Source organism: Homo sapiens, chromosome 14, assembly GCF_000001405.40.
Source record: "Homo sapiens chromosome 14, GRCh38.p14 Primary Assembly".
NCBI classification, from domain to species: domain Eukaryota; kingdom Metazoa; phylum Chordata; class Mammalia; order Primates; family Hominidae; genus Homo; species Homo sapiens.
The window spans coordinates 36,266,717-37,185,999 of record NC_000014.9 but is presented as its reverse complement, the minus strand read 5'-3'; the positions used below and the strand labels follow the sequence as shown (position 1 = coordinate 37,185,999).

The 919,283-nt window shown below is 39.3% G+C and overlaps 5 protein-coding genes, 8 long non-coding RNA genes, 1 other non-coding gene and 5 pseudogenes across 35 annotated transcripts, besides 37 other annotated features; 11 read left to right on the top strand and 8 right to left on the bottom strand.

Annotated features, from left to right (window-relative positions):
* Window positions 1-12,205: 12,205 nt before the first annotated feature.
* SLC25A21-AS1 (SLC25A21 antisense RNA 1) lies at window positions 12,206-13,974 on the bottom strand. The gene has a single exon (NR_033240.1). It is a non-coding gene; the product is annotated as an SLC25A21 antisense RNA 1 (long non-coding RNA).
* Window positions 13,121-13,699: an enhancer, noted in NCBI's record as "OCT4-NANOG-H3K27ac-H3K4me1 hESC enhancer chr14:37641506-37642084 (GRCh37/hg19 assembly coordinates)". NCBI's record gives its function as "activates a minimal SCP1, AML or CMV promoter by ChIP-STARR-seq in naive H9 embryonic stem cells {active_cell/tissue: H9 hESC(naive)}" and the evidence as "EXISTENCE:reporter gene assay evidence [ECO:0000049][PMID:30033119]".
* Window positions 13,394-508,079, top strand: SLC25A21 (solute carrier family 25 member 21). 5 transcript variants are annotated; one of them, NM_001171170.2, is made up of 11 exons: window positions 13,394-13,719; window positions 310,996-311,044; window positions 371,999-372,082; window positions 451,427-451,493; window positions 456,434-456,493; window positions 460,323-460,430; window positions 474,518-474,682; window positions 501,075-501,256; window positions 502,120-502,172; window positions 505,281-505,338; window positions 507,516-508,079. In NM_001171170.2, coding segments are annotated over exons 1-11 (897 nt in total). In that variant the 5' UTR covers window positions 13,394-13,649; the 3' UTR covers window positions 507,517-508,079. The 5 variants fall into 5 exon arrangements, with proteins under 5 accessions (NP_001164641.1, NP_085134.1, XP_047287827.1 ...); NM_030631.4 differs by having other exon boundaries at window positions 505,281-508,079; XM_011537288.4 differs by lacking the exon at window positions 13,394-13,719 and adding an exon at window positions 296,977-297,249 and having other exon boundaries at window positions 505,281-508,079.
* Window positions 13,700-14,279: an enhancer, noted in NCBI's record as "OCT4-NANOG-H3K27ac-H3K4me1 hESC enhancer chr14:37640926-37641505 (GRCh37/hg19 assembly coordinates)". NCBI's record gives its function as "activates a minimal SCP1, AML or CMV promoter by ChIP-STARR-seq in naive H9 embryonic stem cells {active_cell/tissue: H9 hESC(naive)}" and the evidence as "EXISTENCE:reporter gene assay evidence [ECO:0000049][PMID:30033119]".
* Window positions 17,753-18,305: an enhancer, noted in NCBI's record as "OCT4-NANOG hESC enhancer chr14:37636900-37637452 (GRCh37/hg19 assembly coordinates)". NCBI's record gives its function as "activates a minimal SCP1, AML or CMV promoter by ChIP-STARR-seq in primed H9 embryonic stem cells {active_cell/tissue: H9 hESC(primed)}" and the evidence as "EXISTENCE:reporter gene assay evidence [ECO:0000049][PMID:30033119]".
* Window positions 63,382-63,676: a silencer, noted in NCBI's record as "tiled region #11704; HepG2 Repressive DNase matched - State 21:Repr". NCBI's record gives its function as "represses a minimal TATA promoter and a strong SV40 promoter by Sharpr-MPRA in HepG2 cells {active_cell/tissue: HepG2}" and the evidence as "EXISTENCE:reporter gene assay evidence [ECO:0000049][PMID:27701403]".
* Window positions 104,483-105,682: an enhancer, noted in NCBI's record as "BRD4-independent group 4 enhancer chr14:37549523-37550722 (GRCh37/hg19 assembly coordinates)". NCBI's record gives its function as "activates an origin of replication core promoter dependent on BRD2, P300/CBP, MED14 and CDK7 cofactors, and independent of BRD4, by STARR-seq in HCT116 cells {active_cell/tissue: HCT116}" and the evidence as "EXISTENCE:reporter gene assay evidence [ECO:0000049][PMID:35650434]".
* On the top strand, window positions 233,609-233,691 carry MIR4503 (microRNA 4503). Its single transcript, NR_039725.1, has one exon. It is a non-coding gene; the product is annotated as a microRNA 4503 (primary transcript).
* Window positions 333,695-337,058, bottom strand: LOC107984668 (uncharacterized). The gene is made up of 3 exons (XR_001750716.2): window positions 336,896-337,058; window positions 335,979-336,056; window positions 333,695-333,825 (listed from the first exon to the last, which is right to left on the bottom strand). It is a non-coding gene; the product is annotated as an uncharacterized LOC107984668 (long non-coding RNA).
* Window positions 380,310-380,811: an enhancer, noted in NCBI's record as "NANOG hESC enhancer chr14:37274394-37274895 (GRCh37/hg19 assembly coordinates)". NCBI's record gives its function as "activates a minimal SCP1, AML or CMV promoter by ChIP-STARR-seq in primed H9 embryonic stem cells {active_cell/tissue: H9 hESC(primed)}" and the evidence as "EXISTENCE:reporter gene assay evidence [ECO:0000049][PMID:30033119]".
* Window positions 382,884-384,083: an enhancer, noted in NCBI's record as "P300/CBP strongly-dependent group 1 enhancer chr14:37271122-37272321 (GRCh37/hg19 assembly coordinates)". NCBI's record gives its function as "activates an origin of replication core promoter dependent on BRD2, BRD4, P300/CBP, MED14 and CDK7 cofactors, with strong dependence on P300/CBP, by STARR-seq in HCT116 cells {active_cell/tissue: HCT116}" and the evidence as "EXISTENCE:reporter gene assay evidence [ECO:0000049][PMID:35650434]".
* Window positions 500,916-501,417: an enhancer, noted in NCBI's record as "NANOG hESC enhancer chr14:37153788-37154289 (GRCh37/hg19 assembly coordinates)". NCBI's record gives its function as "activates a minimal SCP1, AML or CMV promoter by ChIP-STARR-seq in primed H9 embryonic stem cells {active_cell/tissue: H9 hESC(primed)}" and the evidence as "EXISTENCE:reporter gene assay evidence [ECO:0000049][PMID:30033119]".
* On the bottom strand, window positions 506,638-528,432 carry PAX9 (paired box 9). Of its 2 annotated transcripts, NM_006194.4 has the most exons (5): window positions 528,100-528,432; window positions 523,907-524,303; window positions 522,477-523,103; window positions 519,399-519,538; window positions 506,638-509,802 (listed from the first exon to the last, which is right to left on the bottom strand). In NM_006194.4, exons 2-5 carry the CDS (start codon window positions 523,908-523,910, stop codon window positions 509,548-509,550), a joined length of 1,026 nt encoding a protein of 341 aa, NP_006185.1. In that variant the 5' UTR covers window positions 523,911-524,303; window positions 528,100-528,432; the 3' UTR covers window positions 506,638-509,547. The 2 variants fall into 2 exon arrangements, with proteins under 2 accessions (NP_006185.1, NP_001359005.1); NM_001372076.1 differs by lacking the exon at window positions 528,100-528,432 and having other exon boundaries at window positions 523,907-524,140.
* Window positions 522,140-522,650: an enhancer, noted in NCBI's record as "H3K27ac-H3K4me1 hESC enhancer chr14:37132555-37133065 (GRCh37/hg19 assembly coordinates)". NCBI's record gives its function as "activates a minimal SCP1, AML or CMV promoter by ChIP-STARR-seq in naive H9 embryonic stem cells {active_cell/tissue: H9 hESC(naive)}" and the evidence as "EXISTENCE:reporter gene assay evidence [ECO:0000049][PMID:30033119]".
* Window positions 522,651-523,160: an enhancer, noted in NCBI's record as "H3K27ac-H3K4me1 hESC enhancer chr14:37132045-37132554 (GRCh37/hg19 assembly coordinates)". NCBI's record gives its function as "activates a minimal SCP1, AML or CMV promoter by ChIP-STARR-seq in naive H9 embryonic stem cells {active_cell/tissue: H9 hESC(naive)}" and the evidence as "EXISTENCE:reporter gene assay evidence [ECO:0000049][PMID:30033119]".
* Window positions 523,161-523,672: an enhancer, noted in NCBI's record as "H3K27ac-H3K4me1 hESC enhancer chr14:37131533-37132044 (GRCh37/hg19 assembly coordinates)". NCBI's record gives its function as "activates a minimal SCP1, AML or CMV promoter by ChIP-STARR-seq in naive H9 embryonic stem cells {active_cell/tissue: H9 hESC(naive)}" and the evidence as "EXISTENCE:reporter gene assay evidence [ECO:0000049][PMID:30033119]".
* Window positions 524,209-525,406: a promoter, noted in NCBI's record as "-1106 to +92 fragment". NCBI's record gives the evidence for it as "EXISTENCE:reporter gene assay evidence [ECO:0000049][PMID:20941745]".
* Window positions 524,437-524,949: a transcriptional cis regulatory region, noted in NCBI's record as "ApaI fragment (-645 to -138)". NCBI's record gives its function as "may mediate response to retinoic acid and dexamethasone" and the evidence as "EXISTENCE:reporter gene assay evidence [ECO:0000049][PMID:20941745]".
* Window positions 525,138-525,197: a conserved region, noted in NCBI's record as "conserved region; includes polymorphic -1258 G>A site". NCBI's record gives the evidence for it as "COORDINATES:sequence alignment evidence [ECO:0000200][PMID:21443745]".
* LOC105370455 (uncharacterized) lies at window positions 527,251-532,208 on the top strand. The gene is made up of 2 exons (XR_943758.3): window positions 527,251-527,456; window positions 530,542-532,208. It is a non-coding gene; the product is annotated as an uncharacterized LOC105370455 (long non-coding RNA).
* Window positions 529,103-529,840: an enhancer, noted in NCBI's record as "H3K4me1 hESC enhancer chr14:37125365-37126102 (GRCh37/hg19 assembly coordinates)". NCBI's record gives its function as "activates a minimal SCP1, AML or CMV promoter by ChIP-STARR-seq in primed H9 embryonic stem cells {active_cell/tissue: H9 hESC(primed)}" and the evidence as "EXISTENCE:reporter gene assay evidence [ECO:0000049][PMID:30033119]".
* Window positions 529,841-529,910: an enhancer, noted in NCBI's record as "active region_8284". NCBI's record gives its function as "activates an Ori minimal core promoter by ATAC-STARR-seq in GM12878 lymphoblastoid cells {active_cell/tissue: GM12878}" and the evidence as "EXISTENCE:reporter gene assay evidence [ECO:0000049][PMID:35858748]".
* Window positions 531,317-532,055: an enhancer, noted in NCBI's record as "H3K4me1 hESC enhancer chr14:37123150-37123888 (GRCh37/hg19 assembly coordinates)". NCBI's record gives its function as "activates a minimal SCP1, AML or CMV promoter by ChIP-STARR-seq in naive H9 embryonic stem cells {active_cell/tissue: H9 hESC(naive)}" and the evidence as "EXISTENCE:reporter gene assay evidence [ECO:0000049][PMID:30033119]".
* Window positions 537,819-538,648: an enhancer, noted in NCBI's record as "H3K27ac-H3K4me1 hESC enhancer chr14:37116557-37117386 (GRCh37/hg19 assembly coordinates)". NCBI's record gives its function as "activates a minimal SCP1, AML or CMV promoter by ChIP-STARR-seq in naive H9 embryonic stem cells {active_cell/tissue: H9 hESC(naive)}" and the evidence as "EXISTENCE:reporter gene assay evidence [ECO:0000049][PMID:30033119]".
* RN7SKP257 (RN7SK pseudogene 257) lies at window positions 591,853-592,092 on the top strand (annotated as a pseudogene).
* On the top strand, window positions 603,386-605,996 carry NKX2-8 (NK2 homeobox 8). Its single transcript, NM_014360.4, has 2 exons — window positions 603,386-603,767; window positions 604,536-605,996. Exons 1-2 carry the CDS (start codon window positions 603,611-603,613, stop codon window positions 605,096-605,098), a joined length of 720 nt encoding a protein of 239 aa, NP_055175.2. The 5' UTR covers window positions 603,386-603,610; the 3' UTR covers window positions 605,099-605,996.
* Window positions 603,995-604,805: an enhancer, noted in NCBI's record as "H3K4me1 hESC enhancer chr14:37050400-37051210 (GRCh37/hg19 assembly coordinates)". NCBI's record gives its function as "activates a minimal SCP1, AML or CMV promoter by ChIP-STARR-seq in naive and primed H9 embryonic stem cells {active_cell/tissue: H9 hESC(naive and primed)}" and the evidence as "EXISTENCE:reporter gene assay evidence [ECO:0000049][PMID:30033119]".
* Window positions 604,806-605,616: an enhancer, noted in NCBI's record as "H3K4me1 hESC enhancer chr14:37049589-37050399 (GRCh37/hg19 assembly coordinates)". NCBI's record gives its function as "activates a minimal SCP1, AML or CMV promoter by ChIP-STARR-seq in naive H9 embryonic stem cells {active_cell/tissue: H9 hESC(naive)}" and the evidence as "EXISTENCE:reporter gene assay evidence [ECO:0000049][PMID:30033119]".
* On the top strand, window positions 607,965-608,597 carry RPL29P3 (ribosomal protein L29 pseudogene 3; annotated as a pseudogene).
* Window positions 613,754-661,311, bottom strand: LOC105370453 (uncharacterized). The gene is made up of 3 exons (XR_001750715.2): window positions 660,792-661,311; window positions 625,387-625,568; window positions 613,754-613,823 (listed from the first exon to the last, which is right to left on the bottom strand). It is a non-coding gene; the product is annotated as an uncharacterized LOC105370453 (long non-coding RNA).
* Window positions 629,335-629,491: a silencer, noted in NCBI's record as "fragment chr14:37025714-37025870 (GRCh37/hg19 assembly coordinates)". NCBI's record gives its function as "represses an EF-1alpha promoter that drives an FKBP-Casp9 reporter gene in an ReSE screen in HepG2 liver carcinoma cells {active_cell/tissue: HepG2}" and the evidence as "EXISTENCE:reporter gene assay evidence [ECO:0000049][PMID:32094911]".
* Window positions 651,647-652,173, top strand: PHKBP2 (phosphorylase kinase regulatory subunit beta pseudogene 2; annotated as a pseudogene).
* Window positions 660,196-661,134: an enhancer, noted in NCBI's record as "H3K4me1 hESC enhancer chr14:36994071-36995009 (GRCh37/hg19 assembly coordinates)". NCBI's record gives its function as "activates a minimal SCP1, AML or CMV promoter by ChIP-STARR-seq in primed H9 embryonic stem cells {active_cell/tissue: H9 hESC(primed)}" and the evidence as "EXISTENCE:reporter gene assay evidence [ECO:0000049][PMID:30033119]".
* Window positions 662,984-666,722, bottom strand: NKX2-1-AS1 (NKX2-1 antisense RNA 1). The gene is made up of 2 exons (NR_103710.1): window positions 666,321-666,722; window positions 662,984-664,356 (listed from the first exon to the last, which is right to left on the bottom strand). It is a non-coding gene; the product is annotated as an NKX2-1 antisense RNA 1 (long non-coding RNA).
* Window positions 663,353-664,352: an enhancer, noted in NCBI's record as "H3K4me1 hESC enhancer chr14:36990853-36991852 (GRCh37/hg19 assembly coordinates)". NCBI's record gives its function as "activates a minimal SCP1, AML or CMV promoter by ChIP-STARR-seq in naive H9 embryonic stem cells {active_cell/tissue: H9 hESC(naive)}" and the evidence as "EXISTENCE:reporter gene assay evidence [ECO:0000049][PMID:30033119]".
* Window positions 664,353-665,352: an enhancer, noted in NCBI's record as "H3K4me1 hESC enhancer chr14:36989853-36990852 (GRCh37/hg19 assembly coordinates)". NCBI's record gives its function as "activates a minimal SCP1, AML or CMV promoter by ChIP-STARR-seq in naive H9 embryonic stem cells {active_cell/tissue: H9 hESC(naive)}" and the evidence as "EXISTENCE:reporter gene assay evidence [ECO:0000049][PMID:30033119]".
* Window positions 665,353-666,352: an enhancer, noted in NCBI's record as "H3K4me1 hESC enhancer chr14:36988853-36989852 (GRCh37/hg19 assembly coordinates)". NCBI's record gives its function as "activates a minimal SCP1, AML or CMV promoter by ChIP-STARR-seq in naive H9 embryonic stem cells {active_cell/tissue: H9 hESC(naive)}" and the evidence as "EXISTENCE:reporter gene assay evidence [ECO:0000049][PMID:30033119]".
* On the top strand, window positions 665,768-669,603 carry NKX2-1 (NK2 homeobox 1). Of its 2 annotated transcripts, NM_001079668.3 has the most exons (3): window positions 665,768-665,947; window positions 666,630-667,015; window positions 667,980-669,603. In NM_001079668.3, exons 1-3 carry the CDS (start codon window positions 665,871-665,873, stop codon window positions 668,720-668,722), a joined length of 1,206 nt encoding a protein of 401 aa, NP_001073136.1. In that variant the 5' UTR covers window positions 665,768-665,870; the 3' UTR covers window positions 668,723-669,603. The 2 variants fall into 2 exon arrangements, with proteins under 2 accessions (NP_001073136.1, NP_003308.1); NM_003317.4 differs by lacking the exon at window positions 665,768-665,947 and having other exon boundaries at window positions 666,444-667,015.
* Window positions 666,444-712,712, top strand: SFTA3 (surfactant associated 3). Of its 9 annotated transcripts, none has more exons than NR_138600.1 (6): window positions 672,215-672,888; window positions 694,709-694,799; window positions 708,122-708,284; window positions 708,902-709,055; window positions 711,127-711,330; window positions 712,119-712,712. It is a non-coding gene; the product is annotated as a surfactant associated 3 (long non-coding RNA). The 9 variants fall into 9 exon arrangements; NR_138598.1 differs by having other exon boundaries at window positions 708,897-709,029; NR_161364.1 differs by lacking the exons at window positions 672,215-672,888; window positions 708,122-708,284 and adding an exon at window positions 666,444-666,532 and having other exon boundaries at window positions 708,902-709,029.
* Window positions 667,511-668,509: an enhancer, noted in NCBI's record as "H3K27ac-H3K4me1 hESC enhancer chr14:36986696-36987694 (GRCh37/hg19 assembly coordinates)". NCBI's record gives its function as "activates a minimal SCP1, AML or CMV promoter by ChIP-STARR-seq in naive H9 embryonic stem cells {active_cell/tissue: H9 hESC(naive)}" and the evidence as "EXISTENCE:reporter gene assay evidence [ECO:0000049][PMID:30033119]".
* Window positions 670,732-671,359: an enhancer, noted in NCBI's record as "H3K4me1 hESC enhancer chr14:36983846-36984473 (GRCh37/hg19 assembly coordinates)". NCBI's record gives its function as "activates a minimal SCP1, AML or CMV promoter by ChIP-STARR-seq in naive and primed H9 embryonic stem cells {active_cell/tissue: H9 hESC(naive and primed)}" and the evidence as "EXISTENCE:reporter gene assay evidence [ECO:0000049][PMID:30033119]".
* Window positions 676,552-677,207: an enhancer, noted in NCBI's record as "NANOG-H3K4me1 hESC enhancer chr14:36977998-36978653 (GRCh37/hg19 assembly coordinates)". NCBI's record gives its function as "activates a minimal SCP1, AML or CMV promoter by ChIP-STARR-seq in naive H9 embryonic stem cells {active_cell/tissue: H9 hESC(naive)}" and the evidence as "EXISTENCE:reporter gene assay evidence [ECO:0000049][PMID:30033119]".
* Window positions 679,941-680,516: an enhancer, noted in NCBI's record as "H3K4me1 hESC enhancer chr14:36974689-36975264 (GRCh37/hg19 assembly coordinates)". NCBI's record gives its function as "activates a minimal SCP1, AML or CMV promoter by ChIP-STARR-seq in naive H9 embryonic stem cells {active_cell/tissue: H9 hESC(naive)}" and the evidence as "EXISTENCE:reporter gene assay evidence [ECO:0000049][PMID:30033119]".
* Window positions 680,620-681,430: an enhancer, noted in NCBI's record as "VISTA enhancer hs1166". NCBI's record gives its function as "enhancer in: forebrain[6/6]" and the evidence as "EXISTENCE:transgenic organism evidence [ECO:0001131][PMID:17130149]".
* Window positions 720,673-722,055: an enhancer, noted in NCBI's record as "VISTA enhancer hs704". NCBI's record gives its function as "enhancer in: hindbrain (rhombencephalon)[6/6] | midbrain (mesencephalon)[6/6]" and the evidence as "EXISTENCE:transgenic organism evidence [ECO:0001131][PMID:17130149]".
* Window positions 740,845-744,043: an enhancer, noted in NCBI's record as "VISTA enhancer hs1538". NCBI's record gives its function as "enhancer in: forebrain[4/4]" and the evidence as "EXISTENCE:transgenic organism evidence [ECO:0001131][PMID:17130149]".
* Window positions 780,726-780,786, bottom strand: RNU7-93P (RNA, U7 small nuclear 93 pseudogene; annotated as a pseudogene).
* DPPA3P2 (DPPA3 pseudogene 2) lies at window positions 813,631-814,682 on the bottom strand (annotated as a pseudogene).
* Window positions 839,269-840,904: an enhancer, noted in NCBI's record as "VISTA enhancer hs592". NCBI's record gives its function as "enhancer in: hindbrain (rhombencephalon)[8/9]" and the evidence as "EXISTENCE:transgenic organism evidence [ECO:0001131][PMID:17130149]".
* Window positions 864,965-865,014: an enhancer, noted in NCBI's record as "active region_8283". NCBI's record gives its function as "activates an Ori minimal core promoter by ATAC-STARR-seq in GM12878 lymphoblastoid cells {active_cell/tissue: GM12878}" and the evidence as "EXISTENCE:reporter gene assay evidence [ECO:0000049][PMID:35858748]".
* On the top strand, window positions 865,363-887,436 carry MBIP (MAP3K12 binding inhibitory protein 1). 8 transcript variants are annotated; one of them, NM_001144891.2, is made up of 9 exons: window positions 865,363-865,540; window positions 869,188-869,307; window positions 871,085-871,309; window positions 871,392-871,488; window positions 873,976-874,041; window positions 874,275-874,427; window positions 877,811-877,908; window positions 885,177-885,215; window positions 886,813-887,436. In NM_001144891.2, the coding sequence occupies exons 1-9, from the start codon at window positions 865,412-865,414 to the stop codon at window positions 886,915-886,917; spliced, it is 1,032 nt and encodes a 343-aa protein (NP_001138363.1). In that variant the 5' UTR covers window positions 865,363-865,411; the 3' UTR covers window positions 886,918-887,436. The 8 variants fall into 8 exon arrangements, with proteins under 8 accessions (NP_001138363.1, NP_057670.2, XP_047287425.1 ...); NM_016586.3 differs by having other exon boundaries at window positions 886,810-887,436; XM_047431469.1 differs by lacking the exon at window positions 873,976-874,041.
* Window positions 865,415-865,674: an enhancer, noted in NCBI's record as "active region_8282". NCBI's record gives its function as "activates an Ori minimal core promoter by ATAC-STARR-seq in GM12878 lymphoblastoid cells {active_cell/tissue: GM12878}" and the evidence as "EXISTENCE:reporter gene assay evidence [ECO:0000049][PMID:35858748]".
* An 8,812-nt stretch (window positions 887,437-896,248) lies between the features above and the next one.
* On the bottom strand, window positions 896,249-912,717 carry LOC107984003 (uncharacterized). Its single transcript, XR_429356.5, has 3 exons — window positions 912,607-912,717; window positions 907,930-907,998; window positions 896,249-896,317 (listed from the first exon to the last, which is right to left on the bottom strand). It is a non-coding gene; the product is annotated as an uncharacterized LOC107984003 (long non-coding RNA).
* Window positions 905,864-906,512: an enhancer, noted in NCBI's record as "OCT4-NANOG hESC enhancer chr14:36748694-36749342 (GRCh37/hg19 assembly coordinates)". NCBI's record gives its function as "activates a minimal SCP1, AML or CMV promoter by ChIP-STARR-seq in naive H9 embryonic stem cells {active_cell/tissue: H9 hESC(naive)}" and the evidence as "EXISTENCE:reporter gene assay evidence [ECO:0000049][PMID:30033119]".
* On the top strand, window positions 912,718-916,932 carry LOC124903302 (uncharacterized). Its single transcript, XR_007064116.1, has 2 exons — window positions 912,718-913,581; window positions 916,689-916,932. It is a non-coding gene; the product is annotated as an uncharacterized LOC124903302 (long non-coding RNA).
* Window positions 913,040-913,539: an enhancer, noted in NCBI's record as "H3K4me1 hESC enhancer chr14:36741667-36742166 (GRCh37/hg19 assembly coordinates)". NCBI's record gives its function as "activates a minimal SCP1, AML or CMV promoter by ChIP-STARR-seq in naive H9 embryonic stem cells {active_cell/tissue: H9 hESC(naive)}" and the evidence as "EXISTENCE:reporter gene assay evidence [ECO:0000049][PMID:30033119]".
* Window positions 916,933-919,283: the final 2,351 nt, after the last annotated feature.

Here is a 919,283-nt window from a genome sequence, read left to right as displayed (position 1 = left end):
AGTGATTTGGGTTTTCTGCATTCTCATAGATGTATAATGGTATTTTCTTGTTGTTATAATTTGCAATTCCCTAGTGGAATACTGTGTAGTGTTCAGCACCTTTTCATGTGCTTGTTTGCCTTCTGTATTATCTTCTTTGGTGAGGTGTCCATTCACATCATTTTGCCTGTTTTTGATTTTTTGGGCCATAATTGGATTGCTGGTTTTTTTCTGGCAGTGAAAACCCTAGCCCTAGCCCCTTTCTTTTTTTTTTCTTTTCTTTTTTTGCCATCCAAATTGGCTTATAATTATATGTTACATACACACATTTATATCACATCCTTTTTTTTTTAATTATTCACTGCAAGGAAGTTAAGGTTAGATGGATACTCTCAAACACTGCTGTTAGACATATAACTTGGCTCAACCTTACTAGAAAATGATTTTGCAGTTTTTAAAATTGGCAGATAAAATTTTACATACTTCTCGGCCAGGCACGGTGGCTCACACCTGTAATCCCAGCACTTTGGGAGGCCAAGGCAGGCAGATGATGAGGTCGGGAGTTCGAGACCAGCCTGACCAACATGGTGAAACCCTGTCTCTACTAAAAGTACAAAAATTAGCCAGACCTGGTGGCATGCTCCTGTAATCCCAGCTACTCAGGAGTCTGAGGCAGGAGAATTGCTTGAACCGGGGAGGCAGAGGTTGCAGTGAGCCGAGATTGCACCACTGCACTCAAGGCTGAGTGACAGAGCAAGACTCCATCTCAACAAAACAAAACAAAATGAAACAAAACAAAACAAAACAAAAGAAATTTACATGCTTCTCATGTAAAATATGATGTTTTAAAATATATATGCCTTGTGAAATGGCTAAAGCTAGCTAATTAACACGTGTTACCTCACAAAGTTATCTCTTTTTTGGTGAGAATACTTAAAATCTACTCTCTAAGGCCGGGCACGGTGGCTTACACCTGTAATCCCAGCACTTTGGGAGGCCAAGATGGGCAGATTACTTGAGGTCAGGAGCTCAAGACCAGCCTGCCCATCATGGTGAAACCCCATCTCTACAAAAACTACAAAAATTAGCTAGGCATGGTGACAGGCACCTGTATCCCAGCAACTTGGGCAGCTGAGGCAGGAGAATTGCGGAACCCAAGAGGCGGAGGTTGCAGTGAACCCAAATTGCGCCACTGCACTCTAGCCTGGGCAACACAGTGAGACTCTGTCTCAAAAATAAATAAATAAAAATAAATAAAATAAAATACATTTTAAAATGGTTATATCTAGCTAATTAACACATGTATTACCTCATATTTATTTACTTATTTATTATTTATTTATTTTGGTGAGAATACTTAAAATCTACTCTCTAAGGCCGGGTATGGTGGCTCAAACCTCTAATCTCGGCACTTTAGGAGGCCGAGACAGGCAGATCACCTGAGGTCAGGAGTTCCAGACCAGCCTGACCAACGTGGAGAAACCCCGTCCCTACTAAAAATACAAAATTAGCCAGGTGTGGTGGCGCATGCCTGTAATCCCAGCTACTCAGGAGGCTGAGGCAGGAGAATCACTTGAACCCAGGAGGCAAAGGTTGCAGTGAGCTGAAATTGTGCCACTGTACTCCAACCTGGGTGACAGAGTAAGACTCCATCTCAAAAAACAAACAAACAAACAAACTAATCTACTGTATTTTTCAAAAATACAATATATTGTCATTAACTGTAGTCACCATGTTGTACAATTGGTTGCTTGTTTTTTAATGCTGAGTTTTAAGACTCTGTATATTTGAGATACATATCCTTCATCAGATATGTATTTTGTAAATATTGTCTCCCATTCTGTGGCTTGTTTTTTCATTTTTTTAATAGTGTCTTTCACAGAGCAGAAATTTTTAATTTTAATGAACAGTCCAACTTACCACTTTCTTCATTCATGAATCATGTTTTTGGTGTTGAATCTAAAAACTCATTGCTAAGTGAAGATCACCTAGATGTTTTCAAATGTTATAAAAGTTTTGTCATTGAGTGTCTCATATTTAGGTTTGTGAGTTGTTTTTAATTAATTTTTATGAAGGAAAAAGGCCATTGTCTAGATCCATTTTTTTTGCATGCTGATGTCCAATCGTTCCAGCACCATTTGTTGAAAAGACTATCCTTTCTCCATTGAATTGCTTTTTTTTCTTTGTCAAAGATCAATTGACTGTATTGGTGGGGTCTATTTCTGGACTTTCTTTTTTTTTTTTTTTTTTTTTTTGAGACAGAATCTCACTCCGTTGCCCAGTCTATTGTGCAGTGGTGTGGTCTGGGTTCACTGCAACCTCCACCTCCCGGGTTCAAGTGATGCTTGTGCCTCAGCCTCCTGAGTAGCTGGGATTTACAGGCACATGCCACCACACCTGGCTAACTTTTGTATTTTTAGTAGAGACGGGGTTTCACCATGTTGGCCAGGCTAGTCTCGAACTTCTGACCTCAAGTGATCCGCCTGCCTTGGCCTCTCAAAATGCTGGGATTATAGGTGTGAGCCAACGTCTCCAGCCTATTTCTGGACTTTCTATTCTATTCCATTGACCTGTTTGTTCTTGATTATTGTAGCTTTTCAGTAAGTCTTGAAGTCAGTAGATCAGTCCTCTTTATTCTCTATCTTCAGTATTGTTTTATTTTGGGTCTTTTGCCTTTCCATATAAAATTTAGAATCAGTTTGTTGATTTCCACAAAATAACTTACTGAGATTTTGGCTGAATTGCATTGAATCTATAAATCCAATCGGTAAGAACTGACATCTAGTGACATCATAGTGAGCCTTCCTATTCATGAACATAGAATATCTATTTATTTATATTTTCTTTTCTTTCTTTCATCAGGGTTTTGTTAGGTCTTGTCCATATTTTGTTAGATTTATTCCTAAGTACTTCAATTTTTTGGCACGAATGTACACAGCACTGTATTTTTAATTTCAAATTCCAGTGGTTTATTGCTAGCGTGTAGGAAAACAACTGGTTTCCAAAATATTAAGCTGTATCAAGCAACCTTGCTATGATAACTTATTAGTTTTGGGAGAGTTTAAAAAATTGACTTCTTGGAATTTTCTACATCAATAATCATGTCATCTGTGAACCGTTTATTTGATCCTCCCCAATTGGTATCCTTTCATGATTCATTTTCAGTTATCACATATGTAATTAAAAAAAAAAAAAGGGCCGGGCACGGTAGCTCACGCCTGTAATCCGCACTTTGGGAGGCTGAGGCTGGAGGATCACGAGGTCAGGATATCGATACCATCTTGGCTAACACGGTGAAAACCCGTCTCTACTAAAAATACAAAAAATTAGCCGGGTGTGGTGGCGGGCGCCTGTAGTCCCAGCTACTTGGGAGGCTGAGGCAGGAGAATGGCGTGAACCTGGGAGGCGGAGCTTGCAGTGAGCCAAGATCACGCCACTGCACTCCAGCCTGGGCGACAGAGCGAGACTCCGTCTCAAAACAAACAAACAAACAAAAACAAACAAACAAAAAAAAAACTAACTCAGTCTTCTTCCTGATCTCAGCATCAGATTCTCTGCCCTCCACTATTCCCTTTCTTAAATATCTAATAACAGAGCTTCAAAATACATGATTCCAAGTGTTTTAGAACTACAGGAATAAATCCACAATTAATGATTTCAGCACTCATCTCTCAATAATTCATAGAACACGCAGACAGAAAATCAGTAACGATACAGAAGACTTGAACAACAGTATCAACCAACTTGTCTAATTGACATTTATAGAACAGACCACCTATCAACAGCAGAATACACATTATTTTCAGATTCACATGGAATAATTACAAAGACAGACCATAATCAAGGCCATAAAACAAACACGAATACATTTTAAAAGATTCCAATCATATAGACTATGTTCTTTGACCAGAGTTCAGTAAACTAGATATTTATAGGAGAATGCTATTTGGAAAATCTCCAAGTTTTTGGAAACTAAATAACAAGCTTCCAAATCACCCATGAGACAAAGAAAAAATCAAAAGGAAAATTTCTAAGCATTTTAAACTGATAAAAAGTGAAACCACCATTTGTCAAAACCTAAGGAACTGCGCAACACAAAAAGTGAACGCTAATGTAAACTATGAACTTTAATATTAATGTATCAATATTGATTCATTAATGTACAAAATGCACTATATGCATGATGTTAGCAATAAGAGAAAACCCTATGGGGTGCAGATGGAAAGGTATATAAGAACTCTACTTTCTGCTCAATATTTTGTTTGTTTGTCTGTTTTGTTTGTTTGTTTTTTGTTTTTTGAGATAGGTTCTCCCTCTGTTGCCCATGCTGGAATGCAGTGATGCAATCTTGGCTCAGTGTAGCCTCGACCTCCTGGACTCAAGAAATCCTCCCACCTCAGCCTGCCAAGCAGCTAGGACTACAGGCCTGAGCCACCATACCCGGATGTTTTTTTGTAGTTTTAGTAGAAATGGGATTTCGCCATGTTGCCCAGGCTGGTCTTAAACTCCTGGGCTCAAGCGATCTGTCTGTCCACCTCGGCTTCCCAAAGTGCTAGGATTACATGCTGAGCCACCACGCCCAGCTGTCTGCTCAATTTTTCTGGAAACCTAAAACTTCTCTAAAAAAGTAAAATCCGCTGGGCGCGGTGACTCACTCCTGTAATCCCAGCACTTTGGTGGGCAGAGACGGTTGGATCGCCTGAGGTCAGGAGATCGAGACCAGCCTGGTCAACATGGCAAAGCCCCATCTCTACTAAAAATACAAACATTAGCCAGGAGTGGTGGCAAGTGCCTGTAATCCCAGCTACTCAGAGGCTGAGACATGAGAATTGCTTGAACCAGGAGGCGGAGGTTGCAGTGAACCCAGATTGCACCACTGTATTCCAGCCTGGGAGATAGAGTGAGACTCTAAAACAAAAATAAATAAATAAATAAATAAATAAATAAATAAATAAAATTAGCCGGGCCTGGTGGCATGTGCCTGTAGTACCAGCTACTCCGGAGGCTGAGGCGGGAGAACTGCTTGAGCCCGGGAGGCAGAGGTTGCAGTGAGCCAAGATCGCACCATTGCACTCCAGCCTGGACAACAAGAGGAAAACTCCGCCTCAAAAAAAAGAAAAAAAAAAAAGGAAAGTCCTATAATTTCGATTAATGAAAAAAATCAAAATTTGTGGGATGCCTATAAAGCAGTACTTAGAAGAAATTTATAGTACTAGACACCAATATTAGAAAAGAATAGCCTCAATAACCTTAGCTTCCACCTCAAGAAACTAATAAAGAACAAAATAAAATAGAGTACATGAGAGAATGGAAATAATAATTATAAGAATAGAAATCAGTATAATAGAAAACAGGAAAGCAATACAGAAAAATGAATGAAATTAAAACCTGGTTCTCTGATAATACAAATAAAATTAAGTGATCAAGAAATAGAGGAGACATACCGAAATAAATGAAGGTTAATTAAAAAAAGAAAAAAAGACAGAAGACTACCAATATCAGAAATTGAAGAAGTGACATCACTACAAATTCTACAGATATTAAAAGAGGAGTATTATTAAAATTTTATGCCAATAAACTTGATAACTTACATGAAATGGACAGATTTCTTGCAAAGGTAAGCAAAGATACCATCTCAGCTATAGTTTAACCTTAGCCAGGTCCAAAGGCAGCCTTGGAGCATGAGTTGCAACACAGTACAGTAGTCTCTCATTATTTGCAGTTTTGCTTTACACAGTTTCAGTTACCTGCAGTCAACCGTGGTCCAAAAATATTAAATGGAAAATCCCAGAAATAAACAATTCATGAGTATTAAATTGTGTTGTTCGAGTGCATAATAAAATATTTGGCCATCCCATTCTGTCCTGCCTCGGATGTGAATCATGCCTTTATCCAGCATTATCCATGATGTATACACTACCCAACCTGTTAGTCATTGCTCCTGACATCCATGCACATCATCATTGCTCGATGACCCAGAATCACCAAGAAGCAGATGATCCTCCTTCTTATGTATGGTCAGAAGGTCAGTATTAGCCTAATGTTTTGTCACAATGCCTATGTCATTCACCTCACTTCATTTTATCATGTAGGCATTTTATCATTTCACAGCATCACAAGAAGAAGGTTGAGTACAGTACAGTAAGATACTTCGAGAGAGAAAGAGGCCATATTCACATAATTTTTATTACATTATATTATTGTAATTGCTTTATTTTTATTATTTTTGTTAATCTCTTACTGTGCCCCTGTGCCCAATTTTTTTTTTTTTTTTGAGACGGAGTTTCACTCTTGTTGCCCAGGCTGGAGTGCAATGGTGCAATCCCGGCTCACTGCAACCTCCGCCTCCCAGGTTCCAGCAAGTCTCCTGTCTCAGCCTCCCAAGTAGGTGGGATTACAGGCATGTGCCACCATGCTCAGCTAATTTTATATTTTTACTAGAGATGGGGTTTCACCATGTTGGCCAGGCTGGTCTCGAATTCCTGACCTCAGGCCATCCACCCGCCTCAGCCTCCCAAAGTGCTGAGATTACAAGTGTGAGCCACTGAGCCCAGCCTTACTGTGCCCAATTTAAAAATTACACTTTATCATAGATACATATGTATAGGAAAAAAATGTACTATTTGCTGTTTCAGGCATCTACTGGTGGTCTTGAAATGTATTCCTCCCAGTAGATAAGGACTACTGTATTGGTCCCACCTTAAGGCAAGGTAAGCATTTTGTTCCCCTTTTTATTTCAGTCAGTCATTGGCTATGGGGTTGCCTCCAGCATAGGGAAGTGGGAAATGGTGACATATGTAACCTCCCAGGTAAGGTAGTGATGTGTGTGACTTCACAAGCTTCTCTTTGGCTGAGGGCATGATATGGTTTGGCTGTGTCCCCACCCAAATCTCATCTTGAATTCTAGCTCCATAATTCCCTCATGTTGTGGGAGGGACCCACTGGGAGATAACTGAATCATGGGGGCGGTTCCCCCACTGCGTACCATTCTCATGGTAGTGAATAAGTCTCATGAGATCTGATGGTTTTATAAGGGGAAACCCCTTTCACTTTGCTCTCATGCTCTTCTCTTGCCTGCCTCCATGTGAAACATGCCTTTCACTTTCTGAGATGATTATGAGCCCTCCCCAGCCACGTGGAACTGTGAGTCCATTAAACTTCTTTTTCTTTATAAATTACCCAGTCTTGGGTATGTCTTTATCAGCAGTGTGAAAACAGACTAATACAGGACATTTCTCTAGAAAATAAATTAACTATGAGTCCATAGCCATCAACACTCACAGCAGCTGGTATGGGCAGGCCAGCTTAGTAAAGGGATCTGGGTGGGGCACCAAAATCATCCACTACAATGACATTGACACCTTTCTGATAAGAAGAATCAGCTGGGCATGGTGGCTCATGCCTGTAATCCTAGCACTTTGGGAGGCCGAGGCTGGCAGATCACCCGAAGTTAGGAGTTCGAGACCAGCCTGGCCAACATGGTGAAACCCCGTTTCTAGTAAAAATACAAAAATTAGCTGAGCTTCATGGCAACTGCCTGTAATCCCAGCTTCTTGGGAGGCTGAGGCAGAATTGCTTGAGCCCGGGAGGCGGAGGTTGCAGTGAGCCGAGATCGTGCAACTGCACTCCAGCCTGGGGGACAGAGTGAGACCCCATCTCAAAAAAAAAAAAAAAAAAAAGAAAAAAGAAAAGAAGAAATTAGCCATGGGAAGGGGAAGAATATTCCTGGCAAATAAACATCAAATGCAAAATCCATGAGGCAGATCAAGCTTGAAATATTCAAATTCAGAAAGAAAACCATTGTGTTTGGATCAGAGGCAAAACAGTATGAGACAAAGACATAGAAATGAGCTGTTCATACAGAGCCCTGAAAGGACCGTTATAAGTTTGATTTGGTTTATAGGGCAACTGAAAACCTTTGGAGGATTTTTGTTGTTGTTGTTTGTTTGTAAAGCCAGGGTTTTACCATGTTGCCCAGGCTAGTGTTGAACTCCTTGGCTCAAGCGATCTGCCCCCACTTAGGCTCCCAAAGTGCTGGGATGGGCTACTGTGCCCTTTGGAGGATTTTTAAACAAGGTACTGTCATGATCTACTATATGTTAAAAAATATGCTGATTACTGGCTGGGCACAATGGCTCATGCCTGTAATCCCAGCACTTTGGGAGGCTGAGATGGGTGGATCACTTGAGGTCAGGAGTATGAGACCAGCCTGGCCAACTCGGTGAAACCCCATCTCTCCTAAAAATACAAAAATTAGCCGGGTGTGGGGATGGGCGCCTGTAATCTCAGCTACTGGGGAGAATCACTTGAACCCGAGGCAGAAGTTGCAGTGAGCCGAGTTTGCACCACTGCACTCCAGCCTGGGCAACAGAGCGAGACTCCATCTCAAAAAAAGAAAAAAAAATGCTGAATACTGAGTGGAGACTATAAGGGCCAAGAGAATAATTAGGAAATGATTCCAGTAGTCCAGGTAAAACATACTATGGCTGGAACAAAGGTGGTTGCAATGGACGTAGACGTGAACAAAGTCAGGATGTATTTGAAGGTAAAGTTTACAGGGTATGCTGATGGGCTACATGTGGAGAGATAAGAAAATCAGGCACGAGTACCAGGTTTTTGGCTAGAACTATTCGATGGATAGTGATGCCATTTTCAGAAATAGGAAATATGTGGGGAAAAAAGGGTTTGGGGTTCAGCAATCAAAAGTTCTGTTAAAATTAAGCTATCTCTTTTTCTTTTCTTTTTTTTTTTTAAGAGACAGGGTCTCTCTGTTGCCCAGGCTAGAGTGCAGTGGCGCTATCACAGTCATAGTTCACTGCAGCCTTGAACTCCTTTCCTCAAGGGATCCTTCCGCCGCATGGGGTGGGGAGCCATTGCGTAGGGCAAACTATCTTTTTTTTGATACTCAAGTAAAGATATAACATAAATAACTGGATACATAATTCTGGAGATTCAGGGACGTTGGTTATTTCCATGGCTGGAAATAAGAACTGGGGAGTCATCAGTGTATAAAAATTACTTTTAACTAAGGCCCTGGATGAGTTTACCTGAGAAGAGAATATGGATAAACAAAAGAAGAGAGTATATACCCAACATCTGGAGCACTCCAATAGATATTAGGTATAGTAGGAGGAAAACGGAAAAAACAAGATCAGACCACACAGAAGTAAGAAATACAGGAAAGTGTGGTATCATAGAAGCCAAGAGGAGAAAGGTTTTTTTTGTTTTTGTTTTTTTTGTTTTTTTGTTTTGAGACAGAGTTTCGCTCTTGTTGTCAAGGCTGGATTGCAATGGCACAATTTGGGCTCACTGCAACCTCCGCCTCCCAGGTTCAAGTGATTCTCCTGCCTCAGCCTCCTGAGTAGCTGGGATTACACGCACACGCCACCACACCTGGCTAATTTTGTATTTTTAGTAGGGACGGGGTTTCTCCATGTTGGTCAGGCTGGTCTGGAACTCCTGACCTCAGGTGATCTGCCTGTCTCGGCCTCCCAAAGTGCTGGGATTACAGTCGTGAGCCACTGTGCCCAGCCCTTTAATTTTGACACAATCAGAAAAGAAAGTTTTTAAACAAAGGGTGGTCAGGTGTTTTTTTTTTTTTTTTCCCAAATGTTGGAAAGTTAAATAAAATGATATCAGAGAAGTGACCTCTGGAACACTTGGCGATGTCTGGAGACATTTTTGGTGATCATAATCGGGAGGGAGTTGTTACTGGCATCTATTGGACTGAGGTCAGGGACGCTGCTAAATATCCAACAATGCACAGAACAGCCTCCTTCAACAAAAAATTACCTGTCAACAGTTCTTTGGTCTGACTTAGAAAATTCATGCTAGCCGGGGCTCACACCCATAATCCCAACATTTTAGAAGGCCAAGGTGGGAGGATGGCTTGAGTTCAGGATTCATGATTAGCCTAGGCAACTTGGCGAAATGCCCTCACTATTAGACATTTTTTGTTTTAAATAACAACAGGCTGGGCCTGCGATCCCAGCATTTTGGGAGGCTGAGGCTGGTGGATAACTTGAGGCCAGGAGTTTGAGACCAGCTTGACCAACATGGTGAAACTCCTTCTCTACTAAAAACACAAAAATTAGCCAGGTGTGGTGTGTGCACCTGTAATCCCATATACTCAGGGGGTTGAGGAGAATCGCTTGAACCCGGGAGGCGGAGGTTAAAGTGAGCTGAGATAGTGCCATTGCACTCTAGCCTGGGCAACAGGACAAGACTCCATTTCACAAAACGGCAGCAACAACAACGACAATAAAAAACCCCCATAAATAGTAGCTTAATAATATAGCCTAATCATAGAAGGTCTAATAATAAACATAGCCTGGCCAGGCCTGGTGTGGCTTACACCTGTAATCCCAGCACTTTGGGAGGCATAGATGGGAAAATTGCTTGAGTCCAGCAGTTCCAGACCAGCCTGGGCAACATAGAAAGACCTTGTCTCTAAAAAAGATTGTTTTAAAAATTAAAACAAAACAAAAAACCATAGCCTAACAAATAGAGGGCTCCTAAATTATACTTACGTTCAAATTAATACCTTAGCCGAATACTCAGTGTTATTTTGGGGGAGTTACTTAATCTCAGTGCCAGAGTTTCCTCCTTTGTAAAACAGGAATGAGATAATGGATTACAAAATGCTTAATTAGCCCAGTTTCTGGGAGAAGGTAAAGTCAATGAATGTTGTTACTACAATTGACTAGATAGGTTGAATATGGCCTGAAGGTTGCAGATTGCTCTTTACTTTCCTAGAACCTCCCCTATTCTCCCCAAACAATCCAATTATCTTTTAATATGTTATTTCTAATCTGATATGAAACAAGAAATCAGATATCCACCCTTTTAAAAACTGGTTCTAAAATTAGTTCTAAATGGATTTCTGCATGTTGATGGCTTAGAGGCTTTCTTAACTCCTAGATTCCCAGTTATGTTCCTGAAGGGTTTTTTTAGCCACTTGACAAACGATAGGGAAGTCAATAATCATGTAATTATCAACCAAGATCAGCTAAATAAATCAATAATTTAAAGAATATAATCTTCATACTTTAGCAGTTTTGCCCCATTAGGATATCACATCACTATTCCAAATAATAATAGAACAACAATGTAATAGAGGCTAGGGAATCTGAAATAGGTCAAGTAAATATTACCATTGCTTCCCAGTACTAAATCTTCCAGCATTCCAATATTGGCCATGAGCAAATTTAGCTGCAGATAAGAATTACATTCCATTATCAGAGCGTTTAGCACAGTGAGTACTTATTGGCTCTGTATTGACTCTTGTTAACTCCCAAGCTCTAGAATGTTCTCATGCCTAGGCCCCATATCCTCTAGTATTCTAGAGGTATAGGACTGGATTATATGTGATATCAAGTCTTGCTTTTTTCACTCAAAGATATCTCTTCTAGTCTGGAGAGGTTAAAAAGAGGAAGTAACTTTTTAACAAGGATAACTGGGAGTTTTCCAACTGAATCCACAGAGCTTTTTAGAGGCTGGGTCTTAGACACAAACTTGCTCCCACCTACCATGGATAAGATCTTCAGAGGGGAAGACACTCATGGAAATAATTATGTCAAAAGATTGTCTTTAAATCTTGACCTAAAAGTATTATTGCATTTCCTGGATAACGTAGGGAAGGCAAAAATTTACTTACAAGGTGGTAGGATCTCCTCCATTAGATTGTAAGTGCCACAGGGAAGGGATTTGTAGTGATATTGTCAGTACCTAGGCAAGTGCTAACACTTAGTGAGCTCTCAGTGTAGAATCTGTTTCAGTGTGTGCACTAGGGTTTAATAGTTGTGACCAAATTTTTAAAAACTAAAAAAAAATGGAATTAATTTGTGGGGGTATTTGTGTCACAGAATGTAGTTTTTTTAGCCTGTGGTTAATATTTAAATCTACAATCCAATGCTATCAAAAGAAGGAGTCCTGTGATGGAATCCCAGCTATACTATTACGCCTAGTGTGATCTTGGAAAACTCAGCTTCTGCTTTGAAAAATGAGGAAAACATTTTCTATGAGCTCTGAAATTCTGTTTCTATACCTAGTATATAACAGGTTCTCAATATTTGTTGAATAAGTGATTCTATATTGCACTCAAGATTCCCTATTTAATTAGTAAAAAGTCTGAAAGATATTGCTCAAAAGCCTTTATCAAGTTAGCAAAATTTCTGAAAACTATTTCTTGGTAAACATTTTCAAACTTAGCAGTTTTAATCAAATATTTAATGAAATGAAAAACTTTATTTTTGTATATCTGATCACATAAGCAGCAAGTCTCCCCAATTCCTCAAGCACTTTAAATAATTTTGCCATATATCACTGATCAACTTTTAATGACTCAGCCTAAGAAATAAAAAATCAAGTATGAAACCAAATTATTGTACTTTGTACATTTGATTAGAAACCACATAAATTGAACCATACTAAATTGCTGATATTCAACGGTTTTTGACCTCCAAAAATGGCAATTTTTACATGGCTCACACTAAATATATTTAGCAATAAATAATGTGTTTTAAGAAATATTACAATAGGGCTTCTAAAGCCTCCCAATTCTCTCTTTTACTCTTATCATCTCCTGTCTGTTAGGGGTGTGGCAGGTATTTTTGGAAAATTTCACAATCTTATATCTCTCCTACATAACACAGGCAACTTGTAGTTTTAAAAGAGTATAAATTAGTAGTTTTGTTTTGGTAACTATCCTAAGGGGCTAGTAAGAATAATCAAACATTTTATTGAGAGAATATACTGTTAAGTTCCTTAATGTTCCTCAATTGTTTAAGTCAGTGGTTCACAACCTTTAAAGTTCATGACAATCAACAGAGAACTCGTTTCTGGGCCCTATCCCCAGAGATTCTGATTCCGTTTAGGTCGGGGTGGGACCCACGAATTTGACTTCCTAACACATTCACAAATTATGCTGATGCTGTGGGTACTAAAACCACTTTTAAGAACCACTGACCTGGGTATAGAAGAAACTATTTGTAACCAGGCTTTTTCTTCTTTTGGTCCTTAGGTAAATAAAACTCAAGTTGATGAGGTATGATTTTACCTTAAATCAAAACCATTTTTGGTAAAGTACTACCTTAGCTCTATTGTAAGGTAAGTGTAAATTAGATTTGCTTTGACTTAGTTGCTACAGACCACAATTATAGGACAACTAACTGAGGAATTTATTCACTTGTCCCTTCTTTTGAACCTCACTGTGCTCTGGCTTGCCAGGAGGTGCAAGTGTCGTCCCCGCTTTGTACTTGGCGCTCCAGGCCTGGGTCACTTCACTTGAGTTATCAGAGGCAACCGTCTAGTTTGACAAACTACCGGAGGCTCCTGATAGAGAAGGGCGTGGGCGCCAATCTAGGAGACAAAGCCTGAGCCGCTGCGGTGAGCCAACCCAAACCCATCCGCGGGTCTTCTTTCCAGAGACATTTTCGGAGCCGAGGGCGCCTCTGCGAGAGCGCTGCGAACAGGTTCCGACGCGCCGGAGATCGCGCGACGAATCTGCGCCTCGAACCCTCGCTTTCCAGCAGTCGCCGGATTGCTGCTCCACAGGGAGCCAACGCGCTTGAGGACCAGCCCAGCCGGGGCTCTCTGGATCAGTAGGCTGTGCAGGCTGCGAGCTCGTTGACGCATCTCAGCCCACTCCCTTGTCCTCCCGCCTGGCGAAGATGTCCGCCAAGCCTGAAGTCAGCTTAGTGCGCGAGGCTTCTCGGCAGATCGTGGCCGGTGGTTCTGCAGGTAAGGACAGCCCGCCCTGCCCCGCCGGAGGCTAGTCGCTTTCCCCACCGCGTGTCCTGAAACCGTTGCCCAGACAGGTCTCCTTACTGAAGTTCTGCCCTCTTCCTCAAAATTCAGCGCTCCCGGAGCAGTGCTTGAGCCCCTAGAGGCGCGAGAGCAGAGGAGGCCGGGAGTTGATTGCGAGTAGTGGGTGCCCCAAGTAAAGTTGCCTCGGCGTCCGCGCCGGCCGCTCTCGGGTTCCCGGCATTGTCCGTTCCTAGCCTGTAAAGCAAGTGGCAGAGCCCCAAGGGCAGCGACTTTGAGGCGGTCTTTTTGCCTTGCTACCTATTTTACTTGAAAATGATCCAGTTCGGTCTGACTTAGTTTTATCAATTGTAGAGTCTTTCTTCAAGCTCGCTCAGGTCTTACATAAATCCTGCATTCCTCATCAAAGTACTTACAGGACTCCACAGGACTTCTTATTGCATACTGTGCTTGCTTGGGGATATTCGTGCCTTAAATAAGGATATTAAAATTAAATGCATATGTAACACACATAAACACCTTTGATATAATGGGCTCACGTTAATTTATAGAGTTATGCTGTGGGGAAAAAATAAACCTTTAGAAAAAAATGTTGTAATTAATCTTAGAAATACTTTTAAATGTAGCTGGAGAAAGTTACTAACCACGACATGTGTTATGTGCAAGTATTTTAAAGCTATTTTAAAATATAAATTATGATTTGGTTTAAAATTTTATCTTACAGTCATGCATTTTTATTATAAATATATAATTAAAATAATTGCCATAATTGGCTCATAACCAGAAAACATTTTATAAATCTAGCCATTCTTTCAATAAATTATAGTAACTCTAATAAATCCTGTTAAGGCAATGACTAGAAAATGTTTAATGTTTAACTTCGACTAGTAAAAGTTTCTGTATTTTCAAACAAATTTGGACTTTTTGTAAGGGATTACTGCAAATTATGACTGGTTATCATTATGTCATGATCTACTTGCATCTCAGGAGTAACGTAAGCAGCCACGTGTCACTTACAATCTGTACACTTTCTTAAAGATGGTATTTCATCAATATCACATTAGAGCCATTCATTGCTTACAGGAAATTGTAAAATCTTTCCCCTCCCCTCCCCACCCCTCCCCTCCCCTCCCCTCCCCTCCCCCCTTTTTCTTTTCGATGGAGTCTCTCTCTGTTGCCCAGACTGGAAGGCACCGGAGCTGGATTGCCATGGCGCGATCTCGGCTCGCTGCTCCAACTCCCGGGTTCAAGCAATCCTCCCATCTCAGCCTCCTGAGTAGCTGGAATTACCGATGCGCATCACCATGCCGGCTATTTTTTTTTTTAATTTTTTTTGTAGAGACGGGCTTTCGCCATGTTGCCCAGGCTGGTCTCAACCTCCCGGGCTCAAGTGATCCTCTCACTGCAGCTTCCAGAGTAGCTGGGACTACAGGAGCCCACCACCATGCCCGGCTAGTTTTTTGGGGAGGTGGGGGAAGGGGATTTTTTTTTTTGTAGAGTCAGGGTTTCACCATGTTGTCCAGGCTGGTCTCCAACGCCTGGGTTCAAGCAATCTGACCCCCTTGACCTCCCAAAGTGGTGGGACTACAGGCGTGAGCCACCACCCGTTATTATAATTGCAGTGGCCCCACTGCTTGCTCTTTCAGTTTTCCAATTGTGATGATGAATTTGCACCAATTTATTTACCATTTTTGGTCAAATTCCGCAATGCCTAAGGTTCTGTCTTCTGTACCTGACTCGTTGATTTGTAGTCTATGACCCTGATGAAAGAAAACTCAGCTAGTCCAAAGAGAAAGTGAGGCCAATTGATTAACATCCTAAGCTAAGACTGATGACTCATAAGCACCTGTATGCTAATTTATATGATCATACTATGTATTAGGCACAGCTAAACTCAAAGAATGTTAAAAGTAGATCATACTCGGCCAGGCACGGTGTCTTACGCCTGTAATCCCAGGACTTTGTGAGGCGGAGGCAGGCGGATCACCAGGTCAAGAGATCGAGACCATCCTCCCCAACATGGTGAAACCCCGTTTCTACTAAAAATACAAAAATCAGCTGGGCTTGGTGGTGTCCGGCTACAGTCCCAGCTACTTGGGAGGCTGAGGCAGGAGAATCGCTTGAACCCAGGAGGCGGAGGTTGCAGTGAGCCGAGATCGTGCCACTGCACTCCAACCTGGCGACAGAGCGAGACTCGGTCTCAAAAAAAAAAAGTAGATCAAACTCTGATCCTACTTATGCTGTTTTGTTGAGTGATAAGTATTTGGCATAAATATGTGTGATTCCATCATATATTCTTATAAATGTAACTAATATAAATGCAAATTAGGATATTTATAAGATAAAAAATAGCATAGTTGATTTATATAGTTAATACTATGGAGTTATTAATAAATGATTAGAGTAACTTATACTTTCATAATAGTAAAAAAGAATTATATTTTCTTTTACTTGGCCAAAAACATTTTCATAAAACTTTATCTTTATTGCACTGTAGTACATGTGGGCTAATCATATTATATATACTTGGTCAAGGGCCAGATAGAAATCAATACACAAGAGAGGAAGAATTTTAATAAAAACAAAATAGATTTGAATCTCTGGCACTGGAGTTCTAATCACTGGTATTGTCCATGAATACAACACTTCTGTGTGTGTGTGTGTGTGTGTGTGTGTTATGACCTTTTGTTTGTAAAGGCCAAAGATACATTCTGGCTTTCTTAGGTGAAAAAGAAAAGAAACTGGGAGGTTTATTGGAGAGATACCAGGGTATCTCGTGGAATTCAAGGTCTGGGATGCATTCCTGGAACAAACTGGAATAAGGGGCTGGAGTGCTGAGGATAACTCAGGAAGTGAAGTCTCTCCATCTCTTCTCTTTTAGTAGTCAAGTGTTCCTAAGGCAGCAGGGAGGCAGGTAATAATAGGGCCACAAGTATTACTACTACACCTTTCGGGATGGCTTGCAAGACTTCCACAGACACTCGCCTAGTAAGGAGTAAGCAGGCCCAAATGCAGTCAGATAGTTTATTAGTTATACAGACAGCAAAAGCAAGACATCATGGTGCCAGCTCCCTGTGCCCATAGCACCACAGTCAGCACTGAACAGAAGAGACCAGAGGATAGGTGGGATGAGTGGGTCACTCTGCTGTTAAGGATCTACCTCTAAACCACAGCCACGTAGTTTTATAGACTTAATGTTGAGATCTGCAGCTGTAACCTACATGGGGGTAAGGTGGAAAGTCTTGCGTTCAACTGAAACTAGGGAGAGGGATGAGAAGCGGCCGTGTGGCAGTCTTCCACAAGATAGCAGCTCCTCCCCAGGCTGCTTATCTACCCTTTCACTTGGAGAAATCACAGGGCATTCTGCCAAGACTCAGGCCAGATTATGGTCTAACCTTGCCTGCTTGGTCTATGTGAAGATATAAGGTTGTCAGAGTGCCACACTGTGAAGCTATTTCCTTGTGTTCCCCTGGTGTCCTCCTCAGTCCTCTTTCTCACAGTTGACTGCTGGGTTTTTTGTTGTTGTTGTTCTTTAGTCTGTGTATCAGAATGTGATCCCCAAGACTTCTTTTTCCTGGAGAGAGTGAGAGACTAACTTGCTTTTTTTTTCGGTTCTAGTCCAAAATCCTGGGGAAAGACTAAAAATAACCCAGCATTAGTAGGGGCCCACCTCTGTACCAATCAACTGTAGCTAATCCCTATGCAGATTGGTGGGGCGGGTGAGGTGGGGAACCTCAGGGGAGATTATTTTCCAGAGAAACTAGATACACCATGAAATGGGCAATAGGTATTTTCTATAACGATATAGGTCTGTCTTTTATAAGAAGATGGTTTGTAATATTTTCATTTAAAATACTGAAGAGATTGATGCACTGACAGTAGCCTGGACAATACATTACACATCAGAAGAAACTGATGCGTACATCTGAAGATTGGTCTTTACATATAAATTTAAAGATTCAGGTGAGAGAATCACAGAAGCCAATAATGAGAGAGTCAGAGAAACCAATGATGAGAGCTTCAGGAAGATCAACAAAGACCAGCATTGCAGAGGGGTTAAAGATGAGAATGAGAAGAGGTTACTGGATCAGACCCTTGGTACTCAAAATATGGTCTATGGATGAGCTGCAGGAAGGAGTATGGTAGCATCTGGAAGTTTGTTGAAAATGTGGGATCCCAGGCCTCACCTACTGTAACTGCCCCAGCAGGTTCACCTTGCCTGCTGCCTAGACCGAGCGGATTTATCAAGACAAGAGAATTGCAATAGAGAAAGAGTAATTCACTCAGAGCCAGCTGTGTGGGAGACTGGAGTTTTATTGTTACTCAAATCAGTCTCCCCAAGCATTAGGGGGTGGGGGGAGCGGTGCAGCTAGAGAGTCAGGAGTGCTGATTGGTCAGGTCGGAGATGAAATCATAGGGAGTCGAAGCTGTCTTATGCTGAGTCAGTTCCTGGGTGGGGGCCACAAGATCACAAGAACCAGTTAGATCTAGGTGATGCCAGCTGATCCATCAAACGCAGGGTCTGCAAAATATCTCAAGCCCTGATCTTAGGCTTCACAATAGTGATGTTATCCCCAGGAGCGACTTGGGAAGGGTCAGAATCTTGTAACCTCCAGCTGCATGACTCCTAAACCATAATTTCTAATCTTTTGGCTAATTTGTTAGTCCCACAAAGGCAGTCTAGTCTCCAGGCAAGAAGGGGTTCTGTCTTGGGAAAGGGCTGTTACCATCTTTGTTTTAAACTGTAAACTATAAATGAAGTTCCTCCCAAAGTTAGTTTGGCCTATACCCAGGAATGAACAAGGACAGCTTGGAGGTTAGAAGCAAGATGGAGTTGCTTAGGTCAGATTTATTTCACTGTCTCAGTTACAATTTTGCAATGGCAGTTTCACTACCATATCGGAATCTGCGTTTTTGGAAGGGCCCCAAGTCATTGATTTGCACTTTAAAGTTTAGAAGCACTGTGTAGAAGACCTTTGAGAAAAAAAGACTCTATAGAGGGGGAAGGTCAAAGCCAAATTGCGCAAGTGAAATCTTTCTTGGTTTTCACTGCTGACCAGACAGAAGAATGAATTTCATACTCCCTGTTATATGCCCTCAATTTAGCTTTCAGTCTTATTTTTCAACCCTCTCCTACACATTTTGTTCAGTTTCTGCTGAACAGGTCTGCCGGCAATTCTTGACTGTTACCAGTACTTTACACCTTTATTCCTGATCCCCTAGAATGTCTTACCCCTTACTTTTTTTCTTTTTTGAAGCTAATATTTTTATTTGTATGGAGATAAGGGAACAATCTGATTCATCAGGTTTTCTTAACTGAAAGACTAGAGGCTTTCGATCCCTGTTAGAATATATAGCAGGATTAGAAGGTAACTGGTGAGATATTGTGCCAAATAAAATACAAATATTTCCTCTCACTAATTGTTTGCCTAATGGCTTCAAAACACCTACAAAGAACTTTCCTAGCTTCATCAAGAAGATATATCTCTACCTATTGAAATTCCATCCATTTTCCAAGGCCCAGATTGAAAATGATTTTCTGCATAAGTGTTTCCAAGATGGACTCTACAGTCCACCCAGCTTTAACATTTTCATTAGCATATGAATGATGCAAATAATAAAATAAGCTAATATTTATTGAGTAAATACTAAATGCCGGATCCAGTTCTAAGCTTTACATGTGTTAACACTTTTAATCCTTTCCACAACTTCACAAGGCAAGCACTATAATAATCCCCACTTACAGACGAAGAAACTGATGCGCAGGGGAATAATGAACATGCCATAGTTGCACATACATGCAACCATTTCTATAGGAGTTGGAAAGACGAAGTCAAGTCTACTCTTATAATCGCTGTAGCTGTAATTAGTTTATATTCCTTAAAATAACTGTTTTACCTACAAATACAATCCATACAGACTTTCCATTAAGTAGTACCTTGCTCACTCCAAATCATTTCATCTATCTAGGCAAACATTATCCTTTAGCCAAGAGAAAATTTAGTTATTTTACTTCTCCATCCATTCAGGGCCTCTACATGTAGTTGGACACATTGTGGACTGAAAAAGGGATCTGGACATGAGAGCAAGTAGGAATTGAAATCTAGCACATGCTCTGCTCCGTGATTTGTGCATCCTAGAACAGACGTGTTCACTTGGGGGAAGGGACACCTTTTTCTGTTTCTCACAAAGACACCAAATGGATTGACATAAGGTCTGACAGAATTCCCCTAAACATGTTAGGGATCCCAAGATCTCTGGTCTCAGCAGCCCCTGCATATGACATCATTACTCTGTCTGCATATCAACAGGGCTCTAGGAGGCTCCCCTGTCATGTACTTGATCAACTCTAACTTGGAGCTAGGAGCATGGGTCCATCTCAGACTTTCCCATTCTTCCTAATGATCAGTTTGGACCCTTCCCTGTGTTCCCAAAGACCACGGGGTAGTTCTTATTTCCCATGTCATATAAGATCAGGCCCACTCAGATGGTCATTCTCCCCAGACTCTCACAGGGATTTTGTACCCAACCTCAGAACCTCCCAGGGTCTGTGACAATGTTATCTTAGCCCCCTGAGTGGTCCTGCTCTTACTAGGACCTGTCAGGCTTCCTCCTGAGGTCACTCCTAAGCCTTGTCCACACTGAATTTTCTTCCATAGTGGCAACTCCAGGACCCTCCTCCTGCCTCCCAGAATCTTTTACTCATATTCCCCAAAGTCTGCCAGTCCCACTCTGAATGCCTTCTACAGCATTATCACCTTCTATATATCATGCATGTGAGATCACCATCCTGGCAAGACTGACTTATTTTCCAAAATTTCCAGGTTGCTGTTTCATCCTTTCCAGCCTTACCTTAGTCCCTGGTATCTTTTTTTTTTTTGAGACGGAGTCTCACTTTGTCACTCAGGCTGGAGTACAGTGGCGCAATCTTGGCTCACTGCAACCTCAGCCTTCTAGGTTCAAGCGATTCTTTTGCCTCAGCCTTCTGAGTAGCTGGGATTATAGGCACCCACCACCATGCCTGGCTAATTTTTGTATTTTTAGTAGAGATGAGGTTTCGCCATGTTGGCCAGGTTGGTCTCAAACTCCTGACCTCAAGTGATCCGCCCGCCACAGCCTCCCAAAGTGCTGGGATTACAGGCGTGAGCCACTGCACCCAGCCAGTCCCTGGTGCTTATAAGCACATCTCCATCAATTACTCTGTTTTTACTTTGTGCATCTCCCTGCAGTTCATTGCTTTCATTTAAATTCATTGTTTTAGTTCAAAGTTTTCTGGAAACAAGTTTTCCAATCTTGCACTAAACACAGTTCAAGTACTTTGTGTAGTGTTATCTCATTAATCACCTTCAAAGAGTCAAATAAGAGTGAAATGAAAGACTTTTTTGAGGGAGGGAAATCTGGAATTAATGAATAGGCTTTTGGGAGATTAATTATCTGAGAGTATATGCAAATGCTGTGATATTTTAATAGGGAGAGAGTCCAAGGCTTTTAACCTGAAAAGGCTAATAAAAAGATATAGGATGTTTTCAAATTTCTTACATATCTTCATTTTCACAAGATTACTCCTTTTTCTTACTCTAATAGTTAAAATACAGTTAAAATAGATGCCTTAATAGTATGTATACTAGAAGTCCTTTGGATTTTAATTTGAACTACGTAATAAAAGGGCTGATACACCAGGGGGTAATCAAGGTTAAAATTTTGATCAAGGAAAATTCTTTTGCAAAATGGTGCAAAGGGGATGCACGTGTGATTTGGATAAATGGCACCTTTGGAAATTCAGGATTTGGGAAACTGTAATTGTTTGATAATAAATAGCAGGTTGTACTGAAACAGGTGAGCCTTTATGACACATCAAAGGGTGGCTGGAACCCATTATCTGGGTAATTAGGGAGAAAAAAATAACCCTTATTTCAAGCACATAGGAGGAAGCAACCCTATTGCTCGAATTAATTATAAAATACCTTTAAAGGATGTATTTTAAGTAAAATGTAATCTTGTCTCTCTTTAAGAAAATCTAGTTCTCAAAAATCAGAATTTAAGAACAAACAAAATATGAGTTGCATACCACATTTTAAAGGATTTCTTATTTTACTCTACCTTCCTGAAAGATGTTTTAAAAGTGTAACTACCCTTAATATGTGGCTATATGATTCAACTGACATAAAACTTAAAACAACTTTTATACAATATTTTAAAAACATGTGGTTAAACCAGCCCTTCCTCACCTCCCTTTTGCCCCCAGCCTTGACTACAGCTTCTTAGGGTATTGAGAACCAGGTGTTTCAGAGTATAGCAAGTAGGGGCTCAGAAATGTTTGTTGATCATATTAACAAATAAATATGAAAAGTCTAAGCCATAGAATATTCTTAGGTTCCTACTCTGAAGACAGAAAAATATTCAGGGATTCTAGTCATTAGATAATACTTACAACAATACTGTATAAATGATTTATACATTTTAAAGTGTTATCATTCTACTCTGCTATCAAACATTGAATTTATTCCTTCTCTCTTCCTGTATGTTTATACACTTTAACCCACTTTTATTCATCCTCCCCACTCCTCCCAACTCACCCTTCCCTGGTGGTATCTTTAAAATGGCAATGAATGAAAGGAACCAGGTTAAAGGTGCAGTATTTTTACAGTTGTACTAGATTTTGATCGATTTTTCTTACCAATTTCCTTTTTTTGTTTTCATTCTCATATTGTTATTGTATCTAAATTGGAAGATAGTTATTTTCCAAGTGATTAATATCTTTTATTATGTTTGTGTCAATTATTTTGACACTTTGATGTTATCATGGTTTATACACATTGTAAATATTCTATCAGATATGTATTTTTTCATTATTATCTGTAGTCCTTATATAAATTTGCTGGGGTTACCAGAAAAATGCACCACAAACTGGGCAGCATAAACAACAGAAATTTCTTTTTATTTATTTATTTATTTATTTATTATTATTATACTTTAAGTTTTAGGGTACATGTGCACAATGTGCAGGTTAGTTACATATGTATACATGTGCCATGCTGGTGCGCTGCACCCACTAACTCGTCATCTAGCATTAGGTATATCTCCTAATGCTATCCCTCCCCCATCCCCCCACCCCACAACTGTCCCCAGAGTGTGATGTTCCCCTTCCTGTGTCCATGTGTTCTCATTGTTCAATTCCCACCTATGAGTGAGAATATGCGGTGTTTGGTTTTTTGTTCTTGTGATAGTTTACTGAGAATGATGATTTCCAATTTCATCCATGTCCCTACAAAGGACATGAACTTATCATTTCTTATGGCTGCATAGTATTCCATGGTGTATATGTGCCACATTTTCTTAATCCAGTCTATCATTGTTGGACATTTGGGTTGGTTCCAAGTCTTTGCTATTGTGAATAGTGCTGCAATAAACATACATGTGCATGTGTCTTTATAGCAGCATGATTTATAGTCCTTTGGGTATATACCCAGTAATGGGATGGCTGGGTCAAATGGTATTTCTAGTTCTGGATCCCTGAGGAATCGCCACACTGACTTCCACAGTGGTTGAACTAGTTTACAGTCCCACCAACAGTGTAAAAGTGTTCCTATTTCTCTACATCCTCTCCAGCACCTGTTGTTTCCTGACTTCTTAATGATTGCCCTTCTAACTGGTGTGAGATGGTATCTCATTGTGGTTTTGATTTGTATTTCTCTGATGGCCAGTGATGGTGAGCATTTTTTCGTGTGTTTTTTGGCTGCATAAATGTCTTCTTTTGAGAAGTGTCTGTTCATGTCCTTCGCCCACTTTTTGATGGGGTTGTTTGTTTTTTTCTTGTAAATTTGTTTGAGTTCATTGTAGATTCTGGATATTAGCCCTTTGTTAGATGAGTAAACCCTAGAAGAAAACCTAGGCATTACCATTCAGGACATAGGCATGGGCAAGGACTTCATGTCTAAAACACCAAAAGCAATGGCAACAAAAGCCAAAATTGACAAATCGGATCTAATTAAACTAAAGAGCTTCTGCACAGCAAAAGAAACTACCATCAGAGTGAACAGGCAACCTACAAAATGGGAGAAAATTTTCAGAAATTTCTTCTTTCGTCGGCAGGGTTGGCTCCTTCTGGAGACAGTGAGGGAGAATCTGACCCACACCTCTCTCCTAGCTTCTGGCAGTTGCCAGCAACGCTTGGTATTCCTTGGCCTGTGGACACATTACTCCAATCTCTGCCTCCCTCATTACTTGGTGTTCTCTCCCTATCTTTTTAATTTTTTTTTTAATATTAGATTTCTTTTTTTTTTTTTTTTTTTTTGAGACGGAGTCTCGCTCTGTCGCCCAGGCCGGAGTGCATTGAGGCGATCTCGGCTCACTGCAAGCTCCGCCTCCCGGGTTCACGCCGTTCTCCTGCCTCAGCCTGCCGAGTAGCTGGGACTACAGGTGCCCACCACCATGCCTTGCTAATTTTTTGTATTTTTTTTAGTAGAGACGGGGTTTCACCATGTTAGCCAGCATGGTCTTGGTCTCCTGACCTTGTGATTCGCCCGCCTCGGCCTCCCAAAGCGCTGGGATTACAGGCGTGAGCCACCGTGCCTGGCCGTTCTCTCCCTATCTGTCACTATCTTTGTGTCCCTCTTCTTATAAGGACACCAGTCATTGGATTAGGGTTCACTGTAATCCAATATGACCATATTTTAACTTGATTACATCCTTAAAGATCCTATTTCCAAATAAAGTCACATTCACAGGTACCAGGAGTTAAAACTTCAGCATATCTTTTTCTGGGACCAACCCACAACAGACATTCTATTGTATTTTTCTCATATTGTGTTTCTCAAATTTATGGTCCATATCTCAAGCTATGGTCCTGTGTTCCTCTTTTCATGGTCAACCTTTCTGAAAAGTTCCTCACTCAGTCTTCAACCTGCTATAATTGGCATATCCATGTTTACCTTTATGCCGAAACTGTTAACTGCTATTTTTCATTCCTAATTTTATCTAATCTTTGCAGAATTTCACGTCACTGATCAGTTTTTCCCTTTAAAGTTGTCTCTGTGATTGATTTTTACCCTCTTCTTTTTATCTGGTCACTCTTTTTTCATTTGTGCAAATTTATGGAATATATGAGAAATTTTTTACATGTATGTAATGAATAGTGATCAACTCAGGATATTTAGGGTGTCTATTACTCAAATATAATACATTTTAAGTATAGTCATCCTACTCTGCTATGAGACATTGAATTTATTTCTTCTCCTCCCCCCCGCCCCCTCCACCTGCCCCCCCTTTTCCCCACCCCCTTCCTCTTTCTCCTCCTCCTCCTCCTCTTCCTCCTTCTTTCTTTCTTTGAGATGACATCTCACTCTGTTGCCCAGGCTGGAGTGCAGTGGCATCATCTCTGCTCACTGCAACCTCTGCCTCCTGGGTTCAAGCGATTCTCCTGCCTCAGCCTCCTGAGTAGCTGGGATTGCAGGCACATGCTACCAGGCCCAGCTAACTTCTGTATTTTTAGTAGAGACAGGGTTTCACCATGTTGGCCAGGCTGGTCTCGAACTCCTGACCTCAAGTGATCTGCCTACTTCAGCCTCCCAAAGTGCTGGGGTTACAGGCGTGAGCCACCGCACCTGGCCTGAATTTATTTCTACTATCTCACTGTATGTTTGTACTCTTTAACCTACTTCTCTTTATCCTTGCCCTCCTGCCTCTCTCACCCTTCCCAGCCTCTGTTATCTATTTTTCTACTCTACTTCCATGCGTTCAAATGTTTTAGCTCCCACGTATAAGTGAGAACATGCAATATTTGTCTTTTTGTGCCTGGCTTATTTCTCTTAAGATAACGACCTCCAGTTTCATCCATGTTGCTGCAAATGACATGATTTTAGTATTTTTTAATGGCCAAATAGTATTTCATTGTCTATAAATACCACATTTTCTTTATCCAGTCATCTTTTCATGGGCACTTTGGTTGATTCCATGTGTTTGCTATAGTGAATAGTGCTGCAATAAACATGCAAGTGCAGCTATCACTTTGATATGTGGATTTCATTTCCTTTGGGTAGATACCCAGTAGTGGAATTGCTGGATCGAGTGGTAATTCTATTTTTAGTTTTTTTTGTGTGAAATCTCTGTATGGTTTCCATAGTGGCTATACTAGTTTACATTCTCATCAACAGAGTGTAAGTTCTTTTTGCTCTGCACCCTCAACAACATCTGTTAATTTTGTCATTTTAATAATAACCATTCTAACTGGGTAGAGATGATATCTCATTGTGGTTTTGATTTGCATTTCTCTGATGATTAGTGATGCCGACCATTTTTTCATATATGTATTTGTGTGTCTTCTTTTGAGAAATGTCTATTCGTGTACTTTGCCTACTTTTTAATGATGTTATTTATCTTTGTCCTTTTGAGTTGTTTGAGTTTCTTATATATTCTGGATATTAGTTGCCTGTTGGATGAATAGTTTGCAAATATTTTCTCTCATTCAACACGTTGTCTCTTCACTGTTGATTATTTCTTTTGCTATGCAGAAGCTTTTTAGTTTAAGTCCTATTTGTCTATTTTTGTTTCTGTTGCCTGTACTTTTGAGGTATTAGTCATAAATTCCTTGCTGAAACCAATGTCCAGGAAAGTTTTCCCTAGGTTTTCTTCTAGTATTTTTATAGTTTTGGGTCGTATATTTAAGTGTTTAATCCATTTTGAGTTGATTTTTGTATATTGTGAGAGAAAAGGGTTCATTTCATTCTTCTGCATGTGGTTATCCAATTTTCCTAGTACCATTTTTTGAAGAGCGTATTCTTTCCCCACCCAGAGACTCTTGTCAGCTTTGTCAAAGATGAGTTGTCTGTAAATATGTGGATTTATTCCTAGTTTCTCTATTCTGTTCCATTTGTCTATATGTCTCTTTTCATACCAATACCATACTGTTTTGGTTACTATAGCCTTGCATTGTATTTTGAAATCAGGTAATGTGATGCCTCAGCTTTGTTCTTTTTGCTCAGGATTGCTTTGTCTATTTTGCCTCTTTTTTGATTCCCTATGGATTTTAAGATTTTTTTTTTTCTGTTCCGTGAAGCCAAATTTTTGATAGGGATTGCATTGAATCTGTAGATTGCTTTGGGCAATCTTGTCATTTTATTGTTATTAATTCTTCTCATCCATGAGCATAGGATTTTTTTCCATTTGTTTGTGTCATCTTTAATTTCTTTTACAGTGTTTTGTAGTTTTCCTTGTATAGATCTTTTACCTCTTTAATTATATTTACTTCCAGGTATTTTATATGTTTTATAGCTATAGTAAATGGGATTGCCTTCTTGATTTCTTTCTTGGCTAGATAACTATTAGTGTATAGAAATGCTACTGATTTTTGTATGTTGGTTTTGTATCCTGAAAGTTTACTACATTCATTTATCAAATCTAACAGTTCTTTGGTGGAATCTTTAAGTTTTTTCTAGATACAAGATTATATCATCAGAAAATAGGGACACTGTGACTTCCTCTTTTCCAATCTGAATGCCTTTTATTTCTTTCTCTTGGCTGATTGCTTCGGTTAGGACTTCCAGTACTATGTTGGATAGGAGTTGTAAAAGTGGGCATCCAGAACCAGTGTTCTGGTTCTTAGAGGAAAGGCTTTTAACTTTCTGCTATTCAGTATGATACTAGCTATGAGTTTGTCATACATGACCTTTATTTTTTTGAGGTATGTTCCTTATATGCCTAGTTATTAAGAATTTTTATCAAGAAAGTATGGTGAATTTTATAAAATGCTCTTTCTGCATCTATTGAGATGATCATATGGTTTTTGTCCTTCATTCTGTTGATGTGATAGAGCTTGATCATTGATTTGCATATGTTGAACTATTCTTGCATCCCTGGAATAAATCCTGTTTGATAATGGTGTATTATCTTTTTGATGTGCTGCTGGTTTCAGTTTGCTTGTATTTTGTTGAGGATTTTTATGTCTATGTTCATTAGGGACATTGGCTTGTAGTTTACTCTTTTTGTTCTGTTCTTTTCTGGTTTTGGTATCAGGGTGATACTGGTCTCATAGAATGATAGCGAGAATTACCTCCTCTTCAGTTTTTTGCAATAGTTTCAGGAGAATTGGTATTAGTTTTTCTTTGTATGTTTGGTAGAATATGACTGTGAATTCAGCAGGTCCTTTTTGTCGTTGTTGTTGGGAGACTTTTATTACTGATTCAATCTTGCTACTTGTTATTGTTCTGTTCATGTTTTCTATCTTTTCTTGATCCAATCTTTGTAGGTTGTATGTTTACAGGAATTTATCAATTTCCTCTAGTTTTCCAATTTGTCACCATTTAGTTATTTACAGTCTCTGATGATCTTTGATATTTCTGTTGTATCAGTTGTAATGTTTCATTTTTGATTTTTGATTTTGTATATTTGGATCTTCTCTCTTCTTGGTTAGTCCAGCTAAGTGGTTTATCAATTTTATTTATCCTTTGAATAGCCAACTTTTTGTTTTGTTTATCCTTTATATTGTTTTCTTTGTCTCTATTTCATTTAGTTCTGCTCTGTTTTTTATTATTTCTTTTCTTCTGCCAGTTTTGGGTTTGGTTTGTTCTTGCTTTTCTAGTTCCTTGAGGTGCATTGTTAAATTGTCAACTTGTAGTCTTTCTGCTATTTTTGCTGTAGTTATTCAGTGCTATAAGCTTCCCTCTTAGCATTGCTTTTGCTGTATCCCATGGGTTTTGGTATGTTGTGTTTCCATTTTCATTTGCTTCAAGGAATTCTTCCATTTCCATCTTAATTATTCATTGACTCAAGTGGTCATTCAGGAACATGTTCAGCTTCCATGTATATGAATAGTTTCAAAAGTTCCTCTTACTATTGATTTCTAATTTTATTCCATTGTGGTCTGAGAAGATACTTGATATGATTTTTTTTTTCCTTTTTGAGTCAGAGTCTTGCTCTGTCACCCAGGCTGGAGTGCAGTGGCACTATCTTGGCTCACTGCAACCTTTGTTTTCCTGGGTTCAAGCAATTCTCGTGCCTCAGCCTCCCAAGAAGCTGGGATTACAGGCATGCACCACCATGCCCAGTTAATTTTTTTGTGTGTTTTTAGGAGAGATAGTGTTTCCCCATGTTGGCCAGGCTGGTCTCAAACTCCTGGCCCCAAGCAATCCACCTGCCTTGGCCTCCCAAAGTGCTGGGATTACAAGCATGAGCCACCGTGCTGGGCGTGATATGATTTTATTTTTAAAAATTTGTTGTGACTTGTGTTGTGGCGTAACATATGGTCTATCCTGGAGAATGTGCCATGTGTGGCTGAAAAGAATGTATATTCAGCACTTGTTGGATATAATGTTTTGTAAATATCTGTTAGGTCCATTTGATCTAATGTGCAGTTTAAATTCAGTGTTTCTTTGTTGATATTTTGTGTAGATGATCTGTCTAGTGATGAAAGTAGGGTGTTGAAGTCTTCCACTGTTACTGTGTTGGAGTCTATCTCTCTCTTTAGATCTAGTCTTATTTGCTTGATGAATCTGGGTGCTTCAGTATAGAGTGCACATATATTTAGAATTGTTATATCCTCTTGTTGGATTGTTCCCTTTATCATTACATAATGACCATCTTTGTCTTTCTTTTACTCTTCTTGACTTAAAGCCTGTTTTAGCTGATATAATTGTAGCTACTCCTGCTCACTTTTGGTTTCTGTTTGTCTGGAGTGTCTTTTCCTTTTCCTTTACTTTTAGTCTATATGTGTTTTATTGATAAGTTGAGTTTCTTGTAAGCAGTATATAGTTGGAAGATAGTTTTTAAAAAATCTGTTTAGCCGTTCTGTATCATTTATGTGGATTATTTAATGTTTATGTTCAAGATTATTATTGATATTATTGATATGTGAGGCTTTGTTCCTGTCATATTAATTGTTTTCTGTTTGCTTTGTATACTCTTTGTTCCTTTCTTTTTCTCTTATTATTTTAATTAATTAATTTTATTTTCCCAGTCTTTAGAACCTGTGAATCTTTTATTATTTGTCATTGCGGTTTGGTGAATTTCTGTAGTAATACCATTTAATTCTTTTCTCTTCCTCCTTTGTGTGATTGCTTTACTAGTGAGTTTTATACTTTCGTGTATTTTTTTTTTTTTTTTTTTGAGATGGAGTCTCACTCTGTCACCCAGGCCGGAGTGCAGTGGTGCGATCTCAGCTCACTGCAACCTCCGCCTCCTGGGTTCAAGTGATTCTCCTGCATCAGCCTCCTGAGTAGCTGGGGTTACAGACATGCACCACCATGCTCAGCTAATTTTTGTATTTTTAGTAGAGACAGGGTTTCGTCATATTGGCCAGGCTGGTCTCAAACTCCTGACCTCAGGTGGACCACTCATCTCAGTCTCCCAAAATGCTAGGATTACAGGCATGAACCATCAGGGCTGGGCTACTTTTGTGTGTTTTTGTGATGGTAAATCTAATCTTTTCAATTCCAGGTTTAGGACTCCCTTGACCATTTCTTCTAGGTCCAATCTAATGGTAATAAATTCCTTCAGCATTTGCTTGTCTGGGAATGCCTTTATTTCTCCTTCATTTAGGAAGAATAATTTTGCTATAATTTTGCTGGGTATAGTATTCTAGGGTGAAAGTTTTTTGGGTTTTGTTTTGTTTTTCTCTTGCCACTATCACTATATCATGCCATTCTCTTCTGGCCTATAAGGTTTCTGCTAAGAAATTCACTGTTAGTTTGATGGAGTTTTCTTTATAGGTGACTAGATGATTTTCTCTTGTTATTTTTAGAATTATCTTTTTATCTTTGACTTTAGACAGTCTGATTATAATGTGCTGTGAAAACTTTTTGGCATTGTATCTTCCTAGGTATTGTTGAGCCACCTGTATCTGAATATCCTCTTGCTAGACTTACATCTCCTGCTAGACTTATTTTATTTTGTTAAATAAGTTTTCTAATCTTCTCTTTGTTTCTTTGTCCTCTAGGATACTGATAATTTATAAATTCAGTCACTGTATGTTGCCCCAAATGTCATGAAGCCTTGCTTATTCTTTCAAGTCTCTTCAAAAATACAAAAATTAGCCAGGCATGGTGGCAAACACCTGTAGTCCAGCTACTTGGGAGGCTGAGGTAGGAGGATTGCTGGAATCTCGGAAGCAGAGGTTGCAGTGAGCTGAGATCGTGCCACTGCACTCCAGCCTGGGCAACAGAGTGAAACTCCATCTTAAAAAAAAAAAAAGAGCTGTCTTTTAGTTCTGAGATTTTCTCTTCTGCCTCATCTACTCTATTACCAAAGTTTTCAAATGTATTTTTTATTTCTTTCAATGAATTCTTCAGGTCCAGAATTTCTATTTGGTTTTCGAAAAAGATATCGGCCGGGCGTGGTGCCTCACACTTATAATCCCAGCACTTTGGGAGGCTGAGGCGGGTAGATCACCTGAGGTTGGGAGTTTGAGACCAGCCTGACCAACATGGAGAAACCCTGTCTCTACTAAAAATACAAAATTAGCTGGGTGTGGTGGTGCATGCCTGTAATCCTAGCTACTCGGGAGGCTGAGGCAGGAGAATCGCTTGAACTGGGGAAGTGGAAGTTACAGTGAGCTGAGATCATGCTATCGCACTCCAGCCTGGGGAACAAGAGTGAAACTCCATCTCAAAAAAAAAAAAAAAATCTATCTTTTAGTAAAATTTTCCCTCATATCTTGAATTGTTTTTCTGTTGTCTTTGTACTGAGTTTCTTTAAAATCAATATTTTGCATTATACTGGGATTTTGAAAATGTCTTTTTGATTAAGAACTGTTACTGGAGAATTGTTGTGTTCCTTTGGAGAGTCATATTTCATTGATTTTTTTTTATGTTTCCTGTGTCTTTATGTTTATATCTGCACATCTGGTGTAACAATCACGTCTTCCTATTTTTGAACTTACTTTTGTAGGAGAGGACTTCTTCCAGAAGACCTAGCTTTAGTGTTTGTTAGGTAGGGCACTTTGGCTTTTAATTCTGAGGGCATGCAGCAGTGTAGTCTTTGTATGATTTCTTTGGCTCTAAACAGGATTAGTGATATCTGTGTGGGTTGGGGTGCAATTATTAGTGGAGTCTGTGGTGATGTTCTGCTTGGGGACTAAGATGCCAGGTGGGCCAGTTTCCAGGCACCAGTGATGACAGTGGTGGGTTGAGTATCCCTATCTTTGTGCCCCAGGGTGACGTATGCTGCCACCTGTACTTGTGGTTACTAGAGGTCTGATTTTTGGGCCTCTAGGTGGCTTGCTCAGATGTTGATAATGGCAGCAGTAAACTGGGTCATAGAGTGTGTTTTCAATCACCTGGCAGCCAGTATAGCATGGATGATGGCAGAAGCTGTAGTGGGATGATTCTCTGGGTCCTGAGTGGTGTGTGTTCATGTTGACAGTAGATGTGATGTGCTGGGTGGGGAAGTCTCCAGTCCTGCAGGTGGGGCTTGCAGATAGGTCAGCTGAGGAGATAGCAGTCGAGACCCTGGGCTATGTGCTCTGTTAAGGTGGGAGAAGTGAAGGAGCGAAGCTAGGCTCGTGGGGCTTGTGGTGAGAGCAGGCACCAGCTGTGGTGGCCAGGATGATCCTTAGGCCTCAGGCTAAGTGCTTGTGTTAGAGACAGTAGCAGCCATGCTGAGGCCCCACCACTGGAGAGGGAGCTGCTGTCTTTGTGGCAACAGCCTGGGCCAGTGGGTAGGGAATGCACGTTTCTTTCTAGCCCCAGTCCTGGGGGTTCACCCCCTACCCTGGCAGTGGTAGCTGATGCTTAGCTTGTTCCCCCACCCCAGCTGTAGGAGCACCCACCCAACTCGCAACCAAGTCCCACCAGCAACTCATTCTGCTCACTTACATGCCAGTCTCTGTCCTGACAGCACCCGCTTCCTGGCACTGGCTGCTGCAGCTCATGTCTTGCTTGCTTCTTATCCCTGGCTGTGGGAATGCTCCCATCTTACTCCTCATTCCAGCAGTGATAACTTGAGCTTTTGTAATGTCTCAGTCTTGGTGCTGCTGGCCTGAAGGACAGTGTGCAGTTTATGAGAGGCTAGCTTTGAAAATGGCACCTTCCTGTAGCTTCTTAGGTCTTATAAATGGTGTGGGAGCTCCCTCCCTGGAGCAGCCCTGTCCCTTCGTCTCCCATCAACTTCCTGTGTTAGTTTCAGGGCTTGGGATGGTCAAGGGGCTCTCCTGTGGCTAGGATTGCATGATCTGATGGTGGGGATGTGGGCTGCTGGAAGTCTGTCACTCACCCTTTCCTCATGTTAGGAAGTCACTCCCAGCTCTTAGCCAGTCCTGACCAGGGATGCTGCCTCTTTTCCTCCTTCCCCACTTTTGGTGTTTCCTGTCTCTTCTGTGTTGAGCATCAGCATTCTGTCTTGGATAACGTATTTGAAGTGTGACTGTCTATATACTATTCCAGTTCTTCTAAGTAGAGCCAGAAAATCCTACTCAACCATCTTGAACCTTTCTCCCCTATTTGATTAGTCTTCTATTGTCTCCACTTTCCCTTTCCTCAAAAATTGATATTCTACATGTTTGTAAGTTTTTTGCTTTACACAGTCTTTTAAAAATTTATTTTAAATTCATTTTATTTAGTTTTTTTCTTCTTGTGTTTTACACATTCTAACTCCCCAAACAAACCCATCCACTCTTTGGCTTCAGTGTTGTCTGTTTGCAGGTGACTTCCAGAACTGTGTTTCTGACTTCTCTGCGCTCTGCAGGCTCACATTTTTAAGGTATATAGCAGAAATAAAATGAAATTAACTGGGCATGGTGGCAGGCGCCTGTAGTCCCAGCTAGTCAGGAGGCTGAAGCAGGAGAATTGCTTGAACCCGGAGCAGAGGTTGCAGTGAGCTGAGATTGTGCCACTGCACTTCAGTCTGGGTGAGAGAGCGAGACTCTGTCAAAAAAAAAAAAAAATTGAAATAAAATGAAATTGAGAGTCAGTGGACGCTAATGGTTTTCAAAGATGTTTCAGAGATATATTTTGAAACTAATATCAGACCTTCAAACAAATTATCATTTTCTCATTTCTATTTTGAGTTCAGTCTTTTCATTCATTCTTTTTGTCATCTTTAGAAGTCACAATGAACTTCCTGGGATATTTGTTTGGGTTGGGTAGATCCTTCCTAACTATCATAGTCAATAAGTATGATAAGATTTTAAAAAGTAAGATAAATCTTATCTTTTGAGTGCTAACATTTACTGAATGCTTACTATGTGCAAAGCATCTTACTTTGCTTAAATAATCTCTATTATTATTATTATTTTTGAGATGGGGTTTCTCTCTGTCGCCCACACTGGAGTGCAGTGAAGTGACCTCGGCTCACTGCAAACCCCTTCTCCTGGGTTCAAGCGTCTCTCTTGCCTCAGCCTCCAAAGTAGCTGGGATTACAGGCACATGCCACCCTGCCCAGCTAATATTTGTATTTTTAGTAGAGACAGGGTTTCACTATGTTGGCCAGGCTCGTCTTGAACTCCTGACCTCAAGTGATCTGCCCGCCTTGGCCTCCCAAAGTGCTGGATTCCAGGCATGAGCCAATTTGTAATTTCTTGAAGATGAGGAAAGTGAAGCTCAGAGAAATTAAATATCTTGTTCAAGGCTGATGACAGACACAGACTCAAACTCTGCTCTTTGCTTTCAAAGCTTGAGCTCTCATCCATTACTCCACCCTGCCTCTTAGTGTGCAGAATGAGAAATCAGGTAAGCAGCCCCTTCAAGTATTGCCCCCATAAGTCTTCTTTTTCTCTCTGGTTATGTTAAATACCACAGCTTTTTCTTGAACTTGAGTGTTAATGAACAAACAGGGTCTGCCCTTGTACAAAAGTCCATTTCTTGTTTTTGCAGATTTTTAAATGCCAGCCATAGCTTAAGTATGAAATTCTCCATATTAACCAGCAGTGCCTCTGTTGGCATTAATGCGGCATCTTTTTTTCTGCCAGATGCTACAGGCAATTGGTCAGGAAGTGGGCCAAGCCTCCACCCTCACGTATTGTTAACTGAATTCGCACACAACTAATAAGATACTGGTGTGACTCAGTAGAGTGAGAGCAACCCAAGAGTGGACAGGAGGGGCCTGTCTGAAAAAGGAGGGAATCTTAAGTCGCATGTAATTTAATGTCTGTAAAAACTAGAATAGACTACTGTAGGGAGAACGTATAGCCTCCTCTTTGGAGAAAGAAGAATGAAATTCAATAGAACTCGATAGAATTGGATGACACCTAAAATAGAATCATGGCCCAAAGTAATTTTGCAGAATGAAGAGAAAGAGAGAGAGAGAGAGAGAACCTACCAATGTGCTAATATTTCTTGAAAAGTTACCAATATTTATCGACCATCAAGTATGCCAAATCAGAATAATACAATTGTGAAAAACATTAGTTTTTGTTCTGATTGCTTGAGGCTTCTATTGCTGTTATTATCACTATCATTTTGGGGCATGATTGTAGAGGCAGGTTAAAGCACTTTGGAGTAAATTGCAAGATCCTCTCCAGAGATCTGAGAATGAGCAGCATTATTTTGGAGCGTCCGCCTAGGACAGCACATTTGATTGGCTAGTTTATCACAGTGGACATTTATATCTGAAACTAAGATTACTATTCTGTACTTGTGCAGACCTATAGATGGCGCTGTCTTCCTATAATTTTGGTGATTTGCTTTTTATTTTCTTTTTAAAAGGAAAAGCTTTCTGCAGATATAGTTAGATCTAGAAGTGTGTTAACTTCTGATTACATTCCACTATTGCAAAGCATCTTTGCCTTGCATAGATCATAGAGAATTCTACACTTGAAAAATACAGACTGTACTTTGGGAATTAATTTTTCTTTTAATTGTGATTCATACCTGTGTATGTATGGAAAAATGGGTTTATGTATATGAGTAAGAAAGAGGGATGGAAGAAACTGTTTTTATTTGTATAATATTTATTTTCTTTATGTTGGTTCTTGCCGTAAAATTTGAATTAGAGTCCTGGATAAAATAGAAATCATTGATAAGCTTAGGATAAATGTCATAATTTCTTGTAGATCTTAGAGATTACCTGAAACTCCTAGATTCCATAATTTTGTTTTTCAAAGTTATTAGGGCTAGGGTATGTATTATAGTCATAATAAATTATAAACATCTCTAAACAGGAGCTACAGTGCCAAACACGTAGGTTTTATTTATGTATCTGGGACTCAAATGCCATTTCTTGTTTTAATTCAGTGGCCTTTAACATAAGAAATTGGGTATATGTATGAATAATAATTTTTCTTGAATGTAAGTTCTAAACAGGATTTTTTTCCTTCAACCCTACTCCTTCTGTAAGGAAAAAGTTTTAAGTATGATACATATTATGTTGTGGATTTGGTTTATGAATGGGAAATGCCAGAAGTGCTTGCTTCTGTAATCAAACTTTAACCACAAGATGGCAGTATAACTTTCCCATGTCTTTAAAAAATTTTTAAATAATTACTAAATTAAATTATTTTTTCTCTCTTAATGAGAAATGTATACAGCTAAGGGATTTCAAGATAGTTCTAAGGAGGATGAATATTGAAGGTACTGTACTAAATATAAGAAATATTAAAGACTATTTAGTGATTATTTATTTATTTTTTGAGTCTTGCTCTGTGAGTCAGCCTGAGTCTGTGCCCAGGCTGGAGTTCAGTAGTGCTGTCTCAGCTCACTGCAACCTCTGCCTCCCGGTTTAAGCGATTCTGCTGCCTCAGCTTCCTGAGTAGCTGGGACTACAGGCGCCCACCACCATGCCCAGCTAATTTTTGTATTTTTAGTAGAGATGGGGTTTCAGCTTCCCAAAGTGCTGGGATTGCAGGTGTGAGCCACCGTGGCCGGCCCTAGCGGATTTTTTTTTTGATGGAGCAGTTTTTAGTTGCCCTAAGAAAACATTTAATTTATATTCTGTAAAGTTGAAATAGGAATATGATATGAAAATGGTAAGCAACTTTGTTTTACAGAGCAATATAGTTTCATTAGGTTTGCCTCATAAAGCATCAAGAAAGTGACAGTAGATTTTCTGTTTCTTTCATGTGTTCATGGACATCTGCATTGGTGTATACCTTGTATTTTGAGCTCATAGCTGGAGATTAGAAGTTCAACAAGAAGCAAGGAAGGGAAGAAAAAGAGAAAAGTAGAGGCACTGGCATCTAAGTTAAAAAAAAACAGTGGTGATAATGATGTCTATGTGATTCTTGTTGGCTTCATATCTTCCATAGTCAAAAAATGGATCATCTAGGCAGGCACAGATAGCTCACGCCTGTAATTCCAGCATTTAGGGAGGCCAAAGTGGGGAGAATTGCTTGAGCCCTGGAGGTTGAGGCTATTGTGAGCCATCATTTGTTCATTCAATTTGGATATTTAAATAGCCGTCATCCAGCATTATATATACTGATAATGTTTTCATTGGTATGCTTACATAATATGTAGTATTCCATTTCACTCTGCAAAGAGGCTTTTCACAAGCATCTATTTTACTTTTCCTTGATTTTTTGTTATTAGTTTAAAAGAGTGCATTGGATCTATTTCTTGTTTTTTAAGTCTTATGAAGAGTGAGCCCCTCTAAGGAAGAGACCAAGTCATGTTTATTTTGTATCTCCAGGCCTACCACAGTGCTTTGAATATAGTAGCTGCTCAATAAATGTATATTTATTCAATGCATTTGCCACAAAGCAATTCAATTTCATTGAGACCTGTTTTGCTTATATATCCCCATGTAACCATATAGAAATATGGCAGAAGTAAAGAAAATACCTTCTGATTTAGACGTCAAATACTTTGACCTCTTTCATAGCATCTTATTTTACTGATGGTGGAGGGAATGTTTCTTGTAGGAATCATAGTTTCTCAGAGCAACAATGAAGACAAAACATCTGTGTTTTGACCTATGGTGTATCTAAATGAAGATGATCTCATGCTAAATAGTATGATTTGCTTTCTATAATAGAAATCTGACATACAATCAATATAAAATATACAATGTGTAGCTACACACAAAAATATTTTTTACCTTATAAACTCAAGGACATCTTTTACTTTGCATTATTTATATAAGTTAGAAATATATGACAGTATATATAAAATCACATTTGCGGGCAAGTTGAATGAAAAAAGACTCACAGTTACCATATGTAGGAAAAACATATAAGCAAAATACATAAGGAAAATAAGGGCTGGGGGTGGTGGCTCATGCCTGTAATCCCAGCACTTTGGGAGGCCCAGGTAGACCGATCACTTGAGGTCAGGAGTTCGAGACCAGCCTGACCAACATGGAGAAACCCCGTCTCTACTAAAAATACAAAAATCAGCCAGGTGTGGTGGTGAGTGCCTGCAATCCCTGCTACTCGGGAGGCTGAGGCAGGAGAATTGTACCCGGGAGGCGGAGGTTGCAGTGAACTGAGATCACATCACTGCACTCCAGCCTGGGCTACAGAGTTGAGACTCTGTCTCAAAAAAAAAAAAAAGAAAAGAAAAAAAAGAAAAAGGAAATATAGTTACCATGTGTGAGAAAAAGTGTGGTCTCATGTAATGCCCTAAACATATATGTCATGTTTCAAAAATCTGTAGTTTTAGGTGAGTTTGAGGTCAGAATGCATTTCCCCCTAGAACAATGTTATGCAATTCATGGGCAAGCCACAAAAATTTTCTTCCTTTTTTTTAAAAAAAAAAAAAAACCTGAAATAAGTGTGAAATACCAGTAATGGCAGCTCTAAGCCCTAGGGCATTTAGGATTCCTAAGCCCAAATATAGGGTCCTCTGTCCTTCTGAGGCTAGCTTCCCTGGAGGTTTTAAGAGCTCTAACTGGTGGAGAATGGGATAGAGATACTCAGATGTGGAGATAGTGTGGTGGCTTCTCGTTGACAATGAGATAGGAAGGTGCCAGCAGCCAAGAAGGAAAGGGTGACAGACAAGACCAGGAGGGCCATTTGAATAGGGCCTCATATTTCACAGAGGGCTTTATAAATTTGAATTTTTGACATTTCTTTCAAATATGGGCAGATATAAAGTCATTGCCTTTGTCATTGCAATTGTGTCTGTTAAAAGAATTACTATGTGAAATGTAAGTCCTTAAAGTAAATTTTAATAACGCTGTTAACTGGCATTTCTTTATTTTTTATAATAGTATTTTGAGAGTTCCCAATTAGTAGAAGAGTCTTGGGTCTCTTTCAACTTCCAAGAGGCCCTAGTCCTAAGAGACAAGGGTGAAGGAGTTCTAGAGGGTCTCACTCCAGTGGTTCCTAGTACGTCCTTGTGCAATGAATAAATGGATGGTTGGTGAACAGTCCGACAGCAGAGAAGAACCAAAGGGCAAGTGCAAACCAGAGTTGGGAATTAGGAGGCATTAAGGTTGGAGAAAATGGGAGCTGTAGTGATCATTAGTATGTACAAGTTGTTAGCAAATTAACTATTTCTAGATTGGAAAATACCTGCATTTTTTATGTTTTGTGCGGCGTATATGAATCTATGTATTCTTACATTTGAATAAACATGAGACATGTCACACTTTTCATATATATTTTATCAGCATTGCATAGCTGAGAAAATAGCTACATATTAAATTAAAATAAAATACCCTAGTTTTTAAATTTTATTGATCTGTAAGTAACATTGACATGTTTAGTTAAATGTAAGAATGAATGCATAATACTAATTGTTGAATAAATGATGTAAAATAATGACATCATTTATTATATATTAAAACATGCTCTTCTTATCTTTATCAGTAGACTATTAGCTTCATGAAGGTAAAACTCTTGGTCTGGGCTGAGTGTGGTGGCTCAGGCCTGTAATCCCAGCACTTTGGGAGGCCAAGTCAGGCGGATCTCTTGAGGTCAGGAGTTAGAGACCAGGCTGGGTAACATGGTGAAAGTCTGTTTCTACTAAAAATACAGAAGTTAGCTGGGGGTGATGCCACGTTCCTGTAGCCTTAGCTACTTAGGGGGGTTGATGTGGGAGGATTGCTTGAGCCCAGGAGATCAAGGCTGCATGGAGCCATGTTTGTACCACTGTATATACTGTCACACACACACAAAAGAAACTCTTGGTCTGTTTGGTACTCTGGTGTATCCCTAGTGCCTAAAAGATAACCTGGCACAGGACAGGTACTCAATAAACATTTGTCGAATGAATAGATGAATGAATAAATGTCAAGTGTTTTATTTATCAATTTTTAATGTGAATTAATTTAAAACTTCAAAACTTTTCATCAAGATGGTAGGGAGATATTTCCTAAACAATCTGAAGGAGTGGGTGCTGTTTCCTTCATGCCCAGTGTCATTGGTGGTGAGGAGAATCATTGCTGTTTGCCTGCCATCAAATTGAGACATTACCCTAGGAACCGAATGCTGTAGACGATGTACTGTTCCATTTTATTCCTGATAGCTGCAAAAGGAAATAAAAAAGGGCTCTAGTTTTCCTGCCCTGGTTACTCTAAGAAGGAGTCAATCCAAGTCCCATTGATTCTGTGAACCTAGAAATTTGTCTTCCTGAATTTTGACTGTGTGTGGATGGAGACCTGTTTTTTCCTAATACCTGGCTTTCCAGGAATAGTTAGAAGAAGTATAGAGTATCTGATTGTTGAGTTGCTTACAGTTTGGAGGTAGGTTTGTTTTCTCAAGCTCAAATGTCATTGTGTTAGTTGTAGTTTTTTCCAGCCCATCTTTCTACTTGCCCCACATGCCCTCAGGGATATCTGAGTCAATCCCACACATGTGGCAGTCATATGATAGGGGACTTACTCAGTGGGGTCATAGCAACCTAATCTTAATTTTCTGTTCTAGTCTATTAAATTCCTACTGTGGTGTCCCAAAGAGTTATTTAGCTCATCTCTCTGTGTGTGTGTGTGTGTGTGTGTGTGTGTGTGTGTATTTTAGTATTTTAGATTTCACTTCATGCTACAAAGAGAATAGAGGTAAATCTGGGCACACAGGCATGGAGTTCCAGCTACTCCTGAGACTAAGGCATGAGGATTGCTTGAGCCCAGGAGTTTGACTCCAGCCTGGGCAACAGAGCGAGACCCCATCTCTTAAAAAAAATAGAGAATAGAGGTAAGAGAAGGAGGTAGTATTCTATGGGGATTCTGATGTCTTAATGCCTGATACCAGATCCCAACTCTAATACTTACTAGCTGTGTTACCTTGGGCAGGCAGCTTAACATCTCTGTGCCTTACCCATAAAATAGAGATAGGATGCAATCTACCTCATTGGTTATTGGAAGGATCATATGGATTGAGGCATGTAAAGTGCTTAGAATTGTGACTAGCACTTCCTGAATGCTCTGTGTTAGTTATTATTAATGGAGAGGGAAAACATATGAGTAGTTAAGACTCTTCCAAATATTAAAAACAAACAAACAACAACAACAACAACAACAACAACAACAACCACCCAGGCTGGGCGTGTAATCACAGCACTTTGGGAGGCCAAGGCAGGCTGATCGCTCAAGCTCAGGAATTCAAGACCAGCATGGGCAATATGGTGAAATCCTATCTCTACTAAAAATACTAAAAAAACAAAAAAAAAAACCCAAAACAACTTCACATATGAGTGACACATCTTATGAATACATGCATATATGCTAACTATAATTCTTTCTACTTTTATAATATAAACTATATTTCTGTTTACATTCTAGAAACTTTATCTTATTTCACTTAACTACTGATTTGGGGCAGTAGAATTTTGTTTTGTGCTCAAACCTGGATTTCATTAACATAATCTTCTTTTTCACCTGATGAAGTTGTTTTCCCCTCTGCCACCCCTGAAAATGGAGTCATTACTTTGCTTCTGGAGACTTCCTTTCCAATATTCCACAGTGGGTCCACAGGAGTGGTTCTTAACTAATATTTTAGTAGTCACTCTATCAAATAATTTGGTTCACTCCCCTCCTCTAAACCTAAATTTTTTTAAAAGAAGAGAATGTATATGTGTGTAGGTATTCTATTTATCATTCATAGTAACTTCTGAGGTGTTAAATTGCATAACATTTTTTGAAACAAATTTGATCAATCATTATTAATTGAGATAAGTAATACAAAGGCCTTGTCTTTAATTTAAATAAATCATTTCCATATTTCACCCCAGTGGTAAAGAGACCACCTAATTGACAACTACTGATTTATAGGTTAAATAGAATCTGTCAGTCCTTTTCCCAAGATTTGACAGTGACATTATTACTCAAGTTTGTAATTAGCTGGCTCTCTTTTTCTCATTAGTTTCTGTATTTTTTTCTAAGCCCTCGACCCCAAGGATCAGTGCTCTCAGTCAAGACCTGTCCCGAGCTTCCCACCAAGTCACTGCATGCTTTTCTGACTCTTGTCAATAACTGCTGAATTTGACTTTCTAAAACCCCCATTTTATTCTAGGAAAACAGCAACTGCATTGATAAATTTAATTAATTATACTTTGTAATGTGTTAGATGTTTCCAACAATTTAACTGCTTTTGATAGATTCCAAACTGTGCCTTTTCCTCAGACAAAATGTAAGCTATGATAGGAAAACCAGGAAAAAGAAACTTTGAACCACTTACAGAATAAACTGGCCCTGTCTGCTCCATTGCCCCAGATGCTGGGGAAAGCACAATAGGTGTTCATGGAACCCCAAATATCTGATCCATGCTGACAATGATGATGAAATCAGTCAAATGCCTTCTTCCCCTTTCATACTTGTTCCTCTTAAACAAATTACAGACACACACACACACACACACACACACACACGCTAATGAACAGACACATTAAAATGCCTTTTACCTGGGCTTTAAGCAGCTGTTTTATTGTTTACACGCTGACATTATTATTATGTTACTCTGTTTACAATCTGCTTTTCAAAAGTATTTTTAAAGTTAGTTATCTCCAATGTCCATGAATTCCTTCGGAAAACATTTCTTGGGTGTTTTGTATAGCCAGCCCCTGTGACAGCAGGTATGTGTGGCCATTCTGATTTGAACCACGAGGAATGTGCAGTGCAGAAAGGGTGGGAGCAGTTAGCTAAGCCTGTTTGCCAGCAGGCGGGTGCTTAGTTCACCAAGCTTCACTAAAATTTGATATTTTGCTTTCGTAAGCTGGTTAGAAGCATTGCATGAAAATCCTGCCAAATTTTGTCCCTTTTTGTCCAAACTTTTTTAACTTGAAAAGGAATCTCAGTATGTAAAACTTTCCATTATAAGGCCACCTGTAAACTTAAAACAGGCAAACTGTTTTTTCAGCTGCCTGCAGCTATGTTTCTCAGCTGACTAATACTGACAGATAAAGATGGCTTTCCCCTGAGGAGGACTGTTTTGTTTGTGGTTATTCTGTCACTACCAGGAGGGACAGCTCCCTTTGCCTGTAGGGAATGCAGAGATGCAGTTTGCAGACAGACTTAGATGCTGACTAGCAACTAAAAAAATAATAGTCAAATAATGATTTCATTGTTCCTTCCTGTGTCCTTGACAACTGAGAGGTATCCAGCTAGACTGGGCCACTGCCTAGGAGTGTTCTTTGCCTCAGATACTACTATTTCGAAGAAAATTTACAATTCATTCTGACAGTCAGGCTAAGGAGAAAAACGGACATTTCTAATATCTGCCTAATTTCAGTGGTTGTGTATCCTCGGAGGTAATTCTTCTGTCACTTCTATTCATGAACACTATGACTTGCCCCGTTAAAAAAATCTTTTAGGCCCATCATGGTGGCTCATGGCCCTAATCCCAGCTACTCGGGAGGATTGCTTGAGCCCAGGAGTTCCGGATCAGCCTGGTAACATAGTGAGACCTCGTCTCTACAAATAATAATAAAAAATGAACCAGATATGGTAGCACCTGTCTGCGGTCCCAGCTACTTGAGAGGCTGAGGTACGGGAATCGCTTGAGCCCAGGTAGCTGAGGCCGCAGTGAGCTGTGACCAAGCCACTGTACTCCAGCCTGGGCAACAGAGCAAAACCCTGTCTCCAAAAAGGAATATAATATCTTTTTATGGCATGGTTTCTACCTCGATGATAGTCTGTGATGAAGAGCTACCACTCTGGAGTTGGACAGAGCTGTTTGAGTTCTGTCTCAGTCAATTATCACTGGTGGGACCTTGGACAAGTTTCTTAATCTTTCTAATCCTCAAGTCTTTAAATAGGAATAGTAACAGAATCTTTCTCCATAAGGTTGTTGTGAGTTAAATGAGATGAGGCACATAAAATGCTTAGCCTGCTGTTTGGCACAATTAAGCACACCATAAATGGGTTGGTTACTGTTGTTATTAATCTCCCCTACAAGACTGTGAGTTCCCAGAGCCATGGTTCTCAGCCTTGACTACACTTTAGGATCACTTGGGTAACATGAAAAGATGCAGAGGCCACTGTCGCAACCCACACTGACTACATCAGAACCTCTGGGAATTGGACCCAGGAATCAGCATTTTTTACGTCGCTCTATCTGAGTCCAATGTGCAGCCAAGATTGAGAAATACTATCCTTGAGGATGGAGCCTGTATCATATCAAAGTACTCAGACGAAAATGTAGAAATAGCTGATTACAGTGGTTATTCTGAAAAATAAAGTCAGTGCAATCTAGAAAAATATAAAAAGTGACATATAGTACCTTACATATTTTGTTTCAGGTATTTTGAGTAATAGAATAAAGAAAAACAAAATTAACTGATTTTTAATGGGGCAACTTGCTACTAACATTTACGTAGTAAAGTAAATCTACTAGGAAAAAGATGGAAAATGATAAAATAGCCGGTAACTCAAATTTGAATGTGTGAGATAAAGTTACACAAATGGAAGCTACACTAAAGCAAAATTATTTTTATATTTCAGTTTTTTTTTTAAAAACGCAGTTAATTGAAAGAAATAATCATAGACAATTCTATGCTATTTTAATACAAAGGCCAGTATAAATGCAAAGATTTCTCACTTAGATCATGTCTGTGGTTGTTTGACCACAGATTTTTTGTGTGTTTTATGTGTTGAGGAAAACACTGGCAACACACAAAAACATGCTTTACATTGCTAATGCTGAATTAGCATCTTTAGCTAGTCATTATGGTATTCAGCTTTTGGACTGGGAAGGCTAAAGTTTGAGATAAACTCAGTTGCTCAGTTGTATTAATTATATAAAAAAGCTTGAATTTCTTCCTCGTAATACAAAAGGTGTTAATTATTAAGTTCCTAAGATTTTTTTTTCTTTTTTTGAGACAGTGTCTCTCTCTGTCACCCAGGCTGGAGTGCGGTGGCGTGATCTTAGCTCACTGCAACCTCCGCTTCCCTGGTTCAGTGATTCTCCTGACTCAGTCTCCCAAGTAACTGGGATTACAAGCCTGCACCACCACGCCTGGCTAATTTTTGTGTTATTTGTAGAGACGGAATTTCGCCATGTGGCAAGGTTGGTCTCGAACTCCTGACCTCAAGTGATCTACCCGCCTCAGCCTCCCAAAGTGCTGGGATTACAGGCGTGAGCCTTACCGTGCCCAGCTCTAAGATCTTATAAAGTTAAAAAAAAAAATGGTACCACCAGACTTAACTTTTCCAAAGGGATTTCTTAGCCCCCAGTCCTTTAACTGTATTTTCAAAAGAGAATTTCTCTGTTTCAACATACCACATATTTTGGAAGCATGTTATTTCAATTTTGAGCTTCTTCAAAAGAATGTTTTTATAAATAAATACTTCATATAACATTCAGTATCTGTTTTTCTGCATATACAATTTAACCTAGATACATTGTTGATGATCAAAATGATTACACTAGTTTGCTACTGCTAGTTTTACAATAAATTTTTGTGTTTATGCTCTCGTTCAATTCTCCCAATACCTCAGTGAGGGTGCAGGGCAAGGATAAGCCTCATTTTATAGGTGGGAAAACTAAAGCAGTGTATTAGTAGGCAGTTCAGCAGAGCCAGGCAAAAGTTTTTGGTTTTAGTCAGATGTTCATTTCATCAAGTCATTCATGCATTTACCAAGAATTATCAAGCTGCAGATATGTGTCAGATGTGGTTCTAGGGAATGGATATCCAAAATTAGTAAGTCATAGTTCTTGCCCTTAAGGAATTACACTCAGAGACCTGTGAATACATTTTAAAGTTTTTATCCTGTATCTACCAAGGCAGAATATATGATCTGAAATTGCCATGGCCAAAGTTAGCAACTTCGGGATATAAGCAGAAAGAAGAAATGCAGTGAGGTGGTTCAGAAAACCATAACTACCACCTACAGTTACAGTTTGCAACAGCCAACTAGATGTGAGACAAACCTGGACATTAATATTCCTTGCAGCTGGGTTCTTTGATGATTTCTGCAGCATTAGGGGAAGCTATGGTGTTTTTCTAAGAATGTACTATTCAGTGATGCTTTAATTTTATTTCCTCCGGTTCTTCAACTGCTAATGTTCATTTTAGTTTCGGCAGAAATTGCTTTGATGATTAAGCATTGTGGTTTATTTTTAATGCGTATTCATCTCAAGTATTTAGCTGGTTTCTGAAGATATCCTGTTGGTGAATTAAATGCTCATACTTACCAGACACAAGTCAGGTGTAGAGTTTAATTAATCATTTAAGAAATACACTGACTTTTTGATGATTATAAAGTCTTGAAGGGAATGTACTGCCTTCACTGTCTTTTGTAATTAGCTACATTCTTTTATTTTAAAGCGTAACATAGGAGTCAGTTAAATGGATAGAACTATTTTAGTTCTTCTTGAAGATTCATAGTGTTGCCCTAAAGGAAGGAAAGTTCAGGAAGAAAATTGTGTTATTCATTTTTCAGTTACTGAGTGGAAAATTTTATGTCTTGAAATTTTTCCTTGAATATTTTACTATTGAAAATATATGGAGGGATAAAGGTATCAGTTTTTTTTGTGAGTAAAAATTTAAGAGTATAATGTTGAAAAGTTGAAATATAAGCATTGTTATGCAGCAAATAAACGAAATATATCTCTTACTCTTGTATGAAACTATTTTAACTTAATGTCAATAAAGTTTAAATTAGTTCAGACTTTTCTTATTAGAATAAATGTTCCCTTTTAAAATGCATGATAATCATAATCAAGACAGAATTTGTCCTGTTATTTATTTTCAAAATGATTGTACATGTTTAGCAGACTTTTGATTTAAATCCCCAGTGATATATTGGAGACAGATGTTTAGATGACCTCATGTTTAAAGTAATGTTACATTTGGACACAAGATTAAATTTTCCTTAAAATCTTTCCCTATAAGTTAAATGTGTGGTAGTATACAAAAACTAATCAATGATTTGTGATGGATTAATGCGATTCCTGTATTTTAAATAAAATGTTCTATCTTTTATGGAATTCCACGTAGTACAAAAGAGCTGATTATGAAACAGCTGTTTACAAATGAAAATATTGTTTTTGGCTGGCCAGCTAGATGGGAAACAGATTTCAAAAGTTCCATGAATTTGAATGCAAATTTACCATATCATTTATACTGAACCAAAGAACATTAGTAAAAAACTGCAACACAGTTTACCAAAAAATTCAGTTGAAGACTATTTTTTAGGATAGAATATAAACATTTAAAATAGCTTTTTCTTTTTCAGAACTAATTTTTTCTTTATGAAAATCAATGTAATTATAACATGTTAGTATATATAGAAGATTTTTAAGGAGCTCATAAATAATATTTAACATTTCAATGAAGGAAAATTAGCAGTTGGAGGTATTAGAAATGCATAGGAAATTGAGTGGAGTGAAATAGATAAAAGATAAGAGATATTGTCCAAAGACAATAAATTAATGTATATGAACAAATGAATTTAAGGCAGAGCTATATAAATATTAACAGACTGTCATTTCTATCAGCAGCAAGAATGCTATATACTAAAAATCACTTTGCTATGGAGATTTTAATTGAAGAAAACATGGTCTACAATGAAAATCTTCACATTTTCTCTCAAATTTTAAACAGTTAATAAGAATTATTTGTTTTGGAACTTAGTTTAAATAAAAATAAATGGCATAAAGGCCATATCTTATAAATTTTGAATATGACTCCCTTAAATGCCAAAGTATATACTTTAATCGAGGTAAGTAAAACTTCTAGAACTAGTGTTTGTTGTTTTTCTTTTTCTTCGTATCTTTTATTGTCTTTCTCCTTGCCTCAGTTTTCTGAAAATGGGATCATATTTCTTGAGTTGCTTTTTAAATAGTCACCTGGGAATAAATGCGTGTTTAGGGGTGGGATATTACATCTGGCTCTCTTGTCACCATCTAACATCCAAAGTGATTGATAATCACTCAGGAGAGAAGCAAGTGGAATATGAGCAGATATTTTAAGAAACAAGTTTTGGGGCAAAATGAAGGCAAAAAGGCATCTAGGAATGTAAGCAACATAAGTAAAAGCACTTTAAAGGCAAATACTAATACTGTATTCACATTGATGAATGTGTCCTTAATGGATGATTCACCTTTAGCATACTTTAATTTTTTCAACATATTTTATTGAGTGTCAGTTGTTAATTAATACCTGTAGAACGAATTCATTGACATACAGACATGTTAAATGGTAGTAGACTATACATTTTAAGGAAGACTTGATGCCTTATGGCTCCATTAATGATATATGTTTTACTTTTGAGAATAGTGGAAATAATTACCACTCTGTAGATTAGGCCGACTACATAGTATTGATGGCTTATACACATCACATCATCCACATTCTTTTTCGCTTTACTCATGATCCTACAATGTAGTAATGTATAAAAGTCAGGCAGCTGGCACAAATGATGCATTTGACAGCTACTAACGGAGGTTTTCTTATTTACTTTATATTTTATCTTAATACAATCTTATACATCTTATAAACAATGACAAAATTCTATAAGAAAATCAGCTGGTATCTATGCTTCTTTTTAAGCTGGCATATATGCTTCTAACAAGAAATTATAATTGTGTTTTTGCATAATGGGCAAAATTAAATTTTGAAAAGAAATGTAATTCACATATTGACATAAATAATAATATTTAAACATAAACATAATACCATTATTTATATTTATTTAATACCAGCATTCAAAAGTCAGTGCCAGCTGGGCGCGGTGGCTCACGCCTGTAATCCCAGCACTTTAGGAGGCCGAGGCGGGCGGATCACGAGGTCAGGAGATTGAGACCACCCTGGCTAATGCGGTGAAACCCCGTCTCTACTAAAAATACAAAAAATTAGCTGGGCGAGGTGGCGGGCGCCTGTAGTCCCAGCTACTCAGGAGGCTGAGGCAGAGTGGCGTGAACCCGGAAGGCGGAGCTTGCAGTGAGCCGAGATTGCGCCACTGCACCCCAGCCTGGGCGACAGAGCGAGACTCCATCTCAAAACAAAACAAAAACAAAAAAAGTCAGTGCCATACAGATTTCAGACATACAGAATAGTTCTCACTGCTCTAAAAATTTCTTGTGTTCCACCTATTTTTCTCTCCCCATTCCCCCTGCCCTATATCCCCTACAATCACTCATCTTTTTACTCTCTGCACAATTTTTTCTTTTCCAGAATGTCTTACAGTTGGAATGATACAATATGTAGCCTTTCCAGACTGGTTTCTTTCACCAAGCAATATACATTTATGGTTTCCCATGTCTTTTTGTTGCTTAATAGCTCATTTTTTTTCAATTGCTGAATAATATTCCCATGTATAAGTTATAGTATAATTTTTGTATCCATTCAACTATTTAAGGACATCTTGGTTGCTTCCAGATTTTGACAATTATGAATAATGCTGCTATAAAGCTAACATTTGTGTGCAGGTTTTTAAATGGATATAAGTTTCCAAGTCATTTGGGTGAATACCTGGGAGTATGATTTCCAGATTGTTGAAATATTAATAACAAGTTCTTAAAAGAACTTAATTATAACAACATCTCTGGCATGTAGGAATATCCATGTCTTTAATTAATAGTGACAGGAAAAAAAATGTTTCCTGGATTCATACAGCTGAATTCTGGATAAGTAAATATTTATTTTCTGTTTCTTTCTCTGTGCATAATCATACTTAGGCATGAAAGGCTATTTAAACTCATGCTTTTCTACTGTTTCTTCTTTTTGATTTGATTTCAAGGTGAGATAAACTCATAATTTGACAAGACCATTTTAATTAATAGTTGAGAACAATTCATTTTAAAGACAGAGGGGAAACTAGCACATACTAAGATAACTACTAGAGTACAGTCAGGAGATCAGAATGTCTCCCTAGTTTATTGAATGTCTATTTCTAATTAGTTGTGATGTTTAGTTCTGTGCTAGGTATCATTCCAAACCTTTGATTAGATGTCCATCTTTCCATTCCATAGACAACCAAGGAATTTATAAGCTAAGACAGATAACATTAATATAGATAGTAAGATGGACTAGTCACTGAACTATCACTATATAAGTGATAATAATAGTTACTATCATAATACATACCATTTATTGAGCACTTACTATGTGCAAAGTACTGTTCTAAGATAAGAGCAGAACCAGGTTTTATGGGACCTACCAACAATTTCATTTAATTAGGAAACTGAGGAGGTCACGTAACGCATGCTGATGTTGTCAGTGGCAGCGCTGGGATTCAAACCGAGGTAATTTGGCTTCAGAGCTCTCACGAAAGATTGTAGCACTCTACTATTTTTCCCATTCAACAAAATTGTTAAAATGTTTAGGGAAAAAGTAGTGTCCTTGTTAGATCAATAATGAGGATGCCATAGGATTCAAATTCAGGGAAGACATGCAATGAAATGGAATGGAGGTGGTCCAATAAAAATGATGTCAAGTAAATTTGCCAAGGGCAAGAATTGCAGAGAAGACATAGAATTTTTAGTTTTTCTGCTGGACATGGTGGCTCATGCCTGTAATTTCAGCACTTTGGGAGGCCGAGGGTGGGGGGATCTTTTGAGCCTAGGAGTTGGAGACCAGCCTGGGTAACTATTAAAACGTTTTTTATTATATGTTTTTAGAGATAGGATCTTGCTCTGTTCCCCAGGCTGGATTACAGTGGCAAAATCATAGCTCACTGCAGCCTCAAACTCCTTGGGCTCAAGTGATACTGCCATCTCAGCTTCCTGAGTGGCTGGGCTACAGGTGAACACCACCATTCCCAGCTAATTTTAAAAGATATTTTGTAGAGGCCCAGGCGTGGTGGCTTACGCCTGAAATCCCAGCACTTTGGGAGGCCAAGGTGGGTGGATCACTTGAGGTCAGGAGTTCGAGATCAGCCTGGTCAACAACGTAAAACCCCTTCTCTACTAAAAGTACAAGAATTAGCTGGGCATGGTGGCGTGTGCCTGTAATCTCAACTACTCGGGAGGCTGAGGCAGGAGAATCGCTTGAACCTGTGAGGTGGAGGCTGCAGTGAGCCGAGATCATGCCACTGCACTCCAGCCTGGGTGACGGAGTGAGACTCGGTCTCAAAAAAAAAAAAAAAAGTAGAGATGAGATTTTGCTATGTTGCCCAGGTTGGTCTTGAACTCCTGGACTCAAGTGATCCTTTTGCTGGGGTTTCCCAAAGTGCTGGAATTACAAGCATGAGCCACCACACTTGGCCAAGACATACAATATTAAGGTTGATTATGAAGCTCCGTTTCAAGGGAATTCATCTGGTAACTCCCTATATTTCAACATTTTTTCTGGAATAGTCAGGTTTTTGTTGTTGCTGTTTGTTTTCTTTTCTTTTCTTTTCTTTCTTTCTTTCTTTTTTTTTTTTTTTAGAGATGGAGTCTCACTCTGTGACCCAGGCGGCTAGAGTGCAGTGGAGTGAGCATGGCTCACTGCAGCCTTGACCTCCTGGGCTCAAGCTGTTCTCCCACCTCAGCCTCCCAAGTAGCTGGGATAATAGGCGCAAGCCACTGTGCCCTGCTGAAACAGTCAGCTTTCAAGTCTGGAACTTGAAATCTAAAGAATCAGGATACTACAGTGGAAAAAGTACTGAGTGTCAGGATACTTGATTTCTAGTAATAACTCTGCCATTGAGGACGTAAGGATAATTATTTTACTTAGAGGCTCTCTTAATTTTACAATTATTTGAAATAATTTTCACATAGTTTCTACATAATTTAAGTTGATATAAAAGGACTCATCATAGGGAATAAATGTTCCTAATTTCTCTAGTACTATTCATGAACCATCAACCTTCAAGTCTCACAAGTACAAAAATATTGGTTATTCTGATCTTTATTCTATTTTGTATACTCCTCATCAAGACTGTCGCTAACTTCTGTGGCCCACCTCCCTCTCTCCATTTTGATCACCATTATTTTCATAGTTTATAGCTTTTTGATTAGATGATCTCAATAGCTACTTATCTTCCTGGGATGTTTCTCAGGTCTTCACTGAGCAAAAACATTGACTGTATTGAGTTTTTTCCAGTTGCCAGTTACTGAGTTTGGGAATGAGAGGATATCATGGTATAAGTTGGGTCCTGCACCTGCAGGAGCCTCCCAGTACTGTGAGACCTAGAAAAGGGAGCCAGGAATGATTTTACTGAGGAAGTAAATAATTATGTTGGGTATTGAAGGGTGAGTAGGAGTTTTCTGAGCAAACAAGAACATGTAGGCAGAGGAAGTAGCACTTGTAGTGGAACGGAAGCATGAAAGCTTATTGTCCACTCATAGAGGGACAACAGGTTTAGCATGATTGATGTGTAGGGTCTGGAGGAGGGGAAGGAGACAGGGAACAGTAATGGAGTTATAGAGGTGGGTTAGGGCAGGTGTTGGTGGTTTTTTTTTTATGGTGTATGAGGTATTTGTTTACAAGGGGGGATGTGTAGATTCTATTTAGGGGAGATAAATTGGTGATACAGAGGCTGAATTAGCATAAGGGGACTAGTCGGAAGGTTGTTGCAGTTATTTAGAGGAGGGTAGATGAAAACTTAAGTTAGGGCAGTGGCAGTGGGAAAGAGAAGGAGGACTGTATTTGAAGGAGAATCACATGGATTTGGTGGTAGATTCGATTTGGGAAGTCAGTGGAGAAAGAGCCTCACAGAGACTGTGAGCTAAGGTGTGATACTATTAGGCATGAAAGGGAATGTCAACAGAGGGACTGGGGAATAGTTATCTATGATTTATGTGTCTGAGGTTGGAATTGTTCAGTAGGTGGTTGGGAAATAGATGGGGTGTCCAAAAAAGTTTGATAGTCATCAGCATATTTATCAGCCAGTGATTCTCGTGTTTGTGTGTTTGCATGAGTGTGTGTGTGTGTGTGTGTGTGTGTGTGCACGAGTGCACACAGTAAGGTGGGGTATGTGTATCAGGCCCACCTGAGGGGATTTTAAAACAACATCCTTATCTGTAATACTTAAAGATCCCCCCATTCATAGCCCTGTTAAGAATCATAGCTATCTGGGTCATGCCTGTAAACCCAACTCTTTGGGAGGCTGATGCGGGAGGATTGCTTGAGCCCAGGAGTTTGGGACCAGCCTAGGCATCATGGTGGAACCCCATCTCTAAAAAAATACAAAAATTAGCTTGGTATGGTGGTGTGTGCCTGTAGTCCCAGTTAGTCGGGAGGCTGAAGTGGGAGGATCACCTGTGCCTGGGGAGGTTGAGGCTGCAGTGAGGTGTGTTTGTGCCAATGAACTCCAGCCTGGGTGACAGAGTGAGACCCTGTCTTAAAAAAAAAAAATATAGCTATGAGAGAAGCCAGAAAGGTAGAAAAGGAGCACATTCAGAACCCTGAAAAATGCCAGAGAAAATGGAGAGGGAAAAGAAAGAGACATGAATTTGAAAGATGAATCATCAGGGTGGTAGAGAGAATAGAAGAAAAGAGTGCCGTGGAAGCTAAAGTTACAGAACATGTCAAGGAAGTCAGTGGCGTCAGAAGCTCTTTCAATCCCTCCAGAAACAGTTGCCTGAAAAGTCTTTCTATTTTACCTCATCTGTGTCTATCACCAGCAAGGTAAAATTCTTGGCCTGTTTTTTCAGACACACCTTTAAATTTGCACTTTCAACCTATGCTGTCCTCTCCCAGCTTTCCTGTGAGTATAGTGGTTAAGACAGAACCAGGCTGCTGGGTTTTGAATTCCAGCTCCTCTGCTTGTGAAGTTCTCCTTCACCCTATGCTGTGGTTTGAATGTGTCCCCCCAGAGTTCCTATGTGCGAAACGTAATCCCCAATACAACAATGTTTGAAAGTGGGACCTTTAAGAGGCAAGACCCTCATGAATGGATTAATGGCATTTGCGTGAGAGTGGGCTCCTGATAAAAGGATAAGTTTGGCCCCCTTTTGCTCTTGCATTCTCACACGTATGCTCTCTTGACCTTCTGCCTTCCACCATGGGATGATGCAGCAGGAAGGCCTTCAACAGATGTTGGCATCTTGGTATTGGACTTACCAGCCTTCAGAACTGTGAGAAATAAATTTCTTTTCTTTATAAATTACTCCCCGTGGGCTGGTGCAGTGGCTCATGCCTGTAATCCTAGAACTTTGGGAGGCTGAGGTGGGAGGATCACCCAAGCACAGGAGTTTAAGACCAGCCTGGGCAATATAGCAAGATCCCATCTCTACAAAAATTTTAGAAATTAGCAGAGTGTGGTGGCATGCACCAGTGGTCCCAGCTACTCAGGAGTCTGAGACAGGAGGATTGCTTGAGCCCAAGTATGGAGACTGCGGTAAGCTGTGTTTTCATCACTGCATTCCAGCCTGGGCAACAGAGAGAGACCCTGTCTCAAGATAAAAAACAAAGACCGTTGCCAATTCTTGGAGATCCTCTTTAATTAAAATAATATAGGTGTTTAGTCCTTCTTCCTTTAGCACTTATAATTTAGTATGAATTGTATTATTTTATACTTGTTACTTGTGAAAAAAATCCACAAGTCATTTTAATCTCACTGTGTGCAGAATACTTCTCTTGCCACAATGGCCAGTGCAGACAGTGCTGTGTATCTATGAGGTCCTCTATATCTGCCTGCTGACAGACAACAGCATTGGTTAGTACCAAACAGTCAAACAGAGAGCATCTTGTTTAGTATGCAGCAATGAGTTTGGACTAATGCCACACCAGAATGTTCACAAACGGACCCGATAAGATGAAATGTCACCACAACAACATGTGTCTCACTCAATGATATGCCTTAGTGTTAACATTGAACAAATTCCTTTTTGTTACTTCTTTCACAGAAACCCACAGATTCTGAGGTTAGTCTATATGAATCTCAGTTAGGGAGTCCGGCATTTAACTTCCTTTCCTTTAAAAAAATTTAAATGTAACATATATATGGAAAGGTGCACAAATTATAAGTGTAGAGTTTGCTGAATTATTAAAAGTGTGCAAACGTGTTTAGTCATCACTAGTCAAGAAATAGATTACCAGCAACTCTGAAACACCCCTTGTTTTTCTCTCTGATTATCATCTTCTCCCTCCTTCCCAGTGGTGGGGCATTTAACTTTGGCTTTTTGTTTGTAGTGGCCAGATCCCCTCTAACTTCTTTCTCCACGAAGCATATTCTGCTAGCCCATTAGGAGAACCTTTAACAATTTGGCCAAAGCCAGCAGTTCCTTTTCTATGGTTATTTTCCCCATCTGTTTAGAATTCACATCCACATTGTATTTTTGCCTCATCTAATCAAGCAAGGGAATGTCTCAAGAGTATGTGCTCCATAAACTACTTAATTTTCTGAAATACTCACTGCCAGGGGCCTAATGAGAAACCACCAGATCTTCTCTGGCTGTAAGTCTGTCTCAGGGCCTGTGTGTCTCAAAGAGCCATGCACTGCACACAGGCTGCTGCAAATTTAAGAAATAATTTCCATTTATTTTTGCTTAGGTCAGAGTTCTTGTCATAGTTGTAGCCACAGTAATGCACTTTATTGTTTTTCCTTATATTTATGCTCTAAGCATTATAACATATTGCATATGCTTATTGTAAGTAGAGAAGTTAAAAAACAATCACAGGATGGATCCAGTTTCCATGTTAACACAGAACAAGCATGTCTCGCAGCTATCTTCAAGGATGTATGTCGTGGAATCTAGGTTGCTTTAATAGCAAGACTTAGTTTCATTTTTATTCTTTGTCATTCTTATACTATGAATACTGAGTCCTTGTTTAAAATGAAAGTCTTTCAAAAGTTAAAATTTTTTTAATTTATTAATCTTTTCAGAAACAGAGTTTTTCTCTGTCACAAAAGCACAAGTACAGAGGCCCAATCATAGCTCACTGCAGCCTCTAACTCCTGGGCTCAATCAATCCTCCTGTCTTAGCCTCTCAAGTTAGCTGGGACTACAGGCATGCACCACCATGCCTGGATAATTTAAAGTTGTTTTTTTTTTTTTTTTGTAGAGACAGGGTCTCACTATGTTGCCCAGCTGGTCTTGAACTCCTGGCCTCAAGTGATTCTCCTGCCTCAGCCTCCCAAAGTGCTGGGATTACAGTTGTATGCCACTGCACTAAGCCTAAAAGTTTTAACATAATGCTAAAGGCATTGGTTTTGAGAAAAATTATTCAAATAATTCTCAAATGAATTTGGAGACTTCAATTCAGGCAAGAATTAGGTAGAATGAAATAATTAGAATAGGATAAATATAAATAAATATAAGTTAAATAGAATACATATAATTGAGGAATTAATCATAAGAACTTTGAAGCCCTATAATATAGTTAAAAAAGACTCTAAACCTATTTTAAGGGCTATAGGCACCCAATGGAATATTGATTGTCTGCCTCCTGGGTGGACTTTTTTTTTTTTTTTAATAACTGTTACTTAATGGTTATTTAACACAATGTTTTAACACAATATATCTCAATGAGAGAATATTGGACCTGCGGCAGTTCACAGCTTTCCTCTATCTAGGATCAATCCTTTTATTATCTTGAGTTATGATGGTTGTTTGCAAGTGTAGGATTACGGTTGGTATGAAATGCGCTTCATGGTCACATAGGAACAATCCCAAAAGGAACACTGGGTAAATCGGGATCATTGCTGAAGGGGGAACATCATGTTTTCCATTTTCTCACCACAACTGTGTTCTAATCCAGACAAATGGAACTGCACAAGATAACAGTTGCCAACAGAAAGGACAATATCGTCTCCAAACTAGATGCTGACCTGCCACTGTGCATAAAAAAGTGCCAATTGTTTGGTTTTTCTAGGTTGTAAATCAAAGAAAGTGATATTTATGAGACTGTGGAGTATAGCTGTTATTATGTGAGTGTTATGAGTCAGTGTTGGATGAGAAGCCAGGAGTTTCTTTAAACGGAAGTGATAGTTCTCGTATCTCATCCCTCTAACCCAGCACTTTCCGGCACACCTTTCTGCATTGATGGAAACGTCCTGCATCAGTCCTGTTCGATACAGTAGCTACTGGCCACATGCGACTGTTGAGTGCTTGAAATGTGGCTGAGGAATTGAGGAAATGAATTTTTAATTTTATTTAGTTTTAATTAATTTAAGTAGCCACAGGTGGCTAATGCTTTTACTGTATTGAACAGCATCATTTAGATTATGAATTTGTGCTAACCAAGAAATCATAATGCAGGGCCAGGTGCAGTGGCTCACACATGTAATCCCAGCATTTTGGGAGGCTGAGGTAGCAGATCGCTTGAGCTCAGCAATTTGAGACCAGCCTGGGCAACATGGCGAAACCCCATCTCCACAGAAAATACCAAAAAATTAGCTGAGCGTAATGGTGCGTGCTTGTAGTCCCAGCTACCTGGAGACTGAGGTGGGAGGATCACCTGAGCCTGGTGGTGGAGGTCAAGGCTGCAGTGAGCCATGATCACACCACTACATTCTAGCCTGGGCAACAGAGTCAGACTGTGTCTCAAAAATAAAACAAAGCAAAATGCACACACACACACACACACACACACACACACACACACACAGAGAGAGAGAGAGAGAGACAGAAAGTAATGCTTAACATGCAGAATAATGGGTCATATTGACTTGTATTTACTTTAGAGTTGAAAAATCTCTTTGTATTAACACATCGAAATAACACAATTTAATGTAGCTTATGCTTCACTCTCAGAAATAAAATTCTTGCCAAATAACATGATATCTTTCTGGCTTCAAACAACAGAAAATATATTGTCTTACAGCTCTGGAGGCTAGAAGTCCAAAATCAATGTGTTGGCAGGGCTGGTTCCTTCTGGAGGCACTAAGGGAGAATTTATTCTATGTCTCTTTCCTAACTTGTGGTGGTTGCCAGAAATATTAGGCATCCCTCGGCTTAAACAACATAATATTTTTTAATCCATTGGTTTGGGCATTTCTTAAAGACAAATGCCTATTGACTGGGAAGTAAGGAGATGAACAGGCATTTCTGTTTTTATAGGGATGGTTGTATTTACCACACAATAAACAAAAGTACCTTCCAGTTGTCTAAACACAGATTGTAACATAACTTTTCTTGTATGAGTTTTTGCTTGTTGAATTCTTAGGTTTCTTATCTGAGAATCACATTCTCATTGCTTCTTGACTGAAAGATATTTGGCTTCTCCTAGTCCTTATGCTTCTAATAGTCTCTTCTCTTTATGACAATTTGATATAGCCTCTGAGTGTCAGTATATTCCATCTTACCAAACTAATTCCACCACCATCTAAAACTGGAATGAAAAATTATGTTGGTTGAAGTCCACTTCTGGCTTCCTGACCAGATCTTTAGTTTTGAGGTTTCCATATGTTAGTTTATGTTATTTGAGACAAGACAATTGAATGTAGCAGTCAGTTAGAGACCTGGTCTTTGTGCTCTTGAAACCTGACTTTGCTTTCGATCAATGAAGGGATTGGATTTTATGCTTATACAAGTAAGAAAGAACAATTGGAAACCTATTTCAACTTTGTGCCAACAGTTAGTAAGTGTTACACACTCTTTCGAGCTTTCGCCATTGACTAAAGAAAAAAAAGCACTAGAAGTCAAAGATAAGGATCTAACTATAGAGGAAGTTTAAAAAGAAAAAACTGAAAAGGTGCTCATAACGCTTTGTGCAGCATTAAAGTTAAAGTCAAAGATATTTGTTTTGATCAAATGGTAGGTACCTGCATAGGTATCTATCATCTTTTCGTAGAGGCAGCTGATGAGTGGAAATTTGTGGTGTTTGGAGTGAGACATCCCTTGATTAGAATCCTGGTTCTGCTGCAACATGGCTGTGTGACCTCAGGCAAATTTCCTAAGCCCTTTGAGCCTCATTTGTTAAATGAGGATAAAAATGCCCTCTTTGAAGTGTTAATAAGATATGTTTGTGACATGCTTGGGGCCTGGTTGTTATTCTTTGTCCAGTCTAACCTAGCGCTGTTTACGTATAACAAATTCTATCTCTATCACTTTCTTCTTTTTCCTTTTCCCTAGGTGAACCCAGTGCTCTCAGAACCAGGCTGGGGATGGGCAAGCAATAGCCACGTAATATTTATGTTGTAGAAACATAGATTTCAGTATTTTCAAGTAGATCCTGGCTATTTTCTTTCAAATAAGATCAGTTCCATAGTCCTCTTTCCAAACACAGGCTGGTAGCAAAAATATAGTTCCTTAACTTCCAGCAAAACCTCTTACCAAGAACTCTATAAAAAATGAACCATTGACCTAAGTGTTTTAAGTGCAAGGGAAACTAAAATGTCCTTGTAAGCCCCTTGAGGGCAAGGAAGTGATTAAAGAATGCCCTGAATGTTTTCCTGTGCCCTGTACCTAGCAGCTACTTTGTAAATGTTTGTTAAGCAGAATCAGGTTGACATGTTCGTGTAGGCTTTTTGCTATAATTGAACATAGTAACTTGTGGAAATCAATGTGCCAGTAGCCTCCTATTTTTATGGTACATTGCATGTATTATATAATTATGCAAAAATACGTAATTACATACCTATACATAACTCCTTGTAACAAATGTCTTTCAATGACTCAAAAACTTGTAATGTAAAATATACAGTTGCAATGTTTATCTAGTATCACAAATAGAAATTAAAGGATAAATATTATATGTATAATTAAATAAATTCCACAGAAGCCCTTAATTTAGGTATATTGGCTGGGCATGTTGACTCACACCTCAAAAAAAAAATTAGGTATATTATAGTGAGGGCATTGATATTGGCCAAGTACCATTTTGGTGGCTTTGGTAAATCACCAATATTGTCAAGCCTTGATGATGGTTTTGTAATGTTGTACTGTTGATCTAATCTCAGTGAATTGCCAGGTCTGTGATAGTCAGCACAACTAATGCTCAAATCAGTCCTTGTTTATGACAAAGCTGTTCAACTCCTGAGTGTGGTATACACATAGCACATGTGCAGGAAGGAAAGCTATTGCCAGGCCACAGTGCAGCGGTGTCCTGAGTTATGATCAAAATAAAAATGTAGGCAGTATTTTTAACCTGAATTGTGTGTAGGATAAAAAGAGGTGTGATGAAAGACTTTGGGACCACATCTTTATATATTACCCATATCTTTGAAAATTATTATATCATTCAGTACTCAAACTACAGGTGGAAAGCATAATTGTTTCTAATTTATATGAGCAAGGAATGTGTCTTTTGAATTGCTACGTACCTGGGATTCCTTTTGACACTTACTCAGTACAATGAAATCTTGCCACAGCATTTGGACAGCCTTAAAAGTAACTGAAATGCTGTGTATCCCAGTTGACTTCTTCCCGCTGTGCTAGACAATAAATACATAATGGTGTTTAATAGGTCTATGGACTTGGAGTCTGCCTTATTTTAACCTAATCATAATGCTTTTTTAAAAGAAATAATTGATATCCTACCATCTACTAGAATATAGTTGTTACTCTCACTTAACCCTCTACCAAATAGCACAATTAAATAAAATCTAATCCTGTATAAAAACAAGGGAAGTCAGAGAATTTAATGTTTACTTTAGTCATTTTTTAAACTTGGTTTCTCTTTGTCCTATCTAGACTCTTCTTTGAATCCCAAATAATAAAATCTAGCATTAGAAGGGACTTGGAGATCATCTATTCCACCTGCCTTGTTTTACAGTGGTCCAAAGATATGAGATAATTTTCAGAAACTCATACATTTAGCTAATGGAAGACGAGGGGCTTGTGGATTGTAGACTCTGGACCCTTGGAGAATATTTTCATAGCTGTTTATGTTAACCGAAGTATCACTCCATTCTATATGTGACTCCATAATATTTACTCATTTGCAGATGCCATTTGTTCTTTTATCAGAAGAGTCCTTAGGCAAGTAGATCCTTGAATTCCCTAATTTTACATATGTGGAAACCGACACTCTGAGTTGTAATTTACCGAGGTCACACAGCTATTTTAGTAGCATAACCAGGACTAGAGCCTTGGTGGCCTGACTTCTACCTAGTGCAGGGCTCTTTCTGTTGGGCATCCATTCAGATCCTGTATTGTTAGTCTGTCCTCACATTGCTATGAAGAAATATTTGAGACTGGGTAATTTTTAAACAAAAGAGGTTTAATTGGCTTATGGTTTAATAGGCTGTACAGGAAGCATGGCAGCATCTACTTCTGGGGAGGCCTCAGGGAGCTTTGGCTCATGGCAGAGGGCAAAGCAGGAGCAGGCATCTTCACATTGCTGGAGCAGGAGCAAGAGAGAGAGGTAGGCGGCGCCACACACTTTTAAATAACCAGATCTTGTGAGAACTCTGTCATGAGAACAGCACCAAGTGGGAAATCTGCCTTTAAGATCCAGTCACCTCCCACCAGGCCCCACCAACACTGGGATTACAATTTACATGAAATTTGGGCGGGGACACAGATCCAAACCACATCAGATCCCATTCACAGTTTATTTTTATGTTTGCATTTGGTGATATCTGTAACCAAGAGAGGTTACTGATATTTTCAGCCTTGGGAATCAAACCATCGAGCTTAAGAGAGGAATCATTATAGCACAGCCACATGCTTAGGAATAGATTTTTATCTTTGCTATAGGTAACAATAATATATTGGGAAAATCTAGTTGGTGCTGTATATGCTGTGATGTAACCCTAAGTATGCATCTCAGGTCTGCAGTGTTTAAACTAGATCTTCTGTTTACAGAACTGCTGACAAATATTCTCGGGAAAGGATGATATGAAATAGAATATTCTGTTTACTATTTAAGGCCCTAAAACAGTGCCCTCTGAAGGAAAAATAAAATAAGAAGGAAGTATCTTAAAGAGGATATTATTTTTTCTTTATTTTAAAACCAATGTGGCTCTCAAAGTGCTCAGTGTGGCTCTCAAAGTGCTGTAATCCCAGCACTTTGAGAGGTGGAGACAGGAGGGTCACTTGAACACGGAGTTCAAGACTACCCTGAGCAACACAGGGAGAGCCTGTCTTGGTGTGAACCCAGGAGGCGGAGCTTGTAGTGAGCTGAGATCGCACCACTGCACTCCAGCCTGGGCGACAGAGTGAGACTCCGTCTCAAAAAAAAAAAAAGATAATGATAAGAAAATGAAACCAATCCAACTTAATTTGAAAAATGGAGAAAAGCGTAGCAAAGAAGTTAAAATCACTAATAACTATATCCCCAGTGATAATCACAATTATGTTGATATATTTCCTTATAGTATTTACTTATTTAATTTTTATTTATGGAGACGAGTTCTCACTATGTCACCCAGGCTGGTCTCAGACTCCTAGGGAGCTCAAATGATCTTCTTGCCTTAGCCTCCCAAAGTGCTAGGGCTACAGGTGTGAGCCACCATGCCTGCCCCTCCTTATAGTCTTTAGTTTCTGTGTTTAAAATCCCATTTATAGGATTGTCATGATTTATGTTATACAATTTCATATTTTTATATTATATTCTAAGAATATTTCTGTCATTTTATATTTTGAGCATAAATACCATTTTTTAATGAAGGTATGCCATAATTTATTTAATTAAAACCTTGTTGGCTATATGATTGTTCTTTCTAGTTTTTTACTGTTTACAACAATGTATCATTATATTAAATGGGAAAATGTGAAGGCTTAGTCAGAGGGAGTATCTGGCAGGGCAAACAGCATGGGTGACACATTGGTTGTTGCTTTCTAGTTTTAAAAATTGCTTCCTCAGAAGGAAAATTGCATTCTTCTCTTTCTGTAGATCTGAACGTTCTTTTCTTGTCAGTTATAGGTGCTTGTTTTCATTTAGTTGTTGGTGACTGAAATCGAGGAATCGGAAGAATAATTAGTCCACAGCAGGTACACCAAGCCTGGCTCCATCTAAATGTCACTCCTTTCTACCTCCATCTCCCCAACCCTGTAGGTTAAAGTAGTCCAAGAAATCACTTACAGCATTAAGCAATAACCTTGAAGTATTTTCTTTTTCCAAATGCTGAAGATGCCAAAGTGCTTTAGAAAACAACCAATTTACATTTTTAACATTCTTCTCATTCGTAATATTAATAAGTAATTTCCGCTTATCTGTGAATACAGGTCCTAAGCATTCATAGAGCGTACGTTTCACTTCAGCTTTTGAGAAGCAAGTATCTATTTGATATTGGATTTTAGATGCCTAAGATATAGTAGCAAATTGTTATCAGCTATATAGACCTATATTTATAAACATACAAATTGTGTTGCAAAAGGAGGATTTTTTGGTTGATTTCTAGATGAGTGATACTTTAATTTTTAGTATTTTGGTAAATAATTCTCAGTTATTGGGGGACAAGAACGTCAATAAAACATTTGGACCACTGTTAGTGATCATGGAAGAGGGAAGGAGGATACAGCTCCTCTTTTATGAATATTCCCTGATATATCCAAATGGAGTTAAATTTCTTTTTGTGTGGAGTGTAAATTTTGTGTAGTGTTCAAATGTTGTACTCATACTATATCGTATTGTTTCTTTACATGTGTACATTCAAAGCTTCCACGTGAAGCTACTCTGGTTGTATACAGCACTACCATGTGAGTCATAGCTGTGGCAATGTGTACAGTGTATGATTCTGTCTACATCCTCCAGAAAACAGTGAGCACTTTGACAGAAGTAATTAATTGAGTCCTGGCCATTTTTGTATGCCCAGCACTTAGCATAGAGCCTGACTCATGGTAGGTGTTCCTTATTTTCTTTTGAACGAATAAGGGAAGGAATGTGCTACTGTTAAGCCACATTCCTCTCTGTTTTCCAGACTATGTTTGGGTAGTTGGTTTCCCCAAGTAAAGAATTTAGACATGAAAATCCACTTGCACAAGCACTGTAGGATAGATGTATAACTGATTAAACAGATGCACTGAAAAACGTTAAAGAGTTCTTCTTAACCTAAAGCATATTTTCCAAAGTGTGTTTGGTAGGACATTAGTCCTGCAAGGTACACTTTAGAAAAAAGTTTCTAGTTAAATAAGTTTGGGAAAAAAGGTACACTATATCCTCCTGTTAAAGATTAGCAATGTATGTTAGCATATTAAAGGTTCTGGAGATAAGGTGGTTGAGTACCTCAAGAAATAAAAATGTTATATAAAACTGATAAAAGGATAGAGAGAGACTATCATCAGGGGAGATGGGTTTATTGCTGTCTCTGGGCATTAGGGGACACTTGATGAAGGACTCTCACGAGATGGTTCTTGAAAGAAAGGATTGGAGCATAAGATGAGATGGGATGAGTTTCTCCGGCGTGAATTCCCCACTCATGGCATTTAATAGAAACAACACTTTTTGCTTTGTTTTTTTTTGGTTCTTTTTGAGATGGAGTCTCGTTCCGTCGCTCAGGCTGGAGTGCAGTGGCGCGATCTTGGCTCACTGCAACCTCCACCTCCCAGAATAAAGCAATTTTTCCTGCCTCAGCCTCCCAAGTAGCTGGGATTACAGGCACCCACCACCACACCCAGCTAATTTTTGTATTTTTAGTAGAGATGAGATTTCACCGTGTTGGCCAGGCTGGTTTCAAACTCTTGGCCTCAAGTGATCTGCCCACCTCAGCCTCCCAAAGTGTTGGGACTACTGTTGTGAGCCATCGTTCCTGGCCAGAATCTGCACTTAAAACAAAATAAAAAACAAAAACAAATTATATGCTGGTATCCACATGTTAACTTGTTTTGTACCTCCCTCACTCTTTACATTTCCCTCCCCTATCCGCACTGACATGTCATTTTGTTTCCACTCAATAGGTCAGTGAGATTAGGAGTATTAAATTAATTGAACTCATGTTCACACAATTTATCTCAGGGGAAAAATCGTGCCCTGTCATGTAATCGGCCAAAAGAAAGGACCAAATAACTGGATGTAACCATTCTAATAAGGTAGCATGAAAATTCTGGACTAATCTTTTCAATAATTTTCATGAGCTGTGTCTAGGAGCAAGTGTGGTTGTTAAGCTTTTTGCCTGGCGCAAGTTCTGAAAAAGTTTGAAAGTCACTTTTAAAGGGTACATGATCACTTTCAGTTTGCCCTTTGGGACATTTCTTCAGGTCACTTAAGGTTAAAAGACCTTGGTCATAATACTTTTTGCGAAGAAATGTTTACTCAGCCCATTTATTAGCTTCAGGTTGTCCTCAATTAGCAAGTGGTCTCACGTTTATAGCATCCACAACAGCTCTCTCAATTTTCCCCTTATAAGAGGAAAGAGTGGAAGGATGTGGCTGGCAGTACTTATACCAATTAGGACATTCTCTCTCTTCAAGGAGCAGAATGTGTCTTTTTACTGATTTATATATGGAGAAACTTCTGGATACTTTTCTCTCATTGCTCAGCTTTCCAATGGTAACACCACCAAGAAGAGGGCACAAGAGAAAACACCCCAGCTCTGGATGTTTTTATTTCACCACCTTTTTCCCCACAGTTGAGCTGACATGCCCGGTAACTAAGCTTAGGAATGGCCCACAGCTTGTAGTGCGCAGTGTCTTTTGGTTCAAGGGCCCAAGGCAAAGCAGTCAGATCTGGTGCTCCTTATGCTTCATGGGTAGTCTCTCCCATCCTCTGCATTGTGGAGTTTGGCAGCTGTTTTGGTGTTCTTTCTTTCTAACTCTGGATAAAAGGCAGAAAGGACTTAAAGTCACCACTGATTTATTGGAGGACTGAAGGCAGTATTGATGAACATGAAGTAAGTCCCCTTTGGTCATTTAAAAACATGTCATATTTACTTTTTGCAACACATTAATAGTAACTTTGTAAGACGTATTCTTTCAAATGACATTACACACATGTACAATATATGCTTTTTATGAAAAGGTCTAAAGCCAAAATGTTTAAAACACATGTTGATTAAAAACTTGGAGGTGGTGGGTGAGGAGATAATTTGCTCCAGTGACTTTTGTATAAAGATTGGCAGTTTTTAAAGGAAGGGAAAATCTTCTCCTGAGCCTGATTTCATTCCATAGTTTACTTAAAGAAAAAGCTGTCTTGACGTTTTGAATTATTAAATTTAGAAGGTATAAAAATATTATGATTATTTTATTTCTGTGGTGAAATTTTAATATAATTCTTATGATTTATGTAAAGTATGTTCTTCTTTTGATAGATTCACAGAAATGTTTCCATCTTATTTTCTATTTCTAAAGTCTGAACATTGAATCTCCTTCTGCCACTCGTATCATTGTGGCAGATATCATATCATATCATTTTCACCTTTATCTTTAGGTAGGAACTTGCTGCCACCCTACCTGAGAACAGTGTACAGTAAGATCTTTGTAGTTGATGCTGTATTACATATTTACCTCTCTGTGAGCTATTTTCATTTTAATAGAGCTGAAATGGTTACCAGAAAGGGGTTCCCATCCAGACCCCAAGAGACGGTTCTTGGACCTCACACAAGAAAGAATTTGGGGCAAATCCATAGAATATAGAATAAAGTGAAAGCAAGTTTATTAGGAAGTAAAGGAATAAATAGTGGCTACTCCATAGGCAGAGCAGCGGCGTGGGCTGCTCAACTGATTATGCTTATAGTTCTTTTCTTTTCTTTTTTCTTTTTTCTTTTTTTTTATGGTGTCTCACTCTGTCGCCTAGGCTGGAGTATAGTGGCACTATCTTGGCTTACTGCAACCTCCATCTCCCAGGTTCAAGCAATTCTCCTGCCTCAGCCTCCTGAGTAGCTGGGATTATAGGCCCATGCCACCACACCACCACGCCTGGATAATTTTTGTATTTTTAGTAGGGATGAGGCTTCACCATGTTGGCCAGGCTGGTCTCGAATGCCTGACCTCAAGTGATCCACCTGCCTCAGCTTCCCAAAGTGCTGGGATTACAGGCATGAGCCACTGTGCCTGGCCTAGTTATTTCTTGATTCTATGCTAAGCAAGGGGTGGATTTATGAGTTTTCTGTGAAAGGGGCAGGCAGTTCCTGGAACTGAGGCTTCTTCTCCTTTTTCGACCATCTAGGGTAACTTCTGGATGTTGCCATGGCATTTGTAAACTGTCATGGCGCCAGTGGGAGTGTCCTTTAGCAAGCCAATGCATTATAATTAGTGTATAATGAGCAGTGAGGATTACTGGAGGTCACTTCCATCACCATCTTGGTTTTGGTTGGATTTGGCCAGCTTCTTAACTGCATGCTGTTTTATCGGCAGGATCTTTGTGACTTGTATCTTGTGCTAAGCTTGTATCTCATCCTGTGACTTAGAATGCCTAACCTCCTGGGAATGCAGCCCAGTAGGTGTCAGACTTATTTTACCCAGCCTGTGTTCAAGATGGAGTCACTCTGGTTCAAATGCCTCTGAAAAAACCTTTAAATTAAAAAAAAATTATTGTAATGGTGGATTTTCAGGAATCAATTACTAGGTAAGGAAACCATGGGAGTCAAGGAATAAGTATAAAAACCCTAAAGAAAAGATAGTCCAGGGAATTACTCTGCTTAAATTTAAGGTTGGTTTTATGTACTTCCTTAGTAGTTGTCTCAATCCTTAAATATCTTTTAAAATAAGAAAAATAAGTTGGACTATTATCAATAATAGTGTAACCACTCAATGGGTTCTTCTTACCCACTGCCCAGATAAAGCCAATTTATCAAGGCAGGGGAACTGCAATAGAGAAAGAGCTTTACATATTCAGAACCAGTTAAACAGGAGAGCGGAGTTTTATTATTACTCAAATCAGCCTCCCTAAAAATTTGGAGGCTAGAGTTTTTCAAAAATAGTTGGGAGGAGGCAGGTGGCTGGGGAATGGGAGCTGCTGATTGTTTGGGGGTACAATCACAGAGCTGTGGAAAATGGTCTTCCTGTTTGCTGAGTCTGCTTCTAGGTGGGGCCACAGGACTTGTTGGTGGATCTGGGTGGAGCCATCAGTTGTCAGAAATGCAAAAACCTGAAAAGACATCTCAAAAGTCCATTCTTAGGTTCTAACAATAGTGGTGTTATCTGCAGGAGTGGTTGGAGAAGCTGCAAATATTGTGACCTCTGGAATAATGGCTGGTAATCCATTACATCTGTACGTTAGTATAATTCGGGTTCCTACCATCCTCCTAACTTGGTGGCCTTTCATTAGTTTTGCAAAGGTGGTTTAGTTTCTGGGGAGGGCTATTATCATTTAAACTATAAATTAAGCTTTTTGGGAGGAGGGGAATCCATACAAAAAAGAATCATTTTGTAGTCTTAAAATATTTGTTAATTTAATAAAGTTTTTAAACTATCTTTAGTGATTGGACTTCCTACCAAAATGACAAAAAAAAAAAACAAACAAAAAAAAACTATGTTTGGTGAATTTTATGTATCCAGTAACTACTTTTTGCTTTGTGATCCTGTATTTTTATCCTCAGATTGCTTATGTATTTCTGCATTTAGGAAGGAGATGGCAGTATTGAGCCTTGGCAGTGACTTAACCCCACTATTTGAAGGAGCTTAAAAGTTCTTCATAGAGAGGTATCAGTTTCATCTCTTGGGATTTTATTTTCTACACTTCCCCCCTCTCCCTCTTTGTATTCCCATGTGGAGAGTGAAAAACGTACTCTAGTATATGTTATATTAGATCTGTCATACCAGGATACTATTAAATTACTTATTCTCATTTCTACACATCTAAGAATGCCGACTTAAGGGATGTATAGAAAAAACTCTCTTCTAAAATAAAGAGAGCCAGCTCTAAAATGCAAAAGTATGTTTACGATGTGCCTGTTTTCCTAAGGCTTTGACAGGAAGAATTAACTTTACATTTCCAACATACAAAACACTTTACTGAGCCACATCTTATGGTAAATAAACTGTGCTCTGGGAATAAATTTTTCACCATTTCTTTTTTAGGGCAATAAGCTACTGCTAAGAAAATGACTTTTTCTAGTGCTGATGCCCTGAAAAAAAGTTTAGATGATGAGAGGAATTATTTACTTAGACTCCATTCACAGCCACTGTTTTGCCTGCATTCCAAATTTCAAAAGGATGATTCATGTACCTTTTAGCTCTATGTTGAAAAATAAAATGAGTCACAGTGCCCTTTGTCAATATCAAGAGTAATTAAAGAGTACATTTTTCAGCTATAAACTATAAGAAAAACAGAATGCTACCACGTAAAGTTGTAGTAAGTTGTTTTTAAAAGTATAAGCCAAGATTAGCAAACTGAGCCGCCATGTCAAAGGATCTGAATTGGTAGTTGGAATGGCACCCAATACTACAAGTTATGTTTTGAAAAGCTGTCCTGCCATGCTTAAAATAAGAAAAAGAAATATTTTAACTCATAAGATTATGTGGCTTTCTTTGAAATCTGGGCAATTAAATCACATACAAAAAGATGTGTAGTTGTTTAGTTTGATTATCATTGACAGTGGGATTTTCTTTGGTACCTTAACTTTTATATGTTCAAAATTGTTGTTGAAATGTTATGTGACAAATAATTTGTGGATTTAACTAAGCCAGCAAGCATATTTGGTTTCTATTATAAGTGAAGGACCCAACAACAACATCTTCATTTCATATTGTTCCGATAAATTTAATGACATTATTTTTTTTTGAACCAAAAGGAAATTTTTTCTCAGCTGGATTCTTTCACTGTAGGTTTTAATCACAAACTTTGAAAATGAGAACATAGCTATTATTTTTTATTAAAAGGATATGTTCTGGTTAGTTTGGAAAGGTCTGCCTAGTAAGGGCTTTCAATAACATGTCCAAGGACTTCAAATGTAATGCTGAAGTTAGAGAAAGTCAAATATGCCTTGTAGTACCATTGTATCTTAAGTGTTGTAAGATGCACACAAAGTGAATGTATATGCATTGTAAGGTAGTAAATTGTAAATTCCAACTGAGAAGAGGCCAGTGAAAGATTATCTACCCGGAGTGGGACATAGGTCTGTATATGTGGTACCAAGCTCATCTTGAGAGAGGGTATTGTACATGTGCTGTGTGTTATGAAAATTGAAGTTTACAGTGTCTTACATATAACATGTATTCGCTTAGTGCTTGCTGAGTGATTTAAATTTTATGACTATTCTTGCTTAGTAAGTTTTAGTTGTTTTTTTTTAAAGCCAATACTTCAAAACTCTTTGAGTTTTCTTATCCTTTCTGTTAAAGCAGGATTGTTCCCTGGGACAAGTTCAGTTTTACATAGATAAATATAATGTGAATTTCTTTAAAATGTATTTTTATTTAATGTATTATTTGTATTTTCATTCTTAATGTAGTTTTTAAGTAGAAGAAACGTTTAATCTTTAAATACTTTAGCCAAAGTGCTGAATATTACAGTTATGGGATCTGAAACATTCATTGGTTTTTAGCTCAATTAAAATATTTTACACTTGCTATATATGAAATCTTATACTAGTTTGAAATGAAGCAATTCATTGAAGTTGATGTTTTGGTCATGCTTTAGTTGTCTCACCAGTATTTTAGCCTTGTGAATATGTTTCAGGCTGCTCCTCTCTTTAAGGAACATTTCCTTAATTCTTTTCTCAGCAGCTTGAATAGGCACATATCAAAGTCAAATACATCTCCTAGCCCTAGATGGATTTCTAGGAGGAACCACCACTGTTAGCAATATTGAATTGTTAGTGTTTTTGCATAAAGTAAATAAACCCTGAGGAGAGCCCTTGAGTTCTTTGGAGTTATGCTGGAATGAGATTAAAAAATTAGAGTTTTCTCTTTTTTCCTCTCAGTCTTTCCTGTGTCTTCCATGCAGGGGCCGTCCTCATGTATTTTTGCTGGTATGTGTGATCCTCACAGAAAACAAATTCCTGTTGTTGTTTATTCATTCAGATATTTGTCAGACTCTTCTGCAAACTAGTGATGCAGAGCAGGAGAACTGACAGGGCCCTGTCCTGTTTTCAATACTCCGTAGCATCAATTCTTGGCAAACTTCAGTGGGACCTTGGCGGTGCTGCCCTCCTGGGCCTGGTCTTCATTATGGTGTGTAAAGAGCCACCTTTCTTAGCCAGGCTTGTAGGATATATCCCCGGGCAAAAGATGCCAGAACGTCTAGGACACTTGGTCTCAAAGAAACTCTCTTTGATTGAGTGGTCATGGTACATATATTAGCCAAAGACTTGATGATATTCTGTTATCTGGCCATCCCACATTTGGAGCCAGATATTATTTTGGGTACAAATGTCACTATTTCAGTCTCCTTGGAGCCAGAACAATTGTTATCTTTAGCTGAAATGCTAAATCTGTGTCTAGGTATGTACATAAGAGGATTCAGATGACATAATTTTACCTGAATTTTTTCAGACTACCATAGAAACTTGATTTGAATACAAGGAGAAAACATCGAAATTCATCTTTTTGAAAAACAAGAATGAAAACCACCAATGAAAACCACCAATTCCCCCCCCGCCATAAAAATGACTCTCTGCACCACTGGTTTGCAGAAGAGTCTGACAAACATTTGAATGTGTAAACAACAGGAATTGGTTTTCTGTAAGGATCACACATACCAGCAAAAAAAAGGTTGTCTCACACTTTCTCACAGCGATTTCATACTTCTACATGCTGCTAACTAGAAAGAAATTCTATGATATATTGATAATGTGAAATTAAACAGATTGTTTATTCCCTCTTAAAAATAGCGTGTTTTACTAGAACAACCTCAGAGGACTACTAAAGAAAATGATTTAAGTATTGCGCAGCAACAAATGATTGAGTCTAGTAAAGTGGGATTTTTCTTGCCTTCAAAGTTTCTAATATACTTGGTCTATTTAGAAAACAAACACATTTAATTGCTTCCATCTCTTAAATATGTCTAGTAAGTTCAGTTTTTAGTTGCTGTACAAATAAATTGGTCCTAGTTGCATTGCTTTCTTTCAAACATCATTTCAAATTAGGGCTTAATGTGGTTTGAACATTTTGCCAGAAATAGTCATCCTACTTTTGTCTGAGGGTGGTTGATTACATCTATCTTTTCCAGCTTACAAATGCCAATATATTTAGAGGAATGCAAACCCAACCCGGAGACCATTTGTCATCACACGTTGATTGTAACTCTATGTTTTATTATGGTGCGTAGGAGGAAAAGCAAACAAATAAAAATCTGAAGAAAAATGGAATGTCAGAACATGCTATACATTTTTGTTGCATCACCATGTTTAACCTATTTTTCTCTACTACTTTTAATGCTTAATTACCCAGATTATTCAAATATTTGTAAATACTTTTTAATGGTAGACTCAAAAATAGCTTTCAATATTTTAGTAGCAAATATACAGGAAGAATAAGTTATAACAAATGAGGGAGAAGTTTAACATTATTATTTCTTTTTTTTTTTTTTTTTGAGACAGAGTCTCGCTCTGTTGCCCAGACTGGAGTACAGTGTTGCGATCTTGGCTCACTGCATGCTCCACCTCCCGGGTTCAAGTGATTCTCCAGCCTCAGCCTCTTGGGTAGCTGGGAGTACAGGCACATGCCACCACACCCAGCTAATTTTTGTGTTTTTAGTGGAGACAGGGTTTTACCATCTTGGCCAGGCTGGTCTCGAACTCCTGACCTCAGGTGATCTGCCTGCTTTAGCCTCCTGAAGTGCTGGGATTACTGGTGTGAGCCAACACTCCCGGTCTAACATTATTATTTCAAAGCATGAGTTACAATAATTGTATATGGTATTTTCTAAAAATACTGGAGAAAAGACTCTGGGGAAAGAAAGCATTCTCAATGATATAATTGTTTAGTATCTACTCCCACGATGTGTATCCAAGGTCTGTATTTGTCCAGTTTGTGTACACAATCTTGTAATCTACTGTATCACTCTTTATTTTATTGTCATGAGGAATGCAGCTAAAGAGTGAAGAGGCTAGAAATATTTCCTATTTAATCAATTCCATGCCAAATCCATCCTGCTAAGCAAAATAGCAAGGTAGAGATGTTTGTATGATAGGAAAAAAGGTGTTTTTTTAAGTTCTGTGTAATAAGAAGCTAGCAGATAGCCAGCCATAGGTAGAATGTGACTGTGGTGAATGATTTCAGCATCCTGCTGAAATTTTTTTGGACTGTTGAAATCTGACCTACCTGAGGTGTCTATGGAAACTCTCAGAATCATTTTACGAAGCTCTCTTAGTGTGACTTGACCGAGCTAGAGTTAAGACTCCCTGAAGATTCTAACTCTTGTAATAGAGGCAGAGGCACTTAATGAGTGTCGTTTCTTTGCATCTATTCCGATTTTTTTTTTGTTTCCATTTTTTAGTCATTAACAAAGTAGAAAAAGCTTATGTTAATTAGGGTATAATCTAAGTTGCTGTATCAAAGACACCCTAAAATACAGTGACTCAGAAAAGAAAGAGGGCATAGAGGAGTTTTCATTCCATAAGGTGAAGGAATTCATGTTACTTCTGTTTTTCCCTTCTTTCCCCAAAATATGACTCCCATCTAATAGTAAAGGTGGATTACCACAACTCTGTTCTTGTCCTAGCCTCAATTGATGGTGGATAGTCATAAGAACGGAGGGAAAGCCACTTCCTTAATACAAATGTGGCCTGAAATTGTTTACATCACTTCCTTTCTTTCATATGTCATTGGCTGGAACTTAGTTATATGGTCACACCTAGCTGCAAAGGACTCTGCGAAGTATAGTTTGGGGATAGGCAATTATGTGTCCAGCTAAAAGTAAGAAGTAATGGGAAATATTCTATTATTACAAGGAAGGAACAGGAGAATGAATATTGGAGGACAATTAGTGGTCTGTGCCAAAGCACTCTACTTAAAATTTCTGATTTTTGTTACTTCATCTCCCATTTTCTCTTATTTCTCCCTCTTTATTCTTACTCTTTTGTGCTTATTGCCTCTTCTCCCTTCTTTTACACTAGAGTATTGACAATGAGAATGTTCAATGTAAATAGCTAGTGTTCTCCAGTGGTCCGTGTCCTACAAAGGGGCCTGTTGTATTTTGGCGGCGGCGGCAAGGGGGCCTGTTAACTATAGGTTAAATGTTTTATTCTATGGAATGTATTGCCCTATCACCTTTAATCCTTTCTAGAATAAGGTGAATATAGAAGAGAAAATAATGAAGGAAGGAAAGAAGAAAGGAAGGAAGGAGAGAGGGAGGAATAAAATAAAAAGAAAATGAGAATATAAGCTTCATGAAGGCAAGGATTTTTGTCTGTTTTGTTCACAGCTATACCTCTAGTACCTACAGTATTGCCAGAATCATTATTGGTGCAAAACAATTTATTGAATGAACAGTTAATTTTTCCATTTCACGATTTGTCCTCAAGTTTGTTTTAAACTCCAGCTTGTTGATTATACTAGTTTTCCATTAGAAAAGTCTTTCATAAATTCTGAATAGTAGGCTGTCTACAAATTCAACTTGGTATTGTCTCATACTACCTCATAATAGCAGACTTAATTTTGTTTTAGGTTGGATTCCATCTTTGAATAAGATTATAATTAGTTATTTCTCTAAGGGATGTTTGACATAGAATTATGATGAACCAGAGTAAATATATGGTAGCAATCTCTACCTTAAGCATATTTTGGTGCTCCTTAGAGGAGAGTGAACTGGTATAGATGAGAAATATGAAATTTATTACAACAAACATATTCTTTTTAATTCATTCTATTATTTGACTCTTTGGCTTTTCAAACCAGAAGTGAATGATAATAAAATAAACGGAGTTCTCTAAAACAAGGCCCCAGTAGCCAGAATGTAGAACCACTGAGAGAGGACCATCAATTCCTTCCCCCTTTATTTTTCTGTTAAACTCTTTTCCTGAGCCTCAGACAGCTCAGTATCAGTATTTAAAAACTAACATCTGATTTATTTATTCTCCTTGTCATCCATCCATAATCACCGAAGTGATCTTAGAGATGCCAAAGCTTAGTGGTTTGCAGTCTGCATGGGGGCGAGGGGAGAAGACAGAAGACGGTTGGTGACAGTGTGGGTTTCTTGCTGCCTTTTTGTCCACAGCAGTGTCATTTTATCAGTTTAACAGGTTGAATTCATTGGTAAATTTGGTTAAAAAAAGGATTCTCATTCTAACAAAAGTTTAGAAACCTTCAAACCTTTAATTTAGAAACCTTTCTTACTTTATAAGAAAACATTGAGGCATTGAGAGAAGGCATAATTTTTCAAAGGTTTCAAAAGCAGAATTCATGTCTTCTCATTCCTGGGCTAGGTATTATTCCACTGTATTTTGCATTAACTTGCTCAATAGCATTATGATATCTGTGATTTTTTTTTTGTTGCTGTTCAAAAAATGAGTATTTTTTTCCTCCTCTTTTTTAGAGCGATAGAATAAGGTTTGGCATAAAATAGGAAACCAGACAAGTTCTTCCAATAGTTTATAGTCTCTTCAAAACCAAGTAACAGGTAAGAAAAGTGCTGGTTCAAGCAGGCTATTCCTCTGTCGTGAATATTATGTTATCAGTCATTGATAAACAGTTGTCTGGGAGTGAAAGAGTTTCATTGCCATGAATTTAACTGAAAATAGTGAGCGCAATATGGTGGTCCCTTATGAAACCAAGTTATAGTGCTGGGGAGGTTGTCTAGGTGGAGTTGACCCTGGCTTACTGCAAGGACTGGGTGACCTGGAGAAAAATGAGTTAGAAATGACCTAATTGCTCTCTCTCCTGTGCTCTTCAATCCAAGCAGGCAGTGCCTTCATTGTATCTTTATTATAACTTGTGTCTGTACTTGCTAAATTTTTGCTTCTGAGAAATCAAAGAATACAAAGATTCCTTCATGCTTGGAAGAGGCTGTGTTTTCTATATTTCAAGTGGATGTACTTAGTACTCTAGAATGGAATGATACTCACCTGTTCTCCATAAGCCTATTAGGTGATTTTGGTAAATGTGAAAGTTGCCTTCATCCTGCTATTTAGTGGCTTATTTTACATTTAATAATGAAGCAAGTGCTCAAGGGACTAGTTTTCTGGCTAACTAATGCCTCTGCAAACCAATGCAACCTCTTAACATAAAACATAAGTAGTAGAAGTTCAGAGGAAATGAGCTCTTGTGTTCCCTCGAGCATGATTAGAAAGTCTGAAGTAGTGTTCACAAACTATTGTTTTACAGCAATTATACATTTTTTTCACAAGTATGAAACTGTTCTTTATGGAAAGCACAGGTCAACTTAAAGTCAGAAGCTCTGGTTCTTGGAATACTATGATGTTATAAAGAGTAACCATAAACTATTTTAATAACATTGTAATAGTTTACATTCATTATGTACATTTAAGCTGCAATTTAGTTGTGACATGCAATGTTAATAATTTTCTCATCTTTGTGGGAAACATAACTGGAAAATATTACTCATTAAATATTTCCCCTTTTTAAATCTTACTTTATAAAGACCTCAGGTTATCTATAGAAAAGAATTGGTCAATGTATGGCAGTTTTGCAATGTAAAAAAAAAGTTTTAAAGGACCAAAGATATAATCTTCTCATTATTTCTTATTCCGAGACGCCTTAGGAATCATGACAAAGTCCAGGCCTATAAAAATTAGGCGACTAGATTGTGCATGGGCAGTTAATTAGAAGTAGAGCTAAAGCTAGCACATAGGTCTCCTGACTGCACAACATCATTCATTAATACTTTCGCAACCACTCTCTGTGACAGGTAAAGATAAAAAAGATTTTTTAGAAAGCCAAATTTGTATTTATATAACTTGGCTTTGTATTTCAGATTCTCATGACTAACAAAACAAATTTCACTGAAAAAAGAAATTACATAAATGCTACAAATCTGGCATTTTTATGTTTTTATATACCAAAAAGGTTTTCTTTCCTTTCCTTTCCTTCCTTCCCTCCTTTTTTCTTTTCTTCCTTTCCTTCCTTGATTCTTTCTTTTTCTCTATTTGGCCCGAGATTCATTGCTTAAATGAAGCAGGGTTAGTTGTTATGATGATCCCTTCACGCAACTTTCCAAAGCAAGGTAGAATCACGCACACCATCGTAATCTCCATCCTTGTTTCAGTCTGATGCATTTATTAAGCTCTTCCATTCACATGATGTAGTACTGCATGATCTACAAAGCTGTGCATTTCATGGGGATCAACTAATTGAAACTTCTGACTTTACAGTTAAGAGAATTGTAACAAAATTCTGCTGTTGCAAAGTAGGACAAAATTTTAAAGAAAAAATAAACACAACAAATATATTTAGTTTTCTTGCCTTATTTTCAATAAAGAGATGAGTACACTTAGTGAGCTGATAAATTAAAGAGGAGTAGGAAAGTAACAGGTTGTAATGGAACTGCAATATTTCAAAAATTAGAGTGTGGGGAGTAGGTGGATGGAAATCAGGGAACAGAAAATTGAAAACTGAGGAAAGGTACAAGAAGATAAAAAGAATATAATATATTTATCCATTTTAGATATTATGACTTGTCCTATTTTTGTGAATTTCCAGACTGAAAAGCCAAAACACAAAGGGATTGAGGCACACAACACACACACGCACACACACACACACACACACACACACACACACACTTAACAAAACTCACATCTTTTAATTCCCAGTATGTAGGTGATTTTCCTGAATTTCAACTCATTACTGTAGCAGCAAGGTCTCAATGTACTTCTTCCTTTGTAAAGTGAATCTATAGCTTTTCTGTCTGATAAATTACTTATCAGTACTAGCCTTTTAAACTGTATTTTAAATAACAAAACAGTGTATTCTTTTCATTCTGTTCATTTTTCTTGCTTAAGTGGAAATAATGAGTCAACCGTAAAGTGGATGTTATATAATGAAATTAGCAAAGCTTCCTTTTCAAGTTTCTTGTAATAGTTTCTGGTTCAGTAATAATGGTTAATAGTGACTTAATGATTTGTTTGTACTCTATCCTGGGTTTCTATCATAAATTTTTTTTTGTAAGAATAAAAAAGGCGTTGTGTACTCATGGGCAATGAATTCATTAGCAAATGTAAAGCACGTACCTTTGTGCACTGCACATGATGGCAGCTTAGAAGTTGTAGAAGTTCCCTTTACAGCTATCTGACATGTATAACACTTGAAAATACTGCACCGTACATTTACATTCTTCTACATACTGCCACAATAATATCATCTTGGGAGGCAAAAAGAGAACAAACATTAGCATTTCTATTTCACAGGTGGGAGAATTATGGACGACAAGGCTTAAGAGCCTTGCCCATGGTAGTAGAATAGGGCACTTTGAACAGATGGACTATACAATGTATTGTTCAAGCTTGGACACTATTAGGAATGCCAGTGGATACTATTGATAATTCCACTGGGCCAACAGGCATAAACTGGAACTGTCTCAAGGAAACTGAGGCCTATTGTCATTTTTACTAGGACCCACAACTGATTTTCACATGCTTCCACTTCTCTGTGCTTCTCAGACTTCCCCTGTACTCTTGCCAAGTATATACAAATACATGTAATAGGTATAGGAGAGGGAATGGCTGGACTTGAATCTTGGAGCCTTTATTTGTTAGCTATGAGCTCTTGGGCTTACAGTTTACCTCTGTGCTTCAGTTTCTTTTTCAGTGAAATGGGGATGATAACAATAACAATATTTACATTATAGGGCTATGATATGGATTGAATGAGTAAAATGCTTGGAACAGTGCCTAACACTTAGTAGACACTATATATACCTGGTAAATAAAATATGAATATTCATCCTGATAATGCTTTTTAAAAATAGGAAATGTTAAAAGCCACTTAGCTAAGAAGATATTTTTTGGCCAGATATGGTAGCTTACATCTGTAATCCCAGCACTTTGGGAGGGAGAGAAGGGAGGACCGCTTGACTCCAGGAGTTTGAGACCAGTGCGGGCAACTTATTGAGATCCCATTTCCAAAAAATAAAAAATAAAAAAATTAGTCAGGTGTAGTGCCCCGTACCTGTAGTCCTAGCTACTCAGGAGAATGAGGTGGGAGGATTGCTTGAGCCCAGGAAGTTGAGGCTGCAGTGAGCCATGATCATACCACTGCACTCCATTTTGGGTGACTGTATTTCACCCACTGCTGTATTTCAGAGGCTATGCAAGAGATCACAGATAAAGATCCTGCCTATTAAAAAAAATAGTAATAATTAATTTTTTTTAAAAAGAAATTTCTCTTTTTATTCCAAGAACATTTTTTGGAATAATTTCTTAGAACATTACATTTTGGTGTACTTTGAATTTTGAATATCTATACCTGAAATTACTAATGCCTGTGCCAATACTATTGAGTGACACTGTCACAATAGTGAGTTAATTATTTGTTTGTTTGTAAACTATCGGGGGAACCCGCCCCCAATATTTCAACGTAGGTTCTTTCTATTTTCCATAAGTGTTGGCTGGCTGAGAAATAAAGAGAAAGATTACAAAGAGAGGAATTTTACAGCTGGGCTGCCGGGGGTGATATCACATATCGGTAGGACTGTGATGCCTGCCTGAGTCTCAGACCAGCAAGTTTTTATTAAGGGTTTCAAAAGGGGAGGGGGTGTAAGAACAGGGAGTAGGTACAAAGATCACATGCTTCAAAGGGCAAAAAGCAGAACTACTAATAAGGGTCTAACAAAGATCACATGCTTCTGAGGGAACAGGACAAAAGGCAAAAGCAGAGCTACTGATAAGGGTCTGTGTTCAGTGGTGCTTGTATTGTCTTGATAAACATCTTAAACAACAGAAAACAGGGTTGTTTTTTAAGGTCAGAGAACCGGTCTGACCTTAAATTTACCAGGGTGGAGTTTTTCCCCACCTTAGTAAGCCTGAGGGTACTGCAGGAGACCAGGGTGTATATCTCAGTCCTTATCTCAACCGCATAAGACAGACACTCCCAGAGCAGCCGTTTATAGACCTCCCCCCAGGAATGCATTCCTTTCCCAGGGTATTAATAATAATATTACTTGCTAGGAAAATAATTTAGCAATATCTCTCCTACTTGCACTTCCATTTATAGGCTTTCTGCAAGAAGAAAAATGTGGCTCTTTTTGCCCGACCCCACAGGCAGTCAGACCTTATGGTTATCTTCCCTTGTTCCCTAAAAATTGCTGTTATTCTGTTTTTTTTCAAGGTGCACTGATTTCATATTGTTCAAACACACATTTTACAATCAATTTGTACAGTTAACACAATTATCACAGTGGTCCTGAGGTGACATACATCCTCAGCTTATGAAGATAACAGGATTAAGAGAGTAAAGTAAAGACAGGCATAAGAAATTATAAAAGTATTATTTGGGAACTGTTAAATGTCCATGAAATCTTCACAATTCATGTTTCTCTGCCGCGGCTCCAGCCTGTCCCTCTGTTCGGGGTCCCTGACTTCCTGCAGCAGTAAACAATATGTAGCATTATTGGCATGTACATGACAAAAATGGCATTAGCAAGCTCACCTCATCTTGGAAGCATTTTGGCTATATGATGAAATGACAGACTCCAAACTAATCTACCATTTTCTGAATTCTACTACTAGAATTCTACTAATTCTATTCTATTCTGCTAATAATAGACCTTTATGTCTTTCTTTATGATAAGTGATCTCCATTACAGTTGAGATAACTTGGTTTCTTCATTTTAATATTACTAACTCAGGATATCTGCTTTCACCTTTTGGAATGGATAGCCATGATTCATCCCCACGCTGACTCTCTTTTCTTCTTAAAATTAAAAATAAAATTAAAAAGCATATTCTAAGATGGGAAATATGTAGAAAGGCATATCTCCCGCAATTTGCTTTGTGGTGATTTGGCCCTGGGAAAAAAGGCCCACACCCCCATCCCCCTGGGATACCTTAGGCTTCTGTTTTGTATTCAGGATTAGACACCACATTTTCTTAGCCCTCTTGGCCTGCACCTCCTTAGTCAGGACTCCTCTGACTAAAGTTATTGCTGATTGGATGTCCAGAACACTGTTTATTATCTGTTTTATTTGGTGTATCAGTGACTTCAAATCTAACACTTTCTTATGCTTCAGAGTTTGACTTCACATTTAATTATTTGTCCAGCATCAGTATCATTGGCATTATTACTTACCTGCCTTGACACTCAGATAAAAACACTTGTTTATACTGGAGGACTAAGGTCTGCCTCTGCTGTTCATTCATTTCACCTCTGACTTCTATCTGGAATTCTAATATTATGATCTAGACCAAATGTTTAAAAATGTAGGTGTGCCAGTGATGATAAAAACATAAAGAAAAATAAGTTGAATCAGCACCTCTGGAAATGCTTATGGATCATAATAGTTACCTGACTGAGGCTGACTGTTGTTCATGAATATATATATTGAGAATAAATATACATTGAACAAATACAGATCTGCTGTATTTCAGAGGCTATGCAAGAGATCACAGATAAATGAGATGGGTGGGCTGTTCCCTTCTTGGATTTACTAGAACATTAGGAGTAAGTGGAAGACTAATGGTTAAGAACACAGCTCTTGTTAGCTTTGCTTAGGATAAACCTTGGGCTGGGCCACCTCCTACCTGTGTGATCTTGAGCAAGATAATTAATTTCTTTAAGCCTTAGTTTCATTATCTGTAAAAAGAGGACCAAAAATACTTTCCTATTTTGTTTTGTGTGCACATTCAATGATATATTGCATGTAAAGCCCTTATCACAGTATCATGGTATATGCTGTTAAGTTTGTGCCACGGGCCATAGTAATATAAATATATAGCTATTTTCGTATTATGTTGATTAGAAAATAATGCCAAAGGAATGGCTTTGGTAAAAACAATGTATATTTTTAATAAGTTACTCATTACTTTAAACCTTTGTCTTAGTTTTATTTCCCTATCTTAGTTGGTTCATGCTGCTATAACAAAATACCTTAGACCAGATAATTTGTAAACCACAAATATTTCTTGCTCAATTCTAGAGGCTGAGAAGGCCGAGATCAAGGTGCCAGCAGGTTCTATGTCTGATGAGAGCTAGCTCTCCACCTCATGGCTGGTACCTTCTTGCTGCTTCCTCACATGGAAGGGGTGAACAAGCTCCCTTGAGCCCCTGTTATAAGGGCACTAATACCTCTTATGAGGTTAATTATTTTTACATCCATTTCTAGTAAAGTAAATTATATGTTAGTGTTCTGATTTGGTAGCAGAATTAAACCATTTCAGAACTCCCATTGGTGTCCATTTCTGAAGAGGAGGGAAGTTTGTCATATGGCATTTATCTGTTACCTTATATGATGGCCTCCCCTGACTGCAGTGAGAGTGGTCCACGAGCCGTGGGAAGCACAGAAATGGTCCTTCTTTCTGCATGTGCTCTATACAGATTTGGGTCAGGATCACTTCCAATTTGCCTTGTAAAGGATATGAGTGGGTAACAAGTATCCTGAGAAAATTCTGGCAAACAGCAAGTGCTTGGAAAGTGCTTTATGACTGAATGAGTGACATGATTCAGTACCAAGCTCATCCTGAGAAGCAGGTAGAAGTGACTGGATGTTGTCTGTCTGTTGTGTGCCATGATATTTGAAGCACAGTTGAGGCTTGGGACTTTTGGATAGTCAGATTAGCATGAATATCCTGGTTGGTTGTCTAGACAGCAAGGGAAGAAGGTTTGAGATTTGAAGTGGCAGAGAAAGAAGAATGTAGTGGAAAGAACATGGATCTTGGAAGAATTTGAATACCCACTCAGCCTGCTGTGAGCTCTGGAATGTTAGGCAAGTTACTTAATTTCTATGATCCTTGATTTCTTCATTTTCAAAATATAGAAAAATTATACTTGCTTATTGAAAGAGTTAAATGAAGTAACATTTATACAAAGCTCAAAGCATGGTAGTTGTCCCATGGTGACTATATTTATTCTGAAACCAAAACCAGACCATGCTTTGGAATATTGCTTAAACCCGTGATAGACGCTCCAGTGGTATTTAGAATTCCTCAGTAAGTTAAGAGATCAGGCCCAATTTGGAAGCCAGGCATCAGAAACCTCATCTGTGTGTAATTTAGTGTAATCCCTCTAAATCTTTTATCCTTTGGTAAAGGAAGAGATATGCAAATCTTTTCTCTGCCTATTCCTTTTCTTGTTACTGTCAGTGAAGGTGCGATAAAATATTTATTACTTGCAGTATAATATTTCCCATAGCACGTTAAACATGCATTCCAAGCTAATGGGATATTCTGTTTTACCTAGAAGAGCTTTCAGTTTTCTTTATCCAGTAGTCATAACTATTGCTGGGATTGATACGATATTTATTATTAAACAGTATGGTTTGACTTTGATTAATTTTTTTTTTTTTTGAGACACAGTCTCACTCTGTTGCCTAGGCTGGAGTGCAGTGGCATGGCATGATCTCGGGTCACTGCAACCTCTGCCTCCTGGGTTCAAGCGATTCTCCTGCCTCAGCCTCCCGAGTAGCTGGGATTACAGGTGCCTGCCACCATGCCTGGCTTATTTTGTATTTTTAGTAGAGACAGGATTTCACCATGTTAGCCAGGCTGGTCTTGAACTCCTGACCTCAAGTGATCTGCTTGCGTCAGCCTCCCAAAGTGCTGCGATTACAGGTATGAGCCACCATGCCCAGCCAAATTTGACTAACTACTTTCTGAGAGCACACTGGTTTTTCTGGAAGCTGGCAAATTTGGTTAAAATAGGGGCATTCAGTTCTGAATTTTTTATTTGATCCTTTTTCTATGTTTTGGGTAGACAAACTACCACCCTTCTTAACATTTCCCCAGCCTTTCCAGTAATAATGCAACAGCTAGGAGAGGTAAAGGAACAGGGAAACCTAGGGGACTAGGAAAAGTCTCAGAAGAAAGGGATAAACATTTGTTACTTTTTTTTTTTTTTTGAGACAAGGTCTCTGTTGCCCAGGCTGGAGTGCATTGGCATGATCTCAGCTCACTGAAACCTCCACCTCCCTGGTTCAAGCGATTCTCCTGCCTCAGCCTCCTGAGTAGCTGGGATTACAGGCATGTGCCACCGCATCTGGCTTTTTTTATTGTATTTTTAGTAGAGATGGGGTTTCACCATGTTGGCCAGGCTGGTCTTGAACTCCTGACTTCAAGTGATCCGCCTGCCTCAGCTTTCCAAAGTGTTGGGATTACAGGCGTGAACCACCGTGCCTGGCCATTATTACAATTTTACATCTTTTGAACAAATGCAGTTTCCAGTCCTAACTGCTGTTAACTTATACATATAATAAAGTTATACTGTTTTCCAATAATTTAATATTTAAACATTACATTAAAATCTGTTAGTTATTTTTATGTTCATTAACTCATGTGATGCAGCATGATATTTGTGAAACATATATTCTCATTTTCTTCATCTTACAGATGAGGAAACTGAAACATGAGGGGAATCACAAAATGCATTTAACAAAGTCAATAAAAGTCAGAACTGGTACAGTCTTCTTTATCAAGAACAAAATAAAAATCACCCATAATTCACTTAATTACACAGACGTAACCACAACTAAAATGTTAACATTTTAGTGCATTTTCTTTTTATTGCATTTTCTATACCTATATGGGCTTTTGTATAAATGTGTTAAATGCATATCATATACATGGTTCTATATTCTGCTTTATAAAAAGTTATTATATTGTAATTTCACTTAAAAATATTTGCAAACCATCATTTAAAATTTATTGCATGACTATAAAGTTTGTTATACCATTATTCCATTACTGAACATTTAGTTTTATCAAATTTTTAACAATTAAAATAATATTATGACAGCTGTCTTCATACATGAATATTTTTCATTTATCTGGCTTTTATACTATAAAAAATATCTGAGTTTTTAAAGCATAGGTTGGCATCTTCATCCACTGGCATTTCTTGTCATAAATGGTTTTCATTAGTAACATTGGCCAAGATTCGGGGTATATCTCACAGCTATCAAACAGGGAATAGGCTGACTTGCAAAGGGAGTGAGTTTATGACCTTGGTCTCATAAAACTTCTGTGTGCTCACGGAGTCACATAAACTGACTTAGAAGAAGAAAAAAGAAAAATATGAATAAAAATATAGACTGTTTGTAGTGGAAATTTTAGAGGTGAAAAAGAAAAGATATATCTGTATTGGGAGAAATTACAGAATCTGCTCAACTAATAATTGTGTTTTGTATAAAAATTATTACACCTCTTTGGCCTAGGCATTTTAAAGTTGGATTAACACATTATTTTTCAATACACAATAAAAGGCTTTTAGAAAGATAGTGTATCTGTGAAATCATCATATTAGATTATTTTATTTAATTTCTTAGTTTATAATTGCTAGGTAAGTCGGCTGTCAGCGAAAGAGAAGCAAATGGGCTGGGTGAGACAGAGAATGATAATAATAGCTAATATTTATTGAACCCTAAGTTTCAGGCACTATTCTAAGTTTACATGTAATGTCTGCAATATAAATTGTGTTCTACAACCCCCCAATCACCCAATAATAGGTATTATTTTCCTAATTCCTTTCATACGGAAACTGAGGTTAAGTAAATTGCCCAGGCAGGTGGACTGACTCCAGAATCACCCACTTGACCCACTACATTGTGCTGTCTCCATGTGCAGCTGTTCTCTACTGATCTGTCCTTCCAAGAGGATATCTAGATGTAGTCCATAGGGATGGAGAACTTGGCTCTAAACCTGAATGGTGTTGGGTGTGGGAAGTGATCTGCTTGTTTTAACTTGCCGTGTTCCTAGTGCCTAGAATTAATTTGAATGAACCAATGAATTACATTTCTACCTCAGTCTTAAGTAAGAAATATTCCAGTTGAGATACCTCAATTAAACATCTACTTTGGGTTGGGCGTTAGGATGATCTAGATGAATGAGAATAACCCTGAACACATGATTATATTGAAGTGTGTTAAGTGGGACAAAGAAGGATGTGTAAGACAGCAAAGAGGGAAGCCTTCCTAGAGGTGGTGGCAGCCAGGCATGGTGGCTCACACCTGTAATCCCAGCACTTTGGGAGGCCGAGGCGGGGAAACACCTGAGGTCAGGAGTTCGAGACCAGCCTGGCCAACATGGTGAAACCCCATCTCTACTAAAAATACAAAAATTAGCTGGGTGTGATGGTGCATGCCTGTAGTACCAGCTACTCAGGAGGCTGAGGCTGGAGAACCTCTTGAACCTGGGAGGCGAAGGTTGCAGTGAGCTGAAATTGTGTGACTGCACTCCAGCCTGGGCAACAGAGTGAGACTCCATCTCAAAAAAAACAAAAGAAAACAAACAAACAAACAAACAAACAAACAAACATAGAGGTGGTGGCATTTGAGCTGGAATGAATAGAAATTGCCAGGGAGAGGAGGATGTGAAGAACTGCTAGCAAGGCCTCCAGCTGTGGAAGTTGGAGTACCATTTGTTTAAATTTAATTTTAAATATAAATTTAATATATAAAGAGTAAGTGTGGTGTTTGGAGTTAGTAACACCTAGGTTCTTACCACCCATATGATTTTAGGAAAATCACTTACTCTCTCAGAGCTCCGGGTTCTGAATCTGGAAAAGGAGGAAAATATTATGCTTACCTCACTCAATGCGAAGGTTAAAGATACATTTAAAGTTCCCAATATGGAGCCTGCCATTGTTGGTGCACAGCAAATAGTAACTAACATTCTTATTCTATAAATAAAAGAAAGTAAACGTGTATTAGAACAAACACTTTCTTACCTGGGTGAGGGGGAGTCGGTGGCGGGGGGAACATCCTGGCAGGGTCTACCAAAATGGGTGAGGAATAATAAGGATAAGGAACTATCCTTCTGGAGTTCAAATTCCATTTTTGACTACTACATTGACTACTAAGAACAAAAGCCCTTAAAAAGACCCAGGAGGATGATTGAGACAACAAATGACTGTTAGAACGGAATATTTTGATGTGTTAAGTACAAATTACTCAGAAGCATATGGATTAAATTTCCTTCCAGCAAAGTACGGGTTTAAATGTTAAGGGGAAAGAGATGTGAGAACAGGGCCCTCCTTGGTTAGAAACTCTCTGATGGTCGCCCCAGGAGGATTTTAGATAGACACACAAAGAAAAGGCTGAGAAATGCTCCCTGGGGAAGGTAGGGAGGAGAAGGTGCAAGAAAAGGATTTTATATGCTCTTGGCTCCTGACTTTGGGGAAGCCCAAATTATTACAAATCAATGTGGTCTCAATTCCAGAGGTTAAAAAAATTTTTAAGTCCGGCTGGGCATGGTGGCTTATGTCTGTAATCCCAGCACTTTGGGAGGCCGAGGCAGGCGGATCACTTGAGGTCGGGGGTTCAAGACCAGCCTGGTCAACATGGTGAAACCCCGTCTCTACTAAAAATACAAAAATTAGCCAGGTGCAGTTGTGCATGCCTGTAATCCCAGCTACTCGAGAGGCTGAGTCAGGAGAATTGCCTGAACCCAGGAGGTGGAGGCTGCAGTGAGCCGAGATCATGCCATTGCACTCCAGCCTGAGTGACAGAATGAGACTTTGTCTCAAAAAAAAAAAAAAATCTATCTATCTATCTATCTGTCTGTCTGTCTGTCTGTCTGTCTGTCTGTCTGTCTGTCTATCTATCTATCTATCTATCTATCTATCTATCTATCTATCTATCTATCTAATCGTCCTATAAGGAGAATCAATTAGGTAATAGTCGTCAGCCCAGGAAATAGCAAATCATCTTTTCTTCATGTGAACTATACAATTCAGAAGAACTCTTCCTGTTAAAGCAGATAGTATCCTGGAAAACCAAACTTCTTTTATAGCAAAAATTGGCTTGGAAAGAAATCATGGTTAACTTCTTATTCTGTAGACTGTTAAAAGACTTGAGGCCCAGAGAGGTGAAATATCCTGCCTAACATTTCCCAGTGAGTTAGTGGCAGAGCTGGGACTAGAAACCAGATCTTTTGAGGAATTCCACACACAAGGAAATTACTTGGCTGGGTCAAAGTCACACCCTGAGTAAAGTGGGAACTGACAGGATTTCAGCCAAGATCTGTCTGTCTCCAAAGTCTACGCTTTCTAGGACTCTATACACTGCTGTTTTAAAATTAATTAGGCATTCTAATTACAAACTTACCTCAGGCTAAGTTATGACAGTAGAGAAAGACATTAGATGAAAGCTGAGTCCCTCTGCCTCTCAACAATCTTACTCCGTCCCACCTGCTCAAAAACCCTCTATCCCCATTCCCTAGAGGTAAATACTGTGAATTGTTTTTGGTATACACTTCCTGAAATTGCATGTATATCTTTAAAAAAGATTTTATTTGGAAAAACATTGAAACTTACAAAAAAGTTGTAAGAACCGTAAAAGGAACTTTTTACCTGGATTCACTGCTGTTGACATTTTGCCCCATTTGCTTTATCATTTCTTCTCTATAGCTACCTATCTATATATCCATCCATCTATTGATTGATTATTATTTTTTTTTTTTGAGATGAATTTCAGTCTTGTTGCCCAGGCTGAAGTGCGATGGTGCGATCTCGGCTCACTGCAACCTCCACCTTCTGGGTTCAAGCAATTCTCCCGACTCAGCCTCCTGAGTAGCTGGGATTACAGGTGTCTGCCACCATGCCTGGCTAATTTTTTGTATTTTTAGTAGAGATGGGGTTTCACCATGTTGGCCAGGCTAGTCTCCAACTCCTGACCTCAGGCGATCCACCTGCCTTGACCTCCCAAAGTGCCGGGATTACAGGTGTGAGCCACGACGCCCTGCCTGATATTATTTTTGTCTGAATCATTTGAGACTAAGTTGCAAACATTGTAGGCCTTGCCCCTAAATATTTCAGGGTGTTTTTCCTGAGAATATGGATATTTATGAGGCAGAACAAGATGGCCAAATAGAACCCTTCAACAATTGCCTACCTCCCCCAGGAACATCAAATTTTGAACAACCCTTAACGCAAGAAAACACATTTGGCCGAGTGCGGTGGCTCACATTGTAATCCCAGCACTTTGGGAGGCCAAGGTGAGCAGATAGCTTGAGCTCAGGAGTTCAAGACCAGCTTGGGTAACATGGCGAAATGCTGTCCCTACTAAAAATACAAAAATTAGCTGGGTGGGGTGGTGCACACCTGTAATTTCAGCTACTCAGGTGGCTGAGGCGTTAGAATCTCTTGAACCCAGGAGGTGGAGGCTGCAGTGAGCTGAGATAGCACCACTGCGCTCCAGCCTGGGCAACAGAGTAAGACCTTGTTTCAGAAAAACAAAAAAACTAAATAAAAGTTAGAATAAAAAAAGCACTTTCGTAAGAACCAAAAACAAACAAAAAAAAACAAAAAAAAAAAACAAAAAAAAAACCAGCCCTTTGAATGACAGGTACAAACAAGGGCAGACTGCAAAGACTGGAATAAACACCTAGCCCTTCAATGCCCAGACATCAACAAATGTCCACAAGCATCAAGAACATTCAGGAAAATATGACTTCACTAGACAGACTAAATAAGCTACGACTGACCAATCCTGAGGTGACAGAGATATGAGACCTCTCAGACGGGTAATTCAAAATGGCTGTTTTGAGGAAAGTCAACCAACTACAAGATAACACAGAAAATGAATTCAAAATTCGATCAGAGAAATTTAACAGAGATTGATATAATAAAAAAATCAACAGAAATCCTGGAGCTGAAAAAAATTCAGTTGACAAACTGAAAAATACATTACAGTGTCTCAGAAACAGAACTGATCAAGCAGAAAAAAAGAATTACTGAGCTTGAAGACTGGCTATTTGAAAATACACAGAGGAGAAAAAAGAAATTAATGAAAAGGAACAAAGTGTTTACAAGATCTAGAAAATAGCTTCAAAAGGACAAATCTAAGAATTATTGGCCTTAAAGAGGATGTAGGAAAAAGAGATCAGGGTAGACAGTTTATTCAAAGAAATAATAACAGAGAACTTTCCAAACCTAGAGAAATATATAAATATCCAGGTCCAAGAAAGTAAAAGAATACGAAGCAGATTCAACCCGAATAAGACTACCCCAAGGCATATAATAATCAAAATCTCAAAGATCAAGGACAAAGACAGTATACTAAAAGACTGTTTATAACTACAATTCTGTTATCAACTTCAATAAAACGGCAATGCATTTGTCATTGATGCAATACTTTTATAAGTTTGATCCAATAATGCACTTTATAGTATTTTTTTCCTCTCTGTACCTGTTATATAGTCTAGAGTCATGTATAGCATTTAGTTGGTATATTTCAATTAGTCCCTCTTAATCTGGAACTGTTCTTCACTCTTTTGTTATTATTTATAATGTTGACATTTTTGAACAATTTAATAGAATATTTCTCACTTTGGGTTTGTCTGATGTCTCTTCCTAGTTAGCTACTGACAATGCATTCTTTGGTGGAATATCACATACATAAGTGATGTGTTCTTTTAAAATATCCACAACCTGAGGCCCATGATGTTTATATATGTCTCATTTATGATGCTAATTTTGATCACCTGGTCAAGGTGTTTTTTGTGTGTGTGTGTGTGTGTGTGTGTGCGTGCGCGTGTGTGTGTATATAAATATATATATACATATATACATTTTTTTAAAGACAGGATATCTCACTTGGCTAACTTTTTTATGTTTTAGTAGAGATGAGTTCTTGCTATGTTGCCCAGGCTTGTCTCAAACTCCAGAGTTCAAGCAAGCAATCCTCCTACTTCAGCCTCCCAAAGTGCTGGGATTAATAAGTGTGAGCCACCATACCAGGCATTTATATATTTTTTATTCATGCCTTTTCTGCAGTTTGTTTTTACTGAATAGTGTAGTTATTTATTTATTTGTTTGTTTGTTTGTCGAGATGGAGTCTTGCTCTGTCGCCCACGTTAGAGTTCAGTGGCACAATCCAGGCTCATTGCAACCTCCGCTTCCCAGGTTCAAGTGACTCTCCTGCCTCAGCCTCCCAAGTAGCTGGGCTTACAGGCATGTGCCACCACTCCCGGTTAATTTTTGTATTTTTAGTAGAGACAGGGTTTCACCATGTTGGCCAGGCTGGTCTCGAGCTCCTGACCTCAAGTGATGGACCCTCTTTGGCCTCCCACCGTGCCAGGATTACAGGCATGTGCCACCACGCCTGGCCGAATAGTGTAGTTATTCAAATTCAGCTATTTATTGAGTACATATGTGACAAACCTATTCTAAACCATGGTGATATAGCAGTGATCAAAACAGACAAAATTCCCACTCTCATAGAGCTTATGTTTTTAAAATAATATTTATTTATTTTAATTGATAAAAATCATTTATTTATCATGTACATTATTTATCATGGCCATTGTGGAATGGCCAATTTAAGCCAATTAACATATATATCATTTCACATACTTACTTTTTTTTTGTGTGTGTGGTGAGAATACCCAAAATTTAATCTCTTAGCAATTTTCAAAAACACAATGCACTGCTATTAACTATAGCCACCATGTTGTACAATAGGTGTTGTGAACTTATTCCTCTTATCCAACTGAAATTTTATATCCTGGGTACCAGTATTTGACTTCATTCTGTATACCATATACCATAGTTTATTCAGCCAGCTGCTACTGGCGATATTTAACTTGTTTGCAGTTTTTTTTTTTTTTGGCTATCACCAACCATGCTTCAGTGAGCACCCTGTAAAATGGACTAGTCATCTAGAGTCACGTGTGTGTATCTGTGTATAAGTCTGCATGTTTGCATGTGATTGTGTGTATTTGTATATATATATATGTGAATGTGAATGTAAGTATGTATGTGTATGTGTACAAACTTGCTGCACAATTTGTCCTAGAGGAGAAATTGATGGGCCAAACACATTTGGTTTTACATTTTGACAGATACTTCCAAACTTCCCTCCAATTTTTGTTCTCAGTACAGAGTATGTGAGTGCTGTTATCTCCCCATTCTCGTCAAACTGGGCATTATCAAATATTTTAATTTTTTCCATATTAATAGGCATCATCTTAGCTGGATGGCAATAAAGAATCCAATTATTTTCAAGTCTGGTGTGTAAGGCACCTTTTTGTGTCTGATTGTTGCTATGCTACTAGTCTTATCTTCCAAGAGACCTGACTCTGGTGAGCGGAGATTGATCACAGGATGACTATCTAGATCTTTAGAAAAATTATCTAATTCCTGATTAAAGTCTGTCATGGAAGGAAATCTTTAAAGTCTAAACTCCACACTTGTTCACATTGCTATGATGTAGCAATGTTATCTAGGGCTTAGGGACATTTTAATAGGAAGCTAATGACATTGCATAACCGCAGATAATTAACTTTTAAAAAGTACATTCAGACATGACCCATTTATGCTATTTGCTATATGCTCTGAGGAATGGGCTAAAATAGAGTCTTCAAAATTGCCACCGTGTCACTCAAACCTTTCTGAAATGTATATGATAAGCTAAAGAGAAAACATGGGATCATGCCAGATGACCTTAGAGTTATTTTAAATGGTTAGCAAATGGCCAGATCTCTCTTTAAGTTACTACTTAGGTTTTAAGGGGGCTGGGAGGGTGTTTGGGTAGAATCCCACCACGTTGGAGAGAAATTCAGGTTAAATGGTTTGTTTGTTAAAGAAATCATTAATTTTTCCATCTGCCCCTTATTCCTTCATCCTCCCCCCACTTTTTTCCATGTTAGTTCTCTCCCCTCCATTCATCCCCCAAAAGTAGGTGTGGATATTTTGAAAAGGAAGCCTCTTTCTTACACGCAATGAATTTTGCCCACAATGGGCTAATTGCCAAAGCAGTTCGCCACCTGTGGGAGTAATTAGTCACGTGTCAGTCTTCTGAGGTTAGTCAGTTGCAGTTGCAATTTATTATACACACAGTTTTGCATCCACAAATAATCATGGCTGTGAAAACCACCCATAGAGAAAGAAAAGACTAGGCGGAAACTTTAAAAAGTTGCCATATTGCTTTATATTTATGAATGAAGCGTGGGTAACATTCAGTTCTATTCATTATCCTAATCCAGAGAAACTGGAGTTAAGGATACTAAAGAAAAAGTATTCATAAATTATTCTGCATTGTGGGGTGAGCAGGAGAAAGATTATGTTATATTTGTAATTTTATTTGATAAACTAAAAAATCGTTCTTGATTGGATGTATTAACATTTTATCCTTGAAACACTTTATACTTAAGGTGAATATAATGAGAACTTTGTTTTCATCAGTGGGCAGCAATATGATAGCAGCCATCTTAGCTAATCTTGCTCTGGTTAATGTGGTACACTGTTTATTATTTTACATCCATGGAAGATGTTCCCCCTTGAATTGAATTCAATATATTTATCAATAGTTGCTATATATACATCAGTCATGATAGCAGGAAGTAGAGCATTTAAAAAAGATGGACAAAAGATAATTCAAGGAATTCTCTCTCTCTCTCCCCGTATGTGCGTGTGTGTGTGTGTGTGGTGTGTAAATGTCATGGAGCAGGCAGGAAAACTGCATGTAAATATATCAGAATTCTCTTGGGTACAAGAAAAACAGAACCTCACCCATGTTGCCTTAAACAATGAAGACTATTTATTATCTATTTAATTGAAAAATTAAAAAAAAAGGTGGGATAAATTTGAGTCTTTTTCCAGTAGCTCAGCAATATCACCCAGGACCCATTTTCCTTGTTTTTCCGCCCCACTTTCCATAGTGCCTGCACCATCCTGAAGCTGGCTCCACCATAGTTCTCCCAGAGAGGAACGATTTCTTTCCAGAAATGCTCAGCAAATATCTCCTTATGTGTCATTAGCCCAGACAGAGTCATAGGCTCATCCCTAAAGAAATCCCTGTGGCTTAGGGATGGCATACACTAATTGGCTTAAAAGCCAATAATCCACCTCGAGAAAACCCTACCTAAACAACACTGGGGGGAAATCAGAAGCCTAGGTAGGTAGGAGGACGGAGGAGATGGATGCCAGCAACAACTACTGTCCACTACAGCAAATAACAGTAATCCAAGTGCTTCAATAGGGTGTAGACATGGTACTGTGTAGGATTGGCTGTAATGTGCATTCACACTATTACTGCAGTAGCTATAGGTGCCATTAAGGTTTATATTTCTAGGATGCTAAAGAAAAGGAACATATTTGAAAGGCTTTTTGGCTTACCATGTTACAAGGAATTCTGTGGCTCCCTACTTTATAGTTAGCTTCTGAAGACTTGGCTAGGCTTTCAGACAAAGACCCTTGCTATACTTAAAAAAATGAGAGAGACAGGGTCTTGTTCTGTCACCCAGGCTGGAGTACAATGGCACGATCTTGGCTCATTGCAACCTCCACATCCCAGGCTCAAATGATCCCCCCACCTCAGCCTCCCTAGTAACTGGGACTATAGGCATGCACCACCATCCCTGGCTAATTTTTGTATTTTTGTAAAGATAGGGTTTTGCCATGTTGCCCAGGCTGATCTCAAACTCCTGACCACAAATGATCTGCCCACCTTGGCCTCCCAAAGTACTAGGATTACAGGCGTGAGTCACTGCGCCTGGCTGACCCTTGCTTAGTGAGGGAAATAACTCAGAGGCTTTCAGTGGGAAATCAGAGAGGAGAAAATATGTATGAATGTAGACACAGTTGATGCTCATTATTTGCAGATATCATATTTGTGAATTTGCCTACTTGCTGAAATTTGTTTGTAACCCCCAAGTCAATACTTATGGTTCTTTCTCAGTCATTCACAGACGTGTGCAAAGTGATGGAAAATTTGCATCATCTAATGCACATGTTCCCAGCTGAACAAGGTGATACTCTGCCTTCCTGTTTCCGTTGTCATACTGTAAGAAGGTCCTTTTTGCAGTCTATTTAGTGCTATGTGTTGGGGCTTTTTTGTTCATGATTTTACTGTTTAAAATGGCCCCCAAGCCATTGTGCAGAAGTGTTGTCTATTGCTTTTTTTTTTTTTTGAGACTGAGTCTCATTCTGTCACCTGGGCTGGAGCGCAGTGGTGCAATCTCGGTTCACTTCAAGCTTTGCCTCTCAGGTTCAAGTGATTCTCCTGCCTCAGCCTCCCGAGTAGCTGGGGTTACAGGTGTGTGCTACCACACCCAGCTAATTTTTTGTATTTTTAGTAGAGATGGTGTTTCACCATGTTAGCCAGGCTGGTCTGGATGTCCTGACCTCATGATCCACCTGCCTCGACCTCCCAAAGTGCTGGGATTACAGGTATGAGCCACCGCACCCGGCCCATTGTCTATTGTTTCTAAAGGCAAGATGCGCCTTATGAGAAAATCTGTGTGTCAGGTAAGCTTTGTTCAGGCTTGAGTTATAGTGCCGTTGGTTGTGAGTTCTATGTTAATAAATCAAAAGTATATATTAAGTAAGGTGTCTTTAAACAGAAACACACATAAAATAAGATTATATATTGATCAATTGATGAAAATGTTGTCACCAGAGACACACAGGAACTTAACTCCTATTTTCCCTAGGAGCAGTGGGTTCAGTGGTGGCTAATGCAGTTTCCACCACAACTTTATTGGACATAACTAGTGCAGATAATTAGAATCAACTGTACATGTGACTATGTTTAAACAATAAAGAAAACACTATCTTGGTTTAATATCAGGACGGGGCTTTACCCACAGAGGTCTAGTATGTAAAGGGGTAAACATGTTGTTTTTATTTCTCTTAATTGAAAGGAAAGAACTCAGTTTTTAAGTACTGTTTGAAGGGACATACCTAATCTTTGGAAAGCTATGTTTTTCTCAACTGGGACCCTTCTAACTGTATCTTTTCTAGCTTCTCTGAAATGATAGGCCAAGATTTATTGGCTTCAATGAAATATTGAAAGCTAAGTAGCACTAGCCTCATAGGATGTAGTGAAAAATAACACGTTGACATCCACAGTCTTGTCACCTTCATATCCTTTATTGTCCCCAAACCAAACTAAGCATAGCTTTGAGCTGCAACAGCATATCACCAGCGTTGAGACCCACCAACTACATGGCGATGGGAAGTGCGAGGAGGCATCCTCCACATCCAGGGCGCTGCTTGCATCATTCCGTTTTACTTTTGCTTTGCTCAAGCTTGGCGCTGTGTTGCCAGCAGCAAGTATGCTGACTGAAAACTGTCACAACAGCAATCATTACAATCCAGGAGTTGAGTTTGACTGGAACATATGTCTTCAATTTTAATAGCTCAGCTTCCCAGATGCCCTAAAGGAGAATATTGCCTGAGAAGGAGCTTTTCATGTAAGAATAATTTGTGTTAAGTAGCTCAGTGATCTGTTTGTTAGGTTACAGCTGACAGTTTGTTTATATTTCTAAAGGGGTATGATGAATGGGGGAGAAGTTGATGCTAATTAGCCTAAATTGTTCCTAAGAATGTAGAGGGGTTTGCCAGTTTCATTGTTTCTGTTTCTTTGCACATTTTAAATAATTGAATAGAGCTTAGACCATTCATCATAATTTCAGGCAAGATGAAATAAATGAATTTAGCACGGGTCCACATGTGCGATGGAAGATGTCACTTTAAAGGGCAATTAGATAAGACATCAACTTGGGGCTAAAGCAGAATATTTTAATCCATTTGCATAAAAATATCAAACATGAATGTTTTCATTTACTCCATTAGTTATCTCCGTCATCATAGGAGGACACAGCCCTTCTTTTTGAAAACCCACCTATTCCCATTGAAGAAGTAGAGCTGTGGTATAAAATTTGAGCCTTTGCCTTGTGACAAAAGATCCGTGGCCTTACTCTCTAAGAAAGTCTCCTCCCCTCCCCTGATGTCATCAAATGGCTCCAAGAAATCTGTTTGGGGATGGGCTCAGTGCCTGGCCAGGTGGATAATAAAAAAGGCAGCAGAAACGTTTTTGAAAGTTGGGATTCATATAGTAGTGTGAGTTCTACAGTAAGAGCTAATAACATACCAGTGGAATATATTTTAGATATTTCTCAAGAGTTCTCCTATATGTATTTTTCATATTTGCTGGGTTACACGGTGACATGGTCTTAAACTTAGGATGTAACTTCCTATCTGAGTTGCTCCAGCACTTCCCCTAGGTAGGAAGGTTAATGTGAAAGGATTATTTCATAAGACTGTAGAAAATATATATATATATGTTTTGTTAACACACATATTTTGAGAGTTAAAATAAGAAAAATGAACCTAAATTTAGAAAGTCTATGATTTTTTTCAACCTTTTAATCCTCATTGGAGGCCATTCTTTTTTAATTTATGCACATAAAATACCACAGGAAGAGATGGTATAAATTTGTGGACTGTGGAGAATGAGTGAACATTTTTGAATCAGGATCTTTAAAAGGGGTGAAATTTGAGTATGATTAAGTTAGGAAAAAGCCTCGCTTACGGCGGAAGTCAGAGACTCTGTATACATTATGGGCATGTCATGGCTTTTAAAAAGTTATGTTAGACTTCTATACAAATTGTGAAGGAATTTGTATAACCCCAAACAAAATTCTGTGTGGTTCTGAACTTTTCCTAAGTTGAAAAGAGAGAGAGAGAGAGTAAGAAAGAAATAATGCTGGTTAGTATTCTGATCAGGGACAAGCCTTACTGTCGGGTGGGCCGGTCGTTTGCACTGCCTGGGTGTTTTCTTGGTTACTAATTTTCTCAGAAGGAAATGATCCTATGGCTTATGCTAGCCACGTTTGTGCATATATGCCCTGTAATTGGCATTTATTAAGGAGACCTTCAGTTTGATGGATGACTGTCAGAGCTGAGCCTGCTGGCTTTAAAGACAGTTGACTTTGCTTGAATTTTGTTACATTAATTCATTAGAACTCTGCACTGCTTCAACCCACTCTTTGTTTACTTTCTTATAATTAAGATTTTTGAACAATCGATTTTTAGATACGTGGCAGGAGGCCATTCCACACTTGGAGACTTAGTCTGACAGAAAAATATGCACCAGAACAAATATTCATAATAAAAACCTGTGAGTATTAAAACTGAGGTTTTTGTAGTCTCTTTAATTGCTGCCCAGTTAATTAGCAGCTTTTAAACATAAAATTGCTTATTACTTATCTTTACTTTGTATAATTAGGTGTCTTGTTCCTCTACTTTCTTTAAAAGTGAATCCTATAAAAGCAACAGCTGTAGAAATATTTTCAGTACAGGATATTTTTAGAGCTTGTATGCATTATGATATATTACCAACAATGTAAGCAAATAATTAGGAAAATGAAAGGCCATCTGACTCTAAAGATACAATTTTAAGAGGAAAAATATACTGTATATACATTTAAACATTTGATTGTAAATACATAATGCATCCCAATTTTATTTTTAATTTTATGATATAAAAATCTCCCAAGCTATAGTGACACATTTCAAGTTACAAGTTGTATTTCATTTTCTCCTTTGAAACCACCTTCCCACAAAAGTGCACATGAAAATGTCAAAGATTAGATGTCCTTTTCCAATAAACATCTGCAGGATGAACCTTATTTCTTGTTAGGCTTGATGTACCCACTCACTCAAGAGGCACACAATGGTGATGTGTTTGGTGTGTGTGTTTCTTGCAATATTTTTAAGCTGACCTCTACCAAAAACTAAATGCTTGAGGGGAAAGGATGCACTTTCACAAAAAACAAACATGGTTGGAGAGTGTTTGCACTAAGATTACAGACTCACTCATGGTTGTCTCTTTTCTGGCTTGTTGTAACTAGCTGATAAGTTGATTATCTGTGAGGTCTATTTACCAAAGATGATAGCTTGGTGAGTAGATGCGTTCGTCACATCATCCCAATATCTAGATGAGCGAGAAAGGAAAATAAAGAATAAATGAAGAAGGAAAAATAAATAGCATCTACTTATGAAAATAAATACTGTGTGGGGTTATAATTTTTAGTTAGTGCTCTAAGAAGTTTTTAAAGTAATCTTGGGTGTAGTGCTACTGCAGAATGGTACCAGCTCCCTTGACTAGCCTTCCCAAAGGGAAAAGGAAAATGAAACCCAGTTGGTTTCAGGTCACAGATAACCCAACTTTCTTACTCTCCAAAAGGAACTTGAGTTGGCAGAACAAAATAGACTTCTTTGCCAAGGAAGACAACCTTTTAAGTTTAGTGATGAAGTTGATTTATTCTTATTTTATTCAGATGATGGAAAATACGACTAATTGGCTCCTTATTTGGTCCATGATGCTTAGTTAATGTATTCAAAATTGTTACTGGATTGAAAAAATGAATTCACAGGTCAGAACTTCTTTTATTGTGGAGGAAACTAGCAGTCATCAAAAGGGCCATTAAAAAACTGTTTAATGAAGAAAGATGTGACTGTTCACGAAAAGCGTCTAGTCTAAACTTAGCAGGAGGGCCATGGACTCTTTTTTCTCCTAGGTTACAACAGTATAAGAAAACAATCTTGCATCTATTAGGCTTCTGCACAAATTTTACCCTCACAAAGTCATTTCTTTGTGTGAATAAAATATAATTATACATGGAAAGCTTGAAGCTGAAATAAAGTCTTCCTACTAATTTTACATTAAAATGTATGAGATTGTATCCTTTTATTTTTAATTGATGTATTATGATAACTAAGACTAATTTTAAGTGGCTTTCCCTTTCAACTCAAAAACAATGGCTGGCACTTTTTGGTAGTGTTCCGTGTAACAAGCTCTGTTCTAAGTACTCCACATGGATTAACTCATTCAATTATCACCATCTCTTGATGTGGGTACTATTATTATCCGCATTGTAAAGGCAATAAAATGGAGGTATCGAGAGGATAAGTAACTTGGCCAGTGTCATGCAGCTAGTGAGTGGTACATTGGAGATGTGAATATGGGCATTCTATCTGCAGATTCAAGGCTCTACAATCCAGCCTTTAGTTTGGTTAAGTAGTTGAGGATCCTTATACAAACACCTAAATTTACTGCATTTATTATTCAGAAGACTCTTTGGAACAATGTTCCAAAGAATATTTCATTATGTTGAGAAGCCTAACATGACTATTACACAAACATATCTATACACATAGTAATATCCTTTTACCTTAACTCTCATATCCTAGCACATGACTAACAAAGGAGTTGAAGGCTAGCAGTATGGTCAAGTTTATACCATGTGTGATTGTCATACTGTGGAGGGAATGGGATTTGACCTGTGGCCTAGCCAAACAGTTGTAATATTGAACCATATTATAACAGAGTTCTACTTTGTTTTAAAAATACAATTATTATTTTAAAAAGGAGATGAAGCAACAATAATAAAAAAAACCCCAGGCCCCCAAAGTAGTTTCTATAAAAATTTGTCAAGTTTTCATTTTTTTTTTGAGACGGAGCCTCGCTCTGTTGCCCAGGCTACAGTGCAGTGGCGTGATCTCAGCTCACTGCAAGCTCCGCCTCCTGGGTTCGCGCCATTCTCCTGCCTCAGCCTCCGGAGTAGCTGGGACTACAGGCGCCCGCCACCACGCCCGGCTAATTTTTTGTATTTTTAGTAGAGATGGGGTTTCACCGTGTTAGCCAGGATGGTCTCGATCTCCTGACCTCGTGATCTGCCTGCCTCGGCCTGCCAAAGTGCTGGGATTACAGGCGTAAGCCACCGCGGCCGGCCAAGTTTTCAGAAGTAAGTGTTTTGAAGTCTACTTAACAAAGTCCAGCAATATTTAGGTTCAATAAATGAGGCTGGTTTTTATCACTAGACTGGAATAATTAATTCTGGGATAATCTACACTTCAGTCGAGTGAATTACAGCTCATAATGCTCATTGAAGATAATGCAAAGGTATAAAATGTCATACATAATTTTTTGAATTTCAAACTCCTAGACAAAGAGATTTTGATTATTCTGACATCTTTGAAGTTTCTAGCAGAATACAATGTCCATACAGGAAATACTCTGCTGAGAGGATTGAGAATCAATGTGTTCATCTCACTGATGAGAAAAACAGAAATTATGCACAAAGATAAAATTATATAAACTTTTATGTGAATAAATTGAACCAATATATATAGTTTTTAGGGTTTGTTCACTAAATATTGATAGAATGTTTACCGTACATTGAGGATACAGGGGTGAGCAAGACAGAGAACTCTTTAATGAATTAACAGCAATAAATAAATAATCTAACATCAGATAATCATAGAGTTGGAGAAAATAAGGCTGGGGAATGGGGCAAAAACTGATGTCATCCAACGAGCGTGGCGTGTTGTCTGTTTTAAATAGAGTGGTTAGGGGAGGCGTCTCTGAGATGCCACTATTTGAGCAAAAATCTAAATAATAAGGAGCAACAGTGGCATTTCTTGTATTTTGACACATAGGATAAATAATTGTTAACACCCCTCTCCACTTCAGACACAATTATTTTTAGTAATAATCATGCAAGAAGAAGAATGATAATAAAGCCCAGTTAAAAAAAACCAGACAATGAAAAAAGAATTTATTGAACCTCATGTGTATTATCATGCCAGTTACAAAACTGATGTAAAAGGTAAAAATAAAATAAACATTATGGTACAATAAAGGAAAAAGGAATAGATTAGCACTTTTAAGTTGGGGTTTGTTTCTGGACTCTCAATTCTATCCTGACCTATATGACTGTCCTTATGCCAGTACTACACAATCTTGAATCTATTGTTTGTGTAGGAATTTTAAATCTGTTTTTTATGTAGTCTATAGCAACTAAGGAGTTGGAGACACAAACTGTACCCAAAGTGACTTGTAACTATTCTGAATCGATTAGGAACTTACTCTTGAAATGCATTCAAGTATTTATGACTGTGTCTGTTGGGGACCGACTATATAACTAGAGTTCTCCAAATTAGCTTTCATGTAGAATATAATGTTTATGGAAGGACAAATAACAACATATTTTGGTAGAAAAACATGTTTTGTTAGAAACAACATATTTTGGTAGAAATAACATTTTATCACTAACATTATTTAAAATTGCTGGTGCAGAGTGAAAAATAAAAAGTAGACTGAACTGACTTCAAGTTGGTTTTGTCACTGTTTTACAGTTCTCTACCAACAGTACATCTCAAAATTGCCTATAAGCAGGGCCGACTGCCCCTACCACCAGTTCATCATCAGGTACCATTAAGGAGGAGTATATCATCTGAGATCTAGAGGAAGAGCCTCCTAACAAGAGGGAACAGAAATGCTAAAACCTTATATCACAAGCGAGTTTGAGATTTTTAAGGAACCGAGAGAAGGCCATTATTGTAGCTAGAGCATAGAGGTGAGGGTGCATGGTAGGACATAAGGTGGGGGGAGGGACTGCCCTTATAATAGTGCCTTTTAGCTGGGACCACCACAGGATTAATGGTTCAAGCTGTGGCACTTCTGAGAGTGAAAGAGACCAGTGTTAATAATTACATCGTGACAGCAGGCTTAATGGGACCGTCCAGGAAGATTAGGATGAATAGTCACCATGCTTAAAGGATATGGCACAGAGTTGAATTTTAACTAACCATAGAATTCGACCAAAAAGTCAACGGTGATGATGGCTAAATGCATTTATTAAATGCAAGTGAGCAATAATCTGACTTAACACCATTAGTAAGTTATGAATTAGGGAGACCGAGTAGTATGTATAGTGTAGTGGTTTAGAGTAGTGCTTATCAATCTTCAGCATGCGTAAGAGTCACATGGAGGGCTTGGTTAAACATAGATGGCTGGGTCCCGCTCCCTAAAACTGTGATTCAGCAGGTTCTGCATTTCTAGCAAGCTCCCAGGTGCTGCTGATGCTTCCAGTCTATGGAGACCAGACTTTGAGTAGCACTGGTTTAGAGACAGTACTTTAGACACTTTAGACAGACTTCATTTAAATTTCAGCTTTCGTGGTTATTGACTGGGTGGCCTTGGGCAAGCTAAATATCCTTTCCGCATCTTTTCTCCTCATCTGGTAAAATGGTGATTATAATCCTTGCCGTATATAAATGTTATGAAGAGTAAATGTGATAAAACAGTTGGCACTGTGTTTGGCATTATTGTAGTCACTGAACGTGTGTTATTGTTATTGTTGTTAAAGAGAAGAATCATGGTGAGTAATAATTATTAGATAAAACTATGAACATGTTCAGATACTGCATTGTAAATCAACCCTAGAAGTATATAGCTGCAACTACATACCCTAGAATAGTGTATCAATACCTGGAAAATAATAGGCTCTTAATGCTTGTTGACTGAAAAAGCATTTGGTGAATTCACTTAATGAAAAAGCAATTGGTGAATTCACTTAACTGGGTGGATAGAAATAATTGATTCTCATCCTATTATACCTCTTTTATTCTCAGAGCTTACATTCAGCATAAACCAGAGCACACAAAACTCCTGCCTCTCAGCTGTGAACAATTTGATTTATTAAGTCAGTTAGGATAGATTTAAACTTGAAATTGATGAGACAGTTACAGTTGAGCGTTTCCTGGTGTGTGAATGTGGAATGAACTTTAGACAATAATACTAATGCTGTGTTCAGATAGAGATGTGGTAGTTGTAGAAATATCTACTGCAAAAATTAGGTTTACTTAGTTTGCTTTACTGAGTTATAGCAGTGTTGAAAGCAAAGTTCAAAATATCCTTCTTTAGTATTACTGAAGAAACACTTTAAAAAAATCCTAATTTCCATTGGAAAAATAATAGGCCAAACTACTGTGAAGAGGAGCCTACAGAAAGGGATCTGCTAATATTAGATCTGAATGATTTGTCTTTTGTCCAGTGGCCATCTGATTTCCACATGGGAAAATAGGTACTTCAGGATGGGTGGGGAAAAGGAAGAAGGAAAGGAACTAACATTTTTTGAATATTTGCTATGGGCTAGGCACTCCACTGTGCGCTAGGACATTTATATATTCTAGTTAATTCATTCTTCATAACCATCAGGTATTATCACTCCCCTTTCATTTCTGAGGACTAAAGGTTTAGGAAGACAAAAGGAGAAATAGATGGTGTCCCTGTAAAGCCCACTCTCTCTTTTTAAAAATGATTTGTATAGTGCCTAATGCTTAATGTTCTTTTTTAGGTTTTTAAAAAATTTCAACTTTGATTTTAGATACAGAGTATATATGTTTAGAGATGCAGATTTGTTACATGGGAATATTGCATGATACTGAGGTTTGGAGTATGGATCCTGTCATCCTGTCACCCAGGTACTGAACACAGTACCTTATGGGTAGTTTTTTCTTAAACCCATTCCCCCTACCCTCTAGTAGTCCAGAGTGTCTGTTGTTCCTATATTTATGTCTATGTGTGCTCAATGTTTAGCTCCCACTTATAAATGAGAACATGCTGCATTTGGTTTTCTGTTCCTGTGTTAATTTGCTTAGGATTGTGACCTCTAACCCCATCCATGTTGCTGCAAAGGACATGATTTCATTCCTTTTTTGTGACTGTATAGTACTCCATGGTGTGTGTGTACCACATTTTCTTTTTTTACCACTATCTTTGGAAAGGGTACTTCTATAGGTGATCACTATTATATATGGTTATACAGTTTTCTATCAATGTGGAAGATTTGCTACATTTATTATAGTTTCCTAGCTTGTTACTAAGACAACTTAGGTACTGAAGAGATTCTGGTGTGGTAATTGAATATAACAATTCTCGCTGAGCCTTTTTATGTTTATTCAGAGTTGATTTAATTCTTTCCATAGTTTTGTCTTTATTGCAGCATCTTACTGTATAATTCCTATGCTAGGATTTGAAGCTTCGGTAGTTGAAGTGCACAATAAAAGAGAATATCCAAATATTTTAATTCCTAATTGTTACTATATCTTATCACTCTAAGCAATATAAAGCAACAAAACTGTTAAGCCAATAATGGTTTTGGGCTTAATAATGTAGTATTTCCCTCTTTGTTTGTGGGCCTTAGTTATAAATTAACCAATCAGAAATTCCTGTTTGATACAACAGTCTTGGGAGACAGGGACCATTTGGAGACAACCACATTCTGATAGACAGAAACAAGAAGCAAATCACTGTAAGTGTATTGAGTGCTGGTCATGAGGTGAGGCCACTGTAGGTGGCATGCCTTTTGTTTGCATCATGTCTTGAGACTCACCTTTGCCACAGTTGAGTCATTTTCCGTGACGTGTCACTAACAACACATCTTCTCAATTACAACTCTCTCAAGAGGTTACATCTGATATTACATCTAACATTAGGGGAGATGTACCCAAGTGTTAGAGATGATTAGGCCATTTAAAAAGTGTTCTAACTTAGGTAACATTGTAATGCCTGTATTAACCTACGGCTTTTCTCACGTTCCCAAATAAAGTTGAGAAGAGTTCACAAAAACACTTTACAGGGATCATGATCAGGGTCTTATAATGTCATTGGTAGTAACTACCCTTAAAATTAGATTCAGGGGATGGGTAGAATATTTCTCCAGATTAATAGCATCTTGACTATCCCCCTGCCTCTCTCCAAACTAGGTGACAGGATTAAGGAGAATAGATAGAGGTAGTCGATAACCATTTAACAATTTATTTATTCATTCTACCTACAACTTTTGGATTAGCCAAAGACAATTGTATATTTGGGCCTGGAAGTTGACCCTGCCACCGTCCTGTTATCTGGGAAGAATTTAGGGCAAATGATGGCATAAATTCTATGAGATATCTTGATTATGGAGCATGCTGAATCTTAATTCTATCTGGAATCTCATATTGCCTCTGTGTTGAATGAGCCAGTCACTTATAAGTATACAGCTGATCATGTGCCCTATCATCCTAGTGAAAGAAGACATATACAAATAAATTCATTCATTTGTTCAATTAGTATTCATTAAATACCTACCAAGTACTAAGTAGTAGTTTTTTTCTTGTTTGTTTGTTTTTGAGGCAGGGTCTTGCTCTGTCACCCAGGCGGAAGTGCAGTGGCACGATCATGGCTCACTGCAGTCTCGACCTCCTGGGCTCAGGCGATCCTCCCACCTCAGCCTCCTGAGTAGCAGGGAACACAGGTGCACACCACCATGCTCAGCTAAAATGGTTTTTTTGTACTTTTTGTAGAGACAGGGTCTTACCATATTGCTTAGGCTGGTCTTGAATTCCTGAGGTCAAGCAATCTGCCAGCTTCAGCCTCCCTAAATTCTGGGATTACTGGCATGAGGCACCGCTCTTGGCCGTGAGTGGTTAATAAGACAAAAGTAGTCTGTGCCCTCAGGGACACTGAGCACAATTACAACAGTATATGATGAATGCTACAGTAGAAGTTAGGGTTTCTTTGAGCATTGCCAGGGCCTTGATCTTACTTAGAGTAAAGAAAGATATCTCGAGTTTAGTCTGTTTGGGCTGCTGTAACAAAATACCATAAACTGGGTAGTTTATAAACAATAGAAAGGTACTTCTCAGTTCTGTACGCTGGGAAGTCCAAGATCACTGACAGTTTTGGTGTCTGGTATGGACCTTCTTTCTGGCTAATAGATGGCAGCTTCTAGCTGGGTCTTCATAGGGTAGAAGGGGCAAAACAACTCCCTGGGGCCTCTTCTATAAGGGCACTCTTTCCATTCATGAGGCTCCACCCTTGTGAGCTAATCCCCTACCACAAGCCCCACATCCTAACACATTACCTTAGTGATTAGGTTTCAGCCTGTGAATTTGGCGGGGACACAAACCTTCAGACCATGGCACTAAGAAAGTGACATTTGGATTGGGGATAGGCAGTGATAATGGCATGTTCCAACTGAATGTTTGTCAGGTTCCAGGAACTGAAAGATGCTCAGTGTGACTGGAAGAGCAAGCGAAATCTTTGGTCTGAGCAGGAGGCACAGGCTAGATAGTAAGAGTCTTTCAGGGCATGTTAAGGTATTTAGACTGGATTATAAAGATAATGAGAAATTACTGAAGAGTTTTAACCTGGAGCATCATGTTCAGATTTGTGTTTTATGATGATCACTCCGGTAACTCCAAGGGTTGTGTGGAGGAAACATGGATTGGATAGGAGCAAGGTTAAAGTGATAATGAGGAGGCAGATTGACAGAACTTGGTTATTTATAAAATGAGACAGAGGAGTCAAAGAAATCCCTGGATTAGTGATTTGAGCTACATGGGTAGACACCAAAGACAAGGAGCATTAGGGAAAACCTTGGGGGTGGGGGTGAGAGGTAGGGAAGAAGGAAATGAGTTCAGTTCTGAACATGATGCATTGGAGGGTGTGTGGGATACCAGGTAGGCTGTTCTTCACTAGGCAGTTAGAAAAGTGGGTCCAAAGGTCCACAGATCTGGGCTGACGACAAAAATGTGAGGGTGACCAGTTGTACGTGGATGTGAATTAAAGTTCTGCAAGTATATAGAATGAAAACAACAGAGGGCCTATGATGGGGCCCTCAGTGGAGCACTGACATTTAAAACATTTACATTTTGAAGTGATGATTTAAAGAAACTATTAGATGAAAACATCTTTAAAAAGTTTTTTAAGGAAAAGAGAAATGCTTGTGAGCCTGGGGTTTTCCTTTCTTTCCTAGAACTGATTTCTAGCTTACTTTTACCTCAAGTGAAGTCATACAAATCCCAAACCATAGTCTGTTCTGTTGTGGTTAAATTGATTCTCGAATGCAAACCATTTTAAAACATGCAAAGAGAAAAAAAAAAAAGGAAAATAATGGAAAGCCAAAGCAACAAATTATCCTTAGCTAAAACTTTATGAACATAACGCATAATCAAAGCAACCATAAAGGCAGTGTTGCCAACATTTGATGATGGAGAGAAGGCCCTTGTTTCTTTTCCCGTTTATACCACTGCCTTCCAGTATCTTTCCATTTTTCAAATCCTTTGGAGATAGGGATCTTTATATTCTGTCTTGCATCTGATTTCACAGGTGTGTGGCAGAAACTAAGAATAATGGCTCCCAACTTGCTCTTTTTTTAACTGCTTATTAAGGGCCTTTGACTGAATGGCAAAACCACTCTTCTTTTTTATGTGGACAAATCCATGTCCACAAAACCTTGATTTTCGGTGTGATTGCAGTGGAACTCTCCTTCCTTCTTAAATAGGTCCACCATGTGGTGGACCTATTCCTTATCCTGACGTATCATCCAAGTTTTTTTCTGTTTTCCCCTGTGGGGAAGATAATGTGGTTTGCATTCTTTTGGAAGTCTTGGACACCAAGAACTTTGAGGTCAGCTCAACTAGGGAAGTGAAGGAAAGAATGTCAGCTAACCCAGCAGTGAAACCTCAGGAGTGTGTGCCTTAAAGGCCATTTTCTCTATATTTTTCTTTTTTTCCTCTTGTGTATTAACCACAAATAACCACAGGCTTTAAACCAGCTTCATAAGAAGCCACCAACAAATGTTTAAAGCATCTCAACAAGATTTTCAAGAAAGTCCTGGATAAAATTGTGTTTGAATGACGAGCAATATGTCATCTTTCTTTTTTTAAATCCACTGTCTCTAGTTTATGTAAAATTAACTTAAATCTCAAATTTTAAGAAATTAGGAAATGTAACTCTCACTGAGCATAGAGAAATGTCTTTCGTTTAAAAATTTTAAAAAAATTTTTAAAATGTCTATAGATTTAAGTCCTTTTGATTTGGAAAGAAGGAAAGCAAAAGCCCCACAGAGTGGATTAACATTAAGGATATTGTTACCAGCAGATTTTAGTGCCTTTTGTTTTATTTTGTTTTTGGTTAAAACCTTAACCAAAAACTGTATATTATAGGGATTTACTGACCATTATATTAATATTCTCATGTGAATTTCGACAAAGCACGCAAACATACTCATGTATACACACATATGTAAAAGTCTTTTTCTTTAGGAAATATTTTTACAACTACCCATCTAAGATTGCTAATGACATGTAAATTACCCAGTGTAGGGTAGTATGAAATAGAATGATACAATGTTTTGAGTATTTTTATAGAGGGGTCTGCTCCTTATCTACCTTACCTTTCTTTTGAGGTGTCTTTCCATGTTCTATGTCACGTGTTCTAAAATTCAATTGTTATACATAACATACGGATTTTCATGTAGTCATAGGTTGTGTCCGCGTGTATAATCTAGTGTGAAGGTAGTCAAGTAAAGGGATAGACAAAGAGAAAGCAAAGTAATTCACTTAAAATCCAGAGAACTTTACAATGTTGAAAAGTAAGTAAAAGCAGATGTTGTAAAGTTTAGAAAATCAAGACATTATTTTCCTGTTTCCATTGAATTTTTTCTAAACACATTATAAATAAGCTTTGAAGTAATACAAAGTCTTCTGTTTATTTTGCTGATAGCATCTTCTGTAAAAAACTTTATCAATGCTTGTTTAAGTTATAGACTAAATGATATCTCAGCGTGGTGCAAGTATTGACTATATCTTCTGGCAAATACAGTGCTACAGTGCTGAAATTACTTACAATGTCTGAGTTACTCAGATATCTATTTGATTAGGTCTTTGGGGTTTAATGTTACAAACAGCTCAAATTTTTTATGCCATCAGAAAATAAACATGGAACCCCAATATTTCATTATTCACATACTTTACGTTAATTTTATATTTTATGGAGACTTTATTTTATTCTGCAATAGAGAGACGTTGCTTTATTAGTCTGTGTAATTGTTCTGACAAGAGTGGCCTAGGAATTTGAAAATAATGCTCTCCATGCTGTACCCTTCCCCATGTTCCATGCTCTAACTCAGGCTCATATTAAACATTAAGAAGTCTTACGGGGGCCAGGTGCAGTGGCTCACGCCTGTAGTCCCAGCAATTTGGGAGGCCGAGGTGGGCAGATCACCTGAGGTCAGGAGTTCGAGGCCTGGCCAACATGGTGAAACCCCGTCTCTACTAAAAATACAAAATTAGCCGGGCATGCTGTCAGGCGCCTGTAATCCCAGCTACTTAGGAGACTGAGGCAGGAGAATCGCTTGAACCTGGGAGGCAGAGGTTGCAGTGAGCCGAGATCGCTGCACTGCACTCCAGCCTGGGTGACAGAGCAAGACTCTGCCTCAAAAACAAAAACAAAAATAAAATAAAGTCTTATAGGCTGGGTGCGGTGGCTCACACCTATAAACACCAGCACTTTGGGAGGTCAGGTGGGCAGATCACCTGAGCTCAGGAGTTCAAGACCAGCCTGGGCAACATGACGAAACCCCCATCTCTACTACATCTCTACTAAAAATACAAAAATTCGCTGGGCCTGGTGATGCACGCCTGTAATCCCAGCTACTTGGGAGGCTGAGGCAGGAGAATCACTTGAGCCCGGAACGTGGAGGTTGCAGTGAGCTGAGATTGCTCCACTGCTCTCCAGCCTGGGTAACAGAGCTGGACTCTGTCTTAAAAAAAAGAAGAAGAAAGAAAAAAAGAAGTCTTACAATGTGGCCTCTACATATGAAGACTGTTTCAACTGAATTGTCATTTTTTAGAGTTGCTTCTAAAATTTAATATGTAAAAGAGCTTAGGGGAGAGCCAGAGCAAGGTGTTTGCTAGCTCGGGGAAGCATAGGCTTGGCTCCAGGGCAGGTGCCCATCCTCACAGCTTCCGCTGGCCCTCATCATTTGGAGGCACCAACTGTCTTCCAGCTGTTAATGAATGTCCTAGGCTCAAAACTGCATCCCTGTGGAGGATATTTTCAGGGCGTAAGCCAATTCTGGAAATGACGGGCTGTTAAAATATGGAACGAGGGAAATCAGTTCATATCAACGACATAAACCATCATCTGTCTGTTATTACATTCATTCAGCTGGGTCACATATGACTCAATAATCAAATTACCACCCTATATATCTTAAATCCACATGTATATTCGACCACCATGTGACATGGGAAAACAAAGATAAACTGGGATGTCTTCTCTTTATTTTACTTCTTTTAAATGTGTCTTTTTTTCTGCATACATAAGTAAAATTGCTTGTAAATTTTGAAGATTATATAATATGGAAAGTGAGTGCCCACAGTGGATGTCCCTCCTTCCCCCGTCACTCTATGTACACTGTTTATAGTTTGGTGTGTGTATCATTGACTTCTTAATCATAAATGGAAGTTTCTATTTTTAATACTGTACCAATACAATTGTGACCTTTTAAAATTAATTTAAGTGAAAAATTGTCTGGGTCTATCAATATGAAGTTTCAAAGGTAGATAAAATTTAAGTGGGGAAAAATAAAGCAATCTGTTTTTCTGTTATTTATGCTTCAGCTTCTTTCAAGAAGCATTTGAAATAGCTTCCAGTAAAATCTAGAGCAAGGGAAAATACCACCAAGAACCACCCATGAAGTGTAAATCAGAGAAAGAAAGGGGAAATGTTGAAAGAAGAAGGAAAACGTTAAGTCGAGAGGTATTAGTGGTGGAAAGCTACATTATTTGGTGTAAAACATTGCACGTGGTTTCAAAGTGGTCTTCATAGTTCAGTTTTTACTGGGTTGCAAAGGGAAGCTAGTTCCTTTGAGAAGTATTTGCACAGGAAACCTTCATCTATGGTCAAAATATTAACTTCACAGGGTCCATGTAATTAACAATGATGCTTTCAGGCAGGGACAATGGCTTCTACAACTTTGTATTTCCAGGACCTAGCACTGTGCTCTCCAATACCAGGCCCTAAACACATTTGGTAGAGTAATGAATGAGTGAAACAGCAAATGAAGCAATGAGTGACGAGTGTAATCATTGGCCATTTATTTTTATTTTTATTTTTTTGAGACAGAGTCTCACTCTGTCACTCAGGCTGGAGTGCAGTGGCGCGATCTCGGCTCTGCCTCTCGGGTTCCAGCAGTTCTCCTGCCTCAGCCTCTCGAGTAGCTGGGATTACAGGTGCACACCACTACGCCTGGCTAACTTTTTGTATTTTTAGTAGAGACGGGGTTTCACTATGTTGGCCAGGCTGGTCTCGAACTACTGACCTCAGGTGATCCATCCACCTTGGCCTCCCAAAGTCCTGGGATTACAGGTGTGAGCCACCATGCCTGGCTGCCTTTTGAATTCTTGTAGGTGCTTCCCATTGGCTAAACCCAATAGGAAGCCAGAAAGCAAAAGGAAGTACAGTTGATTAAGTTCTTAGAATTCAGCCTTCTGGGAACAGAGCCAGGTTGAAAGAATAGAAAAGAGCGGATTTGGAGAGGCAAATGAAGAATGTCTAACATAAGTGAGGATCATGATTTCTAATTCCATCAAGGAAGAGTGGCCCCATTTTCAGTCAATAGTGGTATAAGTTGTATGTTGTGAAATATAGAAAACATCAGTTTCAACCGTAGAATAGTACCACATCATTAGAAGCAAACTATTGTATAAAAACAGAGGTTTTTTTTTTTTTTAACTGCAGTTGATTTGCTTTATTGTTGACTGCTAAAGAAAGGATTGAAGATACTTGTTCATTTATATTAAGTTGTATGTATGGAATAATAGCTCTTTCTTTTTTCCTTTTGTTCTTAAGTAAAATATTACCTTACCCATTTGAACAGAGACGAACATCATTCCTGGGAGGTAGGAAGACTAGTTCTAGATATAATTGACAAGGTGAATTTCTGGACCTCTTTCTAGAGCTTTGTAGGGATGTTTTTTCTCAGATGCACAAAATGATTTTTTTTTTTTGGATCTAGAAGAAAGGCAGAAAGCATTTTGGACACTATAGATATGTTCAAAGAGTACAGAAATATGCGAAAATGGTTAAGTTCCTTGATCAATCAAGGAGCAGTGGGATCGCAGGAGGCTAACCTGGGTTATGCCCAAATAGGTAAGTCAGCATTTGATCTTAAATTGATACCAGAGTGCCTGGCAGAGCATTTAACCTGGACACAAGACAAGAGGGCCTGTTGGCTTCAGGAACGATGCTAGGAGAAAGTCCAGGGTAGCAGGGGCAGGCTGGAGGTGGTCGAGGCAGAAAAACACCTCCATTCCCTTAGGGTCCCAGTTGGGACTGAGAGTTAAATTACATAAAATAGATTAATAGCAGAAAAGCATAATACAGATTTTACTTGGCACAGGAGTCCTCATAAAGAATGAAGACCCAGGCAGGCTGTAGTGGCTCATGCCTGTAATCCCAGCTCTTTGGGAGGCTGAGGTGGAAGGATCGCTTGAAGCCAGGACAGGAGCAGCCTGGACAACAAGGCAAGACACTGTTTCTACAAAAAATTGCATATATAGATATATAATGAATAAAAGAGAAAGAAATGATGACCCAAAGAAGCAGTTAGAGTCAGTTACTTATATAGTGGATTGGAAAAAGAATAGGGAACTGTGAAAAAGTGACTAAGGAAGGATTAAAAGCTAAGAGTTATTCTAACAAGGTCTATACAATATTCTCTTGGTCTCAGCTACTCACCATTGAAGATAAGGATGTTGCTTTTCATTCTTAGGATAGGAGGAGTGTCTGTCACATGGAAATGTCATCTTCTGTTTTTGAGAAACAGCGTGAAGGTCAAAGTGATCTATTTGCACTAGCTGTTTTTTCAAGTGTTCTTAACTTAAATAGTCAATATGCCAGAATAGAATATTTTAGCCCTTTCAACTGGATGAATCTAGGAACCAAGATAAAGAGTGACACGTTGTCCCAGGACCTATGTGTCACATAAATGTGTATAGCTTTTATTATTGTTGATTTTTAGAATTTAAAGATGATATATCTGATGGTGACTATGTTATCTACACATGTATATGTGGCTGAAAGGACTACTTCATAACCAGCGGTTCTTTTAAGCCTGCTAGATTGTTTCCTGATTCCTTGTTTTAAGTGATATTTCTAGAAAATATTTTTCTTTTTTTTCTTTTTTGTTTTTATTTTTGAGACAGAGTCTTGCTCCGCCCAGGCTGGAGTATAGTGGCGCCATCTCAGCTCACTGCAGCCTCTGCCATCTGGGTTTAAGCAATTCTGTCTCAGCCTCTGGAATAGCTGGGCCTAGAGGTGTGCACCACCACGCCCAACTAAGTTTTGTGTTTTTAGTAGAGACAGCATGTTAGCTAGGCTGGTCTCGAACTCCTGACCTTGGCCTTGGCCTCCCAAAGTGCTGGGATTACAGGCGTGAGACATTGCACCCAGCTGAAAATATTCTTCTTAGGACTCTCTTTGGTTTGTGCTCAACCAGAAGCCTTCCCACACATAAGACCCTGCACATCCCCTACTTTAGAGTATGAGGCTACCTGGTAGAGATACAGTTTCCCAACATTCACTGATTTGAAGCTGCCTTTGGCACAGCCTGAGGCTCTGTGGAAATCAGAGTATGGCCCCTGGATGCAGAGTCCTCTCAGAATTTGAGATTGATTCAAGAACAATACAGTGAGAATGGAAATGCTGTTTTACAAATTTCAAGATGTATTTCCTCCACTTTTTTTTTTTTTTTTTTTTTGAGACAGTCTCACTCTGTCACGCAGGCTGGAGTGCAGTGGCGCAATCTTGGCTCACTGCAACGTCTGCCTCCTGGGTTCAAGTGATTCTCTTGCTTCGGCCTCCTGAGTAGCTGGGATTACAGGTGCCTGCCACCATGCCCAGCTAATTTTTGTGTTTTAAATAGAGATGAGGTTTCACCACGTTGGCCAGGCTGGTCTTGAACTCCTGACCTCAGGTGATCCACCCACCTCAGCCTCCCAAAGTGCTGGGATTATAGACGTGAGCCACTGTGCCCAGCCTACATTTTAACATCTCTGAATAAGGGTATATTTAACATTTACTGTGGCCTTCCAACTAATTAGTAGCATTTTTCTTCTTCAGCAGCACATGCAAATGATGATGCATTTGAGGAATGACTGCATCTTAGATTTGACAAAATGCAGAGTAGTTTAAAAAATTGAATCTTGAAAGCATGCTTATACATACAATTCAGGTGTTTTTCTAGTCTGTCTTGAGTAACCAGAATGTATCTCTGGATCTAGACTATAACTGAAGAAAGTTGAAGTCTAGTTAATTGCTTTCTAACTGAATATATAGCAAATAGATTTTGTCTTATTTTTCAACTAGATTTGATTTGTAATGATTATCAAAAACATAGTGTTAAGAAATATTCTGAAGCTACCTTCTAGCTCAGGGCTGCTTCTGTTTATAGGGGTTTTAATGGGTAGAGGAATTGAAAAATGGCAGCATGTGAGCCAGGCATTTGTCTTCTTTTCTATAAACTCATTGAAAAGGAATGTCTTCATTGAGTTTGCATAAAAAAGAGAACTGGAATTTAATAACTAATAAGTGCTTATCCAGTATTGCTCCAGTCTCTAAAAAATAGTATCTGATGAACACAAGTTGTCTGGCAGTAACACTGATGTATTATATTCTGCAGTGGGATTAATTTAACATTTTTAAAAATTTTCATCAATACCATGTATACATCTTTGCTTTGATTCTATACTTGCCAAGAAACCTTCTGAATTAGCTTTCCAGAGGATTAATGCCCTTGACGATCTATTGGATATTTTACAAATGGCTAATCATTTTGGAATGTGGCTTCATGTCAGCATAAATGGACAAATAGCCCAGTGTCTTCTCCTTTCCCTTTTGCTGCTGTACTTTAGTTTGTCTTGCAAAGTTATTTGAAAATTCTGCTTTCAAAGAAAGTCTCGGTATTTCAGGACCTTGTGTGATGAGTCCTTCCCCCGGGGAAACTGATGTGACAGCTTGTCCAGTGAGCAAAGCAGCCCAGGATTAAGATGAGGTGAACCTGACAGGGGCAGAGCGCTTCTCACCTCTGCACCCTATCTTCACTGACAAGCACCATTTCACCCAAAGCCCTTCTTCATTCCGGTGTATATGGTGATTCCACAAGTATCTTAATCACTTCCAGGCTTGCTTAGAAATTGTTTTAGAATAAACAATCTCTCTTTTTACCTTGTAATGCCCTGCACCAGGAACATGATGTGCAATTCTGGTCAGCAGCCCTCAATGAAGACATGATTAAAGTGAGAGGGTACAGAGAAAGTTAACTAACATGAACAAAAGAATAATAATTAGCTTAAGTTGGAGAATTAATCATTAAATATATTTTTTCTGAGTGTAGCATCAAAAGGGGGGGCTATTGACAAAGGAAGAAGACTGAGAAAGGGGATGTGAATAAAATTTATAATATCATACAAACTATGCTTTCTGATTTATTGAATCCTGGCATACTAGGACTTAGGGCATTTGCAGAAGTTTAAAAGAGGTCTACAATGAATAGAAACTTGTGGAGTGCATTATCCTAAGATGTGATGCAGATTGAAAATATAAATAGGTTTACTAAAAGTTTAGATAAGCTCATGGATAACAGATTGAGGAAACAATGACAATTTGGAGTATGTCCACAGCACTTGAAGGAAATCAGACCTCTTCCTCTGTCATATGTCTCTTGGTGTGCCCATCAAAGAAGGTAAATGGGCATAGGTAGGATATATATTAGAGTCCGATTAGGATGGTAATACAGTTGCCAAAATGTAAAGAACAAAACAAAACCCTGGATCCTGGATTCGTTAAATTACCCAGGTTCCAAAAGGAGACACATGAATGAAATAACTGCCTGTGAATTCTAGGGCACAGGTATGGAGAGCTTCTGTGAAAGAGTGTAACTTGTGCACTAGGAACATCTGATCTTTGTTATCAGTGGGGTGAACAGTAATGTGCGTGTGTTGAACACAGGCAGAATTAGGGATCATATAGCCTTCTTTTTCATAGACCACCATGTTGCTTGTGTCAAGCCTTTTCTTGAGCAGAGAACCAGGGTTTTGTCTGCAAATTAATGCATAATAAATGAGACCCAGCCATTTGTATAAAAAGCAGAAATAAAAGTTTCCTTTAAGCTATTTCCTTTTAAAATGTTCCTGGAAAAGGGCCTCTATTCTTTTATTTAGAATAAAACTGGAAATGTGGTAGAAATATTTTTGTAGTAATTTTTTTTACAAATAAATTTTATTGGCATTCTTTGCTGTCTCTCCCAGTATGAATTAGTTCCTTGCATGATTTACTTCTGTTTTCAACGAAGAAGGCTGAAACTGATTAAAATTAAAACAGCCTGCAGTTCTATTAGGATGCATGTGGTACTGTTTCTCACCTTTTATCTTCTCTGATGATAATCATATATTTTTTCTTTCACAATATGCTGGCATGTTTTTAAAGGATGTCTACGCATATGTTCCTAAACACATATTTGTACACACATCAAGGATAGAGACATAAATATCATGAGGGCATAATCTACTGTTGCCACAGATACTCTATAATTTATCACAACCATGTTATACTCTCAGTAATTTATCTTATGAGATGGTGGGTGCAGATGGGTGCTCTTGAAAACCACACCCCTGAATCTGAAAAAGAATCAACTAATATGGTCGTATGTTTCAGTGTCATAAACAGTAATAAGAGAAGTACCTTAAGTTTTTTTTTTTTCTTTGAGATGGAGTCTCACTCTGTTGCTCAGGCTGGAGTGCAGTGGCATGATCTCGGCTCACTGCAAGCTCCACCTCCCAGGTTCACGCTATTCTCCTGCGTCAGCCTCCAGAGTAGCTGGAACTACAGGCTCCTGCCACCATGCCCGGCTAATTTTTTTTTGTATTTTTAGTAGAGACGGGGTTTCACCGTGTTAGCCAGGATGGTCTCGATCTCCTGACCTCGTTATCTGCCCGCCTCGACCTCCCAAAGTGCTGGGATTACAGGCGTGAGCCACCGCGCCTGGCCAAGTTGTCTTTTTAAAGAGAAAAATTGCTTTTTTTAGCTTATAATGTTTGGGGAGTCTCAAGAATTGAAAGAAAATATGATTGTGCTCATAGATCTTTTTCTGCCATATTATTTCTTTATGATCTTTATGCCTGTTACATGGGATGTACATATCAGGTGTTAATAAGTCAATTTGTATAAATACATTCTTCAATTGAGTACTACCCTTTGTAAGCAAGTAAGCAAAGAATTTGCACTGAATTATTAGCATCTAGCAATGTTTTTCCAGACAAGTGACTAAAATAGATTTAAATCAATTTACAAAATTACATTGCATTAAATTTTGATACTAAATGGGTTCAGTATAGCTATGTGATGCAATTATACAAAATGTGTTAATGTCAAAGAATACAACCAAAATTACAGCAAAACACATATAACTCTTTCCAAAACATTCATTTAATGAAAATCTACTGCAAAAAAAATCATCATACCTTGAATTGTTATAGTGCTTTCACAGTTAAGACACTCTTTCCTCTGACCCACAGAGAACTTTGTGTGAATTATCACACCCATTTTATAGACAGAGAACCTGGTGTCAGAGAGGAAAAGCACTTTAATCACTGTCACAAAATATCTCCTAGTTGGCTTCCCTTTCATCAGGCATCTTTCTTCTGTTCCATTTACCATGTGGCTGCCAGAATGACCTTTCTCCTGCTTAAAATCCTTCGGAGCTCCTTATTCCCGGTATGATGGACAAGTCCACAATGTGGTGACTATGAACCCTGACTCTGCTGTCGCGGCCTGTGTTCAAGTCCGGGGGTTGGCAAACGTTTCCTGTAAAGAACCAGATAGTAAATATTTTAGACTTCATGGGCTATACATCTGTGCCACCACTATCCAGCTTTGCTGTTGTAGGACAAAACAGATGGTGGGCTAGATTTGGCCTGCAGGCCATAGTTTGCTGACTCCTAATTTTGTAATAGAATCACTTAGAATACGGGAAGAAGATATCAGAAGTTCTATTTATATTTTGTTCTTAATCCTATCCTTTTAAATTATTTTTGTGCACATTTTATAATATACATAATATTTTCATAAATAAGTAAATCTACATGTATTCTGAGCACATGCTTAATTTTAGTTTTTACTGATAGGATTTGTATTTGATAGAGTTGAAAGACTAACTCTCTGCTTCACCAATCTACAGCCAAGCTGCTGGCAATTCCCTGAACACACTAGACTATTTTCTGCCTCCATACTTTTGTTCATGGAGTCCTCTCATATATTTACTGCTTTTTTTGCTTGTCATTACTTCTTGCATCTCAGATTTTCCATCTGGGATCACTTTCCTTCCGCTTGTAGTATATCCTTTTGGAATCCATTTTGTCAGGGTCCGATGATAGAAAAAAAATCTCTTTATTTGTCTGAAAACATGCTTATAATAAGGATGCATTTTCTGGGTACAGAATTCAAGGTTGGCAGTTATTGTCTCTCAGTACATTTAATACCTATGTATATAATTTCACAGCATCTTTTGGCTTTTGCTGTTGTTTTTGTGAAGTCAGCTGTCAAACTGATGCTCTTTAGGAATAATCTGTCCTTTACTTCTGGCTGCTTTTACTTCATTTTTTGGAGTAATGCAGTTTTACTCTGATGTTACTACAGGTTCATTTCATTTTATTTGCCTATTCAAAATTCACTGGGATTCATAAATTTGCGATTGTTATATTTTAGTAGTTCTAAAAAATGGTTAGTTCTTCAAATTTTGCCCCTCCTGCTTCCCCATTATTTTTCTTCTCTTCTTCTGGAACTCTAGTTAAATATATGTTACTCCTTAGCCCATTAAGCCTAATCTCTCTTTCGTATTTACATTTTTTTCCCCACTGTACTGTATTCTGGATAATTTCTTCTGCCCCATTTTTTAGAGTGCTAGTATTTTCCCTCATCTATGTCTAGATTGTTGTTGAATCCATTCATTCAGGTCTTTTGTTTTCTTTTTATCTGAAAATAATTTTAAACATTTAAAACTTCTAGATAAGTTGAAAAAGTAAAACAGTACAAAGAATACTTCTAAACTTATTATTCAGGTACATCTATTATCAATATTTTATGCCTTTATCTTTATTGTTTGTTCTCTGTCCTTCTCTCTCTCTCCATGTGTATATAATTTTAAATGTAAATATACATACTTATATATACATGTATATACACACATATACTTTTTAAATGAAATATTTATATGTGTACTTTTTTATGAACCATTTGTTGTAAATTACATACATCATGGTCCTTAACCCCTGAGTACTGCAGTGTTTATTTCTGAAGAGTAAGGATATTTTCATATAGCTACAGTACAAGTATGAATGTAAATACTTTTTGCATGGTAAATTTTAATTTACCACTTAAAAAGTATTAGTACAATGCTTTTTATTTCATCTGTTCACATAATCCATTTTTTCAGTTGACTCAGTGATGTCCTCGATATCATTTTATTCCTCTCCAGTGCCATGTGCAGTGTAGAGTCAGGTATTGCATTTAGTTGTCATGTCTTTGAAGCCTTTTTAAATCTGGAGCATTTTCTTAGCCTTATTTAGTCTTTCATGGCATTTACCTTTTGAAAGACCAAAATCCCCACTCTTACCTTTTAGAAATAGAATATTCCTAATAGGGGGTTTGTGTGATGTTCCCTTATGATTAGATTCAAGTTACACATTTTTGGCAAGAAGACAGCCTTTTTGATACTGTATTTTTCTCCGAGTGTCATATCTGGAAGTGTGGATACCAATTCTGATGAATCGGTTAAGTTACCTGATTTCTCCACCATCTAATTTCTTTTCCTCTCCTCTCTTGAAACTAATAAGCAGCTTGTGGGTTCGCACTTTAAGATTATACGAATATCCCGCTCCTTATACAAATTTTCCCTCAGATTTGGCATTCACTGATGATCCTTGCCTGATTAAATTTAATCTTTACTACAATCATTGTAAAAACCATTCGTTTCAAATTAGTTTTATTTCTCAATTCAAAAGAGTGTTCAATTCCTTTCAAATCTGCTAAGGCACATTTTGTTAATTTTTTTCCTCTTAAATTTTATCCCACTTTTTATTTCTATCTTTAAATATAGTATGCATAATTGTTTTACCATATATGTCTAATGATTCAATATCTGAAGTGTTTGAATGTACCCTTCTTTAAGTGATGTAAATTCAGTCTGCACATTGGCTCAAGGACCACCTTTTAGTTACAACTTCTCAGGGACATTCCTCCTTAATCTGCTCAGCAATAGACAAATTTCCTTAAGTCCCCTGGTGTTGGGAATGGAATGGAGTAGGACTTCTAATTTGCCCTTTCCCTGAGGGTGTAACCCTTTGGGGAAACAGTTTAATATAGAGAAGCACTTCAATTTGTCTCCTCACCTGCATGAACTGAGCTTTGATGTTGGTTTCTTCTCAGCCTGAGAGGTCTACAATTGACAGATGTCTTGAGCCAAAATAATCTCCAGAGCTCGGTTCACCTCCCTGAGCTCCTGCTTCACTTAGATTTTAGCCTGGTTAAAATACTTTCTTGTCAGCTTTTTATTATTTTAAGAAGATGCTTTTGTACCTTATCCAATATTGTTGTTTTCAGTGGGAAGTCTGATCTGAATAACCTAGGCTACCATGTTTTGTCACAGTATAATCTCTGCATTCAGGGTTCTTCTGTACCCCTCACACACTCCTCAGCTTTCAAATCTCAAGTGTCACCTCATCCATAAAGGCTTCTCTGAACAAATCCTTTCCCCAAAGTACCATAGATTATTCCTACTCCAGTTGGTCCCAGCATATACATATATACTGTATTTCACTTCATTGTATGGTTTGTTTGTTTTGTTTTCCTGTCAGTCTTTTCCAAATAGACCATAAGTTCCTTAAGAGCAGGTAATGTGTCTTATTTACTTTTGTATCCTGGGGGTTTGGTAGAGTAGCTGGCATATATTAGGCCCTTAACAGATGTGTGTCAAAGGAAGGGATGAAAGCAGATCTGCCTTCCCAATGTTCTATACTCTTTTGAGAATATGCATGCCTTGTCTTTATGTCCCTAGTGCTTACTACAGTGTCTGTCTCATAGGTGTCTAATAATTATTTTTGGACAAGAGTTTTTGTCAACCTGGAAGTGAAATAGGATAAGGGACAGAATGAGCAGTACAGTAAACCAATTGAGAGACACAAATGAGTTAATTCATAGAATGGGGTGTTGGTGATGGTGGTAGCAAAAATGATAGAATAACTGTGAGTCCTGAAGGGGTACAGTCTGGTTTGTGTATCCAAACAGAAGCAGATTTGGACTGTTGTGAATTCACAATTCACAGTTGTTTGGGGATCCAGGCTAGGAAGGAGGATCCAGATAGAATACAGAGTTGAACCAACTCCACAACTGGAGTAGGTAGATGGTGACTGTATTAGGGTTCTCCCAAGACAGACCAACAGAAGGTAGAAAAAGAGAGAGAGAGAGAGAGACAAGAGAATTTATCAACTGGCTCATGCAATTATGAAGGCTGAGAAGTCCCACGATAGGCTAACTGCAAGCTGGAGACCCTGGGATATGGGTAGTTGGCTCAGCCCAAGTCTGAATGCCTCAGGGAAGCCAATGGTCTGACTCTCAGTCCCAGACCAAAGGCCTGAGAACCCAAGGGGCCACTGGTATAAGTCTTGGAGAGCCTGGAGTTCTGATGTCCAAGGGAGGAGAAGAAGGGTGTCCTAATTCCAGTAGGGAGGGAGAGATAATTTGTCTTCTCTGTCTTTTTGTTCTATCTGGGCTCCCAGTTAATTAGATGGCACCTGCTCACATTGAGGGTTAATCTTCCTCACTCAGTTCACTGACTCATCCATCAATCTTTCCTGGAAACACCCTTACAGACACACCTGAAAGTAATGCTTTACCAGTTATCTAGATATTCCTTAAGCCAGTCAAATTTACACCTAAAATTAACCATCATCGTGATAGTCAATGGCACAAGGGGTGGTGGTTTCAGGAAAAGTCTTGTTTGGGTTGCATTTCGGTTTACTGCCTAATTGTTATGTGGGATCATTTTGTGTTTTGAGTCTAGCAACACATGGGCTGCTCCTTAGGGCAAGGCCAACATCTTTTGGGTTAGCTGTTGAATCAAGGGATCAAGGGTCAAATTCTCTGGGGAGAGATTTTTCTTCCAGGAGGCCTGCTTTCCAGACTTCAGAATTTGGCTTCTTGTAACCTGATTCATTTGACTTCCCCTTTCCAGTAAGTGCCAGTCAAGCTGAAGTGCTCACAAATCCACGGTAACTATTACTCCTTACCCTCCCTCCACAACATGCACCTCAGTTGTGCTTTTGCAGTAATGTTTTCCTGTTCTAGTATGCCTTTCTCTGTGCTCAAGGATACCCAGGTGACATGATTTACGTAGTCTCCCTTCTGTCACCCAGACTGGAGTGCAGTGGCAAAATCCTGGCTCACTGCAACCTCCACCTCCTGGGTTCAAGCGATTTTCCTGCCTCAGCCTCCCGAATAGCTGAGATTACAGTCTCAAGCCACCAGGCCTGGCTAATTTTTATATTTTTAGTAGAGACGGGGTTTCACCATGTTCATCAGGCTGGTCTTGAACTCCTGACCTCAAGTGATCCACCCATCTCGGCCTCCCAAAGTGCTGGGATTACAGGTGTGAGCCACCTCACCTGGACCCAAATCTCATCTTGAATTGTAGTTCCCATAATCCCCACGTGTTGTGAGAGGGACCCGGTGGAGGTAATTGAATCATGGGGGCGGTTTCTCCATCCTGTTTTCTTGATAGTGAGTTAGTTCTCATGAGATACGATGGTTTTATAAGGGGCTTCCCCCTTTGCTGGGCACTCATTCTCTCTCCTGCTGCCCTGTGAAGAAGTACTTTCTACCATGATTTTAAGTTTCCTTAGGCCTCCCCAGCCATGTGGAATGGTGAGTCAATTAAAACTCTTTCCTTTATAAATTACCCGGTCTTGGGTATTTCTTCATAGCAGCGTGAGAATGCACTAATACACCAGGGTTCAAGGTACCGTGTGTTCAAGGGTACCCAGAGTCAAGGCCTAAATAATGTTTCACTTCTGCTAAGATAGCCTCTCTATTACACCAGCCCACTTATCAAACCCCTATAACTTATCTAAACCTTCAGTATTTTAAACTGATTGTTATGCTTCTTATTTCCCAAGGGTCACTCCCCTGTCCCGATCTTGATGGTTGGCTCCTTGACTTTAGTGTTCACCCTGACAAGCTGTTGATCTATTTATGTTCCTGGTTATACACTGAAGTGTATAGCCACCTGCAAATACTTGTTGACCTGGAGTGCAAACAGCGAGCATCTGAATACCTCTCAAGTCTTCTACTCATACTGCTCTTCATGTGATAAAATTTCAGAGGTTTCTAGGAGTTGGATTAAATAGAGAGTTCTTTTTTTAAAAAAAAAATTATTTTGCGAATATATGAGTGGAGGTTACGTGGTTTGCATTTAGAGATTTGAGTCTGAGTGGCACAGCTAGAATTACAATCTCAGCATGATGCCTGCAGTTTAGGACTTATTCTTCTCACAACTCTTCTGTGAGAACACAGGCATAGCATCATTTACCCTATAATAGGTAAAGTACCATGGGGATGTGGTATGATTTTCCTTTCCTGACTTCCAATGCCTGTAGAATTTGGTTTAAATCAACACATTGGTGAAAGTTATACCAATTGGATTTGCTTAATCCATATGTAGTTAAAATGAAAGAATCCCCAAAACAAAGTATTTTATTACTTCTCTTCTGTTTACAGGTTCTTTTCAGTGTTTTATTTAGACTGCCACAGCTACTCTGCATGTAGCAGAACCTATCAGTGGATTATTGTATGTGGGGTTTCTACAGGGGGGCCATACTGTTTGGACCATTTTCCCATGGAAAGCTCTGCCAGCCCTTACAGTGCCCTGATGCTTTAAGTCTACTTTTGGAGGTGGCCTCCCCTTAGGCGGTCATTCTGAAGAGCCTTTCAAGAACCTGAAATGTTGCCATTGGAGCATTTCCCAGAAGGAAATTGAACCACAATTTTTTGAAGTGCAGGGAACTCTCTACCAGGAGTATGTCATGTGTCTAGACATATTCTGATGTGTTTTTCATTATAATAATGCAATAACATGGGCTGCACCAAAATGATAGGGTAAATTCATTAAGACTGTTTTCTTGTCTCAGGGAAAAGGACACTATGAACTATGAACTACCTGTGTGTGGCATCTGCCTTTTTTGTTTCTTTTCCCTTCTAATCTCTTTGTACTTGATTTTTTTTCTCTTTCCCTATTATTTTGTTCCTCATTGTTCTCTAAATAGAGTAGAACAGTAACAGTTTATCAATTCTACTATATTTCTCAGCTGACTAGAGGGGAAAAAATCATGTTGGCTAACTAATAGAGAGCCAGGGAATTACAAATAAATCAGCAGTTGCATAAGGGAGAAAATGAAATTTAACTAAGGAAATTGGGGCCTCTGTTGCCATGAAGAAAATAAATGAGACAAGGTAGAGTCATTACAAGAAGACTGGGTGGTCTACAAGAAAGAGGGCAGATTGTGCAAACTGACATTTGAGGAATCAGCCTGAATGCTGTTGCTTGGGACCAGTTGCTGTTCGTTGGTGTCATAGCAAAATGTGCTTTATTTGTGGAACACTTGAGGAGGCTTGGCAGACAAGGGGGGCTCTGAAATATAGGAGGGCTTAACCTCCTAGTCTCTGAGGTGTTCTTCCTATTTACAATGGAAAGTTCAGGGACTGTTACCATAAGAATCTCCCTGGAATCCCAGCTGGACTGTCCTTGCTCCAGCAGGGATCAGAGCACACCTGCAGGGAGAGGGCTTTTTCTTCCAACCACCTGCATTCACTTCCTGTGAGAACTGTAATTCCTGGGACAGCCACCCACTACCAGCTTCAGTTTATAGCAAGAAGTAGTAAGGGCAGCTCTATTGGGCAGAACGTCCCCTGGATGTTCAAATCCAAACATTTGTGGTTTGGATTTCTGGTACCATCATCTTAACCCACTGGCTTCCGGGCTCTCCCCTGCTTTTCCCTTTGCTTCTCCTCACCTTGTCTAGTTTTTAAATAATACTCTTTTTAAAAATTTCTGACTACAAGTAACCATGTTTGCCCATGTAGTTGTTTTTGTTTTCTAAGTGTTGGAGAACTTGGAGCCTGTCTTCCGAGGTTGCAAAGATGGGCAGTGGGCCAAATCTGACTTGCAGTTATGTTTTATTTGGTACATCCAGGGTTTATTTGCATTGTGTGTGTGTGTGTGTGTGTGGTGTTTAATGGAATCAATAACTAATGTTGTAAAAATTGGAATATTTCACATTAAAATCTGGATTTTTTACTTCCCATGAAAAATTGAAACATTTGGCAACCAATTCCTGGATGAGTGTTTCAACTTCTCCTTTTAATTCTTTACAGTTTCCACCATGCCCTACTTCTCTTGGGTTACATCATTATTATTATTATTATTATTATTATTATTATTATTATTATTATTAGAGAGTAGAGTGCCTTAGTCATTTCATTCTGCTATAATAAAATACCATAGACTGGATGGCTTATAAATAATAGAAATTTATTTCTTACAGTTCTGGAGGCTGTAAATCTGAGATCACAGTGTCAGCATGATCGGATTCTGGTGTGGGCACTCCTCTGGAGGGAGGACTAGAGCCTTCTTTGTGTTCTCTTTTCTGAGGACACTAATGCCATTCATCAGGACCCTGCATTACCTAAATTACCTGCCCAAGGCCCTACCTCCTAATACCGTCACACTGGGGGCTAGGATTTTTTTTTTAAAGGGGCTAGGATTTTAACATGAATTTGTTACATTTATTCCATAGCACAGAGTTAAGGGGGAAATGAAATATTTCTCTTATCTCAGTCTTTATAATTCTTCTTAAAAATAAGAAAAGACCTTTATTCTTGTTAGCTTGCTGCCTTAGCTCCTTAGTGAAACACACTTTTGTTTGTGCCACTACTCAGCCCTCTGCTGGAGTGGAGCTTGTTAGTTGTTTCCAGGTTTGGATCTGGAATTGTTGGTTGATACCCCTCTAGTGCGGACTGTACTGACTCCACCCATGCCCTCATCTGGCCATTCCAGACTAGCTAAGGCACCTCAGATGCTGACATTGTCACCAGACCCTGTTTATCCTTGTCAACTCTGTGAAAACTTCCATTATAGAAGAAGTTGCCTGCAGGTGTGCCTTTGTGGGCATTTTTCTCTTGGCAGTAAACACTCAAAAGTCTGTTTCTCATGGTTTTGTTGTTGTTTGTTTGTTTGTTTCGGTTAACCTTTCCCAAATGGAATTAACACTGTATTTAAAAAAACCCAATTCTCCTTTATATAACTTAAGATATCATCTGGAGGCCCAGGTTAGGAAGAAATTCCTTGTCTCAGACGAAGGGGAGAATAATTTGTGTGACAGTATATGACAGTAACATAATGAAAGGTGGTATCATGCAATAATTAACTACCATGTAATAGTTAATAGTACAGACTCGGTTACCAGACTCTTTGGGTTCATACTCTCGCTCTGCCACTGTCTACTGAGTGTAACCTTGGACAGGTTACTTAACTTTATGATTGTTGCTTCATCTGTAAAATGGTGATGATAATAATAGTAAGTGCTTCATAGGATGGGTGTAAGGGATAAAAGTTGATGTGTATACAGTAGCTGCCACTTAATAAACACTCTGTAAATGTGGACTATTACTGTTATTTGAATTTCTTCTTGTGGAAGGCACTTGTGTTAGATACAAAGATAAACAAGACGTGATCCTTGCCCTGAAGATGTTCATGGTTTAAAATAAGAAAAGATACTTGAATAATTATGGTGTAACAATAGGTGCATTTAAGTTAGAATAGTAGCCAGAGAAAAAGGGATTCCTACCTGGAAAGGACATGGAAGTCTTCATGGAGATTCTTAACCTTTCTTAAGGGAGGAGTTTGAGGCAGAGGGAAGGGGTGACCATCAGTTCAGATGCCACTTATGTTCATCTGATCCAAGAGGGCAAGACCAAGCAAGGTTCTAAGTAGCAGACCAACCATGGTGCCACTTTGTACATTCCTGAGTGGAAAAGGACTGATTTCCTAGACCAAGTATCAGCCTCAGCAGAACTTGATCACAAATGTTATAGGCCATCCCAAAGAGCTTGCTATGGCCTTCAAACCCTAGAGTCCCCAAATTCATTTGGTATTTCAGATATTGTAACAATATATGTCAGAGAACCTTCTGTTTAGACTAAATAATGCTCTTTCTCACCAGTGGCAGAATAGAATCTATGTGCCCTAAAATTGGAAAAGGCCTTAGACATCATCTTGTCCAATCCCTTCATCTTATGGCTGAGAACATGAAAACTCATGGAGGAAAATGAACTTTTATAAAACAATTAATTTCCATATCTCACAGATCTGGATTTAAAAGAAATATTGAGATGCTTTCATTATTTTATATTGTTGGAAGTGATATAAAACAAAGATTGCCACCAGATGTCCTGTTTCAATAGTTGCATACACAGATGTGTCAAATGAGTTGTATGTTTAACAACCTGAAATCTTCCAAAAGAGTGAGGATCATCCTAATGGTAGAAGAGATACTATAAAGGCTTTGGTAGGTAGTATGAACTGTGTTTTCATCACTAAATTCCTGGCATTTAATAAATATTTTCTGAACTTATTTCAACAGATTACATTGAATTGTATGAATATCTGAATAAGTGCAGAAAACAATTTTCCATTGATAAGCTTCATTCATTTTTTAAATTGTTTAATAAAATTTTGAACGTTTTGGATCAATAGACTGTAGTTTTACTGTGATGTGAGCCTGGGAAAGTGCTGGCAATAACATCTCATGAACATATTCCAAATTCAAAATTGCACGGATATGATTATTGCTGTGTGGGCAGAAAGCTGTTCATATGCCAAATGTAAAAATGCAAACCATTCTGGGTACTGTGAGGTAGGGGCTGAAGGTCATTTCTGTGATCCATGTCAGTATTTGTGTTCTAGATATTAATTTATTAAGATGTTAGTGTTCTAGATCTTAATATGCATATGTTGTTAAAAGGGAAAACGCTCTCAAAATGACAAAAGGAGGCACATATTGATAAGATAGAACTAAAAATCTGGAAATAAAATATTTTACCAAAGGAAAACTTCTACTTCTTTGAAAATTCAAGTTAACATAGCAAAATAAAAAGTGACAACATTGTAATTCATCAATAAAGGAGAGTAAAATTGTTTTACTGTCAGTTGTACATATTCAGTAGAATCAGTCAATGCTATAAGCCATTTATTTTTTAAAAGTTGTTATTTTTTTATTACTGTTGCTGAATGTCTAATGATTTAACTGGGAGAATTTCACACGATTTTCAGATCCAGTCACTTTTTGGTTGAGGGTATGAAAAGGGAGCTAGAAAACTCAAAAGAAATTGTGAAAATCCTCCAATTATAACAATTTGTCCTTTTTGTAGCTCAACTTGCTAAAATTTTCCAATTTAAATTCATCATAAAATTTATTGGCCAGAGGAAAAATATACTATATAAATGACAAGGCACTCAGGACCCACCTGGAATATTGCTTTTTAGGATTCCAACTGTTACTGTATCATAGATAAAAGCAAAACAAAATTGTTTCAAAAAATGAGCTGGGTGAGGAACGTCAAAACTGCAAAAGCTAAAAATAGTTAGGGAGCTGGTGACTAAACAGAGATTATTGTAGCCATGTAACGCATTTGAAAGTCCTAAATTCAAAGGGAAGAAAATGATAATGCATTCCTTTAGATATAAAGGTTAAAATTTAAATGAGAATTCACATTAAACCCCAAATAAAAAGAATAACACATTTGTGAAATCTTATTTAAAGTGGTCTTTGGCTTTTTCGTGTGATGAGGTTTAAAGAAACCAAACAAATCGAATTCTCAGTGTGTAGAGATTTATTTAAAGGCTTCTAGGGAGAAAAATGAGAAGATTTTGAAGTGTTTCTAGTCTTTATGGATCCAGGGTTAAAATCAATACCATGTCCAGATAAAGATTTTTGGAAGTCTGTATGGGAGAAAGAAAAGCCTGATGTTTTGGAAAGGTGTGATGGATATGGATGAACGTTTGCCCCTTGTATGTAAAAATAAATTATCTTTCAGTGCTGACTTGGCTGCAGACGCCAAGTCTGTGTGTAGTTGGAGGTCAGTGCACAGCAGGGTGGCCAGAATGTAAGGAGGAAAACTGTGGCAGGCTCACTGTGTGTGGATCTGCTGGGAAAGAGTGTGAGTCATTTCACAGACTTGGAGGATGTGTACAATATGGAGATGTGTGTGTCTGCATCTGTATTAGTCCATTCTTATGCTGGCTCTAAAGACATACCTGAGACTAGGTAATTTTTTTTTTTTTTTTTGAGATGGAGTCTCGCTGTCGCCCAGGCTGGAGTGCAGTGGCGCGATCTCGGCTCACTGCACACTCCGCCCCCCGGGGTTCACGCCATTCTCCTGCCTCAGCCTCCCGAGTAGCTGGGACTACAGGCGCCCGCCACCTCGCCTGGCTAATTTTTTGTATTTTTAGTAGAGACGGGGTTTCACTGTGTTAGCCAGGATGGTCTTGATCTCCTGACCTTATGATCCGCCCGCCTCGGCCTCCCAAAGTGCTGGGATTACAGGCGTGAGCCACAGCGCCCGGCCGAGACTAGGTAATTTATAAAGAAAAGAAGTTTAATTGAAGGCTATATAGGCTTCTGTTTCTGGGTAGGCCTGAGGAAACTTACAATCATGGCAGAAGGCACAGGGGAAGAGGGCACATCTTCACATGGCTGGCAGGAGGAAGAGAGAGTGAAGGAGGATGTGCTGCACACTTTCAAACAAGATCTCGTGAGAACTCTATCATGAGACTGCACTAGGTAGATGGTGCTAAACCTTTAAAAACCACCCTGATGATCCAGTCACCTCCCACCAGGCCTCACCTCCAACACTGGGGATCACAATTCAACATGAGATTTGCATGAGGACAGAAAGCCAAACCATATCAGCATCATTTTATGGATGTACATATTAGATATGTTATTTTCTAGAATTTATAATACTTGTGAAGTTTCATAATGTCTTCACTGGAGCTATTACGTACTCTTTTACAAAACAGAGTAAAATAGGAATCTGTGTCTCCAATTTACAATTCTGGATGGTCACTCACATGTCTGGGGCCTTGGTGGGGATGGTTGAAAGACTAGGCTCAGCTAGACTGTCACCTGGAGAGGCTACACCTTCCCTCTCCAACATAGACACCTTGGGGTAGGTGGACTTCCATGTTCGGCAGCTCAGGCCCACCAGAAAGAATGTTTCAAGAGGCCCAGGTTGAAGCTGTAAGGCTCCCAAGTCATAAGAAGTTCTATGGTGTCTCTTCTGCTGCTTTCTTGGGTCAAGGAAGCTGCTAAATCCAGCCTAGATTCAAGGGAAAGGAAATGGGATTCCACCTTTCCATGAGTGGAGCAGTGAAGATATCTGGCCACATATGATCTACTTCAGGCTGCCCTCTGCCACAAAGCATTTACATTTCTGCCAAGTGTGAAATATAGTTATTTCCTTCCCCAGTCCTCCGAAGTTTCATCTCATCGTGACATCTGCTCAGAGTCTAATAGTCATTAATTAAATCAATTCTAGATGCAGATGAAATTCCTTGGGTTTAATTTCTCAGGTGTAGCATTCTCCAGCACAGTTTCTTTCAACCTGAAGGCCTATGAATTAGATAATTCTCTGTCCTTTCCTCTCACACCCCCTATACACCTAACATACAATGATGACAAGGGTATAAGATTTCCGCAGTTGACGCTTGCAGTCACAAGGGGGTGAAACAGGAGCATAGCCATGAAGGTCTATAGCAATTCTGAATTCCAGCTGGGCAGAAGTCACTGGTTTCTTGATTAGGGCCTCATCCTTCTCCCTGGAAATGTTTCTCTGGCCTTGCCCTCTGTGCATTTTTTTCTCACTCTGTGTCATTCTTTCTTTTCCTTTTCATGTTTGCAGAGTTTGGATTTGATATTTGCTCCAAAGCCATTCATAATTTTGAGATTATTTTGCTGCGAGAGATTGGGGATCAGAAATTGTTTTATTTAAACCTAGAAAGTTCTAGATCTTTTTATTTCCTCTAAATTCTGTTAAAAAATGGAACAATTCTTTTTTTTAGTTCTATTTTCCAAATTACTGAAGGCCACAGTCTTGTCAAACTTCTCAACACCTTTTTTCCAACCTCTATTAGCATTTTCCTCACTTTCCATCACCTCCTCACCAAGTCTCCTGAGAGCCCTTCATATGCCACTACCACTCTCCTTGAGGCTCTTCCAGCCTCTGCCACTACCTAGTGTCAAAGCTAATGCCACATGTTTTAGGTTTCTGTTATTGCAGAACTCTATTTCCAGATACAAAAATTTGTTCTGGCTTTCTATTGATGTACAATAATTTATTCTCAAACTTCATGGCTTACAACAACAAAAAAATTGTATTTTATATCACATGATTGTATAGGTCAGGAGTTTGGGCAGGGCTCAGCTGGATGGTTCTTTTGCTTCATATGGCATTGACTGTGGTCACTTGGTGATATTCAGTTGTAGATAGGCTGGTTTGAGAGATCCTAGTTGGCTTTACTCACATGTATGATGGCTTGGTGAGTATGGCTGGGAGGCTAGGCTCAGCTGAGACTATCAACTAGAACTATCTTATAAGGACAGCTCAGGTCTTCCACAGAGAATGTTCCCCAAGAGAACCAGATGGAAGTTGCAAGGCTTATTGTAACCTAGGCTTTGATGTTACTTTGAAGAATGTTGTTTCCACTTCATTGTATTGCTCAGGCAAGTCCCCAAAGCCAGACCATATCAGGCAGAAGGGAAATACATTTTACCTCTCAATGGGAGGAATAGCAAGGAATTTGTGGCCATTTTTAGTCTACCACGTTTATAGTTCTAAGGCAACCAGTTTTTAAAAAAGTATTATCATTTCATGGATTTAAATATATTGATGTGCTTTAATCCATTGCAGCTATTATTTTTTATTGATGCTCAAATTGTCTTATCTTTGGCTAATGTGAGACTCTTTAGTTGACTTCTGAATCTTCTGACATGACCCTAATAGCATTTTTTTTCTAATCTATTCAGAGGAAGATACCTAATAGCATTCAGTAGCTTCTTTATGACATGGTATAACAAACTATTTCAGGTTTTATCTTGCACATTTCCTCCCTGAAGCTAGAAGGGAAGTTTCTGGTATCTTTTAATGGGAAATAGTATTTTAAGGCTACAAATTGGATGCTTCCACCAAAATGACTATGAGATGAGTTAAGAAAATTATTTTTGTATATGTTTTCTCCATTTTCTCCATTAAAAAATTGTTCTACTGTATCTACATTGTCAGAGGATATACATTATATAGCATTTAACCTTTCTTTCCTTTTAACCTGCCCTTTTAACTCTTATTTGGTCTTAGTTCTAAAAATAGCCTCATATTTAATGTTCATCACAAGTTGATGTCTCTCTAGTAATTTTGATTGCATGAAACTTGTTCTCTAATAGATTCCTCTGCAAAAGCTCATGGAAGCAATAGTTCCTGAATTCTTATATGTCAGTAATGGCTTATTGGTGGCTTTCATACTTGAGTCTGTTAGGCTCTATACAAAATCCTTGGTTCTCATCTCTTTTCCTTTAGTATCTTAAATGTTACTCTATTTTCATAGGATATAAAACATTGCTATTGAAAAGCCTAACAACAATTCAATTTTATGTTCATTATAAGTCACTTGGTCTTTTTGCTCATACACTCAAAGGACTTTTTTCTATCTCAAAATAAAACAGATATATTGATTTGCAGTTTATTCTATGTGATTATGCTTCAATAAAGCTGTCAAAAATCGTATATTGAAATCTTCTTAGATTATATAAAGGACAAATAATCTTAAAATTAGGCTTGTGTTGGCCAGATGCAAAGGCTCATACCTGTAATCTTAACACTTTTGGAGGCCGAAGCAGGTGGATCACTTGAGGCCAGGAGTTCGAAATCAGTCTGGCCAACATGGTGAAACCCCATCTCTACTAAAATACAAAAATTAGCCTGGCATGGTGTAGTGTGCCAGTAATTCCAGCTACTCTGGAGGCTGAGGCACAAGAATCGCTTGAACCTGGGAGGCTGAGGTTGCAGTGAGCTCAGATTGCGCTACTGCACTCCAGTCTGGGAGACAGAGTAAGACTCTGTCTCGGGGGGAAAAAAAAAGTTTATGTTGATAAGTCTTTTATTAAATGTACATGGTTATTAATTATTTTGCTGATTGGTTTTCAAAATTTGAATTAAAAAATGATTGAGATGAATACTTAATTTAAAACAGCACAGAAAGAAGCATGCAAAAATAAAAACACTGTTAAAAGAACAAAGATATTTAACATTTAAAAGGGAAATTCTAAAACATTAGTTCCAAAATCTGTGTCATCAATTTCTATGCCCCTTCCCTTAAGAGTCAGTGGGGTCCAGCTGGGTGCATCCAGGAGCCTGCAGTTTTAAATACTCTTCAGCTGGTTGTGTTGCATAGCCCGGTTTGGACCTACAGGCCTAAAGTTTATACTATCGATTTTTCAATCTTCTATAACTGTCTCTTTTCAAGTTAGATGATAAAAAATACTTGCATCCCTGGATCACATTTCTTTAGTTCTTCATTTAAATGCTTTAAGAGAACTGTACTTTAATGCTGTGAATTCCGCTTTTATCCTATTAAGGGAAATTTATTATGCATATAACTTGCCTTTTTGAATGCAGCAGCAACAACTGTGTGTTTAAATAATTCAAATCATGGTTTTAACCTAAGATTGGAACATAAAGCCACAGTGTAAAGCAAACCACCTTTTCACACTGCATTTCAATTCCACAGGATGTGCTCGGGCCCTTCGGGTCCACTCTTCACTCCTCTCCAGGCTGCTTTGTGTGCCCGCCGGCTGCCGTCTGGACTGCTCAGTGAGTTCCCTTGCTCTCTGGCTTCCAGTTAAGTTCAACCAATAGGAAGGCCCTGGTGGGAGATCAGGCAGGTGGAAGGACAATGAGGTCAGAGTATTTTCCACTGGCTCTCTCCCTACCTGGTCACACAGGTTTCTTTGTGTCCCTTGGACAAAGACCACAGCAACTACCAGGTGGCCTTTTCCATATGACTGTCCTTGCAGAGCTCTGGCCCTTTCTTGCCCTTTTAGATTCAGGGGTGGGAAATGCTTTGCTCATCCCTCGGTATTGAAGTAGCCACTGTTGGTTTCCTTCAACCCTGCACCATATTTGTAAATAGTCCCTTTGTTAAACTCTTTTCCAATTGCCCAAGTTGCCTGTGCCATCTGTTTCTTACATATTCTGATTGAATAGGTAAGAATAGGTCACCATAGCCTAGGAGTTCAGTCTGGGTGAATTAATCTACCCTTAAATGAAAAACTTTTTGTAAATGATAGGCTATTTCTAGTATTGTCTTGTAGCTGTGAAATGAGTTCTTCCCTCTCCTTGCACTGAAGCCAGTACATTCATGAGTCACGTTTCCCATTTGTAGTTTCCAGAACCAGTCATGCTGTTCCAAGCCCCTAGTCTGTCACAAACAATATTCCTTCTGCCCCTTCTCCCTCAGGTATTCTTTAATGATAGATATTTTGAGATTTAGAATTCTGGAATACTTCTTCAGAAACTTACTTTTAAAAATATTTATGCGGTGCTTAGACTTATGGAGTGAGAATAAAACAGTGAACAATAGGCAAAGTCCTTTCCTCATGGAGCTTATATACAATTGGAGATCTTTGATATTAATGATGTAAACTAATACATGAACAAAGTCATTTAAGATAGCACTAAGGCCAATGGAAAAAGATAGAGTAGGGTAAATTGATTGAGAGTAACTGTGGTGTAAGATGTAGTTATTTTAGATGTATTAACCTGAAAAGTAAATATTCTGTGCTATTGTCTGAAATGAAATCAATGTACTTTGAAAACCAGGCACATAAGTAGAAAACCTGCTTTTTTTTGTTGTTGTTAGGAAAACTGAAATTATTATTCGCTTTATGCCCAGGGAGTGGGCCATTCAAACTTTTCACTAGTAGAGGCTTCAAGTTAATAATTTTGTAGAACTACCTTGGATCTGAGAAGTACTTGGTTATTATTTCAAAGTTTTGCATTGTTGAGTATTAGCAAGGAAGAGATGACTTTGGCTTGGAAGATATGGAGAATGGGCCAGATCTGTCATCTATTTTTACTCAAATGAACGCATTCTAATAAAACTCCTTGCACTTCCAAGGCTCATGACATTCACTAGAATACGTGGTACTGTTTTGCTCTATTAGAAAAAAAGTGTCCCTCTAGGCTGATGAGTTGGAAGAATCCAAGGTACCCCACCCACTTGGTAAGCAGAGAGAGAAATGGCTTTCAGCCCCCACTCAGCCTCTTGTGCATGCAAAACTGCTCAACTCTGTGTGCTGCATCCCCAGATAATTATGTTATTTATCAGGTTGAGTTACTTACTGTATACATGAGTATACATGAAAGATACCCGATTTCCTATGAGAATCAATGTTTATTTTACTATTACTTACTGTATTAGATAGAAAATGCCATGTATGGAGTACACAAACACAACACAAATATGTGTGTGTGTTTAATGTTCTTATTTATGGATATTAATTTTGAAACACTTCACTTAAGGTATAGCATTTTTGCACTCATAAATAATTTTGAACACACTTCACACTAAAGGCAAAGTACTGCAGTCCTGCCCAGTAGCAGCTTTTGGAAATAGTGATTGCCTTTATTACTTCATATGACAGCCAGTCCATGTTGCTGTTGTAGAAGTATGCAAAATTATATTAGTGTAGTCTTTTCAGGTGTTATAAAAATATCCGGCACTATATTCACAGGTACACATGTATATATTACAGTCTATAGCTGTACTGTCCAATATAGTAGCCATTAGCTATATGTGGCTATTGACCACTGGACTTGTTGCTTGTCCAAATTGAGCTGTGCTTTAAGTGTAAATACATGCCAGATTTTGAATACTTTGTGTAAAACAAGAATGTAAAATGTCTCACTAATAATTTTAATAGTTGTTGAAGTGATAATATTTTGGATACATTACATTAAATAAAATATATTTTTAAAATTAATTTCACCTATTTCTTTTTTTAGTGTGGCTACTAGAAAATTCAGAATTACAAATATGGACTTACATATGTGGGTCTCATTATATATCTATTGTACAACATCAGTCTGAAGTGTGTACCTTTTAATAATTATTTTCATAATTCTATGATATGTTATTCCTTTCCTTTTTGAAACAGGGTCTTCCTCTGTTGCCCAGGCTGGAGTGCAGTGGTGTGATCACAGCTCACTGCAGCCTCGACCCCCTGGGCTCAAGTAATCCTCCCACTTCTGCCTCCCTAATTGCTAGGACTGTAGGCACACACCACCATGCCCAGCGAATTTTTAATTTTTGTAGAGATGGGGTCTCACCATGTTGCCCAGGCTGGTCTTGAACTCCTCTGGGCTCAAGCCATCCTCCCACCTTGGCCTGCCAAAGTGCTGTGTGAGCCACCGTGCCCAGTCAGTATGTCATTCTTGATCTGTGATGGCTCTCAGTCTTTTTTGTTCATTTTATTTTATGTTTTTGGTGAAACTTACTGACGTGATTCATTCATTTACTATGTATTGAAATATTGGAATTTCAAGAAATATTGGAATTTCAAGAACATTTCAAGGACATTTCAAGGCTATGTGAGTAGTTCTTAACTCTGGCTGCTTCATAATCTTCTGTGAAGATTAAAAACAAATAAATCAAGATTACCTTACCTCCTGTAGCTTCTGATTCACAAGGTTTTGGGTGGGAGCAGGAGAAGTAGTTCAGCATTGTATTAAGAAACAGAAACAAAAGCAAACCCCCCACAGGTGAGTCAGAGTTGAGTATAACTAGTCTATGAGATTAGAACATGACACATTATTTGAAGTTAAGCCTGCTTTGGCAAAACTAAAAGTCTTTGGCAAAACTAGTCTGCTCTAGTTATTGGTCTCAGTGGCTAAATCCAAGGCTCCCTTTGAATTTCAAGTCTGCAAAAGGTTCAGTGCTCACTATACATTAGCTCCCTTGATTCTCTCAAGAACAATCAGACAGACTTGCTCACCCATGTTTTACAGGTGAGGAAGCTGACTCAGAGAGTTTAGGTATGTACTTTCTCTTTAACACCAGAGTAAAGTTTTGGACCTTTATGCAAAGATTTATAATATAGGCTCCTCCCAGCTGTCAGATGTCATAGGCTTATGACATCTCTAAGGTTATAGGCAAGTTACATTTTTGAATCTGTTGAATAATGTAGGTCAATTTAGGTGGTGCCACTTTCTCCTTAAAATGTAGAGGTACATTTTTTTTTTTTTAACTGCAAAACCAGGAAGACGTAGTAATTTGGTACTGCCTCTTCCCCTCCACCAGTCTCATAGCTTTCCTTAGGAAACAGTTGATTGAGATACATAACCCGGTTTATGATGACAGTAATTTCCTACCTATCTGTTATTAGAAAGTGGTGGTCTTGCATATGAAAAATGACATGGCCACTAGGAGGAATATGTATTTGTAGGGTCTGTCTTAATCTTGCAGAATCTAAATGTGTTACTGTTCTCCTGAATTCTCAGGAGGCGGCATTTTTTCTCAACGTTTTTCTTGGCTTCCTTTCAGATATGTTGAGGGAGGAATGGACATAGTGGTCATTTTTCAAATGAGCCTAAATGGGTACACAAACATTGTAAACAATGGAAGAGCTTCATGAATGGACCTGGAAAGGAGCGTTTGAACAATATTTTTCTGTCTAAAACATGAAAGAATCTTCATTCTTTGGATAGCTGTGATGGGTTCTGCATTAATTTTAAAATTTGCTTTTCTTCCTAAAAATATAATAAAAACATTTACATGTATAGATTCCTTTTATGAGTGGTATAAAATCCAACACCTACAGTTCTGTGCTGTTAATATGTTCTTGTTGTTTTCCCTGATAAGCCTGTTAAAGATAACTTGGAGGATGGCATGGAGTGGGTGATACATTGGAAATCACATCTACCTTGCATGAAATTCAAGAAAGGTTTTGTTTTCTGTCACAACATGTGGGTATAGATAAAACACTTTTGTTTTCTAGGGACAAAACAAGTCAAATGCACCAAGACTCATTTTGGTTTTTAATCAATGTGAACTTCTTTACTGATTCGTTTCAAAACTCTGCTGGGACTGATTTAATAGTTCTTGTTATGTTACATACTTTATGTGTTTCTGGAATGATCGTGCTGTTTGATAAAGAATTACTCAGCATTTACTTAATTACTTTTGCATTACCATCTGGGTTTGGGGAGCAGGGGCAGAACCTCCTGCTTTTGCCTCTTAGCAAAGTTCCGGAAATGGACCATGGTCTGCTGTTTGCTACATTGCCCCTTTAGGTCATGTTTTTCTTATTGCTCTCATACTTCCAACTTTGGTCTGGTTTCACAGCAGTTGATTCATATCTGTTATCCTGTGTTAGTGTACAAAATGTACATTTCAAAACATGTCTTAGACATGCTGGGCAGTGTTTTATTTGCATGTTCCGAGGATCTGGACTTGACACCCAGTCCATGTTCCCTTCAGCGTGCAGTATACCCTTTTAAATTTCACGTGAATTGCTGTCCAGATTGGTTTTGAATCAATACAACCCCACCAATGTGTGTTTCCTTAGCCCCATGTCTCTCCAAACCCTTTTACTCATTGTGACTTTCAAAAGTTGTAGGAGTCTCAGAAGGAAGACTCCGGTTAAATTGTTTCATAGTTCTGTCTGTGTGAGAGATTTCTTTGTGATCAGTGCAACTAAGTAGTTGCTTAGAGGCTTTTGAACTGTGATGTTCTAAAACAAACTATGAAAAGGACAAATGTTCCGGATGCCATTGTCCTGTTTGGTTTGTATTTAAGACAGACTCAGAGGATCTTTGGGGAGAAGGAACCAGGGGTGTTATGTGGGGTAGAAACAGTTCAACATTTGCAGCTGTCTTCCACAACCCACCACACTTTTAATTGTTTTCTTGTTTCTGCTGGGACCTAAAAATCCCCTATCCTGCACAATCTGGTGATAGAACTTCTAATTGGTGGAGGAAATAAAAAAGGGCAGAGCACAATCATGAATGTGTATACAGGGTTTAAGAAATCAATCCAACATCTGCTTCATGGAAACTTGATCAGAGAATGTCTGCAACAGGTTTCACTTTTCAAGCTGTTATCTTGTTGACACTTTGATATTAATTGCAAAGTATCAGTAACAGAAAGTTCAGGATTTAACAGTATTATCAACATGACCGTAGGGAGTGGTATTTAACAAAATTTCCAAATCAAATCAATTTTTATTCTAAATACATATATATTGAGAGATAGGCCAATTCAGTTAAAAATGCCGTTTTGAAGCTACTTAATCCTTTCCCTGCCCAGCTACCTGCTTCACATGAAGCAGTCACAGCCTTCTTTGGGGGATGGAGGAAATATAAGGCTAATATATGTCATACTCCATGATTGTGTGAGAGCAGACCTACTTAATCTGATTAGGTAGGCAATTAAGAGATCATATATGCTCTAGCCTTCCCATTCCTTCCCCTCATAGCACTAGATCTGGGAAAGCTTGAGAGCGTCGGCAAAGAGGGAGCATTGCAGCATGGTGAAGAGCAAGAACCCTTGAGGCAGATTGCCTGCCTTGGAGTTCTGGCTGTTCCCCTGCCCAGCTTTGTGACTTTGGGCAAGTTGCTCAACTTCTTTGTGATTTTGTGGCCTTATTTGTAAAATGAGGATCATCATATTCCTCACTAATAGGGTTGTCGTGAGGCTTCTGCAAGTTAACTTATGTAAAACACTGAAAACAGGTCCTGGCACAGAATAATCCCTCAGTAAGGTGGTAACTTGTTTTTATGTATTGAAACAAAAAACATTGTTAATAGAGTATTAGCACAACCATGCTTAGCATATTCCCAAGTACTATGAGACAACATAGTCTCCATAATTGCTCCATCATCCAGAAGGAAAAGATCATTTCATGGATGCTCTAGAGTGGAGAAATTGTGACTTCAAAACCCTGGAGTGAGTCAATCACAAAATCAGATAGAGGACCCAGACTTCTAATTCCTTGTCAGGTGCTAGACCCCGATCAGGATGAATGATGCTGAACAATGGCCTGGCTGTTCAGAGCCTGACCTTCCAGGTCCAAACGGAGACTGCAACACAAACAAACATGAGTTCTTGTTTTTGTTACCCTGGGGTGGAAACTGCTTGAGACTTTGGAGAATTAAGCTCATTACTTTGAGTCGCTGAATGTCTTGGGCTTTCTTGAAACTGAGTTCCTGTCATTACTTTGTGGTTCTCGAAGAAACCTACTCTTTTCACTTCCAATTTTGAAATATTAGTGAAGTTTTTTTTCCCCAGCAGTTTGTCTTTTCATTCAACTGTATGTGATCTCACAGGGTCCCTTAAATAATGGAAAGTAATAGATTTTTAAAATATCATTACAGAAATGTTATAGGATCTACTAATTCTATAACAGTGTCCAGAAATCTCTCCTTCGTAATTGTAGTCATTTAAAACATACCTGTACTGTATTACACCACAAACTTTTCATATTCTCTAGAAATTTACAACATAGAGAGTTCACTGTTTAGCCTTGCTTTTCTAGGTAACTGCATACTCAGAAATACTGATATATTTTAGAATCATGTAACTTTCGATTTGAAAGAGGTCATTGCAGATCTCACTGACAAGTGGTTTTAAAGTCATGGTGTGTGGAATTCTTGGCACTTTAGAAGGAGCATGGGTGGGAAGAGGAGAGTGGGAAACCAGACTGTCTCCCTTTTTCATCTCCAAAAGAAAATGTTTTTACATTTATATGTATATTGATCACCACTAAAATATTTTGAAAAGAGAAAAGATTTCTTCAGTTGGAATAATGTTGGGGAGACATTGATCTAGAGCAATTTTGTCCAGGAGGAAATAATGGCAATTTAATACCTTAATCTTCAGGTTTTGGAATTTTGCCACAAATTTAGAAACCAAAAAAGTTGGAGATCACTTCTTAATTTAAGTCAAGACAGGGTTAGGAGAATATTCTTCATTATGTAGCTTCCAAATTTAGCCTTCTTTTCTTCACAAGCCTGAACTCTTTCTTAGTTTTTAGTGTTCCATGACTGTATCTACCTTAAGAAAGCCCAATAATGTACATCAAAATTCAGGTTTGTAAAACTAAAGAGAATGATCAATCACTTTATACAAAGCCAGTGTTCCTATAGGAGGGGCAGAAGTTCCTGTGGTACATTCAATATTGATATTATTCCTAAAATATGCTTACCTATAATCTTTCAGGATTTCCTTTTTGTTACATATCAAAGTGTATTTGCACTGAAATGTCTATGAATAGATAAGAGTACCTTTAGTTTGAAAGAATAGTCCACTATTAGTTTTCAGGAGAAGAAACATGCTTATGTTTGCATTTAAATAAGACAAGTAAGCTAAATATTTGTATTTTTCTTTTCTTTTATGTAATTTTATATATATTGGTAACCTAAGATTATAAGGCTATTAAAAAAGGAAAGCCAAACACATTGAGCATTAAAAAATATTATTAATAACAAAATGGGGAAAATTTCCTTGGCTTGTGTTACTTTACATACTTTTACTTGTTCCTTTATCTGCTTGAGTGTCTACTATGTGCCAGACTTTGTTTTTGGTGCTGGGGATGTAATGGAAAGCAAGACACACTTCCTTTTCTCAAGAAGCTTGAGAGGGCTGGGTGTGATGGCTCAAGCCTGTAATCCCAGCACTTTGAGAGGCCGAGGCGGGAGGATCATTTGAGGCTAGGAGTTCGAGATCAGCCTGGTCAATATATTAATAAAAAGACCATGTCTCCACCAAAAAAAAAAAAAAAAACAAAAAAACATAAAACAAACAAAACAAAAAACAAAAAATGTAGCCAGACATGATGGTGCACACCTGTAGTTCCAGCTACTTGGGAGGCTGAGGCAGGAGGATCACTTGAGTCCAGGAATTCGATGTTGCAGTGAGCCATGATTGTCACTGCACTCCAGCCTGGGAGACAGCGCAAGACCCTGTCTCTTAAAAACAAAACAAAAAAAGAATGGGAGAAGTGACCAAGCAATTTGAATAAAGAAAGGATGATGAGTGCTGCAGTCTTTGTAGGTACAGAGAACTTCCAGAACACATGAGAGGGGCACTGTCTTCTATCTGTAAGGGATGGAGACTAGGGCAAGCTTCCTGCAAGATGGTAGCCCAAAAAGAGCCATAAAATGCAAGTAAGCAAAGGCAACTGGGAAAGTTTAAGAGGGTGGCAGAATCATATTAGGCAGAACAAATGGTGCTTGCCAAAACCCAGAGGTGATAGTAAGGAGGGCTCACAGAGGACTGCAGGTAGCACTTTATGATTGGAGCTCAGACTGGAGTGTGTGGAGGAATGAAAACAGGTATATCCTGAACGGTCTTTTGGACCATGCTAAGGAGTTTGGCCTTATTCTGGGGAGTTCTTCAAGAATTGAAGCAGGAATGGTTTGCTCAGAATTGCAGTTTTCATTTAAATCATTGGCTGTGATATGGGGGATGGATTACAGAAGAGTACAACTGGATAGTTAGCTGTACATTTGTATAGAGGAAATGGGTCCTGTCTGAACTAGGTGAAAGGTGGAGAGGGAGAGATGTGGATGTATTTAAGCAACATTAAGAAGGTGGAAACAACAGAACTTACGTTGTGTCTGTGGCAGAAGGTGGGGAGGATTTCAGAATGACCCCAGTGGGGTCCTGACTTGGGCCACTGGTGGCTGGTTCAGCAGTTTCCTGAAATAATCAATTGGAAAGGAAGTGGTTGGGAGATGGAGTGATGCTGTCTGTCCTGAATGCATCAAATTTGGATTTCCATGGCCTCAACAAGTGGAGATGTCTCATAAAGAGTTTAGTATATGGGCCAGGAGTGCAGGAAAAAGATTTAACCTGGTGTTACAGAGTTGGCAGGCTCCAGTATGTTAGGAGAAAATTGAATATGTAATGGAAAAGGTAAGAGAATGATAGCTTGGTTAGCGTGGACCCATTGTTGTTTTAAAAATTCACACATGCCCTGGTTTACACAATAGGTATGTTTTCCCAAAGACTGTGTGAACCAAACTTTAATATATTGATTTTTAGAAGTTCACTGAAGAGATTAGTATGTTGATGAATCTTGTAATGTCAAGAATGCTTTTCTAATACAATTAATACCTTTGTAATTTATCTTCTACAGACATATTTTACATATTAAATTTTTAAATCAAGTTATATCTAAAGAGTATTTTTGTAAAGAGTCAGGAAATGTGCCTGGATCTTAAACTACACTGTTATTTTCTATTTTAAAAAAGAAAATGGGAGAGTCTAAGAAATTCCTTTGAAAATTGTTAGACATCTTTTGGAGTCGGTAAAATTAAGTTTATTGTTTTTATTTCATTTGCAAGGTTCTCCACTTAGAAGAAATTGGAGGGTGTTTTGGAAACAATTTTGATGATATCAAATAAAAGATTTCCCCCTCCCCAACATAACTCAATATTTTTGCTGTTCTTGGAAGTCCAAATAGAAAGTTTGCTATGTCCTGAACTCGGCTTCCAGCTAGCCATGTGGCAGCAGAAGCAAAAATTTTCACATTCTGCCCTCTGTTTGCTCGCCAGCTTTAAAAACATATAAACAAGCTGAGAGTATCAAATTCACATGTCTGTTTTTCTATGGCAAGTAAAGGTTACCCCGTAATGTATTATGGGAGAGAGATCATTGAGGAAAAAACTTACACGGGAAGCACTTTTCCTAGCAGAAATTGCTTAAATCACAGCTTCTCCACTTGATGTGGTGAGAAAAATGAGGATTGATTCATTGGAGCTTTCTTGACCTCCTTACAGCCATTTACCTCAAGTTAATCTAGTTTAAAGATGGAATAATATTTACAATCTTTAGATTTAATTTGGATTAGGAAGGCTTTCCTAGTCTTTGTGGAAGTGCTATTGAGAGAACTGGAGTTCCTAATCATTTAAGCAAAAATGTATCCACCTTGTCATCTGCTAAATTCTACATCATGTTCAGAAACAGCAAGATGTTCTGTCTGAATTTTTGTTTAGCTACATATTTAAGCACATGGCTGGACTTGACTGTCATGGATTCTGCTCTAGACACATTACTATATTTGCAACTAGAGGCACTCTTCTCTTTTATATATTTAGTTAAATATTAGAAAGTTCTGTAACTAGGAATTGTTGCTCTTACTCAACAGAAATAGATCACATCTATGTGCTGCTGATAAGTCATGCCCAGGTACTTCTAAACCAATTGCTGTAACATTTTTTTTTTCTTTTTAGAGACAGGGCCTTGATATGTTGCTCAGACTGGATTTGAACTCTTGGGTTCAAAGTGATCCTCACTCCTCAGGCTCCAGAGTGCTGGCACTACGGGAATACACCACTGCACCCAGCTTTGTAGCATTTTGATAATGCACATGGGTCATTTTAACAGATGGCTAATTATAGATACAGATTGATTATATTTTTAAGTTCAAATATGCAAATAATGAATTAGTTCTGAGCCCCTTCTCTGTTAGAGGCACTTGGTTACTGAAAGTTTAAGGCACATCCCCTCCACTGCCTTCCTTCAGGAATTTGCAAACAAATTAAGGAGTAAAATTAAATATATGATAAGATATATGAGCTATCTTTTTCCCCACAAAGGCAGCATTTCCAAAAACTGAATTTTAAGCTTTTTATTCTTTTTCACTCTCTATCTTCTTCCTCCTGCAAGCCTATAAATATGAGGAAAAGTATATCATTATCTCTAAACTCCTGCACAGTTACATCCATCTAAATTCTGGACTTTTTTCTCTGAATGTCTCATACAACATCAAACTCACAATATTAGAATGAATTTATCATCTTCCTCAAAGCTACTTTCACTTCTTAAGCTATTTTCTATTTATCTAGTTGCTCAAGCCTCAAACATGGAAATCTTTGCAACTTTTTCCTGTTTCTCATCCACACATTTATCAATCACTTTTAGATTTCTATTTCCTGTCTCTGTCACTTTCTTTCTCATCTGTCCACGTCTCCAAGTCTCCACAGCCACCATCTGAGTCTAAGGCTCTATCCCCTCTCATCTGGGCTACTTTGTTAGCCTCTTAGTTGGTGTCTCTGGTCTTGTATTCTTCTAATTCACTCTACACAGAAAAAGTAAATTTAATTATGTCATTTTTTATTATTATTTAGATGCCTTCAATAAGTCTCACGATATAATTTACACTTCTTACCCAGCATGAAAGGTCCTTCTCACTAGCTTCGTCAGCTCCCTCTACCCATGCCAGTCAACATAGAACTGCTGGTAGCTCTTTGACCTCACCCTGTAACTAATTTTTCTTTTCTTTCTTTCTTTCTTTCTTTCTTTCTTTCTTTCTTTCTTTCTTTCTTTCTTTCTTTCTTTCTTTCTCTCTCTCTCTCTCTTTCTTTCCTTCCTTCCTTCCTTCCTTCCTTCCCCTCTTCCTTTCTTCCTTTCCTTCCTCTTTCTCTCTCTTTCCTTCCTTCCTTCCTTCCTCCCTCCCTCCCTCCCTCCCTTCCTCCCTTCCTCCCTTTCTTTTTCTTTTTCTTTTTCTTTTTTTCTTTCTTCTTGGATTCTCACTCTGTTGCCCAGGCTGGAGTACAGTGGCTCAATCTTGGTTCACTGCAACTTCCACCTCCTGGGGTCCAGCAATTCTCCTGCTCCTGCCTCCCGAGTAGCTGGGATTACAGGTGCCTGCCACCACACGCAGCTAATTTTTTTTTTATATTTTTAGTAGAGATGGGGTTTCATCATGTTGGCCAGGTTGATCTTGAACTCCTGACCTCAGGTGATCCACCAGCCTAGGCCTCCCAAAGTATTGGGATTACAGGCGTGAGCCACAGCGCCCAGCCCCCTGTAACTACTTTCAACTCATCCACCAAAACCTGCCTCAAGCTTAGCCTCAAGTCTGATTTACATGGTCTTTAATAAGGCTCCCAAACCTCCGTGATTATCTCCCTCATGGCATAGATTAAGCTCTACAGTAATTGTCAAGTTACTTATCTGTCTCTGTGTTAAACACCAAATAAGATCCTTGAGGGCTGGCACATAGCCTTTAGTGACTGTATATTCCAGTGTCTAGCACAGTACCTGCCACTTAGAAGAGGCTCAATAAATGCCTCTTGATAGACACATCCATACAATGAAAGACTACTCAGTGATAAAACAAATGCAGTAGTGATACCTTCAACAACATAGATGAATCTCAATTATGCTCAGAGAAAGAAGTCAGACAAAAAAGTATATACTGTATTATTCCACTTATGTAAAGTTTAGGGAAATGAAAATTAATTTATAGTGACAAAAAGCTGATCAGTGGTTGCCTAGGGAGAAGCAGGAATGGGAGTGGGATGTACTAAAGGGAATGAATACATTTTGGGGGTGATGAATATGTTTATTAGTATCTTGAATTGTGATGATGTTTTCACAGGAGTATACAAATGTCAAAAAATTTTTCAATTTGTATGTTTCAAATATATGCAGTCTGTTGCATGTCAATTATACCTCAGTTAAAAACAATGCTTATAAGACAGGCTGCATCAATGAATGCCTTTCAGTATTTTGCAACATACTGTCAATGATTAGGCGAAAAGGCAGGATCCTATCTGCTAACAACAGGGTTGTCTGACAGTGGCACCCACCCCTCACCGTACCATCCTTGTTCCTTACTTGATAGCTGCTTAGCAACTGTTCTCTGCTCCTAAGATGGTGTCAGATGCAATTGTTTGGGGTATTGGAAGTAACTAAAACTTTGGATACTGTGATTATGCATGACATTCTAGAAGGAGCAAAGAGGGGGCTGGGGAAGGGCATCCCTTTGTCTATGTGGCCTGTATGGTGTCGGGGATGATGGAGGTGGATGAATGACAGTGAGGCTAGAAGACCCAGGCTAGGAGACCCTGGTCGGCTGGGGCCACAGGACGTCAGGCTTCAGCAAATCTTAGGCACAAGAATCTTGGTATCAAGGAAAATGGGAAGGAAGATACTCGCTAGTCCCTTACTAAGAAAAGCACCCCTAACAACTAAAGCAGATTTAGTCTATATTCTGCAAAATTGGAATTAAATGCAGCATAATTTTAGGGCCAAGGAAAAGACTATCCCCCTCTCTTTACCTCCCAACAATGTTCTTCTGACTTCCTGAATTTGTGTCAAATTCCTCTATCAGGAGATAGAAACTTTTATTTCATAATAGGAAACTCCTATTCCTTAAATAGGAATTTAAGAGTTAAAACAGAAAACTCTTAAAAGACTGAATGTATTCATGAAAATTAATTTTCAAGTAGAAATAATATGTCACATTTTGCTGTTTTTATTTGGAGGAGTTAGAAATTAAGAAGGCAAATAATAACCTGAGTTTGGGAAAGGGGAGAGGACTTTCAGAAATGCTGAAGGAGAGGCTAGAGGCAGAAAGACAAATTTTTCAAAAGTTATAATTTTGCCAACCCTATTATTCTTCATTTTTCTACCAACAAATATAAGGTAGGTATACCTTATGTCACCTCAGAAACTCTGAGCCCCATGGAGGTAACCAGTATGCTTAGATAAGAACAAAGGACAATGAGTGTCATTTAAGATCTGTTTAGCTACCCTACATCAAAGGGCATGGCAGCCAGGAAAGCAATTTCAGACTTCAGTTCAGTAAGGTGGTCATTTGTCTTGATCCTTCTCCTCATAGCACAATAAGCGCTGAACTGAGAACTTTAGAAACACACAAAAAGTATGTGGGTATAAAGTTATTCCATACCCACAGGGAGCTTTAAGTTTAAGTAAGGGCAAAATGCAAAGGAAAGAACAAAAGAACAGAAGCAGAGGAATCTTCAGAAAAATATAAACATCTGCAGCATACAGAACCATTTTCCCAAGCGATTTCTCCTGTCAATGTGCAAACAGGATTGTTGAAGTGATTCTGGTTGAGTAGAGCCATATGGGTTTAGTTTGGGAGATGATTCCTGGCAGCATTCTGAAGAAGGAGGGACATGATTTGACATCAATGATCTGCGAAGACTTCTGGGCTGGGGAATGTAGAGGTACAAGCAAGAGACTAAAATGCTCCTCAAATGTGAAATATGTAAAGAATAAGATACTGCTGAAATGTGTCAGGGAGGGCAGGGTCAGAACATAAGCAAGAAAAAAGGGGAGAAATCAAATTCACCACTGAAGTTTGGTGAAAAAAATTTTTTAAATAGGATAAAAGAAAACAATGAATATAAATAGCATGAAAAAGAGAGAGAGAAAACAGGAGGAATTCCAAACTCAATTGATAAATTTCAAGTAATGGCTTCTTCCATATGAAAGCAACCCTGGTGATGTTAAGCTTTTCTCGTGTAGAGGATTCAGGTGAAACTCAGAATCAAGTTGAAAGAATGCTTTTTTAAAAAGACTGATCATTAATAGCAAAAGTAAGAATCATGGTGATGCTTCCAGGAAACTCAATAGTGGATACTGAAGAGGATCCCCTGAAAAGGTGAAAGTCAGCTGCAATGCAAGAATAACCAAAACTTAGAAATTCTGCCGAGGAAGGGGATTTGGAGTGGAATGTTTGCCAGGCTAAAGAGTACAATGACTCATCTCTTAGTAAATTGTGTGAAAATTTAGAAATAACTTGGAAACAGTTTTTTCTCTTCCTGACTCACAATCAGGGTCCCCCCACACCCGCCCCAGCCTCTGCTTTATTTGAGATTGTCTTTGGCCTCCAACCTGTCAATGATGCATGTACCAGGGCACATTGTAAAATAATTTGATGTTCATTTATGAAGAGAAAATATTTCCTAAATCTTCTTTCCAGGCCACCTGTAACCCAGTGACAGGGCTAGCTAAGTAAACAGGAAAGCCAGCATCCTCCGCTTCAGAAACTAAACACTCACACAAGAACTCATTCTCCGGGTAGATGATGGGTCAGTCAAGATCCACATTTGAACATCTGCTTTTCTCAGGCTTTCTTCTCCCCTGATGTATGTAGTCTTTCACTTTATTCATGTTGAGAAACCACTTCCCCTTATTCATATCATAATGGAATGGAAGAAGATTTAGCAGATTTGGGTGAATTGAACTTCAAAATTTTGGAAGTGTGGGGAATGGGTAGAAAAATAAACCATATCTATTGATTGTGGAGTGTGCAAAATAACACATTATGATAAAGGGTTAGGCATTTTGGAATTTTTATTTATTTATCTTTAAATTTTAATAGAGACGGGTCCTCCCTATGTTGACCAGGCTGGTCTCAAACTCCCTGACTCAAGCTACCCTGTCTCGGCCTCCCAAAGTGCTAGGATTTTAGGTGTGAAACACCGCACCCAGCCAGGAATTTTTTTTTTAACTCAGAAAATGTAACATGTTGCGCTAAGTTTTACTGTGTGTGTTAAAAGGCTTAATAGAGCAGGTGAAATTTAAAACTGCTTGCAGCAAGCAGAAATAAAGGTAGAAATTCACATATCATTGTATGGGAAGAATTGGCTTGAACCTCCAGGTTTCACTTCATATTCTTGATCTGCAGCTACTTTTTGATTATAGCACAGCCTTGGCAGAAGAATCCAACTTGCTAAAAGTGTTCCAAAAAAGGAAAAAAAAATCTCTGGCATTTCCTGTTGGTTGGAAGATGTTTGGCTTTCTGCATTTGTATTTAGTGTTATCATTGGCCAGGCACCTTTGCTGGGTAGAAAAATACTGGTGCAAATTTTACTGGCAAGGTGGGAGTAAAAGCCATAAAAATTCTCAATTTTCCTTTTAAAAACTTAACTCATTTGTCCAAGAGAAATGAATACAGAAGGACAAGAGATTTTTAAACTTCCCGTACATCTGGGTATAGCAGTGTATTTTGACTCCAAGCACAATAAAACAACCTTACTTGCTGGTGGTATATGACATAATGACCCAAATATGTTTTTAAAAAATCATTTATTGCTGTACATAAACAGCAAAGTTAGCGCAAGGGATGATAAAATAACATGGGTAATTCTTCCTTTAGCTGGGAACCATTGGCGGCCCATTAGGATTCCAGATGTAGCTGTGTGTGCTTTTCCATTTGTTTTCCAGTGTCTAGTGCTTATGCCCTTGGTACCTTGATGGTGGTTGTCAGGCATGTTGGCTTTTCAGCTTGAGGTCTTCCTTGGAGAAACACAGTGATCGGGCTCTGGGCTATAAAGCACACTATTGTCTTGGGCCCAGTTTGTTGAGAATATAAGACCCAGGGCAGCCTCCTGCCAAAGGTCAAATACCAGCTTGACCCAAGTTCCTCAAATCAACACTGGACCTCCCCAGACAAGAGACACTTCACCTCTTCCTGATGAAAAAGTGGTTTTATGTTTTTATCACTCTGTAATAACAGAGATTGTTAGCTCAAATGCATTTTGATAATCCATTTATTATAGCTACTCTCGTGAAGAAAACAACTCACAGGGCCAGAACCTTATAGATTAAAACTGATAATAATAAAATGTGTTCCAGTGTTTTCGGCACTTAAAAAGGAAGCAAACTCCGGTATTTCCCAGTCCAAAAGATGGACTAGTAAGCAGCGCTAGAGGACTGAGTTGTGAAACTGTACTGTCCAGATAGAATCATCGTATTTTCAGCAGAGAAAGAAAGCAGCTAAAAACAGAACCATAGCTAATTTAGCAAGTGCCCTGACTGCCAAAAATGCGTGTCTGAAATCAGGTGGGTGTTTCTTTATGAGTCACTTTGCCAAATGTAAAATTTATAGCCCAGTCTTGTGCAGACTCTAGCAAAGATTCAGAGCATCAGTTTATTACAGGGCTACTATTAAGGATGCTTAAAACTCACCAGCTTTACACTCCTCACCCCAGGAGTCTAGCCTTAGCTAGTTATGATTGGGCCTGGCCCAAATGCTCCTATTAGGCAGGGATTTAAGTATTCAGCAATACGGTTAGGCCCTTTCTGTGGAGCCGAATGCTCTTCCTCATGGGGAGCTCAACTCACCCCTCCTGTGTCCATCAACAACAGCTCCCCTTTGCTTCTTACCACTTTTCACCTGTGCCCTGGCTTAGCAAATTGAAGGAAATAATGCTTAAAGAAAACAAAATAAATAGCAGATGGTTGAGTGTACTCTGGGATGAATAAATTGTGGCTGTGGAGGCGAAGAGTGAGTTGGTGGATGCACGCGGGTGTTTTTGTCGCTGACATGCAGGATGCTCAGCACGCTGACCTCCACATGTACCAGGCCCACTGCCATTAATCACTCCACATAATCCAAGCCAGAAATTTAATGAGCCCAGGGGATTGGTGATCCTTTGGAGTGGGAGTGGGAACGGAGAAAGTGAACTAGAGGTAAAATACAAAGTACAAAAGTGGATCCAGATAAGATAGCAGAGGTTTCTCAGTGCCCAAGTGATTTTGGATGGACTTTATCCCATATACGATCAGACAGAGAACGATCATCCAAAGAGTTTCATCCTTTATAGTGGGTTTATTCTCTCTAATAAATTATAAAATAGGCCAAGCACGGTGGCTCATGCCTATAATCCCAGGACTTTGGGAGGCTGAGGTGGGTGGATCACTTGAACGTCAGGAATTCGAGACAAGCCTGGCCAACATGATGAAACCCTGTCTCTACTAAAAATACAAAAAATTAGCTGGGCGTAGTGGCAGGCATCTGTAGTACCAGCTACTCAGGAAGCTGAGGCAGGAGAATTGCTTGAACCCGGGAGGCAGAGGTTGCAGTGGGCCGAGATTGCGCCACTGCACTCCAGCCTGGGCGACAGAGTGAGACTCCATCTCAAAAAAAAAAGCAAAATTGTGACCTCCCCAGAATCCCAGAATATCATAGTGCCATTTGGGAACCTTATTCCAAATTGCTAAATGGAACACAAGTGTTCAGCTTCTTGGAAATCAAATGGTTTATCAAATCCATTACCAAAATAAACCATGGAATACCTGTAACAGCAAGTTCCTTTTATAACTTTGAGATGTAAATGTTATTTTTATTAATCAAAAAAATTAAAAATCTGAATAATTTGGCACCTTTCTAATCCTCAACCATCCACGTACCCTCTTCCCAGTCAAGCTACATCTCTTACAGCCATATCCACAGACTGAGGGAATAAAAATATATTCATATCCATCAATATCCTTTGAATAAATATCCCATCAAAAGGAGTACTAAAATAAGGAGGATTAGAAAACAAAAGTAGATAAATAACAAATGTAATCTCTTACAGACCCATAGACTGATTTTCACTAGGTGTGCTAAGTTTCTTCTAGGCCCTGGAGGATGGATATCAAGTTGATAATAGCTGATGGATGGACTTTGTTCCAGTTACTGCATATCCATTCTTTATTATTGCTGCTTAGCTGAATTTTTCTTATAGTACCTTATACTTCAGTTTCCTCCAAAAATATTATGTTATGATGAAGATTTTCAGGTGAAAGTAACCCAAATGTCTATCAACTAATGAACAAATTTTAAAAATATAGTATATACGTAGGATGGAATGTGATTCAGCCTTTAAAAAGATTAAAATCCTGTCATGTGCTACAACATGGATTAACCTTGAGGACATTATGCTAGGTGAAATATGCTAGTCACAAAAAGACAGTATGATTCCACTTTTATGAGGTATCTAAAGTAGTAAAATTCATAGAAACAAAGTAGAATGGTGGTTGCCAGGGGCTGGAGTAGGAAACGGAGAGCTGTTGTTTAGTGGGTATAGAGTGTTAGTTTTGTAAGATGAAAAGGTTCTGTAGATATATTGCACAACAATGTGAATCTACTTAACACTACTGAGCTGTACACTTAAAGATGGTTAAGTTGGTAAATTTCATATGTGTTCTTTTTTAATAACAATTTTTTTAAAAAGATGGAAAACTTTATTTGAAATCTCCCTTACCTGTTTACTCTTCATTGTAACAGTCTGCTTGTGTACATTGAAACTTAGGAACTGTTTTTCTTCCAAAGGGCGGTACGCAGATTGGTAATTTAAATAAACATTTTATTAGGAAAAATGCTAAATTTTCCTGAATAGTATAGTAAACTCCACATATCCATTGCCAGTTCTAATTTTATGACAATTATAATTAAATTATAATGACAGTTACAAATTTCCCCATCTTGTTTCATCTGTTCTCCCTTTTTTTTTTTTTTTGAGACAGAGTCTCACTCTGTTGCCCAGGCTGGAGTGCACTGGCATGATCTTGGCTCACTGCAACCTCCACCTCCCGGGTTCAAGCAATTCTTATGCCTCAGCCTCCTGTGGATTCATTTTTTTGTTGTTGTTGTTGAGACAGTGTCTTGCTCTGTAGCCCAGGCTGGAGTGCAGTGGCACAATCTCCGCTCATTGCAAGCTCCACCTCCTGGGTTCACGCCATTCTCCTGCCTCAGCCTCCCGAGTAGCTGGGACTACAGGCACACGCCACCACGCCCGGCTAGTTTTATTTTTTTTGTGGTAGAGACAGGGTTTCACCGTGTTAGCCAGGATGGTCTCGATCTCGTGACCTCGTGATCCACCAGCCTCAGCCTCCCAAAGTGCTAGGATTACAAGCGTGAGCCACCGCGCCCAGCTTGGATTCATTTTTAATTATGGCCTAAGCACTTATTTTAGGAATTCAGAAAGCATGTTTAAATATCTTATCGCATAAAAATAATCCTTGTGATTTATATGTAATATTTTCTGTAGTACTTTAATTTCTTCAAATATAACATGTAGATAGCTATATGGGAAAAATGATGGGGAAGGCCTACAATGAAAGAAATAGGAATGTTGAATGGGAATGAGCAAACGCTGTGACTGAGTTTGGTATTGCTTAAAAGTGCTAAAGAGGAGAGGACTGAAATGCTTAATTTTAGGAACTGGGAATTCTTTAAGGAGCCCATCTTTGTCTTTTCTACGTACAATGTGAGATTAAATCTCTTTTAAAATGTGGTTGTTTTACCATTACTTCCCAAAGAAAAAGAAAGAGCCAGTCTGGGCTCATCTCCCAACCAGTTGTGTGACCTTGGGTGAGTCCTTTCATCTTTGAAGGCTTCAGTAGCCTCATATGTAAAATGATGGCTGTGGAATGATAGTTTCTAAGGTCCTTTCCAATTCAAGAATCCTATAATTTGAAAGTAGGAGTGAATATTTTACTACAAAAGATTCTGATAGGTTAAATTTATGGCTGAACTTAATCTAGTAAAGGCCCTAGCTTTCGATATGGTTACCAGTATTCATAGGATAAGAAAGCTGAGAAGTTGTCTCACATCTCTGCCAACATCAAGTAATGAGATACCTGTGATATAAAGTAACCTGTAAGTTAGTGTGGAACAAATAGTTCCCTAAAGAGCTTTGCAAGGCCTTCTACTGAAGTTTTATTATAGATGTTTGTATGATAAGCCACATTTTATATTCTAAATTTTAAAAACCTAACATGAAAATAATATTTAAGAAAATAACTTGAAGTAAAGATTTACTTTGCTGCTTTGAGCCAAAGATTCTTTTTTAAAAATTTTTTCATGAAAGGCTTTAAGAGGAAAAGGAGAAATGAATGGAACATATGCTTTGAAATGGTTGACTGCAAGGGTGTAAACTGTGTGATTGTTTGAACACTGTTGAACACTGTTCAACTTTTAAGTGCAAATATTCCTTAGGATAGCCTGTTATCTCATCTTGTCTCTATACAAAGTTTCATGCCATTCTTTAGTAAACATGCGCAGAAGGGCTTGCTGCCTTGAAAGGCTGTAGGTTGTTGGAAATTGCTCTGTTTTAGAGTCCTGAGGAAAATGAGGTAGAAGGCAAAGGAGTGGCTTAAAGATTGCCAATCTTTGGAATTCCATATCCCTTGAAATGCCAATCTTTGGAAATTCCCATTTCCTGCACAATCTCAGGGTAAAAGTGAATGATAAAGGAAACAAAGGAGGTAGAAAAGCATCCTTGGGAGGGTTGATTCCTTGGGCCACCTGGTGCCAATTGACTGCTACAATTTAGAGACCCTTGACTAAACTCAGAAAATCCAGGACTGTAACCTATATTCAACCTGATCAGCTAGGGGTTTCTTTGATTTTAGGAACACTTACCAACGAGTACAAACTGATGATATGAGGCCCTCAGTTTTTATAGTGTGTTCTTTCTGAAGCTGAATGCTAGGTCACAAACATAACCTTTTACACCAAAAAATTAATCACTGATGCTCATTTCTTAGATTCTACTAGATTCGTCCCGGGAATTCTGTCAAAAAGAAGGAACTAGCAAGGTATATAATATCTTAGGAGGCTAATCCAGAAAAAATGGAAAGTATGTACATGGTGCAAGACTTTTTCAGTGTAGATTCAGAAAACATTTGTTCCCAAGCTGGAACTCATGAAGATGTGGCAACTAAAAGATTATTCAAGGGGTGATACCCCAGGTGGAGGAATATCATGAGTAACTGAGAGCTAGAGAGAGATCAGGGACTCAAAAGAAGTACAGTTGACCCTCAAACGACCCGGGTTTCAATTGATCAGGTCTATTTCTGTGTGGATTTTCTTCTGCCTCCTGCCACCCCAGAGACAGCAAGACCAACCCCTCTTCCTCTTCCTCCTCAGTCTATTCAACATAAAGATGATGAAGATAAAGACCTTTATGATGATCTACTTCCACTTAATGAAAAGTAAATGTATTTTCTCTTTCTTATGATTTTCCTAAAAACATTTTCTTTTCTTTATATAATACATATACAAAGTGTTAGTCAACTGTTCATGTTATTGGTAAGGCTTCCAGTCAAGAGTAGGCTATTCGGCCAGGTGCAGTGGCTCACGCCTGTAATCCCAGCACTTTGGGAAGCCAAGGCAGGCAGATCACTTGAGGTCAGGAGTTTGAGACCAGCCTGGACAACATAGTGAAATCTCATCTCTACTAAAAATAAAAAAATTAGCCAGATATGGTGGCACACGCTTGTAATCCCCGCTACTTGGGAGGCTGAGGCAGGAGAATCACTGGAACCTGGAAGGCAGAGGTTGGAGTGAGCCGAGGTCATGCCATTGCACTCCAGCCTGGGTGACAGAGTGAGGATCTGTCTCAAAAAAAAAAAAAAAAAAAAAAAAGTCGGCTATTAGTAGTTAAGTTTTGGGGGCGTCAAAAGCTATATACCAGTTTTCTTCTGTGTGGGGGTGTTGGTGCCCCTACTCCCTATCTTGCTGAAAGGCCAACTGTATTTCAGAGTAAGACAAGTGACTTCCAGGGAGGGATCCCCTCTTTTCAGCAGAGGGATTCTGTCTGTAAGTACTGTGCTAACACTACTGGTGGAAACATGGCTGCTGAAAACTGAGTAGAGTTTGACCTTATATTTTGACTCAGAAATTAAAGATGCACTGTTTAAGTGGCACTGAGTATGCCCAGCTTTCGTTGTAAAATTGAGTTAATTACATTTGCCTATTCACAAAGACTTATGCAGTAACAACAGCAAGCTTTATATTTCTTGAAAAAAAGAAATATGGAGTCTGCAAAGGGGTAGGACCATTCCTCTTTAACCCTCCTTGGATTGCAGACTGCTAAGAATGTAGACTGGCTTCATGTGCTCTATCATTTTTGAAGATCTCAGTTAGTAGCATTTACATTAACTGTCTGAAAGGAAAAAATTAAACCTTCCTTTTAAATATTGCTTGTCATTGAGTTCCTCTCTAATCCTTAGGCAAATTGTGCATTGTTGATCTAGTTCCACAAGACAATTTCTGAATCAAAACTCTGAATATGATATAGCCACTTATTTAAGGAACATTGACCCCAAAGAAAGATCATAATGTGGAAACATATTGGAGAATAAAACATTTAACTCTCTTGTTTCTGTTATTCTGATGTGCTGGCAAGTACTAGTTAGAATAATTGGCAAGGACTAGTGAGAAATGCTATTTAGACTTAGGAAACCTACAAAACTATATCCCACTGGAAAGGTAAATATGTCATGTTATGTGTCCAACAATAATAGCTATAACAAGAACATCTGAGACTTTTCCCTGGGCTTTAAACCACTTAAGTAATTTTCTTCAAAATATTAATTTTCTGATGTAATGTTCTCTGTCACTCTCTTTCATTGGGAACTGAGTTGAATGTACCCAAGTGCATTAAAAAATGCTCTAAAGATGTCACCATTGAAGAAACGTTATCCTATAATTTCAATATTTGTTGTTCAAAAATACTTTAATGTTATTTTTTATTCATACATCTAAGCATCCATCCAGGGTTGTAATGGTGGTTAACAGCCAGAAAAGGTGACCAAAACTTACAGTCTTGTTTTCTTCAGGAATTCACTGTCTTGCATCAGATAATATTTTTAGGTTTTTATTATTTAAAAATAAATACTGGAACATCAATAAAAAGATACCATCACCAACCTACCATTGATTTGTCCTTTGTTATAATTGGCAAGCTGAAGCAGAAATAAAGTGCTTCAATTCAAGAGAAGTGACACTAATGATGGTGATAGAAGAATGAAAAGCAAATAAGAAGTAGAATTTGAAGTGACATGAATAATTTTACTGACTAGTGTTAGATACAGAAACCTCTTCCCCAATGCTATTGCTTTGCTGTGCTTTTTCATTATAATTTTTTTTCTTCTCAACCACTATTGGTATACCAATGTTGAATTAAAAAAAAGATTTACACTGTAAGTATAGGCTTCTTTGGGGCTCAGAAAGTAGCTTTTCATTGTTTGCTGTTTATACACACGTCTCCTTACAAAAAAATATTTACAGTTATTTAAGAATTTGGATATAATATATCACTTCAGTAAAATTTGAAAAAATTTAGCATTTTAAAGTTAAAATATTAAAATGTTTTCTTAGTTTAGATACTAAAGATTATTACTATAATGTAATTGTGTATCATGTAATTATGTCTTGGAAGATTGAATCAATTGGTATTTGAAAAGGTTTATAGGTAAAGTTTTTAGAAGATTACGTTTCTAGAGTTTTTTATGCAGTGGAATTTCTGATGCTACAGTAAATTAAAAAGTTGGATGATTTTCATGTGATATCTTATTTCACTAATACAGAACAACCTTGAACCGCACTAGAGCAATAATTACTTAACCTAAATCAGAGACCAAGCCAGGCCAAACAGCTGTTTTCATTTTGTTAGGAGATCCATTTGATTTACTCTTTTAGTCAGCTTTCATTACTGTAGAAGACAAAACTTCACTTGAGTTTTTAACCCTGAATTCTCTGCCTTGTTTGCTGCCTGCTATAAAATTGCATGGTTGAGCTGCCACAGCCGCTGAGCACACTCCGGAGCTACTGTAGTATTGTGGGAGCCTCTGCTTCAGCTCAGGGAAAAGAGGAACTTCCACAAAGAGATAAAATCTAGGTCCTTCCCACTGCCCTTAAAAAATACAAAAACAAAAACCTCAAAGCTCATCATCAGTATTCTGATTATAAGAATAGTCTTCTGAGGTCAATGCCTGATTTGAGTTTCTATAGTAGCAGAAACGGTCATCTAACAGTTGTCATCAGCTGTATCATCACTAAACCATCTTGGAAACTAGGGAAATGAATATCAGAGACACAGATAGGAAATTTGAATTCAAATATGATTTACAAAGTAGCTAGATAATAGATGTATTAGCTGTCAAGTCATTATCCCTAGAAGTCTCTGACATGCTATAGTATGTTCTCATTTAAATTGTGAATCCAGTTCCCCTAGAATTAGTAGAAATGAGATTGCATCAGTATTTTGTTGTTTGTAACCTGGTTCTTGTAATTCAATAAACACGCTGTCCCTGCTCCCCTCAATGAAAATAAGGTGAGACAATATTAGGACCTTGTGACTTCATGGAGATGGTAGCTTAAACAATTTCCTAAGATTGCTGTTACTTGGGAAAAAAATTCTTAGAATTGTTAGCACCGTTTTTTCTCCTCTCAAAGAAGTCTGTATGTAGTCTTTAAATAAATGGAGCCTGGCAAGACAGTAGGTTCTCTGTGGCCACATGGATTGTCATAAGTAGAATTAGCCACACACGGGACAACTATTATTTAAATAACAATCTCTTTGACATGTTTTTGCCATATCATAGACCAGCACTTCTTAACTGCATCTCTTCCAGGTTTTTAGAGGCCCTTGAATAAAAGTTTCATGGTCAAATAAATTTTGTAAATACTTTTTTAGACTGTCACAATACATAATAGCATTTTGCAGCTCTGATAAATTCAACAGAAAAGAAATGTTTAATTCGTAAGTGTTTTCCAAACTTACTTGAGTATGGGACACTTTGTTTTCCTTCACATAATACCACAATATTTCACAAAATAGTTTTACTTTGGATGCTGGTTTGGGTTGGGGTATAAGCTACATAGATGATCTAATCTCATTGTTTATTTAGATGCAAAAATATGTGGAATTTACAGTTGGTGGCGACAAGGAGCTCCTTTTGGCACCTATTTTTTAATAACAAGCTAAGTTGGAGATTTTGTTGCCAGTAAGAAAGACATTTGGGAAATTACCAGCTTGGCCAAGAATCTCCATAAATACGTTTATTGGAGAATAATCATTTTTAGAAAACCCAGAGAACTATGGTGATGTCTCTACCTTGTCTAGCCAACTTATAATAGTGTGGGAAAAGAGTTATTGAAAATAATTGAAAACTAATGATATGTAGAAAAACAAAAATTATATCTGGTGGTGTGACAGAATCTTTACAAAGAGCTATGACTTGAAGCTAAAACTGCATCTTATATGTTAGTAGTTCACAAAAGGGAAAGCTAGTTGAAGATTGCTTCTTTTTTTAGGACGTCTAGTCTTTAGGGAGATGACTAGTATCTTCTGCGTGCTTTCCTGTTACATAAAACATAGTGGATTATACCTGGGTTAGCTCCCGACTCCCATCGTAAAGTGTAAATAAGTGCATGCCTGGTCTAGGGCTTTTTCCGTTTGCTATATAGGTTCTGAAATTTACCACCTGGTTTTATCCACACCAATTTAAATTTATGCACTGATCACTTTATCTTTTCTTTTAAGAAAAAAGAAAACAAAACTCCTGAACAGGCGTTGCTAAATTGCATCTCCAGCAAGGAACTCAAGGAATCCTATGGCTGAAAAACATCTATGTCTGAAGTTCAGCCTTTTCACAGTCAATTTAATAAAATGATTGACATTTGATAACAAGTTTGCCCTACACGAGTGAGTAGGAAGTCAGATGAGAAAAGAACTCTTTTAATTTGAAGGAATGTGCACTAAAGTCTTTTGCTGGCACAGCTTTGTAGTATATATGTTTGTTTATATTTTCTATTTAAATTGATATAAGTTGTTCACTTGGTGTCAAAACAAACATTTCAGCCTTGCAAGTAACTGAATCCGAACACAAATTAATTTGCAATTATGATAATCACGTTTATTAACTGCGGAGCATTAGCGACACATCTCATGGCAAACATCAGACCCTTGCTTCTGTCATGACCATCAACAGGCACATGCCAAGATAACAATAATAATGTCTTTGCATTGTGTGTTACTCTGTAGTTCCCAGAGTTCTTTCATTTATGTTATCTCATGTTCTTCTCAAAACAATCCCAGGATTAGATACGGGTGGAGCTATTATTTCTATTTTAGAAATGAGCAAAGTAAGATTAAGAATGTTTCAGTGACTTGCTTGATGTCACAAAATGCATAACTGGCGAAGCTCAGACTCAAACTTAGATTTTTCTAATTTCCACATTCTTTCCTACTTGTTTATTCTGGCTACGGTAGTGTAGCTCTAACTCTGATTGTAAGTTGTCATTAAATATTTTGCTTGCCTGTCACTATTTTTTTTTAAAAAGATACTTGTCCCCCACTTTGAAGCCTGTACAGAATAACAAATTCTAGACAGTGTTAATTTTGAATATTATGTATCCAGTGTATCTTTTTTAGTTATTTGCAACTAAATCGTTGTTTATAAATTGAAAGATTTAAATTGACAAATGGAAAGTATTTTCTAAATATTGCACTTTGTTATGAAACAATAAAAACCTTTTTTTCTCCATTTCTGAAGCTAGATATATATAAATAAGGAGATTAATTATGGGATCACAGTGTGACAAAGGATTAAAAGCCAATTATTTAAAATTCTAATCTGTTGCTTTGTTGAGTAATTTGTTTTTCCTGCTTAGACCAAGTACAAGTGAGCCAGAAAAGGAAAGATGCCAACAAATATGTTCACTATAAATAATAAAGCTGTTGATCTGTTTTTTTTTAAAGCAATATTATCTTCTGCCTCTAATAATCATTAAAATCCAGTAAGGATTTATCTTCCTCCCAAAGGGTAAACGTACTGAGAGATGCACCTTACTTTTTGTGTATAGGACTACGCAGACTTCATGTGGAGAAACCATGTGCTAAAAGTTGAATTTAGTTTTGCAAGCTGCTGACGTTGGTATATAAAGAAGATTCCAGTGACTCTATTAGTGGGGTGTGCTCTTCAAAATGTGGGTCCAATCAGGGCTTTCATAGAACCATCAACACACTGCCCTCTGTTGACCCTACTTGGAACCAATGACACTACCATTAGACAGTTGACAAGGATTAGGATGCAATTTTTGTCCTGTGTGTAAGAGGTGTAGGATATGTTCAGCATCAGTATTAAACAGGTGGCTCAGTTATAACACAATGCAAGGAGAGAAAAGGACTGCCCCAGAGAGGTCAGATTTCCATTAGGAAAGCTACGCATTGCAATGAAATGATGGATTAGTTCAGTTAGGCAAAATTTTGCTTACTCATTTTGTCCAAATTCGCATTTTTTTCCCTCAGTGATCTGGTTAATTACTTCACTTCACTGCTGTCCTCTGTTGAGGCCTGGCCTTAGCCAGTAATTAACATGTCCTGAATTACAATTTGTCAGTACAGTTCAATTCAGGAAATCAATTTATGGAACACCTAGTATATGTTAAATACTATGCTGCGGTTTGAAATTCAAAGGTGAGTAAAACATGGTCCTTTGTCTATCTGGAGCTCAGAGGCTAAGCTGGAAACAAACTCATGCAACCACTGTAATAGAAAGTGGTGAGTGCTCCATTCTCGGTGCAGGAGAGAGGCAGATGGCGGTGGGGAGACAGTGTTCTGTGAGAGCACACATGAGAGAATTGTTAATCAGAAGCCAAAGAAGTATTATTTGAAGCAAGCCTAAGTAGGAGCAAAGAATATTTGGAAGGGTGTTCTGGGAGTTCAGTATTTATTATTTGCACTTGAGATTGTAAAGGCCAAATAAGTAGGGAATGAGGCTCTTGGATACAAAGGCACAGATGGTTTCAGAAGAAAGTTATTGATGAATCAATAGATGGAGAAAAGGAATCCACTGGTCTTAAATTTTTTTGCTTTTGCTAAGGTAAGTTAATGCTCTTTCTAACAGAAGTAGCTATGAACCCTTGACCAAAAGTACAAGGAAATTGGATCTTTCAAACACTGATTTTTTTTTTAAGTTCCTCTTGAACTTTAGCAATGGAGCACCAATTTCAAACAAACACTCCATTCTTAGAGCAGCAAATGGGTGTCCAATTGTGCCCTAAGGCTTTTTCTTGCATTTTAAAAAATTTAATCTGAAGTTTCCTGGCAGCACAGAGGAATCCCTGCCTAATAATCTATACTAGGGGAAAAGACTGACTTTGGGAACACTTTTGGAGTAAAGATTGACAGCTAGATCCATTCCAGAAAACCAGTTACAGCAAAGATGGTTATAGAATGTCACTCAGCTTATGACCAGAGGAGCCAAACTGAGCCAAACTGGAGCCAAACTGTCCTGGAGATGTGTTCAGCTTGTTGGTAATCACAGAAATCAGAGGCAAAATTTGAGAGTTGTGTTGTGTTGACGGCCTGCAGAAGGCAATGGACCCTATACGAAATTACCTGAAATGGACGGTCATGTCTGCATCAAGAGTTTTCTTAGGTTATCTCCTAAAACCTCCTTCAGTTAAATAATTATATGCTATTGTTTTTATACTAAAAGGGAAATGTTGACTCACAATTCAGTGTGCTTGCTTGAAGACGATTGTGTGGTAGAAATGATTTGTCCTAATTCATTCATTCTCTCACTCCTTTACTAACAACAATATTAGTTTTCAGGACATTTGGGCATAGTCAAAGGTTGTTCCCTGAGACCACAGGACTGAGTAAATGCAAATATTTTACATTCCAGACTTCATTAATTAATGGTTAGGGTAATATTTTAGGAGGATTAATCTGCACATAGGCCGAAGAGCTGGGAAAAACTCAAAGCAAAACTCGTAGACAAAATAAAATATGGTGATCTAGGATTGAACTGATGAGACTTCATACTAGGATGATGATTGGGAAGAACTTTGCTAAGAGGTTGTTGAGAGAGAGATCTCATACATTGATAATAACCATAAAAGGTAGTTTGTTAACCCCAAGTGACTGGATTTTTTTATGGAATTGACTTTCAGAAACAATTGGGTTGGGGTACAGAGTTGCTGTCTCTGTTCCTATTCTCACTATTGTTCTATTTCAGTAACAGCTTAATTTGAACATAGTGTTTTCTTTTTTATTGTGAAACATTGAAAACTATACTATGTTAGATTTTTAATAATGGAAATATGAAAGTCTGTTTCCTAATGTGATCAGTGTTAGTATAATATGTGTAAAATTATTATTACAAAGTAAGTTTTTTTATGTAATTAGTTATGCTCTACATATTAGCTGTACAAGATGTATTATACAAAAAATAATGGCAGTCTCTCAAATTTCATGTATGTCATCAATGGATTTCTAGAGGACTTTTCATTTTTTGAGTAATAAAGGCATATGAATCCTCGTAGGAAAAAAAAAATCCCTATGAAGCAGCTAATTCTCAGAGGCTTATTTTATAAATAATGCCCCTGGCACACCTTTGTTATACAACTTTATTTCTTCAAGATGCTCTAGACCATTTAAATATCTTATCTCCAAGGAGGCATTAGTACAGTTTATGTTTCTGATACACTTTGTTGGGCTTGTTAGAATCACCTGCAAATGTTCTCCTATGGTGAGAATCTCCTTTGTATATACTTTTTTCAATCCCTGCTATTTCTAGAACTCCCCTGTTCTACATCAATGCACAATAGTTACTGGGGAAGACAACAAAAACAAAAATTGTGTTATAAGCTCTTTTCCTGAAACTTATTCTGATACCAAACTCTCCTTCCTCCCCTGCCCCCAACTTTCAGACCAGTTTACAAGTTGAACCAACCTAACTCAAGCAGGGATTTAAAATCTGTTAGAGAGCTCAGCCTGTTGATTTACAGAGCTGAAGTCTGCACAGAAGAATCATCTGTAATGGGATTCTTTGCTCCCAAGAGAGACATTACATAGCAGAGTTGTAAATTACTGAAGAAATAGAGGAGGGGAAGAGGAGGGTTAGTGGCTATGTTTCGTAAAAATAGAATATATTATTGATCAGAGCAATTGTCTTTTAACTTTTTATTTTTCACCATAAAATGAAGAGGTTGCCCTGAGAAAAAGAAAAGTGGATGTTTAAGATGTTAAGTGTGCTGTATTTGTTGTCCTATTTACTTGGTGTAAGAGGTTGTCATTTGTTTGGTTTGGCAGTGGTCTCTTGATAAGTTCTGCCCACTCCCCACTCCCTCTGGCCCTAGGATTTCCTTCTTTAAAGTCATTAGTTCTCTTTACATCTATATAACAATGTAGTGGAACCCTATTTGCATCCAGCAGTCATCATCACAATCGGTCCTTTGCCCACTATGCGTTTTCCCTGAATCAAACTATAACACTGGCTTTGAACAGGGTAATATATAAGGTGTAGGAATACAGAGTTCTAAATGAAAATGTCCTAAATACATTGCCAGTGCAGTGAGACTAGCCAACAGAGAAATAGATGACCTCAGGAAACGTCTGGCTTAACAAATGTATACCTTTAAATTGGAAATCTAATTATTTGCCTTAGATTTGCACTGCTGGGAACCTAATGCAAGACCATGTTAAATAAACTTATTATTTCCGTTTTTCATTTAACCTGTGGGTTGTAGTATGACCAATTTGTTTTATATCCTCAATCAACAGATGATTGTATTTGGTAATAATTTATCAAGAATAAAAATCTGTTTTTGAAACTAATCACCTCATGTTAGGTCTGCCCTTTTTCAAAACCACCATCTGATATTCATTTTGTCTGCAAGACAAACATACTGATGAAAATGCATATACCACAGGATACAGCCAGTGGAATGGAGCATTTCCAGTCTTTGTATATATTTAGAACATTTTCTGTTTTCCCGACAGATGGACCAAATTTTAGTATTAAAGAAAAAAATCAATTTTACATAGTACAAACAAATTGAACAAGTACATTGTATATTTCTGATTATTTTGTAACAGAATGTCCAGTGGAATTTGGAGTCAAATCAGGTCACATCTAAACTCTGTGATTTGAAAAAAAAAAAGTGACTTTTTCATATTTACTGTGTTTTTTTTTGAGATGATTAGGTGAATCTCTAAATGGGAAATACTAAGTTTCATGTATTTTGCAAGTCATTAAGCTTCTCAATCTAATGACTTATTTATGTACTAGTATCTTGAAATGTTATAGTTTGTTTGTTTTTTTATAAATCAGCAACCTTACTATGTACAGCTTACCAGAGTGATATATGGATTATAATCCTCAAACTTTTTTTATTATTTAGGGCAAATAGCTCTGCACTTACTCTTATTAACTACATCGAGTTTTATTTAACACAGTGTTGGCACTGGTTTCTTTGGAAAATTAGCTGGCATTCTTAAAACTACATTATTTATAAGAGTTTAACTTTAGAATGTATTTGAATTTATACTAAATGTTTACATGTATTATTTTCTTATATATTCAACTTTAAATAAAAATTATACTTATTTTATCTCACATGTTTAGATTGCCTATATTTATTTTATTAGTGAGGAGAGATAGAACTACAGATTTGTCTTTTAGGAGGTTATCTCTGTCTTTCCTCCTTTTATTCCATCTATATCTTACATCTTTAATTTCACTCTTTTTTTAAAAAAACTTGCTGTGGCTCCCCAGTGTTCAAGGATGATCAAAGCCTCCTTAGTTCTTCACCATCTGGTCTTACCTGTCTTTCCAGCCCCAATGTCCCTTTCTAGCCTCAGTGGGTTGTTACTCACTTCCCTTTTTAGGCCCCAAATACCTCTCGCAGTCTCCTGGGATTTGACATCCTCTTACACACTTTTTTAATTTTTTTTTACCAGTTGTCTCCTTGACCTGGAATGACCTTCCTCATTTCCCCTCCTAACACATTTCCTTAAATTCAAGACTTAATGCTATATGCTGAAATGTCTTTCTAACTCTTCAGGCATGCCCCAGAGCTCCCACTACCAATGCCTTTATTATTGCTATGTTGCATAGAACTTCCAGAATATTGAGAAGACAGAGGACAAACAAGTAAACTATTTCACTTGTGATATGTGATATTAAGGAAATGAATAGGATGTGAAGAAAGAAAAACTGGTCAATGAAGGCCTCTCTGAAAAAGTGGCTTTTAAAATGAGACCAAAAATATAAGAAAGAGCCAGCCGTATAAGGCCTAGAGGGCAAAGTATTTCAAGCAGAGAAGCACATACAAAGTTCCAAGATAAGGAAGAGTTTGGTGTGTCTGAGCAACTGAGAAGAGGCCACATGGCTGAAGTATAGTAATCAAGGAACCAATGGCATGAGATGAGGTTGGAGAGCTGGTGGGCAGGGGCTAGGTCAGGCTGTCATTGACCATTGAAGGCTCTTAAGCAAAGGAATGTCATGAATATATTACTGATGCAAGATGACCTTTGTTGATGCTGTGTGGAGAATAGATTGGAGGGGCAAGAATATCAGGGAAACCACAAGGATGCAATTGCAGAGGATGGAGCAAGACATAACGTTCAAACTGTAGATCCTGGGATAAACCCACAGCTATATTCAGAGTATTTTCTAATAGTTCCATCTTTTAAACCATTTTTTTGAAACCTAAGCAAGAAAATAATAATATTTGGCAATATTATTATTGCTGTTATAAAAATAATGTCATTAGTCAGAGAAGTCATTTGTGTTGAAATTATGCGGGTGGTGTAAGCCAAGAAGTGTAGATTTCCTCTAAGTGCAAAGGGAAGCCACGCACTTAGAGTGCATGAAGGGATGTGCTCCAAATTGTGTTTTAAAAACAGATGTGAAAACTAGATGAGAAATCTGCAAGAGTAGACAAGAAATCAGATAGGAAATTATTGTAATAGGTAAAATGTGGTGGAGACTTAGACAAGGGTAATGACAATGGAGACAGTGAAGAGTAGACACATTTGCAACATGTTTAGGATTGGATTGGAGATAGGGAATACGAAAGAGGAGATGTTCCTGATTTCTTTCCCCAACACTAGCTTTATTGAGGTATAACTGACAAATAAAAATTGTGTATGTATATGGAATACAATGTAGTGCTTTGATGTATGTGTGCATTGTGAAATGATTCTCATAATCAAGATAATTAACAGATCTGTCACCTCATGTCACTGGTTTATTGAATGAGCAGGTGAGAGGAGAGAGGTGCCAATTTGTAAGATAGGTAACAGTGTTGAGGGAAAGATCAGTAGCTCAATTTTGGAGGTATTAAATTTGAGACATTTGTCTGTAAATAGAAATTTTTATGTAGGCAGCTAAATTAATTTGACAATGTATATGTACATGTAAAGAAAAGATTATACTATAAGCATTATTTTACTATTTGTTCTTTCTTATTAAAAAATACCATGGGGATTCCTTCATATTTGTGATACAGATTTACTTTTTTTTTAAGTTGAGTGATCATATAGCTCTACCATAATTTAATCAATTTCCATATATGTCATTATTATGTATATCATTGCATAGTTTACAAGTATTTCTGTAAGACAGATTCCAAAAAGTAGAATTGCTGGATGAAAATTTAGGTACATGAAAGGGATTGCACCATTAACCATGTATTAGAGTGTCAATTACCCCAGTGCTGGATTCCTTCAATTTTATATTGTCCCATCCAAAAGGGGAAAATATTATCTTAGTGTTATTTTACCTTCCCTTTCCTTGATGCATGTCGTTGAAAATCTTTTCATTTGTTCATTGGCCATTCTGGGTTTTTTTGTTTATTCATATTATGCGAAAAATAATAATAATAATAAGTGATTTTAGAAATGAAGAAGCAAAAAACATTCAGATACAGGCATACTTCATTTTATTATTGCACTTCGCAGATACTGCGTTTTTTTACTAATGAAGGATTGCGGCAACCCTGTGTCTGGAAAGTCTATTGGCACCATTTTCCCAGCAGCGTGTGCTCACTTGGAGTCTCTGTGTCACATTTTGACAATTCCCACACTATTTCAAATGTTTTCATTATTATTATTACATCTGTTATGATGTTCTATGATCAGTAATCTTTGATGTTACTATTGTATTTGGTTTTGAGCACCATGAACCATGTACATGTAAAACAGTGAACTTAATTGATAAATGTTGAATGTGTTCTGACTGCTCCACAGACTGTTTCTCTGTCTACCTCTCCTTGGGCCTGCCTATTCCAAGAGACACAACAATATTAAAATTAGGCCATTTAGTAAGCCTACAGTGACATCTAAGTGTTCAAGTGAAAGGAAGAGTCAGAGGTCTGTCACTTTAAATCAAAAGCCAGAAATGATTAAGCTTAGTGAGGAAGACATGCCAAAAGCTAAGATAGGCCAAAAGCTAGGCCTCTTGCACTAAACAGTTAGCCAAATTGTGAGTGCAAAGGAAAAGTTATTGAAGTGAGTAAATGAAAAGTACTATTCCAGTGGACAAACAAATGATAAGAAAGTGAAACAACTTTATTGATGATACAGAGAAAGTTTTAGTAGTCTGGATAGAAGATCAAACGAGCCATGGCCTTCCCTTAAGCCAAAAGCTAATCCAGAGCAAGGCCCTAACTATTTTCAATTCTGTGAAGGCTGAGAGAGGTGAGGAAGCTGCAGAAGAAAAGTTTGAAGCCAGCAGAGATTGGTTCAGGAGGTTTGAGGAAATAATCTGTCTTCATAACAGAAAAGTGCAAGGTGAAACAGTCAGTGTTAATGTAGCTAAGATGTAGCTAAGATCGTTGATGAAGGTGGCTACAGTAAGCAATAGATTTTCGATGTAGATGAAACAGCCTTTTATTGGAAGAAGATGCCATCTGGGACTTTCATAGCTAGAGAGAAGTCATTGCCTGGCTTCAAAGCTTAAAGGACAAGCTGACTGTCTTTTTAGGAGCTAATGCAATTGGTGAGTTGAGGCCAGTGCTCACTGATTATTTTGAAAATCCTAAGGCCCTTAAGAATTATGCCAAAAATCAAAAAAGAGCCCGCATCGCCAAGTCAATCCTAAGCCAAAAGAACAAAGCTGGAGGCATCACGCTACCTGACTTCAAACTATGCTACAAGGCTACAGTAACCAAAACAGCATGGTACTGGTACCAAAACAGAGATATAGATCAACAGAACAGAACAGAGCCCTCAGAAATAACGCCGCATATCTACAACTATGTGATCTTTGACAAATCTGAGAAAAACAAGCAATGGGGAAAGGATTCCCTATTTAATAAATGGTGCTGGGAAAACTGGCTAGCCATATGTAGAAAGCTGAAACTGGATCCCTTCCTTACACTTTATACAAAAATTAATTCAAGATGGATTAAAGACTTAAACGTTAGACCTAAAACCATAAAAACCCTGGAAGAAAACCTAGGCATTACCATTCAGGACATAGGCATGGGCAAGGACTTCATGTCTAAAACACCAAAAGCAATGGCAACAAAAGCCAAAATTGACAAATCGGATCTAATTAAACTAAAGAGCTTCTGCACAGCAAAAGAAACTACCATCAGAGTGAACAGGCAACCTACAAAATGGGAGAAAATTTTCGCAACCTACTCATCTGACAAAGGGCTAATATCCAGAATCTACAATGAACTCAAACAAATTTACAAGAAAAAAGCAAACAACCCCATCAACAAGTGGGCGAAGGAGATGAACAGAGACTTCTCAAAAGAAAACATTTATGCAGCCAAAAAACACATGAAAAAATGCTCACCGTCACTGGCCATCAGAGAAATGCAAATCAAAACCACAATGAGATACCATCTCACACCAGTTAGAATGGCAATCATTAAAAAGTCAGGAAACAACAGGTGCTGGAGAGGATGTGGAGAAATAGGAACACTTTTACACTGTTGGTGGAACTGTAAACTAGTTCAACCATTGTGGAAGTCAGTGTGGCGATTCCTCAGGGATCCAGAACTAGAAATACCATTTGACCCAGCCATCCCATTACTGGGTATATACCCAAATGACTATAAATCATGCTGCTATAAAGACACATGCACACGTATGTCTATTGTGGCACTATTCACAATAGCAAAGACTTGGAACCAACCCAAATGTCCAACAATGCTAGACTGGATTAAGAAAATGTGGCATATATACACCATGGAATACTATGCAGCCATAAAAAATGATGAGTTCATGTCCTTTGTAGGGACATGGATGAAATTGGAAATCATCATTCTCAGCAAACTATCACAAGGACAAAAAACCAAACACCGCATGTTCTCACTCATAGGTGGGAATTGAACAATGAGAACACATGGACACAGGAAGGGGAACATCACACTCTGGGGACTGTTGTGGGGTGGGGGGAGGGGGGAGGGATAGCGTTAGGAGATATACCTAATGCTAAGTGACGAGTTAATGGATGCAGCACACCAGCATGGCACATGTATACATATGTAACTAACCTGCACGTTGTGCACATGTACCCTAATACTTAAAGTATAATAATAATAATAATAAAGAATTATGCCAAATCTGCTGTGCCCTATAAATGGAACAACAAAGCCTGGATGACAGTACATCTGTATACAGCATGGTTTACTGAATATCTTAAGCCCACAATGAAGACCTACTGCCAAGAAAAACAGATTTCTTTCCAAATATTATTGCTCATTGACAATGCACCTGGTCACTCAAGAGCCTTAATTGAGGTGTATAAAGAGATTCATGTTGTTTTCATGCCTGCCAACACAACATTTATTCTGCAGCCCATGGATTGAGGAGTAATTTCAATGTTCAAGTCTTGTTATTAAAGAATTATATTTTGGAAGGCTATAGCTCCCATAGATAGTGATTCTTCTGATGGATCTGGGCAAAATAAGTTGAAAACCTAGAAAGAATTTATCATTCTGAATGCCATTAAGAGCATTTATGATTCATGGGAGGAGGTCAAAATATCAACATTGACAGGAGTTTGGAAAAAATTAATTCCAATTCTCATAGAAGACTTTGAGGGGTTCAAGAGCAGATTTGGTAGAAATAGCAAGAGAACGAGAATTAGAAGTGGAGGGTGAATTGCTCAATCTCAGGATAAAACCTGAATGGATAGTAAGTTGCTTCTTATGGATGAGCAAAGAAAGTGGTTTCTTGAGATGGAATCTGCTCCTGGAAAAGATACTGTGAACATTGTCGAAATGACAACAAAGGATTGAGAACATTTCATAAACTTAGTTGTCATATCAGTTGCAGGGTTTAAGTGGATTAACTCTAATTTTGAAAGAAGTTCTACTCTGGGGAAAATGGTCTCAAAAGGCATTAGAAAATAGAAAAATCTATAGAAAAATCTTTTGTGAAAGGAAGAGTTCATTGATGAGGCAAAAGTAATTGTTGTCTTATTTTAAAGAAACTGCCACAGCTGCCCCAATCTTCAGCAAGGTCATCTCTGATCAGTTGGGACCTTGCCTTCACCAATGTGAAGGCAAGACCCTCCACCAGCAAAAAGATCACAGTTCGCTGAAGGCTCATATGATCATTAGGATTTTTTTGCAATAAAGTATTTTTGAAATTAAGATCTGTATATTATTTTTATACATAATGCTATTTAACACTTAATAGAATATATAGCCTGCTACTAATAGACTTAATGGTGTGAACATAACTTTTATATGCACTGGGAAACCAAAAAATTCATGTGACTTGCTTTATTGCAATGGTCTGGAACCTAACCTGCAGTGCCTCTGAGGTTTGCCTGTACTTCAGAAAAAGAAAATAAATAAAAAGTAAAGAAAAGAAGGAAAGAAGGCAGTAGGAAAGAATAAGGAAATAAACGCTGGCCTACTCACCATTTGTTACTGGATGACTTATGACAATTTCAGAGTGGTGAGGGGGGTGAGGGGTAAATATTTTACAAAAAAATCACCAGTTGTACTTTTATATGAAAGTGTGCACTAACAAAATATTAGGTGTAGTTTTTGGAGGGCAATTTAGAAATCAGTGTTTTGTTGTCTATTTGTGTTACTTATATATTAAGAGATTTTTGAAAACAAGCCTGCAAATGCTCAAGAAACTTTGATGGTTAAGATACAGAAAGCTAAGGAGAAAACTGATGAAGCGTTTTCCCCCTTGGAGCATCCTGGTGTACTTCACAGAGCAGCTGTACTTTGCAGGCTGCTACAATAGTCATAGCAAACCCAGTAAGAGGTCACCCATAGCCATGTGTATCCTGTTCTATTAATAAAGGAAATGTCGACTAGGACACTGGGGATTAGACACAACTAATTTTCTAAAATGCCATTGAGTTGATCTTTATCTGTAAAGCCAACATAGACATACGAATAGTTAAAACAAGCTCCGTGTCTCTCAGATTTCAGTGGGAGAAAGCCTGGTGTTCTATTTCACACCCATAGAACAGCATTTCTCAATGCCAGGAAGTCTTTAAAAATTATATTTGTTGAAGCTATTATTTTCAAATGCTACTCCAATTATTAGGGTTCTTGGAGCATATATTTTTAAATAAACAATTTAAGTTTTGTTTAGCTAGACTCTGAGCTGCGCAATCCACCACTCTCCCCCAAAGAAGTCTGATACCATGCTCTCCGAATTCTAAGTTCACAGTGGTTGGACCAGGTTGGTGTGTCCCCAAAACACACTGGCCTTCTTTGGAGACTATTTATGATCAAATCAGTTTTGTCATTCTGACAGTGGGAATGACAAGTTAAACACAGCCCCGCACTGTGGATTCTTTGTGGTGATTCTTCTAACTTCAAGAGCAGTTGTTCTACACTGAGTGTCCTAAGTGTTTGATCTATTATGAAAATTGAGTCCTTTAAGCCAAATCGCTATTACTAAAGTTGGGGAAATTCGGCTTACCACGCACATTCAGACATGGTTTGGAAAACACTGTAATATGTATATTAAATGATGGAATCATGAAATAATGAGTCAGAATTTGCCTAAAATTTATTAAAACTCCAGAAAATACTAAACTTTCTGTTAATGCCTTGAAACTGAGGTTAAATTTTCTGTGATAATTGAGATTTATTTCCTACTTTCTGCATTTACAGGTTATACTATTTATGGGCATGTTTTTACTCAGACATACAATTCAGCTTCTAATTTTATAATAATCTCATTTTAAGGGAGCTTGAGACAGAATTTGCAGCGTTAATTTTTCTTATAGTGGGTTAATTTCAAGTTTGATGGAATATGTGAATAACATATAAAAAGAACACATTTGATGCATCAAGATAAAATAAAAAGGAAATTTGATAGCAGTGGTTTTAAACCTTTATTCCTAAATTTTAGAACAATTTTTATTATATAGACTACATATCATGCTACCTTCTAATTTCAGCGGTGATATACAGTAGCCTTTGGATTTATTACCTTTGATGTCACTCATATGTGGTTCCAAAGTCCTGACAGGTATTAATTTGTCATTTTGCTGAAGCATGGATTTGAATTATTTGTACTGGATAGGCATAGTCAGAGCATAGCCCAGCTGACTATCCTACAGAACTTTTCAGGGTAACTTGGTTCTTCCGGTCTGGTCATCAATATATTGTAACTCTTGAGAAGAAGAAAAACTTAGTTTGTCTGTGAAAAGTAGAGCAGAAAAGAAAGCTAAGAGCTAAGTGGTGGGTATGATATGAAGTAAAAGTTCAAAAGTCTATAAAAAGGGATGTCTCCACAGAGAGATAACAAATGATTTGTAAACCTGTGCTCGGAATGCTCTAGCCAATGTAAAAATTGCTTATCAAGTTAGAAAATTTCAGCAAAAATTGAAAAAAGATCATTGACTTTTGGTATGAGGATGTGTTTATCATTTTGGGAATGAATGGATTCCTATATATCAAATGCTTGCAACAGTGCCTGGCGCATACACTCTATAAACGTATTAGCTGAGATAATGATGGTGGTAGTGATGGTGATGATGATGTGATTCTGGATGGAATTTTTATTTGAGAGAACACCATGAACCTCCGCAGGCAATTCCTTACACCAGACATCAAGGTGCTGCTGTATTGCCTCCCAGTTAATAACAGATATGTAAAAGTAGAATGTTTGATATGGTTTTATCAATTTATTCCTATCAATGCTTATTCCTATAGAAGTTTTTCTCATGAATCACAAAAAACATAAATCTTTATTACTTTTATTATCTCAATTAGAGTCCTTGGAAAAAATGGAAAAAGTATACAATGATGAGTGTTTTAATATGGATGTATAACTTATAAGGATTTAGAATTTAGGTCAGGTGTGGTGGCTTATGCCTGTAATCACAGCCCTTTGGGAGGATCTCTTGAGGGCAGGAGTTTGAGACCAGCCTCAGCAACATAACAAGAATTCATCTTTACAAAAATTTAAAATGTCAGGCTGGGCACGGTGGCTGATACCTGTAAGCCCCGCAGTTTGGGAGGCTGAGGTGGGCGGATCACTTGAGGTGAGGAGTTTGAGACAAGCCTGGCCAACAAGGTGAAACCCCATCTCTACTAAAAATACAAAAATTAGCTGGGCAGGGTGGCACGCACCTGTAGTTCCAGCTACTCAGGAGGCTGAGGCAGGAGAATTGCTTGAACCTGGGAGACGGAGGTTGCAGTGAGCCAAGATCGCACCACTGCACTCCAGACTGGGCGACAGAAAAAGAAGTCAGCTGGACTTGGCGGTGCGTACCGCTAGTCCCAGCTACTTGGGAGGCTGAGGCAGGAGGATTGCTTCAGCCCAGGAGTTCAAGGCTGCACTGATCTCTCATTACACCACTGCACTCCAGCCTGGTAGAAAGATCAAGACCCTGTCTCTAAAAAGTAAAAAATAAGGAAGGAAAGAAAGAATTTAGGATTTATATGCATTCAAAACTGTTAAATATACATTTAAACATTTAAAAGTACTTTAAAGGTCATTCTTTAGGTTCTGTCTGGAAGGCCTCTTGCTCACTCTCATAATTGGTAGACTCCTCTGACCCCTAAGCCTGAATCCAAGTCACACTTCTCTCCAAAGCCTCCTGAGCTCCTTCAGGCTCATGTCCTTCTCCTTTTCTGCCTGCTGCCAGTTTAGCACCAGCCTGCTGTTTAGTGGCAGTTACACCCAGGAGTGTAATTGTTTGCATTTCTTTCTTACTGTTAGACTGTAAGCCTCTTGAGGAAGAAAGTAAGTCCTCAATAAATGTATGAGTGAACTTCAAATCATTTCACCTATGGCAATAGGAGGTAGGAGAATCCTAATATTTCAAGCAAGGCAGATGTCAGGCAGTGGTCATTTCAGAAAGAATATTAGTTTCTTCACACACATACAAGGATTTTAAGTCATGGACTGAAGCACACAAGTTTAGTGTAGGAAAGTTGGTTGTGTGAAATGTTTATTGAGTGTCTACTATGTTCTGTACTGTGCCATTTGGTTACACGTTTCATCTTATTAAATCTTAAACCATCCCATTATATATGTGGTTATGTTTTCCCAATTTTCAGATAAGGAAATCAAGGCTAAAAGAGGCAGTAGGTCCAAGGTCACGGGTAATAAATAGCACAGTATAATTTGAAGCAGATATTCTGACTCTAAACGTTCTTCCCACCATTCTGTTCACACACTTGCATATGCCACCTAGATTAGACAATTATTTGAGCTCTAGAGGCACTTTTCACACTTACGTCAAAATTTCTTAAGTTTTTTAAAGCTTGCAAAGCAATGTGTCCTGAGCCCTGTCTCTCCCCACTCTCTATAATGAGAATTTATAGTTGATTGTGCCTGTCCTGTGCTGTATGGTGAACATTAATACCTGAACTAGTTGGACCACTAGATGATGTCAAGATGTTACTCCTTCTGTAGCATCCACTGGGCATTCTATGGCTAGGCTTTTGCTTTTATTGGAAAAAGTAATTTGCTCAGAGGGCAACAAATAAGTCAGAGGATTTTCTTTTCATTTAAACACTACGCACTACTTCAGAAATGTCACCAATGAGATAAGAGAACATTTAGGGACATATGGAAACTAGCTTCTTTTCTTTCTTCTCTTCCCCTGGTCTTTCTGAACTCAGATTTTTCTTACAAAACCAAGCTATCTAAGTTCTTTTTTTTTCTTGAGATGAAGTTTTGCTCTGCTGCCCAGGCTGGAGTGCAGTGGCATGATCTCGGCTCACTGCAACCTCCGCCTCCCAGGTTCAAGCAATTCTCCTGCCTCAGCCTCTTGAGTAGCTGGGATTACAGGCATGCACCACCACACCCAGCTAATTTTTGTATTTTTAGTAGAGACGGTTTTGCCATGTTGGCCAGGCTGGTCTCAAACTCCTGACCTCATATGATTCACCCACCTCAGCCTCCCAAAGTGCTGGGATTACAGGTGTGAGCCACTGTGGCCAGCCCTAAGCTATCTAAGTTATTTCTTAGTTTCAAAGAAAAACATTAAGCCTATTAATAAGATAAATGAATAGAATCTAGGCAGCTGATGATGTGAGATTAAGAATAAAGAGAGAGATGGTGGGGTAGGGGTAGGGGAAAAGAACTAAGAGAGGGCTTTATGTTTGCTCTAATGTGCTCTCGTCTTTACCTGGGACCCCGGATTCCTCTCAAATAATTTATTCCCATGCACTTTCTTCTATAAGTCATGTTACTCTTCTGAACTAAGATTGGTTTTCCATTTCAAATTATTGTTTGCTGGGATTTATTTGATCATGCAAAACAGAAGTTGGATTGGAAGCAGTAAAATACATTCGTAGTCTTTTGATACAAAATTATTTTTTGTTGCACATCATCCTTTATTTAACTTCACTATAAGATCATTGAGACATAAAACTTCAGAGAAAAAAAATCTATTAAAAAGGAACAAAAAATCAGCATTTAATCAAAGCGTCTCTCCCTTCCTCACTAACATTATCTCCTAATTGGTGGTGAGTGCTGTACCTCTTTGTAAGGCCATCGCTGCATTATACCAGGTGGTTAAAATTATGGGGTGCTTCTCTAACAGGTGGATTGAGTAGTTGTGACTCTTCATAATAGGTAGTTTAAAAATCAGTGCCTATATTGTTAATTGAATATTTATTATAGAGGAGGTACCTTTGTATTGATGTGGTTCCAGTTGCTGCAGGACTATGTGAGCTTTGGATTTCACATCCTCTATTGCAATGGCTGGAACTCCTCCTTTGTCACTTTCTGTAGGGACAGAGCCATGTCATGACTGTATTTATTTAACCTGTACATTTTTCATACAAATCTGGATAAAGATAGTTGAGGCAAATGTCCACAATTTTGTTCTGTAATTCATCAGAATGAACGCTTGTTGTGGAGTAAAGAATACATGCGGTGACATTTAGATTAAGAAGAAGCCTGGAAAATTAGTTGGATAGTCTCTTTCAACCATGAGTTTTAGGCAGTCTGAAAATCTGTACAATCTTTTTTCACTGGCACAGTGGTTCATGCCTGTAATCCCAGCACTTTCAGAGGCTGAGGCAGATGGATCGCTTAAGGTCAGGAGTTTGAGACCAGCCTAGCCAACATGGTTAAACCCTGTCTCTACTGAAAATACAAAATTAGCCAGCCGTAGTAGTGGTTGCCTGCAATTTCAGCTACTCGGGAGGCTCAGGCAGGAGAATCGCTTGAACCTGAAAAAAAAAAAATTGTGCGATCATTTTGGATTGGTAGTTTACTTGAGGATGGTAAGTGCAAAATGATGTTGAAAGTTTAAGTGGAAATTGTATGACAAATTTTTTATAATTAGCAGAAGTAAATGCAGAATCCTTGAAATGGGAGAGTTTTTAAAATGGAATTTAGTCTATTTTGAAATATGCCTATCATGCTTTCACTGAAAAAATGAATAAACTATTGATAATTTCTTCCCGTAAAGCGTGCCAATAATATCAAGATCGATGAACAAGCTTTTTTTTCTTACCAAGAGAAATAGATTTCTTGAGAAAGTGGCCTAAAAGTACTGAATGGCCTCAAAGTTCTTTATTATTATTATTATTATTATTTTTGAGAGGGAGTCTTGTCTGTCAGGCTGGAGTGCAGTGGCGTGATCTCGGCTCACTGCAACCTCCAACTCCCTGGTTCAAGCTATTCTCCTGCCTCAGCCTCCCGAGTAGCTAGGATTACAGGCAATCGCTACCATGGCTGGCTAATTTTTGTATTTTTAGTAGATACAGGGTTTAACCATATTGGCCAGGCTGGTCTCAAACTCCTGACCTTAAGTGATCTGACTGCCTCAGCCTCCCAAAGTGCTGGGATTACAGGCGTGAGCCACCGCACCTGGCCAAAGTTCTTAATTTTTAATGCCAATATAAGTTCCAGGCTATCAGACCTAATTTTTACCTAAGGCTTTTGCATGACTAGTTTCTGAAAGTATAGCAGGTAATCTGGCCGACTATTGTTAAGAGCAATTCTTGGAATAACAATGTGTTAGACTGTCAGAGAGTTCCTCTGTAACAGATCATTTGTACTGCCACTTTGGCAACTATCACTTTTCAGTAAGTTTTGCTGTGTCTCTATCATCTATCCTTCTAATATCTTAATCACCCTATGGTGTCTTCACATTGGTGAACTGATAAAATGTCTTAACATTAATTGATATTGTAGAAAAAAGTGTTAAAAATTGATTGGTTCCAGGATTATGCTGGGTTTGTTTGTTTGTTTGTTTTAGGAGATTGTAAAGATTCCACTTTGAGTAGGGTGAGTAGTAACTTAGCAAATATTACTGGAAGAAATTTCAAATTAAAAAGAACAGAGTTTCCCTTGATGAATAATACTATATTTAATATATTTCTGTGCTTCTAAATCTCCATCACTTATCAGATATGACATCAATTTAATATAGCTTTTTTTAAAAGGGTAACTACCATAAAATATATGCATTATTTGTAAGATAATCCCAATTTTAGAAACATTAAAATGTTGGGGAAAATAGGAATTAAGGAAATTAAGGTGTTCTGGGATTCTGGAGTAGCATTTCAGAAAAATGTTGATAGATCGGGCAGTATGAAATTTTTAAGGCCCCTCCTTTTTTTTCCCCCAGCTAGTAGAGCAAAGGATTGAATGGATATACTAGAGGTTCTATTCTTACAAATCTTGGTTTTGCACAATTTTGGCAAATCTTTTCAGAGGGACTTTATTTTAGCAAGTTGTTTGATAAATACGTCAACATGTATGTTGATGTATATACATATATAATATTTTAAGATTAGGGTATATTTGAGGCAAAGAGAGGAAAATAGGACTCATACTTAAAATACTGAAACTAGTTTTTATTTAACATTTACAAATATTATAAAAAGTTAAGAAAAGGGTGCCAATGACCATTCTATTATTAATGAGACAACAATGGAAAAAGCCCATGTATTCATATTTAGACATATATCTGTTCGAATGTTACATTTTAGTTTACATAATGATGTTTATTTTTTATTAAATATCTTTGGAATTGTTGGTGGGCTGGAGCCAAGAATGTGATACATTTATCATTACTTAGAAAATTATTTTTATACCTTGTATACATTTAGTTTGCCTTGTCACATCTAAACTTGTCCTTGGCTTTTAAAATTTGTAATACCATCTTTATTAGGCATAAATGCAAGTATGCATGATTCTGAAGTCCAAAAAGAGGTTATGTGCAATAAAGTTTGATAACATGAAAAAAAAGTTATTTTTTAGACAACTGTATTGTTATTTACCCAAATGGATAATGGGCTCTATTTTTTATGAAGAGAAAAGAAAAAGTTCCAGAGATACAATGGCCATATACTTTGTTTCACATTCATAGGCAAGTACATGCGTGTTTTATGTTATAGTTCTTTCCATTTTGTGTGTGGTGCATTTTAATTCCCCATGCACTTATTTTGCATGTATAGCTTTGAAAAATCTTAACTTTGAATCACATCGTGTGTGTGTGTGTGTATCTACACATGAAAGATATACAATATGTTGATCCATAAGGGAATGTAAATTGCAAGATGTACATAAAACAAATCTAATCCATAAGTGCAGTATTTCACAACTATAAAGTATGATAACTATATAAGTGAACTCAATTTTTAACAGATGCTGTGTTGTGTTTTATAGTTTGTACAAACCCTTTTTATTTTCTAAAAAAGAAAAAAATTGTATATCTTTGTACTGTCCAATTATAGCAATTTAATAAAGTGTAATGGACAAATACTGACGTAGCTCTGAGGGAATCAATAAGGGAAACGGAACAAGATGGCACATTGGCTACAGATGGGAACCAAGAACCAAAAACAGGAGGAGGTTAAACTTGAAGAGCTGCCTGAGCTTCCTGCGGATGCATGTCCAAATGCAATGGAATCCTAAGGGCTTGTTTCTCTGACTTTCGTTGTCTCCAGCATTCTTTTTATCGTGGTGTGTGTGTGTGTGTGCATTTGCATGTGTGTGTGCGCTCTTGTGCACTTGTGGTACAGATGTATGAAGGTTGGCTGTCCACTTAGCTGGAATAATTTGGAAGGTAACTTTCTGGAAATCAGTATCCTTAGGGGATTCGATTATTCCGGTGAGTACAGATCACCGGAAGCCCTGCCTCCCATTGGACGGCTGGTTGAGACCCACAGCTGGGCTCTGAAGGGATAGATATGGATCATAAAGCCACTGCACTCCAGCCTGGTGACAGAGTGACACTCTGTCTCAAAAAAAAAAAAAAAATTCCTTCCCTGCCATTCTTCTTATTCCTCCTTCTGGTAAGAGGGCAAAAATAGGTGTTGAAAATTAGGAAGCTGTATGCAGCAATAGCTATGAGATTGGGATTTGAAATCAGTAAACCTGGTTTGAGTCTCGGCTCTGCCCCCTACCAGTTTCTCCACAGCAGGTGCTTCTGACCAAGCTGGACTCTACAGGGTGGGAGGGAGGGTGTGCCCTCCCAGAGACGCTGAACCTGCTCCCTGTTCCAGAGGAGCCCTCAGCAGGCTGATGTCTGCTCACACCTGATGCAGGAGGTGGTCAGAGAACGGCTGAAACAATTCTGGATTTTGTTTTGCTCAGAGGTGTTTACCTAATCATTAGCCACTTGGTGGCACAGAAAATGTTCAATCCATCTGTCTTCCTGTCTAGTGGATTTTTCAGTTACTCCATGAATTACATCTTTTCACTGACTTAACACATAACCTTGGCCCAGGTGTCCTCAAACACAGCATTAACATGAAATGCATGTGTTGACTCTGCAGCCATTTTTATTTCTGTCTGAGACAGGTTTTAGGTTAGTAGATAAAACATTCTTGACATCTTTAATAGCCTTCATAGGGTCTTTTATAAATAATAGATGTCAACTGATAGTTTTTTTCCCCAAGCACTGATGACATTTCAAAATAGAATTTGGTGGGTGGCTGCAGGTTGCTTTTGGAAAATAAAAACTATTTATTTGTTTTTACCATCAAATGGCTCTTTCATTATTAATACTTTGCCATTTTAAAAATGTTGTCTTAACGCCACAGAGAACATGTGGCACCAATGAGCTAATCATAGTCAAAGAAAACATTGATTCTAAGAGTGGTTTGCAGCAGTAGTCTCTGCTGGAATGATGCCTGGTGGGGGGAAAGATTATTAAAGTTCAAATCGGGTGAGTTCTCATTCCCACCAAATTGGCTTTGGTGGGAGTGATATACCAAGCAAAGAAATCCATGCCTTGGGTGTTAGGCAGTGAAGGGGATCTGCAGCATTTTGGAAGGGAAAACTTTATTGAAGAATAACATACATTAAGAAAGTACCTATCTTCAGTGTACAGTTTGATGAATATTTACCAATTGTACATGCCCATGTGACTAATACCCAGAGAAAGAAACAGACATAACTGGCACTCCAGAGTCTCCCACATGTAACTTCATTTAAGAAGCCTGAGAAACCACTGTTCTAACGTCAGAGATTAGTTTTGCTGTTTTTTAAACTTTGTTTAGGTGCATCTTTGAGTATATAATGTTTTATGTCTGGCTGCTTTGCTCAACATGATGTCTATGAAATTAATCCATGCTTTTGCATGCAGTTGTGATTCATTCATTATAACTTCTGTGTAGTGTTGAATGAATATATTCCAACTTGTGTTGATGAGCATTTGGGTAGTTTCAGTTTTTAACTATTACAAATAGTGCTGTTATGAATACAATAGTCCCCCCCTCTTATCCGCAGTTTTGCTTTCCATAGTTTTAGTTTTCCATGGTCAACTGTGGTCTAAAAATATTAAGTGGAAAATTCCAGAAATAAACAATTCATAAGTTTTAAATGCTATATTACAATGCCTGTAGCGTTCACCTCACTTCATCTCATCATGTAGGCATTTTATCATCTCACTTTGTCACAAGAAGAAAGCTTAGTGCTGTACAAAAGGATGCTTTGAGAGTGGAATTGGATTCACATAGCTTTTATTACAGTATATTCTTATGTATGTTCTATTTTATTGTTCTCAATTTCTTACTGTGCCTAATTTATAAATTAAACTTAGTCATAGGTATGTATGTATAGGAAAAAGATGTAGTGTGTATAGGGTTTGGTATTTTCCGTGGTTTCAGGCATCCGCTGGGGGGTCTCGGAACATATTCTCAATAGATAAGGGGAGACTACTGTATTCTTAGAAATGTCTTTTGGTGAACACATGACTGTTTCTGTTGGGTATACCCTAAGAAGAGGAATTACTGATAACCTTAGAAATATTCAGCTGTAGCAGATAATGCCAGACAGTCTTAAATTATACCTGTTACCTTTTACAAATGTAAATAATCACTGAAGTGCTGTTGCTACACCATCATTTCTGAACTGTGGAGTTACTGGAAAGAAAGCACCAGAATATCATGGACTAGCCCTTCCCGCTAATAAGTATACATGGCTGTAGATCACAGGAAGATAATTCACTAGCACTGTTTTGTACAGTTTGTAATCATTTTACCTGAATGTTATCGCATTTAGTATTCTGAAAACAGTTCTCAATTTTCTTCTTGTTTTTTAATCATCTTTTTATCCTCAGCACCTATTACTATGCTGTATGTACTCCTATTAACCCCAGTTTACAGACAAGCTACAGAGGAATTGACTCACTTGCTCAAAGTTGTATACGTAGGAAGGAGGGAAGAACGTGTGCTCCTTCTTTATATATAAGTCATATAAGAGCTTTAAAAGTCTGACCAGGGTATAATCCTGAAAATCCTACATGCAGATAAAGCTGGTAGGGTTAGTAGAGTCCTCAACAATTCCACAGAAGTATTTGGATAGTCTACATTAAAATGGCTGAGATGAAAACTTTCTACCTTATATTATTTACCAGTACTAAATTCACACCAACTTCTGTGAACATAGTAGAGAGATATGGTGGAGAACAAAGACCCTGGAGCTGGGCTCTCTGTGTTTAAATCCCCACCACTCCAGCTGGAATTATCTGCAGAAAACACATCATGGCCTGTACTTTCCTTATGGTGCTTTTTGCTTGGTTTCATACATTATAATTATTTCTGTGTTCCTCTGCCTAACTGTGAACTCATTGAGGAGAAGGTACCATGTCATATTCATTTTAATCCCTCCCAGTGCCTCATGCTGTGCCTTGAGCATGATGAATAAGTTTTGACTTAATAAATAATGAAATATTTAATATTTTATATCACTTACTATTCATGCCACATTTTCTTTCCAAGTAACCAGAAACAACTTGCAGATAAATAGAAAGTGCAAAATAGAGTATTTACCTGTTTTGGGGTAATTGAGATAAGATTACAATATTTTAGGCAATAACATTGACAAAAACTTTTTGGAGGTTAGTGCAAAGTGGAAAAGATGTTGAGTAAAATGATTTTCCATTTTTCTAAAATAGAAAACAAATAGATATCTTGAAATTATTTGTTTGTATGTTTGCCTTCCCTCTGGCCAAGTCAGCTCTTTGTGAGTAGGCAATGTGTCTTACTTAAATTTGTATCCCCAGTGCCAGAAGTAGCGCTTAGCAAATATGCCCATGAAGGAAGGAATGAACAAACAAATGAAAGAATGAAAAAAAGGAAAGAAGGAAGAAAAAAATGAAAGGTTGCGTGAAAGAAAATACATTTCTGGGAATTATCATAAAAAATAAGGCTATTAGAATGACTGACATATGTTAGCCATAGCAATAACAGCAGAATGAAGAGCTCAGTGGTTCAGAACCAGAGTTGGCCTGCTTGGATCTAAATTCTGACTCATTTACTTGCTCAGTGTGTGCCCTTGAGCAAACTATTTAACTTCTCTGGGCATCAATTTCTTCACTGATAAAGTGAATTGATAATACTATTTCTTACAGATCCCATGAAACAATGCATTTAAAGGGCCTGGCATTTAATAAGCACTTGACAAGTGCTAGTAATTCACTCATTTAGCATATTCTTATCCAGAGCTATAATGTACCAGGCACAATTCTATGTGCTGAAGCTACAATAGTTAAGCTACTTAGTAAAATAAGTCCCTAGTTTTATGGAGTTTGCATTCTAGTAGGGGATAGGGACAGATATTAAATAGGCATATAAAATCAGAAAGTGGCAAGTGCTATGAAAAAATATAGCAAGATAAAAGGATGGAGTGATTCACAGTGGTGGTGAGGCTGCTATTCTAAATAGGGTGGTCGGAGAAGGTGTATTAGTTTGTTTTCACACTGCTATAAAGAACTACCTGAGACTGGCTAATTTATGAAGAAAAGAGGTTTAATTTACTCACAGTTTCACAGACTGAACAGGAAGCATGACTGGGAGGCCTCAGGAAACTTACAATCATGGCTGATGGCAAAGGGGAAGCAAGCACCTTCTTCACATGGGAGCAGGGAGAGCGAGGCAGTGAAAAAGGAAGTGCCACACACTTTTAAACCATCAGAGCTCATGAAAACTCACCATCACAAAAATAGCAAGGGGGAAACCCACTCACATGATCCAATCACCTCGCACCAGGTCCCTCCCCTGACATGTGGGGATTACAATTTGATATGAGATTTGGGTGGGACACAGAGCCAAACCACATCAGAAGATCTCTCAGATTGGATGGCATCTGATCAGAGACCACAAAGCAGGAGAGAATGAAGGGTCTGGGTGGAGAAGCAGTGAATGTAAGGCCTTGGAGTGCAGGTGGCAATGGATGTATCAGAGGACAGCAAGGAGGCCACTGAGCCTGGAACACAATGAGTAGGAGGAAAGCTAAGGCTGAATTCTGAGTTTGGTGGAAAGCCATTGGAGGGTTTTGAGCATGGTGGGTGATGGTACCTGCAAAGGATAATTCAGACTATTTTGTAAAGAGACAGTAGCCAGGTGTGAGAGAAAACGGGGGAATATTTAGAAGGCTATTGAAATAGGCCAGACAAGAGATGATGGTGGCTTGGAATATGGTGGTAGCAGTGGAGATGGGAAGAAGAGATCAGAATTGTAATACATATAGAGGTAGACTTGATTTGGTTTGCTGATTGATTGAATGAAGATATGAGAGAAAGAGGAGGCAAACTTGAAAGGTTTTTGGCCCAAGAAACTAAGTCAATTGGAGTATTCATTGACAAAGGTGGAAAAAATGGGGAGAATTTATTACAGGTGGTAGGAGAGATCAAAGATTCTGATTTTAATATGTTAGTTTTCTTTTATTCATTTATTCGTTCACTATTGGTGTATCTGCTATGTGTGTCAGGCATTGTTCTAGACTTTTGGAGTAGATCAGTCAGGGTTTGTTGGGGATGACACAAATCTCTTTCCTTGCGAAGTTTTCATTCAAGGGTAAGAAGACAGACAATGGATAATAAATAATACGTAAGCATTGTAAATAATGGCTCACTCCCCTTGTGAGCCTTCAAGCAATCTGCTTCTATTTGGTCCCCAACTTTTCAGTTGTCTTTGATGTATTTTTTACTTTACAACTTGCTTGCTTTCTCTTCAGCTCTGAGGCAATAATTAGGCTTTTAAAAAAAAAGACTTTACTTTTTAAGAGCAGTTTTAGGTTCACAGCAAAATTCAAGAGAAGGTACAGAAATTTCTCATATACCCTCTACTTCCACTCATGCATAGCCTTCCCTGGTATCAACATCACCCCTGCCCACTTGTACATTTGTTACAATTGATGAACCTACATTGCCACATCATTATCACCTAAAGTCCCTAGTTAACATTCACTCTTCGTGTTGTACATTCTATGGGTCTGGAAAAATGTATAATGTTATGTATCCAAACATACAGAGATTTTCACTGCCCTAAAATCACTGTTTTCTGCCAATTAATCCCTCCCCAACCTCCAGTTTCTGGCAACCACTGATCTTTTTACTGTCTCCATAATTTTGCCTTTTACAAAATGCTATATGATTAGAACCATGTATTTATGTAACCTTTTCAGATTGGCTTCTTTCAGTGAGTAATACGGACTTAAGTTTCTTCATATATTTTCATGGCTTGATAGCTCATTTCTTTTTACACTGAATAATATTCCATTGTCTGTATGTACCACAGTTTATGTATCCATTCACCTACTGCTTCCCAGTTTTGGCGATTATGAATGAAGCTGCTGTAAACATCCCATATAGGTTTTTGTATTTCCAACTCATTTGGACAAATATCAAGGAGAGAGATTGCTGCATTCTATGGAACAAGTATGTGTACTTTTGTAAGAAACCACCAAACTGTCTTCTAAAGTGGCTATGCCATTTTGCATTCACACAGTGAATGAGTGAGTGAGAATTCCTGTTGCTCTATATCCTCTCCAGCGTTTGGCATTGTTGGGGTTCTGGATTTTGGCCATCCTAATAGATGTGTAATGCTGTCTCATTGTTGTTTTAATTTGCCTTTCCCCAATGACATATGGTGTGGGACATTTTTTCCTAGACTTATTTGACATCCATATATCTTCTTTAGTGAGGTGTCTGTTAAGGTCTTTGGCCCATTTTTCAATTAGGTTTTTTTTTTTTAATTGTTGAGTTTTAAGTGTTCTTTGTATGTTTTGGATAATAGTCCTTTATCAGAAGTGAATAGGCTCTTCTTTGTCACACATTTCACATCAAATGTTATCTGTAGACATTATTTGTATCTGATTTCTCCATAATGAAATACACTTATCCAGGCTTAGAGTTTCCTAGATATTTATGGAGTGTGGTTGTCCAGTTTAGTGGCACCAGCCCCTTTCTGCTTAATGGCAAGCTGTTCCAAGTGGATTATTTATTCCAGATTCATCTTGTCATGATTCCTCATGATTCATGAGGTAGAAGAAGAATCACATTTATATATCTCTGTCCGTATTCCAAATCTGTCAAACTTGCTAAACTCAACACACATTGGTGCAGTATTTTCCAGCATATTTTCTGTTACTCTAAATTTGAGAGACAATCCATGAAATAAGTGTTCTCTGATCAAATAAGTGTAAGAAACACCACATTCTATATCCCTCACTGTGAAATGATCGTTTTTAAGGCTCTGAGAAATCTCACAGTAAGGAACCTGTTTAACTCTCTTTACCAGCATGTCCAAGACTTATTTTACCATAAAATAGAAACTTAAAATAATAACACTGTGCAGAACTAGTGTTCCAGGGATTGCACTTCGGGAAAATGTTGGTTGGGCTGACATCATCTTGGCAAGAAATCTAGACAAATGAATTCTATTATTGAAGCTGGCTTTGTTTGTGTAACCTTGGGCAAAGAAGTTAACCTGTCTGTTCCTTAGATGTCTCATTTGTAAAACGATGATATCACGTTCTCCTAAGGTTATTATAGGCTTCATTCAGTATCTCTAAGTGTATAAAACTTGGATGAAAGCACTCTCTGAAAGTTTAAATAATAGAGTTGTTTTTTTTTTTTTTGAGACAGAGTCTCACCTTGTCACTGAGGCTGCAGTGCAATGGTGCAATCTGCAACCTCTGCCTCCCAGGTTCAAGTGATTCTCCTGCCTCAGCCTCCTGAGTATTTGGGATTACAGGCACCTGCCACTATGCCCGGCTAATTTTTGTATTTTTTGTAGAGATGGGATTTCACCATGTTGAACAGGCTGGTCTTGAACTCCTGACTTCAGGTGATCTACCCACCTCAGCTTCCCAAAGTGCTGGGATTACAGGCATGAGCCATTGTGCCCAACCTAAATAATATACTTTTAAATATTACTTTTAATGTCTCTTCAGTCAAACATTTACTTCTCATCTCATGCATATTTCTGAAGTAATATTTATTCTTAACTAACAGTTATTTTATTGCCACATTCAGCTGCCCTCACCAACAGCCTGATCTGTACTTGTTATCCTCAGCTGAACATAAAGCATCTCCTCAGTCTCACCTGCTCTCTTCTCTTTTGATCACCTGTTGAGAAAGTGTTTCTCCTTTAGAGTATAGCTCCGCGGGAGCATAGACTGTATCATCAGTGCCTGGCATATAGCAGGAGTTTAATTAATATTGAACTGAATCTCAAATTGTTCCATTTCTAAGAATTATGTCACCCTGTTTTCAATTTTTGTACCCACAATATTGACGGGGGGAATCCCTCATTCTTTTATCCTGAGTGTGTTTATCATCAGGGTTCCCACATCGTAATCCTTGACTGACTTTTCTTTGGTTCTTGTCCTAAGAACAAATTGTCCTGTGGTTCAGGGCACAGCCGACTCTCCCACCAAGATTTGGGCTGTCTCTTGCCTCTCATTTCTTCCCTGTCAGCCTTCTCTTACCCTTAGTGAAGTCAAACACTAATGAGTAGAAGTAGGTAAAATTCCAAGGCTCCCCTCTTTCTTCTTTCTTTTGAATTAATTTCTCCTCACTTTGAACTTCTTCATTTTTTCCTCATCTCATTTACTCTGTACATATTTGTCACCACATTCCTGTTGGAACACACTCTGAGGAGACAGGGCCGTGGCCAAGTCACTTCTCCTGTGAGAATGTGCTGACTCCTCGGCTGACTCATCTCTAAGGCCACTCTCCCTCTCCATCCACTTTTTTTTTCTCCATTTATTCCTCCACCTAATTGTTCCAGTTTCATTGCTTCTGGGTGTTCTATAAGGCCATTTTCTCATACCAGCAGAAAACTTTAGGAGAGGAGATAAACATTCAAACAGTATCAAGAACAAACAGAATGTAGCAAGTCAATGTGCTTAATCAACAGCTTACTTTTCTGCTCACAAGAACACATTATTATCCCTATTTTGTAGATGAGGATTTGAGGCACACAAAGGTTAAGTAACTTGCCCAAGCTAGAAAGTAAAGAATCTAGGCTTTGAAACCTGGTCGTCTGGCTCCAGAGACCTTTCTTTTAACCACTGTATTATTCTGTTACCATATGCAATAGAAAGTAATTCTTATCTAATGCCGACCAGGTGAGGACCTAGTTAAGGCTGGCAGACATGACTTAGATACTATGATCAAGTGAAGCACAGAGAACTAAGATAATGAAGGTTTGCTGGACCAGGAGTTGAAAGTTAGCTGAATATTAGATACAATCATTTATACTATTAATGAGGGCATTAACCAAAAGAAGGCACAAGGGTTGTGATATTCCCTGAGGGCAGGGAGAGTGGGAGCCAGCTATGGTCATGGTGAAAACAGAATAGTTGGAGAGGTAGTATAGGAGGAGGGTCACAAACTTTGGAGACCCAGGTTGGAAAGCAGGTTCTGCCAGTTTTAGCTGGCTTTGGTCGAGTTACTTCTCTGAACCTCAGTTTTCATCTTAAAATGAGTGTAGTGATAGTATTTACATCATAGAGTTATTGTGAAGATTAAATGAATGCCTGGTCCAAGGTAAGTGATACCAATTGTTAGCTACAGTATTATGTTGTTGTTCTTCAGTAGGAGCGAAGGAGTAAGGGAGTGGATTGCCCGGGTGTCAAAACTTTTAAAAACTCCCCAGCTGATTTTAACGTAAGTCTTGATACCTGGGCAATCCACATACCATTTAATTCAGAATCTCTGGGTTGAGGCCCAACAGTGTTTTTAGAAAACTTCCAGGTAATTCCAATATGTAGCCAGGGTTATAAGTTTTACAAGCTTTAAAGTGTGTGACTTACATTTTTAACTTGGGCAATGACAAGTGGAAAGTTTTTAACATTAGACTTTCCCATCGTAGGTGGGCTTTGTGTTGAATAACTTTGATTTGTAAAATCTTAATAGATTGATGAAAAGCAGGTAGTTTCATTTATCATCAGCAACACATGACCTACAGTCAAAGACTCAAAGGCATCACAGAATAATTTGCATTTTTAGAATAAAAGAAGTTACTTTTTTTGTCATGTTCTCTCTGCCAAAGCCTTTACTATTATAAAAAACAGAAAAGCATTAACATTATAGGTCTTATAAGCAAAACGACCAACAGACTGACCAGATATTAAAATTGCACAAAATGGAAAAATGATTCACAAATGAATAATTTAGGATAACCATGTATGTAGAATCCGCATTTGTAATTAAGAAATTGTGGAATATTTATTTTTTGTAGCGTGACATTTTGATGATCCTAAGATTTGCCAGCCAGTTATTGCTTTAAATTGGATAAGTCAGCACCACTTCAACAACACACTTTGAGAGGTATAACGAGACATCATACAAATCATCTCAAAAGAAGACTCAGGCCAGACGTGAAAGGGGATCAATTCAGACAAACTTGAGGAGCCAGTTGACCCAGGATCAGGGAAAACGGAAAGAGAATTTCAGTCATTTGCTTATTTAACTATTTTTAAAGACATAATTAGTTCTATTGAATTATTGCAGTGGAGGAAGGATAGAAATATGAGAACTAGTGCAAGGTAAGAAGGGGAAATAAAGGCAATGGTAACTCAACTTGAAATTTTCAAGAGCTAAATAATGTTGGAAACGAGGACTGCATTGGTTTAATGCCACGTTTCCTTTTGTTTATTGCTGTGTGCTAGGCAGGAGGTTCGTGAGTCTGTGATGGAAGAGGTGTTGTTAGATTCAAGGTACCTGCCTTTCACTAGATCTGGGTGCTGCTTAGGGTCAGTTAAGGGCAGATTGAGACAGATACGCAATATCGCTGGCCTCTGTGTTTGTTCTTAGTCAATGATGGGTTCACCTAATAACCCTAGGCTCCCACTCTGCCTATGGTAAACTGAATTTAGTCCCTTTTTTAGAGTGCGTAAAGCTGCTTTGAGAGAGAACAGCAGGGAAGGGTCCAACTGCAGACAGAAGGTTGAGACTTGTTATTTTCTTCTTTTAAGTAAACATGTGGAAACAAAAATGCATTTTCCAGCCATTTATTGAATATATGCAAAAACTTCCAAATTCCTAAGGACCAGTGAAAAGGAAATGTCTGATTACCTTATTCTCTTCCTTCCCACAAGGAAATCGATTCCTCCCTTTTTCTATACCTTTTGTCCTGTCCTCCTTCCCGAAGGGAATAAACAAACAGAAGAGAATCCTGAATCTTAGGACCATCTTCAAGATAAAATGCATTTTCTTTTTCTAGACTTCTCTCCATATTGTGAAGCAGGTAACAAGTAGTTTGGGGAAAGACATCTCCCCGATCCCTAATGGCTGGCCAGTTAGGCTTAATTTACTAATCATCACTCAGAGTATACTTGAGATAAATCTGTTACTAGAAAGTGAAGTGTTATCTTTGTAGATAACTCATTATCTAGGTTACTAATCTCTAGGGTTACTAATATTGCATATAGCTCATTCATCATTTTGTGTATATGAAAAAAAATGCTCCTCTCTTTACCAACACAATGCAAAAACTCTCATCTCTTCCCAGTAAAGGGAATGTTTTCCTTTTAGACTTATTTTGTTGTTGTTGTTGCAATTCTCATCGAATGTAGTCATTTTCTGGGTTTATGGAAAACTTAGGTGAAGGATTGTCAAGTGGCCACATTTAAGGGATTGATGAGGTGTTCCTTTCCCTCCTTATAAATTTACTCTGAAGTATACAAGTTTTCTGGGGTTCTTTTTCTATGCAGACAGCTGTGTTAGTCCCACACTAGTTAACATTTATGATGAGAATGATGATAAGATGTATTGTCTGGAAATGAAAATATCAATCCCTCATACTCAGTTTGTCCCTTGTGTTTTGGTACAACCTCAATCAAAATGGGAGTTAATCAGGAGTGACCTCACAGGGTCACTAACTCTAAAATTAATTCTAGTTTTAATGATATATGTCTCCAATTTATACCTAAAAAGTGTGGACCACCTGTGTTGTTGACTGGTTGTGATCATCTTGAGACCTGAGGGATTTGTATCAAGAGAAAACCCAGACATGCAGGATACATGTTTCTTTAAAGTGATGCTATAAAAATTATTTTCTCAATTAAATCTAAGTGATTCACTTTTTATTTTTAAAGCCATAAAACTCGTGGCTTTGAAACGACTGAATATTTGTTTGATATTTGTTTTCACTAGCCTCTTTCCTTATTACCATTCTCCAATGACACCACTCATGTAGCATAACCACAAGTCTGAAAGCACATTTCATAGACAGGGACACACTCGACACTGGGTTGTAGCTTGCAGTAATATGATTCTATAGAAAATAGCAGTATTAATTAGATATATTCTGGTGAACTGGAAGTAAATGTTTATGATTATTGTCCCAAACAGAAAAACGTAAAAGCAATAATAAATATGTTCACTCTCATTCCAGTATACCAGCATAGGCAAATTTTTGGCTGGAAAAGCATAAGTGAGTAATTAGATAATTGCTGCCTTGATTGAGCTTAATAGGAAACATTTCAATTAGGCTAAAACTACACAGAAAGGAAGTGGGTTTTTTACAAAGGGAAACATTCCTTGTCATGCAACTGTCAGCTTGTGCCCACACTAAGAGATGGGATTAAGTGGATCTGGGCAAAGGAAACAAAAAGAAATGATTGCAGTAATTAGACCTATACTTAAACATTGTGTCTTCTGATAGAATTTCTTGATGATTCTAGCATTGATAACACAGCCCCTATAAATGTCTTGCCTGTAACAAATTACTGCCTTAAATCTATGGCAAAACAAGTTCCTGGAAAAAAAAAGTTATGATTTTCTCATACTACAAAAACTAACATTCTAGAATTGCAGTCCTCTTCTCCAAGCCACCTGCATGCTAACAAATAATCAGAAAAGCCATTTGGGGCTAGTTTGCATGGTTAATAGTTTCTCCTTAGCATACCTAGAGTATATGTTTCCAGTTGCTGACTCAGGGCTTGAGCCAGATGTAAAAAGGCGCCTTTCTTAGAATTAGTGTCCAAGAAACAGTGCTATTCTTTAAAAAAAATTTTTTTATTATTTATTTATTTTTTTATAGAGATAGGGTCTTGCTCTGTCTCCCAGGCGGGGGAGTGCAGTGGCACAATCATAGCTCACTGCAGCTGTGACCTGGACTCAAACAGTCCTCCCACCTCAGCCTCCAGAGTAGCTGAGACTACACAGGTGCATACCACTACCAGGGCAACTCTTAATATCTTGGGGATTGGGTAGTGGTATGACATCTCTAATCTGTCCACATGGGAGTTTTATCCATTTGGAGGGTGCACGGGTCCACCCACAGATAGATTCTCAGGGATGACCCAATTACTGATGCCGTTTAATGGCCTGCAGCAAGTTGCAAAGTGCTCGGCCTGAAGCCTCACACATATAGTCACTAAATAAATCATTTATGTTACTGTGAAATTATGTGCTAAACAAGAAATAAAGAAACCACTGATAGAACCCCAAACTACTGTAACACGTCTGTAGAACTGTGATTATGTCACCCAATCTCATAAGGATCTTGTCAAGACAAACAGAGGTGCCATTTAAGATACCCTGAGTAAAAGGCACTGATCTTACTGAAACAGTCCAAGAAGCACTTGATTCTTTCTGTCTATCCTGAGTGGGTATCCTTCTACCTCAGCGTATCAGCCCTGCAGGGGAAGCAGCATGAACAGCCCAGGTTAGTAGATGGCACTGTTGAAGAGACTGTTAATTTCCCTGTATTGTGTATTGGTTATGAGCATGGACTTTGGAAACAGGTAGGCCCAGTTTTTAATGTGAGCTCTGCTACTTGCTATGTGGTCTTGGACAAGTTATTTAACTTTTCAAGCCTCAGTTTCTTCATCTATAACATGGAAATAATAATATTACCTCCCTTCTCAGGTTCTTGTGAATGCTTTAAGGCCTTAATACAATTACACATTCAAAAATTCTTGGCTCCTTTTATTACTAGAGGATACTGGTTCTCATAGTTGAGCACAGGGCTCCAGTAATGCTCTCTGAAGTCCATGTTACCCAAGGTTTGCATCCATATGCCCTTCTCCAGGCAACAGCAGGTCCATAAGTGTTGAATGCCGTGTGCCAGGGCTGCTGCTTCTCTGCTTCACCGTGGCAGAATGTAAAGATGGTGTGAAGCTTGAGGAATCAAAACCAAGGTGGGCTGACACCTTGAATCGGGTGGTCACCATTAACAGTCCTCCCATTCTGTTGAATGTTATTCAGCAACCTGAATGGGCAATCCACTGTGGTCAACAGCTTTGTACAGAAACCAGCACTCTTTGCTCATACCCAGGTAAAGCAGTCAGGTGTGTGATGTTCTTTTGGTGCTTATGACTAAAAATGCTCCACTGGACTATTTACATTATCAGGACTTTAACATAAAACAGGATTCAGAAGTATTTAACTTTTGCATGAGTCCATTGGAAGGGAAAACTGTAAGCTGTTTAATAGAATGATTTGCATTGATTTGTTTTCCAGCACATGAAAGTAAGAACTCCAAGTTGACTGATGATAAAATTAAAGAGCTTGGGAACATGACTGATTTTTTTTTTTTTGAAGCAGGGTCTCACTCTGTTGCCCAGGCTGGAGTTCAGGCTGGAGTTCAGGCTGGAGCGCAGTGGTGCAAACATGGCTCACTGCAACCTCGACCTCCCGGGCTCAAGCAATCTTCCCACCTCAGCCTACCAAGTATCTGTGACTACAGGTGCACACCACCACCACACCCAGCTAATTTTGTTTATTTTTCGTAGACATGAGGTCTTACTACGTTGCCCCAGCTGGTCTTGAACTCCTGGACTCAAGCTATTCTCCCACCTTGACCCCCCAAAATGCTGGGATTACAGGTGTATGCCACCGCACCTGGCCTGATTTCAGATTTTTAAAATTAGAGTAATATTTTGTACTTTGGAAAGTAGCCATGGCAGTGAAGGTTTTTTTTAGGGGATAAACTTATAAACATTTCATTTCCATGTACAGAATTATTTCTTTTTTTTCTCTCCTCAAAAGCAGTCATGGTGGGTTAAACTATAAATAATTTCAGAGTCTCATGTAATGTGTAAAACCTTAATTAGTTTTTCTTTCTTTGGGGAAGTAGTGTAATCAATGAATATCTGCAAAAAGACCCACAGATCAGTTGCATGGAGAGAGCTGGGGAACAGCACTGCTGGGGCTGGGAAGGCTTGCATAGCTTGACAGGGCTTTGCTTGTGGGAATTGCTGATAGAGATTTTCACATCCGCTGTCTTAGACAGCTTAGACTGTTTATGACCACTTTTCCTTTCCAGCCTGGAATCTCAGGTGGCAGATTCCACTTTTGTGGCAAGACTTAGGTGTCGTGTGTACCCTAAAAAATAGAAAATGCTTGTCTTTTTTCATTCAGCTCTTTCTTATGTGGTTGTGCATTCAGCGCAGCATCCTTTCTCTAGAAACCCCTCGTACTTAGAGTTCTACTTTATGACAGCAGCTTGACTTGCTGCCAGAGAAGCTGGAAATGAAGGAGGTTTAAGATAAATATCAATGATGATTTTTTTCTTGGTCTCTCTTTCTTGCTCTCTTTCTCTCTCCCTTTTTTTTTGAAAAGGAAAGTCATATGCTCATATCCTAACTTGTCCCAGTAGAGAGTCAATTACAACCAGTTGGCCATAAATCCAATCCAAGAAAAATACTGAGGGAAGGAACTGTAGCAGTAGATACGGAGGGTCTCTAGAATCACTATAAATGTTAAGAACTTGTCAGCTGCGAACCCAGGGCCGTTAAGCGATATTTTAGGACTCAGTGTTTCCCAACATGGCCCCAAATGAGTAAAAACCAGCCAGGCATTTTTGTATGGGTAGGCATTTTTTTCCTGGAAACCTTTAAAAGTTAAAATAGTGTTATAGTTAAGACTTCATAAATAATGTGATTAAAAGTTCATTAACAGGCTGTCTGTAGTTAAAATTAAACAGCAAAAAAAAAAAATGATTTAGTTAAGTCCTTTTGTCACCCAAGGACATCATCATACCTCCACTATTGTATACCTAAGCAATTTTTAACATCTGCCACCCCCCTCCCAATATTTAAAGAAGAAACAGTATTAAGGAGAGTGAGGGCATCTTCCCAAAGTTCATGGCAATATAAGAATTACACTTTAGAAATTAAAAAGTTTTAGAGGGGCTGCCAGTGGAGGACCTTTTTCACATCATCTACACCTGGATCATTGCACACTCAAGCAGTTCTGAAAACCAGAAAAGAGGACTGAATGTACTGTAGGAGAGGAAACAAAGACTGCATTGCAGCCAGGAGTGCTCACTTCCTGGGGGAGAGCAAGTGGCAAAGCCAGTATTTTTTGGCCCTTTATCCAAGTGAGAACTGAGATCTGATTTTTTCATCCTGCATATACATACAACATGAAATATGATAATTCTAAAAAGAAAGCGGTAAAGTCTGTTTGCCAAGTGGCAGTAATTGCTTTCAAAAAATTAATTTTTGCTTTCTAAGAGATTTGTCTTTTTGCTACTAAACCTCTTAAAGATATTCTATCAATGTACTATAATTCTAGATTTTCATCCCATCATTATCAAACTATGTGATGTTTGGCAGGTAACTGACAGACTTCAAGCTTGAGTTGCTAATCCATAAATCAAGAGTGTTTAATTAAAGGTTTGGATGACCATTCCAAGCTCTCACATTCCAGAACCTATGAACCACACTATCCATTAAATGTAAACTGTGGCCATGAATCAGAATCAGCTAGGGAGTTTCTAAAATTACAGATACCCGGGCTCCATCTCACAGAGATTCCAGCTCAGTTGGTCTGAGTGGAGCTTTAAAAAGCTTTACAGTAGATATACAATAGGGGGTGAGATCCATTTTAATGAACAGTTAACTCCATGCCAGTCACCTCTGTGTTCCTAGAGACAGCAACCATATCTTATCAGTTGAAATATCGTGAAATAAATCTTATGAAAATTTCCCATTTTGGCTTCTATATTCCCAGATGTTCCCTCCCCAAAGCTGGTGTTTTGAAGGCCCCATACTTTCACTCTGCAAGATTACAACCATGCAAGCGTTTAATATCTCAACTCGCCAGTCAGATAAATGATGGGAGAGTGTATATGCTGTGACCTGTTGAAGACACGTACCCTGTTTTATCTAGCTCTTGAAATAGTCCTTAACCTTGATAGGAAGGACTAACCAGGGGCAAGGAAAAATATCAGGCACTTTCACATTTAATCCCTGCAGCAAGATAGGCATTAATATTTCATTTTACAGATAAGGAAAATAAGTCTCGTGAGGCTTACCTCTCTCCCCCGATATTACACAGGTGATGGGTAGATGGGAATGGGACAGGTATGTCAAATGGCAGAGACTGTGCTCTCCACAAGGCCGTGTTGCCACAGGGAAGGGAAGAAAGGCCACAGGGCTTTTCAGGTGCTCCTCTGGTCATCTTTACACAGGTCTATCTACTTGGAAGGCTGTCCATAATACCTCCAACCCCCACTCCATAATTCAAAAGCCCTTTAACTTCAAACTTTAGAAACATAATGAAAAGCAATACTTGAGAATGGCCAAGCCCATATGAAAGAACCATGGTAAGGACATGATGAAATGAGCTCTCTGAAACCCAGCTACAGGTAGCATAAATTGATGTCATTTTTCTGGAAAGCAGTTTGTCAGTGGATCCTTTGACCTAGTAAATCCTAAGGAAATAATCATTGGTGTGGACTAAAATTGATGAACAAAAATATCCTTTAGAACATTATGTATAATAGGAAAAATGGAAACAACCTAACTATTTAATGAAGGTGAAGAGGTCATGGTATTTAAGTACAACCATATGATGAAATATTATGTAGCATCAAAAATAATGCTTATGAAGAGCTTTTAATGAGGTGAGGAAATATTAACGATATATTATGTGAAAAAATGATACAGAACTGTACGGTATGATCTCAGCTATGAAAATAAACCATGTAAGTGTTAGACACCCCAAAATGTTAATAGTAGTTATCTCTACGTAGTAGGATTATAAAGTTTATTTTCTTTATACTTTTTGTACATTTAAATTTTTTCTAAAATGATCATGTATTATTTTAATAAGTGGAAAACATATTAAAATGTACTTATGAAAAAAATTGTAGTGTTTGGTTAGAAAAAGAAGATTGGTTACAAATAAACTAGGGATTGTAGACCAGGGAACTTAACTCTAAATAAATCTAAGCAATCCCACCAAAATGCCATTTACTTTGGTAGAAAACCTTCCTCTCTGGTTGGGCTGCCTTTTTCCCATGTGTCAAATTAAGGAACTGGATGAAAGGAATGTTAATGTCCCTTTTATCTTTAAGATTAAAAAAATACTTACTATAACCTTGCTATAAATAATTCCTACCTTCTGATAGGAACAAAGTCAGAGTGCTGGCCAATAATTTCTCTAGTCTCACTTGTTTTTCTGCCTTGAACCAATAACCAGGCTGTAGCAGAGAGTCTCATGGTGTTTCAAGGACATTAATAGTTTTGTAATTTAGGGAAAAATCAGTACAGATAAGCATGTAGACACATAAAGACAAAATATGGTTGATTAGATACTCTGAAGGACTCTACTGCTTAGTACAACTTAACTTGGATAAATCATAAACCCAATATTCAAAGCCTTCTTGGGATTCCAAGACCCAGGGGGAAGTCGTTAAGGGCAAAAAACAAAGAAATAAAGAAACAAAGAACACCTAAACATAAAAAAAATGAACACCCCACCTTCAAAAACAATTCCTCCCCTAAACTCCAGAGAACTGAGATCAGAAAAGTCAGCAGTAAATAGTGAGATCAGGAGATTCCACTAAGGCTTGCTGTAACAGGAGATTGCTAACCTGAGACTCCTGGATTAACTAAGATCCTCTGTAGGAGGAGCTAACATGGTCTCACATTGGAAGTGTTCTAGGCTCTGGGTAGAAGGAAATACAAATTCTTTCTAAAGGAAAGCAACCGCATTGTGGGAAGTCTTCAGGATTCCCACAGATTAATTCCTATTAAATATGAATTTATGAGGGTCACTTAAGCAGTCAAGTGGAGTGGAGGTCCAATAGGGTCAGGAAACTGGTTACATATAGGGGAATTGAGCAAATAAGTGAATAGACTTAGGATAATGGAAATCCCATTCTCACTTTGGAACATGGAGGTTACTAATATGAAAAGGAAGAAGACAGAATGTGGTGTTGGATTGGAATTGAAAATATTGCTGTGAATTTATGGTTTTTAATATGTAGATTATAGAAATAATTAAACGTAAAAATATGTCTATAGATATGTGTGTATATATGATGCATATGTTTTATTGCTTTGTCCATTGAGAGTGCCTGAGAGATTTCAGTTGTAAAGAGCCTCCCTAATACCTAAATCTTGATTTCTAAATACCATTTTCACTAAAAGGAGCTAGACCTCCTTGGAGAAATGGATGATTTCAGAGTTGGGGCAGAGATAATATAAGCTTTGTAGTGTCTTATATTAAATAGTAAGGCCATAGTCAAAGAATGGTGGAGACATGTGAAAAAGATATAAAATAATTTGAAGGAACTCTCACTGACCAAATCTGGGACAATTTGAGCATTAAAATAAATAATGATATTAATTATATCACATTGAATATAATGGGAGTTGTTGAGTTCTCTCTGATACAAATAAGTGAATAAATACATGGAGATAAGAAAAGGATCTTTTTACATAAGAATGCTGACTTTTAAATGTAGAAGGAGTGATACAATTGGAAAATTACGACAACCATTATAGCAGGAATTAATTAAATGAAGAAACAGCAATGTATGCGAACATTTGACATCATGGTCCTCCTGATATGTTGCCCTGAGGTCATAACATAGTAGTTTTAGTGTCTGAATCTAATCGTAAAGAAAGACTATAGAAACCCAAATTGAGATGCATTCTGCAAAATCACTGGCCTGTAATCTTAAAAAAATAAGATAAAGAAAGGATTGATGAATTATTTGAGATTAAAGGAGACTGAAGAGACAGAAGAACTAAGTGCATTGTGTGAGCTCAGATTGGATTCTTTGCTATAGAGTATATTATTATTATTATTATTATTTTTAACCATGGTTCACATTTTTTTTAAATTATACTTTAAGTTTTAGGGTACATGTGCACATTGTGCAGGTTAGTTACATATATATACATGTGCACATTGTGCAGGTTAGTTACATATATATACATGTGCCATGCTGGTGCGCTGCACCCACTAACTCGTCATCTAGCATTAGGTATATCTCCCAATGCTATCCCTCCCCCCTCCCCCCATCCCACAACAGTCCCCAGAGTGTGATATTCCCCTTCCTGTGTCCATGTGATCTCATTGTTCAATTTCCACCTATGAGTGAGAATATGCGGTGTTTGGTTTTTTGTTCTTGTGATAGTTTACTGAGAATGATGATTTCCAGTTTCATCCATGTCCCTACAAAGGACATGAACTCATCATTTTTTATGGCTGCATAGTATTCCATGGTGTATATGTGCCACATTTTCTTAATCCAGTCTATCATTGTTGGACATTTGGGTTGGTTCCAAGTCTTTGCTATTGTGAATAATGCTGCAATAAACATACGTGAGCATGTGTCTTTATAGCAGCATGATTTATAGTCCTTTGGGCATATACCCAGTAATGGGATGGCTGGGTCAAATGGATAAACTGGGACACTTGGTGAAACTCTTGGGGTCTGTGGGTGAAGGGCATATATAGTTCTTTGTATTCTTTCAGTTCTTCTCTAAATTTGGATTTATTTCAAAATAAAACATTTTTAAAAGTCATCACAATTTTTAAAAATCACCAGGTAAAAAATGAGTCAGAAGAAACAAAAAAGCAAAACGCTTAAACCTACAAAGGTTTTAGATATTTGAATTATAAGATTTACAAATATAAAATATTATAAAATATTTAAACAAGCAAATGATGGCATTTTAAAAGGGCACAAAGAACAAGAGACTTTCAAAACAGGTTTGAAAAATAAGTTTATCTTGTAAAAATAAAAAAGTTGAAGTTAAAAACTGTGTACACATTGAGTTTACATCTTCTCAATGTAAACAGAAGATCAAATGAAATGTAACAGTTTCCCCCTTTTGGGGGCAAACTATTTCATACTTCCCCTTAGTCTTTGTTTTTCAAACAATATCATGAGCAGCTTCACATAATGTCAGTGTCGTTGCAACTCTTTGTTTACAACATTGTCACATAAATAGCCTTATTGGGGCAAATAACAGGAGAGGTAATAGATAATCCAGAATCCAATTGCCACTATTCTAGGATTTTGTTGTCGTTGCTGTTACTGTTATTGTTGTTATTTTATTTTACTTTAGATTCAGGGGGATACACGTGCAGGTTTATTACATGGATATATTGCATAATGGTGAGCTTTGGGCTTTTAGTGAACCTATTATCCAAATAGTGAATATTATACCCAATAGGTAATTTTTCAACCTCACTCCCTTCACCCTTTTGGAGTCCCCAGTGTCTATTATTTCCGTCTTTATATGCATGTGTACCCCTTGTTTAGTTCTCACTTATAAGTGAGAACGTGTAGTAATTGACTTTCCATTTCAGAGTTATTTCACATAGGATAATGCCCTCCAGCTCCATCCATGTTACTGCAAAGGATATGATTCCATTCTTATTTAGGGCTGCCTAGTATTCCGTTGTGTATATATATATACCACACGTTTTCTTTATCCACTTAACCATTCATGGACACAGGTTGATTCCATGACTTTGGTATTGTGAATAGTGGTGCAATAAACATTCGAGTGCAGGTGATTTTTGGTGAAATTATTTCTTTTCCTTTGGGTAGATACCCAGTCATGGGATTGCTGGATCAAAAGGTAGTTCTGTTTTAGTACTTTGAGAAATCTCCATACTGTTTTCTACAGGGGTTGAACTAACTTACATTTTCACCAGCATTGTGTAAGCATTCTCTTTTTTCCACATATTTTTTGTTTCTTTACTTTTTCATAATAGAGTACTGTAAATATTGGGGTAAGAAAAGTAGAAGCTTCTGAGGGGAGGTTTTTGACTGTTTTGTTTACTGCTGTATATTAGCACCTACACTAATGTCTGGCATATAGTAGGTACCCAAATGTATTTGTGAAATAAATGAATCAGAAGCATAACAGAAAGACTATGATTCCTTCCTCCCATATCTAATTTTAGAATAAAAGTAAGTGAAAGAAAGAAGCAGTGCTCTGAGAGTGAACCCAGGAATATGGACTACTCATTGAAAATGCACTTCGTAAGTGTATGCTATCTAGAACATCTTTATATCATGTTTCAGGGTTTTGTATTCAAGACTCTTAAATGTCAAGTGAAGAGAAAAGTAACTTTTCTTTTTAAAAACTTTATAGGATTAATGTCTAGAGATAGTTAATATCAAATGAAAGGCCAACTGTTAATTTTGGAGCATTATTCAATCATACTTTATGGTTATTAGCCATTCCTTTAGCCTATTTTGAAAAAACTCAAAGGAAATTATTTTTAATCTTTAATTTAGGCTTGGGAAAGTAAAGTAGGACAAACAAGTGTGTTCCTCTTGAAACACACTTGAAGAGGGATATTATTTAGTAAGATATATCTGCATTAGCCTTTTGTTTTGTTTGTTGTTGTTGTTGTTGTTTTTTGTTGAGATGGAGTCTCACTCTATGGCCCAGGCTGGAGTGCAGTGTCGCCGTTTTGGCTTACTGCAACCTCTGGCTCCCAGGCTCAAGCGATCCTCCCATCTCACCCCCAGAGTAGCTGGGACTACAGGTGTGTGCCACCATGCCCAGCTAATTTTTGTATTTTTGATAGAGACAGGGTTTTGCCATGTTGGTCAGGCTGGTCTTGAACTCCTGAGCTCAAGCAATCCATCTGCCTTGGCCTCCCAAAGTGGTGTGATTACTGCACCCGGTACAGCCAATTAAAAAAAAATCAGTCCACCTAATAAATACTAAAACCTTTCATGGTTAAAAATTCTACTGCTTAGATGGCCCTGTGCTTATTTTTAAAATTTTGTTCTTTGTTCCATGTGTGCGAGCCCCAACAGGATGAAAAGGAGGTTACTATGTGGTGATATTTGAATAATATTTTACTATTTTTGTACACTGCAGGTTTACTCATTAAGGAATGTTCACATTAAGAATGTTAGTCATAATACACAATGAATAATTTGGATTCTCAATGAGTCACACTTTCTGTGATGGAATATTTTGAAATAACTTCCTCATAGCATAAAACTTATTTGAAAATGAGTTTAAAATCTGTTCTATAGTTTGATTCTATTCTGAAATCTGTTCTATAATTTGGTGCTGAACTTTTACTTGTAAATAATGAGATCACATCATGTTGACAGTAATAGATACTCTCCATGTTTTGCAAGAACTTCCCAGATATTTGACTATATGGGATCACTATAGTCATACCTTAAAGGACACAAAATCATAGGCATGGCCAATGGAAAACTTAAGCGTGTTGTGTGCATGACACCAAAACAATCATTCAGTTCAGTATAATTGTGAGGATTAAAATCAGTAGATACATCAACTCGCCTGTTAGGTATTGAGTGGATCAAATAATTCAACAGTTTTTTATTTATTTTTTTAATTTAATTTTATTTTTATTATTATACTTTAAGTTCTAGGGTACATGTGCACAAGGTGCAGGTTTGTTACATATGTATACATGTGCCATGTTGGTATGCTGCACCCATTAACTCGTCATTTACATTAGCTATATCTCCTAATGCTATCCCTCCCTTTTCCCCCCACCCCACGACAGGCCCCAGTGTGTGATGTTCCCCACCCTGTGTCCAAGTGTTCTCATTGTTCAATTCCCACCTATGAGTGAGAACACGCGGTGTTTGGTTTTCTGTCCTTGCGATAGTTTGCTGAGAATGATGGTTTCCAGCTTCATCCATGTTCCTACAAAGGACATGAACTTATCCTTTTTTATGGCTGCATAGCATTCCATGGTGTATATGTGCCACATTTTCTTAATCCAGTCTATCATTGTTGGACATTTGGGTTGGTTCCAAGTCTTTGCTATTGTGAATAGTGCTGCAATAAACATACGTGTGCATGTGTCTTTATAGTAGCATAATTTATAATCCTCTGGGTATAGACCAAGTAATGGTATGGCTGGGTCAAATGATATTTCTAGTTACAGATCCTTGAGGAATCGCCACGCTGTCTTCCACAGTGATTGAACTAGTTTACAGTCCCAAGAGCAGTGTAAAAGCGTTCCTATTTCTCCACATCTTCTCCAGCACCTGTAGTTTCCTGACTTTTTAATGATCACCATTCTAACTGGTGTGAGATGGTATCTCATTGTGGTTTTTGATTTGCATTTCTCTGATGGCCAGTGATCATGAGCATTTTTTCATGTGTCTATTGGCTGCCTAAATGTCTTCTTTTGAGAAGTGTCTGTTCATATACTTTGCCCACTTTTTGATGGGTTTGTTTGATTTTTTCTTGTAAACTTAAGTTCTTTGTAGATTCTGGATATTAGCCCTTTGTCCGATGGGTAGATTGTAAAAATTTTCTCCCATTCTGTAGGTTGCCTGTTCACTCTGATGGTAGTTTCTTTTGCTGTGCAGAAGCTCTTTAGTTTAATTGGATTCCATTTGTCAATTTGGCTTTTGTTGCCATTGCTTTTGGTGTTTTAGTCATGAAATCCTTGCCCATGCCTATGTCCGGAATGGTATTGCCTAGGTTTTCTTAAATCAGAGCGCCTCTTCTCCTCCAAAGGAATGCAGCTCCTCTCCAGCAATGGAACAAAGCTGGACAGAGAATGAGTTTGATGAGTTGAGAGAAGAGATGAATGGCTAACTAGAGTAAACAGCATAGAGAAGACCTTAAATGACCTGACAGTGCTGATAACCATGGCATGAGAACTATGTGACACTTGCACAAGCTTCAGTAGCCAATTCGATCAACTGGAAGAAAGGGTATCAGTGATTGAAGATCAAATGAATGAAATGAAGCGAGAAGAGAAGTTTAGAGAAAAAAGTAAAAAGAAATGAACAAAGCCTCCAAGAAATATGGGACTATGTGTAAAGACCAAATCTACATCTGATTGGTGTACCTGAAAGTGACAGGGAGAATGGAACCAAGTTGGAAAACACTCTTCAGGATATTATCTGGGATAACTTCCCCAACCTAGCAAGGCAGGCCAACATTCAAATTCAGGAAACACAGAGAACACCACAAAGATACTCCTCGAGAAGGGCAACTCCAAGACACATACTTGTCAGATTCACCAAAGTTGAAATGAAGGAAAAGATGTTAAGGGCAGCCAGAGAGAAAGGTCGGGTTACCCACAAAGGGAAACCCATCAACAGTTTTTTAACTGTCATTGTGTACACCCAGCCTGTACTTTCGTAAGTAAGCAGAGGATAAATAACAATATGTCAGTGACCTTAAGTCTTCCCTATAGGTAACTACTACTATCATTGAAGCACTGGACTAGGTCTGGGGACTAGGCACTGGACTAGGATCCTGTCCCTGCCCTTCAGGATTTTATATGGGCAGTGGCTTAAAAAATATGTTTTATTTAACTTGAGTCTCTGTGGTCTTACAAATTGCTGGATTATAGTTCTGCAGATCCTTTGCCCTGCAGAGGATACTTCTCTTTCTTTAGAAAGTCAGAAACAAAGATGAAAACACCATGATTAATTTACACACAAAGTTTTTAAAGGTGGGTTTTCAGGGTCCGGGTTTTTCTTCATGATCTGCTATTTATGTAACCAGTTAAAAAGTTGTTTATATTTAGACAGTGTAAGCAAAGTTTAAAAAATACTACCTTTGGCTGGGCATGGTGGCTTGCGCCTGTAATACCTGCACTTTGAGAGGTCAAGATAGGTGGATCACTGAAGGTCGGTAGTTCGAGACCAGCCTGGCCAATATGGCAAAACCCTGTCTCTACTAAAAATACAAAAATTAGCCAGGTGTGGCAGCGCACACCGGTAGTCACAGCTACTTGGGAGGCTGACGCAGGAGAATTGCTTGAACCCAGGAGGCGGAGGCTGCAGTGAGCCACTATCACGCCACTGCACTCCAGCCTGGGCGACAGAGCAAGACTTCATCTCAAAACAAACAAACAAACAAACAAAAACAGTAAAAAAAAAAACCAAAAAAACACTACCTTAATTGGTTATTTTGATTATCTCACAGTCTTCCATATTAATTTTTTACTGATTTTTGACTGACTTGTTTTTCAATATAGGAATATAAGCTATCAAGGCAAAGACCCCATTTTCTAGTTCGTTTGAGTAGCTCAAAGGACCAGGAAATTTCTTGAGTTTGACAAGGAACAGCATCATGCTGTCTAACCTGTTAAAGCATACTGTTGTCTTACAGTAAACTGTTTTTTTTGATACAGGGTCTTGCTCTGTCTTCCAGGCTGGAGTGCAGTGGTGCCATATCGGCTCACTGCAGCCTCAACCTTCTGGGCCCAGGTGATCCTCCCACCTCAGCCTCCTGAGTAGCTGGGATTGCAGGTGCGTGGCAGCACGTCTGGCTAATTTTTGTATTTTTAGTAGAGACAAGGTATTGCTATGTTGCCCAGCTCAGTAAACTTTTTTTGAAGACTTAGAACAGCGGGTTGATATTAGCACTCCTAGCAATGTGCCTGATTTAGAGTCGGTGAATGGCTTAGGTACTGAGATCATCTGACTCTTCAAAGGGCATTAACTTCTAATCTACTTGAGAGTAACCAAGTCTAAATGGTATACAATATGCAAAACAAAATCCTCCAAGTTAAGTAATTATAGTATTTTAGAACATACTAAAACTATGTGAGTATTTAATTATTGTAAAGTTTTATATTATATTAGATTTTATACTCTATTTTGAGGCAGGAGTATCATCATAAAATAGAATTAAGTACAGGCATACCTCGTTTTATTGTACTTTGCTTTGCCATGCTTTGCAGATACTGAGTTTTTAGCAAATTGAAGGTTTGTGGCAGCCCTGTGTCCAGCATGTCTATCAGTGCCATTTTCCTAGCAACATGTACCTACTTCGTTAGCATTTGTTAGCAATAAAATATTTTTAATTAAGATATGCACATCATTTTTTTAGGCATAACACTATCACACACTTAATAGACTATAGTATAGTGTAAACATAACTTTTATGTGCACTGGGAAACCAACAAATTTGTGTGACTCACCTTATTGTAGTAATCGCTTTATTGTAGTAGTCTAGAACCAAACCCATAGTATCTCCAAGGTATGCCTGTATATAGATAAGAATTATCCATCAAAATTGCTGCCTTAGAATTATTGTAGCAGTTCTGCCACTTCTCAGAATATTGTTGTTGTACCTTAGAGCCAGTTTGAGTCACAGAAGAAAATCACTAATCACTTATATATTAATAGCACTTTATAATCACATCTTGATTTTATCCAAGTGGTATCCAGCCTGATCTTGTTATTGCCAATGGTTGCCTCCAAATGACAGTTCAGTATTTACAAAGTTCAAACTAATTGTCTTTTTTTTTTTTTAAAAAAAAAAAAAAGCTTTGTAATCACTGAGGAGTGTGTGAAATAAAAGAGAGAAAGAAAAATCTCTGAGCGCATATCCCAAAGAGGAATTCCTAAAGTTCCACGTGCAAAGAAAATGCTGATGGTATGTGTTTGTCCTAGTAAGAACACAACTTTGAAGGATATAAAATCTTTTTCAGCTTTGAAAATTAAGTAATACATTACTTCTTTCTATCCCTTTTTGACAGTAATGTGTGATATAAATAATAGTGTCGTATACTGTTATATAATTACTAGGATAGAAGAAAACACACTTTTTTACAAGGCCCCCCTTGCATTAGAACATGTAGAAAATTATGGTGTGGTGACATCTTCCTCCTGAGGCTGTCTTGCTGTAACAGAGAATTATAACCAACCATTCTGTTTCCCCAGGAGTTTGGTAGGAGGCCATGGCAGTGATTCCAGAGCTAGGCCTCCACCAGCATTAGTGTTTCATTTTTAGAGAGATTCTGTATTATTTCTGGTGGTTTTATGTTATAGGAAACATTTTCAATCAGACCTCTCCTGAAATTCCTTTTTAATTTATTCAAGCACAAGCATTTACTATGTACAGGGGGGCCTTCTAAGCAAAGAATATGAGACAGAGTCCTCCTCTCTGGTCAATGCAATAAGTCTCCTTCATAGCAGGAAGGGGAAGGAAGTGTTCATAGAAAAAGGAGCCAAATCTTTCTCCTTCCCCCGATAATTACAAAACGAAAACTATTGAGGATAGATTAGGCCATAGATCCCCAGATCAGAAAAATAAATTAAAGAGGATGGAATAAATAATTGGATCAAGTTAGAAAAAAAATTAATGCCTTGAAAGCAAACTCCTCAATAGAAAAATGCAACATGTTTAAGAGGAAATACAGGGCATGCAAATGTTTTGTTCTGCATGTCCACAGAGAGAAAACTTATGGTTTTGAAAAATTCTGCATTTCCTGAATAGCATTTGCTCCTGAGTACACCTGTGTTCGGGCTGAGAAAATTAGTTGAGTGGATGAACTGATGATTAGCTGGTGGGAAATGGGGTCCAAGGACTTGTGTCCAGCCAAGTGGCAGGACAAGATGACTAGCACTTTTCAAGCAAGGCTCTCAAAGCAAGAAGATGAACTCAGATAGGGTGGCAGTTGTGGCCGCAAAGCAAGAGGAGCATGCTTGAGGTGCAAATCCTAAAACACACTTGGTTCCTTCCGAGGTCAAGCTTCTGCTGTCCCAGCCAGTGGTTGGCAAGTGACTCAGCAGTTTCCAAGAATTCTGGCTTGCATCAGCCTTGCCGCTTGGGTGAGGTCCTCTTGGAGCTCCTGGTACTAAGAGAGGTGAGAGGCAAATCCTCTCACCATGTCCTGACCTCACGTTGCACAGGCACTTTGCATTTGTTTTGTTTTGTTTTTTTTTATCTACAGGCCATGGCTTGCTCTTAAGGAACTGCTAATCATCTAATTTCAGTGATGCCTAAAATGTAGGCTCAACAAAATCAAATTATATCATAGGCAACAATAGAGAGAAGTCTGAGAAGTAAATGTGAAGCTCTGAGCCTTTGACGATATTTGAAAGAAGTTAGGGTTTGTCCACTGAAATTACTCAGGTCCACAGACAACATTTTGACTGCCCCTTGCCCAGTACTGATCTTGCCTTATTTGTTCTCCTATAACGTGTATGCATGAGGAGCCCCCACCACTTGTTGGGGACCTGCCTACCGTTATTTCATGGGTACACTGCAGGTTCCTTCTCTCCTATGCTGCATGATTGGTGGTCTGCTGTACACTGTGCAGATGTTTCTCCTGTGCTATTTCATGATTATTTTTCAAGTGGCCTCTTAGTCAAGGGATGGCAGGTCAACACATGGGAACATCTGCTCTTACCATTTTTCTAAGCAAACAGCAGATGGCATTGCTGCTGTCCTTTTGATCTGAAGCAAAAATTCCCATGTCTGAGGTGTTGGTTTACATTGACACTGCCTGGCAAGCGACTGCCTGAGAGTCGGCCTCCCGCAACAGTAGCACTGCTTACAGATGTTTTCTCTGCAATGCTCATTTTTAGTTTGTTTCTTCCTGTGACTCTACTTCTGCAGGGTGTCTTAAACTTTGATTCTTCCTCCTGTGACTGTTGCTCCATCACCTCACTGATGTCAACTATGGTCCTCAGGTTTCCTACCATTTGTCACTTGGGATCACCATTAGAGTTGCCAAAGAGGAGACAGTAACCTGCCTCACATCAGGAAGTAGACACTGGCTATGTGTGTGTGATGGACTACACAAGATTATCTTGGAAATAGCTGAACCACCAACCTTTTTCTAGGTGATTCCTCTGCCAGACAAGACCATCTTAAAATTACATTTTAACCATTGGATTTATAAAACTTTAATGTATGTATTCTGTAAGATTTGTACTCATCGAACAACTTATCTTTACAAACAGTGCAAATATGCAAATGAAATGTCCACTTCAGTGTTATTTTCTAGACGGAGTAGTAGCCTGTTAGAAGAAAAAAAAATCTTTCTTACATTTTTCCTTGGTTTATATTAGATTCCAATGACTTTTTACAATTATTATTTTATCTTTCCATAAGTTATTGGGGTACAGGAGGTATTTGATTATATGAGTAAGTTCTTTAGTGGTGATTTATGAGATCCTGGTGAAACCAGCTCAAACGCCCATCAATGACTGTTTCATTATAGGTAACCTTTGGTCATCCACAGTGCTTCCACACCCTCTGGCATCTTCCTTCTGTAGGTGTTTCTTCTTTGACATCATCAGTTAAATTCTTTATATATGTCTTTCCTTCTTCTGCGTAGTCTTGTATATCCTGTCAATCAAGGGTTCCAGGAAGCTTCAATTTCCTTTATCTGTGAAATGAGAATAATACTTTCCTCATGTGATTGTTGTGGGGATTAAATGAGATAATGTGTGCCTACTGAGTGCTTTAAAAATGGAAGTCATCATCCTCTTGTTCATCACCATCATCATTGCCATCACATCATTCATAGGTCAAGGAGTCAGAGGACCCAGCTTGAGCATTTCCTAGCTGAAATGTCAGGCACTGTTACCATCTCTTCTTTCTCATCTGAGGTCCAAGTATATTGCCTTTTATTGTACTACTTGGTTTCTTGTTTTATATATTCAGGCTCTGGATGAATTTTTTGTATTCCTAGAAAACTATACTCAGTGTTCTTGAACTTTTTGTTTTCTTGTGTTTTACTTGACATATATATTATAGCTTTTTGGCTCAAAAATTTCCAGGTTTATACTTGTAACTTCAACATAATATAGTAATTATCAAAGATGCCCAAGGTGCAGAATCTCTATTTCCTTTGAATTTCATGCAACTACTGATGTCTGTTTATATTCTTGCCAAATTGGATTTCAAAATGGCCCAATTTTCTAGGGCAAGTAAGTTTTCATAGCAAAGTATTTGGTGCCTCAGAAAATATGAGTTTTCAGAATATTTGGTAGCCACCTAAAGTGATTAGGGAAAAAAGATATAATATGTGTACCTACTGTTTCTTATGGCAAGTTCTTGAATGTAGAAGACTTGCCAAAAGGAAGGTATGTGTACACACCACCCTTTCAGAATTATATCAGCAAATAGAAATGAAGGAGTAGAGAGGATATTTAAGAGAAAGCATGAGTCATATTTCTAACAAGAAAAGGCAGTCACTGATTTTGTGTGGAAACAATGCTGGAGCATGTCTGTTAACATCTAAGTCATTCTAGAAGTTGGGATTACTGAGAGTCAGTAAACTTTAAATACTGGTGATTAGTTTATGTAACACTGGAAAAACAAATCTCCTTCCATCTTTCAAACAAATATTTCTGGTGAGCCCATCCCAGTGTCCTTTTATTTCACTTCTACTCAATTCTTTTGGAGTTTGTCAAATCCTTTTATTAAAATGTTGCTCTTTTTTTTCCCTCTCATATGTAGCCTTAGTCACTAAAATAAATAGAGCTGTCCCAGAGTCATAGCCGTTCTTAGCTGACTTCCTTCTTAATATAGCAACCCATTTGACTTTGTCCTTGCAATTTTTTTTATTTGAAAATTGAATTTGCCCCACTTACTTCTCATTCTGCCTCAGTTAGGCTCCCAATTTTCATCCTTTAAATGAATTATCTTGCTGTTTTCTTTCCCCCTTTTCCTGTGAGCTTTCAGCTCATTTCTGCATTCCCTTTTATTCCTTAGATCTTTAAAACTCATTTTACAACCTAACTGGATTGACTTAACCACGTATGAGAATTTGTTGTACTTTAATTGTCCTAGTGAAAAACCTATTGTCTTATATAATGTTTTCTAAATCTGTAAGGTGTTTGCTTTTCAACTCTAGGAGATTGGCTCCAAAATAGGCCCCAGCCTCTCTCTTGAGCTCAAATCTGTCTTCCTCATTCCCTGCTGAACACCTTTCCATCGGTGTCCCTCTAATGCAATAAATTCATCATGTCTCTCTTTCTGGTAATGGAAGCAGACAGTCATCCTAGCTGCAACTTTTCTGTTTTCTTTACCTTAGGGCTTCTCCTTGCTCCATATGTAACTGGCCACCACACCCCACGGAGGCAGCCTCCGCTATGTTTCTCACGTGCCTTTGCTCAGTTCCGTGTTCATGTCACTACAGTTGTTCACCCCTTTTCTCCTCTGTTCCTGACATCACTTGTCTCCCCACCATTGCCATCCCCCTACTACAGTTGCCACCTCCAGCTTCTCTGCTTCCTGCCATTCCTATCTGTCTTACATACACTGCCAGATTTTTCTAAAATGTGGCTCTAACACTTATTTCTGCCCTAAATCCTTTAGTGCCTCTCTACTGCCTACTGAATAAATTTGACTCTTTCCTTCATGATTAAGATCTTGCAAGCCTGGAAAACATAGCAAGACCCTATTTCTACTAAAATAAAATAAAATAAAATAAAATAAAATAAAATAAATAAATAAATAAAAATAAAAATTAGCCAGGCATAGTGATGTGTTCCTGTAGTCCCAGCTACTTGGGAGGTTAAGATGGGAGGATCACTTGAGCCCAGGAGTTTAAGGCTGCAGTGAGCCATGATTGTGCCAGTATACTCCAGCCTGCATGAGAGAGACCTTGTCTTTGTCTCAAAACAAACAAACAACAAAAAACCCAAACAAACAAAAAAGTTCCACATTCTAACTCTAATTTATTCTTCTATTCTTCCCTCCATGCCACTCTCTATACCCTATATACTCCAGGCTTTTGGATTTCTCTGATCTTGCTTTGCCTTTATGGTCTCTATTGCTTTTTCTCATGTTCCTTTGCTTTGAATTCTCTAAACCTCCCTCGTCAATTACTACCTGCCAGGGTACTGGTCATGGCCTTCTCAGATACCATTTCTCTGTAAGGCCATCCTTGAATCTGCTGCCTTGTCCCCTAAGCCTGCTGGCCAGTGTTCAGTTTACTTGATTTTCTTTCCTGGCCTGTTAACCTTTGCCTCCCACTAAAGTTCGTTATGTTTACTTCCCTCTTTGTGGCTAGAATTTAAGATCTATGAAAGGGATGACCATGGCCTTAATTATTCTTATATTTTCCTTGGTATCCAGCATATTTATACATCCTTGATGATTGGTAAATATGTATGTATTGAAATATAGTCATGAATCGCTTAATGATGGGAATACATTCTGAGAAGTGCTTCATTAGGTGCTTTTGTCCTTATACACACATCATAGAGGGTACTTACACAAACCTAAATGGGATAGTTTACTACACACCTAGACTATATGCTATAACCTATTGCTCCTAGGCTACAAACCTGTACAGCATGGTACTGCACTGAATACTGTAGGCAACTGTAACACAATGGTATGTATGTGTGTATCCAAAAATATCTAAACCTAGAAAAGGTACAATAAAAATATGTTATAATCTTACGGGACCATTATCATACATATAATCTGCCATTGACCAAAACATCCTTATTTAGCACATAACTGTATATATGTGTGTGTATATATACACACAATTAAAAAGTAATCCCCAATAGTATTTGTGTCCTCTTCTTAACACAATATTTACAGCCAGTATTTCTTTACTTTTGCTATAATAGTCCAAGACTCAGGACTTGCCTTTCCCAACTAGTACTTGTACTTTGAGGAAGAAAGTAGGAAATAATCTCTCAGAAGCCTATTACCACTTCTACATTAATGGGCATATGAAGCGGCATCATTGTCTGGGGTAAATACCCGAGGTTCGTGTGTGGCGCCAAGAAGATTAGGACATGGACACATGTGGGTGGGTTAAGGAGTGGAAAGTTTAATAGGCAGAAGAAAGGAGAGAGGAGAGCAGCTCTCTCTCTCTTTCTCCTTTTTGAGAGAGAGGTGCCCGAAAGGGAGCAGCGGACCATAGCAGATTTTATAGGGAGGCTTGAGGAGGTGGTGTCTGGTTTATCTAGGGCCCGCAGATTGGCTTGACCAGGTCTGATATTTACATAGGACGCAGGAAAGGCTGGTCACCCCACCCTAATCTTATTATGCAAATGGGCTTTCTACTTGGCCAGCGCCATCTTGTCTGCTCCCTACTGTACACATGGCTGGCAAAGAAAAGAGAAGATGGAGCCACCAGTTAGAACATGCCTGTTTCCAGGTAGCTTTTTCCTATTGGCACAACTGCTGGCATTCACCTGTGCAAGCTTCTAGCTTGTTTGTCTATGTCTGCAGCTCAATTCTACAGGCTGCTCTTTGTTAGAAAAGAAAATGATGTTGGGGCTGCTTTTCATTAAAAAGAGAACCTTACCAAGGACTTCCTTACCCCTCAGTATCTGCCTAAATAATTTCATTTTAACTCCTGTATCACAAATACTGAAGGGACTCGGAAAGTTCATTTCAGTTTGCCTCACCTAATGACCTCACATGTTTACCTGAACTGTAAACATTTTGAAGAGCTTTATTTGCTTATTTATCTCCTCTGCTAAGAAATCTTTGAGTCCCTATGAGCAGGGATTGATTCAGTATATTCAAGGTGTGAATATTTTGTACAAATGAATATATAAACATAGACTCTATAAATGTAAAGAGGCTAGAAATTTTAACAAAATTTCTAAAAGGTTTTCAAAGAATGAAATATTAGTAATATTCCTAACCTATAGTAATTTCTTACATTTACTTGTAGTTCAGGAGAAGGACACCTACATGAAAATATTAGATCAAGCCATATAAAACTAAAGATGTTTGAGTATTTTAACACAAACAGCAATTTCACATGGCTCGACCTATGCAGGCATGGAATGGGAACAGTCTTGAATCTTAGAACTTAATGCTAGTGCTCAGGATCGGTGTGCAGCTGGATTTTTGTTCACCCTAACCTGGCTTGTTATTTTACTTTTGACCCAGCCCATGGGGATAGAGAGGTAATTAGTAATGCCATTCTTTCATCATTGCTGGTAATTGTTGACTTAATTCCCTCTAGTTATTGTTTCATATTAGTTCATAATTAGTTAGATTTATTATACTAGTAATTAAAATATAAAATTAATTGGATATTTCCTTTACTTTGAAGTTGGCCTAAAGGTGTATACATGCATGACATGACCCTGACTCAGTAACTTCCATGTATGTTAGTGAATTTTGCTCTTAGGCTCATCTATTCATTCACGATTCCATCAGCAAATGTTTCTTGAGCACCTATTCTGGTTATACCATCCTGGACAACCACAGGATTCCAGACCTCAAGGAGAGAAGGGATGAAAAGTGCCCAGCCTATGATCTTTGTTCAACTGATGGTCACAGATAATCATTATTATGGCGGTGATCACAATCCTGACTGAGAGCTAGCTATATTTTTAAATTTTCTCTTCATAATTAAAAAATCACTGATATATTGTTTGTTTTTTTCTTCTGAGACTTTCATGTCTAAGGAAAGTGAGTAGAATCCAAAGGAGATGGTTTCATTAGGAAAATGCTCAATTGTAACAACTTTATAGGAATTTATCTGGGTCTTTGTTTAAGATAGTCAGAGACAATGGAATCTGGAGCCTTGCTTCCCTTTCTGCTCTTCCCCTATCCTGAGGCTCTAAGGCACCTGAGAGGCATTTTACCTGGGAGAGCAGGACTCAAAACCTGAGCCACCAGAACCCTCCTGCTTGCATCTGCCTCGATCCCCTGCTTGGGCTGGAAGAATTGAAGTATAAAAGTAAGTGTCTGGCTGGGTGCAGCGGCTCATGCCTTTAATCTCAACATTTTGGGAGGCCAAGGAGGTAGGATGGCCTGAGCCCAAGAGTTTGGGACCAGTATAGATAACGTACCGAGACCCCATCTCCATAAATTTTTTTTTTTTAATTAGCCAGGTGTGGTGGTGCATGCCTGTTGTCCCAGCTCCCAAACAGGCTGAGGCGGGAGGATCATTTAAGCCTAGGAGTTGGAAGCTATAGTGCTCTATGATTGCACCACTGCACTCCAGCCTGGGCCACCGGGTAAGACCCTGTCTCTAAAAAAATTTTTGTTTTTTGAAAACCGAGTTTCTAGGAGTTCCTTGGGCCCTAATACTCAGCTCAGTTGACAGCAAAAGTCAGAGTATGATTTCAGGCCTTCATGTGTCAGGTAGATTTACTGTGGCCTGTAATCACAGCCCCTCTTTCACGAAGGTCTTCCACAGTCCATGGGAGGACCAGGCTCGAAGACAGGATCTAAGAGCTAAGCACATCTGTTCCCGCTCTTGGAAAAGCAGCTCAGCACACAAGCTCTATTAACAGGGGGTCTGGAACATCAACTTTGGTGGGCATCAAAGACAACATATTTATTTATTTCATTAATTTTTGTCTGTTTTGTACATAAGAATTATATTTCCTAAAATTGGGATTGTTATGAAAATTATGCAGAAGAGGAAAAAGCTGAATTTTCCGATATATTAATTTCCAAAGTGCTTATTTCTGACATCATCTTTGGATTTTTATGTCTCCGCAACTTCATAATTAAAAAATTAAAGCCTGAATGAACTCAAAAGGCCTTTGGCCTTAGTAGACTTATTAAATCTGCTTTATTGAGAAGACTTGACCCCTTGGCTGCATTATCTTGGGATTGTACTGTATTTCACTTTATTTTCTTTGATATGTGTACAGTAAAATACCAGACCTTAAAATAAAAGTCCCTTGCTGAGCCTCTTCTCCCTGGGAAAGAATACACTTTATGGCCAGATGGAATGGCATCATGTCTCACTGTTGGGGTAGCACAGAAAAGACAACATCGCTGAACGCTTTCCATTCTCATACCGGGGAGGCTCCTTAGTTTAGTCAGGTGCTGTAACTTGGACCCAACGCTGAGCTGCAGCTCAGGAGACAAAACAGTTGGAAAACTTGGAGAAAGGCTCTAAGGGTCAGTGAAATTTACTGTGGGCAGCTGCTGCTTCAAAGCCACTCTCTGTGCAGAAGCCTATTAAGAAGTAGTAGGTTACGTTCCTGCCGTTTCCCCAGCATGATGGATGATGCTCTGAAAAGAGAAAAGACTTCCTGTTCCATGGAGGTGGCTTTCCTCTAGGCTGCCTCACTGCCTTTCTCAGGCTCTCTCCATTCCATTTCTAACCATTGAATTCACTGCTCCACTACATTTAATAATAAGCCGGGCTTGTCAGGAATGACTGACTGTGACTCACCAGTGACTTCTTGTCAATCAGCAGGACCTCCCACTCTCAGTAGAGGGGCTTAGCTGTGCTGTCGTTCCAGGGGAAGAGGCTATGAGGGAAAAGAATCAGGTTGCATGTGGACCAATAACAGGAGTGACTTTAGAGTTTGCTTGATCTTTTTCGCTTTCAGAAACATTTTCACTTTACCTCACGTTAAGAAACTATTCCTCACTGGCCCTCTCTTAGCTTCTGGTATTTGCCAAGCTCTCTTCTACTAGCACTTTTGTACATGCTGTTACCTCCACTACGTGTGCTCTTCCCTGTTTGCTTTGCTTTCTTAACTGCTGCTCTCTTTCTAGTCTCAGCCTGTAACCCAACCTTCTTGCTTAGGTTAGAGCTCTTAAGTTGAGGTGCTTATAGGACGGTGTCCTTCCTTTGTGGCACTCGTTTGGGTGACCATTTGATGGATGTCTTTTTCACATTCTGCATTATTGAGGATTGTATTACACCCACACGCACACACACAGACACACACACACACACAAGTGCATGTGGCACCATGTGCAATGTCCATCTTCCCTGCCTCAGCTGCAGTCTCCACACAGGCAGGGAGTGTGCTGTCAATCTTCATCATTGTACCTCCAGTACCCACTACCCAATGCACATTTGTTACTGCTGGATTCGGTTGACATTTGATTTGTATATCCTTAGGAAAGTAGAAGCTTGTTACTGTATGCTTTTCACAGGCATAAAGATACAAGGCTAATAGTGTGAGGTGCTTTTAGGAGCAAGGCTGAGTTGCTTGCTTAGTAACAAGCATCATCTGCTTAGCAAGCCCGCGTTTTGGGTGTGGGGAAAAGTTTTTCATAATTAACAGGTGCACAAAAACTCAGCATTTTCAGGTCAAATGACTATACATACTTCTAATAAAGTTCTTCTCTATTGACTCCATCAAGCACTGGTTACTAAGTGCTCATGTATGGTTAGTAGAGTCTTTTGGTGTTTGGTAGAGATGACTAACATAGGCAAGATCCCTGGCCTCCTGAGGCTTATCATATAAATAGGGGACATCAGGTAAAGACCAGAGAAGAAAGTACTCACTTGTGGGAATGTGGTAGAACCACAAATATGAAGGCGAGGAAGGTCTGTTTCTCCCCACTTCTAGAGGATCAGGTCTGTGGCATCATGAAAGACAGAAATACCATTGATCTTCAGTTAGTAGTGATGTATGTAGACCTACAACCCATAAATCTTGTGATTTCATTCTAAAATTAATTCACCATTCAAAAGGAGGAAAAATCAAGTTCTCATACAAGAGTTGGTTGTGGCGGCAGGTACATTTTGTTGACTGTCATATTTAGATGGAGCTAAGGGGATATACATATATATATTTCTATATAGAGAAATAAAGTATACCTATATTTCTTTATAGAGAAATAAAAGTTCACATGGAAGTTTCCTTTTGCTGCCTAATTCAGAGATTTTTCATTCCCTGTAGAATCCCTTCGGGGGCTGCTAAATGAGGTGTCAAGAAAGAAGGAACTCAAGGGATAAAGTTCTGGTTCCCCAAGTTCCCCAACCAGAAGGGCTCCATGTAGAAACATTTGTTTTAGAATGCTTTAATTTCAATAGAAGAAAGAATTCTACTGCCACAATTTGCTAACTTTTCTTTAGACTGCGGAGTTCAAGAAACCCTTGCACAGGGCAGATAACAGTTGTTATTCGATGGGAATGTCGCAGAGGAGCAGACTTAGTGACCTGGGAGGTGAGAGTACAGTGTGTAGATAGGGAAAGAAGCAGTGACATTTCCTATTAGAAAATCAGGGATGGTCTTTGGGAAATGATAAGATCGTGATGCTGATTTCCTGATCAAATGGGACTTTAGATCAGGATGTGCTGAGTCCACTCCAGGACACACAAGGGCTCTTCTCTGAGGTGTCTGAGTTGAGTAGATAAAAAAGACTCTAAACAATTCCACTGATCACCTCAAGAATTTCCTCTAATTTGCCTTCACATTGCATGGAGGTCCTTTCTCTATGGACCATCTGGTAGGGAGTTGTTAGGATGGCTATGGAGTAACAGACCACTGTGTTGATGGCAACTCCCCACAACACACCTTTTTAGGGGACACTTTCTTGGACTACTTCTTTGGGGATAGCACATGTATTAGAAGAGCAGAGGGAAGAGAGAAGCTACCTTGGAAATGGAAATTTTGCTGTTGGTCATGGCTGTGACTGGGATACCTCAGGTGGACAGTGCTAGCGAATTTCCACTGTGTGTTTCTTACGTTCCATGTAGCATTTTTTTGTTTGTTTAAGAGTTTAATTCCTTAATTTTTAAAAACTTTTAATTTTGTAGGTACATAGTAGCTGTATATATTTATGGGGTACATGAGATATTTTGGTACATGCATGTAATATGTAATAATCACATCATGGGCAATTGGATATTCATCCCCTCAAGCATTTATTCTTTGTGTTACAAGCAATCAAATTATACTCTTTTAGTTATTTTTAAATGTACAATTAACCATGAAGCTCTTATCTCAAACCAAAGTATATTCACAAACTGTTCTCAGATGATTAGGGCTCTCTTATGGACTGTGATTTATTTTTTAATCTCTTTGTCATAACTTAATGAGAATCTATTAGGATGAGAGAGTGGAGAATAAACCTGGAAAGAAAATATTTCTGGCCTAGTATTCTCCAAGAAATATTGAACTCACTCCAGAATATTCTACTTTTATTTCTAATAGGAATTAATAAGAATGCTATAGTTCTTATTTGGAAAGTATGTCTACATGGTTTGTGTGTATTTATATGCCAAAAACAAAATGAGACTATTCAAGCATTGGAATGTTAGAAACTATAACATTGTCTGCAAATATCACAATCTCATGAGATCTATTTTGTTAAACATGAAGAAATTTAAGTTTCTTTTGAAAATTCTTTAAAGTAATAAAAATCTGAATCATAATTTTATCAAAAATTATAACCAAGATTCACTGATATGATTGAGAGACTTATTAAAAAACATAAACCAAGACTTTAAATTTAGTGGAGTGTGAAAGATTGATGTACTTGTGGAATTGCATATTTATTATTTTTATGTGGAAAGTCATGGTGATTATGATATGAAATGTGATGTTGTTTGCTTAAAGCATAAGTCTACTCTGTAGGTCAGGATCAAAAGGGACCATTTTTAGTTTGCCTTCAATTTGATCAATTCTGGGGATTCTAAAAGGGAAGGTAAGTTAACAGATATTTACAAAAAGAATGAAATTAATATGTCAGTTAGACAATGGGTCCAGATTCTTTAAAAGTAACCACAAACCTTTAAAATTGAACATGGAATAGAAAATTTAAAGGCAAAGTCAGAGTCCAACCAAACCATTCCTTCAGTTAATTTAGAAAAGTTTATCATCTATTTATATAAAAATCCATATAGAGGGAAAAAAAACTAAATTAATAAAACAAGTCAGAACTGAATTGGTGAGACAAATATAGGAAGATTGTTACCCTCCCCATCACAAGCGAGTTTGTAATTCTGATATAATAAAGTTGAATAGATGCGTTCATGTTGAATCATTTGTCTTCTTGGAATGTGTAACTAAATTATAGTTCTGGGTGAGTACACGGACTGGGATTATGTGATTATACTGCAGGCCCTGATTCTACTTATATTTATAGTCACTGCTTAATACCTAAATGTATTGTTTGAGTGTTGACAAGGTACCAATAATATTACTTTGTCCTTTTATTGCACTCTCACAAGAGGATCTTTAAGAACTTTACGCACATTAGTGTGTTATTCCCAGGATTATTCTTCCTGTTTTATAACTGAAGAAACTGCTTCTCATGGATATAAGTAACTTGTTCAAACCAAGTTTGTAATGTTGTTACAAAGCCTCTCCTGATTCCATAGTTTGACTGTTCCACCCTGGAGATTAACACTTGAAGTAGGCATTCTGCAATGGCTGTGGCCCAGAGAATGGTCATGTAGACCCATATTAAATTAAGAATTTGTTAACATACATGAGGGATCCACTTTGTTGAGTCTATACAAAAAGGGTTTGCTGAGCAAATGAAATAACACAAATATAGAGAAAAATTATTATCTCACTGTGTAGAAAGTTTGCCAAACTTTTCATCTGTGTTGGCTTACAATCAGTGTGCCAATTACAAATATGCTATTGATTCATAAATCAGGATGCATATACTTAGAAACATTTTGTTAGTATTTGGTTTGAATCCATGATAATTAGTATTTATGAGAAAGTAATAAAACTATATTCATTTAAAAATATATTTACCCATTTTGGTTTTTCATGGATTCAGACTGGGAAATTATATATGTGCATAAGAAATCTTGGAAAATGAAGGCGCTAAGTAGCCTTTGCAAATAAGCAAACATACAATTTCAAAAAAAAAGGTTTCAAGGGAGAGATGGAGAAGAATATCGTGGAACTGTGAAAGCAGCAATTTTAGTAGACAGGAAGAACCATTCTTTACCGAGCACTTTGAGCATCCTTCCACTTCAGTTAGCAACTTCCTTCACAAACAAAAACAGTGATGTTCTAGCCATGATCCCTCTGGGTTGCGCAGGGTAACGAGGGGTCACTGGGTACTCCTGGCACTCGTTGAGCAGGCTTGCGAAGTCGGAGCAAGCCTGGCCTGGCGCTAAGTAAGGATAGATGCACTTCTCTGCATGAATCTTCGGCAGCTCATGTTGCAGATAGGGTTAAAGGTTGTAGCGGCCCCGTGTTCCACTAGCAAAACATCAAAATGTTCCTTCTACTGAGAAGGTTCAGAATACCAGGTGGAATAACCTCTGTGGCCATGTAGGTTGGTTGAACTGTCTGTTTTGATCATAACCCCATGCATGGTCTTGCATTTCTTTGTGCTAATGGCAGATAGCACTATTATGGTGCCTGCATGAATAATCTATTATTTTAAAATATAAATTCTCCCATTACTCTGTCAGCCATAAATACCTTCTTTGCTAACATGCTGTTCAGAATCACTATAATCTGGGGAGGGCCATTTTATATTCTCTGTTCACATGATCTAAGCAGCATTTTTGCATGACTTTGGGGAATAAAACAGGAAAAGGGGGGAAATTTAAAAAATACAATAAGCTTAATGGCTTTTTCACTTATCGTTTCTTTAACCTCTTTAATATACTATGGGGGGATATGTACTAAGCTTTTGTGGAAAGGGGGTCCTATTTTGTAACCAAAGGAAAGTGAAAAATATTTCTGGAACATTTTGACTTTCAACCTCTTTAATGACTCAAAAAAATATGGAATAATAAAATAAAAACTCAAAGACTGCCAACTTAGGCCTCACAATAACTTTTCTGCCAAAAACTAAAAATACTGCTATGCATACAAAGGGTTCTAACCCACTACCAAAAAGAAAATTTCTGGCTTAGTCAAAACAACATACCTACTATCTCTACCTCAAATTCTAGAGTAAAGGAAAGAAGTAAAATTATAAATTATTAAAAATGAATTTCATGTGTTTGGTATGTCTAACCCCTAAAAGAGACTGTTATCCTTAAAGGCAAGAAAGAATGGCTGGTTACACGGTATTTTATTATCTTGAATCAAACTGGTGAATAATTTCTAGATTACTTTCTGAATAAAACATAAATTATTATCCTTTCTGGCTATTTTTCCAGATACTCTAGCAACATATTTAAATTTGATGCAGTTTGATTGTGTTTTTAAAAACACAATTTTTATGGATGGATCTATAGGACATTATGCTAAGCGAAATAAGCCAGACACAGAAAGAAGAGTATTGCATAAGTGAAATATTGGAAAAATAAAAAAGAGAGATAGAGAATGGAACAGTGGCTACCAGGGGTGGGGCTATGGGGTGGCAGGGAGAGGAAATGAGGAGACTGGGGAGATGTAGATCAAAGGATATAAAACAGCAGATATGTAGGATGAACAAATCTAGAGATCAAATGTACAACATGAGGAATAAAGTTCATAAAATTATATAGTGTCAGAGATTTTTGTTAAAGAAGTAGGTGCTCTTGTCTCACACAAAAAAGCAACTGTGTGATGATAGATGTTAATCTGCTTCACCGTAGTAACTATTTTACCATCAGTATGTGTCCCATAACATCATGTTGTAAACCTCAAATACTCTAATTTTTTAAAGATATTTAAAAACATTATACCAAGGAATAGCATGGGACCTGGTAGACAGAAACAAAGATATTAATGAAAATAATTTATATGTGAGGAAAATGATTTAATAGCAGGCTAGAGAAAGGATGAGTGGTTCGGAAAGAACCACCTTGGAAGTCGCTGCAGTTGTCCAGACAGAAGGTGAGCAGAACTCAGACTGGAGCTGTGGCAATGCAGCTGAAATACTTCCAGGAAGTGGCACCCCTAATTGCTGTCCTGGGGCTCTATTTCTTCTTCTATCATGGTTTTTATGGGAAATTATGTTTTCAGACATACAGACAGGAGGGACTCATCTGTCCTGGAGATAGCTCTCACAACTGCTCTAGCTCCTGGAGGATTTTAGGAATCAGAGAATACTTACCTCCCCAGGATTAGGGAGGGGTATGCCTCTCTACTTTCATGTGCAAAGGGCATTTGCAAGACACTTGAAGAGTTTCATAACTCTGAAAGGACCTATATTTCCCTTGCTCTTCCCCAGCATAGACCATAGCCTTGGGTGTTATCTGGAGAGCCCAGTTGCCATCTACCCCTCACCAGCAATGGAGCATGGGTGGTGGGAGAGGAATGGACAAGACTGAGGCTAAGGACAGTAAGGGAGCCAGCACCAGGCCTGGAGCCAAAGTGACAAGTCACTCTTAGGACCATGACTTTTTAAAGCGTCTTCCAGGTCTTGTATAATAGTGGTCACTTTCTCGCGAAGCCTCAGAGCACTGTTTTTGAAAACGTGGGCCTTGGATGTCCTTCATTAAAAACACGTACGGCGGTGAAATCCCATCTCTACTAAAAATACAAAAAATTAGCTGGGCGCGGTGGCAGGCACCTGTAGTCCCAGCTACTCGGGAGGGTGAGGCAGGAGAATGGCGTGAACCCGGAAGGCAGAGCTTGCAGTGAGCCGAGGTTGTGCCACTGCACTCCAGCCTGGGCGACAGAGCGAGGCTCCGTCTCAAAAAAAAAAACCAAAAAACGAAAACACGTGCGGAAGGCTTGCTAAAGCTATAGATACCTAAGTTTTACCCCAGACTTTCAGAATCAGATGCTCTGGGGGTGGGCTTTTTTAATTGATTGTGGTATCCAGGTGTGGGTTTTTGCCAGCTCACTCACATCATTCTGTAGATGAAAGTTTGAGAACCAACACCTCAAACCTCCTCACTCATCGTAACAGATTGTGATTAATTGGAGAACTAGATCTTTTACAGTGGGGACAGCATGACTGCTGTTGAATTCCATATGAGCAATTAGGTCATTGTGCATACTGTGTGCACTTTCCTATTTCTGATTATTGGCAAAAAGCAGAAGTTCCATATAATGAGAGTGGCACCATGTTTGGGGTGGCTTGGAGAGTGGACTCACCACTACTGTTTAGATAGGTGTTCCCTTGGACTTTCTTTTTTGTTTTGGCTATAACTGTGTTTGGTGCTGCTGAGTAGGGCTGTGCATGGAACTACAGGCCACAGCTTTACATTTCTTGCTTTAGAGGGATTTGCCATAAAGGTACTGGCCAGAGAATAACAATGAGACCACCTTTAGGCAGAAGGCGGGGCAGGGGAAGGACTGAGGTGGCAGGTTGGGGAAAGGAGGGTAAATTACAAAAGAAAAGGGATGGCAAGAGAATGGTGTCAGCACAGAGTTTGTATTATAAGATAGGACATTTATATGAAAAAGGCGTCCTTGAGAAATATAAAGAATTATTACATGCAAATCTTACTATGATTTGAAAAACATAGGCATCTATCTAGTATTATCTCTTACTTACCTCCCTCAGTTCTTGCCACCCCTCACCACTAACCCCAAATTTAGAAATCCTAGTTCTCAGTTTTATGAAAGCAAATTTTCTCAGTCCTGAGATATTCGCCATTGTTATCTTAGGAATTCCAGATAATTTTCTCAGTCACAAACACATGTCTATGTGTGTTTTAGTGGTCAAGCTAATGAAAAAAAGTATAATTGGATAGGAAGAGGATTCCTGTGACTAAAAATAGGAACAACATAAATTGGCCAGTGAAAATAGGTGAATAGACAACCATGTTTTGTACTAAATGATTAGATTACAGTTTTTCCTTCTAAACTAAAAAACAAAAAGATACATCCATGGACCTTTGCACTGTAGGCTTTTGTGGGTTTCATGCCCACCTCATCTCATTTTATGGGGAACAGTCCTACAGAGAAGCAGAAAGTGTATTCTTGTCCTAATTGGACAGATGGGGGATCTAACAGGCAGACATTATATGATCATTACATGCTGGACATTATATGATCAGCAAGAAGCAGAAGGAGGACTCCAGCTTGTTTCTTCTGGCTCCAAGTCCAGTGATCCTTATTTCAATATTCTGTCTTAACTCTTTTCTTAATATTCCAGGAGAAGATAGATGTTTGAGCCACTTTTTGATTGCTGATAATATTATTACAAAAAAGCATGGGAACAGCCAACATGTGTTGGTCTGTTTACCGGGAACTGGCAGAGGAATTGTGGTCTACATTGTGGAATCTAGATTCAGGAAATTCAGAGATATGAAAACAAAATGAGCAAAAAACCGGGTTGCCTTTTCTTCCTTTCATTTTTTCCCTTTGGTGTCTCAGACCCCTTAGTGACATGAGACCAGTGCCCTTTCTTCCCCATTTCTTTGGCTTTGTGAAGAGCCTACCCTCTCTAGGAACCCTCAGGCCCTGGAAAATGTGGGCAAGGACTGGGCATGCTCAGGTTTGCGGATTTTATTTCTCAGGTTGTAAAAGCAGGTGAAGCAGCACCTCCTCCACCTGCAGTCAGTGGGAGAGTACTGGGGATTAGAATGTTTAAAGACATTTCCTGGGGTTTGTTTTTAGAAACAGTAGATAGGAGCCTGTCCTGATTTGAGTGAGTAAGATCAGATAAAAATTAATGGGGATCTAACAGTCAAAGCAGGCAACCCCATTTTCCTTCACTGCATCATAGGGATCCTAGTAGAGTGGATGAAGGAAGGAGAGCTGTGGGCAGGCAGAGAAGGGAGCAGTGTGTCAGTGTGTCATGGAAACATGGGACAAATCCATTATGGCAGCGACACCCACTGAAAGCAAAATGAGCCTTGAATTCATGCCACATACTGTGTACTCCTCCATAAGACATTTGCACTGATAGTGAAGGCAACCACGAGAAGCACACGCCAGTGTTTTCCTCCTTCCATGCTTGAATAGGGTGGAACCATTTATTTACTGGACAACTAGAAGGCTAGGAGCTCGTGAGATCAATATGCACAGTCTCACCAGACAGCTTAAACAAACAGGCCTGCAGAAATGTGTTAATCTTCCAGGAAGCTGGTTGTAGAATACAGTTTTAGAGTGTGGTCTTGTTTCTGGAGGCTCTCTTCAGGCAGGCCTGGTTCTGTCCACTCTGTTTTGATTCATCTTTTGGCTGCCTCATGTAAGTTTTTAACAGCCAAGTGGCCTTGCTCTGTGTCCCCCTCCCTTCTGGCTCTGTTGCATGTGTGTGTGTGTGTGTGTGTGTGTGTGTGTGTGTGTGTGCACGTGTGCTTATGTGTACATCTCTACACACATGTATGTGAGCCAGTGTTCTGTGGGAGGAGATTGCCAGTCTCCCATATCTGGGTAAGGCCTCAACACCTGGGGACAAGGCTAGTTTCCACAAGGAAGAGTTAATAACTTTTAATATCTCTGTGAAGTTGGGAAGCTTGTCTCTGACTAGTGCTTGGTATTCATTGTGTAAAGAACCATGATGAAACACATACCTGCAGGATAACTTCAAAGGAGTTTAATCTTTGAGATTCTTAACAGGACAATTTTCTAAATGGCTTGTTCAGACTCACTTTACTTTTTATAATGTGAAATAAATGCCAATTACATGGGACAAAACTTGGAAATGAATGTTGCTGGAGCTGTAGTTGTCCATGTTTCTGTGTGAATCTTGTCTGTCTTAGGAGGGCCCAGGGTGTTGAGTATGATTACCTATTTGTGCTCTTTGGTTCATAGGCAGTTAGGCATTATGGGATGATGGAGGCAGTGGCAGGCTTGTTGGCAGTTTGGTTGTCTAGGCAAACACCTAGAAATGGCTTAAAGTATCCTCAGTAGCTGTTCTTGTGTATGATAAAGGCCTAATGGTTGAGCTAAAAAAAAAATGAGCCTCAAAAAGTAATTTCTGAAATATTCTTCCTTTATTTTCTGCTAACGTGAACCCAGCCATGTCCTATGTTATATATGTTCAAGTTAATCGCTATATTTTATCATTTCCATTGGAAAGATTAGGCTTTTGCCTAGAGTTACCCAGGAGAAAAAGATATATAGAATAATGATACTAAACAAAACCATACATAAATGAATATCATTATAAGAACAAGTTGCGTATAAATAAAACTATTTTCACGACCTGGCCAGAAGCCTATTCTAATGCTAATTATTAAGTGGACATAGTGAGTTACATTGAAAGGGAAATCATGTAGCATCCACTTTTTTCTCATCAAAAATATTGCTGTTTCAATGCACTATTTACACCAGCGGCTGCATTTGAAATCCTCATCAGTCAAATTTTGTTTAGGCAATGTGATTGATTTCTCAAATGTGGGGATTTTATGTCATTTTCATTGCAGTTGATGAAAGATGCTTTCTAACTTGGTGCTTGTCTGAGGAGAGGACTGTAAAGTCATAGAACTGTGAAGCAGAAAGGATCTATGGGGATCAACTGAGGTACCCCGTCCTACTCCCAACCCACTTATGTTATAGATGAGGACACTGAGATCCAGAGAGCTGAATTTCCTTATCCAAAGTCACACAGCACATTAATGGGCAAGCCAGGACTGGAACTCAGGGTTCCAGCTGCATTCAGCCTGTTTCACCCTAGCATCAGCTCTGAACGCTTTTCCCAGGCATCCCAGTGAATGCTGATTAAGGCCGCTCTTCCTCCCTAGGGTCTTCCTGGGTTTGCATTGCCCCTTCCTTGAGTCTCTGGATCTTTGCTAGCAGCTGCACCAGGCCCAGGAATGAGAGAGAAATGGGAAGTGGAGGAAAGAAGGGCAGGGGGAAAATGACTTTGGAAGAGTAACCTGTGTCTCTAAAGTAATGAGGTGGACTTTCTTTTGTGACCCACAACATTTCTATGATGCTCATAGACAAGAACCAAATACACTTTGGCAACAAATAGCATCGTTAGAATCTGCAATCAGCTTTTCAGTGTTGTGCCATTGAAAAACAATATGCATTTGGACGAAAAGCTCTGGTTTTATTCATTTCTGTGCATATAGATAGATGAATTTGAAGTACCTAGGAATTTTGGGCTTTTTTGAATTATTTGTACATACTTCTTTATCATCATGGCCAATCCACATGACATGATGTATAAATGAATGTATCTCTTTTTGTCATACTGAAACATAATTGCTAGATGATAAAACATTTAGCACAAACATTTCATAAAATCAAATTTCAGTTCTGTTTTTTTTCCTTCAGCTTTGATGGATATCCCCATTATTCGTAAGTTAATTCTGCAGAGATTCTTAGAGGAACTGATAAATATTGATAAAAGTGGTTTGAAGTTCCATGTATCTAAAAATGAACCTAATCTCTCTCCAGCTATTTAAAGTAGATATGTGATAAATACTCTCTTTGTCAAAAAAAATAAACGAATGAATGAATGAGCAAATGCTAGGGAGCTAAGAATGGCTGATTAAATTAACAGAGATTGGGCTGCTTTTTAGAAAAAACATTCCACCACATTGGCCTGATGTTATTTGGTATACACAGTAAGGTACAGTATGCATTACTAACCTCATTAAGTTCCAAATAAAACTCTATACTTTACACCATTTCTACGAGAGGTTTTATTAGATTTCCTTAACTGGTGTCATGTTTTTTGGTCAGGGCATTTTTAACCAGCTTCACATAAATAAAGTTCTATTTTGTCACCATGTCATAGTAAAATAAACTGCGTGTACTATGCATCTCTGCCAAAGCCAGAGCAGACGGGGAAAGGATATAAATGTGTCAGTATTCGGGGAGAGAAAACACATAAATGCACATGGCGACTCTCTTAACTCCGAGGCTCAGCGTGATGCTAATTCATTTGGGTGACATTTAGAAAGCTACTCCCAACATAAATAATACGTATATAGTGGGGGGTATCTCTGACAGACACAAAGTTGAAAAAAATGGCCTGAAAGAATGCACATCAGATTTTACAGGTGCTCAGAACATTAATGTACAGTGATGGATGACCTACTTGCTGAAGGTTGACATAATGTTGAATGGAATGTTTTGTTTATATCTGGTACCAAGTTTATTGACCAGCACCAAAGGGTAGGACCAAGCTGGGATTTGAACAGTCCCTACTTTTTGTATGTGTATGTGTGGAAACTGTTTTCTATGTCCCACCTCCTCACAGGCAACAGTTCTTAAGTTGTTTCACAGATATCATTCCACAAGATGAATTACTCTCTTCAATGAAAAAACAAAAAACAAAAAAAAACAACCTTAGGCCTATGTATTCCTTACCAGAGGTGCAAATCTTGATGTGTAGATGTGAAAAATCAAGAGAGGGGCTTTTACCACATTTATCATACATCTTTAATCTTGGTTTGTCATCTCTAATGTGCCTGCAGTTAAAATCTTCATGACTAATGGTGAGTTGCTACTAGCAGTGCCTGTGGCTAAAAAAAAATCAGAAAATCCAGAAATATAAGAGACCAACAAGTCAAGTAGGCCATCTAAATGACAGGATAGACTTGTCCCCAAGTGTCCTTTCCAGTATGAATAAAAAGAGTTATAACAAAAAATAGGAAAACTTTTGGTATCAGTCCAAGTGATAATTTTCTTTCATTACTAAGTGGGAAATTATCACAGTACAAAAGTAATCCTTTGGGAAAATCTTCCAAGTACTTAGCATAAATTCTTTCTTTCATAATGTCAGCCATTATACCTAGTTATTATAACCTCTTGAGCAATGGAGTGCATTCTTCTTTTTTGATGATTATACCATTCAAGTGAATTTTACCATGTCCATCTTTAGTTATTTTTAGTTTGTTTGCCCATTCATTCTTTCATTTACTCACCCACTTAACAAGCATTTATTGAATGTCTACACTAGGCCAGGTTTTGAGGAAGGTACAAAGACACATCAGACAGATAACTTTCAGATGGCTTCAAAAGTAGAGTGGAGAAAAAACATGCAAAAACTCCCCAAATATGAAGTAGAAAGTGGCTCATGTCCTTAGAAAGTTATATATAGGGTTGGGAGGTACATATGCAGAAGTAATCATTGGTTCTAGCTGGATGGCTCTGGCTAAACATCCTAGGAGTGGCAATATTTGAGCTGGGCCTTAAAGGATGCCTAGAATTTGTGCCTCCCTTAAATAGGTGGAAGTAGAGGGAAGTCATTGCAGGTACAAAGAAAATGAAGAAAGGTAGAGGAAGGAAAGGAAAGGACAAGTGGAGGAATCAGAAAATAATGGAATGGCTCAATCGAGCTAGTTAACATTTGCATTAGCCCACATATTTATCATTTTTTTGTGTGGTGACAATACTTAAAATCTACTCTCGTAGCGATTTTGAAAATACAATACATTGTTATTTACTATAGTTACCATGCTGAACAATAGATCTGGACTATTTCAGAACATCATATTATACATGATACATATATATGAATTTTATGTGTCAATTAAAAATATAATTCCAATTAAATATATATTATTTCTTATATATATATATGTATGTATGTGTTTTCCTTATAAAGAAAATAATGGAAACCTAAGTTGGGGTCAGATCAGCAAGGACGTTGGGAAGTCAAGCTAGAGATTTCAGGCCTTCCTCTGTAGTTAGTAAGGAGAAATGGAAAGTCTTTAGCAGACGAGGATTATGCTAAGGAGGACTTCTCTAGGATGGGGGGAGGATAAAGACAACAAAGGTGGAGAGGCCAGTTGGGAGGTCCTGATGAGAGGGAGAGAATTCCGTAAAAGGGTGTGGAGAAGAAACATGAGGCAGAAATTACAAAGGACAATCAGAGACATTTTTTACTGGGGATGATGCATCAAGATTGACTTTCAGGTTTCAGCTGAGTGACTATGATAATTAATAAAAATGAGAGCAGGTTTAGAAGAGATGGGACGATCAGTTTGGTTGTGGCCACCAGTATGATAGTCTGGTTCTACAGAATCATGTTGTATTCACCTTTGACTCTCCAGTTTCTAATACATTGTAGATGTCAAATAAAGTCAGAATGTTATTGAAAAAACTAATTATTCCATGTGAAGATGTCCAGTAGGCAGTTGGAAAACCAAGCTATTTACAATTTTTTTCCCTTCAGAGTGTCTGGCACATAATATACACTTAAGCATGTATTAAATATCTAATAAATTTAATATTTCTTAACCACAAGAGTGTCTAAAATGCCTATGTGGTAAGTATTTTTGAAGAAATTCCTCTATTGTGATGATAATTTCCGAAGTGACAGATTTATACTCTGTCTTTCCAATTAATAGCAAATGTAGTATTTGAAATACTGTTTATGGTCTTATGCTGAAAAAATTTTTATGTTGAAAAACTTTGTGCCAAAATGAGTTTCTGCCAGTAAGGAACACTAACTTTTAGCCATTTGTTTGCGATATGAAATAAAGAAAATTATCTAAGAATTTTTACCTCTGTTCATTTTGTCATCTACTGAATGTTAACCTACATTGTGCAGGGATTCATATTTTTTTCAGTTTTGAGCTAACCACTTATAAACTTCACAATCGTGTTTTGTTCTGTTTTGACTTTTTCTTTGTATTTTGTATTTCTGACTATATATGCTATCTATATGACTATATAGTGAGATGTATGACTAAATTTTATTAATATCATCTGTTTATGCCATCTTTATGTTATAAACAATGTGAATCTTTTGGGCTACATAGAAAAATATTAGTATGAGCTTTGTTATTTAGCTCAGCCTGCCATTTACACAAAGCAGCCCAAAAATATCTTGCTATATTTATATGAAATTCAAAAGTTGATGATTAAGAAACATTTTAAAGTTCAAGCACATTGCTGATTAGTAATAGCTTATAGTACATCTTGTTATCGTTAACTAAATATTTTCTGATATTCAACCCTTGATAACCAAAAGCAGTGTTTAGACATGGACCATAATACAGGCAATTGATACCTCAAAACTAAATAGATAGAGGCAGAGGTAGAATAGCAAAATGATAAAAATCAAATTCCACAACACCACTGAAGGATCCAGAGAACACTGGATAGCCACAGCTTGATGATAGATGAGTAACCAGATCTAAATGCTCTGTAAATAGCCCGTCATTTGAGAGAAGTCTTCTTGAATATCCCGTTCTTCATTCCTGAAACATGACAACTTGGGAACCAAACCCAAGCTACAGAAGGTGTAGTCTTTTTGCCCAAGGCCACACCCTTGCTGACTGGATAAAAATGGGACCCTTGTATTTGGGGATTTATTGTCACAACGCTAAGGAATCACTGTTTTTGTTTTGTCTTGTTTTTACCCTTAGTTATTTTATCATGGCATTCCCAAGAATTGTCAGTTTAAACCCCAAGGATCTGGAAAATGGTGGGACTTTTTTTAAGTCTAGACTTATTCGGTCTACAGTTTGTTTCTAATACAATGTCATTTGTCCTTGCTCAGGATGAGACTCCTACATTTAGTGACCATTTACATGTGATAGTATAGTAATAAAATTAAGAAAAGAATTCTACCTTTTAAGAAACTTATCAACAGAAACAATAGACATGTAAATATAAGAATCTTTAAGAACAAGAAATAATAAATGACTTCCTCCCCACAAATTGAAATTGACAATGTAGATATTTAAGCAGGAAATAGAATTTACATATAAATTTCTATTTGTTTCTATTTCCTGCTTAAATATCTACATTGCCAAAAACCAAAGGAAAGAAGACAATCATTTATTTATTCTACTCTGATTCTTTCTTTTTTCTTTCTTTCTTTTCTTTTTGAGATGGAATCTTGCTCTATTGCCCAGGCTGGAGTGCAGTGGCGCAATCTCGGCTCACTGCACCTCCACCTCCTAGGCTCAGGTGATTCTCCTGCCTCAGCCTGTGAGTAGCTGGGATTACAGGCACGCACCACCATGCCCAGTTAATTTTGTATTTTTAGTAGAGATGGGGTTTCATCATGTTGGCCAGGCTGGTCTTGAACTTCTGACCTAAGTGATCTGCCCTCCTTGGCCTCCCAAAGTGCTGGGATTACAGGCATGAGCCACTGCACCCTGCCTGATTCTCTTTTATTGGCCCAAGTTTACTCTGCTTTCATTGTACCTGAAGCAAGACTACCTGAAGCATGGGCAAAAATGAAGTCATTGCAGGAGTCCTCTACTTGTAGTATATGTAACCAGCGAATCATTTTGTGGGCTTTCAGAATGCAGGGTCTTAGCAGTTGTGATCTCTGGATAACCTAGAAGCCTGTATTAGAAGCTCTGAATTGATTCTGTGTTGTTTGTGTGTAGAATTGTGCAATATTTCCACCAGCCAGGCCTAGACTGGATCATCTTAATAGTTATTGAATTGCTTTAGTACTATTATTTTAAATTATTTGTTGATGCTTTTGCAAAACAATTCTTTGCAAAAAAAAAATGCATACCTTGCACAAATATTTAGACATAAGGACTTTGTTGAATGGACGTGTCTGTGGATAAGAGAGGCCCTATTTGTTTTATTTGCTCCAGCAACATGGCTAGAATAATCAAGGTCTGTTCATTGGTTTGTAAGGGGTTTGGCTTTGAGATGCAGAGAGTTCAATAATTTAGAGACAGTGCTGTGGAAAAAATAGTGGAAATAATATAACTAGTCAGCAATCCCTGCATTTCCTGTTTATTATTATTTTTTAACATTCTCTTTCTATTTTAAGGTATTATGTTGCTTGAATCCTCTTTCTAAACAGAATTGATTGCTTTAAAGTAGGCTATTTGGTTATAGTTTTTTTTTTTTTTTTGTAATGGCAGTAGAGAAGGCAAACTATTGTTAAACTATTGCTCTTTTTGTGTATTTTTAAAGAAGTAGTGAGTAGTTTTTGGTTAGTGGTTTAGTTACCAAAACATTGTCTCTGAAACAGATAGAGAAGACTGCCTCTAGGGTATATGACAGATGGGGTTGACTTCAGGTTGCTTTGTTTTTCTTCTGGAGAGTTAGGGGGCAGAGAGGGCTCACTGTGGTTCCTGCAGCCATTGCTGAGGAAATGGAGGGTGTAGAGCCTTGAGCTCCTGGAGAGCAGTTGTGGAGGGGAGCCTAGAATATGCATTCCTTGCTGCAATTCCAGGTTTTTCCAGAAAATGAGAGAGAGGTAAGAGGTCCAGCTGGCTCATTTCTTCAGCTAGGTATTTGCAAAACAAATAATTTGAGTATTCCCGTGCAATAAGAATGTCAGTTGGATGTTAGGTTGTGGGGAAACAAGCTGCTGACTCTGTATCAAGTAATTGATTAGCTTCATACAAGAAACTTACTCAGTATTTCCCACACTGCCCTTGAACTAGAATGCAAATTCCCAGTAGCCAGGGGCTATGTCTGTTCACCGTTTGCATCTCCTAAACATAATAGGAATTGTGAATTCATTTGCTAGGGCTGCCATAACAATATACCACAGACTGGGTGGCTTAAATAACAGAAATTTATTTTCTCTTAGTTCTAGAGGCCAAAAATCCAGGATCAAGGTGCCGGCAGGTTGGTTGCTGGTGGGACCTTTCTTCCTGGCTTGCAGATGGCAACTTTCTTGCTATGTTCTCATGTGACCTTCAGGAAGAAATATATCTTCGGTATTTCTTCCTCTTCTTATAAAGATATTAGTCCTATTGGATGAAGGTCCTTCTTACGACCCCATTTAATCTTAATTACCACCTTAACAGCCCTATCTCCAAATGTAGTCACATTAGGATTAGGATTTTAACCTATGAATTGGGGGGCACAGTTCAATCCATAACAAGCTAATCAAAGTTTATTGGATAAATAATGAACAAAATCATGGGTGTTATTCAGAAATAATATAAATGTGAAAGGTGACATGTGGTTTTATAAAGGTACCTTGCGACAAATTACATGGTTCAAGGTTTCCCAAAATATGTTCTATGGAATACTAGTCTCCTAAGATGCTCTGTCAGAACAGCATTTACAGTATTTAAATAGATTTGGAGAACTCTGCATACTACATCCCCTTCTTGGAGAGTCAGACTGTACATTACCGTTATAAAGTCTCTGATATGTACTTTGGAAAAGAATACTGTTTAATTGTATTTAACCCAGAGTTTTCTTGTACATGTTGGATGCAGAATGTGTCCAGAGCCCCTTCCCCCACCTTTTTGAAGAAACCCATTGTTGTCTATTTGCCTGCTTTGAAAAATGCTTCAACCCATACTGAAGGCTAAAAGTCTCAGAGTTGAGAAAAGCATCTCCTGTTTCCTCTGTTTTCCATTTACTGTCCCAATTCAACTCTAGACTTTTAGAAAATAGGAATCTAGAAATGGACATTAATATATAAACTTAAACTTGATATCATGGCAATAACAGTAAAAATAAAATGTGAAAGTTGTTCAACGAAGGAAAAAAAAATCCCATAAACAGGGAACTGACTGTAGAAAGGAGAAGCCCTTTGAGTAGGCATGGGGCCAGGCAGCGGGGAGGAAGTGCAGAGGAGGCAGGGGACAAGGTGGAGAATTCCTGAGAAAGAAAACTAGAGCTCATGGGAAAAATGACTTAACCTTTATTGTGCTTTAAAGACAAGTTTAAAGTTTATTTTAAATTGGTTTGGTTTACAAATGTATTCACTTTCTAAATAACTTGCCTTAATAATGTGAATTAAAAATCTTCATTGGGATACATACAAACAATTTTCACAGTATATAAGAGGCATGCCTTGGGGTGTGTCCATCACCAAGGTCAAGAGGAGAATGAAGATGATTACATAGATGACTATAAGTCAAGATCAAAGCTTCTTATAGGTATTACATTTCCAAAGATGAGAAGAGGGTTTTGAAAGGAATGTACTTTTGATTGTGGTGACTGAGACAAGTCATTATCTCTCTTTTTCTCCCTCAAAGAAAGCTGGACTGATATTCAGACACTGGCCTCTGAGAGAATCCAATTCTAATTCTGGCTTAACCAGAGCCCATCACTCGATCTCTGTAAGCCTCACTTTCCTTGTTTGTCAAATGCAACAGACTGGGCAAGATGATTTGTAAGTTCTCAACTGGTTTTCACATTCTGTGACTTTATCTTTTAGACCAAGTGTTGTCCTATAGGGATATAATGCAAACCATATATGACAAATCCAAACTTTTGAATAGCCACATTAGAGAAAAGTAGAAACAGGTGGAATTTATTTTAGTAATACATTTTATTTAACATAATTTAAAATATTAACATAATATTTAATTTAAAATATTAATGAGGTCTTTTACATTCTGTTTTTAGTATCGCGTCTTTGGAATTGGTGTGCATTTTATATCTACAACACATTTCAGTTCAGCCTAGCCATATTTCAAGTGCACAATTGCCACTTGTGGCTAGTGGCTGACATATTTGGCAGCATAACTTTAGACATAGAGAATTAGAAAGCGAAACTTTTCATCACAATTTGATACTGTGGAGTAACTGTACTCTGCTTTTTAATGTTGATCATTTTATGATGTTCTTCTACTAGATGTCTTTTTACTTTCATTATCTTCAAGCAGGGTCTTATTCAATGATTCTTTATTATTATTTTTATCTGTTCTCTGCTTATTACTACAGAACAGTTTTCTCTGAGTGCAAACTTGTTAGCTATGCCAAACTATCTGTGACAGATTTATAACTTATGCCTGCAGAGAATGACAAGCATAACTGAATCCACTTGTATGCGCTACCATTATATCTAAGGAAAGTAAATAAAGCTATATACCAACTAAGAATTTATTGTTTTCTGACTTGTATTATCCCAGTTAATTAGAGTGGCAAATAAAAAAATCGAAGCCACTGACTTTATACATATAGTCTGCACACCTAGGTATGTCATAAATAAGGCAGTAATTCTAGTTATATTTGTCAGGGAATGTGTACATGGTGTAGATTTAAAGTCAGAATTGCATTCTTAAGAACTAGGATTTCTAAACTGATGTGTGCACGCTTCTATCAGAGCTAAAGCCCCTTATAATGCCATATATTTTTCTGTGCTGTTATAAAATATTCATACTTTGGAATAATGATGGTCCCTTCTTCAAGGAAAAAGAAATATCTGGTTACTAACTCAACATTCCTTGAGAAGCTTTCACTATTTATTTCCACATACATATCATTTAGAATCGAGTAATGCCTGAAATGTGTTTTGGGTGCAATACCTCTAGGTCTTAAAGACAGTTCCTTCTAAGAGGAAAAATGAATATCGGATTACTAACCTAATAAAACCTGAGATGCTTTCACTGTATATGTTCAGATACATATGGTTTAATATAAAATACCCCCTAAAATGTGTTTTGAGTATCACATTGGAGAGAGAAAATGTATGCAGGTGACCAGAACACTCTGGTTTCAATGGCACAAAAGTAAATCAGACCTAAAATATCATCAGATGTGTGTGTCTATATATGGGGAGAAGCCATTCTGAAGCAGTGTGTGTCATGCATTACGGAGCAGACATGGTAAATCATCATAAGCTGAGGACCAGCTCTGTGTTTGTGGAGCAAAAACCCAGCCTTTCTTTGCTGGATAATAAATGATCCCAGGGCTGGAAAGGAGTCAGACATTTCAGACCAGCTGAAGACAAACTATCTTTGAGGCCAGTCTTCTTAATTCACCTGTACACATCCCACATTATTACTCAGGTGCTGAGCAGAAGTGCTTTTTGTCTTCAAGACTGAAAGACTCTTTGGTTTAAATTATGAACCTTCTCTGGTTTTCTTTCAGAAAGTAAAATAAATGCTGTAGTGGTTACTTGTTGTTGAAAGTTGTTAAAATACACAAGTTCTGCCCCATTTCCAGTGAAATGCTGTGACTTAAGAATGCCTGTTTATTGTTACTTGGTGTGCAGCTGAACTATGCAGGTAGATGTAATTGGATTCTGTTTCTCATTGCTTTATGCATTTCATTATCACTTATGGGCTGTTTCAAAAGGCTAGAATTGAAACCGCCAAAGAGTAAAGTAGTTGATGACTTAGAAACTTTTGCTGAACACATGAGGTGGGTCTAGGAGAGCTGGAGGATATAGAATAAAGTAATTTCTTGGCATTAAAAGCAATTATTACTAAAGATAAATAGTGTCCAGAATGAACTGCTACAAGACAGACTGAAAAAATACTATAATATTATGCCAGATAAACACATATAAAATATTAAAACATGGTCTGAGCACAGGTTGGTTTGTATAGTAACTCACTTCCTTTATTTGTCAAGTTATGTTTCATGGTCAGGCCATGACAAGCTGACATCCTGGAGGAATTATTGAGATTATGGGGTGGCCATCATTCACTGAACTGCTAGGCTGGACATTCGTTGAGCAAAACCAACTGTTACCTAGATTTTAATTAATTGGTCAGCTGAGAAATGTGACAACACACCTGAAGAAATTATTTAGGGAAGAAAAGTTTCACCTACCTGGTATTTAACATTAAGATATTTTTCTTAATTCTATTTATACCAGGCAGGCAAAATAGAAGTTTAAGGGCACATGTTAATGCCATTGAAAGATTTAAGGACACAAACACTAAACTTTCATTGGAATTACTATTGCTATTATTTACGTATGGAATCATTTATTTATTGGTATTAATAGTCAATCAAATATAAGTTTACTCATGGTAAACTTAATTAATTACATTTAAACTAACTACCCTCACTTTCTTTCTCCTGTACAAATGATGGCTACTGGATACTAAATACAGACATTATTTAGAAACAAGAGGACTTAATTCTTGAACATACCTATGGATTGTGAGATCCTTGACGCTTTAAAGCTTTTAACATTGTATTTTAATGATATAATTTGTACTACACTGGTACAGTATGACAAGAAGTAAGTTTGCATTTGCAAACTTGTCTCCTATGTGTTTAATATTTATAAGCAGTTGATAACACCATTCTACTTGCTTCTTGCTATAAATCTAAAATGTTTCTACTTACATCCTTGAGGTATTCACTAATTTATCTGATCCTTTTTTCTTGTGCTAACGGAAGCATTCACATAATAGGTACATCATAGGGCTAGAGGTTATGTTGCTAGCTTGCTTATGTTTATATATTCAAATTCTTATTTTGGACTTTGAATGGTGAAATTTTTTCACCTTTTTTCTTCATTAAATAAAGTTAGTTTTTTATTGTGGCAAAATACACATAACATAAAATTTACCATCTTAACCATTTTTAAGTGTATAGTTCAGTGGCATTAAGTACATTCACATTATTGCACAGCCATCTCCACCATTCATCTCCAGAACTCTTTTCCTGTTGCAAAATTGAAGTTCTGTACCCATTAAGCACTAGCTCCCCATTATCTTCTCCCCCAGCCCCTGATGCCAACATTCTATTTTCTGTTTCTATGAATTTGATTATTCTAGGTATATACCATATATAAGTGGAATTGCACAGTATCTGTCCTTTTAGGACTGGCTTATTTCATGTAGCATAATGTCCTCAACGTTTATTCATGTTAGCATGTGTCAGAATGTCCTTCCTTTTTAAGGCTAAATAATATTCCATTTGTATGGATATACTTTATTTTGTTTTTCCATTCATCTGTCGATGAACACGGGTTGCTTCTACCTCTTGCCTCTCATGAATAGCGCTGCTGTGAATGTGGGGGTACAAATATCTCTTCAAGTCTCTGCTTTCAGTTCTTTGGGGTATATGCCCAGAAGTGGATTTTCTGGATTATATGGTTAAAATTTGTCTTACACAGGCTAAAAATGAGATGTCTCACTTGGGCACATGGTATCAACTTGTATTTCTGCCTCCATTTGTAGCAATATTCTTTACTTTTATGTCTCAGTTTCTTCATTAAGTGAAGATAACATACCTTATTTCTCAGTAGTTTGAAAGGATTATGGGGACATTTTGCTGATGGACTGGGTAACCACTTCTTCTTATCCTCACAGGTAGTCCTGAAGAACTAAAAATAATAATAATCTGAGTCAGGGGAAAGAGGTTTTTGGTTTGTTTCGGTTTTGGCTTTTGGTTGTCCTGAGAAGACTGACTAGGATGAACACTCCTAGAAAAAGGAAGAAATCAACATGATTTGGCATGTTCTCAGCAACTGTACCAGCAGTGTTATGAAAAGGTCAAAATGATGATAAACCATCATATATTTCAGTTTGAAAATTAGAATTGATTCACACAACAAAAATAAACTGTGATGGGATGAGTCAGCTTCAGGCAGTGGACCTAGCTTTAGGGCATCTCATCTTGGGTCAGTGTTTGTTTGGCTTTTGAGGTAAGGCTCATTCTACTCAATAAAATGAGAGAAGATGGGACAAACTGTGAGAAAGGGAAAAATGTGAAATTTATCTTTGTTAAGGAGGCACATATGAATTCTGTGGCTTAGAAATGCTTTACAAATGTTCATGAGTTTTCTTGTGTATTGAATAGGACATTCGTAGTCACTTGTTTATGCTTACACTGGAGCCGGCCCTTGGAGCCCCACCCTTCAGGGAGAAGACTGTGGAACAGATGTCGCTCTCCACAGCCTGTGTGGATGAGGGAGAGAGGAGATCCTCTCACTATCTGTGATGTTTCCTCCCCCAGCATGGTTTACTAAGTGTTAGTCATCTCTCAAGGCCCAGCTGCCTCCTTCAGAAAGCCTTCCTTGATACCCTATGCCCTCCACCCGCAACCTGCCAACTCCTACCGCAAGCTGAAGGCAGTTTTCTTCCTCTGGACTCCCATAACAATTTCTCAAAGCCCACTGGGACAATCACTTTTGTCTGCTACTTGTCCACATGTCTTTCCTCCCCTATTAATGGCAGGCTATGGGTTTGTCCTTGCCCGACAGTATGCTGGGCTAGGGTCCCAGGTGTCGACAGGATTCAGGATATGACCTTGACAACTGGCCAGAGGCACCTGCATTTACCTCTGGTCACTCTTCAGTACAGAGGCCAACACGGGAGCATGGCTCTGTGATGTAAATGGAGAAGGATTAGAGCAGAATTTTTATATGTATGAATTTGGGATTTCAGAGGGAATTGGGTATCCTTTTCTTGGAGTGAATTAGGCCCAATCTGTTGCCTTTTATCTCCTCTAATAAATTTAGTGGTGATAATTTTATATTTAATATAAACATCTTTTACTATGTATTTTTTCAATTAATTAATTAAACTTGTTACAGGGAAATATGTTACTAGGAGGTTTCTTAGCCAGCTTTTTAAACAAAGGCTTCTTGCTAACTGGAAGGCCCAGTTAGGTGGTATAAGACTCATACCCTGTTCTTATTTCCAAGCCTTGGCGAAACCTTCCTGACCTGACTTTGCAGTGCTCTCTCAGGTTTGGTACTGTGTAAGCTACAAAGAGCCAAGTGGAACTGTCACTGGGTTACCTGGCATTTCCCCAGACTTTCACAAGGACCGATTTACCAGGGGCAGTTCATCTTGGTCTTACATATAGCAGCAGGGCAGGGACTCAGAGGGACAGAAGCAGCCCTCCAATAGTGTGAATACTTAGAATAGTTCATTTGTGTGCTCTGAAATAAACCCCTACATGTCTAAGACATGATACAAAACAAGCCTAGGGCCAGGTGCGGTGACTTATGCCTGTAATCCCAGCACTTTTGGGAGGCCAAGGCGGGCAGATCACATGAGGCCAGGAGCTCAAGACCAGCCTGGCCAACATGGTGAAAGGGTGTCTTTACTAAAAATACAAAAATTAGCCGGGTGTGGTGGAGCGTGCCTGTAATTCTAGCTAGTCGGGAGGCTGAGGCAGGAGAATCACTTGAACCCGGGAGGCAGAGAGCTGCAGTGAGTTGAGATTGCACCACTGCACTTCAGCCTGGGTGACAGAGTGAGACTCAGTCTTAAACACAGGGACAGTGACTAAAATCTATCTCCCTATGTAGGAAAATATAATAGAATTCTTTCTTCAGCAAATCATAGAGTCTCACAATTGGGAAGACTATAGAGTTCACTTGGTGGACTTGACTGATGTGTGACTCTCTCTGGCATGTAGTAGTAATTCCGCCTTTGCTCAGATTTGCGTTTCTGACTCATTGCCTTCTAAGGCAGAAGCAGCTCTCTACTGGAACCATACCTTCCCCAGTCCCAAAAGATGGGGGTGGACTAGGGGAGGGGCTCAAATCTAAATTTACCCTCCTACTAAAAAGTGCCATGAAGGAAAAATAACTATACCTCTGCACATAATATTTTAGTTTGAAAACTCCAAATTTAGTGTATAAGTAGTATAAGTACTATTTGGTTACTTATGTCCCAAATACAGACTGAACTTCACAAACAGCCGGTCACTTGATTTCATCAAAATTCTTTGCTTGATGGAGAACAGACTAGTGTGACCAGCTTTGGCAGAACATATCAAGGGAAAAGAAAATTGCACAAGTCTTTTCACCACGTTATATTTTTCACCACAGCTGGTCTTTTTCCTCTCCACCACTTCTACCCCTCCAAATTTTCTTTCTGTCCTTGCATAAAATTAAAATCATAACATTTGGTTGCATAGTTAGGATTAATTACTCCAGATACTTTTCATTTATCTTCCTTTCAAATATGTGTGATAGAAAGCATAGATTAAAATAATTAAAATGTGTTCTCCCAACGTGCCTGAGAGCCAAGGTAGACAACTGTCCTACCGCCGTCCGCCACTAGGTGCCAGCACGGTTCTGCTCCCTGCTTAGTTCTTGTCCCAAGATAGTTCAGCGAAGCTTCCAGCTTCTTTAAGAACGTGTACCTTGCATGTATGGCATATTTTTGTGTATTTATATTGTTTCAGAAATTGGACTAGATTTAAGCAAAAATATTCTCAGGACACTTGGCTTTCTAATCGCGAAGAATTTCAGTTTCAAAAAGAATTGAAGGTATAATGAATTTAAGTCATTAGAAACAGCTAGGTGATTTTTTTTTTTAGTTCAAACTCTTAAGCTCGGTGTTAATTGTAAGAGAATGAATAATAGTCTAACTAATTGAAAATTAAACACGTGTAATAAAAATAAATATAAAGTGGTGATGGCATATTTCCGGAGTCATAAGAACAAAATTTTACCAGTTTTGTTATTTTAGGTTTAGCTTTTTACATTGATACAATTATTTCTCCTCTGATGATGTGCATGTAATTTGATGTATCATTGATTTTGCTTCATCTAATTACATGTTCTAAGTTTATTTAAAAAAAATTTATTTAAACATTTGAAAAAATGTTTATTTCAGAATATTTCAAATAAAGACACTATTTTCACACAACCTCTAAAATTATGTATTTAAGTATTTTATTGTATACTTTTCAGTTTCTGTATTTTTAATTTACTTCTTGAGATAAAAATTTGAATTTTTCAATAATTAGCAGTTAATATTTTGACCATTAATGAAGAATAGCATTTAAAATTATTCTGTGAACAAAAGTATAATTATATTTAATTTTATATATTCTAAACTACATAAGAAAGTATAATAAAAAATTCCATGCCATAATTAAATATGCATCACAGATTTTCTGTGCGGAAAATACTGTTAAAATGCAAATTAATGTGGTAAAAACATTTATTAAATGTTGAGACTTATCTGATTCAAGATTTATATCAAAATTATATAAATATAATTTGAATTTATTTGGTGTAGTTTTCTTGATAATGTAAATTAAAGCTACAATCAATGCTATTGCTACAATCACTCCTATATTTAAAAAAGTCAATGTGTAAGTCAAAATACTCTCTATACAATTTTGTGCAGCATAATCTTTGAAAATGATGGAAGCCACAAAATGTTGACTGCCTAAACTATATATTTGAGCTAATAAGAGCATGATTTCTAAAAATATGAGATGATTTTTTTCCACTGTTTTGTGATATATTATGGGATAAGATCATTGCTGTCCCTGATCACATGCATTGTAGGAAGGCCCTCTGTGTACTCCCGGAGTTTGGTTTGATACTAAATAGTGTCAATATTTTGAGTAAAGCTTGAGTAAATTTCAGGAACTTTCCGGACCTATGTAGATATAATATATACTGCATAATTCTTTTACTTCCATTCTGATGGTTTCTTTTAATCTGTAGGAGTATTTTTGTGTGAAAAAAAGAAAAAAGAAAGCAATGAAATGCTGTTTAATCTGAAACAGGTTTTTAAGTTCAGTCTCAGAAGCAAGATCAAATGACCTATCCAGTCATTCTATATCTGCAATTCCTTCACAGTACTTTTCTCCAGTTTCTCAGATCAGCCCAAATCTTGGTTGGAATACTGGATTCTGTACTTTGTCCTTTTTCAGTATCAGACAATCGTAATATGGTCAGAGTTCTATCCAACTTCAAAGATGGTCATCTGAAAGTCTGAAATTCTTTGTTGCTGTGAAGTTCAATGAAAAGATTTCAGTGTTGAATTCAACCCAGACCACAGAACGATTAAATTCTTTGTTTTTGATACGTTGCATGGTAAGATATTGTGTAATCGAGTTGCTTGCAACTTTCTGACTTATTTTATTTAGAAAAAAATGACCAGGCTATTAACTATATATGGCAATTAAAGGAAAGTGCATTGAACATCCTGGCAACACATCACTTTTTTCTGTATTTGATTTAGGCCTCTGTAAAAGGACACCCTCATGCCTTTAAAGTTAAAATACTGTCAATCCCACCATAAACTCCTATTTTTAGGAGTTTTGATTTATAATGCAACCTTTAAAAAAAATACCAACCTACATTCAGAGTAGTATATTTTTTTAAATCTTAGAGAAAATTTTATTAAAATATTGGAATAAACATAGTGTCATTTCCTTTAATTTGGAAGAAAATGAATGAAAAAGAATCAGTGGTTTCAAACACATTTTTCTTCCTTTTCAACTCCAAACTAGCTTAGTTATATGGAAAAGTAATGTATGAACAGATTAATTGAAAGGGGCTGCTGGTAGTCGTTGTTAAAGTTGACTGAGTTCAAGTCTAATGATGAAACTTTGCAATACGCAGTTTAGAATATACACGTAACATTCTTTATTAGATTCTCATTCTATAATACTTACATGAGAAAGGAGGCTTGTACATACCTAAGGTGATTTTTAAACTCTGCTCTGGTACACTGCAGACTGCTATTGACGACGAAGATCTCTTTAGCAAATATGACGTGGAGGAGAACGCTGAATGTAAAACAGATATGTGAAACAATTAGAAACCAGATCTTCTTATTTCTGTGAGTTCACATTCGCAGTGACTAAAATTGTGCATGTTTTCCATTCATTCAGTTTTGATTTTGCTCAAGTGGTTCTAATGGCGCTGATTTTTAAGTTCCTGTGTCTTCTGAATCCATTTTATCCCCTTTTAATGAGCTTAATAAAACGTAAGTAGAATGGTTTGTATGCCATTTATTTTTATATGTATTTAAATATTAAATACATTTCCCTCAAATAAACCATTGGTCTTTCTGATATAAAAAGCATTAAAAAATAAAAGGTTTCTCTCACATAGGACAGCAAGAGGAAGATTTTCAAGAAGTTGGGAGAAAGGAGAGAGGTTGGGTTCTGGGAGATTTGACAAAGCTCCAGGTAACCTGGAGATAGTATGTCACAAAGATTTAGATGGACAACAAGATTATGGGTAACAAAAAGGGGACATAAATCATGTTTATTTGACATGGCCATTTAACAAAAAAAATGCTGTCTTAACAAGCAGTGCACATGAGTATATTCTATTTAATCGTATTGCAGTCAAACCCCTCACAAAAGAAAATATGCATGATAGAGAATTCGTATTTACATTCCCCCCCCACCCCTGGCTCCAGCTTATATGATTTGGAAACACAAACTGCTCCCCCAACCCGACTTTTTTTAGAATACAGAAATAAGACTTTCTTTTGTTTTTTCATGGATGAGTCCGACCACAAATTTAGGTTTACTAATGAGTGTTACAAATTAGCTGGGAAACACAAAATTTTGCAACAAAACCTGCCTTTTAAGTAAAGCTGTTATATGAAATTCCAACTCTGCACCAGAGACATGTTTGAGAAGACTTCATTAATTACAAACAGATTTATAATTTAAGCAATAAATTAATGTATCTGAAATACAATTCAGTTTACAGAACTTGGGTTTACATAAAACTTTTCAGAAACACAAGCTGAGAGTAGTGAACAAGAGTAAGCATAAGAGAGTTAAATCTGAATATATTAGAGACTGATTTATTTCAGTGATGCAATAAGAAATATAGATTTCTGAAGTTTTTTGTTTTTGTTTTTGTTTTTTTACTAATTTATGTTTTACTCATTACATATGCCATGTTTGTATACATGTGCCTTAAATTGATTGGTTTTCATCAGGTTTCTGTTGGGAAGTTTATGAGTCTAAGTTATTGTTCAGGAACCAAAATTCTTTGTGGTTGGTCCTGTTTGTTCATTAATTGAATAAAACAACGAGATGTGAACATGATGATCAGATTGGATTTTCTGTGCAATGATCCAGCTGATTGATTGGCAATCATTTATCATGTATTGAAATATCAAAATCAACCAAGCAGAAGAAAGTGTATTTGATTCTGCACATAGACTAAGGCTCAGCGGGATGCAGACTTAGAAGGCCGTAACACAGAGATGACAAGGACACCAAACCTGCTGCTCTGCTAAGGCTGTCCAGAGACTGAGTCTCAAACAGAACTTTGCCCTAATTAATGCACAAGGTGGTCTTTGCCTTATGAAGAGCTGTGTCATCCTGCAATGAGTGAACTCCACCTAATTAGAGTCCTAGATCAGTAGACCCCTGTGGAATCTTAGTTAAAGGCCTGGCACAGTCCACTCTGTGCCTAGGGGAGTTGATTTGTTACCATACGTGAGTCTGTTTAAATTGAAATCTAGGTGTTGCCAGGAGAAGGCTTCTCGAAGAAAGATGAAGTAAGAAAGGATTCAACACTAGGGCTCTATATGTAGCTTAACAGCATGCGTTCAGGGAGTATGTTTGAGAAAACAATCTAAATCAAGGGTTAACATGCAGACCATTTTTGCAGCATTTTGCTGAGCACCCAAAAGAAAAAACAAGCCAAACATTATATCGAGTTGCCATTAAAAAAAATTTTTTTTTAAAAAAAGTTGTTCTTCTCTCCAGAAAATGTCTGAAATAATAGATGGATTTAAAAAGGAAACACATTTAATTAACCTATACTTGTTTATTGTATACTTTTGTTCCTTTATTTCTCAGCTTTCCAATACAGACTGAATCATCAAACAATAATGGAAACACAAAAAAACTCTTTCCTTTCTGCCATGAGTTTCTGAGCATTTTCTATTCTTTCTTGCCTCATGGCCTTTGCATTTGCTGTGTCCTCTGTGGGGATGGCTTCTCTGGCTCCCTGTGTGGCTGATTCTTCCTCCATTCCCACGTGGACTAACCATCCGTCTCCTCGCAGCCCTATTAATGCTATCCGATCTTTGTTTGTTTCCTTCACAATCCAAAATTATGTTGGCATAGTTTACGTCATTGTCTCCTACCTCTCAACCACCGTAGTTCCATCATCTTGAGCAATGCCAGGCACACAGTAGGTTTTGAAAAAGAAAGGCTCAGATGAAGTGAGTGCTACCCTTTTAAATGTACACATCACATATTTATCACCAATAGGCCGCAATGGAAACCAATGTCACTCTCTACTATGTTGCCTCAAAAAAGGCTGTTCCAGTCACTGACGTTTGAATATGGTTAAGCGTAAGCATGTTTATTTTCCTCCTTGCTTTGTTTGTGAAGGCATTCCTAATTCAGTCTGAGGTCTTCTGGGAGGAAAAGCTCAGCTAGGGAGTACTTGTTCACTCCTTATCAACCCAAGTGAGAACAACGTTGCTAAGAGCGCCTCATTGGCTATATTATTTCTAGGAGCCCAAGACAATGTGGAGAAATGTGGGGCAACGTGCCTTCAGCATCGCCCGGCTTAGTTAGACACAGCAGTTGCTGCAGTGCAGCCTCAGGGTTTTTTCAGCAACAGGCTTTCAATCAACAGCCAAAGGAAACTTAGCATGGCCCTGAAATGAAGCAAATATTTAGCAAGCCATCTGCCTTATTTTCTCTTTTAGTCTCTCAAGCTGAATTATAATATCCATCTGTCCTTGTTGTACCATAGAAAGAGACCCTAGCCATGACCTTATGGCTCCAGGTACACTGTTATAAATGAGCCTCCAGCAGCAGGAATACACGCAGCAAAGTGAAGGGACAGCATTGTGCATTGATCTCCTCCTGTGTGGGGATTTACCATGTTTCTCAATGAATATCAAATTTTGTAGTTCTTCTAGGATATCAGATTTAGAGACTGCATGATTTTCTTCTGGATCTACAAGGACAAAGTGGAAAAAATAAAATTCATTTTAAAACTATCATATTGAAACAGAAAACCCCAATACGTTTACTTATATTACCGTTCTTGGCATTCCTGCTGATTAAAACCCAATGAAATTCAATCTTACCTTAAAAGTCACACGTGTTTTGAACAGAACTGTGGAAGGGGCTCCCAGAGAACCTTTAGGTGATTTCCATTTATTCTGAGAGGTTCTGGTCTGTGGTTTAGTTCTCGCTTTACATTGTCAACATTTCTATCACACATTAGTTACCAAACATGGAAAAGTTGTTAGTGGCTTTGAAAGCTAATGCAGGGTGGTAGTAATCATTTCAGGAGCTTATCTATCTCTCTTGGACAACACAGAAACTGAGAAAAGGCAAACAGTACAAACGGTGGCCCGGGCCGGGAGATGGAGAGGGGTGGTGGGAGGGGGGCTGGTGGAAAGCATTCCAGTCTGTTTGGTTCCTTCACAAATCCTAATGAGATAATAGCTCATCCAGTCAAGCCCATTCCTTACTGTCAGGAAGTGCCACACAAGTAAATGAAGAAATTATTTGAAGAGGGATCAGGATGGGTGTGGACTGTTTGTGATTCAGCTTGGGAGAAATGCAGATGCAAGTTTCTTTAGCTTGACTAGGTTGATTTCCCTTCACGGTGCTGTCTCAACTTCTGTGATTGTTGGCCTGAGGTTTGCAAAGCTGATAGTACTGATAGATAAAAACCCAGTACCAGTAATTAAAGGAAATGTGGAATAACTTAGCCTGGAGTAACTATTCTATCATTTAGAAACAAACTTGTTTCTGCCTTGACATTCAAACCAAATAGAATTTTACTCTAAACCTGCAGGACTCCATAAGGTTCCCCTCTTTAATGGAGAATCCATACATATGCAAAGGAAAGTTTTAAAAATATGTTATTGTATTGACACCCTGTAATTAAAAATGGAGAGGATGATTGAAAGGAATGTGGGACCATATATACACTTTTGGGGAGCAGAATCTCAGAATTAGATATAAACAACAATTGTCACGATAGTACTTGAAAGATGCCCATCCCACCCCCTAGGTTCCTTTGCTTAGATTTGCAAGAATGTTTTATTCTGCTTCAGTACGCTGTAGCCTGGTATATTCAAGGAGATGACAGTGAGGACAACTTAAACTATTGAATTGGTCAGATGTTGAACAGTGCCAATCAGGAGATCATGTGGATCCGCTCCACTAAAAATAGTCATGATAAGTATAGACATTAGGTGGCTTCCACAGAAACCTGTTTGCTCCTAAAAATTAATTGAGTCCCCATTGCTAAACTAAAAAGAGAACCACAGTGTGCAGACTCAACTTGCATAGTCCTTGGGGGAGAATTCCTTCAAAGAGTTGCCATATTAAACTTGGGCCTAGGGACAGAGAGATCTCTCAAATCAAGCTCTGGGTCAGTCCCATGCCTGGTCACAGCTTGTTCCATTCCAGGATAAGTTGAGATGGAAAGATATGGGTGATAAAAAAATTCAGTGATGATTCAAGATTATCCTGTTAGGAGATTCCTGGGGAACATTAAGGAGTTTAGACAGAGCCGCATTCTGGATAGTGTGTGGGCAGTTAGAAACTCTATACCAGCCAGGGTTTTAGGATCCTAAATAGTTGTTTGGAGGTAGCAGTGGCGAGATATGAAATTTAGAGTGGATTGAAACACTTCTAGGATATTTTGAGTTATCTTCTCCATTTGAAAGAGTGGAGTTTCAGTTGCCTGGTAACAGCCCTCAAAAAAAAAAAGATAAAGAACCACAGGTTTTAGCTGTTGGATTTTTTTCTTCTTTCTTTCTGCGGGAAAGGTAGTACTTAGGGAGATTATCTGAGGTATCTAGTGGAATGAAACTCATGAAAATGAAAAAGCAAGGCAATTAAGATGGAAATAGTACCTGGAAAACATACTAAGTGCTTAATAAGTATTAATGTTTCTTGAATAAAGTTTTGAGAATAAAAGACACCAACATATAAAAAGTTTTAAAAATCTCAGCCCTTCTTCTTTTCTCTCTCTCTCTCTCTCTCTTTTCTCTGTGTGTGTGTGTATAACTCTAAGGAGCAAAAGTGAGAATTTTAACAACTATATTTTATAAACTAGAAGCAGAATCCTACCACTTTCTTTTTACCCCATAAGTACTGGTGAATTGGAAGTTAAGTGGAAATGGCATAGGAACTAGGATATTAATTTCAGTCAGTGCTTGGTGGCTGGTGATTTATAGCTTTAATATAAATGAAGAGTTAATTCCCGAGGGATGGCATGCTTTTTTTTTTTTTTTTACTCCCAAGATAAAACAGACACAGGTTAAGTGTAAGGAAGAATTTGATTCCAGGAATTTTAAGGCCTTGGAGTGTGTTGCTTAGAAAGTTGTGTTACTTACTAGAATTTGTGGGTTTCCTTTTGCTTCAGCACTTCAATTATAGAGATTCTCCTTCCTAAGATTTTTTCACCTTTCAAGAAAAGCCTATGAGGTCGCCTGGATTATAGTCAATAGTAAAAGGCATGTACTTTGCCTGAGATTCAGACAGCTGTTCTTTACTCAAGTCCTAAAAGGTTAATAATAATGTAATTTCTACTTATTATCCAAATAAACTTCTTTCTAAAACAATTTGGGCTTAACCAAATACAGATTATAAAAACGCTGTTTTGGAACTTAAAAAAATCTACTTAAATTTTGATATTTTTTTCTAATTAATCATTTCCTTTTATCCACTCTGACTGAAAGCTAGTCTGTAGTCAAAACCATTCCTAGAGATTTGCATTCAACTTTCAGCCATGCTTAGCATCAGAGAACCTTATGGTGCTGAAGTCTTGGGAGTCAAAAATCTTCTCATCTGTCTCTACTGTGTATTCCCTTACAGTAACTGAAAGAAGAATAGTTGTGAGTAAGGTGAAAAGAGAAAGGAAACTCTACTCTGCTCTCTTGTATATGGCTATCTATAGTGCAGAACCAGAAAGAGAAAGAAATACTGTGATCTAGCAGAGAGTTTGTTATTTCCCTGATCAGGAAGCTTCTATCCTGGGGCTGGAGGAGGGGGCTGGGCAGTTTCCTGATTCCTCTTGCTCAGTTTAGAGAGAGTTCTGATGTGGAGGCTGGTGAAGGTTTTATTAGTTTAGCTCCTCTGTTTGGTGTTGGTGTCTGCTTTAGCTTTGAGTATTTTAGCCAAACAATTTTCTTGAGAAAGTATCTTCTTTGAGGGCTTGCATCTTTTATAACAACATTTTGAACACCATCTAAGTAAAGCTTTTGATAACAAACGAATAAATTTCATCACAGTTGACCTCTCAAGGTTAACAAATGGCTCTGCTGTTGAAGCCGGCATGCATCAAATATCCCGGTGGTGGAAATGTCTCTGTCTGGTACTGGAGACCTGGTAGCATAGCCTTCAGGGGATGCATGATCCCCACCAAGTAGGAGTTCCCCTCTGAAAACTGCAATCGAAAGAAGATTCATTTTTAAAAATCCAAGAAGGGTCAGCTCAGGTGGGGCTCATGTTCACCTTCCCTTTGCACTTAATCCAGCTTTATAGACACAGACTGTATATCTTGTAAGTTCTTTCCTGTGTGAGGAACTGTCAGTCATGCAGCTAATTCCAGTTTTAATTTTAGTTGTTACCTAGATCTAACTAGGGGTGTGCCCTTATTTTAGTTATTCATCTCACCCTGCTTTCATCTTGGGATTTAACCTTCCATTAAAATAACTACAGTAGGCTTTTGACTTTAATGTGATTTTATGTAATTCTACCAAACAACAATGCCTAACATTTATTTAGTTCTTTTTTTAAGGCTCAGAGTAATTAATGTGCTTTTACTTATTTAATCGTTATAATATCCTATGAGGAATACCAGAAGTAGGCCTTATTATTCCCATTTTATAAAGAAATGGAGTCACGAAATAGTCAAGGAGCTTGCCAATGGTCTGTGAGTTCCAAGTACACACATGATGATTTTTCAGTTTTCCTGCCTTCCCTTCTCGGGGGACTTTGTTGCCTTGCTATATACTATAAATACATTATACAGTGTATAGTTTTACTATTCTCAGGTCCATCAAGTTTAATGGGGTAGCCTGGCATGGTTCCTAGAGCAGGATCATGTATATGATAAATATTACTTTATGAGATGATGTATTTTGGCTTGAATATGGCTTACAGTTAAGAAATGCAACAAAATGGAGCATGTCTCATTTAATTTTGTTTCACCAGCACCTAATATGATGCCCAGCACATAGTAGGCACTCAATAAATATTTGTTAAACAAATGAAAACACCTCATTAAAAGATAACATGATAAAGAACAGAAAAACATTAAAACAAGTAAAAGGAAGTACTACTTCACTCAGCAGGAAGTGCTTAAATAGGACAACCTACCTCCACCGTAAATCCCTTGGTTCTTGTTGAGTATCAACCACTGACCTGAGCAGAACGTGGACTCCAACTGAGTGCTCTGACTTATGGAGCCATTGATTTTTGGAGCTGAAGGGGCCATTTGAAATTATTTAAGCCTTCTCCCCTTTTAATTCTTTTTTAATAGAGGAGGAAATTGAGATTGTATTTCATATTGCCTTTAGGAAACAGAAATTACCACATAGTCAAATTTACTTTTGAGTTGCTTTATTGACTTACCTGAGAAGCATATATTTTCTTCTTATGTATATGGAAGAATTTATAAGACTGAAGCACAGAAAGATTAAATGACTCTTTGGGATCACACAGAGAATCCATGGTATAATCCAAAAGGATCATATTTCATGACTATTTCATAGCAAATGGACACTAGTGTCGTAATCATCTCTTGTAAGCACTATATCCCTTGATTTGCAAAATGTCTCTAGCTCAAAGTTCATTATGAAATTCTCAGAAATCGTTGGAAATTAATTTAATTTTATTTTAATTTGCCATCTCCATTCACATAAGTACTCAGAGCAAAATTCTGAGACACCTCCTAGTTGGCTGTCCCTTATATCCTGTCAGTTACCAAGTCCCATCTATTCTAACTCCATGTTCTAACTCCATGTCTTTTGAATTTACCTGCTTTACTGCATTAGATTCTTGAGTGCTCTTCTCTGCTTTCTGTCTCTCCTTTCATCAGTTCTCCATTTAAGTCCTCTAACACGTAACCCCAATAATGTTCCCCTTCCATTTAAAATCTTTGAATGGCTCCCCATTGTCTACACAAGAAAATATAATGTCCTTCTCAGAGCATGCAGAGCCCTCTCTTTTCAGGCTTCTGCCTTCCATACCACCCCCACATTTTGCTCTTCTCTTTACACTCTAAAGCAATAGCCACATTTATCCAGGTTTGCCAAATGCTCTCCATTTCTCTCTCACCTCGACACCTTGGCAAAGACTTCTCCTTCTGCTAGGACACTCCAACCCTTCATACCACCTGGTGAGCTATCTGCATCCTTGCCAAGGCTCAGGTTAGAGTGAATGCCTCTGAGAAGCCTCCCATTCACTTTTAACTTGAATTGTATGATCTTCCCCAGAGAAACAATTTCCTACTCGCTGTTGGGAGTGATATTTATGATTTTTCATCACATCAATGCAAATATTACAGCTTTCAATTAGTATTTCTTTAAGGAATATTTATTGAAGGCCTAAGAAGTGTCAGGCATCCCAGCCTCCCTTACTTTAAATAGGGGGGAGGAGGAAAATTAACTTGAGTGCACTGAACTCACGAGTGAAAAAGAACCCGAGTCTGTGGGAGCCCAGAGGAGAGGTGTCAGATGGGCCAGTTCAGGGAAGCATCTCAGAAGAGGTCATTTCTAAGCTGAATTTTGAAGCATGTATAGGAGCTAGATAGATGAAGAAGCAGGGGGATGGGTGTTGTAAGCAAAATAAAGAGCATTTGGGGAAGCAAATACTGGAAATACTTAACTCTCTCAGCCAGTTACAAGAAGGTTGCTGTAGTTAGGTGGATATGTGGGGAGGAGTGAGGCAGGGGATGACACTTGAGAGGTATGTGGATGCCAGACCATGAAGACCCTCATGTGCCAGACCAAGGAATTTGAACTTCATTGTAACAGTTAGTGAGGGCCATTGAAGGATTTTATGTAGAAAGGTGAGAAGCTTGAATGTGCTGTGAAAAGATTATTATGGTTGTGGTGTACACTATAGATGTGAGTTTGGGTTATAGATGATACAGCAGGGGCTGGGGGTGGGGTTAGATGATCTAAAGAAAGGAACACTAGTGTAATCAAAACAAGAAGTTACAGATCGATATAAGGCAAGGGCAATGTGGATGAAGAGGAATGGCTAGAATTAAGAGAGGTTAAGGGGTAGACTGTGGAGAACTTGGTTACTGAGTGGATGAGGGGACTGAGTGAAAAAGGGGAGTTTACCATGACTCCCAGATTACTGATTTTAGCAACTTGTGGAATACCGAACATTAATTAGGTTCTTACCTTACATTGTTTTAAAATCCTACTGGCTTTAGCAATAGAATGATATTAAACATCATTCTGAAAACCTGACTAATGTTTTATTTTTGTGTGATATTCTTTAGCTAGCCAAAACTTGGTGGCTTATGACAACAATTTATTAATATGTCTAGTTCTGGGGTTAATAGGCTCAGCAAGGCAGTTCTCACTTGGAATTCCTCAGCCAGCACACCTAAATGGAACTGTGGCTACAGCATCTGAAGTCTTCCTAACTCCCATGTCTGGTGCCAGGCTGCAATGACTGGCTGGACAGCTCTTTCTTGGCTTGGCCTCTTCACATGACTATCTTGGGTTTCTCAGGGGAGTCAGCATTCTCAGAGAAGTCGGACTTCTTATATGCTGATTGGCTTCCCACAGAAGTGAGTATTCCAGGAGACCAGGTGGAAGCTACACGGCTTCTAATAACCCAATATTGGAGGTAATATGGTGTCATTTTCTATTCATCAAAACAGTCACCACCCAGCCCATATTCATCAGGGTGAAAGGATAGACTGACTGTCAAACGGGAATGGTTGCTTATCCAGGGAAGGAAAGAATTGACGGTGGCCTTCTTGGAGACGAGCTATAGTACCACCTTTTGCCACTGTTCTTTTTAAGTAAATCGATGTGACTCAATAATTATAGGACCACTTTTTATTTAAAACACAGGATGTTTTTCAACTCTTGGGAATATTTATTTCCATGATGCTTACTCTATTTAACATTATCGCCAAGCCTGCTACTTCGAACCATGCGATTCCTATCACTTTTCCATAATCACACACAAAAAATCTTCTTTTCCTTAATATTCTCTAATTGGAAACAGACTTACCTTTTAAGTAAAAACAAAAAAACAATTGCAATGTTTACTTTTCCTATTTTTCTCCAAGTCAGGGATAGCCAGTGAACTAAAGCAATAAAAACACATTAAAAACATTATTAAACCTAATAGAGGATCTCTATAAAAAGGCTCTGTTAAAAACTAGTTAAGGTGGGAATCAAGTTTTCTATCTTTTTGTTAGAAACAAAATCCCATGGACTGTGAGTGGGACCCTCCAGTATTCATTCAACAAATATTTGTTACAGACCACTGTGTTCTAGGCATCATGCTAAGTGGAATAGTTTTACCCTTTTCTGGGGACCTCAGTATGTGCTTTGTTGTTCAGAGCAGATGATTTTTTTTCAATTTATTTTTATGGAGGTCTTACATGGTATTAGTTATGAAATTACTAGTTCTTTGAACTTCCTATGAAACATAATTATATTAATGTAGCTAGTCCTTATATCACAATGGAGTCATATGAGACCGTTTTCTGGTGACTTGAAGTTTTTGAAAAGTGTTCCAAAATAATAAATACAACATTTCTATTTTCTATGTGTAGTTTTTTATAGCAAGCCTGGATTATGCACAATGAGGGAATTCTTTCTTCAATTCCCTTTAAGTACTATTGATGCTTATAGTGTTAGTTTTTCTTGCAAATAAACTCTTTAAACAAGTAGGCAAACTGTTCACATTTCTTCAGAATGATTTTTTAGCCAGGAAAATGGGGTACATTTTAGGAAGAGGATTTTCTTTGCAGGGATTTTGTTCTGACTGAATAACCAAATAGAGAGTCACGGATTTGAAAACGTTTAGCTGAGCAATTCGGCAATCTCTACTGGGTTCCACAGTAGGATGCCAAATAAAAATCACAATTTAAGCTGTTATGAATTAATGAGAGTCTACAATACACATATGCACTCATTGTAACCCAGACCTAAGTGTGCATGCATTGTGGATAAATACATTTGAGGATAAGCATAGATCCATAATGTACAACTTTAACCTCCCATTAGTTAGCCGTGGTTAAGTTTAGAAAAGTGCTTCCATTATTTAAAACAAAACAAAAAAAAAATCACTCTACTTAGAAGCTTAGTCCTGCCATAAAAGTTGATTGAAATTTGGCAAGAAACAAAATAAATAGTAATCAAATTAACCACATTTTATTTAAAAGCAAAACGATCATGTTTAATGCTTCTGGCATTATTCCTTAAGTAAATCAGTCCTCTTTGGAGTACCTGTTTATTTTTCTTGTGTGCTGATTATAAATTCTTATGCTGTGACTCTTGCAAGACAAATTAATAATTTTGAGTTGTTTTAAAGATAATGATATCAACTTGATGTTATAATGAGCCAGACTATATGAAGGAGGGGGGACCTCTTCGCGGGAGAGGCCAGATGCTTTAGGAAGTCAGCATGACTTCTACTGTGCCTCCAAGGTAATATTAAGAAATCACTGCTTGTTCTATTTAGCATTGTAGCCGTATTTAACATTATAACTTCGGGGGCTCTAGCTACCACTGCCTCGGTTGTATGCTAGACACCAGGAATTCCTAATGAGGGCCAGTTGATATACAGCAAATGGAATGGAAGGTTTTTTCCTCTCCTAAGTAGTTGCTCATGCTCTGTTATTGAGGCTATTAGCTGTTGGAGTTGTTATTTCAGAATCCAGAATCCACAGAGCAGATATTTCATTATTCTTATTTTTAGGGACATGTACAAAATTGGATTTAAGTCAGCTGGTTGCGATTTCCATGCTTGAATTAGGTGAGGGCCCTGTGGATATAAGTCTACTTTAAAATATTAAATTTTTTTCACACAAACCACATACTGGATTGACTCTCCACATTAGTAGAGTTGCCTACTTCCTGATCATCCAGATAGAGATAGCATTATACTGAATAAAATGGAGACATGGTCACCATTTTCAAATGCTTCCTATGGCCACAGATTCCCATGGGAAATGCCTAGCCCTGCTACAGACATATCAATATCCTTAGTGTTTCTGAGGAAAACAAAATAAGAGAGAAACCATTTCGTCCCTTCACCTTCAAATCTTAAGAACACCAACTATAGAGGTGACTCTTAGAAGTGAGAATAAGTGATAAAGAATAGGTTCAGGTTATCACTCTGTTGAAACAGTTAAAGGTTTATTGAAAGCATGCAGATTTGTTCGTATGTCTAAAATACGGTTTTATGAATTCAGTAATTTGAATTGGTTTTCATTGTCAGTAGCATTACCTCCTGGGAATATACATTTAGGGTTCTTGTACCTTTGCCAAAATGAACAAATGAGACATATTTTACAAGAGCTTGGTTACTATAATTTTTCTTTTGTTTTAAGACGAAGTCTTGTCCTGTTGCCCAGGCTGGAGTCCAGTGGCTTGATCTCTGCTCACTGCAACCTCTGCCTCCCAGGTTCAAGCGACTCTTGTGTCTCAGCCTCCTGAGTAGCTGGGACAACAGGCACACACGACCACGCCTGGCTGATTTTTGCATTTCTAGTAGAGTTGGGGTTTCACCATGTTGCCCAGGCTAGTCTCAAATTCCTGACCTCAAGTGATCTGCCCGTCTCAGCCTCCCAAAGTGCCTTATGCCTCCCAGGCATAAGCCACCAACACCTGGCCTGGTTACTATTAATTTTAAGTGATACAGAATTACTATAGAAATGCCCTCTTTAGATTTAGTTGGAAACACAGCAGATAGCTTTCACAATGAATTGTTTTGGTGGCAAGAGTAGGGGGAGCATACGAAGTTTAAGAATGTGTTTCACAGTATTTAATCTGCAAGTGTCAATATAGTTAAATACCCAAACTACTGTGGAATTCAGAGTTATAAGTAATTTCTTCCAAATGTACTGAGTGTCCTCGTCCAAACACTCTTTCACATACTAATTTTAGTGAGTTTCATCACCAGTGTTGTCCTCTCTGCTTTCTTTTACCTGCACTCTTGGCTTTGCTATTTGGCATCTTAAGATGTCACTCCATCTTAAGAAGTTCCTTTTTAGTGTCCCACCCACCTCTCTGATTTATCTTTCTTCTTCTTCTTCCTAAGGTCTTTTTCCTCTGTTGTCTCTCAAATGTCTTTGTTTAAATGTATCATTTTTTTTCTTTTATTCTTAATGTTTCTTGTGACCTGTCTAAAGAATTGTTGCCTAGTCCAAGGTCAAATTTTGATAATGTTGTGTTTTCATTGTCATCCAGCTAAAAATATTTTCTGATTTCCACTATGATTTATTCTTTGGACATGACTAATTTTAAACTGTGTTCCGTGATTTCCAAATATTAGGGATTTTCCAGATCATTTTTGTCTACTATTGATTTTTGATTTAATTCTGTTACGGTCAGAAATCATATTCTGTCTAATTTCAATGCCATCAATTTTTTTAAGATTAATTTTATGATCCAGCCTATGTTCTATTTTGGTAAATGTTTCATGTACAGACTTGAAAAGAATGTGTATTCTGCAACTATTGAGTGGAAGGTTTTATACATGCCAATATGGTCAAGTTAGTTGATGATGGTTAGGTCTTCTGTAGACCTACTGATTTTCTGTCTTCAGCTGACAACTGTATTTGTGGGTTTGTCTATTTCTACTTCTTTCAATTCTCTTCTTTATTGCTTCATGTATTTTGAAGCTCTGGTTTTGTTTTTGTTTTTGTTTTGAGATGGAGTCTTGCTCTGTCACCCAGGCTGGAATGCAGTGGCACGATCTCAGCCCACTACAACCTCTGCCCCCTGGGTTCAAGCAATTCTCCTGCCTCAGCCTCCCTTGTAGCTGGAATTATAGGCATGTGCTACCATGCCTGGCTAATTTTTGTATTTTTAGTAGGTACGAGGTTTCTCCATGTTGGCTAGGTTGGTCTTGAACTCCTGGCCTCAAGTGATCCACCTGCCACAGCCTCCCAAACTGCTGGGATTACAGGTGTGAGCCACCGTGGCTTGCCAGAAGCTCTGTTATTAGGTGAATACACATTTGGGGTTCTTGTACTTTTTGATGAACTGTCTCTTTTATCATAAAATGTCTCTTCTAATTTCTGATAATGTTCTTTATTCTGAAGTTGACATTGTCTGATTAACATGGCCATTTATGGTTTTGTATAATTAGTGTTTACACAATATATCTTTTTTGTTCTTTTAGCCTATCTGCGTTTTTATACTGAAAGTGGGTTTCTCCTAGACAGCATATAATTGGGGTTTACATCTTAATTTAATTGGACAACCACTGCCATGTAATTGCAATCTTTAAACCTTTTACATTTAATGTAATTATTTGATATGTTTGGGTTAAGGATTACTATTTTGTAGGTTGTTTTCTGGTTCTTCCAACTTTACTTATTACCTATTCCCCCTATCCTTGCATTCTTTTGAATTATTTTTTACTATTGCGTTTTAATATCTTTTATTACCCCATTTCCTTGCTTTATTTTTAAAGCACTTGCTTGGGGTTTATGATATATATTTTTTTAACCTTAAGTTAGTCTACCGTCAGCTAACATTGTACCACATTCCATATTATGTAAGAATCTCACGGCAGAATACAATTGTCCCTCAGTAACTGTGGGGAGTTGGTTCCAGGATCACCACATGGATACTAAAGTCTGCAGATGCTCAAGTCCCTTATATAAAATAGCATAGTATTTGCATATAACCTATACACTTCCTCTGCTATACTCAAACCATCCCTAGATTACTTATACTACCTAAAACAGTATAAATGCTATATAAATAGTGTAAATACTCTGAAAATAGTTAGTGTAAATACTATGTAAGTAGTTGTTATACTGTATTAGTTTTAACTTGTATCTTTTTATTGTTGTATTGCTTTTTTTAATTATTATACTTTAAGTTCTAGGGTACATGTGCACAAGGTGCAGGTTTGTTACATATGTATACATGTGCCATGTTGGTGTGCTGCACCCATTAACTCATCATTTCCATTAGGTATATCTCCTAATGCTATCCCTCCCCCCTCTCCCCACCCCACAACAGGCCCCAGTGTGTGATGTTCCCCACCCTGTGTCCAAATGTTCTTATTGTTCAATTCCCACCTATGAGTGAGAACATGCAGTGTTTGGTTTTTTGTCCTTGAGATAGTTTGCTGAGAATGATGGTTTCCAGCTTCATCCATGTCCCTACAAAGGACATGAACTCATCATTTTTTATGGCTGCATAGTATTCCATGGTGTATATGTGCCACATTTTCTTAATCCAGTCTATCATTGATGGGCATTTGGGTTGGTTCCAAGTCTTTGCTATTGTGAATAGTGCTGCAATAAACATACATGTGCATGTGTCTTTATAGCAGCATGATTTATATTCCTTTGGGTATATACCCAGTAATGGGATGGCTGGGTCAAATGGTATTTCTAGTTCTAGATCCCTGAGGAATCGCCACACTGACTTCCATAATGGTTGAACTAGTTTACAATCCCACCAACAGTGTAAAAGTGTTCCTATTTCTCCACATCCTCTCCAGCACCTGTAGTTTCCTGACTTTTTAATGATCACCATTCTAACTGGTGTGAGATGGTATCTCATTGTGGTTTTGATTTGCATTTCTCTGATGGCCAGTGATGATGAGCATTTTTTCATGTGTCTGTTGGCTGCATAAATGTCTTCTTTTAAGAAGTGTCTGTTCATATCCTTGGCCCACTTTTTGACGGGGTTGTTTTTTTCTTGTAAATTTGTTTGAGTTCTTTGTAGATTCTGGATATTAGCCCTTTGTCACAGAATGGAAGAAAATTTTTGTATTGCTATTTTTAAAAAATATTTTTGCTCTGCAGTTGGTTGAATCTGAGGATGCGAACCCATGGATATGGAAGGCTGACTGTATTTCCATTTTTCACATCCCATCCTTTGTGCTACTGCTGTCAGGCACCTTGCTTCTACATATATTATAAACCCCACAACATGTTGTTATTATCTTTGCTTTAAAAAGTCTATTGTTGTTTAAATGAATTTAAAAGTAATAAAAATGATTTTACATTTACTCTCACATGTATCATTTCTATTGTTCTTCAATTCCTTGTGTAGAAATTTCTATCTGATATCATTTTTCTTCTGGTTGTAGGACTTCTTTTAGTATTTCTTATAGTGTACAGGTGCCGGCAATGAATGCTCTCAGATTTTGTCTGAAAAAGTCTTTATTTTACTCTTGTTTTTAAAATATATTTTTCTGTGGCATATTTTTTTATCAGTATTTGAACATGTTTGTCTATTGCTTTTGGCTTAAAATTTCTGATAAGAATTGTGCTGTCACTGTTATCTTTGTTCTGTTCATAATGCGTGGATAGCTACATTAAGATTTTCTCTTTATCATTGCTTTACAGCAATTTGAGTATAATTTTTCTTGTATTGGTCTTTTTCTTTTTTCTCCTTGGAATTTTTTTTCAGCTTTTTAAATACATGATTTATAGTTTCCCCTTAAATCTTTGACTATGTTTATTATAGCTGCTCTAAAAGCCTTGTCTACTAATTTCCCCACCTCTGTCATTTCTGGGTCTGTTTTTGTGGGACTGATTTTTCTCCTGGGTCTGCGTCGTGCTTTCCAGTGTCTGTATAATTTTCAGTTGAATTCTGGGCATTGTAAATTTTACTTGTTGAGGGTCTGGATTTCACTGTCCTCTTTTAAAGAGTTTTTAGTTTGTTTTGCAGGCAGTTAAGGTAGTTGTGGGTCATCTTGGATTCTTTCAAAGCTGGTTCTTAAGTTTTTAAGGATGTGTCTAAAGCAGCCCTTATTCTGGTATTAGTTTGAACCTGTGACAAATGTGACCCCTCTGGAGTCTATACTGAATGTTCCATGTTTTCCATGAGGTCTCCCTACCCTGGCTATTTACAGCACATGAACATCTCCCAGCATTGAGTGAGCTCTGAGGATATTTTAGCTCCAACTCCCTCATAGTTCTTTTCCTGACCTTGTAGAATTTTATTCCACAAGTGTGCAGCCAACAATTTAACAAAAAAAAAAAAGAGGGCCTTTATGAGGATTTCTGAAGCCCCTCTGCATAGCTGATTTCTCCTCTCTATTATTCTGTCCTGCAAATTGGAGCTGCCTTGGCCTTCCTGAGCTCTAATCTTTGTCTCAATTCAGTGAGACCACAGTACTTTGGTTGGGTTGTCCCTTCCTGTTTTTCAGTTTAGAAATTGCTTCCAATTTCTAATTGGAATGCAGGAACGATCATAGAGATAACTTAGGGAAAACAGCTCTGAACTGCCGCTTATCCATTTTCTGAAAATAGTTGCTCCATATTTTGTCCAGTTTTCTAGTTGTTTATGGTGGAAGGAGGGCAAATTCAGTTGTTTGTTTATAGTGGGATTCCAAATCATGGCCAGAATTCTTAGTTTCTATACTACAATTTTTTTTTTTTTTTTAGGCAGAATCTCGCTCTGTTGCCCAGGCTGGAGTGCAGTGATGCAATCTTGGCTCAGTGCAACCTCTACTTCCTGAGTTCAAGCGATTCTCCTGCCTCCCAAGTAGCTGCGATTACAGGCATGTGCCACCATGCCTGGCTAATTTTTGTATTTTTAGTAGAGATGGGGTTTCACCATGTTGGCCAGGCTGGTCTCGAACTCCTGACCTCAGGTGTTTCACTCATCTTGGCCTCCCAAAGTGCTGGGTTTACAGGTGTAAGCCACCATGCCTGGCCTATGCTGTAATTTTTAAAGCAACTTTTGATCAAAGTATGGCACACATTCAGAATGGTGAACAAGTCATAAATATTCAGCCTGAGAAAGTTTTCACAAAATGAGCATACTTGTGTAAACTAACATCCCAGAACATAATCAGCACCTTGGAAGCCTGCTCTTGTCCCTTTCAAGTTATAACTTTCTCCTCAGCAAGGATAACCACTATTCCAAAATCTGCCACCCTTGATTAGTTTTGCTGTCTTTTGAATTTTATTGAAATGGAATCATACTGTATGGACTCTTTTCGGTCTGTCATTTTAAATTCAGTATTATATTTATGAGATTCATCCATTTTGTTTCATATAGCTGTAGTTTATTTTCACTGTATTACAATGTAAATTAATTTATTCATTCCATTTCTAATGTCCTCGTTTGAGGATATTACAGATGGTACAGTTATGAACGTTCTTATTCATTGAGGATAAAGGACTCTATTATTTTGCATCTCCAGGGCCCAGGATGTGCCTTTTATGTACAAAGTGCTCAATATATGCACTCTGTATGAACAAATGAACTATGGTACTACTCTTCAGTGTAAAATCATAGGTACTAATATTATCTCCTTTGAGTATGGTACAGAATATGACTTGCTGAAGTTCATATAGAAACAAGGTCAATTCACTGTCAGTGTAGGGCAAAGTTCATTGGGCCACAATTTCTAGCTTTTATGTTAGGAGAAGAAACCACTAAACAACATTAAAGGAGGATTCAGTTTTTAAGAACCAGGCCTAAAAATCCATAAGTTGTTTTATGGGATGGTTAAAAGCAAAGAGATCCACCCTCCCATATGATTGATTGTAAATCATGAATCAATAGTTATCAGTGTAATTTGTTTTCCTAGCATATGGTTAATATATAAACAATCTTTGTTGAAGAAATAAATGATGAGTGAATTAACTGTAGTTAACTTTAGAATTTCTTTTGGATTTAGTGCCTTTTTATACAACTAGTTATAGCATTAGTGCTATAACTTTGCCCGTAAGATATGTGAAATTGCTAGTGCTCCTCTTTTTCTGGGCATTGTGAATGTTATTTGTTGAGTGTCTGGATTTCACTGTCTTCCTTTAAAGAGTTTTTTAGTTTGTTTTGCAGGCAGTTAAGGTACAAAAGTTTTCTGGCTTTTGTCTACTGTAGTTATCTTTGAAACCCAAATTGCAAGAATGGAGGTAAAAATAATAAAAATGTTCATTCAGAGTAGCATCACTATACAAAATACTTTTGTCTTGCCTCTCTTGGGACACTTCTAGGGATGTTTAAAGGAGATGTGGTGGGAAGTCTCTGCTTAGCAATGGCCCAATATTTTTAAGATACACAGCACCTTCTCAATATGTGGAATCCCCCAAATAATATTTACATGAGTTTGTTTAGAGGTTCTATAAGAGTGACTCTCCTGATTACTAAGAATATTTAACTTGCCATGATTTAAAAATGATGTAAAAGTAAACATAGTTAAACCAACTTGAATCTATATGCTTAAAAATATAACCACATTCTTGTCTCCTGTGTGAATATCAGTTTTCAAAAGGAGCCTGACAGAAATAAAACTATAATTGTAATATAAAGTGTAAACTAAGCCAAGAATTATTTTACCTGAATCCTTAGTTTTTCCATATATATGTGTCTTTAATAGGATAGAGATTAAGAGAACATTTTGTACTGCCGTAAGTGAAAAATAGAAAAAAGAATCTTAATTAACACAGCATCTGGAAGAAATGTTACTGGACTACTTCCTTGATACAGAAAAACTTCAAAACTTGCTTCTTCAGCTACATTTTGTATTTGTGTTTATTTGACTGATTTCCAGAGTTAAAATTAGCAATCAAAGGAAAAGTTTGGAGAATTGACAAAATATCTTCAGGACACATCTATATACAAAACGAGAGCTTTCATGATAGTGTAATTTCACTTACAGAGAATGAAATTTATTGGCAAGATCTTTACTTTCATTCATCACCATTATTTGTCTTTTTGTCTTTAAGTAAGTGATATAATAATGTGGTCTGTGGTCTTTAGTAAGGAAACATTTTGATTGCAAATCAAGTGAGTGTATAACTTTGATTCAATCAAAATTCCTACTGTCTGTTCTTCAGCCTCTTGAGTAATTACCCAAAACTTCAGCCTGTGGCTATTTCAGGTCTTTGGGTAGATAAATAGAGATAGATAGATAGATAGATAGATAGATAGATAGATAGATAGATAGGTAGATAGATAATCTTGAATTTTTCAAGTCTTTAGATTGATGTATGTATATCTATATCTATGTTTATGTACTATAGAATATCAAGAAGAAAATTAAACATTTCAGGAGATAGAGAAATTGCTTTAAATGTAGGAAGTGCCATTATGGAATTCTGACCCTGGAGCAATATTTTATCCAAATGTCAATTTGCTGTACTTCTTATTTAGCAGGTGTTCACACAAAGGTTAAAATGGCTTAGAATTCACTCATTGCTCCTAAAGATAGCTCAGGAATTTTTACCCAAAAAGATGACTCCATCAACATATCATGTTCAAATATGGCAAAGAAATCTAATAAAGACATAACCTAATATACGATTTCATAATTTCTAATATGGAAATAGCTGTTTAAATTTTATTGTGCAGCAATTTAGAATAAGGTATCTAATGCTGTAATAGATATGGTAAAGAAGTTTGGGTTTCAAAGGATTTAGAGAGGAGTGTAGTATTTGAGGTTATAAGTATACACCATTCATTCATTCATTCATTCATTCATCCATTCATTTATTTTATATGAATGTTCCTAGGACCAGTGGGAAGAACATGAAATCTCAGTTTTGATCTCTGTGGCTGGACTCTATCTCTATTTACTGTCTAATTCCCTCTGTTTTAGTGACTATCTAGAAGTTCTGACTGATCACATAAAACCTTTTTTCACAGAGGAGGGTTGTTAAATAAGAGAGAGAGAAAGAAAAATTTATGTGTCTTACACTTAAAAGGATCTTTCGGGCTTTTCCTTTTACAGCTTCTCTCTTTTTCTCCCCATTTGGTCTTTTTTGTGAATGTTTTTCATTAGTTATTTTTAAAGGTAATAAAGATGTGTGACAAAGTTATAGCTCCTGCATTTTTTTCTATTTTTATAGTTGGGTTGGTTTCTGATCATTTACAATGAGAAAGTATGAAATTTGTTTGTATTAAATTGAAGGTGATTTCTTAAAATGGCTCTAGATTCACACAATTATTGTGGATAGTATTTCCTTGCCTTTGGTGAAATCCCTTTAAATTCCTCTGTGTTGGGCTTTCTCATCCTGCAATTCTGAAAACAATTCTGATTCAAGTCCAGCCAATTCCCTAGATTCAGGTAGGGAGTCTGTAGTAAATTTTGGTTTTCAGGAAGGATTTAAATTAGCTTAAGAATAATAGCTTTTCAATAAGTTATTTAGGAAACTGGGATGTTTGAGAAATACGTGCTTATCATTTTAAGTTTAGCATTACAAGGGAAAATCATGGCATTCCATACACCAGCCCTTGATCACTGTAAGAACATGTGATTCTGGGATGGGTGACCCATGAGTCTGATGCTATAGCAGGGCTGTTTGTGGACATCTGGAACTCAAAGTATGTCTACCATCTGCTATACTGATGTTTCAGGTTTTTTGAAACTTTTTCAGCTCAATCTCTACAGTAAATCTTGTGGTATAAGAAAGCCTGCCTGAGGGTAGGAACTTAAGGAGGTTTCCATTTTATATTCCTTTTTAGAGAGCATTCATCTGCATCGCAGAGTCACATAAAGTGTCTTTATCTCTTTCCTGAGGCCTAGTGCCTTGAAGGCTGTAGATATGCGTATACAAAGAGTGATGCTAAATCACATACCTAGACCCTGAAAACTCTTACAATCATGACATGACAAAAAGTAATAGGACTATGATGCCAGTTTCATTTTTTCAGATGAGAACATTTAACATCCTCTTCAGTTGTAATTGATTGAAAATAAAAATCTGCATTTTCTGAATCTTCAGCTTTCTCTGTAAGTATTTTTAATCTTTTCTACTGATGATAAAATGTAAATGTTAGGTGCCTCCTGGTTTTTTGTATGATTTGCATTATCATTTCATTTTCTTTTTTATAAATAATATTTTATTAATGTTTGCTTAGGAACTATTCAAACCATAGATGCCAGCAATTGACTTTATATTTTTTGTCCTATTGTTGTAGCTTTGAATCCAAGAACTGAAGCATCTTTCGTGGCTCAATTGTTCTGTTTACTTATCTTTCAGCATTATCAAATTGCCTCCTATGCACCATGCATGTGGTAGTTGCTGAAGAAAAAAATATGAACAGCACATGTATTCTGTTTTTGAGGAGCTCCAAATTTGGTGGGAAAGGGCACAGATATATACAAAATTATTATAAGAAAAAGATATAAACAACTATGTGGGAAAGGTGCTTAATTATGATTGGAAGCACCCAGATGGCATTCAGGAGGCAGATAAGAAACATGGCCATTTCAACCCTGTTGTCCAGAGGGCCAGGGTCAGATAGAGCCTACAATTACTTTTCTAGGCTGGAAGTCATGAGGCTCACTTAGGAGAAAGAGGCCAGGGTAGGGGTGAAGGCCTGGATGAGGGGAATGGGGTTTGATAACTCTTTCTTCTATGGGTAAGTGTTTGGCAACCACTGAAGGACGATATGTAATGGAACAGTAATATCAGGTATGTATGAAAAATAAAAAGAAACTGGAAGCAGAAAGAGCCATAGTAGAGAATATTTCTAAAATCCAGGCAAGAAACAATGAAAGCATGACATTTGACAATAACAGTAGAAATGGAGAGAAGGAAAGAGTTTGAGAGAAACCCAAGAGTTAGAAATCCTAGGCTCTAAAGGCTGCTTGAATGAAAGAGCAAGGACATCTAGGATGAAGTGCAGGCTTCTGATTTGAATGATTGCATATGGAATGTACAGGCTGAGCACACAGAGGAGCAGATTTAGGGTGGGGTAGGAAGAGAGAGGAGAGACTCTATTCTGGTCAGATGGAGATCCAGGTGCCCATATAACGTCCAGGTGGAGCTGTCCAGGGGGAAATGTAAAAGCTGGGTCTAGGCCGTAGAGAGATCAGGCCTAGATATATAGATTTGGAAGTCAACAGTGTGGACACAGTAGTTATACAGTAATTACCTTAATGGTTGCTATATTTCTGTCAGGGTCTGTACCCATTCTTTCAAAATCAATTGAACTTTTAAATTTATGTCATTTAAACAAAAGCAACAATTTATGCTGTTATGACACATAATTAGATAGCATCTTTTCATGTGTTTCAGTAGACTCCATCGGCATATTTGCATTATCTACAGTTGTTAAATAGTGGATTTAAATGAAGCCTCAGTCAAAACTATGTTGGAAATACATTGCATTTGTTTGTTTTGTGCTAAAACAGTATGGATAGCTTTGAACTATATATGCATGAGAAAAAATGAGGAATAGAATATATTTATTCTCCCTGATAGTCAGGTCTAAAATAAATTAGTTTTGAGAAGACAAAGGATAAACAGCCCAAATGAGAAGTGACCTCCTCAAGAGACAACATCTGAGCTCCTTTCTATGTCATTTTATTATCCCTGGGATGCTATTAGCACTGTCAGAGGTCACTCATATTGACGACAGTCCAAATCTTTAGATCTCTGTTCTTTTCTCCATGAAATTTTCTTAAGTTGCTGAGAATCTAGGAAATGCTTTAATCAGTTGTTGCTGTTGTTATTTTTAATCTGAAAACCACATTTTACTTCTTTGTTTTCTCAAGTCTTGCAAAAGTTTTGAACATCTCTTTTGTACTTCCATGGTTGTTTCACAGAAATCCTTGTGGATCCACTCTGATATGAGAAAGATTCCAGGTATGCAGCAGCCATGTCCTTCCAGTGTGTGACTTGTGGTCATTTTGACTCTGACAACTTATTTAGAGATGCTGATTAGGTTACATGAGGGCCATGTCCTTCAGGGTCTTTTCTGATTTGTCATATCGTTACTGGTCATTTTTCAACGTTACCAGGCAGAGAGCAGTGCTAAGAAAAGCCATCATATAGCGTGTAATTTGGCTTGAGACAGAATGTTGACCTCTCGTTACTAAAGGGGAGATGGGGTGGATCACAGCAAATCTATTGCCTGAAAGTGTGATGATACCTCTAGGATGTCACAGCAGGAACCTCAATAACTGTTCAATTAAAGTCAGATGTTCCACTGGGGGAAGGCACATGTATCACAGCAAGCTAAAGGGCATGATCCTTTCACTTCGGAGGGATAGAGAGCCTTATGCAGATGACCATATGGTTCTTACTTAGAGGAGTTTGTGCTCTAACAAGATGGACAGTATTATTTTCTGGTTCCATGGCGAAATGTTCATGATAGATTTTGTGTGATTATCTTATCTTTTGGCTATAGAATTGTTTCTAGCATCCCTGCATCCAATTGTCTCCACCCCTTTTGCTGTGCTTCTGCTATAATTAAGTTTTGAAAGAGAAGAGAGAGTGTGGGAGTTTGCCCTTGTTAAAGACAGGTTAATTCTAGACATGGCTTTACATGTTGACATTTCCCAGTTAGCTCACAGCTCATAGTAGAATTCTGTTGAAACTGTGCCATGATATACTGCCAGCAAGTGGGAGTGGTGAAAAATACTAGGAAGGCTAGTGATGGCTAAAATAACACAAAATAGTACCGCTGTCATCACCTGTTTTGACAACACAGACCTTACCAAATGTGCAATAAGAAGACCCCTACATATTTGATAGTATTTTAAGGAGGAATAGTTAGCTTGCATCATTGTGATCATTTTTAGGGTAAAAAAAAATAGTAAGTTTTTTTTTTAAGGAAACTAAATCTTCTTATATTAAACAAGCTGGCCATCAATGGTTTACCTACCTCCTTTATTTATTTTTATTTAAAATGCCTTGTCTCTACTATTCTTTGCAGTTTGAAATCAACTTTCAGTTTCTTTCCTTCAGGGAAAAGACAATCATTTAGTCCTTTAAAGTACTTGCTTTGTGTAATAGCCAAATTTTAGGGAAATATAAATTAAAACCACTAGCTATGATTAAATCTGAAACTAACAAATACTTCCATGCCTGCAACATAACTACTTTTTTTTACTGACATGACTATTTGGTGCAAGATACCCTATTTGCAAATGTTTGCACTTGGCTTATCATAAAAGGTGTTTCCTTTTTTTCTCTGAAAAATACCAATTAGCCCTGATTATGTGTTGTCACTCGCTTTATGTTCTTTTTCCAGTGCAAAGAAAAAATAAACAAAACACAGAAGTTGGTCTTAAATATCAAAGATCAAACAAGATGAAGGAAAAAAATTTATTACCCTATGGACTCTTGGAAATTAAAATACAAAAGTCTCCTGAAACAGCACTGCTTTATGTAATGTTGCTGTGCAGCAGGGGCAAAAGCCTGTTTATATTAATCATCCTTTTCTGTAGCTTCCATTGGCAATCAACTGCTGCATTTCAGCTGTCAGAGTTTACCTTACCAATGTTTTCTGTCACTGGGTAGTACTGGAAAATGTTTCACAAACTCCAAATATACCAGATGGAGACTTCCCTGTCTCCTAAAGCACTGACGAATCATTTATTAATTTTCGTTATGGTGATTAAAACCAGTTAGGTAGAAGGGAATCTGGAAGTAAATTAAACACATATTTATTCTAAGCTGGAAGATTTTCTTGAAGTCTTTCTGATTTTTAGAAAGTTTATATTCATTTGTTCTTGTTCAACCTCTGCTGATTTCAGTGTATTTAGCATTTAGCTGTCAGGTAGATTTGAGTTGGAAAAGTTACTTGTTAAGGGAAATTCTTATATAATTATAATAGTTCGATGTTATATGACTTATGATCACACAACTTAGCAATTATGCTATGTAATCAATCACATATTGTAACAGTCCAATATTTCTTAGTCTATTCATACTTACTAGAATATTCCTCAAGCTTTATTTTGATAATTCAAAATTTCCTGACTTATTCTGAATTTCTACATCTATGAAAGACATACCCATGTGGTGCTTACCATTCATGTTTAAATATTTAACTTGATGATAAGATAATTAATACTTAATATTTGCTATGATTAACTTACTCTGACAATTAAATGATTTATAAAAGGTTCTTTTAACAACATATCATTTGTCATAGGCTTGGAAATCCTTTCACTCAAACTTAACCCTTGTTTTACTCCAATTAACAGTGGAAAAGATTGTAAACATCTATTCAAACAACTCGTTCTTATCCTTCCAAACATGCCTGGTGTGGTGGCTCACACCTGTAATCCTAGCACTCTGGGAGGCTGAGGCAGGAAGATCACTTGAGCTCAGGAATTCGAGGCCAGCCTGGACAACATAATGAGACCCTGTCTTTACAAAAAAGTCAAAAATCAGCTGGGTGTGTTGGCCTGAGCCTGTGGTCCCAACTACTCGGGAGGATGGCTTGAGCCCAAGAGGCGGAGGTTGCAGTGACCCATGATCATTCACTGCACTCCAGCCTGGGCAACACAAAAATCCTGTCTCAAACAAACAAAAAATCTCAGTTCACACATGACTACTTCTACCTCTACTTTAAGGAATTTTTTTCCTCCCCAGGTAGATTTTGGATTTTAATTATCTAAGTAATATATAGGCTTATACTTTAGCCTTTGTATTAGGAATTTTCTTTTTACATCATTTTCTGAATCTTAAACCCATACTGTATAAGTTAAACACCTTTGAAATGAAAAGAAAAAAGTGATTTCAAAATAATGAAAACTTAGTTTTCTGCTGTTGTCTTTCAAAAGAAAAAATTCTCTCAGCCAATGGCAGGTTGAAGGACAGCTCTAGTGAGTGGTTGCTGGGAAAAAAAAAGGAGAAAGGTTGGAGGAAGGAACTCATTTTTTCACTAAAGGTGGTATGACAGCATAGATAAAATATTTCTTATTCTCAAGGTACTCACAGTTCAGAATGGGTGGGAGAGCCTGGAAAGTTAGACAGGTTGGTAGAAAATAAGAATTGAATGTGATCCATTGTGTGCAAGATAAGATGGGCACCTAACTTGACTGGGTTAGTCCAAGTTAGGTGGAATTGAGCTAAGAATTTATAGACAGACTTACCCAGACAGAGGCTTACATTCTTGGCAAGTCTAACACTTGGGCAAACTTTTACCCACGTGAAAGAACTTTATACATTGAACATTAATTTATGTTTGTGTATAAACTCTTAACTGATTTATAGATTTATCTAAAATTGTACTCTATCAGTTGACATTGAGACTAGGAATAGGCACTTTTGGATACCTTTCCAATGAGACTAGCTCTTCAATAATGCCTTCAGTCAGGTTATAGGACCGTAATTGTTGTAATCCACTCAGATTTGTTTAGTGCCTGCTGCTTGTATAGCAGCACCAATTGTAGCAGAATGAGGGCAGGGGCAGACAGGGACCCTGAAGTTAGACTGAGTTGGGCATGGATTCAGGCTCTGCCACTTACCTGCTCTGCCGCATGACCTCAGTCACAGTTCCTGGTACATCCCATTCTCATATCTGGTGGCCGTGGAGAACAAAAGTATGTAGACTGCTTAGCATGGTTACTGCAACATAGTATTTGTGCAGTAACTGCTAACTATTTGTTGAATGATTGAATAAATGAGTGAACATCATTGCCATAAATTCTTAGCAAAGTTAATGAAATAGATCCTTTCTACTTTTCTTGGCAATGGATAGGCAGTCTGTTAGTTTTTAATCCCCAAAATACATTTTGGATTTAAGATAGAAATGTATAATAATAAGTATATACAGTATACTACACAGAGAAAACATTTTATAAATATAGATTTAAAAAATAAGTAGTTATAATTAGCACACAGCAAGTAAATGCTCAAAAATGATGTATATTTTTATGATTAGGAAAGTAACTTCAGTTTAGGCTAGAAAGTGGTTAAGAGCATGCACTTTATAGCCAAGCTGATTGGGTTTTGTTTTGTTTTCTACTGCTGTGTAACAAATCATTCCAAAACCTAGGAGCTTAAAGTGACAACCATTCTATCATCTCTCACAATTCTGTGGGTTGCCTGGGCTCATGTGGGTTATCCTCCTACTGGTCTTGATGGGGTGTTTCATGCAGTTACAATCAGATAGTGGCTGGGGCTTCAGTGGCCAAGACTCCCTTGCAGAGCTGGCAGTTGGTGCCAGCTATTGGCTGGGACTAGAGAGCCTCAGTTCTCCCCAATGAGGCCTCTGCATGTGACTTGTGCTGGGTCCCTAAAAGAAATGGACTAGGCAAACACCAGTGTGAAAGTGGCTTTTCAAGTCTCTGCTTATATAACACATACTAACGTCCTGTTGTCCATAGCAAGTCACGTGGCCAAGCCTGGAGTCAGTGCAGGAGGGCACCCCATCAGGGCAGGAATACAATTGTTGGCTGGGGACCTCCAAAATAACAGTCTGCCCCAGGATGGGATCCGAACGCTGCCCTTTAATGGCTCTGTGACCTTGGGCAGTTACTCTTCTTCCTTGTGGTCTAATAAAATATGATACTCATTGGTACTCTCTTCAGAGTGCTTTTGTGATTACTGTTGCCAGCAGTGAGTTAATGAATTAATACATGTAAAATACATGTAACAGTTTCTGATTCATGAAAGCACGTAATAAAGTAAGCCAGTTTCAGTAGTGGTAGTGGTGGCAGTAGTAGTTATAGTAGTAGTAATAGAATTAGTAGTTGTATCAGCAGTAGTAGGAGTGATACAAGAAATGCCATCATAAGAGTAGAAGGTCCCTGCTTCATGGCCACTGCTGAACTGTAAGAAATCTGTGGTATGATGATGCTTGTGAGAAAACTAACAGGCTGGGTTTAATTTCCTTTTGATCATATTAAAACCTAATTAACTTTTTTATCACAATACATAGGAATAGAAAGCACACTGAAGGATAAGTAACAATTCGTTTAGAGAAGCAAATCAGAATTAACAGAATACAACTAAAAACATCTTTGATTTAGAGAATTAATGTAAAGAACTCTTCCTGGTTCAGTTAAGAATTTTACAGTTCATTAACTAATTGACAGGGCTGTTCAGTGATGAAATGACTGTAATTCCGAAATAAGCCACTAATGAATGCTTAGCATTTTCATGATACTTCTAGGAGAAGACCACAAATAGAGGCCACGAAATGATTAAAATCTTTAGAGATACCTCATATGATCAAAACCATCTATTGAATTCCCCCAGGTAATAACCTCAAAGTTATTTCTTCATTTCACATCAACTTCTAAATATATTTCTGATTAATTCCTTTCTCTCTGTCCCCAGCACCACTTCCAATTCCAGGCACTATTTTTTTCTCATCCAAGCTAATGTTACAAAACCTTCCCAAATAATCACAACTTTTTGCACTCTAATTCTGGTGCAAGAGTTCTCCCTTTAGAAATATGGTGAGGTCCTGTTGCTACCGTACTCTATCTCATCTCCCATCGCTTTAACACCTTTCTTTTTCATACTTGTAAAGTCCAAACTGCTCACCTTGACACTCAAAACCCCCTAGGCTTTGATACTTTATAGACGCTAAGTAATAGAGGTCATTCAATGAAAGAACGACCCAATGCAGGATCAGTTGTAATCTATTTATGGAGAAGTGTCTGTTGAATTCCTGAAATAAGAGTGATCCATGATGATCTCTGTACTTAGACTTGCATCGGCTCCTAGTTTTTATAAATATGTAAGGTATAGCAAGTAACATCTCAGTGAATTTATTAGGTCTGCTTTCCCAAATAAGAGCATTTGACAGTCTGATACACCTGAATAATTGAGAGTAGCGCTTATATCCCTTTACACTTCATGATTACAAGTGTCATGTAGAAGCACTGGCACCCTCTTTAATGCTCTGATTTGTGTAGTAAAAACTGCTAATAAACTACAGTTCTTTGGAATGGTACTGCCAATGTTCGTATTTAGGTAGGAGAGTTTGTATTATGCTTCCACTTAAAAAAAAATCTATATATTCCCTTGTTTCATGTTGTGATTACTTGTAGGTGGTTTACTGATGTAGGAGGGGCACTGGACATTTGTTTGATAAAAATTTACAGGACAGAGATGCACTGGCAGATTTTTTCTTGACAACTGTTTACTTATTAATTTATTTTAAAGCATATTTAGTTAATATAGGTTATGTTACCAGTAAATTTTTCTCTTTTGCATTCAAGTCTATTCTGCTTTATCTGACATTATGTCCTGAATGAGAAGAAAAACCCATGAATTTGGAATAATACTTTCTATATGTCAGTGTGTCCTAAAAATGTGGTTGACAGTGAGGAGAGAATCCCAAGGACTTGCCTATTTAGAAAGAACTGTGAGGTTCTGAGACTGTGAGTTTGGGGATTTTATTTAAAAGGCTCATATCCAGTGCAGTTGAATACGCTTTACTATTTGTCCTGAACAGAGGTGAAAATGAAACTGACTTAAAAGCAAACAAATCATATCAGGGAATTGGTGCTCCTTGGGGTTTTGTCCTTTGCATCTTATCTTCTCACTTTCAGACTTACCCTGGAGGGTCTCATCCCCTTGCAAGGCTGCAGTGGCCATTGTATGTGCAAGGCTTCTAACTGCGTATCATCCCATTTGGTTGCCTACCAGACCCCTCGTACTCAAAGTGTCCCTACTGGTTTCATGGATGTCACCTCAAACCTGTTTTTCAGTGCATGGCACCACCATCTACCATTCTCAAGTCTCATGTTATCTATTCCTTCTCCCTCCCTCATTCTTCCAATGCATCCTTCTCTTTATCTCTAAAATGTCCCTTAAGTCCCTCTATTTTCCCTGCCACCTCCTATCCTGGTTATGGACACTCTTGCCTGGATTATTCAACAGCCTCTTCCTTGGCACCTCTGCCTCCAAGTAAACTATCACCCCAAACCTATACCATTCTTTTCACTGAAGCCCTGAGACTCAAAGCATAGTAAATCAATTATGCTAGTTACCTTCTTCATTTTTTTCTTAGTTTCTCATCTTCCTTGGGGGTAAATTTAATGCTTTTTAACATAACTGGAAGCTCTTCCAGTATCTAGCTACCACCTACTTAACCCTCCATCTGTATTTCTCATGACAACCACCATATCACTCTGTGCTCTGCCCTGAGCTATCCAATATAAGTATCCACAACCACAGCAATGTGGCTATTTAGATTTAAATTTATTAAAAGTAAATAGAAACAAAATATTATTTCTTCAGTCATACTAGCCACATTTTATATGCTAAATAGCCACATGAGGCTAGTAGCTACCATATTGGATAGGATGGAAATCATAAAAGATTTCCATTATGGAAGAAACTTCTACTGGATAGTGCGGTGCATAATAAAATACTCTCATTTCTTGGGACTTGGCCATCTCATTTAGTGTTTTATCCTTTGCTGGGAATGCTTTCTAATTCTTCTTTCATCTCATTCCTCATCAATGCTGTATGCTTTCCCACCATCATTTTTTAAATAGATGACTTTTTAGGGAAGTTTTATCTTCACAGCAAAATTGAGCAGAAAGTACAGAGGCCCATGCAGAGATGCCCCCACTGTCAATATTCCATACCGGAGTAGTACATTTGTCACAGTGAACCTGCATTGACATATCATTATATCAAAGGCCATAGTTTACATTAGGGTTCACTTTTGGTGTGGTATAGTCTATGGATTTGGACAAATGTATAATGACATGTATTCATCATTATAGTATCATACAGAGTTTTCACTGCCCTAAAAATCCTCTGTGCCCCATCATCATTTTTTACATATCATTCCACCTCCCTGAAATTCACTCTTTGTCTGTTCTCCCAACCATATCTTCTATGTCCTTTAATAGCAAATCCGAATTAAACTGTAAAGCTTTTCCATATTTCCCTTCTCTGAAGTCCTGTGCAATTACAAAGTGTGAATATAAAGTAAGCAGTACTTTTTAAATAAAGAAGAAATCGGAACTTATTCACTGAATTCAATATTATTCCTTGAACTGTACCTTATTTCAATGTGCTGCCCTAATACAAATATTTTTGGACACCCACCCTTGGAACATTTTTTAGAAATAACTTACCCTTCACACAGTGATCAGTTTCATTATTCTGTGGCCATATCTCTTTTGGCATCTAAGGTAATATCATCCAGTCTGATAAGCTTCTGTATTTACCACTCTTAGTTCCATCTGATGCTTGGTTCGTTCCAAAAACCTAATCCATCTTCAAAAACGCCTATTGGTTATTTAAGATTATATACCACAAGCTCAAGGGAATCTTATAAAGACCAAAAATGTTTTAGTTGGTGGCAATGTATTTTTAGTACGTTTGTAGATGATAGCCAAGGTGAAAACTTTGAAAGGGTAGCACTCGTTTGTGTCGGTTAGTTCTGATAGGTTTTTTTAAAAAAATAAGCATCCACAATGTATACATACTTCAAAAAATATGTTGTACATGGTAAATACACACAATTTTATCTGTCAATTAAACAAAACCAACCAACCAACCAACAAAACAAACAAGCCAAAAATATATGCTCTTTACTTCATAGCCTCTTCTCAGATTTTTGCAGTTGATTTGATGGTTACCTTGCACACATCTTACACTGTAAAGTTGAACTTATGTTCAATTTTTTATTGACATTTTATTTTTGTTTATATTGTTCCTCCAAGTACATGATAAAAAACTCTCAAAGGTAGGTCCTTATTGATTTTGGTGTCCTCCATAGCATCTCAATTATTGCTAATAATAGATAATAAGTATTACTTTGCAGTTTTCAAAGCCTTCCTAGAGATACGATCCCCCTATTTTCTTACACAATGCTATGAAGCTGGCATTTTTCCAATGATCCCCAATCTCCATAGAGGGCATGGTATGTGTTTTTCTGGGCCTCTAGAAAGTAAGTTAACAGGCAGAGACAGGAGCTGTCCAGTTGCTTTGGAGATCATACAAACTGCAATGGCTTTTCTTTTGTCTATGCTGGAGATGCATTTTTAAGGACCAGTGCAGACCCTCACAGCCATTTTCCTGATGCTGATAGAAATTAAATGACTTCCCAGCCGGGCATGGTGGCTCACACCTGTAATCCCAGCACTTTGGGAGGCTGAGGGGGTGGATCATGAGGTCAGGAGATCGAGACCATCCTGGCCAACATGGTGATACCCCGTCTCTACTAAAAATACAAAAATTAGCTGGGTGTGGTGGCGCATGTCTGTAATCCCAGCTACTTGGGAGCCTGAGGCAGGAGAATAGCTTGAACCAGGCAGTCAGAGGTTGTAGTGAGCCGAGATCATGCCACTGCACTCTAGCCTGGCGACAGAGTGAGACTCCATCTAAAAAAAAAAAAAGGAAGGAAAGAAATTAAACAACTTCCCAGAATCTAGACCTGTTGCTTCATCATCCATGCATTAGAGTCATCTTGGCCATCTACAACCATAGGCACTGTGCTACTTTGCTGCTTTTTTCCCTACCATTTGTATCCCAAATATTTTTCTATTGATTTAAATATAAATCTTGACAGAATTCTCTCTGATTTGGGGGAAATTTTATTTTCTTACATGTTTCTGGAATTTTTTATTTTTTGAATGAACATATATTCCTTTTCAACTTAGAAAAAGTCATTGTTTTACTTAAGTGCTTTAGATTTGAATCACTTTTTAAAAATAGGAACAATTATAATGCTTGAAAAATTCAAATAGTGCATACTGTAAAAATATTTTTAATTCATTTTCTTTCAAATCATAGGAGAATAAGTATTAGTTTCACCTCCCAAATAGTACCTTTTATAATCTGATTACCTACATTTACCTCTTTAGGACAAATTATTTTGAATATGGGAAAGACTCACTGCTTTATAACGGAAACCCTGGGTGACTTCTGCATATCGCCGGTCACTTCACTGTCATTGTGTTCTTCTGCCACGTTACCTCCTCTTTCTTAAGCCACACCCTGAATATCCCTTCCCTTTTTCCATTTGTATATAACTTGAGCCATATCCATTTCTCAGGTTTGGCGACAGTTCAGGATCAAGGGACAAGGTCACAGAGATTATAGACTGTTGAATGTGTGACAAGGCGGCTCATAAAGAATCTGGTCAGATGTCCTTCATTTGCCTTTAATTAACTACAGCTGCTTTTTATGTTGCTAGCCTATCTTTGATCTGCTTTCTCCTTCAGACCTCTGTGCACAAAGTAGTTAAAAACAAACTAGGAGGCCAATTTTAAAGACAAAAAAAAAAATCCCTTCGGGGTAATCAAGTGACAGTCGTAGCAGCCATAAGCTGTTAGCTTTATTCATTAGAGAACTTTAAACATGTCAAGAAATAGAATAATGTTCCTGCTGTTAGATCAGCCTCAACAATGAAGATTACAACAGCTTTGGGACGCATGAGTGGGCAAGCTTCTTGTGAAAACAAGTTTATTGAGGAGCATTTTACTACAGTGGCACAGAATCTAGCTTACACAGTTTCATAGCAGGAATATTGATTCAATATGCATTGAGAAAGTTGGCCCTCTAAGAATGGCAGATTTACAGTGCAACCTCACTCTAACCCAAATGGCCCCTGCAATTAGGTTTAGAAAAACTTCCTACAGCCTATTCTGCTGAAATGGGTGGCCTCTGTTACACCACATAGCTTTTGCTGAAGCATTTACCATAGTTCATGATCCAGCATAAATTGTAGTTTGGTAATGACTGTATAAATCTTGAAATCTTTCATAGGTCAAGGTAATTGTTATAGTCTTCTTTGGAATCAAAATTCTAATGCCAGTAGCACCAATTTTAGAAAAATAGAGTGTACCTTAGAACCAATAATTTTGGCCTAGAATTTAACAATTATTTTGGAAGGGAGTAGGATTCATTCTAATCATATCTAAATAGGTTTACCTGGGCCAGTTTTGCTACTTCATTGTAATCCACAGTGGCCTCCTCATAATTTGGGGGCCCTTCATAACACGAGTGATATGATTTGGCTGTGTCCCCACCCAAATCTCATCTTGAACTGTAATCCCCATAATCTTCACATGTCCAGGGAGGGACCTGGTGGGAGGTGATTGGATCATGGGGGCGATTTCCCCCATGCTGTTCTCGTGATAGTAAGTGAGTTCCCAAGAGATCTGATGGGTTTATAAGTGTTTGACAGTTCCTCCTCCACACACTCACACTCTCTCTTGCCACATTGTGAAGAAGGTGCCTGCTTTTCCTTTTGCCATGATTGTAAGTTTTCTAAGGCCTCCCCAGCCATGTGGAACTGTGAGTCAATTAAACCTCTTTTGTTTATAAATTACCCAGTCTTGTGTATTATCTTTACAGAAGTGTGAGAACAGACTAATACAACGAGAGAACATTTGATTGAAGAGGGAGAAAAATCAAGAACTTCCTTAGTTATATTTTCCATACATTTTCAATTTTCCTAGAGGCTCTTTCTCCTATTAAGTTCCAGAGAAATTAGGCTTGCAAAAATCTCTTGCAACCTTTGAAATTTAAGGGAAAAACCATTCTGTATTTTATAATTTTCTTACCCTTAAAAGTGGCATTTTTGCTCAAGACAAAACTAGATGGCCCTTTGAGTTGCTGATTTATTTCAGATTCTCCCGAATGATATGTGAGCAACCCATTTATTTCTCCATATCTATTGACTTACGCGTGGTCAATTTTTGAATCTGGGTCGGGATTTCCCATTGGCTAAGCCTATAGCGTCCCCCTCAATCGCATCACCTGCCTCTTTCTTGGATCTTATAATTATGTAATGGGTCTTGCCATTCACTGTTCTTGTCAGAGGATGCTCTTTCAAAGGACAAGAATTCAGTCATAGGAAAAGCAGTATTCGTGGAAAATATTGACAGTTTGTCCTCAATTGCCTGAGCGTTTATTCTAACTATTCTGTATTTGAAGTTTGAAAGAACTTTCTAAGAACAAAAAAAGGCAAGAGTGACACTTTCTTGCATATATTTTCAAAGCAAAGTGATTGCGCTTAGTTCGATTTAGAATCAGCTTTCAGCTTGGACACTTACATGGCTAATCCGAAAGTCAGAGGAGGGAAGCAAGGGAGCTGGCTTCAACTGAGGAGCACATGTTCCTAAACTCAGCTCCAGCAGGTTGTTGAATGGTGGGAGAGTGACTCAAGGAAGCCAGATGTTTATTTTAGTTTATCAAGCAATCTAGAACTCTGATTTTTTTTTATGTGAAAACTCCTGATTTTTAAATTTTGGCGACCAATTTTTTTTTTTTTTTTTTTTTTTTTTTTTCTGAGACGGAGTCTCACTCTGTCACCCAGGCTGGAATGCAGTGGCACAATCTTGGCTCACTGCAACCTCCACCTCCTGGGTTCAAGCGATTCTCCTGCCTCAGCCTCCCGAGTAGCTGGGATTACAGGTATGCACCACCAGGCCTGGCTAATTTTTTGTATTTTTAGTAGAGACGGGGTTTCACCATGTTGGCCAGGCTGGTCTCGAACTCCTGACCTCAAGTGATCCACCCACCTTGGCCTCCCAAAGCAATTTATTTTTAAAAGAACACTATGTGAACTGAACAAAACACATCTGTGGGCCATTTTCTGGATACAGGGCCTCAGTCTCCATTGCTGAATGCTTGGGCGAGCTATGAAATGGCTCTTGAAAGAAAGAGAAGATTTTGAGTTCCTTGTTCATGACATTGTGTAAGCAGAAATGTTCACATAAACTGATAAAAACATAATGGCAGCAAGGCTAGTTATAGCAAATGTTTGTGCAGTGATGATTTATAGTGTACTTCTACACTCTGTTTAAATTGGTTCTCAAGGCAACTGTGTGAGGCCAGTAGAACCACTATTATTTTTATTCCCATTTACAAAGAAGAAAACTGAAGCTCAGTGAGTCAGGTTTGTTGTTGTTGTTGTTTTGGTTTTGTTTGTTTGTTTTGCCCAAGCTGGAGTACAGTGGTGCAATCATGGCTCACTGTAGCCTCAACCACCTGGCCTCAAGCAATCCTCCTGCCTCAGTCTCTTGAGTATCTGGGACTACAGGCATAAGCCTCTATGCCCAGCTGATTTCTTTTCTTATTTTTTGTAGAGATGCCCAAGCTAGTCTGGAACTCCTGGCCTCAAGCAATTGTCCCACCTTGGCCGCTAAATAAGCTGGAATTACAGGCATGAGCCACTGTGCCCCGCCACAATAAGTAGTTTTTGAACATTTTGGGAATATAGAAATTTTGAAGAAATTGTCAAAAGTCATGGCCTCCTCTGCCGTAAAAATTAACACTAGCACAAACCAAAATAAACTTAAAAACAAATTTATCATATAATTTCTAGTAGTTTATGAACACCTTCCTTTTTCCAAAATCCGACCACAGGTTAAGAACCCCTGGAATATGTGATTTGTGAAACTTGATACAAAACTCAAACCCAGATTTTCAGAGTTCGTGTGTGTGTGTGTGTGTGTGTGTTTTACTATACGATACTTCGCTCCTTAGAGAATGGCACAGTTGAGACACTAGCCACCAGAGTAGAGCTAGCACAGGCTGAATAGTCATCTTTGACCCTACCTGTGTAATCACTGGGATGGCTGGACTCTGGTATAAGACTGTGACTGGCAAGGACAACCTAAACAGCATAGCTACAACCCTCATCAGAATAGTCTCTGGAAAGCTTCTCAAGGTTGTCTGAGGAATCCAGTATTTCCACACATTTGGGGAAATAATACAATATGGATTTACTTTCTTCATTCTTCCTGCATAGTGTTATATGTGTCATGTAAAATGAGATATCTGCCAAATTTAAATGGGTAGATGCCAAACATAAGTAACTTACACAAGGTACAGAGTTAATCATATTTTTATGTGGAAAACTCCAATACTCAAAAGTATATCCCCTTAAAAGAATGCATAACTTTTAATGAGTCATGTAAACCTCTTGTTAAATGGATGACCTTGGAGTTCATGGGACTTGAATGTTTGTCATACACAGTGCATAGAAGATTAATTGGCTATGAAGATGACATTTGATGCAGAAACTTAAGCTTTAAGTGAACATTCAGAATGAAGAACAGGAAGTTTTAAAAAATAGTTTACTGTTATTTAAATTATAGAAAATCTAAATAGCCTTTATTTTGCCTTTCTATATCCTTGGGAGTAATTTTTACTTAAACTGATTAGGTTTTAAAGCAGAATTCTATATTATGGATTCAGTTTAAGTACTGCAAATGCCCTGTTATTTGTTAGATACAATTTTCCACTAACTGGTACTTTTACAACTAAAACCAAAATAAAAAATAATATTTTTATGTTTTCTTGAAACCAAGCACGATTCTAAAAGTGTATATTCTAATTGATTTGTGTTAGTATTAAATATGTTTTATAAAATTCTATTTATTTTTAAATGCAGTTCATTTATAGAGTTTATGCTTATGTAGTTAGCTTTAAAAGTACATCTTATCCTCTAATCTATATAGGTAATAGTTTACCATAGTTCAGATTAACTCAAAATACAGAATATTATTGCCTTTATTCCATATGACTATGAGATTACTAATCCATCTACTTGTGCTACTATTTGGAAGGCTTATCAGTCTTTACCTCATACTTTTTGTTTATTTAACCTTTTCTACTCCTTTGGATTATATAAAAAGATTGTCTCACAACATTTTCTGGGGAAAAAAGTGTCTGATATATCTTCAACTCATCAAAGATCCATTCCTAAATCTTGCAAATTAATGTGTTTCCTTTCTTATCGGTCTCTGCTCTTCTCCCTCTTTCCAGCTCTACTGGTCCTTACTCCTAAATTCTCCTTTGGGTTTTCATCTCATGACCTAATGTCTTAGATTTTTTTTTCCATGAGGCAATGTTTGCACACAGCTGTTCTGTAATATATAGCATATATTGGCTTGAGAACGGAAATTTCACTTCTGTAAAGTGGTTTGGGATACACTTTTATGCAAGATGCTATGCCAAATTGAATTGTGGATTGTAACATGCAGCCAAAGTTACCTCTATTTGCCCTTCCAGGAAGCAGTTCACAGTTTTAATAATCAAAATGCCCTATTGCAATGGCTCCCAGAGTTGTTATGTAAATCTTTCAAGTAGAGATTATGTCTTCCCTATTTCTGCACACCTTCCCTGACATGATAAATACTTTATAAATGACAAGTTTAGGTGAGCCAGGGCCTTATCCACAAGTTAACATAACATCTTATGAACTAAATGTGTATTTAAAACTCAAGCCATTTCATTTCCTTTCCAAGTTTGCTAATCTCACAGGAACATAGAATAACCAAACTATAAATTAGAATTCCTAATAGGAAAGGTGTTTTTTGAGATGAAGTGCAATTAGTTAATCCCAGTACCATTGTCATTGGGTTGTTAGTAGTGTGGAAAGGAGTCAGTTAATTAAGATTAAAAGTTAGATAGGGTAGGAAGCAGCAAAAGTGTCATTTGAATATTCCAAACCCAGTCTTATCATTTTTCAAATTACAAAGAAAGAGATGTTGCGCAGAGATTTAAAGCTCTGACCTTCTCGATAGTCCTCCATACAGGAGTACACATGTGCCTAAAACTCTACCAATGAGATGTCCCTATCCTCCTGGCCACAGCAATTGGCCAGGGATTCACATGTGACTAAAGTGAGGCCAATCGAAGCCCTTCTAGGGATTTATCTTCTGGAGCAAGCAGAGTTCTGCTTGCCTCTTGCATCATAAAGATGACAGGACAGGAGGTGGAGGCTTTCAGAGGCAGTGTGCTTCTCTGAAGCAGGAGTGAATAAAGCAAGCAGGGACAAACAGATGAGGGCATGTGAGAAAGAGTCTTGGAGCCAAGCATCCCTGCCATTTCCGTCAGTTCATTTATGAGCCAACAAATTCCTCCTTTGTGTTTAGGCCAGTTGGTGTTGAATTTTCTCTCATACAACCAAAAGAGTCCTGACAAATTATTTTTGTTGGAATTGACTACCTGGATGAATAAGACAGCATTGTTTCTCTCATACAAATTCCTCCAGCTTTTCACTAGTAAGGTAAAACAGAAAACATGAAATATGTGTTCACCCCAGAAAACACCATTTTAAAACACAATTATCCCCTTTTAAGAGTATCTTTCAAGTTGCCTGAAATAAATGCTGAATAAATTAAACCCTGCAGTGGAAGAAACAGTATTGTTTCAGTTTTTGTAGACAATGGCATTTTAGATTCTGCTCATTTTAATAACTATATGATGGTCTAACTTGAACTGTATCTTCCACAGTGAGTTTAAATCTCACATACTTGGACTCAGTTTTCAGTTACTGATGTTCCCAAACCCATTGCAAGGCAAGAGAAACCTCAGATGCAGCTTGAATGAACCCAGTGAAGCCTCCTGGCCCTGGTCTCTGCACACTTCATGATGCTACCATTCTCCCTGTAGGCAAGAAGGGCCAATCCCATTTCTTCCTTGGTGTAAGTTGAATTTAGTTCGGAGACGGTGCCATTTTGTCAATTTGCATTCAAGAGTAGGTTGAAACCCTATTTTGTATGCAGATTTGGTTATTTATAATTTGTCTTCCTTTATTAGACATCATGATATGCTTTGGGATCCTCTTTCCAGAATGTTGTGTTTTGATGTTGAACTCTACTTAAACATTTTTTTTTCTTTTCATTTTCATTTTATTTTACCTCAATTTTAGTTTTTTTCTCAAATAGAGACAGGGTCTTGCTATGTTTGCGTGGATCGTCTTGAGCACCTGGCCTGAAGCAATTCTACTGCCTTGGCCTCCCATAGTGCTGGGATTATAGGCATGAGCCACCATACCCAACCTTAAATTTATTTTTTAATTGACAGATAAAATTGTCTGTGTTTATTGTGTACAACATGATGTTTTGTAAATTAGTACAATTGTACTAATTTGTATTAGATACATAGTGGACTGACTAAATCTAGCCAATTGACACATACATTACTCCACATAGTTACCGTTTTTGTGTTAAGAACACTTTACATCCACTCTCTTAGCATTTTCAAGAATACAATATTTTGTTAATTAAAGTCATCATGTTGTACAACAGGCCTTTCAAAATGTATTCATCCTATCCAAGGACAGGCTGGGGAAATGGTGTATCCTTTGATCAACATCTCCCTGGCCACTGCACCACCCCACACCCACTGGCAGCTCTGGTGGCCACCATTGTACTCTCCACTTCCATGAGATCAGCTGTTTTAGGTTTCTCATATAAGTGAGATTGGGGGATGGAGCCAAGATGGCTGAATAGGAACAGCTCCAGTCTACAGCTCCCAGCATGAGCGACGCAGAAGACAGGTGATTTCTGCATTTCCAACTGAGGTACCAGGTTCATCTCACTGGGGAGTGTCGGAAAGTGGGTGCAGGACAGTGGGTGCAGCACACTGAGAGTGAGCCAAAGCAGGGCGAGGCATCACCTCACCCAGGAAGCACAAGGGGTCAGGGAATTCCCTTTCCTAGTCAAAGAAAGGGGTGACAGACGGCACCTGGAAAATTGGGTCACTCCCACCCTAATACTGCGCTTTTCCAACGGTCTTAGCAAATGGCACACCAGGAGATTATATCCTGTGCCTGGATCGGAGGGTCCTACGCCCACAGAGCCTCGCTCATTGCTAGCACAGCAGTCTGAGATCAAACTGCAAGGTGGCAGCGAGGCTGGGGGAGGGGCGCCTGCCATTGCTGAGGCTTGAGTGGGTAAACAAAGAGGCCGGGAAGCTCGAACTGGGTGTAGCCCACTGCAGCTCAAGGAGGCCTGCCTGCCTCTGTAGACTCCACCTCTAGGGGCAGGGCATAGTGAAACAAAATGCAGCAGAATCCTCTGCAGACTTAAATGTCCCTGTCTGACAGCTTTGAAGAGAGTAGTGGTTCTCCCAGCATGCAGCTGGAGATCTGAGAATGGACAGACTGCCTCCTCAAGTGGGTCCCTGACCCCAAAGTAGCCTAACTGGCAGGCATCCCCCAGTAGGGTCAGACCGACACCTCACACGGCCAGGTACTCCTCTGAGACAAAACTTCCAGAGGAACGATCAGGCAGCAACATTTGCTGTTCACCCATATCTGCTGTTCTGCAGCCTCTGCTGCTGATACCCAGGCAAACAGTGTCTGGAGTGGACCTCCAGCAAACTCCAACAGACCTGCAGCTGAGGGTCCTGACTGTTAGAAGGAAAATTAACAAACAGAAAGGACATCCACACCAAAACCCCATCTGTACGTCACCATCATCAAAGACCAAAGGTAGATAAAACCACAAAATGGGGAAAAACAGAGCAGTAAAACTGGAAACTCTAAAAATCAGAGCACCTCTCCTCCTCCAAAGGAATGCAGCTCCTCACCAGCAACGGAACAAAGCTGGACGTAGAATGACTTTGATGAGTTGGGAGAAGAAGGCTTCAGACGATCAAACTACTCTGAGCTAAAGGAGGAAGTTCGAACCCATGGCAAAGAAGTTAAAAACCTTGAAAAAAAATTAGACGAATGGCTAACTAGAATAACCAATGCAGAGAAGTCCTTAAAGGACCTGATGGAGCTGAAAACCAAGGCACAAGAACATGACGAATGCACAAGCCTCAGTAGCCGATTCGATCAACTGGAAGAAAGGGTATCAGTGATGGAAGATGAAATGAATGAAAAGAAGCGAGAAGAGAAGTTTAGAGAAAAAAGAATAAAAAGAAATGAACAAAGCCTCCAAGAAATATGGGACTATGTGAAAAGACCAAATCTACGTGTGATTGGTGTACCTGAAAGTGATGGGGAGAATGGAACCAAGTTGGAAAACACTCTGCAGGATATAATCCAGGAGAACTTCCCCAATCTAGCAAGGCAGGCCAACATTCTAATTCAGGAAATACAGAGAACAACACAAAAATAATCCTCGAGAAGAGCAGCTCCAAGACACATAATTGTCAGATTCACCAAAGTCGAAATGAAGTAAAAAATGTTAAGGGCAGCCAGAGAGAAAGGTCGGGTTACCCACAAAGGGAAGCCCATCAGACTAACAGCTGATCTCTTGGCAGAAACTCTACAAGCCAGCAGAGAGTGCGGGCCAATATTCAACATTCTTAAAGAAAAGAATTTTCAACCCAGAGTTTCATATCCAGCCAAACTAAGCTTCAGAAGTGAAGGAGAAATAAAATACTTTACAGACAAGCAAATGCTGAGAGATTTTGTCACCACCAGGCCTGCCCTAAAAGAGCTCTTGAAGGAAGTACTAAACATGGAAAGGAACAACCGGTACCAGCCACTGGAAAAACATGCCAAATTGTAAAGACCATCAAGGCTAGGAAGAAACTGCATCAATTAATCAGCAAAATAACCAGCTACCATCATAATGACATGGATGAAACTCACACATAATATTAACCTTAAATGTAAATGGGCTAAATGCTCCAATTAAAAGACACAGACTGGCAAATTGGATAAAGAGTCAAGACCCATCAGTATGCTGTATTCAGGAAACCCATCTCACGTGCAGAGACACATATAAGCTCAAAATAAAGGGATGGAGGAAGATCTACCAAGCAAATGGAAAACAAAAAAAGGCAGGAGTTGCAATCCTAGTCTCTGACAAAACAGACTTTAAACCAACAAAGATCAAAAGAGACAAAGAAGGCCATTACATAATGGTAAAGGGATCAATTCAACAAGAAGACCTAACTATCCTAAATATATATGCACCCAATACAGGAGCACCCAGATTCATAAAGCAAGTCCTTAGAGACCTACAAAGAGACTTAGACTCCTACACAATAATAATGGAAGACTTTAACACCCCACTGTCAACATTAGACAGATCAACGAGACAGAAAGTTAACGAGGATATCCAGGAATTGAACTCAGCTCTGCATCAAGCAGACCTAATAGACATCTACAGAACACTCCACCCCAAATCAACAGAATATACATTCTTTTCAGCACCACACCACACCTATTCCAAAATTGACCACACAGATGGAAGTAAAGCTCTCCTCAGCAAATGTAAAAGAACAGAAATTATAACAAACTGTCTCTCAGACCACAGTGCAATGAAACTAGAACTCAGGATTAAGAAACTCACTCAAAACCGCACAACTATATGGAAACTGAACAACTTGCTCCTGAATGACTACTGGGTACATAACGAAATGAAGGCAGAAATAAAGATGTTCTTTGAAACCAATGAGAACAAAGACACAACATACCAGAATCTCTGGAACACATTCAAAGCAGTGTGTAGAGGGAAATTTATAGCACTAAATGCCCACAAGAGAAAGCAGGAAAGATCTAAAATTGACACCCTAACATCACAATTAAGAGAACTAGAGAAGCAAGAGCAAACACATTCAAAAGCTAGCAGAAGGCAAGAAATAACTAAGGTCAGAGCAGAATTGAAGGAAATAGAGACACAAAAAACCCTTCAAAAAATCAGTGAATCCAGAGCTGGTTTTTTGAAAAGATCAACAAAATTGATAGACTGCTAGCAAGACTAATAAAGAAGAAAAGAGAGAAGAATCAAATAGATGCAATAATAAATGATAAAGGGGATATCACCACTGATCCCACAGAAATACAAACTACCATCACAGAATACTATAAACACCTCTACACAAATAAACTAGAAAATGTAGAAGAAATGGATAAATTCCTTGACACATACACCCTCCCAAGACTAAACTAGGAAGAAGTTGAATCTCCGAATAGACCAATAATGGGCTCTGAAATTGAGGCAATAATTAATAGCTTACCAACCGAAAAAAGTCCAGGACCAGATGGCTTCACAGCCGAATTCTACCAGAGGTATAAGGAGGAGCTGATACCATTCCTTCTGAAACTATTCCAATCAATAGAAAAAGAGGGAATCCTCCCTAACTCATTTTATGAGGCCAGCATCATCCTGATACCAAAGCCTGGCAGAGACACAACCAAAAAAGAGAATTTTAGACCAATGTCCCTGATGAACATCGATGCAAAAATCCTCAATAAAATACTGGCAAACCAAATCCAGCAGCACATCAAAAAGCTTATCCACCGTGATCAAGTGGGTTTCATCCCTGGGATGCAAGGCTGGTTCAACATACACAAATCAATAAACGTAATCCAGCATATAAACAGAACCAATGACAAAAACCACATGATTATCTCAATAGATGCAGAAAAGGCCTTTAACAAAATTCAACAATGCTTCTTGCTAAAAACTCTCAATAAATTAGGTATTGATGGGAAGTATCTCAAAATAATAGGAGCTATCTATGACAAACCCACAGCCAATATCGTACTGAATGGGCAAAAACTGGAAGCATTCCCTTTGAAAACTGGCACAAGACAGGGATGCCCTCTCTCACCACTCCTATTCAACATAGTGTTGGAAGTTCTGGCCAGGGCAATCAGGCAGGAGAAGGAAATAAAGGGTATTCAATTAGGAAAAGAGGAAGTCAAATTGTCCCTGTTTGCAGATGACATGATTGTATATCTAGAAAACCCCATTGTCTCAGCCCAAAATCTCCTTAAGCTGATAGGCAAATTCAGCAAAATCTCAGGATACAAAATCCATGTGCAAAAATCACAAGCATTCTTATATACCAATAACCAACAAACAGAGAGCCAAATCATGAGTGAACTCCCATTCACAATTGCTTCAAAGAGAATAAAATACCTAGAAATCCAACTTACAAGGGATGTGAAGGACCTCCTCAAGGAGAACTACAAACCACTGCTCAAGGAAATAAAAGAGGATACAAACAAATGGAAGAACATTCCATGCTTATGGGTAGGAAGAATCAATATCGTGAAAATGGCCATACTGCCAAGGTAATTTATAGATTCAATGCCATCCCCATCAAGCTACCAATGACTTTCTTCACAGAATTGGAAAAAACTACTTTAAAGTTCATATGGAGCCAAAAAAGAGTCCACATTGCCAAATCAATCCTAAGCCAAAAGAACAAAGCTGGAGGCATCACACTACCTGACTTCAAACTATACTACAAGGCTACAGTAACCAAAACAGCATGGTACTGGTACCAAAACAGAGATATATACCAATGGAACAGAACAGAGCCCTCAGAAATAATGCTGCATATCTACAACCATCTGATCTTTGACAAACCTGACAAAGGCAATAGGGAAAGGATTCCCTATTTAATAAATGGTGCTGGGAAAACTGGCTAGCCATATGTAGAAAGCTGAAACTGGATCCCTTCCTTACACCTTATACAAAAATTAATTCAAGATGGATTAAAGACTTAAATGTTAGACCTAAAACCATAAAAACCCTAGAAGAAAATCTAGGCATTACCATTCAGGACATAGGCATGGACAAGGACTTCATGTCTAAAACAGCAAAAGCAACAGCAACAAAAGCCAAAATTGACAAATGGGATCTAATTAAACTAAAGAGCTTCTGCACAGCAAAAGAAACTACCATCAGAGTGAACAGGCAACCTACAGAATGGGAGAAAATTTTTGCAATCTACTCATCTGTCAAAGGGCTAATATCCAGAATCTTCAATGAACTCAAACAAATTTACAAGAAAAACAACCCCATCAAAAAGTGGGTGAAGGACATGAACAGACACTTCTCGAAAGAAGACTTTTATGCAGCCAACAGACACATGAAAAAATGCTCACCATCACTGGCCATCAGAGAAATACAAATCAAAACCACAGTGAGATATCATCTCACACCAGTTAGAATGGCAATCATTAAAAAGTCAGGAAACAACAGGTGCTGGAGAGGATGTGGAGAAATAGGAACACTTTTACACTGTTGGTGGGATTGTAAACTAGTTCAACCATTGTGGAAGTCAGTGTGGCGATTCCTCAGGGATCTGGAACTAGAAATACCATTTGACCCAGCCATCCCATTACTGGTTATATACCCAAAGGATTATAAATCATGCTGCGCTAAAGACACATGCACACGTATGTTTATTGCAGCACTATTCACGATAGCAAAGACTTGGAACCAACCCAAATGCCCATCAATGATAGACTGGATTAAGAAAATGTGGCACATATACACCATGGAATACTATGCAGCCATAAAAAAGGATGAGTTCATGTCCTTTGTAGGGACATGGATGAAGCTAGAGACCATCATTCTCAGCAAACTATCGCAAGGACAAAAAACCAAACACCGCATGTTCTCACTCATAGGTGGGAATTGAACATTGAGAACACATGGACACAGGAAGGGGAACATCACACACCGGGGCCAGTTGTGGGGTTGGGGGAGTGGGGAGGGATAGCATTAGGAGATATACCTAATGTTAAATGACGAGTTAATGGGTGCAGCACACCAACATGGCACATGTATACATATGTAACTAACCTGCACATTGTGCACACGTACCCTAAAACTTAAAGTATAATAAAAAAAAAAGTGAGATTATGTGGTATTGGTCTTTCTGTTCCTGGCCTTATTTAACTAACATTATGTCTTCTAAGACCATCCATGTTGCAAATCACAGGATTTCCTTCTTTTTATGGCTTAATAGCATTTCATTGTTTATATATACCACATTTCCTGTATCCGTTCATCTACTGATGGGCACTTAGGTTGATTCCACATTTTGGCATTATCGGAGCATTAAATATATCTCTCTCAGAATGAACTGCAAGAAACATTGGAGTTCAGATATGTTTTCAACATACTGATTTAATTTCTTTTGTATATATATACTCAGTAGTAGGATTGCTGAATCAGATGATAGTTCTTTATTTGATTTTATGAGGAACCTCCATACTATTTTTCATAATGGCTGTACTAATTTACATTCCCAGCGAGTGTGTGAGGGTTCCCTTTTCTCCACATCCTTGCCAACACTTGTTGTCTTTTGTCTGACAAACTATGTTTGGACACATAATGTGGTTAGCAAGTCTGTGATGGCACCGTTTGATCAGGGTAATGCTTAACCACTACATCAGGGATCTAACAATATAGTGGCTTAAGGAACAACAAGCTTATTTCTCTTTCATGTAGCAGCCCTGATTGTAATTTCCAGGTCAGCACAGAATCTCTGTTCTTCATGGTCGCTATGTGACACAGGTTCCTGCCACTGGTTGCTCCACAATCCCCTAGACTATTCTTTGTCATTTGTAAGGTATAACTTAAATCACTGCCTCTTTGAAGTTCCAGTTAGTGGGAAGGGGAAATCGGGTATTGAAGAGACATATTCATAGTCTTACGCGCTCTGCCTCTCCTATCCATAGGTGAAAAGTTAGTCACATGGCTACACTCAAGAGATTCTGGGAAACGCCATCTTGCTGTGACATCATGAAACATGAAAAAAAAGAGGGAATAGATTTTGCTGGTGCTACAGTATTGTTCCCAGGAGTATAAATACTCCTTTTAGTTTCTGCCATTGTGTTGCATGTTGCCTATATATACTTTAGTGTATAAGAGAATAAATGAAGAAATTGATCCTTGTAGCATCAAAGCAGCACATGAAGAAATCAGAGTTATAATAGAAATGTTGCTCTTCACATTTTGCTCTATTTATTCAAAAATTACCTGGTAGCTAAATCCAGTCACTGAGTGAATACAGAATTCATACCTCTCCTATGAAGTCACCAACAGATTATGAAATCTGGAAAATAGATAAATGTTAATTTACTTTTTTAAGGATTTACAATGCCCTTGGTGACATTATGTTTATTCATATATGTTTTCAGACTTTGTAGTCACCCTGTAGAATTCCAAGGGAGATTTTCAGAGTTATAATTTTCATCCATCAAGAGATTCTTTTAGTGCTAATACATTTTATATTGATTGACAGAAAGTTAGGGCCACCGCCTTTCCTAGAAAAGATGATTAGGTCCTTTAAAATAGGTTTTTCATTCGTTGGTATCTAACCTTGTCTTGGAATATGAGTATGAAATGTATCCATTTACTTTTGAGGACTTAATACTGTCGATTACAAGTCTTTCAAGGCAGTTGTATTTTGGTTCTTAGAAAAGTAACCCGTCTTTGGAGGCCTGTATTTGTACACTTGTTTTATTCAGTGTTTCAAATTTTTTGCATTTCTTTACGACATGCATTGACTATTAGGTATATTGACTACTTAAAGTGTACATATTGTGGTCATTATAGGATATTACTTAAACAGTTGTTAAATCATAAACTCAAGTGAACTTTGGAGATCCAATCAAAACAAAGAGAACATCTGAATCTAGTTCAGGGAATGGTGAATGTGTTACTCCTCCACGTGGTTGCTCTTCAGGTACTTGATATTACTCAATTATAAATTCAAACTTTTATTTATTTGACATTTTCATTTACTTCATGGATGTTGTGGTGTACCTTATCCTGGACATTGAGGATACAGTGAAAAAATCCAAATGTTAGTAGTTACTGTAGATGAATACAAGTGGGACTTAGTAGTTATCTTAGTGTTAACTTCATCTCTTATTTTCTGCCTCTCTCCCTCCAGTATCCTGATTCCAGCAGGACCAACAAGCCTCTACTCTCAATACCATGTTCTCATCCCCATCATGTCCTCAATTCCCTCCTTGCAAGCCTAAGTCCTTGGCCAATCATTATAATTACTCGCTGCCATGCACTCATGCCTTTGCCCTCTGTCATTTCCTCATATTCATTTGGCAAAAGCTTAACCTGGTTAAATGTGAGTCTTCCTAAACCCACACAGCTGAATGTCAGTAGACAAAAATGACACTTTACATGCATGACGATTGGCCTCAAATGGATTCTCAGTGCTACTCAGTAATTTTATGATGTTTTCCTGGCCCAATCCCTTCCTCCCTCCTGCAGAAGACTATTTCATACCTCCCCCTGCTCTCTCCAAATCCCCTTCCTTATCCTCACTCTAGGTTGACAACCTTGCTTCCTATTACCCTGTGAAATTATAAGCCAGAAGAAAACTAGCATCTAGAACTATGCTGGAAGCACTATGTACACAGTAGGCACTCAAAAAATATGTGTTGAATGAAAACTGTCCTGGACAAGAACTTGTCCAACACCTAGAAAAGGGAGATAAAGCATATTTAATGTTGAAAAAGAATTTAATGTTGCAAAGAAGCATCCCAAGGTGCTTGTTGGGATGAAGGCCATAGAGGCAAATATTGTTTAGTGAGCTAGTAATTTAAGAATATTAACTGAAATCAAACATTAATTTTTATTTAAGGCTGAGTGTTGTGGCTCACACCTGGAATTCTAGCACTTTGGGAGGCTGAGGTGGGAGGATTGCTTGAGGAGGAGTTTGAGACCAGCCTGGACAACATGTGGAGACCCTGTCTCTACAAAAAAAATAAAATTAAAAAATAGCTGAGCATAGTGGTACATGCCTGTAATCCTAGATATGTAGGAGGCTGAGGTGGGAGGATTGCTTAAGCCCAGGAGTTTGAGGCTGCAGTGAGCTATGATTGCACCACTGCACCCCAGCCTGAACAACAGAATAAGACCCTGTCTCTAACATCAATCAAATTAATTAATTGATTAAGATAATGTTTCCCATCAGTACTAATGTATTCAATGTTATTACAACTAAATATGTATGTTATGAAATGTATCTACCTTTGTATTTCTGTAATTTCTTATACTTTGGTATCCAAATATTGTTCTTCAGCTGGCACTTATTTTACATGACATGCAGTCAGTTTCATTTTGGTAAGTTTTTCTTGTGGAAATAAAGATTATCCTAATTAATCCACACCTAGTAGAAATCTTGTGTGATTAAACTATATGGCTGCCTATAAAAGGAATCTGTGAAATGGAGTCAACCTTCTCCCTCTTTTCCCCCACAAGCCAGACCATGATAAAGGATATGTGTATGGAATTTACCTGGAATACTTGGCTCAGTAAGTCAGAATTCATGGGAGCATAGCAAAGAGGCCAGTGTAGAATAACAGTTCAAAAAGAATTTGTGTAGCTATGGTTCCAGGTCATCAGCAAATATAAAATTAAAAGCTGACACCTAAAGACAAGTATTGTAGCAGCGTGATTAATTAAACGCAAGCAATTTTGGCTACATATTAAAGAAAGCTAATGGTCAGAAGTCATTTACTCTGTCAAGATGAATATGATTGCAAGAAGTAATGCTAGTTAGAGTGGGGAAAAAGCATTACAATTTCATTTTCTTTTTCTTTAATGGTAACAGGTGTCCATGAGTAATGGGAAGAAAAGACCTGGCTACCTGTGACCTACAAATCTGAATTCTTCATTTAGTAAGATGATGTGTATTTGCTTGAGGTCTTCCACCTGTTTCTGTACATCTAATGAATGGCTAAAGGTTGAACAGACTTTGAAGCAACATTTCCTCTTTCTTCTTGTAAGATACACCGTAGGAAGGGCACAGAGGGAGGAAGCTATTTTCCTGTGCACACACATGGACACATTACATATCTCACATATTCATACATATTTATATATATAACATATATATGAATATATAGACATTACAGAACATATATAGATATAATCTGTATAATTTGCTCTCATTGCTTAATTTCTATGTGGTCAACATAATAGAAACTTCTGCACAGTAGAGTGGCAAATCACAGGCATGTTGGGTGGGTTGGCAAGTCGGTTGGTTTTCTTGAATATCACTTTCTAAGGAATTTTTTAAAATTCTGATGTAGGATCATAATTTTTATTATTAAATTGTGATGAACAGAGAATATAAGCTAAAGATTAACTTTATGGCACCTTTGGAAATTTGCAATTAGCAAAGTTAAAGAACTACTGGAGATTTTTAAAAATGACCCTCCATATACTATAATTGTAAAGCTATTTGAACCTAGTAGGCTAAGCAACAGAATTTATGGTCAGATTTGGGCAGTAGCATGCTGGTAAGTGTTTCACAATTGCCTCCCTGGAAAACAGACAAACAAAAACTGTGATTTATAGCATTTGCCAGCTTCCTTAGTGTAAATACTCCCACCATGGCCAATTTTGAGCTACTAACATGATGCCGCTGAATGCAAGTGAGAAAGTGTGGCATACACCCTGGCCTGTGAGAGTCAGCTTCAGCACGTCTCTGGAGGGGTGGGCAGGGTGGAGCACAATCTGTTCCTGACTCTTGTGTCAAACTGAGAGCTTCTTTTTAGGCAATTAAATCAAAGAAGAAAGGAAAACTAATTCCATAGAAGTTGTGAGAGAGAAAGAAGAAATTCTGAGAAGAGAAAAATATATGTATCTTTCTGGTTGATAGAGAGGTAGAAAGCAAACAGAGTCCCCAGAAATGGGCAAGTCTTGTGTGGAGTTGAAATAGAGGTCCTGGTACTCTATAAGCTGCCCTCTTCCCCAAGCCATAGAGCTTAAACCCCTCCTTCAGCTGCCTTTCTGGATTTTAATGACCTTCCAATGTTGAAATGCTGGTCAGCATGAACAATTTTTTTCCTTTTTTTTTTTTTGCAATGGAGTCTTGCTGTCTTGCCCAGGCTGGAGTGCAGTGGCGTGATCTCTGCTCACTGCAACATCCGCCTCCCAGGTTTAAGCGATTCTCCTGCTTCAGCTGCTCAAGTAGCTAGGATTACAGGTGTGCACCACCACGCCCAGCTAACTTTTGTATTTTTAGTAGAGATGGGATTTCACCATGTTGGCCAGGGTTGTCTCAAACTCCTGAGCTCCCATGATCTGCCCATCTCGGCCTCCCAAGTATCGAGATTACAGGTGTGAGCCACCGCGCCTGGCCTTTTTTTCACTTTAGATAAGCAAAATACAATACAAACTTTTTCTGAATGAATATATATATATATATATATGTAGACACACATGTGCATGCATTACATATCTCACATATTCATACATATTTATATGTAATATATATGAATATGTAGACATTACAGAACATATGTAGATATAATCTATAAAACAAGTGGCCCTCTATTTCTCTCTATTTTCTTCACATTTCCTTCTCTTTAAAGACATTTTATATACTCAAAAGAATTTTTCCTTCTGCCAACTAATCCACACCTTATTTTCCCCCTGGTGTTTCTCGTTGCATTGTTGATTGTGGTAAAAGCCCACATATAGCAGTAAGCTTCCATAAAAGACCAACACATCTGAAAATTGGTTCACTTACCCAAGTGTATGTGGAGCTTGCTTGGGGTCTAAAATAGAGTTAAATAACAAAGAGGAAGACAAGAATAACTTCTATTGAGTTAAAATACCAAACAATATTTTTTAAAGACATTATATTGAGCTGAAATTGACTTACATAAAAACTTTGTTTACAGGTGAGATTTTCATTAGTTTAATAATTTTCAGCCTATCTTTGCATTCAAAGTGTGAGTTAAAAAAAACTCACTTATTTTAAAACTCTGTCTCAACTTTTCTTCCTCCTTTAGACATGCTCCATTTACCGTGATTTCTAGACCATAATGTGTGCATATGGTTTATACCTCTGAAATATATTTCCCTAAATTCTTCAGTGAGTTAAAAGTAAACTCTATGAGAATAGGGAGTATACAGTGAGGAAAACTGCATTCCCTATAGACACATGCTAACAGCCATTGCTTAGTGTTAGTTACGTTTAAAAAATATACGCACATGGTAAACTTATGTGAAAGTGTTTGCAAGTTTTTCAAGGGAGGCTGTGGCTTGCTCAAACGCATAACTTTTAACAACATCTTTCAAACCTGCCAAATCACGTTGCCTATTTGGCCAATTCAGTGTGTATAATATTAATTTACTGTGCCACAAAGGTAGTGCACCTTAACTATTATTAGGGGAGAGTATAATATATTTGATTTCCCTTTATGAGTCTCACATTGCTTATAATTGAGTAGGGCTACTACATTTTCTGGGCAGGCTATCAAATAGGATGTTGTAATGATTTGCTTGACTACTAGAGCAGATGAAAATATATCAGTTCTGTCTGTAGTTGTTCTGTTTTTGAATTTGAAATCTGCACAGTTTGAAACCATTCATTCCTCTATGGTTCCCTTTAAAATATAAAAGTATTTTTTTATGTTTTAAAGACTTAAGAATATTACACAAAATCAGTTAAGTAAATGGTTAAAACAGTGTGAACTTCAGAGAACATAAGAGGGGTCTTGGATTTAATTCGAAAACATCAAGGAAGTGGCAGTAGTACAATGCAAAGATTTGGGCCTGATAAAAAGAAAACAGGTTTCACTTGTAACTGGCATCTCAGGGAATCCTGAATGCTCCAATTGTTGGTCTGCACTGCTTTGCAGTTTACTGAGATGTTAAGATATTTTGTGCTCCATAAAATACTACTTACCAAAATTATTTTAGACACATAATTCCTCTGTTTTGCTTACAGGATACATACAGACTCAAAACTTATCAGTACACTTACTTCCTCTTTAAAACAGTATCATGAAGACAATACAAGTAAATGGAAAGATACCCTGTGTTCATAGGTTGGAAGAATTAATATTGTTAAAATGTCCATACTACTCAAAATGATATACAGATTCAATGTACTCTCTATCAAAATTCCAGTTTAATTTCCACAGAAATAGAAAAAATAATTCTAAACTTTGTGTGGAACCACAGAAGACCCTGAATATCCAAAGCAAACCTCGAGCAAACATGACGCTGAAGGCATCACACTACCTGACTTCCAAACCTATTACAAAGTTATAGTAATCAAAACAGCATGGTACTGGCATAAAAACAGACACATTGATCAATGGAACAGAATAGAGAACCTGCAAATAAACCCATGCATTTATGGTCAATTGATTTTCCACAAAGGTGCCAGGAACATACAATGGAAAAAGCACAGTCTCTTCAATAAATAGTGTTGGGAAAACTGGATATCCACGTGCAGAACAGTGAAATTTGATCCTTATCTCACATCATGTACAAAAATCAACTCAAAGTGGATTAAAGACTTAAACGTAAGAGCTGAAACTGTAACATTACTAGAAGAAAACATAGACATGACATCTGTCTGGGCAGAGATTTCTGGGATATATCCCCAAAAGCGCAGGCAGCAAAAGCAAAAATAGACAAATGGAATTGCGCCAAACTAAAAGGCTCCTCCTGCACAGCAAAGGGCATTATTAAGAGAGTGAATAGACAACCCATGGGTTCGGAGAAAATACTTGCAAACCACATCTGACAAGGGACTAATATTCAAAATATATAAGGAACTCAAATAATAGGAAGAAAACAGATACCCCATTAAAAATGAGCAAGGGACTTGAAGAGATATTTCTCAAAAAAAGACATACAGGCAGCCAACAGACATATAGAAAAATGCTCATCATCAGTAATCATCAGAGAAATGCAAATTAAAACCGCAATGAGATATCACCTCACACCTGTGAGAATCACTGTTACTAAAAAGATGAAAGATAAAAAGTGTTGGCAAGGTTGTGGAGAAAAGGGAACCCTCATACATTATAGGTGGGAATGCATATTAGTATAGCCATTATGGAACACAGTATTGAGGTCCCTCAAAGAACTAAAAATAGAATTACCATATATGATCCAGCAATCCCACTTCTGGGTGTATATCCAAAGGAAATGAAATAGGTATATTGAAGAGATAACTGCACTCCCATGTTAATCATAGCATTATTCACAGTAGTCAAGATATGAAACCAACCTAAATGTCCATCAGTGAATGAGTGATAAGAAAATGTATACAACAGAATACTCTTCAGCCCTGAAAAAGAAGGAAATCCTGTCATTTGTGATACCATGGATGAACCCAGAGGACGTCATGCTAAGTGAAATAAGCAAGACATGAATAGACAAATACTGCATGATCGCACTTACATGCAGTATCTTAAAAAGTTGAACCCATGGAATAGAGACTAGAATGGAGGTTGCCAGAGGCTGGGAGAGAAGAGTGGATGGGGAAAGGGGAGATGTTGATTAAAGGGTACAAAGTTTCAGCAAGGCAGTAGAAATAAGTTTCCATGACCTATTGCACAGAATGGTGACTATAATTAATAATAATGCATTCCATATTTCAAAGTTGCATAAAGATTAGATTTTAAATGTTCTCACTACAAAAAGTTTGTAAGTATATGAAGTGATGGATATGTTCATTAGCTTGACTCAATCATTCCACAATGTATACGTGTATATTTATACATGTATGAAACATCACATTGTACCCCATAAACATATAAAATTATTATTTGTCATTAAAAAATAAAATAATTTTTTAAAAAAATAAGTAAGATCAGTTTAAAAAATTATCATCGTGGATTCTTTGGATTGGAAGTTCCTTTTCGGTACACTAAATTTTTAAAACCTTGTCCTCTACATATCACTGAAATGGAATCCCATAATTGTAGCAGTTTTATTCTCTTATATAATTCAGTTTCTTTTTCAACAAACATTTATTGAGCACTACTAGGTGCCAGGCATGTTCTGGGTACTTAGTGCATATCGATGGATAATATGAAGGTCTCTGCTCTCTTGAAGTTTATTTCCATCAGAAGAGACAGACAGGAAACAATAAACACAATGAATAGATAAATGATATAGTATGTTAGAAGTTGGTACACACTAGAGAGAAATGAAAAAGCAGAGCAGCGTGAAGACATTTATCAGTGCTGGGCTAAGGAGGGGCAGGTCTATGTTAGAGTGGTCGGGACTACTCTTGGTCCACGTGAAGGATGTTGACCAAGTGGAATGTGGGGGAAGAGCATTCTAGGCAGAGGGAACAGCTAGACCAAAGGCCTATTACTGAAGGCCTGGCAAGGTTGGGAAACAGCAGAGAGCCAGTGTGGCTGGAGTAGAGCCAGTGGAGGGGAGAGTTGTAAGACAGCAGGTGAGAGGAGTAATGAAGCTGGGGTTACAGGTAGCTTTCGTCTGAATATAATGGGGAGCCATTGTTGACCAGAAGAATGACATGAAATGACTTCTAATTTAAAAGGATCACTCAGGCTGTGGGGTGAGAACAGATGGGAGAGGTCAAAGGTAGATGGAGGGATACCTGTAAAGGGCCTGCTACCATTGATCTGCTGAGAAATGATAATCATGACTTGGACCAGAGTAGGAGAAGTAGAGGTCATGAGGGATGGTAGAAATCTGGATATATTTTGAAGTAGAGTCAAAGAGATTTCCAGATAGATTCGAAGAGAGTTGTGAGAGAGACGGAAGCATCCAGAATGATTCTAAGGTTGAGCATGTTGTTTCCGAAGGGGATGGAGGTGTGCAGGGTCAGGAATCCAGTTTTAGACTGAATATCTAGGCTACTAGATATCCAGGCAGAGATGTCAAACAGGCAATCAGATATTTAAGCCTGACTTTGAAAGGGAAGTCTGGACTGGAAATGTAAATTGGTGAATTGTTTTTTGGCATAGTTGAAACCATGGATTTGGATGAGATCACCAAGAGAGTGAGTGTAGGTAGAGAACTTCTTCAGTGGGTTTCAGGTATTTGATGTAATTTATTCAGTGAGTAAAGATAAATGCTCCCTCTTCTCAAAGATTTCATCATTTGTTTTGGCTACACAGATTGTTCACAACCTAGAGATACCATTCACATAGACTACAGTGTCTGGTGTTGAATACTGCAATGGCTGCAATGGCTGGGGAATCGGGGAGCAGTGTGGAGAGACAGAGTATTGTATGATAAATGTTATTTTTTATTTTTTGAGACAGGGTCTCCCTCTGTCGCCCAGGCTAGAGTGCAGTGACATGGTCTCAACTAACTGCAACCACTGCCTCCCAGGTTCAAGCAATTCTCCTGCCTCAGCCTCCCAAGTAGCTGGGACTACAGGTGCACATCACCACGCCTGACTAATTTTTGTATTTTTTGTAGAGATGGGGTTTTACCATGTTGGCCAAACTGGTCTCAAATTCCTGGCCTCAAGTGCTCCACCTGCCTTGGCCTCCCAAAGTGCTGGGATTACAGGTGTGAGCCACCATGCCCAGCCAGATATATGCTATTCTTGATATATGTGATACAATGTAAAATAATTAGTGCATGCAATGGAACTGTAGAGAAAGGAGCAGTCAACTGACTTAGTAATAATAAAGCAGAGTAAATTTAGAATACTCTGTTCTCAAATAATGTATCAGAACAGAACAGTGTATAATAACATTGTGTATAGTAAAATAAACTGTGCTAAAGGATCATTCAACATTGTCCTTTAATTATGTTTATGGCTACTACTTTGGGTCACCCGGCTTGTCTTCTACATCCCTTCCTCCTATTGCTGAAACGGTTACTAAAGCCCATTGCAACACTGTTCCTAGGTAAAGGCAGAGGTAGTGTGGGAAGGAAAGCACAGGAATGACATCAGCATTCTACATTTTTGTACCTATGTGTTCCATTAGGAGTTGGCAGGGATGAGGTATGTTCCACAATCAATCAGTCCGTCTATGTAGTTACACACTCACTATTGTCTCTTTTCTGTGACCTAGGTTGTAAAGGAATGGGTAGAAAAAAAGGGCAAGGGTGGAGATAAGATCTTCTGCTTTACGTTGTAAGCATTCTAAATCTCTGAAATGAAAAAGAACAACCTCATGTTTTCTGGGAAGTGATACTTTTGATGTGGTTTTTCCACTCCTAGCTCATAGGAAAAAAGGATATTGTTGAGTTATGAGATATCTATCAGTGGTCATGGGCAAAGTTGGTGACAGTTTTAAGAACTACTTCCTCATGTGTACACACACACACACACACATTTACATTTTAAATGGTCTTTACTTGCCAGAAATCAGCCTTGTGACTTAGGGCAAGTAATCTCAAATATAAAGAATACGCAGGCCACAGATGATGTAACATTTTGATTTTAAAATTTTAAATGATTATCTGTGTTTTCTGTCGTTAGTTTTTGTCAGAACAATAACATAGTTCCTCAAAGAAGGTAGACAATTTGGGATAAACGTAAGCAGTCATGTAAGACTAGAATTGATGCAGAACATAGGTAACATTTCACACTGTCAACAGCAACACTAAATTACTAGGCCTGAACCATATTTTTATGCGTATTGCTATTTTCTGCTCAATGTCTTCCCTTTACATGTAAAGCCTTTCTCAATGTGTCCCTTCTGTGCTGAGCTTTGAAATCCTTCAGGCTTTCAAGCATCCTTGTTGCAGCGTCAGGCTGTGTTCTCCAGCACCTAGCACGTTACTCTGCATGCACACAGCTCTGGACAATCATCTGTCAGTCTATTAGATGCTGATTGATTAGTTGTTTTCCAACATTTACACAGCAGGATATGTGATTAACAATATCATACTTCTGTATTCAGGTCCTTACTGTGCTTTATTTACTATCATTTTATGAATGTTTCTCTGTCCTTATCTGCTTATTTATATAAGGTTCAAACTAATGAATTAAATGCAGAATAAATAGCTGCCAGTTCAATTTATCTTGAGAATTTAGCTGACATAATGGCATCGGCAGAAACCCTAATGAGCATTAATTTACTTATTCATCAAATACTTATTGAGCATACTGAGTACCAGCCATTGTGCAAAGTGGTGAGGATACAAACATGAAGAGGGCAGATGGAGTCTCTGTCCTCGTGGAGCTTCTAGATAAGAAAAGAAACAGTGGTAGTGTCACACAATAATACAAGTTCAGGGAGCTCCTGTTTCAGAGTTAGATTAGCATATGTGGAAGAAAACCCAAATCGCAGTAGTTTAAGGAAAATAGAAATTTTTCTCCAACATGAGTGTCTGGAGGTAGATAACCCAGAACTCCACTATGTCTGTCTTGTTGCTGTGCTGTGTGTGGCCTCTATGCCCAAAGTTACCTTGTTGTCTAACATGGCAGCCTGTGTCCATATTCCACTAGTAAGATGGGAGAAAGAGAAGACCAGGCTCCTTCTCTTTAAAAAACTTCCCAGATGTTGCTCAAACCACTTTCCCTTACATCCCTTTGGCCAGAACTTAGTCACATTGTGATGCTGAGCAGCAAAAGAAGCTGGGAAATGCAATATTTTTTCTGAGTGGCCAGGAAGAAGAGGGGATGCCTACTAAGAGAAAAATTAACCATCTTTGCCCCAGGATTTCTGGGAAAATGGTTGCCTAAATTGAGATCTGAAGGTTAGTAGGATTCTCAGAAGTATATGTACATGTGTCCTTACGGAAGAAAAACATTCCTGAGTAAAGAAAAAGTTCTAGGAATTGAACACTGAGAAGAAACTGGTCTCTCACCAATCATGATTAATCATTGTGTGACAATGTTTGTACTTTTTTTTTTTTGGAAAAGAGTGTGGTGCAGGTTATTTCAGAGGAAGGTGGGGGTGGTGTTAATGATCAGTCAAGTTTTGTGGTTGAACAGGCTGCCCAGGGGATCTTCTCAGAAAAGATGAAGTCTGGGAGAAGGGTTTATGACATGGTGGTGTTAATTTTTTCCCAATATTGGCTCAGGCGAAGGCATGTACTTGAGGCAGTTCAAGGGCCAGGGCATCCAGGGGCTATCCCAAGGTAAAAGTTCAGGGGATAACCCATGCATTTTTGTGCCTGTGGTAGGGTCAAATTACCAGTTTCATTCAAATCTTAGAGATATAGTCATGCTCACTAACATGACATGAATCTGCAGAAACAATGAAAACATTTACAATATATTAAATTTACAGTATCAGTCTGCTTTGGGGCTTTTCTAATTTTTATAATGTTCAGCCTTATAAAATCAGTATTTTGTCTAGTTTAAACAAATCTAATAGTAATTCTTGTTTACTTGTTATTGTGATAAATCAGCAGTTGCCTGAAATAAAAATAACATATGGAACATTTTTAGCTTTCTGAAATGTAGTATGTTATTTGAGAAAATATGTGTTTTATGTTTTTCTAATTATTTTCATACTGTCATGTGGTTATGTTTTGATTCTGCTTTTTATTCCCAAAATGAATGGAAGTTACAAATAGTCCAGCCCATTTAAAATTAAGCATGACTTGAAGACATTTTATCTCTAAAATGACTTTTTTCTGGTTTTAAGATCAAACACCAAATTTAAATGTAAAATCAGCTAGAGAGTCTAAGAAAAGCACTGATCTAAATTTATATTTAAGTTCTTATGTATTTTTTTCATATTCCTTCTCAAATACTATGAAGTTGTAACTTTTTTCCCCAGAGAAGGTGTTACTATGGTTGGTGGTTGGCAGTACAATTTTTATATCATGAATGAGTAGGGGAGATTGAATCATTTAATTCCTCTGTGGCTGGTGAGTGTAATAAATGCCAGGTTGGTAAAAGCAATACTTCTAGGTCTTATTTGTCTTGATATCAGAGTGTCTTAAAATCGCAATTAGGATGGATTATTAAATGGAAGCTGATATTTCAGAGTCATCTTCTTTTCTATGTTAGATTTTTAATTTTATGAGAATAGAGAAATTATTAAAATTTGTGCTCACTAGCTCATTATTTAGTTTGTGCCTTCATAGTAGGTCATAGAATTGTCAATAAGCACATGGTACCACTCAGTTTCTTGAGGTCACTTCTAGGCCTATGTAACACGATTAATCTGATTCTATTTATATGGTTATCTTCATAAATAATAATCAGGGTCTCACAGTCTTTAGCTGTCTGTGGAGGACAGCAAGCATCCATTCCCACTCTGAGTGAATCCAGATTTAACTCTGAACTCTGATTAAAGTCACAGCTTCCATATAATTTCCAACATTTCTGTTCTCTCTGCCTGTAATGCATTTTATCACTAACTTAAATTCTACAAATTACTTGTTTTGACTAAAAATAACAGTGAATAAATAATCACATAGAGATCCTGGACCAAATATGTTATATTTGACCATTTAGGTCCCATTTTCCTTTTGGCCATGTCACAGTTTTGCAGGTAGTTTCATAGATGGCCATTGACTCTCAAATCTAGAGGTGCATGGGACACCAAGACATCTATGCTATGATGAGAGAAGGTGTTTTTACTGGTAAACTGTTTACCAATGGAGAGAGGGCTGGGACATCAGTGCTGTTGTACTTGCAAGTGAATAACTGTGATTGGGAGCACTGCGGGGATTAAATGGAGAAGATGATTAGATTATTGGGAGAGCACATTAGCAGAGGTCAATACCACTCCTCTGCTTACAACTCCTCGAAATGTCTTCAATAAACATGGAGTACATTGGTAATAAGAAAAAACAACCAAGAGCTATTAAAAAAAGAAAATCCTTCACTGGCTCCTCGTGGCCTATGGGATAAAGTGGAAGTGACTAAACATGAACTTGAGCCTCACCTGCACACTTCCAGCCTCATCTCTTGCCATACCCTGCCTTCAACCCTAGGCTGCTGTAATGCTCAAGTGCTTCTTGCCTCTTTTCTTCTTTTTTCTGTGCAATATCTTTCCTCCATGCCTCATGCTCATGCTGTCCTCTGTCTGCCTTGAATCCCTTCCCTACCCCTCACCTGCTCCCATGCTAGGTCAGGGGCCTCTCTCTGAGGTGCTCCCATAAACTCTGAGCATTGCACCTCCTCCCATGCATTACTATTTGTTCTTATATGTCTGTTTGTTCCCCTCACTAGACTCTATCCTCAATACCAGACACATAGAGGGCAACCAGTGCAAGTTTGTCAAGTGAATAAATGAGTGTTTTGGTGCATACTAGGGGACCATCATAGGGGATTGAAAATAATTTTAAGTAATCACTGAAGTATAATCATCTGATCTATTATCTGTTTACTACCAGAAATGTGCATTAGCACATAGAAAACTGAAACAATTTTGCAAATAGGTAAACAGATTTATATAAATGTGGTCTGATTCTCCAAGTCTTGCTGTAAGCTTTAATAAGTTGTTGGTATTGTGGGTTCTTTTGGTAAACTTTTTGAGAAATGTACCAACTAGCGCTATTTGGTGTGTGTTTTTTGCTTCTACTCTAATGTCAAGTCAGTGGGAGAAGCTTTGTGTACTTGCTTTGGTAAACTGATTCTGAGTATCTTATTTCCTTATGTGCGTGGAAGTGCACTTAATGAATTTCTGCTACAGTGTGTGGTAAGGATGCTATTTTTAAAGTCTGAGTTCCCAGAGTAAATTTTTTAAATAGGATTAGGGTTTTATCTTATAACTAATATAATAAAGCTTAAATTAGAATTATAAATAATATATGTATATGTATGTGTGTGTGTGTATCTATCTATCTATCTATCTATCTATCTATCTATCTATCTATAATCCCATCATGGGGGCAAGACCCTCATGACCTCATTTCATATATATATATTTCATATATATACATATTTCATATATATATATGTGAGTCAGATTCAAAAACAGCAACAAACATAGAATATTAAACCTCAAAGTTATTCTAGGCCATTTAATCTTTTGCTTTACAGATAAGGAACTGGTATCATCATGGGTAAATGATGAGTCCATGAAGGCACCAGAACAAAAATTCTGGTCACCTGATTCTTACTTTGGGGGTAAATGTGAATTCTCAAGCAAGGAGAAGTATATGGAGACCTTAACAGTTAGCAAGGAAGATTTCTGCTCATGCTACCTTGAGTAACAGGGCTTAATAATAAAGCTAAAACAGTACCTAGAGGCTTTGCTGTCATGTCCAGCGATCCTGTGGCCTCTGCTCACCTGAGCCTGTCTCCTCCTGTCTCTAGGCAATGAGACTCCAACTGGGTGCTTGACTTGGGAAGCCTTTGGCACAAACATCATCCATATTGGATCTTATTAGTTGTAGCCAAAGTAAGACAGTTTTGGTCAATACATAGGACTTTGCAACCTAGAGCAGGCATATGCAGGGAAAACTTCCTAAGGCTTCTGCAGAAGCAAAGTGGGCCTTCAGGTAGGTACAGGCCCTTTGAGCTTTCTGGACCTGGTCAGTATGGGAAGGAAAAGACATTTGTGTGGATAAATATGGGATGGGGAAGATAAACTACATCATGGCTAAATTCAAGTTGAGTTAGTTTATAAATGGAGGTAAATGCTCTGCCTATAAGAAACTACTCACAAATACTGTTGTATGGCCTTTGGGCGAATCAGTTGAACATTATCAACCTCAGTTTTCTTATCTTAAAGGAAAGATGATAATGATACTTACCTTGTCCATTCGTTGTGCATATCAGTGACCGTGTATGTTAAATGACCATCCATATATAGGTAACTATTACTGTTATTACCTCTATAATACCATAATGATGACTACTATAATTATTTTTACAACTACTAGTACCTAATACTACTGTACTACTCCTATTGTTACATGCCAGTAGTTTGTATTATAATTGAGTAGTCTTCTCTGCTCAGTTGGATGATAGGAGAGAGAGTGTTACAATTTATTTGCAAGAAGTTATAGTTCTTTCACTGAGCAATGGTTAAGATCAGGGCTTTATGGGAATTAAAACTACTTCCTAGATGTAACGTCTTAGACAAGTTATTTAACTTATATGCTTCAATTTTCTCATTTGTACAATGGGGATACTACATTCTATCACATAAAGTTCTTGTGACGATTAAATGAGGTAATCTAAGTACTGCTTAGAACAATGCCTAGCACACAGTGATCCCACAAGAAATATTCTCTATTAAGCTATTAATGTATTGATATGTATTGTATTTTCATAACTACCTTGGGAGAGAAGAGGCATCATTTTCTTTGTTTCATGGATACTGAAACTGAGGTTTCTGATTTGCTATGTTTACTAACATACCAAAGCTGGGAGAGATTCAAAGAGCCTCCTGCTCTTCCTTCTTTTCTTTCCTCCCTTCCTTCCACATATCCTTATTATTGGGTTGGAATGGGAAGCCATAACTCCCACCCAGTTGATTTGAATTAGCACGTCTGATTATTTTTTAAATTTTCTTTCCCCTCCAGCCCTACCTCCCTGCCAGAGCACTTGTAAGAAAGTACTCGCTCACATATCTTACTTCCATTGAAATAAAATCATATTATGCTTCTGTCTTTTGCCACTAGCCTATTACTATTAGCTGTCATATCCGAAGTCCCAAGTTCTTTATCTGAACCCTCACACTCGAGAAATCGACGGGATCAAGGAAATAAGAACCAGTGTTTACATAAGTGTTTATTGGATTTTCTTTATCATCTTTCAGGTCTTGTAGAAATTTGCCTGATGCACCCCCTAGATGTGGTGAAAACCAGGTAAGGTTCTGCATGAACAAGTTTTATTGACTTTGGCTAATATCCAAATTAAGATCTGTCAGAGCACTAAATGCTAGGACTTGTCCCAGGCCGGTAGCTTCTCTCTGTAATGGCAGTTATATTTGCTTCTAAAGAAAGTACTATTTGACAGATAAAATGTGAACAGTGAAAAGCATTTCTGGGTGAAGGTCATCTGAAGTATGTAATATTTTACTGCCTTTATATGACAACCGTAAGATATGATTTGTAGCTATATTGGTAAATGAGGTAAATTTATCAAAATGATGTAAAAACTAAACTTTATCCAGTGGATTATGACAGCACATTTTCATTTGGCATTGCCTAACAGATCTCTATTTAATAGTCAGCATTTTGGTATGAGACTTCAAAATTTCAAGTAAGCTTTTTACATAGTGCTTAAAGAATTTATTCCTATTACTGTTTGCCAATGCAAAATGCCATATTTTCAGGAAACTGCAGGGGCATAATATGGTCAGTGCAAGCCAGGGCAATGTATTAAATCTATTACCAAGAGGGAAAAAAAGAAAAATAACAAAACTTTGTGGGGTATAATATGATCTAGAGCATTTTTAAAAAGTTAAACCTGTGGCTGAATTACTGAACTTTCTATTTTTTCAAATTGGAAGCTCTTGGAGTCTAGTGAAAATTTCCATTTATTTGCACTATATGAAACCCAAAAGCACCATGCCTAGGTTGGAGCCTAACAGCCAACAATGCTGTGCAATAATGGTGGTTAAAGAAACCATTACTGCCTCAATTAGGAAATATTTGATAATTCAGGCTGGTCATTGGATGGATGTGTTACTTACTCTACCTAAAAAGGCAGCAGAATCTTAGGCTGGTTGCTGAAAGCAAGAGAAGGTGACTGTGGCATGCAAAAATAATATTACATTTCTAATAGAGGTAGGGAAGATGGGAGTTTGGCCTCTGTCTTAGATGGAGCTGCTGTAACAAAATATTATAGACTGGGTGGCTTAAACAACAGACATTCATATTTACAGTTTTGGTGGCTAGGAATTCCAAGATTAAGGTCTTGGCTGATTCAGTTCTTGGTGAGGGCCCTCTTCCTAACTGTAGAGGGCCTCCTTCTTGCTGTATACTTACATGACAGAGAGAGGAAGCTCTGTTGTCTCTTCCTCTTCTTATAAAGCCATTAATCCCATCATGGGGGCAAGACCCTCATGACCTCATTTAAACCTAATCACCCCCCAAAGACCTCACTTCCAAATACCGTTGCATTGTGGGTTAGGGCTTCAACATACACATTCTGGAGGGTCACAAACATTCAGTTTGTAACAGCCTCAAATCACTAAACTCAAAGAGAAAGAAGAAAACCAGGGGCCCTGCGCGGTGGCTCACGCCTGTAATCCTAGCACTTTGGGAGGCAGAGGGAGGTGGATCATCTGAGTTCAGGAGTTTGAGACCAGCCTGGCCAACATGGTGAAACCCCGTCTCTACTAAAAATACAAAAATTAACCGGGCATGGTGGCACACCCCTGTAATCCGAGCTACTCAGGAGGCTGAGGCAGAAGAATCACTTGAACCCGGGAGGTAGAGGTTGCAGTGAGCCGAGATCGCACCACTGCACTTCAGCTTGGGCGACAGAGCAAGACCCCATCTCAAGAAAAAATAAATAAATCAATAAAAGAAAAAAGAAAAAGAAAACCACAAATTATATTCAAATGTAAGGTATGCGCACCCCTGGGCCATCTTTATTACAAGGTTCTGAAACAGAAAGCAAAACTCCCTGGGATTTCCTTCTTAGATTCCATGTTAACCTTCTTTGAGAAGCCAGATTATTGTTGCTAATGTCACTGAGAAAATAATCTTTTTCATTTGAGGGTAATTTCCTAACTTAGTAAACTGTTCCAATGAACATAGAGGAGAAATAAGAATGATTTAATCAAGACACAATATTAGAATTATGGTCACTCATTCACTCAATGTTTAATTCATCCATTCAACACACGTGTATTGAGCATCTAGTGCATGTGGGTTTCAGGATAGCTCTGCCCTCAGAGAGCTCACAGTCTGATTAGCTAATTGAGATCTCATCACAATGAACTTCAAAAGCTGTATCATTTTGTTGTACTGGAATTGAATTGAAAACTTCTTGAAATGGATATAACAAGTTACTGGGGCTTTATATCTTTTTTGTTACATAAATATTTTCATTAAAATGGCATTCATTCATTAGAGTTAGTCACATGACTTTGCCTAACTTCAGCAGGGAGGAAGATACAGTCCTTCCAGGTGCTCCGAAGGAGAGGGGAATTGGATACTGGGTGGTATTTGACCTGCATAATGATAAGTATGTTGAATAAAGATTCACAATCATAGAGTAAACTGAAAGCCACAAGTATGGGCAACTGACACTGCAACAGAAGTAGAATATGCAAGATTGATAGGATTTATCACCTAGGCACTAACAGAGAGATGACATCAAGTAGGCAGGAGCAGACTCACATGTGGGAACCTCTTCACCATCACATTATACAGGAGATGACTGTGTTTCTAAATAGAAACAAATTCATACCCAGGGAATAGTATTGATCATTTATAGAGTTTTAAAAATCCACTTTAAAGAGGAGTTTGAAAGTAAATTTTTAGAACCTGTTGTTATTCATTCAGCAAGAAAAAGATTAGGCAGAAATAGAACCCCAAAACAAGACTTGACTCCAAAAAGTAGACACATTTATTTTGCCATACTCCAGCACATGAGATATTGTGGAAAATGAGCCATATCCATATTTGGATTAATTCAGTATACTTCTCCTTAAGTAATAATAGTCACCCTCACATTTAAGGCCATTTATGATGATAATCCTCCAATCTAATCTTTCAGATTTACTTTCCACTTCTTTTTGATCCAGTTAATTTAAATAGCTTACGTGAATACAATCCTATCTTTCTTAATTCTCTGCCTTTGTTTTCCCAAAATTGCCTGCACTCTCATCCCTGCTGATTGAAATTTTACCTAGCTGATAATACCTAGAAATATAGTTATTTCTGAATGTGGTAATTTTTCCTGTAATTTTTATGATTTTCTGTGCTTTCTAAGTTTTCTATACTAAATTTTTTAAAATTCAGAATAAAACAATAAAGTGTAAAAAAATAAAATAAAATCCAATTAAAAAAAATTGTGAAGTAAGGTTTGGGTTCATGTATCCCATGCCCCACTTTGACAATGCCTGCCACAACTTAGAATCCAGTACTCTCGGAATACTGTGTCATTTAAAAAGTGACCTGCTAAAATCACCAATGCTAAGTGGTTTCATATATTATCTCTTACAGTTTATGGTTTATGTTATTTATTTTAATATTTATCAAAATAGTACATGTATGTTGTATCAAATTCAAATAATACTCCAAGCCTTGTGTCAATTAAGACAGGCTAGGTTATGTGGCTGTAACATCAACAAACTTTAAATCTCAGCAGATTACAAAAACAAGGATTTCATGTCTGATACAACTGGGTATGTTCATCTGTCCAGGCTTCTATAACAAAATATCATAAACTGGGTAACTTATAGACAACAGAAATTTATTTCTCACCATACTGGAGGCTGAGATGTCTAAGCTCAAGGTGCTGGCAGGTTTGATGTCTGGTAACGGCCTGTTTCCTGGTTCATAAAGGGTGCCTTCTTGCTGTGTCCTCACATGGTGAAAGAGCAAGGCATCACTCCAGGGTCTCTCATATAAGGGCACTAATCCCATTCCTGAGGGCTCTACCCTCATGACCTCCTAAAGGCCCCACTCCTGATGCCATCACCTTGCGGGGTTGGATTTCACCATATGGATTTGGGGGGGCAGGGGCACAAACATTCAGACCATAGCCAGGGGACACTCTGCTCAGACTGAAAGAAGCTCTGTTTGAACACGTGCTTTCCCCATCCCTGTGGCAGGAAGAATAGAGCTGAACGGTCTCACCCTGGTGGTTAGAGCTCTGACCACACGTGTCCTTTTCACCCAACCTATCATTAGGAACTAGCCACTTGACCACACCTAAACAACCAGAAGGAGAAGAAATATGATACTCCTGCTGGCCTGAAGGAAGGGACATGGTGTCAGTGTGCCATAGGTATGTCTTTTCCAAGCCTTATAAGCATGAACATCATTCCCCTACCATGTCCTCTCCACCCACCGGTTCCCATTCCAGAGGCAAGGACCTTTGACTTTTAGCTGATTTCATTGTAATTCACTTCAACATTTCTGAATATTATACATATACTGGTTGTATTGAGTTGAACAGTGTCCCTGCCCCAATTCACATCCTTCCCAGAACCTCAGAAGGTGACTTTATTTGGAAGCAGGGTCTTCGCAGATGTGATTATTCAACTTAAGAGGTGGTCATGTGGAATAGAGTGTGCCCTAAGTCCACTATGACTGGTATTCTAAGAACAAGGAAAGAGACTCACAGAAAGAGACATGCTGTAAAGATGGCCGGATGCCATCTTCTCTGATGGCAGAGATTAGAATTCTGCAGCTACAAGACTGTGAATACCAAGGACTGCTGACAATCCCCAGAAGCTCAGAGAGAGGTATGGACCAGATTCTCCTTCAGAGCCTTTAAGAGGAGCCAACACTGATGACACCTTGATTTTGGACTTCTGGACTTCTGAACTGTGAAAGAATAAATTTTTGTTGTTTTAAGCCACAGGGTTTGTGGTAATTTGTGATGCAGCCCTAGGAAACTAATACATCACTCATTCTTAATTTGTCAACTGTAAATGTTTTTTATGACGTCTAGAATTACACACTGTCCCCATTTCCCCTTCTTACATCTGTCGCATTATTGATCCATAATCAATTGTTTGCATTATTTTGAGTACACAAACATTGTTCACTGCTGAACCAAGTAGTGCTCAAGGATTATTTTTCTGGAGTTAATTATTGCCTCATATTTTCATTATTTAGTTCTCTATAAGGCTATTGTTAATTGCAATGTCTTCCTAAATGTTTCTTCAGGTTCCTTTTCCCTACTATTTCCACATTGTCAAACTCTTAGCAGATAATGTGGTGGGGCTTGTTGAACGTGGAATTTTGGAAATTACTTGGCTTTTTTGTTAGGTCCTCTCTCATCTCTCTTCCAATATCAAGATTTAAATGTCTTTTCTGGGGATACTATTTCTCCAATGAAGAATCTTTCAATCAAGATTGTGTGTGTGGGAGGGTCCCACTGTTAAGGATGAAAATATTATCGTCATCCTCTTGTTTCTGGTATGGGGCCACTCTCCTACCCTCCACTGTACCTAGTGGCTCCCAGTCTGAAGCTGTTCTTATAGTCTCCAAAGAGTAAGCCTCAGGTCTTTAGTGTGAGGTGGGAGAGAAAACATATATGGACTTTCAAGCAGTGCTCTTGCTTCTAGTTACATATTCCCACTTTTCAAGTCATCTGGTACCTCCGAGGCCTGAGGCATCCCAGGGATATCCCAGGGTCTTTCCTGGCAATCCCTTCTTTAGGTACTTAGAGTGCAGCCTTCTCTGCCCTGTTAGGGCAGTGACCATTCCTCCATCCGAAATCTTGCAAAAATGAGTTGACATTGTACATTCACTGTTACTTCCTGCTCCACCCTCTTTGTCCCTGTGGGTTTATGCTTATTGATAATTATTATTCTTTTGTTGCCTGTGTTAGTCATGGCCCAATCAGGAGAATACACCCACTCTGAGTATTTGAAACTATGCAAAGTCAATGCAAGGAATTCCAGAGGTAAGGACCTTTGACTTTTAGCTGATCCTGTTGTAATTCACTTTGATATTTCTAAATATTATACTTATATTGCTTTGTATTGAGTTGAATGGTGTCCCTGCCTCAATTCTGTCCAGATTGCAGAATTGCTAAGGAGCCAGCAAAGGACTGTGAGGCGACCTAGAGATTAGTAATAGCACCACCACCCCAGGCTGAAGGGACAAAGGGAGAAGGTGGTGTTGCCAGAGCCCAGGACCTGATAACCCTGCTGGGAGCTAGAATCATGGTAGGTCTCTCCAGTGGGAGATGGAGCCTCAGGATGCAGCCACTGCCTGCCTGAGGTAGAGAGGGATGGGAGAAGTCCTCTGCTTTCTCCCTTCTCTCCCTACCTTCAGAATCCCACTCACCAGTGCTCCTATTTGCTGAACCCAGGGAAGTCTGGGAAACCAGGCTTGCAGAGGTCAGCCCCTTCACATTACAGAGCAGAGTAGGACAAGGCAGGAGTAAGAAATTGATTTGAAGATAAGCAGAATGGGGACTGACATACTGTCGTTTTTGAAGGGTTTGGAGAAAGCATTAAGAGAAACATGCATTTTCAGTTCAGCATGTTGAATTGCCAAGAGGCTTGCTTCAAACTCACTTTGTATTTTAAAAGATGGTTAGAAATTATCATTGATACATATTTTATGGCGAGATTCCAGGCACTGTGGCACTTAATATAGGAAAAAAGTTTATTCTGCTCCATGCAAATATGTCACCAGGGATAGACCTAATGTTAGCAGAGGCCAGCCGCATGACAAGTGATGTGTTCTAAGGGTCCCCAGCTAATTTTAGCAGAGGATATTTGACTAAGAAGCTGTACATATGGCAGTTATGTAGAATCAAGGTCTCCTTTGAGAACCTCCCCAGAGACATCTGTATATATTGTTTTATAGTTCTGTTTATACACAAACAGAGCTGTGTGTATAATTGTGAGTGGACCCCTCATTAAGAACCTATGGCTACAAATGACAAAAGACCTCATTCACTTGTATAAATGGGAAGGCCAAAGGGTAGTTTCTGGCTTCATACTCTCCAGCGGTTCAAATAAAATAATCTTTAATTATATTTCTCTGATACACTCTCTTTCTCCCTCTCTCCCTCCTTTTCTCCGCTCTCCTTTTCTTATATAGGCTTCATTTTGGGGGAGCTTGTCTCATTTGGCACTAGATAGCCTTGGCAGCTTCAAGTTTGCATGGTCCTTGGTGTTTGTGTGTGTGTAAATAGCTTTGGCTCTAGAGTTGGGCTGCCTGGGTTCAAATCCTGACTCCTCCACTCATTACCTATGTGACCTCATTAAGTTATCTCCTCTGTGCCTTAGTTTCCTCATATTTAAATAGGAGCAATAATGGCATCCACATTATTATGAAAAATAAATGAGTGTACACACACACACACACACACACACACACACACGAAAGCATGGTGTTTAATCCTGGTTTAGCAAAAATGGGGGGAATACAAAGACAAATGGAGTCTACAGGTTAGTGAAGAAACCTGAGTGAGGGTACAAGTATGGGAGGGGGAAGTGTTTACTATGCAGTCAAGCAGTTTCAAGTTTCTAAGCTACAAGACTTACGTGTTATGTAAGCACTACATTCAAATCCTTCCTCAGCAAGGTGTTTGCAAGTAGAGCATCCTTCTGGGCAGAAGAGCCTTGGTTTAGTGTCTGTGTTCCTGCTGGCCTCGTGCCACACGTCGTTTTGGGGCTGTGTGCTGACATTATTCGGTATCCTCCAGAGCTAGCACCATGCCTGGCCTTCAGGAGGTGCCCAGTGAATGTTGTTGAAGAAGTGAGTATTTGGTAATAATCAAAATAATTACCTCAATAGTTCTATAGCCAAACTGAAATGTCTATAAAGTGAATAATAGGTAGTCTTCATTGTGTCGTCTTCATTGAAAAAGGGAAGATTTCATGAAAAAGGTGGGAATTTAGAATCTGTTAAGATAAAAAGGGAGACATTACTTGACAGGATGGTGGGCGAAAGATTACAAGCCTCTGGTGGAGTTTCAGTGACTGGATTGGGAAAGAAGTAGGTAATGTAAGAAGGTTCCCATTAGCTGTACCTCGAGCAGAGGTGGGTGGACTAAGTGGGGAGAGGGATCGAGGGTGCTGAGGGAGTGTGTGGAACAAGCTTTGAGATGGGAAGTGAAACCCCAGACTCCATCTAGAGCAGCGCTGGCTCATTGAAACAAAATGCACCACACACATGTAATCTTAAGGTTTCTAAGGACCACATTTAAGGAAGTAAAAATGAAACAGGTAAAATTAATTCTAATAATAAATCCTATTTAGCCTCATAGGTTCAAAACATTACCATAGCAACATATTAATCAACATAAAAACTATGAATATTTTCCATTCTTTTGTTTTTCATACAAAGTCTTTGAAATCTGTTGCCTATTTTACACTTAGAGCACATCTCAATATTGACTAATAAGCCACATTTCAAATGCTCCATAGCCACATGGGGCTAGAGGTCCCTGGATTAGACAGCACAAGCCTAGAATGCAATGTGAAAAGGAAGGTCTTTACAGAGAAGGACAGAGTCCAGTGGTTCTTTCCTAAGAAGAATACTCTTGCTTGGAATGAGTTGATGGTTGCAAATAAGCAAGGTCCTAGGTGGGGGGAATTTTGCTACATGGGCATTTCAAGGTTTGTACCTGTGTGGAGAAAGTGGCATTCGAAAACCCCAAGGATTTATGGAAGTCACAATCTGAGAGAGTTGTAGCTTATATCCCTTTCATATTTTTAATCCCAGGAAAGGAAATGGCCCATTGTGCTTCAGGAAGAAAGAATGACTGAGGTGTTTGTTCTGTTTCGCCCTGAATCATTTTTTATCATTTTTGTTTTCAGTTTTGAACAGAGCATAAATCAGGTGCACACTACATAAACTGCCAATCCTACAAGGACTGATCTTTTTAAAAGTGCCCCAAAGGTACAGCAGTGGACCTGTAGTTCCAGCTAGTCAGAGGGCTGAGGGAGGATTGCTTGAGGCCAGGAGTTTGAGAGCAGCCTAGGCAACATCGCAACACCCCATCTCTAAAACAAAAACATTTTTAAAGAAACCCCGTGTCAAATACCTCAAAGAACTGGAGAGCATGTTTTCTGGTGGTGCTGGGGAATGGGAGAAAGTGGGGTGGGGGGCATTTTCACATCTGCTCATAGACATATAGTTAAAGACTAGTGGTGAGTGGATAGGCCAATGCATACTTTGGCTGTCATCCTTCTCACCCCCCATCAGGACTTAACTTGCACTAAGAAATCTTTTCATACTTCTCTCAAAACATATTAATCACTGGGTGAATTCTGAAGACTCACATGAGTTGAAAATTTGGCATCCACGTGTTGTTATATATGCACTTATGGGGCTTTTACTCAATCTGTGGAGATTGATTTACACTCTCTATTGGTGGCTCCCAAACCCCAGACTTCTGAATCAGAAACTCTAGAGGTGGGTCCCACCAATATTTATGTTTAACAACCTCCCTGGTGATTCTTATGCAGCGAACCCAGACTGGTCACTGGGTCAGCCTTTGGGAACTACTGCTGAATACCCTGTAGGCAGTTTTGTAAAAAGTCATGTAAATAATTCCTTTTTTTTTTTCTTAAGTGTTGAACCTTTCATTAACCTGTGATTCTCATTGGTTTTATTTATGTAAACTGCTGCTTTGTTCACCGTGAGTGGAAGTGGGAGGACAAAACGGTTGCCTTGCAGAGCTCATTCCGTGGTTTTTGAGAGTGATATGGAAATATATTATCCACAGCCAGAAACAACACATTCTGTCCTACTGAGTGGGGTACTAGGGCAGAAATCAGCACCAGAGGATGGGAAAGGAGCGAGTATATTGGTTGTTACAGAGGGAAGGTAAATGGCTCTGAGGGGTGAAAATGATTTAGAGGCATAAGCCCACCACAAACTTTATTAAAAAGAGAAACCTGAGGATGGGGTATGGTGAGAGGCTGCTTTGTGGGGAGCCCAGCAGAGAGTGTGAAGCCAGGGTCTGTGAAGTATCCACTGCCTCCTCTAGCAGGGAGGAGGGGAAACAGCCTTGAACTTTAAAATGAACAGTTAATTTAGAGGTTGGAAAGGGGATGTTGGGCCAACGGAACAGCAGGGTGGAAACACGGAATGAAGTCTCTTTTCCCCAATAGATCTTTTAAAAAAAAAAAAGAAAGAAAGAAAAGAAAGGAATCTTTTTAAAATGGGGAGAGAATACAAGGAAAAGGTGAGGATGGGGTATAGACAAGAGGCAGTAGAACCTATAGGATTCAAAAATAAATAAATAACAGAGCAGCTGGGAAGGTTATTTCCATATGTTAATGATTTGCCCGTGGTATAAAACATTAAGATCACATTCAGGGTTAGAACATGGTTATGCCTGATTTCTCACCATGGATAGAAATTCAGGACTAGACCACTGTCATGGCTTCTTTCTAACCATGGATAGAATGTTTCTGAAGTAAAACAAACAAGGAGTAGAACCATAGTTTTATAAACTGTATTTTAATTGGGATTTTGTCATGTAGCTAAATCAATCCATGGCAACATATAATGGTGTGGAATGGTTACAGGATCCCCAAATATATTGTGAGTGCAACTTCAACTTTGCTTTTGAAGGTGCATGACCATAATAGGGTTTCTCTGGCATTTGTTTCATTTAACTGAAATGTCTTTTTGTAATTTCTAAGCCCAAGCAAGAAAGTACTGCGTAGTGGGTGGACCACAATACTGTATTGATTAAGTCATTCTTTTCCATGCAGTCATTAGTAAAGATTTTGTTTAATAACATAATCAAATAAAAACAGGGCACAAGATGGGTAACATATTTGGAAGGAATAGAGGTGCCAGTTGGCCAGGCTCCACTTGGCACATTATAGAGCTGCAGTGAATTATGTGGTTTTAAATGAATTAATATGTGCTTTAAAATGCCACTTGCTCCAACCTAAGTGCATTAATACAAATTAAATTCATCATTGCCTATGAGTTCATAGCAAACTTTGAAAGGTCTCACATTTGTATAGTGACTAATATAACCTAGGAATGACCCTAAAACGAAGAGAAAATAATCTTACTTTTTGCAGTATTACAGAAAGCTGCATGTCTACATTCTAGATGTATGGGACCCTCTGGAGAAAGGCAGAGGGTTTGAGGATGATAGGCCATGACCCTATGAAGAGATTTCATTGGTATTACTTCTGAGATTTTTGCTTTGATAATGTTCCACCTCTCTTTGGGCTAGCAAGGGTTGTAGCCAAACTCTGGAAAGCTCAGAAGAGTCCACAGTAGAAAGTCTTGCCCCTGCATCTTTCTCACATGCTGGAGGTCCTCCCACTGAATACAGACCCAGGCCCTAGGCCGGGTTGGTTGCAATAACTGCCTTATCCATAGGTAGTGCTCCACGCACGCCCACTTCTGCTGCTGCTGTGACCCAGGAAAAAGGAGGAGCTGAAGGATTCATTGCCTGAGGCATTGAGGAAAAAATTGGTCCCCAAGATTATGTGCAGAAGAATCTTGCTGCCATAGACTAAAATTATTTTTTAATCTTATTAATAAGGAGGAAAATCCTCTTTTAAAAAAATGCAGTCAGTTCTCCCCACATAAAATAACAAAGTTCTATTATGTTAAATCAACTGTAACTCACTTTATAATCTGGAAAGGCTGTTTCTAAATTTATTTACTTATTTTTTTGTAAATGGGATTCTTTTTAAAATCGCCCCCTAGAGGAACAAGCTATTTTTATGACTCACATTGCGGAACCTTTGTAAAGTGTGTAATCTCTCTTTAATTTCTGTTTTGTCTAAATTTTAAAAATGAAGATTTAGTGTTTGTATAGAGTATAGTAGCTATTTTTCCTCGACTAATTAAATGGTCTTAGAAGACTCTCCCTTAGCTAATAAGGTAAGGTGTGTTCTGTTTGGATACTTCTTGCTTCTCTTCCCTGCTTAACTGCAAAGCCTTCTCCTGTGCCTACCCCAGCCTGAGGATGAGATGGAAGAGCGACAATGCATTCTTCATGCCTGTCAGTGGGGTTCTCCAGACATCATTTTTTCTCTTTTTTAAGCTGAGAGGTAAATAATTCTTAAATGGCCTTCTTATCTTTGTCACGGGAAAGTGAATTATTTCTAAAATGAGCATCAGCATGATGACTGTTTCCTTCATTCCTCCCCCTAGTCCCCGTTCAGGGTTTTACCCCAACTGCTTTCAAATTTCCAGCAATTTCATTAATCTACTTATTTAGCCAATGCCCATCACAAGTTTCCCTATGAGATAGTTTGCCTAAGCTATAGCTTAGATTCCAATTTGCGTGTTACTATAATTTAATAACTATATAATATGCAAATAAAATAAATTGATGTGAGATTATATTGAATTAAAAACAAACGGGATATTTTTCTAAGTGTTATGCCATCATAAACTTTTCTCAGATAATCTCCTTTTTTTAAATTATACTTTAAGTTCTGGAATACATGTGCAGAATGTGCAGGTTTGTTATATAGGTATACACATGCCATGGTGGTTTGCTGCACCCATCAACTCGTCATTTACATTAGGTATTTCTCCTAATGCTATTCCTCCCCTAGCCCCACAGCCCCTGAAAGGCCCCAGTGTGTGTTGTTCCCCTCCCTGTGTCCATGTGTTCTCATTGTTCAGCTCCCACTTATGAGTGAGAACATGCACTGTTTGGTTTTCTGTTCCTGTGTTAGTTTGCTGAGAATGATGGTTTCCAGCTTCATCCATGTCCCTGCAAAGGACATGAACTCATTCTTTTTTATGGCTGCATAGTATTCCATGGTGTATATGTGCCACATTTGCTTAATCCAGTCTGTCATTGATGGGCATTTGGGTTGGTTCCAAGTCTTTGCTATTGTGAACAATGCTGCAATAAACATACATGTGCATGTGTCTTTATAGTAGAATGATTTCTAATCCTTTGAGTATATACCCAGTAATGGGATTGCTGGGTCAAATGGTATTTCTGGTTCTAGGTCCTTGAGGAATTGCCACACTGTCTTCCACAATGGCTGAACTAGTTTACACCCCACCAACCATGTAAAAGCATTCCTATTTCTCCATATCCTCTCCAGCATGTGTTGTTTCCCGACTTTTCAATGATTGCCATTCTAACTGGCATGAGATGGTATCTCATTGTGGTTTTGATTTGCATTTCTCTAATGACCAGTGATGATGAGCTTTTTTTCATATGTTTGTTGGCCACATAAATGTCTTCTTTTGAGAACTGTCTGTTCATGTCCTTCGTGCACTTTTTTATGGGGTTGTTTGTTTTTTGTTTAAGTTCCTTGTAGATTCTGTATGTTAGCTCTTTTTCAGATGGATAATCTCCTATTTTAAGGGCAAGTTTTTGGAGAGAGAATTTGGAACTAATACCATGCCTATTTTCAGTGTCTATTCAAGGTCTATCTGAGATTAGCTCTAGCTTAAAATTCAAGAAGTAAAGCAAAAGTTCAAAATGTTTGTTGTTTATTTTGCTATTGTAACAGTTTTAAAAATGTTTTCTAGTTAAGCTCTAAGAAATCTGCCATCAGTGAAAGTAAAATTATCTTTATCCAGAGTGTTTGCTCCTTAGCTGCCTCTGTAAAGAGCAGGTGCGTGTCTCAAAAGGGCTGAAATATTCCTGAAAAGTCATGTACCATGGAGAAAGTACTTTAGGATTCTTACTTGGGCTCTCCCTGCAGCGTGAGAAAACCTGAAAGTGTTGAGAAAGAGGCTGCTTGAGAGAAGAAAACTCTAACTGTGAGCTGAACCTTAGAACCTCAGGCTAGGCCCATGGGAAAGCTACTTTTGAGTCGAGCATATGGGAATCAAGCCGAATGAAGTCTAAATTGTTGAGATTCTAGCACAGCGGAAGGCTATGGCTATCATGAACATTCTAGAAGATTGTTTTTCCTTTCTGTGAATCAAGAGTAAAATCATAAGTTTCTTTAGACAAACAAATTTGAGGCTGATAATATAATATCATAACTGTGAACCTTGACCAAAGATTGATAAAAAGTGTTTAACATTCTTGGAAAATCAATTAGTTCTCAGAATATTCTTGTTGAGGTGGCTAAAATAGCCTTATGCTTTTGCTTTGCAGTCAGGGCACAGCTGAGATTTAGTTTTGACATAATGAAGAAGTTTGCAAGATGATAAATAGAGCTGGATGCAACTCTACATACTCTGGGCCAAGTTCTTACAGGATAAATTTTTCCCATTTGGGGGTTATTGAATAATATTTTCTTCAGTGAAACTTTTGTGAGAGCTTAATAGGTTACATACTTCCCTATTATAGCAAAAACCACACAAAATTATTGTGAATATCATCCATTTTTGGTAATCAGAATCTATCTGGGATATGCATTTCTGTTTTTTATGAAATAATACAACATTGCGATGAACTTCTCATTATATGATCCAACTCAGTACTTCCAAATACTCTCAGAAAAATATACACTTTAGAATTTCTTGTCTCTGTATTTGTGTTCTTTTAAATTTTGAAAAGTAAGAAGTACGCGTTAGAAAAAAGTTTGACTTTTTCCTAAGATGCTCTCCTAAAGTGAGAACTCGTTAGAATTCTGACCCAGTTTCATTTGGAAAGGTCAGGTGAGCAGACATGATTCCTTTGCGGACAGGCTGTCAGTGTCCAGGGGGAGTGTAATTAACACAGATCCACTAAGGCAATGGATCATGTGGGAAGACACACCCACTAAAGACAGGAGACCAGCGTTCTAGTTCAGCACTGTTGGCCCCACTGTGCAAGTCAATGGAGCTGCTCTGGGACTTCACTCCCCAACCTGGAAACTGAGGGCATTTCCCTACATGGTCTTGGAGGCTTCTTCTAATCTGATATTCTGTTTCCAAGGCAGTGTTTTCATTGTTTAAAAATAAAGTGATTGCAAGTACATACCTCTCCTGTCTCAGGACCTGTGTTCTTGGAATCCCTTTTTCCTGGAGTGACTGGCTTCTTCTCGACCTTCATACCTCAGCTCAGCTGTCATCTCCTCAGAGAAACTTCTTTGGCTGCCCCATCTCCAGTGGCCTCCCGTGTGTCTCTCTTTTTTTTTTTTTTCATTACCTTATTTGGCTTTGTTTTAGTCTTCTGACCTTATCAAAGTTATTTATTTGTGTACACGTTAACTGTTTTTGCCCACTTCCATTGGAGTGTAGGCTTCCTAAAGGCAAGGGGCCTTCCTTCATTGATATATATATGTATATATATTACACAGTGCCTACAAGAGTGTTGAACACAAAGTAGGTGCTCAATAAACACTTGGTGAATGAATGATTGAATAAATGTCATTTAAAAATGGGCACAGCCATGTGTATTTTCAAATTATGTATTTGGAAAAATAAAACACAAACACACTAAGCCTGTTTTACTATCATGAGCCAGGTTTCACACAGAATCAATTCACAGATTTTTTTCTTATATTTCTTTGGCTACTTAGTAATCTGGGCATTTTATAAAGCCTAAGTTGCATTTGTGTGGTTTTACACCACAGAGAATGAGACATGATATTTATATATTCACCGTGTGTCAGTGAATTTTCCAGGGTCTGTGCACCAGCTGCCCCTGTACTTATTCTGATACCTACAAACTGTCATCTGAACCCAGGATAGTTGAGCCTCTCCCAGTCCTGTTCATTGTCAGCTCAGGTTCAAGCCTCTTAACTCCAGTCCAGTGCATGAATGACCCTCCGCCCTAGACTAGGAAGAGAAGACTCACCCTCCTGGATGGTGCCTGGATGGGCGGCTTGATGCTGGTGACAAGTGGGCTTCATGAGCCCAGCCTGGATGCTCCTTGAGGAAATGTTTTTAGTGCACACAATATCTTATTTTTACTTGCACAACTCATGAAGTAGTTATTTATTTTTAAGGAATCATGCCAAATGGAGTAGGCAGAATCTGTTGCATTCCTGAATGTAGTTCTTTTTGTTAGCTTAGTAGATTGGCCTCTCATTTAATTAAAAGATGTAGAAATCTTTTTATCAAGATTGTTTAGGTATCCTAAGCATTTTCTTTTTAAAAGACAACCAGGATTAGCAGAGTAGCGGTGTCAAGCAGGGTTTCAGCTTCAATTTAAAGCAAAAATAATGCTTAACTTCATAAGTAATATTTTCCAGCCTTTTATTCTGAAATCTGAAAAAGAAAAGGAAAGGGAGAGATTTTTTAGGAAAATGTTAACTGCAACTTCTGAGGAGATGATCTTGGAATAACTTTTGGATCAAATTAGAATTTCTATTTCCTTGTTACATTGAAAACCAAAGTCGATTATTTATTTGATTTCCTCTTAGTACTAAAACGGAAACTCATGTTAAATAGGAAGGAAAAAGAAATGACCCTAAAATCTATCTTCAGGTTGAAGAATTGGAAAAGAGCTATTGTTTTATATTTTGATTTCCCAGAGTGTGAGAAAACTGTCCCTGTATAGATGCTTGCCAAGTTCTGAGAGAACACTTAAGAGTGTTTTTGGGTAGTACAGGGAGATAGTCAGGGTCTTGTTTGCGGGTGTTCCAGGTTTCAAGCGGTAACAGGGGAATGGGAGAAAAGAGGGAAGCATTCCCAAATCAAACATAACTCTCAGGAAATGAGCCAGAACACCTGGGAGAGGTCAGGGGTCAGAAAATACAAACTCAGGGTTCAATATTTTGCTCTCATCACACAAAAGAAAATGGGTCATAGACGATAGACAGAAGAAAATCTGGGATTTTACAGAAAAGTTAGGAACTAAGAATCCTGTCATTCTCATGTCATTCTGTCATTCTCCCATGAATCTATGATGTTTCAAAAAATATTTTCAGAATTGAGGCCGACACTTTCTGGTGGTTTCTTGTTGCTTAAACATCAGGTTGAGAAGTTATTTATCTCTTTCTCTCAACTCCCAGAGGTTCACTTCGGAGAACCTTCTGAGGCAATTCTTTGGCCAGTGCATACAAGGCTCTGGAGGGTGGGGGTAGGGGTGGTCCAGCAGGCAGAGATGGAGACACCACAGCCCTGAATCATGGGTCATTCACTTCTGGGGAGAGAAAAGAGGTTTTGCAAACGTTACTTCATGGGACCTCCTAGGGAAAAAGAGGGTGTTTTTTCCATCTCATTTCCCAACTCTAAGTTCTCTGAAATCTACTTGATTTTTGCCAGGTGTCAAATTATAACCCTCCTTGTCAACCACAAATGACTAATGACTAATGATTAGCCTAATGACTATGCAACGTTTGAAACTCACATTCACATTTTAACTTACTGGCTGTATTGTGTTTTCATTAATTGTGAAAAAAATATTCCCCCCGAAAGCCAATAAAAACAAAGTTTTAGAGTCTTAATTGCAATGTTCACTTGCAATTGTTGACCCTATAGGTGCTCAAGGAGAAACAAGATGGGGGCTGTGGCCCGCCCATCTTCAGGCCTGCGGCCTCAGCCCAGCAAATGATGCCAATGCCCCTCTCCTAGGGAGAGTTAAGTGATGTCAGCACCTCTGGGCAGAGTAATATTTGACCCTTAAACTGCTTCATATACAAGCAGCTGTTTTCCTCTTTCCACCATTCCCTGAAGGACGCAGGAGGGCTGAAATATCTGATACTGCTTTTCATCACCAGAGATAAAGTAAATTTAAACCTTGAATTAAATGATGACCATTTTGTTCACTGGTCATTTAGTGATAAGTCATGATTCTCAAAAGCCTCGGCATGATTTTCTTTTCTTTACGTTTTGTGGAAAGGGGGCAAGGTCTCAGCAAGTTTTCTCCATATTTACGCCTGGCCCCCAATGTGTGCCTTGAGAGCTCATAAAAACAAATCTGCCTCTCAGCCGGGCAGTCAGTAATGGGATCTGGAGCCTCTCTCTGCAAGGTCACCTGTTTAAATAGAGACTCCCGCAGTGCTGCCTGAAAGGTGTTTGCATCGGAGGGTTGCTCGCCAGCTCCCTTGGTGTTTAGGAAGTGAGTTTCCAGTGTTGGGCCTGCCCTCCAGAGGGGTCTTCCCATTGCAGAGCTCCACTGCAGCTGAGGCTAAGAAATGCTGGAGACCCAAACCCAGGCACACCAGACCCCAGGTCTAAGATAAAGCATGTCTTAGGCTTTAAACACAACAAATTTCCATTAAAATAAAAACAGGACTTTATTCCATTTGGCTACTAGAGTGTATTCTAGAGTCAAACAGTGGTAAATGTGAAAAGGCCCATGGAAATATGAGGGCTGTAAAAATCATTGCAGAAAAAGATGCCAAGCATTGTTTGCAGGAATTAAATGTCCTTTTGCACCAGCAGTGAGCTTCCTTGGATAGCACAGCAGACAAGGTTCCCAAATTACATGAAAAGAAAGCAAGCCAGATATTCATGTCAACCATAGCTCTCATTCGTTCTTTCCATCTGACTGCATGTTTTCTATGTGGGATGTGCTTCCAGGCTCCATAGATCTGTCTCCTTCATGCCCCTCCACCCCACAATCAAGCCCAGTTCCTGCCTCATTCAGATTCTAGCAGAATTGCTCAATGGATAGCCCTTGCGTGCCGGCCTCTGCTATACCAGCAACGTGCCAGGGCGGGTGGAGCTTCCACACATCACTCACACATGTGTCTGGCACAGCCCTAACTAGCTTCTCTCCAGGGTGATGCCAGTGGCCCCCTTTCCACTGGCCTCTCGCAGTCTAAAGAGGAAGCAGTCAGTGGGAGATCATCAAGCATTCTCTGGTGTCTTGGCTTTGGCCAACCCCAAGTGGGGTTGTCCTCCCCAGTGCCCACTCGCAGAATGAGCAGTCTCCAGAATCACCATTACTCCTCCTCCCTTACAAGCCATGTCTGAGCTACTGGGACTTAATGCTCGAGATCCAGATCAGGACTGGCCTGACCGCTTTGGAATCAAAGAATGAGGTCAGGATAGAAACAATATACAGAAAGACAAGCTCGAGAGAGGGAGAGCAAACAAAGCCCGCAGTTCCTGGTTAGGGTCATAAAGCGCCTACTTCCTTTACGGACCAACAATAAACAGAGTCAGTCACCAATCAGTAAACATTCCTGCCTCAGGAGCGAGGATTTGTGTTCAAAGACACCAGATTGGATGCCGACTTCCCCACCCTGCTTTTCCCTTCCCCCAGTGTAATGGAGATCCTCCTAAAAAATACCTCTTTCTTGGTAAGGTTAACCAGGGTTTCTCAACCTCGACTCTATTGACACTTTGGTCCAGATAATTCTTTGTTGCAAGGCCCTGTCTGCAGCACTGTAGACTGTTTTAGCAGGATCTAAGGCCTCTACTCACTAGATGCCAATAATACCTTCCTTTCAGTGTGACAACTGAAAATGCCTCCAGACATTGCCGAATACCCGCCTGGGAAACAAAACCACCCTTCACCCCTGTTGAGAACCACTGGGTTAAGGGAAGGAACTGTTCGAGGCATACGTATTGATATGTGACAAATGTCATAAATATTAGTGAGGCATCAGAATATGATATCATAACCCAGAGGATATAGTGCTGTATTTAGAGAGTTGCTCCACACATGGGGAGACCTGTGATTCTCAAACTTGAGCGTGTATCAGAATAACCAGGAGGGCTAGTTAAAACCCAGATTGCTGAGCCCCACCCCACAGTTGCTCATACTGTTAGTTCAGGGTGGAGACCAACGATTTGCATTTGGGATATGATGATGCTGATGCTGGAAGTACTGAAAACCACTGGACTGGATCTTTCTGGATTGGTACTTGCCCCACCAATGGTGAGGAAGCCACAGATGAGGAAGGTGTATTGTTGTAAGCCTTCTCCCTCCCCTCCTTAATTTTCTGCATCTGTGTCTATCCTCTTCGCTACCCAATATCCAGTGTCATTGCCTCTTTTTCTCAGGATACCCCTGAGGCTGCCTCCCACTTTGATTTTTTCTCCTCAGGAGAGACCCTGAACTTTTCCTACTACTTGGCCCCTCTCAAACTTTGTGTTTGGCTGATTGCTCCTCAGGCCCATTTCCTAGTCCTGAATTAACCCATGCCTAAGCGTCAGGAAGTCCTTACAGGGTACTCAGCTTCTCGGTGCTTGTTAATCCTCCTTGGAGTTCTCAGAACAAACTACCAAGCCATGGCATGCCAAGGGGTGGCTTGTCCAACAGGGAAGAGCACATTACTTTACTGACATTGTTCAGAATTATCAGATTGTGATGATAATATAATGCAAACTGATGCTTATTATTTTTTAAAAATTTTTCACAGACAGTGCAGCCCCTTATTGCCTCCACCTTGGGCAAACTGCTGCCACCACTCCAATTCCAAGGATGGCAGAATACCCCCCCCCACCTCATGCCCCAGAAAAGAACAAAAGACACCAATTACCCTCCTACACTGCAGCTTTCTGTACACTGTCAGTCTCTTAGCAGGTGTCATCTGAACTGTATGACCATCCCTGGTTTCCTTTTGTTGATAATATCGAGTCCAGACTTTTTAGAATGACATACAAGGCCTTTCATATAGGATCCCAACCAGTCTTTTCCAGAATCCGCAATATCTGCTAAGTCTAACACACTTTCATTCTATCTACACCAGACTACCATTTATTATTTCCCAAGCACAACTTGTAAAAACACATCATAGTGATAATGGTAATAAAAATCACTAGCAACTACCTTCTCGAGCATTTGCTGTGTCTATGCATTGTTCTTTACCATATTGTCTACTTTAATCTTTCTAACAAGCCCATGTAGGAAATACTAGTATTATCTCCATTGAACAGATGAGGAAACTGAAATTTGAAGAGTTCAAGAAATGAGAAAGGAGAGAGCCAGAATTCAAATACAAGCAGTTAACATCTATTACACTACTTGTGTTTGCTACAATTACTCTCACCTAGCTCCATCTGGGGAAAAGTCTCTCATCCTTCAAGGCCCAACTCGACTATAACTATTTCTGTGAATCCTCTTCTATATCTTCAGAGTGAATCAACAATTCATTTCTCTGACATTGTTTAAAACTCTGTGTGTATGTGTCTATAATGTATTAATATATCATATGCACGTTTTACATTTTGATGTTAGGTTTTTATGGTTCCCTCTGTTAAAATGTGAGATCATGTCGCATTTATATTTGCACTCCCAGTATCTGGCACTGTGCCTGGTATCAAATAGATATTCTGTAGGTGGTAACTGAATGAATAAGTGAGGGAGGGAGTGAAGGAATGATCTATCCCAACTTTAAATATTGCTTTAAATGTACACAGGTCACATGGATCTACTAGTTGTCAAACCTGAATTAAAATTAACACTTAAACATATACTTCTGGTTTCTATAGTTTAAAAGATTTTCACCCTACCTACTTTTATATAGAAGGGGGAAAAATAAGAGACTAGATGGACTGTGCTCTCTAATCCAAGTGGAACAAAAGCACTGGATGCATAATGCAGCAGTGTTTGTTGGAGGGTCTCAGAGGACAGAGGCCTCTAAATAAATAGGGTGTTGGCTGATGAAAGTCCCAGGGGTCAGACCATTAAAAAGCTGTGGCATTTGTCGCTGGTCCAGCAGAACCAAGACTAGCCAAGTTGGAGCAGTTGCAGCCGTCAAAACATGTTTTTCTGTATAACCAACTATTTAGTAGAGTAAGCGCATGTTTACATGTCCAAATGGGCTGAGGAGAGGGCCTCTTGGGTGTGAGAGAGCAGCCAGGCCACTCACAGGAACGGGGAGCTGATGACCCGGGCTGGTAGCAGGAGTCCTGGGAGGTGAGGCAATCAAGCTGGTCCTGGGTCTGCCTAGCAGCTTAGGAAATGATTTCTAGAAGTTAGAAACAAATGCTCAGATTAAAAAAGCAGAGTGTGTCTTAGCAACCATACTCCTATGTGAGAGAGAGCTTGAGCATTTGTTTATAAGAGGTTGACAAATTGCAGTAGTGTAGTGTTATGATGAGAAGCGTTCAGACAATCTGCTGTAAAATGCTTTACTTAAGTACAGCATTCACTGGGGCAGCTCCTCTGATTTTGCAACTTTAGGATTGTCCTTGGGAGATGTCAGTGGAAGCATGGCCCTGCCAAAACACTTATCTAGCATATGTGATTCATATCTTATCATTACAGTCTTCAAATGAACAATTTAATTATCCCATTTCCCCCTTGAACAGTTGTTGTTTTGGTCTTAGTGCCAAATTCCTTAGTAATATTCTGTTTTATTTTGGCTACTGAGACAAGCTTATAGTGCAAGTATTTTGCAAGCACTCCTGGTTTTCACAATAAGAATGTAATGTCACAACTTATTACCAGGGACATAAGTTCTAGCAGATTTTAAATGTTCCTGTTTCGGTGCATGGAAGCAATTTGATTCCATTTCACATTTATGATATTTATTATATTCAAATTCAGTATATTAAGTTTCTACGTAAAATTTTAGTAGTGTTTCCTGTATGGCTTTTAAATATATATATTTAAACCTAAATATGGTCAGCTGTGTGTTTGTCTTGGAACTATTAGAGTAACACTTTTCTTGACCAAAATTTTAAGTATTGTGCCTAACATGTGATGGTAGACTCCAAAGAATACCATGACCAAGCTCTAAACACATGCTCACACATAAACACACACTCACACATACACACACGCCAATAAGAATTTTTGATTACATGAAGGTACACTTCATTTTTCTAACCTTTTATAATTTTGTGAAAATTACATATTTCACACTATATATTACTTTCTGGTCCTTGAAATGAGTGGAATCTAGTTCCGTAGGCTAAGAACTATAATTATACTTTCAGCTGTGATAGCCACATAATGCCTAGGAATTCCATTGACATTTTAATATGCTGTCACTTTAAGATACAACATGAAGTGTGAACAGGGCACAGGACACTTTAACCAGGTGTGTCTAATTGTTCTGTTCCCCCTCAGCCCCCAAATAGCAATGGTATAGTTAAGAAAAGATGTAGAATCCAGGAAGCAGGTTTAGAGGCTAAAGTAAACTTACCAGGTTCACTTTTGCTGGCTGGTGGAAACAGATCAGACTATGCTGTTGTTCTCTGTGTAGGTAGGTGGTTTTGCATTTTGGCTATGCCTTTTTCTTGTTAGGTCTTTCCTGCTCCATGCAATAAAGAAAATGATACATAGAATGCTCATTTGGATCAGAAAGGGTATGTTCCCAGTACTTTTTGGATTTGAAGTTAAAGACTACAACTGCAAAAATAATCATAAGATTGGGGATGGAAGTATGTAGATTAATTATATTATTTTAAAAATAATGTAATGGTGTTTTCATTAACTCTTCCAGATGTTTAATATGATTGATACCCTTCCAGAGTCCCATGTTCATTAGTTAGAAATTAGAAAAACCTCCTTAAAGTAGCTGATCTGTCCCAGCAAAAGACTTTTTTGAATGTGTTCATATACTGTCAAGCAAGCAAGCAAGCAAACATCAGTGTGTATCAAGCAACCTTTCATAGGGTTCTGGGGATTAGCAATTCAGTGAAAATGCTTAACTACTCATTTGGAGAACACACATTAAAATTTAAGTCTTTAAAACAGACAAACAAAAAAACAGGAGACCCAACATTTTGAATACCCAGACATTATGCCATTGAGAGTAATAGTTTGCAGTTTTTCTAATCCCCATTTTTTGTGTAGCTTATTGTCAATTTATTTTATAAGCAGCCACATTCAATTGATTAATTCTCCCAACACCTGGATATAACATTTTGTTACCAAGCATATTATGTTATTCATAAAAATAGTCTGCCTTATCCCAAGCTAACAGGTGTCCCTGCTCCTTAAAATGACAAAGGTTGGAGCTATTGAATATTCCAAGGTGACTTGTGTTTCTGGGTTCCTAAATTCTTGCTGCCTGATTATAGAAACTCATGTGTATCAACTTGTTAGCCAGCATCTTGTTAAGGTAAAGGAATTCTGATCAATTTTCTCAGAATTGTCTCCAGCTGTGCAGGTTTCCGTCCTCGGTTGAACAGGAGCTCACCAAACTCTCCCTTAATTGCTTGGCTCTTTTTCTTCAGCCACTGAAATTAGGTGTGATTGGGCCCCAACAAATCATGTGACACATATGGCTCCCAGGTTATCTTACATACTTTATTTTGGGCATAAAAAAATACCAAGTTTAGTTAACTATTAGTGACTCCAGCATCTGAAGCCTATTCATAACAATAATATTTTCCTTTAAATAGAGATACCAAGCAATTCCCTGCACAGAGCATACAGTGTACTTTAAAATCTTGAATTGTATCGCTTAAACAGGCAGACTGTAGAATGTCATAATCTTTAGTGACCATTTCCAGGACTAACATTTGCAGTAGAGGAAAAGAATAGGTAGAAGAAAGGACTCTCTGTTGCCAGCCGTGGTCCCTGTGTGCACTCCCTATATTATGCATTAAGTCTGAATTTCTAGTAGTGAATGATGGGGTTGGACGGAGCATAATCAAGACCAAAATATTGCTTCTTAAATAGATGCTGAATCCCTGCTCTTCTTGGCTGGATAGTGTTAAAATTCATTTGGAGACTTTAGTCAGGCTTTCGTGCCCTGTGCTACAGATCAAGAGATCTGTAGATCTTAGATGCTGGTAGAGTAGAGGTAATATGGAGAAAATAACATGTTATAACATGTAATGGACTATCAACTACTTTTCCAGGATGGTTACAATGCTGGTGAACATCATTTTTGAAAGACTGAAAGAAAAGACAGTCAAATCTGAGGTCTGATTAAGTGACTTTCTGGGATCATAAGCCTTTTTTCTAAGAGACCATGGATGGGACCTTTCTTTTACCTTCTTGCCCTGCTTTCTATACCTGGCAAGCTAGTGTGTATAAAAAAAAATTTTAGCTTTGGAGCAAAACGAGCCTGGGTTTGAATCCTGATTCAGTGTGACTTGACTGATCTCCAGTTTTCTAACCTGTAAAATGGAAGTCATATCTACCTCATAGAATAGTTTTATCACATACTATTATATATGTAAAGTGCCCTGCAACTTCTGGCAAAGAGTCAATTATTGGTTGCAATGATTACTTCTTTGCAAATATGAATTGATATGATTGGAAGCATGTATGAAAAGCTTGTTTGCTCTACCTCACTCCTTCCCCTTTCCCATGGCCAACTCTTCATCCTTTAGGTCTCCCTTTATACATCTCTTCCTCTGGAAGGGATGCTACTATATGCACCCCATCCCTAAATTTTCTCTTATCACAGCACTTCACACACAAAGTATTGCCAATTACCTGTTCACTTACCTGTATCCACATGACAAGACAGTCTGTGACTGAAGAAGCTGTACCTCCTTCACTTGATCCCCAGGGACTGACACATAGCTGGAGAACGATAAAGATTTGAATAGGCATATTAATTAATTAATTAATTAACAGTGAGTTAATGAGTAACTAAAAGTAAGTAAAGAAATTCATTTTTAGAAGTCAAAGTCCTAGATTCTGAAAACTTAAGTGAGCAAGATGAGAGGTTCTAATGAATTCATTACAGTTCTAGCATGAGTTTTAGCAGGAAATAAGCAGTGGGTAACTGATTTTCAAGGGCCACCAGAGATCTAGATAGACTGTCTCAAATATTGGCACAGCTTCAAGCTTTAGAAATGGCATTTCTATCTAATTTCACCTTGTCTTACTAAAGAGTTATTAGCTAAGCATTTTGTGTCTGATAGACAATTCAGAAATTTGTATTTCATTGAATCGAACTATGAAAGGAAATAAGTTCTTTCTTTTCCCTTGAGGAGGGTTTCGGTAAAATAATTTATGTCAACTGGAGTTAGATTGTTTTGAATTTTTCTCAGACTAGTAGTGATAGTTTTTGTTCATTATGAAACATAAATATATAAGCCCTTTTCATCAGGATTTTTTCCTTAACATCGGATTTGTTGAATCAGGGTGTCATTTCACAAACGTGTAATTCATTCCTCTGCTGTCCAAAAAGTACTCAATATGGAAGTGTTTCATAAAATCATCCCCCAAAGTCCTCTTCGTATCAAGCGAAAGGGGAACAAATACAGATGGGCATATAGGACAGGAAGAAATCAGAGGAGAGTTATCTAGGGATGTACCCCAAGCAGCCCATAGCAAACTCAAACTCCCACATTTTATTTTTAAAGTGTGTTTTAATGTTAAATCACATGCCATAAGATATCAATTTTTGTACTTACCTCAAACTTTTGAATATATTAGAAGCTCCAAGAATCTTTACCACCTTGATTTTACAACTTTGCAGATCCCCTGTACTCCTTAGTTGGACAACACAGAATTAAGAGAATATCCTGGAAAGTTTACCATGAATCATCTGGGCCTGCACTAATAGGGCGAGAGATGGAAAGTCAGAATTTTATCAGGTTGCAAAAACAACTCCTCAAAAAACCCAAACTTAGACCAAAACAGAGTGGATTTTAGCACATGAGATTCCAGACAGCCTGATTTAACTTAATTCCACAGTTTATTAATCTCTTAATATGTGAACAGGAAATGAGGTTCTGCTTGAAACCACCATCCCCTTATCAATTATTAAATAAGTCATTGCCAAAGAAATGTAATTTGAAATATGTAATGGATCTTCCTAGGCACAAGACTAGTATTAATTTCCATTCACAGATATATTTTATAAGGCAGAGAAATCTGCTGATCATTTAGGGATAAGAATGGCTTTACTGCATTTCTACCGAGAGTAGATGAGACCCTGCTCTGGGCCAAACTCCATTTTGGGGAATTGCATTCCACAAACCTAAATGCTGCGAAGAGTTCCGTGGAGAATCTGCGTCCTCCCTCTTGCTCAGTCCCTGTTGCAGAGTGCTGCTGACAGCTGTTGGACAGCTGAGGCAATTCACCTCCAAAGTTGCATAATTTGGAAAGTGCTTTGGGATCCATTTGGTTGAAAGGTTGTTAATTATGATGATTTATGACACTGGAAACAAATCTGAGCCTTGACAGTATGGAGAATATACATAACGTATAATTCTTTTGCCTGTCCCATTGGAAAGTCCCTAAGTACAAATGTTTTTAAAAATCTTGTTGTGCCTTATGAATAGGTTCCACAGTTGTGTAAGACAGAGTATCATTGACTTTTGAGTTAGGGTGATAACCTAAAAAGAGAACATCTAGAGGCTGATGGGTAATACTTAGCAGCACCTTATGATTATCCCAATTCGTGGTGTTTTTCTCCACCTGGTTCTCTCCACCCTGACTTTTCCCTCCCCCTCACTGCACACATCTGTTGGTCACCACGCCATTCGGGGTTTCCCAAATCTGCCTTCTCATCCCCACTGCCCTTGCCTCTGTTCAGTGTGTATCACCTCTTCCTTAGGGCCCCCCTTCCACTGTTGGTCTATATTCAAGCCCAGCCTTCATACCGCTTCCAGAGTTACTTTCCTGAAATTATCAATGAAACAAAGTAAAAGGCTGAGTGTTCACTTACTCCCATGCCTAGAAACATCCTGTACAAATGTCCAACTTCCTTTGCAAGGCTGCAGGCAGCCCTTCTTACAACTCCAGTCTTTCCCACCTCATAGCTGTTTACCCCCAGGCACCCTCTGCTGCAGCCACAGTGACCTTCTCACCTTTTCCCCAAACATGGCACGCCCTTCTCAAATTCTAGGAACCTTTGAACATAGAAATCCACCTCCCAGAGGGTCCTCTCTCACCTTCTCTGCCTGGCAAACACCTCCTCATCTTTCAACGCTCCTCAGATATCACCTCCTCTGCCTGGCTCTCCCAGGCAGAATAAGGTGATTGTGGCGTTTATCACAGTGTGTGACATTCTTCTGTTTTCATGTCTATTTCCCCTACTAGACTGTAGCTTGCAAAGGCAGGAACTATGACATATTCATTTTAGCCTCCTCAGTAGACAGTTGCTTCTAAAAAATGAACCAATGACTGTTAGGGCCAGTAACTGCCAAATAACCTAGTTTTAGGCTGTAGACATTGAAAAATGTTTACATCTCTGATGGCTGGGTATTTTAATGGAATTATCTAATTCACCTGAAAAAAATAATTCTAAACATCTGTTTACTCACCCATTCAACCATGCATTCATTCACTGTCTGATGTTATGGTATATAGACCTAAATTTCTTAACCAAAACTCTTGGGGACAGATATGTTTCAGAATTCAGATATTTTGTATTTTTAAAAAGTAATATGGTGCACTCATCATGTATGTTACAAAAGACCCCAACAGCATCTGGGGCAGCATCCCATAATCAATAATTCTGCGGCTAGACGTATAAACATTCACATTGAGTAGAATAAAGACTACAAGTAGGCCACGCTTCTTTTCAGGTAAGCTTTTGCCACCAAATGAGTCTTCCACAAACTTAGGAGAAAATCATAGTTTTGGAAGTTTTTTGAGTGTTTGGATTTGGGAATTGTGGAAAGAGACTAAGACCCGTGTACATTATTTGCCTGCTTGTTTGTTGTTCATCTCCTTCCATGGAATGCAAACTGAGTGGGCCACAGACCTTGTCTTGTTCACTCCTGTGTCACCAGGACTAGACCTGTGTCTGACATTTGCTATATATTCAACACACTTTTGTTGAATGGATGGATGGACAGATATGTAAATTAAAAGTCTGGTTTGCTGTGGCAGGGCACAGTAGCTCATGCCTGTAATTCCAGCACTTTGGGAGGCTGAAGCAGGTGGATCACCTGAGGTTGGGAGTTCAAGACCAGCCTGGCCAACATGGTGGAACCCTGTCTCTACTAAAAATACAAAAATTGGCTGGGTGTGGTGGCAGGCACCTGTAATCCCAGCTACTTGGGAGGCTGAGGCAGGAGAATCGCCTGAACCCAGGAGGTGGAGGTTGCAGTGAGCCGAGATCACAGCATTGCACTCTAGCCTGGGCGACAAGAGCAAAACTGAAAAAAAAAGTCTGGCTTGCTATAGAAATAATCTGAATAATGGAAATGATGATGGGTTTCTAAGCATTTATTTTTTTCATAGACTGTAGATTCTTATGGATCAGGGATATCAATACGTTGTTCTGGTCATATCTCATTCTCTCATGCTTCGTATAGAGTTAGTCAAGGCTATCTCATATAAGGAATTATAGATTCTTTCTCAACTAGAAAGTAGAAGTTTTAATTTTTTAAGAAAATTATAATTCCTTCTAGAAAGTTCACTAAGTTGCAAGGCGAAGTAATGTGGTTTGGGGGTTTAAATGTAAACACTATCAGTCACTCTTCACTGGAGCTCTGGGTATAAAGGAGCAAATAAATATCCTAATCACCATGTTTTAGAAATATATTACCTTACACTCTGGTTTACTATCCATGTCCAGTGCTGAACTATAAACTTTTATTTCCCTCAAACAAACCCCCAAACATTTATCGCATTAAAAATGAATCATCTGTTACACTCCAACCGTAAACTGAATAATAAACAGAGGCAGGAATTATGATCTCTGGAAAACTGGAGAAGCGCCAGTGTGCGATCACAAGATCCCACCCCATAAATCTTCAAATCCATATTTACATTGAATTCCCAGACTTGCCTGTCAAGAGTATGTCTAAAATCCCAGCTAATTGTTTTAAAAGAACAGATGGAAGCTGATAGCAAGTCCTATTTGTTGAAAGAAGAATTTGAGGCAAAAATGATAGTTTGTCCATCAATTGGATCATATTCATCTACAGAAATGGTATTTGAAATAGTTCGAATTAAGACTTTTTAAAATGTGGAAATGTTCTTTGCATTCCTGAAAATCCCAGTGCCTCATGCAATACTTGGCACATTTTACACATCTGCTGTGTGTAAGTAAGAACTTTTTTAGAGTATGACTTGACTTATGGCATCTAAGTCTGTGTATGAGGTTACTGGCATATCATTTCTACTGTATTTTACAATGAATCTCAAGGATATAAAGTGTGCATTGTGCATGAAAATAGCATTTGATCTTTGTATCTTTCAATCCAGTTTTTTCACATGCTCTGAACATACTTTTTTTCAGAAATCCATCAATTTCTATATTGTTATCCTATGCAATTAGAATAGTCATATTTTAAAATTAATATTTAAAAATCCATGCCTAATTCTTCAGGAGAGGTGAATTTTTCCAGGGTGAGTTTTAGTTAAATTGTTAGCCTGCCTTACATATATGTGCCCCCAGAAAAATGGAGAAGCTACTTTGCAGCCTGGCTTTATACCGTGTTACATGATGGCAGTAGGTCAACTCTGACATGGCGTTGAAAGAAAGTTACTTTTGCAGATAATTAATGAAATGCAGCACAAAGCATGCCATCACCTAATAAAAACATCAGTTTGCAAGAAATGTTTACTGCCCTTTTCAAAAACTTCCCCTTGGATTTTGGCATATGGAATATTACATTTCATGTACGCCTCTGGCTTCCCACGCAGCTTGAGAGTTCTTGCTGTGTCCCAGCTAAAGGAGAGATTCTGTAAGGAAACTATTAGCCCTTGGCCAGTCTCTCAGGCTCATGATTAAAAATGACCAGCATTCATTAAACTTTATTACTGAGCTGCATGAAGTTTCTTTGGATTAGGATCCGGCATGACCCTCTGTCCAGATTTTCGAATGGTGCTGAAGCTTTTCATTAACCTGGAAGCCTTCTATTTACATGGTTCACAGCCTGGTCTCAGCTCACTTGGAGGTAACAAAGGGTGTTGGGACAGGAGGGCAGTGGGGGGTCCCACTCCTCTAAGGCTTCCATCTGAGTCTGATCAGGTCAACATTTTAACTCCTGCCTCATTAGGTAAAATAAAATGGAAATGATTGAGTGCCCAGGGAATCATGTTTCAGATTTGTCTTTTTTTCCTTCCTCATACCTCACCTTCTCTGGATAATCCAGTTTTATGTGACCTGGTTTGCTGGATTCTCCCCTTGTGTGCTGCTAGCACTGCTGGTACTCACTTGTGCCCAGCTTCCAGCAAGGGCAGGGGAAGGGAACAGCAGTGAGTCTGTGCCAGCACGTTACCAGGAGTGGGAGCAAATTGTCAGACAATTTCACTCTTATTTCTGTAATTGAAGGGGAGCTGTAAATTAGGTAGGATGTGTTCTTACAGTGTGACAAGAAAATGAATGCTGAGTAAATTGTTACTAACCTGATTAATGCTGGATTAGCATGCTCATAAATTAGATGCCTTTGAAACAGCTGACTTTAGTACTGTAGCGTGTTAAAGTCTGCCTATATGCCCACCTAAACTGAGACAGGCTGGCTTCGTGCCTCCTAATGTGACACACTGAAAAGTGCACACATCACCTAACACAATTTTTTATCTTTCAACACACAAAATGGTAAGGAAGCATTTTGGGGGGTCACATTCAAATGTGGGGGATTTTATACATAACTGATCTGCATTCTTCAAACAGGTCAATGTCTTGAAAGACAACAGGTTAGGGATCTCTCTGACATGAAGAGATACTAGAGAGATATGACAGTTGAATGCAACATGTTGCACTGGATGCAAAAAACAAACTACAAAGCACGTTTATTGGGACAATTGGGGAAATTTGGATGTGTACTGAACATTAGGTAAATTACTGTGTACCAATGCTAATTTTGTGAATGAAATGATAGCATTTCATCAATTTCGTGAATGAAGTGACAACATTTGGTAATGTTGGTTAATGTCTTTACTCTTAGGAGACATGGTGAAGTATTTAGGATGAGGTGTCATGATGTCTTCAACTTAGTTTCAAGTGATTCAGCAAAATATTGTCATGTTATGTATCTGTATGTATTGATAGATATACAGAGTGAGAAAGAGGAAGAGAAAAATGCATGGCAAATGTTAAAAATTGATGACTCTAGATGAGTTTTATAAATGAGATTTATAATATTTACCTTGTAGGACTGTTTTAATAACAAAATAGAAATAAGGTAGGTGAAGTGAATACACTGACTAGCTACCTACCTGATTAGGATCCTCCCCCTGAATTGTCAGCTGTCATGCATGTCCTTGCTTGACAATGGACTTTTTTAACCAAGGATTTCTGTATTATATTAGCCAGGCTCCAACCCATTGCCAAATATATCTTCTGGCAATCCAGTTTCTTCCCTCTCTGGCACGATGGAGAAGACTGAATCTCATGCATCTGTCCCCTCACTCAGGGGTCCCCAAACCCTGGGCCAGGGAGCAGTACTGGTCTGTGGCCTGTTAGGAACTAGGCTGTACAGCAGGAGATGAGCAGCAGGTGAATGAGCATTACCACCTGAGCTGTATCTCCTGTCAGATCAGCAGTGGCATTATATTCTCATAGGAGCATGAACCCTATTGTGAACTGTGCTTGTGAGGGATCTAGGTTGCACGCTGCTTATGAGACTCTAACTAATGCTTGATGATCTGAGATGGAACAGTTTTATCCTGAAACCCTCCTGCCCCTTCCCACCCTCCACCCCATCCATATGAAAAATTGTCTTCCACGAAATCAGTCTCTGGTGCCACAAAGTTTTGGGACCGCTGCCATAGACACATCCTCCTGCCTCCCCAGTCTGAGTTTCCACTTCTGTGGCACCAGGATGAGAGTGCCATGTGGGTGTTCCCTTTGAAATGCCATCATGTCTTTCTACCCAGTTTTCAGACCTTCCCTACTCTCTCTTTTTCCTGCTTATATCAAAGGTGGTGATCTTCTCCTGTCTTTATGGCACCTTACATTCAAGTCTCCTTCTTTATTGGCACCAATATAAGTTAGAAATTGTTGTTTAACTGCAAATAATAGGCAACTCACCTCCTTCACAAATAAACCAGGAGTTTAGTTCTGTAGTATCATTTGAGACCCAAGCTCCTTCCGTCTTATGGCTTCTGTAGCCTTTGTGACTTTGCAAAGTCACTTCATGGTGCAAAATAGCTGCCAGAACTCCACCTATACATCCAGCTTCCAGGCAGGAAGTACAAGGAAGGCAGGCAGGGCAAAAAGAACATGTCTCTCAGCTGAATCAGCCCCTCTAAAGTCATCTCTTGGAAGGCTCACCTAATTATTTCTGCGAGGACCTCATCAAGTTACAAAGAAGGTTGAGAAATGTAGCATTTTTCCCTGGGGCATATCATTGCCCCAGGTAAAATCAGGGAATTGGTTAGGCAGAAGAGGAGAAAGAAAATTGGAAAGCAATTAAGAATCTATGTGCTAGCGTCTGTTAGTTTATCATTGAATCAGATGTCTATTGTGTACAGATGCTGGGCTGGGGGAATACATAAACAAATAGGACACATCTCCCACACTGCCTCATCCACTGTGAGCTTACAGTTAATTTAAGGAGGCAAACCACGTGGAAACATGGGAAGAGAATTTAGCACTAATCTAGATGGAACTTAGAGAAGCAAGGGGACCAAAATCTTCAGGTAAGGTTTCTGGCTTTGCATAAGATTTAGATTTAGTTTTGGTAAAAAGAATTTTCCAAGAGGCAGAAACAGCACAAATAAAGCACAGAGGAAGAAATGAGCAGGGTAGTCTGCAGGTGAGTGCCTTGGCCTCACTTGCCTGCACAGGGAGTATGGGTTGGAGGAGAGCTAACATGATAGTTGCAATGGGGACAGATTTTGGAGGTTGTTGAGCCCACGGCACGTGTTTGGCCTTGATGGGCTAGGCAATAGGGAACCACCGTACGTTCTTGGGCAAGGTATGCATAGGCGGAAGTGGCACACCAGGAAGACTATTGATAGCACACAGGAGTAAGTCAAGAGGCTGGAGTCAACCAATGAGCACAGCTGTGAATTAATGCAGATCCTGTGTTAGGAAATCAGTGAAAGTGGAGAGGAAATGTCAAATCTGAAAGATGTTTGAAAGGAAGATCAATGGGTGATAATCGAGCAATGAAAAGAAAGGGGAAAAAAATGCAGGAGGATTCGGAGGTTTCTAGCCTGGCAGACTAAGTGGAGCCTTGGCCTCAAGGTAAGAGTTGTGAATTCTGGAGGACTGTGTACATTTGAGGAAGAACTCTAAAGAACGGATAGAAGAGATACATGTAATAAAAGTTGTAAGCAATTCTTATAGAATTGGAAGCTCCAGATTTATTTCTACTGTGTTGAGACCTGAATTATATACTTTTGTGTTTAGCTCTGTGTATTTTTCAGTTGGAACATACTTGGTAGATTTTTTTAAAAGAGGATAATGTCTTAATGAGACAGACAACTGATGTTTTTGAAATCCTTACACACTACATGTAATCGACAAACTAAGGGCATGTTGATACTTCAGTTATACTCCAAGAAACTCAAGGCTATCTGGGTTGATTTGTCATAAAAGGAGAAAAGGAAATTTCATTTACTCAAAATTTCAAAAAGAAAAATAATTAACATTTATTTAGTGCCTGATTTATGGCAGACATATTGCTGTACATATTTTTATTCTGTCCTTCAGCTTAGACTCAGAGTGGGTAGGCAGTGTTCTTGGTTACAGAGCTAAGTGGTAGAACCAGCATTAAAACCCTGAAAAACAAATATAGCAGCTGCCGCTCTTTTCCGTGATGTCCCATGCATTCTTATTTCTTCCTCCCTTCCTTCTGACTCGTCGGATATCAGAGCTATTGAAAAGTTATTCATCTACAAATTTTGGAAGTCACAAATTACTGAAATTTAGAAAGACTAAGAAGCTTGTGTGTTACATGATTCCATTTTATAATATTAAACGGGAAAACTTTTAGATAGCAACATTTGGTTGTTCAAAGCCTAGTCTAAGGAAATCGATGTTATCAAGCCATTTGAAGGATGATACATTTTAAGAAAGTTTGTATGAGTGAAGTCTGTCCAAAACAAACTGATTCTTCTGCTCTCATTAGTGAGACTAGTAAGGAATTTGTTCAGGTTACCCATTTGGGGGAAACGTTTTTGTTTTTGTTTTAATGATGTTGAGAAAACTGAAACCTTTGGTAGATAAAAGATAATTCCGACTAGGAATAACATAACAGTTATTTTGCTGCAGAAACAATTCATTCAAAAGATAAGGACAAATATATTTGTGGTTGAAATAAACTCTTCTTTTTGTTTTCAATTGGAAAAAGTCTCTTCCCTCTACTCACACTGAAGGCTTGACTCATATGAGTTTTTCCCAATGACACCTTTGATAATTATTTGATAAAAATAATACTGTTTAAAAAAAAAAACCTCGCTTTTATTCTTAACCATAGTTCAGTTTTACTCTGAGATATGATAATGAAGCCTATCAAAGAATGTTCTCCGGGAGTTAGTTCCGTGAGCTCTGGTTTCCCTGTGGAAGGCCACCTGTGTGCTGCTGCTGTGGGAGAATGTAGGGCTTGAGTCATCTCTTTCCCCTCAAGCTGCCATCCATTTCTCACCAACTTTTGACCACCTCCCAGAAGTGAGCTACAGTCATGCAATGTTTTGGTCAAAGACTAACCACTTATACAATGGTGGTCCCATGAGATTATAATACTATATTTTTACTGTTTCTTTCCATGTTTATATATTTAGATACACAGATACTTACCATTGTGTTACAATTGCCTACAATATCCAGCAGTAACATGCTGAATAGGTTTGTAGCCTAGGAGCCATAGGCTATTCCCTATAGCATAGATGTGCAGTAGGCTCTACCATCATGGTTTGTGTAATTACATTCTAAAATGTGTGTGCAATGAAGAAATTGCCTATTGATGCATTTCACAGAACATGTCCCCATCATTAAGTAACATGACTGCAGATAAGCCTTGATCTCCAAGATACACATCTCCTTTTGTGTTGGAACCTTTTCTGCAAATTGTACTTGTCTCCATTTGACTGGATTCAAAGCCAGATTGAGAAAGTAGTTTCAGATATGTCAAAATAATTTTTTAGAGCAAGAGTGTCACTTAATGCTATAGTGTGGCGTTTTACTAAATCGAACTATAGGAAAGTTAATTTAGTCCCTTTTGCCCAATATTTCAGTTACTGAGATGATTTAACAGTCAAAATAAAGTCCATTACTTAAATGAAACTGGTATGTTCACAGTTCTGTGTTCACTAGAAACAATACCCACCTTATAGTAGATATTGAATGAATGTTTCTTAATTGCCCCCTAGAATATACAAATGCAAATGTTACTTGCTTCTGAAATTTGGTTTCAGAGATGAGTTAAGTGTGTTAATCCTATGAGGATTTCTAATACAATTTGTCACTATTATTTGAATGAGAGTCTGTCATAATTGACTGTAAATGCACTTTAATTACATTTTAATAACCTTCATATGGAAAATGGTAAATAATTGTAAGTAAGTCATCTTGGATAAACTTCCAGTGACTCCTTTAAAAGAAACATCAAATAAAAATAGAGTAAATGTAGTAGATAGTAATTATGTAGATTAAAGAACTTCATTCAGCTAAATGCTTTTTGGCAGGTTGTGGAATGCACACTCCACATTAATTGGGGTGTTGAACAAGATAATGATACTAACCTTGTAACAACTTGAAATTTCCATTAAGAGGCTGGTAGATGTACTGGCATCATGTACTTAACCAACTAAAATTCTTATTAAGGGAGAAAGGTGTGTTTCTACTGGCGACTACTAAGAAATAATTAAGACTTTCCACTCCATAACTGTAAAGGGAAGCATCATTTCACGTTACCATGAACAGAAATATTGGCGAATGTGCCAAGTAGTAGCTCTGTGATACTGTAGCCTAGACTTCAGGCAAAGCAATGTCATAATCAACATTTCCCCCACTCCCTGCCTCCACAAAATTCACTTTTTCCTGTCTCTAACGTTGATTTTCTGTAGCCCAGGCCATCTTTCTGGCATCCTGTTCTGCATACCCCAGGCATATTAGCTCAAGTAGGCTATGGCTTGGCAGGAACAGACCATGAAGTCACATTCTGTAAGTCCATATTGCAGTCCCAATTTATTTAGCAAAAGATACACAATCTTAGTAGAAGCTAGGTGGTCACACACAGGAAAAGCAGGTGCAGTGTGTCCCAGTGTGCTTCACAAAGACCCCAATAGGACTAGGTAGCTGCCAGCACTGGTGTTTGAGAAGGTGTCGTGCTGTACTACAGCTCTTTTATAAAGTGTGCTTATTTCACTCTTCCAGACGAAGGCAGAAAATATGTACAGACATGTGACCCCTCTGTTCTCTAGCTGAACTCCATATCAGCAAGCCCGTATCCTCACACCGAGGAGAAAGCCGAGTGAGGCCCTGGCAGCCGTGTGCACTGTGCCTGCCTCTGGCCAGCCCCATTTCCTTACGTTTCACCTCCTGACTCTGACTCAGTTCCCTTCATGATTGACCTGGGTGTTTCCGGTACAAGATTCAAGGACCATGACCATGAAAGCACTTGCCCACATCAGTCTTCCACAGGGAAGGTGCAGCAAACCTGTAGCTATAATCACTTCCACGGGCTCTGTGGTGATGACTTGGTTCCTGGTGCTGATGTTAAGTGTGGAGTCCATCTTCAGACCCTGCTGTCCCGGCACTGGGAGGTAGAGTCAGTAATGGACACTGGATCACAGGACTGGAGAGCTCATTCACCAGTAAAAGTAAAGGGGCAAGACAGCAACAAGGCAAAGTCTGAGATCATGGGAGTGGGAAGTCTTTCAGTGTGAGGAGTTTGAGCGTTAGCTATACAAGTGAGTTGTAGGAGTGTAGTATGGTGTTGAGAGAGTCAAGGAACTGCAAAGCCAAGGTGTCATTGCTTCCTTGAGCTCTCCAATCCCAGCCTAGGTCAGCCCTACTTACTCCAGCTGTAGCCATTGCTCGCCAAGCCTGCATCACTGACTGGACATGGCCCCACAGCCCTCAAGGACTCCAGGGCCTGTTCTCTGGCAGCATCACCAGGCTTTCAACCTCAGTGTCACCCATCACCTAACCTCTTGTCCTCACAATTGTTGCTCCTCCCCTGGCCTTCCTCTCTGTGCTCTGTATTGGCAAAGCGACCCTAAACGCAGCCCCTTCTTGGAATCCCCTCTGCTTGGTCTTGCCCTGGTCCCCTCTCGTGTGTGTGCCGCACTTCCTCTGCACTGTTCGGCAGGCTTGCCCTTCACCTCCTCCTTCTCCTGGTGCTCCACTCCCTTCTCACTGCACTTGGGTCTCAGTCTGGACACCCCCTTGGCCCTTTCAGTAACATTTAGCCCCAGCTCAGTGTTCTCCAGTCTCCTTGCATCTTGGCAAAACCTGTCATTAATTTCTTGGTGAGTCCCCACCTCACTCCCCACCGTGGCTTCTCTAGGTTTCCTTCCCACCACAGCCTCCAGCCACACACCTTCCCATCACTCTGCAGGTGGCATGCCTTCCTGTCTACTAAGGAAACTGGGGACATATGACACCATTTTCTTAAAATTCCTCAACTCTGGCTCAAAGTCTGTGTTCCTTCTCTTGTTTTTCTTTAGTCTTGCCTTTAAAGAGGGTGTATCCGGTCTCTTTTCTAAGATGAGTCCCTCCTAATCCTACTCCTCTATAATTTACTTTATCTCTTCTTCCCCTTCAGTTTTTCCTCTGATCTGATTTTCTCCTCTAACTACAAATATATTCATCTCCTGCATCTCTTAGAACAAAACCAAAAAGAAAAACTTTCTGTTAATTCCCCCTTGTTATCTTGCCATTGCCTTTCTTCCCTTTTCTTAACTACAAACTTTTTGATGAAGAATGCTACATTTACTGCCTATATCCATTTTCTCTGCCACCTGCTCATTTTCTTACCTAGGTACCCTGATGCCTACCTCCACCATTCTACTGAAACTGCCTTCTCAACCGTGGGCTCATGGAGTGCCTCAGTGTTGCAGAGCCCAGAGATCAACACTCACATCCATCCACCTTTGTTACATAATGCTTCCATGTTAGCTATCAACACGTTTAAGTACAGAGCAATAGACTTTATTAGTCTGATAATATACCTGAAATGTAAAGACACCATGGGCTCAATTCTAAAGGCTTCAAGCTGACAAGAAAAACCTTGAATTTATAAAAGCATTATTTACGCATCACAAGACAGTATTTTGAACAGAAGTGCACTAATATATCATAAGAAAACTATATTTTGCTTTCCTATAAGATTCCTGGTTTGAACCATGTTGGGTTGTAGCAAATGCCAATGATTTCCTGACTAGTCTACATTTTCTCCACCTGCTGCTTATTAGCAAGCAACAGAAGTAGCTGTTCTCACTTGGGCAGCAGTTTGGCCACTCAATAGCAGTACAGCTTTTTAAGAGCACTCCCGTTTTATACTTAACACTTCCGAATTATAACTTCCTAGATAACCAGGCCGCATATTCTTCATACCTGTTAAATTATCTTTGCCCCACACTGTACGGTGGAGTCAGGAGGGAGATTGCCAAATGGAAATACTAGGTAGATTCAGTTTTGACAATAGTAGCTGACTGTTCACTCAGCGAAAGATATTTGGTCCAACTCTGGAGGGGAGCCAAAGGTAAGAAGAATGAAAATAAGACAAGTGGCTGGGTACCATATTTGAAGGAAGACAATGGTGAGTGCCACTCAGGAAAGAGGGTCCACCCCACAGGAAAGGATCTACTTTTGGTCATGTAGGAGAAGCTGGCCCTCTGAGAAGGAAGATGGAGAAAAAGCCAGCAGATTTGCCATCCTTGAACATACCTATTATTTTAGGAAAAATCTGTTGAGGACAGGATATATTTATCTGAAATATAAGAAATCTCTCTGAACATGTTATATTTTCACAAATGCTAAGTCATTAAGTTCTTATTTAGAAGATATTAGGGTCCTTGTGTGTTTGTAAAAAATGAATTGTATCCTTTGTGTTTTGGGGAGAGTGCCTCTTCTGTGGGCTAAACGTTTGTGTTAAGACTTCCTTACCTTTTGGCTTTGTGGCCATTTAGAGGCTTTATGACCAATGAAAGGTTTCTGCAGCCCAGGCAGGGGCCCTAGGGAGATAAAATGCCTTGTGTGTCCCTGCAGGAGGTCCAGCTCTCTCAGACAAGTTTAATAGCCATTCATGCACTGAGAAGATCTTATCTCGTGTCCTATTGGTTCAGGGTCACTTGCTGGCTCACATTATATTGAAATGTGGGCAGAGAGAGGGAGTAATTTGTTAATGTCATGTAGGATGAACTTGGTTAGAAAGGGAAGTGTACCCACTTTATAATAACACAAGTGTTTCCTTGCTAATCCCTTGGCAGGTTCATTATCTGTGCAGCCTCAGGCAATGGTTAGCCTATCGTGAAAGTGAAATTTAACCCTCAGCATGAAATTAATCCTCAAAGACTTATGTCTGCTCAGTCTAGAAATAATACATTCTAAGTGATTTTATAATCCCTGACTCTTTCTTTATGCATGGGTGCTAAATTGTTATCGAGATGTTATAGACCATGCTAGGAAATTGATTTTTGTTTACTTTAGAAAACTGGACAAATCTATAAGAACAAAAAGTCTGATTTCCCAGTTCACATTTGCAGTTGTAAACCCAACATGGTGGGATGACTATTTTTTAGGCATTAATAGGGTTACCATTTGTTGGTGATCATACTTGTGTTTATGCTATTCTTTACCTAATATATCTAGGAAAAGATTTTTTTTTAATGTCACTTGACAAAAAGGCCCTTTCGTTGATCTCATTGACATTTGACATGGAAAAACTGGGAAGCACCATGAGAATGTCAAACCAGTGTGAATGGCTCCTTGTAGAGTCAGAAAACCTTTAACAAGAGTAAAAGGAAGTGAGGCTGTGTCCCTTTTCCTGTTTCACAAGACAGGGCTTTATTCTTAGCCTTTTCTTGTATCTTTATTTCCAAAGTGTAAGGGCAGTTGGGAGGGAGAAGTGGGGAGAGAGGTCAGGATTGAGAAAGGTGTGGAAGGAAGCCAATATTTACTGAGAAATCAACGTACCAAGGTACCAAGTATTTTATACACATTATCTCATTTAATCCTCATTGCAAATGGCAAAGTAGGTATCATTTTTTCAGATAAAGAAACAGAAAGGCTTAAATCTCCTGCCCAAGTTCATGCAGTAGGTAGGTGGCATAGCCAGGATTTGAACCCAGGTCTGTCTGACTCCAAAGCCTTTTTATTTCTACCATATTCCAGAACTTAATCCTAAGAAAAGATAAAAAGATGCGAAAAAGCAACAAAAACCTTGCCTGATCGAAAGTCAGTTTTCCCTCCAATATACAAGAGGTCTTTGCAGTTTACCTAGTTGCAGTTTAGAATATTAGTGATCTTCTTGCTAATCGTGTTTTATTTATGTGCATCATGATGACTTATTTTTACTATATTCTTAGGTTGCTATTATTTCCCTTTGCTGCACTATTACAAAATTAATCCACACCTTCACTTATAGCGTTTTAAAAGATGGTTGTGAGACAAATGACCAAAAGGTCCAAAGGTAGGGGATAGGTGTACGCTAGAATTTACAGAATTTTTTAGTTCTAGATATTTCAAAGAAATCAAGAGTCTCCTGAATTTAGGCAATATATCTTATTTTCTGTTTTAATCCAGCCCATGCACATTTCTTAGATGTCTGCCTACTGCTTTGCTGTCTACCTGACACAAGTTTAAGTAATTTTTCAATAGGGGAAGTTGGACTTTTAGAAGAAGCACAGCTGTACCCGCATATATCCTTACCTTGTCAAATCCCTTATCAAATTTGCATTCCAGATTTTGGTGTTCTCATGGCTGACCTATTGTAACATTCTTTTTACTATTGCTTCCTGTTGGTGGGACATAACCTGTCCCTGTACTAGGAGAGGAAATTAAATTGGTCTGGCACAATTTTCTCCTCACAGAGCCAAGTTCAGTAGAAGCCAGTGCCCTTTCCTAAGTAGATACACATCAACTATTTGATAATTTACTCTTATTTTGGCCTGTTATTTAGGTACTTACTTCTGTTTGAGTCTACAGGTACATTTTTTCTAAACTTCTACAACATTATTCCTAAGCGTTTAAAGATCACAAGTTTAGTTCTTAGAAAAAGGTTATCAGCCCTGACTGAGGTATACATCTCTCCTTTTAAAGCTCTCTAACAAGGCCCTTTTCTGTGCTGGTTGAACTTCCCCTCTACCCAGGGAGCACCTTGCTCACTGCCCCAGAAGCTGCCTTCCTGGCATCACAAGGGAACTGCTTCAAATTAGTTTTCTCCATTTAACCCCATCTATTCTATCGTCCATCAACTCAGTTGGTATATCCTATGTCCTCTAAGCGTTTATTTATTTTCTCTCTGTGTGTATATATATAGAATTTATTTTAATAGTGCTGTGTATTTACTTTGAATTCCCTTCTCATTACCTCTGATTTTTAAACTTCCTTGTGTATCCTCTTTTTGGTATCCTTAATGCCTGATATAGCTTGCTATGCACTTTATAGATAGACTGAAAATTTAACCATAATGAACTTCTGTGGAAGTTTTACCTCTTAATGAAATCCAGGTTTTTTTTCCAATTTTAAGCAAAATGAAATTATTTAAATGCTGATAAACAATGAGAATTTATTTTAATGAAGTACAAATAGAATCTGATACAATATTCTTTATTGCTTAATCACAAAAAAGGGTGGAATCCACTTTGTTTTCTGAGATTTGTTTGGGTCATTATAGAGAGTGCTAAAAGATGTCCCTTTGAAGTGATAATTTTCACAAGGGTAGAAACAGTCATTTATAGTGTTTAAAAAATAATCTTAAAAAGGCATAAAGCTGCAAACAGGCAATAAAATTTTGTTGCAAAGTAGATTCTTTTGAGTACCCAAGAATGTCTTCCTGTTGGCATTTGTTTATAATGTTGTTTGTTTTTCTAGTTACTTCCAAATCATCAGCCTGCAGAAAGCATGAAAAGGTGTAATAACCACACTTCAGATTCATTAAATTAATATGGAATATTATGGAAAATTGTTCTAACTCTTGAAAATCCCTCTACAACTATAAAAGTGCAAAAAAGATTGTCCCTGCTGTTTTAGTCAGGCCCGTGAGCCTCAAAGCAATAGGATATTTATGAGAAAATTCCAGACATTGCAGTGCTGCCATGATCCATACGACCCAAACTTTCCAGTTTTTGTCTCTTGTCCTGTCTAGGGAAAAACAAAGAGGCATAAAATTTATATGGGAAGATCTCAAATCATTGTTATAACTCATAACTCATTATAATGAAGATATATATATATATTATTTTGTAGAATCATTAGGTTGATTTGGAAGAAAAACATACTTTTTGATTTCCACTATACTCTGGTGGTGATTTTCAAGTCACTGTCTCTTTCCACAAACAGCTCCAGCTTCTCTCTGGTACTGTCCTGAGAAACCGGCCATTTCTGTTTTCCACTGAAGGATTTGGTTTTCTTTAAGACTACACTGACAGTCCCTTATGTTTGGAAGATTCTATTTCACTTTTATCAAACTAACAAAGACACATGCATGGAAATGACTTGAGCATATCTATGTATTGATCTTTCTAAAATTTTATACTTGGAACAGACTACACTGATCTTTTCTGCTGTGACTAAAATAGCTCGAAGGAAAAGAATGTTGTATATTTTAGAGTCTTTTCCATGTTCCTAATTTGGTTTGAAATTTAATTCAGTAGACTCCATTTTCGATTTCTTAGAACAGTTTGCTAGATTTGTAGGCATGACATCTTCATTCTGAGGTTCGATGCATCTTATAAAAGAATGTTTGAAGAAAACAGCAAAGGAAGCATTTTGATCTTTTCAGTTCCAAGCTGTCATAATAAAATTATCTTGCTGTGGAGCCTTTTTTATTTTAAACTTATATTAATAACTGAAGTAACGTGGGACTGTACAGTCAGTCACCAAGTTTATATGAGGAGAACTGAATTTGTAAATTCAGGATTCTTCCCTAATTCTAATACCTACTCTATGTACTAGAGAAGTCTCCCCATATACCCTGATAATGCTACATATATCTGGGTACAGCTATATACAGAAATACTAGCATTTTAGCCTTAAAGAGCTTTTCAACCAGAGCTTTTAAGTAGAAATATAATGTGAATCATACATATAGTTTTACATTTGCTAATAGCCACATTTTTAAAAGTACAAAGTACAGCTTCCTACAATACAGTGTCTTACAGGATGCAATGATTAAGTAAAATCTAGTCCTAGAAAAACAATGAAGTTATGTTTAGTGGAAAAATACTTTATCCTTCTTTAGTTCTTAAATTTAAATCAAATTAATTAAAATAAAATGAAATAAATCCATTTCCTAAGCTGCTCTTGCCACATAACTGCTTGATAGCCACCTGTGGCTAGTGACTGCCATGTTGGACAGTGCAGTCTTAAATCTTTATGGATTTTACTCAAAGCTCTAGTGCTATTTTAATGATATTTTGTATGTAGTCATTGTTTAGGAAAAACATGATAAAACAAATATAAATTGCTATCTACATATCTGCTAGAAATCTGGGTAAATAAAATCAGGCTTTAGCCTGATCTCTAAACACACTTATTTCCCTGATTTTAGCTGTGCAAGTGTGTGTGCTGGGTTTGGCAGGGAGCTGAGAGAGAGGGGAAACTGGGGCCATTTGATCAACCTATGACTTTTAAAAACAGATAACCCTCTGCCACTTTGAATCCCATGATGAAGTCCTAGTAAATCTAAGCTTTTCTCTATCCCAAGCCATGAAATTGGTAATATGGGATATTGAGGAGGGGATGATGTGGGTTTCTATGTGTGGTGAAGGGCAGCAGTACTAGGCCTTAGGAATATATTAATTTTGAAAAATAAATATCTTGATACTCAAACTTAATGACAGTTTACATACAACATGCAACTTAAAACTAAGTGGGGTGAAAATAGATATTTTCTTCCACTTTGTCTTTTTCCAGAGAGAGGAATATGATTGATGTCTAGTACCCCTTTCCCTGAAAAAAGAAAAAGGATACATGTGTTATCACCAAAGACTTAGTAGTGTAGTAGGAAACAATAATTAGAGAAAAAAAAAAGCTCTTAAAATGGAATGTTTGGATTCTGTCCCTGGATATTCACACAATCTTTGTTACACCTTAGGTTAGACAATTTACTGAACCCTCCTCACTTCCGCGAATGAGGCACTTTTCACACTGAATAACAGTGATGGGATGTGTGGAGTAATAATTTCTCATCCAGATGGGTGCTTAGGTAGCATCTTTTGCTGTGAACTAATGCCAGTAAAACAAATATGAACGATCTTCAAAAAATGTGAAAGAGTAAATTGTGATTAGTTCTTTGGATGCAATACTCTATGACATATCTAATGAATTCGTTTGGTACAAAGATTTTTTTCCGCCTAAGAAGTAATGTGGTGAAAATCTGATTCTGTGGTTATTTCTATGGTTTCTCTCTTATTGTTTTTACAAACATTTTCATCTTTAAATGTAATAACTTGGATTCTGCATGGTGTTTTACTAGAAATATTCACTGGTCACAATACACAGTCGTGTAGAAAGCAATAGTCAGCTCTCTCAGTGGTGAAGCAATCCACCAGAAGAAAAAAAAAATGCAACAGCAGACAACATCAGTCATCTAGCTGAGGAGGAGTGAAAAGAGGGAAAGTTTTACCAGAAAATATGAAGGTGTACTATTTGCACACCACTTGTTTTGAAGTGTCTGCAAATGTCCTCCTTGGCAAGCCACCACCACTCAGCCTCTGCTGAAGGGGTTGGGCTTGGTAGCACGTTTGCGTGATGTCCTTATCTCCTGGACATGGGTTAAGGGAACCAGCATTAGACAGCTGACCCAAGGATAACCTCCTAGAGAATTGTAACTGTGATATGGTTTTGCAGTGAGAGAAACAGACGGCACTCCAAAAGTAGGATAAATTGAAGACAGTTTGTACATGAGTTAAATGTAAAGGTGTGGGCAGGGTGAAAGAAAACCACAAGGAATAACTCAGGATCCTGGGGCTACCAGCACCAGGAGTTAGAGCTGTCACTCCAAGGCATGTGTGAAGAAGGTGACCAAAACTTCAAAGATGAAAACTCTTTATCTTTGAGAAGTCTCCTTGATGGGAACAGTGAACTCCTGTTGACAGAACCAGCAAGCCTGAGGAAGCCTTGCGGGAAGGAACCAGATGAATAAATATGCCAAACCCATTCTCCTGCCTCTTGTCACCTGCCAGGGATCTTCATTAACCAAATTCAGCTGGAAGTAGGATAACACAGGAGTCTTTTGAGGCAATCAATTCAAATCACCTCTCAGGGGAAGGAACAGAGTAGAAATGGGTAGAGAGTGACCAGGTGCGGTGGCTCACATCTGTAATCCCAGCACCTTGGGAGGGAGAGGTGGGTGGATCACTTGAGTTCGGGAGTTCAAGACCAGCCTGGCCAACATGGTAAAACCCCATCTCTACTAAACTAAAAAAATTAGCCAGGTGTGGTGGGTGTCTGTAGTCCCAGCTACTCAGGCAGATGAAGCATGAGAATCGTTTGAGCCCATGAGGTGGAGGTTGCAGTGAGGTGAGATTTCACCACTCCACTCCAACCTGGGGAACATAGTGAGACCCTCTTAAGCAAATAAACAAAACAAAGAAAGGGGTAGAGAGTGGATCTGGAAGAGCTGATGAAAGATATTTGGCACACGTGGTACAGAAAGGAGTAAGTGATGGTCACTAGGTTTGCATCATAGTACACCAAGACTTGGCATCAGTCTATCAAAGTCAGTGTGATGAGGGAGCAGGAAGAACGAGGACCAGGAGGAACCATCTTTAAAGAGGACTCATAGAGAGGCAGAGTCACAGTACAATCCCAATCCTTGTATCAGTTAAGGCACACCCAATACAGTAACAAAAAATCCTTAAGTTTCAGCAATTTAACCCGTAGAAGTAGAGTCACTTCTACAATAGTACAACACAGGTTTTCCTGGATGGTAGCCGGTTTTCCTCAGTGTGCGATTTAGGGATCCAGGCTTCTCCCATCTGTGTCTCTGCACCCACTAGGGCTTTGGAACCCTCTGCTTCCATCTTGTGAGTGATACAGTCTTGATGTGAGATGTGTCTCGTAAGGTGTATCTTGCAGGTGAAACAAAAAAGAAAACGAAGAAGTGCCAATTACTTCTTAAAAGCCTCAGTCTGGAAGTGGTACATGTCACTTCTGCTTATATTCCATTGACAAGAGCTAGTCACATGAGCTATCCCTGGATGTACAGGGAGCCGGGAGTATCCCTGGATGTATCTAGCTGGGTGCATGTCTTCTAGAATCAACTTTATATGACAAAAAAGGGAGCAGGAGGTTTAGTGGACAGTTGATCCCATCTGCATAGTTCCTCATGGATTTCCATGCCTCAGTCCCAGTTCCAGAAGACCTCACATGGTCCCAGAAGACCTCACATTGCCACACATGATCTCGTCATAAACCACCTCCCCCTTTATGTGAGTCACATTGAGACACATCGGTCCTAGCCACCAAATCCTTTGATGAAGGCATGAAGCCACACTCATTTAGGATAAGGTGTTGCAATGTAACAAAAAAGTTGTCTTGTGTCTTTAACTTTCCAGAATGTTTAAACTTGGGATTTGCAATTGTTTTTCCTGTATTGCACTAGAATCTAAAACTGTGGTATCTTCAACTGTATACTTGCTTATCTCTGGTAAATTTTAAAAACATTTTCAGAAACCACATAGCTGTTTTTACATTTATTATTGATTTAACAAAAATTGTATGTATTTATTGTATACACCATGTTATTTTCATAACCTTTTAACTCTCTTAATAGTTAACTGAAACCTAACCTGACACAAGTAATACCACTAACAAATATTTATTTGAACCAATCTTCATTGTAGAAAGTTATCTTGGCATTACATATTTAAAGTTGTGAATATACTGATTTCACCACTGAAGGTACTCATTTCTTCCCTTGCCTTATTTCAAAAATTGTCTATATTAAAGAAAATTAAAACACAAAAAAGGAAAGATCTGCCAACTACCCTAGAGAGTATATCAAGATTTTTTTGAGATTTCAAAGTATGAATTTGCAGTTGTCGCATGATTTCAGCCAGAATTTGACCTAATGCACATGAGTAAGAGTGGGCTTAGTAGGCCCAAAAGCATTTGTACTGGGAAGCAGAACACTTTGTGGTGGTTTTTTCTTTCTTTCTCTTTTCTTCCACCGAAAGGGATAGTGCAATGCCACCAGAGCCAACAGAAAAACCACAGTGATTCTGTCTGAATTCTGAAAATGTAAAGGTTTTTCAACAGACATTTTCATACTTTTGTCAAATTGTCAAACTAAACATCTATGAAAGTCTAAATAACAGACACATACCACATAGTCCATAATGCAGAAGTGAGAAACAAACATAAAAAGCACAGAAGGGCATTTTATTTGAAGAAGCAAACAGAAACACAATCCACAAAACAAACAGGGGAACAAAAGGAAGAGGGAATCATTCAGGCTGGCGTCAGCTGTGTTTTTTGTCACTGTCCTCGTCCTCGTCCTCATCCCCATCCTCATCCAAAGTTGTGATTAGATCTTGTTTGGCTTCTGGGACACTATTAAGCCCTTAGAGGAGAGGGATCCAGAAGGGACAGGCGCACATAGCCACAAGCCATTGATGGCGCATGAGGGGCTATACCTGAGAGTGACCACCTGGGCCTATGGGAGAGAATGCTACAGGAAAATGGAGGCCGTATGACTCCTCCTCCCCCCAGGACAGCCCATTCTCAGGGAATGTTCGAACTTAGCCAGAGGCCACTTATCTTTGAACCTCAACTCTCTGACATGGAAATGAGAAACAGAACACATACAAAAATGATCTGTGAACAGCCCATACTGATGTTGCAAAGGCCAGACACTAATGTTCATGGACTTCACTCATGGTTTGGCCCCTCAGGCCCTCACGAAGAGCCATAATCAAGCTAGGTTCTCTGGTCCTTAGTCCACTGCTGATTTTGAGTGGTGAATTAAAGCACATAGGAGGAATGTGGCTGAGAAAGAGTGGGAGGAGGCTCCCAGAGCAGGGAGAGTGGCTTAGAGGCAGACACACTGATGGGCAACAAATGAGACCTCACTGCATAGGAAAAAGAGAGAAAACAGCACAAAACTATACAGGGAAACAACCAGAAAAGTAATGTGAGGCAATTAGTCTAGGGACTCGCCTGCCCAAGCCTTGCCAAGCTGGAGGAGAACACTGCAGGAGAACAGGAGGGTAATTCCCATTCAAGAGGTCCCCACTGACCCCAAAAATGCTACATTGGGCTCCTTGTGTACTATTCAAGGAGGCAAGCAAGAATAAGACAAACCTGGGAAGACTTGCCTGTTATTAATGTTTGAATGCTACATGTTTGTCTCGTATTGTAATGCAAACTTCTGTGAGAGAGTTGGTGTCTTAGTAAAGCAGAGTTTAACACTTGGGTGACCAGTACAGAGCAGGCATTCAATGAATGTTAGTTGGCTTGAATTATCTGTAAACTCCACTATTTGAGAACACTTTTTGCTCTTTTATACTCAATAATAAGGTATTACTTGGGAGTGACTGAAATTCCAAATGTTTAACTCTAATCTGCTCACTTAAATTTCAGGAGGATTCGTTGCATGAGAATGAGGGGAGTTTCATTAGATATGACAATTCACCCCAGCGGAAATTTAAAGGAGGAGATTTAACTCTTATGTATTCACTGTAGATTTCTAACTTGGGTCCCATTTTAAAAGCATGCATTATGTTTAATTTTTAGTATTTTAGGAAACCTAGGTTTCCCATGACACCCAATTATCTAGATCTCAATTTGTAGAACAGAGAGTTATTTTCTAAAGGTAATTAGGTTTTAAAATGCAAAGTTAACATTTGCGTAAAAGCTGCTAGCTAAAGTCAGCATTTTACAAAATTAAATGACTTGGACTGTCTTGTAGTGTTTTTGCAACCCAGCAAAGCACCTGCCTATAAAACTGCCAAACATATGAGTTGGTTTTATTAAATGTTTGTTAATTAGTGAAGCATAGTTTTCTTGTTCAAGTTCTATGGACAAGTTGGGCCTGCTACTAGGTCGGATTAATTCATGCATCTCTTCTGTTGCCAGTATTCTAAGTGATTTTTAATTATTTTTAACATGTAATTTGATGATAATGAAACCACACCCTTCCACTGGATCTCTTTTGAGTATGCGTTCATGACATAATGGAATGTTTATTATTAAAGGCATTTAGTTAAGAGAAAGAGAAAGAGGAAGAGATCATGAAAGAGAGAGAAACAGAAGCTACAGAGCTCATTAGTTTATACTGGCCTTGACGATATTCCTCAGGCATTCAGTACGCACTTAAACACTTGGAAATAAGTAAGCCCCATGGAATAGATGAATATAGACAGATCTTTTATTGTTGTTGTTGTCCAGAATGTATCGATGCAGTTAGCTATGAAGAGAAGGCTAAAAGAGATCACATGAGATCACGTGATGTCTTTTGCTCTCCAAACAGACCTGCATCTGAAACCTCCTACAAAGATGTCCATCTACCTGCATCTAAAACCTCCTACAAAGATGTCCATCTCTTCTCCCCTAAGGGAAGATCTCTCTCCATTCATAGTCTATACCCCTGGCAGTGAGGAATCAAATTAAATGGACACAGCTTCTTGGAAGGCTGGCTCTCTCTCCCCATCACAGTTCCTTGAGGGCTTTTTTTTTTTTTTTTTTTTTAGGATTCCAGAGATAAACTTCACTGTCAGCTGGGGGCTATATAAGTGATTCTCTTTTCACTAATGAAAAAGCTTGAGTTCAGAGAAGCACTTTTACTGGTCACTCACTGAACTAGAGATGAAATTTTTAGTACAGTACCACTGGAAGCAGAAAACTGCTTCCTCTAGCCCGGTGCCCTTTTAGCTCCAAACTGGCACTTTTTCTTTTCTAAGCGATCTTAATCCTACAAACATAAGGAAACTGTGAAACTAGAGGACACACTGGGATAGATTATATATGTTACAATGCTCTCAACATTGAAAGTGATATAAAAGTAAGCAGTATGACTACCATTTGTTTGTCAGTTTGGGGTTCGATCCATCCATGAAATGCTTTTGAAAATTGGGTCCTCATTTGAAACTGGTAACAACCAATCCAAATCTTGGTAACATGTGAGGTTAATCTTGATATAAAAATAAAAACCTCCCTTGAAATTTTCCTCAACTATGATAAGAATAAGCATATTTTCTTCCTTATTAGCCAAGCTTAGTATCTCCATTCCCCCAATTTTTTTCCTAGTATAAGCAATTATGCTTATGAATGCAAAGCAACCCACATTCTTTTCATCTTTCTTTGATATTATTGAAAAGCATCCATATCAGTGCTCAATAAGCTATACAGTAGGTACACTTGATCACTTAAAATAAAATGGAATAGTATATTAGGTCTCCAGAGACGCCATATTCTCCAACAGACTCCTTCACTGGGCCCCTGGCTCCTGTTCTCTAGTGCATACTTTCTGTAGAGTGGCTCAGTTCCCAGGGACAGTGAGAGGGTTCTAGCAGATTTAACTACATTCAAATTCCCTGTTCTGGAAATCCATTATGGAAGCTAGAAACCAAGAACTTCAGTCCCATCCTGAACAATGAGCTAATGTTCAACAGGTAAGGATGGTGTTTTGTGCTTCTTACTCACTAGGCAGTAGATTGGTGAATACAGGAAAAGCTTGTGGACTCAAGGGGGTTGCTTGGGAGGATCGGAGAGAGAAGATGCACAGGTAACTTTTTTGGGTTGGGGCGTCAAATTTTTAAAACCGTAATTACTTGGAAAATGCAGGAAAACTACGATACTTGTCTTGATTTTGTAATTTTAATAGTTGATTGCTGAGGTTGGTGTGATCCTCTCTATTCTCATTACCTTGACAATGGGTTCTATTTCCAGTCTTTGATTCATCCTTCCCCCATTTCCCAAATATGAGTTGGTTTCATGGTAATTAACCACTGTAGTGGCCAGCCTAGGTCAGTGCAGGTGGGACAATGTAGTAAGAGCATGTGGATGTGAAGTCATTTGTTAGCATTAAATATGAAGTTTAAATATGTGTATACATACATACATATATGTATTCAAAGAGTGGTAGCACTATAATCTGATATTAAGCATAATTTTATGATGTGACATGTATTTTACAAAGCAAAATAATTGAAAGTTATGCTAGTCAAGCTTTTGTTTAATGGAGACCAGTTTATGCTTGGAGCATTTTAATTATACAGCTATGTTAATTAGCCTATTTTATTACTTGTGGTTTAACATTATTAGATTTAGGTTGTAATCTCTCATGATCATTTGCCTCTGACTTGTTAACTAGCATATTGTCATTAAAATAAATTTTAGAATTATATTGTCAGTGTAGTTAGTTATTATCCCATAAGTAATATAAACAAGTAGAAGAACTTGTGCCAGAGGGTGGAATAAACTCTCTTATCACAATTCATTTTGCAATGTCAAATTTTACATAGATTCTAAATACTAGAAATACCATATGTCTTGTAATTGTGAAAGATGTACAAAACTAGATCTATTTCACCATATTCATGAAGGATATGCAAGTAAATGTTTATTGTAGTGAAATCTGTGGTTGACAAAATGATGAACTATTTATAGGATATTTAAGTGTACTGTAAGACTGAATTGTAAAGTGTACAGACACAAAATATCAGTCTTTAAATCTCCTTGGCTTGTGAAAGGAACTGCAATTAGATGTGTCTAGGATCACAGGAAATTACTTAAAGTATATTCAGGCTATCAGGGTTGATCTGATATTTCAGAGAGATAGTATTTTTGAGGCTCTGTTAAAAAACATGTTCAAAATTACATAGCACAGAAGATTTTCCTTGTCTTTGTGGCCTTGCCAAGATGTTGTTACTTTATCTGTGGTAATTATCTAGGCTGACTGAGCACTCCAGGTTACATATTTTTTCAAATTATAAACTGTTTTATAATAACATAGAGACACTTATTGGTCTCCTTTACAGTATATAAATGTTAAGCCAATGCATAGCTCTGCCCACCTACACCTAATAAAGACATATAGATTTTAACCAGTCAAAGAACATCTTAATTTTAACCACAGGTTTCTGTGTCCTGTGGAAATGACTAAGCAACAATCAGGAAAAGTATCTATCTTTCCCTAGATTTTTAGAATAATTTGATAAGCAGCCAAATATGTATGAGTACTAATTTTGAACTTCAGTTAGTGATCACTGCTTGGGCAGAGCCAAACTCCATGACCCTGGTGGACTTGTTAGCATTATTTTGGAGTGTTAATTGATGCCAGGCCTAGAATGTGAAAGCAACAAGCAAAGGCAATGCTTAAATTGCAGGTGAACCAAGTTCCTAGAATCTCTATTTAACATGCATATTCTACCTTGTTTTATAGTTAATTACTAACATCTCCTGTCCCCTACCTTGGTTTGTTCTCTTCTATAGGGCAGGACCTGGGTGTTATTCATCTTTGGGGCCCCCAAACCCTTAACCTTGTTCCTTGTACAGTTGGGGAGCTCAGTAAATGCTGAGACAAAAATTCATGTCTGGAACTATAAACCACACCCTTCGAACATGATTAGAGGCCCTGTTGAGCTCAGTCAGTGCTAAGGCAATGTTACGTAGTTATTATTATTATTTTTGTTTTGTTTTGGTTTGGTGTTTTGTTTTGTTTTGTTTTGTTTTTGAGACAGAATCTCGCACTGTCGTCCAGGCTGGAGTGCAGTGGCACGATCTCTGCTCGCTGCAACCTCCATGTCCTGGGTTCAACTGATTCTCCTGCCTCAGCTTCCTGAGTAGCTGGGATAACAGGTGTCTGCCACCACGCCCGGCTAATTTTCGTATTTTTAGTAGAGATAGAGTTTCACCATGTTGGCCAGGCTAGTCTCGAACTCCTGACTTTAAGTAATCCGGCTGCCTTGGCCTCCCAAAGTGGTGGGATTACAGGTGCGAGCCACCACACCCAGCCAGTGTAGATTATTATTATATTTAATCTGAAGTGAAAACAAAATACCCACAGCTAAATTTTTTTAAAAACTACCATTCACATTACAAGATACTTCAACTTGGAAGAGTAAAGCTATGGACATAGAGAAATGTTAGAAGGAAGGCATCCCCCACCCCACCCTGCCCAGTACTTGCTAAAAAAAACTATCTTCAAAACCAGCAGTGTCATCTTTCCACCATCTGATGTGCTCTTTCTGGAGGGATGAGAAAGGCACAGTCCCCAGTGGTTATCTCCTGTAAGAAGGTGCTATTTCTTCTCTTGGGTGGTGATTTTTCAGAAAATGGGAAAGAAACATACATGGTGGGAATTCTTCTGAAGATGTGCTTTCTAGGGTCTTTGCCCAGAGTTGGTGAGGTCGGTGTGTACACATAAATTTCAAAACCTCAGACATGTCTTTGCATGTTTGGTCTGACTTTGGCTATGCTCAACCAACTCATAAGAAAGCAAACATACTCTGTAGGAGCAACATCTAATTTCAGTAAGAAAGGCTAATTACAGTGAATTAAAATCTTTATTTATTTAATCTTCCTACAGTTATCCTTTTAATGTGTTCTGTAATTGCAAACCTTTAGTCTGTTAATCTCTGATTCATTAGTGGGCTTCTCAAGTGTTTATTGAGGAACACGTGTAATATTCAGGTAATTACTAATAATCTTTGTTCATAGCACATTCACGGAAATCTCTGCAGGGAGTTTCGTTAGGCTCATCACCACTTATTATCAGTATACAACTTTTTCTAGCAGTCTCCCACCTCTAGAAAGGATGGAATTTGGGGGCTTTAGAATACAAAAGGCAAGGTCTATTCTCTCTTATGGCTAACAAACTCAAATATTAAGTCTGTGTGCTGCTTTCCCTCAAATCAAATTGTCCCATTTTATTGCTGAGGAAAAAGGCAGAGGGATTAAATTACAAATCTCACCAGTTTACACTGTGAGTCAGTGGCAGCACTGGAATTATAACCGGTGGCTCCCAGTCTGTGTCTCAGTTCCTCAAAATGCTTCACCTCCTTTGACACAAAGGTGGAATTATTATACAGCCTAGTGCATTGTGGCATAAACTGCCAGTGAAGGGGGAAAAAGTGGCACTTAGGGCTGGCTTTGGTGGTAAGGATCCCCTGCATTTTTATCCTAGACAAAAACAAACCTTCTTATCTCCTTTTTGATAGCTGAAATCCCTATAAGAGAGGACACATTTTGACGGATGGCACATTAAAGTAAAAGTCACAATAAGGATGAATGATGGATGTGAATGTGTTTCCAAAAGCAGAGCTGAATGGGAGAAGGCAGAAGAGAGCACAGGAACACTACTGAACTAAGAAGTGATCCAGGGGTGATGCCAGAAATGCTCTTTACCTATCTCACTGGTTTGCTTAGGGATTGGTGGCAGTGCCAAAGGGGTGGCTTGGAATGGCTTCCCACTGCCAGTCTCCATCAGTTCCCTCTCCCAAAGCACCCCAAATAATCATATGATCTAACTAAAAAGCAGAGTCGTGTGCTATGCAAATGTAGCCTCAGGACAAATCCTATCATCTACCCCAATCCAACCCTTTGCAATTCAATTACTGCATATTCATATAAAGATAGGAATATATAAGTTATATTAGGTTGGTGCAAAAGTAAGTGCGGTTTTGGCCATTAAAAGATTGGGTGTTAGGCACCATTAAAAGTAATGGCCAAAACCACGATTACTTTTGCACCAAATGTATAATATGTAAGTTATATATGTATATATACTATATATGCATATATAGTGTATAGTGTACAAATATATTTCTAAAGCCTCCACTCCCCAGAATAGACTCGTTCAGTATTTGTTAAGAAGATGATAGATGTAAAATTACTTTGGAAATAAAGGCACTGCATAAATTTGAGATTTTATAATTTTCAAACACCCTTGTCTTGAGACTTTTAAGGCAGCAAAGCCATTTTATTTCTTACAGGCATATCTTTCTTTTGGCCATATCTTCAGAAGTACTCAAACAAGTGGAAGTGGTATATCTATGCTGAGACTGAGTCACAGACTAGTTTAAAATAGAATATCACTGAGCACACAATGAAGACAGTGCGAAATGCTGCAGTCATGATTCTCAGCTAATTTAGAAAAAAAAAATGCTTCAATTAGTGCAAACATTTTTTGTCTTTAAAAAATATGCTTGTACATTTGTTTGGGAACATTGAAAAGCCCTTCCTTACCCTGTTGGCTACCACAGTAACTCACTCAGTATTGTGGCTGGTGAATGACAGGGCCTGTTTCCTCCCATTTGTTAAGTGTGTGCAGTCCTTTGGCTATGAGAACAGCGGCAGATAGGTATCTGGCTCCTTTGCAATGCAGCCTAGGGTTTGAGCCACATTCCTTTCTGTTGTGTGTGATTCTGATCGGATGTTAAGCACCAAATATGTCCCAAGTGTTACTTCATTGTCCACTCTGTCAGTGTGGCAGCAAGTTTCCATCCTAATAAAAGAAGTTACTCAGATGGATATTCCAGATGTATTTAAGCTGCTTTTATTAGGACAATGGAGAAGTCCAACCCTGTCTTCTAAATGCAATCAAGAGTGGTGTGGCTTTGCCTTTGTAATTTTACAAGGGGTTGTATTATGTAACTGGAAAATTGTCTCCCTAAGTAGAGAGAATTTGTTAGCAGAAAATGCAGCTTGGAACATGCTGATGTAAAGCTTCAATCCAAGAGAGAAACCTTTTAAGTTGCTGAAATGTAGAGCAGAGGAAGAAGGAAATTGCTGTTTTACATGATTGACCAAAATGCACTATAATTATATCAACTTGAAACAGATTCCTGAGAAGAACTGATAACTCTGTGATCAGAATAAGTCATGTGTAATGGAACAAAATACTGCAACCAAATACTGCAAGTACTTTCTCTGCAAAGCGTAGACATGATGTATGTGAGATACACAGTAGAAGAGACAACTGTTCTTGCCTTAGCCTGTGTAATGGGGCCTCTCACTGCTTTAGCATAGTTAAGAATGGAAGGGAGGCTTTACTGGGGCATTAGCAGTTACCATGCCTGCCCATCCTTTTGCATTGCTCATGCAACACAGTTTATGGACTCTGCTCCTGTGATGTTATTTTGATGTTGCCGCTCCTGGTTGTAATTAACTCAGCATCACTCATCAGACAGTCAGCTCCTAAGTGAAGCACTCCTCAAGGATTTCATGGACTGCCCTTTCTTGTTGCCTGTTCTAAAATCTGTGGGTAAAGTTTAATTGCAGATATGTAGCTCCAAGATAGTCTTTCTTTATTTCCCCTCTCCCTTTCCCTTCCATTGTCTCTGCAAAGTACTATTTCCCACCCATAAATAGCCGATCATCCCCAATAAGAGTGGTGCTAGCATCTGATACTCTGAAACACTATTTCTAAACAATAGTTTTTGTGTATGGTAATCATCTATTTGCACATCTCTTTCACTTTACTGAAAGCTTCTACAAGGCAGGGCTTTTTCTTATTTCTTTGTAAGCCCCCAAATAGTAGAGTGTATAATAAATAGTTGTATTCAAGAACTCTTATTAACTGAATGAACAATAGATTGGAAATATTATCTATTTGGTTCTACAAAGAGAAAAAGAAATTGCAACTAGTGAGTGAAGTGCCTAGACTTGTGAAATCATCATACTCTGTATACACGTTTGCACAAGCTGTCAGAAAACCCACCTGGGAATTACCTGAGCATGCAGACATCATAGGCAAAGCTGAGGTCTCTGACCACAGAAGGGAAGGAAAGGCTAAGGCTGAATATCTAGACATAGGACGTGCTTGCCTGGCCCATCTGCTGACTTGTTCACAGGCCCATCTGGAACCAGGGCCATGCAATTGTGCAATGGCCATCCTGAGGTAGCCGAAGTGCTGAGCTGAGCAGCAGAAAAGGTCAAGTGCTTTATACTGGGCTTTGACTTCAGCTCCTGTATACCTTCTACCAAACCACTTCAGGTCTCCATGCACCCTGAGCAACCAAGTGCCTGCAGCAAGCAGAGTACTGTAACATTTTCCCAAAGGAAACGGGGTAGGCGGCTGTGGTGTTCGCTTCCCCATTAGAAAGGACAGCTTTCCCTCACTGGCCATTGTTCTTGTCATCTCCCCACCTGAAATGCTTCCTCCTGATTTACTCTCTGACTCCCAGGAGGAGTCAGCTCAGATCCTTCTCTTCCCTGAAACCCTTGCTGAACTTCTGCAGAAAGCAGTAATTGCTCCCCTCGTGAACACCTGGACGACCCAGTGCCGATGCTACTTCACATTTTGCATATTTCCTCTTATATAGGTTTTTTTTTCATATTTCTTTCTTGTGCTTCTTGAGGTTGAAGGTAATACCCTGGGTTTTTGTAAAACCTGTAGCATCTTAAATCATATGGAACACATTAAGAAAATATTTGGTAATTTGGGAAAATGCATCTAGAAAGAAATTTGCTGAGATAAATGAACTTAATTAAAGCTTATTACGGATATTATGAAAAGCATCTATGCTTATATAATACTTTCATAATATATAAAACTATTTTGAATATTTTTTTAAAGAACAGTTAGAGAAGAGTCTTGGTTTTTCCCACTAGATGTAAGAAAGGATTTTATACTCTACAATGAATATAGGTTACAAATATGCAAATACAGAAATGAAGATTCTTATTTGAACTGAACCAAAGTCGTATTTTGGAAATTGCTCTGTATGTTTCAAAGTGATTTGTTGTCTAGGGGTAGTGGCTCATGCCTGCAATCCCAGCACTTTGGGAGACCGAGGCGGGAGGATTGCTTGAGCCCAGAAGTTCCATACCAGCCTGGGCAAGAAGGGGAGACGCCACCTCTACAGAAAAAAATTTTAAAAATTAGCTAGGCATGATGGTGCATGCCTGTAGTCCCAGCTCGGGAGGCTGAGGTGGGAAGATCCCTTGAGGTTGAGCCTAGGAGTTTGAAGATGCAATGAGCTGTGATGGCACCACTGCACTCCACCCTGGGGACAGAGCAAGACCCTGTCTCAAAAAAAAAAAAAAAAAAGAGGAGAATATGTTAAATGTGTCATTTTTAAAAATTAAGGAGAAAAAGGACTACCCAACAAGCTTGCCCCTTTCGTTGTATTCCTGTCACCTTTATTTATATTCTAGCACCATTATTTCTCACCCAGTCTATTGTATCTCCTTCCTAACTGTTCTCCCTGCCATACTCCCTTTCTAATCCATCCAGTTGGTCAATAGATACTCATTTAGAGATTTTTATTGCAAAGAACTCTGCTGGAAGACTGAACTCCCACTTCTCTGAACAGTACTGTTCACAAAATTCTTCACAGTACTGTTCAGTACTTCTTCACAAACACATCTAGCAACTTTCCACTTTACAAAACTAAATGTAATTCCAGCCTTGCTTTGCTTTTCAGTATTATACCACACTCACTCTGCCCATATGCCCAACTGCTTCAGTCAAAGCAGTACACTCATTCTTCTGTCTGATATGTGTCAGTTTGTAGCATAATTCTGTGAGGCCTAGAACTATAAAATATATTATTTCTAGAAGTAGACGTTGCGTTCATATCATCAAGCCAACAATCTAAGAAAAGCATTTTTGAACTAAATAATATCAGAAGTGTTTTGAAAAGTTCTTTTTAAAAAGCAGGTAAAATTGTGGAGGGAATTCCCTCCCACAGAAGGAACAAGAGCCCTAACTTACAACAGGAACAATAAAGTAAAGCACAAGGAATAGGCAGGGTAAAGAACCCAAAGTATAGAAAACAACTCAGGTACGGGAGAAATGAGAGTACTTGTTATAAACCTCTTTAGAAACAAACTCCAGAGCAAATACAAAACAAAAAGATAAGACCCTAGTACTGGAAACTTCCACATTTGGAGGGCTAAGAGTTCAGGGATGCATGATCATATGCAAAAAGAAGAAAAAAGAACTTACCTTTCAAAAATGGGACACATGTTTATTGAGCTCTAATTATATGCAGGGCACTATGCTTCTGTGAAGATCCGGGTAGCCTGAACTACCCAGAATGATCAACCTTGTTCCATCACCGAGTAGCGATAGTAAACTGTAGAGTAATACAACCTCAATATACAACCCCACCTCTTGCTTCAAATGCAGACTCCTGCCTGCCAGAATGAATTCCAAATTTACAATCAGGATTAATATTAGGCCCTATTAGCTACTCTGTATTTTTTTTTTTTACTTTAAGTTCCAGGATACATATGCAGAACGTGCAGATTTGTTGCATAGGTACACGTGCACCATGGTGGTTTGCTGCACCTATCAACCCGTCTTACAGGTTTTAAGCCCCACATTCATTAGTTATTTGTCCTAATGCTTTCTCTCCCCTTTCCCCACAGCCGCCAACTGGCCCTGGTGTGTGATGTTTTCCTCCCTGTGTCCATGTGTTCTCGTTGTTCAACTCCCACTTATGAGTGAGAACATGCAGTGTTTGGTTTTCTGTTCCTGTGTTAGTTTGCTGAGAATGATGGCTTCCAGCTTAATCCGTGTCCCTGCAAAGGACGTGAACTCATTCTTTTTTATTGCTGCATAGTATTCCATGGTGTATATGTGCCACATTTTCTTAATCCAGTCTATCATTGATGGGCATTTGGGTTGGTTCCAAGTCTTTGCTATTGTAAATAGTGCTGCAATAAACACACAAGTGCATGTGTCTTTATAGTAGAATGATTTCTAATCCTTTGGGTATATACCCGGTAATGGGATTGCTGGGTCAAATGGTATTTCTGGTTCTAGATCCTTGAGGAATCGCCACACTGTCTTCCACAATGGTTGAACTAATTTACACTCCCACCAACAGTGTAAAAGCGTTCCTATTTCTCCACAGTCTCGCCAGCATCTGTTGTTTGCTGACTTTTTATTAGTTGCCATTCTAAGTAGCATAAAATGGTATCTCATTGTGGTTTTGATTTGCATTTCTCTATTGACTAGTGATGATGAGGATTTTTTCATGTTTGTTGGCCGCTTAAATGTCTTCTTTTGAGAAGTGTCTGTTCGTATCCTTTGCCCACTTTTTGATGGGGTTGTTTGGTATTTTCTTGTAAATTTGTTTCAGTTCCTTGTAGATTCTGAATATTAGTCAGGCTACTCTGTATTTTTAACCTTCATACTAAATTGCCATCAAGGAAGACTTATAAGAAATAGCACTACTGACTTTTTTCATATGCATCTTCAGAATTCTGAATTCTACATTAAAACAATCTACGATATCTGTGTATGCTCTTCACAAAAGGAAAAAGCACAAATGCCTCAGGGCAAATCTGCCTGGCTAAGAAATAGATGAAAATACATTTTTTTTCTATAGATTTCATTAAATTACAGAGAAATGTAATTTTAAAGACTATGAAAATAAGGTAAAGATTATATAAGGCTAATAAATGAATAAAATCCATACCAAAGCAGAATATTCTAGATTAATCTGAAAAGCTGAGTTTCTAAGACTTTAAAAAATGAGAAAAGCCATTTGGCAAAATCTTTAACTTAGAATTTTTGGTTTGATTTTGCTTCTAGGTTTCAGATTCAGAGATGTGCAACCGATCCAAACAGTTATAAAAGCTTGGTAGACAGCTTTCGAATGATTTTCCAAATGGAAGGGTATGTATATTCTTCATATAGCCATTTTAATATGTTTCTACTTAACATGTTTTCTCATTTCGAATGGTTTATTTTCCTAGTCTTACTAGGGGCAAAATACTTAAAAGGGTACCTTTCTACTTTGTTATGTTTTTCCTAATAATGTGATTGAAAACTGGATATATATATAATGGAAACTACCACAAGAAGATATTAATAACTAGTTTAATGACTAGAGGACAAATCTTAATTTATGCCACTAGGGCTGTTTAAAGTTTCTGTAACTGAGGCTATCTAAACTCAATAGTTCTTTATTTTGGTACTGTAATACAATGTCCAAATTCATTCCCCGTTCACACTCTAGTTTATGAATATACAAATAAAACAGATCTGTATCAAAAATTGATGCATCAAGGCTGGGAGCAGTGACTCACACCTGTAGTTCCAGCTGCTTGGGAGGCTTAGGTGGGAGGATTGCTTGAGCCTGAGAGGTGGAAGTTGCAGTGAGTTAGGATTGCGCCACTGCACTCCGGCCTGGGTGACAGCAAGACTGTCTTTAAGAAAAAAAAAAATTGATGCGTCCGATTAATTATCTGATCTATTAAATGATCAAATAAATAGAATATTTGTTTACATAGGCTAAAATTATCTTCAATGTGTAGATTCAGTTAAAAACCATATCCAGTAAACATATGTGTGCGTGTGTCTGTTGGAAGCGAGGGGCTAGGGGAGGGATAGCATTAGGAGAAATACCTAATGTAGATGACTGGCTGATGGGTGCAGCAAACCACCATGGCATGTGTAACAAACCTGCACGTTCTGCACATGTATGCTAGAATTTGAAGTATAATAAAAAAAATTTTTTTAACTATCCAGTATAATTTTTCAAAGAATATTATATTTGCTTTTGGAAATTGTTTTTATAAGAAAATTCATTGAAAATAATAATCTTTCAAAAATGTAACAGTAATAATAATTAGTATATATTTAGCTTCTATTATGTAGTAGGGATTCTTCTTACAACTTTATGATGTAGGTTCTGTTGGGTTCCATTCCAGTTGGACAGATAAAGAAGACTCAGAGAAGTTAGTAAGTTTCACATTTCTGGTGAGTAGTGGAGCTGGGAATCAAATCTAGGTCTGCTTGACCCTAAAGCCCACGCTCTTAACTGCTGTAGATCACTACCTGTCTTGCCAGGTTGCACTATAAATACTATTCTGCTAATCATTTATTTCAGTTAAACTTGTATTATGGGTATCTTTCCATGCCAGTATATTCTCTTTAACAACATAGTAATTTATTTTATCTATATGTTGCAATTTATTAAATTAATCTCTATGGTAGACCTTTAGGTTGCTTCCAAATTCTTGCTATTATAAACAATAGTGCAATAAATATTTTCATACTATCTTTGCACATTTGTGTGTATCTATATATTTTAATATATAGTATATATTGATATATATTTACATAACTTTTATATATTTTTATAGTTTTAATATATTGGTACAGTAAAGTACATTGCTAGCTATGGACTTACAGGATCAAATGATATGCATGTTTTCTATAACAGATGTTGACAAACTTACCTTCCAAAAAGTATGTACTGATTTTATACCCTTAAGATTTGAAAGTTCTTATTTCTTCACACACTCTCAAATACATTATAAATCATTATTTGATATATCTGTCACTGACATGTATCTCCTGTTTACCATCTGACAGATGAAAAACACAACTGTCCTAAGTGTATTCCTTTGAATGTTACTGGAATTGAGCATACTTTCATATCATTAGGTATCATTTCTTTTGTGAATTGCCTATTTTGTGTCCTTTACCCATTTCTCTTAGATTAGATTTTTTAATTTGTAGGTACTTATTATGTATTATAGATACTAATCCTTTGACTATTATGTAGGTTGTAAACAATTTTTCCAACTTGTCATTTGTCTTACAACTATAGTGTCTTATACCTTTCAGAAATTTGTGATTTTTAAAGATTTTGATTTTGTATTATCTATCTTTTCCATCCTGATATCTAATGATGTCACATTAAAAAAAATTCTCTAACCCCAAGATTATAAACATTTCTTCTGGTAGTTTTTTACATTACAATTTTTAATCCAGCTGATAATTTTTTAATGTGCAGTGTGGTATATAGAAATTAAATTTCATTTTGAAATGGTCAGTCAGTTGTCCAAACACCACTTGCTGAAAAATCTATCCTTTACTCACTAATTGGAAATGCTGCCTTTTTTTGTTTTGTTTTGCTTTGGGGGTTTTTTTTGAGACGGACTCTCACTCTGTTACGCAGGCTGGAGTGCAATGGCACAATCTCTGCTCACTGCAACCTCTGCCTCCTGGATTCAAGCAATTCTCCTGCCTTAGCCTCCCAAAATAGCTGGGATTACAGGTGCCCACCACCACACCTGGCTAGTTATTTTATTTTTAGTAGAGACGGGGCCTCACCGTGTTGGCCAGGCTGGTCTCAAACTCCTGACCTCAAGTGATCCACCCTCCTCGGCCTCCCAAAGTGCTAGGATTACAGGTGTGAGCCACCACACCCAGCCAATGCTGCTGCCTTTTTCACATATTAAACTTCTACACATATACCCTCTAATTTTCCATTTTGATTCTCCATTTCCTATTCTGTTCCACTCATTCATCTATCTGTAGCTATATCAGCATCATACTGTTTTAATTATTTTATCTTCAGAGTATTTGGGAAATATATAAAAATATACCTCATGGTATGGAGTTCAAGCTTCTTGTCATGGTGTGCAGAGCTTTTGTGGCATGATCCTTCTTCACACTCAGATCTGCTCTAGGAATAGCAGATGGTTTGCCACACTCTGGTCTCTCACATGCTCAGGGCTTTTCCATGCTCTTCCTTATTCCTGAAGGACCCTATCCCCAAACCTCCCCTAGAAACTATCCCTCTTCATTTAAAAGTGACTTCATATTTCACCCTCCCTGACCCTCTTTTCTCTATCATATGCTGAATTATTTCCCCCACTCTTTTCTCTATCATATGCTGAATTATTTCCCCCACTCTTTTCTTTCTCTACATATGCTGTATAAAATATAGCACGCACCATCCTGGTTTGTGAAGCTCATTTTCTATCTCCCCTTTCCCATCCCAAGAATATATTTCCTAAGGGTCATGTCCCAATTAGCTCTGTATTCCTTATACTTGTGTCTGGCACTGAGTAGAGACACTCAGTAAGTATGCTAAACAAATGAATGGAAGTCATCACACCAACATCATAATGATGCAAAATGAAACAGAGATGATAACTCTTCTATAGACTAACCTCTCTGAAGTTATGATAATGATCTTGATGCTTGATTAAATATTTTGAGGTCACCTAGTGACAAAAGTCAACAAGTTCTTAGCTATTACTCTGGTGATGTGGTACCTAAATGCCCTACGTTGATAATATAAACCTTTATATTATGACAAGAAAGTTAAGAAAATCATAGTTTATTACATAGCCAATGAAAGTATCCCTTTCCTGCAAAACAGTAATGTCAGCATTACTGAGATCTGTAAGCTGTAACAGATATCCCTGAATTGAACGTGGCAGTTCCTTAGCCAAGATCTTCAATTCATGTGTGTTTTGGGAAGAATTTGATGTTTCTGCTTCTGCTTTGATATCAAATAATATAACAAACATACAGTATGTGTGGTCCTTACATAGTGGAATTGGCCTTTTTCTATACTGTATGTATAATTGCTTCTAGAGCAAATTGACATTCTTCCTGTGATGCCTTTAGATCTGGACATGCTGTTAGCCAAAAGCCAAAGAGCTCTAGTCTTAGAGATGGAAATATTTTTTAAAATACAAAATAAAAAGCTCCCTGTTATTTTTTATACAGAGCAAGAGCATTTCATAGCCCTGGGTTAAACGAAAGAAAAAACAAAAAAAGAAACGAAAGAGAAGAAAAGAAGACAAAAGCCTTTTAACACATGTTGTGTTAATTTTTTTCCCTAGTTAAAGAAGTTCTTTTGACTTTCTTATTTAGTTTTTAGAGTCACTCCGTTTTCAAAGATGTCTTTCCTACTCAGGTGCATAGAGGCCAGTTTGGCCTGTGGCCTGCAGGGAAGATAGCACTAGTCAATTTTGACTGTTGACATAATTAGGAGAATTCGCCTCTCCTGGTTTTTCCTATCTCCTCTAAGTTAAAGGTTTTGAGAGCTTGTCCTTTTCTTTTATTTAAAAACATTAAAGTCTGTTAATACACTTAAAATCTGCACAGATCTCCCATTTCCCCAGCATTAAGAAAATGAAATGGTTCTCTCCACCATTCTTAGAGATGCAATTCCTCACCTCTCTGCTCAGAATTCACTTGCTTTCAAGAGACAATAGCTCAACCACATGAGTCCAAATCCCTTTACTGTTTCTAACATTTTTTTCTTCTTAAAAAGCGTAAATACATTGTACTTTTTAATAAAAACCATGTCTTATGAAAGACATGGCTTTTCAACACAGCTTTACAGAAGTGAGATTAAAGCTTAAAAAGAGAGGCATTCCAAACTCCAAGTAAGGATTTCTATTATATGGAATCCTCATACTTAGCTAGTTTTTACAAAAGACACTGTTTTCTGTAACACAGAAGAGAGAACTCATAGAAAATGAAGCAGTAAAGAAATATCACTGTTGAGAGTACCTTCATCATCACCACAACTTTTCATCTGTGTCTGGTTTGACAGAAATAAATAGGTCCATCTACTGTAATAAAGTGAGCCCAGAAGACATAAAGATACAGCCTAGTTAATTAGCTGCCTTTAAAACCAATAGCGTTGGTTTTGTAAACTCACCTGGCAAACAGTGGCAGATATCTCTATTTACCATGTGTCCATGCATCACGCCTCACTTCCCCTTTATCTCAGAGCATCTTATGAAAGTTGGCCTAGTCTCTTTTGTACTTGTTATTCCTTTAAAAAGAGTGATTGAAATGTTCACAGGTGGGTGAGGGGACTATACATTATGTCGTTGTAAACCCAGAACAGTCTTCCCATCTACCACTCTGCCTCCTCTGAAAGTGCTTGAATGGCCATTCTTCCTGAAATAAGGCAAAAATAGGAGTTAAACAGAACTCAAGATACTCTGGTGATGTAGGTAGAGAAAGACATAAAACTAATATTTATTTTCTTCAGTGTACCATGAACTATGCTAGAATTTTTTTGCATAAATTTTTATCAACACAGCACTATTAACACAACATAGAATCCTCATGCCCATGTTTTGTATAAGGTAACTGAAGTTAAATAACTTACCCAAAGCCACGCAGGTATAACCATGGTTTCTCCGTTAGACTGTATTTGATCTTCCACTGAGGATCAAATTTTGTTATTTATTGGCTGGAAAGAAGATAATATGGAAATAATGGCTGTGAATGGCTAATCTTTAAATGGCTATTCTGAAGTCTTTGATATTCCTAGCCTCAAATCACACAGCGACTTAAAGCAGCTTTATATCCTCCTTCAAGTAATGTATGAAAGCTCTGAGACTAGTATATGTTCAGTCAAGCAAATCTTGGTGATTCTGAGGCAGCACTACAAAGCTCTGGCAACTCAAGACTCAATCTAATCATTGCCCCATCCTTTATAATTAGCTCTGTATTTCTGATAAGTTCATGGTTTTCAGTCAGTCGATTTTCATCCTGTTTGTTCCTTAGCTCTCTTATGTGAAAAATTCTTGGGCATTGGTTTGCTCAAGGCAAATAACTAGGAAACAACTAGGTCAGATTAAGCTTAGCTTCAAATGAGAAACATGTTGATTGCTGGTGCCTTCAGAAATATGGTATTCTTCAGAAAGTATTGCTGTAGAAAATATGTGGTTGCATTTGGGGGGCATTTGAACTGTGTTTAGTTTCACGATTTGTTTTCTGTAACCACTGATGCTGCCCCAGGTATCATCTTACAATCAGACCACTTGGTGATTATAATATTTTCTAGTTAAATGACATTTAAGGCCTCGTTTTATGAGCTCGAGCATAATTGGCTAATTTGGTAAACTCCAGATGTGTGAGATAATGTGCCACTCATTTAAGTGCCTTTCAGACGGCACAAATGGCACAGCCCCAGGAGGTATACTCACTCCCTCTTGTTTTCATTAAGAAGGGGAATGAGTGGCTTGTGACACAGACAAAGGAAGTGTGATGCCCACAGCTCTACAACTTAGTAAGATTTGGACATTTTCTTTTTATCAGTGGACTCCAAGGTGTTTGGCTCAATTCAGTGTCTTAGTGGGTCTACTTTTCAAAAAGTGGTTTACCTAGTCTAACATGGCTGGGTGGTTTTAAAGCCATGAAAATAGGCTGTCTGAAAATAGAAAGACCTGTCCCTGTAGAAAACCCCCTGAGCAAAGTAGTCTCTGGAAACCGTCCCTCACCCTCATGTGGAAGTGTGGGTGGGGGGATATTGGTTTGAAGAAACAATGGAAGAGCTGACTCTTCCCACAGCCATGAATCTAATTATTTGACCAATCATCATCCTCCTCCTAAACTTCCAACTTAACAAAATTCCAACTTCATGAAGCCCAGTAGTTGCTGCTGCTTTTTCTCTCCCCTCTCAACTCTCCTGCACCATCTAACAGAGACCAATTCATCCACCCAGCATTGCCAAGCTGGAATGCAGTGAATGGTTCTGACATCACTGTTGCCTGATCCTGGGGCTGGTTGCTTTTATCAGACTACAGATCCGGTGGAGTTCACATCTGGCTGAGTCTTCGCTCAGATGAGATCTACATCTCAGACCCCTGAGCAGATAATCTGCCATGCAGATTCATTTTGTGTCGATTATTGGGTGTTGATTGAGTTTGTAAGCCTGGTTTGCCCAAGTTCCTTTTATGGTAGGCACCAAATGTGCACTGTGACTTCTGTGATGAGTTCCGTGAGTGGTGCCTTGACTGCCTTCACTCCCCTTCTTTTTGTTTTAGCAAAGAGGCCCTTCCTGGTACCCACTGGACCTCCCTCGAGTGCTCCCTTGTTTTTATGTGGTGATGACAAGGAAAGCAGAGAGTCCCAGCCGCTCTTGCTCCCACACTGCCAGAGTTCAGCCATGGCCTGCCTGGGCTTTTTAATGATGTTGCAGCAAGTTTCCTCTTTAGCTAGAAAAAAAGGGGTTGGGGGTTGGGGGACAAGAAAAAAGTAATAGAATAAGTTAGAATTTGGAGAATAAACTATAGCAAATTTATCTGGCATGCCTTAAAAGCAATGGACCTAGGTCTAGAATATGGCTTCCATAGGCTGAAGACATTTTCTTCTTCCAAGTCTTCTCCTGATTTGGAAAGAAAATGTGAGAAGAGATTATCTTAATTCAGGCATGGACATACTACTATTATTCTTAAATAATCTGTGTTTCTTTTAAAAATGGTTTGTTAACTTTAGTATATCATACTCATACATTTTAATTGATTTTTTAAATTGACATAGTTGTACAGATTTATGGGGTATGTAGGGACACTTCAATACATGCAATGTATGGTGATGAAATCAAAGTAATTAACAGATCCATCACCTCAAACATTTATCATTTCTTGTATTAGAAACATTAAACATCTCTCCTAGCTATCTGAAAGTATAGAATATATTATTGTTAGCTATAGTCATCCTACAGTGCTATGGAGCACTAGAATTTTTCATCCCACTTAGCTGTAATTTTGTGCCCATTAACCCACCTCTTTTTTTAAAAATAAAATAAAATAAAAGTAAAAATAAATAAAAAAAGCTCTCTCACCCAGGCTGGAGTGCAGTGGCACAATCTCAGCTCACTGCAACCTCCACCCCCACCCCCACCCCGGTTCAAGCAATTCTCCTGCCTCAGAGTAGCTGGCATTACAGGTGGCCGCCACCACACTCAGCTAATTTTTTATATCTTTAGTAGAGACAGGATTTCACTATGTTGGCCAAGCTGGTCTCAAACTCCTGACCTCAAATGATCCATCTGTCTCGGCCTCCCAAAGTGCTGGGATTACAGGTGTGAGCTACTGCACCCAGCCCTTTAATCCACCTCTAACCGTTCTCCCCTTCTCACTACATTTCCCAGCCTCTAGTAACCATTATTCTACTCTGTGCTTCTATTAGATCAACTTTTTTAGCTTCCACATATGAATATTCATAAATTTTTAGTCATCAAGTATATGTAATCTCTTTTTACAGAAACATTATGCTATGTAGCTAAGAACTTTAAATTTAGATTATTTAGCAATTCAAGTTTGAAAATTAAAGGATGAAGGGTAAGGAGAAAGAATACCGAAGAAGAACAGGCAGTGACTTATTTCAATAGTTTTAAAAACAACAGGCAGTTGGACCATGGATACATTATTTGGCATTTCTATCTTACCAGATTATTCTGTACCACTGCTAAGCCACACAGTTGCTGGCAGAAGCTGTACTGGGTTGTAAAGTAACAGTTCCTCCCCAGTCTTCACAATCAGGGAGCAGATGATGAATTTGCAGAGTGCTCAGAGGGCGGCATCCCAGGGCTTCAATGGCCCAGAGTTCTGTTTCCTTTTCTAAATCAGAGGTCTTTTGTTCTGCCACAGAGTGACCTTTAAAATGGTTTCAGCACCTAGATCTCCCTGCTGTCATCACCACAGACTGCTAGCTGACACTCACACTCCGACTCCCCCAGCCTCTCTCTCACAACACTTTCCGACTTACTGACTGGCCTTTGGCAAGGATTTAACTGTTGCCAAAGAGTAAGTGAAAACGTTTGCAGTGATGTCAGCCCGTCAGCAAGGCCTGATTAAGAGACCAAACACAGCCTCCCTCAGCGTGTGGTGCTGACAAGAAGGCAAGGAGGACCAGTTGTTTGAGTGGAAATTGTTGTCTTCTAGGAGGGTTGGTGTCTCAATTCAGAGCCTGAGCAGATATTCCCCATGTTTGTGGAGTGTTAATCAAGGTGGAGGGGAAAGGTGGGATTCCATAGCCAATGGGGGATATCCCACTGGAAATATTTTTAGGCCTTACTTTTAATTTATTCTGGCCTTCTTATGGGCTAGAAGTACAGTCACATTACAGAGAAAGTATGGCTTTACCAAAACCAAAATTCTTTTTCTAGTGGTCGTTAAAACCGAACATTTTCAAATCAAATGGAAAAAGAGAACTTCCTAAAAGCACTCTTCTACCCATACCTGATTATCTTATTGTAGAAAAAAACTTAGGCATGATTTGACGTAGACAAGGTTAAAAGAGTTCATAGTTTATTTTCATCAATGACTTCATGAATTTTTGGGCTGGTTTCATGATTTTAGCTTTGCCTTTCCCGCTGGTCTTCCAGGTGGTTTGGAATTGGAGGAAGGGAGAAGATTCTGACAGTATTGTTATGATGGTCATTAGATTCAAAACCACTGTTACCATTCTGGTCCTTTATCGTTTGTGAAACGTGTCCATGTATATGACCTCCTTGATACTCATAAGAGCCCTAGCAGGTAGGAGGATGAGGAGTACAGTTCTAGTTTTCTGGTGAAGAAACAAGTAAGGGTTGTTAAGGGACTTGCCCAACATTCCACAGCTGTATTTGTTGGGGCTGGGATTCATCCAGTGTCTTCCTCATCTTTTAATATGCTGCCTATTTTGTCAATAACAAAAGAGTGGTACTAGCAATCACAGAAGCAGCACCTCACATTTACACCATTCCCTCTTTGGGTTCAAAGCCTTGTACATATCTCATCTCAGTTGGCTGAATTTCATCTAGGGAAGAAGGAAAGGGATGGCATGACTGCTGACAACTTTTCTGGTCTATGTACAAGAAAACTTCAGCAGAAAGGGGTTTAGTGGGATCCCCAGAAAAATTGATCTTGATATCAATACTCAAAGAATGCAGAGGTTTAGTTTGTTTGTTTGTTTGTTTAAAAAAGGTCTTAGGCAAATGAAATTAGATTACACATGTCTTCTGACATGTGGCACCATCATTCTATGAGACCAAGGTTTGGACCTGTGGTCCTTAGGACAGAATCATCTCCAAAGAGTAGTTACCAGACACAGTGTGAGGTTAAGACTCACTGAGTGAACTTAACTCGGTTATTTCACCTGTTAGAGTCTTGGCCTAACTGAAGTTGAATTTAGTAATAACCAGGAAAACCTCATGAAACATGAAATAAGGCATTTAACCAACGTTCCTTGGATGAATTGTCAGATGGGAGTGAAGAAGCATCATATGATCACAATGTATGTAAAGATATAGTCACCTAATCCTAGAGAAAATGCCAGCCTTATACAGTGGCTTGGTTTTCCTGCTGATAAACAGCTCATTGTGTGGAACTCAGAGGAAAACAAGATACCAAAAAATCTAACATAGTCACAGTCTCAGTGATGACAAAAAATGAGATAAAGTGTTAGATACATTTTGGAAACTCTTAAAGAGAGGTTGTGAGTTTATTGTTAAATGAATTAGTTTTTTAAATTTTTTTTACATAAAACCTCTCCTATATTAGAAGAATCAAGAACCAAAAGGAGAAGTACCATTTTGTATTCTATACATTTTCAGTGAACAGGTCAACATACATTTTGAAATTCAAATAATAAAATTTCCAGAGATTGACACTATTTGTAAAGGAATCAAAATTAAAAGAATGTTGCAATATAACTCATTAAGCAATAAGACATATTGATAACTAGAGACCTGGCTTCATGTGTAAAATAAAATATGTGTTACATTTCAAAAATGTTTCTTAACTACCTGTTTACCCCTTAACCCCATGAACTGGCTCTGTCTACAACCCTGTTTTCAAACTGTTCTCCCAGAGCCTGCCACAGACCTTCTATCTTTTTCCACAGAATCTGAGATACTGACAAGTGTAAGGTAAGATATTACTTCATTAGAGAGAAAAAATGCTGATAATTAAACTCTTTACAATGATTTGACAATGGATGTGGGTGATGAGTAAGAAGAAATTTCAATAACTTTCTAGTGTTTGGCATTCCAGAGGCACCTAGCTAAGCAATGCACAGGTTCCTGATCCATAGATATTATATGATGATAAAATTTTGCCAGTAAGTGTTGGAAAAATTTTTACCCTCTGGTTTGAATGTTTCAGGCTTTATCTCACCCACTATCATTACATGCCTCTTATGTTCCAGCCCTTCTGGCACAATTATAACTCCTGAAACAATTTGTCTGTGCATATTTCTCACACATATTCATTAGCCAAGAATGTCCTTTCCCTTTTATCCACCTGTGGAAATTCCGGTCATCCAAAGATGCCCAGCTCGTATGCTGTTTTCTCTTTGATGCCTTCCCTCATCATCCAAAGGGGAAATAATTTCCTCCTTCTGTTCTCTTATAGCACTTTGTTCCTCTGTAACAACACTTACCTTGGGGTTCAAAGAGACCTGGATTAGAATTCCACTTGGAAGTTTTGGGACCTTGGACAAATTATTTAACCTCATTGTACTTCAGTTTTCTCATTTGTAATATGGAGACAATAACCATACTTATTTTATTGTGTTGCTAGCACTCAGTATTAATATATGGAATATAAATATACACATAATGATTGTTAGCTAGTTTTATTTTTAGTACCTTATATTGTAGCCAATTACTCGTAACTATTCATAGTTATGTAAATATGTAGAACTCTGATGAAATAATATTTGGGGCTCCTATAGTGTATCACATAGTTCTTTGTATATAATCATATATAATCATCACCCAATTTGTGTTTGCTGAATTTAATTGAATAATTACTAGTTTCATATACTTAGCTATTCTGGACATATTAATATTTAAAAATGTATAATCAAATCAAAACAGATAGTAAGAAAATTTACGACACCCATGGTATCATTAAGACCAAGATTCTAAACATGATAATTTATCTATAACCCCAGAAGGGTAACATCTTTATAACAATCTCAGGAATACAATAGAATAATTTTCATGGCCACGCAGGTGTCTGAAGGTGAGGCATTAAATTTTGGCATGTAGTTTTTAGATTCGGGCACTTCGCCGCTGGCAAATGATGCTGAATGGCACTGAGAGGGTCTAATTAGGGAAACTGTGAAGGCTTAGGAAGACCAAAGTGAAATACAAACTGTCTGCTTCCATGCTTTGAATGTGTTCTGTCTTCACTACTGTTCTCCTTAAAGCACTTCCTGTCTAGAGTTTAATAAGCAGAGGGACAAAAACTGTGTACATAAAACCCAAATACTCCAGTCGATTAAAAAATGAAATAAGTAAAAGCAAAAGAACATTTAAAGTGAAATAAGAGGCAGTTTGAGTTAGGATTTTGAAAGACAATATTATAGAGACTCTTGGTTTCAGACACCACAGAGTAGCTTGCATCAGGAGAACCCTCCTGCTGAAAATAACAGTAAACAATAGGCAAAATACACAAAACTACTTTTGAAGGCATTGTAGAGCTACGGCAGAACTGATGAGAGGCTACAAGACCTGAGGGAAGGAAGCGTAGAGAAGTAAGTTCCACATTCACCCAGGATTTTTACTTAAAGGCTTTGCTAAGTCTTGTGGGAAGTGTTGGGGGAAAGAGTCAAAGCCACGTCTGGGCTGAGGAGGGAGTTGTAGGTTGGTGTTCAGGGATGCCAAATGGCTGAGACCTGAGGAGTAAAGATCCTGGTGAAGAGGGAAATTGCTGAGAAGAGAGCCCAAAGATCTATATGCAATTTCCCCTTGAGGCATTTGCCAACTCTTGAGCCACATATGAGCAGGAGGAAACTCCAAGAAACCTAGGGGGAAAAACTCCAGCAGTTGGAAAGCTATCGAGATGAGCAGAGACTTCAGTAGCCCCTTGAGGCTGAGGAGGCAAGGGTTGGAGTTCAAGTCCAGCCAGGTGGAAGGGCTCTGTAAGCACCCCAGGTCTTCAGTTGAGGCCCAGAATGTCCACTCCCAAGAGTGAGAGCTCTGCCTCAGGAATAGGGACAAAGCATAAGTAAATTCTCCCTAACGAAGCCTAAAACCCACCCTCAGCAAAATGAAGGTATTTTCTGTAATCTGTTTGCTTGCTGAGAAAAAAATGTTTCCATCTTTGGAGGAAAACACCATCATCCAGGGGCTTTTCAATGTTTATGCACAGTGTCCTCTACTCAATAAAAAGTTACAGGGCCTTAGAATAAAAAAGACAAACTAACTAAACATCAAGAGAAGCAGAGACAATAAGTCATTCAAATTTTGGAATTATCAGACTGGGACTTTAATTTTTTTTTATTTTTACTTGGGTAAAATATACATAACATAAAATTTACCTTTTTAAGCATTTTTTAAGCATACAGTTCAGTGGCCCTAAGTAAAGTCAATGTCGTGCAACCATCAACACTGCATCTTCAGAACTTTTCATCTTCTCAAACAGAAAATCTGTACCCTTAAACAGTAATTCCCCATTTCTCCCTCCCCACAGCCCCTGATAACCTCCATTCTATGTTCAGTCTCCATGAGTTTGACTACTCTAGGTATCTCATGTAAGTGGAATCATACAATATTTGTTCTTTTGTGACTGACTGGTTTATTTCACTTAACATAATGTACCTTCAAGGTTCATCTGTATTGTAGCATGCATCATCATTTCCTTCCTTTTTAAGACTGAATAATATCCCATTATATGTATGTACCACATTTTGTTTATCCATTCATATCCAGGTGTCAGTGGACCCTTGGGCTGCCTCCACCTTTTGGCTCTTGGGAGTAATGCTGCTATGAACACTGGTGGACAAATATCTGTTGAAGTCTCTGCTTTCAGTTCTTTGGTGTATATACCCAGAAGTGAGATTGCTAGAGCATATGATAATTCTATGTTTAACAGAGAATGACTTTTTTAAAAAAGCTATGAGAATTATGTTCAAAAAACTAGAAGATGGAAAATTTCACCAGAGACTTGAGATCTGCAAAAACAAAATTTAAAAAAAAGAATTCAAATGGAAATCCTGAAAATGTCAAATTGGTGCAAAAGTAATAGCAGTTTTTGCCATTAAAAGTATGACTTTCAATGTTTTATCCTTCTAGTGTTCGCTGGTAGGTACTCAATATTGTACTTAGTTAATCAAGTTATTTGAGGAATAATAATACTACATATATTTTTGGTTTGAGAAATAACATTTTTAAAAATTTATTTTAAGCAACTAAAACAATAACTTACCAGGTGCTGAGTGCTTTGCTAAGTGCTCTCATTTAGTCCTCAGAACAATCCTATAGGGAAAGAACTACAATTTTTCCTATTTTATTGATGAGTCAGACAAGGTCAAAATGTTTGTGTAACTTGTCCAATTTCTCATAGGTTGTAGGAATTTTAACCCAGGTAACATGGGTCCAGATATTAACCTCTATTTTAAAAGATAAACTTAAAAAAACATAAATTCTTCTTTTTTCACTAAGTGGCTACTTTACAGCTTTAGAAAATAAATGGAAAACTGAGAAACCAAATTGGTTGGTGACATCAGTTAGGGCACTAAACTATTCTTATAATATGACCTTTACATTTTTTCAAATGTTTCTTCAGGATGCCGGGGCACTACTTGATATATTTTGGCATGGGCTCTGTCATGCATGTTTGACATATGAGAAACACCACCATGGTGAATAGAATGTTCCATCTTTCTCCTTAAACTCCAAATTGCTCGGGGCCACAAGATACAAACCATGGGTTTAAGTTTGACACCCTCAATTTCCTTCTTTCATGTTTGTGGATCTCATTCTCAGAATGCTGGCATTTTACCTTTCTACATCCTTGTCTTCACTCCTTCCTCTACCCCATCATCTGTCTTAAATGTTTAATCTTTTTGCTACACCTCCTCAGAGCATGATGGCTTTTGATGGCCATCTCTCCTCCAGTGATGGGGCATTCTTGGGGAAATCCATTTTCTTTCAGCCTTGGCAGGGAAGATCATACATTTATTGTATAGAACAAAGGGAGTATTCATTCAGACCTGAAGATTCCCAATATATTTGCCTTTAGCTCTCTTGTCCTCAAACTCTTTATTCACCCAGGTTACATTTCTAAGTCCCTCATATCCTATTTTAATCTCGTTTGTTTAATCAATTTCTCTTTCTCTCTCTCTCTGTCTCTCTCTCTCTCTTTCTCTCCCTATTAGAAGAAAAAGAGCTGCTCATTTCAGACAGAAAATTAAAATGAACACCTCCTTTTGTAATGCTGGACAATCCCATTATTAAATATTTCTTAATCTCTCTGGTGTGAGACATAGTTCCCTGAAGTGTACAAAGTGTTTTGATATAGAAGGAGATGAAGGGCAAACAACATTATTCCAGCTACAAAAAGATATCGGCATCTTTTCTGTATTGATGTCATTTTCTTTACCAGCCTTCTAAGAATACTTATGACCCAGCAAGCAAACGGTATTTAGTGACTGCCCATGTGTACACAGTCCTCTGTTAGGCAGCATACCAGTTACATTAAAAAAAAAAAACCCAGCTCTGGCCTTCTAAACACTTAATTCTGCAATAAAACGACTGTATGAGCAAAAATGAGTGTTTCAGTCACATGATTCTATTAGCCTTTGTGGAAAAAATCCTTCTGAAAGCAACTGCAAAAATGTTAGAGATGTGACCAGTTGGAAAATACATTTGCATTTCCAATACCTACAGGTTTCTTCACACTTCTTATATAACCATTCTCAATTACAGGAAAAAACCCACCAAAACTATGAAGGGACTTTCCAGACAGAAATAAACTGTCCCCATAGGAAATAAAATCTTCAAAGTGTCCCTTTCATTGAACTTGTTTTTCTTCCTAGAACAAATGGATACATCAGACATAAAATTTTACAGAGACACTAAAGTAGGGGTCTGGCTTACCTGAATAGGAGAGGTTACAGCATTCCACTAAGAGGACACCAAGGCGCTAACAACGCACAGACTACTTTCTATCACATTTTATTGAACTTCTAATCACCATCGACTATATGAACCATCATTTATTTAGGATTTCAACAGCCTCCAGTTAAACTCTATTTTACATTTCTTTTTCTGTGTGTTTGTTTTAATTTAAAAGCCAGTATACATATTGACAATTCTTTGACAGCAAAGGTAAAACCACCAGGAGTATATCTGTTTATTGAGGACTGACAGCTTTATAGCTAACATAAAAATAATCTAATGTTTATTGGGGCAAATGTTTGGACTGAGGATTAAGTGAAACTACTGAATAGAGAAAACCTTTTCATCCTATTCAGGCTTTTCAAATAAGGTTTGGGATCAACTACATAAAAACTTTTTGTGTTGATTTCTTTAATGCTCTTCCCTTAATTTGTCCCACTACTCACTCCCTTCCACTCTGCTACCGCAAATTAGGTTTCACAGCAAGGGTTTTAAAGTAAGTAAAACCTTGAAAAGGAAGATGCTACTGTTCAGAGATTCATTGCTATAGAATTTACATGGGCCATATGAACTTTCTAGATAAGAGCAAAGCAAAATCTAAAGCATACTGCTTATAATATAAACTTTTTCTGCTGTTTCATGTAGCTTACATGTAAGAAGAGCTCTTGAATTTTTTTGTTTGTTTTGCTGCTTTTTAAAAAATTCATTATTAGAGATGAGAAGCAGAACTTATTTTAAACTCTTCTGAAACTGGTTTTAAGGAGTCTTAAGGAGCCTTTTTTTCTTCTCTTTTGCCTTCAGCCACATATCAACAGCATTAGATTGTTGTCTTTATTTTGAATGTCATGTTTGAAAGGTCTTAAAAAATCTGATCTTTCTATGAATGGAAAATTACTTGTTTGAAAAGAGTTAATCCAACTATGAGATTAAAAATAACTAATCAAACTATTGTTAGATTAACAATGCTTGACTTTAATATTTTGAAATTTGATGTTAGTTATAATTACCACTAATATTTCTTTTCCTAACATCTTTCCTCCAATAAACAAAGAATTTTATACTCATCTAACACATCTTAGCAAGGTTCAGATCAGCTATTGCTACTTCTCACTTTCCCACACTCCTCCACCTTAACCCATCTCCTGATCCTATGTCCACTGAGTAAAATAGATAGAAGGAAAAAAGTAAGCAGCTTGTTAAAGGCCGCTAAGGAGTGGTTGCAGAGTTAGAAATGGAAGCCAGGCTTACTCGCTGAGTCCAGCTCCCTGAGGCAGTTAAGTAAAGTGCATTGGCTCTTTCCCTTTGAAAAGTCTGTTTATCTTCCGACAAAGCCGACGTGTGAACATTTGAATAGCTCAGTTTTCAATTTCATCACTGGAACTAAGTGTCCACATGGATCTTGGCAGGTTTTTGTGACAGTGTGCTGCGTGTCATACATGTGAATAGACCAAACAGGGTCTGGAAATGTCAGAATCTTGCCGCCACTGAGAGGTAGTCTTAGCAAGGAATTTTATACCAGGTGTGCATCTAAGGCTAATTCACACTTTCCTGGAAGGCAAGTAGTGAGCTCCCCAAGGTCAGGATCCTATTGTACACATCTTGGTGTCCCTGGGATCTGATGGAGCGCCTGAGTCCTAGATGGAATTCAACAAAAGTTTGTTGAACTAAACTATATTAAAATGTTCAACTCTGTTTAAAGATAGATTTGGTACTTTTTAAAAAAAAAGAAAGAGAGAGAAAGAAAGAAAGAGAAAGAAAGAGAAAGAGAGAAATAAATAAATAAATAAATAAATAAATTACCATACTGTCTTTTTTATTTACTGAAGTGGAAAATGTGATCTATTCCTCAATAGATTTAACTTATTCTTAATTCCTTTCTGCATCATGTTCATGGTGGTGATGATTGCCTGCATTTTAAGGCACTATAATGCTTTGACATGCAGAGATTGCCAGTAAATTGTCAATTATGTTATCTATGGCATTTTCATTCTCTTCCTAGAACATCAATCTGTTAGCTCTTCTTAGAGACTTGTGGGCCCTTTTTCTGATTTCCACTGTGCAACATTTCATTTTCTTAACAAATGAAGTAAGACATTTCATCTCTCAATCAGACACCATGGTTGTCCTTTATCACGTTTCCCATGACTTTGATGAGCTGGAACAACTCCTTGGCATTTAGGTTATTCTTGTTCTGAGGTGGTTACATATATGCTGTGTTGCATCTGAACTCTAAACTTCCTCTACCCGCAATCCTCTTGCCTCTTGCAAGCTAGTCTGCATGAGCTGCCTGTTACTTTTCAGGCACAGCTTAGAGTACTGATATGGTTCTCCAATTCGTACTATGGGTTTGGTTCCTGCTTCCTTAGGGGTTGTGACAGGAGTCTCAGCCTGACAAATAATCAGCTCCCACCTGTCCTTGTAAGGAAGGATGACTTATTTAAGGCATGTGAGTAATACTGCACAGACGCTTCACAGATCCACACTGTCCATCATGGATCCACAGTAGCCCCAGTATTAGAAAAAGCCCTTTCTCAGCCTTGGGCTTCTGTGACTAAAAGTCTAGAAGTTATGAACAACCTTTTATAAATCCATCCTTCCTTTAAAACTAAACACAAAAATGTCAAGCAACACATGTCTAAGTGATTGACATTTTATTTTACACTTTCTGCAAGCTGTATGGACCTTTGTTGGTATCTGTTAGGCAAGAAGAATGGTACTGCTAGGTATGCTACATTCTCATCTCAAACAAGCTGGACTTCAGAAGTCAGCCTAAAGAATCATGTGGTACAACAAACCTCTGCCCTGAGCAACATGATGATCAGAGTGGACTGGTTTACTTGTAACTTGAAATTGACCAAAGGAGCTACTTTACTTATGATCCCTAAGACCTTAATAACGAAGTTAAAATCATTTTTCTAATGCTGTATACCTTTCAGTAGCATTTTAAAATCATATTCTAATTTTGATTTTTAAAGAGAAATGTTCTCTAAAGCCTCCATAACAAAAAGAGCAATTTATATAGACTTTCTTTTAACAGTATCTTTAAGGTTATTATAAGGTCTATACTCTTATTAGGGTGGTCTGGGAATTCCCTCATTTCCCCTTAATTGAGAAAGTCATAATAAATAAAGTTTTTACTAGCATGGTCTAGTGGCCACCAAGTCGTAAAAGCATAGCAAATGATAAAAATGCATGTAGTAAAATCCATAAATTAATCCTGTCAGTAAAATTTCAATTATTTGAAATTTATGAGATTTTAATTAATATTTTTACTTTCGAATCAATTTCATATATGCCCTGAGCCATTAACACAAACAACCCTTTAATTTTTATTCCTTGGAGAAGAGTCTTATTTACTAGGATTTTTTTTTTTTTTTTAAATGGAGTCTTGCTCTGTCACCCAGGCTGGAGTGCAGTGGTGTGATCTCAGCTCACTGCAACCTCTGCCTCCCAGATTCAAGCGATTCTCCTGTCTCAGTCTCCCAAGTAGCTGGTATTACAGGCATGCGCCACCCACACCTGGCTAATTTTTGTGTTTTTGGTGGAGACAGGGTTTGACCATGTTGGTCAGGCTGGTCTCAAACTCCTGACCTCAGGTGATCCGCCCACCTTGGCCTCCCAACGTGCTGGGCTTACAGGCATGAGCCACCACTCCCAGCTTGGGATGTTTATATATATATCATCAATAAGCAGCTGTACAATAAAATGTTTGATGCATTACATAGTCATATTTTCTAATCCTGTTTCAGTCTGAAACAGCATTTACATATTGGTGGTGTGTCTATTAAAAGACTCATTGAAATTCATGTTATTAAAACTTTAAATAAAGTGAGAGTTAATTTTTCCCCTTCTTTTGAGGAAATAAAAACACTCCTGGAGAGAACTGAAAAAATGAACATCACTAACTAGGAAACAGCTTCTTACTCATTTCTGCTCCCTTGTTGGCACTGTGTACATCTGCCTCTGATCATATGTGTTCATTGCCTGCATGGTACTTTACCTACACTAGCCTGGGCCACAGACCTTTATCTATGCAAGTGCCTTATTGCTTGCTGATTGACAAATTCATCTCTGTTAACTATGTATTTTCCATTGAATTTTCCTATGAATATTATTCATATTCACTTTCCAAGTCTGTATTCTTTTCATAGCCCAATAAAATAAATGTGTTTTATGAACTTCTTTGATTTGCTTCTTCTTGCCAAGTTTTTTTTTTTTTTTTTTTCCTGATCTGCAAAATGAACATTTCACTCTAGGTTTCTTGAAGGTGTGTGTGAGTTGACGAAGTTTCATTGTATAAAAAGAACCAAGCCAAAACTTGCCATTCAAAAGAAAATGCCAGAGGAGAATAAAGGCCATATGTCAATACAGAGAAAAAGACTGACTGCAGCTATTTTATTATGCTTGGTGTTTATAGTTATTTCTATGGAAACTGCACGTGGATTTTTGAGGATTGAATTTGACCCTGGGGATGTACACAATCAACTTTGAAAACATTTGATTCATTAACTTTGGGTTCATCATGTGCTTGTCCTCCTTAACTCCTAACTGCAAATAACATGACATGTATGAGACCATCATGATATTCATGCTGGGTTTTTTTTTTTTTTTTGGTTGTATTTTCTGGGAGGAGCAGAGGGGAGAAGGCTCATGGGAGAGGCTTCTTCTATTTACAGATGACTGCAAGGTACAGGATAGCATGTTAGCTTCCTCCCCACATTTCCTCAGTGCTTAGAGGCATGAACTGGAGCTTCTTTCATTTATTCTATTAATTCATATTTTTCCATTATTCATGTGTTTCCGTATTTTCCAGGGACAAAAACAATTTGTTTATCTATTTCTTCATTCCCCCAACATCCCATTTCTGTTTTCTCTCAATAAATAGCTGATTGGGAGATTTCAAATTATGAGGAAATTCTCCTGTTGCAGTCCCCACATGGTATACAGAGATGATCAGATCATAATATATTTTCCCATATTTTTGCCTGTTTGTAGTCAGAGCTTTTAGCTTTGTTCGTACTAAACATGTGCACCTATGTATGTGCTTAAAGATGATATTTTTGTTATACTCAGATTAGGAAAAATAATAAAAAAGTAATGCCAGTATAAGACGCCATTTCAGAGGGTAAGGGCAGTAGAGGAAGACAAAGATTAGCAAATAAGAACCAGAGAGGGATGTTTGAGGAAGAGATATGTGGTGAGGACTGCTTTTAAGATGTGGGGTATAGCATGTGGTAGGATCTGTGATCATTGTAAAATGATTTTTTCTTGATGGAACTCTTGGTGGCATTGGGCACCTGAGTGCTCTTTCAGAATGCATGATACCCAAAATTAGTTCCATAAATTGTTTAACTTTTTTAATGAGAGAGGAAATATCATATTGAAGAAATGGAAGTAGTAAAGGTTTTTTAGCTGATGGATTAAATGTTAGAGTTTTAAATACCAAAATTCATGGAGTAAATGTACAAATTAAGCTCTTGTCACATAAAGGTATCCACTTAATGTGTGCAATTTGAGATTTTTCAGGGAGTCATTAGCTAGATGGTGTCCTTTGCGTGCCCTGAAGTTGCCTGCACTTTGGACATTTCACAGTTTATTAGCAACTCTATCGCAAACCAATCTTTCTATTTATTTAATACTTGGTCCAACATTTTCATGAGGGAGGGGTATGTTACAGCTCTTGACTGTGGGTTTTCAGTTACCCCTGTGGTCTGCCTCCCATTAACAGGAATAATTGGGAACTGGATGTATAGAATACAGACTCGCAGCCATTGAAGAATGCTGCTAGAAACATGAATTTTACAGGCCTCTGTTAAAGTCCCTTCAAAAGGATCAAGTTTTTATAAAGATTTCAGATAGCAGACCTCAAATACACTTTCTTTTTCTCTCTTGCTCCTAAATGGAAAATATTGCCCTATTCTCTCCTTCTTTAGGACTAGCGTGGGACACATCATGAGCCACTGGCATAATTTTAAGTCCTCTAATCATACAGTTCTGTGGGGAAATAGTCGATGGTCTAACTGTCCCTCAGAGTATTTATAAAAAAGAGAGCATTTATCTAGTTACACTAAAAAATGTTTTCATGCTATTATCAAAGACAATTTGTAATGTCTTTTTAGAACTCTTTACTGAAGTGTAGTATAACACAGAAAAGTGTACCTAAGTATACAGTGAATTTTCATAAGCTAGAAAAAAAAAGAAACCCATGTATCCAGCACTCAGACCAAGAAATAGAATATTTTTGGCTCCCAGAAGCCTCCCGGTGCCTCTTTCCAATCTGTTGTGCCCCACTCCCACCAAAGGTAAGGATCATCCCAAAGTTGACTCTTAAATTTTCAAATATCACATCATTTTCTCACCAGGTTTATTGGCTGATTTTTGTTGGAGAGCAAAGCGGGGTGGTTAATCCCCTATAACTGGCTTCTTTGCATTGTGGAATTTTCCTAGCTGTTAATTATTAACTTTTCCTTAAAATAAAACTTTCATTGTATAAAAAGAAAAACTCCATGAGCACAGTACATGTGATATAAATCACTTTTATGTCTGTGAAACAGCTGAGTTTACATTTTTATTACATTGTTTGAAAAAGTATCTTTTCATCTGGAAAGAATCAGTTTAAAATGTGATTGTCAACACAACTAAACCAGTTTTCTGTTTAAAATGGCTGCTGGTGGGGCTAAGAACTATAATTAAGCCAGGTTTCTCTGCATGGACATTAGTGACTAAAACCTAGAAGTTTTCACTGAGGTTTGCAACATAAATTTCTTTACTTTAAAAAGCAGGTAGGGTGTTTTTGTTTAGGTAGAGGAAATAAGTAATGAATAAAAATATTACTGTAAAGTGCAGAATGCTTCCTGTGAAAGGTGATTTAGTGGTGTGGTTTTAAGTTAAAGTAATATATGCATTTATAATGTGTTGCCTAGTGGGAATACGTTGGTTTGAAAAGATGTTTATGTATTAGATAATTAGCAACTTACAGCATAATTTTCTCTCTGAAATGTTTTAGATTTAAATAATTCTGAAAGGATCCTTCTAGAAATATATCACAGTTCAATTGGATTACCCATTCTAATATAGGTATAAACAACAGTTTTGAAAGCCTGTAGCTATTGCTTATGTTCACAAATTTCTTGCTATTTATTTTGAAACAATAAAAAAAGAAAGATATTTTGCTGAATTTAATTTGGACTCTATTATTAAATGAAAATTGATATATGCCACGTTCCTCTTATTACTGAAATACTTTGGAAAATGTAATAGAGATTTTGACTGCACACTCCCCTTTTTTCCAGTACAACAGTGCTGTGATATATGTGGTTTTATAACAGTCCAACCTTCCCAAATTCCTGCTTTGAATAGTTTATTTTTCAAAATATAGAGCAATCATCACTGTGCAATTGTGTGTGCCAGCTAACCTTTCATCTTAAACAGGATTTCCAAAATCTCATTGTTTTATGGCTTTCCTAAAAGAGGACTTATTTTCATACCTCAAAAGTGTTGCAGGCTTTGGGGAAAACAAAAATTCTCAATAATCCATCATTAAGTGAATTGGGAGAACTGTTTAAATAGTATGAGTAGAACAGAGAACATTTTGAGTATTTATCCAATATAGGTTCATGTGCAAAATAATTTTTTGAATTCAGAATGCTGAATCCATATTTTTTTCTGTGAGCTAAAGCAGAGTAACTAATTATTCGAGCTAAAGCAGAGTAACTAATTATTCAGCATTTTACCTGGCAAGAGCAGATGTGGCAGAACTTCGAAGGCAGAATGAGTGATAAGGATGATGTATGGATTTAAATAGGATAATGCACCACCTCTCAAAAATTAGAATTAATTGAAATTTTTGCACAGGTCTGAAGCTTTGATGATGATTTATTATGGTTTGGACATTTCCTTTGAGCTAATCATTATTATTCTGCTTATTACCTTTGAATTATCACTGTAAATATACTTATATCCTAAGATGCCACGGCACTTCAGAAAGGACACTTAACCTTAACAAGAACCCTTGTAGATGCTGGGGCCAACAGACATCATATACTACCCCATGAAGCCTACAAACCTCAAGTTGAAAGCTCATAACCAGTACTTTATGCATACCTTTCTCTTTTTATCAACTATTTAGCTGAAGTACTCTTCTCCACTAGGAAAAATATATATATATTTTTAATATATACATATTTTATATATACATATTATATATTTATATATAATATATAAATATATAATATATATAAATATATATAATATATATTTTATATAAATATATAATATATTTTTATATAAATATATAAAATATATTAAATATAAATATATAAAATATATTATATATAATATATAAAATATATTATATATAAATATATAAAATGTATTATATATAAATATATAAAATGTATTATATATAAATATATAAAATATATTATATATAAATATATAAAATATATATGTGTGTGTGTGATTACAGTAACAAGATGAGTTTTTATATAGGCAGGATGAAAAGCTTTTTTCCTCCTTATGTTTTAGGTTTTTATATTTTTCTTAAACATTTTATTTTTATCCTACCTTGCCTACAAACATGTTTGTGCTAAAAGATAGGCATAGGATGTAGTGAATGCTGCCTGTTTTCTTTGAGGAAGATTGACAAAATTGATTTCAGGAGAGAAAGGTGATAACGAAATGAAAGCATAATCACCACTTTAAATATATATGTTTATCAAACTACCAATGGTTTTCTTAGAAAGAAATGGCAAGTTCTTTCTTCATTCTAATCCTTTTCCTTTTTTTTTCCCTGAAGATACCAGTTTTTATTTTCTCCTCCCCAAAAATCTATGAAATACTTTAAGGAAAACCAGAGCCTCCATAGCAGAACTTCAAATGTCAAATGACTCCTCCTGTTCATTTCACTGCACTTATTTATGAGAAATTATCGTAGTAATGCAATGTCAGTATTAACTCCAAATAATTCAACTCCCTGAAAAGTTATTTATTTCTGTCGTCAAGTTAATATTTGTATGTATTTTACCATCAGCTTATAAATGAAATTAAGTGGACAATGTTATGGTCAAATGTTAATGCATAATTGAAATAAAATACAAAAACAACAAGGAGACATTAGTAAATATGTTTTTTTCTGGGAAATCTGCAGATATTTAGTTGCAGACACAGTAAAAATGAATAAAACCAAATCTACAAAAATCCTGTTTTCACCAGGAATTTGTAAATTTGACAAGTCTCGTAAGCCATAAACCCTGACAGTTGGAAAACTGATCTTTTCTAGGTGAGTAAAATAACTAGAGAGAAAACGGTGACTTACTTTTCATGAGGGCCAAACCAGTAAGACAAGTTTAGTTCCCTGGAAGATGAGGTTCTCTTAGGAAGGAGAAGACAGATAGATAACAGCAAAGCACAGACTTTCAATATCATCAGAATCCAAAGATTTCCACCAGAACCGTAAACATGTGTACAGACACATGCCTTAGCTGGTTGTGAAATCAAAGATGCCGTTTAAGTGCTAAACAAGAGAATAATATTTGGAGCCTTTTTGTTTTTCAACACACACAGATCTAGGATGCCTGTCCTCAGTTGCTGTGGTTTTCCACAATTAAAGGGCGGCCTGGTGCTTGGGCTCAGGTGATCCGTAAAGGGGGTGGGCTATGGAGAAATGGCGTACCCAGCCGCCTGCCTCGGTGGCTCAGCCTTTCATGATCGCCACTCTTTGTTGAGAATTGTTGGCAGTGGCAGCGGTTTGCAGCTTCAGATAACAGCCGCCGTTCTCAGGTAATGCCTTCGATCAGAGCCCTGATGACAGACTGTGGAGTGCAAGTTTTTTCAGGTGCTCTGTTTGCTCAGTAATCCTTCAGTGCCAATCTCCTCCAAAGAGTGAGCAAGACCCATCCGTAATGGACATCAGCCATTAAGCTCATAGTATTTGTCGTCTATCAGGTTACTGCTTTGTTACTCTCCAGTGATGAATGGATGCTGTTATGGTTTAAGAAAATAAAGCAATGCTGTAAATGTGTCCAGACTTTAAAAAGTGGCCATTTTATTCCTTCCATTTCTTGAGAAATAAACAGAGTACTCCTGAAATGCTAGCCTTTTCCTTGCAAAGTACGGAGAGCAATGTGCTTTATGTTAGTGTTTATAGTTGCTTAGCGTCCACATCAAACAAATTACTCTGAGTGTCTATACCGTATTTCACCTTGGTTTGATACAGCTGAGTTTATACTTTGCACAAGCATCTGATTAAAACAAGCATGCTTGCAAAGAACTAGTCACAGAAACTATTTGTACTTGCATGAAAAAAACCCAAACAGGGAATTTAGGTGTTAAAAATAGCATGAGACCAAAGCACCTCTCCATCTTAGTTATTTATATTGGCTGGACATGTTTCTGTATCAAAGGAAGAAGTAATAATTTTTAAAGACTCCTTATTATATTTCAGTTAGAAAGTTTCTAGAAAGCAATATTTACTCAGTATTATTTTGTACACAACATTTGTATCCATTTTATTAACATTTATACAGTTTTTTTGAATAAAATGAATTGTGTTTAATATAAAATGGGCTGTATATATTCACTCTTTTCATCTTTTCTAAATTAATGTTAATTTCAACATTAATTTTGAAAGTCTTTAAGCAAGGCTATCCTTTTTAAAAGTGCCCAGAAATTAAATTCTAGAGCTAGCATGCTAAGTATGCTTTAAAACCATTGGCGTTTCATTCTATTTTGTAATTCTTTTCAAAAATGACATTGGTCCTTTTGCAAATAAAAGGAAAATTAAAGATGACAGTTCTGAGGTAATATAATAAATGAGGACCCCCAGCCAGGTTTGGTATAAATTACTGCTTCCCCACTTCACCTTAGTTTTCATGGCTTCTCAAGATATTCTGAGTAGAGTATATTTCAAGAGCCATTTTACCGACTCTATCTCAATGGCCTCTTCCCTCTTTTCCTCCTCTCCGCTACTCTTGCCAACTAATGCAAAAGTCTTTCAAGCACCTGAGAGCAGGTGCCTGGCATTATGTGTGAATCCAGCTCACCCAGGGCCACTGCAAAAATGTTAAAGAGCACCACCCCAGTCCCTGCCTGACACTGTGACTTTTATTATCAAGGCTCTCAGTGTTGCTTCTGCAACCCTCAAGCGAGAAAAATCATATGGAGGACAGTGGCTGTGTGTGTTTATTTTATTACCACAGGCTCATAATTGCCAGAGAGGTGAGGGGCCTCACCTCCATCAGCTCTAATTGCTGTGAAAGACCGTGGCCTCTCCCGAGGCTGGGCCGGGAACATTTCCTGTACAGAGGCTGGGGCCTGGGTTGCAGTGCCATACGCCAAACTCTTTCAGATTTTCCCCACCCCACCCCCATTTTCATGCCATATTTTTTGGTCTTCTTTCTTAGATGGTCCTTAAAAGACATTTTACAACGCGGGGACATTTAATCAAATAAAGGCAGCAGTTAATTGCACAGGACCTCTTTGCTTCAAGAGAAAAAAAATTAGAGTGATTTCAGGACTCAAAGGAAGAGCCTTGCAAAGAGTTGGGAGGATTAAACTCTATGGATTTAAGCTCTGCCTGCAAAATAACATCGCTGGGAATTTAGACACAAATTAGGAATATTCTGGAATTCATTTAGCAGCAAATCTCCTGACTAGTTGTCAAATGGAGCTGTTCTAATTGGCCTGTTCTAAATGGGCCTGTCCTAATTGCAGAAATATTGCAGAATATGTTTTTAGTAAGCTCTCTATAGAAAGTCACCTCTGAGTTGCTCAGCATTTAGATTCAAATATTCAAATGTTTTTTAAAAATGCCAGCATATCAATTATATTTGAAGAACAGTATAGAGGCTTGAAACATGCCAAACAGCAGGGAACAGGAATAACCTTTAATGAGTGCCTACTCTGGTGCAGGGTCCTTTACACACATTACATTATGTGATCTTCACAACAACCTTTGAGGTAGGTTTTATTGTCCCCATTTTATAGGTGGAAACCAAGGTGCCCAAGGTCCCATAGCTAATAAATAAATCCAGGCGTTTCTGATTCCAGAGCCCACGCTCTTGCTTATACACTAGGGTGCTTCCCAAGGATCAAACCCATGGGCAGGATCTGACTAGGAATATCACATTTGTCCCCAAGAAATAATGTTCAGTGATACCATATTTTTTGTTTCTATCAAAATGCTTCACTTATCAAAGCAAGATTTCAGTATCTATTTCCAGCTGGTCTCAGGTCACATGATCTGTACATTAAGCACTTGACTTGTAAGAGTCCCCCAACTTAACCATGGTGGGACTTAGTAATATAAATACACATTACAGAAATGAGAGCTCAAACATCAATTTTCCACAGGTGTTACCTGTGCATGTCTGTTCTTGCACCGTCATTATTCTTCTTGCAAGGTGACTACATCTGGCCCCCTGAATGTGCTTTCATCAAAAGAATGCTTTAATATGGTGCCTAAGCATGCAAAGACAACCAACTGAAATTGAGCTTACATTATGCAGGATGCTGACACACTGATCTGTATAACCCACTTTTCATATTGTAGTTTTAAACCACATGACAATGATCATGCTAATAATAATTTGTATTTCAGTAGCACCTTCTGGTAAGAAGCTCAAATAGCTTTATGGCTGTTGTCTCAATAATCCTCTCTCCATCCCTCCAGGGTAGATGAGAGAAAATATATACATCTCTACTATTCACATGCAGAAAGTCAGGTACAGTGAGGTTGCTCCCAGGGTGAGTGGCAGAGGGATGCGTTAGACTATTAAATGCATGGCAATGAATTCATCAAACATGCTTTTTGTTTGTTTGCTAGTTGGTTTGGTTTAGTGTGGTTTTGTTGTCAAACCCAAGATCCAAATAGAATCAGAATTCTATGGGGAAAAGATGAAGCAGTTGAAGAGCATGTGGTTCACTTTGCCCCATTCACAAGCATCCACCTGTGTGCCAGAGAGAAACAGTCAGGCCTCACATGGATTTCCCTGACCCATTCCAGTAGGAGGACTGACTGTACTTTGGCCAATTTTGTCCTCTATGAGGGTACAGAAACACATTATGACATGATGTTGGACTGTCTTCCCCTGGCTACCACCCCTCTGGTAGAACAACTAATTAATCTATCCTTACATATGGGAATCAGGGACAATAAGGATAGGTTACATTCACACAATATCTAAAAATTTATTTTAGCTACCAGTTCTAATGTTGCAATTCTTTGCTCCCTACATTAAATATTTTTAAAAACAAACTGCCAAATATATATAGTATGGTAAGCGTACACAATCCTGGGTTCTCCTTATTTGTAAAATGGGAATCCTGGTAGCTGACTCATGGAGTAAGATAGCAAGTGTCTGACACATGGTAAGACTCACACAGTGTTTCCATTCCTACCTCTCCTTCTCTTTGGTGGAGGGAAGAGAGATACAAAGCCTAACCAATCCAGTTTGGCCTTTTACTTAAGCTACTCCCACTCTTGTCTCCTAGAAGTTGTCTGGTTGGTCTTAGCATAGAGCTCTGTTTCTAAAAGGAAGAGATGTGCTCTAATCTAGGGACACCTAAGGTTACTGCTCTTAACTGAGATCATTTATAGCCCAGCTCTCTCAAACCCTGAGAGAGATTATTGTTAGCCTTAAATCTCACTGGGGCGGGTGAGGTCAGCTCTAGAAAAGACTATGTGCTGCTTAGAAGAGGTCTCAGGCCACTACCAAATTGAATCAGTGCTACAGAAGAGCTAACTCTCAAATATCTCCAGCTAGAGAATAAAGAAAAAAAAACAGCCAATGTTCTGGTAGCATATGGATCATCCAGACTGCATGAATGTGTAAGTTTTTATCAGGAACTATTGAATTCTTGCATAGCAAGCCTGATGTAAAACAGGATTTCTTGTGCTAATAGTCAATGGAGATCAAATGTGTCAATTGAATTATGTGCTGGAAAATGCCTCAAGCCACAGCTTGATCGAAACATTCCTCAAATCTGCCATTAAGAAGTCATCTATGGTGCCTGTGCTCCTTTGCTTAGAACTAATAACTTTCATCAGTAAAATACCTGACGACCTGGGTAATCATTTTGTTGGTACAGACACTTTCAACACAAAATGGGAAAAGAATGTCCAAGCCCTTAAATTTTCTGTCATATTTTAATTAGTTGAAAAAAATTATTCATCTCAGAAATGCAATACAAGTTTGGGCAGTGTGCCTCATTGACTGAAGGCTCTTGGGGTGGGAAGTCGGGTACAGAACACAGAATGTAGTTCCTGATTTGCATTAATTCACACTGACTCCAGGTGAGTGACATCAGCAAGATGGCAGGACAGGAATTTTCTACCATATCTCCCCATAGTGCACTGATTTTGAACACCACTTACAGACAAGTATACTTTGTTTTCTCAGTAGAGAAGCTTCAACACACTGTTAGAGCAAAAAATCTATCTAGAGAATAGACACATTGAAGAGGATAAGAATAGTTTCATTTTACCCATGTCCCCCTTTCCCAAGGTGGCACAGCTCAGTGCCAAAAGAGACCCTGTTGGTCTATGAATCCTCCCATAGAAGAAAGCGAGAGCATACTGAGTGAGTGCCTGGCTCTCCCAGCTATGTGGGATGCTGCCAAGGAGGCCAACCTCTTTCTTGCCCCCCACCAGAATACTGAGGATATCAGCAACACTGAGTAGCTGGGAGAGGCTGAGACCAAGGAAGACAGGTGGAAACTCACAGTAATCAGGGCTCAAAACTCAACAAAGGGCCATGCATGGTACTAACTGCTTCATGGAATCTATCAGGGGGCTTGCTGATGAGTCACTTGGTACACCTCACCTGTGGACCACCTACAACTGGCCCACTGGTGCCCCTAATGCTCCACATGCCTCACTCCCCACCCCAACCCTGTAGCTGGCTCCCCACAAATTCCTCCTCCGCCCCCCCACCACCCCCACCCCAAGATAGTAAGAGCATTTGCAGATGACTTGCAAGCACACATAATCAGCTAGTTCAACTCTGCAGGATTGAAATAAGGCACATCGTCTTGACCATATCAGGGCACCACCCTAGAGAAAACCTATGAAAGACTCTCAGCACCTGACATGGCTTTGCAGGATCAAGGGAAGGCATGCAATCTTTTTTTTTTATTTTTTATTTTTATTTTTATTTTTTTTATTTTTTATTTTTTTATTTATTTATATTTTTTTATTATACTTTAAGTTTTAGGGTACATGTGCACATTGTGCAGGTTAGTTACATATGTATACATGTGCCATGCTGGTGCGCTGCACCCACTAACTCGTCATCTAGCATTAGGTATATCTCCCAATGCTATCCCTCCCCCCTCCCCCAACCCCACCACAGTCCCCAGAGTGTGATATTCCCCTTCCTGTGTCCATGTGATCTCATTGTTCAGTTCCCACCTATGAGTGAGAATATGCGGTGTTTGGTTTTTTGTTCTTGCGATAGTTTACTGAGAATGAACTCCCCCTAACATGAAGTAACAAGAGAGATGGAACAGGTACATCCATAGAGAAGGTCTGAGAAAGCCTCAGAATCCCTAGCTGGGCTGACTGGTGAGGGTGTTTCTTTCCTAAATTCAGTTATTAAATACTTGAGGAGGTGACTGCATCTTCAAATGCAAAGATAGCAATACCAGGCTTCAAGAAACACAACAATCCAAGGGAATATGACACTACCAAGAGAACACAATAATTTTCCAGTCACTGACCCCAAAGAAAACAAGAAAAGAAAGTTTACAGGATTTATGGGGCACCATCAAGAGAAATAATATGCAGATGATAAGAGCCTCAAAAGGGGAGAAGATAGAGAAAGCAGTAGAAGTTTATTTAAAGAAATAATGACTAATAACTTCCCAAATATTGGGCAAGATGTGGATATCCAGGTATGGGAGGCCCAAAAATTCCAAAACAGCTTCAACCCAAAGAGGACTTTACCAGCACACATTAGAATCAAAGTATTAAAAATCAAAGGCAGAGGATTTTGAATACTACAAAAGTAAAGAGATTTGTCAAATACAAGGGAACCCTCATTAGACTTTTAGCAGATTTCTCAACAGAAACCTTGCAGGCCAGGGGAGAGTGGGATGATGTAGTCAAAATGCTGAAAGAAAGAGCTGCCAACCAAGACTCTTACCTGACAAAGCTATTCTTTAGAAACGAAGGAGAAATGAAGACTTTCTCAGGTGAAAGCCAAAGGATTTCATCACCACCCGATCTGTCTTACCAGAAATGCTAAAAGGAGTTCTTCAAGATTAAATAAAAGGATGTTAATTAGTAACATGAAAACATATGAAAGTATAAGACTCCCTGCTAAAGGTAAATATATAGTCAAATTCAGAATACTCCAATACTGTAATGGTGATGCATAACTTACTTTTAACTCTAGTATAATGGTTAAAAGACAAAAGTGATAAAAGTAACTATAACTGCAATTATTATAACTACAATTATTTGTTATGGATACACAATAAAAAAGAAATAAATTGTGACATTAAAAACTTAAACTGTTTGTGTAGAGAAGTTAAAGTGTAGAGTTTTTGTATGTGATAGAAATTAAGTTGCCATCAACTTAAAATGACTGATATGGTTATAACTATAAGATGTTTTGTATAAGCCCAATGGTAACCACAAAGCAAAAACCTGCAGTAGATAAACAAAAGAGAAAGATAAAGAAATCAACACATACCACTCTAGAAAATAATCAAATCACAAAGGAAGACAGCACAAGATGTAAAAAGGAACAAAGGAAGTATAGTCAGAAAACAACAAAATGGCAGTAGTAAGTTCTTTCCTATCAATAATTACTTTAAATGTAAATGGGCTAAATTTTCCAGTAAAAGAATGTAAAGTGGCTGAACGGATTTAAAAAAACTATAAAATAAGACCCAACCATGTGCTACCTACAAGAAATTCACTTTAGCTTTAAGGACACAATAAGCTGAAAGTGAAGGGATGGAAAAGTTATAACACGCAAATGGAAACCAAAACACAGCAGGGATGGCTATCCTTATACAGGCAAAATAGACTGTTAGCCAAAATCTATAACAAGAGACAAAGGTCATTATATCTAATAATAAAGAAGTCAATTCCTCAAAAGAATATAACACTTGAAATATATACTCAGCCAACAGTAGAGCATCTAAATACATAAAGTAAATATTGACAAATATGAAAGCATAGATAGATAGCAATACAATAATCATAGGGGACTTCAGTACTCCACTTGCAACAATGGATAGATCATCCAGAAAAAGAATCAACAAGGAAACATTAGACTTGAGCTACAGTTTAAACCAATTAGACCTAACAGACAAGTACAGAACATTCTATCAAACAGCAGCAAAATACACATTCTTCTCAAGCACACACAAAACATTCTCCAGATAGATTATATATTATGCCACAAAACAAGTCTTAACAAATTTAAGAAAATTGAAATAATGTCACATATCTTTTCCAACCACAGTGGTATGAAACTACCTGTCATTAACAGGAGGAAAACCAGAAAATTCACAAATAATGTGGGAATTAACACAGTCCTGAACAACCAATGAGTCAAGGAATAAAAAGGGAAATCAAAAAATATCTTGAGACAAACAAGAATAAAAACACATCACACCAAAACTTATGGAATGCAGCAAAAGCAGTTCTAAGAGGGAATTTTATAGCAATAAATGCCTACATTAAGAAAAAGAAATATCTCAATTAAACAAATTAACTTCATGTCTCATGGAACTAGAAAAAGAAAAGCAAATTAAGGGCAAAAGTAGTAGGAGCTATGAAATAACAATGATCAAAGCAGAAATAAATGAACAAGAGATGAAAAAACAATAGAAAAGATCATTGAAGCTCAAAGTTAGTTTTTTGAAAAGATAAACAAAATTGAGAAGCCATTAGCTAGACTAAGAAAAATAAGAGATGACTCAAAATCAAAAATTAAAGAGAAGACATTACAACTGATATCACAGAGATGCAAAGAATCATAAGAGACTACTATAAACAATTATATGCCAACAAATTGATAAACTACAAAAAAAGTGGATAAATTCCTAAAAATTTACAGCCTACTAAGACTGCAATATGAAGAAATAGAAAATCTGAACAGATCAATAAGAAGTACGATCAAATTAAGGAGACTGAATGAGTATAACAGTCTGAATTAAAGAGGAGAAAGTAACTCCAAACTCATTTTACAAGGCCAGCTCGACTTACAACAAAGCCACTGTTGGTAGAATATAAATTGGTACAACCATTACTGAAAACAGTATAGAGGTTCCAAAAATATTCAAAATAGAACTACCATGGTATCCAGAAATCCCACTTCTGGGTGTATATCAAAAGAAAGGAACTCAGTATCTCAAAGAGATATCTGTACTTCCATGTTCATTGCAACATTATTCACAATAGCCAAGATAACAAGCTACGTGCCTGTTGATGGATGAATGGATATAAAAAATGTGGTATGTGTGTGTGTTTGTATGTGTGTATGTATACATATATATATATATATATATATATATATATATATGTATACACATATACATTCCTTTCTTTTAAAAGACTGGATAATATTCTTCATATATATAAGAATATGTTTATTCTTATATATAGGAATATGTTTATTCTTATATATATAGGAATATGTTTATTATTATATATATGTGTATATATATATATATAATTCCTTCTTTTTTTTAAAGCCTGGATAATATTCTTTATATATATAAGAATATGTTTATTCTTACATATATGTGTGTGTATATATAGAGAGAGATATATAATTCCTTCTTTTTTTAAAAGGCTGGATAATATTCTTTATATATAAGAATATGTAATATGTAATAATATGATATATAAGAATTCTTATATATTCTTATATATTATATATTATATTATCTATATCTTATATATAAGAATATGTAATATATGTAATATTATATATATATTATATATAAAGAATATTATCCAGCCTTAAAGAAGAAAAGGAGGAAATTCTACCATTTGCAACAACATAGATGAACCTAGAGGACATTTGGCTAAGTGAGATAAGCCAGGCACAGAAAGACACATACTGCATGATCTCACTTATATGTGGAATCTTAAAAAGTTGAACTCATAAAAACAGAGTAGAATAGTGACTAGCAGGGATTAGTATTGGGGGGAGGATAAATGCTGGTCAAAGCATACAAACTTTCAGTTATAAGGTGAATACATTCTGGAGATCTAATGTACAGCATGGAAACTATAGTTAATAATGTATGGCATACTTGAAATTTGCTAAGAGATTAGATCTTAAGTGTTCTCACTAAAACAATAACAAAAAGTAACTATGTGAGGTGAAGAATATGTTAATTAACTTGATTTTGGTAATTATTTCACAATATATACCTGTATCAAATCATCACATTGTACACCTTAAATATAAACAATTTTTATTTGTCAATCATACTTCAATAAAGCTGGGGAAAAATTTAAACTGACTCCTTCAGCCTAGGGTTAGTTCTGCATGTTCTTGGGCTTCCATTCTAATAAATAAAATGGGGGTAATGACAAGGCCATCTCCTCACCCCCACCCTGTGGCTTGAATGTATCTTTATTGAATCTGGCTTGTTCATGGTAGTGCTCAATATTTTAAGAGTGAATGAATGAGTGAACCCTTGAACTAAGGAGCTGAAAGTGGGAAGAACTAATACGTGTTGAATATGCACTGAGTAGTTGCTGTACTACATATTTCTCATGTGATAGCTCATTCATTTCTTGGTGCAACCCTATAGGTTGGTGGTCTTGTTATATTAATAGCATAGAGGAGGAAGCTGAAGCTCAGAGAGATTTGTAAGTATTTGCCTTTCTACGCACCATCCCCTTCCGACTGCATGATTGCAGTGATGGGGAGTAAAGATTTGATGTGAGATACATGTAGGAGATGAAGTCAAAATGCCTTGGAGAAGAGGGTCAAGGAAGAAGCTTGGGTATGCTGCAATTAAGACAAGAAGGAAGGGAGTCCACTGAAGGGATCTTGAAGGAGTAACCAAAGAGGTAGGTGGTAGCCCAGGGGAGGGAGTATCCTGGGGACCAAAGGAGAAGACAGCTGTGAGGAGTCAGCAGTGTGGAACACAGCAGAGAGCTCAGGGAGGTAAGGAATGGGAGTTCTCATTAGACATGGCAGTTGAAAGATAATGACTTTGAGGGGCACCTTCAGTGTTATAGCTAGGTTGGGAGACAGTATAGTGAGTATAGATTCTGTTCATGGAAGGGAATTAAACAGAACAAAATCATTAATAAGTAAAGAGGCTTGTGGAATGGGGGATGTACTCATTTCCTAGGACTGTTGTAACAGGTTACCACAAATCACATGGCTTAAAACAACTGAAGTTCATTCTCTCACAGTTCTGGGAACCAGAGTCCAAAACTAAGATGTCTTCAGGGTTGGTTCCTTCTGGACTTTTTGAAAGAGAAACCATCCCATGCCCCTCCTGCTTTGGGTGACTTCTGGCAATCCTTGGCACTCTAGCTAGTGACACCATAATTCCAGCTCTGCCTGCATCTTCACATGGCCTTCTCCTCTGTGTTTCTTTGAGTATCTTCTCATTTTTTGGCTTCTATAAGAATACCCAGCATCAAATTTAGGGCCCAGTTTAATCCAGGATGATCTCATTTTGAGATTCTTAACATAATTACATCTGCAAAGACCCTGTTTCCAAATAAGGTCACATTCACAGATACCAAGAGTTAGGACTTGGACGTATCTTTTTAGGGCCACTATCCAACTCATTACAGAGGTCATTTTGTTGTTGTTGTTTTTGTTTGTTTGTTTATTTAAGATGTGATGGACTTAAGCTAGGCTTTTTGTTTTTGTTGTGTTTTTTGTTTTTGTTTTTTTGAGACAGAGTCTCGCTGTGTTGCCCATGCGGAAGTGCAGTGGCATGATCTCAGCTCATTGCAACATCCGCCTCCCAAGTTCAAGCGATTCTCCTGCCTCAGCCTCCCAAGTAGCTGGGACTACAGGCACCCACCACCACCCCCAGCTAATTTTTGTATTTTTAGTAGAGACGGGGTTTCACCATGTTGGCCAGGATGGTCTCAATCTCCTGACCTCGTGATCCGCCCACCTCGGCCTCCCAGAGTGCTGGGATTACAGGCGTGAGCCACTGCGCCCAGCCTTAAGCTAGGTTTTATGTGAGAAAGGGGATAATTGGCAGATCAAGACCTCTCAGGAAGCATGAGCCAACAAGGTCAGTAGAGAAAGACATTCTAGCAGGGGAGGTATCTCTAATTCTCTGAGACAGGATGTGTGAAGGTAAATAGATGTGAAGGTGGGGAGCTGGGTGTTGACAGATATCCTTCTGATAATCGCTATTTACTCTGTGAAATAGAAGGCAATATTATATGCTGAGAGTAAAGAGGGAACTTAAGAAAAGTGGCATGAAGGTTGCAAATACCACCTGGAAGAATGGAAGACAGGACCAGGAAGTCATAGCAGGATTGTCAAAAGTCACTGTGTTTCCAGATGACAAGGGAACCCTACAGTTGGGGAGGCATCAATCTTCAGGTCATGTGATATTCTCCAGTGATTATAGGAACAAAGAAAGCAGTTGGGGCCGGGCGCGGTGGCTCACGCTTGTAATCCTAGCACTTTGTAATCCTAGCCGAGGCGGGTGGATCACGAGCTCAGGAAATCGAGACCATCCTGGCTAACCCGGTGAAACCCCGTTTCTACTAAAAATACAAAAAAAATTAGCCTGGCATGGTGGCGGGCACCTGTAGTCCCAGCTACTCGGGAGGCTGAGGCAGGAGAATGGCGTGAACCCGGGAGGCGGAGCTTGCAGTGAGCCGAGATCGAGCCACTGCACTCCAGCCTGGGCCACAAAGCGAGACTCCATCTCAAAAAAAAAAAAAAAAGAAAGAAAGAAAGAAAAAGAAAAAAGAAAGCAGTTGGTGGGAAGTTTCAAAGTTTCAAGAATTGATGGATTGAGTGTGGTTGTGAAAAAAAAACAATGTACCAAGAGTACAAAAAGAGGAATTCCCCTCTTCCAAGAGAAGTTCCAATAGACTGGAATTAGTGGGAGAGATTAAATGAGAAAGTGTGGATGAGGTTGAAAAGCAGGTATTATTGAACCAAAGCAGTGAAAGTGGTAGGGCAAGGATAGAAAAATGAGGTGGTAACCCTTAGTGTCTCCAGGTATCTCAATTCCAGGTGATCCAATGTCCAGGCCTTGGGAACAGGTTGCAAAAATGAGGTAGTGGTAAAGAATTTTGAAATTAAGGAGTCAAGGAAGTATTAGGCCAGGGTATTTGGGTGGGGGTAGGGCACCTGTTAAATAGGATGGCTAGTATTGATGAGTGCAAAGTGGAAGAACTTAAATCCTCATTAAATGTAGGCAACTGGCACAAAGGTCACTCACAGCCTTTAACAACGGGAGAAAGTAGAGTGAGTGCCCCTCTATTTGGGGACAGGCAAGTATAGTTAATTGTTGGTTGCTCGGTTATGAACTATAAAAGACTCTTATCCTTTCAATGGGAGATTGGATTTTATACCCACCCATTATTCGAAGTCTTGCTCTTGATGTCTATGCCAGGGACTTTAGCAATGAAAGACCCCGTGCTCAGCAGATGCCCTCCTAGAGGCAGCCCAATGCTCAAATCAGTGTTTTTTTGTTTTCTATAACCACAGTTGACTGTGTTTGATTTGGGAAGCCCTTAACTATTTGTCAATTTGTAATATTATATAAATTAGCTGGGAAACGATTTTTTTCGGGAGGGCTGTACAAACTTCACTTCCCTGGTTACTTTAGACAGTTCTTATTGTGTGTAGCTCATAAGAGTGAATCTATCTAAATATTCTGGGAACCAAGCTTAAACACAGGACTGAGTTTCTATTCTTCCCCTTTTCTATATTGATTTCCTGAGTGGCAAGCACTCACCCTTTCAGTAAAGCGAACATACTTCTTTTTATAAGTCCTATGGGACTAAGTTCTACTCAAACAGTTCTTTGGAAATAAGCAATTACAGAATTCTCCATATGCAACTATTGAGTGAAGGGAATACCATCTCATGAAGATAAGAATGAGTGTGTAATTACTGTTATTATACTTATTAATTTTATTATGCTATAAAAGTGATTAAAATTATATTGTACATAAGTACCACTGGAATTAATTCAAAAGTTTTTAGACTTTTATTAAAATATTTTAAATTGTCGTTATTTCTAAAATAGAAACATTAGCTTTTTGCTTTAATTTGTATCAGTTTGTGTAAATAAAATGACAAGAGAATTGACACAACACAATATATATTACTAAGGTAAGAAATCCGAGTCCTTATTTTACCTCTTTGTTTTTCATTTAAAAAGAGTCTCTACAGCCTGAGCAACATAGCAAGACCTTGTTCTCTACAAAAAATAACAAATTAGCTGGGTGTGGTGGCACATGCCTGTCATCCCAGCTACTCAGGAGGCTGAGGGGGAGGATCCTTGAGCCCAGGAGATTAAGGCTGCAGTGAGCCTTGATCACACCACTGCCCTCCAGCCTGGGCAACAGAGACCCTGTCTTAAAAAAAAAAAGTCTCTAAAATAAACTCAACCTGTGTTAATAAGATGGATATAAAGCCTTCTGTTCATCTTAGAATTTGGAGTCCAGAATATATTATCAAAATCTACCTAACGATCTATCAGTTCTTTTCCTCATACTGGCTTTCCCAGAAGTAATCTCAGGAAAAGTACTGAGAAATAAACTTTTTGAATAGTTTCTGCAATGTCACATGGAATATCTGCTAACACATAAGCTGAAGCACTTTGCAGAAACTTAAAATATAATCAAAGAAACCAAGAGCACATGTTAGTTGACTACTCCCCATACCTGCTGAGTAATTGATTAGACCACTAGCATTTACAAATGTCGAGTTTCTATTATATATAAAACACTTGCTAAATATTAAGAAAGCAACCAAATCCTTTTTGTACAAGAGCTTGCAGTCTAATAGAGAATTATAACAACTACATAAATCACTGAATAAATGGTAAAAGGGGACGTGCTATTGGGGGAACACAAAGAAAGCACTCCTAGAAGTTCCCTCCATAGAGGAAGGAGTGTGGCATTGGAGCTGGTATCTGGGAATTCCTCTCATCTGCTCAGCAGAAGTAGACATATTAACTCAAGACATCTACAAATGTCCATCAGATGGACATGAAACATAACTCATGTGTATTCATTACAAAAAGCATCCGTGAATACCTTTGAACCATCATCTTGTTGCAATTCCGTTTTTCCCTACCATTATGAATGGATGTATGTATCTATAATGGATGATGTAATGGGCAAGAGCATGTGCTTTGGAGTCATAGAGACCTGGCTGGGTAAGTTATTTAACTTCTCTAAGCCTCTGTCTTCTCATCTCTATCCTGTTGACAACGTGAGAACTCTCCACATAGGGTTATCATGAGGATTAAGCAAAACTGCACTGGTGGATCTCTGGTGAGTCAGTAAATAGTAATTCAGAAAATGTTACTATTATATTTGCTGTTAGTATGCTGCTTTTTGTCAACACAACAAGATTTTGGGCTCTTTTAAGACAAGGATCATTTGTTTTTCTTCTTTTATACCTTATTCAAAATACAGTTCTAGATTTCAAATTAATACTCAATAGATCCATGTTGTTTTTGCATTTTAAACTTTTGAACATATTCTCTCTGAGACCAAAGAAATCTGAGGATGAGACAAGCACAGAGTCTTTCTCCATCACATATTCTAGTTGTGGCTTATCAGTTATAAGCCTTTAGGGGTCCTCCCAGATGAATGTTAATTGATATGGCTTTGGTAATGTGAGATGCCCTAGATGGCAGGCCCTTATCACAGCAGAGTCTGACGGGTCTGACTCATCACTCACAGCTGAGAAGACACAACATTCTACATGGTTGTTTAGCCACCCAGTGGCTGGTAGCTGATTTTTTTTTTTTCCTTCTCGAAATCTGTCATCGTGCATGCAACCAAGCAAAGTATTTTAAGTTTATTTTGAAAGAACATGAAATCCTCAAGAATGCTGGTAAATGTGAGATATTTTTTCTTTAGCATAGTACTGCAGCAGAAAAAGAGAACTTTCACCATCTTTTTCTTCTGAACGGTGTTCAGCAATCTCCCAATCTCTTAATTCATAATTTCCATTTATCACCAAGCCAGTTCATAGTGAAAATGAGGCAATTTGTATAGGCAATCGGTATGTTCATTTTTAAAAACATATTATGCTTTTATTTTACTGTGCTTAGAATTGCAACAAAGGAAGATGTAGTTATTGATTGTTACCATTCCCAACAGCAACCTGGGTTTCTCACCCCAAATTATGTAACACTGAACTGCCAGAGAACTATGCAGGGGAGCCTTGGTATTCACAGATTTAACACTCTAGGTTTTGAATATTTGCAATCGACCATGAAGGTTTGTGATGTGTTAATTGGCAGTTTTGCTGAGGTTCAAATTCGAATCATATGTACTTTGAAGCTAGTGTTAGGGAGTGATTGAGGAGCTAGTGTGTTAGCCTAGTCAGCCGCCCAACATCCCTCTCCAATCAGATTTTTTTTGTTCTCTGCTCTTCACATAAGCACTAACTCTTAGGGTGATTAAAAACTTGATTTCTATGAAAAAGAAAAGTAGTCATCCTATGAAAGATAAAACATGAATAAATCTTTCAAAAACATTGACTTGGTGTGGGAAGAGATAGACTTTGGAAATGCATATGTTTCAAAAGAAATCATTCTTGGAAAAAGCCAGAAGCCTGTGCAAATATCTCCATGTTCACGGATTTGGAGATTTTTTTATGTCTCAGGATTTAGCCCTTGCAAATATCAAGGATTTACAAACGTGTTTTGGAAGGTCTGAATGAGATTTTAAATTTAAAATTTTCCCTTGTTTTGCTTCTGCTACACTTGAAATATGGCTGCTGAGTGCCAGGCTACAAGAGCTCTCCCTTTTCACTTCCTATGTAGGCTTTTGGGGCAAAACTTGCTCCTGACAGAGTCCATATGGCCTGTAAGCAGTGCTCTGTGGCCCAGCTGTGGCCGTGAAGTGGCACAATCTAGGAATGTGAAATCTTAGGGTTTGGCAAACTTTCCTGTTCGTTGGCCCCAAGGAAAATGGTGTGCCCCACCTTATGCTGCTCGCGAGCTCAGACCTCTGTTCGTTGGTCATCAGCAATTATCAGACACAGATGAGGCCCAATGAGCCCAGACACCAGAGTCTGTGTACAAAATGTTCTTCGGTACAGGGCAAAATGAGAAGATGGAGTTTTTTTGTAAAGCTCAGATGTATTCAATTTAAAGGGCTATTCCTTATTAATATTTTTATGTTAAAATGCCCTTTTAATAAAATGATGGAGACAGTAGTTTTTTTTTTTTTATGTTTCTTGCTTGGCAAGATTAAAAGTTGGCAACTTTATATAAAAGTCCCCCAAATGTTTTGAAATTTTGCTTGTCTGGGAAATCTAATAAACTATATATAGTTCTAAAACTATATGGTTTAGCAAGAGAGAAACTCTTCTCTAGAGAGTTCAAGTTTGTCCTCATAGTCAGGAGTAGACAAACTGTGGCCTCTGGGCTTTTTGCACAAGAGCGTCTGAGTCCTTGCGTCACCCATGAACCCATCTCTTCCGTGGCACTGTATTTCATTGCCACTCAAGCTATTGGACCAGCTGTGTTTACATACCTTGAGCCATTCAAAGTAAGTGATCTTTGTTCTGATAACAATGGAAGGAGTTGTACTTTGCACTCATAAGTGCCACCAAAAAAAAATCTATTCTTGGCTATCATCCAAAAATGACAATTGCAAAAATACGATTAAATCAGTGATTTATTTTGTATCTTTTTTTTTAGTTGTAGTGTTTCTGTTTTTGTAAGACTCATACAGTACTTGAAGAATGCTGAGGTTTACAAATTAAAGGAAATATTAGGCAATAATTCTTTAAAAGCATATTAAAGATTTAAATATTTCAGCCAGGCCAAAGACCAGATGGGCTGTCAGATAACAAAAGTTGATCTAACAAGAGATTATTCTTGAAAACCTACATCTTCACCTCTTGTTTATCACAGTGGAATGTTGACATATCAGTTACTGTACTGTGGAGTCAAAATGCAGCATCTTAGATCTGATCCCAAGAAGGGCCTTTGTATTTACACTTCTTGATAAGGAGGAGAGGTGTACTAGTATTACATGTAAGCATAAGGTGGACACCAGAGTATAAGTTAAACAACGTCTAAATAAAACAGATATGCACAAAGTCAAGAAGGCTACAAGAGTAATAGAATATGGCCAACAAGTTTTTAAGACTGATTATACACATAACATAATTATATATGGCAAAATGAAATCCAGGCAGTCTCCAAATCTTCCTACACTCCCAGTAAAGGTAACCTAAGTAAGAAAGACATAAGTCAAGTCTGATTTCCTCATAGAAACAGTTGTAATAGGGGATTATATGCCTCACCAAGAGCCTGATGTCTAACGTTTTATAGAAATCACCAGAAATCACAAGTAATCAACAACAAATGCTGTGTATATATAGTGTAATGCTTTCTGAAATAGATGTAAACCAAGCAGGACGATTCTTATTTTTCTTTTATAATTTCAACTTTTATTTTAGATTCAGGAGGTACATGTACAGGCTTGTTACTGTACATGTATTGCGTGATACTGAGGTTTGTAGTACACATGATCCCATCACCCAGGTAGTGAGCATATTATCCAACAGTTTTTCAGCCCTTGTCTCTCCCTCCTTCCCTCCCACCTCTAGAAGTCCCCAATGTCTATTGTTGCCATCTTTATGTCCATGAGTACTAAATATTTAGCGCCCACTTATAGGTAAGAACATGTGGTAGTTGGTTTTCTGTTCCTGTGTTAATTTGCCTAGGATGATGACCTCCAGCTGCATCCATGTTGCTGCAAAGGACATGATTTTGCTCTTTTTATGGCTGTGCGGTATTCCATGGTGTATATGTACCACATTTTCTTTATCCAGTCCACCATTGATGGACACTTAGGTTGACTCCATGTCTTTGTTATTGTGAATAGTGCGAGCAAGGCTATTTATGTTCCAAGCTTGGTCTAGACTAGAGCCCATTGACTGGGGAAGGATGGATTCTAGATGGCTTACTACAGATATGTGGCTGCCGCTCTCAAAGATACCAAAGTCTCTGACTTGATGGGAAATGTGGACTGTGCCTTCTTCACACAAGGATCCATGATAGGCCCTGTGAGGATACAACACTAAATATGGTAGAAAGTAATTGTAGTTCCCAAAGAGGTGTAAGAGTAAGAAATCTTAATTAAAGAAATGTAAAAATAGAAATGACATTAGAATTTAAGTATTTCAGTGACATTTGAGGTTTCATATTCTGAGAGATATCTTCAGTTTTCTTGTCATGAATTCTATTTTTGTAGGAAAAATATGAGTCTACATATTTTAAAAAGAATTTTAAGCAAAAAGGGAAAGTTAAAAATCCTAATACACCCTTGGGAGGAGAAAAATGTAAACATGCACCACGCAAAGATAAATTGCCATCCTTGTTAAGCATTTGTAGAATATGGAAAAAATAATATGAAGAGAGTAGATTCTCCTCGGGATTTTTAGGGATTTTTAGGAATTTAGCTTTGTTTTGTAATCACTAGTATTTTTAATTTAAATCATTTTCCAATGGTGCTACATTAAAATTTTCTAAATTCTGAACCACCTTCAAAACTGATAGTTTTTAAAACAGCAATACTTGAAGAGCTATTGACAACTCTTTCAAGAACAAGTTCTTCCATTCGTGAGAATATTGAAGGGAGAGGAAGAACATGCCTGCCCTGACAATTCCCAGAGGGAGAAAATAAAATTGTCATTGTTGGAAATAGAATAGAAATATTCAAAAGCACCACGATAGAAAACTAAGACAAATAAACTTGAATTGCATTATCTGAGGAGGAGCCCCGTGATCACACTGCCAAATAGAGTGTGTTATCCCTTGACACTTCAGTAATGCCACATCACCTATGTCCCTTATCCACAGCTGCAGCAATACCAGGTGGCATTGCATCAGGCAATGTCACATTGCTTTGTGAAGGCAGTATAAAGACAGTCTAGCACATGAGTTTTTAATTACCTTGAAGTGATTGTTACAGTAAATATAGATACAGATATAGATATAGATATAGATAGATATAGGTTTTTGTTTTTTTTTTTTTTGGTAGAGACAGAGGTCTCACTTTGTTGCTCAAGCTGACCTTGAACTCCTGGCCTCAAGCAGTCCTTCTGCCTCAGCCTTCCAAAGTGCTGAAATTACAGGCTTGAGCCATGCCACCCAGCCAGTAGCTATCCTTTATCAGGTACTTAACCAGGTCTTGTGCTAGCTTTGTCCGTGCATTAACTCATTTTCTCTTCTAAACAACCTTATAATATGACTTCCATTGCCGTATTACTTTGCAGACATGGAAGGTAAGATTTAGTGCAGTTAAGTAACCTGCCTAATGTCACAGAACCTGAAGAGATTTGGATCCAGGTCTGTCTGAAAGCAACTTTCAGTCAGCTGAAAGCAATTTGTGGCTTATTGCCCCAGCCTGAGGGATTACATATATAGTAGGGATGCTGCAGCCACAATTAGAAAGCCTGTGTATGTCAGAAGAGGCGACGGTGGGGTGAGAATGACAGAGAGATGCAGTGCTATTAAAAAGTTTCATTGAAATCATTTTAATAAAAATTTTAATAATTAAAAAAATTGGTAATCAAACTCAAGTCATTGTCAGCTTACCAATTCTGGTTTTCTCTTTATTGTTTTAAGGCTAATAGAAAGTGGCACAATTGCTTCTCCCTTTGTTCGTTTTGACACTGAAACTGATATTATGTGTATCTCTAGCTTGCTGGTTCTCAAACTGCACCTGGCTCCCTTCTTCCACCCTCTCTTGGTCAACAAGTTAGGCTTCTGCCTGGGCCTCTCCTCTGCTATTTACAATATAAAGCCCAAGTGTACTGAAGCCAGTAAGCAAAAGCTATTGCCAGTGGGTGATTCCAGGGCCACAGAAATGTGAAGAGCCAATTGGAATGCCGAAGATTTTTAGAGTACAGAGCTGCAGGCAGCGACATGTTTTTCCACACTGCAAAATTCAATGAAACTGTGCCACGGGAGCCGGCCCAGATGTGGGCCAGGATTACAACAGCCTAATCACAGCAATATTTGCAGGGCCAGATGTCCAGTCAAAAAGGGTTAAAACTTCAGATCCAAAGCCTGTTTTGCCACCTCCTCACTGGTGAGACAATGTTTTGTGATTACCTCATTATTTATCACCTCCCAGCAGATACCAACGGGCCTGAATTGCTGGGCTAGAAATCCGTTTGGGTGTCATGTGTCAGCTAAACAGGCTTAGTTACAATAGAGCCTGATTCATTTTCACCTTGGCCTCATAAAATGTGGCATATGTATTAGCATAATGGATTGGGAGGAAAAGAGCATTCGCTACAAGAAGTGAGTAAGTGCAGGCCTGGGATTTACACATTTGATCTTACACATTTGACTCACTCCAACTTTTCAAGATTTGATGGTTCCCTTCTCCCTAAAATAACTAGTTTCAGATTCTTGCTTTCTACTTTTACGCTGACTTTCCCAAAGTACCACACAATTTATAGACTTGATCTTCCTAGCTTCTCTCTAAGGCAAATAGTAATGCCAGAGTTTATTTTCCACTCTAAGAGGAGATACTCATGGGTACAGAGACTTTACATGGTGCACATGCAGCCATCCTGTGAGTTCAAAACAAAATCTGAATAAAGAGTCGGGATTCACTTTCATAGATTTATACAGGACTCACAGATGTAGAACTGTTTTCTCTGGCTAGGATACAGTGTGGTAGCATTTCTGCTTTCAATTCCATTTAATTTTTTGAGCACTTTTTATATGAAAGCCAGTTTACTAAGTACTGTGAGAGATACCAGATAGCTTTAAAAATTTCGCTGATCTAGGAGTTTTAAGTCTGCTAGAAAATTAACAAGCACAAGAATCACTGAATATAAAATAGAATAAAATTAGAAAGCTTGTAGTAAGACAAAAAAGAACATTTTAGTGTTTTCCACAAGCCTGATATTATGTCATAATTGTTTGTACTTATAGCAATATAATGGTGGTATATGGTCATGCAAATAGATATTATTATATCACACAATATTAGGCACGTTGGAGATATTGACCGCAGTAGAGGCTGAAGAAGATACTACTGCCTGCCACATATTGTGCTGAATGCATTATGCGCATTATCTCATGTAATCCTCATGCCAATCCTAACGTCCTCCTCTTAGAAACAAGAAAATTCAGTCTTTAGATTATATAACTTGTCCAGAAAGTAAGTGACAGACCCTGGAGTCAGTTTCCGGTTGGGGCGACTCTAAGGCCTGACCCTTTCCACCATGCCACACTGCCTCTTGGGTGCTGAAATGAGAGTCGATACATGGAGAAACCAGAGCAAATGGAACAGCTTAAACAAAGACCCAGAGGCCAGAAAGCACGGGGCATGTTCAAAGAGCAACCAGCAACCCACTCTGGGTTGCAACTTGTGAAGAAAAGGAGATAAATTGGAAAAAAGGATTAAGATCAAGTCAGTAAGGTTGTGGGACCCAGCATGAGAGTGGCCACTTCCTTTGGTTGGCAGTGGGCAGCCATCAAAGGCATTTGAGCAGGAGAGAAATCTGACCAGGATTATACTGTAGGAACTTCAGTCTGACGGGAATGTGTACTTCAGATTAGTGTTTTTCCACCTTTCTGTGATCACAGCCCACAGTAAGAAATACATTTGTCATTGCAAACATATTTAAAACATATATTTTTAATTAAAACAATATTGTATAAAGTAATACCTTCCCTGGGTGTAAAATGTGAACACTTTCTATTCTGTTTTATTCTATTGTATTTGTTTCATTTTTTAGATGACTTTCATAACCCACTGATGGGTTGCAACCACAATAAGAAAAACTCTGGTGTAGATCATGGTTGAGAGAAAGAGAACAAGGTGGGGAAATAAACTATAGGCTATTGCAGGAGTCTAGGCAAGAACTAGAGAAACGGGAGGGGTGTGTAAAAATGATATTTCACTCAAAAAAAAAAGAAGGGAATGACTTGGCAACTCAAAAGGCTCCAAGGCTGATAACCATTCCTAGAAGTTGGAAAGATGGGTGGAAAAATTAGCTCTGTGTGGGAAAAGAGTCTTTGAGTTTCAGGTTCCAAGAGGTATCAGTGGGCAGTCCAGATAGGTAGGAACCTGTACTCAGGATATACCTTGAAACTAGAGGCTTAGACCTGCATGTATTGCCATCTGTATGGAGGGGCGAGAAGGTGAAGAGAGTAAATAATATGCAAGTGAGAGAAGGGAAAGTTCAACGGCTTTGATCCTTTGTTTCAAGATGTTTCAAGATCCTTTGAAACATACACGTTGAGGGTAGCAGAGGAAAAGGATACACAGAGGAATGCCAAGACAGTACAGTGTGGAACCTTCTTCCTGTCTTTAACTTTTCATCTTTTCTAGTATAATCTGAGTTTTCCCAGGCCACAGCATACTGGAAGCACAACAGTAAGCCATGATATACAATGTTGGCTTCTCTCTCTGGCAACCATCTTCTAAATCATTGGTACTTGTACTTTTCCTTCAGGCCTCTGTTTCCAGTCATCCTCTGCTGTGTAGCAAACTACCCCAAAACACTGGGGCTTAAAACAACCATGTTATTTTGTTTACCCTTTTGAGGGTTAGGAATTTGGGAAGGGCTTGGCTGGGTGCTTCCCCTCTGCTCCATGTAGTCAGCTGAGGCAGCTGGAGCTAGATGATCACTTCCAATGTGGTCTCTTTACTTGCGTTTCTGGTCCTGCAATGCTCCTTGGCATTTCGCTCTCTCCACATGAAGTCTCATCCTCCAGGGCCTCTTCATGCAGCCTGGGCTTCTTAGAGCATGGCAGCCTCAGATTAGTCAGACTTCTTAGCAATGCAGGACACTAAGAACAAGCATTTCAAAATATGGAGCTGGAAGCTTCTAGCTGCATAAGGCCTGGGCCAAGTGACTGGCCCAGCATCACTTCTCCCATATTCTATTGGTCAAGGAAATCACAGAGCCCATTGAGATTTAAAGAGAAGGGACATAGGCCCTCCTGGCCTCTCAACTAGTTTTGGAAGTCTGCTCAAAATGCTTATCTGTTCTTAAAAGCAAGATGGCCCGTAATCTTGTGGCTCACCATGTTCTTCCTCCCAGTTCAGATCCTCTGTGCAGAAGGATTCCTGCAATACATGTAGCCATATGAGGTGTCTCTTCACAGACCCTGCTGGGGACCTGCCATCAGAACAACAGTTTAGGGGCACCGCCTCCCATTACTAAGGAAGCTGCAGTTGCTGCCTCCCCTGCTGATGGAGTACTTGACATTGGGCCACTGGCTGAACTGCTGGAGCTCCAAACACTTCAAAGCATGCTGGGTCCTAAGCCAGAGAAGGGATGTGTGTGTGTATGTGGGCATGCGTGGTTTTTTTTTTTTTTTTGGAGTGTGTGTGTGTGCATGCATGGTTTTTTTTGTTTTTTGTTTTGTTTTGTTTTGTTTTGTTTTGGCTTTTTTTTTTTTTTTGGAGTGTGGGTGAGTGTGCATAAATCTGGAATCCCTTCTGTTACTATTACCTCGTTCTTCACGCGTGGCAGCTTGTGCTTCAATCTCATGGAGCCTATATAAGAAAACCACTCTCCTTGGGCTGGCTTTTTTTCTCCATGGTTTCTGTTTGTAATTCATGGCTGCCTTCCCCAGGACACAGACACAGTTTCTACTGGGGGCTGGGCCAGGGGAGCCATCTCAATGAAAGGCAAGGCTGTGACTCAGAGAGGTGGCATTGTTATTGGACCGAGTGAGTGTTCCTAGCTGGCTCCTCCCTTGAGATGAGTTTTGTCCTGGGAAGCTAACAGTTTCTTTCTTTCTCTTTCTTTCTTTCTTTCTTTCTTTCTTTCTTTCTTTCTTTCTTTCTTTCCTTCTTTCCTTCTTTCCTTCTTTCCTTCTTTCCTTCCTTCCTTCCTTCCTTCCTTCCTTCCTTCTTTCTTTCTTTCTTTCTTTCTTTCTTTCTTTCTTTCTTTCTTTTTCTTTCTTTCACAGAGTCTTGCTCTGTCACCCAGGCTAGAGTGCAGTGGCACGATCTCCACTCACTGCAACCTCCACCTTCTGGGTTCAAGCAATTCTCCTGCCTCACCCTCCCAAGTAACTGAGATTACAGGTGCCCACCATTGCACCTGGCTAATTTTTGTATTTTTAGTAGAGACAGGTTTTCACCATCTTGGCCAAGTTGGTCTTGAACTCCTGACCTTGTGATCCACCTGCTTCGGCCTCCTAAAGTGCTCGGATTACAGGCATGAGCCACCTCACCTGCCTGGGAAGCTAAACAATTTCTAATAATGGACTTGATAGGCTGCCTTTTCTGGTCTTCCCGGTGTGCTCTACTGTGTCTGATTCCTACATGAGCACCCACATCAAATCAAGCAAGGACCCCTCTACAACAGTAAAAAGCTATTTCCAGACCCCCTACCACCACCACCCAAATACCTGAGGTGGTCCAGTAAGCATTTCTTACCCAGCACAAACAGTTCAAAGTTCTTCCTGTTTCCCTTCCCTCCAGTGGCAGAGTGATTAAGAGGCAGAGTTCTCTTTGAAAACATTCATCCCCTTTGTAATAGTGTAATATCCTCTCCCTCCCAGTGGACTGGAAACCCCACAAGGACAGGGAAAAAGTTTATGTGATTCACCCTAATATCTCCAGCACTAACTGAGTCCAACTTAGCAGCACTCAGTAAATATTTGTTACACAAATAAAAGAGAATGATTTAATGAGTGAGCAAATAGACAAATGAATGTTCTTACAGTCCTAAATCCTTCCAGAGAAAAACTCAGATCTGGGCCTCTGTGATAATAATTAAATACTATCTCAGAATCAGTGTTTTCATTTTTCATTTGTGTTTGGGAGTCTGCATTAGATATAATTTAGTTAGCATGTTTTGCTTGTTTTATAAAACAACTCTTACTTTTTGAAATTCCAAGACCTAATCTCTTTGCTTTTCGTGCTTTAAGGCAGGCATTTTAAACTACAGGAAGATAATTATGACATGATGTTCACCTTCTTATGGTAGTTGTAAGCTCATGTATCCACATAGCTACCAGGGTCTATATAATTTAGGTAATAGGTTTATTTTTGCTAAATTGTCTGAATAAGTATGTTGGATTAATTCAAGATAATGACGTATTCTTAAACTCTGCTTTGTGCTAGAGAGATAGGCTAATACTAAAATTTACTGAGGGCTTGCTTGGCACCAGGCACAGGTGTGAGCTCTTTACAAACATTCCTTCAATGAATCCCTATACCAACTCAAGGAGATGGGCATAACATATCATCCCATTTAACAGATGAAGGCACTAAACTTAGAGAGATTCATGTCCCCAAGGTGACACAGCTACTAAGTAGCAGAACTAAGAATTGAACTAGGATTCAGTTCCAGATTTAAATGCTTGATAGCCACATTATATTAGAATTGATGACAGTTTATATTTTCAAACTCAGATTAATTTGCAATATTCAGGGAAGTATGAGCCTTTTAAATATCCCATGATTGTGCTGTCACACACTTAGTTTCAAATTCTTGCTATCTGTGTGACTTCGGGCAGATCTCATGGCTGCCGTTCCCAGAACCAGTTTCCATAGGGGCCTGGGCCAGGAAAGGAGTGTCAGTGGAAGGCAGCACTGTGACCCGGAGCTGCCTTTCCCCTCTGCCGGGCAGTGTTCCTGAGCCCAGTCTCCTCATGCAAAAAAATAGAATCAGGAAACTCTTCCTTGGGGTGATCGTGAGAATTCAATGAGATAATATATACAAAACAACTAACCCAGTGCCTGATAGTAAGCATCCAATAGGAATTGTTAGTGATATGATCATTATTACTGTTGAGATACAATTTTCTGAATACATACCAGAGATATTCTATATTAGCACCTCACTTCCATAAGAGGTCTGGCTAGCATTGGTGGTGTTGCCTTCGCTATGTTTATCCCTGCATGGTACCTGCTCACATATGCAAATAAGTCATATGATTGAAATCTACCTATAATCCGTTGTTTTGAAAGATTTTGACAAGATAAAATGAATAGATTTGAGCTATACATTTTCTTCTTTCTTGTCTAATCCCCACTTTTCAGCAATAATATAAGCAGAAATCTGGCAGCAGGAAGGAAAAAGAACAAAAACTAAAATTAAACCCAGATACTATCTATACAAGATGAATAATTAGCTCCTAGTATCCAGAGGTAACTATGTCCTCAAAATTAGCCAATCTGTTATACGTCAATATGCATATCTTTATAGTTGATTTGATAATTTGATCAAATTTTCCTAAATACTGTAATAGTCCATATATTTATATATCATTTGGTATCACTACAGATCTATCCCATGTTAATTCTTAAATTACTTATATGCAAATATATCCTAAGATCAAGAGACCAGTGTAATAATTCACAAACTGAGACCTTAAGCTGGCTCCAGTTAAGATTACTGGCTTGTTACTTTATCAACAAAATGTAGTCTATGATCCTCTGTGGAAATTTGTACAGATTAACTGACTTTCAGTAATTGTTGCAAATCATTTTTAAATGCTCTATAGCAGTCTCTGCAACTCAATCAAGTCAACTTTAAAATAAGCCAACTCTATAGAGAGAGAGGAGCAAATATTTTCCTGGTTCGCATCTTCTGAGAGAGAGGAGCGCAGTCACAGCCCCTTCGAGGAAGTGGCCTGAAGTGAATGCTCTCGTGAAGGACACATGTGGCACAGAGCAGGCCACTAATCTGATAAGTCCTCAAGAGGAGAGCAAAAGGCAGACGGGGAGAGTAGTAGAGTCGCACCCCACAGGCCGGCCGTGCCAACCAAAGCCAGGAGAAAATGCTCCAAGGCTTCTGTTTGGATGCACAAACTGAATGGTGATGTGGCACGGATAACCTTTCACGAGAGAATGGGCAGGAGCTGAGCTCCTTAGAGGCCCCAGATGAAAGGGAAGAGGAATATCTCTGTGGCTGTAATTAAAGAGATGCTTTTAAGCCTGGTCATGACATCCAGTTGGTTTTCAAGGAACATGCTCTGCAGCCTCTAAGAATCTGCCAAGCAACTTTGGCAAGAATGAAAATTAATAATGAGGCAAAAACCACTTTACACTTTTTTTCCTTTCTTTCCTTTCTTCCTCTCTCCTTTTTTTCCCCTTTCTCTTTTCTTGTGATCACCTTTTCTCCCTACCTCTTTCCTTCCCTTTCCCCCTCCACCCTTGATGTGTTATTTGGGAGGGAGCTAAAGCCCTCTCCTGGGGGGTTCCCCTTAAACACGCACGCTGGCATTCCATATCATCAGTAAATACAGACATGAGTGACGGAGTTAGACAGGAGGTGAAAAAATGTTCAAAAGTTACAATATGTGTGCAGTAGCATTTTGCTCTCCTATATCTCTGACTAAACCATTTGTTTCAGAACAGAAAAATCTTGTGTGTGTAGACAAACTCAGGGAGTGCCAGTATGGAGCTGGCAGGACCCTCCCCATGACAGGCAGTGAATGGCACTAAGTCTGGTGTTCAATTTTTCTCTCCCACTCAATTTGAGAGGCCTTGGTCAGTAGGGACCAAGCTTCTCCTTGCCTACCTAAGACAGAGCAATAAAAAAATTACTATCTCTCTACTCCAGAGATTTTCTTCATGAGGCCTGCCTTCCTTCCTTCCTTCCTTCCTTCCTTCCTTCCTTCCTTCCTTCCTTCCTTCCTTCCTTCTGCCTAGCTGCCTAAATCAACATGGCAATAATGTCACAAGTTATTATTTAGTTGTGCCTTGTGAAATGCAATTTGGATTGGCCTTGCCGTGGTCTGTGATGATGCAGAACAAAGTAGCATCTTGAAGGCTGTATCACAAGGGAGGCAGTTCCTGCTGCCCCTGAAACTGTAGTGTCCACATACATCTCCTGGGCACATCCCAGGAGCGAAGTCCTCAGCGACTGCCAGTGAACAGCCAGCTTCTTCCCTCACTTAACCAGAGAGAAAGCATGCATGGGAAAGATGTACACTGATTCATTTATGAAGATGACATAAGGAAAAATGTGCCCAAGGATGGACTTAGCAATTTCTTTCTATTTTTTTTTTAGATGGAGTCTTGCTCTGTCACCAGGCTGGAGTGCAGTGACGTGATCTCGGCTCACTGCAATCTCCGCCTCCTGGGTTCAAACGATTCTCCTGCCTCAGCCTCCTGAGTCGCTGGGATTACAGGCATGCGCCACCACACCCAGCTAATTTTTGTATTTTTAATAGAGACGGGGTTTCACCATGTTGGCCAGGATGATCTCAATCTCCTGACCTCGTGATCTGGCCTCCCAACATGCTGGGATTACAGGCGTGAGCTATAACTGCTTGAGTCACTATCCACTGGAGATGAGAGCTTTACCGTGTGAGGAGGAAACAGGTGATCCTTTTCTACTGGTATTGACTCAATTATTCTGTGATCCTGGCCTTTCCCCTTTGGGGACTTGGTTTTCTCCTCTGTAAGACATAAATGAGATCATCTCGGCCAAGGAGAGCTCACTTGTAACCAAGGGTTGTCTCAGAACCACAAAACATTTAGAGCTTGTCTGCTGGATAGTTTGTAAAATCAGGAATTTGAAGAAAAGAATAAGCATTTCTATGTCAGCACAACAAAATGTCCCTCATAAGAACGACAAAACGGAGATGATATGTACAGAAAAAAAGGTCTCCTGTTTTTTTCAGAAGGAAACTAGATACACATTTCAAGATTGCTTTTCCTAGATTTAGATGGCAACCTTACTTTCACACAAAAGACGCTGAGAGCAGAAAGGGTGCCCACTCAAATGAGCATATTCAGAAGGAAAAGAAAACATTTCTGAAGGAGATGTGAAGGCAGGCCTGCTGGGGCAGGTTTGCACTCAAAGGGCTCTTTGCAGGGTTTTAAAAAAAAATCCTACAAGAGTTGTGCATTAGGGGCTGGCAGGTCACTGATGAAATGCTGAGCCTGAGTTCTCTCCCAGTGTGGGCAATACCTGGGACTCAGGGTTTCATCTCAGAGCTCAGAATGAACATGAGCTGAATAACGAAAATGCCCATGTGTCTCTGGGTTGTTGCTCAAACCCCTCTGCAGCCTCCTTTGACATGGATAATGCACGTTCCAGAAGCAAAGCTAAATCATCCCTTGCCGAAATGCATCCTTTCTCAATGTAACTCACACTTGATTGTTCTCCTGGACGCCTCTGCTCTGGGCTGCTCTCTTCAGGAGTTTTTGCTTGAAGTTTTATCAGAACCAAAGAATTCGGTTCCCTCAGGATGCATCCAGTTCCCACACAAGAGGCTTTCAGGTCCCTATCAGTCTTTGGGGTATCTAAGATCATTTCTCTTCTCAACTGAAAATGCAAAGGGGAATCATTGCTGCTTCCTCCCATTGGGGTTAACTAAAACCAAGTTGATGAATTTTATGGTACAAACCTAAAACCTCCTTTTTTTTTTTTTTTTTGACCTGGCTGACCCAATATAGAAAAGAAAGCTCATCTTTCTGCTTGAGCAGTTTTGCCTTCAACACAGAATCCTTTCCAGTATCTCCAAACATGCCCGGAGTCCTGACTAATTGGCTGCGTTGTTGGAGACATCTGAATTATAAACATAAGAAACACTACGCCCCTCTCCTGGGTCATGCCCTGGGCCCAGAGGGAGTCTTCTGTGGCCAAACACTCAGGTTCATCTTGACTAGACCTGCCTGCCTGGAAGTGGTTCACACACAAAGCTAACTGCTCCCATAATCAGCCACTTGAAGCCCTAGCAGTAACATGAAAACTCATGCAGGAGATCATGTAGAGCCCCAGTTCACTTCTTCTGGAAAACACTGAAAAAAAGGAATTGGGAACTAAGCTGAGATTAGTCACCAAGGCTGACCTCCCTTCATGCAGGCTCTGTTGGTGAGGTCTGAGCCACCAGGGTAAGAGTTCACCATTGGCTGAGTGGCTGCGGTGTGCTTTCAGCTTTCTGGGGCCCCTGAGCCAGTCTGCATTCATTGCTGCATATTCACTTTTCTGCTACTTAAAGGAAAACGCAAAGGCTCCCCTTGAAGAATTAATCTCCATCCTCTTGCGGTAGGCACCCAGCCCTCACCTCTGGAGGAGGGTGTGCCTTATGCTATGCATGGTGACAAATGCTTGTTCTGGTCATTTTAGCACTGGTGTGACTCAGAGTGCTCAATAAGCTGGTTTGAAGGAGAGGAAACTTTGGGCTGCAAAACATTTTGCTTTTGTTCACAAGGAAGAAATTCTAGCAAGTGCTAGTGGTGACTTTGGCATCAAAAGGTAAACAGAATGAACACCAGTCCATTTCTGGAGGTTATGCCTTTACATTTTCAATATAAGCAGAATGTAGAAACCACCTGCATGTCCATAAGTATTGAGACTAGTTTTAAAAAATTGTAGCACCTTCATACAATGAAATACAAGACAGCTATGAAAAGGAATGAGATAGATCTTTAAGGGCCAGTAAGAAAGATATCAATTAAGTACAAAAGGCAAGTAATGGACTAATCTGTTTAGTATGATTCCTCTTATGTTGATAAATCGATCTATGTGTTCATATATTTGATATATAGATTTTTTTTAATTTCCAGAAGAAAATGAGTGGTCAAAGTGTGGTTCACAATAAGCACAGAAATTGAGAGTGTTTAGAAATGTTAAAGCAATTTGATATTACCATAGCATCCAAGTGTGTGAGCTGTTGAACTTTGTATTGTTTCTAGTGAGTTTGTACTTTATATGTATTTGGGTACTTTTTTGTAATTATTTCAGTAATTATTATTATTTTTATTTGAGACAGGATCTCACTCTGTCACCCAGGCTGGAGAGCAGTGGTGCAATATTGGCTCCCTGCAATCTCTGCCTCCCAGGCTCAAACAATTCTCCCACCTCAGCCTCTGGAGTAACTGGGACTACAGGCACATGCCACCACACCTGGGTCATTTTTTTTTTTTTTTTTTGTAAAGATGGGGTTTTGCCATATTGCCCAGGCTGGTCTTGAACCCTTGGGCTCAAGTGATCTGCCCACCTCAGCCTTCCAAAGTGCCAGGATTACAGGCATGAGCCACCACGCCCAACTCAGTAATTTTAATGTATTTTACAAAAGTATTGGTCTATGAGAATTGGAATCAAGAAAGTATTATTTCTACAGCAGAGAATGTTTGGGAAATAGTGTTCTCAGAATGTGAGCAAAAAGTCCCATTTACACTTTTATTTCACACTTTCCATCCTTATGTATTGTTTGAATATTTATCTTGAATATGTATTGCTTTTATGATGAAACATTTGGAAATGTTTAAATTTGGTTCTAAGGAACTGTACCAGGTTAATGGTTTTATTTGACTCATTTGTCCTAACACCTCAATCATAGCATCTCTTGAGCCTTCCTCATGCTCAGAAATTGCCCAAGCTTCAAAAAGAAGCATTTCTTTGGGAGGAAGGCCCAAGGGTGCCAAGGGAAATGGGTAGGCAGTGACCAATCAAGAAAGACCGCCCGAATTTTTCAAAAAAGTGTTTTCCGCATCCTTGAGCACAGCTGGAGTGAGACCCTCTCCCACAGATGAGAACACTTGACTCAAATCTCATTAAAATCTCCTCACTGGATTACAGATCCAAAACCTCTGGGGAGCCTCGTGAACCACGTCATGCTTCTCGCTTTGCATCTTCAATTATGCATCTTTGATTTAGCTGACAGATGTGAAGCCGCGTACATAGCCAGGCAATCCCCTGGTGGCCACACATGTGCAGAAGGAGGCGGCCGAACATCGTCTTCCAGCTCCAACTGGCACCAGCTTCCAATCGCTCAGAACTTTTCTTCTTCATCCACCTTCCCTCAGCTGCCCCCGCTTCCCTTCTCCACCCAGGCCCTGGCAGGGATCACATGGACACACCCACTTTTACTTAAGCCCCCTTTCCTTTTGGAGGGACTCCCAAGGCAAATGAGAATGGTGTGCCAGTCTGAGGGAACCACCTCTTTTATTATGGGATGGCACCACCCCAGCATTCTATCAAGCTTTTCAGTGTAGAAATCAAGCCAAATTCTGGCTCTATCCTAAGCCATAGCTGCCAGGACCATATAGAGAAACATGTGGCTGGATGGTTGGAAGCACTTGGCTCAGCCATGCAGAAAATCCACTTTATGTGCTGAGTCCCAGCCTCTCATTTGCCATCCTGGTACAGATGCCAGGCCTGTTACATGGACCCACTTGGCCTCCAGAGGGAGGGGTGGAGCTCTGAGGCCTTCACCAGGAACATGCTGTGGAGCTGGTGGCCAGTAAGAAAGATATCAATTAAGTACAAAAGGCAAGTAATGGACTAATCTGTTTTTGATTCCTCTTATGTTGATAAAAACGATCTATGTGTTCATATATTTGATATATATAGATTTTTTTTAATTTCCAGAAGAAAATGAGTGGTCAAAGTGTGGTTCACAATAAGCACAGAAATTGAGAGTGTTTAGAAATGTTAAAGCAATTTGATATTACCATAGCATCCAAGTGTGTGAGCTGTTGAACTTTGTCGCCATAGCACAGATGCATTGCCATGCCCCATGGGAGTTTGGGTCACATAGAGATCAATGACCGCCACCACAGGGCACTGACAGGGATGAAGGAAAAAAATCACCTTGCCTGTGAGTGTGTATATGTGTGTGCACACATGAGTGCTTGTGTGCATACATGTATGGTTCATGGAAATGTTATATGTGCAAAATGCCCACTTTCTGAATACAGTGGTGGTTTTACATGGTGAGTGATAACTGAATTCTTCCCTGATATCACACTGTTGCTTCTTCAGTGAATAGGGAACCTCCATCCCTATAGCTGGATAAAAACTGGAGTCAGACTTTTCTAAAATGTTGTTGGATACCAGATTTGTCCTCATTCATTATTATTTAATATAAATGGGAGTGTGGTTTTAGACTATGGTTTTTCAAGGGTCCAAACTAAGTGGAATTCTTTGTTTCATTTTCTTTTCCTCTTTATTTTAGAATTGTAGATTGTTTGTGTGATTTTAATTTTAAATTTTTATTTTCCTCTACTATTTTCTGAGCATTTACAGTTTTCATCATAATTCAGACTTTAAAGATGATTATTAACTGTGTATTGAGTTTTCTAAATTCAATTTTTCTCATCCCTTAGCTCTCCTGAAAACAATTATTCTTCCTTTGCCACCGATTTTGCTACTGGCAGTGAAAATGCATTACTATGAAAATTACTGAATTCTGTAGGAAGACAAAGTACAAGTAGATAAATTAATAACATATTTCCTATTAAATTTAACTTTTCCTTGTATTATACTTTTATCTCTTTTTTTTTCTCTTTTGGGCACTGTCTTTTGTATGTTCGTGCCATCAATTTATATCATTCTGGAAATTCTTTCAAGTGCCCACAGTGTGTATGCTGTGTGATATGGCACAGGGGACAGACCACAGGCTTCAGGATCAGAGAGATCTGGGCTTCCGTCCCATATCAATTACTTCTTAACTATGTAGATAAGCTACTTAGGTTCCAAGAATCTTTGTTTCCACATCTGTAAATAAAGATGAAATCAAATTGTGTGTTAAGCAACTCTCATCGAATCTTATTTCCCTTCCCTTTTCCCCTTTAATGTACTTGGAAGATATTTATCCTCACCCACCCACCTTATTTTTTCTATCATATATAGCCTTAAGGAAGTAGAAGAGTGGTAGGTTTGCAGTCTGAAGGCTATAAGCTGCTATAGAACTAGAAGAACTGATATCCCAGTTTAAAGGCTGAGCTCAGGCTGGAGAAGTTTCTCTTTCTCCAGGAAAGGTCAGCCTTTTGTTCTACTCAGGCCTTCAACTGATTGGATGAGACCCACCCACATTATGAAGGGCTATCTGCTTTATTCCATCTCCTGACTTAAATGTTACTCTCACCCAAAAACATCCTCACAGAAACACTCAGAATAACGTTTGACCAAATATCTGGGCACCCTGTAGCCTAGTCAAGTTGATACATAAAATTAGCCTGGTGAATAGAATCAGGTAAAAGTTTCCAAAAAATGGATCTGGGATCAAAGCAGGATCACTTTGATCTCTCTTTGATCTGCTCGCTTTTTCTCTCTCTTTCTCTCTCTCTCTCTCTCTCTCTCTCTCTCTCTCTCTCTCTGTCCCCAGTGAGAGAGCCATCTCAAGATTGTATGGAAACCCTGAATGTTCTGAGATCCTGCCATCTAGAGGTGCCTCATCAGAAGCCAGGTAACAACTTGGTGGATACACTATAGAGAGAAATCAAGCTTCAGAGGAGAGGACTAAAGAGCTGTGACGGGCCCTTTCTAGTTCAGAAGTGCTATGGTTCTGAAATTCTATAAATATTGGCTTTGCTTCTGGTGGATTTTGTCAAATGATTTAGTTTTAAATCATCAATGTCTTTACAGTATGCAACTACTAAGCATTAACTTCCCTTTAGGGAGAGGAATGAATCTAGAGAACATGAAATATTTTTTCAATTAAATTTTAGAACATCCCAAGAAACTGCCTTTGAAATCATGGCTTCTCTATGCCCTTTACATGAAAAGGAAAGCTAAAGCTTATAAAGTGATGGCTGAGATTCTTAAGATGTAGTGATATGTTCCCCAAACTCTCCATTTTTAAATTTTCTCTCTCCTTTTGATAGATTATACCTCTTCTAAACACAAGGCTTCCTAGCTCAGCCAGTATCTTCTCAGTGGGTCCTTTCCTGGAAACCTAATTGGAATTAGTAGCTTCCTTCCATTCCGAGAGCAACCAGTTACTCTCCTGTTTTATTGTTTTTATATCTTTTCACTTTCTGTTATTTTTTATTATGTCATAATACACATAACATAAAATTTGCCATTTTAGCTATTTTAAGTATACACTTCAGTGGCATTCAATAATTCACACTGTTGTGCAACCATCACCGTCATTCACCTCCAGAACTTTTCATCTTCCCAAACTGAAACTCTGAACCCATTAAACCTCTCTCCCCTGGCCACTGGCAACCACCATTCTACTTTCTGTCTCAGTGAGTTTGACTATTCTAGGTACCTCATAGAAATGGCATCATACATTTATTAGTTCGTTCTCACATTGCTAAAGACATACCCAAGACTGGGTTATATATTGACTTATAGTCAGTATGTCTGGGAGGCCTCAGGAAACTTACAATCGTGGTAGAAAGGGAAGCAAACACGTCCTTCTTCACATGGTGGCAGGAAGGAGAAGTGCAAGCAAAGGCGGGGAAAGCCCCTTATAAAACCATCAGATCTCTTGAGAACTCCCTCACTATCACAAGAACAGCATGAGGGTAACTGCTCCCATGATTCAGTTACTTCCCACCAGGCCCCTCCCACAACATGTGGGGATTATGGGAGCTACAATTCAAGATGAGATTTGGGTGGGGACACAGCCAAACCATGTCAATACAGTACTTGTCTTTTTGTGTCTGGCTTATTCCATGTAGCATGGTGTACTCATGTTATAGCATGTGTCAGAACCTCTTTTAAGGCTGTATAATATCCCCATTGTTTATATATGCCACATTTTCTTTATTCAGACATCAATGGATATTTGGGTTGTTTTCACCTTTTGGCTATTGTGAATAATGCTGTTATGAGCATGGGTGTACAAATATTTGTTCAAGTCTCTGCTTTCACTTCTTGTGGGTATATACCCAGAAGTAGAATTGCTGGATCATATGGTAAATCTATGTTTGATTTCTTGAAGATCCTCCACGCTGTTTTCCATGGCAGCTGCACCACTTTACATTCCCAAAAGCAATGCGTAAGGGTTCCAATTTCTTCACATCTTTTCCAACACTTGTTATTTTCTAGGATTTCTTTATTTTTGTTTTGTAATAACTGTCCTAATAGTGGTAAAATGGCATCTCATTGTGGTTTTGATTTGCATTTCCCTCATGATGAGCAATGTTGACCTGGCATTATTTCATTCATGTGTTTTCTGCCTGTTCTTCGCCTGGCTCCCCAGCAGGACGTAGACTCTTTGTACATGAGAAGTGTGTCTGACTTGTTCACTGCTCTATCCCTAGCCCAGAGATGCATGCCTGGCACATATCAGATACTCAATTATTTGTCAGATGAATGCATGAATGAATTTACTGGAGAGAAAAATTCACATTCCAAATATAGACTCCAAATCTTTAGGTGCTCAATTATTTGCCTGAGGCAGTAAGTAAAGATCACCTTTCCATCAATCAGTGTTGCTTGAAAATTGAGAGAAAAATATACTTCTGCCTCATGGACAAACTATCCACATTGATAAAACATTGTGGCTGGATCCCCCTAGCTTCTGGACTTGATAATTGACAAAATTGAAGTATGTTTACTATTTCAATGATGAAATTAGAAGTACGATTGATAACTAGTACCAGGCCCATGAAATACTTGCTGATAAATAAGTGAATGGTCCTGAAAACAGTAATGAAAAGTATAGATTATATCTGAGGATTGTGGAAGTCCTTGGGGAAAAAGAGCCCCAGACAGTTAGTGGCTTTGGTGGGAAATGTAAACACCAAGATTAGTACGTAATTCTCAGGTCCTTTTTCTTCAAGTTAGTAATCAATTTAGAAGCTAAATCTGGAGCCAGACTCCCCATGCAGTGTTGCTTCTCTAAAAATCAATCACCTGCAGAACACCAGAGAAGCCTGACTTCTTTGTTGGTTCATTGCATAAAGCATAAGGAAAGCATTTTCCTACATTCTTCAGCTCAAACAGCCTTAGGTGTGGTCCTGCTTACTTTACAGCAGGGGCTACTTCCTGTTGTACCTGTTCTGCAAAGTGCATGAGTCTTAGCAGAATGAGAGAGAAGTATCCTCATTTAAATGTTGTTCTAGCATTTAAACAGTGAAAACATGCTTTATCCCAACCCAGATTTCTACTAGTCTTGATAGACAGAGGTGTAATGAAATATTAATCTCTTTTGAGAAGATGTAGGCAAGACAATAATCTGGTTTTGGCATATCTTAGTGTTGTTCCTAAATAAACAGTAGAGGAAACCAAGACATAGCCCTCAGAGGAACAAAGCCCCTCTAGCCCGCCCATCTTCGGGGGTATGAACTAGTAGTCAGTGATCATGGCCAGTGGGAATATTTGTAGCTTCCTGGTCTCAGAGGCCAGAGATGGCCAGAGCAGAGGCATGAAGCACTCCCACAATCAGCAGTCTTTGGCTCAAAAACAGTGAAGACCCTCAATTAGAAAGTGAGGGATGATCTCATGAAATTCCTGGGGAACTGCCTGGCAAAGGTACTGAATCCTTTGGTCTGCTTCCTAACAGATAGTCATCTGGGTAAGAGCAGCCCTACTTCATTAGCGTGATAGAGTAGTTTTGGTTTTTTTAATATTTTTAATTTTTCAATGTGAAGTTAGGGGTGGTGTTAAAAATACAAATTTTCAAACTTCCCCTCAGACCTACCAAATCAGAATCTCTGGAAATAAGGCCCAAGAATTCATGTTTTCAGGAGGGAAATAAACATCTCAAAAGCTCCATCAAATTAGACTAAAATTAAGTCATCTGCTCATGTCTCATACAATGTCTCATACAACCAGGAGAATAAGACCAGGTGACTAAACCAGTCATACCAGGCCTGGTGATTTCCTGAGCACATGGTCTCAAAGGTGTGAACATTAGGATTAGGTTCTGCCTCCATGGAGAAGGGATGACGTGGATTGGGTGAGTAAAAATGCCTTCATTACCATAGCTTGGTAGTTGATGGGGGATAAGAACTCCTAGGAAGTCTTGGCTTCCTCAGTGGCCATTTATTGAAGTCTACATTTGTTCACTAGATCAAATGCCCAAAACTTTCCCCATGGTTAGCCATTTTGGTAAGAAACCAGAAAAAAAATGGACATTTGGTAGGAATGTGAAAGAGATTGATCTTAGAATAGTTCAAAATGCCAGATACGATTTTCTGTTCACAACACCAACATTCTGCGTCAGTGGGAATATAACTCATTTATCCTTCCAGTCAACAAATATTTACTGAGTGTCTCTTATATGTCAGGTCCTATATTTGGTCCTGGGGAGACATCAGTAAATAAAACAGACAGAAATCCCTGCCATACCCTCATGGAGCTGACATCTTAGTGGGAACAACAGAGAGTAAATAAAATAAAATAAGCAAGTAAATCATAAAGCATGTTCCAAGGGATCCATTCTATGAAGAAAAATAAAGCAGACAGAAGGAATAGAAAGGACTCAGATGGGGGTGCTGCAACATTAAATAGAATAAAGGGGAGGTAATGGAAGTTAATGTTTGTGCAAAGATGTGAAGGAGGTGAACAGTGAGCCCTGCGGCTTTGTGAGGTGAGGATCCCAGGCAAGGCGCAGCATGTGTAAAGGCGCTGGAGTGATGGTGTACCTGGGCCAGGGAACACGACGAAGGCCAGTGGGGTTGGAGAGGGATCCCAGACCAGAGCACGAGGTGATTAATGGGAAGGTAGAATGCAGCAGGAGGGGAGCAGTGTGCCTGCTCTTTGAGGAGACTTTGGTTTTGCTCTGAGGGAGATAGGAAGGCATTGAGAAATTAGGCACAGAAGAGTGACATGAGCCATTTTTTATTTTAATAGGAGCATTCTGGTACTGCTTGGAGAAGAGACTGTAGGCAAACCAGTTGGGAGACTATTGCAATGTTTAGAGTAAGATATGATCAGGGCTTACACCAGGATAGTAGACATGAAGTAGAGAAAGAACTCAAGCATGATTTCAAAGATTCTGGCCTGAGTAACTGGAAAGATGGAGTTGCTATTCACTGATGATAAAAATAAAATACTTTAGCCAAATTAAATTTAGAAGAATTTAATTGAGCAAAGAACGATTCGCGAATCAGGCAGCCTCCTGAGCCAGGGTAGGCTCAGAGACTCCAGCACAGCCACATAGTAGAGGATTTATGGACAGAAAAAGGAAAGTGACATACAGAAAACATAAGACAGGTACAGAAAACAGCCAGATTGGTTATAGTTTGGCATCTGCCTTATTTGAACACAGTTTGAACAGTTGGCCACATTGGATTGGCCAAAATTCGGTGATTGGCAGAAGAGTAGGCTGCAGTCTGTTTACACTTCCCTTTAGGTAATAATTCATGATAGACAGAGAAACCTTAGGCTGAACTTTAAATATGTAAAAAGGCAGGCTTAGGCTAAACTTGATTTAACACTGATCTGGAGAATATTGTGGGTGGAGCAAGTCTGTGGAGGGAGAATCTGGAGTTCATTTTGAACATGCTAATTACAAGATGCCTGTTAGACATCCACGTGGAGATGGTTAGTAGGTGACTGGAGGAACTGGAGATGTATGACAGTTATCAGCATATGGTGGATAACTAAAGTCATAGGACCCGATGAAATCACCAGGGAAACAGACAAAGTCCACAAACTAAGCCCTAGGGTTGTCTTCTGCATTGTTTTTCAAGTGTTTTGAATCCTACTTAGTTTATCCAACTCATAGGATATTGACTGAAGGAGTTTGGTAGGGAAATAGCTAACCCTTATTTATTCATTGATAATAATGTGGTATGAAGGAACTAATTTTTCAAAATGATCTGGAAAACTGTGCATATGCAGAAGTCTATAAAGTACATGTAGACGTTGACTCAGTAAATCCAGAAAGCTCAGTGACTGTTTATTTAACTTGTGTTTTAGTCAGTTAAATAAGGACTTGGGCACTTTTTAAAAAAACTGATGCAGAGGACTGAATGACAAAAGAGATGACAAACCTTGGCTCAGCCGTTCCTCAAAAGCCAGCATTTTAGCTCCGTGCAGAAACCAAACAGAGCCCGAGGTGGAGGCCTTCAGCCAACATTAGAGGCATAGTCAGGGAAGAAGCGTTAGAGCCAGGAGGTAGAATGAAATTCCCCAGTGGACTTGATAGTGACTCCTTGAGAACGTGGAAGTCATACGGTGTTCAAGAGCTGAGGTTTTGGAGTCAAATAGACCTTTGTTATTGTCCTAACTCCATCACTTACTAGCTGTTTCACTACTAGGAAAGTTGCTTAACTTCGCTGAGAGAATAGTATCTATGTCATGTAAAAAATTGAATGGGATAATAATTGTAAAGCATTGTGCACAATTGCTATTTTTGTTTCTAACATATCCCTCCCTCAATAGTCTCAATTCCTGTAGAAATACAAACGGTCACCACACTTTTCCTTTGGAGACTAATTTAGTGAATTGAAAGTCCACTAAATCAGACTGTAAATTGTAACCTTCAAAATGCGCGGGTCCAAAGCTTGGGTATTTGGCAGGGGTGGGACAATGGAAGAGCTGCTTTTAACTCCAATACCACTAGGGGGCACCTCCAGAAATTAATTTTGGAATGTACTATAATAACCAATGGCCATGATTAATGCACTTCCAAATGTGAATTATACTTGGGGAACAGTCTGCTTGGTGCACTTAGTGCATGGCATCTTTGGCTTCAAACGTGTATGAATTGGTTGCAGCAGAATTCCACAACAGGGTGTGAATTCCTGAGGCACTGGGTCACACACTTAGTTAAGGTTCCTTTTGTGGAGGACATCTCTGAATTCTGAGGCTTTCTGCCCCAGCTGCCGTCATGTTAGCCCTGTAGCTAGGTCAAGCTGTTAAATCAGGCAACTAACAACAATGTACTAATTCATTTCCATAAACACTAGTACAGAGAACTGGCATAGACTCCATCTTTCTTCCACTAGTAATGCAGTGGAATTAATTTGCTCACTTTTTGTACAAGAGTTTTCCATGCTGGGTAAACAGCTAACATGTGGTTGAGCCAAAATTTAAGGCCAAAGAGTGTGGCTCCAGAGCCCACACTCATATTGCCTTTACTGACAAATAACATCAAATTAATACTAACTGCCAGAGAGTGGTGATTAAAAACAGGAATAACCATTAAGCAGTTTATAACCTGGATTAAATATGGTAATCATGTGACTAATACATATTCAATTCAGTGAAAAATATGCAAGTCATTCCAACTGTTAATATGGATACTGAGTCATGTCTGGGTATATGAATTTATATATATTTGTTGATGTATACATATAGATGTATATGTATAAGAGTGTGTGTGTGCATATATGCATTTAATATAATGTTATCTGGGTGTTACTATGTGTCAGACCTATAAGGTAATATGAAAGGCAACATCTTGGTTAAATAATGCAGGCAGGTACAATATCAACATTTTGTCTACCATGTCAGAGAAAGGTCCTTGGAGAAAATTAAGGTCTTAGTTGATTTTGGACAATAGGATCCTAGAAAAAGGTGTTTATCCTAGTGCTTGGCACAGAGTATATTAATGAAAGAGTGAGTTAAAATGTGAATGATAGTTACTTTATGAATGGGAGGGACAGAAACTAGAAACAGGAGATAAGAAAAGGGGAGCTGGTGAGAAGATGAGAGTGATCAGAATGGAGCAAGGAATTTCCTCAGCAAGGCTTATTTATCAATGAGCTGTCTGGTGAAGGACTTAATAAAAAATAGATTTAGGGATACTAGCACAACTGGGTTACATGGATATATTGCATACTAGTAAAGTCCAGGCTTTTAGTACCCATCGCCCAAATAAATGTACATTATACCCAGTAGGTGGTATTGTTTTCCTCACCCCTCTCCCATCCTCCCAGTTTTGGAGTCTCCAAAATCTGTTATTCTACACTCTGTATGTCCATGTGTACCCATTGTTTAGCTTCCACTTATAAAGGAGAACACGAAGTTTTTTGACTTTCTGTTTCTAAGTCATCCCACTTTAGGATAGTGGCATCCAGTTCCATCCATGTTGTTTCAAAGACATGATTTCATTCTTTGTTATAGCTGAGTAGTATTCCATGGCATACCACATTATTTTATCCAGTCATCTGTTGACGGACACTTAGATTGATTCCATGACTTTGCTATTGGGAATAGTGTTGCAATAAACAGATGAGTGCAGGTATCTTTTTGATATGATGCTTTTTTTTCCTTTGGGTAGATACCCAGTAGTGGGATTGATGGATTGAATGATAGTTCTATTTTTAGTTCTGTGAAATCTCCATCCTGTTTTCCATAGAGGTTGTAATATTTTACATTTCCACCAGCAGTGTAGAAGCGTTCTCTTTTTTCTGCATCTCCATCAACATCTGTTGTTTTTTGACTTTTTAATAGGCATTCTAACTAGTGTAAGGTGATGATATCTCATCATGGTTTTAATTTGCATTTTTCTGATGATTAGTGATGTTGAGCATGTTTTCATATGTTTGATGGCCACGTGTATGTCTTCTTTTGAAAAATGCCTATTCGTGCAACTTACAGAATGGGAGACAATTTTTGCAATCTATCCATCTGACAAAGGGCTAATATCCAGAATCTACAAAGAACTTAAACAAGTTTACAAGAAAAAAATAAACAACCCCATCAAAAAGTAGGCAAAGGATATGAACAGATACTTCTCAAAAGAAGACATTTATGCAGCCAACAGACATATGAAAAAATGCTCATCATCACTGGTCATCAGAGAAATGCAAATCAAAACCACAATGAGATACCATCTCATGCCAGTTAGAATGGTGATCATTAAAAAGTTAAGAAACAACAGAGGCTGGAGACGATGTGGAGAAATAGGAACGCTTTTACACTGTTGGTGGGAGTGTAAATTAGTTCAACCATTGTGGAAGACAGTGTGGCGATTCCTCAAGGATCTAGAATAAGAAATACCATTTGACCCAGCCATCCCATTCCTAGGTATATACCCAAAGGATTATAAATCATGCTACTATAAAGACACATGCACACGTATGTTTATTGTGGCACTATTCACAATAGCAAAGACTTGGAACCAACCCAAATATCCGTCAATAATAGACTGGATAAAGAAAATGTGGCACATATACACCATGGAATACTATGCAGCCATAAAAAAGGATGAGTTCATGTCCTTTTCAGGGACATGGATGAAGCTGGAAACTATCATTCTCAGCAAAATATCACAGGGACAGAAAACAAGGCAGCGCATATTCTCACCCATAAGTGGGAGTTGAACAATGAGAACACATGGACACAGGGAGGGGAACATGTTGGAGGGTGGGGGGCTGGGGAGGGATAGCATTAGGAGAAATACCTAATGTAAATGATGAGTTAATGGGTGCAGCAAACCAACATGGCACATGTATACCTATGTAATAAACCTGCACGTTGTGTACATGTACCCTAGAACTTAAACTATAATAAAAAAAAAGAAAAATGCCTGTTCATGAACTTTGCCCACTTTTTAATGAGGTTATATGTTTTTTTCTTGTTGAGCTGTTTGAGCTCCTCGTAGATTCTGGATATTAGCACTTTATCATATGCATTGTTTGCAAATATTTTCCCTCATTCTGTAGACTGTCTGTTTACTTGGATGATTATTTCTTTTGCTGTGCAAAAGATTTTTAGTTTAAGTCCCATTTGTCTATTTTTGGTTTTGTTGCATTTCTGCCAATGTTCAGAAGAATTTCTCCTATATTTCTTTTTCTAGTATTTTTATAGTTTCAAGTCTTATATTTAAGTCTGTAATCCATTTTGAGTTGATTTTTGTATATGGTGAGAGATAGGGGTCCAGTTTCACCCTTCTGCAAATGGCTCTCCAATTTTCCCAGAACTATTTATTGAATAGAGTATCCTTTCCCCAATATATATTTTTGTCAACTTTGTCAAAGATCAGTTGGTTGTAGGTATGTGGCTTTATTTCTAAGTTCTCTATTCTGTTCCATTGATCTATCTGTCTGTTTTTGTGCTAATGCCATGCTGTTTTGGTTATTATAGCCTTCTAGTGTAATCTGAAGTCAGATGATTTGATACCTCCAAATTTATTCTTTTTGCTTAGGATTGCTTTGGCTATTTAGGCTCTTTTTTGGTTCCATATGAATTTGGAGATTGTTTTTCTAATTATGTGAGGAATGATATTGGTAATTTGATAGAAATTGCATTGAATCTGTAGATTACTTTGGGCAGTATGGTCATTTTAGCAATATTGATTCTTCCAGTAGATGAGTATAGGATTTTTTCCCACTTGTTTGTGTCATCTATGATTCTTTTCTCAATCTTTTGCAATTCTCCTTGTCAAAGTACAAATACTCCTTGTAGAATTTTTCACCTCCTTGGTTAAGTATATTCCTAGGTATTTTATGTAGCTATTTTAAATGAGATTCAGTTCTCGATTTGGTTATCAGGTTGATTATTATTGGTATATAGAAATGCTACTGATTTTGGTATGTTGATTTTGATTCCTGAAATCATGTATCAAATCTAGGAGTATTTTGTGGTTTCTAGGTATAAAATCACTTTATCAGTGAGAGATCATTTGACTTCCTTTTCCAATTTTGATCCTTTTATTTCTTTCTCTTGCCTGATTGCTCTAGCTAGGACTTCCAGTACTACGTTGAATATGATTGGTGAAAGTGGGCATCCTTGTCTTGTTCCATCCTTGTCTTGTTCCTTGTCTTGTTCTTAGGGGAAATGCTTTCAGCTTTTCCCCATCCAGTATGCTGTTGGCTGTGGGTGTGTCATATATGGATGGCTTTTATTATTTTGAGGTATATTCTGGTGAAGGACTTTTTTTGCTCCATGATTGGGTTGTCTTTCCTGGTTTTCAGTCCGAGTCCAAGAAATAGAGTTGTTTTTTTTTCTTGGAGTCCTTTTCCTCATAGTGCCACCCACCTAAGTGAAAAACTGCCCTTTGATGATTATTATTTCCTAGTGGAAAGTGTTCATCTTTATAAGCAAAGTGATCTGCTGTCACTGAAAATTAATACACTTACCATATAGTCAGTTATAAATAAGTTTCTTCACTTACAGATTAATGGGGCAATGAACACCCACATTTTACCAATACTATTCACCTCTTTGGTTGCTTCTCAAGTATCTTTTTCACTTTTTCTTTCCTTAGTGTTTTCCATCAGGGTTCTGGTTCTCATATCACACTAAGGCCTTTCTTGGGCTGAACTGAGCAACATGTTTAGTGCATTGAGCACTCTGCCAACTTTCCAGGGAATGGAGCCATGGACTTACCTCCTAAATGATACTGACAGCTACAATAAATTTTTGTATTTTAGAAAATCAAAGTTGTAGTTTATTTCAGTTGCACCCAAAAAAATTTCATTGTTGTGGTAAAATCATACTAAACATACAGTTTGAAAAGTGTGTTCAGGAAAACTTGAAAGAATTCCTCCATACAGCGTATAATGAAAGTGGTATGGTTTGGGGTAACAAATCAATCCAAAGACCATATGCAGAAACTTAATTGAATTAATTCTCAGTAATGAATAATGAAAACTATATTGTCATTGCCTGAAGACCTGATATGAGTTGGGTAGGCAAAACTTTTGTTAGTTTTATGTTAGAATGTTAGCTAAAGCTTATGTGCACTTCCTTGAAATTTATTTGCTGCTTTTAAAAGAAGAATCTGTGTCACTTGCTCTCTTTTGAACTGTTTTTCCTCCCTCTAAAAGATATGTGGTTTTCCCTCCCTCTTTTGCCTCAATGAAAATGGCCCCAAGATGCATGCAATTTTGTGAACTTGAGATTATAGATTCTACATAATTCAAATCACAGAGCCATGAAACCCCACTCTTTCATTTGGATTCTGTGAACTGCTGACACTTGTGGAGTGCAAATGATGTCAGAATAATGCCCTAAAGGTGTAGTGTGTAGTGTGTAGTGTCAGGACCAGAATTCTGGTCTGGGATACACGATCCATCAAACAATGGAAGCCGTGCACTCATAACCCAGGGTTGAGCGTGGACTTCGTTGTTTTAATTACAGAACCACAGCATGTGGGTAAAAAACTTGGATCTGACAGCAGAAGAAGAAAGAGGATATTGTATGCCTTCAATCAGCTTTGTATTAGGAGATCCTTAAAGGAAAAATTTTGTGAAAAAAGAAAGAGGAAGAAAACAACAAACTAGCAAGATCTGTATTTCAGTATAATTTGGAGAAAATGACTGATTTGGGTTGGTCATGTTGCCAGAACAGATGACTCAAGGCTTCCATACAAGAAATGGAAATCAGGAGGATGCCTGAAGCCTGAAAGAAGAACAAATTGTAAAGATATGATTGACTGTAAGGCTTCAAAATCAACTGTACCAAAGATGAGCTTGAATCATTGCCCAGAACAGAGCTGAATGGTGATGTTCATTTGGGTTCTGGCTGTTGAAACAAAATAAAATGTAGTAATTGTACTCTGTTAGGTATACAGACGTGTTAATGCTTTCCAATTTCCCCAACTGGGGATCTGGTGTCACTTTCCCTGTCGCTCCTATTTCATGCTTCACTGGTGAGTATTATTGCTGCTCTGGATGCTTACTGAATGCCAGGTTTTTGGCAAAGAAGTGGGATCCAGGTGAAAGCATCCTTCTCATGCTGTGTGTGAGTGTGTTACAGGTGGCTTGGAAAATGGCTTTTCAACTTGGAGATCATTTCTGTAATTGATATTTTCAGGCTCAGATAATGTGCATCTCTATCCTGGCTTTCCCAGTGTGATGGTTGCTGGACTTTGATTATGAATATCAGCAGTTTGGATCCCAAAACACTTCATCCCTGACAACCAGGGAAAGCCCCAGCTTCCATGAGCAGCAAATTTACACATTGATCTTCTCCTCTTTTAGGAGGAAAAATGTCTTGTTCACAGATTTCTTTATATGCATTTTCTCTTTAATGTATCAGTTTAGTTTTATGGTAACATTTCTGATAGACAACAAGGTTGACTCTTTCTAAAAGTCAGTTGTGAAGCAGCTACACTGTTTTTCTTTCTCACTGGGAGCTGCAAATAAGAAAATATTCCATGTTCTTGCTCCTAACACCAAAAACCTAGTAGCCTAGTAACTTAGGAAATTTCCCAGCCTGCTTGAAAGAGGAGTTCAACTCTATGGTACAAATGATTCCCAAACACATATTTTCTACATACTAAATTAGAAAAATACCAGCAAAACCAACAATGGGGGTGACTCAGAGGGGTAAAAGGAGGGGCAGACAGGACATGTGATTTTTCCACTCCTTTTTAGTTTCTTTACCTGAGTCAAATTTTCAGAATGTTAAGCCTTCCCCTGTCTACCCACTATTTACCACAAAGTCTTCAGATTTCAGTAGCTAACTTAAAGCAAGGAACTTTTTTTAGTCGTTCAAACTGACTAAAGATATCAGGTACACAATGTTTAATTAAGGCTCTGTCTGGCTGACTGGTCTCTATAGGTGTCTAAAATTTAGACTTAAAAACAGGGTAACCTAAAACTGGACCCTACTAATGAGAGACAATAAGAAGGCATCTTTGAGGGTTTGCCTTGCTCTACATGAACCACAGAGACTGGACACAAGCTGGAACTCATAGGAAATTTCACATTTCCTTGCTTCCATACAGTCAGCATCTTTTCATTGGTTGCTCTGTGACCTCGTAGCCACCCATATGTTAGATAGCTTCACACTTTTAAGATGGGGGTGGGGGGGTTGAATGAGGGATAAAATTATTTTGTAGGGTTTGGCAGAAATCTGTACTTCAAATAAGCTATGTGTGAGCTGTCTTTGAGAAGAACACGTGATGTAGTTTTTGATCTTCATTTTACAGATGTACATAAGTAGTACAATTAAAAACAAATGTGATCCAATATTGTAGCACTGTGTATCTGCTTAGGTTTGTGAAAAATACCTCTCATTAGTCTATAAACCATCACAATCTAGTGGCTTTGGAGTCCTGGTACCCCCTCCTCATATTTGCTGTGTGACTTTGGTCTGCTAGCTTCTCTGTATTCCATCTGTGGTAAGGGGTTCTTTCACAGACAATCACACTAATGGGATGGGGTTTTATGTGTGATGGGCTCCCCAGCATAAACAATCTGAGACCATTTCTTAACAATAGTTCTCACAGCTTCCTTATAAATGCATTGCTTAAGATTTAACAATTATCTTTAATATAATTATGATTTTAAGAATTTCGATTTAAGGCTCTTTGTTCAGAAAGGGATGTGCTCCATCCTTAGCTTGGGAGCAATGATGTCTCACTTGGCTGCAGTCCACAGGCATCTCACACAGCTAGGAAACACCTAGCAAAGAAGACAGGACTTTTCTTCCTGTGGGCTTCTTTGCCTTAGACTGGAAATCCAAGCCTTCCAGCACACCATTCCCTCTTGTCTCTTGGGCTAGGTTTCAGTCATATGTCCATGCCTAACCCTCTCACTAGAAAAGGAATGAGGCCACCATGATGGGTTTGAACAATTCTGCTTTATCCCTTGGGCTGGAGGAGGACTCACCTCTCTAAGCACGGAGTATGGGCATCACTTATACTCTGAGGAGCAAGTGGGGTGAGGGGCATGTATCTTTTGGGTCAGTAACCAACATTCTCCCACATTGACAGAATTATCCTGGTGTGCCTCTTTTTTTTTTTTTTCTTTTTTTTTAGACAGAGTCTTGCTCTGTTGCCAGGCTGGAATGCAGTGACATGATCTCAGCTCACTGCAACCTCCACCTCCCGGGTTCAAGCAATTCTCCTGCTTCAGCCTCCCGAGTAGCTGGGACTACATGCGTGCACCACCACACCCAGCTAATTTTTGTATTTTTAGTAGAGAAGGGGCTTCACCATGTTAGTCAGACTGGTCTCGAACTCCTGACCTCACGTGATCCACCCACCTCGGCTTCCCGAAGTGCTGGGATTACAGGTGTGAGCTACTGTGCCTAGCCTCCTGGTGTGCCTCTTAAGGGCAAAAGTCTATCTTGGGGAGGAAAAAGTTTATCCTAGGGCTCATTTTTTCCTCATTCTGAAACAACTAGAAAATATTTAATCAATATCCCAAAAACTTTCACAAAAATGATTTTATTCATCTTAGACCAGTTCTATCAGTTATATAGTATTTCATATTACTTTAAAACAGAACTGAATAAAAATTGGAATAGAGACCTGTTTTCAGTGGCCTTTCCTGCTTCCTTCTAAAATAAGAAATGATAAGGTATTGCTGTAACATAAACAATTTTTCAAAAGCTTTTATTAAAATAGTTGTTTTAAAAAAAGCTATACAGTATAGCCTGGTGGTCAAGGACATAAAGAACTTGATTTAGGTTGCTATATCTTATTTGGCATTGACATGATGGTAGTCCTCACCAGCAAAATGAGGAAAATAATTATAAATACTTTAAAGGATTGTTGTGAAAGTTGATTGAGATTACCATGTGTACATATACCTACATGTTTTTATTCTTAACACAAAAGCTATTACATAGTAAGATTTCAACAGATTTGTCTATTTTTACTTACAATAATATTTACAAAAATCCATAAACATACGAGCTAATACTTTTTTACATAGGACAGTTAAAATCAAACTCACACCTTTTAGAAGTAACAACTTAGAGAACAAAATATAAAGGCTGCCATGTAGTTCATAATACAGTTTTATGGGAGGTGTTGTAGTAGCTCTCATGCCTCTTCCAAAGACTCTTTCTTCTAGTTGGCTTGATGTGAGTCAAAACTTTAGAGTAGAGTGATGCCTTTGCCGTCATGTCGGAGAGAAGAATGCCTTCACTGTACATAAACGTTTAGAATCCCACGATCCATTCATCCAGCAAGTAGACTGAAAGCAGCTCTTGGCTGCTCGTGACATAAGCGGGATGACGCATGTTAACAATGGGTGTCACCAATCTCTTAACTTCCTGGATTATGGTCCTGGTAAGCTGTAGGCTCTGCACAGCAAGCCAAAACCACATGAAGGCAGAATGGACAGTGCATGTGAATATAAACATCAGTTCTTTTGCAGAAAAAAAAAAGTATCTGCTTCATAAAACATCACAATTCCTTTTTGGTTTCTAGAAAGCTGCATATAATATTTTGCGTTGGGAAAACTTTCAGTAATTATCTAGTCAAGAATAGCTATCAGCTTGAGCCCTTAACCACATGCTCTTACCTGCATTTTATATGTGACTCTTCTGGTCTGCTCAAGGGCAAATTTTAACTGAGAGTGAAGCTCTTCCTATGATTGGACACAGCACAGAGGTTCTACAGCAGCCACTTTGGCTGGAGGGACAGTGATGCTTACTTTCTGGATCCAGGGCTCTGGGTTATAAATGATGAATGCAACTCAAACTTATTTAAGTAAAAGAGAGAATTTAATGGAAATGTCACTGAGTATCTCATACAATCAAAGGCAGGGGTAAATACCAATATTCGAGAAAGGCCAGACGTAACTAGGCTTAAATTCTGGAAGCAGGGCCTCACTCACAGAAACAGAGCTTCTCCTTCTTGCTTCTGTGCCTCCCTAAATGGTGGCTTCTTTCTTTTTTTATCACTGCAGATTGACTTTCTCCAAATGACTAAAAGCATGGCTGCCAATGAAATCCTAGTTTTATATGTTACAGTTTTCACCAAGCAGAGCAAGACTGACCCTGTATCATATTGTATCATATTATACGAATGTGTTTAAAACAACTTGATGGGGCAGTCCTCAGCAGAAGCGGTGCTGACCTGAGTGTTCCACAGTCCTCTATTGCATGGATATACGGTAAAAGCAATGCGAGGAGGTAGGTAGTCCTAGCTTCCATTTACCAACAAAGGCTGCCTGTGGTCTTTGAGAACTTCTTGTTAAAATTGCTCATTCTCAATTTGGAAGCTCAGGATGGTGGTATGGGAGGAGGGGAACGATCGCACATGAAAGTAGCTGAGCAGAGAGAAGGGAAGTAGGGCACATCAATGAAGCATCGTCAACACAAAGCAGAGGGCTCTGGACCTCCCAGCTCTTTTCATATTAAATCCTTATGCTTCTCCCAGCTGCCTCTTCTTCTCTCCTGCATCACACCTCTTTTTAATATTTTACCCCATCACTTTTAAAATGAAGACCTTCTGTGTACTTAGAAGACTTTAGTCCTCTTCCAGAGAAGCAGTGTAAGATTTGATGCAAAAGTCTAAGGTATGGCAGATTCTGTCACTTCAGAGAAGTGCTTGCCCATGTCTTCTTGTTCTTTTTCTCAGAATAACAGAATCTGAGGATTGAAACAGATCAGCCTTGAGGGCCATCAAATGCATGGATTTGCTGTGTATCTCCCATTGCTGGTATTCATGACAAGTGGCCATCCAGACTGCTTGATCACATACCAAAGGGAAACTCACCACTTTTCAGGAGAGCCCATTCTATCTTTAGACCGTTCTGACCATTAGAAGTACTTCATTGTGTTAAGCTCCACCTGGGCCAAAAATGTGTCTTTTCTTGTTGCTTCCACCTGTTGGTCCTAGTTCTACCACCTGGAAACAAAGAGAAAAGTGTAATGTCTTTCCTTAACACACACCTTTCAAAAGATCCATCATGTTCACCATATTTCTCCCTAAGATCATTCTTCTCCAGTTGAAGCAACTGTTCTTCCTATAACTGTTCTCTGTAGTTTGGGATTTCAAGTTCCTCTGTTGATCTGGACACTCTGTTTTAAAAGCTTTACTTATTTAAGTGTTTCTCTTTATTTTTTTTTTCCTACAATAATCAGGCATAGTCTTCCAGATGGGGAAAGATCAACACAGAAAGAACAGAACTAATAACCTTTATCATTATATATATAGAACTTCTGTTCAAGAAAATCACGTTTATCTTTTGGGAAGACCAACCTATGCTTGGTCACTCTTTATGCCAAAAATTACATAGTGATTAATTTATAATGAAATTTAAATGAGAAAAGTATTTAAATGTTATTAGTTGCTAGAAGTAATTCGTGTTGATGTGAGAATTTCAGGCATCAGTAATTCAAATTGGAATGGAAAAGGGGTGGGGACAACTCATGAATTGCCATAGCTCTCCAAATCATGTATCTGCTTTACTTCCTATTCATAATGCTAGCACTATCCATTAAGTCAAAAATCGTGGGCAGGCTGGGCACGGTGGCTCACGCCTGTAATCCCAGCACTTTGGGAGGCCAAGGCAGGCGGATCACGAGGTCAGGAGATCGAGACCATCCTGGCTAACACGGTGAAACCCCATCTCTACTAAAAATATAAAAAATTAGCCGGGCGTGGTGGCGGGTGCCTGTAGTCCCAGCTACTCGGGAGGCTGAGGCAGGAGAATGGCGTGAACCCGGGAGGTGGAGCTTGCAGTGAGCCGAGATGCGCCCCTGCACTCCAGCCTGGGCGACAGAGTGAGACTCGGTCTCAAAAAAAAAAAAAAAAAAAAAAAATTGTGGCCAGAATAAGCCCATATCAGAGAATAATTTGATCCCTTTCTTCCTCTTTATGAGATCCATAAGCTTAACAAATATTTGTGTCCTGGTTATATACAAAAAAAAAAAAAAAAAAGGATTCTGGGATAAGAACCCCAAAGGGTGCGCTGCCCTCAAGTTTCTATGTAAGCCAGTGAATTGAGGCTGGGTAAGCCCATGAATTGAGTAAAGCAGGCAAGTGCTTTAGTGCCCTCACCAAAAGGTACTGTGTAAGCCAGTGAATTGAAGGAGAACAAGAGGTCGCCGTGTTGGTTTGGGTGGTACAGTGGGTTCACTTGAATAAATTCTCAACTTCTTGTTCCCAGAAGCACAGCTAGAAGTGGACCCAGTTTAAGGGAGCTGGAGTGAAGCTTGGGGGGTGAATCAGAGAAGCTGCAGCCCCATGTTAGCTGGATATCCTAAATTAGGGACATGTTATGGACTCATCAGGAAAAGTGATTACTCAGAAAATAATGCATAATATTCTCTTCTATTTATATATTTTAAGGTTTGAAATGAAGATATGGCATATATATGAAGATTCCAGGACAAAGGAATTTAAAATTTTGAATTCTAAAAATATAATAAGAAATAAATGGTGACTTGTTATAAATCTAACCATATGTCACTCATTCTTGTTTTTTTTCTAAAAATATCTGACCATGTTGCCCGTCAACACTGGCAAAGTAAACTGGCTCATGCCCTGTGATTTTACATATCAGCAAGGGAGTCTGACATTTCTTCTGTTGGCAATACATAGTCCTGTAGCTGGCCCTCTGTGACCTTCTTCCACTTCCATCAAGGAAGCCTGAAAATTATGACTAAATCAGGACGGGGCTGGAAGCTCTAGTACCATACCCACAGAGCTTGTTAGTTCCCTTGTATTAGTAAAGCTAAAATTGAAAATTTCATCACCTCCTTAGCCTCAGAAAGGTACAGTCTAATGGGTTCAGGTATAATCCTAACCTCATTTGGTTGCCACAAGGGAGGAAATGCAGGACTGTAGATAGCTTGAAGCTACCTGCCACACAACTGAGAAAATAAACTCAAGAGCCCTTAGAGTAAGGACAGTCAGATTCATCGTTAAGGTACAACTAATGGTCATGCTTAGCAACTTATCTAAGGGATTCCTGTCTCAGTATCACGTATTTACCTTCTGAATATCATAATGCTAATAGACATAAAATTTATTTCTTTATTTTAGAATGAAAGGAAGACTTCATGATTGGTGTGCTATGTTGAATAATCGGGAATACTTTAGGATTATCTTAACAAAGTCAGAAATACTTGTTGCCTAATTTCCTTACTCATAGGAAATCTTTTATTTCTCCAACAGGTTATTTGGTTTTTACAAGGGAATTCTGCCACCTATCTTGGCTGAAACCCCAAAAAGAGCAGTGAAGGTAAGCATTGCATGCGTTCGCACCAAGCAAAAGTAGGGCACAGTAACAGCTTCAGCACAACAAACTCTTAAGACATTAAAATGAATTATATATAAAGCACTAAAAATTTTAATGCAGAAATTATAGCATAATTTTTATTATAATTAGACTTGGTCAGTCTCTCAAATATGTAGATCAATTTGTAGATTTTTTTAATCAGGTAAAAGCATTCCATTCTAATGGGGAAATTATTCAAAAAACAACATGGTGAATAAAATTCTAGTAATCAAACCACAAAATAGCTTGGACCTTTCTTCAAAGCAACTCAGAAATTTTTCTTTGGAGAAACAATTATTAAAGAAAGAGAGATGGAGGGAAGAGGAAAGAGGAGAGGAGGGAAAACTTTTCTCCCTAAATCATTCCCATTTCATGAACAGAGTAAACCAATATACCATATTTCTTTATATATGATTCTCATATAACATAATTTTTTGGAATGCCAACTTCATTTTCCCCCTTAGTCTCCTCTGTTAAAATTCTCTATTCTGGTTCTTAACAAAAATTATTACTTCCACTACCCTGATTTCCATTTACTTAACCACATAACTGTAGAGGTTTATGTACTACTTGCTAGTTCAGTATCTGAAGAGGAACAGGGAGATCCAGCAGAATGTCCAGGGGCAAAAGAACTCAATCTGACTACTGTCTTCTCTCAGACAAAAGTCCTGATCATAGCGACTCTGACAGGCATTGCTCCCCTCCCCCGCACCACTGACATCACCAAATAAGGCTTTGTCCTTCCATAATAATGATAACCTAAACTTAAAGACTTACTTTCCAAGCAACATAAGGTTTTTTTTCACATACATTACTCATGTGTGTGAAATGTATTCGCAGTACTCCTGAAAGACAAGAAGGAACAGTTCATATACTTTTACTCAGTAAGTTCAAGAGGGTGACTGGATTAAAAATTATGATAAAATCACCCACATATATACATGAACATCCAACCTTTATATGATGTCAAAGTGGCAATTTAATAGGATTGAATTCAAGTCTAGAATTTGGAAAACAAAGCTTTAGAACATACTTTCTCTATAAACTCACCCTCTTTGTTGGTATAGGTTTTGTGATTTTATAGTATCACTTCAATACAAATTTTGTTATAAGGATCTGAATCACAGTAATGAATCTGGAATAAGTTCACCAAAGTAGACAAAAGAGCTGAATTGAATTATGAAATGGCTTTACTTGATAAAAGATTGCCCAAGTAAACAAATAGAGCAGAGTTCCTGTTCAAAAGGGAAGTCACTTTGTCTGCATGGAATAATATACTCATCTGTTCAGTGAGTTACATGTATAGATAAAGTAAACTAAAATTAGAGTTTTTCCTGGAATATTTTTTTCTTAATATTATGTGTTGGAGACAATTTAAACTTTAAGAGGATTAAGACTTATCAACATTAAGCAATCTTTTACAGAAAAAAATAGTTGAGCTTTATAAAACAGAGTCAGTCCCTATTTTCCAAAAGCAATGTTCTGTGCCAGAACAATGGTTAACAGATGAACTTTTGGGCAACTGAATATGGTGTATGTGTCCCAGACATCTTGTTTCAAGTAGATTTTACCTTAAAATTATTGAGACATATGGTAAGTTTGTTGGCTTTTTAAGTATAACTTGGAGTTAAGTGTATCTTTGCCAGATGGATAGCACTAGTTTTTCAACACAATTTATGAAAACATTCATTTTATAGATATTTATCTTAGGATTTGTGAGGAAAGCAATCACCTGATTTTAACGATTTCATACATCATAAACTGCTTCATTGTATGTCATCAAAGAAAAAAAATATTCAGAGACTGAGGGGGGCGGGGTGTGTGTGTGTATTCTTTGGTACTGACACTTTAGTTAAAATCATTACCATAATTAGAAACAGACAATCTTAAGTTTTTATGTACTTTATTCTTTGAAATGAGCTTTATCATTAAAGTAATAAGACTTACTGATGCTAAATAAATGAAATTTCTCCTTTCACAAATTAGACAGAGTTAATATTGTAGTTAGCAAAAGGAAAAGAAGACTTCAGAGAGACCAGCTGATCCCTCACAGATGGGCGGCACCATGGTTCCGGCTTCAGGGTCCAGTCTTGAGCTTCACACATACAGAAATACCAGTTTTCCCATGTGCAGTTTCTCAAGGACTGCCTTATGCTAACTAAATTCACAAGAGATTATAAACTATGAAGGCTAATTAGTTCACTACAGTATACCTATACCAATCATAGTATCTACACATACTAGATGTTCAGTTGATATTAGATGAATAAAGGAAACATATATAAAAAGAAACAGAAAGAAAACTTAAAAGAAAGAAACAAAGAAATATACATAGAGAGAAAATTCCCACATCCACTGTTCAGAGTATCTGGAGGGCCAAGACTTCCACTCCTGGTGGAGATAGAGTAACAGGGACCAGTATGAAATAACAGTTTTCAAGACACTGGACATCAGATGATGAAGGCTGGAAATGCCTGAGAAATGGAAAACAAATGAAATGAGCCCTGTGATGCCACAGCTTACCACCTTGGGATACTTTCAGGCCCCGGGACAGGGAGGGGAAACTGAGGCAGAGCCCAGGGGACTCCCTGGGTTGAGAAGGAGCTGAAAGCCAGGGGAGAGCAGGGCAGCCAGAGTCCACAGGACAGAGTACCAGGGAAGAGCAGGCTGCACAGAGATAGAACTCCTGAGATCTGTAGAGGGACCCCTCAAGTGTTCAGCTGAGTATTGACCAGTGCACGCCTGCAAGGAAACTACCAATGCCTGGGAAAGAACCACCCAAAAGGCTTTGAGGGAACAGTGCTCAGCAGTCACATGGGGCTGAGAATAGTGCCTATTCCCACCAGCCAGACTGGAAAGCTTCAGCAGCCCCAGGGCATTGAGAGGAGTGCTCATATACTTAAGGCCTCTATGATTCCTTTGGTAACCTAAGTTACAGGGAATAAAAACTAAGATTTTTCAAAAGTCTTACTTGTGCCAGTCCTGTCAGGGAATCTTACTTAAATTATCTTATTTAATGATAATCTAAAAGGTAAGTTTTGTGTTCCTGAGAGTTAGAAAGGTTAAGCAGCTTTCCTGTGCTTTCACAGCTAAGCAGCATAACCTGGATTCAGCTCTAGGACTGCTCATTTCAAAATGCCAGCAAGGTGACTGTCAAAGTGATGATGATGATAATCATAAAAATGAAGAAAAATAAATTACTTTTAAAAGCTAAGATTGCCTGTAATCCCAGTACTTTGGGAGGCCGAGGCGGTCGGATCACGAGGTCAGGAGATCGAGACCATCCTGGCTAACACGGGGAAACCCCGTCTCTACTAAAAATACAAAAAAATTAGCCGGGCGTGGTAGCGGGCGCCTGTAGTCCCAGCTACTCGGGAGGCTGAGGCAGGAGAATGGCGTGAACCCGGGAGGCGGAGCTTGCAGTGAGCCGAGATCGCGCCACTGCACTCCAGCCTGGGCGACAGAGCGAGACTCCATCTCGAAAAAAAAAAAAAAAACCTAAGATTATAACACTTTTCCTTCCATGGTTAATGGTTTCTAGTGGTTAATGGTTTCATCAGAAAAGTGGTGGTCCCTGGTGTTTGCCGTTGAGTACTATTTTAACACCAGGGTAGTTTCAGGGCTTTCACTAGCCACTAGAATGTTAGCTCAAGTAGGCAGAGGTTTCTCTTTGTTTACTGTTGCATCCCCAGTACCTAGAATAGGAGGTCTCTAATAGTATTATTAAACGAGTGAATGAATGAATCCCTGTTTTAGAAAACTCTACATTCATAGTGCATTTGAAAGACCATGGCACAAAAGTAGTTCCTGAGTGTTGAAAAGAATCAAAATTTACCAGATAGTAAAACGATTCTTGGGCTGCCCAAACACTCACTGAAGCCATCTATAAGGAGCTACTTCTTCCTAACAACAGAGTATTTTTGGCTCTGAAATCTGGTTTTGCTTTCTTGCCCCATTTTACTGGGCTATAAAATAATAGAGTAGAAAATATTGGGGACCATATAATACCTATAACATTTTTGGGGTCTCGAGAATCAGACTCTAGCAGAACTTAAAAACGTGCCTTATCAGTGGTGTTGACAGCTACCTGAACATGCTACCCAGGAGCAAAACATGTTCAAGCACAGTTGTTGCTCAAAAAGTAGAATAGAGGAAGAAAAAAGGGGGGAAATGTATTATATGAAGCAATTGATTAGATTCGCCTCCATTGAAATTTGTTTGCAGAGAAAATGATACTAAACATTGTCTACTGAAGAAACCAACAATACCTTCACGATCTTCATCACCATCAGTTTTGAAGGAAGGAATTAGCAGCTTTCTTCATTCAGGTTGAGGACAGTCTTGCTTTATGGCAGGGGATGGACTAGATAACCTCATTGAGTCCTTCCCTAGTTTATCATGGCATCTTCATAATTATTTAGTGTTTTCAATTCCATGGAGCAGTGGGGAGACACCACAATAGAAATGCAAGTTAAGGCTGAAAAGTGGATGTCTTTTACAAATGTGTTAGAAAATTGGGCTTTCACTGGGAAAGCAGTTCATAGAGAAAACATAGGAGACCAAAGATGTCAGGTCTCTAGGCCTATAATGTTGAATCACTGCCATATATTGATGTCTGGGGAAACTGAAAATGGTCATGGTAAATGGAAGTTGTATGGTTCATTTACTGCTCTAAAGGATTTCATCAGCTCTTCTGTAGGTTATTATAACTGCATTTGAAACTGTGAATGTTAAAGAAAGATCCAATAGCAACTGCCCGAGACAGGATTAAAAACTGTATTAGATAGTTTATCATTTTTTGAAATGCTGGTTAACATAATGATTTACCAAAGAAATTTGAGTCAATTAAAGAGTTTGTTGCAGGAAAATTGTTATAAATCTGTGAGTTTGGTTTTGTTTCACAGTTTTTCACCTTTGAGCAGTACAAGAAATTGCTGGGATATGTGTCACTGTCACCAGCATTGGTAAGTGAGAGTATTTATTATACTTAAATGTGTGTGTTATTTCATAAAGCAAAATCTAGAAACAAAAACTCTTTTGATTTCCAAGCCCAGCTACTAAAATATGAATTCGAGTTATTCAGTGTTCAGCTACTTGTTGAAAGCCATCTTCCTAATAACTCACAATTTGGCTATTTTATAGCTCCCAGTGATGAATTTATGATAATAATGATATGTCTGGAAAGGCCCCATATGAGATATGGTCAAGAATATGAAATAAAGAGTACATTTATCAAAGACTCCTTTTAAACCAAGACATGCATGTATTTACATACATACTGCATATATCTATCCAAAAGTCAACATGCCAAACAGGTCACTTTTCCAGCTTTTGCACCAGCTGTAGTAAATATAAGACTTCAGATCGATCCCTTGGGATAAAGTCACTCTGTGGTCAGATGCAGACTGAAGGGCCTTTTATAGGAATGACTGTAAACAACTCAGCTAAGGAGAATTGTGATATTACAATGACATATCTCATGTATCACACAAAATTCACTTGGTGATTTGAACATTTCCCTATGCCATTCCCCTCCTTTTTGGTGACTTTGCTGCTTTTCACAGAAGTTAATTGTATTGACCAAATGGGTTCTACAAATGTGTGTGCAACAAGAGCCCCTGAGAGAGCAAATGCACTAATTTCTCCTTCCAAGTCTGCAAAGCAAAGCAAAACAAAATCTGCATTGGCCCTCCAATTGGCAATGTACTCCAGCCTCTAGGAAAATGCCCTCATTTGTCCAATGAAATGGACAATATTTGAGATATGTATTCTGCCAAATAGGCTGTCCAAGAAGAAGTATCTGTTATTTTTAAAAAATCATACATGCCCCTTTTCTAGGAAAAATCCTGTTAGGAAACCTAATAGCATCACTTTTTGTTATAACAAAGCAATGTCTTGTCCAGCCCTTGCCTATACAAGATAGCTGGGAGACATGGCTTCCTAGAGAGGAGCAGTGATACCATGAATCTCGAAACTAGCTGGGATTTTTTCCTTTTAATTCTTTGGCATCTTCCCTTAATGTCATTCTTAAGTTTGGAAACAGCTTGGCAAAAAAGAGGATTAAAAATTTCCTAGTGAGAAACAATAAAATATTGTCTCCAGAGGGCCAGCTGGCTGTTCTTGTGTCAAACATTGGTACCATGTGAGAAACTGTAGGTCTTTGGACTCTTGAGAATTGAAACAGAAAAGCATTTGGTCACTGCAGCTACTATAACCAAATGCATGCCAACTGTGTACGGTTCTTCTCTTTTCTTGAACTCATTTATTTCAGTTACTTTTTTTTATATGGCTAGACATTTAAACAGCTGTTAAATGTCCCCTGGTGCTCTCACATGAAAAGCCTAGGAGACTGGAAACCGAACAGTAAATGTAGGTTTCTGGAACAACCTACGTAACATGATCTGCTGATATCTGATCAATTCTTTTGACAAGGGACTGCTGAACACTAGTTCTGACAGCAAATGTAGCTGAGTTTTATAGAAGAACAAAAAAGTGAATTACTTGGAAGATTGCATAGAGTAAGTAATAAAAACCTGGACATCTGGATTTTAGCTTTCCCAGTCAAAAGAGTTTGGGACTAGTATTTTTTTTTCCACTTTTGGCTTCTATCATGGAAGTCTGAGATAAATGAATAAAATATTTGATGAGTTACCCTATACAAATATGTTTAAAATTATAATGAAGGGAGATGAAATGGAAACATCATCAGTGAGTCTCTCTCTCCTAGAATCTGTATGCAATTTCTTTCTTTCTTTCTTTTTCATTTTCTTTTTCTTTTTTTTTGAGACAGAGTCTCAATCTGTCGCCCAGGCTGGAGTGCAGTGGCATGATCTCAGCTCGCTGCAACCTCCGCCTCCTGGGTTCCAGTGATTCTCCTGCCTCAGCCTCCCCAGAAGCTGGGATTACAGGCATGCACCACCAAGCCCAACTAATTTTTGTATTTTTAGTAGAGATGGGGTTTCACCATGTTGGCCAGGCTGGTCTTGAACTTCTGACCTCAGGTCATCCACCCAACTTGGCCTCCCAAAGTGCTGGGATTACAGGCGTGAGCCATTGCACCTGGCCCATTCTTCCTTTTTTATGCGCAACAAGAACAATGGTGTTTGCATAGCACTCTATGAAATGGTTTCACACATTATTTTGAGCCTTAAAATAACTTTATAAGCAGGGAAATTAGATATTATTATTTCCATTTTACAGATGAGAAAACTGTGGCTCATCAGAGATTCAGCAATGTATACAACAGAGCCACAACTAGCACCCATGGCACCTTTGGGTAAATAATGAAAAGTTGCCCCTTCTCCTGACCGATGCCTCTCCAGGGCTTCTCTTAGCAAGTGAGGGGCAAGCTGGATTCCAGCCTCCAAGCACCCTTGGTTGGGCACCTTTGTCTATGCACAAGCTACTGTGTGTTACAGTTCTAGTCACACAGCCAGTAAGTGCTAGAATTGGACCTAAACCTAGACCTCCTGTCTCTGGATCCTGCCTTTGTGCCTCCCTTTCTAAGGTTACACAACATTCCTTTCTCCCTCCTTCCTCTCTTTTAGAAGATATTCCTTTCTCCCTCCGTCCTCTCCTATTTAGAAGATATTAGAGCCCATTAACAAGAGTTACCTGTTATTTACTCTTCACTGGTTTTATTCTTCTCTTGGTTGTCTATAGTACTGCCTCTTGTCCTGGAATTGGAGGTTCAGCACTAAATAATTACCTTTTTTCCAGCATCTGTTTTGGAGACTGGGGCTTTATTTCATTTTGTTCTTCTGTCTTGTGTGTGCATGTTTTAATTGTTGTGCTTATTTTTGATGCAGATTTTCTGGAAAACACACAAGCATTCTACCTAGAGGAAAATTCTAGAAAATTGTCCTTTCCTGTTGCAGAAATTCTTAACAGATAGCGAATAAGAACTTGACATACAGTCACCTTTTGATAAGTTTTCTACATTTTATTTGAGCCTTTCAGAATAACCTAGTCATTTCTTTGTCTTTGTCTTTCTTTTCTTCTTTTTCTTCTTCTTCTTCTTTTTTTTTTTATTTTATTTGAGACAGGGTCTCACTCTGTTGCTCAGGCTGCAGTACAGTTGTTCAATCATAGCTCACTGCAGCCTTGAACTCTTAGGCTCAAGTGATCCTCCCACTTCAGCTGCCGAGCAGCTGGGACTGTGGGTGCACATCTAGCCATTTCTGATCTCAGCTTTTAGGTTTAGAAGACTGCGTCAATTGCCGGTGTTTTTTAAAATAGGGAAAAGATGAATAAAAAATAATTTTTGTTTGTTAATAGTCCAGAATAGTGACTCTAAAAACATGAACATAGAGTTAAATGTTTCCAGCTATGTTGTTACCTGAAATTTAGCTTTTTAGAAACATTTTATTTGTGGTTGTGCTCCTTGGATTTCTTATATGCTCAATAAAGGAATTTAAGTAGATGTTTAAAAATGAAGCTCTCTTTTTACAATTCAAATTCTCTTAATTGTTATCTGTGCAGATGTTTTAATATCCACCTTTAAATCAGTAAAACAACCTTGCTTTTTGTTAAAGGAAAGAGTCGTTGTTGATGGGGCTTTGACATTTTATTTTGAAATTGTTAGGATGTGGTTTGTGGCTTCTGTAATTTCTTCTTCATGAATTGTCAGCATCTAATCAAGAACTAAAGCTGTTTAGTAATGGAATATGGTGCGTTTATGTAGGTTTCTCCATTCTCTTTATAACGTTCAGCTGCATAGTGTAATGAATAGGATGTTTAACCCCATACACATGATAACTTGTTTTAAAGTATTGATTGATTTAATTTTTCTAGACATTCGCCATTGCTGGATTGGGATCTGGACTAACAGAAGCCATTGTAGTTAACCCTTTTGAGGTAGTAAAAGTTGGCTTGCAAGCAAATCGGAACACATTTGCAGAGGTAACCATTTAATGTTTTTCTATTGTTAGGGGCATGTAAAAATTTATTTATTTATTTATTTATTTATTTATTTATTTATTTATTTATTTATTTTGGGACAGAGTTTTGCTCTTGTTGCCCAGGCTGGAGTGCAATGGCGCAATCTCGGCTCACCGCAACCTCCGTCTCCTGGGTTCAAGCTATTCTCCTGCCTCAGCCTCCCTCGTAGCTGGGATTACAGGCATGCACCACCACACCCAGCTAATTTTGTATATTTTTTGTAGAGACAGGGTTTCTCCATGTTGGTCAGGCTGGTCTCGAACTCCTGACATCAGGTGATCCACCTGCCTTGGCCTCCCAGAGTGCTGGGATTGCAGGCGTGAGCCACCACGCCCAGCCATAAAAACTTATTTTTAATGTGCATGTGAAACAATGGGCACAACTTTTATCCACTTATTAAAGGAATAGCAAATCACTGTTAAGGAAATAGCGTAAGAAAAAATCAAGTATCTCCTGCAAGTAAAGTGTTAACAAAAATGCACTGAGATCTAATGGACAAACACTTGTTTATTGTTTATTCATTTTTTATTTTAGAGCTCTAATATAATCTGAAGTGACTTATTTGGAAATATTCTCCCAGCTGCTGGCAAAACTTCTTTTCAATTGCTCTAGAATGGACTATAGCTAAACCACTGAGGTGATAACATTATTTTGCTTTAAAAAAAAAACTGAGTCATTTTTTTAAAAAATGACCTCACTCCTTTCCCCACTACACCCACCACCCATCCTGGAAGATTCTGATAATCTGTCAAATTTGTCTTTTGGTTGAATCTGAATGAGCACTTGGACAATGACGGGTCTTGACATTTCATCATTGGTACATGACGTATTGTGCAGACAGCATTCCTTGGTGTGTGCTGCCTTCACTTCCTTCCAGTTACCTAAGAATTCCCTTTCAACTGCCAAATCCAGCTGTTCTTGTTTTATTCTTTTGGGTGCCAGGCACAAGGTAGGAGGAAAACAAGGGGATTGGCATTCCAGGTCCCTTCTTAGCTTTTTAATTTAATTCCACAACTAGGTAGCATGTGGTAGAAATTGGTTTGGAGTATCTGCTGACCTGATCTTTCTGTAGGAAAGTTTCCCTGCCTACTGCATAAGCAGCTGCTAATGGGTGGAGACCCCCTCACTCCCACCCCACTTCCTGCCTGCTGATGCTGCCTGAGAGCTTCCTGGCAGTTTCTCAGGCAGGGGTATGGGGAAGGAGGGGGGCCCTACTCACCTTTAGCTGCCAAGACCTGAGGGGACAGGGTTGGGCTGTTACAGTAGATGGTATCTACTCAGATGAAGTCAGTCCTAATTCAGGGGGAATTTTTTTTACATTTCAAAAGATTGTCTTAAATACAGTAATATATAGCATCTTATAAAAAGTTGAAAATCTCTGTATTCTAGTTTTCGTTTCTCTTTACTCTTTCTTGAATAAACGAAAAAGATGGTGCGGAACAGGGGGAGGGGAAAAGAAACATTTTTCAAATGGCTTATTAATATGGAGCATTTAAAACAGTTCCCATGGAATCTGCTTAAGGAAAACTTGGTTTGTAGGACTGGGAGAATTACCAGTTAGAAGAAAATTGCAGAGATCCCTGTCCGGTGTTCCCATCTTACCCCTTGGGAAGCTTGTCTTGAAGCAGCAGTGAGTAGGCAAAGGAATAAACAGGACTTGAGCTGCAATTCTTTATCTAGGCAGCATGTAACCACAAGGACTCAAATGGGACAGAGCATCAAGGGGCACTTGCAGGAATGAAAGTCATGAGTTATCAGGGCACCTCGGCTCATGCTAATGTTCTTTTTCTCTCCATTGCCCTCAAGGAGGCTCTGCACTGAGGCCAAGTAAGAGCTGCTAATGTTTTGTATGTGCTAATGACTTGCAAGAATGCAATAAACACCCTTCCTGCCCAACAAAAGAATGTGCTGCATGTGTACATGCTTCCAGTTCATCACTTACACAAATGCAGTCGGTGTAAATTATGTATATTTAGCCATTTTTTAAAGCAGGGGCCAGGGGATAGTGGGAGCTTGTTCGGGGTCATTTCTTTTGCATTATCCACTGAACTGGACATTATCAGGTATTTACTTAGAATAAAATCAATTAGATGCATTATAAAATATTTTAAAAGTGACTTTATTTAGAATTTAGCAAAGTAGTGATTACATAGGTAACATGCATCAGCATTTATTTACAGCAACTAGCAGAATTCAGTAGCTGAAATGAGGTGGTGTTTTGATGTGGCACATTATGGGCAATGTTCATCAAATTGAAGCCATAGGTGCTTTTACTCAACAGACAGTAATGGGATTGTGACTATTGTAGAAAATGTCTGAGAAAAAGAGATGACGTGATAAGAATAGAACATTCGGATATTGCTGGTCATTTTTGCTAGTATCTTATAGGTCTTTTATCTAGGACTCAATAATGCCGAAGCCTTCTTCATTGACTAGCTCCTTCTTTTATCCAACAAGGGGATAGATAACCTTTAGTTAACCTGTGCCTGTGTTGATTTAACTCAAATATTAGGTATGCTCACCTCGGCATGTGTATGGCCAGGAATACTTCTTGCTTTCTTCACTCTAAGGCTTTGTGGGTTGTTAAGTATAAAAGGGAGATGTAGAGGAAGAGGAAGAAGAGGAGGAAGAGAAGTGGAAGAAGAAAAGAATTAATTTAATGTCCACTGCCTTTAAAGATTTGACTTAAAAAAATTAATCCAAGCATAAAAGTAATGCATATTTATGTTATAAAGCACCAAAATATATATGTATTTCTTAAATATGTGTGTATAAGTGCACTAAAAATGATCTAGACTCTAGAGCAGTGCTATCTAATAGAAATATGTGAGCCACATTTTTAGTAGCTACATTTAAAAAATAAAAAGAAACAGGTGAAATTAATTTAATAATATATTTTATTTAACCCAGTATATTCATTTTTCTTGACTATTTTTAGAGCAATTTTAGGTGCACAGCAAAACTGAGCAAGAGGTAGAGACTTCCTATGAACCCCATGCCCCGACACATGCATCATCTTCCCCATGATCAACATCCCCCATCAGAGCAGTCCATTTGTTTTAACTGATGAACCTACATTAACATGTCATTATCACCCAAGTCCATAGTTTACATTAGGGCTCACTCTTGGTGCTGTACCTTCTATGAGTTTGAACAAATGTATAATGACATATATTCACCATTATAGTATCATACAGAGTAATTTCACTGCCCTGAAAATCCTCTGTGTTCTGCCGATTCATCCCTCCCCTCCCCACTTAATCCCTGGCAACCACTGATCTTTTTACTGTCTCTATAATTTCTCATTTCAGTGTGTAATTGATATAAAAATTATATGAGATATTTGCATTCTTCTTTTATACTAAATTTAAAAATCTGGTGTATATTTTGTGTTAACAGCACATCTCAACTAGGACATTTCAGGTGCTCAATGGCCACGTGGGTAGTAACTTCCAACATGTGGGTAGTAACTTTCATATAGGGTAGTTCAGGTCTATAGGAATTCATACTGAAATTCATACCTCTGGAGAGGAGACTGGAATAGAGGAGGAGAAGGTGAGAGTTTAAGAGAAGGGCTTTGTGATGTTGAATGTTTTAACATGAGAATGCATTCATGTTTTGTCTGTGAACATTTACTTTCAAAAGTAATGTATGCTCATCGTAGAAAATTTAGAAAATATAGAACAGTTTAAAGAAAAGTATGTTATCCAAAGGAAATGCTTCTAATGGCTCTGCCAAGATCAAGCCCTGCCTTCAGGGAAGACCTTCTCAACTGATCAGGTGGGAATGACTTGCTGGCCCATCTTGGAGCTCAACCTTGCATAATTCAGGTGCCATGATTTCATTTATAGGAGCAGAACCCATATTTTTTCCTACTCTGTAATTTCTAACAGAGTTTAAACTTTGTTTGCCAATTACTGAAGAGCATATACAATCAGAGCTGTGTAGAACAGGAAGAACAATCTTGTGGGGAGAGACACACTGAAGTTCTCATTACACTTTTTACCATTATCCAACAGTGTGGCCTTGAATAGCGTACCTGCAGTTCCCTCATTGGTAAAATGGTAGTGATCAGTCCATCTCCTTACAGCAAGGCATCTGTGTAGTGGTTGGAAGCACAAGACCTGGAGGGAGATCTTAGTTATTGACTATGTGACAGCCTCACATTTCCTACCCTGACCCTAGCCCAGTTTCCTCATTTGTTAGGAAAAAATAATAGTAATAGCCATGTCAAACAGTCAAATGAGGGTTAAGTGAGACTATATAAAGCTGTCAGTATGGCCTGGCATGCAGTGATGGTTCAGTAAATGTTAGTCATTATTATTACAACATGATTGTTATGAGAATTTTAATGTGTTAATATATGCAAAGGTCTTAACATGGAGCCTGGCAAATGGTAGGCATTCAACCAATGATAACTATTTCTAGATGCAAGGTGATCTTACAAATGCGTAAGTTTAAGTAGAGACAGATTTATTTTGAGATATTGCTCCAATTAATATTGAGCAGTCACAGCTGACTCCAGTTGTGGGCACCAGCACAGCTCACTGAGCAAGGGTCTTCTCCCTCAGTGTGCCTTAGGTCATTATCAGATGCCACTGCCATCCATTCAGCCTGAATTCCTTATCAAGGCTTACGGACTGGCAGCCTGCTTACAGTGCCTGTTGATAAGGTCTTTAAACTCAGATAAGGGCCCATTATCATAAATAGCAGTAGCTGGATATCTGTTTACTGTAAATAACTAGCACTTAGCAGCAGAAGTTAGAGATGAAACAGAACATTTGAGGCCACTTTGGGAAGAATTCTACCACAATCAAGAGATTTCTTCCTCTGGAATAGCTGTATAAAGTTAACATGAATTCTCGATTAAGCCTTCTTAATCACTTCACATGGAAGGTTATGAACTAAGCTCATTTTCAGCCTTTTCAGTCAGCTCCTAGTTGTGGTGGAACACCAAATGGATGGGCTACATGCAGAATGGCCAACTGGCTTGACAACACCTTTAAGAAAAGCAGAGCAGGTACCCCATAGATGCTTATTTTACAGATAGGTAGCTCTTGTCCTGCCAGTTGGGAGAATTTCTCAGGCAGCATGTCTGCTGTTCAACCTGTCTACCCTAATGTCTTGGACATAAACCACCATGGTGTCCTACACAGCATATTTTGGGTTTTCCTATTTCTTCAGCCTAAGGTGGTGAGTCCGTGGGGTCTTTTAGACATGAAATTTCCTAACAACTTCCAGCAAGAAGTTGCTGCAGCTGAGAGGGGCACTGCAGCAGAGGACAGTCGAGGACAACAGTAGCCAATATGACACTTAATATAATACTGAAAGTCTTCTGGGTAAGGGGAGAGACAGCGATGGAACAAAGGAACTGCTACAGTTCCAGGTGCAGAGAGCATGGTCTAGAAGAAGGTGTGGGATGTAGGTGGATGTCCCTTTGGCCATGTGGGGTGGGCCTGGCTGGCAGAGGGCCAGAATGGTGCCCTCTGAAGCACAGGGTCCAGATCAAGGGCCCCTGTAGCCGGGATCCAAGTGCAGCACGGCACAGAGCTGAAGTTCCTTCTGTTAGGTTCATGGCAGCCGAATAATAGGAACTGGAGTCCTGGAGCTGCAAGTGGAGTTCCCATCAAGAACGACAGGTACTGTGCACGCTCCAGCTGCCCCGGGCTCTCCTCTCTGATCCTGTACCCAGTCAGAAGTATGTTACCCACAAAATATGCCTCCTGCCCAGTTTAGCCATAAACTGTTTTTAAAAAATGTGAATTTAAAATGTGGTGAATTTAGTTCCTGATACTGCCCTCATATACTTCCAACTTATGTATAAAATATTTTAATAGGTGTGCTTGTCTTGCCTACACTTCTTAAATTACCACCATATTAGTCAAAGACTATAATCCTTGCCACCCTTCCTCCAACTCTAATACCAGTGTCTTGGCCAGTGTCTTAAACTTCACAGTGAATAAAGAAAACCAGTCTGTAATTTAAATATGCTTGACCTTCTGTGGGGAGCAAAGTAATCATAGCTTTGTCATGCTCTGGTTTGGTTCACTGGGTGTAAAAACATGTGTGGATAAAATTGGGATAGACCCAAATTTCCCCCCATCCTTCAAACTAAACCCAGGCAAAGAGTTGTTCTGATCTGTTGTCTCTTTGGCTTGGGACTAAGCTTGCCCAAGGATTTCCCTATTGGAGATGGTTTGCATACCCAGTCTTGCCAATGTGACTTTGTAGCTTGCTGTCCTTACAGGACCTCCCCAAACTGGGTGCATTGGTTTTTATCTGTATATTTATAAGAACTAGAAGTCCCCTATCAGTTGTGCTAAGGCAAGTGATGTTTGGCTGGCATGCTCTCTGCTAGCCTGGAAAATGTGAATTTCTCCCCAGAAGCAAAATCTTGTATGAATTGTTTCCCAGTTTTCCTCTCCACTTTGAAATCTACTTCAAAGTTATTATTTGGCTAAAGGGTTATGTTTTCCTTCCCTTGAGGTCTATAGGATTTGCCTCTGATGTGTGGCTGGGGCACAGGTTTTCCTTCTACTCTGTCATTTTTTATCTACGTTACATATGAACATAATCATTCTCACCCCAAATATGAACCTAAACCTATAGGAAACTGTAAAAGCCTGTTTTACCTCCATTTCTTCTTTAAAGATGTTCAGCCCAAAAAAGAAATAATTAGTGTTCTATCTTGCTCTGATTATAATTTTAAGGATCAACAAACAGATAGCAAATGTGTAACTGATGGGAAAATCTTTAAAGATAGGGATTTTTTAAAAAATTAGCTCAGGGTTTGGTTCTAGTTTGGGATAACACCAATAAATATAGCTCTACACACTTTATCCTGGGAACTTAATAATCTAATAGAGACCAATTAGATCGTGTATGATATCACAAAGCTTAGTATGTTCTCCATAGAAGATCAACAAATGTTTAAACTTATATTACATAGAGTCAACTTTATGTTGATAAAGTAAATTGAAGGGCTGTATTTTGTGATCATCTCTTTTGAGAGAGAGAGAGAAGTTGAGTTATACAGAGAGTGAGCGTGTGGCTCTGTTTACAGATAGTGGGAGAAGCCAGCTTCAAGGGCATGTCAACATTCATGATGATGTATTGGGTTAAGTTCAAATTTTTCCTGCATTACTGTGTAAAACACTGTCTGGCAACAATTCAGGACAGAAATTATTTCTTTCCAGTCTATGATTCCTGTGGGCAGAAAAGAAAATTATGCATATGAATCCATTCCTATAGTTATCTTTCAATAATATCTAAAGCAGCAGCCAAGTTGTCTCTCTATTATCATTTACAGAAAATAGACTTGTCTTCCATTCAACTGTGCCAGGAACCCTAGATTTTTGTTTTCAGAATCAAGACTTTGAAATAATGATAATAGCTACCATTTACAGAATATCTACTATATATCAGACACTCTGCAAGTTGCCTTATGTGAGTTTTTCCCTTTATTTGATTTTTAAAAATATTAATATAATTTTGTAAATTATTAACATAATACTTTTTTAACAAATCAAGTAAGACAGAGCTATATAAAGAAAAATTAGTTGATTTTTGCCAACATCTCCCTCTAACCCTATCCCACTGGTCGCCACTGTGAACCCTTCCATTTTTCCTGACGCTCACACTCAGTTGATATTTCAAATCCTCTCTTTATAAGGTTGATGGCTTTATCCACATTTTATAAGGTAGAGAAAATAAAGCCCAAAAAAGTTAGCTCTAAGAAACTGAACACTAACATAGATGTCTCTTTCTAGTCAACCACACTGTTTTCATTGGGATAAAGAAATCTAGATAATTAAGAAGCTCAAGGGAAAAGCAAAAGAAAGTGTTTATGAGACCATGAAGAAGCAACACCTCCTCTTTGTTGCCAGTCTTTCCTGAGTCGTAACCCATGTGGCCACAGCACTGTCACCTTTCTTCCTCCCAGCTCTGCCATTGGTGCAAGGGCAAGGCACAGCATGAGCGTCTCATCACCTGCAGGGTGCCGTGCTCCTCCAGGGCTGGCTATTGAATAGCAATTTGATATTGACATAGCTTTGTGGTTCGGTATCTGGGAGGGGTTTTTGACAGCAAATTCTTCTCCACTCACCGGTTGTTTGCAAATAGACCTGTTCATACAACATACACTCTGGATAGACTCTAACTATATCTGCGTATCTTTTTTGTTCATAATCATGCCCTATTAAAACAAACTGTAATGATGAATTTGTGAAATATCTAAGCTAAAAGAACTATAAATGTGGACTTTTTAAGCCTGATTCTTTTCCTTTCACTTACATTTTGTTCTCAAATAAAAGGAAGATTTTTCTATGATTTTTAAATTTTTCAAATGTATGAAAATGCTTCAAGACCTCATTTGAGTAATGAAAAGTATGGATGATTTTCATTTCCTGAAGAACAAGCATATTTTCCTACCTTGGTGGAGCAACTGGGTCCCCTCTTTTTAAACAAAGCAGTGTTTTTCTGAAGGCCCAGATATGGACACTCACTCCATTGTGTAGTCTCATCCGGTTTGCTTTCCAGCTATGTGATGAAATCCGGTACAACACCCGTATTCCATTGGCTTTCAAATGCAACCCGTTCACCTTTCCATAGGAATGCATGTGGAGCGTGCTTTCTTTTGACATGCTGTGCCTAGAACTCTTCTTTGGCCTTAGAGATGGAGGAAATCCACTGACACACCCAAGCCTGTACCCACTGGCCATACTCTGACTGGTATTTACCCAGGGAACAATGCCTGCTGCCTAAAATCCTGCCTGTGATCTCATGAGCTAATCAGAGCCAGGTATCGTCAGTAGTCAGATGGAAGAACTCCAGAAAAAATAGTTGGGGCTGCCACAGGTCATCTCAGTGATTCGTTGGTAGTACTGGGCTCTCAGAAAGTAAGGACTCAGTGCCCCAGAGTGGTGCCTGGGAGCTTCATTTACACCAAGGATCTTCTCTCTCTCTTTTTAACATTTTTTGTATTTTAAAATATATTTTATTAGATATATTTGAGGTTTACAACATGGTGTTACAGGATACAGACAGTAAAATGGTTACTATAGAAAAGCAGATTAACATATGTATCATCTCACATAGTGACTATTTTTGTGTGTGGCAAGAGCAGCTAAAATTTACTTATTTAACAAAAATCCCTAAAACAGTACAACACAATTTTATTAACTCTAGTCCTCATGTTGGACATTAGATCTCTAGGCTTGTTCATCCTGCTGACGCTTTGCACCCTTCCACCTGCATCTCCCCACCTCTCCCCACTCCTCGCATCACCCCTGGTAACCACTGTTTTATTCTATCTACATGTATATTTGACCTTTTTTGTTTTGGATTCTACATATAAGTGATCATATGATATTTTTCTTTCAGTGTTTGGCTTATTTCACTTAGGATCTGCTTATTTATTTATTTATTTATTTATTATTTTTGAGACAGAGTCTCACTCTGTCTCCCAGGCTGGAGTGCAGTGGCACGATCTCTGCTCAATGCAACCTCCACCTCCTGGGTTCAAGGGATTCTTCTGCCTCAGCCTCCCAAGTAGCTGGGACTACAGGCCCGCACCACCATGCCCAGCTACTTTTTGTATTATTAGTAGAGACAGGGTTTCACCACATTGGCCAGCTGGTCTCGCACTCCTGACCTCATGATCCACACTCCTTGGCCTCCCAAAGTGCTGGAATTACAGGTATGAGCTGCTGTGCCCAGCCAAGGATCTGCTTTTTTAATTAAACCTCTTAATAACTTTTTAAGCAGATATTTGATTCCATTTCCCATAACCATTATAGAATACTCTCATAGGTAAATATAAAAATTATCAGCATATCCCTTCATGTAAAAATTAAAGCAAAAAATATTTGTTAAGTCTCATCCCAATCCACTTATTCTTCCATGCTTTTCAGATTGGGTGCAGTCAATGAAGGTACAACCAGGAAAGTTAGAGTGCAATTTGGCCCACAATTGGTAACTAAATATGAAAATTGGAGTGAATCTAAATAATACAAGGAAACTGAGCTAGTGGGTGACCTGCTGGATTAGATAGTATTGGAATCATTTGGCTGATGATGCTAATCAGTTACCATTTTGCTTTTAAATGGAAGCCCCATAATCAAATAAGTTTAGTAAAATTCCATGTGTTTACAGATATCTAGTCAAAATTATTCTATATTTTCCTATTTAAGCATCCTAGTGGAAGTCATGTTTTGCCTTTCTAATTAAATATTTGCTTACATATGTGTGAAACAATGTCCCTGAATGAAGAAAGAAAACACACTATCATACTATTACTTCTTATTTTTATAGGCAATTGAGTTCTGGTTTTCTTTATCCCAAGGCCTCCATTTGCCAGAAAAATATATTTGTACTATTATGCATCTGTTACTTATATCAGTTGGATTGTCAAACTCTGAAACTCTTATTACCTATGTACAATAAGAATGAGTGTGTAAAGAACAACATTGGATTAGATGCAGAATTCTGCTTAAGCCATTTATCAGCAGCATTTTATCTTAGGCATGTTGCCTAACAATCTTTGGTTTCCTCACCTGAAAAATGAGATATACCAGCTGCCCACATTACAAGGTTGCTGAGAGAAGCAATCAGATATGTTAGGATGGCAGAACCACCAAGAGTGTAAAAGTACAGATTTGGAGTCCAAGGAACCTCAGTTGGAACTCTGTTGTTACCACTTACTCTGTAATCTTGGGTGAGTAACTTAACTTCTAACTCTTAGTTTCCTTATCTGCCAAATAGGGATCATGATAAGACATATCTCACACAATTACTGAGAGGATTAAATGACACCAAAAAGTACTGAGCACGTATGATAATGGCTAAAGGTGTTGAGCACTTCCTGTGTTCCAGCTACCTGATCACGTATACAAATGTGTTTTCTAGGCTGGAAAGCCATATAGAGGGGGAAGCCCAATTCATGTGCTTTTCCATTGCCAGCCTTTCTTCCCGTATGGCCTTACTTCTACAGCCCACAGACTTGCCATATGCAGAGATCTTAGCCAGGGTACTCACCTTGAGGGATAAGGAAGAGGCCAATTTATAGGATTTACTGCTCCAGAGAGGAAAGCTCCTGGGTGAGGCACTGTACCTGGAACAAGATCTCTACCCCAAGCATTGAATTTGGTTGGGTCTCAGAGGAAGCAGACCTGTTATCTTGCATTCTGCATGCATTTCTGGTGGACTTTATCACAAAGGTCTGGGACTCTGGGAAAAGGAAAGGACAGCCAGAAGGAATGAAGAAAAAAAGAAGCTTTCTCTCCCTCAAATCAGATTCCAGCTTTTGGTTGCCACTGCCTTCAACTAACAAAGAAATCACCTGTCATTTTATTGTTATAACTATTTTTATGATTGTCAGCATAATTGCCATTATCGTTAACACCTAAATGTATAGTGAATGCTTAGAATGGACTAAGTTGTTTACAGTGGACTAAGTTCATTGACTTCTTTCAACAATCTCAACAATCCTGTGAGGAAGATTTTTTTTTCTTTTTTTGTTTTGAGATAGGGTCTTGCTTTCACTCTGTCATCCAGGCTGGAGCCTGTCACTATGCAGTGACAGGATAACAGTTCACTGCAGCCTCACCTTCCAGGCCTCAAGTGATCCTCCTGCGTCAGCCTCCTTAGTCAGCCTCCTGAGTAACTGGGATCACAGGCTTGCCACAGCACCTGGCTAATTTTTTAATTTTTTGTAGAGACTGGGTCTTACTATGTTGTTCAGGCTGGTCTTGAACTCCTGGGCTCAAGCACTCCTCCTGCCTCCGCCTCCCAAAATGCTGAGATTACAGGTTTGAGCCACTGCAGAAGCCACTGACCTCCGGAAGATTCTATCATTATCCTTATTTAGAAATTTAGAAATTAATAAAGTGAGAATCAATCAGAGAGGATAAAATACTTGCCAAAGTAGCAAGTGGTATTGCTGAGACTCAAACTTGGAACTGTCTAGCTCTGAGCTCCTATTTCCAATTACTATGCTACTCTCCAATTAATTACTGACAACTAGAGTCCGAACTCAACAAAGCACTTGAGTTTAAAATGATGCATTACATTTGCTTATACACACACAGCACCCAAGCCAGTGAAAATCAGGAAACAGACAATTAGCAAATGCCACTTGAATATTTGTCAGCTCTCACCGAGATCTAGGAGAAATCTCTTTTCAAGATGATGAGAAAGATGCTATCCAAATTAATCCTTAGTTTAGTCATCCTAATTCTAATGACTTAGCAAACTAAGATTTTTAAACAATAGAAACATCTTTATACCCATGTTTTTAGGGAAAGCCATTGTCATTTGCACTTTATTTTAGAGCCGTTGGTTTCTCTGCTGCTCTAAAACTTAGATGGCCTCGGAGCTCCTCCGCCCTCATGCCCTCAAGACCTCAGAGGAGTGAGGATGGAGAAAAGGTTTAGGTTGGGTGCAGGGAGAACCTGTGTTAGTCAGGCAGCCTCACCTCTGTCCTGTTCCTCCCACCCCCAGGAAAGCTGCCCTCTCCTTCCCCCACCTCTAGACTGCCTTCCTTGAAGCAAGATAGCAGTACTTGGGCAGTTTACTCAGCACTTCCAGGGTCTTTCCAACAAAAATGAGTTTCTGCTCAACTTGTCCTATCTCTTTTGAAAACCAAAAAATAATGATTTGGGGGTGAAAGTCAATGTGCTGAAACACAAAAAAATCTCATGTTGTCAAACAGAAAGTAAACTTTAACCTTCAGAAAATTTTTTGGTTTTCCTGTATGATATGTCTTATTGTTTTAAGATGTATTCTACCATGGTTTTTTCATATTACAAAGGAGGGTTTTCTTAAGCTTATTGTAATTGATTGTAATTAGTTCCCTTAAATTAATGGATGAAGTTGAGTGTAGAATTGTAGCTAGAGTCTTCAAAACATTTATCAGCAAAGACTATAGGATTTACTATATAAACAAGCTCATTTAAATGTTTCACATTAATTACATAGCTATTATAAATGCAGATGGGAAGAAAAGCCTTGATGGGATTTGTTCTATTCTATTCTGCTGATGTAGCCTTAATTGCACATGATAAGAAAATACTTTTAGTCTGAAAGTGTGCCAGACTGCCACAACCACGCTAACAACCTGCTTTAGTGAAATATCAAACAAATGTCATGTCAGTGTGTGCCTCATGGGTGGAAAAAAAAAAAAAGCACTGAACAGTTTCCCCTGTTAACTATTCAGTGAAAATATGAGAGAGATATCTTTTGTACAGTGCCTTCAAAAAAGAAACAACCACTCATACATTTTTTTTTAAACCCATGTGAATTGTAATTGTATTGTAATGAATTGTAAATCTCAGGGTAACAGCAGTGAGCTCTTCAGCCAGACTGGATTCTAGCAGTCAGGACATTTCAGCCTTGGGTAATCAATCAGGGGACTGGAAAGGAGTAATTTCAAGGTGGTAACCAAGTACTCCCAACACCATTTATGTAGAATTTATCACAGCAGTGATACGCACACTGATTGCATATCTGCTTGAGGACGTGTACAATCAACAGCTATTTATTTATGGCCAATTTATAACATAGTGCCAGGTTCAACCATTGAGGCAATTGAATCAAAACTGTAACATTAGCTTTAGAAAAACATAATTAGAAAGGTAAATACACTAGATTCAGGAGCCAAATATAAATTCCTTTTGGATAATGTATAGTTATGGATTACCAAATATCTATATGGTTAATCTCCTTCATTAGTGTGAATAATCCAGAATTGGATGTAATTACTTACATGTTGAAAGTGATGATAGTTATTATACAACATCAGTTTCACTAATCCTATCAAAATCGTTTGTTCTTTGCCAACAATCTTTTCTATAAAGCCTGTTTTTATGCATGCAATTTTGTTTGCTTCTTGGGTTTGCTGATTTTAAAAAACACAGTTCTAGGCATGATTATTCATATCTGGGGGAAAAAAGTCCCTAATAATTCTGGCTTGAAGGGAAGTTAATACGGTAATTTACTGTATTCCACAGTCCCAAAGATGATCATTCTGGCCTTGCTTCTCTCTTCTGCAGCAACCATCCACTGTGGGTTATGCAAGACAAATCATTAAGAAGGAAGGCTGGGGACTCCAGGGCCTCAACAAAGGATTAACTGCAACTTTGGGACGACATGGAGTTTTCAACATGGTTTATTTTGGCTTCTACTACAATGTCAAAAACATGATTCCTGTCAATAAGGTAACTATTTAATAAATTAAAATCCTGGAGGAAAAATCCTATCAGTGATGATAGCTCCGTTTGTAGAATGTTTATCCTGTCCTGGTCACTGTGCTGGACACCTACATCTATTATCTAATTTGATCCTTACATCTGCATTGAGTGCTGTTATCCCTGCTTCAAATCCAGAAGTGGAGTCTTAGAAAGATCAAGGAAATTGCCCAGCTCACATAGTAGACAGTAAAGTTGAGGACTGAACCCAAGTCTGACACCAAAATTTATCTTCTTGAAGAAGCTATTTTTACACCTGAGTGCTTTCCCTTTATTACTAAAAGGAATTTCTAGAAACTATGTTATTACTTAATTTTTATCTCAGGAGCATAACTTTCTCAAGAAAGTTGAAAGCTTTGTATTTTAAAAAACTTTTGAACTCACAAGGAAAAATTGTTGGCCTAAAATTTAAATTTCACCTGGATATTAATTTTTAATCTAGGTTAATTAGGGTAGTTAATCAATTCTTCTAGAATCATTTGCTTTTGAGGCAAAATAACAATGATGATAATTATTATCATCATCTTCAATATTATTATTTTGAAATGATAGTTTATAGGCTGGGTGCAGTGGCTTATGCCTGTAACCCCAGCACTTTGAGAGGCAAAGGCAGGAGGATTGCTTGATGCCAGGAGTTTTGAAACCAGCCTGGGCAACACAATGGGACCTCTCTCTACAAAAAATTAAAAAATTACCCAGGCATGATGGTGTGCACTTATAGTGAAGCTACTCGGGAGGCTGAGGTGGGAGGAGCGCTTGAGCCCAGGAGTTCAAGACTGCAGTGAGCTATGATTGCGCCACTGCACTCCAGCCTGGCAACAGAGTAAGACCCTGTTTCTTTCTTTTTCTTTCTTTCTTTCTTTCTTTTTTTTCCCCGTTTCCTTTTTTTTCTTTTCTTTTCTTTTTTTTTCTTGGAGACAGAGTTTCACTCTTGTCACCCAGGCTGGAGTACAATGGTGCAATCTCAGTTCACTGCAACCTCCGCCTCCGGAGTTCAAGCAATTCTCCTGCACCAGCCTCCTGAGTGGCTGAGATTACAGGTGCCCACCACCGCACCCAGCTAATTTTTTTTTTATTTTGGCACCATGATGACCAGGCTGGTCTCAAACTCCTGACCTCAGGCAACCCACCCGCCTCAGCCTCCCAAAGTGCCAGGATTACAGGCATGAGCCACCACGCCCAGCCAAGTAAGACCTTATTTCTAAATAATCATAATAATAACGTTTTTTAATGGTAACTTACAGATGCAAGCAGCCTTTTTCAACGTCTACAATATAAAAGTAGCACAGGATGTGCTTTTAAGCCATAGTATCACAGAATTTTTCCCTACCATCAAATTGCTTGCTTGCAGTTAAAACTGCAGTCCTGGATGTACCAGTTGGGGTAACATTTTTCACGAGCAGGCAGTTTCCCTTAGAGGTCCAGTTCTTCATTTTTCTTAGTAGAAAAGTATTGAAGGGCTTTTTTTTTTAGTCATAAAACTATTTCTAGTATGGCTAACCAGACTCTTCAGTAAAGTTAGTTGTACCTGTTTTTGCCCAGCTATCCCCTATATTCTAGTAAAGGCCAGGACTTTTCTCAAATGACAGCTGAATCTACACCATGTGTTCCACATTAACCACCTGTTGGCATTGCTTCACTTCACTAACCAAAGTTGTTAACCAGGTTTCCCTGTATTTGGAAATCTCATTTATTGAGTAGAAGCTTATGTTTTTTTGGTCTGAAATCCTTGATTGGCCACAGTGTATATAGACCCCCCTAGTGACTGACAATTCTGACTCCAGGGACCCTCAGAGCTCTTCTCTTGTCAAGATATAGAAAATGAGTGCAATAAACACTGTGGTTCTGGATGACACGAAGGAGCTCTCAATACACTGAGATTTTTTTTAGAGGAACCTGCTAAATAATTTGTAAGGCCCAGAAAAGAATGCAAATGCAGAGCCCTTTGTTCAGAAATTATTAAGAATTTGAAGACAGTGACAGTAGAACATTAAATCAATCATGGGGCTCGTCTCTTCTAAATGCAGGCCCCACACAACAGCACTGTCACACACCCATGAAACCAGCTCTGTTTTTCAGACTGTAAGACAACCACTCCACAAAAATACAAAAATTAGCTGGGCATCATGGCACATGCCTGTAATCCCAGCTACTCGGGAGGCTGAGGCAGGAGAATTGCTTGAACTTGGGAGGTGGAGGCTGCAGTGAGCCGAGCTGGCGCCATTGCACTCCAGCCTGGGCAACAGAGCGAGCCTCCATCTCAAAAAAACAAAAAAAAAAAGATTAATCAGATATATGTATGGTCATATGCTAAAAAAGAAAATCCACAAGCACAAACTTTATTCTACAATTAATCAATACACTTAAGTTATTAAATGTTCTCAATTGTTTAAAAAAAAAACCTGAGCTGGCACAGTGGCTCAAGCCTGTCATCCCAGCACTTCGGGAGGCTGAGTCAGGAGGATTGCTTGAGGCCAAGAGTTGAGACAGGCCTGGGGAACATAGTGAGACCTCATCGCTACAAAAAAAAAAAAAAAAAAAAACTAACGTTAGCCAGGTGTGATTGTGCACATCTGTAGTCCCAACTACTCTGCAGGCTGAGGCAAGAGGATTGCTTGAGGCTAAGAGTTCAAGACCAGCCTGGGCAACTTAGTGAGACCCTGTCTCTACAAAATTTTAAAAATTAGCCAGGTGCTGTGGTGAGTGCCTGTGGTCCCAGATGCCTGCAAGGCTGAGGTGGAAAGATTGCTTGAGCCTGGAAGGGCAAGACTGCAGTGAACCATGACCATGGCACTGCACTCCAGCCTGCATGACAGGGAAAGATCTTATTTTAAAAAAAAATGTTGACATGTGTCTGCCCAATTTTTTGTAATGATATTCAGTGAAATGTCAACCAGCACTCTTCCAAACAAATTATCTATTAGATAGCACTTCCCACATCTAGATTATACTAGTAAATAAGTGATTCATTTATTAATCAGGACTCTGAAAACTATCTCTAAATCTTTAAATAAAAGATACATTTTGTTCATCATAGTTTTATAATTAATTTTTTATGTTGTTATAAGTTTTACCAAGCTGAGAACCTGTGACTAGATTACCTCATTTCCTCACTCCCATCCAAAGTATCCTACAGTAGGGAGTTTAGTGAAATATGATTTGTCATTATTTTATTTTATTTTCATTTATTTGGTTAGTTTTTTTGAAACAGTGTTTCACTGGAGCCTCCACCTTTTGGGCTCAAATGATCCTCCCACCTCAGACTGCTGAGTAGCTGGGACTACAGACATGCGCCACCACACTCAGCTAATTTTTTTATTTTTCTGTAGAAATTGGGATCTCCCTTTGTTGCCCAGGCTAGTCTTGAACTCCTGTGCTTCAGTGATCCTCCCACCTCAGCCTTCCAAAGTGCTGGGATTATGGGCATGAGCAACCATGCCTGGCTTTCATTATTTTAAAAAGTGAAAGTTGAATAAATTCCACTGTAATCTTCTCTGTACAGTAGTGTTGCACCACTGAAGAATGCTAATGCATTGCTTTCTATATATTTGACTATTAACAATTGTAAATCACAAACTTCCTTTGACAGTGCTAACATGTGCCATGTGGCTCAGAATTTCATTTCCAAGCTTTAGCCTCCAAGCTAAAAGCACTGATTCCTTTGCCAAATGAATTCTCTATTAGATAGCACTTCCCATGCCCAGATTATACTAGTAAATATATACTAGATTGTACTAGTAAATAAGTGATTCATTTATTAATCAGGACCCCGATTTAATGATCTAGGCACTGGGGCTCCTTAGGTTGGGGGCTGGGAGGAATGCTGTGCGTAAAATGTGGGGTCAACAGGTCTGAGTATGACTCCTGGCTTTCAGTCATCATTGAACCCATATTTATTGAGTGTCTAACATGTGCCAAGCACCAGGAGATGCAATAATGAGAAGCTGTCCCAGCACTTACAAGGCAATGGAGGTAACAGACAAAAACAAGTAAACAAACAAACTCACATTTAGGAGCGTAAAGGAGAAATTCCCCCAGTATAAACCTGATGGTCAGGGAAGGCTTCCCTGAGGAAGTGACATTTGAGCTGAAGAATGAGTTAGAAATTAGCAAGGGACAGCAAATGGGCAAAAACATTCCAGACACTGGAGCATCTAGCGCAAAGGCTCTAGGAGAGAGAGAGCTGGGTACCTTGGATAAAATGAAAAACAGCCCAAGTGATGGAAGCAAAAAGGTGAAGGCAAGAATGTTGCTAGAGAGACACAAGGGGATCAGATCATACTGGCCCTTGTAGGCCACACTAAGGATTCTTATCTTCATCTAAGATTCTTATCTTCATCATTTGGAAGCTGACAAATGATTTTAAGCAGAGGAACAGCCTGATGACTCTGGTTGCAGTGGTGACTCTGGATGGGGTGGGGATGGGAGGGAGAGGCAGAATGTGTGCATGGAAATGACTGCAATACAAAGTGGTGGGGTCTTGGACTATAGCGTCCATGGGGGAGACAGGGAGAAGTGGGCTGATTTGAGAAGTATTCCAAAGGCAGAATCTGCAGGATGTGGTGATGGACCGTATGTGCGTGTTGAGAAAAGTAGGGGGTTCAGAAGGATGCCTAGGTTTTTGGCTTGAGCAACTGAAACAATTGTGGCACCATTCACTGGGAAAGAAAACAACTGAAAGAGGAATGGGCTTATGGAGGAATATTACGGGCTCTGCCTGGAAACTCTGAGTCTAACTGCATTTGGGACTGCAAAGTGCCGACGTTAAGTCCGTGGGTTGGATGTGGGTCCTGTGGCTTGTGAGGAAAAAGCTGAGCTGGAGATAGATGTTTAGAAGTCATCGGTCTACCTCAATGAGAAGTGAAGTCTTGTCCCTTACTGGTGGAATGACCTTGAGCCCATCACTTCACTGCTCAGAGCTTCAGTTTTTGGAATCTGTAAATTGAAAAACAATGTTTTCCTATCTGATAAGATTGTTTTGAAGATTAAAACAAATAATATGCAAAGTAATTTGTGAATGTTAAGGTGGCATAAAAGTGTGAAGTGAGATGGTCCCGATGATGTGATGAGGGAAGGAGTAGTGGAGCTCGTTAGTATGCAGAATTGCAGGAGGAATTTTTTCCCCCGAACTATTCCTTGTGTACTTAAATGAACACTGGTGGGTGTTTTGTTTTGTTTTTTTCTTGGCCTAGAACAAAGTCATTGATTTTATGTGTTCTGTAATCTAAGCCTGATTCAAAACTGGGAAACCAGTATTCTTTAAATTTAAAACATAATAAATCAATCCTTTGTGAAGGGGAAGGTATGATAATCATTAAAACATGTTGAAGAACGTCATCAAGTTGTTATAAACCCTGATGAGGAGGTGGTGTTCCTTGAAGGCCTTATTTCGTCTTTGCTGTAGGCTGTCTCTGGCCATTCACTTTGGACAATTTGTTTACAGGGTTATTGTTTCAATTCCCTTACCCAGCAATTGGTCATTCTGTTGTTCCAAGGAAATCTGAGATTTCACGCACTCTGACTGGCATGGGATAATTCTAGATTTTTCTTTAATTTAAAAAAAATCTATAAATGTCTTACAGTGTTTTTCATCTTCAAAGTACTTGGTTTTACAAGAAACTGTTCATAATGTTTTTCTCTGGGGAGTGGAAATGGGGAATTGTGTGTGTGTGAGAGAGAGACAGAGACAGAGGCAGAGACAGAGAGAGATTAAGTGGGAGAAAGTGAGCAGCGGTGGAGGGAAAGTATTTATTCTTTATATTAATACCATTCTAAGCTGTGGAGAGCTTTTACATTTTGTATGCATTAACTTTATAATAGGAAGTAAATCACTGAAAAATGTAGCAGAACCTCATAAAATAGATCACCTAGTTTACATTTTCACATTTACTTAATTCTAAGGCTATGTTTGCGGACGTAAAATAGGAACTTAAAACAGTAAGCCGCCGGACGCAGTGGCTCACACCTGTAATCCCAGCACTTTGGGAGGCTGAGGCGGGTGGATCACGAGGTCGGGAGATTGAGACCATCCTGACTAACACAGTGAAGCCCTGTCTCTACTAAAAATACAAAAAAAAAAATTAACCAGGCATGGTGGCGGGCGCCAGTAGTCCCAGCTACTTGGGAGGCTAAGGCAGGAAAATGGTGTGAACCCGGGAGGCGGAGCTTGCAGTGAGCAGAGATTGCACCCAGCCTGGGCGACAGAGTGAGATCCGTCTCAAAAAAAAAATAACGGTAAGCCCCGGTAACTCAGGTCAGCTATCCAACCTTGAAGTTCTTGACGTTTTAACTTCAGATTAGTGATCTATGGTACATATATTTTTTAAGTTATCACAGAAAAATATCCCGACTTTCTGTGGCACTTTATGCTATTAAAATCATTTTTATAGACTCCATGATTTTGCCTGATCCTTGTCACAATAACTGCCATTTTCAGATAAGGAAACCTAACAGGAAGTTACGGCCCAGAGATGAGTTACTGAAGTAATTCACCTGAAGCCATATGACAGGGGTGGGGAAAGAACCAGAGACCGGAACTCTTTCGACTGTATCATGTAATGCTTTCACTCTACATTTTACCTTGTTTTTTTTGTTTGTTTTTGTTTTCTCTTTTTTGTTTTTTTTTTTTTTTGAGACGGAGTCTCGCTCTGTTGCCCAGGCTGGAGTGCAGTGGCACTATCTTGGCTCACTGCAACCTCCGCCTCCCGGGTTCAAGCGATTCTCCTGCCTCAGCCTCCTGAGTAGCTGGGATTACAGGTGCGCACCAACATGCCTAGCTAATTTTTATATTTTTAGTAGAGACAGGGTTTCACCGTGTTGGTCAGGCTGGTCTCGAACTCCTGACCTCATGATCCACCCACCTCACCGTCCCAGAATGCTGGGATTACAGGCGTTAGCCACCGCACCCAGTCTTACCTTGTATTTTGTCACACATAAATTATCTCTTTAAAAGTGGTTACTAAAATTTAAATAAATGAAGTGTCTGAAATGTCCAGATAACGTAACCGGATTCTCTGGATTCTCTTTCTGCCATGCTCAGACCCATAACCTGATCCTCCCTTTCGTATCCTCGGTCTGTAATCCATAGAAACACCGAATTATGAGACACGGCCCTGGAAGAATGGGTCATTACCAGTTTGAAAATGATGCCCTATGTTATGTTCTTTCAGATTTATTTTTAGGAGCTAGCTGTTCCTATTGAAGGGTGAATAAGTGACTACAATAGAGGAAAGACTGCTTTGGATATTGACTGACCATGGAATTCACTTAATGGAGGCATTCATTTACATCTTGTAGTAAATGGAATGGAGTGTCAGGATAAAGAATTATACTTTCTCCCCAGAAACAGGCCATCACTTCTCAAAGTAAAGCACACTAGAAACAGATACTGATTAACTTAAATGCTGACATCTTTTTCGAATATCCATGGGAATAAACTCTCATTGCAAAAACAGTTTCTTTCATTACCATTCCAAGTTGGGGATGTTTAGAGTGTATTATTTGTGATGTTGACATGCAAATAAAAATCATTAAAATACTACATGTCATGAATAATTTTGTCTTCTAGTTCCATATTTACTTCTTTTCATATGTTTCCATAAATAAAATAATAGTGGAAACAGCTGTCTAAAGCTAATGGCTGTCAACAGTATTAAATGGTGCTTTCAGTTTGCATCCTAATTAAGGATGTTTGCAGGTTATTTTGCAGAAAACAATAGACCTTTTGTGTTGAATTTTGCCATGATATAAATTACATGTGTGGGTTAGAAATATTTTAAAAGAGAACAATTTTTCAAATGTTCAATCTTTCTTATTTAATAAACCATTTAGACCTGTCCCTGTGGTCATTCACCACAGACAGCATTAAGTCAAACATATTTATTTTCTTCCAAGGTAAATTCTGTAGAATGTCTGAGGGTGGTGCCAGACCCACTTCATTTTATCAGAAGAAATGTGGAAATGTGTTAGTTTCATGATTGAGAGCTACATCCTCCCCTAAGGTGTGCCCTGAGCTGAATGAAAAATGCACCTTTGGGTTCAAGGGGAGAACTTAGACAGAGCTGTTTATATTTTGAAAAGAAGAATCTCAATAGAATTAGAGCATAGTATGATTTAATTTATGACCATTTAATTTTCTGATTCTCTCTTACTCCATCATTAGTCTTACCAATCATCCGGTAATGGGAAGGGCAGGAACATTAAAGTTTCATTAAGAAAAACTCTCCTTTCTAGAAACCACTGGGGAAAAACTACAAGTACCTATTATCTATAAAATTCCAGGATATGTGACAATATTCTGTGGTAAAAAGGGGTATCTTTCATTGGCAGTTTGCACAGACTCCCTAGTGGGGATATGTAGCGGGGAGGGGGTATGGGAGAGGGCAGAGAGCAGAGAGCCAGGGGTTCAAATACTTCCTTAAATAAATTTCAGGCCAGTCAGACACTCCCCAAGTGGATGGAAATGAGGTGCAAGTAGCTTTAGGTTCTCAGTGGGTCTATTCTATTCATTCATTCCAAAAGTATTCATGGTGCATCTACTGTATGTTGGGCACCCTCTTAGGAAGCATCAGCATTGCTCCTCTCTTAATGACGTTTACAGTCTAATAGAGGAAATAGACAATAAACAAATCATTGCACAAGGAACTGAATCATTCCAATTGTGCTAAGTGCCATGCAAGATAACTATCAAGCTGTGAGAATTTATAAACAAGTATTCTAATCTAGACCCATGATGGGGCAGGGAGATGGTGTAGGGAAGTCCGTTTTCTTTTTTTTTCTTTTTCTTTCTTTCTTTTTTTTTTTTTTTTTTTTTGTGGAGACAGGATCTCCCTGTGTTGCCCAGACTGATCTCCAACTCCTGGGCTCAAGTGATCCTCCTGCCTCGGCCTACCAAAGTGCTGGGATTACAGGGATGAGCCACCGAACCTGGCTAGAAAGGTCTTTTTTGGAAACAATGTTTGGGCTTGGGCTGAAGGATGAGGACAAACCACGCCAACCTGAAGAGGTTGAATGAACCAGGCAGAAAGAACAGGAATGTGACTATCCTGAAGCAGAAAGAAACTCAGGGACCCCAGAGAAGATTAAGAATGAGTGTTGCTGGTGCATGGAGAACCAGTAGAGAAGGAGAAATGGAGGCTGCAGAGGTTAGCTTGACCAGAATGTTTTAGGCACATAATATAAAGGCAACTTACTCCCCTTAAATTATTTAACTGGGGGTTATATGGAACAGACATATTACATAAGTGGAACTAAATGGACATGGGAAAGTTTCATGTATGGAAGTTCACAGGTATAATCTCATTGAACTAGCTTGGTTCAAAGACTTCTTCTTGATTATCTCTCTACCTCCATGTTGAAGCATCTCAGTGTGCTCCCTCTGGTTTCTCAATCTCTAGAGTTTTGTTTTGGGAACCTGGCTTGCTAGTTTTCCTTGGGGTCAGTGCCTTTATTGAGTCAAGGAACAGAGAGAACACACTACAACAGAAATATCCTGCTGGGTTCCCAAGGAAATATATAAATACTTTCCTGTATTCTATATAATACTCAATACATAATTAATTCCTAGGTGGTATTATCTAACCACCTGAATATATAGGTATATACAATACATATTATATCTGTGAAATATATACAGGAGATGATATAATCAAGAGATAACTATTATGCCTAAACCATAATCCATTTTGACATTATATATATGTATATTTTATAATTTGAGCTAAGTGGGTAAAACCTTTAAAATTATTCTACATTTTACAATACTTTAAAGAACAGACAACTTAGAGGAAAAAAAGGAATTTTCATGGCTATTTTCTGAATGGCTACATTTAGATGCAGAGGTTTTAACAAGACTTTGATTTCATTCCAAAGCCCAGAGCCCTGCAAGGATAGGATCTTAGGAATACTCCACATTCCTTAAAGAATGCTTATCAGTTGAAGCATCTCATTTTAGTTAGTGACCTTCTGTGGAGTGGGGAGCTAGCATTTCCCTAAATTATCTCGCATGAAGAGAAAACAAACACTGTAATAGATTCCTCTGATAGCAGTGAAGTAAAAACAAATGTATTTTTTAATTAAGCTTCAATAGCAGATATTTTCACTGGGGACAAAATAGCAGGATACCATGACATTGGGAGGAAAATGTTTTTGTCAAAGTTTATGAACAAAACAACAAAAGAGAGCCAAGATTAGAAGGAATGAAAGTTGTATAGTGAGAGCTGACTCTACTTGTAAGCTGACTTGGACCTATTAGAACTAACAATAGCTAAAATGCAAATTTCCTCTTAAAAAAAAGGCAGTTCACTCTCACTTAAGCTGCCTCCTTGTTCAGTTACCAGGAGGCAACTATGATTCCAATGCACCACATCATTTTCATGACCACCATACCCAGCTGTGGGCAAGACAATGATGAGCTGCTATTATTTGCCTTGCGGTTGCTACCAGGTGCTTAACCAGTGTGTGTATCTGCCTCCTTTGTAATTTGCTTCTGAAACCTTGGTTCTTTGTTTATTATGTTTTATTAAAGGAAGCTAAGGCATTTATTACATACCTATGATGTGTCAGGCTCAGTAAATACACAAGAGGAGGGTGACATGGCATATCCCTTTTCTTTAGATATTTTGAACAAGTCTTCAAAAAGAGTGTGAGAGCCTGTTGCCTGTCTCCACTAACTCCTTTCAAAGGCCTGACCCTAGGCAATCTGACCCCAGGGCCCATGCTCTTAATCATTGTACTCTACATACTTCTTCAAATATGTGGACACATGACCCTTTGGGTCTTTCTTTCTTCAGAGTATACCCACAGCTGCCCATTCACTCTTCTGGTGACATGGCTTCCAGTCCTCTGAGCAGCCCATCTGTCCTACTATAGTGCATCACATTTGTCCATATCAATGTCAGATCTAAACAGAATACTGCAGTTTTTCATTGATCAAATGCAGAGTACACTAGGATCAAGCATTCCTGTGACATGAACACACACCTTTCTTAAATGCAGCCAAAGACTGTGCACAAATAGATTGTGGGGGATTTGTTGGAAGAAGGGGATGGAAAGGAAGGGAGGAAGAATGTGTTTTATTTTTACATCAAGAAGTTGGCATGGTCTGGGCACAGTGACTCATGCCTGTAATCCTCGCACTTTGGGAGGCTGTGGTAGGAGGATAGCTTGAGGTGGTATTGTATTAAATTTTGGTGGAACTTGGTGGGGTGTTCCAAGATGGCCGAATAGGAACAGCTCCAGTCTGCACTCCCATTGTGATCAACTCAGAAGACGGGTGATTTCTGCATTTCCAACTGAGGCACCTGGTTCATCTCACTGGGACTGGTTGGACAGTGGGTGCAGCCCACGGAGGGTGAACTGAAGCAGGACAGGGAGTCGCCTCACCCGGGAAGTGCAAGGGGTTGGGAGATTTCCCTTTCCTAGCCAAGGGAAGCCGTGACAGACTATCTGGAAAAACGGGGCACTCCCGCCCAAATACTGCACTTTTCCCAAGGTCTTAGCAACCTGCAGACAAGGTGATTCTCCCCCATTCCTGGCTCGGTGGGTCCCACGCCCACAAAGCCTTGCTCACTGTTAGTGCAGCAGTCTGAGATCGATCTGCAAGGTGGCAGCCTGGCTGGGGGAGGGACATCCACCATCGCTTAGGCTTGAGTAGGTAAACAAAGCGGCCAGGAAGCTTGAACTGGGTGGAGCCCACCACAGCTCAACGAGGCCTCCTGCCTCTAGACTCCACCTCTGTGGGTAAGGCATAGCTGAATAAAAGGCAGCAGACAACTTCTGCAGACTTAAATGTCCCTGTCTGACAGCTCTGAAAAGAGCAGTTGTTCTCCCAGCATGGCGTTTGAGCTCTGAGAACAGACAGACTGCCTCCTCAAGTGGGTCCCTGATCCCTGTGTAGCCTAACTGGGAGACACCTCCCAGAAGGGACCCACAGACCCCTCATATAGGTGGCCACCCCTCTGGGTTGAAGCTTCCAGAGGAAGGACCAGGCAGCAATATTTGCTGTTCTGCAATATTTGCTGTTCTTCAGCCTCCGCTGGTGATACCCAGGCAAACAGGGTCTGGAGTGGACCTCCAGCAAACTCCAACAGACCTGCAGCTGAGGGACCTGACTGTTAGAAGGAAAACTAACAAACAGAAAGGAATAGCATCCAAATTAAAAAAAAAAAAAAGGTCATCTACACCAAAACCCCATCTGTAGGTCACCAACATCAAAGACCAAAAGCAGATAAAACCACAAAGATGGGGAGAAACCAGATCAGAAAAGCAGAAAATTCTAAAAATCAGAGTGCTTCTACTCCTCCAAAAGATCGCAGCTCCTTGCCAGCAACAGAACAAAGCTGAACGGAGAATGAGTTTGACGAGTTGACAGAAGAGAAGTGGCTTCAGAAGGTCAGTAATAACAAACTTCTCTGAGCTAAACGAGGATATTCGAACCCATCGCAAGGAAGCTAAAAACCTTGAAAAAAGATTAGACGAATGGCTAACTAGAATAAACAGTGTAGAGAAGACCTTAAATGACCTGATGCAGCTGAAAACCATGGCACGAGAACTTCATGATGCATGCACAAGCTTCAATAGCCAATTCGATCAAGTGGAAGAAAGGGTATCAGTGACTGAAGATCAAATTAATGAAATTAAGTGAGAAGACCAGGTTAGAGAAAAAAAGAGTAAAAAGAAAAGAAGAAAGCCTCCAAGAAATATGGGACTATGTGAAAAGACCAAATTTACGTTTGATTGGTGTACCTGAAAGTGATGGGAAGAATGGAACCAAGTTGGAAAACACTCTTCACGATATTATTCAGGAGAACTTCCCCAACCTAGCAAGGCAGGCCAACATTCAAATTCAGGAAATACAGAGAACACCACAAAAATACTCCTCAAGAAGAGCAACCCCAAGACACATAATTGTCAGATTCACCAAGGTTGAAATGAAGGAAAAGGTGTTAAGGGCAGCCAGAGAGAAAGGTCAGGTTACCCAGAAAAGGAAGCCCATCATATTAACAGCAGATTTCTTGGCAGAAACCTACAAGCCAGAAGAGAGTGGGAGCCAATATTCAACATTCTTAAAGAAAGGAGTTTTCAACCCAGAATTTCATATCCAGCCAAACTAAGCTTCATAACTGAAGGAGAAATAAAATACTTTACAGACAAGCAAATGCCAAGAGATTTTGTCACCACCAGGCCTGCCTTACAAGAGCTCCTGAAGGAAGCACTAAACGTGGAAAGAAACAACCGGTACCAGCCACTGCAAAAACATGCCAAATTGTAAAGACCATTGATGCTATGAAGAAACTGCATCAATTAACGGGCAAAGTAGCCAGCTAACATCATAATGATAGGATCAAATTCACATATAACAATATTAACCTTAAATGTAAATGGACTAAATGCTCTAATTAAAAGACACAGACTGGCAAATTGGATAAAGAGTCAAGATCCATCAGTGTGCTGTATTCAGGAGACCCATCTCACATGCAAAGATGCACATAGGCTCAAAATAAAGGGATGGAGGAAGATCTACCAAGCAAATGGAAAGCAAAAAAAAAAAGTAGGGCTTGCAATCCTAGTCTCAGATAAAACAGACTTTGAACCAACAAAGATCAAAAGAGACAAAGAAGGCCATTACATAATGGTAAAGGGATCAATTCAACAAGAAGAGCTAAGTATCCTAAGTATATGTGCACCCAATACAGGAGCACCCAGATTCATAAAGCAAGTCCTTAGAGACCTACAAAGAGACTTAGACTCCCACAAAATAATAATGGGAGACTTTAACACCCCACTGTCAATATTAGACAGATCAACGAGACAGAAGGTTAACAAGCATATCCAGGACCTGAACTCAGCTCTGCAACAAGCAGACTTAATAGACATCTATAGAACTCTCCATCCTAAATCAACAGAATATACATTCTTCTCAGCACCACATCACACTTATTCTGTAGTTGACCACATAGTTGGAAGTAAAGCACTCCTCAGCAAATGTAAAGGAACAAAAATCACAACAAACTGTCTCTCAGACCACAGTGCAATCAAATTAGAACTCAGGATTAAGAAACTCACTCAAAACTGCACAAGTACATGGAAACTGAACAACTTGCTCCTGAGTGACTACTAGGTAAATAACGAAATGAAGGCAGAAATAAAGATGTTCTTTGAAACCAATGAGAACAAAGACACAACATACCAGAATCTCTGGGACACATTTAAAGCGGTGTGTACAGGGAAATTTATAGCACTAAATGCCCACAAGAGAAAGCAGGAAAGATCTAAAATCGACACCCTAACATCACAATTAAAAGAACGAGAGAATGAAGAGCAAACACATTCGAAAGCTAGCAAAAGGCAAGAAATAACTACAATCGGAGCAGAACTGAAGGAGATAGAGATACAAAAAAACCCTTCAAAAAACCAATGAATCCAGGAGCTCGTTTTTTGAAAAGATCAACAAAATAGATGTACGGCTAGCAAGACTAATAAAGAAGAAAAGAGAGAAGAATCAAATAGATGCAATAAAAAATGATAAAGGGGATATCAGCACCGATCCCACAGAAATACAAACTACCATCAGAGAATACTATAAACACCTCTACGCAAATAAACTAGAAAATCTAGAAGAAATGGATAAATTCCTGGACACATACACCCTCCCAAGACTAAACCAGGAAGAATTTGAATCTCTGAATAGACCAATAATAGGCTCTGAAATTGAGGCAGTAAGTAATAGCCTACCAACCAAAAAAAGTCCAGGACCAGATGGATTCACAGCTGAATTCTACCAGAGGTACAAAGAGGAGCTGGTACCATTCCTTCTGAAACTATTCCAATCAATAGAAAAAGAGGGAATCCTCCCTAACGCATTTTATGAGGCCAGCATCATCCTGATACCAAAGCCTGGCAGAGACACAACAAAAAAAGAGAATTTCAGACCAGTATCCCTGATGAACATTGATGCAAAAATCCTCAATAAAATACTGGCAAACCGAATCCAGCAGCACATCAAAAAGTTTATCCACCATGATCAAGTCAGCTTCATCCCTAGGATGCAAGGCTGGTTCAACATATGCAAATCAATAAACATAATCCATCACATAAACAGAACTAATGACAAAAACCACATGATTATCTCAATAGATGCAGAAAAGGCCTTCGACAGAATTCAACAGCCCTTCATGCTAAACACTCTCAATAAACTAGGTATTGATGGAATGTATCTCAAAATAATAAGAACTATTTATGACAAACCCACAGCCAATATCATACTGAATGGGCAAAAACTGGAAGCATTCCCTTTGAAAACCGGCACAAGACAAGGATGCCCTCTGTCACCACTCCTGTTCAACATAGTGTTGGAAGTTCTGACCAGGGCAGTCAGGCAAGAGAAAGAAATAAAGGGTATTCAATTAGAAAATGAGGAAGTCAAATTGTCTCTGTTTGCAGATGACATGATTGTATATTTAGAAAACCCCATCGTCTCAGCCCAAAATCTCCTTAAACTGATAAGCAAATTCAGGAAAGTCTCAGGATACAAAATCAATGTGCAAAAATCACAAGCATTCCTATACTCCATTAACAGACAGAGAGCCAAATCATGAGAGAACTCCCATTTGCAATTGCTACAAAGAGAATAAAATACCTAGGAATCAAACTTACAAGGAATGTGAAGGACCTCTTCAAGGAGAACTACAAACCACTGCCCAAGGAAATAAAAGAGGACACAAACAAATGGAAGCATATTCCATGCTCATGGATAGGAAGAATCAATATCGTGAAAATGGCCATACTGCCCAAAGTAATTTATAGATTCAATGCCATCCCCATCAAGCTACCGATGACTTTCTTCACACAATTGGAAAAAACTACTTTAAAATTCATATGGAACCGAAAAAGAGCCTGCATTGCCAAGACAATCCTAAGCCAAAAGAATAAAGCTGGAGACATCACGCTACCTGACTTCAAACTATACTACAAGGCTACAGTAACCCAAACAGCATGGTACTGGTACCAAAACAGAGATATAGACCAATGGAACAGAACAGAGGCCTCAGAAATAACACCACACATCTACAACCATCTGATCTTTGACAAACCTGACAAAAACAAGAAATGGGGAAAGGATTCCCTATTTAATAAATGGTGCGCTGGGAAAACAGGCTAGCCATATGTAGAAAGCTGAAACTGGATCCCTTCCTTATACCTTATGCAAAAATTAATTCAAGATGGATTAAAGACTTACATGTTAGAACTAAAACCATAAAAACCCTAGAAGAAAACCTAGGCAGTACCATTCAGGACACAGGCATGGGCAAGGACTGCATGACGAAAACACCAAAAGCAATGGCAAGAAAAGCCAAAACTGACAAATGGGATCTAATTAAACTAAAGAGCTTCTGCATGGCAAAAGAAACTACCATCAGAGAGAACAGGCAACCTACAGAATGGGAGAAAATTTTTGCAATCAACCCATCCGACAAAGGGCTAATATCCAGAATCTACAAAGAACTCAAACAAATTTACAAGAAAAAAACAACCTCATGAAAAAGTGGGCAAAGGATATGAATTAGACACTTCTCAGAAGAAGACATTTATGCAGCCAACAGATACATGAAAAAATGCTCATCATCACTGGTCATCAGAGAAATGCAAATCAAAACCACAGTGAGATACCATCTCACACCAGTTAGAATGGCAATCATTAAAAAGTCAGGAAACAAGAGATGCTGGAAAGGATGTGGAGAAATAGGAACGCTTTTACACTGTTGGTGGGAGTGTAAATTAGTTCAACCATTGTGGAAGACAGTGGCGATTCCTCAAGGATCTAGAACTAGAATTACCATTTGACCCAGCCATCTTGTTACTGGGTATATACCTAAAGGATTATAAATCATGCTACTATAAAGACACATGCACACATATGTTTATTGCAGCACTATTCACAATAGCAAAGACTTGGAACCAACCCAAATGTCCATCAATGATAGACTGGATTAAGAAAATGTGGCACATATACACCATGGAATACTATGCAGCCATAAAAAGGGATGAGTTCATGTCCTTTGCAGGGACGTGGTTGAAGCTGGAAACCGTCATTCTGACCAAACTATCACAAGGACAGAAAACCAAACACCGCATGTTCTCACTCACAGGTGGGAATTGAACAATGAGATCACTTGGACACAGGGCGGGGAACATCACACACTGGGGCCTGTCAGGGGTTGGGGGGCTGGGGGAGGGATAGCATTAGGACAAATACCTAATGTAAATGATGAGTTGATGGGTGCAGCAAACCAACATGGCACATGTATACCTATGTATCAAACCTGCACATTGTGCACATGTACCCTAGAACTTAAAGTATAATAATAATTTTTTAAAAAATTTTGGTGGAACTTTTGTGGGGCTGATGGGTTTTTTATTCATTTAAAGACCAGCCTAGGCAACATAGTGAGACGCTGTCTCTCCAAAACATTTTTTTTAAATTAAAAAATTAGTTGAGCATGCTGGCTCACACCTGTAGTCCAGCTACTCGGGAAGCTGAGGTGGGAGGATCGCTTGAGCCCAGGAGGTTGTGGTTACAGTGTGCTAAGATTGCACCACTGCACTCCAGGCTGGGCGACAAAACAAGAGCCTGTCTTAAAAAATAAATAAATAAAAATAAAAAACTAGATATGTGATATGTATAAATCTTTATGATCAGTTAAAATCCCTAGATTACATGAACTATAATCAAGTCATCTCCCTCATCTTAAACTTGTATAGTTGTCTAAATTCAAAATTTTACATTCACTATGCTTAAATTTAATCTTGTATGTTCAGTCTAGTGCTAAAGCCCATGATGATAATTTTTAATGTTGAGTCTCTCATCTGTCATCCTAGCTTCCCCTCCCTGCCTGTCATCAGCAGATCCATTGAGCAAGCCTTCCACATTTTCTCCCATGTTCATCCAACCTTTCTTCAGGCTGCCATATGTTCACATCTTTCACAGCAGAGCCATTCTGTTCAGCCAGAGGAGAATCCCTCTAACCACGCTCTCATCCATCTTTCATTCAGTGCCTTGTTCAGCAGGATAAAATGGGAAATTTTAAAGTGATTTTCTGAAATTAAGATGTGCAAAATGATTCAAAAAAATGAAATTTTCAAAAATGTATTACTACAATAAATCTTCTGCAGTTCCTTCATGCATGAGCTTCACGTAGGTACCACCTCCAGCTTGCAGCCTTAAGGAAATGAAGGACTGCGTTGCAACCTCCACTTCACCTATTGTGATAGTGATGTGCTACAGAGGGCATGGGAATGAGTCACAGAATTGAGTTCTGCAAAGAAATACTTTTGTGATACCCCCAAAATCATGTAACTCCTTGTAGGACCACCCTATTTGGTGCAGTACCAGGAGGAATTAAAGGGTGACTTAATTGCAGAGATCAAAGAAAATGTGATTTGGGCTGACATGAGGTGGGAAGATTCCAAGATTAGATTTTAATGCTGAGTTCCCTTAAATGAAAAGCCCTATTGCTGTCCTCTACTCAACCTTGCCTTTTGCAGAGAAGCAGGCTTCCTGCCCTGTGTCCCTCATCACCCCCACTCCTCACTGGCTGACAAATCCTGCTTTCTCATCTTCCTTAACCTCCTTCTTCTGGCATATCGCTGGGTGAAATGCCTTCTTAAAGACCCCAGACCCTAATCACAAAGACCTCTGAGATGAGCGATGTTTCTGTTTATCAAGCTAGCAGCCAGCTGGCCAGCTAACGAAGCCAGGTGTCAGAGCCCATGCCAGGAAAGGTAAAAGGGGAGGCATATGCCTCTTTCAATGGACATATTTTATCTCCTCAAGTGCCATTGCCTTAAATTACTTATGCTGTCTTTAGCTCTTGGCTGTATAGTTTGGACTATATGGTTAAATTAGCTACAAATGTGTAGGGTGTTAACTGTTTTGAGTCATATGATCACGTTTCTGATGTTGAATTTTTAGAGGTTGTGGGACATCACAGCCGCCAGCGTTTTGGGATCACTTCTTAATGTCTCTTGTTAAGTCACAAAGAGTCTATAAATAATATGTTCTGTCAGAGAAACTCATTGATCTCCCTGAAGAGGGGCTGGTAAACACATCTCTTTAGCTGTGCACTCACAAAAAGATCACACAGTGTGATGGAAACAGCCAGAGAATTCTAGCAAGAAAACCTGGTGTTAATTCTCAATTCTAGTATTTACTAGTTAGCCATGTGTCTTTGGAAAACTTACACCTTCTCTCTGTCTCAGTTTTCTCATTTGTGAATGGAAATATTAATTTCAGCCTTAAAATGTTTGCAAGGGAATTAAACCATTTTTAAAACCTGCATGAATTGTTTTCCATATTATTATCACAGAATAAAGTCAATGCATGCAATATTCATTAATATTTCAGACTACTCAGCTCCAGTTTAGTTATATCACATGATTTATAAGAAAAATCAGAAAATATTTAGAGGAAAAGATCCATAGATGAGGAAATAATACATACCACTTATAAATAAATATTTAAAAAGAACTTTTTTTAAGTGTACTGGAAATAAAAGGCTATTGCAGTAACAGATTTTATTTTTATTTTTATTTTTAATTTTTCTAAAGACAGTCTCACTATATTGCCAAGGCTGGTCTCAAACTCCTGGCTTCAAGCTATCCTCCCGCCTTGGCCTCTCAAAGTCAATAACAGTTTTTAAATTCCAATGAATTACATCAAGAGTAGTTAACAGTTGCTTGCCCTTGCAATTGAGCAAAGTGTTGAAGTAAAATGGTTTAGGCTTATTGGTGAGGAACATCAATTAAGTACAAGAAACAGTTCCTAATTGGTGACAGTTGGAGCTAATTATGGAATTAAGTTGGAAATTTTTAATAACATAATAGATTTTTCATCAATATTAATATTCATTTACATAATTTATATGTGACCCATTCAAAATACTTGACTTAGGCTAGGTGGCATTCTGAATTCACTCCTAGTCTTGTGATTCTGGGATTTTTATTTTCTGTCACTTAAGTCTTCTCTTGGCCTAAGAGGTGATCTCCTTGCATGTTGAATGAGGGTGCAGCCCTGAGAGGCAAGTGCACATGTCTCTAAAACTGGTTGACATGTGGCAGTCTCAGAGTCACCGATACTTTGGCTTCTTCACTTCTAAATAATAGAACTTTAGCTCTCTTTTGACTAATTCAAGATTATATCCCTTTGTAAGGTAGGAAATTTCTGTATGGCTCAGGTACCTCGTCTGCTCTGGGATGTTGTGGGGCTTAAATATACAAAGGGCTTAACCCAGTACCTGACTCAGAGTGAGTGTCTTCTCATTCTCATCTTCTTCCTCCAGTTTTTAAAATAAATTAATGGAAAAAGGCAAAATGATACTCCAGGTCATGTGATTCTCAATTCAGAGAGCTAGCCATTCAGCTAATATGGTGACTCACTATAATAGTATGTCTTCTGTTGACTTCCTTAACAGCCAACGACTGGCCAAGCTTTAAGAGGCAGAAGCTAGATATCATCTTGCAGGACTCAGATAGTGAAATCCCAGGAGCAATTTCCTCCCCATACTGTATGTTTGCCCTCCATTTTTTTCACACCCCCACTTCAGTACTAATCACATTGAACTAGAATAGCTGCTTAGATGCCCATTCCCAGTCCCCTCTCTGGACCATTTACCTTCATATCCAACTCTAGCACCCAGTGTAGGAATGGACATATAAAGACACCCAATAAATATTTTTTGGCTGGATTCACAATGAATGAATCAGTCACAAGAAGCAATATGACATAATGGTTAAGAAACATAGGCTTGGGAGTCAGAAGGAGCTGGGCTTAAATCCAGGCTCCACCTCTTACAAGCAGTGTGATCTTGGACAACTGACTTAACTTTTTAAGTCTCATGTCCTTACCTGTAAAATGGTGTTATATGCCTAACTCATAGGGTTTGTTATATCATATATACATTTTGTGTACACTTTTTGCACATGACATTGTGCCTGGTAATAAATATTATTAATAATAGCATTATTACTCTTAACAGTGTGAAAAAATACAAATATTATAACATGTATAGCAATTTTTGTTGCTATTTACTTTTGCTATTAATTTCCTTGTTATTTATTATTATGGTTATCAGCAGAAATGCTGTACTTGCTGCTAGCCAGTACACAATGACCCACTCAAACTATGAGATAGGTATCACTCAGATCAGGTGACCCCACTGATAGCCATTCTGGCTTTGGACTGAGCTAAGGATAGGATAGGTTGAACAGAGTTAATATCATTGCCTTCAGTTGTGTAGCCTTGAAGAAACAACCCCTGTTTCCACCAAGGAAAGCTTCAAAATGCTTCCCAACACAGCCAGAGCCCCTTAGGGTCAATGATTAAGGTGAATCTTAGAGCATCAATTATCCAGCCCAAGGATCCAAAGAGGGTGAATGATCAACTTAATTAAGCAGTGGTTCTCAGACTTTACCATCCATCAGAATAACTTGGAGGACTTGTTCAAATAGATTGCTGTAGCTGGGCTCCATTCCCAGATTCACTGGTCTGGGGTGGAACCTCAATTTTGATTTCTAATAAGTTCTCACATGGTGCTGATGGTGGTGGTGTGGGGAACACACTTTGAGAATCACAGAGTTCATGGATATGGTTGAGATGTGAGTAACTGGACTCCAGAGCAGGAATGTGTGTGGAAATCATTTCACTTAGGTGGATTGCCTGAGAACCCCTGTGGAAATTAGGGCTTCCTATTTTTAGCCTCTTTGTTTTCAACCCTGCACTGCCCTTTCCTTACTTCATAAACATATTGGTAGGGAAAATCGTCTCGTGAAATTGTTTTCAAGCTTTTACAAGCCTAATAAAATCAACAGACACACTCCCCAGGAAAGCTCATCTACACAGACACAGAAGCTGATATGGTTTGGCTTTGTGTCCCCACCCAAATCTCATCTTAAAGTTCCCATAATTCCCACATGTTGTAGGAGGGACCCAGTGGGAGATGGTTGAATCATGGAGGCAGGTTTTCCCATGCTGTTCTCGTGATAGTGAATGGGTTTCATGAAGGCTGATGGTTTTAAACACGGGAGTTTCTCTGCACAAGCTCTTTTTTTGGCCTGCTGCCATCCACGTAAGATGTGACTTGCTCTTCCTTGCCTTCTGCCATGATTGTGAGGCCTCCCCAACCATGTGGAACTGTAAGTCCAGTTAAACCTCTTTCTTTTGTAAATTGCCCAATCTCAGGTATGTCTTTATCAGCAGCGTGAAAACGGACTAATACAGAAGCATTGCTTCGAATTTCAGAAGGTTCTTAGACACCTCCCTCACCAACCCACCCACTAACTCTTAGGAGTATAAGAAGAAAAACTATGCCTTGAGGCAAAGTCTTGGGTTCACTCGGATGTAACAAAAAATCCCTTCTTATACTTAACCTTTCAGTTAACTCATTTGTAAAATAGGAATAATAATAATAGTTCGTACCTCAAAAGTTGTGAAGATTAACAGATGTATTGCTTAGACATTTGCACTTAGCAGTATCTGGCACAAAATATGTACTTCAATCAACGTTTATTTTTATTAAAATTGTTACCTCTTCTGTGAGCTGGGGAAGGCATGTTTTAACCTGTAGTGAGGTGCTTGTGGGAAGAGAGGAGGCCAAGAGAAAGGCTGGAAATGTAGGGTTCTGGGCTGCTGGAGGTGGGGCGGTAGGACCGAAGGCGGCAGGCAGCCGTCCTGATGCTGCCTGGGTACTGCCCAGGGGCTTGCAAAGGCATCCACAGGGGTAACAGGGGTCTGGGTAGAGGGGACAGCCCCACTCAACTTGCTTTCTTCAGCTCCGAGCATCTTGGTTTATTTAGCACCTACAGTGTACTCTGCAAAACAGGTGACACAAAGAGGAGTAACACATGCTCCTATGCTGTGCAGACTCAGAGCCCTGCAGGGAAGAGAGATACACGCAAAAATATACTGAACACTAAGTGGGCCATAGCAAAGGTGAGGACTGTTGTTCAGACAGTATCTCGGGAGTAGAGGGGAGGATAAATCAATTTTGAGAGGGGATCTGTAAAACTTTCTTGGGTTAGTGGGATTTAAGCAGGACCTTAAAGGGCAGTGAGATTGCTATAGGTGAATATGATGGAGAAAGACATTCTAGGCTGCAGGAATTGTTTGAAGAAAAGCGTGGAGTTGGGAAAGTGCTTGGTATATTTGAGTAATTATGAATTAACCAGTGTGACCATAGTATGGATTCGGGGTAGGGTGTAGAAGTGGAAGCTAGAAAGATAAGTTGGAAGCATATAGTGGGTGTGGGAAAGAAATCAATGGCCAAGTGAGGCAGTTTGTCTTTATTCTCTGCGCATCCAGGAAGTATGGAGGGTCTTTGAGTAGGGAGATACCAAAAGCAGATCTGTTTTTCTAAAAAGAGAACCCTGATATTACTGCAAAGAATAGATCCTAGCAGGCAGGAAGGAAGCAAGACTTGGTAAAGGTAACAGGAACTTGATCTAAAGCCAGAGAGGTGGCAGTGGCCAGGAGAGGATGAACGGGAGAGGCATCTGAGATGCTGCATTCATGCGAGGATGGCTAGCGGCATGTGACAAAGAAAGCAGAGGCGAGCTGAGACAGTTGTCCTCGCACACACAGGCCCAGCCTGGGATGCTGGATTCAAGCAGGCTGTGTGGTCAAGGAAGAAACTGCCTACTGGCCCAGAAGCTGGTGGTCAGTGATAGCCTCATGGCCATCCCAAGCAAATTCTTTTCCTCCCTAGAATGCCCACAGGGGTAGCAACTGACCATCTGCTTTGCCAGTGTGGAACATCAAAATCACTGATTCCTAGACTTGGGTCCTTATCTGGCAGCCTCAGGAGCCCTGGAGAGCTTTTTAAACAACTTGCAGGCACCTTCTTCTCACCCCCGAGATGGGTCTGCAGCGGGACCCAGGCATCTGTATTTTGTAAAATTGCCAGATGATTCTGAAGCACAGCTGGATTGGAGAACCACTGTGGGATCTTACTGTTGTGCTGGGAAATGTATAGAAAACAAAGGTGGGCCGGGCACGGTGGCTCATGGCTGTAATCCCAACACTTTGGGAGGCCAAGGCAGGCAAATCACCTGAGGTCAGGAGTTCGAGAGCAGCCTGGCCAATGTGGTGAAACCCCATCTCTACTGAAAATACAAAAATTTAGCTGGGTATGGTGGCACATGCCTGTAATCCCAGCTACTCAGGAGGCTGAGGCAGGAAAATCCACTGAACCGAGGAGGTGGAGGTTGCTGTGAGCCAAGATCCTGCCACTGCATTCCAGCCTGGGCAACAGAGTGAGACTCCATCTCAAATAAATAAATACAAACAAAGGTGGACACTTACTCCTGCTAGTGAACACTATGATACGATGGCCTGGAGACCTAACCTTTTGGTTTCCAATGCCATGTCTCAAGCACAATGACCATCATTGAGTCTCTTTGTTCACCTTCCATCCCCAACTCTGGTCCTCAGCAAACACATCAGCCAGTCTCCCAAACTTCCCAGAAGGACAACGTGTATACAAATCATCATTTCCATTCTTGTCCTTAATTGAAAAAGAAAGAGAGCTTGGCAATGTCACGGGGATTTCAAGAAAGCATCTTTTCACAGAATGTTTGCATCTTTAGAAAACAGGCTACATAATAATACTATTCATTTTCTGCCAGGTTTGTGCAACACTTATAACACTTTTACTTATATTATTGTTTTTATTTCTCAGAAAAATGATACAATTTAGAGGTAAGATAGGAGTTAAAAACTTCCCTTGGATACACTGGGCTCTGGGTGATTCAGTGACTCATCAGAGGTCAGACAACCAGAGCTGGTCTAGAATTCACTGTCCTCCTGAGCTCCAGTTCTGCTTCTGTGCCATAATGGAGAGGAGTAACATAAAGGCATTTTTCTCTCCTTGTAAAAGAGAAAAAATGGGGGGAGAGGGAATTATTTAAACACACCTCACTCATACTGCAATCACTGCATTGTTTTTCCTGTTGAAACACCCTGTTGGTTTTCAAATCCCTTTAAACCTCCCCGGCACCTGTATGGCCCAGATCCAGGAATTATTACCAAACCCTTGCTTTTTATATTTAGCCACATAGGAGTTTCTGTGATGGTAACTGGCTCTTGGTTCAGTTGAAAATTTCAGAGCCCTCAGAAGTTTTCTTCTTTCATAGAGGCTGGAAGCATGTAATGCTTAGACCTGAATTTTCTTGTTTAACTGAAGCATGGTATGCTTCCCCTCTGGATAAAATAGTGTTGTGGCACAGCCCTATATTGTTCCTCTGTGATGATCCCTCTAAAATATTGATCAAAAGAGAGGGCAGGGAAAAGATAGGGTGGGGGGTCGGAGTCAGCAGCTTATAGTATGTGATATGACCTCTCTTCAGAGAACAGAAGACTGAAAACATAGAACTGAGGTTGGCAACATAATGAGAACTTCCCAGCAAATTCATTATAACAAATCATAATGTGAGCTCACAGGGCACAAAAATAGGCCAAAGGAAAGTGACTCCCACATAAGACCTAATTAAATACTTTGATGTCAGAAAGCAGTGCAGGGAGGGGTGGAAAATCAAATCAGACCAACGTGAAGGGCCTAAATTCTAACAGAAAGAAGAAATATTTCTCTTTTACTCACTCTCGCTCTCTCTTTCTCCTTTTCTTCCTTTGCCATGGAGGAAGAACAAGATTCCAAAACAATGGATTGTAAATTCTTCAGCCAATTACTCCAGTGACTTACTACTGTTTATAATGCACAGAATGTCACAGGCTGTTTTGCAGCCGCCCCAAGTTGGTTTGTTAATAACAGGAAGCTAGCACTTCTCAGTACAGTGGATCAGCTACACGTGAAAATAAATGCAAAAAACCTGGCGGGCAATAGCAGCAGACCGCGAGTAGCCTTGATTTAATTTAACATTTGGGGGTCCACACACAAATGAGCATTTTAGTAGGCTTCATGGTGGAAGTTGCTGTCATTTGTAAAATATTCTGGCCAATTAGCTAATAGTGTGCTTGGATTTCTCCTGTTTTGATACAGTAATACTAAGTACATTGTGAAGCCCAATTATACAAATCATCCCCATATGCCATACCAGTCTTTCTTTATGAACTGTGTTTATAAATCCTGTGTGAGGAAATGTGTACTTCAGCAATTTAGACCATGTGTAAAAACATAGCCAATGGGATTGTCAAGAAAACAAGTTCCAGCCTAGGAAATCCTAATGTGTTCCGCTGGAATAACAGGAGGGTGCCGGGAGTGCAATGCTCTGCTTAAATACATATTGCTTTATAGTGTTTAACTGATTTAGGGGCTTCCGCTCCCCTTTCTGTTATATTATTCTTCTTTTCTTTTAGGATCCAATCTTGGAGTTTTGGAGAAAATTTGGGATTGGTCTTCTCTCGGGGACAATAGCCTCAGTCATTAACATCCCTTTTGATGTTGCCAAAAGTAGGATTCAAGGGCCTCAACCAGTTCCTGGAGAGATCAAGTACAGAACCTGTTTTAAAACAATGGCAACAGTCTATCAGGAAGAAGGGTAACATAACACATTCTTATTTTAATAAATGTATGAGGCTCACGTATTGTTAGAACCGTATTGTCCTTCCATTTAGATGAGAACCAGTAAGCCCTCCTAAGTGGAGCTTGTGTCTAAGAAACTGCGAATATATATGACAAACTTTCCAAGACAACACAATAGTAAGATGTTGTAAACATGTGCTTACACCATCAAGTGACAATATGCTGCCTGTTTGCCTTAGAATGCCAAGGTGAACTTTCTACTTGGCAGTTTGTATAATGTAGTATTGTATATGTCCTTCTAATATATAGGCAGAAGAATAATTGTCTTCTGGCTGTAAATCCCATTAAATTGCCACCTAATTATATTCTTCTGGGAGAATTATAGAGTTCTGTAAAAACACTTTTAAAAATTTAAAGTATGTGCATTTTTCTGATTCTTTTAAATCTTACTTTCTGTTTCTTCGCCCCTCTTTTTCTCAAGTAAACAAGTAATATTTTATTATTTTGATATAAACTGCATCGTATTTCCTAATGTAAAGACTGAGTTTGTGGTCTTTTAAATTCAATTACAAAAGTCATTCTGTCCATATACACAGCTGTCTTGAAAGTAAGACCTGTCTTGAAAGCAAAAACCATCTCACTGATGAAAGTCATGTTTCTGATTGGACAGGACCAGCACAGTTGGGTAATAAAGAATTCATTAACTCTTTCCCCGCATCCAGTTTGCTGCAGAGAATACTAAGATGCTGTCTGCTTTGAGATGTGTGTAATTCCAAATAATTTATTTTTTTAAATGCTGGGTCCCTATCTCAATAAAGCTAAGGTACAACTCCATTTATTTTCAGAATAAGAACGTTTCTCTTTCCCTTCCCATTACAGGATTTTAGCTTTGTACAAAGGCCTGCTTCCCAAGATTATGAGACTTGGACCAGGTAATGATAATTTTGATTATTTAATCCTTCCTTCTTTATTGTTCTAGCGTCTCTTTTTTTGATATTTGTGTCCATCAGCAACAAAATATTTACCACTTTGTAAAAGACAGAAACCTTGAGAATATAAAGTTGTCTATGAGTATTTGAGATACTGAAGACATCCATTAGAAATGTTCTACCTTTGTTTATTAAGTACTATTTATGAACTTGCTGGAGGCTAACAGAAGCCAAAACCCAGCTTAAGTCAATAGGAAGAAGCCACAGGCAGTTGGAGTTTGAGTGAGAGCCGAGGTGTGTGCAGTGGCTTCTGGCTGAAGGGGAGGCTTTTCACTGAGTGAGGGACCAGCCCAGTCAAACGTTTCCTCGTGCTCCTAATTCATTCTTGCTCCTGCCTCAACTTCATTTCAAAAAAAGAAAAGGAGGACAGCTTGCCTCCATGAACAGCAAAGCCACTCATCTTTACAGTCACCTCTGGGGAGTGGTGACACCGTAACTAGCTGCTTACCTCTCCTGGGCTTTGTCAGCATGACGCTGGAGGCTTCTGGCTCAGGGCCTCACTTCAGGACGCCTACCCACAAAAAAACCGGCTGCCATTCCCACAGGGAGAATCGGCTGCCTCTATGTAAATAGATAAGAAAATAACTTCTGCAGACTCAACCGCCAGGGCAAATAGTCTCAGATTATAAGCAACCTTGTGAATAAGTACAAAAGTATACTCTAGACCACACATATATTTTTTTTATCAGGCTACACTCACCTACTTATACATACTGGTAATATTTCCTAGAACCTTCTCCTACACCTCCCCTCTCTCCCTTTGCAGTTCCTCCCTTTTAACACTATTGTCCTCCTACCCTGCTACACAAACACACATGCACATTCACCTTTAGATCTCAGCCCAATGAACCAACATTTCTATTAATCTAAGATAGAGAACAAGAGTCTGTAAATTGAAGCTGGTGAACAGCTCACACTTTCATATATTTAGGAAACACTTCCACAATTCCCAACCCATCTATCCCAATCTTTATAGGCCTTTACACATGGATTTTGTTTCATATTTGGGATTCAGACCTACCTTCCGTTAGTTATTGGCCCATGTGTAAAAGCTAACGCAGTAATAGAACGTGGGGAATTTTGTGCATCTCTGCCAGTATGTGGTGTTTTTCCTTCACCGCAGAGTAAAAACCTGCTAGTAGACCTAATATGAGAGGAAATCACAGCACCAGCCCTCAACCAACATTCTCAGAAAGGGATGGGCCTAAAAAGGGTGATGACAAGGGAGAGGTTAGCTAAAATGGTAATTGACTGGAACCTTCATCCAAAACTCTTAAATAATCTGACCCCAAGTTTTGTTAGAGGCTTGCAAATGTTTGGCTGGCTTTTTAAATGTTTTGCGTGAGAGGTCCTGAGTTGCTGTGGTGTTAGACTCAAAGAAAAGGGTTCTTGTGAACTGACTGTCCAGGCTAAGCCAAACTGTGAATATCTGGGAACCACTCACAGACCTGCCCTCCACTTCATTCCAAATGTGTGCATCCCAGCGACTTCAAAGCAAAGAAACCTAGAAAGAAAGGTACCACTGAGTTAAAGATTAAGACTTTTGAATGAAGGGTGAAATTTTTTTCTTTAAAGAATGAGAGAGAGAGAAAAAAAAAAAGAATGAGAGAGAGACAGTAAAAAAAAGAAAAGAAAGGTGAGCCTGGAATTTTTGTTCTTTGTTCTGGAGAAGCATCCAGCATTTTTACAATAGCCTTAGCAGCTCAATGTGGCTAACAATCAGGTACCTTCCATGAAAGAATCTTGAAGTCTGTGATTTAAACCTCAACTGTTACTAGGCCAAAAACTAACCCAACTCTGCATATTCTTGTCTTACATTGTGAATGATTAGTAAGAATAAATGCAGCGATTACCTACACATTAATGACCCTCTGTAGTGCAGCTCTTTTTGTTTGCCAGAGTTCCAAGAGGCCTAGAGAAGCTAAGAGGGACTAATAGAGTATCTTCATGGGTTAAAAATGAAAATTACAGGCAGATAATTATCTTTGGTATATGGTTACACAAACATGTGCAGCCTATAGATTAAAAAAAAAAGTATATGGCAGTGTGTTCAAAATAACTAAGACCCAAATCAAGTTCTATTTCTTTCCATCAGAAGTCAATCTTCTATTTCATGCAGCCAAGTCTTCTCTAAGTTGTGTTCAGGATATTTGTCCAAATTTTGATTTTGTGATGTTTTTCACACAGTTAGACATAAAAGGATAAAAAGAGATTATCCTGAAGGGCACAGGACACATGCTATTTACTGCATCAAATAGAACATAAAATGATCCATGTACAAATGCTTCTCCCAGTGGCTAGGTATTCAGCAGCCTCAGTGCCTGCTTTTCTGTATCACATTCCTGTTGACATAATACAGAGCATGTCTCTTCACAGCCAGTTATGTAGCTCTTTTCTTCCAAGACAAATGGTGGTCTCATGCCATCCAACCCCCACTACCAAATTTTCAAGTTCAAATCCATATACAACTGAAGCAGATAAAAGGAATGAAGGTTAGCTTTCAACCTCCTTTTGTTAGGTTTTGCAATGCAGATTTTTTAAATATTCAGAATCTAATTTCCACGTAGCAATGCAGTTTGAAAGCTATGACAGAAAACTAGACTCATCCATCAAGCACCATCTTAGAGATTTTCTTCTTGAATGCAATTAAGACTGCTAATTACGGACTGAAAAAGATAAATCCTTTATCTACACATGAAGAATCTGAAGGTTTCTGTTCACAGGAAAGCCACATGCCCTTACATGACTAAATATGCCTATATTTATTTACTTTTAAAAATTGAAAGTGCTTGAAAAAGAATCTGATGACAAATGATGAAAGTTGCAAAAACTCATGGGGAAAAATGTATTTGGAGACTCAAGATGGTCTTGATTTTATCCTGAGAATTTTCCACAGTAGTTTATATCTTGGTATTGAAGCTCCAGAACTGTTGATTCCGAACAGCCTCTGCCTGACAGGCTGTGCGAGACATCATGGATTCAGAAACCCAGTGGGAAAGCCAGTGCTATTCCAGAGGATTTGCAATAAAAAACAGCTCTTTTCTTTTCTAGGTGGTGCAGTGATGCTGCTGGTTTATGAATACACCTATTCATGGCTTCAAGAGAACTGGTGATTGCCTATGAAGTGTTTTTCCCCCTTGAGATAATGGATATTTGCTATGCAGCACCATGAAGAAGAGAGACTATCGATCGGCCAGGTGTATAATTATGAAGGAGAAAACTGTTCAAGAACAAAATCTATTTTAATACTTTAAAAAATGTCTATAGGCAACTTGAGATTATAGTTTTGGCTGTATAAATAAAACTGTGAGAAGAAAAAAATAATATGAAACAATGAGGTATTTAAAGTGAATATAGAAAAATAGCATAGAAATCATATATTTATTTCATAAAATAAATAGAAACTTTGTCTCCTGTGTTCCTCTTCAATGCTTCACAATGAAAATTCATTGTATTGATCAGCATTTTTCCTAAGAGGTCTAGAAATGCTTAAACTATTGAAAATAAATCAAATTATTCAAAGACTGGATTAAAAAAAAGTTAAGCCAAAATTTAAGCAGTTTTTATAATGAATTAAATTATTCCATAAATAATATTTAAAGAGCACAAGAAAAATTTTTTAAAGTGCACTAAAATGACCTTTTAAGAATGTTTAATTTTATGAATACTATGTTAAAATGTAAATCTGTTGGTTTTTTTTAGTAACTATGCACATATCAGCTCTATTTTCCTACATCTACTTTATATCTCATATTGCTGTAAGATAATAAATAGGTATTTTAAAACATTGTTTAAAACAGAATGTTAAAACACTGTTGTTTAAGCATGTTTAAATCAAGGTATTCCAAATCTCTTCTAACACAAGTAGGAAACATGAAATAAAATTTACTTTCCTCCACATAGTTCTCTTTGAAGATAAGTTTTGTTGATGAGATATTGTCATGTTAAATCACAAATTGGAAACACCTTTGGACCCATTTGTCAGCCATCAGTATTTGCATCCAAATACCTTTATTCAGCATGCCTACCTGTGCCATTTTTAGGAAGAATGTATAGAACAGAACTGCATTTTCAGGTTATTAGTTTTAAACGACAACTTCAGGTGGGAAGTCAGCTGTCTGCAGTATTAAAATATGTATGATGAAGGGGAAATGTTCTGAAAAAGAAATACACTTAGCATTTCTAAGGATTACTATACTAACATGTATCAACAAAAATATCTCCTTGGTCTTGATGTAACCAAACTTGATTTTATATCTGCATCCAGAGATGATGCTGATTCAGTAAAGTCAACAAGAATAACTGAAAGTCCATATGACACCTGTCCTAAGTTACTACCGTGGGCTATTTCTACTACGGGGCTATTTCACTAAAGCATTTTGAAAATAAAAAGTAAAAGATAACATGGTAATTATTACTTTTTATTAATTTAGAGCATTTGAAGTATAAAAATAAAAGGCTTTTGACATACTGTATATACATACATAGCCTTCTGTTGTACATCCTTTCCAACGTGTTTTTTAAAATTTATATTTCAGTCCAATATTCAATAAAAGGGTCATTAAAAACAAAACAAAATTGTGAAAAAAAAGAAATAAGAATGTGTCTCTGTTGCACAACTGCATTCTATCCTTGCAGGTAATATTCTTACATCCAATGAGAGCGCTGCCTGCATAGAGGTCATGAAATTGAACCTTTAACCTCTCCATGTGGATCAGATAGAAAAGGATTTCTGAAGAGTGCATTTGCCAGTTTAAAAGCAACACTTTTACCATCTATGAGATAGAGGAAATATGTCAACATTAACCAATAATAATCTTTAAAAGTTAACCCTTTAATCCATCCTATTTTCCTTCTCGTATTTTAAAAAGTGGCTTTAAATCATAATTTTCTTTGAATAGCAAATTGTATCTGATATCTTTTAAAAATTACTCCATGTGAATTCACTGTTAAGACCTAGAGGGAGAAAAGGAAACTTCAATACCATTAATATTAGATTTTTTAAAATACAAGAACCAGAAAAAAATTATAAATAGCACAATAACAAGAGATTTCTTAATTTAGATAAAGAAAATAACATTATTTGCATTTCCACACAAGCAAGTAATATTTTTTAAAGCCCCCTAACAGCCACCTAAAAACATTTGATAAAGAATAGTTCTGTACCTTACATCAGTTTTTCAGATGACAGGAGAGTCCCTGTATGGTATGGTTTTAAAGAAGTCTCCACCAAAATATTGGATTGGATCTTTGTTCCATTCAGTTTATAGTCTATTTTCTCACCAGACTGGGAACTCCAGATGTCAATGGAAGTTTTACAAGATCAAAGGAAGACTATGGCCCTGAGAGTTCATCTGCTCCTTCTGCTTATTCTTCTCCTGAAGTTATAATCCTCTATTTGTAGCACTGAATTTCGGTTGCTTTAGAAATAAATGCAGTTCAAAGCTCTCTATAAGATATCTGCTGTCTGAAAAAAGCAGTCACTCTAACATAATTTGTGTGTCAGAAATCTGCTTACTGTTTACATCCTAGTGATTTGAAAACCTAACTAATCTAGCCATCTGAGTTTTAAACGAAGCCACGAAACCGATGTGGTGGAACCGCATTGCCATGTAGACTGTGCACAGCACAGACCGGAAGAAATTAAAATCACCTAGGGAATCCATCTTCAACATCCATATCCAGTGAGGTGCTCTTTTAGTTATTGCACAGAATTAGTACCAAAAAACCCTCAATATATTAATTTTCCAACAGCTGAATTGTACCAATGTCCTAAAAACATATTTTTAAGCCTATATTGCCAAACAGGAAGAACTTCCTAAACAGAAGGGATTAAAAACTGTAGAATTTTGCCCCAGAAAATCAATTGTTTTAAAATACAACACATACTCACATGCTCACACACACATATACTCCACAACTGTTATTAACATTAAAGTGAAAAATAAATTGGTCTAGAAAGGTTTATGAGTTAAACTGTGTCCTGTAATTTCAGAAATGAATAAAGGGAATTTGTTAAAATTAAATAACATTGTATTTCTAGTACCACCACCAGTTTACCTACATGCGAAACATGCTTCTGTACAACAATGTAAACTTCACAGCAAGCCATTGTTACATTCATTAGAGCAGAATTTTCCATTTTCTTTAAATTACAACATTATTTGGGGCTGAGATTGCTGAACACACAGGTAAGCCAACAATAATAGGACAATTTAGTTTCACAGTGGTTTTCTTAACACAAAGTTCATTTTAAGCATCTTTGCAAAACATTTCACATTAAACTTAAGTTTCTAAGTGACTTCCTTTAGAGCCTTCTTGTTCAGATATTTTCCACCCTCTTGTCTTTATATGCTTAGCATGTGTGTTGTTTGATTAGGTACAAAATGGGAGACTGGCTTGTTTTATCTGTTTTTCGTGTCCTCTGCTGTAGAAATAAAGTGTCCTTCATGAGATGTTGAAGCCTTCACTGCATACACAAAATTTGGGGGCAAGTCCAGGTCCAGGAGCCCGAGCAGCCCACCACCAAACAGAGACAAAGACGTTGCCAGAAAGTCACCTTTGCAAAAAAGAAAGAAAAAAATAGAGAGGGGGTGGGGCTGAGGGGAGGGGAATATCTTATGGAATGAAGACACAAATGCACCATCCAGAGTCCGTATTTACAAACTAATAGAAAATATAAACATTATTGTATTTGGAACCAAGTCAAAACACCAGGGAGAGCTAGATTCAGATATTGCTTGGGTTCTACATATATTTTTCAACAAAATAGGTCATGTCTTAAACAAAGGATCACTCAAACAAGTCACTTATTGATTTGTTTCCTAATGATGAATTAAAGCTTACTTGGTTACCATATTTGATTAGAGGGTGTAGCATAATTTTTTCTATAAGTATTTTCCTTTATTGATTTTGCAAAATCTCAACAATTGCACATTTCAAAAGTTCAGGTTGATTTAGAATAAATATACACATGTGGTTTTACCAAAGACTAGTTTGTAAAGTTCCTTAAACCCTTTGAGGGGTGTAGGTTTCTTTGTTATGTTAAGACAGTATGTGGGCAACACAAATGTCTCATTCAATGCTTATTGTTGCTCTTGTTTTTAAATCCTAAAGTCATGTCAGTTTTTCTGCAAGAGAAAAGTTATGGCAAGAAATATGTAAGTGTCATTAGCACAAAGGATGTGAGTCCGTACAGCCAGCTTTCAAGGCAGAAGGGTTGGAGGGCAGGAGGGGTGGGATGTGAGACCTGGGAATTGGGGGAGGAGGTGCTGAGACAGGGAGACCCGGGTGAAGCTGCTGGAGACGGAATTTCCCATCAGAGCGCGGAAGCCGTGACAGAATGACTACCTTCTCTGGCTGCCTGCATTCCCTTGAACGCCAGCGATGCCGGAATGTCACAGTTGTGGGGAGACAATGAGGTGCCCCCAGCATGTTGCCACCCATGTCCAGCAACATAACCAGAAGGAGCAGCACTGTAGGTCATGTAAGGCGACACTTGGGCTGGGGTAGGGTAAGGAGCCATGCTGGATGCTGACACAAAACTGCCCACAGCTGGGAGACCATTTGGTGCCTGAGAGGAGTAGAAAAGAAGTGAAAAATAATCACATTATAGGAGTGAACATTTCACACGTTCTTAGAAAGAAGCAGAACTTAAGTCTGAGTAAGCCAGCAATGCTCTGACTCTACTCTCCAACTTTTTAAAAAAATTTGAGCTTTATTATATTCTAAAGACATTCACAGTCTTGCCACTTAAACAAACATAATGACAAGATATTATTCTTTCCACAAACATTTAGAGAAAGCTGCAACCAGAAAATTCGTAGTATTTGCTTGTGCCACTTGGAAGTACAGGAAGGAGGTGCAGGGTGAGAAAAGAATTAATGGCAATTAAATACTCTTAGAATCTGTTCGGCTGTCCTCATTGCCTTTGTCAACCTTCCTGGGACTTGGGTTTTGTTTGGCTCTTTTGTTGAGGCACTTGTGACAGGCCTGGTTGGTATAACTTTCATTTTCAGTAAAGAAGGGCACAGACTGCAGCCTGTCATGTTAGAAACGCACAACAAACACGACCTTCGTTAAAGAAAATATAGACCATATTTTAAGAGATCATATTGAAAATGCCCGTTGGACAAAGGACATACAAAAATCAGGCACTTTGTCTTGTAAGGATTTTTAAATGAATATTGCAAGTGCCTTTTCCAGGACTGTTTTATCAGAAAGGAAACTGTCTTTCCCCATATAAAAGAACTGCATATGCCTGGTTTTGAAACTGGAAATTTTGCTTGCAAAGTTTTTGGGTCCTGTGATGTGAGTTTTTAAAAGCCACGTGGATAAATCTCTTGAAGTGAATTTAGAAATTAAAATCTTTGTTTGCAAACACAATGCAGCAGTCCCGGCAGGCGAGCCTGCCGAGAAACCAGTGCTGTCTTGGCATCCAGTGAATTATTGTTGGTATCGTTACTATTAACAACACTAAAAACACCCTGATTTTTAATCCTGATTCTGGCATGAACACTGGGCATCCTTCTTCAAGTAGTCTAATTTTTTCCCCTCAATTTTTATACTCTTTAGAAATAAAGTGTAGATGCTGTGTCCTGATAGTTACATGAATGAACTACCATTTCAATATATTTCCTAGTGAAAATACGATGTAAATACTAGAATTTTATGAGGAAAATTGATTTAATCCTTAGAATTAAGTTAATCAGATGTATGTTAGCTAGGTACTTTTTCCCGTTCAATTGCAACACAGGAATTACTTTCTAATTTAATTTATTTGGGCTATTGTTTTCACTTCTACATCTATGAGAATGCAGTGGTGCGGTCTCAAAAACTATTTTCTCAATGCAGAGTAAATGAATATGTACATGGAATAGAATACATACGTGGGTATGACAACATTACTCATGCATTTCTGACAAAAAAAGAAAAATATTAGAGGGGTTAGCCTTGTGTCTATGCTCTGTAAGAACAAACACCTCATGTTGTGTTTTTCAATGTTGGTTCTTTGAAAATAGGGAAAGAGAAAGGAAGCTAAAGTTTCTTAAGTGTGTCCTATGTCCCAGGCACCAAGAAATATCCAACATATTTTACTGAGTAATGAGTATTAATGAATTATATAGTTCATTATAAATGATTGAGTTTATCATAATTACAAGATAGTGTGTCACAAATACAACACAATGTTCAACTGAAATTAAAGTGTATTTTAAGGGTCCCAGAGAATGATGCTGCTGCATTTTTTAAATCAAGAAACTACCGCACATAACTGTTGAATACAAATGAAATCTTATCCTCTTTTTATACAAGGATATAGATTAAGAGGTTTAGCCATGTACCCTCAACCAATTGGCAAGCCAGTGGCCATGTGTTAAAAAAATTTATCACCCCTGCCCAATGCAGGGTCCTCTGTAGCATATCATACTGTTTTTCCTGAACACTTAAAAGATAGATGCAATTTAATTTAAAACTAGTGCATCTTTTGAGATAACATCTGGTAACAAATTCTTTTCTCTCCTAGAACATGATTCTCATTGTCAGATCCCTTCTAAAAAAAGAATAGTTTCTTCCACTTTTTGAGAATGGCTGATTATGTCTCAAAGGAGACACACTTTAAGGCTCTCAGGAGATGGGTATCAAGATAGAGAACTATCAAATTACAGGGGAAAAAATCTAGTTTTGCATAGAGATTATAGTTTTAATCATTTTTATTTAGAATTGTCCCAATAATCTATGATAAATGAGTTTGGAAAGAAATAAATCCAATTCAGTTATGGAAAGGTGTTCACATCTGTATGTGGTGTTAACTAATATTTTCATTTCCAGCATTGACTAATGTTTTATACTACTGATGCCAATGTGAACTAAGAATAATGAAATAAGAATGCTAACATTAAAATTACTTCTAAAATAATAAAAATCTTTGGCCAACATCATATAGGGACATAAAGTTAAAAAATTTAATATTATACATGGCAGAAACAATGTTCTAGTTAGCAGAACAGAACTGTTGGCGAGTTCTATTTTTCATCACAGCTAAATTTTTCCTACCCATTCTTTTTTCTTTGTATTTTATCTATCATTCAAAATTACAGTTCTCTCTGAAATCCTTGCTTAGTCATCTTCCCTTTTCTTACACCTTTGCCCTTGGAACTCTTGCTCATTGATCTGCCCCATTTACTTGGACTCTTCAGTTGTTTTGTTGCAATGTCTATGGTCCCCTTACATGGACCCACTTGGAAGATGGCCCTCAGAGACATGCTGCATTGAACTTTTATCTTAGATAATGTTCCTGGAATTTAGGGGCAGGCAGGACATTGGATTTAGGCCTGTATTAACTTCTAGTGCCTTATTTATTCCATGATTACATTCATTTATCAAGTGTAAAAAAATGAGCAAATTTTTCCATGTTTGTCCAACTTCTCATACTTAATGCACAAACTTGCTTTATGTCATTATTCTTAGTACTAAATATTTCAAAGTTCTCTTAAATCCACAATATTTATTTAGTATCATTTTAGTGATGCAATCCCTTTGTACTGCAGAAAGACAGGGTAGGAAGAGAAGCTCGGAGATGGTTGATTTCATCTCATAGAAAAAGGCGGCCGGGCACGGTGGCTCACGCCTGTAATCCCAGCACTTTGGCAGGCTGAGGCGGGCGGATTGCCTGAGGTCAGGAGTTCAAGACCAGCCTGGCCAACATAGTGAAACCCCGTCTCTACTAAAAACGCAAAAATTAGCCGGGTGTGGTGGCAGGTGCCTGTAATCCCAGCTACTTGGGAGTCTGAGGCAGGAAAATTGCTTGAACCCGGGAGTCGGAAGTTGCAGTGAGCCGAGATCGCATCATTGCACTCCAGCCTGGGCAACAAGAGTGAGACTTCATCTCAAAAAAAAAAAAAAAAAAAAAAAAAAAAAAGGAAGAAAGAAAGAAAGAAAAAAGAAAAAGGCAAGGAGAGGCTAAAACGTTTGCTTAAAAAAAAAAACAAACATAAATCTTTAAACTTAAACAGTATAAAAATAGCCCTTAGTTTTCTCTCAGGTTAAATTATGACCCTAGCTTGGGGGTCTGGAGAGTTTTGTCTTAATTTTACTTTTTACTTTTGAAGCTCAGATTTATAAATTTAGAAAAAAAAGGAGCAAGTAAATGTGCTTTAAAATTTACCTGCCTCCTGCCACCTTCATTATTTATTCATTTTAGTGACTCAATAAACACATCAATTTTCTCACTATTAATTTTGACACATAACATTAGTAAAAGATATAAATCTCTACTGGGTCAAGTAATTGTTATTTATGAAGCAATCACTGAAAAAGTAAAATTTTCCACCGCAAAGGAAAACAACTACAGGTAGCATTGATGTTTGTTTATTCTTTCCAGTAAAAGAGTACATGACTTAAACGTCCCAAATCGGTTTAATGTTTTCAGTGAAGGGCATGTAATTAATCTGAAAAGCTAGTTAGGCTGAGTAGAGACTACCAAATCTACACTATAAATATAGTGGGAGCAAACATGCTAAATTACTCTATTTAATTGGATTGTAAATATGATTTATAAATCAACCAACATACGGAATCCCCAGGGAAGAGTAAACAAATTTTCCAAATGAAACCCCAGCAATGGGCATGTAATGGAAATCTCATTTTTGAAAATGACTTTACCTAAAGATTCCATAAATAAGACTTCAATCCATCAACTCCTTTCTCATGTGGATCTTCCATGAAAGGCATGAGAATTCTTTCCCCTGAAAGAACTGTGCAAGGGTGCTCTCTATAGCAAACTATCTTCTACCTAAATTTGAGAAGGAGATTTACTAATACAAAGCAAAATAGACTAAATTGCATACCCTAGAAAAAGTAAGTTACTGCTTTGTTTTAATACTTTTAGGAAAAGACCAACTTCATCACACTGACATTAACGGAAATAGTCTAGAAAAAAATATATAAGATGCAATGTAGTTCTTCTAGTTAAGGTTATCACAAGAAGAATGAAAGTACAAGTTTTAATTTCGTTTGTTCCAAATGTTCAAAATACAGATTTACCAATTTTTTAAAAGTAACTTTGGTGAATATGTTGAGGAACTGTATTGGCAGAGGGCTAGATTGTAAACTGTCTGAGGACAGGGACTTGCCTTAATCATCTTGTATCCCCACAAAACAGGATACATCATAAGCATTCCACAACCATATGTATATTTAAGTTAGTATAGGTTTGTGAAAGCAAAAGATGTGACACTGTAGCTTAAAAAACAAAGCAAAAATGTAGGCACCGTTTATCACAAAACAAGCATTACACTTTAAGCAAGCAAAATGAATAAAGCTGTTGAAAAAAGTAAACAGAAGTTCTAACCTAGCCATTTATTACTTGATTTATGGTTATTCCATTTATCCTCCCTCCTCCAAGTAAAGGAAAATACGTTAGTATCAAAACACTTGTGACCACCATAAAACTGGTATGGCAAATGTCTGGCAGTTAGAGGTTATAGACCATTATTCAAATTCTGGGAATTGTCTACTCAACATTATTTATCGTGAAGATAAATGCAAATAACAGTGCCAGGTCCTCTACCCACAATCTGCTTTCACTTATCAGTTCAACCTGGTCCTCTTATGATAAAATGAATTTACCTTGGCTTTATAATAAAGTAGATTTAGCCACAAATAGAGATGTGCTTCACCTAGAATTTCAACCTCGATATCATAAGCAAGAAAAAGTTTTGGATCTGAAAATAAACAAGATTTTCTCTTTTTTGGTGAACTCATTTTTCTGTCATTCTTCCATTTTTAATGCATTATGCAATGACCTAGTAAAACATACCTGACAAAATGAAATGATGGTTATAAATATGGTTTCAACATTCATCCAACAAGATCTTAATTATGCTTACTTATCATATTGTAGATGTAAATGTCTCTAAGAAATGGAAAGCCGCTATTTAAAAGCTTTTCTAAATTTTATAATTTTCCAAAATATTATTAAAATTGACATAGCCTTGAAAAATTTGCAATTACCTTTCCCTGCTATTTTATACAATACATTTTACTGATACATGATCATTAATTTTATTTTGAAATACTACTGGTTAAAATGTAACCAGGTCAAAGAATGTTTTTCATAACAGATAACATTATGAATTTCAAAGACACTCTGCTGGCATTTGCCTAAGATTTCATTGTCTATAAATCATAACTTATTTACAAAAATTAACTTTAATATGAAGACAAATTTAGTGCAATATCATTTATATCTTCCTGAGAATAGTACATCCACAAGGACAGCCAGTTTTTAAAATAATACACTAGAAAATCACATTCAGGATTCTAGAAGACTATCTTCACTTCAAATGCATGTGCAAGTAAATGCTTCATAAGAATTTCAGATTATATCTTTAAATTCAACTATTTTCACAACTTAATTCTGAACTTTTAAAAAGTTCAAGTATTTATAGACTATTCTCTATTTCTGACATCTCAGTCTGTAGCTAGTGTTATATTAAACTTGCCAAATTAATATCTGCAACCCCAAAATGAAGATACCCAAAGCTTATAAATCTGTCACTCCAATTACTTTAGAGTATCAGATATGCAATGTATCTTTCTTGAGACAGTATGCCCATTTGTAGAAAATTTTTCAAGAACTATACAATTATTTATATATAGTTTGAATAAAATTGAGGCATTAATTCATGAAATACTTCCTAAAAGGGCAAATGTATTCCAGTCCCTATGATTCTCTATATAAGGTTTTTTGGCCACTCAATTTTATTCCATTGGAGTTTTATGCTTTCAACAGAAGAGAACCGGCCATCAGGAAGCAGAGAACATTGTTGCCATTCAGAAGTAAATGGAATTAAGTACTTCTAGCCCCAATATTAACTGTGGGTATAAAAAAGCCAAAATAAATATTCTATCCTCAGAGACAATAAGGACTTCTGAATGGCACTGCAAAATATTAATTACAATGTAATATTAATATGTAAGACAAGTTAGAATATTCTACACTGAATTTTCAAAGACAAAAGATAGGTATATGCATAGCTGAAATGTGCATACAGTTTTAATTACTAGGAATCAGGACATCTGTCTTTACAGTTTAAGCTGAAAATAGAAACTCTAGATTATGGTAATCAATAGTATCTATACTCAGTTGCATAGTTTAGCCCTTTGGTAATTCTACAGATGTCCTCAAGAAAAATATGCTTTAAGCTCTATGATTCTGAATTCTCAATTTCCTTCTTTGTATAATAAAATTAAACTAGTATCATATAATTTTGCACTATTTAATAACAATCACAAATGCCCTGAAAGTGGGAAAAATTTTAAAGCTTTTTTTTGGCCAAAGACATTCAAGTTATTGTCCATAATATAAGCAGAGGGAAAAATACGTGTTACCAGAGTTTACATTTTGGTTGAAATATGCTGATTCCATTTTGAAAAATAACTTTTAAAAATAAATCTGCCCTTTGAATATTGGTAAGAGAAATGCACATATATGGGCAACACTTTACCTTTGTATGTTTATAAACAAGTATTAATGTGCAATTTAACCTTACATGAAATCAATGTCTAAAGTTCAAAACTGCTCAGAAAAATGGCACGGCTGAACTTGGCACATCTTCAACATTAAGCACTATTTTGATAATTATCATAGAGTAGCCACTAATTTATATTATTCTTAGAAACTTTTCAGGTTTTGAAATTTTACATCATTTGAATTATCTAACTATTAAATACATTGCAATGCAGAAGATTAGCATATTGCAATTAAGAACTTCGCAAATGTAAGTTTCATATAAATATTTTTATTCTGGAAAAAATAGCTTATTAAGTATTTAGAGCAATATTTATTTGGTTACTTATTTCTTTAAATTATATTCTTTTATAAATGTGATAATTTAGTGATTTAAAATTTAGTATATAAAATGTAATCTATTTTTAATAATCAGAATATCAATTATTTAAAACTTCAAATTTTTTATTTTAAATAATTTGTCAGTTTAGTTTTGAAGTGTATTATAAATTAAGCATTTCCAAACAAATTTCAATGTTAGATCTATAATTCAAGGAAGAGAAAATAAAAATTACTGGCCGGCACGGTGGCTCACGCCTGTAATCCCAGCACTTTGGGAGGCCGAGGTGGGTGGATCACGAGGTCAGGAGATCAAGACCAGCCAGGCCAACATGGTGAAACCCTCTCTCTACTAAAAACACAAAAATTAGGTGGGTGTGGCGGCGCGTGCCTGTAATCCCAGCTACTCAGGAGGCTGAGGCAGGAGAACCGCTTGAACCCGGGAGGCAGAGGCTGCAATAAGTAGAGATCGCGCCACTGCACTCCAACCTGGCGACAGAGCTAGACTCCGTCTCAAAATAAATAAATAAATAATAAGTATAAAGGGTTTTTTTTGGGATTATGACTGCTTGATATATAAACTGGGTTCATCAATGACATGTGGGAATTAGAAACTTTTTCAACTCTATACTTCACAATGTTATTCCAATCAATGATGACCTAATAAAAAGCACTGAGCGCCTATTAAATGCTTGCTTCTATGGTAGGTGCTTTATATACACTCTTTCTATTGTTTGTAACAAAATCTCTTGAAGCTTTTTGACTATGGTCTCTCAGAACAAAGTATACTCTGATAAATATTACTTACTTTTACACGTGTCTTTTTAACTGCCACTTAGAACCACAGACAATACTTAATAAATGCTTACTATGTGCCATATGGTTGCATTATCTCATTGAATACTCATAACATCTCTGGGTTGGGAATATCATTTCCCTGTTTTAAAGATGAAGAAATAGAGACTAAAAATTAAATATTTTCCTAAGAAGTCGTACAGCCAGAGATCGGAGCTCCTAACCATTGTACTATTCTGCCTTTTCTTTGCAAATTACGAATTAAGGGTGGGTCGTTTAGTAAAAGAAAATGACAAACTTCCTTATCATTTCTCATTGACATTCTTCACAGTAGAAACAGACTAAGGAAAAGGGCTCTCTTTCCTTGCTATTTTCTGTGTTATTTGCCATTGGAGAGCCACTAATATGTATTCTGATTCTATTTCAACAAAATAAGAGAGGGAAGAGGAAGTGGAAATGGGATTTGTTACAGAAAATAATGACTAAGATGTTTTTTCAAGTGAATAAGAGGAACAAATTCCACTTAATTTTAAAAGCTGATTTTGACAGACAAAAAAGCATTAAAAATTTTAAGTCTTCAAAATAATAAAAGGAAAACTGAATAGCTTGAGGCTTTGGAATTGAGTTTGGGATTAAGAGATTTGCAAACCTACTGGGGTCTGCTGGGGAAACCTTACATTGCCTTAAGGTCCGGTTTTTTGAGAGTTTTGAACTCTTGACTCCAGGACGGTGATGAATTTAGACTTAAATCTGGGGCTTTTGTTGTGGTGGTTGTTTAGCTTTTCTCGGGGGGAAAATAAAAACACGAGTGTTTTAAATTTTCCTTTGGAGACATGAGGGAGGGACGGAGGGAAAGAAAAATTAAACGGTCCACAGCCAGTCCGTATAATTTGAGGTTTTCTCACTAACTTCCTTGGGAGATTACAATGTGACCTTTAGTCGAGAAAATGGTAGCTTTGTTACGTTTATCTGGGTGCCCCTCTCCGCAGGATTGGCCAAGCGTGTTTGTCCGAGAGCCACCGGAGAGAAAGTCCGAACGTGAGGACCCCGCAGCCGCAGTCGCACCGTGGGGCCGAGACCCGGGGCGCGCGTTTCGCGGGCGTGAAGGCGCGGCTCTGAGGCCCCAGGGCTGCTCCGCTCGGCCCTTCAGAAGCGCCTTCTTTGGTTAACTCTACCCCCAACGAGAGCCGCCGAAAGGGCTTCGGGAGCCGCCTCCCCAAGCTCCCGGAGGCCGACAGGCCTGGAGGCGCTTCCCAGAGCCTCGCCCCGGGGAGCTGCCGCCCCAGACCCCCAGCGCCCTGACGAGCGCTCCCGGCCCCTGGCGGGGGTCGAGGCCCCAGCTCCGCCTTCCAAGGCTCAGGCCTCTGCTTCGCCCCAGTCCACGAAGGATCTGGCTCGTAGCAGCAAAGGGACGCCAGCCTGGGCTTCTCTCGCGGGAAGCTCAGAAAGGGACCCATCACAAAGTGTTCCATCGCCTAAATCCCCGCCGCCACGCGGCCCACCTGGCCTGACCCTCGCCTCCTCACCTGACCGTACTTGGCTTCCTGCTCCAGGGCTCCCTTCTCCAACCCGTTCACCGCGTGCGGGGCGGCGGCGGGGAAGTTGTTGCGGCCCAGGCTGCTCCACTCCTCCACCTTGGGGCTGTGGTAGGGGGAGCTGTCGCTCACTGATGGAGAGAAGAGAGGGTGTCAGGCCGGAGGCCCAGCCCGCGCGCCCCACTCTTGAGACGGGACCCAAACCCGCGACGGAGAGCTGGAGGGCTTAGACCTTGGGTCGGCTCCCTGCCCTTGGCCTCCCGAGGGCGCTGGGCCCAGCCGCGACCTCCTGTGCTTCCAGCCCAGGGCCTGGTGAAGTTTTACTCCCCTCAGAGTAGGCCTTTCCAAATTCTCTGACCCACGCCTGAGGGAAGACACTTTTTTCTTTTTCAACCGGTTTTTGATTTCCCTTCGCCCCTTTGCTCTCCCAGGGCAAAGGAGTGGAAGAAACCTAAATCGGAGAAGGAACCCTTAAGGCTGCACGTGCCGTTCTCCACCTCCTCATTCTTAACCCAAGGCCGACTGGGGGTTGACAACAATTTGGCAGTGGGGCTGGCTGAAAAGAAAGAGAGGAGCGTCTGACCTAAGGGTGCCTGCACTGGTGCTCACTGCACTGTGGGGATCTGGTACTTATGTCAATAGAGAACAAAAAGACCTGCACTGTCCTTTGCAAACAAATAACTAAATTATTCCCACGATACAGTGCAAAATATACATGCACAGATTTCTGCTTTGTGTGTGCATAGGGCTCCCCTTGATACACTACCTCTACACATTACATATGTGATATGTGCATATGACTTAAAAATAAATCTTGCAATTACCACTATACATGCCATGGGTGTTAGTGGCAGGGTTTTCCTGAAAGAGTTTAAAAAATGTATATACAAGAAAGAGAAAATGAAATAGGTTAAGAAAATGAAAGTAAAATTAAGTGTTAAGGTGTAATGCCATCAGTTATTCTTTCTGTTCTTGGTGGAGATGCAAAGAAAATTGTATGGTGTAAAGTAATTACTATAATACCTGGGGTTGAGAATATTGAATTATTGGCATTTTTCAGTGACCAGGTATAGTTTCAAAGAGATATGTGAAGGCTACAAACAATGTATGTTTGTCTTTGGGTCCTATGGGTGGAGGAGTGGTTTGGCAAAGCCATTGTAACTTGATTTTAAACACTTCCATCTAACACAGTGCTTTAAAAGAGTGAGCATTTTTGTAGAAATGATCATTTTTATAATCACAAATGTGTCACAAACTGGGTTGTTTAAAGCTGGCATCCAAAATCACAATAATATCTGAAAGGAAAAGTTGCTCCTTTCCATTCTCCAATACTTTCCCAACTGACATTTGCTCTGATGGTAGGATCCCTAGGCAGGAAAAGTTTTCTTTTAAACTCTGTCAGCCTTTTTTTTTTTTTTTTTTTTTCACTATGTCTCCTCCTCTACCACCCCCAAGAATTAGATTGAGTCCCATTTGCACCAGGAAACTGTGTTTTGGTCCAGAACTGCCTGTCTGTCTTTGCCTTCCCAGACAAAAGGCAGTCGGTGGGCACAAGCTTGAAGTTATCTTAAGAAATTGAGATCCCCCTGTGAGCCCCCATTTCTGCTGATCTCACACTTTCCCATGAACAGGGGCTTCCTTTAAATGTCAGTGAGGTCAGTTTATCCTATAAATCAAGGGCAAACTCTCTCCAACTATGGCTCCAAGTAGCTCCAAATAAGACAAAACTGGGCTCTTGTAAACTTGCAGTCAGAAAACAAGAAGATGAGAAATCAGAGCCCTGCTTTAATTACTTAAAAAGATAATTGTGCCAATGTGGTGGCAACCAAGAAAGGCAGGAAGTAATTAAAGAAACTATTTCCCCCTTTCCTATTTAATTTTTCCTCTACACTTTTAAAACTTTAGGCTGAGAAATTAAGAAAGTGGACTATCTACACATTATTTAAATTCTGCATCTAGGTCATTCAGACTTTCTTTTCTCCCTACCAAGAAAAAAGTTAACGCCTTAAAAAAAAAAAAAAAAACTCAGTAAAAGAAAACAAACTCAGGTCTCCTGCGGAAGCCGGACTGGGCAGGAGGGCTCGGGGAATCCTTCTGACAAGGCAGAAAGGACGCTTAGGACTAGGCAAGGTCAGGGGTGAGAAAGGAAAGAAACAGTGGGGTGGCACTGCTTAAAACATGCAGGAACTAGATAGATATCCACTTGCATTCTCGGGGACCCGGGGACCCGGGGACCCCAAAGGAAAGTGGCAGGCTCAGGGAAAACTGAAAAGAACAGTAAAAGGACAGCATGGAATTGCCTGCATTTTATCTCCATCACTGCAGTGGCTGATGCCACTTCCCTTCCTAAGATATATACAGTGAAGTCTGTTAAGTTAGAAAGTGAATGGAGAGAGAAAGAGAGAGAGAGAGAATGTGAATATGACTTCGTCTGGGAATGAGTTACATGCAAGTTACTAGTAGTAACTTCGGGACCTCCATTTCCGAGGAAAATGAAGTGAAGCATAAGAACGAAACCAATTAGGTGACATTTGAACTTCCTGCCTGAGCAAATTTGGCCTGATTACCAGAATCGGAGAATACTTCAATTTCCAAGGCGTGCTGGACTCCTCCCGGCCAGACTTCTCCCGGCCGTAGTGATCCCCAAGCAAGCTGCTCTGCCCACAGCGGAGTCTGCAGCCGGCAGCCCCAAGCAGGCTCGGGCCTCCCGGGCTGCGCCCCAAGTCCAGCCCCGGCCGCACTCTCCAAGTGAGCAAGCCGGGCTGAGGCTGCCTCGGCGCGAGAGGCGGGGGAGGGTGGAAAATGCGAACCATGTGTTGGGGATGGGGGGATGTTATGGGTCTGGTAGTTTGAGATGAGGCAGAAGACTGTGTGTGGCAAGGAAACCAGGGGCATGAGTTTCAAGTTAATGAGATCAGAACACCCCCTAGGAAGACTCCTTACGTTTCCAAAGGAAAAAGCCTCAGGTGGTGGGAAAGACAGTGTCCCTGAGGCTGCAGATACTGGGACCTCCGCGAGAGTGCGGGGGCAGACGCTGCACATCCACACGCCCAGCCTCTGAGCCCCTACCTTGGTCGGTGATGGAGCGGATGCCCAGGATGTCGGTGACGGAGTGCGAGGAGGGCCAGGTGCGCGGCATGGCCACCGAACCGGGGATGGCAGGCACCCCGGGTGGCGTGGGCACCTTGGCGGCCGCCGCCGTGATAGGGCTGGGGTACGAGTAGATGTGGTTGTAGGGCAGCGCTGGCTGCGGCGTCGGCTGGTGCTGCTTGTATGAGTCGTAATGACCCTGCTGGGCCAAGTTGCCGATCTTGTTGCGCAGAATGCGGCTGATGGAGCTCACGGAGGGCACATTGTACTTGTCGCACACGCCGTCCGCCAGCAGGCGGTCCCGGATCTCCCAGGCGAAGATGCCGGGGTCTCTCTGCTTGTAGGTCCGGATGTGTTTCACCACGGTGGGGGTAGTGACCCGGGGCTTGCTGCCCCCGATGGCTCCTGGCAAGATCGAGCCCGTCTCGTTGTATCGCGCCAGGATCTTGCTGACGCAGCCGTGCGAGACCCGTAGCTGGCGGCTGATGTCACACGGTCGGATGCCCAGTTGGGCCAGTTCCACGATGCGAAGCCGGATGGCGTTGGGCAGCGGCCTCCCGTTCACGAACACTCCTCCCAGCTGGTTCACCTCCCCGAAGGCTGGCTCTGCAAAATGAACACACAGCGCGCAGGGACGCGCACCCGCTGCTTGGGACAGCTGCCTGCCACTGGGCCTCCCTACGCATCCGGGGACTGGGCGAACGCACCCGTCCCCTACTAACTACTGGGGCTGTCCCCAAACCATATGGTCCCTGAACATAGCCGAACGGCCCCAAACCGTCACTGTCCAATCGGACCCCCTCCCTCATTCCTGCCGTGCCGGAGGCCCCTACGGCCAAGTAAAGTGGTGAGATGCCGGGCCTCTCCGAGCGTTCAAAAGTCTCCCGAAGCAGGGGGAGAAATCGGTCTTGACGCCTGAACGTGCTCCTTCTCGCCTGCTCCTCACTAAAGTCCTTGAGCCGCTCCCTCTCTCCACCCATCCCATCCCCAGCGTTCCTTCTGGAGACCCGGCCAGTTAAACAAAGTCTAGGGGAAGCTAGAGGGTGTTTTATTTGTTGTTGTTTGTTTTCTTTTCTTTTCTTTTCCTGTTTTGTTTGCATGTGTGCGCGCGTGTGAAACAAAACTTGGTTTGCTACTCGGGCTGAGGGGCTCGCTGATGCCACAGCTCCCTTCTCTTAAAATCAGAAAATGGCATCAACAGCCACCCAGTAGCCAGCGTTCACATTGAACTGCTGTGCGCCGCTGACCCTTAGCGTGTTCCTACAACTTGTAGGAACACGAGCAAAGTCAATAGAGAATGTGAGCGCCTAGTGGCGCGCGCCCTCGCGCTCCCTCCCTCCCTCCCTCCCTTGCCCGCTCGCTCCCTCCCTCCCTTCCCGGCTCTGACAGAGTCCCCCGCCGCCACTCACCCATTGCTCCGAGCAGTACACCAACCCGGCCCCAGTTCCGCACTCCCAGACAGAAACTTTCCGCACCGCCTCAGTGGCCCGGCCTGTTGCTATCCCGGCCGACCGCCGGCGCCTCCGCTTCTTCCCAGGAGGAGGAGGCGAGAGGGCAAAAGGAAGAAGTAAAAGGAAGTCTGTGCCCCGATGAAAGAGGCTTGAGTTCTGCATTTCAATCTAAGCAGCAACGTGGGCTGGGCTGAGCAGGGCAGGGCGGCTCCGTCTATCACTCACTGGGGACACGCCCTAAAAGGGGCGGGTCCGAGGGCAAGCTGCATGGTGATTGGTGCGGGTCGGTGAGCGACAGCGCAGTCCAGGAAACTCCTTCCGCTGTCTCTTTCAGGCTAGCTCCCCACCTGGGTGACTAAATACAATGAAAATGGGTGTTTGACATCTTCCCAGAAGCGGCACAAAAAGACAGCAAAATCAGGCTGGTAAAATGCTGAATAAACAAATGAAAGCGTTTGGTCTGAATGTGAATGACTCGAAGGGAGAAGGGGCCCGAGGAGACCTCCTCCGGGGAACGATGGACATCTCAGAATTGAAGTTAAGGCTATAGGTGGGAGGCGGGCGCCACCGTGCACAGGGGTGAGGGAGTTGTCTTAGCAAAATCTGTCATGCGGGCCTCTGGGGACTGTCAGGAGAGGATCTGTGTCACCTGCCGATTCTACCTCACTTCAGTCCATGCCAGGTGGCGAGAGCGCAGGTGTGAGAAGATAGGCCGGCCAAAGAAACCAGGAGGTTGCGGGGAGCCCGAGCCACAGGTGGGGGCCACTGTTAAGGCCAGGGAGGTTCCTCCTACCGCCAGCTTCCTGCGGCGACCCCCCAGTCCAGGTGGACCGGCCAACCACTAGCCACACAGGCTCGAGGCACGGGCCACGCCGTGTGCGGGGAACTGAACCACAGGCGGCTAACGCTAGCGCACAGCCCCAAGTCGACCAATTGCCAGTGCGTGGGGCACTCACTACGGAGCCCAAGGCTCTGCCACATTCAGCCACTGTCCTGGGCCCCTGGCCCTCGGTGGCAGCGTTTGTGAGGGTTCTCCAAACCAGCGAGCCCTCTCGAAAGAGTTTTGTTTAAATATGAAAGAGACTTAGTCCCAAGACAGTGGACACCGACGCTGCACATGGATGTAATTCCCTCGTCTTCCATTAAGCTCCAGAGGCCCTGTCGTTCTGCCTACTTCTGAATTTTCACTTTTATTCACTGTAAGTCTAATCTAAAGTGTACCGTATGCTTTTTTGCAGCCAAAGTTATTAATATTTGCAGTTAGGGTTGTGGAGAATGTGAATCAAAATAATAAACAAGAAGAGAAATATTTTCGTGAATTTGGGAGTTTGTACTGCTTGGGGTCGTGAACTCTGTTACTGCTACTTGACAATCCAGAAGGCTCCTTGTGCACACAGGATTCAGGCTGCTTCCCCAACAGTCCCCAGGGATGTGTGTGGCTGCGGTCTACACCCAGAGAAGCTGACTGGTCCCAGATCTCAGGTCAGTAAGTTGCAAGAACCCAGGAAAAAACTATGATCAGCCATGCTTCTGCAAAGGAACAGATCTCCAGATTCCCACTTCTATGGTTAGGATGCACTCTAAATTCAAAATTACCTAACAGAATGGAGGATGTGAAAGGTAAAGATGAACTAAAACACCACTCTTTAGAATCGGAATCTTGGGGGAAATCCCACAACTAGACATACTTGAACTTGTCCCTTTTTGTTGGTTGGTTTCAAATGTTTAAAATCTTCTTGAAGTTTGACTTGATAGCAATTTCAGCCTGGTCTGACCTCCAATACCTGTTGGGTGACATCGTGTGGCACCGCCTGGCATTTTTACACAAGGAGAGCCTTCGGAAATCTAAAGATTTTAGAAGCAGCAGCTCCTTCTTAAGGCTGGTAGATAAATTAGTTGAGACTTTGCCGCATCGTAGGGGAGCTTATGACTCTGCCTTAGGCTTGCGGGAGGGAATGAACATGCCCGGCAACTTGACCAGGAAGGAATCCTCCTCCCCCCTCACAGACAGGCAGTGAGTATCGACCTCTGCGCCAAATCTGCTCTACTTCCGTGCACCCAGGGAAAATTTGCAGTCTGCAGGGCTGCTAGGCGGGTACAAGGATGTTCGCATACGAACAGGCAAGACCTCATGTCCCGCGGGGGGTCTGGGGACTCTGCGAGAGCTTTAGCAGTTCTGCAGCACCAGCCTAGACTGGTTCAGAAACTGATATGGTTTAGAGCTCTGGTTATATGGAGGTAACATACAACTCCCTCTTGTTCCTACCAACTCCTTCAGCTGCCACACATCTTCCCAGTTCTCACATAGGTTCAATGCCATCTCTCCCTTTCCACCTGCTGAACTTGGCTGTGACCATGTGGCCTCAGCTGCTGCGGATCCCCTGGGCGTGCCAGGGGTAGCAACTCAGTGGGCAGGGGGCCTGTCCGCAGCTCTGGCGGCTCCCCGCAGGCCCCACTCATGCCGGCGGTTGCAGGTACTGGGTGCTCTTGGCATTCTCAAGAGCGCAGGAAGAGTCAATTTTAGGTGTTTTGGGCCACTAAGTATCCGCGGCAAGCCGAAGACCCCGCTCTGGGAGCAAGAGAAGCCGAAGCTGCAGACAGGGTCAGCGGGATCCCAGCAGAAGAGGGTGATGCTGAAGCCTTCCCGGGGCGCGGACCGAGTGCTAGGGCGAGGTAGTCAGCGACCCGCTGAGACCGACCGAGAGACGACGGATCTGAGGCAGAGAAAGAGGATGAAGGAAGGAAAAGAGAGAACACTAAGGTCTGGTCAGTCCCGATGAATGTAAGGATGCAGGACCTAGAACAAGAACAAGGGTCAGCTGGAGTCTGCCGCCTGGTTACACTGCTCACTCTGGACTCAGAAGATCTCAAAGAGATCGGAAGAATTTCGACTAAAAGGAGAAATTTAAGACCAAAACCAAAACACCAGTAAGGCCTGCAGCTGGCTCAGGCCAGGGAGAAGCCAAAAAGCCTTTCCCTAGCCGCGTCGAGGCCTCCTCCGAGGGGCGACTCGCTCTCTGGATAAATATTTACTCAGTGGGAGACTGGAAGCCGGGCCGAGAGTGTGAAGGAGGGGGCTACACTGGGTGGGAGGAACCAGTACACTCGGCGCTGGCCGGATCCTTGTGTACACCCGCCCAAGGGGAGCAGGGGCCGGGGACTCTGGGGGCGACTCGGCCCAGGCGTGTGGCTGGGGAAGCTTTAGACCCCAGCATCGGATCGACCGGACTCCGCCCTGCCCTCGCGGACCCCAGCCAGATGCTGTGAAGTCTCCATAAATCTGTCAGCCGTCCCAGTGCCGCGGGCAGTCACCTGCGGCGCCCCCTTCCCGGCGCTAGAGCGGCCCGCGGAGAGACGCGGAGAAGCAACGGGAATCTAGCCCGGCAGACTGTACCCGAGGGCTGCCGAAGTCAGACCCAAGCACTACAGGTTGTGCGGAACGCGAGGACCCCTCCCTGTATCCCCAACCTGGACCGACCCCCGGAAGCCTGCTCCTCCGGGTCTACAGGTCAGTGATGACTGTGGATGGGAGGATAGGGCGAGAGTTGGGGGTGCGTATGCACGGGAGAGAGGTTGTTCTATTCCGAGTTGCAGTTATGACAAGCAGAGCTAGCAGAAAATATTAAGGAGCTGATTCCTCCAACTTGCCCCCTGCTGGGGACAGGACCCCCCCCCCCCAAGCGAGGCCCAGGCGACGGTGCCCGCCTCTTGTCCACTCGGAGGAGTTGCAGGGATTGTAAGACAGCCAGAGTCCGAGGTCCGGGACTGGGATTTTCATAGTGCATTGACTTCTAGCCGTCTGGGGGCAAATGCAGTAAAGGCAAGACCCTTCAGGGTCAGTTGGGGCATTGCGCGCGGTGCAGAGAGAAAAACAAGCCCAGCTTCTCCAGAACTCGGCCCTCTGCTATGTCCCCGTCTTGCAGGGTAAGCGGCCAGCTGAGTTTCCCTGAAACTGCAGCGGCAAGTGACAGCCAGAAGCTCGCCCCGCGCCCAGGGCGAGGGAGGGTCCGCCCTGGACCGCTGGCCCCTGCAGGATCTGCGCTGCGGGAGGGGATGGCGGCTAAAAGGAGCAGTCGCGGGGATTGGGGATGGAGACAGCCCTCAGGGGTCCTCTGGTGGGAGAGGAGGACAGGAGGCGCCCGCACACTGACCTGCGGCCTGGACTTGGAGGGACTGCGGACGCGCTAGCCCAAGGAGAAGCCGCAAGCGCACGGAGAGGAGCAGAGCTCGGCCGGAAGATGCTCGGAGAATAGCCCGGCAGCCTCTCCACCTTCTCATCAAGGAGCCTCACGGTTCAAGAGTCTCTCCGCGGCTCCACTAGGTAGCTAGAATGGCAGCGGGTTGGGTCGGGCCCGAGCTCGGAAATGCGTCCCGGCGTTCTGCGGTCCGACAGCGACACGACCGGAGCCCTGCGGGAGGTGGGATCAGCCCCACGGGCTGCGAGCGCTCGTCGCCCGCTTTCTCCTTGCGAGAGCAGGGGAGGGGCCTGTTGCTGTCTGAAACCCGCTTTTAATTCTCCGCCTGCCTGTTTCCGATCACCCGGGGTTGGTTTTTCTGTTTGCTCACTCCTTCTATTACAATAAAAACAATCGACATTTCTTTTCAGTTTCCCCATATTAGCGTCACTCAGTAATTGTTCCCCACCCCCCCTTACCCCACGCGTTGAAGGCGAGCGGGATTGCTGGTATTCGCGCATTTGGAAGTTTTCCGAGCATATAAGCAAATCTTTCCTAAAGACTTTAAAGTAAAAATAAATAACGGCCCGAGAAATTGCCGTGACCCTAACATTACTTTCTGAAAGCAAATTACACCCATTTTTCAGTTTTCAACAGCGGAATTGCTTTCAGAAGGACAGTGTGGAGCTCCATGTGATATGGTTACGTTTGTTTATTAAATCTGCAAATGAAAGAGAACATGTTTTAATGCACGGGGCAAAACTCCGGGCTGCGGGATTGCAAGAGCGAACAAGGATCGGATCCCAACAGAGGAAGGGGGGAGCGGCCTAGGGGTAGGGAGGGGTAGGGAGGGGCAGGAAGGTCCCTGAGGGGAGGCTGGGCTGATCTAGCCAGAGGGAGGGGGATTTCGTCTTGCCAGGGTTGCAGCATTAGCAGAAGTTGCGCAGCTTCGTGAGGAGGACGCAGTCCGTGGTCACTATACAGCCATCAGCTGCAGCGCTCAGGAGAGGTGCAGCTGCGTGTGGGAAAAGCAAGATTGCCGGTTCTTCAAGCACAGCTGTTTGAGACCCTGCCCTCAGGTGTCGGCCTGAGGGCTTTGGGGCTGCCTCCTTTCAAAGACCTTATTGGCCTAAATGCTGTCTGGAAAAGATAAACGAGAACCAGGCCGCGCCTCTAAACTCTGGTTTCGGGACTCACATGAAGCCCTTCGGGGGCTCCCACTGTGGTCTGAGTTATGTTGAATGCAGCTTTATTGCAAGGTCCAGGTTGCCTGCAGGCTGCCAGGCCCAGCCCGCTGTACTCTGATCAGAGCCGGACGTCTGCCCTCTAGGCCCCAAGCTTCGGCTGGGCCCGAACTGCTGACGGAGGGACCAACCCACTCTAGACCCAATTTCTGGCTTCCGAGGAGTCTGAATCAACTCGCAGGCCGGAGTCATCTTGACCGACTCGAACGTTCTCCCATTTTCAGTGACCCAGGGCTCACTCACTGCGCGTTTCCTCTAGGTGGCATGATGCCCTTGCGAGTCGCCCCCAGTCCTGTGGCGTCTGGCGAATCCTCGCACCTGAGCAGCGGACGGGGCGATAGGGGGTTGGTGCGCTGCAAAGTCGAGGAGCTGCGTTTCCAGCCTGTCGCCTTCCCCGAGTTCATCCCGCCACCCACCAGCCCCCGTGCCGACTCCGAGAGCGGAGACTGGTGTTGCACAGTCCTAGCTAATCCCTCGAAAACAGGAAGCGGAGGCTGGGAGCAGCGGGTTAGCGTCGGAGTCGCAGAAAATTTCCCGCAGTCTTCGAGTCCCCCAGCCGCCTCTCCCGGCCACCGCACCTTGTCACAGCGCCACCTATAGGAGCCAGATTAGATCGCGCACCCACTGTAGTTTTTGACAAGGTTGGGAACCGCCTTTGAAAATCCACAGAATTTCAAAGCCCGATATTTTTGGTTCCCCCTTTCAGATCCCTCTGCACCCTCAACTCTCCATTGACCCCAAGGCTCCGCATCATTCTCCACCATGCTCCAAGGGAAACCCGATCATGTCTTTTCACGATTCACCGAAAACCCATCTTCTATGCCCTACCGGGCGGATTCTCTTGCGGCCCCCAGGGGCTACTCAAGGACACTGGTTGTGAGCTGTCCTTGCGTCAGGGCGGGAGAGCTGGAGACAGCAAAGAAGCTCTGCAGGGAAGGGTGTGGGGAGTGATGGACCCATTCTTCTCCAGTTCATCCTACCATTTGTTGAGGGCTCACGTCAAACACAACAACCATACCAAGGAGGTATTATTCTAGTTCCCATTTTACAAGAGACATTAAATAAGAACACAGAAGACACTTGGACTAAGCGAAATCATATTGTTAATTAACAGGGGGAAATCTGAATTCCACCATGTCCCCATTGTTGTTCTCTCCATTTCCCTAATCTGCAGGAGCAGCTCACGCTGGAGCCCCCAAAGAAGCCCCCATACCTCAGGTGTCTACACTGAAAGTGGACACTCTTCTACCCACCTCCACACTTTAGAAGACAGAATGCCGCCCAAGGCCGGACCCAGAACCCGCAGCAAAGAGGATCTGCAACCTTGTCCTCCTCACTGCTGGCCAAGAGTCCACGCCGCGGAGGTCGCAGCTGACTAGGTGAGGGCGGGAGACTGCCTGCTCGTCTCCTCCTGGCCCCGGCTATCCAGGGCGTCGAGGTGAGGTCCGCAGCCACTCGGGCGGTGCACAACATGTTCCAGGAGTCCCGCGGCCGAGCGGCGCACAGAGGAGCAAGGAGAGGACCGGAAGAACCGTGCTCTTGGCTGCAATTTGTTTCCAAGAGTGCCAAGACATGCCCGAGACTCTCAGCGCGCTCTCAGAGCATCAACTCAAGCACCGAAAAAATCTACCTTTGCCTTCCCGGGGATTCATTCTGGGGTATGCCTGTGTGTGTTTCTTTTTAAGACCACTATAGTGGGAACAAACCAGGAGGTGCCGAGTTGCAATAAAATTAGAACCCATAATTAACACAGCTAGCTGGGCCCAAGTGGCTCGGAAGTGCACGTAGTGGAGTCAGTTGGCCTTCCTCCGCGGAGTCCGGGCTACAGTTGCGTTTTCTTTCTTTGGAATGCATCTTGGAGTCAGGATCAACTCCTTTCATTCCCTGCAAACAGCGAATAAATAAATCATTTCATTTATAAAAAACGATAACGATAAAGAGATTTCAGCGCACCCTGCGAGAGGTGGTAGTCAGGAGAAGAGAAAGCCCAAAGGTTGTTAGGTGCAGGGGTCACTTTTACTGCCTTGGGAAAATGCATTTTAGCCGCGGAATTCGTTCCGTGGGGATTGGGGGTGCGCCTCCGAGGCGGGCCCGAGGGCCAGAACTGCGAAATCCCAAGTTAGTGTTTTCAGGTTTCGGACAAAAACTGCGATCCATACGAGGACCTTACTGTTCGCATCTTGGCGGGGATCACGAAAGCTCTACAGGCCAGCAGGAACCTTGCGGCTAGCGGGGGCATTCCTGCAACCTCCTGCGCAGGGATCCTACGCCTCAGGTCTTCTTACTGGCTGGGGTTGGCCCTCCCGGGAACTGGGCAGGCTCTAATAGGCCCCTCTACCTGCAGGCTGTTTGCTCCAAGAGGCGGATTTGTGGGGTCCAGGGCGAACCCTTTCCTCTTCCCTTTGCCAGTCAGTGCTCCTCCTGCCTAAAAATTTTACCCTCACCAGGACCAACGAAAGAGCTGACCTCTTACCTCCTCCACAGCGGCTGTGGCTTTCTAGACAAGCTGCGTGTCTGAGCCACTGGGAGAACAGAGTATAACCACCTCTCCATGGACACGATTGGAAGGCAGTTCTAGGAAAATTGTTAAAGGACCCAACAATGTTTTCAATGGACACACAGAGGCTAAGGAAGAGAAATGTAAAAATGAAATAAATATAATTTCAAAAGTGTTTAACTCTTTAATAAGCCAGGAGGGGTAAAACACAGTACCATCTTTGCAGAGTAAACCAATTTTGCCAGCAGGTACAAACTGTTGTGTTTTTTTCTAACGAGAGAGGGGGGGAAAAGGCTGCTTGCATATGATTCACATTTTTCATCAATAAAATGTTTTTAAATTAATATGAATTAGCCCATTTTTTTTGGTGGGGGCGGGAATCAAGCAAGTGTTGCTGGTTTTCTTCAACAGATGCACTGTCCTTTGCACAGAGGTAAAAAATAATTTGTAAAGTGTTGTTTATTCAGTGAAGCTACCTACACATTTTTAAATCTTAAAGATGTTTAAGTTCATAATGTCATTGCGTAATCCATTTTGGTAGTGCATTTAATAAAAATCATATTACTGGCAGGACATTTAATAAAAATCAGACTAATTAGCAAGGAAGGGCATAGTAGACAAAAAGGACAAAGAAATCTCTTGAGCAGAAAATTTAGAAAAATAAAGAAGGGTTTTTAGACAATACTAATCCTTCGTGTATTGTTCCAATTCCTACAGTTCTGTTTACTGCAGTTCTTACGCATTAAAGTGCTACAGTTTGGGTTCTGTTTCTATGCCATATTCAGACTGTAAATTTAATGGCTGCAGGGGGGAGAGGAAGGATTGCAAAACCAGAGATTAGCACCAGAAATGCTGGACCAGTGTCCTATGCATGATGCAGCCATACCACTGAGGCTACCATTCTTGTCAGACTCCTAGGGTGGATATAGAGGATTGGGGAAGAAGGCTAGTTCTATTTCCTGCAGGATCAAAATGCCAGCCCAATACATTGGCTGACCAGTGAGCCACTCCTTAGAAGGATAGAAAACCAAGGTCATGGCCACAGGGGACCTTTGAAAAGCCCCATATCACCTTCCTGCAGGACCAGAGGTGTGAATCTGATGTTCTGGCAAGCTGACAACACAGATTCCCTTAGCAGTTTTTATTGCCTGAGTGATTCATATTCAATTCCTCTGGGATTGAGTTCTGCCCTGCCACATGTTTCCATTCTTGGAGACACCCCTTTCACTAGGAAAAGAAATAATGATCCCATTACTCCATGTAAAAAACCTTCATAATGCCAGTTTAAGGCTAAAAATTAAATCCCTGAAAGTCAGAACATAGAAAAGTCAAAATTCTTTTAGTCTGTCCAAATCACCCTGCTTCCCAGGCTGTATAATGCATGGTACATTTACAAGCCTCCCCAGCAAAGCCAACAACCAGTTCCAGCAACCAGGCACTGCTGCTGCTGTGTTTTAAAGGGGAAATGCTGGAGCACCACCTGACTGGGCAGATTTTCCATTTGCAGTTTGAATGTTTCATGCCAGTAGATTTTAGCACTTTCTTGCTAGATGAAAGTACTATACTGCATGCATTGGCAAATGGATTTAAAACTTAAAGAAAGCAAATTAACTTATAGGTAACCAAAAGCAATTCAAAACAAGAGAGAGACACCGTAAATACCTCGAAGATTTTCCAGGTACCTAAAACTCTCTAAATCCAGCTGTAGCATTCTAGATCAGTGCTATACATTTCTCCAACTCTGATACAAAATGAAGTTCTTCAATGGTAATTGATGTAAGTAGGTATATTTTCTTCAACCCTTCCCCAATTTTTATTTTAGAATTTAACATTTATCCATCCAGTTTTCCCAAGAGGAAAAAATACAGTCAGTAGAAAGATGTGTTATTTAAATTGTATTCTGAAAATTCAGACATAGCTCATATAAGGATTATAACTTCCAGAAAAAGTCTTCCCTACCTCTTCTTTCAATTTTAAAGTAGCTAAAAGTATGAGTTTTCTTTTACAACCAGACTTATCTATAATATTTTGGCTGTGAAACAAAATTACTTAAGACTTTCTGTTTCTCTTACATCAAAGCGTATATATATATACACACACATATACACACACACACAGAAAACAGAGGGTTAACCTGGTAGAGTTGTGTGTAAGTTGAGCCATGGCTTCTGGCCACAACATGCACATGATCTGTGTGTTTCATCATGTAACTGCTAAGGCACATGAGGGTTTTGGGGGATAAAGGTATTAGGTACATAGGAGACATCATTATTTCTATTAGAGCAATTAGTCTCATGGAGAAATATATACCCTTAGGGCAAAATATACATTGAGTTTTGTAAAAGGAATGAATAACATACACTTGGATATCACTACATAAAAGCTGCACTTTTTTTCCTCTATAGGAACATTTTTTGTGTCAATAAAAATGATGAAGGCAAAGCTAGGCAGCCTGGACGTGTCACCAGAACTCAAGGCATAATTTGGGATTTCACAACTCTATCACCCAGCTGTCCAAAAAAAATCCCAAACATATATTTTAAAGCCCTCCTGAAGACATGCTTCTCATTATACAGCTAAGCCTCAATTAACCAGATAACTCAGGAAAGTATTTGAAGGAGGACATGGTGTCTCGTGAACATTTTCTAATGTCTTTGAACAAAACAGAATATAAGAAAAGGAAGTGTGTGCATGATGTACTGTCCCTTATGATTTTTTGACATGAAAAACACTTTAGAAATCAACTCAGGTCATTTCCATGCCTTCCCCAGAATATAGTATAAGAGGGGTAGTTCAGAAAGGTGAATCCAAATGGATGCTTCTTTGATAACCACAACTTTCTGGTAAATATAATACTTAGGTAGAGCAGAATGGGGATCATTATATATTACTGTGACAACAGTGAAAATCAAGATAGAGAGTCTGAATAGCTGGTTCTTGGGTGAAGAACAGTATTTTGAGAAGGAAGATGAAAAGGGGAGAGGGAATTGTTTTTGTCAAAGATTAAAGAGAAGACATTTTTTCTCCCTTACCTTACTCCACTCCCACCACTCCAGGCATCTAGGGAAACCCAAATGAATGCTGGGATTAATAGCAGAGGGATATAAACATTGTAAATTAAATTCACTGCTATTTTTGCTACAACAAATATTGCCAACAAGTTTGCATATATATGTGTGTCACAATACATTTAATCAATTCATTTATAAGAAAAATTTGTCAACTTATCTCTGAAGATAACCCACAGTATGAGATTTTCAGAAACATGTCAAGCTCAAAGGACTGAATTTAGACCCCTTATTTGCTTCTTAAGTCTGCTAAAGATATGTGTTCAGCCTATGGGCTGCATTGTAGGTCCATAGGCCCTTTCTTCCCTGTCCTCCCTGGAAGTCAGTACTGACTTGGGGAAACACAAAGTCTTTATTTTGATGCATATTATCACTTGTGTCTGAGAACCTGGCATTAAGAAACGGTAATGAAAATTACTGCAAACTGTACCAGCCAACTAGAGAAAGTTATGGACACTAGGAGAGTTTGCTTTTTATAGTACTTTATCCAATACTTCTCTCTTCCCTTAGCTTCATCCCTATTCCTTTCTCTGAGATTCTTTCTCTCTTTCTTTTTCTTTCTTTCTTTCTTTTTCTTTCTCTCTTTCTTTTTCTTTCTCTCTCTTTCTTCTCTCTCTCTCACCCCCCTCACACACACACACTCTGCACCCATACACTCCCTAGAAGAAAGCAGCATTTTACATAAGATTTTGGTTTTTAAAATGTTGTTTTCTCATTAAAATTCCATGAAATACTTGAAAGCACACCAGGAAACTAAGCATAACATTACCAAGAAGAGTTCCAGCGAGGTCCTAAAGAGTTAGCTTTCTTCATCTAGATTCCTAAACCCATCATAAATGCATATATGCCTGGATCAATCTTGGAGCTTATATTTTAAACAATCCGTGAAAAAGTATATCCAGACTTTTACATGTTTTGGAGAAATCACCATGCAGCTAACACAAAGTCAACCTTTGCCATCTGTACTTGCTCACAAATCCCCAAAAGCAGGTAGATTGGCCTTAGCTACACAGCATTAAGGAAACACGAGCTTCAGCCAATCCAAAGTGGAGTTTGGAGCGATGAGAAGCCACTCAAAGTTATCAGTGTTCTGTGGCTGTTCTCTGATCCATGGTTTAAGTCCACTCATACAGTTGGACCAGAAATGATGATTTTGACAAACTCCAGTTTATCTCCTGGAGCTTTCTTGGAACATCAGTTTGGGTTATTTTCTGTAGTATAGTTGTACGTGCCAATCTCAGGGCAGCTGCCTTTCTTTAAGCTCATGACTGAGGGTGGCAAGAGGTAGTGATTAGTCATCTAACCTCTCAATAGCTGTAAATACTAATTGAATATTTTGAACAACTCTTCAGGTCACATGACAACATGTGGCCATTTGCTTCTTAGACTTCTATTGCATAGCTCGGGGAGCAAATATTCTTTAATAATTGTTAAATATATCTTACAAATCTTCCAAAGAGGAAAAAGTCTCCATCCAAAATTAAACACAGGTTATGTGCTAAAAATGGGCAGTTGGAACTAAAACATAGCTGTTATTATCTTTTCTACAATAACATTTACACACTATTAACTTTTCTGCAATAACGGAACATTAAAGAATAAAATGTAAATTTTACTGCTTTATTTGCAGGGATGAAGGTCAGAGTGTCAAATTGCAGATTTTGGATCCTCAATAATGGGCCGCTGTATTTAACCTCTTCAACTTCTTTTCTCCACTTATAAGAAGGAACAAAATAAAATGTTTTGTGGAAGTTTATATTGAAATGAGGTCAGGTAAACTAATGACTGCTTGGTATTTTATGACAAGTTTTATAACCTTGGAGTTGCCATAACTTTCAAACGATCATCAATAAAGTTTTATTGCAAAAGGGTCGCCATGTGTCTGAATGCTTTTGCACATAGTAAAGCTATGCTGCCCCATTGTCGTAGCTCACCAGCCCCTTTTCACCCCAGCCATAAAGTCCTCTTCTTTTTTATTGGAGGTTGAAAAGTCCTCGGGTCTGCTCTCCTCCATCAAGTTGGCAATGTGGGAACAACACAGAAATTAAACTACATGATTAAATGATCGTACACAACCAAATCTTCAAGAATATGTAATAAGACTGCTTTTTAATAATTATAAATTTGGATTTTAAATGGGTTCCATTTAATAAAATAAATGACAGTGGGCGGCGGGTGGGAAAGGAGGAAGTCAGATGAGAGTTTCCTCCAGAAACTTGTGTTTGAATGTTAGATAAGACCTATCAGTCTACCCGATATACCCAGAGGGCTGCCATTAAATAATTAGGTGCTTAGGGACCGATAATGGTCTCAAGACAAAACAACGAATTGCTAAAGACTCTTTGAGCTGACCCGAGGATCTTAAAGATTTAAGAGGCCTCGCATTGCGTCCTAACTTGAATTTTCCCACGGAGGGAAGGGTTGGGCTACAGCTCATGCTTGCCCGATTGCTGCCTAACACATTCCCTAAACGCTCCCTAAAGCCAAACCAAGAACTTCAAGTGTCCACTTCACGGCATCAGCTGTCAGGTTCAGGTTCGGGTCCGCCTACTCCTTGTCCACTGCCGAATGCTATGTGGAAATGAAGCCGAGAATAATGTCCTGCGATTTAGATGAAGAGAACAGTAAGAAAGGTAGTATGAAACGAAGCTTCTACTGACGCGCCCTTCAGACAGGTATTCCGCAGGCGAGGGTTGTGACCCAGGGAGAGAGTGCGGGAGTGCTAGCAGAGCGGCGGGAGCGGAAGGAGAGGCTGGACGAAAGTTGGAAAATCATCCCATCTCGGGACTTGAGTGCGAGAGCCCGCCCCGGAGTCGGCAAGTCTCCAGGGTTAGAAGGCCCTAGCTCCAAAGTTTTTTGTCCCGGCTCAGGCAGGTCCCCCACCTCTAACCTTCCCCGATTTGCCTGGTTGCTCTCGGGGAAGGGACTGGTAAATACCGCCCTCTCCCGGATTTCCTGAAACTCTCACCAGCGCGCTGAACCCGCTCCTTCCCACGTTCGGCGCCCCGCACTCTGCGTCTGCGCCCACTGCGCGTCACCTTCCCTCCGGCCGAGACCACTAGAGCCCTAGATCCGGGATCTGCGGAGGGAACAGGACCTGAGCCCCTGCTGGACCCTGCAACTTGGCTGCGGAGAGCGCGCAGCCACAAGCGCCGTTCCTCACTTGAGGGCTTCGCGAGAGCTGGCTCAGCCCCGCGGGTCCCCGCCAGTCCTCGCCAGCCCTCGCCAGCCCCGGTCGGCCCCACGCTAAGTCCGCAGCAGGCGGGAAACCCCGCAGGCCTTCCCGGACTCACGAACTGCCTACTCCCACCCCTAAAGAGCTCAGACCTGAAGGTGCTCTTATGGTGCGTGGCCGCAACCCCGGAGTGGAATGGGTGGGGGGCCTCCATGGCGAAGGAGACGCCGTGGGCGAATCGGCTCCCAGCTCGCCCCTCATGTCCTACAGGTCACTAGCCGAGTCCCTACCCCGGGCGCTCCCATGAGGCACCAAGAGCAGCCACGGCCCAGGGAAGGGCCTGGGTCTTCACTGCTGGAGCGGGCCCCAGTCGAGGGCGCGCAGGTGTCGGGGTCCCCAGCAACCTCCGTATGCGCGGAAAGCCGTAAACGGGGTTCTGAGGCCGGCGCCAGGCACAAGGATCACCCCGCGCCACGGGCCACGGCTCAGAGCGCCCACGAAGCCCGGCTGCCAGGTCCAGGCCGCGGCCGGGCGGGACCCACTCGCTCCCCACGGTGCTGGCGCGGCGGGAGTCGGGCTGGTTAAGGCGGGAGGCCGGCACTGCCACGGGCTGTGGCGCCCCCTCCCGAAGACACCTCGCCGGAAGTGCGGCTCCCGCCTGGCAGGCGCTGAGACTCCTCGGCTGTAGCGCGAAGGCCCCGGTCCGCGCAACTTCCCATAATAACGCCGCGAAATGCCTCCAGAAATGCCTGTGTGGTATGGTGTCTGAGCCAATGGTCGGCATTCGTCTTCCCCAAGTGCGGAAAAGAGGATCCCAGCTCCCCGGGATGAGCTACGTACCCACACACGCACGCCGGCCCCTGTGCCCCCGTCAGGGGAAGCGCAGAAAGGCGGGGACTCCCCGGGACGCAACTGCCTAGTATCACCTACCAAGAGAAGTTACTTTTTTTCCGGGATCACAGAACCCCCCCTTCACGTCCCCAAGTCTCCAGCAAGAAGTGGGAGAGGACGTGTGTGGCTCCCCAGAAGCAGGCTCCAAGTTGTCCCGGGGGCAAGCCCTCTGGAAGGAACCTTGCTCTGCTGACCCAACTTGAGCAGGGCCACCCTGGCTGCGGTCATCTCCACTCCGGCCTCAGGGACGAACCCAGCCGCTCTCTACACCACCACTGGAAAGGGGAGACCCTTTCCTCTTGTATATGCCAAAGAGGTTAGACGTTCTTTTTTCAGAGTAACATTTAAAAAAGAAATTAGATCAGACAGAGGGAACAAAACTTCTCAGAAATATAGAAAGCACAGTTTTCTGAGTTAGGTTTCTGATGGTAATAACAGTCAAGACTGTTGAGGGGAACCTCGTTCAGGAGTTCTTTTCTATGGCTTCATCTTTGACTCAGTTTGAGAACTTGGGCTTCTCTGTCATTGAGCACTGAATAGAAAAATAGCAGAGTGCTAGCTAATTTCTGCCTCTGCACTCCTGTAAGCTGCTATAAGCCCATCTTATTAAGATCAGCTAAGGCTGTGAAGGGAGAATCTCAGTGTGGAACGCAGGAGATGGATCCTCCTGTCCAGTTAGCTCTGCAGAACAACTCTGGGTTTCTTCTTGCTGTAATTATGCAGCCACTTTAATGCTGAACTGAGGAGGCATAGCTGCCCTTTTAAAGCTTTGCCCAAGGAGCCATAAGTACCCATTTTCGTTAGTCTAGAATAGCACGCTCATATATTTAACACATATTTATTGAGAATTTGGTATGTGTCAGGCACTGTGTGAGGTGCTGGGGTACAATGACAAAGGAGAAAGACATGCCCTCACAGACAAGATGAAACATCTGGCTGACAGGATACTCCTCTTAGCTCAGGTTCTCTGTAGGGCTGGCTGTTTCTTGCTGGCAAAGGCAGATTTTCTTTTCCATGCTTGAGGACACGGAAATACAAATCCTCTTTAGAAGTCTAGGAGAAGGAGGCCACAAGGGAAGTGGATTTTCCAGCCGAGCTGAAACCTAGCTTCCAGATTCCTGAACCCAGGTGGCTGAGGACCCTTCTCTTGTTTGGATGTTTCACCTGATGTGGTATGGTCTTCCTTCCTTCTTGTAGCTTCCTTCCTTCCTTGTAGCTTCAGGAGGACAATAGTATCATCAAAAGGCAAAAATACCCAGCCAGAAAAAGAGATGTCCATAAATAGTGGCAGGCAGCTGGTACTTCACAATCATACCCTGTTGTAACACAGCAAACCCTGCACGTGCTGCTACCCAGTCAGTAGGGCAGGGCCACCTGTCTGTCCATCTCTCTGCTTCCTTCTTTCCTAAAGACAATTCCCCATTCACACTGTGTACCCTTTGATGTCCTGCTGAAGATGTTCAACAGGCCCACTCAAACAAGGATTGGCAGGAGACCCTCTCTGGACCCTTCAACACAGAATTTGGAAAACCCCAAAGGCCAGCCAAAAGGAAAGGTCCTGGATAACAGGCATCAACTTTCATATGGGGTGGGGGGCCGGAGGAGAGGAGTGGGAAGTGCGGTAGAGCCTGGGGAGGGGGTTGTGGTGGATTTGGCTCCAGGCTTTATCCCTTTAACCTTTCCCTGTCACTCTTTTCAGAGGGCTTGCTTCCTGCCCTTAAATGAAAGCCACAAATCACAGCTCTTGCCAGGCCAATAAACATAATTTTCTTTTTTGATAAGGCTGCTAGAATGAGGGGATGCTTATATCTTACTTTTGCACATGTTGCAGTTTTGCAAAGCATGTTTACATATATTATTTCATTTATTAATCTTGATAAACTTTCACTGTCTGCATATGGGGAATTGGAGACACAGAGAAATAAAGTGACTTTTATCTAAAGTGGAAGGTAGCAGAGTTGGGAGAGCTACAGACTTGTGTTTCAATAAGGCATTTGATAAACTATTTTATGGTAACCTTGGGACCGATGTGGCCTGGGTGACATAATGGTTGAGTGGCCCATTCATTCATTCTTTGAAATAAACAGCTTTTCTTTTAAGCATAGCCTATGTGTCAGGAACTGAGCTTAATAGTGGAGATACAAAGGTAGATAAGCTATTGTGCTTAACGAGCTCACAGATAAGTGAGAGAAGAGACACGTAAAAATATAATCACAGTAAGGCAATAATATAATGTAATGGAGTTAGATACAAAATGCTATGGAATACAAGAGAGCACCAAAGGGTGGTCTTAGGCTGATGAGAGCTTGTTGGAATGCTCTCATATGTAGAAAACATGACATTAGAAAGGATAAGAAATTTGAAGGCTGGGTATGGTGGCTCACATCTGTAATCCCAGAACTTTGGGAGGCCAAGGCAGGAGGATTACTTGACCCCAGGAGTTTGAGACCAGCCTGGCCAACATAGAGAGACTCTTTCTCTACAGATTTTTTTTTTTTTTTTAATTAGCCAGGCATGATGGTGCATACTTGTGGTCCCAGCTACTCGGAAGGCTGAGGTAGGAGGATTGGGCCCAGGAGGTCGAGGCTGTGGTGAGCCATGATGGTGCCACTGCACTCCAGCCTGGGCAACAGAGTAAGACCGTGTCTCAAAAAAAAAAAAAAAAAAAAAAAAAAAAAGAAAAGAAAAAGAAAAAAGAAATTAGAAAAAGGACGCAATCATACAAAAACAGCTTAATAGGCAGAATAATTGACTATAAATAACACTAATCAATATATGAGTAAATATAGAATTCTACACTCAGATACAAAATAATTGAACCAGTGTATGAAGATACCGTCAGGGATGGCAGTTTAGGTAATCTCAGGGCCTACAGTTGATTGTAAACTCAGCATGAGCCTAGAATGTTAATGTTCTTAGTTTGTGCAAATAGAAGTGGAGTATTCAGCATAAGGGTTATTTTCTTTACCGGGGTGGGAGCGAGTCTTGTTTCTGGTCTCCCCAAACATTGATAGGTTGATGGTATGTACGTGCAAAGGGAAGCCACACATGGTAAAGGATTCTAACCAAAGTCATACTCTATGGCTTATGGAACTAGAATTTTTGATAGAGACTGGAAGGCTTAGAAAGTATGGCATAGCTGTCCTCAAATATTTGAAGGGCTCCCAGGTAGAAAAGATGTTGAACTTACTCTGTCAGAGGAGCTCAGCAAAGCTTTTCTCGGTTTATAATACAGAGCCTAATGGAGCAAAGTCATCCTCTATGAGTTTGACTGTCCTTTCCTGCTGGATTCTAAGCTCCATGAATGCAGGAACCAACAGGTCTGATTCACTCTGAAACTCCTGTGTCTTGCACATAGAAGTTAATTTTTTTTTTTTTTTTTGAGAGAGTCCTGTTGCCCAGGCTGGAGTACAGTGGCACAATCTCGGCTCACTGCAACCTCCACTTCCCAGGTTCAAGCAATTCTCGTGCCTCAGCCAACTGAATAGCTGGGATTACAAGTGTGCACCACCATATCCGGCTAGTTTTTGTATTTTTAATAGAGACGGGGTTTCACCATGTTGGCCAGGGGTTTCACCATGTTGGCCAGGCTGGTCTTAAACTCCTGGCCTCAAGTGATCCTCCCACCTCAGCCACCCAAAGTGCTGGGATTACAGACATGAGCAACCTCACCAGATGAAAGTCAATGAATTTTTTTTTTTCTTGAGATGGAGTCTCACTCTGACACCCATGCTGGAGTGTAGTGGCACAATCTTGGCTCACTGCAACCTCTGCCTCCTGGGTTCAAGGGATTCTCCTGCCTCAGCCTCCGGAGTAGCTGGGATTATAGGTGACTGCCACTACACCTGGCTATTTTTTGTATTTTCAGTAGAGACAGGGTTTCACCATGTTGGCCAGGCTGGTCTCGAACTTGTGACCTCAGGTGATCCGCCCAACTCAGCCTCCCAAAGTGCTGGGATTACAGGTGTGAGCCACCGTACCTGGTGGAAGTCAATGAAATTTTGATGTAGGAATGAATCAATAAATTATTCCATGTGGTTTCAAAGGAGAGAACTGAGACTCAAGGGCAAAAGTGTAGAGTTGGATGACAAATGAACCCAACTAATTTGGCTATTAATTAGGATCATTGGTGTAAATAAAGATACACTGTTTAGATGTTTAATTTCAACCTTTGCTCACCTGTTCAGCAAGAAGCTTTTATTACCCTTAAACCTTTTCTTCCAGAAATGATGCTAACTAAAGAGGTACATGGGCTTTAATGGCCCTTAGGTGGCATGTCAGTTCCATGAGAACTGGAGGACACACTATACATAGGTTCTTAAGCATGGGAGGAATGTGAGGAGGGGCTAGATCAGATCTTATTTAATTTTAGCTGCAATTTAGATCTGTTAAGTTGTGGTCCCTAGAGTACCTAGGTCATTTAGGTACCCCAAAATGTTGTTGGGGTTTGGCTATGCTCTTTGCTAGTTCAGTGGGTTTTGAACTTTTTCAAAGGGACCACCCGCATGTTGTATAAAGAAGATAGCAATGAACCCTAGTTGTGGAACTGTGGAACCTCTGAGTAGCCCTAGGGTTCTGAAGGGCTCAGTCCCTGAAGCGCTGGCCTGTTTTACCCCAGATATGATGGCCATATGCCCTGACCAAACCGCAGTACAAAATTAAGCTTATGTGGAATGACTTCCAGCTCTTATCAGACCCCAAACTCCTAATTTTTTTAAGTCATCTATTACACTTTGCTGTTTTTTGTCTACTGATCTGTATCCAGAGTTTTAGCAAGTAGCATCTTCCTTAAATAATATACGTTGGTCTGCAGATATTGGAGGCTTGCTAGTTCTTAGAGCTCATGAAGACAAATGAGAGATGATGAGGAATGTCACTCAGGTGCCAAAGGATGCCAAACTCTGGCCTTTAGAATACTTAATTTTTCCATAATCAAGAAGCCACACATCAGTCCCCTCATTGCCTGTTGCCTACAGCAATAGCATTCTCTTTTTACTGAACATCTCAAAATACTTGTGGATTAACATTAGACTCAAGGAAGAGAAAGGAAAGGCATCATTATTGCTACTTTGCTGAGGAGGAAATAAGTTATTGTCCTCTCCTTCCCTACCCCTCCATGCATAGAATTAGTTATCTGAACAATTGCTTAAATGTTGCATGTAAATATCTCAATAAGAAGGCTTATAGTAATAATTATTATTATATCCTCTGTGCAAGGCATTGTGCTAAGAACATCTCTTACCTTATTTCATCCTCATGATAATCTATGAGAGGCTATTATGATCCTTATTCTATTAATGAAGAAACTGATGTAGGAATGTTAAGTAACTTGCTTGAAGTTACATAGGTGTTGTGTGGTGGACTCATAATCCAGAGCAACTTCATAGCCAGGTACAGTTACATGATTTATTTCTCTTATCTGATGCTAGCATCATGGAGGGATGGAAACCAAAGGAATGCAACTTATTTTTTTATCCAGCACTACTTTTATTTAAGAATTTATTGTGAAAAGGTATTTTTGCCTAGGAGAGTTCATCTTTTACTTCAATTGGTTTCAATTACTTAGATTTCTTGGTGATCCAGCTGCCTTGAGAAACAACATTCTGTAATACTTAGTCCAGAAAGTGTTGAACATGATCAAATAATATCTAGGTTAATCACATTTTGTATCTGATTCTGTCTGGGTCATTATTATAGAGTTAGAAAGGCTATAAGACAGCCAGACTGCTTTCCAGTTTATCTTCCAAATCCTAAAAATAGTACCTACATCTTGTTAATAATAAGAATAGCTAGCAATTATATAGGGCTTGCCTTATGCCAGGCACTTCTGACTGCAGTTCTAAGCCAGGAATTGCAAAATCTCTACTAGATCTTATCCATTTTAGGAATATTTAGTGGCAAATGAAAGGTTCTAATCTGGAGTTCTGAGTAACATAATTCCTTGGTGAACATGATAGATTATCCCCTTGAAAGGGAAGAAAGAGCCATTCAAAAAATGTGACTGTGCCAATTTACTCGTTGATCTAAAGTCATATGTTCTTTCTCTTCTGTGCAGGGGGTAAAAGAGCAAAGAGATAAATTTAATATCCAAGGGCTTACAACACATGGGAAGGAATAGCCATGCAAAAACTAATTACAAATAATGCAATGAGGAATGCAAAACTTTAGGATGATAAAGAATGAAATTATTATATTAAAGATACAAACTATTAATATGCTAAGTGCTTATGTGAGAGAATGTAGGAAGATATCATTAATTCTGTCAGGCTAAAATCAAAGACCTCTATACTTTATTCTAAGGATGTTGGCATGTTTAAGTTTTTATTGGTACAGATTATTGTGGCAGAGCCTTATGGTTGTCCTCAAGGGAAAGGTTGGTTGGTTTGTGTAAGAAGGTGGGGTGGAAGGTACGTGTTCTTGGGATTTTGTTCATTTTTGTTTTATTTTGCTTTCCTTTACTCAGAAGAGGACTAAATTAAGCACAATGTAAGATATTTCATCTATAAGCGATTGTTAGTGTGTGCGGCTCATTGTAAGTATTCTGGACTTAGGATTTAGGAAAGCTGAATTCAGGTCTAGATTTTGTCACTAGTTACTTTGGGAGGCCATTTTACCTCCCTGGATCATCTGTAAGACTTGAGGCTTATAACAAATGATTCATAAGGACCCTTCGAGTGCTAATGTCCTGAGATTATTTGGGGAGAAAGATGAGGGAAAGTGAAGCTTTTCACTAAGAGGCATTTTTATTTTGTAAGGCCCTTAGACTTGATTACTCACGTTGAGAATGGAGATAAAGATGGAGGAGCTGGAGATCAGATTGCTATCTGTGGTAATCCGTGTGGATGAACTGTTCTACCAAGGCTTTCCTGGATCTAGTTGCAGTAGACTGGCTCACGATACACCTGAATCATGGCACAACCGGTGAAGCTATAAAAGAATCCGAATTAACTTTATTTTGCCTAGCTCTTAATTCTTTGGAACTGTATGTTACAATTGCAGACAAGGGCTATGGTGTACAAGAGCTTCTCTAAACATGAGGATTTGGAAAACCTGTCTTTTACTATTACTCTTTCTCATCTGAAATGCCTATTTTCACTTGGACTTAAATTTCTTAAAATTTTTTGCTCATTCTCACCCTCTCTATCATTTCTGGTCTCCCAGCTGTCCAACATACATGGTCCAGGGATCATTATGTGTTGCTGCTTCCACTGACATGACTTCGCTTACACAAATTCCCAGAGGGGCAAACAGGATATCATGAAAGGTTACAGATCACTTTTTCCCATCTTCCCCCGCCCCATGTGGAATTCTCATTGGTTGCAAAGAGTTATAAATACACTTATTCTTTTTGTCTTTTGTGAGTAAAGAGCAAAAGATACAAAGGAAAGAGCTGTTTCAAAAAAGCTTACCTTTAACATCCCTGGTGTTGGAAATGCTTAGGGGTCAGACTCAAGTGTGGGTGCACATGTGCAGCTCACATTGTGAGGCGAGAGGGGCCTCTTGCTAAGTCTCACATGCCACTCAGAACTCGTGTTATTTTTTGTGACAGAGGAAGCCTTAAGGTTTTGATCAGCTATTTGCCAGCAAGAGCACAGGAGATGTTAATATTCATCTTAACTTGGGTGCGTTGTTATGGTCTGAAAAATGACTGTGCTATGTCTCGACCCTCAGATAGTCATGTATCTCCCATGGTGATGCTGAGAAATTAAAAACACAAGGTGTGCATGCGCATGTGGTATAGGAGTCTACCTAAAACAGGGTGAATTTGGGAAGACTCTCAGCTGTGTGACTCACTGGCTTTAGCCAACCAGCTCGCTTATTTATACAGCCTCTGTATTTCCAAGAACAAAATACTGATGGAGAGAAGGGAAGCCTGTTGGGAGGACCCATTCTGTTCCTCATGCATTAAATGTTGATAGAGGAGGAAGGAATCCAAGATCAAGGCAAAGGCAATAGAGACAAGAGTTCACAAAGTAAATTCACAGGGGAATTTTATAGTTCTTTTATTATTACAAAAGCAGTCCATATGGCAGCAAATTAGAAAATAAAGACAAACATATTTTAATAATTAAAACATCATATTCCTAAGCAACAAGAGCCATTATCATTAATTTTTAGTGTATATTATTCCAGATCTTTCCCTCTGTGTGTGTGTTTGCTAAATGAGTTCATACTATACTTGCATTTTTTAGTCATTGTATTAGTCCATTTTCATACTGCTATGAAGAAATACCCAAGACTGGGTAATTTATAAAGAAAAAGAGATGTAATGGACTCACAGTTACACATGGCTGGGGAGGCCTCGCAATCATGGCAGAAGGCAAAGGAGGAGCAAAGGCACGTCTTATATGGCGGCAGGCAAGAGAGTTTGTGCGGGGGATCTGACCTTTAAAAACCATCAGATCTTGTGAGACGTATTCACTATCATTAAAACAGCATGGGAAAAACCCACCCTCATGATTCAATTACCTCCTACTGAGTCCCTCCCATGGCATGTGGGGATTATGGGAGCTACAACTCAAGATGAGATTTGGGTGGGGACACAGCCAAACTATATCAGTCAATAAGCTCCACCTTTCCATTGGGATATTTTCAGTTTTTATCCCATACAACAACTAGATCAAAATCAAATTTCCCAGTGACCCTAAAATGTCCTTTACAGAATCTAACGCAGAACGCTGTGGCATCTTGTTGTGTCCCTTAAGTCTTAATTTGAACGTAGCACCAACTGCAACGTAGACTAATTGAAAAGATGAAACCAGTTGTCCTGCAGGCTGTCACACCTTCGGGATGTGCTTGGTTGTTTCCTCATTATGTTGTTTACCCTCTTCCTATACCTCCTGTGCATTTTCTACATTGGAAGTTTGACTTTTGATTTGAAAGTGTGGAGTGGAAAAAAAAGAAAGTCTGGAGTGGGAGACAAGAAGTACTTGAAGATCTTTTAAAGAAAAGAAATGATGACTGTCTTTAAAAATGATGTGCAAGAATATATCAAGTGCCAAGAAGCAGAGGAGAAAGAACGCAGCAAAAGGGACCATGGTGGCTGGAGCTGAAAGATATTTCTATGCCTATGTGAGAGTGATTCTTTTAGGGGCCCCAAGAAATAACTGGGAGGCACTAATCTACTCATCTGACAAAGGGCTAATATCCAGAATCTACAAAGAACTCAAACAAATTTACAAGGAAAACAAACAGCCCCATCAACAAGTGGGTGAAGGGTATGAACAGATACTTCTCAAAAGAAGACATTTATGCAGCCAACAGACATGTGAAAAAATGCTTATCATCACTGGCCATCAGAGAAATGCAAATCAAAACCACAATGAGATACCATCTCACACCAGTTAGAATGGCGATCATTAAAAAGTCAGGAAACAACAGGTGCTGAAGAGGATGTGGAGAAATAGGAACACTTTTACACGTTGGTGGAACTGTAAACTAGTTCAACCATTGTGGAAGACAGTGTGGTGATTCCTCAGGGATCTAGAACTAGAAATACTATTTGACCCAGCCATCCCATTACTGGGTATATACCCAAAGGATTATAAAGCATGCTGCTATAAAGACACATGAACACGTATGTGTATTGCGGCACTATTCACAATAGCAAAGACTTGGAACCAACTCAAATGTCCAACAATGATAGACTGGATTAAGAAAATGTGGCACATATACACCATGGAATACTATGCAGCCATAAAAAAGGATGAGTTCATGTCCTTGTAGGGACATGGATGAAACTGGAAACCATCATTTTGAGCAAACTATCGCAAGGACAAAAAACCAAACACCGCATGTTCTCACTCATAGGTGGGAATTGAACAATGAGAACACTTGGACACAGGAAGGGGAACATCACACACTGGGGCCTGTTGTGGGGTGGGAGGCTGGGGGAGGGATAGCATTAGGAGATATACCTAATGTAAATGACGAGTTAATGGGTGCAGCACACCAACATGGCACATGTATACATATGTAACAAACCTGCACGTTGTGCACATGTACCCTAGAACTTAAAGTATAATAAAAATATATATTTTTATATAAAAGAAATAACTGGGAGGCACTAACTGGGAGCTAAGTTCCTGCATGAGCAAATGAAGACTTAGCACCATTACAATTTGGGCATAAATATAAATGTGATTTCAATTATGTCCACAAGCTGGTAACATTTGGGTTACACCTGGAAATAGGTTCAAGATATGTAACTGTGAAGGTAATGCTACACATGGTTAAAACAATCACACTGTATAGGGATATGTGAAATGAAAACTAAGTTTTCCCTTTCCCTAATCCCCACTGCCCCCTCTCTATGCTGCTAATGGTTTCTGCTTCTGATTCTAACAGTTTTAATTGTAATTTTCAAAAATAATTATGCTTCTATTTCTTGTTTTTATCAAATTCAGGCATTATCCATTGGCCTCTAGGTACAAAATGTGAGGAATTTAGAACTTGAGTGGCTTTTCATCTTTCCTTCTGTTGAACTCCTACTTTTTATTGTATCAGCATTTATAGTCATTACAAGCTTTTAAAACAATAATTTAGTATTCTGTTCTTTGTCTATAGGTTGAGTATAATAAAAAACCTATGTGAAACATTTATAAACATTATTACCATTAGCCAGGCATGATGGCATGTGCCTGTAGTCCCAGCTACTCGGGATGCTGAGGTGGGAGGATCACTTGAGCCTGGAAGGTTGAGGCTGCAGTGAGCCATGACCATGCCACTGCACTCCATCCTAGATGACAGAGTGAGACTCTGTCTCAAAAAAGAATTAAAATAACTATTACCTTAATATAATCTCTCTAGAAATAAATATGATTGAACCTATAGAGAAGAAAATATAATCCTTAATTTAAAATATTTTGTCACTCAAACAAGGATAGTACGTGTATCCCTCTCTAAAGGATGACCTTTAAATTTCTTTTTTACTTCTGTAAATCTTTCTGGGTCATTTCAGGTAACTGAAGCTTCTTGTACCTCATCTTTTTCTGCTTTCTTGGCTTATTTTTTGGTTTTGCTGGGTTACTTCACAAGTAATTTTTTCTTACTGTGTGTATAGTTACTAAACTTACTGAATTCTTATGTGTCTATAAGTGCTGTCTTTTACCCTCATACTTGATTGAAATTTGGCTGAATATAGAAAATTAAGTTCAAAATTGCTTTCCCTCAGACCTTTGGGTACACTGCTCTGTTGCCTCCTGGAGCTCTACAATTTTGGAGTGAGTCTGTAATCAGGCTGAGGTTCCTGAAAAGTTGCCAGAGTCAGGATGACTTATCTCTGGGGTGAAGGTCATCAGGGTTATCAATGCTGAGTGGCTCTGTCTTTTTTCCTGAGCTGTTATGGGGGTCCAGATTATCTCAAACTTAAGTCCCTTTTTTTGACCCACAACTCCCTCATCATTGGCCGTCCTAGACGTATTTCCTACATCCTTTGGAAGGCAAAAGCTGCCTCACTAGTTATTCTATCTATTGAGAGACAGACCCCACCCATCCCAGCTATCCCAAATGCAATTCTTTAACATTTCAGGCTAATTTGTAATTTCTGAACTAGGATTGTTTTGGGGGCAGTGGGGGTGGGGCTTGCAAAGGTTGGTCTTTATCTCTGGAGTTTGGGCTTCTGTCACTTCTGCCACAACTTCTCCACTTACCAGATGCCTTTTCTTTTCTATGGATGATAATCCTTCAAATTTTCTGATTCACTGACCACTCTCAGTTCCATTTTTCACTACTACAGTGGTTTGAATTTAAAAATGAATCTTTTAAAAATCATTTCAAAGGAGGCTTAGAGACAGTGGGCAGATGTGTGCAGAAATGCAAGACACATTTTTAACTGAACAGTACAAGATAATATGGATATACACACACACACAGAAATAATAGAATGATAGTGCAGCTAAACTTAATACCAATGATCATAGGTAGTATGAAAAGGCTTATTTATGTTTACTAAATTTTTTGACTATGTGCATGTTTTACTTTTGTAATTATTAAAAAAAACAAGGTGTGGGTGTGTGTTTTAAAGAAATAAATGATGGAGTTTATTATGTGAAGATAGAAAGCAACGGTGTAAACCTAAACAGGAATGGAGGTTTTTCAACTGGTTCTGTAACTGTCTGCCCGCCTTCCATGCAATGGTTATATCATGCAATCCAGTGCAAATCAAATCGTTTATATCACATGCAAAGCACACTACCTTTAGGTTCCTCAGCAAAATTAAATCAAGAATACGAAACCTTTACTGAGCACTTTTTATGTGCAGTGCTAGGCAGTGCAACGTAAGGGGGCTGCCATAGATGGGGGTGGACCTCAGGAGGAGATGGGAGCAAAAGCTGGCTCTGAGTTAGATCCATCCAACAACGTCCAGTCTGCTTTGTACTAGAAGGTCCCCAAGAGACTGGGTAAGTTCTGGGCCTCCTTCCAGGTGTTCTAATCTTTGAAACTATAAATGTCATGTTACCCGTTTAATCAGATTCTAAAAGGGCTTCTTGGCAGAAAAATATGGGAACTACTGTGGCAGATCAACTACAAAGACAAGTCAGTTTATTGGTTCAGGCTTCAGAAGAAACTCTAGATGAAACTAAAATTTGCTGCTAAGAAAAATGTGATAAATCTAGTATTACTTAAAAGCTTCTAAAGCAATGGCAAATAATGATAACAATAAGTTGCATACCTCTTCCGCGTGCACAGCTTCTGCCCTGTGACTTCAAAGAAAGCTCCTCAAGTCCAGGGGGAGACACACAGCTCTGCTGAGGAGATATTTATGGGGCTGTTATGGCGCCTAGGATGTTCCTATTATACTCACCATTCAAACCTCCAGATTTCCAGGACCACAGCAAACAAAAGACTTGAGGCATTTTAAGAAGGGTTTTGCTTTTTCCTATAACACAAATGATCAGGTTTGCATTGTTGTCATTAATTTTGAACTCTTGTCATTAAGTCTACTTATGTTATGCTTCATCTATTTTAAAATACAGAGAAACAGACTGGAGAAGTCCTTCAGCCTTAAGTGGAGTAGAGAGCTGGTAGCTATGTGGCTAATTTAATAAATGTCACCACACAAAGAATATCACAATAGAGTTTAGCAGAATAAATGAAATCTCATAACCTGGTTTGGTGCAGTGAAGGTTGTCCCTTCAGTACTGATTTAATCTGCAAAGTCTGAAGGCATCAAATCATTTGTGAAGCGGTTTGACTTCCTTTACGCCTTTCCACCCACTTATCCTTTGCCCCTACCACAACCTTGCAACCATACAAAAGCCAGATGCAGTGCCAGAAGAACCCAAGCTTCCTCAATCACTCAGTTCAAGGCTAGCATCTATGAATTTAATGAAATGTTGTTACAGAGAAATAAGTGTGGGAGCTTCCTTTCCGATATTCTATGTTTACAGTTTTCTTTCCTCACCCCAAAATGAACTTAATTACAAGAAATGTTTCACCTTCAAAGAGTTGTGTAATCGATTTTGTGTACCAGAGGAAAGGGGAAAAATGAGTAATGCTGGCTTTAAGATATGGTTGTAAAATATGTCTATATGTGCACACTTTTGTTGACTTCAATTTTTTTCCTTTTATATATAATTTATTCTTTTTAATTTAGTATTTATTTTATAGCAATCTCAAATATTAAGTCATTTCTTTCTTCTTCTTTTTTTTTTTTTTTTTTTTGTGGAGTCTTACTCTGTCACCCAGGCTGGAATGCAATGGTGCAATCTCAGCTCACTGCAACTTCTGCCTCCTGGGTTCAAGCGATTCTCCTGCCTCAGCCTCCCGAATAGCTGGGACCACAGATGCGTGCCACCATGCCCAGCTAATTTTTGTATTTTTGGTACAGATGGGGTTTCACCATGTTGGCCAGACTGGTCTCGAACTCCTGAGCTCAAGCGATCCACCTGCCTTGGTCTCCCAAAGTGCTGGGATTACAGGTGTGAGCCACCATGCCTGGCCACGTTAAGTCATTTCATTCTACAAGTGCTAAAAAAAAAAAGGGACATTTTATATAAATGTATATTGTTATAACACCAAACAAAATTATCAGTATTTCCTTGGTATCATCCAAAACACCGACAATATTTAACTTTCCATGATTATCTTAAAATTATGTTACGAGTGGTTGTTATATCCAAAGTCCACGTGTTATTTGGTGGTTTTATCTCTTAAGTATCTGCTAATACTCTTTCTTTCTTTCCCTCTCTTCTTTATGCCATTGACTTGTCTAATAAATCAGATCAATGATCCACTAGTCCCTCTTGCAGTAGTTTTAATCAGCCAGATGTAGAATAGGGCATCTCCCCACATTTTTTTTTTTTGAGGTGGAGTTTTGCTCTTGTTGCCCAGGCTGGAGTGCAATGGTGCAATCTTGGCTAACTGCAACCTCCCCCTCCTGGGTTCAAGCAATTCTCCTGCCTCAGCCTCCCGAGTAGCTGGGATTACAGGCACATGCCATCATGTCCAGCTAATTTTTGTATTTTTTAGTAGAGTTGGGGTTTCACCATGTTGGTCAGGCTGGTCTCCAACTCCTGACCTCAGGTGATCCACCCACCTCGGCCTCCCAAAGTGTTGGGATTACAGGCGTGAGCCACCGCGCCCGGCCACCTCCCCACATATCTTAAAAGGAAATCCTTTGAAGCAGGTAGAACCTATACTAGCACAACCTTACTGATAGAAAAACAGGGCCACAAAGACTTTGAGTGGTTACCTAAGAAGATCTGAAACAGAATCTTCTTCTCTAATTGTTTATCTAGTTATTTTTGTTTTTGTTTTCTTTGAGACAGGGTCTTGCTTTGTCACCCAGGCTGGAGTGCAGTGGCGCCATCTGGCTCACCGCAACTGCTGCCTCCCAGGCTCAAGCAATCCTTCCACCTCAGCCTCCTGAGTAGCTGGGACTACAGGCATGTGCCACCATGCCTGGCTAATTTTTGTATTTTTAGTAGAGATGGGGTTTCACTATGTTGGCCAGGCCGGTCTCAAACTCTTGACCCCAAGTGGTCCACCGGCCTCAGCCTCCCAAAGTGCTGGGATTACAGGTGTGAGCTACTGTGCCCAGAGTGTTTATCTTGTTATTTTTAAACTAAACTTTCCTGACTCTTGTTTTTTGTGTTAAGGGTATGTATGGTAGAATGTTGTACATATATATGGTTTCAAAAAGTGGGCTTGCTCATTTCACTTTGCAAATACTTTGTTAACAGACTTGACTATAAGTTCCACGAAGACAAGGTCATGTCTGTTTTATTCACCATAATATTCCTAGGCCTTGACAGGGTCTGGCATAGCTTAATGCTCAAATGTTTGTTGAATAAATGGCGAATGAATGAGTGCATGTTGTGTTGCACCAAAGTGTGACCACACCTTAAGTTTGAATAGCTCCTCACTCTTTACAAATCTCTTGTGTATAGTCTTTTACTTGATCATACAACAACCACATAAAACGAATACCGTAATTCCCATTTAACAGACAAGAAAAGAAGGTGAGAAGCATCACTCAGTTATGTGTTAGGCCTGGAAAAAAGTGAGCCTAGGTTCCAGGATGTTTTAATCTCATCAACTGTCTCTTTAAAAACATTTTTTAAATTTTTTTAAGTTCAGGGGTACAAGTGCAGTTTGTTACATAGGTACACTTGTGTCATGGGGGTTTGTTGTACAGAGCTTTCATCGTCCAGGTATTAAGCCAAGTACCCATTAGTTATTTTTTCCTGATCCTCTCCCTCCTCCCACCCTCCACCCTCTGAAAGGCCCCAGTGTGTGTTGTCCCCCTCCACATGTGTCCATGTGTTCTCCTCATTTACCTCCCACTTATAAGTGAGAACATGCAGTATTTGGTTTTCTGTTCCTGTGTTAGTTTGCTAAGGATAATGGCCTCCAGCTCCATCTATGTCTAACTCTCTACACAACTTCACCTACTCTGATAAGGCAGACATGCATGTTACTTCACAACTTGCAAAGCCTCTTAGCTCATTTGGTCTCTTCAGCAACCATTCAAGGTAGGAGTGACTGTCTCAACTTTGAAGATGAGGAAACTAAGTCCAAGTCACATGACTAAGATGAAAAGCCTATACTAGACCCCAGATTTTCTGACTTCAAGTGTAGTTTGGTTTCTACTACACAACCAATTATACTGCTCCCTTGTCTGTCCCCTGCCTTATTCCACTGTACAGGCTCAAGTCCTTTCTTTTTCCCACGTCCCCAAGTATATTCATGTCTCTCTGGGTAGCCATGGTGGGTGTTGGTGTGTTCATATATTACATCTTCCTCCCATTTATATCACATCAACCAGTTTCCTATCATTGCCCACTACCCCCCTTGAGGCAGAAGCAGAGTTTTCTCCTTCGTATGCCTAATTCTAACCTCTTAAGTAGACAAGGCCCAGCAGTTGTTGTTGACTCACTGGGCATTTAACTTGTCAGCATTTTGGATGCCCTTTTCTTCTAATAGAAATCTAAAAATGAATGAACTAGGGAATTTTGCTATTTGTCAGGCATAAATTATCATACTTCAAAAGTGAATAGCTGTTTGAAAGTTAGACATTAAATAATTTCTATTTCTAAAATTAAATTTTAAAAAACAGCATTAGCGAATGATTGGAGAAGGAGCCATTGCCTAAATGTAAACAGGATGACAAGAATCTGGCCATTTGGAGAAGACATTCATCACTCTGGGCATATATTTACACACACACACACACACACAGAGAGAGAGAGAGAGAGAGAGACCTTGTGTTTTTCCTTGTGAGAAAACACTAGCTGTTCACTAGCTATTTAAAACTTACATTTTTTTCTGGATTTGTTTTAAAAGATTATTTTTAAAGGGGTTGAATACATGTACTTCCTCAATTTGATCTTGAATTCAGGTCTCAGTGATGTGAGAATATAGGATTTGGGGTATCCACCCCCATTGCACCTTTGGAAAATTACTTTAAAACATTTGGAAGGTTTGCATTGAAGGGAGGATTGGCGGGTGGGAGCAGTTTTATTATGCACACTCTTTTATGGGTTGTGGCCAGATATTTTCAATGTGCTATTATCCTAGGTTTTATGGAGTTCTTAGACCCTGTGGATATAAACATCTGGGAATAAATGGTTGAATGTGAGCAAAGCTACATGCTATTCTGCCAGGGAAGAAATACATTTGTGCAGCATTTAAAATGTAATGAATTATCCGCAAGGGAAGTAATAATTTAATAAGTATACTAACTACCAATAAGCCAAATAAAATATTTTTTTAAAAAAAGCTCTTCTACTAGCTGTATTCAAATGTTTTATGTGTGTTTTATCTACATGCATATGATCAAATCATACAGATTCTTGTCTTCACAAATTGTCACATCTACCATTGGAGGCTTGGTGAAGGAGTCTAATTGGCGAATGAAGGAAAAGATTCTGCCACTTAATTTATTTCAGGGGTAAGGCTGAGATAGGACATGAAATTGGATTTCATGGTACTCACTTTAGGAGAGGAGAAAATCAATATGTCTATGATGAATTCTTCTTTTATTTTTTTTTCTGAGGTGGAGTCTTGCTCAGTCACCCAGGCTGGAGTGCAGTGGTGCGATCTTGGCTCACTGCAACCTCTGCCTCCCGGGTTCAAGCAATTCTCCTGCCTCAGCCTCCTGAGTAGCTAGGATTACAGGTGCCCACCACTGTGCCAGGCTAATTTTTGTATTTTTAGTAGAGATGGGGTTTCGCCATGTTGGCCAGGCTGGTCTCGAACTCCTGACCTCGTGATCCACCCATCTCAGCCTCCCAAAGTGCTGGGATTACAGGCATGAGCCACCGCGCCCAGCCCCTATGAATTCCTCTTTTGAAAGTCTTCTTGATTTTATTCTTCCTCAGATTTTAGTGCTATGATTAAATAACAATATTCTTTTAGTACTGATTTCTTTTCTTCTTTTAGCCTTATTTTCTTCCTCTCCCCTTCTATCTTCTTTCCTTCCCTCTTTTCTTGAACTCTGTGAGAAGCTCTGACACAGCTCAGCATGCAGAGGATGAGAACACTGGCTCCCATGTCACTGCTGAGCCCACATACTCTACCATTGTGGGTTCCAGCTCTGTTCAGCTAGTCTCATTTCTGTGATAATTCTGATTTGAGTATGGACAGTGATCCCTTTTCAGCTTTGTAGCTCTTCAGGCAGAATGATCCCTCTGGCCACTTTATCTGCTGTCCAAGGAACAACACTCTTCATGTTTGCACTTGGCGTGGGACAGGCCATTGAGGATGGAGCTGGAAGAAAGAGTTACTCCTGTCTTTGGTGACTGGAGCTCTAACAGGGAGCTATCGTCATATAATAGATCCCAAGATAACAGGAGCTCAGATACTTATGGGAGAATTGAGGCTGGGTTATATCCAGCTTTGATTTTGCTCTTCAAATTGAAATTGATCCAAGCTGAGGAAACCAAGGAGTGATAGAGGGAAGAAAAAAGAAGAAGAGGGAGAGAGAAAAAAGGAGGAGGAGAACACATGTGCATGTTCAAAACCCTAATAGGATTGGGTGAGAGCCATTGAATACCTGGTCCACTGCAATTGTAAAGTCTGCTTTCACCATCAGGAGTGGGTTTAGCATCTGGAAGTGATTTCATTCTGTGATTACCTTTGGACTGCAATGCTTGTTGGTTCTTTACTAACAAGCAAGCACAGACCCAGGGCAAGCCTTTCATGCTAACAAGCAAACAAGCCATCAGGCTGCAGATTTCAAAACCAGAGGCAGGAGGCGGATGTGAAGTGGGTCAAAATCCTGTTGCTTCCCAGGGGAAAAAAAAGTTGGGAGAGAGAAAAAGAAGTGGCTTTGCCCTCCTAAGCCCTTTTTCAAAGCACATGGAAAGTCAGCAATTATTCCATAGATCATATATCTGCCCATGTATTTCAAAACTTTTGGAATGCAACTAACATTGCCTCAGGCAAGTAGTAAGAGACATTCAGCTCTGTTTAACTCCACAATATAACATTGGGGAGCAACGTGTCTGTGGGCTGTCTTCCCTCTAAAACACTTGGACGCTCCAACCCTAGTAAGAAGATCTGAGACCATATTCCCCTTCTCTGTGCAGATTCCCTCAAATTTGCCAAACGTGCCCAAGTAGCCCTTGGTTATTCACATTCACAGAATGTCCCTTTAAAATGTGTGTGATGATTAAAGCAACGAAATGTGAAAGATCAACTTTGCATTTCCCAATCTGTAATGTTTTGTTCCATGCAAACTTTCTCAATAACCTGTTCTATTAAAGATTTTGAGAAGCCTTATTTTGATGGAAGCCAATTACCAGCGTTAGGCCTCCAAAGACTGATTATAATTTACATATATTGGTGCCATAAAAAGCTGTCCATAAGTTTTTAGCATTGACCAGCTTTTAGAAATCCTAAAAGGAGGCAAGCCAGGTTTTAAGTGCAGAAGTCTGGAAGGGCAATACATTAGATTAAAGAGTAGCAGTGAGTAATAATGATAATGATAGGCACCAAGATTTCCTTAGTACCTAGAATGTGCCAGGCACTCTGCTAGGCCCTTGTATATGTAATCACTGTTATTTAATCCCACCACAAACCCAGTGATATGAATTCTATTATTACCCCTCATTTACAGATGAGGCAATGGAGACGTAAGGAAGTTTCTTGCCCAAAGTCCCACAACTTAGAAAAGGCACAACCAAAACTGAAACCCACAGGTACCAGGACATTATGGAGAAAATATTCTGTTTTTGTGTTCTAGGCTCACTCTTCTCGATAAGCTACAATGGGACTCAACTTTCCCTAGGATTTGTATATAAGGTGTATGTCCACGGTACATGCGTGTAAGTACATCAGGATTTAACTTTTGGAGGAAGATGGTAGCTATCAGAAATTATGTGTACTCCCAGCTTCTTCAAAGAGATGAGCCAGAGTTATGTTCAGAGTGAGATGACCATTTCATTGCTGCTTGTGCCCCTTGTGGGCACTGAATAGCAAGGCTGGATTAAAACTGCCAATGGTCCTCACCTCCGGGCATACAAGCTTTGTGACATCCCTTCCCATTGAATGTGGGATGGACAAAGGGACTTGCTTCTAATTAATATAATAGGGCAAAATCAGTGAGATGTCACTATAGAGATTGGGTTACAAAAAGACACGCTTTCTCACGGGTTTGTTCTGAAGGAAGGCAGCCGCATATTGTGAGCTGCCCTTTGGAGAAGTCCACGTGGCAAGGAGTGATGTCTCCAGTCCACAGCCAGGGAGGATGTGAGACCTGGCAACAGACAGGAGAGCCAGTTTGGAAGTGGATCTTCCCCGGGTTGAGCATTGAGATGACTGCAGCCTTGTGAGAGATCTTAAGTGGGACATCCAGCTAAGCTGTGCTAGGACTCCTGATAATGAGAAACCTAAGATAGTAACTTTTCTTTTTCTAAACCACTAAGATTCAGGGTAGTCTTTTACACAACATAGATAACTAATCCACTTCTGTAGTGTGAAGGCAAGAGATACAGCCTACCCTCTAGGAGGAACCACTAGGATAGCTGACTGAGAACCCTGGTTCAAGAAGTAGGGTAAGTGTCTTCTTCTGGCTGTTTCCTGTCACTAGAACACCAGCATTGCTGGAGCAAGCTCGGGTTGCAGCCTCAAGAGAAGTCCGCTCTATCTTTGCTAATTTACATTGTGATGAATTAGGCTGAGTGGCCCAGGGGAAAGTGAAAGTGAGTTAAACAAATTTGTCTCTCTTGAAAAAGGAAGCAGGACTAAGGCAGAGACATTCATTCAACAACCAGTGAGAAGCAAAGCATGCCCTCACCCTGCCCTCAGGTATGATGGGAGGACACAGACCATAATCCTGCGAATGTGAGCATCCGCAGAGAGGCCTGGCAGCCACATGGCTCTGTGTGACACAGGCTCAACTCCAAGCATCAGAGTCTGCCAACCAAAGAATAACAGAGAATATAAATCTTTATTCAGTTTCTCGAGGTAATATCCAAATGCAGAATTCATTCTCAGTGTATCGCAAAGCATCTTAAAAACCTCTCCCAATTTCGGCCACTCTCAAAATCCTCTTTACTACTGGCTGCTCCTAATTCCCTCCCAGTTTAGGATTCTTTTAAATGTAGCTCTTTACCCTGCTGCCCCCTCCGTGTTTTTCCGGGTCCTCTTCCGATGCATACCCTCTTGCCCAGAAGTCACATACCGGCAGGCGTGGGCCACAACCGGCCTGTAGATTGTTTTGTTTGATTTCCAAGATCATCAAGAAATTTTGTATAGACTACCAACTTGGGGGCTTGAGTTGAAAGCTGGTTAGATCTGGCCACATGGGGCCTACATCCTTGCCTGGCAACAATTGGCCACACTGAGCTTAGCTCAGCGCTTCCCCTTCCTTTATGTAATGAGCCCCAACTCTCTGCTGCTTCTCTCACCTATCACATCCCTGCTCTGGAGACCCAGGGAGTCTGGAGAGCGCAGTCAGACAGCATTTGCTCTGCGGAGTGTCAGGGCTCTGCTCTGTTTGGAGAAGGAAGCCGGGAATGAGCTGATGGGTTTGCTCTGGCAACAAGATGTGGAACTGGCTTAGGAAAGGAAGACCAAGGTTTATTATGATTGGGAAAAGCCCTTAATTGCCACTTTGGATGAAGCTTAGCTTTTAAATTCATATTCTGTAGCTAAAGAGCCTCTCTTTATACAAAAGTACTACAGCTAATTAGTGGCTGGCCATCTTGTAAGAAATGGCTATTTGCTTTATTTTTAGTAAAAGCTTCTTGGAATTTTCCTGACTCCTGCCTACTTTCAGTGCCCCTGGCTACCAGAGGATGTTGACAGAAATGAGCAGGGTTGAACTTTGCTCACTGCCAACTGGCCTTTTCCACTGACCTGGGTTTTTTTTCCCCCCTTTTGGGGAAAGAGCATAGCTTCTAGCTCTTTCTGGTCTGCTCTGCCTGGTGGCCCAGCTGTTCTGACAGAGCCAGATCCCAGTGATTGGCTCCTTGCCTCCACTCCAGAGAGGGCGAGAACTTAAGAGCTTTTCCTCCCAGAAAACAGATGCCAAGATAGGCATGGAGAGATGCATTTGTCCTAGTGAAGAGGGCCTGGAGGTATGGAAAAGGCCCTGAAGTTCATAGCTACTCACTAGATGTCTTCCTTTATTTGTCCTCTGGATCCACTCCCACCCTCACCCACCCTGCTCTGGGCCTTAGGGGGCTCCACATGTGGACCACATCAACTGGCTCCATGGTCCTCTGATTTCCCTTTGGGTTAGGCCAGTGTGGTATACCAGTAGGAGATAGAAGAAGGAGGTGTATTTATTCCCTGGGTCCCATACCATGGGATCTCCTTTGTATATACATATACATATACATGCTCCATATAGGTTCTAGAAGCCATGTCCTCCTATTTTTCCCTTCAGGCTTGGGGCAATAATGAAACCCCACTAGTACTAGCCTTTGCATGGTATCCACACACCCTGCTTGCATCTACTAAACTCTCCTCAGATTATCCTAATTTGAGTGTGCCATCTGTTTCCTGCAAGAATTTTGATGAATACAGCTATCCTACCCTAACCAGATCTTTAAGAACAAGATGGTCTCTCCTTGGAAGCAAGAAATGAATCAGCTAGAATAGGGGCCTGAAATGCTGTGCACAGAGAAGATGCATACTTCCTCATGCCAGAGGGAAGGGATGGACCCCACTGCCTACATCAGTGAAGTTGAGTGGGCCCAGATCCCCTCACCTCTGGCAGGACACGCCTTCCCTTGACTAGATGAGAGCCACTCTAGGACTGAAACCAAATCTTCTGATTTGAAGGCAAGTGCTCTTTCCCTGGCCTGAGCCCTAAGGCCCATGTTGGTCCCTGTGGGTGACCTAGGGAATTTAGACATACATTGGTAAAGAATCTTGAGGGCATATGTATTTATTAATGCTTATTCTGCTGTTCTGCCTTCACCAAGAAAGGGTAATTTGTAGTATTTGTCCCCCTAAATGAATCTCAGCTGGACTCCCATGTGCTGCCCAGCAAATCTCCAAAAAGAAATCCCATGTATGTGGCTTTCCTCCATGGGTTTCTTCTCTACCATGAAGAGAGAGGCAGGAGGGTGAAAGAGGGTGAAGTCAAGGCTTATACAAGGCCCCTTCCCTTTTGATCCTCTTCAGTGGCTGTCACTAGCCTCATCTCTACCAAGTTTTGAGACAATAGCAAAAACAGATGGATTCTCTAAGGACTGGCCTGTGTATTTAATCCGTCTTTGAATATAAGTTTGTTCCAAGCCTGAAGGGTTTGGTCTCACTAGAAAGTTTTTTATTTCAAAGGAGAAGGCTCTTGAGGGTAACATGAGTGGATGGAATCACACTTAGAGAGCAGATATGAAGTTTTTCTTTGGTACCACAAGCCCTTGTCTTGCTTAAATAAGTAGATTTTGATATAACTTCCTTTCCTTCTGGTAATAAGCAGCCATTGTCCCTGTGAAGCTGTGACACATGGTGCCTTTTGTTGGTTTCCTTCAAGGCTTAAACACCGTTCTCTATTTTTTTCTCATGTCATAAAATCATTCCTGAAAAGAAGCACAGGACCTGTGGAGCACGAGTTTTCTAGACGTTAGTCTCCTATGGTTGAATGACATGTTTGTATCTTTCCCTGGGCAAAAGGTCTACTTCCTTCAGGCACTCTGCTTCTGGGCTCTTATTCCAAGATGAATTATGACTTCTCCTCATCTGTTCTCATGGAAAATCTGGGCAGCTCTTCTTCCCTAACACACACATACATACACAAACACACACACACACACACACACACACACACACACACACGGTCTTTTCAGGGCCTTTGAACTTCTCCTGTATGTAGATAATCTTTTTCTTCTTAGTTCAGTAAAGACAATTTTAAAGTATTTCAAAGAATCATGTACAAAGGAATTGAGGTAAGGATGGAGGAGCAGGGGCAAAATGAATAGAAATAAATGAGTTTTCTGATGCAGGTTTTACACAAACTCTTCCAAAAAATAGGAGAGAATACTCATTTTATGAGGCAAGTATTACCCTGATATCTAGACCAGACAAAAGATCTTACAAGAAAACTCCTGAACAATAAGCCTCATGAACATACATGCAAAATCCCCAACAAAATATTATCAAATTGAATCCAGTAATATATAAAAATAATAATGATCAGGACTATTAATAAAGGGGATTTATCACAGGAATGCAAGATTAGATCAACATTTGAAAAATCAATATATGCAATTCACCATATTAACAAGTTCACAAAGAAAAATCATACAATCACCTGAGAAGATGCAGGGGAAAAAAACCACCTGACAAGTCCAAAATCCACTCATAATAGAAACCCTCAATAAACTAGCAATAGAAGGAAACTTTCAACCTGAAAGAGGGCATCTACAAAAGCCTACAGTTAACATCAGATTTAATGGTGAAATACTGAATGCTTTACCCTAAGGTTGGGAACAAGGTCATCACTTCTAGTCAGATTATGCTGGTGGTCCTAGCCAGTGCAATAAGGTAAGAAAAATAAATAAGATCCATACAGTTTGAAAAGAAAGAAGTAAAACTATCTTTATTAGCAGATGTTATGATTATTCATGTAGAAAATCTCAAGGAGTTTAACAATTACTAAACTACTATACAAGTTTAGCAAGGTCACAGGATATAAAGTCAGTATAAAAATGAATTAAATTGCCATAAGCTATCAATGAAATTGGAAATTAAAGTAAAAAATACTGTTTATGATAGCATCAAAATGACATATTTGGGAATGAATTTAACAAAACATGTACAAGACTTGTATGCTTTACATGACTCAGAAAAACCAAAGAAGACTTAAACAAATAGTTATTTACTGTGTTTATGACCTGGGAGTCTCAATATTGTTTAGATGTCAATTCTCCACTAAATTGATCTGTATCTCCAACATATGCCAACAAAAACCCTAGAAGCCTATTTTTTTTAGAAATTGACAAGCAGATTCTAAAATTTATATGGAAATGCAAATTCTAGAATATTCAAAACAAATTTGAAAAAGAGGAAGAAACATGTTAAATTCATACTATTTGGTTCCAAGGCTTACTCTAAAGCTACAATAGTAAAATAATAAAAACAGTATGGTGTTAGTGTATGAGTAAACACAGACCGACAGAGCGTTCAGAAACAGATCCACACATATATAGTCAATTGATTTTTTTTTTTTTTGAGATGGAGTTTCACTCTTGTTGCCCAGGCTGGAGTACAGTGGCGCGATCTCGGCTCACCACAACCTCCGCCTCCCAGGTTTAAGCAATTCTCCTGCCTCAGTCTTCCTGAGTAGCTGGAATTACAGGCATGGGCCACCATGCCCGGCTAATTTTTGTATTTTTAGTAGAGATGGGGTTCCTCCATGTTGGTCAAGCTGGTCTCAAACTCCTGACCTCAGGTGATCCATCCGCCTCAGCCTCCCAAAGTGCTGGGATTATAGGCGTGAGCCACCACGCCTGGCTGGGCAATTGATTTTTTTACAGAGGTACTAAGGTAATTGAAAACAGGAAAGAATAGACATTTAAACAAATGGAGCTAGAATAATTGGAAGAATTAGGTAACCACATGAAAATAAAAACCTCAAACCTTACATCATACAAAAATTAAAATGTAATGGATTACAGACCTAAATCTAAGAGCAAAATCTATAAAGGACTTAATCAAAATTAAAAACTCTCCTTTAAAAGACATTGTTAAGGAAAAGAAAAGCCAAAGGCTAGAAGAAACTACTTGCAAAACACATAGCTGATAAAGGACTTGCATCATAAATACATAGAACACTTACAAGTCAATATTAAAAAGACAAATCATCTAATAAAAAACACAAAATATTTGAACAGATACTTTACCAAAAAAGATATATAAATGGCAAAAAAAAAAGTACATGAGGAGGTGTTCAACATCTTCAGTGTTTAGGGAAATGAAAATTAAAATCACAGTAAGATATCACTACATACCCACTAGAATGGCTAAAATGTAAATGATTGATAATAGCAAGTGCAGACAAGAATGTGGTGTCCCTAGGAAACTCATGCATTGCTGATAGCAATTCGAAATGGTATACCCACTTTGGAAAACAGTTTAATAGTTAAACGTCCACTTAACATGCAGTCCAACAATCTCATTCCCGGATATTTACCCAAAAAAACGTGCAGGCAAAACTTGGCAGAAACTATTTATTAAATTCAAATGTCATCAACTGGCGAGTTAGTAAACAAGCTGTGCTACATTCACATATGTGAATTCCATCCACTGTGGAATACTACTCAGCAGTAAAAAAGAATGAGAACAATTGATACATTCAACAACATAGGTGAATTTCAAAAGCATATGCTAAGTAAAAGAAGACAGGCACAAAAGACTACATACTGTGTGATTCACCTTATATGACATCCCAGAAAAGGCAATACTATGTAGTTGCCAGGATTTGGGGGTTGGAAGGAGAGGATTGATTGCCAAGGGAAAGAAGAAAAACTTTTGGGGTGATGGGAATATTCTGCATTTTGATTGTGATGGTGGTTACATGATTGTGCGCATTTATCAACATTCATCCAACTATACACTGAAAATGGTAAATTTTATTTCCTCTGTAAACCCAACTTGAAAAAATAATAAAATACAAGTTTCTGCCTGTTACTCAACTGAAATCTAGCCACACTGGCCAGTCTTCAAGCGAATGAAAACATAACCCCTAGTTCCTTTCTCTTTCTTCAGCCCTGTGTTGAAAATCCAGTAAAATATTTCTTTTTAGATTAGTAGATTTATTCTTCTACTTCCATCTCTACCTCTTGTCTAAGCTCTATCTTCCACCTCCAAAAGGGAGAGGCAAATGATGGTGGAGCTATGCTCACTTATTTAGCAAGACTGACAATAATCTGTTAAGTGGCTAAAAGGTCCCACTCATTTCCAAGTCCTCATCTCTACTGGAGAAATGAACCACTGAATTCTTATGGGTACATGTCATATCAGCTCAAACCCACAGGTCAGTGACTCTGAGGAAGCGTAAAAGAGCACCACCCCACAGAATTGGCAGCTGGGCACAGAGAAACAAGTAAGGGCTTTGGAGTGTTCTGGTCCGGGCTCTGTCATTTACTAATGTAGCCCTTGAGCAAATACTTTAAACCCCTTGAGCACTGGTTTCCTTTTCTGTAAAATAGGGAAATAGTATCTTCCTTGATGGGTGGCTGTAAAGACTAAATGAGATAATATATATCAATAATATGGCACATAGAATCTCTCAACCAATAGTTGTTATCATCATCACCATTATTAATCATTTAATCAGCCTTGATAAACAGTGCCCTAAAAAGTCAAATGAAACGTGTGGTTAGGCAAGAAAGAGGTGAAATTGGAGTAGAGATGGTTATTTAATTTTATTTATAACCAAGCCTTGTTCTATGAAGGATTTAAAGCAACTAACAAAAATATGTACAAATTAAAGGGTAAAAATAAATAGAAGGAGCTTTTGAGAAGAAAATGGGTAGAAAATAGAAGAAATGAATTAATAACAAGAAATCCATATCCAAAGATATTGGTAGTCGCTAGGGGTAAGTCACAAATTTGGCTTTGAAATTTTTTTGATAATTCAAAGTAAAGAGAAATATACACTGAGCTTCAAGATTCCCACTCCCCACTAGCTACAACCACAAATTGGGTCATGAGGAGAAGCATGTCTTTTCCTGCACCCAAGAGATCTCATGCAGAGGAAGCACAGTCAAGAAGTGGATGGTTTCTCAACCACAGCCCTCATAAATTCAACAATGAGTCTCTCATAAAATCCTTCAATGTCAGCCAAAGCACGGATCTACACTTCTACAAAATATTGGAGACTCGTGTGATCTGGTATAATCCTAAGGTAAAATTTAAAAATATCTAAAGGAATGTCTGCCTGTTTTTTGAAGCCAGCCTCTATAAATGTGTCTTGAAACTGGCTTTTGATAAGCCAGTTGAAGAACAGAAAGTTGAAAATGGTAATATCTGGCAAGCATCTGAGCAGCAAATATTTTTAATTAGTAATTAAGGGGAAAGAATCACTGGACTAACAGTAGGTTTAAAATCTGAAAGTTAAGGAGTCTAAGCAAACCCTGCCACTGCAGGGAGGTAGATGAGGGACAAATTATACATGGGATTGAAAGAGATAAGAAACAGTCCTGGGGCCTCTGACACACTGAGGAACACGTCATTGAGAACCAAAGTTCTAAGCCATAGCATGAGGCCATCGTGATTTCAGCCTGGCAAATTTTCAGTGCAGATGTTAGCAATCACCCACCATAGGCACTGAAAAAAAAAACTCAATAAAATACACATAGCATTTCTAATTTTAAGCAGTGTAGATCTGGTCAAACACTTCAAGATGAATTAGTTTCAAATAGTATTCTCAGATAGTGAAATGATTTGACCAGTGGCAGGGAATTGTTGGATATCAGCCACATGAAACATGGAGCACATCTGCCAAGGATGATGAATTTGGGTTAGAGTAGTTGATCTTTCCTTCTGGCAACATTTAAATAGCAGGGTCAGTTTTTTTTTGTTGAGGCCACTTTAGTAATGCCAGAAAAATCTCTGGAAGGAGCTGTACTCAGTCATCTTGAGAGAGGCTCAGCCCAACAGGGCTACCTGGAGGGGTGAGGAGACCCCAACAGAGAAGCAGACTTTGAAAGGAAAGCTGTCAGACAGCTTTAACTAGAGGAGACATCACCCAAGTCTCTAAAGAATCAATAAACCCCATGCAAGATAAGGAATTGGCATTTGGAATCTATTACACCCAAAGGGTACCGATGTCCTATTGCAACTATACCAGTTGTAGTGAATGCTGTTGTTCCCTGCCCGGACTCTCCCAAGGCACTCATTCCCCAGCTCACAGTTGAGTCCTTCCCCAGGAATTGCTCTTGGCAGATGGTGACGTCCTCTCCTTAGAGGCCGCTTGAACCCAACTGCCGTTACAAGCAGTGTCTGGTCCCCATGGCATACTTGAAAGGCCATTCCAGTTTCAGAGCTCCCCTGGGAGTGGCTGCGACCTCTGTGGCAACTGCACTGCAGTTCACCACCTCCTACTGCCCAGACCTGCTTCTCTCCCTCCCTTATGGTGTGTTCCTGAGAACATGCCTCACAAAGCTCTCCTGTGCCAAAACCTCAGTCTGTTTCCCAGGGACCTACAACACTAGGCAAGAAAGACTTTTCCTGGCCCCTGCCTCTCCTCCTTTCCCTCTGCTCCAGCCCAGGTGGAGCCATGAACAAACAGTGGCTGCTGAGTGGGGGAAGAGGTAGAATAATAAGACATGAAGAATCAACCATAATTTTCTTCCCCACTGCAGGCTCTCAAGGCTGAGATAGTCCTGAGTTGGGTGAAGAGAGGCACTTTAATTAGATGAGCTTTTGTTGTTATGTGATTATTGTGTCAGACGTTATAATAGTTAAATGTGATTGCAAAAACTATTGAACTACTCAGAATTTCAATCAGGAGCAGAGAGAAATGGGCCTATGTAGGAGGTCGCTACATAGAAAGCAAGGGTGCAAAAAAGAGTTGCTTTCCAATTATACCCTATCTCGTCCAACGCATTCAGTGAGCTAGTGAGACACACCAGAGGCACTGGGGTGAGGGTGAGGGTGAAGGCGAGAGGAGCCTTTGTGATATTGAGAATTCTTCAGGTCCTTGAAACAGGGGAAGAAATGAAGTAATTCTGACACAGATCTGAAAACTGGCCGAGAGGCCTGCATAGCAGTGCTGATGAGTGGTGGGTGTTTTTCTGTTTTTGTTTTTGTTTTTAATTTTAGGGACATCTGCTCCAAGTGCCTTTTGGTCCTGAAAATATTTTTGACCTCCTCATGACAGTTTCATTTCTTGAAGCAGCAGTATATAACCCTTGCTTAAGTCAGAGAATCAGAGGAAAACACATGCAGCAACATGGCTTACAGGATGTAATCAGAGAGCGACTTTCTTTGTATTCCCTCCCTTCCTTTATGCCTACCTTCTGAGGCTATTTCTTCCATTGCCCTAAGATGAAAATTCAGGAAGGTCTTGTGATTTTTCTGGTCATGCAGTCACTTTAACCCATTTATGCCTGGGGTTGCAATTTTTTGAATTTTTGCCATCAGACCTCGGCGATGACCTTGAGTGGCAGGATGTAAATAACTCCCACATGCTTAACGTTCCAATAATGAAACACTAGGCATAAGTTTAAGCACAAAGCACCATCTCAATTCAGTAACTAAAATCTTCATCTCCTGACTGGGCATAGTGGCTCAAGCCTGTAATTCCAGCACTTTGGGAGGCCAAGGCGGGCAGATCATTTGAGGTCAGTAGTTCGAGACCAGCCTGGCCAACATGGTGAAACCTTGTCTCCACTAAAAATACAAAAATTAGCCAGGCGTGGTGGCGCATGCCTGTAGTCCCAGCTACTCGAGAGACGGAGGCAGGAGAATCACTTGAACCTGGAAGGTGGACGTTGCATTAAGCCGAGATTGTGCCACTGCGCTCCAGCCTGGGCAACAGAGCAAGACTCTTTTTAAAGAACTTAAAAAATATATATTGTGGTAAAAAACACTTAACATAAATTCTAACCTCTTAACTTTTTAAGTGAACAGTACAGTATTAACAATAAACAAAATGTTGTACAGCAGATCTCTAGAATTTTTTCATCTGGCATAACTGAAACTGTATGCCCATTAGCAGAAACTCCCTGGTTTTTCTCCCTCCTGCCACTCTGCTCTGTGCTTTTATGAGTTTGACTACTTTAGATAACTTATGTAAGTGGAACCATGCACTATTTCTTCTGTGACTGGTGCATTTCCCTTATTTGGTTGGTACAAAAGTGACAGCAAAAACTACAATTACTTTTGCACCAACCAACTAGTATAATGTACTTAAGTTTCAGACACATGCTAGAATATGACAGGATTTTCATCTTTTCATGGCTGAACAATGTTCCACTGTGTGTATATAATGGTAAGATTTTCTATATCCATTCATCCATCAAAGGACATTTATTTTTGTTTTCACCTCTTGGCTATAGTGAATAATTCTACAGTAAACATGGGAGTGCAAATATCTCTTCAAGATCCTAACTTCAATTATTTTGGATACCTCAGAAGTGGGATTGCTGGATCATATGTAGTTCGAGTTTTAATTTTTTGAGGAACCTCCATACTGTTTTCTATAGCAGCTGCACCATTTTATATCCCCACCCAAAGTGTACAAGGGTTCCAATTTTTCCACATTCTTGCCAATACTTGTTATTTTGTGGGGTTTTTTTTTTGGTAATGTTCATCATAACGGGTGTGAGGTAATAACTCATTATGGTTTTGATGTGAATTACCCTGATGATTAGTGATGCTGAGCATATTTTCATATACTTGTTGGCCATTTGTGTCTCTTTTTGAGAAATGTCTATTCAAGATTGGATTATTCATTGTTGTTCTTGTTTGCTATTGAGTTGTAAAAGTTGTTTATGTATTTTGGATATTAAGTCATACAATTGCTTTGGTTTTTTTTTTTTTTTTTTTGAGATGGAATTTCACTTTTGTCACCTAGGCTGGAGTGCAATGGCATGATCTCAGCTCACTGCAACCTCTGCCTCCCAGGTTCAAACGATTCTCTCCTGACTCACCCTCCTGAGTAGCTGGGATTACAGGTGCTCGACATCACACACAGCTCATTTTTGTATTTTTAGTAGAAACAGGGTTTCACCATGTTTGCCAGGCTGGTCTCAAACTCCTAACCTCATGATCCACCCACCTCAGCCTCCCAAAGTCCCCAGTGCTGGGATTACAGGCGTGAGCCACTGTGCCTGGTTTCTTTGTTTGTTTGTTTTTTGTTTTCAGAGACAGCATCTTGCTCTGTCACCCAGGCTGGAGTGCAGTGGTGCAATCATAGCTCACTGTAGCCTCAAACTCCTGGGTTCAAGTGCTCATCCCACCTCAGCCTCCCAAGTAGCTAGGACTACAGGAATGCACCACCATGCCCAGTTAATTTATTTTTGTAGAGATAGGTAGGGTCTCACTATGTTTTCTAGTCTGGTCTCAAACTCTTGGCCTTAAGCAATTCTCCTCTCTCAGTCTCCCAAAGTGCTGATATCACAGGCATGAGCCACCATGCCCAGCCCCACAATTGATTTTTAATAAACTTTTCATTTAAAATAGTTTTACATATACGAAAAATGTCAAAGGTAGTAGAGTTCCCATATATCCCAAACCTAGTTCCCTAACCCATATTTATATACATATCTATAAATATTTCTATATGTAACTGTCTTAGTCTTTTGTTTTGTTATAAAAGAATACCTGAGGTCAGGTAATTTATAAAGAAAAGAGGTTTATTTGGCTCACAGTTCTGCAGGCTGTACAAGAAACATGGCACCAGCATTTGCTTTTGGTGAGACCTCAGGCTGCTTCCACTCGTGGTGGAAGGGGGAAGGGAGCTGGCATGTGCAGAGATCACGTGGCAAGAGAGGAAGCAAAAGAGGGAGATGGGAGGTGCTGGATTCTTTTTAACAACCAGCCCTTACAGGAGCTAATAGAGTGAGAAATCACTCATTACTTCCAGGGCAGCACCAAGCCATTCATGAGGGACCTGCCCCCATAACCCAAACACCTGCCATTAGGACCCATGTTCAACATTGGGGATCAAATTTCAACATGAGATTTGGAGGGCTCCAACAAACCAAATGATAGCAGTAACCATCTGTATTTAGCCAAACATAGTTTATAGTGTTTCCAACTCTAACCCGTAACCACACAAATCATTCTAGACTCATCCCCTTGCTTCTCTGTAACCTCCCACTCCAACAGTGAGAAACCTGGTTCCTCTTGTATTTTTGCAGGTTTTGTGGGGGTCCCTCCCAATTGTTAGGGATCTCTTCCCTGGGATTCCCTTGGTGAGGGCATGTGCTTCTTCACTGGCTGGTAACACCCCTTCCTCCGCACTAGGTTTTCAGGATACCAGGAGCTTCTTCTAGATGAGTTTGAACAATTCTCCAGGAAGTTCTCCAGACAGCCCCAGCTGTCTCTCCTTTGCATGGCCCACAGCTAGCCACAGGAAACACTCACACAGGTTTACTCTAACAAACCCAGGCAATGTTGGGATCCAAACCAGGCCCCTCTCCTTTATGCTGTCACCCAAGAGGGTACCCAGCCCATCTCTTACCTTGTAGATCTTACAGATAGGATTCAGACTGGGGAGATCAGCTCTGTGAGTGTTCTCTTAAGGAGTCCCTCTTGATTTGAAATGAAAGATGAAGCAATTTCCGTTCCTCCTTGTGGAACAGTGCCTCAAAGCACACAAATAGGCATCTCCAAATATTCTTTCCTAATATCACCTTTCTCACCCATCACCCTCCAACCTTCTGTATGTGCCTGAAGGATTTAGAGTTGTTTAACCAGTTTTTGGGCATCTCCTTTGGGAGACTTCTTCCTTACTTTGGAAGATGTTGTCTGTGTCATGGTGTTGAAACTTCCATTTTTAACACTGTGTGGTCTCTCATCCCAGAAAAATGCCCATAGACTTAAATTTTTACATATAACTTCAAGGGGTCTTTTGACCCCTTGAAGGTGAACTTAAAGGTTAAGAACCCCTGTCTCACAGGGTAGGAAAATAACTAATGTCCCTGATATAATGGACCTTACTAATTCTACCAGGAAGTGGGAAATTACTGGCAGAGTAGAAGTTACAGAAACCTTGAGAGATGACCATGCTCCCTGTGTGTGTGTGTGTGTGTGTGTGTGTGTGTGTGTGTGTGTGTGTGTGGACATTTAATTGAGGTTAAATTTATATAACATGAAATTAACCATAAACCATTTTAAAGTGTACAATTCAGTGGCATTTAGCACATTCATAATGTGCAGCCATCACTTCTGGTATGTTTTGGATACAGTTTATTTGTCCTCACCAAAACTTTTGTTGAAATTTGATCCCCAGTGTGGTGGTTTGGGGAGGTGGGGCCTAGTGGGAGGTGTTTGGCTCATGGGGGTGAATCCTTCATGAATTGCTTGGTGTCCTTCTTGCAGTAATGAGTTCTTGCTCTCATGAGACTACATTAGTTCTCTAGGAATGGATTAGTTCCTTGAAGAAAGAGTTGTTAAAAAGCAAGATTCTCCTCGTTTAGTCCCTCTTGTCATGTGTCTGCTTTCCTCTTGACCTTCTCTGCCATGTTATAATGCAGGACAAAAGCACTCACCGGAAGCCAGGGCCATATCCTTGAACTTCCAAGCCTGCAAGTCCTTGAGGTAAATTAACCTCTTTTCTTTATAAATTCCCCAGTCTTGGGTATTCCGTTACAGCAACACAAAACAGACTAAGACAACTTCAATCTAGTTCTAAGAAATTTTAATCATCACAAAAGTAAATCTTGTGTTCATTAGGCAGTCACTTCTTATTCCCTCTTCCCCTGCCCCTAGCAACCATTCATCTGCTTTCTGTCTCCATGCAGTTACCTGTTCTGAATATTTTATATAAAGGGAATTATACAATATGTGACATTTTTATCTGGCTTCTTTCAGTTAGCATAATGCTTTCGAGGCTTATCCATGTTGTATCATGTATCAGTACTTCATTCCTTTTTATGGCTGAATAATATTCCGTTATACAGACATACCACATTTTGTTTATCCAGTCATTAGCTGATGAACACTTGGGTTGTTCCTACCTTTTAGTTATTGTGAATAGTACTGCTATGAACATTTTGTACACGTATTTGCTTGAATACTTGTTTTCAGTTATTTCGGGTATATCGAGAGAAGTGGAATTGCAGAGTTATTTGGTAATTCCATGTTTAGCCTTTTGAGGAACTACCACATTGTGTTCCACATCAGCTGCACCATTTTACATTCCTCCCAGCAATAAACAAAAGTTCTAATTTCTCCACATCCTTATCAACACTTGTCATTTTAATTTAATTTAATTTTAAAGTTCTGGGACACATGTGCAGGATGCACAGGTTTGTTACATAGGTAAATGTGTGCCATGGTGGTTTGCTGCGCCTATCAACCCATCACCTAGGTATTAAGCCCCTCATGCATTAGCTAATTATCCTGATGCTCTCTCTCCCACTGCCCCCCACAATAGGACCCAGTGTGTATTGTTCCCCTCCCTGTATCCATGTGTTCTCCTTGTTCAGCTCCCACTTTTAAGTGAGAACATGCAGTGTTTGGTTTTCTGTTCCTGTGTTAGTTTGCTGAGGATAATGGCTCCCAGCTCCATCCATGTCCTGCAAAAAACATGATCTCATTCCTTTTTATGGCTGCATAGTATTCCATGGTGTATATGCACCACATTTTCTTTATCTAGTCTATCATGGATGGGCATTTGGGTTGATTCCATGTCTGCTATTGTGAATAGTGCTGCAATGAACATACATGTGCATATATCTTTACGATAGAATGATTTACAGTCCTTTGGGTATATGCCCAGTAATAGGATTGCTGGGTGAAATGGTATTTCTGGTTCTAGGTCTTTGAGGATTGCCACACTGTCTTCCACAATGGTTGAACTAATTTACGTTCCCGCCAACAGTGTAAAAGGGTTTTCATTTCTCCACAGCCTCACCAGCATCTGTTGTTTCTTGACATTTTAATAATCGCCATTCTGACTGGCATGAGATGGTATCTCATAGTGGTTTTGATTTGCATTTCTCTAATGATCAGTGATGTTGAGCTTTTTTTCATGTTTATTGGTCACATAAATGTCTTCTTTTGAGAAGTGTCTGTTCATGTCCTTTGCTCACTTTTTAATGGGGTTTTTTGTTTCTTGTAAATTTGTTTAAGTTCCTTGTAGATTCTAGATATTGGACTTTTGTCAGATGGATAGATTGCAAAATTTTCTCCATTCTGTAGGTTGTCTGTTCACTCTGATGATAGTTTCTTTTGCTGTGCAGAAGCTCTTTAGTTTAATTATATCCCATTTATCAATTTTTCCTTTTGTTGTAATTGCTTTTGATGTTTTTGTCATGAAATTTTTGCCCATGCCTATGTCCTGAATGGTATTGCCTAGATTTTTTTCTAGGGTTTTTATAGTTTTGGGTTTTACATTTAAGTCTTTAATCCATTTTGAGTTAATTTTTGTATAAGGTATAAGGAAGGGGTAGAGTTTCAATTTTCTGCATATGGCTAGCTAGTTTTCCCAGCACCATTTATTAAATAGGGAATCCTTTCTCCATTGCTTGTTTTTGTCAGGTTTGTCAAAGATCAGATGGTTGTAGGTGTGTGGTCTTATTTCTGAAATCTCTATTATGTTCCATTGGTCTATGTGTCTGTTTTGGTACCAGTACCATGCTGTTTTGATTACTGTAGCTGTGTAGTATAGTTTGAAGTCAGGTAGCATGATGCCTCCAGCCTTGTAGTATAGTGTAGGCTCTTTTTTGGTTCCATATGAATTTTAAAGTAGTTTTTTTCTAATTCTGTGAAGAATGTCAATGGTAGTTTAAAGGGAATAGCATTGAAACTATAAATTACTTTGGGAAGTATGGCCATTTTCATAATATTGATTCTTCTTCTCCATGAGCATGGAATGTTTTTCCACTTGTTTGTGTTCTCTCTTATTTCCTTGAGCAGTGGCTTCTAGTTCTCCTTGAAGAGGTTCTTCACTTTCCTTGTTAGCTGTCTTCCTAGGTATTTTATTCTCTTTGTAGCAATTAACACTTCTTATTTTAAATTTTTATTTTATTTTTTTACTTTTTAGATGGAGTCTCACTCTGTCGCCCAGGCTGGCACGATTTCGGTTCACTGCAAGCTACACCTCCCAGGTTCACGCCATTCTCTCACCTCAGCCTCCCAAGTAGCTGGGACTACAGGCACCCGCCACCACACCCGGCTGATTTTGTTTTTGTATTTTTAGTAGAGATGGAATTTCACTGTGTTAGCCAAACTTGTGGACATGAAGTGCTGTCACACTGGGTTTTGACTGATGACTAACATATTCAGCATCTTTTCATATGCTTATTGGCTTTTCTTATATCTTTGGTGAAATGTCTAAAGTCCTCTGCCCACTTTCAAATTGGGTTGTTTATCTTTTTGTTGAGTTGTAGGAAATGTTTATATATTCTGGATACTAGACCCTTATTAGATATATGACTAAATATGATTTGCAAATATTTTCTTCCATTCTGTGAAGAGCCTTTTCATTCTCTTGATAGTGTCCTTTGATGCACAAAATTTTGACAAAATGCAATGTGTCTTTGTTTATGCTTCTGGTGCCATATCTAATAAACTATTTTTATATCTAAGGTCATGAAGATTTACTTCTCTTTTCTTCTAAGGGTTTTCTAGTTTTAGCTCTTTATTTGGGTCTTTGATCCACTTTGAGTTAATTTCTACATGTGGGTAAAGGTCCAACACTGTTATTTTGCATGTGGCTATCTAGTTCTCCCAGCACTGATTTTTGAAACGACTGAATGTGTATTTTTGAGGACATAACAGGACAAGATTGAGTATGGTTTGATGTGTCCCTAGACCAGAGGTTACCACATTTTCTTAATTCATAATGCCCTCAATGTCTCAATGATTTTTTCAGTTTCATGTATTATAAATATTTAGGATCAAACAACTTAAGAAGTATTTATGCTCTAACAACTTAGTCATTCTTGGGAAAAATGTTACACATTAATTGAAAGAAAATGTATTTATTTCATTTTTAAATAACCAACAATTACTAAGTGTACATGTTTGGCACTGTACAACTTCTCAAATTCTGGACTCATATAGGACACTGCCACACTCATTTCTTGCTCTACATTGATTTCCACATGACACTTGCTTTTTATGACAGCAATCACTGAAAACCCAACCAAAGATATGATGTCGACAAAAGGAATAGAATGTGATCTAATGCTGAAATTGTAAACCATCTTGAGCCAGTAGTTCTTACCATATCTGATAGATGTTGGTATCCTTGTGTTTTCCTCCAAACTTTGCTGTAGTGTCCAGGGCATCTCAGCACACAGTTTTGGAGCCATGGTCCTATTCTTAAGGAAAACTGATTTTAATGCATAAAAGGGCAAAAAAAGGCATAGTTCTATCACACGAAGCTCTAAAAAGGAAGGCTTCTGATTTGCATTTCTCTGATGTCCAGTGATGATGAGCATTTTTTCACGTGTCTTTTGGCTGCATAAATGTCTTCTTTTGAGAAGTGTCTGTTCATATCCTCTGCCCACTTTTTGATGAGATACCATCTCACACCAGTTAGAATGGCAATCATTAAAAAGTCAGGAAACTACAGGTGCTGGAGAGGATGTGGAGAAATAGGAACACTTTTACACTGTTGGTGGGACTGTAAACTAGTTCAACCATTATGGAAGTCAGTGTGGCGATTCCTCAGGGATCTAGAACTAGAAATACCATTTGACCCAGCCATCCCATTACTGGGTATATACCCAAAGGACTATAAATCATGCTGCTATAAAGACACATGCACATGTATGTTTATTGCAGCACTATTCACAATAGCAAAGACTTGGAACCAACCCAAATGTCCAACAATGATAGACTGGATTAAGAAAATGTGGCACATATACACCATGGAATACTATGCAGCCATAAAAAATGATGAGTTCATGTCCTTTGTAGGAACACGGATGAAATTGGAAATCATCATTCTCAGTAAACTATCGCAAGGACAAAAAACCAAACACCGCATGTTCTCACTCATAGATGGGAATTGAACAATGAGAACACATGGACACAGGAAGGGGGACATCACACTCTGGGTACTGTTGTGGGGTTGGGGGAGGGGGGAGGGATAGCACTAGGAGATATACCTAATGCTAAATGACGAGTTAATGGGTGCAGCACACCAGCATGGCACATGTATACGTATGTAACTAACCTGCACATTGTGCACATGTACCCTAAAACTTAAAGTATAATAATAATAAAAAAAAAGAAAAAAAAAGGGAGGCTTCTTAAGAATGTTGAGAACTTTAAAAAATGCAGTTGTTCAGACCCTGACACAGAATAAAGGGGAGTTCACAAGGAAACCCTGGTGAGCCCAGACTTGAAAACATGTACAAATGATGGAAAGTCGCAGCAAGAGGAGACATAATATTAAGTACAAACTTAAGAGGGTGGCACAGACATGTAATGGCAGGGCTGGAAAAGCTGATATCCCCAGTGAGGCAAGTCTGGCAAAAAGTACAGAAGATCGCTAAAAGGGAATTTAATTTTTAGAGCTAGGAAATAATTTTTGGAGCAAGATGTGGGTAAGCCCAATAGTTGGGCTGTTGTCATGTTTCTCAAGATCAGAGAGAAATATGAACTTCTGATTGTTTCTGTCTCCCTTGTCAAGGAGAATGATGTTCAGACTGAAGAGGCTCACTTTACAGGAGCATGAAGGCATGTACTGATCAAGAGAGCCTAGGTACGCTGCAGTAACAAACAGTGCCAGAACATCAGTGGCTTAAACAGCAAGGGTTTACTTCTCACTCATGTGAAGTCCTTTATGGGTCCCATCAATGCTCTAGTAAGCTGTCCTTTGCATGGTGGCTCAACATTCCAGGTTACTTTGATCTTGTAGCCTTGCTGCATTAACATGGTCTCCCATGCAGGGGATGAGGGGCACTAAGAATCTTACACAACTCTTGAATGTTTCCACACTAAAGAGATAGATTTCATGTCCTCTCACATTTTATTGGCCAAAGCAAGTCACTTGACTTGGAGGGAATGGGGAGGGGCAATCTTCATAAGCATTTGGAAGAAGAGGAGACCTGGAAAAATCACAAGTAGCAGCAGTGTCTGCCATAAGGTATCTCTATCTCTGCCTCTTCTTCCAAGTCTGCTACAAACCTACATTTCCTGATGCTTGGAACAAGGTTTTAGGTAACGCACAATGCAAAGATACAGTCAACAGAGGGTTCAAATTCCACTCTTTTCTGCACAGACAGATTGTGTCCATGGCTTGCTTCTCCAGTCTGTTCTCCTGAAGTCAGCATGGTCTAGCTGAGTAGAATGAAGGATGTTCCCCTAGACCGTGCCAGGGAAAATGGGCCAGGACTCTGGTGGGGTTGGGGGTGGGACTGGGGCATAAAAGCAGAACACATGGCCAGCAACAGAGAGCAGGTTCTTGCAAACAGGCTAGGTTACTTGATAGTTTCTGTTCCCTGAGGATTTAAAATATGCTTAGCTGAAAAATGGAAACTACTATGATTAGGCTGACCCACTAGCTGCATTATGGGTAAGTAATAAAAGCCAAATTTAAGGGCAGTCCTTTTAGAGTTATAATAAATACTAATAATTTCTTAAGATTAAACATTGTAAGGTCCTTTTATGACTAGAAACAGTAAAGAACATTTACAGCTCTGCAAATATTTTCTCTGATGCTTCCTTCATTTCTTGATGCACTGGTGCCTAAAAAACTTTGTGTGGTCTCCACTGTGCCTGGCTTCACACTCTGCAGGGGTCTGACCCTGGAGTGGATTAGACTTTGAATGAGGCTATAGATTAGGTAAGGAGTCTTGGGCCTCCTCTTCAGCAGTAATCCTGAAAGGGCCTTTGCGTAAATTCTAGGCATCTTCAAACTGATCTCATTCAGTATTTGGGTTTATAATAGGTCACTATCCCACTTTTATTTCTGGCATAAATTTTGAAACAGATCACTGCTGTTTCACACTGTTGTTTTATCAACAGCAGGAGGAGTCCCACTCAGGGAAAATCCCAACTGAACAGTACTGTTCTTGCCTAAAATGGAGATTTTGCCAGAGTTAAGAAAGATGCAGCTGGCAAAAGGCACTGTTGCCACTTTTCTCGAAACTTTGCTTTAGGTACAGCCCAGCAGATCGGATGGATCACAGCTTGGCTATGGTTCTGCGGTAATTCAGAACTAAAACATAACTCCAAAAGAAAGACTCAAAATGTGGCTCCTCTCACTAGTGTAAGTTTAACAGCTCACTAGGCTGTTAAACTTACACTTAGCTGTCCTGTGTTTCTTTGGCAGTTTTGTAGCAGAGTTCTTACTCTGTCATACAGCGGGCGGGGGCTTTGGTGCACACATTTCTTGGAAGTGACACAAGAAAAGAAGCTGGGATTACTTTTTACAAGCATTGGCTCCAGAAATTAGAACAGATAATCCTCCTTAGTGCCACTGTACAACTTAATCAGAGGAAAAACATTTATGGAGCAGAAGATCCTTTAGAAAAATTGGCCCCTTTGTCCAAATAAATGGTGTGGATTTTACTTCAAACAGCTGAAAGCCATAAACAGGGAGAGTTGGGAGAGAACTCTGGAATAAATGGTTGAATTGAACTGAATTGTATCAGAATATGTGTATGAAGCAAGAATAGAAGGAATGAAGAATATGCTGCAGAACAAAAGTGTGCCTTGAACTTCATGGAGCTGCCAGCCTCCAACTCTTAAGCAAGGAAGCCTCTCATTTGGAGGATTTTTATATAAAATCCATGCAGTTTTCAGGCAGAGCTCTAGAGGGCAGAAAAGATATAGGTTCCTTGATGAAGAAAGTCACATTCACAAATTCAGGGTACCAATATTTTTTACATACTGTGCCTTTTTTTTTTTTTTTGACTAATGGCTCGGTTTAAATAGACTCTAGTTTACTATAGAATCACAAAATTTGAGGTCTTAGAAGGCTTGTAGTGTTGACAAGTTAGTTCTGTCCTATCATTTTATAACAGAGAAACAGTCTTTAAGGGGTTAAATGATTTTCCTAAGGTCATCCAGGTAGAGAGCAGCAGTTAAGACCAACCCTACTTCCCTGACCATCCCCCACACACTTGAACTCTTACACATTTAGTCAAGGTTTAAGAATGCCAACTTTTTTTCATCCTAAAACAATCTGGTCATAATGGAGACTTGAGTTCAAACTCATATTCTTGTCCTATGAAAAAGGACTGACTGGATTGGTAAGCCTGAAGCCGGTGCTGTCATTAAACTTGGACAGAGATCTCCAATGAGCCGGATCTATTTGAATTTCCTCAGCCAATACTTCCAGGCTTTGGACTCTAGGTGGCGACATAGGACCTTCGTTTTGCTTTCTAGGGAAACTGGACAAACCCTTCAGGAAGAAACCTGATTATTGCAGTTCTTCTTGACCCAAGGCAGACTGACAGCATTTTCTCTTAGCTAAGCTAATGATCAGGGCCTGGGTGCTCACTTATCAGATACTATAATTATTTTGACTATAATCCTGTGACAATGACTGTTATTTAACAGGTCTTCCAGTTGTGTCATATGTTTGGCAGGGTCATACCTGGAGAGAAGAGCATTTTTATTGATTTTTAAGCTTAACAACATTCTTGTGGCAGCTGCCCCTCCTTTTCACTGGGCCACCTCTGCCTCTTCTTTACTCTCCCCAGCCCAGTCACGCTGCATGACCTTACCTGCCTCCAACCCCCACCAAACATACTAATCTAGTGGAACTGGCTTTAAATGAACATAATGAACCACTCTGAAAGAAAAAAGCATTCAGAGGGCGGTCTGGTAAATTGAGAAGGGAGAGGGTGGCACTTCACGCATTTGATTTCTGGCTCCTTATCATCTCTAGAGCAAGGTGCTTCAAGAAATGGTCTAAGAATGACATGGGACATTTTCTTGTAAAAATGCAGAATTTGTGGGTACACTCCAGACATCCTTGGTCCCAGTCTCTCGGGGTAGGCCTTGGAATCCATCTGTTTAATTCCTAAATAGATTGTGTTGTGAACCACAGCTGCAAAGAAGCTGCAGACCTTTTAAAATCAGCTGATGGTGCTGTCTCCCTCACCACCTGATTTGCTGGCCTGGTGCCTGATTTCCATTGCTGAACTCAGAGCCTTACTGTTTCTTTTTTTTTTTTATATACTTTCAGTTTTTGGGTACACGTGCACAACGTGCAGGTTTGTTACATATGTATACATGTGCCATGTTGGTGGGCTGCACCCATTAACTCATCATTTACATTAGGTATATCTCCTAATGCTATCCCTCCCCACTTCCCCCACCCCATGACAGGGCCCGGTGTGTGATGGTCCTCACCATGTGTCCAAGAGTTCTCATTGTTCAATGCCCACCTATGAGTGAGAACATGTGGTGTTTGGTTTTCTGTCCTTGTGATAGTTTGCTCAAAATGATGGTTTCCAGCTTCATCCATGTCCCTACAAAGGACGTGAACTCATTCTTTTTTATGGCTGCATAGTATTCCATGGTGTATATGTGCCACATTTTCTTAATCCAGTCTATCATTGTTGGACATTTGGGTTGGTTCCAAGTCTTTGCTATTGTGAACAGTGCTACAATAAACATACATGTGCATGTGTCTTTATAGCAGCATGATTTATAATCCTTTGGGTATATACCCAGTAATGGGATGGCTGGGTCAAATGATATTTCTAGTTCTAGATCCTTGAGGAATCACCACACTGTCTTCCACAATGGTTGAACTAGTTTACAGTTCCACCAACAGTGTAAAAGTGTTCCTATTTCTCCACATCCTCTCCAGCACCTGTTGTTTCCTGACTTTTTAATGATTGCCATTCTAACTGGTGTGAGATGGTATCCCATTGTGGTTTTGATTTGCATTTCTCTGATGGCCAGTGATGATGAGCATTTTTTCATGTGTGTGTTGGCTGCATAAATGTCTTCTTTTGAGAAGTGCCTGTTCATATCCTTTGCCTACTTTTTGATGGGGTTGTTTGATTTTTTCTTGTAAATCTGTTTAAGTTCTTTGTAGATTCTGTATATTAGCCTTTTGTCAGATGGGTAGATTGCAAAAATTTTCTCCCATTCTGTAGGTTGCCTGTTCACTCTGATGGTAGTTTCTTTTGCTGTGCAGAAGCTCTTTAGTTTAATTAGATCCCATTTCTCAATTTTGGCTTTTGTTGCCATTGCTTTTGGTGTTTTGGACATGAAGTACTGTTTCTTAATAAAGACAACCACGCCATCTCCCAGCCCCTGCTCTCCCCTCCTTTTTCCCTCACAGGAACCTGACCCCATAGCACCTAGGGACACGTGACTAGAAAGGCAATATGGAATGGAAGGGATGTGAATACTGTAGTCATTTCCAGTATTTTTTCTCCCTTCTTTCTCCCACTCTAAATTTTTAAAATGTGATCTTAAATTTCATAATATACAAACAGATTCTTATTACAGAAATTCAAATTATATAGAGGACATTATAGCCCCTTTCAACCTTCCCCATCCAACATTCCCCCCAAATAGGATTGTGCTGTACATTATTTTGAAATGTGCTTTCATGATGTAATGTCATGCTTTAGGAATTTTCCCACATGAGTAGTTAAGTTTACTTCATTCTTTTGAACTGCTGCAAAGCAGTCTTTTCTCTAGGATACCAATTGTTAAAAAATTATACACACAATTTCGCATACTACTTTTTACATTTCATAGTGTGTCATGAACATTTTCCCATCTCATTATACGTTCTTCATAAAACATGGTTTTTAATGATTACATAGTATTCCAGCATATAATTATACCAAAATCAATAATTAATTTAATAATTCTCCAACTTCTGCATTTTTAGATTGTCTCCATTTTTTTTTTTTTCTCGAGACAGGGTCTCACTTTATCGCTCAGGCTGGAATGCAATGGTGCAATCACAGCTCACTGCGGCCTCAATCTCCCTGGGCTCAGGTGATCCTCCCACCTTAGCCTCCCAAGTAGCTGGGACCATAGGCACACACCACCACACCTGGCTAATTTTTGTATTTTTTTTTAATAGAGTCGTGGTTTTGCCATATTGCTTGAACTCCTGGGCTCAAGCAATCCGCCTGCCTCGGCCTCCCAAAGTGTCTCCAGTTTTTGATAATCATTCCTTCTCAATAATGAGCTCAATGTCTCCTTACACTTGCCTTCCCACTACTCCCTTACTTAGGGATTGTAACCAACCAAAAAACTGAGGTCCCTGAAAAGTGGCTGATGGCGACAAGATTATTCTGTAGTTTCTGTGCTCCCTTCAGGCATGAATTGCTGTATTTATGACTGTGAATGGGTGTTGAATTTTAACTTCTTAAACTTCTGCTGAAACTCCACTCTCCTCACTTAAATAACTGAAGCAAAATGAAGGTATCTTTCCCAAACTGTTTACTTTGAGCAGGTGAGCATTTTCACAATTAGAAGGGAAGTTTGCAATCAGTTTCTTTAATGGGAAAGGTGCTCTTATAGAATTAATACATGCATGGCTCAGGGGAAGTAAGAATCTCTGCAATTGATTGGCTTAAAGGGGCTCCTTAAAATCAGAAATACTTGGGCACTCATCGCCTCTGCTGGGTGATTGACAGGGGTCTTCAAACCATCCTCCTTTGTGGGAGGTATTTGGCACAGAATCATGATTTCAGAGCCTTCTGGATTAGAATCAATTAAATCCATAAATAGAAATGAGCTGCCATTATTGTCCCTAAAAGGATACACCAATACCTCCACCCAGCATGTTCCTGTATCACGCCAGAGTTTACAAACAGGCCTGCTGCACCTGAAGGGACACAGCTAAATGCAATTCTGGGAATAATTGTTACAGGAAGGCATGTGCTGAGTTTTAAGTGAAACATAAACTTGAATTTCCTTTTTGTCCCTCTAAAAATACAAGGCGAGCCAAAGATGTAGCCTCTGCTCTTGATGACATTTTAATCAAACATCACTGCACTACAACACTTCTAGCACTAAACTAGAAGCCTTTACAGGCAAAATAAAGTGCTACAGTAACTAAAACTAGCTGCAAATTATAATGACATTGAGAAGGAAATGAATAGTGTTCCTATTTGTCACATGAGAAAAGGATGTGAGTATTCCAAGTATCCAATGTTTCTCCTAGAATTTCAATGCTCTTTGACTCAGAAGTATTTAGAGAATTTGCAGTTCGATTTAGGCTGCAGGATTTCCATTATATAACATCTGCTGTATCTGGGAGTGTGATGAGAGGAACAGGTACCTCGCAGAGAGGACACTGATGTCTCTCTGCTTCTTTGTCTCTGTATCTCTCTTTCCCTTCATCGCACCCCCACCAGTTCCACCCGGCTCAAGGAGAAAGACGAATAGGCCTTTGGACACTGGATTTATACAGCACACTCACTCACAGCATCTGTGGTTCTCCTAACACCCTCCATGATGTGGGGAACAGGCATTGCTCTCTCCATTTTACTGAGAGGAAAATGAGGCTCAAAAGGGTGAATGGCTTGCTGGCCACCCAGCAAGACCACAGCAAAGCCAGGATTAGGACACAGCGCTTCCTGAATTTCACAGTCCTCCTCTTTTCTCTTTACCCCCTTTTATAGTTTGGGCCCAAAGCTTGCTTGCTTTCTAGTCAAAAACATTTCTTTCACTTGTTTTTAAGCACAAGTCAAAAACCTACCCTTTGCCCATGTCCTGGGTGGAACTTTGTTTTTAGTCATTCACTTCTAACTCCACAGGGTGATAAGACACTGAGTCTCCAGGGAGTCTGTGCTGGGAGCCTGAGGGTGAAAGGTCAGACCCCCTCTAGCCTTTGCTCTTCCTTTGGTGAGTTGTCAGGCAGCCTCTCAACCACTGATCAATCAACCTCCGACCCTGACTGCCTATCGTGTGGCCAGAGCTGATTTCTGTCAAAACAAAGGTCTTCCTCCCCAGCCCATGGCCTCTCCCAGCAGCTCCACGCCTTTCCCACCATTCTTTCCCTATTAAAATTTCTTCTTTCTACTCCCAATTGCACTAAATCTAAGCTCAGGAATTAGTCACTAACTTTCTGCTGATGTTGATTTGGCGGTTTCCACAAATTCGCACTCAGCACCTCGTGCAGTGCTGCCAGATTATCTATAAATTAGGGTGTTATGCATCTGAGATAAATAGTGGATAAATCAATGCATAAAGTCCTCCTGACTTTTTAGAGTCAGGAGGAAACTCAGGAATCATCTGATTCAACCAATTTGTTTTTACAAATGAAGAAACATAGACAAAGAGAGGCTACATGACTCTCCTGGGTTATACAATTACTAACATAAATATTATTAACTAAATCTTCTGATATCTAATATGCATTTTTCTCCCCATGAAACCATCCAGCTTCTACTTATTATAATTATTTTTATATTCATCTAATTTCATTCATTTTTAAATCTTGATGGTATTTTTTGTTTAATTAAGAAATTACATGTTATCTTTCAGCGTTGTTCACTTATCTTATATCTCATACAGTATTTTAAAAACCTAAATTTGTTTCCCAAATACTTAAATAATATGCACTCAATGTGTAATCTCTGGAAAGTAAAAGAACCTATACAGAAAAAAAAAAAATACTCAATTTCACCAATCAGAGATCACTATTAACATTTTAGTACATTTCCTACTAGTTTTCTTCCTCCTTTTTTTTTTTTTTTTTTTGGAAAGAGTCTTGCTTTCTCACCTAGGCTGGAGTGCAGTGGTATGATCTCAACTCACTGAGGCCTCAACCTCCCAGGCTCAAGCAATCTTGCCACCTCAGCCTCCTCAGTAGATGGGACTACACGTGTGTGCCACCATGCCCGGCTAATTTTTGTATTTTTTGTAAAGACAAGGTTTTGCCATGTTGCTCAGGCTGGTCTTGAGCTCTGAGCTCAAGTGATCTGCCCACCTCAGACTCAAAGTGCTGGGATTACAGGTGTGAGCCACCACGCCACAGGCATTAGCCACTGCACCTGGCCTTTCCTCCTAGTTTTCATACACTTGTTACATTGTTGAAATCATGCTATTGATAGAATTTTATATTCTAGGGCTTTGTTTGTTTACCATATCTTAAGCCTTTATTGTGTCATTACAAATGTTTTGTACACACATAATGCAAATAGCTACATAGAGTTCCTCATTTCATGGTGACACAATTATCTTTACTATACCCTAAGCCTGGAATTTAGATTGCTTCAAACTTTCCATTCTTTTAATTACTGCTGCAATTCTTATGCATACATATTTCTATACATTTCTCAATTTTTTCTTGGGAAAAAAGCCTAGAAGTAAAAGAGTCAAAAGCTATTTACATTGTTAAGGCCCTTGATACATTTTGGCCAGTTGTTTTCCTGGAAGTTGACGCCAACAGACACACGAATCAGCAGGCATCATAGTACTTTTTAGGGTATTTTTCCACAACCAGTATCTCATTTCTATAATCAATTTAGTCTTGAATGGCCTATTGTCTAAAATAGTTGTTGCTAAACACCAGTTATAAATTAAAATTGCAAACCAGACCCACAGCCCCCTTTGCCTTGCATTTCTTTAGTTTGCTGGTGCTCCCTATGGGTTAGACATGTCCCCACCACAGCACTGAAAAGGTAGGTCACCAGCTTTTATTGATTTGCTTTCTGACTACACACAGTTTTTGGGGTTAAATGTTTTGAAGTCCGACTAAGTGGGCCATGCGCTAGAAACAAGAGATAAAAAATAGTTTTTAGCCTCAAGTTGTTCTCAGCATAGAGGGAGAGGTAGCCAGGAAAACCACGGTAGCTCATGCCCCCTTGACTGGATGCATAGGGCGCTGTGAATGCCCAAACTTAGCATAAAAGACTCAGCCTCTGGAGGCACTGCCAGCTTTTCAGGAGGCACAGAATGCAAACTCTGGCTTCCAAGGTGATGAGTACACCAGACACAAGACCTCAGGTGATGGTGGTCTACACAGAGGAAATATCCTGGAGTGAACTGCACACTCTCCTGGGTAGTCTTGGAGCCATTTGAATTTAGAAAAGCTACTTAACCTCTCTGTTACCTCAGATTCCTTATCCATAAAAATACTACTAACAGGAACTACTTCATAGGACTGTGAAGAGTAATTGAGATAACACAGGTAAAATGTTAGAAACGTGTGGGGTACATCCTAAGAGCTCCAAAGATGTTCGATATCATCATTATCATCATTATAGCTGAAGCACTGAGTTCAAGTAAGGAAGTGGTGGGAGATGTGTGATTGGCAGGAGACAGGGTGAGCTCATGAAGACCTTCTGCAACATTCTGAGAAGGATGTACTTTACCCTCACACCCATAAGTCCCTTAGAAGTATGTTTGGAGTTTTGGAGTTAACTGTCTAGAGGCAGGAGGCTGAACCAATAATCTCCTCAAATTCCTTCCAGCTCTGAGACACAATTCCCGCTTGACAGCAAACAAACTCAGTCTCAATCTTGGACACACAGTCTTAAATAACACAACTGCTTCCGTTCAGCCTTGGGTCAACAACCAAAGACAGATATCTTCCCTGCCCTCTGGGATTTTTAACGGTTTACGCTCACCTCATGGGAATAATTCTTTTAATAATATTAAACTGTTTCACTAGAGAATAAATTCCTGGTTGGGGGTGGGGAGTGTATTAAAAAGACACCCAGCCCCCCTCCCCCCCCAAAAAAAAACTGAAAAAGATCTTGGGAATTTTCACGCACTGCAGGGCTGGGCTTCACTGGAAGCGAATGTGAAACCAGATGGGCTGATTTTGTCCAGAGGAGAGACAGTCTGCTCATTTTCCCTCTTTCCTCTTGCAGCTTCAACTAAGCAACAGGGAGACAGCCACAGCCCAGCTGCCCACCTCCATAGCAGCCCCCGTCCCTTCATTTGGGTTCATCTCTGGCAACTTGGTTAGTACATAAGTCAGTCCAGATACTGTTCCATGCTCCCTCATTCCTGCCCCTCTGCCTCAATCTGTCTGTGCCCCTACCTTCACACTAGTTGGTTATGCCCAGTTCTGTGAAGGCAAATGTCTCTAGAGATTCATTGTTGTCTCCTTGAGCAAACAGGCTGAGAGATAAGGGAAAGTGGCAGGGAGTAGAATAACCATCCATCCCAGATGACACCAGTTGTCCTGTTATAATTATAGTACCTACCTCCTTTCCTTCTTAAAAGTATCCTGGTCAGGCACAGTGACTCACGCCTGTAATCCCAACACTTTGGGAGGCCAAGGTTGGTGGATCACCTGAGGTCAGGAGTTCGAGACCAGCCAGGCCAACATGGCGAAACTCTGTCTCTACTAAAAAAAAAAGTAAAAAAATTAGCCACGCATGGTAACGCACACCTGTCATCCCAGCTACTCGGGAGGCTGAGACAGGAGAATCACTTGAACCCCGGAGGTGGAAGTTGCAGTGAGCCAAGATCGCACCACTGCACTCCAGCCTGGGCGACAGAGCAAGACTCTGTCTCAACAACAACAACAAAAAAGGTCCCGTTTGGATACTAAGTTATATGCAAACCCTATGATTATGTGCATATTAAACATTTAGCCTCATAAATCCAGGGCTGGGTCATTTTTCATTATTGAGTCTTCAGAACAGTGCCAACAGAAGGTATTTGATAATCTTCTGCACTCATCCTAGCTTAATCTTGAACGACGGTCCTACCTGCATCAAGTCTTTGGGATCTGAACCTCAGCTTTTACATCTGTAAAACAGAGATAATCATACTTACCTAAAAGAACCGCAAACGAAACAAAGACAATAGCATATTTTATGTTCTAGAAACTGCAAAACATTAAGCAAATATCATTTTTCAGAACACAGCTACCGTCACATAGCAAGCATGCTATAAATGCTTGCTGATTCAACAAATAGGTGAATAAGCTAGTAATAATAAATTAGCAGCCCTCAGTGGGTAAATGACTGATTCTCCTTAAATTGGAATGCCATATTTAGCAACCAAAGCTTCGATTTATCTATAAATGAGCTATCAAAATAAACCTCTCCCATAGGCTTGCTATGAGAACCAGAAAGGAAATAAATAATTGAAAAACATTAGGGAAAGTGGTACATGCAGCTGAAGCTCAGCTAAATGTAACACGAGGAGATAGGTCCCTATAAGCTAGCCCTTTCTGTAACCCCAGAATCGACAGGTGACAAGAGAGGGGCAGGACCTGCTCTACCTGGTTTTCTGGTAAAGGTCATAACCTTTAGACACTGTTGAGCCAGGATGGTGATTCAAGCGGGAGTTTCTTGATTCTCGTTTCACTTGGGACAGTTTAGGACCCAGAGGAAGTTCATTGTTACACCAGTGTGGAAATTCCTCTGCCTGGTGCACTTTTATGACCTGACTGGTCCCCCACTAATAGACACCATAAAATGCTAATTCATCTTTTTTTTCTGATTGGAAAAGGAAAGGACACTTAGAAAACAAAGCATTGAAGTGCGTTTGTTTTCAGCCTAGGTTTTAGAATATATGATTTTAGAGTCACAGAAGTCTGAGTTCCACATCAGATTCGATTGTCAATGGCTAGAACTAAAAAAAGAGAAAAGAAAAAAAGATCCTGACAAAGAAGCAGGAATCTCAGCTAAACAGCACTAAATACCAATTCTGCATGTATCTCCTAACAATGGAATTGGCCATGAACCAGTCATCTGGCATTTGAGCATCACATAAATTATAAAGGCTGTGAGATCTTTTATTGAGCGACAAGATGTTGGGTGTGAACAAAGCATGTCTTTTCATAGCAAAGCAAAATTTTCAACTTGGAAAAAATTACTCACCCAGCTTGTCAATTACAAATTTCCCATTCATTTGTGTTCATCAGATGTAGCCCTCCCTGAGTGTCAAGGACTGGGGATTGAATGAAGAGCTCCACGAGCACCTTTGGTAACACAAAATGTAGTAGGAGAAAGACCCTCCTCAATGAGCTTGCTGTCTAGTTGGGCTGACAGGACACATACATAAGACAACCACTCAACTGCTTTCAGAAAACTAGTGAGAAGCAGAGAAGTCGCATGATAAAGGCAGAGAAGCAAAACGTTACCCAAATTAAGCTGAGAGAGGATGCAATACTTTTGGGCCATGATAGCTGCAAATTTAGGCATGAGATTTTCAGCACTTCTTTCCTGGTTAATCAGTATCATCAGCCACCTCCTGGTGTGGGATAGGCCCTTAAACTGCCACTGCATCTTAGTCCTGATTAACTCATTCAGATTTCTGATCTTGCTCACCAAACTCTAAAACCAACCCCTATGCCTGTGCTCAGACTCTAGGGCTTGTTTTTTCACATATGAACTACTGTGGTACCCTGCTTTGATTTTCACAAGGAACCCATTGATAAGGGTCTTTTAAGAGATGATACATTCTGCTCTCTCCTGATCAATGCAGGTTTCCAAGTTCTTAACCCAGTCATGTGGGCAATGCTTCCTAGGAACCAGAAGTCACTCAGTAGAGGTGCAGAAACATGGCAAAATCAGCAGAGCTGAAGCGGCACAGAAAACATTCCTGGACAGGTCGGGGAGTACGAGAGCCCAGGAAGTAACAGCATGCAGCCAGGCACACTGTGCTTTCTTCCAAAGAGAGGGGCTTTAGCAACAGGCATATGTGGATTCACATCTTGTGTCTACCACTTAATGGCTGTCTGATTTTGGACCCTTTCAGGGTATCAGTATTTTCACCCATAAAATGAGACTATCATAAAACATAACTCCCAAGGTTATGAGGTCTGAATGAGCTACCTTTTATAAAATGTTTACCATGGTAACATACAGTAGTTCCTTTTCTGAAAACATGAAAAAAAATGTATAAAGGAGTCAGGAATTGACCCCTAACCTCAAGGAAGAGCTGCAGAGAAAGATTGAATCCACCTGGGAAGGCTTGTCCACAATTAGTATACCAAAAATAGCAACAGATCCTTGAAGAAAAGCACTAATATCAAGGAAAGATCATGAACTTTTTGTTGTCAAAAATAATGGAAGAATGAGGTGCTCTGGTTAAGAATGGATAGTCTGGTTAAGAGAGAATCCCCTTCACATTGTTTTCCTATAATGGAAATTGAATAAATATTTCTTTAATATACCATATGATAATATTATATATACCTTTATTACAAAGGAATTCTCAATTTTTAAAATTATGTAATATAATATTCTGTCTATAATATAAAAACCATGCAAAATACAAATTACTCTTAGGGGAATGGCAATTCAGACAATATTTCAGAATCCTTTAGTAGTTAGGAACCGTACTTTGCATATTAGTCCTCACTGGGTGTAGTGTGATGAACTGTGTCCCCCCAAAATATATATTCAAGTACTAACCGGATATGAGGGCAATCTGGCTGTGACAGCTGTCACCCCATTGATCACTAGGGTGGATTTGGCTGATCTGGCTGGCTAGGCGGGTGTCCCTTTCCTCCCTCACTGTTCCATGTGTGTCCCTCCTGAAGCTGTGCACTCAGTGGAAGAGGAGGACCATACCCAATAGAGGAGGACCTGTCTTCAGTCAAGGGTTTATGACTAGCTGCACTCCCCTGCTAGAACCTCTAAACGAGCTCTCAAGTACTAACCTCCAGTACCTGTGAATGTTGACCTTATTTGAAAATAGGTTCTTTGAAGATGTAATTAGTTTGGATAATGTCATACTGGATTAGGGTGGGCCCTAAATCCAAGGAGAGGCCATACAGAGACACAAACACACACAGAGGAAGGCCATGTGAACAATGGAGGCAGAGATGGGAATGAGGCAGCTTCATGCTAAGAATACCAAGGATTGCCAGCAACCACTAGAAACTACAAAGCAGCAAGACAAGATTCTTCTCTAGAGCCCTGCCGACATCTTGATTTCAGACTTTTAGCCTCCAGAACTGTAAGAGAATACATTTTTTGTTGTTTTAAGCCACTAAGTTTGTAGTAATTGGTTATGACAGCCCTTGGAAAATTAATATATTAGGTAAACCTGAATGGAAGTTTTGATGTCCACATTTTATAACTTGCTTTCATAAATGTAGAATAGTTATATATTAAGGAGAGTTGTTCCTTAATACACTTGGAAGCATACTCACTTGGTAATTATACAATTAAAAAATAATGATATATTATTGAAGAATTATGTGTATATCAAATTGTAGTACATAAAATATGCAAGTGAATTCACCATTAAACATTTGCATTCAGTGAAAGCAGTTGTAAAACAATTCGTCAGCAGAATTGCTTTACACAGAAAATTTTCAGGAGTAAAAGCAGCAGAGTAGTATGACCTCTTTTATTATTTCTCAGCCAACCACCTTTCAAAGTCTTGCTCTTTTCTTATTAAATTAGTGATTATTTGGACCTGCTAGAACTATCAAAATTAAATACTGCTTTCAACAAAACGCTCTTTTTCTCTGTATGGCAAAAACTTAGCATAAAACTCTAAGCATGAGAAAGTTCGGGTTGCCTTTTATTTACAGTCTTTATGAAGCAAATAATATTCATATTTTGAATTATGCAAATAAGCATTTACATGATAAATCGTAATTGCTCTCAGACAGCTGTTTATAATTGGGTAAATGAGACACACTTTTAAATTGTCTAAATACATACTTACCCATGTTTACATATTTATACACTAGACTAACTATTCTCAATCAGCTGTTATCATCTATTGTGTCTTATACAGATCAAGGGAAAAGAACTTCGGAGTATAAACAGCAAAATCCCTTTTAACTTGATCTGAGACCAGAAGGACTCCCATTTCTTTCAAATAAAGGGTGATCTCTTTCAACACACCCCTTGCCCATGGCATTCCACAATACCTCTGGCGGGAAATGCTTTAATACCACTTCGCTTGGGTGGGAAGTTAATCCCAGTCCATACCTTTATCTGATTAGATGCACTATGGCAAAGAAGAAACATGTCCCTTCTAATGAGGCATTTTTACACTCAAAAAGCCCATTTGTCACATATTTACCAATGTATTCTGTGTTAACCCCCCAAAAATCAAGTTTTTCTTTCAAGAATACAGAAGAAATACAGAGCACACAGTGCCTATCCTGGAGAGGCTTACAGTCTAATTAGGAAGATGGAATTAGCACATTTGAAATGCTCAGAAGGCAATTAAGAGGAAAATCAGATGATTTTGACTGTAAGAGCTAAAGGAACTTGGAAAACAAAATAATATGACCTTGATTTTGAGGACAGACTGGGAGCCAGCTAGCTTCTCTCTGCAGAATGGGGACTCTCCAGCCACTGTAGGGCTGGCACAGATGAGGGATGCAGGAGCCTGTCCCCCACCCACCACATTCACATTGTCTTCCAGGTAAATCCAGGAAGACAATGATGTGACACAGCTTTCCTTTAATTTGCCATTCTCTTTTCCCTTTTCTCTAATTTTCTCAGTAGGCGAAGAATTATACCTTAAAAAAAAAAAAAAAAAAAAGCTCAAAGCATTTTCCTTTGCCTTTCTAAAGCAGTCAACATTTGCCTGTTTCTGGTCCTTTCCAGGTAAGTGCATTTGTTTCCAATGCGTCTGATTCTGTTCTTATGTGGTGTTTCACACGTGCTAACGAGAGAGAACTTTTACTACAAGATGCTCTGGCTGAATTGAGAGGATTCAAATGCTACTTCAGGAACTCACATGCTAGAAAGAATGAATCCTGAAGCACAGAGACTCCAGGGGAAAAAAACCTGAAGCAGCAACAGAGCCACCCAGAAATGAAAACATTAGGGCTTGGGAGTCTCTATCCTACCATTAAAGTGAGATGAGAGCCTTTGCATTGCCAGCAGAGATTTGAGAGCCAGGAGAGCAAAGTAGGCCTGAGGCCAAAATCTGAGACTGGAGTGTCTGAGTAATGCTGCTGAGTTTAAAGACACCTTTTCTATAGGCAGCTTTCCCCTTACTCTGTTAGGAGAAGAAAGGCTATTCAAGGACTCATGATGCAGGGTATGCTGAAGTAAGAAGAACCCTACATTAGGAAAATCTGGGCTCCAAGCCAGGCTCTGTGAGATGCTGGGCAAGTCACCCAACCTCCCTCTGTGCCTCCGTTTCTTCTGTGAAAGGAAGGGGTAGAACTAGATAAAGTTCTCTACAGCTCTGTCACTGATAATCCTAAAGTTAGTATAGGACAGCTCCAAGTTGGTTATATGGGGGTAAAACTCAGCTTCTCCATAAGCATCTCACTTCTCCCAAGATACATTATTATTACAGCAACAATTGCCACACTTGAGTACCTACTAACTGTGGGCAAGCACTATGCCAAGCAACCAAAACAAATATCTCATTAATCCTCATAATCCCTGTATGAATTTTTATTTCCATTTATACATGAGGAAACCCTGGCTCAAAGAAATTACAAAACTTGATCAAGGTCATTTAGGCACTATTGGGAGAGCCAGATGGCAAACCCAGATCTGGTTCTATTTGATCCCCAAATGTGGTGCATGTTGGAAAGAAAAATCAGGTTGCTTGTTATGGACTATTAACTATACTTGACTAGATCAGCCTCAGTACTAGCTTAGTGCCTGGTGCTCCTGAGTTACTTACCATATATTTGTGGATTATAATTTTCTCAAAATTCTGCCCCTTGAGAGACCTGCATGCTACTGACAATAAAGTGAGGTGTGTGGGCAGTCTTGTGGTGGGGGGTGGAGGGGGTTGTACATTTTGCATAATTCCATGACTCTAGTTAGTGATTAGCCACTCCAATGAACAGCCTTCCAGATCCACCAAGAGTGTGATCGCTGGCCACAGCAGCCGGAGTGCAGACCTCCTGACATTTTGGTCATACTTGGAAGAAGAAAATTGGCTGTGGATACAGCGTAGCTTGGAACAAGAATATGACCATTCCCCACCACCTTGGCTCCCTCCTGAGCAGAACTCTGGGTGGCTAGCCTGGCCCCCAGGCTCCAGGTCTCTGTCGGTCTCCAGAACTGACACGAGTCACCTTGGGTGGTCCCTCCCATGCCCATTGTGCACGTGCAGCTTTCTGCCTATTGACATTAAGGGATGTGCCCCCACCTTCCCTTTGTTCCATCCTCGATTTAAGAGACATTTGTTCTCACTGGCTTTTAACTGATTTTCAATCTGTGTTCATTGCTGGGGTAAGTTAACTTTTAAAAAAATTCGACTTGCAAAGTGTTTCTGTGCTGCCCAATTAGCATTGTAACAGATGAAGCTGTTTGGAAACAAATACAACTTAGACCAGATAAAGCCACACTGCTAGTCACTGAGATGCTGGAAAAACAAAACAAAACAAAAACCCCCAAAATCACATACACACACACACACACACACACACACACACACACACAACCAAACAAAAAAACAAATCACAACAGGATCCCTACATATCAGACTTTGTTCCCTACATGGACTTTTAAAATGTACAGGCCTTCGGGTCCCTTAATTGGCATCTGAACAAACCACCAAGCCCTTTCTCCTCTACACTTGGTGGTGTGGTACTCCAGAGGTGATGAAACTGACTCCCTGCCACTTGCCTTCCCTTTACCATCCTCCAACTGGTAAAAGCCCTGGCTGGCTGGAGATGGGGAATCCCTAAGCTGAGACAAGCACTCACCCTCTCACTTTCTCCTCCCTTCCTCCTTCCCTTCACCCTGTCCCACCCACCTCCCTTCAGTGCAAACTACCTCAGATTCAGTTAGAGACACTTGTAGGTTTCTCCCTTCATCCCCATCCCCATGCTACCCCTTAGGGATGCTCTTGTGATCAATCAGCTGCCTGGAGAATCAGGATCTCACTCCGACTTCCCTAGGATTTGAATAATAGAAAATTTCAATAACAGAAAAACAGTGTAATTCATAAAAGGAGATATTCATGTACTTTTCCTAATGGTTCTATAAAAGAGATGACTAAAATAATTCATGGAACTTGAGTAGTTTTTTATTTTTATTACAGAAAAAACCAGAAGGTTAAATTCACCAGGGATGACCTGCTAATGATCTTGGATAACCCCTGCATTCTGGCATCTGAGCTTTCACAAAATTTATCATTATAAAATCATTTTAATAATACGTAAGAAATAGAATGTCTAACTTTAGGTACATATTTATACTTTTGATTTTCCCCGTCTAAATCGGCCTTATAGCCCAGTCCTTTCGTGTAAGAAAAATTTTTAAAAGGAAGGTTTTGTTTTGGTTTTAAAGTAGCCAAACCTAAAGAAGCAACTACAATAGAATCTGTGACCATCTATTTCTTTCTCATACTACAAACTGACTGAACATATCCTTACTCCCAGTGCCCAAGAAAAAAAACTGTGTTTTCATTATGTATAAAAATGTGCACATCCTGATGGCATAGCCATCCAAGAATATATCAGTCGAGTTTATGTAAACTGACTTGACGTGAGGAGCTGCTAATGAAAATGAGCACTGGAAACACGCTGCTCATGGGTGGATGTGTCAAGCACAGATGGTCTTCACGGTGAGTTCATGTGGACCACGAGCAGAGGAAAGCTGGAAACAGACTAGCTGGAAACCGTGGGGAAGTAACCTGGGGTTGGTTATAAATCAAATGAGAGCTTGACAAAACGTGGAATCCAAAAAATGCAATGAAAGTTTTCTGAGATGATATCTTGTTTCCTCAGGTTTGTGTTACAAAGCAAAATGTTACATTTTAAGAATAAGCCAAGGACACTTTAGGATGGAGCTTGTTAACAAAAGGAATGTGGTCAGCATAGAAACAATTATGGGGCTTTTTGTTTGTTTGTTTGTCTCACTTAATTAAAGGCCATACCCGATTAAAAAATACAAACATGTATTAGGATGAATTTATTATCTTGGGGATACTGAAGCTATCATTTAAAAATAATCTACCTAAAGCACAGTTTTACTATACTTAAGTTGTGTTAAACATGGCATATATATTTTTGTGCCAGAAAGAATTTCCTTAGATAAAGTCATTTCTTAGTTGTTTCCTAACTTAAACAAGTTCAATTTATGGGTTTTAAGATTCAGAGCAAGGCAAATAGAACAATAAATTTCTCAAGAAATTCTAAACGCCCTTCTTCATATCCTGTCGCTAAACCTAAAATGCCCAGCGTGGAGCTTTGTCGTTTATATATTTGTCTGATGGATCCAGAAGTAGTTTCCATGGTAAGCTCCCTGTGCACAAGAAGCAGGGTGAGTGGAATGTCTCCTGCCAATGAAGAACTTTTCACTGACAGTGATAAAGGCCAGGAACCTCCTTCACACAAATGATTGAAAAACAGAACACGGAGGACATTTTTATTTTGTTTTGTTTCCTTTGTGTGGTATGTGACTTCAGTGCAAATACCCATTTAATCAAGAATACAAAGACAGCCACCTTTGCTGGTTAAGGGATTTCCAGAGGCTGCAGTAAACATATATAGTTCTTTTACTCTTTTTGTGGGGAAATTCCCACAAGCAGTCATTTCTTGCTTCTGTTGTGTATTTGTGCCACCTCTTGGAAGAGGGGAAAAGATTTTTCCAAGGGAAAATTAAGAGTAAACTAGATAGGATCTAGAAAAATTTGAAGTGTTTTAAAAACTAAAGCTTATCTATTGTCGTAATTTTTAGAATTATAAAGACTTTGGGAAAGAATATAAAAGCTACTCTCAACTGGAACTTTTCCATCCATGCTTATCCTCTTTGAGTTGATGAGATCAAATTGAACCTGTAGCTTCTAAGCTAGCACATGCTGTCTTTCTCTTTCACTTTTTACTCTTTCTTTTCTAATACCTTCTATTACAATGGACTCTCTTTCTCTTATTTAGGTCCTCTTCATCCTCCCCACTGATTTCTTCAATTCTAGGGATATCTCAGTCTATCTCGCCTTTAAGTCCCTCTTTAAGTTTTCCATCTTCCAGATAATCTCTTGTGACTGAGACTAAGTGTGAATATACGTTGTAAACATTCTCAAATGTGTAAAATATGAAGTGATATTTTTATTACTACTATTGTCGACATCGATAAGAGAATTGAACATCTGATTCTTTGGCCCTTTGAAAGACTGGGATCCCTGTCTTCACGGAATATTAACAAATACTTCTCCAGAATGATTGGTTTAGTGTTTTGTTTAAATTTCTGTCAAGTAAGACAGAAATAATACCTCACTTTAATGATGGGATTCTTTTAGAATTCCAGAGATGATCTAAGAACAAAGTAAAGGTATATTTTAAAAGACCCCATTATAATGCTTGGGCAATTTAAAAAATAATAACTGGCTTGAACTGAAGTGTTGATGGTTAGTTATAAGCACGCACTATGGGTAGGCCTATGTGAGATACTGGGGCTGAGATCATCGAATATGTTCCTGGGGTCAATCTACCCTGTCAGTGTCTGCATGTAGCATTAAATATGATTTAGGGCCTGGAACTTTATTATGTAAACATCAATAAGAATTCTGTGTTATAGAAACTACATCTATATCAGTTGAGCAAAGGAGTATAACATGGTACTTTAAAAAAAAGCTTAGACAAAAATAAGAGGTTCAGCTCTGGACAAATAAGATCTGACACCCCTCCTCCAAGGTGTGTTACTATTTTTATTCTGCTAACTTACATATCATGCCATAACAGCTATCCTTATTATACCATTGTAAGGCATAAGGAAGACTAGAATATTTAATAAACTAAAATTTAAACAGTTATTTGCTGGCTTTTTAGCAAATGGTAAGGATGGATATTTAATAAAATAAGTTTATTTTTCAATTAATTGAACCATTTTACTTCTATATATTTTTTCATGTACATACTTAAATAACTAGAGAAACATATTAGGAAAGAAAAGCTTTCCCTCTAGAGATCAAGAACAGTAACAAAGTCAATGTAAAGTCATTATTTTAAGAGACTGAAGGTAGGATCATTCAAATCTTGTCATTTGGCATTAAACAATAAAATCTAAAGCCATTTCAAAAATAGACTAAATTTCCAGCCTGAAAATAATTGCTGTTTGTTCCTTGTCCTGTGTGTATATATCATCGATATAACTAAGAAAGAATCACAGCCAAGCTTGGACTACTGTGAAGCAATTGATTATTAGCCATTAGAAGGGAAATGTTTACTTGTTTTTAGAAAGAAAGGCAAAGAGATCTGATTTTAAATGATGCCTATTCCTTACATCCTATGACCAATCAAGATCATCCACTTCTTCTTGGAAGTGTCAGAACCCCATTTTCATTTTCCTTTTGCTATTTTAACCACAACAGTGATAAAGAGGGGGGAGCAGTTGCTATGAGGCAAAGAAAAATGTCCTGGCAGTTGAGGGCCCTCCATCTATCAAGGGGAATTTGCAGTGTTGCCTCTCTTCAATACTGTATAGATTTGCAGGATTTTGTGAAACACTTAACCAAAATGGAAGGATTTAAAAACGGAATGCAAGATATAGACACAATCATTTTTTTCAAAATCAAGATGCTTTAGTTTTATTTCAGAATTTTCTAGTCTTAAAATCTTAAGCACGTGGTAGTGATAATCATCTCTGGATAATACTTCTGAAAGGATGATTATTGTGGACAGCTTAAATATACTCATATATTACAGGTGCCTAAACATTAAAAACTCTTACTGGAATTGAGATATACTACATCCAATTACAAGAAAACAACTACTTAGCTAATTAAATAATAATATTCACATGGTATGTTAAGTTGCAAAGAAGTTCAATTGTCCAGAACACCAAATAATATATGAAAATCTGGAAATAATGTCCAGTTAAATGCTTACTTGTGATTCTAAGAATCTCTTGGGAATTGGAGGCAATTCGTATATATCTCCAATGTGTAAAAAACTTAAGATTAGCTTGACTGTCTTTTCCTATTGACCCAATATCAAAATAATTTTCCCCTCCCATGTCTGTGAATTTATCTGATGTGAAAAGGCAATATAGAAAGTACCTTTCTCTAATTCTGGCTTTCCTGCATTTCTTCAGAAGGCACAGTTTATATTGAACAATTTCTTGGAGTCCCCCGGTTCTAGCTCTCAGAGATAATTCAGCTAAATCCGCGGAGCAGAGCTGAGAGGAAGGTTGGCCTATGGCAGAGGCACTTATGGCAGAGGAGGAGGGAATCCAAGATGAAGCAGGTAAGCTGCAGCCCTTTCTAGAACCAGGAGCTACAGGGTTTCCATGGGACATCTAAAATGCAGACCAAGGCCCAGGAACACTGTTTCCGAAGCCCGTGAACATGAAGCTAGAAGTAATATTTGGAGCGAATCCCAGAGCAAAGTCCTTCCCAGAGCACAAGTGCTAGATGGGGCCTGTATCTCTGCTTTGGAAGCCAAACACTAAGAGTAAAAGCAAATATTTGATGCTGAAGAGCTCTTAAGAGCTGAAGAGCGCCATTTACTTATTTCTACACGTCAGTGTGGGCTTAGGATGTTAAATAGATTAAAAGGCTAAGAGAGGTCAGTCACTCAAGGAAAGACTCTTCTTTTGCTTCTCCTGACTTGGTTCTCTTCCCTAAATTGTTATCCACCCCACCCTACTCCTGTGGAGGATCCTTGGGAAACTCAAAAGATGACACCTCCTCTCCTAGAACATCCTGGAGACGGAGTCAGTCCTGGGGCTAAGAATTCGAGAACCTGAGGGAGGAGGGAGTCTAAATATCCGGCTGGTAAATGCTACAATGAAGATAGGTTTAGAAAAATTCCTGAGATACAGAATCATAAAACTGGTAGGGTCCTTAGAAATTACCAAATCTATTCTCCTACTATCTTCTGTATCAGATTAATTTTAAAAAAAAAAAGGAAGGAAGGAAGCTTAGAGAAATGAGGTGGTTAGAGATAGGTAGGGGCAGAGCGAGGATGCGAACCGATTTCCAGGCCAGAGCTCCTTCTACCTTACACAATCTCATAGTTCAAGACCGAATTTGGGAATCAGTCTTAACACTTGCTTCCCCAGGACGGTCTTTGTCAGTGCCTCAGCTTCTCACTAGGGAGGTGGGCTGGCAGAGATTGCCAGGCCTCGGGCTCTGGCCAGAGATAAGTCCACGAGGCCTGGAGCCAGTCTGCGACCTGCCCACTCTCTAGACGCTGGGGGCTCGGGAGCTGAGGAGCGGTGCGCGGCGGGTTTCCAGACTCCGCTGTCCCCTGCCCACTCCAGGCTCCCGCCCCGGCCCCGTCTGCAGAGAGGACAGCCAAGTCATTTCAGTTTAATCTTATTTAAAAAGACATAACTAATAAATCTATTGCCAGGGCCGCGGAAAGACGGCCAGCAGAGTCGATCGTGCTCCCAATCCCATTGAACCCCATTGAAAACCATGACAACACCGGACAAGCTCCGATTTATCCCGGCGCGTTAAAGCGCATTGTGAGCAGACGTCAATCATGCATTATTCCGGACTGAACAAATGCAAAATCTTGACTGGAACAAATGCTTCCAACAGGTCCGGGGCGTCGAGCTCCATTTCCCCTTTGTCCGCGGCCTAGCAGTTGGCCTGTATTGGGGTTGCCTCCGCCCGACCACCCAGCGCGCGGTGCAGCTCCGGGCACCTCGGGCACGCTTGATAGGGAGGCTGCTGGGGAGGGTGCGCGGGGCTTGACAGGGCCGCCGCCGCCGCATCCGAGCCAGGTTCGAGTTCAGCCCGGGAGGAGCCAGGACTTCTGGTGCAGCCACCCAAGTACAGAGCCCTTCGCTACAATTTAGCAACTAAATATCCAAACTACTAGCTTCAGTAGGAGAGGCCTCTGAGAGGGCGTTCCTCTGTAGATTGAAGCGCGGCCAGAGCTAGGCCATGGCCCAACAAAATGTATCCACGGCGGCCTGTTCCCTGCGCCTCCTACATTGATCATTTTCTAGGGTGGAACTGTGGAAACTAGAAGATCCCAGAGAAACCCATGGCCGGTGGTATTTTCTGCCGGGTAGGCCCTGTCCTAATTCTCCCGATCGGTCCATTCCCGGACCAAGGCGGGCAGCCTCGTCAGGGTCTGCCATGCTGCGAGCGGGGAGCGTAGGCCATGGGCAGGCTCCTGGGCAAAGACCAAAGCCCAGGCAGTGAGAGTGCCGTTGAGGCTATGGGGCCAAGGCGCACAGGCGGCACCAGTTCATCTGGCGACTCCAAGGAGGCCTCAAAGCCCTCACAGGATGCCCTGAGAAGCGCCCCCGCCCAGGGGCTCTAAAGCGGGCCTGGACCCAAATTTGTGGAGCTCGGCCTCCGAGCTCCGAGATCGGCAGCGGCCGGGCGAAGCTGGGCCAAAGAGACAGGCACTGTAGACCTAAGTAGCTTGGCTACAAGCCTCTTCTGTTTTGCCGGCCTGTGGAGACGTGGAGCTGGGGCTCCGAATGTTGTCCCAGCCCTTCCTCAGCACCTCTGAGGCTGTTAGGGGGATGTATGGTGTGATCCGAGGCTCCCAGCGGCCGTTGAAACCCCTGGGCCAATGCTGGCAGGGCCAGGCTAATCTTTACGCCCTCCTGAAACTTGTCATCCTGAATCTTAGAGGGGCCCAACCAAAAAGAGAAAGGGAGCGCGCCAGAGTTTAACGCCGCTTTGTAAATCACTTTCTGGATAATTGCGGGAAACTACCACTCCAGCAAACAAGCTCGAAGAATAAAGCAAACAGGGAATAAATTCCTGGGTGCTAATAAACCCACCCCTGCCACCCCCACCCTTCCCGGCGCTCCCGCGGGGCCTGGCCTCAAGTCAGCCCAGGAGGAGGAGGAGGAAGCTGGGGCTGGGTCAGGCGGGTGGTGGCCACCGCTCGCCACCCAAGATGTTATTCACTGGTAACAATCCCCATTATCTGTCCCCACTTTGGGCTAATCAGACAGAATCGCTAATGCCAAATGCTGCTTCCTGCAGCCTCTGGGAGGTAACTGGGCGCCAAGGGGCGGGGTGCGGGGCGGGGTGCGGGGCGGGGCGGGGGCGGAGGTGGCACCTTCCGGGCTCGCCCCGGCTCTGGTCCAGTGCTCATTCAGGTACTTAACACCCTGGAGACCCGGACCTCGGCTTTCAAAGCGGCCTGGGTGGGAAGAGCTGTTTATATAAACAGAGATTCCGCTGTAAATGCGCTAATATCCCGGCTGCCAGCGCATGGCGAGCGCCTCCCACGCCCATCCGTAGGAGCGGCGTCCCGGCCGCCCCTCCGTTCCCAGCCTGCCCTGCCCCCGCCTCCTTCCCCTCCTCGGCCATGGCCACCTCTGGACGCCTGAGCTTCACCGTGCGCAGCCTTCTAGATTTACCCGAGCAGGACGCGCAACACCTGCCGAGGCGGGAGCCAGAACCACGCGCCCCCCAGCCCGACCCCTGCGCCGCCTGGCTGGATTCGGAGCGCGGCCACTACCCTTGTAAGTGCGTGGTGGATTGCGGTGCGGGGTGGGAGGTAGGAGGCGTGGGGCAGCAGAATCAAGGGCCCAGCCCACGAGGGGCCGGAAAGCCGAAATCCCAGCCCAGAGTCTAGATTTCCTCAGTCTTGGAAACGGGAGCCCTGTCCTCGAACCCCTAACGCATTCATCCCGGTCGGCACATCCTAAGAGCAGATCCCTGCCTGGCACTGGTGCTCCGAGATTTGGGGTTTCTGTGTCTGACGATTTCTAGAGGTCGGAATAATTGAAATTTAAAACGCGCCGCCACCTGCCGCCCCCACCCCACCCCCCGCCCCCTCTCCATGCCTGAAAACACGGCCACGATCTCCAGGCCTCCGTCTGGGATGGCCAGTGTTGGCGAGTTTACCCCCACCCCGTTCCCACTCAGGGCTCCGCAAACCTCGGCACACTGCAGTGCAGTCGACCTGGAGGAGGCCGGCGCTGGTGACCCAGCTTGTGATAAACTGGTCGGCCAGCGCAACTACCGGTGCGGACATGTTAAGAGGGCCCCGGGGTGGGTTTTTTCGGGGCACGATCTCAGGCCCGCTGATGACCGCTGTGGTATGAATGAGGTCACCGCATTCGGAGAGGTGGATGTCCAGATGTGGACTCAGGAAATGGCCTCATCCCGAAAGTCTCGGGCTAGTGGGCGTGCCCTCTGGCCAGTGCCTCCACGCCCGCGCCAGAAGGGCAGCAGGCCCTCGTAGGGTCCGGCGTCTCACCCACCCGTGTCTCCTTTGCTGTCCCTAGCCTCGGACGAGAGCAGCCTGGAGACCAGCCCGCCAGACTCGTCGCAGCGGCCGTCCGCTAGGCCCGCGTCTCCGGGCTCGGACGCCGAGAAAAGGAAGAAGCGGCGGGTGCTATTCTCCAAGGCGCAGACGCTGGAGTTGGAGCGGCGCTTCCGGCAGCAGCGGTACCTGTCTGCGCCCGAGCGCGAGCAGCTGGCGAGCCTGCTTCGCCTCACGCCCACGCAGGTCAAGATCTGGTTCCAGAATCATCGCTACAAGCTGAAGCGCGCTCGCGCTCCAGGGGCGGCGGAGTCGCCTGACCTGGCAGCATCCGCCGAGCTGCACGCCGCGCCCGGCCTGCTGCGTCGCGTGGTGGTGCCGGTGCTTGTTCGCGACGGGCAGCCGTGCGGCGGCGGCGGCGGTGGCGAGGTGGGAACCGCCGCGGCCCAGGAGAAGTGCGGCGCCCCTCCAGCCGCCGCCTGCCCTCTGCCGGGCTACCCTGCCTTCGGTCCCGGCTCGGCGCTTGGCCTCTTCCCCGCCTACCAGCACTTAGCATCCCCCGCCCTGGTCTCCTGGAACTGGTGAGGCCGCAGGGCGGCACCTGGGGCTACCCTCGACTTTGGAGCGCGCTCTGCGATTGGAGCAGGGCCGGAGCCGAACGCCTGGAACGCTCTCCGTCCGCCTCCCTGCAGCCCCATCTCCTTGGGCGCCAGGGTCCCTGGCGCGCCCTCATCAGCCGTCGCGCAAGCACACACGAGGGACGTGTGCCAGAGCCCCCTCCCTCACCTTCCCTCCACCGCCAGCCCCAGAGTTAGATTTTATGCTTGGGCCTTATTTGTATATTTTTAAATAGCGATTTGTATAGGAAGCAAGTTATTTTTTTAAAAAATAGAGTATTTTTCCTCGTAGTTCGAGAATAAAATGTGTGGGGTTGGGTCCCCTGCGCGCCTGCGGGGAACGTAGGCGGGAGTCGTGCCCCCCAGACCGGTGTTCGCATCGCTGGCTCGCCCCTTGACTGGCTAAGTGGGGCCCGGCCCCAGCTGGATCGAAGGGCGGGTTGCAGTCCCGACACGGCTTTAGGAAGATACCTGGGGGATGGAGGGGTGGTGATGTCAGGGTTGGGCGCGGGAAGAAAAGGAGAGGAGGAAGCTGAGGCAACTTTGGGATTCTTGTCAGCGGGAGGCGTCACTGGCCCCAGAGTGACTCCGACTCTCCGCTGGGCTCCCAGAGCTGCTGGCGTTTCGAATACCGAAAAGTCAACCCTGTGGACCACGACAGGGCAGAAGGAGTTTCTCCGGAGATGAGCCGGCGAGGCCAGGTGCGGGGCGCGCTGCACCGGAGCAGCCCAGGCCGGGCCGCAAGCTGTTTCCAGAGTGCAGGAGCCAAGTGCTCGGGGACCCTTTGAAAAGTGCCTGGGGACCTGAAGAGCACCGGGGAATTTGTAACCCCTATTTAAGCCTGCAAGTGCCTAAGTTAGCTGTGATTTCCTGTCTCCTCATGGCGCAGTACCTGGCCAGGGTGGGGAGGAGGACGTGAAGACATCAAAGGGTCGGGGGAACGACCGGCACAGGGCTTTTCCTCTGGGCAGATCCGGGAGGACGCGACTCCCAGCTGAGGGAGGGCCGCCTGGGGGAGCCTTGGGAATCCGAGATTGGGGCAGGTCCACCCCGGCCAGTGCACACTAGCACCCCTTGGATTTGTAACTGCCCCGCTAGGGCCTCTTGTGCAAGCAGTCACTTTCTCACAGAAGCGACGACCTCGCTCCCAGGCACCCGCTGCTGGGAGATGCGCCAGAGGAGAGCAGTTGGGGCATCAGGTGCGGGGAAGGGAGCCAAGGGCCCTTATGGAGGTCTCTAAGGAGGAGTCATGGGCCTGTTAGGGGCTCTAGCTTTCTTGTCCAAGGAGGAAGAAGGGGAGGATGAAGGGTGGCTGAGGCAGTGTTATCACCTGGGATTTTGGGGGGTGGAGAGAGAAAGAGAGAAGGGGAGAGGGGGAAGGGAGTGGGGTGTTTGGGTCTCAGCTGCCGGCCACCTTGCCTTCCATATGGATGCGGTTATCTTAGAAGAATCTCGATCCTTAAACCTCTTTTTGTCTTGGGAACTGAAAAGGGCATTGTCAGGCCTGAAAAGGACCTAGACAAAATCCGCACTGTTTGGATTCAGGACTCTGTTTAATCAGTCCCTGGTGACAATGTAGTGGGTGTTAGGCAGGACAATAGTATCTTTTTAAACCTTGTGGCCTTCAGGAAGACAAAGGGCTTGAATTTTATGGGCTTACAACTTCAATTAGAACAGTGCCAGTGTGCATGGGAGATTATCAAATTTGTATCATAAAACCCCTTTCTAATAAATGATTGCTGGGGAGGGAGCTTGAACATTGTAAGACAGATATTGGGACCTGCCAGGGGGCTTCCCAGTTAGCTCTGGCACAGCAGATGTGAAAGAAAAGGAGGTAATGATTTCTGAAGAAGGCCAGTGTTGGGACTGCCTCTGGTCATCTGGCTGGGTGCTTGGATTTTCCATGCTCTTCCTGCATAGGGGTATTTTCTCCAAGAAGGGGGGTAAAGATTGGTAGCTTGTTTTCTACTATTGGTGGTGACAAAGACCACCAGAATATTCTTAGGGAGAAATTGAAAAATCACTGCCTGTCCAATTCCTTGACTTTTTCTAGAGCTCCAGAGAAAGTAGGTCTTGGAGTGTGCAGTGGAGAAGGCCTTACATAGGAGGCCCACAGGACAAAGGGATTTAGACTGTAGAGAGGGCCTCTTTCCAGGAGGCTCTTTGTGGGAGCACAGCCTTAGTCAAATTCATCCTGGTCCTAAATGGTCAGCAGAGGTCTAACCAAGAAGCCACATTCAGCTGCTTGCCAGTGGAGTGGTCAGAGCCCCAGCAAGTTGCCCACTCAGGAGCCAGCTTGTGTACTGGGCAAGAGGAGGGCAGCAGTTTCCTGTGACAGAAGCACTGGCAGCCATAAGGTATAAACTGTGGCCCACTTCCTTTCTCTCCTTTTCCTTTAGGCTGATAAGGTCCTTCCTTTAAAGAGGAAAAAACCTTAGGGGAAAGTTTAACTAGCACTCTCATCACCACCAATCCATTTCAGAGACCTAGGCTGTCAGATTTTTGGGGGATTTTTTTTGTTGTTCACAAGATAAGCTGGAAAAGATAAATGTCAATCTCCTTTGTGGTCTAAAGATGAATTCTTACAATTTCTGACAAAAGCTGAACCCAAGGCCTCTCTACCAGCCACTGTGAGAACAGTTAAGATCTCCCATCCTGGATGAAAGTACTTCAAACCCATCACCCATCACCAACATCACAAGGCAGATTCACACTCAGCAAACTTATTGAAACGTACTGTGTTGCAGGCATTTTTAAAGGTACTTTCACAGTTGATCTCACAGAAACCTTACACTGTATACATAATACTCCCATTTTATAGATAAGAAACTGCGGCTTGGGGACCTGCGGCTTAAGGTGCAGACATGGCCAAGTCCAAGAACCACACCACACACAACCAGTCCCGAAAATGGCACAGAAATAGTGTCAAGAAACCCCAATCACAAAGATACAAATCTCTTAAGGGAATGGACCCTAAGTTCCTGAGGAACATGTGCTTTGCCAAGAGCACAACAAGAAGAGCCTAAAGAAGATGCAGGCCAGCAATGCCAAGGCTGTGAGTGTATGTGCCGAGGCTATCAAGGCCCTCGTAAAGGCCAAGGAGGTTAACCCCAAGATTCCGAAGGGTGTCACCTGCAAGCTCAAATGACTTGCCTACATTGCCCACCCCAAACTTGGGAAGCATGCCCGTGCCCGCATTGCCAAGGGGCTCAAGCTGTGCCAGCCAAAGGCCAAGGCAAAGGATCAAACCAAGGCCCAGGCTGCAGCTCCCGCTTCAGTTCCAGCTCAGGCTCCAAAAGGTGCCCAGGCCCCTATAAAGGCTTCAGATAGATATCTCTGTCTATCTATCTGGACATGGGGACATGTCCATGAGGACAGGACTGGTGTGACTCCCCCACCCCCAGGCTGCCGTCTGCATGGGGCTGGGGTCCTCCTGTGCTATTTGTACACGTAAAACTGAGGCAGGAAAAAAAAAAGAAAGAAAGAAACTGAGGCTCAATGGGTGGGGCTAAGTGGCTTGCCCAAAGCAGTTATAAACCTCAAGGAATGTTACTGTTGTCCTCAGCTTAACTCATATTTAGTCACCCTACAAGCTGCCCTTCAGAACAATTGTAATCTGGAGGTAATGATTATATACATATAAAAATGTGGCTTAACTAGGGGTTACAAGTTCGCCGGTGCTCTTCAGGTCCCCAGGCACTTTTCAAAGGGTCCCAGGCTCATCTCCGGAGAAACTCCTTCTGCCCTGTCATGGTCCACAGGGTTGAATTTTTGGTATTTGGAACGCCGGCAGCTCTGGGAGCCCAGCGGAGCCTTGGAGTCACTCTGGGGCCAGAGATGCCTCCCACTGACAAGAATCCCAAAGTTGTCTCAGCTTCCTGATATATATATATAATCACACAACCCTTATAAGCTCTCTTATGGATAGTCTGAAAGGATGAAAAAACACACTTAAAAGTACTCTACACAGCTCAGGGCCACTCACAGAGGCTGGCCACATATCACAGTAGTTGCTAGTATGTACTGATGTTTTCTGTGTATCAGGCAATATTCTAAGACCTTTACCTCATATTAACTCATTCAATTTTCACAACTCCACCAGATACTACTACTCCCACTACACAAGTGGGAAAATTGAAGGCCAAAAAGGTTAGAAGAGACTTGTCCAGGGTCATACGGCTGGTAAGTGACATAGAGGATCTGAACCCAAGCCGTCTAGTTCCAGATCTTACACCTCTGGCCACATGGTGGGAATTGTTTCCCCTTCTTTGTTTTATTTCTCCCGGCTGACAGTTCTGGTTACCTTCCTCACAGATGCATCTCTAAAGACATGTTCTTTAGCATCTCTATGTCTCTCTGTCTTTGTCTCTCCCCCTGTCTACCAGACTTCCAGTTTTTGGACACAGCTTCTGTGTTTCTGCTAAGTCTTTGCGAGCATTCTTGTCCAGCTGTCAATGAAACAGAGCTCTTGTCTGCAGCTTGCAACATTCTCCTGTGACTATCATTCCACCATTCTTCTTCCAGAAAAACATGTGCTGCTGCTGCCTTGACACCAGTTGTCCACTCAGTGTTGGGTAGAGTCGCTGCTGACTCTGATAAGCTCCCCTAAGCTCTTCCCCAATCCCAGGCCCAGGTCCCTGTGGAGCTTGATGGCTTTGGCTTTCCTAACCCTCTTCCCAGCCATCTTTTTCCTCCCTAGGTCTCCAGTTTTATCCTTATTATTAAACATCATCCTCTTCACATTTTCTCTCTCTTCTTCCATTGTAAACATTTTCACTTCATCTCACTTAAGTTTCTTGCAGGCGGAGATTGCAATTTTCACTTCAATTTTCTTTCCTCATTGTTCAATGGATCTTACATCTCAGCACGTCTCTTATCTGACCAATTTAGCACTTCAGTATCTTAAATAATGTGCTCCTGATGGGTTAGAAGGAAGTTATTTGAGCCCAGGTTAACCTATACTTTCCCTTCTGACAATGGTATTTAGACATTTATTATTCTCTTGCCTTGTTGACACCATTAATTTGTCTCTTTCTCTCTCTCTCTCTTCACTACCTTTAAAACATTTTTGACTCACGAATAAACTGCCCAGGCAGGATAGTTGTGGGCTTAGCATGGCTGAATATTTTGTTAAACATGTTTATCTTTTCTGGGTGTATCAGTTAACCAGCCTAAGCAGGTTATTTGTAAACATGAACAATAGTCAAGAGAGTTTTCTGAATGCCGAGAAAGTACTGTCCCTACCCCAGGGCAAGGTGATTTCTGTGACTGTGATTCCATCAGTTAGTATTCAAAATTTGCATGAGAAATTGTATCCCTTTGGGTCACTTATCATTTTTCCAAGCCATGCTGTGGGAGAGGGTTTACTAAATAGTATCTTAATTATTTTCAGAATTCCAATTCTGTGCCTGTTTATTTCCCTCCACCTCCATTTCCCCCCATAATTAAAGGTGTATGGTATTTCCCTTTCTCGTTTGTACCCACCACTCATGTTACTCAGTCTGTAAGTCCAACAAAGAATTGAGCAGTATTCCTTTGATGCTGAGCCATAGAGTGGTGACTTAACTTTAGAGAAAAACCAGGAAGAATTGCTTAGGCTATGAAACAGTCGAGTTCTCCTTCAACCCCAGATTTTTTCCATATCTCTCTCAAATTCTCAAGCACAGAGATTCTCATTTTTTCCAACCATGTCCAGTGGAGAGTTTTATTATTTATCCAGGAAAGTAACATTATCACATATTAGAGGTAGAGATCATTTCTCTTCAATAACCTGCCCTATGGACTAATAAAAACTTTCTAGGTCTTTACTGAAGTCATGTAGTTTCAAAAGGTGCTATAGTTTCACAGAGCTTCTATCAGTAGGGTGCTATGGAAGAAACCTCTGAGGGGGCTTTGGTCATGCTTTATTTCCTCCTGTATTCTGACTGGGTGGTCCTTTATGAGTCAACAGGTTTTCAAATGCTTTACCCTAGCTAAAAGCTCTGAATTGGACTGTCCCTTTTCTCTACTCCCAATACCAACTGCATTCTCTCTCTCTCTCTCTCTCTCTCTCTCTCTCTCTCTCTCTTTTCCCAGGGACTGGAAAGGCTATTTGGCAGAATTCACTAGGAAGGGAATGGAGTCTGTTTGCAAATTAAAGTAGAGACAAAAGTGTCCAGAAAAAAATCGTGAAAAGAGTCCTTGAATCTCTCACCTGAGATATCTTCCTTCTGTTACATCTTACTCCTCCGGCTTTGGTGAAGGATTGTGTATTAAGTAGCTATTCCTCCAACCCTAAAGAAGTTATCAGCTTTGGTTTAAATGATCCCTTGGTAGGTAAATTCTCAACTAGAGCCAACCCCAATTCATCATAACATGTCAGGGTCAGTGGCAATCAGATAAGCATCAGTACAATGGCAAGAACGCATTTTTACAACAAAATTGAAATGCAGAGTAAGAAACCCAAATTATCAGGAAAAGACAAAGAAACCTGGTATGGTGAGTAAAGATAGAACTGCTTTCCTGGGGCACTGTTTTTACTGCCTCATCACACTCGTAGATTTAGTCATCTATCTGACCAAGTGTTCAGTTGTGCTCCTGATTCACTGAGAGAAGGTTTCATTTTTAACTCAAGTTAAAATGTCGAGAAAGGGGAGGATTTTCTTATTTCTCATTTGTGGATGGAGCATTATCTTAAATAAGGCTAGTCAATTTACCAATGTGGTGCTGCATGGGAGCAGAGAGGACTAACAAAATAAAATAGATCTGCCAGAATTTTGATGTTCAGGAGACACTACAAGAATCCTCCCTCTCCTCACTGAGCTTGGCACTGATTAAGAGAAAAGTGAATATATATTCAAATAGCACAGGTATGCGCAACAATGGGAGGACCTAATTCCACAATTGCATTTTAATTATATAAATATACTATGCATGAATGTACTACACATATAAGTGGGTATGAAACAGATTTTGGAAATGTTGGGTTCTTTTAATAAGAAAGAAAAACTCTGATTTATAATCCCACTTATCAAACCCATATAGGACAAATATTTTCTTTGTAAGATAATATGGAAAGCACAGAAATGTGTAAATAAGCTATGCTCTTAAATCTATCTGTTTTCATAATGACATTTGCTCTCTCATTAGTAGAATAGTAGTGTAATGAATAGGAGACCCAGGTAAACTATTAAAACGTAAGGGAGGAAATCTCATTTGCATCATTGTAAACTATAACCACAAAGAGAAGTTACTGAGACCATATTGACGTGGTGGAAAGAACAATTCCCCCTTTATCCTTGCTTTCCCTTCTCTGCAGCCTCTGATTGTTCCCCTCTTCCAAGAATCATGTATTGGAAACCACAACCATTTCTGCCATTAACAAGGTGAAAACTAGACTATGGAGAAGGTCATAAGGGTATAGACAGAAGGAATTGGCTGCTTGTTTCTCACTTGGCAGGATATGTGGGTTTGGGCAGGGCTATAAGGTTTTCAGGGAAACTCTACCTCACAAGCACCACTACCTAAAGCTTGTGCCAAGTAAGCCTTAGAACATATGTGAATGATTCATTCTAAACTGATTTCAGAATGTTTAGTTGCCTTCAATCCTTCTGAAAAGGCATCATTGCAATTTGTGCAGCATTAACTTTCTCCCACCATTGTCACCATATGATATCTTAGTCAACTGATCTGCAGCTACAAAGGAGGACCTAGAATTCTAACTTCTTAGCAATTAATGATGCTGTGAAGCCACAGGCAGATAAGTAATTTTCTGATTTTACTTACTCAGACTTGATAGAGGGCAAGAAAGCAATTTCTGCAAAGATGGGATCATAGCTCATTGTTTGCAAAGCAAAGGAAGCAAACAACAAAGTGCAAAGGCAACCTACAGGATGGGAGAAAATATTTGCACACTCTATATGTGATAAGGGATCAATATCCCAAATATATAAATAACTCACACATCTCAATAGCTTAAAAGAAACCCAATTATAAAATGGGCAAAAGGGCTGGGTGCAGTGGTTCACGCCTGTAATCCCAGCACTTTGGGAGGTCGAAGCGGGCAGATCATGAGGTCAGGAGATCGAGACCATCCTGGCCAACATGTTGAAACCCTATCTCTACTAAAAATACAAAAAAATTAGCCAGGTGTGGTGGTGGGCACCTGTAATCCCAGCTACTCGGGAGGCTGAGGCAGGAGAATGGTGTGAACCTGGGAGGTGGAGATTGCAGTAAGCTGACATCGTGTCACTGCACTCCAGCCTGGGTGACAGAGTGAGACTCTGTCTCAAAAAAAAAAAAAAAAAGCAAAAAATCTGAATAGATATTCCTCAAAAAAAGAACATACAGATGGCCAAAAGATACATGGAAAGGTGCTCAATATCAATGATCATCAGAGAAATTCAAATAAAAACCACAATGAGATATCACCTCATGCCTATTAGGATGGCTGTTAGCAAAAAGTCAAGCAATAAGTGTAGGCTAGGATGAAAAGAAAAGGGAATCCTAGTGCACTCTTGCTGGGAATGTGAATTGCTATGACCATTAAGAACAGTATGAAGGTGCCTCAAAAATTAAAAATAGAACTACCATATGATCAGCAATCCCACTGCTGGGTATACATCCAAAGGAAATGAAATCAGTACCTTGAAAAGACATCTGTATCTTCATGTTCATTGCATTATTATTCATAATAGCTAGGAGGCGGCAACAACCTATGAATGGATAAAGGAAATGTAATATTTTAATGGAATATTATTTCACCACAAAAGAAGGAAATTCTGCCATGTGGGACAACATGGATGAAACTGGATAACATTATGCTAAGTAAAATACTCCAGGCAGAGAAAGACAAATGCTGTATGACCTCACTTATATGTGGAATCTAAAAATGTCTCAAACACACAGAAACAGAGTAGAAGAGCAAAGGTGGGGACTATGGAGAAATGTTAGTAAAAGGCCACAAACTTTCAGTTATAAGATGAACAAGTTCTAAGATACAGCATGGGTGGTGATGGGTATGTAAATTAATTTGACTATGGTAATCATTACACAGTGTACCCATATCAAATCATCACATTGTACACCTTGGATGTATACAATCTATATTTGTCATTTAAATGAAAAAAGTAGTTCATCATTTCATTTTTTTTTAAAAAAGCCAAAATGTCTACCAAAAAAATTCAAATTAACTCTCTTAATCATTCTGTTGACCCTTAACTTTATGAACATAGCTATCTATGGCTGCTCTATCCAGCTGATACTTTCTCATAACCTCATGGCTCTTGCTCGAGACTTTCCTTCATCCTGGTTCTAGGAGGTCCTCACCAAGACCTCCTCGATTCCCACGTTTGATTACACGCTGATGACCTTGGAACCCTCAGGTCATCTCAGGGAAGTCCACTGTGCTTTCATCATCCAGTCATCACACTTTTGCCCTGGAACTTTTTTTAGACTATACGTTTTGCTAGAAAATGTTCTCCTCTATAAGTCACCAGACTCTTTTCTTCAAGTGGTTTCAGTTTCAGAACTTCTACTTTGTCCATAAAGCTTTCCCTAATGAATTGAAAGAGAAGAATTCTTGTTAGGTCTATCTGGTCTAAAGCTGCAACTAAATTCAAAACTCTTTCACTCCAAAGGCAGTGTGATAGAGTGGATAGAGCATGGACTTGGGCATTAATGAAGCCTTGATTCTGAAGTAAAAAATTTCATGTTGGCTGTCACACTGATTGTGTGCAATTACTTTTAGTCTCAGTGTCTTCAAACTTAATCTAGAGATAATGTCATCTACCACATATGGTTAATACCCATATTAAATGCATGTATACATGTATAGTATCTGATACTTGGCACTGAACAAATGTAGTCCCTACTCCATTCTATAGAATGCATATCTTTTACATATATCCAATATAATATTCAATTTGTTTACTTGATTACAGAGTCAGCCTGGACTAGGTTTTGTAGAAACATACAACCCTAACACAACAGTGGTTTAACTACAAAGGTTTGTTTCTTATTTATGTTCCATGTCCCTGCAGCCTTGCTCCATTTTGTTTTTATTCTAGGAACTGAACAGAAGAAGCAATTCCTTATATAGGACATTTCAGTCTTATGGCAGAAAGGAAAGAGAACATGGCAGAACCATGAGATGGCTGTTAAAGCTTTTGATTGAAAAGGGCATGTATCACTTCTCACATTTCATTGGCTAAAGCAAAGCCACATGATCAAACTTGAGATCAGCATGACAGGGAGGGGTATTACAGATAAGACTTTGAAAAATAATACACTCTATGACATTTGTATTTTTCTTAAATGTTTAATTTATAGCCAAATATTATGCATGTTTGCAATGTTAATTATCTTCTAAACTTCCAGAAGAAGAACTATGGCAATGTGATATTTCACACTATAAAGCATATACTACATGCATGATATACTTTACACTATAGACTCCAGAAGAATTCGGGAACTATGTCTTTTCCCACTACCTTGAGCAACATCTACACCACAGGCTCTTGGTGACATTTGGGAGAGTGTTCATCACTCAATTTTACAGGCAGGTCGAATGGCTCCAGAACACAGTCATTAGGAATGAGGAAAGGCACTGTGTTTACCTGCCTAATTTGAGGGCTGTTCCTGTGGAGACTATTCTATCATGACTCATCTGTAGGATGATAAAAACCACTGCAAGGACCCAATTGCATTCTCATTTGTTTTATTACTTAATCATTCTAGACAGTCAACTTATGTTATGATATGGGTATCAGAACAATGCAAGGACAAACAACAGTAATTCAAAAAACAGCAGATAAATTTGTCAGTCTAGTTTCCAGATAAATCCACAGCATAGCCTGGCATATTACCTGACAGAGATAAACACACAACCACACAAAACTTGTTTTTAATTTAGGCCCACAATTTTTTTTTTTTTTTTTTGAGATGGAGTCTCGCTCTGTTGCCCAGGCTGGAGTGCAGTGGTGCCATCTCAGTTCACTGCAACCTCTGCCTCCCGGGTTCAAGCAATTCTCCTCTCCCAGCCTCCCGAGTAGCTGGGACTACAGGCACACGCCACCATATCCGGCTAATTTTTGTATTTTTAGTAGAGACAGGGTTTCACAATGTTGGCCAGGATGGTCTCAAACTCCTGACCTCATGATCTGCCCGCCTTGGCCTCCCAAAGTGCTGGGATTACAAGCATAAGCCACTGCGCCCGGTCTTAGGCCCACAATTATTTTTTATCCAATTGTCAATTGATGAGTATTTATATAATTGTATTTTATATAATTTTTATTGTTACATAAAACACTGAAATGAACTTTCTTATAGGTGTTGAGCATCTGCATCAATATTTCTTAAGGATAAATTTCTAAGTGTGGATTGTTGGCTGAAGTGGTGTATATACATCTCTAGGGCTTTTGATTCCAAACCATTAGTCCTTCCATCTTTCACTATCTCCCAGTCCTTTGATGCTCTCACTTCCTACCTTACCCAACTTAAGTTTCACAACAAATCATTATTACTCCCTTGCACATACCCTCAACCCCCATTCCCCCTCACTTTATTGTACTTGTGACAAAACTATAACTCTTGTTAAATCTAATTCTCATCTACTGTGTACCTGCACTCAGCTACTCTCCAATGCCCCTCTCTGACATGTCTATTAAGCTTGATCATGTGGCTTTGCTTTAGCCAATGAAATGTGAGAAGTGAGACACACCCTTTGCATTCAGAAGCTTTAACGGCCATCTTGTGGTTCTGCCATGATCTCTTTCCTCTCTGCCACAAGACGGAAATGTCCTATATGGGGAATTGTTCCTTCTCTTTGGGTCCCAGAATGAAATGTATAATAAGTAAACATTTAACTGTAAAACAAACTTCCCAACTATTTTCCAAATTGGCTATACCATTTTGCACCTGCAACCAGGCAGCTGGAGAAAAATGCACGACCTTATTGACTGGTCTCATGTTAAAGTTATGACCACCAACTTCAAATGGGTCCTTAATGTTGGCAGGTCATCATGCTAGTTGTTTTCAGACCATTCATTCTCCCACTATGCTTCTTGGCTATTTCACACGATTTTATTTTTCTCAACTGCCTCCTCTCCCATCCTTGCATTCAGATTTCTACCTCACTGTGAAAACTGAAGCAACCAGAAGAGAGAACAAACACTCAAGGCTCCTCCCACCACATTACTGTCTTCATGGCAAGTGTTCTATTACACTCTGTCTTCCCAGCTGTTACTACAGATGAGTGGTCCCTGCTCCTGGCTACTCCAAGGATGTCACTCTAGCAATACTGCTCTCTTGCTTCTTTATTATCATTTTTCATCTACTGCCTCATTCCTATCAGCATACAAACATGCTGCCATTCCCCCATCTTAAAAATAAAACTATTTTCTCTTGACCCGCCTTCCTTGCCAACTATCATCCCCTTAGCAAAACTCTTTAAATTCTTTTGTCTGTACTCAGTCTTCAATTTCTCCCTTCCATTTTTTAAAATATAGTCATCATTGAGGTAGACTATAATAAAACTATAGAAAGAATGGGGTTTCACCATGTTGGCCAGGATGGTCTCAATCTCTTGACCTTGTGATCCACCTACCTTGGCCTCCCGAAGTGCTGGGATTACAGGCGTGAGCCACCGTGTCCAGCCATCATTTTATGTTTTTGGCGTTTTTATAATGGTATTAAAAAATTTAATTTCTAATTGCTCATTACTGGTATATAAAATACAATTAGGTGTTGTATATTGATTTTGCATATTGCAACCTTGCTGAATTTACTTATTATTTCTCTTAATTTTATATATACCTTAGGATATTCTGTTATCTGCAAATAATGGCAGTTTTACTTCTTATTTTCTTCTGTATGCCTTTTATTTTTATTTATGCATTATTACATTGCCTACAACCTCTACTGCAATGTTAAGCAAAAGGACTGAAATGGAATCCTTGCCTTGTTTCTGATTTTAGGGGGAATGCAGTGAGTCTTTCATCAATAAGTACGATGTTAGCTGTAAGATTTTTTTTTTTTTTTTTTTTGAGACAGGGTCTTGCTCTGTCACTCAAACTGTAATGCAGTGGCGTGATCACTGCGGAGTGCAGCCTGAACTTCCTGGGCTCAAGTGATCCTCCCACCTCAGCCTCCCAAGTAGCTGGGATCACAGGCACATGCCACCATGCCTGGCTAATATTTTTATTTTTTGTAGAGATGGAGTTTCACTATGTTGCCCAGGCTGGTCTTAAACTCCTTGACCCAAGCAATCTTCCCACCTTGGCCTCCCAAAGTGCTGGGATTACAGTCATGAGCCACCATGCCTGGCCAATATTTTTTTTATGCCCTTTATAAAGTTGAGAAAGTTCTCCTGTATTCTGTGAAAAAATGTTGTGTTTTCTTATATGATTTTTCTGCATCTACTGATTCTGCATCTACTGCATCTACTGATTCAATTCTTATTTTAGTCTATTAACATGATGGATTACATAGACTTTTTCTGTTTTTATAAAAAAAATTGTGGTATAAGAACCTAAAATTTTTTGTGATTTTTGAATGTTAAACCAACTTCACATTCTTGGTATAAATCCTCACTTTACTGTGATTTTTTAAAAATATGTGTTTCTGGATTCAATTTTCTCAAAGGTTTATAAAGGAGTTTTCCACATATTCATGAGGGATACTGGTCTGCAGGGTTTTCGTTTTTATCTTTTTAAATATCTTTATCTGATTTTTGCCAGACATTGTGGCTCACACCTGTAATCCCAGCACTTTGGAAGGCCAAGGCAAGTGGATCACTTGTGGCCAGGAGTTTGAGACCAGCCTGGCAACAGGGAAAAACCCTATTTCTACTAAAAATACAAAAATTAGCTTGGTATGGTGGCGCGCACCTGTAATGCCAGCTGCTGGGGAGGCTGAGACATAAGAAGCACGTGAACCTGGGAGGCAGAAATTGCAGTGAGCTGAGTTTGCACTGCTGTATTCCAGCCTAGCCAACAGAATGAGACTATGTCTCAAAAAATAACGAAATGAAATAAAATAAAATATCTTTATCTGTTTTTGGTACTGGGATTAATGCTTGTCTCATAAAATGACTTGGAAATTGTTCCTTCTTCTTCTATTTTCTGAAAAAGTTTTAGTAGAATTGGTACTATTTCTTCTCTTTGTTTAGTTCTGTTGACCAGTAATACCACATGAGTCTGGTATTTTCTTTGTGGGAAGGTGCTAAACTATGAATTCAACCTCTTTAATAGATATAGAGCTATTCAGGTTATCCATATCCAGTCTTGAGTAAGACTGGTAGTTTGTGTGTTTAAAGCAATTTTTTCATTAAAACTAAGTTATCAAATATATTGGCATACATTTTTTTCATAACATTCCCTTATTATCATTACAATGTCTTAGGATCTGTGTGAACCCCCCCTTTTTATTCCTCACATTCATAATTTTTGCCTGTCTCTTTCTCTCTTGACCAATCTGGCTATACTTTTATCAAATTCAGTTATCTTTTTAAAGAACAAATTTTTTGTTTTATTTATTTTTGTTTTTTATTCTACATTGATTTGCAGTCATATCTTCATTTTTCATTCTTTCCACTTACTTTGCATTTAATTTGGTCTTTTTCCCTAGTTTTAGGTAGAAAGTTAGATTATTGATTTTAGGCCTTTCTTATTTTTTAACATAAGCATTTATTACTGTTAAGTTTTTTCTAAACATTGTTTTTGTTGCATCCCACACATTTTGATACACTGTGTTTCCTTTTCCTTTACTTCAAATTATTTCTAATTTCTCTTACAGTTTATTTTTTGACCCATGGGTTATTTTAAAGTATATTTTTAATTTCCAAATATTTTAGGATTTTTTTCAAATATATTTTTCTTCTTTATTTCTACTTTAACTCCATTGTGGTCAAAGAATGTGTTCTAGGCCAGGCGTGGTGGCTTAGGCCTGTAGTCCCAGCACTTTGGGAAGTGGAGGCAGGCTGATTACTTGAGCCTAGGAGTCTGAGATCAGACTGGGCAACATGGCAAAACCCGTCTCTACAAAAAGTACAAAAAATTAGCCAGGTGTGGTGGCGCATGCCTGTAGTCTCAGCTACTTGAGGAGGATCACCTGAGCCCGGGAGGTTGAGGCTGCAGTGAGCGGAGATTGTGCCACTGTACTCTAGCCTGGGCAACAGTGAGTGAGACCCTGTATCAAAAAAAAGAAAAAGGAGAATGTGCTCTACATGATTTCAGTTCTTTTTAACATATTGAATTTGTTTAATGCCTGCGCATATAGTCTCTGTTAGTAAATGTTTCACGTGCCCTGGAAAAGAATGTATATTCTGTTGTAATTGAATAGAGAGTTCTATAAATGTCAAATAAGTCAAGTTGGTTGATAATGTTATTCTGGTCTTCTGTCTTTGTTCTAAAAAATTATTTTTACTTGTTCTATCTATTACTGACAGAGGAATGTTGAAATATCCAATTAAAATTGTGGATTGATGTATTTTTCCTTTCAGTTCTATCATTTTTTGACTCATTTATTTTGAAGCTCTATTATTAAGTGCATATAAATTTTGGATTGTTATATCCTTTTGATTAATTGATCCCTTTAATATTATCAAATGCCCTTCTTTATCCTCAGTAATATTCTCTGTTCGGAAGTCTTTTCGGAGATAATATAGCTACTCTTTTTTTCATCAGTGTTTTACATGTTATATATTTTCCATCCTTTTTACTTTAATCTGTGTGCTTTTACATAGATTAATATGTTAAAAATTGATTTTTAAAGTGATTTTCTTGTATACAATGTGTAATTGGGTTAGTATATATTTTATTTAATATCATAATCTCTGCCTTGTAATTGGAGTGATTAGAACATTTATATTAATGTAATTGTTGTATGTATGGTTGGGTTTAACTCTACCATCTTGCTGTTTGTTTCCTGTTTGTCTCTTCTGTTTATTTTTCCTTTTATCCTGCTTCCTTTGGATTAAACAAGGATTTTTAAAATTATCTATTTTTATCCCCACTATTTATTTTTTACTTTTTCCAATTCTATTGCAGTGTAATTGACAAATAAAATTGTATATGTTTAAAGTATACAACATGATGATTTCTTTTACATGTATATTGCGAGATGATCACCACAATCAACTTAACACACGTATTACTCCACATAGTTAAGTTTGTGTGTGTGTTGAGAACACTTAAGATCTACTTTCTTAGCAAATTGCAATTAATCAATACAGTGTTATTAACCACAGTTACCATGCTCTTTGTTGGATCTCTGAACCTATTCATCTTAAATCTGAAAGTTTTTACCCTTTGACTGACATTTCCCCATTTCCTTCACTCCCAACCCCTGACAACTACATTTCTACTCTGATTTTATGAATTTGACTTTTTTAGATTCCATATATAAGTGAGATCATACAGTATTTGTCTTTCTCTACCTGGCTTATTTCACTTAGCATTATGATCTCCAGTTTCATCTGTGTTGTGTATGGCAGGATTTCCTTCATGTTTATGGCTGAATAAACATTCCATTCTCTCTATAAAACATATTCTTTATCCATTCACCCATGGATGGGCATTTAGGGTGTTTATATATCTTGACTATTTTAAATAATGCTGCAGTGAACACAAGGGTGCAGATATTTCTTCAAAATACTGCTTGCATTTCCTTCAGACATATACCAAGAGTGGGATTGCTATATATATGCTAGTTCTATGTTTAACTTTTTGAGAAATCTTTCTACTGTTTTCCATAATGACTGTGCCAATTTACATACCTACTAACAGTGCACAAGCATTGTCTTTTCTCCATATCCTCTCCAGCACTTTTTATTTTTCATCTTTTTGATAATAGCTATCCTAACAGGTGTGAGGTAATAGCTCATGTGATTTTTTTTTTTAAGATAGAGACTTGCTCTGTCATCTAGGCTGGAGTGCAGTGGCATAATCATAGATCAATGCAGCCTTAAATTCCTGGGCTCAATTGATCCTCCCACCTCAGCCTCCTGAGTAGCTAGAATACAGGTACATGCCACGATGCCTGGCTAATTTTAAAATCTTTTGTAGAGACGAGGCACTGTGTCGCCCAGGCTGGTCTCAAACTCCTGGCCTCAAGTGATTCCCCCTGCCTTGGCTTTCCACAATGCTGGGATTATAGGCATGAGCCACCATGCTCAGTCCGTCATTGTGATTTTGATTTGCATTTCCCTAATGATTTTATCTGCACATTTGGTTTACTAGCTATACTTGTTTTGTTTTTCAAAAAATTAATAGCTGCTCTAGGGTGTACAGTATACATCTTTAACTTATCACAGTCTACTTTCAAAAAATATTATACCATTTCATGTATAGTTTAAGAACCTTACAAAGGCATCCTTCCAAATTCCCCCTCATTCCTTTGTGCTATTGTTCTCAGATATTTTGCTTCTGTGTATGCTGTAAACCTTATAATACAGAGTTGTTAGTTTTGCTTATAGTCGATTACCTTTTAAAAACATTTTCTAAATCAGAAAAAACTTTTATATGTATTCACATGTTTACCATTTCTGGCACTTATTTCTTTGTGTAGATCCAGGAATCCTTTATTTCTTGTTGTATAGGGCTACTGGCAATTAACTTTCTAAGCTTTTGTTATCGTTGTTCTTTTTTAAAAAATTGTGGTAAGAACACTTAACGTAAGAGCTACCCTCTTAACAAACTTTTAAGTGTACAATACAGTATCATTAACTACAGATTGGACAATAGTTTTATAGAACTTAACCAACTTACAGAACTGAAATTTTATAATTGTCGAATAGCAACTCCTCCCCTCTTGTTGATCTTAAAATGGTTTTCTTTCACCTTGATTTTTGAAAGATATATTTTCATGGGTGTACTATTCTGGGCCAACAATTTATTTTATTTTATTTTTCTGTCAGCACTTTAAAGACGTTCTGTTGTCTTCTGACCTGTGTGGTTTCTGGTAAGTCAGCTGTCATTTTTTATCTTTGTTTCTCTTTATGTGGTGTATCTCTTTCCCCTGACTGCTTTAAAATGTTTTCTCATTATTAATGGATTTCAATAACTTGATTATGAAGTGCCTAAAGAGGTTTAGTTTATATTTATTCCGCTTGGGGTTTTTGGATCTATGTTTTTTTTAATTTCAACAAATTTGGATTTTGGGGGCCATTATTTCTTCAATTACATTTTATGTCCACTTCTCTTCCCCAAGTCTTCTCTCCTGCTAGGACTCCAGTTAAATGAATATGAGACACTTTGATTAGTCCCACAACTCACTAAGATCTTGTGCCATTTTTTTTTCAGTATCATTTTCTCTTTGTGCTTCATGTTGGTTAGTTTCTATAGCAGTGTCTTCAAGTTCAGTTTTCTTTCCTGGTATGGCATGTTTTACCTCTAGAAGTTTTATTTGGCTCTTTTTAAATCTTCCATTTTTCTCCTCATCAAGTTTATGTTTCCCTTTACATCTTGACCATATTTATAAGATTGTGGTACTTGTTTTAAGGTTCTTGTCTATGAATTCCATGATGTATGGCTTTTCTGGGTCTGTTTCTGTTAATTGCTTTTTATTCTGGTTATGGGTAATATTTTTCTGCATCTTTTAAGACCTGGTAATTTTTAATTGGATACAAAATTGTAAATTTTGCTTTCTTTGCTACTGGCTTTAATGTATTCCTTTAAAGATTGTAGAGGTTTTTTGTTGTTGTTGTGGTTTTGTTTTTCCTGGCATCCAGTTAAGGTACTTCAGTATCATTTAAGGTTGGATTTTAAGTTTTTTTTTTAGAATGGGTCCAGAGAAACCTTTATTTTGGGACTAATTGAGTTCCCTCACTAGGCATGAGCCTTCTGGGGGTGCTAACTATTGTATGGAGTCTCTTTATTTTGGTTAGTGGGAACATGAATGCCTTCCAATTCTGTGTGATCTTCAGAATTGTTCTGGGAAGCCTTTTCCCAGCCAGGGGGTGTTTTCTCTTATGTATGTTCAGATTAATACTCAGCCAAAGTCTCAAAGGGACTCCTCTTCAGATCTTCAGAGATTTTTCTCTGTGCAACACTCTTTTTTGGTACTCTGCCTTATAAGTTCTAGCCATTTTGGTATCCTCAGACCTGATCTTGATCTCTTTAGCTCAGCAGGCATGTCAGGTTCTTTATGTTCTCCTGCCTGCGCTGTGGCTAAACACTGGCTCTCAGTAGTAAGCTAGGACATCCTAAAGTGCATCTCTTTTTTTCCCTTCTCTCAGTGATCAGTCCTATGCTGCCTATTGTCCAACATCTGAAAATGATTATTTCATCTATTTTCATCAAGCTTTCGAGTTGTTTATAATTGAAGAGTGATTCCTATTACTGCTAATTCTCCTTGGTCAAAGGAGAAGTCCCTCGGTTAGATTTTGCCCCACCATTCTGCTGAAACTCTTTGCATGAAGGCCACCAATGATCTCCAGATTGCTAAATCTAATATTGCCTGTATTTAAGATTCACAAAAGACAGTTAACTCTCCTTCAGAACTCATAAAACTATACAGATGGCAGAAGTAGAATGACATGTAAGAGCACTGAGTAAACCTATTTAGCACTTTATTTTTATTTTATTTTATTTTTCATTTTGGACACTTCAAGACCATTGAGTACTGTTTAGCACTTTAAATAAAATTAGTCATGAATTCTTAAAAGTTTCATAGACAGCGTGGAGCTTACCTAAGTGAAATGCACTTGTTTGGAAATGCACCTGGGATATTGTTTTTATTCAGGTATGGTGAGGCCAACACATGAGGAGACAGTTGCCACTGAAAAGGTAGTCTGTTTCTCACAGTTCTCAGGAGGAGGGAGCTTGCAGTACCACACAGGGACACATAGATTTCGAAATGTGGGTCAGAGGAGAGGCAGAAAGAGAAAAGGGAAAGCACGGGCAGAAGCCTTGATTGTGGTTGTCATGGGAAAGGATGGGAGAGAAAGGGTAAGGAGCAAAGCAGGGGTAGGATTGGATGGTTTGAATAATTTCTATGGGCTCTGGGCTATTGGGGTGGTCCTCAGTTGTCCACTGCATGGCCCTGGAATGATTAGAGCAGAGGAATATTGCCTTCTGAAGTGTAAAAACCAGCTAGAGATGGTTTGAAGTAAGAGTTCTGGACTAGTTAGTTTGCATACGAAAGGCATGCTCACAGGCAAGTTGTTTGCTATCTCAGAAATTAATTAACCCTGGGAGGGGCAGGTCCCAAGTTGTCAAAGCATCATAAAATGCAGAAAAAAAAACATGACTGATACACAACTATAACAAACTGACCAACCTCACAGAGACTTGTCTTCATCAGGGAATGAGAGAGGGGAGACAAAGTGATTCCTGGAGGGCTTGGTCCAGTCATGAGTCCAGAGGCCAGAACCCAGAGCCACTGTAGTGAATGGGCCGCTGTCTTCTCACAGCTGGATCTCTACAGTCTTCTTGCTGCTGGTTTTACTTTTCCTCTTCACACTGTAATCATGGTAATGTTTATAATGTATGCCTGATCATATTGCTCATCCACTTACACTCTGCAGTGGCTACCCATTATTCATAGAATCAAGTTGAAACTTCCTAACATGGGATTCAGCTAATATTTAGTCTCATTTCTTGCCATAAGTCACTCCCCCTCAGTGCCCTACATGCACCAAATCCTGTCCCCCACCAAACACACAATGTAATCAGCTATACTGAATTTCCCCAGTTCTTTAAAAACATCGATCTCCTTTTTCTTTCTTCATACTTGTTCCCTTTTGTTCTAACTTCGAAGAATCCTTCAGAAATTGACTCAAGCATATTGTCCTCAGAGAGGTTTTTCTTGACCGTCCTCCAATCCAGGCCGGCTCAAGGGACCCACTGAATCTTCACACAGCACTCTGCTTCCCCATCATGGCTCTAACCACACTTCTCTAATTGCCTATTTACTTCTGTCAGTTGCTGTGAGGACAGCGCCCATATAAGTCGTGTTCACCTCTGTATTTGCAGCACCTAGTACAGTGCACGGCCCATGGCGGTCTTTCAGGAAACATATCTAAAATGCATGTAAATGAATGAAGTAGCAGTGCTATAGGACTAGGCCTGGGTGGGATTTAGGTGTTCCCAGAGGGGCCTGAGCTGACACTGATCTGAGAAGTGCCTCGGGCTTCTAACACTCTTTCTGCTGGGATAACTGCGGTTGGGGCTAGGTTGGGGAGGCCGTAAACCATTCCTGACACTGAATGAGAACCAAACTAGTCTCCAGGGAAGAGAGAAGAGGAAATATAGCATTTTGTTGGGAAATTTTTCCTCAGTAAGTTCACTCTGGGTCATTTAGTTCTTTATGCCCAAAAAAGTTAACACACCCATCAGTAACAGTGAGTGCTCTGATCTTAAATTTGTTTAAAATCAGGACAGGGATGACTGCATATAACAAAAGAAGGTGAGTCACAAGAAATCCAGTGTTATTAAGAAAATATATGCCGGGCACGGTGGCTTACACCTGTAATCCCAGAACTTTGGGAGGCCAAGGCAGGCGGATCACGAGGTCGGGAGACTGAGACCATCCTGGCCAACATGGTGAAACCCCATCTCTACTAAAAATACAAAAATTAGCTGGGCATAGTGGCACGTGCCTGTAATCCCAGCTACTTGGAGGTTGAGGCAGGAGAATCACTTGAACCACAGAGTCAGAGGTTGCAGTGAGCCAAGATCACACCACCGCACTCTAGCCCGGTAATAGAGCGAGCCTCCGTCTAAAAAAAAAAAAAAAAAAAAGCAATAACACTTTATAAACATTGTGATATTTATTTTCATTTTCAGCATTAACAGAGGTGACAAATATTACGTGTCCATTTTTCTGAACCTATAGCTAAAGCCATCTTTTCCAGAGAAAGAATGAAATTTTTAAAATATTTGAGAAAGAAATCTCCAAATGCTAAAGAAACCTCTGTATAGGAAAGGAAGTTACTCACACATCTACAAAGGAAGAAGAGATGGGGAAGAAACTCTGGAGGTGCTGAATAGCTCTAGTACATTTTGATTGAGGTCTAGACTAGAGAAACTAGCCTAAAATTACAGTAGGACATATTAGGTTAGACAGCAGAGGAAGAGATCAAGAGATCCAACTCTCTCTCTCTCTCTCACACACACACACACACACTCACACACTCACCCCTCACACACATTAGCAGATTGTTGTATACTGAGTTTGTTTAAAAGACAGGGGTATATCCAGGCTACTTTTTCCAAGGCAACTTTAAACATTAAATGACAGATGTTTTTCTTCCTCTAGCAGTTCCTTTTGTAAAAGGAGGGGACTCTACACTTTTAGATTTCTCTTGTTTGGAACCTTGTCAGCATTGCTTTGCCCATTTCAAGAAAATGTTTTCAGAAATTGTGAACATCGCTGATAACATCAGTTCCCTCATCAGAAAAGCAATCAAGCTGGTGTGCATGCACTCTGGATGGTATATGGGGGTGGTCACTGGGAATGGTAGGCCTCTTCCTTGTTATTATGTGTTACTAACCAGAATTTGGGAAATATATTTGACTATAAATTCTTGATATCAAATCTGCCAGCACCAGCCAGAGATAGGAATAATAGATATCAAGTTAAAGGCAGATTTAAGTGACTGTAGTTTAGGCAAGCACTTGCTAAAAGTTAGGGCAGGGGTCCCCAACCCCCAGGCCCCAGACCAGTACCAGTCCATGGTCTATTAGGAACTGGGCCGCACAGCAGGAGGTGAGCAGCGGGCAGGTGAGTGAGTGAAGCTTCATCGGTATTTACAGCTGATCCCCATCGCTGGCATTACCGCCTGAGCTCCACCTCCTGTCAGATAAGCAGCAGCATTTGATTCTCACAGGGGCATGAATCCTACTGTGAACTGTGCATGTGAGGGATCTAGGTTGTGTGCTCCTTATTTTTGTTGCTGATGTTGTTTAGTGTGGGCTGGGGGTGGGGCGGAGGGGAAAGGACAAGTGTTCTAGCTGGGAGCACCCTCCGGGCATGGAACACAGGTCCTACCTGGAAAGGTCTAAGATTCTCTCATCTGTCCTCCTATGGTGTATTAAGCACCACAGCTGCAGGAGATCAGAATTTTACTGTTTAATTATTTAATGCTGGTTTTCTTACAGCCTACCCTGTATCTCCAGTTTTAGTTCCTATTATTATAAGTTTTTCTGGCCTAGTCCCTGAACCTTTAGAACTTAAATTTCTCTCTGGCTCTTGGCCTGTAGTATGACACGAATTTTCGTATTTGTTTTTCTCTCTACGTGTGTTAGCAAAATTGAAGTTTTGAATAAAAGTGTTGCCAAATGATAAAATGTATGGTTGTCAAATATTTATCTATAAGTCTTTTCCTTTATTAAAATAAAAACTCAATTCGTGATTACTGTAGAAAGTTGGAAGCATAAAACAGTCCAATAACCAGTTGTTTGAAAAGCTAAGGGAAAGCCAGTTGTGTTTTGCTGGTGGCAAAATTGAAGGTGCACTGATTCTGGAATAAGAAAACACGGGTTCAAATAGAGGTTCTGCAGTTGCCTGGCTTCGCGGTCTTTAATATGTCAGTAAAATTGAGGCAAAAATTAAATGCCTTACTCTGAAAAGGCATGCATGCGGGAGGGCCCACACAAAGTAGCCACCCAGTAAAAGGTTAAGAGACTTGCACTGAATAATGAGAAAATGGGCGATTAGAGTTTTTAATATGCCTGCACATTTTCTCTCTGTTCTGACCCCACTTCATGACATACAGCAAATCTTAAAAAGAGAGAAAAGAAAAAGAAATAAAGGGAAAAAGAGTATATCGATCTGATATTGCTTTAAGGCCTTTAGAATAGTGATACTTTATATCGAAAGATTGAACCATTTTTATGAAAACTCAAAACACTTCCTTCCCTCCGAGCACTGTGCCTCCACCCCTAGAGGGCAGCATGCCCCCAAAGAAATTCACCCAGGGCCCAATTAGAATCCATCTAAATGGCCAATTACCTTCAATTGAATTATTTCTCATCGACTTTAAAAATAACCCTTGAAACTCATTAGGCACACTATCCAGAATTTAAGGGAGTGTTACCTGCACTTTCTAATGACTCCCTCAGAAGCATGTTTTATTGAGACTGTCAAATAAATAAAGTGCCCAGGAAATTAAGAAACCTGGTGACCAGGCATCGCCTTTGTGGAAGGACCTCTACTCAGGAGGAAGCCCCTGCTGGTTTCCCACATGAGGCCGCTCCTTTGAAAGTGATTTTCTGCCACAACCTCTCCTCTTCCAACTCTCCTCAGAGCTCAGAAGTGACAAGGTGAGAGCTAGAGGTCCTTGCTCTTCCTCATCCCACCCACCTGCCTCCTTCACGTCCCTTCATTCCTGGCCCGTTAGGTTAAGGGCGCTTAAGGCACTTGAGCCTGGGCTCTTACCCACTGTTCTTTTGTTTCTAGAATTAGCTTTCACTTTCCTTCACTAACACCTTCATCACTGCCTCATACATAATGGAGAAAACACAGGCCTCACCCACTTTCAGACCCCAAATCCTCCCAATGATATGATGAGGCCCACTGCACACAATGCTTCACAGGCTCTCCAGCCCAGCAGCTCTCAAGCATTTGGGGCACATAGCACTGGCATTTTACACCCAAGTCTCCATGCCGCCTCCTCAGTGTCTTTCTGTCTTCAGGAGCTCTGAGTTGCAATCCAGGCCCAGCTGCTAATCAGAGCCTCGTGGTTCTAATATGCAAAATGAAAGAGGATGCCAGCTGCCTTCACCCAAGTTCTAGAGAGGCAGATAGGGATTAACAGTCACTTTGATGCCACAGTCATCTTGGAGAAAAGATGACACAATTTCTTCTATTCATAGAGACACATCAGTGAGGTTTCTAAACTCATTCTGGTTTGATTTTTGGATTTCTAGTGATTTTTTTCTCAAAAAATATGGGGTTTGGGTGGATAAAACAGTTTTCATCTATGTATGGGATGTTGTCAAAACAGGACACTAGAGTTGTTTTTGTTTTAATGAAAAATAACACTTCCAATATTGAAAGGCAGTATCCATTAATTCAATCGAACATTATTTCATAAGCAAATATGTTTGAAAAAATTAGCAAGTAAATGCATAAATAAATTACCTACATTGAAAGCTGATACTGGCAGATATGATAACATGTTTCCTGCTAACTAGTTTACATTTCTTTTGAAGTGAATTTCTGGCTGACAGTGTTCATGTCACAGATGCTATCCTCACCTGCTTCATTAAGGCCTGTTTAGAATACAGTTCTAATGTAGGTTTTATTCCATGTAAAGCCACCTAGAGATAATTTTAAATGATGATATCGACTAACAAACACGTAATCAAGAAGCTCTTAAAAATTTATTAAAATTCAGGTCTTTCACCATTAGCAAACCTGCTTCATTAACATATTAATAGATAATGTTCCTGCTCATAATTAGCGTGTATTTTCTTTGCATCATTGTAGTTGAAAGAATTCAGGTGGGGTTTGATAGAAAAGTTTTTTTTATCTCTGCCAACAAAGCACCTGGGAGAATAACCGAAGCTCCTGACCACCCATTTCCATTTTAATCATCCGCTTCCTTCCTCCCACATAGTTTTTCTCCTTAAGCTCAGTTTTATTTATTTACCCCATATTCAGCCTTCTGTGAATTACAGACATGTTAAGCCATGGACTACCTGCAAGTGAACAAGGATTTGGCCTACTTACTGACGGATGAATGCTAACTGCAAGAGAAACTCCAGGTGTAAAAATATTTTCATCCAGAGGTTGAGAAAAGCTGGAATCTGAAAACTGAAAATAAGCTCATCTTTTTCTTCAAAATAATTAAAAATCTTACTTGTTCCATGAGAGTGTATTGAATATAGAATATAGTCTATGTCACGTTTTTATGAAAAGAGTGATGTCCATTTCAAGGAATGATGTTTTACAGAGAGGAATAATTGAGGGATCTGCCTAAGGAGGCTTTTGTTTTTGTTTTTGGAGTGACCACAAAATGAGAGTAAGTCTATAACTGAGGTCTTTGGAATAAAGCTACAGGGTTATTTTGAAATATTCTCACTGCAGTGATATACTACTGGTAACTTATTAGCAATAAAGAATGGAATTGGTACTATCCCTTAAGATAAAAGGGAAAATAATATTTATACTAAAAATAGCGATTATCTTCTAATGTGGTCTAAACTGCCAGCCAATTGTGTTGACCACTGCCATTTTGGAGCAACACAATTCTGTGACTTTAGAGCACGTCTTGACATGAGGCAGAAGCCTCCCACATGCTCTAGCATACTGGAACCTCTTGGATGGGTCAGAGATTAGTTTTACTTACAAGGAGCACACACAACAGTCCTGCTGCACTGTGGGTATGGGTTCAAGTGTTTGAGGTCTTAGAGAACATCTAATTGCCCACTTATTTCATGCAGGAGCAAATGCAGGCCCAGAGAAGTCCAACAACATTCTCTAGAGCTCTCAGTTCGTTAGGCGTAGAGTTGAGGATGGCATTAAGGCCTTCTGATTTTTTTTAAACCATATCTCTTTCTTAAAATTTGCCAGCCCTGATTTTCTCAATAAGAGAAGAATTGAAATTATATCTATGAATTATTAAAATATAGTGATACAACGTGCTGGTTGTGAGGGAAAAATAAGCTGAATATGATCACAAAGAACATTGTCATCATCCACCCAGGATACCACCTGGATAAAGGGAGGATTCAGTTACAGTACAGGAGAGATACTGCCTCTTTGTCCTTTTAACACTGTGATCCCGAAATGCTATTTCTACATTTGTGAGTTAACAGAACTTAGTGTAACATATCCACTTGAACTTTTTGCAGTGGTGGAAATGTTAGATATCCGTATTAGCCAATACTGGAGCCAATAGCCACATGTGGCTTTGAGCATTTAAAATGTGGCTAGGGCAGCCAAAGAACTAAATTTTTAATTTTATTTAATCTTAGCTAATTTACATTTAGATAGCTGCATGGGGCTAGTGGCTATTCTATTGGACCTCACAGATTCAGCATAGCCTGTTGGAAGAGCTATTATAAATTCAGATAATGTCAGTGAGCTAGAGACCTCTGGTGGAGGGGACTGTTACCTGCAAGACGCTGAGCACAACTTTTTTTTTTTTTTTTTTTTTTTTTTTTTTAAGACGCAAACATTTCAAGATTGGTCACACATTTTAATACCAACACCACTGCTTAATGTGACATGCAAATTCTCTAGGCAGTAAGGGATGGAATAACAAAGAATGCAGAGACTAACTATTATATTGATTAATATTTGCTGTGGTGATACCAAGTTTCTGTTACTAGGTTTAACAGGACCCTAGAAGGATAGTTTAACTAGAAGGATAGCTATATTGTGGTTCTCTGGCACGAGAAATGGAATGTCCCAGGTCCCCAGGCAGATCTAGAAGCATTCTTTGTGATGGGAGATAGTCTCAAGCTGTATCAATTAAGAGGTGATGTAGCTTGGCGGAAGTCTGCACCAAGTTCAAGACAATGGCTGTTTGAGCACGTTGCTAGAAAACAAATGCCAGTGCTGTTTCCACCTCCTCGCCGACACACAACCACATACGGTTGCCTCCATAAAGCTAAGGTAACCTGTTGCTCTTAAGGTAGGTTAAAAAGAGAGATTTGGGGCCTTTTTACCCCTCTTAAGTAGCGCTCCCTACAATGGAGTTCACCGATGTATTGGGTTCCTTTCTGACCCTACTGTTTTCCACATCGCTTGTTATACTCTCCAGGAAATTTGAGGCCTCCTTTTTCCTTCTCTGGTAATTCTTACCTCTTCTCAAATTTATCTTTGCTTGGCTTCAATCCTGCTTCCATGACTGAAAGCTACAAAAGTGCCTAAGACAGAGATTGCTAGCTGGCTTTAATAGTTGTCAAAAGTAATAGAACTAATTTTTAGCTAGCATTTTCTAAATGTAAACTACTTAAAATAATGCTCAATATATGCTGGTTATTATTATTCGTGAGAATTAGAAATATCTTATATAGCCAAGTTCGTCATTTATGGCTTCTGAATTTCTGGCTTATGTAAGTTCCCACGTACATTAAAGGGATCCAAATGTCTTCCTAAAGACCCATGGATGGTTTGGCTACACATTTAGAAAATCAGTGACACTCTATTAAATATGATTGGAATTAATAACTTAAATTGGAAAAGTAGCTAGATATAAAATTTTAAAGAAAATATACTAATCAGCCAGGCATGGTGGCTCTTGCCTGTAAATCCCAGCACTTTGGGCAGCCAAGATGGGAGGATTGCTTGAAGCCAGGAGTTTGAGATCAGCCTGGGCAACATAGTGAGATACTGTCTCTACAAAAATTTTTTTAAAAACTTAGTTGGACATAGTGATGCACACCTGTAGTCCCCAGCTACTTAGGAGGCTGAGGTGGGAGGATCCCTTGAGCCCAGGAGGTTGAGGCTGCTGTGAGGCATGATCGCACCACTGTAATCCAGCCTGGGCCACAGAGTGAGACCCTGTCTCACAACCAGACTTACTGGTTGTGTGATCTTGGGCAAGTTACTCAGGCTTTCCGATTGTGGTCTCTTCCTTTATAAAATGTGTATAATAGCAATCACTTCAAAGAACTGTATGAGAATCAAACAACACAGCAAATAAGCCACCAGGCAGTTGGAAGAGTCTCAGGAACTAATCATGGTACATGCCATGATTAACAGTAAAACAAATGGATGATGTTACAAGGCAGTTATAAATAACACAGAATCAGGCACCAATATTTGGATTAGAACCAAACTTATTACTTCCTAACCTTAACCTTAAAACATATACGTGGCCAGGCACAGTGGCTCATGCCTGTAATCCCAGCACTTTTGGGAGGCCGAGGCAGGTGGATCACCTGAGGTCAGCAGTACGAGACCAGCCTGGCCAACACAGTGAAACCCTGCCTTTACTAAAACTACCAAAAAAAAAATTAGCTGGGTGTGGTGGCCGGCACCTATAATCCCAGCTACTCGGGAGGCTGAGGCAGGAGAATCGCTTGAACCCAGGAGGCAGAGGTTGCAGTGAGCCGAGATCATGCCATTGCACTCCAACCTGGGCGGCAAGAGCAAAACTCTGTCTCAAAAACAACAACAACAAAAAACCATAAACACAACAACTCTTATTTTCAGTTTCCTTGTCTATAAAATGGAAATATTTATCTCTGTGTACTTCAAGGGATTATTTTGAAACTCAAATAAGATAATATTCCTTGAGGTACACTGAAGTTTTAAGTCCCAAACGCTTGGTTTACAATTTTAAATAAATATTAAGAAAATGCTGATTGACAACAAGGATTTTTCTTTCTGATTTGCCTTGACAGTTTAAGGTTGAAAATGACTTTATACCATGAGAGGACCTTTCAGCTTAAAAAATGGTATGAAGTTGAACAATCACGTCAATGTTTTACTCTTTCCTCTTGCCTGGGAATGGAAGGATGAGAAGATTATACACATTTCAGTGGATGAATGTCAACAGTAAATGGACAAAACTGTCATATGGTGCTTACTTCACATTATTTTTCTTCTGAAACTGGACGTATCTTGCCTCTCTTTTTAAACAGGAATAAGTAAGACAGAGCATGCAGTAGCTTATCAACAAAGTGGTGGTTGACAATTTTTTTCTGTAAAGGTCCAGACAGTAAATATTTTTGACTTTGCAAGACATATAGTTTCTGTCTCTAAGATTCAACTCTGCTATTATAACAACAGCAAACATGGACAACAAACAGATGAGTGGGTGTAACTGTGTCCTAACAAAAGTTTATTTACAAAAACAGACAGAGGTTGGCCTGTGGGCCAGTTTCCCATTACTCACTTAAACACTCGTTGGTTGGCCACTTGGACCTCAAAGGGAGTAAAGATCACTAACCAAGGTTATTAAACTAAGAGAGCAGGGAGAAGTTGAAAATCATAGTGGCAGGGTATTGTTCTCTTTTAGATCCATACAATCTTGGATATTTAGAAATATCAAAATGTGGCAAGATATCTGTAGATTTTTAACTCTCCCCAAAGTTTAGTAACCTTAAATAAATATACTTATCACATTTTAACTGACAAATGAAAAAGGTGGCAGTAATAGAGAGGAAATAATGCACTTTCTAACATGGCTTTTTCCATGTTATTTATGCCATGGTAACTAAGATGAAAATTGGAACATAAATGCTCAGCACAGACTAAAGGATGATCTCATCATGACCAACAAAATCAGGGATATTTTCATCACAATGCTCTAAGAGTTATAAGTATAAATCCCTCTATATCAGGGAAAGAATACATTGAGAGGCATCTTAAACTGAAGAAAATGTAGAGTTCAAGGTGGAGAACTACATCCTTAACTTAGGAAAACTACATCCTTAACTTACTGAGATAAACTGGAATTTTGACAGTATGCTACCACAGAGGGAAAGCGAAATCATTTTGCTAGCACATGGGAATACTAAATATCAATATTGGAATATAACAAGTTGAACTTTGGATAAATTTTTCAGGTTTTATTCTGAATTAATGTGCCTTTGAAAATAAATACATTAACTATCAAATATTACTTAATATGTATTATATCTTATATGAGCACTTCCCACTTTTGTAGTTGTTTGTGTACTAAATTAAGGCTCCTTCAAACTTACATTTACAATTTGATTCTGTTAATTGGACACAAAGAAAGTAAGTTGCTTTTATCACCAAATAATAATGTTAAGAGTCTGCTTCCTGTGCTGTTGTTATTCCTTGATGTTGGCTGAATAAAAGAACAAATATATGTAGGACAGATGTCAGTGGGGTTAGCAGAATATGTACACATTCTGGAATTCTTGCAAAACATTTCAAAGGCCTTTGATACATTTTTTTCCTCATCTTTCATTTGCAAAAAGTAAAATTTACCCTCAAAGTAAAGGACCCGTCACCCATAAGGTGCTGGGTTTTCTGGCAGTATGCACCCTCTCCCATGTGGGTGTCCACAAATCAGCCTATCTCCCATAAGTTTTGCCTTTCACGTCCATCACTGTGGGACCCATGACCATCAAGTTGGCCCTCATCTGGTTATTTTATTCTCTCTCAGGTCAGTCGTGGTGGCTAGCAACCAGATCCTTCTTCCTTAAACGGGCCCTTTTCAGAGCCCACCAAGTGCAAAAAAAAAAAAAAAAAAAAAAAAAGCCAGACGCTTTGTTCAAAAAGCAGGGAAAAGGTGATATTAAATCTACTGAAATATAAAATATTTTTCTTTCTTCCTCAGTCTCTCTCGTCATGATGTTTTATTAGATATTTGATGTTAATATTAGATATTAATTAGATATAATCTAATATATATAATTAGATATAAATATTAGATATTTAATGTCCTCCCTTAGGCCTTAGGGTACTCACTGGGCAAGTGCAGATCCCCACAGATGTGGAGTTGGGGTGGGGAGCACCCCACGACTCAGCATTAGCTGACCATCTACCAGCTGCGCTGGTCTCCGAGTGGGGGCAGGAAAGCCAATCTCCCCTTCCCATGGGCTCCCAGCCCCAAACCAAGTGAATGGACGATCCTGAAAAATTGCAGCTTTCATGCTGAGGACACACTGGGTACCTGAAGGTGGCACGGATGAGAGGCTCACCTCACTAAGTCATCCAGTGAACGAGTCATGGAGTTGCCAGCCCTAGCAGACAGCTGCTGACATTCCCCACCTGAGACACCAAGAGGCAAGTGCCTAATCCCAACCTTCCCTGCAGTGGGTAATGACAAAATCCCCCCCTTCCCTGCTGTACCCCCACTGATGTGGCCAGGTCAAGGGGAGACACAGAACCCCTGGGGGAGGTGGGGAGGTGAAGAGAGGTGAGACCACAAGTGAGCAAAGATCCCAAGCCTCTGGTGCATGCTCCATTGTCCCATCAAAATTCACTTAAATAACACAAATAAAAAATAAAATTGTTAAGAATTTCAAGATGAAGATGACAGAATATGAAATCCCAAGCATGGGGCCCTTTGGAGCCACGGCCTTTAGGACTGCACTGGTGGCAAGCCCTTGAAGCCTACAAAATCTGCTCCATATGCCAGCTTTGCATCCTATTCACCAGCTTGAGAGAGGAAGGTACTTCTAAGTGTTTTTAGCCTGGCCTTTGACCCTGCTGTTTGCTACTTGCTCTTCTAAGAGCAAGGACAATTCATACATGGCTTTAAAAATGATTAAAGTTCAACAGGAAGTGGATTTACAATACAGCAGACCAATCCTGGAATAGCTGAGGATTTTAGCTGCAGTTTGTCTTCAGGACACATAAAGGTACAAGCCAACTCACTGGCTTCAAGGTTGTTTTTATTCAGAAATGCCCAGGTCCTCAATTATTTTATTGCTGCTGCAGCAAATGCTACTACAAATGAGTCAGCAAATGAAGTAAATTGTACTTGTCATAGGCTATAGGCACTTACCATGTATCTTTTGCTAAACTTCTGAATATCTTTTTCCTGTACTAATGAACGGATTGATTCCATGTGATAAACCCTTGTGACACTTGACTTAGCAATAGAGTGTGTTTGAGAGCATCGATCACCAACACTTCAGATTTGGCAGATGTGACTCTGCTCATCCCCAAAGGACACTTCTGTGGACATACAACTTTGGCTGAGGTGACCTGGTCACTCAAATTAGAGTAGCAGCTATAACTTCAGCTAGGCCATGGACTCTGGCTTACCCATCCAGGGCTCTGTTAGAGGTGACCACTGCCACCTCCTCTGGCTTGGTACCTATAAAATAAAATTTGTGCTTCCTGGTACATAAAGGAGTTTTGCTCCTATAAACTGCCACCACTATTCCAGGATTGAGCCCTGAGGATGCACAGGCAACTTCTGTCATAATGAGTGGTTAGTTCATTTATGTTTAAAAAATGGCTATTTTTCTATTTCTCTTTTTGGTTTACAGCTGTGAAACAGTGAAATCATATATAATTCTCTAAATAGTTTATCATTTAAAATATCTAATTAAGTCCAAAGCTTGTCCCAGAAATAAATGGGTTGCTTTGGGAACTAATTAAGTTAGCAACTGGGTTCTGTTTATGTTTTAAAATAAAATATTTTGAAGTTGTTCAAAAAAAGTAATGTGCAAATAAAAGGAATGAAAAAGAAACCCTCTCCTGCGTCCAAGATCTCCCTTAACTGTTAAGGTGCCTAATACCCCCAAATTAACAATCACTTCTTAGAATTAAACACTATCTTTCCCAGCTGCTAAAAATATAAATATCTGTGGGTGGAGTAAAAAAAAAATACTAATTCATTAATATCTTACTGGTGGTTGGCCAGTCACGTCTATTTCCCCCAGGAAAGGACAAAAATGACCTAGGAAGGGCAAACTAAAGCAGGTCAGAGAACGAGAGTGCAGAAAGAAAAAAATGGGAGATGGGGTCATCCCCCAGCAAACTTTGCCCATTATTCTTCCTTTGGTACATTGCGACTACATCTTGTATTAGTTATTGATTCATCACGTTTCTTTCCAAGAGTCCACGGAAACTTTCAGAACTAGATTTCACAATCTAGCACCCTAAGCTCTGTTCAAATTGCCCATAGGAAGATTCTCTTTCCTCTACCTTTTCTAATTAATTCCTCTAGCTAGGTATTCTTCTCAACTACTATTAGTATCAGGCAACCCTTTTTACCCTTTAGTGGTTAATCCTACAGTCTGTTTGAAACTATTTCCTCTTTTTATTCAAGTCATTAGGACTTGACTGACATGTGCTGGTGTACGTAGATTTTGTTACTCTTTTATAAATTACTGTATCGTATATCTTACATTTCTCAGCAGAGACAATATTGAACATCTTCACTTGAAAATTAAAACAAAATTATAAAATTTTCTTTAAAAAAATCAGTAGAAGGAAGAACTAACACATGATCCAATGTGGATAAACTTTAAAGATATTATGCTAAGTGAAAGAAGCCAGACACGAAAGACCACTTATTTATGATTCCATGTATATGAAATGTCTAGAATAGGCCTGTCTATACAGGCAAAAAGTAGATTAATGGTTGATTATATGGGGAGTGACTCCTAATGTCCAAGAGGCTTCCTTTCGAATGGAGGGAAATGTTCTAATATTGGATTGCTGTGATGGCTACCCAACTCTGTAAATATACTAAGGCCATGGAATCACACATTTACAGTGGGAAAATGTTACGGTGTGTAAATTATGTCTTAATAAAGTGGTTTAAAATATAATATCAGTGGACATTAGCTTTTGTTGGACATATATATCTAAATCCATTTCCCCATCTTCTTCACCTCTCCTTTTTCTTTTGGTCAGTGTCTACTTTTACTCCTCCTACAGTAGTATTCTAGAACTCATCTGGCCATTCTATAACCAAGAACATCCCAAATTTTCTTTAAAAATGTATTAAATACATAGAAATATATAAAGCTAAGAAAGTAGGGAACAATTACTAAAGTATAAATTTAGGATTTGTTTTATGAACTCTTCCTTAGTTCCTTTACATTGACAAGTTTGCCTAATAAACTTTAAGTATGTCTATAGGTATGAAAGATTTATTTAAGCCCTTATTAAAGTACGTTTGTTTTAGGAAAGACATCCAGGAAGAGGTACAGAGGGGAGCTGGCCCAAAATAGGGCTTCCAAGGCCAGCGGAGCCAGAGTTCCCCAGTGCTCACAGCCACTGGGACAAGGAGCTGCCAATAAACCTTTGGATACATACGCAGTTCCTAAACGTGTATTACTTGGCTGCAGGAATTGAAATGAGAAAAAGAAAGTGGGGAAAGCTAAATAGAAATTAATAATATCAAGTGCTATTATTGGCCATTACTATGCACTAGGCGCTATATTAAGTGCTATACACACATTCTAGTAATCCACACAACAATCATATGGGGTATTTGTATCTCTAAAATACAGACGAAGAAAGTGAGGGTCAAGGACATAAACTGCCTGAGGCCTCATAGCTAGTAAAATAATCCCTATGTACTGTTATAAGAAGAAATATATTTATTTAATATGTTATGTAACATTATATATATATAGTGATATATATAATGTTAAGAAGATATAACACCTCTCATTCAGTAAAGAACCCCAGAAAATTACCTGTGCATTCTAAATCCCAGAGAATGTGTGAGAACTGAAGTTCCATTTTGAAACCCACTATTTTAATGTTATAGAATTAAGGCTGGTGGTATCACGGATGGGCTAGTTGTTTATATATATATATATATGCTTATGCTGTTCTAGAGAGCTGAATTGCTTCTCCCAGAGTATAAAAATGAGCTTTAACTTATAACAAAGGGAAATATGTCATATTACTACTTATTTTAAACCGACCCCTGGAGTGTTGTGATTTCTCCATCTTTGATTAAAGTTCTTCCCAAGCAGGCTGATTTTATGAATTTTCCTGAACTGTGTTAGATGGCATCACATTAGCATCAACATGAATGAGTAGCGAGGAGTGGGCTTGGCACAAAGGCGTGACCTCGTATTAGCTGCTATTCTGATACTTTATTTGTCAGCACTGATTCAATAGCGGGCAGAAAAGGCTCATAGGAGATTATGCAGAAAGGCTAGGCTACACTTTACAGCCTTTCTCAAGCCATCAGGGCAAAGAATTGATGCTTACTTACATCCATAATTATATGTGGCATTTTGGCTCTGTAATTAAATTCAAAATAAATCACATGCAGCAATTTGTTAAATTTAAATGCTCTTACAAAAAAACAAATAAGAAGATCAGTGAATGAAATGAGTTTCTGAACTTAGGGGTATGATTTGAAGAAAGATTGTCATTCACTCGAACTAGCAGGGTTTGTGGCTGCAAAAATAAACCCAGTAATAATTCTGCTGAATCTAGGATGTGATGAGGCCATTAGAATCTGTGCCATTGGGCCGGGTGTGGTGGCTCACGCCTGTAACCCCAGTACTTTGGGAGGCCGAGGTGGGCAGATCATGAGGTCAGGAGATTGAGACCATCCTGGCTAACATGGTGAAACCCTGTCTGTACTAAAAATACAAAAAATTAGCTGGGCGTGGTGGCGCGTGCCTGTAATCCCAGCTACTTGAGAGGCTGAGGCAGGAGAATCGCTTGAACCGAGGAGGCGGAGGTTGCAGTGAGCTGAGATCCTGCCACTCCACTCCAGCCTGGGTGACAGTGAGACTGTCTCAAAAAAAAAAAAAAAAAAAGGATCTGTGCCATTGGATTGTATTATACAGGAAATAACTGCAGTAAACCCTCATGTATGAGAAACTCAAAACTTTAAGTTCAAAATAAGTAATGTTGGCAACCCCCTTTGGGTCCCCTCCCTTTGTATGGGAGCTCTGTTTTCACTTTATTTCACTCTATTAAATCTTGCAACTGCACTCTGCTGGTCCATGTTTGTTACGGCTCAAGCTGAGCTTTCGCTTGCTGTCCACCACTGCTGTTTGTCGCGGTGGCGGACCGCCGCTGACTTCTATCCCTCCGGATCCGGCAGGGTGTCCACTGTGCTCCTGATCCAGCGAGGCACCCATTGCCGCTCCCGATCAGGCTAAAGGCTTGCCATTGTTCCTGCACAGCTAAGTGCCTGGGTTCGTCCTAATCGAGCTGAACACTTGTCACTGGGTTCCATGGTTCTCTTCCGTGACCCAAGGCTTCTAATAGAGGTATAACACTCACCGCATGGCCCAAGATTCCATTCCTTGGAATCCGTGAGGCCAAGAACCCCAGGTCAGAGAACACGAGGCTTGCCACCATCTTGGAAGCTCTGTGAACAAGGACCCTCCGGTAACATTTTGGTGACCATGAAGGGACCTCCAAAGCATTTGTCTCTTCCAGAATCAAAGCTGAAAAACTACAAATCATTCTTCAAATGGAGCCCAGATGCAGTCTTTGACTAAGAGCTACTGCGGACCCCTGGACTGGCCTGCTAGCCCATGCTCCGATGTTAATGACATCCAAGGCACCCCTCCCCAGGAAATCTCAACTGCGCAACCCCTACTATGCCCCAATTCAGCAAGAGCAGTTAGAGTGGTCGTCGGCCAACCTCCCCAACGGCACTTGGGTTTTCCTGTTGAGAGGGGAGACTGAGAGACAGGACTAGCTGGATTTCCTAGGCCAACTAAGAATCCCTAAGCCTAGCTGGGAAGATGCCCGCATCCACCTTTAAACACGGGGCTTGCAACTTAGCTCACACCCAACCAATCAGAGAGCTCACTAAAATGCTAATTAGGCAAAAACAGGAGGTAAAGAAATAGCCGATCTATTGCCCGAGAGCACAGTGGGAGGGATATAAACAAGGATTGGAATATAAACCCAGGCATTTGACAACCCCCTTTGGGTTCCCTCCCTTTGTATGGGAGCTCTGTTTTCACTCTATTTCACTCTATTAAATCTTGCAACTGCAAAAAAAAAAAAAAAAGTAATGTCGATAGTCTGGTTTTAATGTATTTTCCAAAATAATTTAAGGTCTCTTAAGAATTATATGTAATATTTATTAAAATCCAGCATAATTTTTCCTAGTCCTTCAGAAGAAGCTAAGATACAAAGAAGAGAATTATCCAAATCAGCATCAGAACCTGGATAAATCAAAATAACTATGTATAGCACCACTACTTCATGCTTACTGAAGCATGTTTTAGCATGTTTTTAGCATATTTTTCAGCTTAAAAGCACTCTTATATACATTACATAGGTATAGGTGTCCCTAGAGAGTCCAGAAAAAGACTTTTAATTTTAGTCATCTTAAGATGCTTGCTGTCAGTTGGGGAAGTCTGACTGGGTAGGACACGGTGAATGGGGCAGCCTAGGGCCAGACTTGCCCAGTGGACTTGGAAAGTAGGACAGGGGTTGATAAGGGGATTTTTCTAAGTGTTGTCATTGAAAGAACTTCACGTTCCAGAACCTGGACATTATGCATGAACGATGTAGCAGAATTATTACTCTATGCGGAGGAGTGTAGTGTGTGCTGGTGTGGTTGGGGGTGTAAAGTCTTCACTTTTCCAGCTAGGCGCAACATCTTGCTCTGGGCACGCTAACAAGAGGGGCTAAATTTCTAGTGTGCCCCCCCGCCATGTGAGAGAGGCAAAGGAAAGCCATATTTGTCTACCTACATCTTTATCATGTCTACAAACTTTGCCCTGCTTATTGGCTGCTTTAGGAGTAAATCAAAGTAAAATCAACCTTGAACCAAGTCTAAGTTATTGTTCTTGCCCATCCGTGAACCTGAAACAAACTTTGTGGTCTGCTGAATGCAGTGTCGTCAGCTTCCATGGCTTCCATGCCTGAAGCCAGGCTCCCAAAATCTGAATTACAGGTATTTCAGTCCATTCTAAAGTTATTTTTAGAAAACAAGCAAATATAATGCTCCAACTTCTCATGGAAACAATCCACAAAAGACAAGCAGCTTCTGCAATCAGACTTCTAAAAAATTCCATTTTACCTAAGAAAACTTGGTGGATACTTACTTTACATTTCTTTTTAACCAAAGGACTGATTCTTATTTTCCCAAAATGAAAGGAGTCTTTTCTAAAGGTTGATATCTACCATATTATATCTGCCATATTCTCTGTTAGAGGCAAGACAGTAAGTCCAGCCCACACTCAGGAGGGGATTGCACAAGGAAATGAATCTCAGAGAGTGGGATCAGAAAGGGGGACATCTTCCATGCTTCTTACCACAATATTCAGGGTCACTAACAGTCAAAGAAACACAAACAAAGTACCATTTTAATTGCTTGTATTAAAAAACTTTGGAAATAATAATATCCAGGAATTGCCAAAGTATTATGAAACATGCTTTGTTAACAGCAAATATAAATTGATATGGTGTTTTGGAAAGCAATCTATAAATACACATTAAGATCCATAAAATATTCCAATCTTTTAAATACTGTAATCCTACTTCTAAGAATCTATCCTAAGGAAATAATTATAAAAACAAAAAATAAAACAAAAAATCTGTATGTATGGACATGTCTATTGCAGTATTATTTATAATAGTAAAATTGAGGGCAATGGTAAAATACTATCAGAAAGGATCAATTAAATAAACATGTTCATCTACTTTATAAAATTTTATATAATTGTTTTTAAGATCATGGTATAACTGTGAAATACTTAGAATTTAATATAAAATTTAAAAAAAAGATATAAAACTTTGTATAAATAATAATTATTATCAGGCAAAAATATATGTAAGAATAAAAGACTAAAAGAATTATTCCCAAATGCCATCAATAATCGAATTTGAGTGGTAATATCATAGATGATTTTTGCCTTCTGTTGACACCTTTTGACTTTTTTTATTGTAATTTTTTAAATAAGAAAAAATTAATTATGTAGGAGTTGATTCATCAGTGCACAGTTGTGATTACAGGAAACCAAACTCCTCTGAATTATGGGACTTTTTTGCCCAATTATTCTTTCTGTGAATTCAAGTGTTTCCTAAATCTGTTTTGTTTGCCTTAAAAATATCACTGTATATCTATACACATTACATAGTGCCTCTATAGTTTTCCAAGCATTTTACAGCTACTCTTCAATTTTATTGTCACTGCATTATTTGATTTATTTTTCCCATAGCAGAGTCAGAAAATTTAGCCTTGAAAAGGTTGTTGGTGAGATTGCAGAGCAAATAAAACTCACGCACTGCTAGGGAAAGCAAGATGGTATAGCTGCTTTGGAAAACAACTTGGCAATTTCTTATCCAGTTAAACATGAACTTATCACATGACCCAGCATGCAATCCCATGCCTACAGATTTACCCAAGAGAAATGAACACTCATGTTCACACAAAATATGTAACATATTCCTAGTAAATTTGATCTTAATCACAAGAAAACTAGAAACAACCTAAATGTTCTTCAACTGGTGAATGAATAAACAAAGTATGGTACCTCCATACAATGGAATACCCCTCAACAATAAAAAAAAAGAACTACTAAAATATGCAACAATGTTAATGAATCTCAAACATTATGCCAAGTAAATGAAGCCACCCTCAAAAGGCTATGTAATGTATGACTCCATTTACATGACATTTTGGAAAAGGCAAAATTATAGTGTCAGAAAACAGATCTGTGGTTCCTAGAGGCAAAGGTTGGCTGCAAAAGAATGGAACAAAGAAATTTTTGAGATGACAAAATTGTACTGTATCTTGGTTCTGGTGGTGATTATATGATTATGTCTTGTCAGAACAGAACTGTGCACCATGAAGACTGTGCTTTACTGTCTGTAAAAAGAGAAGATTAAGTGATTTGCCTAAGTCCACTAGAGTAGGATGGCACTGTTTCCAATAAAGAGTATTTATTGCCTATATCTCTCTACCTTCACTGCTGCTATTCATAAAATAGAAGTATCTTTTATTAAAGATATGTCAGGCACCAACAAACAGGTTGGGGAAATTTTGGTGAGTCATGGTTCCTACAAGGATGACCCTAAAAAATAACCATTTTAATGGGTTTGAGTGCCTGGGGGAATTGGATTTCAGTGGTGTCTCCTTCCTATTAAAAATCTCTTGTGTTCCTGCAGAGAGTGGCCTCTAGTTACTATAGCATCAGAGTTTTTCCTCTGGGAAAAGAAGAAAAGGAAAACTGACATTTTATTGAATTCCTCCTATGGTGGTAGAAGGAGCAGAGGATACAAAGTTTTATTTATATTATCTCATTTTATCATTTTATCCTCATAACAGCTTTTTTTAAAAATAGGGACTTGCTCTGTTGCCCAGGCTGGAGTGCAGCGGCGTGATCATTACTCACTCCAGCCTTGATCTTCTGGGCTCAAGCAATCCTCCCATCTCAGCCTCTAGAGTAGCTGGGACCACAGGCCCTCACCACCATGCCCAGCTAATTTTAAAAAATTGTGTAGAAACTCCTTACCATGTTACCCAGGCTGGTCTCAAACTCCTGGGTTCAAGATCCTGCCTTAGCCTTCCAAAGTGCTGCATTTACAGGTGTAAGCCACGGTGCCTGGCCTCAACAGCTTTGCAAACCAATATATTATTATTTTACACACAAGGAAACTGGGGCTCCTAGGGATTAAGTAATCAGATGAGAATGAACTCGGTCACCTCTATTCTTAATAGGATCCCAGTTTACTTGAGCATAGACAATTGACTCATAGACTTGTTTCTAGTGCTGAATGGACTAATAGTAAACCTAGAGTCTCTCATTGGCCTTGACTGACCTCCTTGCCACTGCTAAGTGATCATGTTGCCTATCTCTGCAGACCATTATCATCCCAGCAGCTCAGTTTCCTCTGGCTTAGTGGATGAGACTTTTGTCCCATTATAATGCCCAGGCTGAAATGCAGTGGCTATTCACAGGTACGATCATGGCACCCTACAGTCTCTAACTCCTGGCCTCAAAGGATTCTCCTGTCTCAGACTCCCAAGTAGCTGAAACTACAGGCATGTGCCATCATGCCCAACTCACAAGATCTATGCTTATCTGAGATTTAAAGGACACAAATGAAGCAAAAGCCGATTTTTAAAGTGACATACACATTGTCACCTACCTTCTGGCTCACCTATTAGTCTGTAACAGCTCCACCTTCCCCTGAATTCTCCTTCAGCTTCTCTAACTCCTAGGCTAGGTGTGTCTTCAGCTCCATGACTAAAGGCACCAATTTCTTTTGCAGGGTATCCATGCCATCAAGATCAGCATCAGTAAGAACTAACACAAGTTTTAGCTTATCTTTTCGGGTTTCAGGACGTGCCTGGTGGTTCTGGCTTGTCCTTTCTCTCTTGAAGTTTACATCCCTTCCTAACTGCCTGTCCTGAGAAACTTCAAGCTCTAATATCACTTTACAGAGACTTCTCGACCAGCTTTCACAATTGAGGTCAAATCCCTGTAACAAAGTTCTGTGTTTGTGTATGTATGCATGTGTGTTAAATATATATCTGGGATATATGTCTCAATATATCTATATTTATATCAATCAATCAATCAGCCATCTCTCTATCTATATTTTCTAGTAGCCCTGCTTCTCTAATTGAATCTTGACTAAAAAAGCTTTTCATCTGATCCACGACCCACTTTGCTTCCTGTACTTCATTTCAAAGTTTGAGAATATTGGTTAGTTTCTCTCAAAGTCTCTTTGATTTAATTCTCTGGTAATTTTGTTGTTTCTCAGAAGGGGCTTTCGCTTCAACATGCAATGACTTTGTTCAGTCCTATTGAATGTACACTTTATTTAGCAGAAATTTATTTACTTTTCTGGCACATGTTATTATCTTTGCTTAGTAAATTAGAAGTAACAATCAATCCATAAAAGATTTAGGTGCTGGGGCTTATGTAACCATTTTCTCCAGCTGCCTCCTAGGAAAAAAAGATTGTCAACCCAAGTCCAATTTTGTCTGTTCTATGCTCATACAAATGTGACTCCATTAACTCTAGCTCTTGGTTTGAAGAAAATTGCTGGGGGTAAAAATAATTAGGTCACTGGTACCACTTCCAGCTATTACTAACTAGTGACAAACATCTCCAACCACTGTAGGCAAGTAGAAAACTAGATAAAACATATAAAACAACTTTTCAGACATTAGGTCACAAATAGTTCAGGACTATGGTCCCTGAGAAAAGAGAAACAGATGACGAGAGCCTTACAATCACTCAAGCTTTCTGCCTGCAATAAGAACCTGGACAATGACACAGGAAAGGAATCCCAAGAGCATATGGCAGTCTTGCTAAGTTGAGAAGACAGGGATCAAAGTTTGAGGAGGGTGAGGTGGGTGGAATGTGTGAGAGCACTAGAAGAGAGCTATGCCAACAAAAGAGCTCCAGAAATATTCATAGTGTCCTCTTGAGTCTTTGAATATAAGCAGCACATAAATAGGATGAGATTCCAGAAGGCTAGGCAATGAATGAAGCTGTAAATTAAAAATTTCCCATAGCTTACACTGGGCTGGGAAGTGTTTGGGTTCTAATAAGACAGAGTGAAGAGATTTTGTTTGCACTGGTCATTCAGTAGAGATCCTAGAAATGTCACACCTTAGTAGTAGAGTTAAGCTAACTATATGGGGTAAGACTAATCTAGCTTTGTTCTAAAAGCTTAAAAGTAAGTCCTCAAATGACCAAGCTGATCAGCAAGAAACTTGTCTGTCTGATCAAACAAAATCCAACACTCAATGAGGAAAGTAACAAAATCTTAACACACAACAGTGTAATATTCACAATATCTAAAATCCAATTTTAAAATGACGGCAAGTAAAGAAGCAGGAAAATGTTACTCAGAAGAAAAAATTGGACAATAGAAAGAAACCCAGAAATAAAGGAGATGTTGGGATCAGTAGAAAGGACTTTAAAATAGCTATTATAGGGCCTGGTGCTGTGGCTCATACCTATAATCTCAGCACTTTGAGAGGCCAAGGTGGAAGAATCGCTTGAGGCCAGGAGTTCAAGACCAGCCTGGGCAACATAGTGAAATCAAAAAATTAGCTGGACATAGTGGCACATGCCTATAGTCCCAGCTACTCAGGAGGCTGATGCAAGAGGATTACTTGAGCCCAGGAGTTTGAGGTTACAGTGAGCTGTGATTGCACCACTGCACTCCAGCCTAGGTGATACAGAGACTCTGTCTCAAAAAAACAAATAAACAGGGCCAAGTGCAGTGGCTCATGCCTGTAATCCTAGCACTTTGGGAGGCCAAGGTGGGCAGATCACCTGAGGTCAGGAGTTTGAAACCAGCGTGACCAACATGGCAAAACGCCGTCTCTACTAAAAATACAAAAATTAGCTGGGCATGGTGGCAGGCACCTGTAATCCCAGCTACTCAGGAGGCTGAGGCATGAGAATCACATGAATCTGGGAGGCAGAGGTTGCACTGAGCCAAGATTGGGCCACTGCACTCCAGCCTAGGCAACAGAGTAAGACTCCATCTCAAAAACAAAAACCAATTAAACAAACAAACAAAAAAAAAAACAAAAAACACACATACAACAGATATTACAGATGTGTTCAAAGATTTAAAGAAAAACATAAACATAATGAGTGAAGAAATAGAAGACATGAAGACCAGCAAATGGAACTTCCAGACATGCAAAACAAAATATCTGAAATCACTAATTTACTGGAAGCTTAAAAGAAGATTAGACAGATTGGGGGAAAAAATCACTAAACTTGAATACATGGCAATACTATTCAAACTAAAGCACAAAGAAGAAGAAGAAAAAGAACAAATATTTTATGAACTATAAGAAAATTTCAAGCAGTCTAGTGTCCTTAAAATTGAAGCCCAAAAACAGAAGGGACAGAAAAATTATTTACATAAATAATGGCCAAAAACGTTTCAAATTTGTTGAAAACTATAAGCCCACATATCCAATACATTCAACAAAGTTCAAGCATGATAATCACAAAGAACCATGAAGGCACATAATACACAATTGCTGAAAATAATAACAATGAGAAATATTAAAAACAGTCAGAAAACCAAAGATAAGGATGACAGAAGCCAGGTCTGGGGGCACATGCTCGTAGTCCCAACTACTTGGAAGGCTGAGGCAAAAGGATCACTTGAACCATGGAGTTAGAGGTTATAGTATGCTATGATTGTGCCTGTGAATAGCCAATGCACTCCAGCCTGGTAAACATAGCAAGACCCTGTTTCACCAAAAAGAATACAGGTGAATTCTCATCAAAAATAATAAAGGCAGAAGAAAATAGAATAACATCTTTAAGGTTCAAAAAGAAAAGAAATTTTCAACCTAGAATTCTATAGTCAATAAAAATATTCTTCAAAATGGAACACAGGAGAAAACATTGTTTGACCAACAAAACCTTGGTTGTCAGCAGACTTGAACTACAAAAATGTTAAAGGAAGTTCTTCATACTGAGAGAAAATAAAAGCCACACAAAGGAATAAAGGAGTGCTAGAAATGGCAAATATATGAATAGGAATAAAAGATAGTTTCCCTGGTTTCAAAATTTATTATTTAAAAATAATAGACTGTTTATTATATATATAGAAGTAAAATATATGACAACAGAAATATTGAATTATACTGTTATAAGGTGTTTACATTATATGTGAAGTGCTAAAATATTATTTGAAAGTAAACTATAAGTTAAAGATGTATATTGTAAACTGTAGATCATTTCTTAAAAGAGTTATAGCAAATAAACCAATGACAAAGATAAAACTGAATACTAAAGAAATACTGAACTACCAAAAGATGGCTGAAAAAAGGGGTAAAAACAACAAAGAACAGAGAGAACAAACATTAGACAAATAGAAGTATGATAGAATTAAAACTACTGTACTAAAAATTACTTTATATGTGGTCTAAATACACCAGTTAAAAGGCATGAATTATCAGTCTGGATAAAAAAGCAAGACTCAAGTATATGTTATCTACAAGAAAAAAATAAATGTAAAGACACAGACAGATCAAAAATAAAGCTAGGCACAGTGGCACATGCCTGTAGTCCCAGCTACTCAGGAAACTGAGGCAGGAGGATCACTTCAGGCCAGGAGCTGGAGGCTGCAGTGCTCTTTGATCATCCCTATGAGTAGTCACTGCATTCCAGCCTGCTCAACATAGTGAGACACCATATCTAAAACAACAACAACAAAGAAAGATGAAAAGTAAAAAAAAAAAAAAAAATGCTTCTCATAATGGCAAAGTAGTTTCTATTTAACCAATTCTTTTTCAGATAACTGTAAATTCCAGAAAAAAATATAAAAAGACTACCTAAAAGCCCCAGAGAATAACTCAAAGCCAACAAAAAGAATAAGAGAGTCAGCAGTTGGATGAAGAGAATGGAATTGGAGAAGTATCTCTCTTTTATGGCTTTTTCCTGAAGAGACTCCACACAGTAGCAAACTCACAGAGCCTCCACAATGAATCATTCACAAGGACCAGATGCAATCCAATGTTACTAGAAATATGAAGAAAAAGGAAAATGAGACCCATACACAATTGATACCAACCCCAAGATGATCCAGATGTTAAATTTAGCAAACAAGAATTTTAAAGCTGCATTATAACTATGCTCAAAGGACATAAAGGAAAATATGCTTGTAATAAATGAAGAAATAGAAACTATAAAAGGAACCAAGTGGCCTGGAATGGTGACACATGCCTGTAGTCTCAGTTACTCAGGAAGCTGAGGCAGGAGGATCACTTGAGTGAAATGAATTAAAACATGAATTCATGAAATTCATTTTTCATGAATTTCAAAAATATGAGATTCAACTAAAGGAAGTTGAAAAACAACAGGAGTTCAAGACCAGCCTTGGCAACATGGTGAGATTCCATCTATAAAAAAAAAAAAAATTAAATAAGAATCAAATGTCAAGGCAGTAAACTGAGTACAATGGTAGGAGTGTGGTATTCACGTCCAAAGTGACCTTGGAGGTTTCTGGAACAGAGACTTTCCAGGCCAACCATTAAGTTTAGCTTGTGATGCTTATGATTAGATTCACTAATTTGGCATTGCCAGCTCACTTGATGGAGTTATATCCTCTTTATCTAATTTCTTAAGGTCTATCTCAGTTTACGAGTCTCTTAAAATAATTAATCTTCCAAGATCTGATAATTAAACACTGTGTGGAATAAACTGGATCATTTTGAAATAACTGTCAACTCAACATTGCTGCAGTTTCAAAGTCCAACCACAGGTCTTTTTCCCATTAAATCATGTGATGCTGACCAGAATATCAAGATAAAGTACAACCTATACTGTGCTTCTAGGGCTTGGGCTTTAACTTTCACATAAAGGCTCATTAATGATGACCAGGAAGGACCCATGAGCCCAGCTTTAAAATGTATGAGAGTTGTTCCTTTCTGTTGCATGCATCAGGTTGATAAAGTCCACCAGTTTAAGCAGGACCCAGCTTAATACCTACTGAACTTTGCTTAACTTCTGTTGGAGGTTCTCCAGCCTCAACAAAATGGAAGACGTTGACTGAACAGGCATCAAATTGATAAGTCTTTTAATAGAACTTTCACTGAGTTCTGTGACCAAGCATGGCAGATTCTGCAGCAAACACTTAATAGTATCATGGTAACTAGGAATCAAATACCATAGCAACCAACCTGTGAGATACAATCATATATGAAGAGAATATAATTGGAGGAGTGTCTGGCTTCTATGAATTTCTTTCTCTTGTTTAAGATATGTTGGGAAATATTAACTAGCTAGTAATATATAGATACAGACAGATCGCTGTGGAGTTACTAATGGTTATATCCGTTATACTGAAAACAAAATTCTTAGTTGGACTTTCAAGACAAAAAGTAGATCTAGACAAACTGATGAAAGAAGCATTTCATGAATTTCAAAAATATGAGATTCAACTAAAGGAAGCTGAAAAACAAGGTGAGATGACTTACTTTAACAACAGTGTCCCCACTCCCCCAGAAAAAAGAGAAATCTATACAGCATATTTAACAAAGGTGTTGATTAATTTTCTGCTGGAAGGAGAAGCCAAGCCAAGCAATAATGATTTCTGTTTGGTTAGCTAGTGAAGCAAGTAGAAGAATCTCTTTTGAGGTATATTGTCTAGAAGTGTGTTAAGTTTTATTCTTGAAGCTTAACCAAGGCAGCCATAAATGATAGGACTGATCGTGCTTTTGAGGTATTTGCCACAACATTGGTGGAGTGATTGAATTTCTTCCACGCTATAACCAATCCAATGTTAAGAAATGCCTTTATTCAGAGGTAAAAATTTTGATGGCCATGCGAACAACAATAATAATATTCACTGAAAGATACAAATAATTTATAAATGTAAAATTCATCTCTGCATGTTTTTTTTCTTTTTTTGGGACAGAGTTTCACTCTTGTCATTCAGGCTAGAGTGCAATGGCGCCATCTCTGCTCACTGCAACCTCCGCCTCCTGAGTTCAAGCGATTCTCCTGCCTCAGCCTCCCGAGTAGCTGGGATTACAGACATGCACCATCATGCCCGGCTAATTTTTGTATTTTTAGTAGAGACAGGGTTTCGCCATGTTGGCCAGGCTGGTCTGGAACGCCTGACCTCAGGTGATCCGCCCGCCTCAGCCTCCCAAAGTGTTGGGATTACAGGAGTGAGCCACCGCGCCCGACCGATCTCTGCGTGTTTAATGATCTAATAGGGCATAAAATAAATTTGCTTTATGTTTCTGATCATTTGATATTGTCCCACAGATCACTGGGGCTGTTTTTGTTTTTAATTTTTATTCCTTCTGCTTCTCAGACTGGATAAATTCTATATTCAAGTTGGCTCTTCTGCTGTCGCCAATCTTCTTTCAGCTCATCCCAGAGATTTTTCTTTTCCATTTCAGACGCTATAGCTCTTTAGAGAATTTTCAATTCATTTTTAAAATAGCTTCCATTTCTCTGATAGAGTTCCCCAATTTGTTCAGTTATTGACATATTTTAATTTGTCTTCGAATATATATATATATATACCTCTTTAAATGTACTTTTCTGCTAATTCCAAACCTGGAGATTTGCTTCTATTGACTGCATTCTCTTCTGATTTTGGAAATTATCTTCTATGTCTTCACATGCCTAGTAATTTTTTATTTTAATCTGCCATTGTGAAAAATACATTTTAGAGTCTCTAGATTCCTCTGTTCTAGGAGTTCCCTACCTTAATCTTTCAGATATTCTTTCAGCCCCTGACTCCATCCTCTCACACTTCAAATAAAAAACACTGGATTTTTTCGCTCACCTTCTATTTGCCCTGTGCTCTGTGGTATGAGTATTGTCCTCAGTAGAATATCCTTGTAAGTTTAATTCTTACCCAGTGAGTAGTTCCATTTATGACTAGAAACTTCTTCAGTTTCTTTCTTCTTTTGACCACTTTCTGGTGCCTTCAAATAATTGTGTGTGTGTTTGTGTGTGTGTGTGTGTGTATTGTCCAGAGTTTATCATTATTATCTGAAAAAGGCATAGTCAGATAATGTACTTTTTATTACTGGACTCAGAACACCCATTCAAGAATATACACTTAAAACAAGCTTTTTGGGTTATACTTATGCACTCCAAAGTTTGACAGGTGCTGTCTTAGATTAAACTTCCATGCTTAACTTTGTCTTTTGAGAAGTCATCTTCCTCACTACGAACAAGAATTTAAACTCTTCAGGTTCATTAATCACACTCCCTGAAATCTAAAATAAAGTCATATAAACTTGGTAAATATACTCTTACCCACAGTGTTTTCCTTATTACTACATTTTTCCAAAAGGACTGGAAACTATTTGTTGAAAATTAGAGAAGCATTGAATATAGTGGAAATAATACAGTGTGGTTCCATAACAATTAGTTGTTACGTTTAAAATATGACACTCCTTAAGGTAAAATTTAATAATACCAAAAGTACCCTAGAAAACTGATGAAATGGTAACAAAATTTGAGATTATACTTTGATAGAATAATTTTTGTCCACATTAAAGTTTGACATCTACGGAGCTAGACAAGGGAGTAATACAAAGAAACTCCCCAAGCAGATGAGTAGATATTTGAACTATCTTGCTGTCAAAATAACTATAAAATTTCAAGATGTTGAATGGGGGATAGGTAGACAATTCTTTAAAGGTCTGATTATTTAGGCAATGACTCCTCTTGTGGTTTGGAATATGACATGTTGACAATCAAAACTTAGTTCTACTACTTACTAGCCATGTGATCTTCAGCAATTTACTTAACCTTTCTGGGCTTCGGTTTCCTCATCTATAAAAATAGGGAATATATTACCTTTCTCTTGTAATATGAATGCCAAAATGCCTGGAATGTATCTTGCCAGAAGGAAGGGTCCAGCCAAGACTATTCCTTTATCTAAGAGTGTTCCCCAAGCTTTGGTCTCAAAAGGCCCAGGCTAATGCATTTCTTACTATTGGTCTGAAATTCTATGTTCTCCTAAGACATAGTTTGTAAGACTTTAATGAATAACTTCAATTAAGCACAAGGTAACCTCTTAAAAACATATGCTGTAATTCTCTCCTTGCATCCTCAAAAGAGTACATCTTCATGGATCATTTTAAAAAGTCTTAGGTAAGAAAAAATAACCATTTAATAATGGCAGTTATATCCTGGAAAGGGCTCAAAATTGGGATGATAGAATGTCTAACTCTGACATGTGCCGCTGCTCTGGAAGCAATTGGTGGGAGTTCCAGAATTTCCATGTACAGTGAGGATATGGCGATGGAAAACAATCTTGTGTGCCATTTAGGCAGATGGGAAGCAGGGCTATAAAACTTCACTTACACAACCTACTAAAAATTAATTTTCCATATCAGAGATTAGAGAGAGTTTGTGAAGACTGTTGAGGTAGAGGTGAAGCCCTCCCAGTGCTCCACACTTTTGTGCTGTCCCTGGAAACAATTTCAGCCAGAAAACACTGGGACAACATCTTCAAAGTGCTGGGGGTAGAAAACCCAGAAACATTGTGAACCTATAATTCTATACCTAATGAAAATATCTTTGCAAAATGAGGATGAAATAAAGACAGGCAAAGCTGAAAGAATTAATCAACATCACACCAGTACTATAAGAAATGTTGAAAAGAAATTCTTTGTAAGAAAATAATACTAGATGGAAATATGAACCTACACAAAGGAGTGAAGAGCACCAGAAATAGTAACTATGTGTGAAATATAAAAGAATTTTTTTTACTATTTACATCTCTTTAAAAGATTACTGACTGTGTAAGACAAAAATAATAAACATTTATTGTGGATATATTTAGAAGTAAAATATAAGACAATAGCACAAAAACCAGAAGAGAAAATAATAAAAGTGTGCAGTTGTAAGGATCTTCTATTATACATGAGGTGGTATAGTATAATTTGAAAGTAGACTGTGATGCTAAATTAAATCTCAAAGCAACCACTAAAACAACACATGAAAATGTTTTGCTAATATGCAAAAAAGGAGATATAATGAAATTGTAGAAAACACTCAATACCCCAAAAAAAGGCATAAAAAGAGGAAAAGGAAGACATAGTTGAAGTCTCAAATAGAACACAAACAGCAAGATAGTATATTTAAACTCAACATATCAATAACCATATTAAATGAAACTGGTCTAAATAATCAGAAAAAGACTTCAGAACATGGAATATTAGCAGAGATAAAAAAGAGATCATTTCATAATGATAAAATATTGAATTCAAGAGGACATAACAATCCTAAGTGTTTATGAACCTAGTAACAGATCTTCAAAATACATGAAGCAAAAGCTGATAGAACTATAAGGAGAATAGTGAAACTCACAATTATAGATGAAGATTTCAACATGTCTCTCTCAATAAGTAGACAGAATAACAAGAAGGGCATGGAAGACTTGAATAACACTATGGAACAAGTTGACCGAATTGACATTTATACACACTCCACTCAACAACAGCAGAGCAAGCATTCCTTTCAAATGTGCATATACATCCACCAAGACAGATCATTTTCTGGGCCATTAAACAAGCCTCAATAAATTTGAAAGGATTCCTGTCATACCAAGTACCTTGATCACAACAGAATCAAATTAGCAACCAATAGCAGCAAGATCTCTAGAAAACCACCATTTAGAAATTAAAGAACATAAGTCTCTATAACTCAAGAGTCAAAGAAGGCATCAAAAGGGGAATTTGAACATGTTTTCACTGACTTGAAAATGAAACTGAAAACATAACCTATAAAAATGTGTGGGATGCAGCTAAAGTAGTGCTTAGAGGGAAATTCTGAGTAGTAAATGCCTGTTTAGAAAAGAAGAAAGGTCTCTGTGTGGACTGAATTGTGGCTTCTGGAAAGATAAGTCCACATCCTAATCACTAGAACCTTTGAATGTTACCTTATTTGGAAAAAGAGTCTTTGCAGATATAATTGAGAATCTTGAGATGAGATCACCCTGGATTATCTGAGTGGAACTTCAGTGTCATCACAGCATCTTTATAAGAGACAAAGAGAAACACATACAAAGAAGGCCATGTGGAAATGGAGACAGATTGGAGAAATGTGTCACAAGCCAATGAATGCCAAAAGCCTCCAGAAGCTGGAAGAAGCAAGGAACAGAATCTCCCCAGAGCCTCTGGAGAGAGTACAATCTGCGGACACCTTGATTTCAGACTTCTAGCTCCCATAACTGTGAGAGAATACATTCCTGATCTTTAAGCCTCTGAGTTTGTGGTAATTTGTTACAACAGCCATAGGAAGCTAGTGTAGCCTCAAATCAATGACCTCAGCTTATATGTTAAGAAACTAGAAAAAGAAGAGCAAATTAAACACAATGTTAGTAGAATAAAAGAAACAGAAATGAGACCAGAAATCATTGAAATGAAAAACAGAAAAACAATATAGAAAATCAAGCTGGGCACAGTAATTCACACGTGTAATCCCAGTGCTTTAGGAGGCTGAGGTGGGAGGATTGCTTGAGGCTAGAAGTTTGAAACCAGCCTGAACAACATAGTGAGACCCTGTCTCTACAAAAAAAAAAAATTTTAAACTGGACTGTGCATGGTTGTGTGCACCTGTAGTCCCACCATTCAGGAGGCTGGGGAAGGAGGATCTCTTGAGCCCAGTAGTTCAAGGCTGCAGGGACTTATGATCTGGTCACTGTACTCCAGTCTGGGTGACAAAGCAAGACTGCATCTCAAAAAACAAAACAAAACAAAACAAAAAAACACACAACAACTCCCTCTCACTCTCTCTCTCAGTTATACTTTAATAAAGTTGTACAAAATGAAAAAAGTGAGAAGTTTAGAGTAGCTAAAAAGTAGGTTATGAGGGGGTAGGCAGGGAGGCAGGAAGAAATTAGTTTGGAGAGATAGGTTGGACTATGTCCTGTGGACAGGATTGTGGACTAGACTGGGAGAGCCTAGGGTAGGAATAAGAACTAGACAATTAGGTATTAGATGATGGATGGCCTCGGTTGAGGCAGTGAATGGAGAGAACTGGTGAGGAAGAAGTGGGGCTGGATTTGGGAAACATCTAAGATGTGGAATGGAAATGACTTTATGACCAGTTGGATGAGGGAGAGGAAAAGGTTGATATCGAGGTATTTGGCTTCTGAGCAGGCATTGAATTGTGTTCCCCTAAAATTCAGATGTTGAAGTCCTAACCCCCCCTCCCCCAGTGTTACTCTATCTGGAGATAGGATCTTTAGAAGGTATCTTAGTCCATTTGTGCTGATATAACAGAGTAGCTGAAACTGAGTAGTTTAAAAACGACAGAAATTTATTTCTCACAGTTCTGGAGGCTCGGAAGTCCAAGGTCAAGACGCTGGTACCTGGTAAGGGCCTTGTAGGGAGGAACACTGTGTCCTCACATGGGAGAAGAGCAAGACTGCAAGCTAGCCAAATGTTTCGTGAAGCCTCTTTTATAAGATCCTTAATCTCATTAAGGAAGGAGGATCCCTCATGACCTAATCACATCTTAAAGGCTGCACCTCTTAATACTATCGCATTGGCAACACTGGAATTTTGGATGGCACACATGCAAACCCTAGCAGAAGGTTATTAAGGTTAAAAGAAGTCATAAGGGTGGGGCTCTAATCTATTAGGACTGTGGCTTATATAGAAAAAGATCTCTCTTTGCTATGCAAAGACATATGGAGAAGGCGTCTCTCTGCAAGCCAGTTAAGAGTGCCCTCACCAGCAAATAAATCCTGCTAGGCTTTGATATTGGACGTTGCAGCCTCCAGAACTGTAAGAAAACCAATTTTCATTGTGTAAGCCACCCGGTCTGTGGTGTTTTGTTATGGCAGACAGAACTGACTAGCACAGGAGCTTGGTGAAGGAGTGGGGTGGCAGGAATTGGGAGATGTTCATGCCATTCACCTAGATCAAGAACACAGGACAAGAAGCAAATTGGGACAGTGTAAGTTCAGATTTGGATATGTTGTTTGGCAGAAATTCACATAAGGAGGTAAACAACTGAAAATATAGATTGGAAGCTCTGAAGAGAGGTTGGCTAGAGGTATGGATTTAGGAGCCATCAGCAACAGGTGGCAGCTGAAGCCACGGGGATGGGTATACAGTGCAGGATGGGAATTCAACCCTAGTCTCTGAGAAGAAATGTCCAGAGATGGAGGAAGAGAACCATGATAGAGTGGTGACTCTGCAGCCAATGAGAGAATTTTAGAAAGGGGTGATTAACATTATCAAATGCCTCAGAGCACTGGGCACATTTCTAGGAACATGTCTAAGTGTTTTTGAGATGGCTGTTAAAATCAAGGAGCTGGACGGGCACGATGGCTCATGCCCGTAATTCCAGCACTTTGGGAGACCGAGCAGGGAGGATTGCTTGAGCCTAGGAGTTTGAGGTGGCAGTGAGCTATGATTACACCGCTATACTCTGGCCTGGGCAACAGAGAGAGACCCTGTCTTGGGGGGAAAAAACAAAACAACAAAAAACAGAAAATAAGGAGCTTACGGTCTGCCTAAAAAGAACACAAACACATGGCAATTAGGAAATCACTCAATTAAGAAATTGCTTATCAATGTAACAGAAAAGTGTAATAGAGATTCATCCATTTATTCTGCACACATATATTGAGCTCCCACTATGTGTCAGGCATTTAGTTGTCAGAAGAGGCAATTGGATTTTTAAAGAGAAGGATATGACTTAGTTGTGGGGCTGGAAAGAATGATTTTTCTGGCTAAGTGAAAAAGAATAGCAGAGTAACATGGGCATATTGGCTGGGATGGGTTTGGGAGGGTGGAGAGGATCTGGTTTTGACCAGAGTCCAAAGAAGGGGGAATAATTTGGGGGAAAGCCTGCCTGAGTGAGTTGGTACCGTAGATTGGAGAGCTGGAAGGCACCCATCGAGTGTAGCTAGTCCCAGAAGTTTTCCTACTCCAATATTTTCTAAAGGTTATGCTCCTACTGCTGCAACACAAGGCAGAACCCCCTTGTGTCAGGCTGTCAAGCTAATAGGGCCACTGCCTCCTCCAGAAAGGACATGCAGAAAGTGCAAGCTACTCCATTGGTCACCAAATATGCCTCCAAATGCCCTCTGACTTGGACAGGACATTCGCATAACAAAATTCCGAAGCAAAGCATAATTAAAAGAGGGTTTTAGGTACAAGAGCAGCTTCCAAGCCCTGATCTACACCTGGGCTCTTTCAAATAGCAGGTGCAAGGAGACTGGGTGATTCAAAGAGTCAATCATAACTTATATTGGCTTTGGGTGGACCGATAGACAGCCTGACGTATGGTCGGGCGGACAGTTAGAATGAGCGAATGCGTGGATGATGTACTACCAGTCTCCGACCACCACCAGTTTTCCCTAGCCGGAAACTAGTAGCAAAGCTTCCCCGAGACCGCTCTAAAGCTGCAGTTCTCCAGACGGCCGCCGGAAGAGGGCGCTGCGGATCGCCTCGGTCTGCAACCTTCAGACCCCAAGTCCTAGGCAGCGAGGGAGAATTCAGCCTCCCTCAAGTCCCAGAAAACATTGGGCCTCGGAGATTCCCCCTCCACCCTTCCCTCACACCCACCCCAATGGCCTGGGGTCGATACTGCGGCCACCGGAAACTGCCTGGGACAAGTGTTGGGGATGTGGGGGAGACGGGCTGTGGTGGGAGGTTGGAGAGGAGGAAAGGAGCGGAGGAGGGAACCCCAGCGCTGCTGGCAAGCCCGCGGGAAACTCGAACACCCAAGGCCCACGGGCTCCCACTGTTGGGACTGAGATTTGTTGGGGAACAGAGGGCAGAAAGAGCTATAGGTTTCGACTACCTAAAGCTGAATGAGGCTGCACAGGTCCTGGGGCGAAAACAGCCGCGCCGCCACAAGGATGCTTCGGGAATCTGTCCTTTAATTATCAGGAGCAGCTGCGAAACTTACCTTAGCGCAGCACGAACCCTAGAGCGCCCCCGAGGGTGTCCCTGCCCCTTCCGACGGGGGCGTCTGGCGGATTCGCGGCGTAGCACGGCAGCGCGGGCCTCACAGGGTCGGCTGACCGCTTCAGGCCCGTGCTCCTACCTCCCGTCTCCGTCTTGGTTTCCTCGCAATTCAAAGGGAGCTGCTGAGCTCCCGCTGTTCTCTGCTTTGTAACCCGCTCCCTCAGGTTCCCTCCTACCCCAGGCCCCTTCCCGCCAGAGGGCGCCCCTGGAGTCGGTGGAGAAGGTAGGGGCTCTAAATACAAAAATTCAAGACGAGTTGAATCTTGGCTTGAACTGCGTGACAGGAAAATAGGCAAGTTTGGAGACCACAGGTGTTAACTTCTAGTGGGGCTTGACCCGACAGAGGAGCAGATTCTTCAACACCAAAGGCCTAAGGGCCGGACTCTCTTCGCGGACTCTGGCCCTCATAGACGCGCCCTCGCCTCCCATACCCTCCGTAGAGCATGCCTGTGAGGGAAAGGGAGAAGCAGAAGCCGCGCTCGGATGACTTGGCGCCCCACCCCCCAGCCTGCCCACAGGCCACGAATTGAGAAAAGCTTTCCCAAAAGGAAAGTCCTCTCAAAGGCCCTAGACGGTCAAATCGGGAAAGGGAGCAGTAGAGGGATCCTTCCTCCCGCTGCGTCTGTGAAAGCCGCCTGTCTGCACGCCCCGGGCTCCCGCGGTCCCTCCCGAGGATTTCGGTTCTGGTGCCTGAGAAAGCAGCGCAGAGGGGGCCCTGCGAGACCCCTCCAGAGAAATCATCCCCCGGAGGCATTCCTCGGATCTTGGGGTTGCGGAGCAGCGCCCCCCAGCGCCCAGTTACACTCCTGCCTTCCGCTCCCTGCGCCTGGTTGCCTCGATGGCACTCGCGAGCCCAGCTCAGCCCGGCTTAGAAGCCTGTGCCTAGCTGTGGGAGACTGCGGGAGCAACTGAGGGGCCCAAGTGTTTCTTGTTGAAGGTCAGAGGCCTAGAGTCACAGTTTCTCTAAATCCAAAATACAGAATCAGAAGGAATAACTCCTTCTATTAGCGACTTTTGTGATCTACAAACTCAGGCACATGATCTCATCCTGAATTGTTTGGATCCCTAGCACAAACCAAGCCAGTACACAGGGCAGGTTGTGACCATTTTTTACAGCTCAGGAAACAGGTGCTCGGAGGCTGTGTTTCCTCAGCGTTTCTCGAGGCACTGGGGGGTTCAAAGATAGATAAAACAGGGGCTCACCCTCAAGGAGGGAAGCCAGAAAACACACACTGGTTTACTCTGGCTGTGATGGGAGTGACTCCAGGGTGTGGCGGGAGCCCACAAGAGCGGTACTGCACAGCTGGAAAAAGGCAAAGCCAGGGTTCAAACCTAGGACGGACTTCCACTCAAGGACTCCTCTCACGACCTTGGAATGCTGAGAGATCAAGAAATGGTGCAAAAACCCACACACGAATCTCCATTACAACCCTCTCTATCTCACTGGATCCTAGAGTAACATCTGTCAGAAAGTAACTACATATTATTTGGGTGATTTATTGTGAATGTGTAAGTTCCGTGTGAGTAGGAGCTGCATCTAGATTAAGTTTGAATTTTCAGGCCTTGCGTAGTCCCTGGCACAGAGCCCTAGCTGAATAAATACTGTCGAGTGAATCAAAAATTGCGATAAAACTTGGAGCAAAATAACACTACCAGGAGACAGAGTGGCTCAGCGCCCTAAACAGGTGTGGAGGACCACAAAGGGAGTTAGAAAAAGCAGTTGGGGGGTGGGGCGGTGAGACAGGTGGTTCCTCCTCACAGTTCCACCTGGTCCAAGCTACAGACCCCAAATTAGCCTTCTTTTGTATGAGCCCTCTGTTCTTGTCTCGCAAAGTGACACTGGAGGGAGAGAAAGGAGTTTCCCTGCGGCCACGCTGGTGTAAGCAAAGGCTGATGGCGATTCCGCGCATCTAGGGCCGAGCCTGGGCCTGCGCCCCCTCGGATTCCTGGCGGAGCCGCAGCCAGCGAAGCAGAGCGTGGTCGGAATAGAGGCAGCGACCGTGTGAGGTCGCGCCAGGGAAAGCTCCGCGAGGGGCCAGCGTTGGGCCCTGCCCTGCCCTGACCGCTCCCCACTGTGCCCACTCCACCCGGGAGCAAGCTAGTTGCGGGATAAAGGAATACGCGCAGACTTCGCAAAGTGCAATCGGGGTTCTTCGTATTCATGGAAAAAAAAATCACTGGTTTAGCCCGGGTCTGCCCTATTTAGGATGAGTCCAGGAGGCGGCGGAAAGAAAGGACGCTCTTCGGTCAGAGGGAGGTGTTTCGGGCCATGGGAGGGACTCTGGAGGCCTTTGCTTGGATAAGCTTGGAGATACAGATGTCCTTCTCTTCCCTACAAGGTGCGTTAGTCTCCGGGCTTATTTTCGGCAGTGCAGTGGTACTGGGGAAGAAGGCAGAGCCGCGTGTTGAGAAGGGGCTAGGGTAGTAGAGGCGCTGGAGCCTGGGCGGCAGGGCGCTGCAAAGGCCCAGGCGAGGTGGATAGAGAGCTTGCTGGTGCGCGCGAGAAGCACGCCTGCAGGCAGAGGTTGAAGCGCCGTCCCAGTTGTGTCCCAGAGTGAAGCGGGAGTCTTTGCCCGCCCCAGCCACTTCGAGCTCCACTCCAGTTCAGCTCCCAGAGTCGCCACTTGCTGCGCGGTTGTTGGGGAGGGGGTTCCTGGTCCAGAACGAGACGTGGGGGGCTGGGGGTTTCCTCGAGAACTGCAGGCCTGGTTGCCCCCGGACTGTCAGAGCCGGAGGCCGGGGAGCTGCCAGCCACGTGCGCCTGTGGCCTGCTGAGAGGTTGAAAAGCTGCCAAGGGACGAAGGCCGAGAAGACAGGACCTAGGGGCTGTGGAAGATTCACCCAACTCTTCCTTTTACTCAGGTCTTGGGACCTAAGAGGGGGTGGGGATAGTCATGATAATAACTACCGCAATCTCCAGTGCTGGCACTGAGCTGAAAAACATTCAAAGCTTTCAAAGCATTTTGATGTGCTTCATCTTACTTGAATCTCACAAAAACCTTGTGAAGATTGATCTCCATTTCTAAATGGCGTTGAGACTGGAAGAGATGTACAACATTCTACACTTGGTGTTCCTTAAACTTACAAACAACTATGAAATAATGGCGAGTGAGAGAAAGAAGCTGGGTGACTGGGAAACCCACCCCGCCTTCGCAATTAGACCCCATTCGGGACTCAGGCCCGGCCAGGTCGCGCCTGCAGACAAGGTCTGTATTCAGCGTTGCCAGTTCTCCTCTGTGGTTCGCTTAAGCCCGGCGTCGCCTCCCCTCCTTGCTTAGCCACCACAGTGATCAATGCTCAGTTCGTCGGGGCCTGAGAGCGCCCCCCAGAGAAGCCCCTGGGAAGGAAGGGCAAGGAGCCGGGCTTCGCTCTGGTCTTTCGCAACACCAGCGGCGAGCGCGTCTCCCTGCGCAAACGTAGGGTGGCCTCCCCAGCTCTGCCGTGGGGACCGCACAAAAACGCGGGCGCAGGTGGGAGGGCGGAGGGTGTCCTGAGCTTTCTTTACCCTGGTAAAGAAGGTAGGCGGTGAGAAAAGCGAATGTTATTATAGAAGTTGGCTTTGTATTGAGGGAGTAAGAGCTCTCTTCAAGGAGAGGGCTGAAATCTTTAAAAATAAATAAAACTTTCTCTACTGTAATTGCTATTAATAAAAAAAGGGAGCCCGGATGAATTAAGTAGCTCAAAACTGCCTGTTCGTCATGATCAGGAGCTCCTTCTCTACAAGGAGGGGAAAGAAAATGTGAAAACAAAAACTAAATTCAAGAAGCTCCTTGACCAGCGCGGGTGTCTTGGAGGCACCTGCCGGGGCCGGCCGGGGAGCGCTCCGCCCTCCCAGCCCCTGGCGCGCAGAGGAGACTAAAACAGCTAAGGAGAAAGCAAAACAAAAACAATGATAAAAACGTTTAAAATCCAAGGACAAAAACCGGAGTCGGTCTCAAAATCCGCGCCGTTCAGTGCTCCACTCGGTAGTCGACTCGGCTGCAGGCCCCGGCCTGGCCGGAGCAACGCGGGGGACACCCCCGATTCCGCTGGGGAGCGCAGCCCACAGCTCCCCCTCGCCAGGCGCCCAAGGACCCTCAAGGCGCGGGGCCCACACTTGAAGCCTGGGAACGCGCAGACAGGAAACCCTCTTCCTCCTAAGCAGTTTCTTGCTCGTCGGATGAGAGGCGCCCAATTGAAGCAGAATGATCCTCATCTACTAATATCCAGCGTGGCCACAAAGCGACTGGCCATTTACGCCACCACTTTAAACAAAGATATTTGGTTATTCCCGGGAAGCAAGAGCACTTTTGCATGGCTGAGCTGCGGGCGGAGGCGAGCCTCGGCCCAGCCTCCCGCCCGCTGAGCTGCCCGCACCTCGGCATTCGCCCCCTCCTGGCCAGCGCTCCAGCCGCCGGGGTTCAGGCTCAGTTCCGCCCGGCAACAGACAGACGGGCACTCACGCCGCTCCCTGCTCGCGCGCTCCCTGAAGCATCAGAGGGGAAAACAGCGTGGCTCTGGGCTCGGGTGCTGGGGCTGTGATGTCCTCGGAAAGTCAGCTCCAGCCCCAGATCCCCGCGTGTCTGGGAGATGGGCGAGGGTCAGGGACACCAGGTTTGTTCGAGGTGGGGCAACTTCAGTGACGGACCCTCCCGTGAGACCCCTTCCCATCCTCCCAGCTCTGGGGGCCAGTGCTGTGTTTGCTCGGCCGGGGGTGGGGGGGGGGGGGGAAGACCTTGGGGGAGGCGTGTTAGCGGGGGTGGCCCACTGAAAAACCCCTGAGCTGCGGGGGCGGGTTGTGGCTCGGGGATCCGGGACAGCCTCCGGGAGGCAGTCGATCCCCTACTCAGCGCCCCCTCCGCCCGCTCGGATTCTCTCCGGTAGGGGGAAAGGGGGCGGGGAGCAGAGGTGTCCCTCTGACGGCGGCAGAAGAGAGGCAGACAGACTGACAGACACGTAGACCAACAGTGCGGCCCCAGGGTTCGTCCCCAGACTCGCTCGCTCATTTGTTGGCGACTGGGGCTCAGCGCAGCGAAGCCCGATGTGGTCCGGAGGCAGTGGGAAGGCGCGGGGCTGGGAGGCCGCGGCGGGAGGGAGGAGCAGCCCCGGCAGGCTCAGGTGAAACCCCCACCCTGTCCCTCAGCCCCCTCCTCCTAAAGACCTGTCCGTGCCCGGGGAACCCCGACCGAATTGGAAAGTGGTTCCACTTTGTAACTCCGCAAGTTGGTTGCAAAGCAGCATTCACCTTCCTTCCTCTCAACCATCTCTCCTCCTCTGTTACTCCCCCACCCCACCTCCTGCCCTCCCCGCTCTCGGTTCCCTCCTCCTTCCCCTCCCCTCCACCTCCTCCCCGCGCTCCGCTGGTACCCCACAAAAAATGGGGGTGGGGGTGTCCAAGGGAGGGGGGAAATGCTTTGGGTCTCGTCTCTGCCTCTCTCTCTCTCTCTTTGAGACCTAAAAATCCTGACAAGTGAAACTTAAAGGTGTTTACCTTGTCATCAGCATGTAAGCTAATTATCTCGGGCAAGATGTAGGCTTCTATTGTCTTGTTGCTTTAGCGCTTACGCCCCGCCTCTGGTGGCTGCCTAAAACCTGGCGCCGGGCTAAAACAAACGCGAGGCAGCCCCCGAGCCTCCACTCAAGCCAATTAAGGAGGACTCGGTCCACTCCGTTACGTGTACATCCAACAAGATCGGCGTTAAGGTAACACCAGAATATTTGGCAAAGGGAGAAAAAAAAAGCAGCGAGGCTTCGCCTTCCCCCTCTCCCTTTTTTTTCCTCCTCTTCCTTCCTCCTCCAGCCGCCGCCGAATCATGTCGATGAGTCCAAAGCACACGACTCCGTTCTCAGTGTCTGACATCTTGAGTCCCCTGGAGGAAAGCTACAAGAAAGTGGGCATGGAGGGCGGCGGCCTCGGGGCTCCGCTGGCGGCGTACAGGCAGGGCCAGGCGGCACCGCCAACAGCGGCCATGCAGCAGCACGCCGTGGGGCACCACGGCGCCGTCACCGCCGCCTACCACATGACGGCGGCGGGGGTGCCCCAGCTCTCGCACTCCGCCGTGGGGGGCTACTGCAACGGCAACCTGGGCAACATGAGCGAGCTGCCGCCGTACCAGGACACCATGAGGAACAGCGCCTCTGGCCCCGGATGGTACGGCGCCAACCCAGACCCGCGCTTCCCCGCCAGTAAGTGAGGCCGCCCCACTGCGGGGCCGCGGGCTGAGCTCAGGAGGTGCGGCGAGAGCCGTCCAGAAGGCGCGGCGCCGGCAGGCTGCGCGCTGGGCATCAGGGAGGGCGGCCCGGCAGCGGCGCCAGGGACTTGGGTGCGGGAGCTGGGGATGCTTCCCCCTGCTCGGCTGGGGGTCCAAGAACAGGCACTTGGTAGCGCTGGGGTCCTGCGGTCAGATGCGGGTACTCGGCGTCTCCTAGGCGCGGTGGACTGGCAGCTCTGCTCGGCGCAGAAGACCTCGGGGAGCCAAGGGAAGCGACCCCGAGCTCAAGGAGCAGGGGCGAGCAGAGCGCGGAGAGGCTAGACCGGGCCAGGAGGGAGGCTGCCCTGTTGGGAGGCACTCGAGCGCCCGGCCCGGCCCTCTCTCCAGCGGAGTCTGGGCAGGTGGGAGGACTCGCAGTTCCAGAGGGGACTCTAAGGGTCCGAGCAGGTGCCCTCACTGGGGCCTGACAGGAGAGAAGCCAAGAGGCAAAGCGTCTGGGGGCTCCAGCTTTTGGAAGTCAACACCCCCTCTCCTAACCTCTCCAAACTGGGGTCTACCGTAGGACCCCAGCTCCCGGCCTGAGCCCAGTTCGCCGCCTGTGGCCAGCTAATCCTAATGCTCTGACCCGGGCTGGGCACGAAAGGAGCAGAAGCGGCCTTTCCCCCACTGCGTCTTTTGGTTCGAAAGAGGGAACTGAGACTGAGGGAGGGCAGCCAGGGTTGGGGCTGTGAGCGCTCCAGTACAGCCCCCTCGACGGTACGGCCTGGGGCAGGCGCTGGCAGTTCCCCGCGGATGGGCCTCTTGGGCCCCAGCGCTAGGCTGCCTGGGTCAGGAGGGCGCCGTCGGTTGGGGCGGGCCGGGCGGGCCAATGGCGCGGAAAACAGGGGTGGCCTGGCTCGGCCTGGCCCCGGCCGACGCTGTGCGTTTGTCGCTTACAGTCTCCCGCTTCATGGGCCCGGCGAGCGGCATGAACATGAGCGGCATGGGCGGCCTGGGCTCGCTGGGGGACGTGAGCAAGAACATGGCCCCGCTGCCAAGCGCGCCGCGCAGGAAGCGCCGGGTGCTCTTCTCGCAGGCGCAGGTGTACGAGCTGGAGCGACGCTTCAAGCAACAGAAGTACCTGTCGGCGCCGGAGCGCGAGCACCTGGCCAGCATGATCCACCTGACGCCCACGCAGGTCAAGATCTGGTTCCAGAACCACCGCTACAAAATGAAGCGCCAGGCCAAGGACAAGGCGGCGCAGCAGCAACTGCAGCAGGACAGCGGCGGCGGCGGGGGCGGCGGGGGCACCGGGTGCCCGCAGCAGCAACAGGCTCAGCAGCAGTCGCCGCGACGCGTGGCGGTGCCGGTCCTGGTGAAAGACGGCAAACCGTGCCAGGCGGGTGCCCCCGCGCCGGGCGCCGCCAGCCTACAAGGCCACGCGCAGCAGCAGGCGCAGCACCAGGCGCAGGCCGCGCAGGCGGCGGCAGCGGCCATCTCCGTGGGCAGCGGTGGCGCCGGCCTTGGCGCACACCCGGGCCACCAGCCAGGCAGCGCAGGCCAGTCTCCGGACCTGGCGCACCACGCCGCCAGCCCCGCGGCGCTGCAGGGCCAGGTATCCAGCCTGTCCCACCTGAACTCCTCGGGCTCGGACTACGGCACCATGTCCTGCTCCACCTTGCTATACGGTCGGACCTGGTGAGAGGACGCCGGGCCGGCCCTAGCCCAGCGCTCTGCCTCACCGCTTCCCTCCTGCCCGCCACACAGACCACCATCCACCGCTGCTCCACGCGCTTCGACTTTTCTTAACAACCTGGCCGCGTTTAGACCAAGGAACAAAAAAACCACAAAGGCCAAACTGCTGGACGTCTTTCTTTTTTTCCCCCCCTAAAATTTGTGGGTTTTTTTTTTTAAAAAAAGAAAATGAAAAACAACCAAGCGCATCCAATCTCAAGGAATCTTTAAGCAGAGAAGGGCATAAAACAGCTTTGGGGTGTCTTTTTTTGGTGATTCAAATGGGTTTTCCACGCTAGGGCGGGGCACAGATTGGAGAGGGCTCTGTGCTGACATGGCTCTGGACTCTAAAGACCAAACTTCACTCTGGGCACACTCTGCCAGCAAAGAGGACTCGCTTGTAAATACCAGGATTTTTTTTTTTTTTTGAAGGGAGGACGGGAGCTGGGGAGAGGAAAGAGTCTTCAACATAACCCACTTGTCACTGACACAAAGGAAGTGCCCCCTCCCCGGCACCCTCTGGCCGCCTAGGCTCAGCGGCGACCGCCCTCCGCGAAAATAGTTTGTTTAATGTGAACTTGTAGCTGTAAAACGCTGTCAAAAGTTGGACTAAATGCCTAGTTTTTAGTAATCTGTACATTTTGTTGTAAAAAGAAAAACCACTCCCAGTCCCCAGCCCTTCACATTTTTTATGGGCATTGACAAATCTGTGTATATTATTTGGCAGTTTGGTATTTGCGGCGTCAGTCTTTTTCTGTTGTAACTTATGTAGATATTTGGCTTAAATATAGTTCCTAAGAAGCTTCTAATAAATTATACAAATTAAAAAGATTCTTTTTCTGATTAAAACCCTCCTTTTTGTTTTGTTTTGATTTGGCTTTAAATGGCTTTGAGGGGCGGGGGCTTGGGAGGATCTTGTCTTTGGTCTGATGAGATTCAAATTGTTTGGGTTTGAGCTCAAAGGATTCTGAACCGGTTAAGGAGGTAAGGAGGCCAGGCCCAGAGTCCTTGCCCCACAGGAAGAGGGAGTTTTGTTCTGCCTCAGAAATTGTGTGGAAACAAATCTTGAGCAGTCCTGAGACTGCAGTGGAGGACCGAAATACCAAACTACTTCCACCAAGAGGGAGAGGGAGAGAGGAAGAGAAAGAGACCAAATAATTCATTTTCTGAGTCAGACTTCTGTTGATAGGAGTCTCAGAACTGTCTACTGTGGTCTCACAAAGCTGAGCCAAAGTTTTAAAACAGTGAGAGAGGACACCCATTTTAAATCAGTCTGAGTGAGTTATGGTTTTCAGTGAATGGATCACCTCTGTAGATTTGAACATCAAACCTTTATTTCTAATCAGTGGCTGAGCTCCTTCACAGAATTCGATGGGAGGCTGTTTTCGAAAGTAAGGAAGTCATTCAGGGGTTTTGTTTCTGTCCTAAAACAGGGACCCCTCTAGGGGACCAGCAGCAGACGCCTTCAGCCCCTGCTGCTTTTGGCTCCTTTGGCCTCCAACGGGGTAACACTGGGTGACAGGCCTGAGGACATCCCAGGAAGGACTTTGGGAGCTGAGATTTCACTCTTTGTTGTACTGGGTTTTATCTCTGGGATCCTAAATTTTTGTAGTAATGAATCTTTCTCCTGTTTACAGTTCTTCACCTCCCAGCCACTACCTCCCACGCCAAGCAAAAAAAATAAATAAATAATAAATCATTTTTGATTCCTTTCTTCCAACCTCTAATTTCCTGGTTTCCTCAGCGCTCAGTGTTTGTGTTGGGAGACCCATTAGGGATGAGAGAGAGGGGAGAAGGAATGGTTTTGAACACAGAAAAATTGTAGTCCCCTGGATGGGCTGTAGCCCTTCCGGGTCACCCTTGCCAAATCTCCGGTCGAAAGGCAGCTGAGCCAGCTGCGGGCAGACGCCCCTCCCAGCACTTTCCTCTAGGCCTGGAAGTATTGGATTATGGGCAATTGATTCTTATTTGGCATGTACTCACTTCTCGCCCAGGTTTTCAACTTTCTTTTTCTTCCTCTCTTCCCCTCTCTCATTTCGTTATTCGTCTGCATCTCTTCCCAATCCCTCTCTCCCGCTCCCCCACCAAGAGCTTGTGAGGAAAGCAGACTGGCCGGAGTCCTCGCTCCGGGCCCAGCAGTCCTCTTTGTTAACTTCCTGGAGCCTCCTCTGGCGTGGTGCCTTAAGACTGTGGGCTAGGCCGGGCTTTCTCCCTCAGAAACCTGGGCCTCACTGCTGAGACACAGTTTCCAACAGCCAGAGGGACTCGAAGATTCCCAAGAGGATGGTTGGGTCTAGTGAGAGTGCTTGTTGGAAGGCGGGGAAGGGAGATTTTAACAGGTCTCACGTTTTGGAAAACAAACAAATTTGACCACTTGCGTTGGAATGGTCAGCTGTGGTTCCGGGACCGGGAGTGTAGGTGGCTAAGGCACCCAGCTCAGGCCGGCCGGGCAGGGGACATGGATACTGCAGCTGCTGTTTGGCTCTAGGTCCGGATCCCACGGAATTGGAGCTTCGCTTAACCTGCCCCAGCCTAGCCCAAGCCCGGGCGGGGACCTGGCTGGCGGTGCCCGGCTGTGGTTCTGGCGGCTGCCCCGCACCCCATTCTAGCTGGGAGGAAGCCTTTGGGAGTCACAATTTTAGTAGGCTGTGGCACCCTCGGCCTTATCATCTTTGCATTGGATGGAGTTTCCATCAAATACATTCTTCTCCTCGCCGTCTACAGTCGGCATAGTTTGAAGTCTGTTTACTTGTCCCGGGGAAAGGTGAACTCAATCGGGTTTGCGGACCGAGACAAACAGGACCTCAGCCTCTTTCTTGCCATCAATTACGCTGGCTCCATCCGCTCCCGCTCCCGGCTGGGGGAATTGTCGCAGCTGCGGGAAGAGACCTAGAACGCAATCTGAAGCGTTTCATTAGGGAAATAGGTGCGCGCTGGGAGCAGTGCAAGAGGGTTCCGCAACCTGGGGACACCCTCCGCCCCTACAGCACCGTCGGCTTCTGGAAAGCCGACAGTCCTCCTTTCTGGGAATCTCCTGCATCAACTCGTGCCCAATTTCTGGCCTCCCCTCTCGGAGAAATCAGCATTCTGAGGATGCCCCTGGCGCTGAGGTGCTTGGAAGCTTCCGAGGTTTGGGAGCAAGTACGGTTCACCCCGAGATCACCGCGAAGCTTTGCCTCCGCCAAAGTACCCTACCCATCCCTAGGCCCCAACGGCTGAGAGGAGTGGGGGAGATTTTGCACACTGCACCCCCCTTCCTCCTCTCCCCACCCCCACTTCGCCATGTAAACACTAGGACTTTCTCGAGAGCCTTGGAGAGCCGCTCTAGTGGCTTCGGGCCCTGAAACCCCAGGCTGGGCTTTTTTGATGTTTAGCATCCCAAAGCTGCTCCCCACCCTGGCCCCAGCCTGGGAACTGGGAGCTGTGGGCAGGAGAGGAAGGAAAGCAGCTCTCTCAGCTAGCGAGGGGGTCAGGGACTGGGCCAAGCTCAGAAGCGGGGAGAAGAGCGAGACAGAGATGCTCTGAGCAGGGGAGACAGGGATCCCGGGCTGCTGCCGCTACCAACAAGGGTACACACTGCGGTCCTCAAGGCCAGGAGGGGGGTGGGGGCAGGGAATGCCTCAGCCAACAGGGCAGCGGCTCGGCCCTGCTGCTGGCCCGGTGGGAAGTAGCCTGGGGCCCCGCGACTGAAATCCGAGCCAGGCCTGGGCAGTCTCCGCTAGAAACGCTCTGGGCGCGCACTCCTGGAGACGCGGAGGCCCGGGCGCTCCAGACCAGTGTCCTTGTAGGAGGCTTCTTCACGAAGCTTAGAGTTTGGCCTTTCATAGGGAAAGACTTGCTCGGGAGCAAGTCTAAGGGATTTTAAGGGATTTTAAATCTTCCTGGGCCAGGGCTAGGGAGCTCTAGTGACAGTGTCTTGGTCTGGAATCCAACTCTCCAATTTTGAGGCCGCAGGGAGGAATTCTGAGACTTTAGAGGCCGCACAGCCTTCAGCGCGCTCACCGCGTCCAGGCGTCAGTGAGGGGCTATCTCGAGGCGCGAGTGCACAAAAGGTAGCGCGAGTCTCTTCTCAGGCGATCCAGATAAGAGGAAATGAGAGCCGGGTTTTCTGACTTCCAACTCATTAGGGACCAGGTAAGGTCAATGCTTTCTCTATTATGTCTTTATCTTAAAAGCGGGTCAATTTAAGATAAGGGAAAAAAAATCCAGGATCTGTGTGAACCGTGCTGATAAAGACTGACCCCTTTTCTGAACTAAAAGCAAGCCAGGCAGACATTCATTTTCTATAAACAAGAGAGTTGTGAGAAGCTGCCTTGAATTCTGATCATATGTCTCCAGACATCGCTCTCCCTTCCCTGCTCCCCACCCCCCAATTATTAGCGCGAGGAAGCAGAGTAGACGATTTTATTTGTGGAGAACTAGAAAGCCCATTGGGAGATGAGAATCTGAGATGATATGATTCTTAGGCATGGGTTACTGGCTTGTTTAGTTCAACTAGGACTTTCTTTTTGAATGGAAAGAAAGTGACAGACACGGGTATTGGGAGGGAGGAGGCTGAATGTTTTCTCTGCTCGGCTAGATCCTGGTTAGGAGACGCTGGACACCATGTTCCTCTGGCTCTCCCTGCCTTCTGGCTGACGCGTTCCTCCTTGTGCAGCTGTGTTTCTGAGACTTCAGGCCACCCTCTGTGGGGCCCAATTTGGTAGCTTACCTCAACTTGGAGCATAGAAAGTTTTCTGGTGCCCCTTCGGCCAGTTGTTTCTAGAAGGAGTATCTTATTTTCAGTCACCCTCTCTGGAAAGTTTGTCCACCCAAGCTGAGGGATTTGGATATGGATGGGAGTAGATGAAAGTAAGTTTTATTGAAGGGGGTCTGCATATGCCCTTATCCTCACCTCATGTAGTTGTGTTTCTGAACTTTCTTTAATGAATCTCAAAGGAACGGAGAAAGAGCAGGTTCAGCAACTTGGCAGCACAGCTTTTGCCTCAGCTGAAGCCATAGCTGAAGTGGCTGGCTGCATTTCTCTCTGATAGTGACCTAATGCCCAACTTGGTGGGCATCGAGGCATGATCCTGGGCTCCTGCGCCTCTCCTCGTTTGCTAATGTTTCCCGTTTGACCTCTGCTTCGTAAGCATTTATTACCCTTGTTATTATGAGTTGTAGCAAAGTTTTGGAAAGGGTGAGATTTAAATTCATTTTCCTGTTTTATCTATTTTTGTTATTTGCAGGACCCTTCAACATAAATTGATCACTGTTAGTGCTCTGCCTGAAATATAAATAAAACATAACATAAATGTGGCAGGCAAAGGACTTGTTAAAGAAAACTCTTGCCTCCCACCTAAAATCCACATCTGATTCTGCCTACTTTGTAAGTGATTGCACACAGATTTCTATGTATATATGTATGTGTGTATAGAGGTATATATACATATGTGTCTCTCTTATACACATGTATATATACATATGTATCTCTCTTATACACATGTATATATACATATGTATCTCTCTTATACACATGTATATATACATATGTATCTCTCTTATACACATGTATATATACATATGTATCTCTCTTATACACATGTATATATACATATGTATCTCTCTTATACACATGTATATATACATATGTATCTCTTATACACATGTATATATACATATGTATCTATCTTACACACATATATCTATTTTATAAGATATTCAAAAACTGTAATATAGAATTCTCAGAGATTTTACAGAACCTGTTAGATGCAAGAACATTGAATAAATTCACTACCTCAATTAAGGTGTCTCATGAAAAAGTTTCCTTGAAAAATTCAAATAGACCAAAACCCTTTAGTTTTACCCACTTTAAGTCAGAATATTTATTTATTGTCATGTGAAACTCTGGATAACTAATTATGTTTTAGGAAATTTTAAAATTTATTCCTAAATAATTTGAACTTGGTGTCTGAGACACAGCTGTGGATAAGACTTTTTGAGACATTCTATAACAACAACAAAAAAATTGTCCCTTGCCGAACTTCTATTATCCATCTATAAAAATCACTGGTATAAATACTACCGCCCTGGGGCAACAACAGCAACGAACAAATGAAAACTGTTTCTGCTCCGCATTTGTTGCAAACGTCCTCTTGATTTCACACTTTAAGCCTTCACATAGTAGTGGAAATAAGAATGCAGGTCTGAGTGTTGTCTGACAACAAGGAAAAAGACAAATTTTTTTTCTTCTCCCTTTTCCCCTCTATTTCACACATTTCTGGGGAATCCGGTCTTTGATTGTTAGATCTTGCTGCTAGTAACAGCAGACTGTTGGTGGAGTGTCAAACATTCTATTTCTAGAGTATTGGTGATTGTTGATCATTCATTTATATAAAATCAGAGCTATCAGGCCACCAAGTATCTTTGGATATCCTTCCCCTGTCCCTGTGCTCTGGATCCAGTCTATGGAAAATGACCCACAACAGGTTAGCGTCTGCCTTGCCTAGCATTCTCCCTCCTAATGCTGCTGCTCTAAAAGTCCAAAGCTCTAGGAAAACAAGGCTTTATTTGGCCCGCGTGCTACTGATTTACCTGATCTCAGCAGCACACACGGGGCTGAGTGCGCGCGCGCAGAAGTAAACCTGTGAATTACCATAATGACACTAAGAGGACCGAGAGCTAGTTCCTCTGAGCTGACTGCACGCTCTGCCGCAACCCAGGAGACCCAGTCAATGTCTAAGGAACTGGATATGCCTATGTGTAAAGCGAACCTCGCAAAGTTATGGTCCCAACAGACGCTTCCAGAGCATTAGGTCTCTAAACAGACTTGCAGCGACAGACTTCTAGAGGAGACTCAAGCCGCAGAGGATTAAATCTCTCTCTCTGCCTGGCCACTTGATGGTGCCTCAAGGTCTGCAAGGCCTGGGGTGGGACTAAGGGCCTGGGGGGCTGGGCAGTGGCAGCTTCTTCCTTCCCTTCTGATTCTACTTCAGAAAGAATTGCAACTGTCAAACCACCGTGGTGCACACAGCACACATTCCTACCTCAAGCCACAGCAGACAGAAATTGTAGCTAGTTCGTTACTGCCCTGTGACCTGGCAGTATTAACTGAAATGTCGATTACTACTCCCTGGCAGCACTGTTCCCTGACAGGACTCCTGAGCCTCGACCTGGGTGCAGTAAACTTTGGAAGTGCTGCATTGTATCATACCTACAACTCACGCAATAGATAAAACTCAGACATCTCTCTACACATCTACATAGTCCATTGGCTTCGTACTGAAATCAAACAGAAAAAGTTTTTGGAAATATTTAACAAAAAGCCAACCCACTCATGGCCATCATTTAGCACTGGGTAGGGGTAAAGAGAAAGAGAAACCCTTTGAGGTATGTGGTAGCATACAAACATGTTCACAGTAACCTTCCTGTATTAACCATTTTCTAACAATTACAATGCCACATCAACACAGTTAGTTGTTGAAAATTCTCAACATGGCTAAATACTTAGATTGCATTGGTGGTGTGCCTGTGAAAGCTATTTGGGGGTTGTGTATGTGGTTCTGCTCATTGGAAAGACAGAAGAGAGAAAGGGGGCCGGAAAGGATACTGGGAGAAAACAGAAACAACTATTCCTGGTGAAAGTGTGTGGGCTTCTGAGGGCGGTTGTGGCAGCTGAGAAGTGCTGGTTATATATAGCTGGGTCACAGTGATGGGGAGGTGGGGATGGTGGTGGATGACTGTGTCATGTGCCTGTGGTGTTTAGGGGGTGATCCTAGTGGGGAGGGCCTGGGAGACGGCTGGGTGGTGGTGTGTGTACCCTGTCTGAGCTTTGGGCCGGTAACACAATGGCAACGTAATTATCTGGCTGAAACACGCTCAAATGGCAAAAAGTTGCAAAATAGATCGACCTCCCAGAGAAGAGACAGAGCTGGTTACAGAGGTCTGCACCCATCATCCTTTTTTCAATACATTTTAAACAAGAGGATCTAGCGAGTGATTCTGATTCAATACACATAATCAGTTTGCAAGTCTTATTTCCATTTGAAAACAGGGCCATTTGCAATCATAAGAGCCGGACACGCTGAAAGATACGGAGCGCATTCCGAGCAGATGATGGGTGACAGAATCTGTAGGCAAGCACTAAATATTTTCTTCCAGCTTCAGACCTTGTGCATCAGTCTTCTGTCCCGAACCATTTTAAATGGAATGTTCCTGTTGAATATATAATTTAATTGCTTAGAAAATGGAGACTCCATGGTTGGGAGGAAAAAACCGGCAAGAAAGGTGACAGAGAAACTATGTTGATTGTGCTTCTCCTCAGTACTGGTTAACAGTCATTTAACGAAGAGTCTACCCATTGGGTAGAAGACTTGATGGAAAAAATGAATTGGTTTTTAAAGGAACAACCGCCAGAAGGGGTTGCCGGGGCTAACATTCTCAGGCTGGAGCTGCAAAGCCCTGGCTGGGTGTGGCCGGGACTGGCGGGGAGTCTGCGGGGCCTTCAGGGAAGCCCAGGGACAACTCCGCGGCCTCCCAACGACGCCGCCAAAGACCTGGGGGCCCCTCGCGGCCCGGCTGTTCCGAATTGGTTGCCAAATGTCTAAACTAGAAGTGTGGACACTTGAAATCTCGAGCTGTCTTAGGGTCTCTCGCTACGAAAGTTTGGTTTCTAGGACCAAGAGAAGCAGCTGTCCCAGGCCCTTCGTTTCCTGTCCGCAGCCTCATCCTCCCCGCACCCCCCAGCTCTCAGTCTCCCCAGTCCCAGTCCTTACCCCGTCCACCCGCGGCCTCTCTCCCAACACCCAGCCGGCAGCCTCGCTCTCGGCCCCCGCCCGCCCCGCGTCTCCGCGTACCCAGGTCCCCGCGCCCCGCCCCGCCCCGCCCCTGCCCAGGTTCTCCCTCCCGTTCCCGCGCTGGGAACAGCCTCGGCCGCGCGCCCCCTGAGGACGCGGCCCCCAACCCCTCCTGGAGACCACACCGGCAAGTCTGGTGTGCGGAAGAGCAGAAACTTCCTCGGAATTTCGATCCCAGAATATACAAATATTAGTTCACTAGGTCACGACGATGATGCAAACTCTAACTTGCAGGGATTTTTAAAAAAGATCTTAACGCACAATCTTTCTTTGTACAAATAAACGAAACCAAACAAAGCCAGCGAACTACTGCTGTTTCCCTCGTGAATTTTCTTAAGGAAAAGAGAGATTCCTTCTCTCCCCAGATATCAACATCTAACGAATTTTCTAGGAGACTGAAACTCAACCTAATAATAGTATGTGCTTAATGCTGATTCCATTTTTGTTTCAAAGGGGGGTAATTTATTAGCTTCCTCAAAGTGGTGCCTCGTAGGCAGGTGTTGTATTTTTTGATATCCTTGTAAAGAGTTTTTGCGTCTGGGAAGATCTCAGAAGAACCAATAAATAAGGTGTGTGTATGTTGGGGGGTGGAGGTGGGATTCTGTACAGCTCATGGCCCTGCTTGTTCAATTTCATGCAAAACTCATTCTAAAAGCCCCAGGGTTCTCTTTAATAGGGGCCAAATGGCAGGAACCCCAAAGATCTAAATATTTCACTCTTCCTCCCTGTACCTCCCTCACTGCGCCTTCCACCCCCAGCTATAAATTCTAGATTCCCCTCCCCGCCCCCCCCCCACCCATCCTGCGGATAATTGAGTGGCTCAGAGGCACTAATCTGCCCTGGGGTGAGGTGGGGCTGGCAGTGGAGGTAAGGCCTCCCACAGGCTCCCTGGTTCCGCAAAATGGGAGGACAGAACTCCTACAACTGGCAGGAGGTGAAGAGGACGCTGGGACCCACAGGACCTAGTCTGCCAGGGGAAAGGGAAACAGGCTCCCCTGACTAAGGACACAGCCTCAGACCAGGCTTGGCTGGGTGGACAGGAATGTGGTGCCCAAGAGCAGCAGAGATCCAGGGTAGGAAGTTGCAGCCATCTGAAAACCCCATAGAGATATATTGCCCACATGACTATTTCTAGAAGTGGTGGTTGATCCCTTCACACCTTCCCGGATCCAGGATATACAGCGGCTCGCTAGCCCAAGTCTTCAGGTGCAATCCCAGTCAGGGAGAAGAAACTTCACCCTGCCCTCCTCAGGGAGACCCCTCCTGCCTCCCCAGTGTAGGTATGTGAGACCCTCATTAGGACCCCAAGATCATGTGCAGGAACATCAAGCATCTTATTCTTGTATTTACAACCTGGTGTGACTTTATTATCTACTTTTCTTCTGTTTCTTCATCCTTCCCCATTTTCCATTTCTTTATTCCAATGCCGATGTTTTCTTTGCTTTCTTGTCCAACTCCAGTCATGGCTGCAATCCTACTTTATAGGCAATTCGGTATTGTTTATCCTAATGTCAGTACTAAAAGGAAAAGTAGAGAAAGTGGATAGGCTAAGTAATAAAGAATGAAAGCCAGTAAGGTCCATATGGGAGACCAGTTGGGGAGTAAGAAGACCAGAGAAGAGCCAAGGTCAGCCTATCAAAGGACTAGGGAGAAAAACGATAGAAGCAAAGAGAAGCCGCAGCCTGGAGAAAATCAATTAATGTCAGTAGATGGGGAGGAGGGAGTACAGCCGGGACCCAAGGCATATGCCTCCCCTGGAGGGGCATAGAGAGGGATAAGGGGGAAGCAGATGTGTGTATGGCAGTCTGTCTCTGAGCTGAGGGGCAAAAACTAGCAAAGCTTGCCTTCCCTTCTTCCGGGCTTTAAGAAGGGGGACTGTCCTGCCAGAGCAAATTGAAAGACTGTGGAGCCCAGGGGTCAGGACTGGGAGTTCGCCAGCCGAACTCCAGCCTGCTCCTCCATCCTGGATCGCTCCGGGTTCTGTACCCCGTGGAGGAACATATTCAAGGGAACCTGGGGGCAGAGGGCAAGGCCAAGGGGAGGGGAAATAGCTTCTAGAAACTTCTGTGGAGACAGGCAAAACTCTTTTTCTGCACACGTGTCCCATTCCTCCTCCCTGTAGTTTGGAGAGGGCATTTTAGAAAAAGAGTCCCTTGGTTCCTTGGTTTTCCCCGAACCTGAGGTTGGACAGCGCCCCCTTTATTCTCCGCGAGCGCAGCCTGGACAAAGGCGTCACTTGGAGGGCGCCCCAGCTGCCTGGGAACTCCGAGCGGAGCCCATCCCGCTTCCCTAACCCGAGTCGTTTCCCAGGATGGAAGGCGGATCCCGGCTCCCCGCGATCAGGCTAGGCCGCGGGTTCTGGCTGGGCTGCACCCCCCAGGTCCCCGCCCCCAGCCCCCACCCTCTGCCCCTCTGGCCGGGCTCCGCAGGGCTCTCGCAGTTTCGGAGCCCGGGGACCCCGGCGCAGGAGGAGGCCTGGGCTTGCCCGGGGGCTCAGTGTGGAGAGAAGGAGAGGGGAGTCCCCCACCCTCCAGGCTGCTTGGGGACTTCGAGGGGCTTGGAATCCGGGTCCTCCCTTTTATGAGGTTCACACACACTGTGAGATATTTTAGCTGCAGCACAACCCTTTTAATACCCAGCATGACATCGACTGTGTGAGCGAGGCCCTTATTTGGTTGGTGAACGCCGGGGTGCACATCAAGACGCTTCCCTGCCTGGGAGGCACAGACCCCTCTCCAGGGGCCCCGAGGCGGGCAAGCGAGGTAGCTGAGAGGGACCGCGGCCCAGCATCGGCTCGTCTGGGTGGGAGGGCGGCCGCCCAGACTTCCCGCGGTCGGCACCCCCTGCTCGGCCCCAGCCCAGAGGCCGCCAGCATTTGAGTCCCCGCCCAGCCGCGGCTCCGCCGTCGGGGCTTTCCCCCGAAAGGCCCAGGCGCCACCTCGCGAAGTCAGCTTGGCTGGCTCCTGAGCCCGGCTCTGCCACCCCAAAGCAAGGGGCCGTACCCGCGTCCTTCCTCGGCGACCCGCGCGCTCCCCTCCCTCTCCGTTAATATTCTCCGATAATTTCCGAGGCAAAGATTTCTATCTTTTGGGCGAATTTGTTTCATCTCTCTTGAATTCAGAAATGGAGCCTTCAAAAGTCTTAATGTGTGTTTATTTTTTCTAGCATTCAAATGAATGCGAAGCCACGGATTGAATCCCGTCACTCTTTGGGGGTTAGCTTCTCCCGATATTTCACACGGAAAACAAAACTGGGTCCCTCTTATTTGTACTTGTCCTTAACCTTTGCAGCAACTGCTGTAGATGCGGCTCTGTCCATTCTCTAATAGATTTTACCAGGGGCTGGTGACAGAGAACTGATTTCTTTTCTATTAGGGTTTAGCACATCTTTGTTGAAGGCCTGTAGAATGACCAGGGATTAGATTTGCATCTCTTAGACGCCCTGTGTGGTCTTTGTGCGAAGCTTGTAACTGTTAAAAATGACTTGTTAGGAAGCGTGTGGGCTCTCATCGCTCTCCTTTTGACAGAATGATTGTGAAATTCAGATTGGCCCTGTAGGATTTAGCCCACAGATTCCACCTGAACCCTAAGCAATTAGACCCTAATCTCCCTGCAATCATATTTGAGTTAGGATTTGTTGCACTTTGTTTACTTCAATTAAAAGCAGTGGAATAATTTTTTTCCAGCTTTTAAAGTGAAATCTCCAGGCATAAAACCTTAGGACTTCTTAGAAATGCTTTTGGTAGTGATGAGGATTTCTTTTCCGTGTGGTTTCCTCCAAGTCCTCATGACCATCCCCTTCCTTCTCCCATTTAAGTGACTCGTTTTTTCCCCTGTTGCTCGCCAATGCCCAAAGCGTCTTCACAGGGGCTGAATTCGCGGCGCAAGGGAAGAACTGTGTGGAGATGACGCCCAGCTGGAGGGGCGCCCAAGCTCAGGCCGTCGCCCAGGTCCCCGATGGGGATCCTATGTCCCGCCGCCGCGCGGAGCTTTCCCAACACGGCCCGCTGGCTGACTGGCCCCCGCGTGGGTTCGGGCAGTGGGCGCCTGTCGGGCGTCTTTCTTCCTGCGGCGGAGCAGGCTCTTCTAAGGCGCTGGCCGCCAGCCCCGCGATACGGCGACTGAGGAGGCGGCGTGGTCAGCCTGACCTCAGCCTGCGTTCCGGGAGCCTCCCGCCCGCGCCCGCTGAGCTGCCCGCGGGGACCGGCTGCGGCCCTACTGCGCAGGGTCGGCTCCAGGGGTGGGGGCGAGCGCTCTTTTTTGCAGGGTCTTCCTCTGAGCCCGCACTGGCCCGGCGGCCATCGAACCTCCGGAGAGCTCGAGGCTTGACTTCTTCATCTCCTCGCCGGGCCCCAGAGGCCCAAAGCCCAGGATTCTGGGCGCAGCCTCCCGCCGGGCTGCGCAGGGACGGTCGCCCAGGTCGTCAGGATCTCTGCCGTTTAACCCCGATGCAGTTCTCAAAAGCTGCCTGCAATTACTGTCAAGTCAGGTCACTTTAGTAGTATTTCTTGATCTGGGGCATCTATCTTCTACATTTGTTTATGTGGTACGACTTTGTCACTTTTATTTACCCAGAACATCTCTTCATTTGGGAGACTTGACAATGACTCTGGGTTATCGTTTATTCCATTTTGATTCAGGACCACTTCTTTGCTCCTAGTGAGTTTGATTCGATTCCCTAAATTACTGCTTCACCTTTCTCAGTTAATATTCATGAGCGAGCCAACCGCAGGATCTAAACAAGAGAAACGGAGGACTTCAATGCCATTTATTTTTGAAGGGGGAAGAGGGAGACACCGCTTTTTAAACTACCCAATAAACTTTTAAATAACAGGTGCTCTCGTGGTCACTTGCCTCAAAGAAGATATTTTAAAAAAATTATTGTGTTTAATTCCGTAAGAATAAAGTCAGCCTACAACCTATCTCTATCTGTATTCCTGACTAAAAAAATTTGAGGAGGAAACACTTTGCTGAGACTTAGTATTATGTAAATGCAGAGCCATAGAAACTGGTTTAAGCAGGGAGCCCTCTCTTCCAATAGTTTCTGAGGTGCAGTCTGCTTAAAAACAGACCCACCTCTTTAGGTCATTCTTATAGCTAGTTACTCTTAACTTTATTAAGAATCTTTAAGAATTCAAGGGAATAAGTGAGAGAGCCTCTGTTTTGAGATTGGGTGGTGGGGAGGTGGGAAAGGAGTTTTAGAGAGGAAGGGGAGCAAGGCCGTGGTGTAATAATCTCTTTGAGATTTACCAGAAGTCTTGGTCTCTTGATTGAGGATTCCTGCTTCAAACCAATTCTGTGTGTAGTTTAGTGCAGTTTTTCATTTGTGAATAGGAACTGTATCAAAACCCTAGTGTGACCATGACAATTGGGTAATCACACACAAGGCATCTTTGCTAATGGAGAGATTCTGTAAATATGTTTCTAGTGAATACACAGATAACAGTCACAGTGGAAGGGTCAGGTGCCACAAATCATAGATTACTCTGCCAAGGGTTGCCAGCCATCTGAGGCTTGGAAGGACATTAACTGCCTTTGCATTCTCAGAATACTCTCCTCAGTTCATGATTTCACTTACTTGACCCTACTTCTGTTATTAAAAAGCTGGCAGGCACAATTAAGGGCAAGCAGGTTGGCTACCTACCCCTCTGGCAGCTCTCCAATATTCCCATTTAGCTGCCAGGAGACATGGAGAGGAGTGAATCACTCATGAAATCCTGTGGGAGCATGTAAAGTGTATGAGGAAAACTTCAGTGGCAGTGGGCAGGTCCACCAGTCAGCCCCATCTCTAAGTCGGCTATCTCATATAATAAATCACTGGGGGAATTCATTCTGGGAAGGGCAAGGAGGGGAATGATAAGAGGTGACTTAGGTATAGGAGCTCTCACTCAGTTTCCTTGGAAAGTAAGTTTAAGCGCATTACTTGATAGTTCTAGTTTTGAAAACCGTCACAAATAGAAGTGGGATTCTCATTACTAATAGGGAACAAAAATCAGGAAGAGTTTCCCTTATCAGACAATAATAAGGGGAAAAAATCAAGAGCTTTCAATGAAATTTGGAGGACTATCACTTTTTTTCGACAGAGCAAACTTCTGGCTTTTAACAATTACTCCAATAGAGAAATTATTACTACATGGATAAGATTTAGGTACTCAATTTTCAGAGTAATGTGAAATTGAAATTAGATAAACATAGTTTTTTTCTTCTTCAAATTAAAACAAGCAGGTATCTTGCATACAGGGGCATTGTAAAAGCAAAACACATCTCTCTCAAATATTAGTGTTGTGTTCTTGAGGACGTAAAATCTGGGAATGTAACATAAAAGAATTGTAAGGCTGAGACAAGGCATCCTGGGTTCCCTTTGTTGGTAGATAGGCTCTTTTCTCATACTCTTACATTGGAAGTGGTTTGGGGATCTAAAATGAACTACCATCACTAAAGGCAAAGCCGTAACATTTATTATTAGATACCATGGAAAGTAGGCTGGTTTCATCAGTGAAAGGGACTGGCTTGTATGAGAGGCCTTGTGGCACTTTTTGAACAGAAAAGAAAGGCACAGTTTATCGAAGTATGAGTGGCCAGGAGGGCTAGCAAAATGTATTTTTAGAAGAATAATATATTTTCTAATATGCCAAGGGGTCTTTAGATGTGAGATATTAAAAAACTAATTTTCCCCAAATTATGTTATCACATTATCATATTCCTTGAAGAATAAAGATAGACATTAGTCATCTACATTACCAAGGGAGAAAAATATTTTAAAATCAGATGACAGATTTGTGCCTTGTAATTTAAACAATACTGAATGATGAACAATCTTCCAAGTTCATTTAAGCAGGAGTGAGAGGGAATGTCTATACAAGTGAATTTAAAAAGACCTTATTGTACAAATATGCCTAAACCCCCATTTTATTAACTTATAATACAAATCATTACTTGCTCTTGTTACTAAAAGTCATTTTAATGTAATGGATTCATTTCAGACCTACAAGAAAACCAAAGCCCTTGTCTTTTTATACATTTATGAAGAACTTCAAATGGCCCCACCTGAGTTGGAGACATAGATATACTTTTTCTTACTAAGTTATAAAGTTGAAACTTATCCTAATGAATAAGAATAAAGTTTTTTCTTTTAAGAGAGCAGAGAGCAAGTACACAGAAGGAAATTCCAAGACTATGTGATTTGATAGGTGGTCACATTTTACATTCTTAAATTTAGAGCTGTAAACAACCATATTCTTTCTCTCTTTATCTGCTGTAAATCTGCTGTTAGTACCTTGTTATAGAGCCTGGTACATAATATTTGCTCAGTAAATATTTTCTGAATCAATGAATTTAGAAAACATTTTTCAGTACTTCTCTTGTTGTAATCCTTTCCGATATGCAAAATATAAAAGTAAGGAAGTATTATTAGCATTTTTCTTCTTTTTATGTAAACAAAAATTATTAAAAGTCTAGGTCAGTTTGATTCAAAAATGACAGAAAAGAGGGACAATTCTTTGTTAGTTAGTAAAAGAAGTGTCTTTTATATTTCCCTGGCTACATAAATTAAAACTATGTGAGGTGATGCTGTACTGTTTAAAACAAACAAAATCCCAGATACAACACAAAATGAATTCTAACAATTAATAACTTAGAAAATCCTTAGAGTTCATCTCTTTCTACATTCCAGACTTAAACTTTCCTAACACACCCACCATTCAAGACTTTTAAGATTCTAAAGGGTAACCATCTTCTAAAATGATGAGGGGTTCACAAATGATCATTCTATAAGGAGTAGAGGTGGGAATTGACAATTTCTTTTTATCTACCAGAAAAGAATTTAAAAACCAGCGTTGATTGTTAATGATAATGCCACACAGGGCTGCTCTGTAGAGGTGATCTGATGACCAAGGGGAACCCATTACACAAGAGCAATGTCTACTATTACTGTCCTCCTAATTGCTGTCCCTTGGTGAACATTCCTCACATGTGAGTTGGGGCTATAGCCTTGGGGCACAATGGAGCCAATGGCATGGAGTCAGGCGGGGAGAATCATAAGATTGGAAGTGGCTTCTGGATTGAGATGCCCTGTGCCTTATAGTAACCCAAACAACTGAAGCATCTCTTCATTGACTTGGGGGCCTGGCTCAAGATTATCTACATGTTAGGGGAAGAATATGCTGGCAAAATCTTTTTAATTTTAAATGTGAATTATTTTACCAGTAAATATGAGGGTATCATTGCAAGTGGAAAGTGTGTTTTTGTATCAAGGGCATCCCTGGCTTCAGCTGAGCAGGCTCCTTTAGAAGACATTTGCATCATTGGCAGTGCCTGTTCAGCAAAATGCAGAAGACTGGACAGAGTCAAACAGCAATTGAACCTCAAATAAGCTAAATCTGAAATCTAAGTTCCACTAGTTTAAAACAAAAAATTCTCAGCCAGTCATGGTGGCACACACCTGTAGTCCCAGGCACTTGGGAGGCTGAGACGAGGCAGGAGGATTGTTTGAGCCTAGGAGTTCAAGTCTGCAGTGCACTGTGATCACACCTGTGAATCGCCAATGCACGGTAGCCTGGGACCCCGCCTCTAATAAAAAAAAAAAATTCTCTTTTAAAGCACTCACTTGGCATAAAAATTCTGATACCACTTCATGTTTATACCCAAATATGCATTTACAGTCTTAATGGGTTGCAGGTTATCCTGTAACTTGTGTTCCTAATAAGAAATGGAGCCGTAAAAGGCAATTCTCTTTACCAACATCTGCAACAGCAGTGGCCCACTGTTTACCTGAGAATTCTCCTCTTCATTCACATGAAGATACCAATTTATATTTCGCTACCAATTTGATGCCAAAGTCAAGTCAATTCACTATAAAGCAAGAGTGATTTAAAAATTGTACTTGTAGGCAACAGTTAATATAATAGAAACCTTAAAAAGAGGTTGGTAAAAATATTCTTTTGTCATGTGCACTCACTTTAGATATTATAAAAAAGAACTGAGGGATGTCACCCCAAGGCTTACAGATTTTGTAATAACAAAACAAAATTGGTGGTCTCTTTACATTGATTCATTTATTTAGTCAGTAAACATCCACTCAATGTTTACACCAGGCAAAGTACTAGGCATGGAGGGAAAGATATGTCTTTAACCTCAAAGATAATGTGTGTGGAGAGATAGGCATGTAAATAGACATTTACAGTTCAATGCAATGGGTGGAGCAACGTGAGGTCTGTGCAAGATGCCGTGGAATCCCAGAAGTATTTATATTTGGCAGGAGGAGAAAAGGTGGTGCTTGAGCTCACTCTTCAAGGAGGAGTAGGATTTTATCAGGCATTGCAGGTGGAGGGAACAGCATGCACAAAGGCCCAGGGGCAATGAGGAGGCATATCATGTTCAGGGAATCATTCCTAGCTTGCATTGCCAGAATATAAAATGTGAGGAGAGTGTTAGAAGTGAAACTGAAGGGGTGGTACAGGCTAAACATTTCAAAGACCCCTGAATGCCAGCCTAAGAAGTGTAGATTTTACCTTATGTAGCACATGGAAAGCCATTGAAAAAAACTCAAACATCATCAGATGTGCATTTTAGAAAGGCCAGGCAGTCAGCAGAGTGAAGAATGGAATGGAAATAGGGGCAAACTAGTGACAGTGAGACTATATGGTGATGGTTTTCACCTGCATGCTTGGTGTAAGTGTGCTAAAGAGAACCACCTTTCATTAAATAGATACAAATCCTCAAAGCCTGGCAAGAATGAAGGCATAAAGATATTCTCCAAAGAAACATCTTTTTAAAGAAAAAGACTTTACACTGTGTAAAGATGGCCAATTAATTTGGTAAGACCTGCACATACCTTTTACATACATACTTTGTTTTGCTTAACTATATGACTGACACCCACCTGAGGACATTTTTGTTACTGCGTTTAACAAAAGAAAGACTGTGTAGTATTGTAGAAAGGGTATTGCCAGCACTCAAGAGACTTGCCTGTAGTTTAACTTTACACCTTCGTCTTTGTAAGACCTTGGGAAAGTCACTTTACCTCTTTTAGCCTCCGTTTCCTCGGTTGTAAAATGAGGGGCACAATGTAAATTATTTGTAATGGCACTTTATTTATATCATTTTATATTGGCAGCTTTGTTTGCACTTATTAATCTCTCCTAATGTTTATTTCTTACCCCATCTTAATGATTTTTTTTTTTTTTTTTTTTTTTTTTTTTTTTTACAATTTTAAGAGGGACAAATATTTGGAAGATAACCTTTAGAGGTGTTACGTGGGGTAAAACTCTATGTTGACTCTACTCCACTTTATACAGTTAGCCTTTCTCCTGGAAAGAGTAAGGATGTTGGTAGCCATTTTGAAACGCTGGACTGCTCACGAGTCACATTTTATCCTTACACGAACAAAAAGAAGACTATTTAATCACTTTTAAGGTCTACTAGGCTAATGAATGATTTAGCTCTAATTTTTAGATTATAGATTTTCCTGTCCAAAATGATTCTATTTCTCGAGACAAATAACTGCATGTTCTCCAAAAGCTAGTGTGTGGATACAATTGTGACCATTAAAATCATAGAAAGGGTGCTGCTTCTAAAAATAGCCTCCTTCATTTAAATTCTGCATTTCTTTGGAAATTTCCTGTTATTTAATTTTTTTTCCACTTAAGGGCCTGTTTACATTAGTAATGTATCTTCTAGAGCCCTGGGAGTTTATAGGGTTTGTACCTAGAAAACATCCCAGCACTATTACTATGCTTCAGAGACATACAGGGGTCCCAGGGCAAATCAAAATGTTTTTAAATGTATGACATGTGTGAAGTTGATGAAAATTCATGACTTCTCTCTGTCAGAGCTGCTTGAGTTTAAATCATCAGAGAAAGGTGAGTGCAAAGAATTTTATTTGATACTTTTATTCTGGAATCCTTCTCATTCCTTGCTCATGGTCCCAGGTTTTAGCTCTGTTCTACTTAACAGTCTGATTACAAAAATAAAAAATTAGCGGTGTGTTCTAAATTGCTTTTCAGAATTTTCTGCTTAAACCACTGCTCAGATATATAACTTTTAAAGAGGAATTGAAATGTAGTTTGAGAATATAGTCACATACTACAGAACATGCAAAATACATGTGGAAGACCACATGATTGCTGGTAATTTAACTGGTTATACTTTATGATTTAGAAATATTTTCAAATTTTTCTTTTAAAATTGAAAAGAAAACATTGCAGGGAAATTCACAAAAATAAAAAATCCCCAAATACTGTGGTTACTGAGATCAGCTGTTTTTAAGTAAAAATCCATTCAAAGCAAAATAAAAGGCATTGTGTGGTGTATGCCGGCTAAAACTGAGAACACAAGAGCATTGCAGTTAATTAGAACAAATCAACAGGATGCTTTGCAACATTTCTCACATCAGTGCACCATCTGATCTTCATAATACACATTTCCCACAGTCTTGATGCAAAAAGGACTGGAAATAAATATTTGACTCATCAAAAATATATGATGCTTTTTAACAGTGCTTTCTAATAATTATTTTCAAGTTACTGTTATGAAAATAAGATCTTGAAAATCCCCAAAGGCTGTTCTACTTGCACTTTAAGGGGGACAATCTTAGTTACCTTTTTTTGTTTTGTTTTAATTTTATCTGTATTTGAACCTGAGAAGAATACTGATTTTTAAGAATAATATTAAGGGCATGAATTTGAATTATTACATGTTTTATATATGGCTGTCGTACTTGTGAAAGATAACTGAGCTTTTCCTGGGTAAACCATTATATTATGAATGATTAATTAGTACACTATAAATAACGAAGTACTACATTATAGCAGTTTTCATATTAACAGAACACTGAACTAAATTAACTGCATTAACACCTACGTCATAAATGTTTTAAACGAATATACAATATTTAACACTATTCTGTTTCTACAATTCATTCAATGCCTGGTTCAACCCAGAAAAGTTTTGCTTTAGTTTCATTTATTATACTCACTAATTGTTCTACTAGGAGAAAATATTATATTGCTTTTGTCATATTTTTGTTAAGTTTGTAATTTGTTCCTTATAGACATTTGTTTCCTTTTTTTTCTTCCCTGCATCTTACTTTTTTTTTTTCCTTTTTTTGACAGTCTTTGTTACCTTGTCTGTATATTAAAGGTAGAGCTCCCTCTGGGCCGCTGAAGTGCTTCAAAACAGATTCATAAGACAGTTTGTTAAAAATATGTTTAACTTGAATCAGAAATATATACAACTTGACAATAGTTTGTCATCAAGTTTTGCTTCCTCTTAAAAGCTAATTTATGGATGTCTAGCAGGTATCCTTTTTAGAGACAAAACTAGCTGTGAAACTGTTGCTATTAAAAAGAGAATTGTCCTCCAAATGAGTTGATGATCCATTCTCCTAAATTTATAAGGTACAACTCGCTGATGGAAGTAATTTACTCTTTCAACTCTGCAGTCATCTCTTGCCAAAAGAAAATGTTTGTTTATTTCGTTGTGGTCTGTATGTTTTCTCCCTTTACATCACACAAGATGTTTTTCTCCTCCCAACCCTCAAAAGCCCATTGCTAAATATTGTCTTTCTTGAATACTCGGTTTCTGTAGAAAAAAAATAGTTTCAAGAAACTGTCTTCACACTAGCAATAAATTTTCTTTGACCTTTTCTTTGAACAGATTTGATCTACTTCCATTGCAAGAGGTGTCTCTTAGCTAGGTTCTCTTTAGGAAAGTTACTCTTTCTACTAATTTACACAGACAGCTTTGATGACAAATACTTTATTTAGAGCACTCATCTTACAAACACAGAAAAAAGCCCATGTTAGGATGTAAATCTTTTTCTTACTAAATAGCCTATTAAAGGCAATAATATTTGTGTTTATATTTTAAACATTTGATATATTTGCCTGTTAGGATTGAAGCATTAGCTCCAAATGTTAACTGCTCCAAAGAAAAGCAGTTTCAACAAATAACCTGAAATTGGCTCTGTTACATCTAGTTTGATTTATAGGAATTTAAATAATAATGGCCTAAAAATGCATATTACAATAACTCTGCATATCTATAATATCTTAAGCAAACAATTTAGGTAGAAAAGTCATTTGATAAAGATAATTGGTTCAGGCAAAATAGAACTCACATTCTTCTGCCAGATAATAATTCAGTGGCTATTCTAACTTCAGTAGTGGTTTATTAGACACAATTCTCATTCTTTTTAAAGACTTAAGAAAAAAGACACATTCTTCATCTTTAAACAATTATTTTAAAATAAGTAAACAGCAGGAATGGGATAAAAATTCTCTATCGGATTTACTTGCTGTTATTCAATTTCTCAAAAATTTTCTTAGGGGACAGGAGTGTCATATGTTTAGTTTCAGGACAAAGGCACCTTTTAAAATGAAAAGCTTAAAGAAAATCTATAAAGAAGTTTGCTTAACAGAGAGTAGGCTAACTAAGCTTTTAGTTGTTAAAATTATCTAGATTACAAAACCAGGGGGAAAAAACTAACATTGAACGAACTTTAAAACTAAGATGAGGCTAATTTTTAATAAAGGACATCTTTTAAAAATAATAAAAGCAATTATGAACAACTTCTGGAATTCACTTTGGGTAACATGTTGAGCAGGCACATTGTTTTACTATTCTTCTGTGATTTTCTTAACTTCCAGATTAAGAAAAATTATGTAACTTCGGAGTGTATCCAGCTTAAGGAAACATTTTTAAGCAGGATGGTACGCAGTTAAAACAAGACAAGACAAAATCTTAGAGTCAAACAACATTAATTAACTCATTTGGCAATTATGTATTATTGTTGCTATTATTATTTTGTTTGATAAATGACCAAGCTATTAAATAATTCAAATAATTCAGATTTCTAGCTGTTATAAAATGTTCTTTTAATAATTTAGCAATTAATTATAAACCCCTTGCATCTGATTCATGAATATTCACTTTTATATCTTGAGACATGCATTTAAATTTTACAGTTTATTAATTGCTTTTAGCTGCATGTTGTATTAAGGTGAAAATAATCTATTGTAAGCTGGTTGAGTTCATTTAAGAGAGTGTTTACATTTAATGTTGCTTTTTAATAGACAGAAATAAAGTTGCTAAATTCAATACAAGGCAATTGTTAATTTGTTAAAGTTGCAAATATTTTGTTAAAATGTTCTGGTAATAAAAATTTCATAGATATTAATAAATCTTCACTTTATGACTTTCTGTCCTATACACTTTTTAATTGCTTTAAATATATAAATATATTATTTGTTTGTTAAAGGAATGAGCAAATTAGAATTCCAATTCACTCTAAGGAAAGAGAGTTTAAATTTTTCAACAGGATAATTAACTATTTGCTTGGCTTCAATTTATCTGTCTTGTACATACAGTGATTTGACAGAACTAACTAGTGAAAACTAACCAAAGCTAGAGATCAACGGAGAGAGTAGTCAAGAAGGAAAAAAGGAAGAGTTTCAGGAAATGATATTTTCCCATCAGTGGATAGGCATGCATACATTAAAGGCATAAAAGGCAGCGGGAGGAGAAACAAAAGCTGTAAGCTAAGGATCCTGCAAGTCTGAATTAACTAAATGGGGAAAAAAATGAAATCATTCTGCTTAAACCTGTTCACTAATAAAAGGAGAATCGCTTTTGTTAAATATGCTTGGTGTGATTATCAAGCAAATTTTTTTCTCCCAGACATCTATGAATAAAACATGCATTTGAGCACTAGGTAAACAAACAATAAATGGATGAGTTCAGTTACAACATAATAACATTTTATTTAGAAAACATATATAATCATATTTGTATTGGCAATCCAAATTTAATGACTTCTTTCAGTAAAATCAAAATGCCTCACAAATAACATTTAATGCATAAGGATTGCTTATTCTTTGTCCATTTTTTTCTGTTTTCTCAAAGAAACAGATTTTTAAGGTCTCCGCTGAACCATACATAAAGTAGGTGAAATGTGACTTTTCAGAAAAGACTTTCTTTTGGATCTTCTTAATTTTAGGTTACAGATGTTGTAAAAATAAATTTAAAAATACATTTTTGAGATGGGGTGAAAATGTTTTCAGTCTATGTAGCCTGGGCTGATTTGAACAAGACTCTGTGTGTAGCTGAACCACAGTCTTTGGCTTATTAGCCATTTCATTAACACGACATCATCTTCTGCAAAATATGAATGAGGAGAAACCATTTACAATAAGAAAAGCAAACAACAGAATGAATTTCCTCTGTTGGTGTTTTGTAAGACTGTTAAACAGAAAATGGAGGGAAGAACTCTCTTTAGACGATATCACTTAATTAAGTAAAGCATCCTAATCAGAGTCCCCTCCAATTGTAATGACTGTAGGGAGTCAAGTACATTTCTGTCTATATTAGAGTATCTAACTGCAATGATTTATTGATATTTATTTTAGAAGTGCAACACAAAAGCAATAAAACAGAGGAAGCAGGGAGAGAGGGAACAAGCCATTGCTTACTGCAGTTACAACCAGAACACAACAAAATTCCTGATTTTCATGTGGGAGGTTTTGCTTTCCAAAATCAGAGCCCACCTTTATAAAAGAATGTTCCTTTCTCTCATTTGGTTTTTCCAAATGTTCACTGTGGCGTTTCTTTGTCCATTAGATGAATCATTGATTCACTTTCTTCACTGCAAGAATCACTGCAAATGAGTGGATGAGCACCTGCTGTTTTCTGCAGTGACATTACTGGATTGCATTCTACACTGATTTTAGTCTTAAAATACAGCTTCTCTGTATGGGAGAGAGATTTGAGGAGGGAGAGTAAATATACTGTATAGGCAGACAGACATTGGCTGCCCTCCAAGATGCACACAGCATAAACCTGTTTATCTGCTACATTTCACAAATCTCAAAAACATGCGAATAATCAGGCAAGCAACTGGATAAGTGATTCACACTAGGGAACCTAACCAATATTCTGATGAGAGGATACTATGATGCTAAGATGTTGAGGAAAATAGCCTTATATTGTAGAAACTGCACATAGTAAAGTTGATTAGTGGTTCAAAGGAGAAAACAATCTGTACTAAAATGAAGTTGAGGCAGTATCCCACCCTGTGGTCTTTGGTTTGGTATATTTATGTGCAAGTTACCTGGATAATTGAGTTTAAAAATACACATTCATCCATACCATTCCAATAATTGGGGCCAGTATACATTGGCCTTCATGTTAGTTGTCACGATAATTTATTTCTGGAGACCAAGATCTAAATATTGAGGGCTAGTGCCTTAAAACCCCAAATTATACCAACACATCTATTTGAAATTAAATTACCAAACATGCTTAGAACCTACTCATTTTGAAGAAGCAACTTTTCTTGGAAGGCTACAATCATTTTTTATTATTGTAGAAGATGAATTGTCTCATAATAAGTGAACTAGGCATGTAAGCCTCTCCTTATTGCTACATCACTGCTTTCTCTTTCTCTATTTTTCTCTGTTGTTTCTTCCTCATTTACTGATCATTTAATCTCCCTTGCCTTATTCCCATGACTATTGTGCTTTAGCATTTGGCTGTGAAGTGGAAGCTCTTAAAGGTTTTGAGGCTAACCCCAAAAGCAAACATTGGTTCTGAAAATTTCATGAGGTTGTTTGTGAATTTTAGGCTTAAATCACTTCCATAAACTATATCTGGTTAATTACAGCAAGATGAACTATCAGCTTGCTTGATATGTCTGTCTATTGGCTTATATGGTAGACCTGTCCTCACAGGTCTATACCAGGAAAATATAGGTTTTTCTACATTTGCAAACCCAAAATACTATTCCAGAAAGAAGAGCAATAAAACAACAAGGCAATTGAATAAACATTGCACATCCTACAGCTTTTCTTTTTCCTGCACTGCAGAAAGGCAAATTGCTAAAACTTTTTGATACTGGAAAACTTTGTTAAATTATAGTAACAAAAGACATCATCATCTTAGCAACAGAAAGTCTTGGAGAAGGTAGGTGACCTGGAAATTGGTGTTCCAAACAATATTCTGCTACTTTTGAGCTGCTTCATTAAAGCTTTGCCTCAAGAGAATGTATGTTGAGTCTACTGCCAATTGCATTTGCCAAATGTTTTTTATTGTCTTAACATTTTCTCATCTTCTTGCTTTTCGTCTCAGGTTCTTTTTCTTCAGGATCAGGCACAGAGACTGACTGAATGGCTCCAATTATCAGGATTTGAAAACCCAGTATCAGAATCTACCACTTTGTGTAAGTCTGCCCTGAGCAGTGTTTTCTTTAGCAACAGGACACTTGCATAATATGGGATCGCCTTTTCTTCTTTACTTCTCTCTGACCTTGTAAAATATGACAAATTTTTTTCATGATTCATAAGTCCACCGCATGGGAGATTTTGCAGGAAATGCAACATAAGAACTAAAAAGCATTCCTTAAAAGATGTGTTCAGGTAAGTGACAAATGGAAGTTTGTGGGTGGTCAAGGGTGTTATTAAAATTGTTGACAACATAATCAATAGTCTGAAGACTCAACACATTGATTTTTGTAATCACGGAAAATTATACTAGGCTTTCTGTGTGAGTCGGGTTTTGAGCATATGTCCACAAAGCTGAAGTTGGTTCTGTGAACCTCAATTAAGGTCAACCATAGATGTTTTACTCAGCCAAGAAGAACCTTTTTAAAGTTTGTTTTTTTTTTTTTTTAAGCGATAGCTATTCTGATTAAAAAATGATCACTAGGGGCCGGGCACAGTGACTCATGCCTGTAATCCTAGCACTTTGGGAGGCCAAGGTGGGCAGATCACCTGAGGTCAGGAGTTCGAGACTAGCCTGGCCAACGTGGCAAAGCCCCGTCTCTACTAAAAATACAAAAATTATCTGGGCATGGTGGCAGGCGCTTGTAATCCCACCTACTTGGGAGGCTGAGGCAGAATTGCTTGAACCCGGGAGGTGGAGGTTGCAGTGAGCGGAGATTGCACCATTGCACTCCAGCCTGGGCAACAAGAGCGAAACTGTCTCGGGGGAAAAAAAAAAGACAAAAAACAATCACTAGGGCTGGGCATAGTGATGCACACCTGTAATCTCAAAACTTTAGGAGGCCGAGGCAGGCAGGTCACTTGAGCCCAGGAGTTCAAGACCAGCTTGGGCAACATAGTATGACCGTTAGCTGGGCATGGTGGTGCACACCTGTAGTCCAGCTACCTGGGAGTCTGAAGTGGAAGGATCTCCTGAGCCTCAGACGTCGAGGCTGCAGTGGGCTGTGATCATGCCACTGCACTGCAGGCTTGGTGACAGAATGAGACCCTGTCTCAAAAAAAGAAAATCACCAAATCCTACATAATCTATATACCACAGGAATCTTAGAAACAATATATGGGCTGCAAGTGAACTTTTTAATTCTCAAAGGCAATACAAAAAGGATATGAAATTAAAAAAATAAAACGTTGTTCCTTTCTTTTGCCCTAGTCTCCTCAATCCCATTCCCCAGTGGTGGCCATAATAGTCTCTCATGTATTTTTACCAAATTAAAAAAATTCATACGCAAGCACATCATCTTTTAAATCACAAATAAAATCATACAATATATTTACTATTTTAAACTTGTTTTTATTCACCTCAGTGTATGTGGCTGTTGCTCCATGCCCTACACATGGGTTTATCTCATTCTTCTAGAGCTGCAAAAGATATTACATAATATAGTATTATAGATATAGCCACTACCATGTTGATAGATATGTAGGTAATTTTTAATTTCTTTGCTTTTACAAATAATACTTCAGCAAACATATGTATAGTTTTTTTTGTTCTTCTGTAAGTGTACTTGCAGAATCAATTCCTTGAAGTAGAATTGCTAGATAAAAACACATTTGCAATTTTTAAATTATATTGCCACATTACTGACATAAGAAAATGTAACCATTTATTTTTCACTGACAATTTTTGAGACGTGAGGATTTTGACGAGGACTGACATGAGTTCTGTGTGTGACACATCTGCCTTCTAGTCCATGTCTTCAAACTTGGCTAAACAGAGTTCAGTGGCAGCCGGGAGGCTGAGTGATGATCTCAGGGAAAGAATCCTCCTATGGCCTTATGTGTTCAAATAGCAGCTGTGGCTGGGAGGAGCAGCACTGGGATGAGGAGAGAAATAGCTAAGGAAGTACGGCTGCCATCGGTTTGGGACTGGGCCTGAGTTTTCACCAAGGTCACTTCCTAAAAGCCTTCCTGACAAGAGTGAGGGCAGAAGAGCAAAACCAGGAGCCACTCCCATAGGCTGTCGTGAGAGTGGAGAAGCAGCTATATTAGCACCATGTGCACCCTTGCTTTCTCTGGCACACTCTCCATCTCTGCTCAGATTCTAATCCAAGTGCGCATTTACCTTTTCTCCATAGCTCATCCTGGCTTTTAGGGAAGTGCTGTTCTCAGTCACCTGTGGCTGCTCATCAGCAGGCAGGAGTTCTCTAGGCTTCCTCTCTATTTTACCATTTAGTTTGTCTCTGCGTGATTAACCCAGAAAATTTGCCCGACATTGACTCAGTCCCCGGATTTGAAGAGATAGCCTCATCCTTGAAACTTTGACTCCTTATTCAATACTTTTATCTTTATAAGTCCTATTTTCATCTTGAAATAGAAACTGGGAAGTGCCTCTTAATCTACACCTAGATCTCAGCCTTTACGTTGAGGGGTTACTTGAATGTTCTCAGGGTTACAGTTACACTAGAAGTTTGGTTTGTATTTAGCATTAACATGCTAGGCACTATGTTAGCCCCTGTGGGTGCAAAGATGAATAAAACACAGTTCATGCCTTCAGAAGTGTATACCATGGTGAGGAGGAAGCACTAACAAACCCAAGCCACTCTGAGAAGCATTAAAACAGAGGTATTTAATAAAAGTTCTATGAAGTCTCAATTCTGGAAATTTATCCTACAGACATACGAAAGGACTTATAGACAAGTTGTTCACTACAGCATTGTATGTTATGGGAAGAGTTAAGAAACATCCTGTCAACAAGGACATTTTATGAGTCCTATGTACTGACATGGAGTGATCTGCGGGATATATTTTATATGAGCAATCAAGCTGCAGAACACATATGGTGTATGTTGCTTTTGTATAAGAAATCTAGGAATTAAAAATATGCATTAATGCTTGTACATACATAAAAACATTGGAAGAGCCTGGAGCAAAACAGGGCAAGTGCTAACCTATAGGGGGCATTAGGGATTAGTGGGGTGGATAGGAAAAGGGAACATAATACAGCTTTTCAATGTATACCTTTTAATGTCATTTTAATTCTTGAGCTATATGATTGCATTATCTAGTCAAAAATATTATATTAAAAACTTAAATGATAAAATAAGATTTCCCCCTCTTCAACCTCTGCATTTCCCGAGGTATTTGGAAGTGCTTGGCTACATTTATCAGGGATAAAGAACATTACATGGGACTGGACAAGGGAGGCTCCGAACAGGATAAAGAAATTTCTCTTTTATTATTATTATTATTATACTTTAGGTTCTAGGGTACATGTGCACAACATCCAGGTTTGTTACATATGTATCCATGTGCCATATTGGTGTGCTGCACCCGTTAACGTTAACTTGTCTTTTACATCAGGTATTTCTCCTAATGCTATCCCTCCCCCCTCCCCCCACCCCATGACAGGCCCTGGTGTGTGACATTCCCCACCCTCTGTCCAAATGTTCTCATTGTTCAATCCCCACCTATGAGTGAGAACATGTGGTGTTTGGTTTTCTGTCCTTGTGATAGTTTGCTCAGAATGATGGTTTCTAGCTTCATCCATGTCCCTACGAAGGACGTGAACTCATTGATAAAGAAACTTTCTTAGAGTCCACTGAATTTTTCTTACCACATTCATAAATCCACTATCTCATGGAGATGATTTTGGGCAGAGCTAGGATAAAGAATACTATTCTTCACAAAATTCTGAGAGATGGAATTTCTGGGTTTTGTTTGTTTTGTTTTGTTTTGTTTTGTTGTTTTGTTTTGTTTGAGACAGAGTCTCCCTCTTGTCACCTGGGCTGGAGTGCAGTGGCATGATCTCAGCTCACTGCAACCTCTGCCTGCTGGATTCAAGCGATTCTCCTGCCTCAGCCTCCCAAGTAGCTGGGACTACAGGCGTGTGCCACCTTGCCTGGCTAATTTTTTGTTGTTGTTTTGTTTTTTTGCTATTTTTAGTAGAGATGGGGTTTTGCCATGTTGGCCAGGCTGGTCTCGAACTCCTGACTTCAGATGATCTGCCTGCCTTGGCCTCCCAAAGTGTTGGGATTACAGGCGTGAGCCATGACACCCAGCCTGGAATTTTTTATAAACAGGACACATGTAAGATGTGGGAATAATTTCAGGAGATTTCATTCTTTTAGCGTCCTACAGGCAAGGCTGTGAGAGTGGCCACTTCAGGTTTCCCATGGTGATGTGGTAGGAAAGGCACGATTTACCTATACCTTGAGTTGACATGCTTAAGTCATGAGGTTGAGCAATGTGAAATTTTTCTTCTTAAAGCTTTAAATAGGCTGGGCATGGTGGCTCGCCCCTGTAATTCCAGCACTTTGGGAAGCCAAGGTGGGAGAATCACGTGAGCCCAGGAATTAGAGACCAGCCTGGGCAACAAAGTAAGACCCTGTTTCTACAAGAAATCAAAACATTAGTGGGGTGTGGGGGTGCATGCCTGTAGTTCTAGCAATATGGGAGGTGGAGGCAGGAGGATTGTTTGAGCCCAGGAGGTGGAGTCTGCAGTGAGCCATGACCGCCGGGGTAATAGAGCAAGACCCTGTCATACCCACACAAAAAGCTTTAAATAAAGGTCTCATGCTGATCAATGAATAAGAGAAATTGGCTGCCTTACCAAAGAAATACCTCTTTTCTTTAACAAAGATATGTCCCATAAATTTTCTAGAACATCACATTAAAGTGATTTACAGAAAGGTTGTGGGATAGAATTAGATCTTGAGATTCTCTAGTCTCTTCCATAAAGTGAAATCAGGAAGCTTTGAAAGAAGGTGGTAGAGAATAAATAACTTGTGAGGAAAAATGTTGATGATGATTTCATGATTATAATGTTAGAAGATTGTTAAAGAGTGATATAATCACCACAGGAGTCACACAAGGACATAAAAGTCCCCTGGTGGATGAGGAGGACTATACTTCCCCGTACATCTCTGCACCAAAGCTCATTACTACATGACTGCCCTGACTTTCCAGTTCATTTTAGTCCTTTTTGGCCATAAGACTATACCCAGGTGATAAGCCCTGGTTACCCAGGAAGCTTGGGGGTGGGTGAGCATGAAGGGCTGATTCCCTGCCTTCCATTCACCAGTTTCTCTCATTGCTTCCCTCATCCCCCACAAATGTCATTTCGTCTCTCAGCTGGTCTCAAATCAGTCCTGTGACAAGAGTCTGAAAAATCCTAGTGACTTAGGAATGAGACTTTCAGATATGATAAAGTGACCATATAACTCATCTAGCCTACAACTAGTATCAGTTCCTTTTTTGATGTATTAGTGAGTCATTTTATTTTTATGTGATTATCACACAAATGTGAACATGTTAAGCAAGTTATTGCTAGCAATCAGGACCGCTTGTTACATAACATCAGTAAGAGGGACTCAGGTGAGAAACAACTCTGATTATAGATATTTAGCCCAAATGTACATCAGTTGTAACTCCTTCAATGTATTCTTTTAGCAGCTAATTGAAATACTTTATCAGTGAAAGTCTTGACACAACAGTTATACAAACATACACAAAGAACATGGGGAAATTAAATAAGACTTATAATATACACCTTAACAAAATGATGGCTTAATTTGTACTCCCTTTGTAATTTTAACTAAATATTGTGGTGAGTAGTTGTTACTTTAAATCCTAAGTATATGGGCATTTATTACACACAATATGAAAATACTTCAGGAGGCTTGTGATTAACGCTGTGGTATTCAGGCACAGTTTATAGAGACTTTCAATCAAAGACAAAAGGCCCAAGCAGATGATGAAACACTTAAAAAAGATGTATGTATACAACCAAGGACTTAATTCAGACTTTCTCATTTTAGCTCAGTTCTAGTTCTTGGCTTACCAGGGATGGCACCAAAGAAGTATCCTCTGAGCCTGGCTCAGGGATGCCCTATGGATTAGCCCCTAGGGTAGGTTGGCCAGAAAAAATGCAGGATGTTCAGTTAAATTTAATTCCAGATAAATAATGAAAAATTTTTAGTATAAATATGTCTCAAATATTGAATGTAACATACTATATTAAAAAAAGTTAGTTGTTTATTAGAAATTCAAATGTAATTGGACATTTTTAATTTTTATTTTTTCTAAATCTGGCATCCCATGGGTGCTGAAGAATACTCAAATACCTCCTTTCCCTGCCCGCCATGACTGAACTTGGATCTTTCAATCATACAGACACATGCTCTAACTCTTATGTACTCACTCTCTGAGATAAAATGCCTTACAGATTTGAAACCCTCAAATCCAAAATTTCAATCTAGCTCCATGGTCTGGATCTCTTACTGGATATTCCCTATTACCTAAGCTTGCTCCCTTCCCACAGAACATTTTGCTTATACCACATATTTTCCAAGACATTTTTAAACATTAGTTTTTGAAGAGAAACATCAGTTGCCTTGCCACTAAATGTAATACAGAGAACACGTGAACACCTAAGTTCCTCTCTCTCTATCTCTCTCTCTCTCTGTCTGCCTGAACTTAAATGCCAACTTTGATTTTTCTTTCTTTTTTTTTTTCAGACAGTCTCACTCTGTCACCCAGGCTGGAGTGCAGTGGCACTATCTTGGCTCACTGCAACCTCTGCCTTCCAGGTTCAAGCGATTCTTATGCCTCAGCCTCCTGAGTAGCTGGGATAACGGGTGCATGTAGCCACACCTGGCTAGTTTTTGTATTTTTAGTAGAGACGGGGTTTCGCCATGTTGGCCATGGCCAGTCTTGAACCCCTGACCTCAAGTGATCCACCTACTTCGGCCTCTCAAAGTGCTGGAAATACAGATGTGAGCCATTGCGCCTGGCCCAATTTTGATTTTTCAAAAGCATGTCCTTAAGGTTTGGTGCCTAAATTTTAAAGGGTAGACAGATGTGAAATGAGATACGAGAGTTCTTTTCAGACTAAGTTTGTACCTCTAGATTGGTCTCCTGGAACTGTGGTAAAGGTAGCTACTCAAAGATTTAATTTAAGATTTTCTAAGTCAAACCAAATGCCACTACTACTAAAATATAGGAACTAAAGAAAAGGAGCAGCAATATGGTAGGATAAAGAATAAAAAATGTAGAGTTAGCAGATTTGAGATCAAGTCCTAGCTCTGTACCAGAAGTAGCTGTGAGATCCTAGGCAAGTCATTTAGCTTCTGTGACTTGCCAGTTTCCTCCTCAATACAACAGGGATAATAGGGCCACCCTAAAGAGACATACTATTTGTAGAAATGATTTGTAAACTTCAAGTCCAATCCAGATGCTTGTAGTGGTGATGATGAAGATGATGGTCAAGATATAAACATTACAGAAGTCAATTATTAGAGAGATTTAAATTTAGACTCTCAATTTTTTTCCTACCTACTCAGTTCACAAAAACTATATATGTAAGAGTATCGTTCTTACATGGGTTGAGAAAAGAAAAAAAGATACCAAAAACTAACCCAATTTCATATACTTTTAGAAAACAGCTAACTAAAAGGTTGTGTGTCTAAAAATGGGATGTTTAGAGTAAAATATTTAGGATCACATTGAAATCATGGATAACAGAGAAGAACACTGAGGAACATTTTGTTTAAAGCCATTTACTTTTATTTTTGGGTCAATACTGATTCAATACCCAGCCTATCTATTTTATAAAAAGCATTAGCAAGGTCTTTTCAGACTCATTTATTATTATTATTGCCATAATCAGCTTGGAGTTTTCAGTGCATAGTGAAGGCTTTGAGGAGATGTTGAGTGTATCTATTTGTTCAGTGATAATAGAGAGGATGGAGCAAGAGAAGAGGCTGGCCTCTATGCCCTAGGGTTCCTTTTTGGCACTTGTGTCCTATGCTCAAGGAGAAGGGTGGAGGGAGCTCCCAGGCCAGCTCTGGTAAGACTGCGGGAGGGCTGAGCTGTCTGAGCACTGGGTGCCAACTCTGATTGGAGAGTATTTATCCTTGTTTAATTTTACTTCAGGCTTTACTATATAACCAACACATACATGTTACAGAAAACTAGTGAATATAGATAAGCAAAAAAACAGAACATAACAGTCACCCCTAACTCTTCCCTCCAGAAGTTTGGAATGCTCGTGAGATGTTAGTTTGTGTTGCACTGTATCCCCATGTGAGCTGTGAGCTCTGTGAGGGAACAGAGTTCATCCCGCTCTGTCAGAATCCCCCAAAGAGGCCTATTATGGTGGTCTGCATGGAGGTGTTACTCAACACACACATTTTAACCAAGGCATCTAGGTTGGTGCTAAAAGTCTTTGTCACCAAATCCTGAGCTCCATCCTTTACAGGGTCTTGAATTGCTTTTCTTTCACTTCCACTTCCCACACTTGGTCATAAAAGTAAGGGAGTTAGGGTTCCAGCTCTAGATTAAAAGTGTCTACCTTTAGAACTCAGAATCATCTGACCTTGCCTGGGGACTGAGTGGAGAGGGATCAAGTGGGATAAGCCTGGCCCAGTCATGAAACTTTACTTGTTGGAGTGGAGCAGTTACTCTAAGTACCTAGGTTGTTTGCCTTTGCCCCAGGTGCAGATTTCAATGGACTCAGTTCTGGATCCTGGGAGAAAGAGAGGATGGTACATAAAAATCAGAAGACACATCTTCACCCAAGCCTCTGAGACTTTGGCGAGCCAGGCAATATTGCTTTGGAAATACCTGATGGAGAGAATAAATAGAAAGAGGCATTCTTCTCCATTGCACCATAAATCACTGAGCAGAATTGGCCCATCTGTCCTCTGGGGTATTGGTGGCAGTGCCACTAGAACATGCAGTGGTGGTGGCCAGCTGAGGGGCAAGTGGCCTGGTGCTATACAGGAGGCAGTTGTTTCCAGAGAGGCACAGATATGGTAGAGCCCTGAAGTGCAGTGGGATCTAGAGGTATTCCAGTTTACATATAATGTAAACTGGAATGTAAGGAATATAATGTAAGGAAGTATTATATGTAAACTAGAAGTATTCCAGTTTACAGTAGATGTGGCTGTGTCTGTAGGACACAGTGGTAATCAATAGAGCAAAACAAAAGCATAAGAGTGGATCTTTCATAAGAATTATAACCAAGTACTTGCGAGACACAACCCAAGACATGTGTGTTGCATGCGTGTGTCTGTGTGTGTGCGGAGAAGGGCAAAAACTCTAGAGAGGGCTCCATTACAGACATCTGACCTGACTTCCTCTTTCCTAAAATCAGTCCTAAAAGTTGTTACTAAAGTAATAAAATAATTGTCCTTTCCAGTCATTTGACTGAACTATTTTTGGACTCACAGCCTTCCTCTGGTGTCCTATAATACTTGAATTGGATTCAGGCATCTCTGACTCCCTCCCCAGAATTTGTGGGTTAATAATAATATTGATCTTGCAGGGTTGTTAGGAGGATTAAACAGTGTAATACTTGTTAAGAGCTCAGCACAGTGCCAGGCATATAGTAAGCACTTCTCAGTATTAACTCTAATATGACTGCTGCCTCAGTTCACCTCCCACACAGCTTAGTGTGCTGTGAGAGAGACTTAAGCTTAAATTGTGACTCACCATTAATGTCCTTGGACATATTACTTAATTTCTGGGTAATCTGAATTAACCCTAGAAATATGGAGCCCACTGTGTGCCAGGCATTGTGCCAGGTACTGAAGACCCATGGATAAACAGCTCGAACATGCCCCTGCCTACAAAGCGCACAAAGTCTGGGAGGCAGGGGAGGCAGTGAAATGAGCAATGTTAATATAGAGCTGCAAGGAAATCAGATGTGCAGATGCCCACTCATCCAACTTGGGTTGGACCAATAGTTAATAGACTCATCCAAAAAGTCAGTAAAGTGGAGAGTCATTAAAAATGTTATCTACGTGCCTTAAATGTTCTATTTCAATTTAAAGCAGATTAGAGGTTGTCAGGAGACAGGGGAGCAGCGGAATGAGGAGTGGTTACTTAAGAGTACAGGGCGTTTTTCTGGGGTGATGAACAAGTTTTGAAACTAGACAGAGTTGATAGTGGCACAGCATCATGAATGCACTAAATGCCATTGACTTGTATACTTTCAAATGGTTAATTGTATGTTATATGAATTTCACTTCAATAAAAATATAAATGTATATTATTTTGCCAGTTTTTTGATGCAAGGCTAAGGACTTTTCCTTAAATATATGTCCAATAATTGAAGTCCCAGGTCATCTTTCTGATTTAAACCACATCCATAATACATACACATGTTTTACTTCTATTTTAATTTCTTTAAATTGGAGCAAGAACTTAGATACTGACAAATCTATGTCAGAGTAGAATCTGTTTAGATTTTTAATGATTTCTTTCCATTTACAACTTTATATCCATTAAAGCAACTTTTAGAAGCTTACATTTATGTCTTTGTACATTATAAAAACAACTTTCTGTACTTATATTTTATTAATTTACATAAGATTTCCTCAAATAACATAGCTATAACAATAAGTAAAATTGTTATAAAAGAACTTAGACCAAACACATCTGACACTTGGTAGGCATACAATGCAATTCAACTGGTGAGAGCAGTAGTAAGATGAGTGTATAGACAGCAGCTTATCAGCTTTGAGCATTGGGGAGGGCAGGGCTGTAGTCAGTGTGCTTTACAAAGGAAATTATGTGTATCAAGTAAGCTGGTTAAATAGAGGCCACTTTAAGAGCATTTGTAATACAGTGGATGCCCAGAAGAAGGATACTTAACCCGGACTGGGGGTTGAGGAATGTCTTTCCAGGGGAGGTGACATAAGTTGAGATCTAAAGATGTGGAAGGACTTAGCCAGAAGAAAAGTCAGAAGATCTGTTTCAAGCACTGGAAACAACCAGAGAGAGAAGACAGCACCTACATTGGAGGAACAGCAAGAAGTATTGCTGGAGTGTGGCGTGCAGAAGGGGATGTGTTGAAGATGAAACTTGGAGAGAATCATGTTAACCATGTTAAGAAGTTTAGACTTTATTTTAGGGACAGTGGAAAGCCACGGAAAATTTTTAAGTAGAGGACTGACATAATCAGACTTGTGTTTTAGAAAGATCCCCTGGACTGCATTCCAGGGACCAGAATAGAGATGGTGGTAGGTCAGTGGAGGGGTGAAGGGTAGGAAGTCCAGTGATGGGGCTACCAAGGGAGTGGTGATATGAGCCTAGTACTATAGGGATGGAGAAGAGTACACCTCAGCTCTGAGAGGCAGGTAGGGGGTAGACTGTACAGGGGTTTAGTGGCCAAGTGTATTTGGGGGTGAAGGAAAGAAGGAAGACCAGCTTTGGTGATGGTGTCATTTGCTGAAATAGAGAACATGGAACAAGAGTAGCTTTGGAAAGAAGATGAGGTAAACTTAGAATATATTGAATTTGAGGTCTAATGAAGCTGTGGGATGTCCATTAAGTAGCTAGACATGTAACTCTAAAACTGGATCTCAGAGGTTAAAGTGGCCAAAAAGTCATATAATGTAAGGAATGGAAAGTATCCAATGAGTTTTATCAATGAGGAGGCTCCTGGTAACATTGGTGAAGGCAGCTTTAGAAAGCAGGTAGGCACATGAGCCCAATGGTAATGGGTTGAGGAGCCTGTGGGCATGAGGAAATGACCATGGGTACTTAATCATTTAGAGAATTTGGGCTTTGAAGGGGAGGACAGAGTAGGGTAATTTCCAGAGTAGCTGAAAGAGAAGTAGGGGATGAAGAACATATTTAAGCATTACTAAGATGAGTCAGTAGAAAGGTAAAGACTGCAAATGTAAGGGAGGAAATAATGAGGGGGTTAAATGCAGAAACCCACACTTAGTATAGAACGCTGTTGTGAGGGGATAAGTGAGTAAGCCCATGTAAAGCATTATGCTCTGCCAGGCACGGTGGCCCACGTCTGTAATCCCAACACTTTGGGAGGCCGAGGTGGGAGGATTGCTTGTGCTCAGGAGTTCAAGACCAGCCTGGGCAACATGGCAAAACCCTGTCTCTGCAAAAAATACTAAAATTAGCTGGCACGGTGGTTCACGCCTGTAGTCACAGCTACTTGGAAGGCTGAGACATGGGAATCACTTGAGCCCAGGAGGTTGAGGCTGCAGTGAGTGGTGACTGTGCCATTGTTAGTTCCTTTCATTCTCTATGCACTGCCCATCCCGTATTTTGTTTCATCTGTGCCCTGATATAATTACTTTGGCCTGTGCCTTTTTGGCTGCATACCTGTGGTTTTAGATAGTTACTCATGTAATTCTGGATGGGCATCTAGGTTTAGAAACTAGCAGACTGGTTTAATGGCTTGCCTATCCCCTCTTCCCATATATGGCCTCAGCAAATCCCATTTCTCAAATGTGTACTCACAGTTTCACTGTCATGTTTAGCTGCTCAGCAGAGGTGATGGGCTCCTAACCACACCTGAGTCATCTCATGTACTCATTCAGACTTCAAAGTATCTTAGCTTTCCATTCTTTCAACTAAGCCAAGATGGGAGGTTTCTGTTCATTGTGGAAAGAGGCTCTTTTCTCCTTGTAGCCTTACTCCAATGTTTATCTTTAATTATTAACAAGAATTATTAAATGCTTATTTCATTGCTTGCACAGAGTATTCAAAAAACTGAATTTTCCTTTCCTTAGTTCTGCTTGACACATTTCATTTCCTCATTGCTCACCTCTTAGCCATTTTTCTGCCATACAGGCCCTCCTCCTCATGCCCTCTTTTTTTTTTTTAGCATTTCGATACGTTTCTTTCCAATTATTTCTATACTTTGGAAAAATATAATTGAAAAAAATACTGCATGTTTTTTTTTCACTTGCTATTTTAACATAATTATTTTCCTGTTAAAATTATTAACTATAATTTTGATAACTGCTAGATATTTTATCTTACAGCTGTACTAAGCTTCATCTGGCCATTTTCCTATAATTAAGCATCTAGGTGCTCATGTGTTTACACATATATCTTTGTTCACATTGTTTATTATTTCCCTACCTAAGGTTTCTAGAAGTGGGATTACAATGGTAAGCATTTTAAGAGGAATACAAAAGCTAGTTTCACATTAAGAACTAGAAGTGACACTGCTGTTTTCTCACCAGCAGAATACTAACTTTTCAAGTCCCATTCATATTACGACAAAAAAGAATGGCTTCACAAATCTCATTCATTTTATAAGTAGCATCATCTTCATCTTAAAAATATAAGTCATCTAATTGTTTACAGTGTTACACACTGTTCAAAGAACCACATAGCTCTGATTCCTTCCTTCCAAAAATTTACATTCCAAGGAAGATATACTGATGTGAAGACTCACCAAATGCAGACAAGAACTATTAAAAGTACCCCATGGATGGACCTCCAAATGAGTTTAGGGTAATTGCGCTTAAAATATTAGGACCAAAGTACATTTATTTTATAGATGGAGGAGGGGAGGAGACGAGTGGGGACCAGCTTGACATCCAGTCTTCACCTGGACATATGGAAAGAACAAATGTGCGATCTGCTCGTTCCCTCTGAAGGTCTCTGTTACGTATTTCCTCCTCTCCTCCAGAGCATAATAACCAATGACTGCTCTCAGAAAGGTACTGTGACCACCACTTGCTTGGCTCTCCAACTTCCTCCCCCATTTCCCTCTTGACTCCTGTTTGCCATAACACCTTCTGTCCCCTAGCCTTGCCTCAGGTCCCCGACGAATCCTGCCCTTAATCTGTGGGGGTGGTAGGTGGCACTGGTTTGAAGAGCTTACTGGATCTCCCTCAGTGAGTCAGCCTGGAGTTGTGTTTGAAAACCACAGGCCCTGACTGTGGCTGTCAGACCTCCCAGACACCACCTGCTGCTGCCTATCATCATCTTCAGGTGCTGGGCTCCCCTGTGGGCCTCGTCTGCCCGCCCTCTGCTGCAGCTGTCCCATGGGCGCCCGCCCTCTCTGACACCACAAGAGAGCCCATCTAGATTCCAGGAAAAAACTCATCTTTATTTGCCTTCTTCCCACTGAAGGTAAAAGCAACATTAATAACCACAACAAATACTTAGTGAGTGCTTACTATTATTCATTTAATTGTTGGCCCTTCCATCCCTGGCCATGATGAGAGACATGCCATAGCTTACTCCTAAAGAGACCTGAGGACACACGTGCACAAACATATTGGGCATATCATCAATGGCATCAAAACTGATTTTCCCTGTCTACCCAGAACAGGCCTGAGGGAGAGGGAAAAGCGGATACCCACCTGTGTCGCTGTTTGCGTGCCAAGTCCAGGAACAGTCCATACAGCCCTGCTGCATCCCACGACGCTGTCACAAAGCAGGAGTTCATCCGAGGCCAAGGTGTTGTCATGAGAATATTCGTTAAAGTAGGGACGCTGACTTTGTTCTTGGGCAGATTCTCTTCCTGTGGAGTATCCAGCCTGTTTGCCTAGTTTTCCTGTTCTTCTGGGGTCTGATCTCTATCTGTTTTACTGCAGTCCAGTTACCAAAGTGGTATAAGTAAAATTGAAAGAATTCTAAATACCTTTTCCCCCCACGTTAGCTGCCTCACGTTAATGTGGTCTTACGGTCTGCAAATAAGTGTTTTGATGATTTGGCGACTGCAGTTACCCATACTAGCTCTCCTACCACTCACTACTGACAGTTAATTATTATCGAATATCCACCCACCCAGGGTGAGTTATAAGTTATACCAGGTGTTTTGGTTAATAATACTAATGCAATTAATTTACTGTTTACTCTCTCATCTTAAAGTAATCAGCTGGTAAAATAAGATTGATTGGGTTGGCCAGGTGCGGTGGCTCACGCCTGTAATCCCAGCACTTTGGGAGGCTGAGGTGGGCGGATCACGATATCAGGAGATCGAGACCATCCTGGCTAACACAGTGAAACCCTGTCTCTACTAAAAATCCAAAAAAAAAAAAAAAAAAAAAAAAAATTAGCCAGGCATGGTGGCGGGTGCCTGTAGTCCCAGCTACTCAGGAAGCTGAGGCAGGAGAATGGCATGAACCCGGGAGGTGGAGCTTGCAATGAGTCGAGATCGCGTCACTGCACTCTAGCCTGGGTAACAGACCAAGACTCTGTCTCAATAAAAAAAAAAAAAAAAAAAAAAAAAAAAAAAAAGATGGATTAAATTGGTACTTAAATTTTTTTTCTTTGCGAGGCTTTTCCCTTATTCATATTAAATTTAAACTGTTTTTCAAATTTATTTTACTATTCATATTTCCTGTGCATGAATCATATAATCATGTCCTTTGCCCATTTATCCATTGGGAATATTATTAGTGTTCACATGCATGTTTGAATAAATTTTCATATACTTGGTGCTGATAATTCTATTTTTCATGTGTGTTGATTTTTTTGGTTTTTATTGCTAGTTATTTCTATTACTTACAAGTTAAAAATTTATGTAATTATATTTGACCATTTTATTTCATTTCTAATTTCTCCATTTGCTCCAATTGTAAGAAAATTATCACTTTAAAGTGAGACTAAAAGCCCTATATATTCTTTTAGGTCTCTATTTCCCACCATCCCTGAGATTTTACTCTGACATTCTCTGGGCCTTACAGCCCAGGCCCTATAATTATTCAACACATTATTTTCACAAAGGTTAGATGCTTGCATTATGACTTCAATTGAGCAGTTACCTTAGAGTCTACTACCTACCTATTTATCCTGTATTTACAACTATTTCCCATGTTTTCTGTTGTCCAAGGGGCTTACAACATTCAAACCCAACTTCACTCATTCACTTACTCATTTACTTATTCACTCACTCACACTTTCATTTATTCATTCATTTACTATATTTGGCACACAAACTCTAGGGTGACCACCAGGGATCCTTGCTTCCTGGTGTGTTCACTTGTGTGTAGGCAGGACCTGGGACTTGCTTCTAACCAACAGAATACGGCAAAAGTGGTGGGATGTTCTTCCTGTTATTGTGTTACATAATATAAGACGCTGTCTTGCTAGTAGACTCACTCCAGACACTCTCCTTGTTGGCTTGATGAAGTAAGCAGTCATGTTGAGGAAGCTCTCATGGTGAGGAACCTTGGGCAAACTCTAGCCAGCAGTCAGAAAGAAGCCTGGATACTTGGTTTTAGAGCAGCATGGAAATGAATTCTGCCAATAACCTGAGTGAGCTTAAAAGGGGTTTCTTCCTCAGTCAAATCTCCAGATGAGAACACTGTCCAGGTGTCACCTTGATTACAGTGTTGTGAGACTCTAAGCAGAGGGCCCATCTAAGCCATGCCCTTACCTAGAAACTGTAAGATAATAAGTAGTTGTTGTTTAGAGCCACAAAGTATGCAGTAATTTGTTACGCAGAAATAGAAAACAAATACACGGTGCTGTGCTAATGATCACATGCATGATCTCTTAGTGCTTCAAGTAACGTCATAAGCCCGATACTAATATTATCTTCATTTACAGATGGAGAAACTGAGGCCCAGAAATTGATGTCCAGAATGCTTTGCTCTTAGCCACTGTACTATTATGGCATATTTTATCTTTATGTATTGCATCATTTCATGGATTCAAGTTTATCAATGTCCTTTGACAAGTTTAAAAATCTGTCTGCTAAAATCTATCCAATACATTAAGGAAAAGTCCCACTTGGCACATCTCCCACACCAGGTAGATGTTTTATAAGTTCAACTCCATAAAGACATTTCATGAAACTGTTTTATGCTGTACTTATACCATACATCTTGTAGAAATAATATTAGATTAATGAATAGGAAAGGTTTTTCTTAAAAGTGATGGACTGGCTGGGCGTGGTGGCTCACGCCTGTAATCCCAGCACTATGCGAGGCCAAGGGGGCCAGATCACGAAGTCAGGAGTTCGAGACTAGCCTGACCAACATGGTGGAACCCTGTCTCTACTAAAAATACAAAAAATTAGCTGGACATGGTGGTGCAGACCTGTAATCCCAGCTATTCAGGAGGCTGAGGCAGGAGAATCGCTTGAACCTGGCAGTCAGAGGTTGCAGTGAGCCAAGATGGTGCCACTGCTGTACTCCAGCCTGGATGACAGAGGAGAGAGAATCTGTTCTAAAAAAAAAAAAAAAAAAAAAAAAGTGATGGATTATGAACTATTTAGAAGAAAGAATAATCATGGCAGACATGAGTCCTAAATGCTTTGAATTTATCTGGAATTAGAACATTCAGAAAAACATTAGTTAAAATGTGCTGCCGCTTGGATTCTGTCTTTAACTTTGCTGTACGACTAAAACATTTAATTTGTGTCTTAATGTTAACATTTCTGATCAAGTACAGGGAAAAACATAATATAGAGAGATTTAGAAATACTTTTGTTTAATTGCTAAAGTCCTATTTGGTTCATTGTTCTGAGGAGTTAAGGTGGAATTGTGATCCCAGTACCATGTCTTCTAATAAAAGCCATTTTTGTTCTGCATTTTCAGATGTTAATTATTCATACTGCATGACTGAGGATTTTGGAGGCAGAGAGAGATTCATCTGCAATATTTGGAACACCAATGGAGGTCTACGTCAACACAGAATTTATACAGCAGCTGGTGCTAGTCAGAGCTAATGACAGAATTTCAGTTTAATAAAAAGACCCCCAACTGAGCACACCATCTTGAAAAAAGTATACTTATCAAACAGCTTTCAATCAGTTCAAGAGAGACACCTTAATTGGGGAGAGGAAGAATTGCAGAGTAGTTTGTAATCATGCCAATTCCAGATCAATAACTGCATGTCTGTTCTTTGGTAGAAATAGCTTTTGCTTTATATTAAGTAATCACATATATATTCTCTCTATTTGGATAAGGAAACCTTCGCTTTATTTGACAATGTATAATGATATACTCTTCTAATTCACCTCTGTGTCTTCACAATAAACATGAGTAAAATTTAGACAAGTGATGGTAAAGGTCAATATAATTATTTATTTTTAAAATAAATTTTGTATCTAACAGGAAAGCAGTTCTTATGAAATTTTTATATTTTCAAAAATTGTTTTGTTCAAATAAAATTTTATGAGTAAAGTTAAATGATGGTGGTTTAATTATAAGAAGAGTATACTGAACACTGATAATCTGATTTGTATGCAATTACTTCGGGGAAGGCTGTACAGAATAATCTAAAAAGAAACAAAAAGAAGGCAATTTACTTTTTGAAGGAAGGATTTGGAATACTAAAGAAGAATATGATTCAGTCATCAAGTCTTAGTTTCCTTTTGTTAAAAGGAGACAGTCATTCAAACTGGTGGCTTTCAACCTGTTCGTAGGCTACTAGTCTTAGTGGTGCCTTACAGGGCACTATAGGGCAGGCAGGGCAGGTGGAGAGGGCAGTGAGGGGAGTATGGCCCAATAGAGAGGTCGAGGCAAAGCCTGCAGGGGAGGGCTCTGCAGTTCCCTTTCTCACATCAACAAGGGCATATCTTTTCTTTTTTCCTGCCTGCCTTTTTCCCCCCTTCCTTCCCTCCCTCCAAACTGTATCTATTTACATAGACATACATTTTTGAATGGAAATATTGGGCCTCTATATAAAATTTCTTTTTGCAAAATAGGGTTCCTCTGCTAAAATACAGTTTGAAAATCACTGGACTAGACAATTCTAAGTTTTTTTCTTTCTATGTTTCAATTACTGTTAGGATTTCAAGATCCAGGAACAACACAGCAAGGGAGATTGAAAATCTTTTAGGACACACAACAAACACCTATCTTGCATAAATGGTAGTTCAGCTAAGAGGCAAAGCTATGGGTGAAATGGCATCTTACAACGCTTTCAGATATATGGGACTGTCTTAGTCTGTTTGTGTTGCTTTAAAGGATACCTAAGGCTGGGTAATTTATGAAGAAAAGAGGTTTATTTGGTTCACAGTTCTGCAGGCTGTACGAGACGCATGACACCAGCATCTGTATCTGGTGACCATGGCAGAAGAAGAAAAGGAGCCAGCACATACAGACCACATGTCAAGAGAGAAGAAACAAGAGAGATGAGAAGGTGCCAGTCTCTTTTAACAACTAGCTCTCAGGGCAACTCCCATGGGATCTAAGAGTGGGAACTCACTGTTTACTGTAAGGATGGCACCAAGACCTTCATGAGGGATTCAACCCCATGATCCAAACACCTCACACCAGGCCCCACCTCCAACACTGGAAATCAACTTTCAAAATGAGATTTGATGGGACCAAGCAAACCTTAGTAGAAACTATGATTAATAGGTTAAGTTTTTTTTTTTTTGAGTAATTATGTAGAGCAGAGCCATGCTTACTTAGGCACTTAATCTACTCAGTGATGTTTGGGCAAAGGAAGACTATGACCTAATTTTAAAAATAAAAGCCTTTTGCATTTAGAGAACCATATGCTGTTAGAGCTGGTAGGATATATGAACTCATGTTTCTCATTTTATATATTTACTTATTAATTAAATTAATAAATTTTTACTGAATTTGAATACGTGCCAGCCAACATGTTAGGCATTAGGTATATAGTATATTGTCCCTATCTGTATAGAGATTATGCTTTAGTGGAGGAGACAGGAAATTAAACAATCATACACATAAGCATATAATTGCAAATTTGTGTAAGTACTATTAAACAAAAGAAAAGAGTTCCCTGAGATCCTGTGTTGGAGTATACGTGAGAACACTGGGCTGTAGAGAGCAAAAGTGACTTGCCTCAAGTCACTGAGTGTATGCTGTAGGGCTGGCACTAGACTTGGTCACATGTTCTCTCTGTCTCACTAGCTTAGCTGTTAAGTTTAGGTCCATAGTAAGGGCTGAGTGATAGAAATCAGAAAGCCATGAACTTCCCCCTGGGCTTGTGCACTACTTTAGAACCTTGGGCAGCCCGTGAGACGCCTTGGGAGACACCCAATGATCTGCACTAAGAAAGGAAACTTCGAACTTTTGAAAATGGTTTTCTTCATTGGTTAAGGTCCCCGTGCTTACAATGTGGTTGACTAGAGGCTGAAAATGGTCTGCAGGGATAGAAAAGTCCATAATTAAAGAAGAACAATTCCTTAGTAGCTACAGCAAGACTATTATTTATTCAAAACTTTCAGGCTGCAACCAGGTTCAACAGCTTTCTTGAGTCTACATTACTGTGAAACAAGTCGTTTGTTCCTTTTACAAACTTTTGCCCAGATAGGTTTGCCAGACCTATCAATTAGAAGAAACCTAAGTTAAACCATCATTATTAAAATTATTAGCTAAGAGCCACTATGATGAGGCCATTCTCCTATTTGAAGACAGCCAACTGGCATAGCTTTCAGCCCATGTGGCTAATGGGGAGTGTGAGGTTATTTTCTCTGATAAGAATCTGAAGAGTAGGGACAGAGTGAGTCTAGTTGATTGCAGAGCCATAAACTTTGGAGATCCAACAAATACACAGCGAAGCTGGTATCCTTTTATGAGCATTGAGAAGCTTTGCCTGCCTACATGGATGTCATCTACCTCTGGGAGGCACCTGACATCAGGTAGTTAACAACAATTTAAGTCCTTCCTAGTGTTTGCTGGGATAAGCGATTGACCTTCCTCAATCTAAAGCCTAAATCATAGTCAAGTGAGCACTGCATTAATGAATAGATGGGATTATAGCATACATGCTGTTTTTTTTTTTTTTTGTGCAAACTATCTTTTTTCTTTTTCCTTTTGGCAAACCTCCTCCCTCCCCATCTCCTTTCCTGCTGCTCCACCCCTGCCACAACCCATGCTACAAAACTAGCATGTATCTTCAAGTATTTTATTTTTTTCTTCAAGTATTTCAAAAATGCATGCTCATATAATCCTATCTAAGCATATATATGTATAAAAAAATCTATATACATTCCCACACATAGAATTTTGGGGCCATTTTTTAGGAAAGCAGGGTTATATTATACACTCTTTTCCCAGATTTTTCATTTTCAAGAGGAAATACAGTTCTACTTCATTTACTGTATGGCTGTATTATGATTTACTTTGTTTCCGGTTTTCTGCTACACTGAATAATGCTCAGATTAATTCCCTTGCACATGTGTCCCTGTGTACTGGGACTTTCATTTTTATAAGTTAGATTTTCTGAAGTATAAATTCTGAGTCAAAGAAATGTGTATATTTAATTTTAATAAACGTTGCCCATAGTGAGGGATAGCGGCACATGCCTCTAATCCCAGCTACTCGGGAGGCTGAGGAGGGAGGATCACTTGAGCCCAGGAGGTCAAGGCTGTAGTGAGCTATGATTGTACCACTGCACTCCAGCCCAGGCAATAGAGCAAGATCCTAATGTCTAAACAAGTTAACAATAATAACAAAATAAATGTTGCCCAATTGTTTTCCAAAAAGGATTGTAACAATTCTTATTTCCAACAGCAATGAGAACACCATTTTCCTCCAGCAGCCATACCAAAATGGATATTATCACACTTATATTTTTACCAGACTGATGAGTTTAAACCTTATTGTTAATTTATTTTCCATTTTCCTAATTACTAGCAAGTTTAGACACCTTTTCACAAGTTTGTAGGCCACCCAGCTTTGCTCCTTTGTGAGTTGTTTTCTTTTTATTTTGGGTTGTATGTTGGAAGAGCTCATATATTAATATTGTATTTTCCATCTGTGTTAAAATATTTTTAATTTATCACTTGTCTGGTTTTTATTATTATGTGAAACACACATATTTTAATATATCTAAATCTGTGAGGGGTGTCCAATCTTTTGATTTCCCTGGGCCACATAGGAAGAAGAATTGTCTTGGGCTGCACAGAAAATACACTAACGCTAATGATAGCTGATGAGCTTTAAAAAAAAAAATCACACACAAAAAAATCTCATAATGCTTTAGGAAAGTTTATGAATTTGTGTTGGGCCAAATTCAAAGCTGTCCTGAGCTGCAAGTGGCCCACGGGATGCAGGTTGGACAAGCCTGCTTCTTTTACATTTTTTTTTAACAGCTTCTAGGTTTACTGTTTTACTTATGGAGACTTACCCATATACATACATTCTCGAAAAACTCTTATTTTTATGTCTAGTTTTTAATCCATCTGAAATTATTTTTGTATATGAGTTCAACTTTAGTTTTCTATACTATTTTTAAAACAATCACCTTTCCTACTGAATTGAACTATCATTTTCATCATGTATTAAATCCTCATATATATTAGGATCTATTTCTGGGTTCCATGTCCTGTTCCACTGATTTGTTTATTCCTCTGCAAATACCTGATTTGTTTTTAGAGCCTTTACAATATCTTCTGATATTTGGTAAAGCATGTCCTTCCTAATTATTCTTCTTTTTCTTTTATTTAAAAATGATATTTTCAGGCATTTGTTCATTTAAGTAAATGTTAGGGTCAGTGAATGTGAACAGAAGTTATGTGTGTTTCTCCTGGTCAGAAGCTTTAGCAGCAGTATGTGATTTGCTTCCCTCTCTTTTCTTATCTTAGTGATGACAGAAACACTTGTTGAGATAAAACTTTCAGCTTGGGTTTTTGAGTGACAAAGATGAGCAGAGCCACCCTGATTACCCATGTTGGACACATAGAAGGAGCAAGAAATAAACTTTAGTTGTGTTAAGTCACAGAGATTCTGAGCGATTTGTTACTGCAGTATCGCCCAGCTCATTCTGACTGATGAGAATGCTGTGAGACTTATGTCAGATGACATACATAAAAACACGTATTCAAAGTCACAAATCAACTTACATATCAATAAATATTGGCCAATATAATTAAAATTATGAGCAAATAACAACAATAATAAAGCTACCCTTGTGTCTTGAGACAGGACAGGACTTTCCTGCCGGGTGGTTTAATTTCAGGTGGTTAAGAAGATACATGTACCAAAAGAAATACCTGCCCTGCCTGCTCAACATTGCTCTATACTGTAGTTAAGAGTTTAATTCCTGCTAAATGCAAGCCACTTCACCTTGCTAAAATGAAAGTCCATGAATATAAGGAAGGAAACTTAAAACACATTTGAAGATAATGATTTATATTAGGAATTGCAAACTAGTAGCCTGTGGGCCAAATCTGGAGCATACATGTTTTATTTTGATGACACTATTTTAAAAATCAGGGAAACACACACACACATTCACACACACATTTACACTCACACACTCTCTCACACACACTTACTTCTGGCTTCTCTTGAAAAAACTCTAAGATCTTACAACCCTAAAATCACATTTCTGCATGACCAAAATCTCTGGAGCTAAGTAACTGCATTGTCTAGTTCACCAGAGTTTCCCTACCCTTTGTTGTCTTTTTTTTTTTTTTTTTTAGATGGAGTCTTGCTCTGTCGCCAGGCTGGAGTGCAGTAGCACGATCTCAGTTCACTGCCACCTCCACCCCCCGGGTTCAAGCGATCCTCCTGCCTCAGCCTCCCGAGTAGCTGGGACTACAGGCACGCGTCACCATGCCCGGCTAATTTTTTGTATTTTTAGTACAGATGGGGTTTCACCATGTTGGCCAGGATGGTCTCAGTCTCTTGACGTCGTGATCCACCCACCTCGGCCTCCCAAAGTGCTGGGATTACAGGCATAAGCCACCGTGCCCGGCCCTACCCTTTGCTGTCTTACACCCACCTAGCTCACTTCACCTGTTTGCATTTCCTATTGGTTCAGAGTTGCATAGGAATAGGTGACCCCTGGGGATTTATAGTAAATTAAAATTTGATTACAGTGTTCCCCCCTTATCTATGGGGAATAGGTTCTAAGACCTCCAGTGGATGCTTGAAACCACAGATAGTACTAAGCCCTACATATACTACGTTTTTTCCAGCTGATAACCCAGTTGACTAAGTGACTAACAGACAGGTAGCTTATACAGTGTGGATAGGGTGGACAAAGAGATGATTCATGTCCCAAACAGGACAATACAAGATTTCATCACACCACCCAGAATGGCTCACAACTTAAAACTTATAAATTATTTATTTCTGGAATTTTCCATTTAATATTTTTGGACCATGGTTGATTATGGGTAACTGAAACTACAAAAAGCTAAGCCAAGAATAAGGGAGGACTACTGCATTTCTTCAGCAGTTTGGTATAGTGAGCTCTAGGTACAAAGAAGACAAAATGCTACAATGGAGGGAAAAGTAGGGTACTGATAACTAAGCCATTTGGTATCGTTTTGATAGAACCAGTTAGCAGAGGAAGAGACATTTCTCTTCCTGCAGAAAAGAATAAAAATAGGTCTTTGATACCTCAGCAGCAATTTTCATCATCAAATCAGTTACAGACCACACAGGCTAATTAATTCTCTTGGCCCACTCAGAGGGTGAGAATCCCAGAAATACCATTAGTCAGAAATGAACTTAGGAAAACAGTTGAAAAACATCTTGTTGCTTAGGAAGAATCTTAATACAACTAGCTACTGAATTGCTTTTTAAAGTTGCAAACTGACCCTCTCCCATTTTGTTCATTTAGGAAGAAGGATAACAGAAAAGGGATTGGACAGAAAGGTCTAGAATCTAGATTGTTCAATGTATAATTGCTATGCAATTGCTTGAGCATTATCTAAAACCTTTCACGTTCATATCCCTTGAAATCCCTCTTACGTTAATCACTTTTATCATTTTGGCTCCATTTTCGTTCAAAGAAAAAACATCTTCAGGCCACTCCCACTTTAGGGGCTGCTAACTGACCCAGTTTTCAAAGGCAGAATCTCCCAGTACAAATATGCCTCTTTTTGATGTTCAACCAACGAAACAAAAACAGCCTTTAAAGTTTAATGTAATCTTCCTGCAGATTTCCATGGTACCTATCACAATTTTATCAATATCCTAAATTAATTTAACGCATTGGAAACCGAAGGTGAGTGTCAGATAGTGTGCCAAGGTAACGATTGTGTCTTCTGAATTACCTGGCACTGACAGTGGGTTTGAGAGTGGGGCATCCTAGGATCTTCAATGAGATACGTCTTTCTGTTTCATATTTTAAAGGTCGTGAGGAGTTGGCTGAGAAAGAAAGGGACATGAAGTATCTGGTTTTAAATCATCCCAAACTCAAATTTATCTCAGCAATAAAATTTCACTTCAGCTCTGTTTCTTTGTTGGACTGGAAAGAGGCGGAAATTTAAAAAGGCCTGGAGTAAACTTATAGACTGAAAAGAGACCTTCTCAGATCAGAAATAATTTTTCCAACGACATTTTTCAAACATAGACGTTTTTTAAAAAATCCCCTTAGAAAATTGCATTATCACTGGTAAATTATTAAAATAACTTTTTCAAACAAAATACAGACTGTTTTTATAGATCTGTCATATAACTTCAAATGGAATAAATAGACTAGATAAGTGAGCTTTTTATTTTCATTCTAGTTATAGTGGAGGCATTTTTTTTTTATTCTGGGTTAGCAGTTTCCTCTAAAAATACTCTGGAAACCCTTTATAAATGAAAGGAATGTGTATAGTATGTAAATTCAAAGTGTGCTGTCCTCATTTACCCAGTGGAATTCAAAATAAGCCCCAACTTGTGAACATATTAAAGCAGATTGAAATGGATATTAGCGGGATTTGTAAGGAGAAGCACTCCAGTCAGTCAAACATGCTATGCACGAGAACTTTGATAATGTTGTTTTACTGATAATTACCTGCCGGCTGCCACCTCAAAGTGGGATTTCATGCAGGTTCCAGTATTTAAATATTATGTTCACGGCCAAGCCTGCAAAGACACTTACACCAATCTGGCCATGCCCATTTTATTTCACAATTATCTCTGTCTTTCTTCATGAAAAGCATGCACTTAACTCCCTTTTAATTGTGTTTGAACTGTGTGGGCAAGAGATCTTCAATACTATACTCTCTCTTCCTTAGTCCAGAGCAAGTTCTGCACTCTCTCCCTCTCAGATGTCAGCAGACATCAGAATTACTGGAAAGCAGCACTTTCTAACTTGCATGAATATTCATCTGACCTCAGAAACTAGTCGCTGGGCAAAGTAAACACCCCACACTTACATTAACTAAAGGTGGTTTAAGGAAGGACCAACTTACGTAGTCCTCCTGGGCTGCTAATGCCTGCTGGTCTTCCAGCCCTACAGAGAACTTCCTTTTCTCTGCCACCATCACCGTGCACCGCCCCAACAACACTTTTTTTTTTTCTCATACTGAACTCCTAATTAAATTTAACAGTTTCAAGAGTTTAAACTGTATACCTTTTTAATTGTGTCCTACTTTGTATTGGCTGATGCACAAGTCTGAAAATGGATATTACAGCTTTTTATGATATAATATCACCCTAATTGGTGCTTCATAGGCCGTGGCTGAATTCTTTTCAATTAAGCTCTAACATACAGTAACTGTTTCTCTCTGCAAATGCTGGAAAGCCATTCACAAGAGAGGACTGGTACTGCACAATTCCAAAGCACCTTAATGTGTCAAAAATGTTTTGTGAAGAAAGCTACACTGTAAATGCAATCACCTACATTGGTGTTCCCATTGTTAACTGGGAGTGAAAGTATTGCTAATTGTCCTGCGTTTTAGCTGGGTTTTTAAAGCATTATGTAGTAAGTACACCGGAGGGTCAATTTGTGAAGTGAAATACTTAGCATGCAAAGCGTAATACAAGATGCTGTGTAATACTTGACCTCTCAGCATAATAAATGTAGCAGTGAAACGCTGTGCATTCAGTATTCACTGAATAGAGCCTTCGCAGTGGAACAAAACCAGAAAATGTTCTCTTCATTCCTTTTTTTTTTTTCACTAAGCGAAAATTATTCTTTATAATGGCCATTGCAGCAATTAGCTGGCATTTGGTAGAATAAATGTGCAGAAATAGCAATTTCTTATTTTAAATGAGATTTTGTATGGAGCCTGCAAATTACTTGAGGTATATGAATAATTGTGCCTTAGCTTTATGCTACAGAATAGGGTGTGGGTGAGTATAAAGATTTCCTATTTGCAGTTAAATGTTTAGACATTTTATTATTTTAATTTCACTCACAGTCTGCCTGGATTGACCTGCTTTCCCATTGATCATTTCATGTGCGCCTGGAAGCAAGTGTGCAGATGGCGGGAGACTCCCAATTAGTGCACCATGTTTTTTATGAATGTGACATGTAAGTGCAATCAGGTCTCCTCTGGAGGCAACAGCAGTGTTTAGAGTTTGTGATCCTAAATCAATACAATTTAATAATCTGCATGGAGTGAATACTTATCAATATTCTCTGTGGTCAATTGGAAACTTCATTAAATTTTTATCAAAAGTTTTTCACCTTATTGAAATGCAGTCTTCCAGGCATCCATGATCCATCTAATTAGCCTTAAGTAGGGTATTTTTTTCTCTCTCAAAGTGATTCAGTTAATTATGTCCATATATTCATAATTATAAGGTAGATGAGTTGGGTAAAACTGAAATTATGAAAGCTGCAGAGAGATTCTATGAGGCTTAGAATGTGGAATATAAAAAAGGGGTGAGTAAAAAATTTAGAGCAAAGAAATACTTTTTTAAAATCCCCCTCAGCCCGCCCTACTCCCATAGCCTTCTTACAAGGTTTTGTGTATTTAATTTTTCATTTATCATTTATAATCCAACAACTTCTGAAAATTGATTTTAGATAAGCACATAGTAAATAATAATTTAAAAGGCAAACACTACAAATACTAAAAACATTTGACTAATGCCTTGAAAGTTATTTTTAATTTAAAAGAATTTAAAGATGAACTATTCAAACAGTTTTTTAAAAGTCCCTTTTGCCCACTGGCTACCACTAGTCCCTAGTTCTACCAGTCCTCAGATCGCCTACCAGATGTAACCACTTTAGTCAGTTTCCTGTGTTTTCTCTTTCTACATTTCCAAATTCTTTCTTCTTATTCCAGTCCCTCACACATTCTACTTATATATTCTAATTTCACATATTCTGCATCATATCTTAAATTTCAAGAATTAAAAAAAAATTCCCTAGGCAACTTTTCAAGCCCAAGAATTATTTTTATCTCTAAACTTACATTTTTAGTTTTTTTCACAAAATTAATTTGTCTACCTTAATTTTCATTTTACTTAAAAGCTAAGCATATACAACTTTTTACTCAAACTACTGTTCTTTCTACAATTGATACCAAAAATTCCTCTGCCAAATACTATAATGAAGGCATGGATTATCAAATGATGAAACTCATCTGTTAAATCCAACCTGTGTTTCTACAAAATTAGAAATAACGCCAATTAGTCACTGTTAATTTAATCTGGGTAAAGTGATGTTCTCATATAGCAAGTACATACCTATCCTTCATTGCTCAATAAGCAAGGCTTATCAGTTGGACTTCACAACAGGCCTCAGGGAGGGCACTGGGCCATTATATTACTGTCTTTGCCTAATGATCATGCTCAAAATCTTCAGAAAATTGCATAGCCACTGACCAGAAAGAATTGTATATGATTTCTGTCCCACTTTAATGCCTCCACATATTTTTCCAATGGGGCAAACACCAAGTCACAATCAATCATATTTTTAATATTTGAAGTGATTTACAGTAGACCCAGGTAGTTGACAAGAATAAATTTAATTTGTAAAATTATATATGTGAAATGAAAGAACATGAGACATAACATTTTTCTTTCTAATTATTCCTTTCTGAAACGTTCCTCATGAAACCTTCCAAAGGAGAAGAATGTGGAAGACTAAGGGCAAAATTTCATCCACATATTCGTGAGGTATAGGTAAGTGCAATATAGATAACTATATGGGTAAAGATATTGGTACGTTAAAACACAGAAAGAAATGTTAACTGTGTTTTCATATTGTTGCTGTTAAGGAATGATGCCTCGGACAATTCTTTTCTTTTTTTTTTTCTTTGAGACAGGGTCTTGCCCTGTGGCCCAGGCTGGAGTACAATGGCGTGATCATGGTTCACTGCAGCCTTGACATCCTGGGCTCAAGGGATCTTCCCACTTCAGCCTCCTGGCGTGCACACACCTCTGGAGTAGCTGGGAATAGAGGCATGTGCATGCCCGGTAATATTTGTATTTTTTGTAGGGTTTCACCATCTTGGCCAGGCTAGTATCAAACTCCTGGTTCAAGAGATGTACCCACCTTGGCCTCCTGAAGTGCTGGGATTACAGGTGTGAGCCATCGCATGCAGCTGATAACTCTTTTCAAGATATTTCAGGTCATTCTGGTCATCTAATAGCTCTTTAACATATCCTGAGAGGTAAGCAGGTGATTTTAAGGATAGTTCATTCTAAAAAGGGAGGTACAAGTAGTGAAAATTGGTTGTACATAAACTATTATTCTCAGTATCATTGAAAGTTTTACATTATTGCTATAAAATTAGATGACAGTATTCTCACCTGGAACATTTACTTGGGTATAACCTTTCTCTTTCAAAAGTTGAGCCGAATATCTACATAGCCGGTGCTTCCTGCTTTGAGTGTCTACTTCAAAAAAGGAACCTTACTTTTTCTGTCCCAAGGAAACTCTAGGAAAGGGCTTCATCGCAGTTCACCCAAATGGAATAACTCACCATTTTCCCTGTCTCTTCATGCTCTCCTCATCCTGCCTTCCCTTAGGATGGGTCTCCACTCTGGAGTCTTCTCTTCATTCCCACCCCTGGCTGTCCAATTTCTTCTCTCTTTCAACACCTAGGTCAAATGTTCTCCCCCATTAAGCTCTCTCTGCTGTCCTAGTTAGAAGGAATTCCTCTCCTAAACCAGAAGAGCAATTTACCTTTCTTCCTCTTGTATTTATGTACACTTGATCACCCCCCTGCTTGACTACTGGCTTCTTGGGAGTAGGATTCAAGTCTGCACAAATTCCAGTGCCTTATACTTTGTGAGTGTACAAAAAATACTTCTTGAATGAATAAATTGGTAAAATTTAATGCTGGTCAGTGATCCATTATTACATATGGTGAAAAGCTCCAAACAACCAAGGAAATACAAACATTCCAGGAATGACTTTATCCATTCTCTAGAACACAGCATTGAGCTTTTCTAATATTCTCATAAGTTTCCAGATAGCAGGGTGCTTTGGATTTATCTGGACCAAAGACAAAATAGCTGGCAACTCAGCTGGGATCTTTTGCTACAGAGCTGCTGTGCAAGCAATTCAAAACATAGATTAACAATTCTTTTCAACCAGCCCTCAATCATGAATGTCACAGAGATGGACCTCTGTGATCCTGAACAAGTTATATATCTTGCTAAGCCTTAGTTTCCCCAGCTATAAACTGGGGACAATAATACTTGTTTCACATGATTAAATTAGATTAAATGAGATAAAAGTGCCTAATGGATAGAAAAATGGTAAAATTACGGCAAGGCTGTCAAAGATAAGTTCTGAGGAATCAGCCCACTTTTGTGAACACATATCTCATTGTATTATAATAATCAGAAAACAGTCTGTCTCCAACACTAGACTATGTAACATGTGAGGGCAAGGCCAAACTCCTATTTATTTCTGTATCCCCAGTGCCTGAGTCCTGGCACATAGTAAGTGCTCAGTGAAATCTAGTTAAATGAATGAAGAATTGAGGTTGTGTCTCCACCACAATTTAGCTACCTGTTTATTCTCAATACAAGCAAGAGGTAGCAGTTGAGATGTAATTATCGGAAAATAAGTCACACCCACAAAGGTATACATCAAAGTGAGAGCTCATTCACATACAATCAAGAAATACAACTTATTCTATTTTAATCCTGGATTATTGAGAGACGGTGCCATTGAAGGAAATCAATCTTCTCTTGTATAGGGTATGTATACTGTGATTAAAGTGTTTTTTAAATATTTATCAAACAACCACAGGCGGCTACAAAGGGCTGTGAATCTCTGAAATTAACATCCTGAAATTCTGCGTAGTGTTCTAAATGGTAGGGATTTGCCACTTCCTTGTCTTCAGGGAAAAATTACATTTCTCTTACTTTTGGCTTTCTGGTCACTTCTCTGGGGTGGGATTTCTGGAAAGATATCAGAACAAGTTTTTGGTGCATATTTCAGAAGGAAGGCTGTGGAGGTGTGCAGAGGAGGCTTATCAAATGGTCTTCCCATTGGACTAGTGTTCTAGGCTCTGAAGACCTTTCTAGAGGAGGCTTATCAAATGGTCTTTCCATTGGACTGGTGTTCTAGGCTCTGAAGACCTTTCTAGACTTGGTTTTTCCTTCCCTCAAAATTTTAAACATTTTAAGAAGCAATTTCTATATATTGAATAACCACAATATAAATCTGAACATTTTTCAATTCATTCCTGATGCTTATGCTTTATAGAATCTGGTTTTTCATGCTGTTTAGAGTCTGAAAGTTTCAATTGTGCTTCTGTTATGCTCCTTTCCTTGAGAAATGGCCGGGTTCTAAAGTGCCCCTCCTCCTATGGCAAAACAAAATTGGTGTACGATATGGGGTGACATTGCGGCAGTCTCTCCCCATGGCTTGTTGAAGGCGGACAATCCCTAACAAACCCTGGCTTCTTTCATGAATGTTTATTTGCATCTGGCAGAAAACGTCATTTATTAACAAAAATAGTAAAACCTACCTAACATTTTTTGAGGGCTGTGTGGCAAGACTTTACAAAAATTGTCTCATTTGGTCCTCACAACAGTCACAGGAGGGAGAGATTATTCTTCCTCACACGTGACTGGTGAGTAAACTGAGCCCAGAGGTTGGATGGCTTTCCCAAGTTCTATGGCAGCTCTGGGAGAGAGCAGTGCAGGCCCCAGGTCTGTGCAAACCCAGAGTCTGAGCTCTTCTTAGTCCTTACTCTTCCTTCTCTCTGGCTTCAAAGTTTCTTCACCAACTCCAATGGCCTATGGGCAATGACACATGAGGAGACCAGCAAAACACCATTTTCAACCAAAAACAATTGTCACAAAATCTCATGTTTACTTAATTCTTGTCACAAAATCTCATGTTTACTTAATTCTGTGAAGGGTGAGTTGTGTGGGAGGGGCAGTTAAGGAACAAAAGGAGACTGGCCAGCTGCGGGGGGTGGTTCCATAGCCCACAAAGAATGAAGGCACAGACATTTCTCTCCATGCCTGAGGGACAGCACAGTCACCCAGATGAGCAAGAAATGGGTTTACACCAGAAAGGAGGGCCCAGGCGTGTAGAAGGGGACTTCCTAGCCCAGCTATGGCTCTGAACCATCTGAGGCCCAGGATACTCCAAACCCTGGTGTGGCCAAGGTAGATCCATGCTGACCCATGGAGCCCAGAACTCAGCTCCTGGAGAGGACTTCTAGGTATTAGGAGATAATACCTAATACTTAGAGCAGGTAGGGGGAGGAAGGGAAAGAACAGTGACGACCTTTGCCCCAAAACACATTTTCCAATATGAGGGAGGGAGTGAAACTGAACAATTCTCTCAAAGAAATAGGTCAGACCCCAGCTGGTAAACCCTGACACAATATTCTCTTCAAGTTTTATTTATTTAGCATTTATACTAACAGTTCTCAAAATTTAGGGAGCAAAATAACCTGAGGAGGTTGTTAAAATGCATTTTCCCAGTTCCTATGCCCTAAAATTCTGATTCTGTGGGTTTGGGGTGGGTTCCTGGACTCGGTTTTGGACAACACCCAAAGACATTCTCATGTCCCTCATCAGAGAGGTAAATACTGATAAAACAACCCTGGAGTTGGTGAGTCCTTGGAGAGCTGACATTCTGTTGGGCTAAGGTGAAGCCTATTTATGTATTTATTTAGAGATGGGGTTTCACTCCGTCACCCAGGTTGGAGTGCAGTGGAGCGATCATAGCTCACTGCAGCCTAGACCTCCTGGCCTCACGGGATCTTCCTGCTTCAGCCTCCAAAGTAGCTGGGACTACAGGCCCATGCCACCATGCCAGGCTGTAAAGCCTAATTAATTATATTATTCTCCAGGAATGCTCATTTTTGAAGAACTAGCAATGGTTGACCATGTCTGTGGCTACTGCCCCAAAGTTTTCTACATTCCTTCAACATCCACTTGTAGGAAAAGTTTTAGGCAGGACTGAGGGTGGGTGAGATGACACTCTGATGTGTCCCCTGCTGGTCTTGGCTGGGCAGGCTTCCAGGCACACTCTGAATGAGGCAGCACCCCTTAGCTTTCAAGGAGGACTGTCTTGTGAAGGAGTACTCAGAGTATCTTAAGTCTCTGACAACCAATCATTCATTCATTCTGCAGTTGTAGAGAACTTCTTTCGTTTGCACTATGTTTTAGGACCTGGGCCTTGCTTAAGCTTCTCTTTCTTCCTATCTTCCAGCTTTGCCCAGTCAACTTTATTCCCCCAGGCCTGCCCTCCCTAATGAGGTCAGTTCCACCAGGCTGTGCCCTGATGGCATCATAAACCTGTCAAATGTGATTCCTAAGTTAATGCCCTTCTCCCCACTGCTTGTAAACTCCATGAGGGCAGGGATCATGTTATTTTTAACTCCAAGTCACTTAAAAATAATTTGCTAAAATACAGTTTTCTAAATAACACTTTGCCACATTTAGCGAGGTACCAGTTTAACAAAGTAGACTATTTTTCTGTTTATAAGTTAAACACCAAACTCTATTGGATAGAATGTTTTAACAGCTTTTGACGATTTCTGTGAAGGTTTAGTTGATTGGTTTTAATTTTGCCTTCATAATATCATTTTAAAGAGGTTCATTTGTTAATAGCTAAGAGTGATAAAATGGTTTAGCCTTTTAGAGTATATATTTAATTGTTCAGGAAAGGGTATTTAGAAATCAGTAATCAAAACTTTATTCAAGATTAGTATCCCAATTCTGATATTTATTTCCCTAAGCATGAAATTACTAAAGAAGGATTCAGAGCAACCAAATCAATGTGAATTACAGAGATTTAGGGTATTAATTATTAGTAATATAAAATCAAGGCTGATCTGCCATTTGAGGTATTGGTAAAAAATATAACAGTGCTGGAAGAGAAATTGTAAATTACATTTAGAAAGATAGGGAAAAACTCTAAGTCAATTGAAACAATCTCATTCCATGTGTCATGCTGAAATTTAAAATTTTAATTGCTACAGGCTAAAATTAAGTCCACCAGCCACTGAACAATTACAGAAAGAATATTAATCATTGTTATAATTTGAAAAAATTAGAAAACCACAGAAACTAGAAGTAGAAGCTGAAGATGAAATGCTCAGTTTTTATTTTCTAACAAGGAGAAATTGAGATATTTTTACCTGGTTTTAATGCACCAAAAGATTTGAAATGAAAGGGCACATATGTTTAAAATGCATAAAAGAAGTGAGGAGAATCAGAGGAATTGGCATAATGAAATGAATGATAAAACCTCAAATTTGATTTATATATTACCATAACTCTAAACTTGCAAAAACCAAAAAAAGATTTTAAAAGATTGGTTTAAAATCCCAAAAATGCTAAAAGATATGCAAAATGAGAAAGAACTAGGAAACAATGAAGCAATAATATCATATACTAAGGCCACTATCACTCTCAGAAATTAAAATTAAAAATTTTTAAATATTAATTAAAATTAACAGAAAATAATCGTGTAAGTGCTAAGTAGTTGACAAACCTGTAAATAACTTTAAAAAGAAATCTATTTAAGGCTGAATATTTCTACAGAAAATAATTATAATTTTGCATGAAAACATTAAATATTTTATGACTATAAAATATATTCAACTCATAGGAGTAGAGAGTAAAATGGTGGTTATCAGAGCCCGGAGGAGCGAGGTGGATAGGAAAAGGGGAGACGTTGATCACAGGGTACAAAGTTTCAGCGAGCTAGGAAGAATAAGCTTCAGTGATCTAATTACACAGAACTGTGGCTATAGTTAATAATAATGAATTGTATCTTTCACAATTGCTTAAAGATTGGACTTTAAAAGTTATCAGCACAAAAATGATAAGTATGTGAGGTGATGGGTATGTTAATTAGCTTGATTTAATCATTCCACAATGCAAACATATAGCAAAATATCACATTATACCACTTAAAAACATGTATATTATCTGTCAATTAAATATATAATAAAATTTATTCATAAGAAGAGTAAATTATTCTTAGTTTTGACAAAAATAACTATTCCTTAAAATGCTGCTATAAAAAGCAAATAACAACTGGTCAACTAAAACAATCCTATACAAATTGTTGCAAATTTTAGAAATAGTTAAAAGAAACATGTTTTTGGTAAATCATCGCATTTGGTAACTTTGGCAAATTAGTGATTCAGTAAATTGATCACTTATTGATTTTGTGTGTTGATTTTTGGCCAACTTGTCAAGTTCTTTTATTTAGGATAGGGTTTGTATCTCCAAAGTCTGCTGCAGTGCTTGGTACAGTAGGTACTCCATAAATAGTTGACAAATGAATGAATGAATGGTTTTGAGTGAGGCGAATATTGGTGGTTAAATATAACCACCAATGCTCCTGGCTTCATAGAGCTTACATTCTAGTGTAGAGTGAGTTATAGTCCAACCATATTTCTGTTATTGGTTATGTAACTACAGTGCAACTTCTATATGTTCACTTATTCTTGGATTCATAGGAACAGGTTAACTTTACTGTTATACCATATTTGGGAACTATTTGAATGAAACTATAACTCCATTCCATAAAGAGACGAAAACACCTTTTCAAATAGGCCAGAGTGAGACAATATTCCACAGGGTTGTTTGAGGGTAAAATTTCTAATAAAATGTTTAAAATCCTAAAGGTAAGTTCTTGCATACGTGACATTTGCACAGCAATTCATTCTGAAATGATTGCCAAGCTGACTTGAGTGAGAAAAGCAAGCAGAGGAAGGAAGTGCCTGGCCAGGCCTATCTACCTCTGTGAATCAGAGGAAGTGCTCAGGCAAGCATCATGAAAAAGTCATGGCGGGACTTTTTCTTTTATTTTCTTCTACCCCTTCAGCTCACCTCCTTGTCTATGATCAGAAATGAAAGGAAATGAGGTAAAGGTAAGTCCATCCCTAGCTCATAGAGCTGACAGAAGACAGGTTGGTTGTAGAGACAGCTGGGCACTGTGGGCACAGCCCATGTTATTGTGAGCTGGTGTGGAACTGGTACAGTAAGAGCAAGCAGCTTTTCCTGTGCAGTGAGTTGGAATTAAACATGCTAATTTGAGGTCTCTTTTAAGTATTTTGTTTAACTTCATTGGCCTTTAATTCCTTTATATTACATCATTTAATGTAACGTTATTTATATATGAAGCATGTTATGCTTATTAACCAATGTGCAAAAATCTAAAGTACAGATTTTCTATAATGGGCTAATTACAGGACTTTAAAGCCACCTACTGAGTTTTGCTGAGCTTCACAACAGGTTCACTGAACTGGATAAATTTATTCAAACGTGTGGAAATGAACCCCATTCTATGTGCAACGGTACTGGGAAAACACACAAATTATACCTCAATACCAGTTTAATGGGTCAAACAGTGAACCTGAATACTGAACTTATCTACATCTTAAAATAGTGGGGAAGCCAGTGGTAAAAAAGGAAGTGCCCATTCAAGGGAGTTTCTCCCTGTTTGTAAACAGTGGCAATAAAACAATAAACCTGGCCATTAGGAGTAAGTTCCCCACGCTCAGAAAACAGAGGTGGTTGCCTTTCAATGACCTTTGAAAATATACAACTTTCATAACCAAACCCAAGAGTGGAACGAAGTGACGAAAGCTTGGCAAACACACATCCCAAGTGCAGCCCTTTAATCTTTCCTGAGAACAAGAGGCATGTTTTCTTGTGTCATGGCTTAGGAGGAATTCAGCACAGAGTGTTCAGAGTTAGAAATACAAATAAGGCCTAAATATGCAGTGAAATTAAACAGTCTCTTCAAACCAGTTTTTTCCCTGAGCTTGATCAAAACAGAGATATGTTGATCAGTTAGTATTATTTCTTCATTAATCCATCCTCAAATGTTTTCTTTGAGAGTTCCAGAGAACTTTAGACTTAAGTTTCATAGCACCATATTTAGAACTATTATTCTATTGTTAATAGAATATGGATTATGAAAATACAAAGATTGGGAAGAAAAAAAGAAAATGGAGGTAGACAGAAGTCTGAGAGCCAGGTTAGGAACAGAGGTGAAAGGAAAGACCCTATTTCCTATACTGCATCTTTGTCGATGAAAGTTCTGTTTCCAATTAGACATATTCTCTCTCTCTCTCTCTCACACACACACACACGCACACACACACACTCTCTCTCATGTGATCATATATGCTATCAGTGAAAATAGATATTGCTTTTTTGCTTTTATAGCATCTTGTAGCAATGATCTACTAATTTTGTCATGAAAAGGAAAAGAATATTATTTCCAAGGCTGCAAGAATTCCGGTACTGTCCTTAGGGCACCCTATTGACAATGTATACTCCACCCCTTGGCTGACAGTAAGTAGGGTGTTGATAACCTAATCCATGCTTTTCTCTTCAGGGTGATGCTGGCATGCCTAGCTCTGGAAGTGGTGAAGCCTGGATTTATACAGCACTCTCTGCAAGTACCACATACACCAATAAAAAGAGAGTTCTTCAGGAAATGAGGTGTGACGCAGGCCAGCTTCGCCAAGACTCTTGGACCAAGAAATAAGGATTTAAATATGAAATACTAAAATTTAACACATGACTGAAACAAAATAAATGGTGTACTACTGAAAGCATTTGAGGTAATTAATCAATGCTGTGTTTGTACATATCATTAAATATATTATGCTCAGTTTAGATTTGATTTCTATGCTCCTTTTATAAAGAGTTAAAAGAAAATACATTTGAATTCACGCTGATACCGAAAACATGCTCCTAGCTTCTAGTTTTTTGGATTTCAAATCATTTCCATTAACAAACAGCTATTTGCCCTCTAATAAAATATGTCATTATGCTTTATTCACGATGCACAAAAGAATCACTGAAAAATCGCCCCAATGATGGCCAATAATTACACATTTTGCTCCTGTGCTAGCGATGAAGAAATCTGTTCATTGGAGAAAGCAGGTGCTAGGGCGTCAAGCTAATAGTCAATGTGTGCCACGGTAATTAGCCACTGCGATCGCTAAAATTAACAATTAGCTAACATGCAATTCTCTTTTTTGCAGGCTGCAGTTTACTTTGTAGAATCCTTGCATGTTCTTAGTAATTATTCTGACAGCTTATTATTTTTATTTTTTCTGGTTTGAACACAGCTTTAACATTTGCATCGGGCGACCCAAATGTTCAACAGGCAGAAGTGAAACAACTGCTTGACTAGGCATTTTTGTGAGGCACGCATTTGGTTGTTTTCTGAACTTTTCATTGTTGGGGAGGGGAGTGGTAGGGGTGAGATCTGTGATTCTCTCACAGCTATTGTCTTCTTCCCTAGGGCCTTCCTCCAGGCCGGCACACTCAGCCATCCTGAAGCTTTTAGAAGGAAAACTGCCCAGTCAGCGGCAATTTAGACTCTAGGGAACAACTCCAGGGATGAAGTGCCACAGTCAAGCTGGTCAAAACATCTTCCTTTCATTCTTCTTCCCTGGAGTGTGTCTTTGGTTAATGCATTCACTGCCCCCGCACAACGCCCCCCACCCGCCCTTACTGAGAAAATGTAGCATCCTGTGTGGCTTGTTCTCGTCAGGGTTGTATGCTGAGATAATACTGCTAGAGCCTTTGAATGGATAGAATAAGGAAGGCCTCAGCCTACATGCCGAAGGAAAAAATTAAAGGCAAAGGAATCATTTGTTTCCAGAAATCCTCTGGGAGACAGAAACGTGTTTAAGGCACTTACAGCATTCAAGTAAGATAAATTGTGGCAAAAAATTTAACGAATTGTAATTCCAAACTATATTAGTTTCCTATCGTAAAAATTACTACAGATTTAATGGCATAAACAATACACATTTATGAGCTTACAGTTCTGGAGGTCAGAAGGCCAAAATGGGTCTCACTAGGCTGAAATCCAGATGGTGCCAGGGCTATGTTCCTTCTTAACGCTCTTGGGCTGAATCTGTTTCCTTACAGTTTCCTCACTCCTTGGCTCAAAGGAGCCAAACACCATTGCATCTTCAAAGCCAGTAACATTGCGTCTCTCTCACTATTCTGCAGCCAAGCCTCCCTCTGACCACAGCTGGGAAAATTCTCCAATTTTAAGGACCTATGTGATTACATTGGGCCCACCTGGGTAGTCCAAGATCCTCCCCCTCCTCTCAAGGTCCTTAATTTAATCACGTCTGCAAAGTCTCTTTTCTCATGTAATGTAATGTAACGGGTTCCAGGGATTAGGACACGGACGTTTTTGGAGGGCCATTATTCGGCCTGTCACATAAACCAATAAAAATATACATAGAGTAAGTTTGTGCTTTTCTACCCTAGAGAGTCAGTGCACGTTTAATGTCAGGGATTGAATTACTTGGAAGTGGTGGGGAGGGGGTGGGACAATGGATTTCAATGGTTGCCATAGACAATAACACTGGCCTTCCTGTGCCAGGTCCCCCAACTGAAGACGGAGCCAGTGCAGGTCGTGCTTTGTCCTACCGCTCCCAGGCTCCTGAGTTTGGAGGGCCTTCTCACCCTCTTGTTGGAAGTGGCACTTTTCAGAGTGCAGGCTTGGCCTGGCTAAGAGCTATCATCATGTGTTCTGTGCTTTATTACAGTGTTGGGCTGCAGCACTCTGGCTTACTTACTGTGACAATGAATGATACAGGCTGCTGCCCACGGAAACCCTGAACAACATAAGGAACTCTGCCCACTACAGTCCTAACTACTAAAATGTAGCGACAGAGAGGTACAGCTGCATTCCTGAGAAGTGCTGCCACCTTGTCCAGGTGTGAGCTGATTTTCAGGGCTCAACACGGCTTTGACAGATGTTTCTCAGCAAGGCCCAGAGAATCTGGACCTTGGGACCTGCTGCAGGCTGCAGAGACTCAGGAGGGCCCAGTTTAGGAGGAGAGGTCAGGGAAGTGAGCTGTGGAAGAGGCTGGAGCCAGCCTTGTGGTGAGAAAACACAGCAACACATTCTGTTTGTTTAAGTGGGAGGAAACTGGAATGAGTAGGATCTGCCCAGAAGAGGTAGGCAGGCTGGAGTCAGGCATCCTGAGAGCTCGTCACTACTGAGCTTCAATAAGGCGAGACCACACAGTCTAAGATGGTCCTTGTTAAATGGCAAAAAGACATGGGGTATGGAGGTGTACCTTGTTTTAAGAAAACCTACTCTTCAAAATAGAAATGTATTGGATCTTTGATTTATAAAATAATTTACCACATAGATTGTTGAAGCTGGGTGTGGTGGCTCACACCTGTAATCCCAGCTACTCAGGAGGCTGAGACAGGAGGATCACTTGAGCTTGAGCTCGAGACCAGCCTCGGTGATAGAGTGAGACCCTGCCTCAAAAAATAAAATAAAATAAAATAAAATAAAATAAAATAAAATAAAATAAAATAAAATAAAATAAAATAAAATAAAATAAAATAAAATAAATAGGTTGTTGATAAAGTGAGCTTCTCTTATGTGTGTAACACAGAATTCCATACACACACACAAAATGTATTGTCCACTCCCAATAACACATCTGTTGCATAAAGCGAGCTATCCATATAAGCTAAGGTTCCTGAAAAACAGTGAACCAAGAGAACTTTTGGGAAGGATGGAACCAAAGCTTCAAAATGCTTTGCTAAACTCTCGAGGTGTGTGTCGCAGCTCAAGAGGCTGACCAAGATGTGGGAAGAAAGTTTGGGAGAAGCTACACCCCTCCAGTGGTGAAGCAAGGTATTAGAATGATGGCGCTAAAGCAAGGCAGCATGTCTAAGGAAACATGTATTCCAGTTTGAAGGTACCTTACCAGAGGATTTTCATTATCTCACATAAGAACAACTGTGGCTTATGTAGAAGAGCTACAGTGGCTTATAGCATGCAGACAGCCTTTTTCATTCTCCAAGAACTAGCAGCATTTCTTCACTGGTGACATCTTACCAATATTCCAAGTCATTATTATTATTTTTTAAATTTACAGACAGAAATGCCAAGACAGCGGTTTAGAAAATACTTTGGGTTCCCAGACGCTTGGAAGAGTTGGGAAGAGAACCTAGGATTCCCAACTTGTAATCTCATACCGGTCTCTTTGGGCTTCATGTTCACAGTATTGGGGGTGGAGGAGGTGGGGAAGTTTAGGGTATATGGGCATGGAAGCTGGGGGAGTGGCAGCGGAGAGGGAGAGGATAGTATTTAGGAAACAATGAACCATGTATGTTTTTTCCAAAGCAAGGGGCCATGAAACCCCAGGTCTTGGGGGTCACAGAAGATTCTTAAAGACAAGCTTCAGTGGATAAAAATGATTAACCATCCACTAAATGCCACCTTGTGGTCAGGGATGGCCGAGGAGAAAAACTGCCAAGTCACTATAACTTGTACACCATAAACATACAACTTGTATTTGTCAAGTAACAAAATAAAAATTAGAAAATAAAATAGAGGGTTCCATTTGGAAAGAAAACAAAAAGTCACCATGAAGGACGTGGAAGGACAAGGGGCTAAGTAGCCAAAGAAGGGAGCACTCTCCCCACTCTAGATAGTTTTTGTGAGCGCAATAATAAGAGTCAAGTTTATTCATCCTCAAATAACTTAACTCGCCTACTTGTCAAGTTCAGCACAGGACACAGGCATAATCCCTAAAGTTCTCCACCATAAGAAACTTTGTACCCAGCCTACAGCAGTTTGTTGGGGGACACCATGCTTCCTAGGTATGCACCCAGCACCACTCCCACCTGTGCCCCTGCCCCCACGCTGCTCTGCCGTCCTCCTTCAGCCTCATTATCTCACCCCTCTGCACCAGGAGCTAGTTCACTACGTGGGGACACGGAATGGAATTGGGTAGGCCACTTGAGGGAAAGATGGCAGTATAAATGTGTTATGGATCGACTGTAGGTCAAGAGTACCCACCTCAGGGTGAAATAGCAAATGGAAAGAAGAGGCCTGGCGCAGTGGCTCACATCTATAATCCCAGCATTTTGGAAGGCCGAGGCAGGAGAATAGCTTGAGGCCAGGGGGTTTAGACCAGCCTGGGCAACAAAGTGAGGCCCTGCCTCTACAAAAAAATACAAAAATGAGCCAGGCATTGTTGTGTGTGCCAGTAGTCCCAGCTATTCAGAAGGCTGAGGAAGGAGGATTGCTTTGAGCCCAGGGGGTTAAGGCTGCAGTGTGCTGTGATGGCGCCATTGCCCTTCAGCCTGCATGACAGAGCAAGACCCTGTCTCAAAACGAAATGAGAGGAAAAAAAAAAAGGAAAAAAGGAGAATATGAAGGAGGTACGTGTGTGTGTGTGTGTGTGTGTGTGTGTGTGTGTGTATTAGGGACTCTCAGAAATGCTTGCTCTCTTGATTCTTTTTCATCCAATGTCAATCTTTATGGGAGCTTAGTTTTCTCAACTTCCACTTCAAACACAGACTGATAAGGCTGCATTTGCTCCTTGGTTTAAGCCAGAACGACAGATAATGTTTTGTCTATGTACATCACTTTTCCAAGGCAGTCTGCCACTTTCCCCTCTTCCTCCCAATTACTACTGTCAGAACAAGATATCCAGCACTATGCCATATCCTCAGGCAGGTTCTCCGCATCTTGAGGTTACCTGGGGTGAATCAGGGCCAATGAGGTCACTGGGTTCCTACCTGCCCATGGCTTGTTGCTCTGTGACTGATGGGCTTCCGGTATATAGACTGTCCAAATAGTGTTCAAGAATTCTGGAGATGAATAAGAAAAGAATATAAATGTATTTATTACCACTGAACTGTACACTTAAAAATGGTAAAGATGGTAAGTTTTATATGTATATTTTACTTCAATAAAAAAAAAAAGAAATAGGCCAGATGTGGTGGCTCACACTTGTAATCCCAGCACTTTGGGAGGCCGAGGTGGGTGGCTCACCTGAGGTCAGGAGTTCGAGACCAGCCTGGCCAACATGGTGAAACCCTGTCTCTACTAAAAATATAAAAATTAGCCATGCATGGTGGTACGCGCCTATAGTCCCAGCTACTTGGGATACTGAGGCAGGAGAATCGCTTGAACCTGGGAGGCGGAGGCTGCAGTGAGCCGAGCTTGCACCACTGCACTCCAGCCTGGGTGACAGAGTGAGACTGTCTCAATAAATAAATAAATAAATAAATAAAAATAAATAAATAAAATTTTAAAAAAGAACCTGGGTTCAAATGAGGACACATTCACTTCACAATAAAGCCATATTGGAAGGGACATCGCTACAAAATTTGACCACCGTGGAAACAGGAAGTACTATTACATTGTATCAGGAAAAGAAAACCTTGGCATTAGAAATTTAGTCCTGGATGCATTAACTCCCTATGTCCTCATTCAAGTACAACACACGAAGTGTTGATCACAGGCGATCTCATTTCATCTTTGCAATAGCTCGTGGAGAAGCTCAGAATTCTGTCACATACCAAAATCCTGTTGATTTTACATCTCATTTTGAAAACTTTTAGGCAGTTGGGGTATTTTATTGAGACTTCTAAATCTAGAAATCTAATTTTAAATCTTACCATTAAATATCTCCATACTAGTGTTTTGGATGATTTAATGAGTGGCACCATTTAGAGGACACAAGGTTCTAATCTGAATTTATGAACTGTAAAGAAAGTGCCAGTATGCTGACTAACTAATGAGCTTTTTAATGATGAGAAATAGATAAAGCTTTAAAATGCAGAATGCTTATCAAGGACTTCAGACAATAGCAAAGTGGAGCAATTTAGGAGTACTTACCAGTGCGACTGCTGTGACAGCGAGAAGTGAACTATTTTCTTTCATTTTACAGCACTGCTTTTCATACGTGGGAGTAACTTCTATATTTTCTTAACTGAAATTAAATGCCCTGGTATAATCCTCTTTTCAATAGGGTTCAAAATATAAATAACCTATTGATACCACTTGTAATAAAGCAAGAGAAAATGCCTCTACAAAGGGGGGAAATATCTGAATATCAACATGGGATGATGGGATCCAGGGTTTAGATAAGGTCAGATGGTTGGAACTTCACTCAGGGGAGCTTCTCCTTGGAGCAGCTTTAAACACAGGCATGCTCCCTGTGGGAGATGGCAGGGCTCTGGCTGGGCTGACCCGGCATCACATCCAAGATGTGAACACCTATAAAACACCTAAGATGACCCCACATCATCTTAGTTGTTTTATAGGAAGTCTGGACTTCCAAAGAGAAGACCTGAAGTGTGCCTTTACTCCTGTGCTCTGGGGCATAAAAAGAAATAATAAAATAACACTTTCCCTTGCTATAAGGAGATCTTTATTTTGGGGCCTCTAGAACCTGTTGTTCCAGATAGCTCTATGATGCAGCACTGGCATGGAAGAGACGCCCACAGATCTACCACCAGCTACTGAGATCTAAGCCTGCCCTCCTCAACGTTAAAACTCTAAGTTTTAAAGTTCACAAGACCCAGAGGTAAATGAAAAGCTGGGATATGTTGGCACGATGTGGCTTTGCTTTGTTGTTGTTGTTGTTAATAAGGAACTAGACTGAGCTTGTCTCTTCCTTCCCAGGAAGTGAGCTTTCCAGCTGATTAATTGAATTGCCCTCCCTTGGACAATGGAAAGGCCCCCAGAGAACAGGGCTTTCAGAGTTTTTGACATATGGTAGAAACCTATTAGGTCCTGACAGTTTCCATCCTCTATATTAAACAGGAGAGGTGGCAATAGAAGGAGTAGGGTTAATAAATCCTCAGGCATTAATTGCTACAGAGGCAGCAAGATATGGTGTGTCAGCCCTGGATTTGAATCACAGCTCTGCAACTTCCCGGCTGGGCAACTTCTGGCAAATTGCTTAATCTCTCTGAGCCTTGGTTCCTTGGTTCCTTTATCTCTGACAGGATGAAGCAGAAACCCAGGCAACATTGGCTTCATCTATTTCAAAAGAGTCTGGGCAGAGTGGTGGTCATGAGAGAGAAAGTTAGTGAGTAAGGTGCTGCCAGAAGTTTCCCTGGGTTTTCGTCAGGATACCTTTCTATGCTTGTTACTAGCTATCCTTCATTCTGCTTTTTGACTCACCTTATTCCTCCTTCTCTCCCTTTAACTCCCTCTCCTCTGTTTATTCCTTCAATTCTCAAAGTCCTCTTTAATTTTTAAACAAACCATCTTTTTACAGTTTTTACTTGCTACTTCTGAATTTAGTTCAAATTATTTGACTGGTAAAACAAAAATTCTCTCATGTCACTTAATTATAGTCTCTGCTTGGATTTACTTGCCACATATAATATGTCAATTTAGGATTTCCAGATAAAATACAGAACAGCCAGTTAATCTGAATTTCAGATAAACAAGAAATTTTTTTTTAGTATAAGTATGTTCCATGCAATATTTGTATTTTTATTTACTAAATCTGGCAACTCTCGTTACCTAAATGTGAACTAAGTTCTTCTTGATAATCTCTATATCACTTTCACATTTTATTAATCTCTGCAAAGATTTTATTCACTGAATTGTAAGTGTTCTTGTAAACTTGTGAGTCTTGTAATCAGGTGCCTATAATGCAAAGAAGCACAATTTATTGCTTGTTCTGTTTTGCTTTTGTCAGCCTCTCCTCTCTTCATGTGTCATGGTGCATGGGCTTGTTTACATAGACATGAGTTTTATAGATTGGGGGACAATGGGAGGAACAAATGCCTGGGAAGATTTGGTGAAAATTTCTGCTCCATGAAAGTCAGGACAATCATAATGTGGGATGGGATAAAGTCTAGGGCATCACCAATTGGGCACCTCCAATGCCCATTTCTCTTGGGTTTCTTCTCCCCACAGCTCTGATGACAGTCACCTAATGGAGCAATGAAAGAGGCTAGTACTGCAGGAGGCAGAATCCTGTGGGTTTGTAGACAGAACTTAGGGGGCCCATAAATTTGGATGGAAAAAATTATATTTATTTTCATAACTTTTTTCAATTATGGATATGGGCAACAAAAACAATTGTTATCAGTACCTGTGACTATGTCACCAAGAGAAATCACAGATTTTAAAAATAACACGTAAAGTTATTATAGATATTAACATTTAATTACTCACTCATTCTTACTTCAAAATTATGGGAATTGCTACACCCATCCATAGATCTTGTTATTTAAAGCAATAAATTCATTAATAACAAAAAACAATAAAGAACTTGCTGAATATAAATTTGTTTTTAAAATATTTTAATAAGTTTATTTCAATACAATTGGTTTTCCTTGTAATTCTGGGTATTTTGTTTTATGCATTTAAAAATATTATTCTGAGAAGGGGTCCACAGGCTTCACCAGATTGCCAAAGGATTCCATGGCACACACACACAAAGTTAAGAACTTGGATGAGGGAAAGACCTGGGCTCATGTACACATAATTTACTTTCCTATCTCTAAGGCAAAATGGGCATAACTATCCTCATTTTCTCTTTTAAATGTACACTTCAAACTCCAGGCTGCCCTGTCATGACTTCCAAGTAATCTTGAATATCTTCTTAACCTAAACTTTACCTGCTTCGAGTACTTTTTTTTTTTTTTTTTTTTGAGACAGTCTCCCTCTGTCGCCCAGGCTGGAGTGCAGTGGGGCGATCTCGGTCGGCTCAATGCAACCTTCACCTCCCGGGTTCAAGTGATTCTCCTGCCTCAGCCTCTCGGGTAAGCTCGGATTACAGGTGTGCACCACTACGCCCAGCTAATTTTTGTATTTTTAGTAGAGATGGGATTTTGCCATGTTGGCCAGGCTGGTTTTGAACTCCTGACCTCAGGTGATCCTCTCACCTTGGCCTCCCAAAGTGCTGGAATTACAGATGTGAACCACTGTGCCAGGCCTGATTTTTTTTCTTTGGAGTGGATTTCTAGAGAAGTACCAAAGCTTCAGGAAGACCCACAGGAGTAAAAATCGTAAAAGAAAAATAATAAAGACCAGAGTCCAAGTTAACTTTCACTGATTGGCTCCATTTTGAAACCCTTGGCAATCAGCATCATTATAAAATCCAATTCAGGTTGAGCATCCTTAATCTGAAAATCCAAAACCCAAAATGCTCCAAAATTTAAAACTTTTTGAGTACTCACATGACGCCACAGTGGAAAAGTCTTAACACTTTAAAAAAAGTCTTAATAGCACTTAACACAAACATTGTTCTATGCACAAAATTAGTATCGTATTGTCTAAAATTACCTTCAGGCTATGTCTATAAGGTGTATATGAAACGTAAATAAATTTAATGTTGAGACCTGAGTCTCATCCCAAGAGACCTCATTATGTATATGCAAATAGTCCAAAATCCAAAAATATCCAAAACATGTCTAGTCCCAAGGATATTCAACCTGTATAGTACAAAAGCTATGTTAAAGAAAGATATTAAATCTATAATACCTTGGGTAGTATGTTTATATCAAAAGTGTGTTTATTTGATAAATTTAGATGTAATCCCTGGGTGTTAGCTACTTTGCAATTTATCAGGAAAAGGCTCCACTCTATAACCATGTCAGATTTGAAGCACAGGAAAAGACGGGCTCAGGCTTAGGAAGGAGGTAACTGAAGCAGAGAAAGGGAATCTTTTACTGCCTACACCCCTTTGTTATTTGTGAGCTTCCAAGGGCTCTGGGAAGGTCGTGGGGAAGCAAGGGGCCTAGAGATGGGGGACTTCGTGCTGGAAAATGGGCTGCTTGCTGGGTGGGAAGTGGGGGTGCCTGATCCTGGCGTGGGAGGTCGGGCGTGGGGGGACTTGAATGAATGCCTGGGGGTTGGACTGGGAGAATAAAGCCATGAAGGGACTGTTCTCATTAAAGAATCCATTTCCCATTTTCAGCAGTTTGCTACATTAACAAGCTGAGCCATGAAAGGATTAGATCCGCTAAGTGAGTGCCTGTTCTGTGCACCATTGCAAAACACATTTCAGAAAGCAGTGGATTCGCCTTAAATGAGTATCTGCTGGAGGAGCAAAGCCCTAGGAAAACAAAGGGGCACGCCAGGGTAAGCTAATAATTCCTGCTGTGCTTTGAGGGCAATGAAATGACTGCAACCCTGAGAACTTTTTCTCCCTCCCCTGCAGTTGGTATAAACATAAGAGCCATTTTGATGATCATATCGACACCTCAGCAACAAGTGCTTCCCAGGTGCCAACAAAATGTCACTTTCCAAAGGGTTAAATGAACCAAAAGACCTCACCCTCAAATATTCTTTTTCTGCATCCATTTAGCATGCATACCTATTAAGCAAAACAATGGGCATAGATTCATATCCTGTCTACAAATAATCGAATGATACAAGAACAAATCTACCACCAGCTGCTTTGTCCCATGCTATGCTTTGACTGGGAGGGGAAAGCCAAGTTTTGAGCTGGGTCTAGCCTGACTCAGGCCTTAACTTGTGAGTCCTGCTATTCTAACCCTTTCTCTTGATCTGCTTTTCAGCCTGTCTCAGAGCACACAGCTCAGAGCAGCAGGGAAGTTGCTTAGCAAAGGGCCACCCACTTGCCTATTATTCCTTCCTCGCCTGTGACATGACACAAGAACAAAGTAGACATTAACCGCTACATTAAACCCAGAAAGAAAGTAATCAGTAACCTGTTATTCCCTTAATAAAGGGAAACACATGCAGTGTGAAATCCAGAAGACTAATCAATAGCCGCAGACAATGCAATGTGCCAAACAAATTGCAAATCAATTAGAATCCTTGTTTTCTTTGAAATGGTTCACTATATCTAAAGCAATTACTCCTTCATTAGACCTAATTTAACAGCATGACTACCCTGGCTACAACTGGCAGCGTCTGGCTATCAAATGGAAGAATGGCAGCTTATTTCTGTCTGTCTGTGAGTCTAGCACCAATCAAGAAAAAAAATGAATTCCTTTATATGAGAGAAACTTTTAATGAATGGGTGGATATTTGTTTTAATCCAAATATCGGTACCAGAATGAGAGTTCCCTGCTCCCCCCAGGGAAGTTAAAAGAGAAAAGAACTAAAGAATTATTGAATAAAAATCTGTACTTTAAAAATGTATTTTTTTCTTCTTTCTATGGGAGTTTCAACTAGATTAAAATGGAATTTAAGTATGTAAAGTCCTTCCAGCTCTTCAAATCTAACACAGCACTTGTTACTAGTTTTTGGACTTTTGAAAAGAGAATCCTGGTTCTTATTGAATTTGGAGTATTCTTGCAAATGATCACCAAAAAAAAAGCACTAGTTCACTTATTACTAAAGCTATTTAAAAATAGTTTTATTGAGCAATGTATAATACAATCCACTCATTTTAATTGTAAATGTAGTAAATTTTGGCAAATGTATACAATCATGTAACCACCACCTTAATTGTGATGTGGAATCTTTCTGTCACCCCAGTAAATTCCCGTGCGCCCCTTTGCAGTCAATCCCCTCCCCCAGCCCTGGAGGCAACCGCGGATCTGCTTTCTGTCAGTCCATTGCACTTTTAAGAACAGTTTCCCATCCTCTGGAAGTATAGGACTAGAAAAAATAATTGAAATAAGGTTTTTCTACCAGTTTGAGAAAAATGGTTTCATTCTTGTTTGAGGCAGCAAGCAAAGAACTGAAGGAAATTACAAAGTTTTCTGAAAAGTAGATATGCTTTAAAAAAGTAAACCATTCATGGAAGCTAAAGTAAATATTTCTGAGTAAACTAAAAATTTTAATAGCCACGACTTCTTTAACTTGCTAAACTTATTTGATATTCCTACTTTCTTCTCTTTGAGGATAGTCACGGCTCTGAAGCTTTTTTTAAACTTAATTTCTCTGAACTGTTTTTTTTTTCTGACTGTAAAAACAGTACATTTTGATTATATGAAATTCTAACATTAAAGAATTACAGAAAGTAGTAAGGAAGGCTCTTATATTTCCATTCCCTCCAGTAATTTTCCAAAGTACACAAAGCTATATGCACAAGGATATTCTTTACAGCATAGTGAGAATAGAAAAAAAATGGGAAACACTAGGAGTTTGAGCCTTAAATTAAGTCACACAGGAGCCTGTTTCCCTTCCTCCTTCCTTTGCTTCCCTTAAACAGCTTTTACTCCCCTCCCCTCCCCCTAATCCTCCCTCTTCACCTCACATCAAATGGCTTTTTATTCTCTGCATCCTTTGCCTTTCTTCTTTTTTTCTTTAGAGCTCAGTGCAGAAAAATTCTTGCACTGAGGGTACCCATATGTTTTGTAGGCCAACCAACCCATTTTCCCTCTCTTCCTCAAAGTAAAATATTCTCCCAAAGCTTTCACATTCTTAACGGTAAGAATTTGTGCTACCTCATACTGCACCCCATCTTGCCCTCTTTAACCTTTCACGATTAACACTGTCACTCAGTCAAATTATTTTTTGTTTCTATTGGTTAGGCTAACACCCATAATTTACCCTTGTCAATCAATCAATTAATCAACGAGCATTCATTGAAGGCCTGCTTCCCAGTAAAACCTGATTGGCTGGTTTGGGGGGTTGATTTATAATTCTAATGAAAAATATTTGCAATGATGGAGGGTGGGATAAGGAAGTTACGAAGTTTAATCACTTTCTAAAGTGCCTTAGTTTGCAGTTGAGGCTAAGCAAAAACTGAGGTGAAGGTAAGTGACAAAGAGTGCTTCCCTCCTTTAACTCTCTCTTTGCTGACTCAAGAGTGGAAAACAGCATTATCAGGGAGGCTGCAGCTGCTCCAGTCCTAGGGCTTGGCTAAAAATGGAGTGGCCCTGGGAAGATGCTGTAACTATCAGAAGAGTATTTTTTTTAGCCTAGATAAAATATTCATAAACCTATTGCTATTTGTGCTTTTCACATTTGCATGTGTAGAGAATGTCTGTGTAAAGACACTGTTGCCTTAATTATTCTTGTGCACCTCCTCCCACTTGTCAGTAGATGAACATTTAGGCTAGGCCCAGGGGAGTTTCCACATGGTAATTAAGGAAGGGACAAGGGTTGGGCTTCGACCCTCTGACGTGGTGACCAGCAGATAATTAAAACTGAATAAATCAGCGGGCGCGGTGGCCCACGCCTGTAATCCCAGCACTTTGGGAGGCCGAGGTGGGCGGATCACGAGGTCAGGAGATCGAGACCATCCTGGCTAACACGGTGAAACCTCGTCTCTACTAAAAATACAAAAAAATTAGCCGGGCGTGGTGGCGGGCGACTGCAGTCCCAGCTACTCGGGAGGCTGAGGCAGGAGAATGGCGTGAACCCAGACGGCAGAGCTTGCAGTGAGCCGAGATCACGCCACTGCATTCCAGCCTGGGCGACAGAGTGAAACTCCGTCTCAAAAACACAAAAAACAAAAAACAAACAACAAAAAACCTGAATAAATCAACGTGAGCTCTTCCAAGGAGAGGAATGGCAAATTCTTTACTTTGTGAGGTAAGGAGACAAGGATCTTTTGGTTGTCAAGCAGTTTCCTAAGAGAGATAAATAAATTGGATTTTTTAAGTTCCCGCTAGGGAGTCTTGACAGAAAACTCTTGACTCATGGTTTTATGTCCCATTATCTTCACTAGTCAAGTCACTGCTGACAGTGTTCGAATTGTTGGCAGTCATTTAAGTGTTTTTTGCAAAGCAATGTCCTGCCCAAAGGAACTATCTGGTGGCTCTGGTCCATAGACTTCACATCATGACTGCACATGGTGTGGAAACCTGATTCTTGCTAATGCACAGATAAAAGCCATAACAGAACGGTGACGGAACAAATGAAGCCTGTCCTTTAAAGTAAGCACTGCCTTTTTGTTTGTTCTGCTATAGAAAAAAATGAATAGACGGGTCTTTTGCAAGCTTTCAGGGCACTGACTTTTTATTCCCTACCCCCACTTCTGGAAATAATCATTTTGATTATTAATTTTTTCCCTTTAATCTCTTATTGACTATTAATATGATTGTTTTATCCACCGTGGGTGAATGCTTAACTAATACAGTTCTTCATACAAATGCAAACTTCCTATTTACCAGCCTCTGGTGCTGCGTCTTGCATCAGAGTGGTATCATTCAGCTTCAGTTGCTATAGCATTTTCAAGAACCTCTCTGTTCTTGTCATAAATTATCTTTAAGTGAAAAAAGCTCAAAGGAGGTCTGCGGCAAACTGTATCAAATAATGAATTTGTAAGCGGTGGAAGAAAACACTTATCTTTCTTATACTCTTCTCCCATCGATTGTTCTGTGACCCTTCTTGGGGATACAGATGAGCATAACCCTGAAAAATGTTTGTGTTGTCTTTCTTTAACTGGCAGCCTGCGGGCTGCATGATCTAATAAATATTGGCAGGGCCAAATGAAATAATATAGAAGAGCTTCTCTTCTTTAAAGTCCACAGACCAAGAGACTCTTGTCACTTGTTAATATCTCCATCAAACACTGAAGTGTTAACATATGTGATACGACCACGCAATCAAGTAAGGACCGATTTGTTGACTAATTAAACCAACACAACAAGCTCTTTAGCACCTACAAGTGACAAGTTTAGAGCAGGCAAGTGGAAACTCTCAATTGAGCCCCCTTTTATGAGACTATCATGCCAAATTCAATTCTGACTGAGTAGTATTTGAATGTACTTGACTTCCACCATGTGCTGACATGCTTACAATAATTCATCAAGGGTGACAATAGCCCAATATTAGAGATTTATGATATATACAAAACAGTTACAAATGAAATGTAGCCCTTACATGGGTCTGCTTTCCTTACCCACTGCCTATTGATATTATAATTAATGGTCAATTACTTAGGGAAAAGAAAATAGAAAATAGTCATTACTGGTTTCAGTCATCATTGGACTTTTTTTTTTCTTTTGGCAAATTCTGGAGGTAAGTGGAACCATTTCCACAGTGTTTGGCAGTTGCTTCAAAATAATAAATGGACATTGAAACCTGGTATTCATGACTCATTTTGGCAATGAGAATGAGCTAATAATAAAATTTTAAAGGAAACTGAGGATACATTAAGTTGCCTGATAAATGGAAAAGCACTCTAAGATGTATCTTTGAGTAGATAATACATATGTGTTCTATCTCTGTGCATATGTATACACCTTCCTTCACCAACTGCATGGATGTTCTATATTCAGTTTCCTCATTTATAAAATGAAGCAGCTCCACTAGTTTATTTCTAACATCCCTCCAACACCTAAACTTCTCTGGCGTCTGATCTGACCTCTCCATATCCAGGTTAATGAAAAGGGAAGCAGAACTCTTTCTATTGTTTTTGGCATGCAATAATCCCTCTCTCCTTCCTCCTCAGTACACTCACTTTTTTATCCTTTATATACACAAATTCCAATTTGTCATATCCAGCTCCAACCTTCTTCTGACTGACCATATCCTTGTCAGCCAGACAATTCCACTTGTAGGTAACCAGGAATTGACTGTCAATATAAACATAACACATATACCTAAGGGTATATGAGTCACATTTTCCAATCTTTTTGTGCTCATGAACAAGTAAGGTGCAGTGGCAGTAGTAGATCCCCCAGGTGGTTTTGAATTAGCGGGGGAAGCTGCAGATCTTGGCCTCTTAACCTGGAAGTGGCCTATAATCTGGGCCCAGCTATAGGTGCTCTGCTTCAGACACATCCCAGGTTCTGTGCATCCCAGACTTGCAGGTCAGTAGCTTATATCCCAGGCACTATATGCCTTTTTGGCCTCTCTCGTGGAGAAGTAGCTGTGGGTCCAAATACCTGGCTGGCAACAGGGGTCAGGATCTGGTAAGATGCCAAACAGATTCCCAGCATACTGTGAGGGTGACCTCCAGACTCTAAGTGGCCACCTCCACATCCCATCCATCAAAGGAACCCTCTGATGATTCCCCCACCTTGTGATGAACGTGACTTGTGTTGAAAATGCTATGCCACCTGGAAGTCCTAGCCTCCTGCTCCCCATGTGGGATTTCTGAGAGATATGCACATGGCCATCCCCATCAAAGAGACTATTCTTATTTTCCCCCTAATCTGTGGCAGAATTTTGTTTATTTTGAATAGACAATACTGTTCAAAAATGAAAATGATATAAATATACTCATTGAGAAAACTTGCTCATAGCTCATAGCTGCATCTCTGTCCACTCCATTTCCCATCTCCCTTTTGGTAAATCCTTTTATTAGTTTTTGTATATTATCTCAATATTTCTTTAGGGAAATGTAAGTGTATATGTATATTTGTTGTTGTTTTGTTTTTCTCCTTTCTTTCTTAGCCAAAATTAGTATACTGCATGTTGTTCTAAGCCTAATTTTTTTCCCTTAACAATGCACCCTGGACATATTTCCAAATCAGTACAGAAACATCTGCATCAAAGACAAAAACTTCATTTCTGAACAGGGCTTCTGCCAGAAACCCTGGCCTTCATTCCTTCTCAGAAGAACCACTGGGAACATCCTTGAGGGAAACTAGAGTTTCTCCCTTAAGCCCAGGGCAAGACTTTAAAAATCCATCTCTTGCTTGTGGGCTCCTAGCTCTCTAGACTGTCCTTGCTGCCCAAGACAATCTCCTTAAAGAGACCTTCTTTACTGCAGGAAAGGATGGTGTAGATTAAGATACTGCAGATGGTATGAGGTGAGCTGAAATAGAGTCCTGGTCTTTAGAGTAGTGGAACATTCTGAAGGATTCCTCTAGGAATTATAACTTGTCGTTCTGAAGACCTTTTTTCCCTTGATAAATTTCACAAAGTTCAGTGGCAGGGCTCACGCAGTCCTGAGTTTTCTCCATTTGGTCCCTAAAGTCTGGACTAGTTTTCAGCCACCCAGGACATAGTCTCTCCAACCCTACTAGCACTCTACTTTTTAAAAAATAATATTTATTGCTTGTCTAGTTTTCTTCTTCTGATTTTAAAATTGCTATGCTTATCATTTGGAAATTTGAAGAATGTAGAAATATATAAAAAAGAAAATCATTATCGTTTGTAATACTGGAAAACCACTATTAATATTCTGGTAATATAGGCCAGTCGTGGTGGCTCATGCCTGTAATCCCAGCACTTTGGGAGGCCGAGGCAGGCAGATCACCTGAGGTCAGGAGTTCGAGATCAGCCTGGCCAAGCTGGTGAAACCCTGCCTCTACTAAAAATATAAAAATTAGCCTGGCACAGTGATGCACGCCTGTAATCGCAGCTACTCGGGAGGCTGAGGCAGGAGAATCACTTGAACCTGGGAGGTGGAGGTTGCAGTGAGCCGAGATTGCACCCCTGCACTCCAGCCTGGGTGACAGCAAGACTCCATCTCAAAATATATATATACAAAATATAGTCTTTTGGCTTTATAAATAGGAATCATACAAAACATACTGCTTTGTAACATTTATTTATTTATAGTTTACATAGTTTTTAAAAAATAATAGAGTTTATTTTTTAGAGCAGTTTTAAGTTTACAGAAAAATAAGTAGAAAGTTTGGAGAGTTCCCATATCCCTCCCTGGCCTTTATATATTACTTGCTATATCATGAACACTTTTGTAAATACTTTAAGTTGATTTTTGAAATATCTTCATAATATACCATCACATATATGTATAGCACTTTAATCAATCTCCTATAGTTCAGATTATTTCTCACATTCCTTATGTTCACTGGTATAAACAATACTGCAGTCAACATCCTTATAAATTAGTATTTGTCCAAATGTCTGATTCTTTCCCAGAATAGAGTCTTAGAAGTGGAATTGTCAGGTCAAAAAACATGTGCATTTTCAAGGCTTTTGATACATATTGTCAAGGTCATTTGAACCCATTTTAAAAGAAATACAAGGCAGTTCCAGAGATCTAGAAAAGCCAGCAACTCTAGTTTTCCATATAGACCCAAAATCACCATAAGAAAGTGAAACACTTGTCCAAGTAATTGGGACTCCTTGTCCTGAGCAGTGAGAAGCTGCAGGTGTGGAGAACTGCTGGTGGTGTGCAGAGCCCACTCTAGGAATGCTGGGAAATATGGTCTTTTATACCAAGACCTCACTGTGGGCCTCTAGCCCAAAGACGGCAGACTGAATTGCAACTCTTAGTTAACTGTGGAAGGTTTAGGACAAGGCTTACCCGCATATGCCACCTGCAAACAAGAAAACTCATGTTACCGTTGAAGAAAGGCAAGGAGATACAGAAGTAGCTTCTCAATGCCAGCATTTCCCAAACTAGAATATGTATATCATTGGTTCCTGAGAGTATATGCATGAAAATAATTATTTTTAATGGTTATATCTTTATTTTATTTTATATCAGAAGAATTAATAATGAACATAATCAAACCCATAATTTCATGGATATTATTTCTTAGGATGAGTCTAAGTTAAAAAACAATAACAAAAGTGACTTGGTTTAATGGCCTTTTAAAGAAAACCATAATGCAAATAATAAACGACTGATGTACAGATATGGCAAAAAATGTGGTATGCAGCTGGGCACAGTGGCTCACGCCTGTAATCCCAACACTTTGGGAGACCGAGGCAGGTTGATTGCTTGAGCTTAAGAGTTTGAGACCAGCCTGGTCCACATGGTGAAACCCCCTCTCTACTAAAAATACAAAAAAAATTTAGCCGGGCATGGGGGTGGGCACCTGTAACCCCAGCTATTCGGGAGGCTGAGGCAGGAGAATCGCTTGAACCCAGGAGATGGAGGTTGCAGTGAGCCGAGATTGTGCCACTGCACTCCAGCCTGGGTGCCAGAGCGAGACTCCCTCTCAAAAAAAAAAAAAAAAAAAAAAAAAAGTGGTATGCAAAAAATGGAGGTTTGGGAAATGTTGCTGCACGCAATATATGTATTTCTAAAAAGTACAAAAAGTTTCCAAATTAAATTGCTTTAAAATTTTTAGAGAAGGTAACTAATTTTAAAAACTATAATAAATCTTTTTGTAACTCGAATTATTAATATAATATCACTTTTCATAGTAAATGTCTCAAAATGTCATGTTTTGACTTCAAGTTGCTTTAAGAGAAGGACATATGCATTCCAATTTAGAGTCTTAATGTAGGGTGGAAGGATACCTAATGAGTCTCTGCACGTTACAAGAGTGAAAGGCACATTATAGTCCTTTTTCTAAAACGTATGCAGGCTGGGCGCAGTGGCTCACAACTATAATCCCAACACTTTGGGAGGCCGAGGCGTGCATATTGCTTGAATTCAGGAGTTCAAGACCAGTCTGGGCAACAGGATGAGACCCCGTCTCTACAAAAAATACAAAAATTAGCCAGTTGTAGTGCCACATGCCTATACTTCCAGCTACCCAGGAGGCTGAGGTGGGAGGATTGCTTGAGCCTGGTAGATCAAGGCTACAGTGAACCGTGATTGCGCCACTGCACTCAAGCCTGGGTGACAGAGTGAGACCTTGTCTCAAAAAAACAAAACAAAACAAAAAATACAAAAGTATGTACTTCATTTTTTAAAAAGTATATGCAATTCAGAGAACTTTGGAATTTGGAGCTGGTGAGATATTTCAAAACATTTTTTAGTATGTTTGAAAATATAGTTATTCTCTTTAGTAAATAGAGAAATCAAAAAGTTCAGCACAAGGTAAGAGTGAAGTATTAGGTTTTTATATATACAGACACGCACACTTTCACTTTTGTTTATAGATGCAAATTACTGGGAGGAGGGGTCTTTACATGCTCAAAAAAACTGAGAGCTTAGGTTTTTAAAAATCCATTAATTTTAGTTCCTTTTGAGGTTCAGAGGATTTTTTACAGACTGCTGTTGAGATCAGATGGTCTCTAAAGAAATCAATCCAATTTCAACAGAAGAGCTATGCCGTGTTGGGATTTTTCATATAATCCAATTGCTAAATGATATCAAGGCTACTTTGATTTAAAAGAGGAAACACAGACATCATTGTTCTTAAACCTCTCCATTCTCACAAGATCAGCTGACCAAAAATCCTTCCCTAAAGAGAAAGACTGCATTTTCCATGATCAAGAACAATCAACATTAATAAAATAATATCGGTATGAATATAGAATGTTATTTATTTGATGATACCGAATATAGTGCTAATGCCCTAAGTGAATGCCATGAGAGTAAGGATAAAGCATATGCAACTTATTTCTGCATTGTTCCAAAGTATCACTCAACTCCTGAGAAATACAGGTACTTCTTTAGCCTCTTGATTCAAAGGAACCCATAACTATACTCTCTAGATTTGTCAGAAAGCAAGAGAATAAGGTCATGAGTAAAGAAGACCAGCAGTATATCTAAATCTAAAACTGTGCTTCTATTGCAAAGGGAGAGGGAAGTTAATTATTATTATTACAAAGCTTCCTAAATAAAAGCTTTTAACAGTTCAATCTAGCAGATGCAACCAAATCTCTTTTATTGATGTGTTGTTGCTCTGGTTTATAAGATTAAGATAAGTACAAATAAGAAAAGGGTTTCTATTTTCCAGATTCCTCAATTATAATTTTCATTAAAAATTCTTCACCTCCTTCACCTTTGCCAGCCCTTCCTTCCCCACTGCAATGTATTTAATCAGTCTTGTTGCAAGGCGTTTTCTAGAAGGCTTTCGATAACCGTGATTTGCAATTTTGAAAATGTCTAGATCGGGTTTCATAAATTGGATTTCTTTGAACCCCAGTCCTTGATGATGTTAACAGATGTTTTATAAAAAAGAATTCAATATGAGATGCAAGATGGCCAAAAGGCACTCCTCAGACCCCTGTCACACACAGTGGTTGAAGGAACCACTTGGGAGGGTCTCGGCTGCCTTTTGTTTTAACTTATCTTGCCTGATGAGCCAAAGTTAAGACAGCTGGTGTAAAAGGTAAGTTTACCCTATTAATGTCTTCTTCATTAATTTTTTGTGTCAAGCAGTAAAAATTATACAAATGCATGCTCATTATACACAAATATATAATATATAAATACATTTTTAGAATAAAGCCCCTATATTTCACCACCTAGAAATAACTACTGTTAAAAATTATCTGTTTTAAAGCCAAAATTGACAAATGGGATCTAATTAAACTAAAGAGCTTCTGCACAGCAAAAGAAACTACCATCAGAGTGAACAGGCAACCTACAAAATGGGAGAAAATTTTCGCAATCTACTCATCTGACAAAGGGCTAATATCCAGAATCTACAATGAACTCAAACAAATTTACAAGAAAAAAACAAACAACCCCATCAAAAAGTGGGTGAAGGATATGAACAGACACTTCTCAAAAGAAGACATTTATGTGCCAAAAAACACATGAAAAAATGCTCATCATCATTGGCCATCAGAGAAATGCAAATCAAAACCACAATGAGATACCATCTCACACCAGTTAGAATGGCGATCATTAAAAAGTCAGGAAACAACAGGTGCTGGAGAGGATGTGGAGAAATAGGAACACTTTTACACTGTTGGTGGGACTGTAAACTAGTTCAACCCTTGTGGAAGTCAGTGTGGTGATTCCTCAGGGATCTAGAACTAGAAATACCACTTGACCCAGCCATCCCATTACTGGGTATATACCCAAAGGACTATAAATCATGCTGCTATAAAGACACATGCACACGCATGTTTATTGTGGCACTATTCACAATAGCAAAGACTTGGAACCAACCCAAATGTCCAACAACGATAGACTGGATTAAAAAAATGTGGCACATATACACCATGGAATACTATGCAGCCATAAAAAAGGATGAGTTCATGTCCTTTGTAGGGACATGGATGAAACTGGAAACCATCATTCTCAGCAAACCATCGCAAGGACAAAAAACCAAACACCTCATGTTCTCACTCATAGGTGGGAATTGAACAATGAGAACACATGGACACAGGAAGGGGAACATCACACTCTGGGGACTGTTGTGGGGTGGGGGGAGTGGGGAGGGATAGCATTAGGAGATATACCTAATGTTAAATGACGAGTTAATGGGTGCAGCACACCAACATGGCACATGTATACATATGTAACAAACCTGCATATTGTGCACATGTACCCTAAAACTTAAAGTATAATAATAATAAAATTTAAAAAAATTATCTGTTTTTCTGAAGCACATATTTGTATATTCACAAACACATTTATAAAAAATGTAATCATAAAATGTCCAAGGTTTTGCAGTTTAAATTTGTTCACTCAATAAATGTTTTACAAAATCATCTTTAATGGCTATATCGTATTCCCATTACAGATGTTACATAATATATCAGTTAATCCCCTAGTGTTACATATTTATGACCTTTGAAAGTTTCAATAGCTTGAAAAGTAATTCTATCAGGTTAGTGACTCTAAGAAATTGTTCATAGATCAAAATCAAAAGCAAGAAAACTGTTTCCTCTCTATTTTCTCCCCTAAGATACCAAAACTATGTAACAACTAAAAAATCAGACATATTGGACATTGTTATTTATAACTTATGCCTCATCTAGGTCCAACAAGACTTACAATAAAGGATCAATATCTTTCATTATTACTCTTAAACTAAAAGCAATCAATTTAAGTTAAAAGGTTTCTTTATGAAATGTCCCCATAGCAGGGCACATATTAGTGTTACCTAATCTTTTTTCCACTAAGGACCTCTTTCGCTCACTTCCCTGGACAACATCCACACTGCCTGTGGACACCATGTTCTGAAAGCTATGTACCAAACAAACAGCATTTAGTAAGTGTTGGCATACTTTCCACTTAAATATCGAGTCAAGTTTTCGTGAATAACCAATGGCTATCAGAGTTGCACAATCATGTAAAATAATTAACCTACAATGTGAAAAAGCAATGAGCTATTTCTTGTGAAATGCTCTGCAGTGACTGCTAGCCTGTTGATAGGATAACACAGCCAGGTGTCCCAATCCCATCCCACAAATGACTATGAAGCCAGCAACGGTCAAGCCAAACTTCTTCCCAACATGATCTAACCAGTTTCCCTAAGGAAAAGGTGATACGTAATTCTAACCAAAAGCAAAAAAAAGACTAATGTTTTAAACTTTCTGAAATAGTGAATATAACTCACAGACTGAAACTAGTACCCACTACCTGTCCTCCTTTATTTTTGTGTGTGACAAGAAATTCAGAGTTCAAACTATGAGGAACACATTGCCCGTGCCAGCCCATTCCTTAGCATTCTGGATCTTCCACAAACTGGCTCCAAACCACTGTTGGAGCTCATTTTTCACTCTTCTCCTTCAATGCTCCTTCCATGCCAGCTAAATTCGACAGCTCTGCATTCCTGCATTTTCACCTGCGAAAGCCGCTGGGAAGTATTCCCATCTCCATGCTATTCTTCCTGGGCTCCATTAATCAGAATGCCTTTCCCACCCCCATCTGCATCCTGTATTTGTATCTAAATTCCACATGTTGTTTGAGACCTACCACAGTTCCCATAAGTTTGAGGTGAATAACCATTGAGCATAGGTACTACAAGTGTTGTATGCTTGGATATCCATAAGGCTTAGTACTTAGCATTAAGCACTTCACGAGTGTCTTTGCATAAGATAATTTCTCCTTCTTCTAAATTGATATAACACTGTGACTCCTTTTCTCTACTTCTTTTTTCTACTGTATCAAAATAATTTATCTGCATCTCTTATCTCTCAATATAGTATGAACTCTGGTGGATAGAGTCTGTCTCTAATTCACTTTTGGGTTACCAGAGCAACTTAAGATTTTTAGGGGCTGAATGAGTATTCGATGAATCATCATATTATTATTCTAGCTCTGCAAAACCTTCAAGATGCTGCATGTACTTACAGGCTGAGGTGAGGGGATGGTGATGACTAGAGTCAAGAAGGACTGAGTTGGTAATCCTGGTTCTGGGTAACCCTGGGCAAATCTATTCACCATTTTAAGCCTCAAATGCAAGCTTTTTGTACAGATTGAATAAAGGTTGCACACGGATGTCCCAACTCACCCTTGTCTCTACCTGAGTTCATCTCCTTTTCCCTGAATGAGTTCCTTCTCCCAAATTCTCTGTATCAGTTTGTGGCACCAATATCCACTGAAACTCTCTCCTTCAGCCCCTAGCTCCCATTAGTTACTTGGTCCTAACAATTTTGTATCTTAAATGTTTCTTGGTTCTTTCCCTTTTTTCCATTCTGTATAGCAGTCCCTCCAGCCCCATCTCATCCTCTCTCCTCAGGGTCACTGCAGCAACACCATTCACTTTCCTGTTTGACACCTTCACCCCCAGCCCAATCCAATCACCACAGTGATCTTTCCCATATAGAAATCTTACTATTTTATTCCTTTTCTTTCAACCTTCAACGTCTCCCCAATCACCTCTAGGATACAAGTCAAGGTCTTCCCAAGGCATAGAAGGTCTTCCATGGTGAGCTTCCTGCCTACCTCCTAAGTTGCTCCTTGTGCTACTACCTGTCTCCAACTTTTTGGTTCTATTTTGTTGAACTACAGTTTCCTAAATACACAAGATTACTTCTTGTCATTGGGCCTTTGATTAAGCCATCCTCCTTGCATGAAATACCCACTTCCCTTGGCTAATTTCCATTTACCCTTTCTCAGTTCAGGCATTGTATTTTTTGGAAAACTTCCTTAACTAGACCCTTTCACAGGCTTGGCAAGTTATCCATCTCCTGTGCTCCATGTGCATGTTTCTACCACAGCTGTAATAATTTTAAATATTATAATCATCTACTACCTTCTGTCTTTTCCATCACAATGTGAGCCCTTTAGATTAGGTACTATTTTATCGACTTCCATATCCCCAGTGCTTATCAAGAGTCTGGCACAGAATAAGCACCCATAAGCTACAATCCACAGTACCAAATCTCTATGAAAAATCTCTACCCTCTACAGGGTTTGTCTTCTGTAACACAATGCTTCAGTGTCTCACCTTACTTTTTCTTTCCCATTTAAGTCTAGGGAAAGAAACAGTTGGACAAGGAGGATTTTAAAAGAAAAAAAAATCAACAGATGCTGATTTTAAAGAGTGACAATGAAAAAAACTGCAATATGATAATTTTTAGGGTGATTGGCGAGTTTTTAAAAGCTTATGAAATATATAGGCAGATGTACCTGGAAACCTATAACAGCTGGATATGCCCCTTTGGAAAATGCTGACGTAAACACACGGTCTCTACTGTGTTTATAGGAATATGGTTTAAAAATTGTATTTGCATAGACGATCATACTTTTCAAAGCTATTAGAGTGGACATTCACAATAATCTGATGAAACATCCACAGCTTACTCAATAGCACCACTAATATACCCGTCAGACACCGCAAATGCAACATGTCCAAAGCAAAGCTCCCAATCTTCTCTCCCCAAACTGCTCCTCTTATAGTTTTTATCATTGCAATGAATGGCAATTCTGTTCTTTCAGTTGCTTAGGTTAAGAACCTTACACTAATTCTCAACTTTTTTCTTTCCTTCACACCCTGTATCAGCAAATTCTATTAATTCTATATACCCAGAAACAGACCACTTCTCATTACTGCCACCATGGCTACCTAGGCTATGTCACCAACTTCTCTTCCCTTTCCTGTTTCATAGCAATAGTCTCCTAACTGATCTCCCTTCTGCTCTTGACTCATTTAATCTCTGCAAACCCAGTACTTAGAGCGATCCTTTTCCACTATGTAAGTCAAATGATATCACTCCTTTGCTCAAATCCCCGGGGGCTCCTCCTTTGACTCAAAGGCAGAGGCCTTAAAACCCTCTACAAGGCACTCCCCCATCATCGTTCTGAGCTCATAGGCTCCTACTTTCCACCTTGCTCATTCCACCACACTGGACTTCTTCCTCTGCCTGCTGCATCTCCTACTCGATATGGTTTGGATGTTTCCCCCCTGCAAATATCATGTTGAAATGTAATCCCCAGTGTTCAAGGTGTGGCCTGGTGGGAGGTGTTTGGATTATGGGAGTGGATCCCTCATGAATGGCTCAGTGCCATACCCTTGGTAATAAGTGAGTGCTAGTCCTGAGTTCATGTGAGATATAGTTGTTTAAAAGTGTGTGGCACCTCCTGCCACCCCTCTTGCGCCACTTTCGCCATGTGTCATACTGGCTCCCCATCGCCTTCTGCCATAATTGTAACTTCCTAAGGCCTCACCAGAAGCAGGTGTCAGCACCACACTTCCTGTAAATCCTGCAGCACGATGAGCCAATTAAACCTCTTTTCTTCATAAATTACCCAGCCTCAGGTATGTATAGCAATGCAAGAATGAACTAATACATTCCTTCTTCTACCTTGGGTCCTTATACTCATTCACTCTGCTTGGAATGGTCTTCCCCCTGATACAGGGCATAGCTCAGAAGTTTATACAAAGATCACTTTGTTCAATGAGGACTTCTCTGGCCACCCTACCTATGGTGGATTGAAAAACATGGCCATATTTTGCAGCTCCTCTCAGAAAAAGGTGGAATCTATTTTCCCACCACTTGAATCTTATTTGACCTTGTGACTAGTTTGGACCAACAGAATGTGGTAAAAGTGATGCTTATGAGTTTTAGAGCCTAGGCCTCAAGAGATTTGGCAGACTCTGCCTTTGCTCTCTTGGGATGCTTGCCTAGACACTGAAAGATGAGAGCCTACATCAAGGGAGAGGCCTGGCAGACAGCCTGCATCAAGCCCCAGGCACTTAAGTGAGACCATCTTAGACTCTCCAGCCTCAGCCAAGCTGCCAGATGACTGCTGTCACATGAGTGACCCCAGGCAAGATCAGCAGAAAAGCCTCTCAGCTGAGCTCAGTCCTAATTATTGACCCATGGAATTGTGGAAAAATAACAAATACTTGTTTTAAGTCACGAAGTTATACAGTAATAGATAATTGAAGCATGATTTGAAATTTCAACTGTTTCCTGATACTTGTTTAATTATTTATCTATCTGTCACTACTAATTTGAATGTAAGCGCTATGAGGACAGGATTTTTTTTCTATTTTGTTCATTTCTGTGTTTCTAGTGCTTACTATAGTGCCAGTCAATAGTCTGTATTAAACATTTTTTGAATAAGTGAGTGAATGAATAAATGAATGAGTAAAATAGATTTGTAGGGCCTTATACATTCTCTAGTATGGCCCTTTTTTTAAAAAAATGAGAAAACTGCAACCTACAGACAATGTCATGACTGGAATCTGGATCTTCACTCCCAGTACAAAAAAGCTCAATTTTCCACACTTATTCAATTATTCTGTATTGAGTTTCTTTCTGAATTAAGTCAAACTTTTAGGATTTCACATGACAGAAACCCAGCTCAATTTAGCTTAATAAAAAAGAGAAAGGGTAGAATCTATGGATTCACTAAGCTGGCAAGTTCAGAGGTGCCTCTAATTTTAGATATGGCTGGATCCACAGGCTCAAATGACATTGGTGAAGTTCTGCCACTCTCCCTCCCTTTCTTGGACAGACTCTATTCACTACCAGATTGATAACTCCAGAGAACAGATTGGTCTTTCCTGACAGCAATTCCAGATAATTCCTAGGGTCATGTCCAGTGCCCATTCCTGAACCAATCACTATCCCTTTGGATGGTGCTGGACAGCAGGGCCAATGTCACCATCACATAGGATGAGGTCCCCTGGGAAAAGAGGGTTCTGTTACCAGAAGAGTGGAGGTAAGTTGTTCTGGATACACTAAAACTCCAGATGTCTACTTATATTCCGTTCGTAGTACTAGCTGTAGGCTTTGTTTAACTATAGATAAACCAACTCAAATAGCAGAGAAGATGTAGATATCATTGATTTTTTTTCTTATGAAGAAGGATCAGTGTAACAAAGCAGTAGACACTTCACACTGGACAGAAAAGCAGACAGAAGTGATTGCCAAGCTTGCTTCCATTGTCTTGCACGGCTCCAACCAATATTCTACAGGGCAGGTTCAGAATTTAAAGATAGGGGTGGGGCAGAGTCCACAGTGTTTGTAATCCATGTCAGTGACTATCCTCAGTGACATCCAACCTGGAATAAAAGTCAAAGTGTTTCAGAAAAGCCTGCATTGAGGAGAGAAATGGGGGTTGGGGGGCGGGAAGAAGGCACTACATTTTATCGGAAAAAAAATCACCATGTTTAACAAAGATTTTGAGAACAAGCTAAAATGAGAATATACATTGTCCATTATAGGGCAGAACTGAGATGAGAGAAGGGAATCAATATGCCTCAGCAATACTTAAGAGATGTTTTTCATCTGGAAAATGATCTTAGGACCACTTTTGCTATTTTGAAATCCAGCCCAAGCACTTGTGAGAAGATGACCTTTTATATATTGCATTTTGCAGAAAACTATATATAGTTGGATACAATATTTTGACCTAAAAGGGAAAAATGAAATAGAAAAATGGTTCTTCCGGATTTTCAACCAAAAAGCAGTACATGGCAGAAGAGAGAGTGCAGAGTCTGCAGACTTGGCCCAGTAGAGCATTCTGGCTGAAATGTCATTATCTGAAGGATTCTAGACATCTGCATTATTTTGCATGAGCCACCATCAGCAAGTAACTTAGGGCAGGATATAGAAACATTGCTTTTTTTCATTTCTTAAAACCATCTTGTCCTGATTCTTGGATGCACATGCTTTTGTGGGGGAGGGGTGCTACTGGGGAGAAAAGGTCACTGATTTCCAAAATGTTAGAGGTTCTGATTTTTTCTTTTACAGAATAACATTTCATCTTGATATTATTTTAGTATTTACCACTCTGTATTGTCTTAGACCTCATCTTGGCAAAGGGCTCCTAAACAACTGCCACTTTTAGCATTGCTGCCAAAAGGCGCCCTTTCACAATAAAGCATGCTGTGCTTTGGCAGGAAATCAATAAAGTGAAAATCTGTTCTCATCATCCATACATTTACCATCACAATCAACAATCAAAGGCAAGACCTGGGTTCTTTATCCACAGGCTCCAGCCTCCCAATTTTCTGCTATGAAAGGCAGCATAAATTAGAACCCTTGGTTCCTGTTAGCTGGGCTTAATGGGTATGATTTATGAACCATTAAATGAGGTTATGTAAATTGATCCTTAGCAGAATGCTAGCGCCCAGGTGACAGGTGCAGCATGCTCGTCCACAAGGGTTCTGTACAAATCAGATTTCAGTGACATTCAGTTTGAGGAAAGAGAAATATGTTGTCAACAAGGAAGTGATTTAAATAGTGCCCTGGGTTTGTCAGCAATTATCCCTTTCTTCTTAATTGCTGCAAACTATATAAATTCTAATAGGAAATAAATTAGTAATTTACCAGTTAATGACAAGGGGTATAAAGGAGAAGGGCTTAAATATTTTAAAAGCCATATTACCAGTGAGGCCATACACTTGGGTGATTTCACTTATGCTGTTAAAGTTGAAGAGATGCTTTACAGCAGGAGTATAAACTTTGACACACGACAATAAAATTACATTCATTGCAACAGAAAAAAAAAAACTGGATCCACACAGAAAATGTCCTTGCAGAATTACTTCGTGTGTTCCATAGAAATAAAGATGTTTCTATTTTCCATCATCATTAGCATCCTAAGCTTAAAACAAATGGTCTTTTTAATCCAGGTGCAAATAACCTGCTTTGTCTTTTAAAAAGTTTTTGTAAACCTGGCCTCTGATCAGTCAAATAAAAAGCATGCAATTGTAAAACTATGATGAGAGTGAAGGTGGGTGATGTGGCTGATGTTGCAGAGCTTTTAGTTTGCCTGTCTTGCTTAAACAACAGATACCAATAACAACATACTTTCTGTTACACTCTTCACAGTGAAAGGAACAGGCTTGGTGTTTGATGAGCCCCTCACTTTGAGTGACCAAACTAAAGGCTCAGTTAAAAAAAATAAAGATCCCTGGGAGAGCATATACGAATTAATTTCACCAGCTTTAAATATGAAAAAAAAAAACCTCACATCCATTCCTCCTCTTTGACTCGCTGCCTCTAATCAAGAATGTCGTGGCCTTCTGAGAAAGGATTCTCCTGGGAAAGTCAGTTCGATATCATCCCCGGCTTTTGTCTGAAGCTATTATTGTGCCTGTTTCCATGAGGCTGACCCTGGTAAGAGGACACATATGGATGTGATAGTAATGTTCTCTGGTCCCTGGCCGAGCCTATTAGAGTTCCCAACAGGGGGTCCCACCACTCTTTTTAATAGTCATTTCTACTTCACAAGTGCAGTTGTTTATGGACAGGGGAGATAATTTGACCCACTGTGGTGCTGTACAAAAGAGTGACAATAGGGCAAAGGTCATATGTTTAAAGAAGTTTGAGACTGTGGCCTGCTAGGAGAGGCTCTCCCTAGAAAAGGACAATATTAAAATGTCATTTGTGAACTTAGAATAGGGCCTGGGAGGTCACAAGTGAAGACTTATATAACCATTGACATAAATACACTATTTTAGTGTTGGTAGATAAAAATAATTTGGAAGTAAAGAAGGGGTATGAAAAGTAGTTTCATAACTAGTATAGGAAAAAACACTTGGGGATCACACAGCATTAAAGGCCCACTGGCTACTTTAAATACTAGCACCACTATTTATTAAGTGTGTGGCGGTGGGCAAGATATTTTACCTCCTAAAATCTGGATAAAAGCCCTGTCTCACAGGATTCTGTTGTGAAGATTAAATAAGGGAATGCATGAAAGTACTGACATACAGTAAGTGCTCAATATATGATAGTTTGATGTATTGAAATATAGATGATAGATAAATGATAGAGATATATAAACTGTACCATCAGGTACTGCTTAATAACAGGAATATGTTCTAAAAAATGCATTGTTATGCGATTTCTTCATCATGTGAACATTGTAGAGTGCACTTACACAAACTTAGATGGTGTAGCTTACTACACACCGAGGCTCTATGGTGTAGCCTATTGCTGCTCAGCTATAAAACTGTAGAGCACGTTACTACACTGAATACTCTGGGCAATTATAACACAATGGTTAAGTATTTGTGTATCTAAACACGGAAAAAAGGAATGCATTGCACTACAATGTTACAACAGCTATGATATCACTAGGTGATAGGAATTTTTCAGCTCCATTATGAGACCACCATTGTATATGCATTCCATTGCTATGAAGCATATGACTGAATACATATTTGGAGAGAGACAGAGAAAGAGAGGTCGCCGTTTTCTCTGCTTTAGAATTGTGAACTCCCTGCTCTGTAGATACTTCTGTCCATGGAAAGATGCCTTTTAATGCCAAGTCTACACGTTCCTTTCACCCAAACCAACCATGCATCATCTCCATTTCCCCCCTACTTTGGCCCTCTCTTGCCTTCTATCTGCACCTTTGCAGAAATGGTATATGCTAATTGAGAGTATGATTCAGAGCCACATCAGGATTCCAACTTCCCTACTCGTTAGCTTTGTGACCTTGAGCAAGCAGTTTCACCAATCTGTGCCCCAGCGTTATTCCTTGTAAAATGGGGATTAAAGAATAGTACCTACTGCGTGGGGTTGTTCTGAAGATTAAATGAGCTAAACTATGTGAAATGCCAAGAGTAGAACCTGGTGCATAGTATTAAGTATTACGTATCATTATTATTGCTACTATTATGACAGCACCCCCACCTCTCTTGTCTCTATATTCAAATCCTCAGTTGCCTGCCTGAAAGAGGGTGTTAACGCATACTGAGCCCAAATCACACACCAGGCACTTTTTATACATTGCTAAGACCTAAAATGTGAATTTTATCCCCACTTGATAAACGAAGTGAAGGCTCAGTGAGATTAAATAATTTGTCCAAATTATAAAGATTCTGTTATGCAAGATGAATAAGTTCTAGAGATCTGTTACATAATATAGTACCTATAGTTAACAACACAATATTGTGCACTTTAAAATATGTTAAGAGGATAAATCTCATGTTAAGTGTTCTTACCAAACAAGCAAACAAAACCACACACACACACACACACACACACACACACAGAAGTTACACAAGGAAATTTTTCAAAGTGATGGACATGTTTAATACTTTGGTTGTGGTGATGGTATCACAGGTGTATGCATTTGTCCAAACTCATTAAGATGTATGCATTAAATGCATGCAGTTTTGGTATATCAACTGTACCTCAAAAAAGCTTTAAAAAAGAGAAAAATATATACTCTAAAATATAAATAAATAATTTGTCCCAGAATACAGGGCAAATAAGTGCAGAGCCAACATTCAAACCCAGGTTTGACTGATCCCCAAGCCCGTACTCTTTTCACTGCATTTGTGCTTCACAAGTCCAGGGCAAAATATCCACAGCTGTGGAAAAGAAAGGGACAGGGGTCCCTCTAGCAGAACCTCATTTTGATATGGTGAAAAGAGCAGTTGGCTCTGACTCTCACACATTTTGAATTTAGTTTAGTCATCTGTAAAAACTGAGGTGCTAGACTGAAGGCTTCCAAACCATGATCACCCAAGACTTTGGGCTTCTTCAAGGTTGCTCAGGGGCCACTGCAGAAGGAAGACCCAGCAGGAAGATCCCAGACCCTCAGTGAGATGCTCATCCCACCTGAATCGAGTAAGTACTGGGGCTCTGGATAAGATGTTTGACAATATCAAGATCCCTTTCATCTCTAATATTCTGAGGATCTTTTTCAAATTATAGGATGAAAACATGACCACAATCTATACTGAAATAACTTTCAATTTAACAAATATTTCTCTGGTTCTATTACATGCAAAACACCATGTTGACTTGAATAAAAAACCTTCCTTTTCTCCCAAAAATTGTCTTATAAGAATTTCTTCCTCCTCGCTGAGTGTACTCTCAAGATGCATTTCTCTCAGGAAGTGTGTTTTCAGTGTACTTAAAAGCCAGAATGTGAAATGTTCCCTTAAAGCTCTCAACCTTTGTACTGCAGACCCCCATTTCCCTGAAGAGTATTTTTATCCCTTCCATATCTCCATGTCTTATCTGTGTACTTTATCTTGTGACCACAGCTCTGTGTCCTAGAGAGTCTAACACATTGGCCATTTTTCAAGAAATAATATTAAGGTGAACAGCCACGGCTGGGTAGATGGCAGACTCTAAGCATTTCCAATATTTTCTCTGTTTGCAGTGTGGGCACCAGTCTTCGGGGCTCCCTCCCCAAATTAGTCCAAGAAGTTTATTCTAGGAGAAGGCATCACTTGCTAATTGAATTAACCTCCCTCTTTGTGTTTTGATTCAATGGAGATTACCTCAGGGAATTCAGCGGCTCCTCTGTAACTTGGTTCCTGGGACAAAGATTCTTCCCTCAGAGACTATTTCCTTCCCCGATTCTTATTTCTTGGAAGAGGGATCAGGAAGGAATGTGGATTCCAGAGAATATTGCAGGGCGGAGGATAGAATGCAAATGAAGGGTTGTCCTTCCAGTTATCCCACAGGACAGTGAGGGAGGGTTCATCTACTCTCAGGAAAACTCTGTAAGAAGGTCATGGTGTTTGGGAATCCTATGTTGCAATAGTACTCAGGTTTAAGAAAATCCTAGAGACTGATCTTAAAATGGTTGAAGAATGTAAAGATTCTGAGAACCCAATATTCCCAGAATATCTGTGAACAAACACTTCTGTTTATAAGAAAAAATGGGCAAGCTTGATTGGCTATCCCAGGTGTGTGTGTGTGTGTGTGTGTGTGCACTCAAGTGTATGCAATTTTGTGGGAGACCATTTCAGCTTCACCATCTAAGTCAGTGGCTCACAACTCCAGCAGTATGCAGATGACATACACATAGATATATTTAGGCTCCATCCTTGGAGATTCAGATTTTGGCAAGGGTCCAGCATCATTTATCTTTGAAAAGCTCCCCAGGAGATAAGGATGCCCTACCAGGGCTGAGAATCACTAGTCTAAGCAAAAACAGGCACTGGAGGCCCTCATCATTACATCTTTGGCTCCACTTGTGCTTTTTTGCCCTGCTGAGTGTCAATCAGCTGCATGCTACAGTGTGGTGACAAGACTACACATGGGTTGATTGCATATATGGAAGATAGTCGCTGCTTTCTTGGATCTGTAAATTTACTGCTTGGGGCTTATTTTTAAAATAGTGTTATTTTTTACCAAAATACGGCCAACTCTAGCAAAAGTAGAACCCTCTTAATTAATGCAATTGACCTTTTTGTGAGGTCATTTATCCCCTCTGGATAAACATCCTATTTCAGCAGGGATAGAGTACTAGCAGTCATGTTTAGCAAACTTCAGGCCCTATAAAAACATTTTATTTGGCATAATGGATGACCCTGAGCAGCCACAATCTCAATGTTGTTTTTTTTTTCTACCTTATTTCTTGAGGCAAGAGACCAATAGATTGCATCAATTTTTTTTAACTTGAAAAGTTGATGCCTACTATAATACACCAGAAAGCTTAATCCTTGGTTTGGTCCCAAATCAGCAAACACTTGCTTTAGTGTAAGATGGACAACTGTGCTCCTGGGCTACAAAGACACCCCCTGAGCTAGTGCCCTTTCTACCCTCATACACATATAGTCTCTTTCCTCTTCAACCCATTGGACACAGTTATTAGAATTGGCTTCTTTAGACCCCTTTGCATGATGTCACTTCTCTCTCAAGAACTTCCATAGGCTTCCTAGTGTCAATCATTTGAAATCTAAACTCATTTAGCCAGGCCAACCTTCTAACCTCCACAGTGACTGATACTTTTATTGTTTCTCAATGTAGACTTCTCCCCTACCCTAACCAGGCCAGCATTATGCAGGGTTCATACTGGGTGATAGCCACCTTGCCTAGAACTTGATGTCTTTCCCACTTCTGTCTTGAACTTGGCCAGCCAAGCTAGAAGTGTATTTCCAGAGCCCATTTTGCCACCATCCCAGAAACAGCTGCTCTGTGCCATGGCAGGATGAGCCTCCTCACTCCCCTCATTTGACCTTGGCAATGTCCATTTTGACCCCCAAGGAATCCCCTGCTCCCATAAGAATCACCCTCTAAAGCAGCACCCAAAATTCATGCCTTCAAGAAACCTTCCTTGATTGACTTCATTGTACTTTGCAGGTATGGACTAGACTGCCTGTACTGTTCTCATTAACTTTACATGACCATAGATTGTCATCTGTGCTCTATTCCACATCACTAGCTAGATTGTAAATTCTACAGCGCAAGCATTTTTTATTATGCTGTTTCTATATCCCTTTATAGTTAGATGAAAATAAACTGAAATAGCCGATGCTCTTGTGAGGGAAGTGTCCTGCAGCCAGAACTGGGATGAGGCCCCATCAGCTTTTGGATGCTCCTGGCTGTGAGAATGTAGGAGTCCTGTACCCTGAGGTGAGGTGAGTCCTGCTCTGAGGTGAGGCAGAGAGAGTCAGACAGGGCATACCAGCCAGTGGATCTGACAGTAAGAAAGCCTTCAGTAGCACAGCTCTAGCTGTTCCCCTACATGGACCTCACCTCCAAGTGGAGACTCCCATCCACTCCCTCCCTTCCCCTGCTTCCTTACAGCCTCCTGTAACTTGTGAAATATACTTCCCATACCTGGAGGGAGAAAGAAAAGGGGATTGCTTTTTGTTATACCCAGGGGCATACAATAAAGTGGGCCTCAGACTTTGTGTCCAAGCTCATTTGACTTGTCATATTTCTGAATCTGAAGCTAAAGGATTCAAGCTTCTCTGATTCAACAAGGGTTTTACAATAGCTTTTCACATATCAGACGTCCTGATAAGTCCCAACCCAAAACTTGTCTTGGTTGGCTTGGGTACCCTGTTCACACCAGTGAATTTTTAATCCTCAGTCATGTCTCATTCAGTCAGTCAGGTAAACTGAGAGGCTGTGGATTTTTAAGAAAAGCATCAGTAGCTTTCAGGTAGCAAAATATCTTTAATCTGAACAATTCTCAACCTTGGCATCCTTTTTCCACTCATCCCCTTTTTCTTTTTTTTAAATTATACTTTAAGTTCTAGGGTACATGTGCACAACTTGCAGGTTTGTTACATAGGTATACATGTGCCATGTTGGTTTGCTGCACCCATCATTAGGTATTTCTCCTAATGTTGTCCCTCCTCCAGTCCCCACCCCACAACAGGCCCTGGTGTGTAATGTTCCCCACCCTGTGTCCAAGTGTTCTGATCGTACAATTCCCACCCACGAGTGAAAACATGAGGTGTTTGGTTTTCTGTCCTTGTGATAGTTTGCTGAGAATGATGGTTTCCAGCTTCATCCATGTCCCTGCAAAGGACATGAACTCATCCTTTTTTATGGCTGCATAGTATTCCATAGTGTATATGTGCCACATTTTCTTAATCCATTCTATCATTGATGGATATTTGAGTTGGTTCCAAGTCTTTGCTATTGTGAATAGTGCCACAATAAACATACATGTGCATGTGTCTTTATAGCAGCATGATTTATAATCCTTTGGGTATATACCCAGTAATGGGATGGCTGGGTCAAATGGTATTTCTAGTTCTAGATCCCTGAGGAATCACCACACTGTCTTCCACAATGGTTGAACTAATTTACACTTCCACCAACCGTGCAAAAGCGTTCCTATTTCTCCACATCCTCTCCAGCATCTGGTGTTTCCTGACTTTTTAATGATTGCCATTCTAACTGGCGTGAGATGGTATCTCATTGTGGTTTTGATTTGCATTTCTCTGATGATCAGTGATGATGAGCATTTTTTCATGTGTCTTTTGGCTGCATAAATGTCTTCTTTTGAGAAGTGTCTGTTCATACACTTTGCCCACTTTTTGATGTGGTTGTTTGTTTTTTTCTTGAAAATTTGTTTAAGTTCTTTGTAGATTCTGGATATTAGCCCTTTGTCAGATGGGAAGATTGCAAAATTTTTCTCCCATTCTGTAAGTTGTCTGTTCACTCTCATGGTAGTTTCTTTTGCCGTGCAGAAGCTCTTTAGTTTAATTAGATCCCATTTGTCTATTTTGGCTTTTGTTGCCATTGCTTTTGGTGTTTTATTCATGAAGTCCTTGCCCATGCCTATGTGCTGAATGGTGTTGCCTAGGTTTTCTTCTAGTGTTTTTATGGTTTTAGGTCTAAATTTAAGTCTTTAATCCATTTTGAATTAATTTTTGTATAAGATGTAAGGAAGGGATCCAGTTTCAGCTTTCTACATATGGCTAGCCAGTTTTCCCAGCATCATTTATTAAATAGGGAATCCTTTCTGCATTTCTTCTTTTTGTCAGGATTGTCAAAGATCAGATGGTTGTAGATGTGTGGTGTTATTTCTGAGGCCTCTGTACTATTCCATTGGTCTATATATCTGTTTTGGTACCAGTACCATGCTGTTTTGATTACTGTAGCCTTGTAGTATAGTTTGAAGTCAGGTAGCATGATGCCTCCAGCTTTGTTCTTTTTGCTTAGGATTGTCTTGGCAATGTGGGCTCTTTTTTGGTTCCATACGAACTTTAAAGTAGTTTTTTCCAGTTCTGTGAAGAAAGTCATTTGTAGCTTGATGAGGATGGCATTGAATCTATAAATTACCTTGGGCAGTATGGCCATTTTCAAGATATTGATTCTTCCTATCCATGAGCCTGGAATGTTCTTCCATTTGTTTGTGTCCTCTTTTATTTTGTTGAGCAGTGGTTTGTAGTTCTCCTGGAAGAGGTCCTTTACATCTGTTGTAAGTTAGATTCCTAGGTGTTTTATTCCTTTTGTAGCAATTGTGAATGGGAGTTCACTGATGATTTGGCTCTGTTTGTCTGTTATTGGTATATAGGAATGCCTGTGATTTTTGCACATTGATTTTGTATCCTGAGACTTTGCTGAAGTTGCTTATCAGCTTAAGGAGATTTTGGGCTGAGACAATGGAGTTTTCCAAATGTACAATCATGTCATCTGCAAACAGGGACAATTTGACTTCCTCTTTTCCTAACTGAATACCCTTTATTTCTTTCTCTTGCCTGATTTCTCTGGCCAGAACTTCCAACACTATGTTGAATAGGAGCGGTGAGAGAGGGCATCCTTGTCTTGTGCCAGTTTTCAAAGGGAATGCTTCCAGTTTTTGCACATTCAGTATAATATTGGCTGTGGGTTTGTCATAAATAGCTCTTATTATTTTGAGATATGTCCCATCAATACCTAGTTTACTGAGAGTTTTTAGCATGAAGGGCTATTGAATTTTGTCAAAGGCCTTTTCTGCATCTATTGAGATAATCATGTGGTTTTTGCCATTGGTTCTGTTTATGTGATGGATTACGTTTATTGATTTGTGTATGTGGAACCAGCCTTGCATTCCAGGGATGAAGCCAACTTGATCATGGTGGAAAAGCTTTTTGATGTGCTGCTGGATTCGGTTTGCCAGTATTTTATGAGGATTTTTGCATTGATGTTCATCAGGGATATTGGTCTAAAATTCTCTTTTTTGTTGTGTCTCTGCCAGGCTTTGATATCAGGATGATGTTGGCCTCATAAAATGAGTTAGGGAGGATTCCCTCTTTTTCTATTGATTGGAATAGTTTCAGAAGGAATGGTACCAGCTCCACCTTGTACCTCCAGTAGAATTCGGCTGTGAATCCGTCTGGTCCTGGACTTTGTTTGGTTGGTAAGCTATTAATTATTGCCTCAATTTCAGAGCCTGTTATTGGTCTATTCAGAGATTCAACTTCTTCCTGGTTTAGTCTTGGGAGGGTGTATGTGTCCAGGAATTTATCCATTTCTTCTAGATTTTCTAGTTTATTTGCATAGAAGTGTTTATAGTATTCTCTGATGGTAGTTTGTATTTTTGTGGGATCGGTGGTGATATCCCCTTTATCATTTTTTATTGCATCTATTTGATTCTTCTCTCTTTTCTTCTTTATTAGTCTTGCTAGTGGTCTATCAATTTTGTTGATCTTTTCAAAAAACCAGCTCCTGGATTCATTGATTATTTGAAGGGTTTTTTGAGTCTTTATTTCCTTCAGTTCTTCTCTGATCTTAGTTATTTCTTGCCTTCTGCTAGCTTTTGAATGTGTTTGCTCTTGCTTCTCTAGTTCTTTTAATTGTGATGTTAGGGTGTCAATTTTAGATCTTTCCTGCTTTCTCTTGTGGGCATTTAGTGCTATAAATTTCCCTCTACACACTGCTTTGAATGTGTCCCAGAGATTCTGGTATGTTATGTCTTTGTTCTCATTGGTTTCAAAGAACATCTTTATTTTTGCCTTTATTTTGTTGTGTAACCAGTATTCATTCAGGAGCAGGTTGTTCAGTTTCCATGTAGTTGATCAGTTTTGAGTGAGTTTCTTAATCCTGAGTTCTAGTTTGATTGCACTGTGGTCTGAGAGACAGTTTGTTATAATTTCTGTTCTTTTACATTTGCTGAGGAGTGCTTTACTTCCAAATATGTGGTCAATTTTGGAATAGGTGTGGTGTGCTGAAAAGAATGTATATTCTATCGATTTGGGGTGGAGAGTTCTGTAGATGTCTATTAGGTCTGCTTGGTGCAGAGCTGGGTTCAAGTCCTGGATAACCTTGTTAACTTTCTGTCTCATTGATCTGTCTAATGTTGACAGTGAGGTGTTAAAGTCTCCCATTATTATTGTGTGGGAGTCTAAGTCTCTTTGTAGGTCTCTAAGGACTTGATTTATGAATCTGGGTGCTCCTGTATTGGGTGCATATATATTTAGGATAGTTAGCTCTTCTTGTTGAATTGATCCCTTTACCATTATGTAATGGCCTTCTTTGTCTCTTTTGATCTTTGTTGGTTTAAAGTCTGTTTTATCAGAGACTAGGATTGCAACCCCTACCTTTTTTTGTTTTCCATTTGCTTGGTAGGTCTTCCTCCATCCCTTTATTTTGAGCCTATGTGTGTATTTGCATGTGAGATGGGTTTCCTGAATACAGCACACTGATGGGTCTTGACTCTTTATCCAATTTGCCAGTCTGTGTCTTCTAATTGGAGCATTTAGCTCATTTACATTTAAGGTTAATATTGTTATATGTGAATTTGATCCTGTCATTATGACGTTAGCTGGTTATTTTGCTTGTTAGTTGATGCGGTTTCTTCCTAGCCTCAATAGTCTTTACAATTTGGCATGTTTTTGCAGTGGCTGGTACCAGTTGTTCCTTTCCATGTTTAGTGCTTCCTTCAGGAGCTCTTGTAAGGCAGGCCTGGTGGTGATAAAATCTCTCAGCATTTGCTTGTCTGTAATGGATTTTATTTCTCCTTCACTTCTGAAGCTTAGTTTGGCTGGATATGAAATTCTGGGTTGAAAATTCTTTCTTTAAGAATGTTGAATATTGGCCCCCACTCTCTTCTGGTTTGTAGAGTTTCTGCCGAGAGATCAGCTGTTAGTCTTATGGGCTTCCCTTTGTGGGTAACCCGACCTTTCTCTCTGGCTGCCCTTAACATTTTTTCCTTCATTTCAACTTTGGTGAATCTGACAATTATGTGTCTTGGAGTTGCTCTTCTCGAGGAGTATCTTTGTGGCGTTCTCTGTATTTCCTGAATTTGAATGTTGGCCTGCCTTGCTAGATTGGGGAAGTTCTGCTGGATAATATCCTGCAGAGTGTTTTGCAACATGGTTCCATTCTCCCCATTACTTTCAGGTACACCAGTCAGACGTAGATTTGGTCTTTTCACATAGTCCCATATTTCTTGGAGGCTTTGTTCATTTCTTTTTATTCTTTTTTCTCTAAACTTCTCTTCTTGCTTCATTTCATTCATCTGATCTTCCATCACTGATACCCTTTCTTCCAGTTGATCGAATCAGCTACTAAGGCTTGTGCATTCGTCACATAGTTCTTGTGCCATGGTTTTCAGCTCCATCAGGTCCTTTAAGGACTTCTCTGCATTGGTTGTTGTAGTTCGCCATTCATCTAATCTTTTTTCAAGGTTTTTATCTTCTTTGCCATGGGTTCGCACTTCCTCCTTTAGCTCAGAGTAGTTTGATCGTCTGAAGCCTTCTTCTCTCAACTTGTCAAAGTCATTCTCCGTCGAGCTTTGTTCCATTGCTGGTGAGGAGCTGCGTTCCTTTGGAGGAGGAGAGGTGCTCTGATTTTTATATTTTTCAGTTTTTCTAATTGTTTTTTCCCCATCTTTTTGGTTTTATCTACCTTTGGTCTTTGATGATGGTGATGTACAGATGGAGTTCTGGTGCAGATGTCCTTTCTGTTTGTTAGTTTTCCTTCTAACAGTCAGGACCCTCAGCCGCAGGTCTGTTGGAGTTTGTTGGAGGTCCACTCCAGACCCTATTTGCCTGGGTATCAGCAGCAGAGGCTGCAGAACAGTGGATATTGGTGAACAGAAAAGGTTGCTGCCTGATTGTTCCTCTGGAACTTTTGTCTCAGAGGAGTACCCGGCCGTGTGAGGTGTCAGTCTGCCCCTACTTGGTGGTACCTCCCAGTTAGGCTACTCGGGGGTCAGGGACCCACTTAAGGAGGCAGTCTGTCCATTCTCAGATCTCCAGCTGCATGCTGGGAGAACCACTACTCTCTTCAAAGCTGTCAGATAGGGACATTTAAGTCTGCAGAGGATTCTGCTGCCTTTTGTTTGGCTGTGCCCTGCCCCCAGAGGTGAAGTCTACAGAGACGGGCAGGCTTCCTTGAGCTGAGGTGGGCTCCACCGAGTTCGAGCTTCCTGGCCGCTTTGTTTACCTACTCAAGCCTCGGCAATGGCTGGCGCCCCTCCCCCAGCCTCGCTGCTGCCTTGCAGTTCGATCTCAGACTGCTGTGCTAGCAATAAGCGAGGCTCCGTGGGCGTAGGACCCTCTGAGCCAGGCACGGGATATAATCTCCTGGTGTGCCGTTTGCTAAGACCATCGGAAAAGCGCAGTATTAGGGTGGGAGTGACCCGATTTTCCAGGTGCTGTCCGTCACCCCTTTCCTTGGCTAGGAAAGGGAATTCCCCGACCCCTTGCACTTCCCGGGTGAGGAGATGCCTTGCCCTGCTTCAGCTCATGCTCAGTGCGCTGCACCCACTGTCCGACAATCCCCAGTGAGATGCACCTGGTACCTCAGTTGGAAATGCAGAAATCATTCATCTTCTGCGTCACTCATGCTGGGAGCTGTAGACTGGAGCTGTTCCTATTCAGCCATCTTGGCTCCACCCAACGCCTGCTGTTTTTTGCTTTCCATTTGCTTGGTAGATCTTCGTCCATCCCTTTATTTTGAGCTTATGTGTGTATTTGCATGTGAGATGGGTTTCCTGAATACAGCACACTGATGGGTCTTGACTCTTTATCCAATTTGCCAGTCTGTGTCTTCTAATTGGAGCATTTAGCTCATTTACATTTAAGGTTAATATTGTTATATGTGAATTTGATCCTGTCATTATGATGTTAGCTGGTTATTTTGCTTGTTAGTTGATGCGGTTTCTTCCTAGCCTCAATAGTCTTTACAATTTGGCATGTTTTTGCAGTGGCTGGTACCAGTTGTTCCTTTCCATGTTTAGTGCTTCCTTCAGGAGCTCTTGTAAGGCAGGCCTGGTGGTGATAAAATCTCTCAGCATTTGCTTGTCTGTAATGGATTTTATTTCTCCTTCACTTCTGAAGCTTAGTTTGGCTGGACATGAAATTCTGGGTTGAAAATTCTTTCTTTAAGAATGTTGAATATTGGCCCCCACTCTCTTCTGGTTTGTAGAGTTTCTGCCGAGAGATCAGCTGTTAGTCTTATGGGCTTCCCTTTGTGGGTAACCCGACCTTTCTCTCTGGCTGCCCTTAACATTTTTTCCTTCATTTCAACCTTGGTGAACCTGATAATTATGTGTCTTGGAGTTGCTCTTCTTGAGGAGCATCTTTGTGGTGTTCTCTGTATTTCCTGAATTTGAATGTTGGCCTGCCTTGCTAGGTTGGGGAAGTTCTCCTGGATAATATCCTGCAGAGTGTTTTCCAGCTTGGTTTGATTCTCCCCATCACTTTCAGGTACACCAATCAAATGTAGATTTGGTCTTTTCACATAGTTCTGTATTTCTTGGAGGCTTTGTTCGTTTCTTTTTACTCTTTTTTCTCTGAACTTCTCTACTAGCTTCATTTTGTTAATTTGATCTTCAATCACTGATACCCTTTCTTCCACTTGATCAAATTGGCTACTGAAGCTTGTGCATGCATCACATAGTTCTTGTGCCATGGTTTTCAGCTCCATCAGGTAATTTAAGGTCTTCTCTTCACTGTTTATTCTAGTTACCCATTTTTCTAATCTTTTTTCAAGGTTTTTAGCTTCCTTGTGATGGGTTTGAACATCCTCCTTTAGCTCTGAGAAGTCTGTAATTACCAACCTTCTAAAACCTGCTCCTGTCAACTCGTCAAAGTCATTCTCCATCCAGCTTTGTTTCATTGCTAGTGAGGAGCTGCAATCCTTTGGAGGAGAAGAGGTGCTCTGGTTTTTAGAATTTTCAGCTTTTCTGATCTGGTTTCTCCCCATCTTTGTGGTTTTATCTAACTTTGATGTTGGTGACCTACAGATGGGGTTTTGGTGTGGATGTCCTTTTTGTTGATGTTGATGCTATTCCTTTCTGTTTGTTAGTTTTCCTTTTAACAGTCAGGGCCCTCAGCTGCAGGTCTGTTGGAGTTTCATGGAGGTCCACTCCAGATCCTGTTTGCCTGGGTATCACCAGTGAAGGCTGCAGAACAGTAAATATTGCAGAACAGCAAATATTGCTGCCTGATCCTTCTTCTGAAAGCTTTGTCCCAGAGGGGCACCTGCCTGTATGAGGTGTCTGTTGGCCCCTACTGGGAGGTGTCTCCCAGTTAGGCTACACTGGGGTCAGGGACCCACTTGAAGAGGCAGTCTGTCTGTTCTCAGAGCTGAAATGCTGTGCTGGGAGAACCACTGCTCTCTTCAGAGTTGTCAGACAGGGAGGTTTAAGTCTGCAGAAGTTTCTGCTGCCTTTTGTTCAGCTATGCCTTGCCCACAGAGGTGGAGTCTATAGATGCAGTAGGCCTTGCTGAGCTGCGGTATGCTCTGCCCAGTTTGAGCTTCCTGGCCACTTTGTTTACCTACTCAAGCCTCAGCAATGGCGGACACCCCTCCCCTCACCAGGCTGTAGCCTCACAGGTTGATCTCAAACTGCTGCACTAGCAGTGAGCAAGGCTCTGTGGGTGTAGGACCTGCCGTCTGCCGGCTGCTAAGACTGTGGGAAAAGCAGAGTATTTGGGCAGAAGTGTCCCGTTTTTCCAGGTACAGTCTGTCACAGCTTCCCTTGGCTAGGGAAGGGAAATCCCCTGACCCCTTGTGCTTGCCAGGTGAGGCGATGGCCCTCCCTGCTTTGGCTCACCCTCCATGGGCTGCACCCACTGTCCAACCAGAACCAATGAGAAGAACTAGGTATCTCAGTTGGAAATGCAGAAATCACCTGTCTTCTGTGTTGATCATGCTGGGAGCTGCAAACTGGAGCTGTTCCTATTTGGCCATCTTGGAGCGGACTTGCTCATCACCTTTTTCAAATGTGTAGGCTGAGCACAATTAATATGAAAGTAAGGATGTAGAGCAGAACTTGGGGAAAATGCCTGTATTTTGAGCCAGTTAGACAAGACTTCCCTAGGCTAGGATTAAACACCCCCAAATGAACCATGGAATCTCTGAAGGCCTCCTTAGCTCAATGAACCAAATCCTGCAATCCAAGACTGTTACCCTAAGGCCTGCATGCTTGCCTCATGGGTCTTGATATTGACAGGGGTTGGGATACGAAGGAGGAACAACATCTTTCTTTTCTTCTTTCCTATAGTTAAAGTGTAAATGCTTTCATCATTTCCTTTTGTTTTGTCCTCATATTGCTATTTAATACTATTCACATCAGGCAGTGTTATCAAACACACTCTTAATACCCTCAAGCAATTTTCCATTGCTTCTAGAATCACCTGTTTCCATGGCCATGAGGACTCCACCTTCCTGGGTCACATGCAACCTGACTGCTGTTCTTTAACCAACAGAGCATCCTGAACACAGCCCTAGCATGTGAGAAGCAGACAGATCTCAATAATTACTGCTTCTCATTTCAAGTATGTTTCCTCTTTCAGGGTAACTGGTGAGAAAGTGCTGACATGCTCCTTACAAAGAACAAGTCTCTTTGTAATAGAAAAAAATAAATGTATTTGGAAAATGCAGTGACCAAAAAATCAGAAGAAATACTTAATTTAAAACTCTTGTACGCTGGAGGGGATCGCTTTGGTTGAGAGAACAAAGGTCTTTGTGAAAGAAGACATAATAAAAATCCCTTCCACCTAGTGGCTTTCTAGGAAATTGTCATTATGGTGCCTTTAAACCTGGCCACAATTTTGAGCTTCTGCTTGTTGGGAAATAGAGCACATGATGCCACACTGTAGGCAGCATTGAAGTTGTCTGTTCTCCCTAGGGTTGATGTCCACCTGTCACAAATTGGGAGCTTTGGGGTTTTGTTTGGAGAAACGAACTATCTGACTAACAGTGTCTCATTTATTTTCCCCTTAACAGGGAATGTCATTCAGGTGATTGAGAGTACTATCAAAATATTACCAATATTACATTCACTGACCATATTATTATATAGAGAGGAATTTGGAAAAAAAGGTTGCTCTAGATGAACCAAATGCTGATAGTAGAATCAGTGAGAGTCTACTTTTAGGTGCTTACAAACAAAATTTGAGAAAAAGATGTGGATAAATTCTATTGGTTTGTTTGTTTGTTTTGAGATAGAGTCTTGTTCTGTGCCCCAGGCTGGAGTGCAGTGGTGTGATCTTGGCTCATTGAAACCTCTTCCTCCCAGGTTCAAGTGATTCTCCTGCCTCAGCCTCCTGCGTAGCTGGGATTACAGGTGGGCGCCACCACACCTGGGTAATTTTTGTATTTTTGGTAGAGACAGGGTTTCACCATGGTGGCCAAGCTGGTCTCAAACTCTGGACCTCAAATGATCCACCCACCTTGGCCTCCCAAATTGCTGGGATTACAGGTGTGAGCCACTGCATCCAGTGATAAATTCTAAAAAGAGGGTTTTTTGGTTTTGTTTCTGCTTTTTTTAAGGGTATATATAATGTGGAAATAATAACAAATCTCATTACATATATATATAAATATATATATATATATATATATAAATTAATCTGCCAAATAGTTGTGAAACTTAAGACATGGAAATAATATGATGCCTCATTCCCAGCTTCATTGTAGTTTTCTACCCTCCATTATCTCTGCCTCTTCTTATTTATTTTACTTTTGATCTTGTTGCACACATACACATATATCTTCTTCTTTCTTATAACAAGTCATATATACATAAAATAAGTAGGGTTCATACGATTGATGGCTTTAGAACCAGTGTAGGAAGTTTGACATTTCAGTAGGAAAATCTTTTATAAGCCACCTCTGGAATTTAACATGGAAGTGGCTTCCTACCAGAGTGATGGGAGGCAGGCTTCTCAGATCATGTGAGTCCCCTAAGGCAGCTACATATCATCATACTCTCATTTGTCTTTTCTGCATATGCTATATAGCAAACTGTTAGGCATGAGGTACTGATTGACTAATAAATGATTAATTTGCATTACTTTATGGCATTTCTGCTCAGAACTATAAACATTCTATATTATTTCAAGGTTTAGTCTCAAGCAATCTAAAGCCAAGTGGGTTAAAAAAAAAAAGATGTGGGCATATAAACATGCTGTCATATTTCTGATAACCAGTTGCTTTAGAAGAGGGCTAGTTGCATATAAATTTTAGTGAAAGAAAATTAATATGAAGCATTACTTCACTATAGCAAGACTTTAAGCAGCTAAAATCCACCTCCCTAGCCTTTGGATTCTATCTGTAAAAGGTTGCCATCAGAAGTGAATGTTAGAATATTTTTTTTCTGTATTTAGCTTGGGAATGTGATCTTAGAAACCTGGATAAATTTCTCTTCCTTCCACTGCCTGCAACCTCTGAACAGACGTTGCTAATTTTAAGCTATTCTAGCCATACTCTGTCCCTGGGTTGACTTAAAGAGGGTGTTCTTCTGGTATGTCTGTAACCACCTTGGATTAGAGCCTAGATAGAGATGCCATTCTGAATATTGTAATGGCAAGCTACAGTGTACTTCATCATGCATTCTAAAAGGGTTTTAAAAACAATGAGTTGGTCATAGAGCAGTTTGGGCCAAAGAATAGTTGATGAATATAATGCGAACCACACCAGGGGCAGTCGTAATAAGACACCATGAACTTCCTTCCCAGAGATCTAAAGTTAATGCATGACTGGAATTAGACACACAGTGCTGTGAGAGGCATTGTCGGAAGAAGTGATGTTTAAGCTGAGGCTTCAAAGGTGAAGTAAGAAAGGATCCATCAGTGAAGGGAAGGGGAATCATGTTCAGTCAGTGGGACAGAGGAGGCAAGTACTGAACACAGAAAAGCATGGTGCATTCAAGGAACCAAAAGGTGATCAGTGCAGGGTGACAAGGAAAATGGGTATGGATAAGGGTGGGAAAGTGGTAGGGACCTGAGCGTGAAGGTTCTTACAAATTAAATTGCTTGAACATTTAAGGATTATGGGAAATCATGAAGCTCTTTAAGTGCCTAATCACATTTATATTGTAGAAAAGGCATTCATCCATGTAGATGGGATGCTTCCTCTCATTTCCACACATTTGTTGTCTGTGCTGAAGGGTGGAGGGGTGCTGACCCTGCTCATTGCCATAGAGAATAAGTTGGCTACACAGGGCTTCTCTTAGAGTCACAAAGACATGCCTTTCCTCCTGGGTCCTTTGCGTCTGCCTGCAGTGCTCATACTCCTCTCTTGGTTGACTCATTCTTGCTCTTGCAGTCTTACCTTGAAAGTCACCTCCTTAGAGAGGCCCTCCCTGACCACCTCATAATTACAATGCCCTCTCCCCATATTCTCTATTTCAGCACTTTGCTTATTTCCTATATAGCACTCATGACAATTTGCAAGTTGGGGTTTTCTTGGGGAACCCCTTTTTGTCTTTCTCTCACTAGTATAAAAAAGCTCCATGGCATTGGAAATTCATACCTTGCCTGTGTTACTCACTGACATATCCAGAGCACCTTCATGAGAGACTGAGTGTAGGGAGACCAGTCAGGGAACCACTGTAAGCATTCAAGTGAGAGGTACTGGTGGTCTGGGCCTAGGTGAATAGTGGTGCACTCATTTAGGGATATTTTTAAAACAGGCAAAACAGGTCTTGATAATTGATTGGATGGTGGGAAAGAGAAAGCTCAAGAGTCCCCAGGCTTCAGGGACTCTCAGAGTTCTAGGTGTCCAAAAGGATTGGAAAAAAAATCAATTGTTGCTAATGGAAATCATGTAATAAGCAGTTTCAGAAAAATTGTTCCACAGCTATTTTAAGGGTTTAAAGCTATTATTAATAGTAAAACTGAAACAGTAGGTAGTAAGCAGAAAAAAGAGCACTAATTTATAGCCTGCAGAAGGTTTTCAAAGTGTTGCAATAAAAAGCAAGTGATAAATGGTTTTTAGAAGTATAGCAATCCCTTGTTTGAGATTGCTCAACTGAAATGATAATTCTTCAGTTACAGAATAGTGTAAAAGTAGGTTTAAGGTGGGTTTTTTTGTTTTTTTTTGTTTGTTTTTTGGTGTGTGGGGTTTTCCTGTAAAATCCAGGAGAACTGCTGGACAAATTCTAGAAGAGCTGTAACTGGTTTAAGATTTAAGTAACATCAAATTAGTAGACTTGAATAAGATTTTAGAATAATCTAATCAATATACTATATATACATATTTATAACTATAGATACCAACAAAAATGTCTTCTACGATTTTTGCAATGCTTGGAAAAAGAAGTCATAGTAATAATAACCTTATATACAGTAACGATCAGTTTACAAGACACTTTCTATATACATTATCTATGTTGATTACTGCAACCTCTTTGTAAAGTGAAATCTACTGATTTTATTTTAAAATTGCAGGAACTGGCCTCATAGAGGCCAAATGACTTGCCCAAGGTCATACAGTTAATTAATCACTGAACAGGACTTAAGGCAGAGAAGAAACTACAATCTCCATTTTACAGATCAGAAAAGGTGCTTCAGAACACTTGCCTGAGGCCATGGGGTTTGAAACTGGTGGGAGCAGAACTAGGAAACAGCTTTCCCCTTCAGCCTATTTTTTCCTCTGTGGGTCAGTACAGTGCAATAAAGCCCTATCACATTTGGGTTTGGGAGGCTCTTTGGAGGCAGATTGGGGACAAGTGTTTTCTCTATGCAGAGGGCTCACTCTCTGCTGCTCAGTTCTCCTGGTGCCTGGCTTTCTTTCTGTCCTTCTCCTTGGGGTCCCCCAATACTACTGGCAGTGTTTCCATGGACTGGTGAGGCAACAGAGGAGAGGAATCCAGTCCGCATGCTACCTGTGTGACACTGCTGGTCTCCCCATACTCTCATGGCCCACATAGACTCTTGAGTTGGGGCCCTTTCCTCAGTAATAGCAGCTCCTGACAATTGACTCATACTATTTGTGTTTCTTCCTAGAAATTCCCGAGAGAGAGAAAGAGAAAGAAAATCTGATGGGCCCAGTTCATCTTTTCAAGCTAGGGCACTTCATAGGGCACTGGCCTATGGGTGGGCCACCCTTGCTTCAGGTACAACTCCTGGTCCATCAGCTGTGAGGCTATCACAGTATTTACAAAGGGCTGATCTACATAGGGCAGGGCTACAGTGAGGGCAGTTTCTCCCAAAGTGGGATGTGGGCATGGCAGGTATTTCGTTGTTTGTTTTTGTTTTTTGAGACAGAGTCTCTCTCTGTTGCCCAGGCTGGAGCGTGGAGGGCAGTGGCATGATCTTGGTTCACTGCAGCCTCTGCCTCCTGGGTTCAAGTGACTCTCCTGCCTCAACCTCCTGAGTAGCTGGGATTACAGGCATGCACCACCACACCTGGCTAGTTTTTGTAATTTTAGTAGAGATGGGATTTCACCATGTTGGCCAGGCTGGTCTCGAACTCCTGACCTCAAGTGATCTCCCATGTCTTGGCCTCCCAAAGTGCTGGGATTACAGGTGTGTGCCAGCGCACCCGGCCTATGGCAGGTATTTTGAAGCTTGGTCTGCCTAGGTCAGTCCAAAGTGGAGCTACAGTTTACAGGGACAAGAGGTTACTGTGGTGGAGGGTGGGCAGGGGACTTCCCAGGACAAAAGAGTTTGAACTGAATCTTGAGGTATAGATTTTTCGTTGGCCCAGTGTATTAGTCAGGATTCTCCAGAGAAACAAAACCAGTTTATTATGGGAATTGGCTCACATGATTATGAAGGCCAAGAGGTCCCACCATCTGCCATCTGCCAGCTAGAGAACCAGGAAAGTTGGTGGTGTCTTTCAGACCAAATCTTAACCAGGGGAGCTGATGATATAACTCCCAGTCCAAGACCAAAGTTCTGAGAATTGAGAGGAGAGGGTGCTGCTGATGTAAGTTTCAGAGTCCAAAGGCCTGAGAATGAGGAGCTCTGACATCCATTAGCAGAAAAAGATGTATGTCTCAACTCAAGAAGAGAGACAGAATGTGCCCCTCCTTCACCTTTTTGTTCTGTCTGGGCTCTCAACAGATTGGATTATGCCCACCCCCATTGGTGAGGGTGGATCTTCTTTACTCAGCCTGCTCTCTACTCAGAGAGACTAACATCTTCCAGATACACCCAGAAAGAATGATTTACCACTCTCTGGGCATCCCTTAGCTCAGTCCAGTTGACACATAAAATTAGCCGTCACACTCAGTAAGGAGAGGGCTGACAGAAGGGACAGAGAAAACGGCATGTGCAAAGGCACAGAGGCTTGGCTTGAGACAGCACAGCACACACAGGAAGTGCAAATCATTCAGTGTGGCTGGAATGTCAAGTCTATGGAGGAATGTAGGGGGAGATGGGGCTGGAAAGGTAGGCAAAGTTAGACTTGTGATTCTCAGCTAGAGGCTGTATTACCTTACAAGTAGCATTAGGAAATGTAGATGATCTTTTTAAATTTGTTTATTTGTTTTCCACTTATGATGGTGAATGGGGATTGTTGCTGGCATTTAGTGGGTGGGACTAGAAATGAGAAGGACAAGCCTGCAAACAGAAGAACTGTTGCGCCCTAATTGCCAATAGGGCTTTCATTGGGAAACATGAAGATTGTGAAGGCCTTTCAATGTCATGCTAAGGGATTTGGATTTTAGTCCCAAGAAAGGTGGTGAGTAGGAATAAGGAGTCTAGAGCAGCTTCTAGATTTTGACTTGGGCAGTTGGGTGGAAGGCAGATCTAATCATTGAGGCTGGGATTATAGGGAGAGAGGAACAGAGGTAAGAAATGGCCAGAAAGATGATGAATTCACATTGCATATGTCAACATATAGGTGAAGTTGCCTGAGAGTCTGTTCAAATGCACTGCATAGCTCAGGAGAGACAATGGAGGAGCGATGTTGATGTGGAAGTCCTCAGAGCATCAGGAATAGGTGAAATTGTGGGCACAGATGTGATCGCTCAGAGTGAGTGTGGATTTTGGATTATCCAAGGCCAATTTTTAATCTTAGCCAGGCTTTCCTGCTTTCTACTGAGTGTGTTCACAGGAAATACCAATTAAACTTAATGTCAACATAAGTAAAACATAATTAGGAAGATAAATTTCCTGCCAAAAATATAATGAACTCTAGAGTGAAATGTAAAATGTTTTTAGCTAACTTATCTGATACTTTTATATGATGCTTTACCTTTCTTGATTCTATGAAGCCTAGTAAGTTAGAGCAGAAAATATTTTAGAAGTTTCAAGGAGATTGGTAATAGAAAAAAAATGAAGATTAGATCTTTCTCCTCTTTCTTAAGAGCTCAGATTATCTGGACTGTGTTTCTCTGGTTCCTCATTTAGCTGACGGTTTTCTGACCTATTACAGAGGGAAGTTGTCAGCTAGTTAGAAGGAAGGAATATACCAGGACATAAACTTTGTTTCTCCTTCCTCTTGCCATAGAAATTATATTTTCCCACTGTTGTTCATCTGAAGCATGCCTGCCCAGATAGAAGGGGCAATGCATTGTATGGTTTTTTTATGATCTAGTGATTTAAATCTTAAGTTTCAATGGAGAAAACTGAGCAGCCTAAATTATTGGCACATAAACCCATGGAGAATAGTCATTGATTAAGATAATCAATAGATGTTATTTTCAATAACAACAGTAGTGTGTTCTTCACCACTTCTAGAAGCACTTGGAAGTTCTTGGGAAGAATGCTATTACTGCAGTTCAGACTAGCTTAGATTTTCAGATTGTTCTCTACTAAGTTGATTCAGATGGTTTTACTGGGTTTAAGTAGAATGGAGTCATGACTGTTTTCTAACATAATACTCAGCTTCCCTTGGGATCTCCCTGGGAAGGATATGGACACAAAGATTGAATAGAAGCTGTTAATTTCCTCAGATGACCTGCCATTCAGTTAACTGTCAAACTGTTATTTGTAAATAACAGCACAGATTATCTGCACTCCAAGTTCTTGCCAAGTGATTGTCACTTGGAACACTCTGTGGACAGATTCTTATCAAGAACTTAATTGTGAGAAACAACATTCACACAGGGTTGCCTGTAGACATGCAGTCCATAATTTCCCTAGAAGATTGTTTCCCAAAGTGTCATCCTTAAATTTCCCTGAAATGTAAACAGGTAGTATATGATAAAATGATCAAATTGTTTTGGTAACACTCTAGATTAGACAAAGTTTCTTTACTGAAGAACTTCTTTAAACATTAGTGTATGTCAATGTACATGTAAATATCCAAGAAATAAGAATTTGAGTAGGCAGTATTTCTCAAATGTACTTGATCACAGAGCTCTTAGATAATATTATGAGAAATATACATGTGTAGCCAGGCGTGGTGGCTCATGCCTGTAATCCCAACACTTTGGGAAACTGAGGTGGGTGGATCACTTGAGGTCAGGAGTTCAAAACCAGCCTGGCCAACATGGTGAAACCCTGTATCTACTAAAAATACAAAAATTAGCTGGGCATGGTGGCACACGCCTATAATCCCAGCTACTCAGGAGGCTGAGGCAGGAGAATCGCTTGAACCTGGGAGGTAGAGGTTGCAGTGAGCTGGGATCACACCACTGCACTCCAGCCTGGGTGACAGAGCAAGACTCTGTCTCATAAAAAAAAAAAAGAGGAAGAAAGAAAGAAAATACTCATGTGCTTCAGGACACACCTCGTACTACTGGATATTCTAAATTTTATGCTAGGTCATCAGCATTCTGGGCACTTGGTTACTTTACTCTGGTCTCCCTTCTCATAGAATTACTTTAAATTTGTAGTATGTGATTAGCCTATATTGAAGGACATTGTAAAAAACAGCCCTATAGAATTCACTATTATAAAGATGGCCTGTTAGACATTGTCTGTGGCCCAGCCAGTAACACTCTGTTGGGATCCATGGAGACATTTCTCTTAAGTCAACACAGTGATACTTACACTTCATCGGGAGCAACTTATCTTTTAAAATCCTACAGTCACTATAAATTTTATCACTGATTTTTTTTTCTTTGCTTTGACTGGTAGGCAGTTTAGAGTGAAATTTGCAGTCTACCTCTAGCAATAATACATGACTGTATGGTATGCACTTTGTACAAATTTCATCTTGGTTTACATATGTTTTCTTTCCCATGCTTCCCACTAACTTAATTTCCAAATTTAAAAATCCTGTTCATTCACTCTTCCAATAAAAATTTATTTAGCACCCTCTCTGGGACAAGCATTAGTCTAGGTGTTGGAAATACGGTGATAAAGATATATATGGTCTTTGCCCTCCAGATCTTATAGTCTAGAGGTGGATATAGACTAGCAAATATACAATACCCTGCATCCAGTGTGATAAAGGACATGATGGAGAAGTACAAGAGGGATACCTAACCCCTGTGAAGAGATTGGGGAACACTGTTAAACCTACTATGTACAAGCATTAGAAATAATGCTTCTTCAAGCACACTGACTGACCTACGGCTTTGGACCTCTCCTTTATTCTATGGTCAAACCCCTTGGTGCCCATCCCCTGTCCTAAGCTGCATCCAGCATGGTGCCCCAGGGCTGCACTGTTATGCTGGATTCTTCTGCTTTGGTGTTTGGGCCAGTGCCTACTCTCGTTTCCTGGTAGGAGATTCTGCAAAGTCTCATGGCTAAACATATCTGACTTTGGATAGTCTGTGTTTCCAATAGCTCACTGTTGGGGGAGAGCTTCCATATCCAGTAAACTAAACATAGTTAGGAAGATGGTAGAAGGAGAGGGAAGAAGGTCATGAGGACACACCCTTTGGATGTACCTGCATTTAGGAGGAAGAAGGAAGAATAGCTAAAGAAGGATCCAGGGAAGGAACTGCCAGGAAGACAGGAAGCCTGGGGTGGCTTGGGGTCACTGAAGCCTTGGGGTCACTGAAGCCTTGGGATGAGAGGATTTTTAAAGGAACAGAGTAGTTAGGAAGCCTAAAGATTATTGTGTAGCCACTGGATTTGGTGATGAGACAGGTAAAGACCACCTCCAAAGAGCAATTATACCTGGGGGATGAGAATGCAGAGTTAAGAATTATATAGTCCAGTGTGATTGTGGTTAGGGAGGCAGTGGAAACAGCAAGTATGGACTAGTTGACAATTTGGGGAGTAGACGGAAAGTGAGAGGTAGGGTGGTACCTTAAGGGAACAGCAGGGTCAGGGGAAGTTTGGAGCATTTTTGAAAGACCAAATGCTTCACTTATATACATGTCTCATCACAAAAGACTGCCTAAATGTAGCTATGCCACGGTTGCTGGGCACTGAGATAATGCATACAGTCAACATTCTGAAATGCCTCTTAAAAGAGCACTTGAGTCGTAACCTAAATTTTTAGGAGGGGCAGTGATTTCTTATCCACCATATCTTGATCAAACTTCAGATAGCCTTAACCTAATATTTGAAAAGTGAATAGTTTAAAGTCATTTGTTGAGTTGTTCCTTTGCAGTAGAGTAATAACCAAACAGTGACAACCAAACAGAGGATTTTGCAAGCAGTGCACCTCTGTTGGCAGCAGCAGCCCAGGGTGGTAGCTGTTCTGAAGGAAAGACATGGGTTTGACACTGAGGAGAGTGAAGGGAAAGCTCAAAGGGTGAGGATGGTCCCCAAAGTCTTCTTAAACTGTAAGTACAGAATACAGGACAGTACTTGAGGTAATAGGGTAATGGGACAAAGAACATCCTGGTGACTTCTGCACACACACACACGCACATGCACATACACACACATACCTGTGCTACTGATCTACCTCCACGTGTGTCTGCTGAGGCCCAAGCTTGCCCACAATTTGAGGTCATTCTGTTTGCAGTAAGGAAGCAGACAAGAAGTCCTGGGGAGTTTCCCCAGATTCTTTGCTTAACTACCTCTGGGAGTCCACTGTGCAGAAGGATCCTGAGCCCTGCTGCCCTCTCTACTCCTTCACTGCTAAGGCCTGGCCTCCTCTAATCCTCACTCTAGATGCCTGCCCTAACGGGGCTCATCTTCTTCATTGCTCATCCCACTTCCCCTGTTCTCCTTACCTGGCCTGTCCTTCCAAGGACTAGTGTTAATTCATTGGGTCAGGGAAAAGCTAATAATAATATCAGCTAACTTTAGAGAGTGCTTATTATGTGTCAGGCACTGTTCAAACTGCTTTATATGAATTATTTCATTTTATCATCCTAACAAATCTTTGAGGTGATGGGTTTACAGATAAGGAAGCAGGACAAACAGCTTAAGGAACTTGTCCAAGGTCACACATCTAGGAAGTTTCAGAGCCGAGATGCTGGCTTCAGAGTCCATGTTCTTAGCTCCTAGGTTATATTATGTCATCTATAAGTTTAGATGAAAAAGGCCAGGAGAAGAGACAATTCATCCACACCACTACACGTCAGCAGCATAGGCAGAGGCTGGGTATTAGCAGAGCCAGAATCCAGGCCTAGAATATGGGCAACAGGCCCAAGGCCTCAGTAGACAGAGGGAAGCTCCCCTCTAGCCTAAGCCAATAGGAGGCTTCATTTGGGAAAGCCCATCCATGGGATGGCTGGGTGGGGGTAGAGAAAGAAGAAACACCTGGCAGGGCATGAAAGTGGGAGATTAAGGCTGAATCTACACAATCCAATGGCTGATAATTACAGGTTTCCTTGGACCTACATTAGAAGCCCTGTTATGGGCTGAATTATGTCCCCCCAAAAGATGTTAATGTCCTAGCTCCCAATCTGTGAATGTGATCTTATTTGGAAATAAGGGCTTTGCATATAATCAAGTTCAAATGAGGTGATTAGCATTGGGCCTAATCCAATTGGCTGTATCATTACAAAAAGGTGGAATTTGGACCCAGAAACAGACACACATACAGGGAGAATGCCATGTGAAGATGAAGGCAGAGATTGGGGTGATGTATCTACAGGCCAAGAATGACAAAGATTACCAGGAAATCACCAGAAGCTAGGAGAGGGGCATGAAAGAGTTTCTCCCTCACAGCTCTCAGAAGGGATCAATCCTGCCAACACTTTGATTTTGGACTTCTAGCTTCCAGAATGGTGAGACAAGTGATTTCTGTTGTTTAAGCCACTGCATTTGTGGTACTTTATTACAGCAGTACTAGGAACCTACTACAAACCCTAATGCCAAGATCCCAACTTCATGTGAAGCTCAGGATGGCTGAAATGTTCTGGGCTGTAGTTCACACTTGCAAGTCAGAAGGCTCTGTCAGGGATCCCTCTTTTTCATGATAGAGACCCTGGAACAAGCAGGAAGGAAAGGGAAAGAAAGGGATATTTGTGAGAAACTGCAGCCTGTCAGAAGATACAGGCACATTAAGTCAGTATTTGCAGACTTAACACAAATTCAACTGGTACTGCACCATCCATCAGCTGTTAGATTTTGTCATCTGTCTCTGGTAACACAAATCTGCAACTCCCTCATTTAAAGAAATATGCAAATTGCTTACAAATCAGCATGTACTATCATCCAGTATTGCAGAGCAGGTGGATTAGTTAGGATGAATTGCATATCATTCTAGAGGAAATGCCTGAATCTCATGCTCACCTTCACCTCCCAAACTGGACTTTTCAAGACATACAGAGAACTGGGAACTTAGCAGTTACGGAAAAGTCCTGTGAAATAAAAAGTAAGAAATATGCTCTCAAGGTTAGTGCTTTATTTTGAAGGTCTCTGTACCACTTTCAAGGCTATACACTAAAGATGGGAGCTTTTTCATACAAGTTACTTGCATCCTGACCTTTCTGGCTGTCTTTTCCACCATTCTAGACATTGGAGTATACAGAGCCAGATCTGTAGGGTTAGCCTCAGCAGAACACAATGATAGCAGAATGATAGATTCTTGGTAGAAGAAACCATCCAAGCCATGGTGGAATGAATGCTTACCATTATGTGGGAATCTAAATAAAATGAGACACAGGAATCTCCACATACATTGGTACCTATTAGAAGTTTTAGAAGTCTCACTAGGTGCTGCTGCCATAATCACCCTCTAAGGTCCGCAAGGATTCTGGGCACTGGGATGTGAAAGCCAGAAATGCTGAAATTTCTGGCCTGTATGCTGGGAGTCACATGTCAATGAGCTTCACTGAGTCAAGGTAGTAATCAGGTGTGCCTAAGGGTCAAATCAATCTGAAATTCACACTGTCTGAGTTTTCTCTGAACCTGGTCTAGTCAAAAGGCATCTAAGCCTTCCTTTTCTGTTTTTTTTTTTAGCCAATGAAAATGTTCCACTAACATGTACATACAATATTAATAACCAGAGCAAATGTTTCTTCCCGTGGAAATAAGACTGCCAGGGAACTAGAGGCCTGGATCATTGTCCTGAGAATAGAAACCTGGGCAATTCAAACCCTCTTTCCTCATTTTTAAAAGATGGACTTGTACCTAGTAATCTCAAGGGTAACCTATAAGTCTAAAATTTCACAATTTTGTCTTAAACCCCCCAATATTCATATGATTGAATAAATAATGTGATTTTTCAGCACATTCTCATATTTTCAAGTAATCATTTTAGAAATCAGAAAGAACAAAATTATTGCTGTCACAGTAGAAAACACTCACTCTACTTTTCCCTATTATCAATTTGTGACCTAATTTAGCATCTTATTATAAATGATCTGATTATTAATACTGAATAAAACACTCTAATCATAATAACACAATAATGCAATATTGTTCAGTACACATAATAAATAAACGTCAGTTTGATGGCTATCAGTGGATGTGAATTGGGAGTGGAGTGGGAGGGGAAGACATAACTACCCAGGTTGGGACCAGTTCTTTAATTGTTCTTATAGCTTCAATGACACTTTCTTTTTTTTTTTTTTTTTTTTCGAGATGGAGTCTCACTCTGTCACCCAGGCTGGAGTGCAGTGGTGGAGTGAGAGGGGAAGACATAACTACCCAGGTTGGGACCAGTTCTTTAATTGTTCTTATAGCTTCAATGACACTTTCTTTTTTTTTTTTTTTCGAGATGGAGTCTCACTCTGTCACCCAGGCTGGAGTGCAGTGGTGCGATCTTGGCTCACTGCAACCTTTGCCACCTAGGTTCAAGCGATTCTCCTGCCTCAGCCTCCCAAGTAACTGGGATTACAGGCACCTGCCATCACGCCCGGCTAATTTTATAGTTTTTAGTAGAGACGGGGTTTCACCATGTTGGCCAGGCTGGTCTTGAACTCCTGACCTGGTGATCCACCTGCCTTGGCCTCCCAAAGTCCTGGGATTACAGGCGTGAGCCACCACGCCCAGCCTCAGTGGCATTTTCACAACGTTCCTGCCCAGAACGTCTATGTAATTTTCTTAGCTATTGTCAAAATGGTTGCTTTGCTCCATTCTAGAAGAGGAAATGTTTCACTGAAGATCAACACCTCCATTTGTATCTATGAAGTCCATGGTAGCATTTTATCTATTATTGTTGTTATTATTATTGAAAATTAAAGGTGCAATATTAAATATTTTCAGTGGTGGAAGCTATAGAACTTTTGCCTTCTTACAAAGAGGGTGCACAATGTAGCTCTGATTACTAGCTGATTGTGTGGGACAGCCAAGGCTTTCAGTGAAAGGAATTTCTGCTGACAAGCTCTTAAAAGGTCGTGTGCTTGGCCCTTAGCCCTTGAACATGGTGAACATTTGCCATGGATAGCAGCCTTGAAAACTCTATGGCCCATAACAAAAGAAGAGTCTCCCCCCTTTTACAGGGTCAAACATATGCTGCATGCTTCCCTGTCAGCCCTGGCAGCATAAACAGGTTCCTTTCATAATGCAGCATACAGAAAGCTTGTAATTATCAGCTGCAGGTAGTGACCACCTGCCCATGGAATACACAGAACTGGAAAAAAATATGGAAGAATCTGTAGTGAGAATGATCCTTTTGAATTGTTCCTGAGAGGCCCCGCCTTTGAGGGTTTTAGAATAGACATGACTTTTAATCAGCCTCCTTTTGCTTACTGAACTGGCAATTTCAGTCAGAAGGTAATCATACACAGATAATTATGGCTTCAAGAATTTTACTAACATATTTAGCCAGGGAACTACTCCATCGAATTTCATACTACTGTATTTTCTGGGCTAACTGCATGCTACTTTCAAAACCAGAATGCCTTTGTTTGGTATTCATTTTGGCATTTGATTATGGAGTGGATGCTGTTGCACACTGCCAAGGTCCCCAATGAGGATCAAGCTACCAGCTTACTCTCACAGCTACCGGGAGCACTGCCTGGGGAAGAACTGCAGCTGAGTCCCTCCCCAGGATTTGCCTTCAGCCTAAGGGAGCTGCCTTACACAAGGTTATACCCACTTTCTTTGGCAGCTCATATCCAATGATTGGTCTATCGAGTGGTACAAGGCACACCCCCTTATCTCAATTTTGGAAAGCTCTGAAGGGTCATATCAGGTTCAGAGCCTCCCAAGGGATCAGATAAAGTCTCTGTTGTGACTGAATTATAGTTCAACTTCTCCTTCTGCCCCATCCTGCCTCCCTCACTCCCTTATAGGTACTATTACTGACAGCATCCCTACAATAAACTCTGTGCACACAACCTCATATAGATTTTGTAGAACTGTTTTAAAGTCTTCTTATTTAAAAAAAAATCAGATTGGTGATTAGACATTTCAATGACTATCTCAGAGTTAGGTTTCTGTAATGAGAGGATCCAACTATCCATTGGCAATTTCCCATGTGTTCCTAGTCTGGAATGACTTGGGTCTCTATTAATTCATTAGACTTTGTCTACAATTCTCAGGATTAGGGAAAGTTGAAAGTTAGCTTTCTACCCACATAGCTTCTATTGTTTTCAGTCATTTCAAGGTGTCTAAAATAAGGCTTAACACTATCTGCCCAACATCTCTCTTTGATGTTAGTCAAAGCATACAAATTTCAGTTAGGAATAATAAGTTCAAGAGATCTATTATACAACGTGATGACTATAGCTACTGACAATGTATTGTATTCTTGAACATCGCTGAAAGTAGATTTTAAGTGCTCTCACCACACAAATGATAAGTATTTGAGGTAATGCATATGTTAATTTAGCTCAATTTAGCCATTTCACAATGTATACACACTTCAAAACAACCAGTTGCATGCAATAAATATATATGATAATTGTTATTTTTCAATTAAAACTTTTTAAAAATAAAAGGCTGAGGCATCCCTGTTCTTTTCCAATTTAGTGTAAATTGCACCTATGGTATGAACAAAAGTAGGAATTTTTTCCCTTGCTTAGGAAAAAAAATACTATCTGGATGAAATCCCATCTGCTAGAAGAATAATGTGACAGGAATAGGCTGCCATTTATCCTGCTCCCAGGAAGATGGATCTAAATGCAGAAAAGGCCTGGAGCCATGTCCAATCTATTCCAATCTCAGGGTGGAGGTCAACCCTTGGTCATCTCCAAACCAAGGAAAACTAAGAAGTCCAGTCATTTTGGGGGATGGCTTTGGGGATTTATTCTATCCTCAGATGTGGTCAAGAGTATTTGGAGGTAAGAAGTGAATGCTAGTAGTCTTCAGGCTCTTGAGAACTGACCCTGGCTTCCTCAATCACATGCATTGGTTACTATGTGGGATTGGGCTAGTGCATGGTTATTATGCATTCTCCAAGACTAGGGTTAGGAATGTGAGCGAGGGCACAGTTGCTTACTCAGCTTCCCTGTATTTTATGCTATTAAGCAGAGATTGAATTGACGTCAACTTGACTGTGCTTAAAATTTTCTGTTGTGGCCGGGCGCAGTGGCTCACAGCTGTAATCCCAGCACTCTGGGAGGCCGAGGCGGGCGGATCACGAGGTCAGGAGATTGAGACCATCCTGGCTAACAAGGTGAAACTCTGTCTCTACTAAAAATACAAAAAATTTAGCTGAGTGTGGTAGCGGGCGCCTGTAGTCCCAGCTGCTCCGGAGGCTGAGGCAGGAGAATGGAGTGAACCCAGGAGGTGGAGCTTGCCGTGAGCCAAGATTGCACCACTGCACTCCAGCCTGGGCAGCAGAGCGAGACTCATTCTGAAAAAAAAAAAAAAAAAAAAAAAAAGTTTCTGTTGTTTTTTTAGGACTCAACAAATCACACTGAAATGGCTTCTTGTTCCTCTTAGTATTGAAGGGATTCTGTGGGGCAATTTTTCCCTGTTAACACTAAACATTTACTGAGTTCTAGCTGTGTGAGAGAGGAAACCTCCTAACCCCTAGGCGTGTACAGTGCAAGAAACAGGACACATATAGTTGGATTGGTACTTTCCATTACCAACTGATTGCTTTTAGACCATTGTCCAAATTACCCATAATGCTGGGTGTTTTGGATTACCAGATTTACGTGAAATATTCACTGACCTGAACATTCTTCTGGAACAAGTTGTTTGTCTTCCTTATCAAAACTATTTTTTCATTTATTATTTTTCATAAACTACTGTAGCAAAATGCCCTCTCCTGCCCATCAGGAAAATTACTTGCATTTCTTTAGGAAAAGAAATCACTCATCTAGTTTTGACATTGGTAATATATTCATATGGTCCAAACGTCAACTGTAAAAGATATACAGTGAAATCTCCTTCTGCTCCAATTCTTCATCTGCTCAGTAAAAATCATCTCACTCCACAACTACCCAAAACAGGTAGTTTTTCTATCCTTTGTATGTGGTTGGTAGCACATCATAGTTACTTTTCTGCATTTTGTTTTTCTCACTTAATAATACGACTTGCAGATCTTTTCTTAGTTACTAAACTTTTGATAAAAATTATTCTTCTTTAGGAACCATAAGACTAAATACTGGGAGACCTTTAAGAACTGCAGGGAACTTTCCAAGATGCTATAACAAAGGAAAATTGGGAAGTTTCTTGGGGCTCGGCTGGATGTGAATAGAGCGAGAAATCTTTCTCAGGAGGGATCCAGTAACTGGTAGAAATATTGAAGAGGAAGAAAAAAAGGATGAAAGCAAATCAGCCAAGGCCATAGCATTAAAAAAAAAAAAAAAAAAAGGATAAAGAAGAGTTCAGAGCTGGCTATGACAATGGCTAGGGAGGAAACCACATCCTGAGGGGAGACACAGCCCGAGTTAACAGCAAGACAGCTGACCATGGCAGAGGTGGCCTGCAGGGCAGGGCAAGGTTCTTAGATACACAAAAGATAGAAAAGGGGAAGGGAACACTCAGATTGTGCTTGTAGCAGGGATGTAATCCTGGGTCTATTCAGGCAGTGAGGGATCAAAGCACACACAGGTGTTGCAGACACACTGTGTTCAAATTCCACATGAGTGAAACACCTTTAGGCAAATGACTTAATTTTCCTTAACCTACGTTTTGTTATCTGTGAAACAGGAGTAGTAGTAACCATCTACAGGGTTGCCCTAGCGACTAAATGAGGTAACATAAATAAGTGCTGCACACAGTGTCTGGCACATAGCAGCAGATTAGTAAATTTGCAGCATAATATATTATTAAATCTAATAATTATACTTAATATAACAATGGATTTAATATAATTAAATATATATTAAATGACATAATTTAATATAATTATATATAAATTTAATTAATTATAATTAATAAGAGAAAAGAAGATTTCCTAGAGGTCACAGAGAGGGAAACACCAGTCGTAAGGTGAGAGGTTTCTGCCTCTGCTGGCATGGTGAGCTCAGGGCCCCAGTGAGAAGGCCTTCTTCCCTGGAGACCAGGAACCACGAAGCACTGGGGGTAGCAGAGGTGAACACAAGCTGAGGGCCCAGCAGGAAGGACCTCACTTGTCATAAGAGGAAGGTCATTAGCTAGAAATGACTCCTTCCTCTTTGGATTGGAGAGGTGGAGGGTGACTTTCAAAATGGTGTGCCTGGAAGAGGCATGATTTTGCTTACATTAGATACCATAAAACTGTTTGGAAAATCTAAGTATTAATAGCTGCAAATGCTGATGTAATAGGGAAAAAATGTTTTTTTGTTTTTTTGTTTTTGTAACACAGCCATCCACCACTTCTAAAGGCATGTGTCTACCATGGGCTCTGCTAGGCATGGGTATGTGAGTTTGGAGGAAGAGTTTGGGAAAGCAGTGAGTTGTTCTGTCTAGTAGAAGGAGGAAGCCTGTGAGGTGGAAGCACAATGGGGAAAAACAACTGCAGGAAACAAATATGTCAGATCTAGAGTTTTACATGGCTCACCCTCCCCTAATATGCCTACAAGATCTTCAGCAAAATCCACATTGCTCACTAATAGTCATGGTGTGAATGAATTGTTTTTGGGGGAATGTAAAGTGTGTTGAGCTTTGTGTTAATATTGGTGAAAGGCAGAAACAGAGACCACATCTGGGGAAAGCTGCCCTTAAATTTTCTGACATTTTTTTGAGCAACAAATGAAATGAGCAACTATCAGGAGCTGGATGCTGTGCTATGAACTAAGAACGTAATGATAACAGAAACGTGGTTTATGTTATCCAGAAACTCTCAGTCTAATGAGGAAGGAGGATGGGAAACTGTGGTCAATGATGTGATGAGTGCATACAGGGCGTGCTATGGGAGCACATGAGGTACCAGGAAAGACACTAGGACAAAGGGGGAACTCAGTGCTAATGAGCACATCATATACAATTAAACCATTTCATTGGAAAACATTAGTATTGCCTTGTGAGTTGACAATCCAAGATGAAGCAACTGAAACACAACCATTCTGAAGAGTAGCATTTGAATATTGTTCTTTCAGCCTCCTAGTTTCCCTACTTTTTTTAACCCACCTTTTCTCACGGTATCTGTACTTTGTTTCCAGAGGAGCCTGTTCCTAGAGAGAAACTAAAAAATACTATAGAACTGGTGAATTTTCAAAAGGGGCTTGAAAGCAAAGAGGTAATTAAACAGCAAGGAACAGACTCTCAGATGATGGGTTAGTTCTAAATACAATGAAGCTGGCAGCCAAATTGACTTCATAATGAGTTTGCTTCTTTACTATCCATTTTGAACAATAGAATTTGTATAAATCCAGACCTGAAACATTTTAGAATAAAGAAATGTATGTATTTGGGGGCACTGTTTTTTTATAGTACAGCACTGTTATTCAGTAAGAAAAGGGAGATGACGTGACTAAACTATAAGACATTTTATAATTAACATAGCAAAATTTATGTATTCAAATGCAAAGTATTTTTTATATATAGATTTGGAAAGATTACATTTATTTCAGCATTTCTGAAATTGACTAAAACACTTTTGATAGTTTCTTTAGAGACAGTTGGAATTTAAACCAAGAAACCAGGAACATGGTTTTATACTACTGAGAGGCAGGTGCTATAGTCAAAAGAATTGGAAAGACCTACGTCCAATCTTTGCTCTGCCATTTGCTAACTGCATAACCTTGGAAAAGCTTAGCCTCTCACTGTCTCAATTTCTTCATTTCTAAAATGGGAACAGTAATGCCACAATTGTCAGAATTTCCAGGAGTAATGAGATAATGCTAGTTTCTAGCAGCATGATAGGTATAGGCAACTTAGCTGCTCAATATGCCTAGTCCCTAGTCACCCCACTTACTGTCAAGTTTTGTTTTGACCAAAAATACTTTTAAATGACTTACTAGTCTTAAATTTAAAGCTTTGCTTTACATTGAGGATCTATAAAGAATATGCTAGGAATTTGTCCTAGACATTTATTTTCTAGAAATACTCAAACTAATGTCCAAATCAATATGTATAAGGATTTTAATCACAGTTTTGTTCATAAGAGTGAAAAATTATAAAAACCTAGTGTTCATCAGTAGAAGACTGCTTAAATAAATTATAGTGCATTTATATATTGACTGACTATATATAGTCATCTAAGAGAATATTATGTCTTTACCAACACAGAAAGATATCTATATTTAAGATAAGCATTGAGCTATATATCTCTTAAGGAAGTTGTGCAATGTGGTCCCACTCTGCCCTAAAAAATATGTGTAAACACAGACATGTTTAAACCATGAAAGGACATATTACACACTGTTGTTTTTGGGGAGATGATTGTGAGACTTTCATTTTTAAAATTATATATCTGTGTAATAATAAATTGTTTACATGAGTATGTATGTGCATTACTCTTGCAATTAAAAAAACAAGAGAAAAAGAATAGGAGAAAGACTACCTCCAGACTCTGAAGAGAATGCCAATAAAAGGGTATTATAAAATGTTTTAAGCAATATCTACATTCAGAAGTAGTTGCTGGGCCGGGCGCAGTGACTCACGCCTAAAATCCCACCACTTTGGGAGGTTGAGGCGGGCAGATCATGAGGTCAGGAGTTCGAGACCAGCCTGACCTACATGGTGAAACCCCGTCTCTATTAAAAATACAAAAATTAGCTGGGTGTGGTGGCAAGTGCCTGTAATCCCAGCTAGTCAGGAGGCTGAGGGAGAATCACTTGAACCTGGGAGGTGGAGTTGCAGTAACTCGAGACCGTGCCACTGCACTACATCCTGGGCGACAGAGACTCCGTCTCAGAAAAAAAAAAAAGAAAAAAAGAAAAAAAAAAGTACTTGCTCTACACTGGAGTCCAATGCTCATTTGGAGAGCGTATAGATCCTAATATATTATGAAAAAAATCAAGCCTATTAGTTTAGAGTCATACCTAAAGTTATGACTACTGAACATACTTTAGTTTCATACTGTAACTCTAATATACAATACACACATAACTTGGAGATATTGCAGTTCATTTCCAGACCACCACAATAAAGCTAATATTGCAATAAAGTGAGTTACATAAATGCTTTCATTTCCCAGTGAACCTAAAGGTATGTTTATACTATACTATAGTCTATTAAGCATGCAGTAGCATTAGGTCTAAAAAAAGTACATACTTTAAAAATACTTTACTGTTAAAAAATGCTGATGATCATCTGAGTCTTCAGCAAGTTGTAATCTTTTTGCTGATGGAGGATCTTGCCTTGATGTTGATGGCTGCTGACTGATCAGGGTTGTGGTTGCTAAAGGTTGGGGTGGTTGTGGCAATTCCTTAAAATAAGACAACAATGAAGTTTGCTGCATTGATTGGCTCTTCCTTTCACAAAGATTTCTCTATAGCATGTGATACTGTTTGATAGCATTTTCCCCCACGGTAGAACTTCTTTCAAAATTGGAGTCACTCCTCTAAAACCCTGCCATTGCTTTATCAATTAAGTTTATAGAATATTCTAAATCCTTTGTGGTAATTTCAGTAAGGTTCACAGCATCTTCACCAGGAATAGATTCCATCCCAAGAAACCACTTTCTTTGCTCATCCATAAGAAGCAACCACTCATTTGTTCAAGTTTTGTCATGGGATTGTATAACTTCAGGCTCCACTTCTAATTATAGATCTTTTGCAATTTCCATGACATTTGCAGTGACTTCCTCCACTGAAATATTGAACCCAAAAAAAATCATCCATGAGAGTTGTAATCAACTTCTTCAAAACTGTCAATGTTGATATTTTGACCTCCTCCCATGAATCTTGAATGTTAACGGCATCTAGAATGGTGGATCCTATCCAGAAGGTTTTCAATTGACTTTGCCCAGATCCATCAGAGGAATCATTATCTATGGCAGTAATATCCCTATCTTAAATAATAAGACTTGAGGTCAAAATTACTGCTCAATCCATGGGCTGCAGAATAAATGTTGTGTTAGCAGGCATGAAAACAGCATTCATCTTCTTGTACATTTCCACCAGAGCTCTTGAATGACAAAGTACCATGTCAAAGAGCAGTAATATTTTGAAGGTAATCTTTTTTTTTCTGAGCAATAGGTCTCAAGAGTAGGCTTAAAATATTCAGTAAACCATACTGTAAATAGACGTGCTATCACCCAGGCTTTGTTATTCCATTTATAGAGCGTAGGCAGAGTAGATTTAGCATAATTCTTAAGAGTGCTACAATTTCCATAATGATGAAACATTGGCTTTAACTTAAAGTCACCAGCTGCATTAGCCCCTCATAAGAGTGTCAGCCTGTCCTTTGAAGCTTGGAAGCCAGGCACTGACTTCTCTCTAGTGATAAAAATTCTAGATGGCATCTTATTCCGATATAAGGCTGTTTTGTCTACATGGAAAATCTGTTGTTTAGTGTGGCCATCTCCCTCAGTGATCCTAGCTAGATCTTCTGGATAACTTCCTATAGCTTCTCCATCAGCTCTTGCTGCTTCACCTTGTACTTTAATGTTATAGAGATGGCTTCTTTCTTTAAACTTCCTGAACTAAACTCCGCTAGCTTCCAACTTTCTTCTGCAGCTTCCTAACATCTCTCCACCTTCATAGAATTAAAGAGAATTAGGGCCTTGCTGTTGATTAAGATTTGGTTTAAATGAATATTGTGGCTGGTATGATCTTCTATCCAGACCACTGAAACATTCTCCATATCAGCAATAAGGCTGTTTCACTTTCTTATAATTCATGTGTTCACTGGAGTAACACTTTTAATTTCCTTCAAGAACTTTTCCTTTGCATTCACAACTTGGCTGTTTGGTACAAGAGGACTAGCTTTTGGCCTGTCTCAGCTTTCAACATGTTTTCCTCATTAAGCTTAATAATTCCTAACTTCTGATTTAAAGTGAGAATACTTGAATACTAAGAGGCCATTGTAGGGGTTATTAGTCAGCCTAATTTCAATATTGTGTCCCAGGGAATAGGGATGCCTGAGGAGAAGGAGAGAGATGTGGAAAGGCTGGTCGATGGGGCAGTCAGAATGCCATTTTATATGGGCACAGTTCATGGTGCCCCAAAACAACTACAATAGTAACATCAAAGATCACTGATCATAGACCACCATAACAGATGTAATAATGAAAAAGTTTGACATATTAACAGAATTACCAAAGTGGACACAGAGACTGGAAGTGAGCACATGCTACTAGAAAAATGGCACCAGTAGACTTTCTGGATGCAAGGTTGCCACAACCTTCAATTTGTAAAAACCACAATATCTGTGACATGCAATAAAGTGAAGCACAATAAAAGGGGGTGTGCCTGATGCACATATTATACACATACCATTGTTATACCCTCAGGTAAGACACTGCCAGTGTTGTGTGATTTAGAGGGCCTTGGGAAGGCTTCCCTGCCAATACCTCCCTTATTGGTTTTTTAGGATACCAGAAATTCCATCCTTAAGGAGTTTAATTTCTTCAGATTAAGAGATTACTCAATATTAAAATGCTGCATTGAGGGCCCTTCTTATTTGTTCCTGCAGCATGTTGTATATACCTCTGAATTTTAATGAATTTTAATTGCTTTCTATTTTCCCAAGACTCAGCTCATCCCAGAAGGGAGGATGTCAGATGGCTCTGTTCCCCAGTGCATTTCTCAAGGCCAGGCACAGAGAAGGCTCTCAGTATGTGTTTGTCAGTTGAATGAATGCTCCTAGGAGACAGAACATAAAGATTAGACCTTGTATTTCTACTCAAACTATTGAGAAGTTGAATTGAGGAAATATATGTGAAGGCATTTTGTAAACTATGAACCACTCTACAAATGTATATTATTATCATTGGAATGCGAATTATTTTCTTAGATAATTTCCAAGGGATAGGTTTTGATGGGTAGAGGTATGATATTCTAAGTCTTCTCTACCAATAATTTTTAAAAATCTCTGACTTGTTCTCCAGCTGCTTCATGCTAAAAAGCTCAACTTCTTATAGGACAAAGGACAGCTGGGAAAAGAAATTAATGAGGAAATGTGTCACTTCTGTAAAAACAGGCATGAGTGAATGGGTCAGGATTATATGGGAACAAGGTATAGAAAAATACATAAAGCATGTGCTGAAAGCCTCAAATAGCACTTTTCATCTATTCCAGAGTCTTTGGTCAATGACACTTCTTTATATGAGATGGAGTTCTTTGGCACAGGACTTTTGTCCTTGTGAAAAACATGGCTTCTCTCTCTAGGATGCAAAGAAAATGTTTTAAAACTGGAATTTTTGTCATTAGTTTCCCAGGAAACCATTTTGGTTCTGATGCTAATTTGTGTATCTGACTGTTTTGACTGAAACTGAGGCCTCTTGCTCTAAGGGAGCAGAAGCAGAAGGAAAGGCTGCTTTGGGTTCCTGCCCACCAAGAGGGTGCCAGGCTGAGAATGCCAAGTCATCTCTCAGTTCCACCCTATGCTTGGTGCCAGTTGGCACCAGGCTTCTCAGTTGAGGTCACCGAGTGTGGGGCTGGGAGTTGGAGAATCACTTTCTTTTTTTAGTTCTGACTCCAAGAGAGTAGAGGTTGGGCCCAGCAAACACTCACTGCTGTCTGAGTTAGATGGAGCCAGCAGACAGGCCTGAGCAAGACAAACAGTTCACATCTTGAAATGGTTCTAAGTTTCCTGCTTAAGAAATGTTCTTTATCTCCTCCCTTAGATGGAATGATGTCCCTAGAGGGCATGGATACACCTCTACCAAGGCATCTACAAATGATCTGTATTTACATTTCTGTGGCTTTTTCTTTCGCTAAGTAGAACCTCAGTGATGATGGCTTTGAAGGGTGCGGCTTTGCGTGCCAAAGAATGTCGCATTCTCATTTAATGCCTTTAATGTTCCCTAAAGAGGTAGTTTGTTTGTGCATTTCAGCTCCAACTGCCTGGTTGAGAAGTAGGTTTGTTAGCTGCTGACAGTCCTGCTGACTTTCTGTAGGCCGTGCATAGCTCACACGCAGGACTCTCTCAGTCAGACCTGCTCTCGCATCTACATGCAGCACACAAAGGAGACCAAGGTTAACATGGTCTTGGTAAAAACCACTCAAGTGCCATGTAACCACCAAGTATGAACCCTGGACTAGACTACTGCTTACTTTATAGGCAAAAGCTCTCACATATATCTCAATAGCATTCTCTCTAGTATAGAATCATGCTGTTTAGTGATTCCAGTATGGTACTCGCTAGCCACATGTGGCTACTGAGCATGTGAATTATGGCCAGTCTGGTTTGAAATGTGTTCAGTATGAAAGCATACTAGAATTCTAAAGACTTAGTAGGAAAAGATAATGTAAAATATATCAATACTTTTTTGTATGAGTTGCGTGTTGTAATGATAATATTTTGGATAGATTGGGTTAAATAAAAACATGATTAGAATTAATTTCACTTGTTTCTCTTTCTCTTTTTATTGTGGCTGCCAGAAAATCTAAAATTACATAAGTGTTTCACATTATACTTCGATTAGGCAGTACTGACCCAGAGTGAGTATCACAATGCTCATTCATTCCCTCAGTCAGTGTTTATTGAGTGACTAACGTGCTAGAATAAAGACCCAGGCTGTGCTCTCAGAAGGCCGCCATTCCAGGAGAGAGGCAGCTATCTACAGGGGAATAGCCCAGGGGTGAGGGCCGGAACAGAATAACATGCAGAATAACAGGGTGAGTGCTATGGAAGCCCCAAGGAAAGGAAGACACTGGTGAAGAACATAATCATGGAAGGCTTCAAGGAGAAGCTGAGTTTTAAAACACACAGGAATTTTAGCAGTTAGAGGAAAAGAAGGCAGAAATGTGTGAAGAGGTACAGATATTGGGACATGCGTGGCATGTTTCAACAAAACACAAGTAGTTCAGCTGGGCGCAGCTTTTAGTACAAACAGGAGAGTCAATGGTGGAGATGAAGTCAAGAAGATAGGCTGAGATTTCAGTTTCTGAAGGGCACCCTGTGCCATGAAAAGGAGTTTGCACTTAGAATAAAAAGGAATTTAGGTTGTCTAACTGTAATTTTTAAGTGCCATACACCCAGAGACTTTGAGCCTGATGAGTTAGGCCTTGGAATCAGCATTTTTGAAAAGCATACTAGATGCAGACCCCACTTTGGAAAATGTTACTTCAGGTGAGAGGTGTTTAGTTCAGCAGTGACATGCTCATGCCTGCATTTATGAAAGATACTCTGAGAACATAAGGAAGATGTATGGGGAGTGGTCTCCTGAAGCTGTAGAGAGTGTCAGCTATTTCAATTATCAAGGTGAAAAATGATGAAGGTCTGCCTTAGTCAATTTGGGCTGCTACAACAAAAATACCACAGCCTGGGTGGCTTAAACAACAGAAATGTATGCCTCACAATTCTGAAGACTGCGAAGTCCAAGATCAAGGTGGTGGCTGATTCTGGTGAGGGCCCTCTTCCTAACTTGCAGAGGGACACTTCTTTATGTGTCCTCACTTGGCAAGGAAACACACACACACACACACACACACACACACACACACACACGGGGCGATATCTGGAGATATTTTGATTATCAAGGGGGAATGCTACTGAAATGTAGTAGGTGGAGGCTGAGATGCTGATATATGTCCTATAATGCACAGGACAGCCTCCTTCCTCCAAGAAAGAACTGTCTGGTCCAAAATGTCAATAGTATTTTGTGGAGAAACCCTGATTTAGCCAAAGGAAGCTGTCTTGCCCAATGTCACACTCCCTCCCCAGGGCCAGTCCACATCTAGTGCAGAGGTACAAAAACATGGCCCCCTTGGCTCAGTTTGGGATAACTCAGAAGTGCCGTCCCAGCACCAGCATTTTTTATGGGATTGGCTGATGTCTCTATTGCAAGCACATTGGAGTTCAGCTTCTCCCTCTGCCCGATCCTGCTTCCCTTACTTTCTAACAGGTGTTGTTTCAATAATTTCTCCAATAAACATCCTGCAAGCAACTATTTGTCTCAGAGTCTATTTCCTGAAACTTGATCTAAGACAGCTGGCACCAAGAATGGTCCTAGGATGCTGATCATAAAATAGAATTTAAAAAAATTGTATTTTAATAGCGTTAGGGGTACAAGTGGGTTTTGGTTACATGGATAACTTGTATAGTGGTTAAGTCTGGGATTTTAGTGCACCCAGCATCCAAATAGTGTACATTGTACCCGATAGGTAATTATTCACCCCACAACCCCCTCGCAACCTCCCTCTTTCTGAGTCTCCAATGCCCATTATATCACTCCATACCTTTGGACACCCATAACTTAGCTCCCACTTATAAGTGAGTATATGTGGTATTTGGTTTTTGATTCCTGAGTTACTTCACTTAGAATAATGGCCTCCAGTTTCATCCAAGTTGCTACAAAAGACATTATTTCATTCTTTTTTATGGATGAGTAGTATTCAATTGTATACAGATGATAGGCAGAGTAGATAGGTATATAGATAGATAACCACATTTTCTTTCTTTATCCATTGATGGGCACTTATGTTGATTCCATATCTTTGCAATTGTGATTGTGCTATGATAAACATATGCACACAGGTGTCTTTTTATATAGTGACTGACTTTCCTTTGGGTAGACACCCAGTAGTGGGATTGCTAAATCAAATGGCAGATCTACTTTTACTTCTTTGAGAAATTTCTATACTGTTCTCCATAGAGGTTGTACTAATTTACATTCTCACCAGTAGTGTATAAGTGTTCCCTTTTTATCACACCCATGCCAACATCGATTGTTTTCTGACTTTTTAATAATGGCCATTCTGGCTGGGGTAAGGTGGTATCTCATTGTGGTTTTAATTTACATTCCTCTGATTATTAGTGATGTTGAGCATTTTGTCATATGTTTGTTAGCCATTTGTATATCTTCTTTTGAGAAATGTCTATTCATGTCATTAGCCCACTTTTTGATGGGATTTTTTTTTCTTGCTGACTTGTTTGAGTTCCTTGTAGATTCTGGATATGAGTTCTTTGTTGGATGCATAATTTGCAAATATTTTTCCCATTATGTAGGTTGTCTGTTTAGTTTGGTGATTACTTCTTTTGCTGTGCAGAAGCTTTGTAGTTTAATTAGGTATCATTTATTTATTTTTGTTTTTGTTGCACTTGCTTTTGGAGTCTTAGTCATAAATTATTCGGCTAGGCCAATGCCAGAAGATATTTTTCTAGGTTTTCTTCAAAAATTTTTATGGTTTCAGGTCTTATATTTAAGTCTTTAGTCCATTTTTAGTTAATTTTTGTATATGGTGAGAGATAGGAATCTAGTTTCATTCTTCTACATGTGGCGATCCAATTTTCCCAGCAGCATTTATTGAATAGGGTGTCCTTTCCCCAACTTATGTTTTTGTGCTTTGTCAAAGATTAGTTAGTTATAAGTATTTGTCTTTATTTGTGGATTCTCTATTCTGTTCCATTGGCCTATGTATCTACTTTTATACCAGCACCATGCTGTTTTGTTTCCTATAGGCTTGCAGTATAATTTGAAGTCAAGTAGTATGATGCCCCCAGGATTTTTTTTTTCTTAGGATTGCTCTGGCTATTCAGATTCTTTTTTGGTTGCCTGTGAATTTTAGGATTTTTTTTTTCTAATTCTGTGAAAAATGAGGTTGGTATTTGATAGGAATTGCATTGAATCTGGAGATTGCTTTAGGCAGTATGGTCATTTTCACAATATTGATTCTTTCAATTCATGAGCATGGGATGTATTTCCATTTGTTTGTGTCATCTATGATTTCTTTCAGCAGTGTTTTGTAGTTTTCCTTGTAGAGATCTTTCACTTCCTTGGTTAATTACATTCCTAGGTATTTTATTTTATTTTTTGTAGCTGTTGTAGAAGGGACTGAGTTGATTTGATAATCAGCTTCGTCATTATTGGTGTATAGCAGTGTTACTCATTTATGTACATTGATTTTGTAACCTGAGACTTTACTGAATTCATGTATCGGATCCAGGAGTCTTCTAGAAGAGTCTTCAGGGTTTTCTAGGTATAAGATCATATCATTGGCAAACAGCAATAGTTTGACTTCCTATTTTCCAGTTTGGATGCTCTTTCTTTCTTTCTCTTGCCTGATTGCTCCGGCTAGGACTTCCTGTAGAATAGAATTTTGAGGCTTTTAATTGGCTGCGTGACCCACTGTCCAACCGGTAATAAGGACACCATAACTGGTGGTAAGTGAGGTACTGGTAGGCCCTGGCATGCTGTATCCATGCAATTGTTAGAACTTTTACAGGTAGTGAGTAAGATAAGATGTCAGTGGAAGGGGATGTACTGACTGGTACAAAATCTTAGGTGTTTGAGAGGTACAGGAAAAGTATTACTTATAAGGACTATGGAAACCAGTTGATTGGTGCTGGGTATTATCAATATATCTAAGAAAGACAATGAAAAACAGAGGGGTAATTAATCACCAACTAAAGGCAAAGTGTAAAAGTCAGAGGGTCTCCTTGGCCATATATAGTTTCTCATTTCCTACAGCTGGAGGGCAGACAATGCTGAGGATCAGGACCAGCACTCAGTTTTAAGGGTGGAAAAGTCCCTGAGAAGGTTAACTTCTGAACCTCACCAAGTCTCCTACACTAAGATTGATTGAGGAGTGGGATCTTGGAACTTCCTGGGCCATTGTTCTCAAGAGCATTAAAAACAGATCAGCCTGAACCATGTAGGCCTGCAGGAGACCATTCCTCCCCACTAATGGCCAGTGCGCCCTCACCCCACACTGAAGATGATGCAGGCCTCTGCTTGCCAGATCACACAAATTCTGCTCAGGGTCTAACCTGAGCTTCCCTCCTGACCACCAGATCAATAACTAGGATCAAGTCACAACATAACCCGGCTGAGGAAGTGCTGGGCCGATAAGAAAGGAAAGCCTATATGCTAAGGATCTTTGCAACCTAGAAAAAATGTACTTGCAGAAGCCAGGACGGTATTATAGGATTGGATCCTGAAGATTCTGGATAAAGAAGGGTGGAAGGTAAAGTTGTATGAAGGAGAATGTATCACTATGGGAACACTCACCTAGGACACAGGATTTAATTTCTGACAAGGACCTCACTAGTGTGCTGTGGGAATCTGGGAAAAAGCAATTGCCCACATTAAGTGAGAAGTCCATGACAGTTGGTGGAGGATAGGTTCAAAAAGCACAGAGAAAGGGACATGTCACAGCAGCCATACTCCAAAGGGCCAGAAATAAGCACCAATAGACAATGTGTTATGGGATGGCCTGGAGGGCGCTCTGTTTGCCAAAGTGATAAGGAATGTGCTGGTGAGATGGAAGGCTAGCATTGCTGAGACTCTCAGAGATTATGGCCATCTTCTGTAGGCCATGGCTCATGGTAGGAAATTTATTACAAAACTGGCAATGGTAGAATGGGGCTGATAATATCCTGAAAGTGCAGAGGCTAGGTGGTAGCACTTAGCTGTCAAAAGCAAGGTGAACACAGTTCTTATAATGAACAGTTATGTTAGAGTGGCAACCAGGGTGGTCAGAGAATTAAGGAGACAGTTAACAGAACATGGTGCTCTCAGAGGCCCAATAGATGAGCAGCTGACTAATATATTACTTAACTTATACCCTCAGAAGAAATCAAGGATGAATGACCAAGAAGCTCAGGGTAACCACCCCAATAAAAAAAAAACCACGATCCCCTGTCTAGTTTCTAGACATGAGCCAGTTCTCAGACTTTGAAGTCCATTTGTTAAATGAGGGGCAATGACCCTGCAGCATTGCAGCTGGTACATACAGTAACGACTCCCCTAGTTCTTCCCCAATGGGACTTAAGACCATATATCAATACTAAGGTAGTTGCAGAGCAGATATGCGGAATACCCAGACATTCTGATGACAGTTAGGCATGGGGTTTGTGTTGACACTGATAACTGAGATCTGAAATACCTGAATAACCCTTTTGTTACTGGGGAATGTGTTGGGACTAGATAAGAAATGGGGTCCTGACTAGCTCACTCTGGGACCACTGAGACTGACCTAGCTAGTGGTCATTTTGCCAGTCTTTTTGTTGTTGTTGTTGTTTGTTTGTTTTGTTTTGGAAACAGGGTCTTGCTCTGTCACCCAGGCTAGAATAAAGTGGTGCAATCTCAGCTCACTGCAACCTCTGCCCCCCCGGGCTCAAGTGATTCTCGTGCCTCAGTCTCCCAAGTAGCTGGGACTACAGGTGTGTGCCACCACACCTGGCTCATTTTTTGTATTTTTAGTAAAGATGGGGTTCCCCATGTTGGCCAGGCTGGTCTCGAACTCCTGACCTCAAGTGATCTGCCTGCCTTGGCCTCCCAAAGTGCTGGGATTATAGGCATGAACCACTGCACCTAGCCTGCAAGTCTTTGAATGCTCATTTGCAATGAACGTATTTGGTAGTTAGAACTCTCACTTTGGTTCATTCTTCTGTGGAGTAAGAGCTATTATAGGTGGGAAGGCCAAGTGGAAGCCTTTGAATCTGTTTCCATACCTGCCAATTAATCAACAGCATGATCATATCCTGGAGAGAATGGCATAAAGGATGCAGGGGCAGTGGTGTATTTTTGAATTCCCCTGCCCAGTTTTGACAGCAAAAGGACAAGGACACATGCAGCAGCGATGGCCTGAGAAGTGCATGGTGACCAGGGGCTCATACCCCACAGGGTTGAGAGTTTAGATTATTCCACCAACTAAGTTCCCTAGACCAGCAGAGGTGCTAGCCAAGGGTGAAAGGAATCTAGAATGGGTAATAGAGGAGGAAGACAATGAGTATCAGATATGATCCTTGAGACCAGCTGCTGCAGCAGGAACTGCCATTTTTTTCCCTATTTTCCTTCTGTAAGTATACCCAAGAAGCAACACCAACCAGAAACCTGGAGAGGCTGTTTCCACATAAAGTAAACTTACTGTAAGAAGCAAGTGAATCCAAGAAGCACACAGGTTGGACTACTGTGGATGCTATAGTGCAAGGGTCCCCAGTCCCCAGGCCATGGACTGGTACCATTCAGTGGCCTGTTAGGAACCGGGTCGCACAGCAGGAGGTGAGCAGCAGGTAAGCAAGTGAAGCTTCATCTGTATTTATAGCGACTCCCCATTGCTCACATTACCGCCTGAGCTCCGTCTCCTGTCAGATCAGCAGAGGCATTAGATTCCCATAGAGGTGTGAACCCTATTGTGAATTTTGCATGAGATGGATCTAGGTTGTGTGTTCTTTATGAGAATCTAATGCCTGATGACCTGTCACTGTCTCCCATCACCTCGAGATGGGACCATGTAGTTGCAAGAAAACAAGCCCAGGGTTCCCACTGATACTACATTATGGTGAGTTGTATAATTATTTCATTATATATTACAATGTAATAATAATAGAAATAAAGTGCACAATAAATGTAATACACTTGAATCATCCCCAAACCATCCTCCCTACTCCCTGGTTTGTGGAAAAATTGTCTTCCATGAAACTGGACCCTGATGCCAAAAGGTTGGGGATTGCTGCTATCATGCACCACCTAGAAACCTTTCAGAACCACAGCCCTCATTTCCTGCAACTGCTCGGAGTGTTGCTTGCTGAAGCCTCAAGGCTGACTCTCTCTCTCTGGAAATTTCCCTGGGCCAAAGGGAACTGTCTCACTCAAGACTATGCTCCCTCCATGGGGAAGCCTGCATCCAATGACCAGTCAAGGCAGGGAAGTACAAAATCCAGGCTCATCTGCCTCAACTTGAGACCACTCTGAAAGACCATCCTGGCCCCAGAGCTCCCCAACAGACCGGATGAGACCTCTATTGCAACTGCAATGTAGCTCAACTTCTTTCTCCGCCCAGTCTTGCTTCTCTCACTTCCTATACTCTCCCAACAAACCTCCTGCCCACAATCTTCAATTCGGTCTGTTTCCAAAGAAACTGCCTTAGATAGTCAGTTGAGTAATAAAAGTAATGTACTTATAGGATAATTTAACAGAGTGTTTGTTTTCTAGCAGAATTAGACCTGTTAGAGTGCATTCTCCAAAAATATAGTATCTTATTTTCTATTTCTTTATTGATGCCTTCCATTACTACCTGCCATATTATAGTGCACTCAACAGGTACTGCATAGATAACTCACAATGGCTACTTTATTAGCCAACTCTGTGCTTGGTTCTCAATGGGATGTATGGGATCCATATATTGTCCCTGATATTTCTAGAAATCTCCGCCTTTCTTTCAAGGATTCACAGAAGCCTTGAAAGTCAAACATAAAGCATTGCTAACATGGAGGGAAGGAGAAAAGAAGATACTCCTTTTCTTTTCATCTATGGTTAACCACTTAGAAGAAGGCTTTTATTTAAAAAACCCAGAAAGCTAGTCTCTTAACTGTGAAAAAAACTTCAATGCTTCAGTGTAAGCATACTTAATATCTAGAACAGAAAGAGAAAGAGAGAGAGAGAATGAGAGATTGTATGCATTTTATAATCTTTCTTACCACACTCATTAAACCATGGAAATTATTGAGATTTCCTCAAATTTAACAGACATATCCCTCCAAAATTTATTGTGATCCATAATCAAGACTGATTTAAGTTTCCTCATGGACATGGCATCGTGTTGAGGGCTGTACTGAGCAAGTTAAGCAAGTGTGAATGTAGCTACAATGAGAACCCAAGGATAACAATTCAGTCAATGAAAATCCCCTCTCTCCTATTTGCTCACACTAGGCCTGCCTCTAGCCTAGAGTCTAGGCTAGCAGTGCACATTAACCCTGCCAAACATCAGCAGCTAGCCCCACTGCCACCCTCACCAAGTCTGCAAATAAGTGGCAGGTGATCTCCACAGGCTTTTAGCAAGCTATCAGGTCACACACAGTACTTTGCTCAGAAAAACTCACTTATGTATCTCATCTCTGATCAAGTTCAAGTACTTCATATTTACAGTTTAAAAGCCCAAAATGGGTTAGTTTATCATAGCCCAGCTTCATGACACTGATGCATGTGCTTGTACCGAGTGACTATGAGCTTGGTGCTCTTTGATTTAAGTGCAGGAAGCTTTTATTTTTGAATTTCTACCTACTCATGGCAATACATCAAACAATCAGTTTTAATATCTTTAGGGTTAAGTGCACTCATGTAATTTAGAATTAAATGATTTTTATTAAGCACTTTTACAGACTACATGCTATACAACTCCACTGATTAAGGATCATGGTGACTGGTAAAACAGCAGCCCCCATGAATTAGGGAAACATTAGTGAAATGCATTTTCTGAATACATCACAAAATGCATTCAGTACTAAGTAACTCAAATGTCATGAGAGAGTTCGAATGAAAATTTCCCCCAACAAAGCAAATACACAGATGAGCCCCCTAGGCTATATTGGATTCTAATAGTGACACATCCCTGGTTTGTGGTCTTTCTACTTCTCCTGATCTATATTCTCCACCACTCTACTCTCACCTCAGCCCCACTCAGAACTCAACTTCTAAGTCTAGCAGGGTTATTTATCTTTGAGTCTACTAGGAGGTGGGGCTGGGAGAAGGGAAGAAGTCAACCAGCCCAGGCTCAGTCCTCCTTGTAAAAGATTTGCAGTAGAGCTGCTCACCAGCAGAGGGCAGCATAAATCTGTTGCCTTGCACATGCTCAGAGAGGCTTTGGGCTTCACACTTAATGAAAGGCAGACTGGAAACCGGGGGTGTGTCTGACAAGTGCCACTGGGACGCCATGTGATTGTGCATGCTGTTGAACCAGATCATATCTCCAGCTCATGGCTTCTTGATCAAAACTAATACGAGCTTCTCTTGCCTATTGTTTCAGCTGGGCATGGTTGCAGAGGCCATGGGGAGATACCTGAGCCTACTCCAGGACTTTTTGCAGAATCACAGAAGTTCATTTTTGGCTCAGAGGTATTTGTTTTGCGGGTTTTTGTTTGTTTGTATTTTCTTTTGTTTTTTTTTTTTAAACTCTACTCCCCTCCCCGCAAAAAGGCAAACCAAACTTAAATACTTGAAAGATAAATTATTCAACTTGTAGCTGTATGAACTGGCAAAACTTTCTCTTCACCTCCACCAGAAGGATCTCTAGAGTCACAAGGATCTCATCGGAGCTACTCTATGTGAACTAGTACCCATTCTTTCAACAAGCTTAACTTGGTGCTTCTGTAAAGCTGTGAGGTCTCAGTTGTAAGAGGAAAATGTTTCTTGGCATAATGATGGCAGGGGCTGATGGTAGTGGTGGTCCCTAAAGGTGAAGGTCAAAACCAAGCTAAAAGCAATGTTCTTTCCTTTATGGAGTCTAGGAAGATGAATTATTGTTGTTACAAGTTGCACTTACTTCACTGAGGACATGTCTCACTAATGGGGAGCCTAGACTGTCATTAAATTTTCTTTCTTTCTTTTTTTTTAATTTATGAAGAAAAGGTTTAATTGACTCACAGTTCCAAAGGCTGTACAGGAAGCATGGCTGGGGAGGCCTCAGGAAACTTACACTCATGGCAGAAGGCAAAGTGTAAGTGAGCACCTTCTTCACATGGCAGAGAGGGAGAGAGAGAGGGGAGGGGAAGGTGCCACACACTTTTGAACTACCAGATCTCTTGAGAACTCTATCACAAGACAGCACTAGGGAGATGGTGATAAACCATTAGAAACCACTCCCATGATTTAATCGCCTCCCACCAGGCTCCACATCCAACACTAGGGATTACAATTCAATATGAGATTTGGATGGGGACACAGACCCAAACCATATCACCTTATGTTCTGTTATCTCCATCTTTGTTAGTTGACATATCTAGTTATGTAGCAATTTTTTCTTGGAAGAAAATGCCAACAATGTTCTATTTAATAAAAAACAAACTTCATACTCCATCTTCAACGTGCTTGTTTGCCAAACCTGATGGCCCTAAGGGATTGGCACTGAGGGGAGACGTGTTCCTGAAAAATTCAGTGCTCAAATGTATTACAGCTTATCAGTTGTACACTTGTGGGGCAGGCAGATTTTATGAAATTCTGTAAATTTTCTTAAGGGAATGAAAATAGTCTTCTGGATGCTACAGACTGAGTGGGGAACTTCAACTCACATCTGGGCCAAACCTAAAGCCCTGCTTGAGTTTGCAAGTATGAGAAGGAGCCACAGGAAGTAGCTCCCTCCTGAGGAATGGGGTAGGGTTTCTTCCAGAGAGCACTGGGGTCACCTAACTGAGAACTTAAAGACAGATCTGGGATGAGGAGGGGTGGGGAGACCAGAAGGAGGAAAGGGAGCTCAGATGAGGAGGGCACCTCTGGTAAAAGTGGGCAGGTTGGAGGGCTGAGGAGGGGTATCTGTTGGAACTCCTAATACTGGAAGGCCCTGTCCCTTGGTTCTTACAAAGGAACAGCTAAGTTCAACTTTTATTTCTCCTAGCTACACTACCTAGAGATCTGCCTGATTCTTCAGTCAAAGACTTTACTTTTCTTTTTTTTTTTTTTAAAGGTACTCAAATGTCAACTTTATTGTTTCTATATAAACACTTTTGTACTGAAAACTGTAAAAATAACAAAGTTTGCTGTGATTGCAATCCAAATTTTTGAAAGCCAGAAAATCTAATTATGCTATAGCCAAACTACCTAATGCTTTCTTTATCCACAAGTAACTTTGCTTCAATTTCTTGATGTTGGGTTTCATCTCACTGACTTTGGGCTTCTAAGACACATGGGAATACTTATATCGTCTTGGCTTCTTTGGGTCAAATCAAACAGTAGAGCTAAAGTTATTGAAATACATTCAGATTACACAGATCCCTTATGAATTACTAGTATCATAGTAGGAAGAAAAAGATACAAGAAAAATACATCCTAGAACTCATTATCAAAATTATTGGTGTATAGTCTATACTAGCATAGAGTAGCTTTCTCAACCTGCTATATAAAATTACTAGCAAGAAAAAAAGGTGCAAGAATAAGATTTATGGCTGAAGTGGCTTGGTGTCTTGATTCTCTATTCTAGCATTCTCAGAAGGATCCCATCCATTAGACACGCAGAAACTGCAGGGACATTTGAATGGTCTTGATTCCTTCTTAACTCCCTTAGGCTCCTTGTTTGTTGGTCTTCTTTCATGCGTACGAACTCCGCCCAGTAACATGTATCTCAATCTTGCCATCTTTTCTCTCTGCACAGACAGCAGTGTTCTTACTCCTCTCCTGCTGTAAAGCCACTCATCTTCGATTTCCCTGAGGACTGCTGCCCCCACAGACTCTCGACGGAGTAAAGCTTCCAATAGAGGGGAAACAGATTCGCTACTAGCGTTGATAGTCAAGTTACTAAGGTTCTTTATCAACGTCTCGGAGGAGATTTGAGAGGCCCCTGAATCGTCCCGGGAATTTTCTTCGGTGAGCATTTGTGGAGACCCTGGGTTGTAGGTTGGATTAAACTGTGATGGGTCCATCGGCGTCTTGACACAACACTAAGCTTCTCCTGGATCTTTGAAACGTAGCAGAAACTGATGACAGAGCCTCAAATTGCTACAAGGTAGCCCGGAAAGCAAAGACTTTACTTTTCTGTATTATAGTGTGGAAGGCTTGGTTTCATGGAGGCTGACAGGCTTGGGGCAGCAGGAGGACCACTTCCTTGAGAACTGTCAGGGCAAAGAGCAGGTGGCTACTGGAGGTTTTCGGTGAATTTCCTTAGATTATCAGAAGCACAGAGACCAATGACCCTGAGAGGTATCAAGACTAATCTTTCTAAATTTTCTGCTGCTTCCTGCTTGTAAATAAATTCTTTAAGATCACTCAAAGTTCTGAAGCAAAACAAATCTGATTTTGTTTCTGACTTTCTTTCCAACCCAACTATTTCTCCCATGGGTTTGCTTTTTTTTTTTTTTTTTTTTTTTTTTGGTTAGATGCCCCTCCTCTGTATTTCCATACCCTATGCTTACAGCTGCCATAGCATTTATCAACTGTATTCAAATTTCCTTTCTAGACTGTGAGCTTCATGAGGACAGAGATACTGTCAACTTTTCTGTGGTTCTAGCCCTAGTGAATACTGTAATCCCTATATAAAATAGTTGGTCAAGAAATATATGGGGGTGTGCATGTGTGTATGTTTTCTTTTGAGACAGGGTCTCACTCTCTTGCCCAGGTTGGAGTGCAGTGGTGTGATCAAGGCTCACTGCAGCCTCAACATCCCAGGCTCAAGTGATCTTCCCACCTCAGCCTCCTGAATACTGCCTGGCTAATTTTTATACTTTTTGTAGAGACAAGGTCTCAAGATGCTGCCCAGGCTGGTCTCGAACTCCTGGACTCAAGTGATCTTCCTGCCTCAGTTTCCCAAAGTGCTGGGAATACAGGCATGAGCCACCATGCCCAGCCAAGAAATAGATGTTGAATAAATGCATGAGTAGGTTTACTCACCTTATCACACTTAATCTTTACAGTTTCTATTATATCTCATTTAACAGATAAGAAAACTGAGACACAATTACATAAATATTTCAAGGTTATAGGGCTAGTATATAATTCAGGAGGAGGTGTTATTTGAATTGGACCCTGAAGAATAAGTAGAATTTCAACAGGTAAAGATGGAAAAATGGCCTTCCAAGTAGAAGTAAGCACATGAATATAAGCATGGAAATAGCAAACCATATGGAATATTTGGGGACTGGTTATTATTCACTTTAATGGTCGTAAAAAGGTTTTGCAGTGATGTAGTGAAAGATAAGGCCAGAAATGGTGGTTGGAGTAACAGTGGAATAATAATAACAAGAGTAGATAACATTTATTGAGTATTTGATACATACCAACACTATTCTAAGTACTTAAATGTAAAAAATACATTTACAAATAGCTAATATATAACCATGTAAAAAAAATTTAAAAGAACAGAAGCATATGGAGTGAAAGGTAAGACTCCCTCCCATGCCTATATCTTTCCATATCTCATTTCCCCTTTCCTAAGGCAACTACTGCTATACTTTTTGTATATCCTTCTAGGGATACATCATATTCTGTGCATATGCAAACATATACATGTATATGTTTTTACACAAATGACCATGTACTAATATGCCGTTATACTTCTTGCTTTTTTCATTTTCAATGTATTAGAGATCAGCTCATACTGCTATTATAGAGCTGCTTCATTTTTAAAAACTGCTTCTTAGTATTCCATTCTACAGATGCGCTATAATCTATTTAACCAGTTCCCTCCTAACAGACACTTAGAATGTTGCAGATCTTTTACTGTTACAACCAACTGTATCGAATATCCATATATGTTTTGCTTTGAATTCATGTGTAAGTATATATGAAAGCTAATTCCCAGAAATGGAATTTATGAGTTAATAGGAATGTGCTTTTTAACTTTTCACAGATATTATAAAATTGCTCTCCAAAAAAGTTGTGCTACTTTATACTCACCTACAATGTACTATCAAATTTTCTGATCTTTGTCAATTTGATCAGTCAAAAGTGAACTTTCACTGTTGTTTTAATTTGTATTTCTCCTGTTATGAATAAAATGATCATTACTTAATGTATTTTAAATACAATAAAATTTCAGTTCATAAAAATATAAATAAAAATTTATAATAAATATATGTATTTAAATTAAAAGAAACTATCTAAATCTTATTAAAATAATAAAAATAAAATAAGCATTACTTGATGTAGTTTTCCTCTTTTCTGTAAATTGACTGCACTTCTTTTGTTTTTATTTTTATTTTTAAAATTTTAATTTAATTTAAACTTTTTTAGAGACAGGGTTTCACTCTGTCATCCAGGCTGGAGCGTAGTGGTGTGGTCATGACTCACTGAAGCTTGAACCTTCTGGGTTCGAGCAGTCTTCCAGCCTCAGCCTCCAGGTAGCTAGGACTATAGACTTGAGACACCATGCCCAGCTAACTTATTTTTATTTTTTTCAGATATAGGGTCTTGCTATGTTGCCCAAGCTGGTCTTGAACTCCTGGCCTCAAGTGATCCTCCTGCCTTGGCCTGCCAAAGTGTTGGCAATACAGAAAAAGGCCATTGTGCCTAGCCATTTTCTCTTTTTAAAATGTCGCTTTGTTGTTCTTTTTCCTATTGATTTGTTGGCTTCATTATATATTAGGGAAATTAGTCCCTTAGGTGTTATATATCTTATATCTTTTTCCTTAATTTGTCATTATTCTTCTGATATTGTCTATGGTCTTTTAATGTTTTATTTTTACTTTTAAATATTTTAGTCAGAAAATTTCAAACATATACAGAATAGAAAGAATAGCTTAATAAATTCTTATGGTCCAAATACCTACCCAGCATTATCAAAATACATAAAAAACTTAATTCATTTAATACCCATCCCCCACCCCCACCACACTGCTTCTCTTCTGCTGCCCTGCTGAATTATTTCAAAATAAATATATCATTTTGAATCATTTTTATCTATGATCATTATAGTCCTGCAGCGATTTTAATTTTGTGTAGTCAAATTTATTAGACTTTCATTTTATGGTTTCTGGTTTATATTCACTCTGAGAATATATATAGTCATGACAAAGTTTTGAGGTGAGTAATGTCTTAAAATTGAGCCATAAAGAAGCTAGGGTAACTTGCCTAAGGTGGCACAGCTTATAAAGGGTAGGAGTTAGGAACACGCCCTAGAGTCTAATGTAGGGCTCCCTCTCTTGACCATCACACCACACCTCTGCCCAGGGAGGCTGTAACGGCCAAGCTAAGCAAGACAGACCTCAGGTTGGCACTCGCAATCATTCATGGCTGCTGAACGGTGAAATCATGCAGAAGCAGTCTGGCACAGTGGCTGCTTCCATAAACCTTTTAAGTCAGCGCACTTTGGAGGGGCAAGGTGTCTGTCACAGATCCCCTTTAGAATCTCATGAAAGCTCCTGGACTCTGTCCATAGGAAGTATGCATATTTACGCATATAGACACAAACACACACATGCACACACACAGTCACACACTGGGCTGCAGGGACTTGCTTATCTTCATTCTGTCATCTCTGTATTAGGCAAGGAAACAGGCCTGGATTGGACGCTTACTAGAGTTTTTTTGCCATTCAGTTCCCTAGAGAACAGTGCAGTTTGATTATATTTGTATTTGTAGACAGGTGAGGATGACCTATTTAATCAATACATCTAAGGGCTAAGAGATAAGCTATATTATTCAGGTTCTGTAACAAAGCTTATGCTAATTTAACCTGACATGTAGCATGTTAGGTTAATATGATTTAGATTACATGTATCATTTTTAGAAATTGATGTTTTTGTTGCTGGTTTCTCCTGACATTTTTGAACTATAATATGTAATGCAATACTTCTCCAACAAAGAAGGTAATTCTTACTAGTGAAGGTAATTAATGGTTATTTGATCATATTACAGCATAGAAATCATGTTTTTGCCACACAATAGGTTTCCTAATTGGTGATCCAAGGATGACCACATTCATTTTCTGCCCATAGAGATTTCCCACTGTGCATGGATTATCTCTTAATATTGTGATAGCAGCAAATAATGGTTATAGCCAGTAAGAAAATTAATTTACAATGCTTCAACAATCATTATAAAAGACCTAATAATGCTAATTTAGGTGTAGGATGAGTCATCCAATTAGTTAATTAAATAGAACCGTGCTGCCAGTCTCCTATAATGGAGCACACTGTGTTGTAGGTGTTTGATAGAGATGAGCAATGCCAAGGGAAGGTAAAAGAGTACACACTGGCCCCCACAAATGCATGTAATGTTTATACTTATGAAAGCACAAGCAAAGGTAATCACTTTGCCAAAAATCAGAAACAGTCATTTTTTAAATAGTTATTTTGCTCTTATTTTACGAAGAAAAAATTTTGCTGGTCTATTTGTTAGCTTTATAACTTCCAAGAATGTTTTTAAATTTTGATTTGATTTATCAAGTCCAAAATGCTCCCATAAATTTATTACCCTTTGGTTTTTCTTAAAGAAAATAATAAAATCACTGTCATTGGGTTGAACACTACCAATATCTCCATCTATTTAACTTCTTTTAGTTGCAGTAACTTGTATCTAATTCATAAAACTCATATGCCCATGTGGGCCATAACAAATGGGGGTTGCAAAGTTTAATTAGCTTGTCTAGCCGGTGGTCCCACATAGCTTAGGATTCAGAGGTCCTAGTTATTTCTCCCCTGTAAGCTTTTGTTATTTCACACTAATAGGTTTTTGTATTTTTAGTCTGTCTTCATGTGAGAAGTACCCTGCCCCTTCAGTGAGTTTAGCTGCTTTTTCCTAGGCAATGCCAGATGTCCTGATCCTCTTTGGGGTGAAGAGGGGGAAAGCATTGGTATAACCAGAAATCACATATTTCTCATTTGAATACAATGTAATTGCTCAGAAAGAACAACTGTCTCTACCAAGAGGGTGAAATACTTCTTTTCTAACTGCCAGCTTGGAATAACTAATTTTAAATGTTTTGTGTTATAAAGTAGGAAATGTTTTCTTTTTTATTAAAAAAAGATATTGAACATGAATACAATAAAAGCTATCTAATGATTGAATGGAAGTTCAACATTTTTTTGAAGAGTTTACAAACCACAATAGATTTTCTTCCTGTCAATTCAAATATTCATAGGTCATACAGGCTGGCCTCCTACCACAGTGTACCTATAATTCCTTATTTTAAAATACTAATTAACTTTTAAGCATAAGTCTTTTAGCTCTGGATACGGTACTGCCTATATGAAGCAAATAACACGACTGAGGTGAAGAATGGTGTTTCTTGGAATAGGTATTGTTTGCCAAGCTGTATGCAAGAGCCCTACAGAAAGTAGAAAAAGACGTTATAGAAGAGTAAGCAGACATTTTTACAAGGTCACTTCATTCAGACTGGAAAGTGGCCAGCACAATGTCATTATTTACAACAGGATCTGGGAACACTTGAGGAAATTACAGACCATTTAGTTTTGATTCCATTGTAGGGGGCAAAGTCTTAGGAAGTATTTTAGGAGATTAAATGGGGAACACTGAGAAAAGCACAGCTTGATTAAGGATAGCCAATGCAGTCTCTGGAATGAAAAAGTCATGCTTCAATAATTTTTTGACTTCTTTAAGGAAGTAAATGCCAAGAAAATCAAATGAATGCCTCAAAATTCTCTATTCTAAATTTCCAGGAGGTGTTTGTTAAAGTTTTGCTTGACAAATTAGCACACACAAAGAAGTGGTTCTTAAAATTGGAGAAATGCAGGGGACAAAGATTAATCGTGCATTAAATTGTCCTTAAAATGAGATGGAATCACAGGACCAAAAGAATTTTACTGAGACAAAGACATTATAATAGTCTGAGTATTTATGATCAGCATCGGCATCATGTTTTTGTGCCTTTATTATGTAATTAGACAGAATTTTTCCAGAAGGCAATGGAAAAAATGGAAATCTTTGACTTTCAAGAATACATGGTCTAATAAAGATAACACTGATTCAGGTTTATCTAAGTAGACAGAGAACTAGACAAACATAACAAAAACTTAGTAAGACTAACTCTTAGATGGCTAATAGTGAGGAAAACATGCTGGTTTTTAAAATTCAGGACAAGCATTCATAGAACTTCTCTTTGGGCAAGGGAGGCAAAGCGGCTATGTTTGCCGGAAGGGCAAACCTTCTAACCATCAAAGGAACAGCAGAGCAGGGCCTTTTCTGGGCATGAGAGGGCTCTGTCTGGAAGGTTATCCATGTTCCCAGTCTAGGTAGCTGGTAGAAGGGTGATTGTCCTTGAAGGACAAGCTTCAACTACACATGAATTGGAAGTTAACTGAAAATGAAGAGGGAGTAGACCAAAAATGAGCAAACAAAATTGGGGTACCGGATTATAAGGCATCTAAGTCCTTTCCAATTCTAAAATACTGTGATCTCCCAGGGGATCCTCAAAGAATCTTTTCAAACTAGACAGGAAAGATTTCCTGCTGAGTAAAGTGAACTAGGGATGTATATAAACATCCTCTAGAAGGCAAGATTGCTGATATAATAATAGGGGAGAAGAGTTCACTATATAGCTGACATTTATTGAGTGCTTACTCTGTCCCAGGTGCTTTGCTAAGTATTTAACATACATTATCATTTACTTTAATCCTCTCTAAAATCCTAACAATAGGTAGGTACTATAATTATCCCCATTTTTCAGTTGAGGAAACTAAATTAGAGAGGGGATTTAAGTTGCTTAAGACTCACATGGGGCTGGGCACAGTGGTTCACACCTGAAATCCTAACACTTTGGCAGCCAAAGCAGGAGGGTCACTTGAACCCAAGGGTTTGAGACCAGCCTGGGCAATATAGTGAGACCTTGTTGCTATAAAAATTAGCCAAGTGTGGTGTCATGCACCTATAGTTCCAGCTACTTGGGAGGCTGAGGTGGGAGGATTGCTTGAGCCTGGAAAGTAGAGGTTGCAGTGAGCACCACTGCACTCCAGCCTGGGTGACAAGAGTGAGACCGTTCTCAAAAAAAAAAAAGAAAAAGAAAAAAGATTCACATGGCCAGTTAAGTATAAGTTACTGCAGCCAGTTATTTTAAGCCAGTATATGAAAGTGCTTCAATTTGCCTGATCATAAGACTTGTCTAAGGTACTTGACAAAAACAAAAACAAAAACAAAAAACAGACATTCTAGGCCCCTCTCCTGCAGTTTCTTTCTAGAGTAAGGCCTGAGATTTAACATTTTTACAAGCAACCAAAGTGGGTCTTATGATCAACCCTATTTGAGAAACAGTGCCGTAATACCATAAAAGCCTCCCAGAAAATCAGAGTTGGGTATTCCAAAGCCTAGCAGATGCTGGCAGCTAAAAGCTATATGATACAAGGCATGGAGTATCCACCCTCCAAGAGGGCCAGGAGCCTACAGCCCCCACAGCAGCACAATTCCATGAGGCTGCAGTCCTCCATTTGCCTGCAAGGCGCGCACAACCTCCTAGCATGATCCCATACAAGGAAACTCTCTTTGGCTTAAAACAGATCCTCTTGATAAACCACAGTTCAGAGAAACAGATTGCAACATTCTTTTTCAAATTCTTACACAATGTCAAGACAATAGGAAAAACAGAACCATGTGGAATTATCTAGGAAGGAATCACTTCTGATCAAAAGGAAAAAAAAAAAAGAATATGAAATAGAAAAGAGAAGATTTTAAAACATCTAATTTTTGGTTGACTAGAATTGGTAATTACTTGGAACACCTGTTATTTCTCATCTCTGGTATCTTTGTTAACTGAATACTTAAACAGATGCATAGGTCTTTTTTTGGAATGAACAATGAATACATTATAATATGCAATCTATTTTCTTGGTACAAGATCTCTAAAAAGATAACACATTTAATTAAATGCACCATAACTTCAAAGAGCTGCTAAGGTATCAACACACTCTTGAAGGGATCCATGGGGAAACTGCCAATTATACATCCAAATAAACATATCCACAGCAGACTCGGGCTTTTTAGTGTTCACACTTTAATCAATTCTACAAACATTTATTGAGCCCCCTACTATGTGTCAGGCACTAGGATTCTATGGGGAATACAAAAAGGAATACAAAAGCCTCTATCTTAAAGAAACTTACAGTCTAATACATGAGATAACACATACACACAAATGACTCTAACGCAAGCTCTATATGTGATGAAAGAATATAAGCATTCAGTGAGTTCAGATTGCTCCCAGCTCTGAAAATTCCTCAGGAAGGAAATGACATTTGTGAAAACATTGAAAGGATGGGCAGGATTTGAGAGCTTATAAGGTTCTCATTTTGAACCATTATGTTCTTAATTGTAAAATAAGGATAATAATACTAATAATATTCAACAGCGACTCTGCAGTAATGTTTACAGGGTCAACCTAACGTCATGAATAATTCATCAGCAGGAATAGTTACTGCTCAAGAAATGTGTACACTTGCTACTACCTATTGTTAATTCCTCTTTAAATGTTTCCAGTGTCACCTTTCAAAGGACTTCAGCATGATAAAGCATAAGCCTCGTGGTGGAAAGGTTACCTTTTGTGAACCCCACAAAAGCATACCATAAGTATGAATGTGCTGTGCACCTGTGTATGAGTCCCTGGTTATTTGTATATTGACTATGCTATCTGTTGAGGTGAACCAGGTAGGTAAGCTCTGTTCTGAGTACCCAGTAAAGAACCTATCATCCTCTTGGCTTGTTTAACAATATGCCTCTCACATCTGTCTTGACTTTTCTGCTACCACTGCCCTAGTTTGGTTCAGGCCCTTATCACTTCACCTCTAGAGTACTGCACATTTCCTTCAACTGATCTCTTGGTGTCTAGGCCTTCCCTCGGCTGTTCTTTTACACAAGCCGCCATCAGGTTAATTTTCTTAAGTGGTGGTCTGTTCACATCACATTGCTCAAAAGTCCTTCACTGGCTCTCTCCTGCTCTCCAGAGAGAATCCAGACTCCAGGGCCTGCAATTCTGAACTCTACAATCTAGACCCAACACACTTCTCTAGCCTTAAATCCCATGACATTCCTATGTCTGTGCCTTTGCTTTTGTACCTCTTGCTGACCAAAACACCCAGTCTGCATCTCCATATGTCAAAATAGTAACCATCCTTCAGTGCCTGCTCTGCTCAACTCTAGCCTTCCATCAGTTTTCTGTACAGACTGCTTGGTATTGTACATATTTGAAAAAGGGCTATATTTATCAAGGTAAGTAACATCAGATGCTTACAATACAATACACAATACAACACAACAATATTGTTTCCTGCACAGAACTTTGCCTACTTCAGGCACTCAATAACTTGTTTACACAACATTTAATAATACTTAACATTTATTAATAATAATACTTAATGTTTATTAACCATGTTTCAGGTACCATTTAAATTCTTTACATGAATTTTATCATCTCATTTTATCTTCTCAAGAACCCTCTGAAGTAGGTACTGTCATTATCTCCATTGAAAGAAGAGGAAATAGGTACAAAGAGTAACCTGCCCAAAGTTACATAACTAGTAAGTTGGACTCAAGTAGTTTTACTCCTGATGTTCATAATGAATATGCAACGGGGACTCCAATATTTTTTAAGGTCTTTTACAATCTATAAAACCTTACATTTATATGATTTTCATTTTATCTTCACAACAAATTAATGAGGTTGGTATTATTATCCTCACTTTCCAGAAGTGTAAACTGAGGTTTAGTAACAGGCCCAAAGGTATCTGCTGAGTCATAGAGTCAGGCTTTGAGCACTAAAGGTCATTCCTCCTCATTGCTGTTCTGTGTCACAGCAACATGTCCCCTCAATAAAAAACAAAGGTAAGTACATGCCAATAACTGGGAATGTGGTCCAGATCCTTTTAAAGATCAGTGTGTGGCACTGGTGCAGTCCTAGTGCCAAATGGACATCTGGCAATGTGATGCAAGTAACAAAACATGAGGGCATACCCAGTGAGCTCTAAGCTTGCCTTTCTAATCTCCCCTGCCATGACAGGGGTTTAAAAGGGAAGTATTTGTTCCTAAACTTCTAGGAAATGCCTCTGTCTTAGTTTCGGTTCCTGCCTAAGAAGTATTTGGGTGCAGATAGCTTACTTGGGAGATGACCCTGGGAGGTAGGAGTGAGAGTAAAGAGAGCAGGGCAGGAAAATAAAAGCTATCAATAAAAGGTTATCAAGGCATTTGCTCGGCAAAGGTGGCTGGACCTTTGAGAAATTACACCTGGACCTTTGAGAAATAAGTAGAATGCCTTCCAGAATGGCCCACCCAATGGCAGAAAGGTAGAGCATTTGTCCACTAACCTCATGCCTCACTGATTGAGAGTGCCGTGAAGACATTAACTCCCCAACTTCCAGGCTTCCCTTGCAAGTGGGTCCAGCAAGCTCCTGTATCTTTGGAGAAGACGCTGGGGCAGAAGGCTGAAAAACACACAGTGCATGCTTGAAGTGGGACACTATCAGACTAAGACTAAACTTGCATCAACTGTCCACCACAGTCATGGCTGTAATCAGAAATAAGCTGAGAGGATACAACATGAAGTACCAGAGGCTTCTCTTATACCAAATGAATTTAACCCGAAAAATTTTCAAATCCCCATGAACCACCTAGGGATTTAATTATTTGGAGTGTAACTCTTTGGCAATATCCTAAATAATTCTCCTGGAGTGCTAATACTATCTCTTTCTCATTTAAAAAGTGTAAGAACTATATCCTATACCAAGATAGCTCAGTCCTAAAGTTACCAGTATGGATATGCCAAGTTCATTAGATTTTATGATAAATGCCCAAGGACACTATTAAAAGATGATGGTTTAAAATACATATGTATATATTTTATACATATTTATAAACACATATATACATATATACACATAAAAATATATACATGTATAAATATATATTTATATATAAATACGTAACGTAGGAAGCAAAAATAAGTTAATCAAGACACTGAAAAGATTTCAATTAACACTAATATTTTTCATAACTGTAGACTGAATTGTGTTATAGTAGTGTAGTAAGTAATAAAGAGGACAAGTTTTAAAGTGAAACAGACCAATTAACTGAGAGTATGATTTTTAAGCCAGTTTATCAGTCAGCTATTGCTGCAATAATGTTGCATAACAACTCCAAAATTTCAATGGCTTGTGACAATAAGCATATATTACTCATTCACCAAGTCTTTGGGCGGATTGTAGTTCTGGGCTCAGCTTGGATTGGGTTGGTTTGGCTTGGCTTCAGTCTCTGAATTAAGTTTAGGTCTACTCCACATTTTTCGTTATTCTCCTCAAAATACTAGCAATACAGGTAAATTCTTTAAATGGTGAATAGCAGAAGCATAGGATGAAAGAAGCTAATCCACACAAACATGTAACCTATGGTTCACATCATGTCTGCCCACATATACTTAGTCAAAGTAAGTTACATGACCAATCTCAACATCAATGCAATGAAGAAATGGCCTCTGCTTTCTCTTGTGGGAAATACTGAAAAATCACATGGCAAAGGGAGGCAGTGAAGAATTGAGGATGAGAATCTTATCTACTTGATCTATAAAGGAGGGATAGTTATATTTATTTTAGCATGTGTTGTGAGGATTGAACTAGATAAGTCATGTAACATGGATATTACAGTTGTGGCACACAGTAACTGATCACCAAATATTAATTCCCACTATCTTATCCCCTTCTCTAACCATTCGAAGGAAGGCAAAAGGAACCAATGCTTAATTAGCTCTGTCTACAGGACACCACGTTATTTCTTAAATTAATCAGAAAAACGGTCAATCATTTTGGGCAAAGTGTAGGAAAAAACAACGCTTTCACTACATATTTTTCATTCTTGAATACTTTTATATTACTTCCTATCACATTTTCCTCTACATAATTGCAAAACAACCATCAAAATCAAGAAAATAACATTAATATACTGCCACCATCTAATTCTCAGACCCCATTCAAGTTTTTCCAACTGTCCCAAGGATCCAGTTCAGAATAATTAAATGCATTTACTTGTCATATTACTGTAGTTTTGTTTAATTGGAACAGCTTCTCGTCTTTCATTGACTTTCTAACTCTATTAATTTTCTATACTTCATAACAAATTACCATAAATTTCGCAGCTTAAATGTATTATCTTAAAATTTATTTAAGATAAAATTTAACACACATTTATTATCTAAAATTTCTGTGGATCAGGCTTGACAGGGTTTTATGTCTCACCAGGCTGAAGTCCCTGTGGTCTCACCAGAGCCTTGGCTTTAAAAAGATCTGCTTCCAAGCTCCTTCTTTGCTGGTTCAGGACTGAAGTTTTAGTTTCCTTCTGGACACCACCCTCAACTCCTAGAACCTGTCCACATTTCTTTGTCATGTGGGCTTCTCCAACATAGCCACTTACTTCAGCAGCTTATTTCTTCAAGGACAGTAAGGAATTGTCTCTCTAGCACCTCTGTTAGTAAGCTAGAGTTTATATATATATATATATATACACACACACACACACACACATATTTATAGACATATATATGTATATATAACTTTTTATATGATTTTACATATATAAAAATCATAATGTAATTATGGGAGTGACATTTCATCACCTATGCCATATCTTATTGGTTAAAAGCAAGTCACAGATCCTGCCCAAACCGAAGGATAGGAGATTATACAAAGGCATGAACATCAAAGGGCAGGGATCAATGGGTGGGGTCAGGGAGGTGAGAGGGAGGGAAGACTGATCATCTTAGATTTTATCCACTATAGTGGTCTTGACATTTTTGAATATTACCTTCTAGAAACTTCCTTAATTTGGGTTTTTGTAAAATGTTTCTCCATTTGGCTTTGTCCAATGTTTTCTCATGATTCCTCATGCCCAGGTAAAGATTCTTTTTCCAGAATACCACAAAAAGATGTTTAGTTCTTCACACTGTATGGTGGCTTGTAATTTCAGTTTGCCCTATTATGGAGTTCATATCTATTATTTAAATTAAGTATTATCTACCAGGGTTTACTCATTTTCTTTATGTAATTAATAAATGTTTGGTGGAAATATGCCTTAAAACTGTTAATATCCCATTCCTCATCACACTTCCAATCAGTCAATAAATTTATGTATTTAATCAGTGTTTGCTCATGGTTTACTATTTAATAGTTTATAATCAATTAATCAATATTTTTATTTTGGTGCCCAACTTATCCCCAATTTATCCAGTGGAAGTCCCTTCAGTTTGGCTTGTGTGTTCTTTAACACATCTCTATCATTCTTTGAGCAATTCCTATGTTCAGACACATTAATCCAAGGAGCCCTTGCTCTTTGTGTGGATTTATTTATTTATTTATTTTTTCTTTTATTATTATACTTTAAGTTTTAGGGTACATGTGCACAATGTGCAGGTTAGTTGCATATGTATACATGTGCCATGCTGGTGCGCTGCACCCACTAACTCATCATCTAGCATTAGGTATATCTCCCAATGCTATCCCTCCCCCCTCCCCCCACCCCACAACAGTCTCCAGAGTGTGATGTGCCCCTTCCTGTGTCCATGTGATCTCATTGTTCAATTCCCACCTATGAGTGAGAATATGCGGTGTTTGGTTTTTTGTTCTTGCGATAGTTTACTGAGAATGATGATTTCCAATTTCATCCATGTCCCTACAAAGGACATGAACTCATCCTTTTTATGGCTGCATAGTATTCCATGGTGTATATGTGCCACATTTTCTTAATCCAGTCTATCATTGTTGGACATTTGGGTTGATTCCAAGTCTTTGCTATTGTGAATAGTGCTGCAATAAACATATGTGTGCATGTGTCTTTATAGCAGCATGATTTATAGTCCTTTGGGTATACACCCAGTAATGGGATGGCTGGGTCAAATGGTATTTCTAGTTCTAGATCCCTGAGGAATCGCCACACTGACTTCCACAATGGTTGAACTAGTTTACGTCCCACCAACAGTGTAAAAGTGTTCCTATTTCTCCACATCTTCTCCAGCACCTGTTGTTTCCCGACTTTTTAATGATTGCCATTCTAACTGGTGTGAGATGGTACCTCATTGTGGTTTTCATTTGCATTTCTCTGATGGCCAGTGATGATGAGCATTTTTTCATGTGTTTTAAATTACAGTGTGAGGTCACTTACTTTCAGCATGAAGAACTTCTTTTAGTATTTTTTACAGGGTGATTTGCTAGCAACAAATTCTCTGTGTTTTTGTTTATTTTGGAAAGTCTATTTTACCTTGAACTTTGAAAGATACATTTGCTGAATATAAAATTCATGGTTGACAGGATTTTTTTTTTGAGCACTTGAAATATGTTATCTTATTGCCTTTTGGCCTCCATTGTTTCTGCTGACGAATCAGCTGATAATCTTATTATCAGCTCCCATGTAATTGATTCATTTATTTTATCTTGCTGCTTCCAAGATTTTCTCTCATGTTTAACTTTCAGCATTTTTACTGTAATGGGTCTGTTTGTGAATCTCTTTGCATTTATCTTACTTGGAGATTGCTGAGCTTCCTGGATGCACAGGTTATTATTTTTCAATAAATTGAGAGAGTTTTCAGCTATTATTCTTTGGAATATTTTTTCTTCTCTTTTTTCTCATCTCCTGATATTCTCATTACTTTTACGTTGGCATGCCTAATAGTGTTCCACATTTCTTTGAAGACCTACTCATTTTTCTCCTTTTTTCTCTGTTCTTCAGTCTGCATAATCTCTATTAATCTATATACAAGTTCACAAATTCTATCCTCTACCAACTCAAATTCAGATCTACTTCTGAGCCCTTCTTTAAATTTCTATTATTATATTTTTCAACTCCAGAATTTATTTGGCTATTTTTTTTATAATTTCTTTATTGATATTTTCAACTTGATGTGACATTGTCATCACACCTCCTTTCGCTTCTTTAATCATGCTTTCCATTAGCTCTGTGAACATTTTTATAATAGCTACGTTGAAATATTTTTTGTCAGAATTTTATATTAATTTTGAGCCTAGGAGGTCTCCTCTTGGCTGTCTTTTTCATCCTTTTCTCCTACAAACTCGTCAGCCTATAGTCTTGTTATACCTTCATACCTTCATTAGTTTAACAAATCTCCTCATTACCTTTTACCACAATCTCTCCTGATCTTCAGATCATGTGTAGGTTAAATTTTTCACACTCTCTTGCAAATAAAGTCAGTTCCTTTGGGAAGAATTTATGAACAATCTGGTTTATGGATCTAACTCTCAGGCAAAATATCTGAAACAGGACTTTGGAACTGAAGGCAGGGAGAATAGTGCTTCTCTCTGCTTTACACTCCTGCTGTAGGAGCTGAGTGCTTGGTGTTGGGGGTCTGCCTGAGGTCCTCTCAACTTGTCTGGCATGGGACCACCACTTCAGGAGCCAGGAGTAGGGCTATCAGGGTCCCAGTAGTCTCAGCATGTCACACACAAAGTAGAGTCTCCGTCTGTAAGAGAAAGTCCAACTGTAAACTGCATTCCTAGAACTTAGTCTCAGCAACAGCTGCCGGGGGAAGGATGAGAAATGCCCAAATCCTGCTCCTCTCAGGATGGAAGCACTCTATCTGAGACCCAATGGAGACAGAGAGCCCTGTGTTCTTGGCTGGAGTAGGGTCTCTGGTCACTGATTAAAGAGAGGAGAAGGAGGGAGCAGTCTGTTCAAATACACAGACTCTCACCTTCTTACCTACTTTTCATAGATTTATTCATTTTTCTTGACCATCGTTGCACCTTTATTTTATTTCAATGTATTCTTTTTTTTAACTTTTAAGTTCAGGGGTACATGTGCAGGTGTGTTAAATTGATAAACTTGGGTCATGGGGGATTGCTGTACAGATTATTTCATCACCCAGGTATTAAGCCTAGTAACCATTATTTTTCCTGATCCTCTGCCTCCTACCACTCTCCACCTTCCAAAAGGCCCCAGTGTGTGTTGTTCCACTTGATGTGTCCAGTGTTCTCAACATTTAGCCCCTACATATAAGAAAGAAGATGTAATATTTGGTTTTCTGTTCCTGTGTTAGTGTGCTGAGGATAATGACCTCCAGCTCCAACCATGTCCCTACAAAGGACATGATCTTGTTCTTTTTTATGGCTGCATAGTATTCCATGGTGTATATGTACCATATTTTCTTTATCAGGTCTATCACTGATGGACATTTAGGTTGATTCCATATCTTTGCTGTTATGAATAGTGCTGCAATTCACTCAAAATCATACAATTACGTGGAAACTGAATAACCTGCTCCTGTGTAACTTTTGTGTAAATAATGAAATTAAGGCAGAAATCAAGAATTTATTAGAAACCAGTGAAAACAAAGATACAACGTACCACAGTCTCTGGAACACAGCTAAGGCAGTGTTAGCAGGGAAACTTATAGCACTAAATGCCCACATCAAAAAGTTAGGAAGATCTCAAGTTAACAAATTAACATGGAATGTTTTTCCATTTGTTTCTGTCCTCTTTTATTTCGTTGAGCAGTGGTTTATAGTTCTCCTTGAAGAGGTCCTTCACATCCCTTGTAAGTTGGAGTCCTAGGTATTTTATTCTCTTTGAAGCAATTGTGAATGGGAGTTCACTCATGATTTGGCTCTCTGTTTGTCTGTTATTGTTGTATAAGAATGCTTGCGATTTTTGCACACTTATTTTGTATTCTGAGACTTTGCTGAAGTTGCTTATCAGCTTAAGGAGATTTTGGGCTGAGACGAGGGGGTTTTCTAAATATACAATCATGTCATCTGCAAACAGGGACAATTTGACTTCCTCTTTTCCTAATCGAATACCCTTTATTTCTTTCTCCTGCCTGATTGCCCTGGCCATAACTTCCAACACTATGTTGAATAGGAGTGGTGAGAGAGGATATCCCTGTCTTGTGCCAGTTTTCAAAGGGAATGCTTCCAGTTTTTGCCCATTCAGTATGATATTGGCTGTGGGTTTGTCATAAATAGCTCTTATTATTTTGAGATACGTCCAATCAATACTTAATTTATTGAGAGTTTTTAGCATGAAGGGCTGTTGAATTTTGTCAAAGGCCTTTTCTGCATCTATTGAGGGAAAACTGGCTAGCCATATGTAGAAAGCTGAAACTGGATCCCTTCCTTATACCTTATACAAAAATTAACTCAAGATGGATCAAAGACTTAAATGTTAGACCTAAAACCATAAAAACCCTAGAAGAAAACCTAGGCAATACCATTCAGGACATAGGCATGGGCAAGGACTTCATGTCTAAAAACCCTAGAAGAAAACCTAGGCAATACCATTCAGGACATAGGCATGGGCAAGGACTTCATGTCTAAAACACCAAAAGCAATGACAACAAAAGCCAAAATTGAAAAATGGGATCTAATTAAACTAAAGAGCTTCTGCAAAGCAAAAGAAACTATCATCAGAGTGAACAGGCAACCTACAGAATGGGAGAAAATTTTTGCAATCTACTCATCTGACAAAGGGCTAATATCCAGAATCTACAAAGAACTCAAACAAATTTACAAGAAAAAAACAAACAACCCCATCAAAAAGTGGGCAAAGGATATGAACAGACACTTCTCTAAAGAAGACATTTATTCAGCCAACAGACAGATGAAAAAATGCTCATCATCACTGGCCATCAGAGAAATGCAAATCAAAACCACAATGAGATACCATCTCACACCAGTTAGAATGGTGATCATTAAAAAGTCAGGAAACAACAGGTGCTGGAGAGGATGTAGAGAAATAGGAACACTTTTACACTGTTGGTGGGACTGTAAACTAGTTCAACCATTGTGGAAGACAGTGTGGCGATTCCTCAAGGATCTAGAACTAGAAATACCATTTGACCCAGCCATCCCATTACTGGGTATATACCCAAAGGATTATAAATCATGCTGCTATAAAGACACATGCACACGTATGTTTATTGCAGCACTATTCACAATAGCAAAGACTTGGAACCAACCCAAATGTCCATCAATGATAGACTGGATTAAGAAAATGTGGCACATATACGCCATGGAATACTATGCAGCCATAAAAAAGGATGAGTTCATGTCCTTTGTAGGGACATTGATGAAGCTGGAAACCATCATTCTCAGCAAACTATCACAAGGGCAAAAAACCAAACACTGCATGTTCTCACTCATAGGTGGGAATTGAACAATAACAACACTTGGACATAGGAAGGGGAACATCACACACCAGGGCCTGTTGTGGGGTTGGGGGAGGGGGGAGGGATAGCATTAGGAGATATACCTAATGTAAATGACAAGTTAATGGGTGCAGCACACCAACATGGCACATGTATACATATGTAACAAGCCTGCACATTGTGTACATATACCCTAGAACTTAAAGTATAATAATACAAAATAAATAAATAAAGTGCTGGGATTACAGGCATTAGCCACCATGCCTGGCCTCTTTCCAGTTTTATTCCTTACAACTAGGATGATATTCATCCTGGTTTGTCCAGGAACAGTCCCAGTTTATGCCCATTGTCACAGTACAATTATTGATAATGCCGCCTTCTACTTTCAAAGCGTTCTGGTTTAATGATGAGTTAAATGATTGCCCTACTCAGAGTGTTTTCGTAACACTTAGACCTGCCTCTATCACTGCATGATTCACAATGTACTATGTTGTTGTATTTTAATTGTTTTTTGGATTTGTCGTCTTGGTGGGATTTAGTGTAGTCACCGGGAATGATTTTCTTTATTTCTGCAGACTCCAGCATATATACCTGGCAATGGGAGGAGCTCAGCCATGCTCGTTGGACATGTGAGTGTTTTTGAAACCTTGCTTCTTTCATTTTGTGCGTAGCAGATGCTCAATAAATCATTTTTAATAGAAAAAAAAATTAACATCGCAACTAACAGAACTAGAGAACCAAGAGCAAACAAATCCCAAAGGTAGCAAAAGATAAGAAATAACTATAGAGTTTATTGAATATTTGTTTCTTCACTTGCCACTTGCCCTTAGGACCATTTCCAGATATTTTGAATGGTTGATTTTTTGTTTTGTCTTTAAAATTTTAACCAGTTTCACTGAAAAGTGGGTCAGCAAAGCTCCTCATGCTATCATGCCGGTTGATTTCCCTAACTCAATGCTTACCTTCTTAACTGGCTACATTCTTTTTGAACAGGCATGGCCCATAGCCCATATACATTTCAGAGTTTCTAAATATCAGAGTTATTTTGTATTATCCACAATTGCAGCTTTTTCAGACCTTTGCATTGTCCCTTCTCTCTGCATAGAATTCCCTTTCCCTGGATAGTCACAGGGCTTACTCTCTCCTCCTCCTTCACATGATTGCTCAAGAATCATCTTTTTAGCAAGGCTTTCCCTTAACACCCTATTTAACATTGAACTCTATTTTCAAACTGGCACTCTTATCCTCTTTCGTTTTTTTCCCCCGTTCCACAATATTCATCACTATCTATGATACTATATATTTACTTATTTGGTTATTGTCTTTCTCACTCCAGCAGAATACAAACTGTGTTTGGTCAGAGGCTTTTTTCCCCTAATCTCTTTTGCTCACTGCTGAATCCTTAGCACCTTTAAGTGCCCTGCACATAGTGGGCACTAAAAATATATTCAATAAGATAACATTCTTGGCATCTTACATGTATTAACTCATCTAATGCTGACCTATGATCACTAATAGTAACAACAATCAATGAAAATAATTATTAATAATGTTTCCTGCTCCTCAGACATGGAAACTGAGGTACAGAGAAGTTAAATACAATCAGACCATGGTAGAGGCAGGATGTGAACCCAGGCACTTGACTATTAAACTTTCATTCTCATTCTCCTCACTCCCAGAAACTGGTTTCTTTTTCAGACCACTAACTCAACTATTTCCAGTTTACATGTTGACTTTGGTTGATATTAGTTAGGGTTATTAAGATTTCAGAGTACTCACATTTTAATAACACAATCTTAAGAATCAAGTCCCTTTAAATTTCAGGTGAGTCTATTTTTTTTTAAGTTGTATTTCAGACAGGAGGTAAGGAGAATTATTTTTTGAAGAAAAGGAATTTGATTGATGCTTCTTAAATAAGCAGTGGCCTATTTTCCCTGCTTATGGGTATCCAGCAATTAAATTAAATGAGGTATAATAGCTGTAAAATATACAATTAGTGCTCACTCTTAGTTTCTAGGAATTATGTTAATGTAGCTTGGTGTTGCATCAACCAATCTCAATGGAAATTATAGAAAAAAACCCAATAATATACTGAAAAGCATCTCTGTGAATCTAAATTGGAATAGAAACTCTATAATGTATTAAAATCAACATTCTCATATTTGAAATAGAGAAATATAACTTGCTGGTATTACTGTTCTACCTAACATAAATTAAAATGATAAGATTATAACATGAAATGGATAATAAATATTATCAATGGATATATGTAGATGATGGAATTATGAGTAATTTAAAACTTTCTGTATTTTTTGTATATTTAAAATAAATGTATCTTCTCTGGAATCAGAAAAAATAGTGGTTAAGTGTTAGAAAACACTAAGGAGCCTTGTGTTCATGAGAAGAAGCTTTAATTGCTAAACATGTAAATAAACCTATTTACTGCCATGTTATGGATGTTTCTCCATATGTAAATATCTTAACAACTTGTAGATTCATTTTATACAGGTACAATTAAGTGGATCTAGTACTTCTGAAACTTACTATATAAAGAATTTAATATGATATATTAAGTATGATGACTATACTTTCTCTTTAATTTTTTGATACATAAAAATTATACATATTTATGAAGTACATGTGATATTTTGATATATGCATGCAATGTGTAATGATCAAATCAGGGTATTAGGATATCCATCACCTCAAATATTTTCTTATATAAAGACTCCTTATTATAAAGTTTGAGTCTTTAGTACTAGAAAAAGCAGCAGAGGTTTAGTGCTTGGGCTCTAGGGCCTCACATCTCAGGTTTTACACCCTAGCTCCATCATTCTTGAGCTGTGGGACAGTGGACAAGCTATGCACAGTCTCTGTGGCTTGGTCTCATCCTTCATAAAAAGAAGGCAATAATTATGCCTGTTTTACAGGATTGTTGTGGGCATTAAAGGAATTGACAAGTTAAGCTTAGGACAATGCCCTGACATGCATTTGCTAGCATGGTTATACTAAATTGTAAGCCTCTTGAAGTTAAGGGGAGTTATTTTATTTACTTCTGCTCCTTAAACATGGAAAAACATCAATAAATGATTATATGATGAATGATGGAATTCACTCATTTGAGAACTAAAATAAAAATGAGAATTACACAGTCATTAAAACAAAAATTAGAATGTTTTGTGGACTCTCACATGTGAGCTCTGTCAGTATTTTTGGCTCACAAGAGCTCTAGGAAGAGAAAGTTCTATTTTTTCACTGTAAACACTAGAGATTTTTCTGAGGCTAGACAAATAAGAAATAGAATGTTTTAAAGCTAGGACTTTGTATGAAAGTAATAGAACCTCAATTCTAATTAGTTTATGTAACAGAAAAAAGGAGATGTGCTTGGCTTATGTAGCTTTAACACAAGAAGAGAGGCACTGAAGCTGGCCTTTGGGATAACTAGAATCAGGTTATCCCAAACTAGAATTTGTGTCCATCTACAAACAGCAGAGCCCAGCTGTTTCTTGCATGCTTTCTCTCTTGGTCTTGCTCCTCACCCTTTGCCTCTTGCTCTATTTCTCTCCTGCATGTCGGCTTTGTTCTTTCCCACTGCAGGAAGTTTCTGTGTAGGGTGGGCGACATGGCTGCCAGCAGCCCTAAGCTCACATCCCCAGATCCTCTCAAAAAGAGAGGAGAGAAATCTTACCCAACATATCCCATCATAAAACATGTCAGGGAAGGCTTTTTTGGGCCCTGCTTTGGTATTTTGCCCATCTCCAGATCAACCATCATGTCTAAGAAGGAGGATCACATAAGATACGTACTTGTCTCCCTTCTCTGGGTTTTGTTGTTGTTATTTTCTTCTTCATTTGGACTGGCTAGATTATTTTAGTGAATTCTTTCCCTTCCATGCCCCAGTGTTCAAATTCTGATGTTGCTCTTCAGGGAGCACACCTCAGGGTATGCCCACAGTCACTCTTGCCATGACCGCACTCAGATGTTAAACTCCACTAATGTCTAGAGGTGGGGAAGAAGTGGTTCCCCCCAAGACAAGTGACAGATAGCCCAGTCAGGCTGTTGCAGAAATGCCAAGTGTCAAGCAATCAGCTCAATTTGTGCTTACTATATGAAATAACTTAGATTTGGGAAGTTAGAGCCTATATTAAATTACGGAATTACTAAGGCAGGACACAGAGGCTTAATTGAAAATATCCCAAAGTTGAAATGTCTCAGTTCGCTGTGTGGGTTAGATGCAGGATTTATATGATCCGTTAACCTCTCCAAGTTTTTAAGATTAATGATTATGGTTATAGTACCCTACTCAGAAAGAAGGTAAAGCCCAACAATATTTCCAACATTACTTACTATCCCCGATTTTCTATTAAAGCAAAAATGTTTCATATTTTATTATCAATGCAAAGCAGAAATGAATGTCTTTAGTCTCTCTAATTCTAGAGTCTTCTTGGATTAGCCTGGGAAAGAACGAAGACTTTAGATTAATTATTGCGTGAAGCATGGTAAGAATTGATGTACCAAAGGAATCCTAAGTCACAGCGAAGGCCAATTGAAACTGGATGGCTTAAACTGGAAACAGTTAAAGTCTAATGGCCTTTCACTTTTTAAATGAATTCACATTTAATATGGCATAGTACTGGTTTTAAAATATACACTTAATACTTAAATGTACATCAGGACTCTTTACATGTATAACATTTAAATATATACCAGAACTCTTTTCACATAAGGGTCTAAATAATGGCCCCAGTAATCTTAGATATTTACACTGTGCTGCCAGGCACTGCATTTTTTTGGAGCTGGAGTTTTGCTCTGTCGCCCAGGCTGGAGAGCAGTGGCACGATCTTGGCTCACTGCAACCTCTGCCTCCCAGGTTCAAGTGATTCCCCTGCCTCATCCTCAAGAGTAGCTGGGATTACAGGCGTCCACCACCATGCTAGGCTAATTTTTTGTATTTTTAGTAGAGGCAGGGTTTTACCATGTTGTCCAGGCTGGTCTCAAGTGATCCACCCACCTCGGCCTCCCAAAGTGCTGGGATTACAGGCATGAGCCACTGCACCCAGCCCAGGCACTGCATATTTTAAGTGCAGTGTATAGATCCTATTTATACCAAAAATCTTATGCTACAGAAGCCATCTGTTTTTTATCAGATAAAAACTGATTGATTTCCTAGACTGAAAGATCTTGTTTTACTCACAATTTAGTATTTTCCATGAAACTCTTGACTTTTAATTCAGTCTATTAACAAAATATCAGACCTAGATGAAAAGAATTAAAAATTTCATGCTAAAGGTATTTTCCTTCTTTATGAAAATTCTTAGAATCTGTAGCTTCATTTAAAATTGCAAAGGTCATTTGATGCAGCATTTCCACTAGCAGTGACAAGCAAATAAATAATCATAGACTTGGGAAAAAAATCTAGCTACATGCATATTCATCACAGTGTCATTTACAGTAGCAAAAAATTAAAAGATAAATGTGCACTAATAGGAGATTCTAAAATATGACAAAAATAAAGTATGGCATGTCCATGTACTAGAATATTATGAAATCACTGAAATTGATGTTGAGGAAGAACATATACTAAAAAGATATTATAAATATATCATAAGGTTTGTTGTAAAAGATTATAAAACAGTAAAATCCCATTGCTTAAATGGGATTTTATATGTATATAAATGGAGAAAAAGTAACCACGATACACACAAAAATATGAATAAAGTGATTTGAGCCTAGGTAGTAGAAATATGGATTTTCTTTTTTGTATTTTATATGTTTCCTAAATGTTCTATAAAAAACAAATCTTACATTTACGTAAGAAAAATAAGAAATAAAAATTATTCACAATTGAGACTTTTGGTGTTCAAAATACTTGAACATTACTAAGAATGGGTACTATGCAGAAACAATTTGTCATTAGCAGATTACCTATGCTCCTTTGGAGTGATTTCTCTGTGACTTTTCACACTATTTCACAATTCTGTCCTAGGCTTTATCAAAATCCATGGACATCTGATCGAAACAAAAATTAACAGCAATCTGCAAAAGAGCTATTAGGGACATTACTCTTGTGAATAGATAGTCAGCACTCTGGGGACAGACACTTTGTTATCTTTCTCATCTTAAATTTCACTGCTGGGCTTAACGGTGCTTTGTGCCTACCAGTGTTCAATCATTGGATCAATGTTGAATGACTGTTAAACTCCTTGATGTCAGAGCTAATTGCTGACAACACCCTACAGGGTTTGCTATGAGATGTATATAAATTGCAATCTGCCAAAATGAGAACCCAGAGCTGCTTCTGGGGATCAAAATTAAGGGCAACCCATCTTTGCTTTGCTGGCTGTGCATTAGATTTAAAAGGAAAAACAAACAAACAAAAAACCCAGAGTTGATTCCAGAATGGAATATGTGTAAAGAGTTCACATTTGTTGTATCTTAGTTGGTATTCCACAATATGATTTTTAATAGATCTTTCATTTTGATCTCATCTGCTATGAACTAATGTGACTACAATAGGTTGGATAAAATGTCACTCTCCTAGAAGAATGGAGCAGTGTAGAACAAATGTCATGATTTTAAAGTAACATTCTTTTTGCCTAACCCATTGTCCAGTTGCATTTCAAGTGAAGACATATGTTCTAAATTAAATTTATTTTTTAATACTATAAGGAGTCCTTATCTCCAGGCATGCTTTTGTACTTGCTATCACTTCAGTAATTTGAATCACCTACACAAGTTCAAGGAAAGCACTGTGAACATAACAAGTCCTTATCCAAGTCCAGGATATTTTGTTCACCTAGTTTACTGCCGTACCATCTGCCCTTTACTTCTGGAGGACTTTCAATAAAGCAGGAGCCAAAGTAAATGCAGATACCCCACTGCTATCTATTTAACTTTCGTTAAGTGAGTTGGTGCAGTGCTCAGTCGCCTTCTCAAAACCAGCCCATCATCTAAGAGTATTTACATAAGACTCTTTGCATTATATTCCAACCTCTGCAACACTAGTATTAACTACTGACATCTGCCAACTCTGACTGGTAAGTGCTTTACAGTATCAATTCATCCCAAGCAAAAAGCATTTCTGAGTGCTGCAGTGCTCTTGTTAATGCCAATAAGAAGTATCAAGGCTCATATGACACCTAGAAGAAATTAGTACCCACATTCAAAGAAAAGTCTTTGTTATTTCCCAGAGTATTATGTGGACTTTATTGAGATGACTGCATCTGACACCTGCTGTAATATAAAATGCAGCTATAATTAGCCAACTGATGCTCACTGCAGTTTAGGTCGAATCCCTTCTGTGGGAATTATGCTTTAAAATATTCAGAACTCCAAGTGGCTCTCATTACATTTAATTTTAACTTAGAATTAGGTGGTCTAGAAAAAAAAATTTAGGATTGTAATAGCCCCCTGCTGAATGCCACACAGCAACGTGAAAACCCATAGGGTTTTTTCCCCCTCTAAAAAAAAAATGAGAACAGCAGACTACACTACAGCCTTCAATTGAAGTCTGGCTTTGCTTAATTGTACTTTTTGCACTCATCAGTCTCTCCTCTTCAGAGCAAGCTACAAAAATTGCCTGAATAGCCAAAGAAAAGTTTCCCACAGTCACTGGCCACAGAAAAACACTATTGTCCTTCCTCACAGTTTGATGGACAACATTTCTATAAATGGGTAGCCAGGCTGTCAATGGTACCCTTGCTGAAAAGGCAAAAGAAGAGAACAGATTCTGCCAATATCTGACAAAGCATGTTAACACATAATCAGGCATTCACTAGTCAGGCAGCTGCCCCTGGGACCTTCATCACACAGGTGCCTTTAAGCCATTTCCTATTCACAGATAAAGGAAACAAACAGGAGATACCTGGGAAAGGAGCAGTCTATTATGATTCACCAAATGTCCATCTTCTGGGCTGTGTGTAAAAGTAGAAAGAGGAAAAAAAACCCGGTAGTTTCAACTGAGAAATCATAAAACAGCCAAACACTTACAAAATCTTTAAATTAAGCTGTGGAGTTTTTTCCTTTCCTTTTCTCTATCTTTATTTTTTTAGGGGGGAGGGTGGTGTGTGATTTGTTTGTTTGTATGGCATAATAGCACTCAAGTATAACAACAAAGGCCATCTTTTCCTTGGTGGCTTATCAAACACATTCGCCCAGACTTAGTGTGAAACACTAAGGCCGAAATAAATACTTACCTGGTCCAACTGAGTCACAAAAGCGTTTACTTTGTCACTTGAAGCCATTTTTCCTATACACTCACACATTCTCTCTTTCTTCGTTTCAAGAGTTGAGATCAGTAATGCCAAAAGGGTAATGGGGTGAATGATTCTCCAGGAGAGCAGAAACTCTGGACCATTTCTTGAGGAACCACCAAAATAAATACTTCAGAAAAATAATTAGCATTTTTTATTTCTTCATAAGTGCTCAGACTAAGAACATTATTTCCACACTGTGGATATCTACCCAATCAGAGGAAATATCAGACCTTAATACTCCATTAAGCTAATGGCCCTATTACCATATATGACATTAAAATGTGCATACTGGTATATGGTTGTTCTTAGGACATTTTCAAATTAAAATTTAGTGATTACTACCTTTAAGTTGTTAAGAATTTCTATTTTATTTCTTCATTTTCATTTTAGTGATTATCATACTGTCAATTCCTCTATATTTAAAGTGTGGTACACATATGAGGAAAGAACCAGGAATGCAATTTTGTGAAGTGATGAAGTTCTTAGGAATCTCAGATTGACTAAAATATAGTTGTTAGGATACAATTTGAAAATTGACACACTCAAAACCACAACTTTTAACCTAAAAGGCAAGTACTATAAAACTACTGGGGAAAAAGAAATCAAGACAGTAGTTAATCCAAACCGGTGCCAAAAGTTGAAACAACTGCTTTTTCAACTAACTTTGTAAATAAGCAATACTTATCTTGTATAGCTTCCTCATCTGCAAAATAGGAATGTAATGCTTAACATTCCTATTTGTTGAATACAATGCTCAACCAATGGAACAAAACCAATAAAGGCTCACGAATACCTAAGAAATATAACACTGTATTATCTGACTTAAGCTTTATTTTCTTCTTTATTTCTTCTTTTTACATATTTGTTTAATAAAATATAAATAAAATTATGAAGTCAACTTTAGTTAATAAATAGACAGCAAATTAGGATTTAAGTTTATAATCCTTACAAATATAAAGTCATTAAGAAACCTTTCCTCAAATTTAATTCAACTAAATAATATTTAGAAACTGCCTATAAATAATCATTGTCATTACTGCCAGTATGCCTATTATGTGCTAGGTACTTTATGTATGTTTTATTATTTAACCCTTACAACAACCATTTGAGTCAGGTACAATTATTTTCCCTATTTTACAGGTAGGAAACTGAGGCTTTGGGATATAAAATGAGTTAACCTTCTCTACTTTTCTACTAAGTTGCAGAACTTGGATTTGGACTCAGGTCTGTCTCCTTCTAAAGACCATATTTGTCCTACGAAACCATGGTTTATGTTTTAATAAATAGAACAAAATAAATTTTTATTTATGATTTGAAAATGCAACATGCTCTTTTATTAGGTAGCATGTGTACATTTTCTATTTTATGATATATGCGTGTATTTTTATCATTATGACATAAGTTAAACCAACCTCTTATCTCCAGGTAAAATAATCAAAACTTTTTTGGATAGTTGAATTAGGGTTTTGTTTTTCTTAACTATTTAAAGTGAAAGAGTTTCTCTCCATGACCAAATTTACACTTGAAAATTTTCACTCAAACACTAAACACTATCTCCCCAACCAGACTGAAGTTCTGTAAGGTTGAAAAGGAACCCTGTTTTTAACTTTCTCAAGATTTGTTATAAAACACAGCCTCTTAGGAATCTCTTCTTTAGATGTACCCCATAAAACTCCTACAACTTAAAACACTTTTTTATTCTGGCTTTGGTTGAATCCAGAGTTTGTCAGTGTTGCCTACCAAAACAAATCTTTTCTAAACATCTAAACTTTTTAGCCTCGTATTTCAATTCATAGAAAACTTGATCTGAATTGATATGCCACTTCAATTCTAATCTCATCCTTGCCCAACTGAGCAAATCTCATCTCTGCTTCTTCCTTGTTCATTCCCATTTCTGGACTCTAAGTTACTGTGTTTCTAACTAGAAACACCCTCTTTCCTTCTTTCTATCAAACTAAATCTAGTATTTCATGTCTACCTAATGGTGCACTTTCTCAATAAAATGTTCTTAACTGATTCCACTTAACACTAATCTTTCATGTAATTTCATTTGTCCTTATTTTTTCTTTTTTTCTTTTTTTGAAATGGAGTTTTGCACTTGTTGCCCAGGCTAGAGTACAGTGGCGTGATCTCGGCTCACTGTAACCTCCACCTCCCGGGTTCAGGCAATTCTCCTGCCTCAGCCTCCTGAGTAGCTGGGCTTACAGGCACCCACCACCAAGCCCAGCTAATTTTTTTTTTGTATTTTTAGTAGAGACAGGGTTTCACCATGTTGGCCAGGCTGGTCTCAAACTCCTGACCTCAGATGATCCACCTGCCTTGGCCTCCCAAAGTGCTGGGATTACAGACGTGAGTTGTTCTTATTTTTTCACTATGTGACCTATCACCATTCACTTGAATGATATGATGGCTAGCCTCATCCTCCTAATTGATTCATGGAGCCTAGATCTATATTTTCTACCAAATTATATCCTCCTTGTGTGTCCGGAATTGGTTCCTTCCAGTGGATTCTTGGTCATGCTGACTTCGAGAATAAAGCCGCAGACCTTCGTGGTGTTACAGCTCTTAAAGATGGTGTGTCTGGAGTTTCTTCCTTCCAATGTCTCCGGAGTTTATTCCTTCCAGCGGGTTCGTGGTCTCGCTGACTTCAGGAGTGAAGCCGCAGACCTTCACAGTGTGTGTTACAGCTCTTAAAGGTGGCGCGTCCAGAGTTGTTTGTTCCTCCCAGTGGGTTCGTGGTCTCGCTGACTTCAGGAATGAAGCTGCAGACCCTTGCAGTGAGTGTTACAGCGCATAAAGGTAGTGTGGACCTAAAGAGTGAGCAGCAGCAAGATTTATTGTGAAGAGTGAAAGAACAAAGCTTCCACAGCATGGAAGGGGACCCGAGCAGGTTGCTGCTGCTGGCTCCGGTGGTCAGCTTTTAGTCCCTTATTTGGCCCTGCCCACATCCTGCTGATTGGCCCGTTTTACAGAGCACTGATTGGTCCATTTTACATAGTGCTGATTGGTGTGTTTACAATCCTTTAGCTAGACACAGAGAGCTGATTGGTACGTTTTTACAGAGTGCTGATTGGTGCATTTACAATCCTTTAGCTAGATACACAGCACTGATCGGTGCATTTACAATCCTCTAGCTAGACAGAAGAGTTCTCCAAGTCCACACTTGACCCAGGAAGTCCAGCTGGCTTCACCTCTCACTTGAGGGCAAAAGAAAGACCATGAATCTATAAATAAATGAATGAATGAATTGTAAAACAGTTGATCCTAATGCTTCATATACTATTCTCTCATAAATCCTTGAAGAGAGTTATTCTCTCATAAATCCTTGAAGAGAGTTATTGATATACTCCCAGAGTTCTACAACTAGAAAAGGAAGAAATCCCACACCGAAATCTGGATTGAACTAAGAATCGGTTAGAAGAGTTGCCATCTCTAATCTTTCCTGTGGAAATTTCCTGTGGAAATCATTAGTGCACTAAACATTCTGGCTTTTTTCCTTCTAGGCACATGAGGGGATTACTCTTCTTGACCCCATTTGAAATTAACATGGCCATGTGATTTGCTTTGATCAATTAGTGTGATCAGAAGTGAAAAAAACAGTAATTCTAAGGAGAAGCTTTAATAGTCTGTGTGCTATTTGCCATTTTACTTTTTCTTTGCTGCAGTATTTGTGGAAGAATGAAGATGGAGCCTCCTTCTCAGCCAGGGTCCTTAAATGAGGAAAATGTAGAGCAGAGTCCCAGGCCAACTTATGGCCACCATGTAAAAGGAGTAAGAAACAAACTTGCCATTTTAAGCCACCAACGTTGATTACTGCAGCACAGCCTCTCCTAGGCTGACTAATAACTTCTTAATGTCAAGGTGGGACACAGTATGCCAAAATGGGAGGAGAGTGAAAAACAGAATGACTGGCTAAATTAAATCATCTTCAAATATGATCCAGAAGTATATTAGATTGGGCATTTCATTTCTGAAACTGGTAGGTAAAGAATTAAGCTCAATAGATCCTTCAAACATCTTCTTACTGAGTTGTTGACAATTACATTTCTTTCTCCCCTTTGGTATGCATTGTCCCTTCACACTTGGCACATTATTTTGAAATTTTAAAATTTTATAGTGATCACACACTCCACTAAAATCTTAACCACCAGAAAATTTAGTGGTAGATTTCCATAACTTTTGTATGTAATATTTCTGATTGAATATTAAAATATCACTTGTGTCCTCATAGATGCAGCTGTAAAATTATATTATATGCCTATTTTTGGCTTTACTTTGCTGTTGGTATGTCCATTTAGTCAAGATAAGAAATTGCTGATCTGGCTCTGCTGATCTATTTAAGAGTTGTTTTTACCTGTTTATAGCATAAATATATAAATGTTTTCATGTGTTTCAAAAAAGGAACATATATCTGAAGTTTCAAATATGAAATATGAGAACCCACTGAGTATTCTTATTTTGTTTTTACTTTTATTCTCTTTTACATATCAGTATGCTGACAAATACATTCCCCTATGACTACATTCTTCACCACATGTAAGTACTGTATAGTTATGAATAATGAAATGATTAAAAAGCATAATGAAAGAATGGCACAACTGGTTTTTTTTTTAATTTTTAAAATTTCTCACTCCTGAGGACTCATTGCAATATTTCCTGCTCCATATTAAACTTGAGAGCTTCTGAGAAGTATTCTTAGAATTCTGATCTTTTGGAAAGAATAATGATTCAATTAGAGTTTTTTTTAATCACGATGATTACTTTATGATAATGATCTTACATGGCTAAGACGTTGCACTTACATTGCACTTAGATGCAGCATTTCATTTTAGCAAATTCCAAGAACCATTCACAACTTTATTATTGTACCTGATTTTTACAAGTTCTTTGTCCAAGAAGTTCTTCATTCTTAGTCAAAATGGGGAAGCTATTTGAGAGGTACAGCGATACCAGCACCAACTGAAAAACATAACAAAATGAGGAACATCAGAACCATTTGAAAGCAAACCAGAAATCCTCATTTGTAGTCTTAAGTAATACATCTTGGAATTGGTTCAGAAATCAGTCTGTCAGAGGTCCTTTGAAATTGTCTTGAAGTTTTATTGGATAAATTGAGTCTTTTGTAACACATATTATATTAGACATTAGTTTCTTCCCACAATAGAAGGAAGGAACTAAGATATCACTACCACCATTTCTAACAATGTCTTGCTAGCTAAGACTGAAACTAGACAAATTTCTGAAAACTTCATTCATTTGAGTGACAAGACATGAAAAGAAATGGCATTAAAAATTGTTTGTTGGAGTTATTACACAAAAAAAGTACATTGTAAAACTTTAATCATTTTTTTATTTTGCCATTCCCATTTAAGGTATTCAGTTTATCAATGCTCATTCAACCAATATTTATTGAACCCTGATTATGTTAGGGAAATGAAACCCATGATATTGCATAGAAATAGAAAACAGATGCTATGGTTTGAATGTCCCCTCCAAAACTCGTTAAATTTTAATTGCCATTGTGACAGTATTAAGACATGGGACCTTTAAGTAGTGATGACGCATTATCACAGGAGTGGGTTAGTTATCACAGGAGTGGATTCCTTATATTAATAAAACAGATGAGTTTGGACCCCTTCCTGCTCTTGCTCTCACACTCTGTGCCCTTCTACCTTCCACCATGGGATGACACAGCAACCCCTCACCAGATGCTGAGCAGATGCCAGTACCAGCCTCCAGAACCATAAGCCAGATAAATTTTTCCTTATAAATTACCCAGCCTGAGGTATTCTGTTATAGCAACACAAAACAACTAAGACAGGAGGTAACGATATATGTCATAGGAATAGCACAGACAATGCTGGCTCTCTCAAGGAAGCTTCCAGTTATGAGGGGGCCAGAGAAAGCCTGGTGGAAAGGGTGAGTCTCAAGCTGAGTCTTAGAAAAAATAGGTGAGATTTTACCTATTTTAAATAGGAGTAATAAAACAGAAGTAAAAATGCAGGGGGACAATATGGATGGCAAGGAAATGAGTATACTGTAGAAACTGCAAATGACTTATGCAAAATAGAAGTATGAAAATAGGATGTTTCCAGTCAACAAGGCATGGTAGAGTTTTAGTTGTTGAAGCTGGTGGTGGATAGCATGTGAGCATATGAGTTTATGTGTTCAGGTACAGTGAAGATGTCCTCCTTTGGGAGATACAAATCAAGTTCAAAGAGGAAGCACAAAGGGATGGTATGAGTTTAGTCTTGGGAATAAAAAACACTTCTTCCTTTGAGAGAGCAACAATCCTACTTTACCATGAAAGAACATCTGAGGAGGTCACAATACCTATTGTGGGTTTCCTTACTTTCCCTCTCCTCTAGCTAAAGCATCTCAGCCACTAGATCTATTTTTTCATTCATAGGTACTTTCATTTTAACATTTATTGAACACCTACTGTGTGCCAGGAACTGTTCTGGGTGTGATGGATACAAAAATCAATCAGCTACATCACTATTGACATACCATTGCCTAGGATATGGTTGACACTCAATAAACATTTGCTGCTTTAAGGTAGAGATAACAGAAATGAGAAAGCACACACTAGTTATCTGTGAATTTCTCAGTAAAGTAGGATGGTTATTATCTGCTGAGAATGGAAAGGGTAAGTAGTGAATTAGATGTGTGAGCAACGAGAGACCTGAAGTATCAGCGAAGGGAAGTGTGCTGGGGAATAAATGGGAGATCAATATCAAGATAGCCTAGCAGCAACGAGAACCCAGTTGGAATAGGAGAGATTGATTTTTGTAGTAGGCCAGGGTACATATGGTGGTATGACTTTCTCCAAGAATACTATTTTAACAAAATTCTCTATCGTACAGGAAAAAGATCAGGGGAAACACATAGGTAGGGTGGTGGTGGAAGGTGAGAATTGGCCTGGACAAAAGATAGGGATTTAATAAATGCAAAGTGGAGTTTTACATTTTGCTAAAGGCAAGCCCTCTCTCCCTCAAATAGCTTGATGTTACGTGATATTTCCCCCATATTCTTAACCCACAAAAAATGAATTACTGTCTTCTAAACTGTTCTAAATTGCATTTCAACATGACTTCTGAAATAGCTGTACTATTAGTAAACCTGTTGTAGAATTCTTTATCAGGATGTCCACAGAAGTGCCTTTTCATGATAAACTCCTACCCTGAACTTTTGTAAAAGTATATAAATGTTAAATGCAAGGTATTATAAAAATATTAAAGTAATAAGTAATATTTACTTCTTCCATCGTGAGATTTTGGAAATTCCATACAACAAACCCTATAAATTCCCTTTTTGAATAAATGAGACCCTTTTAGAGGACATTAAATCTATAAAAATTAAAGAACAGCCTCCACTGATTTAGCTACTATGATTTTTATGTATGCTGTTCCTTATCTACCTGGAATTTACATATTCCATGTGTCTGCATATTTGAAATGACTGTAAGAACATATGGCAATATGGCATTAGCTTATTCAAAAATGATATGATTGAATATAGCACAATTCTAAAACTCTTTATGGCAGAGTTAGTATCTTTTATTTTAACCAATTTTATGAAACCTGGATTTTCCTCAGTTTAAATGGATTCCTAGTTTTAAATGAAAAGAAGCTGACTGACTCTGTTCTCAATTCCCCTCTCTTAGAAAACTAGGTAGGTGGGTAAATGTAAGTTGCTGTGAAGTTCTCAGGAAAATACCACTCAAGAGGATAAGAACTCAGAAGCTCTTCAAGCATATGGAGTATCTTTTCCTTTAACATTCCCAGGACAGGGCCAGACTCACACTAGACACTTGAATATTTGTGTGACTAGACTTTGCACAACCCAAGAGTAGGGCTGTATCTGACTTGTTCACAGTTGAATCTCCATTGCCTACCAAAGCATCAGACATATAATTAATGTTGAGGAGAAAGAAAGCCTAAAGGCCCAAGATAGTTGGCTTCAGTTCTAAGTAACAACATTCTCTTAGACAGTGTACTGAAAGGGTCAGGCACTGAACAAAACATCTGCACTTTAACAACTGTCTTAATAATAGCACATGTTATTAAACACCAAAGAACTTCTGGAACTACTCACATTAAAAAAATTTAGAAAATTGCATTCAAATTATAGGTAATTTACATATGAAATTGCTTGCAGTTAATGTGTTGCTTAATAGGCACACATTTGTTCGTATAAATTTTAGTATTTTCTTTGCCCATGATTTAACTAACTTACCTTTTCAAGAAAGTTGCTGTAAAACTATACTTGAAATCTCAATAGTTTTGCCTTTTTTCTTTGTGAGGGAGATGATGCTGCTGTTTGGGTGTAAGGATAGGAGGTAAAGCCAGCTGAGAGGGAAAACAATAACAAAGCAGATAGTACAGTTTATTTTCTTCAGGGAGATTTTCCAAGTGTTTTGGAAACCCATTTGTATTGACAAAAATAAATGAGATTAAATTGACTGAAAAGAGAGCTCCCGTTAAAAAAGTTCAAAATATAAACTGTATTACCCTTCAGTTATTGATAATAACAAAAATTTACCTATTTCAGTTTATAGTTTACAACATGCTTTTACATACTCTATCGCAATGGATCTAAACAACTAATAAGTTGTCATGCAGCTAATATTTGCCCATTGATTGTTTTCCATTTCCTTGATTATTCAAGCAATTCATAGTCATTATGGAAAGTTAAAATATGGGGAAACATAAAGAAAAAGTTCATTCTAAACCAATCACAATACTTTGGTGAATTTCTTCAGTCTTTTTAATGCACTCTTACTATATTTTAGTTAACAGTCTATGTATAGTTTATTATTTATCTTTTTCTTTTGACAGCATAACAAGCATTTTCCCACTTTGTTCACATATCATTTGAATAACTGCATATTTCTAGTTTTTAAACATGCATAAATAGAAAGATATTGTGCATATAATTATGCTAAAAAGTTTTTGTATTTCAGAATATTTTCTTAAATTACAAGATTACATTTAGCAAATAGTAGAATCAACCACAGAATCAGACAAGTTTTTATTTTATGTAGCCAATCTTATCACCAATGAGAATAATTTTATTTTTGCCTCCCTTAAAAATCTATAGAAAATTTTCCTTCCATTTCTCTTAAAGACAGGAGCCCTCAAATCACAGTTTGCATTATCTCTTCTCATTATGTTATCCAGTAAATAAAACATCTAGTGCTATCTTGGTATAAAAATATATTTAAAGAATATCATCAATATTTATATCATTCTCTTTTCAAAATAATATTTTTTTCTTAAATCTTTCTCCATATGTTGTTTTCCCATTGTTTTTGTGGCTTTCCTGTGCATGCACTCTTCTGCATGATTTATGACATAATAAAATACAATGCTTAAACTATAATAAGTACTATGATTTTATTATTTTAAAATAGAATTATAAATAGTAAATTTAAGCACTGAAGAATTTTAAGAAACTGTAAAATCTGAACATTAGAACTAAAGATGAATATGGTAATAATAATGATAGCAACCAACTTAATGGAGAACTCATTATTTACTTGGCAGAGTAACTCACTAAAGATAATGACATGATTGAGAAAAAAGAAGATAATCACCTCAACAACTAGGAGTGGTGAGCCAACTTACTGATGCAGGAAGTAAGTTTAGCCTTCCCTTAAATACATGTATATAGAATATTCAGAAGAACTTCCGCTAGTTAACCAAGAGGTATACAAAAAGACACTTTCTGATCTTGAGGGTTGTTGTAGAATCTATACTTAGAGACTATTAAAAATGAAAGGGGAGAACAATTGGCAGAAGGAGCATGACTTATTGAGTATACTTTTATTTTCTTTTCTTTCTTTTTAAAAGAATAGATGGCTGAAAATAGAAGAGTAAGAATGGGAATATAAATGAGGATCGAGGCCAGGCACGGTGGCTCATACCTGTAATCCCAGCACTTTGGGAGGCTGAGGCGAGCAGATCACTTGAGCTTAGGAGTTCGAGACCAGCCTGGCCAACATGGTGAAACCCCGTCTCTACTAAAATTATAAAAATTAGCCAGGCGTGGGGTCGTGTACCGTAATCCCAGCTACTTGGGAGGCTGAGGCTCCAGAAACACTTGAAGCTGGGAGGCAGAAATTGTAGTGAGCTGAGATTATGCTACTGCACTCCAGCCAGGGTGACACAGCAAGACTCTATCTCAAAAAATAAAAATTAAAAAACAGCTGGGTGCGGTGGCTCATGGCTGTAATCCCAGCTCTTTGGGAGGCTGAGGCGGGGGGATCACTTGAGGTCAGGAGTTCAAGACCAGCCTGGCCAACATGGTGAAAACCCCCTCTCTACTAAAAATACAAAAATTAGTTAGGCGTGGTGGCAGGTGCCTATAATCCCATCTACTTGGGAAGTGAGGCAGGAGTCACTTGAACCTGGGAGGGAGAAGTTACACTGAGCTGAGAATATGCCACTGCACTCCAGCCTGGGCAACAGAGCGAGACTCTTTCTCAAATAAATAAATAAATAAATGTGGATCAAAGAAAGGAAAATAATCAAATGTCTTGAAAAAAGGGATAAAAATAGTAGGCTTATTATATGTGCCAATCACTATGCTGAGAAGTTTTTTATGTTATCTAATTTTCATATTCACAATGCTATGACGTAAAATTATTCCCACACAAACCAGGGAAGAAACTGACCAGCAAATGCATTATGGAGTATAGAAGTCTGGGTTGGGAAGGGGAAAAGATGGCTGGATAAAAGTGAGATAAATGGATATATAAAATTTTTATTAAAAATAAACAATTGAGACAAGGGGAGCACTAAAAAGATAAGCAATTAGAAATAAATCTGTCTTTAAAAACTGAATAAAATATAGAAAGCCATGAAAATTGTTTGTCCTTACTCAATATCTGTCTATTATACAAGTTATTTTTTTTCTGTAACACTGGGCTAATCACCATGGAAAAAGAACAACTGAAAAAAATGATATGATCCCTGATCTTATAAGCCTACAATCTTTTAGAGAAATAATAATAACAATTAGTTATTTACTTAATTGCCTGCCATTATACACACGTCTCATTGAATCCTTAAAACATCCCCGTGAGGCAGGTCTTATTGCTCCAACCCAAATAATGGGGAAACCGCCCCTTAAAGAGGCTAGGTAAACTTCCTAAAGTCACATGGGAAGTTAATGCAAGAGCCAGGACTCTAATTCTAAAGTCCTTAAACACCACTGTCTTTTAGAAGACTTTCAAATGTGAAGTATTTAGAAAGGAAACAAGTCAAACGTAAAGTAGAGCATGAAATGCATTATATTCATTTATATTCTGTCTTGTTCTATATAATTGCTATATAATCTATATAACTGCTATATTATAGATACAGCAATCTGACATGACAAAACAGACAATATAAATAATAATTTATTTGGTACATTGCAAAGGCCTGTAAGAATTAGTTTCTTGTCATATATGGACCTTGAGATAACCTTTAAAAAGACTGAAGTCTTGGATTGGAAGAAAGTAGAACATTCAAGACTTCAGGGCACAGCAGAAAGAAAGCCCCAAAGACAGTAACAATGAAAGAGAGAGAAAGAGAGAGAGAGAGAGCAAGCAAGCAGGCAGGCACAAGTAGTTCAGTCAAGCTACACTTGCAAATATATTTTGAGATAATGAGTGTATAGGAGGATGCCTGAAGATCGGGTTGGAATGGCACCAGCAGTTATTTCAAAAATGCCACAGGCTATGCTTGTCTGGGCTAAGCTGAGAAACTAAATGTATGACGTCCACGGTTTATTAATGGCATTACCAGTAGATAGAAGCTAATGTATTTTACTAACAAACGATGGCCTGAGACAAAAAAAAAAAAAATCATAGAATGGTTAAGCCAGTGAACTTGAAAATAAGTATTTTTAAAAATTTCAATGTCATATCCACATAAGATGTTCTCAAATTCATCTTTTAAAACATGAATTTTTTATACCATAAAAAGGATGTGCATAAAAATGTGAAAATTAAAATGTACATACTTAAGTAATCTGCAGATTCAAATATGCAAAGGTAAATCAAAGATAACATACACATTTAGAGGAAAATCAATCTACCCTCTTAATGAACTGCTAGTCAGTCCCTTGGTGCCAGTGCTCTGCCCTCACTGATGTGCACCATTAGGAGTTGCAGGAATGAGAGACAATCACGGGTCTGGTGGGTAAAAGATAAAGCATGTTGAGTTTTGAGGCTATATTTAGGAGAAAAAAAAGGACATGAAAATGTACCTAGTAGGAGTAAAGATACCCATTATGTACTGCGTTGTTTTATAGTACGACTTGTGGCAAGTGGGGACTGTATTAAGGTGACATTTACCTGTACCAGAAAGTTACTGGCTAGGAAAAATCAATAGGAAGAGAACTACCAGGTCTGAAACTGAGCCTGTTCCTGAATGTAGGCAAAGGGGGCAACTTCTATAGTAACATCTAGACAAGGGTAAAGTACCATGTTGGCAACATAGAGTTCTCATATCAAACTATTCACGGGAACTCAAATGCCTTCTGTATATTCTCTGTCATATCTAAATCCTTGGGCAATGGCTTCAGGAGAGAAAACAGCAGGGCAGAGAAAATATCACTTTTACTACCTGAAAGCAGGACCTCTCCTCCATATGGTCATTTACATGTATTAGATCATGCACAGACAGGGTTAGGGCTGAATAAACTAGGCACATGGTTGGTGCTTAATAAATGTTACTTTATTGTTATTATTCCCCAGGATTACCACAGTGATTTGGTATGCATTTGAAGGACCTGTCAGGTGACTTTTGTTCATCACTAGGACTAGCATGATCACAGAAACAAGTTGTAGCTCCAAGATTTAGGGGGGTGACTTTGCCCTATGTTCTTTTGCTGATATAGCAAGCCTACCCTCACCACAGCCTTACCACTGTCACACTAACCACATTCTATAATGAGCACACTCCCTTTACATATGCTCCACCATTCTTAATATTCCAGGCAAGATTTTTCCAGGATGGCCTTTGCCTTGAAAGCTGAACATCATTCAACACATTCTACCTAGTGAACTCTGTGATTAATTCATTGTCAGTTTCTGCTGCTATTTTGCTTGACTCCAGGTATCTTTTGCTCTGAATATACATACCATGCTTAACCTGTACAAATCCTTTCTTCATCTACCTAGAAAGATTACTAATCCCATAAAGCAACCCTCATCAGATATGACTTCAATTGCTACTCCCTGCCACATTAACTTGTGATTGCTGGTCTAATTACCAACATATTTTACTCTTCTAACAGAAAATTCTTTCCCTAACCTTAATTATGATTAGTCACATATATCTTAAGTTCTCCAGAAAGGAAACAAAAAGTCATAGCTTTTATTGGTGACTTTTGTGCAAAGCATTTAATGTTGTATGCTGAAAAACACTATAATTTAAAAGTAACAGTTGGATAAAGAAAATGTGGCACATATACACCATGGAATACTATGCAACCATAAAAAAGAATGAGATCATGTCCTTTGTGGGGACATGGATGAAGCTGGAAGCCATCATTCTCAGCAATCTAACACAGGAACAGAAAATCAAACACAGCATGTTCTCACTCATAAATGGGAGTTGAACAATGAGAATACATGGACACAGGGAGGGAAACAACACAGGGAGTGGAGGGCAAGGGGGAGAGCATTAGGACAAATACCTAATGCATGCAGGGCTTAAAACCTAGATGACGGGTTGATAGGTGCAGTAAACCACCATGGCACATGTATACCTATGTAACAAACCTGCACATTCCGCACATGTATCCTGAAATGTAAAATAAAATAAAAAATAAAAATATATAAAAAATAAATAAAATGTAAAAAGTAACAATAACTAACATTGCTTACTAAGTGCCATGATCTCTAAGCACTTCACATGCATTAAAAAAATTTACTCCTTACACAATCATATAAATTCGGACTATAGTTATTCTCATTTTACAGATAAGGAAACAGGCACAGAGAGGTTATCTAACTAAGCAGTCCCCAACCTTTTTGGCACCAGGGACCAGTTTTATGGAAGACAGTTTTTCCATGGCCTGGGGTTGTCAGGGGATGAGGGAAGTAGGGGATGGTTTCAGGATGAAATTGTTCCACCTTGGATCATTGAGTATTAGATTCTCGTAAGGAGAGCGCAACCTAGATCCCTCACATGCATGGTTCACAGTAGGATTCACACTCCTATAAGTAATGAACGCTGCTGATCTGACAGGAGGTGAAGCTCAGGGGGCAATGCACACTCACCCACCGCTCACCCCCTTCTCTGCGGCCCGGTTCCTAACAGGTCACAGACCAGTACTTGTTCACAACCCAGGGGTTGAGGAGCCCTGATCTAACTTACTTAAAACCATACTGCTATTAAGTGTTAGAATTAGCAAAAGAAGAGACAGGAAAAATAAACAGAATAGATAAAGCAAAGGTAGATACTTACGTATAGAAGAATGATACTGAGATGCTATGTTGAAAAAAACGGTTAGTGTATTAGTTTCCTAGGTCTGCTGTAACAAGTTATCACAAACTGGTAGCTTAAAACAACATACATTTATTATCTCACAGTTGTGGAGGAAAGAAGTGCAAAGTCAAGTTGTCAGCAGGGTTGGTTCCTTCTGGAGATTATGAAAGAGAAATCGTTCCATGCCTTTTTCCTAAGCCATTGTCAATCCTTGGCATTCCTTGGTTTGTCGCTGCATATCTTCAACCTCTGCTTCCATGCTCACAGGACCTTCTCTCTCGCTGTCTCCTTCTTTTCTGTTCCTTATAAAGATACTTGTCATTGCATTTAAGACTTGCCCTAATCTAGAATGATCTCATCTTGAGATCTTTACCTCAATTAGATCTACAAAGACCCTTATTTAAAATAAGGTCACATTCTGAGGTTCTGGGTACACATCTCTTTTAGGGGCCATAATTCAATCCACTACAGTTAGACGGTATTATTCATCATTAACTGCTATAACAAACAACCCTAATATCTCAGATGCTCTACCAACAAAGATTTATTTTTTGTTCACATCACAGGTCAACCTGAGTGCTATGGGCCCCTTGGGAGTCTGGTGAATGCTTTGGACTTGTTCTCAGAATGATTTTTTTTTAAAGTATAAGTAAAATGCAGACAATAAATAAGATTACAAATAAGATACATAAGATTATAATAAACAAAACACTTAGAATTACAAATGAAAACAATCATATTGAAATACAGTTATCAAAATAACAAAATAGCAATAGATGCTTCTTTACTAAGGTATTGAAATAAAATCCAGAAATGAATCTAGTAATTATAATAATTTCAAAGAAGTCATGAATGCAAATGATCTACAACTATCCTGTGATTAAAGAAAAATCTGTGAATTCTGTTGATATCAAAGTCACAGGTACTAATTTGGTAGTTTTTTTGCCTTCAATCATGACTGAAGATAATGCTAAATTTCAGATAAAAGATAGTGAAAATAAATATGTGATTTTTCTTCCATAATCAAGTTTATGAACTCCCTAATTTCTATCTGTAAATTGTTTAGGGGGTCTGTGGATCCTAGAACGGAAACTCCTAAACTTGTGGCTGTGGCATTCCTTACACCTCAAAATCCTGTCCTGGATTCTCTACATCTTGTCAGCAGACAGGGAAGAGATAGAACACAGAGAACCATGCAGCAGGTTTTAGGAGCCAAGTCTGGAAAAGGTGCACATCACTTCTGCTCACATTTCATTGGTCAAAACTCAGTCATATACCAGCACCTAACTGTAAGAGAAGCTGAAACTAAATCTCCAATACTGGAAGAAGTCCACGTGTCCAAAGTCTGACAATATACCTCCACCTTTTTCTCATGCAAGATGGGGCTAAATCCCCTGAGAGACAACTGGGTTTTCACAATTCTTTTGGGAAAAAAGCTCTTAAAGCAGGTGTCTTCACAATCAGAGGTTATTTCACAATCAAAAATAGAAGATCTAGGGCTGGGTCCTGTGGATCATGCCTGTAATCCCAGTACTTTCGGAGGGTAGAGTTCAAGAGCAGCCTGAGCAACGTAGGAAAGACACAGTCTCTACAAAAAATAAAAAAATAAAAAAATAAAAAAATATATATATATATATATATTAGCCTGGTATGGTGGCACATGCCTGTAGTCCCAGGTGCTTAGGTTCTGAGGCAGGAGGATCACTTAAACTCAGGAGTTTGAGGTTACAATGAGCTATGGATGCATCACTGAAATCCGGCCTGGGTTGTAGAGCAAGACCCTGTCTCTAAAAATAAATAAATAACCCAGTAAAATCAAAGTGTATCAGCAATCAAACATACAAAAAGTCCAGTTAAAAAAAATGGAAGACCAATATCACGAAAAAACAAATACATTTAGTAAACAGAAGAATTTACTCCAGGCTAAAGGTAACAGAGTGAAAAGAATTTTTAAATGAATAATTTTAATATCTTCAGAAAGACACAAAGGAGGAAATCGACAAGCAGGCAAAAATAGAATAAAACAGGAATGATAAGAAAAATAACCAATTAGACATCCTACAAATAAAACTCTATTTGAAATTTTAAAAAACTCAAAAGATGGGCTAAATAGAAAACTAAATACAGATGTAAAACAAATTAGTGAGCCAGAAAATGGAACTGAGGAAAGCTCCCAGCACCAACAAATAAAAAGACGTGAAATATAAAAGAAATATTATAAGACATTTAGGATAAATCTTTTCAAAAAGAAAGAACAGAGAGAATGATCAGAAGGCATATCTTAAGTAAGAACAACTAACAATTTCCCAGAAATTAAAAAAAAGACTTCATCTTCCTATTTTAAAAGTTTGTCTCATACTGAGCAAATTTAATTTTAAAAAGCTCCATATGGTAGAAGAATCAACTGAAGATGGATTAAAGACTTAAATGTAAGACCCAAAAACTATAAAAAGCCTGGAAGAGAACCTAGGCAATACCATTCTGGACATAGGAATGGACAAAGATTCCATGACAAAAATGCCAAAAGCGATTGCAGCAAATGCAAAAATCGACAAATGGGATCTATCTAAACTAAGCTTCTGCACAGCAAAGGAAACTATCAACAGAGTGAACAGACAATCTACAGAATGGGAGAAAATTTTTTAAAACTATGCATCTGGCAAAGGTCTAATATCCAGCATCTATAAGGAACTTAAACAAATTTACAAGAAAACAACCTATTAAAAAGTGGGCAAAGGACATGAACAGACACTTTTCAAAAAAAGACGTACATGTGGCTAACAAGCTTATGAATAAAAGCTCAACATCACCGATTAGAGAAATGCAGATCAAAACCACAATGAGATACCATCTCACACAAGTCAGAATGACTATTACTAAAACGTCAAAAAATAACAGGTGCTGATGAGATCGTAGAGAAAAAGGAATGCTTGCTTATACACTGTTGTTGGGAGAGTAAATTAGTTCAACCATTGTGGAAAACGGTGTCGCAATTCCTTGAAGACCTAAAAACAGAACTGCTGTTCTACCTAGCAATCCCATTACTGGGTATATATCCAAGGGAATATATATATTGTCCTGTCATAAAGACACATGCATGCTTATGTTCACTGCAGTACTATTCACAACAGCAAAGATGTGGAATTAACCTAAATAGCCATAAATGGTAGACTCGATAAAGAAAATGTGGTACATATACACCATGGAGTACTATGCAGTCATAAAAAGAACAAGATCATGTCCTTTGCAGGAACATGGATGGAGCTGGAGGGCATTATCCCTAGCAAACCAATGCAGGAACAGAAAATCAAATACCACATGTTCTCACTTACAAGTGGGAACTAAATGATGAGAACATATGGACACATAGAGGGAAACAACAGACACCAGGGTCTGCTGGAGGGAGGAGGGTGAGAGGAGGGAGAGGATTAAGAACAATAATAGGTATTAGGCTTAATACCTGGGTGATGAAATAATCTGTACAGTAAACCCCCATGAAACAGGTTTACCTATATAACAAACCTGCACATGTACTCCTGACAGCAAAACTTTTTTTTTTTTAAAGCTCCACATGGGAAAGAGAGAGAAATGAATAGGCAGAGCACAGAGGATTTTCAGGGCAGTGAAAATTGTCTTTATGATAGTATAACAATAGACGAATATCATTATACATTTGTCCAAATTCATAGAATGTACAATGCCAAGAGTGAACCCTAATGTAAAAATGGGCTTTGGGTGATCATGATATGTCAATGTAGGTTGATCAATTGTAACAAATTTACCATTTTGGTAGGGGAATATTGATATATGGGGAAGGCTAAGCATGTGTGAAGGTGTAAGAAAAACATTCAATAGACATAGATCCAGAAAAAAGAGATAATGTAACTAACAAAGAAAGATATTAAAATACCTGATATAAATATGCTCTATATGTTCAAGAAAATATGAGAAAACATGATAATAATGAGGCGAGAAATGGAAGACACAATTAAGATTCAAATTGAACTTCTACTATAGAAGTATTTCTATATAATAACTATATATAATAACTATAATAAAATGAGAAAAGAAATTTTAAAAGTGCCTTTTCCCCTTGAATTTATTTTCTTTTAGTTGGTTTAGTCCACTAAAATTAGTAATTCACATACCGTATTTCTACTGTTTCTACCAATTACTGACAGAGGCGTGTTAAAGTCTCCAAGTATATATGTAGATTATTTCTCCTCTTTCAGTTCTATCAGTTTTTGTTTCAAGTATTTTGAAGATCTGTTGTTAATGCACATTTAGTATTAAGTCTCCTTTGGGGAATTAACTCTCTAAGATTACATCATGCTCTTCCGGCAACTATATTGTCTAATATTAAAATGTTTACAGCTTTATTGTTACTGATGTTTGCATAGCATATCTTTTTCTATCTTTTTATAGTACTTTTAACTAACCTCTGTCTTTATATTTAAAGTGGGTTTCCTTTAGTCAGCATAATCTTAATTTTAATGCAATGTGCAATCTCCGTTTAGATCATTTACATTTAATATAACTACTGATATGGCTGGATTAAAATCTACTTCTTTTTCTATTTGTCCCATCTCTTCTTCTGTTTCTCTTTTCATGACTTTTTCAATAAACTATTTTTTACGATTCTCCATTATTAATTTATAATTTATACCTCTTAAAATATTTTTAGTTATTCTAGGTCTTACAACATATATCTTTATTAGACTACCTTCAATTAATATTATATTGCTATATTGTAGAAAACTTACAACTGTGTACTTACAATTCCTCCCTCCCAATTTGTGTGCTATGGTGTCATACATTTCTTTATATATTCTATAAATCCACAATAATTTGCCACTATATTTGCTTTAGACAGTGAATTATCTTGATGGCAAATAAAAATAAAAATAAATATCTCATGTGTCACTTTATCATAACCATTTCTTAAGATTTTTGTTTCATCATATAGATACAGGTTTCTTCCTCGTATCACACCCCTTTTGCCTGAAGAACTTCCTTTAACATTTCTTATAGGGCAGTTCTACTGGCAATAAATTATATTAGTTTTGTTTTCTTTTAAAAATCTTTATTTCTCTTTCATTTCTGAAATGGAGATGTGAAGTCTAACTTCCCTTCCCTTGAGTGTCAGCCAGACACAACTACTTGCTTCCAACAAATAAATTCCAACAATGTGTAACTTGAGAGACTAGGTCCTAAAAGGTGTGGCTTACGTCTTGCTGGGTTTTTTTTCAGAGTGGGTGATAGAACACCAAGCAAAGCCACTCCTGAATTTCTGACCCACAGAAACTATGAGATAAGAAATGTTGTTTTAAGCCACTAAATTTTGAGGTGATTTGTTGGACAGTAGTATGTAACTAATATTGAGGTTCTCCAAACTTCTTGGATCTGTGGTTTGATGTCCTTCACTATTTTTGGAAACTAGCGTCATCATCTCTTGAAATATCTCTTTGCCCTATTCTCTCTCTAGTCTCCTTTTACGATTTCAATTACAGGTACCTCAGACTGAATAATGTCCTTCAGTGCTTAGATGCTCATTTGCAGTGTTCAATATTTCCCAAATCATCTCTTATGGTGCCCAACCATCTGTAGCAGAGCAACACCCTCTTCTCTGAGGGACTCCACAGGGCTGTTCTTCTAAATTCCACAATTTTAATAATTCCTCTTTCTTTTGTTTCCCCCAGCCCTAGAGATTAGCTGCTTCCTGAATGTACTACCTCTGTGATACTTTGTTTTATTACCTTTTCAGTTAATTAACCACTTACCATAATTAACAATGTTTATAGTAAACTTTCTCTGTTCAGATAACATGTATGGCTTCTGTTTCCTGATTAAACCTCAACTGATACAGAAATTGGTATGAGATTTATTTATACCAGTAAGTAAATCTTCAAAAATGGGAGTTTGAGATTGGTTTAGTTATGTCCTTGGGCTTGACTGCACTGCTAAACTCCTTGCTAATAGGAAGTAATGTTGTGAGCCATTGCATGAAATGGCAATACAATTTGCCAATTATTATCCCAATTTACTTGATCATGAACTGTTTTGCTAAAATTAGCACATTATAGACTAGCATTCCATAAAATACACTTTAGGAAATGCTTGCTTAGCCATACTTCTCTATTTAATGTATCCTCCCTAAACATATTAAGCATGTTCAAGTTGCTGTTCATGTTTTCTATAAATTCCTTGAGAATTCTTATTTATCAATTCATATTTTGATATCAAATTCATATTTTTATCAATATCAATTCAGATTTTACTTTAAGTGTTTATAGCTTTTCCTGATTCTGGACCCAACCCCCTCCCCAAAGGAACTAATTGGCTGCATTACTTTATACATACCTCTAATATGGCCATTGTCACATTATATGAAGTTGTTTGTTTATATATCTACCTATCCCACTAGAACGGGAGCTCTTTGAGGAACAGTCCTTGTCTGATTCATCTTTGTAGCTCAATGTCAATTAGAGTGCCTGGTATATAGTAGGTACAATTAATTTGTATGTGTAAAATTATTGAGAATGGTTATGAAGGCTAGCTATATTTACTCCCTTAAGAAAACTTAGAACACTTTGAATTTGCTGCCACAAAAGAGAATAAACAGACTTGTTTCGTTATTTAAAATAAATTGTTTATAGCAGTCTATATGTTACAATTTTCCTTCAACAATAGGCACTTGTTTACTTTTTTCCATTTTATAAATCTGTTCACTTATGAAGGCAAATAAATTCAGCTCAACAGGCATATACTGAGCAATTAACTCTGTGCCAGAAACTATGCTAAGCCTTATGTACACCAACATATAAATGCTTATAGTTCAATAAGGAGACAGATATAGTCAAATAAATTCAAGTATCACTGTGATAACTACAATAATAGAAGTATATACAAGTTGTAGGAGTAGTTTAGCAGAGGAGAAAATAAGCTCTTTATGAGGGGGGATTCCCCAAAGATTTTCTAACTGGAGTTTGAAAATGGAAAAGGAGTTTCTCAAGCAGACAACAGGCACTGGGTAAAAATCAAAGCATGGAGGCAAGAAATAGTAAAGTGTTGAAGACATAAAAGCAGTTTCAGAAGCACTAAGCACCAGATGGTTTGTGGCAGAAAATGAGGCTGGAAATTTAGGCAAAGGCCACATCATAAGAGCCTTCATGTCATTCTAAAGAACTTGGACTTATGCAGCAGGTGATGGGGAGACAGGGACGACAAATACCATTTATTTTACTTTTTCTGCATTGAAATAAAATCTGTATTATCATATATGCAACAAACATCAGTTGAGCCCTTCTAATACCTCAGGTATTTTGCTGGGAACTGGGTTATTCAATAGAGTTATGCCATTAAAGCTCACCATAAAAGACATTTTTGTTGATAAGGTAAATAGCCTAGATTTCATTTATAGTCTCTATCCTCCCAATTGATTCTTGGCATAAGCCTGCTGGACAGTATTTCTAACTCTGTTGCTAACGCGAACACCAACACTTTGAATCATTTCTGCCAGGCAGCAGATTTTTCAGCAACCCACTTTATAAACTGTAATTAGTTTTCCATAAAGAGCAAATTATTCCCTTTATTCCCTTTCTAAATTTCATAGCGCATATTATACTTTTGTTATACATACATACACACATACAATATCTACAAATTTCTATTTTGAGTTGGCCCAAAGGAATCCAAATCTTTTCAGGCTACAAACTCTTCTATTTAAAATAGAATTTTCTATTATAAAATAAGAAAATGAGAAAAATTTCCAAAATGAAGGTAATAGGCATCAAGAAGAGTAAGAAAGGTCCTTAGAAAGAAGAAAGAATGCACAAAAGAGTTAACAAATTTTAAGTACTACTGGTTGAGTATCCCTTATCTGAACTACTTGGGACCAGAAGTGTCTCAGATTTCGGATTTTTTTTAGATTTTGGAATATTTGCATATATATAATAAGCTATCTTGGGGATGGGACCCAAATCTAAACACAAAATTCATTTATGTTTCATGTATACTTTATACACATAACTTGAAGGTAATTTTATATAATGTTTTAAATAATTCTGTGCATGAAACAAAGTTTTGACTACATTTTAACTGTGACCTGTTATGTCGGATCAGGTGTGAAATTTTCCACTTGTGGTACTGGCACTCAAAAAGTTTCAAATTTTGGATCATTTTGGATTTTGAATTTTCAGATTAGGAATGCTCAACCTGTACCTAAGTAAAGAATACTAAGATACAAGTGCAGGTCTGGATATCAAATCACAGAATTACATGGAGAAGCAATACACAGATCAAATGGCCATCAGTTAATTCTGTATTAGAGGCTCAAAAGAACAAGTAAAACTTGAAAATTCAAAATCAATGATGGCAAAGAAAGGAATAGCAGCACCTTGTTAAAGACAACATTTTTTAAATATACAAAGCATATTCCCAAATGTGTTGCATATCAGTGTTCTCCATATTTGAAAAAATATGAAACACCTCAATGAAAACAAATGATCTGAAACTGATTGCTAATTTGGTACAAAACAAAAACTTACAGTTACCCCATTACCATGCTTGAATAAGAAGGTTGCTCAATTTGAGACTGGACATTGTGAAGTATTTTTCTGCCTGTAGAAATAGGCTGGAATGTCAGTTGTATATCTTGCTGCCAACAAGGGAACAGAAAAGATTTCCCAAGATTCTGTCAAGCCTGGTGATCCCATTTGTCTTTGGAAATGAAAGCCTAATTAAGAGACTCCCTAGGGACAGGTCAAAGGAGTTTTTATCCCCATCGTCCTTATCTTAGTTCCTTGATGCATTAGTCCTTCCCTTTAATTTAGTCTACCCTAAAACTAAAGAATACACATTGTGCAAGTTTCCACCTTTGCTTTCTCTACTGTAAATGCATTAGACTATTAACAGAATTACGAGTTTTAAATCCCACCTTCCTTATCTCTAAGCTGATGTTGATTTCTTAAAGTGTTTTTGAATAAAGCTTAACACTAAAAATTATTGTAATACTTTAATTGGATAACACTTTTTAAAAATATCGGAGTCTGACTAAAAGATTACAAAACCCCACAAACATCGTTATAATAAAGCTATTATGATAAATAATACTTTGTAAAATTTGAATTCGGTTTTATGTCCTAATTTCAAAGATTGTGGTTGCATGATATTATTTATCCAGGTTAAATTCCTGTTGGAATTATATTGACAGTGTTTCATTTCTTTGAAACAATTTTAGGGTTAAGCGTCTCTACAGTTAAAACAGAGAATATCAACTGTAGTCCCAGTTACTCAGGAGGCTGAGGCAGGAGAACCGCTTGAACCTGGGAGGCGGAGGTTGCAGTGAGCCGAGGTAGTGCCACTGCACTCCAGTCTGGGCGACAGAGTGAGACTCTGTCTCCAAAACAACAACAACAAACTTGAAGAGATGAAAATGTTCTATCCAATCATGATAATTCCGTGTGAGTTTTCCAATGTTTAGAAACACGTGTGGGCACCACTCCATCCCTGACCAGCAAGCTTCCTCCAGACCCACTCCACACCGCCATGTTAAAATGTCAACTTTTACTTTTTGGACTCAAACTACAAAATTTAACTATGTCTCCTCTTACCAAGATTCACAATGAACACCTAGGAGTCAAGGTAGGCTTCATAACGCTAAAGAGACCACGACTCTAATGACCACCCCAAACACAGCATTCCAGCCTAGCTGTGGTCTGCAATTACCCACTTCAGAGCCTCGGCGCAATGTCACAGCTGCAACTGATTGGTGTAACGTGCTTGTCATTCACATAGAGAGGGTGGGGCCTCAAAGCCCGATCTAAACCAGACTCCGTGTCTTACGTCATCGCCAAGCGACTAAAGCTGGAAGGGAGGGGGCGGGGTTGTGAGCAAATCTTGGTGGTGGTGGTGGTGGGGCGGCCTGAGAAGATATCATGGCTGCTGCCACGGAGCTTAATCGCCCGAGCAGCGGTGACAGGAACCTGGAGCGAAGATGCAGACCCAACCTCTCCCGAGAGGTGCTCTACGAAATCTTTCGCTCCCTACACACCCTGGTTGGACAGGTGAGAGGTGGCCTGAGGGACTGGGAATATGGAAACCATCCGGTCCCTCCTCGCCATTCTTTTTCTCTAGCAGAGGCCGGGGGCAGCTAGGCCTGCAGAGGTGTGGGATGCGGTCCCGAAGCCGAGGTGTGGAAGGAGCCCGGGCCCAGCCTCCTCGGTCGGAGTGAGGAGGACGGCGGTACCGGTTGCAGAGTCGTTTACCTTGCAGCTGTCCTCCCCAAGAGTGGGTGAGGTTGGCCTAAGTGAAAACCCGGCTCCGAGAGAGGCAGGCTTGGAGAGAATGAATGTGGAAAAGCTTCACTGCGAGTTTAGGAGGCGCTTAGCGTTCAGGGTCCTTTTTCCTCCAACTTACTCTTTATGGGAATTGGTTGGTCAGTAGGCCTGAGATTTATAGAAAAGCGCGCGCTTATTAGCTTTTTTTGGTGGGGGAGGGAGTAATTTGTTCTTATGAGTTACTTGGTTTTGTTTATTTCTTTTTTCCTTCGGGCTGTTTTGCGCATCTATAATCCTTTCAAATGGGGAGAAAAGTAAAAGGAATTCATTTAAAATACTTCTAGCGTAAAATGCTGTTGGCGTTAGAACTGTCGTTATTTAACTATTAACTAGTTTAACTGGCTGATAAATCGCTTTTGCAGAAATGTCATAGTAAAATTGGTTTTAAATTGAAATGGGCTTCTTCGATCAAGTCACTGTTTCGTTTCATGGTGTAAAATTCAAGTTTTAAATGAGAAACAATTTAAAAGTATGCTTGTTTACCTGCCTTTTAAAAGGAAATATTTTCTATCTTACATAGACCATTTTCTAGCCGTAAAAGTTTGTTTTGGGGCTGGTACTAGCGCAAGTGGACAAAGCAGGCATTTGTGTCAAAGATAATGGTAAATTCCTATGAAAATAGAACATTTGTCTGATTTGTGAAAATTATTTTTAAAGCCTTGAGTAGATGGAGAATCAGTCTTTTAAGAAGTTACTATTTTTAAAAATCGTAGTATGTTGTGTCTTACAAAGAACATTACTGTAAGTTAAACGGTTTTATGAAATGACGCAGTTATTAATGGAGTCTGCTTAAAGATATAACTTTTAAATTCAGTTGTTTGCCAAGTACTTACCAAAAACATTTTTTAAAGACTTGGGGTGTTTTGTTATTAACATTCCATTCTTAAGACCCAAGACGTTTAAATGGTTTAAAAGTTAGAGAACTTTTTATGGCGACGTTGGAACTTAAGTTTATTTATTTTATAATGTCAAGATGAAAAAAGTTTATTCTCACCTGTTAACAGAAGATGGAATATTTTTAAAAAATACTGAGCAATGATTTAAACATTTCTTTTGAAATATTTTGCATACTGAATTTTTCAAACTCATTAGAAAATTTTAAACATTCAAGTACTGTACAAGTAAAGAAGTGATTACAATTTACTTATGTCACCTGTCAAAAATGTTCACAGTAAATATTTGGTTACTTTACCATGACACAGTGAAGGGACCTCCTATACAAGTGTCAAAAATATGATTGTTTCATCAATTAAATACAAACTGTTTTCATAATACTCTATATTTTGAGAAGTGTTAAGAGTGAAAATTAGAGTTCCATACTTATAAAATTGCCCCCAGAGAAATCAGTATTTTCTTTTGCAACCACTTTAAAGGATATTTAGAATGTATGTTGTAACATGCCTAACTTCATCCTGTGTCATCCCTAAGTATCGTTGTATTATTAGATCTCCTCAGTAGGAAACATAAAACTGAATGTTAAAAATAATTTTTTACTTAAGATCACAAAATTTACTAATTTTAACCTTTTTGCTTGCCTCTGGATGGTCCATCTTACCAAGCTAAACAATTATTTATTTTTAGCTTGGATTTTTGTATTAATTTAGTAAAGTTTTTACTGAAAATATATATTTAAATAGTCTATATTAATAGCAGACTAATAGAGATTTTCGAGTGAGTGGTTTACTCTTCCAAGTTCTGTAGGGCAAAATGCATAGAGTTCATATTACTAATAATGAATTTGTTGAATGAATAGTTAGATGTATTAGGACAGTTTTAAAATTAATTTGTGACATTATGTGGTTTTCTTAAAAGACTAATTATTCTTAATTGCACTTGAAGCTTATGTAATTCTGCTGAATTGAAATGAGAATATGAACCAAACATTAAGACTTATTTTTCTATAAGTTATTTTCTCTAGAAAATGTGATACTTTGCTTTGGTTGAGGATTTGCCTGCTTTATCCCCAAGCTGTATTCTTAAGTTTTCTATAATCAACTATAGATCTCCTTGAAGACTATGAAAGTACATTAATGGGTTACTTCCATACATAATACAGGTTGTTGTCTAACAAAATCTTTATAGGAATTAAAGTAATATAAATTAATGCATTAACTTTAATGTACAATCTTAATATATTCTAATCTTTGCCAGTGCAGCCTACATGAAATTTCATATCTCTTTATACTTGTCTAATATGGACTTTTAAATGCTTCCATTCTCATCTTCAAAGGGCAGTAAATTTCTGTCACATAGTATTTATTCAATATATTATCTTTTTATTGGTAACCTTATATCTTTTTGATCTTTGTACAGTGATTCATCTTTTTTATTATAATTGTGACTCATAAAATCTGTATTTGAACTCACGTAACACCTTTATTTTGTAGAAAAGATGACTCATTTTGAATAAATTATGTTAACTTGATTCTACTATGAAGTATAGTCTTATACTATGCTGTAAACACATGTCCCTAGAAAAGTTTTTGATGGTTCACTTTTATTCATTCAAAAGACTGCAGATGGGCGCTCTCATTGTAAAATTTTCACTCATTTTGATAATAATCTTATATTCAGGTTCTTGGTAGTTTTCTGGATATGATTTTATTCTATTAGATCACCAACTGATAGAAATTTCCATATAATGAGCTGTCACATCTTAGCATTTACAAAAGATCTGGACATTTCATCCAGTCTGACAACTTATTTCACTGTGGTGGAGAAGTCTTTGTTTTTCAGCTTCAGACTTCCATTGCTAAATAATAGTTTTTTATTTGAAATAAACATGTTGCCATTTATCCCTACACTTTATATGTATGAATAATCTTGACTTTTAAATTAGTTTAAAAATCGGTTAAAAGTTAAAAAACTAAAAATGTGATTTGGAGGACATCAGAATAATGATATATTTCTGATATGTATTTGTGTACATACTTAAAGAGAAAGATGCATGTTAAAACTTTCACAAAACACTTGTACTTCCTCTGTTTAAGGCTCTGAGCTAGAAGTAGTAGGATTCTGAATAGGGCAAGCCTATATTGGACTCCATCCAAAGGTTTGTATATATTGAAGTATCAAAAGAGCCTTCATCTTTTCATCTTTCATGAATGGTTTTACCTCTAAAATGGTCCCATTACACAGACCTAAGAATAGAATTTGAACGACATGTCATTTTGTTTTTGTTTTTTTATGAAAATCTGTAGCTTTCTTGGCCTTTTGAAATGGTAACTGGGTAGAGCATTTCAGTGTATTATTAAAAACTTGATAACTTAGAGCAAAATAGACCCGTTACTCTAGAAATCTTATTTTTGTGACAATTCCATATGTAGAGCTTAATCGTGTAATTTTTGTGATGTTGCTGGTTTGCCCCTTTGAAGCTTGACCTCAGAGATGATGTGGTGAAAATTACAATCGATTGGAACAAGCTCCAGAGCCTCTCGGCATTCCAGCCTGCATTGCTCTTTAGTGCACTTGAACAACACATTTTATATTTACAGGTAAATTTCTTGTTAGAAATGATAACCCGATATTGAAAATAGAAATTGATTGTGGTTAAGTTAGTTGGAGTATTTGACAGTTCTAAACACTATATTAATAGTGTTGCTAATAAAACGTTATTTACATCCGGATTTAATCTAAATCTGTTAATTTCAGTAGTGATCAGGACAGTTAAGGGAATATAGCCCAAAAGACCAATGTGGGTATGAGTGAATGAATGCAATTCTATTCAATTCTAGACCTGCACTGAAAATTCAATACAGTTCCATCTATGGTGGGTTATAATTAAGCAATAAGACACGGCAGGTGTGTGTCATGCTATGATAATGATTCCATGCCTTGGGTGAGTTTGGAGGCTCATGGAGTGCTTTCAGTGGTTCAAGAAGGGGCATTATCCCAGCATGACACATCCTGGAGTGTCTATTGCAATTAAACAGTTTCAGCATAGTTTTTAAAAAGAAAGTAATTTCTATGACATTAATGTCTCATCTTAGTAAGTAGCCAGTCACTATTTTATCATTTCTTTTCCTTAACAGTTTGAAATAATTCATTCTTTATATTAGAAGTTAATATTGAATTGGTATTTATAATAGTGTTGTTATATTTTTAAATATTTCATGTTAATAACTGAACAGTATTATGACCTTGCTGGTTTCTAATTGAACATCTTTGCAATTATAATTGATGTAAGTTTGCAGTTTATCTCTAATCAAAGTGTAAAATGTGAAGTGTCAAAAAGATAAGTGGAAAAACTGGATTGGTCAGTTTACTGTGATTAAGGTGTTATAAGATTTCAAAAGAGTAGTATAGCGAACAATGGAAGCAAAATTGTAGGTATGAAAAAAATAATTGGAACGTTATTAGTGTTAGTGTGTTTTGACTAATGGAATAGGCATTAATTTTCAGCCCTCCATTCATTGACTTTGTGGGAAATTTTAACTGTTTCATGTTAAAAGTAATAGTTAACCCTGTTTTTAAAGGGCAGAGCAGTGAGCTCTAGAACTCAAATGAGACCTCATTGTGGGGAGTGGGGGAGGGGAACAGTAAATGAGTAATATAGTTTAAATTCTACAACAGGGGTTTTCCCCCTGTAGTATAGTGATAGGCCTCTGCCTGTTTTCAGCTATAGATCTTTTTTTTTTCTTGTTCGTTTTCTTTTTTAAAATTTAATTTTATGACCAAAAGATATCTTGCCATGTCAGGAAAAGTCTGAGTGTTCACTCAGCCTAACACCTATATATTTCATGTCTATGCTTCCTCATTCACATTGGCCAACTGCAGTTTCAAGTGGAGAATCTCCAGTGATACAGTGATAATGCAGGGCTTTGCTGAGTGAGAGCACTAGCTCTCGTGTTAAGGAGGAAAAATACTAAGCCTTAGTGTTCTGAGGAGGCATTTGAATGACATGTTAATTAAGTGGCATTGGTGCCAGAGGCTGAAGGCTTTGATTTGGCACAAAATAAAAGATGAGTGACAGAATGATTCTCTCAAAGAAAATTTTAAATTTCCTTAGGTTTTCTTTTCTTTTTTCTTTTCTTTTTTCCTCTCTCCTTTTTTAAAAAACAAATTTATAGCAAATGATAATGGTTACAATAGCAGAGAATAGTGAGTACTTATATGTGGTCAGATCTATGTGTCCTGGTATACCAACTTTTTATATTTATTAACTGATATTAAGTATTTCATTTACTTAGCAGAAATTTATGTAAATATATTAAGTGTGTAATTAATTTTGGTCAGATTGAACCTCAGCAGATGGAATTGTGTTGTTCTCAGCCTTTTTTAGCAAAACTTCAGTCTCCGATTAAAGAGGAGAATACAACTGCTGTTGAAGAGATAGGAAGAACAGAAATGGGGAACAAAAATGAAGTAAATGACAAATTTTCCATTGGCGACCTACAAGAGGAAGAAAAGCACAAAGAAAGTGATTTAAGAGATGTGAAAAAGACACAGATCCATTTTGATCCAGAAGTAGTTCAGATAAAGGCTGGAAAAGCAGAAGTAAGAAGGTTTTTTGGCGGGGGCGAGAGGGTATTATTTTAAAAAATCTTATGTTTACACTGTTAAAACTTGTTGTTTGTAGATTGACAGACGAATATCTGCATTTATTGAAAGAAAGCAAGCTGAAATCAATGAAAACAACGTCAGGGAATTTTGCAATGTTATTGATTGTAATCAAGGTAACTACCTGGAAATTAATTTTCATAGGGTTTTAAGCACAATTTTTATAGTTGCTCTAATCTTTTATTTATTTTTTAAATGAATAGCTTTTAGAACACAATTCAATTTATTTCATGGATTTAGTTAGTAATTAAGACAGTAGAGTTTCCTTCTGCTTAATAATAGACTATATTGCAAACTGGTTTTCATTTTGGTTACACAAAGTAAATGCTAACATTAAAAAGTGTTTATCACAGGTGAAGATTATTTTAAAGTTCCTTTAGGAAATGAAGGTGAGGTACGAGTGAGAAGGTTGATCTATCTCACTAGTAAAAGGAACTGAGCTCTATGAATTTCAAACCTATACATGTACTGTGAAATCATGATGTTAATACGTAAGTGAACTTAGTAAAGTTAATATTCCTCCAGAGGGAGCAGTTTTCTCACTACTCCTGAGCTGTTTGAAATGTCCTGTGTCACGATACAACCAATTTATCATGAAGACCATGGTGTCTTGCTTTTTTCCTTTCTGCCATAGTGCATACATTTGCTGTTTTTCATCTGATTCACCTTTACCTCTCTACTTGATGCTATAGTACATTTACAAATCTGCAAGTATGCTGCAGAATACAAAATATTGCAATGCAGTGCCATAGATTATACTCAGGCACCATAGTAATAATCAGAACAAGTAGTTCTTAGGAAAAATTATGGAGAAGAGTTCATAATTGGAATGAACATGTTTCTTGTTGCCTCTAATATCTCATGGCTAATTATTATGAACATAGAATTGTCAGATGAACCTAGAAATGACTCATATCACATTGGTACACTGATTCTCTTAATGAAATAATATAGGCTGGTATTGGGTCCTGAATTTAGCTGTGTGCTACTATTAACATTACACATGTGCATCTCTAAATTTGGTATATTTTCCTGTTAGCTTTTCAGAACAGGTGCAACAATGGCAAAATCTCAGGTACTACAACCAACTACAAGCGACTATGAGAAAGGGTTTGTTGAGAGAGCAAGCACATGTGTCACTAATGTTATTCCTCTGTTCTCCCTGCTAACTCTATTATTATAAACCACCAGGGGATAGAAATTGACGAGAATTGAAATGCTCAGCAGGATTCCTTGGCCCATTCAATTCTTTGCTGGCTCAAAACAGTGCTAGCAAGAATTGCTGTGGAGAGTGACTAGCAGTCATACACTCACACCATGCTGAATTTCTCACTGATGGTCAGTTAATCTATATGTTTGGAATATAGTTCTGGAATGGATGATAGCTTCTTTTTTTAACCCTTAGCCCCATGAAATGGTAGGAAGAGAATGGAGAAAGGATGGCCCTTTAAGCATATTTTGAGGTGCCTCCAAAAAAAAAAAAAAGGAGGAAAGATGTCTATTTAGTCTCTAGATATAAAAGCTAAGTGGATTTGGAATTTTATGCATACTATTTGATTTATCAACAGAACTACTAAGGAAAGTTCAACTGAAAAAAATACAAATGTATTTTAATATGTTAGTGTGTTCCTTTTAATACCTACAAATTTAACCTAACTATAAGCAGTGGAATTTTTAAAAATCAAATTTCATAGGGGGGAAAAAATAATTTTTTTTAAAGAATCTCATTTACCAGCCATTTTTTACAAAATATTCAGGGGAATTTTACAGGAGATTTACTGCCAATGTGTGGCCTTTAAACATTATTTCAAACATAAGTATATATTATTACTATGTAGTATCGTATGTTAATATATAACAATTATGTTAATTAGTTGTATTATATGTTAACATCTTTCCAATTTTCCCCTTTTGTAATTTATGCATTGATACTTAATTTGAAAGAAACTACTTTTCAGCTTGGAAAAAAATAGGGACAAATTTTCACAATAGACCTTTACTAAAATGAAACTTTTTTGAAAAGTGGTGGGATAAGAAGAAGTAGATGACTTTTGTGATGAAGGGTTTTTAAAATGAGCACTGGAAATCTAGGTAGAGTGGAAATGTATGTGTACTTGAGGTTTTGAGGTCATCTTTGTGTGGAGTTCTGAAATAAAAATGTTAAATAATTCTTTTTGTTGGATGTTCACTAATTTGGTCATTAAAATAAAAAATGCTGAATTAAAAGAATTCTAGTAAAAATGATGAGTTTTATTTCTACGATGAAGTAGAATTTAAATACTCTATGGTAGATTATTTTCTCCAGTGGCCCAAATAGTGACATTGGTTTTCAAAATTGTATCAATTTGTGCCACTTAATGTTGATGGCTTTTCTGTATATAAATCTGAACATTAGGTAAGAATATTAGATATTATGATAAATTTTGACAGGTAAAGAAGGTCACTAAATTCTATCCTATGTGTGATAGTAATTTATTGTTACTATTATTTATTAAAATTATTATGAGTAAAATGTTAATATGAATTATTGAAAGTTTATTAAAATCTCATACATTTGAAGGGAAGAATATATTTAAACTTATATTTATCTAAATTCTCCTTAGAAAATAGTTGTGCAAGAACTGATGCGATTTTTACCCCTTACCCCGGATTTAAAAGTCACGTAAAAGGTAAGTAACCACCACATGACATCTGAGTCACTGACAGAAGTCTAGATTATTAGCAAAATGGAATAGAAATAACTTTCCCATCTAAATTTTATTTTAAAACAAAAACATCTTGCCGTCCTTCATACTTGTGGTTAGATGGTCTTTATGAAAAAAATATAAAGTGCTGTTAAGGAATAAGAATTTCTGATTTTTGAAATACAAATGTATATAGGCTCAAAAGTTTCTTAATTTAGTTTCTAGAGTTGTGAATACATACGGACCACAGACTAGACCTGAAGGAATTCCAGGGTCAGGTCATAAACCTAACAGCATGCTTCGAGACTGTGGTAATCAGGCTGTAGAAGAACGACTACAAAATATTGAGGCCCACTTGCGGTTACAGACAGGTAAGCAAAGTGCTAAGTGGCACCTCATAATGAACCTTTGCAAATGGTTAAAAAATTGCAGTTCATTTAGTCACCAAATTTTCATTTAGCTCCTAACATTTCTTGAACAGTAAGTGCCAGTCACTCAGGAAGTGTTATGTGTATGTCAATTCACTTAAAAGGTCATAGTACCCTTTTGAGATGGTGGTGGTGTTATCACTGTACAGATAAATAAATTGAAGTTTAAAGAGCCCAAGCAAACATGCCTAAGATACTAAGTGACAACTCTAAAAAAAAAAGAAAAAAGAGATAGTCCAGTCTTGCCCAGGTTGTACTTGAACTCCTAGGCTCAAGTAATGCTCCTGCTTCAACCTCCTGTGTCAGTGGGACTACAATCATGTGTCACTACTGCACCCTGCTCAAACCCAAGTCCTCACTGGGTGCAGAGACTGAGTCTCCCTCTCCATTTAGTCACCATGTCTGTTGATTCTGTTTTCTAAATAAATATCTCTCAAATCTGCCCACTTCTGTCTTATCTCTACTGCTACTACTAGAGTTGAAGCCACTGTGATCTCTGGCTTGGACTGATGGAAGGATATTTACTGGTTTCTTTGCCACTGGACTCCTCTAGATCATCTCTACCCTGTGGCCAGATTGCTTTTTCTAAAGCTCAAATTTGATCTTGTTTCTTCCCAGCTAAAAATGTGGAGATTGGGATTGAAGGGGGTTTGTAATTTTAAATAGTATTGTCCACATCTGTAGTTCCAGCTACACCTCTGGGCTTCCCATCTCCCACTCGTTGTGCTGCTTTAGGATCTTTATACTCATGCCCTTCTGTCCATGCTTTTTCTTCCTAATCCTAGACCAGTGCAGATTCACCTTTTGTATAATCTTATATAGCACCTGGTATTCCCTGCTCCCCTTTAAAGCAGTTATCATGGTTCTGTTTGTTTAATGTCTGTCTCCTGCTAGATAGTCCGTGAGAGTGCAACTATGTCTGTCATATTCATTTCTTTGTACCTATTACAGTGCCTGGCACAAAGCAAGTGCTCAAATGTTTATTGAATGGACAGTTGCTTATTTCACCTTTGCAGATGTATGTACGGAGGGACAGAAAGTTAGTGTTTGACTCTCTCAGGGTAGGTCAAGGGATGATGGCATCCTAATGAAGTGACATTTGAGGCCTTGAAGGATTAGTAGGAATTTTCCAGAGCAAAGCATTCCAAAAAGAAGAAACACCATTTGCAAAAAAGGACAAAAACACAAAATATGGTTCAGGAGATATCTGAATCCAGTATAGCTGGAGTATACTAGCTATCTGAAGCTATGCTAGCCAGATGAAGGTAGAAGAAGAAAACAGAATGAGTAAGTCTTTGAGAGTAATAAGACACTGGCATTAAGAATTAATCTCTTCCCTCAGAAGTGGATGGGTTTAAAATGCCACTGTATAAAAGGATTGACTGGTTAAGTCTCTAATAATAGTATGAAACAGTTAAGTTTTTGGAAAAATATCTGTTGAATGTTTACTATGCTCCAAGCACTATTTTAGGCACAAGGGATACTGAGATGATATAATCATAGTCCCCAGCTTCAAGGACTTTATAATCCAAATGAGAGAAAGATTAATAGTGAAGTAGAGTTTTAAAGGAGTAATGAAAGGATGGGTGTAGTGGTGTGTGCCTATAATCCCAGTTCCTTGGGAGGCTGAGTGGGGAACAGAGCTTGAGTCCAGGAGTTTGAGACCAGCCTGGACAGTATAGTGAGAGTCTGTCCCAAAAAACTCAGGAGCACTGAAGAATGGTGGGGGCACAAGGAGCCTTTATGCGAATGAAGAGGTTTCGGCAGTGCCTGCGTTACCCAGTGAAGCTTGAACTGGCTCTTGAAAGATACAGAAGTAAGGCAGAGGACATTGTAGGTAAAGGGAGCAGCAAAAGCAAAGTCAAATGAACAAGTTAACTTATTTAAGAACAAGAACAACCAAGGTCCTAAGATTTCTTAAAATCCTCAAAATTTCTAGAATTTTTACATAACAAGTTGACAATTTTGATATAGAAATTTACCCGTATTCTTTAATTGCATAATGATTGGCTAATCATGTATTCATTCAGTCAGTAAATATCAAGCACCAGCTCTTTGCCATGCATTGTAGTCTTATGAACTGATGCTTCCTAGGTTTGTGCAGTGCACAAGCTGCACAGCCCTACCTAATGAACAAAACAGATAAAACTCTGTCCTCTTGGAGCTTATATTAGAATGGGGAAACAAATAATACAGAAAGAAAATATACTGAATGTTGGGTGGTAGTAATGGAATGGAGAAAATTAAGGTAAGGAGGATAAGGGAGTGCTGGGTAGGGGAGTGGTAGTACTGGTATTTTTAACAGAATAGTCAGAGAAGGTGTTACTGATAAGGTAACTTTTGAGCCAAGACTTGAAATTGACTTGGGATTATGGCGGTAGAGGGAACCAGCTGAAGCTTACAGGGTGCTTGGCCTCTTTGAATAACAGAAAAAAAGTAATCAAGTGGCTGGAACCATGTGGGCATAGGGAGAATATCCACATTGTGTATGGCCTTGTAGGCCATTGTGAGGGCTTTGGTATTTAATCTGAGTGAAATGATCAGGTATTGGAAGGTATTTAACCTCAGTGAAATGATCAGGTATTGGAAGCAGAGAAATGATGTGATCTAACTTATATTTTTAGAGGATCACTGGCTCCTGTGTTGAAAATACACTCTACGGAAGCATGGCAGAAACAGGGAGACCAGTTTGGGAGTTGCAGTAATCCAGGGAGAGGTGGAAGTGGTCTGGACCAGAAAGGCCACAGTGTGGAGGGGGTGAGAAGTAGAAGGATTCTTGATATAATCATAAATTTAAAATTTGAGTGGCCATAATTTACTCTTCCCCTCCTCAGAAAGTTTGTTAGTTTAGAATTATGGTAAAGCCCCTTTTTTACATTCTTTTAGGTCAAAGGAAAAATATGGCATGTAGGGAGAAATATTAATTGAAGAAAATAATATGACATATTGCAACCACTGCATTGAATTATCGTCATTTGTCACTATGCATTTTTGTCCTCCCATGTAACTATCAAAGCATATCAGAAATATAAATTGTTCTACATGGAAGCTATTCAATATCTTGTAAAATGAATTTAACATGAAACTCCTAGAATATAGGAAGCATAAATGGGGTTTGGAGAGAGGAAGTGTAGTACAATATGTCCGATAGTGTATAATACAAAAATACGACCTAAGGACTTCATTCTGTTTTACTTTTGTTTTTTATTTTCTTAAGTATTTTCCATTCCTTTGCATAAGTGTCTTTGCATGGTATTTTAAGAATAAAAATTGTGAAAAGAAAGAATTATTCAATAGTATCTCAGATTTTTTTTTAATGTATTTAGGTGGTCCAGTGCCAAGAGACATTTATCAGAGAATTAAAAAACTTGAGGATAAAATCCTTGAATTGGAAGGCATCTCTCCTGAATATTTTCAGTCTGTAGTGAGTATAAGTGTCTTTTAAAAATAAATGAAAATGTTATTGTATTCTGGATTCTTTGTGGTTTAACAGTCACTCATTGATCTATAAGCAAAACACTATTTTAATAATTCAAAGATGAATGAACACAGTCCTGTATAGGGGATATATCTAATTCCTTAAAATCTCTGGTTCTGAATATTTTTAAAATTTAGAATTTTTAAAAAGGGATACTTCTATTATATATTACCCACATTCTCAAACTTAGGCCATTTTCATGGCATAGTAAGTCAGCCTGGGTGGTGGTTGGGCCTGTTACTCTGAACTTGCTACCTTGTAAAACAGAGGCTTCCTCTGTAACCTTGCTCTTTCAGTGATCCCTCTGCCTCTTTAATCTCTCTTCCCCAACAGGCTCCTTCTCTCAGCTCATATGCAGTTAATACTAAACAAACACACACCTCAAGCTGCCACTCTTATTCTTTACCTTAACCACCAGACTTTCTATGTTTTTGTAATTCCTTAACTCTAGCATTCATTCATTCTTACCCCGTTTTCCAAGAACCTTAAGAAACAGTGTTGTGCTGGTAAGTTAGTATCTTTGGCACATCAACATTTTTCAGAAAAATGATCCTGAGCTCATTGTGTTTTCCTCAGTCTTCTGAGGTGATTATGTATAATACCTGCCTTCTCTAAGTTTTGTTTTTTTTTTAAAGCAGTACCATATTAGAACTAAAATAATATCAAAGTGAGATTATACCAAAACTCCTATTTCTGAAAAATTATGTGAGATAGCCCATTTTAGCATGGATCATATAAGTTAGTGGTGAAAATATATTTAAAATTTATTTTAGGTATGACAGCAATCTTCCAAAGTTATAGATTGAGTATAAGAGTGAGTTACAGAAAAGAAGTATTTCCAGAAGAAGAAGGCAGGTCACGTAACAAAAGGGAGCAGCAAGTCCTAAATGACAAAATTTCAGAGAAGAGTTTTAGTGATTTACTACTCTCAAATGTAAAATGAGGTTTATGAAAATACTAAGGGCTGAAGCAAAGATCAAATGAGATAATGCTGATCAAACACTTAGCATACTGCTTAGCACATGGTAAAAACCTCATTGGCATTTATTTAGTTTTATAACTACAAAGTAGCTGTATAAACGTGGAAAAGTCACTCTATTCCTCTGATCTTCAAGATGTCTAATTTTAGAAAATGTATTGGTTGTACTACATAATTACAAAGGTCTTTTCACTTTTAGGATTATTCTTTGAATGTCTTCCTAGGAGACTTCATAAAGATTTTTAATGACTTTTCCTACAGTAGTCTACCATAAGTTTTTCCCATTCTAACTGCCTTCATTAAAGAAGGCAATAACCTAGGAAAGTTATTTTTCTAGTTCAATTTCATACCTTGTTAATATAATTCTTATTAACGATAGAACCGATCTTACAATAGAGTATGGTAAAATCAGATGCCTCCAATGAGAACTTGCTGCAGCATCATTCCTCTCTTCTCTCTGATTCTGATTTATAAAAACTTAACAGAGGCCGGATGCAGTGGCTCACGCCTGTAATCCCAGCACTTTGGGAGGCCAAGGTGGGCGGATCACCAGAGGTCGGGAGTTCAAGACCAGCCTGACCAACATGGAGAAACCCCATCTCTACTAAAAATACAAAAAAATAAAAAATAAAAAAAATAAGCTGGGCATGGTGGCGCATGCCTATAATCCCAGCTACTTGGGAGGCTGAGGCAGGAGGATCGCTTGAACCCAGGAGGCTTAGGTTGCGATGAGCCAAGATCACGCCATTGCACTCCAGCCTGGGCAACAAGAGCAAAACTCGGTCTCAAAAACAAAAAAAACAAAACTTATAGATGTGTTTAACAAAAAAAAAAGCCCTCCACATCATAATCTTTTTGTTTTGTTTTGATCTGTTACAGATAGGATAGAGTGGGTAAAGAGGTAGAAGTAGCCAGATTGTTAGGACCTTAAGTGCTATGCTCAGAAGTTTAAAATCTATTTTCCAGGCAGGCAGCAGGGGGAATCTACTGAAAGCATTTGAGCAGAGAAGTGATTTGTGAACACGATATTTAGAAAGATTTATCTAATACAGTTGTGGGAGACAAACGAGAGAAACTAAGGATAAGGAGATAGTATTATGCTAGCTTAGATGTGAAGTTAGTTCCTAAAATAGGGACATGAGTGAGAATGGAAAAGATTAATGCAAGTAGGAAAAAAAATGGACAAATACTGATGATTGGATGTGGAAAGAGACAGAGAACAAGGATAGAGTCCAGTTTCTGGTTGGAAAAATGATACCATCATTGATAGAAATAAGAAAATCTAGAGAGAGAGATACTTTTGTGGGAAATGTGAATTTGAAGGCAGAGGAGGTTATGAAGGTAAAAACATCAGGTAAGCTTTTTGAGATACGGCACTTACACTTGGGACAATTGGGAGAGTCTGTGTAGTGTGAGAGTCCATTGATGGATAGGAACACAGATTGTCTGAGGCCTGAAGTCTGAAGCTTGGTGACTGCCTAATTTCAGGGGCAGGAAGCATTTGTAAATGTAAACAGAGGATTGGCATATATGTATTAAGCATTCAGAAAAGGATGGATGGTGGCAACCTGTGATAAAACAGGTGATTTTTAAAAGTATTTCCAAATATGTTAAAAAAAAAAACTATATATCTTTTAGAAGAACTGCAGTTCTTCTGGATTAGTGTTGTAAGTGACACATTAAATTAGTAGTGAGCTACAAGGAAGAACAAAACACTGGAAAGTTTAAACATTCAGACTCATTCTGTCCTTTAGGCCTGTGAACATACATGACACAAGCCCTATGGGAAAGAAGATTTCATACTCATCACCCTTCTATAATAGGATGAATGAGCCATCTTTAGGAACCTCACTTGGAATACAGTCAGCTCTAAGAGTGTCCTTGCAAACAGGAGAAGTTGAGCACATACCTTACAGAGGACATAGTACATTATTCATCACCCTCACCATCATGCTGGGAGTACATGCATGGTAATTGCATAATTTTACATATTTATCCCTCAAAAGTATACAGAAGAAACTACATATGTAGCACAGTCCTATAGCTTCTAAAGATAGGAAAGGAAAGTTGAGCCCATTCAGTTTATTAAGGATTGAACTTTTGTTGGAACTCCTGAACTCTGAAAAGATTTTCATTGAAATGTGTTTATTCAGATTCACATGTAGATGAATTCTAAACATGGGGGAGCTTCTTACAATTGGATAGAGATTGATTATCATGGGTAACATTGAAGCGTAGCATAGAAAAACAAATATTTATGGGGAAAAAAGATGTCATTTGTATTTGTTTTATAAAATGTAATCAGATTATGTAAAGTTCTCATTTTACGACCAGACATAAAACTCCAAAATAAGTTATATGTGTATAAAACAGGATTTATGACAAAAGTTAATAATACTTGTTGGACATTTTGATATAAGAGTTCTAAAGATCTTTATTCTTCACATTAGCCATGGAAAGCTTTAAATGTAATGTTTTCAAAAGTTTAAGGGCATGGCCTTAACAGTCCATTTAAAAGAACGATCTTAGAGTATTTCCAAAGACTTACTGATTTTAAATTATGATACTTGAAAACAGTAAGTACCAACATGCTTTTACAAGTATATTGTTTAGTTTATAGCATTTATCACTCATATGTTTATACATGTTTTTCACTTTATATTTTGAAACTCTCAAGGGCAGGAACTATGTCTTGTTCATCTTTGAGACACAGAATGTAGTCAATATCGAGTAGATGTGCAAATGAATGGATAGGACTTGGCTGATAGCTCATTATTGGACTTTGAAGGTGTGTTAACTTTGTTCAAAGCACTGACTGAGAGTAATTTTTAGTCTGTAACAGTAACTCCTGGTTCTTAAGGGAAGTATCGGGGGAGGGGAATGCTGAAAATCAGGTCAACATCATGTACACAGGCCATGTGCGTGTGAACGTGTGGTGGGTCTGAAGCATGAGTGAACAACTGGATTCAGCTAGAAAATTAGATTGTAAACATATTTCAGAGGGCCTTGAAGGTCACACTAACCAGTTTGCACTTCTAGTATCATTGGAGCACAATTAAGTTTTAGAGAAAGAGAGAAACTTGTAATTTAGGTCCCTGTCTGGTGGCATTATGAAGTCTGAGTTGGAGAGAAATTGGAGTCAAGGAAACTAGTTTAGGAAACATGTCATTATCCAAGCCAGAGAGAAATGAAGGTCTGAATCAGGGCTCTGGGACTAGAAGGGAAGAAAAACATTTTAGATACTGCACGCATAGAATCAGTTGCCTTTTACAACTGAAAGAAAGCAAGCCAGTCATGGAAGAGGCCTCCTTACCCTTGAGTTTCCTTAGAGCACTGGTTCCCTGGATTCATATGTGTGTGTGCATGTGCGTGAACGTGTGTATGACAGTCATGCTCTGCATAAGGATGTTTCAGTCAACAGTCAACTGCATATATTACAGTGATCCCATAAAATTATAGTATGGTATTTTTACTGTATCTTTTCTATGTTGAGACGTGTTTAGATACACATATACCATTGTGTTACACTTGCCTACAGTATTCAATACAGAAACATGCCATAAGGTTTATATGCTAGGAGCAATAGACTATACCATATAGCCTAGGTGTGTACCATCTAGGTTTCTATAAGTATACTCTATGATGTTCACACAATGACAAAATTAACACATTTCTCAGAATATATCCCCATCATTAAGCGGTGCATGACTAGGAACCTGGTAAGGTAAAATAATGGGTGAGGAGAGACAATTTTGCATTACCTTTCTCCAGCTCTTTCTTTAGTGTGCTGTGCTCTCAAGTATTTTCTCTCAGGTACCAAAACCTGTTAAAATGTCCACCTTTTATACTTCTATACAGATGGGGTTATGTCCCAATAAACCCATCAAAAACTGAAAATATTATTAAGTCTAAAATGCATTCAACACCTCTAACCTACCAAACATCATAGCTTAGCCTAGCCTAAAACATGTTCAGAATGTGTACACTGGCCTATCATGTACAGTTGAGGAAAGTCCCTTGGCAGCACAGTACACTGTAGAGTATCGGGTGTTTACCCTCATACCCCATGGCTGACTGGGAGCTTTGCTCACTGCCACTGCCCAGCATCACAAGAGAGCATCGTATCACATGTCACTAGCCCAGGAAAAGATCAAAATTCAGCATTTGAAGTACAGTTTCTACTGAATGTCTGTCACTTTCACAGCATTGTAAATTTGAAAAACCTTATCTAGCCATCATAAGTCAGGAACTGTACTGAGATTTCCTTATACCTAAAACAAACAGTAAAGTTAATCTAGTGTATCCACGGTAGATATGGTATTTCTAAGTGTTCTTTTTATCAAAATATTCTGCTCAGAGCTAAAACAAGTCCAAAAGGCCACATTTTACTGTTTTTAAGTCACTGAGCGACTGATGACCTTATTTTCCTCATTCTAATATTTCTTGCTTTGGTTCTATGATACAGTAGTAATCTGATTGTTTAATAGCATGGAAACTATCAATATATTACAGGTTAAACGATTAGGAGAACAAGGGGAATTTTTTTTTTTTTTTTTTTTTTTTTTTTAAGATGGTGTCTTGCTCTGTCGCCCAGGCTGGAGTGCAGTGGTGCAGTCTCGGCTCACTGCAACCTCCGCCTCCCGGGTTCATGCCATTCTCCTGCCTCAGCCTCCCAAGTAGCTGGGACTGCAGGCACCTGCCACCACACCCGGCTAGTTGTTTGTGTTTTTAGTAGAGACTGGGTTTCACCATGTTAGCCAGGATGGCCTTGATCTCCTGACCTCTTGATCCACCCGCCTCGGCCTCCCAAAGTGCTGGGATTACAGGCATGAGCCACCACGCCTGGCCAAGGGCAATTATATTTGCATCAAGTGTATAAAAAGCCACCTCTTAGGAAGTTAGGAGACTGATCAATCGCCAAATTAAACATTGATTCCTTATTTGCCCATAGGCCCTACCACAGGTATCCAGCTTGGTTTGGCAAAGGAAGGAGCATAATTATCTGAGCTCTATTATTTCTTAATTACTAATTCTAATACTTAATGATTTCCCATTTATTGTAACTTGATAAGCATACCTAGATGTTCTTTGAATCAACTTTTGACACAAAGGAAAATGTGAGTTTTAATGCTGTCTTTAAAATCTCAGTAGTCAGAAATGCTCATGAGAACATTTTGTCTTGGACATTCACAGTTTCTTTGTCAAATATACTCATTTACTAATTTGCCATTCAAAAGCTAGTGCTTGTGTGAAACTAAGAAAAAGTCTAGAAAGAATTCATTAGGCCAAAGTTTAAAAGGCTCATTAGTGGATCAGTGAGAATGTTGTTAGCTTCAACTAAGAAATTTGAACTCAAAACTGGCTTAAACATTATGTAAATTATAAAATAGGAAGTCCATGGTAGCACAAGCTTCAGATTTAATTGATTCAGTGGCTAAATCATAATTGTGAGAAAACAGGTTTCTTTCCCCTCTTAACTCTGCTTGGTGTTAACTTCTTTCCCAGGCAGATGGCAAGATGGCTACAGCACTTTCAGGTGTCTTACCCAATACGGCAGTATCCTGAGGAACTGCCTTCTTTAAGGGCTTTCTCTCAAAAGATGTGAGGAAGCTTTTTCCAGAAGCTCTCCTCTTAATCTCCAGCAGACCTCTCCTTTACTCATTGGCCAGAACTGGACCCATGCCCATTTCAGTCACTGACAAGACCGGGAAGCCATTGGCTTGGGCCACACAGAGAAGTAGTGGATAGGTAGCTGCTTGCATAAACAACCACAGTGTCTACTATAGTCAGTCCAGGGTGTGTGTATGTGTGTTTTCACCCCTTGGCCTCATATACCAGATTCCGTTTTTCCTTTGTCTGTTGTCACTTCACTTGTTCAATACCCTAGGATGGAAAGGTTATGAAAAAAAACTAAGCAGAAAATCCCCAGAGCACCTCTTTCCGAAATCACTCAGGCTCATTAGCAGCGGGTAGTTGATGGGAAAATATGTATTGCCAAGGATGAGCATGTTGCTGCAATATTACTATTATATATTGTTAACGTCATCCTCTTTAGAGGGTAACTTGCAGAATATAAGGTAGATGTTGGTTACAGACAGTAATTGGTATTGGTAAATTGGTTGGTTTTTTTTCTGTCAGGGTTCCCAAGGCTGTACATAATTTGTACAGTATTTTATAAAGAAAAAAAAATGATGCTTAGATTTTTCTAAACATTACCTTTTTTTTTTTAATCTAGAGCTTTTCTGGAAAAAGAAGAAAAGTTCAACCACCTCAAGTAAGTTACTGCATTTTCATTTTGGTTTCTGAAATAGTTTGATTAGTTTTATACCTTTCTTATTAATAAAAGTTTCTACTATGGTTGCTTTTAGGTCATACCCTGGTAAAATTTAGGACTGAAGAAAAGGGCAGTATAAACTAATACAGTTGAATAGAAAAATTATTTTAAGGGCATGGAATGACTCAGATAGGTTAAATAAATAAAACCTTTGTCCTGCTTTTAGTAGTACAAGGATGTGTCATTCACAAAGTGCTTAAAAATAGTAAGTGCTCAAGTAATTTCAGTCTCCCCCCATCCCTTCCTTTTGTGAACACTTCTAATTAGCAGCACCTAGATCAAAAAGGGTGTTTGGCAGAGTTTGACTTCAGCCAGCCCTGTCTAAAGTGCTACTTTACTAATTAGTTGAACCTTAAATAGTAAGGCTTTGCTAGAATTTAACAGTGGTAATGTGAATTTAAAGTTGGAGAAAACTTTCTGATTTTTAAGAGTAGCATATTTTTTTCTTGTAAAATTCTGAGTAAGTTTTTTGATAGCAGCTATTTTTTCCCGAAGTAAATTATTATAGTTGATCCCTCAAGAGAGAATTTCTAAGTATTTTAAGCAGCTATTTTTAAAGTTAACTAACTTTTTTTACTATTGATTATGAGAATAATCAGGTTTTTAAAAGTTATTCTCTTATGTAGTAAACTGTAACACTTCGTTGCTGCTTTAAAAATACAATTCACATAACATAAAATTCATCATTTTAAAGTGGCTATTAGTATATTCACTATGTTGTGCAACCATCACCACTAAGTCTAGAACATTTCCATCACTGCCCCCCCAAAACCCTGTATCTATTAGCACTCAGTCCCAATTTCCCCTTCTCTTTACCCCCTAATAGCCACTACATAATACTTGTGTCTAAATTAGAAATATTAATATATAAGTGAGGGTGTTCACATAGGTAGACTTGAATAAATCCAATTTTTATTGGAAGGTAAAAGAAGTATTTTCTTCACTATTTTCCACTTCAGGTTAACTTTAGTAATCAACATAGAAAGTTTTCCATTAAAAGGGATAGTTGATGTCTCAAATGATTTTTTTCTCCTGGTAGTAGTATAATTAGCATTTTTCTTCTTCTTTCCAACTTTTACTTAAGCTCAAGGGTTTTTCAGCTTTGTTACATGGGTAAATTGCATGTCATGGGGGTTTGGTGTACAGATAATTTTGTCACCCAGGCAATCAGCATAATACCCAATAGGCAGTTTTTCAGTCCTCTCCCTCCTCCCATCTTCAAATAGGCTCCAGTGTCTAATAATCAGGCTTTTTTTTTTTTTTTAACTTATTCTTTCTAAGTATAAAAGGTTCAGGAGAGCTTAGTCATTAGAAAAGAGAAAAAGAAATATTTAAGCCTTGTTATTTTATGCCTTTAAATTTATGATATAGTCAACATATATAGTTGCTCAGTTTTAAGATTATTCTCATGAGGGAAAAAAACCATTTGATCATGCTTTTGAATATTTTAAATATTTATAGTTCATTTGGCACTTTATCTGCATTAAGATACTTCAGAATCTTATTCAGCAATTTGTGTCGTTATTGTTTACAGCAGAACTATTCACTGGCTGAACTTGATGAGAAAATTAGTGCCCTCAAACAAGCCCTCCTCAGAAAATCAAGAGAAGCAGAATCCATGGCAACCCACCACCTTCCATGAAAAACTCCTCTCATCCTTGTCATTTTACTTTTTTGTATACATATGTGTAACTTACACTGTTATTAATTCAACGGATATATATTTATCAATGTAGACTTCTCTGTGAAGTCAAGGTTTATTTTCACATGAGTCCAGCTTGCAGCAAGTAATCTTCAAATATTCCAGTAAGTTTTGAAATAATGAATGCATTGAAAATAGCATTGTTGGAATTTATTCCCTTCTGTTTTAAAGGAGGTATTTTGGAAATTGAAAAACTTAATTTACAAGTGCTGGTACATCTTTTTTCTTTTGTGGACCACAGGAAGGAAGATTTATTTTGATATTGATACTTTAAAAGGACTTTATATTTGTAACATTGATGTTAACCAGTTTATTAGTTTAAATCAGTACTTTGCATATAATAAGCATTCAACAAAAATTTATTGACTGAAATGAATTTTAAATGCATGTGTATGAACTTGTTTTTCTTAATCTTTAAGATGTCAGTATTCATGTAAATAAACAATAGATCCAGCTTTATCCCTTTGACGGTGTGACTTTGATCAATTTACTTAATCTGTCTTTGTTCTTATTTCCCAGTCTGTGAAATGGGAATGACAATAGTAGAGACTACCTTATTGATTGTTACGAAGAAGAGGTGAGATCTTGCATGTTTGAAACTGTCTGTCCCAAGGGAATTGCTCAGTAGATGTTAGCTAATATTATAAAACCAGGTCTGTTTTTGGACAGCAATTAGGATATTACAAAGAAATTATAGTACCTCTCTTTTGAGAGCCTCCCCTTTACAATACCCCAGTTACATTAGGCAGTACATACATTACCACAGTTATAAATTAAACATTTGAAAGATGCAGCTACAGTTATGTGGAAATTCTTTCATGGAGCAGTTGTTCAGGTCAATAATTGTTTGGTGGTTCACTCCTGTAATCTCAGCACTTTGGGAGGCTGAGGTAGGAGGATCACTTGACCCCAGAAGGTCAAGGCTGCAGTGATGCACTGTATTCCAGCCTGGGTGACAGAGTGAGACACTGTCTTAAAAAACAAACAAAAAAGGTTTGGTTGCAAGAATCAGAAATCTACCAAATAGCTTGGAAAAGAGTTGTTGCTAAAAAGGAGCAGAAATCTGGAACTTTATTGCAGGAAGTACAGTGAAACACTGTAGGATCTAGAAAGTCGCCAGCAATTAATCTCTTTCTGTGTCTCTGACTGCCTCTCATTCTTTGTCTCTGTCCTCTACTCACCTTGTTTTCTGCTCTCCCTCTCCTTTTGTCTCTGTTACTCTGCCTTTGTTTTTTAAATCTTACACATAGTCATCTATGTACCTACTATATTATCTTTCTGTGGACTGGTTTCTCTGAAGACCTTTTTATCTCTGCTTCCCCACATGGAGTGACATGTTAGTCCTGTCTTCATTAGTCCTGTCTTCAGAGCCTCGGCTTGTTGTGTTTGAGCTGCTATGGTGCAAACTCTGAACTCAGCTCTAGAACTTCACAACTCCAGTGACTGCTGCTTACCTCATGTTTTGTGTTTCTTAGCTCATATTCTCCAGAGATTAAACCAGACTCAGTGTGACCAGGCGTCTCAGTCAGCTGGGGCCAGATGGGGCCGAACCTCTTCGTAAGAAGTTTGCAGTGTACACACAACCTTGCGAAACCATTTGTGGCAGCCCTGAAATTGTGGTCACCTCATAGAAAATGTAGGCATTGGAATCATTCCCAAGAAGATAGGGGCTAGTTGGATTCCACCAATGACTTACCACTGTATTTCATTTCTGCAAAGCAAACTTTTATCCCTCAAGATGTTCTTTTCTAGCATGATCCTGTATTATAAGTACAGCTACAAATACCTATTCCCCACTCTGCATCTGGTCCATGTGATCATCATCCTGTCAGAAAGACATCCTCCACATTTAGTGACACATTTTACTATCAGCACACCAGCCATTCAGTAGGGAAAATTAAAATAAAAAATTATCAATTAGAAAAGGAGGCTGACTTGATGGTAGGGAAGGAACTTAGAAAACAGGATCATACACTGATCACTAGTCCAGACCAATAAATGCCATAAGTCTGTTTCTTGCCTAGGTAATAGAGTAACTTCCTAAGTCATGCTTTGGGGGTCCTAGGATATGCTCACTACGATTCCCTCTTTCCATTGTCCTCAGGCCTACCTTCTGAGGGACCTAAGAGAGGAGTCTTCTCTCCACTTGAGTAATTATTATCTGGTGCCAGCAGCCTTTTCTACTTGAGTCTGGAGCCTGCAGAAGAGGCTCAAGATTCAACACCATCTTGATAGGAGTTGGGATAGGTACTTGTCCAAGACTAAGGTTCTTCTGGTGATAACTACCCCAGAACATTAGTGGGCTCTCAGTCATTGTCCTGAGTACATCTTTGACTGAAACGTGATGCCAGGAATTTCTGTGGGATAAATTTGCTCCCTTCATCACAGGGCTGCCTAATGACCTTTTTACCTTCAGGATTTTTATTCAGCTTTCTATTCCCATTGTTTCTAACGGCCTTGTCCTCAAGAGAATAAAGGAGCACAAGTGATTGGAAAGAGGCTTGCTTGCAGGGACTGGAAAGCACCTCTTCCCTAGTCTGCCCTATAGATCTCTCCCTTCCACAGGTTAAATTCCAGTCTATAAAAGTGTTTTACGAGGGGTTGGTGGGGCTGGAATTGGGCATCAACATGTTTATCCTGTGGGAAAGGCTTAGGATTCCCACACTAGTCTGGGTACTGTTAGACATTCTTTCAATTGCTGGCCTCTTGAGCTTTTTCAAACTCATGAATAATATCTGGACCTGGTCTCCAGCAATCTCAGCAGAAGATTTCCCTTTTGAAACAGGTCATTTTCCCTGCCTTTCTCTATCTGCTTTTAGCCAGACAACCTGCACATGTGGTTTGGTCCCAAGAGATAATAGGTCATTGTTCAGCTCTTTTGTTATCACTTACCTTCAAAGTACCAGTTTTCCATAGAATAGGGAATCCTCTCTGTCCACCCCCTACCTCTATCCCTTCTCTTTGCTTTAACTCCATGGTTAGTTTTACATTTTCACTGAGGATCTGCTACTTGAGTAATCCTATTCCTGGCACTAGTTTCTGTTTTAGAGATTTGCTGTTTTCAAGAAACAGGAGCCCAATTCTAAAATAAAGGGGTGGTGGTATAAAGAATGTAAAGAATCCAAACTGCAGGAAGTTTAGGCAGGTTTTGTTACTCTTTATCACTCACTGGGCCACATTGTCTGGATTCTGCATACCCTTCTTTCCCTTTGGAGCTTGGCTTCTCTGAAGATTTCCTCCTTTCTGCTTCCTTGCAATTTAGTCTTGCCCAGGGCTTTGGGCTCCGTGGAGCTATTTCTGACGTAGCTCTTTGCTTCCAGTATCCCTTGTTTGATCCTTATGATTCAAAATCTGGAACAGGAGTTCATATTCTCAACTTGGGCCAACTGTCCACCCCAGAACAATGACCTGTGGCTTGAACGGTAGAATCTCCAAGAACAAAATAGCCACATGTGCCCAGACCTTTGGGGGAATGAAGAGCACTTCCAATAAAGAAAGCATGAGCTGAGACCCCTGACCCTGTTACCTAGACTGATGAAAATGCAGCTGGCCTTTATAAAACTTTCAGTTCCATAAGAAATACTTTTTTTTTTTTTCAGTGACATTAACAGGAAATACTTTATGATCCAAGAGATAGCATCCAGGTTTATTGTAAAAAATTTTAGTTTGGGGCTTCTTTTTTGAGCAGTTCTAAATGTAAGAATTAATATTTCATGACTTCTACTCTTCCTTAGATATCCTCCAAATGACAAAGAGAAAATTTACTTTTTAAAAATAGAATAAAGCTCCTATTTTGTAAATCTCATATGGGTTCTTTGGACTCATAAATCTAAGACGAGATCTTTTCTGTATCTTTCAAAACTCACTATCTCATTATCCTAGGAATTATTGAATCATTACTAATCAATTATTCCAAACTATGCTATAAAAATAAAGACTAAAATAAAAAGGAAATGGAACATTGATGGAATTACCTAAAAGGATAATGTGATAGGAAAATAAATGATCATTATTATAATATCCTTCAGTTTTCATATAGCATTGTCAAAATTGTTACATCATCTTTCAAGAAGGTATGAAAGTCTGGAGAAACACCATCTTTAGAGTCCTTTTTGTTTAAGCTTTCAGTGAATACAGTTAAGAGTTCAGAATTTTTCATTTTTTGCCCATAATAGCAAGTAGAAGAAAACAGAAGAATTTCCACAATTATTAAAGCAGAAGGTGAACACAGAGAGACGGAGGGCAGTACTCTAGACCCTAGATGACATTGGTGAAATTGATCATGTAAGCAAAATCTCAGACCATGAGTCTAAAGATGCATGTTCTAGATGAGCTTTCTCATACTCAAGAATGAAGGAGTGAACCATATATTTCCAAGGACAACAAGGAAATAGTATTTCCAACCACGTACTCAACGAGAAGAGTTTAATCATGCGATATTTTGTGACAAGAACCTGGACCATTTAATTTTGCTAAATGCTGTACCAGTATTTGATCTTTTATGATGTTTATCCACCAAAATTTACTTGACATAGTTCCTAAGTTGAAAAATGCTGAAGATAGCTATGTGCACAAAGGTGATTTAAAAAATCAAAAGATGTAGAAATGAAAAAAATTCATTCTAATTGGTTCTTATAAATCTAAAAATGAAAATGTTTTGCAATAATCGCCATCATTCAACAAAATTATGTCATTAAAGCTTTAGACTTTATTTTTAATTTTTTTTTTTTTTTTTTTTTTTTTAGAGATGGGGTCTCATTCTGTCATCCAGGCTAATTTCTGTATTTTTAGTAGCGATGAGGTTTCACCATGTTAGCCAGGCTGGTCTCAAACTCCCAACCTCAGGTGATCCACCAGCCTCAGCCTCCCAAACTGCTGGGGTTACAGGCATGAGCCATTGCACCCAGCCTGATAGCTCATTTCTTCTGAGCACTGAATCACTGTCCCTACTTTTTACACAGGGAAAGCAGTTTGCCAGCCTTGCATGTTTACTTTTTTAAAAAGCAGAAGCATGTGAACATTTCACAATCCCCACATTTTCTAACACTTTTATACATTCTTTGTGGCCAAGGTTTCCTGAAGGAAGTGTCAGGGGGAGCGGGGAAAGAAATCTCACATGTATTCAAATTTTTTTGGAGCTACTTTTAAAAAATAATCCTTTGAAAGTGATTTTATGTTGCCTAAATATATGATAGATTTTTTTAAAAAATTTGATACTCTTTTAAAAATTTAATGTTAGGCATTTGGACTTTACTAAAATCTTCAGATTTAAAAATTATATCTTAACTCTCATGCCAGGAAAAATAGTCATCACCATTTACCATCTAGTTCCAATGAATCTTAAAACTTTAAAAAATATACATTTTAAGGCCATGCGCAGTGGCTCACACCTGTAATGCCAGCACTTTGGGAGGCCGAGGTGGCCGGATCATGAGGTCAGGAGTTTGAGACCAGCCTGACCAACATGATGAAACCTCGTCTCTACTAAAAATACAAAAAATTAGCCGGGCTTGGTGGCAGGCGCCTGTAATCCCAGCTACTCGGGAGGCTGAGGCAGGAGAAGCACTTGAAACTGAAAGGCAGAGGTTGCAGTGAGCCAAGATCATGCCACTGCACTCCAGCCTGGACAACAAGAGTGAAACTCTGTCTCAAAAAAATAAAGAAAATATATTTTAAGTCATTTTATGAATAATTTACTGAATTATAAGGAAATAGTTTAAAAAATAAACTTTACTAGAAATTTTAGTAAGAATTTAAACACAGTAAGCACAATTTTTATTTTATATTTTCTTAGTGTTGAAGGTAAAAATGGGCAACGTTGGTTGAATGTAAGTAACTGCTCAATATGTGCCATGAATGAACCTAGAGGATATCCACCTTGTAAATAATTATTCCATGTCTCAGATATGTTTCTTTTGGGTCCCAGTTCCTTATTACTTCCATTTCTTCTTGTACTTGCATTGCTGAAATGCAATACCTCTCGAAACTTTGAGCCAACCATGGTGGCTCAAGCGTGTAGTCCCAGCTATTTGGGAGGCTGAGGCAGGAGGATTGCTTAAGCCCAGGAGTTTGAGGCTGCAGTGAGCCAAGATCACACCACTACACTCCAGCCTGGGCAACAGAGTGAGATTCTGTCTCAAAAAAAAATTTATATATGTAATATCAAACAATGAAGAGCCATGGAAGAAATTTGAATGCATATTACTAAATGACAGAAACCAAGCTGAAAAGGTTACATGTTAAATGATTCCAGCTATACCATAGTCTGAAAAAGGCAAAACTATGAAGACTGCAAAAAGGTCAATAGTTACGAAGGGTTGAGTGAGGGAAGTTGAGGGGTGGAGATGAATAGGCAGAGCACAGAAAATTTTAGGGGCAGTGAAAATACTCCCTGATACTATCATAATAGATGCATGCCATTATACATTTGCTTAGACCCATAGAATGTACAACACCAAGAGTGGATCAATGTGAAGTGTGAACTTTGTGTGAAAATGACATGTCAGTATAAGTCCATCAATTATAACACATGTACCACTCTGATGAGGGATGTTGATAACGGGGGAGTCCATGCCTGTGTGGGGGAAGGGCGTATATGGGAAATCTCTGTACCTTCTCAGTTTTGCTGTGAACCTAAAACTGCTCTAAAAAAATAGTCCTTTTAAGTAGGGACACTTTCAAAAATAACCCATCCTTACATGACAAAATGCTTCAAATGTTCTTATTCTTGTGACTTGCAGTTTTTGGTAACCACAGCACTGTCTGAGAAATCCAATTTATTGCAAGTACTATTTTCTTGTCTTTAAATGGCCTTTGTAGGATGGTCTTTGTCTTACACTGCTTTAAATCACTAAGAAATAGAATTTTCTTCCAAGTTATCTTAAAATTAAAAGTTTGAAATATTTATATAATTTTAGATTATCAAGTTAATAGAATTTTTTTTGCCATTCTAGAATTGTGAAATTAGGGGTCCATTAAAAAACTATAAACTTTTCAAACATACAGAAAAGTACACAAAATCATATATCAAACAACTGTGTCCTGCCACCTAGACTTAATAAATGTTAATATTTGCTTCAAGTTTTTATTTTTAAAGAACCAGGCCAAGTGCAGACATAGATAAAATCTATCCCTTTCTCTCTCTCTCTCTCTTTCTCTCTCTCTCCAGTGAGAATCACAATCCTGAAGTTCATATGCATCATTCTCAGGCATTTTTAGTATTGTTTTGTTTTTAACACATTCTGTTAATTACATATTTGAAACTTGCTACATTTCACTAAACATTGGTTTTGGGTTTTAACCATACTGATTGATGTAGCTCTACTTTACCAATTTTAATTGCTATTTAAATATCTCAAATGTATGAATAAACCAGAGTTTATTTATTCATTTCCCAAATAAGAGATACCCAAGTTGTTTCTACTTCTTGTATTTCTTGTACAGGATCCTGACCTGTATGTGGTAGCCTCTGGAGTGAGTAACTATCCCAGCATATAGCTTCCAACTATGGAAAACAAGCTAGCTAAAAGATTTACTAGAAAGTAATTTTAAAAGAGGGATGAAAATTAACAAGTTATTTATGTATTACTGATAAAACCATACAAATATCTAGCAGTAGATAGGAAAGTATAACCAACCATAAAGTGTATATTCGATTTTTAACTATGGCAATTCTGTTTCTTTCCTATATCATCTCAGTTAATTTAAACATCTAGGCTTTAATAGCCTGGGAATTATGCTTTGAAATTCACTGCATTGCTAAAGGACTCCAGCCTTCATGTGGCAGCCTATTAAATAGCAGCTATTCACTGCCTTTTTTTTTTCTCCTGCTCTCAGAATCCTGATCTCATTTTTCTGTCTCAATAGAAAGACAAGGGGTAGATGAACTCTCATGCCAATTAACAAATCTAGAGAAAAAATATGACTGATGCTTGAAAGGTCATGGCCTCTGACCTTTATTTACCTGTCTAAGGTAAAATCCAAAACAAGGGAATTAAAAGAGCATTCATTCTGTTAACTTTCGTCTCTTGGCTGAGACTATCAAACCAATGTGTTATTGTGATTAAAAAAAGGAATTATAGAAAGTCTATTTATTCATTCAACATATATTGAATAACAAGGACTGTGCTGGGGCTGGGAATACACTGATGGAATTTCTGCCCTCCTAAGCTTTAATTAGTGTGTGTTCTTCCCCATAGCACTGACAACAACCCCAGTTGCTTCTTTTCAAGAAAATTAGGGGGTTCCGGAAACACCCAAGAAGCATAATTAACATGATCAAGAGGAGACATGAATGAAAATAAGCAGGAGAGGTAAACATTATTAGGGTTTGTGTACAGTTTGAGTATCCCGTATCTGAAATGCTTGGAACCAGAAGACTTTTCTATTTCAGAATTTTTCAGATTTTGGAATATCTGCATATACATAGTAAGATATCTTGGGGATGGGACCCAAGTCTAAACATGAAATTCATTTCTGTTTCATATACCCCTTATACACATAGCCTGAAGGTAATTTTGTACAATATTTTAAATAACTTTGTACACAAAATGAAGTTTGCATTTTGACTGAGATTCCTCACATGAGGTCAGACGTGGAATTTTCTACTTAAGGTGCCATGTTGACGGTCAATTTCAGACTTTGGAACATTTCAGATTTCTGATTTTGGGATTTGTGATGTTTAACCTGTATTCATTATGCAGCTTTTGTGTGCAAATTACAGAAAACTTCTATTCAACTGGCTTAAACTAGGGGAGGACTTATTACTATATGTAAAGAGAAGTCCAAGTTGGTTAATTCACAAGCTCTGTAACATTGTCCCTGAGGACCTAAGTTCTCATGTTTCTGATCTGAAGCCTCTAGGCCATTTCATGGTGGCAAGATGGCTGCCACACTTCCGGGTACCATATCCAGATAAAACAATATAGGACAACAGAAGAAATAGACCTCTTATGTCTCATTGGCCAGAATTGTATCACATGTTTCTTCCTAATCACTGGCAAGAAGAATTTTTATGATTAGCTTAATTTAGCTCAATTAAAAATGATAACCCACATGCCCAATGTTCTCTATTTATAACTGGAAAAAACAATACTGTACAAGCCAACTAAAGGAGGACAAGCATTGTGTAAAACTCAGGAGTATACAGACACTGATATGAATGGGAAATTAAAATCTCTGTGTTAAACAAATTAAGAGATTTGCATTTGATATTTCCAGCTGAAGATACTAGTTACCTGCAATAGGGAGATAAGATTAACGTTGGAAGGTGCCTATTCTTCCATAAACCACAAATCTTCCTGATGTTTTCTTGCGCTCAGCAATAATTACAAATCTGAAACTTCAAATGGGAAATATAACAGAAATTAGGCATCACTCAATAGTTAAACTCTTATTCATTTCATCAAGGAAACACCGTTACCGAAAGAATACTCTTCTCCCTCAAGAAATAAAAGTATGTTTCTGACTGTTTTATATTTTGCCAATGAGTTGAATTTTATGTTTTATGTTAATTATTAGAGTAGAAGAAATTCTTCTTGGATAAAATGATACTGCTGACAATACAGCAATAATCCACTGAATTTGTAGCATATTTTATGTTTTCAGAGTGCTTTCTCATACAGTAATCTGAGTTACATCTCATTCTTACTCCGGGAAGGAGTATATAACAGTGCTGATTCCTCATCTTTTAGATGTGAGAACTGGGACATGTCAAGAGTTAAAAGATTACCCAAGTTTCATGGCTAAGTAGTTAAAAGATCAGGATTAAAACTGAATTACTTTATTCCTAATCCAATGTTTTTGGAGCAATTTGGCAAGATCTTGTGTAATTTAAAATTATTTGATGCTATGCAAGGCTATTTTAAAAACTAAAAATAATCAGAATCTCACTTCTGAATAAATTCAGATATAAAATCTTCTTTCAGATTTTATCTTCTCCAATCTCGCCCCAGCTATTAGGTCCCTGAAATTTAGGGACCTTAGATTTTTTAGGTTCAAATGTTCTTTTTCCAAATGGTCCTATCCCTTTTCCCTATTGGATATATATATCATATTAACTCAGAATTCAGCAAGTCTCAGCCTGGACCCTTGTGTGACTTTAAATCCTACTTTAAAAGTTCTGAAAATATTCAGAAAGAGCCAAAAGTCAAAGTAAAAAAGAACAAGAGTACCTAAAATTGGGCTGGAAAAGGAAAATTTGAGAAAAATCTCACTAGACGAGTCTAGCATAGGAAAAACAACTCTCCCACTTTCCTGGGTTTCAAGGAGCAGAAAAGCAAAGAAATGTCATGAAGCATCAAACAGCCCCTATCTTTCAACAGTGATGGATGGTTGACAGGAAGCTAAACAAAGCAGCAGCTTCAAAGAAAGAGATAATTTTTTAACTAAAGCTAGAAGGGAGGAGCAAACATTTCCTTAAGAGAATTGTGACATGTCTTTTCCCTTTGGGAACGCTGATTTAAGTGGAGATTATAGAGAACATAAAATTTACATCTCCTGCTTGGACCGGACTCCAGTATCCAGTGGCCCACTCAAAATCTCCCCCTTGGATGTCTGGAGTCATGTCAGCTCTCCACTTTGAAGACTGAACTCCTGATCTTTTCCTCTGACCTGCTCCAGTCACGTCTTTCCCATCTCAGTGCATGGCAACTCCCTTCTTTCCAGGGCCTTGGGTCAAAAAACCTTGAGGCCGTCTTTAACTCCTATCATACATTTTGTCAGAAAATGCCGTGGTCTCTACATTCAATATATATTCAAAATCTAACCCTCTCTCATCGCTTCACTGCTACCATGCCAGCTTGAGCCGCCATCATACTAATCCCTTGGATCACTGCAAAAGCCCCTTGTGGTCCCCCTGCTGACCTTGCCATTCGGCTCTCTATTTTTCACACAACAGCCAGAATGATCCTTCACAATCGGAAGTCAGTTCACGTCACTTCTTTGCTGAAAACCCTACAATGGATTCTCAGTTCACTCAAGAGTAAAAAACAAAGTCCTTCCAAAGGCCTACAGGGCCCTACATGATCTGCCTGGCCTGCACCACCCCCCTTCCTCGTCTGACAAGCCCCCTTTGACTCCTGAGCCTCACCACACTGGCCTTCTCACTGCCTGGATGGGCTCTCCTGGGTTACTGTTCCATATCCCCTCATATCTTAGCTGAAATCTTACTTTCAATGGGATAGGATTGCCAGACAAAATACTGGGCACCCATTAAATGTGAATTTCAGATAAGCAATGAATAGCATCTTAGCACATGCCCCAAATCCCCCAAATTTAGCATGGGACACACATATAAAGTATTGGCTGTATATCTGAAATTCACATTTAACTGGGTGTCCTATTGTTGTTTTTGACTTTTTTTCTCCATCTGGCAGCCTTACAATGGTTTCTACCCTGATCCAGGCACATCCCACCTCCCCTTCACCCCAACTCCAGACTCCTCTCACCTGCTCTATATATTTTTTTCCTTGTAACACTCAGCTTCTTCCAACAAACTACATAATTTGCTTAAATATCATGTGTATTGTCTGTCTCCCTCTTCTGGAAAATCATCTCCAAGTAACCAGTTCCAGCAGAAAGGCAAGATTTAATTTGTGGTTAAATAATTTTATTTTTCAGCATATTTTTTCCCACTGTGTTGGAGTTGGAAGTTTTTTTATGAAAACACATGGGAAAACATAGGTGTTTCTATCTTTCCACTCTTAATATTGGTACACATCTAATACGTAGACACATAGGTTAATATAATTGATTCCCATTCAAAGCTAGCCATGTGCCATGAACTGCAGTAAAGAAGTATGTCTTCCAAAAAACATACCATACACATAGTTGACAAAAGAGAGAATTCCTATGGGGGGAAATAACAGTTGCCTTAAAAAAATCTAAAACATTTTGATTGAATGGCCCAATTATGTCTCTTCTTTCATACCAGCCAAACACAGGTAATTATTATATTTAAAATTAATAAACTTTTTTCTGCAGCAGAAAGGCCATCTGTTGAACTCTGTCATTCAGTCAAAGCTATAGAAAATGTAACCACCTTGTCTTCATTTATTCATTGAACTTATTGTCATTGTTTAGCCGTCATGCATGAAGCACTGTGTCATACGATGGGGTGGGAAGAGTGTGAGAGGGACCCTTGAGAGTGAAGAACGGTCCAGATCTGAAAAGCCTTGCAAATCACTGAATCACTGGCTTAAGGAGCCGGTGGGAAGAGCAGGTGGATGGCCCGATCAGAGTGGCACGTTAGAAAAATCACTCTGGCTTCTGGCTACAGTGTGCAGAATGGATCACTATGCTCGGGTACATTACATTTGGTTAATAAGTTATTTTTGTAAAGAGGGTCTTAACCTCTAGGCCTCAAAGCAAAAATTTCAGAAAAGGGCATTGAAGAAGCCACAAACCCATTTTTAAATAACTTATTATGGCCTGTTTAAATATAGTTTTTAAGGTAATTATCTGTATAGCAAACATCTGCAATTTTATTCAATTCTGTGAATTTTTACTAATAGATAAGAGGCAAAAATGGAGAAGAAGGAAGAAAGAACTGGCAGGAACTAACAATTTTGAGTAGTGTATGAGGACTTCTCATGCATTATCTCATTTAATCCTTACAATAAGCAAAGAGCTTACTGTATTATTATCTCTATTTGCAGACAGGAATTTGAGACTCAGAAAGGTGAGAAGTCCTCTGTAAGAGACAGGGCTGGGTAGCCTGCCCTCATCCTCTCCAAAGCCCGAGTTCTTGCCTCTGTAACAAATGGCAGATACATATACAGAACAGCTAAGTTAGGCAGCAGATGAGTAGGAGAAAGGCTGAGATAACCTTGAGTAAAAACAGAATAAAGGGGAAAATGTATAGGCCAAAGGGGAAAATTAATCGGCAAAATAAAAGCATGAGGAATTACCCTCTTGAAAAGAGCAAAAAGGCAACTGGCTTCTTGAATGAAGAGATATAGAGATGATCAACTTTGAATTTTTCAGCACATTACAAGTACAACCGTAACAGAATTGCCATTGAACTGCAGAATTCAAGAGATGGTCTTCTTGCAGAGGTACTAATATTAAAGATGAACTGCTACAGAAAAGAAGCCTACTTACTAACTTACTTTACACAACCCCTCTCACATGCCCTGGTATTTGACATTTGCGCGTGAGGCTTGATCAGCATCATATCCTCTGAAAGCCAGCTGCCTTTAGTAGATATGGCTGCCTGGCAGGATAACACTCCTTGCTATAGGGAACAGAAGGTATCCCGTCCCCAAAAGAAACCTTCACTCAGGTTTATGCCCCCAAACTCTTTGGAGGGAGATACCATCACCCTGACTGCATGCCCTTTCTAAGACACAGGCTAATCCAGGGTTAGTTGGGCAGACAATGGTCACCCGTATATTGAGATGTGAAGAGCATGGGAACTGTCTCCTTTAAAGCAGCCTCCCTCCTGCCCAGTAGGGATCTTGAATTAATATGTGTGGTTGAGTCTTTACCCCACTCACTTCATTCATTTTGGGTACTCCCCTACCAAAAACTCCAGGGAATGGAGCACTGAACTGCTGAGCTGAGATGGGGAGAGTGTGGTGGGGAAGGCGCTGGCCCAGGGTTATCAGCCTCAACAAGGCCAGCTAGGCAGGAAGCAAGTAAATCTATTTAAGTAAAGAGGACAGAGGCTGCATATCCAACATACCACAGAGTGTTGTGTACATAGAGTGTACAATCGATGTTTCTTATATAATTGTTGAGGTGTTATGAGAAGTAGGGATTAGGTGTCAGTCCCCAAACTACTGCTTATTTGACATGTTTTTCACTAGTTGTATCTGAACAGGCAAAAAAATTGCTTAGTTGCGCAATGTGGTGATGAAGGTAATATATGCCCTTCCCATGGGATATGCTATGTGCTGTGTGTGAGCTTTTGTCTTCCAAGTATGACGGGATGTTTATGCCTCTCTACTTATTATTAGCAAGGTACCAAAGAAAAAGGTGGAAGAGAAGGAAGAGAGAGGCAAGACAAAAACATACCAATACTCTTAGCTCCTTCCTGGCCACTAAGGCTTGTGTACAACTTTGTCCCAGAGGCAGTGTTTATTGAAGAATAAATTTTTGCTGAGAGACTTAAAATCTAACTGGCATTAGCTACCTAGAGATGGAAGGGGGAAGTCTTTGAAAATGTTGATTTAATAAACTAGCCAGCAGCCAGTACACCAGATGAGAACAGAAGGAGGGGAGAGAAACATTCCCTCTGCCAGAGCATTTTGCAGATAATTAAAGTAGAGACTTTGACTCACAGCAGGGCAATTTTAGCATACCTGACGCAGGGCTTGACTCAAGCTCCCTCAGTGTCCCTTCCAGTGCAGTTATGCTATTAGCTTTCATAATATTCCACATAAGGGAAGACACGTTTCTTCAAGCTATTCCATTTTTCAATTATTAAAGAGCTTTGAGTTTAAAAGTTCACCAAAAAACCCATCATGCCCCATCTTGGACATTACCCTTGTCTAATGGGTAGTAACAAGATCACTCTTTCAGACACTCAGTCCACATTACTTAAACATTCATCTGCTCCATTTCACACTTGGAATGGGCTGTGCAATAAACGTATTTGATCTTTTCTTTATTGTCTGTTTCAGGAATGTATGCAGGGTTTTCTTCTTTGCTATATAGGAGCAGATTTCTCCTTTGCAGTGTAGGAAGTGATTCACCTCTAGGAGGCTAATTTTTTATAGTTGAGTGCAGGATCTTAATAAATAAACCAAAAAGTGAAGTGCTATTTTGAACAGCCCTCACACCAGCAGGAAGAATCAGTGAATGAGGAACCATGGAAGACTGTTCACTACATACCCATTTACTCCAAAATATTATTTGGATCAGCATTGGATATTTTTAATAAATTATAAGTGATTCTTCTTTCTGTATTAATTAAGAATTTACACTACTCTTCAAGTGTTTTAACTCCCCCAGTGCCAAGCTTAAGTCCTCTGGATTAATCCTGATGCATGAAGAGCTTTGAAAACATAACAATGGTAAGCAACAACCCTGAGTGATTAAGAAATCAAGATGTGTGCAGGTGCTGGTAAAACACACACACGCACACACATACACACACACACACAAATACGGCAAATGAAAATTAGAAAAATTGCCCAGACATATTGTCAGAACAAACTAAAAATTTAAGGCTTGGAATATGCTAGATTTACATTACATCTCACTTCAGAAGAAAGTGTTAGAGGAAGAAGGCCAGGAAGACTATGAAAAACCAAAGCTCTTAGCAGAGGGCCTACCACAGAGGAAGTACTCAAGAAAAATGAGCATGAAACACAGAAAAATAAGGACAAAAGATAGAGATGAAAAGATAGCAATGAAAAGAAAATAACTTTTCTGTGGTTATTTTCTACAGTAGATTTACAGCACAAAAGGGGGACTCAAAGAATCTTTTGTCCAAGCTGGTGACATCTGATGAGGTATCCTAGATATGGCTATCAATGTACGCAGTCTATTTCAGTTTAACCAGTCAAGGATTAAAATCATTCTTCATATGCCAACATAATATTCTTATTCTCTTTCTGTAATACAAGACTGTTTCTCCATGCATCATCTCAGTTTGGAGAACGGGTAGCAGAAAAATGGCTTCCTCCAAAGCAATTCTTTTCTATTTTGTTTTCTCCAAAGCAACTCTGAGAGGATGGCTACTGGGATTTTCAGCCCAGATCCTGTAAACCAGAGGCTTCCTTAGCAAGGAAGGAGACAACCAACACATAGATACTAAAGTATCTCCACTTAACAGAAACAGAGAACCAGGACTGGAAATTCCTCCCTCAGGGCTTCCCAGCAATGATCTCCCTAACAGTCTCATGGTTAAAACAGTAATCTCATTAAGTCATACTTTTATGGAATAAGAACATTCCCTAAAAAGCTACATGCTTCTGATTTTGCTTACCTTTTTCACAACATGCACATTCTCTTCACTGATAAATTTTTCATGGCAATAATACATAATTTGATAAGACTTTCTTGACAAACGCCCAGTGGAAATTTTAAACAGTGTTTCCTTTGGTCTCTCTCAGGGTAAGCCCCTGTCCACAGGTTCAGTTCGTTCTAAGAAATCATCTTAAAACTAAATATGTACACACTTCCTTCCTGACAGTCAATGTTCACTTTTACCTAAGCGTAACTGAGCAACCGGAGTTTTCAGGTGGGTTACAGAGTGGAAAACAAATACAAGCTAATTTCATGGAATAATCTCTCTAGGAAGAAACAAACCATATCAAAACAATCCCTTGTGTAGATCTTCAATTAAACTGTACTATATCATGGACAAAACACTCATCATAACTAGGAATAGATAGGTATTGTTTCAAACATATTATGTACAAATCATCTAATTTTTCAAGGTTAATGAGTGTAATTTATCCATCTTTGGTTACTGAAGGGGTTACATAGGATGAACAAAACTTAAGAGTTCATCCATTTCATTTCTGTTGATTTGCCTCTATTTGTTTGGCTTTTATGTCCATGTAATTGATTTGTATAAATCTGTCCAAAGCAGATGGGCAACTGCTCATGACACTTGCAAACCATTTAGATTATTATTGTACTGATGTTTATTCAAGGCCAAATGGGGAAAATATAAAAGGTGTGATGTTCAACTTAGCATAACAATATCATGAAAAATTTATTTGGTCTCAGCAGCAAAATAGATACTCTCTACCAATCAGTTTCATAAGTGCAGGTGAATCGCTTCTGTCTATGTGGCTGGACTAGCTACCCAAATTAATTATGGCACCATTTTCCAGTTTTACAACATAATGCAAACTCTCCAAGAGCATAATAGAAAGCATAATAGAAAGACAGTCATCTCCAATGCTACTAGATGTTAACATTTACATTGAAGACTTGTATATCTCTCCTCACGCTTTTGAATCAGAGGATTAAAAAAAATCATCTGCTAAAAATAAGTAAATAGATAGATACACATTTGAGAACCCAGAGAGAGCCATCATCTACTCAAATAGCACACTGATAGCATTGATTCTGTTTTTGTTCTTTTTTAAGGAATAGATTGTGATTATAATTTGCTACACAAAATTATATTTTGTTCTGTGTTTAGATTTGACACTTGCATAGATCTAAACAAATTTAAGTGCCATTGCTTAATAGACAAATAGAGATACATTGTTTTCTTTATGCCACCAGAAGCTAATTAAAACTGTTTCCCTAAAATCCTGATCAGTTAAAATGCTTTGGAAGCACTGGAAAATTATTTTAATTTTTTTCCCCCAAGTGCTAATGATCAACTCAGCCTATGACACAGACCAGAGGTGTCACAAAGACACTTAAGATGTGTGCCCAAGTAAGTCCATCTTGGAAGTGGGTATGCCTAAGTGAGAGGAAAAGCAAATGACCTCTAATATTTGACCTCACTGTGGTTGGATCTGTTAGGGTCTCACCAGTACTATCTTTTTTCCTCTAGGCGCAAGAGAAGACTACACTTCCCAGATGCCCTTGCAGTTTGAGAGGAACCATGTAACTGAGTTCTGGCCAATGGAATGTGTGTGGAAGTGAATAGCATGGTGTACGCTATTTCCTGACCTGGCCATTACCCTCCTGGTCTCTTTCTTACTAGAGTTTCTTTGAGGCCAATCCAAATTTACATGAAGAAACTTAGATTTACTTTAAAAATCAGATAGAATTTTAGGTGATTAGGCTGAAACTCTCTAAACAAAAAGGGTTTAAAATCCTTGAAGAATGAAAGTTGCCTGGGCCAGTCTAATACAAGCTATGAGCATCACAATAAACTGTTTTTTAAAGACTCTATGTCTTGGAAACTGAAAGTTCCACTTATAAAACACACATTACTGAATATCAAGGCTTAAGACACAGTCACGTAAAAAGGTTTTTAAAAAATCTGCCACATATAATGCAATTTTACTTTTGATTATTGTGAAGTCAGAATTCCAAATGCCTCAGATTCACCATTCTGAACATCAGTATTCTTTGAACAGTATTTCTGATGCAGAAGGTAGAGGTGACAGCTGAATTTAGAGCAGCCCATGCCATTCCCTAAATTGCATTGTTAATGAAACCCTTAAATGTAAATTTGTATTGCTTCCCTCTTTCTATGACGCCACCCAGACAAAACCACTTCAGTTATTTTAACTTTCCTACTTATTTATTGCAGATGAACAGGAATTTATTTTATATACATTACTTCAAAGTATTCTTATCATAAAATCTGTATTTACACCCTTCTCACAAAGACCAATTAATAGACTCTTTCCATAAGCAAAGGACTATTTAACTTACAGAAATATAAATGATGCCATGCTGTACATACTGATATTTTTAAAACCTCAATTTAAAAGGTGACAGATTTTACAATGATGGATAGGGCATTTAACAACTAACTCTAAAGTATACTTTAAGTCCCACATTTAAGTACTGCATAAAGGTTACTTTCTTTGTTTCCTTCTTTTATTCATCTATTTATAAATTCAAGGTCTTTGAAATGTTTTTCCTCTTATATTTAATGTAGCCTGATCTTTGCTTAGAAAAATACATTGCTACATTTATCAATTTTCTGATAGCTCCATAAACAACGTTAGCTTATAAAATGCTAGTACTGTAATATAATGGTAACACTACAAAAAGTTATATATTTTTTAAACCTTTTCCCCTTAAACGAATAATTATTGCTTAAAGAATAGTTTCTTCCAAAGGTGGCATTTGAATGGTATGGTTCATAATGCCACATGATAACCTCAGAGAGTGAATGAGCTTGTCACTAAGGCATCTAATCCTCTAGGCAAAAAATAAGAAAATGTGTTAGGACATAATTAAATACTTACTTCTGGGGAAAATATAGGAAAAGAAACTTCATCTTTTGTCAAACACACTTTTGTTAACCCAGACTTTGCCGGATTTGCAGCATGTCAAAACTGGTTCGTTCCTTAGCCATTTAAGAAGCAAGAATGCACACTCATTGTTCATGACTAGTTTCCACTCGCCTGTGACAAAACAGCTAGTTGGAGAGTCAGCCTCGGTCAGTGTCTATTTAGGGCAAAATGTCAAAAAAGAATGTCCTGCATTTGGGCTCAACAATAATGAACATGGCTAAATCTGAAAATTAACAAAAGAAAGTGAACAGCTTTTTAAATTCTGAGAACATTAGATTCTGGTGTCCTTTTTGTTCCGATTGTTGTGGCTTAACACTCTGAAAGGACCACCTGTTGGGCAGCCATTTTGTGATTGTATTGAATGCAGTGATTGCATAAAAGAACACTTTCCAAAATAACCTGGCATTATTATTCACTTATTTTGTAGTAAATCTGCATTCAAAACCTGCATTAAAATATAAGGCTTTCCTCCTAAGTGAAATTTAAAGCTATAAGTTTAATGGAAATGCATACTCAACTGCAAATGCATGATTTTATGGTCAAACGCATTATACACAAAAATGAGTTCAAGTAAACCTTTGATATGGCAATTAGAGAGTATGTTGAATAAAGTGAAACAGTTAAAAGTGGTGCATGGCAGACAGGGAATCCCAGAGGAAATGACACAAAACTGATAGCATGTAATTATTAGACTGACACAGAGACATAATGTAGTTGGAGAAAATTACTGTTGTCTATTAAAAGAATGTGATATCCTCAGCAATCCTGAAAGCATATTTTACTGGTATAATACCTCCGCTTTCATGAATAAAGGAAAAACCATGTCCCAAATTCGCAGGCTTTGTAATTCATTTATGCTAAAAATCTCTCCTAGAACACAGCGTAAACAAAAACATTATTGTTTAAGTCCAACTGGTGGAAAATGCTAGTTAATGCTGCAAGTGACAACTAAGAAAATAAAAGAGAATACTCAAAAGAGAAACTGTTCCTAAGATAAAAAGATCATTTGTTATAACTATCCAATGAATGTTTTAAGAGCATGCGTTTTGACATTGAAAATGATACTTGTATCAAAAATCATCTTTGGTGCATGAACACATTTTGGATGCTTGATTTGATTTTCAGTTTTGTGGCTACTTTAGGATAATGTGGAGAATAATAATTCTCTATTCCATGATTTTTATTATTACATGAGCCTGTAGAATTAATCCATGTTCTGAATTTGGAAAACACAATAACTTTCAAAATATTTTTTTAAATTACATCAAATAGTTTCTAAGGATTCTTAAATATGTTACATTTCAGTTTAATCCTGATTATAGTCTTTTTCTCAATATTATTTCATTTATTTTAACTGTGCTCTATGTAATGACCTAAAGTATATTATGTGGAATGAATGATTACATTGTCACAAACATCCAAAAGTTTTTCCTAAGTTTTTCAAACTTTATACTCACTCATGGACTTAATTCTATACATTTTAAAAATAGTAAAGATTTTTTGCTTTAAAAGTGAATTGTAAGCCCCAGGCAACATGGCGAAAACCTATCTCTACAAAAAATACAAAAATTAGCCAGGTGTGGTGGCGTGCACCTGTAGCCCCAGCTACTTGGGAGGCTGAAAGGTGGGAGGATTGCTTGAGCCTGGGAAGTAAGGCTGCACTGAGCTGTGAGATGACACCACTGCACTCCAGCCTGGGCGACAGAGACCCTGTCTCAGGAAAAAAAAAAAAAAATGAAAAAGTGAAGTGTTTCTTTAAAGAGAAAAAAATTAAAAGTGCTTTCCCTAAGCCTTATTTCCAAAGTGGAAAAGACCACCAAAAAAAAAGAAATTTCCAAATTGATTATGTTTGTAAAAAATTCTATTGTTGATTTTTATTTTGCTACTTTCATCAATTTTCTGATAAGTTCCTTAACTTACAGAGACTCCAGTACAGTGTAAGCTCTGAATGTTTAGTCAAAGTATGAGTTTTTAAAAATTCCTTTCTTGGTAGATATAAATGAAGCCTTTTTTTCTGATAAATAAGCACACTTGACTTTATATTATCTAAAGAAAAGCTTACCTCTTCCATATCCACAGGCAAATATGATTCCTTGTTTTCAAGACCATTTTTTCCCTTGTTTTTCAGCACCTAATACAGAGAAATATAACATCAAAATATAAACATGAGGAAAAATACAGCACACATTCTGAAATATGGAGGGTATTATAAATAACTCTCATTCACACATTTGGAATTTTCATGGTGAAAAATTATGAATACACTCAAATGTCATTGCCATGTGCCTAGAAGCTCAAGACACTGAAATTACCGGGCAACTTTAAATTTTAGTTCATCTCTCATATCTTTAACTCCCTAAAGATCTGTTTTCTTTACATAAATGCCACTCACTGGAATATGCACCACTCCTCCACAAGAAAAGCCATATGAAAAAATGGCAAAGAATATCATGTCACATTTAAATCGTGTCCTATTCTTGTGTTTGAGACCCTAAGAAGTCAGTGACTTAGCAAGTCAATGTATTAGAAAGCTGTTGGTGATGCTGTTCTATGCTTAGACTAAAATATACTCCATTCTCCTAAAGAAAATAGCTTCTTGCAAACACCCTCAAAACAAAGCCAAATTATATGCTATATAATAAATTAATATGAATTTCCTGTTTGCTAAAAAGGCTGAGTTTATGAATTTAGTTAGATAGAATCATGGATATAAACTTGAGTTTATGTAGAAAAGTAGGTTAGGCTTGGGAAAAGAAAGAAATAAATCTTTATGAGAATCACAATATACTGGGGACTGTGAGGGTTAATAAGAGGCAAGGAGGAGGTGAAGGAAAAGGAGAGATGGAGGAAATAAGAGAAACTGAGCAGATGAAATAAAGGATTCAATGGAAGGTATTGTTGGTCACAGCTAGGTGTCAGAAACAAAACTAGAAAATGGGAACTGCTTCAACATTGGGAGGAAAGTGAAAAAAAATGAATGTGTACCACATAGTAAAAAGAAAAAGAAAATAAGAAATAATAAAAAGGCTTTCAGGCTTTCCACAGAGCATATCTGTGAAAAAAATAAAGCAAGCCTGAAAGAAAAGAAACAGTGAAATTGAAATTTTCTCCAAAGGTATCTCATCCAGAAGGTTTCATTGTGCCTTCCCTTTCACATCAAAAATTTAATTTTGCATTCCCTTTGTCTGTCTTGAGGCACACTTCTAGTTTATTCCATGAATTTCTTTTTCTTTAAAATTCTCCTTATTGGCTAAAAGAAAGGAATAAAATTCAGATCTTTGCTTGTCTCTTTTGTCCCAAGTTTAGGAAAGATGGGAATGTCTTATTCATTGACACTTGGGTATTTGCTCATTTTCTCTGCTGTACCAGTAAGAGCCACCATTTTCATTGTCTTTAAGACAGTCTCCTTGTGACACTAATAGACTAGCAGACTTTTTACTCTCAATTTACCATTAATCATTAAAGCTCCTTCTTTAATGATTATGGAATAGAACCTTTAATGTTCATGGAAAAGGATATAAGAAGTCATAAGTTGGATTGCTCTTATTAACCCCGGGGTTGTGTTTCTAGACCAAGGACACATATTATTTCTGGCCCAAAAGTCTGTTCAGGTTGCCGGGAAAGTTGGACCTCCATCAGGAGGGGTGATTTATTTGGGGATATGGAGGCGACCCTATAGCTTTACCTGAATAAACCCAAATTTGAGATTTGACTATGGAAGGAGTCCTTCCCTGACTCTTTTGCTGGTTTTGAGCTTACCAAATTGAGCTCACCAAATTTTGGTTTGTATTTGCATCTTATGGTTCATTCTGACCCAAGCTAACCTGCATCCTCAAAGGATGTGTGGCCAATAACTTCCCTAAGGTACAGCATACAGGAAAAGGACTAGGACGTGGGCAGCTACATGGGCTCACCAACTGACTCTCCAACCCTGGTCATATCGCCTGGCCAAGGAACTTGAGTTTATCTCTCTATAAATTCTAGGGCTTTGGTTATTTCTCACTTCACAGGATCACAAGCATATAGACTCATTGTCTTCCGCTGACCAGCAATAGTACAATAGTATGGGGCATTTTTTGGGGCCCCATAGAATGAAGACACTACCATTCAGCTGATGATGCTGCCCCACATATTGTGCATCCTAGGCATGCCCATCCCCCACCAGTAACCTCAGGCAGCAGTCCTTATACTGAGCTTCTCTCTGGTGCCCATGGCAACCCCAGCTTTTAATGCTGAAATGTTACCACAGGGTTGCTTTTTGGTTTGGAGTTTTTTTTTTTTTTTTTTTTTTCTGGAATCTTTTTGAAATGAACTGTTGATGTTGCAGTTTTTGCACATCCTTCAACTTGTGCAGAATTCCGTCGGAACTTATGAGCCTGAATCCAATCAGGTTCACTAAGACGCACTATCTAAAAGCTGACTTATGCAAAAAATAAAAATAAAAATAAAATAAAATAAAAGCCAAAATGCATTCTTACTGATTAAACTTGCCTTTTAACGAAAGCGCTTGGTATTTCAGAATTAATTTTCCTCCTTTCATATTCTTTCTTAATTACAATAGAGAACTATTTTTGGGAACAAACTTTTGCAAATCTTTACTTCAAATTTATGTGAATATACACTGTGTGTGCACATGCAAATACCTAAATGAATATAAAAGTACATAGATATTCTGTATCAAAGTTCTGTATACCTTTCTTTTCAATTTACTAATTCTCTAGGCTAGCATATAAAATGGATGGACATTAGTTAAGGACAGAATCTTAAAAACCTACTGTGTACCAATATATTTTTTAAATTACTTATTACTCCTTTGTACATTCTTTAAAATCAATTTTTGATTTTTAAAAGAAGACACAAACATCAGTTTCTGAGAAGAAATTTGCTAGGGTCCTGGCTGCATTTAATAATATTTCCTGGTTTAACATCTTTCCTCCCAGAGTGCACACTTACACTGATTTAAGGTCCTCACACTTTCACTGAAATTGTTTATCCATTTTTGCTTTTCTGATACAATTATTATTGTTTTAGCTTTTTAAAATCTCTTTTAAAATTGTATTCATTTAATGTGTCTGTCTTTAAGATATTAAAAATCCTTCATTTGTATGTCACCTGTTAAGGGAACGTATTCTATGAACTGCAATAGAATGCCAAGTTAATTAGAAGAGCCAGAACTCTATTCTGGAAGCACCCACCTCTGAAATGCAGCCGCTTCTTGGATAAAAAGCAACAGCTGTGTGAAAGCATAGTGCTGCTAACACTGCACACCTGCTTAAGGCAGGAAGTAAATGGAAAGGTTTTCTCTACCTGAATTTGCAAGGGGCAATTTTTAAAGCTGGAATGGGATAACCCCACATGGGAATTTGATCCAACCACTCAGGAGTAAATCTTGCCTTATAACACATGATGGATAAGGACATCCTTATCAGAGAGAGGCATGTCCTTGGGGTGAAGAGAAAGGCTGCCGCCTATGGCATTATTGAGGGTAGCAGCCACAGGGTGATTTCATTCTCTTCTTGTGTCCACCCAAGATTCAAGTTGAACCTACCAGGAATTTAGGCAAGACTTGGTGGCCTGCAGCAGTTGTAGGGAGGCAGTTACATACAGTCACTCGCTACATATGAAGAGGAGCTTTCTGGCTGCTTTTCGGAAGGACTAGCCCAGGCAGGAGGAAGTTTAACCTGACTGGTTTGCTAAGCAAGACCAGGTAGTTACTAAAAGAGATGGTCTTGGCCAGGTGCAGTGGCTCATGCCTGTAAACCCAGCACTTTGGGAGGCTGAGGTGGGAGGATCTCTTGGGGCCAGGAGGTCGAGACCAGCCTGGCCAACATGGTGAAACCCTGTCTCTACTAAAAATACAAAAATTAGCTGGGCCTGGTGGCTCATGCCTGTAATCCCAGCTACTCGGGAGGCTGAGGCAGGAGAATCACTTGAACCCAGGAGAAGGTTGCAGTGAGCCGAGATCACACCATTGTACTCCAGCCTGGGCAATAGAGTGAGACTCCATCTAAAATTAAAAAAAAAAATGGTATTTTCCTGTGAAGGGTTCCATTAATTATCCATGTGGGCTGGAATTGTTTCTCTTGAACAGTTACTGATACAGATATTCAAACAGTTAATGAGACTCCATCTGTATAGGAGTTTCCAAGTGGGAGTGCAGGCCGAATTGATTAGTTTTAGATGTGAGGCTTTTTTTTAAGCAAGAAGAAAACCCAGAGTCCAAACAAACAGCATTTGTAAAGTTCGGAAAAGACGTTGCTACCAGAAATGGGGAGAGAAAAAAAGAATACTTTTGAGCAAACCCTACTTTCTTTAAAATGAAAAACAATGGTAAAGTTTCCATATGTAATTAAAATCTCATTCTGAAGTTACCACGCCACTGGCTCCGAAAGAACTCAATTAACAGGAAACGGCAAAGAATATGGTATTTTCTTTGAGACGCTTTAAGAAATGCTCCTAAGTAGACAATGGGTTGGATAGTAGCTGTTACCTACAAAAGGATAAGCAATTATGGTTCATTCCAGGGAGAAAAGGGGAGAGGATAAGGCTAAGAAAAGTAGGTTTATAATGTGGAAATTAGATTTTCAAGTGTGCATATTTATCATCAGATCTATATTGAAATCCAGGCTGTACAAAGTCTAACTTTACTTAAGAAAATTACCTTATTAAAAAAAAAAAAACTGCACCCTCATTTAAAATATTTCATCTGAGAAAGGAAAGGTGATCACTCCACGCTCACCTCAGGTCTCCTTTCCCAGATAGACTTCCTTTTCTTACAGTTGAAAACTAAATACACAGTCCTGGGGACCAGCTCAGTTTCCAGAAGTTGGTTCTCCCGATGTCCCTGACACTAGCAGGTTTAATTCAAAGTATAGAAGGCGACCTCCGTAGGTGTGTGGTCATTGTGGAAAGAACGGAAGAGACCATTTAGGTCACTCTGCATGTTAGCGAAGTTGAAAACCAAGCCAGTAAGCAGTGAGTGATTTGATGAAGCAGTGCTTCAGGTGTCTGCCTCTTTGAGTTCGCTGAAAAGTTGGATCTTACATATTTAGCACCTGAAACAACCGAAGGCTTACGGAGGACACTGACAGACTGGGGCGAGGAGGGTCTCTGCCTCCCCTGAAGACCTGGACCACCCTCCACACCTGGGCAAGTGCTGCAGCGGTGCCTGCTATTAGAGTTAAGCAGCAAGGGCAGCGACACCTGGGATGTAAAAAAAAAATAATTATAAATAAATAAACACTAGCAAACTACCTGTTAGTTTCTACCTGTGAGGACCTAAGAAGACTAAACAAACAGCTCCTTAATTTCTGGACTTTCCCTTGGATCACAGAAGGAGACCCTGGGAATTTTCTGATTCCTTCTTTCCTTTTTTTCTTTTCTTTTTTTTTTCGGTCTTAATGGAGATCTTGAACTGCAGAGCCGCCGTGTCAGAACTCAGATGGTTAACATTCACTTCTTGCTGTTTTATTGCATATTACTGTGCGCGCCTGAGCAGCGGGAGCAGATTCGGGCAATTACAATCAAGTCAGGGCACACGCCGCGGCGGAGCAACACGAGCATGATGAGGATACTGATGAGGCACTTATCGAAAACCCCACATCATCCACACTCATCAGCCACAACATGTCACCCCAAATGAGGCATCAGCTGCCTTCAAAAGGCTCATTGCACAGTGTTTACCGCTTCCCTCGGACCCACTTTTGATTTTACGGTCAGAACTGGGTTCAAACAGCAGCTGTCTGGCAAGGGCAGGTCTGCGGCTCCTCGCAGCTTCCGCGGGAGTCGGGAGTCCTGGGGCTTTGTCTGGGGAGCTTTGGGGAGCAGGGGCTGGCAGGGCGAGGGGACGCGGAAGGCAGAGAAGTGTCCAGTTCCGTTTCTCTCAAAGAGGAATCCCTTTCCCAGAAGGGGCCCTTGATTAATTTCAAGCAGTAGCACACAGTGGTGGCATAACGGGGGGAGTAGGAGGGAAGCCAAATAAGGAGGCTTTCACAGGTCTCCTTAAAATGGTAGCAGGGTGGGTGGGACCTCTCACGCAGACAGAAGTCCTAGAAAGATCAGTCTCTTTGGAAAAGACAGATCCAACCAGTGGAGCCGTTCAAGTGGTCACAATTTTTAATTCTTTCCATCAACAACTCCTTCTTGGGTGGTTGGGGGAGGCATTCGTTAGCAATCTATAGGAGGACTTCCCCCCATCTAGTTTTTCTGCTGTAGAAGGAAGATATATTCCTAGTAATACTCCTTAAAACTATTCTTTGTTTTTACTCCTTGAAACTCTTCCTTGTTGCTTTGGGTTAATGCAACTTGCAGCTAAACACTTGTTGGGGGAATCTAATTGTTTACACTTAAAGAATGTGAAAACCATTGCCATCTATGTTTCAGTCTGTGTCTTTCCTGGTAGGGGGAGTGTGTTAGGCTGATACCAACTTTGCACATATTTGTAATGACTGGATTAATCAATGCCATTTATTTTAAAGCTAAATGTTCATAATTTTGTAAAATTCACCCTACAGTAAAACATTTTCCAGTTAGATCTAGACCAATTGATCCAATACCAATAAAAGCCACATAGGCTTTCAATTTTTCACTCATTTGAGACCTTTTCAGCCCCCTCCCCTCAAGCCCCAGTGAATGCTATCTTAGCCATCCAAAGTAAGAATGAAGAGCAGCATGTGGCAGGGAAGAAAGGGGAACCTCCTGCCCCCAGTCATATGATCTGTCCTAGAGACAAGGCCACATGCAGAGCATTGTTCAGCAAGGGGGCAAGGGAAAGTTAGGCAGGTTCAGAGAGACGATGTGGACATAGGGTAGACCAACAGGCAGAGCCACACACCCTAACCAAGGTCCAGAATCCTGGGACTTAGAAACAACCTCAGTGTACCTGTAATAAATCTGGAGTATACCTTTGGGTATAGAGAGTGTCATGAACTCCAGTCTTTTTCAGTTTCACCATATCCATTGCTACTTTCTTTTCGCTGTTTTTTTCTACATAATTCTACAGCAGTTGGCATTTGGCTTTTAATAGGATTTTAACATCTTTACAAAAAATGGGGAACCACAGAAAATAAGTAGATCTCTAGGTTTGAAGAGTTTTAGTAGTTTTGAGAAACTAATTTACTTTTTCTGGTAAGTCATTTTATCCACTTTTAGATGTTAACAAACTAGAGCTGCCAGGAATTTCAGGAAAGGTGTTCCTTTCTGTCTATTCCATCTCAGGGGTTCTGCTCACCTTCTTTCCTCCCAGATCCCTTCCTCTTCTAAACTTTTTAACTCTCCTTTCATGTCCCTGAGCTGATAATATTCTAGTTTGGCCCATTTTGCCCAAACTCTTCTCTAGCTTCTGGGTTTTTTTTTCCTAAGTTTAAGCCCACATGTTTGTACTACATGCTGGGATTCAAGGGAAAATCCCACGACATGGTCTAGGATGGTGACTATAAACCTCAGAGCATCACTTGACTTAATAGCTCCAAAAGAGTCAAGACAAAAGGAGGCAAGTTTGTGCCTACATTTCCTTTGTCATCCTGGATCCCTCAGGGCCTCCAGGCTTCATGCCCCAATAACCTGTGTTTATTGCATGATTTCAGGTGAATACTACAGGGAATAGGAAATGTGAATGCAGAAAAGAAAATGGGTGGGTACTACGGGATAGGAGAGAGTTTGGGAAGGTTAGATTAAAAAGTAACTCAAGGCTAAGATTCATATTGGTCCTTCTAAGTTTTGCCTATGACTCATTTTCACTAAGTGATATCTCATAATCTTTAACTTAGTATTTCCTTTAGAGCTCTCCTAGTAGGTGACCTCTATTGATGATATAGAAAGAAAATGAGTATTTAATTAGAGTTCAACAATTGATTACGGAGAGGATTCATTAAACCATCAGATGTATTTATATGGACTTAGCAACCTCTATCAACAATGCCTGCCAAGATCATTGGTTCTAGGGGTTGCAAATATTAGTCATAATTCCTTAGGAAATTTTAATATTGGTGGTGTGTGTGTTTAAAATTTTTACATATATTGGATACTCTTCAATATCTTGCTACTGATAGAATTCAATGCTGGGAGAAGCAGAGGGAAGATTGCAAATGAAAATGCAGCACGATAAATTCTAGACAGTTATCCAAACCAAATTAAAAGGAATTATTCATGTAGAAGATCAGAGGAATTCACTGGTCAGATGGCTATTGAGGCCCCTAGTTCTCAACCTCTGGTTTAGGAATCTGGAGAAAAACAATCTTGCAGGATCCTTCCTGGGAGCTTCAGAGAAGATCTAGGCCAGAAAGAGACAGTTTTCATGTGTGTATGTGCATGCAGCATGGAGTGTGTGTGTGTGTGTGTGTGTGTGTGTGTGTGTGTGTGTGTATCTCTTTGTGGGGTCATCATCTAACGCTCTTTGTGATGCACATTCTAAATTAGGCAAAAGGGATGCATCTTTCAAATGCAGATCATGTTTGCATTAGAAGAGCAATGAGAACACTTGTCAGTTTCAGAACATTTATGTGCTAGAAGTACTGTTAGCAGAAGAGCAGTTTAGATAAATTCAAGACTTTTTTTGCTGATCACAAACATTAAGCTTCACACCTGAAGCCCTCAACCCCCTGCTGTGCTCTAATCCTAGCACCATTCACCCTTAGAGACTCAGAGTGCTGTGCCTCAGCTCTCAAACCTTTGATTGCCCTTAGTTTGAATGCCACCACCTGCAAAAATGCCTTTTTATTCCCTTTGAGCCTCTTGAGAAGGAAGTAAAAATGATAATTCATGACAAACATTAATTAATTGTTTACAAGATGATCTTTTCTTTTTCCAACTTCTGTTCAGCAGACATGTTGAACTGCAAGATTCCACTCGCGACGCCAGAATTCGTCAAGAGGCCTGCATTGTTGTTTCGCACTGAGGCATAGGACCGGCTACAGGCCATTGTTTCTCCAGCTCAAGTGGGCCTGTCTGGTTCGTGTTGGAAGAATGAGGGTGACATGCGTGAGTTCCCGAGTATAAAAGAACTACTGGTTCTAGGAAGGAACAGGAGGTTAGCCACTAATGCAGAGTAAATAAACATTTTTCACCACCTCTTGCTCCATGTGATTTTTAAAGGTCAAGAGCTGCCATTACAGTATTTTAAAAGCTTCAAATTACATTTAAAGAATGTATCACTAAACTCACAGAAACCTTATCAGAATTTAGGAACCTACTGTGATTGTTTGGTCCTTGAGTTTATCATCCCACTGGAAGGTGGATTGTAAAAGGAAGGCAGATGCCCCGTTGTTTCTGATATCCTGCAATTTGCTCAAAGTGAATGCTGTTCAAGTTCTTCCAAATTTCCCTTCAAAATATGGAAAGTGTTAAAGACACTTCAATTTCAAAATCTTATACAATCTACATTGCAGGTCAAACATTTAGGGCAGGGAAGAATAAGCCTCTGGGGCCTTTCACGACAAACACGTTCAAAATGCAAAGAGATGTTCATGTTCCCTTGAAACTTCCAAATGTATGTGTGTGAAAGAAAAAGAAGTAAAAGGCAGAGGGAGATTTCTTTTTTAAATTAAAGAATAAAAAGCTTACTTCAAGGAAGTGTAGAGTAACAGCAGAAAGACTTCCTCAGCAACTGAGGTTTTCAGATTTCAAATTAGGAGCCCTTAGATCACGGCTGCTAGGCTAAAAATCAATTCTATATTTTCTGAGTTAATACTAAGGATTGCACTTAACAGACATGGAGACTAATAAGGTATGCAGAAGGAGTAAAAGCAGCGCACACACACAAATTCAGGCCTTAGTTTTGGCCATGATCCAGCACAATGATGTTTCAACCAGATTTGAAAAAAAAATCAATAACATCTGTGGTATAATGGTTAATTAAAGCAGCTCTTCAGCAGAGCTCAGGAGGAGAGGCTCAGCCTGAAATTCAGACAGCTGAAGCTTGATTATCAGGAAAGAATGCTTTTTTAGCTATGAGTGGATAGGCCAAAAGCTGCAATGTGCCGAAATGGGGAGAAAAATTGCTTTTATTTTAACTTTCTTTAAGTAATCAATACATGCTTTTCACCTGCATTAGGACACTGCTCAGCTCCAAAGGCCTGTTACTCCACTTCAGCATAAATTCTAGCTACTCTCTTTTAAAGCTTCGGTTTAAAAAGGAGTCCCCATCCCCTGTAAAGCAAAAGAAAAGAATATGCAGGTTTGGGTGCATGTTCTTGACACCAGTTAAAGCTCAGGCTATAGGATGGTCCCAAGGGTTTAATCCATAAGCTATGTGCAAAGCTGCCCCAATCTTGGAGTACACAGAGGTCATAGCCAGAGTACTAAGGCTTCACAATAGAACTAAAAATTCTCGAGGGAACTGTGAAGGGCAAGGCCAAATTTCCCACTGCTTTTCGTCTTCCTATTGTTTTGAGTACTGTGCTAGGGATGTTTTCTTTACCTTTTTGAGGGCAAAGCTCAATGAATCAACAATGATGCCTCTTGCAAGGTTAGTAGGTGACTTTTCCAAAGAAAAAAATAATTGTTAACACCTCGTCTATTTTCTTAACACTTTGCTTCGGTTTCTATTTTGGATATTGTTCCTGGACAGTGGAATCTGTGTGTTCACGTCATCATTGTCAAATTTCAAGATGCATTTGTAAAATGATATTGCCCCCTCTGGATTACACTAGTTCTCCTATAGCATATGGTTAGTTAATTGTTCATTCATTTTTTCATTCAGCAAGTTTTTCTTCAGTGCCAAGCATGTGCCTATCACTATGTTGGGTGGTTTCTGCCCTAGGAAGCTCATACATAGCCTGTTTGAGGGCTGCGTGCTTGTGAACAATTAATTGCAAACACAGTGGGAAAATAGCCCAAATACAAGTGTCTAAAATGGCTAAAAATGTTTAAGCACCCCCCCACCCCGAGTCAACTGCACTTGGGAAGAGACAGAGGGAAGGTTAGGGAGCCTCAACAGGGAATATTCTCGGAGCAAAATCATGGAAGATAAGGAAGTGTCTCCAGGAAGACAAGGAGAAAAAGGCAGAGAAGGCATTCAGAATTTACATATACTTATGTGAATTATAAGTATCAATTCAGAAGAATATATATGAAAGAAGTGATATATATATATCTTATAAAATCTTCTAAATTAATCTTTGGAAATTGATACATGATAGATATATGTATTTTCAAGGTACGAATGACATTTTGACACATTCATATGATATGTAAAGATCAAATCAGGGTAACTGGAATATCCATTACCTTAAACATTTATTTTTCTCCTAGGAACATTCAAATTATTCTCTATTAGACTGGTGCAAAAGTAGTCACACCATTTTGCCATTACATTAAAAGTAATGTAATGTGATTTTAATATCACATTATAACTAATGGCAAAGTGGTGTGATTACTTTTGCACCAACGTAATAGCTATTTTGAAATGTACACCAGATC

Excerpts from the sequence above, each read along its gene's own strand:
- SLC25A21 (NM_030631.4), top strand. The coding sequence starts at position 13,650 with ATGTCCGCCAAGCCTGAAGTCAGCTTAGTGCGCGAGGCTTCTCGGCAG. Across the intron at positions 501,257-502,119 it reads ACAGTCTATCAGGAAGAAGG|GATTTTAGCTTTGTACAAAG; the intron begins GTAACATAACAC and ends TTCCCATTACAG. Across the intron at positions 502,173-505,280 it reads GATTATGAGACTTGGACCAG|GTGGTGCAGTGATGCTGCTG; the intron begins GTAATGATAATT and ends TTTCTTTTCTAG.
- PAX9 (NM_006194.4), bottom strand. Across the intron at positions 519,539-522,476 it reads CCGCTCCATCACCGACCAAG|TGAGCGACAGCTCCCCCTAC; the intron begins GTAGGGGCTCAG and ends TCTCTCCATCAG. Across the intron at positions 509,803-519,398 it reads AGGAAGCCAAGTACGGTCAG|GCACCAAATGGTCTCCCAGC; the intron begins GTGAGGAGGCGA and ends TACTCCTCTCAG.
- NKX2-8 (NM_014360.4), top strand. The coding sequence starts at position 603,611 with ATGGCCACCTCTGGACGCCTGAGCTTCACCGTGCGCAGCCTTCTAGAT. Across the intron at positions 603,768-604,535 it reads GGAGCGCGGCCACTACCCTT|CCTCGGACGAGAGCAGCCTG; the intron begins GTAAGTGCGTGG and ends TGCTGTCCCTAG.
- NKX2-1 (NM_001079668.3), top strand. The coding sequence starts at position 665,871 with ATGTGGTCCGGAGGCAGTGGGAAGGCGCGGGGCTGGGAGGCCGCGGCG. Across the intron at positions 665,948-666,629 it reads AGCAGCCCCGGCAGGCTCAG|CCGCCGCCGAATCATGTCGA; the intron begins GTGAAACCCCCA and ends TTCCTCCTCCAG. Across the intron at positions 667,016-667,979 it reads AGACCCGCGCTTCCCCGCCA|TCTCCCGCTTCATGGGCCCG; the intron begins GTAAGTGAGGCC and ends TGTCGCTTACAG.
- MBIP (NM_016586.3), top strand. The coding sequence starts at position 865,412 with ATGGCTGCTGCCACGGAGCTTAATCGCCCGAGCAGCGGTGACAGGAAC. Across the intron at positions 871,310-871,391 it reads TAAAGGCTGGAAAAGCAGAA|ATTGACAGACGAATATCTGC; the intron begins GTAAGAAGGTTT and ends TGTTGTTTGTAG. Across the intron at positions 871,489-873,975 it reads TGTTATTGATTGTAATCAAG|AAAATAGTTGTGCAAGAACT; the intron begins GTAACTACCTGG and ends AATTCTCCTTAG.